Here is a 1,089,100-nt window from a genome sequence, read left to right on the forward strand (position 1 = left end):
ATTGAATTTCAATAAATGTCCCGATATAAAGAAAAAAAAGATTACTAAAGTAAGTACAATATGCTATTAATTTTATAAAATCTATTAATAATTAAAGCAATTATCATAAAGTATATAATACGTATAATAATTATATAAAAAAAATACATATATATATATTTAAATTCTATTTTATAATTTATTACAAAAGAAATTTTTGAGTGAATTTAAGTGATCAAGAATTAAAAAAGTTTTGCGATTATTAAAAGAAAGAAAATATATTAATGTAATTTTATAATTTTAAAATTATTAATTAATTTTTAACATAATTTTTTTTAGATAAAATAATTTGCATCTTTATAAAAATATATATATGTGATTTTAATTTTTATTTTTTAATTATTTTATAATCAAAATATATTTTTTAAATAGGCTAGATTTAAATTTTTATACGTATATTATATATTATATTGTAGAATTTATTATCATTTTTTTATTTTTCATCATATTTTTAAAATGTTTTTTAATATAAAATTTAAATATTAATTTATCTAATATAATTCTAATATAATTCTTTACTTACTTTTTTTAATTCATAATAATTAAATATAAATATTTGAAAATTGATTATTAAAATTAATGCAAATAATATATTCCATAAATATATTTTTTATTTTTAATCTTAATAACTTAATAATTGTAAGAGTAATTTTCTATAACTTTTTATATTTGATATGTATTGAAATTAATTTTGATAAAATTCTGTCGTATATAATTGATATATATATATATATATATATATATATATATATTATATTGTCGCATTATTTTAGCTTTAATAATGATCTATGATTATTGATAATTTTGAATTAATAATAATGAATTATTTATTAATTAAAAATGATAAAAAAATGTGATTAATATTAGCATCATGTTTATCTTATTAAAAGATTTCTTTAAAAGTAGCGTAAATTATAAAAATAGTTAAGAGATGGCGTTATTGCCCAATTCTTATTCTACTTTATTGTACTTTTGAAAAAACATCTTTAATATTTAAAAAGTGATGCTAATGATCAATTCTTATTTTATTTATATTTTTCTCGTATTATTTTTTGTCATTTTTATATATATTTTATTTTAGAAATGATACTGTTTCTATAATTTTTTATATATTTTTATTCTTTTTATATTTGTTTGGCAATATCATATCATTATATATAATGAAATGTATATCAAGTATATTATCAGTAACGTATGTTTGAACGTATTTAGTACGTATGTTTGAAACGATCTCTAATTATTAGATCAATATATTATGCTGAATCGATAACATTGGAAATAATACTAAAATGAAATTTATCCTTATTTCAGCTTGTATAAACTTATATGAGATTTAATTTAAAATATTTATTTTTAAAAATCTATTAAACTTGTAATATAATACTCAATTTTTAATAATGCAGTCATATATAAAAAATAAAAATATAATATAAGAATAATAATAATACTAAATAAATATATATATGCATATATTCATACGTATATAAAAAAGATATTATTTATATCTAATATATTATTTATTTAAAATGATATTTGTTTTTAAATAGAAAATTTAAAAAAAATTAAAGTTTAACATAAAACATTTTGTGATTTTACAAAATCTGTTATTTATCGTGATAAATAAAATTAATTTTATATTTCTAACCTTAAAATTGAAATATAAATATAAGTTTTTAATAAAAAAAACAATACAATATTATTTATTTTCTATAAATAATAAAAAGTTAATTAAATAACTCATGCAAAATAATAATTATTGTGTTTATTAATACTTTTTTATAAAAACATGAATAATTTAACAGATGCACATTGGTTTCCTTTAACATCACAAGGAAATATTTATTCAATGACAAAATTGTGTTCTGCCAATGGTTCTAATAAAGTTCTAGTAGCTTCTCTAAAAAGAAAAATATATTCCTGTGAATATCATTTAATGCCAAATTTACATTTAAGACCATTGGTTAAAGAATTACTTTTTACATATATTCCTAGTTTGTAATCTTAAGTATTAATACATTATCTGAAAGTTGGTCTTTTTTATATTTAATTAAATGCAATATTTATATATTAGGTGGTGCAGAAATTATATCTATTGATGCTTATAATAAGATTGATAGTGGTGATGGATTTGTAATAGGAATAACTATTTTAAAGGCAAGTACAGATACGTCTGTAGAAAGATATTTAAATATATATACAGAAGGTGCTATAGATGGAGAAGGAGATGAAGGAAATTCAATTGAAGCTATAGCACAAAATTGCCTTATGGTTGAATTACCATATACACCATATCACTTATATCATACAATATTACCACAACAAAATGCTCCTAATGAGGTAAGTTTTTTATAATAAAAATATTTTTTTTAACTAGAAAATAAGACATAATATTTATGAGATATATTTAAACAAAAATGATATTATTTATTATTTTATAAATTTATAACAACATTTTAACTATTTCTAAGATTTTAGGTTGTTTGGTTACTCTCTGGTAGTGATTATAAAATACATATGATCAGAGAAGATAAATTAAATCACAGTTACAGTGAATCATCTATTGAAAAATATTTTCCTGAATTGTATGATATTCAAGGAATTGCAATATGGATTAATATTTATTATTATGATAGTTATAATTGGTATGATTATAATATATTTTTATATATTATTATAATAACTTATATTTATCTTTAATTTTTTTAGGAGATTGACAGTAATTGGTTGTGAATGTGGTTTAGTCAATGTAGCTATAATTAATATTCCGGAATTAAAAATTTGCCAAAGTTGGAAATTAAGATATGATAAACCTATCTGTAGTGTATCTATTTTTCCACTACAAAATAATATTGGAAAACCTTCTTTTATTAATTCTAAAAGTAAATTTTATTATATATTAAATATATATATATATATATATATATATATATATATAATTAATAATCTAATTATAATTTTATTATAATTAAATTTTATTATAATTTATAATAATCTAATTATAATTTTATTATAATTTAAAATTAATGATAAATACTTTTATTTATTATAGATTCCAAAATGTTTTTAAATGGTCAAGAAAACAAATTAAATGTTCTTATTGTAAATACAAATAATGCAATTGTTTTTATGTAAGTATAATTATTTTGTAATATATAATAACAAACATATATTATTATATTTTCCATAACTAGGGATATTCTAAATAATGGAATGAATGAAGATATAATATTAAATGGTAGTGAAACAATTGATTGCATTTTATGTTCTTGTGTTGCCGATATAAATATGGATGGTCAGAATGAAATACTACTGGGAACTTATGGTCAAGAAGTTCTTATTTTTTATTTCATAAATAATACATGGGAATTGATAATTAGAAAATTATTTGATGCTCCAGTACATTCTATATGTTATATGGATATTACTAATGATGGAATGAAAGAACTTATTGTTCTTACACAACGTGGAGTGCATATATTGCAGGTTGTAATTTTTATTTAATTAATCATTACTTAATTATATTAATTTATTTTAATAAATATATATATCACATAAAATGTATATAAAAAAATTTCAAATTTAAAGTAGAAATATAAATTGCAGCATAATATTATAGATGTCAAAGATAAATGGAAAAAACGATATAAAAAATTTCTTGAAAAAGAATGAGGTACAATTCATTTTTTTAATCATTATTAAAAATATTATTTAATATTAAATCTTTATTTATCTAAGGATTTGTGAAAATACAATATTATAAAATATAAAAATACACATTTAATATTATATAAGTATATATATATATATATAGTATATGTATATATTAATAATACTAATAAAAAAAAATAACAGAAAATTTATTTTTATTGTTATTATAATTATAAACTTGAATGATATTAATAAATAAAATTAAAGAATACTTATCTATGTTGTTTATTTTTGATTAAAATAATTAATTTAGAATATAGTAAATTTATATAAATAAATCTTATATAAATAATACATCGTAAGGTTTTATTTAAAAAACAAAATGATATTTTTGTATAAATTAATAAATTTGTATATAATATTTCTGTATAATATTCAAACGGATTTCCATATTATAAGTAATTTCACGAAGTATCGTATCTATATTTCGTAGAATCAGTGACATGACAGACAGTTCAAAATAGCACGTGCTTAAGAAGGAGATTGTCATACGTGTTCTTTTACGTTGTATTCACGCTTGTAACACTGATGATCGATATATTACTTTATGTTTTTCTAAATATTATAAAAGAATTTAATATCTTATCTCATTCTTTTTCCTACATGAATTAGAATGACAAGTAAGAAAGGACACACCCTTCGAATTGAATCGGAGATCGATAAAAACCGTGAAGAAGGAAATTGGAAAAAGGTTATAGAATTGGCGGAACACCTAAAAGTACAGTATCCCAGTAATGGTAAATATTTTTTTTTTCTTTAATGTTTATAAATATTTTGATATTTTTATTTTTCAGTAAAATATTTAATAAGATTTTATAAAAATTAATTATCAAGAATTTCGTAAACTATTCGTGAAAAAAAATCGTTAAGTCATGTCTCGAATTACATGAGTAAAGGTCAAATATAACTGTAGTAAAATATGTCATTTGATATGAAATTTTTTTAATATTTCTATATTTTTTTAATATTTTAATTTAAATTTTAAAAATAACAAAATTATTAGATATTTTTAATTTTAAAAAATAAAAAATGAATAATTAATATTAATTATTAGATTATTAAATATTTCTATTAGTATTTATATTAATTTAATTATTATATATTATTATATATTATATATAATATTAATTAATTTTTATTAACATATTTTATTAATAAAAATTCATATTTGTAAATATTTTAATATATAAAAATTTTTAAAAATTGTATAAAAATTTAATAAATACATAATATAAAAATGCATATTTTAAATATATAATTTTAATTTTAGAATGTCTAGCAAATTTTTTATGTGGAGAAGGAAGATTAGAAAGTTTTTTAGAACAAACTCCACCTATAGATGCTAACATTGGAAAAGCTAGAAATGGTCTACAAGAAACTAGAAGATATTTAATTCTTGCAGCAAATGAAAAAGATAAACAAGTAATTATAATCTTTATAATTTTTTTAAATTGTATATTATTAAAAATTTATAAATTTAAATATTTTAATATTAGATTAATTAAAAAATTTTTAAAATTATCTAGGCTTTAGTTGTATTAGATGCACATTTATTACTTGGTAAATTGCATTATGCAATGGGAATGTATGAAGAAGCTCTCAAGCATTATCAACAAGCTGAATTACATACACTTACAGAAAAACCATTACCTTGTAGAAGTCTACGTATTATTGCAGAATCATATGCAATTAAAGGTTTGCATCAGATTTAAATCATTTAATATGTTAATATGTTAGTGTGCTAGTGCATTATTATTTTTAATATCACATATAATAGCTTGCTATTTAAATAAAGGAATGATATATATATCTATCATAGTTTGATGTTTTATATTCACTTAACAAGTTTTTTTTTAATTTCTATGCTTTAAAACATTAAATTTTATGCCATTGCACTTAACATAAATATTCTAACAAAGATGAAGAACTACATATCTTTTTTTTTATTTTCTGTAAAAGTATAAATCTTTTTCAATCTAAGATAACACCATATCAAAATCATTTATTTTTGAGGATATTTATGCTATTTGTTCAGTATTATAATTAATGTATAACTTAGAGAAAGAAAGATTATTTACTTTAGACACAGGAAAACATTTATCCCGTCGAAGACTGCGCATTATTGCTGAATCACATGCAATTCAAGGTTTGTACTTTGCTTCATTTTTATTTCTTTTATTTGCCATGTGTAAGTTTATCCTATATCTTTATTTTTCTTTCTTTTAGCTATTAAATTATTATATAAATTATTAGCTATTAAATTACAATATGTATTATAATATATATTGTATATGTTTTATTATTATAGAAAACTATTATTAATGCAATAATATAAATCAAATTTTCTTTCATTAGCTTTGAAAATATTTAAAATATATATTATTTTGTTAATATCATTTTCATTATTTAATTGCTAATAAGAATTTTCCAGAATTTAAAATATTAAAGCAATATATTTTTATTAAATTATTGTATTATATAATATAATAATATATAGATTTTAGCATTTAAAATCTAAAATCTAAATTTATATATAAATTTATATAATTATATTTTTATATTAAAATATAGAGAAATCTTGTTTATCTCAAAATTTCTAAAAAAGATTTTTAAAAATATTCTATTAATGATAATATATTTTCTTATCTGAATTATTTATTTATTTGTACTTTTACTTTTTTTGATATTTGTTTGATTCTTAAATTCAATTCTTATTATTATCTCATTATATCGTTTTCAATTAATAATTTTTAATCATTTTAATTATTCAAAATCAATTTAATTATATTATTTTATATTTTTTAAAAAATTGAAAAAATTATTGTATTATATTTTAATTAATTTGTTTATGTGTCAAAAATAATTAATATATAATTAAATAAGTTTAAAAAAAAGTGTTTATTTTTCCTATTGTATAATAATATAACATAGATAATTTATTTTGTCATGATTTTATTAATATAATTTATTAATAAAAAATATATTTACATTTATTGGTACATTTTTTGATACATATAAATAAGTACATATTTATTGTATAAAATAAATTAATTTAAAACTGCTTGTATTTTTTATGAATATAATTTTTCAATATTTAAAATATATATCTTAATATAAAGAATAAATTATTCTTGTTTTCTATTAATTATATTTTTTGTTAATGATAAGTTTTTCTACCTTTTTTTTTTGTTTATAACAGGTCTTTGTCTAGAAAAATTACCACCAAATTCTAAATCAAAATATAAAATAGCAGAATGGCAAGAACAAATCATCAAATGCTATGAAATAGCTGGGGATCTAACATTGGTATATTTACAAGAACAAGATAAACTTGCAATGCAACATCAAAATGGAACGTCTACCGTAAATAGTAACAATGCAGGTGATCCTTTATAAGATATTTTTTTGCATTAACTAATGTTAATTGATGCTTAGTGTTCCATAATTTATAAATGTATAAATAATATCCTAATTGATAGTAGGAATATTCAGTGAATAAAGAACAGTAATAACAAACATTAAAATAAATTTATTTTAGAAATATTGCATTAATTATATTTGTTTACATTTTTTCAGGTGATATTATAGGGTTGTTGGTGGAATGTGACAAAACTTGAAATTTGAGTTTTGTAGTTAATACCTTAATATCATTTGATCAACAGGTACATATTCTTCTCAATCTTCGTTTTGTTCTACAAAACATATTGGACCAATATTGGAAACTGCACTACAAAGGGCACCCATATTGTACATTCAAATTGGTAATATTCAAGGTGCAATAAATCGTTATAGGTAATTATTTGTTTCTATTAATAAAACTATAAACAAAGAATGTAATAATAATGTAGAGAAATATTTAAAATGTTAAATAAACAATTTTTATTCATGAAATTTATAAGGGAAATTTTATCTGCTGTGGAGTCTACAACAACTCAAAGTCTTAGGGTTACCTTAACGAGACAATTGGCAGAAGTATTAATTCGAGGCATTAGCGGTGCTGAATATAAACCTCCAGAAGTACTAAGTGATTCAACAGGTAATATTATTAATAAAACCACGTTTATTGTGATAAAATTTAAAACGAGATTAAAATTAGAAATAAAATCATTATTATAATTTATTTTTTAGATTCACCTTGGAAACCAAAGAAATATTTAGGTCTTAATAAGTTTGTGCCAAGAAATGAATATGAAGAAACAATTTTATTATTATTAATAAGTGAAGCTATGGCAGTTAGAGATGCTGTGCTTAGTCAATCTCCAGAATTTAAAGATGCAAGAATTCATGCTTTTGAAAATGCTGCTGCAGTGTATGATCTTCTCACAGTAGTTGTTGTGAGGTGGAGTCAAGTGGATTTATTGTATGAAGTAATTGCAATGAATTTTTCAATATATATTCATTTCTCAAATATACATGTATATAATATATCATATATACAAATATACATATATACATATATAAAATATATATCATAATTTAATTTTATATTTTTAGTCATTTGAAAGAGCAATGAAATTTTCTCACGAAGAAGCGCATGTATGGACTCAATGTGCATTATGTTTAATTAGTATGGGAAAATATATGCATGCTTACAGAGTTTTAAAAGTGGTAACAAGATTGTCATCGCAAAAAGTAATGCCGTGCCTTTTAGCCGCCAGATTATGCTATGAACAGTTAAATATGGTAAGAATTTTGTTTCATTATTTATGTATTCTGTAAAAATTTTAACATATAAAAACATATTAAAAATAATATATAGATAAAAGAAGGTATCGAATGGAGTCAAAAAGCACTTCAAAGAGAAACTTCAAATTCTCAAGGGATGCAATCAAGATGTCATCTTTATATTGGTATTGGTCATAGTATTCTTGCAGTAAATACTATAGTAAAAATGGATAAAACTTACCATACGAAAACAGCTCTAGAATATTTTCAAAAGTATGTACAGTTAAAAATTAAAAAAAGAAATAAATTAAATATATTATAATATTATATATTTATTTAATAGAGCGCAGCAATGTGATCCAAATGATCATTTAGCAGAATATTATTTAGCTCACGAATATGCAATTAACAGACAAATTAATGACGCAATGATTCATGTAAAAATTGCATTAAATTTACGAGCAGAACACATTCCGTCATTGCATTTACTGATATTGCTATTGTCGGCTCACAAGCAATATTCAGAAGCATTGCATTTAATAAATAGTGTATTAGAAGAATATCCAGATAATTTAAATTTTCTTTATATAAAAGCGCATCTTGAATTACGAAGTATTGGTGGTGAACAAGCATTATTTACCATAAGACATATGCTTTTATTATGGAAGAATCTATATGAAGATCAAACTAATGCTAATTGTAATGAACAGCATAGTGAAAAACGCAGTGAAACTAGAAGTGTTTTTCAACTTTATGCTTCTGAATTGTCTGATAAAGACTCCAGTATGTCTTTATATATTTTTTTAATTTATAGTTTTTAAAATTAAATTATTTTGTATAAAAATTTCAAATAGCTAAAATTTTTAATAGGTTCTCTTCATGCACAATCATTAGCTGCTTCAAGAGTAGAGCAAGCTTTATCAGAAGTTGCATCTTCGCTCAGTTCTTTTACTCCAAAGCCTGGACCACAAAGAGCATGGTTGTTACAATTACAAGTTTGGCTGTTGCTTACTGAAGTGTATCTAGTTTTAGATCAACCAAATGGTGCTGTTCTTTCTTTACAAGAAGCTACAAATATTTTTCCACTAAGTCACCATATTATGTATACAGTAAGTAATATTATCTAAGAAGAATAAAGAAAAAATTTGTTTCTTCTTATTTCATATAATTTCATTATTAAAAGTATTGAAATTCTAGCGGGGTCTTCTTCATGAATATAAATTGGAATATATGGAAGCAAAACAATGTTATCAGAATGCAGTTTCAATTAATCCATCACATATTAAAAGTTTACAACATTTGGTAATGATTTTAGTTTTTTAAACAATTTTTAATGAATCAAGTAATATACATTTATTTATATATTTTATATATTTTTTAATATATTTTTTATATATTATTTTTATTATTAGGGATTAATTTATCACTATTTGGGTAGTCAAAGATTAGCTGAAAAAACTTTACGGGATGCTGCAAAAATTGATCCAAATTCTCATCAAACATGGTAGTATAAAAAATTATTACATATTATAAAAATTATATTTGTATTTTATTTTTATATATCATTTATATTTGAAAATATAATATGATATTTAATGATAATATGATAATGTAATATTTAAATAATTTATATATTATAAAATTTTTATCAAATAAATTTCTTTTTATAGGTACAATTTAGGAAAAGTGTTGGAATCTTTAGGTGAAGTAGAAGCAGCAAGTGATTGTATGGCTACGGCCTTGGAAGTAGAAATTACGAATCCAATATTGCCAATTCTTTCAATACCAGTAACATTTGAATGATTCAAAATTTTAATTTTTTAAAAAAGATTATAATTTATCATGCAATATTGGCATTTGTTTGTTCTTGTGGCAATCGTACCTGCTTATCTTTAAAATTAATATTGCATTATTGTACAAATATATAAATTCTTTAAAAAGTATTATACAAATAATTTATCAATAAAAACTTATTGTAAAAAAGACTCAAATAAAGAAATATAAAAAAGAAAATTATTTCTTAATAATTATATTAAATATTTAACAAATTTTTTTATTAAAAAAATATTCTGTTTTTAATATTTTATATTTTAATATTATTATAAAATGTGATAAAATTTATAAATAAGATTAATATTCACTTTTAATTTTTACAATTTTAAATAATATTCTATGATTTTTTATTCATATTATTATAAACATATATATATAACTTCATATAACATTAAATAAATTTATTGAATATATTTTAATACTATTGAATATTATTATAAATTGCATGTAATTGTATGTGTACTTTTATAATTTGTAATAGAAATATTTTTAGTAGATTTTCTGTGTATGATATGCGCGTATATATATGATTAAAATAAATTCTAAAATTTTCTTTTAATATATTAAATATTATAAAATTAATAATATAAAATATTTTAATATATTAAATATTAAATATAATTAATATAATAAATAATTATATCAACATAATGTAAAATAACAATAATATTTATATATAAATATTTATAAATATTTTTATTATATTTTTTAATTAATTTTGTAATCTTTTTTTTAATTATTTTATTATAATTCAATACTTTTTAAAATTTATGAAAAAAATTTTTAAAAATATAAAAATAAAGAAATAGGAATTATTAAAATCATAATAACAATAAGATTCATATTATGATGCAATATTAAATATAAACTTCTTGATAAAATATAATTTAAGCATATAATTTCTCAATAAAATCATATTTTTTCAAAAAATTTAATATCTATATTCTATTAAAATAAAAAATAATGATATTTTTAAAATATTACAAATTTTTATAAAAAAATATTGTAAATATATAATATTTTTATATATTTTATATAAATATATAAAGTATATAATATTTTTATATTTAAATTAAATTTAAATTTATTTCACTTAATATTAATTAATATAAATTTTTTTTTAATTTTCAATATTTAATTTTCAATATTTTTAAAAATATAATAATCTTTTGATGATCTTTTAATAATTACATAATATTTTATATTTCTTTAAATATATAATAAAAAATTAATATTTGTTTATATGTTAAACATATATTGAAACAAATTTATTAAAATTATTATATATTTACAAATAGTAGATAAACTACAAAATAGGCTCCAATATCGCATTTCTTATTAAATTAATATCAATTAGATTCTACATCGATGAATATATAAAATTAACATTCATGGGTGCTATGACACCCATTAAATTCTCTTTCTTACTGTTAATTGTGAACGCATTGTGCGCTTTTCCATCCCCTGTTCCGTCTCTTTTTAACGAGATTATAAGTCTTTCTATCCTATTCTATCGCGTGTCGCATTGCGCGTTTATTGGTGCGCAGGCTCATTGCAACTTAGCCACAAAACTTTTTCGAAGACCTCATTTAACAACAAACCGGTCTTTTGAGGAATTGCGTCATGAATCCATATTTTCTATGACCTATCAGATTCAGCATCGATTTTTTTTGATAACGATATCTAAAACAGTATTGTATAGATAGTTAGTCCATAGAACATTGTACCGCGTCACGTTTAGCGCATCACGCATCTGCAGAGCTTACGGCTATGCGTAATACAATCGACCAACTATTATCTTACTCTTTTTTTTGTGTTCGTCGAACGATGCCTATAGAAGATTACAAACTTGTTGTAATTGTATTGTATTAGAATCAAAAAATTTAGTAATATAATAAAATATATATGAAGTATACATAATTATAGGTTAGAAAGTTTGACATTTTTTAAAGTTTGACACATTAAATGTAATAAAAAAAAAATAAAAATACTTTAAATAATAGTAATGAATGGTATAACTCGAATAAATCTTTTTTATAATATAACATTTTATATTAAATATATAAATTATAGCATATAAATTTATTATTTTATTAAATTCATTTCAAATTTAAATTACTTTTGTTACAAAATATTATTTCCTAAAGAAAATATTACAAACTTATATCATATTATTAATTTGCTTAAATTATAATATTTATTTCAAATTATAAAATTTCAAATTATATTTAAAATTATATATTTATTTGTTACAAATTTTTTTAAAATTTATTTAGATTTTAACTAAAAAATAAAACTATAAAAACCATTTTTATTACATGAATTATCATAATTTTAATAAGAGAATTTTAATAAATAAAAATTTTTATTCCATTAAATAATTTTTTTATTCCAGATAGGAAAAATTTGTAGTTATATATATTATACATATTTGTATTTTGTACATATTTTTGTACAGTAATTTCCAAATCCAAGATGACCTTGATATACTTTCAAAAAATTGGCGTGAAGGAACCGTCATTTCCGTTAGGTAGCTAAGTACATACGTGAACATTCTTTTTTGCCGCACGCATGCTCATCGCTTATTATTGATATCGCGAACATCGTGCGACGGCGTACCGCATATCGGTCACGGCCACCGATGAAACTGTTAATTATCTATTAGATATGAACGAGGTTTACGAATATCGATATTAAAGTAATATCATAATTTTAAATGAATTAAGAATTCTAATATGCAAAAAAATATGCAAACAAATGATTTACAAATCAATAAGAAAAATTAATTTATTATATGATATCATGAATATTAGAATTTGATAGAAAACTAATTATAATTATATTAAAATTTATATTAAAAATATATTTATATTTGCAATTAATTTAATATTATATTATAATTAAAAGAATATTATATGGATTAATATTATATTACTTTTGTCAATAGACAAAAGAAATACTAAAGCATAAAAATTCATAAAAATTATATATAAATTTTAATTAATTTAATGTATGAGTTACATAAAAATATGTATGAATTACATATATTTTGCAATAAATTATATGTCAATATGTTGCATGCCACAATATTTAAAGAATTAATTCTTGTATGCAATGTATTTGTTTGTATTATTATAAAATATATAATTACAAAATTTTATTTTATCTATATTTAATTTATATTTATATTATTATATTATGTTATAAAAGAGTTTAATATTATATTTTTAATTATAAACTATATTTTTTTTCTTAATTACTCTTAAATACAAAAAGTAGGCGATGAAAGAGATAATAAAAAAAATTAACATAATAATAATACAATATATAATATATAATATATAATGTAATATTTAATAAAAATTCTAGCAAATTATATATTATATATTATTATATTAAAAGTATATATCCACATAAAATTATTTTCGAATTATTTTAAAAATTATAAGTAAAAATTACAATTGATATTTTATTTTTCTTAATTAAAAGAATAATTTAAAAAATTTTTTAAAATATAAATATAAAAATGTAACTAATTTCTTTAAATTTTAAACAAAAATTATTTTTTTATCGTATTTGGAAACATCGAAAAATATATTTAAGAATAACATAATCACAGAACATAATCATATAGTACCTACTAATGCAATAATGAATTTGAAAATGTTCAATAGTAATCGATAATACAAATATACAAATTTATCAATTTACATAACAAATATTTTTTAAATAGAAAGTTTATAAAAGTTTTATAATTTCCCGAGTATTATTCCCGAAAATTATATTTTCAATGATAAAATTAATTTACATATAATATGAATATACAAGATATTCTAATTAATCATGCAATAAATTTAAATTGATTTTGCTAGTATAATAAAAAAATATTTAAAAAAATATTGATATGAAATAAAGAATTTTTTGACACAAAAAAATTTGAAAGCATTATTAGAATTTTTTAAATAACATCATTAATATATTTTTTATTTATATTTTTATAATATATAAAAAAATAAAATTAAACATGCAATAAAATACATTAGATATTTTAATCATGATAAAAATTTAATTTTTATTCGAAATATAAACTTAGAAAAATAAAAAAACGAAATAATTTTAATTAACAATTATTTAGAATCTTTTAATTGCAACAGTAACAATTAGTTTATTGAATATTTTCTTTTTTTCTTATATATAGAATCATGAACTCGTCATTCACATTTTTTTCTCGCACGTCATACGATGATCATGCATTCAATATAATCAACTAATACCATCCCACAAATCAAAATTTTATCCTAAATGAAATAATCAATCTATATTTTTTATCATTATTTTTCTAAGATTCATAATTTTTAAAAATAATATTAAAAGAAAATTTAATTACATTAAATAACTTACAATAAATTTAAATTATGTTCTATTATTAGAATTAAATGTCGAACTTTAAATTAATTTTCTATATCAAATTATTTTCTATATTAAATTAAATCTTATATCAAAGAATTTTAAATTTACATTAAATTTATTTTATACTTATTCAAAATCAAAATCATTATATATTATATATTACTATGAATTTATTGATAAATAATCCTAATGAAAAACGCAAATAAATAAACTAACATGTTGCAAATCAATTTCATCTATGATGTTATATTATATGATTCAATTTATGTCTTTATATGAAATTAGATACTAATCTTTTATCAATCATATCATTTATTCCTCATTGTTAGTTTTACATTCTTTTTTTTACCCATTTTAACTTTTGTAACAATTTTACGAATCTAAATAAAATTTCTATGTATTTCAATTACGAAACATATAATTTTTATATTTCATATATTTCATATAATTCAATAATAAAAATAGAGTATATATAAATAGAGTATATGTTTTTCATGTTTTGATTTTCAATTTTTTAATTCTTTAATTCCAATATTATAAATGAAAACAAATTTTTAAATAGTTATAGAATAAATGTTGAATATTAAATCTATATCATTAATATGATGCTTAAATAATTATAATATTTTTTTATTCAAAGTTGCGCATTATTTTTATTTGAGAAAATATGAGAAAATATCGACCGACTCTATGAAAGAACATTGCAATATTAAAGCTGAAGTTAATGCAAGGGATGGTCCATGTAAAATAAACTATTTAAATATTTTCTTTTTCTTTCTCTTGGAAATAGAATCGAAAATTTTCATTGTAATATAAAATTATAATTAAAAATTTTGTATCAAAAATATAATATAGAAACTTTTTACAAATAAAAAAAATTAAAGATTTATATAATTGAAAGATTGTTATAATTTTCTTTATTTAATAACTTAGAATATAGAAATATTAATTAATATTATTATTAAATGTATTATAAACAAGTATATAACAAAATATTTGAACAATAAAAAGTAACAATTTCACTTTTCTATACAGTGAATATGATGATCTTAGTATTCATTAACTAAAATCGTTTCGTGAATGCAATTTTAAAATATTTTATATAGACTGTAAGCATTAATCCATCATAACTTATTATTTACAAGACAAAATAGAAAACGAAATCAAAAAGAGTTGTACTATTTCTCCTAAATCTTTTTTATCCAATAAACTATCATTTAAGTCCAGATTTTTTATCATTCTAGAAATAGTTTAAATTAAAACCAGATAAAAATTATGAAAAATTATTAAGATTACAATTTATAAAAATTAATTGTAAATGAATAATATCGTTCCAATAGTTATCGTTAATACTTACTGACATTATTTACAACTAGGAAATTAACAAAAAATCTTAAAGAAGCAAAAAGAGAAAAGAAAAAGCAAAAGAGAAGATTAAAATGGAAGAAAAAAATTAGGATAAAGTAAAAATAAAGATAGATAAAGAGTGTGGAGAATAAAAAAGAGAAACAAGAAAGAAGAGAAAAAAGACAAAGAGGGAGATGTAGGGCTAAACGCACCCGAAAAACGCGCTCATTGCATTCGAGCCATCTCTCGCAGGGAAGCCCGGCTTTGACCCGGTAGCCGGCGGCGGCACAGTCCGCGCGGCTGCCTGACGCATTGCAGGTGCGCGTCGGCCAATCACAAGCCTGGTTAGTTCGCCCGGACTTGTCCTGTAAACACGACCGCACCCACCCCGCATGTAAAGCGGATTTGCACGATTGTCTATGACGACTATTCTGTACGTTGGACGTTGTGTCGTTCCTACTTCTTCCCATTTGTCCAATTAAAAACTAGTCGTTTTTTCAGGGTTTTCGCAGAGGAGAAGCCGCACGGAACTATCTGTCGATCGCGTAGGAAACGGCGCAGCGCATCACCGCGTGAACTCCCCTTAACCCCCGTCTAGATTGCCGACCAATCGGGAGATACCGTCATGTAGCCGTTAGGGGCGGCGTAGTGATACTTGACTGAGACAAGCGGCAGAGAGGCTCGTACACCGAGAGAGAACGGTGGACTCCATTGCTGTCCTGAGTGCGTTTCTCATCGGCCGTGTCGTATTGCGTGTCTGTCCGTGCTTTCGTGCACATAAGTTTTCTTTCCACATTGGAGATATTGTGAATAGTATCCTTTGTGTTTAGTGCCTGAACAATATTTGAAATCGTCGAACGTATCAAGATATAAAAACGAGCCAAAATGGTAAGTCCAATATTTTCTTTTCTGGTGCGTGTGCTTATGCGGACGTCGTTTAGCAGCCCCTCGCCCTCACCCTCGCCTTGGCTTTCGTTTGCCGCATTGACGCGTCGAGTGCACGTGCAACCCAACCGATACGCATTTATTATGAAACTTCTTTTTGTAATATTTTTTCGATTAAAAAGTTTCGATTTCCATTTCTATATCATTTTATATCTTGTCCTATGTATCAATTTACTGACGCACTATTATAATATTACATTCATAATGGCCGGTATGCGGCGATGGACCGACTATCGATCCATTTCTCCTCCGGTGACTACGTATGTGTATGTTTTTCTCAATCTTTCTGAGCATGTCATAAATTGCAAAAGTTACAAAAATATTCATGAAAACATTAAGGAAATATTAATGTAAAAAAGAAACAAATTTTTTAAATTTTCTGCTTTAAACATAGCGTTATTATAAACAGTACAGTAAAAACTTTTGAAAGTCAATATTATCCATAATATATTTTTTTAAATATCAATGCAACGACCAATTAAATATTGTTAAAAACTTTAAAATTATAAATTTATAAATTATCAAAATATATTAAAATATCTTATCTTTAGATTATCAATCTCTCGTGAGATAATGTCATATTTCTTTGGATATTTCACTAATTCCAATATAATGTTAAATTATTAATAAAGTAAATTCAAATAAAGAACTATTATCATTTGTATAATTAAAAATTGAAAAATTGATATTAAAAAAATTTAATTTAATCATATTTAATGAAATAATTATATATAAAGCCATATATATATAACATTATTATTATTATATATGTATTTGTAGATATATTTCAATTATGATTTATTATGATTTCAAAAGGAATCTTAAAGTACAAATTTGTATTATCTTCTTTCTTAAAGTACAAACTTTAAAATGTATCCATTTTTATCTTATTTTATATCACATTATTTTTTTTAACAAAATTTTGTTTGGACAAATTTATGTAATAAAAGAGAAAAATTTTTTTTCGTATAATTATTATTTTTTTATGGATGATCATTGTTTTCTTTATATAGTATATAGTATTCGACAATCAACCATTACACAGTAATACTTCACTATTGATTTTCGCGGTCTCTTGCCGTTGCGCTAATTTCCTCTATTCCTTATACATCATACTACAATTAGTTTTATATGTTAAATTCTTTTAAATTTGTTCTTCAAAATTGAAATTTAAGAATTCTAATATTACTGTATGTATATTTAACTATAAAAATGTTGAAAATTATTATATATGTATAAATATATTTATTTATATTTTATAATTATATAATTTCATTTTCTAAATTTTTAATCAAATCACAAAAAGTAAGAATACATAATATGTAGTACTCAGAATTTTAAATAAAATTTTCATTTTTATTATAATTTTATAATTATAGTTTTATGTTTAAAGCATTCAACGATTCTCGCATAACCTAAAATATATATTATTTTGATCATCTAAATTATTTATGCATATAGATATTAAAATTTCATAAACAAACTTTTTATAAATCGACTAAAAATAATTTTTTAATAAAACTTTTTTACTTTTATCTTAATATGGTTATAATATTTAATCTGTAATATATTATATATTTTCTTTTCAACAAACAGTTAAATATTATATTCCTATTATTTTATTTATAATATTATTTTTAATGTAGATTATAATGTTCATTGGATATTTTTACATAAAATATTATATGCATGAAATCGATTTATATTCAAGATATAAAAAGAATATTTTATTCTAAAAGTTATGAATTAATTTAAACTTTATAATATTCATTACTTTTATTTATAATAAAATAATTTATTAAAATCATAAATATATAAATAATAGGAATTTTATATTTGTATCTAAGATTTTTTATTCAAAAATACAATATAAATGAATATAACATTTTATAAAAGAAAAATATAATCATATTATATTAAAATAAATTATATATTGATATTTTAAATATTAATCAAATAGATTATTAAAATTATTAGAAAATTATTTTATAATACAAAACATTTTCATGATGTTCAATAAAATAGAATTTTTATATGCAAAAAAAAACTTAATTAGATCTTAATAATATTATATTAATGATTTATATATTTAATTAAAAATTTAATTTTTTAATTTAAAGGCTGATCAACTTACGGAAGAACAAATTGCAGAATTTAAGGAAGCATTTTCGCTATTTGATAAAGATGGAGATGGTACCATCACAACTAAAGAATTGGGTACAGTTATGCGATCACTAGGTCAAAATCCCACAGAAGCTGAGCTTCAGGATATGATTAATGAAGTTGATGCAGATGGTATTTTATATTAATTTTATTTTATATTTAATATTTAACATTTATATTTTGATATAATTCATTATCAATTTTTATATTCATTATATTCAGATGGCATATAATTTTAACATTATTTTTAAATTTATTTTGTTCAAAATACTTGCATAATAAAAAAATAATTCTTATATAATATATCTCTTTCTTTATATAATTATCTCTTTCTTAAGAATATTGGGAAAAAATCTGATTTCAGAAAAAATCAAAACTAAAAATATTTGGAATTGTAGGTAATGGCACAATCGATTTTCCGGAATTTTTAACTATGATGGCTCGTAAAATGAAAGATACTGATAGTGAGGAAGAAATTAGGGAGGCCTTCAGAGTATTTGATAAAGATGGAAATGGTTTCATATCTGCAGCAGAACTCAGACATGTTATGACAAATCTTGGCGAGAAACTCACTGATGAAGAAGTTGATGAAATGATTCGGGAGGCTGACATTGATGGTGATGGCCAAGTTAATTATGAAGGTTGTATAATTAAATATAATAATTTTAATTTAAATAGTAATATATATTATGTAATTTCAGAATTAAAATATTGTTATCAATATTTTAAAAATTCAAATTAAAACTTTTTCAGTTAAAATTTTAAATATTTGCATAATTTTTAAATTTAAAAAATATATTTATAAAATTAAAATTCTAAGAATCATTTTATTTGTCTAGAATTCGTCACAATGATGACATCAAAGTGAATGCAACCTGTGTAATGGAAAAACTTGCAACTTGGAGTGGTGTTGACGTATTAAGATAAATCAAGAAACAAAGAAAAATATAATGTTAACAAAAAACGAATCGACCAGAAAGTGAAAAAAATCTTGTATCTGGACGCAAAGATGTCTATAAAACGCGAAAAATTAACGTCCAACACGCGTTAATCATCATTAACGATAAGTAATACAGGGCAATTGTTTAATTAAAAGAGTTATACCACTGAAAATCATTATCTCTAAATACACAAAACTTAATTACACAACATAAACATAAAAATACATATTACTCGCACACATACATGAATACAAAAAATATACAGCACACAGAAATACCATCTACATAAAAGATAATTTATTTCCGTATTAAAAAGTATATAATTAAAAAATGTTAGAGATATATATATATAATATATATTATATATATATAATGTGTAAAAATGCGTTTGTTGATGATAAAAGTTTCCCTATTTTCCTCTCTTTTTGATATTTTCCTTTTCTTCTCTGCATACTTTCGAAGATTTTCAAAATGCAAATTTTTCTAAATTCTACTTTTTAAAGTATTGAGAAAAATTATTAATCAGTGAATGGAGGAGGGGAAAAGTATTAAAAGAAAGGAAAAATTAACAAATTATTATGACATATTGTGTAGGTTTGAATATTAATCAAGATAAATTAAAAATTTAGTCTGATTGTTCCTCAATCAAAAAAAAAATGTGTTTATAACGTTAACAATATAATATTTGCTCTAGTGAGAAATTTTATCAGTAATGTATATGTTAAATATGTTTGTTTTGCCAAAAAAATTCGGTTTGAATATTTTTTTTTATAATACTTTTTTTTATATATTTTTTTCAAAAATAATAACTTTTGCTGATAATTCCGTGCATATTAAATTTTTTATTGTATCATCATGAATAATAATTCTATTTCTTCAATATCTGGAAAATATAAGGATTAAAGAAAAATCCTCAAGGAATTCAAAGATGCATAGTATTATCTTAGAACACATATTTGTGTAAAGACAGAATATGAAATTAATTTATATCAGAAATTTTAATTTTGATGAAACATTATGCTTTTTTAATTTTGTTATACCTTTAAAAATCCTATGTAATATACAACATTATACACGTACATAAACACACATACGCAAGTACACAACAGTAACATATAAAACATTTCACCAAGTGCGTTCTGTATTCAATTTCATTATAATCCCGTTTGTATCTTATCTCCACTGAAAAAGCCTTAAAACGCGTGCGCGTTATACAACGTCGACACCACTTTTGTTGAAATATAAATGAAATCACAGGGAAATAGGGATGAGGGATTAAAAAAGGAATCAAGTCACAACAGTGATCGGTGCATTATATTTTCCTTCACCCAAGGATGCGTGCCAGTCTCGCAAGATGAGCAACTAAACCGGAAAAACTGGTGTGATTGTGCGATTCGTACGATAATGTTACTTAAATATTAAGAACAGACACCGAAGAGTGGAAACACATGCGTGTCGGTGATTCAGTCATAATATATATGTAATATATATTATATATACATATATATAAATATATATGCGTGTGTGTATATATATATATATATATACATACGTATATGTATGTATATATATATAGTTATATATAATTAATTTACGAAAAAAAGGAAGAAAAGAAGAAAGAATTCCTCCACAGTCCTTTATTATTTAATATTGAAGTGAACAAAATGAGAAGTACTTGTATTTCTGGTGACCTAGATCGCATTGATCATAAAAAGACAAAATAAATGTATCCTCATTTTTAGGTCACAACTACTCAATTCGTTTCCTTCATTAACCAATGGACCTCTCGTTTCAGCCATTTTTATCTTCATCGTCATTTTCAATGGCATCTAGGAATAGTTTGCCGACAAAATGTATGTGTATAATTCACTATCAAGATTCGCGTTAACATATCTACGAAGTTTCATCGGTTCGAAAGCCTTTTATAGAAATATTAAGGCATACGAATCGCAACAAAGAGCTCTTACAACTATTTTACTTCACTTGCGATCGTTCTGATAGCTGTTATCGTTATTGTGAACATAAAATTAAAATTTAGATTTACGGCGAAAATGTTCTCACTTTGTAAAGATGCAAAAAAGAGAGAAAGAGGAATCACGACAAAAGTCCTTTTGTAAATGGTGATATAGAACTTATTCAAATAACATCCCTATTTAAATGCTTAAACAAAGTTATTGCTCGTTTCATCGATCATTGACAATTAGTGTTTAAGTCTAAGTTAAAAAAATATATTCCAATATTTAATATTAATTTTATATTCGTGTCGCAAGTTATACATAGTCTAAACTATAATTTTATTGTTCAAAGTTCTTTACAGCAAGCGTCAGGAGCCGACATTGAGTTAAAAAAAATAAAAAAGTTAGTATTGTATTTAAAAAATAACTAAAAGCTGAACTGAAATTTATCAACAAAATGCATTCTAATTTCTTTAAGAGTTGTTTCTTGAGATATTTGTTCCTCGTAAATAAAATAGTAGAAATTCTACATCATTCTTGTTCTCAATCTTTTCTTCGATACTATATAAAAAATACTAAAATGCGATATTTATAAAACTCCGTCGTGACGTGGATAAGACATTATTTATTTTTGATGTTTATCTTTAAAAAATAATTCCAATAAATGTATTTATTCATTCGGCTAACAAAGAAATTTTTGCTATGTTTCTTTATCCTATATTTGAGATTGTATGATTATTATTTCTATTTTATGTGAGATATTTTCCGCCATATTTCGAAGGCATATTTCATTTATCGTGCATGACGAAGCGATACAGTTTGTATAAAGTGTTATTAAGTTAATAAATTGTTCCCATACATTAAAAAGTCGAATTATTACTTATTTTACAAGAATAATAATTTTTTGATTTCTCAAAAAAGTGTTTTTAAATATCATATAACTTTTAATTTAAATGATTTAGTGTTGCTACTATTTTGTATAATGATAAGATTTTAAATTAAAATATTACATTTTGTACAAATTTTAAATATATTCATGTATATCATTAATATAAATAATATAAAAATAATAAATTTACTATTAGTAGAAATTAATGATTTAAATTTTCTATTTTTCTATTAAAATTTTTAAATATATTACGTATAATATTATAAAAATTTTAATTGCATAAAATAAAAGTTAAAGTTTTTAAATAATAACATTTCTATTAAATTTTATAATTTCTATTAATTATATTAATATAAATATGTATGTTTATTCTTCAATTTCATTAAATTATATAAAATATTTCTTATTTCATTTTAATAATAAAAACTTCTTTTTTAATAAAAGGTAAGAGTCATTTTTTTAAAATCTTTACATTCATTAAATACATAAAAATTTATGTAAAAAATATTGTATTTCATGCAATTTTGTCAAGAAAATTTAATGTTTTATAAATTTTTTGCATATTTTTATAATATACAACCTTCTGGAATAATCTTAAAATGTAAACATACTTCTTGTAATAAATTTTTTAATATCCTTGCCTGGTTCTCTGAACTCTGTAAATCCATATTTATTACAGTGTGTATGTGTGTGTGTGTGTGTGTGTGTATATATGTGTATGTGTGTATATATATATTAAAATTTCTTTTTAATAGTTGCAATACTAAATAAATGCATTTAGAAATTGATTTAAAGAAACTTACCCCATTTATTATAACAGTTGGTATAAAAGAAATTCTTGGTATTAAAACATTTGTTAATTTTCCATATTCAGCCAAAAGTTCTTTACCTTTTTCTTCATTATAACATTTAAATATAGGGTTATAATCTATATTCATTTTTTTTGCACAGATTTCCATGATCTTTTTTGGTATCATGTTATTTTTAATCATACAAGATAGATATTCTAATTTAATGGAAGAATTTTTTAAAATGTCTATAGAACATGCATGAATAATATTTGCTGCACATTCAATAGGTCCATGTTGACATTTAAATTCATATCCATCTTCTGTTTTCAATGTCTATAAAAAATTTGGTTAATTTAGATGAATAATTCTAAATATATATTTATTTTCATCTTAAAATTAAAAATAATTTTTTAATTTAATTTAATTTAAAAATATTTGAATATGAAAATATTTAAATAAATAAGATAGATTAATCTATCTAATTGATCTATTATTGAAATGAAAAGTATGATAATAATGACATATTATGATGAAAATTATTTTATTACTATATATATTATTATTATATTATATACTTATATTATACTAATGTATAATAATAAATGTATATAATTTTTAAGAAATATATTGTTTAAAATTTTCTTTTTTTTTTTTATATAAAATGTCTTACCATAGCTTTTCCATATGGTATAAATTCTATTCGTACATTATCTGGAATTCTGTGATATGTTGGTAATAACTGTTTTATGAAAAAACTGCGTGAATCTGGACATAGTGCTTCATAATAAATAGCTATGTGTACCTTTTGTGCATTCTTTTCTTCTTTTTGGCTTAATGTTACTGGTTGATTATCCTGAAGCTGTGCTATATAAAACTTAGCAGATATCCAAGAAAATCGAGAAAGTTACATAATTATTTTTATTTTTATTTTTAAGCCATTGACATGAAAATTAAATATTTATATATATAATAATAATACTTTATTTTTATAAAATTTATTTCATTATTTTTAATATATAATTTATTAATTATGAAAGTTATTTATACCAACATAAATATTTTTTTACATATTGATTAATTGCTTATTTAATATAATTTATAGTTACATAATGATAATAATTTATATGGCATTTAGAATTGAAAATTATAATAAATTTTTAAATTAAAATGAATATTCTAATAAAACAATGGTTTTTATTAATTATATATTATTTAAAACTAAAAATATCTTAAAAAATCATATTTTATATTTTATAACATTTGTAAACATATGGATTTTTACCTTTTATGTCTGATTTTCCTTGTGTAAAATTCAACCATATTTTTGAGGATTGCCAAAAAAGTAAAACTGACAGAATAATCAATAATATCTTCCATCGAAAAATTCCTAATCCCATTATCCGTAATTATAAAAACAAAACTTAAAATGATATAAAAATACAAAATTTTACTTGTGATAAAAGTTTAGTGCAAGAAGTCTATGATATCGCATCACAATAAACATGGAAGTAAATTATTATTTTGTACTATCTATTCTTCAACTTGAGTTGTTATATATTTTATTATAGAAATAAACAATATAATTGATACATGTAAAATAAAATTTACTTATATATATTATTAATTAAATATTACTAATATATTTTTAAAAATATATAAAAATATTTTTTAATTTAATTTAAAAATGATAATATATATTAACAATTTGATAAAGAATCAAATTTTAATTATTTTTATATAATGTTTAAAATAATATAATTTGTAAATTATATATATTAAGTTTATAATAATCATACAATTTTAAATTATGTATAAAGTATAAAATAACAAATTAAATAATTGATAACCTCAAATATATCGATGATTGATTAAAATGTTTATCTAAACAAATGATTAAAAAATTATATCTAAATATTATAGAATACAAAACAAAAAAATATATAATTCGATAATTATACATTTAAATAATATTATATGTGAAAAAAATAATATTTAAAATTTAAATTTTTTACAATGTTAAGATTTTTATAAATTTTATATATATATTTACATTTATTTTTTATTAAATATATATTATGAATCTATATATATGTAAATATTATAAATATTTATATCTGGTACAATAATAAAATTTGTAATTAACTAAAATTAATTAAAAATTTATTTATTACATATTATATATAATTATTTATTTATTATTATAATTATAAATAATATTAATTCTAATTATTTTCCAATATGTTCAAGTTCTTCTAAAAATGTTTTACACTTTCCTTTAAGTATCTTAATTGCTTCTACAAATAATACAGATGGTAATAATGTTCCCACTGATTCAATAGTAACTATAAAAGAAAAAAAAGACAATATTAATATACATATAATATTTAAATAAATAATATTTTTATACACAATATTTCAATTTACAGATAATATGATTTCTTATTCTACTTAATCGTATACATCCTTTGAGATCCTCATGCTGAAACACATTTCTAGAACAACTATCATAACGAGGATTTTTTACTCTTGCTTCACGAGAATCTGGATCACCAGGTTTATTTTCAATTACTTCTATAACACCTATGCTAAAGCAATTTTTTAAACGATCTGCCATTTCTCCTTTTACTGGTTTTATTATTTGTATATCTGGTAATAATCTGTATGATGCTGTAGCTAAAGAAAAAATATACACAATATTAAATCCAAAAACATCAATTATAAAATAATTTATATTATAAAATTTGATAATGTATACTTTAATAAATATTTAATATTTAACATACCTACAGGAGAAAATTTAGCATGATCTTTCCCAATTCCTTTAACTGCATGCATAAAAGCATGAATTTCTTGTCCTGGACGCATTTTACATATTAAAATATCATTTTCTAAAACACCTAATTGTTCTGTTCCTCGAGGATAGAGTTCTGCTTGATGTCCAATAGGAACCCATTTAATATCTCTACTATATACTATATAAATAAAATTATTTTTCTTTTTAAATTTTTATCATTTTTTTTAACTATTTACCATTTACCATTATTAAATATTTACCATTGCTATTTCTATACATATCATTTGTTCTTCGAGAATCTTTAGGTGCTTGAGAATTCCAAGTACATGATATTTTAAGTTCATATCTTAATGTATCTTGATCACTAACTTCATCTTGATCTTTAGCAGTAGAGGAAGGATATTCAAATAATCTCGGATCAGCTCGAAGTGGTATTAAACCTAATCTTTAATAATAATATATGTTATTTTCAAACCATTATTTTCAACCAAAGAAATAATTTTAAATATAAAAAATTACCTATGAGCTAAAACTTCATCTTGAATCAAACTTGTATTATTCACAATATAAACTTTTTCTATAGCCATGGTTGGTACTTCACTTAAAAGAACTCTACGAAATGCATTAGCAAACCCAACAGGATAACCTATTAAATCAAATTCTAGCTCTCTAGTATCTTCAGATTCTCTCATAACTTGTATTCTGAATTCCTAAAAGTAAAACTATATTATGCAATAATTACATAATTTAATTTAATTAATTACATAAATAATGAGAAATTAAATGAAGTAAAAAATTATAATATTTTCTATTTAAATTAAAAAGTGTACTTTTTTAAAATTATGTAAATTCCAATCCTGTTGAGGTTGATAATGTGTATATTCAGAAGCCTAAAAATAAAATTATCATTAATAATTATTTATATTATAATGTTATTTATCATTAATAATTTATGATTAATATATATATTACATATTATTTAAAATGCTTACATTTGGTATACCATATTCTTCAAGAATAACACGAGATTTTCGAATTTCTTCCATTATTCACTATTTATTATAATTTGGGATTACATTTGAACATAACCATATATTTCAAAATTTGTGTTCCTCAATGTATCAAATATTGCTCAAACATATATTATTATTATATTATTATTATATTTAGTATTTATTTATAGACATTATTTAATATTATTCAATAAATATTTAATATATTCATTTTAATTATGACTAAGAAAAGATTATTCTTTATAAAATATTAATACGAATATTTAATTTAGTTTTGAATACATAAATTTGTAAAATAAGACTATAATATTTTACATTTAGATTAAAAATTCACTTATAAGTATACTTTTTTTTTTTAGTTTGTAATTTACAAAAAGATTTTATGAAATTTAATATTAAAGTAAATTTATAATATTAAAGTAAAAATTTGTATAAGTACATATATATAGGAAAGAAAGAAAAGGATAAAAGAAAGGATCCTATAAATGTCTTAATAGTAATTAATTTATTTATTTATTGTTTCTGAATAAGATATAATTTGATAATTTTTTTTCATTAAAAAAATATTTATTATGTTCGATAGATTTTCTTCGATATATGTTGTTTAAACTTGTTCGTTGATCGAACAATGCAACTAATTTATGTGCTTCATGATCGGCTAGTGTTTTTTATTAACTCTGAAATTTGTTAACAAAGCCGTAACGAAAGATTTTGAAAAGAAAAACATTATTTGAAATTATTTTAAGAATTTTTAATTAATTAATGTTCTCACATTTAATTTTATATTATAATTTTATTAATATGATATTTATAAATATGATAATATATGTAATAATACAAAGTTAATAGAATTATCTATTTTATTTGGCAGTTTTAATATAATATAAAGTATATTATAAATTATAATATTATAAATATTCCAATGAACAATTTGATTGGATTTCATTCAAATTAATTTCGAAATTGAATTTTTTTCCTTTTAATAATGGTATAATCATCAATGATCAATAATTATGTTCTACTTCACAACACTATAATGTATAAATTTTTTCATAAATATTTTTTTTTTAATCCAAAGCAGCAGCACCAGAAATGATTTCAATTAATTCTCTAGTAATTACAGCTTGTCGAGTACGATTGAACGTCAGAGTTAATTTATCTATCATTTCTCCTGCATTCTTGCTAGCATTATCCATAGCAGTCATTCGACTTGATTGTTCACTACAAGCACCTTCTTTCATTGAATAAAATAATAAAGAGGCTAGAGAAAACTCTAAATAGCTTTGAATTACATTTTCATCCAAAGAATCATATAAAGATAATTTTGGTGCACTGACTACTGCATTTTTATCAAAAAGAGGTAATTGATCAACACTATATGATACTACAGATTTGAATCTATTATAAACAATACGACCAGAACCAAAACTATATCTGTAAATATTAATTTATTAAATATTATATATATTATAAATATACAATTTACTAATATACTAATTTACTAATAATATGTAAAATATATTAATTTGAAAGTTAATTTAATATTTTAAAATAATATTATTTAGAATAATATTTTATTAATTAATATATTAAATTAATAAGAGTACATACCCACTGTTCATGATTTCAATTGCTACTTTGGCAGCATCATTAAATGTAGGTGGTTTACGACCAACTTCAGATGCAACAAATAATATATTATTAGCAAACAATCGTGACAAAATTGCTCGTGATTTTTCACCAACACATATAATTTTTGTATTTTCACGTTCTTTGGGATCTGCTAAAAGAGAATCTCTAATATTACGAGAAACTCCAGTATGTACAGCACCACACAATCCACGATCACTTGTTATTGCTACTACAAGTTTTTTTTCATCTTCTGGCGGAGCTTGAATTTCAGCTTGTTCATAAAAGATTTTTGTACCAACACCAAGAGGTCTTGCTTGTTTTAAATCTCTTTCTGCTCTATTATATTTAGCAGCAGATACCATTTTCATTGATTGAGTAATTTTCTGAATATTTTTTACAGATTTTAATCTTATAGAAATGGCTTTAAGAGTTGCCATACCACGTTGATGTTGCTGTTGTTGTACAACAAGTTGCACAAGTGTTTTCATATGATTAGAAAACATTTTGGAATTGAATATTCCTGTAAGTTTGTATTAAAAATATGTTTATCTTATATATAGTATATATAGTAAAATTCTTATTAAATTATTCTATATTCAATATTTATAAAAAACAACTTTAATAATGTAAAAATCAAAACTAAATAATTAAAATAATTAAATATATGATATTTATTCAATATATGATATAACTTATTTATTAAAACTACAAAAATTATTTTCTTAATTATTATAAATTTTCTTATTATTCTTAAAAAATATTTAAAAATAAAATATATAAAAAAGTAATTTTTTTATACCTCAAAATTACTTTACTAATAAAACTAAGAAACTAAAACTAAAACTTAATAAAAATTATGAAAAAAATTATTATTGTAAAAAACCATTATATATTCTTTTACGATATATAAATTATTATTTTTAACATAGTCTATCTATAATATAAATAACTTAATTTTTCAATTTAAATAAGTTAAAAATAATAAAAAAAATAAAAATATAAAATAATAACACAATATAAAATAATAATAAATAATAACAAAATATTTAAAAATATCTAAAAGATCTACTGAAAAATTTAAAGAAAATTTAACTTACCAAAGTTTTAAAGTTTTAAAGTTTGAAAAATAAAACAATAAATTACATAAGACAAATAGATATCTTAATAAGATTATAATTAAGAAATAAAATAATAAAATATATTAAATAATATATATTTTTACCTTATTATTACTATATTATATAATTTTTTAATTATATTTATTATAGCATTATAATATAAATATGTTAGTATTATAATATTAATATTACATCAATTACTAATATTAATTTATTTAATATAATTTATTATATTATAAAGTAATAATTGTTATTTTTAACAGTTATTTGTCTTACTAAGTTTTTGAGAATAACTGTAGAATAAAAATTGAATTTAAAACTAATAAAAATTAAAAAAAGATAAAAACAGATACTAATATTATATAATAATATTAGTAATAACAATATTTTTGATTATTTTTTAATAAGAATCATCTTTTAGTAGGAAATATTATCTGATTTATATAATCATAATGGATATTATTTATTATATTTAATTATATTTGAAATTAATTTTCTTTATTGAATATTTACTTTTTATTATTCATTTTTTTATCTAGTAATTTATTAAAATAACTACTTTACATTTTATTTATTATAATGAATTAAACTCACCGCACGATTTATTACAATATGATAAAAAATGAAAAAAATTGTGTCAAATAAGATAGAAATGATCATAGGATATGAAGTCGCAGAAAATGATATAGATAGCTATGCATATATGCGTATAAGTTCTACTAAAAACGATCGATAGATTTCAAGCGCAAAAATATCTTTTAAGATCTAGGGAATTTATTATATATTACTAGTTTATTATAAATTATGAAGTTTTTTTTTGACATTTTTGTATTTGTGTATGATCTCAAATAAAATTTTGTTTCTAACTTATTTTAATATTGCTAAACACAAAAATCAAACTTGCATGATAGCATTTTATTTTTTATATTCATTTAAATTTTGTAATTAAACAAAGAAGTAAATTAATAATTTTTTAAAAACATTGCTATTATAAATTAATGGAATAACGATAAATATTATATTTGGATGATTTAGGTAATTATTATAAGCAGTAAAAAAAAAGTTAATTTATTTGAAATTTTATTTCATTTTTGTTATATAATTTGTTTTACTTAATATAGAAATTTATCATTTTTATTTTCTTTAACATTAATTATTAAAATTATTTATAAAACCACAAAATGAATTATTTTAAAATATATCCATTCATTTTGCATATGTTTATATATACATATTGTTAACAATATTTTCACAATTTTAATTTTTTTAAAGAGTAATTATATTATTAATGATATTTACAGATATGCTCAAAATTCAAATAAATTTTATAATTATATTAATCTGCTTTTTTACTTCCTCGTGTTTTCCAGGCTATTAAAAGATTCCAAGAAAAAAACAAAGAAAAAGAATGAACTTGTGATGCTAAGAGAATAAATGCATACCACAACAATCCATATGGTAGATCCTAAAAATAAATTTTTATAATTTTGAATATTTTATATTAAAAAACTTAATATTTTAATAATATAGAACAATTTATTTGTTTCCAATTATTTTATTTAAATTCATACCTGCCAGAAATGAATTTCATCTGTTTTACCAATAGTTAAATATTTCCAAACATCCTTAAAATAATAAATAAGTGCATAAAGTAATGGACCATATCCTAATAGAATGATACCTATCATATATTGTTTTAATGTTTTAATATTATTTTTTTTAATAGCAGATAATGCAAGAAAATTTAAAATTAAACTTGTACACCAGATATATTCCCACCATAGAGGCTATAATAAAGAAAAATATTAATTCAATATTTTATATTAAAAATCATATTATAAAAATTATATACCTGTGGTACTTGCAATTCCTCAATTTCCAAAATGAATATATCCAAATGATCTAAAATATCAGCTTGCAATTTAGCAAGCATAACAAAGAAAAGAAGATAATGAAAAAATATACAATATTTCAGTCTTGATTTATTTGTTGCGCTAAAAAAAATATATATTTTACTTCGAGTAAAAATATTTATTTTTGTTATTCTTTCACTTTATTAATATTAATTTTTAAAATATTAATATCAAATGATTTTTAAAATGAAAAAAAATATATATATTATTTTTATTACGTCTTAATTACCTGATTTGATAATGACTAGCAATTTTTTGTCTATGATTAAAATCACTTCCATCTGTACCCAAAGCTTGGGACAGTGTAACTTTTGAAGCCATATTTTGAAATTATTATGACTAAGATATGAGAATCACGTATTAATTTTAATAATAAATGTTTATATATAAACAATTTTCAAGTTGCAATTCACGATAAATTATTCGGTATTTCATTACCAAATATTTAACTATTTTTAAACTTTTAGAAGCTCTGTTAGTAGTCCCATGGGTCACGGATCTGTGCAAATGTGTCACTTTTGTTAAGTCACGTTTTCATTTCATAAAAATTGAATATCGTTTCTGTTGATTTTCTTTTTATATTATTTTTATAAATAACTATTTTTAATTATTATAATATATTATTTTTTATTTTTTAAAAATATATAAATCAATGATTTAAAAAATTGTATATAATTATTTAATATATGGATAAATAAAACAAAGTAAAGATTATTATTATAAATATTATTTTCATATTTATTTAATTATATAATTTATTACATTTTTAAAAAATTTGCAAAACAAATAATACAATTTGGTTTCTGCAAAATTATATATTATATACATTAATTGTACATTTTATTATACATTAATAATTTATGTATGTATATTTATATATTATATAATTTATTTTTATGATATTAAATTTTTAATTTTGTTTACGTATTTATATTGTACATTAATTTTTTATTATGATAAAAGAGAAAAATGACAACTATACATAATAAATGTATATATTTTATACATATATATTCTATATCTATATAGTTTCTATTTTGATAAATTTATATGTGAGTTTGAACATGTGTATAATAAAATAATATAATTTTAAATTTGAAACAATAATTGAAATTTATTTAAAATGTTGCAGAATATTAAAACAATATAACATTGTAAAATATACTAAAAAACATATTAAAAAAATTTAAACTTATATAAAATTTTATACATAAAAATGTATAAAACAATGTGTACAAAATGTAAATGTATAAAACAATAATTTTTATTAATTATTATATTAATAGCAAATGAAATTATTTTTATATAATTGTGAAAATATTAAATTGATATAATTTAAAAACAATTATCTAAAAATACATATTATTTTAAAAATTAATATATATAATATAATAATATTTATGTATTATATAATATATTAAATAAATAAATTAATAACATCATATAATATAAAGTGAAACATAAATTATATTATTAAATAAAAATAAATTTTTTTTATTTTTATCAAAATGAGTTTTAATAAAGCAAAAGAATTCATAGAAGAAGGAGATGTGGTAATTTTATATTTAGGACCTAATAATATGCATTCTTTAGAAATCAAACCAAAAATATTCAATAAAAAAGGTAAAATGGTTGATAATATTTTTCAAACAATTTATGGAGCACTCAAAGTATTTTCTCTTGTGGGACAAAAATATGGAACTAAGATACAACTTTCTCGAGGATGGGTATATGTGTTACAACCAACACCAGAACTTTGGACATTAACAGTTCCACATAGAACACAAATTATTTATAGTCCTGATATAAGTCTAATTATGTATTTAATGGATTTAGCACCAGGAAGTATAATTATTGAAACAGGTTGAAACAAATATTATTGTCATTTATTTATCAAATATTTTCTTGCTTTAATTCTAAAAATATTAAATTATATAATAAAATTTTGTTAATATTATCTGCAACATTAAATTATATTAAAGTTTTTATTATTGCCTTATTTATTATTAATTTTTTTTTTTATATTTCATTATTTCATTAGGTACTGGAAGTGGATCTCTTTCTCATGCTCTTATTCGTACAATTCGTCCCCATGGCCATCTTTATACATTTGATTTTCATGAAGAACGTGTAAATGTTGCTCAAGCAGAGTTTAAAAGACATGGACTTGATAAATTTGTAACTTCAAATTATAAAGATGTTTGTATGGAAGGATTTGGAAAACAATTAGAAAACAAAGTGGATGCAATTTTTTTAGATCTTCCACGTCCATGGTTAGCAATAGATCATGCAGTATGTACTTTAAAAAAATCAGGTATAAATTAATATTATTTTAATATTTATTTTTTATATTTATTTTAATTTATTAATATATTATTAATATAATATAATTGTAAATAAATGATATTTTTAATTTTATTTTATTTTTAGGTGGAAAATTATGTTCTTTTTCTCCTTGTATTGAGCAAGTTCAACGTACTTGTGCAAAATTGGTATCAAAAGGATTTATTGAATTCAATACATATGAATGTTTACAAAGAGAAGTAAATGTACAATATAGAAATCTTTCTATATTGGAATTGGAATGTTTAAAATATGAGGTATATATAATAAATACATGAAATTAATATATATATATGATAGAATATAAATGAAATCTTCATTTATTAAATTATTTTTCATTTAATTTTCATAAAAAAGAATTATAGTATAAATAACATTTTTTATTTATATTTTATATTTTCAATAATATCAAACTTTAAAAATACTAATGTGATGTTTTTAAATTATTTAGCATAAAGAAGATGAAGATATAGAACAAAATAAAAATGAAAAACAAGAACAAACAAAATTGCTAACAGTAACGCATGCTCGTTCTTTACCTGGTCATACAGGATTTATTACAATTGCTACATTACCTCCATTATATGCACGAAAGTTAGAATTGAATTTAGAATCCAAAAATTAAAAAAATTTTAATTGTTACAGAATATAAAAAAATTATTTTACTATATAATATTAAAACTTATTTTTTTCCATTTAATTTCAATTCTAAACACAATAATTTTTAGATAGAAAATAATTTAGATTTTACGAATGATATATAATGAATTGAAGTACAAAACAAATAAATATTTATCAAATTAACTTTTTACTTGTATCAATGATCTTATTAAAAATATTAAATATTTTATGTTTCTGTCTTGCTAGGATTCCAAGATAAATAATCAACTCGTGTAGCTGCTTGATATTCTTTTACCAAATATTCAACAACTTCTCTAGAGTTATCCAATTCATTTAAATTATCTTCAAACATTTTTTCTTTGCGAAATTGTTCTAAAAATGCTTCTCGTTTTCGTAATTTATCATATTGTTGTAAGGCACGATCAAATAACTGAAATTTGTATACATATAATATTATAACTATAATATTTAATATTTAACAATTATCTTATACATAAATATAATTATTAAACAATTTTAAAAATTTATAATAATTAAAATAATTCAATGTTTTTGATATAAAAATATTTTTATATCTTACCGATGATATATTAGTATGATTAGCTAACATTAAACCAGATACTCTGTGTGCTGTTTGGATATATGGCGATTTTCTTGAAAGAGCTACTTGTATACTAGCAGGACCCCAAGGTATAAATTGTGCAAGTTTCCTTTCTCTGATTCTTTGCAAAGATTTATGAACTTGAGTTGGATCAACTTCACCCTAAAATTGTATTTAAATTATTATTTTATATATTTATAATAATTTAAATTAATTATAAATTTTTTTTATTAATTTAATATTAACTTTTATTCTTGATTTTAATATTTATAATAAATGAAACTCACTTGAATGATATTTAAAATGGATATATAACAATGAGATGCATTTCTATCTAATGCTGTAGAAACCATCATATTTTTTGGTTGTAATAAACGTCTCATTACATCTAATACAGAAGTTTTTCTTACGGAAGCTCCCTATTAATCATTAATTAATTATGCATTAGAAATTAACTTATTTAATTAAGAAAATTTTTCAAAATGTTTTTTCAATTATATCTTTTTCTAATTTTTAATTTTATTAAAAATAATTTTATATAAAATATTTATTTTAAAATAAAAAATTATGTTATGTATTTATGAAATATTTACTTCTTGATCTGTAGTAAGAGGAGTATAACCAGTCATAAGAAAATGTAATCTTGGTGTTGGTATTAATGGTGCAATTAAACCAACTAAATCATTGTTCATATAAGAAGGATACCTAATATTATATATGAATTAATTAAAAATCAAATAACTTTTAAAACTCAATGTAACTTTTCAAATAAAATAAATGATACACTACCGAAGTGTGGTGGTACTAACAGACATTATTGTAGAAACAAGTTTATTAATTTGTGTAAAGCTAGGATTTTGAATATGAAGTCGATCTGATGCTATTCTATTAAGTGCTGTATTATCTAAAACAACAACACAATCAGCACATTGTGTCAGCCTTTTTAAAGTCAATAAAGAATTATATGGCTGTACTACTACATCACTGAAAAGAATTTTTTCATTATATTTGTTATTATTAATATTAAATGTATATTAAATTTATTATTTTAATTATATAATATAATTTCACTATATAATACCTTATTTCATCTTGATTTGGAAAAACACTATATGTTTCAATTAATTTTTTTGGAAATCTATCTGCAAGAGATTCTAGCATAAATGAACCCATACCTGAACCTGTTCCACCTGCAATAGAATGACATAAAACAAATCCCTGTAAATAAAAATAATATTATAAATTAAGTTAATCAATTTAAATAAAATAATTGTGCATACCTCTAAACTATCACTTCCATCTGCTTCTCTATCTAAAATATCAAAAATTTCTTCCTGTAATTTCTCTCCTTGATGATAACCAGATGCCCAATTATTTCCAGCACCACCTCCATGTTTTGATAAATAAATATTCTCTGGATTATATAACTTATAAAAAATAATGTTTATAGTAAATATATTTTAATAAAAACATGAAATTAAATAATATTAAATAAATTTATAGAAATATAATAATAAATACTTTTGAATATGGAGAATTCATAATTGTATGAATTACTCTAGGTTCTAAATCTAATAATACTGCTCTTGGTATATAATGTTCATCATCTGATTGATAAAAAAATACATCTTTTCTATCAGTTCCTTCTGTTGCATAATCTTCTAAAATACCTTCTGGACTAATACCATGTTCTGCGCATAATTTTTTCCAGAACTCAAATCCAACTAAAAATAAAAATTATTTCATTTTTTTTGTTTTTCTAAAATAATAATAAAATATTATAATATATTTTATAAATATATTCTTAGAATTTTAGTTTCCTATTTTTATAATGAATATTATAATTCTAAATACTTTTTAAATAATTTTTAAGAACTTTAATAAAAAAGATTAAAGATTATTTACATCAGATTATTTTATTAAAATAGAATTTTAGATTATTTATTTTATTAAAATAGAAAAAGATTATTTTATTAAAATAAATTAGTGAAATAATAAATATTAGAAAAAATATTTTATTTGATAATAATATATTGATAAAAAAAAACAAAATATTTTAATAAACTAAAATAAACTATTAATACAATTACTTACTTTGATTGCCACATTGACCAAGTTGTAAAGTTATCATTTCACAAGGCATTTTAAGTTTGTTATTTTATTCTTATCTTGAACAAATTATATTTATTTAACTTTAATTTTAGCGCGATGAACTTTCAATTTGATTAATATTTCACATATTATAATAAATATATTTTTTACAAATATTTTATTAATATATAATATATAATTATTTAAGTTATATAAATCAAAATATATGTAAATATAAATAATAGAATTATATGCATATAAAGAATAATAATATTCGAGTTATTGCAATTATATTATGTTATAGATGGTGCTATGTTAAGCGATGTAATGTCTGCTGTTTAAAATTTCAATCAATTTAAAATTATAAGCAAAATTTTTATAAGTAATAAATTTATAATTAAGTAATATAGAAAAGAAGATTTTTAAATTATTTTAAATAATTAATATTAAAGAGAAAGAAAGAAAAAGTAATTATTTTGTAAATATATTTAAAATAAATAATAATTTTTATATTTAAAATAGTATAAAAATAAATTATATATTAAATTATTTTTATATATAAATTAAAATTATTTTTTTATTTTTATTCAATCATTAAAATTATTTTAAATTCTAATATATTGTAATTGCAAATGATTACATGAAAATCAATGTTATTTCAAAAGCTACATTTGCATGATATATAATAGAAAGCGTTGCAAATCATTTAAGCTAGTATATGCACTTATTTTTTTCTATCCAACCTTTATGTCATGTTATGACAATGTATGCTTTCAATTTAACCTATTAAGATAAAAATTAAATTTATTCTAAATCTTCGTATTCTTATATAAATTAAAATGTAAGTACTACTTTATTATATTATTTAATATGACATTAATTAACATGGTTATTTAATTTATAATTTTAATATACTATTTAATAATCTATAATTAATATAAAGAATAAGAGAAAATTAATATAGAGAATAATTTAAAAATATGATACAAAATTATTTTTTTTAAATTATTTCTCAGTATAATGAAAATAATTTTTCTATTTATTTTTATAAATATCTTGATTTTTTAAAGATTTAAAACATTTAAAATTATTAAAAAATTAGTTATTTACTTTACTAATATTTTAATTAATATTAATTGATACATATATATTTTAAATTAAATTATTTTTACCATAAATATGATTCTATGTTTTTAATAATAAAAATCTTTCTATAAATAATGATATTAACTTTTAACTAGATGTCTGGAAGCAAGTGTCGAAATTGTGGATCTACAGATATTGAGACAGATCCAGCTCGAGGAGATGCAGTCTGTACAGAATGTGGATTTGTATTAGAAGATCAACTTATTGTTAGTGAAACAGCTTTTAAAGAGACACCATCTGGTAATATGATGGTATTGGGTCAATTTGTTGCTAATGACAGTACTGGAGGAGCGACAGGATTTGGAGCAAGTATGTTATTATAAAAAATATAAAATTAAATATTATTTGTTTTATATATATTATTTTTCTCTATATATATTTATTTATTTTTTATAAAAATAATTCTAAAAAATTAAATTTAGTAATTTTTATATTTATAGCATATCATGTCAATGGAAAAGAATCAAGAAAAATAACATTGCAAAATGCAAAAAAAGGAATAACTCATTTATGTATGCAATTACAGTATGTAAATTTTTTCTATTTTTTAAAAGAATATTTAATATTATTATATTAAATTATTTATTATTCTTTTTATATAATTCATAAAATATTGTATATCCTGTATATTTTATTTTTTTAATAGATTAAACCAACATTGTATTGATACATCTATGAATTTTTATAAAATGGCATTGAATCGACAGTTAACTCGTGGAAGAAAACAAGCACATAATCATGCAGCTTGTGTTTATATTACTTGTCGTACAGAAGGCACTGCACGTATCCTTTAAATTTTAAAAAGAAAAATAAGATTTTATAATTATATTTTTAAAATTTATTTTTGCTAATCCATTTATATTCATTTTTAAATATAAAATATTTAATTTAATATGAAATCTTTTTAATATATAATTTAATATATAATTTCTATTTTTTTTTAAATATGATAATTTCTAAAATTAGATTTATACTTAACTAAATAATTAGATATGCTTATTGACATCAGTGATGTTCTTCAAATTTGTGTTCATGAATTGGGACGCACATATCTGAAGTTTACACAAGCTCTTTGCATCAATATACCTTCAGTAGGTGAGCATTTTATAAATTTGCATGATACAAACTTTATTTTATTTTACTTTTTGCTGTGACTCAAAAATAGAATATTATTTTATAAAAATAAAAATCTTTCAATATTATTTTATTTCTTACATTAAATGCATTAAATACATTTTGTAATGATGAGATATTTCATATTTAGTGCAATAAAATAGTGATAAATAATTTAGAAAAGTCGAAAAAATATAAAGAGATTTAAATTTTTATAATGGCTATTTTTATTTTTTAATAATCTTAGATAGATTATTGTATAATTATTTTTCATGAAATTTTACTACTTAAAATTATAATTTTTTTGTAAAAATTTTGTAATATTTTAATTTTATTATTGAACTTAAATTTATATGTTATATTATAAATACATAATAATTAAAACTAAATAATTTAAAATTCTTAAAGTTACATATAAATTTTTATATTTTTTTTTATAAAATAAAAAAATTTTATTTAGGATAATTAAATTAATTTGCTTTACTTATATATAAATATTATATATAAATTTTTATAAATTATTTTTAACAAATATTAATTAATATTACATTTATTAGTTTTTAAAATAATAAAATTAAACAAATAATTTCTTATGCATATTATCATTTTATATTAAATTTAAAAAAATTTTTAAATTTGATTAGTAATATTAAAATTATTTTCAATATTTGTTTTATTTTCAGTTTATTTAGAAATAATGTAATATATCAGTTAATTCTATTATAATAATAGTTCAAAAGTATTTACGATATAAGTATAATATAAGATCACTATTTCTATATAAGATTCTGATATTTATTTAGATTTATTGCTTATATAAAAATTTTCAACTACATTTTTCATACTTTAATATATGTTATATATAATATTAAATAATTTTAAATAGAAAATTTAGAATAAAAAAATGAAACTAAATATCTTACTTTATTAATAATAAATTAGCATAATTTAAATTCAAATTAATTTTTTATTTGAACATTTTAGTATTATTTTAAAACATATAATTGATATTCACTTTTTTCTTAAATGCCAATCTTAATTTATACTCAAAATTTATTTATTATTATTATTTTTTTTTTTGGCACTTGCCAATCATGCTAACAATAGGAAGGCATTATTTTGTACATTTTATTATTATTGAAATATTGCAATTCATTGTACTTTTTTGAATAGTAGTTACTATTCTATATTTGATGCCAGATTCTATGGCATTATTGAATATAACATAATGTTTATTATAAAAAATGATAATTATAGTTATAATATAATTACTTATATATTTGTATATATTTTATCTTGAAATTATAGTAGAATTTTTTTTCTATTTTTTACTTAGATTAGGGTAAATTATAAAATTATATAAATATGTTTGAAATATCTTAAAATATTTATATGAAATATTGTGATTTTTATATTGTATATAAAAATGCTATTTTATTTTAAGGATCTATACTTAAATATTTCTTTCAATAATTTAGTAGTTATCTTTTGCATTATATTAATACTTAAAAAGTTAAAAAGAAAAATAAAATATATATTGACATAATATAAAAAATAAAATAATGATTAAATAGAAAACAAATATTGTTATTCATAGGCAGTTTCAATCATAATATTATATTATACATAGATTAAAATTATTTTTCATTAATTGTGGCATGTTCTAAAATACGCGAATACATTGAATAAAAGTAAAAACAATATAATCTTTTTTCATAAAATGACACTATACATTGTTCATTTTAAATTATTTTAAATTATTTCATATTATATTTTTTTCAATTGAAAATTAATTAATTGTGATAACAATATAGATTCAAAAATTAATTGATCCTTGTATATTTTTTTATATCATTATTAACAATAATTTTAAAGATAGCAAATCCTTTTAAATAGCACTTATTAACTTTCTCAATTATTTTCTATTAATTTAAAGATCATCTTTACATTTTTTTTTCTATATGTTATCTAACAAATATTTTATATTCTTCACTTGTATATTTACAAATAATGCATCAAATATTTATTATGCGAAAAATAATTTTTCAAAAAAAAAAAAAAAAATAAACTAAAAACACGTGAATATGTAAAAATAGTAATAGACACACTCTCTTCTATAAAAAATATTATTTTAAAAAAACTAATTTAAATTTAAATACATTTATTTTATTAATTACCAAACAATATCTTTTATAATTTTTAGTTTTATTATTAGTTTTGATATATAAATAAATATTATTTTATGTATTATATTTTATTTTTGACATTTTTGTTTTATAAAAATAAATTTTTAAGAAATAATTTATATTTTGCATTTAATGTATTATAAAACAAAAAATTTAATATAAGTAAAGAAACTATTATTTTTTAAATATTAGATTAACAATAACAAAAGATATAAAATTATAATAAAAAAAATTAACTTTTTTTATGAAATATTCACATATTACGATTCTATATTAAATTTAAAATATAAATATTTGATATTTAAGAGTGTCTCTATTATACAAAATTCGTCATTGATTTAAAAATTATACGTAAATTAACAATTATATAAAATATTGAACAATGTTAAGGTACATATTTTTAGAGACCATCAGTTAAACCATTATTTCTGTAATAAATTTCCATCAGTCATCTACTGGTGGTCCATAAAAAATTAATTCGGGTATTTGTCCGCCCTGTACACCAGTACCATTCGTACTTTCCGAACTACATTGAAATTGAAAGTTTACATTTCCAACTGTTATTTCTGACATGCCTTCTTGACCAAAATAACTCAATTCTCCTCCATCTAATATTACACTAGCTGTATAAAAGCATTCTGGTTCGATTTGAATTGGATTCTCAAAATATACATGAAAAGTACTACTCGAACCATCAGAAAAAAATTTCGTACTATTTTCAGACAAAACACATCCCAATCTTTTAAGTTCAATGCGAACATTATAATCTGCAGCACCAGACGAGCTTCCATATAATCCAAAACCAACAACAAATATTCTTTTGTCAACGCTAAATTGAATTGAATCACATCTGCCTCTATAACGCCATTGATTTGATCTATATGCACATGACTGAAACCTATGACATACCTGCAAATAGAATAATAAAACAAATATATGATAGAATGAATACTTCATTTTAAATTTAAGTAAATGATTTTATTTTATGATATTTACTTGAGTTTTTAAACCTTGTCGAGGTTTAATAGGAAAACAAAGTTGAGGTTTATTACTAGCAGTAAAATGTAAGAAGACATCAATTGTTTCTTGTTGTGTTAAAATTCCAGTTTGAGCAGCACTATTAGCAAATTCTTCTAAATTCATAGCAGGAAGTCTAATTAAATACAAAGCAGATCCTAGAATAAAAAAGAAAGCATTATAATATAATAATATTTTTTGGTTTAAAATTTTAAATTAAATATTTACCCAATAGACGTCTTTGATTTGCTGATGAAGGTTCAAGTTCTTGTCGTATACATTCTGCAGTAGCCCATCTTAATGCAGCATCCCAAACATGTATTTCCTTACAGTTTAGTGTTTCTCGAGAAAGCACTGATTCAAGAGTATGAATATCAATATCCACAAAGCCATCTGATCTTAGTGCCATTTCTGCCTAAATTATATTAAATTTTATATTTACTATCTTTATACAAATATTTTAACAAAAATATAATTTCTTAATAAATAATAAATTTATTACTTTAGATTTATTTTTATTAATTTTACATTTATTATATTGATTTTATATCAAATAAAATTAAAAAGTTCTTTTTTTTAAATTAAAAAATATAAAAAAATTAAAATCTATTAAAATTAGAAATAAATTTCAAATTGATTAAAATATAATCTTATTAATATTATTTAAATAAATATTATTTTCTAAATAAATATTTTTATTATATGATATAAGATAGAGTTTAAAAATAAGAACAAATTTTTAAAAATAATTTAAGTATTTTAAATATTTATTTTAAAAATACTATTTTTATTGTAAGAAACTAATTTTATAATTTCTTTAGGAAATTTTTAATTTGATTGAACAGTTTAATTTAATTTTATAATAATTTATTACAATTAAATGTTTTATGAATGCTAATAGTGTAATATGTATATAAAAAATGAATTAAACAAATATGTATATGGTAATATATGATATATATACATTACAAGAAAATTCATGTTAAATTATTTTATTTTCATATTTTGTGAAAATGTATATTGTAAAATTGCATATTGATCTTTCTTAATTTTAATAATTAATGAATTATATTTTTACTAAGTTATATATAAATGAATTGTGAGTAAAATTATATTTTAAAAATTAAAAAATATATTTTGTTTTTTTTTCAATCAGTCTTTTCAATTATATTTAATTAATTTTATTAAAAAAGAAATAAGCAATTTTATCTTAAGCAATTCTTAAATACTTAAATTAAATTTTTTAATGTATAAAATAAATATTATAAATTATTTAAGTAATTATTGGATTAATATTACATGTTATTTTAGAAAAGTTATAACCATTTTTTCTATGTTCATATTCTTCTATAAAATTATCTTCATAAGTTACATTTTGTGTTACTTCAATTTCTAATTTATTATCTGCAAAATAAGGTTCACTTCGAGTTCGAAATAGGGAAAATGATAATCTTTTATTATTAAATTTACAACAATTATTCTCAGATAAACTGAAACAATGAGATACTACCGATAACCTATTCTTCATATTTCCATAATTATTACTTTTTGTTCTGTGAATAAATTGATATTCAGAATCTTTTAATTTGTTATTCAAACAATTTGAGGAATTTGATTTACTTTTTAATGTTACATTTAAATTATCATTAAAAGTAAAAGATTTCAATATTCCTTTATTTAAACTTACTTGAGCATCTATAACTTCCCAGCAACGTTGCATAAGATCTGGTTCTTCAAACAAACGAGATTGACTTAAAAGTAAACATGCATTTTTTGCTGTTAAACTTGTTTCTAAATAATTAACACATGCTCTTGCTAAATGAGGGACTATATACTTTTTAGCAACATAAAGTGTTGCTAATACTGTATCAGCTTCTAATTGTACTTCATCACAATACATATACCTGAGAAAAAAATTATGAAATAAGTAGTAAATAATTTAATTGTCATAAAAATTAAAATATTCACCTTAATAGAGCAAGAAAAGCAGCAGGTTCAACATCTGGTACTTCTATATCTCTTTTGTTCTCTGCTAATCCACCATAAAACATAGCATAAAATACAGAACTACCAGTAGCTAAAACATACTTATGTGCTGGTATAGTTTGTGTATGACCTATAATGAAAAATCATATTTAATGTTATTTAATATAATATTATTTTATTTTTTATTACTTCTCATATTAATATACATTCGATGATTTTATAAATTACCTGGACTACCAACAATAAATATAATATCAGCCATCAAATGATTGTTAAACATGGCAGCATTTCGTTCACGAACTGTAGGTTTTGTTGCTTGCCAATTAGGATCTTGTGTACAGTCTTCAGGTGATGATAAATTTAATTGTGCTAATGGAGATGATAAGGAAGACAATGGTGATGCAGGTGCACTTAGTGGTTGGTTTATTGTCCCTTCACGTTGTAATACAATGGAAGAAGATAATGGGCTTACAGTAGGTGGTGAATCTGATACAGGAATCAGCGATTCCGCTGAAACATATGTAACATCAAAATTTTAGATTTAAAAAATTTTTTTTTATTCTTCATTATTTTAACATTGACATTGATTGACATGATCATAGTTAAATTAATTAAAATAAATTAGTTTTGTAAAATTGTTATTTTATTATATTAAAATAATTTAATATATGCATAATTTTATATATTACACAAAAACTTAATAAAAACGTGATATTCTTAAATATTTTTTTATTTATAATATTCATTATAAAAATTAAAGTTAAAAGTATATTATAAAATTTTATTAATTATAAATAAATATTTAAAATATAAATAATATAATTATAAAAATTGTATTATAATATATTGATACATTTGAAACACAATTTTTTATAAAATTAATTAAATATATTTTTATTATTGTATTAAATATATTAAAAACTGAAGAGGTTATACAAGATAATATTTAATAATTAAATTTAAGATCCTTAAATAAGATTATTTATTTTATAATTAATTAAAATTCTTTTCATACATCTATATTTTTATGTATTGCTTTTAAGGTGTTGTATAATTTATCACCTTTTTGCGACGCTTTAATTAAAATAAACACAAAACAAAATCATGAAAATTTTACCCTTAGTATACATTATTCCACACGTTTAAAAATAATTTTGAATAGAATATTTTACTTTTTACAACATGGTAAATATTTATCATTTAGCATAGCTTCAAAACTTCTCATATTCAAATATTATCATCACAAATATACACTTAACTATATATAAATACGTATCTATACATATATGCGTAGCTATATATTCTTAGCAAATTTCATCTATGAAAACTTCGAGTAATACTACATTAAGCTCGGTTTGTTCCGTTTTTATTCGTATAATTTCGTAGAAGATTTGTATGCACGTGATACGTATGTCAAATAAATGCGTATACGAGTATATATATTATTATTATTACATATTTTAAATTATTTGCAGAATAAATATATTTTTTATCTATAATAATTACATATAGTTTTTCTAAATAATTTTTTCTAAATAATTATTAATTATTTCAGAATAATATTGCATATAGAATAATATAGAATAATATAGAAAATTATTAATATAGAATAATATAGAAAATGTTTTATATTAATATAATAAAAAAAATTATTTAAAATATATAAAATCTAATTAAATTTAATTAAAAATTGTAAAAATATATACAATTATATATATAATTTTAATAAAATATAAATTATGTTATATAATTATATAATGTTATTATTTATTTTTATTAATTTATAAATTTTTTTATAATTTTTAATATTATGTAAATATAATTAAAAAATTAAATATTTAAAATATTTTTTTTATATTTTTTGATTTGATATATTATTTTAAAAATATATTATTTTGTAAAAAAAAATTAAATAAAAAATCATAAAAAATAATTTAAAATTTATGTTATGAAAAATATTATAAAATTTATATATATTTAATATTATAAAATTTATATATATATTTATATATATATATTTCAAAATTTCATGTATATTAATTTATAAAATATATTTATGTATATTTTATATAATATTTACAATAGTTAATTACATTATCAAAATTATTTTTAATGAAATTATTTTCAAATCAAGTATACTTATTTCAAGTTAAATACATTGTTAAAATGTTATTAAATATTATTATATTATATATTATTATATATACTGAAGTATAAACATTACGCAAAATAATAATGTTCTCTAAAATAATTAAAATAAAGTAATTTTAAATGATTTTTCATTTATTTATATTTATATCATTTAATCTAATAAATGTATAGATAGTATTTAAAATTCATATTATGTTTATTTATATCTATAATTATCTCTTACCATTTAACCATGGATTAGTCTGTTTAACTGTGACGTTGTCTTGGAAGCGTTTCATCGGCTTCGTTGATATTTTCGAATAAAGATTTGACATGGCCATTGTCACTTTTTAAACTTGATGCCCGTTTTTTCTTAAATTATAACACAGAACGATTTTGGATTTCAGTTATATGGACACCATGTCAGACGGGCGCTGGTTAGATAGTTCTGTACTTCGGTCGATAGGCAACTTAGGGCACGCGCGTCCATATATCGGGTGTTTCTCAAAAACGCAAATTTCGATCTGCGCAGTTATATATGTATATACATTTGACAGACAGTGTTCATTTATAATTTAATATACGAATATGTAATATACATCTTACTATAATAAATTTTAAATCATATATTTAAATCAAATATGTTATCTTATATTATATATTTTTTATCATCTTACTCTTTTCATTTGGATAAGAATAAAACATAACAATATTGTATCAATTATGTTAAAATTTGAATGAAATTATTATGATATATAACATAATATATTATATATATTGTATTTTAATAAAAGTAAAAAATTTATATTTTTTTTACAATTTTATATGTTTTTTAAATTGTTAAATTTTTAAATTTTTTATATTTTTAATATTTTTTTCCTTTATAGATCCATGTTTATATATTATGAGATTTGCAAACAAGTTGGAGTTTGGTGAAAAAACTCATGAAGTATCGATGACAGCTCTACGAATAGTTCAAAGAATGAAAAGAGATAGTATTCATAGTGGACGAAGACCATCAGGATTATGTGGCGCTGGTATTAAAAAATTTAATTTTTTTATAATTAAAATTTTTTTAATTTTGATATAAATATTTATATTTTAATTTAATTCATTTTTTAAATTACATATAATTTTTACATAAACATTAATGTTGTAAAATACTAAAAATAATATCAAATCATTAAATTAATTAAAAAAAAAAAGATCAAATAAATTACGAAATTAAATTAAATTTTATAATAAATTAAATAAATTAATCTTTCATTAGCTTTACTAATGGCTGCTCGATTACATGAGTTTAATAGATCACCTACGGATATTATAAAAATTGTAAAAGTCCATGAATCAACATTACGTAAGAGGTAAAAGATATTCAAATAAATTTATTTTTAAATAAATTTAAAATTAATAACTTTTTTTTTATATGTTAAAATTTATAGACTTATAGAATTTGGTGATACACCTTCGAGCGCATTGACTCTTGAAGAATTCATGACGGTTGATTTGGAAGAAGAACAAGATCCTCCAGCTTTTAAAATAGCACGAAAAAAAGATAGAGAACGATTACAAAGAGTATAAATATTTTTATGTTATAGTACAGTATAAATATATATATATATATAATATTAATATAATTCTTTTTAATTTTATTTTTATTTTTTAGTTAGAAAATATAGATACGGAGATAAATGAATTGCAAGCTGAAATTGATAAACAGTTGGAAGATCATAGATTAGGAAAAGCAAGAAAACGAAAAGATGGTAATTGTAATAATAATTTAAAAATCAACTATAATTTGTTAAATATTTTTTTAGAAGAATAAAAATTTTTTGTTTATAAATTATTTTTTAATTATAAATAAATAGCGTAATAAAATATTAATTTTCAGCTGCTGTTATAGAAAAAGAAGATACTGATAGATTTATAAGAGAAAGTAATTTAGATGTAATTAAAAATTACGTTGAGAACGATATAGATGACCCTGATGATGAAATTCAAAATTCTGAATCAAATAATGCAAATAATCGATTAATTATTGGTCTCGGTAAGAATTCAAATAATTTTAAAAGAAATAGAAAAATAAAACAGAAAAATAAAAATATTTAATAAATTTTAATTATATTAAATATATAATAAAATTTACAATATTAAAGGTCCAAACATTGCTTCAATGGGATTAATATCAACAAATAATCGAGAAAATGAAACAAAAGAATTAGTAAACATAAATTTTGAAAATGTAAATAAATTTAATTCTATTAAAATAATTATCATTTATTAATATTTATTTTTATAATATTACTTTCTATTTTAGAATTCTGGAGAAATTGACGTCGCTGATTTAGATGATGAAGAATTAGATAGTTATATTATGTCGGAAAAAGAAGCACAATTTAAACATAACTTATGGAATAAAGTTAATGCTGAATATTTAATTCAGCAAAAAGAAAGAGAAGAAAAACGCCAAAAAGAAAAAGAAGAAGGTAAACCTGAAAAGAAACGACGGCGAACTACTAAACGTAATAAAAGTCAAGCTCCTGCAAATACTGCAGGTATAATATTATTAATAAATTTTATTACATTAATAAATTAATATAAATTTAATTATATTAATAGTTTAATTTTTTGTTAATTATTAAATTTTTTTAAATATTTTTAGGAGAAGCAATTGAAAAAATGTTACAAGAAAAAAAAATATCATCAAAAATTAATTATGAAGTATTAAAAAGTTTAAATGTGAGTTTAAATACTTCAACTAAAGAACAACAAAAAATTGAAGAATCAATTCAATCATCAAAAATAGAAATAAATAATATAGCAAGTTCTAGTAAAATGTTAGTATAATATTTTTAATGTTAATTTTTTTTTTTAGAAAAAATATTAATTAATGTTATATTTATGCTTGTCTATTTTTTATTTTTATATAGATCTAATGTTTCTATTTCAATGAAAATTCAAGATAAGCCAATTACACCAATAACAAAAAAATCCCGTTTAATTAAACCACAGATTCAACAAACAAAAAAAGAAGAAATACAAACATCTGATGACATAGAAATTAGTGACATAACAGAATCTACCCTTTCAAGAATGAATTCTTGTGATATAGGTAAATTATTAATTTTGATTTATTAAAATTTTTTAAAAATTTAAATTTTATTTTGTTTAATTAATTATTATTCTATTTTATATTTATAAAATATATAGATGAAACAGATGATTATGTTGATGAAGATATTGAAGCTGATCCTACAGAAATGACTGTTGGAGAAATGCTTGGACATCATGGATCAGAAAATGAGAATGATTTTGGATATGGCTATGATGAAGAAGATTATTAATTATTTATAATATTGTACTTATTTATTTAATTAATACAATTAAAACTCAGTAAAAAGACTGCTGTAAAATTATGTACAAATAAAGCATTTATTATTGTTTTTTCTTTTTTTTCTTTAAATATATACTTTAAATATATAATTAATTTATAATTTAATTTTATTTAGTTTTTCAATTTTAAATTTGATTTTACGATATTATAATGTTGTAAAATTGTTATAATTTAATTTATTTCGCCTCAAATCTTTTCACTTTGAAAATCATTTTGAATAAAATTTATATAAAAAAATATATATAGAAATATAAAAATATAAAAATATAAAATATAATCATTAACATTTATTATATTTTTTATCTCATGAAAATTATTTTTTGTTAATTAAAATTTATTGATGTATTCAATTTATATCTCTCATCTTGATTAAATTATATATAATCAAGATTTAACAATTATAGACAAAGAGAGCAAATAGTAAAAGAAACAGAGATAGTATAAAAATATTTAAATCAATGTTATTTTCAGAGTGTCGCAAATAAAACATAAAGGAAATGAGACTAGATAGAAATAATGAAGATAGAAATAAAATAAGAATTGATCGTTAGCACCATCTTAAATTCTAAAAACATTTTTTTCAAAAACAGGATAAAACTTTCTGGAATAAAAGAAAAAGAAAACACATTCTATTTCTGAAAATATATTTTTGGTATTTAAAAAATGGAGCTAATAATTAATTCTTATACTTATGTTTTTTCTTCTATTAATTTTTGTTCTTTTTTTATATGTTTCATTTGCAATATGAAGATGGCGCTGATTTCAATTTTATGCTATCTCTATTCTTTTTTATTATTTATTACTCGTTATCCTTTTTGCTCTTCTTGTCTACTCTGCAAAATTGAAAGTTAAAATTATTTTTAAAATTTACTTATCAAATGTTATCAAAAGCAAGTAAAAAATTAAATTAAGCAAGTAAAATATACAAAAATAAGTAAAAAATTGTGTGTCCTCTAAAATAAAACTTAAATTATTATAAGAATAAATCACGATATATTTAAAGTAGGTTGTAAATAAATACAATATATATTTTTTACAAATCGAAATTATACTTGTTTCTACAAATCGAAATTATACTTGATATACTAATTAGTCTATACTATTTCATTTAAATTAGTATTTCTATTTATAACATTTCATATATATGATTCTACAAATTCATGTTATTATATTATTTATGCTTTATATTAATTATTACCTATTATTTGTTATTTATTATTACCTATTGTATCAATTTAAAAGTTTTAATTAGTATAAAACATCTAATTTGTTTTGAAGAAATAATAAATAATCAAAATTGTATTGATAGATGGCGTTAATAATGCAATGCATTAAAGATCAAAGTCTATCATTATATTATAAATGTTGTTCAATTGGAAACAATCATAAGAAATAATAATTCAAAGTGTTGAATAAAAGTATGATTTTAGATCTTATTTTTTATATATATATATATTTTATGTCAAACGATTTGATAAAAGTTTATAAATACAATTCAAATAATATATATGTATATACATATATGATATATGTTTACAAAATAAGTTCTTAAATATTAAATTATGTGATATCAGTTTATATCAGTTTTATTTACTAATATGACAGTTAATTATTTTTCAAATTTTTATTTATAAAATATTGAACATTTAATGTAATTAGTACAATAAATTTATTTATTTTTTATAATTAACAATTCACGTTATTAATTGTTATCAATTATAATATTGATCTTATTTAAATATTCTTTATCTAAGCTACAAAGATCATTATATGATGATATTAAATTACAATAAAATTAAATAATCAATATATATAATAAATTAAATTATAATATTTTTATCTATTTTAAAATTTTTAAAACTTTGAATATAGATTGAATATGGCAAGCACTTCTTCTGATCAAAGCACTATTGCTAAAAAGACATGGGAAATATCAAATAATATTGAAACAATCAGCACGGTTGATGAAATTTATAGATATGATCGAAAAGAACAGCAGGATATATTAGCAGCAAAACCATGGGAAAAAGAGTATGTTGTTTTTTGTGTAATTATAAATTTTTAAATTAAGATATTTTATTTTAGATATTCTATATTATTAAAACATATTTTCTTTGTTCTTTCTTTTAAATATATATTTCATTATGTTTCAGTCCTCATTTTTTTAAAGATATAAAAATCTCTGCATTAGCATTATTAAAGATGGTTATGCATGCTCGTTCTGGAGGAACATTAGAAGTAATGGGTCTTTTACTTGGAAAAGTTGCAGCAAATACAATGATTGTTATGGATTCTTTTGCATTACCTGTAGAAGGCACGGAAACAAGAGTTAATGCACAAGCACAGGCATATGAATATATGACAGCATATATAGAAGCAGCTAAACAAGTATTTTTTTATCATTACAAATATAATTATTAAAAAAAAACTTTTATTTATAATAAAATACTTTTAATAAATAAGGTTGGAAGACAAGAAAATGCTATTGGATGGTATCATAGCCATCCTGGTTATGGATGCTGGTTATCAGGTATTGATGTATCTACACAAATGCTTAATCAAAATTTTCAAGAACCATTTGTTGCTATTGTAATTGATCCTGTAAGAACAATATCTGCTGGTAAAGTTTGTTTGGGTGCATTTAGAACTTATCCAAAGGTAAATATATATTTGTTAGAATATAGAATATATAAGAAATAATAACAATATTTATGCACTATAAAAAGGGATATAAACCAGCAAATGAAGAACCATCTGAGTATCAAACAATTCCTTTAAATAAAATTGAAGATTTTGGTGTTCACTGTAAACAATACTATTCTTTAGAAGTTTCTTATTTCAAATCATCATTAGATAGAAGATTACTAGATTCTTTGTGGAATAAATATTGGGTGAATACATTAAGTTCTTCTAGTCTTTTAACAAATGCTGATTATACTACTGGACAAATATTTGATTTATCAGATAAACTTGAACAATCAGAAGTTGCACTTGGAAGAGGATTTATTTTAGGTGGAACAGATCCCCATGATCGCAGCACTGTAGAAAAATTAATGAAAGCAACAAGAGATAGTTGTAAAACTACTATTGAAATTATTCACGGATTAATGGCACAAATAATCAAAGATAGATTATTCAATCAAGTTGGGTGTAATCCTATTGAATCTCAACAACAATAAATTATAAATGAAGCATAATAATTAAGATTAATTATAATAATAAGATTGATCATAATAATTTAAAATTAATATGTAAAATGTATTTATAATATAAGGAATACTTTTAATTAAATTATAATAAAAAAAAAATTAAATCTGTCTTTTTACTATAATATATGTATATATTTTTATAATATAATATTTTTCCTTAATATCTATATTGAAATAATTATTGCATAAAATGATTATTAAAAAACTATAAAATTTTAAGATTTAAAATCTAAAAATAAATAAGAGAAATGCATAAGCATTAATACAATATTTTCAAAGAATAATGGAATAAAAATACATTTTATTTTCACACCTTGAATCTCTAGAAAGTATATATACAGAATCTTTATCATTATTCAATATCCTCACAATTGATTTATATATATTTATATTTATAAAACTAATATAATATTGAGAACAAGTAGGCAGAGTACATCCCACTGAAGGGCTGACACTGTGTCATAGACTTTAAGACAAGGCCACTCAGAAACACACCCACCTGTTCTAGAATTATACATCGCATTCATAGCGCACAACATATAAGGGACGGAGCTAAAATGCATACAGTTATATTGATAATATATTTACTAATATGTTCTGATAATTATGCTTTAAAAAAAATTTAGAAAGAAAAATAGTAAAAGAATTTATCAACTTAATCATTCAAAATATTAGATTATTTATAATACTAGAATTAATCGCACTTAAAATCTATATATTCATATAATTCTATTACAATAAGATAAATTAAATACAATTAAGTACAACTGTCTTATAATTTCATTTACATAAAATCTTGAAAAAGATAAATATTTGCAAGTAAAGATGCTATTGCTACTTTTTACACAATTTATTGTGTATCGTTTCGCACAATTTAAACGCACATTCATTGTTAAATGATATTTGCTTATAATATTTGCTTCATATAGGAAGAAATAACATATATAAAAAGATATGAATTTTAATTTCAAAAATTAGTTCAAAATTTAGTTCAATTCATTCATACAATTTTCAAATTCATTAAATTAATAAAAATTTAAACTTTTAATTTTTTAAAAAATTAAAATATTTTTTTTACATTTTTTAATATATTTAAATAAATTCTATAATAAAAAGGAATGTAAAAATATTTCTTTACATTATAATTTTTCCTAAACTTTTTGTTAGAAATATTCAAATTTACATATTCTTAAAATAATATGTTACGAAACAAAACATAGCATATAAGTCATAATTTTGTTTTAGATTTTTTATGCATAATGTTTAATAAATATTTTTAATATAAATAAATATTTTTTAATGAAAAATATTTTTTCACAGTACAAAGATTGTTATATATATTACATTATAAAATTTTTGTAATAATTTTCGGATAATATAATTTTTAATATTCGATTTTCAAATAAATTGTGATTTGAAGTCATATTTAGAGAAAATTGTTTTTTAAACTTTCATACGAATTTAATTTTTTATATGAAAAAAAAAATTGTTAATAATTTTAAATAATTTCGTAAATGAATATATATATATATATATATATATATATATATATATATAAAATAAATTGACAACGAGAATTCAGCCCTCCAATGATGTCATATACTCCAAATACATTCAAAACAGTATAAACACCACCCATAACATTGTAAATATGGGATATAGCAAACGTACCCGCTACATGTATATGTATTTATGTGTAATTCCTTTCTTATCTAAAAATTTTTCGTGAAAGAAGCAATGCTTCTCTATTAATTATTGACGTGACAATCGTATGTAATAAAGAATCTCATTTTACATTCCTCATAATAAGAATTTAATTATTTCTATTCTATTCTCACTGCAATTATTTAATTATTTACAAGGCAATTGCATCCATTTATTATTTATAAATATAGTAGAAAAGATCAATTATTATAACGAGATTTGTGTGCTTGTCGTTGATAATTGGGCAGCAGTATTTTTAATGACAAACACTTTTTATCTGCATTGTCAATTGATTTTAATAATTTTTAATAATTTTTTTATTATTGTATGTTTTTTGTTTGAATTGTCCTATATGAAAAATTATACATTAAATCAAAAGCTATACGATCATAAATTCAACAAATCAAATAACAATGTTGCATGTAATATTGTTTTATCTAATATTTAATTAGAAAAAATATTTACACATTTCACAATACATGCAGCTTAGTACAAGAGAAATTTTACATTCCTTTCTTTCCCTGTTGAAATTTAATTATTTCAATATAATGATAAATTTTACTATTTTTTAAAGATTTCAAAATGAATATACCATCTGCTCACTAAGCATCATTTTTAATCAATTACAATTATTTTATATATTTATTTATAATATAAATAACTATTTATTTTATTAACAATATTTATTTAGATAATATAAAGAGTACTAAAAAATGTTATTTATTATATAAATTTTCAATTATTTAAAAGAAATTTTATTTACCATTATACCCAATATGACATTAAATTAAAACAATTTTTACAAAACTTATTTACAAAAATTATACGTACAAAAAGCTACATATATATTTAAATTTTCTACAAACATAAAATATAGCTTGTGAGCAGATGAAAAACTTACAGATTCATATTAAAGAAAAAAATTAAATTCATAATAATTTGATTTTTATCAAATCCATGTCCAATAAATGTTCATTAAATTAGATTAATTAATCAGTTTTTGTCAAACATATCCTTTTACCAATATATTTTTGTTTTATCCAATGAAGAGATGAAATTCAGTCCATTTAAGATTCAATTACTTATTTAGACAGGTATATGTACAATTGTCTTCTTTAATATATCTTGTCACTGTGATATTAATGAAGGAAAATTATTCACTTCTGTTTGTTCCAAAACTGGTCCTGTTGGTCCAGTATATGATATACGTAATCTCATTCTTAAAGGTACCTATATTAGAAAAACACAAAAATAATTAAAAAGAAAGGAAAAAACATTTTAAAATCATCTTTTATGTAATATTGTTACAAAAACATACTTTGTTGATATTCGTAACTTTTAATACTTGAGTAACTTGTCCAGAGGGAGGAATGACTGTGCTTGATGGTGATAACATTTGTAGTTGGAATGTCTAAATAATAAAATATAAAAAGTGATTTAACATTTTTTTAGATAGAAATAATACAAATAGTGATTGTTACCTTAGGAACTGCTGCTTGAAATAAAAAATCAGTTAATATTGCATTTCCAGAATTTTGAGCTGACATATTAATAATTAATAAATCAGCAATATCTGGAGATCTTTCTAATCTAAAGATTATTTTAAGTCCTGCTTTATCCAATACAATCATAGTAAGAGTATCTAAGTTTCAAAATAAAATAAAATGTTTGCATTATAATAGAAATAATATGAAATAAATAATTTATTATATTGAACAAACCATTTTGAACTGATGATGAATTAAGCAAACCATCTACTAAAAAATTGGTTGTATTAGTAGAATTAAATATTTGCGATGTTTGTGTCTGTGGCAGTGTAGATGTAGATGTGGGTACATTTAAATCCAAACTACCAAGAAGGTCCAAGAGATCATTATTGTTTACTATAGTTGTTGAATTAGCAGATGTATTTTTATTCGATACTGAAGGTGTCATTCCTAAGTCAGTAGTTCCAAGCAAATCTAGAAGGGCACTCTAAAATATAAAAAAATATTAAACTTTATTATAAAATATGATATTGACTATTATTAATAAAAAATTTTAATAACTTCTTATCAATTATATTAAAAAATTGATAATAATAAATTATATTCTATTATAAAAGTTATTTAATTTAAATTCAATTAAAGTATTATTATAATTATAAAGTATTATTATTATTATTATAATTCAATTAAAGTATATTATTATAAAATGTTTAATATAAACTTACTGAATCAGATGATGGACTACTTGCTTCTAAGACTGAAGATTTTTCTTCCTCTGGTTCTGGTTCACCATTTACCATACCAATAATTCCATTAGCTTGTGGTCTTGCAGTTTCCATAGGAGGCATTCTTTCAAGTAATGCAGGTCGTAAATGATCATATTTTCTGAATAATTGTGAAAATTCAATACCTCGTTGTTGTAATTCTATATGTAAATTACTTCCAAATGTATCAATTATTTGACGAATTTTTCTGAAATATAAACAAAAAAATACAAGCAACTACACGAGAAAAAAAATCTAAATATAAAAATAATATTATAAATAATCCTAATTAATTATTTTAATAATACTTACTCATTGCCTTTCTGGAATCTTGTGCTAAGTTTTGTGAGAGACAATAAAGTATATTGTTTTGTAACAACTGTGTTTTGTGGATTCCATAATAACCTTTGATAGACATCAATAACTTCATCTTCTGTTAACTAAAAAATAATAATAAAAAAAAGAAATTATATATTATATAATATTGTAAAGTCAGAATAAATGAACACATAATGTTTAATAAATGAACATACATTAATAGGAGTATCTATATCTTCTAATGGTGGCCCATATAATAATAAATCACCATATTCACCAATACACCATGTTGCTACTTGAGCCAAAGGTTGTTTATCAGATGTATCTTTTTCTAATGCTCTCCATAATGCACTGACAGCATAACTTTGTTGTGATTGTGTTTCTGAAATTAATTGAATAGTGCATGCTACCACATCGTCTCTAACATAATTACCAGCCTAAAAAAACAAGAAAATTATAATATCAAAGATTAAAAATATAATTAAATATAATTATGAAATAAATTTCTTACAGCAACAAGAACTTTGAATAGTGTTTCAAGATGCCAACGTTTATTTGGAGCAAATCTTTCTGCAGACATTACTATATTACTACTACATTGAGCTTTAAATTCTGGATCAGCACGTTCCAAGAAAAGCAATAATTCCTTCATCATATTTCTAATATTGTTTGAATTTACAAGTGCAAAACTAAGCTCCATTGCTCGTTTTCTAATTGATACATCAGGATCTTTTAGACATTCCTAAAAAATAAAAAATGATTTTAAATAAATTTAATATTAAAATAAATTTAATTATTAATATGATAAAAATGTAAAATTATAAAATAATATAACATTACCAAAATTGTTGAGCGATGTCTTTGTACTGCACTTGTATCTACATAAACTGTTTTTAATAATGTATTCAAAGCAACATATCGGATGTTTTTATCATTATTTAATAAAAATCGACCTAATATATTCACTGCTAATACTCTGAGTCCACTTTCAGATTTTATATCCATAATAGATAATACAGTTTCATATAGAATTGTATTTCCAACATTTTTACTAGTTTCTGTATTGGTTGCAACTTGTGCAAGTATATCATTCATTGCTTCAGATGCATCAATATCGTTACGTCCTAAGATTCGAAGTAGACGTAATATCTTTACTTGAAGAAAAGGATCAGATACTCCAGATACATCATGTTCTGGAGAATATCCTGCTAGTATTAAATTTTTTAAAATCCGCACAAGATTTGGTACAATCTGAAATAATAATTTTATTTTTATTAAATAATATATTAATATAATTTTAGATAAAGAAAGTTTAACATAACAATTTGTAAACATATAATAATAAATAATCGATATTTATTTTCATTAAAATTTTTCAAATAAAATACAACTTGTTAAATGCAATATTTAATAAAATATAAAAATAAAGATATATTGATATTTAAAAAACAAATAAATGCTACTATATATATGAGCTACTATAAATATGAAGTATATTATCGAAATAATATATATTATATTATTTATATACAAATATATTTTGATGTTTATATAATTAAAAAAATATTTAATAAAATTATGTTCTATATAAAAATATATTTTATTTGTTCACAATATAATATAATAATATAATAATAAATAATATAAGAAAGAAGTTAAGCATCAAAAAATATAAAACATATTATTTATAATATATTTTTTTAACAGCTAAATCATTGTGATTATTCAATATTAATTTTAAAAAAATGATATTTAAATTTTATTTTTAGAAACTTAATTGATATTAGATTTATTTATTATATTAAAATAATAATGAGAAATATATAAAAATAAGAAAATATTATAATAATATTATAATCTCAAATACATGCATATTTTTATATTTCATATATATTAAAGAAATAGTTAATATGAATAATGAAATATTTGTAATAAAATGATAAGCTAAAATATAAGAATGGAATTCACAATAAGCATAAAAAATATAGAATAGCATGCAAAAAATATGGAAAATGTTCTCGTATGCTTTTTACCTCTCGATGGCCGCATTCCTAAGAAAGATAAAACCATACTTATATTATGAATATAATTATAACCAAACAATATATTAAAAAATTACACTTTAAAATTAATTATTTAAATATATTTATTAATCATATATTTAATATATATAAAACATTTGAATTTTATTAATATTAAATATATAATATTTTATTTTGTATTCATTTTATTGATTTTATATTATTATTAATTAATTTTCCATAATTTTTTTTTAATCATTTTTTTAATTTACCTACATTGAAAAAATTTGATTAATGTTACAAATTCAACTTTTATTAACTATTAATACTATCACAATCTAATTTGCAGTTGTTAGATATATGTGTCTATATACATATGTGTAAATATATATATATATATATAAAGATATTATATTATATACAATTAAAAAAATTTAAATTAAATTAAAAAATAAATATTATTATTTTCTATTATTACTATTTAATTTTCTTTGATGCAATGACAAAATGTTTGTAATATTAGTTAAAACTAGTTATCTAAATAATTTACTACCTTTTATATCTTTATTCTTATTAAAACATGTAACTTACCTTTTTAAAGTGATTTAAGGTATCAACACTGTTTTCACACATTTCTGTAATAAGTGTAACACCTGTAATTAATACACCATGATTTTTTTCTGTAATTAAACTACGAGTAGCAGGTAGAAACATTTCCATCAATTCGGGTACACGTCTAATAATTCTAAATGCACAAAGTGCTGCTTTCTTCCGAATATATGCATTTGCTGATTTCATTAGCCTCTCGACTTCAGATGCTAAATCTCTTGCCATTTCTGGTGATGCAATTGCACCCAAAGTACATAATGCCAAACCAATAACAAATTGTGTAGAACTATTTAAATCACTATAAAAAAAATTATATTTTAAGTAAGTTTCAAAGTAATTATATATACTTTAAAGAAATTTAAAAATAATTTTATATTACTTTTTTAAACAATTTGTAATTAAAAGATGAACATCCTGTCGTTCATCTAATAGTAACATTGCACCTAAGTAACCAATTCTTTTATCTGTGAACCTTGGAGATGCAATAAGTTTTAGACATTCCAATTGGCCAAAATGAGCAGGATATCTATAAAATTATTTAAAATTATACTTCTAATAAAAAAACATTTTTTTAAAATATATATTCTTAAATATATTATTAAATGTAAAAATAAAATTTAATACAAACCCAAGCATATGTATATATAAAAGTTTTGCAATATTTCGACATCTCCATACACTATCCTCTTCTCTAAACGTAGAACGAATATAAGCACATTCTTTATTAACAACTGTCCTTTCTTCTGCTGCAGTTCTAGCAGCTCTTATTTGTCTGATAAGATCTCTCAATCTTGTTGGCGCAGGCATTCTAACTGTTGAGACTTTTAAATTATGCATATGTTATCAAGTTTAATGTTAGTAGAATTTAATGAGATAAATTTTCAAACTACGAAAAAAATGATCATAATAATTATATTATAATATAATATAATAATATAATAATGATCATATGATCATAATATTAATTATTAATATGATCATATTAATTATTTTTTATAAAAAATATAAAGAATGATATATAGAATTCAAGTTTCATATTCTTTTGATTATATGCACTTTATTTTTATATTATGTTTATATTTTTTTTTTCGAAATGGATGAACAAATACTTAAGTATTATTTAAGTATTATTTATAGTTCATTGATATATTTATTGTTAAAAATAATAAATTGAAAATAGATGAATTGATTAATTAATTATTATATCTAATTATTATTTTAAGCATATACATATACATAATAATATGAGATTTTATAAATATTTTTTTTAAATTTCTTTTATATATTAAAATTCTATATTATTATATATATTTTACATTATATATATATATATATACAAATTTTAAAATATTATATGTATTTCTCCACAATATTTTTTTTAAATGAATGTTTAATGATAAATAAATAAATATTACATTTACCTCTTTCTACTGCTTCATTAAATGCTTGTTTTATAGAGGCCATGTTAAAGGCTGGGTTAAACCTGCAATGTACACACCCATGCTATTTACACACACAAACCATTTACATACCATTTTTTTGTTGTGCAATGACACCCATAATATGATTTCAATTGTTCGTTATTTCAAAAAAACAATGTTTTTACAAGCAATAATAAAAATCATTATTGAAATAATACAATTGTTATCATTGCAATAACAAATTGTTTCTTATAAAATAACTTTACTAAAATTAATGACAATTAATATAATAGATTAGATAGGATATAAAAAAAATTAACAATAATTAATTTCTTGATACTTTTTCATTACAGAAAAATTATCTATATTATTATCTATATTAATTAATTATTAATTAAATATTTACTAAAGATATTTATTAGATATGTTAAAAAATATATTACCCGTGTTCTGAAGCATTCATGGTTCTCAATGATGTTTTCAAATATATATGATGAGCTTCAGTAATACAAATGAACACACACAGTTTTCTTCCTATTAGGAAAAGGTCATATAAATGTAGAATATTATGTATTGCAAAAACTTGAAACAGCTATAAATATTATATTATAATATAAATAAAAATAAGTTCATGTTCTTTATTACTTTTCTTAAAAAATATTTAATTATTTGAATCAAACAAAATAAAAAATAACTAAAAAATAATTAAAAAGTTACAAAGTTATAAAATAATTGAAGTTACAATGAAATAAAACATATTTAATATTATCTTTATATATTGCATATTATATGAAGAGAAAACATATGTGATATTATGTCTATATGAATTATAATCCATTAAATATCTATCTAAATTTATAAATAAAAATAATTATGATAAATTATGAATAATAAAAAATAAATTTCAAAATTATATTTATAAACAGATAGTAAATATATATATGTTATAAGCTTAATATAAAAATTCTATAGAAATAACAAGTAAATATTTTGTATAAAAAATACAAATATAATTATAGTTTATTTATTGAATAGAGAACATAAACTTAATATCTTATTTTTAATGCGTTGTAAGATATACAATAAATACAAAATAACCGGTTTCGCTGACGAAATCTAAGTAGTCGATCAGAAGAGTGCAATGCATGCAATGGATATTACCTAGTTTTTGAATGTCATTCGACCACAAATTCACGTGCTATAAAAACGCGTCGCGGTCGCACGCTCGTACAAGTCGGCAGCATATTGTAAAATGTGTAAACCGGTTATATAAAAGATCGTTCGCACTGAAGGGCATCGAACCAAGGGTTAGTTTTCTAGCTGTCAAACAGTACCAGTCAAGGACGTCGTTTTCAGGAAACTCGAATCCAGAAATCTAACGTTTACAACACACGTATGAAACGGCACAAAGCCGCGTCAAATGTATTGTCGTCGTATCGCCCACCTTTTACACAAGTCGTATGACAAATACGGCGAAAAATGCCTCGCCTCTTAGGGCGCGAATTGTGCGCCCTCACTCACTTTTGCATAGTCTATTCTGCACCTGGTATATTGGCCTGTATCGGTTTATATATATATTGCATTCCGAATATTTTCTTCCAACTTGACTTTTTACCGTTTACAATACGTACCGTACGAGACTTTGATTCACTGTAAGGGGTTAATCAATTGCGAAAAAAACTATGGACATAGTTAAACGTCCACAGTCGTTTAGCCTATCATACGACAAACACTTTTCACGATGGTCCACGATATTCGCGCACCAAAAATCAAAATGGCTACCCATTTTCATTGACGTTGTTCCTGATAATATTGGGACTTTTCGTTTAATGTTATCGTAACCATTTTCTATGTTACACATGTTTCACAATTGAAACATCAGTGAACAGATATATTGGTCATTCTTTCTCGAAATTCAAATTATTTCATTTGTTTGTAACTTTAAATGCATGCCTCATATTTATATTTTTGCTCAACGTAGTAAATTAAAATGATGTTCATTTTTAAAGCGCGAAATTTGTATTCCATCTTAAATTGAAATTTTATGATCCATTTTTTTCTTTATTCTGATAAGATAATCGTTATTGAAATTTTAGTGATGTAAATTTTCATGTCAAAAATAGAATATAATAGAATATAATATAACAATTTAAGAACTTATTATGAAACATTAATATATAATCTGAGCATCATTGCACAATTTATATTAAAAATAAATAAGTCGTAATATACATTTATAATATATTAGCATATTTAGTATATAAAAATACATTTGTAATCTATTCATTCATTAAAAAAATTAAATGATATAATAAAAAAAAATAAATATTTATACTTAATTATTGTAAGAAAAAATATATATATATAAATATAATTTTTGAATATTTCTCACAAAATCATTTTTAATCTAATAATTTAAACTATATATTTATTATTGTTTAATGTTATTAATATATTGTTATTAATAATTAAAATATTTATTAAAAATATAAAATTAATAAATATAAATTAAACAATATAATTAAACAAAATTACATACATATATATATATATATATATATATATATATATATATATGAAAATATGTATCTAACCAAAATTTTATATACATAAATATATATAAAAATAATTTTTATTAAAAATAAAAATAATGCAATTAATACCGTCTATTTAATTCTGGTGGTAAAACACTCCAATCTTCAGATTCATAATATGGCCACATGATGCATTAAAAATTTAACAGAAAAATTATAATATAATTATTTTATAATATATAACTAAACTACCAGTTTTGTAGACTTTTTATCATCAGCATAACAGAAGAGGAGGTAAGTTGCTAGCATTATCTCTTATCTTAGCTACTTTGATATCAGTAATACAAATCACTTACAATAACAAAATAATTGGAAAAATCATTATAATATATAAAATCATTATAAAATCATTATAATTATATTAAGTTTAAGAATAAGATATTTAATATTGTTTAATTATAATTAAATGTAAAAACTAATATTAATTATTAATATTACCAAATATATAATAAATAATAAATGTATAATAAATATATAATAAATAAGATAAAAATAAATGAGAAATAAGAAAAATTAATGTTTAAAAAGCAAACAAAAATATTAATATTTTATTATTATAATAAATAAGATAAATAAGTAATTCAATTAATATAGAAAACAAAGTTTATTGGTAAAAATGTACTTTTTAATGTAAGTGTATACAATTTTTACATTAAAATACTGTTCATTGATTAATCTATATTATAAAACAAAATAGGAATGTATTATTAAGATAGACAACTGTCATTCTGATTACGAGGGGGACGAACATCGTTGTTTCTCTTCACACAATCCACAAGCCAGTGAATTCCTTCATCTATGCCATCCCTTTGATATTATATTTATATAATATAATTGTCTTATATAATTTATAAACTTCACAACATGTTTATTTTACCAATATAATAATTATTTAGTAATAAAAAATTATTAATAAAAATATAATTTATTATTAAATAAAAAATTGGTATAATATTATGTTATGAAGTATTATTTTATTTATTTTAAATAAAATTTGTTAAATTTAATTTAAAATAATTATTCTTCTTTAATATTTATATTAAAATCATAAACAATTTCATATAAAATCTTTGTAATTTATATTTTATTTATTTATTAATTTATGTTTTTTTACACTAAATATTTAAGATAATTATATATAACTTAAAAAATTATATAAATATGAATGTTTATAATATAATTTATTTAAGTTTAAAATAAAATAAAATTTAAAACTGACATACCCATTCAAAGCAGAAACAGGCATTACCATGCAATCTCTTCGTCCTATTAAGTGTGCATTTTGATTAAAAATTGGTTTTACTTCTCTAACACCCATACAATCAGGCACATCCTGTTTATTTGCTAGGACTAAAAGTGGCACACCTATTAAATGTTCTGATGATATAACTCTATCTATAATTGAATATAAATATTTGTTTAATAAAAAATAAAAATAATATATATAATTTATAATACATATATTTCTTTCCTACTTTACCAAAAGTTTCTTTAGATTCAGGTATTTTTTCACGATCTGATGAATCAACTATATAAATCACAGCATGTGATTCTGCGTAGTACTATAAATATAAAATAATTATTTAATAAAAAAAAATTTAATAATATATTAAATATTTATTACTTACTTTATCCCAGAGTGATCTTAGTTCTTCTTGTCCACCAAGATCCCAAAAATTGAAACGAACACCAGCTATGTCAATTTTTCCAATATTTAAACCAACAGTTGTTGTAATTTTGCTGGGATTCATTCCTTTATAATTTTTTGTAAATTTCGTTTTTGCTGCTTCTAAATAAGTCTATGTCATAAAAACCATTTAGAGTACATGATATATTTACTATATAACCACAATTCATTTAATAGCTTTTTTAATATCTTACTGTTTTTCCTGCATTATCAAGTCCTAATATTAATATAAAATATTCATCTTTTTGTACAAGATATTTGTATAGTCCATGTAAAAGTGTGTACATTTCAACGTATTTAATTCAAAATTGTTTATATATAAATCTATCATATTCGAAAAAATATATTCATTGATGACATATCATTTATTCTATCTTTATATTTATTATGTAGTATCTATAAGAAGTCATAAGAATATATGAAAAAAAAATAAATAAAATATTAACTGAAATAATATGTATATATACACATATCATATATATGTATACATAGAGAGAGAGAATGTCGTAAAAGTATAGGACATTGATTAACTGGAAATTCTTGAAGTAATTTCAAATAATATTTTCTTTTACAAAAACTTTCATTATGACTTCTTTAATGAGTAATTAACAGAAAATACTAGCCAATCACAGAGCACGTAGACCAGTCAAGTTACGACAAGCATTGGGTATATGCTGCTGATTGAATATGAACAAATTCAAGCAATATGTGTTGCAGAGAATCTGTTAAATATTTTTTTATAGAAAAAATTCAGAAACAATAAATAAATTATTTATTCTAATTAATTGTTATTTCCATCAAATTTTTTTTAATTTATGTTGCTTGAATTTGTTCGTGCTTAGCCAAAGACATATACCCAATGCTATGTCGAAAGTTAAGTAATTTATATGCTTCGTGATTGGTATTATAATATTTTTTTTAAATAACTTATTAATGAAAATTTAAAAAAAAAAATGTTGCTTGAAATTATTTCAAGAAATTTTAGTAATCAATGTTTCCATATTTTTAGGATATTTGCGCGCGCGCGCACGCAAGCACGCACACACACATTTATTGATACATTATGTATATATATATATATATATGCATTTATATACAAATTTTGTAAAATGAATACTTATAATTCTTATTCGTTAACATAAATTGAAAAAAATAATTATTTTATCCTGCTTTTTCCTGCTTCCATTTAATATAAACTAATAAAAAAAATTAAACAATTTCATAAATTTTTTGTGTTTATTTTATATTTTATTTTTAATTAAAAATTAATATCTTAAATTATAATTAAAAATTAAATATATATATATATATTTTGTATTGTAACTAATATTAATTCGTTTAAGATTGAATATATTGGATAAATATTGGATTTCTGCTTCGTTATCAAGGTTTCTTAAGATCATAAATTACACTAAAAATAGTGGCGATAAACGTAGAACATGTTGAAATTAAATTGGCTTTTAGTTTTAGCATTTCAAATGCTTATAATAACAAATATAGAAGGTTCCATAGGTGATAAATCTCAATTTTATAATTTATGTTTTGAAAAATGTCTTGATAGTAATTGTGATAGAGGTATGTATATAATATATCTAGATTATAATAAATTAAAAAATATTTGTAACAAAATTATTATATAAACTTATATTTTTTTAATTCTATAATTAAAATAACAAAAAAAACTTTTAACAAGTATATAGTTTATTATATATAATTATATAATGTTTATTAATTATTATTAATTTATTATTTTGCAGATAAAAAATTTAAAGAATTACCTTCTTTATCATTAAGATTACTATTTTGGTCTTGTACAGAAGATTGTAGTTATAGATGCACTTGGAAGACAGTTGATTATTTTATATCTCATGGTTTAAAAGTTCCTCAATTTCATGGAAAGGTATATTGAATTTCTATTGCTATTAATTTGCTAAGAGGTAATAAAAAAAAAAATAAAAAAATAAAAAAAATAAAAAAAATAGATATTTCTTTTTTTAATTTTTCATATAGAATATAATAGTATAAAACAAAAATTTTTCTTTAAAATTTTTCAGAATTTCTTAAAGATTATTTTTATTATTATTATTTTTAATAAAAAATTATATTTTTATTTTAATACAATAAAAAAATTTTAATATAATGAAAAATAATTCAAAATAAATATTTGCAAATAATTTTAACATAATGTGATGATATAGTTGAAAGATTAATAAAGTTTTTTATTTTATTACTCTGTTTATGTTTAAATGATCATTTTAACTTTTATATACTATTGTATTTTGTTTGAAAAATATTTTTTTTTAATGCAAGAAAAAACATTTATTTCAATGAAAGAAATTATTTATTTTGAATTAATAAACAATATTCAAATTAATTTATTGATGATTATTTTTATTAATGCAAGACTTTTGTTAATTAATTAGAATAAATTAGAATAATTAGAATTATTATATGATATTATGTTGTAATTATATTCTAATTTCTGAAAAAATTGTTAATTTGTTTGATTAAAATGTTTTGAAAAAAAAGACAATAATAATTATTTATGATTGTTAATTATTATTAATTATTATAAATAATGATTCAAATTTTCTATTTTAGTGGCCATTTATTCGTCTTTTTGGTTGTCAAGAACCTGCTTCTGTTATATTTTCTATATTAAATTTTTATGCTCATATTACTATGTATTGGAAATTTAAAAAAAAATATGGATCAACTTATCCTATGTTTTATATATGGACTTATTTCAGTCTGGTAAATATATAATTATTATATATAAAAATATAATTTTATTAAATAAATTTCTATTTTATAAATATTATCTTTTATAAATATAAAATAAAATATAAAATATAAATATAAAAAATTTAATTATAGGTATGCATGCATGGTTGGTTTTGGTCATTTATTTTTCATGCAAGAGATATTCCATTTACTGAAGTAATGGATTATTCCTCTGCTTTTATTATGGTTCTTACATTACTATATTGTATGTTATTAAGGTATGTTAATTAGAATATAATATTAATAAAACAATTTATTATTGTGAGAAATAGAAATATTTATTATTGTAAACATTTTAGGATAACTTATAAAAATAATAAGTTTTTTGCTGTGATTACATGTGGATATCTTAGCACTTTATATTCACATTTATCTCATTTATGGTCTGGTTATATTAATTATGACTATAATATGAAATTTAATATAGTTATAGGTAATTAATAAAATATTTATTTTTTATTTTATTAATAAACTTTTGAAATTAAATTATTAAATATATTACAGGTTTTTTAACATTTGTTATAACAATGACATGGTGGCATCGTAATAAAAAAAAATTATCTTATGTATACTTGATTGGTTGGTTCAATATATTAACAGTTTTTGTTACTATATTAGAAATAGCAGATTTTGCACCTATTTTTTGGATTTTTGATGCTCACTCTTTATGGCATGCAAGTACAGTTCCACTTACAATATTATTGTATAAGTAAGTATAATTTAATAAATATAAAAATTTAATTAATGTCATTTATATGTATTATTCTTAGAAAATTAATTTTGTATAAAATTTATAGGTTCATGATGGCAGATTGTTCTTATTTGAGTACATATTATAATAAATTGACATTAAATATTGATTATCATATACATTAATATTTAATAATATATTTTTAATGATGAAATAATGAAATATAATGTGAAATATAATTAAAAATAATAATTATTATTATTTTACAAAATATTAAATATTATTTTAAAAATATTTTTTATTGATTTGTAATGTAAATATTTAATTTATATATCTTTAGAACCATATTCCTTGTTGTAAAAAATTTTGTTTATAAAGTTGATAGTAAATATTTTATATTAAATAATATTTATAAAACAAAAATATTTTTTTTTATATATTAATTAAATTTGCGAATTATATCTAATTATTTTATTGCAAAAATTATTGTAAAAAATTTAATATAAAGATATAAATAATAAATCATTATTATAATTATTACTTTATTATAACGATATAAAAATCATAATAAAGTCTGAAATTATATTAAATATCTATTGTATTAAATATTTTATTAATTAAATATTAAATATAATAAATTTCTAATAGTATTTTTTGGATTAGTAATTAAATTTAAGTATATTTCTTAATTTTATTTCATAATCATTTTAATATTATATAATATAACTCATTGCATTTATTAATGCATAAAAAATATATAAATATTTTAAGGAATGTGCTATAACATAAAAATGTGCAATGCACTTAATTAATAATTTTTAAATATTTCTAACATGTATTAGAATTAATAATATATATTTTAATATGTTGTATGTTATATGTAACAAGGTAATAATATTTTTATAATAACATATAACATTTAATATACATATTATGTAAATTATATGCACAAATAATATAATATAATATAAATATATGTATAATGATAAAAAAAGAAAAATTTAATGATTAAATATTTATAATATTATAAAAAAAATTTTCATTATATAAGAGAAAAATATATAAAAATTTGTTTATTAAAAAAAGATAATAAGCATTTTATTTCTAATTTTAATAGAATATAAATATCAATTTAATTCATATCAATTTAAAATGAAATATAAAATAATAAAAATAAGTAACTAAAAAAACTATAATACTTATATATATTTAAATTTTAAATCATAGTGAAAAAACAATTTAAGATTATATTTTTTATTTGCTTTAAATTTTATAATTAAATAAATTTATATTTTACGACTTATATTTGTTAAAAAATTGATGGCAAGTTTGCCATCAAAATTCAAATTAATTATGAAATCTTTAGCCTATGATTTCCAACTTTTTAATAAAAAAGGAACTGTATAACTTTTTTTTAATGAAATACATTTTAAATTACAAGTCTTAATTTAAAATACATAAAAAAACTTATATATAAGTTTTTATATAAGATATATAAAAACTTATATATCTTACAGAAATATTTAATATTAAATAAATACATTTTTTTATAAAATATGAATTTGAACTTTTATAAAATATTATTTTATAATAAATATTGTCCATTATATGGATTCAAAAATTATATGAAATTAAAAATTCAGTTGTACAATATTAAATATTTCATATAATTAAATATTAAATTTTCCATATTTTTATATGATTCAAATTGTGTGCTTCTATGAATGTACAAATTCAATAATATTATTGTCATAAAAAGTAATTTATCTTTTAATTTTTTAAAGTAATATATCTTTTAATTTTTTAAAGATTTTAATATTTTGAATAATTTTTGTGAAGTTTTTATAAGAATATATAGATGATATATAGATAAATAGAATTTATAAAGATATATAAGAATGTAGAGTTTATAATTCAAAATTATTATATAATAAAAAAATCAATAGCTCATTATTATATATATTTATAGTAGTTATATTGGGAACTATAATTAATATACTAATGTAATTATTAAATACATAAGTATATATAAAATCGATAAAAATTTGTAAAAGAAATGCAAATATAAATAAGTCAATATATCACATTACATGTCATCAAATATTCAAACTTTATTCTATCGTATTTTCTTCGTTTTTGAAGAATAAATCTTTTATAGATTTTCGTTGTTATAAGTACTTTAAGTGTAAGTAAATAATAATTCGTAAAAAAATTAATATTTTTGTTATAATATCTGGCGTTTAAATAATGCTTCACTTTCTGGATTATCATCTCTATGTTTTTCGAGATTTCCTGATAAAGTCGGATCTGGTCGTCGTCTTTTAAAGAATCCAAGTTTTCGAAGAACTAAAGTAAGTAAAATAAATAATAATAAACCTGCTACAACAGCTACTATGATTATCCATATTGGTACTGGTTCGACATCTTGGTGATCAAGAATATCTGGATATACAATTGTTTCAGCCTATGTATTAAAATATAAATTAAAATAAAAAGCATACATATATATATACATATAATTAATATATCATAAGTTATATCATAGTTAAAAATAATGAATATAATAAAAATAAAATAATATAGTATACAATATAAACAATATATTAAAATAATATATTAAAATAATACTTACAATTGCATAATCATCTTTTAAATTTTCTTGTTGTATTATGACATTTGGAGGAATAATTATTCTTGCATTAGAACTAATTTTTACTTTATCTACTTTTGGATAATCTTCTACAAGAGTAGAATTCCACAGTCTATTGTAAATAAAAATATTAATAAAATTAACAAAATAATATAATAATAAAATATAATATTTCTATCAAATGTTACCTTGCTTTAACAGTTATAATTGCTTCTTGTTTTCTTTGCAAATTATATATAAAGCATGTAATATCAAAACATTTTGCAGTTCCTGCTTTACAATTCTATATTTATAAAAAATTATTAATTTTAATTTTAATGTATATTCGTAATTTATTTTAAATTTTAAAAAACATAAAATAATTACCATGGAAACTACTTGATGTCTATGACCATCTTTATCAATAATAGTTCGTGTATTAACAACTTTTTCCGTATCTCGCCTATTTCTCATACGAATTGTATGATTATGTGGTAATGTAAGTGAAGTAGATATTGCAGATTGAAATATATCTATATCATCATAACTAATACTGTCTTGTAATTTTAAAGGATTAACTATCTGTCCTGGTGGTAATATACATTCACCATCACCTGAAGCTACAAAGTAAATATAATATATACCCATAATAAACTAAAATAAAAATGTTATATAAATAATATTGATATAAATAAGGTTTTACCTTGAACAATTGGTATTTCTTCTAAATATAAAAGCCATTTACCATGGGCTTTATCATTTGCAACTTCATAAGGCCATGAAATGCGAACTTCTAAACTACTTACTCTCCATGGACCTTCATTAAATACTTCATACACATGTGATACTTTAGGTCCTACTTCATTTAAATGTTTAATAGCAGATTCACCTATAATTGGTCCACCATATACAGCCCACTGAATTTTTGCGCTTCTATAATTTTAATAATTTGTTTATAGTTAATAAATTATTAAATTATTAATTTTATATTTTGTTTTATAGAATTTTTTTATTTATTTATTTTATGAATTTAAAACAAATATTTATATATACCCTTTAATTGATAATTCTGCTTGTTTTAATATTGTTGCTTGTAATTTTATAGGTTCTTTTTCTTTTATTTCTTTTGAAGTGGAATTCGCAAATATTACAAATTCTAATTGTGATTTATTATCTTCTAATTCTTTGGGATCAAATCTCACTTGTATATTTACTAGTTTGTCTTTTTTAAAAGGATTTCCGATGGAGCAACTTACTGTACTTGTATTATATAAATTACAAATTACAGAATCATTACTTTTGCTAGCAATATAATTTAAACTTTGTGAATGAAGAATATATAATTGAGCTTCATATGCAGATTCTCCAATGTTGGATACGTTTACATCCACTACAACTTCTTCTTTTTCTCCCAAAAGAAGTTCATAGAAATTTGGTTTTACAGAAGAAGCTAAAATATATTTAAAAATAAATTTAAAAATATATTTAAATTTAAAATAAAAATAATAAAAATAAATTTAAAAATATATTTAATATTCAATAATTTTTTTAATTTAATATTTTAATAAATTTAATATTCGTAACTTTATTTTCTTTTTATTTATTTAAAATCATACCTGATAAATTTAATCGAGCTTTTACTTGTAAATCACTTTCGCAAATATCATTATTACCACAATCTTTTTGAAAGGTTGCTTCAAATACACGAGCAGCTTCCTGTTGATTTAATATAGGATAATTTTTTATATCAGGTAAAGGTTCTCCTTCAGATGGCATAACTGGTTCTTCTTGAATTAATGAATAATTTAAACGAAATTTAATAGGTGATTGAATATCACGTGTATTTTCCTTAAAAAAAAATAAAACAATTTTTTAATTTAATTATTATTATTATTTGATTTATTGTTTAATTATTTATAAAATATTTGTTATATAAAATATTACCTTTAAATAAATAATTTCTTTTTGACAATGTTCAAATTTTCTATCTAAATTGACAGTACGATTTACATAATGTAGACGAGAATATCCGGCTCCAAACCAAACTCTAGAAAATTTTTTAATTCCAGTATAAGTTTCTGCTTCAATATAATAATTTAATTTTAAATTTTGCATATCTTCTTCTTTTACTAAAGATTCTGTTTTGCAACAAGCTTCAAATGAAAAACTACAAAAATATAATTAGAATTTTATAAGTATAATATTGATGAAAATTTCATTTATATTAAAAATTTATTAAATTATATATATTTACCATGTATGGTTTGAATGAGGATCTGCCGAACATCCAAATTTATTAGGATCTATGGGTTCTATTTTTTCTTGAAATGTACCATCTTTTTTTAAATAACGGATATAAGTAGTAATATCAATTATTTTTTTCGAACGAAGAAGTGCTACAGCATCATTTTCATAGGCTCCTACTAATAAATCAGAATATCCATTTTGATCCATATCAATCCCACCACTTAATGAATAACCAAATGTTTGTAGTGGTTCTGGCATATCTTCTGCATGAATAACCTAAATTTAAATTTTAAAAATTGTTAAATTATAATAACATAAAAAAATAAAAAATATTAAATAAACGTAATAAATTTATTTTTTTATTTTATATCATATATCATATTTTTTATATTATATATATTTTATACAATTTTATATAACATAACAATACTTGTGATGGTATTGTGATTATTCCATTTTTTGAACCAAGATATATATAAACTGTTCCTTTTTTTTCATATGGTGCTCCAATAGCAATATCATCATATCCATCCTTATTTAAATCCCCCAAATTTGTTAAAGCAAATCCAAATCTATAATTTATTGTATATTTACAAATTTTAATTTATAAATAGAAAATAATTATAATTTATTTATAAAATTTTAAAAATAATTTTAAAAATTTAAATTTAAAAAAAGACAACCTTGATTCTTCACGTCCAACAAGTTTAATGGGTTTACTTTTTTCATATTCTTTATAAACTTTTTGTAATGTAGTATACACATATACTGCACCTCCTTCTGCTTTATTAAAATAAAATGGGGCAGCTATAATAAGATCGCTAATTCTAAATGTAAAGAAATGAAAAGATAATTAATAATTTAAAATAAATATGTTTATTATATTTTTTAAAATTATAAAATTATTATACTTGTCTCCATTAATATCTGCAGAAGTAATTTCGTATCCAAAACTTGAAGCAAATTGTTCACCATCTAATATAAAAGCAACATCCATATCTGGTTTATTATCGCGTCGTGTAAGTAAAATAACTTGACCTGTACCGTTTGAACGTGGGGCTCCAGCAGCATAAGCTAATCCAGTACCAAAGAAATTACCCACAGTAACAGACATTCCTGTGAATTAATTAATGTATTCCTTTATATATTTTAACGAAATTATTAAATATCTAATTATAAAATTATCATTATTATAATTTTATATTTACATTTATATGTATATTTTCATATAAAAAATATTTACCTAAATAACTATATTTACTAACGGGGGAAGAATCTTGCATTGGAGCATTATAAACTGTATTATCTCTATTTAAAAAATCATCTGAAATTGTAAAAAGATATAAAGTTCCTCTCCAAGTGTGTGGACCAGGAGTGCCAATAACAACACGATCCTCTGAAGTAAGTACACCACTAGTTCCTGCTTGACAATATCCAAACTGTTCATGTGCTCTATAATATCAAAATAAATTTTTATTAATTTTACTATATATAGTAACAATAAAAATATTTATATTAAATGAATTACTTGTTTGTAGGTTTTCCAGAACAAGGTTTTTTTAAATCTTGATATTTTAGATCTTGTGTCAATATATAACATTGTCCTTGACCCCATTGAGAATCTGCTGTTCTTACAATATGTCTATGAGCACAAACCTAGAAATTTATTATATTGAATAAAATTTTATATAATATAATATTATTAGATAAAATATGATAAAATTCATACCATTACTTTGCCACCAATGCCTTGACTGCGTACTGTTACTCCTAACCACTGGTTATTTTTAATTTCGTCATTACCTGGTGGTATTAAGTCATCAGATTCAACATCTAAAATTTAGAAAATATTTTATTAAACAATTTATAATAATAATGGTAAAAGATTACATATTATTTAATCAAATGTATTCATCATGTAACAAATATTTTTTGATTAAAAATGTTAAATATTAATTTATTATATTTATGTCTTTAAATTAACTAATAATTTTTTAACTATTTATTATATTTTTAATTATTTAAAATATAATAAAAAATATATAAAATAATATAAAATATAAAAAAATATAATTATATGATAATTTTAAGAATGAAAAAAATATTCCAAGTAAATATTTACATGTATTTATTATAAAATTAATATATTTTAATTTTTTGAAAAAATAAAAAAATAAAAATAAAAGTTAAATAATATAAAACATTATTTATAAAATTTCATGCTACAGTAAATGAAGGATAGATCAGAAAGATTATTAAAAAGCAAGAGCAAATATATCCATATATTTTTTTGTTATACATAAATTATGTATAATGTTTATGTTTTAATATGCAAATGTATAAAAATATTCTACAGTTAGTGAGAATATGATTACAAATTTAAAAAAATGATTGTTAATAATGCATTATATAAAAAATATTTTTTTATAATATGTAATATATATAGATATTAAGATCTATATATACATATATAGATTCTTTTAATATATACATGTACAAAAATGCAAGAAAATAATTTTTATATTATAATTCAAAATGCCATGCTAATATAAAAATGAGCATATCATTATAAATATACACAAAATCACATAATTAAATAATTCATAAAAAAAATTAAAAGATTGCTCATTCAAATAAGACCATTCAATGACTTACTTGTGTCATACAGATTCCCTTCTGCTGCTCGTTAACCAACACATAATTTAACAAAAAAATAATCTTATTATACATATAACATAAAATAAAGCAGAATAACATAATATAATAACATCAAAGATAACATGCACAATTACTACATTAAAATCACATGTAAACATAATATGACACAAATTATAACATAAAAATTGAATATATGTATATATACATATATATTTAATTAATAGTAATTCTTTAAAATAAATTCCTTTTATTAATTGTATGCTAATCAATTATATATTAAATATATTATTATATATATTAAATTTTGATTTATTAAGAAAAACATTAATATACATTTATTATTAATATAAAGTTAGTAAATGTAATATAAAAAATAATATAAATATTTTAATATAACATAGAATTATATTTATAATTAATAAAATTATAATTATAATTAAAAATATTTATATCAAAATTTTTGTTAAAAATAAAAAATTTTTGTTACAACATACTTAATCGTCCATCTGTAATCACTTGAATGCAATCTGTTTTATATGTTGTCATAGGACATTGCCATAATGCACCAGATTTATTAGTTTTTGGTTGTTTATTTTCATCTAAAGGAGCTCCAATTAACATCCTGTAACATATAATTTTTTAGATTTTTAATATAATTTTTTAATAATATAATAAAATATAAAATATATCAAAATAATCCTGACATAAGATATATATATATATCTAATAAAATATAATAATATATATTATATGATATGTCTTTTAAAATATATTTTTGTATTTATATAGCTTATTATATTATTATACCTGACAATAAATAAATTAAAATAAGTAAATTGTATAAATATATTATAAATAAAATATTAATATTATAATACTATTCATATATAATATAAATATGTATTGTTATTATATTTTTTAATTGTTAGTTTTAATTATAATAAAAAGAAATTATAAATTTTAATATATACCAGCTTTTCGGTTTTTCTATACCATCATGGGAAATTTCTTGATGTTCGGCTACGGAATAACCGAAATAAGAACCATTTAATCCTTTTTTAATAACAGGTATTCTTGGTTCTAAATTAAAGCTATATATTAAGCATACGTCTAAAATGATTAAGATCAGTTGATAATATCTCATGTTTAATTAATTTTAAGTGCTTTTGTATATATAATTTGATAAATATAAAAAGTTACAAATGATTTTTTAAAATTCATATAAATTCTTATTGTTAAAAGTTATTTTTATATACTTTTCCTGATTTTACTACTAGAATAATAATCTACACTTTATAAACACACATGGAATCCACCCACATAATCTATATACTTTATGTTTTTCTATGGCGACTAAAATATATTGTATTTTTATAAAGATAGTATGAATTTTTTAATGAGTTATATAGTATATATGTTCATGATAAAAGTCATTACGAAACAAGAATAACAGGTATATTCATAATATAAAAATTTTTATATATCTAAATATAAAATCAAAATAATATAATAGTATAAAATATAGTATATATAGGATATATATATATATATATAATATAGTATATATAGGATATATAAAGTATAGTTTACTATAGTTAATACATAATATACAACATATTATATATTATATACATATATACAATATAATGTATATTAATATATATTATAATTATAATATATATTATGTGCAAATAAAATGTTATCTATAGTTGAAAATTCGTTCTTTTGTGAAATATATTATCATTTGTATAAATATCTTATTTAAGTCTTTTTAAATTTTGAAATATCTTTTATTTTCTTTTTTATATATTATTCAAAAAATAAGATTTAATTATACTTCAGTATATATATTATTAATTTATTATAATAATTAATAATTTGTATTAATTTGAATGAATTTTTAAAAATGCATATATATTTTTATATAATTTAATTTTATTTTATATTATTATATTTTATAATATTAATATAAATGTATAATTAAAATTAGATAGTATATGTAAAATAAAATATTTCTCTAAATAATTTTATTTTTATAATTTATTTTAAATTTCAAAAAAATTGAAAAAAATTAAAACTTTTTTCAATTAATATAATTTATAAAATTATTAATAAAATTAATGAGAAAAGTATATTTATATATTTTATATATCAAATATATTTGATATATATATTTGATATATAAAATATCTGTAACTAACTGATGCCGAATATTATAATTATATTATAAATCGATTGTTAAATGTATGAAAGCAAATAATATTTATCAAATAATATTTATGAATAGCATTTTATATATAATAGCATTTAATATATAATAAAAATGCATTATTTTAAATACAAGAAATTTGTAATAACTTTTAATATTGTGAGAAATATGGGTAAAATATGAAATTTTTATTTTTTTATAATTTTTAACCTATAATTTTATATTTCAGCATTAAAAAATAACATATATTTTTAAAATAAAATTAATTTTTATAGAATACATTATTTTTTAGCTACTCTTAAAAGATTTTATCGAAAAACAAATATATTATCAAGCAGTGGAAAGTATGAAATTACACTTGATCAAAGAAAACTCAAAACGCCACAAGGAAAAATATTTCAAGTGGATAGTAAACCTTTAGCTTTAGCTATAGCAACTGAATGGGATATGCAAAAACAAATTATTGATAAAAGCAATATGCATTTGGTAAACTTATCTTTTTAAATTAAATATAAATAAAATGTAATTTAATAAACTTGATTTAACATATTTCTACATTCAATTTGAAAGACAGCACTTTGTAATACTGTGATAGATAATCCTCACAACTATACAAAAGAAGATATGGTAAATTATATTGTAAGTTCTTTAGAAATGGATACATTATTATTTCATTCAAATGTAAGTATTATGTATTTTATTTATATATATAACCTAAGACATTTATTAAATAAATAATAAATATATTGTTAGGAAAATGATGAATTACATAAATTACAAACTGAAAATTGGGATCCACTAGTACAATGGTTTTGTGATAATTATAGAGTAAATATGATAAAAACTCAAAGTATAGTAGCTCCTACTATATCTTCAAAAACTAAATTAATATTGACAAGACATTTAATGTCTTATAATTATAGTGCAGTTTATGGTAAATAATTTAATTATATATATTAATTTAATAATATACAGAAATATATTATGAATATTGTTATATTGTTTTATTCATAGGTTTTATGTATGGAGTAGATGCAATTAAATCTGTAATTCTTACACTAGCTGCAGCAGAAAGAGTTATTAGTATAAAAGAAGCTGTAAAACAATCACGTTTAGAGGAAAATTATCAAGTATGTATATTAATTTTTATGTTCAAAGATTTATAATATAATACAATATAATATAATATAATTTGTTTTTTTATTATATATATTTTTTTAATATAATATAATTTTTTTTTTATTATTTTACTTTTTAATTGTAGATTTCTCATTGGGGATCTGTAGAATGGTTTCATGATCATAATAAGTATGATTTACAAGCTCGTTTAGCTGCTGCTATTTTATTTGTGCATTTGAATTCTTATTCTGTATCGTATCAACCAAAAGAAAATAATAAAAATTAATTGAATGAATTCTATATAAAATTTAATTTCATATAATGTATTAAAATAAAATTAAACAATAACATATTTTTATTATTTTGAACTATGGCAAGAAAATGGATTAATAGAAGATAATGTTTCTATTGGTATGGAACAGTCAGATCCCATCCAGTCTTTCGTACAAATACAACTGAAATAATTAATTAATATTTTATGTAATTATTAAAAATTGTATAAATTTTTAAAATTACTAAAATTATATAAATAAGTCACCTATATGTTGCTCCATGATTTAAACATACTGCACCATTTTTACATAAATGATGAATGCATTCATTTCTGTGGCATTCACCAACACCACGACCTGTTGCAGGGCTTGAATTGGTTATTGAATAAATAGTATTTTTTGTACGTAATTCAATATCAAATATACAGCCAGAAAATCCAGTATGAAGTGGCAAATCATGAGGTAAAGATTCAAAGTTTTTTGATTTGTGTCCACCTAATTTAATAAAAAATTTAAATTCTATTTCAGTATATTAGAACTATAAATTATTTATATAATAATGATTTGATAAGTATTATAAATAATATTTATAATATTTTAAATTATTCTTCAAATATAAATTTTTTTAAATAACATTAAATTATAAAAAAACAAACCAATATAAAGTATTGGTGATACATCGAGTCGAGTCATAGATCCAACCACTCGCCCAGTTACATTGCCTATGCCATCTACTGCAAGCCATGCATCTCGACCTCTTCTTCCAATTCGAATTGTATATGCTATATTTTTATTCATTGTTGCCGTTGTTGTAGTAATCAAAGGAACATTTGTAAATATTCTTCGTACACCTAATATTTTTAGAAAATATTTTCACAATATTTCATTTTAAAATATTTAAAATATTAAATTACTACCTGCTCCTAGATCCCATGTTAACATAATATAACCACGAACGTATGTTATGGAAAGATGATCTGATAAATCTTGATGAGATCCACTTTGTCCTAAATAAGCTATTAAAGATATTTGTTCATAAGTGCGCGGTATAAGTTTTAGTTTCAATTCCATTGTATCTTTTATAGAATTTGAAATCCCATAAGCAACATATGATGAGAATCCAGGTACAAGTACCGAAAATGATGGTCGCATTATAACTGTATCTAAAAGTTTAAGATAAAAAATAATTATTTTCTTTGTGAAATAAAATATATAATGTATATTTAATATATATTACCTTTTTCACATAAAAGCCCATGAGTTCCAAGTGGACAAACGCAAACAAAACCTGTACCTGGTGAATTGATACAAGTTGCACCCAAAGCGCAAGGATTTTCATCACATGTTGAACGTTCACAAAAAGGACCGATATATCTATTTAATTAAATAATATTTTATTTTATTGTTTTGATGTGATTTTATTAATGTCGAATTTTTGAAGACGAAAAATTGAATTATAAAAATTTTACCCGGCTATGCATTTACAATGCACAGTATTATTTATTTCTTCACATGCACCAAAATTTTGACATGGATTTGACAAGCATAAAAATGATATGCAATCTTCAATTTGAAATGTTTCAATTGAATCATGAATAAAATGACGTGATATATCATTCACCTATATTAATAAAATAAAATATAACTTTAAATTTTGTGGATGTTTCCTAAATATATATTGTTACACACATATATAATATAATGTTAAAAAAAACAACCTTTAGTGAATTCATGCAACCTGTAAATCCCATAGAGACATGAGCAAAATAATGGGAAAATACCAATGGTATACCACCTAAATGTAAATTAGCATGTCGTGGAAGATTTCCACGTAATGGTAAAATTTGTTCTCCACTAACTGCTGTTGTTCCATTTACTAATAAACGAGCTGAACATTTATTGGTTTCATTTTTCATGAAATATTGAAATCTAAATATATATATATAGAAAATAAGAAAATATAATGAACAAATAAAATAAATAATATATTATCATATTATTTTACCTTGTATCTATATCTGCTTCGTATCCATTATTAATAGGTGAGTCTATTTCACCAAGTAACATAGTTTCAACTCCACAGGAGAATTGAAACTTTAAAGAACCATATTCTAAATATACCAAAGCATATTTTTCATCATCGAAATAAATATGTAATATAATACCATCTTTAAAATGCGTTCTAAGTTTTACAAAAATTTTTAATGTTGCGTTATTGTCGCTTGAAATTTCTACATCTACATATTGTCTTGCGTAAGATTTTCCATTAAATGCCGCGCGCATTATATTTGGATCAGTTTTACAATTTTTATGATACGAACAATTACACTAAAGATTATTTGAAAAACATTAATATTTTTTATTATCATATTAATAAAAAAATTTATAATACTTGCATTATTATCGTTGCGTATAGGCGATACTGTGGAATTTGGACACAATATTCCATAACATTTAGGAATGATAGAATTTTCTGAAATTGTTACTGATTCATCTTTTGTTAAAAACTGTTCACCTTCTTTGTTAGTAGTATTCATTTGATAGATTTCAAATGTTGGTTTTATAGAGCTATTAATTGTTGCAAGTGAAGAAATATTATTAGTAAAAGTAGAACTACTAAATGTAGAACTTTCTGTAGAAGATTTTGATAGTTCTGTAGACGACCATTTATCTATTAATGAATAAGATGTAGTTTTTGGCACTTCTATTATTGACATATTTGAATCTGAGCTTTTATTTTTCCAAAATTCCGTAAAATTTAAAAAAGATGTACTAGTGGAAAATGAAGTATTATTAGTTTTAGTTTCTACCATTACAGGTTCTTCTGTCGTTTTTTTAGCAGCTTTAGTTACAACTGTATAATATCTAATTGATAATAAAATATAATGGAATTTTTATTTTTCTTCATTATATTTAAATAATATTTATATTTTAATTATATTTAAATAATTATTAATAAAATATATATCACTGTTACCTTGTACTTAAAATATATCCCATCGTACTTCCTTCTTCAGAAGATGATGTATCACTGATAGAGCGATTAGGCGTTCTACTATCATTCTCTTGATAAGTAATTTCAGTTGTATTTGTTTCATTATAAATTAATTTGTGTGTCGAATATTCAGTCTCAATTTTTAATGTTGAACTCATCGAATGAATTTCATTTGAAACATTAGGAAATGTTCGAGGTTCTAACGAGACCGTTTCAGTTTGAGATATCTCTTTACTTGTAACAGGATACATAGTCGAAATATCGGTAATAAATGGAGTACTTTCTACACTGCTTTTACTAATATTACTACTAGTATCGGTACTACTACTACTACTACTACTACTACTACTACTACTACTACTACTACTACTACTACTACTACTAAAAAAATTAACACCGTTTTTATAACTTGAGGTGGTTGTTTCTATAGAAGGGTACCATATTGTATAGAAATGATTGATGTTTTTAAAGGAAGTTGAAGGTTGCGTTGTTATGGAAGTACTCATTGACGATGATGTATCAATTTCTGGCAGTGCTGATGATTTTGCAAATAAAGTAAAGGCAGTACTTCTTTCTTCATTATCAGTCTCAAATGTTTCTTCGAAAAACGAAGTAGTCGATAAAAAATCATAGACATTGCAAAATGGTCCACTATAAAATGTTGGACAAACGCAAGTAAAACTGTTGATACCATCGATACAAGTACCTCCGTTCTCACAGTTTGCAAATTTAGATTCACAATCATCATATTTTAATTCACATAATGCACCATGATAATCTGGTACACAATAACAAACTTGACGTTCGTCCTCGAATAAGCATATTGCATTATTTTTGCAAGGATTTTCTTCGCAGGGTACAATCATTTTATCGCAATCTTTACCTGTATATCCTTATGAAGAATTTTTATGATATAATTGAAATCGTAATAACACAAATACATTTTAAAATAAATCATTTTCTAAATTATTAATAAGAATAAATAATTATAACTTACCAAATAAACAAGCACAAGTATATGACGCAGGAATATTAATGCAAAGACCACCATTTTTACATGGTGATGTAATACATTCATTGATATCTTCATCACATAATCGACCTGTCCAACCTTTGAAATTTAATTTATCTAAATACTTAAACTGAAATATAAATTATTTAAATTATTTAAAAAAAAAGTCATACCTTCAGAACAATGACAAAAAAAAGAAAATCCAGGTCCTTCCATACATTCACCTCCATTTTTACATATTGTATTATTACAAACCGAAGCATCAATTTCGCAATAATCTCCTAAAAAAGAAATAATATTAGATGAAATAGATAAAAAAAATTTAATTTTTACACATCAATTTTACCTGAGTACCCATCAGGACATTGACAAGTAATACCATCGTAATCGAGACAAGTTCCATTATTTAGACAGGGTTGATTCGAACATTCGCTATATTTTTGCTCGCAGTTTATACCTAAAAATATGTGTAATACAATGTGAAATAATATTTTATAGTACTGTAATCATGTAAAAATATAATTTTTAATCTTTTTCCCACTTACTTAAATAAGTAGAAGAACAAATATGCTATTTAATAATTCTCTCTGCTAACACGTCAAGAGATCGTTTTCGCATATGCTATGAAAAGTAAAGAAAGTAAAGAATCATAAATTACCTACAAACCCTTCGGTACAAGTGCAGTTATAAGCAGCAACAGCATCGTTGCATGTTCCTCCGTTTAGGCAAGGATTAGACCAACAATCATTCCAATTGATTTCGCAATTGATTCCAGTGTAACCATCGATACAGTAGCAAGAATAAGTGCTGTATTATATGTATGGAACGAATAACTAATATATTAATTTTAAATACTTATATAAAATCATGTTTTTTATTCAATTTTTTTTTCTTCTTTTAAACAATAATATAAAAATATAAAAAATAAAATAAAGAATGAAAATTTATTTATTTTGCGTGATAATAATTGATTTATATACCTGTTTATATCTTCTAAACATATTCCGTACATACAAGGATCTCCACTACAATTTAGACCTCGTGAAAAACTGATCGTTAAGAAGAAAAATATTGCCAGAATGAAAGATTTTTCATTTAGAAATTTTTCAATGTTCATCTTTTTATAATGCATTCTGAATAAAAATAATATAACTCTTATATACATGTACGTTTGTTATAGATTATTACAAATTTTTATATGAAAAATATACTTATTGACTATAGAATAAATTTCATAAAAAGAAAATTTGATTTATGTGTGAGGAACAATATATTTACATATTATTATTTTGATAATTTCGAATTAATTAAAATTTTATCTATTTCTATTTAAAAAATTAAAGTAACGTGAACCGCAAATAATATGCCACTCATCGATTTATATGTACTTTTTTTTTCAATAATATAACTATTCGAATATGATGCATGTAGATATACTTTAACTGCTATTTGTTATAGGTAATTGACCACTTGGTAGTCCTAGCAACGCTAGTACTATACAACAAACAGTGATACTTGTCGGTTACGCTTGCGTGAAATTTGCTTCATCAATAATAAATTTTATTTGATTTTAAAAATATTAATGTTTCGAATCGTAACATTTAATTCTTTTAATAATACAATTGAAATAGAATCAGTTTATTAACGAAAAATTAATTCCATTTCTATTTTTATGACATATATAAAATATTTTATAAATACGAATTTTATTTCATATTCTAATTTTTATATTTTTTTTTAATTGACAATTAAATACAACAACAATGAAGTAACAAATACTAAAATGCAAATATCAGATACAAGTTTCCAATTCCATTTCTGTCTAAAACTAAGCATACAGACAAATATATAAATTATTTTTTTCATATAATAATATCATTATGAATAAAAATATTTTATGTGAATTTTAATAATCTAATTGATCCTTTTATATTTTGATTAATTGCCTTTATACAAAAATTAATGCAATATATAGATACATAGTATATAAATATAATTGCATTATATAATCTGACGATTTTCTTAAACATATATATACTCTGACAAAATTCTCTAAGATTAGTTATTAGAATCTTATAAACGATTCTCTTCAAAGTTATCATTATTGTTTAATATGAATATTCAGGATATAACGGAACCAAAAGAAGTGGAAGAAGTGTTCGTATCTCATTTGAAGGAGAATAAAATTTTCCAGAAACAACAACTATGGACTGTTGGTTATTCATCGCTGAGCGGTCGTGGTATGTTCGCCACTCGAGACATCAAACAAAACGAATTGATCTTCATCGATGCACCTTTGATAGTCGGACCAAAGTGCTTAAATAAACAAACAAAAATGTGCATATGTTGTTACAAGAATGAATGCCCGCTTTTTCCATGCGATAAAGGTTGCGGTTTGCCAGTTTGTTCCACTCAATGTGAGAATTCGCCGAACCATGTGAACGAATGTGAATATCTAAGGTCACTGATACCGATTTGTGGTACCGATTGGTGCTTGAATTTACTGTTAGCTATGATACCGATTCGTGGTCTTTTTATGACGAAAATGCAGCGTAAATGTTTGGCCACTCTTCAATACAATAAAAATCTATTTTCAAAGTATGAGGTACAATTTATGTTAATAATTTATTTTAATTAATATTATATTAATAATCATTTAAAAATGAAATTTTTAATAAAAAGAAATTTTTTTAAAGAAAATTAACTTATATAAGCGTGATATATATATATATATATATATATTTGTTTTAATATTTAAAGAATAAAAGTTTAAATATCTTCATCTAATCTAGATTTAAAATTATTAAATTTGTTTCGTTATTAATATATTCGTAATAATAAATATTAAAATTTATTTGAAGATTGATAAAAAAAAAAAATTATGAAATATTACTTATGCAAATAATTTTTAAATTCTTCTAATACGATACTAATAATTTGATAATCATTATTGACATTAACATTTTAATAAATAAAATTAATATTTAATAATAAAATTATAAAATAATTATATTATAAAATATTTTTTTTACATAATTTAACATTTTTATCTTTTATGAAAAGATACTATTATTATGAAATATATTTCTATGTGAAAAGATTGAATTGCTCAAGAAAAATGTGGTAAATTCTCCAAGCGACGAAGAAATAGAGATAATGGAACGCGTATGCAGAGCTTTTAACACAAATTCGTTTGAAACGATTCGTGTTCATGACAAAGACCATTTTACAAATTTACGAGGACTTTATCCCCTGGGTTCATTGCAAAACCATTGTTGTATACCGAATACAAGACATTATTTCGATGAAGAATTTCGATTATATGTTAGAGCTGCTCTTCCAATTTCTGCTGGAGAGGAAATCACTATGTCCTACACAAGTTTATTTTGGGATACAACATTGCGGCGGCAATTTCTGAATGTGACTAAAAATTTTTCTTGCATGTGTAAAAGATGTAGTGATCCTACGGTAATTATATAAATATAATAATTACTTTTAATTTTATAAACATATTAATAATTGAAATATGAGAATGTCTTTTAATTATATTAGGAATTTAATTCCAAATTAGGTGCACTTTTGTGTGCATCTGATAAATGTTCTGGAGAATTATTACCAAAAAATCCTCTTAATATGAGAACATCTTGGATTTGCAATAAATGTAGCATAATGATAAATCATAGACAGGTATTTAAATATTTATTCAAATCATATTACAAATACATTTTATACATATATATTTTATTTGCTTTATAATTAATAATTTATTTCATACATCATATATAATTTATACTATAATTAAATTTTTATTAATTTTATTGCTTTCTGTTTTAAAACTGATGCTAATTTAATAAATTTTTACAAATTTTAATTTTAATTCCATTATTTATAAAATTTAGATTTTATAAATATTTTGTTTTTTTACTTTTTATTATTAGATATGTTCGATTCGATCAGGTCTAGCTGCTATCATAGAGGAAGTTATAGATAAAACACCACGCGAGATCTTTAAGTTTTTACAAAAAGATCTTTCAATTATAGTTCCTCAGAGTAATTATCTTATCATGGATGTGAAATTTCGAATCATTTCATATTATGGCAGAAGTAACGATCTTCAATGGAAAGGTACGAATAATATACAAATATATTTTATTCAAAATTTATTAATTTATACACTATTATATTTTTTTAAACATTAGATTTAAGTGATACTGAGTTGGATATCAAGGCAAATTACTGCAATGATTTACTTTCTGTATTAGATATTTTAAACAGTGGTGATTCTACAAAAAAGGGTGAATATATTTAAAATAAAAATTATAATTATATATTATATTATCTCACTTATTTTTATATATAGAATATTAAAAATTTTAATTTTTAATATTTTAGGTCTTATTTTATATGAATTATATTGCACAAATCTTGAAAAAATGAAACGATTCGAACAATCAGATATTCAGAAGGTAGATAAAAATTTTATTGCATATTTTTATTATTTATTTATTGGTAGTTTGATATATTTTATTTTTATATTGAATATTTTCAGATTGATGAAAATCAACGTTTATTAAAAGAAGTAATTAATATATTGCAAAATGATGCTATTTCAGCTGTTACATTCGAATACGATCAAAAATATTTTAAAAAATAAATTATCGTGTGCAAAAAATATTGTCGATAATATAAAATTTATTTATATTATATATATATATAATTTATTAAAAGAAGTAATTAATATATTGCAAAATGATGCTATTTCAGCTGTTAGATTCAAAAATATTTTAAAAAATAAATTATTGTGTACAAAAAATATTATCGATAATATAAAATTTAGTTATATTATATATAATTGTGTAATTGAAAAATTTAAAAGAATAAAAATAATGTATAATCTTTAAAATCAAAAAATTGTATAATATAATATTTAGAAAAATATTATATTTTTCAAATATCTCATTATTTGTAATATTCAATTGGAGTTGTTATAATTTTGATAGGAAGAATATAAAAATTGAATAATAAGACATTTAATTATGGAAAATTAAAGAACTAGATATTAAGAAAAAGGTATCAATTTAATCTCTTTTTACATTGCACCATAGATGGTTAAGTTTGCAGCAGAAAATATCTAAATAGCTGTACTAGACTAGCAAGTAACAAATGATGCACTTGTTGCTCTATATTGTTTTATAATGTAATATAGTACCAAAGTGCAATTCTGAAAATCACGTCCTATAAATAAAAAAAATGTTTCATACTGCTTGTTCTAATAAACATTTTGCTTCTTCATATAAAGCTGTACAAGGTCTTAAAACTTCTAAATCGTAATCTACGTCTTCATCAATATTTACATTATTATTCCTGTAACATACATACATATATATATATATATATATGTTATTTATAATGATATTATTTATTATTATTTTTCTTTATTAAAAAATGATTTAATAATGTTTACCTATACAGAAAATCATCTACCATAGATAGCGTATCATTGTTTAAATCACGCAACAAATGATTTCGTGTAAGTGCTGTGTGCATAAATGCAACATTGTGAAGGAAAAATTCCGAATGATCTAAAAATAAATATAATTTATTTAATATGCCATTAAACAAACATGATTAAGATAATTTATGCTAAATAAAAATGTATTAAACAACTAACCATCCTTTCCATATTTTTTTGTCAGTTTTTTCATTACATCTTCACCTGCATATTTCGCAGAAACACCAATTCTATGCAGAATTGCCTTGCATTGCCAACGATTTTCTGAATTTTGATTACATGATGTAGATTTACGGGATTGCGTTTCTTTAACAAGACTTTCCCAATCAACTCCTAAAGCATCTCCCAAACCTTTACCACTCGTTTTAATGTCCTCTTCTAATTCACCATCAGAAATTTCTTCAAAGTCCATAGTTTCCATATTTTCATCTTCCATGTTTCTATTTATATTTTAATCATTTATTAATATAATCTATATAAAATAAATAACAAACTTTAAAAATTTTAAAAGTTAAAAACTACCTAAATGATATTGTGTCAGTATTATCTTTTCCTTTAGTATTAAAAACTGTTTCTTCTATAGTTTCTTTTGGAGATGAAAGATCTGCCTCTTGAGTTGTTGGTTGACCATCTCGTTGTATAATATCGGGATTTCTTTTTGTTACTCTCGTTTTATTTATATCTATATCCTATAAATGTTAGTTTTAAAAATTTTAATATAGATTTTTAAAATCATAAAATGAATTCAATTAAATATTCAATCAAATAAATAGAACATACTGTGATATCTTCCATGTTTAATATATCATCTGGATCATCACTAATATCACTGAGATCACTCTCAGTATGAAGTGTTTGTAAAGATTCATCAATGCAAGTACGTTTTGAATCAGATGTAACAGTTTCTTTTGTTTCAGATTTTTCTTTTAAGACAGTCTTTTTTTGAAAAGTATCTATAGATTTTTCTCGAGTTATAGATAATTTACCTTCTGCTAATTCCATTAACTTTTTATTAATAGGTTCTTCTTTCATACTACCATATAAAGATGCTTGTTTAGAATTATGAACTGTACATTCATCTCTAGTTTCAGAACTATTATAAGTTCTTCTTTTACTAAAAAGAAATAAAAAATAATTTATATTCATAAAAATCATTGATTAAATAAATAATAAATAAAATTAAATTAATAAAATTAATTATTAATTAATAAAATTAATATACTTATGTGATGTGGATTCTGCTATTTCTAATTCCTTGGATCGATCATTTCTATAGTGATTTCGAATATGCATTGATTGATTATCCCATTTTCGAGAATCGCTTGATTTCCAATCTGATACAGAATTATCATATCGAGAATTCCAGTCATCATCATGTACTTCTGATCGAGGAAGACTATCTCTATTATCCCATAATGCTCTCACTCGCCATTCTCTTTCTTCCCAATCAACGGGACCATAAGCTCGCTCTCGGCTATGTTCTACATCACGATGATGATTATCCCAATCATCATTAGGAACATTTTCATCTCTATATAATAAAAAATAAAAAATATATAATAAAAAGCAAATAAAGAATAAAAAATCTGCATTATTAATATTCTAAATAATAATCTGCAGATTAATAGTAATGCAGATTATTATATATCTAGAATTAATTATTAATATACCTAATAGATGTGTTACTTCTTAATTTTTCTCCAGAATAAAGTGGATGTCTATGATGATGATGATGATGCCGATGATCATCAAAGGAACTTCTATCAGTCGTTTGAACAACATATCTAGATTCTCGAGATCTTTCTTCACGAATTCCACGTCTTTCATCAAATGGACTATCATATCTTCTTCCATCAACAGTTTTTCTTCTATCATCTTCATGAACATGGTGATCACGATAATCTAAATGTGAAGATGCTTCCTCCTGTTCATCCCAATGTTCTGATAAACGTCCGTAATTTCTATTATAATTTCTGTCGATTTCAATTGTTCGTCGTGGACTGCTTTCTCGTCTTTCGATTAACCGATCAACTTTGGTTGGCGTAATACGTGATTGATCATGCTCAGATGTATGATTTCGATCATATCTTGTGCTGAATCGTCTGTGTCTTTCACGATCATAATGTGTAACATCTATTCTATCAATTAAATTATCTCGCGAATTTGATAATGTAGGTGGAGCGGATGAAGATGATGAAGATGCTATAGAAGATTGAACGACTGGTAAAGAAGATGCTTGTGATAATGGGGGTACATTGTGCGTACCTTTATCAAGCAACGATGTTCTATCTAACGATCTTTCTCGCGGAAAACGATCAACGCGATCTCTAGGTGAATTTACACCAGCTTTACGAACTGACGTATCCTTATCTACAGTATTTCGATCATATCTATTATCAATACGCTGCGACGTTCTGTCTCTATCAGAAAGAGTTTTTGTTTCAGATCGTTCTCTTTCTCTATCACTTCTACGTTCTCGAGTTCCATTTTTTTCAAAAATATTATCTTTCATTATTAATCGTTCTTTATCCCGACTATAACGTGTATTTTTATCCGCTGTTAAATTTATTGACGTTGAAACTAAAGATGGTACATCTCTATCTCTTGATTTAATTGATTCTTTTTCTCTATCACGGTCACGATCTCGATCACGATCTCGATCTCGATCACGATCTCGGTCTCTATCACGATCACGATCCCGATCTCGATCTCTGTCTCGTTCGCGATCACGTTCTCGATCTCTATCTCGATCACGATCTCTTTCCCGTGGTCGTTCACGACAACGTTCTTGTAAATCTTCTTTATCTTTATCACGTCCATCACGTTGATCTCGAGCAAGCCTTGAATGCCCACGCTCATCTCTCGTATGTTCTTTATCACGACGTTCCCTGCTCTTTTGTCGAGTTTTATCGCCTAAATAAGTTTTATCATCAAATTCTTTACCGATTCTTCTATGGCTTTCTTCTTGATTCGATATCTGTCTAGTTTTGCTATTTTGTTCATTTTTTCGTATATCTTCTCTGTCTTTACTTTTATCACTTTTATGTGATTCACGATCTTTCTTTTCTGTATCTCGAGATCTGTTTGTAGAAAGTTGTCTATCTTGAGTTTTTGATGGTGTAAACTCTCGTTTAGATCTTGATGACTTTTCGGGTGTACGACTACGACGAGTTTTAGTTGAAATCGTTTCTTTTGAATGCTGATGTTTTGATCTTTCAGATGTTGGAGATGTTCTAGATCGTATATCTTTATCTTTACATTTTGCTTTTAATCTTTCGTTTGTTTTAATTTTTTCATCTATTGCACGACTTTTTTCTTTATCCTGTTCTTTAATTTTATCAAAAGGTTTATTTTTAACATTATCTTTAGATAATTCATCTATATCACGTATTTTTTTATAATGTTTATCTTCTTTCTCCATATCTCTGCCTTTTACAATTTTTGGAGATTCACTTCTGTTTCTTTCTCTAATTTTATTGGATGTTCCATGATGAGGCACAGATATTGAAGAGCCTAATACTGAAGTTGTTGTTGATGTTACTGTTGTGGATACTTGTATTGCTGGAGATCTTGTACGAGGTGTAGAAGAATGTTTTTTTGATGCTGAAGATGAACTATATTTTTTTGCTGTTCTAACACTAATTTCCTTTTTTGTGGAATTACTTTCAAATTTACGTTTCTTCTTGACTGAAGGTTTTTCATTTTTTGTTCCAAGTCTTTTTAATTTTAATCTGTAAAAATTTTTAAATAATAAAAATTCTATATAATTTTTTTATATAGATTTATATATTTAAATTTTAATAAAAATATTAAAATATAAATTATTGATTTGTAATTTTATATTAATATTTGTTATATACATAAAATTACATAAAAATTACATTACATAAAAATATATAATAATATATACATAATATAACATAATAATCTCAAAAATTTTAAATATTTTTATATGTTAAATAAAATAAAATAATACTTAATAATATATATAACTTAAAATAAAATAATACTTAATATATAACTTACTTTCGTCTTCTTTCTTTATCTTCATCATAATCAGTAGATCCACTATGATGTCGCTTAGATTTAATTTTTTTTATTTTTTTACGTGAATCAGATGTTGAACTAGAAGATGAATCTTCACTACTAGAACTACTACTACTGCTAGATGTACTTGAAGTACGTGAACTAGAAGAAGAAGTCATAGCTTTTTTCTTTTGTCTTATTTTATCTTTTCCATGAACTTCTTTATCTTTCTTCATTTGTAATTCTAATTCACGCTGCAATAACTGTCTACGTCTCTCTAATACTTTTTCGTCTTCGTATTCCAAATCTGTTTGATTCCACTCTTCTAAATTTAAATCAGGACTATGTGATGCCTTTTTTACGATCTTAGAAGTAAGCCTTTTAAATGGATCTTCAATAAGCTATATATTAATAAATAGATATAAATATAAATAGCTATTTAAATGAAATAATACAAATGAACAATATTTTTGATTTTTTTTTAATTAAATTTTTTACATAGAATTTGATGATATAAATTATATACTTACTCCAGTTGTACTTGCAATAGCATTATCCTTTTTGGCACGCTTGGACGGACTTATTAATGTGTGAGTATTTGCATATCTAATTGCAATATCAAGAAAAGAAAATGATGATCATCTTAAATAAAATCAATGATAATTCTTACTCTATGATTTGAATAATAAATTTGATAATTGTATTGTCATTACTATAAAAAATATAGAACAAATACATATTTAATTTTTTATGCAAAATAAATTGATTTCAAATTATACTTGCTTGCAATTCTTTCCATATGAACAGCTGCCGTTTAGTGCCCAGTTTCTACAATAATCCGATGAATTTTGGCCGGCAGTAACTGCTGGTTTAGTCCCCAACCTCTCAAATACACTTGGTCGACGAGAGTCTGTATTACATTTCGTAGGGTCAACCGTTATCTTCCTTATGTTTGATTTTGACATATTATCACCATAAAACAATTATGTTTTCACAATGGAAGCACATAACTGCAGCATGCAAATATTCATTTGCTATGGAATCACCATTAATCAATTAAATATTCACAAATATAATTACGATTCTCAAAAGATTGGTTTCTTTTGCATTTAAAAATTAAAAGCATTTGAAAAATAAAAAATATAAATTTATTATATTCTATATAATTATTCTTTTTATAAATGACAATATTATAATATTTTCACTTAATTCGTATTACATATTTTTAAAAGCTAATTCCAGATATTTTTTACTGCTACTTATGATTGAAGTATTAAACTGTACAGAAAACAATAGTGCTAACTGAATGAAGTTATAAGTAATATATAATTCAATGTTACCAACTAACAATGATAAATATTGAAACTAATTTAATTATTCAAATATTATTAATATTTCGTTAAATATACAAAAAAAATATTATAAGGATAAATAAATAAATATATAAATAATTAAAATAAAGAAATAATTCATATATGTTATAAATTTTTATATATTATATGAAAAATGTAAAATATTATATATATATATAATTTTCGAACCAATGAATTATAACATTTTAGATTTTATTTTAATTATTAAAAAAAAATTATTAAAAACAAATTTAAAAAAGATTTAAAATTTATCATATCGAAATAAAATTTAATTAAAATATATTATTAACTAGAAATAAATTTATATAGTGTTTTTAATTAATGGAAACAAGATCTTTTTTCAATCTTAAACAAATATTTACAAAAGTTTGATTATATTAAATATAAAATAAATATTAATAAATAAAGAATATAATCTTTTACATTTAAAATTTTTATGGTAATATTTATCTTAAATTAATACAAAACTATAATAATTTTCTTATTTATATTATAATATAAATTGAAATTAAAATGAAAAAAATTTTTAACAAATTATTAATAATTTTAATATCGTAATTATTTATATTATCTATATATAATAAATTAATATTTCTATATTTTTAATAATATTAATATGTGCATATATATTTAATTATTAAATTTAATTATTAAAATATGTACATAATTCCGACTATCGTTTTTAGTACCTTAAACGTTTCGTCACGTTGAACATCGAAACAATTAATTCATTCATATATATCTTTCTTCTATCTATTTAAAATTAAAATAGTAATAATTTTAATTTATATATTTTTAACATTTTGTTCATTTTAATTATAATTTTAATTGAATATTAATTAGATAAAATAATATTAATGTATAATTTATTTATACTTTTATATATTACTTTTATATATTAGTAATATATAAATGTATTTATACATTATTATTTTTAGTATAAAGAAAACATTTTAAAATAATAAATCTACAATTATTATTATATATCATTACTGTAATTATTACTGCAATATTAATGTAAATTTATTATCTATGTATTGATTTATTATCTAAATTTTTATTCAGGTTTTTTAAAAATGGCTCATCAATGTAGTTGTGGAGGTATACATAATGATGGAGAATTGGGTGTACAATATAATTTGTATCAGAAAATTGATATAGAAAACATAGAATGTTTAAATGAATGTGAGGAAGGTAGTGGGGCTACTGTATTTAAATCATGGGAAAATAGATTAGATAGAAATAAAGTAATTATCATAAAAAGATTTTTAATATAAAAATTTTGTAAATTATATTATTATATTTCATTTATTTATATTATTTTTCATTATATTATAATTATATTTATATAATACATATATAATACATATATATTATTTCTATAATCTTTTTCAGTATGTCGAAAGTGATATGGATAATGAACTTCTGTTTAATATTCCGTATGTTTTTTATTTTGACATATTTTTTAATAGAAGTACATTAGTAGAAATATTATTATTTCTTTTTCAGTTTTACTGGAAATATAAAATTAAAAGGCCTTATTATTATAGGAGGAGAAGATGATTTTCATCCAAATAAAGTAAAACTGTAAGTGTTCTTAAGTTTTTATGTATAAAAATAGAATTTAATCTATAAAAATATAAAATATCTATGTTCTATAAATATTAAAAAAAAATTTTATTGATATAGGTATAAAAATAGACCACATATGACATTTGATGATATCAGCACAGAACCAGAACAAGAGTTTGAATTATGTGTAGATACAAATGGGATACATGAATATTCTCTTAAGTATATTTGATTATGTTTAAATATTATATAAAATGTAAAGTGTAATTATATAAATATAATATAATTTTTAATTTAGGATAGTTAAATTTTCATCAGTATATCATTTAAGTTTATACTTTATTGGTACTGAAAGAACAGATAAAATAAAAATTTATTATATTGGATTAAAAGGAGAATGGTCACCTGCACATCAACATGGTGTTACTATTTGTACTTATGAATTACGTCCACAAATGAATGATCATTCAAGAGGAGATCTTGAAAATATTGATAGAACAATTAGTTGATTTTATATTAATAAAAAGTTAATAGAAAACTTCACTTTATATAAAAAAAGTAAAAAAAAGTAAAAATAATTTTGAAAATTAATATTTATAAAATAAATATTTATATTCAAATAAATGTTTATTTACTTATTTAATTTTAATTCAATCAATTTTATATGTTAATATTATTACTATATTCTTATTATATTAATAATTGCTTAGTTATGAATAGATATTAAAAAATTAATAATATTAATAAATCGAAAAATACCATGTAAAGCTATATTTTTTTAAAAATTATACCGACAAATGTATCCGAATATAAATAAATTAATATTATAATTAATATTAAAATTTTGTGAACTTTGATTAATATCTTATTCATCATTATAATGAAAGAAAATTCTTGAAATTTGTAACAAAGAAAAAAACGTGCTTATTTTAAAAAATATAATTATTTGTTAAAAATTTATTATATTTAATATTATCTTTATATAACATAACAATAATTTTTGTATTGTTAAAAATAATTTCTCAAGATCTGTCTCAATATCTTTTTTTTTTTCATTTTTTTCTACTATATTGATATTAATTTAAAACTTTGATACTCGATATCGTAAGAAGTAACATTCAATTGTAGCTCATGGCATATGCGATTGTTAACTTCTCAATTGAGGCAAATAGACAGAATAAGAAAAATATCAATATATCAAAATATCAATAATAAAGAAAATATTGCTTGTTTAGACTCGGATAACGTGAATATTGTTTTCATTGATTCATATCTTTTTATCAATATATATTTAATATTTTTCAAATTATTAAACAAAACTGCTATAAAATAATAAATTCATAATTTCAATGTTAGATTATATGCGATTTTCAATTTTAATTATAATGGATTCGCGCTATAATTTGTAAATTTTTACAATACAGAACGTATCGACGAAAATCCACTCTATATATTCCAAATATATTTTAATAAAATATGATATATATGTTCTTTGTTATATAAATCTAAAAACAATATTAATATTACAATTAATATTACAAGTTTAGGTTTTGATTGCATTTATTTACCTACTATTGTTAGTGTAACATGTTTGAAAAACATGTTGAAAAACATTTTGAAAAATATCGATCTCTTGCAACAGAAATTACTGTATGCAATTTTAGTTTAGATATATATTAATTCTCGCTTTCTTGTTTCAATATATGGATGGCGAGGAACATTTTTGATTTGTGCTAAAATTATTTTAAATCGTATTGTTCTTTGAGCACTCTTTAGACTTCTTAAAATAAATAAACAAAAAAAGAAAAATTCTTCAAAGATATAAAATTCTTATATGTATTATTATAAAAAATTTAATAATAATATAAATTTTTGTTATATTGTAATATTTTATTATAATATTTAATTATTATGTATCATTATTATTATTCTATAATGAATTGTGTAAAATCGAACTATATACAGAAATAAATACAAGTATTTTTTATTGAACATATTATATTGAAATTGACTGTATTTGAAAATTATATATTAGCTATTATTTTTTTAATATATTTAAATTAACGATATAATATTATCTAAAATCTAGTATTTAATTTTAATTTTTAGGAATTTTCACAGAATTTGAAAAAAAATTCTCAAAAATATTCAAGTAATTTACATAATGAGAAAGGAAATAAGTTATACAGTGTAAGTTTTCGAAAAGAAAATAAAACGATATATATATAAAATCTTTGAGTCAATTTGTTTTGGTTTTGAATAATATATAATATAAAATAATTCAGAGAACATCTATAAAGAATAGTAAGTAATTTTTTTATATTTATGTATTTGATATTAATAAAAAATATTAATTAAATTTCTTTTTATTCAAAAAAAATAAATATAAAATTCTTTTAATACAATAACAATTATTTATATTATATTATATTATCTAAATTAACACAATTATCTAATTTAACAAAAGCATAATGAAAAAGTGAAATTCATATTCATAAATTTTTTAAAAGTTTATCTAATAAAATAGAACTTATAAAATTCAGTACATTTTGTGCTTTTTTCACATTATTCACACTACATTCTTTTACATTTGGATTTACATCTGAAGTTTATGTTAGTTTTATGTCAGTGATTTTAGTAGATTTATTAGTGATTTAAATCAACCCACTAATACATTTGGTCAGCTTTTGTTATTTCAAAGTTTTGCTTCACTTTTAGGACCATTCATTGCAGGAGTGTATACAATAATTATAGTTTTTAATATCATATAATTTTTTATAATTAATTTTTTTTATTTTTTAGGATGGTTATATGATGGACTTCAATCTTATGATCCTGAATTTTATATTATAGATGGTATGATTATTATTAGTGGATTGATATTATTTTTTATACCTTTATTTAACAAGAAATTCAAAAAAAATAAATATTTAAAAAAATAAAAATGTAATAAACAATTAATTTAATAAAATATTTCTTTCATTTAGTTATTACTTAATTGATTTTTTACTACCATATATATATACACAGGTTGTCTCAAATATAAAAATATCGGTTTTATTTGTCAACAATTTATTAACAAAAAACACTGATCAATCTTGAAATCAATATCTCAAAAATCTTCATCTTAATTGTTCCCATAACACATCCTATGTGTATATATATTTTTTATTTATATATACTTTTTTAATTATAAAAATTAGATTATTTTGATTATTATTTTGATTAATCTAAACTTTTTATTATTTATTAAATACAAATATTGTAAAATATTTGACACTTTATTTTATTAAATTTTGAAGTATAGATATTATATCATTTCTTGCATACTCACCCAAATATTCACATATTGTATTCACTGTTTCAAGTTTTAAATTAATATCATAATTTATTAAATGCTTTATTATCTGAAAGAATAATAAAATTTTAATTATTTATTTTTAAAATTATTTAAATTATTATTTAAAATAATTGATATTAATTATTTCTGTAATTATATATTCTAATATTTTAAAATTTTCATCTTTCTCTATCATACTCATAACAATATATACAAATACATATTACTTTAATTTAATTTATTACAAATAACTTAAAAAAAAAAAATTATTATATATATATATATATACAAAAATTCTATATTGAATTTTAATTTCATACCTTCATCATCCATAATTTTTGAGATGGAAAATCAATCATAAATTCATGTAATTGTTTGTCCATAGATACAAATATTGTGTAAGATGATTTGTTGCTTAATATAAGTGTTGAATTTGGATTTATATTTTCCATTACATTACAACTAATATATAAAAAATTTAATACATCATTTTTAAAAATTGCAGAAAATCTAAGATCAGGAGCAATTATTTTATAAAAATATTCACCTTTAAAATATTGCACTATAATAAAAAGTGATATATATCGTTAAATATATATATTGTTGAGTTATACATATTTATTAAATTTTTCACTCACTATATCTAGCAGCTTCTGCTATTTTTCTCTTTTTCAATAAAAATAATACATAAGAATTATTAATTATAGTTTCATTTATTTTATATTTCATTAATAGTTTTCTTATATCAATCACTTTTCCATATGTAAATGGTAAAACATAATCAGTAATTGTATCAATACAAGGCAATATATTAAAATCATTAATCATTATCTCAAGAAGATTTAAAATACCTAAAACATATTTTAAAACATATTAAAGAAAAAATATATTTTTATTCATATTATATAAATGTATAATATATAATAATAAAATATTTCATATATTTAAATATAAAATGCATACCTTGTACATTATATTTATTTGCTTGCCTAACTAAAAGTGGCCAAAAGTAATGTGGGCGTAATAAATAATATTTTTTACATATTTTGAGCAAAAGAATAGACAAATTGTCATCTTTCTTTAATGAATAATATAATGATATTAAAAAATATTTTTTGAATATCTCTTTATTTCCCGTAAAATTACAAAACAAAATAATATCTTCAATTACCTATAATAATAAATATATTTAATTAAAAATAAAATATAAAAAATATATATATGTGCATATTCTTTTTACCATTTTAGTATTAATTATATGTTTTAAAATTAATCTCAGAATACTTTCAAATTGAGGATGTTCATTATTTAAACCTATGTTTGAAAGTGCCTTTATAGCTATATTTATATAATTAATATTTATTATTTTTAATATGATTTCTATTTCATTATTTGAAATGATCTTTTTTTTTTTTAGATATTTATAGATCTAATAAAAATGATTAAATTATTAAATCTTTGTGATATAACATTAATAACAATTTACTATATAATTCATCAAATTCTTACAACATTAATATCTTCAATGTAATTATTTTCTGCTAATATATAAATTATTTTCAAAATATTTATATTATTAAAATATATGTTATTTAAATTACAATCTTTAATTATTTCTTTGATTTTAACAATATTATTTAATTTAGCATAAGTATACATAATAATAGCATATGTTTCATTAGTTGCATTTAATTTATATTGTTTCATTATATTTAGAATATTATTTACATTTTTTATATCTCTGAAAAATATTAATATTAATATTAATTATAATTATAATAAATATGTAAATTTAAATGTTTATTTAAAAGATAAATATTATATTAATATATATAAAAATAATATTTACTTAATTAATTAGATGTATATATTTACCCAGATTGAGAATATCCTAACATTAATAAATCAAAAATAGATTTTGATATAGAAAACTTTAATTTTCTCATATCATGTAGAAGCATTAATGCTTTATTAATATTTCCTTTCATACAGTAATATTTAATATATATTTCATATGTATTTTCATTTGGATAAATTTTTTTATGTGTCATGTCCTTTAATAAGTTTATAATTGAGAAATTATGTTCATTTTCTATATATAATTTTAAAAGTATATTATAATGGAGTACTGATATCTTGAAATCTTTGAATCCAAAATAAATATAAAAAATATATTAAATTTTGTTTTTATCTTATATTACATATTTCTTATATATTTCATATAATAATATTACATATTTTATAAAATTATAAATAATATATTAAAAACATACTGCATACAGTTAAAATTATCCATAAAGATTCTGCAAGTTTTATTCTATCTACTGGTAAACAAGTTACATTATTACACCAGTAAAGTAATAAAAGTAATTTATCTGTATCTATGACATCTATAATAAACAATAAAAATATTCTTTTATATATCAATTATAATATTGTTTATTTAATATATATCATATTATAATATTATATAATGACTTACTCGATGAATCTATAAGATCTATAATACTTATCATTTCTTTTTTTGGTATACAATTGTTTACTTCCACTTGTTTATATATACTTTTAAATTTTTGACTTATCAAATTTTTTTTATCATTTTCTTCAATTTGTGACATAAATACCATATTCCTATTAATATAACTATTCATAAATTACATTAATAAAAATATAATAAATTTGAAAAACTAACCTTATTATTATGTTAAATGTTTTGTTACATTGTTGAATAAAAAAGTTTGTCATTTTTTGGTTTTCAATGAATATTTTAAATTTTAAATGATTTTTAAAATGATTTATACATTGTAATAAAATACCTGACATGATAATTTAAAATTATTTAATAAAAATAATGTAGCGTTTCTCGCAGTATATTTTGTATTATCTAACCTTATAATCATGATCATCCCAATCAAACATATATACATATTTTTAAAAATATAAATATTTATTAATTTGTCATTATAGAACCAATAATAATTTAACATTAATCATTTATTAGCAGCATATAAAAATTACAAAACATTACAAAAAATACAATAAACATTTACTTTCAATTAAGATACAATAATAGATTCATCTTATTAGATGTAACATATTATTAAATTTAATATTTAATATATTATATATTTGTGATATATTAAAATAGAGATTAAATGTTATAGATATTAGATATACATCCAAAAATATATTTTAAAATTAAATTCCTTATTTACTTCTTATAATTTTATACAAGATTATAAAAATTTCATTAGTATTATAAATAAAAAATTCAGAATTTGACATTTAGTTTTATACATAAAAATATAGAAAGTAATTTCAGAAAATATATGAATATTAGAAAATAAATATAATATAATGAAAAATTATTATTAATGCAAGACTGATGCATGAAATAAAATATAGCCAGTTAATATAACCTAATGTTAAATAAAATTATAAACTGATATATCATGTTATATTTTTTTTATATTGAACTTTTTTTAAAATACCTTTTAAGATATTTGCTTTCATTATATTAGAAATTATCTAAAATATTATCTTAAATTCACAAAAGTGAAATAGTTTTCACATTTTATATTAAAATATTACAGTAGATTCTTTACTATATTAAAAGTTTCATTTTTGTATAATATTAACATTAAATTTTAATTATTTTACAAAAATTCTTCACACCAATCAGAGAGGCACTGATAACAATCACTAGATTGTTTTGCATTGGCAGAACATGCATCCTTCATCCATTCTTGAAATAATTCTCTATTCTTTTTTAAAACCAAGTATTGTCCAAGAACAACATATGCCTATAAATAATAAATATTAATATATTAATTTCTATGTTTAGATATAAATATGAATGCATTTTATAATTTATTACTTTATTTATATAAAAAATATTAGTTGTTCAATATTGATTAAAATAAATAATATTAAGTTTTATTATCTTTATATATTTTCAATAATTTATTTTCAAAAATTTTTATAAATTTTACATTTATTTCACAATAAATAATGAATGGCAATAATAAATAAAAAAAAATATTAGCAAAGTATAAATTATATTAAATTATATTATATAATTAGATAAAAATGTATTATACTTTATCAAAACCAGCTGCTTCTAATCTACGTCCTAAAACTTCTCCAACTCCAGCAAGATCTGTAACAGGTTTATCACCCATTGGTTCAGCCACAAAGTTTTTATGTTTTTGTGATGTGCTGGACATGTTTCTAAAAATAAAAATAAATTTTTTCTTTAATAAATAAAATAATATTGTATAATACATATTTATTTCTATATTAAAAAAAAATATGAAGACTGAACAAAATATAAAATAGAAATAATTTTTTATTATTTAAAACTAACATTAAAACTTTATATACTTATTTATACACTTTTATTTATTATTTATTTAAAAGTATTTATACACTTTTAAATATAATATAAATAATTACGTATATAAATTATATACGTAATATAAATTTCTGTAAAATACGTACATATCAAAATTCGTTTTTCATAAAATAAATTTAAGTTATTTGTAACACAATCACTGTATAAAACTATTTTTTTTTATATATTGCAAATTTATAATAATTTAAACATAAAAATTTCAGTTTATTAATTGTTCACTTTAAGATTATAATGAACTTTCTCGTTGAAAAATACACCTTTAAAAATTACTTAAACATAACACTATCAAAGTTACATATATAACATAAATTTATATAAAGTTATAGATTGGAAACTCATATATAATTTTATACACATAAAATCTAATTTCTATGTCTGACAATTTTATTTTTCTAATATATTTTACGCTATTAAAAATAATTAAAATTATTAGAAAATATAAGAAAAATATAAGAAGTTAAAATGTTATTCAAATTTAAATATGAAAACATGTATTTATAAAACATTAAAAACATTAAAAACATATATATTCTAAATTTATTACAAAAAGTTAATTCTTAATATAAAAAAAACAAAATTATTACATATTATATTATATAATATATATATCATATGTATCCTATATTATAATTGAAAATCATATTATTACATTATAATGGAGAAGTTTGATGAGAAATAGAAATATTATAAATAAATTTTAGATATATTTTAATAAAAATTTAAAATGTGTTTTAAAAAATAATATAATTTTTTTATTATAAAATTATATTATAATTTTGAAAAATGAATCAAATTTATCAAATTATAGCTTCATACAATTTATAAATTTGATATATTTCAGAATAAAGTGTCGACACCATCGGTGTGTTTATAAGCAGAAAGCGTTTCGTTTCTTGTCTATTCATTTACGAAATTGGGTTATCGTTGAAAAGATGGAGCGGTCAATATGTGAAATATTACAAATAGAAATATATATTAGTATTAAAACGATTTAAATTTTATTTTAATTTATCATAGTGATGCTGTAAAATTTAAATTTATGTGATTATTTGTAAAACTATCTAAAAAAATTGCAATTTTTAACATATACTGTGCTCCAATCACGGAAGAACCATTATGTTGTGTCAACGTAATCGACGGCAGCACTGACGCCTCTTCAGTAATTAACCAAACAAAATGGACACCAAGATAACGATTAAGCGAACATTCGTGCAGTAGATTTACATGGAATGTCCAGAAGAATGGGATTAACGTGTATGCTACAGTGAGTTTTATTTAATTATTGTTAAAAGTTGATCTTTTATAGTTGGTCTTCTACTAAGTTTATACAAATTGCATATACGTTTCATTAATTTAACAATATTGAAACTTAATTTTGACACTTCAATCTAGGATAAAATTTTGCGATATTATATTATTTTCATAGATGTTCAGTATACGAAATAAAAATATAATATTTTTTTAATATTTAAATACTTTTCATTGATCTCTTTGAACTTTCATATTATAGTTGTTTATAAGTGCTATTTTTATTTTTACTGTAAAAAAAATAATATTATTTCCAAATATTTCATTTCGTATTTTATATTTTATAATAAATTATATTTCAATTATACATTGACAAATGTTTAAATCATAATTAATTTGATTATATTTTACATAATATTTACTTATAATATATATTTTTTTATATTAGTCTTTTTTTGCAAGTAAAAATAGGAAATAATAAAATGCTCAATTATTATGTAGTATATAACACAATATAATTATATATATAATTATTAAATATTATTAATATTACACATGAAATCTTTCTTTTTAATACACTTATATTAGTTTTTTGAATTATAGTTTAAATAATTAATAATTTAATCACATAATTAAAACTTTTTTGAAATTGAAAATGAAACAATTTTTTTTTTAAATAATAATCTTGAAATTAAAAAATTAATTTTCTATCTATGCATTATAAGGTAAGCATAAGATTATCTTTTATATATTTTCAATAATAATATTTTATCAATATAAGTAATTTATATATACATATCATGGTCAAAATATTAAAAAAATTTTTTATATTTTTTTTATTAAATTTTTCAGTTTTTAATTTTTATAAATGGCATAAATCAATAACTATAATATTTATTATGATTTGTTAAAAGTAAAAAATATATATATATATATTACTAATATTAAAAAACAAAAATAAAAAATTAAAAATTTCATTAAATTTGTTTTTCTAGTATTCATTATTAAATTCTATAATAAAATTCATTATTATTTATCAATTATGTAATTTCATTTTTTTTATTACAATTTGAATTTTTTTATGGTATATATATTTATATTAAATTGATAAAAAATTAAATTAATATGATATTACATAAAATTGTAATTTATTAAAAATATATATACTTATGCATTCAAGTTAATATCTAAAAGACAGGATTGGTTAATCAAATATCCTGCCCTGGTATCCTACTTTATAAGGTAAAATCTGATTGGTTCTCTTTGTGGTATAATTCGGACTCCGCCTTACTACCGCCAATTGCGTTGTGTGTTTTTACCATGATATCAAATACTTACTTTATGTGCTAGGAGTGTAATTCTTGGAAGGTTGCAGCGTTCAATCTCTTTTCTTCTTCATTGTTTTCCGTTTCATTCAATGAATATATATTCGCACAATATTATACTTATACGTATTCATATGCACACATATTCATAACTCTATAGGCATATATAGAATGTTATGTATATATTCATGTATACAATGCGTAAATTTTATTGTACTTAATATTTAAAGGTAAAAATGCAACAATAGATGTTTTTCTTTTTTTGTAAAAACTTAGAATACAATTATTTTTTAAATGTAAATAAAAAAATACATTTTATTATTATATTTTTTATTTATTTATATTTTATTCTGCATATAATTTATAAATTTTATTTATATTAATTCAAATATAATTATAAATATAATTTTGAAAATATTTATAATTTTCATTGAATTTTTTAAAATTTATTTTTGTGTATTTTGTAATTATAAATTAATTTATAATATCAAAATATTTCTGAATCTTTAGAATTTTATTTATAATAAAGGAAAAAATATTTATATTCATATAACAATTTTATTAAGATTTCTTTAATAAAAAATTAAAAAGATTACCAATAATAATTTACAATAAGAATCATATAAAAGTATATATATATATATAATTAATATTAGATTTTTTAAATTAATTCAAATTTTATTAGATTTAATATATAAAATTAGTTAAATAAAATTATTATATACTTTGAATTTAATTTAATTTTTCATTTGTTTTATGAATTGTTCATATTTCGCTTATTATATAAACATAATTAAAGTAAAATCACGATTACTTTTTTTAGTTGACAGATTGAATTCTAGTATTTCCTTTTAAAGTCCATTATATAATATATATTAATTTAATTTTAATCTGTATTAATTTCTGATAATTTTGTTATTTATCATATATAAATATTTTAATTTAAAATATTGGAAAAATAATAAATATTTTGAAATTATTAAAAATTATTTTATTTATAAAAATAAAAAAAGTTATTTAAAACATAATAATTATTAATTGTTTAACATTACAAGAATATTATAACATAAAAAAGATGTTATTTAATTTTTTTTATATTTATGTATGTTTATGTATGTTTTTGTCATATATGTTTTATTTTTTTCATTTATTTCATTACTTCATTAATATTTTCTTTTATTAATAATAAATTGAGAAGATATAAAAGAAGATATAAGATATGTAAAAAGATATAAAATATAAATATAATAAATGTTAGATATTGTACACGTTTATATATTTTTTAATATATTATCAATTTTATTATTTCTATAGTGTAATTTTTTTTTAAAATGATAAATTAAAAATTTATCTAATGTAATATATTTCTTTTTTTCATATATATCACATACGCGTGTACATGCACAGAGGTTTTTAAGTGGCAAAGAGAGATGCGCGCGCCACCAGGTGGTGCAGTGAGTGAGTGTGCGCGCATGACGTGAAAGGTAGCTGTATAAGTTTCTACAGATGTTACGATTTCTAACTAGTGTGTGTAATGGTCTCCATCGTACAGGACAGGACAGGATAGGATAGGGTAGGGTAGGATAAGAGAGAAGAGTAGTCCTTCGTTGTGAACTGTACTGAAGGAAAAAAGAGGGGAGGGGGCAGAGATATGTAGAATGATTCGGACCTATAGACACGCTTGCACCTCGACGGTTCGCGCCGCAGCCGCAGCCGCAGCCACCGTCGGTGAAATTCTTATATACGCGCGCGCAAACAAGGGTGGTTTTTCGATAAAACATGAACATATAACTACATCTATTGAATAATATAAATTTTGGGTCACGTTTATACAAAATATACAAAGGAAAAGTGAATTATGTGAAGTGAAGTGACGCTTTGGTGCTTGAATATCGAGCGTCGCGGTGGCCGCTACGAGTTCTCTTGGAAGTCCAAACGGAAATCTCTCACGATAATGGCGTACTTTCCGACGATCCGTGCTTTTTTTTTCACAAAGTTGCTTCGATTGCTTTTAAGATTATAGTATACTCGTATTTTATTCTCCGTGTGCTTATTCTGGATTTAGAGAGAAATTTTCGAGAATAAAAGACGCCTATAATAAAGTGTGAGAACTTTCTATACCTATTTTACGGTTTCTTCTGTTCACCCTTGTAATAATACTTAATGTGAGCATTTTAGTTCATATTTTAATAATAGTAAGAACTTTTTTTTATATATTTTAGTACTTCTGTCAGTACTTCAGGTTTGTAAAGTGTTTTTTAATTTGTTTTTTATTTTATGTTTATATGTATTCATCAACATTTAAAAATATTATATTTTATAATTTGACTAATAACGTGCAACAATACCATATTGTTGCTTTTAAAAAAAATGTTTATTTTAATGTTTATAATGATTAAAAGTAAGCTTAAATTTTTATCTTTTTCAAGTAATTTTAAAATTTTTTAATAAAGAATTAAATAAATTTTTTCTTATAAATTATATTAATTTTTTAAATTATTTTTTTTTTAATTATTTCATTTTATTTTTTTATTTTAATTTTAATTTTAAAACTTATACAATATAATGATAAATAGCAGTTATTTTATTTTCATTTTTATATAATATAATTATGTTCCATCATTTTTATTAAATTTTAAATTATCTTAAAATTATTTTTAATTTTTTTGTGCATTTTATTTTTATATATTTTATAATATTTTATACATTTTAAATTATAATTATTTTATTTTCCTTTAATGTTAGGTTATGTTAATTTGATCATATTTGATCAAACTTATACAATATAAATACATATAATATATAAAATATATATTAAAAATTATATAAATGAAATTATATGTAATTTAATGATTTATATATTTAGAAAATTGATATAACAAGTTGAATTGCAATGATTATGAATTTGTTAATTATTATAAATAAAGATTTTAGTTAATTATTATAAATAATGATTTTATTTTAAATATAAGTCAACAAGATATTAAAAATTTCATAAAATCATATATGGCAAATATTAATTAAAATGTATTGATTGTATAATTTATGTAAATAAAAAGTTAGTTAAAATTATTGAATTTAATTTATATTATAAGATATAAATATGAATATTTGATATAATTTAACATTATATTTTTTTATAAAAAAGATAATTACAAATATTTATAAATATGATTTGATTGAATATATATAATATATAAGATATAAGTTATATTAATATTTTAATATTATATATTTTAATTTGAATTATTCTAGAATTTTTTTAGAATTTAAATTATTCTAGAATTTTTTTTTTATATTTGAAAATATAATTCATATATATGTATTATATATTAATATATTTTGTTTAAGTTTAATTTTTCTCTTTGTGGAAATTATATTTGGACATATTCCAAGGGGGAAAGGTTATAGCGATTATGAGAAATTAAGCCATAAGCGTATAGCTTTTTCCCTTTGGCATTTGTTATTATCATCATTAATATTTGAAATTAAAATTGTATAATTATCATATTAATAAATTACTTATACATTAAAGTTTTTATGGAATTAAGATAAATATTCAATGTAATTCTGATGAACATTGTTTCAGGCATAAAAGACGTGGATTAACAATGGGCACGTTAATGTCTAAAAGAGAGACTATAAGATATTCTCTTAAGCCTAAGATAGAGGCGAAGAGTCCTGCAGCATAGACATGGACTCGTACGATTTGTTTGGTGAAGATGTTAGTGGCTCGATGCTTGATGCTCTTCCTGACCTCGGGGGGAACGATCATTTTGACCCTGCAGGCACAAGTAATTCTGTGGTAGTATCTAGAGATGGTCCAAACCCTGGTGTTAATGGAGGAGGGAGTTATATTAGTCAATCTTATATATCTCAAGAATCTCCACTTCAAAAATTAACTTCGTTTGGTGGATCCGATTTTGGAAGTTCTAATCAATTACAAAATCCATCACAACGCAACATGTTTAATCAAAATCTTGGTACATTTGATAATGGTGCACCACAGCGTGCTATGGTGCCAGGAGCATTTCAAAATCAAGCTCGAAATATGGCACCACAACATAGAGGGCCTCATCCTGGTAGTGGAGGACAATATCCTAACTATAATGATAATATGTATTCAATGGAACAACAGCATTCAATGACTAGAGCAAACATGTCTATAGATCCAAGTATGCAAGGTTGGCCAGGTAGTGGAGGTGCTTATCCACAAATGCAGAGACATTATAATCAAATGGCACAACCTGGCACTTATCGACAACATATACCTCCACAGTATTCTCATCAACAAGATCAAAGTGGAGTGATGAATCAAAAATTACAACAACAACAACATTTCACTAATCAGCAAAGTATGATAGGAAATATAGGTGTACCACATCAAGCAATGCAACCTGGTGGAACAGGTAGTGTTTATCAACATATGGTTGGACAACAGCAACATTATCAACAAGGAAATTCAGTTACAATGTATCAAACATCTCCTGGATATCCAGGTTTTGCCTCAACTATTCATCAACAACAGCAACAACAGCAGCAACAACCTCAACAACAACCACAGAGAATGCCACATCATCATCCATCTCATCAAACACATCCTTCTCATCCTCAACAATATCCTCAACATTCACAACATCCAAATACACAACAGCAACAACAAATAGATTCTCAATATTCTCATCATACAACTTCAATGTTTAATCAACCTCAACATTCTGGACCAACAACACAATTTGGTACAGCTAAACATGCTACAAGTCCACAATATCGTGCAACTTTTCCACAATTATCACCTCAAATGTCACCTAGACCTCAGATGTCACCACGACCACCAGCAGTACAGCAACAAATGTCTCCTAGACCTATTATGTCACCAGCTAAACCTAATACATTATCTCCACATCCACATGTTCAACTGCCACATCAACAATCAAATCAAACTGGTACAATGTCTGTATCACCTTGTCCTCCAACTTCAATGCAAATGAATCCAACATCACAACAAACTACTCTTCAAGCACTGGAACAAATGGTGATTCCAGGTGTTACTGTATCAAATTCAAATGTTTCAAATCAAGATTATAATCAATTTCAGACACGTCCATCAATTTCACAAGCACCAAATGTTTTATCTCAATCTACCGCACAAAATTCTATGTCACCAATAACAGGTCCTAGAATGCCAATGCCAACCCAGTGGTCACATCAACAACAACAACAACAACAACAACAACAGCAGCAGCAGCAGCAACAACAACAACAACAAATAAGGCCAAATGTGAATGAAGATAGAAATGTAGTAGAATCTCAACCTCCAGTATCTGAACAAAACTCATCAATCTTTCCAGTAACTGGAACTGAAACTATTCATAGTGTTGCAGAAACTACAGTTAGAGATTCTACAGATTCTGTTCGTAATACAATTGAATCTTCAAAATCAGAAAATGAAACATTACATCAAAATGTTCAAGAACAACAAGATGTGCTTAATCAACAAACTGATACTTTGATGCAAAATAATTCACAAAATAATTCACCTTTGGAACATTCATCTGGAAAAATGTCTCAAGAAACTGTACAATCTTTACCAGCTTCTAGTACAAATGGAAATGCTGATTGTTCAAATATTTCAACATTATCTCAACAACAATTAACACAAAATCAAATTCAGATTTCTGTTTCTACTATTGAGAATCAGAATACATGTGATAAGAAACCAAATGATCAACATTTAGAAATGACTTCAATAAATTGTCAAACTAATAGTAGTGCAACTTTACAGACTCAACCAGCAATTAATAATCAGACGCAACAACAGCAGCAGCATAATCAACAACAATCTATTAGTTGTCCACAACAATCAGTACAACAAATTCACATAAATCAATCTCAAGTAGTATCAACACAACAATCTCCAATACCATCTCAACACACATTGCAATCTTCACAATCACAAATGAATCAAGTACAACCTCAAACAAATCAACAATCACCTTCTCAATCACAATTACAACAAATAAATACTCCTCAACAACAAGTATCAGTTACTCAATCTCAACAATCTTCAATATCACAGCCACAAATTTCACAATCTCAATTGCAATCCCCATCATCTCAACAAGCTCCAAATTGTATAAATCAAGTTCAATCAACACAACAATCTCAATCACATATAAATTCACAAGTTAGTGTAATTCCGCAAAATACTCCATTAGTTTCATCTCAAATGTCACAGATACAAGCTCCTTTACAAAATTCAGGCTCTCAATTGCAAAATCAAACTAATCAAGTTCCATCTACACATCAACAACAGATACCTACAGTTAATCAAAGCAATAATATAGTATTGCCATCTCATCAAACTGCAGTATCAGTGCCAAATTCACAAACTTCTCATCAAGTGCAACAAAATTTTACGGACTATACAAATATCCAAAAAAATAACATTTATTCAAACGAAATATTAGTGGGTTCTGCTCAACAATATCCCTCTAGTGGTGATATCATTAGTGGTAGTACTATGCCAAATATGTATAATATACCACCAAATCCAACATCAACAGCAGTTACATCTGGTAACTTTGGTACTTCATGTACTCCAGTTACACATCATCAAGAAAGAGCTGCATTACAACAGCAATTGCAAGAATTATATTGTATGCCTCCAGCATCTGAAAATCAAGAAAAAATTGTTTCTATCCAAGAAAAATTACAAGCTTTGCAACAACATGAAACTAATGATCAATGCAATGGTGGTCCACAATGCATATTGCAAAGTCCAATGTTTACAACAACTGTTGTTGATAGTCCACAGGTAAATTATTTTAATACATGTAACTTTTATTACATATCTTATATTTTTGTTATATTTTTATTATCATATAAAATACATTAATTTATTTAGCAAATCTGAATAAAATTTGTTTAATGAACTTATTTTTTTAATTTTTATTATAAATAGGTTTCTAGTACTACTGGTCGTGGTCGTAGTAAAGGTACACCTAGAGCTAAAAAAAGTAGAAAAAAGGCTGATAAAGAGGCTGTTACACCTGTAACAATTACTCAGCAGCAGCCAGAACAACCATTATCAGACAATCAAGTAACTCCTGGAGATAGTAGTAATGTTGTTGATAGTGCTGCAGATTCTGAGGATATTAAACCATCTTCTGGTGATATAGAGGAAGAATGGAATAAAAGCAGGAAATCGCGACCTCCTCCTAGAAAACCACGTAAACCGAAAGAACCAAAAGAACCAAAAGAGCCAAAAGAACCAAAAGTTAAAAAAGAACCAAAACCACCAAAGGAAACAAAATCTCCAAAAGCGCCAAGAAAAAGAAATAAAGACAAAGATTCAACGAAACGTAATAGAAAGTGTGTTATTTTATAAATATTGTTTCTTAATTTATATATATATATATATATATATATATATATATATATATATTTTGATAGAGTAATAATTATTTCATTGAACATTTTTATTTTTATAGAAAAACTAATCATTCTGAATCAGCTGATGATGAAATTGCACAAGAAACTGAAGAAACTGCTGTCTCTGATTCAAGTGCAGTTAAAGAATCAGATACAAAATCATCTGAACCGTCCATTCAAAGTGATCAAGAACAAGTACATTCTTCAACTACTGAATTATTAGTAGCAGAAACAAAAGATCAAAATAAACAGAAAGGAGATTCGGAAGATAGTCCAACAGATGAAAAAAAAGAAGAAAATTCAGATGCTGGTACAATTACAGAAACTGCTACACCTAATAAGAAAAAAGCTGCTGCTCGTAAGAGATCAGTTGGAAAAGTTTCATTAGGAAAATCTCCTAGAAGTTCAAAGTACGTTATTTTAAAATATTATTATTGAAAAATAATACAATTTTTTATTTGTTTGTTTTTTTAATGTTTTTATTTATTTTCATTATTTTACAAAATCTTATTAGAAAGCGAAAAAGTCGAATTGCACCTGATTCTGATGGCGAAGAATTAGCTGCAACGCCTCCACCATCACCAGAAGCTGGAGATGATAATAAAAGACGTTCTGCAAGAAATACGCATCGTAAAAAATATGTGGATGATGTAATGCTTAGATTTTCAGATGATGATGTACCTCTTCAGGATTCTCAACTTTCCAAAAAAGTAGAGGGTACAAATACTGCAAAACCTGTTTCCGTTAAAAAGGATAATGAAGGTGGTGAAGTTGGACCTAATAAACCTAACTTTGTATATATAGTATGTATCATGAAATATTATCTTTATTATTTATATTATTTATATTTTCATTTATATTTATATTATATATTATATTATATTTATTTTTATAAAAAATTGTAAAAATTACTAATTTTTGGGTATTATAGAATACAACGGATGAAGATTCTATGGTTGTGCAACATATATTATGTTCTCGTATGGGAAAAAGAGAAATTAAACCTACAATTCCAGAAATGAAAAGTGAAACATCTGATGAAAAAAATGAGACTTCATCTGAAATAAAAAATAAAGAAGAAGAAAATGAATCAAAAGAAGAAAATTCTAGAAAAGAATCTGAAACAAATAAGGATGAAAGTGATATTAAGAATTCTGACGATAAAAGTATTAATGATAATGTTACAAAAGATAAAAGTAAAAATGAAGTTATAGAATCGAAACAAGAAAACACTATAGATGTTAAACCACAAATAATAGAAGTTGAGGAATATTTTGTTAAATATAGAAATTTTTCATATTTGCACTGTGAATGGAGAACTGAAGAAGAGTTATATAAGGGTGATAAACGAATTCAAGCTAAATTAAAGAGATTCAAACAAAGACAACAACAAAATACTAACATATTTGAAAATGTAATTATTAATTCATAATTAAATAATTCACTTACTTTTAATATTTTTATCATTTTATTAACTAATTTATTTGAAATAAATTATTTAAAATATTTTGATAATAATTATTAATAATTATTGATAATAATTAATAATTGATAAAAAATAATTACATATAATTGTTATTAAGTACAAATTGTGTATAATTATATATATTTATTATTAACTATATTAATAATTATATTAATAATAATAATTATATATATTTTTTATTTTTTTAGACTGAAGATGATCCCTTTAATCCAGATTTTGTAGAAGTGGATAGAGTACTTGATGAGGCAACGCATACCGATCCAACAACTGGAGAAACTTTAAAACATTATTTAGTTAAATGGCGATCTCTTCAATATGAAGATTCTACTTGGGAATTGGAAGAAGATGTTGATCCAGAAAAGATAGCTCAATTTATAAAATTCAATAAAGTACCTCCTAAAGATCAATGGAAGGTAATATTATAAGTACAATATGTTAGTATACTTATATTTAAAAATAATTATTATATAATAATTAATTTTTTATTTAGCCAAAAAAGAAACCAAATGCATCATCATGGGTAAAATTAGAAGAATCACCAATTTATAAAAATAATAATAGTTTGCGACCATATCAATTAGAAGGTCTTAATTGGTTGCTTTTTTCTTGGTATAATGGACATAATTGCATTCTTGCGGATGAAATGGGTTTAGGAAAAACAATTCAATCCTTAACATTTGTGGATGCAGTATACAAGTATGGAATTCGTGGACCATTTTTAATAATAGCACCGCTTTCAACCATTCCAAATTGGCAACGTGAATTCGAAAGTTGGACGGATATGAATGTTGTAGTATATCATGGATCGTAAGTTCAATTATAGTTTCACATTTGAAAATAAATAATAAATACTTTTTGCTATATAATTTTTTGCTTACAGTGCAGCAAGTCGAACTATGCTTCAAGAATATGAAGTTTACTATAAGAATGAAAAAGGACAACAAATTAAAGATTTAATCAAATTCAATGTATTGATAACTACATTTGAAATAATTATAACAGATTTTAATGAATTACGAGGATATAATTGGAGATTATGTGTTATAGACGAAGCTCATAGATTAAAGAATAGAAATTGTAAATTACTTGAAGGTCTCCGTCAATTAAATTTAGAACATAGAGTTCTTTTATCTGGTACACCTTTACAAAATAATGTCAATGAACTTTTTTCATTATTGAACTTTTTGGAACCAGTACAGTTTTCTAGTAGTGAAGCATTCCTTAAAGAATTTGGTAATTTGAGTAGTGAAAGTGAAGTCCATAAATTACAACTTCTTTTGAAACCAATGATGTTACGCCGACTTAAAGAAGATGTAGAGAAATCGTTAGCTCCAAAAGAAGAAACAGTAGTTGAGGTAATTAGTTTGTTTTTTTATTTGAAAATTAATAAATATATTGTAATAAATTGTTTTATTTTTTATTTTTTAGGTGGAATTAACAAATATACAAAAAAAATATTATCGCGGTATCCTTGAAAGAAACTTTTCTTTTCTTGCAAAGGGAACTACTTCAGCTAACATTCCGAATCTCATGAATACAATGATGGAATTAAGAAAATGCTGTATTCATCCATTCCTACTTAATGGCGCAGAAGATCAAATACAATTGGATTATAAAACTGGTGAAAAAGAAGATTCAGAAGCTTATTATCATGCATTAGTAAATAGTTCTGGAAAAATGGTTCTAATTGATAAATTATTACCGAAACTTAAAGCCAGTGGTCATAGAGTGTTAATATTCAGTCAGATGGTGAAATGTTTAGATCTTTTGGAAGATTATTTATTGTATAAAAAGTAAGCTATTAATTTTTAATATTTTATTATAAATATCTTTCTTTTTTTATTTATTTCTTTTTCTTATTTATTTTGAAAAATATTAATTTCAAATTTTTTTCTATTAAAACTACATTGTTCTAGATAAGTAAATTTGCATGTATTATTATTAAAATTATTTTTTATATCCAGATATCCATATGAAAGAATTGATGGTCGAATTCGAGGAAATTTAAGACAAGCTGCAATTGATCGTTATAGTAAACCTGATTCTGATAGATTTGTATTTCTTCTTTGTACCAAAGCAGGGGGTCTTGGAATTAATCTTACAGCAGCAGATACCGTTATTATATATGACAGCGATTGGAATCCACAAAATGATTTACAGGTTTTGAATTTAATAATATTTAGAGAATATTTTAATTTAATAAAATTATTTAATTTTTATTTTAGTGAATTTTTGAATATAATTTTAATATTAAAATTATTTAATATATTTAATAATATTTTATCTATTATTAAATTGCAAATATGTAAATTTATAATTAAAATTATAATTAAACATTTTTTTATTAAAATAAACATTAATATACAGGCTCAAGCTCGATGTCATAGAATTGGCCAACAGAAAATGGTGAAAGTATATCGATTACTTTGCCGAAATACTTATGAAAGGGAAATGTTTGATAAAGCTTCTTTGAAACTTGGATTAGATAAAGCAATTCTACAATCTATGAATACAAGCCAAGGAGGTAAAGATCCAAATAATAAGCAATTAACCAAAAAGGAGATAGAAGATTTACTAAAAAAGGGTGCTTATGGTGCTATTATGGATGATGATAATGCCGGAGATAAATTTTGTGAAGAAGATATAGAACAGATACTTGAACGAAGAACACAAGTAAATTACATTTGTTTCATTAATTAAAAATATTTTAATTTTATTTATTGATGTTATATTTATATTATATTTCAATTTTATAGATTATTACAATAGAAGCAGAAAAAGGATCGACATTTTCAAAAGCTAGCTTTGCATGTTCATCTAATAGATCAGATATAAATATCGACGATCCAGATTTTTGGAAGAAATGGGCAAAGAAAGCTGAGATTGATACAACAGAGAAAAAAGAAGAGGATGAATTAGTAATATCAGAACCAAGACGAAGGACGCAAATTAAACGATATGGCCATGATGAATCTGTTGTTATGTCAGATCTTGATAGTTCTGATGATAATAGCGACGATGAAACAAGTAGTGGGTTAACAGGTAGAGGTATGTTCATTCTTAATGCATGTTAAAACACAATATCATTTTTAGCTTCATCAAATTACATGGAATGGATTAATATCCTGCTATAATTACAAAGGTATTGAATCATATTTAAATATCTTGTTTTAAATATTTAAAGAGAGAAATTTTACTGAACTAGTAAAATAGTTTAATATGCTCTTATTTTCATATTTGTAAAGATTTTTTAATTTTTTTAGAAATAGTAGAACATTGTAATAATATTAAAATATACATACACATACAAATATGAATGTTTAAATTATTAAACATTTATAAACATTACAGATACTAAAAATGTTTTGTGTATATCATTATAAATGTGTGATTTATTTTCAATAATTATATAAAAATATTTTTTATATAATTTAAATAATTTATTAAAATTATTTTTTAACAAATTAAAGTAAAAACATAACACAATTTTTATTACATACATTAAACTAATTTTTTATAGTTTTCGTTTTTATAAAAAATTTCATTTTAATTTTTTTTTTTATTATTTTTAATTACTATACATAATTACATGCATGTGCATCTAAAATATTAATAAATGTTAAATAATGTTATTAGTATTATTATAATAATGCTCACAATATCAATGTTTATAGCATTTTTCTGTTCTATTATTATTTTATTCTATTGATATTAAAAATTAAATTAAAATTATACAGGATGTAGCAAAATTTGTAATAAAAGAGATAGACTTTATATAAGAACAAGTTAAAATTTTATTAAAAAATTAAGAATTTATTATTAACTTATTTTATTTATTTAAAAAAAAAGAAACATATTCAAAGAATAATAATCTTTCATTTAGTGTTTTTCTAAAATATGAAACTCATTTATTTTAATAGATATTTTTATTATCGATAAAATTATATTATATTTTATCGATAATAATAATATTTTATCGATAATATTTTATATAATTATATTTTAATTTATCGATAAAATTTTTTTTAATTATATATTTATTTTAATTATTGGATTTTTTTTAATATTCAATTTAAAAAATTGATGAAGATCTTAAAATTTTGAAAAATATAAGTGAATAATAGAAATATTTTAATAGTAAAATATAATTCTAATTGAATTATATATTCAAAAATCAAAAATTAAATTATTATTTATTGAATTAGTGAATTTGTAGTTTTATATATATATCATCCTGTATATATTATTTTATATTTATGCATAATATATATTTTAGTTTTACAGAACTTTTTATTGTAATATAAATTTTATAATGCATGCTAAATATTTCTATATTTCATAATTTATAGATTCATAAATTAAAATCATTCATAAAATATAAGTAATATAAATTATTACAATGATAATTTAATAGTTATGTTTATTTAATAGTTATATTATTTAAAGTTTCATTGATTAAATAATATAATTTTATTATTTAATGTTTGCTTATAATTTGTTTTATTGTATTAATTGAATAAAAAATTTTTTAATATTTATGAATAAATTTGATTCTTAATTTATTATTATAATTTATTTTTTCTGCGTTTTATTTTATGATTTTATTTGCTTCTTTATTATATTTTTTATTTATATTATTTATATATTGTGAAAAATCAAATTTATATTTTATGTCAACATCATAAGATTATAATATGAAATATAATAATATTTTCTTTATCATTAAGGTAAAAAACGAAGAGATAAATTTGGTAAGAAGACACGGAAATTCTGTGACGAATATGTTCCACGGGAAGGTGAAGTAGTATATGGAAGTTGGGCACGAAGCGAATGCTTTAAGGTAGAACGAGGCTTACTTACATTTGGATGGGGTCGATGGGAAGAAATTCTTCAACATAGCCAATTTCGTCGAGGATGGCGTGAAGTTGATGTAGAAGATTGTGCACGAGTCATTTTACTCTATTGTCTTCGTTACTATCGTGGCGATGAAAAAATTCGTAACTTTATTTGTGATCTTATTACACCTGTAGAAAATGGAGAAAAGATCAAAACTGTATGTGTTAACACTAGTGGACGAAATAATAGACAAAAGAAAAAAGGACGAGTTAGAGAAGGTAGAGAAACTCGTGGATCAATGATCAATGGAGGTCCAAATGATCCTAATCATTGGAGTAATGCTGAAAAATATGATGGAGATATATTTCTTGAAAGTAATTATAGAAAACATTTGAGTCGTCATGCAAATAAGTACGTATTTGAACAATTTTTTAAATTATAAAGTCTTTTTTAAAAATATTTGTATTCAAATATATTATTTAGTTTTATTAAAATATAGTAAATAATTTTTGTATTATGTACAGAGTACTGTTACGTGTCCGAATGCTTTATTATATCAAACACGAGATTATTGGAGATTTAGTTCAGCATATATCTGATGGAGTTCATGTCAGGTTAGTGATTTTATATATGTGTGTGTATATATACATTATATTTTATATATATATATATATATATATATATATATATATATATATATATATAATATATATGCACACACACGTATATATACACCTGCGCATATGCGCATGTATATATAAATATTTATATATATGTATGTATATATGTATACATATACTCATATACATGTGTGTGTGTGTATATATATATATATATGTGTGTGTGTATATATATATATATATGTATGTACATATATATATATTTATTTTTAAACCTTCATTATTTTTTACTTTCTATTACTCATAGAATATTATGCACTTACTTACACGCTTATACGGTGCTTTATAGTTGCATGTGCAATGTATTTGTTTATTCTGGGAGCTGTAATTGTATGAGGAATGCTCATAGAGCTAAACCATGTTTACTTTATAAATAGCTATTAATCGCTGATCCTATATTACTAATATAAAATTTTCCCGTCCTATTTTATAAACATGTATATGAATATATACACGATTTTTAAATTACTGTGAACACTTTGTACGGCTTACTATGGTCAAAGATGGTCAACTCAACAATTTCATGGTAAGAAACAGCTATAAAGCAGTGCACTGTATTAAAGGGGCAAATAGTACAGGAAGTTTAAAGTTTATTTATGTCTATACTTAAATAAAAACAAAAGGGATAAGAAAAATATATGAATAATAATTAAATATTATTTAATATTATATGCCTCTTTTCTTTAATTTTATTTAATAATATAAATATTGCAATTTGTTATTTTTTAAAATTTATTAAAAAACTTTTAATATCTAAACAATTGGCACACATAAATTGGCAAATTGTAAATGAAACCGCCCTACAGTGCGTTGCGGATAAACCCTCCACAGTTGACGGAACGACCAGCGAAATGGTGGGACTCTCAAGCAGACAAATCCTTAATAGTTGGCTGCTACAAACATGGCTACGAGAATTACGACCAGATGAGGATTGATCCCGCGCTTTCTTTCATTACAAGCTGTCCTCCCCCTTCCCAGACTCAGACCACACAAAATAAGTAAGTAATTACTCTTTTTACATTGTTTTTTTTTATATCTATGTGCTACTGCTGTTTTATTCTAACATATATGGCTTGCATGTTGTTAAAATTTGCTTAAGATAATGCCTCTGCTAGAATTAGTATAAATTTTCCTTTTCATTTTATTCATAATTTTATTCATATCTTAACAATGAAGAAATTTTGTATTTTTACTGTTTTAAAATATTACTTTCTACTAGCTTTTATTTACAGTGGAGAAGGATGATGCATATAATATACCAATATGCAATGATCTGTTTCTTATAAGCAATTAAATATATATTATATATTTAATAATTTTTATTTATAACGTAATTTTTTAGTGCAACATTTTAAAATGGTAAACATGGAAATTTTTTTTTTTTGATATTGTACAATTTTAAATTATAGCTTCAAAATAATTATTATATTTATGGTTGGTTAAGTATATGTATGTTTATACAATTAAATACATATTAGAAATATTGTTTAGTTAATATTAAAAATATACTATACAAAATATATGAAATAAAATTAAGTTTAATTTAAAATATTTAAAAATTTCAGCAGTAGCAGCAGAGATGATACTAGTTTAGAAAATGATATCGAAGATGCTGAATCTCTTGGAATGATAAAAGATTCAAAAGATTCTGATAAATTTAATCGAGAAACACCTAGTGATTCACCTGCTTTACCTAATAAGGCAGATACACCTGGACCTGAACCTAGTAGTAGTCATGAAGGAAATGATGGCTTATTAGATGATGAAAAGACTTGGCCTTCTGTGGTTGATCTTAATACTCGTTTACGTCGAGTAATTTCTTCTTATCAGCGTAGTGTAAAAAAAGAGGATGTAAAAATATTACAAAAATCAAAATCAGGAATAGAAAGTGATACAACTGTAAATCATGCAACTTCAATAAATGAACCACCTTTAAATATGCAAGGATGGGATTTACAACAACTTGCTATGTATCTTTTGGTAAACTATCATATTTAAAAAATAATAATTATCTAATAAAGAATATAATAATAATGAAATAATGAATAATATTATATTATTCTTTTTTATTTTATTTTATGTAGAAGATGGAAAGAAGAGAAAAAATGGAAGCAATGATAAAAGAAAGAGAACGAACTCGTATTGAAGAACAAAAGACTAAATGGTCACGTCGTGAGGAAAGTGAATTTTTACGAGTTGTATCAACATATGGTGTTAATTATGATAGAAAGAAAGCTCAATACGATTGGACTAAATTTAAAAGTATAGCCAGATTTGATAAGAAAACTGATAATGATCTTACAGATTATTATATGTCTTTTAGAGCAATGTGTAAAAAAGTATGTAATGCAAAATTGAATGACGAAGATGGTATGTTTAATTATATTGTTTTAATTATATTTATATATAATTAAAAATTCATTATAATTATAATTATATATAATTATATATAATTAAAATTTCAATTTCATATCATATATATTTATATAATAAACATAATTTTAAAATATATCTTGTTTGAGAATATAGTTGTTTGATATTTAATATACATATAAAAATACTAAATATGATATATATATCTCAGATTTTTCAGACGTTCCTGTTGATCATCTTAGTCCTGCAAAAGCACGACAAATACTAGATCGAGTAGATCTTCTAAGCAAAATTCGCGAAGAAATTTTATCTCATCCACATTTAGAAGAAAGACTTTCATTGTGTCAACCATCAGGTGATACACCTGATTGGTGGCAACCTGGAAAACACGATAAAGAATTATTACTTGGAGCAGCAAAACATGGTTTAGGAAGAACTGATATAACTATCTTAAATGATCCTGATTTCTCATTTCATAAACTCTTAAATAAAAATATATACAGTAATATTCAAACATCTAAAGTTGCAGATAAATCTGAAAAAGCAATTAAAATTGAAAATAGAGAAGATATATTAAAATTTGATAAAGATGAAATACTTGTAAAATTGGAAAAAGGTGAAGGTACTTTGAAAATTGAAAAAGTAGGTGCAAAGAAAGATAAAGATATAAGTACTATAGATAAACGATCAGAACATATGGATTTAGAAAAAAGTCAAGTAGAATTAACTATTATAAAAGCTGAAAATAAAAATGAAGAAAAACCTATTAGTAATGCACTAACTATTACAACTATTGCAAAAAATGTATCATCAGATAAAGAATATATTACTAAAATAAAAAGTGAAGAAAAAAATGAAGTAGTGATAGAATCAATAAAAGGTGAAATTTTTAAAACTGATCAAGTAATAGGAATTAATAAAACAGATGAGGGAAAAATAAGTAATGTAACAACGAATATTGAGGAAACGACATCTGTAAAAATAGAAAAAGAGAATCAAAATAAAGAAAAAGAAGTTTCAACAGAAACTGATAAAGATATTCAAGAAGAAAAACCAAAAGAATCTCAAATACAAGAAATAAATGAAAAAAATTTAGAACAAAAAGATTCTATAGAAATAGTAGAAAAATCGATTGAAAATAATGAAAATATCACATCTGAAAATGATAAGGCTAACGTAAAAATAGATATTCCAATTATTAAGGAAGAAATAGAAATACAAGAAAATAAATTAATAGATACATGCAAAGATAAGACAAAAGTATGCAAACTTGAAGATAAATGTAATGTTCAAGCAGCAGAACTTAAAGCAATGTTTCCCGATTTGGAAGTTATTCAACCATTGTCACGATTAACTCAAATTGATACGTTTGTTCTCCGTGACAAAGCAGTAGATTATAATGAACCGACGGTTGTGCAACTGTTATCACATAATAGTAATAATGCTATTAAATGGCCAAAGGTAAATTGAATCTCGTAATATTTTCATGTATATTGTTCATAATGACTTTCTGAATTATGAAACATACATTATATCAAAATTATTAAAAATGTATTCTAAATATATTAATATTTTATAAATGTATAAATATATTAAAACTAAAAAAATTGAAAAATGTAGATTTATCTGAATTTAATTCATCTTCAGTAGTTACATATATATGTTATATATATTAAAATCCATTTAAAAACAAAAAATTATATAATATATATGATAATTTAAAATATTCAAAAAAAATTCATTCACAATGTAGCTTGTGAATGTAAACAAGTTTACATTATAAACAATATACACTATATAAACTCTATATAAACAAGTTTACACTATTTTACATAAAATACATTTATTTATAACATTTTATCATATTGCTATTATGTAATATTTTTTTCCTTTATTAAAATTTTTTAGGAGCATGCAATTGAAGCTCGTTTGATGCATATTGTACATGCAATTGAACATAAAGAATGGCCTGTATCTATAAATTTTAGCGCTGGTGATGAATCAGATGTAACTTCAAGTGAAAAAGAATGTTCAGAAGTGATAACTATTACTACAGATCATGGAATATCACGTAATACAACAAGTGGAAATAATATTTCACAATCTAAAAAACGTAAAAGACATATTGCAATTGATGTAGAAACTGAAAGAGGTAAAATTATATTAATTTAGTTTATAAATATAATTTTACTATTCTATTCTATTATAATTTATTTTGATTATATTAAATTCTTAAAAAAAAAGTTTATTAATATTATTTTTTTATTTTAGCTAAACTTCATGCATTATTGAACAGTAGTAATCATACAGTTACGCAATCACCTGCAACTTTAAGTAAACCTGCTGTATTATCTGGATCTAATACATGGGAAATAAATGATGAATCACAGTCAGAAGAATCGAGACGTTCAACGCCGGTTCAACCACCTCCAGCGCATCAACAAACACGAACACCAAATATACCTTTTGATTTAAAATATACAGTTCCTGGAAAACCTACTGTAATTCCTGGAACTTCTAGTACTTTAACTCCTATAGATTTATCTGCTGGGTGACTTAATTTTTCATTTAATTAGTATTAACTAATATATTATATTAGTATATATTTAATTGTTTATTTAAATAATATTTAAATTTTAGATATCCAAAAACAAACACGGATAATAATAAAGATATTATGAATGAGGTTCAAGACTTTTCAATGCCAAATAAAAATAAACAAATTAGTAGTAATAAAGGGAAGTTGGATAGTATGTTAGACAAATTAATGAAAAGAAAGAATTGTGTACGTATAAGTAGAAATTATTTATTTATTTATTTATATAAACAATATATTATATATATATATTTATGAATAACAAGTAAAAATTTATTTTATTATTAGCCTACAGATGAACCAATAATTGGAAAAGAGAAAAAACGGAGAAAACTTGATGAAATTGTACTAGGATTAAGTGCAGCAAAAGAACAACAAAGTAGTCACTATCCTGAACATAATAAAAAAAGTACAATTACACCAAATGTAACTGTTACTCCAACTTCAGCGCCAATAGGGCTTCCAAATCCTCCAACAAGTACTCAAAAACCATTTTCCATTACTGTGACTTCAATTCCTTCTTCACGAGCACCTTCTTCAAATTCTACTTCTGGATTACCACCTCCATCTTTACATTCACATAAAGATAGCTTTTCTGCTTTACTTGTTCAAGCAGATCAAAATCGAGAATTTAAAAAACAACAACAACATCAACAACAATCTCAACAGCAGCAACAACAACAACAACAGCAACAACCAAATTTTAATTCAACCCATTCATCTTCAACAAATACTCATAAGAAAAGTTATGAAGCAATGATTGCGGATATTAATAAAGTTGCTGAATATTCTTCTAAAATTGGATCATATTCTCATGAAGCTAAAGTAAATAAATGGTTAGCTGAACAAACTGCTATGTCTGAACAGTTAGGTGCAGAATATTTAAATGCACCTAGACGACGACGTCCACGTGTTGATCCATCTTTATTAGATTGGAAAAAATTGACTGGTGAAGAAAATGTTGCTGTGATTAATAGATTAACAGGCAAAAAGGTTTAAATATAAAACTTTATAAAAATTATAAAACTTTTTTTTATTTATATATTATTATTATTTTATTTTACTATTATTTATTATTATTTTATTATTATTATTTTATATAATATTTTATGTACTGTATATTATAATATGAATGTATCTATATATGTATTTTTATATTTATATCTATTTTAGGTTACAGGTAGTAAAGCACCGCAATTAAAACGATTAGGACAATGGTTGATTGAAAATCCAATGTTTGATGTTGATCCAAAATGGGCTGAACTGGTAAAAGAACGTGGAAATCTCCCACACGATTTACAAAAAAGATTATCCGGAAATGATAGAAGTTATGTTAATAAGGGCAAGAGCCCAGGAAGACCACCTATGATGCCAAGTCCTACTAGTCAACAATCTGCAAATCAAGCTAATTTAGCAGCTACATCAATGGCTTCAGGTTTAAATTTTCCTTCGCTCGGTAATTTAAATAATTCTCTTCTGTCTGGTCTTTCTCTTGGCAATTTTGATCCGAAGAATAATCCTCTTTTAATGCCATTTGGTGGTTTACCTAATCTGGGCGCATTAAGTGGACTGGGCAATCTCAGTAACTTAAGTAATATGAGTTTAACAAATTCTTTATTTGCAAATCTTGCTGGTCTTGGTTTACCATCTTTAGCAGGTATGGAAGCTGCATTGGGTGCAACAGCAACTAGCACAACAGCTGAGACCAATCCTGTTGTTAGTTCTGTCAGCAGTAAGAACACAGGTTCAACTAATATTACTAGTGCTAGTAAATCATCTCGTAGTAAATTGGACCCTCCTACAAGTAAATCTTCGGTGCCTTCAACTTCATCAGCATCGTCTACAATATCAACAACGACACCATTTCCCTTCTTTTTCCCAAACCCTAGTCTTTTATATACACCATTGGGTTTGGGTGGTTTAAATCCATTTTCAATGCAACCGGGTGGAGTATCATCGGCCTATGAAAGTCTTGCTCAATGTGGGCTATTAAATCCATCCACTTCGAGTGCTTCAACAATTCGTAAATCTGCATCTTCTACGAATAATTCGAGGCAACGTGATACAATTACCGAATCAACGACTAAACGAAAAGATACAGAAAAGAAATCTAGGTATACTATCGATCCTACAATAACATTACAGCAGTATACAGATATGACTTTACATAATGAAGAAAGACGTAGACTAGAACCAGAAAAACGGGAAACCGTGGAACAGAATGATGTGGCAGATCTTTCTGAAAGACGTACTGAAAGGAAAAACAAAGAACAAGAAATGAAAGAAGCTCTAGAACATTTAAGTAGAACTAGTGCAGAACTTTTAACAAGAAATCTAGAAGATCAACGATTGAATGATAAAAGAAGTCGTAATGATCATAATCAAAGTTCAGAACAACAAACATCAAATATGCTTGAGGTAACTCTTGAACCTGTTAATAAAAAGCCAAGAATTGAAATTGAAGTTAATACACGACCTGTAACAACTGCCGTAACAACCACTGTAACTTCAGATATAACAACAATTGAAGAACAAGGAATGCGTTCATCAAATACAACAATTAAACAAAGTTCTCTAGAAGAAATTAATGCATATAATGAAACATCTTTGAACACTAATAAAAAAGAAATAGATGAAATAACTGCTGCAATAACAAGTATTTCAACTACAGTTACAATTGCAGTTGCACCTACTGCCACACCCACATCTACATCTACACCTACACGTACACCAACGCCTGTATGTACGCCTACATCTACGCCTACATCTACACCTATATCTACACCTACACCACTGTCCATAACTACACCTACATCTACAACATCGATGACAACGGTTTTAGAAGATGCAATTGCATCACAACAAAGTACTACTAATATTAAAAGTGACTCATCAAAGCTTTCATCAGAAATGGAAGAAGATAATAAAGGTACTAAAGGGAAAAAAGCGCGAAGTGGAAAACGATTAAGTGTAGAACCTCCTCCAGAACGAAAAAATCTTCGTTCTAGTGCTGGAAGACAAGCGAGAGCAGCGGCAGAACGACAAGCAAGAATGGAAGGTGAACTGCAATCAGATCAACAAGAAACTCATACAAACGAGTGAAGTGAATTTTTTAAGTGAGTTCTAAATAATACTAGTGTTAATGATTCCGTTGTTGCGATTACTTTTATGCAAATTTCTGCAGTATTCGCATAACAATTTACAAAAAGTTATTGATTCATAAACATTTATACATATATGAATGAATCAATAAAACAATTCTTAATTAAATAGAGCACAAGTGCATTCAAAGAACTTGAAAAAAAAAAAAAGAAAAACATTTGTAGAATTTGATTTTTCCAGTTTATATGGAAATAATGGGACAAATACAAGTAAACCATGTACACATTACCATTGCTATCATTGTGAATGTATAACATTGAAGCTGTTAAGTATGAAGGCTGGCAATAGTATTTTATCATTCGATATATTGTGTGGTAATTAACTTTTAATTATATAACATTACGATAACAAAGTATAATTTTGTTAAATTTATTATTCTTTATGATCTTTATTGGTTTTGACGAGGGACTGTTTTATATAACTGCTATCTCACTATTGCGTAGATGCGCAACAGTTTGCGGATCATTCAAACATAAGATATAATCATAATGTAGTAAAGTAAATCTAGTAATAACTTAATAAAAAACAGTGTAAATATTATATACATTATGCCTAGAAATTATAAGTGATTGTGTACTTGGAGAAATGTATATAACACAGTGTACTTTTAATTACATTAGGTGATACAATAAACAGCTTTTTTTGTTGTTTGCAAATGCCAATATTAGAATCTTTGTTTTGATAATTACGTATACCTCTAACAATGAACAATCTTATAAAAAATAAATTATGAATTGTATTAATAGAATCAGTGAAGAATGTGCATGGATAATAATATGACCAATGAAAACTTAAAAGTATACAAAACTTCTTAAATATATTTTAGCGAATTGTTTTTAATTATTTTTACCGTGAATTATTGATAAGAAATTTTAAATAAAAATTGTTCAGTTTTATATTTTTTTTGGAGTTATATGCTGCCATATACCAATGTTAAGGCACTAAAAGGGATACGCTTATTTATAATTGTATTTCATGGAATAATAGTAGTATAATATTGAGAAGAATTTAATATATTATTAAATATGTACTTTTTCCTTTTTTTTTTTACAAATATCGATTTTAATAATTTAAGAAAATATATTGTACATTGTATAATGGTTTTTCTTGCAAAGTATTATTTTTACAGCGGTTGCGATACAATGCGCACGTAAGATTTACCTGATGGTAATGATACAAATTTAATATTGTTATACAACTTTTTTGCTTCTTCATCGGAAACAATAGGTTGAATCATTACTTCTTCACCTATCTAAAATCATGAAATAAAATTAATTTTTTTTTTTTACAGATGTAGTAATGTTTTAATTAGTAAAATAAAATAAATGCAAACCTTCCAATCAACTGGAGTTGCTACTTTATGCTTCTCAGTTAATTGTAGTGATTCAATGACTCGCAAAATTTCACTGTGTTCAAAAATTATGTCAAAAAATATATATAATTAAAAATAAAAATTTTAAACATTTGTGAAATGTAAAAATAAAATTACTCAAAATTTCTTCCAGTAGTAGCAGGATATAAGATCGATAATCGCATTTTTTTAGCAGGATCAATAATAAATACTGCTCTGGCAGTCATAGGTATACCATTATTATCAACTTCTAAAGGATCTAACATTCCCAACAATGTTGCAAGTTTTCGTGTTTCATCTTCTATTATTGGATAAGGAAATTCTTTATCAGTCATTCCGGCATAAGCTTTTATATCCTAAAAAATAATTTAAAAAATTTATAACAATTATAATAATATATAATTAGTATATATTAATGAATAAACAAGATAATTGTAATGGAAAGTATACTTCAATCCATTTACGATGAGAATCGACTGAATTACACGATAGTGCAATAACTTTCACTCCTAATTTTTCAAATTCAGGCATTAATTTTAATACTCGAGCTAACTCAGTTGTACAAACTGGTGTAAAATCATTTGGATGCGAAAATAGAATACCCCATCTGTAAAATTAATTAAGAATAACTTAAAAAAAATCATCTAATATCAAAATAATATTTTTATTATTGAATGATTTGAAATAAAAATATCAAGTAATTTGAAATTATATAAAGAATAACAAATGTATTTAAAAATTATGAATGAAAATTAATATAAAAATTTTACAAATTACAATTATGAAGCATACATATTATGTATTTATTGAGAAATTATCGATAATAATACTAAAGGTTATGTTTACGAAGAAAAATTGTCTTACGAATTATCTAGCCAATCATGAAAGTTAATTGGACCCATTTGACTATTTGCTACAAAATTTGGAAATGTTTCACCTAATAAAACCATAGTAGCGTTTAAAAGATACTTTCAAATTTTATTGTTATTATATTTTCGATATAAAAGATAAAATCACGTTATCACGCTACATATGTATAAAAAATTTGAATATCACTAATGATTAAACTGTTGTTAAGGTGATATAACCATGATTTAAATAATTATATGATTAAAAATACATATATGTAAAGATTTTTTTTAATTTGATATTTTTAAAATTATATTAAATAAAATTAATTACATAAAAAAATTAAAAATATTTAAAAAAATACTAAAAAAATATTTGTAAAAATTGCAAAATAATAAAAAATTATATCTTTCATTTAAAAAAAAATTTCTGAATATTTTTATTTTTTGTAATAGATTTTAATAATTAAAATTTAAAAATAGTTTTAAAATTAATATAAATTATATATACAAAATGCAAAAATTATATATGCATGTAAAATTTCGCAATTTAACATAAATAATATTTTATATTGATATCATCAGTTTTTTTGAATAATAGAAATATTAAAACAAAATTCAAATTATTTTTTGATTATAAAATTCAAATTGTACTATAATTTAGATCAAACTCAAATGAGATCAAATTCAAATTTAACATGAATTTAGATCTATCTATCTTGTATTTTGTCTATGACATTATATCTGTTGCAATAGTAGCAATCTTAAGATATATAAAGCAAATATTTTATTTGTTAAATTCCATATATAATTAAAAATGTATAATCGATTTTATTTAAATTTTGTTACTTTTATAACTAAATTTTATTCTAATGTTTCTATTCAACATATACATAAAGTTAAAATTTCACAATTTAAAATTCCTATGCAAGTACATGTACGAAATTATTGTAAAGAAAATCCAAGTAAAGTGATATGTGAACATTATAACAAATTAAATGAAGAAGAATTAAAAACACTTCTAGAAGATCCAAAATATAAAGCTATTTACGATAGATATAATTTAGAATTGGAATACATAAAGTATAATACAGGAAAAGTACCTAAAACATTAACATCAACTAATTGGTTACATTTACTAAAATCATCAACAAAAGGACAAAGAAGGTTGGATTTCATATTAATTTAAAAATAAAAATTATTTAAAAATTTATTTTTATTTTAATTCTAATTTACATAAATATTTAGATCTTATATAGAATTTCTTTGGAAAATAGAAATGAAACAAAAAAATCGACTAGAAAAAAAGTTATTACAAAATGAAAAAGAAAAAGAAGTTAAAACGGATGATCGATATGGAATAGGCAATTCATTATTTTTTCGCATACGTGACAAAACAATGAATGAGTTTTATAATAGCAAGTTGATAAGTGCTATGTTACATGAACCAATAATAGTATATGATCTTGGATATGATGAATATATGGAACCATTTGAACGAGAAAATTGTGCAAAACAATTATTATTATCTTTCTCAACAAATCGAATACATGAGGAACCTTTTAATCTTTATTTTTGTAATGTGAACAATAATAGTTCTATTATGCAAAAATTGCATAAATTAATACCACAGATATATGAACCACATTTTCCATTAAATATTACTTCAAAATCTTATTTAGAAATATTTGATAAAAAGCAATTGGTATATCTTACTCCTAATGCTAAAACAGTTTTAAAAAAATTTGATCCAAATCTAATATATATAATTGGTGGAATAGTAGATAAGGTAACTAATGCTATATTTCTATACATATTTTAATTTATGCTATAAATTAAAAATTTATATTATAAATAAAAATTTATCATAAAAATAGCATATTTTAACTTATATAAATAATTTATAACTAATAATTTAAATTTAATATAAATAAAGTATATAAAAAAGTATAAAAAATATATATAAAGAAAATTTTATGAATTATTATAATATAATAATGACATTAAAAGACAAATTTTTTATTGTTATATATTTAAGAATTAATATATAGATATATGAATATTTTCAGAAAAATAGTAAACCATATTCATTTCAAAAAGCTAATAAAGAAGGTATTAAAATGATGAAGTTACCCTTAAGTGAGACGTTAGAATGGGGAACAGGATCTTCAAAAAATCTTCCTATCAATCAAGTTCTTTCTGTCATGTTAGAATTAAAACGGACTAAGGATTGGAACACAGCATTAAATGTTATACCTAAACGGAAATTAAAGCAAAACAGAGATGAGGAACAAAGAAAAAGAGAAACAATGTTATTAAATTATACATAGAAATTCTAGAATTTAGCATAAATATGTAAATTAAAATTAATAATATGTATTAAATATATTATTATATATTTTAATTTTAATATAATTTTAAGTTAATTTCTAAATTAATTATAATTATGATACAAGAAATAATATTTTAGAATTTAAAATTAAAATTTTGATTTATTGTTTTAAAAAAATTTTTTTTATTAATAAAACTTCAAAAAGATAAATAAAAAAAAAGATTATAATTATTAATTATTACCAATATCATATTTAAAATGTGAATATCAAAATAATATAAGTAAAAAAATGTAGCATTATTTATAATATTTTATAAACTTTATATTAAAAATAATATAAAAAATATATCACATCTATTATACATTGATTAATATGTTTTTTTGTTTTTAATATTTTCAATCTTTTAATTGAGTATACTAATTACATAAATATAGTATATTAAGTATAGTTATTCTATTGTGTATAATAATAATATAACGAAATATAAAAAAAATATAAGTATCCTTTTATATAAATATATGACGCAAAATAAATTGATAATTAATATTTATTTTAATTTTTTATTTACAAAAAATTTAATACTAAAATAACAATTTATAAAACATATCTGTATGCAATAATTATTGTTTCTAGTATTTTTTAAATACGAAAAATATTAATGCATGAATATATGCATAGTTAGTGTGTTCAAAAAAGTATATGTATTATACATTTTTTGTACTAAAACAAGAGTAAAAGATAATAAAATTTTCTTTTCTTGTATTATTAAATCTTATTTATAATTTTTAAATGTTCATAAAACTTGTTATGTAGATCATATGTGTAATTATAAAAATAGTAAATCTTAGATTGATTAACCTATATTAATTGAACTTTAAAGTTAAAACTTTTTGATTAATTGTGAATGACATGATATCTCATGACGAGATAAATATTGAAGTAGTACCGATAAATGGAGAAAGAATTGAAGGAAAAGAAGAAACTGTTATTTTTGTTGAACAATTTGTTAAAGATGTGTGTGATTTTAGTTCGCAATATGGAAGTAACATTAGTATTTCATATACAGCCTATAATATTGCTGGAAATCCAAGTAAATTTCCTGATTATGGTGATTTTCCACAAGCTTTTGTTATGGTATGTTAATTTTTTAAAAGTCAAAATTACTAGATTATAATTAGATTATAATTATTATAAGTAATTACAAATAAATATAAAAAAAAACAATTAAGGATATTAAACTATTTTTCATAAAATAAAATAATTTTGTAAGTTAAAATTAGTCAAAATTATAATATTTTAGTAATTTTAGAATAATAATTTGTTTAGGAATATAATTAAAATTACTGGAAGTTGAGAAAAGCATGAAATAATATTAAATTTAATAATAATTTATTTTAAATTTTAAAATTTTTGGTATTATCATATTAAATATTTTTTGAATCTTTAAAATAACTTTCATAAAAAAATATTATAATTAATAAAATAATTTGTAATATTTAATAATGATTGTAATAATATATATATATATATATATATATATATATATATAAAATATGATATTCATTATAAAGTTGATAATAAATGAAATTAATATATTTATAGTATATTAATATATAGTATATTAATATATAGTATATTAATGTTTATATTATATTTAATAAATTATAATTTTAGAGAACATATGGACAATGGTGGGATAAAGCACCTTCAAGATTAATAGATTATATGCCACAGAACAATATAAATATTACTAGCCAGGATTATATAGGTATATAATATTCAAATTAAAAATTAAATATCTTTTAGCATTTAATGTTCATATTATAATATCTAAATCATTTTTCATAATATTTTATATTTTTATTCTTAAAGATATTTTTAACTTATTGGAATATTATACTGATACCATTAATACTTATGATATATGAAAAATGGAAATAAATTAGAATATTTTTTATATTATCAAGATCTAGAATATTATCAAGAGGTATATCCAATTAGAATATCAATATATGAAACTTACAATCCTGGAAGTGTAATTGGGATTTGGGCACAAAATTCCGAAGGCAAGTGGTATCAATTATGGAATGGATTTCCTCAAGTTGTGCCACACAAGCCACGAATATTTTCTCCATATTTGCAGCTATGTAATTTTAAGACAAAAGTAATAAGATTAGAATTTAATCATACTTTATTAGACTATTATACAGAATTAGATGCTGTATTACTTATTGGTACATCAGAATTAATTGTACCTAATAATTTGCACAATCAAAATTTAAATGATCTTTCACAAGAATTGGGATATCTTAAACAAAGTGATGATGACATTTATAATTTAACACCTGATTATTTAAAAGCAAATCAAGATTTAATAATTCTTAAAAAAACACTTTCTAAACACTGTAAACTTTTTAAAAGGTATTTTGATATTAATTATTGGTATTTTAATATTTTAATAAATTAATGAATGTGATATATATTTATCAATTATTACAGTAAAGTAATAGATAATGTATCCAAGGGTAAATTAATATCTAAAATAGGTCAACATTATCAATCTGTTCCTCCTATAGAAGAAGCATTCAACAGTTTACAACAATTTTTACAAGAAGATTTTCCAAAACTTATTAGAGATATTCATCATTCAATACCAAATACTACTGAACAAAATAATTCTGTCCAGAAAAAATTTTTAGTATCTTCAACTGATTTTGAAAATCAATCATATTGCAATTTTTCAATACTTCCGGTAAAATAATTTAATTTATTACATTATATAAATTCTAGAAATTAATAGAATGATTCTTATTATTAATATACTTATATATTTTATATTTTTATTATATTTTAATATAATTTTATTTATTTTAGGATGAAACTGTATTAAAAATTTTAAAAAATTTAGATTTAAGATCATTATGTTGTTTATGCAGAGTAAATAAACATTTTAATAACATTGCAAGAGATGCTTTGTTGTATACAAGTCTTAATTTAAAACCTTACTGGTATTGTTTAGATACAGCTGCATTAAATAGTTTAGCACCTAGGTGTCATTATTTGCAACAATTAGATCTTTCATGGTGTGGAAATTATAATATGATTAAATATCAAGATTTTATATATTTTCTTCGTATATCTGGAACTGTTTTGACACATTTAAGACTAAATTGCTGTCAATTTGTAAATGATTCTATTATTCTTGAAATTTCGAAAGTATGTAAGAATTTAAAAGGTAAATAAAACTTTATTATTATTATATATATTAGTATTATTTCAATGATTTTAATTAAAAATATATAAATTGTTTATTTCAAGCATAATATATTATTTTTAGAATTATGTTTGTGTAATTGTATGGGCATAACGAATGAAGGATTTTCAAAGCTCGAAAATTTAAAATATCTAGAACGTTTAGATCTTTACAGAACAAGCATAGAAACTTCTACATTATGTTCTATTTTAAAAAGAAATACTCAAATGCGTCACTTAAATTTAGCAGGAATGCATGACCGTTTAAATATAGATGAAGTTGCTGTTGAGTTAGGAAATTCTTGTCCATATTTAGAAAGTGTAGATTTTTGGAAAGCACAAACTTTAACTCCACAGGGAGTTAGAGCTTTAGCTCACTGTACTAAACTTCGAGAAGTGGATTTTGGATGGTGGTATGTTTCAGAAAAAAATATTGTTTATATAATTTTTAATATTCAATTTTATCTATTTTAATAATTATTTTTATAGTGGTGGTATGGGTGCTCCTGGTGATTCCTTACGAGCATTATTATTTTCATGTCGCTATCTGGAAAAAGTATTTTTAGCAGCACTTAGAGGATTAACAGATCGTGATTTAGAACCACTTTTATTATGTCAACGATTACAACAATTGGATTTATTAGGAGCTCGTTCTCTTACTCCTGATATATGTTATGGAATTTTATTATTTTGCCCTAAATTAGAAATGATTGATCTTAGTTTTTGTGAAGGTATTAATGATTTTATTGTACAAGAATGGCGTCAACAATATCCACATGTTTCTATTAAAAGAAGTTTTCAAGTAATTAGCTCAAATATAATATAATAAATATTTTGTGTATTTATAATAGTGGCCATAATTTAAAATAAAAATAGATATTTGTTTAATTTTAATGAAATTTAATATAATATAAAATTAATGCCATAAGACTGTAATGTTATTGTATATATATATTATATACAAAATATTATTATTAAAATATATGTATATTTATATTCGTCTTTTTTATAAAAATATATATATATTTTTATTTAATATTGCAATTTAATATTTGTACAGTATAAAACAATTATACGTGTAAAAGCAATATTATTATTAAAAATATTCAAATTGCATAAAATGTATTATATTTAATATGATATAAATACTTTGATATAATAAATTGAATTTTTATAAAAATATAAACATATATATGTAAACTTTATAAATAATTTTTATATTTTATTTTTATATATAAACTTTCAATAATAAAAAATTGTTTTGCATGAAATAAAAATTGAAAATTAATATTAATTTAAAATTTAAATAACAAATGGCATGCGTAAAAAATTGTTTTCTGTTGTTGTCTGTTTATGTTAATTGGATTGTATGAAACATTAGAATTGAAGTTGATCATAGAATATTTTAAACGACATTTATCATTTAATTATGTGACTATGAATATTAATTTTGGCAATTATATTTAATCGAAAATAATCGGTGATAATTGGTAACTAATGCAATGGTTAATGATTATTACTTAATATATACAAGTGAAAAGTGCACGTGCTTGTTCTCTTGTTTGGTATAGGTTATAAATTCATATTGTATATAATTTTGTATTATTACACAATGAAAAGTATAAAAAATATAATATGAAATATAAATAATATAATATCGAAATTAATATTAAGGAAAAAAAGTATAATTTTATTTTGTAATATTTCGTATCGTGAAATAATATTTTTTATGTTATAATTATGTTATATTTACTTTAAATTACGTATTATATTATATTAAATTAAAAATTAGAATTAGAAAGAAGAATTTTATATTATTATAAGTTTTTTAATTATGAATTTTATATTATTATATAATTTTTAGAACAATTTTTGAAATAGATTTAATTACTTTTATTTTCAAATAAACTTCTTAAAATATTTAATAAATTTTATTTAAGATTTCTAATTTCAGAAATAAGTTTTGAATATAATTAATATTAAAATATAAATATAAATAAAATATAAATATAAATTGATAAGTATAATAATAAAAATATGCTTAAAAGAAAATTATCTTGTGAAACTAACGTAAATATAAAACGAAAGAAAAGAAATATTACAAATTCAATATTAGATCATGAGAAATGTTATAATAAAATGTTAGATAATATATCTCATTGTACAAAAGAATTTGATAATGAATTACTAGAAGAATTTCAAGGTAATACACAAAATGAATATTTTAAATTTGTTAGATATATTTTTATTTGTTGCATATATTTTTTTATATATTTTTCTTTATAGACGTGAAAACTAGTAAAAAAGATGAAAAAAATAAAAAATGTAAAATGGATACAAATAAAATAATAAAATATTTGGATGGAAAATTTTTCAAAGAAAGTTTCAATTCTAATAATTCAAATAACTTGGATAGATTAAGAGAATTTATAAAAATTTGCAATGAAAACAAAGAAAAAGATTTGGCTGCAGAATATTTAAATGCAGGTGGCAATATTTTTGATATATTAAAATTATTAAATACAGCAGATAAAAAAGAAATGAATACTGCTATAATTGTATTTTCTGCAGTAAGGATATTAATAATAAAGTAAATGTTATATAATTATAACTTAAAGTTTATACTTATTAAAATATTGCATAATTATATATTTAATATTATGTTAATTTTTGTTTAGAATATTAGGACAATATCCACAATATCAATCTAGTGCAAAAGAGGCATGTCGTCATTTGATTAATTCAAATTTATCAATAATTCATTCAATATTATCCATACAAAATAATGCAAAGCAACAAAAAATAATTTTACAATTACTTGCTGCAATAGTTTCATTAGATTTAAATCTATCACGTGAATTACTTATTCATTTATCTTTACCACTAGAAGTTATTAAGTCTCTTGTACAACATAGAAAACCTACAGATAATCATAATATAAGAAATTGTTTTATTCATTTTATTATGGCTTTTTTAATAGAAGGAAATGTATCAATTATTAGACTTCTTTTGGATAAACGTGATTTGTTTTCTAATATATTTTTTGATTTAATATATGATTCCAAAGATATTGTTATTTTAATTTTAACTACTCTTAAAACTTATATTCTTCAAAATCCAAATGTTAGCAAAACTATGAAGTTACAGTTATTTTCAATATCAATTATTCAAAATCTTATATGTCTTTATAATTGGAAAGGTCCAAATAATCACCCAAAATTTAAAACTCAAAGTTTTATGCTAGAAACACAATATCTTGAAGAAAAAGAGGTATTTATTATTAAAACTTTTTAATTAAAAATATTGATAATTAATTATATACTAATAATTAATATATCAATATAAGATATATTTATATTTATTAATTTATTAATATTAATTAATAAAATATGTTTTAATTTAGATAGTTATTGAAATTGTGCATGATTTTTTAATTATATTGCTAACATCACATCGATATGGCATTATTTTTCATGATTATATGCTTGGTACTTCACATATTAAACATAATAATATAGTGAATATAGTACTTCAAAGTTTAGATCGACCTTGGGAATATGAAAAACCATCAAATTTAGTTATTAAAATAATGGCAGCATGTCCAGATTTAATTAAATCTCAATTTGTTCTTTTGGAACCATATATTGAACCCAGAGTATCATTGAAATGGATTGCAACAATAAAATTCATAAGAGAGGTAATAATTTAAATTTTTATTCTTTATTATTTTATATATTATATTTTATATAGTATTCTTCTTTATATATTATATAATATTCTTTTAATATTATTTTCTAAATTTTAATATAAATAAATGTTATTACAGATGATACAGTCAATGGATATAAATATTTGTAAAAAGATATGTTCATTAGAATTAAATATATTGCAATTAGCTAATGCAATAATATCTTTAACCATACCAGTAGTAATTTTGAAACAAGCAATTGTACCAGCTTTGTCTCATTCTAATATAATAATACGACATGAGGCAATACTTACACTTACTACTATATTTAATCAGATACAAAAATATTTATCAATTTTAAAAACAGTTTACAAAAACAATGATGATTTTTGTACGTTTAAAAATTTTTTAACAGAGTTCATAATGAAGGTATATGTAATTCTAAAAAACATAAATTAAATGTTCATACTTTTTTTCTGAATAAATTTTAAAATATAAAAATATACAATTATACATAACAATTATACAATATTAAATAATATATATTCTTTTTCAGAATATACCAAATTTAAATATGATATTTGATGTATGGAATTCTACTTTCATATCAAATTTAATTGAAAATAATGATAAAGAAAACATTATAGAACCAAATAGATATGAACATTTGACAGCTATTTTAAATTTATTACATATGTATAATGAAATATGTCCAAAATTATTAGATGTAATATCTGATATGCAATGTGATACATTTTTAAATATATTGAATAAATTGGAAGATATAAATGTCATTGAACTTAATATTATAAAAGTAAAAGCTATTCACTTTTTAGTCATATTATATCCTTATGAATTTTTTCCGCATAAAGTATGTAAAATAATTTATAAATCATTGATTATAAGTTTTTTTATATTTATAAATAAAATATTTATTCTTTCCAGAAATTATTTAATGATGTATTATCATTCTTAATATCTATTTTAAATGAAGAAGTATCTTCAACTGCATTGAGTATAAAAGCAACAATCCGAACTTTATTAAACAATACAGGAATGTTTGAAGAATGTAATGATCATTTAAATATTTGGATTAATGGTTTTATAAATTTAGATGATAAAAAGAAAGTAATAAAATGGTTTATTCATATTATAAAAGAAGCAGTTACCGATATTGAAAAATATGTAAATGAAATAATTAAAACTGAAGAAATTTTTGATCAAGGAGCAATTCATATTGATAGATTTCAAAATATATTTGATGGTAAAATTTGATTTATTATAGTTCAATATATTAATATATTAAATGCAATCATATCATTTTTTCTTTATTTTTTGCAGAACTAATGAATAAATCTATTTTTTACGAAAATTTTGAAAATAATATTTTACGTATGCAACGTTTTACATCAATATCACCTCTTTTATGTTGCATGTTACATAAGACTAAAGAAGAATCACATCCTTCAATTTTATCTTATTTGTCTTATATTTTAGTACATACGTTGCATTATCAAGTAATACCTCAATGTTTAATACATTTAGCTAAAGATGTTAAAAAATTACCAGTAAAAGAATATTTATTAAGTTGGTTAGAAAACAATGAACCTGTTTATCTTGAACATATTCCCTCTATGACTTTAATATATAAACTAAATTCAGTATTTTTAAATGATACTGAATTACAAATAAATAAAATATTTAACGGCAACAATGTGATTACTTTTCAATATAATGAGGAGAATATAATAATTCATCATTCTTTATCAACATATGAAATTATATATTCGTTTAAAATGACTATATTTTATTTAATTCAACTTAGTAAAAAAGATGTTTTAACGAAAGTGCAATGTAATAATTATAAGATATTTTTAATATCACTATTACATATTGCAAAGAATAGTTCAAATAGTAATATTATTTTAGATGAATGTGGAAAATCAATTTTTACTCATCCTATTATTTTATATTATTTTTCTCCATTTTATCAAAAAAACGTTTTAAAAACTATGATGACTTTTATGCTTATTGATATTTGTAATGTAATAATTGCTTTGTTTAAAGAATATAATATAAAAAATTTATTTTTTCATTTCAAAAATAAATTACTTATACAACTATATAAAATGATAGACAAAAAAGAAAAAAATGATAAAATAAATAATATTGATATGATCATTACTTTGTTAGAGATATTACAACTGACATCAAAAGAAATTGTCTGTTTATTGAAGAAATTAATAAAATTAGAGAATATTATGTTTATTTCAAATGATAAAAATTTATCAATATATGGATATGTAGTTCCAAAACTCTTACAAATAATTAATAGCAACGAAATGAAATCCGAACGAAATGTATTTTTTGAGTTGAATGCAGAATTCGTTAAAGATCTATGTTTGCACTTATTATTTTTAAAATCAAATTTAATTATAAATTATGAAATATGGGAAATAGCATTATATGGATATTTTTTAAATTTTTCGTTTAATATTGGTGGCATTGATATTAGTAAGTTATTTTCATAAATTATGTATTTTATATATTATATAATATTTTATAATATTATATTATTTTATTGTAATAATTAATTCTCGTTTAACACAGTTTTATTTAATATTTCGAGTTTATAAATTGCAAATTTTTTTATTTAATATAATTCAATTAATGTTAGGCAATATTTTTATAATAAATTGTTATATGAAGAAATAATTTTTTAATTACTTTTTATTACTTAAAGAATTACAACTTAAATTTAAATTTTAGAATTTTAAATCACATTAATTTTATTTATACAATGAAAACATTTATAATTTTTTATGTTTTATTTGTTTTCTTTCAATTTTATATGAATAATTAAGTAGAAATATATATTTTTAATAAATATATATAATAAATTTTGAAAAATAAATGATGTAATATGATTGATATATATTTTATATATATTTATATTTTTATATTCAAATAACATTTTTATTTAATATTTTATAGAGATTCATTAACTGTATTAAACGAGATATCATTATATTAAGTTTTTTATTATTATTATATTATATTTTATTACATTCATGTGAATTATATTATTGCAGATATTTTTACATCATTATTATCAACAAAAATCACAAATACAACTGTAAATTTAATTTCACTTCTTATTAAAAAAAATATAAAGTTTATACCCATTTTTGTGGAATATATAACAAAATCTAAAAATATAGAAAGAGGTAATATTGTATTACCTATAGTTGCAAGTAATTTAAATTTTAAATGGGATCTAGATTTTTTACAAAATTTGAGAAAACATTATGAAATTGAAATAATATCTTATTTGTCTAATCCAAAAGATACAAAATCTTGGATAGAAGAAAGTGTTATTGCAATTTGTTATTTAATTAAAACTACATTTTCTTTTAAAACATGTCATGATATATGTAATATTATTTTACAAATTGGTGATAAATTAGATATGATATCTGTACAATATATACAAATTCTCCAAAGTATATATAATAAATTTGCTGTCTCAGAACTGGAAAATGAAAAATTGATCATGAATTTGATACAAATTTTTCTTCATATAATTACTGTAACTTTAAAAAAGGAATCTAAAAATATTCAAAAACTTCAAATTCTTTGTGAAATATTAAATGATGCTGTTAAACATTTAAAAAATAAAAAAAAAGATTTTAGATTTGAAGCATTAAATAATAATCATTCATGGTCACAATTTATACGATTTTCTTTAAAATTTGGTCTAAAAGAAATAAAAAATAATAAAGAACCGGTGAAAATATTAAAAACATTAAGTACTTTATGTAATATTGCATATAAAAATAACAGTGATGATGAACATGTCAAAATTTTATTTGAAATGGCAACTTCTCATTCAGAATTTATTAATATTATGTTGGATTCATCAGATACTAAAAGTAAGATATTAATAATTAGATTATAATTAGTTTAAGATATTAATTATTGTATATAATAATGATAATATAATTGTTGCATATAATTATTTATTTCATTTTTAGGAGATTTAGTAGAGTTGTTATGGATTCTTATGCAAAAAAATAAAATAGTTATGGTATCGACCCATGTACCTGTTTATTTAGCAGCATATAATGCTACTTTAAGTGAAGCTGATCAATTTATTTTACTTGTAAGAATTATAAACAGAAAATTTATATTAATTCTTAAAAAAAATATTAATGTATAAATTTATTTCATACAGATTTTGCAATATTATGAAAGTAATAATATTAATATTTGTGAATATCGGCCATATGTATGGGGAAATACGGCTGCAACATATTACAGTGTGAAAAATGACATACATACTTCTTTATGGAGGGAACCATCTATTATTCAAGTTTTAAGTTTATTTGAGGAGGATATAGTAAACAATACCATAAAGAAATATCCTGTAGATAGAGCTTTGAAGGTAACTTTATTTAAATAAAATATTTTATATCCTAAAAATATTTAAAAATTTATAATGTAATTAATATAAATTAATATAATTAAATACCCTAACATAATTAAATGTGAGTATTTTTGAGTATATGATTTAATATTTTCATTAAATATAATTATTTTTTATGATATATCAATATAATATTGATTTATTTATTTTTTATAGAATAATGAATTATACAAAAAAGATGATGTATATGATCCAGCATTTTATTTACCATTATTATATTTTTTATTATCAGAAAATAATATTGTATCATGTCATAAAGTTGCTCAAAGTGGAGCACTAGCATTGATATTTGCTGCATGTAGTAGTAAACATTCTGATGTTCGAATGATAGCTTATACTATTATTTCTAGATATTATACCCATTTGGAAACTTCTAGGTATTATATTAATTAATAATAATTTAATATATATTATAATACATATGATATAATTTTTATATTTTTTTTCATTTTTAGTTCAAAAACCAAGTTATTATGGATGCGATTAATAGATGCTTTGCGTTATGGTATTATATCATTGCAATCGGAACTTAATACCATACGTTTAAATTGTTTAATTTCTACATTTTTAGCAAGAACATCTTTGATAATTACAAAACCATTACATCCACTTTATTCAACTTTACAAATATTTTTGGTAGCTAAACCAGCATTAGATATAAATACAATACCTGAATTATTACAACTTTTTCACAGTTCCGATGTGCAATATAAAATACACAGATGTTGGATTTTGGAAAATATTCGCGATAGTATGAAAACAGAAAATGAACTGGAGATAGCTTTTAAATGTGTTTTGTTTAAGATACTTTTAAATTTTTATACTTCTAGTCTTTCAGATTCAGATACAAAGGTAAGATTTAAAAATTAAAAAAAATTTTTTTCATTAAAATTGATTTAACTTATTTTTTATTTTAGAAACTTATTTTGGAAATTATTAACGTTACATTAAAAATTGCAAAAGCTTCAATACTTTTTATAGAATGTTATGGATTACTTCCTTGGTTATTAGAAGTTGTTAAAAATTTACATAAATATGAAGTGCAACACATCGAACTTATAGTGAAAATAATGAACAAACTTCTTAATACTATATTGAATATAAAAGGAGATGTTATCCATTACAAATTAATGCTTTTAGATATTGCATTATGTTTAAAGTCACATTTAGTTAAAGATATTAAAATTAAGACCTTTATACTATATATTAATATTTTACAAAAATTAATTCTCTTAAAGCATATAAAAATAATTGTTACTAAAGAATATATATTAGAAATTCTTGAATTCTCTAAAAAATTATTGGATAATGTAGAGGAATGTGACGATATGTTACGTTTCGGTTGTGAATATGTAACTAAAGTAGATTTTTTAAAAAATGATGATGAAATTGAGATAGCAAAAAATAGTTTAAGAACATTAATATGGACTTGGTGTATTCATGAAGTTGATTAACTTATTATTTTTGTATTTTTCTAAAAATTATTTTAATTAAATTTTATTTTTTTTGTAAAATAGCGTTCGTTAAACGTTAGCATAATTAATAAATATTACTAAATAAGAAATTTTTCAAAATTTTGTATTTTTTTATTTAATATTACTTCCGAATTTCGCTCCACTATATCATAGGAATAATTTGTGATGGCAATAAGAAATTAAGAACTTCTTGGAAAACATGTATGTACAAAAACATCTGCATTTGGATCATTATATTTATCTTGATGATGTCGCAATACTAACGTAACTTGGATAATATCTAATTCTTCGGAATATGGTTCACCGTTATAATATTCCCTCATTTTTGGTAATGCACGATGATTTTTCTGCAGATCTCGTCGTGAAAGTGTTACTGTCATGGATGTTGCTCCATTATTCAATTCTCGCATCGCTTGTTGCGTCACTTCGTGACTTAAAGCGAGATGGGCAACATTATTTTGATCAGATTTGCTTAAAAAACCAGATTTCATTGAATTTGTTGTTCGCGAATAATTTTCTACGCTATCGCACGGTCCCGTAACAGCTGTATTGGATGCATGACCTCTGGGATGTCCATAAGCCTTGCATGTATGACTAAATACATTTTGCGATTTATCAAGTATGATACCTGCTGCTTTAGGTGATGTGCCAATATACCGAGCACCACCAATCATTAATAATTTTTCGTCGTTATTATTTAAGGATATAAATTCATCGATTTGATCGATCAACTGTCTGATATTATTCGTTAAAAAATCAATTACGTTATTTCTTAGATCATTAGTGCTTTTTCCAATTTGAGCTGCGATCACTGCGAATAGACACGCGTTTAGATCAAGTTCGACATTAATAGGATCTTTATTGTTTAATAACGTCCAATGTCCTATAGAATTTAACGATTGTTCATGGTATTCGATATCGATAAAATTCTCATTTGAACTTTTATTCGTTTGATCATTTACTATTCGATACAAATTATTCATTGATTTCCATATTCGGATGGGTCTCTTTGTAAGAGAACTTAATGCGTTTACATGAATTAAATTAGCCGGTCCGTAATTTTTCAAATCATTAATTATATGTTTTGCTAATCTCATTTTCCATAATTGCTTATATTTCATATTTTCATACTTATCTCTCGATTTTTTATGACGCTCACGTAATTCTCTGTCGCGTTGTTTTTGCTCTTGTGAATCATCGTTACGAAAAAAATTTATGATCTCGTTAATATCGGGCATTATTTTTTTTCATATTTTTATAAGGATTTTATTTTTAATTTTTAATGCATTTTAATTTAATTTTATTCAAATAATTTTTTTCTCCTTTTATTTTATTATCTTTTTTTTTTTTAGGAATTAGAAGTGTTTATATTTTCTAATAACGATTAATAATATTAATTTTATGAAATTATTTAAAAAGGAAGAAAAGAATAATACAAATTAAATAAATGATAAAACAAAAAATTAATTATTAAAAAAAATTAAATCAATGAATAATTACTTAATAAAAGTTACGAAAAATGTGAGTATGTAAGAAAATTTGTTATTCAAAATAAAAAATGAGAAACTGTATATGCAAAAATACCTTAAAGCAAAAAGAATACATCTTTGGTTTGTATTTCTTATAATTTTGATAATTGAATACTAGAATTTCGAAATTTTTACCAAATATCTGAATAGACGTAAATTATATTTTATATTTTTCGTTTAACCTTCATCCTAAACATTTCTTATAGATATTTCTGCTATGCTCATTTTTTTCAAATATATATTTTTTATATATTTCATTCGATATTCATTTTTTAAAAATATGTTTAAAAAACGGAGCAGATAAAAAATAATCAGGACATTGGCAAATTTAAAAAAAAAAAAAAAAGAAAACTATCTCGAGGAAAAACGAGACGAATAAGAATCATCGATTAAACGATCCTCAATTTTTCAATTTGGAAACTTTGAAAAATATTTGTATAATAAAACGCGTTAAGAATGAAGAAAGTCGGCAATAAATCCACTATATATTATACGCTGCTCTTTGAATTAAGGATATTAATAATTGAAGGATTATAATAATTGAAGGATATTAAAATCACATTACTCGGAATCATTATATCTCTGTTGATAAAATTTAAAAAAATATGCATATTCGACAAATACATAGAGAATGGTGAAAAATTTCGTGCTCATATATATATTTTTTTCTCTCAAAAAATAGGGGAAAACGATACGGATGGAAATCTTACATCCAACGTTTATCCTCATTTAAGCTCAAGGATAGAAAAGTTGGTCCCGAAAGTGTGAAAATCTCGCGATGAAGTAAGCAACGACTCAAAATCACGATGGCAGGAGCGGGAAGTACGAGCGGATCGGTTTGCATTTATTGCGGGTATCGTAGCGTCTCGAAGGCGTCTCTCTCGAGAGAAATCGTTGTACGAAGAGAAAAAGAGGGTTTAAGGGCCAAGAGAAAAAGGAAAGCGTTCCTGGCGGTTGGAAATGAGCGGGGAATCGAAAGGCGGGGAAGGGGGTGAGTCACCGGGCGGTGGTGGGGGATCCTCTGGATCCTCGATCCTGCTCCGTTCCTCGATCCATGGATCAGTCTCGGTGCAACCGTTTATTCGAATAGGTTGCTGTCGCTTTCACGCTCGTTCTCTCATCTCGATCGATTTAAATGTTTCGTGCGGGTATCGGATTCGAATCATCGTCGAACGAAACGGTATGAGCTGGTTTTTGCGCGACTCGTCTTGTTTACCCGTGATTCTGCCACAGATCTCGAGCAGAAACGGCTTGATAACGGTTGTCGTTGTAAATACTGTAACGCACGGGGAGAGTGTAATTGCGTGGTGGAACAACGACGAAATATAATGGTTGATCGAGAGCGATGCGTGTTATTCGAATGTTCGATTGATTTGAATGTTGGGGCAAGCGGCTTTCTCTGCCCTCTCCTTTGGTGTCCGCAATAAGAATTTTGAAGAATGGTGGAAACTTTTGTTTAAAAAAAAAGAAAAACGCTGATTTCGCATAAATTTTCTTCCATTCGAAGATTTAAATAGTGCGACGAAGAAATATAAAAATATATGCTCGTATACTCATATATTTATAATTATTTGTTGGAAATAGTTTTTAATCGTGTAACTGTTCGTAATATTTTGTCGCGAAATTCGAAAATGAAAATTTAATCAATATATATATATATAATTTTTAATTTTTCGAAACTTTTATTTATATTCTTTATCATTGTTAAATTTAATTCAAATAGATTTTTATTCGATAGGTTCGAAATGTTACGTTAGTTTTAAATTTATTTGGAATTTCGATGTTGACTTATCTCCAAATTTTGGCCGTAAAATATAAATGATTTTAATATTCAATTATTATCGTAAAAAAAAAATTACGTATTCATAGCGTTTCATTTGTCGTTTGGCGGAATATACGGTGACGTTGATGCCGCGACGAACATGTTCGATAGTGATATCAATGCCCGCATGAGAAAGTTACAACAACTCGTTCGATTCGCGATAACTTTATTTAAAATACGGATCTCTGGGATCCTTCATTCTCGTATCATCAACGTTTTCGTATCAAATGTAGCAAAATCGTTTGAACAATCGATCCGAAAATAAATAACTTAAAAAAATATAATAACTTGAATATATAGTTTGAAAATTAATTCTTTTTTTTTAATCCTCGAACATTCTTGTGTTAATAAAGCAGTAATAAAATTGTATGCAATATTTATCAATTTTTTTTATCGCCGCACGAATTTGTATATCGAAAGCACTCGAAAATAGTGAAAAAGAATTATTTGTCTCGTTCGTGTGAAATTTTTTTACTTAAAAAACAGTGTCTTGTTTTTAAAAAAAAAGTGAGAAGAAGAAGAAGAAAAAGAGGAGGAAGAGAGATAAAAATTAATATATTACAAGCAAATATAATTATTTTATTTATATGTGATCAAAGTGTTTTCATTGACGAGTGTTAAACATGTGACGTACGTGATCGCGTTTGGATTACGAGTATCTGGAAATTCAGTTTCGACGAATCATGTATGGCTGGTAAGTGGATACATTATTTAAAAACACTTTCAATTACACGAAACAAAAATATATTTCCATTATTAAATTTCGATCTGCCCACATCGATATATCTTTCAATCCTCCTACGCTTATTTTAACAAAATAAATTTCAAGGATTTGTTTCGCGGAATCATCAACGAAACTCAGGACATTGTTTCTGTACGAAAGGCGGTGGTCGTTTCGTGGAACCGACGAGTTTAACGTTCGCGTACCTATATGCTGAAAGAGAATGACGATACGCGAAACGTGCACGCACCGCCTAACGAATGTATACCTCGAATACGCATAAAGCCGGCACGTGTATATATTTATTGTGTTCTTTATTCAGTATGCATCCGGTGGGCTGCGTGGCACAGGTAATAATGCGTTTGCCGTTGGCCACGCAACAATGACGGCCTGTTAAACTTTTCCGCCGACGATCCGCAAGTTCGACGTGTGCGTCACACCACGCACGTTTTCGTGACACGTCTTATGTTTTACGCGAACACCGAGGAAACAATATTATTTCGCGCCTTTCCACCGTGTTCATCGATTTCCAGCTGAGTCGAATGACGATCGGTGCTGACAAACATTTATTTTAAATATAATATGGAAACTTTGGAATATCTAGAAATATTGGATTTCTTTATATCCTTGTAATTTAGAGATATAAATATATTTTGAAGAAATATTATTGTAAAGTTTCCGAAGTGTTCTTTCTCTGATGGAATAGAATCATAAATTCGAAGTCTTTATCCGTTTCTTTTTTCGAATAAGTAAATAGTAGTAGATTTCGTTTCATAAAGTTTCTCGAAATCTCTTGGGTTAAGTTTCCTCTTTCTTTTCCCCCCGTTTCTCGCAAATCTTGCAATTCTGGCTGAGGATGTTTTGAGAGGAAAAAGAGAGGAGACGACATCCTGCACGAGGCAACTCGTTACCACGTGAGAAAGGTAAACTATACGTATGTAAGTATGTATAATACAGGAAATGCGAAAGGAAAGATAGTGAGCACCTGCTACGGCTAAACTCGCCGATGCATAATAAGCGCAATAATTCCGTATAGGATAGTAACGAGTTTCGTGATTTTTAAAAAAAATTATCCAAGTGAGACATTTTTACATGCGCGATGTTAACTCATAGGGAACGATGGTTGCATAAATAATCGATAGTAAAATTAATTGAGTTCTGTTAGCCAAGATGATATCGTATACCGGTTTTCCAGGAATGTAACGCAGTTCATTCATGTTTTACATCGAACGTGAATACATTACGATGTTCTTTATACGTTATTCGCGCCGATTCAAAGGCGGACAGATATCTCGGATAGAGGCGATTCGTATTTTTTGATTAACACAAAGGATCTTATTATTCTACGAAACAAAATTTTTTTTCTCATTTTTCTCCCGAGTTTGAGTTTGATTAAGAATGAATAGATAGATTATAAAAAGCGAAGAATTTATTTAAGAAAGAAAAGAATGGAAACGAATAAATCACGGTATCACGGGATTAAATTTATTTTCGATGTTTTGGAATCATGATCTAGGAGAATAAATAAATTCTAGCGAATTCCATGTGGTTACCGTGAGCAGCAATAGACCGTAACATTTATGTTTCCTAGCGTGCGAGGATGTATTAACACGATTGTATCGGTGAATGTAACGCAGAGATCTTGCAAATTTCATTGCACTTCATATATTATTCATGATTTGAAAATAACCATTTTCGATTTTTATTAATGTTTTATTCAATCAACGATTCATTTCATTAATTTCTAGAAAATTCTTTAAAAAATTTGAAATATTTCCATTTTTAAATATTCATTAATGTAAAAAAAGGAATATAAGAAAAAAATATTGTGAGAAAAATACTGTGAATTTTTAATTCCAATTAATAATTTTATCTTTACTTCACTTCAAAAAAATAAGAAATTATTATTAAATTTAATGCATAAATGTTTACGAAAGATATTGTGTTTCAAATAGCCCGCGCCCTATTATTAGTGACTTTTACCTAACCTTCTTACAGATTTTGAAAAATGAACATGGCGTCAGTGACTAGACAAGTGTATGAAGATTCTCGCGATTAAATTTAATTTTTATAATAATTACAAAGTGTTTATGTATAAATAAAACTAAATTATATGGAAGTGATATCGTGTGTTATTAATACACACAATTATATCTCCTACACAACAGGTATCATTAATTCGAACTATTATTTCTTAACCTTCGAGTATTGTTAACTCGAAGATGAACTACGTAATATTTTCTCCGATCGAAACTAAACAAAATTTTAACGTGCCAAGTGTAACAGGGTTAATTAAGCGTTGCTGATGACTCAATTTCCAACTTGATCGGTCACGTCGATTCGAACAGCCTGTGGGACAGATCGTAAAAGATTCCAGCGAAATGTGATTCACCGAACGAAAACCTGTCATTAACGGCACTCTTTTTATACACGCGAGTAGAAGATGCTCCATCGAAATTCTGATCAGTTGAATAACGAATCTACAAATACGGTCTGTAGAAACAATTTCTGACACTTTGAATATAAATATATTATTTTCGTTTTTATTTAATTAGTATATGAGAATTATAAGTGCGATATTTCATATATTAATATATATTACGTAGGTTATGTCGATCTACTTTCTTTTATAAAAGATAAGATATTCTTTCTAATTAATAATTCTAATAGTTACCTAGTTAAGATATTCTTTCTAATTTTTATCAGTTCATTCTACATCATTTTCTTCATTATCTTCCAATGTCATTCTAGCTACATATGAACTATACATGTGAACGTAGAACGGATATTACTATCTTTCTGTGTAGAGACAGCCAGTAATTAGACTTTATTCTTTTATTATCCGCTTGCTTCGGGGTTGGATGCGATGAAGGCCTGTGGTATCTTTGAATTATTGCCATCATAACGATAATTCAGTATTTTAAAACATCAAGAAGGACACGCAAAGTTTGTACGTGCAGATTGATAACCGAATTAATATAGAGCTTTTTCGTCGTATTTTATGCATCGAACTATATGTTTAACGTTATCGACAGTTTGTATATTGTATGTAATGTAGTATTTAGTATGTCACTTTGAATCTTCTCTGCAAATTATATAGTTGATAGTTTCTATACATAATTTTTCTCTTCTCAGCAGTATGATTTAGGAATTAATAAATCTAGAATAAATAGTTATTAAAATAAATATTTATTTAAACAGTGACATGATAAACGTTTCACATTAATATCATGGTTCATATCAACGTTACTAAAATCTAATCATAATATTTAATAATTATGTTACATATTATTTCACTAAATAGTATGAATCTCGCAATACAAATAAATTTATAAAATTGTCGATCAACACTTCTATAATTAGCTACTATAAAACTTGTATAAATTATTCCTCAATCCGTATCGATAAATAACTTACAAGCGATAATAAGTGTTCGTTTTAACGCTATTCAATTTAGATTGAAATAACTTGTTTTCGCGAATATTATATATAGATTGTCCTGGAATAAATATGGAAACTACGATTAATTGGAAATTCCTCGGATAATTTCAAGTAACATTTTTCTTTACAAAAACTTTCATTACAGCTTTGTTAACGAATTACAAAAAAATATTAGTCAATCATGAAGTGCATAGACTCGCATTCAAGACGATGATAAAGAACGGGGGGAGAAAGAGGAGAATGATAAACGAAGAGAAGAGAAGAAGAGAATGATGAAGAGAGAGAAAAAGGAAAGCATGAGAAAGAAGAGAAGAAAAATGAAAATGAAGAAGGTGAGAAAGAGGAGGATAATAGAAAGAAAGAGAGAAAGAAGCGATGAAAAGAAAGATGAGCATGATAAAAGAATGGAAAGAAGAGAACGTATAAAGATGGGAAAAAATCCTATAGTAACGAATTTGCATATGTTGTTTAGATTTTTTCATACTCGATATATACCAACCACTACTGTCGCGTTTTGACTACTCTATGCGCTCTGTAATTGGCCAATATTTTTTTATTAATAATTCATCAACAAAGCCTCATTAACAAAGGGAAAATGTGGCTGAAATTATCTCAGAAATCTCCAGTTAATCGTTTAATCGTTTTTATATTTTTTGGACGCTTTATACAGAGCCTCATTCGTCGATGTTTCGAGATCGATATTTTTCTCACGTTGAATCGCGTTGTTAGCTGGATCTTGATTCCTTTCGATCTTTCTTCGCGCGGCCATAGAAAATGGCGCAGATATATTTCGAACGCCTGGAAAGGTACTCGAGCGGAAAATTTGCTGGCAGCGGAATAAAACCCGATCCATTTATCTAATATCTCGTCACGCGTGTATACATTCTTGTCCTATGCATTAATTAGCCTAATCGCGACGGTACAATCGGTCGAGCAAAACGCGCGCTCTTCTCGCAGAATCCCGGAATAGATGGTAAACGATGAGATGCCGCATAATTAGACAGAATACATTGGCGGAGATGTAATCGTCGTACAGTGGATCAAATGTGAGATATAACGTTTCGCTACTGTATCTGGTCGAATACTAGGATACGTTTCTTCGAGCGAGCACTATTATCGATTGCACTTTAAAAAATATCTTTATCTTTTAAAAGTATATTTGTCGGTGAAGCGAAACATTTCGTGCGATTAATCGAAATTTAACATCGATTGTGGTAAAGTATAGCGGAATATTCTCCATTCATTTTCATAAACGAATTGAATCGTATTTCTTTCGAGTAATACGATTCTATTCAACGAAACACGCGTGATATACTTGAACTTGTTTCTATAAGGAAAATTTTGAAAGAGATAAAATTACTGGAATCATTGGATGAACAAAATTTCAAATATAAAACGCATGAAACAAGACGATAAAATGTTCGTTTTCGAGAGCAATGGATGTTGAGTGGACCGGTCCTGCCCACTGTTCAATCGCAAGAGGATCAACAAATAAAGAAATGAAATAAAAAGGTAGATATGGAGGAGAAAGAGGAAAAGAAATTGGAGAGGAGAAGAAAAAGGAATAATCCTACCGTAAGAAACGGCGCATTACACGTCTTGGTGAACACCGTGGTCTTCCGAGCTGATAGCAGGACCTTAAATCCTTGTTGCGGTTTCTCGTATCTACGATACACGGTGACACGGCACATTTCTTAGGTGTGCTCGGTATCACCGACTTCTTAATCTCGGACGTGACAAATTACTTCTTCGTGTTCGGCTGGAACGCGTATATTTCTTCCCCGCCTCTTCCCCCTTTCTATGCTATTTTATTTGCATCTTTATGCCAACGTTGAACGTGATTTGAAAAGCGTATTCGAAGAGGGAAGTCGAAAAATATATATCTCCGGGATATATCGGGTTACAATAAGAACCTTGTCTCTGTTTTCAAACAGAATGAATTAAATATTCCATTTTTTCCGGGCTGAATTATTTTATTCCGTTGAACGAATCTATCGATATATATAAATAGATTTAATCGACGAGAGAAGAAATTTGGAACGATTATACGATTACATGAAATCTCAAAGTCAATAATTTTATTTTGTGGGAAAATTACAAAATTCGCTACTATTAATTTGATCCACGTATTCCTAAAATTCTAACAATCTTCTTCTACAATATATTCGAATATAATTATTCTATACGTTTTAAACACAAAGCGGTGCAAAGATCGATCGAATCATCGTCAGAAATAAGAAATCTTTTTTTATCTCGCGAAAAATCGAAATTCGACGAGTGGATTGTCCTTGGATTTTACGATTCACCTTTTGGTTGCTCACAGCCAGATTCTACACCAACCAATGTGTGTAAGCGTTACATCTACGCGCATGTAGCACGTTGCATTTTCGAAGGAACGTACGAAACCGACGATAATTTATTCCGTGGCCGTAAACTTGGCGGCGGACAGCCTTCCTACGCTTGTTTCCACTCGAGCCAAAAGTGCTAAGCAAACACGTATCCAGGGGGTCTCTTCTCCCGTTGCTCCTCTCTCCCTCTTTCTCTCTCTCTCCTCAACCCTTTTTCCCATTCCATTTCTCTCTCCTTTCTCCTACGCTCGCCCTATCAAGCCATCTTTCGCGTTTTGCCTTCGCTCGTATACTCTTACCCTTTTTTTTTTCTTCGCTCCGTGAAATCGAAATGAATATTCCTTGCCCGTGTTGATTTTTACGCGTTGCTTTCGTGCTCCTTTGAGAGAAATTCGCCGATGGCCGCTTATACATTCGTGGAATTTAACACGGTTGTATTCTGCTTTGTGGCCGATAGCGGAGAAAAAAATTTCCAAGCCTATTCTTGTTATTTTTAACTCGCGGTAGTTGGTACAAAGTGAATTTTTACGCGTTGCTTTCGTAGGTCCTTTTCTTTTTTCTTTGCACGAAGTTGGCTCCCGCGAATCTTAATTCTTCAAATCAATTATACGATTTTGTCTAATTTAATCCTTAACCTTATTTAATACTCGCTCGTGAGGAGGAAATAAATTTAAAATCTAAAATAATTTATCAGTGAATCCAGCATACGTGTACCTCGATAAAATCTATAAATATAAGATGCAGATTCTTCTCATTTGCAAGAACATCCGACTCCATCCGATACGTTTTAATTTATTACTTTATCACTTTTGAAGGGAATGGCGAAACGTTTGCGATCTCAATTTTGATTAGCGTCTTTTGCGTAATCATCTCGCGTATTCGATACCTGTTTTCGACGTGATTTCAAATGGGATGGGGGGAGAAAGGAAAGCGTGGAGATTCCTTATGATCGCCTCGATCGTTCGACCCCCCAATAAATCAATCGTGGAAAGGAAACACCGCGTTAACAAGCGCGATTAGATAATTCGATAATTCGAAGGAACCGATCTCCTTGGACGAGAGTGAGCACGATAAATGGTCGAGGCCTCGCCGTGTTCTATTAATTACGCGAAACGGGATCGAGGTTTCCCTTCGTAACGTGCGTTCTTTCGAGGCGCACGAAGTACAAGGACTCGAGGGATTCGAGCAATTTGAATTTTCGATCGCTGCCCTCGATTAACTGGAAGAACTGGTGGATAATTGTTGCTCGAGATTGTTCCTTGCAACTCGATCCTTCGGGCTCGAAAGGAGGAAACGTGTGCTTTGAGAAAGACTTCTGGGAAGGGATCTGAAAAGAAAGGGAAAGATGCTTCTCCATGATTGCGAAAATTGTGATGAAATTTTGTTAGAAAAGATGAATTTGCCATTCTTTGGAAACGAGATTTTATCGACTCATTCGAGCTTAACACGATTTGCATAAAATAAATTTTTTCTAAGCGAAAAAATTAATCCAGGAATAGAGAAGGATCTTTGCCAATTTTCAAAGAAAAGTCAAAATACGACCGATACGAATGAATTGAAGAAATCTTAGAAATCTTTTAAGGAACGCCTCGAACGAATCCAAGAATTTTCGTCGGCCAAGCGAGAAAGGATGGGTGTCGTAGGGATGGTTTCGAGCGGGACGAGATAATAACGACGTGCGCGACGTGAAAAATAAACGACAGCGAGGGGAAGAAGAGCGGTAAGGGAAAAAGAAAGAAGAGGATGGCTCGATCCGTTGCACGCATGAATCGTTTCGAAGATCGTATGCATAATTACCACATCCTCGTTCCCTTTCAGCTTATGGCCCCCGAATACGCGAATCTTTCCTTTCTGCTCGGCCGATGTAATTCGTTGGTACAATGGAGAAGCGATTCCTCCTCTCCAACGTCGAATTCAAAAGCTCGAAATATTCGTTCCTGTCAAAATCATTTTTTTTACATTCATATCGAACCACCCAAGCAGCGTAGAAGCAGCATGGAACGATTCAATAAATAACGAGACTCTATTGTTTCTATCATCTATCATGATTTCTTTTGTCTTTCTCGAGAGATTCTTGGCCTCTATGAAAACTTCTTCTTCGTTTCTTCGTCGTTTCTGTTCGAAGAATAAAAATAGAATGATCCAATCGACGAGGATTATTCTTCCCTTTGGAAAGACGAAACGATGGATCATGCCTTGTCTCGTGTTATATGTCGTTATATCGTTTAATTGTCGCGTATTACGTTGATGCGAGGCTACGATTCTTTATTTTTTGAAAACGGATAAACGGTTAGCAACGGTATAAGGAAAATCGGGGATAATGACGGAGTAACTGAGAACTGGTGATCGGTGATTTTTTTAAAATAAGTCGCGTGGTCTGGGAGAAATAGTCGGGGAGAGGGATGATACCGGTGATTTCCGGAGGAGAAGAGAGAAATCGACGATGTTCCTCGATTATTATACACGATCTTTACTTTATGGTGACTTTAAAATTGGAAAAATATAGTATCTGGTATCTACGTGTTGCGGAGAGTCAATTTTCATTTTTCGATTTTGTTAGACAACATCTAAATAGAAATCAGTTTCGAAATCAGTATCGAGTCGAAATTACGAACAAGTTTGCGGCTCATCTTGTCTTTTCAACGCCAAGTTTTAAATGCGTGATTACTGTAATTTAAAATACCTCTTATTAAACGGAATTCGTATTCTTTTTTGCCGATAACCCGAAGGATTAATTACTATGATTAAGCGCTTCGTAAAATCCTTGAAAACTTTTACTCCGTCGGAACTTATAATTTAATAGATGGATTTCCACCGTGAGTTTACAAATTTTGTCACATCTTCTATGAAAAAAGGAGAACGTTATGGAATACATTTTGAGATAAAATTACATTTATTTTATTACATTATATATGTATATATATAGACTTATTGATTCGTGGAAAAATTGATTTATTTTTTTATCGACGATATAACGTTATGCATATCGGTTGATACAGTTGTTTGATACCACATATTCGCGTATGTGTGCCTCGTACATGCTTCCAGCACAATTAAGGGTGTATAAAACAGCGTGAGTTTCCTCGCCGCAGTTCCTGTGCCGTTAATCGTCGCGTATTACGATAATACGAGCTCGACGATCGGCGTGGCATTAAACTTAATAACCGGTGGGTTTGCATAAATAAACATGTACAACCGAGATCAAAACATCGCGGAATCTTGTACGCTCATTTTCTCCACTCCGCGTTCGTTTCAGATTGAACGCATGATTTATCGTTTATAAAAATCGATTGATTTTATATTTAAGGCCTTTGAAGATTTAGTGTTTCGATATTTTAACTTTTTTGTCTGCATTTGATGTTTCGTTATCGTAATAAATTATTTTCGAAGGCTATTCGCAATTTAGTTTCTTGAGGATGATTTTCACTTTGCGATTGGATCTTTTAGAAATATCTTTTTTTTTTTTAAATAAAGATTATCTGTAATCAAAGATTATAAAGCACTCAGAAAACATTCAAAATCTGATGTATATCTCTTGGATCAGGTATTTTCGTGTTTATCCATTAGAAAACATTTAAAGTTTTACTCGAGCTATCTGTTTTCGGTCTTTCTTAAAAAATCCTTGTACAAAGAACATATTTTATACTTCATCAAGGTTAGTCAAACAATTAATGATATCAATTTGAAAAATGAATATTCATAAAACATAAAGAAAAATATACTTGAAATTCCAGTTTCGATCCCTTATCGATCAACAAACATAATCTTAATAATATCAACAATCAATTAGCTCAATTAATCCGATATCATTACTTTATACGTTTAAATATAATACACGGAAAATTAATGTAAATAATATACGCGGGATTAACGTGAAAGATTACTATCTTCAAAAAAAAAAAATGTAAAAAAAGAGAGCTGGAATACCAAGCGCCATCGTAATAAAATTCCAGTTTCGTATCGGGGGAACAGAAGCGCCGCAGCGGCGAGTTAATGAATCCTTTAGTCGACACCGGTGAACCGCCGTGATCGGTTCGTTAAATTACAATTACTCCGCGATATTTCTTCGAAATGAGTAAACAGCGTGAGTCACGACCGTTCGAACGTGGAATAAACATATTCGACGACGTTCTTGTCGAGAGTATCCTGATCGTCCCTACAAACTTGGCGGAAAGCGCGAGAATCCATGATAGAAAGGCAGTATAATTGTTGTGCACGACGTAAAGATACAAGGAGCGGTTCTCGCAAGAGAAGAGAGAAGCCGGTCGATCGAGAATGCGATCGGCGCGAAAGTACTGACAGTTCCTAATGAGCGTCGAGACGAAGAAACACGGGAAGAATGAATATACCGACCTTCGGTAACGCTTTAAAGCCTGGCTTCGTTTTTTCAATCCCCCTTCGTGATCGAGAAGTTACGGTCAATCATGGAGATTGCGTGGCTCAGAGTCTTTCACATGCTGAGATGGGAATTTGAGCATCTTGAATTTGGAATTTTGTTTTTAACGATCCATTGTTTTTGAAAACATACGTGATCGATTATTTCGATATTTCTAGATGAATATTATAGATTAAAATTATTAAAAGTTTAATTGTTTGATTATTTAATCATTTCAAAAGAGATTTTATAATAGTATCTTGAAAGAGAAAAAGTATCTCGCAGAAAACTTAGAGCGTTATAAATCGTAGAGAAAGAGAATATGACGTGATTCGTTTCCCGACAGTTGGTTGATCGTTATATCGAACACGATACTGATTGTTATTGCCAATTAGGGACTCACGGTCACTAATTATGCTCTGACTTTGATTGATTCTTCGCATTATGTAATTTATTACACGATCGAAATGAACGATTCGTTCCGATATTGTTACAATTGCACGTAATCGTCGAGTACGGTGATTTACTAATCGGTAATTAGGATGATGCTGGAAGATTGTGGATGTTAATGGATCCCATAATAGTTTATTCGTCCGACTATGAAGTCAGTGATTTAGACTCGATTAATGGGTAATGTATGAAATATATATTCTTACGCGTAAAAAACACAGAAAATGAATCGCGATACTTGGCAAATTAATTCCATTTTAATTAACGATTGATCGTAAATTCTAACGAATAATCGATCAAAAATCTGTAACCAATTCTTCGTCTGAAAAATATAATTATTTCTAGAATTTATTCGAAAGATAGAAATCGTCTTCGAATCCGCAGAAAATTTTCTTATTGATCAACGAGCCGTAGATTTCCATTAAAACAGGCTGCTTCGGTATCCCAAAAAATAACTCTAGACTCGGAAATATAATTACTCCCCGAGTCCTCTATAAACGACTCGTTCGTTTCCGTTTCGAATCCCATCGCAATACATCTCTCGTCCATTTAAACCGGTGGATCAAAAACGAAACGCCTCGAGGGATGGTAAGAGCGGACGTGATTCCGATCACGCATCGTGTAAACCTCGTTCCCCGGACAACCCCCTACAGTTTTATTAGACTATGGTGTTTCCGTAACGCGTGTCGTGCAACCGCATCCAGAAAACGAAGGATCCGTTTCTCCGTCCAGCGGATGGACGAGATGCACGGTTTTCTTTGAAAATCTTGCAAGACCAGACGTTAGACGAGTTTTTCTTCCATCCGTGAACCGATGTCGTACCAAAGCCAGAACACGGCGAATCGACCATTCGCTCGTAGAAAAGATTCTATCTCGAGGAAAATTATATTGCGACCGGTTATTCGTGAAATAATAAAGCTACGTTTTAAGGAAGATCGTAAGTAGGATGAAGAAAATGATCGCAGTAATTGGAAATAAAGTGCGAAGTAATAATGTCCTTGCTACTCTATGCCATCCTCTGCGACCTTACTTACTCTTCACCTTACCAGTCTAAAAGAATCGTATTGCAATTACAAGTAAGTCTGCAACTGAAACTATTCCTATAAAACATCCTTGTCCTACCATCCTCCATGATTTGATCTCATTAGCGGAGAGAAATTTTATTGCAATTAAGTCTCGTAAAATCCATCGTAGGAATGATCTCTAAGAGCAATTGTTCACCCTCGAAGGAATGGAAATTCACGAGCAGGAGAAAAGTTTTATAAAGTTTCCCTTCGATTTCGATGGAATCGATTCAATTACCATCCTGTCAACGCATAGCAAATTATCGTGGATTTATCGCGGCCGGGTATCCACGTAAAACACGGCGAAATTCCTGAGTGCTTATGAATTCCACGACCGATGCATTAATCGCGCGCTCTTATCCAGTTTGTCTCTCGGACGGGCGCTTCCGCGACGTTGTACGGAGGTGAAGGTGTGGAGGTGCCGACGTCGTGGACGATATTTATTATGCGCGCACGAGCGCAATATGGAAATTTCGCGGAAAGAGGCGGGGATACGTGTGGCGGGAAATTTTAATTGGAAATTGTTTACGAGATGGGGTACGAGATTTGATCGGGCTTTACGAGTAGAGTTGGAGCCGAAGGCAGGGTTTGGAGATGCTTTTGAATTTTGGATGATAATTCTTTCCTTTCAATATCCTTTCGAGTTCGAACTTGTGGAACTTTCGATCAAATGTAAATGTTTTATTCGCCGTGTACATTCCATCCGTGCACGATTATTCGAAGAACGTAATATCAGACTTTCGAAATGCTAATCGAGATGCAACTCGTTATTAATTTTCTTTTTTGAAATGTCAGTCGTTTCGATTTTATTGCCGTAGTTCTTTTGTAATTACAGTTGCGTACTCACGAGTGACACTAGCTAGCAGTTTTTTGCTTCCTTTCTGCAGAAGAGGAAGTGGAGTACTCGCGGATACGAGGTATAGACTATAATTTACCAACGATGCGTAATTACGCCTATTTAGACTTTCGCTGGACTCGCGCGCGATCCTTATTTTCATTCGATTTCAATTTCCGAATTAATAAACTTGTAGTTGTTACTGATATTATTCCCCCGCTTTTACATTCCCATAATTGGTATTTTCGATTTACTCTCTAACAGTTTATCAAATATATTACTCTCCAATTATTATCACCGATGATAGATCGCAATAAAATTTCTACAAGAATACTATCTAATTATTATCTCCCTATGATAGATCACGAAATTATACAAAATTAAAATTCTTTTCTATCTTATTTATAAAAATACTTTCGAATACTTTTTATAACGTAAGTATCCTTTGGTCGAAATGACGATACCATCATTTCTCGAGGGATTCCTTTATTATAAAATAACCTGTTCGCGTACTAAAGACATCGTTCCAAAGAGGTTAAATTCGTTAAACTCTGGGCGATTGCACAACGCGATTTACTCTCGTTATTCGCGTAATTGGTCGCGAGGGAAGGAAGGGGAGGGTTGTTTGCTGGTCACCCATTCGTGGCAGCCATTGTTACAAGGATCTCGTTGCGCGCGGAATAAATAGAAGAGAAGGAAGCGTGGCGTACCGAGGAAGTGGTTATTGTGCTCGGCTACCATGGGCCCTGGATCGTTAGAATTTGAAAAATCTATGGAGCGTTCCATAATGTATCGTACCGTTAGAAAAACTGTTAATGATCGCTCGACTGCAACCAGCTCGCATTAGGATGTTCAATGACTGTTGAGGGATAACGATGATGTAACGTGAGCAACGGTCTGGCTAACGCGGTAATTTTTGCGATTGAAAGTAGTAATACAGGCAAAGCAGAGAGCATTTTGTATTTATCTATCTCCTATCGATCTCGTATTTTTTCTTTTTTACCGCTTATACTCTTTAGAAGAGACAGGAAGTTGAGGTTTCTTGAATAATCTGTTTCGATGGCTTAAGGGAATTGGGTTCTCGAGAATCAAGGAAGTTTTCTTCCAATATAAATGAAACGCAATATCTCACATTCTTTTTTAAATCCTAGCCTCAATCTTAATCCAAAAATTCTGGAGAAAATCGTAATAACAAATAACTCGGGTGATGCAATATTTTCGCCCGATTTTTCTCGATTCCCTTTCTATTTCCACGATTCGAGAAGGAGAGTTTCCAGAGAAATCGCGATAATACGGCTTGTTTTCTAGAAACTGCATCAGCGACGATAAAATATATCTTAATGTTTGGAAGCGGGGAAGAAGAAGGAGATAAACCGGCGTTGCACGCAATATATTATCGCGGAACGAGGCTGTTGGCTAAAGAGCCACTCGTACAATACTCGGGCCGTGTTCCCTTTTAACCAACCGCTTTGTACACCTTGTACACCAAGGGCCTTGCACCTTGTACCTATGATGCCCGCCCCGTTATACCTTCCCCCCGGCTACACCTCCTCATGTAAATTTACGCACTTCTCGCGCGTCCCCGATTGCCCACTCGAGTCCAGCCACGATTTTGCTAATTTTTTTTTAAACACTCGTCGATTCAGGAGAGAATATATTCCTTCTAACGTTCCTCTTACCGTAATGAAATTCACTCGAGAAATTAAATGTCTTAATTTTCAAACGAAGAATTTCTCACGAGAGACACGCACGGCCTACAATTCAACGGAATAACATTAGAATGGTATTCCTCGTATAAGTATTCACGTATATATTTAGTGTATAATGTAATTCTAATATATGTACGGTGGATCTGTTGTGTATAAGAGGATATACGGTTTATAATGGAAGGCGGTGTTTATTGCTGCGGTTTGTCCGATGGTTTATAGTCTGCCAGAGGTTTTTATCGTTGTTAAATTATAAAGATAAAGCGGTAGCTCAAATTATGCATTTTAATATGCTACTTTTGATGACCAATAAAAGAATTGTTAAGAATTGCGTTACGTTGCAACTTTACTCTCTAAATTTATTAAAAACGTTGATATATATATGCACACCTTGCAAAAGTGGTATTTTCGATAAATAATACGTCAGAATTATCGATATTCCAAACCAAATCGAATTGACTTTTTTTCTACAGTTTTTAGAAACAGGGAAACTGTTAAATAAATACATCCATTTTAACTTTTGATTCTAAGAGGAGAACGCATTGAAGAAAACTCGATATTTGCGTGTAATGTATAATAAAAGCTAAGAAATTCGTTACGAAACTAGGGATCGTGATTCTCTTTCCCCTTGTTTCGCTCCTTCTCCCTCGGGAGGCTCGTTTCACTTCGATCAGATATCTCGACGAAATAATCCAGCAAAACGTCCTTGGAAGGTTTTTCTAGCAGCTGGTTTAAGGATGCCCGCTCGGTCGGATCATCGTCTACGATTTCCATTCATCATTTTAAACGAGCACGATTTTAACTGGCCTTCTTCTTGCGTGTAGTTCATCGCGATAAGGTTTGATCGATCGAGAAATAAAAAGGAGAAACTTGTTATTTATTTTTCCTCCTCGTTATTTCGTAATTTCGTCGCGTATATATATTATCTTTAAGAAGCAGACTATTATTCGATTGTGCTCTGTTTAGGCTTAGATTGTTGGACAACGAATCGATTAAGAGAGACGAGTAAACGAAACTTTGGAGCGATACATTATCGATCGATCAAGTCTTCGAATGGAAGGATTCAAAATGGAGAAAAGAAAAATCGAAACGCAAAAATCATCTCGCAATTGGAACCAAATTAAAGTCGCATACATCAGGTTTAATCTTCGATTCTTCGATCGTTTCATCGTCCATATTCCACTCTTCAATAATCGCGAGACGATAACAACTTAATCCTTGGCCGCTGCGTGGAGTGGAAACTTTCAGCCGTTAATATAATCCGCTAATCGTAACGCAGCCCTCCATCCAGGGATAAACGCGTAAAAAGCTGCTCGAAAGCCAGTATTCATCGCGTATTTTCGCTGCTTGCTTTTTCCCCTGCAACCTGGAAACACCGTAAGAACGAGGGCCGAGTGATCGTTAACGGATTCCGTTCCCAGTTGCTTAAACACAGGCATTTGTCTTCGATTAATTGGCGGCGGAGAAACTCTGCTGTTTCGGCTATGCTTAATTCGCGGTCTTGCCTTCGAGTCTTACTTTCTTTGTGCAATATTTGAATAATTTCTCCTTTTGTTTCTCCGACAGGCGTCTGATATGAATTCGGACCAACGATCTCTTCTTCTTGGGATTCGTATGAAACTTTTTCGAAAAAAAAGGGAAATTCGAAGGAACTTGAAACTTCTTGATACTTGAAACTTCTCTATGAGAGGGATTAATTAAAGGAAATTGGAAAAAGAAATCAAGGAGTGTTGGGTTGGGAGATGAGCTCGATGCATGCATTTTTCATCCTGACCTTTGAGAAACCGAGCTGTCCAGCTGTGAAACAGGCGAAAGCTGGCTCGGACAAAATGGCTGGCGAATTAATCTCTGATGGGTTCAACGCGTTGGTAAAATAAGAAAGTATTTTAGAAAGAAAAAGAATCTATCTATATTTATATCTGTCATATTACTGAACCTTATTAATCCGAGTAAGTAACAGTCGTAAAAATTAGGATTAAACGTTTAATTCATCCCAATTTCTGAGGATTTCTATCTCTTTTTTGAAGTCTCCATATTTTCACGTGTTGTTTGCCATTCGTGCCATTCATAATTCCATCTTGCTTGCGAATCGTAATTTAAACGAAGCAGCGGACAAGAAACGAGAATCCGCTAACAAACAGGCGATTAGCAGTTCGCAAACTCCGACTTTCTAATATGTTTCGCTCGTTGCAAGTTTCACCGAAGATAAAAAAGGGGTTCGAGAGATGATTGCACTCGACTGAATCGCAAGAAATGCGAGTAAAAAATAAAAATATACCGGCTCCTTGCTCTTTTATTCCTTCGCAACGTGCACACTGGACTTTGGTTATCGTTTCAGATACGATGGAGATGATTAAGTAAAAAAAAAATATTAAGAATAAATATTTTTATCGATTAAAGATCGATGTGTTTCTCAGAACAATTCGCGTTACGAATCTCGTCTCTGGAAAAATTAACTCTTATTCTTCGAAATTGGAGCATAACATCCTTAACAGTTTCGATTATTATCGATTATTAGAGGATCGATGAAGAAAGAAAAACGATCGATTGTTCTATTCGAAATATTCGATCTTGGAGAAGGCGAATCCGCTAATCGTTTGAGATTCACGATCTCGAAACGAAAAGTAGATCTCGAGAGATCGATCGGGATCTTTCGATCAATCACTTTCCGCAAGGGGGACGTGGGTATACACAGGGGCACTCTCGTTTGCGTGCAAGTAAATTGTGGAGCAAGACTCTTGAAGAATTCTCGGGAGAGTTTTACTTTCAAATCTTACTTTGCACTCTCTCTTCTAGTCCCTTAACCCGCCAGTCCTTTGGATGGTGGCGTACCCACGGACCAAATATCGATTCATCCATATTTTTTCCACTTATGTAATTTCGAACCAACTCTCGAGAGTCCTATTTTCAAATGTATTCACTCGAGTTTTGTTTTCCGGGTGGACTGTTTGCGTAAAAATTGAGAATTATTCCAAAGAGTTTTACTTTCAAATCTTACTTTGCGCTTTCTCTTCTAGTCCCACGAGTCCTTTGAGTAGTGGGTCTGAGCCAAATATCGATTCATCCATCTTCTTTCCACTTATGTAACTCTTCTATTTTCAAATGTATTCACCGATATATCCACTCGAGTTTTGTTTTCTGCTGGAGGAATATTTGCGTAAAAATTGCGTAATTTCGAAAAGTTTGTTCTCAAATGAGAATTTCTTCACTCTCGATCTTACGAACGATTGTCACGTAAAAAGTAAAAATCCGAAATTTCCAACCTGTGCAAGAGTTGACGCGACTTAATCCATTCGTAATTTGAAAATGGAAGAAAAAGGGAGGCGAGGAAACGCGCCTTAAAGCGTTTGTAAAATGATCGAGGTTCTGGTTATCGTTAATCCTGTTGGCGCGAACGGGGGTCGATCGGTTCACGGATAAGGGATCCGATAACAAGGTGTGGTTTAATTGGATTTATTGCAACGTGTAATTAGCCACTGTTCAACGGAACATGATGGATTTGCGCCGTGGACATTCTTCAATTATCGTTTTTATGCCGAGCTTGCGACGTAATTCGTATACTCGGGGGTATAGCTGAATGAGAAGTGGTATAAATCGTTCTTTGCGACTTTCACACGCCTGGTATCGCGTAATTATCCGAAATTTCTCTTCGTACAAATGTCCTTCCGCGAGAAATTATTCTCTGTTGCGAATAATTCAATCGATCGATTCGATCGATGTATATGCATCTCGAGAGAAGCTTTTGCCCTCGATCTCGTGCTCTCGAGAGCAAAGTGGATCCCCGTGTTTCCCGACGATGGTGAAAGGATGCCATTTCTTTCGAGTTCAACGGCGATGCCGCTTTTGTTAGGTTTTATAAGGACTTGGGGTAAAATCGTTTTCCCAATTGACGATGAAAGGAAAAGAATTGTTCGAAGAATGCAACGTTTCTTTATCTTCTTGTAAAATTTTAATCAAATTAGTCCTTTTTTTTTTAATTTTTCGTCAGCGACGATGAAAGTTTGACAGAAGTTTTCACGCACAATTCTAGATCTCGATGCGACTCTCTTTATTTTTTTTAAACCTTTCTCACTTCATTTTTGTTGTTCATGTCGCGTCAATAATATTTCAATCTCACTTTCGATCCCAATTTCGAAGCCTTTATAAATGGCATTCCGCGCATAATATACAGCTTAATCATAACCGATCGCTCAATCTAACCAACGTAATTACCAATTAACCAGGATCACTTTGACTGAACAAACATTTCTCGTTCGTTCGCAATTTAACGTTGCACGTTGATTGAATACGTGTCCCCCCATTTACCTCGCTTATATATGCATACGTCTCATTAACTTAACTCCCGTATACCGTTGATGTACGTCTCACTTATACACGTTTTCACGGCACTTAATTACACCCGACGTCACTAATTCCATAAATCAGCCGTGCGTTTCACGTCCATACCCCGAGCCGCTCAATTTCCATTGTAGATCCTGCATTCCTTCTCGAGCGAGCCAGATTCTCGAAACCTTCCATTCAATTTCACTTATCATCCCTCCTCGAAATTTATTTCGAGGACCGTATCGCTCCTATTAGCGATCCTACTCGACAAACTTACTCAAACCCTTTCGGATACTCTTTCGATCCGGATCTCGATTTAACGTATATCGAGGCCATAACGTTATCTGAACAGTAGTATGGAATCACGGAACCAGTAGCCTTCGAGAGGTCGCTGCGCGCGAAAAGAAAGCAACAACGAAATACGTGGCTGAGAAAGGTGTGCCGGGAATCCAATTAAAATACTTTAATTCACCTCCCCGATATCTTAATCGCCGCTTGTTAAATTTAATCCCATTCCGATAAAACGGCAAACTATCATAACCAACCGGATCTTCTAAACTCTCGGCTGGATCGAATTTAATTGCCGGTGCATCGATCTCGAAGGAGATCCCCTCGTTAGGGATTTTCGTTCGTCCGTTGAACTCGTTCCACAGTGTTGTTATTCCTTCATCGACTCGTTTTACGCGAATATCCGCGTTCGATCGGCCATATTTGAATAAGATTTTAAACGGTATTTGTATATCTCGTTCCGCGCTATACATTGGATACACTCAAACCTATAATCTCCCGACAATATTAATCCCACGTCCGCTTATTTTCCGCTCGACTTCTAAAACCGGACTTTATTAAAAACAGCCCTAAACTTGCGCGTACATGCTCGATACGCGTAAAGGTTTTCCATTAGCGCCAAGCCGTTTAATGTCAGCTGGTTCGTGTCCTGGCTTCTAGGAACCCACCATTCGTGTCCATTCTCTCAACGGCGAGAGAGAAAGAGAGAAAGAGAGAGAGATTCTGCTTGCTTTTGTCCACCGATACGTATGGTACACACGTGATAACGTGGCTATCAATATACTTTACCGGCGCACGTGTGCCGGTCGAGTGTTTGCGACGTGCTCCCATATACGGTCGTTCGGAGGAACCACTCCCATAGGAGGAGCAATTAAACCGTCCATCGATGGATTAAAGGGCGAACTTGCTTATGGTCACGGACAAAGATCAATCCTTTTGTTTTTTTCCTTTATAAGGAGATATCGAGGAGAATAAAATGTGATCAGGTTTGCGAGGATAAGCTATTAGTTATCGTTGTCGACAATTTGGATATAATTTGAATTGCGATTTCGATTCAATAAGCGACGATGAAATGGAAATTATCGTGGCTTGTGTGTACATTCGAAGATTTATCTATCAGATTCATCGAGCTCATCAAGGTTCTAATTAAAAATGAAGTGAAAGATAAATTAAAAAGAAACTCACGTTAATTCCAAAGATATTTCCTTTAAAAAAAAATTTCTCCTTAATTCAACGCCTTAATTCTCTCTTTAGATTCTTTTTGTAAATGAATTAAGGAGTTGTTGCTAAAAAAAAAAATTAAAGTTAAAAACACGCATACACACAATTAAATTCTCGATTTAACCTGAAGACGCGTCTTTCCTTATTTCTTCTAAATAAATACCGCGCGCGTTTATACCGATTTTTCTTTATTCATCGCGCTTTTTCGTTTCGTTTCATGCGGATGACCCGTGCTTGGACATCGATCACCGTCCATTCATCGTCGGCGCACAATTTATCCTCCTCCTGCTAGCCTCCTCCAGCTAGGATAGATTATAAAGATTCTTCGCAACGATCGTCGTCTTTGATCGTACGGTTCGAGTTCTTCCAACTCTACTAGTTTTAACGACACGCGAAGATATGGGTCGGTTGGCCTTGTAAAATTGGCCTCGCCAAAAGAAATCAGTTTTGCACTCGCCCACCTTTCGACTTTCGCACCTTTGCCTCGGAGAATTCAATTATCCGCAACTATTGAAAAGTTTCTATTTTTATTCGCTTCAAAAAGGAAAAAAAAATTAAGCAAATGAAGCGATATGTCTGCGCAGCTTTTTATTTCCATTTTCGTTTGTTGGAAATTGAAAGTTAAATTGATTCATTATAATATTTAAATATTTAAATATACGATAATCGCTTACTTTTTTAAATAGATCGAGATGTTTATGTATTTATAAAATAAACTAGGAGTTGGAAAATCTACAAAACACATAAAAAAGATATATATAATATCTAAAGTAGATATTATATCATTTTAGATTTATTACCTTATATTTTCGCATTCCAGCGTATCCTCTTCATAAATACATAAAAACGTCTACATATAATCTACTTAAATAAAGCAAGATTTTTGCTTACCAATTTTTATGTTCATTTTTACATCTTAACTCGATATCTTTGACCAATGATTTTTGTACGACCGATCTTTACAATTTTATTCATCGTCACGGATGGATTTCATTTATGAGAGGCTCTTTGTAACGGTGGTCACACGACCAACTGTTGCCGTGGCAAAGTGACTCTCTTCCTGCATCGCAGCTATATATGAATAGTTTCGCGCGTGCGCGATTCGAGGTGTGTAGGCTATTTGTTACATTCGCGTTTCCCCCTCTCCTTCCAATATCTGGCCTATTCGAGACGTCGCGTTCGTATGCATGAATCACGCACGGTAAGGGCACGTTCTTGCCGGTTGTGATGACCCGTTTAACAATGCCCTCGCATCGATACTGCCGGCACACGCTCGCTAAGATGACATGAATAAGACGGAGCTTAGAGAGGATTTTAACCCTTTCGTTATTCATTACCTACGTGCGTCGTGATCAGATTTGCTGGTTACGTGTCTCGTTTGGTCACAATTGAAAATACGCGCGCGACGCAACGGGTGGATAATGTCGGAAGTATCGAAGTGACATTTTGATAGCGTAATCGTGAAGAGTCAAATTTTTTTCTCCTTTTCAATCCCTTCCGTGTGATCTGTGTTTCGCGCATATTCGGATAATGCTTTAAATAATTGGGACGAAGAGATGAAATTTGTTGGAATTTTTTCATTTGGAAAATTCGTTTCGAATGTACTTCGAGGAAGAGGAAGTTGTTGCGACTGTTGATGCTGCGCGGGGCATGGAAAAGTTACGATGGCGATCGTTCTGGACAAGGTACATCAATATGGATCTCGTAAGGACTCGTAAGTCGATTCGTAACGAGTACAAAGCGGCATATCCTCGATTCTAATTCCATACGCACTATTGTATGCCAATTGTGCAACGTCGAGAACGATGAGGCTGCAAGAGGTGGACCTATGTACAGGAGATAACAAGTGGCGATACGCGGAAGAAAAAGAAGAGGGTTTGTGTATAGAGAATTCATGTAACGTGGTCGCGGACACGCGAAACCAGTATCGATCTTATTGTTCCAGCCAAGGTATTGTCTTCGTGGTTCGTTAAAATCGTACGATCAACCGCACCCTTCGACGAAAAATGCCGATTCTCCTCCATATAATATTTATCCCCATAGATCGACGCAATTAACGATGAATTTATATTTTGCAATCTGTGAAAAAACTTCGTCTTTAAAATAAACTTAAAGGATGGAAACTTCGATGCTCCTTCGATTTCCTTTTTTTTTTTTTTTAACAAAGTCGAAAAAATGTAAAAAGAAAAGCGGGACGAAATTCAGAAGCGGTGGATTTAAAAATCGATCACAAATTAATATTCTCCACTGATGCTCCGCCGCAGCCTGTTTATATCTATCAACGTGGTCATTAGAAACAACTTTTCCACCGATTACTTACCAAAATACTTACCAAAGGGGATGATTTACCCGCCAATTACCGCGGGAGAATCAACGGCAAACTGATCTCCTCTCCGATACCTCGTGACAGAGTTGTTCGAACCGCGATCAGGCCACGTTATATCTTGGCCACGACCAATAATTAATAAAGACCTTGGTACTTGCTCGTAGGGTGGCATTAAGTCGTTAGAACCGGTGAAATCGATTGGAAAATACTTACAACGGCAATTTTGTTAAGCTGGTGCCGATAACGCTTGATGGCCGAGGCGAAACCTGAACGTGGCCGGTCATATTGCATCGAACCGCTATGATCCTTCACTGTGGTTTAAGATCATCGATATCGCGGTTAAAATAAATAGAGTGGAATCCTGGTGGTGGATCCCTGGATCGATCTTAGACGGATGGACATCCACGACGAAGGAGGACAATTCGTGGTTCAATGATTATCCATTTCTTCTTTCTTTTTTTTTTTACATCCCGTTAAACGTGACGTCGAAGGGATATCGTTTCCTAAAAGTTATTACACGAAGGATCGTTTCAATTATTTTACATCGGAATGGAATTGGACCGTTTTTGATATTTGCGCAAATGAAGGAAGGGTCGCTATTAGAATATCGATTGGAATAATTCACTGGTTGCCAGTAATGATAAGCTAATTAGTATAAGTAATACGTTTTATTAACTTCAACGATGGTCTGCTTTGCTTTTGTAGACGGTGTACGGAGGCCTCGGGTTTAATTAAGAAACCGGTAATGCCGGGTTGCCAAGGCTATTTAATAACTTAATACGTGTAATTATCGATGGGTTATTTAATTTCAGTTGCGATTGCCTGGGTGGTAATAATCTTAATGTAACGCTCTTGCATTGTTCTTCCGATCTATCTGTTCATGCATCGATGCGTTTTTCGCGACGCCACATTTAGGCGTGGCTCGCTATCTGCATTTTTGCACGTATAATTTGACGACGCTTAATAAAACTTCTCGCAACTCGTTTCCAAACAAAATTTGATTTATCGATCGAGTTCTCTCCGCGTAACCTTGCAGCAGCTACGCTAGCGCCACTAAGTGGTCGCGTAACTAAAATTCTAACTAAAATCCTCTTTAGCCGAATTAAATTATTCCTTTGACAACTACTCGAGCTAAATAAGACGCGACGTCCCCATCCAGTTTATATATAATAGAATAAAAAGGAAAACGAATGGGAAAGCAGGGATAATTTCAGAAGAGAGGATCCATTGAAGCGTCTCTCGCTTGTATTCAAATTCGACGTTCACGAGCGTGACCGTGTCACGTAATCGATAGGTGAGCAGCCAAGCACCGGATAGGGTGCGTCGTCCTTTTAAAGCCGGGACGTAATCTCGCCCGGCCACGTCAGTCATTCTCCGCGCTTTATCTCGCCCGCATCTCGTTGACTCTATTTTCCCCTTCGTCGTTTTCGACCGACAGAAGCCGTGTTTCAACCAACCCGTGTGTACAACCGTGCGCACCTGCCTATAGAAATCCGTGAAGCCGTGCTGTGCGCTCGCTACACCGTGTTCCTACCACGATTCACCTGTTGAGTGAGTTTCGCGTACGAGGTCTCACGGGTGTCGTTCCTTTCGACAGTTGTACGTGTTTTCAACCGCGATACGCGGATATTCTTGAAATGTCCAAGACGAGAAGTTTTGTCTATTCGGGACGAAACGAATCGTCGGAGCGCGATTTACAATTGTTATTAATTCCATTTTCTTTACGTGTCTTTAAATGAATTTCAATCGAAAATTTTTGTCGAAACGGAACAACGTTTTTAATTATTATCGATAATAATTCTAAATCAAGCAAACCTCTTCTTTACTTTATCGATTACTACAATTTTTTCCACCGAAACGAAGAGGGAAAAAGCCCCTAAAATCAACAAGCGTCTACAAAACTTCCTTTCTTTCCTCGAAGAAAGAAAAACGAAAGGAAGAAAGAAAGAGAGAAAGAACGAAAATTCTTCCGCCAATTCATTACATGACGAGGCGTTATCACGGATATAATGGTGTATAAGGAAACGAAACCAGCGTGCCTTTTTACCTTTTTATTTTTTTTCTTTTATTACGCGATCGGACAGCCGTGCGTAATTTACTTACCTTAAACGCGTTGGGGGGACGGTAAAAACATCCGTGACGGAATTTGAAGGGTGGGAAGGGAAAGTTGGTCGGTGTTCGCCAACTAAACCGTAGGATACGCCTAACGACGTTTTACCAAGAACCGGTGTCCCGGCTCTAATGAGGTATTCAGTCAAAACCGATCCACGAGCCCAGATACCGGCTGGCATTTCAAATACGCTGTTCCCGGTACTATTTGTAACATATTTGCATAGCGGTCGGCATGCATAGGCGTCTCGTTCTTTCCGCGTATCGACGACGCCCGTCGCCTGTCGCGGATCATGTCGATCGGTTTCGACGCTCGTTGGAACGTGTTCGCAAACCGGGAGTAACCCGCTCCATCACTAGGCAAATCTTGTTCCGTGATTCGAACGATTTGTACGCTGCTTATCTTTCCACGTTTTTCTCTACTTCTTCATAACTGAAATAGTAATGATAGTTTCGCGATCGGAACGATATTCCAAAAATGGTAATTTTCCTTTCTTTTTTAATGATCGTTGGTAGAATAGGATACGGTGCGAATCAAATTGGAAAAAGGATCGATAATATTTATATAAAGAAGGATCGATGGATTTGAATTAACGGGAGATTCGAGTATCGTATGTAAATTTTCTGGGTGTTTATAATCTGTGTTAATTGATAAATTATTCATGAAATTTACAAAAAATTCTTCAATACCTTCCAATTCTCCGTATATAATTTAACAAGATGGCGTATTGAAAATTAATATAGAATAGAGTAATGATAAATTGAAATATCGATGGCTGGAAGAGGTGCTCACCCCTTTTTCAAATTTTTATTTATCCATAACCTCGGAACATCCTGTTGCGCGTGCGTGTGTCCAAAGGTTTTAACAACCGCTAAAAATAATATTTTAACCATAACCAGTTTTCCGTTTCATAAGGAAACGATCGTAAAACTGTCCTGTTTCCCTGGCATTCCTTTATACCTTCATTTTCATTTCGTCCCCATTAAGGATCGAGTTCGCGATTTTAGTCCTATCGAGGGGGTTCTCATGCCGATAGTTGAACGCGGCTAACGATATCGAACATTGTCGTAAATAAATATCGCGATTACATCCGACTCGTCTCGGTGTATTACTCGTTTTGGTTACAATAGCGAACCGATAGCCATTTTCCTTGCCGGTGGTGGGAGAGGAACCGGTTTGCGAACGCATCGACAACAACCTTGGCAGTGGAAACAATCGAAATTACTTCGCCGCTTTCCAACGGATCGATTTATTTTTTCCAACCCAACACTTGCCAAAACTCACCCGTTCCGATTTTTCCCTCCTGATTTATCTTGATTTTTGATCCGCGTAACGGATTGTTCCTTACGCAATTCAGTTGGGAAAATCGATCGAAAAAAATCTTGTTAAATTCCAGGAAAGGATTCGAGGCATTCGGGAAATCGGTGTCGCGACACGCTCGAAACAAGTTGGTTATTTCTTGCGCGGTTGATCGGGTGTCAACTTAATTTCTGAGCTGCATGGATGAGTATTTAATTGGACGCTTTGTTCTCCTGCTTTTTCTCCATCCCATCCCGGGAATCACGGAAGGAATGTTAATCCGGGATAGACCATGGACTCCCAACCTGTGCTATGCACCTCTGCTTCTCACACTTTCGATTAATCATTTTTCGCACCGCGCTTTAACTTTATTTCTACTATTATCCTATTGTTGTATCAACTACTACTATTATTATTACTAAATCCTAATTATTGTCATTTACTGCTCTCTTCCATTAACGATTGTTTAAAATTTATTATTATTACCGGTACACTAGCAATACCTATGGAATGGAGGTGTATATTTACAATCATTATAAAGAGAAATGATGGCGTCTAATCGAAAGTTGGGAAGCACTGGGATAGAAGGAATAACGCGACGGCGGAGGGAGAGGGGGACATTCTTATCTCGCGAGATCTCTAATTAAAAAGATTTCTCATTGCCGCCTTGGCTTGGGTAGACAAGGAGAAAGATCGGCGGCGAGGCTGCTCGATCTTTGGGATGCCGATGCCCGGATCGTTAATCGACGCCGATTCCGGTTAATCGGTAATTAGCGATGCGGATGCGGCATCGAGCCGGCCAAGGAATGATTGAAAGGGAATCGTTGAATTGGAAATAGACGAGGGTCGGCTCCAATCCGCCATTGTTCCTTTTGAAATCATCGATCGATTCGAGATTGATACACTCGATACATTCTTCCGTAATCCCTTTTTCTCGTCCATTCCAACCGTCTTCGCGATTCTGTATTTTCATTCCAGTCGTTGCCCTAACCTTTTTTTTTTTTTTAAATAAATGGGACAGCTGAGTGTTTCGAAGTTGAAATTGAATAATTGTCGATAATTGCGTGTTACCATCTATCGGTAACTCCGTCTCGTATTTCACGAATCGATTATCCCGAGTAAGTTGATAATTTATTGATATGTAGCGTCAAGGTGTAATAATTATTTGAAAGTTTAAGCAACGTTAAAATTCATTTCACGATATAAATAAATTTTGGATCTCTGCAAAGTCACACAAATTTCTTTGGATTTCATCGCGATGTATCTCGAAAAATAAAAAGAAGTCTTACGGAGGGTATTATATACGTAAGCGAAACGCATGGTCCCCTTTTCGTGTACAGGATACGCGAGGTGTGTTTTAATTAGTGCACCGGATGGCCGACCGAATTTCTTCGGATTACGTGGTGTTTTACGGTGGAAAGAGGGTCAGAGATGCCTCGTACGAGGGCCGAGGTCCTGTTGGATATGTACGGACACGCAGAAGGAGGGATTTCTCGTGCGTACGTGATGTAAGTCCACTGTAATTAAGAATTCCACTTTGCCTGGCAAACGAGAAGAGAAATCGGTTAACGGCCTGCCTCAAAATGTTCCTTCATCCGGACATGGACGTAGAAAAATCATGGCGACTCGAATCTATTTGCTTTCGCAATTGCTCGAGTTAACTCGATGATTCTTTCTTTTTTTTTTTACACCAGATTTATGAAAGATATACACGAAAAGATCTCGTCAGAAAGTTTCACGATATTACAATATCCAATGGTGGTAAACAATTCACGATACAAATTTTTCTGATTCAAATCTATCTTCTACACGCGTTCAACGAACTTTTATCAAAATAATCACACGGAATTCTTCTTCACTATAAAGTAACGAGCCACTGTACGAGAACCACGAGAATATCATCTTCGTATATTTCTCTCGATATTCGAAAAAACAAGTGCGCGACACGAACGAAAAGAGAGAAAGGCACGGTAACAAAATTTAATTGCGGCCGAGATGAACGTTGAATCGGGTGGCCGATCGACACCGGGAATAGCGGAAAAGCGACGGTTCGCTAGAAATCGAGGCAAGAAGCCTTGAATCACGGCCGCAAACGATCGGCCGATGTAACCGTAATCAGTGGCAGTTGCTCGAAAGACAGGATCATAAAGCATGCTCTCTTGCCTCGGTTGTCTTTGGATAATAATTACACGGGGGGGAACGGTTGTGGAACGCGCACAGAAAATTATCGTCCCTGTAAGGAATCTCGTATCACCTGTTATATCGACCGAGCTCGCCAAGCATTTATTTTCACTTTGGAATATATATTGTATATATATGTGTGTTACCACTTATTTGCATATCGATCAAATTGATCGATTTTTTTAAGGCTCGATGCCGATCATCGATACATTCGCCTTCATTGTTTTGGGAAAACGAGAAAATATCATGGAAAATCGCTCGTGTGCATCGAAGCTTTAAAGGATTTAGGGTGCAGTGTTCGATTCGAAAAATAATACGTAAAGAAAGTGGAAAGATCGACGCTCGATGAACGTTTTCAATGAACGAAAGTGAAGAATTGATTTTGCTTGTTTTAGAAAGAAGAGATGAAGATTTTTTTTTTTGTAAATGGAGTTAGAAGAAGCGTTGGTGACTCGTTTTATGCGTTTTTGGAGTTCTACTTCGGAAAGAAATTGGTAGGGATAATAGAAAGTGTAACAGCACTGTAATTATAGAGAGTAAACTTTATGCACATTAATGAACGTAATAAGATTCCTTTTAACCTCCATCAAGATTTTTTTAAATTTCAGTTCAAACTCGAGAAGATGAAGATGAATATTAATAATAAGAAAAAAGAGGAAAAGAAGAAAGAAAAATTCAGTAGGTAAAAGAGAGTATAGGCATACTGTAATTAAATTCTTCGAACGTGTAATTAAAAAAAAAAGAAAAAGAAAAGAATGCTTTACGAGCTTCCTTTCGATGAGATGCCTCGCAGATGGCATCCTCGACTGTCTTTTCCGACCTGGAAGGGTAACAAGATCAGATAGAGAAGCAAGTTTGCATGTTCTGTCATCGTTCAATTTCGTTTTTCAGCGTCAAATTGACACTGTAATTTCTATTAACGTAGGATAACGTAAATTTCAACATTTCAAAGAAGGAACGAATCTTCTAAATTTCACGATTAAATCAAAATGATTGCGATCTTTAAAAATTTTTTCTCCCTCCCTATGATTAACGATGATTAACGAAAGGGGAGAAAATTTGTACGAATAATTGTGGTTTGTTGAAAAATTTGACGAATTATCGGTTTTCGATCATATTTTCGGCGAGGCCTGGGACCTCGAAATCTCGTGCCATATATTATACACCGATCCCTCTCCCTCTCGTGTTATTAAAGCTAACGTTGTAAACACGATGATCGGCTCGGCGAAAGACGTTCCACCTTTATTGATCGCGATGATGAAGGATGGACGCGCGATAATTAAATCGCCGCCAGATCGGCGGGATTATATTCCTGTAAACATTCTCTCTTCTTCTCGCTTAATTTATACGCGGTTTGAAAAAAACCAGGGAAAATTTAATCTTCCACTTTGGAATAAATTGCAACTCGAAACTGCTGCTCCTGCTCTCTATTCTTCTGTACACGTTGCGATGATTTCTCATAAATGAAAATTTGAAAATAACGCTTTATTATTTCCACTTTCGCTCTCGAATCATAATCTTTCTTATTATAAATTTGTTCTTAGAGTAACGATATCCCGGATAATTTTACACGGCGATCGCTTCGTTCTTCTTCTTCTTCTTATTCTTCTTCTACTTCTCTTTCTTGTAGATCGAGATAGACATTAATTAAGACCATCTAAACTAGATATCCTTTGAAAGAAAAAAAGAAATTAAAGGAAGAAGAATAAACGAAAAAAAGATAAGGATAATCGTTACACAAGCTATTATGATCAATCAAACTGATACATCTAATTACAAGTTTTTTTCCTCTCCTCCCTCCTCATCTTCGTTTTATAAAACGAGATTACGAATATCATTATCTTATCGGGAAGTGATAAACGGGATATCGACCCGGATTATTTAAGATTCTTGAGAATTATTCGATTATTCTCGAGCCTATAAACCATCTTTAAGAAATTAACTTAGATGGACGAAAATTTAGAAGAAGAAGAAATTTTGAGTATAATCTCAAAAAGACTCGATGCTGATCTACGAATAAATATACAGACTAATAAACGGAGGATCTTCGAAGAAAAATCTTCTCTCCATGCTTCAAATCCCATTGTTTCCCCCATAATATCACGTTGTAGTGCACACACACACAGTCACGTTCGTGTGCACAGAATGCGTTGCAAGCATGGAGCGCAACGATATGGCAAGGTGAAATTTTCATTCAACCTGGACGTTGATTAATGATTTCTCCTCGACCATGGAGTAAATTCGCTTAAGAACCACGAGGAAAAACTTCTTTTTCGAATCTGTGATATTCAACTACGCTCTAAAATCGACTATGTAGTGGATCGATGTTTCGCAAGAATATCCTAGTCACGTGTTTATCACTTAATTAAATTTTCTTGTATTCATCGGTTGACGCAAAAGCGAGGAAAACGCGTCTTGCCACGATATTGGCGATCGATCAATCACACCTCGTTAAAAGATATTGGAGAAGTCGGTAGCTATGCGTATCAGGTGTTATTTAAGAAAGAAGAAAGAAACCACCATTTCCTATATTCCGATTAAAACTAGTTACCCAAGATATATAAAAAAATACGTATATCCCAGACGATGAAAGGAGGATATCATTAGATTAGATTAGACTCCTCGTTAATCGATCAATTATAAAATTGAATAAATCGAAGAACGAGTTAATATTGACGATCTCTTTCTTTGGTGAAAAGAAAAGAGTTTTTAATTTATTTTTAACTTTCAAATTTGGGATAAGCGAGATTCGAGAGTCGATTCATTATAAAATAATGAATAGATCGAAGAACGAGCGAATCAACGTTCCGCCGATTGGATTCGTCTCTTTCTTTGGCGAAAAGAAAAGAGTTAATTTAGGATAAAGAGTTAATTAAGCTCTTTGCTTAGATTTGAGAAAGAAGAGATTAGAAACGGATATTAAAATTATTCAACGTACGATAAGATAAGAGAAACGTATCCTGATCGTTCATATTTTTTCTTTCTACACGACGAGCCCATCCATGTCCATTGTCTCCGAAAACAATGGCAGTGTGTGTCATTGTTCTCTTTAAAAGAAAAAAAGGATACGAATATCCTCTTCTTCATTGTCACGCCCTTCCCACCCTTCTAATGAAGATCTGTGGGTAATATTAATTTGGTCAGAGGCGTGCGTAACGTCGTTGCACCGCGAAGAAGAGAACAAAAAATTTTCACTTGCTTTTTTCTTCTATCCACGAGTCTGCAACAATAAATTGTAAATTAATCGTTGAACGTAACTGCGATTATCTCGTTTGCTCGAAGATGATTTAAATAGACATTTTTCGATTTTTCCTTTTGCTTAATTATCACGATTGTATTTACAAATACGTCGATAAGTTTCGTACTCGAGAATCCGGCGAGTGGGCTTTAAATTCGCAGAATTTCACCCTCTTTTTCTCTCTTTCTCGTCGCGCGGCATAATGCCCTTAACCGGTTGACATCCGGCGGAAACTTGAATTGCCAGCTTTATCTCTTACAAGGTTCGAATCGTGCCCAGTGATAAAACCTTGTCAACGAGGAGAGGGCCATTGAGAATGCATTTCAAGAATTTTACGTGTGTTAACCGGGTGATAATTGTATTTAGATAATCAAGGAAATCGCTTTATCGCGTCAACAAAATATTTACCACTTATTCATTCTTTTTAGCAACGAAAATTTACTCTTTCCCGATAAAATGACAAGAGACGCTTAAGTTTGGAAGATCGGGTAAAATTTAAACTCGAGACTCGTTGAATAAATGATAATAGTAACAAGAGTCATTTTCTACGTTCCGTTACGCGTTTACATGGATAATGGCACGGATCGATTCGATAGGAAATGAGGAAAAACCGAGATCGTCGAAAGAAAGACGGCATATCTGACGTGATCATCTGCACGGGTTGCATGAAAAATAGGATGGAGTTTAAACCGAATACCTCTAATGATCGTCCATTTCCTTTTCTTTTGCAGATGCGTGGCTGGAATGGCAGAAAAGTTACGCGAGGCGGCCGCACGTGGCGACGTAGCGCGGGTTGCGCGACTCCTTGACGAAGATATTAAGCCATTGCCGGACGAAGTGAGTTTCCTTTTTTCTCTATTGTTTAATATTTTCTTTACTTGTCCATAGATATCTCGAACGATATCTTTCTTTTGCTGGAGAATGATTAAAAGACGTAGAAAGGATTCTTTTTACGGAGAGGTTTTTTTTTCTTTTTCTTACAATTCCTGGGGATCGATCACGAATCAACGATTAATAAATTTAACATTCTAAGTGAGAAGTAGGTCGGAATGATTAATTAGATATTGCGAAGAACAACGAGTTTTTTCGCACTGGAAGAAAATTGAAAGTTACGTTTTTGTTTCACGGTTGGAGAATCCGAAAATTTTCTTCTAGATAAGTTTTCTAAGTGGGATGTCTAGGGTTCCCTAGGAATTTTTATAATAAATTCAAGCTACTTCGTTGTTTCGGAGTTAGGCAAAAGAAATCTTGGATTTTTCTTTTTAAAATTTACCATTTCAGCAATGTCCAAAATATTATTAATCGAAATTTGCAGAGAATCCAAGTTACTAGAACTCTTTTAAGTTATTAGGACTACTTTCTACGCTGATATTGTTTATCGCTCGTTAGATATTCTATCTACGAATCCTATCATCAACGAGGTATATCTATATCGTAAAAAGCGTTCGAATTCTTTCAAAAATTGCAGAGACTTCATTTTCAATCGTCGTCGCTACTTTTCTTTATTTTATTCTAAACAAGCTCGATAAAGGAGACTCGTTAAAGCCACGCGTTCCCCGGAATATATTAATTCCCTCACGTATGTAAAATAACATTTGCATCTCGATTGTGACAGTCGTCTTTGGTGGGAATGCAGATAAGCGTGTTGCTCGCGCATTTGTCAAAAGATCGGTGGAGCATGCTGCGGGGCAACTTTTGCCCGATTATTCCATGCATTCGTTACAATTACTTCCTCTCCCTTAATTGCGCCGATGAAATTAATCGCGCAGAATCGTTTTTTTTTCCCAGCCAAAGGCGATAGTCGAAGCTAAAGTGCTTTATTATGCGAACAACCGATCGCAGATGCATCTGATCGCGGAATAATTGAAATTACGTCGATCGATAACCGGGGGATCGAGCCACGGGGGGAGAAATAGTCCTCGTTTTTGAAATTAAACTCGCATTCGTCGAATTCCTCGAGCGTTCTCGCGATGTTCGATTTTATGGTTTATCGTTTTATCTTTCAGGGGAATGGAGGAAATTAAATAAGAAGGAATTATCGGATCGATTATTCTTTTTCTTTTTTTTTCAGATAAACGGAGTAATTTTATGTTTAAATTATACATTTAAATGGTCTTGTATATGAATATTCAATGCTTCCGAGTATATGAATCGATAATTATATGAATCAAGCGTTCTGTTAATCGAATAGTTCTCATTTTAATTCGAATTCTAGAAATTTTATGAAATGGTAAATGTTTAATTAATAAAAATTGAATATACGCGAACAATAATAATTGATAAAGTGTTTAATATTTAATTTTTAGCTTGGAAAAGTAGTTAATATGTAACAAATATATTATATTGATATTTAAAAATAGTTAAAATTACTTGATCAATTAGCGATTAACACGGATTAACGTTGGAAGGTTTTTATATATTTTTTTTAAATACATTTTATTGCATGCATTTTTATGTGTAAATCATTTAATATATAAATTAGCTTTCTATATGTCTTATACATATTTCTTTTATATATTTTCTTTATTTTTTAAAAATATAACCTGTTCAAAGTGCTAATTTTGTAAAAGTTAAATACGAAATAGATAAGCGTATCAAATTCTATAATTAGTTCTAAGTAAAATGATGAAGAAGTGTTTTTTCTGGAAGTGTTGTACTTGAAAAGGTAACTAAAAGGTAAGTAAATTAAATTTCTCTGAAAAATTCTTGGAAATGATGTCAAATTCTTAGAAATTTAAAAATTCTTGGAAATGACGTCAAATTCCTGGAATTTCCCAAATTCTTGGAAATGACGTCAAATTCCTGGAATTTCCCAAATTCTTGAACGAAAAAAATTTTTGGCCGAAATTTCGACTTTGTATCAGGAGAACATAAGTCGATAGGAGGTCGTTCGAGAATTTTTTCCAGAAATTTCGTCAGTTCTTGGAAATGACGTTAAATTTTTGGAATTTTTGTTGATTTTTACATTTTTAGAATCCAATGTCCAAATTTTTATGAAATTTTATATACTTACCTTTTTACTTATCTTTTATAATTGTTACGACTACTATTTTTTCGAGTTTTTTATCTATTTTTTTCAACAGTTCTCTTAATTATAAATATACTTATCTTTTTACTTATCTTTTGCGTACTTATCTGTTATATCAGGTATTTTTTTAAGTTTTTTATCGTTTTTTCCAACACTTCTCTTAGTTCCAAACATACTTATCCCTCATCTTTTTTTACAATATTTTTTAAAAGAATTTTTTTAATTCCAATATTCGGTTCTTAAATTAAATAAATCTATTTCAATCCTAAATAAATTTTTAAACGAAATTACGTATTTCTTTTGTCCACAGAATGGGAGAAGTCCTCTGTTACTGGCTGCAGCAGCTGGCCACGTGGATGTCTGCGAAACTTTGCTTCTTAGAGAAATCGACATCAATGCCGCGGACAATGTGAGTAATCATTAGATTTTATTTCCTATTTTCGATTACGAGTTCCTCAAATATTTGAAAACTGCGATCCTAAAAGAATAATTAAAATAGTTAAGAATAGGATGAAAATATTTATCGAAAGATATTTTATAAAATTTGTTGAAAAAGTAAACGGTTTAAATTCTGAAGATACACGCAATTGGCCAATAATTCTCGAGTTCAGGTAGGCTGTTCCACTTGTCAGCTGCGCAATATATCAATACAGCGGACTAATGAAGGGTGTACAAGATAATTACACCTGTAATTGCCAGTTTACATCGAAGGGAAGATGTCTTTGTGGTTACGGTTTATTGGTCGGTATCGTCGATAATATCGATACCGGATATCTAATTCGGCTCATAAAGAATCATAATTATTATCAATTCTTCTTACGAGCCACGAATAATCATAAAATTTTACTACACTATGAAATATTACAAAATTATACCGTAGACACTCTAACTCTCTTCTCTTAATTCCTCTCCATATCTTTTTTTTTTTTTTTACTTCTATAATATCTTCGATATTACTGTATAATTAAATTTTTCCAAAATTTTTGAAAACATGACAGTGGAGAAAAATTTTACGAGTGGATAAAATTTACCATCGAAGAATATCGAGAAAAAGCTTAACCATTTACGCAAACAAAAAGAAAAGAAAAAGATAATTCTCTTCACTTTTCTTACATTCCCTTCTTACCATTCGTACTATTTCACAAAAAGAAAGAAGAAAGTGGAGAGAAAGTGAAGAGGAGAGTAAGGAATCTAACGAAGCTGAAAAATCTTATCATCTAAATTCTCCTGCTCCTCTCGAAAGAATCGGTTCGAAAAATGCACGGAGTCCTCTTAGTACGCGTTTAGATTCAGCCGACACGGTTATCGAGCCAAGACAATGATTGGTTGGAAAGAAAGCGATCGAAAAGATGGTCTCGGTTATCGCTTAGGAGGGATCCGGCTTCGGCCACTGAACGACTGACGGCCAATCTTCTCTCTCTCCACGGACGCAGAACACGTTTGGCTAGATCCTGCCAGCAAGGGGTAGAGAGGTGGCTGTATTTAGAATCGGTGTACACACTCGGCTGGTGGCCGACTCGATATTCCTACTAAATTCCCGTGAATATCTTCTTGCGCGGCGACACAGGGGCCCTCCTCCATCTCTTTCCACCTCTTTTTTTCTTTTCCTTTTTTTCAACTCCCCCTTTTTAATCGCCGCTTGTTTTACACCGAACCACTGCCCGTCCAGACGATTAATTGATAAGTTGGCGTTGATAAATCGCGACTCGAGATTTAAACGAAAATTTTCTTCTCCTTCTCTCTCTTTTTTTCGATATATATATACATACGTTAACGTTTATACGTTAATCATGGTGTTATTAAAATTAAATAAACTTGCGTTTCAGTTTCTGATAACGTGATTTTCTTTATCCCTTGATTTTAAAAGTGGAATACGTACTTAAGAATCCTTCGAGAGAGCGCTAATGAAAGAGAAAAACGAGTGTCTCTTTTCTGGTTTAAATTTTACGTAGAGATAACGGGTCGAAAAAGAAATAAAGACTAACTAAACCTGCAAGATATCTCGGTATTCCACACACCCCCCGTTCCTTTGTCCCTGGAACAAGGATACGCAAAGCACGGACACGTGGATCCAAAGGTTAATTGGTTTCACGGTTAAAACTGCTCGGTTCAAAGGAGGAAAGGATCTTTCCGGCACATCGAGCCACGAGTTCGCCCCTTTTTCGCCTTTCGCGCGCGTTCCTTTTGTCTGCATAAGGCGATCTCTCGAGGAGGGAAACCTTGTCCCCCTCCTTGCTATCTGCAAATGAAAGATCGATATTTATCGGTAGACCGATCGTAGAAACGTACGTGGCGGCCCCCTGTCTATGCCCTTTTCCACTCCGCTCCGTTCGCGCGCCATTGTGCAACAGCTTATGGAGACCGGTGTGGATCGAAACCAGTTTTTTTCTGTTTTTCCTCTTCTTCTTTCATCGAGTGAAAAATCAACGATCTTTCCTTCGATCCTCCGCGCATCTCGTCTCCACGGAATCGAACGAAACGTGGCGCGTATTCCAAGTTCGTTCCTTTGTTCTAAGTTATTCGTGTCGAAAAGGACTCGTTGCGAAAAGAAAAAGGAAAGGCGAGGTATTTAATTAATATCGCGTAAAGTAAAGTTGAGCGCAGTTGGAAACGACGTTAACATTTCTCTTCCACGGATGGAAATAACGTTTAAACGAATATTCTCTCTCGGAGGAGGAGGAGGGGAGGAAGGGTTTTTCTTTTTTGGCAAGTATTATCGACGCATGCGCGCCGCATGACGAAGGGAGAAGCATAAAGAAGAAGGGGAGATGGTTGAATGGCATTTACAACCATGAAATTTACGACGATTTATACTCGCATTCCCCTCCCTCCGCCGCTCTTTTATTCGTACCGTGGCAGCTCGCGTTCCTATCTCCTAAGCCCGTCGTGATATTCACGTGTACTAAATCGCTCGGCAGATTTACGGCGCGGCAATTTGAAGGATTCCTTCTCAACTCGTCCATCTTCCCTGTGAACAAATAAGAGGAATGAAGAATAAGAAGAAAAAAAAGGAAACGTCGATTCTTTCCCAAACAATTAATAATTTTCGTCCCCAATCGTAGAAACTATCTCTCGTATCCAACGTATCGTATCCAACAATTCACGCATCTTACAGCCCTTTTCTCTTTCGAGAAAGCCTCGCTAAAAAATCACTGGTAATCAATTTTTACAAATATCCAAGATAAATAATGGAAAGTAAATTTCGGTCCAACGTTGTGAGCGAAGGGTCTTGGATTGGACAAAGTTTCTTCGTGATTTCCATCCGAGGTTACACGCCTCCTCTTCGCGCGACCAAGATTTATACGTCCTCGCCGATTCCTCCTCGAGGAATTTGGCACACGTTCGCTCGACACGAGGCGTATAATTACGGTTTAGACCCAGAAAATAGGTTTTTAGAGGGGAGGGTAGGCGTTCCATCGATCGTTCCTTACTTCGAACCGGATTTTTGTCGGCGGATCCCTCTGAAAGACTCTTTTCCTTCTTCTTTTTTAGCCAGGACTCATTATCATACGTCCTTGAAGTCCTTTTTTTTTTTTTATCTATCTTATCCCCGACGAGTCGAGGGGAAATATCGTGGAGCGTTCGCAACTTTCTCAATTTCTCAGGAATCGAGAATTCGATTCGCAAACCGATTCAAATATTCTCCATCGATCTTCGCCTCGTGTCTCAAGAATAATCAATTCGTTTCTCTGGCCATCAAACTATATTTCACTGTGTTACGTAATACGAATCGAGTCTCCTATTTGCACTTGCGTCGTAAAATCGATCGTTACGCGATTCAGAAATATTTTCCACGCGGAAAAATCCAAGGAAAGATCGATCTTCTTACTCTTTGCTTTCACCATCGGACAAATACAGCAGACCGATAGGAAACCGATGTTCCTCCAATCTTTATCTTTATCTAATCTCTAATCACGATATCCGTTATCATTTATAACACCACGTTATTAAGATCGTGTAAAGAGATCTCTTTCGCTTCTTTTCTTCTTCCATTTCGTTTTTTCTCTTTTTCGACAACTTCGCTTTTCTCGAGATCTCCATGTTTCTCGAACTTTCCCTCGGGCTCGAGATTTATTTTTTGGATTCGGAGGACGTGGATTTATGGCGACGAACGTGGTTATTTCGGATAGTTTGGATTATAATTTCCCTCCCGGGCAATTTATGGATAGTGGAACCAGTCCACTGTAGATTATTTCGACGAGGGAGTTCGAGTTGTTCGTATTATATTGGAAATTTTGGAGGCGCGTAATCGAGAATTCGAGTGGAACGAAGTTGCTTAAAGTTACTTTTTTATTATAACCCCTTTTGAAGCGGAATTAATCTCGAAAAAATTCTTTCGCGGCTAAATTTGTCCAGGAAGGAATGTATTGACTAATATTAAGAAGAAGTAAGCGGATCGAGGATATATCTTTTTCCTTTCCTGGAAAGCCTGAAACGAAATAAAGCTCGCGTGACGATATAATTTCGGATGGCAAAAGGGAGAAGGTAAGACACTTACTTAAATCTCAATTTAAGAGCTTCTGTTCTCGTCCGCGAGCGTTCGATCCATTTAAGGTTGTCCCTTGTCTCGATGATCGATTTCGGTCCCCGTTCCGCCGAACGGATCGGCCGCTGGAAAATGGTAAACGACACCTTTCTCGAAGAAAAAGTGGAGGAGAAATTAAAAAGGCTAGAGATAACGAGGCCATAAACCAGTCCAGATAAACCTTTTAAATTCCCCACCTCGAATAAATGGACTCGGGCGAAAATTCATTCAGGTACGCACGCGGGAATAAATCTTTGTAAATAGCCGCCTGTGATGCCGCTTACTCGTTGAAAAGGAAAAAATAAAAATAAAAAACATTCGACCTTGTCTTAAATACTTGAGCTACTTATTAAATCGGCCTCTCGAATATTAAGATATTACCGTAATTATTCAAATTCATTGATCCGAGCCAAGTTCAAATTTGTCAGATCGAATTTTCTTTTTTTTTTCTTTAACAAAATCTTCGACTCGATCTCTTAACTCTCTTCTTCCTAACTCGATCATATACGAATTTCGAACGCGTGGAAATATTTCAACAGAGAGAGAGAAAGAGAGACAGATAATCGAAAATTTTCCAAAGGAAAATTTCTCTACCCGAGAATCTTGTTCCTCTCTCTTGCATCTCCTATGCGTTGCTCGTACGCGAACAATGATACCAGTTTGACTGGTGCGCTTCTCCCACTCCGTAAACACGACCCCCCCTCTCCTCCTCTGCTTTTATGCAACGTCCTCGGAGGATATCGGCGGCCGACCGACGTTACAACCTCCGAGCGAACTGATAAGGGGCCCGGATGACACGCGCCTTCCGAGAATCTTCCAGCTTCCAGTTAAAAAAAAAAGGAGAATGGATAATCCTTTCGATATCGAAGAAGGCTGTATATTCGCCTATAAATTCCTACGTTTGGAATTGATTTGTAAATCTTTTTTACAAAAATTCTTCCTCCCCTTCGAATCGTCCAAGAAACGTTCACGTTAGAGTGATCATTGGGAAACACGTATCTTACTAAGGGATGAGAAACAATTTCTACATCTTACTCTATATTCGTAAAAAATGTTAGAAATCGATTCGTAATCATTGGCCAACGCTCGATAATACGTCCTCCTTTGCATTTCATTCTGGTTTATATTTAGTCTGGCTTATATCTACTCTTAGAGATCGATCGAGTGTTTATGCGGAGCGACCCATTGTGCATCGCGTGGACGAGCAATGGCGGATAAAAGCGCGCGAAAGAAGCGTAGAGTAGTAGAAGTCGTAATCGAAGGTCGAACCGGTGGTATATAGATGGCGTTAATCGCGTTTGACAAGGCAACCGCTCCTCCTTTGTAACGGGAACTTTCTCCTTTTGTAATTATTCCTCGCTTCGAATCCCTTCCAACGAATGAAAGCTTCGCGGCGAGGAGGAGGAATTTTTTGTAAATTGAAATATTTAATTACGAAACGCGCCATATTTCGTATATATTTTTATATATTTGTGTTGAGTCTATTTTTTAAAATTCGATACCTAACTGGTGACTGGCATCAAACGAGAACGATCGAACCAATGAGCTCGATTTTTCCATCTATTACACGAATCGTAATTAATTGAAAAGATAGCTAAAATCAAAAATCTCGAATAAAGTTGCTTTAAGTAGTTACTTATTCATCGAAGCAACTTATCGAATATTAAATATTCCCGTCGTTGTCACGATTGTTAGAAATCGTTCGAAACGAGGCTACTCGCGTTGACGATCCGGTCGAGAGACAGAACAGAGGCAGAGGCCAAAAGTTGTTAATTAAACGTCGTCTTCGCCCGATTGCTTTTCTTCCTTTTTTTCTTCTTCTCGTTTCGTGGCGAGGAGAGGTGTCTACCTTTCTCGACGCACACGAGAATCGATTCTCCTGAGAAGGGTGCTCTCGAGACGAGTAACGAGTTCCAAACTTGAGAGACAAGGGTTTATTATTGCGCTCAGTGAAAGGGGTAAGCTATTCGTCTCGATTTTGATATCCCCGCGCGACAACGGGATTATGCGAAGCGGAAGGAGTTCTCTCGAGCTTTTTCCTTTCTCGTTTTTGGATAATTTTTCTCACGCGGAAAAGTATGCGACGAGAATGGAAAGTAAAAAGTAAAAGTTGGGTAGCAAGGTATTTCGAGGGGAAGATTGCCTGTTTTGATGGCGATAGTTAAATTTGAGAACGGAATAAAATCTTTAAAATCTCTATTTCCGCGGTTAGTGCCAATAAAAATTAGATTTTGCATAAAGCCGCTTATCGCTTATTCGACTTCCTCATATTTTTACGACGTGCAAAGTATTTCCCTCGCGATTCCTCAACATTAACGACATCCTTAAAACAAGCTTCTTTCTTCGAGAAATTAAACACACCGTAAATATAATTGCTATTCATTCTCTTAACGAACTTTAAACTTTCATTAAAATTGAAGAATATTCTAGCTGTAATATTCGAGGAAGGGAAATAAAGAAGCGGTAAAAATCCCCCTTCTTCAACGCATTCGAGACGATGCGTCAAATATCGAAGACAGACGCACACATACAAAAGAAAAAAACGATCGTAAATCGGCGATAAAATAAAAAAATTCCCTTTTCTTTTTCCACGTTCCTTGTAAAAAATTTGCGTCATCCGTTACACGGTGGAAAATCTTTCATAACGTTGCGATACTTAAAAGAACGGCGAAAGTTTCGTTTGATTTTTTCCATGAGTGCATCCATCGTATTCTCGATTTTCGAGATATCGAACGTTGATATCCGTTTATGAAAAAAGTAATGGAGAGCTGCTCGATTGGCTCTGGTGTTGCTTCTTACTTTTTCCAAAGGGTTGTTTCATCGTGCAAATTGTTCTGATAATCGATTTTAAAGATTTCCTTTTAAAACCGCGTAATACGATTGATCAAGCGTAACCGGAAGTTGTCAAACAAGAAAGCGTTGCTTTCAAACTGAAGTGTGCAAGATCCTCCTCTTCTTTTATCCGTCTCTATTTTATCTCTTTCACCCAGGTGAATGGAATTGATTACCAAGTTCCTTTCCAGAAGTTCCAGAGATTCGATGCTAGATCGATGTTGCGGCACAAAAAAGATTTGCGGTTTCTCCGTTTTTGGCCTCGAAGAGAAAGAGAGAGAAAGAGAGAAAAGTAAGAAGTAAAAAATATCGTTGAACGAATTACGTAACTTTGTTTACCTTAACGATAGCATCCTTTCTTCTCTGTATTGTCATATTCGATTCGCCAATCGTCTCGACACATTGTTCCTTCTATCGTACCGCCGTTCGAGTAAAAGTCGAGATGAAGGAAGGTTATTTCAATCGTGCCTTAACGACGTTTTAATAATCCTCGAACGCAGCTTCCCCTAAAGGATTCTTCCCGTTTTGCATCAGCTGCGAGCATAATGCGACCGCTTAACGCGGCCTCGTCGAAAAGGTGGGTCGTTAAAACCGGTAAGAAAATGAGTTTCGAGGGGATAATTACGGTTTTCCTTACGGTTCTCTTCCACGCTTACGAGGAAGCTTAATTACGCGATATAACACGCTTAAAAAAAATCTCGAATCGCGCGATCAGACGATTGTTAATCGAGTAATGCGTAGAAATATGTAAGAACGGAATTTGAATTTCGTTTTTTCTTTTTTTTCTTTTTTCTCCTGGATCGAAGAATGGATAAAACGCAAGAGGGAAATAGGAATCAGCGACTTTTCTCTTTTGGGAGGGGAGGTAATAACGCTTTCGAGAATTAATTGTTGCCGATCGTTCGGCGAAGGATGAAAGAAAGAGGGAGACGATTTGTTTAGCCTCGAATCGCGCCTAGGATGGGACGTGAAATCGCGAATGGCAACAGGAGAACGTCGATGATGACGTTCTTTTGACATTTCAGCTTGTGAAATCGCGCGTTTTATTTGGATAAAAGTAAAGTGCGAGCAAATAACGAAAGGAATGCGATGCAATTCATTGGAAAATAAACACAAATCTTTCCCCGAATGATCGAATATCAAACTTGTCCTAACTACTTACAAACTTTAATCCCAAATTTGTCTACTCCTTCCGATTCATTTGCTCCTTTTTTTTTCACTTAACGAGTAATCAATAAATAAAGAAAGCAAATAACGCGATGCAATTCGTTGAAAAATAAACACAAATCCTGACGCGCATATTCATCGAATACCAAACTTGTAATTACTTACAAACTGTAATCGAACCGTAATCCCAATTTGTCTACCAAATTTGTGCCCACCTCCTTCGATTCATTGACTTCTTTTTTTCTCTTAACGAGCAATAAATAAAGGAAATAAATCTTCCCCTCGACACTTTCCCAAATTTGTCTACCAAACCGTTTATTTCTCCCTAAGTGAGCAACCAATAAAGAAGGAAAGGAAATAACGCGATGCGATTCATTTACTCCTTTTTTTTTCACTTAACGAGCAATCAATAAATAAAGAAATAATGCGATGCAATTCATTGGAAACTAAGCACAAATCTTCCCCTTTAATCCCAAATTTGTCTATCGAAGCACTTCTTCCTAAGCAACCAATAAGTAAAGGAAATAACGCGATGCGATTCATTGAAAAATAATCACAAATGTTTCTCTCGACGCGCATATTCATCGAATACCAAACTTGTAACTACTGTAATCGAGCTGTAATTTGTTTACCAAATTTGTTGACTTCTTTTTTTCCCTTAACGAGCAACAAATAAAGAAAATAAATCTTCCCCTCGACACTTTCCCAAATTTGTCTACCAAACCGTGCACTTCTTCCGATTTACCCTTTTTTTTTCACTTAACGAGCAACCAATAAATAAAGAAATAACGCGATGCAATTCATTGGAAACTAAGCACAAATCTTCCCCTTTAATCCCAAATTTGTCTATCGAAGCGCTTCTTCCTAAGCAACCAATAAATAAAGGAAATAACGCGATGCGATTCATTGAAAGATAATTACAAATTCCCTTTCCGATTCAATTTACTCCATTTTTTTTTTTTTTTTCATTTAACGAGCAGCCATTCTAGTGAAAATTTTTCAACATTCCAGCGGTTCGTACGACAAGCGGGCAGTTTGTCAACCGCGCGCCACGGCCCATTATCATTTTTGTCGCGATAGCATCGCGCGAGTTCCCTTAAACGGGCGGAACCGGCTCGATGGCAATCGGGCTGGCCACCGTTTCGCACGTTTTCCACCAACCGAGCGACACGACGACACCACCGGTTTATTCCTCCTCGTCTCACGCCGCGATCTCATCAACCGCGTAATAGGCGGACGTCTCGTCTCGACGTGCTCGTGTTTCACTTCCGAGCCGCGACATTATGAGACCTCGAAGCGCGGCGGCAAAATCGGCGAGGCAAAGGGGAAACGTAATAATAGCGAGGACGAGTTGTCGTGTTTTGTTTTTGTCTCTCGTTTCGTTCGAACCTTTTATTTGGAATGTAACAATACCTCGTCGATTACAAAGCTCGGTTCGATCACGATCCCGAGTAAAAATTAGAAATTTGTTTAAAAACGTGTGATAGAAAAATCGTTCCTTTATCCTTAATTGAATTGATTATTTAAAAGAATTTTATTAGGTAATTGTTCTGAAGGAATGCTGGTTTTTCTATTTTTTTCTTTTTTAATCTCGCGATTATTTCTCTTAAATTTGTTCACTCGGTTCAATTTCACGAAAAGCGTTTCGAACCGGAACGCTTGACACGTAAACGACATTCCATTTAAGAGTCGTTGTTGAAGTGACAGAAGATTAGCGTGCATAATGCTCGAAGAAACGTATTCAGATTGCGAACCTGTTTAGCACGATACTCGGAGGATCGCTTCTTCCCTTAAAGAATATAAAGAAAATACTTGTTATCGTATATATATATATATATATATATACACGCGTATAATTTTTATTATTTTATTATTCTACTCTGTTGTTAAAACGTTGGAAAAAAAATATTAATATCTTCAATTTATTTATCAAAAACGATCGATGATGGACGGTTGTAATTAATCGTGCATAGATCGTGTAAAAAGATCTAGTAGAAGCAAGAGTAGAAAATCAACTTGTTGGGTTTCCTACTGAGAGACTCTTGCGCGTAACTCACCAAGTTGGATTATTCTTAACCAATATACCATCCACGATTTACGTCTCAATTTCCCTAGATAATTTACAACGGGGAAAAAAATAATATAATTTACGAAAAGATCTTTCGAGACCCCAAGAATTATTAAAATTATTCACTTTTAGAATTTTTCCAACACCTTCTAATATAATCCATTCCAGAAAACTCATATGTTATCTTTTAATATTCTTGTGGCAACCTGTTTTAACACTGTAATGCACGCTCGAGCAACTTTCGAATAATCTGTATGTATGTTGTGACTAAGGTGTCCCAAAAGAAATTTATGTTGTTTCCTTTATGATAAAATTTAAAAAGTTTCGAGTTTCAATGCCCGTCATCTTTTTAAAAATTGTAATAAATCCTTCGATCGAGATCACATTTTTCCCGAATAAAATTCACATTTAAATTTTCTCAACGAAAAACACCTACCAATTTGTCCCATCTACCTTTTCTTCTATCCACTCACTCCACATCCATTTCACGACAAATTAATTAATCCAAATTATTTAATTTCTTCTCGCTAAACTATCAATCCTCCACGATGTCCAAACACGTAATTTCACCACGACTCGATCGATCCCTTGGGACGACGTTGCAATAATGGATGCGTCCATGTCGGATGACTTATCGCGGAAATAAAGAGCGCCTCGATCTTTTATTTATCCCGATTCGAGAGGACAACGTTACGTCGATCGATTTCTTGCCACGTTTCCAACACGTATAACGCGATGTTGTCTCGCGAGAGAAGGAAGCATTGGAAATTTTAATCCGGGAATGCGTCGCGTTTTGCAAACGAATCCCCTGGGTGATACAGAGAAAAATTTGTTTCGTTTCTTTCGGCGTGAAAAAATTCTTGGGAGTGCGAGCAATGCAGTTTCGAGAGATGCGATCGATTTATCTTGTTTTGCTTCGTTCGATGTGGATGAGTATGTGAATAATATTTATTTTTTTACTTATTTGTAACGATCGTTGTTAAACGTATAAAGGATCTTGAAGGGATCGATCTGTAAGATAAGGAAAAAATAATTCGCGTAGAAAAGCATCGAATCACGTTGCTGATCAACGTTGCCTGTGGATAGGCAATTAATCAAGACTGACTAATAGAACGATCGATAATCTATCCATCTGCCTCTTAAAAATCGTGTTCGAAGACTTCTAAGAAAATTTAAAATTATTCTATCATCCATAAGAGTGGGAATTCGAATATTTTTTTCTAAGAAAACTCAAAATTATTCTCATTGTTCCATAAGAATGGAAGTTGGTTTCAACGTCCATCATCTTTTTAAAAATTGTAATAAATCCTTCGATCGAGATCACATTGTTCCCGAATAAAATTCACATTTAAATTTTCTCGACCAAAAACACCTACCAATTTGTCCCATCTACCTTTTCTTCCATCCACTCGCTCCACATCCATCTCACGACAAATTAATTAATCCAAATTATTCAATTTCTCGGTTGGTTTTCTCCTGTTTTCTTTTCTTTGAAATTAGCGCGCGTAAGAAAGTCGGTTTCTCCGTTTCGTATGCGACGAAAGGGTAGAGGGCAGAGCGGGGCGTTGTTGGCGGTTAAAGTGCAACTTTGACAGTTGGGCAATCGGCTCCACGTTCGATTCGCGTCTCGAGCGTGTAACGCTCCGTGGAGAACGTGTTATGGTTAGCGTGTCTAGTATAACGCGTGAGAACGGTTGCAGTAATAGTGGTTCGTGTCGCGTGTCGAATAGATTTACTCGGGATTTATTACGATTCTCGCGCTGTTTTCTTTAAAAGGTCGTCTCACCGAGATGCTCAAGCGTGCACGGCTCGTGTTACAGTAATCACGAGTTTTTAAAAACGCTCTCTCCCTTGCGCGAACTCTATTCTATTCCTCTCTTAAATCGTTCCTAAAAATTGTTACTATCCTCGAATTATCCTCGACAATTTTACTTTCGAATCGTCTACGAACATATTTCTCTGTCCAATTTATCTGGCTTAATTAAAACAAAGAAAAAAGTCCAAGATAATGAAATGTAAATAAAGTGTTCAGGCAACGATTAATCTCCCAGTTCGACGTATTAATAACTTGTTAACATGTTAAGTTAGCCTATTTTTAACGGAGTCGAGCAATCTGTCTACGAACCGGATTATTTACCGCGGTTGGATAGAGAAATTTCCTAGACCGAGGAACCGCCCCTGCTCGACTTTTCCTTACCGCAATATATTACCAACTTCCCGATAAAGACGGCCTGATTTATCGCTTAACCGTCACGCACCGCTTCGAGGATCTCTCGCTTGTTCCAGTTCGACCGATGTAACCCGGATAGGTAGCTCTATCCTGTCCGGTAAATCTTGCATGGACGGCTTCTTCGTCCCTAATGAGGCTGATCCTCATCTTTGACGAGAATTTGACGAAATTTTTTCTTAATTTCATCCAAATTTCTCTCCATCTCTCGTCAAACGTACAGGATCTCGAAATCCTTTTTCTCAAATCCTCGCGAAACGAACGTGTTCGAAGGCGATCGAATGGCAGGAATCGCGATGTCGATAAGGATGGCTGATACACGTGTCAGTATATGTAGATCGAAATTGGAAGAGGGGAAGTAAAAGGCTAGATCAGCGACATTTCTTAATCGAGGCTTTCGTGGACAAGCTTGATCCGATCTTCGTGTTAATCGTTTGATTAATTACTCTCGCGTATATTTTACACGTATGTGATAAGGATCGGTGATGTCGAGATACGACATGGTGTTTCCAACAGTTGTTTGGAAACGGAGTTTGAGTAATGAATATGTTGAGATTGAATTTTCTAATTGACATTTATGATTTTCATGTATATATGAATATACATATGTTTGTATAGCTTCATCATTTTGAAATTTATGTATCTGTATTTACATTGAGATGCTAAAAATCGTCTTGTTGCTCATCTTTTAGCGGCCATTCAAGGAATATGAATTCTTTAAATATCACGGAAGTAAACGAAATTTATCAATCTGTTATTTCTCCATTAAGAGGAAGAGCGGAGGATTTTTATCTCATCGAGAGATCAGATTATCATCGCTCATTCAATCGATTTTAATTCATTCGAAATTTAACGCAATCTTTTATTGTTAAGACGTAGAATTTGTATTTCATAGAAAAGAATAAATATAATTATTTCGCGTTAGGAAAGTGTTTAGAAAGCGTGTATTGATATTTAATCGCGAACCGGTTCCGGTTCCAAAGTTCATTCGACGAGACGCAACCGCTCATCATCCGACCGATTATTATTCAAGAAGCAACGTAACGGCAGAAACACCATCGCGCCTGTAAAATTTAATTTACTAAATACTCACGCGAACATAATTAGATAGATGGTTGCATCATCGTGTTTCTGCACGAATCAGAAGACAGCACAATGAGTTTTTTCGCAAGAGCGAGGAAGGTTTTTTTGTTTCCATCGATCCTCCTCCTCCTCCTCCTCGTTTTCCTCGAGCACGTTCGTTTCGAACACGGAAACGAGTCGTAGGTATACACTTTGCGCGGTGAAACACGGGTATTAGGATAATGAAATTGCATCGTTTTACTCGCTGGATCTCGCCTCTTGCACGTATAGCTTAATTAACGCTCGTTCTCGAACTTCGTTTCTGATAGAGATACGTCGGTTCATTTTTATATCGTTAATTGCATCTAGCGTTGCGTGGACGAATACCGTGAATAATTGATTTTTAACTTAAACAGTATTTTTAACGAGATCAATCTATGATCGATCATGGATCGATTCTATCTTCTTTCCCCTTTCTTTTCTCGTATCTTTCCATAAGTTTTTGTAAAAGTCGTCAAACCTTATTACTCCATAACGGTCTCTTTTTATAATAATTCCGGTGGTAGCCATCATTAAACGAATCTTTTGATACTTGAGGTCAGACAGTAGACGAGGGAGAGAGAAAAATAGAACGCTTGTCACGCGATCCTCTCTTCGACACAGGAATCATAAATTCGGCCGTGAAAAACGCGCGACACGCGCGATAAATCGCCTCCCCCCTCTCTTCTTTCTTCCCTTTCAAATTATTTTTTTCCACGCCGCGTTAATTTGCACGTAAATAAGAAACGTGGACTCGGCTAGATGGGCCGAGCTCGTAAAATTATTCATCTTCGTATCTCGGCAATTTATAAATACCGGCTGACCCCCGCTTGTTACGTTACCTTTAACCGTTGCACAGCTGTTGAGCAAATATCGAGTTTGCGGCAACTGGGCCCGTCCCAACCGGAGCAAAATATGTACAAGCGATAAATTCCGCTTGTAATTCGAGTTTCACGGCCGGCTAAATGTATCGAAAAGCGAATAATCGATAATTTTCAATTTGATCGACGCCTTCTTCTCCTACAGTTTCCTCGATTTATTAACGATCGTCGCGTGTTAATTTCGATCCATCTGTAATAATCGTTTCGATTATCGAAAATATTTAGTTATTTTTTTGTTCATCTTTAGATAGCAGGATGAAATATCGATGACTTTTCCAAGAGTTGGTGGACGGAATTTCTGCACGTTCGGATCTTATTCGGAAGGCAAAGTATATTTCCAGGTATCGACCTCGTTAACCGGACACTGGCTCGTTTTAATAAGCAATTATAAGCGTGACCCGTTGACCCAGGGAAACAAAATCATGAGTTCCGAGAAGAGCTCGTGGCCCGATCCCTTAGGAGGATCTCTCTCGGCCAACATCTCCGTAGTCACGACTTGGTACATTTTGCGCCGGTAATCTTTCCAGGAAGGTATCTCGGCCCGATTGCTTTTTCTTTCGATCAAAGGATCGATTTCCAACAAACGCGAGAGCGAGTAGGATGTAAAAGGAGAGAGAGCCGATTCCAGAGGTTCGGATAAACGTAGGAACACGTACGTATACGTGTGTGAAGATATCGATTGAAATTCATTCGTCGGATCGAAAAGTGAGAAAACGCTCCTCCCATCTCCCTTAAAATTTTAACTTAATAGTTTCTCAATTGCATGCTTATTTTCGCTTTTCGAGATTCACCATTATTATCTTTTACAACGAGCTGACAATGGTATTTATTCATCGATGCACGCACGGATATACAAAGTTGAAAATGTACGGCAGCATAATTGAGAAGCATAATTGATCGACGCGATGGATAATCGCGAATAATGCTATTCCGTTCTGCCATCTAATAGAATAATAATTACAAGGGTGTTAAGAATCTTGGAGATCTCCGCCGTGATAGATCGAAGCTCTGATTAAAAGTATCAAGATGATCGTAATGAAGGCTGGTGAACGTTAATTAACGCGAAACGAGCGTTCCTCTCGAGATCACGTTCGATGCGCAAACGAAGGAAATAAAATTTGAAGAAAAGAAAAAAAAAAAGAGAAGAAGCCGCTCCAAATTCAAAGCTCGTTCGAGATCAGCTCGTTTCTATCTCTCTTTTTCCAGTAATTCTTATCGTTATTTGCACACGCGAACACGCGTGCAAGGCGAGCAGAGAGGTATTAATCGCCAGTGAAGACAGTGATGTATGCTAGCTGCATCAGGAACTCATTAGCGGACGTTGTGGCGCGAAATTTAATTTCAACTTTTCCGAGCTACCGCCATTTTGTCTCTTTTGCGCAGGCCCGATATTAATGGAGAGTTTAGGTCTTGCGTTTTGTATATATACATATATATGGAGCAGTGGTGGCTCTTAATTCCCGTTGTTGTTTAATTTTATCTTATTCCATTTTAAGGGGGGAGAGAGGGGTATTAATGGGATTTTTTAAAAAAGAAAAAGAATTGAAATTCTTCGGTGGAATTACTTTGGAACGATTGGAACGTTGGAAAGACGGTGTTTTCCACCGTCTTTTTAATTGCCAATTTTTATTTTAAAAAGAAATCCTGTTGGCGGAGATATCGATAATTTATTGAAATGCAGATATCGAGGAAATTCCGCAAAATTTCTTCTTACAGAGCGAAACACAGGAAGCAACGGAGTTCAGTATGTGTGCGTTTTATTAGCACCCATTAATCTTGTGCCGGCGGCTCGTATTATTATAGTCGGTATTTAAGACCGCGGGATACGAAAATCATCTATTTTCTCAAACTGGGCCTATCATCTAGTTACCCCTAGATATCGGCAGATGGTTTTGTACTCATTTCGAGCGATTCATTATTTTTATTTTCTCCCTTCGGTTTGTTCGTTATCATGGTCGCTTTCCTCTTGCGAGTTTCAGCTAAGATTTCATTAAATCGAGTTGATTTGCATCGAATCGAATCATTCGTCCATTTAAAACCATTATATTCGAGAATAGAATCGAACGACACTTATTTTCCTTTATAATCGATCTATCCTCGATTTAATTATTAAAAAGAAAATAACAAAAATGTTGATATTTATTTATTATCAATCTTTATTAAGCCTTCAAGACTTTTCGATTCGATTTAAGATAGAAGAATCGTTTATTAATAATCATACGTAGAAATTACTTATCCACATAAATAAAACGCGTATCTCGACTTTATATCTCAAAATTACGTTCACTCGAGGACGTGCAACGTGCGAGAGAAATGCTAAAAATAAAGATTCTCTCGCGTCGAAAGTGTATGATCGCAAGAAAGTGGCAAAAACGAAAGACGAAAATTAGCATACTTTTCCACTTGGTTCACAACCACCGTTATCAAGTATTATCTACCCTAAGGATATTCTTTCCTCGTGATACCATAAAATAATATAAAACCATCGATTTATCCATTCGAACGAAAATCGAATCAACCTCTGTCTATTATATACACACCGACCGATATTACTTCCTCGAAAAAGCAATTAGAAATCCTCTCGAGTCAACAATCGCTCGAGGGCTTCCCGTTTCCTTATCATTCCTTATCGCGTTATTATTCGCCGTCTCCATTAATCCTCGATCAACCCGGCAAAAAGTGAAACCCTAGTTTCCTTCCTCCCGTTCCAACTCGTCCATCGATAAAACAAATATATATTTTTTCCCCCCCTCTACGTGACGCCGAATATCTCACTCGGTAATCGAGATCCACGATGCAAAATAACGTAGAAGAAGAAGAAGAAGAAGAAGGAGAAGGAGAAGCAAGAGTAGGTCCGTAATCCGTCCAGATGATTATAATTTGTGGCAAGGACGAAGAGGTTGCGGATGGGTGTTTCAGCTAAATGTTGCTCGTCCGCATAATGAGAGGAGCTGCTCGTCTCGGGTGCATTAGAGCAAATGATCCGGTAGACGCGCTCCATCACTTCTCCAACGTTGCTTAGGGACGTCCTTGTTCGTTTCTACGTTGGCTGGTTACAGTTAGTCGGATGAGAAACTCGGCCACTGACTCGGTCGTATTGGGATAAAAGCCGAGCGTTGCAGTTGATTATTTCGAATTTGCCACGCGAAAGAAACGCGTTCCGCGAATGCGCGTATGCGCGTGTCACCCATCGTTTACTCGGTCGTTTTTCTATTTCTTCTCCGCGTCGCGGAAATTCGTAGGAGAAACGAAAAATCGTACAATTATGTTTCCTCTTGTTGCAATATCCCGACGTAAAAGTTATACCGTTTATTTTCAAAAAAAGAAAAGAAAAAGCGATCCCGAACGATTATAAAATATTTCCAACGCGGTAGAAAAATAACGAGAGGCGGAGCACGTCCACTTAATTTCACTTGGAAACTAGTTATAAGAAACGAGCTATTCCAATTATATCTGATTATCAAAGAGAATTCATGGAGGGAATCCATCGGTGGAATGTTTCCTGCTTTCTTCGACCACGATATTCTTGTTCACCGGTTAATAAGAAGTTCTGTATGATCCGGCTTTTCGGATTCCCGTCTTGTATCCGTCTTCTTTAGACGAACGCGCGCTATAATGACAATTATAACACGCGGAAACGCGGGGCTGTTATTCATTAACGGGTTGAACGGGATATCGGGGTTATCGAAAACAGGTTTAACGTTCGAGCCGTAAGATTTAATGAATGGATCGTTTCGCGTTTGGCTCGGCGCACGAGTTAAGTGAAAGTGGGATGGAAGAAGCTGGTCACAGCTCCGTTTCGAGACGTTTAAATTGCCAATTTATACGATTTCTTCTGGCCAATTTATACTCTTTGTACGAATAATATTTTATCGAATACATGGCCGGCGTCGAGAGCAACGCCAGAAATTTATTTGATTAAATTCGAACGTTGCGAAGTTATAAATTTCCTCCTTTTCTCCCAAAATCCCAATTTCCAATTATCCTTCCCCCCGTAATAATTTCGATCGTCGCGAGAGACCTTCTGTCCTATTCTCCCGAGAACGATAAAAGTCTTGAATAAAGAATCTAGTAGGAGTGTTTATCGTCCCCTGTCACTTCTTGCTTCGTCCCTGATGAAACGTATTTATTAAGTCCTCCGCGTACGTTTCTTTCTTCGGGCGACGTACGGTCGCGTTACAGTTATCGGAGGACGGCGTAAAAACCGCTAAGAAACCTGGGGAACTTTTCAAGATAGAATCGCACATTCCTCTCGCCGATTAATCCGGATTCCTCGCGATACGAAGATCCGACAAGTTTTGATCCGTTATCACCTTGTACCGTACGTTCGACAGAGATACCATCTTCATTTGTAACATCGCTATTACAAATCTTATTTATGCGCATTTATAATAATGGATCCAGCTTAAAATTAAAATTTCATTCTGGAATTCACTCTGGAACAATTTCAATGGTCCTCTGATTTATTGATTCTTCTTAATTCACGTATCCACCCGTGCTCACGATTCCGCTATCGATCGATAGCCCATCACTATTGAGGAGACAGAATCTCCATCAGACCATTGCGAATCTTATTTATATAGTGATAGACCAAAGTTAAAATTTCTTTTTGGAATACCAAGTTCACTTCAAAACAAACTGGACAAAATTCACAAAACGTGGTATCGTTCCATCCATGCGACTATTACGAGATACGATCTCCATCATCGAAATTAAAATTCCTTCCTATACGAAAACTTATTTTAAAACAGTTTCGATAGAATTCAAATCTTCTCGACTCGCACAATGATCGTAAAGATTCCATTCGAAAAGGGAACAGGAGGGAAGTAAATCGAGCAGGGGGAGGAGAGGAGCTGCTCTCGCAGGGATGAGAAAGTCTCGAGCTCCCGTGACTTTTTCCATTCCCGAGCTATGAGAAGGAGGATCGGCTCACTCTCACTCCCACACGCCATCTCATGTTCGTCTCACGTCCGCGTTTCTTCCAAGCGGGTATGGACTTGCTCGTTCATGGCATCGCTTTCCAGCGATTTTTCGATTTTCCGGAAACCGCCTCTGGCCATGTATCGCGATATACAGCGAATCGAGAACGGCTCGACCGTTCAGAAGATAGAATACTTGCGGTATTCCTCTTTCTTCTCCTCCCTTTTTTCTCCCCGTCTGTTGCAATATTCAGAAATATCCAGGAAACGTGCGTATGGTATTCCGTATGAAGGGTATGCGATCGATGCAGGTCGGTGGGAAAGGATAGGGATGATAGAGAAACCCGATGGAATTGGATATTGGAAGGCTATAAATCTTCGATATCGTGACTGTGATCGTGGATCACAGGGGAGGGGGAATGCGATTTATTTATTTTTCTTATTAATCTTTAATCCGATTTGTACGAAGTTATTTGAGCTTTGTTGTTTTGATCGATAAAGATACGAAGAGGGGGGAAGAAAAGAAGAATTAATCGCAATAACGTTCGAAGTAAGGAAAGAAGCAATCTGGATTCAGGATTCAGGACGTTGATGATTCGAAACGAAACGAGGATATATGCAAAGGAAGAAACGACTCGATGTTTCCAAGGGAAATATAGAAGCGCGAGTACACACGATAATGTTGTTAACCGGTGAGTTATTAATCGTTGGACGGGAGTAATATATCGACTGTCACGGATGGGACAACGTTTTAACAGATCGTTCTAATCCACGATACGAGACAAGCTAGGGAGAGAGAGAGAGAGAAAAAAAGTAAAAAGAAGAAAGAAAAGAAAGTTTTACATAGTAAATCAATCGGTAATCGTGGCCTTTCCGACTACGATCCTTCGAACAAAGTGCACACGAGCCGAGATGAAGCGATCTCTCCGCCGAAGAAGTATTTCTTCGACGCTGAATGATTTAACTCGCAAGTGATCCAACAAATCGAATCACTTAAATATTCTGGAAAATAAGAGAAAAATATAAATCGCCCATTCCAATCGATCATTCCCCTCCGATAAACGAAATCTGATTCGAGAATGGATACGCGAATTTTAAGTTCGTTTCACTGGATTGGAGCGTTTACTTTCTCTTTTTTTTTTTTACATTGATATCGACGATGATAAATAAAAAAAAAGAAAGAAAGAAAAAAATAAGATTCGTAAGAAGCGAGAGACGACGCTTTTATTATTTCGCTCCCGAAGAAACGAAGCAGAGGAAAAGAGGTAGATAGAGGGCAAGGAAAAGGGAATAAGAATGAGACGGGTAGAAGAGGCGAGACGCTAGTTAACCTATGACCGGAAGTCGTACGTGCACGGCGAGAGAAGAGCACACATCCGTTTCGAGGAGATAGATCGAGCAGAGAAATAGAAGGGATTACGTAGTATAAATCAATGCGTGTAGGCGTAACGCGTACTTAAGTTTCGTATCGAAGGTGTTCCCTCCTTGATTATTTACATGCACGGGCATAGTAATTGATTCTCCGTGCATAGTCGAGGAAACGAATTCTCACGAATTGCAAACACGCAACACGGAATCGTGTCCTCGAATCGGTGAAAATTCAAATAAATTGCACCACTCGTTTCGCTCTCCTTATCCTCTTCTTTGTTCCAATCAAACTTTTCCCTTCGTTGCAATTATTCTATCCGATCAATCGATTCCTAAATCGAATCGAATTAATCAAAATAATCAAAATTTAATCCCTTAATTATCGTTTACTTTCTTTTCCCTTTTCTTCCATCGAATATTTTTCCTTTCCCTTTTTTCTTCTTCCTCGTTCGTCGATTCGTTCGTCGTTATTATCCCATTCATTCACCGACATCCGGTCAAGCCATCCCCTTCCACCTTTATTTTCGACTCCAATTCATTCCCATTCCTTCCTTCCCTTTGTCCGTTCCTCCTCTCCTCCCCCCTCTCTCTTTGTCACGCACGTGGATCGAACTGCCTTCCTACTTAACGCGGATAATTTTATTTTCTCGGCGATCGTCGAAAGCAACAAATTAACCGACGACGGTATCGTAGGTCGATGGGGTATGCGCGGTGAATTATAGAGTGTTCCCGCAACCTTTACCAACCGTACACGACCCGCTACCTAAGCGCGAATCCCGTTTCCACGTGTAATGAACGTAATTACGCCTGGTAATTGCCCATTCGCTTTGTCGTCCTCGGCGATCCTCTCCTCCGGGAGGCATAGACGGATAGCATTCGCGCCTCCAATTTGTTGTATCTTCGTTTTTCCATCCTTTCTTCATTTCTCCGATTCTTCTTTTCAAACGATGATTGCTCGACACGATATTGATCGATACAATTGTATTATTATCTGTAACTTTCAATCGTACGTGAATAATATTTTTTGGTAAATTGATAGGTCGATAGTTATTTAGGTGTTTAAGGTGTTTAAGGATAAAATAAATGGGTATAATTGGGATTTTTCTTTTTCCACTAATTTTTTATACTAGATTAGATTTATTTTTTGGTTTTTCTTTTTTGGATTTTACGTTTTAAGCGAGAAGTTTGTTAAGCGATGGATATATTCCTCTTATCGCGATAACTTGATTTCTAATTTCTCGCGAGCTTATTTAATCGGAGTATTCAAACGGAGTACGTGGAAGATAGATAACACAACTATACTCTAATGAAATAAGTACATACACATGTATTCAAAATATTATCACGAGCGACGTTCAAATCACGAAATTCAATATCGATTAAAACGTACGACAAATCAATGACAATAAACGAACGATAATCGATGGAGGATTCGTTGTAAATTTACGATTTGTTTCACGTTTAAATAAATATTCGTAATTATTCGAGAAATGAAAATGCGAGAGGAGATGTATTTTGCATAAATAAAATTCCGTTGATTTCAGTTCGATCCAATGATTTCTACGACGACGGTTGGAAGAAAATTTTCTCGTGGAAAAAAAAAGGAAAAAATAATTTTCGACCGTGACAGGATTCGAACCTGCAATCTTCGGATCCGAAGTCCGACGCCTTATCCGTTAGGCCACACGGTCATCTAGGGGTGGTTACCCCAAAGATGAAAACCCCTCGTACTATTCGACTTTCAAACACGTTTAAAACCTATAAATCTTTTTTAATTTCACATTTTTTGCAACGCATATTCATTTTCCAACACTCCTCTATCCATAGAACTAAAAAAATGTGAAATTTTTATAAAATTTAAAATATCCCCTATGAGCGTTACAATTTATTCAATTTTGCCAATCGAGCGATATATATTCGATAAAACGAGCATGATGCGTTAAATATATTCTATTATATTGATACGAACAATTATTGTCTATAAAAAAAAAATTCACAATTTTATTTCCTATTTTTACGCTTCAAACGTTTCTGAAATTAACTTATCGATAAAACGAACTTATCGATAAGGAAAAAATATGATAGATCTCGCGATATATCTAATGATATATACCCTTCTATAATCGACAAAAAAAAAACTTCGACTTCATCAGAATACCAAAAAAATTACCTCGATTCAAAAAAAAAAAAAACGAAATATCATCGAAACGCATCATCGAAGCTAAACTACACCCCTAAATCTTATTCCATGTTTCAATTATGCGTATGTATCTCTTTTTACATCTCTTTTTCTCTCCCCCTCTCCACACTTTTACGAAACTCAAAAATGAAACACAAGAAGAAAAAAAGAACAAAAACAGAGAGAAAAAGATCTATTTCACCCATTACCATTGTTCCTTTCTCTCTCTCTCTGTCTCTATTAAACCGAAAGGGAACTCGAGCCGTATGAGATACTACGGGTTTCCAAGCTTCGCCATAAATTCTCTGGTCGAACAGCATCACGAGGCTTTAATGAAACCTACGATATGAAGACGGCGGACACGCGGCAATTATCGAGTCCGGCGTGTTCGAGGGTGTTCGACTCCTCGAGGCGGTTTCTTCGCGAGTGCACATCGTGGAAAAAAGAATTTTGCATATGGCGGACACACAACACGCAGCCAGAGTTTTCGATCGACGATAAACACGAAGGTGAGATCCGCGCGAAAACGGAGAATATCCCCCTCCTTTTCTTCTTCTTCCTCCTCCTCCTCTTCTTCTTCTTCTTACTTTTTTCTTCTTTTTCGATTCCTCGCGCGAGATAAATCAAGGGGTTGCAATAAATTCAAAAGAGCCGGACGTTTTATCCTTCGGTAAATACACCGATACACCGAGAGGATGATTTAACAGTTCCCGCCTCGCGGTGTAGCTTGTTAGTTAGACAAATGTTGCGTTGTCGTTCCAACTTTCTCTCCCTATTCCAGCGTTTACGGCGGGTGCTCGTAACGTTGGGTCGAGAGGTTTGGGATTACTCTGGCTTTATTTGGACGATAAAGGCGGGTGGCCGGTTTCGTTCGCGAATGCCAACCGTGTTGTCCTTCGAATTTCGCTCGGTATGGGTCCGTGTTGCAACGTGTTTCGTACACCGTTTCCCGGTGTTTCGTGTACACATGCTGATTAAGGAGAAGTGGAAGCGGAACGGCCAGGCTGGGATGCCTTTCAGGTTTCTGCCTCGTTGCATTGTAGATTTTACAACGCGTGTGGAAGAGGAGTGTGCATAGAGAGGAGTTACTTTATCGTAGCTTTTGGTTTATAGATGTAGTAAAATGGGAAACTCGATAAGGATTGGAGAAATTGAGAAACCGTCCGTATTATTTATAACCGTCGAAATATTTACCTTAAAATCTATCTCAAGAACGTGGTTAAGTATCTTGATAAGAGGGGATTGAAAAGAGTGGGTATTAAAACGAGGAATGAAAGTAAAAGTGTGTGCGTGTGTGTTTCTTCCGTACATTTACTTTCCATTCTGTCTTTAAATATTCGTCTGAATTTTTCTTCCAAGACCTAGTTGCCCATTGTTCCGTACGAAGCTCGAGGTAAATGGTAGCGCTACTTTGCCGCACACGTTTAGATTTCGTGCAACTTATGATGATATTTTGAAACTTTGTTTTGCAAACAGAATTTAATTATCAACTTTTCTTTTTTCCATTTAAACTCGAGGAAAAAGAAATCTATATATCAGGCACGTGAAATAAGCGCTAAATATTGATTTTTATATTTTCATTCAAACTCGAATACGAGATAATAAAATAGAGAGAGGATGGTCGCGATGGCAGCCAGTTGAAATCGAACGAAATTATTCCCTATGTAAGGTAGAACATGGCCAACCGAGAATCGCATGCCAACATGGTATCCCACTATTGTCCAAAAGGCAATTAGCATGCCTCGGCTGACTCTTCTAGAAAAGAGGGGTGAATACATTAAATACTCCTCCGGATACTCGTCGATCGTGCGTGGGAGAACGTATTTCTGTGGTACACGCACTGTACAACATATTCATTTTCATACATAAACCGCTACGTAAAAGTTCGTGCGCATTCAACCACTTTGTCGGTCGGAAGAATTATTTTCACCCTCACTGATTTATCAAATCGCTTAAATTTCTTACTCCTAGATCTCCGATTCTTCTATATCTTAAAAATATTAATACAAATTATAATTATCTTTAGGAGAATCGAACGATTCTTCAACAGTAAGAACAAAAGAAAAAAAGAAAAAAAGAAAGAAAGTATCAATCCGTAAAATTTGGCCATTTTATCGGCCAGAAGAATTATTTTCACTCACTGATTCGTCAAATCGCTTAAATTTCTTATTAGATCTCCGATTCTTCTATATCTTAAAAATATTAATACAAATTATAATTATTTTTACGAGAATCGAACGATTCTTCAACAGCAAGAACAAAAGAAAGAAAAAAAAAATCGCTGAAATTTCTTATTCCTTCATCTCCGATTCTTCGTTAAAAAATTACTACAAATTGTTGTTGTATTTAAAAAAAAAAAATGGCACCTCGAATCTAAGAGCTTCCGAACGATTCTCCGTTCAACCGCAAAAGCAAGAACAAACGAAAAGAAGAAGAAGAAGAAGAAGAAAAGAAAGAAAGAAAGTATCAATCCGAACGTAACTCACAATCACAATGGACGATAGAGAATAAACTATATTAAGCGTGTTGCGTGGGGCGGAGAGGGGCCCTGCGAAGCGGCCTCTGAATGGCCGGGTTAATTTAGATTCCTGGGTGCACCTCTTGCGGCGTAAAAGACGTCGAAACGTCCGGCCGCGTTTCAATGTTACGTGATGGAAGCCCGCGGTGCCCCGTTCTACGTAGCTAAACCGCGTAATTGACGTAACAACGTACATCATGAACTTTCGCATACCCGCTTCCCATTTATGGCGTTAACTAACGACTGCTGCCCATAACGCGGCCACGCTCTCTCTCTCTCTCTCTCTCTCCCCTCCCTTCTCTCTTTTCTCTCCTCGATACTGGATTGCAACGGGTGAAAGCGGGACCCCATTGTCTCTCTTTCAACTCGTTTCCAACGAACAAGTGTTTCCGCGCCGCGCATCCGCTCTCTTTCTGATTTATTCAACCTTTGTACTGGTTGCCTGCCTTGACGTAGAATCTTGGAAACCTGTTCGGTGGTTGTCTATGGCTAAATGTATGGCGAGGAGTTTTAGAGAACGGGAGAGGATGCGACGTTTTGAGGCGGAGACAGGATGCATCTGTCTTTATTTAGGAAAGGGAGGGTTAAGGGTTGAGGTTGCGTTTTTCGAATACGATGTTAGGGGAAGTTTCGAAATGAAAACTTTCGAAGTACTCGAAGATTCGATTCTTCTTTCGATCCCTTCGAATATCAAGATTTTTTCTTGATGCGAATCTAGAAATAAAGAAATATTTGGAATTGAATTTGTTTTTATTTGGAGGAGTTTTGAGATGATGCCAAGATTCGATTCTTCTTTCGGATACGAGAATTTTCTCGAATCTATATAAAACCTTCGAGTTTCGATCGAAATTGAGCGTCGATCAATATTCGATGCTTGAACGAAATTTTAATTATAAACGACGAAAAAGAAGAAAAAGATTATTGGTTAATGTTGATGATTCGTAGCAATTACTCGAGAAGCGAAATGCCCTTCGATTATTTTTATGGATAGATCCGCGATGTTAATCAACAGTCGAAGAAGTTTTCGAAGTTTCGTTCTGCTTGTCAATAGCGATTAAAGTATCATAAACATGGGAGGATGTGGTGGGGGTAATAAACAGGATCGTGGGCCGGTTTCTTCGAGCGAAGGGCGTGTTATACTTCGGCGTGGCTTGCAGGTTTTGCGCAGGGAGTGTGTACAAAATTCGAGGAACGGTCTAAAAAATTCCTCCGTATCTCGCGTATCTTTATCCGCGCCCATATAATCTTCGAAGAAACGCTTCGAGGAGAAAATTTGAGATTAAAAAAAAGGCTTGCTCGTTTTTTTTCTTTTTTTTCCTTCCTCCCCTCTTGTACTCCGTCTCCTGTAATTTTCCTCATTTCGCAGATTCTTAATGTATCTTTAAATCCCGTGGCGAACGTTAAATTTCGTAAATTTCAATAATTTTATATTTATAATCCTCTCTGTATAGGCGCAACTCATCAAGAGATCAACGTATGCGATATCTTTCACTTCGAATCGATAAATTGTCGGAGAAGTTAGCCGTTCAACAATGTTTCCTCCATATTTTCTAAAGAAATTTCTAAGGGAACGCTGAATTTTTTTCTTTTTTTTTCAAAAAAATCTTCCCGTTAGTTCCCGGTCACAGATCATTACTCCGTTCACGAGTCTTGAACTGGCTCGTTGCCGATGATCGCTGGTAATGATCGGTGGTGCAATGTCAAAACGGAGCCTGCGAATAGACGTTGAGGTTGCACATTGTTTTATGAGCTGCTTATCCGTTGTTACCTTGCGGTTCCAAGCATGCAATTGACTAGAAGAAAAGATTTTTTTTTCAACAAACAGTCTTGAATATTTTCCCTTAAAAGTTGAAACACTCGGTATGAAATTATCTCTTCTTTTAGATCGCAAAAAATAATCGATAATTTACTTTTATTATTAAACGTTTCATCCTTCGATCGAGCAACGATTCTCAAAAAACTTTCGACGATTAATTCAGTTCGTTGAACATTAACGTAAACATTGTCAAAATATGCCTCCCATTTGCCTCGTCTCAAAGTAGGTGTATAAAACGCGGCTCGAAACGTGTACACCTTGTTATACGTGTTATGCAATGTTATTCGATCGATGTGGTAGTAGTTGATCCTCGCTACTTAAGTACTTAGCGATTAACAACGACGTTTGACGCCCAACCGGAGTTGGTCTAATCCTTGGATTATACGGGGACGATGTACAGCTGACACGTGGCTACTTCCGGCGAGAGGAAGGGGGCAAGGTGTCGCAGCACCTTGGTTGACCGTGACTTCCTGGCCAGGTGGACGATGAAATCGATGTGCATAGCGATAAATTTTTTTCTATTTTTCTGATCGAGTAAAAAATGTATATAATATATATATAATAATAATCCTTCTGTTTTAGATAAATATAATTCTTCTTCGTTTTTCGTAAAAAGGAAAAGAAAAGGTAATTATTCGCACAACGCTCGTTCAAACGTGGGAATATAATGGAATCGATTTCTCGCTATAATAATTTCCGTTCCCATCGTGAATCCTTCGTAAAGATAACAATTGCGATTCGTAATAATTCCTCTTCAATTAACAATAATGGTCTATGAATGTATGATAAATTCCAGTTTTCCACTCGTCTGCTCGCGTTACGTTTTTTTTCTTTCTTTTTTTTCCAAATTCTCGAAAAGATGAAATTAGAAAATGCGTCTCCAACTTACGAGTCGATTGTAGCGAAAGAAACGAGCTTCTCTCGGCAAGTAAGCAGGGAAAGCACGAGTTTCAACGACGATGTTTGACGTGAAGTGATTTTTACGTTGAAATTACGTAGCCGCGCAATTAAGATAGGGCTGTTAATTCGTACGAGGCGGAAGTTGAAGGTTCGTTTTACAAGTGTTTCAACAGGTGCGTTAACACGGTTTTCACCCCGACAATGGTTCTCCTCCCGCTCCCTCCCCCGTCTTATTAAGTCGTTATTCGCTCTAACGTTGCGTGAAATCGACGTCTTTGTGAAACAATTTTGACTTTTTCCTCCTTGTTAACGAGGATTACGCTCCCTCGCCGCGTAGAAAATTGCCAAGCATCGAATGAGAGAAGATATTTAAGAGATGATGTGTTAAAAATCTTTCTACAATTTTTTTATTATATTCTTCTAAGCGAATTTCCAAGCGACAAATTATAACATTTCGAAAATCGCTTCGTTCGGAACGAGAAAAATTTTCCATTTTCTGTGCCTAAAAAAATCCGATAATTGCGAATCCAAGAAATGACGATATTTTGTCGATCGATGCTAATCAAACCTCAAACCTTAAACGATAACTTTTAATTCTTTTGATCGCACGATTAAAGCAAAATTGTTAAGAATAATCGAGCAAAAAAGAAAATGACGATACTTCAGCTCGGATGGGACAGTCGAAATTAAACGCCTTAAGCCGTGTTTCGAACGCCAGAAGCGAGCCAAAACCTTTCAGTTGCGCAGTTTACCGAGGAGAGGGCCGGAGGAGACCGCAAGACCTTAACCACTGGTTAATTAATACTCATTCGACTTGGACCGTTCATTTCCGTAATCACATCGTGGGACAAAAGCGTTATTCTTTCTTCAAAACGTCCTTCTATTATCCTTTCCAGAAAGAAAAGGACAATGATCAGGCGTGCTCGGTTTCAATGCGAATACGGGCGCGTAAACGTTGATGAACACCGCGTAAAAACGCGTAAATCCCTTCACCCGGAAAATTGGCACGAACGATAATTCCGACACTGTTCCGCGATCTCGGTACAGTTGGCGTGTGCACGCTTGTTTCATCTCTAAATTACGTACGGCGGAGGTTAGATTATAAATCTAATGAGATAGCGTATCTTAATTCGATAGCTGGAAATAGATAGGGAACGGTGGTATTACCAACCATTTCACCGATTATTATCGATTTCAAAACGGGCGATGATGATGCTCTTACGCGTTGAAATTCACGCCGGAATGCCTCTATCTTGACGAGATCTTGATTAGATCGGATTAGATTCGAAAATTTCTCGAATCTTGTTATTATTAATTATTATTGTTATTAAGTTATTAAGTTAGGTTGGACGATGCGAATCAACTTGGAGCGTAATTTTTTTTAACAAAAAGAAAAAGAAGAAAAAGATGTGTGATAATAATATCGTCATTATCCAACGATAAACTCGTTCGATAAACTTACACTTGTATCGCGTGGAAGAAGGAAAGAGGTCTCGGTCGGTAAGTAGGCATAGGTGTTCCGCGGCGGGAGTGTTCCATCACTCGCAGGGAACAGAATTTGAATGATTCATGAGTGCACGCGTCGCGAAAAAGAAATAGGAGAGGAAAAAGAGGAGGAAACACTTTTTCCCAGCGACAGGCAAGCGGATTTTCATGCAGACGAGTTGTCTGGATGATGCAGGTTAGCTCTCGTTCAGGGTCTGGTACAAAGGGATGAAGTTTCGCTCCGAGCGATAGGCTTCTTCATGATTTATGGAAGATGCGTAGAGTCGTACCTACCGCGTCGGAGTTATTGGCGAGATTCTGATGCGTGTCTTCGTTGTCCTTCCGATTGTAACATGGTAATACCTTGCCACGTCAAATCGCCGAGCCTGATCATTTGTCCCAGTTCCGATCTCGTCGTCTTTGCGTCACTTGGCGATTGCCGATCTTGATGGAAATTTTAAAACTTTGACACGTACGATATTTCCTGATTTGGAACGTACGATTTGCCGCTTCCAACAATTTTCTTTTTTTCCAATTTTTGGAATTTTGCAACTTAGGATGATCGAACATTTTTTTCGAATTTTTTCTTGTCGAAACTTGTCAGGATTATTATTCGCGATATTTGTTATCACGCCAATGCAACTCTGAATCGGGATATCATCTCTTCTAATTGACTGGGACTATTACTCTATCGCAATTACGAATTTTTCCGATTTTATAATTGCGTTCTCGAATGATCGTGCATCGCGTGCACGATAAATTGATCGGTGATAAGAGAGTTAACGTGTTTCGAACAACGGATAAGGAACGCATTTTCTTAATCTCTCTATACCCCTGACCCTGTTAATTTCGACTAAAATTTTTCAACTATATATTTCCATTTCCCAATCACCGATCGCTTCTTTTTTTTCCAATAATTCTCTTCGATAAATTTTTCGAATCCACCAAACTATTGGAAACTTGCAATCTCCTTTCGATCCTGGAAAAAAGGATCTAATTTAAGAAAATTAGAAAGGAAATATTCTCGCTCGGTCGAGGCGACAATCGTAACGGTTTAACGTTTCACACCTTTCTAACGCGGTGCACATTAGATTAGATATCGTTTTCGACGCCCACGTCGAAGAACCTTTTCCTCCTCCATTTTCCACTTAAGTTACGTGAAACGCTGCGCGCATACGAGAGACAAGGCTCTGAGAATTTATGCGTGACAGTTCCTCAGACCTCGTCTACAACGAGGATTTCTCTATCTTCGATGGAGACCTTTTTCCACGACGCGCGTAGATCACCATGGGAGAAGAGAGATAAAGCGATCGTCTCTGGAATTTCTTTCTTTCTTTCTTTTTTTTTTTTTCATTCGTGATCGAAACGAAAAGTTTCCGCGTCTCTATTAGCTTTTAATGAGATTGAAACGTCAACAATTTTATCGCTTCTCCACCTTTTTACGATCTCTCCTCACGCAACCTATTTGGTGATGTATCAATCACGAACGGATAAAATTCGTTTCTCGAACGGATGTTGAAATATTTTCGACGCTTTTGTTTCATAACGGAGAGGAAGAGGAAGAAAAGAAGAAAAGAAAAATTGTAGTCGATACTTCGCATTTTATAGATCTTAGGAAGACGGAATGTAAGAGGAAGAATGTTCTGTTGATTTAGAATTTTTAACGCACTTTCTAACTGGCAAAGAACGTGAAATCCCATCCATCATAATTCCAAGTATTAAAAGTATATCAAGGAGCTCGTTCTTGGTGAAAACTGGAATAGATCCCGAGTTTGAGACGAGTTTCGTCGAGAGAATTCGAACGATGAATGTAGTATATTGATTGTTGGTAAGAACATTGTAATAAATATTGTATCGATAAATCTTTCGTGGAATATTCCTTAGGATATCTCGTAACAGGAGAGATCGACGCGTATCGAATCTCGAATATTAAATACACATGTAAATCTCTTTCTCTTAATTTTCTTCTTTCAGACTGGGGTGACGCCATTGCAGAGATCTGCATCGGAGGGCCATTTGGAAGCGGTGGAATTATTGTTGAAACACGGTGCTGACGTCGCTCGCCAAGACACCGTGGTAAGCGAAAATATTTATCTTATCCACCATAGTTCCTCGTTTAAACGTTATTTTTCCAATTGAGTTCCTCCCCTAATTTTTACTTCCGATCAAGAATAAATTTTCTCCATTGATTTTAAGAAATAACACCGTTGAAAAAGAAATCAGAAACGAAGACTCGAGAAATAATTCGTTTCGAATACTCATTTCTCTCCTCGTCTGTTTAAAACAACCTGTTGGAAAGGAGGGAGAGAATACGCGCGTGATTCGAGGACAGAAAAACCCTGGAGGAGGAAAAAAAGGAGGAGAAATCGGTATCCGGAAGAGAGGAGACAGATAATTTCGCCTGTTTTTTTTTCTCTTTTAGAGAAGAAACAATTTACCAGGATTTTTGCTGGATTGGCAGCGGTCTTTTATCACTTTCTCGATCTCCATCTCCCCTCGGGGACCCTATCCGAGTGAATTTTCATCGTTCTTTCGTAACTCCTCGTCCCCTCTCGTCGTCCCCTCGGCCGGTTAACGAAGTGAACGCGACACACGAGTCTCTTGGTTACGAGTCGATGGTTACCAGCAAGGAGAACACGGTAATTCGGTGACAGAAGCTTTCGTGTGTAAATCGTGTGTGAGCGATATTGGGAAATCTCAAGATTTTTCTCCTTTCTTTTAAGCGGAACGAGGCTCCACACTTGTTATTATTAATCGGTGTGCGATAGATGTCGAAATTGGGCGAAAAGGAGGCGAAACGGAGAATATCACGTAATCGACGTTATTCGATTGCTCGCTGAAAACACGCAATTATCGATAATTATAAATAGGCATTGACGGGTAGAATCGATACGCGAATTTTGGATTTCGCGCGGAAAAGTCCGTGCATCGTTCGACGTGGTACTTGGTGCACGATGACACGTGTAATTATCGTGATCGACGAAAGGGAGACAAATACACTCGTATCCAACGCTCTCGAGATCTCGTTAATATCGTATGCAAATCGAATGCAGATTTCCACTTTGCTGCGCGGGCAGGTGTAAAAAGAAATGTGCGCTTAAGTTTGATCGAGCTTGGGATTACGTACGATACGAGGATCCGTGGTCGTCAGGGGTCATGGTGGACGATCGATATATCGTCCACACGTGTCATTAAGTCGTAAACCGTTTAATGGCCGTCATTACCGATATTGTATCGCGTTCGAGCCTCGATCGGGGACACCGATTCCCCCGTTTCTGCAGGGCTGCAATTTCGCGGACGATCCGCGTAATAAACGGCAAGAGGAGCGTAGGTAGGCGTGTATACTTTACGTCTTAATGACCGCCGCTAAGGATTTTCGATCCCTCCGCGATGCGCTTCCTCCATGATTTATCTGTAACGTCAACAAGGAACACGCAAAATGACGCGATTTTAAAAAGTGTAATTAGTCGTAAGTAGTTGGTCGAGTGATGTTCAAGTTTTCTCTTTTTCTCTCCCTCTCTTCGAGTCCCGTGAAATTGTTCACGAATTTACTTAGCAAAGTATCGATGAATTCGAAAGAAAGTATTCCGAGGATAAACTCTCCCTGATCTGGCGAAGAAAAAGCTCGAAAAACTTTTGACTTTTCCTTCTCCTCCGTGAAGCTTTCGTTAAATCTTCCGAGATGAAACGTACTTATTCAGATGATTTCATTGGAGGAAAGATTAGAAATTGCAAGTCGTACTCGATGTGAAACTTAAATAAGAACTTTCGACTTGTTGACTTTCCCCTCCCTCCGCGGCGAAATCATCTCCGATTGATTATTATCGCGGAGATAATCGTGGTTTCATATGGATAAAGTCGGTTTAATGGGGGGAGGGAGGGGTACTTACTCGCCCCGGGTGGATGTCGGGCCGAGTAATGCATGGTATTAAGCGTGCAGAAAATATTTATCATCTGTCCCGTTCGAGCGGTTTCGCGGAATTGCGGTCGCCCTCTACTCCTCGGTTCTTAAAGAAAAGACGCGAATATATTATTCCTATGGGACACCGATCTTGTTGTTGCGGATCGTTCGATGGGATTATGGAAATTTATGTATCAGGAAATTGTAAATTCGCGCTGCTGGCCTCGATTATCGACGATCGTATCTTTTTCTCATATTTTGTGTTTCGGCATGGAAACGTTATTTCTCTTTCTCTCTTTGAAGGAAAGAAGATGTAACTTTTAGTGATTTTTATACGAGATCGTAAATGGATACTTTAATCGAATTCGAATCATTTGGATATTCTTTCTAACTTTTTCGCTCGAGTCGAAACACTTTTTCTTCATTCCTCGGCCGTGGACCCAACTCCACGGAACGAATATAATCTTTCCAAGAATCCTTTCATCCCACAATACACGCCGCAGGGTTTTAACAAGATCCATGGTGGAATTTCTCTCGACGGGGAGTCCCTCGAAATACCCTACACCCTCCTTTTTCCATCGGCGCGAGTCGCGATTCCCGATGTTATCCATGTTCGAGTGACGTCTCGGCGATATCCGCGGCAAACGGAATGCAAATGTCAAAAGAGTCGCGAGCATCCAAAAGGAACGCGACGAACGAGCACCGAAGGCCCTATCGAGGCTCGTGAGTCGATCCGCGATAGGGAAGAGGAAAGAATCGCTGGTAATGCGCCTACGAACGAGAGAGAGAGTATGATAGTCGATGGTTTCATTCGAATAATCTTTGTTCTTCGCTTTTCGAACGAATATATATATATATATATATTTTTTCCAATTTTTGTATTGGAATTTACGTGAATAGTTGGTAAACATTCGATTGATGCAAAGAAGATATATCGTATCGTGTAAAACGTATGTTAAAAATATCCGAAAAGCGCTTCGACTTTTGTCATCAAAACTTATCCAAGATGTAGGGGAAACGATGCCATTGAAGCCAATTTTTTGATTCGTCCAGATATCTCGATCCATTGCCAAGATATAAGGATTCAAAGCGTTCCCTTAACGCTCAATGGAGATTACGAATGGGTTCACGACTTACTTTTTTTTTATTACGTTCTTTCTAGAATCGCGCACTAAGCGTTTTTCCAGGAATCGCGTCTGCGATGTGTCTGGAGTTTGGGATAGGTCGGTCGAGGCGAGCTTCGAACGAGAGATCCGAGTAAGCGACGAGGACGGAGAGAATAAACGATTAAAAATTACTTTCTCTTTACACGACGATATCTCGGCAACTGGAACTCGTATCGAGATAAATCAAAAAATGTTTTAAAGGGGAAGATTCCGCGCCTCCAACGGTCGTTCGTTCGTTGACCGGAAGTTATTATCTTCGGAGTTATAGCGGTTCGAAGTTTTTCCAATTTTAATACGACTTAACCGAGTCTCGAGCTAAATTAAGCGACAGACGTGTTTATTTTTGGAAGAACACCGCTTATTGATGGAGTTTATCGAACAGTTTAAATTAATTTAAACGATGAATCGTTGGAAGAATCGGACGGAGTAGCGTGAAAATCCAAAGTTATTCTCGTGTTTTCCTCCGCGTTTGCCGTACGTACGTACGTACACTCGAGGAGAAGCATCTCCCACACGTCTCGGCCGGTGGAATGCGGTTGCCGGAGCAAATAAAATATCAAGAAGTAGAATTCTATCCTCGATGCGCGATACCCACGGGGGAACGTGACAAAAGGCCGTTGTCAAAGTGGCCGGGTATATCCGTAAATTCTCTTGCTCGAGATCAAAAGAGAATTATCGTTATCCCGTTTTAGTAGCAAATTACCGAATCTTACCAGGAGGCCGCATTAAAGGGAAATTAACGTTGCTCTAACGAGCGCGATACAACGATTAGTGTGAGTACTTTCTCTTGTAGCCTGGAACGCGATTTATCGCTGGAAACTCGATATATATATATATATTTATATATTTAATGCGCGAAGCATTTATGATATCGAGCTATTTGAAAAAATTAATTTATTATTTATTATTAGGGAGGGGTTATTAGGGAGGGAGAAAAGAAGAAAGCAATCAATACACGCGAACGATGATACGATAACGAATAAAACAACAAATTTTGAGATATTCGTTTTAATAAGAAATGATCGTCCCGATCGAAGACGTCGATCAGACCGTATATAATTTTCTTTTCCTTTCTTTATTTACCTTTACGTTGTTCGACCGTTACAAGTGGTTGATCGCGATCCAAAAATGGCTGGTTGATTAACGCTTATGCGAGCCACGATTTCTCGATGGTATGAAACGTTTAGAGGTTATGCTCGCCTCATTTGTCACATTTACAACCCTTTATGGCCGTGAGCACTTGACCGCGAAAGTCGATCGTCGCGGACCACGTCGATGCCGGGTTTCCATGTTCGAGGCAGGGGTTTTCTTTGTATAGGACACGCCGCGTGATCCACTTTGTTTTTTGCCACTCCCCCTCCTCCTCCTCCTCCTCCTCCGTTCTCCCTTCTCCACCTTCTCCCCCTCCCTCGTCCTCGCTTATAACGACACCGGTTCACAGGATTCGCGCGGCGATCTCTAATTAAAAGAATCGTCTCTGTCGCCGTTTTTCCGACCCTGACGGTGGAAACGTGGGGCGAAAAAAGGAAGGGAGGGAGGGGGAGAAGGGTACGTCGACGCTTTTTTTCCCCAGGCGAATCGTTCGCATTCTTCCGCGAAATATAACTTGGAGCTAGGTATCGGAGGTGGTAAAAATAGTCAGAGGGACAGGAATAAATGTATCTCTTGATGACTCGAGGGACATTCCTAAGTGGATAGTTAAGATTTCTCGAGTTTTTTGCGGAGCTAATTAAAATCGAAGGCTCGGATAAAGACATTTTTACAGACGAGAATAATCAAATTTCGAATGCATGCGAAGATCGATATCGAAAAAAATAGGGAAAGAAAAATATTGTTGTAACGACGTAATTGTTGATCAATTCGCCCCTGTTTCGAAAATTCGAACGAGCCACCGTCGACGGACGGGAATTCCGAACGGCAATTGGGATCACAAAAACCGATCGCGAAGACGCGTATTCCCCTCCACGAGGAGGGGAGGGGTTCGACAACGTCTTCTTCTTGCGCGTTTTCACCTTAAACCCGTTCCCTTTGGATCGAATATATATCTCGTGCTCGCAAGCGGACACGCCTCGCGACACGTGAGCACACGCGTGTAAACGCGGCAACACGGAGGAGAGGAGAGAGGGAGCACGCGATCGCTCCTCACGACACGTAGCACGGTAACTGGGGAAATTGCTGGATCCGTGCTCGACCGGGAAAATTACTGGATCGTAAAAGTCACGCTTTCGCAGCGGAAGAAATCGGTCTGAATTCAAAGGTTACGAGAGGTTGACTGTGGAAATCGTCCAATAATCGCGCGTATTTAAACATCGAGTGTCTATTTGACTTGTTGTTGTGTAAACGATACGGTGTACCGTTCGACTCGTGATAAGATATCCGGTATCTCTCGCAGCCACTCGGTTCCTCTTGAAAATTTAGCGCTCCAAAATATTGTTAAATGGCCAACAATTTTTCCATTCGAGATCGAGATCGAGCACATGTTTCAAAAACGAGAATGGATTATTTAGGAGAAAATTTCGAATGGATAGAAAGTTGGATTCGGAATAACAACTTCTCTCTCTCTCTCTCGGTTTCCATACGTACACGCGAGGGCAGGATGGACGCCGATTATGGCAACGAAACGGGCAGGTCGAGCGGATCGTGCCACTTAGACTTGCACTTTCGCTACGCGAAAAACGATCGAGCGCACGCTAGATACAACAATTTCTCCGAACCCCTATTTACAGAGGCGATTTATGGGGGTAAGGCCGCGATCAATAAAGAATTCACGATCGGAGAGCGAGTCGCGTGTTCGCGTATCCGGCCGAGCGATTTATAAGGTATCGGCGTCGTTTCGTTTCGCATTAGTTAACGATTACACATCGTTTAGATCGTGTTTCTTATCGTTCCATGGTTTCGTGCTGCTCCTCCACCCGGCTCCAACGCTGCTGTTATACGCTCCTTCTTATTGCGCTTTTTATCCCGCTCTCTCGTTACGCGAGCAATGGAAGACAGAGGTTGAATTAAGTTTTAATTGTATCCACGATTTCTCCGGTCATCGCCGTTTTTTCGAGCTTTCCAACGAATTTGTGCGAATTTGTGGACAATGTTCCAGTTTTGTAGCAAGTTTGTCGTCGAGCAAAATCATTTCTATCTTCTATCTGTATATAGCATACAATTTAATTTCACTTATAACACCTAACTCTAACATTCAACGTGCTTACGCGTAATTTCATTCCAGTCCCGCAATATTGAATTGTATCGAGTTATTTTTCGTGTAAACGTTAAAGGTCCATTTATCGATAATGGGTCGAATAAGGCGCGAAAATCGAGAACGGAGGATGTAATTAACGCAATTATGAAAAGGTAGCTACACCTATTACGCGGATTATTTCGTTTCTTTATGCGGGGTTTAATTAATTATTCCCTATTCGTTTCGAAAGCTCACCACGATCTGACCCACGATCATCGCGAAACACGATGGAACATTCTCGCCTACACGGTTGAAACGTAACGTGTAATTAAAATAGCATTCCGCGTGGTATGCTTTGAATAAAGAGAGGAAGGAAGAAGACGCGTTCCTCCGTGTAAAATATTTTGATTCGATATCACGAAGTTGGATGATCAACATTTCCCCTCGGAATGCATTAAACGATCTCTGACGTGAAAACGAAGGAATAAAGTTTAACGTTAGAGTTGCGTTCCAAGTTATTTGCAAGCGGAATTTGAAATATCGAAGATGGAGTGAAGATAAAATATCGAATATGCGTGTTTGTAATTATATGCTGTTTTTTTTGTGTGTCGTTGAAAAAGGAATATGAAGAAATGTTTTTTATAAACTTCGTTTTAACGCTTTGTTCGAGGCGAAAGAGTTCCGTGTAATTTTGTTTGCCCGATTTACTTCAATCTTCCTTCTACAGCGATGATTCCAATTGTGGTTTCAGAGGAATTGCTTTCATTTATGATTCGGCAAACAAAGGTACGGCCACGAGATGTATCGAAAAAATAAAAAAATAATGCTCGAAATTGTTTTATTAAAATAAATTTCATACCAGAGGATCGAAGATTCGTACCGTTTCCAAAATTGTGCGTACAAAAATATTTATCAACGTTGTTACAAATCAATCGATATGTTCTCAATTTATTTTGAAAAAAGAAAACCTTTCGACTCTTTTAATTTTCAGACATCCATCTAGCTTCTTAAACGAAACCTCCGCTATCTTTCCCTCGTTCACCAGCCCCAATTAAGCCAGGAGTCTTCAATTTAACCCGAGCGTCGCCATTATCCGTTGCGCCATCCGACCTGCAACAACGACGCCACCGGTATCAATCCAGAGAAACTGGTCTCAACAACGAGGTGTCGGCGTTGAAAAGCAAAAATCACCTCGGTGCACGACTCTCGTAACTCTTCGAATACCCTTAATGACATAGACGTTGTCCGTCTAATTACCCATGGACGAGAAATTAGAAGAGAGGAGATAAAATAGCACCGAGTGATCCCGCTTTCGCTATGCCTCCGACCTGCTCCGTCCGTTCTGCTCTTTTGAGAAACGTCGATCCGGCATCAATCAGGAGCAGCATGGTGCTCGTTAGTCGCGAACGAATGCCAGAACAAAGTCGAGAAAAGTCGAGTCATAAGTCACTGGGGCCGAATGACGTTTCGCTTTTAATCTAGGTCGATAACGCGGCTATAAAATCCATTTCTCTCTTTACGTTCAACCGAGATGTATCGATTAGAGAACTGTCTCCTCTTTTTGCCTCGATAGGATGATGAACGAGCGCGTCTCGATTCTGAATGTGGGAGTGCCACACCGGTCGTTCGTCGGACGATGTACGGTTGATACGGTTTCAGTCGTTTTTCGAGTTGTTGTCGTTAATAAACGGAGGATGGGTTTTCTAAATTAATGATGGGTTAGTGGATGACGTCTGTCGATGATTTCGAGGATGGAAGATTAACGATTCGTAGATCGAGAAACGTAGATTTTAATTTGTTCAGAGTTTGGATAATGGGTATCGCGGTTTCGAGCATTCGAAATGCCATCTGTTGCCGGTTAAGGGCATTATTACAGGGAGCAATGTGTGCCGTTGATTCGAGGCAAACGCTTATTGTGTCACGATGCTCGTAAATATGTGAGAAATCGTGTGGGAAAGAGCGAAAAAAATAGACACGCCTAAAATAGACCAAACGGTAAAACGATACTAGAACTATCCTCGTGACGTTATAATCCGCTTATTATCTTGGAAATGGAAGAGATTTCGTAAGAACGATTGTGAATCGTTTACATAACACGGTAGTTAAAGTTAAAATAGAGATTTATTTTTGATTTGTAGCACATTTTAATTCTTATAATAAAATTAAATAGCTATAAATTTTTTTATTTTTTCTTTTCACCAATATAAGATATAACGATAGATATAACGATATAATAATGGCATATAATAACATATAATGTATAATATGAATATGAATGTATAATAAATACTAATAATTCAAAGAATCTAATTTCAATTTGGAAAATAATTTAATCCGAATAATATTATTTTTTTTTTAAATATAGATTTATATACTTTCCAAATCCTATTTATAATCTAGAAAAATAAATTTAAAATATCCATAAAAGATATATATTTCATTAATTGTTTTAATAAACTTTTATTAATAAAAATTGTTAAATACCGATTAACTTTAAAGATAATAAAAAAAATGGAAAAATATATTATATGAAAGAAAGAAAAAAAATTCACTGCTAGTAAGATTCGAACTCGCGACTGTTCGAAGCGCGTCCATTGCTGCGTTTAGAATAGTTTACTCGAAAAAAATTAATAATTATCGAAATGCAATTGTATTTCAATGTTTATAGTTATATGATCTAAAATTGCAAAAGAATTTGTCAGAAGTGGGATTCGAACCCACGCCCTCAGAGAGGACCAGAACGCTCAGAACTCAGTTTTCGAACTGAGAAGGTTAAGAACCTTGAGTCTGGCGCCTTAGACCGCTCGGCCATCCTGACATGTGGTAGCATACGTTCACTTTACCGATTATAACCTCCTATAATACTATATAGTCGTATAATATAATCACGTAAATACTTATTTTTATTCACTTTTTTTCATACACGATGTTTACGTTGATTCATTAGAAGAAATTATTATGAAGAAATTATTGTAAAAAAAATTTATTATTAATTACTATTTAAATTTAATATCCTACATATTAATTAATTTATTATAAATGAAAAAGTTAATAAACAATTTTATTTAATTAAAATTAATTTATCATGCTCGATTTTATTTTCTTCTTTTCTATTTCGGAGCACAGAATATTATGCAAACGAGATCTAATCGTAAAAATTGATTTAATGTCATGACGTTCGAACGATTACGCGATCAGATTGAAAGTATTCGTGTCGTGTGTTCCCTGGATCAATCTTTTCATTTATAAAGCAAATTAATCAGCGTGTTGATCGTTTCACGGAACCCGATTTCACGGAACTCCAATACCATATCGAGCAAACGATGAGATAGCGATGGGATCGACTCATCGTCAGTCTTGAACAAATCTTCTTCAACCTTCTTCTATGACATCATCAATATTCCAAACGATAAAATATCGGGAATATCGAAATACGATATTCCAAAATCCGATATAATTCAAACCATCGTCCAAGAATCACGACAACAACACTAAAAAATTTCAAACTCTAAACCTTCAGCTCTAACCCATCACTACCGTTACCTCTCGTCCCAATTCATTCTTATCTGCGGACCAAGGACCCAAACTCCTAGTCCCTTCTCCGCCCTAAAAAAGAAAAATTGAGACGAGAGAAACGAAATAGGAAGGAAGGGAAGAGACGTTTACGATTCATCGTACACGTTCCTTTCGATCTTACGAGCCACCCACAAATCCGACAATGGCGTGGGAGCAGAAGAGGTGTCGGTGGCCGTTGTGTATTCCGAGTTTATTATACGAGTAGATCTAACTGGCTAAGTCACACGCACACATATGCATACAATTTCATAACTATCAATAGTGAGACGAAACAATAGCAGATAATCAAATAAATCGCGGTATCAATTTTTAGATAAGATTCACAGGACTAAGAGTTCCATAATAAATGTAAATGTATCTTGGAAGAAAAGTTTTTATATTTCGGCTCAGGTACGTGGGTACGCCACCACCCAAAGGAAAGCGGGGCCGAGACTGAACGAGAGGATACGAATAAATTTGAAAATAAAAAGACTCAGGAGAGCAACTTTTATTCCCAGATCTATTAATATCCAAACAAGAAATTGTCCCGGCACCCGTCGGTCCCCCTTGCGGAGTCTGTCGACAATGTGTATATCCACCGACCTTTGGAATAATCGTCGTAGACAGGCGTGTCATTACGAGTGTGGAGGGAGAGGAGGAGTTTCTCGAATGGAGAAACTATTTTATGAGACGCGAATCGTCGTCGTCTGGAAGAAGTTTGACCGGCATCCCGTCGTATTACTCAACGTCTTATGATCGTGCGAAGGGGGCTCGTAAATCTCGAGGGATGATTGAACGGAGTTCTCGTTGGCGCGAATCGGATACACCTATTCCTATTGTACAGTTGGATACAAGTTGCGAAAATACTTAAGCGATAACTTCCTCCGATCATGCTTTTTTCCATTTTGTTGAAAATTTAGAATTTACAATCAACCGTGGCCAAAGTTTTCATTGCTTTAAGAAACAAAAATTATCATACCAAGTGTGGAAAACGTGTTCCAAGACCGACGCGTTCCCGTATCCCAAAGTTTCTCCATTCAATTTATATCAAAGTAAGTGTAACCTTAGTCTTGCTTATCCACTCGAACATGGAGCGTGGAAACTCGTTGAAAACACCTTTTTCGAATCGAATTCGATTCCGAGACGACTGTAACATTTGTCGCTTCCAATCTAAAGAAAATGAAAGTTGCAACGAGTTTCGAGAGTAAATCCCGAGAATTAATTCACTCGTTTATTTTTCATTGCTCGCATGACAAAAGACTGGTTTCGCGAAACGATCGATTCTATTCCATTAGTCAACAACTTTTCACCAGGTGACGATTCCCCTCGTAAGAAGTGAAAGTTCCACGATCGAAAAGAGAGGGGAGGAGAAAGAACGTGGAATCGTAATAATTATCCGTGAAAGTGTTCTCGATTATAAAAAGCTCGAAAAAAGAAGTGGAAGACAACAAGTGGTGTGGATTTTTCCTCTTCGTTGTTCCTCTTCGTGTTATCAATCTTCGCGAGAGAAATCGTCCAGAGTGTCCAAAGTGGAAAAACTTTTCCTTCTAACCACGCGCGATACTCGATACGTAAACTCGTGCCCGCACTTTTATCCAATTAAGCTTGACGTGTGTTCCACAGAGTCTGTAACCGGTGTTATTTTACACCGGTTGGCCGGTTTTCTCTGCGTCTTAATAAGGGAAAATCGTATTTCAGAAATACGTCATGCGGTAATTGTTAATCTCACTTTGTTGTTAATTTTGAAATTTCGTTTATTCGTTTGTTACGCTCGGAGGAGGAGGAGGACGAATGTTCATTATTGGTTGGAAATTTTTTAGCGAGCGAGTTATATTGGAAAGTTAATTTCGCGTAATAATGATACTTGAGAAATACTTGATATTACTGGTGGATTATGGTTAGTGTATGATTAATGCGAGTTATAGCTACAGGGTGTTAGGTAATAGATGGGGGGGGATTTAAAAGAGTGATTATTCTAACGTAACGAGATAAAGAAGGAGTGAAAGACAAGGTAATTACAGTAGAGGGATCCTGCCTATTACATTTTTGTTATCGAATAATTCCTTTAAGAATTTTACATCGAATAAAATATCTTAATCCCTCGATTATACCCGTGTTAAATTCACGTTAGGAAATAGCACAAACAACCACTAACACACCTAATATTTAAAGTCCACCGTTATCAAAAATAAGAAGCAGTATCTCGAATCAGTAGAAGATCGGATTTCCATCGAAACATTCAACTCGATTACTTTATACCGCGTATCCTGTTCTCTAGTTTCGACTTTTTGCCAAAGCGCGCAAAGAGAAACGATTTTGCACGAATTTATACGGGAAAAGGAGAGATGGAGGAAAAATAAAAGAAAGAAAAAAAGAAAAAATACAGCGTGACCGACGTGGAATGCCGAGATCTCGGTGATTCGCGATCAAACGGACGAGCGAATCTGCAGCCTCGAGCCGCGACTAGACGCAACAACGTATGCAAAGATGTTAGCCGTCCCGGCTACTTGCTCGCGATGGAGGTGAACAAACTCTCGCTACTTTCCTCTTCTCCTGCTCCTCCTCCTCCTCCTCCTCCTTTTCCTCCTTTCACGTACGCCCTTCTCTTTTAATATCGCAATACACGCGTGCAATCCATCTATAAGGAACCGTGTTTATTTTATTGGAAATAAACGAGAAACTAATAAAGCTTCCTTGGAGAACGTGTATTCTCTCGCGATCGGGCTGCAAAAATTGAATAAGGGAATATGGCTAAGAATTGGCGTCGAGGGGAACTGTCTTTTTCGTTTTAAGAAATTAAATTGCGAGTGGGAAGGCTCGCGTGAGTAATTTAAATTTGTATGTTCAGTATCTTGGGTGTTGTGTAATCCTCGCGTGTCAATTTATCGCCTTTTACCGCTTCGAACTTTTTATAACGATTATTTACCGATCCTACGGTTTTGTTTGAGGAAGAGGTGAATAATAAAATGGGCGAGAAATGTAAAGTAAATTTTTAACTTATGATCGAAATATATGATCGCCAACATATATATATATTAAACATCGAAAGAATCGAATTGATGAATTTTTAACTTCTCGAGGAAAATTCTGCTCGCCGTATCGAATTCTAAATAAACGTAAATCTCCTTTTTCTAAAAAGAAGAAGAAGGTAAAATCTAACGCGAAACGAATATCTTGGCACACGGTAGAACCTAACCTAACCTAACACCAAGCCTCTCGCTGTTCGTCGATCCTTAAACCAGAACGTTTATTCAGTACTCTTAAAATATAATGTATATCGGCGATATTCTATATTACGGAAGATACGTATGTACATATGCATATATTCAAAGTAGGATCATTTTCAAACACGATAACCACTTATCAGGCTTGAAATCCCGCGGGGTGAGCGTGGCCATCTTACGGCGTATACGTGAGATAATGGCGGAGCTGCTGGCAACTTTCTGACGTTGATTCTCTTTTTGGCCGTAAATCGGCGGCCTCTTAGAAGCCGCGATAAATTACTTTACGCGTGAATCAGGGCTAACGTCGTGGAATCTTGGATAAATGCTCGCGCTATGTTCGTGTACAGCGTTCGTTCCCTTCCAAATGCCTCAATGACACGAAACTGAAATCACCGATACGGCATTACGTCGGATCAATTCTTGAACGAGAGAAATTTTAAAAATTTTCATCAATTCTCTATTTTTACGAATTCTAAGCATCCTCGAATCCGTCGTTATTTTTCCCTCCCTTCGCGAAATTCGATTTCCGTCCAAGTATATTCGAAGTTTTGAGATTTCTTTCACGCAGAATAGAACAAATTACAAAAGTTTCAAAATTCGAAGATCTTTCTTTTCCAAAGCATCCCTCCTCGCCTATAGAGATACACGAAAATATTCGAAATTCGGACATCGAATATTTTCGAAAATTCTTCGTTTCCATCTTTCACTCTTCACATAGAAATGAAGCACGTAACGAGGCGTAATTGCGCGAACTTAACCGCCTCGTTGTCAATTATCAAAGCCGAGAGAGAGAGAGAGAGAAAGGGATGATACTTTGAATATCCTCCTCGAGATGAATCTGCATTATGGCGTTGGCTAGATCCGTCTAAACGGATACTGGCGGCGTCTGGAACTGGTTTCGACCTCACACAGAACGTTTCGTGTATACCACCAGCCCTTAATCCTTGCATTCAGATGCGTTATCCGTTGAGAATGATCTTTGTAGAGTGGCGAAAGGGGTTCGTCGCATTATGCGTTCGTAACTACGTGGCTACCGTAAATCTGCCAGTGGGACTCGCCGCTTGTCAATTATTCCGTTATCAACGTGATAAATCGACGCTGTACGCTGGGACAATTGTCAATTGGCCTGGTTATCGGCCAACTCGATCTGCCCGCGCCGCTTCGAGCCAGGTGTCTCGCTCGATTCCCTTATCACGATTAACCTACATTGATAAGGAACTAAGAGAAAACGTGTCGACACGTGGTAATGGTAAACACGTCCGATTTTTCGAGCTTACTTTTCGATGAATGGAAAAAGATTGGACAAGTTATATATACTTCGAGTATCCAGTGAATAACGCTTGAAATTCTTACAAAAGAATATCAAGAGTGCACCATGTGCACACACGTTCATCGCGCTTTCAAAAATTATTTTACAAAAGTCATTCTGAAACGATCGTGCCCACACCTCAAAATGCTCAATGCTCAAAAAAAAAAAAGAAAAAGAAAAAAGAATGGATTCAAACCTTCAATATTCATGCTTCCATGTGAAACAAAGTACACAAAGGAAGATCGACTCGCATTACCGCCCTTCTTAGCACCCTTCAATCTATCGACATCGCGGAATAAATGGAAATGATCGAGCGTGAATCGTGCTCGAGGTCTCTCGACGAGGCAGCTTCGTCACGATTCGAGCTTCGATACTTGGTCCGGCCACGAAGGTATTTAGACCCCCTCGTGCACTCGCATAAAAATGCGGGGAGAGAAGAAGGGCTTTCATAGCGGTTGCACCTCGACCGAAACAACGATCCTCCCCTCCTCCTCCTCCTCCTCTCGAAGGTAGATCCCCGGTAGAGGGATAACTTTTATCACCGGGTAGAGAAAACCAGTTCCACCAGCATCCGTTCGAATGCACCATTGCCGCGGTAAACTGATACAGATTTATCTCGACCGATGCTCCTACTATTATTCGTATTACGCGGCTGACACTCGGTCTGATAACGGGGTAATTGGCGACTGCTTGGCGCTCGAGATTAGAATCGACGATCGCCAGCCTGGGATCGTCAGCCTCTTTCAAATTCACGAAATCATTGTTCCACTCGCGGCGAGAAATTCGTTTCGTTTCGATCGCGCACGAATTTCTTTTCGTGTTCTTTTTTATGAAAATTTCTAATTTTTCTTTTCTTTTTTTTTTGGTGAGGATATCTGCAAAGAGAAGAGAAGAGAAGGGAAAAAAGAAGCTGTAGAAAAGGAGGAAATTTAAGTTAAAGAAAATTAAGCACGCGACTCGTTTCCAATCGATTGCGAAACAAATATTTTATCGAAAACAATAAATAAATTAAATTTAAGCGCGAACAATGCGGGAATAAAATAGAGGGAGAGTTAATGCGGGTCGATAATGTCTTCACGGTGAGCCAGGATGGTGGCAGGGATGTTAATGCAAGCACGAAGAGCGGGAACGTCGAGCGGGACGATGGCGACGAACTTGTGATCCCTGATCGGGGGGAGGAGGGGGTCACTCGTGACCCTGGTTGCATTAAACTCCCCAAGTCCTTTTCTCCGTCCCTTCTCTCCTTTTAAACTCGGTTCACACCGCTCTGATAAGATCGACGCGCAAGATGGCGCGCGTCATAAATATTCCAATAAAAGCTCTCGCGCGACCGAGACGAGACAAGAAGTGCAATTTATACGTTCGAGAAAATTAAATTTCGATCCGAGGCAAATGAAAATGCGTAAACGCTCGAGGAATATAATATTAAGAAGGGGGAGAGATATTTCGATTAATTGTAAATCGATCTGAGCGAAGAAAGCGAAAAAATTTAATTTAATTAATTATTTATCAAGATCGAAAAAATAATATATTATCTTTTTACATTTTTCGATTTAGAAATTCGTAGATTAAGAAGAATATTTACCAAGATCGAAACTTTCCAGGCATATTATTCCAGGTCAAGTATTACCAAGAATAATTTTTCCAAAAAAAAAAAATTATGATTTATAAGATATTCTTACCAATCCTTTACTTTAAAGTTCCACTCACACGTGGATAAAATGCAAACATGATTCTTCATCTCGTAGTGGAATTCACTACGTGTTTTACATAAGGAAAAATTCATTTCCACATATGTTGTAAATAACCACGAATATCGTATAATTTTTGTGCAAAATGAGAAATACCAGGGAGAGAGGGAGGTGTTTCTATTCCATCCACGTGTGGTCAAGGCTTTAAAATCTATAAAAGGGTACTGTCGCTCCATGAAACGCACGCATGCATCAACGAGCTCTCGACGCGAGTTCACGTGCGTGTCTGCACTTCCTTGATCTCGACCGAGTCTCGACCAACTCTCCACGCCGTCGACTGACAGTTATTATGCGCTTAATCATTGTTTATCATTCCATAGTGCTTACAGAGCGCGCAATCCTGCTCACTATATGTGCTTCGCGATATGAATCGCGTTAATGGCGTTTCTAACGGAGAAGCCCATCTTTTTTCTCGTCTAAGAATTTTCCCCTCTCTTCTTCTCTTATTTTTATTTACATCTCTCCCATATCACGAGATCATCGCTTCGAACTCGCTTTCCGTTAAACTTTGAAACTCTGAAAGTTTCTTCCAAGAGAAAGAAAAAAGAGAATAGAAAATTACAATATCCCTCTCAAAATTTCAAACTCGTCTCCACTTCTTCTCCTCTTCTTCTCAAGAAAAAAAAATAATAATAATAATTATAATAATTTCGGGGGTATATATTTCCAGATCGCGAGTTAAAATCGTGGAGTACGAGGAACAAGAAATTCCCGTGTCGGGGATCGGGGATAAATTCCTTGGAAGGCACGCGTGAACGCATCGTCTTTAATCTCCCGTGAGATTGAGCCGACGAGACGAGAGAGAAGTGAATCGTTGACATTGACCTCTCGATGATCGAACGGGTGACTATTGTGCGCCATCATCCTTTCCCTGCCTCGCGGTTGTTCCCCCTTTAAAGACACACCGGCTAATCAAGCTAAACTCGAGATCGGCGGGACGAGACGCGCAAAGTCTTCTATTAACTCTTTGCCTGGGTGGAGGCATAAAGTCGTAAATTGATTCCTCGTTTCACGATGAAAAATCCCGCCGAGGGGTAATCGAGGGGTTTCGGATAATTGGATGCAGACTATCTAATTGACCGCTCGTTTTATGCGGAGGAGATGGCCGTGTTCTTTTCCCGCGACTCGAAACACCTTTCTCCTCCCTATTTCTTTTTTTTTCTTGCTGGAATTTAATGATTTCATTTAGACTCGCGTTCGAATTGCAAAAGGAATTACATGTATTCGGTTTGGAATGGATGGATGTTTCTTCCATTTCTTTCTTCTTGTGTTATTTATTTATTTATTTTATAAACGATTCGTTTAGAAGGAACAATTTAATGAAAATGGGGGAAACGATAACGGAGTGACAGGAAGAAGGATAAAGTAATTAAAAGCAAGATTAAAAGTTGTTGATAAATTCCAGAGTAATTACTCTTTTAAATCGTGCTCCTATTCGCGAAGGTAGTCACCTTTTTGTCTCGTCCAGGCTCCATCCCTGTTCCATTGGAATGAATTATTTGTAATTACAAAACAGGCTCGTGCAAAAAGTTTCAATTTCGTTTCCCTCGCGATTCTTTCTTCCTGTTCTCCCTAGATTTCTACATTTTCGTTTCCAAAAATTCGAGTGAAAAGGTGCCTCTACTCCTCTCGTTAACTCTCGATGTAATAATCTTAAGAAGAGAAAGGATTCGCAAGAACGATATAACATCAAATTGAAATTATTTTGATCTCGCGAACGGATGATAGAAATCCTTCTTTAAACCACTTCATAACCACACGTTCCTGTATTCAATTCCTCGCCACGAGGTGAAACGCGATCGGTTCCAACAACTAGCATCTCCTAACGGGAACGACACCCGTTAAGTTGCGGTTACGGTTGACGGTCCCCCAACAGCCAGCATCGAGTTATGGTAATGCGTCATGCTTTCCGCGTAATCAACATGCGAAAAGGCTTAGTGGCCTACGATCTGACGCGCGTAGTCTCTTCTTTTTCTTCTTTTCGCGCTACCGATCCATTCGAAGCAAAAATGAAATTAAAATTTTTTCAAATTTTCACGAGTCCAATTCGATTGGTTTCGAAGATTTTTTTATTTTCTTCGGGGCAATTGTTTCGTCGAAAAGTTTTGTTTTATCAGGTGGATCGATAAGAGGCTTGTGAAGCGCAGAATAGTTCTAGATTTCGTGGATACAGATAACACGTAGTAGGTTTGTTTAAGTAGATACGATAAAGTGATTTATAAGTTAATCTAAAAAAGAATATGTATGTATATATATTTTTTCTTCATGAAAAATGAGATCTTAAAGATTCGTCGTTAAATTATTTTCTTATGAAAATTATTCAAAGTGGCGATCACTATGTAAAGCCATTCTATAAACACAAAGTTATTACGTCAATACTTAAATTATTTTTACACTCGCAGTTGTGCTTGCAGTTATTTTTCCCTTTACATCGTCATGTTTTCCCATTGCGTAGAGATAGAGTGCCACTTCTTCTTAAAGGCGTCGACACCGCGCTATACTAAAGCGAGAATATTTATTCTAGGATACACTTTTGTCAAAAGTGTCATCACATCTTCGCGTATTTATCATTACACCACTCCTCGCGTAATTTTGTTCTAACCCTTTCGATTTATCGCAAAGAAAAGTCACCTTTCTCGAAATTATCGCAGAATTTAGCGATCGTGAAAAGTCGTCCACAGAGAATTCGACTCGAGGAGAGGGCAGCCGTTGCACCTGTTCCAAGAGGGTGCAGGTTTCATTAGCGCGAGATTGATCGAAAGCAAGCATAGGCGTAATCCGTATTTTTTTTCCCTGTATATCGTGTATAATCGTGCAACGTCTGCATTTTCGCGAAAGTGTGTCACTGATGAATTACGAGGACCGGTCCACGCTGAATAAATTAATCCGGCTCGTTTCGATACATAAAACGTCTTTTTTTTCCGTGATATCTGAATTAATTGCATCGGTCGTTCAAGAACACGGATCCTGCTTTTTCTTTCTTTCTTTCTTTCTTGAAACGTCCGTATCAAATCTTGGCTCGATCGAGAGAATATTTTGCAAGATATTCGTCGTAATTACGAATATACGGATGAAAATTTTCGATCATTTACGCGTATATTCGATATATAATCTTCTTCGATCTACTTCCGCGATTATTCAAATAGCCAGCGTTCTTCTCGCACGATGAGGTATGGAAAATTAAAAATAAGAAAACAAAATTACACGTTTCCCATCGTTATTTATCATTATGGAATAATTAACGAACTTCGTCACTTTGCGGATAGCAATTCATCGAAATGTAAAAGATCCATTCCCGTTAACCGCAACAGGTAATCATTATCGTTTAGAAATGGGAAAAATGGGAATGAAAGTTTCCGAAAGGAAAAGAAAAAAAAAAAGAAGAGAAGAGAAAAATACGAGATATCACGAGGACAGATTAATTCGCGGATGATTGAAATCCAAGGACGATAATTAATCATAAAACGAGCGTAAGCGAGTATTACGATGGAAACCAGGATGGAAATCAGGATGTAATCGCGGCGACCGGATTCTTGGTCGAGAATTAAATTTATCGACGACGTACGAAACACGTCCTGATGTGGAATCCAGGAATATGGATCGGAAAATTGAAAAGGACGGAAGTGTTTGCCGAAAGAGATCGTCCGAGCGTGACGAGGACAACTGATCAAACGAAAGTGACACGAGATTCGTTACGCTTCTTGACTAACATTTTGCTTGGAAAAGAAAAATGTTTCGAGAACGTCCTCTCTTTTCCTCTCTCTTCCTCTCTTTCTCTCTGTCTCTGCATCGAGAAAAATCTGTATTGAGAACATCGAGAAGCGTGAAATTGCAATCGAGAGATTTTGCGATGGAATCATTGTGCGATAAATTGAAGTTGAATCGATATATAGATGGGATAACTGTACTTTGAAATTAATTGTTTAATTGTTGGTGAATCGAGGGAGCGAGAGATATCTTATTGTTAGATATAGAAAAATTTTCTTCTATTACAATCTTCCATTATACGTTTTAAACGTAAGAAATAGTGATTTAATTTTTTGTATATAATATATATATATATAATCCTCTAAAAAAAGTAGGATTGTTAATATATCTCATTCTTCTTGAATCTTAGTTTCTCTTTTCTTTGTTTTTTTTTTACATTTCACACTTTCACAATGGATGTATCGAGATAAATTTTCTAAGTCCAGTTGCAACCTGTTTTGCTCCAAGCTAATTGAACATACCTCGAAGAGTGGAAAAAAAAAAAAAGAACGATCTCGTATTTCACAGGTGCTCCGTTTCCTGGAAATTTCGTTGAATTTTAAAGGGACGCCGTATAAAGGAAAAATAACTCGATGCCTAGCGGGGTGATAAAAGCGGGATGGAATAACGAACTGCGTTGTATGACGTCGTCTCGAAGAGGGAACGAAACCGCACGATGTTGCACGGACGGCAAGAACCGATCTGTCTACTCTCTCTTTCGAGACAGAGGCAGAGGATGCGTTCTAAAAATGGCACAAAACAGGCACGCAGCTCGCGCACAACGTACGCGTCGCGATTCCATAATGATGGAAAATAGTTGCATCACGTTCCTCCTTCGTTTCTTGCTCGTTGACGCGTATTCGAGGATGTACACCCGCCCACTTGGCCATCCCTCGTCGCCAAAGGAGTAGACGCAGAAGAAAGTGTAGTCCTAAACCGGCGGAATGAATCATCACGTAGTCGTTGCCAATATCCCCGAAAAAGCATACCTTTTCGCGAATCGACGATTAATTTAGAATAACATAAAATTTTTCGTGATTCAATTGCGAATTTATTCTGAAGGGAATTTTCCAATTACAGTTACTCGTAATTCTCTACTCTCGTGCTATTATAACACTCATTCTCAAAAAGTTATGTTCGCTAACTATTCCTACGTTCGATCGGAAATTTAGATTTAATTTTCCACTACAAAGATCGAAAACCTCTTTCCCTTCAAAAACTTTCATCTCGAAGAGCGTGGAAGGATTAAAACGTCCCGGCTCGCCACTCAATCAACATTTTTCGCGGCCGTATAACATCGTAATACCGAGCGAGGCGATTCCAATTCCTTTTGGTCGAATCGAAGCCCTTGTAAGCGGCTCGTACAAGAAGTGTAGCGAACCGGATGTCGATGGTAAACAGCAGATGGTCAATTCCCGCGCTCGAGCGTAGCATGCAAACGTTTCTTGTACAATTCTCGATAACTCGCGATAATTGCCGCGGTAAATTGTCGCGCCCACGGCAAACGGTCTTTCCCCGTCTTTGGCCGTGTCCACCATCCGAGGGATGGCTCATTCGACAAATTTACGCTTCTTGCGCGAGGCGCGTTAGAGAACGTTCCACCAGACTCTAACCGTTCGAGAAAGGGAGGGGGAACGGTCGCGTGAAAGATCGGCCGCTTTAAATAAAACGAAATGCTTGGGCGTCGGGAGGGGGAAAAGCGTGTGTTGCGCGCAACGTGCGTGCGCACGCACGCCCGGCTCTGTGTCCAGAGGGGAATCGGATCCGGAAAATCCAGCGTGGAATTTATAACTGGCGGACACCTTTTTCTCCCATCGTTGCGCGTGCATTTGGTCCACAGGTGTTCGTTAAGGGAGGAAGCGAGGGGATTGCGTGTAACTGATTCTCGATTTCAGAGCGCGGTCGTTTGTTCCCTGCCTGCGTTTCGAGCGGAGAATTCTTTAGTAGTTCTTCGGCCGGGTTGAAAAAGCGATTTCTTTTACAGAGATTCCGTGATAACTGCACACAGGCGGTGATTAATAAGACGCGCGTACGTACGTCTGTGTAATAATTTAATTTTTTAGATGTAAGGAAGCTGGGAATACAACGCAATGCCTTTTTCGTATTTTAGTTAGAACCAAGCTCTCTCGATTTTTCTTCAATTTTTCGATATAAGAATTTATCGGATTACGAAGTAACAACGTTAATTTTGAAACGATTTTCAACATTTTTGAAAATCTAAGATATATATTGAGAAAAATTCGCCGATGTAATTCTCCGATCGACCAACCGAATAAAATCCTCTCCCATAACTCCCAAACTCTCGAAAAAGCCTGCGAAGCATGGAAAGATCGGTCACGAAATCCCATAAAAAGCGAGGAAAACGGCACTCGATCGCTGACGATCGTTCTGCGATCTGGTTCATGTTTCATAATCAAACCGTAAAACAGAGATCACGGCGCTACGGACGGCAACCTCGGTTTTCTCCTCGGCACAATAACGTACAAGACGGCGAGAGAAGCATCTGGCCGGGCCAGATAACCGGACACAATTGACTCGTAATTCATTTGCGTTGCATCCTGTGTAATCGATGCAGCAGCAGCAGCAACAGCAGCAGCACGTCGTCGTCCCTACTCAACCGACAATGAGTCCGGTGTGCGTTGAACGAGGAAGAAGGGCGAAGGAGGCATTTGCATGTCGGGGCGATTATATCGTTCGTGGTCGTTGAACAGAGGGAGGCAAGAAGAAGAAGAAGAAGAAGCAGAAGAAGAAGAGGAGGAGGATAAAGGAGCGTACGGGGACGCGAAATCGATTAAGATTTCTCTTAATGCTCCCTTCCACTCCATCTCGAGTGGTCATTTTTCATCCTGGCTGCTAAACCCTTCCCTCTCTCGTGGAGGAGTCCTGTTTACCTTGCACTCGGATGGATCGATCTTGGCAACGTTCGACGTGCCGGTGAGATGAGTTGAAAATGACCGAGGGGAGGGAGGACCGTTAGTTTTACTGCACGCTCGGATATGGTGTTTTCAATCGCGGAAGAGGAGGAGCGTGGTCGCTCTATGATCTCGTTGGTTGGCGAGATCGATACGATTTGAAACGTTTTTAAAATTTTTACCATTTTGATTGATTTATCGGGGGAATTGGGGGAAGGTGAGGCCAGGAAGTTCAAGGAGAATCAGTTCTCGATAGCAAACGGTTAGTCTCGCGTTGGTTTTGGTCTTCTTCTCTATTCGGGACAAAGAGAATAGGGGTAAAAAGAGCGGTAAAGTAAGGAATGCGCCTGACCTATGGGTCTTGGGGCGCTAACCGGGTCTCTCGTGTCCTGTTTACACGGTAAAAAATGTTCCTTTCGAGAAGATATCTTCTTTCCCATCTACCATATATCCTGATCTTTCTTTCTTCCTCGATGCCACCAAAATTCACATCGATTCTCCAAAAAAAAAAAAAGGAAGAAAACGAAGCTAATTCATCGATTGTTCGTTGAAAAGAAAAAACGAGAAAACAAAGAAAAAATGGCGCACGAAATAAAAGACCCAGGGATATTTGTTTGTGGAAGAGGCAATGAGGTTGATCTCATCTGTGCAGCCGCGTCGTCGTCGTGGCAGCTGCAAGTGGCCCGCTGCGCGTATATGGAAATATAGCGTGTACCCGCCATACCGAGCAGGTGATCCCAGAGAGAGAGAGAAAGAGAGAGAGAGAGAGCGAGTTTCTTGGCCACGATTAATGCGCGGCATTTTTCCACGAGCTCCTGTGTGAATAATACCGGCGAATTCTCCGCGGTATTTCGCATTCTTTTCGACGGCCAACACCGATTTCCTTGCGCGCCAGGATCTTAGAGGGGGAGGAAACGCGCGAGCGGATGCCTCGCGCGTGTAATGTATCTTCCCGAGAGAAAGGGACATCTACATACCGCGAATTCAACCCGCGCTCGGCCAAGGGAGCGGCGGCTAATGGATCGGCGCTTGTTCCTCCGAGTGATCGTTGGAAATCGAACCATCTTTCTTTTCTTCATTTCCCCCGCTTCTTCTCCCCCGGGGATAATTGGAACCTCTTCATTCGCGAGTGAAAAAGAGAAAATGGGTTTAAAGAGGGAAACTCTCTTCTCCTTCTTTCTAACGATCGAAAACTTCTATTTTGAAAAAGATCAAAGACTCGATTAATCTTCCACGGTTGAACGGAATGTGACAAGTCGGAGAGGAATATTTAGAGCATCGTCTCGTCGTCGATTCTAGGAGGGTAGAGTTTCGGTCGATCGATGGGGTTTAGATCATCCACGGGGACAGGTAGACGTGTGTAAACCAGTGTCGCGACAGGCTTCCGCGAACAGATCTTGGATGCCGATTAAGGCCTCGGTGTTTGATATACGGTGGCGCGTCGCTTCGTCCACCACCTCGCGAGATATCTTGCTTTTCTTTTCACCTCGTTACACAAGGTTTCTCGCGGAATCGTTAGGCGAAACCCGTAGTCGAACACCACCGTTTCCGGATCAGAATTTATAGTTTAATTAGCGTCGCCGTTCCAACACGTATTTCAACCGTTTAACGCCGCGACAGGGGTAAGCCACGGATGGAACGGTACTACAGAAAGAAGCGGCGAAGGAAACCGAGACGGTGAAACTTCCGTCAGAATCTGTTATCAGTGATCGTTTTCAGAGTTACGCGATTTTCTTTCTCTTCGATTTTGAATCCCCAAGAGAATTTTTATCGCATTTCCAAAAAATTTTTGTTCGCGGAAAATTAAATGATAAATTATGCAATGAAAGTCATCGTTAAGAACTTAATGTGATTTAATCGTAGAAATCAACATCGAAAATAAGCAGCATGCAAATTTGATTTCCATTCCAAAATGGAAGGAGGGGAAAGCAGGGGTGAGATATAGATAGATGCGAAGGATATTTGGATGGGCAGAGAGACCTGCAAGATCACGGAATTTATCATCTGGAGGATAATTTATATTTTAGGAAGGTGTGAATTTTTAAAAAAAAATTATCCAAATATTTACGAATCGTCGAATCATCGAAGCGACGGTACCATAATTTAGAATCGTGGATTGAATTCAAAGGCGCGAATTAGTCATGCCTAACCTCATCGCGGCGCAAATCTAATTTGCGTACAATAGCAAGAAAAAAAAAAAAGAAGCGGGACAATGGCTTATCAAGATGTCTATCTATCGACACGCGGAGGGAACCGGTATTTCTGCGATTATTATTGTCCCGACGTGAATGAATGAATCTAATTGCGATGCAGCAGGTTGAAAAAAGGATGTCGCAATTTCTATAGGCGCACGCCGCGTTCGAATAGCAACAATGAATTAGCGGAGATCCCAGATAACGCGTAAATTATTCCCTTTAAACTTCGAAACATGCGCATTTGCATATTACGCATCTGCATTTGCCACTCGAGTTCACAACAATCCGACTTTTCTAGCTGATCCTCAAGTTTGACATTCTCCAAATTTGATCGAAAATTTGATCAACATCGAATTCCAAAGTGTCACAAAAATGCGAGGAATCGGATTCTTTCTCCTCTTTCGAACGAGTTAATAATTAGAAAATTAATCTTTTTATTCAGTTCCTGTGAATCTCGTTAAATCTCTCTCAAACCTTTCATCGAAAAGTTTCTACCAATTTTAACTTTCTTTTTTCTCGAGATTCGACGAACGAGAGAAACAAAATTTACGTGTGAATATGAGCGACTCCTTACAAAAATATTGGTCACCGATGTATCCGCGATTACTTCACGTTGATTCCGGATGAGGGAATCGGATGCCGACCTTGGCGTAATTGCACGATGATTTCGTTTTGTTTGAACAATTTCCTTTGTCGATAGGGGTCTCGAGTTTTCTTTTTTTTCCGTCGTCCATCCCCACAGAGCCTCTTCTGTTCAGCTTATGCAAGAGGAGAAAAGGGAAGGAGGAGGAAGCGAGAACGTAATGATCTTTTGCCAGAGGAGAGGCCATCGTGACTGCCTCGGCTCTTCTAATGACTCGGGACTGATAGATAGCCTCGCGACGATCGACAACTTCGCCCCTATCTATCCCAGACCTTGAATAATAAATTATATAAATTACGTACGTTTATTCCGGCTAGATCCACCTAGATGCACAATGGCGGAGCTTTCCACTAAGAACGAAGAGAATGAGAAATGGTGAAAGAAGAAAATTTTGACGGTGGATTTTACTTCGAAATTTATTTTACTTGGCAACGAAAAAGTTGAATCGAGAGAGAGAGAGAGAGAGAATTTTTTGGAAATTGATATTAACCGTGGAAAAAAGTTTTAATTACAATCGTTTAATCTCGGGGCTTGTAATAATATATCAATTGTAATCGAGAACTCATGAAATATGATACAATGCGTAGAATTTCTATGAAGCGTATTAACAGAAGAAATTCATTTCACTTCCTTTTCTCGCGTGTATCCACCGGTGATGGACGATAGGTGATGATTAATGATCTTGTTACAGAACGGGAGTTTCATTTCAGTGAGCGATGGGTGTTATTCGAAGTGAGCGTTGTTCTAAACGATCTTCTTGTGATTTCATCTTCAAGTCCCCTCACCCAACATTGGCACATTGTCCCGTGTGCAACTATAAAAACTGTCTTGATTTATAAATTGAACCGTTTCATCTGTCCACAACATTTGCAATATTATTTTCTCTTGCATCCGTCGTCATAAATTTCTCTTACAAACTTCCTTTTCAGATCTCTTCCACTAAAAACGTTCCATTAAAAAATTAATCGATTCTTCTAAATTTCCAAGAATTCATTCTTTCCATCTTCGATACCTGTTCAAAAATTTCTACGCCTTCACCGAAATTTCAGCAAACATCCGTCGCGTCTTTCTCTCCACATTCTCTCCACATTTCGTCATTCCTGTCGCGCGAACACCAGAGAAGATGCTTCGAAAACCATGTTCCAAGGCGATGCCTGGCACAATCGCCGTGTTGTTTGAAAGCTACTTTCGTCGCTTCTGGACATTCTCTCGAGAATACCTCGAGATTCGGCCGTACAGCTTCTTTCACTCGGCGAGTTTAAACTCGGCAGAAAATGGGATAGCCGCGTTTCGCGTAAACGGATATCTCGTGTCGGCTGATGCATTGCGACCGGTGGAAAACGTCAGAAGTTAACAATGCCAGCTTTTACCGGTGATTTAGAACCCGGTGGTTGCCGCTTCGTGGGCGTGCGCGCATTTGTCCTTACCCGTGTGCACGTCTCCTCCGAGCTGGCACAAAGCAGCTGGGCGGGCTGCGGATGGGGAACAAGACCGTTGCAGATTTTTCTTTACCCTTCTTTTTTCCCCAACAATTCTCCCCTTCGAAACGCGTGGAATGATAATGCGCGGGCTTCGTTACGCTTCGAGTCGAGCCGAGTCGAGGAAAGTTGCACGCGTGAGTTGAAGAAGAGAGTCGGTGGTTAGAAAAATCTGTTAACCGAGATTCGAAAGTCTCGCAGAAAACGATTTTCACTGTTTACAGGATTTCCAATCTGTGTAAATTTCCACTTTAACTTCGTAACCCTCGTGTTAATTTCACGGTATTTACCGTTTGATCGGTCCATTTACGTGATAAATAACATTACGTCAACCAACGACGTGACTATCAATTCAAGAAGGTAAAAAAAAAAAAAAAAGGAGAGGGAACGGTAAGGGAGGGCTGATAAATCTCTTAGTAATTTTGTACTTAGCGTTTTGCGACCGGTATCCAGTTTTACAAACGGACAAATAAGAAGAAGAAGAAGAAGAAGAAGAAGAAGAAGAAGAAGGAAAAAAAGAACAGGAAGAGAGGAAAGATGGTCGAGGAGCGGAGAGCTACGATCCTGGGAGAACAACGCGTTCGATTTTTCGCGATTTTTGCGCGCTTAGAAACCGGAATCGGTTTCCGTAATTTTCAGCGTGCCAGAACCGACAGCGATGATCAATCTCAGCTGCGACGCGACTGCAGCTGGCTCGGAAAAGAAGCGGACTCGGATGTCCTTCGAAAGCAAATCGAAGTAAAAGGGGAATCGATTTCGTTCGACGAATCACCGGTTCTCGAAACGAAACTCCTTTGTCGGGAAATTCAAGCGATTCTTCTTCTTCTTCTCTCCCTTGAAATATAGATCGTCGCGAGTAGAAACGATGCTGCGTAGAACTTGTAGATTCCAATCGGAATGTTTTATATATGTGCTTCTCTATTTTGGTATTTCGAATCTTAATATTTTTATTATTTATAAATACGCGTGGCGGATTTTCTCTTCGATTTTTTATTATATACCTGCACAATTAGAGCGTGGACATGTTGTGGACGTCCAAATATTTGAAAATACAGAATAATATAATCGTTGTAATTATATTTTGAAAAAAATGTATCGAAATAGTTAAATGCTTACAATATCGCAAAATGATTGTCGGGAAGAAAAGTTGAAAACGATGATAGGAGAATTAAGGGATTTATCGACAGCCATTTAATATAAATTTCAATTTCATACCTCGTCAAAGATCCTTACATCACTCTTATATAAATTCTTAACGCAAATATCGTCGATAAATTCTTCGAGCAAACTGTTACGCCGTGCAGCTATCCATTATTAAAAACTTACAAGCAATAACCGTTGTTACATTCGTCCCTGTGGCGCCGTGGTCACACTATGGACCATTGTCTCAGTTTAACTCGAACAAACAGTGAGCGTACCGTCTTGTAATAAAGCCTGACCAAACGGCGAGGCGTTGTTCTTGAATCATTGAAGGGGAACCAAACGACGAATAAACATCCACGTTGGAAACGATCTGAATTCCTCCTCCTCCCCTCGATGGCTGTAAAACCGCGAACGAGTTGCGGTTGCGAAAACACTGTGTGTATTTTAAATCTTGCCACCGATCAGATATCGCACCTACCGGATTGAGCGACCTCGTGTTCTCCATTTATTCCATCCTTTCGTTCTTCTTTTTCTCTCCCTTTTTCTCTTCCTCGAGAACGATATCAAATTTTCACGTCGTGGTTAACGATGAGAACCTCTGGCTCGCGCCGCGTTAGCGATCTCTCTCTTTTCGAAGATGAAAAGAAATTATTCGAGGGGGTTGAAGTTAAACAAGTTTTCATTTTCGAAAGAGGGGGAGGAATTCTATTTTACTTTTTCCTTCTCTTCTTTTTTTTCTTTTACTTGCAAGACGATACTTTTCAACCTCTCATTAAACGAAGCGTTTCAGGTAGGTTGGGAAAGAATTTTCCACAACTTCACGCAACGCTGCTCAGAATTTTTGCCATCTCTCGCAACTTTGTCCCGCATACTCGAGTTGCAAGTTGACTCGACCGAGCGATCGCGTGATCAGCATTCGCATAACGCCTCCCTCTCGCGCGTAAAATCCAACGTTTCGATATATCGATCTCGACATCTAATATCCTCCTCGCGCTCTTGTCTCTTTTTAGGGAAGGTCGATCAAAAATTCCTCTCCCCGCGAAAAAATTCCAATACTTTACGTCGTAAACGTAATGATGACTTTAATAGCGAACTCGGAATCCATTAGCCTATTAAAAAAAACCGTTATATCCCAAAAAGTATAACTAATACCTCGCACGCATCCAATCTCCCTTAAACTCAAAAATTCCACGCGTAATGTAATGCGTAGCATAAAACGTTCGAGCTTCACGCCATACCGCACCGTCATTATCTTTCGAGTATTAACCATTACATCTTCTTCTTCAACCTCTCTTTCTCTTTCGAATATCATTATTACACGAATGCGAAAATCCAAATGGTAAATGTGATGCACGGAGGAAGGAGTGGAGCGATTCGAATAATCGGAGAAAAATCCGGCGGTACGCGAAGCGAAAAGAAACGAGAGAGAGCCGTGGCGCGAGTCGGTATAATGGCCGACGCATATTATGCACATGCAACAATGCCTCGAGCAAGGATCTTCTTTACAAAGCCACCGATCGGCTTTCCAAGTGGTACGTGTCAGGGACGCATCAAGAAATCTTGCCCTTTGCATTCGTACGGATCCTGTTTCCCGCCGCCCAGAGATTCTGTCACATTTTCGACGGTGATGGGCAAAGTTTATACGAGCTGGATAATTCAATTGTTCAAAATGCAATAATAATGGTAAAACGAGATTGTATGAAAAGGGTACAAAAAGTATTACATCAATTACGAATAAATATTATTCAAGCATTTTTTTGTTTAATTTTATTCCAAATTTTTAATTGATTACTTCTTCTAGGTTAATTGATCAACTCTGATTTAAACTATTTACTGGAAAAGTTTCGAAAGGAATTTTTATTTCTTTTTCTTTTTCTAACATTTTGAGGAATTCTTAAATCTCGATTTTTGAATTGGAAATTTAGGAAGGTTAGGAAAACGTTTTAATGCTTGCTTAATAAATTCGATAGAAAAGTTGGGGAAGAAAATTCGACGATTTTTTTTTTTTGTCTTTTATAAGGAATACAAAACGTAGAACAAGTTCACCTACATCCTCCAATCATTCCCACGAGATACTTTCTCGAAGCGAGAACCAGCCTCTATCACGAAACACGGGCCATAGATCGCAACACCCAGGCATTCAAGTCTCTCTCTCTCTGACTATACTTGAACTTCACCTCGACGCACATTCATTACCGATCCCTTTCCCACCGTTCGGCCTCATCCAGACCAAACCCAAAATTCTTCGCTCCAAACCCGATCCATTCCCGCATATGCGCAGGCCAAACGCTTGAATATCGCGAGAAATCAGACGAGAAACGTACAAATTCAATTCCAAATGACCAAATTTAAAACTGCTCTCAATTGCACGAATGAATCCCTTGAGAGAGACCAAATACACGCGAATCCATCGTATTCGAACTCCACTGGAAAAATTACCTCGACGAATATAATCGAGTTGCAAACTCGAAAAACAAGGAGAACCCGAAACGACAACAACACCGATCGAGAAATCTCAATCCCCTTATCCCTGACAGTTATCCAAAAAAAGACCACATAGAAAGGAAAATACCTGAACCCCTTGAGATTAAAATTAGAGAAAAATTGGAAGGAAGGAAGATCGGGTTCGCCGCTTGTCCGCCCCTGGCCCTCTACATTGTGGTTTATTCCCGAGCGAGGATCGGGCAAACCGCACACGCTCTCGCCTGGGAGAGAATGTATTGGTGTGCGTGTGTGTTCGCGCGACGGACGGGGAAAAAAACGGGCTGGCCACGGTGGAAGGGAGGAAGAAGCCGGCATTCGAGCTTCTCTCGGCAGAAGAGGAGAAGAAGGAACCCGGCCGTAGCCGGCGAACGCCTCGGTGGTCAATGAACCGTGGGCACACGCGACGCTCGCGCGAGCGCAACACGGCCTATGCACCGTGTACACGCGTCCTCCGCCTGTATCTCGTCTCGTTATTACGCACGATACGACCCACTGATGGATCGATCGAATCGATCCGCGGCCGGAATAAAGCCGCGACGCGAGCTGCCCATCTTCTCCTTCTCCTTCTCCTTCTCTTCCTTCTTTTTCTTCTACGTCATTTTCCTTGTCTCGCGGAATAGGACCGCGTGTTTTTTCTCCTCGCGTGGCGGAGGGGATGGACGCGTGAAGGGGACGCGGAGGCAGGAAATGGGAGCGGAGACGTTTATTATCGTCGGTTGCGCCTCGCTGCGATCGTTTGTCTTTCTCCTTCTCGCGGAGATTAGAACGCGCGAATTCTAGATGGCCGTGGAACGATAGCGTAGGTTTGTGAGTAAAAATAGAAAGGGAGGGAAGGGGATAGTAGAATGTGGAGAGATGATAGTGCGAAGGGATAGTTTTAGAAATGTATATAGGGTGTGTAACTATATATATAGGGATATGCAAACGAGGGATAATTTTAAAATCGCGCGAGATATCCGGACGTGAATGAATAATATTAGAGAGAAGAAACCTGTCGCGATTATCGACTATTCTCCCGCTTCGCGTGCTCTTCTTTGTTAGAGAAAAATTCTATCTATTTTCCTCGCAAGAAGGACAAATTGCATCCTAAGATTTTAATTAAGTTTAGTCGTTGTCGTTCCTGTGTCGGATCGATGGTATCGATAAACGCAGAGTCAAACTGGCAATTTATATATCATATTTTTAATAGGATAGATTGCCTCAAGGATCGAAACAGTGATTCGTCTTCTTTGAATAATATTCAAATATGATACGCAATTTTCTCGCGTGAAAAAATTCTATTTATCTTCCCTTAATTTTCCATCATTTGCTAACAAATGATTTTTTTTTAATATTCAATTAACCTCCTTCGCTTTTGAATTCTGAAAAAAGGAAAAAATCTTAATTTCTTAAGTCTTTTTCGTGTAAATTCCGTATCATCTACACCGATTACTCTTCAATGGTAAAATATACGATCTTACGTTTTAACGAGATTCCCTTATCCGTTAAATTGAGCACGATCTTCCGGATCGATGGAATCGATCGTGGATCCATAATGTACCGAGGGAGGGGAGAGGGAGAGAGTCACGAGCTGGAACGAGGAGGAAGGAAATGAGAGGAGGAGGAGGCTTGGAGGAAAGATCTTTACCTAATGGTATTCGAGCCCTCGTGGCGATTGTTAAGGATTTTCCAACTTGGACGCGATCCAATCTTCGGGGACCACACTTCGGCGATTAGTCTTCTTGAAGTTTCTTAATCGTTGGCCGGGGAAGCCTGGAGCGAGTCGATCAGAGATTTTGATGAAGTTCATTGGTTTATTACGCATAACATGTCCTGATAGATGGATGATCTTACCTGGATAAAGGTGTAATGTTCTAAGGAACATAGGAACTGACGAGCGGGTAATAGGATACGGCTCGAGGCTGTTGACGACACGAGACTGGGATAATGGGATATCGCTCGAGCGCATCTTTCTGTAAAAAAAGAGAGGGGAAAATAAACAAGTAAATTTATCTGAATCGTGTGACACGATTAATTTCGTTGATCTTTCTTTCTTTTTTCTTGCGAAAGAAATATTGAATTTTATTATTATTATTATTATACAGTTTGAGAATCTTATCCACATTATTTTATTCGTCGATCGAAAAGATGAAAAAAAAAATGTTCTCGGAAAGAATTTTCTTAAGAGAAATTGATATAAGAGGTGATTCGATAAACGTTGTTATTGAGACGATCGTATGGAGGGATCGAAGTGGAATGGAGAAATTTAAGGAAGATTTATCATTTACGTAGTCCGTTCACGAAATTGTCTTTGCTCGTACCAACGTGAACATGCTTCCCGATAATCATCGCGAACGGGTTACAGGAAATTCTTACTCCTTGCATTCCGACACGATCTCGCTCTCGATGTTCGAGCAGTCACCGTGACAATACGTTATGTACTCGAGCTTGTTCCACTCGGTTGATACGAAAATGACAATAGCGAAATTTGCTTAAATTATCTTCTTCCATAGATCGATCCACGTACGTACATTTTGCAGTTAGAAGGGATTATGATTCGAATAATCGAATATTTCTTTTTTTTTTTTTACTGTAAATTGTTACTTCTTCATAACCTCCTTCGAGCTCCAAGGGGGAAAGTTGGCGACTATTTTTCTTCTCGAACTTTTTACATTGAATCTTCTTACATAAAATCTAGATTTCTAAATCGGTCAACGTTATCATCCAGAGATCAGACGAACGAAGATAGTTATTCTCCCGACGACTTCCGATCGCACTTAAACTTTTTTATTAAATTATTCTTTATAGAGCTCCAAGGGGAAAAGTCGGCGATTATTTTTTCGCATTAAATTTTTCCAGAATCTAGATTTCTAAATCGATCAACATTATCCATCCAAAGATCAGACGAACGAAGATAGTTATTCTCCCGACGACTTCCGATCACACTTAAACATTTTTATTAAATTATTCTTTACAACCCGTAGATCTCCAACCGAGATATTGGCGACTCTTTTTTTTTTTTGCGAATATTTTACATTAAATCTTCCCAGAATCTAGATCTCTAACTCGATCAGATCCAAAGATCAGACGAGATTTCTTATAGATTTCCAAAGATCTTGGAATCCTAAGGAAATAAAGATATTCTTAATCAATCTATCTCTCTCGAGAGAGAGAGAGAGGAGAAAAAAGGAAAAAAGGAACCGAGAAGCCGAGAACCGAGAGAGGACAATGGACGAGGAAGAATCGGCGATAGGAAAAAATGGGATGATGCATGGCCGTTCTCGCGGCGACTTCCGAGTCCTCGGGAGGTCCGAGAGCGTTGCACGTACGTCCACGCGCTTCGACCAACAACGTCCCTTCCTCCTCCGGTTGAGCGATAGCATCGTGATGACCCTTGGAGCGGTCGCCTCCAGAGGCCAGGCTGACCCATCCTGCTCGTCGTCCACGGAGCTATCGACGTCTTCGTGATCGCGGCTTTCAGGGCTGGAACAGTGAAAGCAAGGAGGAAAGCTGAGCGAAGGAGGGGAGAAGAAGGGTTCAACGGCCTTAAACAATAAATACAATATATAAATCATAGTTCACCGGCAAAGCAGCCAGCTGTGTCATTACGGCCGTCGTTGATGTCGTTTGGGGATCTCGACGAAAATATGTCAAAAATTCGCTCGGGATAGATTCGTTCGAGGGATCGCCACTGTTATTCGCAAATTGAATCGAAAACAAGCTTTGAAAGAATACTTGATTTGGATGTTGCTCGCGTATTATATCGGGTGTGTGTGATCCAACACCGAGTGGAGCGGAGTGGCATGAATGAGGAAGATGCAGCGTGTATACCAATGAACGGAACCTGATTCGCTTAACAAACTATTGGCGGTGGTGTAGGAATTGGTAACGGTTGAATTCTATCCGTGTCTTTCCCTTCTTCTGTATACTTATATATATCCTTCCTTTTTTCTTTATTTGGACAAATTCGTTTCTCTATTCTTCGTCTTTTCTATTCAACCAAATTTCTCGAAACTTTCGAAATTTCTCCCGAATCGATTTATTGAATTGGCGGGAGGGAAGCACACGTCGTGGATACCGTAAAGGGTCAAGTTTAAGCGAACAAGGGGACGAGGAAACGCGTGGAAAAACTCGTAAAGGAAAAGTGGTGGCGGTAATACGTCGACCCGGAGATCATCGACGTCGTCACCGTGGTGGAACCGATACGTGGGCTTGGCCTCTCGCCGCGGGATACAAGCGGCAAATTGCCCGTGCAAAGGGAGAAAATCGAGAAATACTGTATTCGTGCCGCGCGAGTAATTTTCCCTCGATTTGATAACGCATAACTTAGGCCGAGAAAAAAGGAAATTTTCTTTAATGGGCTTTCAGCTTGATGGAGCAGATAGGTGGCAACAACGCGGTATTTCGTCTTGCATGCTTATTACTTTTGGAGTTTTTTTTCGTTCTCCTATTCTTTGATTATTCCTTGTTGCTCGATATATCTCAATTCGAACGAGGGAGATTTTTTGCGGATAAAACTGTGATGTTTAATTTTACCGATAACGAAATCAAATCATTTCGATTCAGGTCGTTGAGTGATTTCTCAGAGTTTCGAGTCAGTTCGAAATTACGAAGCGTATTGTATCGTTAGATTTTTTTTTCATATATCCGAAGATGTATGCATCTTCAATCTTTTTGCTCCCCCCAAGGGAGGAAAAAAGATTATGATTGATCGTTGCTTTTTCATTCTGATGGAAGCTAATGATCGCTATAAATTGATTGCTTGATGGGGAAGCAATGATATAATGATAAAACGAGAAAAACGAGACGGGCGTGTAACTTTCAAATCCCACGATGTTATCAAGAATCGAAAGCGAATAAAATATTCCGGTGTATGCGTTATTAACGATTACGTAGAGGCGAGGGTATTTTTAGAATTTGTTGCATATTTTTATTAAGCATAAATCAAATTTCGTGTAAATGTCTTGAAAAATTTTAATTTTACGACCCTCGTATAGCTGCATTTTATTCGATCCTGTTCTATCCTATTGATTTTACGAGCCTTTATCATCAAGTTTCAAGTTAAACACAGGACTAATGTAACCAATATTGTAGATTATAACCACCCTCGAACCGAAAGCGATGACACGTCACGGATAACGGTATTATGTTTATTACCCTTGCCAATAATAGCTAGCCAAAATCAAATTTCAATTCGAACTTTCATCTTTTCCATTCTTCCAAGAAAATTCTTCTTAAAGATTACTAATAATAAATATAATTTACGACTGAATATAACGCATTTCAATATCCAACACGATGGAAATCGAAGGAAAAAAAAAAAAAAAAAGAAAAAAGAAGGTCGTAAACCGAAAGATTAAAATGCCACAAAATATCTCTTCCAAGGAATTCATTGGGAATTTCTTGGTAGAATCTTAGAAAGTATAAAATTTAAAAAAAAATCGCGAGAGCTCTAAATTATAATTAAAAGATTAAAAAAAGAATCCCCTTAAAAATTCAAAAGGGACTCTCAGGTAGAAAAATTGGATGTTTCGAGGAATAAAATCAATCGCGCACTAAGGAGATTAAGCTAAATTCGATTATTCTTGATGCAAAAATCGAGAAAATCGGGATATCGTGGACGTTTATCCGGACGAGTGGCGATCGAAACGACGCACGGCACCGTGCTGATCTAAATTGAATAGGCATTTTGTGATGTAGTGTGCGACATTACCCACCCTGAAGGGAACCGCCCACGATAAGCTTGGCTGAGTTCCCGGAGGTACGTTCCAACGGTTTCACGTCTCCATTTACCTTCCCTTCCCTTCCGGACGTTTACGCGTTCGTGTACGCACTAACTTGTACGATTGGCATGTTTACCAGGCTGCAAATATAATTTTATCGCGAAGGGGAAATGTTGTTTATTACGTTTCATTCCTTCTCGTCCTCGTACGTAAGGAAACTTAACATAATTTACAAATTACATCTTGTTCTTACCTCATTCGTGAACTAATTGCACGGAATTTTATTATATCATCTCGGCCCGCCAATATCGATATATCCCTTTCCACGTAGAAATGTTTTTATCGATAATTTTAATTCGGCCACCACGCGATCCACCACGTGTACTGGGGGGAAAAAAAAGGAAAACGGATATCTGAGCGATCGTAATTAAATTACAGCAGAAATATGCGGAGAAAAAGGAAAGAAACGAGGTAACTTACTTGACCAGCCTCACCCATCCCTCCAAGCGAAATAAATCAATTAATCGTCATTACGAGTCATCCGACAGATAGCCTACGAATCGGTCATGGACGGAGAAACGGTGATTAACGACGATCTGTCGTCGTTTTGCCCGATTTCGTATCCGATTACGGCCAAACAGGCCGCCGCCCGATATCCTCTTCTATATCTTCCGCAAATCCCTTCCCTTCTTTTTTCCCCTCTTTTTCAAACCGACCTCCTCCTTTCTCTCCCTTTCTCTCCCTTTCTCTTTCCATCCGTCGATCGACTCGTGACCGTTGTCGAACGGGGAAAGAGGAGAGGCTTTGATCGATCGATATCATCCTCGAGGCTCTCGTCCGTTCCTTCTAACGTGAATCGAATCGACCCGTGTTCCAGCATGGAAATTCAGCTTTGCACGAGGCGTCGTGGCGAGGATACAGCAGAACCGTGGCAGCCCTGGCCAAGGCTCTGGGGACCCAACGTGCACCCTTGCACGCGAGGAATCTCGCTGGATTCGCGCCGCTCCACCTCGCCTGCCAAAATGGACACAACCAAAGCTGCCGCGAGCTCCTGCTGGCTGGTTGCAATCCCGACCTTCAAAACAACGTGAGTAATAGGCCAACTTTCGTTCCTTCCTCTCTTCCCCTCCCTCTGCCTCTCCCCGCTTCCTTTCCTTTTCTTTTGTTTCTTGCTTTCCTGTTTCGCGCAACTCCCCTTTCAAAGCTTTTATTTTAACCGCTGTTGTAAATACGATCGCCTCGTTTCGCGTTTCTAACGTTGTAACACTTTGAGATGGGTGAAAGATTCCCCAATTTTCAGTACGGGGACACGCCGCTACACACGTCTGCGAGGTACGGCCACGCAGGTGTTACGAGGATCTTGATCTCCGCCCTTTGCCGTGTGTCTGATCAAAACAAGGTGAGATTTAAAAATGCAATAAATTGCATTAATTTAAGACATTCTCGAATATCGCGTAAAAACGATCCACCTAATCTGAGTAAAAAAACCTTTCCTCGATTCCTAATTTAAAACCTCCTCGAATATCGAACCTCTTAAAATTTAAGTAATACCTCTTCTTAAGTAAGTAAAAAAGATTTTCACATCATTCTCGTATCTCCATCGATTTAGAAAAGAATGGATTCCTAATTTAAAACCTCCTCGAATATCATTATCTCCTAATCTTAGTAAAAAAGGTTTCCTCGCATTATTCTCGTATCTCTATTGATTTACAAAAATAATAAAAAAAGTAATAGATTTAAAACCTCCTCGAATATCAATAATCTCCTAATTTAAGTAAGTAAAAAAGATTTCCACACGATGCATCGTTCTCGTATCGATTTAGAAAAGTAATAGAAAATGGATAGATTCCTAATTTAAAACCTCCTCGAATATCAATACCTCCTAAAATTCAAGTAAGTAAAAAAGATGTCCACACGATGCATCGTTCTCGTATCTCCATTGATTTAGAAAAGAATGGATGCCCAATTTAAAACCTCCTCGAATACCTCCTAATCTAACTAAAAAACCTTTCCTCGGGATGCATCGTTCTCGCATATCTCCGTTGTGAAAAAGCGAGAGAAAGAAAAAACGATGAATGGAGTTACACGTTTTCGAGCAACATTTGGTAAACGTTATTCCGAATGTGTGGCAGAACGGCGACACGGCGTTGCACATCGCGGCGGCGATGGGACGTCGAAAGTTGACGAGGATCCTGCTGGAGGCGGGCTGCGACCGTAGCCTGAGGAACAAGCAAGGGGAGACCGCGAAGGACATAGCGAGGCGCAAGAACCTCGCCGAGATATTGGAGATAATCGGTAAAGCGCGAAGCAAGAGCAGAGCCCGGAGCAAGAGTCGCGAGGAGGAGGCGACGCCGGCGACTCCGGCCGACAAGGTCGACGGGAAGAGCGGGAGCAAGAACGAGAAGAAGCGAGAGAAGACCGGTAGTGGGACCAGCGGGAGCAGGGACAGTTGCGGGAAGAAGGAGAAAAAGAAGCACAAATCATCGAGTAAGCAGAACAAGGTCCACTTCGAGAAGGCCGTGATGGGCAGACAGTGGTCCCCCTACGGGTGCCATTACTATCCCGATCCGGAAGCGTTTCCCCAACCGCGTTTGGACTCGTTGCCGCCGGACCCGTTGGGCCGGGGAGAGCAATATTACCTGGACTTGGCGGGAAATATCAGAAAGGGGCCCGTGGGGGTGGGGTACACGTGCTACTGCGCCCCCTTCTTCAGGCACATGGAGGCGAAGCTGGAGAGGGACAAGGCGGAGCTGAAGGCGCACATAGATCAGGCCCACGAAAGGTTGGACTTGAAGGTGGCCAATCTGGAGAGGAGGACGAGGGGGCAGATATCGGAGCTGACGAGATGCGTGGCGGCGGAGAGGTCGAGGTGCGACGAGAGGCACTTGCACCTTCAGCAGCGTCTTTCGAGGGGCGGGAAAGGGAGGCACAGCGAGAGGCCGGCGAAAACATCGTCGGCGTTCGGCAACGACCAACAATTCCCACCTGCTCGGGCGAGGTCGTTGGAGGATCTTCTAGACGACAGGCCTCACGATAGAAGCTTCGAGATCCCGGGAGAGACATCGATTCATCGTGGCAGCTTGGACGATCTTGATATTCCCGCTATACCGAGGCTGAGCAAGTCGATGAGGGATCTTCCCTCCGGTTCTGGCGTCTCGAGGTCAACGCTTAGGGTACTCGACGTGCCTGCCAGATTGAACGAAACGTTCGACGGGGTGATCAAGCAGGATCGAAGCTCGCCGCTAGGCGCCGCCTCCTCGCCCTCCATTGGATCCAGGCAACAGGTCCATCAGCAACGCGTGAGTGTGTAATCGGTCCTCCCTCTCCTCTTCCTCCTCCTTCTTCTTCTTTTTTTCTCTTTCTTAGTTACGCTAAGCGTTCATCAGAGGTGTTGATTAAGCTGCGAGACTCTAATGACACGTTACGAACAACGATGCGGGGAACGGTTAGTCGTGTTTAAAAGCAGTAGATCGGATCGATCCCTCTGGTTACTTACTTACTTGCTACGGGTTTTAATCAAGCGGTATTATAGAGACGAGGATAATTGTTTTATCTCTATTCTTTCTCTTCTTTTTTTTTTATCATCTTGAATTATCGAGTCGGAGTGGATAGAGACGCGAGGATTTATAAACCAGATCGGCGGATAAAATGGTAATGGAAAATTGATCATAGAAGAGTCAACGATGATCTTCTTGTCCAGCAGTTTGAACAACACCGAGAACGTAGTATGAAAATATTCGAAACGTTATATGGGTGACGTATAATTTGATTTGAAAGTGAGAAAAATTGTCGCAGGATCTATCATCTCGAGATCATGGCGTAAATTCGTGCCAGGACGAGAGCAACGCGGCGAGGAAGAACGAGGATACCTCGAACGAGTGGAAATCTTCCGGACGACGAAGCGTTCATGAGATGATTAAGCGATTTCAACAAGTACCTGGCATGCACAACGGTTGGAGGGGGCCGCGTTCTGGAAGTAGCGAACCCACCAGTCCGGAGCACAGTCAGTGTTCTCAAAATCAAAGGGTTCAACCGCAGGGTGGTGTAGGAAATACGTGGCGTGGCGAAGGTGAGAATCTATCTTATAAGCTTATTATTTCTCGAGTCGATAGAAAGAGATCTGAAAAAATTTTTTATATTAGTAAAGTAGAGCAATCTTTTTTGTTTTCATTTTTTTTTTTGTTGAATCGATTGATAAAAATTATATTGAAACGTAGGGAATGACAGCGAAAGCAGCGAAGGAGATGACGAGCAACCAGAAGCATTGAGCGGAGGGATCTCTGGAAAAGGAGTGATATCGGAGCACGTGCATTACGACAGCATCGCCAGAATGCCATATAGGTCCCGTAATGCGGTTTATAGCCCAACGCCGCCTTTGCATGACGCGCACAATGATTCCGGATACAGCACTCGCATGTATGGTTCCAGCAAAGGTGCTTCACCTTCGTTATCAGGTAAGAATAATACCTCTTATCTCGTCTTGCATTTTCCTATCTTATTCTCTCATCATTTCTGTAAAATGGTCGTAAAATAAAAATGCATATATTTTTTTAGGTCAATTAGAGTGCGATGTAATTCTTCCGACTAATCCAAAAGCATTTCCAAGTGGAGAACAATTGGCTGCGCTCTTAGAACAACCGAGAAATCACGATCTTACAGTGTACGAACGCGGTGCCGACAACTGTGTTATCAATATTGGAACCGCGAGTCTCGTTTAACGCGTACGCGTAATACTATAATACGTTATTTGGAAACAAATTCTTACACAATTCTTCCAAAGACATCGATATTTTATATATAAATACTCTACTCAGGTGTTAATGTAATTCTTTTTAAAAATGATATGTATAAAATTTAAGATTCTCTTGTACAAAATGATTCTCGTTTCAAAGAATAGAACGTTGTCGTTTTGTAAATAACTTGTAGGTATATGTATGTTAAATATTTTTAATGTATTCGAATCTCTTTTTTTATACGATCACGATCGTATTTATTGTCACGAGAAATTTCATTGATGAAATTCTAAAAAGATAAAAAGAAAATAAAAGTATTAAAAGAGAAATGGAGTAGATTAAGTATAGATAATTCTTTTTTAATCGGTATGTAACGCTCTGATGAACGATTAATATCATCTTCGTAACAGGAAAAATTACTTACCTATAAATTGCCATGTACTGCCAACGATAGATTGAATTATATCTATTTATTATCTAAATGCTTCGTTTTTTTATTCACAATATTATTATATTATTAGTAAATACGTCGATTTAATTTTGTATCATTGTAATTTAAATTTTACATGTCTCGTTCCAAAACTGAATGTACTATGCAACAATAAGCGTGATTAAATAACAAATGAAATCTTCGAAAATCATATTTTATTTTTATTTACAACGCAGATGAAGATGCATATTCTGTTATCGATGAATGATATAGAGGTTTACCCATTAATGTATAGGAATTAGCGTTTTCAATTTTTACGACAACGTAATCACCAATTTTTATTGGTTTCTCGTCACGCGAATATTTTCCAATAGGTATGGACATGGAAGGAATTATTACTCGCGTATTACCATCATTTCTTGTTTGAAAAGAATCGTGCAATCGTTTACTGAGCTAAAATTAATTATATATTTTACTAATATAATTCTAACGTTAATTAACTAGAAGTAAATTGTTTTACCTTTTCTACAAGCACAAGTTGTAATTGTCCAATTTGTAATTTATTCAATTTTCCCGCCTCGGTTCTATATACTGAAATCATTCTTTCGAGCCGATTTTGTTTCACATTCGGTGGTACGTCATCTTGATAACGACGATGCGCAGTTGTTTTCTAAAATTAATAAAAATACTTTCAATTGTTAAAATATCATATAACATAATTGAATTTTTTAATATAGATATTACCTCTCGCATACTGTAAGAAAACAAAAAAGCTTTGTTATATTTTATTAATTCTATCAACGATAATGTATCTTGAAATTCCTCCTCCGTTTCTCCACAAAATCCAGTAATAAAATCACTAGAAAGATAAATATTTGGAATAATTTGACGTATGTGATGCACCAAATCTATATACGCTTCTCGAGTGTATCCTCTCCTCATTTTTTCCAAAATCCTGGAATTACCGCTTTGCGCGGGTAAATGAATTTCTTTGCAAATATTCGGCCTCTCCGCTATTAATTGTAAAACTTCATCTGGGAAATCTTTAGGATGCGGCGATGTGAATCTAACATAAATTTAAACGAAAGATGTAATAATTATAAATATTTCCAAACATATGAATTCCTACATGTAAGTACCTGATTCTCATCTCCGGATTAATACGAGATACTTCGTCCAGCAAATCGCAAAATCGACGTCCTCCTTTTTTATTTTTATAAACTGTTTTAAAACCTTTTGCTAAATGTGTTTCCATATTATTAGTATAAAATTTTGATTGAGACATATCTCTATAACTATTTACATTTTGTCCGAGAAGTACTATTTCTTTTACACCATCATCTGATAAAGATTGAATTTCTTTCACTATACTTTCAATTGGTCTTGATCTTTCTCTTCCTCTTGTAAATGGTACGATACAGTAAGTACACATATTATCACAACCGCGCATTATTGTGCTGAAAAAATAGAAAAATTTTGAAATAATTATAATTATGAATTACAATAATACAAATAATTACAATTATACAAAAAATAATAAATTACACAAATGCACTGGTAGAATTTGGATTTAATCTGACTGGTGTAATATCTGCATATGTTTCATCAAATGATAAAAGAACATTTATAGCAGTTTCATTGTCTGGTACAGATAATAATCGTGGCAAATCCTTATAACTATCTGGCCCAGCTATTATATCAACAAGTTTTCCTCTTTCTAGTATTTTATCCTTTAATCGTTCTGCCATACATCCTATTGTAATATGATTAACATTATTATAGTAGTTACGTATATTTCAAATTATTTATCCATAAATTTACAATCATACCTAATAAACCAATTTTTATAGGATTTTTTTTCTTTTTTTTCCTTACATGATTTAAGTTGATTAATTTATTCCATATTTTCTGTTCTGCATTATCTCTGATAGAACATGTAATAAATAAAATTATATTAGCTTCATTTATATCTTCCACTTTTTTGTAACCATGAGATTTTAGAATAGACCAAATTACTTCTGTATCATTTACATTCATTTGACAACCATGAACTTCAAAATATACTAAAAAAAATTAAGAATATAAATCAAATTAATAAATATACTTTTTTTTGATGTTATACTCTACTATACTAATTATTTATTCATTATTGTTTTTTTTTATTTACCTTTTTGATCAGAGCCATTAATATTTTGTATATAAGGGATATTTGGTACTCTAATAGGATCAATGGGAATTTCAGTTTTAGATAAAAAATCTTTGAACGATGGGCCAGCTTTTGTTAAATCTTTAAAGCGTTCCAAATCATTAATTTTTTTTTCACCTTCTTTAATAGTTTCCGATCGAATAACAGTTGCATGTAGTGTTTGACATTGTTGAAAATTGTGACATATTATACTATTATATTGAATGATTTTTTCCAAAAACCATTTATTTAATGTTATATTACAAGTTTTGGAAAATCTACTTAATTTTGATGAACATAACATTGCATTGTTCATATTTATAAATAGGTTATATAATATGAAAATCTTACAGAAAATTAATTATAGCATGTTCTATCACAAAGTTCATTTAAACGTTGATTATGAAAACAAAAATAATCAAATTTTATTCATAAAACTTTTATCACATAATCTGAATTAATAAACAAATTTGATTTAAACTAAAAGACATGTTAGAACTTCAGAGATTCTCAATTAAAATTTTTATTTATATCAAAAAAATAAGAAACTGAACGCAGTGACATCTCTTGAGATTTTGAATAACTTTCTATCGCTTGTTACCTTACTAACTGAAATATCTACAGCTAGAAACCTGAATTCCTACAAGAATTCTAAATTAGAGTTAAATCATTCATAAAAACTTAAAAAATCTCTGTTTCTATTTTATAATTTTAGAAATATGGAATTTTTATCACTATCGTAAAAAATTTTTTTAAATACTTGTATTACAAATTATAAATTATAATCATTACAATCGCGCTTGCAGCCAATTAGTTCATATTATTTTTTTATATAACATATAATTGCATCACTGATACAATTATATGTCTATAACTTTACAATGATACACTTATATATTATATATGAAATAATAATGATTGCCCAGGTCTCACCTCGTGGAGGTTGCCGCGTATTGGAGACTCATCCTAACTACGGTCCCATTCATCCTCCTTTATCGCAAAAATTTATTCAAATAAATTATTTCAAATAAAATTTTTCTTTTGATGTATGGTTGCACGACATTTAAATTATTAATCGCTGCAACACAAGCAACAAAAGAAAACTGTACAAAAAAAACCGGCGCGGAAGACTAAATCTGAAAATAGAAATTTTTTTTAATAATTAAAAGCGTACAAAAAAAAAAGAAAAAAATAAGCAAAATAAGTAAAAATAAGCAATCTACGAAGCACTAAATCATTATCTACTTAATTATCACTCGTATTATGCATGCACTTAATTCTAAAATATATTTTATTTAATCAATTTTTTTTATAGTATAATCTTCTGTTTCTGAAACAAAATAATTAAATATTAATACAAATAATATAAATAAATACGAAATATCCTACCTATTCTAAAAGCTAAAAGTATTAACAACATCACAATTTTCATGATACGATATAAACCACATATAATCAGGAAAAATGCAAATGAGGATGTGTAGACAATATCAACGATGGCTAATGAACGAAGTCACATAGATGTCAAGTATTAAGGATGTAGAATGAAAAAGTTTAGGGATGGCAAGCGATCCATGATCGTTGTCTTGAAAGATAGAAAGTTTCCGGAAACTTTGAATCGGAATAGGAAAGGCAAGGATGCCTTTTAGTAAGAGGAAGAACATTAAACACATTATTTATAAATCCTATCTATCAAAAAATAAAAAAAAGAAAAACTAAATGTTTGATCCTAATATAAAAATTGGAAGATGTATCTAATGATAAAGAAAGAATGAAATCTTCTATTTCATTCTATTAAATCCTGAAAAATTCCTGAAACAGATTATAAAATAGAATTAGTAAAACTTAATAATATTAATTTTTTGCACGTGATTAGTCAAAGATACACACGATTAAATTTCTTCTATTTCTTTTTTTCAGTTCATACCTGTAACAAACTTAATTACTGGATTAATAATTAAAGAATAATTTATACTAAAAAAAAAAATGAAAAATTTAATATCAGAAATTAATAAAAATTAATAAAATATTGTTAAGTAATTCATAAATGAAAGACATTTATCAAAAAGAAATATATTTTTTTAATAGCATGTATTTTTAATAACAAACGTTTCTAATAAAGGGATGCTGAAAAGAGAAAGACAAATAGTAAGACCAGAAGGGCTATTTTAAATATCCACTCAATGTAAACCGAACAAACAATGAGTGGAACATTTTTTTCCACTTCGCAAAACTAATCTATTAAATTATCAAAAGAAAACGCGAAGAGTGCTTTGTTGTATTTGCAATGCAATCTCGGCAAAAATAAATAAATAAATAAAAAAAAAAGAATAAAAAAAATAGAAGACTCTCGAAAGTATACATCCTCAATAAAGTGTTTTAATAAGTATTTACGAAACTCTAATAAACTATTTTATGCACTCACATTTTATTATACGCAACACTAATAACGGAATATTGCAGCTATATAAGAAGCTGCCGTTGTATAACCACCCTTGTGCAGCTTTTCTTCTAGCTGCAGTGGGCAATCCAGGAACATGTGTACTTCCACAATATGAGTGGAAGAAATATGGGCAACATTTGTTAAAACGCAACACTACTTTAAGCAACGCGATCATTCGTAACGCAACACTAATTCCTAAAGTAAATTTAACACAAAATTTGCTATTACAAGTGAAAAGCTACTTCAAATATCTCAATAAATTGCAATACTATATAATAAATTCAATTCAAAAAAAAAAAGATAATAAAAAAATAGACTAATTCATAATCAAAATAATTAAAGTAATATATTTTATCGTAACGCAATGGAAAACGCGATCATCATTTTATCGTAACGCTAATTCAACCCGTATTTTATTTAGCGCAACACTAAATCGCGAGTTGCCCACGACGACTGGATCTGATGGGCCGGCATGCAAATCGGCCAGACGACACAACAATTACTACGTATTGCTAAAACGAGCACAGTGACAAAGTAGTAACAATGACTTCCCATTCTTTGGATCCAAGCAAGATCGAAAAAATGAGAAGCCATTCGTTGCAGCCCTCTTCGTGACAGTTTGTCGGGCCTCTTCGGTCTTCCTGCTTCGGGCGCGATGCCCGCTGAAACTTATAACTAGGCTCGAGATTTCCTGCACGCGAATTAAAAAAAAAAAAAAGAAAAAAAAGACTAAATCGCGAAAGCCTGAGTGCACATGCGCGACCAACGATCGCAGCAACCATTGTCCGCGCATGCGCAGAATCTCGAGCTCAACGTTCGTTTCGAAAGCATTCGCGACCGCGACCGCGGAAATTCGAAAAATCGATGAGCAAAGCCATAAAAACGAATAATCGATCTACGATCATTCGTCTCGGCCTCGCTCTCGATTTTTCAAATTTGATTTCCTGAAACAGATTGTCACGCGAAAAACGCGCCTACCCGAGCAAAGAATGTGACAATCTGCCCGGCCCTACCTACTTATAATTAACATTCGTACCAGAAGTACACTACCTATCCTACCTAGCCCTATATTTAAAAATGGCAAAACAGGCATACCAACACATTCATTCCACGATTCTCACGCATAATGCTCGGGCGCAAAAAGCCTATACTAGGGAAAACGTCCCGGGACGCCTCCGACACCCGAGCTTGGCACACTACTCGCACACTCTAACTTTACGTACCATTTTCCTGAAATCGGCTGACGATGGCTAGTAATCATTGCGTGAAAAGTAATAAAATTTTATATATACGTATAATTTTATTCGATTTTATGAATATTCGTATCATTCGTATTATTGGAATAAGATTGAAATAAGATATTATTATTATAATTTTATAATAAAATTAATAGTTATTAATTATGCTATTATTTTTAATCCGCAATATATAGCGGATGTAATATTGCTATCATATATATATGTATTGTAATTGAATTAATAATTATTAAAACGACGCAATCCCACAGTCTAACCACACATACGCACAATGTGGAAAATACGTCGCGCACGATATACTAACGCATCGTCAATCGCTGAGAAATTGTTATAAACTTATGAACTAGGATCATCATGCTCATCGCCTCTCTCTCACCCAAGTAGCACCTGGGCACGTGAGTGAGATTCTGGCAATGAACACGGAAGGGGTTAAACCTGAAAATCCTGAGCTAAAAAGATATATTAATGTAAATATTAACGAGCTAATGAACTTTGATCATTTATATTCTCATTTTATTTAATATTCGAATGACTCTATTTTCTAATTTATTCTTTGTCAATGTAATAAATTGTTTATTATTTATTTTAATATTTTATAAAAAGAATTACTGATTAGAAAGAAATATATATTTATAAGAGATTAAAATTTAATGAATTAATTAATACCCTCAGGCGACTTATTCATCAAAGCATATTTTCAAAAATATGAAAGAAATATTCAAAACTTATAGCTTTGATTTCAAAGTCTACCTGTCGCGAAATGTCTTCTTGCATATAACATTTAATAATTTCAAACGAGAGCAATAAAATTTTATTTTTTTTTATCTCTATTATTACTTGAAAATCGATATTAAACATGATTTTTTTGTTTAGTCGAATATTCGCGTCTAATTCATAAACATATGAATATTCATATGTTTAGATACTTGATGTTTGCAAATATCCATAATGAATATTTTACAGTTATAATATTTTAACTTTAGAGATAATTAATTTGGAAAGTTATTAACAATTATGAAACGCGACATACAAGAAGACCTAGCCTAAACTAATAAATAAAACGAAAAAAAAGAAATGTTACTACTCACGAGTATAATAAATACCCGTGGTCACTGTGCTCGTGCAAAATTCTATACAACCAGTCATCCGTGTCGATTCGGATCTTTCATCCTACGACATGATTGAATGACTGGAGGAATCAAAATGCATGCGACTCACCAAAGATGCGAAAAATCTGCATTGGTGCTGATTCATGGGAAGTCATCATTGAATAATAAGAAATGGAAACTGTAACAAAAAATGGAACATCGTAATTTATGATATTATATATATATAATGATTATTTAAAAAAAGTGAAATTAAAAAAAATAATTACCTCTTCGCGTGATGGATGATCGCCTTATGCTCTTGAATCACTGATTTTAATATATACGCGAGACAAATATAAAAAGAAAAAAAGAAAAAAAATAAAATAAAATATTATTGATGCGATTGCTTAAATTACAATGAGCGAACAAACACTGACTTTATTTTCACGAATAGTTGTTATAATTATATTAGAAATTAGAATTATGCTCTATTATGTTTATATTAGAAATTAGAATTAGAGTTATGCTCTAAAAAATACTATTACGAAATAAACACTGATTCTATAAACTGCATTGCACGCAGTCATAAATGTTTTTTAAAACTGATGAAGTCCAGGAGAAGACAAAACTATCAGCACCTTAAATAAAATATGAAATATCACATGTAATATTTTTTTACAAAACTATAGTATTGATTATAACATTGAAAAATTTCAATAGCAAAAATAAAATTAAAATAAAAATATAAAATTTAAAAATTAGAAATCTAATGAATAAAATAGAATAAGAAATATGTTACCTCTTCACGTGATGGATGATTGCCTTATATTCTTGAGAGAAGCACTGACTCTATATCTCTGTACAGAAAACGAATATTTAAAAAAAAAAAAAAATAAGAAGCTATTAACACGTCCGTTTATATATTATAATCGATGAACAAGCACTGACTCTACTTTCGCGAAACTATTACAATTAAATTAAATTAGAGCAGTTTTGCTCTAAAGAACATTGAAAACACTATTACAAAGCAAACACTGATTCTATTGACCGCATTGCGCGCAGTCACAAAAGTTCACTGACAATAAAAAATGAGATGAAGTAAAAAGAAGTAAAATATTTCAATATTTTTCTTCTTTTTTCTATAAAGCGTTTGTTTAAGAAAATGAAGCTATTTTTTTGAAATGACAAAGTTAAATGACAAAGTCTATAAAGAAATATTATATTAAAAATTAATTTAATCTATTTAAGATAAAAAGAAATTTGAAATAAAAAGTTCTTTTAATCTTTTCTATTTTTATCCTAATAATATATGTTATCCTAATTAATATATTATAAATTACTTAAAAAGCATAAACAATAATCGTATTTGTTTCTAATATAACAAATCAAACATTACCAGTCCGTTATGAAAAGTTATCAAATTGAACATCGTTGAAATGTTCGTTGTGGCGTCCATATTTAATCTCTTTTTCCCGCCTTGAAAGTCACTTCACCAGTTAGATGTTAATCTGCATAAAAGATAATTAGATATTCAATTATAAATAATTAAATATAAAATAAATATATAAAATGTATGAAATTAGAATTTATTGCATTAAAATAAAACAATAACTAAGATTAAATTACCTTAGAAATTTATAATATGAACTATCAGAAATGCTAACGATCAACGAACAGACGAATAAAGAAAAAAAAATAAATTATTCTTCAAAATATCATAAATTATAATAATATTCAATATATTATTAAATTAATTAAAAAATAATATCCGAAAAACAAAAAAATAACTATGGAAATAAATATTATACAAAATAAATTACGCACCTGAAATGAAGCGGCGTCTAAGTGTCACAACTTTCGAGAATAGAATGATATCTCGAACGCGTAGCGATTTCAATATATCGAATTAAATTGAGATAAGAATTTGTTCGACAATTCGATAAATCGAAATCTATGAACGCAAACCATTAACTTCTTGAAAAGACTGTAATATTATAAAAAATTTTTTTAGCCTTAGGTTCTTAAGTGTAAAATCAAAACAAATATAACAATAATACACGAGTTGAACGTACAGTTTGACGTACGCATTTAGGAATGAAATGTGCGATAATATATAAATTAAAATTAATTATAAAACTACGTTGTTTATTATAATAAAGAAAATCTTATCATATTTGTATAAAAATTACCTTTTCATTATTACGGTCACACTTTTAAACTCATCAAACAATAATTTGCACAAATAAGAATTAAATTAATCACTGCCGATGAAATGCAACCTGCTACCACGATTTTCAAGAATAAACTGACGCCATGTCATGGGCATGCGCACCGAATCGCCTATCAGCTTTTTGATTGGTTGAAGCTATATCGTTTCTTATTCGTTTAAATCCGCGCGAAAATTGAAATATTATAATACATTTTAATTATGATTCTTAATTTTCAATATATATATATATATATATATATTATATATATATATATATATATATATATTATATATAATGATAAATTTTATAAATCAAACTTAAAAATGATTAATGATTACCACACTTACATATAACTTCTTTTATTCCAATAGCAGTATTGTTTCATTGCATTTTAATTTTTGATACAAATATTTGATATAACATTTATGCTAGTTTAAAATTGTTTAAAATAGATTTAAAAAAATTTTTTATGTAAAGTAAAAAAAATTTTTGTTTCATGTATAGTTTTTATTATACACTTATTATAAAAATTTAATAATATATTATTTAATGATGTGCAGCAGCTTTTCTCATTTGGACAAGAATATTTCCAAGTTCTTCACGCTTCCTTTTAGCTCTGATATGTGTACCCAACTATAAAATTTAAAAAAATGGAATATGAAATTGTTATTTATTTGAGTAAAGACAGATAGAAAGAAAAAAATTTAAGGTTATATAAAATTTATTAACATTCTTACCCTTCTTTTTAAAAATTTTAATGCACGTTTATCCTTGGAAACTTTTAATAATTCCATAGCACGCTTTTCATATGGTGCATGACCAGTTACTTCACGAATTAAGTCTCTGACAAATTTGCTATGTTTAGTTTGTCTCTATAATTAAAAATTTTATAATTATTATAATTAATTACTTTTTACTATTTTTACATCTTTCAATAAAATTTTCAATCAAAAAAATCTTAATTAATAAAAAAAACGTAAAAAAAAACAACAAACAAGAATATATAGAATGCATACTAACCCCTTTTAATCTTGCTGGTAAAACACATACTGTTTTTTTCTTCTCATTTTTATTTTTTGCCACACGAATTTTAGTTGTTTTATGGCCTCTATTAAGACCAACTGCTAATTCATATCTTGGAGCCATCCTGCAAAATTAAAAATTGTGACTTATACAAATTAGGTTAGCCATCATAATAATATAAAAGTATATACACATTATATGATTTAATATTGAATTAATTAAATTGCAATAACTTAAATATACATTTATTATTACATAAATAATATTTATTTAGCAAGATTATACAGATATTTTGAGATTCAATTTGATACAAACCTTTACAGTTGAAATACACTCATAAGAAGAAACACAATCGTGCTTATACATAGATTTTTATTCGTTCTTTATACGCATGCGTCAAAATTAACTAGTCTGATTTACAAATATGCGACAAGAAACATATTCTGTGTCTTTTAGATTTCAAATATTTGATTAAATTTTTCCGCAATATTAATATTTATGCAATAAAGATAAAAAAAATGTAATAATTATTTTCTTATTATATAATTCTTAACCTTTTATTAAAAATCTTTCATTATAGAATTAATGTAAATTAAAATATTTTATTCTATTTATGAAATAATATTTTTCATAAAATATGATATGAATATTTAAATTCTTCATACTTTATTTTGTACATATGTTTTATATTTTATATACATATGCTTTATTTTATAATATATATTTTTTATACTTTAACATAGATTTTAATATTTCGTAAGGTGGATATTCTGTGTTATATTCACCAAATTTATTTCAACTTCACAATTATGATTCTTAATTGCTACGGTGTCAAATTTTTAAAGAGGATTTTTTAATTTATATTATAAAACGGTATGTACGTGTTGTACACAATTGTGTCATTTTTATTAAAATCATTCATTTCATAACATTAATTATTACTGACAAGAAATCATGTCTAAAATGAAAAACATTCCAAATAACTTAACCAAATGGGATCTGTCAGAAGATTCTCTGGCACCTTTAACTGATCATCAAAAAGAATGTTTATTGAATTTGGAGGAAGAATTATTTCCTGATAATAAAATTAAGACTGAAAAAATAAGTGATACAGTATGCACAAATGAAGAAACTACAAAATCAGTACAAATAGAAAGATATCAAGATTTATTAGAACATTATGCCAGATTAGAAAAAAAATGTGTGGACAGGAAAGATATGAAATACATATTATACCTTAATGAACTTGAGGCTCGACGACAAGAATGTCATGAACTTTGTCTTCAGATAGAAGAAGCATTAGAAGATTTCACTATGTTATATAAACAATATTCAGAAGTATCTGATAAAACAATATCTCTTTATGATGCTAGTGAACAGCTTGATTCTGATCAACGAAAATTAAATTCTATCATAGAAAACATTACAGAATATGTGAAATATTTTAAAGATATTGATATGATGATGGAAAAATTAGAAGCACCTACATTATCGGTGAACAGTGAAATGTTTTTTAATATATTAGATAAAATTGATACTAATATAGATTTTGTTCAAAATAATCTTTCATTTAAAGAAAGCAATACTTACTTAATCAAATATAAGCATTGTCAATCTAAGGCAATATCAATGATGCAAAATTATATTTTTAATCTATTTAGCAAAACAACGGAAAGCATTTTAAATTTAAAAGATAATGATGATTCCCAAGATAATGCAGATGCAGCTTTAGCCCTTTTTTATGGAAGATTTCAAACTATATTGCCAAAAGCTAAGCCAGTTATAGAACAAATTGAAGCAAAATCTTATAAAAGGCAAGAATATGACAGTTTATTATCAGAGTGCCACCAATGTTATTGGAGTCAAAGAGGATTAGTATTAGGTAGTAGTGTTCAAAAATCTTTAATATCTGTAAAGGAGAAATATAATGGTGATCATTGTAGTTTGGTAAGAAATTCATGTGCATTATTATTACATGCATCAATGGATGAATATAAATTATTTTATGAATTTTTTTCTAAAACAAGTAATGGATTAACAGCATATCTTGAAAGCTTATGCACTTCTTTGTATGATACATTGAGACCATTCATAATTCACATTAATCATTTAGAAACATTGGCTGAAATTTGTTGCATTTTAAGAATTGAAATGTTGGATGAACATGTTCAAAATAATTTTGAACCTTTAGAAGGATTTGGAAATATTTGTTTGCAGTTATTACATGATGTACAAGAGAGACTTGTGTTTCGTGCACATCTATACTTGCAATCTGATGTTTTGAATTATAACCCATCACCAGGTGATTTAGCTTATCCAGAAAAGTTAAAGATGATGGAAGATATAGCAGAATCAATAAGAGAAGAATCTAGACAAACAAAGATGAAAAAGATATCTATTTCATCTAATGATGATAATATTTTAGAACCAATATCCAGAAATCATATAGAAATGGATTCTATTTATCAGAAAACACATATAAGTAATTCACCTGCAGATCTTCATGGAATGTGGTATCCTACTGTTCGTAGAACATTAGTATGTTTATCAAGATTATATAGATGTGTGGACAGATCAGTTTTTCAATCCTTGAGTCAGGAAGCAATATCTCTTTGTGTTCAAAGTATAGAAAATGCAAAGCAAGAAATTGAAAAAAGGGCATCATCTTTAGATGCAGAACTTTTTCAAATAAAACATTTGCTCATTTTACGTGAACAAATTGCACCTTTTCAAGTAGACTTTACAATAAAAGAATATAGTTTGGATTTTTCAAAAGTTAAAACAGCAGCATTTGGTTTATTAGAAAAAAGTTCAAGACTTTTTACATTGTCAAATAATGCATTATTAGAATTTTTATTGGAAGGAGCACCTCAAATGAAGGAACAATTAATAGATTCAAGAAAACATGTAGATAATAAATTGAAATATGCTTGCCAACGTCTTATACAACATGCTACATTTTTATTAATACACCCAATTTTAAAACTATTAGACAAGGAAAAGTTACATGCTAATAATCCAGATGCATCTCAAGAACATGCTCTTGGAAATCCTCAAGATGTTGCAGCAGCAATATGTGAAGCATTGAGAATAATTAAGTTTAAATGTCCTGAAATTCAACAATTAATGCAATTATATCTCTCTAATAAGGAGACAGAATTTATTTTATTTAGGCCAGTAAAAAATAATGTTTGTGCTGCATTTACTCAATTATATCAAATATTGAGTAAATATTATAATTCAGAGGAACTTCTTTTAATTGCATGTCCATTACCAGAACAAATTTCTGTTATATTGAGCTCATCCAGTCTTATTCATGGAAAAAGCACACAAAATAATGTAAAAAAAACGTAGCAAAAATAAATTAGTCAGCTTTTGTAATTGCATATTATAAATACATTGCATATTAACATCATTTGCAATCTATAATCGAATTATTATTTTTTCTTTTATGTTTTTCTTTTTAAAAAATTAATATTAATATATAATAAATATTTTATATTTTTAAATAAATTATGTAAAATGTGTATAAATAATTCAATAATTGCATATAAAATAACTTAGATATTCAAATTACGAAAGCTATTGCAATTTATAACGTCCTGTATTAAAGATAATATATTTTAATTCTTTGTAATGTACTTTAAGAACGCGTAATTTTTATATTACGAAAATGTATATATTTAAAATATTAAATTAAGTTAATATCACAAAATTTGTATATCATCCCTTAATAGGGATTTATGGTCTTAAATAAATTTTTATAGACATTGTCATGAGTTTCAAACAAAAAAAAAAAAATTATATATTTTTGTAGTAAACAGTAATATACTATGTCATATTGCGATAATACTAGGAATTTAATTTAACTTCTGCAATTGTACACGTTGAAAACATTAATTGAAAATAATAATTAATTACTAATACATTATTAATTAATGATATGCATTATATATTGTTATTTTGATCTTATAAAAATATACTATTCTTCTATTCTTTTTTTTTTATATAAAATAATAATATAATATAATAATATAATTTATAAATTTTTTTATTATATTTAATTACATTAATTTCCATATTCAAAGAAAATAATTTAATATATAAAATTACTTAATAATTAAATTAATTTTTCTGTTAATTTATACAAGTTTGACTACAGGATTTAAAATATTAGGGGCTGGACTATATTCTTCTTGAGATTTACTCTCATAAGATTCTAAAGGAAAATGTCGATTAAATTCTTCAGTAATATTCGTTATTGGTGGATGCAAATAATCTTCTACAGAAACATATTTCGGTCCGCCAAATGTATCCAATACTACGATTGAAATTATCTTCAATTTTGCGAAATAAAAATGATGATCTGTAATATTGAAGGCAAATATTTAAAATTATATTTTAACCAACATTATTTTTTAAAAAAATTCTTACCTTCAGGCATATTAACCAATCCTGGATGACGTGTAAAAAATACTTTTTTAGCGAAATTTAGTTCCATACTTTCATTCTTCAACTACAAAAAAATATAATAATTATTTGTATTATTATTTTACATTATATTAATTGTATTACTATAAATTGAAAAAATAAAATATACTAACCGATTTGATTTTGCCAGTTAAAAGAATTCTGGCGCAACGAGGATCCATGGGATCCCATTGTTTAGACTTACAATATTCCCCTTGAGCTAATGTCATTAGAAGTGAAGCCCGATTGTCTTTCTGTAATTATAGAAATTAAAATTATTTTTAATTATTGTTTTTTAAGTATAAATTTTTAATTATAATTTAGTGTTGATAAGAATAAAAAAAATAATCAAGATTTTAATCAACAAAAAAAAATCAATATATTGTTTACTATCTTATCAATTGATGATATCGAAAGTCACATTACCACGAAAATACGTAAAAAAAAATAGATTTTGTTATGGTACAATGCTTACTGCAAGATCTTGAGTTGTGAAATCTAAAGGAGTAAGATAAAGATATGGTATTCCTGATCCATTTCCTAAAAGTCCATCAGTATAAGAAACTAAAGTTACGGCTGGAAACGATTTGATATCTTGTCTCGTGCTTATTGTTGCCACGGATACCCAGTCTATATACATAAAAATATTAACAAATTAATAAATCGGTTAATGTTATATGATATATAATAATCAACATATGTAATTTGAAATGAAAATATTCATAAAAAATTCGTACAAAAATTATTTATATATATACATTAGTCTCGGCATTATTTCATTTTTTTACTATTAATTTCATTATTCATTCTTTTTTCTATAATAATAATAAATAATTTTTCTATAAACTATTGAATTTCGAAGAATTATATTTCTGTTATATCATAACATAATAGAAATAATTAATAATAATAATAATAATAATAATAATAAATAATTATATAATTAATTATTTATATTATACGAATCGGTATTTAATATTTGATATAATTAAAAAACAATTTACTAAATTTAGATAAAAATGATATGTATTTATTTAAAACTGTGAAAATTTGATAAGTTGCCAAAATTAATTATATGCGTAATTATAAATTCAATTCTAATATTAACCTCTATGTAATATTAGTATTATAGTATAGATAAGCACATACGTATCATACATGTATATATTTTTTATTCGCTTCGTGATTTCCGCGAATGATTCATATTTTAAATATACATGTATATATACAAATATTAATAATTTCTTTGTGTTTATTATTTAATTATAATAATTTCTTTTGAAAAATAAGATGTTTGTGTTAAGTTTAAAATAAGCAAAAATTATAGTGTCATTTATTACATTATGACATAGTTGATATACATACCCAAACTCATAAATAAATTCTCTTTCAAAATGTATTTTCTTACCAGCTTGATTAACAATGTATCTTGCCATTAAAGCTGCTTGATTAATAGGTGGTGGATTATTAACAGAAAATTGTTGATCTTTTTTTGACGATTTATACATATCATGATTTTCATGATATCGTTTTTCGTATTTAATTTCTCGTTGATCATTTTCACGTATTTCCTTTGCTTTTTTCCATTTCATATACTCTTCAAACTCTTGCCATTGTTCTTCTTCTGAAAATTGCAAATATTTCTTCGCTTCGATCGTCAAAATCAAGAAAGCAAGAAAGATCGTGAATCGCAAAATCATGGTTTGTGTCCACAGTTGCTCACTCCGACGGTAAACGTTTACTAAAACGCGAGAATCTACTCTCGCGTATTTTGCTAAATTATGTTACATTTGCAGTCTTCTTTTGAATTTATCACTTATATAGGCGCGTATCTGCCAAAAGTATGACGACAAATATGAGCTCCAATGACTGTTCACTAGCTCAAGGTCAATATATTGAATATCAAATTTATATATCATGCTACATGAGCAAAATTGCTTTGTGGATAAACCTAACCTAATATTTATAAAACATCAAGCATTTTATTATGCTTTCATTGCGGTTAATCGAAGGTATTGTCCAAAATTATTGATATATATATTGTATTGTGTTAAACAATCATGAAAATTATCTTGAAATTTACATTAAAACGAAATTGTAAATTCAAACAATATTTTTATGTTCAAAATTTTTTATAATTTTGAACATTTTGCAAAAGTTAATCAATTGATTACAATAATAGAAATAGTATCTCATCTTATATTAGATGAGTGCATTTAGAGAATTATTGGTAATAAATAGCAAATAAGAAAAGCAATTTTACAGCAAAGAGGTTATTACTTTATATAGTAATTTTATATAGTAAAATTGAATAATAATGCATAATTTATTCAAATTTATTTCATTTAATATTATTACTTAGTATATTAAATGAATTATAAAATATTTACTTAAACAAAAAAACAGAAATCTTATTAAAATTATTAAAATTTGAATGAAAATTTGTAATTTTTGCAAAAATTTTCACAAATGAAATATATATTTATTTTTAAATTACATTATGAACTTCTAAATAAAAGGAATAATATAAATACCTGTAGATATTTATATTCAGTTTAATTTCAATTTAATATTTGCTTGAACAATAAAATACAACAAGCAAATTTACTATCAGTCTTATAATTGTTATATTTGCTTTTATTTCTTTATATATTTCTAAAGAATAATTTGATAAGGCATATTTTGTATGCACTGCATTTGTATATTTTGAACTTTGTCAATTATCATAAGTACTTTTTTTTTTTTTTTTTTACAGAATATCTTTGCTCACAATCCAATTTTTTGTATTTATATATTGAACATCATTATTTGGCAAAAGCTGATATCTATTTAATTTTAAATATTTCCTATTATTTAAATTTTTTGATATAATTCCAAGCATTAATTCAAATTATTTAAATAAATTTTAATTATATAGGGTGAAATGAAATTTATGAATAGTACAATAATAATAGTAAAATAATATAACTTGTATATATTTAAAACCTAAGTTGTGAACAGAAATATAAACAAAAAATGATTTTAAGAAATATTTTTTGCCTTGAATGTTTACAATATATTGTGTATTGTTAATTTTTAAATTGAATGAAAAATGTAAAATGACAAAATCATTCAAATTTTGTGGAGCATCAAAGCGCAGTACCTTAAATTTATTAATTATAATTGGTCACACTTCCTTTCTTCTTTTTTAGAGAATACTGTTCAGTTATACATAACGAAAAGAAAATTTGATTATTTATAATTTTATTCTATAATTTTAATGAATCCCAAGGGTGAAAACTGCACTAAATCACAAAGTTTTGTTTTTATCAAGATGGAGACGTTATGCATATATTTTAATGCTTAAGTCACTGCCTTACAATATTCCTTCAACGAAAATAAATTCCGTAGAAATATTTCAAAAAATTACGAATAGAAATATTCAACAGGTGGATCTTACAGCACATAAAATTGTATTTACACGTGTACTCGTCAAAAACAATTTATCAATTTACAACAAAACATAATTTCTCTGAAAGAATTCGCTACCTCTAACAACATTTATCCATACTTTATAATTTTTATATAAAAATAAACGTTCGTTGCACACTAATACAATTTTTTTCCTTTCAGAAAAAAATTAAGCGTTTTTTAAATTTATATCATTAGTTTGAATTATTTTTTATATAATTTTTTATATAATTGGTAAGGCAGTGATTTATCGTTATCGGACAAATTGATATGTATTAACACGTTGAGAAGAATGCTAATGCTAAGATTCGAATGATAAAAATTTAATAATCCAATTCTTGGTGGCAACGATAAAAATAACAGATGATAGATAAAAGATAAGCGATCAAATAAATTAACAATGCTAAAATATAATTAACAATGCTTTTGTACATTAATAGAGATAGCGATTTCTTTCATAAGTAATATACACTCTCTCTCTTTCTCTCTCTCTGTTTCTCTTTCACTCTCTTTTTCTTTCATTCTTCCTTTCTCGCTTTCTTTCGTACGCTAAACAACGCCTCTTTCGTTTACATTATAAGCAAAAAGGTAAACATTATTCTTTTCTATCCTTCTTAAATTAACGCTAAAAAACGTGTAACGATTGCACTGTCGACTTCACTAAAGTCATTGTATTTACGCAACAAAATGTTACAAGTATAAAAAATTTACGACAAGTACGGCTTCTCGAGTAAATTTATCGCTAACAATCACGCCGGCGTTCATTTTACAGCAATAATGCTGATAAACCTTCATTTTTTCATATCTTTGTTATTTCTCTTTTCATGCACTGTTCTTACATGGGACAACTAATCGTATAATTTGATTGGTCACCGCGTTTCGAGATTCACCGTTTTGCCCCTTGAGCGTCGCATCGAACATATTCTTATCCTCTATCTCATATTTTCCCTTCCCTTCTTTGTTTCTTTTTTTTTCCCTTTTCATTTTCTTTTAGAAACTACTACCTTCCATTTACCTTACGCGAATACTTCCGAAAAATGTCAACATACATAATAATTTATTTCTGTTATATTACAATAAGTCGTTCTACAATAGTCGAGAATAGAGAGCAGCGATTTTTACAGTTCAATTGGCACATCGGATGCGCGTGCACGATCGACTAGGATCGCGAGAAAAAGATATAGGAGAAAAATGAAGCGAAATAAAAAAAAACCATCTTGGAGGAAGACAGAAACGATGAACTTGTAACAAAAATGAAACGTAAATAAGCGAAACAGGGATAAACGGAAAGGAAGGATAAATGAACGAATATACGTGAAAGGAGAGAGGGGAAACGAGAGGAAAATCGGTGTACAGAGATGCCGAGGTGAATATGATATCACTGATATGCATGTGGGGACTTTGGGCTCAGAATTTTCAGTTACTTAAGTACACGTCTCTCGCGTGCTGGCGCACGCCACTAGGACGTCGAACTATACCAACCGTTTGTCGTCGATTTGTTCGTCGGATGGTAAATGTGGAAACCAGCTCCAGCGGCCGGATGATGGTAAAATTGCGCTTGCTCGCTCAAACCAGCCGAGGCGTACGCCGCGGCAGCGTCCAACGCGCTAGGATGAACGGCAGCCGAATATACTTGAGGCTTCAAAGGCAACGGCTGCGCTGGCTCGTATTGATGGCGTAACACGGGGTCAGTGTAGGCCGATGAACCCTCGTAGCTGCTTATCACGTTCACCGGATGGAGTTGTTGTTGCTGCTGTTGTTGCTGCTTGTCCCTCGGTGAAACGGATGACGGTGGAGTCATCGCCGAATGATAATCAACCGTATAACCGCTGGCCGTAGAATAAGAGGAAACCAAGCTGGTAAACGCGTCGGCACAACTAGTTCCACTTGAACTTTTTTGATTGTGCGTTGCTAACACGAATTGATGTTCACCGTAGGTACTGGATCCTTCGGAGCCAGGTGGAGTAGGCAAAGGACCACTAGGTGTCGTGTCCCCGGCGTAGTAAGTGCCACCGGAAGAAGAGGTTCTTGTAGTACCACTGGACGTGATTCCATGAACATTAGCTCGTATCACGCTCTCCCTGTTGGCATATAATTGTCGTAGAAGAGCGGATGCCGGTAGTGGCGCGGTGCTCGACTGTTGTGGACTTAGATGTCCGAGATGGTGATGCGCTCCGATCCATTGTATCGTACTCCTCTGTTGTTGTTGCTTCAGCAAAGCGTCCGTACTGAAATCGGTAGGTTGATGGAGAGTCGGTGAATGGGACTTATTGAGATTCTGAACCGGCAAATGCTTGGACATCGCCTGTTCTAGATCTTTCACGGAGGTGCCGGTACTGTCGGCGTTGCTCGTTCTATCTTCCACACGTCTTGATTTCGGACTGGCCGAGCACAGTATTTGCTCACCTCCTGAAATGGAATGGTTTGATGGAGCTGGACTTAGAGCGTGGCTTCTCTCGTTATTCGTGACTTTCACCGTTGAGTCGTCCTCCTCGTCCTCTTCCTCGTTCGAGCTGCTATCATCCTCGTGCAACTTCCGCTTGTGTCCGCGCAATTTCACTACTAGCGTGCTAATGTTCCCTACCGCCGTCTGCGGCTCTTGTTGAAGCTGGGCTATGTTGTCGTGATGTCGGCTGCCTCGTTTCTCGCTCTCCGAGCCACGAGTATCTTCGCGATCTTCCGGCGGCGACCTGTGAGGATGTTCCTGATGCTGGTTTGGCGGTCCACCGTGGTTTCTTCCCTCTGCAATATTTTATAATACTATTGTACCTTAGCGATTAGAAAGTTTTCAATTATCGACGAAGATGAAGCGACTAATATATCTAATAATTTTTAGGAAGAATTGGAGCAAAGTAGAATATCTTAAGATGTGTACCTCCTCTATCGGCGTCGGGGGATCCATTTTCTGGATCGTTTCCAGCAGCATCCTCGCGTTTGACACCCATAACGCCTTCCTCCAATTGACAACAGTCCATAATCAAATTTTCGTATTCACGACCACTATAAAAAATGGTAAATCAAATTAATTGTTATTCGTTTAAAATGTAACATGATATTTAATTAATTAGAAATTAGATGCGTGTCGCGACATTTACCTTATAACATAATTGACACAAATGATATTTTGTTCCTCAGCGTTTTTCGAATTACATACTACCGTGGCACACGTTTGTAGCCACGTATATCCCCCACTTTTGTTCATCAACCTATAATAATGCGTCAATACTTGTCCCTTGTGAATCACTGAAACAAAATCATAAAATCAGGATAACGGGAAATATTTTATAATTTAAATGATTCATCGATTTAATTATCGATAAAAATATACTCACGGTCGATGTGAGACTTCCGAAGACGATTTGCATCTTCTCCATGGCACAACGTATACAAATTCTTTCCCGTCAATTCGTCCGCTGTATAATCTAGTAATTCGGATACCCTATAAATTGACACGAAAAAAAAAAAAAAAAAAAAAAGAAAGAAAGAAATACAAAATTACTTATTATAAAAGTATATAAAAAATCTTATGAACAGTTGCGAAATTATTCCGTAGACGTATTAATTGATATTCACGATGCTCACCTTGGTTCACAGTGTGCTATCCGAAAATCGAAGTTGATCCGCGTGACGAACATGTCGGTTTCGAGGCGAATTTCGTGCACACTTGGCGGAGGAAGTGCGATCGCCAGGCCAACCATGCCTATTAACGGTGGCGCGGACTTTCTTGTATGGCTAAACGTATACTGCGGTCTCAAACGGCACAGTAACAACACGACCTGAATTCATAATCGTTTATTAACATCTCTGGTTTCGTTAATTGAACGCGATTGATTTACGAAACGTTAAATCGATTGAACTGAAAATTGATAGGATTCGAATTAAATATAAATTACGATAAACCGATGAAGATTCTAAACTTTATTTTTTTAATTTTCAATGAAAAATTTTTTAAAATATGAGAAGAAAGAATACACACCCTATAACCAGAAGATTTAAAATGACATCCCCTTTTCGTTAGGGTGGATTTCATCCGGACGCAGAACGCTCTGTCGTATCCTTTGTAGAGATTATTCGCTGATAACGACATTACTGAGGATACTATAAATGATAATGCAAATACAAGTTATCTATGAATTGTTAATTTCGACAAAATAAAAAAAAAATTATTTAAACAAGGAACAGGTATTTCTTGTTGCTTCTGTGGGAAACTTCATTCTTCGCGTCGTACTAAGAATTCACAATCTATTCAAGATTCATTAACTTTACTACTCGGAGTTTATCAACGAACGATCATGATGCGAAATGATCTCATCGCGATTCACGGCGAGGCACATCGTTCAAACAAAAGACGTAGAAATTTACCGTCGGGATTCGCTGTGGAGGAAGATCCATGTTCTTCGGATGCCGCGCTACTCGGCGATGCTAGGCCAGAGCTGGATGAATGTGGACCGGAAGAGGTGCTCGATGTCAACCCGAGGCCCAATTGTTCTGCTACTTCCGCGTGGTCTTGCTGATGAACGTAATCGAAAACGCTTGAACCCGTCATCTCTACCTGTAATTCACAAAATTTTCTTCAATTCAAGTGCTTTTTCGAAAATACGTTTTATTTCTTAAAAATATTTTTCGAATATTTTTTTATTATTATTATTTTTAATTATTAATTATAAATTTTCTTACTTTAAGAATTCTACAAATTTTTGCAAGGATTGACGAATTAATTCGATAAGGATTTTTTTTTTAAGAATTTGAAGTATGATAAAAATGTAGTCTCCGAAGAAGCACGTGCGTTTAAATATCGTAATTTACTTGACAAGTTATGGAAAGGTGACTTAATTAGAGAAAAAAACTGCAGTCGAGGACAGCTTTCTCGAGGCGACTTCATTGCAGGGAAACTCTGTGGCTCTTAATATGATAGTTTCTAGGAAAAAGTGCTTCGACGTGACCGAAACGACATTCTTTCGTTCGATGGAAGTAGCATCTTAAAGTTAGTTTCCTTTTTACAAGAATCGAGAATTCTTCTTATCGTTAAATGTTTTACCGATATTATTTTCGAAGATTCGAAATTTGATAATATTGGTAGTAATATCTAAAAGATATATCATTATTTAAAGATTTCTCGATACTATTGAATAGAATGAAATTTTTATCGAATTTTTATTTCTTATCTATTTTTAAACGATTCTCGAATTAATTTAGATATTTTAAAAAGATACTTATGTGTCTTAATACGTCAAAGATATCTATTTTAGGAAACCATTTTTTAAAGAATTTTTCACAAATTTAGGTGATAGGTCTTTTTCTTTTTTTTTTTTAAACGAAAACGGTATTTTTTATACGAATTTACGAAAAATACAAAACACGTTTGAAACCGAAATTCTATTAGTAAAACTTTGCAGAACAGCGAGAACGGAATATTGATAAATGTCGGTAACAAGGAAGATACAAAACAATTTCCCTTTTTCACTGGAATAAACGTGTCTATCATTTAATTACAAGATTTTTACCAACAAAATGACAAATTGTTTAAAATATTCGAGAGAGAAAATTCCTTCGACAACATTTATTCGTAAAATTATTCAAATGTACACACTCGTATAATCCTAACACGTCGATTTACCCTTCGATCCCAAGATTCCAGGAACTCGCTCAAAGACAAAGCACGTAAGAGTATGTAAATCCCGCGAAGTAGATTACTAGCTCAGAGGGGCACGGTTTTCCATCGGGGGAGGCTCTCTCAACCAACGGAGAAAGACAGAAAGAAAGGTAGGAAGAGAGGGAGTCAATTTCATCGGGCACGGAAACTTTAATTTCAATCGAACTTGCCGACAGAATAATAATAATACTAAAGCCAGTAGTAGGTACCCTCGTAACCCAACAAACAGAGAGGAGGAGAAGGAGGGGGAGGAGGAGGAGGAAAAGGAGAAGGAGCAAGAGAAGGAGGAGGAACCTATTAAGAATCAACTTCACCAACGAGACTTAGAAATCGTTAACGCATCGGAATGCCACTAAACTATATCCCATCCCTCGCTAGGGGTTGCGGACTCGAATCGAAGGAAGGAAGGGAGGACTATTTAAAAAACGGACATCATTCCGATTCATTCAAAGATACAGCTTGCAGGTGAACGATGATTTTCACGTTTCTTCGCGTTATAACATTTATTCCGTTGTTCTTCTCTCGCGAGAAGAAATACATACCTCCGGAACACAGAGGGGTTGCCGGCGGCCATGTTTGTGGCAACGTCGGCGCCGGTTTCCCGAATCCCCGAAACACCCTATTGATTGCTCTCCACGAGTCTCGCAGAACCGAGCTGGTACACCGGTCACCTCCCGTACACCTCCTGTTCCTCCCTCCCTCTTTCCCCTCTCTATTCCTCGTTCCAGCTCTCTCTCTCTCTCTCTCTCTCCTTTCGTCCGTCTCTCTGTCCATCTCTGTTTCTCCGTTTCTCCGTTCTACACTCCCTTCCCAGTCTAGCTGTGCTTCTCTCTGTCTCCTCTCTCCCTCTCTCTCTCTTTTCTCCATCTACCTTCACGGGCAGCATTAGGAATGGCGAACACGCCGCCGTGCAGAGGCTACGTGAGCCGCATGCGACCACCCCCGCCCCCAACCACCACCCATCCTTCCCTCGTCTATGTCATGCTTGGTGCCAGCCAGTATGGCCGCCAACTCATACAACCTTCTCCTCTTTTCCTCCCTTGACCTCCCTTCCCTCCCTCCCTCCCTTCCCTCTCTCTCTCTCTTTTTTTTCGTCCTTATCCACCTCCTCTTTTCCCAGCCATGCTACTACCTAGTCGCTTCTTTTCCTCCTCCTCCTCCTCCTCCTCGTCTCTCTTCTCTTCTTTTCACCGTTCGCCACCGTGGCCACCTTGCCTCTTCACCCCCTTCTTTCTTCTTCATCCAGCTTCTCCTTTTTCCACGCTTCCCTCGCGCTCTGCCGTGCTATCTTTGCCCTTCCGGCTCGCGCATATACGTGCCAGCCTCACGTGCATGCCTGTGTCTTATATGTCTTCCGCTTCATTTCACCCACCCCCGCGCACCACCACCACCACCACCACCACCTATCTCTTCCACGCCCTGCCTTCTTCCTTCCTTCGTCCGTCTTGTATTTCTCTCCTCTCCTTCTCCCTTCACCCCCTAGACTTGTACTCTTCTTCTCTAGCTTCACCCCTAACCTCCCCCCTCCGCCTACGACCCAGCTCTGGGTTCCATCAACATCCCGGAGAACGAGTCACGCTTACAACGACGATTCGTAAGGGAACGTATATACAACGTGAGGCTACACACTCACCTGTGAGAGTCCAAGGTAAATTGAGACGGTCTCGGATATGTACAGGAACCGTCCATCAGCGGCGACCGCCATCGCGAACCCGTCCAGCGACTGAAACGGAAAATATGGGAGCAATCGTTCTTCGACCTCTTCCTATCTTTTTCTTTCGTTTCTTTCTACTTTTTTTTCTTTTTAGCTTTTCTTTCGTTTCTTTCTGTTTCTTGTTTCTTTCCCGGGACCGAAAACGTAGCATCCCGGTTACCTCCGTGATCACTTCCAGACCCCTCCCCTCCCGCTCTCAGTTTCCGGAATGCTGCGTTTGAATCTTCGTCGCAATTTTATCTTTTCGCTGCGACGTTTTGCCATTGCGATTTTACACGTTCTTTCTTTCTGTTTTCTTTTTTCGATAGTTTTTATCTAATTTACAAACGATTTCCGATTAATGACGAAATAATACGAATGAAAATATTGAAGAGGTTGGAAAGAATTCCGACTTGAATTTTACGATTGTTTTTACAATCCACTTTTCTAAATCTAAAGATAAATCAGTTAATAACTTTTTTTCTCTATTTTTTTATAGATACGTGATTCGAAAACAAAGAGAAGAAAATGCAAATTGTACGCTTACCTGAAGAATATGGGTACCCTGATGTACATCGAAATGGTCCATAGCAGCGGATGCCGATGACCTAACTCGATTCGCACCTGGAATCAGAAACGTGGCGCGTTATTGAAGGCGATGATATACGTCCATCATCCATTTGAATGGGCTCGGTTCAACATAGCGATATTTAACATTCTGTTTTTTCATCGTAGTTAAGTTTAGACGCTTCCGCAAAGAATATGACAGGTCCATAGTTATCGTGTTAGCTATACGTGTGTTAAAAAGATAGATTTGTATTCGTCGGACGGCGTCAAAGTTGCATATTGCCGTGCATATCGCGAACGATGAATAATAATGAACAAACGGAACTCGATAAATCAACATTCCGTGGTGGTTTCTCTCGATCACCCATTTCTGACACAAATTTCATTAAAAGAAGGAAATCACGTCAATCTAATAAACAATTAGCTCATCGTCAAAAGATTCCTCTACGAGAAATTTTATATTAATCTCAATTTTGCGAGTGAAACGAATACGAAAGCATTTACTTTCTCATAAAGTCTTTATGACGATTTTACAAAATTGCCCGAAACTTCCCGACAGAGTTGCAAACTAATTCTGTCATTTTTTTTTTAAGGTTTCAGGTTTCTAAAAAAATCTTTAGAAATATAGAGAAAAATCTTTCGTGGAATCTTTCCAACACCCTTGGATGAATTTTTAAAAGATTCTGCAATTTGTAAGTGTACAATTTAAAATGCTCAACGCTCGAGCTAAAATTTTATTCGAAACTTTTTTCTCGAGTCTCCGTTAATTACCACTTTGACTAACCGAAATCTGTTCCCATTCCCCTCCTGACAACTCCTACTCGAAGGGTGAGCAAAGAGTTAATAAAGACGTTTGTCCATCCTCCATTGATTGACATTCACCCGATCGTGGCCCACCTCCACTTTATTCTGACCATTGTGACTCATTCCCCGACTCTTCAACCCCTAAAGATAGCCTGCTAACCATGCCACCGGTGTGACCCCTTCGCGTCTTCTTCTTCTCTCCCCCTCGTTTAACAAACAAGACGTTCCCGCTCCTTTCCCGTAATAATAAACCAACCCACACCCTCTCTTCGGGGACGTCGTAATGAAAGACTTAGAAGACTCGATCAAACTCGGCGCGAACCGCTTAATCTGCTAAGCCCTACGGACCAGGAACGAAGTCGAAGTGGCCGGCTAACTGGCCGGATTGATCAGCCTCTGGCTTTCGCCATTCCGTCAACAAGTTCGTCCCGATATCTCGGACCCGGATCCCCGAATAATCCGGCCGGACTTTCGCCTATGTACGACGAAAGCGGTTTCTTTCACGACCGGCACCCAATGTTCGTTTCGCTTTGTGACCACGATCCGTGAATACCGATTGAACTTTTACCGATCGAGTTCGCACGAATATCATGCACGAAAACGTGGAATTGTTGGTTTTCGAGAAAGGAAATTGAGAATTGCTCGACGAGAAGTGGATGGATCGTATTGAGAATTGAGTAAATTTTATCGAGATAAAGAATTTAAGTGTGTCTTTGTAGTTTTGGATTGGATTTTAGATTTTGGAAGTGAATCGAAGAAAGAATCAACCTCAAATTTTTATGATCTTTTTACGAGGATAAGAAGGGAGGAATGGATCGTTTATTGGAATTGGTCGTTTATATCGGGATAAGAAATGTTTTTGGTACAATTTCACACGAGTTTAGATTAATTAGAAGGGAATGAAAGAAGGAAAGAACACCTCTGAAGAATTCTACAATGGTACGAATTTTCCATATTTATTAGTTTTTTTTTTATTTCGCTAGAAGAAGCTACAGTTTTTTTCTTTTTCTTTTTTTCATATGAAATTCGATGGAATAGAATGAAATAGAATCAAATTTCCGAATGGAAGTATCTGGCCATCACAATATTTTGACAAGTATCCAAGGGAAAATTTTCCTCGATTGCCCGGCAGAATGGCTCGCAGATATTTCCTTGGGGATGATGGAAAAATATCCGCGTGCCGGTGCGATCAATTTAGCGAAGATCAACTTTGGTAATGCGTTATTTTTTTGCGACGGCGAGTGTCGAACGAACAACGCGCGGAATTTGTCGAAATTTGTTATCGCACGAGAAAAATAATTCGTCGAAGAGACGAAGAATAAAGGAAAAAAGGAACTCGCAACAAAATGATCGTACCAATCTTCTGAATGGAGATTTTTATTCGGAGAGTGAAAAGAAAGTGAATTGAAATAGTTTTCCATGGGTTGGAATTGCATCTCTGCTATCTAAAACGCACTCTGTTTGGAATGCATTCCGCCAATTTAGATCGCTTTGCCAACTTCGGGCCGCTATTACTGGAAACGATGGACCCGTTTCAAGTTTCTAAGTGAAATTACCATCCACAGGTTTGTTATTGTTTAAAATTGGCGAGACTATGGAATATCATTTTACAAAAGAACATCCCACGAACTACAAATTTACTTACTAACAACTTGATAACAAAAGACGGCGTTGAAAGTCTTAAGAGATAAGAAGAAATAATCAAAATTATTCCACCATCAAAAGGAAAGAAGGAAGAGGAGGAGAAGATGTGGTATGGAAGAAAGGAAATAAACCGAGGTTCGAAATTATACAATTCTCCAAATATAAGAAGAGATAGAAAAAAAAGCCAAACTTACTCAATACCAATACTGAAAAGAAACAGAAGAAGAAGGAGGAGGAAGGGAGGAACGGAAGAAAGAATAGAAGGAAGAAAGAATAGAAGGAAAGAAAATAAATCGATCGACGTGTCTGGAAATCTTTAACGCATTTTACTTCGTTAAGTCGAGAGGTCTCTGGTTCGCAGTTGTGTGCCAGTGACATGCGGGACGAGGGTGAACCGGCCGCGGTGGATTTAGTTTGACGAGGAGCTGCGGCAGCGATGTGCGGACGGTGCCTAACTCAATTTCGTTAGTTTAGTTACATTGGCGGTTGGTAACGCGAGGCCCACGCAGGGGTTGCCGTGATTAGATTTCCATGTAGGTAGTGGTGCACCCACCTAAGCCTTTATGTGTGCCCGCTTTATATGTACAACCAGCCACCTTCTCTCCCTCCCTTTCCCTCTTCTTACGCGCCACGACAAATATTAACTCAACCGAGCCATCTCCCTCGTGCGATTCACCGAAAGTAGCGAGAACGAGTAAGTGAATTTTATCGACCACCTTATTTCCCGTCTTCCGCCTCGTTGCAACGCGGGTTTTCTTTCGAGCAGGAGGAATCTTTGAGAGGATAGAGGGTGGTTGCGCGTAACGAGGAAACGAAGGGTTGATGGCAAGAGGGGATCACCGTGGATTATTATGATTGGCCGTGGGTTTTTTCAGGGGGAGGGGGGAGAATTGTGCCACGAGAAACGATCGTTTATTACGAATCCATCTGCAAATTCGTAAAGTTGACGTTTCGAGATTTGGTTCATCGATGAGGGATGAATCTTGCTCGGATTCGTTTCAATGAATTTCGAAAGGATGGTCCACTTTCATTTCCGTTAAATGAACCACGAAAATGAAGAAAAGCAATGGCGATGCTATCGTTCGATTATAGCCGACAATTCTCTATTACTATGTATCTGGGAATCTCGTGCCGGCTGCGCGGTCACTCTCCAGTTATAAAGAAGGGTATCGCGGCCCCCGATCTATTGCTGGCCCGCTCGCGCCAATTCTTAAGAAGAATTCTTTGTCCGGTTAATTCGATACCGGTGTACCGTGAATTTCCATCCAAATTCAACGCCCACCCCCGCCCTCTCACCCTCTTTATCACGATCACGACCGACGATACGAGCATACGATACCGTTGCAATTAATTTGCGACGATTCTCGGATTCCTCTCCCGTTTCCCCGATTAGATTAATCGCGATCCTCGAGAATGGATATTTTTCTGTCAGATCGCGCGATAATGAAAATCTGTTGGAAAGAGAATCCTTTTCGATTCGATAAGAGTTTCTATTTCTCCGGTTGATTCTAAATTATCAAATATGAAAAAAAGAAAAAAATAGCGAAAGAATATTTTGCAATCGATTTTTCACTCGAAAGAAAGACACACGGTTCGCTCGTTACACGCTCGTCGATCTTCCAACAGCGAATCGACTCCCCCCTACTCCCGGGGTTAAATACTGATCCATCAGCAGATATCACCAGCAGATACATTTTCTAATAAGCGGGGTTGTCCAATCATCTGTGTTTGTTTCCGCAGCTCTTCCAGAAGAGGGTCGGGAAGAATATCTTTTTTTTTCAGGGACAACGATTGCATTTCTTCCTGTTCACCGAGCATAATCGATAATATTTAATTAAAATTTTGCGACACGAATTTAACAAAGAAGAATCGTGTTTCTAAATCTTTTTTTTCTTTTTTTGCCACTGGATTAAATCTATTTTTCTCGAATATATATATATATATTCGTCATAGAAAAATCGTGAGCTTTGAGCAATCGAATATCGGTGGAGAATTAAGGAGAGAGAGAAAATGAAGCGGCGGGTTAATGACGATCTCCTTACCTTTGCCAGATTTATTTGGCGGTGGCCCATCCCGATTCCATGGCGGGTCTCCGTGGCCCGAGAACTCCCGAAGTTTGAGGTACGAGATGGTTAGCCTTATTATAGAGGCTTTGTCCAACTGGGAGGTAATAGCCGCCGGTAATGGCAACATTTTCGCTAACTCGTAGAACTCGAAGTTCTCTTTACCCCTTCGAGACCTGGCAGCGTCTCTGCTCTTCTCCTTGCGCAGCTCGAGGATACTGTAACAGGCAGAGAAGAGGAACGAGAGAAGGTTAGACGAGCAGGAATCTCGTGGCGCGGATAAATCTACATTATTTATTTATTTATTTATTTATTTAATTATTCGTTCGTTCGTTCATCCCCCCTCCCTTTTTATCCAAGCTTTTTTCAATCGTGTCAAAATGTTCCCCCTTTGTACGACGTAGAACGGAAGGGGAGACGGACTTCGATTCGATCGTTCCTTTTTCCCCCTTCTTTTCCGATTAATGTACGTTTTACTTTTATTCTTGACGATTCTTAAAAAATGAAATTTAAAGGGAGTTAAAATAATGCTCGCATCGTTGGAGAGATTTTATAAAATTTGGCAAGCGGTGTAGAGCGTATAAATAAAATGTCTTCTTTTTTATTCAGCTTTCGTTTTCTTTTATAGCCGATCAATGACGCAAAAGGAATACGATAACGCGGTTGTTTTTACAAGTTTTTACGACAAATCGTGTAACCATTCGCGCGCCATCCTCCACTCTTGTCCGAAATTCAATTACATATTTGTTGGTCACCATAAGATATTCGTTTCGCGTAATCCTTCCGCAAGGACTCGCGTGCTTGATATGCCAGTAACGAATTAACCGCTCTGCCGGAATCGCGTTACCAGCTATTGACCCAGAGTCCCTAGCACCCCGTACGATCCTTTTCGACGATTAACCCGATCTAGGTTAATAGATGGCGAGCTCCGCGAACTCGTCGAATCGTTTAATTGCCATTTTCTCTTCGCCTTCGCTCGCAATTTCACTCGAATCGCATCAATATTTTTCAATACCGCTCCCTCAAAAACTACCCCATCCTTTTCCACTTTGAAAAACCACGAAGCGTGCCGATGAACAGCTTCTCACCGCGGGAATAAATTTACCGATATCTCGAATTCGAATGGATAAAAGGAGTAATTAGCGGGCATGGGCGAGGTTGGCCAGGTTGGAGGACAGTTCGGAGTCCATAGGCGTGGCGGCGCTCGGCCACGATCGTAGAGCAAACGCGCGGCAAAAGCGGCCACCCGCTCGGCCGGCATACATTATTCAAACGCTATCATGCCTGTGTTTGCTGACATGCCAGCCGAATGTATCTGGGTGAATGTCGACGTAACATTAACCACGCCCCGTGGACGGCCCCTCGATTCCGGTTTTGCATTTAAACATTAAACGCTGACCAATGGGAACGTAATCCGCATTATTCGAAACCCGTTCGCTCCCTCTACTCCCCCACGGTCGTTAACCTTTTATCAACCGAGGAGGAATTGGTCCTGACCGATCGACCTCGCTCGTCCAAACGTTGATGCCGTATGGACGCGAGCTCGACCCTTTCCTCGAGGAGGAACGCGAAATTGCTTCAGAATTAAAGGAGTTTCTGGATTAAAGGAAGAGAGAAGGAGAACAAGTGTGTCCGATTCGATCGCGCGCACGCAGGTGTGAAAGTGGCCAAAATGCAATTTCATAATTTTACGAGGTGCCGAGGCGGTTAAATGAATTAAACATGGGGCGGTAATCCAATTCGAGCCTTGAATGATCCTTAACAACCACCTTGACACACATACAAATCGAATACATTAACGCGTCTCTCCTTGCCATTAGTTTTTCCATTACGCAAAACCGATCGTGCCAACTAAAATTGGACGGAATAATAGATACGTTTATACGCGATTGCTATACCTGGGCGAAGAAAAAATTTAACTCGCTCTCTTACTTACTTACTCCAACGCTCCTACACCACTCTTTCAAACGAAATCCTCAACCAAACTCCTTTTATCCTTCACATTAAAAATCCCTGCAACATCGATCGAAGCGACGCGCTTCGAAAACGAAAAAAAGAGAAGAGAAGAAAGATCGGGCAATTAAACGCGCCATTTAGCCAGCCGGGAAGGGTTAAGAACAAGATGGGATTTTTATTAGGCCGCTATCGCGCTTAACGGCTGTAAAACGATCCCTACCCCTTTTCTCGTTGATCCATCCGGAACACGACGTTGCCCCCATTGCACCCGTCTCTCCGCTGAAAACTCGTAAAGAGGCGGGGAGGGAAAGAGCCAACGTTCGGTCACCGTCTTGTTTTCGCGTTTTACAACCGCTGCCTTTCCACCGAGACGACGCTCGGAATGGAACAACACGCTCCTTCCTTCCTTCCTTCCTTCCTTTCTTCCTGCTTCGCTGGTCCCGCAGGGACAATCACGGAGACGACACCGACGCGACGGACGACGAGCGCCGCGAGCTCGCGGGGGTGGGAAATTTCATTTGCCATCGATGCGCCACCGATGCTCGTGTTCATTCTCTCGTTAGAGGGGCCACTCTGGTTTGGTAATTTAAAGTTTGGGAACAGGGGGAGGGGACGAGTTTTCTTTTCGCAAGGGAAAGAGGGAAGGGAGGGGTTTGGAATGGAAAAGTATGGCGAGAGTTAAAGAGTGTTAAAGTGGTCCTTTTTAACCGGGGGTCGATCAACAAGGCGGACGTTCGTCGTTGGACGTAATTTTTGAACCGTTTAGAAATCGATACGATGCTGGACTATATAGTTTCAAAGTCTCTCGTCGCCCTAATTTCGTTCCGATTCTTGGATCGAATTCTTGTGAACGCGAATACAACGAAAATAGAGAGTTTTTTATTATTGGACGACAAGCGATAAAGCGAACGAGAGAAATATTTTGTATTTTTTTCCTTTTTCTTCCTTTCTTTTTTTCTCTTTACGGCTCGGTATCGGTTCAAGGGTTCCGTTGGAATTTGGGATAGGTACACCACGGTCGCGCGCTCCGACTTTTTTACGACGGCGAATGCAGAAACGAGCGTGCTACGTGCATCGCATACGGGACCGTATGCAACGATGCTTACTAAAATGCGGGCAGCCCGTCGTGAATTACGTCAAACGGTGGTTCCCCGACGGGTCTGATCCCTCCGCGTTCTGAATTTTCCACAGTCGGGGGAAAATCGTGTCCCCGTTGTGTAAATTTTAACCAATTACCTCGGCCGAATTCGCGAGTTTTCAATTTATTTTTTTAACTCCAACGAATCGACGAAGGAGAAACGAAGTTTCTTTTTTCGAGTTGTATCGATTATCGAAGCAGGGGGCAAGGGAAAACGATGATAAGCGGAACGGAGTAACCTTTTTGATTTCTATCGAAAGATCGCGTGGAAAGTTTGTGGAAAGAGCGGAGATTTGGAAGGAACGATGCCCGATCGATAAAAGTTAGCACGAGATTCGCGGTGATACATCGATCATAAAAATTAAAGAGATTTACGAGGTGGAGTTTTAATAATAACTTATTTCACTTCGAGGAAGATGCTCGAAGGGAATAAGGGGAATAATAAAAAAGAAGTGAACAAAGCCCAGGGTCGGTTTACGATACGTCAAATAAATAAAAATATAGGTTACTTTTTCTTCGTTCCCGGGTGAAACGGGTATAATATATGGTCAGACGTCTGTATCGCAAACGGATGCACGTGTTGCATAGCAATCGCGTGGTAATCGCATAGTAATTGTACGCCTAATTGCGCATAGAAGAGAAATTCTCCACGAGAGAATTTAATAATCAATCGGAAAGTGGAAATGAGAATTGGTCGGAGCAATTTCCTCCCCTTTCCAATCGCTCTTAACTTTCGTCTCGGAAACGTAACGATTAAGCGACAATAAAAGAGCCTGCTAAATACTCCCTGCCGCCGTTTCAGTTTCGAGAATCATGCAAATCATCGCTGTATCGATCGCGATGCGTCGTTCGTCGGAATGCCGCGTCACAGCGAATCGTGAATCATCCTTGAAAACTGCGTACTTATTTTATATTTGAAATTCCTCTTAAACGTAGTTCACTACTTCTAACACCTTGCGAGGCAACTATGTTCGCTGCATTCGAATTGCAAAAAAAAAAATCTACAGCCTTAATCGCTCCTCGTTGTGTGCTAATGCAACGAAATGAACGATACCTTTTGCGAAACAGCCGGCTGTTCGATCGATACGTCGTGGCGAAGCCGGACGAAAAATATTTTTCCAAGAGGATCTTTTATTTACTTATTCTTCCGAAAATTGCTCGTGAACGAAGGAACGCAGCGACGCTACCTCGAGGAGAGATGGACGAGGTCGGTCACGGAACGCGGGCCAAAGTGCGATTAGAGGCGAGTTCCGTTGCTGATTGTGCAAAGATAAAGGGAATAGCAGGAGGGATGAGGATAAGGGTGGCTCGGCCCGTCTCTCCCCAGAGGTATGCCACGTAGAGAGAAGGTGGCAGCGACGTGTCTGCACAAGTGCGAAAATAAAATTACAAGGAACTTTGGGTGAAATTTGTTGAAATTGGGCGGCAGGCAGGCTGGTCGAACGGGGCAAAGGGCTCTCGCGGATCCCACGGGACACGGATGGGGCAACGCGCTCCTCCAACCCTCCCGTACGGAGCCATATCGTCCAAGGGTGGGAAAAACGCGGCTTGGACACATAAGAATCCTCGTGTTCGACCGTGCTAAGTGCCGGCCATCAATAATTCAACAGCGGGCCTTGACGAGGTTATCGTTGCCGAACCTTTCGATCGAGGCGCCGCTCCATTTTTCGTCCGCCGATCATCTCTCGTTGCCGCGGGACTATCCATCCGCTCAAGGTCGATCAATTAGAATTATACCGTGTGTTAATAGAAGAAGGCGCAGCAGAGAATACGGCCGAAAGAGGAGGAAGATGCTCGTACGCGCGTGGCAGCTTCAAGTGGAACGGTTCAGCATTGGTCGGACATCGAATATTGCAAGATCGAACGGCTCCGAGAGGTTATTCGACGTGCTTCAAGTATGCTTCCAGAATATTCGACAATTGTTTCAGATTCACCGTGTTTAATAAACGTCGAGTACGTACGTTCTCGATGATAATAATAATTCTAAATTCGAAAGATTTCCAAATTGTTCGAGAAGTTGGACGATCAAACTACCCGGTGGAATGCGCGATAATCTAGAGACGACGATTAACGAGCATCTACGAAGAAAGGATTTGGAAGAGAAGCTCAAAGAGATCTTCGAGAACACCTCGATAACGAAACCCCGTTCGATACGTAATGACGTTGGAAAAGAGGCGGCAATTAGCAGGCATCGAGGGAATTATGACTCGGCAGGCCGAGTACGTCGGCTAATTCAATTAAACAATTCATTTTGCCGGTCCGAAACACCACCTGAGGGCACGTCCCAATCCCGTCCGCGCTTCTCTCCACCTCGCGTCCGTGTGTCCCGGCCCAAGTGTGCGCCGATATGGAGGAGCGAACGTGAGCTGGAGAAGGACCAAAACTCCCTTACCCTCTCCCGCGGGAGTCGTAGCCTCAACGCTACAATACAATGCTCCTAATGTTACGGCTCCAGTTTCGACATAATTTTCTTTCGCGGCCCTTTCGGCTATCGGATGCCCGCCCTTTCCTACCATTCCGACGAAAGAAAATGTCATTTCCGGTGGCCGCCTCGATAACGAGAGAAAATTCCGCCGATCTGCCGACTCGCGCGTTTCGAGGGTCCCTTTATGGATCCCGACACTTTCGCGCCAGTCGATCGATAGATTCTCTTCTTTCAAAAATCAATTCCTTCCCCTTCTACTTCAAATTCAATTTTATCCCCTTTCGTTATTTATTTATATCGCTCGTACATCTCGTTCCAAATCTTCCGAATTAAAGGGAGGAATCGACTCGAAATCAACGAAACAAACTTCTGCGTGACTCGCTTCCATCGAACCCATCTCCAAAACGAACACCGCCGTTCGAGGATGCAGCATCCAGCTCCAGCCGCCTCTATCTACCCACCGAAATCAGCGACGACGAGCCTCCCCCTCTTCTCCCTTTCCGGCGCAACAAAGGGGGCCCCCGCTTTTTTCGGAAGGAAAATATTTCGTCCTTCCTTCCATCCGTCCGAGATCCACCGCGGATGGACGCCAAAGAGAAAAGCCCAAAGCGAGGCTTTTTGGAAGGAAGAGGAAGGGCGAGTCGAGGGACAAGAGGAGACAATACGATAACCACTAAATTATCCCAGCACATCCGGCGATGTAAATCACGGAGGAGTCGCGCGCATGTGTCGACTCCGTGCACCGACCGCGAGACATCGAAAAAGGAGGAGAGAGAGGAGGTGGGGGAAGGGGAAAAATACGGAAAAAAAGAAGAAACGAAAAGATAAGGAAAGAAATCGGGGAGAGAGGACGGTACGAAAGACAGAAAAAGCGTGCGTGGAGCTCCGAGGTCTACACACGCGCGTGTGGAGATACGCGTAGAGAGAGAAGGAGAGAGCGTGGACGTGCATGTGCGCGTGCACGCGAGGGAGACGGAGAGGCCGGATAGAGAGACAGAGGGAAGTTGGTTCTTGATGACGCGCAGATAAGGGAGGGCTTAAAGTCTACGTGATGTGGTTGCCGATGCGCACGGGCGGAGGTCGAGCCTGAGAACTTTCGGTAAACGTACTCGCAGGACTTTCGGACGGAGCGTAGCTTCCCTCTACTACGCCGGAAGAGACCCTTTTGCATTTTCGATAGTGCCACCACGCTCGATATACTTGATCGCTGCTCCCCGGTACTGACCTCCGAAAACTCCATCCTCGTCCCCTTTCATCCTTGTGCCAGAATGCACAAATGTTTCGGGGCTTGCGTGGGGCGATTTTGGCGAAAATTTCGCCCAACCAAGAGTTCGTTTAATTCTTTTTTTTTTCTTTTCCTTCGCTTTTAAGTTACGAGAAACTCGTCCCTTTTACTCGAGACACTCGTTCGTATCTCGTTTGGGATTTTTCGATGCTCGGTCGTTTATAAAACCAAGGATTGTTATATATATATTTACTCGTGATTCCGTAATTTGAACTTTCAATGGCGGATATCTCGAGAAAAGGGAAGAAAACGCGGTCGACTTCCTGCCTCGAATAATCATCGACGATTTGACGCACGAGGAAAGCTCGTGGAGTCTAGTCTCCTAGGGGTCTCACGTTCGCAACTTGCATCCGGACATTCTCATGTCCCTACTTCCGGGAACGTGAGGCCCGTAACGGCAACACCCTCGCCAAACCCAGACACAACTCCCGGTCACTGATCTCTGTCCTAATAACGCTTTTACTTGATCCCCGATTAACGAAAACCTGGATGTCGAGTAACAAAAATTTCAACTCGAATATTCCCGAACAATTGAGATATTACCGACCAATTACTCGTATACTCTGGAAACTGATCCAACTATCAGGAACAAGTGGAACGGACACGTAGATCGTGCACAATCTGTAATTCTATCTTAATCAAACTACTATTATCCAACGAAAATCCAACGAGTTATATCCATGTACAATTTCAATCTCGCCTAACTAATCAACGGAGCTATCACTCGAACGAAAACCCGAGAACCGTTAGAAACTTTCTCGAGCCAACCGAAGCAAATTCAAATCTCCGAATCTCCAATCGACCCCCTCGCGTTCCGCCGCATTTTCGGCCCAATCGTCTCGACCCCCGATAGTCCACTCCTCTTCCTCTTCTTCTTCTTCTTCGCACACCCTAACCACGATGTAACTGTACTAACGCGCGATGACGACGTTTCCGAGGAAGGAGCAATCGGTTCGAGGGAAACGAAGATCGGAGGAATAATGGAAAGAGGGGCGGGGTTGAAAATAGCGAAAGGTGGAGTGTTGACGGCTCCCCGGGATGCCCCGTCAGCATCACCCTTCCTCTCTCTCTCTCTCTCTAATCGTATCGGGTTTACTGCCTTCGCGTGACGTACTCGTCTGTAGTACCATCGGTTTACCACCACCCTTCGACCCTCTGTACCCGCCACCCATCACAATTCCCATTATCCACTCGGTGTGACAGAGCTCTCCTGGGACTAGGCGACGCTATTTCACCGAGGGATCTCGCCAATTCTTCCTCGAGGAAGAATCTACCTGACCGCGTTTTCTTTCCTTTCGAGAGAGAGGGAGAGAGAGGGAGAGGAATAAAGATTCCTCTTTGACGTTTCGTTTAGCGAAATGATTCGTAGGGACGATTCCGCGAGTTTGAGAAAAATCCTCGGGAGGATGGAGAAGAGTTTGGAATTAAATTTTTCCTTCCGCTTTTCTCGAAGGGAATACGATTCCACGTTTACAAGAAAGCATTCGTCGTATTAAAATTCATAATAACGAATAAATAGCGAGAAACGAACACTTGTTGTCGCGGAATTTATATGTACGATTGAATTATCGAGTCGATAATGGCGGCGCGGAAAGAGAGAGAATAAGGGGAACTGATATTACCCTATAAAATCATATCTCGACCGGCGAAAAGGATGAAAAGAACTCTTTATATTTTCGGCCACTTCACAGCCTCGTAAAGCTTCATTACAATCGTTCGTAAACGCGCGAAACATAATCCGGATCTTCTTTTCGACCGTCGTTCGCGCTAATCGGATCAGGAAAACAAAGAAAAAAAAATATATCCCACCGTTTGATCTTAATTAATCACCCTGGTGTCCCGTTTAAACAACCTGTAAGCGGCCTATAATTTCCCAATTTTTCAGCATCGTGTTCCTTAATACCCGAAATGAACGTGGAGGAATCGGGAGGCAGCAGACCGTTTCCATGCGTGAGAGATATCATTATGCCATTTATACGGAGACGGATGGGGAAGAAGGATGACTTGCTCGTTCCTAATAACCTGCCAATTATGTAACGTGCCTTTATACGAGGTGTACGAGCACAAGGTGTAGTGTATATATCGGAGAAATTATGTTAATACGCGACGCTTTCTTTCCGGAACCTCGTTTAAATTAATTAAAGTCGATTTATTTATTTTTTTCTTTTCTTCTCTTTTTTCCTTCCGAGAGAGAGAGAGAGAGATATTTTGTAATTTTGTAAGTGAACGATGAGAAAAATCTTGAGAGTGTCTTAGAGGAATTTTTCGAGCGCGCGAGGTTTTAAAGAAAACGAAGAATAAATAAAAATTCAACGAACTTTGAAACTTTCGGGTTGGAATATAGGGACGTAACTGCACTGTTTTTCCACGAGATTCGAATAGTAAACGGTCTGCTCGAGACTCGTCGATTTCGATCGAGTCGTAAATTTTCTCCAACCTTGCCCCCAAAATGATTCAGAGAAGAGACGTACGACACCGTTTCGAACTGGCGGAGGGGAGATTTCAAGGAAAATTCAAAGGGCACGATAGAAACGTCGAGGGAAACGAGGATCTCGTCGAAGATCGCACGGCCGTCCGTCAGTCTCTGGCGCAACGAACGAATGGCGGAGAAGCTCGCGTTATGCAATTCCGTTTAATCGAAGTGAAAACTGGATTTACCGGTACCGTATTCCATTGTCTCGTTTATACGTCGCTTTGGCCGGCATCAAGAGATCGTGGATTCACGTACGGCAATAAAAAAAACGAGCAACGTTACGTATGCAAATTCTTGGATGAAGCAATTCCTGGCGGATATTCGATTCTCGTTGCAAAATTTACCTTCGTTACCATTTTGTTTTTTTTTCCTTTTTCTTTCTTTTTTTTTCTTTCCCCCCCCTTTGGTTCTACGTCGTTTCATTATTCAGTCGTTGTTCGACCGATTCTTTTCCTCTTTCGAGAGGAATGAAATATGGTTTGGAACGTTTGCCCGTAAGCGAGAGAAGAAGAAAAAGTAATAATGATGATGATGATGATAATAATAATAATAACAACAACAATAGTAATAATAATAATAATAATAATAATTATTGCACGATGCTCGGTATCGGTATCGATCGAAGAAGGTGATCGATAACCTGATAAAAATTCGACATCCTGCGCGCGAGGAATGATTTACAGTTATAACATCGACTTTACAGCGCACTATTTGCAGCGTCGCCTCGAGTGACGTCATTCCCGATCTAAGTACGAACGTCACATATTAATGCATTGTCTTCTTCTTTGAATCGTAGCATCGAGACGACGAATCGACGACGATACGGAAGATCGATCGCCCGAGGAAGACATTACTCGCGCGCTGGACACGAGTGGAAATTTATTTTTTCTCGGATTTTTTACGACACAGGGTCCTTCTGGCGTTCGACGAATCTTTGAAGGTGCGCAAAGAGACACGGTTAAAATTAAAACGAAGATTAATTTTAATTTTAATCCCGAATATCGAGAGGGAAGAAATTTTAAGTTTTGAAAAGCGAATGATCTTTGTGAGAAGAAGCCGGAAACACCCCGTGTGTGCTTTATTAAAGATTTTTCTACCAAAATTCTTTTACTTTCCACGTATATATTAAAAAAATATCAAGAAATCATCACGTTCCTTCTAAACAGATAAAGTCGTGTTACTTAAAAGTATCTTATGACTTACGGTTAAGTGATCGATTAAGTCGTCGCGAAAGAAACGTTTCACTACGCAACTCTAGCCCTTTCGATGCTGGAACCAAAGTAGTGCTCCAAATATTGCACGATATTATCAACGATAATAAATCGATCGTTAAACGCGTAATTATAAAAAGCTCTAAACTCTTTCTTCGTTTCGTATCGTTTACTATCGTTTATTTACGAAAAAACAACTATCGGGAAATAAATCATGGGAAAATATCGATCGATATCGTTCGCTCAATCGTCTCGAGAAAATCATTCCATTCTTTCCAATTTCCCCGTATCCCGAGAACCCCCAAGAATCCAAATCCACCCGTTGAAAGCGATAAATTACCGGGAACATCCTCATCAACGGTGGAAAAGGGTTGAACCTGTCTGAAAAGGGTCGCGCCTCCTCCACGGATACGGCGTTTCGCCCCTCTCGCGATTAATGCTTTCGTCACTTGCGGGGCGACAAATCGAAAACAACGTTTCCCCTCCTGTTCGCCGAAACTACCAACCCGTGCATCGGCACGATAGATCGTCGTCGTCGCGACCCTTTCGTGCCCGAAAAACAATGGCGATTACCGGTTAAACAACCGCCCTATTTCATCCCGCGTATTTTCAAAAGGATCGTCGATTCGAGGAAGCCGAATCGCAACCGTTTCGACCCGCAACCCTTTCTCAAAGCTCTTTCTCGGCAAGAGAGTCGCGTTCCAAGAGGGTGAAAACAGCACCCTCTCTCCCCTCCCCCCGCCTTTGCGCTCGCTTCGAAAGGGCTAGCAATGGATCGCAACGTTGGAGCGGATTCGTTAAACGTTAATCGCTAAAGGTGTACCATTAAAATAGTAAGAAAAATAAGTATAAGAGAAACAACATGCCCTGGCTCGAGGAGAGGACCCTGACTCTGTTTGTACGGGACACAGAGGTCCGTCGGTACGAACCAGGAGTGCGTGAACGCGGGGTTGATGTTGAGCGCCCCAGCGGCCCCCTGATGGGGTCCGCCGACATCGACGCCGACACCGACACCGACCCCGACCGGACTTTGTCGTTGAAAGCCCCCATAATCCATGGCCATCTGATACGGCAACATCTCTCTTTCTTTCCCTCCTCTCCTTCCTCTTTCTTTCCTTCCTTTCCTCCCTTCCTTCCTTTCCTCTTTCCTTTTTTTCCTTCCTCCTCCCTCCTTCCCTTTTCTCTCTTCTCTCTTCTTATCCTTCCTCGAGCAACCACCCCTGTTTTCTGTTTCGCGTTCACACCGTTTACCGCACTGGCCGCGTGTCTTCTGTCGCGCGACTCACCACTGGCAACGGGCAACGAAGTTCACGAGTTTTCAAAAAACGCACCTCAACAACACAACAAACAACAAGCGGGCAACACGGAACGGGGCCACGTCAGTCATATTCTAACGCACGGTTTCATCGTCCATCGCACGGCTCGTCCTCTTCCCGCGTCATCTTCGTCCAGATATCGCCGAGATATCGCCGGCATCGAGAGATATTCCCGATGTGCGGAGAGAGGGAGAAGAGAGAGAAAGAGAGAGAGAGAGAAAAAAGAAAAGAAAAGAAAAAGGAAAGAAAAGGAAAGGAAAGGAAAGGAAAGGAAAGGAAAGGAAAGGAAAGAAAAGATAACGAAACGAATCGAGCAGCAATCGAGAAGTGTAACAGAATGGAAAAGAAAAAGGAAACGCGACGAGAATCGTGGGTGTGTGTGTGCACGTCGTGGTCGTATATACGCGAAGCGACGTGAGAGCTCACGCGCGCGCACGTGCGTGTCAACAACTCGGAGCTCTCGGACTCTCGCGTCGTGGACCAGCTGTTACGGGTCCTCGTCGACGGGTCGGTCCCTTCGATCGGTCGAATCACGCGCCCGATGTGCGCCGCGGACGTGGGGGTCGCAGACAGCTAAACGGCTGCTTCGTGACCGAACGACAGACTAGACCGGACTGTACCGTCTGTGTAACGTGAGCCGTGCGGTGAGCCCCGTCGGGGGGAGCGAGACAGACGCGGGTGGAGAGAAAAGGAGCGAGAAAGAGGGCGCGAGAGCGTGCGCCGAGTCGTGGGCGGTGGGGGCACGCCCACGACAGGGTCGGTCGGCGAATCGCGTGGCGCGGTTGCCTCGGCGGGGCCACGCCCACAGCCGCCGCCGCGACACGGACACGGCGCGCACTCTCTGTCTCGCCGCTTGCGTCACTGCACCCTTTGTTGACAGACAGAGCGGCCGTGCGGTGAGCGCCGCACACAGCCGCGGTCGCGGTTACCACTATCTCCGCGTAAGGCCCCGCCCACCGCTACTAATGACATTTGCCGGATGGTTAAGAGGTCGGTTCGTACACCTACGAGCCGAGGAGAGAGACTACCTTGTCGCGAGCCAAGGGCGACGTTCCCCGGAAGTGGCCCGTAAGCGAGCCACGTGCGCGCCTGTCGATTCTTAACCCTTGCCGTGCCGCGGGGGTTTTCACTTGATTTCGTCCAAGAGTCGTCCGCGTTCCTGTTCTTGTTTTTCCATTACGTCTCCCTCTCTCTCTCTCTCTCCATTTCTCGTTTCGATTTAGCTGGGAACGAAGTGCTTCGAATTGGCAGCAATAATTGAATTCGCGTTATTCGAAAAGGGTGTACCGTCGGTCCATATCGATCTTCCAAGAAATGAATGGGACGTATTGGGATCGTCGTTTTCGTTCTCCGTTCTCTTTTTCCTATCTAGCCATTGTGTTTGCAATTGCGCTTTTTTTTTCTTTCTTTCTTTCTTTCTTTCTTTTTTTTTTTTTTTACTTTTCAAAGAAATCACGTGTTTTCGAAGCGCGCTAGTTTCTCCTTTTTTTTCCCTCCCCCCCTCCTTTTTCCATCGTAGTCTTTAACCGCCATTACTAAAACGGTCACGTGGGAGTTGTTCGACGTTTAAATTGCATCACGGTCGGGCTTTCTTTTTTTTTTTTTTTGTTTTGAAAGCGTCTGCCGGTATCGATGCGTCCAATTCGTTGTACGTATGCGAATTCGATATAATATGCGCATCGTTTTCGCCAGCAATTCCTCCGTCTTCTCTTCTCTTCCGTCAACATAATTATCTTCGACTTGGAATCGATCAAATTTCACGAAACGTAGCGCAGTTTAAAAACATTTTTTTACCCGTGTCTATAAATAGCGTTTGCAACATTCCGCCTGGCTGCATTAAACTTGAAACACGATGCACGCTTCGTTCCACTGAATAGAAATCGCAAGGTTGTGCGAATAGAAAATAGGAAGCGTGAAGCGTAAGCCAGAAATAAAACGGCGATTGTTATTTCCGTTTACCCGAGAACAAGATATACCCGCGAAACAAACGCGAGACGAGACAACGCGTCCCGTAACCCCCGCCCGCCCCTCCCTCATGGTTATTCATAAACCGCGACTTTTTCTGTTACTCAATCGCCGATCCGATCGACGATTTATCTCACGCAGCGTCTTTATGCAATTACGCCGGGGAATGCACGACACGTAATAAAATAGCCGAGAAATCGATACGAAACGCGACGACACGGACAGCGAGCAAAATCGCCTCGTCAGACACCGGTGAAAATAACCAACGTCGCGTTATTTCGCGTTTCTGCCCGCAAGGTAGAGGGAGGGAGAGACCCACTACACGTGTAATTGACTGCGGCACCCACGCTCTTCGGGGACGCCATCTTTCTTTTTTCCGTTGCCGCGCAGCAAAACTGTTCGATACACCGTCGTACCCTGGCGAGATGCACCTTTCGTGCATTTTGCATCGAGATTTCACCCTCCCCCTTGAATAGCAGAACAACGAAGGAAGGAACGAAATAAGGGGAAATGGGGGAAAGTTCGCGATGGAAGAAGCCTTCCATCACCTCTCGCACGACAGGGAAGAGGGCAGTTCGAAGGAGTTGGTCGGCAACTACGAAGGTGCGCGTCGTTAAGGGGTTCGAATTAATTCATCGAACATCCGATCAGTTCCTTTTCCAGGGAACGGCGTTGTACGGCCGCCGCTCGCACGAGAAAGAAATCGTGTGCTTTGTCGAGAGAGGCCGTGTCTCTGGGTGCAACGAGCGGCCGTTACTTAGCATGCATCCCCCGATACGAAGGATTCCTTATTGTATCGTTGCACGTGAGCGTAATGCACAAATATGAACTTAGCTGCGGGCTCGTTCCTCGCCTCGACCAGGCCTCTCTCTCTCTCTCCCCTTCGGTGATAACTCCCGTCCTCATAATCATACATATGGATGTCGCTTGTATATACGCTGGCTGCTCGTCCGACCAACGCCGCGCGTTGTCTGTTTACGCGGTGGACAATACGAACGAGGCATTGTTCGTGGCGGGCCCGACGCGATCGGTAACGAGGTAAAACGGAACGATTTCTAAGCAGAAGTACGCCGCGCGGTAATCGGTATGCGGGGGCGACGGGCGCGCAGGGGGCTGTTTCGTCGAAGTTCGGGAGGAAACGGGTTCCGGGAAGAACGTTTTCTAAATGGTCGATCGTCGCGCACCGTGGGATCGATCGCGAGCAACACGTCGGCGTTATTTCCGATTCCTCCAAACGATTTCTGCGCCCGGGAAAAAAGGTGCAAAGATCCGGGGATTAGGGGAGCATTTGGCAAGTTTGGGAGGGAGGAGCGATCGATTCTATAGGAAGTAGTCGGAATCCTCGGATAATATCACTTTTATGCGGCGCAACGATCCCTATCTAACCCTTTCGAGGGCCATGCATCAGCGGCGGCGGGCATAAACGTCGGCCCGGGGGTGGGTAAAGAAGGGCGCCCATAAAATCCGCCCTCGCGGACGCGATAAGAGTTATCTCCTCGCTCTAATTGAAAGTTAATTGGTCCGGCGGTTGAGTCGGTCGCTCGAGAAGGCCGACCGTTTACCACCCTCCGAGCCTAGGGCGGCAATTTAGCGAACTGTGGCGCGGCTACAATAATGAGACCCTATCTTATGGTGTTTCCACCGACGCCGTACACCACCGCCAGGGAGGGAGAGCACACCCAAGTCGAACGAAGCCACGTATTACCTACCGTGTTACGTGCCGCGCCGAGAGTCCTCCCACGTGCTCGTAATAAACCGGCCCTCCTCCTCCTCCTCCGCCGCCGCGTAATCGAGAATTTCCGACAAACACGTAGCAAGCCCTCTGCCGCGGTGGCTGCATCGCATCGCGCGGCCCGAGATTGCGATCGGTCCGTCGAAACGAGTGTGCACCGCGGCCTTCTCGATATGAAAATTTGCTCTGGCGAACTTCTGAGAACGTGGTGAAGCCTACTTTTCCGATATCTTTCGACGAAGGGGAAGGTCGAAGGGGAGAAGTAATGAGAATTTTTGAGAGTAACGCGGACGGGCGGAGAAAATAGGGAAGTTGTTTTCGGAGACTGGCTTTGTTTTTCCTTCTTTTGAAAAGAAAAACTCGCTTCCGTATCGGGAAACGGTGGCGTACAAATTTATGGCGTGCTTCCATGAAGTCCAAGTTTCCAAGTGGTGAAGTATGATATAGTTTGTTGTCGCTCGGATCCAAGATGGGACGACGCGATAATAATTGCCACGTCGAGTGTTGTATCAACGAGAATCTTGCTTGTTACCCCAGACGAACAGATAAAGGGATCCTTTCGATGCTCCCGAGGAAAAGTTTCTTTCTCCACCGCCAAGCGTTTTCCCCAGCGGGGAGGGGGGCGGCAAAAGTAAAATTCTAAAATTTATTCCCAATTCTGCGTCCAGATATATATATATACTTTTCTATTATTTTATGTACCTTGTCATTGGAACGAATACGCCACGGATTAGGGAATGTATCCGTGGACATTTTACAAGGGAGTGGATATTCAAACAAAGGTATCGGCGAGAACAAACAAGAATCAAGAGGCAAGCGATCCCAAGTGAAAATAGCCGGGGTCGTTGCGTCTTATTCGACTAACAAATTAATCCGATTAAACGGATTGATTATACGAGGGTTGCGCGGCGTGTTGAGTTGATCGGGGATTCCCCGCAAGATTACAGTTAGGGTTGAACGCGGTTTCGCCGGTGAAGAGTATTCACCTGCGGTGAAACGAGATAAACGCAACGAAAATCGAACCCGGCTTAAAAATTATCGATAAACTCGGTCCAAATTGAATTCACGCGAGACTCTAAAAGTTCTCGATCCAACAACATCTCGAAATTTTAAAGAATCGTACTAGAATTGTTCCTATTCTCTCGCCGCGGACGAATTATATAAAAAAAAAAAGAATCTTTCGAGCCGAAATCCACCCAATCCCGCAAGTTTAAAGGAGGAAAATTCGCATCTCGAGGAGGAAGATGCAAAAGTGGTGGCGGGGACGTATGGGGTAGGTCGGTCGGGCGTAATTTTTCAAATTGCAACGCAGTCGTTCAACCCCCGACCTTCTGCCCTCGTCGACGGAAACGGCGACCCCCCACTTTACCGCCCACACACCGCCCTTCTCCTTCCACGCTTCCATCCCACGTTTTCGCCGGTACAAGGGGTGGCAGCCGGCTACTAACGAGAAACCAAGTTATTTGAGGGTTGCGCTCAGAAAGGAGTCGAACAATCATAATAATCAAGTGCGATTCGCGTTTATTGTCGGTGATTATTGCCCGGCACCCTCTTCGAAATTAAGCGCGTCGCTCTTCTTCGCCTGGGGGAAGGAGAGGGGAGGGGAGTGTCGTGTCGCGCATCTCTGGATAAATAACAATAAGGACGCGAGAGAAAAAGGGAGTTAAAGGGATACGAGGTTACAAGTCGCGAGGGAACCTTCATACTTCTTTCTTTCCCTGCGAAATTCTTCGATTAACATCGAAGTATTTCGGGGACGATCCCAAATTTTCCGTTTCCCAGATTTAATATTACATTTATATTTAACATTTCGCGAATAATATTTAAGAAAATCGTAACGGGGAATAGGAACATCGAAGAAGCAGGAGAACTAGATATCCCTTTACATGGAGGGGGGAGAGAGAGAGGGGGGTAGATTTAATGCTGGACTATCGCGTAGATAGGTCATGTTATTAGCATATTTGTGCCCGTATCCCTTCCGCATTTACATTTTCCAGGCATCGTTTCGTGTAATTGTACAAAGTGAATACGCAAAGGAGAGCCTCCCTTGGTTTTGGCTCTACGTGAAAATGAAACTAAAATGAAACTAAAATCTTTTCCCGTTTGCGTTTGACTAACAACAACAAACTAATTTCCGATAATCGAGACTTAGTTTCGCTCGGTTGGCAAATGAAATTTGCCGCAACGATGTTCGAAAATATTATCGCTCTTTCAAATTTACATTTCCATGCCTTCAATCACTCGTTTGATACTCGTTTGATTCTCTCTTACGAAAAAAGAAAAAAAATACTACAAAATAATTTCGTATCGTTTAAAAGAAATCGATTTCTCTCCTTATAAACATGACAATTCCTTCCTCTTCTCTGCTCACAGAAGCGAAGAAAAAGCATACCGTATACCGTGTACATCGATATTAAATCGCATAACGGTCAGAGGTGACCAAAACTCGAGCAAAAAGATCCATCAGTGCACATGTATCTGACACTTCTTCGATCACGTCCCGTTTCCTGGTTGCAACCGCTCTTTGACCCTCGTCCTCTCTTTCCAATTACGCCTGTCGCCGAAACAGATTAGCAAGATGAATTCTTGCTCCCCTCTCGCCACGATATACATATCGTGTAATTTTTTTCCCGCCGTCGTCGGAGGAAGAGGAAGAGAGAGAGAGAGAGAAGAGAGAAAAGAAAACACAAATGAAAAAGAAAAAAAAAGAAAGAAAGGAAGGAAAGAAAAAGTTTCGAGGAGACAGGGTGTCTCCACGAGAGCTAACCCCCCCAACCAACGCCATCCCTCCACCGTTACTTAATTATCCTTCGCCGGCTCTGTTCACCCCGCCGAGGAGCCGATCGGTCTAACTTCGTTTCTCCACACCGCCCCGAAAGAACCGAAATTATCGTCGGCACCCGGTATTTGTCCAGGATCGAGAATTCGAGTTAAAGCATCTCTCTTCTAGAAAAAGAGTTTACGGGCTAATCATTATTTCAAACGCTCCTTCCTCTCTTCTCTCACGGCAGGAATTTTTATCATCGTCTACAATAAATAAAGAAATCATTAATTTTTTAGCTTTGGAAAAATTCTGGATATCGGATATTTAAATGAATTATATATATATATATATATACATGTTTGGTTAGATTTTCTTTTTTTTTTACTTCGAAAAATTTCGAATAATAATCGCAGGATGTTTAATTATTCCAGGTTGGTTTTCAATGGTTCGCAAATTCCACGAGAAAGAGAAAGTTGCGCAGTGCCGTTATTTAACAAAGAGTAGGCGAAATACCATCGCGTTGAGTGTACGAATGCGGTACAATGGGGCCATTTTAGGTCGAAATCTGGTCGATCGGCTAAGGCCCGCACTTGATTAGACTCTATTTACCGGAGGCGAGTTTAGCGGCTCCAACCCCTCTTTTCCCTTTAGTCTATTTCGTCCCCTTTGCGGCAAATCAACCGGCATACAGAGCCACGGACCTTCCTCGGCCGCGTTTTTCCTACCGCGTATCGCTAATTCCGACCAAAATACACCGTCCGCCCAAATGCCTTTGATGGAACAAAAAAAGAAAAAAAAGGGAGGGAGGGAATGTTAACGAATCCCTAAATAGGACTATTTTTATGCAGATACTTCGCTGTAAAATAAATGGAATTTATTATGGAAGTAAAAAAAAAAAAAAAAAAAAGATTTCTCATTTACGTATTTTTCCACGGATAAAGGAATCGATTTTTTCATTGAATAGAATGAATCGATAGAAAGATAGGTTAGATTAGTACATGGAATAGTATGTAAGTGTGGTATATGGAGGATAAAAATTCTTCTGTGAATTTTTCTGGAGAAAGGAAAGCAGCTTATTAATCAAGCTCGTAACAATTTTTACAACAACAACAAATATTTATTCTTTCGTTGGAAGAGAGAAAGGAGGAGTGGCATTTAATCTCAGCCTCGACTCGACAACTCGAATCGATTTATCCTTCATTCCTTTCGCATTCAAGATCTGTCAGAATTGGAAAGAAAATCGAGGAAGGAAGGAAGGAAAAGTCCCATCGACGTTCCTTGCCGGCGGGATAAAGGAAAAGTAGCCGTTTCAGAATGTGCGAAACGAATGTCCTCCTCATGCGAGGCAGCCAGCCACTGCCACGAAAATAGGGATTGGCGAACGAAAATAATAGGGTTGGACCCTTATCGGCGGAGCAATCAAATCCCCCTTCAGCAACACGCTGGCATTCACTGAACTTTAAAATCAAATAATGCCTATTAAAATAACAATACGCATCCTAGCAGGACTCAGGTTAAACATTCTCTCGCCTACGTTAACCCGGTTTTTCGGCGGAGCCTCGAACGCGGCATTACCATACGGGATCGGGTTACGAAAATCGAGTTACGAATGCCGACGCGACTTTCATGCGTACCGTACTACAACCTCGCCTCGCCTCGAAAACCCTTTAATACACACCGAATCCGAGACCGGTGGATAATAGAATTTCGCCAACGGAGCAGTAATTTCTCGTCGGTTCTCGTTACTCCTCCGCTACATTCCCCCCACATTTCGTCACGAAAATTCGTCTCGCAATTTTATCCACGTTTTTCCCTTCTTCCTTTCCTTTTCCTTCTTTTTTCTTAACCGCGCCGAATTTTAGCTCTTTGTTGTCACGGAACTGAGAAAAAGGTTTTCACACGTTACGGGAACCGCAAATTGGATTCTTCCTCCCGTTTAATTTCTGATTTCCATCGATATTTTATACGACGATAAAACGACGCAGAGGACTTGCTTCGATTAAATATTTGGATACCCTCGAGGGGGCCGAGTTTTACCTTTATCCCACTATGGTCCTTTCGGCCGTAATAAATCCGGCAGAAAGGCGCCGATCGTTGCAAAATTATTCGCCGTGGCGAGCAGCGACGATTCTTGTCGGATACGCGGATTGATGTACGACGGGTTTTCCGCTTTATTCAGGCGTTTGCAATATTTAGAGGAGAAGGAGCACAGCAGAATGTTCCCTCGGGACGGGGGAAGGGCCCGGTTTATCTGTGCCGCCCGCTCGGGGAGGATTCACGACGGCTATTAGGACAACAGCTGATCGTCCCGATCGATGCTTATTACCATAATACGTTCTTCACGGGGGGAGGAGGGCCAATTCCTCCCCACTTCTCCAAATTCCGCTATCCACAATTTTTCTCTTCGCGCGAAAAAGTAATATTTCCTACCGCGGACTTTTAATTCAATTCCAGACCCCGTAAAATCTCGGCCGTTGAAAAAGAAAGCAGAAGGGACAATGATAACAATCCCCGTGTAAAAATCCATCCTCCAAAACTCGAAACCTACTTCGCGCGCGTTTGTGCTCACTTTCTTCCCCGTCTTTCCACGCGCCGTTTCCCACACGTCGAAGGCCAAGACCTCGACGTCCCTCGAAACGCGGCAAATTTTCGAAATCGACACGGTTTCGATCGGAAGTGGGTCGATCGATCGTCCGATTTCCGCCACCTTCCTTCCCTCCTCTGGCCGCCGATCGGCGGGAAGGAGGAAGGCGGCGTGGTGGTGGCGGTGGTGGCGGTGGTGTCGAGGAGTAGTCGAGTGTAAAAACCCGGTAAATCTAAACGGAGGGGGGGAAGGGGAGCGCGGGGTATCGCGTGACGGTGGCGCCGGTGATCTAACGACCGGTGCTGACAACCGGATGCGAGAACAGAGACCGATACGACGGCCGCCCCTCTCCCTCCTCCCTCCTCGCCCCCCCTCCCCCTCCCCCATTAACATGCAACCCGCGAGCGTACATATTTTGGGGAGTCCCCGCGAAGAATACCAATATTCCTGCTTTGACATTCCAATAAAACGCGGCCGTTTTGTTTATGAGCTTGTACGGCCGTGTCGGTGTGCGCGAACGTGCGCTACGCTTTATTTATACGCGCGCGCGCGCAGATGCCACGCAGCAACCCTTTCCTCCCCTCCACCCTCCGCCGTCTCTCCATTTTTTCCCTCCTTTTTCGCGAATCGCTTCGCTAGCTGTTGCTGGCTCCAGTCGATCCGATTAGCTGTGGCCAATTAAATTATTATTTTGCGTCTCGCGAGTAAGTTGGAAATGTTTGTGAATTTCTCCCTTTTTTATACAGAATTTATCAGTTAAGCATTAAGAATTATCTTCGGAATTGGAGAAAGTATACTTTACGTGACTTTATGGAGATTCTTGCTCCTGTTCATTTATATTATCTCGATACCGAAACCCAGATTCTTTTCAACAATCCGCGTGGTGCAAATTTTCCAGGAATTTCAAGTTAAGAAAATTTCCCTCGCTTTGCACCGGGAGGAAATAATTTTGAGAGAAGGAGTAAATTTTTTTGAATAGGAAAAAATGTCCTCTTTTCCTCCTAATCTTCCTTTCTTTCTTCCTTTCGTATTCCCCGATTCGTCGAGCGTGGAAAATTATGTTCGGACACCGGGAGCGAATTCAGTCGTGGCTCGAGCGAGTGACAATCCACGCTTAGCGTCCAAACGAAGACAAACGATCTATGCGTGGTAAAAAGAGAGGAAACTCGTAGGGCCCAGCGGAGGAATGGGAATAAATCGTGAAAAGAATATCCAATTATCAAGGAAGCCGTTCTCAATAAGCCGTCGTATTCTTCGATATAACGTTTATCTCTTTTTTTTCCCCAATTTCTTCGGCAACAAGAAAGAATAACACTTTATTCTCACTTACGAATTATGTAATAATTCTTCCTCCGAAACGAATAACGAGCCAATCTCTATATCGTCTAAATTGATTCTGATTCATTCGCGGTCGAAATAAATAACCATTCTTAACCATAATTACGAAGGAAAATATGGAGGAAATATAGAGAAAGCGTCGGGAGGTAATTAACGTCTAACAGAAAAACGCGTCTTCGAAATTCATTTCGACCCCCTCCTCCCTCGCTAATGGCGCGCCGCGATACTTTCAACGTTCTTAAATTACGATGTTTTATCGCCGTTGTACAGGGAAGTTATCTGAAGAAACTCGGTGCATATTTCTTTCGGTTGAAAATAACGGAATACTCGGGGAGGGAAACTGCGGAGATCGCAGATAATCGTTAAATTATTATTTTCGCGGGCTGGCGGGGGCGGGGGCGGTCGTGACTAATCTTAGGACGGAAGAAACCGCCCTGGAACGTGGCTGGTGGAAAAGGAATGGATTCGTGCCATCTCTTTGTTCAACTTGTTCACTCTCTCGTCGATCGTGCGACGAGGATACGGTTTACCACCGCGGATAACGATCTTTCTAATTTATCCAACCGATCGATATCCATCGGGTGTCCTGCGCGAACTTGTGTTTTCGAACCATCTCCAAGATAATTCGAACCATTTTGTTCGAAAAAGTATAATCGGTTACGATAAATTATATATATATGTCCGGAATAATTACACAAGAAGCACTACTCGTTTTACTTGCTCTCGCTTCGTACCGAACCAAATCACGCGTGCGCCACGTGCTCCCTTTACTCCACGAAACGTATTCTCCAAGAAACATTGGCTCGAAAAGAGAAAAGAAGGAAAAGAGCTACGCTCATCTCACCTACTTTCCAATATATATATACATATAAATCACCACCTTCCACCAATCAATTCGACGAAAACTGCTTTTCGCTTTCCTTGTTCCAAACGGAAGAAGCGAGAGGTGCAGCGGGGACAGAAGAATAGAAAAGGGGAGAAGGAAGAATTCAGGAAGCTGGGTAACGGCGAGGGTAACAGGTTGAGGTGGCACGCGGTACCGTTACGCGAAGACGAGGGTGGAAGGGGGCGAATCTCCGGGAGGAATCTTCGGCCGCGCCTCTAACAGAGACGTTAGGTTGGCCGAGCTGTAATATATTGCCACAGGACACAGGTTACCGTTAACCTCGGCCTGCACCGGCTGCCCGAAAAATCGAGATCGAGCCATAGATTTCGGCTCGGGGCCGTTCATCCATTCCGAACGTACCCTTCATCCCCACCACCATATATATATATATATATATACTCGCAGCGTAGGGGCAGCGCGGTGTCTCGAGCGCGATTGTCGGCCCACGATGAAAGATAGGGGGCGAGAAATGGTGAATTCCACTTTATCGAGAGGATGAGACGCGACGACAACCTTCTTTAACGGGATCGTTCCTTTCGACGTTGCGTTCGGCACTGCTGGACCATTGAAAAGGGGGGTGAGGTTGTAGAGATTGAAAGAGATTCGAAGGTAACGCTTGATCGTGGCATTTAAGATTGAAATTTGACACTTTGATCGTAATCGAGAACGAGGGTAGGGTTAAGTAAGTCGTACCTTTCGTTAAAATCGGACTTTTCTTTGGCGAATCGTACGATTCCAATTGTTCCAAGGATGGATAATAAATCGTGGGGAGGACGCGTACGCGGTAATTGAAGCGCAGAAAAAGTCCATTTGGTCGGTCGCCCACGCGCAGCGTTGGAAAAAAATTAGCAGGCCGAGGGAATTTCAATAAACACGATCAACAGTAAACAGCGAGATAGAGCGGGGGGAAAAAACTTGGGGCGACCGAAGTGACCGAAAGGCTGACCGCGCCATGGTCCGCAAAAACCGAAAGGGGGCTTCGGTTTCTCGGAAGCTGCAATTACACGCGATCGTTCCCTCGACCACCGTTTCAATTAACCAGCACGGTGTCGAGCGTCGCGCGGTGTGAATCGTGCGGGGAAAAAAAGGAAAAGAGACGCAACAGCCTCTCACCGCTCACGTTATTTGCAATACGCGATAGAATCGAGTGCGGAGCAAAGAACGATCGTCGTCCACCACCCACAAGAACATCTTCCGTAGAGACATTTTTCCATCTCGACTACTTTGCATACCGGAAATCCAGGAGAAACGCGAATCCCAACCGAGCGATGGGATCGAGTGTGGCAACGCTCGTTTCGAACGATTCGAGATCGTCTTCTGCACGAAAATTCGAACGAATACCAAATTAATACGAAGGTAACACGAAGTGTTAGTTACATTGGAGGAGCGATAAATAAAATAAATCCTCCGTTTAAGCTCCGTTTCTCCAAACGAGGTTGATCCCATCGCTAACGCAAACAGCTACGCACTTACTTACGCGATTGGAAGGGATCGGTTTATCGACGAGAAGCGTTCGAAAACGGACAAAGAATGAATACGAGTGGTAAATAGAGGCGGTGAGCGGATAATCTTAATATATAGATGCCGAGGCCGTGGCGAGAAGCACCACTGTGCGGTTTGCGGCTGGACGCTCGAATGGCCGTTGTAACGAGGGAGCGGCCGTAATTTGAAGCCACATACCAACGAGAATAACGCGCGTACCCGCGACCGCGGCCGGGCCTGGACACCGATGTATATTCTAGCGCGCTTTGTAATTCGCCATTTCCTGCCGATCGATCCACCCTACCTCTACGAGCTCTATTATCCCTCCGTCTTCTCCTCTCTCAACCCCTTCTTTCCCAACATTTCTCCGCGACATCTCCAACCTAGCTTCGCTTCGAGATCACATTCAACTCTCGAATCTCTGGCCACGCGCAACGAGAGCGACAACGTCCCTTCTCCGCTCGAGAGCGAAAAGAGATCGGTTGAATTTACAAGCGAGTCGGAGAGAAGCAGAGGCGACACACGTATCTCTTGCGAGCAATACGCGGGTATATTTATCATGTAAGCAAGCAATTTAGGGGCGATCATTTTTCACGAGGCGACTTTGGCGAGGCTTGGCGAGGGGGCTAGCGAAGAGAAGAGCGGAGGGAAGCGCCCAAGTTATTGGCCGCCGGCCCAACACCGAACGGACATCACCCTCCCTTCGAGGACCTTCGACCTGACTGATGGTCTTTGCCTCTCTGCTCCGTGTCAACTCTCTCTCCTTCCTTCTTTGTATACCGATGAACCGCCGATACCGATCGCTCCACGTCATCCATCCATTTCGCCTCCATCTTTCCCGGATTTCGAATCTCGATTATGAATTTTCGATTCGTCTTGGAGGGGTCGGATCACGATTTTTACCTCACGATTTTCGAGTCTTGCTTATAATTCTCCCTTTCATGCCCCCTCCTAATCGAACTTTGTTTCTCTCGCTCTCTATCTGTCTCTCTCTCCAGGAGGGAGGGCAATCGTGATAAAACTTTCCAACGAAACATTGTTCCACCCAAGCTGGAGTTCTCTTTATCACGGAAATTCATCATTTTCCGAATTAGTTTTACGTTACATTCCGTTTACGTACCGCGTTCGTCTATTTTTAAAAGGAATAAAAGAAATTCGACGCGCGTTTACAGAATTATAAAAGAAAAATTCCATCGCTCTCCTTCCATTCCAAATTGAAAATCGGGCAGAAATTAGCATTTTCCTTCGTAAATTTATCCAAAGGTTAAAGTATCCAACGGGACTTTGGAAAGAAAGAAAAAAGAAGAAGAAGAAGAAGAGTATCGAGGTAAGCAAGGCACGAAGACGTAACGGCCTGTTAAAGATAAGGAAATGAGGTGTCGCAGGCAGCGACGATCTCCGGGAAGAAGGCGAGAAAGGTCCTTCCGCGTGTTCGTGGAGCACCCCTTGGGGGATTTTTCGTTCACGGAGTGTTCCGCTTGCGTTTCGAATACCTTTACGCTCGGACGCCCTGCTGGCCAGCCCTTTTCAAAAGCCCCCCTTCCTTCTTCCCTCCTTTTCTTCTTCCTTTTTATTTATTTTTTTTTTTTCGAATAGCTAAGGATCAACCGTCCGTCCAAATCGTAATTCACCTCGATCGATCCTTCCCCTTCGATTTCCATTCCGGGATTCATTCGAATTGATGGATCCACGTGGGCTCGAAAATGTGAATCTAGGATTCTCGTTTCTCTTTTCTTTCGATTCAATCGTGTTGCTTGGTTGGTTCCGAGTCGTGGATCTTGGAACGAATGTCGAAACGTTCCGAACTGAATGTCGGAACGAGGAAGAAGCAAGGGTAAGTGGAGAGAAGAAAGTTATTCGGGGGACGATAAATGAGATAAATCTTATGCACAATAATATTCACCCCTCGGATAAAATTCGTCAACTCTCATTTTCGTCCTTTTCGTTTAAAATTCCTTCTACCTTCCACCATGCTCCAATTAAATAATAATACTGTTCTTCGCGAATCTTTTTCAGAGATGTAAACAATCGATTAAAAATATTCCTCGTATATATAATGATTCATCTTCGATCGGGTTTCGTTCAAATTGTCAAAATTTAAGATTGCATACACTCGTAAACGAACATCTCGACGAGTGTCTATTTAGATTTATCGAAAATCTACGCTTATTTATCCGCGATTCCCCCTTTACTCGTGTCTTGGCGTGGTGCACTTTCAGTAAGTCAGTTGCAAATTCGATGTTAGCCAGAGAATTCTTATCTTAATGTAGCAAATAACTGGAGGGACCGACGGAGAGAGCGCGGTAGATAACAGTACCTACCGATCTAATCTCACAGTTGATTTAACTCGCTTCATAACTCTTCAAGCTAATCTCAATCCACGTATAAGCATTACTTCTCCCTTATATGCTCCGGGAACATCTACATACGCATTTAATTAAGTGTAACCATTTCTTTGCCTCGTTGCTTTTTCAATTATCCTTCACATCCATCGATCTCACTAATTTTTTTCCTCGTGTTTATCTTCTTCGAAAATATATTTTCGAAAACACTTTTACGATAATTATTCACGCGGGATTCCTCGATTCGAAACAAAAATATTTCCATTCATCCTCGGAGGAAGCTTTACTCGATATTATTCTTCGCCCAAAGTTTCCAAACTTTTATCGATCATTTTTATTTCTCAGATATAAATATTCATCGATTCCATCTCGAAAAATTTAAACCTCACACACATATATGCCAAGATCATTCTAGAATCAAAGTTCAACAACCACAAACTCACGATCCCACTCCTTTCGTCGAAATCAACTCTCGAGGTATAAATAACTGGAAATTAGTAGTACGTAAATGTACGACACGTACGGTTGGTTTCGATTGACCGGAAAAGGGGGAGCCGATAGCAGACGGACAGCAGGCGAAGAAGAAGGCGAAGAAGAAGGCGAAGAAGAAGGCGAAGAAGAAGGCGAAGAAGAAGAAGAAGAAGAAGGGGTGGGCGCAGGAGGACACGAGAAAGGAGGGGGAGGGGCAGACAAGGAACGGAGACAACGAATGGATCGTAAGAATCGCGCACCAATACCGATCGAACCGGTCGAATCGGTGAATGAGACTTGCCCAATAAAGTGCGCACGGTGTTCGAAGCGTAACGAGGAGGAGAATGCATACCAGGATTGTGCAACGTGTTACGCCAGTCCGTGATTTGTCTTGGTTATTAATGACAGGGGTGGGACAGGGCGTATGCATTATTTAGTATACGATTATCCCTTTATTTGGCAGCCACGATCGATCCACGATTTCCTCGATCGCCGTTCATTTCCGTTCGTCGAATCGCGGACGCCGAGAATTACGATGTTTCGAAGAGGCGCAGAAAATGGGAAAGTTCGAGGGAAAGAAGAAGAAGAAGAAGAAAGAAGGAGATTTCAAATTTTTTTCTCGAGAATGATCTCTTCACTTTTGTAATTGGATAGAACAAAGATACTTTGTGTTCAAAGAATTACATTAATTCGCTTTCACCCTCCCTTCTTCGCTTAATTACCTCATAATGGATAGATGATTCTTACGAGACCCACCACCCCATCTTGGTGGTTTTAAAGCCAGCAATCACGCCGCATAATACTCCCATTAGATGACATAATCGAAAGTGGATTTATGATCGGGAACGGGATGAAGCGGGATAGAAAGTTTGCAAAGAATAGAAAGTGTAACGACCCGATGAATTTTAAGGGAGGCTCGACCAGAAGATCCTTCGACGACGGTTCTCGACTTTGAAAACTTTTCCCCGAACAACTCGAGATTACACGTTTGTTAGCCGTGAAACGATGCTCGACGATCAATTCTCTCATTTCCAAATCTCGTATTCCCGAATCACGAATACGTTAAATTTAAACGCGTGTTTTTTCGTTTCGTTCGTCGAGATCGTTGAAAAGAGGTTAGAGAAAAATATCCCCTCTCATGTTTCTCTATCGTCGACTCGATCGAACGCGCGAGAAATTCCAAACGCATCCTCGATTCGACTCGCAACGCGTGAGCCGTTTCTCACCCCGTCAAAACGATCCCCCTTTCGCTCCCCGACTTCTGCCTCAATTACCCCCGATTCGAGGCTTCGAAACGCGATTCCCGCGCGTGCAACGAGACTTTGTTTCTGGCACTTCGTTTCCCGACACGCGTACATTGCCATCCATAAGTATTTGTAAGTCACTCGGGGAGAAAGATCTACATCGGATCCGAGAATACTCGTTACAATTGAATGCAACAACGATCATTAGTCCTTTATTTTATTTTATTTCATTTCCGATTTCGATTAATTCCCTTCTTGCTTTCGATTTTTATTTTATTCGCGCACAAGCATTGCTAGAATGTGTTACAAAAAAAAGATCTAACAATCTGTGCGAAATATTTATGGACAGTAGTGTACGACTACGTTCTAAAGGCAATGATTTCTAGGGTAAAGTTTGGAGGGGGGGAAGAGGGAGGGGAAGTTGCCCTTAAACGACTGACAAGTCCTCCCTCGGGTCCTGTCCCCGCGTCTCTTTAAAATCGTGAGATTTTCAAAACAGATGCACCCCCGACTACCGTGAAATGGCTTTTTAAACTGCTCGGCCAATGTAACGCGGCTGGGGATATCGCGCCCAACCCCTCTCATCCTGCCAGTAACAATCTTGGAACGACCGTTTCGTATTTTTCAACCGATATCTTCTCCGCGAGGAGAAGATCCTGCTTCTTCTCCTCTCGTACTCTCCAATTGGCGAATATTTATGAACGCATAAATACAACTTCGAAGGGGTAACCGCTCTGCGTGAAACGCGTATCTTCCGTTGGTGTACGAGCAAGTTTTTTTCTTTTTTTTTTTTTTTACGAGGTGCGATAAAAAAGGGAAAGCAAGAATTTTTATTTTATTGGAATTTGTCAATACGCAATTTGTTGGATTTGTTCCGGAAATGTTTTTGCTAATAGTTATATAATCTCTGCAAAATTTATCCACGTAGATGATATTTTTTTGCAAAAAGATGAAATTAATTTTCGTTTTAAAAATTTCTCCAGATTTCCGCGTTCCATTTTTAGGATATACATATATATATATATATTAGCGAGAAATATCGTGGCATCGTGAAGCCGTAATAGAGGGTGTCGGGAAATTATCCACAATCATTTGTTACATTGTTCGGCTAATTCCGGAATCATATGCCGGACTCTGGCGGGCAAATATAGCCGATATTGCGGCTTCTGTCAGCTTCTAACAAGATTTACGAAGATCCTAATGAAGCGTGGGGTGGGTAGGTAAGAAATAATCATAAATACGCCACCCCTGTGTATCGCGCCTGGCACATAATATCAGAAACGTTGTGTCGTCGAATTAATACCTTTGGCACCGTACCAAAAACCTTTATTTTGCAATTAACGGAAAATCGTTCAACGTCCTAAATAATCTAGAAACTAAAAATGAGATGTTTAATTACGAATTTCTTTTTCTGTTTTTCCGTTCTTATGCGGAGACATCGTTGTTTTTTTGCCCCATCGTCGGGAGATTTAATCGAGCGAATCGTCGTCGCAGCCTTGGAAACGAATCACCGAAATATGAATTCGGCTCTAACTCGGTTGTAAACGTAGCACGTCGACACGAGCGCGTTACGAAACGAAGAAGGCGTGGAAGAGAGTACCGTGCCCAGGCAGCGTGACACTTTGATAGCGATTCATCACGGTTTGCTACTTTTTCATGCGCATTCCCCGAGGGTAACTCCGTCACTCGACAACGAGTGAACGTTGGATCATCGATTTATCGCTTCGGTTGCTGGCTTCGCACGCACCACATTTATGGTTTGAGAATCGATCGATTTTTTTCCCCCATTCTTTCCCCCTCCCCCTTCCCTCCTCCAGAAAATTAAACGTTTTAGAACTGCGGCTCGATCGAATTGATTCTTCTTCGTTGAAATATACAACGCGAATATATATGGTTTTCGTATTTGTTACTCTTATTCTTAATGTAATTCGTGTAATTTAATTAGTGATCTCGTTCCAGTATTGATTCACGTTTCGGTTCAGTTCGTAAATTTGTACGTTATTTTTTTTATTTTTAATAATAATAGTTGTTCAAAATATTAAAAACGAACGGCTTTCAATTACGTTTAACGACGAAATATTATATTTATATTTCGATTCGTAAGAAAATTTTATTTCAAATGTTGTCTGAATAGGAGACCGAATCTACTTAGGGACCTGTAATACCGACGAATACCGCGCCATCGAAGTTCTCTAGTATCGATTTCTTCCGTGAGATGGCAGACAATTCTACAGCGCGAATGCATCGCACCGTGTTTAAATGCGCCCGAACGATTTAATCGTTCAAATCGAATAAACGATAAAAATTTTTGACCCTAATTCGCACGAATGATTCCCTATCTAGTAAATTTATAATTTACCTATCAAAAAAAATTTAAATCAGATAAAACTTTCCCATCTAAACATATCTAATAAAATATATCTGTATAAAAATTCATCTTTACACCAATTGTCCGATAATTCTTTCACCTCGAGAAATATTTTACATATTCGCTCATTTACCTTTATATTTATATAAAATTATGATCCAAGGAAAAAAGAGTATTAAAAAAATGGCTCGCAATCACGTTAAGCAATTCAAACGCATTCCCCGTTAAATAGCATGTTTCCACGCGCGTTTATCCCGAGCGAATCGAGCAACAAGAATGATTTCGAGCGGCCAGGGAACTTTTATAAAGGCTCAATCTCGGAAGTGTCGCGCAATTACACCCCTCACCGTGGTGGCTGATGTCGCGATGGGGATATTCCTGACGATGAAAGGAGGGAACATGTAATCACGCTAATTGAGTGCAGATAGGCCTCGTTGACGACTCCTTCATTACGCCGCCAAGAGGGTTCCTAACCGCACAATTACCCGCTAACTTCGCCACTGTCGTTTCTCACCGAGCTCTGAGCCTTTCAATGGCCACGATAACGCGTTCGAATGTCGCGTGACACTTTTTCAACCTCGTTCACCTGTTCGAGGGCCGGTCCCCGATCCCTCTCTTCTCCCACCGATGCTTTTATTACACTCAAGGATCGTATAAACCTTTCGATTCCACGAATCTCGCTTTTCTTCTTTTCATTTTCTTCCATTACTTCTAAACTACGCAATTAATTTTTCCTCTCCTAAGAACCCAAAAGAGGGAATCTCAAAAGGAACCCTCGCGTCGTCATCGATCTTTCTCCGCTCTAAAAAAAAAAAAAAAGAAAAATAGCAACAAATCCCTCGAATCCATGCTCGACACCCTCTGGAAGCGTAAGACAAGATCCTTGCTCGCATCCCTGCGGAGGGTTTGGAAGCGAGAGGCGAAAGCCATCCGGCTTTTCTTATTAACTTGGAATTTTTTCGCAAAGTGCCGCGAGACCACGATCTTTGCGGAATACCAATGAGAAGGTGGCATAATGCTTCGAAAGGTACGAATCGAGTAACTCGAGGGTGACCAGCGGAGGGTGAGCCCGCTTAAGAGTTCGAAAGAGGGAGGGGACAAACCGGTGGCGTTGCTCCGGGTGATCGATCAGAGTGATTCTCGTCGTTTCTGTCAATTAAGCTTTCAGTGGTGTCACGAGCGATGTTCGGGAAACTAACATCTAATTCACCTCCAAGCTCGATGCTTGACGTCATGCGTCCATGGATCGAACATTATATCACATTATTGGAGCCGTTTTTCTTTTCCTTTAATCACAGAGAAGATTCGTAGATAAGAATCGACTTACTTTCTTTCTTTCTTTCTTTTAACGCACGTGCATCGATCATATCCCTTTGGATCCATCTATGCTAACTCGAATTCCAGAATGGTCCTCGCTGATGAGCACGTTGCAAAGTGGACAACCGGTTCTCTAATCGTCTAGATTTCGGCTTCCAATATATCGAAGAGGAGGAGAAGGTCGGAGAACGATAGGAAAGGCGATAGGATAGGCGCAAGAGTCCGAGCCGATAGGGGTGACGTAGCGGATGGGCGGCCTCGCCAATATGCCGTCGTCCATACATCACGCGGGGGCGACCCGACAAACTGGGGAAACCTGACCAGAAATATGATGTCATTTATATGGTAATACATCGGAATCCCGTCATTTAGATACTTCGATGATTAATGTCTCCGACAAGACAGCACCAGCTGCTTCCCGTTCCCGCTCTCCTCCTCCTCCTCCTCCTTTTCTCTTTCGAGAGTTTTTCCAAAAACCAAATCTTCCGCTGATCGGGAAGGAATCATCGCGCGAATAACCTGGAATACCGACCAACCTCTTATATATATAAACTCGAAACACGAGTTCGAGGTAAGGGAAAAAATTTGAAAAAAGTGTCCAAGCTGGTCCGAGGGGAACAGCGGGGAGCGCGAGGCGTGGAAGGGGAGAAGGCCGCTTATCCTCCGCTCTTTTTGCGCGGGGGACGAAATCGAAATTGGTTTTGGAGTTGATAGTGGGCGCAATTATGTATCAAGGCATACGTCGCGTATACACCGCAAACTGGGCCCCGGCCAAGCGGTCTGGCGGGCACATTTCAATTATTAGAGGGAATTACTCGGAGAGAGGAGCGCGTCCATCATCTTCTATACTTATTTTCTCTGCTCGCAAACCACCATCACTACCAGCGCGCGCGCGCACGCACTCACGCACGCACACGTCCATACCGTTGCAGACGCTAAACTCGTCCCATCCAACGTCCCTCCTCCTTCTCTATTCCACGGAGATGATCCTATGAGGTTATACGCGAGAGAGGTAGGCATCATCAGAGTGCATCATCAGAGCGGTGAGAAAATAGCCTTCAATTGTGATTACAGGGGCGGCTCGGGTTCGCCTCGGCATGGCATCGCTCGCTCGCTCACTGAATCCGTCTACTTGTACGTTTCGTCCTGTTCGTTCCTTCGGCCGTGCTGCCGATCTCTCCGTGTGCGCGTCAGCCTGCGTACTTGTGTGGAGGTATCGTGATTTAAGTAATACGGACCAATGTCACCGATCGAGCATCCCCTCTCGGCGCGAGATTTCGTCGCCGCGCGAACGGCTTCTCTTCCAGTTTTCGCGGTTGAAGTTGAAGTGATCGGATTCGAGGAATTAAAATCTTGAGATAAAAGTGGTAATTTACATTGCAAATAAGGTACAATTCAGGTACAAGATTACCCGATTCTTCTCCTGGATCCGATTTTCGTCGAGCGATTAACTCTGGCCACCTTTCTCGGTGCGCTTGAACGTCGTCTTTCAAATTAAAATTCCCAAATTTAAATCTTTGCTACCATTTTTCGCACGTTTCGTAAGATGCACCGTTCTTCCCAGTGGCGCGCAAATTATTTCGCTAGCTTCGACAATCGATTTCCCAAGGAACGCAAAAAGTAGACGCTTCTCGCCGTATCTCTTAAAATTGTTGCACAGGAACCTCTCAGAGCGCTCGTCGCGACTGTTCTTAAAAAACGAAAGATGGCAGGAGCGGGAAGTGATTCGAATTCGATCAGAAGAAAAAAGGGGGAAGGAATTTACTCGCGCACCTGATATTTCTCTCCTTTCCAAGAAATCGTTCCCCGAAAGAAAAGAAAAGAAAAGAAAAGAAAAAGAAACGAAATCTCTCAAAAAATTCTATTATCGAGCGACGAAATCCCGGAAGTGGAAGAACGCGTTCCACCTCCTCCTTTGGGGGACGAAGGTGCAGAACAATAAAGCAAGAAAGTTACAAGTATGACTAAGCAAGAAGGTGGAAAGACGCGACACGATGATTCCCATTGGAGTGATTCGACGATGAAGGGGTCGCCCCCCTTTCCTGGCATGCCTGGACAGACACGGCGTCCCTAGGCGTGTCGCATTACTAGATTAGATGGAGAGAGGGCCCTCGGATAGCGCAACGTTCCCCAATCGTACCTTCGAAATTACGCGACATATCCGGGGAGCCCAGTCCTCTCCACTTTTTCTCCGCATTTTCGAAATCGCACAATGATCCACGACAATTTACATCTTTTCTCCTCTTTTTTCTCTTATTCCAAAGTTCAAGGAGATATAAACAATTCAAGCTCGGTGAATAATCTTAACCCTTCGATTTTCCAGCTTCGCACTGCTATTTTATTATATACTTGCGATTCAAATACTTTTGTAATTTTCTGTTTCTCTTCTTGTAGATAAAAATAATAAACGAAACGAGGATCGTACGTATATATTTCATATTAATCTTCGATCGATAAGTGTCTCAAGATCTGTTTAAACAAGAGGGAGCAGGCGCACGAGAGGGAGAAAGAGGGAGGGAGGAGGCAAGAAACGAAACAGCGCACGAGGGAGGAGGCTAACTCCGTTAAATGCCAAGTTTTCACTAATGTTTCTTGTTCCGGGAACTTTAATACGGTGTTTAAGCCGGCCGAGACTTCCATGCTCGACGCTTGGATTTAGGTAACGAGCTCCTTGGACGCCTCGCCTACAACTTTGTGATATAAGAATAGGTTGTAATGCGGTCATTTAGTTTACAAGCCGGATACTTGGTTAATAGCTCGTGACTAATCGTCGCCTTCTCTTTCGCGTTACGTGCCACCGCTCCTTCTCCGTGAAATCTCTCTCGGAAAATAACCAACAGGCGGAGAAGGGGGAATGGAAAAAGGAAGAGAACTCGAAGAATCGGAAATTGGGACGAGGAAGACGAGTATACGTTAAAAGTACCGGGGAAGAGGAGCGTATTATTAGAATCTCGTACAAAGTTTGAAAGGTTAAAAATTATAAACGAGAAGATAAGAATGGGAGAAGGAAGAAAAGAGAGGAACGAGAAGAATAAGAAGAGGAGGAGGAGGAGGAGGAGAGGATTCTTGCCTAATTGCAGACTTCATCAGCGGGGCACGCACAAGCGGTCGGTGGCCGCTCTTGATTAAGAATTAAATTGCGGCTGATTTACATCCGCCTCCCGAAACGAACGTCTATTTTTCGGGGCGCGAAACTAATTGCGCCTCTCCTCCTCCCCCTTGGATTTTTCCTCGACCCCGGATCGGTTGCGGATCATACCTCACGCCTGTCCAACGCTGATAGTCCACCCGATGGTTAATAGTTTCTTTCTGGCGGGTGGGGAGGGGAGATAAATTCGCGCAAGAGCGCAGTGCATCATCCGCGAGAGGAGGTCGGAGGTGCATCTATCCAAGGGAAGGGAATAGACAGAAATACCCTGGTTAAATTAATTACAGAGGCAGGATCGCGAGCGAGGCACAGGCCATAAACAAAGCGGGACGATCGGCCGATCGTTACCTCGATACAGGCCTCGATAATAACATGCAACGCTACGCGTGCACGCTTACCCACCTTAAATTTCACGCTGAAGAAACGTCCGTTCTATTTCTGGAGTTAATGGTACGCACAATCCGTTCGAATGCGCGCCATCGATCTTCGAAACTTTGTTATTCGATCTTGGAAAGGGTGAAAGATTCGGGGTTGGAAGGGCGCAGACGGGGAACGTCGCGGCTCGCTGTGTCGAGGAGAGGAAAGGAAAAAAGAGGTGGAAACGGGTGGACGGAGAGGGATCTAGGAAGAAAGCGCGGAGGAGACGATATAAGAAGAATCTCGCGATGAGAGACGAGATTGGTGAATGATGATCGGGATAGTTGGAGCGGAGAGAGGCCCTGTTATGGCAACGGGGGCCCTCTTTCTTGCCAACTCGGCGCACAGGTACAAACAACGGGAGAGCAGTGGGACAAGCTTTGTAAAAGGGGCGTCACCGCATCGTCCACCAGTCTACCTACCTTCCTACCTACCTACGTGGCGAAGAATGAACCGGCAGGAACGTGATGCGACTTCCGTCACCGTTTTCACGGCTCCTCTCGTGTCATTCATACGAATCGGACCATCCGTTAATGAGTCTCAACGGATCATCGATCGGAAACCCTCTTTCTCTCGTCCCAACGTCGAGTCGCTTTCACTTTTTTCTCACATCGAGTTTCATTCCCATCCCTCCCTCTATCCCTCTTGGATAAAAGTATCACACTTTTACGAATATTATTATTATTAGGATGATACGGTTAAAATTACGTATTTGTGGGTGAATTAATCGGGGGGGACGAAATCGAAATTGAGGGAAAGGATAAAAGGGAGAAGGATCGAAAGGGAAATTATTTAGGTTACGGTGTAGAAAGATTTTGTTGGTCGTTGTAGAGGGGAGGAAAGTAAAAGTGCAGGGGCCGTGCGTTTCGTGATCACGACGGCCCCAATGACCCGGCGACACGCGGTGCACAGGTAACCCGAGACTTTAACGCACGGCAGATGATATCGTCGCTGACATCTACGTTGCCGAGGCGAAGAAATACCGGTTCGCCTCGAGCTTTCGTCCGAACCGACTCTTATCAACCTCGTCGAGTATTCTTACGAAAGGGACGACACGCATCAGCGTCACTTTTCACGAGGTCGTTTTCCTAATTTTTACTTTCGTCCGTTCCACGAAGTTTGGGGGAAAAAAGAAGAAAAGAAGAAGAAAAAAGAAGCGAGCAGATGCGTAATAATCGACGACGAAATACGATGAAATTTTATTTTTGCTTCAACCGGGCGAAGGATTAGGATTTGAAAAAGGAAAAAAGATCAAAGTATCGAGTTTAAAAACTTAACGAGAAATAGAAGGAAAAGGAAAGAAGAAGAGAATCTGATTAGAAGGGAAAAGGGGGTATTATTTGGGGGTATATGTAGTTGGAGGTATAAAGACGTATGGGGAATTTTCGAGGAAGGTGCAAATCAAAAGAAGACAGGAGCGCGTAATATAACGGTTGATGCATGATCGCGGTGAGACGGAAACACGATGTTCGTAATAAAAGAATAAACTCGTTGGTATATGGGATCGTAAAGTCGGGAGCGCGGTTTACGCGCGTGGGGTTGCGCGGCGAGAGACACGATCGTGGGGAGGTGAAACTGTACAATATGCAATATCGTTCCGCTTTTTTCCCTCGCGCTTATCTTCTCCTTTTCGCGTTTCACTCCAACCACCGTTTCGTTTCGTTTCGTTTCGTTTCGTTTCATCGATGAAACGAAAAGCTGTGGCAAATTAATCATCACTTATCGCGAGTTTCGTAATAATTAATCTTCAACACATTTTCCGGTAAAATCGATGGCTATGATGGAACGTATCGCCAATTCCATTAACTTTGATCAACCTCGGGAAAGTATCGATTAAAAATCGAGAAATTGGATAATCTTGGAAAAAATAATCAAGCACGGGTCCAAACGTTTAATTACCTTTACTCCAGCCTTTTAATTAACGCATCGACGACTCCAATGCTTTTCGCGTATCTTCTTTCTTTTTTTCTTTTCCATTTTCTCTTTCATTCTTCCTGAAATTTCCGTTCCGATTAAAGCGACGGGGTGGGTAAAAAATAGCGAGGCTAGCTCGAGGGATAAGAAGGGCCGATACGAGGCATCACGGTTCGTTAAATTTTCCATTGCACTCGGAGACGAGGCTGCATTTCACTTTACATTGCTGCCGTGTCTCCGGGCAGCAATGTCGCCTGAAGGTAAACATAGGTTGAAATGCTCCCTCGGGGACAAATGAAGTGGGCAAAATATGTGCGTGACAAAGGAAAGAAAGCGAGTAAATAGAATTGAAATTCTTATTGCCGACCAACCTTTCTTCTTCCCACGATATTCTTCCTCGCCGAGTTTAACGCTTACCGATTAATATTCCACTCGATGCGATCCCGAGTAATTAGATTCGCGCGCACCTTCTTTCCACGTACGCTTCCACGTGGATTAACCCAACGTACAGCGTAATCCTTCTCCCCACCTTTCCTTCGTAAGAAACAAGAGCGAAGATCCGTGTTTCGGCCACCGTCGCACGGAGTACAACCGATTCTCGGCTACTCCGACGCCGAAGGGGGCACGTAATACCCTCACCCATTTTCGCGACATGTGTGCGAAGCGCGCGCTTCCAGCATCACAAATATTGAACTTGTCGGCGCGTTGTTCGACGAACGGACTCCTCCTGAGATCGAAAGTTAACCACCTTTTACCACGGCGCGATAAAATATCCTCAGTCAGGATAAATAATAATAAACTTTTTTTCTTTTGTCGTTTCTCAAAAATGAAATTATTCGTCGTTTCATTCGTTTCATTGAAAATGAGAAGACGCGCGAAGAAAACCGCGAGTTTACGGTATAATTAATTGTTATTATTATAAGAGAAAATTGATCGAGTTGAGGTTGAACCGACCAGACGTAGTCATTAACGTCTACCGGCTGCCGGATAATGAACTTGGCCGTTCTCGAGATTTACCCTTTTTCCCTCCGAGTACAACGTCGTCTAAAGTCAGGTATTAAAAGCGAATGAATTAACGCCATCGTAGCGCAAATCTATCCAATTTAGGCTCCAGTCTTTGATTAACTCGCGTGCAAGAGGTTACGTTTACGATATACACAAGTCGTTACGTAAGTAATATACATTAAACCACTTCCTTGGGGCGTGACTCCCTCCCCTCTCGCGATATACGGTTTAAGGATTAATAATTACACGAACCCACGGTCGATTTTAATTACCACTGGCCATTAATTACCCCAAACTTCAAATATCCCTCATGTGATTCGCGAAATTTTACTTAAAACGATACGTAATCCCTCTTTGATCGATACAATACTTTGTCTTCTACTCGTTACTTAATAACCACCGTTTTTCCCCCTTTTTTAATTAACACCGATTTAAATAACGGGTATGCACGGGAATTTAATGGGAAAAAAACGTACGAAATATTCATCGAACTACTCGTAACATTTTACGAAAGGAACTTACCGATAATAAATCCTCGGTAATTATACTTTATCGATCGAACACAAAACTACACGTAACGTTGATTCGAAACTTTATTCCTCGGACGCACACAGTCGAAAATCAAGGAAAATGGAAGAAAATGGTGGCCCGTTTCCGGTTTCACCAACGAGCCTCGCGTCTTCTCTTTTTTCTCTTTTTTGCCGAGAGGGGAGCTCGCTTACCGGGCCGACAACGTTTCCGAGAACGTGGCAGAAGTGTCCATCAGTGGCTCGGAAACTTTGCACGCGGGAAAGAAAGTGGCGAAGGCCCCGTTGTCTTTGCGGCTACCGCTTCTCGGAAACCATCGAGCGAAATTCAGAAATCGTATTTCATAGAAGACGCATACCTCGTCGCTCCGGAACAGCGTTAAATTTTTATCCTCGCCCCTAACCTTTGTCACGCACGAGATGTCGTTCGCTTTTTCCTTTTTCCTTTTTTTCCCACTCCTCTTCCCCGAATTTCTTCTCTCTCGAACACGCTTTCCTCTTCTCCAACATCTTTGTATTTTGTAAGAAAAAAAAAAAAAGAAAAAGTGTAATCCGTACAGTTCTCTGTTATACGTTAATTCGAATTTTCCACAGTCTCTGTTTACCGAGATCGCAATCCGTGAAAACTCAAACAATCGTGCGCGACACTATTCCATCGATCCCACGGATTCGCCTCGCAATTTTACCCGGTAAAAATTGGGCGAGAAAGAGGAGGAGGAGACGAGAGCGGAAGCTTGGAGCAAACACTCTTTCTCTCTCTCTTTCCCTCTCCGAGGAGAGATCGAGCGAAATCATCCCGACGTAGTAATTTGTCACGAGCAATTTGCATATGTACAAACCCGTGCCAACATCCAAAGAAACGATCCGTTCACGGGGGTAAATGCTTGTTCCCCGATCGGGCAAACACATTGGCGTATCGTGGCCGAGAACGCATGACCTCTGAACACCGCTAAATCAACACCACCGATCTGACTCTCGCGGAACCAAGCCAGGCAATTATTTGCACCGAGATTTATGAGTTTGTACGGAACGGACAGCTTCTCTTCTCTTCTCTTCTCTTCCTCTTCTTCCCTCTCCCCCTCCTCCGCCTCCTCCTCGCCATCCTTCGTAAACCGTCTATCCATTCTCCTCTCGATTCTACATATATATATATATATACACCTTTCTCCTTCGCTTCATTTATCTCGAACGCACTTGTTCACCCAGGCCAGGAATCACTTTTCGCATCGTAATTACACGTGGCCGGCCAATCTCTCAATAATTCAATCGCGAGAGGATGATTGCGCGCGCGCACGCTCATGCGAAAGTGCCAGCTCGAATTGCATTTTTTGATTCGACATTTTTCCCTTTTTCTTTTTCTCTTTTTTCCCGCGCGTTAGTCGGTCGGATAAGGTCGAACGGCGGATAATTGGTGGACTTGGATTTCCGCGAAACGCGATAGTTTGATGAATGCTCTCTCGGAAACGGGGATAATTATATTTTCGAAAGAGTTTTTTTCAACCGTTTGGTAGCGCGAAAAAAGGAAAGTTAAGGGAACGATTAATTCTCAACGGTGTGACTCAACAGTCCAAGTTACGAGTAAAGTGACTTCGATAATTCATCGTTTGAATAATAATAATCGGGAATTCAAATTATCAATAGCTACGAATAAATATTATTGAATAAAAATTTTGATAAGTTTAATCGAAATTTTTAACCAGCGAACCAATTTTATCGAAATAATCGAGAGAATTCGGGCGAAAGATATTCGATAAATAATCGGGATTGGAATGATTTGGTCGGAGCCAAAGTTCTCGGGGATGTGTGAGAATCTTGAAAAGAATGGATGGAAAAGAAGGTGGAATGCAAGGTCGAGTTACGAGGAAGGAAAGAAGGCAGAGTTTTTCTTTTTATCGCGCGTTTACGTGGCATATGCCAGGCCCCGGGGTGCCAAACGACGCTTCTAAGGGACCAAGGATCAACCCCTCGCCCATCGACTTACTTGCAGTGTAAACAAATTAAGGAATCGTCCACGGATCCGGTTTACGACCACCTTCCTCTACAATACACGCGGTGAATCTTTTATGACTGTGGATACAAGAAAGGAGAAGGTAAATGTTTTCCGCCATTATGGCTACAGTTGTACTTTTCTTTCTAAAGAAAGAGAGACGAAATTTAGAGGATGTTCTTGTTTAAAATATAAATATAAAAAGTACCAAACTATGGAAATTACTTTCAAAGTTCTCCTCGAAAACGGGATCCGTTCGCGCCAACTTTGCCAATTTTGAGAAAGAGAGAGGCTGAATATCTTTCCATCGAATTTTATTAATTTCCAACCCTTCTTCCCTTTCTTATATTTTATTCCGTTTTGTATTTTTCATACAACTTTTATTCCTTTCCTTCTTTTCCTTCCAGTTTTATTAGAATCCAAGCGTATAGGTTTCAATTTCCACCTCCAGTTCCGTATTTATCAAATTTCGACATACGATTCTTCGATCATTCGTCATTCGCACAGTCCATTTTCCAACGAAACTAAAAACCTTCGATCCTCGATCTTCCTCCTCGACACCAGAACTCCTCGATAGTTGAGGAAAACGACGACATATTAAAACCTCGTGATTAATTTCGATCCAAGTTGGAAAAAAGAGCTCCTCGATGGAGAAACCTCGACCGCAAGCTGCACGGATGGTGGAAATTAGGGCGTTCGTAATTATTAGGCGATCGTTGCGGAGTCGGTTGGGTCGTTTCGCGGTGGGAATGGGATCGAGGGGGAGGCGGAGGGGGTTGATTCGTCGCCGTGGCGGAAGGTACGAGGCCTTGGAGGGCAGAGTTTTAGGAGGGCGAGGGCTCTTATTGCTCCCCGAGTGGCCGCAAAACGAACTTTGATCAAATTCTACTGCGCCCGCATAAAACTGACCGGTTCGCCGCCCGTCCCGGGTTATGGTCCCGATAAATGATTCATCCATTTAGATACCGGTAGAAGTGGCGATCCCATCGTATCCACCTTTGGACGCCTCGATCATCGTTCCAGACCTTTTACGACTCGTCGGCTAAGTCCGCGCTCCCGATAATCCGGTAAATCCATCGATGGCGGCTCGTGCAGCGAGGATCACGGCCACCATGGATGCACGCATTTAACGTCCTTTCGGGGGAGAGCTTGTTTACGATTATTTCCTTTGCGCTGTCTTTTGCGGGGGGTATTTGGGTTATTGTTTTCAAGATCAGAATCGTTTCAGAGATCGATCCGCTGTCATAAACCGTGAATTTGTACGTGTTGATGCAACGCGATCGTGGAATTATTGAAATTTTTTTTAGATATTTAACCCTCTGCTGCATTCCGTTCCCAATTGGGGAACGGATAAATTTCAAAAATATGTTCTCGCGTGGGTAAAAGTAAAATAGAGGGTTAACGTCGTTTGCGATTATTTCTTTACGCTTCTTAATTTTTCGGGGTGTTTGGGCCAGTGGAGATGAGAATCGGAAATTTTCTAAGGAAAATACAATTTCGAATAAATGCGAGAATCTCCATTGACATTCGAATCGTTATCCAAATTACCTTTTGTCTCGGTTCGTAACGATAGGCGACGGAAAACGAGATGGAAATAAGAGATTTACGATCGTTGGAGCGTGTAAAAAAATGCCCACGTGGAAGAAATTTATTTACGTTCCACGAAGAGAATATTCTTCAAATATCGGCGCACAACAGCGGTCACTCGATACTCCTACGTACGAGATCCACGTGTGCAGCACGCGAGCGAACAAGGGGGACGAAGCGACTGGCCGCCATTATATACAGATATTATTGTTATTGCAGCGCGTAAGTGCTCGTGGTGCCTAGGGTGTGCGTCTCTCGAGGGGGTGGACGAGCGTTTTTGGGAGCAAGGTCCAAGTTAGATGGAGGGGAGAGGTCGAGGACACGGCGTCATTATGCAAAGGAGATGGTCAGCTCGGTGATCCTGGGATCCTTGGATGGGCAGAGGTGGTCGCATTCGGGACATGTTGCGGAAGAATTGTTTCTGCGAGATCGTGTCCGCCAAAGTCTGACGGATGTTCCGCTATATCGAAAGAAATATCTCGCTGGCCAACTATCTGTAACGGCCTCCTCTCTCCTCGAGCACGCCTCTTTCCGTTTATCCCGTGAACCGGATTGATACCCGGTTTTTTCCACAGAAAACGTAGCGCGAGCCGGGATTACCAAGATTTTTCAAGACCAAGTTTCGTTATTATTAGAAATCTTTTCTTGGGAGGGTTGGAAACTGAAAATTAGATTGGACAAAGAAGTTTCGGAACAAAATTTTACTTAGATCGATTTCACGGTTAAAATATATACACCTAATCAGATCTTGCTATCCATTTATCCTTGGCTCGATGTTCTTCCTCCGAATTTGGAATCTTTTCATACCTCTTTCACCGACGGAATCGAAATAACTCAGCTCCTTATCCTTCCTATCCATCGTCTCGAATATCCTTCATACCTTAAATGATCGAGATCAAGTATCAATTTTTATTCCCCCCTCCTTGTCACGTTAACGACCGAAGATTATCGAACGGAAAGGAATGAAATGCAAATGAGAAATTACGGTTCGGTTAGTTGACGTGTTCGAAAATTAAAGAGAGGGGCGTTTCGCGTGCGGCCGCTTTTCTTTCGCTAATTTAAATGTCAAAGGCAAATTGTTTGATTATTTGCCATGCAAATGGAATTGTTTAAGACGGAGGAGAGCGCGGGTCGGCGGGAGAAGGCAAGCGGAAGAGAAGCCGGGGATAATTCGGTCGCGTTAATTGGATCAAGGAGCCGGATTGAGGAGCGATCCTCCTTAGGCGCACGCGGGGAGCCTTCTCCCAGACCCTAGTTTAATTATGCTTCTCGAGTTTCGAGCATGTCGCAATAATAGCGATACAATCCGCGGTACCCCGCTCCGATTATTATCCTCGCTTTCGGCCGGCCTCTACCGCCACACCGAAGAAGATCGAATAACGTCGATAAGAAATTGTTGTATTTAACCGATTAACGTATTATTATTATTGATTTAATCGTTGATCGTTTATCCCCTTCCCGATGGAACTAAATAATACACATATATTTATAATATATTTACAATAATAGTTTCAATTTATTTATTACAATTTATCAATTTTCCTCCTCCTTCCGTTTAAAGAATTCTCGGTCTCGTGATCGATACGCATTAAAATTCGTTACTCCACCTGTTCCTCTATGTTTATAATAATGCTGATCATTACCTCGAATAACCGAGCGCGAAGGTTGGACGAGTTTTTCCAAAAAAGGAACGGATCGACACGAACGGGTGGCGTCGTATCAACGAAATTGGAGCGTTGTTCGACATTGTATCGTCTCGTTGCATCCGTTGATTTGCATAATTATCGTGCGCGCTTCGAAACGGCGGAGTTTTTTGAAAAAAAAAATCATCATCCCCGATTTTTTCACCCTTTTTCCCACCCATTTTTATCCCCTTATCATCAAGTTTCTTTCGACTCGATGCTCGTCCTCCTCTTTTTCCCAGGGTGAAAAGAGTGGCGGGAGGAAAAATTGTAAGCGGCGAGTGTTAAACGGGTGTTGCGACGATTTAGGATGAACAAGGAGAAGAATATTAGAACATCGAATAGATCTTTGCGTAATTAATAATCGAAACCGATTTGAAGAGAAGAAAAGACTGGATATCGAAGTTTATTTGCAAAACACGCGAATAATTTTTCAAAGACAATTTTAACGCAGAATTGGAATTGTCGTCCGAGATATCTAAGGAAAAAAAATGATGTCAAGTTTATCGTAATTTATCGAAGAATAATTAATCAGAGTTTTTGTAAAGCAAAGTATCTCTCCTGTATGTATGATTAATTGATTCTCATCTATTCACACTATGCAGATCCAACTGGATGAATACTTATAGATAAGCGACAAATGTAAACTTTGCATTTATTAACAAGATCTCTTTGGCTCGTTCGTTAAAACGAGAGATACGGTGTGAATATCTTAGAAACGGTGTTTGAAATTTACATATCTTTTCGCGGATCATTATTCACCGTCACGCGATATTAATGTTAACGTTACAAACAAGACACCGGGAGAGAGATTCTTCCTCAACGCGAGATTATTATCTTTAAACGACATTTGTCTAAACAACATCGGTTTTTCACGGTTCGGATTAATTTCCAAATTAGTCATCCTCTGTTACATCCGTTCATTTTCAACGCTCGTTACCGAAATACTTTTCTCACACTCGAGACGTCGAGAAAAATTCAATTTTCGAAACATCACGTGCCAAAGACGAGAGGATTTCTTTTCTTTTCCACGAGACTTGGAGGAAAGCGTCCTTCGTCGGAACGGGAAGGAGAGGAATCGCGAAGGAAGGGAGAATGTCACCCTTTCGGCCGCTTTCCACGGCCACTACCACCACCACTACTACTACATCACCTATTTCTCTCGCTCGAGAGAGCACTCCGCGCAATCTGCCGCCCCGCATTTGCATACATAAGCTATTAACCAGCTCTTTTCATTTCCTCCCGTTTATGACAGTTTAGTTAGAATAATGTTTTACACGATTGCCGCGCCCCGCCTAATGACATTTCTCCATCTGATTAATGCCGCTCAACCGTTATCGCTATCCTCCCATCCCACGATTTGGAAAAAAGAGCTTTCGAAATCGATCTGTTACGAAGAAATCGATATTTATTCCATTCGTACAAGTTTAGAATCGTATCTCTTCTAGAGAAAGCGAGCGAGCAAAGTACTTTTTTCCAGGGAGCGGATGAGAAATTTCGTAATGAAAAATTCTTTGCTCTACACCGGCAACAAATAAGTTTTTTTTTTTTTTTTTTACGATCGCGCGTTACGAGACGATTTAGCGAAAGATATTAAATAATTCGTCGAATAATAGGACCGGCAATATGTCGTCGTCCTCTGATGCGCGAGAGACTGACTGCTCGTTTTTATTGTCCTCTTTATGGACACGGGACCGTTTCGAAGGCGCGTGTCATTATTTACGACGTTGCCTCTATTTTAAAATGATACCGCGGCTTAAGACGCGAAATTTATAACCGCGAACGCGCCATATGCGTTCCTTTGTGAGCCGGGGAAGAGAGAAAGAGAGAAAGAGAGAGAGAGAGAGAGAGCAACGTTTCGAGATATCCGTAACGAATACGCGGCACTTGTAATTCATGAGTCCCTGTAACATTATGTGCTAAATATCCCTCGTTACTCTTGGCCGCGGTAACCACGAGAGGTTACACCACTTCCGACAAATGCTATATATATATATATATAGGATTGCGTGAACAAAAATAAAATAAAATCGACAAGGATGAATGAAAATTTAATTTTAACCTTTTGTTATCCCTGCCTTTTGTGTATCCCTAATTTCGAATTATTTCATTTCATTTTTTTTTATCCCCCGTGGAGTTTTTGGGACATGCGATGGAATTTTTGGAAAAATAAAAAAAGTAGAAGGGAGATAACAAGTATGCAGATTTCACCCTTAGAACCGATACAATATTTACAGGACTTTCAATGTTTCAGGAGCGCGCTACTGTATTATTTATGCTCCATTGCTTATGAATAACTGCTTCTATCCGAAACGCATACGTATCTGGACCCAAAGTGGAATTTATATCGCGGCCGTCTCTCCTTTTCCGCCAACGTTCTCGATTATTTGTATTCTTCCCCTGGAATCAGGAAAATATGGGAATTTCTGTCCCCGGGAAAAATATTAAAACATTGTTCGTTCCCAATATTGTTTCCTCGTTATTCACCATTCAAAAAATCGACTGAAACGTAATATGTATACGTACTGAAAGCGTATTAAAATTAAAAAAACTTTGAACCGCTGTAACTCCGATGATAACGATTTCCGAACAACGAACGAACGATGATCGGAAGCGTTGAACCTTCCCCTTTAAAACGCGCTTTCATCTACCTCGATACAACTTCCGGTTTCCGAGATATCGTCGTTTAAAGAAAAGAGTAATTTTCAACCGTATATCCTTAAACCCAATTAAAAATCAGAAAAACTTCGAACCGCTGTAATTCCGAACGTATCAACTTTCGGTGAACGGCCGAGCGATCATTAGAAGCGCGAAACCCTCCCCTTTGAGACGGTTTTCGATTTATCTCGACACGAGTTCCGATTCCCGAGATATCGTCGCGCGAAGAGAAGGGTAATTTTTTTAATCGTTTACACTCTCGTCGCTTGCTCGGACCTCGTCGTCTCACCGACCTATCCCAAACTCGAGATAAAATTCCTGGAAAAACGTAGTACGCGTTTCCAGGAAGAAAATATGTAGGTCGCGCGCCCATTCATAATCCCCGCCACCGTGGAAGCGCTTTCTTGTATCTCGGCGACGAATCGAGATATCGGGACGAGTGAAAAACTGACTTCAACGCTACATGTAGTGTTTCTTCTGCTTTCCGTACGTTTCGCGTGAAAAGTAGATCTGCCGCTCTTGATAAATTCTTTCCACGCAAGTTTCGTTATTTTAATCTCTAAGCAAGGATCAATTTAAACATTTGGCGTGCTCCTATCGATTCGCGGGTTCACGGACGCGCCCCTCGAAGGGAAAAAAGAAGGAAGGGGAAGGGGTGCGAAATGAGATCGTATCTCTAACGCCGCTGTGCGTTCGGCATTTGAAGCGTTTCGTTTAATTAGCGGCCGTGCGGCAGCGTTTTCTCGCAGCTCGTAAACGAGACGAACGGGAATGTATGCCTGCAGGAAGGGGAGGAAGGAGGGGGCGGGTTGGGAAAAAAATTTCAGGCCATTTCACAGTAATTAAAAATGTTGTAATAAAGGCAGGGAGGTTCTTTTAATTCGTAACGGCTTATATTTATAGCGTCTTGCGACTAATAATACGCCCTCCCTCGTCGCGGCGCACAACAGGTTAGCCAGGGGGATGGCCACGCCTCGAGATTCTATAGTTACGCGCTTAATTACCCATCCTGATATACGACGCCGATCGAGAGAGCGTTTATTAATTGCGATCCCCGCAATTATTATTCTTATTCTGCCGCGATATCACGGCCCCCTCTAATGAAATCTCGCCGCGGCCAGATTTCGTGCCCAACTTTCTTCGCGATCTTCTCCTCGCGCGCTGTAAATGAAACGTTGCGGGATTTCCATACGTTAGACGTGACAGAGAAATGTTCTCCCGTTCCCTCAATTTTGATTTTTATCGACGAATGCAAATATTTGAAGAATAAGTGAATAAAAAACGGGCAAAGAGGAAGAAGAAAAGCGTTGCGCGAGGGGAGGAAAATTATAAGGCGAAAAATTTTTCCACGGACAAAGTGCTTTTCAACGACGGAAACGCGGAATTTGTGGTCGAAAGGAAGCAGGCGTTAGCCGTTCGCATCGTTTGCATATCCTTTTGAAGCGGGCCTCCACGGAGGAGGAAGGTGTAATCCGTTTCAGTCGCTCAGTTTATTCTGCATTGTGTTGATACACATACAATGGCCCGGCCGCATAAGATACGGTGTGTGCATGTAGACCAGACGCGCGACCTATTCAAAAGGTGAGTATGCAATTGAAGAAAAATGCATGTCCTCTCCCGGTCGGTTCCCGTTCAAAAGCTCGGGAAAGCATTTCCATACATTTACAATTCTATTATGCATTTCTTTATGACGGCGTCGTTATAATAAGCGCGGCCTGAACCGAGAGGCTTATTAGCAGTTATCGGTCAACGTTCTTCTAACAATGCTTCTTTTTCTTTTTCTTTTTCTTCTTCTTCTTCTTCTTCTTCTTCCTCTTCTTCGTCTTTTTCTTTCTTCTTTCTCTTTTTCTTTTTCTTTGAAAATTTTCACCATTCGTCTGCTTGTTTGTCGAAGATTCTAGATTTTGTAAAATAAAATTTAGGGTTTTTTTTGCTAGATCGTTGTTACGCCCGATAGTTTTTGGCGTTAAAAATACGCGCACGCGCAACCTTCTTCTATTTCTAATTCCTCTTAAACGTAGATTTTGCACAACGAAAAAGAAAAAGAAAACATTATTCCATTACGTCTCTTCGATTGTTTGCTTTCTTTAAATAGAATTCTTTTAAAATATGCCAACGTTCTTGCATTCCTCTTCCGCTTCTTCTTCTTTTCCAATGTTTCCTATTGATGAATGGTATATACAGTTGGTTAAGATACGTAGATTTTGCATGATAAAACTTAAAACCCTATTCAATCATTTTTATCGTTATTCAGTTTGCCTCTTCCACACGTTCTACGTTTTTCAATCGTTCCTTTGAAAATACCATACCAATGCCAGTTTCTCCTTCTTTTTTCTCATCGATAAATTCCACTCAGCCATCGATATATATATTTAAATTTAAACAAGAGAATATAATAATAATAATCCATTTCACGGATAAATCCAAAATCCGTGATATCTTGGAAATTCCACTTGGAAATTCTTCCTTTTGCCTGCTCCCCCCACCCCCATTTAATTTCACGAACAAACTTAACCGCCCGTCCCACGATCGTACGTCAACAATTTCCTTCGAATCACCCTTACCCGACTACTACATTATCATGCAAACTGGTAGCGGACCAATGAACGAAACAAAGGAGGGGAAAAAATAAAAAAAAAAGGAAAAAGAAAAAAAAAAAGAAAAAATATTCGAGGCATCAAAACGTTCAATTTCGAGCGGGTCGATTCGCTCGTTCCCGAGTAGAAGCTCTACAGGTTTTCGATGTTTAATCGTCTGTCAAATTCACGGTACGAATTCCCTTCAGGGGGATGGGAGAACGTAAAAAAAAAAAAAAAGGGAAAAAGAAAAGAGAGAAGGAAACAACTCGTATCGACGTAGTGGTGACGTGGAAAAGTCGAGAATCGCGAAGAAATCCCGTTCTTAATAATCATTCGTTTCGAATCTCTGTTTCTTCCCTTCGTCTTCTCGCTCTCCTCCATTCCTTCCATACTTTTCACTCCTTTCCTATCCTCCATTTCCATCATTCCTCCGTTTCGAGCGATTCGACTCGAGCGGAGGGAGAAGGACGAAGGCGAGGGAGAAAAGGAGGAGAGGAGACACGCGTATCGTTCCACGTATTAATTTGCTCGACACGAATAAAAAAGGGGGAAAAAAAGAAAACTAATCGAGCTCGGTCGAGTCGGCTGGCTAGCTTACCGTTAGATATACGTTAAAGCGTAAATATACGTCTTTCTTCCTTCTCCGTATTATCCTTTTCCCAACGACGAGTGTGCTATCTGTAATTGATATCTGTATAGGGGAAGGATGCGTGATTATACAGTGTTAAGGAAATTGAACATAATGTATCACCGATGAATTCGATTCCGTTGATTTGATCCGCAATTATGCGGATTGGCCCCGAAGAACGAGTCCCGAGGATCATCCGTTTGTTCGATTTGGCGAGGCCGCATTAATCGCTTCTCCTTTCCGTGAACAACTCGCGCTCTTTTTGCTTTCCACGCGCAATTATACCACTGTCACCGCGTGATGTATATAATAACGGTCGAGTCCAGGGTTTATTTCGCTCGGCTCGGCTTCTCTTCCTCCCCGTCCCGAGAAACGTATCCAGGAAAATTTGATATCGATCGGATCGGTGATTAACCACGTTCTAATCTAATATTCCATAATATACATCCGCCACGCGTGAAATGTATAATTCATCGTGCGTATATTCGAATAATTCAACTTTCAAAATTCAATCTCTATCTTCTTCGTTCGATTATCCTTCTCGATTCCACTCGTAAAACTTTCGAAAAAGAAGAAGAAGAAGAAGAGAACATTGGTACATTATTCACACGCGGAAGCATCAATAATAGAGGCAAAATACAAGGCTCTACTCGTTTATTCCATAAATCTGACGATAAATAACGGGCGTGTTCGGGGTGTTGGATAGCTCGTGGCCGCTTATCGTATCCCACAAATGCGGCGGAACGCATTTAAAATGTATTGAACTGTCACGGGGCACCGGTTTCCCGGATTTTAACATTTTTCATCGGCGCGGGTCCGCGCGGATTACTGAGTTATCGTTGTTCTAAGCGTGTCGGTCAACCGAATTGGGTTGGAACCCCCCTCGAAACGCGTCCAACCCCGGCCCTAATCCCGGCCATAACGCTTTTTCGAGCCACTCACCCTTGCTAAGCGCGAGCGAGCCTCGGAGAGGAGAGAAAGCCTTCGACGCAGCCGAATAGCGCGGCTTCCGCCCTTTTCGCTCCGAACCTGTACCGCGATTCGCCACGGATTCGAACGATTCGAACTAAGCCAAGCTCTCTGGAATCGATCCTCGCCAGCTCTCGATGGAATCGAATAGAAGAGAATAATCGCCAATGTTTTTAGTGCTCGAGCTCGAGAGAGTTGAGGAATAATTCGAGGAGAAGAGTTTACTCTCGAATCTAGCCTAATTTTACGACGATCGGAGGGGAAAAAGGGGGAGAGAATGATAAGAATCGCGGTGTTAGAGGATATCGCCAGTTCGATTTCGGAATATGGTTATACGTTGCAGTGAACCCGACAGATATGGAGCTTTGAATTTCTACCTCATTTTCATATATACGCGTTCCCATCGCGGTTATAGCAGATTCTTCGCGTATATACCTGTTACACGCCGATTACACTTGTAAAGTAAAACCGAACGAGGAGAGAAATAACAGAAACCGCGGGAAGTTAGTTTCCACGAAAGTTCATTTTATATTGAAAATTTGCTCATTCGATCGGATTATTTATTAACCCGTTTAACCTGTCCCTGCATCGAATCCAATAACTAAGAGGCGAGAACGTTTCGACAAATCAACTGGGGGAGGTAAACTGATCGAATCATTATTACGATCGATCGAAATCGAGCTGGCGTTAATTCCGAAAGGAGGGCAATTCGATTAATCTGGACACTGGGAGGAGAAGGAGGAGGGCAAAGGGCGAGCGAAAGCACGGTCCATCCTAATCTGCATCGGCAGATTGCTCTGAGAATTGACAGAGAGGAGGCGATTTCGCCTCGCCCGAAGTCGAAGCCACACTCGAGCGTCTCATCTTGAATCAAACCGTCTCCCAATCTTCTTAGACCCGATCTCTCGCGGTCTTTTGCCACAGGACGGAGAACTCGATGCATACATTAAGGCGGCTTTAATTGAGAAGAGTTCCCCCGGACGAGCGGGGAGTAAATTTGCCGTGTTCGTAATAAAGGAGAACGTTGAGTCTCCCAGGGGGGGAAGGAAGGGGATCACACTTAACGTGTCACACTTCTCGCAATTTTAACATCGAGAGCAAACTCTTTGATTAGTTGGACGAATAATTGGAATTTATTTTTTTTTTCTTTCCTCGTGGAATTAGATCGAGTCGAGTTATTTCCAGTTAAATTTCCGAGAAAAATCGATGCATCGAATTATAGATTATAGAGGTTATTAATTTCAATCCAAAAATTTATTCAAATTCCTCTCTTGACTCGGCCACGCGCAATTCCTGGGAAATGTGTGGGAAATATGGTCGTACCTTCTTGAAAAGAGTGGGCTAACAGGGTGCGGAGTTTACGCTGGCGGCGTTGAGTGGATCCTAATAAAAGACCATAGTCGGCTTATCGAATCTCGGGCTTGCGGTGGCGGAGGAGTGTTCATAGCCTGTAGCCATTTTCACCCCTCTGTCAACCTTCAACCTCCGTTCCATTATCCTAGTCTTCCGCCGCGGTATCATTTACCGACACTTCCAACATCTCGAGACGAGACTCCGATCTTGACGGCGCTCCAGGAATCTCCACGATGGAGATTTGAACGAGGCTTTACGTTCGGAACGCTCGAGACAACGATTATGGATCGGATAGATTTTTTTCCGCGTGCAACGACGAATGAAAAATTAAAAAGAAACCATTAAACACCATTATTTTTATCATTATTCGATTTTAAATAATTATAATTCTGACGTTATAATTCGTAACGAATATATAAGAAAGCATTATAAGAAGAAAGATCGAAACGACGAACGGTTAAAAGCTGGAGGAGGGGAAGGGAAGAAAAAGGAAAGAAAAGGAGGAAAAAAAAGAAGAGAAAAAAGAATAGGAGGGATGGTGGAATGCCTTTATACGGCGCATCTCTATGAGATTCTTTCACGACACGCCGATTTAAAATGCCTTTTAAGACGTTAGATAGGGATTGGTGGAATTGTGCCGGTCTGAATCGAACGTTCGACGCCCGTACCCTCTGATGCTCCATAAGTTGCATTCCTACTTTCTACCTTAATAAGAAAGTCGACGCGTCTATACTTATGCAACGAACCGTGCTCCGTTTGACGACAACGTGGAAAGGAGCAATATTCCATTTGCTCCTTTGGATGAAACTTTCGATCCTCTTCGCGCCCGATCCAGCTCGTTATTCGAGAACGGAGACGAGATACGTTCCATTATCGCGATATTAAAATTTTTTTATCTTCACAATTCAGAAAATCCTTTAAATTTCGTTTGGACGAAAGAGAAAGAAAAAGTCGAATCTATCTACGATTCGAAATCGATAATTGCAAAACGCGAAATGCAAAATTATAGAAAAAAAAGAGAAGAGAAGAAAAGAAATGAAAAGTGAATCTGAATTGGCAAAATCAAAGGGGGTCGAAACGGTCCTTGGGGAAACAAAAGCGCTCGTTTGGCCGCATTATAATACAACGACAGCGAGCGTATCCCCGCGACTTAAAATCGCGCTGCTTTGCAATTCCGCTCTCTCTCTCTCCAATCTTCGAATTTTTACATAATCGCGTCTCAAAGCCGGATAATATTTATACGATAATTGAGCCGGCCACGACGGCGCACGATAATGCACGCGCATTATGGAAATGTGCAAAACGCGATGCTCTCAACGCGCTTTTTTCTTAATCCTCCTTTTCTCCGCATTATACGCGACAACACTTCCTTCCTTCACCTCAATCCCATTCGAAACGCAACTCTTCTCTTCTCGCGCAACTCCTCCACCCTCCCCTCGTTCCCAAACGATCGTCCACGAATAAATCCGCAACAATGGCGATGAATCGGTCGCCTTACGAAGATTCGTTTAACAAGTGTTGCGCGTCGTTATATTATGCGTAGGATGGAGAGGGGAACGGAATAGAAACTACGGGGCAAGTTTGGGTAATAATTGGGGATGATTATCGTGGATGGACTCGCGCGCACGCTCGCAGTTTAGTGCCATTTACATTGTTAATAGAATCATTATTAGGTTATCGTGGCGATTTATCCGGCTAATTGGGATGGCCGGAGGGGAGGGGAAGGATAGGGAGCCCTGAGAGGAAAAAATGCCAGGGGCCCGGTCATTCGCAGTTACGCCCGGTGCGCCGGTTAACGCCGAGGCCGTCTCCGGCCACGAATATTCCAACGTTATTATATATACCTGCTGTGATACCACCCCTCGAAATCATAGAGCAGCGAGCGGGCCGCTCTCAGAGAGAGAGAGAGAGAGAGGAGAAGAAAAAAGAAGTTAATCGTCGAGTAGCGCAATAATTACTTTGGCCCGGCTCTTGGCCCCCACCACCCTCTCGTCGATCCGTCCTTTCGATCCGTGTATCCGCTCGATTATTACGTTTTCGAAATGGAAATTCTCCTTCTCTTTTTTCGATTTTTCTTCCTCCTCGGTTTTCCGTTTTCGATTAAGGAGAAATGTGTACCGCTTGATAAATGCGTGACGAGGAATTTTTCGAATTCCACTTTCGAAACGCGTTGGGAGGGAAAGGATTCTATTGTGATTCTTCCCGGTTAAATTCGTGGATTTCATTGAGAGTATCGGGTAATTTGCATACCGGCAAAAAGAAAAAAAGATCCTCTACACCTTCGAGAATTTCCAACGTCGTTTACTCCTCATTCTCCATCTATCCGATTCACGCGGCTGGTAGTAGCTGGAATTTCGAAATTTCGTCTGGGATCATCCCTTTAAATCGCGCCAATTGCACGTTTTTTTAACGAGTCGCTGCTCTCCAAACTGCCGTTAATATGAATCAACGATACTCCGATTATTAAAAATATATTAAGAATTCGACGAATCGTTCGTCGAGGCTTAAAAGCGACGATACGAATAAAATATTGCATCACGTATACGAAAAGCAAAAAAGCGAAAGAAACGAGCCACCACTTCTAATATAAAAAAGGGAAAAAAAGAAGAAAGAAAAGAAGAAGATATCTGATCTCTGAAGAAGAAGCGAAGCGAGATAGGAAACAAAAGAACAAAAGCGAGAATCTCGAAAGAGGAAACAAAAGGAGAAAGAAATAGAAAAGAAAAAGAGAGAGAGAGAGAGAAAAGGAAAGAAATTCGGCATGCATCCTCTATGACTAAATGCTGGGGCATACCTTTCGAAAGCGTAGTGTCTCTCGTCAAATCTGTAACACATAAACAAGCATACGTCACTACATAACAGCATTACGTGTACACGGGATCCAGGTAAGGGGTGATTGGATCGGAATAAAAGCCTGTGCGCGATCCCCGCCGTTTAGCGAAACTAGTTTCGAGGGAGGGGAGGGAGGGGACGAAGAAACGCGCAGAGAAAGGGAGGAAAACGAGAGGGGTGGAGGACGAAAGCGAGGGGTGGCTGTGAACGGAGTGGCTCGGGTGGATAAAGAGGGGGAAGGGAGGGGAAGGGGGAGAACCGCGAATATTATTGGAGAGACGGTAGTTTGGTGCACATAAGTAGTTATACCTATAAGTAGACATAATCATCACCAGGCGTAGGTAGGCAGACGGGTAAGGTTAATTTCCAAACCCCGTATTATGGCCCCCGAATCAAGTTTTCCATAGTATAATAAGCAATTTTATGACGTGCACTCGTAATTATATTGAGATTAGATAAGACGAGGGCCCCGTTTTAGATTTTGCGGCCCCTCCTGTTCACGAGGGGCCATTGTCCAAGTGGAAAAATTTGGACCTCTATGTATATGTGTATACACACACACATATATATATAGGATGTTGCGTGCGCACGATCCGGACGATTCGACGACGATGCGTCGTTGCGGTATGCTCGTCGTGATGATTTTGATGATACCTTTGTGGCTGGGCCAACATCGGCCACGATTAAATCGCGATCACGTTAATTTTCGTAATCTGTGGACTGTGTATACATATCGATGATAGTCCGATCCAACCTTTTGCCTCGTTGCGATTATTAAAAATCGAAAGGGTAACGCGAAAATTTCGAAAAAAAAGAAAATTCACCGTGCGACGCGTCTTCTTCAATTTCGCCAACCACGTGCAACGGTAGTTTGGAAAAATTCAAAGAGATCGAAAGATCGATCCCTTTCCCCGTATCTCCGGAGAAAGGATAGATTTTTCAAAATCCCGTGGCGGGCATCCACTGGATCCCGGATCCTGGACTCGAGAGCTTCGGAAAGAAGCGTATCGCGCGATCCCGTGCTGCTTTTTGCCCGGCGCGAGACTCGAAACCCGGGAACAAACAAGTCCCGCGACACGTTGCATTTACAATGCTATTTTTCTCCTAAATGGAACTTCTTCTGATATCGCGATCGAGAGGGCCGACCCTCGTTTTTCCGATACCTCGAGGATCGGAATGTCGGGCGAACCGATAAAAACCGAATCAAATATCCTACCGTTCGGCCCCCGGCCCCGACTAATGAAAATACCCATTGTTAACCGGGCCGGTTTTGCGCCACAGAAATTTTCGGCCCCAGTATCCCGTCCTCGTGCGGCATTTCACTGCCGGACGTATTAGGCCGAACACGTAATTACTGCGAGTTTCTTTCCGCTCTCCTCCCGTGGTGTACCGCTCTCCTATTTTGGACACGTCCGTCGTTTCCAATTCGCGAGGTGGACGGGGAGGGGGAGAGGAAAAGAAGCGATCGCCAGAAATATAGGCCACGCGATCTTCGTCGATAGCAGCGGGGAAAATTTCGTTTATCGATTTACATCTTCGATCGAGAGCGGGTATACGCGGTGGTTGAAACCTATTTCACGGTCGTTGATCCTGGAGAGATGGAGGAGCAGCGCGAAAAGTGCGAGCGAATGATAAATAGGAGAAATCTTCGAGGCGGAAGAGGAACCGTGGCTTCTTCCGTTGGGAACACGACAATCGCAGTCAATTGTCATTACGGGAAATTAAATCAGTCGTCAGCTTCTATTTACGCGGGCCCTAACGCCGCGTAAATCGACCGAGAGATAAAGCGAGAGGGGCCACGTCTCTCCGCGCGACAAAAGCCGAGATCTGATCGAACGCCGTTATTTAAAAAAAAAAAAAAATCACTCGCAACGAGCACGATGAGGGGGAAAAAAAGATAATAATCCGGAAAGGATGCTTCCGCTCAGGCCTCGACTCGAAAAGGCTGGGTCGAAAACAGAAGCTATCGACCTCCTCCGGGGGAACGGAGGAGGAGAGGCCTCGAATCAAGATCGAACGACGGGTGGAGGGGTGGATACCGCGGAAGAGGACGTGAAAACAATTTGAATCGCGGCCGGTTGCATTCATTTGGGGATCGGTTTTGGAACGGTTTCTCCCCGTGATCCTTATTTAAGTTAGCCTCACGTTCGGCCGCAGCACGTGATCCAGCTGCTCGAGAGGAATCCCACGTATCCGTGACGTCACTCCTATCTCGACTCGGTGAGCGCAAGCTGCACGAGCCGATACCGGGGCTCGAGCGCGAGACTTCTGTCTAGTCGGCTGACTTATTAGGAATTCCGCTCGTCCCACGTGCAGAAATTCGGCTGCGCCACGTGCATTCGCCGGACGCACGTTCTTATAATTTGCGAGACGTCGGTCGACTGCTTAAACCACACACACACACACACTCTTCTCTCTTTCCACACCCCGTATTCTCGATCGAAAGTAGACACGGACGCTCGATTAATCCTCTTCCTCTGCTACGTAGATTGGAGAGGGAAAAGGAGTCGAATCTCTCCAAAAAAATTCTTTTGCGTATTCCTCGAATCGAACTTGCGAGTTATTCGCGCTCGAAAGCGACGAAAAATTTTCTTTTCCATTTCCTTTCCTCGTAAGGCCGATAATTCCTATTAATCGCCGCAATTATCGTTTGATCGATACTCTCGCGGCATATAATGGGAGAAAAATACATGCCTCGTATTCTTTCTTCCTTCTCTAAATCAGGAGTGATAATTCACGATGATAGATATCGAATAATCCTTTCGTCGCTCGACCAAAGGTGTAAGATTTGTGGCGAGGCGTTTAGGCATGCTATGCACTCCCTCCCTCCCTCCCTTCCTTCCCAGTTCCCTAAATCTCGGGCCATTTTCGATCGATTTTTTCTTCCTCTTTTCTAAAAGAAAAAACAAAACTAACTAAATAACTTTCGCTTCGATATCCGTTAAGTAAGTAAGCAACTCTCTCTCCGCCTCCTCTTCATCTCTCGCCAAGAAATCTCTTCCTCTGAGAAGAGCCTCTCGTCTCTCGGAGAAGAGATGAAAAAGAAAAAGAGAAAAAATGGAAAAAAAGGAAAGAAGAGAAAAGAAAAAGGAGAGAGACGACGGTAAGAAAAGAAAACAAAGGTGAAGGAGAGGAAGGGGGGGAAAAAAAAAGGAAAGCGGAGACGAGTCGCGGTACGCTCTTGTAACACGGTGAGGAGAGAAGAATGCTCGGTATAGATCACCGTTCCGGAGCGTAACGCGAGGCCATTGGTTACGGTAGGCGAGAGCGTGTAGAAACGCGCATTGTCGACGTCTCATAAGACCTCTGGGAGGAAATCGCGCGCGACAATAGAGGGAGAGTGAGGGGCCCCGCGTCGCCGATAGAGGGCCAGACGAAGGCCTCTCTCTCTCTCTCGCTCCGTCCGTCGACGAGAGAAGAAGAAAAATCTCGAAGCCTGGCATCCCGACGTTTCAACCTCGGGAAAAATCCTCTCCTCTCGTCATTGTTTCGCCCGTTTCTCTTCCTTTCAGCCCGTTATTTATCGGTTGAATATTTAGTCAACACGGGCGCACAAAACCTTGGAGGACGGACAATCGGGAGAGCGACAACGGGCCTCGTAGACGGTTCGCAGCGCCGTGAAACCGGGCCTCCACCGGCAATGGGCGAGGTTTCTCGCGCACACCGGCAGCGTTTCGCGTGGATATTGTCGGGGAACGAGGTTGGACGTTGGACGAGAGGCGACCGTCAACGCGAGTACACAATGCCGCAAGAACGGCGGAATGCATTAATATTAATAGTGGCACCGCGAACGAGGCCTCCTGTAACGGTGGCCGTGGTGGAGTCAGGTGAGCCGCGCCAGAGACGTCCGATCTCTCGTCCGCTCACGAAATCTCCTCGAATGTTTCGCGAGAACGCCATTTCTTACGTTTTTCTCCTTTCCTTCCTTCCGTTTCGATTCGATCGTTTCGATGTAAATTTATTTCCTCTAATTGGACAGCTCCTTGGATTCCGACTAGTTTAAATTTCAATATTTTCCTAATATCGCGCCCAAGTTTTCGTGGAAAACTTGTATGGATGAAATATATTTTGATTGCGTCACGAGTTTTAAAAAAGTTTCAACGTAACATCGTTTCAATTACATATATAACGAAGTAAGTGCTCGTGAAACTACATTTAGATAGATCTACTTAAAATATATACGTACAAGTGAAATAAGTGGACGTTAAGTGGGTATAAAAATTTCGCGAAACAACGATTATCTCTTGGTCTCCTAGCGCAAAGATTAAAATATCCGGGTGGAATGATTGGGCCGTTCGCACGTACTAATGGCGGAGCAGGTACGGTTTAACAGTTAAATCGCGGAGGCTCGTGTAACGCGGCGGAACGATGAGTAACCGTGAAGGTGCGATGATAAAGAAAAAGTATAGCTACGTGGGCGTAAACGGGTGGCGACCTCGGAGGCGTAACCAATGCTCCAGGCGACAACCTTATCGAATGGCAAGTATGCCTCTGCCAACCTAACAACCGAACCCTTTGGCTAAAAATTGCGTTGCCACGAAAAAAAGAAAAGAAAGAAAAAGAAAAGAAAAAAATCGAAACGTCTAAACGTTGGGCGAACTCGATCGAATCGTTACGGATAAACGAAATTTCAAATTTCGAAATGGAATTTCCAACGTTAATTTTCAAAATTGAACGAGGGAATTCAAGTTTAATGCTACGAGCGTTAAGACAGTGATCTACGAGGGAAGAGCAGAGGTCGGAAATTTTGACGAAATCTCTGCCAAGATAACGCAAAAACCTGCGCGTCCTCGCTGCTGACCGTACAACAATATGGGCTGATGAATTATTGTCAACATCAGAATGGGTTAGGACTTTCCGCAGAAATTTTATATACATATATATATATGTATATATATCTATCTGCAAGGCGGCATCTTCATAACGCGAGCAAAGGATTTTGATAGTCTTGTAGGTTCAGTCCTAAAGAACGCGGGGAGATGGAGAACGAGATAGAGCGTGGCAGACGCTTTGTTACGCACTGTGGCGCATAGGTGTATGAGTCACGGTTGTATTAATTAAACAAACCCCGAGGTCGCATAATTCTTCGTTAAAGATTGTTTCTTTTTTTCTAAGTAAACGCGCGATTTATCCGTCCCTTCAAAAATAAAAATTAAAAGGTAATAAAAACGAAAATGGAATGATAATATTCGAGAAAGGCAAAAGATTCGAAAAATAGAGAAGAGATTGGTTGAAATTATTCGCAATTAAATTTTCGAAGGGCAAAAATTCGCGTCGCTAGCGCTCGAGAGGGTACGTTAACACGAGGGTATGCTAATTTCGCGAGTCGAACGCGCGTGGGGGGGCTAGATTAGGCTTACATAGGGGTTATCGTGTAATTTAAATTAATGATGGAACATCTCTCTCGTTACGTTCGCTCTCGCGCTTAAACGGACGAGCCGTAGAAATTTAATCTTACCACGCCATTACGATTGTATCGACGATCGTAACGAAATCGTAGAATGCAGGGGGTCCACAAGGATCGAACCGCAAAGGAAGGGACGAACAAAGAGCAAGGTGTGTGCGTGGCGGAGCCCTGGGAGAAATAACGCAGCTCGTGGACGGGTTTGGGAGAAGAGCTGATCCGACTTCGGATCGGGCGTTCCGTTTGGTCGCTTGACCTCGTCGGGTAATAAGAATAAATGTGATTCTATTACGGGTTCAATTGTTACTGCGGCAGATAGGCCGCCCCCCTTCTTCGATCGAAGAGGGTAGATGATCGCGGCCGATAACACGGACCGGGATGACTTTACCTGCGCCATCGTCGCTTTTCCACCAGCTCCATGTCGATATCTCGGATATCTAGGCCTGGACCATCTTGTTTGTTCGGGATGGATTTGATCGAATACGCGGATCTGTTATTCCGTACGAATTTCGAATTTTGCGATTTCGTTTGATACGTTTCGTGAAATTTCAACGATCCGACCAATGATCGCTTTCTCGAGATGCGCCTTGAAAAATAACATTAAGGGGATAGTTTTGAAATTTAATGAGATCGTGAACGAAATTGAGACGAGTGGAGGGAAAAAATTAAATTTAAATTATACGGATAGAGATCGCGAAGTTGTGAAATTATTCGAAAAGAAAATAAAAAGAAGACAAGCGTGTGAATTAACTTATTGTTTGATTAATAACTAAACTTATTTATCACCGAATAACAATAATAATAATAATAATAATAATAATAATAATAATAATAATAATATAGCGGAGTATATTTTTAAATCGTTAAAAAAGAATATTAACAACGAAGAAAAAAGAGGAGAATGCTACGATAATATAATATTTTCTTTTCAATAGAATTTCAGTTTCATCCGACACTGTTTCGAACAACAGAATTGTAATTGAAAATAAAAGAAATAAAAAAAAAATACACTAAAAATTACACGTTCGAAGCAACATCGGAAAAAGAAAGATTACTCTACATGGTTAAACGGTACTCACCGTGCGTTGACAGAGGTAGGATTTCCAACGTCGTCCACGGACGGTTTCCTAGAATGAAACCACGAATGAAATTCGTTATTGTTCGCCTGCAGCTGCATTAAAGCGGGGTGTTTATACGTGCTGTACAGATTTGGCGTTTGCCACATTCTGCTGTACATTTGCGCGTCCATCGTTCTTTTTTTTTTTTCTTTTACATATCCCTTCCTTCAGTCCCAACTCTCAAGATCACACCCCATTTCCGTCCATTCGACACAACACCCTCGGACACGAGTCCGATTCACCAAATCCTCGACACGACTCTCTCAAAAATTTATTCGATCTTCGTTCACTAGAGAAAAACAAAGAAAAGAAGAAAAGAAAAAGAAAAATCACCACAATCCGAAGACGATCACGATCACCACCAGCGGAATAAATTTAAAAAATTGTCCTAACCAAACCATCCTAACATCCATTTAACAGGCGCCGAGTGACACGTGGTTGAAGAGTCACTGAGAGCGGAGAATCGTTCAGCCCTGAAGAGGGAGGTGAGAAACAGGACGAGCACGCGAGAGTGCGGCGAGTTAACTTTTGACAGGCGCAACACGCACGCGGTCTGAGGGCGTGTGCATAAGTGTCATCGAGTGGAGGCGCGTGTCGGCCTCGCGCTCGCCCTTGCCACCCCCGTCAAACATCACCCCCACCAGACGCTGCGCGCGACTTTGGCGCGCCACGCGCGCCTACCCCTCGAGCAGAGGGCTGTTTAACCCCCGACGGGGTATCCATGCCTCGACCGTTGTCCCATCGTTAATTGCGTACGACGTAGATTCTCTTTCCAAGATTCGTCTCGATTACGAGAGGAAAGAAGAGAAATACTTACTGGAGCTTACTCCGAGTTCGAGACTCGGATGTTCGGATATTCGGATATTCATCACGAAGTATTTATTCGATCCACGCGCGAATCGAAATTTGTATAAATCGTATAATTTCGGAGACGAAATTTAACTTCCTCGACGATGCGACGCTCTCGCGTGCTGCGCATATACTAAAGTCGACGATCGGTCGTGCGTATTTATTCGGAGGTTGTCGGCTCGTGTTTACGTCGGCCAATGTCGATCGTATATATACGAATCGTGTATATACGAATAGGTTAAATAACTTTTAAATGCGATATAACGCGAAGGTTATTTTGGATATTTAAACTCGTCGTAAATATTTTACGTCGTTCGCAAGTTAATTTGAATTGTTTCAATTCGGAGGAATTGAAAACGTGCGCGTTTTAATGTAAAAAAAAAAGAAAAAAAGTAAAATTAATCAATTAGAAATTTTATTGATCAGAATTCGAATTCGGAATACTTTGTAACGTATACTCGTTAGATTAGATTTTTCTTTGGAAGTAACGTAGTAAGCAAAGAGCTAATCTATGGTTGGAGGGTTAAAACGACCCTTAGTTGGTCACACCCTAACGTGTCTCTAAGGATGCTTTCTCTTTCTCTCTCTCTGCCACTTCTATTCAAGAGTTTTCTACACGAAGAAAAGCGCTATTTCTATTTCCGTTAAAGTATCGTATGATTTATTAAAACTGAAATAAATTTGAAAGATGGAATCATAGATATTTGAAGTGGCGTAGGGGGAAATAAGAGCGAGAACCGCAATTGCCACATGTTCCGGCGCAAAGTTTACGCGATCATGTTTTTTTGATCACGACAGGAGCAAGAAGTCGGTGCTCCATCTTCATTTGCCTGAGATCAGAAGGGCTACGATCCCAATAAAATCGGGCCTATCTCGATGGCGGATTGCGTATCTGCGTCTATGCCGCAACATCGCCCCTCTTCCGAAACCTTCTTCCACCGAAGGGAAGATCGCCTATTAAAACCCAATGGGATTATACTCTCGGAGCGTATCGACGCTGTCGAATTTATTCAAACGCCGATATCAACGCCGATGTGTATTCTTATCCTCGTCCTCGCAATAACAAAAATGATGAACATCTGTAACCAAATCGAGATGAAAATCTGGAATTGCAATAAAATTTGAAGGTATCGCGACGAACGAGTCGGAGAGGAAATTATTCTCCTTTTCGTACGCTGTGTAGTTTCGATGGTTGTCGATTACGTTCGATATGGAAAACTTTCACCGGTTTAATAATGAAGGATGGCGGATCGGGCGTCTCATTAGCAAACCGGCGATACTTTTCCTACGAAAGAAAAAGTGAAGCGTAGCCTGGTTACGCTAGATTTTATAACGCCTTAACCGGTAACTAGTCCGGCTGGTGGACGTCTAGCAGAGAGAGGAGTACTCGAGGCTGGCCGATCGGCGTTCCTTTTACGAAGACGTTTCCTATGCCGTACTGTTACGACACGATGATGCTCATTGCCACCGACGATGTACATGCCGCATAAGTGCTAATGAGCAGCTTCTTCTGCCCGGTTTTGCATCCTTTTCTGGCCCTGATCTGCCCACCGATCCACGGATAGAATTTTAACGAACGGCAATTTTATATTTTATTTATACGGCCGCTAATAATCTTTCCCCGGTCGATCGGCAAGAAGAAAGGGTTGTCGTTGAACGTTCGAGGAAAAATGAAGATTGAATTGGAAGGGACAAATTTAGTAGCAAATTGAATTAATCGATTCATACTTCGGCCTTCCTCGCGTATAAGGAAGGCGAAAATCCAGTTTTACGCTCTCCTTATAAATGTGGATCATCGTCGAATAAACTGTTAGTCTTGTCTCGCCATAAATTTGATAGAGAAATGATTTATGAAATATATATATATATATCGAGCGTGTCGCTATCTCGACAGCTCGACTATCGAATCGTTGAATAAGTGATAATAAGGAGGGACGATTTAAAACGCGATAATAGACGAACCACGGTTGCGCGTGAACTGAACGCGACTTTACTTTTATATCGAATCGAGCGCAAGTAAATACGACAAACACAATTAAAAAACGGTATCAACGATGCTTCTATTGGATCGCGAATAGAAATAGCTGCGAGGAAACTGTTTCGCAGCACAAGCTCGGAGCGGTCTCGAAAAATGAAATCGTCTCGATCGAAATTCTCCTTCTTCGTTGAAAAATCAAAAGTCGTGGGAGGGGGAGAATGGTTCTCTCCGACCGACCCCCGATTTGCCGAGTAAAAATGGAGTTTGGACTCGGTGGTCGGCGTGGCAAAAAGCGCGGAGGGATCGTGCGTGTGGAGCAGAAGGAAAAGAAAAGGCTTAAGGCCGGGGGTTTCAGCCTAAGGGCAGAAGTAAGTATCCGATACCAAATTAAATGATAGGACGGCGCGCGCGCCGCTACCGGGGAGACCTGTCCTCATTCCAGCGCCATTTTCGGAAAACGGCATTTCATTGCCGCTCGGCGCGGCGGGGCGCGGAGTGGGGAGGGGGAAAAGAGGGAAAAAAGGGGGGAAGAAGCGGGGAGGGAGGCGGTAGGAGGCGCGAGAGAGGCGTAAGGGAGAAGGATGGAGAGAAGAAAAGCTCGGACGTACATAATCGCGGACAATGCGGGCCGTATACGTATACCCCCTCCCCCTCCGCGGGCAAAAAGTTATTTGTCAATTAATACACGCGTACCGCGCGTGGTTATTCGCCATGAATACGCATGGTGGAGGGAGAGGCGAGGTGGCCGTTTAATGCTGTCGCATTACGGTGACGAGAGGAAGGCAAAATGACAGGGGGATGTTGGGGGATCGGTGGACGGCGAAAAACAGGACGAATCGGAGCGGATCGGTGGAATCGTTTCTAGAAGAGCACGGCCACTACAATGGAATGCTTTGACCGGATCCGATCCACCGTTTCAACCATCGTACGGGACGGGATGGATCTTGAAGCTGCCCCGTCAGCCTCCTCCGATCCTCGCCTGTCGATTCGCCACGCATTTTTAGCAGCGCGCCGCACAAAGCGCTCTCGAAATTGGCTTCGACCGCGATACGAGTGTCCCTCCCCCCCCACGTGTCCATACCCCCCATACATAGGTAACCCTGTTTCATTCGCGCGTTCCCGATTTCCAGTTTCCGCCAAACATTTTTCTAGAAATTTATCCATCTTTATATCGCGCGTACGCATCGTACATCTCTGCGGATCTCGATTCTCTAGATAGATCCGGTACGAACGAAACGAAAGAGGGGTTTCCAAACGAAATCGTTAACCGATAGATCGGCGGATGAAAACCAAGCCCCCGACCCGCGATCGCCGCGCCACACATTTCCCATTAAAGGCGACGATGGGCAAGAAGAGGAGCACGATTGGCGCGCGATTATATTAATTAGCGAATACCGTGAAAGCCGCGTAGTCCGAAAAGAAAATCGCCACGTAGGAAATATATATCGATGACGGGGCGAAAAAAGGAGGAATGCAAAAGGGTAAGGGAAGCGGGTTTGGCACATTTTTTGAATCGCAGGAATGCCGATACGAGCTATTAGGTGGAAGGGGGGAGGGGGCCTTCTTACGTGGAATCGTTAACCTCGGATAGCCACCCGATAAAAGACGATCGGTGGACGAGGCCTGAATTAATGAATCCCCGCGGATGTAAAACTCTCGCCCCTGTCTCTAACTGTCAGAAGAAACGGAAACGGCGTGTATACAGCGGACGAGGCTTGTTACGTTTCGCCGGCCAATCTGGACACGATTGCTGCTTATATACACGACCGTTAAACATTCTTTTTTTCGAGAACGCGTTAAGCGCGTTTACGTGAATGGACTAGATCGGGATCGGTCGAGGAATCCTCGGGATCGGTTGGATTAGGAAGTAGGTAGGTACACGTGTTTTGCGGGGGTTAGAAGAAACCGAGTTCGTTCTTCGTGCGAATGGAAACGATCGATCGTGCCGCTACTTTGTTCGTCGAAACGACCTCGGTTTAAACGTTTGTGGCGCGGTTCGTTTCGTCGAACAGCAATTTGTCCATTTTTTCGATCGCGTCGTTTGCTCGTAGTAGGAACGTACACGATCAATGGATTAACGAGACGAAAGCCGCCTCGACATCTTTATAACGAAGTCACACGAGTCGATAATCTTCCTTTATCCTTTTATCGTATTATCGATTGAAAGTTGAAGGTAATACGAATGCTAAGAACTATCGTGATTTATTATATTCGTTGCCTCTCTTCGAACCGTTTGCACGCTAATTACCATTCCAATGAAAAGAAAAAAAGAAAAAAGAAAACGTTACGTAGATAGCCCATTTTGCCCCACCACTCCTCTCCCACCACACATTAGATATCGTATAACGTATCATTTATTGGTATCGATTGAAACGGAGAGACAAGAATCGAGGCAGACAACGCGTGAAAGCTTGGAAGGTGGAACGATTTCATCGGTCTCTCGCCGCAAGGGTCAAGTGTACGGAGCGAGGAGCGTGCGTTGGTGGGAGAAGGAGGGCGCGTTGGCGAAACGCGCGGAGCGAGAGAGAGAGAGCGAGGGAGGGCCGCGCAAAAGAACGGGAAGAAAGGAAGAAAGAAAGAAAGAAAGGAAGGAAGAAAGAGAAGTTTGTACGCGCGCGTGTGCCTTGTGGTCACCCGTGGGGCTTCCATTCAACCGGTGGCTCGACTCGCCCACTCATTCCTTCATTCATACACGCTGCACGCGATTTGAATCGATAAGCAAACCACGGAAGCGAATCTTTCCTATTGGCCTGGCCTGGCGTTAACCGACCTCGTACACGGAATCTTCTTACGTTCCTTTCTCGTCGAGACCAGCGCAACGTTCCTCTCGATCGATGTGTACACGTTACGTCGTTTTTTCGAAAACAATTTTAGAAAAGTTTCTCTGCGAAATTTTACTACCAATTTCTTCCCGATTTGTTAAAACGAGTCGCGTCTCCTTTACGAGAAATCTCATCACCAATAAGTATCTAGAAAATGAAATCCTCGGTTCTCGGATATTATCGTGACTGGACGTTCAGGATCATTACCGGAGATCATTACTCAACCCCATATCAATTACAGTACTTTTGAAATTAATCAGTAATTCAATATTATCAACGACTACCACCTTATTACACCGCACGATTGTACTATTAGCCGATCTTTTGCATTTCTATCCTCCGTTAAATTCTACCCTATACTTCGTCTTAATTACACGAATCGTAAACCCACAGCGATCTCTTCCCGCGTATCCTATCTTCTTCTTTCTCCTTCAAAAATCCTCCAAACCAAAAACTTAAATCTAATCGATCTTAAGCGATTCTAAAAGCTCTGGCAAAACCTCGAATACTCAGCTTCTGGAGCTGACCCCCTTGGCGAACGGGAGCAGGCCAACGAACGCGCTTTCCGCAAACCTGCGATCGTCGATCCTCGATGCTCGAGGAGGATTCAGAAGCTACCGGAGTATCGAGCAGCACTCGAGAGAGGAGGAGGAGGAGGAGGAGGAGGAAGGAAAAGAAAAAGAAGAAGAAAAAGAAGAAGTAAAGGAGAAGAGGGAGGAAGATGCAAGTACAGACGGCGGGAGAGCGTTGGACGGAGAAGGGCGAAGAGAGGGCGAGGCGAAGGTGGAGGCGAAAGTGGAGGTGGAGGCGGTGGTAGGGCGAAAGGGTGATCGAAGGGGGGCTACGACCGGTCGGCTGGACAGACGCATGGACGGATGGAAAGACAGACAGGACTGGAGACCGCTCATTACGGGCGGCGCATGCGCGAGGAATGCGGCGGCTCGGCTCTCCCCGATACAATAAATATAGGATCGGATCGGATCGGATCGGCAGGTAAGGCCGGACAAGGATCGAGCCATCTGCGATACCGACCGAGCAACAGAGATCGATGGGGATAGAGAGAAGGAAACGAAGAAGGTGCGGAGAGGACGGACAGACGCGCGTAGGGGCCAACGTTCAGCCGGGAAGTAAGGATGAATCGATGAACGAATCGGGCGGACAACAATGCCGAGAGTAGTAACGACATCCAGTTAAATTGAACGCTTGCGAAAAAAGAGGAGGAAAGAAAAGGAAAAGACAGCGGTTGTTTTAAGAGACTCGAGCCGATCCGATTTGGCTTCCGGCAAACGATAGAATGCACGTTATTACGAGCAATGATCCGAATTCCGACACGATCAATTTCTGCTGAATCGAGTTTTCAATTTCGGATCGAGTTTTAAAGTAGCCGTTAAACAGAATACCTTCGACTAAACGCTCGATCGATTCCGATTTAATTTAATTTAATCATCGTGATCGTACGCAACGAGAAAATCCGTGTTAAAAAAAAAAGAGAAGGAAAAAGAAGAAGAAGAGGAGGGGAAGGAGTTATATCCAGACTCGTTTGACGAAAAATCACGGATCGGAAAGAAGAATCGAGTCGCGGGAGGGAGTAACGTTAATTAAAATGACGAAGAGGGGGGGAAGAGAATAATGGTTGGAAGAGGAAACGGGTAAACAGGCTGTAATCCGGACACGTTTTTCATTCATTACCGATAATTTCTGAGCGGACAACGCCATTAGCCCGAATGGAAAGAGGGGTTTCACAGGTGTAGGCGCGCGAGCGCTCGCGAGCGTTCACGAGTTAGAGGATCGCGATTCACTTGAAAGATGGGCACCCGGTTTAAAATTGTAGGGAGCGGACGTGGCCGATGTATTCGCGATATAAACGCTGATCAATCAGCTGCGCCGGTGCATTTAATCGATAGTTCAATAATTATTAACCTGGGCCCCGAGGAACGGGGGCCGCCGCAGATTGCCCGCTTTACGAATTCCCATCCTGATAGTTTTGTTTCCAGACTTATAAATTGCCTGTCTCTAACCATCTCTTTCAGATGAACAGCTCATTAACGACGCGTATAAATTATTCCAACGATATTTCAACGATATCGAGGCCCGATCGCAGCTCGTATCCTCTTCTATCGATCCTTCTTCCCTCGTGAACCAACCATTTTCGTCGAGATTCGATTTATCGATCTTGGCAACGGTTCGATTCTGCGTCAGTTAGAGCACTGGAAATCGGTGCTCTACCACCCGATCTAACCGCGTATCGATTTCCATCGTTTCTTTTTTCTTCTTTTTTTTTTTTCTTCCATTCATTCGTATCCTATTTTTCGATTCGCATCATCCACGAAAACGCGTGAAAAATTTCGATCGATCGAACGAACGAACGAACGAGTAACGAATCGTTCGTAAAAAGTTATGTGAATAAGGCGTATTCGTCTGGAAGGCAGGGCTCCAGAGTGGACCGATTACGAGATATTCCTTGCACGTGGTCCCCAGGCGTCGCGCAACGAGGCAAAAAGATGAAAAGGTAGAAGGACGGTGGTAGTCCGATAACGTCGCGCCAGAGTTATTAATTACCGCGGTTCGCCTGTTCGCAATTAGCTTTGGATCAGTTTCGGCTAATTACATCGGTGTCGTCATTAATTACTTCCCATCGTCCATCGAATTCATTTACAATGGCTTTCCATGAACGGTTTGTCCGCCGTTGCAAATTACTCGCACTCGACCCTTCTCTCGTTTTCGTTAAAATATCTCCTCTTACTGCTCCATCATACTTTCGTCGATTCTTCTTTTTCTTCGCGGAAATTTTCGAAATTTGAAATCGCCAGACATCCGATCTCTTCGGTCTCAAAAATCCCCTTTCCAGGAGAGAAAGAAACGAAAGAAAAAAAAGAAAAGTCTTTTTTTCCCATCTATCCACTTCCGTCGTTAAGGATTAAACAATCCCATGCAGTCTCTTCTTCGATCGAGATTCGAAATCGCGCCGCCACACGCAAATGAGCAGAACGGCGCACCAACGTGGACCAACGTGGAGGAGAAAAAGAAAGGAGAGAGAGAGAGAGAGAGAGAGAGAAAAAAAGTGGATTCGAAGCGGCGCGCGAATAGTCAGAGCGGAGAGAAAGTATTCCTCGAACGGGCAAAAAGCCGGCATCGACATGTCGATCGAAAGAAGTGTCGCTAATTTGATGTAGCCGGTGTATACGGCGGATCGTATGGCGGAGCGGTTTGGTCACTCGCGAGTTGATTTATACCGGTGGGCAAGAACCTCGTGGCAAACCTCGTTGTCTTGCTCATTGCTTCCACCGCTTGTCTCTCTCTCTCTCTCGCTCCTCTCTTCTCATCTCGTTGACCCTCTCTCTCTATCTCTCTCTGCTCACTTCGAACAATGGAATTGCGTCGCGACGTCAATCTCTCTGTATTATTCACCTCGCCCCTGCTCTCCTTTATATCCCTAGCTGTTCCCCGTTTTCGTTACCTTTTCTGTATTTCTTCTTCTCCTTTTTTTTCTTCGAACCTTGTTTCTTGGTTTTTCTCTTTTCTCTCTCTCTCTCTCTGACATTTTTTATTTTAAGAGTTTCTCTTTCCGTGGAACCGTCTCCTCCTCGCGAGAGAGAATAAATCGAGAGACGAGGGATCGTTTAAAATCGTGTTACCGAAGGCTGACGTCTTGGTAGGGATTCCGCTAATTTCACGGATATCGGTTCAAGGTTTAACGTACGCGCGATGGATCGATAGATATCGCGTTTTTTCACGCTACGATGAAGAGTGGTATTTTTTTAAGTATGATTTGAGTGAATTGTAGAGAGGATTATAAGGGTACTTAGGACGGTTCGTAGATTCGAAGCGAAAGAACGAGTGTGAAGAAACGTGGAGTTTGGTGACCTTTTTAGGAACGCGTTTTTGTTCGATTTAAGAGTATCGAAATTTGTTGGATTAATTGTAAAACATACCTGTCTGTCCAACAGAGAGCGTCATCTCGATACCTGAAACGGAGAAAATTTTAATTAATTTTCGTCTAACGAAATTTCACGAGGAATACAAATATCATATATATATACATATATATCGATTGTATTAATTTATCACGGTACACGATCTTCTCTCTCAAAGTCCCCTATACGTGGCAGCCTCGACACTTGAAAGAACGTATCGCAGCTTACAGGAAAAAGCTTTTATATGAAAGCCTAGCTGTGAATAAGATCGCCGTCGTAAATTGTGCGCGAGGCTAATCTCACGGTTGAACGCGGCCATAGACTTCGCTTCGTTTGACTTGGGCCAGCTCGAGACACTGGAAAAAGTACGAGGTCGCATTGGATTTTCAATTCTTCGGCCCACCCTCGACACCCTCCCGATTTCTTCCTGCCCAATTCAAATATTATCGCGGAAAATTTATCACGCAGCAAGTGATCGTAAAAAATTTTCCATCCACTTTTACTTCAACAATAATAAACTTTCAACGTTTCAAAATTCTCGCATTAATCGAAAAAAAAGCGATTCGAAAATATGCCTTTTTAATTTCCGCCTCCTTCGAAAAGAGAAAAACCTAAAACTCTCGTATCGTCAAACTTCAATAAGAAGGGGCAAACCCTCTCGCAGAAAGACGGGAAGAAAAATAGAGAGAGAGAGAGAGAGAGAGGGGGAAGTTGGAGAAGTTGCGCGTGGTGTCGCGGATGAATCAGAAGGTGCGAAGAAGAAAGTGGGGCCTGTCAACGGGACATGATTTAAAGCCAAATATTACGACAGAGGGCACATTTCTCGAACACGTCCCGTCCCAATGTTCACCCTAGGCTCGTGGCGCGGGGGTGGCGAGGGATGAGCCGTAAGTCGTGCAGATATGTTCGCCACGGTTTATTACCGGGACGCCGGAATGGGCCAGGCCCTAAGGAACATTGATTTAATGCGGGAGTAATTGGGCGACCGGACGTCTCTATGAGCGCGCCACCTTCCGCCGCTAATGCGCTCCCTCACCCCTCTAACCTTTCCGGTTAACCACCGTGCAACACACAGCCACACGCTTCGTCCCATCCCCCGGCCTTCTTTTTCCCTCCTTTCCTCCGCGCTCTTCCCCCCTCCCCCGACAACGAGAGAAGAGAGAGAGAGAAACGCGTTATTGCCGGTTTTATTGCTCGACGAGTTTTAGCCGCAGTTCGGATCGGCTTATGGCGCTTATTAAACTTTGATGTCACCAAATCGCTCGCGCGCGACCGAGCCCGCCCCTCTTCGAGCGTGGCGTGCATGCTTAAACCGTTCGGAATTATGATGCGGGAGGAGGAGCGATTGAGAAAATTAAGTTTCCTTTCTTTTTTTTTGGGGGGGGGAGGACTCGTTCGGATTTGGAAAATAGTTATTATGAGGGGAATAAAAATGTGGTAGGACGTTAGTTTGGCGAATCGAATTGCGAGCTTCTTTTTTATTTATTTGTCGTATCGAAATTTCTTAAGAGGTTTCACTTTTCGATGTCGCAAGAACGAGATCATCCTTAATATCAGGATGTTGACGCTCGGTTAAAAACTTGAACGATACGCGTAACAACTTGTGATTCTCACCTTTCGAGGACGACGTCGTCGTTTATTCGGAGGACACTAACAATGTGTTTTTACGAGAGTCTCTAGACGAGAAAAAATTTCCTACATTCCCGTAAAATTTTGTTGCTCGAGCCCGGAGATTCCCGTTAAACGGTATTACCAGAAATTCACACTGATGATCGGGATCGCGTGCAGGAAATTGAAGGTTACGCTTAGATTTGCGTGCGATATCGATGATGAAGTCTTCGAGCTGCTCAAATTTTATTAGCCACGAACTCCGTAATCGCCGTGAAGTAAATGCAAATGATTTTCGAACCAAATAGCCGGTTGCGCCTTATTTTTCCCGCTTCACGTAACACGAATTAACCAGTTGGGGTAATGCCCGAAAATTACCGAGCATTTAGTCTCGTGAAGAATGCGCGATCCCTCCTCTTGTTCTATCGAAATTGTTTACGCCATGGACAAAAATACCCCATCTTCCCCTCGTTTATAAAAGAAAAAAATCTACTCCATTATTATCGCATTCCAAATTAACGATCCCATCCATCGATTTCTCAATCGAAATATCCAAAATTTTAATATTCCATCGAATTACTACTCGAGAAGAAGACAGAATACGATGATATCGAAACTTGAAACTTTTACCCGAAATTTCAATATCCTGTTAAATTACCAACTCGATTTCCATCCAAAATTCCACTATAGTCGAACGATCACGTAGAGGGGAAACAAAATTCGAGGCAATATCCACCTTCGAACTCGTAGCCAAAATCCCAATATTCCCCTCCCCGCCGAGCATCGGTTAAAAGAAAGGCAGGAGCGAAGTTGGAGTTGGAAAATTACCGAATACGAGTGGGAAAGGATTGGTTCGCGCCACGTGTCGATAAGACGAAACAGATCGGAAGACGGGACGTACCGCAAACGTGGCCTACGAGCACAGTCATAATACGTGGACTAGGGTGGGTAGGTCGTGCATCCACACATGGCGGCGAGCGAACGGTGTAAAGTTTAACTTCGCCTAACACCGGGTGCGCGAAATGTCCGCCCCCCTCGAGAGCCACCTCCCTGCGGGGTGAGAGTTCGCGCGGGGATAAACGCTAAAGCGGAACGCTCGAGGGAAACGCGGCGTGTAATAACTAAGCGATGTGTCGACGTAACAAGCGACGTTTTCGTTCGAGGAGAAAAATCGAAGGGTAGTTTTCCTTTCCTTCCGTTTCCTTCCATCTTCTTCATCTCGTAAAAATTTTATTTGGAATTTTAAATTAAGTATCCAAGCATTACATATACACACACACAGATATATATATATATATATATAGTTCGAGGATCAATCGATTTCGAGTAAATTTCAAGTTATTCCGAGCGAATATCTCATTTTTACGAGAACGCCATTCCTTCGATATCGATATCGATCAACGTAGCCGATCGCAATAACCAATTAATCGCAACTTTTTAACCCCCTTAACGCACACTCGAACCCCCGTAATTACACCCCGAAGATCGAAGGCAGCGCGCTCAACATCGGCCGATTCCTCGAAACCTTTTTTCACCCCGCAATCCGTATGGTATTGTACCGCGTTAATTGTAAGTTCAGTGAGGGGAGAGAGAGAGAGAGAGAGAGAGATACCCCTTGCGGTGGCCGAGTAGCCGGATAAGAAACGCATTCCGGTTTTCGTCCGAAGAGGCATCGGCGGAACTGGGGCCCCCGGGCCCGACCGTGTATTGGAACAGAGAGAGAGTTTTTCGATGTGCCGCCTCGTGTCTCTTCTCCCGACATCCGTGCGAATGTAGGTGCGCAGGGTGTGGTGTTCTAGAGGGAGAGAGAAAGAGAGAGAGAAAGAGAGAGAGGGGCGAGTGGAGCTACTGGTTCTCCGGCCTGTATATGCGGCCGTAAGAATGTTCGCCGTGTTGGTTCGATTAATCAGTCGTTTTTCGTGCCCTCGCTCTGGGCCAATAGAGGTAGAAAAACTTAACGTATGTGATAATGCGCCAGCTATGCTTCTGCCCACCATTCTTCTCTCTCTCTCTCTCTTCCTTTCCCTTCTGTCATTTACCGTTGCTCTCTCTCTCTCTTTCTCTTTGTCTCTCTGTCCACCTGTGCACGTTTCGTAGCAAGCTGGAACGTGGACCGTGCGCGGCAATGCTGAATATATATCTACACCGAAACGGCCACGGTCAGAGCCGACGACGCCAGCAGGATCAGTGACCGACAGTGGATGCTTGCTCTTGCAGCAAAGGGGGCTCAAACTTTTTTCAACAGCCACGAGGACGCGTAATCGTGGCGAAGGAGAGTCGTGGCCTCAAATATAGCCGAACGTAGGGTATCGCGGTGAACGCTGCGATATTTCAGCTGCGATCTTTAACGAGCGCGCCGCGAGCAACCCGAGGACACCGGGAGGACAGCAGCATCACGGAGAGCTTTTGCTCCCGATCTCTGTGTGTGCGCGTGCGTGCGCGTGTGATCATTTTCCGATCGGATAAATTGATATGGATCGCTCTACCCCGTCCACTCCGGCTTTTTGCCATCCTTTGTCGTTATCGTCCTTGTTCCACCGTGATGCCAGTGTCGCTCCGTTTTCTTGCGTCATTTCTTGGCTTGTTTTATAGTAGCTTCTTTGGACCGAGTAATGGATGAGGTATAAAGGGAGTGGTGTATCTTGGAAGAGGTTCGTTTCTACACAAGTACTTTTTAATCTAATCGAATTTCCATTTGTGTATCGAACAATTAAGATTCTTGCGTCGATGGAGAAACGAAGATGTACGTTCAGTCACGAGTTCGATCCTTCCTCAAAAATCAAGAAAAAAAAAAAAAAGAAAAGAAAATGACGACGAGAAGGACTAAATTCGACTACTTTCTCCAAGGGAATTTTAAGTGGAAGCGGCACAATTTCCATTCAATCGTTTTCCTCCAACTTCGATCAACAAGTGCAAGATCGAACCGAACGAGTGGCCAAACAATATACGTTCTTACGACGATGTTTCTTGCCCGCGATACAGTAATTTGACAAAGGAAATAGCACGGTTTCGTATCACACGATTTCCCTGTATATCAACATAGTAATCGATTTCGTCGCTAATTCACCGCGGAAAAAGTAGGCATAGTTGGGCGATTAGCCTTTTTACGTTAACCCGGTTAAGATTACGGTTCGCTGGCCATCGATAAAAAGGCTCGGTCTCGCTCGAACGAGAACGAGAACTTTCGTTACCGTGGAAAACGTCCGATTGACAACACGCGTTATGACATTCTCGGAGCGTGCGCTTGCGAAACGATCGATCGAAATCGAGTCGTACGGAAAAATGGATGGGATCGAGCTGCCTTCGCGCTATAATCGGACACGATCTTTCACTTTGAAACGCCTTTTTGGAAAAAAGTAATGGCTCTTTCTCTTGTTCTCGACTTCTCGCGTGGGACGAGCGTTCGAAAAAATCGTTCGATTCTTTTTAGATTTTCTCGAAAAATCCTAACGTCTTACCACGAATTTACGAGTTTACGCGGCGAGTTTACGCGTAAAAAAGTTGTTGGAATATTCGATCCCATCGTACGAATTCTACCCTCGATAACCGCAGATACATCATCATCATCGATCAATCGTCCGAGGCAACAAATACCCGCACCATTCTCCCCCAAGATTCCCGTTAACAGCAATCGGGAACTCTATCGTACCAACTTCTCCGAATCCTACGCGCAAAACACAAACCATTACCTTACCCAACGACAATTCCTCCGGACGACGCTCCGTCCGGCATCATTCCCACGCCTCGATCGTCATCGATCTACAACGATCCGGAGTCCCCCTTCCTCCCTTGCGTTTCTCTGAAAAACGCGAAGCCGGGACGGCGACGTGACGGAGCGATTAGGGCGAGGCGACGATGAAAACGGATCACGCGGCTCGAAACGAGACGCATAAATCCTCTCCTCCTCGTGGATCTCGCGAGGGGCAACGAGAGAAAGACACGAGAGAAACCGAGAAGGAAGGAACGGTCGGAGAAGATATCGCTCGCCACGAGGTGTCTCTCCTTCGGACTTTCGTAATAAAAATCCCTCGGTTGAAGGGATGGAGAGAGGGGCGGAGAGAGGAAGAAAAAGGCCGAGTGTTCTCGCGGGGATCGGGCAAAAAGGAGTCGCGCGTTTGGAAAAACACGAGATTTCAATTAAAGAGACAAGCTTAGTAATGAGGCAGAGTGGATTTATTGGCTCTCGATTCACGCCGTGGCGCCAAAACGTCTGCGTGTGTTCCTGCTCCCTCCGCGCGCTCCGGCCAGCACGCGCGTGTTAATGTATGCGTGCGTGCACGTGCCCTCCGGGCCCAGCGGGCCCTCGCAACCGGGCCCTTTGCTCGCCAACGCCAACTGCTTCCCCTTCGTTCCCCAACCGCGGTGGACCGTGGTGGAAGGGAGCTGGATTACCTCGATCCACCATATTCTCGTCCAATTGCCTCATTTGCATCCGATCGAGATTCATTACCGTATTGCCCGGTAATAGGACAGTCTCCTTCCACTCCGCTCCTTCCCATTTTCTACCCTAACCTTTCTTTACTCGCCTCCCTTATCTATCCTGGCCCCGATATTTCCAATACCGCCGGCCTTCCACTCTTAATGCGTTTCTCCGGCTCTGCTCCGCCAACGAGGATGGTTATAAATATATCGTGTCGAGGTGGTGTGCGCGTGACGAGATGCGCCAAATTGGAGATTTAGAGGAGAGACGGTGGGGAGGCGTCTCGTGCATGATATTTCGACGACGCGATCGAGGATTTCGAATATCGCGCAAAAAGTGCGAGGTACGAAGCGTTTAATGCGAGCAGTGTGAGGAATCAATCGGATGGGATCGAGAAGCACGAAAAAAGAAGGAGAAAGATTTGGAAGCGACGAAAGAATTAGGGAGACTGACTGTTTAAAAGTATCTTGTAACAGGTACAATCGATGTCGTTAAGTTATCAGAGGTGGACAGTGGTCGCGACACTTTGCATAATTGCCGAAGCCTAATTAACTTCTTTCGGCTCGAAGGTGGAACTTACCAGCCCAGATAACATTATTTTCACAGTAATATACGAGCCACGTCTGTGACTCTTTCCGATAAGAAATTACTTCCTCTTTTTGCTTACGCTCCGCCTTTTTTGAACGTTCTTCCTCTCTTTTTCTTCCTTTCTTTTTTTTCGCGGAACAATCCCTCCTTCGCGAAATTCCAAAGATTTAATTAACACCGATAATCGGACGTGTCGTGAAAATAAACTTTTGCTATTTAAGCTTTCGTTTTTCCGTTTTTAATCTTTTACTTGCTACAAGAAACAAGATTGCACGGATCTTGCTACACCCGGTTTCAAAGAAACTTTGGTTAAGGAGGTAACTGCTTAACGAACATGTGCGCGTAAAATAAAATTGCTTTAAACGTTTTCTGGCATCGGGCAAAAGATATTTCGTTCACTTTAAAAAAGTATCCGGTCTATCCGGCTATTGCCATTAAACACATTTCTCGGGAATAATTTTCAATCAATGGCGTAACTAAACGGAGAAAGAATATTCCTCCTAAAATTATATCATATAAAATCCCTCGAACGATAATCAGTTGTGCTAACAACTTTGTGTACTCTGATGAATGGGCCTTCTATAACTTCGTAAGAAAAACTTACAATATCCTTGATTAAAATTAAAATACACGTAAAACGTAAACTTTTTCCTTGTAAAACATTTAAAAATACGATATAATTCCACGAAGATTGCTGTAATTTGAACAAAGTAGCTAATTTTGAAAACAAATTAATCCCTGCAAACAAGTCCATCTAATCTTTACTTTTATCGCGTATCGTAAACGGGGATAGGCAAAAAAAAAACTTCCTATCATCGTTTCGAAATTTTTCCAAAGTGTATCCACTTCTCCTTTAAAAATCCAATCGCCTTCTTTCTTTTCTACACCACAACAACTCTCCATTTAAAATCCTTATAAAAGTATCGATCTATTACTCTCGACGAATTCAAAAAACTTCCAAATATCGAATCCTTCATCGTCTCGATCCTAATTTGAAACGTAATAGCGCACCAAAAAGAGAGAGAAATGACAAAGCCGCGAAATAATCCATCATCCGACGATCCGATCCGAGTCTCGATCGAAAGTTTTCCATTCGTAGCCGCGGCGTTTCGTTCACGGTGCATCGATTAACAAGCCTCTTATCTCGTTTAAGGATTTTTATGGGGAACGTTACAGGGCTGGGCGTTCTCCGTGTCCACGGGGGAGAAAACATCGTCGGCACCGGGCGCGGCTTTAAAGACATGATCCGCCACCGTAATCGTGTTTCGTATCCCAGGTACCCCGATAAAAAGCGGCCACGATACGAATCGACGCCCGATTGGCCCTGGGCTACGAATCACCCAGCGTCCCACATTATATCATGTAATTTTTATCGGATCTCAAGTACGATCTCTCGGTACTCTCCACGCCGGAAATTATGCATAAGACTGATCATCATTTGCCCGGTTAGTTTATATCGCGGGAGAGAGAGAGAAAGCAGCCCTCTTCAGGCCTGACGAAATTGCTAATTCGTCCGTACTCGTTATTATACACGGTGTTTAACCCATTCCTTCTTTTTCTCCATCGATTATTCATAAATAAATACGATTTAAAATTCTTTTTATCGAAAAGAAATATATCGTTAATCGAAATGTTACAATTGCTGATAATTTCGACTTTAAATCGTTCGCGCACGTGTTTATCCTTCGAAGTGCGGAGCTCGACTGTGCCGGTTCTCCTTGTTATTGCCGGTAATATCCGGCAATATTGGAATAGATGGTTGTATTGTTGATATCGGATACTTTATCTCTCACCGCTCGTAATAATATTTACTATTCGATATTTAATCCAATTTACGCTTCTGACTTGATTGAATCGACAACGCGATATGTTTCTTTATCGAACGATTTTTATAAAAACGTCTTTTTTAGTTAACTCCTTCCTTCACATTACATCCGTACGGAAGAACGAAGGGAAGGCGTTGCACGGTTTTAAGAAGCGGCCATTATCGAGAGGATCGGTTAACGATCGGTGACAAAAGCCTTTAACGTCACGAGGTGCGTAAAGGGCCGTTTCCAAGAGGTTCGACCGGATGCAAAGTGGCGGTAGAGCGTCATTTGTTCCGGCGCGGTGGAATATACTGTGGTGGTGGAGGGCGCAAGCCGCCGCTGGTGGTACGCGAAAAAAGCTTTCAATGTTGCAAACACGGGCCCGTGATACCTTTTTCAGCGCTGTAATCCACCGTTTCGGATGTTAAACCGGTGTGCCGCGTGTGTTATTAAGGGCGATTATCATACCTGTGAGCGATGGCGCGCGCGCGGACCAACCGTATTTCGAAATCGTTATCCACGATATACGAGGCCGCGGTTGTTATTAATAACTATTCCAACGTGGCTTTTCTACAATCTTGTTCGTGAAATTACGCGTTTTTTCTTTTCTTTTCTTTTTTCCTTTTTTTTGATCGTACATAGCTTTCGATATCGAGAGACGAGAATGGACTGGGACCACGAAACGTGTACGCGGCGTAAAGTAGCGTGATCTTGTAAAGAAGGCCGTGAGTTGTTAATAACAGTGATATCGTTGATAATATTGAGAATAATTTTAAAATACTACTTTCAACGCGCTTCCACGTTTTCCAGATTACATATGAATTATGCCATTGTCGTAAGATTGGATTATATATCCCCGAATTATACGTATATTCGTTTTAATTCACCATAATATTCCATACCTTCGATATCCAATTCCGCTAGTTTTTCCACCCGATATACAGCCAATTTTTAACGCAGCAAATCCTTTCGAATCCAATTCCCGTACCAAACCACGAACGGGGATCCCGGCGACGAGTCGTTGACAAACGGGAGCGCAATAACGCGTCTTATCCGCGCCGCTTCTTTGCGCGCGTCTCGCTACCCGCTGGGCCGAAGCTGACGGTCCGCTTCCACGGTGGAAGCCGCGCATAATACCCATACCCAACGGTGGTGGTGCACGTCAGTCCTTTCTTGCCTCGAACCAGTCGCCCGTTCCCCCCGCCCCCCGCCCCCCTCTCCCCCAAGGGTTGATAATTCGCCGATTAAATTGAAAACGGCGAGGCTAATTGTGCCGCGGCTGTATTATTCATTGGATCCGGCGGGGCCCACGGCTTCGGTACACCTTCGGTGCGTGGATCACCCGAGTACCGTACCCGAGTACCGTACCGCGGCTTTTTATCCGAGCCACGGAACAACGGCCGAATACGGCGGTTCGAGCAAGAAAAACCAACCCACCACCACTTTCCTTGTGCTGCCGCGTTCTTTGCGTCGCGAGGCCAGCGTTTTCGGCCCGGCTGTAATTGTTCCTTTTTTCCCGTTTTATCCGTGGGGTTTCCCTTAATGCCGTTGCAAATTTGTTGAATCGATAGATATGGAGGAGGGAGCGGGGGGTGGGGAAGGCGTGAGTTTTTTCTATGGATACGGTATAGTATTATATCGTGCGGTTCTCAATTATGACGATGATAGTTGTGCAGATAGAAAGGGGGATAGAAAGTTGTATAAACACGATTGACGATTTTTGCAACTTTACTTTGCGAAGTATCGCGGGTGATTTATGAAACGCGAGGAAGGAGGTAAATTTCATATTCGATGGATCGAATTAAGCAAGATCCCGGGCAAGAAATCGAATCGAATAAAGATGGAATCGAAGGAGACAAAAAAAAAAAAAGATTGATCGCCGTAGTTCGATTATCGGAATGAAAACAAGTTCTTTCATGTTACGATTCATTGACTTACTACGTCTAGTCCGTAAAAAAACATCGAACTACCGGCAGATAAATCGGATCATCCGAGTTGATTCTCCTCTTTTCTCGATAGTTTTTTTTTTCTCGATAGTTGGATAGTTTTCTTTGAAAACGAGAGATAAGAGAGAGAAAGAGAGAGAGAGAGAGAGAGAGAGAGAGAGAGAGAGAGAGAGAGAGAGAGAGAGAGAGAGAGAGAGAGAAAGAGAGAGAGAGAGAGAGAGAAAGCAGTAACTTGATGGTTTTTGTCACGAATGTCAAATTTTACGATGCACTATACCTCAATGGCTGCACAAACGATTTATAAACGTTTGTACGAACTCTTGAAATGATTAGTATTCATTGAACACGATATTTACTATACCGTTGTCGTTAATCAACATAAGTACAATAGGTATTCCGATTACTTAATGGCTTCATACACGAATAACGCTGACCTACTCGTTGTATTATGTTCGACGTGCAACGAAGCGAGCATTTCCGATTCGCGTGTGTACGATACGAATCGAAACGATTCGTTCGATACCTGACCGAATAAAAATGCGCAATGTTCGTTTAAATAAGGAAATGTCATTTTTGAACTGAGAATTGTCGAGTGGATATGCTGAGAACCCTTGTTCAATTCGGTCATCCTTTCAATTGGAGCTGCTTATTTCAGATTGTTAAGTCGCGTTCACACCAAAAGTTCCAACGCATTCGGAATATACGCGATAAATCATTAGATGTAATATTTTTAAGAAATATTATTTTTATATAAAAATATTTAAGTAATCTCTTTTTAATCAGTTAATGATTCGTTTTTTTAAAAATGAGATCTTTGTTCGAAAAAATACTATATTGCCCAATAATAAGGCAAATTATGCATCGAATGATTATAAACTATTCTTGACCTCTTATTTTATGATATTAACCCTCGTTAATGATATTAAATCTAATATCAAATTATGTTTTTTCCATTTAAATTAGAATATTTGAAAATTATATGCCAATAATAAAATAAATTATAATAATAAAATATTTTATGTATCATTATTCTAATCTGATATATTTTTTCTTGTTATTATAATTAAAATTCCAATTTATTTTAAACTTTAATCTTAATAAATTTTAAATATTTTAATCTAAATTATTTTAAATTATTTCATAATTACTATCTTTTTATTAAAAACATTGTAAATAATATAACCTAACCTAGCATCAGAATAGAAAAAAAAATTATATATTTAAATATCCAAATCCTGTCAAGTTTCACTTCCCAAAATTAACATAGGTGTGATACGGCTCGAAAACAAAGTGTTAAATGCGATCTCGGAATAGTTTAATTAATCAAAAGTTCAGTTAATCAGAGGTTCGCGCTCCCGCCGAAAGGCGAGTTTACATGTATGCACGTATATGGTCGTACACGACGTTAATCGCGCCGGTATGTGGCGACGACGAACAGTGCCGCCTACACAGTCACTTGACCTCCCTACGCCTCCGTATCTCTCAGTTAACCTTATCAACTCGATTCAACTCGACCTAACCGGTGTCAGGCCGATGTAGCTCGAAAGCAGACGCGCCGCTTACCTACATTCACGTTCCTTCGCCATGGGGCACCATAATATCTCGATTCACGCGCACCGAATAAATATCGAATGATTATCGATCCGGTCCAGAAACACTTGCAATCGTAAAAACTTGTATAGAACGCTTAATTGGCAAATGACATTTCGAATGTAGAAAATTATTTTATTAAAAATTATTAATTTTGAATGAATAATTCTTGATACTGAAAGAAAGTTTTATGAAAATTTTGGATACAGAATTACGTCTATAAATTTTGTGATAATTTTGTTGAGAGGTTAAGTTCGAAAAGAAGAATTCAAGAAAGTAGAAAATAAAAATGAACGATTGATAGGAAACGGAAATATTTCAGATTGAAATCGAATTTTAACGAAGAAATTCTCCCTTTTATTTGTTCTCGTGAAATATCGCGACAACTTTTAGGGTGCTGTTCAGATTTGTATGCGTTGTAGATAATGTCGAACGGGGCTTGTCTCATTATTATCTCGTTTCGCGCGAGTAATTCATTTTTATGTATTTTATGTCGAAGTTTTGTTCAATGATTCACGAGTGTCTCACGCGATGCACCCGATCACATTCAAAATTCTCGATTCCTCTAATTGTTCTGATTTTATTTGCATGATTTTTATCTTTTGATCGAATCGAAAAAAAATTTTTTTAAATAAATTTCTAGATTATTCATTTTCGACTTTTTTTCCTTTTCCTGGGAATATTATCACAAAATTTCAATATAATTTTTACTCAATGTAGCATTATACTACATGTCGCTCTGTATATTATTAGCGATTTATCTTAATTAAACGGTCGTAATTGTATAATTATTGATAAATCGTTATAATTTATTTAAATTTATTTATCTTGATTGCATTATTACTAACTAATTCGTTCTAATTCACGCTATTTAAAATTCTTAACCTCTATAAATACGTTATCGATAAATGAATCAATCGATAATTATTATAACAAATAAAGTCGTTTGGATAATTACGTAAGAAAGAAATCATGCATGAATAAAATAATAATTTAAAATTTCTTCATAATTTTTGTCGTATTACGAGTTACAAATAACTTTATATATGATATAAAGAATACGAAAAATCTTACCAAAAAAGATGAACGTAGTTCAATGGTTGCAAACAAGTAGACTACAAATTCGTTGATGTAGAAAAAAACAAGAATTTCAGAACTTATATCGTTCACACAAATTATAACACTCACATAATTAAAAATTTAAGATATATTTAAAGATTAATTGCACTAATTAACAACTAAATATTAATCCACAAAAAGCACGGATTTCTCGATAGGCGTGACTCAGCCATCTTGTTCTACTAACTTCGAAATCAAAATAGTATTAAATTTCCAAATATATATAATTATTAATTGATTTGAATTTTACTTATAAACTATTAAATATTTATAAAATAAAAATAATTATTAACTTTAAACCAATTATTTTAATTTATTAATTGAATATTTTAATATCGTTATGTAATTAAGTATTGAATATGACATACATTTACATGACGTGTACATGGAAATAGAATACGTTCGTCAAAAAATTTCAAGACATATCTATGTTGTATAAAAATAATACGCAATAATATTTACAAAACGAAATAGGTGCATATTTTAATTTTAAAATTCTAATTAAAAATTATAAGGAAAAATTAAAATTAAAAAACGATAAATCTTAACTTTTAAATATATAGTAATTTCATTTAGCATCTGTTTTGACAAACGAATATCAAGAAGCAAACGAAGCATCTGTTCATAACCTGTGTTGTTATTCATAATTATTATTTTTTTTTTATTTAAGCTTATTTAAAATATTATTTATATATATATTATTATATTTATCATTATTTTTCTATAGTTTCGTAATCTTGTTCTATTTTATCCCGGTTTTATTCTACTTGAAAACATGATTGAAATCTCGTCAAATATCAAGGAGAAAAAATTTCATCCATTCTCGAAACAAATACGATCTTTGTCAAATATCATTCCGAAGGATCGCAAACGAAAAAGGAGAAACATAGGATAACCAGAAGCAGGGGTGGTGAGTATCAATCTAATAGTAATGAGCAGTGATGCCGAGCGGAAGACTTTGAAATATACATTATGCGGGGATTATGTTTATGCATGCGGGAAAGGCGGCGAGAGCATTTTTCTTTTGATATGCCTTCCGCGGCTCCCGCGAGGAGCATCTTCGCGCGGTGGCTATGAGATTTGAATAAAAGTATCTGGCCAAGTCACTCTGCCGGGGAGCAATTCGCCAGCTGCTTTTTACAACTGCGTGCTCTCATTAAATATGTATAGATTCGCGCCCCGAGCATGTTCCCCCGGATTCGGCCGCCCCCTTCGATCCTCCATCGCCCCTTATACCCTGGTCCGATAATAGAACCGCGCGAACGATTACGAAAAACATATGTTTTAAAGATTGCACGCCGCGGGACAGATATATCGTAGCCGCTATCATTTTTTTCAAAACGAAATCTGATCCGCGATTCCGCGAGTAGGAGGCATGGTAAATTATTGGAAAATAGAAGGGGAAACGGATGATACGATAGATCGTTCATATATTTGAATAATTTTGAGATTTGTCGAATAAGTGCGCAATAATTTTAATAAGTTATTTACGATAAATTATTTTCGTTATCATCTTTCTTTCTTACGAAATTCAATTTGCAATTATTTTTTATTATTTTATTTTATCCTCAATTTCATGGCGAAAAGTAATAATAAAAGGGTTAACATTAAAAGTATACGTAGCTTGCTACGGCAATTTCACGGGTCCCAGACAATAATGAAAATTACAATAAAGTGCAATATACGAATTGGTACCTTAAAAGAAGAGCTCCCTTTGTCCCAAGAGCGATTTATTCATAAACTGTAACAATCACGATAATGTGTACCTTGTATTCAGAAATGACTTGCCCAATAAAACCAGATGGAAGAAGACAAAAAGGTAACAATGAAACTCGCCGATTCCTCTGTCTACGTATAATTTCCTCGATATTCGGTTGAATTGCAAATAATTACGAAGAATATACCATATGATTTAACTTTTTAACACGGCCCTCAATCTTACATTTCCAGATCGATTAACTTGGGCTCGCTACCAGTTAGTCAGTCAATCATTAGGTAATGAGGCCGTGTTTGGAAGCCAGCGTAACTGGACGTCGATTGTCCGTATTAAACGTATTGCCGTCCGCATAGAATAGGGCTGCCGATCTTATCGTCACGGTTTCATGTAATGCTAATGGACGCGTGGTAGCCCAATATGTACTTTAAACGAAAAGGTTAATATGATAGCGAGATAATGCGCGGACATTAAGGAGCCGGACGAGGAACGGCGGACAAATTATGAAGAGAACCGTCTCGAAGAAACGAGATCTCGTTTGCTGAACCCTTCAAGGTAAGAAAAGAAAATGGATCGCGAAGCAAATTGTCATTCGTTGTACTTTGAACGGAATCGTTTATTTCCTTCTTAAGAGAAACTTGTTCTCGGATATTTAACTTCTTGTTACAATTTTTCATTTTCGTAATTATCGAGGATGAGAATCGATTATGTGGATAATCAATTTATTACGAACTTATGTAGTAATTGTGATAAATACATAGTAAATATAATTCGACATTTTATAAAATTAAAAGTTGAAAAATAATGAAATTAATTGATATATATATAAGTTTTTTTTTCTTTTTTATAAAACTCTTTACTCGTTCCTCGCTTGATTTTCGAATGAAAAATTTCGATCTAAATCTCGCAATTTAGCAAGCAAAATGCCCGTACATTCTTTATTAAGATGCAACGGCGGTTTCATTTCTCCTAGGAACAAATGGGCCGCAAGTTATCACCCCGAGAGAGAGAGAACGCGACCCTTCCATTTAAAAAATGTAAATTTGTTAATGCAACAGTAGTGGGAGAAGCGTGAAAATTTGCCCGACAACCCTGCCATTTCTTCAGCTTGGTTCGTAGCCACCCTATTACCTGGGACTATTATCCAATACAAAAAATCAAATAAAGTATGCTAAGTTACGCTTCGAAGACTTTAGGGAGTCAGCCGAGAACTGTCGAGGGGTTGTAGAAACATTTTTTTCTTACGCCCTTCCCCGACCCTAGAAACGTTCGCCCGGCTACGTTCTGCCAACACCCATCGGCCACTTACACGCTTTCTTCGTCGCTTCCTATTAACTTTCAACAGGGTGTAAGAATTAAACGAGTCTTAAAGCCCGGCTCTCGCGATTTATAGGCAGACGAACGTGAAAATTGCCTCGACAAAAATCTCACGAAATATTCCTTCATATCGTCCGTTCGAGTACAATCACGATAAAATAATCGTAAAATCGATTTTCTACTATCACGCGTCATACTTCGAATATTATTCTATCGATTTTACAAATATTCTTGTTTCTTTTTCAGTGGAATTGGAATTTTTTCTCCCCATTAAAAATATGAAGTTGACAAGTTTTTCAACTTCGCGAGGACGATAGCGAAGCTGCGGAATGAAATATTTATTGAAACGAAATATTGAAGGTAAGACTGATAATTCTATTTCGTTTAATAGGTAAATATAAAAGGGAATGCGATATGCGCACGGAAAAAGCAAACGAGCATCGATTCTATCGCGAAAATCACCGTCATTCTTATGAGTACAAAACGTTCGTATCTCGTGATCCTCATATCACATAAATGGATATAACTTTCTACTAACGACCAGCTACGCAATATCGGGCTACGATTTTCTATCGTTGCATAAGCTGTAATAAGGTTGACGTAATGGGACCAGAAAAAAAGTATCGATCCAAACTCCGCGAAGCACACCGCGAAAGTTTGATAAAAACTCACATTTCACGCTTCGATAGGTTTCATTATAGTCGATACATATTATTCGATGTTCTTCCACGTGATAAAAAGAAGGGAAAAGTAGCAGGAGCTCTACGCTCAGATGACGTTTTCAAATAAACTTGTATCGCGATGTATTTGCTTTTGAAACGCGAGTGATAAAAATCTAACGTGGATGAAAATCGATGTATTAAATAATATATCCGAAACGAAAGCAAACGTACTCTTAACGGAAATCATTGGTGTTTGAATCCCTTCGCAGAGAATTTTTGCGTACAGGATCAAAGGAATCGCTCGATGTAACGACGAAAGTAGGTGAATTTCGAAATAAAGATGCGATCTCGCTCAAGGGACAGCCGAGTGACTTGTGTCAAATGTTCTCGACGACATTTAACACGGATTATAAAAACAAGGACTCGATGAACGAGCAGGGACAGTTGCTTCACCGTGCCATTAAAATACGCACTTGTTTCCTCGAACATGCACACGGCCACTTTTACTGCTTTCCAGCAAATAACGACAAATATGGTACTTTGTGGCTCAAACTTAATATCTGATCGTTTGTGAAATACGCGGCGCATTATTGCATTCCACGTTGTCGGACCTTGACTTCGTCCAAGATATAGTTCTCGATTTATGAGAAATATCTCCACGGCTGCGATCACCACTGAATGCTATTGGAATTCTACCGAGAATTTAGTCGTTTAAAAAAAAAGGGCTATTCAGTTACAGATACGCTTTCTTGTCTGCGTTACATATAAGCGTTACATACAGCCGTGGAATACCGGTAGCCTCGAACAATCCAGTTTCTTGGAAGCTCTTTTCACGAACATTTTAGAAAACAACAGGATTGCCTCGAAATCGAAATGTAAATTCTTGAAATCCAGAAAAAAAAATTTTTAATGGGCGATATTGGATATAACACGTCGTGCAATTGATAAAATTTGTTGTTATTATTTGGATTTTACGTTTCAAAATGTTTTTATTTTTTGATACGATTAACTGAACGATGAACTTTAAACCACGAATAGCCTTGAAACTGCATCGAAATAAAACGTAGGAAAGTAGCGTGTGCAAGTCGTAGACCTCTCTTTTTCTCAATGGGCGTTTTTCAAACTAATTAAAGCGGATATTAAATCACTTCTACGGTGCACACCCTTCGGTTTCACCGACGTACGACCTATTAATTAACGTTACCGATGCTGCAGAATATTACTTGTCTCAAGATTCTACAGATATTCCTCTTCTATTGGATAATCAAAAATTTAGAAAGAAAAAGAGGAAACCTTCTCAAATGAACACAATTCTTTCAAATTTTCACAATTTTCACCTAAAAATCTCCACTTATAAATTTTCTCAAAAAAGTAAAACATTCAAGTCTCACATTTACACATCATTTTTATTTGCAGGTTACCTCACGGCCAAATCCAAATTTCTTCAATTTCCCATTTGTTATTTAAATTGGTCAAGAAACGAGATGGAGTATTTCGAGTAGCGTGGCATCGAAGTTGGGGAAAAAGGAAGCGGACAGGGGCGGTTAGCCGGTCCGACAAAGGACGAGGATCCCTGAGGAGGCACGGCACGAGTGGGTCAGTGACGTCGGGCACGGGACAGCTTGCATATCGAGGGATCAAGGAGGGGAGCAGGGAGACACCGGGCCCTCCTCGAATGATCTTGACTCGAGGGAGAGAGAGCGAGTGGATCGAGGCGTTGGCGCGAGCGAGAGACGCGGCTGGGCCGCGGGCGAGTTGTATAATATGAACGCGGCGGGCCGCGGCGCAGTTTCGGCAGGCTATAATCAATTCTGATTGCAGTCCAGCATCGCAGCGCGATCCACCGGCCCGATAGCTGAGAAAAAAGTTCGCGCTTCCAACTACCGGGCTGCCCAACGTACCAACCACTCCGAGAGGAACGAACCGGCGGGGTGTAACGGCGGTTAGGGTGGAGAGAGTGGAAAAGGGAAATTGGTCGGAGAGATGGAGCGGAGGGTGTGTGAAAGAAAAAGAAGAGAAAGGAGGAAGGATATTGGAGGAGGAGATTGGGAAAGGGTAAAAAGAGATAGGGGATGAGGTGTGAAGAAGTTGGTAAAATGGAAAGAAGTAGTGGATTGAGAGAAGGGTACATAGAATAGAAATGAAATCAAAAATTTGGAGAAAAGAAAGGGTTGGTTTAGCAATTTTTGTATTAATTATTTACTTGAACGAGCATAGATTATTTACCACTGTAATATTATATAAGAAATATATGTCGTGAATTTTAGATGTCCGCCTCTCAAGCTTAAATATCGGTACATATCATTCGACTCCTGGCGAAACGTCGCTTCGGGATATAATTTCTGAACGGACATCTTTCATACTCGGAAGCCTCGCATTAAAACATATCGTAAGTAATTTGCATTTAATAGTTCTCGGCTCGGAGAATTGAAATTAAAATTACACTTGGAACTAAACTGTGAATATCGTAATCGGAAAAGATTAAATTATGCCATTAACTCAATTTAATTCGTAACACATTCGTAACACGCAGAAATTGTCTTACAGCCAAAATGTGCACGCCTGCTCCAAAAGTATAGATTCTCGAAAGAGAGATGGAACAGGAGGAAGATGGCAAGAGAGACGAAGCATCGACTCGATAAAAACGCAACCGAGTTATTTTATTTATCGGTTGGTCGGCAGCCAGCCTGGCTACGCCTTCGAAGTCTCGCGAGCTATCGTTCGACACACGCGGGAAGGAAAGAGGAGGAGGCGAGGAGAAGTCCGAGGTCCAGGCGAGGCCGGGTCCGAGTCTGTTCGGTTCTCCTCCGCCGTGCAATGGTTCGGGGAACGGCGGAAGAATGCATCCATCGGTTGTGCATCGGTGCAACAGCAACAACGGCACAAGAGACGCGCGCTTCTTACGAGACAACCCCTTTTTTCCTCGTCCCTTCTTCCTTTCTCTCGCGCTCCAGACTACGCTCGTTCGTCCGCTCTTTTTCCACGCTACGATTCTTTTTCTCTTTCTCTGGACGGTGTGTCGCGCGAGCGTCCGGCCCCATTAGCAGTTGGACGAGCCATCATTCAATAACGCTCTCAATGCCTGTGCGACCGTGTCTCTCCCGCGCGCACACTGTCCATGTGTGTCATCGTGCGACTGATAATCGTGCACCAGTTTCTTTCAACTGGCTGCGACAGTATGCAGCGACGATTGAAAATTAGAAATCGTTGATGCGTTTGATAGCATACGTGGGACGTGGCAAAATTTTTTAACCGAAAAATGTATTTTTAATCCTTTGCGAGATAATAAGAGATGAGGAATTCGAAACTTAGAAAATAATTATTCTTTCGTTATCTTTCGTTATTCTTATCATATATCATCTTATTATTATATTTTCTATCATATTATTTTTAATTTCGGTTAACTCTGTAACTCTATGTAACTAATATGTTATTTCAAAAATTTTAGGTAATCATAAAAAGGACAATTAAAAAGTAACATAGTACAGACTTTGAGGATCGTAAAACGTATCATCGCTTCGTGAAACGAACATTAATTAGCGGCACCTTACCGTTAAGTTTCTTATACGTATCAAGAAAGAACTTCAAGCTCGATGATGCATCGCAAAGATATTAAACCAAACCATCTCTGGTTTGTCCGTCAATCTCCAGACAAACTGTCAGAAGACCCGTATATACACACTGAAGATCTGCAATTTAAGTCGGCCAGACTCGACTGACAATACTAAGGCGCGATTGACGTTGGAATTATATACGTCGGATTACAATTTACATTTCCTATCTTAATTTGCATTTAATAATTAAACACATAATACGTTCGTGAGATATGTTCTTCGAGTATAATCGATTAGATGATAAAATTAAAATAATTTTAATCACGAGCGATTAATAATTATTTCTATTTGTTATTTTCAGTTTTTCTTTAATAATTCCTACATTTTATATTGAAAAGATATTTATAATTATTATAAAATATATTTATAACTATTTTACCATATAGTACAGGAGTTTTTTTTTTTAAATTGATAACTTTATTAATTTAATAAATATCGTTGTTCATATAAGATGCAAAGGACGAACAGAGCGATTAATTTTCATTCGAACAAAGCGACGATGGTTTTGCGGTCATTCCCTCTTATTGCGGATTCAATATCACGCGTGCACACGCGTGATTTATAATACTGATTAAATCCTTCGTATTTATCATTTTGCCACTGTCGGCACGTGTGTAACCGGTTCTCGCTCGCGTAGCTTTTCGACAAATTTCGTGAAAACAGCTAACGAACGATTTCGCGGAATCACGATATGACAATTAAGCGTTTTATTAAATAAAATTTATATCGGTAATACCGGTAAGAAAATTTTATAATTTTTGTTAAAAATATTTAAAAGATCTTTAAAATTATTTATATAATATATCCATGTTGATATTAAATATTTAACATTTTCCAAGAATGCTTATCTCGAATAATATCTTTTCAATTACTCGTTAAAACAATTACGATAATATAGAACGAGACACGAGTCATGGTTGTTTTTCTCGTTGCTTAATCGAATTTATTTAAAATGTACAGCTTACAGCCGCGGCACATTTCGACATCCGGCCACGCTTCTGAGTAACATCATTATCGATAAGATCAAAGAAACCCGGTCTACTGGAGTTTTCAGTGGAAAGTAACCTGTCAAGTCGGTCAGTAGCGCTACATGTTTCTACGACAATGAAGTGTCGGACGAGTGTAACTTTAGATGTACTCTTAAATCCTCGAGAACGTAGAAAAGAGGCAAGTAAGAGCTTTAATATCGATAATTTTCGATCAAACACGCGTATAAATTTCATTGAATTGTATAATTTTAAAATAAATAGAAGAAGTATTCTACGATAGGCCATTGCGTGTATCCTCTTAAATTTTGTAAAGAAGAATTTTTACATTGTGCTAGATTATTAAAGATTACACCACGGTCTTAAAGGGCTCTACATTAGGATATTACAATTAACTTTAACGAACTTCATCATATCTTGACCTACTTACATCTTACCACCAGCACAACTAGAACGATGATTAACGATCTCGAATGGACTATAATAATACTCCTTCTGATACTTAATCGCGCTATTTCTCACTCGCAACATGTTAAATAACCTGAAGTCTAAACGAGGTGTCTACCTAAAGTACAGTCTGTTAGCGTAGTTACTAATTCTACTGATTGCGTTCACTTTCAATTAACGTGCGTAACTTATATGATAATTCATTTATTCGAACGCTGGAAAGAAAAGGAAAAAATTCAGGTATTTAAGTTTTCAAATATTTAAAACTTAAATATTTAAATGTGGGAATATTCGAAGATTTAAACACGCAAACATTCGAACATTTCAATATTCAAACATTCCAAGTGCTTTCTAAATTTTTAGACATTTTTAAAAAAATTTGAAATACTCCAAGTTCTCAACGATCTCTATCGAAATTTTCCAAATTGCAAAATTTTTCCAAATTCCTCGTCTCGACGATCGAAACGATGAATCAGCGTAACGGGATTTCTATCCAATTCAAATTTTCAGATATACTTCGGATGATTCCAATCATTGGCCAACTGTGCTCCAAACAGTGATACTGTACGCGTGCGTACACGAGACACGATAAATCCAATTAGGACGAGCACGAGCAGCAACGATTATCGGAACTGTTTAATCTAATGCAAATACCGGACGATTGCATCTGTCAATAAAGGTTCGAGGCCGTCTTGAGTAGCGGCAGCTTCGAGTATACTGACAGAAGTACTCGAGCGACGACACGGCAACAAGTGGTGCTCGACGCACCGCTAGGTCAACACATCTCGTCCACCTCTCGTACTCTCGTTCTCGTACGTCTCGTACGAAGCTTCTTTTCACCGAGCAACTTCTGTGACATTATACTTGGAGCACCACTTCAATCTATCCGTCAAATATAGGGCCGAGGAGTACACAACGGAAAAGGCAAATGTTGTCCGAGTTCTCTGAAGACGCTTTACCTCGAATCAGGTGAAATAGACGTGTTTTAGGGATTGTTCCACCGTGGATTCAGCAATCGTCGATTCTCGGCTGTTATATAGGGTTCATTTGTACAATCGTGTTAAATCGTGTCTGAATCTTTTGAAGATGAATTGTTTGGCAAATTTTCAGGGTTTTTTCGATTTGATAAAGTTTTGTTTTTACCATATTTTTGAACGAATTGGTATTTGATAAATATTTTATAATTTTTTCTTTTTTTTTTTAGCGATCCGTATCACGTTTCGAGAGATTAAACAACATGATAGTTGCATCGATGAAAAAAAAAGGAGAAACATGGTGGTCAGCAGAGAACGGAGGAGAAAGGAGCCACGCTCGTTATTTCGAGCGCCTGGGCTGCTGGATAATTGATAGCGGAATGCTAATAACTTGGACGAGCCATGGATTATAATAAGTTTCTTGCGTATATCGCTTCTTGCCTTCGTTCGCTGTTGTTATAAACGTGTCACAGACGATCAGTTTTGTCAGTTTATCACACCGATCTTAATTAATTGGTTCAGGAAATCTAGGTAAATGAAAATAAATAAAAAGACAATTTTTCGTGACATAGTTGATATGCATTAAGATTCTTGACATTGAATTATATGATTTAAAGTTTATTTAATTTAGAAAACAGCTATTGTAATACTTGTCACTGAGTCGTTTCAGAATAAAGCTGTTTTGGAAATTCTGCAGATTAAATTTAGAATTGCAAATTTAGAATTTAGATTTTATTTCGAAATTGTTTGAAAAGGAAGTTTAAAGTTTATGAAACATTTTAAAGATAATCCTGGAGGACGGCTATTTTCAGAGTTATTCAATTTATATTGATAGGTATATAGCGCGTATATAGGTATATATTATACGTTCATATTATAGAGATTCGATGGAGAGATAAGACAAAAGAGAATTAGACACAAATAAATAATTTCTCTATAATTAAACGATGTTGTACATATTTTTTTGTCTGGAACTAAACATTAGGATTAAACATTAAGAATTTTAATTTGTTATTAAAAGATTGAAGATTTTCCTTACTTTATTAATGAATAGAAAACATTGAAATTTAAATTCATAACTTTATAAACAAAAAAAAACAATTATAATCATTTTCTCCACTTATATTTAGTCATTCGCATCATATTATTCAATCGTTTTGATATTCGAAATTATATAAACATTTCCTCCCATTAAATAAAAGAATAAACAGAGAAGAAGAAAAACGATGAGAAAAACGGAAATGAAAACATGAGAAGACAAATGATGTACAGGAACGATTAATCGAGAATTTCTATTGAAAACGAACGAAGTCCATTTACCGTACACGTATCCCATTCTACCGTCGAATAGATTTACGGCGCAACGTGTGAAAATTTGTAAAAAATCTTAATACAATTTGCTAGAAGATTAAGCCACGGCGAGTGTATAATTACACGAACGGTTCGTATACTTCCTTTTCAAGTCCTGTCCGGGATTACGTATCGCCGTATACTGCATTATGGAGTGTGAATAATTATAGTACACGAGTGGAACCGATGAACGAGTGTACGCTCACTGCCACGCCATTGCGACGATTAACAAAGAACAACCGTGGTCGCTTTTCGAAAGGCTTCCTCGAAAAGCGAAGGGGCAGAAACCAGGAGGAGAAGCAGACGAACGAGAAGAAGGACAAAAGAAGAAAAAAGATCGTATGGAGGCGGTTATCTCGATTAGATCTCTGCATCGGATCCATCGATCGTCTTGTCAATTATCGGAATCGTATATCGAACCGCGTAAATTACGGAACACGCGTCCCATGTGAAATAATATTGTAGGTTGCGCGACGCAGAGACGCCGTCGTGTGTGCGCGCGCATGTGCGCAAACGCATCGAAAAATGTAATTGCCGCCACGGAACGAGAATCGGTAAATTTCGATATCATTCGTGTGTTCGTTTCGTTCCAAATTTAGAAAATTGATCAGTTCGATTCTGGCATTCGTATAAGTGTTTATTAAGAATGGGAAAATTGAAACTCGGATTGAATCATAGAATATTTCGCATCGGAGTTCTTTTCTTTGCGATGTGTTGAAATTGTGTTGTGAATAATTGTCGAACTTGTACGAACATTTTGGATATTGATTATAGAATTCGAAGAATTCGAGAAATTTGAGGTAAGATTTTTATTCAGATTTCATGTTCGGATATTTACTTTTCTCTATGATTAAATTTATTAGATTATTTGAATTTAATTATTAGTTAATTATACTTCTTGACGATATGACGTCATTCTAACCTCAAAATGTATTCGTCGAACAATTGATTTACTACGATATAAAGTGATTTCTTCTTTGTTTGAACATCTTTTTTCGTTATATATAAGTATTGTAATTGCAAAAAATAATGATTGTATCAATCATTCTCTTAAAAATGCGAATATTTAGTTGGAAATGACGAAAGAAAATTATGTATTCACAATCATTGATCACAATCTTTTTACTTCTCGTATAATGCTTTTAATCTTTCTTCTAGCTTCTTTTCTTTCTAGCTTATTTTGTTATTAAATTATTAAAATCGCAACTTAAAACATTTTTATACATTACCAAAGACGCTTTTATCCCTCCAGAGTACCATAACCAAAGCGTAGAAAGATTAAACATAGCAAACTACCATCAAAAGACACAATCAGAAAATACACGGAGCAATCTTCCTTCGCTCCATTTCCACTCACGTCCGCGCTTCGAATCCAAAGTTGTCATAACTAATTGAATCCTCACACGTATAGTACGTATACGCGACGCGAGTCACGATAAACATTCGAGTCGATAGAATCGCTTAGCACGAGATAAACTTGTCCGTGGTTGAAGTTTATTAACGCGCGGCACAACCCGGTTATACATACACCATGGAAAGAAATCGTCTTTATAAATATTATACGAGAGAGACACGAATGTATAGCGAACTGGTTTCGCCGCGAGCGTTGTGTTATCAGCGCGAACCAGTTATGACATTTATAGCCGCCGATCCCAAAAATTTCAAAACTTCACGCACGTTTTACGAATGACCATAGACTATTTCTACTTCCTTGAATGATCCACGTGTCGGTACGTTATGCGTAAATTACGAGCTCGAGATTCTTTTTTTTTAAAAAAGAAAGATATCTTTAGTATTTACCATATTTTAATATTTCATACATTGAAATTTATTTAGCGGAACGGTATTCAATTTAAAACGAATTTGAAATTAAACGTTTCTTTAGTTCGAATGATTCTTTCATATTTATTAATAGATTATAAATGGAAATGAAATTGTAATACAATGAAACGAATTCTCTTTTATTTTAGGAGAATTTTAATTCTCTTAAAATAAAATCTCTTGATTTCGTTATCATATCATTTTATCTTAATACTCGAAATATCTACGCGGTATTCCGAATTCAATTTAAAATATCATATTTCTAAAAAAATCTTTGAATAATAAGACAAATTCAGAGACAATTCGAGCTATTTCTGTCACATCTCCAATCACCCCGACAAATTACCCCGTATCAACGAGCGCCAAGTTTCATCTCATGGTAATCGCAAAACCTCGTCCTAGAAGCGTGTTATTAGTTTAATCGTTCCCTAACCGGCGTGAAAACTCGACCCAGGCGAAAACAAATGAGCGAAAAGGAGGAAAGGGACGAAAAAAGAATAAAAAAAAAGGGCCCGATGAAATCTCGGCGTTTCCGTCATTTCTGCCAGCAAGCTCGTTCGTGCAGGCTATATTCGCCCGCCGCGTGCCAAATTACATTAAAACTTCCTACGTGTCGAGCATGCTCGGCCTAGGGTACACCGAGTATGCGTATACAACGAAACCGCGAAATAAAACCCTTAGACAGAGATTGGCTCGCATGTTTCCCGTAATTTCGCACGAACAAGCGACATATTATTTCCCGTAATCACGCTTTAGAGAACCGAACGAGGAGTTACTTCATGCTATGGTCTATGTTTCGTTACACGGGGGTGGGAGGGAGTTGAACAGAGATAAGAGGATGGTTACGCATCGAACTACATAACCAACTATTGGTCATTTAATTATTGTATTCTGCCTCATAAATTATTCAGTTCCATAACGTTTGCCGATCTTCGGGAATTATTTATTGCGCGCACGTGAAGGGGGTAACAAACGCGTCTAATTATTCGCGCCGGGCGACGATATTTTTGCGCGATTATGATCGATAGTTGTGGGTTTTTTGAACGAGTTTCGGAATATGTAACAAGTTTAAATTTTCGATCGTGAAGTATTCGGTGTTGTGTTAAAATTTGGTTAAATGTTCAATTTCGTTTAGGTGTCGAAGATGTATATGAAAGTGGGTATATTTACGGAGAACGAGTTACTTAATCGTAAAACTTTTAAAAACTTTTTTTGGATACGTGTTTAGTAATAAACAAGTAGAATCATCGAACCGTAATCATATACTCCTGATATTTTCCGAATGGCTTAATTACGCGATGAACGATAAGAGGAAATAACATAGCAACGTTCCAAGCGAATGTCTAATAAACTTGCCGGTTTTGAAAAAAGGATCAAGGGAATCGCGAGATAGAACGTAAAAGACATTCGAGGTTCGTAGCTATCAGAGAAACGTCAACGAACTCGATCGTTCGTCTAATAGGAACTAAGGGGACAGTCTCGGGTATTTAAGCAACGTGTTTGCTCGAAATGGGTAAATATGGGAGTATTCGTTTGGCAGAGAAATATTTACAGGGTAAATTTCGAAGGCTGACACTGTCTACCTGTCCACTCTTCCTCGATGCATCGAATATGGAAACAAGGAACTCGATCGTAAAGCATCGACCCTTAAGAAAGAAGAAAAGGAGAAAGGGGAAACGATGGATCGGTAAACGGTGGAAGAATATAATCGGAAACTGGGGAAAAAGGAATGAGAAGAAAGGAGAAAGAGAAATTAGCTAGGACCTTTCCTCCCCTCCCCCTGGAATAAGAAGAGCGTTTATAAAAGAGGAAGGGACGAAGGAAGGAACGAACCTGTAGTAAGGGAATCCCTGATGAACGTGGAGGTCCATGGGCATGGCGGGATGCGTGGGCCCATGGTGTGCCGGCGCGGGGGTGTACTCAGCAGCCGCGGACAGGGGTGGCTGCATCATGCTCGCCGCGGCGGCCGCATGGTGGCCGGCGAGCATAGCCCCCCAATGGAAACCCGGTGCACCGGGCATCGCCGACGGATGTTCCAGTTCGAGGCCGCGGTGACTCGTGGAGGGTAACGCGCCACTTCCGCCCGATCCACCACCGATACCAGCGGCTCCACCAGCACCGCTCCCGGCGACACCGCCGCCGCGGTGCATCAGCCAGCCCTCCACAACGAACGTCGATCTTGTCCCTCCGTTGAAACACCTTTGATCACACCTGATTCTCCGAACCAACAGTGTACAACCAACAACTCACACACAACGATCCAACGATCGACACTTCCGGTCTCTTTCCTTCTTCTCCTCCCAACCTCTCCCCTCACCACCCAACGCCGAACCTTAACAGGTTCCCCTCTCGCCGATGTATCATACACCACCCAATGGCAGCCTCGTGTTCCCCTACGATACCTCCACCAATAAACTCGAAACCGAAAGGTCGATACGGCGAATAACGATCACTTGACACACTGTGGACACATGATTCGGCCCCGTGCACGACGCGAGCCGGCGGCCTCTCCGCGAGCCTGCCACCGGCCCCGGAACACGGCTCACCGGACACTCTCGCGATCCACTAGCGAGGCGGATGCGAACGTTGATTCTCGTATCGCGTTGCGGCGGTCGCGGTGGTAGCGCGGCGCTCTCCCTGGTCACGTTCGGCGTCGTCGTCGTCGGCGGCGCGGTCCTCGCCGGATGTTCACGGTTACGCGGGGGAGACAGGTGTTCCCGTGGCTTCCTCTCGCGAGCCGCTGCAGCTGGACGGACCCGGAGAGTGGCGCAGCCTTTAGCTCGGCCATGAATGACGCGCCGTACCTCGAGCCACTTCGCGGAGGCGGGGCCTGCTCGCGCCCACGTGACACCTACCGCCTCCGTACCTCGCCCCCCGCGCAACCCGCTCTCCGCAACGCTGCCCAGCCCTCTCCTCTCCCTCCTCGCGCTCACCGGCCCCGCTCTCCACGCCAGCTGCCACCTCTACCACCACCACCACCACCACCACCACCACCGAAGTCGATACCGTGTCCTCCGCCGCCGGTTAAGCTTGCACCCGGACACCGTCCTCGATTCCGACTAGATGCTACCACGAACGTGGGATGATCATCCCAATGGCTGGTCGAATAGCTTGGAGAAAAGGGAAGGAGGATCTGTCTTGGGGACTCTCTGTTTGTTGGCACACGATTTTTAGCAGGGGGTAGGCTTGTGAGAGCGATGGAATTTTGGTAGCGAATTCTTTTTCGCCGAATGCGTTGGGGATGTAAAAGATGATTCGATCGAGGTATTTGTTATAAAACGACGAAAGGAAAGGAATGTTATTTAAAGTTTGGATTATAAAATTGCATAATGTTTTATATAAGAAAGGATAAGTATTATATAGGTTGACAAAAAGTTTCTCCGATAAACGAGGTGAAACTTCGCCCTTTCACTCACCGCGTATAGTGTTTTATCGCATTCCAACGGTAATGATCTATCAGTGGATACTATTCCGCGCCATTATTGTATTCATTATCGAATTATCTTCGTCTTATTGTCCGACCGTACGAAGCGCTCGTTCTTCGTCGTTATTACTTTTAGACACCAGTCTTCCTCTTATTTTTTTCTTATTTTCCGCGGCAGAAATGTGATAAAAAGAAATCGTAGATCTGTCGCTTACATTTTCATCGATAAAACATTTCTTCAAAACTCATTATTTTCCTCAACTTATCTTCTATTAAATGTTTTATATATCACGTTCATAATTCATTACTCGAAAAGTAACGTATTAATAATCGACTCGTTTTATTCGTGATGCTACTCGAAATCAGGCGAAAAGATGCATCGCGAGAGGGGGGTGAAGTAAAATCCGCGAGGTACCGCCTCCGATTACGAGGCGCGGAACGAGGAGGCACGTCGACACCCTCGCGAATCGACCGAACCGTAGACGCAAGCCCGTTCTGACGTAACACTTGTTGAGCCGATTCACCCCCGCGGCCATCCCTCGATGGACATTTCGCAAACGACCGGGGGATGTGCCGTGGAATTTCTGTTATCAACTACTCGACTGCCACGGGCGAGCTGGCCTTTATCATCTCGACATTCGTTTCTCGTGTCGAGGATCGAATGTTACGGTTGATCAGAGGGTTGATCAAGAGTCAACCAAGGGTCAACAGAGGATGAAAAATTTCCTACTTTCTTCAAAGGAATTACTCGGCGGTTTAACGCTTCCGTAACACGTGCAATTCACAACAGGGTGAAATAAATATTGTAGCGTTTGGACGCGTAGGGGAATAATGTATAAAATATGTGAGGCAAGGCACGTCCTCATAATTCTATCCCACTACCCCAAAGTGTCAGAAATATATCGTTTCTTCGACAGTCTTGACAATTCGTTTGATCCTTAACAGGATCGTGAGTGGAATCGAGTTATCCTTCGAGAATTATTCAAAGTTATCTACCTGTGCTTTTGTCGTGACTGTATTTCGCTACCGACGAATTTATTTAATCGTAAAATAACGAAATAACGCCCTTTCTACCCGTTTTTCTTTAATTTCTAATTTCACGAAAACGAAAATTTCCATCGTTCTCGAACGTTCTCATCCCCTTTTTCTCAGCCGGCAGCTTTTCATTTTCACGATCCGCGCTCGAATTATTACTTCTAATCAGAGATTCAGGTACGCGAATGGAAAATAAAAGCAGGGGAGGGTCGAATCGGCCGACGGTCCGCATGAGGGGCCCTCGGGTTGTAACCAGACTGCTACAATAAAAAATTTAATCAAAATGCCCTCTTGGTAATTTACAGCTCGGCCAGCCTCTCAACCCTTTTGGGCGGCGAAAGGAGGAAGGAAAGGCGAGAAGGGGACGACGGAGAGAAAAAGAAGCCCGTAGGAGTCATAGAGGAACGCGACACAGCCCATTTCCTCGCTCGAGGGCTCGTCCCCCGTAAAAAATAATACTTCTCGTCTCCGCTCATTTGCCTCCTGTTAAACCCGCGCCACTCTCACCTTGACACCCGCTGCCAACTCGTAGATTACGAATTAGAGACGTCAACTGTAAACTTAGCTGTAAACGCTCCACATCGAGGGGGTAAGTACGTTTTTCAAATACGAACGTTTAACCCTTTCGAGATGGATACCGCTCCCTTTAATTAAAACGTTTTACTTCTAACGATAACTTAAGAAACTCCTGCGTCAACTTTTCAACTTTCCTAAAATCTAATTTTTCTCTCCGATAAGAACGTGCCAAGGGAAAAAGTAAAATAAAATAGAAATATCAGGAGAGCAATATTCTGTTAGATTTTTGCAACAGTGATCACGAGAATTTGAGAGCGCTCGTTATTGTCGGAAATTTTAATCTTTCTTCGATAGAGTTCACGGATTATCGGTTAAAGAATCTATCCAATCGATAATCCGACACGTTCCTCTTCCGACTCGATTCGATATTCCGCGAGGAATGGTACTTGACTCGTAGAAACGGTTTAATGCCGTAATCCCGTTCCGAAATTGCAAACGGCGTTACTCGTCGCCATGATTAAAGGGCATATCTATGCACGTCCGATTAAAGACCGCCGCGGTCGCAGCAATAATTTATTTACAGCTACGACTTACGATATCCTGGAACCATTAAAGGTAGATTCCCGGAGAAAAGTTTGGGCCGTGGTTGCCTACCTGGTGGGTACAGGTGTGAGTCGTAATAACATAGCGGCCGCGCCCTTTAACCTCTAATATCCCTACCTTGGTACCGACTTCACTAACGCCGCCAACAATCGGCCCCGGGTACACCGCAATCATCCTCTACCTCTGTATCAATCGCCAGCGGATCATTATTGCGGATACACTTAGCATTGCGCTTTCTCCACCGTTACTTTTACCACTGCACACGTGCATCGCCCGTTTCGAAATATTCTATCGCGATTCTGCTGATTCTTTTAACGGAAGAGTCTTTTTTCGAATTTTCTCCCCTTCTCTCCTTTTCTTCCCTCTTTTTTTCTTTAAGAAAGATTTGACGGATTTTCTTTCGTTTTTAATGCAATTGAAAAGTTTTGAATTTTGGGGGATTGATGAAATATTATATCGAGCGAGCGAACTCTTTGAATTTTTTATTTCTTCTTACGTATTCAAGAAACTTTGAAATTTTAAAAAAGTTGAAAATATCGTAAGATGTATAAGAAGAATTTTGCGGGAAATATTGGAAATATTATTGAGCGTATGAATCCTTTGAATTTTTGTTGCTTTCACGAATTCGAGAGAGATTGAAAAGTATAGGGCGTTGAAATAGGATTGGAAATATGGTCGAGTGAATATACGATATCGTCCAAAACTGTAATTTATTTCTCCATGGTGCCAAAAAATACACTAGAATACTTCGTAATCGTAGAAAATATTGATATTGTTCGGATATAAGTATATAACATGTTAAACGCAACATGACGTGTGTGAATAATGATATTGAATGACGTGAAATTTTCATATGAATGGGGTGTACATTTGAAATGAGGGGGGTGTGTATGGTGTGAATGGCAAAATCGCACAAATCTGAGCAAATAAAATTAACGATACGTATATCTAGCAAAAAAAAAAAAGAAATAAGAAACAATAACACCATTAAAAAAAACACGTTCGTTCGATAAAATTTCAAAATTGAAATTAAAATTCGATATAGATATTATCGAAATTTATTCGTGTAATTTTAAAAATTAAGAACATATTGTTTCACTGAAATATAAAATAAAAAGAAAAAAAATACTGTTATTTTAACGAACGTGTTTTCTTATGGTTAAATAATAAATCGATTCGGCGCTGTAATCGACAAAATTTAATCGATAGAAATTAATCTTCAAAAAATCGATAATTTTATCTTTTTTTTTTTTCTAAAAAAAAAAGAATATTAAAAAGTGAAATAAAATATTGATCGAATGATCATGGCCATGCAATAACTTTATGCCTAATATTACGGCGCCAAATTTAAATTAATATAAGGAATTACGCGATATTTGAATTACGCGCATTCGAAAAATTCAAAATAAATCTTACAAAATTAATCAATACAAAAGTTCAATCCTCCATGAACTGAATCGTCGTTTGTGACATAATATTGTAAAAGACCGATAAAATATTCATTTTAAAAAGAAATGTAAAAAGAATACTTAATAATGGACAGAAAATAAAAATCATACTGATCATTGTAATACTAATATAAATATATATATATATATATTTATAAAAAAAAATACGGTTCATGGAGGTTTAATGTGTTTGTATTTTTTAAGACGCAATACAAACAGGCATCGTACTCTCGAAAGTATTCGATAACTTTGCCGCAAAATAGTCCGCTGTTTCTCTTTTTTTTCAAATTTTCCGTCATCATGATTAAAATATAATCTAATAAGAAAAAAAATTTTCCTGAAAACAAAATAAAATATATCGTCTACTTCCGAACTAAAAATTTCGAGCACGATAATAATAAGAAACAGAAACTGCGGACCGCTGTAATTATCATAATACAATTTGCAGATGATTCTGCAATTAAATCCTGTAATTAATTTTTTTGTTTTTTTTTTTTAATTTTTATCCCCAATATACAGCAATATTTTCACGTATTGCCCTATATCATAATTTTAAAAGTAAAACCGCATGCAACGTATAATCTAAGTAGCCGCTACAGCAACGCAAAGGTGAATACATTTCGCGACAAATCAAGCTGTACAAAGCACGACACGATCATTTTTGTTCATATTTTTTTTTCTTTTTTTTTTTTTCTCCTTTTTTTCCCTTTTTGTGAATTGGGTGATAATGCGAATGAAATGGAGGAGAAGGAGAATTCTTCTCGTATTACGTATTTATTATATATATAAGTAATATTTTGATTTCTCAGGTACTTTATACACATTATCATAGATAAAATAGGCAGATGTGAGGCAGGCCTCGTGTTCGTCGAGTCCAGTTTTTTTTTTCCATTCAATGTTCATTCGCCGACGAAATAACGTCGACGTTGAATATAAAACGTAAATTCGACGAACAAGGACTTGAAATCGTGGAACGTCTCACGATGTAATATTAAAAAAAAAAAGAGAGATATTCGATTTTTTTTTTAAATAATACAATATGAGACGGATCCTGTAATAAAGTGCGTGATAATGCTCTAGCACTATGATCGCAGAAAGCAGATCGATTTTCATCTTATTTATTGCTAGTTTCTTTTCTTTTTTTTTTTTAATTATTTCTATAAAATTATGTTTTAAATTTCGATTTTAAAAATCCAAAATATATTCCAAAATAATTCTCATTGAAAAGTGTTCTTTAGATCGAAGAATTTAAAATGTGAATTTTCCTACGAATTTAAAATGAACCTTCCAAAGCAATTAATTCTCAAGAATTGTGACGAATTACATTTCTCGACCAACGAAAATTGTTCTGTTGTCGCCTCTTAAACTTTTCTCTTCGACATAAAACTACCCCTCGGGGTGTCGTTATCTCGCAGATCTCAATGAAAAGTTTCACCCGATTCCACGGGGGGGAAATCTGTTTAATAAAAAATCAGGTATGCAAAGAATACAATCTGCTCTTGTTAAACTCTATACTTTCTCTCTGTGTATGTGTGTGTGTGTCTGTGTGTGTATGTATGTGTTTGAATGGATAATTGCCATTGTCTTTGTGTACACGTGCGTCGTCACCATTTGTCATCGCCGTTATGGACACGTAAGTACAGCGTTTCGAATCCCGTGGATCGTATATAGGACTCGGAAGAACTATAACACGATCCACTGCATTTACTGCAACTTCTCTCCTTCCTCTCGTTTTCTTCTTATTAAAATATCTTTTTTTTTATATTTTGGATCCCTTGTGATACATTCCTTCCAATTGGAAAAATTGTACCTTGATCCCCATTCTTTCATCTTTTTCCTTTACTTTTCCACCTTTCCTTCTTACTGATTGTAAGATATCTTTTTGCATCTCGTGGATCTCCTCTTGCGGTACATCCCTTGAAACATTGGAAGAATTATACCTCGATCCACTTCGACTCCATCGTCTTCCTTTTCTCCCTTTTCTCTCTTATTAAAACACACCCCTTTATCTTATAACGTAGCATGCTTATGAATACAATTCTACTTCGAATTCAAGTCGAATTCTAATCCCCACGCTCCTATATCCTCATCACTTCCGCTCAAACTCGAACGCAGAGGACGTTTCAGAACGCCTCACCAGTTCTTGTTAGCCACGTGATGGAAATAGAAAAAAAAAAAATATCTAAATCCGCAAGAGATTTGCAAACTTGTTCCTTTTCGAGGAATCTTCTTTCTATGTATCTTGTATCTTCTCCCTCGCTTCGCTAGATTCTACACGAAAAATCATTTTGACAAAACTGCCACTAACTCGTCAACACACTCGTTTATAAACGCGTGCACGTTTATGTGGTAAGCGTCGACTGCAGAATTTCTCTCAAAATTTACGAATTCTATTCTATTCTGAATCGTTCGTTTCTATCCTCTAATTCATTATGTTTCTTTCTTTTTTTTTTTTTTTTTAAGCGGTCGTTCTGTTTTCCAACCAGCAACACGTTTTTAGTTTTTAAGATTAAAAAATGTATATTGATTATAACTAATTGATTATAATATGTAATATTTGATTTTTTATTGCATCGCTTGTTGAAAAATCGAACGACTGCCACGATCCACATCGAAGCACAAGATTAATTCGTATTTTATATATAATTCTAACCAAGCTGAAATTGAGACTTTCTATAGCCTACGATCCCTTCTCCCTTTACAAAATATCTCACAAAATATAATTTCGTTTTTGTCCATGAAACTCAATAATTATATACATATATATTTTTTTTTCAATTTTATAGAAAAAATTGAAAATTTTATCGCTCGATTTTAAAGTGCTATGCTTTTCATTTTACACACGCGCTATTTACATTAAAAATTGCGTTTTTTTTTTTATTTGATTATAATCTACGAGTTTTAATCATCGAATGAAATATAAAAACTGTGCTTTTGGAAAAAACTGTGTAGAAAAGATAAAATACAGAAAATATTCCCTTTGAACTCGAAAAATGTTCAGTCGGTGAAAAAACGGATCATTGTATTGTAATTGTTCGTAATTGTAAATTGTGTACAATTGTAAAAAATTGCCGTCTAAATTTCTATCGCGTGAAAAATTGTTGTGAAATATTTCTCCCATTATTATATCAAATAATAATTATCTCTACGATGTATAAAAATAAAATTCGAATTTTTTTTCCCTTTTCTCTCTAAAATTATTATTCTTTTCGCTATCTATTACTTCCCGTCACGCACAAGTTTTCGGATCGAAACCGATCGAATTGAAGATTGCGCGACGAAACTGTAATCTTACTACCTCTTATCGAAGATCAATTCGCTTGGAAAACCATCGAGATAATCACAGCGTTTAATATTCTGCAATGTATCAATGATAATAATATAAAAACCTTGGGTACAAATTTTATACAACCCGATGTTTCATTTTCAATCGCACAGAATTGATTGAATGTGGATCGAGCTTTAATCCTACGTTAGACTGTTGAAAATTGAAAAGTGTACATTCTTCGATTATCGTTGTTTTCGCATATATTCGCTTTTATACTATCAACCTACGACTCGATTAAAATGAAACATCGCGTACACGCAAAGAAACGCCACTAAACGTCTTTCTAATTTTAGTACCATTAGTAACGAGACGATTTATTCATCGTACGAATGAAAAAAAAAAAATCCTTTAAGCGACAATTAGAAGCATATATTAATATAAAACCCCACCTATTCCTGTTTCCTTAATCATACTCTGTTATCATTTCGTTAGAATCGAGTAAAATCACCTTCAAATCGTAATTAAATCCAATAAGACAATGCTCTCAATTGAAGAGGCAACATCATTCCTAAAATCCCATTTGCAGTATTTATATTTATCAGTACATTCTTTCTTAAAATTATCCTCCATCTTGAGGATTATTCATCTTCTGTTATGTATCACACGTATATTTTCACACGTTTTCATTTATCATCATTGTCTCTCACAATTCTTCTTTCTATTTATCTGGAGCATGCATCATTTTTGTTCCAGATTCATGTTACTTAAGGGCATGTTTCTATTCTTTTTCAACCCTTTCAACGTATTTTATTTTCCTTCGTCCACGATCAGTGGATAAGGTTTGTTTTTTTTTTTAATCAAACTCATCTGCCATGAGATTGTTATTATTCGATACCCTTATGAATTTTCGTGGGTGTATCGATCGATGATCGATCGATGAAAAATTTCGCATAGAACTGCCAAGTTCTATGGAACTTTGAAGAAAATAATGTATCTTGTTCTTTGATATATATATATGGGATGTTCTTCGAAGAAGCAAGATAATTTCACGTCAGTACCATCTGGTAACTGCTCTGGTATCGCTGAAATTATCACAGGATCTGATTAGTCTCATTAGAATTCCAGAAACCTGTGTTTATAACAGTTCAGATCTCTTTTTGTCGATTCAATTTCTTCGAGTGGAATCGAAGACGATTTAGGTCTTCTATTTCTTTTTTTTTTTTTCTTTTTTATTAGAACGATCAAAAAGAGAATCCGAAGATAATAACGCGGTTAGAAGAAAATTCGTTTGCTATAATTCGGAGTGCCGTGAATTCGAATGTCAACTTATTCTATTATTATTATTATTATTATTATTGATACTCTGTTTCATTGATAAACAGATTTGAAATCTTTAAAGAGAAATTCTCTTTTCTCTTCTTTATCTTCGCTTCTCTATATTATGCAAGTATTAATTGTTAATTAAGTTCGCTTTCGAGAATTTTAGCAAAGGAAGTTTCTCCACGGTAGCACTCGATCGTCGGTCAAATGCTACCTACTGCTCTCTTAAAAACAGTCATCCTCTATATATAAAAACAAACTAAAAAGAAAAAAAAAACAAAAATTGTTGAAAACAATAAAACGATGATATTACTGTCATTTAACATGCATGACAGTCATCCTATGGAAGCGTTCGTACATAGAACGTAGCTTCCTCTTCGTTTTTCAATCCTTCATACAATGCTATAAAATATCTTCTTTCTCGATCGACATTAAATTACAAACAATAATATGTATATGTGTATATATATAATTTGCAACATATATATATAAATAAATATTTATACTATATAACAAAAAGCGCCACCGACTCACTGGTCAGTTTTTAAAAAAACCTCGTACTCGATTATGCGAGTTAAAAATTCATTTCGTTCGTCGTCATCAATAATTGACTTTGTTGCAAATTCTTTGAAAATAGAAGATAAAGTTTTCCCTTTTATAAATATTTGTCAACCTTATCTTTCGTATGAATCGTTCATATGTATATATATCGTTTATTATATTTATCTCGATTTTCTTCGTTCTTCTAGAATTTGCAAATTATGCTAAGAGGTTTCGATTCGTGTTTACATTCGACGGTTCAAAGATTGTCTGCGTGGCTTTTTAATTCTCATTCATTCTCGATTTCGCACTTGGCTAAGAGCAGGTATACGAAACTATACTTACCTCTCGTTCTCATACACGATTCCTACGATTTTTAAATATTTCATCTTGCTAAAAATTCGTATAAAAAAAAATTCTTCCTTATTCATCGTTGTTTTTCTTTTTTTTTTTTTTTTGACCTAACACTCATTGTCTAACGTTACCTCAGTCACTGATTACATACGTTTATTCTACTAATTTTTTCTTTTTTTTTTCAATTTATATCACAATTTAAAACGAGCGCAGATTTTTCCCGCTTGAGCGCAATTCGTTGCATCTCTGAAAGAAACTAGTTTGATATTGTTTTATATACGGACGAAATTATAGTTTCTTAAGTTTGAGCTTCCGTATTATTAATTGACTCGAAAATTGAACACTCGAAACTATTATGGCAGTACAAAAGGATATACAGTATATTAAATTAAGAAAAAGCGCAGTGAGATCGAGAATCGAGTGTGCCAACGATTCTTTTACTGTGAAAAAACAAGTCTATCTAAGTTTCATCTTTAAAAAAAAAAAGAAAAAAAAATAATATGAATACAAATATTAAAAATATATTCGAGATATCTAACAAATAGATCTCGCATCTTCAAACTTATCTGCGTCAAACGTTTAATTGAATAATTGAATCAATCCCCAATAAATTCTCGCGATTCTGGATCAATTCTCCCAAGCTCGTTGACAGAGTATCGATACTCGAATGTACCGCGAATTTTCCAAAAATTATGCGCGCTCTCATATACGACGACACACTCTACAACGACCCACATCAACTCGATTTCACGAAAACGCAATGACCAAAACGTAATTGGGGGAGGGGGAGCTGTGCTCGGTGACTGAGGAGGTTTCTACGATGATTAGAACGATGTATTCCGTGGAGATCCCATGGAGCGCGGACGCCGCGTCAAAAGCTATTCCAACAAACGACCGGACGTCGCGACGTTCAGACAGGTGGTGGCCCCCTTACGTAGCGCAGTTGAGGGGTGAGCGAGAGGTTCAAAGTGTTGGTCGCCTCGCAGCAATGAGGCTCGAGGAGGCTGGCCGCGTAGAAGAGGGCGACCAGGGCCAGTTGGAAGGGCAGCGCAGCTCTCAGAATACGCGAGATCCAACTGTGGGAAAGCCCCGGATCGTGGTCTGGGTCCCCGCCGTCCGTGGCGCCACTTTTCGCCGCGATCGCAGCGACACGCTCCGTACCCTCCTTCGACATCACCGCGATGCTGGCCTTCTTGCGCTTGCTGCACACAAGGAAGATCGAGTTTTTCTTTTTCTTTCTTTTTATACACCTTTGCATCGATGAAAGTTTCGTTCGTATACGTTTTGATTTTCGTTGGGGGAAGGAAAGATGCTTCGAGGCTTCGATTTGATAATAGTGCACAATGGGTTGATCGTTGGATGGATTACAATGATAGGGAATTGGACTTTTGGTTTCGATGAAATTTTTCTGAAATTGTTGGAGGGTAAGAATCGAAAAGTTTGGAGATGAAAGAGATTACACATGTGGGGAACTGAGAGATAGAGATGGTCGGTGGGGTTATACGATAGTCGGATTAGTTTCCGTGTTCCGAGATTAAATTAATTTTAAAGCAGGAGGTAAGGAGGAAGTTCGGATAGCTACGAGACTTCAAGATGTCCCTGTAATCAAGCAAATTAATTTACAGCGTCCCACGAGGGAAAGACAGAACAGGACAGAACAAGTAAAATATAAGTTCTCGGGTAAATCAAATCGGATATACATGTCTGTAAAACTTTTGTCGTTTAGTGACTTTCGATGTAACCGTCACATTTGTAATAACGATACAATTTAATTTTTCACTTTAATAAATCGAAAAATTAGAAGAATCGGAATCTTCTTTTTTTCGCTTGCTTTTCGAAGCAAATAAAACGGTATTAACGTTTAAAGTAAAAGGAATGGAAAATAATGGAAGCAAAGACGTTTCTAGAATCGAAACAGGGGAAAAAAAGGACGGAAAAATACGGGTCGACTGGAGAAAGGGATCTTTTACAACTTTTTTTATGATGCAATATGCCCGACATTCTATGCTCACGAAAACTAAACCTATTACCTTTGCCACTGTGCAGTGATTAAATGCGACTATAAAAAAGCATTCTTCAAACAAAGTTAAATAAGGTGGCTGATGATGGGAATTCGAAGTAATTGCGATTGAAACGGGTCACGAAACGAATCCGTTAGGGGGAGAAAGTAAAAGGAGAAGCTTCGTTTTCAACTTTGCTCTCTCTTTTCGATCTTAATTTTCTCATCTTCATCCCTTACCCACGAAAATCGAATTTGAAAAATTCCAATTATTAAAAAAAATTAGATATTTTATAAATTTGAAAAAAAATTATCGAATCAAATTTAAGTAACATTCGTTCAAATATTTTAGCAAATATTCTTCAACGCGGTTTCGAAAGGGCAGAGAAGAAGCGTTCATTCACATCTAACTTCTTATATTCAAATGAGTGGACGCAGTTATGGGAGTAGAACTATGAACGAGCAAGTTCTTGTCCCCGCGTCTAAATAGACGCCTTCATTCTTTGCCGCTCATTTTGACGTTATGCAAATGAAATGTGCGCCGAGAAAATCGTTCTTTATTCCCTCGAAAGTCTTGAAACGTCTGAATAAATTAAAAAAAAGAAAAGAAAAAGAACACACCTCCGCACGTTTACCCCGCTAAAATACTTTCTCGTTTCGATACATCGAAATTCGTAATTCACACATCATCGTATATAAAAATCTAAATTTATTCAAAAATTCTAACTCTCTCTCTACTGCTACTATATACCAAATACCGATTTATAAATCGATATCATAACCAAGATTACGTCAGATTCGAAACACTATCCACACGAATTGAAATAAAAAAAAAAAAAAAAAGAAAAGAAAAGAAGAAAGAAGGAAAAACGGTACTCACTCGACGAAATGATGAACCTGGTTGCTGCTCGTCCTCTTGGCAGCCCTCGCCTCGACACTGGCGGCTGTGCGTACGATCAATTCTCTGCACTGCTTCTGGAGATCCCTTAGTTCCGTTTCCGCGTCCTCGACACGTTTCAGAAGCTCGACCAGGGCCTCGCTTCCGGGCGCCAACTGGCTCTCCAAGCTGCGCGTCAATCGTCGAAGGGCGGCCAATCTTCTCTCCCGCTCGCTCAACTCTTGCTCGCTTCCGCTGTCGGAGATCCCGCTGTCGGACAGCGAGCCACCTTCAGTCAGACTGATCGGCGACGAGTCGCCGAATTTCCCCGACACACCGCTGCCCACTTCCTCCGTGCTCGAGTCTTTCAACACCACCGTCCCGTTCTGAAACAAGAAGGCGTTCGCCTTTCATTCTCTTCTCCTCTCTACTGCTCTATTTCTCTTTCAGAATGGTGCTTTTGTTGTCAGGATTATGTAATTACGTTATATCACGGGTTACGTTTGCTCAGAAGTAAACGTAGGAATAGGATGAAAATTTTCGATAATTTGTTTTAAGTCAAATGATGATGAAGAGCAATAGTTGATGTAGCTACTAATTTGAAATAAAGTTACAATTTTTTCAGAAATTTTAACTGGTTAATTTTTCAATATATTCATTTATTAATTTAATCGTTTTCGATTAATTTGAATTAAAATTGGATAGAAGGAGTAACACAAATTACCTTTCGTTCCGCGATCGATCGCAGAGAAAATCAGGAAAGGATGTGCTTAAACCGTGCCACTGATTAGATCACGGGACGCTGATAGGTATAAATATACCCTGAGAGAATACGATATCGAATATTGCATAATCCAGTGTTGGTTATTACCAGCGGGTAACCGGAAGGCATATAAGACGATTATATACGAAGGAAGAAGGGGGCGGAGATCGGGTGAGCGAAAGAAAGGAAGCAAACAGAGAGAGACGCATATTGTCACTGTTTCTCTCTGAAATTTTAAGATTTTTCAAGATGAAAATCAATATACGAATGTTCGATAAAAATTTTCGATACTTTCGTCAATGGGAGAGACGTCGAATATATGCGTTTGGGCTGACCTGAACGATTTATTAGGGTTGTTACATATCACGTGTTTTTGACTTGGAATCGATAAATTCTAGAAGAGACGTGGGTTGCTTAAATGTTCTTAACTGTGATTCCTCTTAACTTTGCGACTGACTTTGACGAGGGACTTGTTCGACAGAAGAAAAAATGGGGATAAAAAAAACGATATTTTCTTTTTTTATTGTAAAAAATCTCTTACAAACTCGATATTCTTTGCATTGTGTCGGGAACGTCATTGACAACCCCTATCAATCTCGACACGTATCGTACATAATGTAAACGAAGAAAGAACAGACAACGATAGAAAGAAATAAAGAAAGAAAGAAAAGTATTATTCCCACGACACGAAACATTGATATCGGACGGAGTCAATGGTAATAACATTCAAAAAAAAAAGAAGAAGAAGAAGAAGAAGAAGAAGAAGAAGAGGTAAAAGAAGAAAAGAGAAAAAATAGGGTGCGGAGGATTGCGAAACAAGGATGAGGACACGAGAGCAAGAAGGGGAGAGGAAAGGAAGGGGTGGAAGAGGCGAGGAGCAGAGGGGGTGGGCGAAAGAGAGGGTTGGTTTAGGCTGTTGCAGCGACGAGGGAACGGGGAGGGAGGGAGGGAGGCTCCGGTAATGAAAAGCGCGATCCGCATACCAAGTAGCAACCTTCAACCTAACCTATATATAAGTCGGTATACTCTTGTATAACGGATAGTAGGTACGAAGTGAGTCTCGAAGTCGGAATCCACGTTGCCCGAAGGACCAATCACGTAGAAGAAAACTGCGAGAATTCCTTATTTCCGGTCTAGTAGGGCGGCCCGGTAACAGGGCCATATCACCCTCATCTTCCTCTTTCTCTCTCTTTCTTTCTCTGATTCTGGCACGACTAACCTTGGAATATATCGCGTGTCATCGTGGCGGATGGAGGGTTAGGTCGAACGTTTTTTTTTTTTTTTGGAAGTGGGAGGTATGGATGGAAACGGTTCGATTTCGTTTCCAGCCATCGATGGAGTTTGCTTCGAGTTCGTTTGTAAGTAGGTGACGGCATTCGAGTCCTTCTCGAGGATACTTGATGACCTCTGGCTCTGCTGCAATCTTTTTTCGAATCGTGTTGCGAATCGTGATTGTATGCTTACTTTGTGATCTCTTCGAGCGCATATGATTAGAATTATCGTAAGTAATTAAGATTTGTTGGAGGAGAATATCATATTGGAGAATCTCTTAATAATAAAAAAAAATTGTATAAAAGTGAAAGCAATAATAATTTTGTACGTTACTTCGACGATCAAATTACGATAAGTATCGTAAAACGTTCCATTCGAACGATTAATTATTTTTGTTGAACGAGGTTAGGTTCGATATTTCACTTTGATATATAGCACAGAATGTATAAACTCGCATCACAGCTGTGTATCGAGCTGTCCGTCGAGCTTACGAATTGTTTCTATTCGATCTTATAATTAGACCCATCTAATTCGATCACGGCTTATAATTAGGACTTGGCGACGGGGAATGAAACTAATGTAACGATCTAAAGGGCAAGTGGATCAAGGAGGGAAAGAGAGAGAGACGCGTGATAAAATCGTTCGAACGTAACGTTAGGAGGTGAACCTACGTACGTGGAAGGTTCACGCGGTTAAAAAGCGAGTCTGAGTTATTGCACGTGAAAAGTAAAACTAGGTATTACCGGGATAATTGGGCCGTGTAACGAGCCGGCCAATTTTTCCTGTCTCCTGTTAATTTGAGATATCGCGTTACATAAATTTCCGGTTACCTCTCCTCTACGATCCTCGAGCCTTTAACTTCTCCTCTTTAAACGAACTCCTCTTCTACGTATACAGACGATAGATGGAAATTTTATGATAAACAGCAACTCGATTTTTTCTCTCTCGAACGTATTCGTATATTCGGCTCTTATTAAAAAAAAAAAAAAGGATCGGTAATTTACATGGTTATTTATATACAGAAACTTGCTTGCTCTCCAAATTTAGAATTTTGCAACCGAATTGATTTCGCGTAAGCATCGATAGGACGGTTAAACGCGATAACGATCAATTTCCACAAAGATCACTAGGCAAACAAGCAGTTGAAGCGGTAGCGTTCATCGTGCTCCTTGACCGGAAGTGCTAATCAACCGAGCCGAGCCTCTTAATCTCTTCTAGCCCACGTAGAAAGTGGGTGCTCGTCGACACCGGTATATCCGCCGGCTACAACTGGTCAGTCGACCGTTCACCAGCAGCGATATTAAATTTGTATTTTTACGCTGATTCCACGGCCCATTCCCGTACGTGAGGCGAAAGGGAATCGTTCGGCCGATTAACGATCCGAGCTCCCCAGGGAGCTCCCGAGGTAGCCGAGACACACAGCTTCCCAACTCGCACGCTATCCTAAAACTCGTCTTTCTCCCCTCCTCCTACCCGCCCGTCTCCTATTCGCTAATATTTTATTTAATGCCTATCAAAATTTATGGATTTCTCTCGGTCTCGGCCAACGGGAATTTAATGTTTTTGTCTCGTTCGTGGTTAAAAACAATGCGGGTTCGATTCTGATCGAGGATTAAATAATGTATCGTAAGTGGTGTCTTGGAAAAGGAATTTTCCAAAGGTTTTTCTTTTTTTTTATTCTTATTCGATATCGTTGGTTTAAAATAAATAGCAGAGGAGAGGAGAGAGGGATTGAAATTGAGGGGATGGGATATTTGTACCCTGGAGGAGGAAATCGTTGTGGTCCAAAGATTCAAATTCAAAAATTACGATTCGAAAGGAAAATAATACAGAGATAAAAATTGATTACAAGGATTAATCTTTTCATATAATTCGCGATCGAAATAAACACAAGTAGGACTATTCCATATCTCGAATCATCCCCAATTTGATTTTATCGCTCCAATCGGAATTCCTTCTTCCATTATCCGTTGCTCTCCTCCCCCCAAGAAGCGATCGCTTTCCTCAAAAAGAAAGACGAAGCGAGCACTTTGTAACGCTGTTCCTCGATAAAGGGTCGGAAATAATAGGAGAAAGAAAGACGTAACACGGTGTGCATGAAATTATCCCCACGAGTGTCGTAGATCGGCGAAACCGAGCGGATTATTCCGTCTTGACGGGACTTTGAATACTCGCGGAACGGAAACGGAGATGGCTGGCGGAAGAAACGGTTGCAAGAACGCTGCTAACCTTTCGCGGGGGTTGCTAGGAGCAGCTTGGCTTTGTTAGGGTGAAAATATCGTGTCGCGGCCCATACGTCTTCCCGACAGGCGAAATAAGCGCGGAGACAATTGGAAATTGCCAAGGTTAAAACTCGTGTTACTTTTTCGTTTACTGGATGTTTGCTTCGTCTAATGAAGATTTGATTGAACGAAAAATAGAGAAAAGAAGTGAATTGATAGGGAAACAGTGGAAAAGAAGATAAATACAAATAATTCTAATTATCGGTTATAGGAATCCGTGCTTGTAAACCCCGAATCGGGGTCCCCATATCTCGTGGCAAGGCTTCTCTCGATTCCTCCGTGTCACCCTCTTCTATTTCGTTCTATATGGAGAAACTTAAAAACAACTCGCTTAATAAACGTAAATTTTCGAAGAAGGAGAAGAAGAGGAGGAGGAGGGACTATATAAATAGCGATAGGAAGGAGCCGGGAAGAGGGGCAAGACGGGGTCAGATTAGAGGGTACGTTTGACAGATGACACTTGTCGATATCGTGTTTCGGTTAAACGCCACCGCATCCCCCTATTTCCGCCCATATCCGTCTTGCATTTGCATATAGAGTAAATCTCGGTCTCGCGACTGGCTTCCACGCTTTTATGGACTTAAGGAGAAAAGTAGCTCGAGGTGAAGCAGGTGGCAGGTTTGTTATCACGACTTCCGATTGGCCTGGCCGTGTTCCGCTTGTCAGAGAAACGTGCTACCCGCCCCGCGATATTTCCACGTCTACGTCTCTCATTTTTTTTTCTTCCCTCCTCCCCGTTACGCGATTAGAATAACTGGTTCCGCCTGATTGCTCGCCTTATTACCTCTCAACTTCGATTCTCGTTGTTCGCTTTGCACGCTTAATTGTTTCGCTCAATGCAAATATATATGGATCGAAGCGATAAAATTTTTAATCTCAAAAAACATTCTCTTGAAGAATTGATAGTAATGAAATAATGGATCGAGAAAAATTTTGAAAATTCTGGGATCTGGATAATAAGGAGAAATATATTTTTTTGGATGCACGTAATAATTCGTATCCGAATATAATTTTTCAATCCCTCCGAGAGAAGAGGCTTCATCGTTGGATTTTTACCTCTACAAGGAAAGGTTTGGCGCGAAGCAAAAGACGAGCCAATAAACATGATTCGCCTTATAATCTCGTCTTCCTTAGGAGAGCCATATCCCTAGAGTTCTTCCGCTCTCAGCCAATCTAAGCGGGGAAATGGTTTTATGCACACAAGTGATGCCCACGGGAACCGTTACCCCGTCCAAGGACGTTGAATAATTGCTGCCAGCTATCTAACCGATTGAAAATCAAGGATACCGTGGGAATATCGCCTAAACGATTTCGTTCAACCGTCGATGGATATTAACACTAGATGCGATTCGTCAAAAATTGCAGAAATAATTCTGTATCCCCACCCTTCCTTCCTTCCTTCCTTCCTTTAAGTTTCAAGAAAGAAAGAAAAATGATAAATTTACGACGATTCGCAATCTCAAAATCGAAAAATGAAAACTCATCCGTATGTGAAGCAATTTTCATCCATCACACGGATGGAAGAATAGGATGCTTGTGCATCGTGGAGTTTCGTGGAAACGATAATAGGCATGATAGAATGTAGAAAATGAAGAGGAGGAGGAGGATAGAAAGGACCGAAGGTTGGACCCGAGAATAACCATTATCCAAGCGAAGGACGTGGATCACGATGCAAAACGATCGATCGGCGCGCACTTACCGGCCCTTGTCGGCCCTCACGATTCTTCTCTTTTAGTCTTCTCAACGTCTCCTCTAATCGTCACACGTAACATACGTACACACGTGCATACGGTAATGGAATCGAACAATATTATCCATCGTCGCTCGTAACGGAATGCGATTTTCTAACCGATCCAACGAAATAACTTTGCCCTTTTGTACATGCGTTATGGATGAGATACGTTCATTTAACGTAACGCGAATTTTAACGCCAAGATTATACCTGTCTTATCTTATAAAGGATTGAAGAGAAATAATGTAAAAAATGATAAAGTGAATTTGGTAATGATTCTCAACGAGAATCAAACGAAATAAAAACTTTACGATATATTCCCCGCTTTAGCGAAATTACTCTTCAACGCGGCACTGAAAATTTTTATTGTCCAACCATTTTCCGCGATTATCGGCCTCGACTCGTTTCCTCCACGCTTACAACGCGTTATCGAATGAATAGGACTCTAAAAATGGAAGTTTTCTAAGAACGATTCGTCGTATCCATAAAAGTAAGAAGAAGGTCACTGCGAATGGGAAAAAGACGAGGCGAAGTTAATTTGATTCGATCGAGCAAAAAATATTTTTCAATCGTACGATTTCAAGTTTGGTAGAAAATTTTTTTTAATTCTTCAAAACGAGTAACGTTTCCAACGAAACCTATTCCTCCCGAATGAATAATTTGGATCCGTTTTTCTTAAAATACATGTATTATCTTACCTGACAACTGATGTCTTGTTTCTCGGACAATAACCTTGCGACGTGACGAACTGACGATGCAACCTCCGAAGTGGCTCCTGCCTGTAGGGCCACGTCCAAAACTGCAAGCGTGTCTTTATCCCTCCGTAAAGCGCACTGAAGCTCCGACAAACGTATACTGAACTGTTGGACGGCTTGCAGAGCGCACAATTGTTGATTGCCTCTGCAAAATATAGTTCAGCCAAGGTTATCGTGGGCGGGGATAGATATCGAGGATAGAATTTGCTTAAAGCATACGATACTCGATCAAAAACTCGTGGCCTAGAATATTTTTCGTATACGTTGAGTTAGATAGAATTGTGTAATCGTTCTAATTAACGATCTCTATGACGAATTTCGAAAAGTTTTGGCAGATAAACCGCGTGAATGAGAACGTGGACTGATTCTTGAAGTTAAGTGAATTACTTTCTAGACGATAGAATTGAATCGTTGAAACAGATAAAAGAGGAGGTTCGTAAATATGTGTACGACGAAGAAAATAATTTGTAAATATCGAACAAATGTTGCACTAAAAAGGATGCAATATAAAATAGATCTGAATTTAGTAATTTATCGAAAGAAAACCTACTTTTCTCGATGCAATCGATGCTCCACAAACATGAATTATTTCGAGTTCTCGGAATCGGTGAAAGTGAGCCACGAAATTGAATGGAAAAATCGCGAGACGGGTCAACACAATAAAAAGTGGAACGAGGGCGAAAGCCTCTTGGCAAACAGTAAGACGTCAAATTATTAGCGGATCTCCCCGATGACGGTATCGGCAAATAAGAAACACTTTAGGTCGATCCTCGTGGCCCTAGGCTCGCGCCATCCAATGAAACCAAGAAAAATGGTTTTCCACATCGATGTGCGATCGAAAGAATCTCTCTTCTTTTAACGAGAAAGAAAGAAAGAAAGAAAGAAAGAAAGAAAGAAAAAGGAAGGAATAGTTGGAGTAAAAACGAATAAAAATGAGAAAAAACGTTTAAAATTTTATAAGCGACAAAATGGAGAAGAAAATGGCCATATTGGAAAAATGAAGCGTAACACAGGCCGATTTGTACGTTATAGAGAAGAGTCGCGTGCGCTCGTGCAAAGAATAGAAATTCCTGGGGAGAGCGTCCGAGGGATAGGATTGACCTTTGTAAAAGCCGAGTGGGTCACTGGTAAACCCCTTTGCATGGGTCAGAACCCCTATCAGACGGGGGAATCAAGTGCTCATACGGCAATTAAAACGCGCGTGGTGGCCAACCACCACGTGCCTCTCGCTTCGAACACGTATCAATTTCAAGGTTCGTGATTCGCTTCACTCGCTGTATTTATAATGCCTCTACATGTTTCAAAGTAAATATACATTTCAATTGAAATTTTCGAGACGAATATATGCTTGAGATATTTAATTTTTCGAATTATTGATTACTCGATTTATTCTTTCTTCCGAGAGAATTGATTGAAATTTAGTAAAAATTTTCGCGCGACTATGATCTACGATTTACTTTTTTATATGGTAACAACAGTCGTTTCTTCGTGCGCGCGATTTAGAAACAGTCCAAGATTAAACTGGCGATCCCGGCTAAAACTAGTAATCCCGTGACACGGGTCGAAATCCCAAAGATTCGAGCCCTCGTTGCCTACGGTGTCCATGGTTCCCGCTGTGTTTGCTTTCGAGGCTTCATTGCCTCTCATAATATTTGCCCAACGTCACACGACCGGCCAGCGAACGGTCAGTCAATGATCCTAAACCAGCTATTCCACGCGCTCTACGAAACTCGATAACGTTCGTACTCTTTCTCGAAAAGGAAAGAAACTCTAAGGAACAAGAGGTCCCGAGCGATTGCGTTGTATATTGTCGTTAATTGTCTGATCCTTTTTACGTTCTAATCGTAAGAATCAAGAATTGTTCTCGTTACTCACTTTTGAAAGGTTTCATCCCAGACGCGATACAGATCCGCCACGCCATCCTTGAGCGCCGTGAAGATCAACGAGGCGGAGTTACCCAGATCGGTGATCAGTCTGTGCGTCGAGACGTTCAACGCCAGCATAGCCGCCTTGCGATCCCTCAACGCTGCCAGTTCGGCCTAGAACATCAAATATACATTTTTAGTGGTTACCTTCTTCGGCTAACTCAAACGAATTGCCCCGCTCTTTGCGAGCACGGCGTTGGAGGGGTTCGCTTTGGGGTTGCGGGTGATGTATAAACTTGGCCACAGTAGCAGACCACAACGCACAAGTTGTACAACTGTACAACTTACGATACAAGAAGTTTGTCGTTTTAAAATTTTATTGAACAATAATTGACGAATAATTGAGATTGCGTGCATAGAATTCGAGTAACGTATTTTAGCATTTTTTTTAAAAAGAAAAAAGCGTTAAAATTTGAGAAGAAAAAGTGACCTAGGTCCGGAGGAGGTACATCACGGACTCCATTTTTAGGAATATCGAGAGCAGAGTCAGGCAGAGTCCGGCATCAAGGGCGAAATAAACGTAAGTTTATCAGGAAGAACATAACCGAACTATAAGGGTTGGAAGAGAGCAAGGTAGACGATGGAGTAACCACGTCACGTTGTCACGTCTCTCCTTCGTCCTACTGCAGGAGGCGACCGACGAGGGCCGCATAAATAAACCCAGCTTTACGACGCAGCCCGTAACAGAACGAAAACGAGAGCCCCTCCGCTTCGTCCACACCCTCCCTCTCTCTCTTCCCCTCTATTTCTTCCTCGCCGCTCCACCACCACCCCGCGTCATTTCTCTCGCGTGACGAGCAGCCACGGTTCAGGAGAAGATCGTAAACCTGCTCTCCTTGCGGTCATCGCGCGTCTCGACATCCCTTTCCACCTTACTTTCCACTTTCGTGTACCATCGAGTAATTTCTGTCGTCGTAACGACGGACTTTACTACTGTTTCCTTCTCTTGCGTTTGTGTCCAGCGCTCATCTCCTCCTTTCGAATTCTCGCCAATCGGGTTCTTCAGAATTTTCTACTCTCTTTTTCTATCTTTTTTTTTCTGGATTTTCCATAATTGATTTTGAAAGATATATTTCGTTTCGACGAGAGAAAGGGATAAGGATGTCTGATTCTATTCCATAATTTTAAAATGCAACTTCGTAAAATGGAAATTTAAAAAGAAGTAATTTTAACAGAATGAAAATGTTTTTTACGAAATAAAATATAGTAAAATGTATCACGAGTGACAAAATATAGGGTAACAGATAGGGATAAAAAGGCGCGTTGCTCTCGTTCGAGATTTCCATCGCCCTCCATCAATCAAAGGATCTTCTCGACTGCAACGGGAAATCATAAAGACCGTGATGTCACTGATACGATTTCACGTCGAGATTAGCTTCGTACGTCGCATTTTATATTCCATTTGTTACGGTCAACGTAATTTATCATTACCATTCCCTTTATCTTATCTCCAACATTCTTTAAAGAAAACTTCCCATCTCGTGGATACGAATCGCATCTCTTTCTTTTCTTCCCTCTTTCGAAAAAAGAACGAAATCGTAATCTTTTCCACCATTCCACGCCTCCTTTTCGAGAAAAACTTAGAAATCGAAACTCTCTCCTCTACCCTTTCCTCGATCCCTCCTTCCCGCCGTAAAACTCGCACAGCGGCTTCGAATCGATATTCTTCGCGGCTTCCCCGCTAATCGATGCAAATCCGTGCACGAGCAAACGACGGATACAGCCGCGATTCCGAGCACGCTATCGAGGAGGTCAGACGCGTGAAAAGCGGCGGTTCACGCGCGTGAGGAATCCGCACCGTCTCCGCCTCTGCGAGAAAAGAGAGAGAAGCGTGCGCGACGGAGAAGGGAGAAAGAGAAAGAGAAACGCTTTCGTCCGACGGCGGTCGCGACGAAAAGTGGCTGGCATTGATATTCCGGGCGCATGGCGAACACAGAAGCACCAGATCCGCGGCCGTTCCCCTCTTTTTCAACCACCCACTCGCCCCTCTTCTCCCCCTTTGGCAGCCCTCCGCCCCCTCCCGATCACCCTTGTTACACACCCTTTCCCTCACCCTTTTGCCCTTTCGACGACGCGCCACCGCAACGCAGACACGCACATTCCGATCTAATTCAATTTCCAATCAACAGCCAATCAATTGATTCGAATTCGGTATACAGAGCGGTCGGCTGCCTCCCGATGTACCCTCTGCATGCCTATGAGCCTGCTCTGCCCACACTCTCTCTCCCTCTCCTTTTCCTTCTCCTTCCATTCCGTTCGCCGTTTTCTTTCCCTTTCGCCTTGTTTCTCGCTTTAAGGCCGCTCGTGCTCTCGCCACGATCGAGCAATTGGGTTTTTTTTTTATTTGGAACCGGGGTACGAGTGACCGCGATACGACGAGAGGAGAGGGATTCTATGGTTCTATTGACGTTCGAAGCTTAAATAATCGCGCAAGTTTAAAAACAAAGAATTGTGTTGTATAATTTTCATTGTCTGAGAGAAGAGGAGCGAGTTTCTGATGTAAATAATGTACATACGTTCTTTTTTTTTTCTTGTCGAATATATCGCGCAATTATAATCGTACCCGTCTCGTTTTAATTCGTTTTAAGATACCGGAGAAGTTACTAATGGAAGAAAAAGTGGCGCGCGACGATTGGATGGAATAAAGGTATAAAAACAATTCGAAGTAGCTCGTATCGAATTTGCGATCGGCTAACAAGCGGCGTGAAAGCCTTTCGCGATTAACCTCGTTGTCTTGACGGACGCATTGAATCCGTATACGTCGCTCGTTTACGATCTTAAGCTGCTTGAAAGTTCGTTACCCGAGGACGCGCGCGGAATTCGAATCGAACGATTGCGAACGATCGAACAAAGTCGTTCTCGAGATTTTATCTCCGAGATGCGGGTTTTTATTATCTTAGGTCAAGTTGAACCTTTTTTTCTTTGCTCGATATATTGAAAACGTTTGGTCGAAAAATTAATAGATCGGAGAATAATATTATTTTGCGAAATAATTATTTAATTTCTTTTTTTTGAATATTTCGAAAACAAATAAATAAGCACGTTCGTTGCGTAATAAAGTACAGTAAAGTAAGTTTTTCCCTCAAGTACAAGTTCAAATAATTGATGGTTCGATTAGAGATTAGATATTAAAAGAAAGAAAAGAGAAAATCAGATAAACAGAGTTTCACCGTACGCCAAGGTACCGAGAACTGCGTCTATTCGCGTTAAAAATGCCAGACGAATGTAAGGAGAAGGCTAGCCAGGTCTCAGACCTTTTCTCACGAGGGAGAATAGGAGAATCGTCCAAAGGCGGGTCACGCGTAAGAAAGTGCGAACGATCGCTAATGAGCGGGGATATATCGAGACGCGAGACGCGGTGGAATTACGCAATAACGCAATCACCGGTCCGTGGGTGTCGCGCACACGATCCCCAATACCTCGATCGAGGCCTGTTTACGAATACGTAATACACGCGGAACATTCCATCCGGAATACGCGCGCCACGCCGCTGCACACTCGCTCATTCCGTCGCGCTTTTCACCGTACGTCGTGCATGCGAAATATTCGCACCCGCCGACCAACGCGGCTAATCGATTCCTGGACGGGTTAACGTCGATTCGCTCGACGTTTCACCGAGACCATTCCGCTCGACGTGTGCCTCGAATGTTTCGCCCCCCTCCTCCTCCTTTTATTTTTAACTTGGACTCGCTTCAGCGATGTCTCGTTACGAGAGATCGCGTATCGTTGCGATATTTTTCTATATTTCTTTTTATACTTGCTGTCGTCGTTTTCACTTCTCGTTTTTTTTTTAAATTCACATGATATTCAAAGGATTGATTTTATAAATATCTGAATTGGCATCCATGAAAGAGGTCCAAGTAACCGGGCAAATACAAAAACCTACCAAATCTCCTCGACCGCAATAACTCCGCCAAAAATCCTGCCCGAAAAAAAAAAGATACACAAAACCAATAGCCAACACCGATCCCCCAAATATCGAACACGAAATTAATCCCTGAAACGCGTGCTTCCCCAATCCTTTGTGCACGGCTTACTTGAACGGTAAATCGCGTCCCCAACCCTTTCCCCTTCAAAACCTCGTGCGGTTACGAGATGTGTCCTCATCTCTCCGACGAAGCTGCATTCTGGCACGTGGAAGAAAACAGAGTCGAAAACTACGATCTTCGAAGCGACCCGTCAATCGCGAGGACCAAACACAACGCGCGAAAACATGTAAAACAAGAAGAATCGGCGGTTGGGTGTTGGCGGCTAGACAGCCTGCTGCATAATGCAGCACAGCGACGAGTTCACCCGGCAAATGTTGGACGCTAATACATCTTGATGATAGATAGGGAGCATGTGTTTGGTCTTCGCAATGAGGTTGGTAGGGACGTTAGAGATATTACGAGGAAGAAAGGGATCATAGATGGGTACGTTGGACAAAGAGAAAGCGAATTGTTCCTGGGTAAGAAACCGAGAAGAGCGGAAAGGGTGGAAAGGAAGGGGGGAGGGAGAGAGAGAGAGAGAAATATGGGAAAAGGAACCGTTGGGCCGAAGGAATGGCGAAAGATCGAAGAAAGTTGAGGCGAAAATGAGAAGAATCTGAAAATGTAAGTGAGAATCGTGGAAAATGAGCAGGATGAAGAAAGATAGAACGATAGAGGGGAGGTATGGGAGGAGAAAGACGGAGAGAGAAACAGGAAGGGAGGAGAGAGAGCAGGGTGTTCCAGAGGTTTCCAGAGGGAGGACGGGTTCAGGGAGCGTAGAGGCAGGCTGGGGATGACTCTCAGGGGGTGGAACTCAGAGGGTTGGCCAGGTTCGCCGGCGTTCGCTCTCGCGAGTTGCGATGCCGAGCACGTCGCCGTCAGACGAGCGTACGTGCGACACGACTACGCTTTTACGCCACTCTCTGCCTCTATCCTTGCCTCCTGACTGCTCTCTCCTTCTCTTTATACTCTTCTTCTTCCTCCTGGGCGACCACCATCCCTCCGCGTGTTCCGGGCTACGCCGTGCTCTAACGCCATCCCCCTTTTCCTCTTTTTCTTACTTCTATTTCGCCTACTTTCATCCCAAACCCCCACACCGACACAAAGCTTTCTAACTTCGTTCTCGAGGATGTTTTTAATAATGCCGGAGCTTGTTCCGCTACGACGAACACTCTCAGGGAATCGAATGTCGCGTGCTCGAAATGGGGATGCGATTAGCGATGGGATGCTAACGATAAAAATTTAAGATTTTATAAGAAGAGTAAGATAATTTAGGTGCAAAGAAAAAAGTAGGTATTATTTAGAAGATAATATTTAGTTGGATGATTACGTTATTAATGATAAGTTTAATTACGTTTTTTCGTGTAATTTCTTTGTTGCGTTAAAATTGTTATTGGAAAAATCTATTTTAAGAGTGAATTTTACGCCATCTATAATCGTTATATTTATTGATAGATTACTCGGACGGTATAAAGATTCTTGTCTTTGCTGAACTCTCGGAAATAGTATCGGTAAAGCAAGAGAATGCTTAGTTACCGACGAACGAAATTTTATCGACATTTGTTATATATAATATATAATATTATATATATAAATTTCATAATTAAAATATATATTTCATTTATTCATAAGTATAATAATTTTGCGTATTTTGACGCGTCGATAATATTTCATTATTAACATGGACGGATATTATTCCAATTTATCTATGAATGATAAAAATGGAATACTTTTGACAATGATCCATTTTTTAAATATACGTACAATAAATAAATTAAAATTATAAAACTTAACAAAAACTTAATAAATACATAAAATATAAATTTTAAACAATGTATCGTATAATTATAAATTGACATTTATTATTATAAATATCATTATTAATATTATTATTATAATTATTGATATTATAAATATAAAATTATTAAAATTATTATTAACTTATACTATCATTTATAAAATTTTAATTATAAAAATTCAAAATATAATATAAATTTAATATAAAAATCATTTTTCATGCCATTCGCGAAAATTATATATTTATTTTAAATTTAATCAATTTATATTAAATTTTTATTTTATGCTGTAATGAAAAATTATTAACTGCATAAATTAATAATAAGATAGTTTTACGCAATTATAAGTCGAAAATTAATATCATATAAAAATTAAAATAAAAAAATAATAAATCTAATTTTAATTGATAAAAATATATTTCAATTATTATATTTATTATTGTAATAAATTATTTAATGTATAAATTAACAATAAAAATCTAAAAATTGTTAAATTATTGAATATTATATTCAAAATATCGATTTTAATACGACGTATATGTTCGGTAAACTTCGTGCCGCGAGCGCGTATAAATACGAGGCGAGGGGACAGAGCGATCATTTCGTATCGAACGTTCGTAGCGAACACATCGTTATTAAATTCGTATAACGATAATTTTTAATTATTTATTTTTATAACAAATTTATCCTAAATTAATATTTAATATAATTTTATAATATATTATTTATTGATTTTATTTTTTTAATAATTAATAATTATTCATATATTCATACTTATTTATATAATATATAATTTTATAATAATTATTTATTTATTTATACATTTATTTATCTTTTTATTTCTTAGTATTTATATTATTTTTTTATTATTTCTTTTACTTATATAGATTTATTTATATTACATTTATATTTATATTCATTTATTTTTTAATTTTATAATGTAATATAAATTAATTATAATCATTTATATTTTATCTATATTTTATTTTTTTTATTTATAGATTTATTTGAATATTTATGTATTTAGTCATTTATTTATTTTTTATTTCTTTTCTGATTTTGATTTATTTATTTATTCATTTACTTACTAATGATTTATTTATTCATTTTTTAACACATATTAATTATAATAATTTATTTTCATTATATTTCTTATGTTATAGGTCTCGACGCAATCACCTCCTTGATGAGATCCGGTAATTGGCATCGGTTTTTATATTATTTTTTGATTAAAAAAATTTTATTACAAATGTTTCATTAAAAAAATTGTGAGTAGAATATTATATTAAGAAGATTAGTTTTTAAAAAATTTTTTTTTTCGTGTAGTATGTACAGAATTTTATTTTTTATTTTACAAATTTTTTGATAAAATTTTTATGTTCTATATACTTAGATATAATATACTTTAGTAGCTTTTTTTTTAATGAAACAAATATATTCTTAATGCAAATATTAGTTAATAAATGAATATTAGATTGTGTTTATTATAAGCACATTTCGTATCAAGATATATTCCTTAACTTAACGCCTTTTTGATTTTCCTTCGTTTTCTTCGAATCTTATTCGATTCATTGTCAATCACAATAGTCAAAGTTGTTGGATTCTATTTCCAATGATTAATTAAAGGTTTTTAATCGATTAATACTTTTAAGTATTCGATTAGAATTAGATCTTGTAGATGACGTCGTTTTAGTAATTCGGTCAAAGATTTTTTCTGTATTAATGTCGTTGGAACACGAGGCGTTTTTTGTTAGGTCATTATAATCTAGTGAATTAGTAATTAATCTAATGAATATTAATAGATGTAAGTTAATAGATTTATAGAATATATTAATAGATTAATAGATTAATAGATGATATTTGTAAGTTTACTGATGTAAATTGTAATAGAGGAACGGTAATAATTCAAAGGTTGATCGTTCAGATTTCCTTTTCATTTTTATAAGTTCTTCTTCAACGTTTATTTTTCTCTCTGGCGTTAAGTTTCTTTTTGGACACGTTTTTTGTTCGTGTTTTTTGGACAAGCTCTCTCTTCTTGAGTATCGCAGTTTTTTTTTTAAAATAAATAATCAATATTTAAAATTTTTTCGTTTTAAATTAATTGAAGAATAATTTTGATACGGATGCTGCAAATAAATATTATGTATTATAGATTTTAGATTTAGTATTAAGTTAATAAAATTTCACGACGATGAACAATGTAGGATTTCAATTTTTCGTTATAATTTATTATATGTAATTTATTTGTATTCGATGCGAGTGATTTTTGGATATGATTTGTGTGTGATATGTGAATGATAAATTGCGACTATTGTAAAAAAGAAATCTCATTATAAAGGTACATTATATTGTATCCCATAAATAATATTCATAATAAAAATAATTTTTATATTATTCTTGTTTCTAGTTATTTAAATTTATTTATATTTAAATTTATATTTAAGTTTATTTTATGTTTGCAATATTTTTTTATTTTTTTGTTTTTTTTTTTTAAATAGAAAATATAATTTTTTTTTAATAATCTAAAATGTAAATGAAAATAAAAAAAAGGATTCAAATAAACTTACAAAAAAAAGGAAAAGATGAAAAGAAATTATAAAAAAATTAAAAAAAAATTAAATAATAAAATGAAGAAATAAAAAAAATATCAACATTTACAAAAAAACAAATATATAGATAAAAAAATTTTAAGTGAAATAAATAAATTAAAAAGATACAAAAATTAACAAAAAAAACGAAAAAACTAAAAAAGAAAAAAATGAAGAATTGGAAATTATTTATTTTACATTATATTTAATATTTCTAAAATTTAAAATTTATTTATAAATAGAATAATGTAGAATAAGTACCGAGGCGCCATCTCTTGATTATCAAAGTCATTTCCAGTAAGACTATCGTTCTCAAAACATTCAAAAGATGGCACTAGTTTACAATTCCTATTTCTGCCTTTAAAAAAAATATTTCTGACAAGATTGCATTAGTAGTCAATTGTTACTCTATTTCTATTTATTTTATTTATTCCAATTACTATTTTCTTTATTTCTTACTGTCTTCGTATATATTTGTTCAATATATGTATAACACTAATGCTCAATTAACTTTAAAAATTATCTTATTTATTTATACATTATTTATATATACTTTATACATATATTGAAAAAATATATAAAAATTATATATATATATAATTATCAAATATAATAATTAAATATTCCTCTTTTTCTTTATTACTCATTTCTCTACATTCCTATTTAAATAATTTTTGAATTATAATTAATTTATATATACATTCTTCCTTTCGACATACATTTAATATATATATTTTGTCGATAAGTTAGGTGACGATCGAAAAATTTTGATCAGCGCCATCTCGCGTTTGGATCACCGAAGCTCCGACTTGTTACTAGCATAACATGATACGCAAGGAGGTATGCGAACTCAGAGACAAGGAAAGCAACATTGTGCGAGAAGGATAGAGAGCATCTCTCCACCATTTCGGAAACGCTACATGGAAAATTTATTAATAACTCAATTTTTACGCAAAATTTATGCACTTTTAAGATTGCATCTTGATGCTAGAACTCCAGACAACTTTCTCATATCAATTTTAATATAAAATTCTTTTTCGTTAATTAATTATTAACAATTAATGCGTCATATTTTAAATATATCGATGACGCCATATTGAAAATTTATTAATTATTCGTTTTCTACGCAAAACTTCTATACTTTTAAGGTTGCATCTTGAAGCTAGAACTCCAACTAACTTTCTCATATCAATTTTAATGCAAAATTCTTTCTTGATAATTAATTATTAACGATTGTTGTTGAGAATGTATCAATCGCAATCTCCCGATCCGTAACTGAACAACATTAATCATTAATAATTGGTTAATAGAATAGAATTTCGGATTAAAATCGATATGAGAAAGTTGTTTGGGTTTCTAGCTTTAAGATGTAATCTTAAAAGTGCGAAAATTTTATGTAGAAAACGAGTAATTAATGAATTTCCAATATGGCGTCTCTGATGTATTACAAGTATAACGCGTTAATCATTAATAATTAATTAACGAAAAAGAATTTTGCATTAAAATCGATATGAGAAAGTTAGTTGGAGTTCTAGCTTCAAGATGCAACCTTAAAAGTATAGAAATTTTGCGTAGAAAACGAGTAATTAATAAATTTTCAATATGGCGTCATCGATGTGTTAAAAATTTAATGCGTTAATCGTTAATAATTAATTAATGGGAAAGAATTTTACATTGAAATTGATATGAGAAAGTTGCCCAGAGTTCTAGCTTCAAAATGCAACCTTAAAAGTGCATAAATTTTGCGTAAAAATGGAGTTATTAATAAATTTTCCATGTAGCGTTTCCGAAATGGTGGGGGATGCTCTCTGTCCTTTTCGCACAATGTTGCTTTCCTTGTCTCTGAGTTCGCATACCTCCTTGCGTATCATGTTATGCTAGTAACAAGTCGGAGCTTCGGTGATCCAAACGCGAGATGGCGCTGATCAAAATTTTCCGATCGTCACCTAACTTATCGACAAAATGTACACATTAAATGTATATCGTAAGAAAGAATGCATATATAAATTATTTATAATTTAAAAACTATTCAAACGGAAATGTAAAATATTATAAAGTGAAATATTAAGAAATATGAGAGAAGTATAGACATTTATTTATTGGAATTTTCAAATTTTCAACATTGTATTAGGAAAAATATAATTCGATGGGTAAAATTTTTCTAAAATTTTCAAATTTTCAAAAATACTTGGAAAATTTTCTATATTTACCTATATGTGAATATATTTACTTCTTGCAACTCATTTTTTTACGATATTTTTTACGATCCTTTAATTGAATTCTAAATAAATTTAGGATTAAAAGAAATTGTTTAATTTCATCATAATAGAATGTCTTGTGTGTTTTTGATAATATATATATACATATTTTTATACAATCAATATATGTAAATCCATATATAAACGTGTAAAAATATATATGAAAAATTCACAAGACACGAAAAAATAAGACTCTATATAAAAAAGAAACGTTTAGCTTTTTGGAAAGCCACACTCTTTCTCTTCACCGGTTATCGAGTGAAATTGTTCAAATAAGACGTCGTTTTTCAAACGATTCCATAATGTTTATGAGAAAAGTTGGAAATATAAAAATTCTTACCGTGATTCGATTAATTCTCTCATCGAGGACGTGCGGCTGCTCCAATATAATCTCGTAGGAGAAAAGTCTGTCGTGTGCAGCTTTGAATTCCGTGCGCAGAGTGGTCAACTCCCGGTGAAGCGCAGTGGCCATTTGCGTTTCCTCCACTCTGGTGGTCAAGGATTCCCATTTCTCCAACATGCCTAAAACACGAGATCGTTAAACAACAAACTGTCGCTTGTAAGACGGATTAAATAGAAAAATAGAATATCAGGTAAGTCTACACAACAATTTCCCTAAAAATAGATGGATAACTGGAAACGGGAACGATTAGTAATATTTTAATCGGAAAAAATGATACTGACGATCGTAATATCTGTTCTGTTACAGTTTTCAAACGACAGCTGCCTTACATCAGTGAAAATAAATCGGATAATTTAAGCAGCTTAAACATCGCACGCATGCATACGGCTTCAATGACCCGCTTCTTTCATACTTTCCTCCGATACTTTCTTCCTTGGGATTCGTCCTTAAAAATATATTTATGGACCGATTCGACCAGCTGATATCCTTTTGTATAAACGCGCATCGAATTTAATAACTTTCACTTTCACCAAACCGTCCGTTTCTTTCATCTAAAATTAAATCTAACCCTAAGAAATTGAGGAAAGAAAGAAACGAAAGAAAGTAAGGTAATTTCAACTCATCGTGTATTTTCTCCGGGAAAGACGATCGAAAAATTGATGGAACTATATATATATATATATATGCTTTCCCCGATGTACTCGACGAATATTTTCCACTCTCTACAACATCCGGAATGTTCTCCAATCTATGCACACGACTCGAATTCGTTTCGAACGAAACGAAGCCTTCTGGGATAACTTTTCCTTAGAATCAAATCTAAAAGATGGAGGAAAATTGTCAGATGCATCCTTCTACGTTATATTTATTCCGACTCGATGAATCGATTAAAATAAATGACAAAGAGATGGAGGATCCTTGAAACGATTACAACTCTCATATCTCTTATACACGATCTGTCGATCAATTTTTCGATGTTGCAACACGAGACCTATCGACAACCTCTCGTCCGCTTCGATCACACCCGTGATCAATTAAATACGAGTTAGTTATCCGCCAAGTGTCTTCCACGAGTTCTACAAGGGAGATAAATTATTGGGTGAAAGCCGATCGAATTCCTCCCCTCCCCTTTCTTTCTGCGCAACACGGTACAACCGTGACCGACAAGGTATCCGAGTTAATTATCGTCCCAGGTAAATAGAAGCATAGAATTGGAGGATAGAAAGAGAGAGCGAGAGAGAGATTAGGGGAGAAAGGAGCGCGATATTCGGATAATTTGCGCAACAGGTGCAAATTAAACGATGATCGACGAGTTGATAATAATGTTGATGTTTCCCTGGAAAAAGTGGTACACGCGAACTAATAATTTAGTTTTCTTTCACTGCGATACGCAAAAGTTTGAGTTTGTGCGTAGGTGAATCATGCAACAGTATCGATTTACGTAGGATCATTAACGAGGATGCGATAAAAATAGCGCGAAGGTCTTGTTATCGATCCGCGCCGACATCTTTCCGATCAAAAACTCGCGCGCTCTTTTTCTTTTTAATTTCTAAAATTGCAAAAAGACGCATCTATCCAAAAGTAATGGCACCTTCGTCGTTTTGTTTCGACGAGACAGAGCTCGAAGTCGGGCGAAATAAAAGAGCGTTTTCTAGACTGCGGTGGAAAATCTCGCGCCGAGTTTTTCGCGGAGGAGGTTTTCTCGAAGGAGAGAGAAAAAGAGAGAGAGAGAAAAAACAACTTTCACTCTGTCACGGGTGGTTGACAAAAACAAACGTGCGGCGGAGTTATCAAGTGAAATCTGGAATTCCTCTCCTCCGCGAGAGAAAAACGGGTCCTGAAAGGTGAAAACGAAAGAAAATCTTGCCACCTTTTTTTTCATTCGTTCACGAATATTAATCGTACGTTTAACGTTTCGTTATCTGTATCGCAGGAAAGTTTGCTCTTTCTTTTTTCGTCCCCCTCTCTCAATTATAACTCGTCAATCTTTATCGAGAGGAAAAGAAATGTAACATAACCGGGGAGAAATTGTAATATAACGTTATATATTCTCTCTCTTTCTCCAACACAGAAACGTATCTTTCTTATCGCGATCTTTCGCGAGTATCAATCACGTATTCAACGATTATAACCCGATAAATGATCCACGTTCGAAAAATTTAATCTCCGACAATCTTGTTCTCTGCTGCTAAAAAGAAAAAGAAAGGAAGAGAAAGAAAACGAGGCGAGAAGAAAATATAATTTCACACTCCGTGTTTCCATCCATGTAAAAAAAAAAGAAAAGAGAGAGAAAAATGGAATCTCGATTCGATGAAGCAAGAAGCAACGATAGCCACGATCCGTGTTACGTGTCATCGTCAACGATGAACAGCGCACTGGTTGACAAATACTGGAGAAGATAGGAGGAAGAGCATCGTGTAACGACACGACAGCGTGCGAGCAGAGGTCGAAGCTGGAGAAGACGGTGGTGGATGCAGAGCGTGCGATGAATTTCACACTGACCTACAGGAAACGATGGAATGTGTGGAATAATCGTGGTGTGCGTGTTATCACGCTCGAACGATCGCGCTCAGTAGAGCAGAAATCGGTAGGCGAGTGTGCACAACACCGCGCACACTTCTCTCCGCGACCGTCTTTTTCCTTGCCACGAGGCCTTGCCTCTTTCGAGGACAAAGTGGAACGAAGTCGAAATTCGAATAATCGATAATAATACGCGACGCACACGCACGTACACGCGTAATTTTACGGTTGTTAGAAGAAGGAATTAGCCATAGGGGGGGAAAACGAGGAGGAGAAGTAATTAATCTTGGCGAGGATCTGAAGAATTCGAAAGATCGGCCCGTGCTAGTGTTTATTTTTAATATATTGAACGGAGATTTATTGTGAAATTTCTCCTTATGAAATTTATTTCAATTAACCAAAACTACCGTAAAATTGGAACAATTGGAAATACCGAGAAGAAGTATCGAGCGTGTTAAAATTGAACGAACGAATGAGTTTTTTTTCAAATTCTATTAAAAAATATCAAAAGATGCGTGTATACACTTTCGAAGGATCGAAGAGCGTAATGAAGGTGGTTAAGACATAATAAGCCATTCGGCTCGGACTAAAAACACGTAAATCAATCGCAACGGACGAAGAAAAATGCGTTGTACAACCGTAATTCCCCATTAACAGTATCCACAGTCGATAATCGGCAAAATAAAACGATGAAAAACGACGGAACTGAAAGCATGGTACAACGGATAGATCCTTAACCACCGGCGGCAACAATTTCTCGATCGTCTTAATACCGATTATCGCGCAAACGGATTAACTTGATTTATACAAGACACTTTTCATCGAAACAGAATCGCGAAAGACATTATTATTTACTTTCTCCTCGAATCGCGTGTTCCACGATATACTACCGTTAGGGAAGTGGTCGCGTGTCGCGATGATTAATTAACGCCCTCCGCGGGGACCGATTTCTCAAACACGTCTCAATCCAGGGAAAATAATTTTATTTCCAATTTATTTAGCTTTTAAACGATAAACATATACAATATCGATAAATAATCGCGTGTGTGAGAATGAAACAATATCGAACACTGATCGTTCGCATTTGTTCGTGAACGATGGAAGGTGATAAGTATATCGAACATTTCCATTTCGGATTAAAAAATTTGAGCAGAGAGTGATAAATCGATCGTACTAGTTAAAAAACAACGTAATTAAATGGATGGGAGGGAGAGATCATCCGTGGTACACGCCCACGTGCGTGTTATGAAAGTGGAAGCGGCCACGTCGAAACGGGTCAACGTTAACGCGAGAATGAATGCGAGCTCGTTAATCAACTATCTTCTAAAGTTTCTATCCGATTGGGATCTTGGACAACGGACGATTGTGTGGCCTTTCTACCTTTTCATTCCTTCCCGTTCGCCTTCCTATTTCGCCTTCCAACAAAATGGAACGCCGTTGTGTCCGTTGCCTTTCGTCTTTTTTCTTTTTTTTCTACCTTTTTCGCCGGTCTTCGATTAATAAATTGAAAATAAATGGAAATATATGTAAATACGTGAAATTAAAGGTTGCAGTTTGCGGAATAATAGGAACGAAGAATTTGTTTACTATTCTTTTGTTTCTAATTCTCTAAGTCCGTGAAGCGTGGAAAAATATTTAATTTCCATTTTCTTGCTCCGACACGTTCTCTCGGACGATTCTGCTAGATCCGAAAAGCCGGTTGCAAGAACAAGTTTGTCTTCTTATTTAGTCGATACGATCGACATTCCGCCGTACGACGGAATTTCTTTGAGGCGAAATTATTAGAAGATCGCTCGAGCGTAATACGAATTAAGTTTAGTAATCGAGCAGCTATTAATAAAGCTTGGCATTAGACAATGACTGTGAACTTTACACGTTCCATTGAAGGAGGATTAGTTTGGAGTTTTTATCATTTGTGCGTAGAGAATGGGAGGATTTTTAATTTGGAAGATTGCTCGTTGCCAGCCGACGAAAATTCAAGGCCGAAAACTTGTTCCGTAGAGGTAGAATTATGTCAGAAACACGCCTGCGGTAAAATTAAACGTGAATTCATCCATCCTCTGCCAGGTAGATATTGCGAATTGCGACGTAGTAGTAGAAAATAACGCCTCGTATAGGTATAATTCTGTATTTCTAATTTCCAATTTAATTTCCATCAAATTGTATCAAAATGATTTAAATGTTATGGCTTTCAATTCGATCGAATGATAAATCAAGTTGCCAAATAAATAAAGATCGTAAAAGATATAAATAACAAGGTATATTAATAACAAACTTGTGTACTCTGAACGTAGACACAGATCGATGTATATCTGTAAAACTCGCGATTCGCGTTTCTTTGCGCTTCACTTTACGATTTACATTACGAGAATTGTGCGTATTAACGAAGGTTGTTTCCCGATCTCGAATAAAATCTCATTAAAAGTACACGGCAATTAAGTTAACACGTATATTCGATTTAGTCGGTTTTTCTGTGGCGCCGAAAGAAATACGAGGAATCAAATTGACAGGTAACGGAACGCTGATGAAGAAGAATACCAGGTTATCTTCCGGGATGATGTCAAGAATTCTGATCGAACATTGTGAAGGAGAAGTGGCGTTTAAGTAACGAAACCAAACCAGAACCAATGTGAAACAAGTTGTAAAAATTTTGGGTTAACGGTATTGCTCGATGAACGTTGAAAGGAAAAAGGAAAAGAAAAAAAAAGAAGTCTTTAACTTGAAAACTCAATTATTCGATATTTCCGTATCGTTGGATTAACTATTATTATCGTGCTATTATGTTATTAATTATTCGTTATATCGCAAAGTGATAAAAAAAAAAATTAAAAAGAATTTACGGACGAGAAATATTAGATATTACACGAGAAATATTACGTACAAGTATCATCCGGTTGATCTTTCACGATAACTTGCTGATACGCGTAACAAATATCCGGTGCATCTTTCTTAACACCGTTCCCCTCCTTTTCAAACATTATTAAGAATCAAAATTTATTTATTTATTTATTTTTTTCACGCGAATCGTTTAACCGTTTTCTAGTTTACCGTGCCAATTACACTTTAACTTCTCGAATAATCCACCGTATCCATCCGATTTCACTTAAATCTCCAAGAATTCTCTCTCCATTTTTTTCTGTCTTTTTTGCAAGGAGAACCTATTACTCACTTATTTTATCTTAAATAATATCCGACTTTAAAATTAACTGTTCCAATCTTCGTTAGAAGAAGAAGAAAAAAAAAGAACGATATTTGTTTGAAAAAAGCTCGACAATTTCGATCATGATAAATCGCATTCGATTCTCAAATCGTCGATGAGCACTGTTTCGTGAAACGCGTGAAAGAACGCGTGGCGATCGGATCAGCTGTTCGGATTGGAAAGGCGAGCAAAGCAGGGACGAGGGACGATCGATGAATCGTGCGGAATAACGCGACTCGCGGCATGAGAACCGAGCTACTGATCGAACACGAGCGCGAGTCGCGCCATGGGCGATCCGCGGACACGAGCGCGGCCGAACACCGGTTCGTGCGTTTCCGTCGGGTCCAGTCGTTCTTATAAGGTGAGATCCACCGGTGCATCGATGCACTCGCGATCAGCGCGCACTCCTACGCGAGGACACCTACGCGCAACGTCCAAACAATCGAATCTTTAAATACCTCCCTTTCGAGGTGATTTTGATTCCAAGATAAGGATAATCAGTTTATTGGATTGGAAGGAAGAGCTTGTTTAATGGATGAAACGGTGAATGAAATTGGAACCCGTTTCTGGGTCAATAAAATGGATGCGCTCGAGTTTGAGAAAAATATAATCCTCGTTTAGGGAAGGTAATCACGGGTTAGGATCGTGGTACGCTACTTTTCTACCTGATTCTAACAATTAAGAAAATTGGTTTCGCTGCTACCGCTGTGGGAATATCTTTCTTTAGAGGTTTCATGCTACGAGCGGATAAATGGTGTAAAGAATTTGATACTCGTTCATCGATTTAATAGCATCGTTTGATGATGGAAGATTTATCTCGATTAAAATATTCGAGGCGAATAAATCGAATTCCATAATTCGATTTAAAATTTTTTCTAAATGATTTTATACATGGTTGTATTTCATGTATGGGATCATGTATCTCGATTGATTTATAGATTCAATATTAAAAAGATAACGTGTATACAGAATTCGATAAATTCATCTCACAGATGTTTCTTAATCTATTTATCATAGTGGTAATTTAAAAATCAAGCATCGTGACGAGAGTCGTAATTCTTCGTTTAATTCCACACCATGGGAAAATTTTTAATGAAATGCTATCAAATTAACGATAAGGGCTGGTAATTCAAGCCGTATTCTCCATAGGTGATAAAAGAAACAAAAGAATAATTAGTAAGAAGCCACAACAAAGCAGTGTTTATTATATAATGATTACAATATGAACGGTATACAAAAGTTGTAATCAAAAGGTGAAAATACTCCAATGATTCGTTTACACTCGCAACTGTATTCGTTGCAAAATAAGAAAGGAAAAAATTAATAAGAAAGATAATGTTAATTAAAAATTAAATTATATAAACGACGTTAGAAAAATTATATTCAAAGGAAATTGCGTACAACTTGCGTTTCTTCCGGCAATATTTCCTTTTTTTTTCGAATAAATTACGATTTTTTTCTCTTTTCTTTCGAGCAAGGTAATGATAATAATAGTCATTTTCTTAAAAAAAAAAAAAAAAGAAGAAGAAGAAGAAGAAGAAAGAAAGAAAAAAAAAGAAAAAAATTCATATTATTTAAGCACCTTTAAATTAAATATTTAAATACTGCCTTCCACATGTCTCTGTCACAAAAAAATACGCTTTAAATTACGATATTTAAATTTACGTATAATCATTCATAAAGTTGAATCGAAACAGACATCAAATGTGCAAAAAAAAAATAATTCAGTTATTCAACATGCAAATATGATCATGGCTCATAGTTCAGGCAAATTTACACATGCATTTGTACTTATGTCGAAGTTATAAAAAATATTATTGTAGCATACACATTTCTTTTGTACGCAACTTGAATTGTACTCATTGACTTTTCGAGATCGCGATTGATTTCTTTTTCCGTATATACATTTGAGCAAACGTATCACGATAATTCAAATATATTAGATACATTATGTTACAAATGATTTGATTGTCTTAGTATTTTTTTTTTTTTTTTTTTTTTACAATTTTCATTCAATAATAATTAAATACAAAAATCACAATCGATTACACTTACGATATCATCATTAATTAACATCGTTTCAAATGCATACACTTATCAGGTATGATACATTTTTCGAATATATAAAGTAAAAATGCACATTCGTAAAATACTAATACTCGTATATCAGTCTTTGCGAATGACTTACAAAATTATTTGTACGCGATATTTAATCGAACAATATTATATTAACTGGAGGCAATTTAAAATGTTCAAAGATCAAAATCCACCGGATTTTTCTCTTGGTTAACCACCATTCTTGCAATTATAATAATTTTTCAGATATCTTCCAAATATACTTTCAAGTTTCGTTCATCGTGATTGAATAGTCTGTCTGTTATACGAAGTTTTAAATAATTGCACATTCGATCGTATCTGAATACTGCGAATGCGTCGTTGTAAATTGTATAAATATTTTAAAAAGTTCAATCAACAGAGAAATATTTTCATATGTTGTTCGAACGAAGAACAACTACTCCACTCCTCTCCTTCCATTCCATGGAAATATTAAATTCCAAAAGTGTCGCAGTTGGTATGATAATAAAAAGAGAAAAAAATTAAGAGAGAAGCAAAAACACAAGTCCGCTGAGAGCAGTAACTAATACAGCGGCCATATACGACAGCGAGATAGGAAATGATCGACGGTCAATTTTATTGTTGTTGTACTCACCACGGATTTGCTTGACGTATTTTTCACTTCGGAACGAATTGCTGACAGACTCTAACAACGTGTGCAGACACCGCAGATTTTCTCTACACGTGCACTCGAGTTCCGTCTACAACATAAAAAAAACTTGCTTCAATCCGAAAACAATTCATCTCATGAATCGAACCTTATTTATTGAATTTTCATCACCGTTAAACGATTTAATAAGAATCTTAAAATCTTTGAAAAAGTTAAACAACAATTATCGATCATTCGATTAACGTTTACCGAAGCGTGTGAAAGCAGGAAAGAATGCGAAAGAATATTTATAATAGAATTTGTAATAGAGTTAAATTATAAATAGATTTCAAGAATAGAAAGCCTTAAATACTGCAACTGTACCTTGTAATAAATCTGCATTCAGAAACGGTTCTCACAAAACTCGTATCCTTTTAAGGAGCAACATGGAAGTAGAGGCATAAATATCGGCTTGAATATTTATCATATTTGTACATTGCAAAAGCGACAAGCATAGGATAATAGAACGTGCAAATAAATATTGTTACACAAAAGCTGTTTCGTATCTCGGATCTGTTCGTATCGAAAAATCACCATTATTTGGTACGCGATTCGAACGAACGTATCCCCTTAATGTTTTTATTTCTTTATTCGTAATATTGTTTCTTATATGAATAAATAATAACGATGAAAAATGATGAAAGAATGTATTAAACAAAGAAAAAAAAGGTAAATCAGGTGAACGAACACATAAATAAAACATAAATAGAAAAAGAAAATCTGTTTGTTATTAAAATAATTTCCTTTAATAAAAATAATTTATTTTTACAACATATATATCTATATGTGCGTGTGTATATGTGTGTGTATCATCTATTCACGAATAATAGTTAAAAGGAAAATATATTATTCAATTATCCTATTCTACGTTACTATCACATCAAACGTTTCAAATATAGAAATATAGAAATTACTTATTATACAATATATTAAGCATAGGAACAATAATCTTTAGAAATAAACTGTTAAGTGAAAAATATTTAAAAATCAGCGTTAAAAGAATAAATAAAAAAAAAGAAGAAGAAGAAGAAGAAGAAAAAGAAGAAGAAGAATACAGATAGTTGTTTGGATACATAAGCAATCACAGAAATATTCTTATAATTAATTACGTTTTTAAAAACTTATAATAAACACGAACGACGCATAATCTTACAAATTTAAAATGGAAGCGTAAAAAGCAAAGAGAAGCCCATAAGCAGCAAATATAATCGTATTTTTTGTAGACGCATTACAGAACGCACGCTAAACATATTAGAAAATAGACCATGCAATCGTGTATGCGTACAACAAGAACGCGTACTACAAGAACGCATGCCGTCTATAATCTTATAACAAAAGCGTGAAAGGAACATTTTTATATTTTTTAGTAAATTTTCGCACACTTTGTACAACTTTTGCTTCAAGTACGAAAACAACACCTTTGATAATATACGTACGAAATCTTCTGGCATCGAGCCGTTGTTCGACCTCGAGAACAAATTCTCAGCGAGTGACAATTGACTTTGCGATTTCTCCACTATGTTCCGGATATCATCTACGTCGCTATCGCTATCTTCCGTCGTATCCGTTATTTCCTGTAAACAAATTCCAAATTTTCTTAATCTCTCGTCTTCTCGTTTTTGACTCTTGTAATCGAAACAATCAAATAATTAATTACTTATCTTTGCACAAGTTAATACATTCACGAGGTTAATTTTACTTTGAGATCGTTTCTATGTTCTAATTCTTTCAACGAATGTTAAAAATTCTTTCGAATAGGATAATAATTACGATTGTTGCGGTTTACAAAAGACAGCGCGTAAAAAACATTGAAATCGAGCGAGGAAATTAAATTTTTGTCAGCTCGAAAGGTTAAAATTTCTTTTACGCAGCTATCACGGCTATCTGATTTATTGATCAAGATAAGAATTAATTTCATTGTACATAGAAACGATCCTAATTACGCAATATGTGTATCATACATGAAAATCGATAATTCTAATATATATAAAAAATCTAGTTAAAATAGTTGTATTTTTTTCATCAATAACGTAACAATAATGTTAAATGTTAAATACTTATATTTATTTGATAATAAATATATTGCGAATACATTTTTATACATAGAAAATGTAACTAAAAATTGGACGAAAATAAATGTATAAAATTTTATTGGATACAAGTGTAATTCATCGGAATATCTGTCGTCAAAATCTTGCTCCAAATACCGTCCACGAGACATCTCTGGCAGCGACTGTGTCAGTAATTACTTCGTTTATCCTCGTTAAGAGATCATCATCACAGAGACGCGTTCGTTTCAAAGAAGGCTTGATAAAAGACGAGAGAGAGAAAGAGAAAGAGAGAGAGAGATTCAAACGGAGAAATGCGTTGCGTGAAAGAAAATTTCATTTCAAGATAACATTATGTACGAATGGACTAGAAAGTGCTAACCAATAATCATTACGTTTGAATTATATTCTTGAGATGAAAAGAAAAGAAACTCATGAATAATTCAACTCGTTTCGAATAGCGCGTGCAAAAATGAAAAAAAAAAAAATATATATATATACATAGTTAGAAAATCTAGAGCAAGGTAATAATTCGACTTGAAGTAGCGAGGTAGAAATGAATTTATTGCAAATATCAAAGTGACTTTATCGTTGAACAAATTAAAATTAAAACTTTTATTTACTGCGGTAGAATTACATTCATCCTACAACAATACGAACGACAAAAATCAATTTATTCTTTTTTATAAAACGCCATATGAAATTGTTGTCGAAAAAAATTTGCAAGCATTAATAATTGAAAAATAAAACGATAGATCGCATTAAATTAATCGATCTCACTAATAAAACGAACACTCGGTGTTGTAATAATACAAATTGGCATTCTATTTCTATTTTTGATGCAATATCACCATGATAGATACCCATATCTATTTTGATTGTACAAATATTGATCTATATGCGATTCATATGTCTACAAGATAAGGGAAATCCGTGTGCAAAGATATAGCAGTTGCAATGTCACAGAAAAAATATGGACACTTGATCAAGAAGGAATAATAGAATGGAACGTACATGATGCATACGACTTCTAGGCAGTGGAGAGCTAGCGGCTATTGCGCTCATACTGGAGGCACAATCGGACTGACTATCAAGAAAGTTTCGATAATCGTCCCCAAAGTCCAATAATCTTCGTGCCGTTTCTATATCCGGTGCTTCGCTGTACGGCTCGCTCATATATTTCTCCTGTATCAAAAAGACACATATTTAAGAATAAACGTGCGATCTACGTCGATATTTCGAATCGATCCTCAAAAAATGATTAATTAACAAAAAACAAAAATCTGTTCCACAGAAGGAGAGAGGAGAACAACGTAGCACAACGCACCAACTGCTACTTCGTTAAAAAGAAAATGGAAAAGAATACGAATAATTACCTGATAATTGTCCCAAGCTTGCTCGGAGAACGAGTTGTTGCCAAGACTGTTCATCTCGATATCGCTATCCATGTTGAGCTGCTGATTGCACAGCTCCTTGTTGTTGAGCACGGTGTCGAGCAGATTGTCGTCGAAGGGGAAGCAGCCGCGCGTGCGATTACGTTGCTCCTCGCCCTCTGTCTCGGACGTGGAAGCCACCGAAGTACAGCAGGGTAACCTGAACGGTGGTGTCGGGTCGCTGACGATCGTCCTTTCCGCGGAGAGTTGCTGGTGGGCGGTGCACCCGGAGAACGAGCCGGACTTCACGAGGGTGGTCAAACGGCCGTGACAGTCTCTCGAAATAGTGCGCATCGCGCGGTTCCCGCTCACCTTTCGGGGTGATCGTTGCTGGTTCGACGAGCTCCCGTCGCTTCCCGCGGAATGATTCGCGGCGTTCACACCTTCCAAGCTGGAGTCGCTCTTACGACCCTGAACGAGCAATTTGGAAACTCGTTACAACAGATCGATCCGTTGCGCGATTGCGATTTCGATTCGTGAGAAGAAAACGAAATGGGACGAGACGAGATCTTACCAGATTCTTCTTGCGCAACCTGCTCTTCTTCCTTCGCAACGAGCTGTTTCGAACCATGCGGCCGTCGTGGCAAATGATCGATTCCTCCAGCAACGTGGACGTTGAATTGTTGAACGATTTCCGTGATCCTCTGTAATTTAAACACGGCCGAGTTGAGATGTCCGGGGAGAGAGAGAGAGGAGGCAATCGGAAGCTTGTCGGCACGCGATGGATTTGAATAATGCCGAAACGAAATGATTCTTACATATATATATTTTTCTACAAAAGCTCTTCACCTCTTAGCAAGGATTATCGCGAATATGTCGAAAACGAACGAAATGGAGGAAAGTATTAGATGAAAAGAAAGATATTAAAAAAGATGATTGGACTCACGTCGCATCGAGGGACACGGACTTGGTCGGCGGAGTGGCGATTAGCTGATGCAACGCCGTCTCGCTGATGGAGAACTGGGAGATCGGGTCGTTGGTCTGATTCAAATTGGAGTTGTTGCCGATCTGCGAGATGCAGGAGACGCTCCACGGCCTGGGCCCGTTCGTCTTCTGCTTGGAGCGCATCACTACCTTCGGCGTGGCCGCGTCCACCAGCATCGGATGGCCCTCGTTCACCGGTGTCCTCTCCGGGTCGTCGAATATCTCCTGCGACACGGACGTGCAACCGAGCGCTCCCTCGAATCTTCGATACGTGGCCACGCTGCTCTGCAGATCCTCGGACGAGACCGACTGCCTCTCCACGTCGGAATCTTCCGTCGTGTACTCGCCGCTCGCATCGCAGCTATCCAACGGCTGCAATTCCCGTTCATTGCCATTGTTACGAAACGTTATAATCGCCCCCTCCTCCGGATCTCGTTACACGAATGGCGCGCACGTTGGTCGGAATAATTACGCTTCGTGCGGCTGGCAGAAGCGGAGGAAGGTGCGCCCGATTCGATCGGAGGAGAGACGAAGGTTTTAGAAAAAGGAGGGAAAGAAAATGACGTTACCTGCAACGTGGATCGTCCCTCGTGGCCCCGCACGTTGTTCAATTTCAACCATTCCTTGATCCTCGCGTACTTGGCCCTGTGATTATTCGTGATACTGCTGCCCTTGTCGTCGAGAATGAGCTGAGAGAAGGTCCTCGGGGCGCCGTTTCGCCTCTCCTCCCCGACCAATTTCTCCACCTCCTTGATAAGCCTCTGTATCCTCGTCTTGTCGTTTCTCGTTTCGTCGTCGCTGTCCTTCTCCCGTTGAGAGGACGCGTCGGTTTCGTTTGAAGTCTCGTCGACACCCTCCGAGACGTCTTTGCGCGTCTCTTTGACAGGCTTCATTTCGCTCGTTTTCGCGATATCCACGGTTGGCCGGGGTTCGGGGCTCTCGCCCTCGCCGAAGTCGAGGCGCACCAACACGTTCGTTTTACGTTGCTCGCTCGTCACGTTGTTGTTGCCACGCGACGACGTGTACGTCCACTCCTCCTCGGACGAGTCCTCGACCACGATCCCCGCCTCTTCGTTCTGCTCGGAGTCGGTGTCCAGGTGGCAGAAGTAAAAGGTCGCGTAATTCTTCGATTTTCTGTCCGATCTAATAAACGAAACGGTTCGGTCAAATCGCGGATCGGGGGCTATCTTGCGAACAACGAAAACGAAAGCTGTTTCCTTTGGTGAGATAAAAATTTCACCCTGAAACGGTTTTATACCAATATACGTGAATATTACCGTCTGCAACTTTGGGAAAGTTCACGAGCAGACGATGAAACGATAAGTCGATCGAACGAGATCCGAATACGAATTATAATTCGAACTATCGTCAGGTGGATATATTATCCAAACAAAGCCGGGCGCGTGATAAAATGCCGATAAGGAGAGTCTTACGTGTTAAAAGATGCGACCTCCTCGGTCGTTCTTCGACGTTTAACCGGCTCGTTGGCGGCTAAATTGCCGTTCGGCTGTTCCACGTTCCCGGATTGACCGTCGATCTGATCGCAGCTCTCCACGATGGCCGTCGAATTCGTCAACGGGACGGTGTCCGGTATAGGTGGCATATCGTATTCCTCGTCCTCTGTAACCGCGTCCTCCTCGATGTCACCCTCTTCGGCCTGGTCCACCGACGCGCACGAGATTCGATTAATTTCTTGGGGATTCTCCACTCCCTCTCCGGACTTTATGTCCATCACACACAGCTGGCACAGTTCATCCTGCAATCGTCAACCATTCATTCCCCACCCCCGATCCTTTTCTCGCTCGGAAAACGGACAATAAGTTTCTTTTCCTTTTTTCAAAAAGAGGAAGAGGAAATAGTCGAAATGGAAATAGAAACTCGTTGTTTGCGCAACACGCGACGAGTGCGTGCGTGCGTGCGTCTGTTCGAATGCGGCTATCATCGAGTATCTCGCGCTCGTACCATCACTGTTCCGCGACTGAACGTGCGGTTGGCGCTCATAGATTATCGCGATTATTTTCCACAAGATAAGAAGTTAATTATCGATCAACCCGCTGATTGACTACGATACTGCGCGTAAAATATCGCGTAGCGACGTACGTGCGTTCCTCGCCATCGATCGTCAAATTTTTCTCTGTCGAAATATATATATAATAACAAAAAGAAACGTGTACGATTCGCAAGTTTAAAGGCGTGGCTCGTTCGCCGGATTTCTTTCCACTCCGCTCGAGTATGCGAACGCTATTCCGCTAGTTATTATTTGTTGCTCGACAAAACGGATTCTTTCTCGTGCTGCATAAAATCGGCCGTGATGCAACCGTGAAAATTTCACGCTTCGAGGTGTTTTGCCTCGATCGATTCGTTCGTAACGCGCTTTCGTTCGCTTCGATTTTATTCGTACTCGGCAAAAGGAAGGAAAGGCGGTTTCGATCGATCTGGGTGAACAACATTATCATTCGCTATTGAGCGCATCTTTTCGAGTCCAGTAATCAAGTTATTTTTACGTTTACGATGAATCGAATTCGATTGGATGTATCTTAGTCAAAATCTTATCGCGAGATATTGATAAAAATACGACTTCTTTTTCTTTCAAACGATGTTTAAAAATAGAGATCTAATTGATCGTTCGAGATCGAGTCTCGCTCAGACGATCGAGGAAAATGAAGATAAAATACGTGAGCGGGTTTTGGTATTCACGTACTCGCTTGAGACCAGGCTCAAGAAGGGTCGACACAATGCAAGCACGTTCCTCCGATGTCACGTACGCGTAATTACGCGTCAGTTTCAATTTTTATTTTATTTCGCCTGGTGAATATTTCAAAAGGTAAAAGGCTCCTCGTGCACTTTCTCCCGTTGAGTTCTCATTCCGCTCGAGCAGAGCAACGCGCTTCGAACGAGAAAAATTTTCGAGCTTACTCCAACGAAGAAAAAAAAAAGAAGAAAAAGAAGAAGGAGAAACAGAAACTGGAATAAAAAAAAAAGAAAGATTCTCTCGTGTACTCTACAAAACAAGTCTTCGCGTAAACTTTCATCCGCTCGTTCAAAAAATTTCAATAATAATGGAAGTCAGTTTTCGTGTCAAGATATTCTGTCAACCGAAAGCCTCAGTTAAAAAGAGACGAATACGAAACGATGAATCGTCTCAGATTCGAATCGAAAGTTTAATTGATGTAACTCGAAAACGAAAGAAAAAAAAACTCGTCGTAAATCAATTTCATTCAACAAGTTAACAACAAAGAGATGGTATGAAAGGAAAGATATAGCGTTGTCAATAAATGGATAAAAAAAATATTAATTTCGAGTGGAAAATGATCGATAATAAAAAAAAAAAAGAAGAAAAGGAATATTGAAATTTTTCAATAGATTGTTCGACAGTTAATTCGAAATTGAAAAAAAAAGACAATCGTAGAAGATAATCGCTCCTCCGTCGTAAAAATTTCAATAAATCTAAAAAGGATAAGTTTCGACAAAGGGGAACGATAATTCGAACGTGGATCCACTCTCGAGAGATTAATTCATCGTCTTATAAATCAATTTCACTTACGAACAAAGAGATGAAACGAAATGAACGTCGTGGAACCGCGCGCGTTCCGCGCCACGCACGCATAATAATCACGTTGCGGTTGTTGTTGTTGTTGTTGTTGCTGTTTGCGTCGTTATATATACATCGCGAACGATAGATCATTCACACTGGTAACGCACGTGTACGCTCTTGATGCACACCGTTGATGCTATCGACGACGGCCGAGGGAACAACCTCGTTTTCGTCCAATTCGATTTCACGCTGCAACTTTCCCCTTAACCCTTTCGAGACGAATTTTTTCCTCTTAATTCGATCAAAATTAAATTCGACTCGAGAATTTCACTTGTTCCACAATTATCGAGTAAACGACCACGATATATTTACTCGATGTATAACAATGGCGAATAACAATATCGGAATGAAAATTAAAAAAAAAAAAAAAAAGGAAAGAGTGATTTGAACGGACAAAGACAAAGAGTTTGCGGGAATATTGAAAGGTATCGGAGGATCACTTTTGTTCGCTCTGGAAAGAGACAATGGACGTTAATAACGATCATCTGCACGAGATGATAGGTAGATTGTTTGGGATAGGGATGTTTTGTAGTTTCGATATAAAGAAGGAATTTTCGAGCGTTTAGAAAGTGACTTGGCAAGGGAAAATAACGATTCGTGGAAAACGAAAGTTCGATACTGTTGCATCTTTCCAGCCAATTAGGATTATTATTTAATTTTCTCTCTTGATTTCGATCGTTCGAAATATACTCGAAAGAGAAGAGCATCGAAGAACAAACCGGGGGAAAGTTGCCATTTTCTCTTTTATTTTCGAAACGATGATAAATAATACACGATGATTTTGAAATTATTCACCATATTTGAAAGAGTCAAAGTACACACGGAAGAAGATAGAAATATTTAGCGAGAAAACTCTGAGTCACAGAGTTAATAAAGATCGATGAAACGTGCTCTCGATTTCGTTCGATTCAACGATATAACGCATGCTCGAGGAATGCAAAACGGTGGTCGAAACGAAACAATGGCCGTTAACTAATAAGGATCAAGTTCACTCGCGCTCAAGTCAGGTGTCGTCCATCCTCGAATAACGACAAACAGTCTTCCAAACTGACTCGATATTCTTAGGAAACCACGTCGAAAAAGGAATTCATCCAAGATCGATATTTCAACTTACTCAACGCGTTATCGATTACTCCTTTCGATAAGTAAAATTCGAGAAAGAAAGAAAAAAAAGAATTATTCCCAATGGAATGTAAATTAATCACTGAAGGAGAGTAGCACCATAATTTCAACTACGACTCAAAAATGTTCTCGACGACGAGTCCATCCAACCAATCCACGAATCCATCCTCGTTAACGTTATCCCACAAGTGTGCACGCACAACACACGCGCGCGCGTCAATCGTCAAAGCAGTTGCACGCTAATCAAGCAAACTTCCTCCCAACGACGCGTGCTCCATTGTTCTTTGGAGGAACAGTTTGGGAAACGTTGCCATACCGGTTCCACGACCACTTCGTTACTACCAACGACCCAGGTAAGTAACCCAGCTATAATCCACCGCTGCGAGAAGAAGAAGAAGAAGAAGAAAAGGAAGAGGAGGAGGAGGAGGAGGAGGAGCGGAAAGAAAGGAGAAAGAAAAAGAAAAGAAAAGGCAGTGATAAATGATTTTCGTGCACGAACCTCGAAATAGGATCCATCGCCGATCGATCGATTCTCGGAAAAGGCGTCCGTATCGGAGAGGTCCGCTCTGCTCGCGGCTTGATCCTCGTAGTATCGCGATCTCGTGGCTCTGTGGCGTTTCGAGCGAGTCGAACGGGCCGACTGACCCGGGGATTCCCTTCCAGAACCCCGTGAATGTCTGCGGCTGAGTCGAGGCTGCTTCGTGACTGGCTCCTCGTCGCTGTCGCTACTGCAGCTGTAAGGCACCAAGTTCTGCAACAGAAACGGCCGAATCGTTTCATCTGATTATCTCTCTCTCGGGATCGGCCGCCACCACGCCTCTCCCCCTCCCCCTCCCCCACGCTTCGCCATCGAGACGCGTACGTTTCGAATTGCACGTTTTGTCGCGCCAAGCCTTCCTTTCCTTTCAAATTCGGAATCGAGCGTTTAGAGAGCCGACCACTTTTGACGCCCTTGCTTTTCGATCGCCTAGAATTTATCGTTTTCGCGAAACCAACTTTCGTCGAAATTGGGAACCGTCGAGGATCCGCGAGGAGTGACGTTGAAACGTCTGTCTTTCGAGGGCGAGGAGCAAAAATCGGAGAGTGTTGTGAAGGAGAATGTCCACAAAGCGCAATTTTTCGACTAATTTTACTCTGGCGCCGTTCCAACTACGAGTTTTATGTGAATAAAACGTCGTTTCCTGCTTTTATACTCACTCCCTCGAGAAAATTTAAACAGGCTTCGAATTTTGCTGGAACGAGCAGAAATTTCTGTCGAGGTCGCGCGTTGAATCGGCAAGAAAAGAAGGAAAATTCTCTCCCTCTCTTTCTCTCTCTCTCAAATCACGAATGTTAATCGATACTCGATTTCCATTATCCTCGTTTCAAGAGCACAAGCGCGATCGATCCTTTTCGAATCGTATCGAAATCACGGTTTAAATCGAAGACGAAAAGATGCGCGGCAACGGCATGCATCGCGACACAACGTGACTAACGAAAAGACGTTCGATGGACGCGAGTGATACGATGTATATAAAGAAGAAACGCGTGTGTATCGTACGAATAAATGCAAGATTAATGGCCGATTTCACCGCGGTTCGACTAAATTTAGAAACCTGTGATTTATGGGACTAACCTCCTGGATACACCTCCTTCTACCTTATTGTCGTCGTATCAATTAAACGCATGCGTTAATCGGACGAGGGCATTCCAACTAGATTTCCACGTGCGTCTTTAAAAGAGTTATTTCCCTTTTTCTTTTCCAATCAATTTTGAATATCCTTTGCAATGCGAAGGTTTTGTAATTTGTTTGTTTCTTCATGATAATCTTTTAATGCTCTCTGAACGTTAATTAACAATTTAAGGATACTTAAAGCGTTATTTTTATCACCAGATCTTGTGTAGTAAAGTTATAGGTGGAATAAAATGATAAAAACGATGATAAAGGGTTAATTTAATTGCTGGTCAAAAAGCAGAGTGAAAGGCGTAACAGAGAAATATCTCGATGGTAATCGTTACATCTCGTTTAGATAGCTAAACCTAGCTTACGAAAGACCACACAATTTTCATCGAATTCATCAACTTTCTACGATCTAGATTCGAAAAAAAAAGTAAATAAATAAATAAAAAGAGCACGCCTCCATTGTCTCGAATAGTAAAATATCGAATAAAAGAAAAAGAGGTGCAATTCGAGCGAAATATTATTAGTTATTTAGGAGTGAAATTTGAAATAATTGTTACAAATAATTTTAATTCAATTTTTAATGTATATGTGTATGTATATATTTATTAATTTCAATAATTTTTAATGTTAACAACCTATTGGATTCTATTATTTCTTCTAATAGATAAGTTAAATACAAATTTTTGATAAGAAATGAACGTAATAAAATAATCGGAACTTTTTGTCGATTTTTATTTTATTTTAACGCAGAAGAATTCTGCAAAGTGAACAAAGTACTTTAGAGGACAAATTACTGTACGATAACAACGTGACTACGATACGATAAATTATATTTTTTTTTTTTACCATTTTCAATCGCAGATAAAATAAAACACGGAATGAAACATTAGAAAATGTTGATTCGATAACAACTTCTTTACTCATGATTTATCTTGCTCAGATAAATTTGTGAAAAAGAAAAATAGATAATACGTCATAATTTTTGCTTTAACCTTCTTGTTTTAAAAATAAAATAGAATACTACAAAAGATACTACACTTTCTCGAATCGAAAATTTTTATTAGCCAAATAATTTAAAAAAAAAAATAATAATAATCTGCAAAATTAAACTACGCATCCATCGATGAATAAATATCAAAGGAACTCACCTCTTTGAAAAATTTATCGAATTTTAATTAAAAATTGTCAAAAAAATTCGTTTTCGATTCGTCCAATCGAAAAATAACCTAAGAGGACGAAATATCGATATTGGAAGGAAAACGCGTAACATTTAACAAGAACACTATTCACGATAATAAAAAAAAAATAAAACACGATTGAAAAAGCAAATTCACAATTATCGAGCTTCGTTGGAATTTCGCACGATGTGATGCGATGTGCCTAACTTCACGTTTTATTCAGGATCTATTAGAAACTCCTAAAAAAAAAAAAAAAATAAACGAAAAAGATGGCCTCCGCAAAAGAGAAAGTCAAGAATACACATACGTGGTGCAATTCCGTAACAAAAGGCCGAGAAAAGCCACAACCGTTAATCAACGACCGCTAGAGCTCGTCAAAAGTTTTGGGCAACCGGCAATTCCATCTGAATCGCTCCGTGACCCCTTTCGAGACTTCATATTATCCTTACTTTCTTCGCGAATCTTTTCCCCCCGGCGATAATTTCGAGAAAAACGAAGAGAGATTTGAGAAAAAATTTTCAAACATACGTTCGATACTCAACGTACGGCACGAAAAAAAAAGAAACATATAAAAAATTCATTGTCCAATTCTAACGAATTCAAATTTCGATCGATCAATCAATACACTCCGAAAGAAGTTTTTTACACACCAAATCTTGAAAATTGAATTCCTAATCAATTTTAAAATCCGTTCGAAAATTTCGCACGACACGACTCGAGAAAGCTTGCTATATCTACAAATACGAGTGTCGAAAATCGATTAATAATCCACGCGCTTTTGCGCAATCCTTTTCTCGCCTTCGAGTTTCTAAGAATCTAATCAGACTGTACCCGTGTTGTAAATAAAGTTCAGCGGGATCAGCGGCCCATAACGATATGCTCTCAATATACGTGTATACAAACGCGGAAAAATAAATCACTCACTCTCGTTTCGATCATTTTGATTACTCTTTTTTTCCAAACTGGTCGACATTTACGACCGATTTTTCGAAATTTGTCGTAGGATCGTGAGCTCACCGCTCTGCGTTTCTCGGAAGACTGACGCCGTCGATCGACGACGCTTCCCTTCGACGACACGACTAACTACTACTACTACACCACTACTACCTGAACGCGTTTCGAGGCCGTGCTACCTGACCGTAACTCCAACGTAATTAAAATCCCTCGGTGGACGGGTACCAGGTAAGGGGAGATTAAAAGTTTTCAGAATTTTTCCGTAGGATCGGAGCGATGGTGTTATAGGGAGGCGGGGAGTGGAGAAGGAAGGGAATAAGCATACGACTTGACTAATAATTGAACGACAGTGATGATAATTAAATGGTAATAATAATGTACGAGACTTAGCTAATAAGAATTTTTGAAACGTTAAGAATATTCCAAAGAATATTCTTATCGTATCGTATTTAATTTTTTCCCCCTTACGATCCTTATTTTTTTTAATTTCTGCGGACTTTTAATTTCAATCGTTAAACGAATGTTCTCTAGCGTTTCTACAGTTTTAAAATTGACATTTCGTATGTTTTATCGATATGTTGATCATTTTTAAAAACACCAGCGATTTTCCAAGCGATTTTAAATATTCGAGCTCGCAAATTATAATGAGAATTTTTTGAAACGTAAATAAGCATCTTCTGAGAGAAGGTACAACAACAGTAACAAAAATAAGACGAGATATTATCTGTCTTAGAGACAATTAAAAATAATTTTCGAGACAATTGCGATCCACTAACTCTAAAAATATATTATAGTTATTAAGCGTATTATTTACAGAATCTTTGATTTATTGGCTATTTAAAAACATTTAAAATTATGAAAGAATCATCGAAATAAATTCATAAAACCTTTTTGCTGGAACCGTGCACAATTTTTCGTCAAAATTTTTTCGAAAAAGTTATTCACCGATTTTATAATCGTTAAGGAAACGTAATGAAGATACACAGTGTACAAAAAAAAAGAAACGTATGGACAGAAGAAAAAAAAAAACTTGGTTATTTTTCACGGTGGCGGTTTCACCGTGAAAAAGTAGCCATGCGAGTAACCGTTTATCTCTGTTGGTTAATCTTTTGACACGAACGGTGTTGTCGCTCCCTTTCCCGGTGCCTTCGAAAAGGCGAAAGTGGAAGTTCTAAATAGCGACGAACAAGGTGTAGTTCATGGCCGAACTGGCCATTCGACGGAAATTTATTCGAGTTTATGACGCGTCGTACGTTGCTGGACTTAGAAATATTGCGAGATATTCGTGGCTCGAGTTTTCTCGTACGAACATTCCGTTCAGAAAAATATCATTGCTCTCCTTTCTTTAAAAATATCAAATCAAAAATTTGCTCGCGCACAGAATTTCGTTACGAATTTTGTTACTTTCTTTTTTCGTTCGAAAGTGGAAACAAGAATTACGATGGAATGGAAGGTGCATCGAGCCACCATTGAGAGACGATCGTTCACCCTAGGAACGTCTCACGATGCGAACAGTACGTCCATTATGAAAAGTTTGTTGAACGTTACCTGAACCTGACAGTTATAGAAGATACACCTATTGTAATATAAAACAAGGCTTTCGGTATCTCGACCCATCGAAAATTAACAATGAGAAACTGCTTGAAAACGAAAAGGCTTTTCTTCTTCCTCTCTTCTCTACGGAACTATGGATTTTTCTCTTGATCCTCGACCACCCGAACGAGCTATCCTAGTTGAAATTCGATGATAATAACGTTTTTTAATATTTATTTTTATAGATTATCGCAAATGATCGGAAATAATTTCTCAACTACCGATCTTACCTGGATGGAAGAACAATTTTCAATGGGAACGAAGAGAGACAAGGCGCGGGGAATTGATTCGAGAAATGCAAGAGGGAGAAAAAAGTGGGAGGAACTGTAAACATGGCGTTAAGATAAGCGATACATTTAAGACTATATTCGTGGACAAACATTTATATAATGTAAGAAGAAAGGGGGAGGGAGGGAAAGAAAAAAAAAGACAAACGTCTGTCGAGGATTATAGCGTATAAGCGGTAATACAGAGAGGACTGTAGTGGCGATCGTTAGACTTGCAAATAAGTAACCACGCGATGGTTAAACGCTGCAATTTAATATCCCTGTATTTCCCTTGGAGAGGTTAAATATATGCAGACACACTGGAGTAGATATGCTCCATTATGCGGCTCCCCTGCACGGACTTTCCATTCGATTCGAGAGAAACGAAAAGGAGGGATACAGAAGAAAAAAAAAAAAATTGGAAACGCGGATGAAATTCATTGGGATTTTTTCATTTGGCGCGGGATAATTTTTATCCTCCATTCGAATGAAAAGAGAACATGAACGCACGAGAGACACGCGAATTCGAAATATGGTGATTATGAATTGAATATGTTATTTTATTCGAAGGGGAATAAAGGGATTGGAGACGAGGGACGTGTGAAATTGAAACCATGAATTTCGTTGCGTTTGTTTCAACCTCCAATTTAATTCGAGAGAAGTAAAACGAGAGACGGGAAAGAAAATCCAAAAAGAAAATAGCGATAGAGATACCATAAATTTAGTTGTTTAATTAAAATTGTACGTTATTACGAGTTAAAAACATCTTATTATACTTTAAACGAGTATATTATACAGTTTAAACTAAATCTCGGTAGCGCTGCTGGACTCTTAATGGAAGTACAACAGAGGCTTCATAAAGGCTCAAATAAAATCTCTAATCGCATCCAATTAGGATGTTTTAAGTATTAATAATTCTGATTACTATATTTAGCTCAATTTAGACAAATAACAATTTATGAATTCCATTACACATTAATAAACTCAATTGAAACGCATAATTTTGAATTATTACCTCGAATTTACCGAGAACAAATAACGAGAAAAGAAAGAAAAAAAAAAAAAAGATTCGGATGGGAAACGAGTGAATCGAAAGAAGAAAAAAGGGACGAGAAAGCAAGAATAAACGTAGATAAAAAATTCCGTATATAATCGCGGAACGATAAACGATTTAAGATACGTCACGGTGCAGTTTGTTAATTAATTGGAGCAAGAATCGATGACAATTAAAGAAGGTTGGAACCACTTTCTTCTACGGAGGAGGGCGACGGCTACAGAGGATCCCGAGGCTGTCTCGAATCGAAGAGAAGATCGTCACTCCTACGTTCGCACGCTTTCCTCTTCGGATCGGAACGAGCAACTTATACGGTTGACGTCGTGTTAAATAAGCACGAGCAGGAATTTACGGTCGTTTTGTAAATTACTCGATCAACCGGGCGTGCAAATCATTGGGGAACACGAAAACATGCTGGTTCGAATGGGTTGAGTTATCGTGGACTAGGCTCGAGCTCCTTGGGAATATCGTGAACTGGTCACGCGACCAACGATCAAAAGCGTATGCAAAACGAGAAATTCTGTTCCTGGAGTGTCGCTTGGATAATGCGTGGTGAACACGTGGGGGCCGCCACCGCTTTCACGAAACCGAAGATAAACTTTCGCGAATTATTACCAGAAAAATTGGCGGAAGAAGAAAAAAACGCGAAGATCGTTTTAAGATAAATTCGGAAACGGTTTTAGAGGGGAGGGAAAATACAATAATTTCCTAATTGTATCTTGAGCCTTGTTAACAAGATTTATCAACAATGCATCGACATCGATTTCCACTAGTGAAAATTGTTCCACAGTGAAAACGACGATTTATGATTGGCCTCTGCACCAACGTCGATTAATAACAATATTCTACGCGATTCGTGACACGAATACAAGCTCGATAACGTGATATATTACCCTTTTTCCCCTTTTCGAAAGACGAAACAACTTGAGAAGGAATTTAATACGCAGTTCCAACGAATCGCGTGATGTTGGTCACATTGAGATTTATTCTTTCGTTTCAATTCTATTGTGAATTCGGGATCAATATTTTGAATCGTGACGATTATAAAAGATTCCTACGTATGGCTGAAGATTTATGGCGTTTTTTCCGCAATTCATTTTTTCATCTATCGTCATTACGACTCTCCTCCTTTCCCGATCTTTATCACCCGTTCCTCCTGATGCATTCGTTAATCTTCTTGTCTTTTTTTTTCTATGAGTTTGACAGTTTTTGGAATTTTCTGTTCTTCGTATCGTTGAGAATTTATCCAATCTTCTTTTTTTCTTCCTGTTTCTCTCCACGTTATTATCCTCCTCTTATTTTCATTCTTCGTTGCGATCTATGGAAACACGAATCTGAAGATGAATTTCCTAATCGTGTTCTTTGCATCATATCGAGAATTTCTCTTATCCTTTTCCCCTCCTCCTCCTCATTCCCTTTTCCTCTATTTCTTCTTCTTCTTCTCCCTTTTATTCTTAATCCATTGAATTTTAAAACACACGATGAATTCGTTAATCTGCCGTTTCTTGTATCGTTGAGAATTTGCCTATTTTTATCAACCTCCTTTTCCCCTTCTTTATCTTCATCCTATTTCAGCGTTGCCACATTTTTGGAGCACTGCGTGATACATTTTTATAAATAATCGCGTTGAAAACTCGCGTCACCCGATTTGCCAACAGGCCGAGCGAGTCGAGTTTATCCCCGTTCGCTTTCAAAAAGCGGAGCGGAGATACTTTCGTTGGCCGGAAGCGGCTCGAAAAATGCTTTCCCCCGCGGTATCTCGATGAAAAGCAGCATTGGATCGTGTTGGTTGGAGCCACCTTCCATCAAGAGAGGAGGAAAACACGTTTGTGGAAGACGTCACTCGCGATGAAGATCTGGAGAGAGAAAACGCGTGGCCGCGGGGGAGAGGATCGCGAGGATTTTTCGCGGAGGCAAAAGTTCTCTTCCTAGGCTTGGTAAAAGGAAACTCGGAGGATGATGATTTTTACTTTCGTCTGCCTTCGAGTGAAACGTGACATCGGCCTACCTAGGTTTTCATTGATGGGAAGGCTTGCATCGCGTGTTGATAATACGTTGCGCGGAAGAGAAACGCGATATTTACACGCATCGTCGAGACGTCGATCCGATCCGATCAACTTCCACTTAAATCGGGCGTGTTTAAAAAATTCTTCTCTTCGCATCCTCGTAGAAAGACAGATCTTCTGTCTCGAAGACGATCATCCCTTCGAACATCGTTATCCGTCTGTCTCGACGCTACGAGAGCGAATAATGAGCAGAAACGAAGTTGTGTTGAACGGAAATTCGAAAAATATCCGGAAGGAGGGGTTAAAGGAAGCGTGCAAAGCCGAGATTCAGGACAAGAGCGGAAGAACGCGCGTACGCCTCGCGTGAAAGTTTTAGGCGGGTACCGGTCACGTTGCATCTAGCATCCAGCGTACTCGAGTGAAACCTTTCTTTGTACAATACGGCGGGCTGATTGCTCACGTTAATCGAACTTTATGCGCGGGATCGTTTTACCGTGGAAACATGGCCGATCGATATGGATGGCCGTTGCTCTCTCGCTTCGACACGGGTGGATCGAACCATGAAAAAAGGAGAAGAAGAGGGAAAGAAATTGGAATAGGAGAATTGGATGCAAGAAGCGCGGCACTATTCGTCTTATTCCTCCATTTATCGCGCCCCGGATGCGATTCGTCCCGATAATTAACGATTTCTCCCTCTCCTCGCACTTTTTATTCGATCGTAAATTTGCACGCGACGATGCAGCTTCTCTCGAACGATCCGTAGAAATCGTAGGAACAGGAACCCTACGTTTCTCGCGTGCTTCTAAGAAAGATAGAAAATTTTCAAAATATTATCTATCCATTTACTTTTAACTTCAAAAAAATGTGCGGGAAAATCGGTATATTCTCTCTCTCTCTCCCCCTCTTCTCTATTTTTCCATCTATTGCAACAACTCGAACAGTATTAAAAAGATTTTTTTTTAGGAAATAATAAAGAATATTCGTACGTTTGAGATAGATAATTTGAGAACAATGGTTAAAGGTTATTTTTATTACAAGAAATCTTGAGAAATCCCTACATTTCTGCGCACAATTGATTCCGTGACAAAGAATTCTACCCATCGAATCGTATTTTATGCGAGCAAGCCAATTCAACCTCTCTCGTTTACAGCGGCTATTTTCGCCGCTTTCAAGAGGCTCGCAAAAAAGATATAACGCGGTACTAACTGCACCCCATTAACTCATTTTATTCTCATACACGTACATCCCTTTATCTACGCGCGGATATTTCCATTTAAAAAAAATATCAATCCTTTCGATCAATAAAAGGACAATTTTTACGATACAACAATATCGTTTATATTTATGATTATTTCCACACTCTTAGGATATCGATGATCTCTTCGATATTTAACCAGGAATGATACGAACGGAGAAATCAAGTGAAACGAAGGAAGCAAAAACCGACGAGTAAATAATTTCCCGGTGCCTGTTAATCATGTTGGACAAGACACGTTTCAAGCCTCGCAAATCTCATCTCATTCGCGAACACCCACTACTACTAAAATTGTTGGAGGGAGCACCACCGTGATATTATCATATTCACTCACAAGCCTCCTACGTGGAGGCCGACTTCCTCGTTGCACTCGAAATTACAGAACCGTCATTCGGAGAGTGGCTATCATCTCTCGTTAACATACAAAGCGATCCAAGAAATTGGAAAAAAAAAAAATTTTTTTTCAACCGCACACGCGATAATCGTAAAGGTAAACTCGAAACTTTCCTTGAACAAGATTAGCCTGGAACAAATACAAAATGTCCATCGAGGCGAGATTATCTCGATAAATATTGGGGATCCTTCGAGGTGATGTGTTAAAAGGGAAGAAAAATAAGGAAGATCGTAAAAATAGGATCGTGGAAATTTTGTATTCGTTGTTTGCCAAAAGTTTCGTTCTCGTTCAATAAAAATTAAATTTCTATTCTCGTCTGATTCGATATTCTCGACGAATATAGATGAATATAAATGTAAAGTAAACCTATCGAAACAGAAGATTATTACGATTATAATTGGACGAAAATCAGAGGATTCGTAGACATGGAACGGACATTCGATGGGAATGAAGAGACAGGTTTGATCCCCATCCACCGTGACACGAAATTAATCAATTTTTATGCTCGACGCTGGACAAACTTTCACATAGGCCTCGAGAGGATGAACGAGCGTGAAAAGGAACGCGTTTGCTGCGCGAGTTTTCGAGTTAATGACCGAATCTTAAACAACCGAACGCGTCTCTTGTGAAATCTTTTTTTTTTCCTTTTTTTCCTTTTTTTTTCCAAAGCGTACATTCGTTTGTTCTTTCGCCTGGATGGACCCTTCGCTCCATCGGGTGGCGTTGAATTTTACGACGACGACGACGACGACGACGACGACGATGATGATGCGAGGAAGAACGATGAGAAATAGAGAAATCTCTTGCCGAGACAAAGAAGTCTTTAGATAGAATTTATGAGAGATGCGGTATAGATGGTATTGTTCGATGGTTGGAATTTATGGTCGGTGGAGAAGTGGTTGTAAAATATTGAACCGAGAGTGAATACAGAAATACGTGAAAAATATGAAAAGTTTGTAACTGTTGTCGGTGTATATAAATTATTTGATAATTTATAATTGATAAATTAATTTTGAAGTTATATTCTATAATAAAGTAAATTATTATACTTGAGCTGATACGTCATTAAATTTCTATATTAAAGGAAAGAAGTTAATAGACTCTATACTCTGCAATCACCATCAACACGCGTTCAAATATCTCTCTCTCTCAACCCATAAATCCCTGTCAATGATTAAATTACCGGGAATGCATGTAAACGTGTAACATTCCATTAAGCTGGTAGAAAAGTCGAACAGGACAACGTGTAACTAAAACGATCGCGTGCACGCGGTGAATACGCAAATTCCTTTATATCCGCGGCGGAAAGGCCGAAGATCACAGAGCATAAGGATCTTAGAAAACAGGAGAAACCGTTCTGATATCGCTAATAACCGGTATTGTACCGGTAACGCAGCGTGGATATGAATTTTTCCACATCGAAGAATATCGTACTCTCGAAGAAATTGTTCTTTGAAAACTTGATTTTCGATCCTAGATTTTATAATAACAACAAATTATCGATTATCGATAAATCATCGCAAACAAATGCGCGTTGCGTGAAATTATTATTGCGAATTCATCGAGCCTTAGATCTCTTCCAACGACAGGTGTGAAAAACAAATTACAGACTCTACCCCTTTCGTGTAATTGCTCTACGATTTAAATATATCTCGAGCCTAAACGCTCGAACGAAAGTTGCATGATTAATAATCTCGGGTAATCTCGAATTTAAATTAAACTCGATTTATTTGTTGCTCGCTCCATTTTCATCTTTCGTATTCACGAAAGCATGAAGTGCAAAATAAACGGTACAACAAGAGTAATTTAGGAATAAAAAGAAACTCACCTTGCTGCTCACGCGAGATACAAGAGTTTCGATGTGACACTGCCATTCCAAAGCTCTAAGAAACAGCAAATGCCACCTGCGTTCCAAAGACTTCACAGTCCTCAAAACCTGCGACGGTTCCCGTTGTTCCTGTTGTTCCTGCCTCTCTTCCCCCTTCTGTCCCTGCTCTTGCTGTTCCCCTTGCTGCTGATTGTACACCTTGTCCCCTAATTTCACGACCGAACTCACGATTCGACCGTGCGCCTCTATGTCTCGTTGGAGTACCTGTCGAAAATGTCAAAAATTTACGTCCCGTAACGAAACGCGTTGCAACGCGACATAAAATACGACGTTTTCGACGTTCGTTTAACGTTCATCCGAAGAAAGGTATAGTATAAATATAAATATCATAGTATTTTTGAATAATTACAGCTACCAATAACGGACGAAACGCATAAATCGGACAACGATAAGCATCGAATCGCATTCGAAATTGGAAAGCGGGTTCCAAATATATACACACGCCCATCGGTTATCGAGTGTACGAATAATATTGGAAAGTACCCGGAAGCCCGCTCGAGCATCGATTTATGGGGTTTAAATTGCGTTTCGGCCGGGGATACCGTTATCGAGGATCATCTTCCGAAAGTTTCTTTTTCGCAGATTAAGTCATGCGCACACGCATAATAATAACACAATTAACGACCGCGATTAACTCAGAGCCGTATAAATCACCGATAAAAAGTAGAAAAAAGGAAAAAGCTACGGTCTCGAATTTCTTCGATCATACCTACGACCTACAATCGCGTGAACGCAGTGATATCGTCGGATCGTAGCTTCTGCTCGACGAACCACAACGTGGAAAATCGAGACTTCCCGAGGAATCTTGGAGTCTTCGATCCTTTGGGGATCAGGAAATCCAGCATCGAAATCCATCGAAATTCTCGAGAAGGTTGGAAAAGGCATTCGTGACCTCTCCACGATTGAACAAGACAGGAGCCGAATTTCCAATTAGTCGAAAGTTCCAGTTCTATCGATCATCTCTAGCTCGAGATTTCTTTTTGTTTCGATTCGGATGGGAGAAACGAGAGAAACAAATTGATTTGATACGAGTGACGACGAATATCCCTCCCCGTTACTTTCTCGGCCTTGGGGATTCAAGATTCAACTGGTTATCTCGTCTGTCAATTATCCCGCGTAATAAGTATACAAATATAGCAGTTCCCAACTCGAGCGAGATACCGAGTCTCGGCCCACTGCAGACAGCCACACTTTCTCGCTTTTCAGTCCTGTCTTCGGACGGATTTCCTCCTTTCTAAGAATCAAGCAAGGTGAAATTCATCAATTTCGACGAACGTCGGCGAACCAGTGAAAAACGAAAGAATTCTCTCCCCGCCGAATAAGCGAAGAAGAAAAACGAGACGATGCACGAGACGAGAGGTTTGCACGCGCATCGTAACGCGCGTACGTGGGAACCGGGATCACGATTTTCCTGCCCACGGCTGGATCGAAATCGGCGATAACACACGCTTACTCCACTTTCCTCCACGCCTAATCAACCTTTAGCTTCTTTTTCTTCGAATCGATCGTACACACGCCGTTTGAGTCTAAGGACCAATCGATCGATCGGATGTAAGGTAATTGACTCTTCCCCTCGATTCTCTCTCGAGTTAATCTCGAGAAAAACGGTCTAAACGTATCTAGCTTTTCCAGAACGATTTTTATCTCTTTTTTCTCTCGTTCTTCTTGAGTTAATCTCCCTCTGAACTGTGAAACTGAAACTGTGAAACGGAGTGTCGCGAAGATCGAGCTCTTCCACGATTATTTTCACCCAAATTTTTCCATCGTTCGTGTACACCGATGCGCACCGTTGACCAACAAACGGAGCCTCTCTCTCTCTAGCTGAAACGTAGATGGAGCTTCTCCAAGAAGATTAGGAGGAGGATTAGGATCGTTTTATCCCGTCGGATTTGTCCTTCTTTCTTCTTTCCGTCTTTCCACGGTCGAGGAAATAAATCACGGTTGAGGGCAATACTACGGACACCCTGCACGCTTGGGTGCAAAGGTTAAGCACACGCGTACAAAAGAAACCAGTTAAAAGCCTTTATTGCTTCCGCGAAGCAAGTCAAGCATTTCGACGCCGTGCTCATTACGCCACGACCGGCCGGGAGAGCGTCTCTTCTGAAAATCTCACTCGCCTTCTTCTCTTAACGAGACGCGTTATATATATATATAAGTGTATTCGATTGCAGCGGCTGTAACGAGAAGCTGGATGGAATGACGGGGTAACGTGCAATTTCGTTGCAACGGATTAACGGTGGGAGGGATGGATGAAAGTGGCTTAGACGAAATTGATAAAATGACGAAGATTATATCGACGGTGACGCGAGTGATGATTCGTTATCGATAAGGGAACGATCTTCTGTTTGTTCCAATTGTGGCGACGTCGAAATCTCGCGAAATGGAAAATGGAATGAAAATGATTCGGGCGAAAAGGAAGGGATTATTATTATTGGCGATGAGGGAAGTTTCGATGATAAATTCGGCAATGTGAAAAGAAAGAAAATAAATAAATTGCGAAGAAAGCGGGAATTAATTTTCACGCGCGCCGTTACTTCGGAAACTGCGCGACAAAATTGGTTCAGATGTATTTAAACGAAAACGACGCTTTCACATTCTTCGTTAATCGAGAATGGATTCGCAAAACGCAAAATTGTGCCGCTTGTTTATCGAACAAGTTAATCTCTTTCGATGGAATTATAGGGTTATAAAGTATCGTTATAAAAAAATCTTCTCGGTGCATTAATATTAATAATAATAATAGTAAAGTTACCGCGATAAATCATTGCATTTAACGATTGATCAGAACTTTGGTTCGATTCTCCTCGAGCTATAAAAAAAAGAAAAGAAAAAGGAAAAAAAAGACGAAAGAAAAGGCATTACTTTAACAAAGCTATCCACTTTCCCATCTAACACGAATACTCGTCGAGAGTTTACGCAACATTCTCGCAAGAAACATCCTTCTTCGTTTATCCTGACACTTGACGCATCACGCAACGAGAAAAATATTCTTATCCTCTAAACGTTCCTTCCTTACAAAATTCGTATATTTAATTGACAAAACTTTGGAGATTTACGTTATCGACAAATTGGATTAATTTCTATTATTCCTGGTGTATGAATAAGGATTTACATATATATATATACGGATACAATAGAATCTCAATTATCTTAATCTGTCGAACGAACGGTTCGCATGGATAGGAACTTCCAATTACCTATTCGATTTCCCATTCGAGTTTACATAAGTGGATTGAATCGACGTTAATCAGGTGACTAACTGAAATTTCGTTCCAATGAATGGAGATTTACTCGTATCGAGGCAAAATCGATGAATTCCCCATTATATAAATTTCAATCGAACCCTCCGTGACGGATTCGAATAAATGGAATTATATTCCAGCCTCCTATCTCCATCTAGTTCAAACTCAAATTGCTCGCCAATGCTTTAATCAAGTTTATATACTTCTACTCCTATCTAGAATCGAGCGATCCAAAGATCGTTCACGAACGCGCGAAGATATCTCCAAGATATCTCAACTTCAAATTCTTCCTCCAACTCTATTCCACCCATTTTTTAATCCAATTTTCCCGACCAGTTTACAATTCTTCCTTCCTTCCGTCTCGAGAAAAATTATCTTCCTTCTATAAGAGACTTCTATTAACGCGTACAACGCGTAAACGATACCCATTTCCAAGCCGAGTGGCTCGGAATCGCCACGAAACAAAGACGTCTCTATCCTCATCTCGCATTAGCCCACTTTCTCCCATAGATTGCGTACGATTACGCGCGATTGTTCCACTTTATCCGCTCGCGTCGTCGCCTCGCTTTCGACCGCGTTTGCCAACCCGAGTTTTTCCCGAGAGACTACGGTCCTCCTCGAGAACAATGGCCGGCGGAAGGGGCACGGCCTTATATCCGATATTGAAGATCTACGCCCGGATAAACGGTAATTGCCGTTTCCAGACACCTAGGGAAGGAAACGTCGAGATTCGAGGCGGCGCACACCTGTGCCCGGTCGAACGGCCGTCCTCCCCAAGGAAAATCGCGCGAAAGCTGGAGAAGAAAAATAACAAAGATACCGGCTAACTTGCTTCCTCGATGAGCGGGATCGAAAGATTCGATTTTCTAAATCGATCTCGGTTCGCTTCGATTTCTAACAACGGGAAAGTATGGACTTGGGGGTCATAAACTTGGGGAGGGAGGGGGGAAAAACTTGTTCTCGGCTTTTCGACGGAACTGTGGATGGACTGTTGTTGCCGAGAGGATTTTTCCTGCGATACGTGCGTGTACGATTGTCGAGACGATTGTCGAGACGATTGATAGTTTCGCGTGAAATTCGTGACCTGGATTATTAAGAGAATGTTGGAATTGTCGGAACTACTCTTGTTACATTATTTTTAACTTCCACGATTTTCTAATCGAATAACTCTTCGTATTATTATTACTATAATTATTGTTGTGATATTCTTGCGAGTAAATAATGCTAATATATTTAGATCAATGTTATCGAGATAAGCGATTATCAGCGATAAAAATATCCGATAAATTTCTTCTAGCGATAAGTGTTGAAGAAAGTTTCGTACGTGACCGACTCGAACGATTTTTTTTTTTCTTTCAAGCGTGGAAACTTTGAATCGAAATTTATTTGGCAAGAAAACTAATTATGATATCTCACGGTAAAAGAATGTACAATTTCTCTTAAAGACGCGTGAGTATTTGCAGGAAACGATTCTCGATTCTGCATTTTCATCGCGACACCACGAATTCACTACGAGTTATCCAATAGTTTCGTTCATACCTTGATGATTGAACTGATATAAATATTCAAAAGTATAAATATAAAATACGTTCGAAAAGAATGTAAGGGGTGAAAATGCGTTCAGATCACAGGATCGCGGCACGTTCGAAATTGCATACAGTGTTACAACACGTCACGTTGTACACATTGTGAACAGTTCTCCTCTCTTTACATTCCAACCAAGTTTACTTTTCCCTATACACACAACTCTCTCATAGTATTCACAGACATTCCTCGCTAACCTTCGACTCGACTAATCAAATATTATTCATAAGACATTTTCTTCTTTAAACATTACGTATCGAGAAATATATATCTCTGGCATGTACAAGTTCAAGGCGTATACGTTTCTATATTGCTGTTCGAGCGATATAAAATATTCATATAAAACAATTTACAAAACCGGTAATCTGCGACTATTTTCTTCGACTATTAAAAAAAAGAAGAAGAAACCGAAGCGAAAACGATCCGACAGAAGCTCAATATAATTTTCTACTTTCTTTTGCAAATAGACGTGCCACGTTCGTAAAACAATCTTCATATGCGAGGTGAATACGCACACACGTTCTCGATTTTAAGTAGCGCTTGAAAGAGAGCAAAGCGACAAAATCGAAACGCGAGCACGCACGACGCAAGAAAACGAACGAGGCAAAGTTGAATACATTACGTACGGGGGCGAAAAAAAAATGTATCTAAAATCTCAACGGGCATAAAATCAATAACCCGACTCGATCTATGGAAATCGCGATCGATCTCGGTGAAATCGCAAATATTTAACAAGTCCATTAAAACCGGTCGATAATCTACAATCCATAACATAACCTAAAAACAAAACGGGGGCAAAACGTTCCATCAAGATCTTTGTCGTTATTTGCACGGATATATTCTCCAACAGAGATAGATAGATAGATAGATAGATAGATAGATCTTCGCAAAGCCATTGCAAAATCGAAAGTGTTCGATGTTCGGTTAATATCGATCGAGAAAAGAAGAGGGAAAAAAATCGTCCGGGTGGAAAGTTAAAACACACGTCCGGTTAAAACGATGACGGACGTGTTGGAGTTTCCGACCTGTTGAACTATCGATCCACGGATCGAAAAAATGATTTTCGATCGCCTCCGTCTCTGGGCCCGCGTTACGCTGCTTTTATAGTAGAAAGTTTCAACACGTGCCGATACATCATAGAACAATGCGCCATGACCGCCGCGCCGCGCCGTTCCTCGTTCCGACTTTACATCCAACTTTATTTCCCCTCCCGTTATCGCGATCCGATTTTACGGATGGGTGTAGATTTTTTTTCCTTTGCCGAAGGGGGAAATCTTGCGTCTGGAACCGTTATCAGACCGGTGATTTTGATCAGGGAGGAGGGGAGGGGGGATGCAAATAACGAAACGCAAATAACGAAATTTTCAATCGCGTGCGATAGATAGATTTGAACAGGTTTGGCAATGTGTGGAGAGATAATCGCGTTTTATTAATCCTCGAGAAAGTTCCATCTTCTATCGGTTCGGATTGAATTTTGAATTGGAATCGAAGCCTCGAATATTACAATATAACGTGTAGGATAGTAATAATATCGTCGAATTACGTGTCGTATTCTAAGAGATGGAGCATAATAAGCAAGATAATCATCGTTCGTCGATTTCTGTTACGTGTTAACGTCTCGTGTAATTGTGAAGAATCTTCGCTAAATATTCTAATAGGAAAAACTTATACGCTCGAAGTTTAATACGCATCATGCTCGTTTCGCATTCTTAGGGGGAAACGGCTCCGCTTATTTACTATTCTCTTTGTTTCATCGTTCCACGTATTTTTTATGTCGATCGCATCAAAAGCATCTCTGTTCCTCTTTAAACTCTCCCAAGATTACGGAGAATTCCACGATAATTCGTGATTATTCATAATAATTGAAAAGTTTTTTTAAACGGAAAATTTAATTTTAAACCGCTTAAAAAAAATAAAAATCAATTCCTGGAAGAACACAAGCACGAGAATTGTCGGGATTAAAGATCATCCTCGCTTATTTTTCTTTTTTTTTTTTCCTCGTAATCATTCGACTTACGTAAACGTTTTATACCTCACACGGTCGAAGTACGCGCGGAAGCTTGGTCAGATTCGAGATTAGAATAACATTTTTCACGGAATTCATGGAGTAGCGACTATCTAAAGAGTAAATGAACCTCTGTGCCATGGGGGTAGCGACCGAGTGAACGCGACTCCGACGTTGGAAACGGATATAGCGTGCGAGCAGTACTTTCGTAATGGTGTATTACGATGACGTGTCGAGGATGTTTTGCAATTGTATTGTGCGATCGGTTATAAGGATGCAATCCTGCGATTTTGCTTCGCCGTACCGTGCTCTCGATTAGTTGATTATTGCGTGCGAACGTGTCATCCTTTCTACTGGAACAAGATAGAACGACCGTGTGTCTTCCTAATGGAACTTGCTCCACCGACATTTTTTCTACATTTAAAATTCTTTTTCTATATTTAATACATAGGATAAATTATCTTAATTGATCGATCGATCGATTCGATCTTTTGCCTTTTCTTCCCCCTTTATATTTAACGTAGCTATTCATTTCTATATTTAAATATCAGGATATCGACCTCGGACGAGGTGTATAGAAGAAGGGTACTTGATCGTGCTATCTCAAGAACTTTAACACCTAGTCAGATATCGTCGTGTCGTTATATTTATGAAATATAAAAAGAAATATTCGAATATAATTTTTTCCCAGACGATTCATCAACCTGTGTAAATTTTCTTCTTCGATTTTGCGTGCTCGTTAATTGGAAATTCTTGTATCGCTTCCGAAGGTAAAATAATAATCTTGTTCCCGCGATCCATCCGAAGTAGGCCACAGTGGTAGTAAAACTTGACTCTTGTGCTATCGCTAATCGCGATCATTTATATTCTTCGAGTAAAAGTGATTGATATAGCTGAATCGATGACGAACGGGATTCAAACCGCTTGTTCAATTTACATGACATTTCTCCAGACTCGATTTATGATACGCGACAGTGTATCGTGTGTCGCGTTATGCAAAGCATGCTACTTAGTGTCACATCGTATCCGTGAGACACTCGAACGAAAATCCTTTATTACCGCTTTATCATTTCCATACAGGGAATACCAACCGTTTCCACTTACGTTTCAAATATATATCGTTCAAAATTGTAATGGTATTACAAACAGAAATTAAAAAAAATTAAATTAATGATACGATCAATACTCATTTTTGTTTCGTTTCGTTCTGTATAATTCTCGACAATTGAGAATTTCTAGTAACGTTAATAGGTTAGGATAGAATAACACCTACCGAAGAGAGTTTCGGTTGACAGTTTTGCAATCAACAAATCTCGAGACGACATCGATCGCAATAACGAAATTTCTACGCGAATGATACTTTTCGGAATGATATTAAAAAGAAAATGGTACTACCTACGATAGAATTACGGTTGAGGAAACGATACGATTGCCGCCGTAATTTTCTATGCAAATTCCATTCCAATCTCGAAGGCCGCAATGGCCGCCACAACAATCGTCACAACAAAATTTCCACGCTAATAAAGTCTCCGCGGTTTCTGTTGCGTAATCGCGCAAAAGAAAAAGAAAATCGTGACGGCCGCTTTTGCGACCTGCCTTCCATCACGCACGCTCGTTCGTGGGATTACGAATCGAATTTTTCATCGATCCGCAAGATAAAGCAACCACCTTCACGGGGCAGCGCTTTCGCGACTGCGCACACGCGAGCGCGAAGAAACACGAAAAATAACGAAGATTGACGAACACGGGAGGATAACGCTGTGCCTGCGATAAAGCCGCGTATTCGTCTAAATAGGTCGTGCATAAAAGGCTAAAAACTGCTGACAAGTTGTACCGAATATACAGATATGCTTGTCCACGAGAAAGTTAACGACCGATGCTTTGCTTGTAATATGATTTTTCGAAGCAATGGGAGAATTTACACGCGGATTAAGGTGAATACAGGATTTGACGATAGGATGACAGGAGAGGTTAAGAGGGCAAATTGTCCGATTGGACTCGCAGATTTCGATTCTCCAAGTAATAAAATAAAACCGTGTCTTAAAGAATTTTAATACTCCTCGTTCATTGAGTTTTTATCCCAGGATTGATTGAATTTCTCCACGCGATTAAAAACAACGCAAAACTGGACGCAATAAATCTTAAGAACATCTCAATCTTCGCAAGAAACAAATTCCAAATTCCCTCTCGTTGGACCAATTACCACCTATACCGTACACCATTATCTACTTCTCGCAAAAAAAATCTCTCTACGCGTCTCTCGCAATTTTCCACGATTTAACATCGATGCGATGTCTCCGCTACTTTTATTCCACCGATCTAGGGAGGAGGTGGAAAAACTTTGGAAAAACTGCTGGAACGAGCGACCGTCCAAGTCTCTCTATCCATGGGAAAGTTGGACGATAGGTGTTGTTGGATAGGTGTCGAAGATAGGAGCATGTGCGAGGAAGAGGCGAGGACACGGGCGATTCTTGTTCGTGCAACTGGCATAAAAGTAGTCCATAATTCACGGTTGAATCCACGTCGAGATTACGGTTACGTTGAAACCGGTGGCAGGCTCGCTACTCCGGTAGCCGTTTTGCCAACTATCGACCGACAGTTATTGACTTTCATCCTTCCGTCCCGCGGATTTCTTCGTGTATCCTCCTTCCTGAATGGAAATTCAATGCAAAATGCAATCGTGCGATCGGCACGTGATTCTGATTAGACGGATACGTGGTAGTAGTTAGTGTTCCATTCTTACGAAGACGAGTTGGAAGACGAGGAGGTTGAAAATGGATGGACGTTTAAGAGATATGAAAATACAGAGAAGATTGGAAATTCGTATATGGATTATCCGTGAAGTTGATCGGATGAAAAAGATTTTACTTTTCATTCTAAATTTTAACACTTGAAATTTATCGTTACGGATAATCAGTGAAATATGCGATCGTTTCATATATTTTCTATTTTACTTTCAAGTCATTAAATTATCGAAGTAAGAGAGCAAATGTATTATTCTGTTATTATTATTATTTTTTTCCATCATTTATCACGGGTTTATATATATAAAGATGCACATATTGGAAATGACGAACGATTGTGAACGTTAGCGATAAGATAGTAGTAACGAGAATTGTAATATTGTTCCCTCTGGAGAGAGTTTAAACGGGTGGAGATCGTGATGTTGCGGCAATAAAGTGGTAATGTTACGACGTTATAAAGCGATAGTTAAGTTTATGGTGATTAGTTTAATGATGGAATATTGAGATAAAATAATAGCGATTTATCCGTCTAACACAGTATGCCGGTAATAATGTATCTTGCGAAGCTCGTGTAAGGCATGTCTCGATGAAAATGGAAACGAGGTTACCCCTGATACAGACCACGTTAATATAACTTACGATCCTTCCTTTCTTTTTTTTCTTTTCTTTTTTAATCCCCCCTTATCCTTATCCTTAATTTATCCTACTTTAAATAAGAAAAGAAGCCTAAAAGATTTTAAAACGCGTAATTCATTTTACGCGAGAAATAATTATTATCCTTTAAAAATGTAAATTCACGCGTACAACTCGATAATTATCTTCCAATTACCAAGAACGAATCTTAACACCTCTCTTAAAAGTTAGAAATAAAATTACTTGAAATAAAATATGAAAAATGAAATGCTGTAAGAAGCCTCTTCTACGATTCTCGAAGATTCTATTCGATCGATTTCACCGCGTGCGCGCGCGCGAGAGAGAGAGAGAAAGAAAGAGAGGAAAGAAGAAGAAAGTCTTCTCGCCATCTGTCGAAGTAATAATAATTGAAATTACCTAAAAAGAAAAAAATCAATAAAATCAAATCTCGAATTCTGCTGTTTCTCGAGAAGGCAAGAAAAGAAAGAGGAAAGACGTGGACGATTCTCAAAGATTCTAATTCTCGATCGACGAAAAAGAAGAGAAAAGAAAGAGGCGATCTCTTGGCGAAGATGATTCCTCGTGGGTGTAACGAGTCACCGTCCGCGATTATGAGAGGCGCATAAGACACGTTGATCCTCACCGGCGAGGTTCGAGGTGAATTGAACGGGTTAGAAGCGTGTAGGCGTACAACGCACAACAACACATCCACGCATCCAGCCTTATAATCGTGGCCAAACCGATTTGAATAGATGAATCGAAGAGGAGGAGGAAGAGGAGGAGGAGGAGGAGGAGGAGAGGGTTCGATTGCACGTTGGAAGCATTCCCTTCCAACCGTGAGTTTTATCGAGGAAAGTAGACAGTGTTGCTGAAAATCTAACAACAACGGCGCAAACGCATTAGCGAGGAAGAATTATGGACACGATTACGATTCTACCATTTTGCACCATCGCTCCGAAGCACACGATTCCGAACCATTTACGACCGATACATCCGTGTGATTATTTTCTACGTTTGTACACGTGCGCCAAGCATTATTCTCCAGCTTGAAAGAATATAATGGAGGGAATATAATGGAGCTTGTTTGGCAGTGAAATATTCTTTTAGCGCGCGTGGATAGAAGCGAAGAAAGAAGCGATTGCGGAGAAGCGATTATAGCGATTGGGAAGGAGAAAGGAGATGGCCGGAGTTGGGAAATAAAGTGTTAAAATAGTTATAGGGATTTTTCATTATGTACTAAAATACACTTTTTTTCTTTTCGTTCAAATGAAACTATGTTTACCGGAGAACGGTAAAGAAAATAACGTTTCACGTCGTAGAAAAGGAATTCCCAGAACGGTGTTTGCGTCCTGGACATGGAACAACGTTCACAGGCGATGCTAATGAAGCTAGTAACCCCTGTGCTAATATTAAAGAACCGTTTCCGCCGTTTGAAAACGGTTCTCCGTTAAATGCCCCCGTCAACCGCAATTAAACCGATGCTCGAAATTTCTCGCGGAAAAATTTAAGGCCTTTATACTCGAGATCGTGTACGTGGTTAAATTTAGCCGATTATTGAATAATATCTTTTTCCAGAGGGTATTTTATTTCCTTATTAATAAAATTTAGAAAAAAGATTTGCCAGTAGTATGGAAAAAACGATACAAATATGAATTGTCACGAAACTGAAAGTGGATATTTATGCAATTTTGTAGATTTTCACGTATTTAAATTTCTCACGTACATGCATAAACTTCCGCAGTCCAATTACAATATTAGAAGGTTTAAAATATTAGATAGGATAGTCTACACAACTCGTACAACACATTTCGTAGATTTCCAAACTCGCCCGTTACGCAACTTGTATTGCATTTTACGAGAATTGCGTAATTCGAAATGATGCAAAATCTATAAAATCACGATTACAAAATGGAATATGTAACGTGAAATATCGAGGAATGTTAACGAGCAATGAAGAAACTGAAAATTTTTAATTTTTACTCTTATTAAAAATTTCTTGCGCGTTTCTATATTCTTTATTACATATCAATAAATCGATAAATGTCAATGGTTAAGAGATAGTAAAAGTGATTTGATTGAAATTTTACAATTCGAAATAAATCATCGCTGTTGCAATAATTACCGCTGAATGATATATATCAAACGTTTGAATTATTATACGACGAACGGAATTGAAAAATTCATAAAAATTTTTATATCGAAAAAATGTATCTTTTTATTATTAATCAATTACGCGATAAATAGCAAATTGGAGAACTTCCATATTTTTTATTTTCTTATATAAATTTTTCAAAGATAAACAAACCAATAGTCGAGACATTAATTAACCAGAGTGCACTCAGGTAGCACTTTATTCCAGAACTCGCTATTGTACCCCAACAACATCGATGACATTCGATGTTAATAATGATTTCCACCTTGGGGCATCGACCGGTAGTTGGTAAACCACGTAACATTACCGGTTTCCATTGATTTATCGATCCATTGAAAGGGTGAGACAGACAAGGTTTAGTCGCGTCAATAAAACTTGTGTTGTACTCATCGTCTTAATGGAAAATATCGATGAAAATAGAACACGGTGTGCAAAGGTAAAATTACTACCATTCCTTGCGATTTATTACATTTCTCTCCATTTCTACCATCGACAATTCTTATTCCATCAGGATAAATTGACTTGGATTTCTTTACAATTACCTCGAATTACATCCAAATGTTGTAAAATAACCAATTACATTATATATATACTTGCACATACGCACAGACTGATTCAAAATTCTAATTTCTTAAAAATTAAAAAAAAAGTAAATAACAGAAATGAAACGGAATCGAATCGATTTATCACTTCACATCCACAACGATTTTAACGTCCAACAATTATTCAACATCGTTACACAATCAAGAACCGGATCAGAAACAGTTTATCGATTTCTCATCCTGATTAAGTCGAATCGAAGAACGAGCAGATTAGAACTCCGTCTGACTCTCGATCGCTTTCCATTTCCGCGAAAAACGTGGATCAGTGGAAAGGAGCTGTCGATCCTTCGTCAAAATAGGCCGTGACGATTTTGATTAAATTTCACCTATTCGAGGTATCCCACTCGTTGGACCGTGACGTTTATCGTTCGCTTTCTTAGCAGCTTATCGATACGAGAATCCTCGTTTGGAACGAGCTCCAAGTTGGAGTTGCTCCTGACCAGATCCATAAAAAAAATGGTCAAAGAACCTTTGTATTTTGAATTTTTAAAAGCAATTTTCAAATTTTGACTTTAAAAATTGTAAATTGGGATTCAAATAAAATACAAAATACATAAAACGAATAATTAACGATTCATCTCGTGGCAATGATGATTGGCCATGGTGTTTGTGTTCCACCGCGTGTAATACGTAGGCGTGGCCCTGAGTCGTGGCGGCAAAGTCGAAGCTTCGATTCGGTTTCGAGGAAACCTTTTGCTGGGCTTGGCCAATTTATTCCTGGCTTTCTATTTTGCGAGGATTCGTTCGGAAACGTTTATCGGGGGGAAGAGATCTTTCGCCTTACCGTTTTACGGGTTCCATCGCTTCCGAGATATCAGAAGATCGATTTGTTACGTCCGGATGAGTTATAGAGAGGTGGAGGAGTCGGATGATAAATGACGCTTAAGGCGGATAGTTTGTACGGAATTTGAAGGCGCGTTAAGTGTGCCGGTGTCGTGCGGAGGATACATCGTTTTAATCTTTACGATATTTTTACACTCGTTCGATTTCTTTAATCGAGATCCGACGGATGAAAGTGCATCTTTCCCCGAAATTCGTTTCTCGCCGAAGAAATTATTATCAAATAATTAATTTCTATTCCGCCAAAAATTTCTTGAAACCGTTATAAAACTCGTTAAAAAAATGATTTCTTTTCTATTTTTCTATATTCTATATAAAATTGTCACACGATATTACAAATTAATATCTGAATAAGAAAAAGAGTTGCATATAATTTCAAAACGCTACCTTTCCCCGGCGATCGATTTAATTTCGCGCCAAATTGCAGAACGACCCTCCACACTGATACACGATCGAATTTGCCACGCTGAATGGTTAATTTCCTACTAGAAATTGGTCATCCGCGATTCGCAATAGTATCGATTCCACGATCTCGATGGAACACCGTGTAATTCGAGAATTCACTCACGAATATCTAATCACCAATTTTCCTCGTGCTCGTACTACTCCTTTTTCCTTTCCCTTCGTTCCACGCGAAGAAAATAGATGTTGTTCGAGGATGGATGCATAATTTTCTCCCCGAGTTTCACGACGAATTCGCTATTAAACCGCGATGATTATGCTCGTTGCTCGATCGTAAAGCGTCAGAAGTTAGTCGGGATCGTTTATTGTGAACTGTGCGCCACCGAGAAGATCGACGAGTTTAGCCTCTTTGTTTATCCAACGGATTCCTATGGAGAGCAACATGGTGGAGGGGAAACGTATATTCGAGCGTAGATATCGACCGCGATACGCAACGATTTATGCCTATTAACGGATGGTTAATTTTCCAGGATCGAGAGGATCGAGATACATGTATACTTTCGGTCGAATCTATCTAGATTCTAAATTCGTAATCGAGGAAAGTTATAAGAGAAAAATTACCTTCTTGCTCTCCCTTTGACAAATAATTCAAAATAGAAACGAAAATCGACGATAACTCGCAGCTTACGATTCACCGATAATCATTAGTTGTCGAATTATTCCGCTAGAGGGCACCAGAGAACACTTACTTACAATTCCATCGAATTGTAAATTTTTAAAATTCCAAATAAATATATATATATAATTTTCGTTCCTTTTTCTCCGGTGAAATTGAATACGTACGAACTTTCGATGCGATTTCAACCACTTATCCAATCCATTACTTCCAATAAACGATACAAATCGCCTCCATATACCGGGAGAGGCAAGACACGTACGTTTTGATCCAAGGAGGAAAAATGCTCCGCCCCGTATATCTCGTTCCATCGAAAGTTACACGATCCAACTTCCGATAATTTGCAACGCGCGTGTACCGTGCAAAATTTTTCTTCCGAGAAACATAAGATATTGTTCTCAACTTTTCCCTGTCAACGCGCCCCTTTCATACCGATACTTCCTGCTGGCGATCATATCGGCCAACATTTTACCGTTCCACTTTCGATAAACATCTGAAACACAATACGTTCTAATTCCGGAACCACGAGGTTCGTTTATGGGCTGTAAAACTAGGCACGTTCTTCTACACTAGGCGCACCATTAACGGCACAGTTTTTTTTTTTTGCCACGCCACAGCCGGACAAAGTCACGAAACTCTCGTAGCGGTCTCGTTCCATATTTGGAGGATCGAGGAGGAGAGGGAAAAAAAAACGAAGGATCGACGACGACCGACTCTCTTTCGCGTCGTCGCGTTGATTACCAAGGCTGTAAAAACGCCATTTGCCTTGTTCGCCCGTTCGTCTCGTGCTTTGAGAGGTTAATCGTCTCTCGACTGGAGGAAAGTTGCGGCGGAGAGAGGAAACGCGGAATTTGATTCAGATCGGACTCGCGCGCGATAATATTTTTCACGCGATTTTAATTTTAATCCTCGAATATTTAATCGTCGGCGACGAGCGTTTGGAATAACTGTGCTGCGAGAGTCGTTGACAGGTAAACGACTTGGAATTTATAGCGTGTGGCGATTATTAAATTTACATTTAAACACGCTAGAGAGAAGTTTTTAAGTAGAAAGTAAAAATTATAAACGATTTTTGTTTTGAACGAGCAACTTATCGATGGAAATATATTCTCGTTATTCTCGCGAGATGCGATATATTTTTTGGATAGTGGAAAGGTAAGCAGCAAAAATGATTCTTTCTCCGAGAAATGCGTTTAGAAATGAGAAGCAACGTTCTCCCCCTCTCTGACCGGAAGAGATCATTGGATTTTGACGAATCGATGCCAACTGTTCTCACTTCTAAAATACGAAGCAAGATTTATCTCGGGTAAAAGGTTTTCAAGATAAATGAATTCTGCCCGTTTCAACGCCTATCCGTCGCAACAAGATTGATAACTCTTCTTGTTACGCAACAATTAAATTACACACGGTGAAAGTAAAAACACGTGGTACAATTTTTATATTTATCTTTAGGTTCGCGATAAACACGATGGTGTCGTTCAACGCATAGAAAATACTTCTCTTCTGAGAAGCCATAATTGCATAGGATTTCGAAGGGAAGGGAACGTGTCCCCTAAGGTTTCGACGTTCACGGTTACACATACCTCGTACTCAATGGGCATAAAATCATTTCTTAATGAGCGCTTATAATCCGTAAACGGAATTTCTGCTATGCAAATACGCAAAAGCGCACCTGGCTCCGATTACCTTCTTCGATCATGCCATAAACGAAAAAAAGAGAGAAGAATTTTGGTGAAACTTGATAGATTCGAAAAAAACATTCGACGTGCACAAATTTGTATCCATTTTGAAAAAAACTGAAGCAAGATAAATCGGAAAAATTTTAATTACTCGGAATGGAAATCATTGGGCGAATCATTACACTCTCCGTTCAAGTTGAAGCTAACACGTACGCGAGAGCGTTATTAATGCCCCTATCTTTAAAAACCTGTATATCTGCTCTTTATCCATATCTGATCGTGTAAACTTTTTTTAACCACGGGCTAAAGATTCCATCGACGTAACCAACACTCGAGTATCGCCAACATTATCACCACACGATATAATTATAAATCGCGAAATCTAATTTACAATTTGTTCCGCGTAATAATCGCAAAAAGGAAAAAAACGATCAAAGGAAAACGTAAAAGAGTAAAAATGGAGGAAACGATACAGAAGAAAAAAAAATACAAGAAAAAAAAAACAATTTCTTTTATATTTTATATTATTTATAAAATAAGAGAAAGAAATTAATGGAAACAAGAATAAGAAGATTACCCGCGAATCTGGACGCCTTTTCATCCATTCATCCATTTCCTCGAACGCAAATTTACCGAATTCAGAAAAGAAAATACTTTTTGTTCGAGAAGAAGATTGTCCAACGAACGAACAAATCTCGCGACCCATCATTGCGATTACTGGCGCGTCTTCTTGTAAATGTAAATCTAAAAAGAAGCGGAATAATCGGAGGGAAGCCCTAAAATCGTAAGGAGGGGAGAACTCATGTGCGCGCCGAAGATTTTTTTAAAACTCTGCCTCCTTCGAAGGCTTCCCTTCACTTTAAAAGGATCACCGGCATTCAACGTTATTATTTCGTGTTTCTTTTTATCTCTATCTCAAACACCTAGCCAAGAGAAACACCAAACTGGATTCTATCGACGTGGGAAAACGACCCGTCCCCCTGGATCCCCTGCTTTATCCCCGCGTTGCGTCGAATCTCATCCGAACCATTGAACCACTCCCTTGTACTTGCACAAAAACTGGTAAAACAATCCTCCCCCCTTCCTTCTTCTTCCCTCTTTGCCCCCCATTCAACGTTGTAAATATCGAATCGGTCATTCCCTTCACGAGTTCGAAGAGGCGTTGATGCGATTTCTTTATCGTCCAAGTGTCGTTGGGAATTTCCCTCCTCAGTTCCTCGTCTCCAGATCCAGCGTGACTCGTATCTCCGTCGTCGCTTCGAATCAGTGGGCCGATTAATCATTAATTTCGTCAAAATCGAAGCGTCAAGTATCTAAAATCGATCCACTTATGGGTGGAATTAATGGAGAGAATCGAGGTTCCCCAAGTGGAACTCCGCCGAGGGAATTGATCGCGATTCGCGGTGAATGAGTTTCGATCGAAGACCTTGTACTCGGCGGCATTCGGCTATTCTAAACGTGTTCTGGAGGGGAAAAAAGGAAGAGAGAAAGAAAAGAAAAGAAAAGAAAAACGCTCGACTCCCTTTCACTTGGACGCTGCCGCGCCAATGCAAATTGCGCAACGACGATAAATCGATATGCCGTGGCCCCCGCGCCATTATGCGCGTATCTCCTCGCGAGGTCGCGTGGATCCGCGAGTTTCTGGAAAATACGGGGAAGGAACGGGCCAGCTGGCCAGCCATCCATAAATATCACCCTCGTATTTCGATGTAATCGCGATACCTGCGACTCAATCTTCCTTCTGGTGTTGGAATGGTGGCGCGCTCGTGTCCAACTTGTCTCGTAGCGCAGGATCGTGCGCGATCGGCGAGCGTGCCGTGAATTCGTGATGAGGATTCGTTCGATCGAAGGGGGAAAGAACGAGATTTTTCTTTTTTTTTGGAGGAGGAGGAAATCGGAGGAACGAATTGGAAGAAGGGCGAGTTTCGTCTCGGCGGAAAGAGGATTGAAAATCGTGCATTTGATTTGCACGTCCAACGTGATTATGCATGAGAAGATACGATGAACGAACGCTTTGTCGGATTTATAAGTGTACGCGTAATATTCCATATTTTGCGCGTTGCATTTTGAAAAATTGATATATTAGATGTATATTTTTACGTTTCGTTGAAATATTTAAGATATATTTTCCTTGCGATTTCTTTTTAGAAATTCATTTGGAAGCACTAACCGTAAATTGCCACTAAATTAGCAGCACCTGGTGAAATTTAGAGAAACTTATAACGGGGAAAAATTTATAGATTTATATGTATATATATATATATATATTTCTAGATATATAAAATGGAAGAGAATGATTCAAAAATCTCTTTTCAAAAAAAGCAAAAAAGCCAAGATGTTTGGAAGGAGATACAAAGTTCGCGAGAAGGATCCAAAAAATAGGAAAGTATTGGAGATGGAGAACGAAACGAGATCGAAATGAGGCATTAAACGGAAAAGAAAAGTGAGAAGAGGATAGAGAAGCTATCGGCAGCCCCTTTTCCTCTAATTACCTCAAGGTACATAATGATACGATAAAATAGCCATCTAATAAAACCACCGCTTTTTCCATCTCTCGAGCGAATCGAATCGATCAAAGATCGGCGCGAAGGAAATTACGTCTAAAATAGACGCAGATCCTTTCTGGATAGAATGGAGCGAAGCTTGGAAACGCGTAGCGTGCAAGCGGGGTAGTAAAAAGAAGTGGAAACTTTTATTACGGTGTAATTACAGGCGGCTCGGAAAATTGGCCTGCTTTTACACGATTTCCGTGAACACGGTTGTCCACTATTAACCGTTCTAGTTAGTGGAAACAAAGAGACGCGAAAAGAAGAAAAAGTGAATATAAGTGAAAATTTTCCCGTTTATCCGAGTTTAATAAGATAGAATTAAATTATTGGCCATCGACGAGGAAATGAACGATAATTTTAATTTCCTCTCGAGAGACGCGTTCTCTTCGTCAGAATGGAAGGAAAATTGAACGAAATTAAAACGTAACGGATAGAGGGAAAATCTAATTAAATGGAGGATATTTATTTTAAGATTATCGTCCGTATTGACATATTATCGAAAACGTTAGGTTAAAATGTCCGAATGAAAGAAATCACGCGAGCAGTCCAAGTTTTAAACACAGTAGGCCAAGTTTAATTCGTAACCGTAGGTTTCATCACGGAAGAGAGTAACATTATAGTCGTAAATATACGCAAGCGGTTGAAATTATTGCTTGGAAGCGTGTCCCTGTGTTATTAGAAACTGCATCAAAATGATACACTTGATCGATTTCATCGAGGTCCCGGTTTCGTTCGCACTTTGAACAGTAAATTATCGGTTCCGTTACAAAATTCACCACGGCCATAGGCAACGGTTGTCCAACTGATGGAAACACGAATCAGGAAGAGAGCATCGCGTGAGCGACGAATGAAACGAATTGCGAATTTCTGCGCAAATCTTCCTCTCTCCCCCTTTTCATTTCTTCCTCCCGAAATATCTCCATCTAAATATCTATATACCACGTATCCTGGTCAATAGTCATTCCAACAACGCTCGTTACTCATAACTCGGTCTCGCAATTCCCCTTCGCTCGATCGTATTATCCTTCTCTATCGAGCGATATTTGTGCAACTTTCACTCTATTTAATAATAAACGTTGCCTCGATCGAACCGTTGTTCGACACGAACCGCGCTTCTAACGCGCTCAAAAGGAATTAAGAAAAGTTGAAAGAATTGAAATACGCTTCGAATCAAACTCATCAGTCGCGTGAAATAACGAAGCCGACTAAACACCTTCGATTAAACGCGATTGCGGAAAAGTCGGATAACTCCGATCGCTCTGGAAACAAATCTTCGAAACTCAACATACGTTTAACGAACGTTACGTTATCGTCAGGTGGGACGTCAGAGGGACGAGCACGGATAGTCGTTTCTCCTCAACATCTTGCCAGGCTAGGCGTAGCTCTTGCTTTCCGCGGGCGATCTTAATAACCGATGATTAGTAGCGGGGAGTAGAAGAGTAATATTCACGGTGGATTGGGAATGAAAACTACATTTAATACGTAGATTAACGGTAGTATCCGAGGCGAGGAGGCAGGTGTTCGCAAAGTGTTCCCCTCTCCCCTCGATGGATAAAAAAGGTGTCTTAAGCCGGTAATCGGACACCCATTAAGCACATATCTGTGCTCTACTCGCTCACTTTCTACCTATATTTCTCGCTATATTTCATTATCTCTTATACATTTCTTTGCTCGTAAGCGAGGAAAATCGAAATAATAAGTTTTATAATAATAGAGAAGGTGCGTTTGAGAGGAGAACACGCTCGTGGAGAAAAAAATTTCAAAATTCTTTTACATTCTGATTCGTCGCGTACTACGAGGTGTACTCTTTCGATTTAAAAGGAAGAAGAATCGTGTAAAGAGGGAAAAAGCTTGTTTTCCATTCACTGGAGCAAGGGAGAAACAGGGATGAAAGCAAAGCACACTTTTTCCTTGTACGAAGCTTGAACGGGAGTGAAATTAATTGGATTATTTAGAGTCGATGTCAGGCCGGGCGACGTTCGATCGATCGATCATGGATCGATCCAACGTCGAATTGCAACGTGGCTGGATGCGTAAATAGAAGGAACACGGTGATTTGCAACGAGATCATTCGAGTCTAACGATCGTCTCACTCCAACGATCGTGGTGTGATGTCATTGTGAGAGGCACACATTTCTAATTCGAGAGAGAGAGAGAGACGCACGGTTGTTGGTTAGAGTGCACCGCTTCTACATTCGTTCCCCGGCACGCGTCACTGAATTCTCCGTTTCGTTCGTTGCTGAAAGCAGATGCATCGCTATCGAGAATTAACTTTTACACTGGTGACATTTAAATGAATGTGATCGCTGCTAAACTTATTTATAAGTGTAATCGATTTATTGACCACGCTCTCGTTAAATTTAAACCGCCAAGATTTAACGATAAGTGGATACATTTTAATAATAACGAATAACGTTATTTAAAAAGGAAAAAGATAAATAAAACGGAGCGTCCGATGGAGTTCGCATCGATAATCAAAATATTTTGATCGGTGAAACTGATACGTGGACGCTTTAGAGGAAGATTAATGTTAGATCGTTTCACGGGAATTATTCCATCGCTTCCACGAGCTCCCACGATATCCGTTATGACACGGAGGAATCAATATAGTGAATATTTGATATATTATATACACTCCTCCCTTTCACCCAATGCTGTTAGTTTGTTTAATATCATTTCTGTTATCAGCGTTCCGTGTACACCAACATCGATAATACTTTATCGATTTTACGAAAGAAAAATTTTAATAAACAGTACGTAATCTCTTTTTCATTCCTTCGGTTCCCGGATGACTAACAAGAAAAACACCGATCGCGAAAAAATAAAGTTTTATAATCGAGTTTTTCCTTTCGAGGAAAGGAACGATATCATTTTTTTTTCTTTTTATGTATATATATATTTATATATATATATATAATTTATTATACGAGTTTCTTTCTTTTCCTGAGTTTTATCTATTTTTATTATTTTTTTTTTCCCAATCAGTCGAAAGTGTTCCGGATTGGAAGTTATTAATTACACAGCTTCTTAAAAAAGTGTAAACAAGAGGGAACTTTCTATAAAACAAACTCGTATAACGCAACGCGGCGAAACAGTTTCTTTTTCTAATGTATAATTTGAATACAATCGAGAACGTGTCGTGAAACGCGTCAAGTAAACTGAACGCTTCGTTACCTACGTACTCGTTTATTTATATATAAATATGCGATAATGACAACGAAATTAGATGAAGCGGAAACAGGAAGAAATGTTTGATAAACGTTAGAAACGGAACGAATAGATAAAAAAATTGGAGGAAACGAGAGAAATTGGAATTGTTAAAAACCGACGCTTAAAAACTGTTGGATAACTACGTCCGTCGAGTATATTATCGATAAGCAGGTTTTCCTTTTTTATCGTTCTCGATACTGTTATCTGAAAACACGTAAGAGATCGATCGCACGTTACGCTTCTACCATTTCCTTTTCTTTTCTTGCACGCTTCCAACTGTTAAGTAAGTAAACCGTTGAATCAGAACAACTCCCTTTCTTTTTCTTTTTTTCTTCTTCTTCTTTTTACGCATTATTGTACGCACAGAATTGGAGCAAAAATTTGAATACGATGAAAAGAAGAACACTTACTCGTGATATAAGGATCGGGAAATTCGTGAAACAATTTTTCATGGAAATAGTTGGCCGGGTTTGAAGGCCGTAAGAAATATACCTGTTAACGAGATAATACGTAGCGAACACCTGACAGTGAAATGTCGAGTGAAAATTAACGCAAACGTGACTCATTCGTCGTTCTCGTTATTTTGTTTACCCACTTTCTATATTACCAACATTCGTACATTCGTAACGTTCCTTCGAAACGAATCAGGCTCATCAATTAACGTTTCCCTTCCGAAACGCATTCGAGCTCGAGGACACAAGGATCAATCAAGCGAATTATACAAAGAGAGACTTTCATCGCGACAGGGAACGATGAATCGAAACGATAAGTTCGTCGAACCAGCTTTCAACGCGAAAGACAGCGGGCAAATCGAGGAGCAAAAACGGGAATCGAACAAACTCGCCTAGCCTCGCTTTTATCTCTCATCTACTCTCGGGGACGTTGTATTTTAAGACGATACGACGACTGTATCGAACTTAACGTGTTCTATTCTAATGTAAAAGTTGCGCGTTAATCGCGAAAGAGATCTCTTTCCCGTGGAAAAAAATACAAATTTAATTGGAACGATTCGTGATATCGAAAAGTCTCGGTGTGTGTACCGCATCGAATCTTAATTCGACACTTTCGTCAACTCAAACTTTTCAAATCCGCGCACGATAATTTAATATTCTCCGCTTCGCAGTTTCGCACTAAACTCGAGCCAACGTACATACCAACTGCGTACGTCTTCGGTGATAAAATCCCAAGTTTACACGAGCGCGTACTCGAAGAGTCGAATTTGATGGAGCACGATGAAGGAAAACACGGGTGAACGACAGATTCGCGGCCGTTGTTGCGCGAGAGAGGACGCAAAAAAGCGAGCAGACACCGACGACCAAGGTTTCCCGCCATTTTAACCAACATGTGAAACGCAGCCTTCCGCCACACGGAAGAATGGCTCGACTGAAGCAGAGGGATACACGCGTGGCCGGCCACCAGACGTTCGACTCACCGACCATAGAAAAGTATTTTTGGAATCGCACGGCTGCTCGTCACTCCATTCCCTGCGCGGACGTCAGAATTATTGACCCCTTTCCATCGTAACAAACCGATCCTCCATTAGAAACTTTGTGAAAAATTATGTTTTCGACAAAATTTCTTTTATAGAACGTGGTTGACGGAATAATTTATTTTTGCACAATTCGTTTCCATCGTAACCGTAAACCGATCCTCCACTTCGAGAAACTTTCTCTTTGAAAATTTTATAAAAAATTGTTTGCGCTTTTGAAGTAATTTTTGGACTCGTCGTCATCGCTTTGCGGCAAATTTTATGAAAATTGATTTATCAGTTTGAAGAATGGAATATATATCGTCGAGTACATCGTAATGGTACATCGTAACGCATAAGTTTGTAAATTAAAAATGGATAGAACAATTTATTTTTGTATCAAATGGATATGATCGCTATCGGTATCGTGAAAAATTATTTCTACCGAGCATAATATTTGATTTTCTACCCGATAAGAATTGCATCGTCGCTTATTTTCATCACACTCTGTACACACCGCATACAGAGGACATGAAACATGGTATGTGCGTTCGATGATATTGAAAAAAGAAAAAAAAATTGTTTGATATAGCGCAAGAACGATAAACGAAGCTCAACAAGTAGTCGCCTTTGAAAACTAACTGCGCGGAGGACGGACAAAACCGAGGAGTATAAAAGAAATATTGTCACGGTTGAGGCTTGACATCCATTCGAAAATAGCAGGTGTCGTTAATTCTGGATCGCCGCGCAATATTCGGAGCAGCGAACTGTTAAGTCACGTAACTTAATATGAGTACGTGGCCGAGGAGGCATCGTGGACCACCGTGGATTCCGGAGTTGGCTCCACTTTTTGGCACCTGCCGATTATGCCACCTGGATTCGCCGAAATCCAAATGCAAATTGCGTAATCGGTCGGTAGAAATTTTTTTAAGGTTAATCAACCCTCGTTGGAATCGAAAAATAGAATCGAAGTTACAAGCTAAATTCTTCGATTTCGTATTGTAAAGATATAATTCTGAAATTTTCGAGCGCGAATTTTGGATGAAACGTTGATGACTGCGGCCTAAAGGGTGTTCAATTTCGAACACCTGGAAAGGGAGGGGAAGAAACGAATTCGTTTCGTAGGATAATGAACGGTTGAGAGCAATTTCTAGGAAAATTATTAGCCAGTGCACATCTGTCCCCCCTTTAGAATATCAAAGGCGTCGATTGTACGTTGTAAAAAAAATGTCGAGTCACAGTTATAACTGTATAGCAGATGAATCAAACGACAATTCACAGAGAGGGGGAAGAGTAATTATTCATGCTACGTTGAATTTTAAACGGGAGTATTCACGGGAATCATGGTTAAACAATGGTGTCGGTATTTCTCTGATCTTTCTGTCGCTTTAAAACCAGATGTAAGTATCTCGAAAGAAAATCTAGTTCTTGCCTTACTTTCCCTACCAAATGGCGCTCCGTTAATTTTACGAGGCGCAACTGTATTATTTATTCCACGATATCAAGGCTAAAATTTATCCTAGATTTATCCTAGCCAGAACTAGAAAACAGTACGAAACAACGTGTTATCCGATGAGTCTACTGATTTATTTAAGTCTACCGATCTTTACGATCAACTGGAAAAATCTTTCTCTCGACTCGAGAAAAAAAAAAAGAAGCATCATCTTCTTCTTCGAATAGTTCGTATATTAGATGAAACTCGCGACTCACCATTTAACCATTATTAAAGTCAAGACGAGAAAATAACAAAGCAAGAATTAATATCTCCAAAGACACGCTCTCGTAATTAATTCGTTCAATGCCACGTGATTCAATCACGATTACATCAATTACTGAACGGTGTACTCAAGAAGACAACTTTCTCGTTTCTCAACAGTGGAGGCAAACGAACCAAAAAGGCGGTCGAACACAATCGATCGAATACTATCCTAGATCGCCTCCGGTTAAATAATCCGCTATAACTAACAACGAAACCATCTTCTTCAACCCTCTGCGGGCTTGAAAAATATAACTTGATTCGATATTTCTAATGCTAAATTCTTCGATCGAGCGAAGTCACTTTCTAAAATTCTATCGTCTCGATCAGGATTAACAGATATTTATACACACACGCGCGCGCGCGTGCAACGAATCTAAGATCGATCGAGAAGAATTATATCCGAAGCATGTATCGCTGATAATGAAACAACTCAGGCGTGTGGATACGCCAGCACTGGCGAAAAAAGCAGACGAGGCTGCGTGCAGATCTCGAAACCTGTCGGTCGGCTCCCCCCTGCTGCAAGCCTAGTGACCACAATTTCACGGTCGAAATTTTGAAAGAAGATGGATGGAAAAAATTGGGGAATGTGGGTTAGAACGAAGGAAAGGAACGAAGTCCGGTTGACGATAACGAGTAAGTAAGTAAGCAAAGGTGAAAGATAAAATGGCGGAGGTAACGACATTCTTCCGTAATTGTAAACACGACCGGCTTAATTACACAGATCGACGGGAACGTCGTCTAGTTGCAATTATCGTCTGCCAGCCGCTGGCTATCCCATAAAAATTCGCCAAGATCTACTTTCTCCCTATATGGACAATTCGAGGTGAACTTGCTCGACCTCAAACGACCGACTTCAACGACCGCGAATGTCGTTCATTCGACCGTAGGCCTCCACGTGGTTACACAAGGTGTCGGTCGAACGCACCGAGCGTGCCATGCAGAACCCACGGCCCCTCTTTCTCCTCCTTCGGCCTATCTCTCGGTTACACCTGGTGTCTCGCCCTTCCGTTCCTCGATAAAAAATGCACGGCAAAGTACAGTGGAAAGCGCATTGTTTTTCCTCAAGGAGAAATTTCTCCCCCCTCCCGTGCCTCCTCTCTCTCCCGGCAAATTTGTTTCTGGGAAAAAGGGTGCAAAAAGTCTTTACGCGTGCTCAATTATTCAAACTTTCAACGTGAAATTTCTTCCTAGAAACGAAGGAAAAGTAATAATTTGTTTAGAATAAAAAATCAGAAATTATTAAGATTTTAACGATCTCTTTAAGAATCTCGGATAACTCGACAATTTTAATTTCACCGGGTAATAAAACCGCAATAAAAATAACTTTTACGGCAAATCAAAGTCAAAGGTATATTCCAAGAATATATTTGAAACGTGGAGCAACGTGCCCGTATAATGACTGACATAACTCGATTTCCACGTTGACCCTGAAAATCTTAGCTAAACCTCGCAACCATCCGATCAATCCCGCGTCGCTGCAACTCGACTCAAAACGCTCAGTCATCTTATCGTCGAGACACGCATCGGCGTGTGCACAAACACGACGGCCCCCAGGGCTAGGAGTATCAGCAACGTTTCTATCTCATCCGTTCGTTCTCCGCAACGAAATCGCATCGCCAACCACGCCACCCATCGAATTAAAATCGCGTACAGACACGAACACATCCTACGGCAATCAACGAATCTCTCTCTCTCTCTCTCTCTATCCCCTTTTTTCCCTTCCCTTGTATCCTTGTACACCGTGGCACGGAACGAATAAATCGATCATGGCAGACGAGAGAGAGCAACGTCTGGCTGCATAATCGCGGATTACCTCGACCGGCGCGTCCCTGGCTACGGGGAAACCGGTGCGCCACGATCGGATAGGACTCACGCCATAGAGCCAGGCCCGGAGGAAGTCGGTATTTCCCTGTAGAAATCGATACATCCGCGACGTAACGAGCCGATCCACAACGACGATTGCGCGAAACGCGTCGCATCCTGGATGTCTCGCAAATACCCGCCATCCTTGCATCCTGGATCACGCGAAACGCGATACGGATACGTGTCAGGATATTATGGTATCACGGAATAATCGGTGGAGGGAAATTTATGGAAACGAAATATAAAAGAATTCTTAACGAGATGTATCGTTATTTAAATTAATTCCGTTTGAAATCGTTGGAATACGTTATCGTTTAAAATAACTTATTAGCATGATCGCCTACGTCAAAAATGAATCGAATCGAGGAGGCAATGAAAGCAAATGCGATGCAACGGATAGTACGGATAGGATTCCTGGAAATCGTATTAACCGACGTGGAACGCGCGAGTCTGATAATCGAAACGAAAATCGTGGATCTCCACCGTAGCATGAAGAAAAAGAAGGAAGCGGAATAAGCGAATAATTATTTTTTACCCGAATTTTACCTGAATTTTACGCGAATTTTATCCCCGCGACGCGATTAATTTTTATTTTCGAAACGTGACCAGTGCCACGGACCACCATCTTCGCTCCCCTCTCTCTCTCTCCATCTCACCCGGAATTCTCTCTCTCTTTCTCTCACTCACTCACTCGCTCACTCACTCTCTCTTCGATTCTCTATCTTCCTTCCCGTTCGCTCTTCTCGACGCTTCTCGTTCTTCGTCTCTCTCGGTCTATATTCCGTCCTGCTTCAATCGTCCACCGGTCCGAAGGCACGCGAAAATCGCGGTTTCGTCGCGTACGCAACGTGTCAAGCGTCCCAAACTCTCGATAGCACAGCCCTATCTTGTCTCTTTGTACGCAAATATAACAATGGATACGTAGAACGAGGCTAACGTGGACGAGGCACCGGCAACGCTGCCTCGAGGACGAGAACAATCCGATCCTCTCTCGCTCTCGCCAGGACTACGATCGACTACGTCGCGAGCACGATTATTTGCGAGCCGTTAACCTTCTCAACTCGAGAATGAACGATCAACGAATTCTACGAACGAAGTTCTCTTGTCCGATTTATCCAACGGCACGAACCATTAAATTTAACGATATACGCACACACTTTGCTCGGTTATATCGGTAATAAAAAGAAGAGAAACGTGGGATACGTTACCAAAATGTATATCCACTCCAGGGTCGACGAAAAGGCAAGTAAGAGACGAGGGCACACGCGAGATCGTGGACGATCGATAGATGAACAGGTTCGAAGAACTGGTATACGGGATCGTGGAGCGTAGAGCGAATCGTTTCACGTCTACAGGACGGATGGAGAACCGCGCGAGAAGGAATACACGAGGAAACCACGAGCCGGCATATCGGTGGGCCGCCACTACCAGAGCCCTGCTCGCGAGAACACTAGCGACTGCTTCTTCCTCTCCGCTCCCGGCCACATTTCGCGCGGCCGCCGCGTGCGCTCTCCGCTTACTCGCGTGTCACCACGCACCTCTTCTCCGACCACACGCTCGCGGACGAAAACACGTCGGGCGTTACGCGCGTGCACGATGCGCGATGCACCCATTCAACGCATGCTTCGACCACACGACGCGCCAAGATTTCGTTTCTTTCTCCTCGTTGCTTTCGAGCCGGTCCCTTTTCGCGGCGAGGAGGAGGAGACCGCGTCGTCGAATATCGAAATACAGGGAACTACGATGGAGAAGAAAGACCGAGGAACTCGGGTAGGTAGGTAGATAGGTAGGTAGGTAGGTAGGTAGATAGGTAGATAGGTAGGTAGGTAGGTGGATGGGTAGGATTATAGAGAGAAAGAAGGAAGCTACGAGGTACGAGTGGTAAGACGGACGGAGAGACGAGAGAGGAGGATCGACGAGGCAGGAGATGGAAAAAGAAAGAAGAGAGAGGGGGGGAGAGAGAGAGAGAGAGAGAGAGAGGGAGCGAATAAAGGAACGGTCGGTCGGACCGGAGGAGACGACGGCACGAGCGTGGCAGAAAGAAGGGAAGAAAAGATCGAGAAGAAGTCGCCCGGGTGACCCACAGCTCTACACCCGCAGGTCTATGTATCGTACGTGCGTGTCGAGGACACGAGAGGAACGCGTATAACACGCACGAAGAATTGGAGAAAAAGAGAGGGGAGATAACCTCTCTTCCCCGCGGAGAGAAGAGGAGAGAAGATGGAAGACGGTCGAAAGGAGAGAAGTTAGGGACGAATGGAGACGGAACGGATGTAAAAAAAGGAAAAATCGGTGTAAAAATCGAACGAGAGAAGATGGTTGGAGAGAGAAGAGAGGAGGAATGGGAATCTTGGAAAACAAGGTGCGCGCCACTGCGTCCGTCCACCGACGGCGACCGTGGAACGGCGAACTCTGTCGGTTCGTACAGCCGGCGGCCAGCTGGTGCGCTCCAACACGCTACTTCGGCCTGTCGTTCGCGGCCGAACGTCCGCCTTCGGCTAACATCGGCTCCAAACAAAACTACAAACTTTGCCCGACGCCCCTTGCGCCTCGCACCCTTCCGACATCCACCATACGCCGCTCCTGTTGCCTCGCTTCGTGCTCGGGGCTACGCGTGCGACTCGCTACACCGCTGCCCCCTTCGCGGCGTGACGTTGGCCACCGAGCTCGTTATTCCACAATAACGAGTCGAAAAACTTTAAATTCGCCAGTTTCTTTTTCTCTCGGTGTTATTTTAATCTAAATACGAATCTTTTTTTTTTTTTTTCTAACGAACAATTAGATACAGGATTGAAATTGAATAGAAAAAAGGAATTTAAAGAATAAAAATATATTCGAATGGAGAATTCGTTTGATCGTAGCGAGCAGATGCAACAGAGGACAGGATTCTATAAATTTACCCCTATGAGGCGGACTTCCTGCCTTCTGCAGGATGCTTTTCTTCGGCTCATTGTATTTCTCTGTCACCTTTGTCGCATTGTGTTCTTTGCGACGTTCGTACGTATTTTAAATACGTATATAAGAGAGCAATTTAGAGAGCAAACAAAAGGGCCTAGTAACCCTATTCTTCGACAGATTTAAAATATTTTTATCGGAATCGAAAGTATTTGATTGCGAGCGTTTGAAGAAAGTTACGTAAGCTTTCTTAGAAATGTGAATGTACACATACGATGGATCTAATTACGCCTGATGATTTTTGACAGGATATTTGCAATATGCATATTGCAACACGCGAAAAGAGTAAATTGCCGATGTTGTTGGAAAAGTAAAACCAATTATCATTACGAAGTGAGATGTAAATGGAAGATAAGGAACGAGCTATTAGTTTCTTCTTTTTCCATCGTTTAATGGCGATGATACCGCGGCTGTTACATCATGGACATCTCGCCTTTAATAAAATGTGCACACGTTTCTTTGGACTGCTTGTAATTACTATCCCATTCGCGTTAACTCGTGCACTCGTTGCGGTGAAATTATATTAAAACGTACCCGTTTAATAACAGTTTGCAGCATAATGTTCCCGCAACGTCATCCGTCAACGGTATACGATGTCACGCATTCAACGTGTCTTAATTGTTTAACGCAAATAAATACGTTAGTCAAAGTTGTGAAATCTGCCGTTGAATCGAATCAAAGATGTTCAATAACGGCATTTTCTCCTAGCTTGTCAATCAACAAATCCTAGACCTCCCTCGGCGAAGCAATCCCTAGGTCTCTTTTTATAGATCATTGTGCCCGCGACGAGAGATGGGTGCCGTTCCATTTCTATTCCCACGAATATTAAAAACAACTTTCCAATTAATTCGAAACGTTTGTTGATCCGCGGCAGATGAACCAGAAACGCAGCGTCGCAACGTCGATTAGCAAACAATGCGTTACCATTCTCGTCCATAATGCGGTAAGGCTCCACTTTCAGGGTTAATCAACACCGCCACGATTATCCCCGATTATTCAGCGTTATTCCGATTTCCTTCCGCCTGTATCGCGGGAAAAACGAAACTCGTCTCTCCGTTTCACAATGGCACATCAATCAGCCGCCAATTGTCACGCATTAATCACCTATTTGTCGGGGCGAAGAAACGAACGCGAGAGAAAAGAAAAGCACTGAGAAAAGAAATCTCTCGAAAGGAGAGCATGGTAAAGTCGTAAACTGTCGGATAATATACTTTTGACATTTCACTCGTTAACAAACGAACTACGATCGATCATTCCTCTCGAACGCGAAACTTTTGATATTTGATATTTTGGGGAATCATTGTGATCACGCGTTCACAGTTATATTCGCATTTCCTTATATATCGACGATATTTTTAAACGAAAAAGTTGATTCTTGGACGAAACGGTTAAATTCAGTGAAGGGTAGACACGATGAAAAGATTCGCGGCGGATACTAATTAAGGAAGTAGACACGCTACGTTGAATGCAGCACGTCGCGATGATAAAAAAAGGATAAACGCTTGGGTTAATTAATCTCGAAAAAAGAAAGAAGAAGAAGAAGAAATCTATTGTTACAGATTTGATTATAGCCACGTGTTTCCGTAAAACGGTAATACATACCAGCTCGAGTAATCTAATTATCGTTGCTCACGCGACTCGTGCAACTCCTTCGAGAAATCGTGATTATCCGTATTGACTTGCAATGTACATAATATACGATGTACGAAGGAACGCGCGGTTTCGAATGCTCCAAATTTCCCGTTTGAAATTCAGATTCCTTTCCCTATTTGCATTTTGCCCTCTTGTTTATCGCGACAACGGACTATTATTATTTTCGTGCGGGCCTTTACATCGTCCCTCGAGAAAATTTCGTATGCCGGCCGAAAATGCGTGGAGCAACCCACTTGCATTATGCATGCATCTTTGCCTCGTGTTCTTTCGGGCTGCGAGAGCACAGTTTGATAACAGATATGCCAAATATTTCCAATATACGATTTTTGTTTAATAATTTATTTCCTTTCCTTTCCCATCCAAAACTAATTCTCACTGTTCCACGTGTACAGTTTTTCTTAACGCCTTAACAATCCTTTTCGCGTCTTCCACGAATTTTTTTGTCGCTTTAACCTTCCTCTACGTTTCGTTTCATCTCTAATTAGCACCGATAGTCGAGCGCACGCATCAACCAAGAAGCGATATATTATCGTCATTCTCTACGGTTACGCGATTTACCAAAAAAGTCTCGAGAGAACTTTAAAGAGAGAGAGAGAAAAAGAAGAGGCGAATAAAGGAAGGAGAAAGAGAACAACAGAAGAATCGATATCAAAGTTCGAGCAAGAAAAGAAAGAAAGAAAAAAGAATTCGTCCAGACGGAACGTTGCAATCGAATGTCGCAACGTCGGAAACGAAAATCCCGTAACACGTCGATGATGATGACTCGGCGTAAAAGTTGAACGAACGTGGGAAGTGGCACCCGGAAATGATCGTGGAACACCGATATGACGGTAATTCCGCGATGATAAAACGCGTGGCCAGAGACGTATCGCGTATCTCAACGCATCTCGCGCGACAAAGGTGCGGATAATTGATCCTCGAATCGACTATCCGCGCTAATGAACGTTCCTCAACAACGGAGAACCGAGTTATGACTTTTCATCGCGTTACTCGCAGCAGGAAGCAATATAATACTTGTAAAAGAATTGTAATGTTGTTTATTATTATTCCTGCGTGGAACGGGGACGGAATTATGATCGTTAACCGATGGAGATAATAATACAGGGGGTAGAGATTATCGTAAAGCTACCGGCCAAGGATACCAGATTAATCTAAATTCTATGGAAAAGAATTCTCGAAGGGGGAAAGGAAGGATTTGAGAAATACGCTCGAGCCAACAGCTCCTAATCTCGATCCTATGCACACACACACGTCACATAGTTATTTTCAGAACGAAAGCATTCGCAGAATCAACAATCTTCGGCAACTATGTGATAACGATAAACAAACTTTGCCTAGGTGCTCTGGCTATGTAACGCGAGCTAGGGAACAATAAGCATTGAACGTGTTCCACGCTCGCATCTTTACCAGGAAACATCCAATGAAACGAAATCAATTTCTGTCCACCTGTCGAGTCAGGTGTGAAATTCAGGCGAGCAAAAGTTCATTCTCGGGGAACCGTGGCGTTCAACACATGGTAAAACGAGAATGATACGAAAACGGGTTGTTTTCGTATTCAATAACAGCAAGCTTGTACAATACCGTTCAACCATAGGATCCTTGTGTTGTCGTTAAATTGATCGCGATTATAAATCAACTCGCGATAGAAAACTGGGGATTTCGCAATAGTTGACGCAATGTTAATCTAACGAGTCAAATAATTGGAAAAAATTATCTGACTTCACTTCGTTCGGATTCACGACGATCGGATGATTCTTTTTTTTTTTTCGTTCGAATCTTACATCTTTTTAGCCTCCAAGTTTAATTAATTATGTCGAGCATTGCAATTTGAAAAATAATTATTCGATACCGCTTTTTTTCTTCTTTTGACAGTTGGGAGAGATTGGAAGAAGAAACGGTGCACATGGAAAAAAATCGACGGAAGGATTAATTATCGAAACCTGTTCGATAATCATATCGCTCGAGATTCAAGGATAATTACTCGTAACTCCCTGTCGATGATAATTCGAGTGAGGTAACAGAGAATAATTATTAATGAACAGAGTTGGAAAAGACGACAGAGAGGGGGGAAAAAATCGTCCGATTTTCTTGGTAATCGGTGTGTAATAATCCGCATGTGGTACAATGGTATTACACGATTTACACAGGCGGTTAACTCGCTTTCGAGTGATTCTCAATCTTCTTACCGATCACTCTTCCCCGCTTCTGTCGCAACGGTTCTGAACAACTTGGACCGAATATCGAATGACGCAACGATCAGTTTTCTAACAGTCCATCATAAAATATTAAAATTACCTCTCTATGCGCGTCGTGGAAGACATCGATGTAACTTATTACGTATTACCGGGAACCGATCGAAACTTTCCAGTTACTTTACTGCTCGTAATTATACTTGCGGTTAACTTATGCGTCCAGCTTGGTGTTTTCGACGAGGAAATTTAAAGGTAAATTACAAGCACGCCTATGAGTTTGAAACGTCATCGAATAGGCTGACAAAGTTATTTCCGTTATAGCTAGCCAATGTTCTCCTATGATTTATAACACCGCGTGTCGCACACTGTATAATAGCAGGCCGAGCGTGGAAACGCCCCAACCAAACGTTAATATATTTCCAAGTAGTCGTAATGCATCCGCATTAAGTCGTACCTCGAAATTATTTGACAATTTTGAGTTTTGATCGCTCGAGCAACAGCGATCCTAGACGTACCTGTGCGCGAAAAACGAAAGTTTCGTTTTTCCTTCGAAGTAAATCGAGTTAAGGAGCGAAGCTCGAACGAAATTCGACTTGCGCTACAACCGAGATTCAAGATTTGTGAGCACGCGGCGCTCGAACGGTGGCCGTGCGTCGAGAAATTACCGCAATTACGGAAGAAATTGCGCTATAAACGCCCAACTGCAGCCAGGGAACGAGCGTCCACGCCACTCGTTCGAAAACTCCTCTCCACGCTTTTACGCGGTCGCCTACGACATCCTACGTAAATCAGCAGGCCTCTGGGACCCGAGATTAGATAAACGGTTAATCGAGTATCCTTGAGAAAAGAACGTATCCCCCAGGATACGTGTTCATCCACGTTTCTTTGTTGGCCGCTCGAGTACAGGTTGCAAACGAGAAACGCGTAACACCGGTCGAAAAATTCCCTCTCCGTGTACCTGTTATCTCCGCTCGCGGAACGAACGTGGGAGAGTCGTGTGACGATAACGTGTCCACCGTACTCTACCCTTTTACAGCGCTCTATACCACAATATATAACGGGTCAATGACAACCCGTCCGGCGGCTTATCGACCCGCTCCAACATAGTATGAAATACCGCGAGTAGATCTCGATCCCCATTACCTCGGAGAAACACCAGGGGAATTTCGATCGCGTTTTTGCCCTAAGTTGGACGCCGACCTTTCACAGATCTTTTTTCCAATCTCCTTCCCGTTTATCCTTTAAATATTTCCAACGCAAACATTGCCAGTTGACAATTTGATTCACAAGTGGAACGCGATAATTTGAAATTGATCGAGTCTCGATTATCTGGTGTTCCAGTGGTGTTCTTTCGATCGTGAAAGATGCTCTAATTAAATAAGACGTAAGAGGTGAGAAGCAGGCTCGATATCCAACCTTGAAACGCGTTCGAGAGTTGGTAATTACTGGCATTAAGCGTGTAACCGCCTCCTTCTCCACCTTTTCTTTCCACGTTTCATAGAGAATTTCCATCGGAAAAACAGCGATACCACGGTTCCCCAATTGCTCGAGAAGATTTACGAGAGAAGGGGAAAGAAAAAAAGTGAATCGAAGGAAACGAACTCGATTTTATAGTTTTGAAAAACAGTTATCCATCCACATTCTCGTATCGCGTCACGGAATCAATCGTGGAAACGAGTAAGCGGGCTTTCGAGCCGATTGTTTCCGATCCAATTTGTAACTTCGATGATGTAGCGCGATAAATACGAGGGGGAAGTGGCATAAACAAATAAAAGAGGGAGAATGAAACGGAGAGAAAAAGTTTACGTTTACGTAAGACGATTACTCGGCGTACCGATTATAATAATCTCGCGCTTCCTACCGGAAAATAAACCTTTCTCTTCCGTGTTCCACGAAAAAGTAACGAAACGGGCCAGCATTAGTCACTCGTCGCGTCACCAAAATTCTCCTACATAATTTCCTCCCAATCTCGAGTTCACGTCTCCTCTCCATTCGAACGAGAGGGATCGATCCTCGAAATCTACGTACGCGCACTCGGATACGGAGGAGAGAGGGCGAAAGGTCGAAAAGGGGGAAAAGCTCCAGTTACCTAACGCTTTCTCGTCTAAATCTATCATGCGTGCCCCGACACCGTCGTTCAAACCACGTTCAAGCACGAAACAACTAGGAAACGAGAGAGAGAGACGCGGAAGAGACATTCGAAATGGCCGTTCCAGGAACGAAGGGACACGTTAACCGATCGACAAGCAATTTCGATTCGAAAGAAACGATCTTTATGGTAAATCGGAAATGATCGATCGAACCTGCGCCACGCTTTCGTGTAAACCGTGCATAATAACCGTGGCTAGTCACTTTCACGCTAACCACGGATGCGTTCTGACCGAAGAAAGATGAAGATTCTTCCTCCTTAAAAATTTTCATACGTGCGTATCCGTGTGGTCGTTCGCTTTTTGTTTGTTCAGGGAGAGGAGAACGGGACGATTTTATTTACTGGTTGGAAGGAAGGGGGGAAGAGCATCGAGTTTCCATACAAATAATGGTCGGATTGGACGGAGAAGAGGAGGAGAAATTGGAATTTTATACGAATCGGATTAGACTCGATTGCAACTCGAGGAAGTAAACAATGAGCAAAACGATGCGAATCGCGCGCTTCCTTCCATTCGCGAGAAATTAATTTCTGCCGAATTAATTAACGAACAAATTTCTTTCGTCTAATTAATTTATATCCGAGCACGAGCACGAGCACGTTCTCACGCAACGTGGGCAAGAATCAATTTATCATTCAATTTATTATTCCACGCACGAAATCAAATTCGTTGCGTTTCACGACAACTGGTTCGATAGCGGTAACTGTATTAAAACGATCATGCTTGAAACGCCGCGTCAAGATAGAAAGCGCGTATTCATCCCACATTTCGTTTCATCTTTTTTCTTTTCGTCGAGATCCCTCTATTCTTTCAGGCAACGTAAACTCTCTCTACGACCTACCGTAACGTTCGAATAACGTTTGAGCGGAACGTCGGTCGCCCCGATACGATATCGATTATTTTTCCGCTTCTCTCTCCTTTTTTTTCTCTCGAGGCTGCCTCGTTGCATACAATCGCGGCGAGAAAATTTACGACACCGTGTTCGCAGTCGCCGAAGAAGAAGTCGTTTCGCTCTTTTTCGATCATCCGATCTCTCCTCCCTCCCCCTCCATCCTCGCCCACGTGAAGAAGAAATCATCCCGCGCGGGAGGCACACACAGGCTGCCGGCGTGTTATTCCTCCGCTAGAATTTTCTACTCTACCTCTGGATAGAAGGGGGCGGGGGGGAGCGTGGTTATAACCGCGAGTCGAGTTAACGGTGGCATTATAATAATGTGGCCGGTACAGGAAGCCGTGCACAGTGTCTCTGAGCCAACCAGCCGGTACACTGGTTCGCAGCACGGTTTATTACAGCTTCAAATTGTTTCAATTGGTCTTACATGCGGGACTGGGCTCTTCAACAAATTCCACTCCTCTCGTAACCATTGTTCCCCTCGTGAGTCACGCTTATCTCTCTTTCTCTCCTCTCGACCGACTCTCTTAGATACCGCGACTTTCACTCGATCCTTGGATAATATCTTCGGATACGTGGCGATAACAAAAGTGCTGATAAATCTGAAGGGAAACGCCTTTACCATACATACGTCGTATGTCTCCCTCGAATGCTACAGAGACGCGCTCCAACTCCTCGATGAAACGAAACCCATCATCACGACGGAAGACCCCTTGAACATCGTCGCTCTATTAACCGCCGCCGCCGACCGTGGCTCGAAAATTGAAAGGGATCCCCACCCTTCCATCGTCGCGTTCCACCATCCTCGCCGCCACCTTTCGAAACGTTGAATTCTAATCGCCTCCCACGTACGAAAAATAACAAATTCCATGCTGGAACCGACGACGTTAACCTGCGCAACCCTCCGCGTCGACGATCACTCGTTGGACCAAAACTCGTCCGAACGTTGCGCGTAGGAGGCGCAGGGCAACGAGGAGGGACACTACTTTTACGGAGCGTGTAAACAGCCCGAGCATCGATACCTGATTAGATACCAGTTTCGTCACGCTTTCACTAGAACTTGTCCAACAATGAAACGGTGGATTCAATATGCATTTCGCATGGATGACGACGAGGCGGAGCAACGTGGCAGGGGGAAAGTTGGGAGTCGTGACCGACTCGTTGACTTTCCACGATCTATATTGTCGTTCGTTGTGTCACCGCCGCTGACCTCCTCCCCTCCCTCCATTTTCTATCTATCAGAGACGAAGGATAGTCGTCGGTAGCCGAAACGTTCGAACGCTCACCCCCTCGACGATGAAAGGAGGGAAGGGATGGAGAAAACGCAGAAAGAAAAAACGTGCAAAAGGTCGAACGAAACTTTTCCTCCGCGGATAGGTTGCGACACAATGGGGGTCGGGTCGAAACAATGCAACACGCGACCGTTGTTGCTGCATCGAGACGGATGACAAGAGGATCGGTTGGAAAGGTAGCTAACGACCGCTAACCGTTATTATCGATGATTATTTTAATGCGCGGTGTTACGCAACGCGTCGCACCCTCCCCTCTCTGCCAACAATGAACCACACCGTGACGAATCCAATTAAGCTCTCGCTCCACTCTTTCCGTGGATGACGAATTTCCCCTCGGAAACGACCCGATGGACGATGACACGACGGAGCTCGTTCGATATCGCGTTCTTCGAAATCGATCGATCGAAAGGAAGAAATTTCCAAGATGATTATTAATACGTCGATTATAGCACGCTTTCAGTTTCACCCTCGTTACCGCTCGCTACTGTGAGAAAGTTGTACGCGTCCAAACGGAGACGCGTGGCTCTCGGAGAGGTCAGTCGGTTTTCTGGACACGCGATTCACGCTAACGAGTGGTAATATTAACGACCAGCACAGTTTTCTTTACGAGAGATCCAACTTGCACGATCCGATTGAAGAAACGATTCTCGAGCTTTTCTCACCCATCTTGAGTTCACCGTGTATCGCTCGTAACGATCAAATATATGATGGAGCTCGATGCCTCTTGATCGGTGCGCCGGATGAAAAGGTGGCACAAATTGTTACTCGTTTTCTAAACCGATTCGTTCCTCCCATTGTTATCCGCGAGAAACTTGTCGAAAAAGCGGAGGAAGCTTGGAAAATGTTATTTTGAATTTGTATTTCTTGCTCACCGCGTATGCACGCGGACAAAATTTATGGGGAAAATAAATACGCGAAGAAACGGCGTATTTATTCTCTGCTTTCGTACGAATGGCTAATTACAAGGCGCGAGAAACGTTAGATCCTACAACCGCGAATTTCACTCTGGGATAAGATACGGAGGAATTTGCATAATAACGTTTATGGAAACATCGATTATCGATTAAGTTAGTTTATACGGTCAAGATAAAGCCGCGTGATTTCCCGGTGAAACGAACGAAAATCGTCACAGTTATACTTTTGTAATAAGTAGGGGGCGTTGGAGAAATCGAGGGGACGAAAAAAATGTTAAGAGTTTAAAAGCGCGTTTGTTTTAAATTCAACAATGAAAGCAAACAAATCTTGGAATGAACGGACTACGACATGGTTAACGATACCGCGTCGCAACTTTTTTCGTTCGTAAAATTATTAAATTTCCATGGAATAAAGTAACCTCTCCCTCTGTGGAATAAAAATTACACTCGCACGCGCGTAAAAGCGGTTCACGCACGATGTAATACGTACACCTGTCCGTTCCAACATCCTCGCCCATCGAAATTTTCCCATAAGGGGACAACGACTCGTCTCGATTCCGGCGCATCACCGAAGCCGCTATAAAATTGAAATGGAGGAATTATTCCTGCTCGAAACGTTAAGATTTCGTTTCGAGAGGAAGAGACACGCGTGTTGGAAAGTTGGAAAGGAAATGAGGGAGAAAGAAGGAGAGATCGGAGCGCAAAGGGTTAATTAAACCTCGTGCACGCGAGTCGAAACTGGTTCATATCACGAGCGCGCCACGTTTCGGTGGTAGTGACCCAGTGGCTCGAAGCGACGTAACAATTCTGATCCGAAGATAGCGGTACCCAGCGTGGTCCTCGATGCCTTCCATCCACCCTGAGGACACTTGGCCGCTTCCCGGTAAACAATTAGACGTGACTTGCTCCAGATCTTCGCCAACTACCGTTGCTCGTCTCGATCATCTTTCACGCAGGAACAGAAATTGCCAGTGACTCGCCATCTTCGCCTGCTCCCTTTCGTATCGATCCAGTGGGACGGATCAGGCAGCGACCAATTTTACACACGAATTCATAGGTGAGACGTTAATTATATGAATAGATAGACTCACTATTTGAACTTTGTGGTTGATGAATTTAATTTTGAAGACGAAGCGCGAATTTGTTCAATTTCTGTGCACATATCGTTCGGAAAGGAACAGTTTCGATGTCGCGATTCCTTACTTTTTCCTTTCTCTCCCTCTCTTTCCAATATTTTTTTACTCAAAGTTTCGTATCAATTTCAAGGTATAGGAAATACAAATAACTCGAAGAGTATCGCGCGATAGTATGTCGTGCAACGAGTATCACGGGGAAATTCAATCCTTCGGATTGCAGTGCGAGCCCAGCGAAGCGTCGATGCTGTCTAGGCATTCTAGTTGCATAGCGAAGTAAATAATCCGATCGACTCGTTACGTGGCGATAACTTCACCGCGCCCAATCCTTTTTTCTCTCGAGAATTCTTCCATTATCCGAACAAACCGAAAACGAGCAAAATGATTGGTTAATCAATCGGATCAATTACCATTGATACCATTGATGCCGTTCCTCGACATCGATATACGTTATGAAACATAATTAAGTCATCGTGGCTAGGATCGTGGGAAAACGTGCGCACAGCGAAATCATGTGGCCGCCATCTATGAATATCCGTGATATCTGATTTATGGGATTTTCTAATGGAATTTGTTTCTCTTTTTTCTTTGAAAAAAGAAAAAAAGATTTTTCTTAAAAATCGTAGATATCTAAGAAGAGTGTCGCACGCAGTTATTTTCATCGGTAATTAATTTTCTGATAAATCGAATTGACTACAAAGTTCAAGAAAGATTTCACAAAGTTAATTTCGCGTAAATAATGAAGCATATTTGTTGATTTACCGAATAACGATTTACGATATGCAATTTCAACGACACTTTCACATCGTTTAGGCGTAAATGAACGTATATAATTCCAAGTTAAAATAAAACGAGAATTTCCATCGCGCGTTGCATAAACGACGTGTGTAAATAATAATGTAATATTGGTTCTTCTAACCGATACTGTAATTTATGCCAGGCGCGAAAAGGTTAAAAGATCGCGGCAGATTTCATTTTGTTCGAGGTCAACGATCGATTCTGCGAGCGATCGAAAGAAAGTAAGAGTTTTCCCGTAATATTTAAATAAAATATAAATAAATGATCATTTCGAATCCGGAGATAGAGTCTTTTCTTTTCTTTTCTCTTTTTTTTTTTTAGCAATAAATTGAAATAAATTGAAAAGAAAAAAATTCCGTTGAAAACATACTCGATCGACTGTAAATTAAAGAAACGGAAGTAAAAGGCTTGATTACTGGATTCTAATTACGAAGGAAGTGAAGTGTTAAAACGGTATAATAATTACAATCGAAACAAATTTATGAAAATTTATGCGAATATTATTCAACAATGTGCGTAACGTTAATAATTATACAAACGGATATAAGCAATAAATGAAACCTCGTTAATGCACGAGATTATTCCGATATTATGCCTCGACAACAACAATTATCAAGTGATAATTAACATTTCCAGTAAATCGCACATCTGCAAACTTTCTACGATTAACGATTTGATAATTAAAACAAGGAGATGATTAAGTTTTTATAAATTGAGTTATCGAATCGAATAATTAATAACGAATAAATAATGTCTTTTTTTTTTTTTTTTAAGATCTCTATCTCGACGAAAAGCTAAAATTAAATCCTATCGATTTCCAACGAGTTAAACCGTACGCTTCTTTTATTCAACTTTCGATCGCTAATGTCAATAATAGCATCGATTTTTTTCAACGAAATTTACACGAATTACCAACATCGACGAGCGTTGATAACACATATACCCTTTATTTCCAACGCATGGTACAAATGTCGCCATCAATCTTCATCGATATATTGAAATTCGATCCCATACGTGCGACGATAGTAGACGTCGTAAAATAAATTATGCGTTCCTCGTGTGCATACGCATCGTTATCGTATATCTTTCTCTTTATTTATTTATTTTTTTTTTTATTCCTTGATTTTTTCCTTTTCCTTTTTCTTTTTCCTTCGACAGTACCTATTCGCGGCCTTAATAGCGACTTTCATCTTATTTTCACCGTCGAATTGGAAAACCTCGCGTATGATAGATTAATCACTTCAACCCGACTTCGATTCAACGTAAATGGATACGCGCATTGCATCCATTGGATGTAAAACGATGAATGGCGCGTATGAAGGATTCCGACTTGCGAGATAATGTAAAAGAAAAAAATCGGCCCCTTCACCGTACCTGCTCACCTGAACAATGAGTTTCTCGAAATTAATTAACCGTGAACGTGTAGGATAATGTTCGCGATGATAAATGTTGGAGAGGCTGACCGATATTCGAAGCGAATGTTTCGTTAATTTTTCTTTCTGTTTTTATTATAATTGAATCGGAGTGGTTGAATCCTCGATTTATATCCCTTTGTGGATAGATAAATATTTTTTCAAGATATAAAACCTTTGATACGATTTTTGTTAATATTTAATTCGCAATTTTTAATTTCATTCGAAATTCTTCATCTATCGAGTTAAAATTACGATCTAGATCGCTGGTTTCGCACGCGTTAACAACAGCTTTCACCGTAAACGCAACGAAGGAGTATTGCGTAATCGCCAAGTTGGAGGCACGTTTCAACCTTGACTATTTTTTACACGCGACTCGGGAAGAGTTTATAGAACGGTTGTACTACAGTCACACGATATTGGAAATGACGAATTTCGAGAATTCACGACCAAGCTTCGAGAGATGCCGGAACTTGCTTAAAGACGAACAAGCTTGCCATGTGGCGTTGTCGGAGAGCAACGAACCAGGCCATAAACAAATTTATTCGCGCCAGCTTAAAGAGCTAAATTTAAATTATTCGGCCGATGCTTCCGTTCAATTTTATCGATCGCGACGGCGACGATTAAAATTTCTCGAGTCTGATACGAGTTATATATATATCCACGAAATCGACTTAACAAAATTATTTTGGATAAATATTTTTCCAAGGATATACAGTTACATAGATTAACAAGTAACCTAAAAAATTCAACGAAAAAAGGAAGAACTTTCACTATTTCCCTTATCGAGATTTTCTTAGATCTGTATGAGAACGGGAACGAAAGTTACTTGCAAGTTATATCAACAAAGATCAACAAATAAGGATCTCGATCGATCTTTAATTCGCCATTCATCGTGAGATCCATGAGAAACTATTTACACGTTTCTCTTGAATCAGGAAATGAGATAAATTGCCCTCTTTCACCCTTGTTTAATCTACCGAGCAAACAGGATAAACGTTACGTTCATTAAGTTTTTTTCTTATTCGGTAACATGTCTTTTTCCGGATCTATATAAAGCGACCGAAACCTCTATTGTGTAATATAATTAATTTCTTCTTAATAAATATTTGTGTAAATTCAAATAACATTAGATAAGATCACATAAATATCGGATAATCACCTGATCGAGTCGACTTTATCTATTTCTACAAACAATTGATTTATTGAAAAATATGAACGAAAAATGTAAAAATCAAAGACAACAAAGCACAAGTATTCTTCGAGGCGTTATTACTTTAAAATACAACAAGACAAGAATGAAATAAACCTCTTTCTACACAATATGCAGCGAGTAAAAAATTCGAAAACATATACGCTTACACTATACAATGCTATAGTTATGCACACATTCGCGAGGTCCAGTACATATCGTGTTTTGTGTTGGGATGCAATTAAGGGGGGAGGAAAGGAGCGAAAGAAGAAGATAGAAAACACGGTAGAAAGATACGGAACTAACACGAGTCGGGTTCCTAACGCCCACCTGATCATACAGCACGGAGTCGACAGAGAATCGTGCTGAACGTGCGTCGGCTGTCGTCTCGTCAAGATAAGAGTAAAGCTTGCTCCATTATCCTTGGTTAAGATTACACGATTACTAATAGGAAATCGCAACAAAAATATCAGGTATTAATTATCTATACTATTTTCATTTTCACGATTACCTCAAAAATAGATTTCGATCGCTTTCTTCAATTATTTCTCGCAGATTCACACCCGATGTACTATTACCAACGTTTATCCTGTACGCTTGTTTAAGTGTGCGTCGTCGACCGCTTCCGTTAACAATAAAGACATATATCCGGCTTGTACGCGGAAACGACGTATTTATAATATTGATTTGTCGCATTAATGACTCGCAATGTCTAAACATAGCTCGCTAGCACTATTTGCTCTTGCGTATTATATTTATCAAAAATATATCGCAACAAATTATTTTTATTCACTCACCATATGTTCCACTGCTTTTTCTTCCAATTCTGCTAAAGTCCAATCCACGTGAAAACTCAGAGGCTGTAGGCGTGATTCCATTTCCCGAAGCCATTTCCTCAAACATTTTACCTCGTGTTCAAAATCTGTGTAATAATATCTTCTATTTAAAAATTTTGAATTCATGAAATTATAACTTTAGAATTATTTCTAATTTTTAGTAAAACCGAATTACCTGCCGAAATATCCTGTTGATCGGATATAAGTCGATCAACAGGTGCCATCATCTGTTCAACCAATTCCCATTTTGCATTTAAATGGTCAACACGCCACGCCACTTCATCTTTCAAAGCAGGGGCATGTGACACTAATTTTGCAGCTTGTTCGTTAAATAACTTTCTTCTATACGCCCTACGTCGCAGCTCCTCCATGTGAGCCTTAAATTTTATAAATAATACATATTAATTAAATATATTATTTAATCTTTGACAAGATAAAAGACTCGGATATAATATTATATATTTAAATAATATGTACCGCACGCAGACTTTTATCTAACAAATTTTCTTCTTTGGAATAAACCAATTCTTGAAGAACCCTCAGCCATGAATATAATTCTGAGAATTGACTACTAACTTCTTTTAAACTCCATGATTGTGTAGATACATCAGTCTCATCCCATGTTAATTCACCATTAGCTTCCTATTAACATTGAATTAAATATAAATATAATATATATATACATATTATATATTATCTGATAAGTATTTAAATCAAGTACATACTTTACAACTATCTATCAAATTAGTGTCCATAATATAATCATAATTAGATCGTATTGCAGCCCAAAATTCATCTTTACAATCCTCACGATTTGTCCATAAACGCTGATTATGAAATTGTTTGGGATCTTTTCTGTAATACCAACAAATATAAGCATAATTACAATATAAATAAACAATATAAATAGATATAGTTACTAATAATATAGATGAAACATTTACTGCAAAAAAGATTACACAAACCTTTTTTTTGTGAGACTGTTGTATGGCCTTTCTATTACTACACCCGCTTGACCATGCTTTTCTAAGCCATGGTTCAGCGGCTGAAGTGAAGATAAGGAGAAACTTATCTTCATGGCTTTGCAGTGATCTGTAAAAAAAATATATAAAAATCAGAAAAAGAATCAGAAGATTATTCCATTAATATTTATTGAATAAAATAATATCTATAATATGTATAATATGTATAATATATAATGCAACATTGCTTCATAATAACCTATAAGAATTGATAAATAATTACTATCAAGTATATAATTCTGAAATTATACTTTGATATTTGAAATATTTTATTGTTAAAATCATGCATCTTTAACCTCAAAAAGCAAGAGCAAAGTACACAAAACAAGTGTTAATAGATATAATTACAATATATAGTTTATATATAATATACAGATAAGATATAACAGTAAAAATGCATTAAATATAAGAATATAATTGAACGCTAATAATCAATAATGTGATTATATTATATTTAGTTTATTGAAATATTTATTTGTAAATATGAAAATATCTGTATCGAATTATAACTAAATATAAAAAGAAAAAACAAAAGAATCAAAAATATAACCTCTAGGAAACATTTCATATTTTTATCCATTTTAAAACTGTCAAATGATTTTCATATAATTCATTTGGCACACAAAAAGTACTACATTTCACATACACAAAAACGTTAAAAAATATTTACGAAAGCAAATTTTATATACCATTCTTTAAATTCCTAAGTTACAAAAAAAATAATTGATTTCAGTGCATTAGACGCAACACGACATAAAATTTTTTCATCTGAGTTATCTTGAATACATTAATCAAGTACACGTGTAAATACAATATTTGGAAGTGTTAATGTGAACCTACTGTGTACATATGCAATTCATATAGGTAGAATGTCTAAGTGTGCATATTTTATCAGAAATACAAAAGTCTCATATACGGTCCGGCTTAAGTTACAAGATAAGCACACTAGAAGTCATTCAAACATTCCCATTGGAATACTCACTCATTCTTATCGTAATTAGTCATGAAATAAAGTTAGCATTCTTTGAAATGGTCTCAGTTTATATGTATTATTCAGTACACGAGAAAAAAACGTGATTGAGGAAACCGGAGAACGTTGCAGCGAGAACTCGAGTTGGAGGGGCTGCACTCAACTGCATACATTCAAGGCACAGCTTCTTGCCTTGCAAGTAGGTATGCAAACAATATATCGATGTGCAAAAGACATCAGTACACCTGACTCGGAGCATTGGTACAAATAAATTTTAAATAAATATCATTTAACACTTATTATATTTCGTCGTTTTCGTTTCTACGTGTCGATATAACATCGTATCGATATTCTAGCCTATGGTTTTTGCATTCTTTCCCAAAGGAAATGTTACTGAAAACTTTTAGTAATATTGAATTCACTCACTCATATTATTCGTTGCAATATTGAACAGACAGGCGATCCATTTCAGCGCACTGTTAATTATTTGTAAATAATATTTGCACAATTTTTAATCCAACGAGACCGCCAATTTTTTTTTAACAAAATACCGCCTTACACACCACTGTGCACACCGACATGCACCAACGTGCACTGTCGTACTGCGCATGCGTGTACGCAATAAGTGTTAGAAGCTACGACTCATGGCGGATTCTTAGTAAGATATCTATTCTTGTTATTTGGAATAAAGCGAGATAAACCGATACCTAAGAAACTAAGATGAGATAGAATTAGAAGAGATATTCTTGTATTCGCAATAAAAAATATCAAATAGGTATGATAAATTATTAGACAAAAGTACTATGCGCTACATATATTTGTATGCATATTTCTAATACGTATTTTGTGAGAGTGTTGAACTATTCAAGATGACACATTTAAAATTATTCGAATAATATTTGTAAATAAAAAAGTAAGAATGTAATTAGTTATTAATCTATGTTAGTTAATTATGCAAAACAAAATAAAAGATATTGTAACAATTCATTGCTTTCTTCAAATTTTTTTTTAAATTTTAATATTATTTAATAAAAAGTTTTTTTTCATCATAAATGATTTTATCATTCTCTTATAAATTATGTATAAAATAAATTGTAAACAGAATTATCATCATTTATATCAATGTGTATTGACAATGCTTAGAAACCACAAATTTCCTTGTTCTTATATTTCAATCGTCGTACAATCTCACATAAACATATGAATTCGTATTACACTTTGAACATAAAAAATTGAAACTTTTATAATCCTTTGCTAATTGATTTATACTACTAACATAGAAAAAGCGATAAAGAATCTTATCGAATATTATTTACTACTATACTGTATCAAAGTAGTATTAAGTCTTGAGTACTTTAGTTAAAATCGATTTTTAAATTTTGCTAAAAAATAGAATAGAATCTATCTAATTCTTTTAACTTTCATTTAAATGAATTATTAAATTCTAATTGTTTATAAAAATAATTAAACAATTGAGGAAAATATATAAAGGACAGGTAAGATACATGAAAATAACAATTGCAAATCAATTCGTTTATTTCGAATTGTATGTCATTGAAAAAACTCAATGAGAGACAGTTTAATATTCTTCAGCTCCCTCTCCCTCACCTTCTGCGGAATCCATACCAACCTCTTCATAATCCTTCTCTAAAGCAGCAAGATCTTCACGTGCTTCGGAGAACTCACCTTCCTCCATACCCTCACCGACGTACCAGTGTACAAATGCTCTCTTAGCGTACATTAAATCGAATTTATGGTCAAGTCTGGCCCAAGCTTCTGCGATAGCAGTAGTATTGGATAACATGCAAACAGCTCGTTGTACTTTAGCAAGATCACCACCTGGTACAACAGTAGGTGGTTGATAATTAATGCCAACTTTGAATCCGGTTGGACACCAATCGACAAATTGAATGGTGCGCTTAGTCTTGATAGTTGCAATGGCTGCATTAACATCCTTAGGTACAACATCTCCTCTGTACAGCATACAACACGCCATGTATTTTCCATGACGAGGATCGCATTTTACCATCTGATTAGCCGGTTCGAAGCAAGCATTCGTGATTTCCGCTACAGAAAGTTGTTCGTGATACGCTTTTTCAGCGGAAATGACTGGCGCATAGGTAACCAATGGGAAGTGAATTCTTGGATAAGGTACTAAATTAGTTTGGAATTCCGTCAGATCAACGTTAAGGGCGCCATCGAAACGAAGTGAGGCAGTGATCGAAGAAACAATTTGACCAATCAGTCGGTTCAAGTTTGTATACGTCGGTCTTTCGATGTCCAAGTTACGGCGACAAATATCATAAATAGCCTCATTGTCGACCATAAATGCACAATCGGAATGTTCTAAAGTAGTATGGGTGGTGAGAATTGAGTTATAAGGTTCGACCACAGCAGTGGAAACTTGTGGTGCTGGATAAATTGCAAATTCCAATTTTGACTTCTTTCCATAATCCACAGACAGACGTTCCATCAACAGAGATGTGAAACCAGAGCCAGTGCCACCTCCAAAGGAATGGAAGATGAGGAAACCTTGGAGTCCGGTACATTGATCTGCAAGTTTACGAATACGATCCAAGACAAGATCAACAATTTCCTTGCCAATTGTGTAATGACCACGGGCATAATTGTTTGCTGCATCCTCTTTGCCTGTGATCAGTTGTTCTGGATGGAAGAGTTGACGATAAGTGCCTGTGCGAACCTCGTCTGCAAAACGAAATTAAAAATAAAATAATTATTTATATTATAAATAAAATAATAATTTAATATTTCATTTATTTATAATATGTATAATATATAATATATAAACCATGAATAGAAAATAATTACATACCGACTACTGTAGGCTCTAAGTCGATGAAAACCGCTCTGGGAACGTGTTTTCCGGCACCTGTTTCACTGAAGAAAGTATTGAAACTATCATCTCCTCCTCCAATGGTTTTGTCTGATGGCATCTGACCATCAGGTTGGATGCCATGTTCCAGACAATATAATTCCCAACAGGCATTACCAATTTGGACTCCAGCCTGGCCAACGTGGATTGAGATACATTCACGCTAAAAAATATAAATAAATTATAAACTAACAGTTAATATTTTTTTTGTCAATAGAAAAATTAAAAAAAATTTTTTTAATAAATCTTTTATTAAAAATATTTTATTTTATATCATAAAATACATTGCATTTAACTTCAATAAATGCACATTTAAAATGGTTTTATATAGAAAATATTTGACAGCCATCATTCGCGAAGTATCGATCGCGTAGCCTAAAACGACGCGTATTTTCCCTGCCAATCAATAGACGCAAAACAATGAAATTGCGTTAAAGCGATTCATTTTCTTAAACGAATTTTATAAAACATATTATTTAATCAATTTTATTAAGAATATTACCCAATATAAACGATTTAACCATTTTAATGGTATCTAGTTGCTAAATATGAGTCATAACGGAAAGGGCGGAGCCGGCCGGTGCAATGGTTGCAACCAAAATATCCAGAAATAACACTTCTGATTATATCCTATAAATTTACTTTCTCGATAATATTTACTTACCATTTTGAAGTCTAGGGATGTGGTTTACGTTCTTGTAGAGAGTGAGTAGTCGATAGTTAAAGCAAGTAATGGAACTTCTGCTATCAACCACACACAACGCACAGTCGAACACCAAACGATTAATGCGCGAGAGACGCTTGCAACCGGATCTTATACCCCTGACTATCGACTCTTTTGGCGCACTATCATTGGTTGCTGATGACCTCATCCCGAACTCTGATTGGTCGACAAGAGACCGCAGAACGCCACGGCGTCTTCACGCATGTTTCCTACACACAAGATATAGTATCCTTCTGTCATGCGACATTTATTTTATTGATTTTACGAATTTCGATGGGCGCAGCAAGAAAATTGATATATAATAACTTTTGTTCATTGACTTTATGACAATTGATTCCCAATAAATTATGTGAATTATGACAAGTATGGAAATGTAACTGTTTCTAATTTATTCAAGCGTGAATTGAATTATCGTTCAACGGAATAAAGTTAAAAAGGATTTTATTATTTTTGAATATTTTAAAGAATTGTTTTACGTTAGTGTCTTATGTTAGTAGTTTTATGTTATAATTCGTTTTTAAAAATAATAGGATTTATGAATGAAATTCATTTTTAAAATGATATTTTTAAGAAGATACACGTCTTTTCCATTCATTACACACATGTATGCATGTACGTAAAATGAGAATGTAATTAAAATATTACCGTTAGTTTCGTCTTCATTAAAAATAAATATCAGAATATTTTAGATTAAAATATATTAAATGTTATATTACAATTATAATTATAATTATTATAATCATAGTCATACATATAATTTTTCAGGAATTTATATTCATAAAATTTTTATGAATTCTAACAATGCGTTTTACAAGGATTTTTTTTATGATATTGTTTTTTTCAGAAATAATTGCATTTAAATAATCTCATCAATGTCTATTGTCTGAAAGATTATATTGGAAACATAATTTTTATTACACGTTGCAAACATAACACAGTTACAAATTAAATTTCTTCCATCATAATATTTCACGAAGAGATTGTCATCGAAATTTCACATTGCATATGAGAAGATGTACAAGAGAAAGTTCAGTGTAAGTAGTACTTATTCCACTTTTTTAACACAAAAACTGTAAATTATTTTTCTTTTATATATATATATATATATCATTAAAAAAATTTTGAAGCGTATGAAAAATAAAACGAATATGACATTTATATAAAGTTATAACAGTTAATTTTGCTTTTACTTGCAATGTTTTTAAACATTGCCCGACGGAGAAATGCAAAACAACGGTATATTTATTCTTAGTTGCAAAACTACAACGGGATATGGGCGTTGAACTTGTCCATTGGTTAAGAATAGACATTGCGTCGCAGAATTTCTATTCGGGAGTTACCTGTAAGTCTAGATCTTAGAATTGTGAAATTATAAGCAAACGAGAAGATCTTGTTTCTCGTTGAAAAATATCTATTATCATTCTATGAAAGTCAATCATCAATCATATTTATTTCATAATAAAATTGTTAAAATATCAAAGATAAAAATTATCTTTTTTTAATTATCATCTAACAATATTGATTAAATCTTTAAACATCTAAGATCCAATTTTGTTATCAATTATTTAAAACTTAAATTTCTTTTTTTTTATAGGAAAAGAAAAATATTGATTATCAATATAATTACGTAAATGGCCATTCTCCATTTCTGAGAAGAAATCAATATCTTCATAAGAATCAATGAACATTGCTAAAAATTTTCACAATATGGCAAAAGTTCGTTAATACGATATTATGCATCGATCGTGACTACATAACTGTTTTTTTCATCTTCTGAATTATACGAACACGCTCTGTTGGTTCCTTTATATGCAGAAGCGCTAAGGAAAGATGAGAGGCCTGGTGAGAGAGCGCCTATGCCACTCGACCGTTCACTTTTTCTAAAATTGGTCACAGACAGCCGGATCTTGCCTAAGGAAAACAGTAAATTGCGACGATCCTCTCTTCTGGAAGAGATGTGCAGGGTGGGGCACAGTAAATTGCCAGAGAAAATAAATAACTCATCCATATGATATGCTCGCAAAAACAATTTCGTTGTCCTCGAGAGAATTCAAAAATTATTTGATCATTAATTATTTGGTGTGAAAAAAAATAGTTATTTTCGAATCAGTGTGGTCAGAATAATTTTTTAAATTAATTTTTTTAGGTTATAATACTTGGACAGTCTAAAAACACGTAATAATTATATGTTCAATAAAATGCAAAGTTTATTCGTATTTGTTAGAATAAGTTAGAAAGTTGTTGGACAAGTTTTATTCTCAATAACTTTATACCAGAAAGAATGTTCAAAAGAGAATTTGGAAAGAGTGTTAACTTATTCGATAAATATCGATAAATTATTATTAATTTTTTCTTGATATTATTTTATCATATGATTCAGGGTTTACAGTAACTAAGAATAAATATTATTCTTAGCTGCGATCATGAAAACTGATCTTCAATATTAACATAATCGATATCGGTATTACTGGGTACCGGACGATGATGTAACAGATCGACCACGCGCTTATTGTCCTTGCATTTGTAGTAATCCTGTTCTCCAAATATAGTTAGCCAATGTTCCAACGTTTATTATATTTGTACTTCATATTTATTCACATACATAATTGATTGAATAATAATTGAATAAAATTGAAAAAGGAGATAAAATTTTAATTTCAAGAATATTATTCAATTATCAAAAAACATTGAAATACTTACCTAAGATAATTTACATTCAATATTACATTCGATATTCGGTATTAATAATCAAAGTTATTATATTTACCAATGATTGATTCTCAACTCGTGACATTTAATAACATTTAATAATTTCTTTTTTATTTTCTGCTTCTCATTAGAATATTCCTTCTATAATATGATGATGATACAAATGACGACATCAAGGATGGATATCTACAAGGATATCTAAAAGGAAACTAATTTAGGCTAAGGATTATTTTTTAATAGAATAAACACTTGTATTAGTTGTATATACTTGCTTAGATAATATATAGAGTGCCTATAACGTGTATTTCTGAGAACAAATAAATCACATATAATTTACAAAAAGGAACTTGACGCGGCGCTTAATATTGCTCTTATCGTCGGATAATGACAAGGTATTTATTATCCTATATAGGCATACGAATTTTTCATTCACTTTTTTTCTTTTCAAAGGATCAACATTATGAACGTGTACGTGTACATCTGCAAAAGAAACTTCAAATTCATCGTATTTCTTTTTAATTAATTTCAATTAATATAGGCTCTATTCATTGTTATCGAACAATAGAAAAAGAAGATAAGAATATATCATTATATCATCTTTCTTTTTAATTTTCCGTATACCATCGAGAAAATTATACACCGGGCAGTGAAATACGTAGAAAAATTGGCAAAAATTTTGAAAATTTAATAATAATATCGTTCCTTATTCTTGAACAATATTTTTAGCTATTAAAGATTAATCTTTTACATGTTATTTTTTTCTTAAACAGTGTACAAAGAATAACGTTTCATGCCAGAAACACGAGTATTTCGATAGGATACGTCTTCGATCTTAAATTTAATCTTTCTCATCGTTTATCTGCAAGTTTAATACGAAGTGTCCAAAATATCGCAACTCCAGAGTATTATTATCTACGATAAATTTATTAAAGATTTCTATTTGCTCTAGCTGAACTTTCACGGTGTACCAATAATTTGTATCGAATACTATTGTCTAGTTTATGTCAATTCAACGTATGCCTAACAATACGTCAATTTGGAATTATTTCATTCCTCAACAAATTCATAAACACCTAATTATTCGAAATATTTTTAAATATTTATCGTTCTGAGACGCACAGACGAAAGTACAGAGCCTGAGAACCATCAAAAATCCATGAATTCACACGATAGCGAGACATTTCATTTTTTTTTCTTTTTTTTCGTCGTCGATCCTATGACTACGATATAAAACGGCACGACGTCTACATCTAAAAACTTTTATCTATGTACAATAAACGCTTGGCGAGATCCTCGTGAAAAGGAACGTCGATCGAAATCGGTCGTCGTTCGAGGTTCGCCGTAAGACTTCTATCGCTGATTTTTTTTTCAGGATCGATCAGCGCTATAACTAAAATTTACATCTAGATTATTTCAAGTTGTTTGCACGAGTTGTCGTTTGGAAGGTTTCCATCAAATAGGTTCGAGCGAAATATTTCTCGTCATTTTTTTCCTTTCTCCATTCATCTTTAAAACACGACTCTCGTTTTCGTCTCACATTCCTGTATGGCGACATTAAAACTATTCGTTCACGTATACGGTTTGAAAGAAACGTTTCGAAAAGTATCATAAACGTCCATAAAAGAAAAAGAAAAGAAAAGAAAAAGAAAAGAAAAAGAAGAGAAGAAAAGACAAGATTGGAAAGAATTAGATTATGGAGAAAAAAGTGATCGAATCATTTGTTACAGGGCAGTGTTTGAAAGAATAATGTCGAGTATGGAATTATTTTTATTCCTTTTTTTATTCTTCTTTATGCCTTCTTATCGCATCGATATCGATTACTCGAAATAATTCCGTAACACCGATGAGACGATGTTCGATCAAATATCAGAAAATCACTTTTGTCAACACAAAAGGTGTGTTGATTCGCCATTCCTCTTTAAATCATCGTCGTTTCTCACTGGATTCGAAATTCGAATAATAGTTAACAGTGTAACGCGCTCTCTACCTACAAACGTACAATGGCACGATTGGCCTGAACCTAGGCCGAATTTCAGGATCGTAAATCGCTAATCCAAATGGTTAAGCCGTTATCTAACGTCATCGCTGACGGAATAAATTATCCTTGACACGAGAGAGAGACACTCGGATTAACTCACGAGGGGAAACGCCTTTATTCACCCGTTTTAATCGTTGAATATAAATCTTCCAAGTCCAATGGATCGATATTTTAATCATTCGATTCATTTCACCTTGTTCGAATGCGTAATTCGTGAATGGAACAAGATTCGCGGCCTCGACGATCGAGCAAGATTCACATTTGCCATGGGCTATGTCCTGGATTCCGATTGAAATGTTTTTCTACGAGTAATCCGGAGATTTACTCGTCGCCTTGATCGTTATTCCGCAACAGCGAACCAATGTGGAATCCGTAGCCTACTCGATTGGCGAGGCCTGTCACGGATCAGAGAGTCTCCTCGTCCGCGTCTTCATCCTCCGAACCTCCGTAATTCTCGCCGCTATCCTGACGGTCGACAGCGACGAACAACGCCATGAACCCTTTATTCGATATCGTGTCGTCCGTTCTGAACCTTACTAGCAGCGCCTCGTTTATCGAAATAAAGTCGGTGGTATTCTGGAAAAAGGTAACCTAACGTAAGAACACGAGCACGCTTAATTTCGTACACCTCGTGTCACCAAACTTACGCTATTTCCACAGAATCGTCCATAGAGGAGGCCAGACGTGTCCAGGCCGGAATACACCTCGACGAAATCGTAATTGCAATCGCTCTCCGATTCTAGTTGGAACGTGACGAACGTCAGATGCACGTTTTTACCCGGTGGCGCCTCGATTGCCCAATCGCAATCGGTCCTGTGGTCGTAATTGTGGACACCGTACCTCGCATGGGAGTACAAATGCCTGACTTCGTTCGTTGCCACCAGATGGCCACCGCAAGCTGCGCACGAGAAGATCGAGCTAGTGAAATTGTGCAAAATATCGCAGCGAAAGAAAATATCTCTTCATACATGTATCGATGTAAAATTATTTCCATGTAAATGAAAACAAAATAATCAAATCGTGTAATAATATTTTCTGGAATATTCTCAGGTATAATTCAGCAAGATGGTCGAGAAAAATCGTGAACATAGCACGGAAGAGTTGGTGCTTTAGAAAGAATTATGGCACAAATATCGGAGAATAGCTCCTTCGACGACAAATTTATACATTGGATTACTTCAATTTAAATTGATAGGTGTTTTACCCGTGCTATGAGTTGCAAAGAAACCTTTCCTCTGGACGGAAGCATCGCTCTTAAATACCATGTACATTTGATTCCCAGTTGCCAAGATTGGATGGGGCTCTTTGGTACCGCAGAATTTGCCGAGAACGTGACTATCCGGCGAATCGCCATCGTAAATCGCGATGTGGTCATAATTGCATTCTTGATGGGATTCCATCTCGAAAACTTTGAAAACCTGAGAGAATTTTAAACGCGTTGAATCGTGTTAGATTGAAATAATACAAATATATTTATAAATATCCGTTAAAAAGAAATATAAAGACACTAACTAATTTAATACGATGGCCCGGCTTGGTAACAAAATGCCAGACGCAATCTTTCAGGCCAGGATAATAATCCGGATAGTTTGGCGATGTTATAGTACCCATAGGTGCGGCGATTTCGTACTTGCAACCGCCTTCCTTACAATCGTGTCCATTTTCGTGAAGCGTAAATCCGTTATGACACGAGCATTGATAAGAGCCTATTGTGTTTCTGCACTCGTGTTGACAACCGCCATTGTTTGTCGCACACTCGTCCATGTCGGTGAAGAATACTGCAGCAAAACCAGTTTTCTGGATACTGCAATTACACACGGTATGAAATGTATAGAAGGTCGTCTCGTAAAAAGATATTCTAGAAAAAAGATATTTTAAGAAATTGCTGAAACATTTATTTGTCGCGTTACCTGTTATCAGACGTGAAGGTTACTCTCATGGAGTTGCCCTCCGAGGTAATAAGCGATGGTAACCTCGAGCCGCAGAAAACTCCGTGTTTTCTCAAAATATCGTCTCCAAGTTTGCTGCTCACTTCCACGGAATCGTATTCGCATTCCTGTTGACGAGCATTGGTACCTTCGAGATCGAAATGGGTGAAATTGAGCGTGATACGGTATTGGGGCGGAGCTATGATCTCCCAGACACAATCCTTGTTTCCTGGATAAGTTACCGGAAACGAGGGACTCGTGATAGTTCCGTTGCTGTCCTCGAACACTCCGCCACAGGCGTCTGATAAACGTAACGCGCACCACGTGTTAATCGACAGAGATACATCGAAATCCTAATCTATCGTCAGTGAAATATTTCTAAAGTAAACTGGAACAATTGGAAAGAAGAAATTGTCGTAACGTAAATTACCTTCGCAATGTTTTCCATCGGAATGTAATTCGTAGCCAGGTTTACAGGAACATTCGAATCCGCCCAAAGTGTTGATGCAATTGTGTTCACAACCGTGATCGATCAACACGCACTCGTCGAATTCTAAAAAAAAAAAATACATTGAAACTCCGCTTCCACTTTTGATCAAACTTCGAATCAATCGCTACTCCCATTAAAGAGTAATTAAAATTCTAATTTATATAATTTTTCCAATTTATCTAAAAAAAAAAAAAGAAATCTTCTTTATCTCTTACTTTTTTCAATTCGCATTGCGACGAATCTCTTTCCGTTAAAATTCTACCATCACGGCAAAATTTCAGCAAGAAAGATTATTATACGAGGATAATGCAAAAGGGACGAGGCGAAATCCAATCGAGAGGCATTGAGGCTCGATCGAACGTGAAACTGGATCTTACCTTTCATGAACGTGGCCGAGAATCCAGCCTTTTGCACAGACCCATCGCTAACAAACTTCACCAGAAGTTTGTTGCCCGTGGACTTGATGTCCGGAGGTATCTTGTAACCGCAGTAAACCCCGATCAATGGCGAATCCGCGTTATGACCGTCCCGCACCTCCACGTAGTCGTACACGCAATTGTCGTGATTCTCGATCTCGAACGATTGAAACTTCAACGCCACTTGGAAGTTTTGGGGCACCGACAATTTCCAGACGCACTCCTTGCTCGATTGATAACCGTCCGGGTAGTTGGGCGACTCCAAATGGCCGGTGTCCTCCAGCTCGATTTCACCACCGCAAACAGCCTCGTAGGACGCCGCGAAACCACGATGCCCCGACTGATAGTTGGACGTCACGTATGTGACCAGCATTCGACTTCCGGTCGAGACCACAGGCTCGTGGATTTTACCGCTTCCGCAGTATCGACCTGCGTTTCAAACTTTCGTAAGTTTAAACTGGGACGATTATTCCACACTTTTTCCTTTTCTCCTTTTATTTCTTTACGAGAATAATCGCATAGGATAATTCGAATCCTACGACACGCATCGACAAACTAGACTCTTCTATAAATTTTTGCCTCCAGCGATTATTATTCCTAACGGTTTAAAAAACTCATTCTCCGATCGTTGATTGCCAGAGCGAAAGAGAACAAGTATAGAGGTGAATATATTCGCAAACAGGATTTCGTGTGGAAATAAAGCATTTTCTTCGCCGCGGTGAATGCAATATTCGTGATACATGTATACGACACAGTCAGCCCGGGGATAAGTATAAATTTCTCCCCGTGTTTCTTGTCGCGATTTTTACTTACCCAACACGTTACTTTTGTACCAATATCCGTCTCTAATCTCGAGATAGTCGCTGCGACAAAAATTGCTTTTAAATATATCCAATGACGTAATGTTGAGGACTATTCGTTCGCCATGCGTGGCCGTGATCCTCCATTCGCATCTCTCGCCCTCGGATGGCGGCGAGCTGTTCGGATGAGTCGGAGATCCGAAACTTCCGCTGTTTTCTTGAAACGTTCTGCCACACTCTGTGGAGAAATCGAAAATCTCTGGTATAAAATCAACCAAAAATTTTGTCTGAATAAAACGACGTAAGGGAAAATAAGCGAATTACGTATCGTAACGAAACGAACTTACTGTAACATTTGTAAAGAAGATTCGTCTGAGCGATGTCCCCTTCGCTGAGTCGAAGTCTCTGGCCAATCTCGGGCCGCTTTTTCCCGTGAACTTCCATCGGCAAGATCGTATCTAAATACGTCCCCCTTGAAAACGTGTTTTTCGCGTAGTGCATGATGGAGTCGTAATCGTAGGGCAAACCGAGGGAATTCACCTCGTCCTCGGTCAATTTGTTGAAATTGTACTCCTGGCCTGTGGAATTAAAATTCGATCGAACAATTACGTCCAATTGAAACAGATAATAACGAACCTCGAGCACCTCGATCAATCATTCGCGTATGATCACCACTTCCCAATGCAAACGTTCGACTTTGTCGCGATTCAAATTGACCAGCTCGAGTCGACAAACATTCCACGTTTACGAACATCGAGATCTCGCGTCAGTTAATTCTATATATATATACAGAAACTTGACGTGTCATCGAAGAAACAAAACCGATACTCGATTCCATCCCAGCTGCTGTCTAACCGTTTCTCGACATTGTCAACCATTTCCGCTGCACGGTGTGCCCTACCTCGTCGTCATACGACCGTGTTTATTCGATCGTTCAACGTTCGGTGTTCGATCATCAGTGATGGGATCGAGTGCATCAAGTCGTACGTTCAAAAATCCCTATATTTTAAAGAAACGTTACTTTGAAATTAACCTCTTTCGGAAAGAGAAACGAGTTTGTTAAAAATCAATGAAAACCTTGCGATCGATCGAACTCGATCCCATCGCTGTTCTCGACAAAACGCGGGGAACAAGATCCGTCGAGTGATTTTATCGCGGTGGATAAGCGTGGCTCAAGGTGTAATTTCAACGGGGTAAACAGATGGTGCTCGGTAATTAAACAGCTCGTTACCATTCGCGTTATGAGTATCCATTAATCGGGATGCGATCGGTGTACGCAGCCAGGGGGATTGTCACGCACAGCGTAAATATTAGAATACCGCCGCCCCCTCTCCCCGATTAGTTGTCATCGCTAATGATTGGTGAGATTTGCATGCCATCCAAATTGGCCCATTAATCTGAAACGGATACACCTATTCGCCGCGAAGGCAAACGCTTCCCCGGCATCGAAGGACCATGGTGTTGGGGGTCGTTCTCACGTTCGCCAAACATCCTCGTTCTCGCGAAACGATCCCGTTCTTCGATGTGTCGATCGAATTATTCGCACATATCCCTCGTGATTTGCCGCGTTATTCGTCCAAGATGGGATAACGAAGAGGTGATCGCGAATCGACACCGCTTTTACGCCACGACCCATTGGGAATTAATGCCGTTTAAATTATTTGCGACCGTTGCGGTCTCACCATGGTGAATAAATGAATTAATTTGCACAGCTAATAAATTTGTATCCGTGTATATCGTAAACATCGAAAGGGGCTCGCTAATTGGCACTGCTTTTACGCTGCGATTCCATCTATTAGGTGGCAGGGAATTAATTCGAATTAATATCACTTCATTAAATTATTTATCATTCGATCCTTCGCAATAACGGATTAATCTCGTGACGTAAAATTTACAACCGTTCGTTATCGTTCGCCAAATCGAATCCCGAGGAAAGATACGATAGATAGAATATTTCGTTTTCGTAAATTTATTGCATGGAAGAACGGAGATGGAAAGTTTCGCTTACCGGACATGATATTGTCACGGATAATTTGCACGTGGCGATCGCGATCGGGTCTGGTATGCTCGTGCCAAAAACCAACTACGTGCCCCAACTCGTGGACGACTATTCCAAACTTGTCGCAATTCTTCCCGATACTTATCGCCTGTGGCCCGTTTCCTCTCTTCCCGACGAACGAGCAGCATCTGTGGTTCAAATCGTCAACAAACATTGAAACCAGAAGGGATAAGAAAGAAAATCGTAAGAACTGATACTCTAAATAAAGAAAAAAGAAAAAGTCTATCTGATTAAAATAGGAAGGAAAGGGTTCTGCTAAAACGAAACGTTCTCTACGCGTCCACGCGTTGGCAAACTCACCCACAAGGCCTCTCCGTGAACAGTATATAATTAGGATGCTCCTGGGGGACCCTCTCCACGAATTTAACGCAAGTGAAATTCTCCCAGTGTCTCATCGCCTGTTTGAACAGAGCTTTGTGGGCGCCGGAAAAATTTCCATCGATCTCGTACGGGATCACCCCGTGATCCCATACCCGTTCCTTGCGAGCTGTCGCAGCTCTCCTCGCCCTGCTCGAAAATCTCTCGCGCCTCGTCGATCCGCGTTTCTTCGCCACGTGTTTCCACTTGTGCTCCATGTCGTAGAACTGGATCGAGCGCAATTGTCGATCGTGAAACGACACCACCTCGTCCGAAGAGTCGTCCAAGTCCCGCCTGATTAGAGGAACCTTTCGACGGCGATGCCTCCTCTTCGGCGTTCTGCAAAATTTTACAAAAATTATTATTCGTCGAATTTCTCGTATTTTCTTCGAGATATTTCCGCGTCTCTCATGAAAATTTCCCGTAAAAATCATTCCGTATTTCGGACCTGGAACTCTATTAATTTTTAAAATCGGCCCGAGCATAACTGTTTATTCAGAAAATAAAATAAAGCGCTCAGTTTAATCGGATATAGGCACGATCTTAAGAGGTTTATGTCACTTACTTCCCCTCTCAATCCGCTTAAAGAGAACCATCTAAAACGTGGGTGGCGAAACACCTCGACTAAATTTCCATTCTCCCGCTCAATTTTCCTCGAATCTTTCGGTACTTCCCCTCCCTCTCCCCCCCTTCTTCTATAGTATCCTTCGAAAACATTGCGTCCCCGTCAACGGTAAGGGATCCTGGTAAATCTTCTTCTTCTTCTTTTTTTTTTTCTTTTTTTACGATCTCCTCGAGCATTATTCATACTCGACGCGAATCTCCGCTCGAGCCTGTTGTTCCCCTTTCGCGAAAGGAGGCGGAGTTGAAAAAAAATCGTGGAAAAAAGAAAAGAAGAAGAAAGGAAGAACAAAAAATAAGAAAAAGAGGAAAAAAGAGAGGAGAGGAAAATATGAAACACCGGAAAATTTACTCGCCCAGCGGCATCGAAGCGTTCAACGCGCTTGGGGCTCGTTAAAAAACTGTAAGACCGGAAAATTTACGGGGCAAAGCGGCAACCATCAAATGTTTAATGTTGGTGGAAATACGTTGGCTCGTTAAAAGTGAAAGCTTGTCAAATTATTAACACGGTATCGATATATCGGGTATCACCCGCGACAAAAGCCTGTTATTATCGTTCCTTTGAACGGGTATTTTTCTCTTTTTTTTTTTTTTCACACGGGGCAACGCGTTATTCGCAAAATAGCGAGACGCGTGTAGGCGAAGGATAATCGACATCGGTCGCGGGGGGTGTTGACGAAGTAAATAAAACGAGGCGGATAACCTGGCCAAAGTTGACTCGTAAACGTTCAATATCGTGCAAATAGTTTATGGATGTCACGCGAATTGTTACGGTTGTATCGCGCGCGTTCTGCAAGTTAAACGAACGCGCTTGTCGTTTGTAAAGCGATGGGAACGGAAGTAGCGATGGGTATGAATCGATCGCGATAGGTAGATCGCTCGAGACAGATTGACGAGTCGCATAGGATTCTTTCCGTTTATCTTTAGAAATTCACCAATATCTTTCGAAATTTTATTCGAAACTTCCGAGCGTGCAGCAAACGAACGATTATATTTCGATTCGGATTTAAAATTGTTGCACGCTCGAGTCTGTCACTAGCTAGGAAAACAGGAGACGAAGCAAAGAGATATAGGATACAAAGTTGCCGCAAAAAACAGGTGTTCGCGGTTATAAAAATGGCCGCGAAGCACGGCATTAAAGCGAGCCGTTGCATCGTGAATTGAATGTATCTCTCTCTCTTTCTTTCTCTTTTCTTTTTTTTTTATTTCGCGATATCGAATGAAATTGCCAGTGGGCTGGAACAAACGCGCTTTTTAGAAAACCCCTTCGGTCACGCGGCCTCCGCGAACACCCCTTTATCAGGGGTGAAAAAGCAATCGTGGCTAACGAACTGACCGACCAAGTGTCCAATTTCAACTTTGATGAAACGTGTATTTATGCGTCGCTCGTGCTGTTGCGATCCTCGCTTCGAGTGGAAAGGCTAGGATCGTTTTGCAACCGACAAAACTCGTGGCCGTTTCACTTTTTAAATTCTCCTCCATCGACAATGTAATAATATTAATGATGATGATACGGAGGATGGAGAATATCTTGGAAATTTTTCGCTGTTGTGAAAATTTCGAGAAATTTTAGTTAAAGAGTTTCACGGATGGACAAAGATGCGCGTACGATTCCAGAGATGAACTTGATGTTAAACGAGGCCCGACACTCCAAGGATTCCATCTAGAACGACATCTAGAATCTGGAGACTGTGAGAAAGTCGACCATTATCGATGATCGACGAGAAGTTTCGACGTCGATAACTTTGAAAAGAAAAGAAAAACTCTCGAATCGAGAACGGCGAGATTCGATTCGATTCCGGCATTCATCGAAATCTCCCCGTCTCCTCGAACAAAGCAAATTTTTTTAACCTCTCGTCGTAGTAGAAATTTCGTAGAATTTTAAAGAAAATGTTATGAAAAGTGTGCCACCTTTTTTCGTGAAATTTTAATGAAAAGTTAAGCTTGATATTTCTACGCAGTGTATCTTTTAGATATGAAAAGATACGTTTCAGAGATACGTTTTGTTTTGATTAAAAAAGAACAAAAAAAAAAGGAAAAAAAAAAAGGAAAGAAGAAGAAATACTTTGGTAGATTCCTTTTCATACGCTTGGTTATTACATAACGAAGGTGGAAGTACGTGCACGATGCAAGTACTCGTGCAAAGGTAAAGAAACGCAAGTACCATTTTACAGGTTGTCGTACATATTGGAATAACGCAGCCTCCTCGCGAGGAAAAAAAAAACAAAAAAAATACTTCCCTCTCCCCCCTACACTCCCCTTACGCTCTTCTACGTTGGCATAATACGAGGGAACGCAATAAAATTCTTCGGTAAATATCTCACAACTGCACGGTGGTACACCGCATGCATATTCATATTCGTGGAAACGAGGCGGAGTCGCGAAAAAGCCAAACTGCCCTCGCCGCGTACAGTTTTACGCTCGTGAACGAACGCGGATTACGAAAACTGCTGTTAATCGGGATACTCCTCTTCCTCGATCCTTTAACAATTTCTTTAATCTTCACGGAGAGTGCAAGAAGTACATGGACGAAATCGAGTTGCGCCCAAGATCGAAGCAACAACCACGAAGCGAAAACCGATATCGATCGATCGTTCGAACGATGAATTACGAGCACCTCCGCTCGTCCTCACGTTGCAAAAATTCAATTTTCCTCGGGTAATCCGCGCGCCATAAAGAAAGAGAGATCGAAAAAAAGAAAAAAAGGAGGAGAGAAAAAAAAAAAATAAACCAGCTCCCAAAAACCAGCAACAGCAACGATTCATCCCATTCCCTCCCCTCGCTCTCCACCCTTCGCAGAGCGAACGAACCACGGTATCGAGTCCGCGTGGTTCGGTGGTCGGGGACGGAAAAAGGGACGGGAAGAGGAGAAGAGAAGAAAAAAAAAAAGAAAAAAAAAAGGGAAGGGATGAGGTAGTGGCGAGGAGGGGGAAGGGAATGACACTTTGAAAAATAATTTGCCCCCTCTCGCGTAAACATGGCGAGAGAGGTTGGCGCGCGTGTGCCACGGGTTTCTGCCCCTCGTTTATTAGTACTAATTACCGCGGGGGCGTAATTCTCCCCGGATTCCCTATCTCCCCGCCCGCGAGGGGTGAACCACCCTTGCAGCGGCGACTCTCGACCGGCAGCAGTCAAGCTATGCGCTTCTGAATCGGCGCGGCATTACAATTAATTAACGAGCGAGCGAGCTAGCTAGCTAGCTAGCTGCTTCCATTAAGGGTGCACGAGAGAGAAGGGGGTGGTTCGTGCACGTACGTACAATCGTAGAAATTGACGGGTGCCTGTGGAAAAACCGGCGTTTCTTTAACGTTTCTCTGCGTTTCTTCGACTTTTACGATCGTGTGTGTATATATATATACATATATTTGTTTGCCGTTTATGATTGACACTCTCATGACTCGTCTTATGAAATAAACGTGAGTCAGTCTCCCTGAGAAGAAAGATATATAGTGTACACAGCGAGGAATGGATGCTCGTTATTGCGACTCGTTATATCAAGGATATAAGGATATCAAGGTGGAGATGTAACGTATCTAGGATGCGTTTTGTACTCAACCCTTTTAAGGGGATAAAATATAAATGGATTAACGCGTTGAACCGCGTGGAGGAGAAAGTTTATGCAAAGTCACGATAACGAAAGGTTTTATTGGACTGTGAAGTCGGGCGATATAGAGGAATTGAGAAAAGGGGGTCGGGGAGATTAATGATGAGGTTACTTGGACCGATTCCGGGTTAACTGTTTTAGTCGGTTTCGACTAGCACTGGCGTCGGTTGTAATATTTGTCAGTTTCAACGTCAGTTTCGTTAACGAACGTGAAAAGAAAGATTATTTATGTTAAGGCGATTTGCGCTTGACGCACGTTTCTAACGTGAAAGTGAAAAATGGATGTCTGCCTGTCCGGCGCGAAACAAATTGTCCCGGTGCATCGAACCTTAAAAAAAAAAATAATGCCTCTGGATAATAGAGAGATAATAAAGTTAGTTTAACAAAACTTCGTATTGGTCGATAAAATAATTGCAATTTCTTATCTTGCTCACGTCCGGAATCATCGAATCATCGTCCCTCGGCCCGATTCGGGTTAATCGTTACGGCTTCGTAGATATCTGGAAACTAGAAACAATACGTCTCGCTTAATATCTCGCGTCTAACAATAAGTGCCGGCAACAACGAAACGCCCAACCCCCTTGTTTTCATTGCGGCGATCTTGTCGGGGTTGCCGCAAATGCAGTCCCGGATATAAAACGTAACGATAATCGCGCGATTCTCTCCAATCTCGCCGTTAAATCCCTATGTCGAAACTTGCAAGCCTCGGCGTATTTCAAGGGGTTAAATAGGTTTTAGGTCGGGGAAGTCGTTCGATGCTTGATACTTGGGAGGTTAAAAGGAATAATGTACCATTGAAGAGGAATTGAAGGGATAAAGATATATATGTATATATAAAGGTAGAATAAATCAAAAGGGATAATTGGATCGTTATTTTGACGAGAGAAATTATTATTTTTTTTCCCACCGATTTTTAACGCAACGGAATAATTATTATTGCGGTAATATAGCGTTTTCGAGGGGAGGGGAATGGAACGGAAACGACTGCAATGAATAGATTTTAGGGATAATATTTTCAATGACGACAAATGCGTACTGCGATCTGTATTCGAGGCTATTTCATCGGAAGAGGGAGAGGAGTGGGCGCATACGCGAAACAGGCTTCTCGTCACGAGACGCGATCGCATTTTAAATGAATTTTATATTCGTTCCGCGAATGAAAGCGCAATAGCGCGTTTTGTACATCATATTTTTTTAATCGATCGTACAATCCATTTTTTTTTTTTTAGTTGTTCCATGATACCTCAAGTCCATTTCATTGTTTCTCGCGGTGCCATTATTGCGAAAAAAAAATAGAAAAAGAGAACCAAATTATCGGAACCAATACACTTTTCAAATATACCTATACGTCCAATTTTTGCGCTACGTTTCGTTAACTGATTTTATCCATTCCCTTCCGAGTTCTTTCCTTCCCGAATCTCTCGCGTTATCGATGTACTCTTTGTAACGAAACTTTTTGGCCCGCGGAAGTCTCGGTGGGATCGCGATCGAACAGCCGCGCTAAATTCACGGAAAAGTCTCGCGCGGCTCGGCCGTATGTCATCCTTTTCTCTTTCACGCACGGTTCGGGGAACCGTTCGATTTCCATAAGGGGTAGGGAGCCAGCACCCGATGCGGATTTCAATCAAACGATCGCGAGACGCATAGATCATTCTATTAGCTTTGACGTGCGCTAGTTACCACCCCTTCGAATGTCGATCCATCTCTCGACACACCGAGCCGATCGAAAACCGTCCCTCCCCCTCCCCAACCGCCGAGCAATAAACCACAATATAATATATCAGTGTCCCGTCCATACCGAAATAATCCGCCCGGACCGGTTTCGAATTTAACGAATCACGATTTTTCATCAATCAGCTTGCACGACGATGAAAGCGCGCGAATCTACGCGCCACTTCCCTTCCCCTTCCAAAAAAAATTCGAACGTTTCGTGCACCCCTTCGTCCAATCGTCCGTCATCGTCCGCGATAAAACTTATCATCGGTGGGGTAATTGGCGTGGGACCGATACGGGATGGTGCGTGGTACGATTGAAGTACAAAGCGCGTGCTTTTTAGGGTGAATCTATCGAATTAAACCTGGGATTTAATTAATCGATTGATGAACGAGTGGAGCGACCGGTGGTTTTGAAAAGTTACTCGGCTACTTGGCTACTGATCGAACAACTCGAATTGAATAGAAATGGGCTCCGTTTTGCGCGAAAGCAAACTTTAACAAAGTCACAAATTACCGGCGGATTAAGGAATTAATCGTAATCTCTTTGATACCTCAAACTTATGTACGAACGTAAATTAAATAAAAAGCTGAAAAAATTGCCGTATACAAAAGTAAAAAAGTTGAGAAAGATGCGCGTGAGAGGATTAAAATATTATGGAATAAATTACAATCCCTTTTGATTAGCCTGGGAATATGTTTGTAACAATAGAAAAGAAAGAATACTCGTTACGATTAACTTACTCACTCGTTTTTCAACGATAAATTCATCGACCCCCTTGTATTATTCCGTATTGGAGATCACGGTTTCACCGATTCATCGTCCGACACGTTTACGAGCTCGTTTTTAATTCATCGAATTCATCGAGACGCGCCTTAAAATTCGCACCCTTTTCACCCGTCCATCCGACTGTCCCCGGATTCTGGACAACAAACGCGATAATCTCGGGGCGGTGATAACGCGGAACGAAAAGAGTGGTCCCGCAGGGAGATGTGCCGGAAGTGCAAGGACGGAAGTCACGAAGGAGGACATTGATGAGTTACGGCGACCGACCCACTACAGACGTATTTGCTGAATACGAAATTTTTCTCCAACCGATCTCGATAAATCACTCGGAATCCCATCTTTCTCCTTTCCAACTATTCTCTCTCTCTCTCTCTTTCACATTCGTTTCTCTTTCTCTCTTTCTCCTGTTCTCTCCGTCCCTTTCGCATCCGTCTTCATTTACTCGACCTCATTGAAATTAGAGCAAAAAAAAGAAAAAAGAAGGAAGAAGAAGAAGAAGAAAAGTGGAAGAATGTTCGATAAGAACGAAGTTATATCTCGATCTCCTTCGATGAAAAACCGTTTAAAAAGCCGATCAGATTGAAGCGATGATCGGGTGGAATTAATGCTTCGCTTGTTTTTACCCGATACTAGAAATTTATACGGATCGATGGAAGAAACGGACTTCAGAAACTTCCTTATCTGTAATTAATGCGTTCAACCTCACTTTCTTAATTGGAATTCTTGCGTTCGATTACGTAGCAATTCTACGATCGATTGGACGCAGACTTCTTTGAATAATTGATCGTTCTTTTTTTTCCTTTTTTTTTATGGGGCCACGCGGATTAAACGATTATTTATGGATAACTTATATATCAGTAATTCACATTTACAGTAACGAACAGAGAGAGAGAGAAAGAGAGAGAGATTATTTACGATATAAATAAATATAATTGAGAACGATCGAAAAACGTTGGAGCTTTTCAAGAGGTCGAATAAGGGAAGAAAATTACTATATCAGATTTCGAAAGTGAGGTTTAAGCGCGCTTTGTAATCGCTTTTCGCCTATTCGACAAGAGGGAAGCACGCAGGGAAATGCAGGTAGAAATTTCTGTGGATACAGAGCTTAACCACGTCAAAGGTATCGGATCCTGCTTGATCCTCTCCAGAATTCTCTGAAGCTTCATTGGGGAATCACAATGTGATCGTGTTCCACGGTGTCGGGTCACAGGTCATAAACAAACGCTTTTGTAAGCCGCGTTTCAACGTGGAAAGGAAACGTGGAAAGGATCGCGGATCAGGAAAACTCCGCCAAGTCGCGACGAATAGTGAAGGAAACCGATTTTGTTCGCGATATTGAAAAATACCGATTCGATTTCTTCCTTTTCCTTTTTCTTTCTTCTTTTTTCTTTTCTACGTATTTCCTCTTTAAACGAAACGCAGGACAAAAATATGAATCGAAAATGGACATCGTGTTCGCGTTTGTACATAAAACTAACTCGATTCGAGGAGGAAAAAAAAAAGAAAAGAAATTCCAATGTTAACCAACGTTAACGTGGACGACGCAGTTTCACGCGGAAGCATCGATGGGAGGGGGGAGGAAAGAAGAATAAAAAGGGGAGGGGGAATAAAAAAAGCGGGGATTTTCTCGAGTACATTTTACCGATAACGTCCTTTCCACTACTTTTTCGGTCTTCATCCCTCGAGAAGAGAGGTGTTTTCACAGAGGCGCGCATAATCTATGTACAAACACATCCGCAACCGGTCAGAGACACACTTGTGTGCCGATGTTGACAGGTTATTGGCAGTTCAAGGGCTGAAAATGCCCGGCCTGGCAGTATCGGTCCCCATTTTCCAGTTTTACGATGACGACCATTGTTATTGGCATAGTAGCCCTACCAGCGGAAAATTGTTGGCGATAGGGGGAGGTGTGCGAGTTAAAAAAAGCGAACTCTATCATCGTACACGGCAATACGCTTAATCACTCCTCTATCCGATCGAATATAGTGTATACTTCTTTTTTTTCAACTTGCCAATAGGTACTTCAATTTCCTGCCTTCTTTTGTTAAACTCGCTTTGGCTTTCGTATTATCGCAAACGGTCAAATTCATTATTCCTCGGTGATGATTAATTTAATAGGTCAGTATAAATGGGGACGCGAAAGAACGAAATATCGTATCGTTGAATTTTATGAGATAAAATGCGTCGAACGTTAATGTTTGATTTTAAGGTCGAAGAAGGGTGAAGAATTTTGGGGGAAAATCTTTTTCGTCGTAATTAACCGTTTCGATCGAGAATCGGGTTAATCCCAATCACTTGGAAAAGCGAAATCCATAAATTTTTGATTTCTCTTCCAATCTTTTCTCCTACGTTATTGATCGAATACCAACATCTTGTGGAAAATCTAAACGCTATAAATTTCCACTGGAATCCAAACTGTTCCCGATCGATTTGACGATAACTTGCTCTGACAAATGTGTTTTGCTCCGTAAAATTGTGTCGAGCGAGCTACACGCAACCAAAATGGGATCATCTTGTTTTCTCTATCGAGATTCGTTCGTATAAATTTTTCTTTTTTTCTCTCTCTCTCTCTCTCTCTCTCCTCACCTTCGTATCTGTCCCAAAACTCGAATTTTTATTTATAGCTTTGTGAAAAAAAAAAATTTTTCAAATATCCAAGGCAGCATGGGAATATCTAACGATTCGTTGGAAGAATAAAAAAGAAATTTTATAGCTACCTCCTACGATGATGACGACGATGACGTTGCTTCGACGTGTTCCGCGTGCTGCTTTCCGGTTGGATGGTGAACACTTGCTCGATATTTTCCGCGTTCAAATTTCTCATTTGATTCGTGCCCTCCGTGCTCGTGGGAAACGCGTTCAACTCTTCAGACGTTCTCAAAAATGCTTGCATCGATTTTGTAGCGTTCGACGCCGTTTGCGAGGCTTCACGTCCTTGTTTTCGAGCGGAATGCCTCTTCTTCGTTGGTGGGGTCGTTGACTCTAGCCTAAACATTTCGTATTCCACAAATTTAACGTATAAAATCTTCCCTCCGAATGGGGAAAATCTCTATCCGAATATTTAAATATTTTTTTTTTTTATACAATCTAATAAAAGCTAAAAGAGAAATTCATAAAAATGTATTTGAAAAGTCGAGATTTGTAGCTGTTTTCGGTGAAACAATAAACTAAAACGCACGCGATATATATGTATATATATATATATATATATATATATATTATATCGAAAAGCGTGTGAAGCGAGTACAATACCGTTCTTTATCGCCAGCTTTTAATTAATATCGCAGTTACAAAAGTCACCTTAATATTTTTAATTGGCATCGAACACGCGAAAATATATCGCCTTCGCATTTTTTCAGATAAATTTATTATTATCCGCGCCGCTTATTCCAAAACGTCGAACCGATTTTAAAAACAAAGAGCATTATGGACGCAATATCATCCGTCGAAAAATAATCCATGATTCAACGCTTAGGGCAAATTTAAAGCGCCGTTAAAAAAAAATTGAATTCTCGATCCTACCCAAACTGAAACATACAACAAATTTACGATTTACGAATAATAAGCGACGAATTGATCCATTGAAATATCTCGCTTTTTTCTCTCCGATTAATTCCGATTCATTCCTCTGTCGTTCACCTCGAAGAAGAAAAAAAGAAGGAAAGAAACAATCGAGAAAATTATCAGCGGTGTAGTCACATTGAAAAAGTCGAGTTGAAAAAAAAAAGAAAAACGCTCAAAAGTGTGAAAAAGAAAAAAAAAAAGAAAAGAAAAACGTTGGCGTAAATTTCTCGCGTTGGTGCGACGTACCTGAATTCAACGCCTTCGTCCCTCACCCCAGGCCTGGCATCCTCGTTCCTAGCGTTAAAACTGAATCCACCCTCGAGCTCGCCGTCCATGCTGTATTGATTCCGGTCCACCATAATTGGTTCGGATTTCTCTTGAGAAGCCACCATCTCCTCGTTCTCCTGATGCGGCTCGTTAGCGTCGTGCCCATTTTTGAATTGGAGAATCTCTGAAACGATGTGTATATCCGCAGCTAATACGCCATCTCCAAGGGAGATCGACGGGAATGGAACAGGAATGAAAAAGTTTCGCTCGTTTGGGAAACTTTTTTCTCTTTTTTTTTACCTGTAAGACCCTCCTCCTCGACCTGGAGACCCTCTTTCAGCACCTCGTCCCGATATTTCTCGAGCTCCTCCAAGAAACTCTTGTTGAGCTTTTGCTGCCTCCATTCGGTCTCGTATTTGATGTTGGGCAGAGCGATGTCGCCCAGAAACCCGCCTGAAACGGAAGGAAACGCGCGAATAAGAAAAATAAGGAAAAAGAAGCGAGAAAGTTACATCTGGAAGAAAAATTAAAATCATTAACTCTCTGCGCGTCGAAGCGATAATCTTTATCGTAGCGAGACGAAGATGGATCCGCGAGTTACTCAATCTCGAGACTTCAGAATTCAGAATAGAAGAACCGTCCACGGACAAGGAAATAGAATTTCTCAGATCTGCTGATCGTGGAACTTGTTTTTCTCCAACCCTTGGGGGCGCGTAAAATCGCGGGATTCGCGTAAAATGATCAGGAGCTCGGAGAAACTCTTAACTTTGCCTAACATTTAGGGCAGGGAAGAGGTCATGGTGTGTGGATAACGTCGAGATTCCAGAGATGATGGGAAAAGCTCCAAATACCGGGAGAGTTACGGAGTGTTTAGAGGCACGTGAGCTAGGAGAAGACAACGTTCCACGACCTGATCGTGACCCAATATAGCCGATCCCACGATCTCCTGGCAATTCACGACACGATCACGAATCCTATGATTCCTCCAACGATTTGAAACGTTCGAGATTCTTATTAGAATCGGAAATGTTCGGTCGAGATAAGAAAATCGAGATTCCGCGGATAAAGAATCTCAATCAGAAATGTTGCGATTCTCTCTCTGTGATTAATTGTAGAAAATCTTACGATTTAAATGTACGACTCGTGATAAACTTGTCGGAGAGTAATTTCTAGGAATTCGAGGTCACTCGTCTTCCGATGACCCGAGACGAATCGCATAATCTCGATAACGCCTCGGAAAAAATAACGATTCGATATAGTTATAAGAATTAAAGATCGTAAAACTCGTAATATGCCTTGACAAACGAGAATTCTTCGGATCGCGGTTTTACGACTCTCTCTCATATGATCCGTCGTTTACGTTTTATGTCGTCGAGATGGATCAAGTTCCAAGTGCATGACAAATCCTATAACCTCAAGATCAAGGAACTCGTAATTCAACCAGAACCTCGCTAGTTGCCCGCTTTAGAAAACGTCTCGTTTCCAGTATTTCCATTAAACAGTTAACCCAGTTAACCGAGTTACCGTTTGACAGCAAACTGTTTCAACATCTCCATCTCCTCCTCTTTCCGTGCGATCGTTTAGATCGTTTTCTCCAATTCTCCAATTTTCCCTCATCTCCTTTCCTTTTCATCTCATTTCGACGAAAAAAAAACTACCTTCTAACTTCTCGTCGCTTTTAAAAAATATTACCCCTTGCGTGTATCGACACGCCATCTTCTATTTAATCCCCCTCTCCGACAAGCGCTCCAAAATTCCCTTCTTCTTTTTCCCTTCTCTCCTCCCTTCTGAAATTCAAGAAACTCGCGCCTCGGCTATCCTCTAATCTCTCTCTCTCTCTCTCTCTCTGTGTGCACCCGCTGACAAAGATCGAATTACTCCTCCCAATGGTAATTTCCCAATTTACGTGTTTGCGCGTGATTCGGACTTTCGACGTTCATACGTCTTGTCAGCGATGCCAGCTAGTTATATAGGAGTTATAGAGGAATTTCCAAGACACTGGGCCCGCCACTGTAACGTGCCGCGTTGCACAGCCTTATTATCAACGTCTATAAATCACGAGACTGTGGTTTTATCGGCGAGGAGGAGGGGGAGAGAGAGTTGTTCGGGTGCAGTTGTTACGAGCGATGTAAACAGCTTCGAGCGTGTTATCGGATACGAGGAGCGGGTCGAAGATTCGTGACGAGAAAAAGGGAACGAGAGGGACTGGAAATGGATGGGGAGGAGTGGAAGAAAAGAAAAGTAAGCGGAATATAGTCGCTGAACATTTTGAAAAGTCACCTGATAAGTTCGGTCTAGCCGGATAACTTTTGGATCGAATTCAACGTTCGGAACGGTACGTACATATTGATCCTTTGGTCTTATATAAACTTATGTAAAACAAATTTTAACAGTTAAACTTCCTAAGTCTCCTCTCCGATAACCACGAATTCCGGGTGTTCTCATGTCGAATTGCTAAGAATAAAATTCCTTCCTTTCTTTCTTCCGAGCAATCTTATCGAGATGCTTTCCTCTCTGTTTCGCACGTGAATTTCGTATTTGGAAAATACGCGTGAAACGTGTATTGTTCTTTTTTTTTGTTAATTTTCTTCTCTTTCCACGATCGTGGGAGATTCCAATATCTCGCGCGTTCTTTGATCTGTCAGATCAAAAAGGCCGTTTCGCTCTGCACAGTTGACGAAACATCCTGGCGGCAAGGTGTTATTGGTGTTTTCATAGCGGAAAAAGTATTGTGAAAAATTCAGAATCATTTGACACGCAGCGAGAGCCGAGCTCTTACTCGAGTAAAAGTAATTCTCTTTTTGCGAACGGAAGAGGGACCGAGAAGACCTTTTTCTCGAGTATTTCATTTTCTTGGTGAAAAATCACCACCAAGGATCCCGTTTTTCTTCGCGGTGCACAACAATTCCATCGATTGTAAATTGTAAATCGGTAATTGTGATTTTATTAAATTAGAAATCCAATTCCGCTCTAGTAACGCGACTTTAATAAAAAAGAAAAAAGAAAAAGCTTGTTTGCCAAATTTCGGAAAAACAAAATTTTTTCGCGGTGAAAGTTTGTAGCACTGGTGGAATGATATTTCGCGGAAATTGATCGGCCGGTTTCTTTGCTATGTTTCGAGACGATCTTCCGTTATCGAGGCAAGTTGGCGAGTGTTCGATGACACTCGGCAGGCGATTCGTGTCAACGACGCCGTTCTTACTTCGATTCGAGAGCGTTCGTTCCCATTCAGAAATTCGGTGAGCCGCGGAAGATGAAACTTTTGTTCCACGTCGAAAGCTCTCCTCGAAACGATCCGATGGAAATAATTCTTTTCTTTGAGATTCGAGGAAACGGTTTGATTTCACGATTCGATTCCAGTTTCCTTACAGAAAGATATATATATACATATAGAAAGGTGGTTTTTAGAGAGGGATTGCTGTCCAACGATCGAATTGGAATATCATCGAGTCTGAACGTGTTCCTTCTAACGCTTAATTACCACGTAATTGCTTGGTTTTTTTTTACTTCAAGGGGTTATCTCTCGACTCGAGGAGCTCGGTTCTGAGACGATTGTTGACCTTCCACGATGACGTTGTTACAATAAAAGAATCAATCTATTCCCAACGTTGAATTCCAAAGCGTTCGTTATTGTTACTTTTCTTATTTCTCGCGCTTAAAGTTTAAAGTTGAAAGTACACGTTACAGCGCTATTATCCGTTATCACCGTTTGAGTAACATCTATCAGCGGAGTTAACAAAACACGTGTTATGAATCCATGTCGTAATGTATTCAACGTACACCGCGTTCTCAAACAAGTACATGTTTGATCAGCTGTAGTTCTGTACGACATTAATGTGGCGCGGAATTGCCTACAGCGGGGTAAACAAAATATCGTTTTGAGAATAAAGATCGATCGACGTTAAACCGTAGGATATAATAACAGCGAGAAATTGTTCGATATAGAAAATATGATAATAATAACAACGAGAAGAAGAAGAAGAAGAAGAAGAAGAAGAAGAAAAGAGAAAAATAACAAGAAATTTAATAATTTACACACGGTTATTTTCCACCTCATCTCGCAGAGCATCGAAGCATCGAAAAGTGTCCTTTCGATCGTTGATCAACCGCCACGTAACGTTAATTCACTATCCGCTGCCATATACGCAAATATTAATGTGCAAAGCGAATCGAGTAAATGTTGACCCGAGATCATATAAATATTGGTCGAAACATCGGATGCATCACGTGAGATCAACATTAAACGCGGACGTGTTTGCCATATGCCAATATTAATTCCTCGATAAATGCTTATTCTTCGTTTTTCCCCCATCGACTCGTTCGTCTCTCATTCGTCTTCGTAATTGGGAAAGGAAAATAATCGTTCGCTCGAAAAATACATTGGCTGCGAAGATAGAAATAAATATGGGACAGATTTATCGATGTAATCGTATGCTCGAGTCGAAATTATGACTTAAAAGTTATATAAAAAATCGTACGAAAAGGTTTATTTTCTTTTCTTTTCTTTTCTTTTTTTCAATAAAATCGAAGCTTAGCGAGGCTAGCAGAGCGATGCATATAACGTAAGATTTATGCAGCTCGGTAAAATACATCGATCTCGCGTAATATCTAGGTCAATACGAAATCCTGTACATCGCACAATTGAACGTAAGCCAAGAGGCCGTGCAGGCCGGGCTAAAAAATTATTCCACCGCATAGAAGTGGACCACGATGAATATCAAGCGCATCCGTTGTCCAAATAAAATAATAATATACATATATATATATCTTTTCCCAACAGTTTAATCTCTAGTATCACCTAGGGCATTTATTTATCTATATTTATAGAAGATAATTAATTCGACGGAACTGCTCTCAAAGTTCTGGATCTCGGAAACTTCCTTTCTCAAACATTAATCCCCCTCGGAAAGCCTCTCTTCGTCGATGATAACGAAACAATCAATCGCTCTTTCCAAAAATTCATCCATACATCTCCTCCTCCCTCCTCAAATTCAAACCTAAAATTCGACGACTGTTTTCGTCGAACACCAGTCCATCCCCCATCTCGTACATATAACGATGCGCCATCCCTTGGCGCGAGTTTTGAATGGGAAGAAGAAAAGCTGGCCCCTTCCACCGTGTCTTATCGGATAGGCCCGATCGATTTCCTTTAATTAATCCAGCCGCGCGTACACGCGATCCACCCCCGACGATCGGGCGCGTAATGTTGGCGCGTGTCCCATTAATGGCGGGGAATAATTCGTCGATCTGGAAATTACGATCCTGCCCGGTGGCCAACCTCGATATCTCACCTCGGACCCGTTAACGAGGTCGCGATCGTTGAATTCGCGACGATGAATTCGCCACGACTCGTAAATACGGGCGCGATGTCGGTTGCCGGTGGCGGCGGTAAACGCGAGGAGGGGGGTTGGCTCGATTTATTCGATCCAATTAATTCTTCGACGCGTTACCGCTCCCCCATCCGACTTTTCCGATTATCATGATCGAAAGTGTAATACGTTGGTGTTAATTGGCAATTTTCGTTACCGTAATTCTCGAATCGGTGATGAGAGTCGATCCCCGATTTTTGCATTGTCGGCGAGGTAGGTAGGTAGGTAGGTGTTGCGTTGTCTATTCAATTGGGGTTGGTTTATTAGTTTACGCGAAGGAGCGATTCGCGCGGGGATGTTTCCGTTCAATTTGCAATTTCCAACGATAATTTCTGTTTCCGACGTTTCACTCGGCTTAATTTGGATTTTGTCTCGGGTTCTAGGGCAACGTCTATGCTGGTTTTTTTTCTTACAGTTATTCGATAAGTTTTATTTTTGTATTTCATATTAAATCGGATCCGTTCGATCGTGAATTACACTCTTGGAAATTGTTGGGATTTTAAAAAAATTGGATATCCATGTTTCGACGCTGTCCTTCACGACGGGATCGACTGCAGTGCCGATGAAACGTTGGAAAACCGTTCCAAAAAAGGACACGTTGGAGACTTGACAATGTCAATTATGCGGACAATTACGTACGATATTTGTACGTTTCAAAATTCATTTTCCACGTTTCCATTAATTAACTAGGTATTACACGTTATGAATATTTCCGCATCGAATTGGCGAATATCGATCCTCCCGGGTCAAGATTTATCAAGAGACGATTTGTCAAGATAGATTCGATTTCGAAATTTCGATATATTTTTCAGATTCGATTAATTAATCGGACGAGTCCGCCCTCGAGGGCAAGAGGGGGTGGAAATCGGCGATACAATCGTAAACAATCGTTCCATCCGCGTTTAGGTTAGCGAATTAGCCAACGGCCCGTGTACGCCTTTCCTTCCCTCCCCTGTCCACGGCTCATTAATTTATGGTGTTTCACCATCGTTCACTAAATCTGCAACCGTGACCATCCATTCCACTCGCTCAGCTTCTCACCGAGATATTTTAATTATCGCGCCCATTACGACGTCGCGCAACGTCGTTCCAACGATGTGTATCAAGTGGAGAAAATTCATTTTCAAATTGACAAAAAATAGTTGCTCGATAAAATTTTAAATCCTCTTTTTACAAACGTTTACAAATTAAACGAGGCACACGCCGTATATAGGCAAACAGTTAATCGATAACTGATTCACATTTCAATTGAGAAATATTCCGTAAATTTATCGAGAAGCGTTTAAATTTCAATTTTACAACGGATACGACACATCTATTTTAAATGAAATCGTTATAAATTATCGCCAAGTTTATTTTGTAAATTAAATTTAAAATTAAATTGATCGCTTCGCGTAAGAAATTCACAAATACGAACGATTTGGATATATGAAAATTAGAAACTCTCTACTTTTCATTATCGCGTTTTCTAAAAATTAAATCTCCATATAATCGAAGAAAAAATCGAAAGATCGAACTATCGTTCGAACCGAAGCGCATTATCCTCACACACGAGCTTCGTTTAACATTTAAATCAACCGTTTTTTTTCTTGTTTTTTCTTCCCCATCCATATTTAACGTTAGTTCGAGCATCAAGTTCCATTCCTCTGACGAATCTCACGGTGTGTTTATACTCTCTTGCACCCTACTGCACCCTCTCTCTCTCTCTCTCTTCTTAATTCAGTCCTCTGATATCGCGAAAACTTTCCACGCTTCGAGTTTACGAGAGTTTTCTTCCTTCCTTCCTTCCTTCCTTCCTTCCTTCCTCAGGTTGTCTTAGAGCGTGGCTCTACTGTTTACGCGAATAATTCACTCACCGAGCGGAACTTGAGTTTAGACTGTGTATTATATTTTGAATACGAGCAGTCGTGGAGAGTGATTGGATACGCGGTTTGTGAGAAAAATTTCGAAAGTTGGACGTATCCAAGTTGGGGAATATCTTCGTGTAACCAATTTGCTCGCTCTCCGATTGGAATATCGAGCACTTGGAACAATAGTAGTTCGTAAACATGCTCGAAATACGTGAAAAAGAGACGGAGAGAGAGAGAGGGAAAGAGAGGAAATCTGGAGAACGATCCACTCGATAATAAGTGAACCTACATTGTCGCGCATCTTTTCGATCGATACACGGATCGAGGGAAAAAATACGAGAGAACCGTCCAATTCAATTTAGCATCGCGTCACGTAGAGAGAAAGAGAGTGGCGCCGCATAGGAATTCCTCTATGAATTTTGTCGCGCGTCCGCGACGCGAAATCGGTTACAAACCGCATAATGGCAAACACCTTTGCGTCCATACATATTCCACGGAATATTCGACGAGAGCTCGAAAATCGCGCTCTAGACCTCCCTTTAATGAACCGAAACCGATTAACTCTACACCTTTCCATCGATCACGCTTAATTTTCCAATTCGATCGATCGTTGATAATAATGGATGGGTCGAATTTGGAAAATATCTTTTTGCGACAAGGACTGGACTTTGTCGATATTGTCGAATGAGAGAGATGAAATAATTTATATATATGGAAAGTGGATATTTTACGGATGAAAACAATTTTGTTTGGAAAGAACGTATCTATCGTGTATCCATCGTTATTAGAATAGCGACGAAGCAATTGAAATTACGGATCGGAGAACACCGTGGAAAAATAAAGGAGAAGTATAGTTGATCGTTTAGAAGTTGTCATCACGTTTCAGTTCACGGAGAACAGATTAGAGTTTAGAGATTATCTTCGTTTCCTCGGTGGGAATTCCTCCGACAACAAGATCCTACGCTTTCAGGGATAAAATTTTACGCTATCGTTAACTTTCGACTCCGTACGAAAGTCGGGAAGCATGATTACGTATCAATTTCTTTTATCGAAAGCGTAGAAATGGGGAGAGGGACGGAGAGAAACGTAAATGTAACGAGGAAGATAACAGATTCTTTGTACGCCATCAAAGCGTGCATTTTCTTCTGAAATAATTCTATCGAGGAGAAAATAAATCGAATACGAATCCAATCTCTGTTTCACTGTTCTTTATCTTCCACTTTTTCCTATACGAAATGACGATCGTTAAATCGATCAACGAAACAGAAGAATAGAGAAAGATTTTTCCTTCTCGGAATTCGAAAGCGGATCCGTTATTCCGTCCGTCGATACGACGAGGAAAATTAACTTTCCCAAAGTTTCTTGAGTTTCTCTTTCGGTATGCGCGCGACACGTGGCGATCGAACGCGCGTGCAAACGCGTGAAAAAGGGATTAATAACAACATGGATGATGCTGGGATCGATGGAAAGCAGAGGATCATGGGTGACAGGCAAACGGAAGGGTCGGAAGTGGCCCAATCTCCGAATCGATCTCAGAAGCCTCCTTTTCCATTTCCAGGACATTTGCAAGGGCATCGACGTTGCGAGAAGGAAAGGGAACGCTTTACGGAGCGGGCCAGACAAGAGCTACTTCCGGTTAGCTCCGGATAGAACGTCCGGCCTTTTCCTATTCGAGAGCTTTCGATAGTTTCGATAGTCGGCCAATCGTATCGTCGCCCGTTCAATCTCCGTTAAATTTTAAATTAAAGATCCGCTTGTTGTTTAATTTGTCAATTTCCTTTATTCCCTCACCCTCCCCCTCTCTAACAATTTCTTTCCATTCTTCCCATTTTTTTAACTCGTTGTTCGTTTCCGAAGGGAGGAATTCCAAGTTGTTCGAGCGGAGGAAAGAGGGGTTTAATCGTTGGAAAAATTGTTATTGGTTGGCCACGAAGGAAAGATTACATTTCGAGAGAAGGTTCGGAGCGAAAATCAGGCGGAAAAGAGTTCCGCTCATAAACTATGCCACTTCACGTTGGAACAGTCACTTTTGTCTTCCTAATTCCCTTTGTTCCATCCTCCGCGAGCGTGAAACAACAAGACGAATATACGGTGTATAAATCATGGAACGAGTTACGCTACCGTTCCACGGCAAACTTTCTGGAAAATAAATTTCAAGTTATATTTCAACCCTTGAGCCCAACCCGAGGAAGTAATAACATATAATTAGTATCGCGTTCGCCATTTTTTCAACTTTAGCTTTTCCTCCTTATTTCACGTTTCCTTTTCCTTCTCCCCTCTCTCTCTCTCTCTCTTATAAAACCCACACACTTAAATAATAATCCCAACGGGAGCTAGCTATTCGAGTGGAATTCCAACGCCACGTTTCACCGACAAATCTTCGAAAATAAAAGAGCTCTTTGGAGCAGACCTCTTTCTTCGATCAACCGAGCTGATAGAATCGAATAAACTTTGTCCCGCTATGGTTTCTACAGTTTCCAAGCATAGCCGATCTCCAATTATTCCGCCTCGAGTCGAGCGGTTCTCGAGGAGCCCGGAAGTCGATGTCGAACCGATACCTCCTCGGATTTTCACCGGTTCCGCAACCTCTGCGCGCGAGAATAGCGGGGGAAAAGAGGGGAAAAAAGAGAGGACGGACGAACAAGTAGCCAGGATTCGACGATAATTCTATGCGCCGCGTTTCATACAGATATATAGAAGCCCGGTGTGCGTGTGTCGTATTGATTTGGAATGGAGAAGCCTCTCGCATCGCAGCGAACCTCTATCGCGTCGGATTAAACGCTTGCGTACGCTACTGACGTCAACTTTCCGTCCCTTTTTATTTTTTTTCTTTCTCCTCTCTTCTCGTCCACTTCCACCTCTCCCCCACGATCCAACTCGCGACCATGTACGGGGATCTTTTTCCTATTTGCTTCTTCTTTTCTTTTCTTTTTGTGTCTTTAAACGAGCGTCAGTTTTTCTTCTTCTTCTTCTTCTTCATTTCATACGTTCGTTCGCTACGAAAAGACTCGACGATATGCACGCGCGACAGCTTTCAAAGATGGGGATCGATTGTTTGCGCATAATTTGACTGCTCTTCCAGTTTTCTTTGGGAACTTTGGATTATCGCGAGAGATGTATTCGAATAATAGCTTGTACAAACGGTAATAAAATTTTTCACGTTTTGAATATATAAGTATGTTTTCATATCGCGCAAAGAAACAATATTTCCTATACTGCATGATCGTCATACACTTTAAAAAAACATTTAATTAATCCTAAATCGAGATACGTTAACAAATGGAACCCCTAATCATTTCGAGGCGATCTATCGAACAACGATACGAATATTTTATTTATTAAACTATTTCCCTATATCGACACAGATTCATTAGGACATATTTTAGAAACCCTAAATGGTCGAGATAAAACAAACGGAAGTCTAAGATCGTTGCGAATACGGACGGTTGCGTAACGAAATACAATTAAAGGTCGGTGATTCGATCGCGGGAGAGTAAAACGGAGGATGCTCGTCGCGAGGAGGCGAGGGATGCATTATTCAACGTCAGCCTCATATCGAAGAGGCTCGCGGAACGGAGTGATTGCGGATAGCGAAACTCTCGGCTCGGCCGCTCTCTCGGCCGGAAACTTTGCGTTCCACGGTTTCCGTGGCCGAATAAATAGAGCAGAAGGGAACTGCGTGGCCGTTTCCTCCCCGTCCAGAGGTGAAGAGAGCCCGTACGGGTGGGCTGATAGCCTATCTCTCGGCTCGTTGATCCCGCCACAAGGATAGAGAAAAAGGCGGATGTACCGCCATCCAGGATGCGATCGATTCATCCTTGGACACATGCTGTTCGATGCGCGTATCGTATCCGGGAAAAAAGAAGGAGGGAAAAACGTTTTCGATCGAGTATATCGGGAAGCGAATGAATAAATTTCATTTATTTCATAAATTTCATATCAGCAGGATGAGGAATCTGGCGTGATCGTCTCGTTTATTATCTTTATTAGGGGGGCGAGATCTCCTCGAGATGTCGATCTTGGTGTTTAATAAATTTATTTTATTCCGTTATTTGGTTGGAAAAGTTGGAGGGAGTTGGTCGTTTCGGCCGAACGTGGAAGACGAGCATCGAACAGAATCAAAGTCAGGAAGCGCGTTGCCAGCCGAACGTGATGAAAACTTATCCCTCGGGATTAGGTCGACTTCTTCGAGCCCGGGATGAGAGGCGACCGCGGAAAAGGAAGAGCGAGGTAAAAAGGAACGTCTGATGACCTCCGAACATTCTCTTTTTACGCTTCACCGATGGAAAATCTTTTGTCGCCTTCAATCGATCCGCGTTTAATGAAAAGTAAGTTAAAAAATATCCCGAATCACTTTTTCCGCGAAAAGTGAAATTTCTTCGAATTACGTTTCGACGCGAAAAGAGGGGAAAAAGAAAAGAAAATGGGGGAATATGTCGGGAAGGAATGCAATCGTATAAATTACGATATAATGTAAATACGCGGGCAAGTAGCGGCCATCGCTATTTTTCACCCAAGAAAACGAGCACATTGTAGTAGTTGGGGTAATAGGATAGTGTAGTGGGCCATCAATCTCCACGAGAATTTATTGCCAGAATTTTTCTCCCCGTGTATCGAACACGAGGAATACCGCGAAGGATCCCATCATCGGTTAACGGGCATCAGTTGACGCGAGGTAAAAATGGATCCTCCAACATTCGATCCTTTTACGACTTTGCCACCAACAAATTGCCTCGTACGTCGTGCGAGTTGACAATGGACGCGCGCCGTTTTCTATCTTCGTAAGACAGAACACCCGATCGAAACAATACCTTCCAAACAAATTGTTAATTTTCGTGGAATTTTTAACGTCGGAACGATTTATTATCCAAAAATCGAATATCCAATTATTTTACTAGATCATCCTTTCCATCCTCTGATGCTCGAATTAACGGAAAAAGGTGATACTCTTGTTTCAATGAAAGTAACGGACAACGTATATAATAAATCACTTTTTTAATCACTTATCCTTTAATATGCAAAGTATGGTTGAATTAAATTCGCGTCGTCTGAAATTCATTCTCCTAATGCCTCGTGGCTATATACTAATACCTTCAACGTCGTACATTATCTCTTTGCCCAGACGCCTCTAACGTCCAGAATCCGATCCAATTAACCGAATCGACGGAATCCCTCTTGCGACAAACAGAACGCGTTCAAATAATTTTAAAAATTCTTGCTTCTTCCCAATCTCATCGTATCTCATCATATCCACTACGAAACACGCTTACCAGGGAGGGGGGAGACGTCTTATGACCTTAAAAGCCACTTAAGCGCGTACTTATACATCAAGAAACGCCATAACGCTCCGATTTCCGTTCCGCGGCCCCTAACAAGCGACCGTGTCGTTCGTTCAAATTTCATCGCTGTCCAAATAATTTTCCTCCGCGCATATCGTCTCCTCCTCTCTCAACAATATCCGAAACCCAAGCTTCTCAGCTTTGTTGCTGAGAAAGAGCTGTAGAAGAAGAAGGAGAGGGTGAAGATGGAGGCAGAGATAGACAAGTGGATAGATAGATCTCGTTTCGTTTAGTTCTCCTCGACTTTTCCGCCCTGTCCACGTCCTCCATTCCTCGCCATCCACCACGGCCTGTTTCCGTGGCATAGCTCCGGCTATGTGGGTCACAGGCACACGTGCCGCGTGCACCGGGCTGTTGGTTTCCTAGGCGCGCGAATCCTCGTGCGATCAAGGGGCCAGGTTCAAAATTCGAGTTGGAATGTCGTCCGGGCTGGAATGCCACGGTGAACGCGCGCGCTATGCATCGGTAAGAAGGAGGGAAGGGGAACGTAGGCGAGAAGAAATCCTTCGGGTCGAAAGGCAAAGGGAATATCGTATTTCGATTTCTCACGTTTCGATCTGTCTCCGTTCGGATTATACAGATTATTTTCATCGCAGTTTCTCTTTGGAGTTGTATATTGGTTTCGATGGAATACTTGGGCAAATGTTTTGCGAACAAGGAGGTAGAGCTGGTTTGCTTTGTGTATCCACTTTTACGACTGCACTCGGTATTCCGTAAAAAATATTCAATTAAATTCATTAGTTTTTCTTTCTAATTTATTCAGCGGTGTTTGAGAATATGGAGCCATTGTTGTTTTATCCTCGAAGCGATGGATAATTTTCCTGTCTAAACGGGTGGAAAATTTTTCCTGGATCTTTTTGTTTGGACGGTGACAACGAGAGAACGGTACGATTCGACGGTGGAGGCAGCGATTAACAGCGGTGTTTTTAACAGGATGGTAAAGAAAAAAGAAAAAAAAAAGGAAAGATCGAGGAAAGAGCAGGTGGAAGGGAGAAAAACCTTTTGCTCGTTTCTCGTCGCTCGAGAAAATTATTACTCGTGATAAATTTTTATAAATCTTGACGTTTTAAATGGTTGTTCTTGTAGCAAGAAACTTTATACGTTCAACTTTACTCTATTGAAAAAAATTTGAATATATCGTTGAAACCTTTCGTTGGTTCAACGATAATTTTTAAAGCAATTACTTTTTTTTCGAAAATGTAATATGCAAAAGTACGGTTTCCGGATTATTTTTTGTTATCAATATAAACTTAGTCGAAAAGATCAGATTTCTGCAAAATTTAACTTGCACGATCTCAACAAAAAAAAAAAAAAATACGTATATCGATTTCAACGGTTTTTGCAGCGCGCAATTCTGATTAAAAATTTCAATTTTTTCATCCCCACCTGTATATGGAACCATCGTTTATCTCGAAAATGAGATTTTGTTGTACAGAGATCTAATACAATCGCGTATGAAGTATGGAAATAACGTAATAATTGGGACAAAGAGATCGCGTGCAGCTCAATTAGTATAATTATGCGTTAATCGCGAGCTATTAGGTCGCACAGGAAACGGTGGCACGCGTAGAAAGACCTACCTAATTTCATATATCGAGAACGGGGGAAAGAAAAAAAAAAAAAAATGTAAGCTACACTTTTTCACGGGAAGTGTTAATGAAGCGAGAGTGAATTAAATTTTCTTTGATCTCCCTCGCAAAGTACGTACGTGTCGCGTAAGGGGGATAACTTTCTCGTGATAGAGGAAGCTCGCGAATCGCGAAAAAAAAGAAAGCAAAAATGCGCAAGTCAAAAATTGTATACCGACGTTCAGATCGTCGCCTCCGTCTAAATTTTAAAATCGAAAATTGAAAAAAGAATCGTTTCGAACAAAATCGGCCGGCCATTTTTTGAAAAATGTCGAAAGCTACACGAGAAAGGAACGATCGAAGAGAAGTACGAGTGTGATGACCTTAATTTCCTCGTAATTAAAGCTTGCGGCAATCTATCCCGTGAACTACATACCGGTAAAAACTACTGCTCGAACGAACGAAGATCGGTAGCGTTCGATAGCATTGGAACCTCTTATTAACCCAACAAGAACTCTCTCGAAAGAGTTTAAGCACGGGAAGGCGGGGTGTTTCGTGTCGGGCCGAAAATGACTTTTCTTTGCTCCGTCCAGCTTTTTCCACGACTGCTCGACTCGATTTGAAGAAAGAAAGAAAGAAAGAAGAAAAAGGGAGGGAGAGAAGAAGAAGAAAGGAGAAGGGAAAAATGCGGAAGGAAAGGGGAAGGAATAAAAGAAACAATCGCGACGGAGTCACGTATGCCAGGTTAAACTCGACAGTCTAAGCTGGAGGTGGAATATGTATAAGGACGAGGTATGTTATAAGCTCGAGCGGAAAAGGAGCGAACGCGATCGTTGGAACCTGGTGTTAAGTAGAATGGAATAATTAAAGCGGTATTCGCGGCTGGATTATTTCAACAGCGGCGTAAAAAATGGCGGTGGGGAGGGGAGGTGGAAAAATCGTTGGAAAGTGAAGAAGAGGAGAGGAAGAAAGAGAAATGACTGGACGGCTGCCAAGTGCAGGGCGGGGAGAATGCCATCCGCAGAGATCGGCGATGAGGGGTCGGGACCAACCCTTAATTTCTGTTTACTTCGTATAATACCTTCCAACTGGGACGAGGGATTAGAGGGGAGAGACGCGTTATTGTGGGTTACCGGATTCCCGATTATGCTTCCGTTATTGTTTCTCCGACGATCGATTATTTTCCTGCTGCTCCAATCTTTCCTCTCTTCGGATGTAAGCGGAATATAAGAAATTTTGGAGAATTAAAAATTTCACCAAAAAATTGGCACTATTTATGGGGGAAGAGGGGGAGAATGAAGAGAATAAGGGGACAAGTTTACGCTTTGGAACTTTTGCATTTCGACGCTATCGTCTTTCGTTCGTCCTTCTTCTTCCTTTTTTTTTGCAACCAAATTAGTAGCAGACAAATCGATAGACCCTTCACTTTTCATGTCCCGCACTTTTCGAGCCACTTTAGTCGCTTTGAACTCGGCTCCATTAAATGGCGTGAAATGGATCTAATTTCGATACTTAGCTCGCTCATTCTAAAACCTTTTAAAAAATTATCGATCGATTTTATATAATACGCTAAATGTCATACGTAATTTCATATTTCGAAAAAGAAAGTGAGAAATCGATAACAAGATATATATATTTTTTAAATAAATTACGAATTGTTGAATACACGGATATATACTTGTACAACAAACGTGATTTAATTTTTCACGTTTTTTTCGCTCTCGCGAAATACTTCACGAAATATGCCCCGATAACGTTCCATTCCATAATTTCCAAATTGCATCTCGAATTCTTCGAACAAACGAAATATCGAATTATTTCAGATTGGCGAGCGTTGTAACGGGATCGATAAATCAGGCGAGAAATTTGTCAAAAATAGCAATTGTTCGAGCAAGGGTCTAATTGAGGTTTCGTTAATTTTACTCTGTCGCTTAATTATGTCGTTAAGAACACCTCGAGAATAACTGACCTTACCTTGATGGCAAACTACATACTGCCACTATTGTCAACGAGAACGTAAGTGTATCTCGTTATAACAAGACGAAGAGTGAAGTGTCAAAGGAGAGAAAGAACGGTCGCGAGTGGTGGATGGAAGGAGAAAGAGAGAGAGAGAGAGAGAAAAGAAACGGAAATCGGGGGAATGGATGGATGTGCGTTGCGCCTCCTCGAAATTAAAGCGGCGAAAAGTAATTGGAACTGTCTGAAAATAATCGAGAAAACGCGATATCCGCGAGAGAAGAAAATAATAAACCCGTTTTCAACCCGAAAGTGTATATTAACTTCTTTCGTAATGTAAAAACTCTAATTGCGATTGAAGCAACAACTTAAGATAAAAATAAAAATAAAAATCGAAATGTAACGAGACGTAAAAGTAAATTTTGACAAAGAAGAGAGAGAAAAAAGGACGCAGCAAATCGTGAATCGCAAATGGAGAAAGAGATGGAAAAGAAAAGGTGCGGAGGGTTGATACGGTTGTTGGAAAATCGGCAAGCGAGACGAAAAGGGGAAGAAAAACATCGAGGAACTAGACGACAGCGTTAATCGAATTACTTGATTACACTCCCGCGGGCGCGGCTTCGTTTATGCCAATTAGCGCGCTCGTTAGCGGTAAACGCCACATCGTGTCACGAGAGAATCGTCCTCGTTGTTATTTCCCTCTATATCTCGTTATCCTATGTGTCGTCCGTGTATACGGCCGCGGAAACGTTTGATCTTTTCGATCGATGCGCGCTCGTTACTTGTTTAACTGACTTCATTAAAAAGATACATCGGAAACAAACAGGAAAAGGAGGAAAGAGGAAATACGTTAAATCGTTTCCTTCCGGTGAATTTCAATAAATTACCGGTTTAAACGATGCTCCATCGTATACACGTGCAGTTCTATCTGTCTGACCTGCATGTAGAGAACATTACGTTTATTCCTCTTTCTTCTAATAGAAGTGTTTCGTCGCCGCGATAATTAATCGCGGGAGAAGAAGACTTCGATGATATTACTTATTGATACAAATTACGAAGGAGCGTTCGCGCGGTTAAAGTTTCGTTCGTGCAAACAAATACTTTATCGCGTCGACGATCGAGGAAAATGAAATTCTCTCGATCACGTGATCATCGACGCTATCTCTCTCTTCCATCTATTATATCTCGTCGAGGACGATCGCTCACGTTGCGTTATTCCACCGACTTCGACTTGATCCATAACGTAGAAAACGACCCCTTTGCCGTCAACTGCTAGCAAAAATCGAATCGAACGTCATTCGAAGAGCGCGACGGTATCGTTCGAGACACCTATCCCTATGTAAATCAAGACAAACGGCGACGATTTCGATTTCCAAGAGCGGTCAGGACCCCCTTTTTCCTCCAACGAACGAACGAACGAACGAAAGAGGAGGAGTTCTCACGCGAATTCCTCGCGGGGTTGCGCCCGACGAATATCTATTTCCGGAGAGAAAGGGGGAGCGGGTGTGTTTCCATCGCGTAACCGCGTGATTGCGCCAACGTATCGGAATACGTAGCCGATACGTAACTGCCAGGTGTGATATTACATCTGTATTATATATCGACGCGCACCGTTCAACCCTGGGGGAACTCTCCTTTCCTCCCTCGGGGGATTAAGGTCGCGGAGGGCCACCCGGCAACGTGGCCACCCCTTCCCCGCCCCCCGAATTATCCCCACACTCGATTTCGGTATTTGGAACGTAGAAACGGGACAAAGTCTCCTAATTGCCGAATGCACGATCCTCCGGGATTGCTCCCCGATCAGATTTAACTCGCTTTATAACCGTTTCGATTAAACGAGAAGCTGGATAAATCGCGACAAACGGTGACAAACAATGGGATCTAGATTCGTCGATTCAGTGATACGCAGCTTCTTTTGCCTTGGATGGCTTTCGTCGCGTGGTGGATGATCCCAAGGATGAATTTTTATAAGTAATTCGCACGAGATTTGCACTTTTTTTTTTTATTCATTCCATGTTCTAATTGGAATTCGATTAGCTGCTTTAAATCTGGAATTATCGAATCGAGTCGAATTGATCGGAATTCTGGATACTTGTTAACGTTTAACATCGGAAGAGAATTACCACGGCCGCGTAAAGATTTTTCTCCCTTATTTTAGATTTATCTGTGAATATATAACCGTGGACATATAAATGATGCGAAACGTGTACAATATAACGGATCACCGAAACGTTACACGGTGTTTGGGTGTGCTCGTGGGGGTGGATAGATAAGAGCGAGGAGGAGAGTAATTGAGAAAGTTGGGGGGAGAAACTGGATAAGACGATAAGAATTTAGAGGAATCATATTCTCGGCGAGTGAATGAAAGGAAGAGGGAGGTTCTAATGGTTCCTCTCTTTAACAGACCGAGTGTAACTTTCGGCTCTTTGAAAGTGAAGTTGAATCGGTCTTCATTGATTTCACGGGCAAGTTGCCGATGGGGGAAGTCGAGGCGAAGTCGAGGCGAATTCTCAATTACTCCGTTCCAAGTATCCAAGAGTGGCGAGTTTTGATTTTGCACCGGTTCATTTAACGATTTCTTCGTTTTTTCAGCTAAAGACTTTAGACGAGGATAGCCAAATATCGTGAAGATAGGAATTATTTTTTATCGCGTCTTGTTATTTTTTTTTTTTTACTTTCTTCCTTCGCGTTGAAATTAAAAATTGAGAAATTAATCAAAAATTATTAAGAAGGGAAAAATTGTTGTCGTTAAGGGGCATTTTGAGGTATTATATTTTATGGAAAGTTAAGTTGTAAGTTCGAAAGAAAATAATATTCTCTTCTTTTTTCTTTTTTTGCTCTTATTTCGTGTCCGATTTCGATAAGCTAGCAATGCACGTCGAAACGCAGCCGCATTTCTTTCATTGTTCTGTCGTTCTTTGGATTGACGAAACGAGTTAAAATATGTAGCGACACGGTGGAGAATTATTCAAGATATTCAAGACTGCATAAGAATCGCGCTGCCACTCGAATAATCTTGTACTTCCTACTATTTTAAACATTCCAACATTTTTGAAAAAAATTTGCCATAAATGCATACAATTCTCCTCCATAAGATATATATTTATGAATCGTTTGGTATTTAAATAAATTTCTATACCATAACACGATATATTCATCGTTGTTCTTGCTTCAAAAGCAATTTTCGGAGCACGAAAAAAAAAAAAAGAAAATAAAGTAGATAGATAGAAAAATAAAAATTTAAAAAAATTAAATTTTCCTGTATTACACCTCGAACGAATTACTCGTATTAAAAACTGTTACGCGACAGATTGCGCTAAAAATTACGTTAAAGCGTAAAAAAAAAAAAGAAAATTAAAAGAATCCCTGAAAATTCGTTGCAAAGCGTTGAGTAAAAAATTGGTTCGAAAAAATAATGTCGAAACAAAAATACAACTTTTTACGCGCTGATTTTTCTCACTCGGGAAAGTGCCACGAATTATGCACTAGTCGGTCGATTTACGAGAAAACAATGCAACGGAGTTGCAAGAGCGAAACGTTAGAGATAGAGAGGCGAGTGGGAGAAAACCTGACCGCATGTTTCCCAGAGATAAAAGTTTAACGAAAAACAAAGTGAGACCGTTGAATGGGTCGCGAGAAATGGTGGAGAGTTAGAATGGAAGAGAGGAAAATAAAAAAAAACGAAAAAAAAGAGAGGAGAGGAAAAAAAAAGAAGAAAAAGATTACGTACGTTCCATCCGTCAGGAGTAGTTGGCGGAACTTTCGAGCCGGCATAGGAAATGTCGAGAATGGTAAAATGCATTAAAATTCATCGCTTAATGACCGTCATAACCCGCTCGACTCCTCGAAGGAAGAATTCTTTTCGCCTCGAAGACTCGTGTAAAAATCACTGGGAGAACTTGATGCTTGGACCGTCGTAATAATTACCGAGTTGCGCGTTCTCTTCGAATAGAATAACTTTCGCAATCGCGATTATCTTTCAGAGGAATGAACTATAACAAAGATCGTATCTGATTTTGATCGCGAGCAAAATTGAAACAGATTCTGAAAGCTTTATAAATCGAGTACGACTTTCGATTACAAATAAATTCGAGCGAAGCGACATGGAATTCGATATATTCCGTAAAAATTAATTTCCGCAAAAAGGAACGAATTAAGAAGAGGCGAGTCGCGATAAAACTTTTACTTCTTCTCTGTTCGTAACGCGATCCTTAAGCCGATCCTCGTTCTCTCTTAAAATACCGTGCGCACGTAGCATCCGTAGCAATTCTCGCGACAATAGATCAATTCTCCCGCGGAAGCAAAGCGTCGTTGGCGGCTAAAACGACGTCGCAATCGCGTGTAATCCACGATAAACAGCTGATAGACCGACGTACCGTGAAATCCTCTGAAACACGCGAAACCTTCGAAGTACGGCTCTCGATTCCTACCACCATTTCCTACCACCGAGAAGCCGATCCCTCTCCCCTCCCCCTCGATACCGATACCCACGAATCTATAAAATCGATATTTATACATCTTCTATCCGGCTACGCTCTTTTCCTCCCGACTCCCTCCACTCCCCTCTTTTTCCACTCCGCTCGTTATCCGATCGTACACCGATCGAAGGCAGAGAAACGAAAGGAAGAGGAAGGGGGAGAGAGAGAGAGAGAGAGAGATGGGATTCCAGGATCGATCCTGGAAAAATGCTCGTCCGCGTAAGATGGCGGCGAAGATCGTCCAGAGAGAGAGTTAACGAGCAAAAAAGCACGGACCGAGGTACCGTTCCGCGTGCTTTAGACCCCGGCCCCCATGAAAACACTGACCGGTCCGGGAGCTCGCGTGCGCTATAATGCATCCCGCTGCACGCGACCCGAACCTGCTTTTCATGTCCCAATTGCGGCTAGAAGTTGCCTCGTCAAACTCCACGGAGAACATTTCCAGAGACCTTTCCTCCTTTATCTTTCCGATCTTCCTTCTTATTCATCTTCTCTTTCTTTTTCTTGGTTGATAGTTTTCTTCAAATTCCACAAGGAAAAATGATGATGAGAAAGAACGACGTTAATATGCTTGGTCGATGTTTTTCGTTACGTTCTTTTTTTCTTTCTTTTTTTTGAGGGGAGAGGTAAATATTATCGCGGTTTATCTCTTTCTCCTTTGATACCGTTGTCTCAATTGTCGAGGGAGCAACGAGAAAGAGAGAGAGAGAGTGAAGAATCCTGGAAGAAGAGCGAGAGAAAAAAAGAAAGGAACGTCGAAAATCGATATGGGGAAATAAAATGTTCCATTGCTGGTCGTCGGGCTGGTAATTTCGTGGAAATTCCAACGAGTCGAGATAGGAAAAAGTCGGCCGATAATTGGCCTCATAATGGGCCGTGGTGGACGAGAAGAAAAAATTCGGTGAAAAAGTCATTCGCGTAAACACCCGCGTCAATTTTTACACATTTTCACGCGTGATTTCTCGCCCGCGAGAGAGATAACGGAGAACGATCGAGGCGTGAAAAAAAATTAACTCTACGATACAACTCGTAATGCGTAGTTTCTTCTGCATAGGAAGACAAAGAAAATTCTTTCACTCGTCGCGAATCGATGGATGAACGAAAGATGATGTCGCGAAAAATAAAATGTTTTTCGAAATGCGATGGAAATGTTATTCCGTGCTTAACGAAACGTTTCTTTTTTTTTTTTGGAACGGAAGATTAGTTTCGCGTTGTAAGTAAAGTCACATTCTCTCGGCTATCGTGGTACATTCTCTTATCGCGGCGGAGTATTGTGGTTAAAAAAAGAAAGGAAGGAAGAAAGAAAGAAAGAAAGAAAAAAAAGAATTACTTTTTCAATGTCAGAAAATCAATATTGGAAGTAGATAAAACGTGCCACTGAATGAAAGCTCTATTATGAGAGTCGTTGAGCGGCGAGCGACGTCGTTTTTTATTTAAATCAGACGAGGATAAATTGTTTCACTTACGGAATATTTATTAGCAAGTTCTCGCAGTTGCCGACTTAATAACTTCCCTTCTGTATCTTCTCCGAACCGGCGCTGCTTTCGGCATTATCGTTGTTCTTATTTACATTAAGTGCGTTCAACTTATTATAGCTGATTACACTCATGAAAATCAATGGGCATTATCGTTCTAACGTGAACGCTAGCTTCTTGGCAAACGTTTTCTCGGCCAAGAATGTTTTTTTTTTTAATTAATCGTTCCATCGTATTTATCAAGCGATTCGAGGTATCGGGTGTGAAACCTTGATCCGTATAAAACAACCGGAGAAAAGGTGGAATTATATTTTAACGAGTAATAGGATGTAAGATTCGAGCATTAACGAGAGAAATTTTCTCAGAGAAAGAGAAAACGTGAGCAAAAGAAAAAAAAAAGTCATCGACTCTCTCCTATCTATTCCGTTCGCGTTTGTATAATATCTCTCGATAATATTTCTTGTGTAATATTCTGGATAAAATTTTTCATCAGACGGGCGAAAGAATCGCGAACGATCTCGGAACAAATCCTCCGTGAATCGTCGACGCGTCTCCTCTCTCGTTTCAAGAATCGGATCGAAAGAGCGTTATTTCCCTTAAGAAAGCCGAATGTAAGCTAGATACGATAACAAGTTGTTCCCAACAGAGTCAGGGAGCAGGGTATTCGAGATATCATCCGATTGGCTTTTGATCTTAATCTAAATTGCTGAAACTTCCACTGGAAGAGAATAATTCAAAGCTTCTACCCTCTCTCTCCCCCCCCTTCCCGCTCTTCAACCTCTGTCCACCCCCCATTCTTCCTACGCGGGTTTGCCGAGCAAATTTACAAACGATAAAGCGGATCGTTTGTTCCTCGTTCGTCTCGCAATTATCAATAGCGAGAGATTATAATCGATGCCGATTCGTCTAGCACTTTATATTACCAGCCATTTCTCATCCCCCTTTTCTTCTTAACGTCGGACACCATCGAGAGCTTGATCGATTGGTTCTACACACAGGGTGTACCGAAAAAAAACCGATCAAAATTAATTTATTTTTAATTGAAAGGAACGCACGCTCGATCGATTCGTTCAAAAAGCTGTTTTTTTTTTTTTTTGATAAAACGTGATTTTTTTTTTACATATCCTGAGCGGTATTTGCAATTTCTAAAACTAGGAAAATTAATATTTTTTTTCCGGTAAGATACCGGTGGGAAGAAACTTCGACTCCACTTTGATCCAAGTTTGCGTATTTTTGCGGGGGATTTGGAAAAATCCAAGTTTTCTGCCACGTTTTTCCAAATTTCATGCGACGTTTGTCGATGTTTACCCTTCCTCGATGCGGAACTGATTCGCGTTTTTCGCCAATTTCCCTTGTCTATTTATGGATTAATCGTGAAACGCGTAAACAACGCGGCCCAAGTAAGTCGAACACCCTCGCGTAGAAGGAAAGAAAGGAAAAAAAGGGAAAAAGATAAAAATGGCTTGGAAGAAAGTTGAAAAGTTTCTACCAAGACAAGGGAGCGCTTCTCGCGAGAAAAACTCTTGCCAAGAGGAATTTTCCAAAGTGGACGTAAGGGAAAGAAAATCGAGTTGCTGTCAACGGATATCGATCAAGCTTTCTTGGGAAAGCTTCGACTTCCCCTTTGCATATCGTTTTTACAAACTCGATTAAGAATTACGAAAACTTTCTATTAAATTCAAAAGTATCGGGAGAAGCCGTTTATAATCCGTTTTGTTTCCCAACGAAACCACCACCGCCGCCGCCAACATTTATTTAACAGGAATATTGAAAATCTCGCGCGAAATACGGCGACTCGACAATTTTATCCCGCATTTATCGACCTAATTGCGTGCAGGGGGGTGAGAGGAGGAGGGGGAATATAGCAATATACCGCATACTTCGATTTTGCACAACCGTATGTGCGGAGAGAAACACTCGTAAGCGCAATTATTCATAAACGAATTAACTCGATATCGAGTTATCCTCGCTGTGGCCTCACGAAAATATACGAGCATTGGTCATCGACGTAACGATAATCAACCGTTTCAACAAGCGCAATACGATAATACCAGAATATAGTAGCGCCTTCCTCTCTTTCTTCGCAAACAGAGATTAGATACGAAGCGAAACGGTGGGACTAACATAAGGTCTGTTGTACGCTACCAGAGCCCAGAGTTCCGTCTCTCCTTCTTTTTTCTTTTCGAAACCGACACCAAGGGATCATCGAGTCGTTTTTCATTCTTCTCGTCCACGCCCGTTCCAGTTTCCAACCTCTCTCTCTCTCTCTCTCTCTATCTATCTCTCCTCTCGAGGTAGTGTACGAGGTTCTATCCAAAGGCAGGATATAATCACCGGAGAAGGATAAAAGGTTGGTCGAGGCCAACTGGACCCTTCGAGTGTCGGCTATTACAAGGAGGATCGGCTCGAACGAGGCGAGGCGAAAGATTATCGAACCAAGGTCCTTCAATGACGGTCACTGCCTCTTTCCGCGATACCTTCTCGATCCTCAACCTTGATCGACCTCGATCTTTTTTCTCCCCTCTCCCTCCCTCTCACCAAGTTTCGCCTCGTTAATTCGGCAAGCATAAACCGCCATTTATATCTTCGGATCCGGGAATAACGACGGTCCCTGACTCTGATCCTCGTTCGATTCTCGATCTTGGGAACGGAACGGGAAGGTTTACGACCCACCGGGGAAATGGAATCTATGCGAAACAATATAAACGGGTAGAGGCTCGGTCTTTGATTCGGTTGACCAACTCGATCGAGGCTACGGGAAGGAACAAAGGGAGGCTCTTCTCGTACGAGAAGAGAGGAGATGATCCACTCCTTCCGTTGTTTCAATCCGCTCGCGAAATAATCTCATCCGGACGATTACTTCTATTATTCCTTTTCTGGGTAAAGAACAATTCGTCGAATAAAATTGAACAAATTTTATTCGATTCGGAAGAATTAAGAAGAGTCTTAATTATAATCACAAACGCTGCAACTTCTTTGCGTGCGAAATAAGATATTCGAAGTAACCCGAGGCTCGAAATCCTTCAACGTTTCTACCAGCTTCTCGTTTTTAAGAGGATAATAATAAAACGATTACGATTTCTAAAGTTTTCTCTCGTTCGACAGATAAAGAGGAATGTTCTTCGATAGGGAATTGTGCGTGTGTGTGTATGTGTGTGTGTTTTTCTTCTTTCATTCGTGTCGAAGATAAACGGTAACGTCGATATTATCATTATCGAATAATAAGTAATCGCCAGTTTTAAAAACGAATCGAAATTTCCAAATTTTACATCGGCAATAATATCGATTGGTGTGGAATGGGTGTGGAAACCTTTCTTTCTCTTTTTTTTTTTACTGGTTCGATACTCTGATAAGTTTTTCGCGCGAAGCGAGACAGTTCAAGTGTCCCCGGAGCATCAAAGCATTTTTATCAAGGGGACAATGAAAACACCGTGATCAATTTTAGAGGGAGAGAGGGAGGAAAATATTCGAGCAATGCTTGGTTGGGTCGCGAACAACCCGATATGTTGCAATATCATGCAGATTTTGTATCAAGCGTAACGATGCTTCTTTGTAATTACATATCTCCTATATTAGCTAGCTGTACGTATTTCGTAACACGCGTATTGCGAAACCAACGGGAAAAGAAGAAAATCTCTTTGCTATCTACGCTGCTGCTACCGTACCGATAACGTAAACATTTTTATATTATTATTTTCACACAGCGAAACGCAGACTCGTGTCTCTCTCCCTCTCTCTCTCTCTCTTCCACACAATTGCAGTCACGAATTGCTCTTACCGAAACAATTTACTCGCAACTCTCTCGCAACTATCTCGAAAACTTGCATCTCGTGTTTCGATATTAATCCTAGCGCACACATCGTTATTAAACGGTACAAACTTTCCCTGGCCGGGAGAAGAAAGCGAAGAATCCTCGATGCGGAAAAAAATGAAAAATTAACACGAATACACATCTCGGAGTTTTCCCAATATCGATCTGAATCCCGAAAGGGAGAATTCGTTCGGGGGAGAAGAATTCGAATCGCTTACCCGCCTTACAGACGTCCACGTCCACGTCGTCGCTGATACCGTGGGGGAATCTCGTATTCAACAGCTCGTCCACGCTGAATTTGCGGCCCTGCCTTCCAAACGAGTTCTCAGCGTTGGAATCGACAGCCCGGCAATCGGCGCATCGCCTCGCCAAACACATAATCGAGATCAACGGCAGCAATCTCATCTCGATATCGTCGAGATATCGGTCCCGAACGACGAGTGTGCCTTCCACCCCCCTCCGTGCAACCACCCTAGGCCATAAAAGACCAGCCGCACCACTACCGCCTAAACCAACGCATTTGCCACTGTCCCTCTTTCACCCTCTCCTCCCTCCCAGTCCTTCGTCCGCGATCCTCCTCCTTCCACTCGCCTAAACCGCCGCCACCGCCACCGCCACCACCACCACCACCACCACCACCACCACCACCACCACCACTCTCGAAACGCGGGAAAAAACTTTCTCTCGAGGGGAGGATGGCACCGATCACATGCCTCCCAACTTTCGTCTCCGCGTGTCGCGACGAAAACGGCCTTTTCTTGTCGCCAATCGAATCGATCCAACGAGTTCGTTTCCACGTTCGGCCGCGGGGGATAGAAGAAAAAAAGAAAAAGAATTCGTCCACCCTTTCCCGATCAATTACACAACACACGCGCTCGTATACCGAAGAAACTTGAAGAAAGAACGCGCGAAGAAACGACGAAGAAGATCGATAGAGGATGTGTATTATTCGCGCGGTCACACGACGATGAGTAAGAGGATGATGGAGAGTAGCGAGCGAATAACACGGTTGCCTCGGACGAAAACGTAATCGCTACTGCGCGCGATGTTGGGAGCCGATCTTGGAGGAAGTTGAGGGGCGTACGTCATCGGGGCGAGAGAGAGAGAGAGAGAGAGAGAGAGGGGCGCGATAAGAAAGGCGATCGCGAGGAAGGCAGCGGGAGCGCGGGTCAAAGTTCGTGTCACAGATCAGAGGGACGGATTGCCGGCGGCGATCGTCCTTGCGTGGAGAACGTGGAGAACAGACTGATCGTCCCTCGCGGCCGACACGACGCGTCGTTCGAAAGCGCGCGCTCGTACTGGCATTAAGTCGAGAGAGGGATAGAGGAGGAGGGGGATACGTATGTATATCTAGAGGGGATGCCGGGAACAAGCGGTCTCCTCCCTCGCAAACGTGCACGGCACGAGGGTGGCCGAGACACTGACCGAGCTTCCGTCGTTCGGCCACCACCGAGCCCTGAACAGGCCGACCGAAAACAACGCTTCTCTATCTTTATCACCTCGCTTCCAGTCGCTTTCAGTTTCGTTGTTCTAGTCGCGATGAAAACGCTCTTTTCCTTCCTCCTTTCGTTCGGCAATCAGTCGAAGAGAGAGAAAGAGAGGAAAGAAGAAAAGGGTTCGGATGTATAGATTTTTTCTTTCGCGCTGCGAAATTGGATCGGATTCAGATCGACCGGATGGTGTTGAAAAATTCAAAAGCGAACGCGCGAAAAATCGCAGGGAATTTTTTTCCACCACTTCTCGACAATCGCTGATCCAAACAACAAGTAAAAATCGAATGTACGCTTTGAATATTCGCGGCACATCGAACATTTCCTCCCCCCTCTCTATCTATAATTCATCCAACGTAACATGTGGTAATCCTCGTGTCACGAATTTACATATCCCGTCACCGTGTCCGGGACGATTTTCCGCGAGTTTTCGCCCGAAAGAAAATGAAACGCAATTGTAACATTCGCGCAATTGGATTTAAAAAAATTAACCGGTGTACACGGGAATGGAATACCGTTTCCAGGGATTGTAAATCATCGTTGCAACTTCTATTTGCTGTGTGCGCGCACACTTGTGGAAAGTTTGCCGGTATTGGCCAGCCTCGAAAAGGCGTCGTTTGGCAGAGGAACGGTGACCGGTTGTAGTGGCGTCGGTTTCGGACACATATTGATAAATATTCCAAAAGTGGCGGGGCCCGTCGCCCACGGAAACACGTGTTCCGTATCCCACGCAACGACCTGTATCGGTCAAGTATCGGATTACTGTCATGGGATCACCCTTTAGGAACCCTGCCTGTCTATCCGAGGGTAAGTGCATGTCGACGCTGCACAGAAACCCTCCACGAGAATAATCTCTGAAGGTACGAAGGGAAAAACCGAATTCTCTGTTAACATCACGCACGAACGGACGAAACAGTGCAACGTTTATACAAGGGCGGAACGATGGAAAACGAACGAGCGATCAGCATGTGAAATGAATCAGAGTTTGAACGCGTTACCGATGGTTAAATGGCGAATAGCGAATAGAAGGGACAAACCAGCCTTCCTTTTTTTAAACGTTCGTATATATGTGTACATTTACAGGGGCACAATTGTCACCGTTTCGATCGATACGCGATATTTTTACGCGATATTTTACTCGAATCCGAAAATTCCGAATGATTATTTTTTTTCATTATTCGAAAAATTCGCTCGTTTTTCCAACGAAAGAAATATCGTGGTCGCAATCGTAATGCTGCACGGTTGATCGACGAACTTTTGCGAATGTAATAGATTATTGCATAATTGTATATTTCGAGCGTAATATGGTAATGATGAGTAACAATTCAGGAGGATTAACTGCAAACGACTAAGGCATAGTATTTTAACGAACCGCTAGATTCACGAGTGGCGTTTAATTAAAATCATTAAGGAGGGGAATATTAGGAGCAATAAGTTACGTGTTCGTGGCCACAGCTGCACGTGAAACGTTACGTATAAAGTCAATAACATATCTCGTGCTGCAATAATTGTGATAGCCTCTATCGATATTCGATAAAAAAGAAAAAAAAAGAAAGAAAGAAAGAAGAAGAAGAAAAATAAATTCCGTTCTTGCACACCTGATTCCTCTCCACTATTCCGATGTCTATATCTTCCGAATACATATCCCTATACCAGTGCGAAACTAGCACGATTAACATTAATAAATAACGTTACAAATTTATCGTTTCTTTCGAAATTTTCCAAATTTTCCAAAATCGCCACGCTCGAAACCGATCCTTCGAAACTTTCCCCACTTTTCCCTCGTCCCCCCGTTTTCCTTCTCTAATCTTCCTTCGATCCTCTCCGTCCAACGTGGAAAACGTCCACCCTTCCCCCCTTCCTTCCTTCTCCACCTCCTCTCGTGTCCATGCAATCCGAGTTCGACGGGGAAATAATTAACGTGGAAAGTTTCCACGCGATTGAAAGATCCCGCGGGTTCGATAGAAGGGTGCCCGTGCAAAGTGGATCGAGCGACATTAATTAAAATCGCAGAGTTTAAGCCCATCCCTCCCCTCGTCCCTTCCTAGACCCGCTTTTCCACTCTGCGTGTCTCCCCACTTGCGCGGATCGGTTCGGCTAGCGAGCATCGTTTAAGTATTCTTGGCACGCGGATAGAACGGTGGCGGATAGAATCGATCTCAACGAGCAAGTTTTTTTTCCGCCCCCTTCCGTCTTGGAACAGTGGAGGAGAAAGATTCACGAGAGAGATGCGTTTTCGGTGTAATTCGCGCAGTAAATTAGCCATAAGTGCATCCGGTCGATTGGTTCTTAGGTCGAAGAGTTGGATCGCGTAATGGGTGTTCGGGTGATAGTTTGGTAATTGGATTACGGAGCAAGGTAATTGAATTGTTAATTGCGAAAGATTTCGAAATTGTTCCTGCTCTTTCGATGCCAAAAAACGGTGTCTTTTTTTTTTTTAGGTTATAGAAGTGTAGTTTCGATTAACGATAATCTTCGCATTACGTTAATTGAAAAAACGAAACGCGTACTTCCTATCTAAAAGGAATTAAGTAGTAATTAAACAGGATTGCAATAAATAATCAGAAGATAAAAAAAAGAATGAATATTCTGCTCCTTTTTTCCCCCCTCCCTTTTTATTCGTCCGTGAAATCATTGCGCAAATACTTCGTTTGGAGACTTCGCGGTCGCCGAGCAAATATACCCAGCGAGCCAAGTATTACGGAGGAGTACAAGCTCCATTGTGATTTTAATTCATTCTCAGGTCTAACGACGACGTGTCGTACCGCGGCAAAGTCGGCGGTGTGGCCGAAGAACGGAAGAAAAGGCAGGAATGGCGAAAGAAAAGGGGGCGGAAGCGACGCGGAGGAAGAGAGAAACCTTCTCTCCACGACCGAGAGAACGAAAAAGTACCGCTGTGCTCGTTTAAACAAGCTGCCAACGAGTAATTAATCAGCGTTAACATGCACTCTTTACTGCGCGCATAATGAAGCCGATTAGATGCGCGTCGAAGCTTTCATCTCTCCAGACTGCGTCTCTCGTTAGACAGACTCGTTTCGCCGATACCGCGGAAGATGGAAAAGAAAAAAAAAAGAAAAAGAAAGAAAGAAAGAAAGAAAGGAAAAAAATCAGAACGGCGGAGATCCCGAATGGGGCTAAACATCATTTGCGGGGTCTAACGATATCGTCGTTCGAGATAAGTTTAATATTCGAAACGCGATGTTTGCCGGTCGCGATACGAGGAACTTTCGTACGACACAGTGCTCTTCGATTCTTAATGGGGAGATGTCGACAACTTTGATGAATCATTTCGTGGAAAATTTTTAGTAGACTGGAAGAAGTGGAATACCTTCGTCTTTTTTTTCTTTCTTTTTTGTAGTAATATTCCGTGTAATTTGATAGATTGATTAATTAAAAATTCTCCCTCTCCCTCTCCGAATTTCGTCGTTCCGATCGAGAGAGATCTTCGAGAGATCGTTTTGAATCGGAAACGAGGTTGAAGAACACTGAACGAGAGGGTCAGATTATCTTAATACCACCGAGGCGGAAGTATATCTCCGGTATTATCGGTAGCTTCGCGAACTTACGAGAGGATATTCAAATCGATCATTCCGGTTGAATATTTTCTAGTAATGGAACGTGGAAGCCGCGTAACGATGTGGTTTGATAGAATACCGTGTATGGGAGTCACGAATCACTACTTATTCTATCAATCTTGTTGGAAATAAAAGAAATTGTTTTTTTTCTTATTTTTAACGAGAATTGAATTTTCACGTGAAATGTTTTAGTTTTCAAACACACGCGTGCTCTTCTTTTCGACGAGAAAGAATTTCATTACGAGAAAGATGGAGTTATAGTAAAACTTCATTTTTATGCATGTGGAACATGCAATAACCCACTTTGGTTATTTTATTCTAGGATTGGTCTTGTTCATTCGATTTCGTGCAAATTCGATATGAGAGATCTTTTACAAATGAACCTTTATGTAGCTTAATAAATGGTACTGAAGTCTCAAAAAAGAAAAAAATTAAAGACCAATCTTTTTACGAAGAAATTCCATAGGCGCACCTTGTCTGATTTCGCAGAAGTACTATATTTCTGCGCGCAAAAAGGAAGAGAAATCGAGCACACACGGCTCTATTCATTGGCTAATTTATCGCTCGTGTAACGATAAATACCTTTGTACAACTTCAATCGTTTGTAAATGAGAAATTAAGAGATACAAAGAATACTGTAAGCTCGATTTTACGAATTATATTTGTTTTAAACACAATTATAATAATGTATTGACATTTAAATTATTTTATTTAAATGTCATTATTAATTTTTAATCGTAAAGAATTATTAATTAGAAGGAAAACATTTTCATTAAAACTCTATCAGAGTATGCAAATTTATATGTTCGTTATTTTTAATTATTCAATTATAAATTTTGTTCTTTACTGTAGAGTGCGTTATAATCTAGTTACAATTTTTTACCGATGTCGATAATTCAGTTTTTAATCAAAAAATACATGTAATAATTTAAATGAGATATAAATAAAATAAAAATAAAAAAACGATTGATTGTAATTTCGAAAAATAATTTCGCATTTTTTTTGCGAATATCGATATATTATTATGCACAAAAATAATTGTTATATCAAATATATTATCGACCAAAGATAAGTCGTATGCTTTTGACATTGGTAACTTTTAAATGTATTAAAAGTGAAGAATATAATGTCAAATGATATAAATTTTAATTTTCTTATTAAGAAATTCTGTTTAAGAAATATAACATAACAATATAATATAATAATCTATAATTAAAAAAAAATACTATATTCGAAAACCTACCTTGTTTTACTTATTTATAATTAACAGATACATCTAGCTTTGTATATTATCTACTCTTATATTTAAAAAATAGCAAAAGACATATGATACATGCATTTTACGGTATTCACATATATAAATAGCCTACACATACGTAACGCGTCATAATTTTCAATAATTGAATAATATGTCGTCTAATGATTTCAATGTATCGAATTACAAATTGGGGAGTTTGTTTGGTAATTCGACAAGGAATCTGTCGCAGTACGAACGCGAATTTCGCAGAAAAGTTGTATTATAACAAATCTTTTTATCTCGAGACCTTGAATATAAAATGAAAACAAACAGAAATAATACACGAAACATTGAACATACGGATATATATAGATAAAAAAGAAATGAGAATTTGTAAAAATAAAACTGTAAAACTATGTTTTATATTTAAAAAAATAAATAATTATACCTTTTTGATGCGAAAGTTAGCACGTCGTCTTCTGATCATTGTGACGTATGCATAAACTATCACACTTATAATACGAACTACCAGTAACTTTAACTTTCAAATAGACGAGCGGTATCACATGACGAGAAAAAACGTTATTTAACTTTATTATAATAACGCTTATTAAATGATCATACGAACACTTATCAACGAATTAACGAAATCACGAATATGATACTCGATAAATCGTAATACACTATTCTATCAATAAAAATTCTACACAATTTCGGTGTAATTCGTTCTGTCGTCACGATTTTTAAGAGCAAACTGACGCCATGTCACGGGCATGCGCGCCGATTCTCATAACAATTTTTTGATTGGTTAAAGTTGCATAGTTCATTATTCACTCAAATTGGCGCGAAAAATTGAATTATATATAATTCCATAAAATCACCACGATATTCATTTGATAACTTAATTATATTTTTTAAAAATAATAAAATCTTAATCATGAATATCTCGAATAATATTTAATATCAAATTTCTATAGTGATATATTTTCATAAAGAAAACAAAAATTACTAGCGTATCTATAGTAATTTCAATTAAATTGATAAAATTGATGATTGTTTTATATTTTTCTTAATATTTAATGAACGATTTATTCTTAATATATAAATAGAATGCAATGATATAATTGTTGATTCAATAATAATACTTTCATATTACTATTTAAACAATACAGAAAATTATCGATTATTATTATAATTAAATGAATTTATTTTTATTAAAATTTATATTAATATATATAAATAAGTGTTGATTTGATGTTGTATATATATCGTGCTGCTAAATAAACGATAAATCTTAGATATTTTATCGTTCATGATAGATTAATAGACAAATCTATCGGTAAAGCAGTACAGGATCGTCTCAAATTACTTCTTCTTGTTCGTGCCTCGTTCGTCGAGTCACGTCACGTAAAAATTTCGAAAAAAGATTCAAGAGAAATGGCACTCACTTTTGGTATGTGTGAAACTCCAGGTTGTAAAACTATAGCCAGCCTTCAATGCCCAACTTGTTTGAAAATTGGAATACAAGGTTCATATTTCTGCACTCAAGTTAGTATCATTCTGTATATTTGTAGGTTAAGTTAAAAAATAAATATATTAAATATTTAAATATATATCGTATGCCAATTAATTAATAATAATATAAATTTTATTCTTTGATGCATTTTGATTTATTTTTATAGCGATTACATTACAGCATTGTTAATAATCGATACTACTATTGTTAATAAATATTATATGTACATATAAAAGAATTAGAATAATAATATGATTTTTCGAAAAGTTTTTTTAATCATTTCTTCAATTATATGTTTTTAATATTTTTAAATTTTGTTATTATAGGATTGTTTCAAACGAAGTTGGAAAACGCACAAAGTTATTCATCAATTAGCGAGTGAGTTAATTGTTAATGATTACGTAAAATAAATAATTATAATTATAATTATAAATATAATTTTGATTAAATAAATGTTTAAAAGCACATTTATAAAATAATTTATAAAAATTTTTATCTTATTAGAGGGAACAGGAGGAGACAAATCTTCTGGTGAATATAATCCATGGCCTTTTTATCATTATACTGGTAAATTACGCCCTTTTAAGAGAGAACCACGTCGTGAAGTACCCGAACATATTAAACGTCCGGATTATGCTACGCATCCTACTGGGTTATCTGTGAGCGAACAATCAGTACGAGGTTCTGCCCAAATAAAAATTCTTGATGATGAAGAAATTGAGGGCATGCGGGTAGCTTGTAAGGTAGAAAATTATTAAAGATTTATTATAATTATATATTTTTTAATTTTTTTCAGAATATTTTTGTCTTCTTTTTTAATGATGAAAAAAATTTTATTTTATAATTAAAAAAAATGAAATCAAAATTTTTGTTATAGCTTGGAAGAGAAGTTTTGGATGAAGCTGCACGTACCTGTGATGTAGGTGTTACAACAGCTGAGATAGATAAAGCAGTTCATGAAGCTTGCATTGAAAGAGACTGTTATCCATCTCCATTGAATTATTATCAATTTCCAGCTAGTTGTTGCACTTCTGTTAATGAAGTAATCTGCCATGGTATTCCTGATACTAGGCCACTTCAAGATGGAGATATCTGCAATGGTACTATAATATATCATTTTTTAAAATATAAACTCAATATAAGTACAATAATATGTCACAATTTTTATTTTTTTATAGTTGATGTAACTGTGTATCATAATGGTTTTCACGGTGACTTAAATGAAACGTTTCTAGTCGGTAATGTGAAACCTGAAATAAAAAAATTAGTCGAAGTTACATACGAATGTTTATCAAAAGCTATAGACATTGTACGACCCGGAGAAAAATATAGAGAAATTGGAAATATAATTCAAAAACATGCACAAGCGCATGGATTTAGCGTAGTACGTAGTTATTGCGGTCATGGAATTCATCGTTTATTCCACACTGCGCCAAGTGTACCTCACTATGCCAGTAAATATCGTATTTATAATCGTTATATTAAATCTATACTTTTTAATTTAATTTGATTTCATTATTTTTAGAAAACAAAGCTGTGGGTGTTATGAAACCAGGACACTGTTTCACTATTGAACCAATGATATCTCAAGGCACATGGAGAGACGAAATGTGGCCCGATACTTGGACAGCAGTTACCGCAGATGGTCAATGGTCGGCACAATTTGAGCACACGCTTCTTGTTACCGAAACTGGTTGCGATATTCTTACAAAACGGCTTACAAATAATGGCAAGCCATGGTTCATGGATAGATCATAGTAGTATTCTTTTATAAATTATCGTCAGTTTATGTCATTTCAAATTTTGTGAATACTTAAACATAATAATAATTAAAGTATTTTCGTTTTCGTTCATGCGAGATTTGTTTTTTCAAGATTAATCTCTACTCTTTGGTAAGTGCAATGATAATATTAACTTTGGTCAGATATATTTCTTATAAGGTATTTTTTACTGTATGTACTTATGATGTTTTATTGGCAAATTTTATAAGAAGAAAAGAAACGGAAAAAAAAACGATCCTTGAAAGATAGAATCTCCGTAGATTTTTGTTTATAACCAGAATGACTCCTGTACCATATAAATAGATTACCTCAATGATATATAAATGTACATATATATAAATGTAATTCAGGTTGGTGATGCGCAATGATTGAAATAAAAAATGAGTTCTCTAAATCAATGGCAATATTTTTTATCCATTTTTTCACAATTAAATACAAATAATTTCGTCTAATAATAAATAATATTTAAATAAATTAAAATAATCTTTTGCGTATCTTCAATATATCATCTATGAAAATATAAAAGTAGTAATTTGAAAATATAATTTTAAAATATAATAATCTTAAAAAAGACGTTTCGTCAGTAAAGAACAATGTGAAGTTTTCTATTTTCCATCCAAAAAAAATCTTATTCATTATTCATTCATCTAATTATAAATTAAATCCCCGTAAAAATAAAACTAATTGATAAATAGGATTGTAATAAATATTCACGTACAATAATATATACAATATTTAAAAAAAAAAAACTTATATTCCAGTCTTGGGACTCAAACGTGATCCAAACTCAGGATTTGATTGATCATAAGACGATCTTTCATCGAACGATTGCGAATTTCCAATATCCGCTTCATCATTCTCATACTCGTATTCAATTTCTGTATTTTCTTTTTTTTCATCGTTTTGTGGTTCGGTATTGCTATAATCATTTTCATCTGGCACCATAATTCTCAATGGTCGTTTGTTATTGTAAATATTTTGTTGATGATTCTGTTGCCTATCATATTCTTTCTGACGTTCTTCATATTGTAACTGTTCATGTTTTTGCTGACTGTATTGTTGTTTTTGTCGATTCTGAACATGACCTTGATAATACTTTTGATTATAACGATCATTATTAATTCGCTCATTTGTTTTGTATTCTTCATTTTTGTGATTAGGTGGTATAGTTTCTTCACTTTGTACATTCTCTTGTTGCTGTTGTTGTTTTCGCAATTGTCCAATCAATTGACTGTTAACATTTCCAGCAGCTGCTAGAGCTGCCAATTTTTCTGCAGCTTCACGATTAGGTAGTGTCGTATAAAATTGCGTAGAAATTCCATCATCATTAGCCACTTTATTAAAATATGTCGTTTGATCCTTTTGATCGTTATTTTCCTCGTATTCAATGTTATTTTCTAATTGTTCGTTTCCATCACTAATATAAGTGAGATCTTCGTTTTGTTGCAAACCAGCACTTTCTTCATCATTTATGGAAGTCTCCGGTCCTACATTGTAATTCGTATTGACTCTTCCAGCGATGTAATCTTGATTGAACAAGACCTGCTGCTGTTGCTGCTCCTTATTATCTTGCTCATCGTAATTGAACGATTGCATCTGAGGCTGTGAGAAACCAGTTACACTGGTAGGTTGAAAGAATTGACCAAGTTGTTGCTGAAGAATATGTTGCTGAAGTTGTGGTTGTTGACCTGAAATCAAAATTGTTTCATTCTATCTAATTATTTAAATAGCAATTTGGTCAAGTCGATATTCCATATCGATAAAGTTAACCTTTTCGATGTCAATTTAAATCGATATGATCGATATTATCAAATATAAGTATACATAGCATACGATAGTTATATTAATAATATAATTTTTTATTTTTTTAATTAATCTTTCTAAGTTACTTTTTTTATTTATTAGAAAGAAATTTTATGTTATAATACGTTTATTATAAAAAAATGTTTAATACGAAAGTGTTACACTTGCTCGGTCGTTAAATAATACATACTCTGCAACAAGTGTCATAAAAGAGGTTATTAACACGCATAAAACTTATTAGAAAACGTTTCTATCTCGCATCCTGAAAAACATGGTATATTTTCTCTATATTTTAATTTAGTTTATGACGATACATTTTGAATGACGATACCTGTTTGATATTGTTCTGGCATCTTTTGAGGAAAGCTGTTTAAAAGATCGTAAAGTTGAGTTGCTGAAAGCGGAGGTCCTGCAGGAGCTGGATGACCAACATGTAGATCAGGTATTTGTTGATTTATAATATATGGAGTCTGACCAGCGGTACCAGGGAAACCAACATGCAATGAACTATGAAGATTAGTTTGCATCGGTAGGTTGGGCTGCCCGAGTTGAATATTTGTTCCGATGAGACCTATATTCGACGCTGGATGATTATTTAAATAAACGTCATTTGTTTGTAAATCAGGATTCACTAATGTTGAAAGAGTTGCAAAGTCTGGAGGCAAGAATGTCGGTAAAACGGTTTGATATTCTTTTTGATTGATATCATTGCTTTCAGTTACTTCGTAATTATGTTGAGCTGGAGTGGGACTTGTTACAGTTTTCTGCGATGTTAAACTCGTGCTAATAGTAGCAAGATCAAAATTTGGTAATAAAGAGCCTATAAAACAAATACATATAAAAAAAAATTAGAAAAAAAATATTTTTAATTATTAAAAAATTAAATCTCTAAAAATAATCATTAATTTGTTATTTTAGAATCTAACCATGTGGATTGATTTTATAAGTAGCATCAGTTGTTTGTTGACGTGAATTTTCTTCTATATTCACTTCATTATTGAAAGGCTTATCCATGGGACTCAGATTAGGTGCAGGAATCGTATGAATTGGTCCCTTATCATCATCGACACCGCCTCTATGGGTCGGTGGTAAAACAGCAGCTTCCGGTCTGTATTCAGGACTATATTCCGGCATTTTATTTACGGTATGAAACTCTTTAACTGGTGGACGTTGTGGTAAAACCGCATGATTATTTAAAGAAGTTCTTATTGGAATCTGATTTTTCCAAATGGTAGATGGCACATTGAACATCGGAGGTCGACGAATTCTGGAATAAGGGATAGATCGAGAAAATTTCACGTTCGATGAAAAATGTATTTTTTCTATGTATTCTCAAAGATTCACCTATAATTCGAGGGTTTGTGAGCTATTCGTTTCAATGGGAAATTTCCATTGATATGCATTGTATTTCCCACCGAAATTCGATGAGTAATTGGCCATGATTTTTTGAACATCAATTTAGGAGGCTGTGGGGGAGGCAATGGGGGTCTTCTAATCTTGTATCTAGCTTCGACAAGGCAGATACATGCGATCAATAGCCAACACATCCAATTTGTCGTCTAAAATTAACAGATTGATTTGTCTGTTATGTTTCAAGTGAAGTTTGAAGAAAAATTGATGGATTAATTACTATAATTAAAGGTCTTCTTATCAACGTTTATTATTTTTATTCTATTTTTATTAAATTTTTTTATTAAATTCAGCATTTAACTTAATTTCTATATGTATATAATGCTATTAAATTTGAAAAATTATTTTCCGTAAGTTAGAAATATGTATAAAATAAATAATGTGACATGACAAATTGAAAAATGCAAACTTATCTTACGATATTCGCATATTAACACGTGAACTTAGTTTCATTTTTTGCGATTATAATATAAATATATATATGAGATATATATATAAAAGAAATGCGTGCAATGTAATGTAAATCAATGATCTTTAAATCTTCTTGAATAAAGTTCGATAAAATTTGTTTTTTATTCAGTCACATTATTTTAATATTTGAATAAACTCTATAATAAATTATTGAAATTAATAAGGAAAACAAATAAAAAAACATTTTTAATTGCAGTTTTACGACATAAATTTCATTGTTTACTAAAACATTACAAACGAATTGTTTTTGTATTCAACGCCAATTCGTAATCTGTTATGTTGAACTATCGTAACAATGACCGTGACAATGGATGTTCATTGTGGCATTAAACAATTATAGTTTGAGAAACGCTGGCACTGGCAATGAAACCGAAGAGAGAAGTGCTGTGAGTTGTTAGCGGATAAAGTGGGACGGTGTGCTACATCGATGGTAGGAAAAGCGAGGGTAGTAAGAAGCCAGGTGAGGAGCGAGGTCGAAAAGAAAATAGTCGAACCTGGAAATAATGATCCGGCACCGATGGATTGAGAGATGATGACCGCGGATGCAACAAGTTATATCGTAACGATTATGGTTCGTTTTCGCTCGAATTGCATTTCCGGTGAGTGATTTTCTTTCTCGAGTACACATTAATGGAAGATATATTTAAAAAATTTTTTTTTAATATTTTATTATTTATGATTTATTATAGTTTTATTTATTATAGTGCATGATAAATGAAAACGCATGAAGTAATTTAATATGAGAGAAAATTTAAATGATTGATAAGATAAAAAAGGTAAATTGAGTTTATTATTTACTTATAATATTTTACTTGATTTTTTTTATTTTATTTCATTGAAATTTATATAAAAATTTAAAGTTACTAATTTGGTTCTTACTCATACAGAGTAGCATAATTAATTTATGAATTTAATTTTTATAATATAAAATTATTATTAATGAAAATGTCGGTTCATTTTCTAGTGTGCAAATACGTCTTTCTTTTTTTTTTATATAAAGATGATATTTTCTCAAGAATGAATAGAGAAATATCTAGTTATTTCCCGTTAATGATAATAATCAGACATTGACCGACTATTCTTTTTTTGTATACTATAACGGAACTAGTTTCTATATTGGATAGATGAACATATTAACTTGATTTTTCAATCATACTAACTATATCTTTGTATATTCATTCGTCATGATACAATGTGAAGAATACCGTGACATAACTTATATTCCTAAAATTAGTCAAATTGTATACTAACAATTCTAGCTAATTTAACAATTTTATAAAATGATATTCATAAAGTAAGTTATCTATTCTATAAAAAGAAGTTTCAGAACTTTTCTTGAAAACTTAAATAATAAAGATAATTTAAAGATAATTTAAAAAGATTAAAATGATTTAATGATCATTTAAGATGATTTAATGATTTAATTATCGTGATAGAAAAATATAATGTTTAAAATAATAATAAGATAAATAATATTTTATTTTTAAAGATATCAAACGATAACAATGAAATAAAATACAACAGTATTGCTTTTAATCAAAGAAAATCACATAATTTATTATCAAATATCAAATTCATAAAATTACAATAAATATAAATTAATTTGAATTTTAAATATTATTAATTTGAAAATGAAAGTTTATTAATGAATAATGTACTGTAAATTCTATTTTGTGACCTTAAATGAGCTTACCTTCATCGTTTTGCCTTCCAATAAAGTTCCGTGATGAACAAATTATTATTTTCAGATTTATCCCCTGACTTGTTTGTTTTCACTGAGAGAAAAAAATGGAAAGCGATAAAAAAATAAGAAAAAAAAAGTATATATATACATATATACATATACCGGAAGTTATGATCACAAATATTCGAACATGAATTGACGCGTGCGATGATTGGACGTTGAGGAAGCACTGCGTGTTCTGCACACAATTAGGTCATTGTCCTTCATTTATACTCGCAACCGGCGAACGTATCATCGAAGGCCGAAACGTTGTTCCTCCTACTCTGATGGATAACAGCTGCTTCAAAACGCGGAATGTAACCGGGAAAAGTCATAGATTCCACGAAATTCATAAAAATTTCAAATTCTATGATTCTTCAACGCAAAGTATCAAGCAAACCGTAATAAAATTAATTGTATCACAATTGTATCAAATAGATATCTTTTCATCTTTTATCTTCTCTCTTCGTTTTCTAAATATTTTCCAACAGATAAAGTTGGTAGTAAAGTAGATACAAAAATAAATTAATAGATTATCATTGATGTTAATATTTTGTTAAAAATTCTTTAATTTTTAAAAATTTTTTCAAATTTTTAAATTTTTTATAAAAGTTTTCTTTTAGTTTACTTTCTTTTCCTGTATACATACTTCTTCTTAAAGAAGTAAAGTCATGTATAGTGAACGTCTTCCAGAAACGGTACTTTGACAAAGACGCCTTTAGAGAAAAGAAAAGATAACACGAAGTCTATTTCGATACAATCTTACATCAATTTCAAATCAAAGTCAATGTACGAACAATTAAAATGTTAAATTTAGAATTAATATTCATAAGAACGATGTTAACGATGTTAATTTATCGTTAACAACGTTAAATTGTTTCGATGATGCATGACACTTTTGTAAATCTGTTACAATCAGCCGAAAAGGAATTCGATAATAGGAAAGTCGATTTGCGATTGTATCAAAGGCCCTTTGCGAGCCGACAGATGGACAGAACGATCGAAGACCGGTCAAACGCCGTTTCTCTCCATATCCTGCTACTGGATTCCCTCGTGAGGATATACCTGTGTGCGTGGATACGCACGGACCAACATGTGTGATCCAGTGACCCACTATATTCATCGATGGCTACGTGAGTTTATGACTAAAATTATGCGACCATGATATTCCATCTTTCACAAATGAAAGGAGAACTTTTGCATTTCGGTATTATATTATGTTATATTATATTATATTATATTCTTTCCGTTTACAAAATCTATAGATATATAAAAAGCATAAATTCTTTGATATCCACGAATTTTTTAAGAACTTTTTAATACTTTTATTTTATTTCATTTTTTTCAAAATTCTTAAAATTGATAATACTTGTATAAATAATAATTAGATTTTAAAAAGTATTTTATATAATAATTTCATACGTCTGAATGTTTTATCAAATATAATTAAAGAAATATATATATAAGGAAAGGATATAAAATATAAAGTATAAGATATTTGGGAAGAATCGATGTTACTTAAGATTGAAAGTTCATTGCACTCAATGTGAAGGTTGATAAAAGGAGATCGAGATTGGATGTTGCTTCAGACGCTTTATTTTCGTGAATGTCGTTCATTACTCTTTATATTCGTTTATATTAACTAAGATAGATAACGATAAATTCTTTTCAATTTCTTCTCATTTCTCATTCTTCTTATTTCTTCTGGTATATATCAATTAATTATCTACATATTTTCTTTTTTTATAGAAAATTTCAATCTATGGATAAAATTGAAGATATAAAGAAAGATTAGAATAAAATCAATTTAAAACAAAAAAACAATATCAGATTCATTTATTGGTATTCTATTTATACAAGAGTATATACATTATAACGACTAATTAGAACAATATCGCATTACAAATATTACGATATTTATAATTATAAATTCTGAAGAGCATTAAAAAAAAGGAAGGAAGGTTAAACTAGTTACTCTCATTGTTATGGCCTCCTTCATTGCATAAAAGTTTCTCGAGCTTCATTTGCATTTGTGCGCATAATGAATTTGTTATATACTTTCATACACCACATTCATCTTCTTCTTAAGAATTAATAATCAATAAGTATCATATAAAAAGATTCTAAAAACAAACTAGACACAAAAATTGTACCTGTTGCAATCACACACAAAAAAAAAAGAAAAAGAAAAAATAACTTATTAGCGATTCAACATATATCACAAGATAAAATCAACTACAATGAATATCTTCTATATTGACTCATGCTTGTAAATTAAAATTCAACATTTATCGTTTTCTAATTTACACGTTGGACCGCTTTCTTTTTCCAGAATAATCCCAAAAAGATTCGTCCATGAATGATTTCCGTTGAATCCATCCATGAAATTTCTTAGTCTTTTTTTGTAACAAGGCGAAAGCCGCAACACGGATGAATACACATATACGTAGGTAGATAAATTATGCCTAACTAATTCTCAATTGAGTAATATACATTATAACACACCCGTTTAATTTTTTTTCCACTCACTTTAAGTTTCAAATTTTAAAGTTAATTTTTCCTGTGTTTAGTATAATATCGATGTCTTTTAAATCCATTATGCGGATAATAATGCGCATAGGAGTAGACCACTGAAACATAAAATATTGAATTTAATATATATATAATTTTTGTGAATTATCACAAAGAAAGATACGATGTTCATTTAACTAATAATAAGCAAAGAAAAGCACAACTAAACACATATTGTGGCCAAAGACACACAAGATGCCAAATATCATGCAGATGTTGTAAAACCAAGTGAAACAACTATTGAAAGATAAAGTTAAATATGGGCGATTCAGACATCAAACATGTAAAAATACAGGTTTAAAATTCCATTATCGATCGTAACATAATTCATAATTCATTTCAAACAAAACAAAAAAATTATTTCTTTGGTATTATTTTTCATTTAACACAATTAATCACGTGCAAAATGTTCACGGTAAATAAAATTTCACATCTAACATACATTATTCTAATTACCTGTCTTTCAATTTACCCTCTAGGTAGTCTGATACGGTGAACAAATTCGTTTATGGATCTTCTTCTGTGTCCACTATTTTTTCTCTGATACAATCCATGCATGTTGAAATTAGTGAAAGGTTGAATCAATCCCTGATTTTGCCAATATGGAGTCAGTAGTGGTATCTTTAAAGGTCCCTGTAGCATGGAGTAAGAATATGGAAGCAATGGACTCTTGGAGATGTTTGCAAGAGATTGCAACTTGGGCAATTCCGCGGATATTTTAATCGATTCTATTTTAGGATTCGTATCTATCGATAAGCTCGAGTACACGGACAAATCGTTGCTAGACGTATCACTCTTTGGGAAATGCAAGTTTCCTTCGTCAGGGATAGAGTATTGAATGTGTATAGGTGGATACTCGATGCTCTGTTGAATCGTGAACGGTGAAACATGAAGATTCGATGGAGGACTGGGAGCAAGTGGAGGATAGATTGGATAGTCGTATCCATTTTGATCATTCGACGAATGTTGAATCATAACGTCGTAGCTGGATGGCAATGGAGAATTGGAGTTCACTTTGTGGTCGTCTTGATTAAAATGATAATTCGGTATCACGGTGTTCTCGATATCTTTGTGAGGTAATTCAGGTGGTGGCCCGTAATAATCGTCTTCCGGATGCGTCACAGCAGGTTTTCGAATTTCCAAATTCACAGTGTGGTGATCATGGTTGTCAGGTTTCGTCGGTTTCGCAATAAGTAGGCCCGCCTGGTCTTCGACTGTAAACGTAACGTCTGTCAGTCGAGTCTAAAGTTAATCCTTCGTTCCGTGATATTAAAATGATCTTCGGAAATATTAAATATGTTTAAATATGTTCTGATAAAGATTGTTAAAAAATTGTTAATTTTAATTGTTAATTGTCTTTTTATTAGATTAGAAATATTAAGATAGATAATAGCAGAAGTAATAGTTTGTTTTCTTTTGTTTTCTAAATATCCGTTTCCTGTTTTAATCCATAAGTTTTAGTTCATAAAACGAAAGGTAATTCGTTTAATATTTTATTGCCATGCCGTTTCGTATTTACAATGTACGAGTTAAGTATATTAGTATGAATGTCTTTGTATAAGTTTTCTTATTTATTAACTTTTATTGCTTTTCTTCCTAATAATTATGTACATTTTATTTGATACAAGTATATAAATCTATTTTATAAAAGAATCTTTGAACGGATCATTTTTTTTTCAGATAAAGCGTTATGTAATGACGCATTTGACTTATCAGAAAGACTGAACAAGAGCAAAAGTGGAATCGATATAAGATTTTGAAAATCAGAAGGAGGAAAAAGAAGAAAGAGATGAGATCGTTCTCGCGAAAGAGAATAATTGTAGAAGAAAAAAACTTATCGAATGGAATGTGAAATTTAACAAAGAAGCAATCATGATAAGCAAGGGAAAGTTCACAGAGACGGTACGAAATTCGAAATATATTTATATTATAGCGAATAAATATAACGACCAGATCGATTCAAGGCGCTATTCTTCTGTAGCCTCTTCTCTAGTATACTCGTCTTCATACACGAAGGAAAGTTCCAAAGATTAGAATCTTGTTTGAAAGTGAAGATCACTTTTACTTTATTTTAAAACGTAACGCCTCTTCCGAGATTCTACGCCTCTCACCGAATTTTTTCACACACGAGAGCACATTATATACATACATTCATCGAGCATATCATACATTCGAAGCAGAGATATAAGCGTATTTATTGCACATGCATTTCCCATAAAAATTTAATCATTATTGCGAGATCTCGTTTTGTGAATCGAAAATTAACAAAAGCAAAAGAATATTAGTATTGCTGCACTGATACTAAAAATATGTTTTAGCGATTTTAAATTAAGTCTTACTATCCGAGGATTCATAATTCGCATTTTCATGATATCCGTGGTGCCCGCTATATTCCTCGTGACCGGGTGGAGGAGGTCCTTCGTAAATATCTTCGTGACCTGTTTCATTTCATTAAGATTTTAATTTTTTAAATAATTATGGAACATTATGTTTAATTAACTATATATTTTTTTGTTATAGGTATTATGAAATTATGAAATTAAGTATCTAAGTTAACAAAAAATATATAAACAAAGTTTAAATTAAAAAAGGACTTACTAATTGGTGGGGGAGGATGATCGTACAAATACGTGGGATGGGGTGACTCCGTACGAGGTTGCACGGCACTCTTAGCGATATTTCGACCCAATGTAGTGATCACATCCCCAGTTTTACTAATTATTTTTCCCTTCGAAGAGACAAGATAACCGCTTCCTTTCAATAGCTGACCTTTCAAAGCAATCACACCGCCACTTATAGCTTTTACGGCTTGCATTAATGTGCTAACGATCGCCTTTTTGAAGTCCCAAACGTCGAACACCTTTTCGCCATACTATCATAGAAAAATTTCATTAACGAGATACGTGCGCTCAAATTAATCGAGATGCGATTTATGCTTTACTTTATTGAGTATTATATTGCACGATACAGATTATTATAAGAAAGTCTTTATATATAATATAGTAACTACTTGTACTAACGTACTACTTTTATACTATACAGCAGGCATTAAATTTTTTGATTAATGTTATAGAAACGCTTTTTGAAATTTTTAAGTTACAATTTGATATTTTTTTGATCGTTGCTTTTATGATGCAAATAAGATTCGAATTATTACAGATTAGAACGATCGATGATGACATATCACGGTCGACCTGTTTCCCGATGTCGATTATTCGAACATGATTCATAATTTCACGATGGAAATTATAAATTTCTAGGACTTCGTGGACTGATTAATCGTGAAATTGCTCGTACGAGAAAAATCTGTGTTATTGAGCTATTTTCTAGATCACAAGACAACACAAATTTTTGAAAAATGTGCAATTCTCAGGGAGAAGAAAGATAGAAGAATAATTTAGAAGGATGAGAGTATATCGTTCAATGTTTATTTCCATCGTGAAATTTTTTCCTGAAATTATACGATCAAATAAGAAGCATGCGAAGACGAGAATCAGCTTAGATTTCCCTCCTTAATTGCAATCTAAACGGCCCCCATAAAGATTTTCTTTCGTGCAGCTAATATATCTATATATATATAATTGTTTATACTATTTTTCTACTATCGGTTGTTCTGTCCTTGTTCTTGTCATATTGTAGCGAATAAGTAGAGTTTGATTAGTATAGCTTACGGGTTCGTTAAAAGATTTCGATAAATTTCACGCCTCTTAATCGCGAAGATTTCGATAAATATATGTAAAATATTTCTTATATCTTTGTTTTCCCTTAATATCAAATATAAATAAACTTTCTATGCAGATGAAATCACTTTCACTCGTGGCAGATTACGTAAAATTCATTATAAATAAAGCGATCTTTGATCTTGTTTTAAAATACCAGCATTTATAATATCGATTCTTATCTTTTTATAAATATATGAACTTTCATCTATAATATGAATTTCCGTACATAATTCGTTTTATATTTTTTTACATGGGAACCCAAATTTCTCTTTCGTTTCTCGCCAAAAAAAAAAAAAATACCAAAAGTTCTTCGATATTTTTAAAATATTAAACGATCGTGAACCCTCTGCTGTACGCTGAAATCTCCAATATCCGAATTAAAAAATATAAGTCAAACAAATAAGAGAAATTTTTAATGGAAGAACGCATCTCTTTTTGATAATTATCATTCTAAATTTTTTCTTTGATTGATTTTCTGAAATATCATATATCCATAATCGATATTAATTAAACTAGGAAAATACTATCCTTCTTAGTTTAATTCCTCCAAGTACAATTTCACAAGAAGAATAATCTTTAAAAAACCAAAAAGGACAGTGAAACGTTCAATTAGACCGTTCGAATAATAGAATTGCGGATAATGGAGATTGTAACGCAACTGTAACGACAATCTTGCGAGTGACTACATAGTTACCGAGTAAACTTGTCCATATTCCGGCCTTGGCTTTGGCTTATCACCACTATTCGAGCTTGATTGGACGCTTGACTGAGAACTCGAGGCCGAGACCGAGGATGAACCTTTCGATGCGCTTCCCGATGCACTGACGAGGCCACCGATAATGCCTTTGGCTATGCCACCGATCAAACTCCCAGATCCCTTTAGGATCGATCCAGAATCGGATCCGGACGATTCAGGTTTCCCATATTGATCTCCGTACTCTGGCGCGTACTCTGCATATTCCTGCGGTGGATATCCGCTAGTTGGTGTCTCGTATCCATCGTGACTGTACGTTTCGCGTTTCGATCCTGATCTTTTATTGATATCTTTATCCTCCATCAGCGCCATGTACTTCTTATTTGCCAGCATCTCGATTATCTCTCGACTCCCGCCAACTTTCTCTATGATGTCCTTTTGCACGTTTTCGGGAAGAAGCCAATAGATCTCCAAGATCTTTTCCTCGTTGAACGCCCTGATTTCGGGATCCTTGGCTGCATTCTCGAGCAATTGCCACTGTTCGTCGGATATTGCTTGCTTGTTGTCGTTCAATCTTCGATAGGGAGCTAATCGTTCGAGTTGTTTCGACGCACGTGCCTTTAAATCTTGTTCCTTCGTGCTTTCTGTACTTTCCGATAGTACAACGGTGCTGATCGAGCAGTAGCTGAGTGCAAGCAGTGGCAGTAACTGAAATAAATGTGTAATCGATACATCGTTTCGTTAATATTTGTTAATTTTGTTGTTTAGGTTTTCTTGGGATAAATGGAAGATATCTGTGACGTAGCAAGGAGATAATTTCAACGTTAATTTAAAAGGATATTTTTTTATCAATTCGATAACAAACGCATAATACATTGGCAAGATCTGTAAATCAGTGAAGCGTGCAGTATAGGAACGAATGAATGCAACAAGTGGAGCGGTTCTTGGTGAAAGTCATACGAGGATTCCGTTTTAGATGTCCATGTTTGCGACCATCACGAAGAACGACGATCTTGACAGGATTTTATAAGTTTTATAAGTCGAGAAAAAGAAACGAAGAAATTGACGAGCAAAAAAGTTCGAAAAAATAAAAAATACCATGGCATGAAAATTATATATTCGCAAGTAAAAATTCTAATATATATATATATATATATATACGCTATACGCTTCTCAAATTTTTATTATTTCAAGTTTCACGGTAATTATATTTTTAATATTTTATCATCCGATTATGATTTTTTTATGATAATACATAAATATTTAACAATTTTTATCTTGTATACATTTCTCTTGTACAATTTATATTTTCAGTGGAAATCTTAATCTAAACGCAATAATCTTTAATTGCAATAATTGAAATAAAGAAATGATTAATATAAATTGCAACGTTCATATAAAAATAAAAATCCCAACAATGATTGTTTTAATCTATTATATATTAAAAACAGAACATTTCATTTATAAATTTGCAACGATAAAAAAAATATAACGATATATTTCTGTTTGAATTGATCACTTAAAGGAATTTTCTCAGTCGGATGAAAGTGATCAATGCGTCCTTGCTCTTGAAGCTAATGTCAATGCTCGACCTAGTTATCATACGCTCCTCAGCCGCTGTGCTTGTCATGATTTCTAAAAATCCATTGGCCAGTATATCGTAAAAATATCACTTTATGTCATGGATTTCTCATCTTTTTAAAATTAAACTCTTCGATTAGAAGAGATGGTTGGAATGATTTCCGGTTATACACTGAGAAACACTTCCGACACTGGATCTATCAAAATTAGTATACATCTTTAATCATTCATTTCTATTCAACTTTCTTCTCAATAGACTTTGCACTATACTATTCGATGGACCACTCGACTCGCGTTTCATTTCATCTTATGATCCAAGTCAACTTTCACGACATTTTTGTGATTTTATTTGATCATTTATATATTTGTAAGAAAAATCTTTTTCTACATTTTTTTTTCAAGTGATAGATCTTTTCACTATCGGAGAAAAGCTTATGATCGTAAAAAAGGAGACATGTCTAAAAAGTTATGCTTCAATATGAAAAGAAATATGTGTTTAAAGGAAAGGATAATACGAAAGTTTAAAAGACATTAAGAGCTGAATAAATAGAACAAAGGAATGTAATTTTTTCCGGACAAACAACCGCTCTTTAATGATAATGATCCTTGTGTTTTTTTTACACTTTTACTTTCTATAAACCATGAAGTATAAAGTACGGATAAAGTCTAATTTTCTCCATTGTTATGTATAATAAATCTTAAAAGGAATGTACCCACGAGAATGAAGCAACGTGTTTTACTTTCACACAAATCACGATCTACTCTCGATCTTGGTACAAGAAATGAACCGCAAGAAGATCTTATAGATTTTCTAATAATCATTCAATCAGTGCTATATTGATATTGCACTATTAATTAATGATAATTAAGTAATCTCTCATTTAAGACTTTGTGTATTATAAATCTCGACTTCAACTTTCTCTCTGTTGTTTTGATTTTCAAAGCATAAATTTAAAATAACATTGAATTTAATTAAGAAGAACGATTAATGAATCTATCACAAGTTCAATGATTAAATGTATATTAAAACTGATGATTCAAGTGAATGATAGGATGAGATTTCGATAGGAAAATTGACACTTCACACGTAAAACAAAGGATGCACGATGATCTTGAAACGGGTACCTTCATGGTTGACTTTCACAGTAGATCGGTAAAAGGATCACGGCACTCTCACTGAACTCACTGGCCATCGCCATCGAGTATTTCCTCTCTTTATACCGGCTCCCACCTTTTTAGCTTTACGGGAGAACGTTGCCCATCGTGAATTTTTTTTCTATCAAAATTTTGATTGATATTTTTTGTTTCTTAATTATTATGTATCTTAATTATTTTAAATAAATTTTAAAATTTAAAAATTGAGAGAAATATTTTTATCAGGTACAGATATTTAAAAACTTTAATGAATTTTTAATCTTAATCTTTTCAATAAGAATATTTTTCATTCAATTTAATTTAATCAATCTCTAAAAAATTTGTTTATTATGAAATATATTTCTATTATGAAATGAAAAATTAAGATTTATCTAATAAAGATTATGATGTAAGATTGTAGTTATTAAGTTTTTGCTTTCTAGATTTTGGAATCGATATTAATTGTTTGTTTTAATCGTTGTATTTTTGTTTCTAATTTTTAATTCCATATAATTATATAATATTATATAGTACATAAATTTTCTAATATTGACAATAGAGACAATAAATTAATCGTATAAATTTTTATTATTTCAATTGGATATAAAATCTTAAGCAAAACTTGTACAAAAATTATCATGTTGATAAATACTTTCGTTCAAATTTATTTCTCATTGTCATCTATTTTTATTCTTCCTCAGGTTTAACACGCATATTGGAAAATTGCCAATCATGTCGTTGGCTTACTTTCTTCGATTGCGAACAGTCGATGCGACCAAAATTCATATGCGCGTCATATGCATGCTCTATTATATTAAAATACGCTTCGTCGAGCGCGGCAAATAAACAAGAAAGAAGAGGAAGAGATACATATACTCCAGCCTTTTTTTTTTCTTTATTCAAATTTCTTAGTCAAAGCACGCTAATGAAAGCGATTTCAGTGAAATGCAAGTACATCCCTCCGAATAATGAATAATGAATAGCCAGTTTTACTCGATTTTCATCAAGTGGCTCGATAGTTTTCATATTTTCCCCGGTCTCGCTTCACAGTGCGTGAACAACATAATTGATCACCCGATTAATGACATAACTCGATTCTTGTTAAATTTATATGTATATGTTGACATGTATCTGAATGAAAACTCAACAATGTTGCTTCGCGTTAAAGTGGCAAAATTTAAATCATGAAAGATTTGATCGTAAGTTAAATAGAGTTATATGTATCGAGTTAATGGACAATTTTCTTTATACGTATTTATATTAGTACTTAAATTACTAGTAACAAAAATTTATTTTGTGATATATTTTGCATACTAAAATATTTTTTCTCTAATAAAGTTAAAAAATTTTAGGAAAGGAAAATTCATATTAATATAATAATTAAATTAAAAAAAAATGTAATATTTACATAAAAATATTTTAAATCGAGTATATCGAATTGAACATTTGAAATTGAATATTCTGAATAGAAAGCAAGAAAATTGGCGGAATCCTATCATTATTTGTATCCGGTTATACATATATTCACGATGAATAGACATTCTTACGTACTCAAGGCAGGAAAATCATCTAATTCATGACAGGATAATTATATCGGATGTATTATACGTAATATGTATACATTCTCATGAATTCGATACTGATTTTTTAAGTGTTCTCTCTTTTTTTATTTTTAAATTTCATTGTTGTACAGTATCTTATCACATGATTATTTTCACGATAAATTTAATTTTTATTTTCATATTGCTAGACGTAATAAATAAAGATAAAAATTAAGAGTATCACATGCTACTAAACAATATATATATTTTGAGCTAATGTAACTATTAATAAAATAAACTTAGCACGCATAAAGAAGAAACAAACTGTTTTGAAGTGAGAGAAATCGATAAGATGATATAGCGGTTATAAGTCAGAGAGGAGTCATCGAAGAAAGAAAAAAAAAATACGTACGTGAAAGGCGAAACGTTAAAACGATGTTTAAAGACGATAAAAATAAAGATTTTATTGAAAATTGTAATTATGTGTGCTACATAAATATTTACTAAATGGAAAGTTGAATAAAGTAAATAAAAATAATTACATTTGTCAATATAGAAAGATTGAATAAGAAGTTAAACACTTTTGTTATGATAAATGGTTTCGCATTTCGCGTAATTGACTAATAATAGATTTGAGTATTTAATTATAATATAATAATAGATTTAAGTTTTTATTATATAGATTATACATTTTATTATTTTACAAATTATATAAATAAAAATTGATTCATATAATGTATACCTTTTAATTTTATATCATATTTAATATTACATTGTTTATTCTTATTAATTATTAAATCTTAATGAACGCAAAAATTTTTCAGATTCAAAATCGATGTGACAGTAACAATTTGTTGGAAATCGAAATAATTCGGGTATTATCGAACCATTTGATGCTACTGCCAAAAGTTGATGATATATAAATTTTTGCTTACATTTTGTATAATACCCTTCAGCGAAACCTTCGATTATTCTACATGGTCTGTCTTTTTCCCTATGATATATATATATATATTATCAATTAAATTTTAATTTTATAAACATTATAAAATATTTATTTTCATAATACTACAATTAAATATATAAATTCGTATTTACAGACATATCTCCGTATGGACAGCTTGTGTCAAGTTTATATGATTTACGATATATTTCCATTCCAATTCTTTTGTTAGACCTGATTTGGGGAATATAATTTGTTCCTAAAAAATGGTAAGAAAAGTAATAATTATAAACGATTAAATAAATAAAAAACTATAAAATCAAACGTATTAACCAATTTATTAATCTATTGTTTTTTCTGTTTCGTGACTTACTCTAGAGATACAAAGTGATTCTTCTTCTGATTTATCTTCGAATTCAGGATATATTATCTATTAAAAAAAAAAATAAAATAAAATAGTACATAAGGAAGGATATCATTAATAAATTAACTAATAACTTTTTATTATATCTAGTTAATAAAATATAATGTATTTGAATTTTTAAAATTCACAAACCTCATTTGTACTTGCATAATATCGAAAGTGAGGATTCTTTTCTAGTTCCTGTGATATTATTTTATCTGGATAATACAATGTATTTTCCTCGCAATAATGTTCACGATTACAAATTGGAACTGATTTGAAAAATAGTTTTTGTTATATTTTTTTATATTTATTTTTAATATAAATTTTTATTTAATTCTAATACCTGGCAAAAAATTGGGATTCATCTTATATATGGTAGATATATCAGAGGATTTTAAATGCACTGGAAATATAAGCTAATAAAAATTCTAATTATTGTATGTTATATATACATATATATAAAATATAAAATAAATTATAATTCAATATTTTTGTGAATAATTTTCATGAAAAAAAAGTTGAATATAATAAAAAATGCATTATATCTATTATTCAATGAATTATTACTTATTTGATTAGTTTATGAAAAAAATAATGATACAAATAAATATTCAGAACATACATAATATGATATTATATTTTTAATTTTACACTGATAAAAAAAATCAAAGATAATATGAAGATTCATTGAGAGATTTGGAAATAAATTGAAATGATAAACGTAATTTAATCTTATCTATGAATATAGTAAATACTTATATATTAAATATTTATAATCATTTTATAATTTTAAAATTTAATGTATCATGATAGAAAATCAAATTAATAATATTTGGAGAATATTTTTTTTAGATTAAAAGAATTATAATAATAATCTCACCAGAAAAAATCCAATTTCCTTTATTATCATTTTTAAATAAGAAGTATCAAATTCAAAATCAATAATGTAATATATATAATTTTTATCTATATTTTAATTTTTTAAAATAAATTATTATTTGTTTTATTATTGAACTTTTTTTTTTAATATACTTAATATACTTAATATACTTGCGATTTCATTAACGAACTTATTTAACTATTTTTTAACAATTCACTGTTGATAATTGATTCTTATTTATTAAAGAAATATATTCACATTCGTGGCTTTTCAATAACTGATCTTATGCCTATACTTTTATATCAATAAGAAAAATAAGATTAGGATATATACATATATATATTTATACATATATATATATATATGTATATATATATATTTAGCTATTTCAATATTCATTTTATTACATTAATTTTTATTAGAAAATTTAATAAAGAATAATTTATTTGTTAAAAAATATAAAAAATATTATAAAATATATATAAGATATTTATAATTAAAATTTAAAAAGATTAAAATTTTTTTATATAATATATAATATACAAGTATTTGAGTATATAATATATGAGTATTTGAATCATACAATATGAAGCGCCAACTTAATTAACCAATGAAAGAGAAATTCAAGGAAACTTAAATCAACAAAATTTGTTTACAATAATTTTCATAATAAAAATTATAAATATTATTGATATTGTAATTATTAAGAATATGTTTTAATATTTAATGTTTTATTTATTTTTTTTTTTAAATTCTATCATTATTTTTCTAGTAGGAAAAAAATTACTAGTCGTTTATATATCTTCTTAAATTTCCCTATGATAGGAAATAAGAATACTAGTGTGAAGTAAACCGCAGTTGCTGGATTAAATTGCTTTAGTTTGGTCGATTTCGCATCACGTCCAAAGAAAATCAGAAAAATGTCGAAGAGGAATCCAGGAGACGAATATAGAAAAGGTTTTATTCATTTTATTTATAACCGTATCAATCGCATTTGGTAAAATAACATTTACTTCGTACCTTGCAAAATGTGGACAGTTTATTCTTAATTTGTTTTCGTTATTGATCTCATGTCCATTATTACGAATAATGCAAGTTCTAAATATTTAATTTAGAAAATTAATTATGAAGCAATTTTATGGACAAATAAATATTAAAATCATATTTTATTTTCTAAATCTCGTTTCTTACTTTTCATGTACCATTTTTTGGGTGCACGCATCCTTCAACCATGTGCCAAAGGATGTATAGTAAAAATGGAATGAATGTTAACCTTATGTAATAAAATTATCAAGTAAATATATCGCATTTCGTATTGTTATAAATAACCTCAGGATGTGTATGTTATATGCACACTCGTTTCTTCATCATCATTTATTGACTTCATTTGATTTGAATTTAATCCAGAATTGCAAGAAACTTGTGCTGAGCATGCCGCTTAAATATTTCCGGTTAAAAGATACAATGTTATTTTAACTTGATCTGAACTTTGCCAGTGTTTGACGTTGTCAGGGTCAAGTGTGTACAGAGCAGAGGACTCCAGAGGAGATGACAGGGGAAGGGATCGTTCGCCACTTAGATCAGATGACCGTTGTGAAGAGGCTAATTACAATCAAAGTGATGCAAAGAAACAGAAGCTGGCGTTTGGGTTTGGGAAGAAAAGTGGAACAGAACAAAAAAAGGGTATTCAAATAAAACTAGGTTCAACATCAGTAAGTAATAATACATAAATTTAAATATATATGTCTTTATTATTTTATTTATATTTCATAAAAAATTATATTTCAGAAACCCACGGTTAAAGCAACACCAATTCAAAGGCCAACTGTAGCATCTGTGTTTAATGCAGATGAAGAAGATGAACCTGAGGAAATGCCAGCAGAAGCAAGAATGAGGATGAGAAATATTGGAAGAGAAACACCAACCTCTGCTGGACCAAATTCATTTGGTAAAACCAAGCAAGGGTTTTGTGATTCCAAGAAAATATTTGAAAAAACCCTTAAAAAAGCAATGGAGGAAGCAAATAAATGATTCCTTGACAATTATTGTTAATTGTATATTAATTTTACAAAAAATGCAACAATAGCGAGATTCTTGCTACAGTTATATGCAAACTATTTTTATCAATTTTATGCATTATCGACAAATAATAGATGCAAAGTTCTACTTGGTATTTGACATCACATCTTGAAAACTTTTATTAGTATTAGCTAACATTAAGACTGCACTTGAAGTTTTTTTCTTTGTGTGCATTGTGAGGAAGTATGCATATGTAAGAAATTTAATCTACATAATTTTTACATTGTTCCAGTAACATTGTATTAAATTTTGGATCATGTAATAATAAATATAAAAGATTATCTTGTTTAGAAATTATAGAAAAGTTATAAATATAATTTATCTTATAACTTGTAGAATAAATGATATGAATAAAAAAACAGTTAAGATCGATTTTATTTTTTATTTTATTTAAAATTTACATAGTAAGTTATTTTCTGCTTTGTTGACCTTGACGAAGATCCTGAAAAAGAATGAAATATATTAATAAATTTAATAACTATTGAATAATAAAAATGTATGATAAAATTGAAGTTTTTAACAATAAAATTATATAATTTTGATAATTACCCTAGGGAAATTACGAACTGGAGGTGTTCTAATTCGACGATTTGCTTTAGATCTATTACGGACTACTTTTGAGTGAATAGCACAAGAAACACAATAATGTAACTTAGCATATAACTTTGGAAGTTGATATGCTGAATAAAAGCTTGCTTCTGTAATATCTCTGACAGCTGCAGCTTCTACAATGTTACGAATAACAAATTTTTTAATTGCTTTATCCTTAGGTACACATCGAGCACAATTAGTACAACGGACAGGATTCACATGACCACGACCGTGTTTGGCACGTCCACCGTTTCTACGTTTGCAAGTCTGAAAAAAAAAAAATATAACAATAAACGTATAATATATATTATATTAATTATTATAATATATTAAGTATTCTATATTTCAATTTTAAGTATTTCAGATATTAATAATTAATTTAATGATTATTATAAATAAAATAGATAAAGGTTAAGATAAACATTTTTTAATACATAAAAAACTTAATATTAAAAATTTAAAATTTCAACGAATTTTAATATGCACGAAAGTATTTTTTTCTTTTTTTTTTTATAGTTCCTAGAGTATGTTTTAATAAAAAATATTTTACAAATACATATATACTGTGACAAGCACATGGTTCATGATTACTGAATACAAATACGTTATTATTAATATTAATTATATTATATAAAATTATATTTTACATTATTTTTTTTAATATTGAATTTTAAGAAGATAGAAATACACACAATAAAATACATTAAATATAAACGATAAACAAGAAATAGTTACCATTTTGTTTCGTTAGCTAGAAGAGAAGGATCGGAAATAAGGTGGCATTAAATGAAGTTGGCGAGTCAAATCAGTGTATTTCCGTTTATGTTAAGTTGGCAGTTCAGTTTCAAATTACGTTTGAATTCTCTCGCGCGTTTCAAATATTTATTATTTTAATGTTTTTTATCCATTTTTAATAATTTAAGTGTATGTGATACTTGTGATATTAGCAGTTTTGAAAGGATTCTAAAGAAAAAAATTGCTGTATTAAGGTAATGTAATATTATAATTCAAAAATATAAAATACTTTTTTCCTGTAGAATTTTTTTTCATACAGAATTTTATGTTAAACATTTCATGTAAATATAACTTTATATTTATAAATATAGATAATTCTAATTTTACATAAAATTATATTTGTAAAATTAGAATGATTTATTAAGAAAGTTAAAATATGTTAAAAAAAATTACAAAACATTAATCAAAAAAATTTATTAGACAAAACTTTTACTGTTAAATTTTGAAAAAGCATAATAGATTCTTCATCATTAATATAAATTAAAATTTTATATAAGAACATTCATTTAAAGCAATTAATACATGACGTAATTTTGAATTTTTAGTAACATAATATATATCTATACTTTAAAATTGATATATTATATAGTTACAAAATGGAGAAGTTAAATCCATGAATAGAATACTATGAAAAATGAAAGTAATATAATTTTGCAATAAATTGAAATATTTTTAATTTTCTTTGATTAATTTATATTTATATGTTGTATATTTTAATAATGTCGAGATGTTTAAATAAACAATATTTAAATATACAATTTTTATGATTATATTAAATAAACGTAATATATTACGTATATATATATATATTACTTGTGCTGTTGATAAGTATTATTAGTAATCGATATCAAGTGTTATTTTTATATTTTTGTAATTTGTTATTTTATTCATATTTTTCAAAAATTTATATTTTGAATTTTATACACAATGGTAGAAGAAGTAGTTAATTCTACTAATAAACCAAAGGTATGAGAGGTTAATTTTATTAATAATGATATATTAAAATAATTATAATATCATTGAAATATGAATATTTTTATATTCATCTTATGGATTTAAAAAAAATACAATAATTAAAAGTATAAAAATATTTATATTGATTATAAGTATATTGAAATATTGTAGAACAAAACTGCTAGACCCCGTCCAGTTTATTTATGGAATGTATTAGATGTACAAAAATGGTTGAGAAGGCATTGTAGTGATTACTATCAATTATATCATGAAAAGTTTTTATATGTAAGTAATAAACATGTATAAACAACTCAAGTTCAACTATATTTTTGTACTTCTGATTACATTAAATATATAATCAATGTTATTCATGTGTTTTTAAGCACGATATCACTGGAAGAGTTTTATTAAGGATAAATGAAAATATTTTATTGAGACTTGGAATTGACAATGAGCAACATAGATTGGATATTTGGCGGGAAATAATGAAATTACATCTTAAAACAGACATGTTAGAAATTAAAGATATTGAACGACGTAATAATATGAACTTTGATTAATATTTTACAATTGACTCAAATATAAGCAATGTTTAATAAAATGGAAATTTATTTTTTAAAATGATAAATTTTATATCAAATAATCTTTTGTATTTTTTATTGTTAGTATTTTAATATTTTAATTTTTTAAAATACAAATATAATAATGTAAAATATAATAATGTATCTTTATAAATATTTATAATGAAACATTTATAATAAATATTTATAGCAAATAAAACATTTGATGTTTTAGATATGTATTTGGCTTTTTTAGTGTGAGTCTTAAGAAAACATGAACAATAAATGCAAAAAAGAAATGTAGGAAATAAAAAAAAAATTATTAATGGAAGTTTCTATCATCAAATGATAATATTTATCTATGTAAAATTATATTAAAATTACATATCGATATCTTACGTAGTAGGAAAACAATCTTTGTATTATAAATTTTTTTCATATAATATTTCAACAAAAATTTATTTATTGACTAGAAACATTTTGTTATTTTATTAACATTATAATTACATTGATTTTAACATTTAATTATATTTAAATAATATGCTTCTTTTCATTTAAAATTTTTGTTAAGTTCAAGTTTATTTGAACAAATAAGAATTCAAAAATTAAAATCCTCATTACCCTGTTTGTTGCTTTATATGAGTTATGCATAGAAAAGTTTCAAACTTATAATAATTAAAATTAACAAAAATTATTATTTTAATACATATTTCACAGCCTTACATATTTTATAGAATTTTTTAAAGAAAAATAATAAATAATAACTATGATTCTAAAAAATTTATTATTTAAATGAAAAAAAATTGAATGCATTGTAATGTATAAAATATTTGTACAATAGTCTTAATTATTTTAAAAATATTCTCTATTGCATTTTTTTTACAACTAACTATTTGTATTAAAACATTTTAAAATTTTTTCTATTATACTGTAAGTATTGTAATTTGTTCTGAGAGAGAAATTGTTACTTATTCCATTATTAAATATAATATAATTAAATATTGTGCAAAATTTGTATGTATATATATTTTATATATACATACATATATACATGTTATGCATCTAATTAAAGATACATAATTTTTATCATCATTAAATACATAAACTTTGTAGAAAAGCTTGAGCAATAGTTAGAAGAACTGAAAAGAAAAGAATTAATTAGGTGTTTAAATATCCAAAAGTTGCTGTAAAATTTGTGGAAAAATTATCCCATATCAATTTATAAGAAAATTAGTATCTTATTACTATCCTATTCTTTATCATTTGCATATAATATATGCAAATTATTTGCATATTTTTCACTCTTAACAGAATGATTTTTTATTTCTAATATTATTTATATTAATCAATTATTTAATTAGTTCTATATATTATAGGCATAATTCTTTTGTATTAAGATCTTGAGTGTGTTTATGTCTTCCAGATGAAAAAACATACAATTCTTCGTTTCTTTTTGAATAATGATTACCACGATGAATATAGTAACCAATTCCTTTTCTAATTCGTCCACTTTTCTGGTTATCGATAAATGATTGCGTCGATTCTCTTGATGTACTTTTATGAAAAGACGAAATATTTGGACAAGTACCGGAAATTGTACGTTTCCATTCGTATCTATAAATATTTAGAGAATTTATAAATGAGAAATATTTTATATTTTTATTAGAAATATTTTGAATTTTATAATTATAAATATATCGAAGGAATACCTTATGGAGGTTCGAGTACTTTGTGTTTTTTCCATATCTGTGATATCGATTGGTGGTTTATTTGTCCATCTTCGCAATTTAAAAGGACATCTTTGTTGAAACTCCCTTCTAAATTTTTCCTAAAAGTTTATTTTATGCTTGAGAATATAAATTAATTATTTTAATTTGATAATATTAATAAAATTATCAGATCAATTATCAGATCAATATTTTATAATTTATCAATACTTACGTTATATATTCCGTAAATAAATGGATTGTAACAACTATTTGACATGGCCAACCAGTCGAAAAAAAAGAATATATAATGGATATATTTGTATCTGTAATTATTTTTCTTTGTGATTCGTTTTTAAATTTTATGTATATTTACAAAACAATTTTTTTAAATATTGCGTAAATATGATAATATATACTTACTCGTTAATTTCTGAATAAAAATATTGGAATACGTTATACATTTGAAGCGGTAACCAGCAAATTGCAAAAAGAGTTACGACTATAATTAACATTTTAATTACCTGAAACAATTTAATATTATGTTAAGTAAATATAAATTAAGTAAAAATCAAGTAAATTTACATTATAAATTAATAAATTAATTAATTACACGGGTCATATTGTGTTATACCTTCATTTTATTTCTCATTAAATTCGCATCTCGAGAATCTTCGGCATTTCCGGGGGCTTTGTTTCCCCATAATTTTAATGCCATTCGCGCGTACACACATGAAATAATCGAAAGAGGCGTTAAGTATTGTAGGAACACCAATAATCCCGAATAAATAAGCATGGATTTATCTGACAGATTTACATGTTTGCAAAACGGTTTGTAATTATCAGAACCAGCTGGAAATTGAAGAATAATCTATTGAAAGTTTGAAAAGAAAATTTCAAAAAAATCACAGTTATAAATGTGTAATTTACAAAAAAAAAAAAAAAAAAACTAAAGAAACGTACATATAGAATTTTCTGGTTCCATAATGACTCTACGTGCAATAGCCATTGGTGTGGCCAAACTTCCGGCAAGAAGCCATATTCCAGCAATTATTATTTTGGCGGTCAATTTGCTTGGTCTCGCGCTATTAAGATCAAATAGAATGAATTTCAATTCGATTAAATGACACATACGAATTTGGAATAAATATAAAGATAGATAATTTCTTGTTTGGAAAATTGATAACATACCTGAGAGGTCTTAAAATCGCTCGATGTCGATCGATCGCTATAGCTGTCAATGTGAAAACGGAGACATTGACAGAAAGCACTTGCACAAAGGGACAAAACGCGCACATGAAATGAGGTAGGATCCATTTTTGCAACAGAGCTGCTTGGAACTTGAAAAAAAAAAATTAAATATACGTTATTTTTGATATATAAATTTGTTTCGATTTGAATAATTATAATTAAATTATATAATAATTAAATAATAATTAATTGAATAATTTATATTTTACCTGAAAAGGAATTGCAAATAAACCAATAACGATATCTGCCAACGCTAGATTTGCAATAAAAAAATTAGTTACATTCTGCATGCGTCTGGATGTAGATATTATCCATATAACAAGAGAATTTCCTACTACTGCCAAAAAAGATATGGTTCCGTAAAGTATGCTGAGGAGCACGAGTACAGCTGTCGGAACTTCCCCATCTAAGGACAAATGAAAACATGTATATATTAAAATAAAAGGAAATTGAATATAATACAATATAATACAAAAGTAATATTCTGATATTTTATATTTTGTATAATATATTTTTAAAAGGAACGCATATTGATATTTAAAATTTATTTATACGTGTATGCATTCTTGAAAACAGATGAATATTTTATTTTTCTTTAATCACTTATAGAATTATTTACTATAATCTGATTTTCCTTGATGGATTTTTATTTTATATATATTTGAAGTACAACGTGTATGAAATATTTGAACAATAATTCATTTGGATATTTGGACAAATAATTAATATTGACAGAAATATTTTTTATTTACTATAAAGACAATGAAATTAAGATGTTTGCGGTTTGTTTTCGTATTTTTTCGATTGGAAAAATTATTCATAGATTTATAAATTTATATGTCAGAAATAGATATTTTTATTGTCTTTATGTTATAAGTAAAAAATACTATTTAAATTTGTCATTTTCTCCAATGTTTATTCATAAAGCGATAAATTATTTCTATTATATATATCTATTATATAAATAAAAATCTTAAAATATTTATATTTCTATTTAAATCTAAAGTTTTATTTTCATTGTTTATTCGGATTTGAAATGAAAATATTTTTTCAACGATTTTATCTCATTTTCTTATTTTTCGATAAATATTTGAATCTATGTTTCAATCCAGATAAAAATGTATCTGTATAAGCAACGTTTTTGACACGGATATGAATATTTTTGCGTATAACACTTAAAGGTGAAAAGGCATCATGAATAAAAACATTAAGTTTCGGATCTCGACGTTCTGATCGCGTAAAACTGAAAACGAGGATACGAATAATTTATGGAAAAAAAAAAACTTTAACTTTAAATCTTTTCGAAGGCATAATAGTCTATCCCTATTTGTCATGTTTTATCATTTTTTTCAAATATTAAGAAACAAATTTAAATTTGTTTTCTCCATTATCAAAAAATAGTAAATGAATATTATATAATATAGAAAGTAAAAAAATGAGAAAAACACGAAGCAGTACACGAAAAATAAGTTTTGCATTGAATTTGCAAGGAAAAAGAAAACGATGTTAATGTATAATAAAACGTACCTACGTAATTTAGACATCGCATGAACTTCTGTCACGAAGACAGTGACCGAAAACTTCCTTCCGGTTTTGCAAGGACATTTAATACTGTCAACTAACAAGATCGCAATGTATTTTTAAGAGTTTCCATAGAAACTAAATAATAACAAATTATGATTATTCATAATCGAAACATTTTCAATTACTTTAAATTTTATTTCCGCTTTATATTTTACTCATTGTTCCTCAATGAAAGGATAAAAATGTTCAATAAAGGAAAATATTTCACTTTTTGTAATTTTGTCCTTTTTTAATCTATCATTAGTAAAAATAATCATTATAAAATAAAAAATAATCAGTTCCAGTTTTTTTTATTCTGTTATAAAGATAATTTTAAAAAAAAGAACCTTATTTGCGTATCACTGAAAGTGATTGAAAGTACAAATTTTCGTTAATGAAACGAAATACAAACAATCATGCAATGTAGAATGTATTTTGCTTGAACGCTCTAAATTCTAATGGATTTTTTACATATCGAATCGAGTTATCAAACGAATATATTGTTCAAATCATTTGTCGAAAACTGATTTTTTTTTATCGACGAATTTTCCTTGATCTCCGAGTTATATTACATTCAATTTTCGATCACTTTAATGCGATGCTTGAAAGGAATTATCGTTTGTTTGGAATTGAAAAAGTTTTAATTAAAATTCGCTGATATTTGAATAAATATAAATTTAATTATTTTTAATCGATCATTCTTGCAAATAACGATAATAAACGTTTATAATGGATCATGAATTAAAATATCTGAATGGTTACATTTTTGATGTTGACTCTTGATCTTTCACGATAAAATATATCAATGATACAATTCGTACCAAAAGTATCGTTGGTTGACTCGTTCTCATAGGGCAAGAACGTATTATTGAACGTGGATGGCCAAGTATTTTTAAATTCTTCATTTTCGCCGTACTGTAAGGTATTCATGATGGAGGATTTCATCTGTAACAAAAAATATTTAGATAATTATTATACCGTTATCAATTTTATCATAAATTATATTCGCAAAAATATCCATTTAACGAATAACGATTCCTATAAAATGTCCTATTATTTTATCTTTTCATTCTCCTATATGTTCTATTATTTTATCTTTTCATTGACGTATGCAAATATGCACAAGAATGATACGTAGAGAAAGAGGATAACAGGTTTCATGACAATTCAATAAACTCGATAAATTGTATTCTCAAGTTGAGAAGCAGAAAATCGAGGACATGATTTATTCATTGAAATTTACATTGCTCGTCGCGAAATGAATGTTGTCGACGAAAGTTGTACAATTTATCGATTCACGAGAATGCAGTTTCCTTGTAATAGTTATCAATTCTCTTTTTAATATTGGAAAATTAACTTTACTTACGATACAATGTTTTACAAAGGTGACAAAAAGTTGACTCGAGAAGAAACAATATTATATAGTTTTTTATCGTTTCGGCAAAGGGAAATCATAATTGAATATTTCATTAATTTTTTCCCTGAAAAATTGAAAAATTATTTTGTTATAAAACAATTAAATCTTCTGAATAAAATATTTCTCAGAAACGAACAATTTTCGTTTGATCAAATTTTGATAAATTTTGATTTCGAAAAAATTTTTTTATTGTTGAAATATATTAGACGAATTCATTTCATGCATTTTGTGGATTATTACATTCAAATTCGATATCAATATGAATATAATGATTATTTAAATTTATTATTGACAGTTTGATAATGATATGATTAATGGATTATAATTATAGATGTAATAATTATTAAATTGAATTTCAAAATAAATAATTTAAAATAAAAATATGGAATAATATACATAATATACGCAATATAATGTAATAAAACATTATAAAAAAAAAATTTTAATCGATTCGTTAATAACAATTTTTATAAATTAATTACTTTTTCACATTAATCGATATTAATATTAATATTGATTAATTTTTTAATAAGAATTTTTAAGTAGTTTAAAATGTACAAAAAACATTGAAAATTACTTCTTGATAAAAAGAGAAAAATTTAAATCGTTTTTTCTTGAAATTTTTATCAAATTTTGAAATGAAATTATTCAGAGTTCTCTTTCAAATGTTTTTTTATAGTTATTAGCTGTATTTATAAATTTGTCGGAGATTTCATTCGTTCTTGGAATTCTTGGAATTTGAAACAATGTAGTGGATTCTAAAATTTTATTGCGTTTTCTTTTTGAAAACCATTTGAATTTTAATATCGCGACAATACTACACAAAATTTTTTTCTTGTTGAAAATATTGAAATTTGTAATAATACAATAATAATATTGTAATAAACAATATTATTATGAAACATATTCGACTGATATTCCATGTCCCATAAAATTTTTTTTAAAATAATTTAGCTCATATTATAATAACGATGTGGTTTTTATAGAATTTTAAAATTTATCCTTTGATATTTGATTCGAAAACGAGTTTTAATAAAAAAAATTAAAATAATAATTTGGAATACATATATAAATCTTTTATCTGTTTTTCTACGATTAATTAAATAAACCATATAGTCTAGAGTATTCAATTACTTTTAAAACGAAATCACTGATATTTTAAGACAGAATAATTTCACTCTGTTATTTAATGGAATCGCATAATTGTGTCAGGTTTACTTCACAAAAATAATCACTTTATTAAGTAATATCAATTTAGAAAATTGATTTTATAAAGAATAAGTTTATTAATCTTGAAATAGAATATATTCTTCCAATATGTAGGTATCATACCAGTCTTTAATTATTTGCCGTTGAGATATTCGATAGTGCATTGTCATATGCATGACAAGAGGAAATTGATATTCTATGAATGTAATTCCAGAATGAAATGGATGGTTTTTAATGTTTTTTAAACAAATTTGTTTCATTATTGTCGAATATTTATTTTTTCGAAACCATTGTAAATTTTTAAAGAATAAGAAAATCTTTCTTCATTTTTCAAATGACATATTTATTTAAAAAAAAGAGATTAAAAACATTAAAATCTGCAATGATTTTGAAAAAAATAATTTGTAATACATTAATTCCACTTTGTATTATTATTTCCAAAATATTGAAAACAATAAATTGTTAATTAAATAAAATGTAAATATAGTATGTATTTTGATGAAATTTTGAAGGATCCAAGTTTTAAATTGGTAAATTTGATATCACTAAAAAAGAGAAAACATATTTTACATTTCATTTAATTAATTTTTATCATATTATATTTTATACATTGATCATTAAGTAAAATAAAAATGAATTTAATATAATCCATAATATTACGGTATTGTGTTTTATAATATAAGATGTTAATAAAAACAAATGTGACAATATTCAATATTTGAATCATTTTCATGTTCTATTGAAATTGTCATAATACGTACTTATATCTTTAATATTCTCCTAAATACACAAATATAAATATAAATCAAACATTTCACATTTGACTATTCATATTTTTAAAAAGTGAGTTTTATCGAAAAAGTGGTTATGCATAATTCAACTTGTTCCTTATTTACTTGACATTGTTTTACTTTTATATATTGAAAATGTGTTTTTGAATTGAATTGAATTTTTTAATTCTGCCTAGTATTTTTCAATGAAATTTAAGTGAAGATTTAAAAATATTAAAATTAATGCAATATTATAATTATTAAAGTAAATTATTCCTTAGAAAATAACAATTTTTATTTTATGATGATCTGAAAAATCGAGAGAGGCAATTGAATATCTAAGAACAGAGAAATGATTTTCCTAGGTTTGAAAACTGAAATTCGAACCTGAATCTAGCAAATAATGGATCATTATGTCAGAACCAGTGAGAACCAGTGAACGTTCTCGAATTTAAATCAAATTTTAGAATTTTTCTCAATTTGTAATTTTAAAGAACATGTTTTTTTTATTTTATGATTAAAAATTGTAAAATTAAGTTCAAGATCATTCGATACATAAGATCCATGTTAAGAAAGGTAGCATTACATATGCATTACGTATGCATTATGTATGCATATGCTTGTAAACAAGATGTCTTGATGCGGTAACACATGGAAACACTATATAAACATTTGGCAATTCGTGATTTAGATAGATAAATTCGTTTTTCCTTCATCATTTTTACTTACTGATTTCGTGATTGAAATAATTATACGGCATAAACTCAACTTTTTCACAATATTTGTGAAAATATTCATCGCACATAATTTTCTTCTTTGAAAAATTTGTAAAGCTTGTTTGTAAAAGATATTTTTAATTATGAATTATTTTTAATAATGGAACGACTTTGTAGAAAAATAAAACATCTCGAGAGTAAATATCATTTATAATTCAAAAATGAAACGATAAAAAGAGGAGTGAATAAAAAAAAGGAAAACTTTCAAAAGTAATTACTTCGTCCAACAATAAAGTATTCAATTCTTTAATTTTTCGTTCAATAACTTATGCACAGGAATATAATGCAAAGGAAATGGCATTATATTTTCCAATAAAAGTGTAAAAAGGCTTGTTTTCTGTGTGATCAAAGATGATATTTTTTGCTTTTCTCTAAATTTTTTTAATACAAAAAAAATGTTTGAATATTTGTAAATGCATTAGATTTTTCAATAAAATCTAAAACTTGTTTATTTTCTCTGAGTATTTCGAGGAATATGATTGTTTTTTCATATGCTAAATCTTTTTATTCTTCTTTTTATTTCAATATCATCGCGTCTCATTTTTGAAATTTTTAGAAAATTCCAAAAAAAAAAAATAAATTTTTTCTTTTATCTTTATTCGTTTATTTGTTTTTAAAATTCGATTCAATTTGTTCGATTTCAATCACGAAATATTTCATTTTCTATTTATTGCTCTTCTTTAAAAAATAGCGAAGGAAAAAAAATGTTAAATTTTTTTGAGAATATTAAATTTTTCATCGACACGTGAAAATTTTTAAATATTTAAGATAATTTAAAAGACAGAGAATAACAGTGAACGAAAGCAGCGAACAATGCATTATTGACTAGTATAAGAACTTACCATCCTTTTGGATTTTCTATGTGGTTTCCTTCCTATATACACACATAAAATAAACTCGAATGGTACATGTTGAATCTTTTCTCTTTGCTTGATCAAATATGCAATTCGAACAATTTTTCAAGTTAAAAGGAAAAATAAAAAGAAATAGAATAAATTTGCTAAAATATGATTTCGAAATTTCTTTCTTGTTAATTAATTAACTTTGTTATCTTTAAAATAATTTTTTTTATGCCAAGAGAAATGAATTGGAAGAAAAGAAAAGAAAAAAACACTTAAAGAAAAGAAAAGAGAAAAAATAAAATTGAATGCTAAATATAAATGTCATATAATATAGAACACACATACATATATATAATATATATTATATATATATATATATATATAAAATGATCACATTGGTCTATGGCAAGATGTTGTGCGTTGTATTATCGAGAATTCCGAGACACGTTCTGACAATACCTTGTTACCTTGTCGTGTCTCCTAACTATAATATGCACTTTGTGTTTCATAATGAAATTATGCCATTTAGTCAACGCAATAGAATCTGCAAAGGCCACTTTGATATACAACGTTCTGTTCAAATAAAATGTATACTGTTCTGTAACAATAATTTCTATATGATGGGTAACTCTTTCTATTCAATGGTGTAGTTTGTCACAAAAGAGGTGCATTATTACATTATTATTATTAAAATACAAAGAAATTGAGACTGTACGAGTTGGTTAAATCTCATGAATAAAATTGCATTGTATATCGGTTATTATATTATTCCTGAAATGCTAATCAACTTATTTTATATTAATTTTATTTATTTATTATTTATTTATTATATTAATTTTTCAATTAATAGGAAGATAACTTTAGAATCAATTATTTAATATATTTAATATAATTTCTTCAACGAGAATATGTATTATGATACAAAGAGATATTTGTTTAACAGTATTTTTTTTATCTTAATTATTTATTTTTTATTTAATTTTATCTTAATACTTATGTCAATCATTTTTTCGTAATAAAATTCTTCTTGGAATATAAATCAAATAATAACAATGCAATTGAATTTGAGAATTTTTTTATACGAAAGAAGAAATTTTTAATTTTAATGCTAAGTAAAAAAATTTCCTTCTATTTTAATTATTTTGTTATAATTCATAAATATTTGAAAAAGTTTCATTTTATTCTAAATTAGATAAAATGCAATCATTCCACTGAATTAAAATACACATTCATATTAATAAACAATTCTAACTGAAAATGTTTTTTTGAAATGATAAAATATTGTAATAATCGATTATTTTCATTTCAAAAAAATTTTTATTTGGATTAAGTTTTCAAGCTTTGCTTTGCGATTTTATAATTAGGGAGAAGCGGATCATAAAACTGCTTTTTAGATAAAAGCATATCCTTAGAAAAAAATTTTTATTTTAGTCAAAGTAGATGTATTTATATATAAAATTTTATCTTCTCAAGTTTAATGCAATAATATAATTTAAAATAATCATTATGCAATTAATTTACAATATGTAAAAATTCCTGAAATTTCATCTTTTCCATTTTCTTTGTTATTTATCAAATAATTGATAATTATTTCATGTAAATATTAATAAACAAATAAACTATAATTTATAATTAATTTAATAAGCGAGATATTATTTACAAACTATTATCTGTGAATAAAATTAAATCCAAACTTCGTTGGATTGAAACTTTATACAAAATATTTTGAAGTATGTTTATGTAAATATTATAACATATCAAAATATGATTAAATACTACTGGTTACAGTGTACAATACTGTTTAATTAATATTGAGAGTAACTGTTTATGAGTAAATGTGATATTTCAAATTTCAACGTACATAACTTACATATTATGATATTAATATTGTTCGCGTATTTCAACATTTTCTAATGAACAGGTATTATAAATCATTTTATACATATAACATTTCTTTCAAATCATCTACACATGAAACACATTTTTGTTCAAGTGTTATTTCTTTATCTATTTTTTAATATAAAAGTATGCGCTTACTTAAGCGTTGAAATTTACTTAAAAGTGAAAACGAATAATTTTCATTGTGTAAGCATTATATGTGTTCGAAATTATTTGCATATTATAAAATTGGAATAATATCTATATAAAAATAGAATCATATTAAAATTATTATATAAATATTATTCTTCTATAATATAATTAAAAAAATTTTTTTTTCTTTTTTTTTTTAACTTCGTTTTTTGGTAGAAATTTATATACAAAACAAATGATCTCGTTTATGAATTTTTTATTTCATAATTTATTTTGTTCTATAAAAAGATTTTGATTCTACGTACCTATCTATTACATGTATTATCTATTTATTTATATTTAAATAAAAAAATTAATGATATTGTAGCTGGCATTTCAAATTAATCCAAACATGTTTTCTTAAAATATTTTTGCATTAATCCTATAAATTTTCGAATTTTTCGAAGATAAAAACCTTTTTTCTCTTTATTTTTTATTGCATTATACATATTGTATCGAGTATTCTGATTTTTATTACGAACTTCAAAAATTATTTCAAATAAAATTGATTTATGTTTTATTCTAACTCGAATTAATTTTTTACAGGTACAATGGATTCTGATATTGGAGCGAACGAAGAGAAGATGTTATCAGTTCGAAATCCAGTGATTTGCACATAATGATGTATATTTTTTCACAAAATGTATATTATAATATACTTTCACTGCCTTGGATCGCATTGTGTTCGTGATTTATTATAAACGTTCATTCGGATGGCAACATGTGAAGGTCGTTCGATACGGATAGTTTGACACGAAGCGAGATCGTCCAAATTTTCGGTTTTGCACGTTCTGAGAATGGTTAACATCGGTGGAAGTTTGCGCTCTAATCCAGGTAAGTAAAAATGTATTATCGCACAATTCAATCGCATAAATACTTCTTTACATAATTCTATCGTGCCATCAATGCGAAACAAAATTATTTTATGCGTCTAAGAACTGCTTAAGAAATTTAGTATACGCGAAAGAATTTGTTTTCAAAGTGGGAAGGGAAATTTTATTGGGAAAGAAATTTCGTTGTGATATTTAAATATAGAAAAATTTTATTAAAAGTTAGAAAATAAAATCAGAAATATTTTTTGACAGGAAAAACTTTCCACTTTTTGGAATAAAAGAGTATTTTATTTTTCATTGTATATATTCAATTTATATATATATATATATAAACGCGATGTTAGCATTATTGCTCGCTGATAATGTCAATCTTAACCCGTTCCTTCGGACGATATCTAACCACACTTGCAGTTTTAAAGGCACGTTTTCATTTACCAAGTGCATCGCGTGTGTTCATAATTTGTGTCGAATAATGTACACATAATGAACGAGAAGTAAATCGTACATTCACGTTTTTCACGTACCTGCTTATTTAAAAAGATTTTGAAATTAAAGAGATTCGTACATTGAAGTTTGGAAGTGAAAGAAATATCGTATACAGATGAAACGAAAAAAATTAAAAAATTCAGAGATTAACGATTCGAAAAAAGTAATGAAAATTCAATGGAAATACTTTTTTGAAGTAAGAATAAATTTTCAAGAAAGCTTTTATTGAAATTATTACGCTGCTTTTAGAATCCAAAAAGAGATCTTTATCGAATTCTATTAATGGCAAATACATATAAGTTTTTTAGAACGAAAAATAAAGGAAATGAAATTTTAAAAGATTAGATTATATCGAGTATTCTTTTCTTTTCTCTTTATGCGCAGCAATTCATTTTAAACAATTGTACCAAAAATATACATTATAAATAGACTGTTTTTATTTGACAATTTAAAAAAAAATTATATCAATCAGTTAAACTGAATGCTTTTTCACACACATGCTGTGTAAAATTTAATCCTTTTGATTGAATAAAAAAGTGAAATTCATCTCGATATAAGATTAACAACGCAAGAAAAATTTAATCTCGTTTAAATCGTCTCTGTTTCGCAAAAACAAAATGTGGGAAGCGATGAGTCAACGTAATAGTTGAGATTTGCCATTCTAGTATGTATGATTTATTAATTTCTAAAATATAATAAGGGAATAATTCTCCATTTTTCGCGCATTCTCTGCGATTCTTTCTATAGAAATTTTCGAAAATATTTTCCTTTCTTGACTGTTATCGAACTGTTATTTCTGGGACATCAAAAAATTGTCGTTCCTTCATAAATTAAGTCAGTGTTTCTCCAAATGATAATTCATTCTAAACGATAACACATTTTCATATTTCGCTTATTTCATCACATAACAGCGGTTTAATCTATCGCGAGTCTTGCATTTTTAATATCCGTTTATTATGAATTTTATAAAGAAGAGAGAGAGAGAGAGAGAAACACAGTGGGTTGTTTTTGAAGTTTTTTGTTTTTAAATAAAATTGAGCGCATGGTTTCTTTCTTATTGGTGATTTTAAAAAAAATTTTTCATCAACTAATGTCAAAAATGTGGCATGTCCTGTTCAATATTTGCCAACTACAAAATTCCAATTTTCTACGTGAAATGGATCTCACGTTGCTGAAAAATTCAATACTCTGATGAATTGGACAATTTTGGAGTCGGAGAAAGGAAAAAAGAAGAAAAAAAAAGAAAGAAAGACAAAAAGGAAAAATGGAAACGATGAATTTGTTCGTTAATAATGGAATACCTTCGTTACGAGAAAAATTAAACATCACAAGATATGAAACTATAATTATAGCATAGATCAATTCGAGACTTATAACAAGCACATGAACTTCCGTATATGTAATCTGATGATGCATCCATGTAAACTGGCACCATCTTCAAATATCTTTTATAAATATAGATCTCTATTGTTTTATTTTGTTATCCATCGTTATATCTGTTATCTTGCGTTACAGGATAAAATTATTTAATAAATCGGAAATTGGAAATTGGAAAGTTGAAAATAAAGTTGAAAATGAATACAGCATATCGTTTGAATAATTTGAAATTATTCATATAAAAACATGGCTTTTTGTTAAGTTTCTTTATCTCGAAAAATAACAACAATATTCAGGATGATCAAAATTATTGTCCATATACATATTTTTACCCATTTTAGATTTTATTCGCGTCATCAAAATTTCGTGTAAAAGCATTGCGTTCGAAATTTCGAGCAAATTTCGCAGTGATCGTTTCGTTTGCGGATGTAAATCGGGTACCGTGTTCGAGTTTGTGTATTTCAATTGTGTATTTCGAAATAAAAGCTATGTAAAATCTTTGCTAGGTGATATTTTTTAATCTAAACGCATGATTCTATATAGTAAAATCTTTTTATTTAAATATCATATATTCTTATGATTAAATTCTATTTCTCAACAAAGAGAAGATGACGACACGATTTTAATATCGGTATTAATTGATCGCGTACAAAATATTTCTCGTGCAAAATTTTAATCGTAAATATTTAATTATCGGATAATTTTTTTCGATAATTCGATCAAGTTCCAATTTTCAATTTTTCAATTTTCAAAAAATTTCTAAGAAAATTTGAGAAAATTTCTCAATATTTGAATTAAATTTTTTTTTTCACGCAAAAATTTTAAAGAATTAAATAAGATTCTTCTCTCGTAGTTGTTTGTGTTTTCTTTCACAAACTCAGCAAACGTAACGTGGATACCGTATGATATCGTATTATTACATCCTTGAAACTATTCATTTTCTTTGGATTTGTATTTCCACGTTTAGTAAGCGTCGCATATAACAAGTTTCTTAGAGTACAAAGTTGTTTACGTGTCCAAAAAAAATATGTCTTCGATTGTTAATTAAATTTCAAGCATTAAGTTGTTTAATTAAGATACTCAGCCAAGTTAGATGGCAATGAAGTTTTAAATTACATTCTCGACAAGTTATAAGGATCTTAGAAAATTTCAGTTAACAAGAAATCTCATTCTATTTCGATGAAATATCTTAAAATGAAGAGCTATCGATCTGTTTTCAACTTTTAATTATAGCTATAAATAACTACCGTTCTAAATAATAAAACATTGCAAAATAAGATTTTGAAAAGATCTTTCAGATTAAGAAAATATTATTTAATGAAATAAGATAAAAATAAGATTAATTGATCATAATTTTATAATATTACTTTTTTGTAAATCAAAAATATCTTCTTCTTTATCAAACTTTATCAACTGATAAAAAAATATAACATATACTTTTTTTTTTTTTCGTTTTAAAAATCGCCAAACGTTTTAATTCCGATGCAATGATACAATGAAGAAAATTAATAAAAAAAAATATTTCGCACACGCAATATATCTCGACTACAGTGCACAAAATTCTCTAAAATCCACGGATTATTTCGATTATCTCGAATTACTATGCCATGAAAAATTTCAATTCTCGACCAGATAATAATAACGTGAAATATAAAACTTACCGAACCGTAAAATATCCGTTTAGAGAATCGTCGACTCGAGTATAATATTCTTTCACAAGCCAATATTTCCACGTCGATGATCGCAATCTTCGTATCATTCGAATGATATCAATTCGACATTGTTCCCGCGTATTCTCCGCGAGGATGACTTCGATCCGGTTGAGAACAATTCCTCTTTCACCACTGTGTTCCCATGGGACACACCACTTTCGCAGTTAATCCAGTCGCACCCTTACCGCACAACACCCGGTTGATCGAATCATAATAGCTCGTTTCACGGAAATCCTCGCTCGATGCGAGACTGGATGGCATGGCATTTGCATTCTCGAACTTAATCGAGAAACAAATTGTGCGAAACACGATTTAGCGCGAACGAATAGAAGAGAAGATACACACGCACCCACTCAATCACTCATTCACTCACTCACTCACACACACACACACACATATATGCACAATTATCACTCGAGTCAATCTTGGGAAGGTGGAAACATATCGAGGATTCCTTTGTGGACAATTATTGTGATCGTTTCGAGGCAAAGCTTCAATTGCATCGAGCTCAGCTGTTTCAGCATAGTTCCATCGTGCAACATGATAACAAACGATACAATGTGTCCGAACTGCGCTGCTTCAACTTGTTGGATATTTGCTCGATCGGATCGTTATCACTTGAATCATCGGATAGTTGGCCGCCAACAAGTTGGTGGAGAAGAGCGTGTGCCCGTCATTGGTACGGAAAGCGTACCATAATTTGGGTCCATGGGTGTGCGGATTGGCAATAGGTCGCTTCAAAGATCGTCGACGCGATCGCCTGCGCTCGACGTTTCGACGTTGACAATCGCTGAGACAAAGGCCACCGACGGATTCCTCGATACACCCTTGTGCAAGGGTTAAGCACAGGTATTTTTTTATTTCGATGTTCCTTCTACTCGTGCACGTTTCATCGCCGGATATACGTTCATCAGTTTGAAAAAAACGAAAATTAAAAGGAGCGATCAATTTCCAATTGTCTCGTTAATTTAATCGGATTTTTTTTCTAGCTTGCCAGCTGCTTCTTCCATTCAAATTTTTATTTGTTACTTTTTTAATTTTGCCTTCAAACACAAAAAGTTTACGAAAAGTAATTTAACGATCTCCGTTCAATTCGTTTTTAATCTTTAATTTTATTCCTCCTGTTTGAAAAGGAAAAAAAAAAAGAAAGAAAGAAACGCCGTTAAGTGCAATTCATTAACAGAGATTTGTTCAATTTAACGCGGATTTCGAACTGGAAAAAGAATTTCGACTCTCGTCGGGATCGTTTCGAATCGTGTGCGCGCTTTCCGAGAACTCGCGACGAAGTGCGGCCGGTTTTCACGATGAATATTGTGAACCAGGGGGTGGGAGTGTCTACGGTGGGGCGGCAGACTTTGGCAGGCTTTTCCTCGTGGAAGGAGATCATCGTGGAACCTGCGCCGTTGTTCGTTACCCTTTATATACCTTTTATCTAACGATCGTTTGATCCATCGTATCGGATACAAATTTCTTCTTCCAATATTTGAATGAATTTTCTGATAATAAGTAGAAATCGATCGTCCATACGTTGATAGCGTCAATGTAAACTAAGCCAAGTGAAAACAAAGATTGGATAATGCTCGCGTCGATAAGAATTATATTTTTAGATTTCTTCTCTCTCTCTCTCTCGATTATTTCTCGATTTCATTCCTTTTTTTAACCTAAGAATTTTAACCTTGATTCACGATTCCGATAAATTTTCCGATGACCGAATTCCATTTTTCGTGAAACGAGCGTTGAAATGGTTGTGGTTAGAAGAAGTGAAATATACAGGGGAATGTATTTTCGATTTATCAGACAAAAGGGAAGACAAAAGCGAAGAAGGAAAAATATTTGTTGGATGGTGGGATAAATAAAGAAGGATGTTTTATCGATGAATATCGTATGTTCACGTATAAAATACATTATAAAAATAATTTATTGGATTCGATGTTATGTTCACAAGCATAATATCCAAGCGTAATATACCACAAAATTAAATTATGCAATGAATTTTGATAATGAAATTGTTAACGTAGTTTATAAGTGATTTATGATACGAGAGTGTGAAATAGAATTTCGATATTATTCAAGACACAATCGAATATTTCAATATTAAATCGAAAATTTTTGATATTTTTCAAATTGAAACGTTTTGCAAGCTTCATTAGTTTTATGAATTGGCTCGACAGGTTGTATACTTACTTTCTTCACAATGCCGTCATAACGACTATAACTATAAATTACTCGTATACATCAGACTGTAAAGCCATTTCATTGGATTTGTACATCGTGCAAATTATTTGAATTATACACGATGAATTCGCGCTTTGAGCTATATATACGTGGATAATTTACATTTCTAAAGCAGCTAAGATCGATTTACCGTGTTTAATGTAAATTAGATTGTATAATTAATCATAGTTCGTATTAATGGAACAATTTTCTTTAACTTGTAAATTAAACGAGTTTCATCGCAAATTAATGCATTATGCGTGTATAAAGTAAAATTGAGAGAGACAAAGAGAGAAAAGAAAAGAAAGATGTGAAAAAACTATGAGCAAAATGAATGAAGTCGCATGTTGGGATTTAAATTTTAACGACGCGAATTTTATTTTTCTTTGCTTTTTTGTGTGCTTTAATTAACAAATATCATATGATGAAAACTTTGCGTAGGATATAGAAAAGAAGAGAGGAAAAATTTAAAAATAAAAATCGCTTCAAATACGATGTTATTTCATATGAACGATTACTCATTTTTAATGTTTTTAATCTTTTTTAAGCCAAGATTTATTAATCTGCGAATATTTCTTGTGAAATTAATTATTTCGTCGAAATCGTTCCGAAACCATCATTTATCATTCTGTTGCCCTCGGATATATATAATTAGGCAGATTTAACAGATTTTAAATAATTTTATGACATTTTGGTTGTAAAAATATAAGGGCATTTTTCTTTTTCTCTTACTTATACAACGTGGATGAGTTAAGAGATATATTTTTAAAATTATAACATGGAATAATATTTATAATATTTGTGTATTTAATCAAACTTACAAATTGTAATACAAATTGAATATCATATTTGGATTGAATATCAAATGTACAAATGTCAGATATAATTCAATTCGTTTCCATGTATAGCGATTTAATATGGTTTGTTTTTTTTTGTTCGGTTAAAAATATTTCCATTAATTTCCCATCATGGACGGGCGACGATCAAAGGAGCTTATACATTTTTGAATTTTATTTAGAGTCTATCGTATTATCGATAATATCCATTATTTTATATTGTTATTTTTGAATTTGTTGAAAAAAGAATATTCCAATTGAACTGTAATTAAATTAATTGCGGGATAATTATTATATAATTATTATACGATTATATTTATATATTTATAATTGATACGATTAATTTTATTTATACAAAGATTTTACGTACTCGAAAGATTATTCGATGAATTAGCTTATTAATTGAAAAATAAAAAAATTTTTTCCCATGTAATAAATCATTTTTTGACAAGATAAAAATTCTGTCTGTTTCAATACGGTAGAGAATTAAGTTATCTCAAAGTATCCGTGTCTAATAATAGATTATTTTTCTGTTTTACGATCGCGTGCTGTCCTTCGTTATAAGGCTATTTTATCAAGACATTATCTATGAAATAAAAAGATTATTTCTCGAAATTGCATTGGACTACTTCTAACGATCTATGATTTCATGATATTAAAGTACTCTTTTGATCCTTTATCGTTTTTTTGTTACTACGATATTGTTAGAGAAATTCCTTGTTCTGGAAATTCATATCTTCCATTGTATTTCCTTTTTCCGTTCCACTTTCCGTTCCACGTTCGTTTAAACATCACGTGTCAGAAAAAATATATACACCTTCTCCTTAATGAAAAATTTCTTTCATTTCTACGATTTCATCTCTATCAAACATTAAGAATCTTATTTATATTCGTTCAAAGTGACGGAAATATTTATGACCGTTAGCGATACTAAATATTTCTTTCAAGATGCTTCTTTTGTTACGAAGTTATCATATATATATATACCCAATCTTTTCCAGATTCCGTATTCTTCGCACTTTCTGAAAGTTTTTATTATGCAGTGACCATTCTAAGAAATGTTCATCCTCTTATATTCAGCTCAGGATATTCTTTGAATTCTTCTACAAGATATTTTTACCAACTCTTTATCACTTTGTTCGCTATTATTGTCGATCGTTTCTCGATACTTCACCTCGATATTTCTTTTATTCCCTTTATCCTATATTTCCCGTTTTTACAAGAGTAATTATTTTCGAATTTTTTTTTAGTAAAATTAAATTTCAATTTTTCCAATAATTTTTTTTTTATCAAAATTTTTGCATATAAATGTGTAAATTGCATATAAATTCACTATCGAGAGTAAAAACACGTTAAATCGGATGAAATAAATAGAAAGAAAGGAAAATTCAAATATATTATATCGCGCATTTGCGACGGAAAACCGATAAACGAGAACAGTGCGTTAACTAATATTAAACAACAAGATTAATTTATTTTGAAGGAATTAGATTTTAATTATTCGTATACTGAAAACAGATATATCAATTTACTCGCTTCCTGCTACTCTCTTTTTATATTTTATCCGAACAAATAATATCCCATCATAAAAAAAAAATATTTACTATTAATAATTATGAAAGGATAAACCGAATGTGAAAAATATTTCTTGTGAATATTTGAAAACAATTTTCAACAAGAAACTAAATATTCACGTAAATAAATTAATCCAGTTTCGCGTATATTCAAATGTGTTACATTGTTTGTCTCTCTTGGCACTTTCGTATTACATAACTGAAACAAAAATAACACATTGTGTGAATGATAGTATTGTGACTGTATAATGTATCGCTCAATGAGTTATATATATATAACTCCGCTTTCTTTTGTGGACTCTGTAACAATATACCCTTTGTTTAAAAAACCATTATAGATTCGTTATCGGTATGGATCGAATAAATCTTTTATCATAGAAAATCCAAAAATTTCACTTCATTTCGATCGCTCGGTCACGTTCCGCTTTAGACGGAATTGTAAAAGGAAACATACAAACGATATAAGTGGAAAAAATTATATATATATCTGTCAATGTAGTTTTTTTCATTTTATCAGTCATTCTATAATTTTTTTATTTAAAAAAATGACCGATACAGAAAAATTAAAATATCTTTTTAAATGAAACAGTTTCTCCTTCATCTTTCTAATTAAAAATTATTATTAACCGAGTTTCAAATTATTGTTATAGTTCTACGATCGATTATCAATAATAAAAGAAACAAACCAGTTTTATGCGCGCTACAAATCATGGGAACCGTGCGTGTATATTCCTCTAACTTTTATATAAATGATATTTGTTCAACTCGTAGGGTCATTTTTACTACCCTGCAGCTGTTTCAAATACTAGATTATACGTTCACAATTTACAGGATAGAAATGAACGTAAGTTTATAATTGAATAATTTTTGAGTAGAGAATTTTGAAAAATTTAATTAATGTTTCTAAATATTGCCTTTTTTATTTTCAATTCAATTGATTACTTTATAAACAACGCTTATTTCCAAATTTTATTTTACGGCATAATTGATCATTTTAAAACGTAAAAAAAAGCGCAATCAATCATCTAAGAATGTAAAACTTTGTTCAAGAAAACAAATTTGTTTTCGTAAGAAGAAACCAGTAATTCAATATAATTAATGTGAGTTACTTCTTCATCTGAGATATTTCAAATACAATTGAGATTTTCTTTAAGAAGTTATCAAAATAAAGAATATTTCCACGACAAAAGAATATTTATAAAACGAAATATCCAATAAAACACAAATGGCGTTTTTGTTCTAAATATCATTTAATTGATCCCTTTATTCTGCTATTTGCTTAATCTAGTTTCCTCGTAAAAATATTCTCCATTCTTCCTCATTATAAATACTTTTTTATCGATATTTGTGAAGAGCTTTAAATATTTGTTAACAAGTGTGGCACAATTTGTAATATTTAATATCTTCTCTTACAACTTTTTATTGTAAAATAAACAAAGTATACCGATCTTTCAACGTTCGTTTTCGACCGATTTCGAACAAAATATATATTTTTTTTCCCTCCCCTCCTCCCAGAAAATATATATTCATGATCCTTTTCACGAATCATCCTGTAACATCCACTTACTCAACTCAACTCCACGCCCTCCAACCAACTCCTCCAAAACGATCTTTTCGACATCAATCAGCCTCGACCCGATATTAAGCTCCGAGAGAGGTATCATTAACTAGTCGGCAACCGTTTTGTTTCCTTCCTTCGAAAAACTTCGAGCCAGTTCTATCGATCTTGAACTACTTGTAACCGGAACGTCCTCCTCGAGAGATGACGTAGTCGAAACCGAAGGATTGCACAAGTGGGTTGCATGTGCACACACGTGCCCCGAAAGAATCGGTTTCCCATGGAGTCGAGCTGTTCGAAGGCGTGTCGTGCGGAATATCGTCCATTTCTCTTCAACGACCTTATCAACGTCTTCCTCTAAAGAATCGAGTTTAAATAAACCGAGAGTGGCTCAGCCAGGAAGACGACGACGACGACGACGACGACGACGAGGACGAGGAGGGGCACTCGAAACAGACGTATATAGAGGTTTTCTAGCCGTGTCGCTCAGTCATAACACCTTCAGCCCTCGTCCAACGTGTTTTTCGTATCGATTTGAATTTGATTATCGTTCGATAAGGGCAAGATGGGGATCGTTCCCTCCTTCGTAAGTATTTCGCATCCAACGATTCTTTTCTTTCGTTGATTTGATTTTCTTCTTTTTTCACGAGATGGTGAGATTTTTGGAGAAAAGAGAAATTGCGAATAAAGATATTAAAGATGTTTCAGCTTCTCTTGGAAATTTGATATTTGTTTTGCGGTTTTACGATTTTTATCGGAATATTGTACTATCGAATACTATCGAAAACTGTAAATTCGGGATTTAATTAGAGAGGAATGTGTATATGAAATTATTAAATTAAATGTAATTTCGAGGAAAAGAGGAGAAATATTTACTGGGAAATACTCGATTAATTCTATCAATCTTTATTGTTTGTAAAAATAATTATGCGTAGATAGAAATATATTTTGGATTTGTTTTTGAATATAATAATTTCTAAATTAAGAAATAATTTCTAAATATTTTTATAAAAATCAAATTTTATCAAATCATGCCATAAAATTTTTATGGCAGAAACAAATAAAAAAAAAATATCGTTTAATGTTTTCTTTTTTTATTTATCTTTACTATTGTCAAGTTTGTTTACATAACCTAGAAAAAATTGTCCTTAAATCTTACCATTGTTCTCTGTCAATATTTGCAATTAGAGAGAGGGAAAGTGACAACTACTTCAAACAGTTTCTAGATAAGAGAAAATAAATATCAAATTTTTTTTGAAACATTTTATCGATTTTCTTATTATCTCTATTATATCATAAATATCACATATATAAATTAAGAATATATAAGGAGGAATATAGAAGGAATATATTGGAAGATTAAATAAATATAAATAAATGAATATAAATATTGAATATACAATGATAACAAATTTTATAGAAATTCTGTTAAAATCTTTATGTATCCTATGATTACCTATACATACTTATACATATTATTACCTATACGTAATAAAGATTGACACTAATGACTCATTGTGACAATATAATTTATCTGTCGAGTATGTCGTAGTGTGATCATAATTTCACGAGAATAGTAACAATTCTCTCGTTTATTTCTACAATTAACAACTTTATTTCAACTTTTTAAATATTTGATTCACGTTACGTTACAATTATATTTATTCGTTCGAAATTTTAAAATTACAAAAAATATGATACGAAAGATATTTATTTTTCTAATTTGTAATAACTTATTTTTAATAATTGTACACATCACATATATTTAACATCATCGATATAGAATATTTGCTCATCGTGTTTTGCAGATCATTCTCGTTTGTGTATTCGCATTCGGCAGAAGTGCCATCGAATTCCCGGAATCGAAATCAACTACAAAACTGCCGTTAAACAGCCCCTCGATCGAGGATAATGACAAAGATTTAATCACTTCTGCCAGCGATCGAAGTAAGTATTATTATATATTACTATGCAAAATATTATAATTATTATTCAATAATAATACCATAGCTTGAAATACTTGAATTCGTTGTAAAAAAAAAAAGATCGTTCTTTGCCAATTGATCCATTTCATTTGTCATGATCTAAAATTTATTATATAATGTATTTCAAAGAAATCCAGTCAGATTATGTTAATGATAATCATTCTTCGAATGTTATTTTTATCCATGTATGCACGTAGACGTAATAATTAAGAAAAGAAGAAGAAGAAGAAGAAAAAAAAAGTCTAAAAAAACAGTATCAAAGGATACTTATAACTGCATAATTGCAGCGCAGCTCGTGGTCTCATAGACGGCGAAATTACGGTTATATCTAGGATCGATCGTTATCCAACTTATACACTTTTTCAATGTATTAAATAAGTGTGTCACTACCGTTCCCACGATCGACCATTTCAAATGGATTTCATTGTAAAAAATATGACATTCGATATAATAACATGCTAATGTGACGAACCGAAGGCCGGCATCTTTTCTAATAACGTCTCCGCGGTGTTCCGTGTTAGATCATTGATATAATGACTCAACAACAAAATTTGCATAAATGACGCGTGCCTGTTTTCAATTATTCAAACGCTTCGAACATCTCTCCGTCGATGTTTGATTTAATTTATTAAATCGGCGCACGTGAATTTTAGTCACGCAAATGATACGAGATTCGCACGAGTTAGAGATAGAAAAATTAAAAAGTTTTGTGAGGAATTGAAAAAATATAATTTGATTAAATAACGAAGGTTCGCAACTCCTTTTTATCTAAAATTATTATTGTGAATCGTGTTATTTATTTATATTATTATTACGCTAATTATTTTGAATTTCGATGCAAGATAGAGTTACATAGATATCGTGTTACAATATTAATAAATCACGTAAATTTTACTGATTACAAACATCATGCTTTTCAATTAATCAATTAATTGAATTTAAATTATTGAGTAAATTAATTTGATACGAAAATTTTGTCCCATCGCATGATAAACCGATGATTCATGACAGCGTCATTTCCGCCACCATAGGATGGCAATGCGGATAAAGGACATGCATGTGTGAAAAAGCGTTCCACCGTTCACTAACGCTTTTCAAGGCTCAACTGATTAGCTATTCTTCTGTACACAGTGCGAACCGTAAAGCAATCTTCATATACACGTTTCTTACGTTGCAAAACTTTATTATTTGCTTTAAAGAAGAATTCTGATCTGAAAAAAATTTCTTTTTACATATTTCAAGCAGATACGTTATTCATTCTACGTGGAACAATATATTTTATTTTAATAGTAATAAATTTTAAGTTTGAAAGAATTCTAAATCAAGAAAACTCGTTTCAACAAACGTTCTTCTTAAACTTTATTGATCGGAAGAAACAGCTTAAATTTTCAACGATCCAATTTCTCTACTCGACGATTTTCCATTCTATACAACAACGTAGAAACAAAACATTATCTGTGCGAACCATTCCCATAACTACGAGTAACCACAATTGTCTTGTAAATTGTAATGAGACTATGACTTGACAGAGGCTATTCTTCTTCATAAATAAATATCAATTATTTGCGCGTAAATAATTAAGAACAATCATTGATCATAATTAATAAACGCAAGCTCGAAACGAGCTCGAGCAAAAACTTGAAGAAATTGATCGAGCATCGAGTGGATTGATCGAGAATATTCTTGAGTTTCGTTGATTCCAGCGTTTCACATTAGCAAAGAATATGGGCAACCTGGAGGGTATGGAGGAAATGGCCCATATGGAAGTTACCTTGGTCTTAGCGGTTCGATTTATGGCCCTGGTACTGCGTATCGTGGAACAAGCTGGAGCCCAGGATACCTAAATCCGAGCTATGGAGGTTATTCAGCGGGTGGCTATCCAGGTGGAATTATTGGGGGAGGCCATATAGGGTGAGGCTCGCGCAAATAAACGTGTCACGCGATTGACTTCTAAGAACTGGGTTGTGAAATAAAACTGAAATGATCGATGATTTTGCAATATCGATATATATTGTATTAGAAAAAAAAAAATACGATTCTGCAGAGAATGCTTTGACGAATAAATTCACACAACTTTTGAATCGTATTTTCGATTAAAGAGATTATACTTTTTAATTTTTACGCGAGAAATAATTTTGTTGAAATTTTATTGAGTTAAAAGAATATTTGATCTCAAATATTTGAAAATATATGTATCTCGAGAAAATCCTTAACAGCATATTTTATCCAACGAGAACGGTATTGCGCTTATAAAAGTGTATTATGCCAATCGTGCAGTAACAATAATTGTATATCTTTCTTATAATCCTAGTTTAAAAAGTTTATTCTAGAATATGTTTCAAGATAAATGAGATATCTGGTAAAAGTGAAAGAAAGTTAAATTAATCTAAAAGTAAAATTCGATCGTATGATCAATAATACAAGATTTTTGTACTATAATACAAAAATGTATACATTTGTTTCCATTATATTATCGTTAACATAAGCTTTTTCTCCCTAATATTCGATTCATATTCGGAACGTTCTATGTAATTTTCTTATGAATTATTCGTCAATATAAATCTCCGTAAATTAACTCCGTAAATTGAATTTAAAAAATCATATTTAACCGAATTCTATACGATCAAATGGATTAAATCTTTACGTGTGAAAAAATTATTGAGAAAACTTTATTGTTAATCTCTAATTATCCACCGTATCGAACATTCATCTTCAATATCACCCTTGGTAACTACATTATTGATCCTCGCTTTAAAATTTACAAATATTTTAAAATCTACGTAATTAATGAACTTGTCTATTCGACTATATCAATTCTATACCCTTTCTCGCTTGTTTGATTACTCATTCCTTGAGATAAATATTTCAATCTCGTCAATTTTTTTTTCTACATATCAGATATGGCTATTATGGAAATCCTGGATATAACAGTGGTTATGGTGGTTACGGTGGATACGGTGGATACGGTGGATACAACAGTGGATATGGAAGCACATTAGGCTATGGCGGTTATGGCGGTGGGTATACACCTGGTTACAGTGTCTATGATGGATATCTTGGTTACGGAAGAGGTAACTACGGATACGGAACAGGATATAGCGGATATGGAACAGGATATAACGGAGGATCAAGTTATGGATCATCGTACAATTTGAGAAACGATCCATATGGATATCGTAGCACTAATTATGGAAATTATGCCGGTTATCCATCCGGTTACAGAGGTTATTCTTAAAGTTTATCTTTGAGAATTGAAGAGAAAGTGAATTGTAATATTTTTTTTACAATATTTTTTTCATCGAAGATATTGCAAGAAAACATAACAACAGTATTTACCAATACCAGTTTAACTATGTATATTAGTTTATTAATCTTTTAATTAACTTGATAGATTGTAATTTTGTATTCGTGTCAATAATTTTATGTAATTTATGTATTAATTTATGTATAATAATTAATAATAATGAATAAAATTATGATTCGTTTAGAGTTATGAGAAGTATAGAAGGATTTCTATTTTGGAATTAATTGTGTTTGATTAAATTGTGTGTTGAAAGATTTAAAATGTTTCATGATTAGTTTTATTTCATAAAAAAAAATACATGATTCATGCTTATAAGGAACATTGGATGAACGCAACGTCAATATGTACAATTATATATAATTTATTAAAAATTTCGTCGTTCTTTATGCTACAGAAAAAGATACATATTACGTATCTTATATCCAATGTACAAATATAATTATTTCCTTAAAATATCGAGCATGTACAGTTAAATATTAATTCAAATTTTATAAAGTATTCCTATAATTTGGAAAATGTGTTTGAAATTTCTCCAATTATTATTCTGTACGTGCTCAATAGAACGTATTAGCACTTGTATAATCAATATTTAATCTCAAGCGTACATTAAGCATGAGAGCGCAATGGATGATTTCATTTCTCACGACGTTCGTATAATTTTGAATCTAAAAAAAAATTTTTATAATTATATAATTTATATCAATTTTTACATAATGCTCTCAACATCGAGGGAAACGAAATGGTATTCTTGAAATTAAATACTAAGCAATATAATAATTAAAAAATAAACTAAATATATATATATATATTCTTTTTGCATTATTATAGCTACTAAAAAAAAAAAGATTTACGAAAACATTTAAATTCAACATGATACAAATTTTGTATAAATGTTCCCATGACAAAAAATGTATAAAATGATACTAATACTTTTCCTTGCATTAACTTTAAGATTATTATGATTGTCGTATTCATTTTTGCTAACATGAAACATAAATCTTAATTCAATATAGAATATTATTAATAATTTAGTGCTTACAAAAACCAGAATTATGAAAAACAGAAACGTCCAACATTCAACGTTTTACCAATTACCAAATAAGTTAATATCGAAGTTAAAGCAGAGAAAAGTAAAAAACAGTCACGCTCTAATCGGCACATTATCTTTGGATAATCACAATCGAGCGTTCTGAACTGAGCGTAAAAAAAACTGTTACTATAATAAGTTTCAAATCCCTGAGTTCTAAATCCTAAGAAAATTGCATCCATTATTATTATATATAGATTGTCAAAATTCAATCAATAAGAGAGAATGATATTCGATCAATTTCTTACAATCTAGAACTTAAAACTATCGTTAGAATTCTTTTAAGACTTATCGCAAATCGTTTATAACATTCACAACTTATTATTTTTTACCTGATTTTTTAAGAACGCACAGATCATGATTATCTTCTGCGAGACGATGATCCTTTATTGGCGTTTGTGTCTCCTTTTGGCCATCCGTCAGCTGTCCAGCAGCTAATGGACGGGTACCGTTTGATCGTTTTACGAATCGTTTCTACGCGAACGCGTGGCTCCTTTCGAGTAACGATTTACAATCTGTAGGTTGCAATCGCACTCTTCATTTGACGTTCCGTAACTTTGCTCTTCTCCTTTCGATTTGACCGCGTGCTGAAACATTTAAAAAGCCAAGTTTCGCTTGTCGCAATGCCTCGCGAAGATTCTCTATATTGCCAAGCTGATTTAGGCTGACAAGCTTCGTCTCGACTCTCCTGTTTTGAGAATCGCATGCGTCGCATGCATATGGAACAGGCATTGCGGAGGGGAACATGTCTTTCATGTTTTGGGTGCTGTCCGTCACATCGTCGCCTGGACAGTACGGTACGAACACCACGGGAATGAAGCCAAGCTGGCCAATCAGGGGAATGGATGTCGTGCTCGTGATGGTTGCTGTATTATTGCTCGGCTCGACAAGATAGCAGGGACAGGTTTGCGGATCTGGCCCTATAGATTGCTGGTAGGGCTTGATGTTGATCGTGTTCGGTGGATGAACGCCGATCGCGGCGAGCTCGGGCTTTGATTCGATAGATTGCTCGGACAATTGGTTTACCTGTTTCGCGAACACGATATGATTTCCATTTGGTGGTTGATACTTTACATTGGCCTGTTGTCTGCGGTCTGTCTCTATTTGAATAACCGGTTCACTTATTTTAGTGACTTCTTGGGGATATTTACGATTTTCGCGGGAACCTTGTAATCTTCCTCGACTAGGGTATTTAACGCCAGTAGAGGTCCGAGAAGTTTGCGATATCACTTTCTGAATATCCTCATATTTACTTTGCTCTTCCTCTTCCTTATATTTACGTGATTCTTTTCTTCGCGTGTACATCAAAGAATTAATTTCATCTGCATTTTGATTCACTTGTCCTGACTGATAACCACGCGTCCTTGATTGGTTTTTTCTGAATTGAGCATCCTTTAAACCCAGGGGACTGCTTATTTTTGTTGGATATGCTAATACTGTGGACTCAACACTTTTTTCGTAATTTTCGTCAAGAGTGTGGTTATTAATATATTCTGAATTATACTTAGAGGATAATCGGTCTAGTTGCTTTTGACCAAAAAATGGATGGTTATCGACAGTCGTTGGCGTTGTAGGTTCATAGTATTTAATGGGATATTGAACTTTGATTGGTCCTTCATATCGAGGCCGTGTCGTTGGAGCAACACCAGGAACGTAATCCGGATCACCAGGCCATGGTCCATCCGGACCAGGGGATCCTGTCGGCCATGGACCATCAGGACCAGGGGGACCATCACCACCTATTCCTCCTACTCCTCCAACTGGGCCTCCGGGACCACCTGGACCTTCGGGACCACCTGGACCTTCGGGTCCGCCTGGACCTTGAGGACCGTCTGAACCATTAGGCCATGGACCGTTGGGACCATTAGGACCTATGTCACCAGATGGACCTCCAGGTGCGACAGGATATCCTGGATATGGCGGATATTCGGGCTGACCTAAAATTTAATAGTTATTTCTTTTTTAATTTTGTTCAAACTGCATTAGATAAAAAAATATACAACTAATTATAAATTATACCTGGCTTCGAAGAACCAGGATAACCATGATGACCCGGTTTGCTTGGTTTACCAGGTTTATCAGGTTTACCTGGGGTATCTGGAAAACCGGGAATTCCGGGATATCCAGGAATGTGTGATTGCGTACCAGGTGTCGTCCCAGGAATGCTGGGATGAGATGGCATAGGAAAACCAGGTCTATTAGGTTTACCAGGTTTTCCAGGAATACCAGGTTTTCCAGGAATACCAGGAATTCCTGGTGTACCGGGATATCCGGATGAGCCTGGAATACCAGGCCTGCTTGTTGTACTAGGATATTCAGGATGAGGTGGATAGGGTGGAATTCCTGGCGGTCTAGAAGTTTCCGGTTGTCCTGCTTGTCCGGGTGTTCCAGATTGGCTAGGATATCCAGGTTTTGGTGGAATTTCAGGATATCCTGGTTGTCCCGGTGTTCCTGGATATCCTGGTTGTCCCGATGTTCCCGGATATCCTGATTGTCCTGGTATTCCTGGATATCCAGGTCGATTAGGATACCCAGGTTGTGGTTGAGTTCCAGGTATACCAGGTGTACCTGGGATTCCAGGATATCCAGGTTGTCCTGGTTTTCCTGGTGTTCCAGGTTGGCCAGGATATCCAGGTTGACTAGGATACCCAGATTGTGGTGGAGTTCCAGGTATACCAGGTGTACCTGGGATTCCAGGATATCCAGGTTGTCCTGGTTTTCCTGGTGTTCCAGGTTGGCCAGGATATCCAGGTTGACTAGGATACCCAGGTTGTGGTGGAGTTCCAGGTATACCGGGTGTACCTGGGATTCCAGGATAACCAGGTTGTCCTGGTTTTTCTGGTGTTGCAGGTTGGCCAGGATATCCAGGTTGACTAGGATACCCAGATTGTGGTGGAGTTCCAGGTATACCATGTGTACCTGGGATTCCAGGATAACCAGGTTGTCCTGGTTTTCCTGGTGTTCCAGGTTGGCCAGGATATCCAGGTTGACTAGGATACCCAGATTGTGGTGGAGTTCCAGGTATACCAGGTGTACCTGGGATCCCAGGATATCCAGGTTGTCCTGGTTTTCCTGGTATTCCAGGTTGGCCAGGATATCCAGGTTGACTAGGATACCCAGGTTGTGGTGGAGTTCCAGGTATACCAGGTGTACCTGGGATTCCAGGATATCCAGGTTGTCCTGGTTTTCCTGGTGTTCCAGGTTGGCCAGGATATCCAGGTTGACTAGGATACCCAGGTTGTGGTGGAGTTCCAGGTATACCAGGTGTACCTGGGATTCCAGGATATCCAGGTTGTCCTGGTATTCCTGGTGTTCCAGGTTGGCCAGGATGTTCTGGTTGACTAGGATACCCAGGTTGTGGTGGAGTTTCAGGTATTTCAGGTGTTCCAGGATGCCCTGGTTGTCCTGGTGTTCCGGGAGATGCAGGTTGCCCAGGATATCCAGGTTGTGTCGGAGTTCCAGATATTCCGGGCGTTCCAGATGTTCCAGGATACCCTGGTTGTCCTGGTTTTCCAGGTGATCCAGGTTGCCCAGGATATCCAGGTTGTGGGAGAGTGCCAGGTATTCCAGGTATTCCGGGCGTTCCAGGTGTTCCAGGATGCCCTGGTTGTCCAGGTTGCCCAGGATATCCAGGTTGTGGTGGAATACCAGGTATTCCCGGGGTTCCAGGTGTTCCAGGATGACCTGGTTGTCCTGGTTTTCCAGGTGATCCAGGTTGCCCAGGATATCCAGCTTGCGGCGGAGTGCCAGGTATTTCAGGTATTCCGGGCGTTCCAGGTGTTCCAGGATGCCCTGGTTGTCCAGGTTGCCCAGGATATCCAGGTTCTGGCGGAGTGCCAGGTATTCCAGGTAGTCCGGGCGTTCCAGGTGTTCCAGGATGCCCTGGTTGTCCTGGTTTTCCTGGTTGTCCAGGTTGCCCAGGATATCCAGGTTGTGGCGGAATACCAGGTGATCCTGCGGTTCCAGGTGTTCCAGGATGACCTGGTTGTCCTGGTTTTCCAGGTGATCCAGGTTGCCCAGGATATCCAGGTTGTGGCGGAGTGCCAGGTATTCCAGGTATTCCGGGCGTTCCAGGCGTTCCAGGATGCCCTGGTTGTCCCGGTTTTCCAGGTGATCCAGGTTGCCCAGGATATCCAGGTTGTGGCGGAGTGCCAGGTATTCCAGGTATTCCGGGCGTTCCAGGTGTTCCAGGATGTCCTGGTTGTCCAGGTTGCCCAGGATATGCAGGTTGTGGCGGAATACCTGGTATTCCCGGGGTTCCAGGTGTTCCAGGATGCCCTGGTTGTCCCGGTTTTCCAGGTGATCCATGTTGTCCAGGATATCCAGGTTGTGGCGGAGTGCCAGATATTCCAGGTTTTCCGGGCGTTCCAGGTGTTCCAGGATGACCTGGTTGTCCTGGTTTTCCAGGTGATCCAGGTTGCCCAGGATATCCAGGTTGTGGCGGAGTGCCAGGTATTCCAGGTATTCCGGGCGTTCCAGGCGTTCCAGGATGCCCTGGTTGTCCAGGTTTCCCAGGTGATCCAGGTTGCCCAGGATATCCAGGTTGTGGCGGAGTGCCAGGTATTCCAGGTATTCCGGGCGTTCCAGGTGTTCCAGGATGTCCTGGTTGTCCAGGTTGCCCAGGATATGCAGGTTGTGGCGGAATACCTGGTATTCCCGGGGTTCCAGGTGTTCCAGGATGCCCTGGTTGTCCCGGTTTTCCAGGTGATCCATGTTGTCCAGGATATCCAGGTTGTGGCGGAGTGCCAGATATTCCAGGTTTTCCGGGCGTTCCAGGTGTTCCAGGATGACCTGGTTGTCCTGGTTTTCCAGGTGATCCGGGTTGTCCAGGATATCCAGGTTGTGGCAGAGTGCCAGGTATTCCAGGTGTTCCGGGCGTTCCAGGTGTTCCAGGATGTCCTGGTTGTGGCGGAGTGCCAGGTATTCCAGATATTCCGGGCGTTCCAGGTGTTCCAGGATGCCCTGGTTGTCCAGGTTTTTCAGGATATCCAGGTTGTGACGGAGTGCCAGGTATTCCAGGTATTCCGGGCGTTCCAGGTGTTCCAGGATGCCCTGGTTGTCCAGGTTTTTCAGGATATCCAGGTTGTGGCGGAATTCCAGGTATTCCCGGGGTTCCAGGTGTTCCAGGATGCCCCGGTTGTCCGGGTTTTCCAGGTGATCCAGGTTGCCCAGGATATCCAGGTTGTGGCGGAGTGCCAGGTATTCCAGGTATTCCGGGCGTTCCAGGTGTTCCAGGATGCCCCGGTTGTCCAGGTTGCCCTGGATATCCAGGTTTCCCAGGATAACCAGGTTGTCCAGATTGCCCAGGATATCCAGGTTGTGGCGGAATTCCAGGTATTCCCGGGGTTCCAGGTGTTCCAGGATACCCTGGTTGTCCCGGTTTTCCAGGTGATCCAGGTTGTCCAGGATATCCAGGTTGTGACGGAGTGCCAGGTATTCCAGGTATTCCGGGCGTTCCAGGTGTTCCAGGATGCCCTGGTTGTCCCGGTTTTCCAGGTGATCCAGGTTGTCCAGGATATCCAGGTTGTGGCGGAGTGCCAGGTATTCCAGATATTCCGGGGGATCCCGGTGTGCCAGGATGCCCTGGTCTTCCAGGCGTTCCTGGAGTTCCAGGTTGGCCAGGATATGCAGGTTGTGTTGGAGGTCCAGCTATTCCAGGTATTCCCGGGGTTCCAGGTGTGTCGGGTTGTCCGGGTTTTCCAGGTGATCCAGGTTGCCCAGGATATCCAGGTTGTGGCGGAGTGCCAGGTATTCCAGGTATTCCGGGCGTACCAGGTGTTCCAGGATGTCCTGGTTGTCCAGGTTGCCCAGGATATCCAGGTTGTGGCGGAATACCAGGTATTCCCGGGGTTCCAGGTGTTCCAGGATGTCCTGGTTGTCCTGGTTTTCCAGGTGCTCCAAGTTGTCCAGGATATCCAGGTTGTGGCGCAGTGCCAGGTATTCCAGGTATTCCGGGCGTTCCAGGTGTTCCAGGATGCCCCGGTTGTCCAGGTTGCCCTGGATATCCAGGTTTCCCAGGATGCCCCGGTTGTCCAGGTTGCCCAGGATATCCAGGTTGTGGCGGAATACCAGATATTCCTGGGGTTCCAGGTTTTCCAGGATGACCTGGTTTTCCGGATGCTCCAGATTGGCCAGGATATGCAGGTTGTGTTGGAGGTCCAACTATTCCAGGTATTCCGGGAGTTCCAGGTGTTGCAGGATGCCCTGGTTGTCCTGGTTTTCCGGGATATCCAGGTTGTGACGGAGTGCCTGGTATTCCAGGTATTCCGGGCGTTCCAGGTGTTCCAGGATGCCCCGGTTGTCCAGGTTGCCCTGGATATCCAGGTTGTGGCGGAATACCAGATATTCCTGGCGTTCCAGGTGTTCCAGGATGCCCTGGTTGTCCCGGTTTTCCAGGTGATCCAGGTTGCCCAGGATATCCAGGTTGTGGCGCAGTGCCAGGTATTCCAGGTATTCCGGGCGTTCCAGGTGTTCCAGGATGCCCCGGTTGTCCAGGTTGCCCAGGATATCCAGGTGTTCCAGGATGCCCCGGTTGTCCAGGTTGCCCAGGATATCCAGGTTGTGGCGGAATACCAGATATTCCTGGGGTTCCAGGTGTTCCAGGATGACCTGGTTTTCCAGGTGCTCCAGATTGGCCAGGATATGCAGGTTGTGTTGGAGGTCCAACTATTCCAGGTATTCCTGGGGTTCCAGGTGTATCAGGATGACCGGGGTGTCCTGGTTTTCCAGGATATCCAGGTTGTAACGTAGTGCCAGGTATTCCAGGTATTCCGGGTGTTCCAGGTGTTCCAGGATGTCCTGGTTGTCCAGGTTGTCCAGGATATCCAGGTTGTGGCGGAGTGCCAGGTATTCCAGGTATTCCGGGCGTTCCAGGTGTTCCAGGATGCCCCGGTTGTCCAGGTTGCCCAGGATATCCAGGTTGTGGCGGAATACCAGATATTCCTGGCGTTCCAGGTGTTCCAGGATGCCCTGGTTGTCCCGGTTTCCCAGGTGATCCAGGTTGCCCAGGATATCCAGGTTGTGGCGGAATACCAGATATTCCTGGCGTTCCAGGTGTTCCAGGATGCCCTGGTTGTCCTGGTTTTCCAGGTGATCCAGGTTGCTCAGGATATCCAGGTTGTGGGAGAGTGCCAGGTATTCCAGGTATTCCGGGCGTTCCAGGTATTCCAGGATGCCCTGGTTGTCCAGGTTGCCCAGGATATGCAGGTTGTGGCGGAATACCTGGTATTCCCGGGGTTCCAGGTGTTCCAGGATGCCCTGGTTGTCCCGGTTTTCCAGGTAATCCAGGTTGTCCAGGATATCCAGGTTGTGGCGGAGTGCCAGGTATTCCAGATATTCCGGGCGTTCCAGGTGTTCCAGGATGCCCTGGTTGTCCAGGTTGCCCAGGATATCCAGGTTGTGGCGGAGTGCCAGGTATTCCAGGTATTCCGGGCGTTCCAGGTGTTCCAGGATGCCCCGGTTTTCCAGGTTGCCCAGGATATCCAGGTTGTGGCGGAATACCAGGTATTCCCGGAGTTCCAGGTGTTCCAGGATGCCCTGGTTGTCCCGGTTTTCCAGGTGATCCAGGTTGTCCAGGATATCCAGGTTGTGGCGGAGTGCCAGGTTTTCCAGATATTTCCGGGGTTCCAGGTGTTCCAGATGTGCCAGGTATTCCAGGTATTCCTGGTGTGCCTGGATATCCTTGTCCCGGTGTTCCAGGTTTGCCAGGATATCCAGGTTGTGATCCAGTTATAGTTGGATATCCTGGTTGTCCTGATATTCCAGGTTGGCTAGGGTATCCAGGATGTGCAGGTTGTCCCGGTGTTCCAGGTTTGCCAGGGTATCCAGGTTTTGATGGTGATCCAGGTGTTTCAGGTATTCCTGGATATCCTGGTTTTTCTGGTTGTCCTGGTTTTCCAGGCTTTGGTTTTTGAGATTGTTCAGGTTGTTGGGGATATCCTATAAATAAAATTTTTTTATTCTTTTTTTTCAATTTTTTCAATTTTGTATTTAATGTTGTATTTATATTTCTAAATATTCTTTTATGTTATATTTTATTTAGATATCTCATATAAATCTAAAGATGTAATGTTGTTTGTACCAGGTTTAATAGGATATTCCGGCGTTGGTGTTGGTTGGCTTGGTTGTATAGGTATTCCAGCATTACTTGAATCACTTGTTTCTGATTACGAATTATGTTAATTATATTTTGTATATTATAATATTGTAATAATTATATTTTATTTATGTCATATAAATGTTACCTTCTGGGATTGGTTTAGTGTTTGGTCCAGCATCTGTTCCATCGAATTGTCTGCATATTTCTGGAAAATATAGATCTCTCCATTCAGTAATTACACCTTTATGATCATGGTGATTATCGTTGTGTTCATGTTGTTCTGTATTATCTTCGTGATGATGTTCGTGTTCATGAAGAAACAATTCGACTGAATTTCCTGGTTGAACGACTCTATATCCCCAGCCATCACTAATGTAAAAAGTTGTTTTTAATTTTCCGTATGGATCTATATATCCATAGCATCCATATGTAATGTCATCCGGTCCACGCACTTCATGATGAAATTGTCCATTTGGACTTACTTGATAACCATAATTATATGCATCTAAGAAGAAAATTAATATATTTATATATTGTGAAAAAAATTCCTATTATAATTTTAATAATAAATTATATACTTACTGGAATAGAAATCTTGATTTAAATATTGACTTTTCTGATCATCTTTGATATTGAGTATTACATCTCTACTTTGCCTACTTCCTTCCTGCTGTGTGCATTGCAACAAAGACGTGGCAATTACCTGTTATAAATAAATGTGTAATTAATTTGATACTTTTGCTTTCATATTCATATCCTGTTTTTCAATTTAATTTCGATTTCGTTATAATTTTCATTATAAATATTGAAAAGTTTTTGAACAAAGCATTTCGTTTGATATTTGTATAATTACTTTGTCAACATCAGACATTAGTTAAAAAGAAAATCTGTCAATGCGTATTCTAATTCGTTCTTTGACAACTTGACTTTTGCCAGACTAATCTTGTTCACCTTTTAAAAGCTTAGCAAAAGTTCAGTAAGAACATGGCACGTCATTTTAAATGTCAAGTCAGCCATTTACTTCATAAATAATACATTTGCCGGAATATATTCACGCATCTACAGTCTTTTCTAAAAATTACTGCTCTTATATCTTTCAATTTTTTTATTTTCTTCAACGAATATTAAATTCGAAAATATAAAATCAACATTTCAATTCAATTGTTCTTCGATTTATTCTTATTTTTGAAAAGTTTCAATATATTCATTCTTATATATTTTTCATTAAGTATAGTGATATTTGCTCGAAAAATTCTTTTTAAAAATATTTAAAGTATTCACTGTTATCCTTTAAAACAAGATTATATTGTCATTAATTTTTTTCGTTTTCACTTCTAATCTTATCTTGAGCAAGCATCAAAAACTCGTGCCGTGCCATGATTAGCAACAGATTTTAATTTTCTCATGCTTAAAGTTCAATAAAAATCAACTTCTCGAGTTATTTTTTGCTAATTAGAGAATAAAAGAATAATAAAAAGCCTTTTTCGTTCGCATTGCCGTTTAGAATAATTAAAAGTAAAGGTCGCGCGATCTCTCGTTGGAACATCATCAAGTTTCGTAATCGGTAAACCTCTTAGGAAGATCGATATAATCGTTATTACGATTCAGTTGCTTTTAATTCCTCGAAATTTCACTGAAAATTAATTTCAGTCAATCAAAGCCGTAAAAGATTCACATTTATACGAATGCATCGTCGAGGAATAAAAAAAAAAATCAGTCAGATTTATTGCTTTGACTCCAGACATCCGTAGTGAGTATCATTGGAAGCTATTTTAACCGTGCTTCTTTTTTTATCCCGATTATTTTTACGACGTCTTGGAAATTGGTGTATAACTGCTGCACGATGATATGATAAAAAGAAGAAAAATAATAATATAACGAGATTGCGCAATTTTTATTGCTTCTCGCTCGTCATCGCGTTACATGAACTTTCTTCCACTTTACGATGAGGTCGCTTCCTCGCCAACAAATTGCAATGGCGGTTATCGCGGCGAAGTGAAGTAACAATACGACACAATTAACAATTCAAAATTTTACTCGATGGATCATTCAAATGTTTTTTTCCACGTTTTATTAAATTTTCTCTACGGTTGCGGTTGCAAAAAACATTTATGTTGCATTTGATGAAGATTATGAGGTACTGCAAGATATCTCCAAGAGTATAATAAAAGAGAGCTTCTAAAGCTTAACCGAAAGCGTAATATCAGTTGAACATAGTTTAATGCTGAATGTAGTTGTAATGTACATTCCCTCTTGAAAAATTCATATTAACAGCGAACGCTCTTGCAGCGGTAAACGGTATCGTCCGAGGATTTAAAATTGCGTTAAATGGATTGTTTGAATTATTTTATTCCCAATGTCCACATGTGTAAGCCAAAGTGAAATCTCGACGAAGCATTCGCGTTATATCTCCTCGAATTCGATTGAATAAATTCTAGATTCCTATTTGCTCATGTGTTATTACGAATCGATGATGGATAACAATTGATTAATTATCAATATTGCTTTTATCTTCGATTGTTTGCGTGTTAAGAATTAGAAATAATAAAAATATAGTAATAATTAAATGTAAATAATACGTTAAGAGGATATTTAATTACGTTCGTATACCAAAAAGTGTCTAGTTAATAGAGATATACGATTAATAGAGATATTAACACATCTTCTTTCATTTGTGACATTAAAACACATAAAGATTATCAATTTGTAATCGATGATTGATGATTTGTTCTGTAACCAGGTTCTACCCACTTGAGAAATCCAATTAAAATGCTACTTTACGCTTCACGAACCCTGTTCAGAGCGAATCCTATTCAATCAGATTAATGATACCTCTGTACCGCTTCTGATATGTGATTTCTCTTATTCCAGTTGTAATGTGATGATTTATGCTTGGCAAAATGTATGACAATAAGACCGTTGTGTAACAAAATACAAATTGGCATTGGACTGGTATGAATTATCTGCTTGATAAAAGATTACAAGATCGACGCAAAAAAAAAAAAAAAAAAAAATACTTGCATAAAATATCCATTCACAGACGCTGTGTTACGATGATTTTGGAACGATGTGTTTGGGTCGATCGAATGGAAGATTGATGGTAAGTAAGTTGAATTTTTTGCAATTTATTTTTTCGTAGAAATTCAATCTCATTGATGTGTACATTATGCTTTTTAAAGAGATCCTAACATCATCGATCACGAGAAACGGATAATCGCTTTAAAAATATTTCCGTAGATAGAATAAAAAATTCAACAATTGTGATTCTACGTATAAAAATAAATCGAAAAAAAAAAGAATATTTAAGAATTTATTTTCATTTAAGAATATCGAATTTGGAAATCTGTCTGCATCTAGTTCGAATTTCTAATCTCTGGATACAAGTGCATCGTTAACAGAATATTGTTCGTTCTTAAAATTTCTTAGTTTCCAAGAAAATTAAAAAAATTAAATTTGAAAATTTATCGAATACATACTGACCTGATCATTCAATTTTTATATTATTATATTATATAAAGAGCTCGAACAAAAAAAAATTGTCTAATTCGAAGTACCGTGACACATACCACTTTCTTTCCTCTCGAACCTTTGCTCTGTCATTCGAGTCCCACTTGAAAGTAAATCGTATCTTTTCGCTCGACACGTTCGAGAAATCAATCGTGGAACCAGAACCACGCGTAGTTTCACCCATGAATAATAATCGAACAAAGCCGATGCTTAAAAATCGTGGACGCGCAGTCGTGAACGGGCCGAGGTCGGCCTAAATCATCGTCAAAAGTGGCACGGTATCCTGCTAGGACGTCCTTTCCCGCCTGATCGATGATGTCAGAGCCGAGCTTCGTGGTCGTCGTTCCACCCACGAAAAGGGAAAGTGAGAGATCCCGAGGAGCTCCTCTTCCCAATGACACGGGACGCAGATGGGTCTGCATCGAGGCATCGCCTCTATGCACCGAGAAAGGTTAATATATGCTAACATTCGACCTGCCCCGCGCTTCCAATCAACACTCGCCTCATGGATGGATAATTTCAATGGTATTTCATGCTGGCGTGTTGCGATATTTTTAGGGGACAATGGTAAATCAACGATCGGGACCGAGATGATTCACAAAAGATGATTGGAAGACGGATCCGTCTAAGTGTCAAGTCGTTAACATCTTGACGAGCGAACCTGTATGAAGGATGAGCGAAGATTTCATTGGGTCGAGGATCGAGAAAGAGAGTTCAGGAGCGAAGAAAGTTGATGGATCACCATAAGGTTGATGGAGAGCGGCTGTTGGTCGTTGATTAAATACGATTCTCATTTTTATTACCCGATTTCAATTCGTTTGTCATTTTTCTTTTTCCTTTTTTTTTTCTTTCGTGTATTTCTCGAATTAATGTTAGCTTTTATTAGAAGAGAATTTAATTGATTAAGGAATTAAAAAAGAAATTAATAATGGAGAATATGAGAAATAGATTTTTCTTATTCGTTATTGGAAGTCAATTATCCGGGAAGGTGAATCAAGTTTTGATTTATTACCTATGTTCGAAAGATTCGCATCTCGCAAAAAGATGTTTTCGATTACGTTTTAAAGTAGCCATCACAAAATTAACATTCATTTATCAAATTTTTTTTCTCCATGTAAAGATATTATAAACGTTGCTAAATGTTTTTCATTACCTGTTTAATTAATTTCTATGAAACATTAACGTGCTACTATAATATCTAAATTATTTATAAATTGCTAGAATTGATCTTTTAAAAGGAATTCTTATTAAAATCTAATTACGATTCTCAATATCGTATCACGTATCAGAGATTACATTGTAATCGGAATGGCATGCTTATCGAATACAGATTATCGAATTATGGAAAGATGTTTATCGAATAGAGCATCTGAAATTACAGTGTGCGTTTCGTATATAAGTCTTCGCGAGATTAAGCGTGAAAAAATTCGCGATTGCAAAGCGAAGGAACGTGTATATACACGTGACAAGTATTATCTTAGACGATTGATCTCCGAGAAAAGCATTTTGCATATCGATAGAAGGGAATCTATGATTGATTAAAAATAAAAATCACGTATATTTTGATATTAATATTATAAGAATTTATTAGAACGAGAAAAATATTAGGAATTCATTTTTTTTTTTGCCATGAAAAAAATCATAAAATTGTAAAAATTATATTTCCACACCCATATACGTCTATATAGATAATATAGATAAATATTTTACGATATTGATAATTGGGAATTATTAATATATATGATGATCGATATACTTTTTTTTTCTTGCCTAAAATCTTCATTTTGTAAAATTTGTTTGGATATATTTTGTTCGAGATACACAACTTTGATTTATTTCAATCATACGTTATCAAACGTGCAAGAAAAATTTTACGAACATATTTTACGTTATACAAAAATTTTTTAAAAGTCTAATTAATAAATAGAAATTTGAAAGAAATTCGAAAGAAAAATAGAGATATTTGGAATATTAAATTCTTGAGGGGTTTTTGCAATTTGATTCGAGACGATCGGAATCGAAAACGGAAGAAACGCGATTAGTCGGTAGTTCGTCGGTTGTTCTGATAACACAATCACGTATAAAATCAAACATTCGTTAATAACCAAGGTTTTTTGTGCACAGTATCGCGATTAAAATTGCAGTCCGCTCGGTGGAATATAACACGAAAGCAACATTTGATATCCTCACCTCGCTGTTTCTAGTCGACGACTCGAGCATTGAAAAATTTGAAAATGAAATATGTTAAATAACGAATTTTTGATTGAATTAATTGTGCGTCGCGAATAATTCTTCGAATATTTTAAAACAATTTTTCGGGTTTCGTTTTAAATAAGTGATTCGTTACTTTTTAATAATTCGTCTTTTTAAATCGTGTTTACAAGCCTCCGGCTTCTGATGACTCCTTGAAAATGGGAACGCAGATTCTTGGACCAGAACAGCGATACTAGTGGTTCAAGGTAAGAAATTGTGCCCATTCATTACTTCCATACGCGGTACCTTCTTACTTACGAGCGACACTAATAGTTTTCTTATTTATTTATTATGCATGAATGTTCGAATCGCGTTCCAACTATCGACATTTAAAAAAAAAAAAAAAGGAATAAATAAATATTTTCCAAGTTTGCTCCAATATTGAGAAATCGATCTAAGAAGAAACGCGCGTATATATTTGAAGCCGAAGATAAAATTATAAAATTATAAGAAATAAAATTTTATGTCTCTCACTCGAGAGATATGTCTTAAAAAGAATTTCTTCGAATTAAAAACGAAAAAATAATTCTCGGTTTAATTAACGAGTCGATAACGTCCTCCTCCCGATCGATTGCTACCAATTTTTAAAACTTTCTCCTTCATCGTATATCGCACGATCTCCGGCCCGAATGAAGTAACACAATATATCGAATATTGTCCGCGACTTTTCCCCGGAAAGTGATTCGAAACATTGCAAAACGCGAGGAATCGTGTGTTACACGGTTATGAAAAAAAAAAAAAAAAAAAAAAGATTACAAGCGTGTGCAGGATCTTCGAAATCGTTATTGCCAACAGATATATCGTTAATTAAAGCGTGTGAACGTATAATGGTTACAATTTCTTCTCTCTGAGAAAGAAGAAACGGCCGCCTGTAAAGATTGCGACTGTTTATTGCGCAATCGCTTTGTACCACGAAACGCGCTACTCTATTCATGCTTGTTCCGTTCTCCGTTTTCATTTACTCGGTCATTTGCATACAGATGTTGCGCTTTTACAGGTATAAGATAATTATTACAGAATTAGAAACGTAGAAAGAAATGTGAAAAAAAAAGAAAGAAATTAATAAATAATTTAATAAATAATTATTTATTTATCCAAATAGATTTTTTTAACACGTTGCAAAACCAATCGTGTAATTGAATCTTTTTTAACGAGTTTCATAAATAGTAATTAAATTTCGCTAGTAGGATAATTAAGAGTTACAATAGAACCTGTTTATTTTCTTAATTCGATTCCTAATAAAGAGACTGTAATTCCCGTTCGCACGGGATATAAAGTGGCAAAATAATTAGAAATCTCGCGATCCTGAAACGATTCCAAATTTTCACGCCTTCGAAATTCCAATTCGCGGCACAAATTTTACAAGTTGCAACTGTTCTTTCAAAAATATATTGATCAGGAACCGTGACTTTATTTATACTCAGAACGAAGTTGATCGCAAAGCTATGTCCCTCCAAATCGAAAATTACACACGATCTTCTCAAAAATGGAATCAGCAACGACGCTTGTAGGATTCGTACGAGCGACATGTCCTAGCGCGATTGTGTATAAGCAACCCTTGAATGCCAGAGACGAGAATTGGCCCGAGGCTTGCCCCTGCATCTCGAAACACGAATATATCGGCGCATCATCATCATCCGTATTCCAGTGAAAGTTAGCGACGAGTTGCGTAATGGAACGTCGATATCGCTCGAGGCCAGGCCTGCGGCCCAACGATCGTTTATCTTCAGGTTTGCCCGTGTTTCGATTCGAGGAGATACACAACCGAGTTTAGGATGATTCAGATCGGTTTTCTATTCGGTGAAAGTTCGCGCGAAATTCATGGACGAACGAGCGTTGGACGATTGATTGGAATTGTTCGGGACTAACGGCGGGTTAAATGGGGATAATCGCAATGGGGAGAAGATCTCGCTTGGAAGAGAAATAAATTAACAAGGTAGGTGGTTAACAACGTTGAAAATTTCTCTTAAACTATTTCGACAATTTGCATTCGAATTATTGGCGTATCTGGTGTCCTCGAAAGGACGGTTGTTCCTTCAAAAATATATAGAGATAAGAATCGAGAAAGGGATGATCTCTCGCGACATCTAATCGCTCCTCTTTTTCCCCCTTTCCCCCCTTCGTTCATCAACGTAATCGTACTAATTGTTGGCCGAAACAATGGCCGGTTGCGGGAGAGAAGCAATTTAATATCAGAAGGTCGGCGGGGATATTACCGAAACCAGATGGAGGCGGTTTGCATTATTGGGAGGATTACGAAAAGAAAGTTGGCTCGATAGGATCTACACGGATTCATTGTCAGTTGTGGAGGTCGTGGCGAGATGTGTGCGAGGGTTCAACAACGATGGCCGCTTGTTGCGGCTTTGTGGTTTCCTCTAATCCGAGGGGGGACGAAACGAGAATAAATTAATTTTATTTCGTGCAAACAAGGAAGTTCGAAAAATTAAATTAGATAAACAGATATGACAAGTATCGAATTTTCGAGCGATTAAAAAAATTGTTTGCAATATTTTTTTTATTCTCTTATAAATCTGACTATTCTGTTGTCCATGATATGATATTTCGTATTACGACATTCGAGTGTACAACTCTTTCACTTTCACCGTTTGAATAAAAATAGAATAATTTTAGAGGATTAACATATATTCGTATCATCCTACGAGCAATCTTCGATTGCTGTGTAACACTTTTTCCTTTCACGTTCACAGAGGTTACGAGTTCTCTCCGTAAGTTTTTTTTTTCTCCTTTTCGTAGCTTTATCTCATTCGATATTAAAAAAGACAGATCGACAGATATAATTCTTTAAGAACGCCGCTTATACGTACTTTGAATCCCTTGAAATTGCTTAATGTCTCGCGTTCCAACACAATTACAACGTTATTGATCGCACCGATCCATAAATTCTTGCGGACATTTAGTAGGGTTTCGTATCGGTTTGAAAGGAAATTATTACGATTTCCCGGATATAGTTTATCGCAATTGAGATGTAATCGAACGTGCTGTTAAATCGTTTTATATTCGAAGCTTATATATATATATATATATCGTTCATATCGATCATTTGATACGATCAATTTCATTAAATCCTTAACTCGATCGAACGTTCATCATCTCGCGAGAAAGAAGAAAAGGGGGGGAAAGAAACTCGAAAGCAATCTCTTTATATGGAAGATGTTAGTATTGCATGATATTTTCCACGATGGAGTTAAAAGGGTAATCATAATTGTGAGCGTATCGATCATCGGTCACTCTATAAATCATCGGAGCATAATTACCTCCTCGTGATATTAGCTTGGAGAAAAAAAAAAAAATAAACGTTCCTCCTCCAAGGCGAGAGGGTAGCCTTTTGAAATCCACGTGGTCGGTGCTCGTGACGAGCGTCGTTCCATTAAGGATCTGTCTTTATGACCAAGTTGACTCGTCTGGACAACGAATCAGGTGCGTTTGCAAATTACAAATTAGCTTTTACCAGAGTGTCAGCAATCTCTATTCTATTTATATCGTCTGTGGCAATAATTTCGATAAAAATGTCAATTTTACCTTCACCGGTGTTAAAGAATTGGTGATCAGGTGCGAGAGAAAATTGCGAATTATTTACTTTCTTTGTGCGTTTTTCTTCGTAAGATTTTTTTTTTTTAATGTTCACTTCTAATCCATTCGATTAAATCTTACGACCAATACGATTATTCGCGAATTTTTAAAATTTTACGACGAATTATATTTTCTTGGGATATTTTGATTTTTTTTTTTTTTTGGTGGAAGAGAAGAAAGCAAAGGGTAGTGGGTAGAAGGAAGAGGGAAAAATTCGCAATTGAAATTGGCGGGCCAAGCGAAATTGCAAATTGCCGCACGTACTATCGCAGAAGCGCAGCATACGAGCAGCTGCGGACCGGAACAAATTAGCTGAGCTTTTGTATTTAACTAGCCGTATCAAAGCGTTAAACGCTGTATCTCGCCGGATTTGTAAACAGTACAAACGGATTGCATCTGGAGATAATTTCTGAAGATCGAAGATAGGGATGGAGCGGCCTATAGTTCAACCGGTAGTCGTCAATCATTGCCAGACTTTCGATAGAACGAAATCCTATTCGTGGAATGGAAGTTTTCCCCGACAGATGAGCAAGATCTTCTGTTAACCATTGACCGGCTATTATTTCACAAGCCCTTTCTTTTTTTTTTTCTTTTTTCTTTTTCTTCTCCCCCTTTAACTCCCTCTTACACTCTCGTCGATCATTTATCGCGCATCTTAATATCGATATTAATTATTCTCGATCGATGTCGAACAATCGTTAAGAAGATAGACATTTTCTATTGTTGAATTTCTATTTTTAATCCTTGTAATATTGCAATTTATATTTTAATTCCAGGCGGATGGATGCAGGTTCAGTACGATAACGTGACGAAGAATTTCTTGCGATTATTTTATTCCAGTTTAAAATATTATAAATATATTGGATTAGATTGGATAAAACAGAATTGAAATAAAAAATTCTGTTTCATAGTTGAAATATTGTAACGTGTATTTTATATTCTAGTAGATTTTTGTGTATTTGTGAATTTTTCATATGTGCATAAATTTCCACAATTTAATGATAATTGTTTATATTGTTTATATTGAACAATTCTCCTTTCCAATCAGAATTCGCGGCTTTGCTTCTTAACGTGATTTCAGACAATTCCGATAATTCCGACAATTAATTTAATGTTATTTATCGCAACGATTCGATATTATTTATTAACACATTCAAACAAAAACGAAGAAAACAACGTAACAAATACTTTTGCATCAAAATAACGCTGCATCCATCGAGGATTAATTAATTATCGTTTCCCGCCGATTGTTTTCCCTATTTGCGCACAACTATTCGCGTAAAAAAAAAAAATTCGAGCAAAAATCGAGAATAGATAACGTTAACGTAGCTACGAAGAAGAAGAAAAGAAAAAACCAGTCTAATTTATATGCGAATTTATACGCGAGCAAGCAGATAATGGAGAGACGCCGCGACGACTTGACGTGCAGTCGAATGCATCGAGTCGAACGATGGTCGAACAGCCACTGATCTCGCTACTCGCGAGCACAATAGCGTTGCCGCGTTGTGGCATTGGGAGAGTTATGAATGAAATGTAGTGCAACGACATTGGCGAGCGAGTGGCAAGATCAATGAAACTCGGCGCCACGCATCGATCACAGCCGAGACGCGGCGTTCTATCGCGCTTATTATTACACTCGCTCGTATGTACGATCGTGATTCGTTTGGATTCGCGTATACGTACGGCGCATTCGAAATATAACCGAAAGCAAGGTGTAACGACCCTGAAAGAAGCGCCGTCTCCACTCGACACTCGTGTGGCTGGCATCGGTACGTAGCTGGTTTATAATTTGGGTATTTGCGATTCGAATATCCCTACGAATCGATATCGTGATAAGAATTATAATAGATAGAAATTAAAAGAAATCAAAAAAAAGATAAAAATTTTCTCGGCAGCGAATGAACGAAAGGATTGAATTCTCTTTCTTTTTTGGGGGGATAAAAAATGCGGTAATATCGTTGGTTTTGCGCGATTTTCTATTTGCAGTCGATTCGACGTATTTATTTCGCAATTCGTTGGTAGTTGGTCGCGACGTGGCATGAATCTCGCTTTCATCCAAGACAACTGACGCAGGTGTTAAACGCCTATCATCGCTATATTTACGTGATGGATACTACTAGTGCGGGGGATTATTGAGCTAAAAACGGCTTGCTCAAGACTCGAGATCGATGATCAATTTTTTTTTTAAACGAAAAAAATGTAAAAATTTTTAATTATCGAAATTATTGATCTCGCGATTGATGAAGAGAAAATTGTAAAGCGATTGAAAAGCTTGTTTCTGATATTTCCAAATCATTGTAATTATAATATATGATCATAAATGAAGCAGAATCGAAGATTCGTTCCAAATAAAAGGATATTGACGCACAATTTTCAATTAATACGTAAAGTTTTCGAATTATTCTGTGCACTTTTCACTTAAAAGTGAAAAGACGCGTTTTCCACCGCGAAATATGATCATAGAATCACGTTATAAAAATCATTTCATATGCGGCATACCGGTTGGTCGCGCGAATACAATTGAAACTTTAATTAAAAGTTTATTAATTATTAATTAACGAAATTATATTTTCCGAATATAATTCGCACAAATAATTTGTGGCCACGAAATAATTTTCGACGAACGAAACGGTAACGAAATTCTATTCAATTTTTAATCATGTTTCGCAATTGATCAAAAACTTTACAAAATTAATCAGTTTTATCCGATTCGAAACGGAAACTCAATATATCGCCTATCGATAAAATTAAAATACTTTTACATCTAGTTCACGGTCAACTTCAATCTCTGTTGTCAATTTAAAATTTAGATATACGATATACGATATAATTTATCCGAATAAAACCACTGTCAGATAAAAAAAAAACCCGAGCAATCCACTTTAATTTCTATTTAACCCACACTTGTTCCTCATCCTCATCCTATCACACCGATCCTCTCACCCTCGCGTGATCTAACTCGAAGAAAAGTTCACTGACTCGAAAAATCCAAAATCCGAAAGTTAAAAAGAAAAGAAAAGAAAGGAAAGGAAAAGAAAAAAGGAAGAAAAATGAAGAAACAAAGAAATTTAAAGACCAAAGAAAAAAAGAAAAAAGCAAAATGAAAGAAAGAAAAGATGTCGGTCGCACTCGTGGTCGGTCCTTGGTGGTATATGGGGCACGTACCAGGGTGAAGAAAGCGGCGCGCACACGGCCAAACATCCTGCCACCGTCCGCTTCCGTTCAGCAAGCCATCGTCCCAAAGATCTCGATCCCGTGCAAGATGATGATCTCTTCGGATTCGTACACGCAGTGCGCCGTTCGAACTGAAAGACTGAAGACGTAGCCGGCAGAAGAAGGCTTATATACAGGGTGGGGGTCGGCAAGAGCAACCGACCAACTTGGTGCCCATCCTTCTTGGTGTCTTCTCTTTTCCCCATTCTTCTCCGTTTCGACTCCTTCAGGGATAATTCTTGCGTGCCCCCCACCTCACCGCCCATCCCCATTATCGTACCGTGGTGTCGTGATCCTTGTTCGTCTTGGACCTTCGTCTTGGACCCTTCCGCTCGGCCGGGGAACGAGTCGTGGAACGTGGTACGATCGTTCCACTCTTCGTTATGGTTATGCGGTATGACGATGAGTTTGGTAAAGCTTCTTCTCTCTTTTCTTCTCCTCTTTCCTTTCCTTTCCTTTCCTTCTTTTTTTTCTTCTTCTTCTTCTTCTTCTTCTTCAAGGAAGAGCTCCCTTGTCGGGCTTCTTACTTGGTTACTTGGTGAGTCCAAAAAAAAAAAAAAAAAAGAAAAGAGAGAGCAGACGGGTGGTTGTTAAACGGAACGAGAGGAGGTGTGCTATGGATGAATGATCGATGGGTATCGAGGGAATGTAAATTCATCGATATATTTTATTTTTATTTCGATGGTTTTCATTATTTTTGCTGCGGAGGATGGGACGTGGTGGGTGGGTAACAAGAGGTTTCATTCGCGATTCACCTTGGAAGAAACGGGTTACCCTCTTTTCGAAGAACGATCATCCTCTCGATATTCTTATTTTTTTCTTTATTCTATCGTTTCTTTTTTTTTTCGCTCCTCAAATATAAAATTATACCAATCATCACCAGCTTAAATCGCCGCGAAAGATACAATTTATCGTCGTTATATTTATTATAAATATGTATGGTTGGAATAACGAGACGAAAAAATTGATCGTATCCGGAACGATTCGAAATTCTTTTCGGGATCACCACGTAAGATTCGTGATTCGATCCGTGACGCGTGGCCTTTCCAGCCATTCGCAAGGACTGTGCAGGTATTTCGCAGGTGGGACGAGGCGCGACGATGAATCATCTCGTTAAGGATTCTCGAGAAATTCATTTCTCGTGTCCGATTCATCGTTTCATTTCGTAGGTAAACGCAATTGGGGAAGGCCGCGGAGGATTCACGACCAATGAACAGGGAGCAGGATTCCTTCTCACCGCGATCCACGACTTTATATAGTCGCTTTGCGCGTTTTATTTTCGCGCGCAGCTGCAATTTCTGCATTGCAATCGTCTCGTTACGCTCGAGGTTAATTCGAGGTTAAACGAGACAAAAACTAATCCAAATGCCGTGGACTTATTGTGGACAAACGATCAATTAGATCGATTGAGACGTGGTTATTGAAGTATCTTTTTCCCGAGAGATCCTGTTCAATTTCTATAAAAGGATTCGTGAGTAGCTTTGTAACAATTCAATCGTTTCAACGAGCAGAAATCGTTTCCGTTCCGCGTTCAGATAAAAAAAAATGTGGAGGCAAAAGTGGCGCCAAATGCCATGTTAGGCCTCTTTCGAGGCCTTGAACGAAATTAACGGTGATTCCTTGGAAATCAAGATTAGTCGCCTTTAAACGTTCGGATTGGAAGTGGAAGTAGGAAGTCGTTTAAAGGTCTGTTGATTCTAGATTCAACAATACTCTTTCAACTTCTCTTTTTCAAAATTTTGTTAAATGCGTTGGATATCGTGGAAATATTAACTCGAAGAGAATTATATTTGAAACGTAAATGCATTTGCAAATCTATTGCGGTTCATCAGTGAAAACGCGGTTCTACAGTGAATACGAATTTTCCATCGTTGTTATTATTATGCTATTATATATCATCGTATTCAAGCATAATAAAATAAATCTTCCGCTCTTTCGAACGATACACATTTTAATACAGAAAATATATCCCCGTGAAAATTTTGTTTATTAAATGTTAAACTTCTTAAAATTCTAATACTTTTACTAATATTGTCGTCATATTCGAAATTAACGGGATAAGTCTTTCATTCTTTCGAGCAACGAAATTACTGTTAAAAAAATATCCTAGAAAAGAAAATCTCCATTAAAAATTTTAATCTTGTTAAAATTTTAAAAAAACTTAGCGATTCGTCGCGTTGCATAGGATCCATCGATATATAAACATCAATATTATCCGTGTCGGTGGGGAAAGCTCGACGCTGGTATTTCTTACGTATGAAGTTCAATTAGCGAGTCAAGAGTCGCGAATATTACGCGCCGATTGCAAGTCGGTTTGATGTAACGAACGGAATAACGTTCGGAGGAGAAGAGCGGAGCGGAGTACGCGCCTTGCATAACTCGAATTTCAGGCGTAAACCTTGACTTTAAAACTGGCCGATGCCTGTTGCACTTTCTTCGCGATCGGACACGCTTTCCTCCACGCGTTATCGATTATACGATGTTTCCATTTCGCACGATATTTCGATTTTACGATCCTCGAAGTTACGTACATCGTCGTACGATCTCTTTGTAAAAAAAAAAAAAATTTGATGTTAAACGAGAAAGGAAAAAAAAAAAAGAAAAAATGTGCCTTTTTAAATAAGATTCAAATGTTACATCGATATTTAAACAAAAAGGACGGGGATTTGTTGCTCGAATGTGAGAAGAAACAATATTCATTCATCATAGTTTCATATTGTAAGAAGAGGATATATTGGAAGAAAAAGGCAATAAAGGAGGTTCTAAACAATTTCTTAGGACTTGCAATTTTCTCTGTCTCGAAACGTATCCACCTCCAATTCTTCCTTTCCTTCCATTTGTATTTTCAATTTCAAAAAATTACATTTATCGTCATCGCTTTGCCGTTTCGCAAAATTTATGCCGCAAATTTGCGTTAAAGTTCAATCAAACTTGGAGAAGAAGAGACAAGCGGTATTTTCTAAATTTAGCATTAAAAATTTCCATCATAACAATTTTCAATGTATTTAAAGTACATTTTTTTTTTGCCTCTTCCTTTTTAAACTTTTAAACTTGATCTTTTACCAGTCGTTATTAGAATTCCTCTTCCTCTCCTTTTATTCGACGACCGTGAAATTAGATAATTGGTTATTCCGGACAGAGAATTTCTCCGAGCGTGGCATTTTTTTTTCTTTCTTTCTTTCTTTTTTTTTTTTTTTGAAAGTTTTCGAATAAAATCTACATCGATTCGTGCAACTTTTCGAAACCAAAGGAATTTATGAATATGATTAAAAAGAAGTATCGAATATATCAAAACGTAACATAATTTTCCATAAAAATTTAAAGATGGTGAAAAAATTCACTTATCGATCACGCAAAGACGCTAAATATCTACTTGAAATGCTAATCGCGATGCTAACACCATTACACGGACAGCTTCGCAACAAATTCACCATTAATCCGGCAACACTATATTTTCACTTTCGTACTTTTCCCTCTTCCTATTCCTCGACTTAACTTTCATTTTTCCCCCCTTTTTTTTTTAAATAAAATTAAATTAAGTAAATTTTTGTCTCTTAAAAAAGAAAGAATTTCTGTTGTATCCATATACTATTATATAATTAACTCCTTGCCGATTCACCAATTTATTTTCCTTATCTCACGAAAAATTCTCTTCTCTTCTCTCTCTCTCTCTCTCTCTCTCTCTCTTTCTCTGGTATAAATAATATATGTATATATAGGCACCTTACCACTTACTTTTCTCAGTAGAACTACGAATCTAGAAATCATAAAGGCATAGATACAGAATTTTCCCTATTATCCCATCACACCTACGTCACGCCTTGTATTTGCATCCCCCCATTGTTTATTTTGGAAACGTGCAATCTATACAAATGTACAAACTACGTAGCGACACTTAGCATAATAACGTTACCACGGCACCACGGGTCAGCAAAACCAGGTAGCCAAATTCACATGTTGTCCCACATTTCGATATTCGCATTATCATTCGACCTTACTCGAGCTCGATCATCACGATCCAGACAAAGACAGTTGGATAGCGCGGTTTCGTTTCGAACGAAAAGTTCCCACTACTTTTTTCTCCCTCCCCCTCTTCCCGATTCGATGATCGCCGATTCTTTTCTCTGTGCCGTAAAGCCGACCGGTTTTTCTCTCCCTTTCTTTTCTTTCTTTTTTTAATGTATACAGATTTGTGTTACAGATTTCGTTCCCGGACACGGCGAAAATCCTCCTCCGACCGTTCTAATTTCCCTCTAATGATTTCGACCTGACAAAATTATCGGAAATCCTAGCTCGAATACGATTATCCGTTGGCTTTGCACGCTGCTCCGCACTTGCCAGGTTTGAGTTAAGGGGGGTAATTCAAAGAGGGAGAGGGGGAGTAATAGGAAAATGGAAGGCTCGTGAGAGGGTATTGTATCGTGATCGTACGATTAATATAATTGTTAATTCATTTCTCGAATTTTTCTTTTTTTCCTGTTCCCTAACCGATTAATCGCTTCGTTCGTTATTATTGAATAATAACAATAATTATCGCGAGATTATTGTTACAATAAGGAGATTTATAAAGTATTGCATTTTAATAATCACCTTAATCTCTTTGAAGTTTGAATAATCATTTGTTCAATTTATTCGGATACTGAGTCGGGAAGTAAAGTCGGATAATTAACTCGAAATTTAATTATTCCATAACGTAAACGTAATAACGAACTGACAGTTTCAATTTGCGAGTAATGAGATACGCGATGTTTAAATCTACGACGACAAATCGATATTGCAATCATTGCATATAAATACGGTTTCTATTCTAAATATAACAAATTTTTTCGCACTTTTGCTTACCCATTGAAAAGCTAACGCGTTTTTCATCGCATTTCATCCTAGCAAACCATTTTATCGCCGGTATCTATGTATATTCCTCCATATTTGCATTGTACTTTTTCCTCACAACGTGTGAAATGTTGAAAAAAAAATCGAAATGCTAAAAAATACAAAAGAAAATTATCCATATAATTCGATGCGTTTCTTATTTTATCCATTACAGTTGTTATCCGAGGTATGTGTCTTCTTTGACAAGAATTAATGGACAAAAGTCCGTGGCAAAAATAGGGATATGAAGATGGACGGGGGAGGAATAACGAAGAACAAAACTTGGACGAGGAACGAAGGCCGATAAAACATGAAGAATCGATATTGGTTAAGCAACAAATCATCTTTTTCTTCCTGTTACGTTTAAATTGACATGATAGAATGGGAAAGTTATCTCATGTTATATATAATATACCTCGAAGAAATTAGTTTATCATTTGTTTCGCGTTCCAAATTTGCTCGTCTAATTAATTAGTTTAGAAGTAATAATCTACAAATTAATAAGCAAAAAAAAGAATATGTAAGAAATTTGGAAGTTTCAAAACGCGATAGAAAATTCTTTTATCTCGTATCATTTAATTCGTTATAATAAGACGAAAGTGCATATAATCGGAAGATTATATACGAGAAGTGTTGCTAGTTGAAATTCTTCGATGTAATGCAATTTAAGGTATAGTTTAATAGACAATTCGAATTAAAATTAGATTTTAATGAACGACTTTGTTCGATTAAATTTTAATAAAAATTTGAGACGAAGAATGTTTACCTAAGCCCTAAAGAAATCAATTTCCAAAGATTCCTTGTTCGAAATATCTTAGGAGAAATTAACACGAATGAAAAATAACGACGGGGTTTTTTTATGAGATATTTCGTTTCAAAAATTATAAATAGGAAAAGAGGAATGCGAGAACTTTCGAATTTTGATTCCTTTGAAAACTGTTTCATATTGAGATAACATTCGAAAATACGATTAACTTTTCCACCCCTTTGAAATTATAGATTTAAAGCATTCGAACGAGCATTAAATCTTCATCGAGTTAAATAAACTTTTCTCAAACGAGACGGTTGTTTGATTGAAACTTTCCACGGAGTTGATCAAACTACGTCAAACGTAGGAGGAAAGATTTCTCGATCGCCAGATCATCATCTCCCCGAATTCACCAAACATCGTAAATCAAATAAAAAACATCCACGTGTCTTTAGATAATAGGAAGAAAAAAAAATTTGAAATCCTTCGACTAGATCCATTGTTTCTCCATCAATAATAATAAATCGATTTTAACATCGATTTATAAATTTTTCCAGTTATATTCGTTAAAAAATCCTGATAATGATTCTACTAAAAGCATCCACGTGTTGTTGGATAATTAGGAAAAAAAGAAAAATTTGAAATCCTTTGACAAAGTCCACAGTTTCCTAATCCATCAATAATAATAAATATTTAACACCGATTTATAAATTTTCCCAATCACATTAAAAAATTTTGATAATCGATTCTATTAAAACCATCCACGTGTTGTTGGAAAAAAAAAATTTGAAACCTTTCGACAAAGTCCACCGTTTCTTAATCCATCAATAGTAATAAGCGTTTAACATCGATTTGTAAATTTTCCTCGGTTTTTCCCAATCATATTCGTGTTACGTGTTATATACGACAGCAGAAGAGGAATCTCGGATGTTGGAACGGATAGGCAATACTTAGTTTAACCGTGAACCACGCGCGATCGGTTATCGCGACACAAATCACTTTCTCTGAATGCTTAACGTTGTATGGAACTATGGTACGCGGAATCCTCTCGATAATTTCCAACCGAGCGTAATTTACATGAGGTGTAACTGGTTTGACACGCAGCCGGTTGCCGCGCGTAACTTTCCCGACCGGATTATAAAGAAAGAAAGGAAAGAAGAAAGGAAGAGAGAAAGAAAACCAGTCGTCTGGTCATGACTCGCGTGTTAACATTCTATTTCCTCGATGCTGACACTGTTACCGTTCTGATATAATCATGTCTCGGCCTATTTGAAAAGGGAAATTGAAGAGAGAGGGGAGGAGGGGAGTGTCTCCGGATGTTCGGTTAGATGAGCGAACTTGTTACGTAAACAAGAGAAATATTTGTGTAAAAAAAATTCGTACTCTCGGATATTATAGTTATTTATTTTAACGTGCGATTAATTGGAAAAATTTATCATTTCGTTTCGTTTCAGCTGAAACGGTATCGTTTAAAATAAACGTCCTTCGATACTTTCTGTCCTCTAATATTCACTTTTAATTGGTGGAAAAAAAGAAAATCTTAAACGAGAAGTTTATTTATCGCCAAATAAAATGTAAGAGAGATTTCCTTAAAGAATTCCAAGCGTTATGTCCTTGAGAATTTACTGTAAATTCATAGCGATTAAACGCGACCAAAATGAGAAAATGGCTAGCTTTTTCCAAGAAATTTGTATCAGCTCGAGTTAACTTGCTCGCTTAGTTACTTGTGGAATAGCGTTATAACTTTGAGTTCCAATTATCGTTTCCGCATCCTCTATATGTCCAACGAAGCGAGAAAAATTCACGGATTATTTCGGAGATTACTTCTCGGGAGCACAGATGAACGTTCCGCGGCCAGTTATCATTCTACCAAGATCCGTGACCCGTTTACATCAGTGGCTCTCAACTCGCGATTCAACATCTCCAATTTCTAATTTTTAATTCTTATTTATTGTTTCTATTGTTCATCGTCGTTATATCATCATACGTAATCTCATCGATCAAATTTTTCGAAAATTCAAGCAAATTTTTACGAGGAAAAAATAACTCCGGTTACTCTTCCCACGTACAATAAAATTCATGATAGAACGTCATTGATCTTATTATAGTATTAATCTTTGAAATTTTTCTCGCTCTATACGTATATATAGGATGGGAGAGAAGGATGGGAGAGAAACTATTTGAACTGTTAGAGAAGGGAAGGAGAGAAGCGCGAAAAAAAAGTTGGAAAACACTGGTTTCGCAGGAAGGTTAAGGCCCGGGTGTTCTCGAGTGGGCAAACCGGTTCGGTGAAATCTCGCGATTAAATCGATATGTTCCGCGAAACCTCCTAAATATTTTACGATCGACCTGTATAATTTCATTTCCTGGTCGATATCGGCCATCGAGGATGCTGATCAACTTGTTGCGTAACAATTATTTTTATCAATTCCTCCTCTTCCTTATTTTTATCAATTCCTCCTCCTCTTTATTTTTATCAATTCCTCCTCCTCCTTATTTTTATCAATTCCTCCTCCTCCTTATTTTTATCAATTCCTCCTCTTCCTTATTTTTATCAATTCCTCCTCCTCCTTATTTTTATCAATTCCTCCTCCTCCTTATTTTTATCAATTCCTCCTCCCCCTTATTTTTATCAATTCCTCCTCCTCCTTATTTTTATCAATTCCTCCTCCTCCTTATTTTTATCAATTCCTCCTCCTCCTTATTTTTATCAATTCCTCCTCCTCCTTATTTTTATCAATTCCTCCTCCTCCTTATTTTTATCAATTCCTCCTCCTCCTTATTTTTATCAATTCCTCCTCTTCCTTATTTTTATCAATTCCTCCTCCTCCTTATTTTTATCAATTCCTCCTCCTCCTTATTTTTATCAATTCCTCCTCCCCCTTATTTTTATCAATTCCTCCTCCTCCTTATTTTTATCAATTCCTCCTCATCCTTATTTTTATCAATTCCTCCTCCCCCTTATTTTTATCAATTCCTCCTCCTCCTTATTTTTATCAATTCCTCCTCCTCCTTATTTTTATCAATTCCTCCTCCCCCTTATTTTTATCAATTCCTCCTCCTCCTTATTTTTATCAATTCCTCCTCCTCCTTATTTTTATCAATTCCTCCTCCTCCTTATTTTTATCAATTCCTCCCCCTTATTTTTATCAATTCCTCTTCCTCCTTATTTTTATCAATTCTTTTTTTTGCCTTTTTCCTTCTTAAACTTTTAAACTTGATCTTTTACCAGTCGTTATTAGAATTCCTCTTCCTCTCCTTTTATTTGACGACGTGAAATTAGATAATTGGTTATTCCGAACAGAGAATTTCTCCGAGCGTGGCATTTTTTTTTCTTTCTTTCTTTCTTTTTTTTGAAAGTTTTCGAATAAAATCTACATCGATTCGTGCAACTTTTCGAAACCAAAGGAATTTATGAATATGATTAAAAAGAAGTATCGAATATATCAAAACGTAACATAATAAAAATTTAAAGATGGTGAAAAAATTCACTTATCGATCACGCAAAGACGCTAAATATCTACTTGAAATGCTAATCGCGATGCTAACACCATTACACGGACAGCAACAAATTCACCATTAATCCGGCAACACTATATTTTCACTTTCGTACTTTTCCCTCTTCCTATTCCCCGACTTAACTTTCATTTTTTTCCCCCTTTTTTTTTTAAATAAAATTAAATTAAGTAAATTTTTGTCTCTTAAAAAAGAAAGAACTTCTGTTGTATCGATATACTATTATATAATTAACTCTTCGCCGATTCACTAATTTATTTTCCTTATCTCACGAAAAATTCTCTTCTCTCTCTCTCTCCTCCCTCCCTCTTTCCCTCCCTTCCTCCCTCTTTCCTTACCTGCCCCCTCTTTCCCTCTCTTCTCCCTCCCCCTCCCTCCCTCCCCCCTCTTTCCCTCTCTCTCTCTCTCTTTCTCCCTCTTTCCCTTCCTTCCTTTCTCTCTCTCTTCCGCCTCCCTTTGTACCCTCCCACTTCTCTTCTTTCCCTCCCCCTCTCTCCCTCCCCCTCTTTTCCCTTTCTTCCTCTCTCTGCCTTTCTCTCCCTCTCTCTCTCTTTCCCTCTCTCTCTCTCACTCTTCCTCCCTCTCTATCTCTCCCTTTTTCTCTCTCTCTCTCTCTCTCTCTCTCTCTCTCTCTCTCTCTCTCTCTCTCTATGTCTCTCTCTGTCTCTCTCTGTCTCTCTCTCTCTCTCTCTCTCTCTCTCTCTCTCTCCTCTTCCTCCCTCCCTCCTCCCCCCCCCCCCCCCCCCCCTCTTTCCCTCCCTCCGCAACGATCTCTCTCTCTCTCTCTTTCCCCCTTTCCCTTCCTTCCTTTCTCTCTCTCTTCCGCCTCCCTCCTTTGTAGCCTCCCACTCTTCTTTCCCTCCCCCTCTTTCCCCTTTCTTGCTCTCTCTGCCTTTCTCTCCTTCTCTCTCTCTTTCTTCTTCTTTCCCTTCTCTCCCTTCCTTCCTTTCTCTCTCTCTTTCTTCTTCTTTCCCTTCTCTCCCTTCCTTCCTTTCTCTCTCTCTTCCGTCTCCCTTCTTTATACCCCCCCCACTTTCTCCCCTTCTCTCCCTTCCCCCTTCCCCCTCCCCCTCTCTTCCTTGCTTTCTTTCTCTCTCCCTTCTTTTCTCTTCCTCTCGCGCTCTCTCTCCCTCTCTTCTTCTCTCCCTCCCTCCCTTCCTTTCTCTCTCTCTCTCTCCCTTCAACCCCTCTCTCTTTCCCCCTCCCCCCTTTCTCTTTCTTCTTCTCTCCCTCTCTCCCTTCCTCGCCTCTGTTTCCCTGTTCCTGTCCCTCTCCTTCCCCTCTCTCTCTCTTTTCCTCCCTCTCCCCCGTCTCTCTCTGGTACAAATAGTATATATATATATATATATATATATATATATATATATATGCTACTTACTTTTCTCACTAGAACTACGAATCCTCCTACTCGCCAAATTTATCAATTCCTTCTCCTCCTTATTTTTATCAATTCCTCATCATCCTTATTTTTATGAATTCCTCCTTTTCCTTAGTTTTATTAATTCTTTCTCTTCCTTATTTTTATCAACGCGTTATCGCGATCAATGGGAAAAGATATCAAGCATGACCCATTGATCGATTGATTCGATATGAATCGATACTTTTTTCTTTCTTTCTTTCTTTTTTTAAGTCAGTTTTCCAGCAAAAAACGTTTCCCTTGTTTAAGTGAAAAAAATTCAGAATAACAAAATTGCCTTTCTTATTATCTAATTTAAAAAAAAATCGAGTTGTTAATTCATTTGAAGTCAGAAGAATAATTTTATTTCTCATTCGAAAAGAAGTGCAACGAGGACGCGAATAGCTCGAAATTATCATAAATCGGATCTGTTTAAGGATATATTCTATTTAAGAATAAGATTCTCCTGTGATTCGGATCAGAGAGATGAGAGGACACCGCTTGTAAGGATGTGCGAGCGAAACGATTGATCAATGTATTACATTGATATCGCAATCGCTCCTCTTTCATCGCCTGGAATGGATTCAAATTCCTCGCGATCTCGTCAACGATCAAAGGTCTATCCGTTGCACCGAATGCAAATTATCCAACGCAGCTTGGAACGCGTACACATTGTTGGTAATCGTTGCGTTTCGTGCAATCTTTGCCCTGAAAATTTTTTTTACGCGGGTTTATTTCTAGTAGCCGGCCTTTTTTAGTTGTCTCCAAGATATTTGCTATTCGCATGACAAGTAATGTTTGCTACTAATCCATAGTCTCGTAACACGACCTCGGCGCATCTCGTTGCTAAATGAGAGAACGTAGGAATGAATGAATAATCAGGGAATAATCATCGAATCACGCGATTCGATTCTGCTTAAAATGCTTTCGCCTTTGGGAAGGAAGACTCGTTCATCGTGTTACAAACGACATTCTACGGGAGAGAAAAGGGATTTTCTCGAAGAATCGATTTGTCTATAAATGGTTTTCGTTTGTCATCAACTACGAAGTATTGAAAGTAATCGATGATGAGAGAATTTGACAAATTTGAATTTCCCGAGAAGAGATCGCCAAATAATTTTTAAGACGAGTTGTTCTAATTATTTATACTTTTGTTCGCAATTATTTCTACGGAGAAATTTCGGGTTGCATTACGCACGAGTTAAGTTATAGGTTAACCTGTTGATATATTCTGTAGTGAAGTGGCGAGGGCTATATGTATATATATATATATATATGTATATGTATATACATATAAGACTTTGTAGCTTGCACAAATCGATAATATCCATATTACGGAAGTTATATTATAGACGTTTGACAAGCATGTTATTCCTGTTAACGAATTCTGTGTTATTGCTATTAATAATAATATAATAATCACCACATCTCCAACGATTTATTGAATATATATTGTGAGTTATAGATATCTTTCTTAAATAACGTTTTAATAAAATATTTATTCGAACTTGTATGAAAATTTTGTCCAATGTATCAAAGCATCATATATTTCCAAAATAAATAAATTTTCACGAAAATTCTCTTTTCCACTTTACAATTTTGTATCTTTCAATCGGTATCGATTTTAGTTTGCGAAACTCTATGTCTATATGAAACTCTATATGTCTATATGAAAATTCGTAGAATCTTAAAATCTCAATAAAAAATTCTTAGAATCTTCTGTTCGAATTACATAGCCGAAAATCCTTATGAAATTAGATATAAAATTAGATATCATCTAAAATTTTTTCGTTGAAGGGGATGAAGAGAAATATTAACTCTTTTAGAGAAAACACAAATATAAAGTATACGCTCTTCTCTAGAGAATATTGTCATCGTTAAATTTAATGCTATACATATATTTTCGTGTTAACCGTTAACCAATAAAAAAAAATAAATATTCTAGTTTTTCTACGTCACGGCAAAAAGTGACACGCTTAAATTGGGATTTTGTCACGTAAACAAGTGTTACATCCTTCGAATTTTTATATAAATCAACCGAAAAATAGTAATAAAAATTTTTAAACTTCTTTTCGGGAAAAAATATGTTTATTAGTTATATATTCGCTGATCTAATCCTTGTATCTTCTTATCGAGATAGAAAAAAAAAAAAACAAGAATAGGTGAACGGCCGAAAGACGAGTAATGAGATAATAATAATAATACCGTTATTTCTATATGTTTCGAGATTGTTTTTGAAAAAGGAACGAGTAATATTTAAGCAAATTGTTTTTTTCAGAAATTAAGATGATACGTTGTTTATCATTCCTCTTGTAACGCTTTATCTCCGTGTTTCATCTTGTCAAGACGATGCCGTTACTCCGATCGATCGTAATCAGATATTTTAAATGAACAACGTCTCTGGATGATCTTTGCGAAGGATCATCGGATCGGCAATGAATTTCTTGCACGGTCATTCGATCAATTTAATAAGTCGTTCTTGCGTCGATTTATTTCATTACTGATTGGTTAATATGCGTATATTTACATATTCTTGTTTTATTTCTCCGTATAATTACTATTTTTTAAATTTTATTTTATATATTATTATATTTTTATATGCATTACGTATGTTTTACATATATTATAATTTTATAATAATTTCCTCATAAATTTTTGTACTCGTATATTATCTTAATCAAGTTATTTTTTTTTATATCTTTATATATTACAATAAATATTATATTATATTTTTATATCTTTTTTTTTTCTCCTAGATTTCATAAATTTCAAAATATTTCATATTTTTCCTTCACGAAGTTTTAATATTCAAATAAATTTTTGAATATTAAAACTATATTCGGCTATACTCCTTTCTTTGATCTACATATTATTATTTAAAAAAGTAAATTATGCCGATAAATTAGGTAACTATCGAAAAATTTTGATCAACGCCATCTCGCGTTTGGATCCGCGAAGCTCTGACTCGTTACTAGCATAACAGGATATGCAAGGAGGTATGCGATCTCAAAGACAAAGAAAGCGATATTGTGTGAGAAGGATAGAGAGCACCCCCACCACTTCGGTAAACATTATATTGAAAATTTATTAATAACTCAATTTTTATCCAAAATTTTAAAACTTTTAAGCTTGCATTATGAAGTTAGAGTTTCAGATAAATTTCACGTATCTATTTTAACGTGAAATTCTTTTGCATTAATTATTTATTAATAATTATTGCGTCATACTTTTAATGTATTGATGACGCCATAATGAAAATTCATTAATTACTCGTTTTCTACGCAAAATTTTTACACTTTTAAGATCACATCTTAAAGCTAGAATCTTGAGCAAGTTTCTTATATCAATTTTAATGTAAAATTCTTTTCCGTTTAATTATTTATTAACAATTAATGCGTCACATCGAAGCGATATCATTGGTATGCAATAGATTTTTTATTAATTTTTCATGATGTGGGAATTAATTTATTTATGTAATTATATGTATTGAAACATTGTTTCTTCCCCTATTTTCACATCTAAATTCTATTTAAAATTCAATTGTTATTTAAATAAATAAATTAATTGCTTATTATTCGGTTACAGAAGTGGGAGTATACGATGAACACATTCTTCATAATAATCGTTAATAACTAATTAATGACAATGAATTCCTGTTAAAATTAATAAAAGAAACTTGTCTCAAGTTCTAACTTCAAGATACGATCCTAAAAGTGCAGAAATTTTGCATAGAAAACGAGTAATTAATGAATTTTCAATTTTTAATACAATATTATATTATTGTATTAAATGAATCGTTACGTCGTAATCGTTAATCGTTAATAATTAATTGTTAAAAAAGAATTTTACATTAAAATTGATATGTGAAACTTATTTGAAGTTCTAGCTTTGAAATGAAAGCTTAAAAGTCTCAAACTTTTGCATAAAAATTGAGTTATTAATAAATTTTTCATGTGGCGTTTTCAAAATGGTGGAGATACTGTTTGTCTTTCTCGCACAATATTGCTTTCTTTGTCTTTGAGATCGCATACCTCCTTGCATATCCTGTTATGCTAGTAACAAGTCAGAGCTTCGCGGATCCAAACGCGAGATGGCGTTGATCAAAATTTTTCGATAGTTACCTAAGTTATCGGCATAATGTACTTTAAATATTTATGGAATCAAAGAAACATAACCACAATTATAATATTTAGAAATACTTATTCGAGAAACATTCGAAAAAATCCGAATATTTATAAATATTGCCAAACAAGAAAGTTAGAAAAGTATTGGGAAAAATAGGAAGAGGATATTTTTTAGAAAAAGAAGAAAAAAAGGTAAAAAATATGAAAATATATAAAAATATGTTTAATGATTTTTGTCATAAATTTGAAATTCGAAAAACTAAAAACAAAATATTAAAAAAATTTCGTATGCCACTTCTTTTTCAATTAAATTCTCCTGTTATGAAATCTTAAATTTGAACAAAATTTTATGCAATGAAAAATCTTATATAAGAAAATATTTGAGAAAGAATGTCATACCAATGTTTATTCCTATTTACATAAATTTTGCAATTTTAATGTAAAAGAATATAATTTATAATTTTAAAATAAAAATTTTTGTAGTAATATTTAATAAAAACTAAGGATTAAATTATCACATTGTTCGAACATCGATATGCACGAAATATTTTTATAATAATACGTGACTTATCGTTATGTTACGAAACGAATATCGAAAAATGTCTGAGGAACACGTGCTTTGTGTTCATGTCATCAACTATTGGGATTCTTCTGTTTTTAAAAATTCCATCATAAAGATAGAAAATAATATCGTACACGTAAATATAATATTATGTAGAATAGTGTATTGAAGATTTACATTGAATAAATCATTGAATGTATAAAATATAAGATAAAGAGGCAATATAGTTTCAAACATCATAGATAAATATTTTTAATATTTTTTTTATACTATTTAAGATCATAATGAGAATATTAGATTTATTTTAAAGTTTAAATGCACATTAACGCGGTTTTCTCATTTATTAAATTATTACAAACTGAAATACGTTTATTCAACTTTCTGCATAAACTACATCATTCCGTCGTTCTATGATATTCTCGGTTTCATTTAAGCAAATTTCAAACTACGAATATCATCATGATTTCAGATCTCATGATATATGAAGAAGACAATTCATTTGCGCGTTTTGAGATGGAAATCTGTTAAATCCGGACTTTCGTTCAAATTCCAACTTCCAGAAATATGAACATGATCAATAGATTATCAGATTAAACGAAAATTATTAGTAATTTATGTAAATTCAAATTCAAAAATAAAAAATGAAAGTAAGTCTAAAAATATGGAATTAATATTTGATATATAATTTAAATAATTATAATAATCAAATTAACTTTTATACAATTTTTAGTGAGAAATTTTGAATTGAATTAAAGACAATATAAATATCTACAGATCATATCCTGGATTATATAATCAGTTTATAAAGCCGAAATTAGAGATAGAAGGGTTAAAGATTTAAAATGTAAATGTGATTTCGAATGCGAAGATATAAGTAAGCAAAATGTATAATTCTTATATAATTTATCAAGAGTTTGCAAAGAATGAAATTACAATAAAATTATAACTTCTTATATTGTCTCTTTTTTAAAAAGACAAATTAAAGAAAAGTTAAAAAAATATGTATTTTAAAAAAATCTTATTCTGATTCAACGCCAAAATATGTGATCTCTTGATATTCGCCGCACGTCTTGAGATTCTCTGCGACCCGGATGAGATTTTATTTATGAAGACCGTTTTTCGAGCGTTGGGTGTTGCGGGAATTTTATCGTATTGTCACACATATTCCTCCTTCGTGATCTCGGTCGCTTCGCGGATTGACGAGGACGCGAGAAAGCGGATCTTGCGGGCGTAAAGCCTGAAGAGGAATCTTGGAATGCGTGACTTACAATCGATGAAAGAAATTTTTAATCGTTGATGAATAATATATGAAAAATATTTATAAAACAGGTAATTCTATTACTTTTTAAAATTTATAAAATATAGAAATAAAAAAAATAATTGAATATGTTTTATTCTTGAATATTCAACTTAAAGAGATAAATATAAATATTTAATTTAAAAAATAAGTAAAATGAGTATGAAATAAATAAAAAGTTTTTAATCTTTAAAATTTTAAATCTAGAAAATTGGAGAAAAATTTCATAGAACAAATATCATGGAATGCGTGGCTTGCAATTAGTTTTTGATTGCTGAGGTATGTAGTGGGAATTTTTGATAGTTGCCAACAAATTTTATGAGTCGTTTTTGGACTTGATTTATGCGACATCTCTGACCATTGTATTCTCAAGGAAAAGAGAAGATCCTGTCGTATTCTCAATGACGTAATTTAACGAAGGGCCCTGAGATGGAATTTATGATAGTATCGTCAGTGTAGGAGATTTTCGATTTACGAAATTCTTTTCTTATGAAGAAATCGAGGAAATTAGGAAACTTTTAGTAATTGGGAAGTAACTACGTGAAGTTAATTTACGTAATACGTAATCTTTAATCTAATTACACAGTGATTGGAAGTATGCCTTCTTGAGGCAGTGAGTTCAATTGTTATCTATTAAAGTAAAGGAAATCTAGTGAGATAGATACTGAAAATACTAGAAATATATTGTACATATATATAGATAGTAATACAAATGAACAAAAAATAATTGCTGTCTATTTGAAATTAAAATTTTTAAATAGAAAAATGTTAATGAAGTTTAAAGTTATCAAATGAATAAGAAAAAATTCAATAAAATAGCTTGTAAATTTTCTGAAACTACAAAAACTTCAATAAACTTCGAGAAAGTCGTGGCAAGACATTTTTTAAAACAGAGAAATAAGAAGATTAAGAAAGATTTTATTAAAAAATAGAAAGTCCAACGAATTTTGATATATCTTCAATCTGTTAATGATTTCGTACTTTGAATTTTTAATCAATTATATTATTATTCGTCAAAATATCAAAAAGTGATTGATGAAAAAAGAAATAGACAAAATTTGATTTCTTTATCGTCACGTATAAAATATTCATCATAAAATTCTCACAATGATTTTCCCTCTACTATATTTTATCTTAAAATAATTTTAAAATACGATATCAAATTCATTGATATTATTTATTTTTTTTTTACATATTTTTTCCAGCAAAAATATCCATTCGACGAAAATTCTCATGGATGACACTTGACATGTGATGGAACACGTGCAGTTTGAATAGCTTCGTTGCGGATCGCACAAAATACGGTGGTTGAATATTTCGTACCGGAAAATGTACTCTTACTAGCGATATATGCTGTACACGTTTGACCCCCGTGCGTGAATTTTTAACAAACTTAAGCAGATTCCCCGATCCGCCGCCGCGTGTCCATTCGCAAGAATGCGGTTTATTGACCTCGCGGTTACAGATCGGTGAACCTGATGGCGGGGCTCTTTCGTACGCCGGCCTACACTGCTACGTCCAACCCAAATTCTACGCTCGAAATGTCAATGTCGAGGCAGCTATAGACAACGAGAAATTGGTGGACGTGGGAGGTCGGTGAAATCGATAGAGAGATAGCGCAAAACGTTGTAAATTCGTTATTCTATGCGAGAACATATTTCACGAGTGTATTGAAAGTTTTTAAAAATGACTCTTTTTTTTTATTTTTTTTAAGGTAATTGAGTTTTTTTTAATTCATTTTTTAAATTGTATCGAGATAGCGATATAACGATTATTGTCATTTCAGCATAGGTGAATATTGTTCAATATCACGAAAAACTGGTTAGAAGCATGGAACGACTATTTCGCGACTTGACCCGATTCGAACAAACTAATAGGAGTAAGACTTTCGCTTCCATGACAGACACAATTGCCAAACATCTTCCGGAATTCTTCGCCATGGCTCAGATAATTAACCTTTTCCCCTAGAACCTTTAACGACCTCGATACGAAAGCCCCGTTCGTTCTCTTCGAATCGAGATAAGTATCCCCTATATACTCCAAATCGATTCACAATGGTAACTGTTTTTTTTCTTTCTATTCGTTTTCCACTTTAATTTTGCATTCTATTCTGGTTGAGATTAAAAAAATGCCATATTCGATAATCTTGAAATAAAATAAAAGAAAATTAGTTTTCCCTATTATTGGTTAATACTTTTTTTAATTCTTTTCAGATTTCGTTCAAGATTTCGTTTTTAAAAAAATAAAATGATTCTGAATTCTTGCTTAAAAGCAAGAATCGCAAATGATAAAAAATTGAGGAAACTCCAAATTGCATCGGGCCGTAAAATTTTATTTTCTTCTTCTTTCTTCTTCAATTCGCGAAATATTCGCAAGACCGGTTGTCTCGGAATGATTGGAACTTCAGGAATGCATCGGTATCAGGATGCGAGGCTGGAAGACATAACTCGTTGGACGATTACGAGTACATTAATGAATATAATCAAGTGAAACATTGGAGGGCGTTATAAATGTGTTGAAAGTATAATGAAGTCGAGAACATGGTAGCCGTAAGGGTTTTAGAATTGATCAAAGATTAGCGGCCGATGTGTTTTCGTATCTTCGTGAGATAGCGGAAAGCCTCGAGAGGTGTTGCAAAACGTATAGTTTTCAAGGGAATCGAAGGAAATTAATTCGGGCGCGTGGAATAAATGAAAGATAAGGATGTAAGTGAAACATTAGAAGGATTGCTACAAGAAGAGATAAAGCAAAATATTGATGGTTGCACGTAGGTAGTACTTCGATTGAAATAGTGTATGCGATAACTGGTTGACGTGCATAATTTATATTCTTACGCGTGGGACATGGTTAATTTCATTTGTCTGTTCGAATTTGAATTTTTAAAAAATATGTACAGTCAAGTTATACCTAGTTCAGTGAGGAGACGTGTAATAAAAGATGTAAGAAAAGAAAAATATAAATATATTGACAAAACAAATACATGTTTTGTGAATGTATTTATACTATCAAAATCGTAGGAACTCACGAACTATTGTTGCGGATGTGAAACTATATTGTCGACGGCCTCGAGATTAAGAAATCGGTCACGGGTCAACAAAAATTAAAGCATCTTGAACTCTTGAAGACAAGGTCGTAAAATTCATCAAAGAACAAAGATAAAAAAAAATATACATTTTTATAACTTTGATATCATGAAACTCATCGGAGATCATTAAATACTAGATTTCACTTTCCTTGACTTACGATTAGACTCGTATATTTCAAAGTCTTTTCAAAGATAAGACAATTTAATTTCAATTAGTTTATGGCAATCTTACAATTACAGGATTATGAACATTGATTATTCAATTACTCTAATAATTTCGACAAAACCAAGAAAATTTAAATCTTTAAGTTCTATTTAATTGATAGTATTGAGTTCAAAGTTTAAATTGTTTATAATTAATCTCTTCTTGTAACAAGTATTATTTCTTTTTAGTTTCTCTCGAGCCATTCGTGATAAATTTCACGGATTAAGGATCAAAGAGTCCAAAATTTCGTAATCGATTCTTATTTTAAAACATCCTACAAGTTTTTTATTCGCTAAAAAATGACTGAAATTCCAGACATGTTAAACGACACATGGAAAAACATATTTCACATCAAAAGTTCAACATCAGATTAACGAATTATTTGCTTTTATTCGGATGCTGCAAGTCGGCAACAGTAGTACAAACTCTCTTTCTCTGAACTGCCGCCAGTACAATCCGTGCACGGCATAAAAGGGCAACTCAACACGGAGATCTCTAGTATTCTATTCTAAAATGATAGTTGATTTTTCACTGTGATGACTGTACACTCGGCTGATTATGGTAACGACAAATCACGGTCGTGATGTGCGTTAAACGGTTGCATGTTTTTCTGTAAAATAATCTCCTTGTCCGCATGTCCTTCCTTTCAAGAACGTAACCATATAGGGTGAAAGTCAGTGAACTATTCAGGCTATGATACCGTGAAATTGTTACTTATGACCTCGCTGTCGTTGCGCTTCTGCGAAATCTTAATTAGTTCTAACTTCTTATCTTGATCGAACGTCTCTTGAAGTTCCTAATGAAATGCGAATTAACTACGAAACTGGAAACTTGGACTTGAGTGGCCTTACAATCTTTTTAAGACGAACAACCGACTCATGAATCGTATTATATCTCTGTTATGGAATAAATTGAATAACAAGTACTGATTAACCTGTTGCTGAAGCAAACATTCTCATTAAGCTTGGATATTAATGTTGAACAAAGACATGGAAACGTAAGATGAAGAGCTTATTTCAATTTTGATTTAATTTAATTTCGAAATTGTAAAGATATCGGAATAAAAGTTGAAAGAAATTTAAATTTCTTTTCAAATATTTTATTATTAAATTGTTTTATTTGCAAACTAAAAAAGGACGAGAGAAATACGTGTTAATCAATTTTCCGTGAATAATAAAATTTATTTTTTTCATAAATTTTATCGATTTAAAAATAAACAACAAAATTAAATTTATATAAGAAAATTTACAGTAGTAAAACGACTATTGTCAAACAGTAAAACGACTATGTTGCGAATAAATCAATGAACAACAGCCACTTTCTAATGCTTCCCTCGTTGGCCAGGTACAACTAATAGCACGAGTAACATCGTCGCAAAACACTGAACTTCGTAAATGGCAAATCATTACATGTATCGAGAAGTGGTGTGCAGCATTTTAATTTGTTAGCCTGTCGATGTGTCTTAATTTATATACAACTGTTCTACACCTGTTGCCATTGTTGGCCTCGAGATCGATGAATTATCGATGCCATCGATCCATAAAGATTATGATCACGAGAAAATAACTCTCGTTCTGAAAAGTGACGTGTTTATTGAATAATTGTAAATTGATAATAATCTCTCTGAACGTATTAATTATTCGTTTGAAATAATTTCGCCGATTAATAATCGATCTGGATCGATCGTCGCTGCGAAACCTGAAAATCACAATTATAGTAATGTAATTATAATAATACCAGATATAAAAAACAAAGAAATAACAGTAAAACGTAAATATAACTCCTGGCATGAAGATGGGAACGCACGAACATATCGTAAAACTTGTCATTTTACGCAACCGATCCGTTAGAGAATCCGTGTTATATCAGAAAATCGATCGTAAAAGTCGGCATAGTTTTTATCTAAGAACAAATTGTGCTTTCAAGAACATCTATTAAATATCCGATACGAGTTTAACGATTCTTGGAAAAAAAATTTGCGATATACCGTCGTTCAAAAATTTTCATCAACTCTGAATATCGAAAAATATATATTCACAGTAAACTAACTTTCCTCTCAATCTCACCGTTGACGAAACTCACCTTGACTAACTGTCATTCTCTACACCTACACTCTGCTCCACAAAACCAAGATTTCCAAGTCCAACGGATTTCTAATACACGTCATCTCTTCAACGCTTTCACGCGTATACGATTCTAATTCGAAAAAGGAAAAGAAAAAAAAAAATCTCAAAGGTCGTAAGGTTAATCGAGTCGAGCTTGTTCGATTTCGAAAGAAACGAAAATTGTTTTAACGCTGCGGCGCACCCTATATTACGCCCTCGAATCTGATTATAATTCCAAACATCGCGTACGCACAACACCGCGTGTCATTAAACCGAAGATTTACGGGTAAAGATCATGAAACGCTTCGGGGGAATCGCGATGTCATCAACCTTTCGTAATCGGCCGGGTTTCGCTATCGAAACCGGCCAGCATCGATGATACTCTCGGCCGATCGCTAAACCGAGATAAAACGTATCCTATTCATAATTTTCTTCTTGATTCCATGACATTCTCGCTGGAATAGTTTCGAGAACAAACGCAAAGACACTCGAAGACGCGGGAATAATTGGCTGGAGATCGAAAGAGGTGCAGGTACACTTGGCGCGGGCATCGTGATCTTCCTTTGCAGATATTAATTGTCTATTGTCCAATTGCATGGATGCGCAAAATCCGATCTTTATGGCATCGACAAGCTGTGGTTAAAAAATTCCTCGAGGCTCGAAAGTAAATCGTCAAGTGTCGAAGGAAAATTGATGCCGATTTTTTGTTCAACGTGTGGGATGATGGATCGAGAATGAATCAATGATATATCGTTTGTTGAATACACGTACGCTATACGATCTCTGTCGTTTTGAAATCCGATGACGCGGAAGCGATGTGAAATTTGAGACAGATTTGCATATTGATATCCTTTCGTGGATATACTTGCGTGTATTGTTGTTATTCTGATTTATATATTTAAAGAAATATATTTTGAATCCATCTCTTTTTTCTGAATCTATCAAGAAACAAATATAATTCGTACAATTGAATATTTACATAAATATATGGAATTTATAGATCATAATTTATGGATCATTCGAGAGAAAATATTTCAATGATCTACTTGTTGCTTCGCTATCGGATTATGTTAATTATCATCTTTATTATACATGATATTCGGGGGTAGAAAATTTATGATCCTGTTCCTCTTTGTCTATGGACACGTTACGTCACGTTTTATCCAAAGATCAAGAGCAGAAACCAACCTTGACATTGATGCGCAGAAACCGTTTCCTGACTTGGAGAAAGTTACGTTATTTTTTATTATAAATCTGTCGATTTATTATAGTTATTATAAGTATATTTCTGACATTATAGAAAATAAAATTGTGATTAATGAACCTGGATAGAATACGTAAATTATACATGATTTATCGTTTTAGAATTCGAGAATTTCAAAAAGCTAAATTCTATTCTACATGAAAAATTGGAAATTTGGAATATATTAAATTTTTATCTGATTTTCTATGCTTGATATATGCAGATTTATTTCTAAAATTTAATCATGAATTTATCATAAGAATTTATTTCTCGGACATTTAAGAGATAATATACGAATCTCATTCACAAATCACGTAGTCTTCTAAACTTTCACAATAAGTAATATTACTTGTTACATTGGTAAGTAAATCTCAAAAGTTTCGAGTGTTATCGAAATTTAATTACAGTTTCTACGAACTCGCGTAATTATATTGTCAAAGTAAAGTTTAAGAAATAGAATCTTATTTAATAAATTTTATTTAATAAATTTTATGCAAAAAAAAGTTACTCCAATATTAAAATATTAAAAGTTAAAAATTCAAGGATTCGAAAAATTTCTTCACGCGTATATAAATCTTTATGTAACATCATTTTGTTATCAAATCACTTTACATACCAATATACCAACGCATTAAAAGAAATTTACTTATATCCCATCCGCACATTTAGTAGTATATCTTTGAAGTATATCTTTGAAGAAATTACAAGTATACTTACTCCTTCCAAGTTTTTTATCCTATCGAAAGAATAATTCTTACCTGAAAAAAAGAAGGAAGAGAAAAGAAGAGTATTTTAAAGAAGGTTATTTTCGTTCCGTGTCCTATGATAAGCCTTTGGTACCAGTTTCAAAGAAACGATGTCGAGACAGAGTCGTAAAAAGGATCTTGGCCCCGAAACCAGTTTGGTCCAGGAAAATCCGCAAGCAAATTCTTTTTTGTCGTTTCCAAAGTGTAAAAAATGGAAGCACAAAACAGTACACGGTGTTGGCCATCGACCTGTGACTCGTGAATTCGAACGAAATCTTACGATTACTGCCGCGAAACCGGTTAAAGCTCGCTCTTTGCCTTGCGATCGTTCGAATTTAAAAGAAAAAACGTATAATTTGCGAATATTGAAAATGTTTAAAAGTAGTTTTGCCTTTGAAATTTCTCTTAACTTGCGTAATAAAATATTTTAAATAAAATAAAACTGGAAAAAATAAAAAATAGTCATTATCTTTGGCTTTAATAAATTCATTCTTCTATAGATTAATTATTCGAAATATTGAAATTTTTTTATTGCTTTTTTATCTTTTCTTTTTAACTTCGTCATTATTTCATAATTCAATTTACATGGTGATTCTAAAATTTTAAACGAAAAGCTATAAAATGAATTAATCGGTTCAAGCTTCGTAAATTGGATATTTTTTTCAGAATTAAATTGAAAACTGGCCGATGATTAATCTCGAGTTCCGTGAAATGGCATTAAAGTATTAGAACAAAGAATGGTGTGCATTAATGTCACGAAAGAACGAACCGCCCACCGGCTTCGACACAACGTGAACTATTGCAAAATCGTTAGGGACATAGAGCACCACGTCATCCTTAATATCATCTTCGTGATGAAGATCGTCTGGATCGATGAAGATTCACGATTGTCTGAAATCGAATTAATCATAAGGTTCGTAATCAGGGATATAAATAGTTTAACATCTAGTTATTCACTATATTTAACTTAGTCGTTTCTTCTTGTCGTCTTTGCTATGCAACGTTGACGAGACGAAACTTGGCAAGTATAAGATAGTTCGAGCAATTAATTAAATCATAATCATTTTTTTTTTTAACTCGATTTATCTTCTTCATCATTTTATTGATAATGGAACCTTAAAAGCATCGTAATTTTGGTAAGTGCATATTAAGAACTCGTTATTAAATATCTTGAAAGTGATGCCGAGTTTTACATTGGGCTACATTTAAAATTCTTTTTTTATCGTAATAGGTTGAATTAATTTTTATTCGAAATAAAATAATAAATTTTCTCGAAGATTTTTAAATGATTATAGAGAAATAAATAATTAAAGTACAGTCGAAAATTTCTAAGAAATATTTTTTGATATAAATATTAATTAAAAGATAATTAAAACTTGAATTCTCTACGAATATTTCTTTACTATTTAATCTTGATATAATAATGAAATGATATAATTTCATATTGTGTAATTTATTTATATAACCACATTTATATAACCACTCATAATATAATCTAGTTGATTGATTCGATCTGCCACCTCGAGAATAGAATTAAAGTGGCTATTTAAATATGCGAAACCCAAAACATTTTATTCGCGATTATAATCAAACAGACATTGAAATCATGGTGGAATAAATGAGCTCATTTGTAGAAACTCGAGACAACCTTTTTGTGATCCGTCCATCACGACAAGAGAATGGCGAAGAACGATTATCCATAAGAGTGCGTTCTACTAACTCTGAGACCACCTTGACATGGTTGTTCACATTTCAACCGAATGGTCTTGCTCTTTAACATCGTTATAGAGATAATTATAATCAAAAAATAATATTAATCCTTACCTTTCAAAAACTTTAGCATTTTTGAACATTTAAATTTAACGTCGTATCATAATATATACAGGATAAACTACATATGCACACTTTACTTATACATACTTTCAAGAGATGTACTTATTTTCCTATAAAACGTGCGCTATAATATACGCTCATATACGCAATTGTCATACAAGATTCTCAAAGGGATTGTTGTTCTCTTCCTTCGATGGGATCATTTCCGTCGGTTGAACGAAGGAGGATGTGAAATCGTGAATTTCACAAGTTACGTGTCTCCAGAGGACCAATGAAAAAAAGGAAACGAAGATAAGAGTATCAGAAGGCTCGTAACGTAATCTCGAATTTAAATATTTTACAACATCTAGATACAAGATGAGATGTTCCTTGCAATACGAATTATGAAATTCGAATCCCTTATCCCCGGAAGATCCTTTCAGCAGCTTCTTTCATCAACGAAAGATCTTCTTCATTCGCAGGATAAAGAAATTTTCAACAGCCGTAAATTAAAATGATCCCAAAATGATCTTTTTCGAGGAGAAATGATAAATAATTGGATGTGGTATTAAAATGGCGGTATAAATTTAACATGGCGCGCATCTCAAATCATAATTGGGCCGATTTCGCAATAAGATCCGTTTATTGTTTATTATTTTTTTATTATCCGTTTATTTTTCAAATTTCTCCCAGACGTTACGCGAAATATCCGAAATAGCAGGCTCGCATCTCGATCGATCATTCAAAAGAAACGAGCTAGAAAAGATTCGTAACGCGTATGAATTCCTGGAATTTCGCGAACGTTATTTGGAGGAGAGACGTTTGACCTTAATTTCGTCGAAAAAGAAATTCCCGCGCGCGAGGAACGCGTGAATGAAGCTCTCGTTGCATCACGTACGAGATGATTTACCATGGAAAAAATAAACGACGATACGCAATTACATTTGCGTTGCGTTAAACGCGGGGGAAGTAAAGTATCGTGAGTAGTAAATAAAGTAAAATGGCTGTGATCTGCACAGGAAAACTGATCTTATCGCTGATTAATTGACAAGAACGTGTTACCAGCTGCTTCTCTTATCTGTTTTTTGGATTCTTATTTGCTCGTGATACTTCGTTCCTTCGTCGTGTGTTTTTATTTCTTAATTAAGTCGAGTAGCTTTATCGAAGATCAGTTTTAATGGAAGAGAGAAATTTTAAGTCTGGAAGTAAAGGATGGTATTTACGACAAAAAGTCGTTTTTCTTTCTTTTTTTTTTTTTTTAACTCATCCTTGTCTCAAATGAATATAATCTAATGTCATCGCGAAAAAACTACGCACGATGTCCGTTAAATGTCATCCTTGACATCTTTGGATAAAATAGATAACTTTCAATAGACAGCAGAAAAAATTGCGTGTACTTATATTCCTTGGACGGGAACAATTGCGTAATTTCAAAGTGCATTTATTTCACTTGAACCTTTATCTCGATAATAAGAATTTATAAGATCAAACGATAAATTACGATTAAATGATCTCAGGTGAATTCATTGAAACATATATAGCGTTGTCGTTTATTTTAATTAGATGAATAAGAAAATGAAATGAAATGAATGAAATGAAGAGAAAATAATTGTTAAAAGATTGTTTTGAAATAAAAATTGTGATAATTTCAATTTTATACATAAAAAGTATCACAAATTCTTTTTTTTAAATGTTTTTATTAATTTGTTCAAATATAGATAACAAATGTACAAAGAAAGTAGAACAACAGTTGACAATTCAGTAAAAGTAATTATAAATCGAAATGAAGCGGACCTATACGTATACTATATATGTATATCATAAATGCTGTAAGAAGAGATGTTAAATATGTCGTGTCTCAGGCACAGTACATTTTTTTTTGAACATATATCATTTCACATCTATTAGATACATTATTTTATGAGATGACAAATCTGGCTAATGAATGGAAATGTTCGAAATCCACTGAAAAATTAACTGTTGATTCAATTGCTTTGTAACTTTCTAAATATCGCTTCACTGATTCCTTTACTCGAAGCGAATTTTTATCATTCGAGTATCGAAATAAATAAAAAATATTTATACATCGTTTGTTTTTCGTAAATAATACTACTGTTATAATGTAAAATTCACTATTCTTGTACTGGCTGGATCTAGTCTTTATTAAATATATAATTTTTTTTTTAAATAGAGAACATTAGCGCAGTCATAACGATGAGCAAATATACACATAATATAAATTTCAAAAAAAATTTTGATCTGACATATTAAATAAATTAACATTCAATATTTTAACTAAAAAATATACTAAATTGTCTAAATTCTTTCTATAATTCTTTCTCTACATTTTAGAGGAACATATCATTTTTATTATTCAAATATTTCTTTCAATTAAATTAACCTTAAAAATATAATATTTTAAAAAACAATGTATATGCAATATTATTCAAGAACATTAATTTCATAAAAATTTTCATTTAATTATTAAAGCTGAAAATTCTTTTATCTTATAATATCAATTACTTTAATTCGAATTACGTGATGGAACTTGCATATAATGTTATTACGTATATTACGATATAAATAATATACGTATAAATATGTTATTACAAAATTCAAAATCCATAATTGATCAACTTTCTATCGTAAATATATTTTATTGCGATATTAGCGGTTATGGAATAATGAAAAGCCTAAATTCGTTATTTGCAATCTATGTAAAAATCTGCTTTTGTTATATTATAGAAACATATGCTATATTTTGTTTGCTCTTCATATATAGAAAAATTTCAATAAATTCAATTATATTATTGTAAATGATCAAATTGCACTTAAAATTAGTGCTGCAGGAAGACTAAACCCAAAAAAATTATAATTTTTGCAATGGATACTATAATATATATATGTATATATATATATTACGAATCTCTCGAATGAAAAAAAATGCTTGAATGATACATTAATTGCTTATTTGCTTATATGTTTTCTACGTTAAATTTAATCAATTTTTACATTTTTCATTTAAAATAGTATATATGTATATATACATTGAAACATATTATCCTACAGTAACAACTTAATTCTAATATATACCAGCTCCTTATTTCATTGTTTTGAAAGTGCACATTGCAATTATAACTTGGCATTATATGGTGTATTTATAGATATTTTTACGGAAAAAATCGTGCGATTTATATATATACAAAAATATATTACATTACATTACAGTAATAATTTAATATACACAAAAACGATTCATATTTCATAAAATTAAACAAAGATTATATTATTCTATCATACTAAAAATGTTATGTATACATATAATTCACATATATTATCTTTAAAAATGAGCAAAAATATCATGGCTAATATCGATTAACAATATAATAAAATTTTAAATTCATTTATTAGAAATGACTTAAAAAAACAAAGAAAAAAAATGGAAATAAGAAAAACAGATGATAACTACAAAAATGTAAGCGTAATTAATGAGCAATTAATGGAAAGACAAATATTTTTTTGAAACTAATATGCGCTAAGAAAACTGCTAAGCTCCAAGCTAAAAGAGCATTTTGCTTTCATACATAATTCTCAATATTTCTAACACGTATAACCGTCTCATATTTTATCTAGGCGTATAAGTCTTTTAAAACGCTAATATCTACATAATTTGTACGTAAATATAATTTATAAAATTCTAAAGCTGAAAACTCGTTAAATATTTTAACATACTTAAACATGTATTTATTATAATCGTGAACGATTTTTAAAATGAATTTTTTTTTAAACAAAAATTCTCGATGATACCTTATGAAAATATAATGAGGAAGTGTTATTAAACGCTATTAATGTGTGTGTATGTGTGTGTGTGTGTGTATGTGTGTGTATTACACTCGTTGCTGTGCCATTGGCAATATCTGTGCAATATCTAACACGTTCGAACGAAATATCGGTAACGATAAACCATTATTTATATTTTAATGTACAATTGCTTGATTACATCTTATTAACATACTTCTTACAAATGCTTTTTTAAACATACACATACTCAAAATATCAATTTCGCGAATAAGAGTTCGTCGTTTCCTACACTGAACTGATTGAATTAATCACTATAGTTTATTTCTTTGTTAGGAAATTCATATTATTTAATGTTTAATTTAAATAGTGTAAAGAAACAACGATTTTATTGGTATTCTTAGTAGCTTGCATAAAGAAATTATGGACATTATTATTTTGGACGATTATCTATGTGTATATGATTTCATTTTTCATCTTGTATATTTTCAATCTGAACTTCAAACTTTCAAAATCGTAATAATTATTTTTCTCGTTTATGTTCTTTCTGTTCTTCTGACGATTCTTCGCGAACTGCAGAAACCATTCTTAACATAAGAATAGCTAATAATTTATCTAGAGGATCCATAAAACCTCGTTGAATCCATTTAGGTATCGTTGTACGAGCATGAGCAAATCCTAGCTTTTGCAAAATATAATCTATTCCATAGGGCTCAATGCTTTTACCAGCCCATGAAAGTAACCTTCCGTATAAAGAATAAATATTATAATAAAATAACAACACATAATAATAAAATAATTATAATAAATTTTGTCATTACCTTACAGTTGGTTCTACATGCCATGTTTTACATCTATATGATCGCCAATCTTTTATGAACATTTCTGCTGGATCAAATTGCTTACGTTTCTTCTCATCTTCGGAAATAATCGTTGTTGTAGCGGAAGTATTAGCAGTGCTTCCGCTTTTTTTCTCTTGAGGATCTGGACTATGTGCTCGTGCGCCCATATTCTAAAAATGACAAAAAATTATAAAATGCTTTTTTACATGTGATATTCAATTTAAAAATATATAAAATGTAATTACCACTTTTTCTTTTTCTTTCACATATGAAGTAATCAAATCATGGAGAAAGAAAAAGGCTTCCGCATCTACCGTAACAAAGATATGATCCTCGAATTCTGTGATGAAACTACATTCAACTAGTGGTTTTTCACCTGTTAAGAAAATGATTTTTAAACAATAAATTTTACATAATATAAAATTTGAGCATTGCATTTCAAAATATTTTATGCATTTCAAAATACTTAATGCATTTTTATATATAACTACTATTTTTAGCAATTTTTCAATAATTACTTAACTATTATTATAATAAAAAAGCAATATAATTCCATTTCTAATATTATATGAAAATCAAAAAACTTGTTACTATCAAAGTATTGAAATGATTTTTGCAACGAATTCTATTCTAACTGTATATTTGATTTCTATATTTTTGTAGAATTACACTATGTAAAATAATATAATAATATGCGTGAACAATAATACTTTAAAATTAAAATATTGATATAATTATAATTATTCTGTATTGGGTAATATTATATTTTATTATATTTTATTTATTATACTTATAAAAACTATTATTGTTATTTATTATTGATATATAAATAAATATTCTATTTATGTATTGTATTAATTATTTATGCAAAACATGCATTTTAAATATATAAATTTAATTATGAGTTATGGCAATTTCAAAAACTAAAATCTAATTTTTAGCAATTATTTAGCATTTGTTGATCATTCCATGCAAAATAATTTTTTATATAATTTTTTATATAATATTAAATAATTATAAAGCATTCAGTAATCTGAAATATTCTACAAATCAAATAATTTTATTAATTTCAAATTGAATTTTACCAGATTTTAAATAAATCAATTCTTACATTATACTTACTATATAAAATATGTTTAGGAGCTCCTAAAAATATATAAAGAAAATAATTGCATACATAATTCAAAGAAAAATCATTTTTATTTTAAAAAAAACTATTGCTTTTATATTTATAAATATATATGAAAAATAAGTAAGATAGATAAAATATTTCATCACATATAATTATAATCTAAATATACATTTAAAGACATATATTTTTGTTATAATTTTTTTTTAAATTTTTTAAATATATATGTCTATTTAAATTATGATAATAAAAATTACGTACCGATAACAACTGGAGTTTTAGCAGTTTGAAGATGTTCGGTTTTTAAATGTAATTGTAATGATGGCAGAGCAAATATAACTTCTCTCGCATGAGAATGTTCTTGTAATTTTCCGGAAGTAGTTGATGTGCTTCTTCCACGAGTTACATTACCACTATCAGACGTACTATCTGTTCGTTCTCTTTCAACACACGGAAATCGATCTACGGCTATATATTAACATAATTTATATAATATATAATTAATATAAGAAATTTAACTTTATATTTATTATCATAAATATATATAAAATATATTATGCATACCATCAATTTCACTATTAGCAAATGCATAATGAAACCATTCTTGTAATGATTTAAATTGAGGTGGGAAAAGTACACTACGACTCAATCTACAAACTGTAGCCATGGAATGATGTCTTGCATGTTGCTCTTGTTGTTGACCTAAACTGATGGTTAATGTTTGCACTACGTGAACATCGCGTGTATTTGGAGCTAAAAATATTATCATTAAATAATTTTGAAAAAGATATAGATTTCAATTATTTTTATATTTCTTACATTCAACACTTGGAATTTCTTGAGCTTCAGTAGTAAAACTAATACATGGTTCTTTTAATGAAAATAATGCCCAATTTTTACTTTTGAAATTAATTCCATGGAAACATGCTAAACTTATATTACAACCATGAAGTTCCATTGTTCCTCCAAGTACAGTACCCGTTGATGGTAAAGAAAAACTTAAACTACCTAACTGAAGCCCAGCTACTTGAGCTAATACTCCTTGCCAATGCCTATGATGTCGAGCATCTGACATTGTAGTTTGATTTGTATGCCATGGAGCTGCAAAAATAAATTAAATAATTATTTTTAAAAATATATATACTTCATTATTTATAAATGCATTTATAAATTATTAATATATTTATAAAATTCATAATTTAATTATTTATAATTTTATTATTAAAATATATAATTTACCTTCATTGGTAATTTTCTTTTTTTGCGTTCTTTTTCTGAAGCTACTGTTATTTACTCTTTGATGCTTAGGTTGTAAAGAACTAAATACTCGTTTACTGCTTTTAAATTGTTGACTAAAAAATTCATCTAATTTATAATACATTTTTAATAGATCTGCTGTTGTTGATTTACTAATCATAATCTGCAATTGATCCCATCCTAAGTCTCCATGCATGAAAATTACTGCAGGTCTAAAATATTTATACAAATAATTAAAAATTAGTTATGATCAGTTATGATCTAAAATACCATAATAATAAGCGTAAAACAACCTTCTTGTTGGCATAAAAGCATCTCCACTATTGTTACGATTAATTTTCCATTCATCTCTTAATGTAACATCTAGTGAAGATACTCTAGACATTAATACACTCGTTCCCATATAATCCAATCGTAATTCTAATGCAAATAATTTTAAACCAACAGTATGATCAGGTTCTATACCAGGTTCTTCTCTAATATGTACTATAAAAATATGCACATATGAAAATATTTAATTTATTAATTAAATAAAAATTAATAATAAAAATATTATAAAATAAATAAATAATAAAATTAATAATAATTTAATCACATAAAAATATTTTAAATTAAATATTAATATAAATTTTGATATTACAGAACTTACTATATGTATCAATTTCACTCAATTCAATGACACCACCAACAATGCCACCTTTTGCATCTAAGCTAGAACCTCCTAATCCAATACCTATATATAAATTTTTATGTCCAGTGCTTCCTATGGAAAGTCTTCCATCAGACCTAAAATCCTTTGTCATCCATGTAACATTACCCATTACATTGCCCATGTTCATATGAACATTTAAACGAGTGAAATTTATGGCAAACAATACTAATGTTTCCCATGCAGATTCTCTTAATTTAAGTTCTGAAGATATTTGTTTATCAGAAGTGAAACTCCATCCTCTACCGATATCTGATGTTATATTATTATATTATTAATTATATTATTTATGCTTATAAAATATTAAAAGTCATTTGAAGTCATAATTAAAAAAAAGTAAAAATTTTAATCAATTTAAAATACCTTTCAATCGTGCATGTTTCGGTATGTCACTTTCTAAACTTAATCTTAATTTATCTCTATTCAATGTTGGACTTCGTTCAGGAGCACTTTTAGATAGTCCATCAGCAGCATGCCGATCATAATGTTTTAATAGAGAACTACCCATAACAGCTTCTTCTTGATTCAGAGAAGGACTGCCATCACCTTCAGAATATGCAGTACCTGAACTTAAATCTCCTAAAAATAATCGACGTACTATACTTCGTCTATACCATGCTTTTGGAAAAGCCAAAATTTCACTTAATCTTCGCATATCGTATTTAAACGAAGCCGATCCAATATCAACAATTGCTAAAAATTTGTATAAAAATATTTTATTAATTTTATCAATATATTTATTAATTATTATCTTAGTAATTAAAAAATAGTACATACTAGAAAATCGTATAACTGCACGACTAGTATCTGATATTTTCTTTAACTGCTCACTTTGAAAATTTAATTTACGACTTCTAGACATGTGAAATTTTACAAATGCGACATTAATACTTAAAGAATCTTTTCTTTCACTATCCGATAAAGGTGACCATTGAGCTTCTTTTAAACCAGTTTTTTTTCCACCACCATAAGGATGAAAAATATAAACAGAAAAATCAGCAAGACATCCAGTGACAGATAATCCACCAATCGCTGAACCTGCTTCTTTTCCACTAGATTGTGTACTTGGAGATTTGTACTCTCGAAACTCTATAAGTTCTTCTTCTGCTCGCTTGGACGAAAATATTATATCAAGGGACGGCAATTGCAGAATACATTCCACGCGAGAAACCGGTAAACAAGAAAATCTAAAATAATGAAGAAGTTTAATAATATCTATAAGTTAATAAGATTAGTTATAATGTACCTAAATGTAGAAGGTTGCATATGAAAATATACTATCACATCAACAGGAAAACTCGCATAAACATAATTGCTGCTACTTGCTGCAGTAGCAGCCCAAGATGTACTTTCTGCATTATCCAATGGAAATACTACATTTGTTTGTGTATTACTATGAAAATTGGTTTTACTTGGTATTGGTTCTAATGTTTGTTCCAAAAATTCAAGAATATGTGGACTTATTATTGTTTCTTCTGGTATACTTTGAAGTGTCATCCAAGCAAACAAACTAGCCTTTTTAGTACTAGATTTTTTAAACGCAGTCACTGATGAAGGATTAAGCAAGCTATTATCAGATGATACACGAGGAGAGACAGATTCTTCTGGAAGTGTTTTAGATTCATAATGTACCTATAACAAAACATAATTTAAGATATATATAAATATAATATATATATAATATTAAAATATGTGCTATATCTGTAAAAATTTTTACCTTTACATCTAAACCAGGAATATGAAAAATTGTTAAATCTACTAAAGGAACATTTGTATGTTGTAAATATCGTAGTCGAGATGTACTTGCAGTGGATGATTTTTCTTTACTACTTAAGTGTTTTCTACTACTACTAGGACTGCTTGGTTGAAATTCAAATGTACCTCCTGAACATGATCGTTCTTTCTTCATTCTACTCATACTGTAAATAAGTAATTTTTATATAATGTTATATTATATATATTATATAATATTTATTAATATTTATAATATAATAATATTTATTAATATTATTATATATATTATATAATAATATTTAAAATTAATATACAATTAATTTACATTTTAATTTCATCTTCTTTTCCTGGATCTTTTGTATGGAGTACACATTTACCACTATTAATTAAAACTTTTACATCAAGTTCAAAATCTATATTAGGTTCTTGAGCTTTTTGAGGTGTTATATATGGTGATGAAGTTGATGAAGATTGTTCTTTACCAAATGAATCAAGTAGTGGTGCACTATGAAAATTAAAATTTAGTAAATATAAGTTAATGTATTTATCTTATGTTCATACATTAATGTTTATTATATCTTATGCTATACATACTTTCCTTCCATACTATCATAACTGGAGGTATAACTAATATCTCTGCTTTTTTTTCTTAATTCAACTCGTTCTCCATCTATTTCAATAGCTTCTGGCCATTCTAACTCTCCTTCTGGTAAACTTAACTCAGAACCAGCACTTGGAAGTGATGATTGCCTATAATGTCATTTAAATATGATAAAAAAATATAGAATTATATAATGTAACATACCTGCCCATTGTATGTGTATCGCTAAAAGTAACTCGCGGTCCACTAAGTCCTCTCACGCGAAGAGAAGCAGATCTTTAAAAATTAATACAGATTATTAAATAATGTTTTTTGAAAAAGAAAATTTTGTGAAAATATATAATACCGGCTTGGACCACTTCTAGGACTACTTTCATAACTAGCAGAATTTGCTGAATTGACTTCTATATTCATATCTTCAGGACTTTCTAATTGATTTTCAAGTGTTGGTGATGGTACGATAAATGAACGTGATCGATACGTAGTTGGTTTTCCACCTAGTCCTAATTTTCCTTTTATTCCTGAAGCTTTAACTGACTGTCTTCTTAATTTTTGAATCATATCTCTATAATTCGTATAAAGAAAAATATTTAATAACATTTTTTTCATCATAATAATGTAAAATTTATTTCATAGATTTATACCTTCTAAAATCTTTAAAAACCATAGCTTCCAATTCATGTAAACGTTTCATTTCTTGCTCTATAGTTCCATGAGAAGCACCCAATGATCTTAAATCATTTATAATTTTTGCCTGTTCATTCATTTCTTTTTCAATTAGTTTCGATCTTTTTTTCGCATCGAGTGTAGGATCAAAAACAAACGCTGGTAGACTATCTGTCCAATTCTTAGATTTCTTCATTAATATACTCTCCTACAAACATTTAAAATTCAATTAATGAATAATATACATATTATTAAACAATTTAAGTAAAAAATTTTACGAATGTAAAAAAATAAAAAAGTTTATTTTGTCAAAATATTCTTAATAACTTATATCTAATTTCTAATACATTACCCAAGTAAGGACCAAAAAAAGTACTAGATAAGTACTACATAAAATAAATATAATTAAACCATACTTTTTTCTTAACCTGGCTAGTACTATTATCTGGTTGATCTGCATCATCACTATCATAATCAGCAGGTACATGAATATCATCTTCTTCAGAACCAGTCAGCATTGTTAATGTATGTCCAAGTGCTGATAATTGTTGTCCTACATTAACATCTAAATGAATATCAACACCTTCCATTTGCCATTGTACATTTAAAATCCACTTGGCATTATCTGAAAATAATTGAAAAATAATTATCCATTCATTACAAAAAATTATTAAAGTAAAGTTGAAGAATATTTTTATTACCAGACTTATCCTGTTTTTGTGCAATTGTCCTGCTACATACTTCATAAGTGCCTTCAGAAACCATACATAAATTCATTATACTACTATCAGTTACATCTGGTTTCCAATCATCTAAAGAAGTTTCAAAGTCATCAGCAAATCTTAAGCATAAACCCATAAATCTGTAAAATATTAAAATATTATCAATCAATTTGTAATTCATTAAAAATTGAATAACTAAAAAGATTATACCTTGCTTTACTAACTAAGCTACCACTGCTGCAAGCTGATATGCTTGTATTTTCTAATGTTACTACTACAGCACCTCTTGATTCACCATCATATAATCCTCTATTCATACTCCAAGTAGGTGGCAGAGGATTCAATGGTAAACAAATACCCATATCATCCACAGTCAATTGCAAAAATAATGTTCCCAAATGAGGAGCACTTAATTGACTTGTTATTTGACCAAATGGCACTTTTTCAAATACTTGTTGTGTGGCAGTTAAAACCTCTTTATTTAAATTAGCTCTTTTTTCATTCCAATATTCATATGCGTTTTTATAATTTAACCAAACAAGTATAGCTTTATCAATAGCCATTGGTTGAACATATATTAATGGACGTTTTAATGTAATTAATACTACTTCTTTATCTTCACCTTCTGCCATTTCTTCTTGGAAAGCGTTTCGTAATCCTACTCTAGTATTAAAAAAGGCAAATTGTTGAAATTCTGGTTCTGCTTCTTCAAATAAAAGATTTTTTAATAATTGTCCAAGACTTAAATTAATATCAACTTGTGCTTTTCCAAATAGTTTCATGTATGGATTTGGTTGAGTGGCACCAGAAACATTTTGTACTCTATTAGATAATTGCAGTTCAACTGCTCCAGTTTCTAATCGAACTGCCGAATTTGTCGGAGTTGTTGCTGTCAATTGTATTCTCTATATATATAATATAAAAAATATTATAAAATATTATAAAGTTTGAACTATTGATAATTTAATATAATAATATTAAACATGCCTTAATGCGAATAATCAATGTGAATAATATTCTTTTTACAGTTGTATTATTTGGTTCTTCATCTTCTAACCATAAAGGAACAGGTTTTTCTCCACCATAAACTTTTTGTACAACTTCATTTACTTCTTTCATGAATACTTTTTGTACAAATACCAAATGATTAAGAAGATCTGTAGTCAATGAATGTTCAAAAATACCAATATCCGCCGTTGCACTGAGATAACTACCTTGTCTTAATACAACACCATCTTTAAATTATAAAAAGCTTAATTCAATATATTCATATTATAAAATGTAATAATTTTATAATTAAAGTAATTAAATAATTAATTATATAAAAAGTAATTAAGAAAAGTATAATTCATATAAAAAATCATTTGGTTACTAACCAGCTAATTTACTATCATTTATATTACTGTTACCATCTTGAATATATTCCGCAGATACATGAACTTTAGGCAGTTCAATACTAGCTTCAGATGGTAAATTTGCTTCTGTCACTTGAAGTTTTGTTGTGAAACTCAAAGTATGATGAGGTAAATCTATCGTAAATTTAGCTTTACTACCAGTTATACCAGAACTAGTTACTCGATCCATTTTGTATTGTGCTTGTAAAGATGGTAACAAAGCTGCTGTTATACTTAAACTTTGAAGTATTATATGAAACTGCATTACAATTGGTTCTAATAAACTAGATACTACTTGTGGTTTTTCTAAATCATCTGATGGCGCAGGTGCATAATGATGTGGACTACTAGGTACTCCTGTATCTATTTCATCTTGTTGTTGACCTCTGGACATTCTTGAAGATGTTCTCGTCACCCTAAGTTCCTGAAAAAATATTATTACTTGATATTATAATTTGAATATATTTAACTTAGAAATAATTTAATTAATAATATAACTAAGAAATAATTTAAATATATTTATCATAAATAATTATTAAAGAAAAAAAATTATATATTTACTTGCAAAGTCGATGATAATTGTTTACTACCTCTGGTCATCATACCATGTAAAGCTACTGGATGTTGAGGAATATCTATATTGACAGCACCGACAGTCAATAATCCGCTATTTTTATCTTTTTGTCGTCTGCTAATACTCGAATATAAAGCCTGTGATTTGCCTACAGTTACTTTAACAACTGTTTGTTGATTAGGTGCAACACCTTCTAATAAAACAATCATTGTTCTGCCAATTTGACCAGTTAAACTACATTCTAAACTTGCAGGTCTTGATTTTTTACGACATGTAAAACTTGCATGAAGACTCGTTATTTCTGCTTCAAGCTTCAATCCACTAAGAGTAGCTAACAATCTGGTCCTATGTATTCGAGCAACACCAAAAATAACTAATCTTGTTCTTTCTCCCGTAACAATATCTGCAATGTATTTTTATATATAATGAATTATATAAAATAAATGATAAAATTTAATTTTAAAGAATATAAGCTAAAAAATAAATTAATATTGACTTAGTTCTCGTGGAAGTGGCACAGGTGTTGAACTATTTTCAGCATTCAATCCTTTTTCGATATCTGCATCTTTTGTTTCATTTAATAATTCATACTTTCGACCACTTTTATAATGTTCTGAAGCATCCGCTGGTATCGAAAAACGATGTGTAATTGTTTTAGTTTCTGGTCGAGTAGCATATAAATCTAATAAATAATAAATTGTTTTCCAACATCGTGGCGTTAAATGCGTTGTATCTTTACATTTATCAGGAAGTACACAAAATTTGTCTAAACCAGATCCACTTGGACTTGCTCCAAAATTAGGAGTTATTACACCTTCATTCAAATTAATATATCCTTTTACACTTTTTCCTGTGCTACGTAACTTTTGAGCAAAACTTTGAGGTCGAGATCGAATACTCGCACCAGGTGATATAACTTTTGAAAGATTAGGTTCAAAACTATTACGAAGTAAAGGAACATCTATTTTTTTCCCTTCTAACAAAAGTTGTTCTTGTAAATCAGATGCTATTGAAAAAATAAAAATATATTAAATTCATATTTAAATATTTAAATAATAAAATTAAAAAATAAAATATTTACTTGAAGATGATCCATTTTTTACTACTGTATCATTAACAATTAAAGTATTGTTTCGTTTACATTCTGGTTGTTGTTCTTTTAATTCCATTTGTGTTTCTTTGACATTTTGATACATATTACTAATTTGATGCAATAATCTGAGAAGAGGCATGTTTACTTGTTGACTAATATATCGTATATTTAAACTAAAATTCACAACTGTACTTGTATGTTTCTTCAATTGGCCCCGAGATATGTACAAAACAGTTTGCTTTTGAATCATATCATCTACAGTCATATCAGCCATTTTCTTAACATCAATATCAATACCGATTTTTTCACATAAAAATGCTGGTGTTTCTGGTGGTATATCCAAATAAAATTTTGTATTATTTCCTTTTTTTGTTTGATATTTATTACCTAATATAATAATTTTTAAAATTTTATTATATTCCTATTTCAATAAATTTAAAAAAAAATATATTTTTAATATACCTTTTCTTTTATCAGTTACTTTTCCAAATTCACTAACAACTATATCAATACGCATAGTTTCCATATTCCCTACTAAGGATAAATTTGATCCTAATGAATCTAAAGAGGATACATTATTTACATTTCCTGAACCAATGGCAGATAACATTTGTTGTGGCATAACAGATAAAGAAGATAAAAGTGGTTCAAAAATTAAATGTGCATCTAAAAGTCTGAGTGAATCTTTCATAGGATAAAGAAGAGTACCACTATGAACATCAGAATCCTCTGTATCATCTGTTGTCATTGTATTAATTTTAGAATCCTGAAAATACATATTTATATACATATACATTTTATAGAGTATAAGTATAAATATAAGTATAAGTAATTAAGTATAAGTATATAAGTAATTAACCTAATATAAGTTCATATTCAAATATAATAAAATAGCATCTGTCAAAAGTAACACATTTAATTTTACAAATTTCAAATACCTTTAAAGATTTTTGTTCTGCACGAAAGACCTAAGATAATAGGAATAATAAAAATAGATATTTTATTGCAAATATTTGTTTTTTGAATTTTTATATTTCTAAGAATAAATACTTACCCAATTTCCTTTTAAATTGCCTTTATCATTTTCTTTTATAAATTCTTGTTGTTTAGCCATCCAACTATATAGATCTTCACCAGTATTTAAAGGTTTATTAGAATGATAACTTGTAGGAGATGTGACTTGATCCAAACTTCCAGTACTATGTTGACTACCATGTCCACCTCCAGAATAGATACTTGGATTAGAACCAAGGTGATGAGAATGGGAAATGTGAATTTGCGGTGTCTTTTCTTCTCGTAATGTGCCGTAACCTAATGTAAAATTCTATTTGTATACATATTTTCATTAAAAGATATAACATTGAATTAAAAAATAAAGCTTAAAATAGTGTGTTAAAGGAGTACATGCAAAAATATATTTACAAAATAAACAAAAATAAACATAAAACAGATACCTGATGAAATAAGAAGCAATATGTATGAGAAAAAAAACTAATGCTTGAAGACATATGTAGTGCTAAGATTAAAAAGCAAAGCAATGCAATCTACAAAGAAAATTTATAATATTATGTATTCATTGCAATCAGAACAGTCCATCCACTAAAATTCAATTTTTAATTATTTTAATTTTTTTTTTTTAAATTTTCATCTATTCTTCTTCTTATTATTAAATTTTATAAATGAATTTTAACGTATAGACTGTTAGTATATAGCCTATAGAGAATTCAATTATTTTACACTTACTTATGTTATTTGGTTCCCGAGTTTGATTGAATAACCCACCACTTGCAAGCAATGGAAAAACAATACTTGCTCGTGTACTAGCAGGCATTTGCGTGGGTTGTAATGATTTTCCTTTCTTTACATGAACTACTGGTGGAGAGGGGGAAGTTAATGAATCCGGGCCTGGAACCGGTGTTGCTATAGGGGTTGTGTCTTTTCCCCGAGGAGAACTTACAGGAACCGTCAAACCATCACCACAAATACCTGGTCATTCCATCAAGCCATGATTTTTGTTCAGAAAGATGATATAGATGATTATATATTAATGTATGTTTGTAAAAGCATTTAATTTTAATAATACTACAATATTTATAAAATACACTTGTTAATTTTTATAAATAGTCCTATTTATTAATAGTTTATTTAATATAAAACTATATTCAAAGTACAGAATAAAAAATTTATACACAAAATTAACTTTTAAGAATTTTTGTGATTTTTTATATATTAGATAATATAATATAATATTAAATAAATAATATAATTAAAAAATAAATATGAAACAAAAAATAACATAAAAAAGAAAAATTTTGTATATAATTTGTATGTAAAAAATTTATTTAATGTTAATATGTAAATATTTTATAATTATTAAATTATAGAATATAATTATTAAATTATAGAATATTATTAAATTTACTTATCTTTAATATTATTATTTATTAATATTATTACTTAAAGATATTACTTAGAGACACATAATGTGTCTATATGAAAATGCAAAATGAAATATTAAGCAATTATAAAAATCACAATTTAAAGCAGATGCTAAAAGCTACAGGGATATATTAAATTAAATAAGTTTTAGAAAATATCAAATAATCTAAATAAAGGAAGAAAGAGTTATATCAATATAAAAATATCAGATGTCTTTATAAATTGTGTAATTAGAATTTTAATTTAATCTAATTTATAGTACCTGTACTTTTATCTTGTCCACTCTTGACATGTGTATGTTTGTGCATATGATCTGTGTGAATTAACATAGCACATTCATCTGTGACTTCCTGATCATCAACTTCTCCTGTGCTACCCTCACCATCAGTCAGCAAATTTTCCTGTACATGAATAAGTCAAATCCAAACTATTTATTTAATATCTTTAATAATGAAAGAAAAGTAATAATTTATTTAATGTAACCAATAATCAAGAATTCACAAAATAAATATCAAAAATTTGAATGAAAATTTTTAATTTTTAATAAATCATTATAAAATAGTTAATAATTAAAAAATGTGAGAATAGTTTTCAGAAGACTTTGGTTTCAGAAGTTTTCAATTTCACAGGAAGTCTTCAAGTTTTTAACATTAATTTTATATATTTTTAGTTAAATATTGCAAAAGCCCTGAATAAACCTCCACCACTACAATTTATATACCACATATTACTAATTTTCACAAATAAAATAAGATAAATAATATTTTATTATAAAATATTATTTTATTCAAGCATAATAAATTAATTAAAACAATGCCAATATGTGTAAGTCCTGTTAATGAACACATATATGCAATAGAATACTAGCATATTATATTATATTAAAATAGAGTTAATAATTATTTGACAAAGCTTATTAAGATGAAAATCAATTTTTATATGAAAAAAGTTTGCAAAGATACTGTGTTAGAACTACCTCTGTGAATATATTTTTTAAATTCTTACTGAATTTTACATTGTAACCATCCTCCTGTACATCGTTGCTTATTTGCTGAAAAAAAAATTGTCTACCAAATTACATTCCCCCTAAAATATATTATGATCTTCTGAGTTAAATAATTTTTTTTATGTATAAATGGTGCTATCAATGTATGATATATTGTATTTTTAAATCATTGTACAAAAAAAAAATAAATTTCCAAATGAAAAATATGTTTATTAGAAAAAACAAATATAATGTTAATAAATATTTAGAGAAAAATATTAATAGTAATATATATAAAAAAGTTATATAAAATTCCATTCCCAATATTTTTAATTTAATTTTTAACAAAAAATTTAAATATGCAAAAAAATAAATAATATTCATACCTCATCTGGATCTGAAACTGCAAATGTAACATTTAATGGTTTGACATGTTTGGTCTTATAATTATGTTCTAATAATAGTGGGGTATACAGAACATTCTTCCATTGTCTGCTCAATACAATTACTCCCTAGTAATATAATTATATAAATATATATAAGTAAATGCATTTTTAAATGTATTTTAATTTGAAAAATTAAAATATAATTATAATGTAATTTACTTGTCGAAGTGTTGATAATAAAGGTAAATCTGATTCTTTTAAATTAGCTTCAATGCTTTTTAATTCGTTTAGTAAAACATAATTTTGTAAAATTGTACATAATTGACAAGATGGATCTTCTTGTAATGTTTTTGCTAATGGTGTTAATCTTCCATAACGACTCTATAAAAAAAATTATCTTTTAACAAATTTGATTATAAATATAAATATATATATATATAGATACATTTACCTTAGTAGGCATGTGCGTCGCTTGAACATCTAATGCTTCTGCCATAAGACAAGCAACAATAGCAGTTGATCTTCGATACATAGTTCGAAACATATGTACAATACGAATTGCAAATTTATTGCTAGGATTCATCCAAGCATTTATAGCAGGTGATGCTGTACTTAATAAATTCCAATCTAATCGAGTGTAATCAATTTTTCTTGTTATTGGAGTACGAGGTGGTGCTGCAAAGTTAAACCATACTGTTTTTAATTCTATGATACAAGAAACTGTATTTCCGTTTCCTGCTTTTGAGACAAGACTCGCACACGTCGCACTAGTATTTATTTGCGCTCCATTATGCAAATTTGTTGAAGTTATTTCTGGTTCAACTGTAGCTGTAGTAGAAGCTATAATATGATACATAATACATAAATAAATGGTACATATTAATTATTTAATAAATTATATATATATATATATACCAGCTGCAGTGTCTAGTTCCTCTTGACTTTTTACACTATCAGTATAAAATATTTCGGCATCAACTTTTTTACTATCATTTCCGTTTTCTCCTTTCTCGAATTGAGATCTTTTTACTATTTTTAATTTGATACCTTCTAAACCACATTCAAACATTATGAAACCCAATCTGTCTTCTCCACTACCAAGAGTAAATTCTTCTGTCGCTTGTGGCGACCCAGATTGTTTCTATAATATATATATTTCTAGTAAGCTTCAAATAAAGCATAATATTAGAAATAGCATAAATTAGAAAAGATGAAAACATACATTTTTTTCTTTATCATCCGTAAATTGATGTAAATAATAATCAACACATTTTAGTGGAGAAGTTATTCTAGTACACGTAAATAACACTCTTGAATAGTGAGCAGGAATTGCTGTTATAACAGCATCTTTTAATATTGAAGATTCATTTCTAAGTCTACGTAATTGTGAATGGGCTTTGCCTATTATATAAATTTTATATATATATTATATAAATTATTTTAATTAATTTTATGTAATAATTTATAATTATACTAATATATAAATAATTTACCTATATTTAATGTAACTACAATTTCTTCTTGCTGTTTTTCAGACGTTTCTATATATACTGTTTCTCCACTTCCTATATCTGCAACCACAGCAGCAGTTTGATGCCCAGGTAAAAATGCCTTGCTGATTTTATTAACTTTTTTTTGATTTGGTAATACAGCTGGCTTGTGAAATGTTTGAACTACTTCTCGAGCTTGTTTTCCAACATAAAATCTTCCTGTTACATCATCAAAACAGATAGCAAATAGTGATACACATGTTAAATCACGAATATTTTCAAGAGCAGAAAAGGATATAATTTCTTCAACTACTGAAGCTTGTAACAAAGTTATATTCATCTAAAATTAATATTAATATGTTTATTAATATATTTTTAATTCTTTTATATGAAATTTTAGAAAAGTATATATTGCAACTTATTAACTACATTTTTACCTTTGGTAAAATAATACTACCCTGTATTTGCGTCATAATGCTTTCTTCATACATGTTTGTTTGTAATGCAATTTTACCTATTATTAAAAATAAACATTAACGAATATATATTTATGTGAAAAGAATCGAATATAATAAAACTAACGTTTATCGTCACCTTGCCCATTCTTAATATTTCTTTCAGCAGTGGATCGTTTTGAATTTGTTTGTACTTGACTCCAATAAGATAAACTTTGGTCTTGTTTCAAAATATTAGCATCTTCAACTTTTCCAATACATTCATGATGAAGATGATTTAAAATTGTTAGTGGATGCAAAATAGATAATGTCGGTATGATAGCATCGATGAAACGTTGTAAAGATTCTAATACCATAGGAGTTAACATGATATCTACATCTCCCTTAAACTTTACGATAACTGTTGTACGCGATCCATTTTCATGTTGTGCAGTTAATAGCTCTTCTTTATTATGAGCAGTATGATCTTCTTCTCCTTAACATAAAATATAATCTTTAATCTATGATATAATTTTTTTTACAAATGTACTTGATAAATGATAATTATAAAATATAGTTTATGTATAATAATAATATAAATATTATCAATAATAACAACATAAAAATATTATTTATATATTCTACCTTCCATGTGATTAATAGTTGTACTATCCCAAAGATATGGATGTGTAGGAGTTTTATTAGATGAATTTGCTATAGGTGAACCATCTGATCTTGTAATCATTTTTAATGAAGTAAATCCTTCAGTAACAGTTTCAAATTTCGGTACATATCTTCCACCAACATAAACTAATCTATTATCTTCAGTACGCTGAAAAAGTGATGTAGTAAATGCAGCACTTCCTGCTGGTATTGATGATTGACTCCAATTTGAACAACGAATCTAAAATTAATTATATATACATATTTCATATTTGTTATCTTATAATATTTTAAATTTAAAATTATGTATAAAAAAACTACCTGAGATAAATGGCTAACATAACTTGACATTAGAAGTGGAGAATCAACAATTGGTTTATTTACTTGCATATGCAAATTTACAAGAGTAACATCTTCTTGTGAAGATACAGCAGATATGAAACTGGTAGAAGAAACAGAATGACTATCGGATGAATCACGTAATCCACCATTTCCACCATTTGAATCAGTATCATTTTGAAAACTTGTATTTCGATTTACTCTAGGACTTCGTTTCGTACTCATTGTCTGCGGTTTTGCTCTTTCTAAAGTATGTGCTTTCTCAAATATCGAAATATTTACGTTTGTTGAACTTTCTACAATAGATAAATCTGACGAAAACTTCTTTTTTATACTATCATTACGATTTAATACTGAGCCAGATCCAACAATAGATTGACGTAAACTAGATGTACGACTTCCACTTAATCCATGACTTGTATCTTCATCAGCAGAGTAAAAAGCTTCTGAATGATTTTCTGAAGACATAGATATTGTTCGTTGAACCTGTAAAATGAATTATACATAAAAGAATTATAAATAATTTATTATAAATAAAAAAAAATTTAATTATATTATTTTATTAATCTTACTTCTTGTTTTAATTTTTCTTCAGATTCTGATTTAACATATAATGAATGATGAGAATCAGAAATATTGACACCATCAACATTTTTTATATTTGTTTGCATTGTCTCAGTAAAGTTTATTTCTGTAGATACTACCGGTAATGATTGTGGACTATTTGATTCAAACGGTTCTATATCCGATGCGTTGAAATAATCAACTGCTAATTTAGAATCAGATACACTACTCTTTGGAGCAGTTTCTATTTCAGGAACACTTAAGATCGATTTACTGCGTTCTGTATGTAATTTTGAATCTGAATCTAATTTTTGTGGTAATTGTACAACAGGACTTGCATCAACTAATCGAGAATATGGAACATCTTTTATACTGTTTCCGCTGCAATAAAAAATTAAAAAATATAATTTTCTGATATAGCAAAGTAAAAATTAATATTCTGTGAAATAATGATTTTAGTTACTATTATGTTATTAAACATAATGATATCAAAAATAAATGTTTAAAAATAAGATTATATTTTCTATGTTAAAAAGATAAGCTTAAAAAAACCAGAAAATTTTATGGAGACAGAATCTACTGAAACATAAAATATATTAAAAAATTACATTGACACATATAGCAGCATAAATGATATACAATTTACATTTTTTTTTAGATATGTATAATTTTCATGTAAAAAAAAGAATTTTCATAATTTAATTCTAAATATTAATGATCATATTATAAATTCAAAATTTAGTATAATTATGCAATCATGCAATATTTAAAAAAATTAATCAAATTATTAATAAGCTGCTTTAAAGCTATTCCAAAGATTACCGCATCGATGTATAAGAAAATCTTCTGTCTAGTAGTTTCCGTTCCCCACTGCATGCGAATGGACTTGCTGATGCAGCAATTAATTTTGTACTACTAGTTTCTTCAATACAGGTTTCTTTATTATGATCTGTCACAGACCTTGGTCGTTCAACACCTTTTTTTGAAGTTTGCGATCCATCCTGAGTGGCAGTTATTTTTACTCCAGTAATAGGATAGTCTTGTAAAGATACATCTTGTAAATTATAAGGTGACGTATGAAATACCAATTGACCATTGTGCAATATAGATTGACCAAATCCTTTTTCTTTACCAGATTCATTAATTCTAAAATAATATTTAAAATAATTCATTGATAAATATAATTTATGTATCATTTGTACCTGTATGCAGCAATATTTATGCCATCTTGAAAATCATAATAACTTGGTTTGAAAAATCTTGGTCCATTTCGATTATTTCCAAAAAATGCACAACCACCTATACAACCACATTTTGTTGCTTTTACACCACTTTCTCGAGGCCATAAAAACCATAAACGTTTTGTAGTTTCATCGTGTAATTTTAGATATTTATTTTGTACTAAATGCAAATTATGTTCAGGAGTTGGAAGTGAAATTGCAGCCTCTAAAATTACTGGTCCTAAAGTTATAGATCCCACTTCTAACCAGATATCAGATCCATCACCTAAAAAAAGAATATATATATGTAGAATAAGTTATATTAACTTTATATGAATTAAAATTATATATATATTGTACCTGACATGCGACTGCTTGCATTATTATGTGATCTTCCGCTACCAGCTGTATTAGTATTACTTGTATTTGCAAAATGATCAGCTGCTGATACAAATTGTCTTATTAATATTCTTGGTAATACACCAGTTACTCCAGATTTAACATGTTGACCATGAAGATTACAAGTTGATACGCGAATTGGAGATATCCAAGTATGAATACTAGTTCCTATTTCTTGAAAATATAAATCAATTGCATCTATTGCTATTCTAGTCATCCTATATTTTATATCTTCAGAACTAGGACATCTATAATAATATTATAATATTATTTTTTATATTAAATTTATAAGTGTTTAAAATTATTGTATACCTATAATGTTTGTCAATATCACTATCAGGACATTGTAAAGGTGGAATACCATGATGACAATGATGTGGCAAGTCTGGAGGGCGTAAGCTATTTTCATTATTTTTTACCATCAATAAAAATGTTTCCAAAGATATAATAAGATGATGTAATTGAGGAGAACTTAATTTTCCAATTAATTTTCCTAATTGTACTTCAATTAGCCATGCATATTCCAAAGTTTCTTGATCTAAACTTCTTCCTTCATTACTGAACATTGCATGTCCTCTGACTTGCAATGCACTTAACATTAAATGTCCTTGATTTAAATGACGTTCCTTAGTTGAACGAATAAAATTATCAGTAATTAATGCGATCGCAGGCGATAAGAGAAGTTGAAGTTCTGTTTCTTTATATTTCTTTTTCATTTCAAATCCAAATCGTTCTAAAAGTATAACAGGACAAGGAGGATCATTCTCTCCACAATTTTTTACTAAATGAGCTTGAATATCATGCATTGTAATGCCAACTGTTACTTCTAATGGCCGATAATCTCTTGGATCAAATGGTTTTGATTTGGCATCTTCATCTTCTACAGATTCAACACTACTATTTTGCACATCTCTATCTTTACTTTTTTCAGTATTTATAGATGTAGGATTTGTTCGACTCTGTTGCATATCAGTAAATGTTTGATAATCACCAAATAGATTTTCTTTTAAATGTATAAAATTTTTTAAAAGAGATCCATATAAAATTAATATAGATGGACCTATTTCGAGATCTAAACTAACTTTATCAGGAGCTATAGATTGTGGATCAAATTTCTGACTACCATTTCTAGTCCATTGAAGACCTGGCGATTTTCCGCATCGAGGAATTCTCATTGGGGATAAAAGAATTTCTTCTTTTTCTGGAGTTGTTATATTTGCTTGTGGTGTAGGTCCTAAAGGTGGACATGGATGATATGTATAATTAATACTTAATGCCACAATTGGTACAGACCAACAATCAACCCAGCCTGCTCCTTTCTGACAAACATTTCTCCATTTTTTATTTTTATTTAATTCTGATAAATATACATGTGATCCATCACGTGTCATAATCTTTGCATTTTTATTCAAAGCTAACAAAATTGTACGACTTGTATTGACTTCAGGTAGATAAAATGAAAGATCAACACTTTCACCTTGAATCCAAAAACGCAAAGGAATTGTAATAGGCAAATAATCCACAAATGGAAGATCAAATGATAGCTCGAAAAATTCCCCACAAAAAGCAATGTGCGCATTTTCTTGATTCTGTGATGAACAATCAATCCAATTATATTCATTACATAATGTAATTAATTCAAATTCTTTTAACAATAAATTAAATTTCCACGTATAAGGTACAAAATGTAAAATATCAGGTCTGGCTTTACTCGCCCAATCATTAATCATATCTTGAAAAAATTCTTTGTGCGAATAAACTAAATTAGCTGTAGCTTTACATCCAGTTAAATTTAACATCCATTCTTGATGATCATTCCACTTTATTGGATAATGACATTTAACGCCAAATTCTAATGTTTCACTTTCAACTAAACTTCGATATTGTAAACTTGTAGTTGCTTCTAAATGTAACAATTGTCCTGTTATTTTTGTTGTATATCCATCTTGTAAAACTATCCAAGGCATAGTAATTTCCAGATATGATCCAGGACCTACATTAATATGAACTGCATTTGTTTCCCTATTTTTACTAAAGAGTATATCAATAGTGGCTTCATTCAATGTTGATAATCTAATGTCAAATGATTGAACTTGTCTTTTTTCTCCTGTAACAGGAGTTTTTGTAACTTTTAATGGCTGATAATCATTAGGGAAAAAAAATTTAAATAAATGTTCTCTTTGTCTATCAGCCCAAGGACCATAACTAAAATCAGTTCCTTTTCCACATTTAATATCAATACCCCAAATTGGCGGCATAGCTTCAACCATGTCTCCATTTACTAATTGAATCATTTGTGGATGTTCAGGAACAAATCCAGGTTCATCCATATAGTAATATACTTCTATGTTGTTTGAACTTAATACAACAAATCCTTCTCCCATATATCTAGGTGGATCATCTGACATTCCAGTATATTTTGGACTGGGTGCTAAAATAACTTTGAAATTTTCTGCTTTACACTTTGTAAAATGCATGAAATGATCATATCGAGATGCTGCTGGTTTTGTAGAATATACAAAATGTGCTTCTTCTACAGTTATTGATAAAGTTGTTGGTATTAAGCGATTACCAAATACCAATCTTCCCTAATATAATAAAATATAATAAAATATCTTAAATAACAATAATAGAAAAATATTGAAAAATGAATTATGTACTAACTGTGCAAACATCCAATTTAATAACAGGTATTAAATCTCTCCATGTTCGAGCAATAACATGAGCTTCTTTTTTTCTAATATTATCAACATGACGTGAAACATCCATTGCATTTATTTGTTGACGCGTTTCATGAGTAGTATTACTAAATGATTCTATATCATGATCATCACTATTAATATTATGATTTTCTTCATCAACAAACATTTGTGATGTAAGACCAAATGTTTTTTCTAATTGTGCATATAACTGACAGCGATTATAAACATGTAATTCAAAACCATTTAACATAACTGAAAGCCTTGTATCTGAATGTGAAAGATCTGAAAAAATATTTATTAAGGTTTTAGTTTTAAACATATATTTAAACATCATAAAAAAAAGAATTTTCTGTGTAAAAAATACCTTCAGATACATCTTTGGGAACATAACTTCTCCACCATCTAAATATAAGCCATCCATCCTGCACTCTGATACTATAATCTGTTGTGATATAAACTATATCTCGAAACATTATTTTCCCACTTAGTGCACTTAAAGTAAAAGATCCTAAAAATAAATAATATATAAAACACTTAATTCAAAAATATATGAATATTGATATTACAATAAATATTTATTTTTTCTTAAATTTATTTTTCCTATAAGACTTACCAACTTTAACATATCCATCTCTAATAACAAATCGATTTAATAATTTTGTTAATATGTAACCAATAACTCTGCTATTATAATAAGCTATATAAATAATCCATGAAATAGCAGATACTAATGAGCAAAGTAAATATATAAAACTACTATCCATTTTAAGATCATCAAGGATGACATGATCGGAATAATTCCAAAAAGCTGGTTCAATTCCAGAGAACGATGGAACTGTAACATTATACAGTTCGTTCTCTTCCATGATGATATTGTTTTTTATTGTATAATCAAGAAATATATAACATTTTGTAATTAATCACTAAAATTAAAAAACAAATATTTATACAAGAAATGATAAAAATTTTTTTATATAATATATTCAAATTATTGCTTCTAATTTTAAAAATATAAAAAATTCATAATCTTATAATAATTTACTATTTTTAATTTTAATTTTTTTATTTATAAAATTAATTAATCTTTATTTAAATTTATAAATTAAAAATTTATTGAAATTAATTTTAGAAAGAAATAATTTGTAAACATAACCTAATAACTAATTATAATTAATAAAGTATTTTATAATTCATTCAGCAATCTGTCTAAATATATTAATTTATCATATTTAATAGATTTCCTATTTTTTTATTATAACGTTCATAAGTAATGAAAAGTTATTTATTAATAATAATACGATAATATTTAAAAATTTGTTATCAATATATAATATTTATCGTTAAAAATTAAAAGATGAAATTTGTATTTTTTAATATATTTATTGATATTTAAAATTATTTAAATAATCATTCTTATTAATAAGAGCAAGATATCTATCTATACATACATATATATACATATATATGTTATAATTAACTATATATGTTATAAAATATTTTATGAATAAATACCAGGACAAACTAATTTATTTAACTAATTTACCTTTATTCAATACTTATATAAGAATTACATTCAATTTTTGTTGTGTCACTCATGGTTTTGTTTATCAATACATCAGTCTAATAGATGTCACAGAACTGTCATCACTAGACAGCAATACACATAACCACATCATAGTTGACTACTGACACTTTAGATTTGATAATGATACTCTATGTTCTACTATTTATAAGATTTAACACTTACAATCTACAAAAAATGCCATCTACATTTTTCATTTTATATATTTTAACAATTATTGTAACATTGTAACAAGTCAGTAAAGCAGTTTACAGATCGGCAAGATAGTATTCTGTAATATATTATTATAAATAAAAAAGTATATATTATATTAGAAATATAAAATAAACATTCAGTGTATTTTTGTGTGAAGATTAGAATCTCCTTTCTATTTTAATTCTTAACGATTCAATTTGAATAAGATTACAACGTTAGTAATAATTTCTTATAAATAAGAAATAAAACAAGAAATAAAAAAAAATATTTTACAAAATATCTTATAAACGTGATAAGCAAATATAAAGGAAATTAAATAATGAAAGAATAAAAATAAAATGAAATTTGACCATCAGTGAATATTAAAGAAATATATTTTTCGAATATTAAAAGTTGGATAAGAATTGAGAATTAGCGCCAATATTAAAAAATAGGTTAAGAATTGAAGATTTTTTGAATATTTTTTAATAAATAATGCTGATAGTTAATTCTTATCCTATTTCTAATTTTTTCTCAATATAATATATTTTAATATTTTCTGTTCTTTTTAAACGTATGACGTTGATTTTATTTTTTTCTTTTTTTCACTATTTTCTTTCCTTGTCTATACTTTACAAAATTTATGCGTTTAAGAAATAATTTTCGTATCTGATTGATTATTATCTTCTTTGTTTAATTTATTAATTAAAAATCTTAATAGTTATATATACATTTACATTCTTATATGTAGAAAGTATATATATTTTACATGTATATAAAATTTTCTTTTTATATCAATTAAATGTTTCCAAAAGATTTTATAATTAATTAACCTAAATTTTATTTGTTGTCAACAAAGTTTTTATATTTTACATTACGATGGAAACAATTAAAAATTATTTATTCTGTCAAGGTTTGTATACAGTATACAGAATACAGTTAAATAATATTTTGTTTTTTATTTTTATTGAATTTATTTTAAAAATATTTAATTTAAAATTATCTTTATTTTACATTTTCAGTTTAATGTATAAATGTGTGTATGTAGCTTCAATTAAGTTTCTTTGTTCATGAAATATTTTACTATATCTTGACCTTTTTTAATTATGGAAAAATCTAAAGATACATTTGCATGGATTTATCAATTAGAATGTCCACCAATAATATTCAATACTTCAGTACAAAAAATGTTTGTATAACTTTATGACATATGTATTTTATTTTTTTTTGTAAATATATAATTTGAATATGATATTATATAAAATTATGTTATCTAAATTATGATTATATTTCAAATATAAATTTTATATATTATTTATAGATTAAATTCAAGACTTATAGGACTTATGTGGGATGATTTATCTGATGTTATATTTAATACTAAAGAAGCCAAAATAATACGAAAAAATATTTTATTATATCATTTAAAACAAGGATCATCTAATAATGTTATTGAATGTATGAAAAATGTATTACAACTAAAATTAAATAAAAATGATTTAAAAAATCAAATATCTAAATTAGAAGAAGAATATGAGCAACAAGATTTTATAGTTAGACAAAAAGGTATGTTATTATTATATTATAAAGTATATGTTATAAATATTATAAGGTATATATTTAATAGATATTATTATTATTATTATTATTATTATTATAATATTATTATTTATATTATAGTCCAAAAGTTACAAGACATTTCATCCAAACGTTCTGAGATAAGAGCAAAAAGAGATTTACTTAAGATGAAATATGATCAAACTAAAACACAACTTAGTGATTGTAATGATATGAGAGCAGTTTGTCATTATTTAATGCCAAGTACTTGTAAAGATTTAGATCATAAAATACTAATGGAAATGTCAGATGTGGTAACAAGTCTTTGGACTGGAGCAAATAAAAGACATGTATGTATTTATTATATATTATTTAGAATAATGATAATTAAATAACTATTTTATTTACAATATACTTTTAGGTATGGGACACAATATCAAGTAATCTTAATCATATTGAAGTATCTACATTATGGCATTATTTATATCAGAAATTATCAGAAGATGTGAATATATTAATTAATTCAGAAACAATGAAATCAATGGACACAGATGAAAAAAATATAAATATTGCTATTGTTAAATTATATGGACAACACATTTCTATGGTTTCTAAACGATTATTACATAATACAAGAGCAAATCATCATGAGCAAAATGTTTTGGAATATATTGAAAAAATTGAAGTATAGCATAAATATTAGATAAATATTAAAAATAATTTAAAATATTAAATTTTATTCTGATTTTAGACAGCTTCAAATAATTCTACAGATGTAAGTGATTGGTTAGCATTAACATTAGAAGTTCATAAATTAGAAAATGAACAAAGAAATTTACAAGAAGAAATTGAAAAAATTCAAGATGATATATATGAAAACAACGTGTGTGCATTTGATCTATCACAATTAAGTGTAGAAATTCAAAATGTTGATAGTGAAATTGTATGTTGACAATTCATAATTATTATATTTTAATTATTAATATTAATATTATTCATAATTATTATATTATTAAATTTATATATACATATTTTTATATTAATTTTATATTATTTTTAGGCAGAATATATACAAAATATACGACAATCTTTAATTCTTTTAAAATGTGCACCAAGATTTCTTATGCAATCTAAAGAAAAAATAAATTTAGAGTTACAAAAAATAATAACAATGCGGGCTGATGGATATGATTCTACTATGTTAGAAAATGATTTAACTACTGAATTAGATATATTTTATGATATTTTAGATCTTAATGCTTTAAAGAAAGTTATGTTAAAAGGAGAGATTGGAATTTATAGGTAAAAAGAAATATTATATCTAAAATTATGAATTGTATATTGATTTATACAATTTGATTTATGCAAATATTTTAGGCATATGAAAAGTTGCTTCAATGAAGCCTGTGTTTCAATTACTAATTCTCAGTTTTCAAATATTAAATCATATTTTCCATTGATTCAAATACCAATATATTCTTTAATAGAATGTTACAAGAATTTAATTTCTATATATAAAAAATTCGAAGTTTTAGAAACTGAACAAAATTTAAATTTACCCATGGTAATATATAAAGAAAATAATTATAATACAATTGAACTTTTAAACTTATCAAAGATTATTAATATGAAAACAAGAACAGAAATTGATAAATTTAATGATATTTTAAATGATTGGTATGTATATATAATTTTATTAATTTTATTAATATTAGTATGTATATATATTAATTTTATAACATACAGATATTAATCTTTGTTTTATTATTAACAGGGTAAATCAACCTGTTCAAAAAGTAATGGAAATTATTGATAAAACTGTAGATAATGCTACTCTTTCAGAGTGGATTGAACGTTACGATGTATTATTATATATGTTACAAAATTCTACATAGCGTTATGTGTATATGTATATGTTATGTGTATAAATACATTCCATTTTTTTGTAAAAAATTTGTATTACATAAAACTACAATATATAATAATTTATACACGATATTATGTTTTATTACATAATCATTGTATTATATTGCAACAATAATATTATTTTATTATTAGCTAATATGTAATTATATTTAATTGGTAAATTGAATTTCATTATAAATATATAATATTATATAAATATATATATTATATGATAGATATATTTCTCGCTCTTTGCCACTCTTGAATTTTATATATAATAAATAATATATGATTAAAATTTCATTGTATTGTAAAGAAATAATTATTTATATTAATTCTCTAAATGCACATTTAATATATATAATATATTATAATATATATATATACATTAATCTTAGAATTATATATACTCTTAGAATCTTTGTTTCTTTTAGGAAATTTCGATATGATATTTTGGTAACAGTTAGGTATAAATAGTAATTCTTTATTACCCTAGTATTTGGAAGTTAGGAAATTTTATTATACAATGCCACACAATAATGAAATAAGATTTTATAATTGTATGGTTGCATTAATGAAATGAGATTTTACAATTATATAGTTTGTAGCATCGTATTAAGTAATATTTATAAAATAATTTATAAAAAGTAAAATAAAATCATTTTTTATAATGCAATAATAATAGCATTTTTATGCTGTTAAAGATTAAAGAATCTAATTTATTAAAAGATAAAATGCTATCCACTGTTTTAAAATCTGTATTTGGTTATGATGATTTTAAAAGTGATATTCAAAAGCAGGCAACTTCTGCTATTTATAAAGGTTTAATATTTATTAATATTAATATCATTTAAATATAATAAATATAAAAAATCTATTTAGTCAATTATTTTGAAAATAAATATTATTCGTTTTAAAATAAATTAATAATATATATTTTTAGGTAAACAAGATGTATTTGTATGTATGCCAACTGGATCTGGAAAATCACTTTGTTTTCAATTGCCAGCATTAATGAAAAAAGATAAAATTACAATTGTTTTTTCACCATTATTAGCTTTAATGAAGGTATGTATTTTATTATAACATATTATAACATATATTATAAATATTATAATGTTTAAAAGTAATTTAAACTAATTATAATATTAACTTATATTTTATAAGTTAACATATATTATTGTATATATTATTATTATATTATTATATATTATTATATATTTTATTATAGAATCAAATAGATTTTTTAATTAGCAAAAAAATTAATGCAAGTTCATTGAACTCAAATACATCTTCAAAAGAAAGAAATGCAATACTAAAAGATTTGACATCAAATTCTCCAAAAATCAAATTATTATATGTTACTCCTGAAATGGGAGCACAACAACATTTTCAAGTAAATTATTAATTCATAATTATAATAGAATATTTATTATATTTTTAAATATTTATATTATTTATTTACTTTATATTATTTATTATAGTTTATATATTAAATAATTATTGGAATTATTTTTCTATAGGATATAGTAATAAAATTAAAGAAAACAAAAACACTGTCTTATTTTGTTATTGATGAAGCTCATTGTTTGAGTCAATGGGGTCATGATTTTAGACCTAGTTATAGACAATTAGGGATATTTAAAAAATTATGTCCTAATATTCCAATAATTGCATTAACAGCTACTGCTGCAAAGGAGGTAAATAAATTTAACATTGTGATAAGTACTTAAAATTTAATTATATGAAATATATGTTTATAGGTAAAAGATGATATACTCCAATGTTTAAATATGAAAAATCCTGCAATATTTTCAGTTCCTGTTTTTAGACCTAATCTTTATTATGATGTATGGTTTTTAGAAATATTAGATAAGCCTTTTGAACATTTAAAAAATTTTATTATAGAAAGTCTTGGTTCTCAAGATAAATCCATTCCAAAAGTAAGTCATTACATATAATGCATTTGTTTTTGTATATAACATATATTAAATAAATTATATTAAATTAATTTTAAAAATTAATTTTAGGTTAAAAAAGGTTGTGGTATTATTTATTGTAGAAAGAAAGAAGCAACTGAAATAATTGCACATAAATTGTCTAATTCTGGTATATCTACTCTTGCATATCATGCAGGTATATGTTATTGAAAATGAAACTAATAATAATAGAAAAATGTTAAAAATAATTATTTTTGCAGGTTTGAAAAATCAAGAACGTAATGAAGTTCAAAATAAATGGACATCTGGTGAAGTACCTGTCATTGCAGCAACATGTAGCTTCGGAATGGGTGTAGATAAAGGATCTGTTAGGTAAATTAGAGTATTAAGAAAATAAATTTATAAATATTTTTTTCACTAATATGCGATATAATTTTATATATAGATTTGTAGTACATTGGACAGTTCCTCAAAATATAGCAGCATATTATCAAGAATCTGGTAGAGCTGGCAGAGATGGCAAACCAGCATTTTGTAGAATTTATTTTAGTAATGAAGAATATGCGCCTATTGCATTTCTTATTAAGCAAGAAATTACAGAAAAAAATTCAGAACTTGTAAAATTAAGATGGAAAAATTTTGAAAAAACTGTTTCTTACTGTCTTGAAGCAAAGTAAGAATTATTATATTGTTTATAAATATTTTTTTTCAACATACAAATGTTTAATGCATTCTACAGATGTAGACATGCGGTATTTTCTAAATATTTTGGAGATAGTCCACCACAATGTAAGGATAGGTGTGATGTATGTAAAGATAAAGATATTGTTCAAACAAGAATATCACAATTTGAAATGTCTCAAACTAGATCACGAATATCTAAATCTAATAATAATTTAGATAGCTTTGCTTTACCAAAGTATGATAATGAGTAAGTAATATATTAAAAAAATATTAAGATTTTATATATTTTTTACTACTATTATATTAACCTTAATTTCTTATTTATTTTTAAGATATTGTGAAAATGAATATGATGAGAAAATAATTTCAAGAGAAAAACTTTTATCTGAAAGTAAACGAGAAGCTAAAGAATTAATTGAAAAACAATTTGCTATTCGAAGAAATAATAGTAAAAACAATGAGGTAAAAAAGCTAGATTTATATATATTTTTGTTGCATTTTGTTTCTTTTCTTTTTTGTATTATATTTTTTTTTTTTCAGTTAAAAAAACAAAATCGTAAAGATGCTAAAAAATCTCATGTACGTGCAGCTGATAGTACTGATATAAAAATAAAGGGTTTAGCTGTCCAAATTCGAGAGCACTTTTATATTCAATTAAGATCAGCATTGTTGGATAATTATGAGAAGATATTTCCTGAATCTAAAGGACAGATTCAGGAAAATGATATGCATAATATAGCATATAATCTTGAATATAAAATTTTATGTAATAGTAAAATTGCAAATAAATACAAATTTGATATGTCTAAATTGGTATGTAACATTGTATTTTATATCTAATTATAGTTCAGTTACATATAGTTTGAATTTAATAAATATAGAATATTTTATTGTATAGAATATAGAATATTATATTATAAATTAATATAATTTAGTAAATTTTGATAAATATAGGTTTCTTCTGTACGGAAATGTACCAGTACTAATGAACTTCATGAATATTTACATGATTTTAACATAAACAGCAAACAGAGTATACAATCAGAATATTTTCATGAGTATAATAATAAAGAAGAAAAAAATGAAATTTCTAATTTAGAGCAGAATATAGAAGGTAAAAATATATTAAATCAACAAATAGATACAAATATTTCTTGTCCTACTTTTAAGACTGCTTTAGAACTTAGAAGAAATGAAAATAAAATTGATAATACTAAGAAATATATATTTGAAGCAAATATTTTGCAAGATGATAATAAAGTAAATATAGAAGAATTAAAACAAAATGTTAATAAAAGTCATTTCCTTTTTGATAAAAAAAATAATATTGCAAAAGATAATAATGAACAAACTGTAAAAGAAGATACGACTAATAATTTTGAAATGTTAAATGGTTTTACTTGTGCTCGAAAAATGTATGAAAAAAATGAGATATTAAAAAACCAAAATAAAAAATTACAAAAATCTTCAAAGGAACTTCCGAAAAAAAATATAAAAAATAAAAAACAATCTCCCACAAATAAATCAGTTTATGAACAAATTTTATTACAATCTGCAAAATCAAATTTCGTTACAATAGAAAATAATGAAAGTAACAATAGTATAAATTCCAAAGATCTTCAAAAATATCAAAATAAAAAGCGATTTAGAAATGTAGATTTATTTGAAAGTAATATAGATAAGGAATTAAATAAAAAAATGAAGTTTGATGAAAAAAAATCTTTTGAAATTTTAAGTAATGAGAAACAAGATAATAATACAAATGAAATTGATACAAAGAAAACTGTTCTTGATGAAAATAAAAGTAATAATGAAAAAACTGAAAATTTTAAAAATAAAAAATTATTTACAATAAAAGCTTCAGAAAAAGAAGAAATATCAAAAACGAAGAATATAATAACAGAATCTATAGAAAAAAAAACATGTTTAAATGAAAAACAAAAAAAGAAACATTTAAAACAATATAATAAAAATAAAAAATTACTAGTACCTGCAGATAAAGCTACTCAATTTAAAACTGTAGAAATTTTAAAATCATATTTAATGAAATATTATCGATCTGAACGTATTCCCGATCGAACAACATTTTCAAAAACTTGTAGAAAAATACATCATACTCTTCTTGCTCAAAAAATATTTGGTAAAGTATAATTTAAAGAAATTAAATCTTTTTATCGTTATTTAATTAATTTAAATTAATGATAAATGTTTCAGATGAAGAAGGAATACAACAATTTGTTACAAAATATATGACAAATTAATAATTTTTATTGTAATATCATTTGTATATATATTTATATAAGATTATAAATTAATTTATAAATTTTTATTTGTTATATATATTCTTTAAATACAGTTTTGTATCGTAATATTTTATTATAAATTAAATAAGAATATATAAATTAAAGTTCAAATTTCCTAATTTTAATTATTAATATTTTTTTATTATTACATTTATTCTTAGAATTTTTTATATGTGATAATATATATCATTATACATTATTATTTATATATATTCAAAATTTAACTTGTATAATTATGTTATATATTATATTATGTATATAAAAATTTCATAAAATATAAATTTTACTTTTTTATATTTTGTATATAATTTTAATTTGATTTTTTAATTTATTTATTATAATTTAAATAAAATATAAATCATTAACTATTTTTTAATTTTCAACAGGAATACAATAAATAAATTTTTATTATAAACATTATTTATTGAGCAATTCTTATAAATATAATATCATTAACATTTCATTGGCAAAAATTACAATATTTATGCAAAGAATATATTCATTATTTACATGAAATATATAAAATACGCAACTAAACAAAACAGAATTTATATATATACAACAATTTTAAAATACATTGTTTTTTCTCATTTCAAAATTAAATATAATAATATAGATTACTGTAAATATTATTATTTAAAAATATTGTTTCCTTAGTTGACTACAATTATAATTAAGTCTATAAGGCAAGATTGGAAATTAAAAAAAATATACTTGTTACTTGTTAACAAATTTTTGACACATCATTCTATATTTTTTATGAATTTCATAATTATTTTTTTCTTATTCTAAAATTATATATATTAAGGCTTTTAAATAACATATATATATAAATATATATGTTATTTAAAAGCCTTAAAAATTCATAATAATATAATATGTCATATATGTATATAAGAAAAATTTGTAATTAATATTTTATATATAATAATAATATTTACAGATAGAAAATTAATAAAAATATTCTAATATTAGAAGATAAATAACATTTATATTTTAAAAATAATTTAGTTATAATTTTAAAGTTAAATTTTCAAAATTTCTATAATAAAGTATGTAAAATTATAGTAAAATTATATAATTAAGTATGTAAAATATATAAGCAAAATTTCTATATAAAGTATATAAAAGTATATTATATTATTTATAATTTTAAAATTATAAATAAAATTATAAAATTACTACAATAACATCATAAATATATAATTTAATATATATATGAAATTATGAAATAAATAAAATTTTTAAGAAACTTGCATTATTAAATACAAATATTTAAAAGAAAATTATTTTATAATGAAATTATCTATTCTATTGAAATTCAATGACAAAATTTCATATATTTATTTATATCTATAAATATCTGTAGTAATTATATAAATTACCAGTATTAAAAAAAAAACAAATATGAACTATAATTATATTTTAATATTTTTTTATATATATTTTATATAATACTTTTAATAGTTCTTAATAGTTCTTAAAAAATAGCAACATTTACAATTAATATTTATATATACGTAAAAAAATAATTATTATTAATTAGAACTATATATTGTTATGCTATTAATAGCTATTACTTGTTATGATATTAATAAATATTTTTTAAACGTTTATAAATTAAATAAATTGTGATTTAAATTTTTATCATAAATTATTTCAATTTTAATTACAAACAGTGCAATTCAAAATTAATATTATTTATTATATTACATTTCACTGGTAACATAATTGAATATGTTAATAAAATATGAACTTTTATTTTAATATTTAGATCTATTATAAATCACTTAATTATTATACCAGTCTATAATATCAGTCTTCAATATTTAATTATTTATATAAAATAACAAACTTACATTTACATTTTGTAAATGTGTTTTACTTCCGTTCCCTTTTTTCTATAAGCGTATCGATTTTTTTTATGCATGTAATAAATTTTATACATTGTGAAATACGTTGTCAAAATATTAAAAATAAAAATTTCTATTCTTATTCTTTATAAAAAAAATTATTTATAAAGAAAGTTTTTAAATAAAAAAAATATATATATACTTATATGAAGGTAATTATTTCTGAATTAGCACTGTTTGTATTGTATGTGTATGTTTTTTTAATTAGAAAATTTAGTACAAGATGTCACTACTTACCACATTATGATTATATTTAAACAAAATTATTTCATGATAATTTTTTATGATATGAACTATGTAATTTGTATTTTTATTCTATAATCAATATCAAAATATAGTTCGTAATTTTTCAATTTTTGATTTTTTGAAATTGTATTATTAAGTTTGAAAATGTGAAAATCCTTATTTTTAAAAATAGATATATCAATTTCCTTACTTATCGATGTAGATTTTGTTTGAATCAATTACTGTACTGTTATATTGCCTCGAACCTCAAAGTCTCACAAGTTTTGTTCATTTTATACGTCAACTTTACATGGAGAATATATAGCCTCTTTTATTGTCTTATTCAGGTATTAATGATCACACGATATCTTCTTTTAAAGATAATAATTTTGTTATTCCTTCTGGCATTGTGTTTACATTTTTCGATTCGATTAATGAACTATAAGTATCCATTTCATTAATTTTACATGACATTCGTCTGTTGTTAAAAAATTGCAACTTTTGATTTTTCATTTTAGAATTTAACCATTGTCGAGCTGATGTTGATTTGTTTGGTGAATATACAAAAATTTTGCAAATACCAACACTTATGAGTATAATGCCAATAATCAACGAAGAATACGTTACTATATCTTGAAGAATTGGTAAGAAATTTAAATAAAACCAAAAGCGAATATACATTGATAATGGTAATTCGTTCATTCCCTAGAAAAAATATTTTAAATATTTTATTTAAAAATTAGATATCTTTTTCATAAAATTTATATTATGATTTATTTTATTCATTTTCTAAATCTACATATAAAAATATCTCGATATATCGAAATATTAATACCATTGATATTTTCGATATTCGAGGTGATCAATTTTCTTTGCAATTCGATAGTTTTCGATACTTACGATTTCAAACCACAGTAACGGTAAAACCATGTCTCCGAATTTTTCTACTCTTGCCATGTGTTCGATATTTTGTAAAGCCATATTGATTTGAAAACGGAAAGCAACTTTTAATGGAAGACCTGATTTTGGTTGAATATAGGCATAAGATTCGTGAAGTTCAGGTTTTGGATTTAAGCCTTCGACAGCTTCCAAAATACTTGGATCGGACTTGTAGAAGTGTGGATACGAAAGAGCAATTGGAAATCCTGTATCATAAATGTAAGTAATCGAAATATATAGAATTTTCTTTTTAATAGAATACTACATAAGTATATGTATGTAAAAGTAATAATTGTTTCTGAATTATGTTTAAATTTGCATTGATATATATATATACATATGCAAGTACATGTAATTTAATTAGAAAATTTAATGCAAAATGGCACCTCTTATTCAGGTTGTATAAAATTTTAATAATTATTGCGAATTTGAAACATTATTATGAGCTTTGTTTTGTATCATTTTTTATTATGTGATCAATGATCAATATTAAAATTTTTTTGTCTAAGTTATCTTACCATAATAACAATCGGTGACATCAATTAAACCAGCTTTTAAACAATATCCATGACGACAGAAACATTTGTTCTCCGGATTATAGATGCCATTGTCAAGTATATTTTCAATGAATATATATTTATACGCATGCATCCCTTTTATACTCGTTTCTTCGATTCGAATCTGTAAAATTATATTTTAGTCTTTTTTGTTATATTTTTATCAGTAACAAATATTTTCTAATATTTTCATGTAGTTTGCCATTTCTATATAAATTTTGAATTTGAGAATAAAAGATGATATTAAACGATAATTTATAATAACAAAAAGATTTTTCAAAATATTATCTGAAATCATTTGAATACATGATTTGTTTAATATGTTAATATATATAATATTAAAGTGCAACATACCATAGGGGCAGCGCGACAGAGACTTTTTCTAAAGAATAATATAGTATCATTCGGCTCAATGTAACTAGGATATTTTACTCCATCACTAGCTCCATTCACATTAGCACATTTTCCTGTCCATTGCGGTAGATTTACATTGCCATTATATTTTTCAATTAGGCCTGTTCGACGTACGTCGGTTTCGCCAGTATAAACAGTTACATAATCACCATCAAAATCATACATCTATGAATAAAAATGGGGTATATTAAAAATTCAAGATTCGTGGTCTTAGTAAGGGATAAAATATTTTTTATAATATATATAAAAAAAAGATTGTTTTATATTTTTGATTAGATACAAAAAGCTAAATATACTATGTTGTTATTCAAATCGAATTTAATATTTTTCTTTCGAATTAGGAAAAATTTACCCTATCTATAAGACCCAATTTATCAAATTTGATCCAGAATGGCATCATCTTATTGCCCAAAGTGACCAGAGTAGATTTGTATCCGAACATAAACTCTTTAGCAGTCATTTTGATCAAAGGATGAGAATTTGTATTAAGGATTAATAAGTTTAATCCTAATCTAGATAGATATGCGGCATTCCTCATTACGTTCGTGATACTCTAAAACAGAACAGAAATTTTTAAAATTATACTTTCCCATAAGTTGCATAAGTTTGCATAAGTTTAAAATACTCTTTTATAATTTCTCTTTATATCGGATACGAAAAGTGAAATAAAATAAAATATATTTCTAACACGTTCTTCAAACGATATGTTTGAACTATATAAACATTTCATATTTGCGAAACATATTATATAATTAATCATAATGAACAACTGTATTTAGTGTTGATACTTTGCTACAGAATTGTAAACTGTAAAAAATTAAAAAAAGAACTAAAATAGCTTCTAATAGAGGTATAAAAATAGAGATATATTTTCAATAAATACCGTAATGTTTAATTAACATTGTTTTTCTTTTTTTCAACTTTTTTTCAATTATATCAAAAATATCATTAATATATTTCATCAAAAAAATATTTCATATATATCATTGATAAAAATATTTATAATACATATAATTCTATAAATATACAAATTTATATATACAAAAAAAACTCGAAAAGGAACGGTCTGCGCTCATTATTAATTAATGTCATCTTTTTTTTCATTTGTATGTGGAGTCAGCAATTTTCGCATCGCAAGATAATTAATCTTCTTTGTTATGAAATATGATTTATCTTATTCGCCGCGTAACGTACAATTAATTAACGATGATTTGTTTTCGTAAAACTTGAAAGAGAACATTATTCGTTAAACAACTTCATTATTCATATCGCTTCATTTCCTTCCCCTTTTGAATCTTCTTTATCATTCTCGGATGCGGACAAAAGGAATTGCGGAAATTCCATGATCTTCATTTTATGCCTGAAAGTTCATTGACGCCGCAAGTATGCTATGTACTATGCGTTTACTAACTGATCTATGTACATGATCAAGATGTTCTCGCATGCCTCGAGTTAACTGCATACATATGTATGCATGCGCGTCCATAGTTACACAAGTTACATAAGGATGCTGTTTGACAAATTATTATAATGTGTTATGTTTTGATCACCGTAAATGATTGTTGATATTCTTTGAACGAGACATTGCATTTTTTTTCTTTTCCTTTTTTCATTCTCTGATTTTTTTTTTCTACGATAATATTTTATTATTATTACGATAATATTTTATTATTACGCGTAATACAAATTCGCAAAATATTTCGAGATGTTCGCGTCTTTTAACGAAACTGCACTTTACATGTTTCTTTAAATCGTACAATTTAGAATCCGACATTATATGATACGTTGTTATATTAGTTTACAAATATATGCATATGCGGATAACATGCGATAGAAATCAATAATTAAACGACTATAAAAAGAAAATATATTCCTTTTGAAGATGTATATATATATAGATTTTAATTACGGATGTCTTCTGTTGATTTCCTTCTTTTTATATAATTTTATTTAAAAAAATATAAAAAAAAAGATTATAAATAAACGTACATAGATAAGTTTTTTATTATAGATACGTTTTGTCTCATTTGAATATTCTTTAACGCGAATGACGGCTTTTAAAGGTTAAAGGATCTATCGATAAAAATTATAATTTTGCTAAAAACTTGTTTAATTTGGTTTATCGAAAATAAGATGATTTCAGACATTCCCTCGAGTCGTTACGACTTTGCTCTCGTGCTTTCTCGCCAATAAAATATGATGCACTCGTTAAGAATGTCTTCGTGCATCGAATGGAAATTTATCGTACATGCACGATCATTTTTTTTTTTTCGATTGCAATTCTAAGGAAACACGTTACGTGGAATATTTTGACTAAATCGATATTTTTCTGTATTTTTTAAAGAATTTTTTCCTAAACAAATTATTGCCGATGATGTACATTGATCTTAGCATTTATAGTAATGTAACATGATACCGCTATAAAATTTTATGACGTCATTGAAGCTTGGTATATTTATAGTCAGAGAATAGGTTTCTATTGCAATTGATATGATCTTTTATCATATCTATCATATCATTTATTACGAAATTATTTTTTTCTTCAAAGTTTGATCTCTGAATAATTCTATTCTGTTTTGTTATGTTCTGTTAAAAAAAAGAATCGATTCCTTATAAATTTTTTAAAATTATTTGCAGCATCATTCTAATGTAAAATTTGAAAATTAGATTTTTGATATTATATGTAATAAAATATTATTGCGATAAAAGCAAAGAATCAAAAACGTGAACAAAATTGTATTTTGAACAATAATCATTGCCGATTGCAAAATCAATAATTACCACGTCCGTATCAATCAATTTTTTTTCGTCGCTAAAAATTATCGTCGATAAATTTTCGCTTTTTATTGAAAAAATTGCTTTTTGAATTTCGCGATTTTAATTAATATTTTATCAATTATTGATAAGAATATTTTGAAAGAAAAATAACAGATAAAATATATTAAGAAATCGACATGAATATTAGAAAAAAAAAAAGAAAAATATTGCATTTTGATCGAAATTGTAATTATCATAGTCAATTAATCTTTCAATAAAAACGAGAAATATTATTCTTTATATTATAATTTGTTTCAATCGATAATTTACCATTAAATGATCATCGTTAATCTTTTTGTATGTGGATGTGATATTGAAATGTAAATATTTTACATTTTTTTTTTCAATAATATATTTCATCAATCGTATTTATTTTGATAAGCATAATTTAATATACATATATGAATATTCCATTTAAATAAATTTTATTCTTTGCGTTAAGTATTTAAAATAACTTGTTCCATTTGCTTTTCTTATCTTTGAAAAAAATAATTGGAACCATTATATATTATATCGCACCAATGAAAAATGTAAATAAATATATAATATTTTTATTTTTTACTAGATAATATAACGTTAATGTAAAAGATTATTAATTTTTTTCGCTTAATGTTTGATTTTCTCTAAAAATATTTTTTTTCTGCATTTATACAGAATTTAATTTATCATAAAAGATTTATTTTTAACGAGAAGAAAACGGAAGTTTAATCGTAATGCTCATAAAATAATTGACTTTGATAAATCGCAAATTCCATTGGAAATAGTTAATCAACAGACAGAAAAGAGATATCGATGCATTGTTGATATTTGTTGTCCCAATTACTGTTCGATAATTTCTTTTTTTTTCTTCTTCTTCTTCTTTTTTCGTCAAAAAAAATCAGACATTCTCGTTATTTCAATAATTGCACATTTTTAAACATTATTCATTATGAATCTTAATTTTTATTCTGATTTGCATTTAGTTACTTCATCTTCGCTACATCAATAGCAAAGATTCTTTCTTGTCCAATTTTAAAAATTAACGTTTAAAATCTGAGTGTAGTTAAAGATTAAATGTTCGAAATTAAAAAGATTAAATCTTCTAAAATATTGTGAAATTTTTGAATTAAAAATTAGAAAGATAATGAGGACTTCGGTCACTTTAATGCTACTTTTAAATTCGTGTATATCATTTAATGAAAACATCAAGGTTGTTTATTCATTGTCCTTGCTATGATTTAATGCGCATACATATGCAGTGATCATGTGAAACAAAACCAAGTTTTGCGAATGACTTGCAATACTACGCGAAATACTCGTTAATCTTTCTCTCTCTCTCTTCCCCCCCTCTCTTTACTTTTTATTTATTTTTAACCGAGCAATTTTACTTACGAATAACGCGATGTTTGGTAATATCATTTCGTCCTCCTCCGTGCCGTTGCTCATTTTCGGTACGTATTCCAATGGATGAAGCAACCGCGCCGTCACCGTGCTGTTATCATTGAATAGAACATTTGCATGTTCGAATGATTCTCTGAAAATTTACCAAAACTTATCCTTTTTTTATTCGGTTCTTTTAAAAATTCAATTTTCTTTTCAAGATCAGATTCAGATATGACAACATTATTATATCCTTCGATCTCAATTTTTGTTGGATTTTTAACGAGAAATATCGTGTTCTAGATTCTCATTTTTTGCCCAATTATTTAAATTATAATGCAAGTAAATTCGATAACGCGCTTACCTATAAACGTAGGGACCAACTTCTTGGAACTTTAACTTGCTCTCCTTGCCGGACAAAAACTCTTCGTGATTTGTTACATTGAAAAGGTAGACCTTCAGATAAAGTTCAACATCCGGTTTCTGCCATAACTCGAATATCTCGCTGTTGGGGCTGAAGATTATTTTCAGTTTAAAAAGTAGCTCGTACGGTTGAAACACGAAGAGAATGCAACCGGTTGCAAGACCGAGGCATCCCAAAATCATCAGTATGAAAATACCTGCACAATCGTGAGAGATAAATTAAAGAGTAACAAGAAGGTAACAAGTACAAGAAAACGATAAAGGATTATTAATCTAAGAGATTTTATCTAAAATGGATTCCATCCAAAATCATTAAAAGGTCTGGCATGAAATTACTTGCTTTTTTATGTTTCTGTCCCTGTTATATGGGGGACATGTATTTCAAAAATTACCATATCGTCAATGTTATAAATTTAAAAGTTTCATTAGACGGGTGGTATGCAAAATTTTGTTAAGTCGCTATATTTTCTTTTAAGTTGAATTTTATTACTTGTTACGCATATGAAAAATATTGAAGATAGGTTTGCGAATTTATCGAAACAAAATATAGAAAAATTTTAATTGTTATCTGTAATAAAAAAAATTTTGATCGATTCAAAGTTTCATTATCGAAATGTTTGTATTCATGTTTGCATACGTATAGAATAAAATTATAAAGAGAAATAAAATCAATTTTCTAAGTTATTAACTGCAAACAGGAATTTTTTCGATCGATATAAAAGATATAAGAATGCGATCCTTTTTTTTACCAAATATTATAAATTGCAAAATGCAATCATATTATTAAAACACTCATACATAAATTCGTAAATTCAAAGAAAATGTTTTTTTTTATCCAGGGTGACCTAATAGATTCAATTAGATTTATATATATATATATATTTTATGGTATATAAATCATATAGATAAACATTTATCTCGATTATTTCATTTTTTGTGGCGATTTTCTTTCTTTTTCGAAAAGATATTCGAAAGATATGTGGAGGATATTTCAATTTTCGATTACAAAACGTATTGTACTTTTTTATTTCAAGCATGGCCAGAATTTTCGACTTGTTTCAAAATTATGTACAAATAGGCGCCGAATTTATATATTATAATATATACTGTATAATAATAAATATACGAGAATACAAGAATTCCGACTAACTGAAATTCTTACGAAACTGTTGATGAATTTTAAAAGAGCACGAATCAGATTTCATAGAAATTGTGTCAGGTTTATTCTATATTAAGGATAGCTTATGCACTTCCATCTTCTTTCGAGTAAAAATGAATAAATCGTCGTTTGATCAATGTCGATTCGAAAATACGTCATTCAAACGTTACGAAGTGTCTAAAGTGCATCGTGCTGATGCAGTCTGGCTGCATCTAGATAATAATAACTTGTGCTGATTTTTTTCCCTCGAATATTTCGCGAGTCGAGTACGATACGAATTAATATTATTTGATTTTATCGACATCGCTTTTCGTCATCTCAAAATTCTATGAAATTGGAATAAGAGTTTTATATAATATATATTCGAGCTAATCGATTAATTTACACGAATGCCGGTTCATCGATTAGTAATAATTAACGCACTGTCCATTAAATTTACTCATTCACGAAGTATTTCCGCGATGTTGCTGAAATCCTTGAAGGAATAAATTTATTCAAGCATGATGTTGCGTATCGCAGAGATTCGCGGGCGTGTTATTTATCGTTTCAAAGAAAATATAAATATAACGAAAAACCTTGGATTGTCATTCTAGATAGGGTACGAAGGACTTTTAATAAATCTTTCTTATTTCTAGTTTTCATTTTTTTTCTCTGTAAAAAAAAAAATGTTTATTGCAACCGTATCCGTATGTAAAACGAGACCGAGTAGAAACAGACGAAAACAAAGAAAGAAACATTCAAGTTGCATATGATAATTTAAAACGACCTGTGCAACTAATTTATGTAATATTACGTATGCGTAAAAATTTTATATCGTGTATAGATCTTTGATTCCATAATTTATTCCGGATATATATATTTAATTTGATATTATTAGAAGAGATGAGTTTAATTAAATAGGATTATGTAAATGTTATTCTCTATTATCATTTGCCGGCGATACACATGTATGGCGATATAAATGAACGTGTAACCGATCGCTTTGGTAACCGTTAAGTAATCTTGTTGTAGAGGAATACCAATGTGTCACGGAAATATCGATTGTCATGCGTTCCTATGAAGGACGATCGAATCTCTCGAAAGATTTTACTTTCGATGCAAAATACATTTTATAGTTCGTATAGCTCTTCAATCCTAATCCACTTCGCTCGATACGATCTGTCAAAAGTCTAATTACATATTTTGTAATTAGATAACAATTGAGATAATATTTTAAATTTTTAACCCGGCTCGTGGAAAAACAAATTGAACTTGAAAGTGTAATTGTTCAATTAATCACCCGATCTTGTATTCGGTAATACGCGATGCAATTATCGTGTAATACGTAATGAAAGTATAAAAGTGAAGGTGATGAGATGCGAATTATTAGACGTTTGTATAATTATATAAAAAGAAGAAAGTGAAAATTTAACGAGACATTTTCGATGTATCGATACTTGCAAATTAATGAAAAAAAAAAAAAAAAAGAGAGAGAGAGAAAAAAAAAGATGTTAACGATAATATGCTTTTAAGAACAAATTATCGAATTCATTATGACGAAACGATCGTTATCTGAAATTACGTCTTGTATCGAGGATACGTGTAAAGTGACATAAATTTTTTAAAACGTCGAGGTAAAACAAGATGTTTGATCGATAAAATAAATCTTAAATCATCGAGGAAAGGGGGAGGGGGGAGGGCAATGGAAGATTAGAAGAAATTATAAGCTGGTAGGTTTCGTGGAAAGAGTCGCTTTGCTCTTGACTATTGCAAGATCGTTGGCAGTGCGGCACGATGTGGTAATAATTTTCCGGCTGTAATCGGGACGCAACTGTATACGCGCCATCGCCGCCATCTAATAGAAAGTGCATATTTTCTTCGTGTCGTTATATTTTATATCCACGGAATCGCGACTCTTTTGTGGATGTTCAAACGTTTACGAAACGTCCAATCCCCATACGCGGAAGAGGAAATTACAAAATGCATGCTCGCCGGGTCAACTATTTCTTCGTTTATTGTAATCGTTCGTAAATCTTTAGATGGCTCGACAATTTCGTAACGTACGAGTGCGTAGAATGTAGATTTTTGAATGTAGATTGAATAGATTAATAATATATATTTGTAAAAGTAGAGAGAGAAATAGAATAAGTTAGCCGGTTATCGAAAAAATATATCGTGGTAAGTCAGACGTTTTAAAAACATTTTAAAAGTGCTGTCTCATTGTAAAGAATATTCGCAAAAGTTTCATTTCACGCAGCAATTTTCATTTCGTTTTGCTTCGATCACAAATTTTAAAAATACCGCCAATGTCGGTTTTCGAACGGTAAAGAGTTAATACTTTGGATATGTTCGAACAGTGTAGACGACCAGAATTTCTGGAATAAAAATTTGATATCGCGTTTCTGTATTAATTTCTCATTGTTGCGCTTATTGCGTCAATTATGAAACAAATAAGGTCAGATCTGCGACACGTATATACATATATATATATAATGTATCATAAGTTATCGTATTGTGCACCGATGTATTGTGCAATCGTGTACATCTAATTTATTGTTTGACGATTTTCATGACTTGCTTGCAACGTGCAATGCACCTCGAGATCCGAACGCGTTATTGTGAATCTTTTTATATTGACCGCGACAAGTCAAGTTGCGTAACGTAAATATAAATCGAACGGCACGTGCGTATTTTTTGCATAATCTCGCGCACGATGCTGCCTTTCAACAGGTGGAAGCGTTGAAAGGCGGAATGCCAATTTAATCCCGTCAGCTGTTTACTTACTAATAATGAAAATGTTTTACTCCCGTGCTGACGTTAATCTTATTCGTAAATTCCACCCGCTACTGCAATTATTTTTTACACTCATCGTTCTTCTTTATTTACCTTTCTACGTGAATGGAGGCATTTGCATATCTTTTTTTTTTTTCCTTTCTTTCGAATAATTGTATTTTTTCTTTTTGTAAACTCATTTCATAATTTCCATTTTACTTTAATTGAGATCGAAAATGTGTCAGATACGATTCGGGTATTTTCTCGAATGGAATGCGCTCTGTTGCACAATTTTTCAATGTGTGAAAAATACTCGATCAGTGGCAATCTGGTAAGGTAGATACAAATGCTTGTGAAGAAATGTTCGAGATATTCGGTACGTAGTCGTAAATTTCTAGAAAGCTGTAGTTTATATCTACGCGTAACAATGTTGTTTCGTTGTTTCTTGAAATATCCGCGTAATAAGAAGTTAACAACGATTCATTTACCATGGTCTTTGTATTATTTCGTAAGTCGTGGATCAATTAAAAGTGTGTGGAAACCTTGGTTGGATGTTTTCCACCATTCATCATTCCCCATTTTTACTTTACGTTCGGTTGCATCGGTTGTAACCTGAGGTCGGCGAGATTTAGCAAGACAACTTCGTTTTAAGAGTCACCTTATCCGGTCAAATAAAAGTTGAAGTTTCTTCAGTTGGCATTTCGTTTGGAGCATCATCAAATATGATGAAGAAAACGAAATCCGACTATGTGGCATTTTCGAGTGGATTCATCTTGCACAAGACAATATTTGCATTAGATGAATTTATGAGATAATAGAAAATATACGATCCCTTTAAGAAGGATCGAAAAACTTTGATTTTTCTCTAATTTAATTAGAAATTTCGTCGAAGAGAGAAGGAAAATGATTGTTATCGTGTGATTCGTGAACGTAATCGGAAAATAGTGGATATAGAAAAGCATTTTGATGTTTAACCATTATATTTTACTTACGTCATTGATTTTTAATCGTTCATCTTGCGAATAAACGTGCATGGAAGTTTGACTTTTAAATTTTTAAATATTTTTTGTTATCGTATCTTATGAATTTTAATATCTGATTTCCTTCACTTCAGTAATCCTTCATTTCAGTTTGGATTACTTTTACGTAAGCTATTCGATAGAAATTTGTGGAGTAATTGTTAAGAACATTTACTTAATTAATATTCGAATATGTATTAGATGTGAAAAAAGATTACTTATCAAAGATCGTAAATTAAAATATATATATATATATTTTTTTTTATATCGTTATAATTATTTATCACGTTTATAAGTGACTTTGAACGTGAAATAATGTTAACGCAGGAATAAAGAAAATTAAAAAAAAGTGACATTTATCGGTATACGTAATAATTTTTTCTTTTTTTTTTCATTTCTCTCTGATCTTTCATTTTCGTATTTCAATTTACTCGTATGATTTCTTGAGTGCCAATCAAATTAATCATAGATACTTTTTCCGTTATTTGCATTGCTAAATTGTATCGGGAAAATAATAGATTATAATTTGTTGTGTTACAACAAATTCGTGAATAAACGCGATAAGGTACTTAAAATAATAAATTAAAATACCGTTAAAGATATCTATTTAGATATAATTTGATTTTATAAATAAAAATTAAGATTGTCTCTATAATAAATATAATAATTTTTTTTTATCTGCTTTTATAAATATTTATCTTTTAAAATTTCAAAGCATCGTTAGCAACGACATTAGAATTAAATAAATATTATCTGAAAGTTTTTATCTCACAGTTTTTTTAATCTTGATCAATTGATTTTCGTTTGATGGACGATTGTTTTCTTATGTATATTTCCAATGCCATTGTCAGAATTGAAATATCAAGAGATGAATTTAATCGCATGATCGAATATTATAAATAATTATTTTATCTTATCTAAGATAATTTCTTGATTTAATGTAAATATTTAATCCATGAAAGTTTTCGAAAGAATAGATTGAGATTACGTAAACTCCAAGTTTGTGATTAACATTGTTACTTTTATCTTTTCTTTATCTTTTTATTCTTCTTAAAAGAAAAGAATGTGCCATTTAATTGAATTTCAAATGATTGTTAAATGCCATTTTATGTCATTCGTGTATGCACAAGAAGACATTGTATTGCCTTCACTTTAAAATAAACAAATCAATAAACAAGGAATTGTTTACCAATCAAATCGAAGCAAATTGAAAATGTTTAAATATTTGAATTGTCAAGTTCGAGTAAATATTAAACAACGAATAAATTTATAATAAATTTATTTTATCTTACTAAAAAATATATCGTTAGAGATAACGATAGAGACAACGTTAGGGATAATTTTATCAGAGTTCATCTAAGAGCAAGCTAACGAAAGCTATCTGGGAATAAATTCCAACATTATTAATAGAGCATTAACGGATTGCATTTTTTCAAAATGGCAACGATTTTATTTGAAAGTTTCGAAGTAAACAACTGATATCCCGAATTGTATACTAATTCTCTTTTATTTATTATCGCGAATAAAATGTTAATACGATGTTAATCCGAATGTTTGATAACGATTCGGATTTTTCAAATCGATTGATTGAAATTATTATTTGTACTGTATATTATTAGTATTTGATTTCGAACAAATGAGCCATGTCAAACATTGTGACAAAAAAATATATGTTAATATATTTTTGCGGTCATATATAAGCGGTCATATATCGAGTCATATATCGAATATTTAGCTATTACGAATATCAGATGGATGTTTAGAATTCGAAATGGAGAACCTGTTGTACGTTTCTATTTGTTCCTTTTCTTCTTTTTCTCTCTTTCTCTCTCTTACGAGACACGCATTTTTTCGTCAATCCGAATCTTTTGGTTATTTCCATCGATTTATTACAATTTCGAGTTATTATAAAAAAATTTGTAATCGAAAAATTGATGAGCTATTAATTTCAAGAAAGCCTGTTCGTCGACATTTAGAACGATTAATTCGCCAATTTCTTTTTTTTTCTTTTTTTTTTCCTTTCCTTTTTTATTTTTCTTTCTCTTTTATTCGAATTACATTTACGTCATCGAACTTTTCCATTAACTTTTTACCAATTTAATAATTCTCTTCTGAGTTTGTTCGATCGTGACAGTATTATTATATGCAAAGTGCATCCAATTAAGATTCCTAAACGGAAGATTACTTTAATCGCTATTGTTGTAATACCAGTTTACGGCATTGAACGAAGAAGGAAGCTTTTCATATTCGAGGATTTTATGGCGTTCTTACAATTCTCCGACGCGTGTGTCCAGGAAGGATAATCATTATTAACATAAAGTACGCGTGTCGTTTTTTTATTGCTTCATTGAAATCTTCATATGGAAACGAACACTCTTCTTTCTTTTTCCTTTGTTCTTACTGAAAATGGTATTGCGATTGCTTCTTTACTTTACATGCAACTCTACAACGTACAAACAAATACAAAGTTACGGAATCAGAGCTGTATTACTGTTTAAATTTCAATTAAACATGTAAATACGAAAATTAATATTTTTCTTTTTTTTTTTTTTTTTTAAAGTGTTTTGATAAAATATTAATTTTAGTAATACGATAATGTAATATTGATAAATGGCAGATAAACGATAATTACGCGGCGGAAATGGGCCGTAACTTTTGCGTTCAAACATTTACAGCCTATTTACAAAATTATCGACGATTTATTATCAAGACAGAGAAATTTTTATTGACATTTGACACAAGGAATGCTATGAGATGCGATACCGACGTTAAAAGTTAATTTCTTGATAAAGCGTGTGACAGAAGTGTTTTAAACGAAAAAGAATTTCATGTTTTCTTTTATTATATATGTATATTTCATTGCCTGAATATCATTTAATAAATAAATTATGTGTTAGAAAATGTTGAAACGAAGTCATCGAACTTCAAGTCATTCGTTTCAGCGTGATCAATCACTTGTAGATAAATATAATCTATAAAAAGATCCTCGAAAGAAACGTATAAATCTGAAGTGATGCGAAATATCAAAAATAACTAATTAAAAATAAAATTTATGAGTAGCTATCTGAAATTAAAGAAAAAAAAAAAAAAAGAAAAAACGTTAAAATGATTCATGAAAGTATTAAAGATTAAATTATAATTTAGAAACAGATGAAAACTTGTCGTTTTATAATTAATCATTTTTATTCACGAAAAGATTTGCTCAAAATTATCTTAACAATTCGAAATCGAATGAATTAAATCGTTATAAAAATATATGAATATGCATATACGTATTCATAAGTTGGAACGAATGGATGCAAATTCATTTTATAATTATAAAATCATTTCATGTCAAAAGAATTTCATGCTGTAATAATTTGATAATTTCATTTGGTAATTGGAGCATCGATCTAAAATTATTCTTACTAAGAAATAATTAATGATTATTCGTTGAGATCATTTGAAAAGAATCAGGCCTCGAATTCCATCGATGCAAATTCGTTTCTCTTTATCACATGATGATATATTCTCGTTTGAAATTTTGCATAATCTATCGTAACATGTTATTTTCTTCAAATAAAACTCGTGTTAACATTTTCCATTCCAATTTCCACGCGGCAATCGCACTTTCACGAAATTCCTCAAATTAACTAACATTTCGTGACGAAATTTATACGAAAAAAAAAAAAAAAAACAAATGTTCGAATCGATTACTGAACCAATTATTATATCACAAATTTTTATAAATAATAGCTTTATCTTAATTCGAGTCGATTACGACATGTTACTGGTATCGATATCAATTTAAATTTCCAATTTAATTAGATTAAAACAATTTATCAAATCCGATGGGGCAAAATGAACGAAACTAATAATAAAATAAATCGAAATATTGTCGATATCGTTCGTTCAATCGCAAAATACATTAATTATTCTTGAACGGGGATATTCATCGAGTCACCCGCGCGAAAACATTCAAAGCGTACACGGTAATTAATTTAGAAACAATCCGAGTGTAAGTTTACGGTACGCGAACACCAAACAAACATTCCTCGCATCGAATCGAAAACCTAACAAAGAGATCATTTAACATTCATCGCACGAAATGTGAATTTACAGTTTCCGGATTTAATGGCAATTACTTACTCTTGAACCATTTCGTCCTTCCATTAGTCTGCACAGATAGAGCCGCATTAAATATATTATTGACCACGATCGAAGACTTTCTTCTCAATTCGTTCGCCCTTCTACTTATCGTAGCCTCCTCCGCCTCGTTAATGTCGTTTTGATTCTGGCTCGGGTTGACGTTCGAGTAACGACGACCGGTGAGTCGGTTCCATATCATCATAAAGTCCTTCATAATGTATCGTTTAGTTATCTCTCTCTTTCTCTTTTTTTTCTCTCTCTCTCTCTCTCTCTCTCTTTCTCTCTCGTGGAAGGCAAGGAAAGTCGCAGGTCGATCACGACGATCACGAGAGAGATTTATTGACCCACGGATTAGAAATTCACTCGGCAAACTCGACCCTCCCCACGGGTGAGCGAGAGAGCTCGCGAGGCAACGATCGAAGAAAAAAACTTCCGAAACCGAGCTCTTTCGTTTATTAACTGTATACGATCATTTGATATGCAATATCGATACGATATCAATAGTTTTTTCGATAATACAGAAAGGAATACAGAAAAGTATAAGTAAAGTTTTAAAAGTTTAAACACGAGTGCACTGCGTACAACAGTTTCTTCCGTCACATTACGTGATATAACTTTATTCGAGCGAATCTTCAAGATCTCTCCTCCCGTCACACTACGTGATGTATATGTATATTTACTTAGACAACGATGCCTCGTTGTATCGAATCGACGACGACGAGAGAATTCCGTCAAACCGTTGTTCTGCGAAGCTTTCGAATCGGATTTAAAAATTCCTCATCGACTCATCGAATACCGACCGAGCTAATCAACCGTATTACTCTTGGTCGACTCTCAACATAAACGATGAGAGAGAATCGATCGTCACCGATCCACCGATGCACCGTGTTTATCCGTGTCGCGAACCGCGTGCGCTTCTCTGCAAAAGTGACGAAAGCGTGGAGTATCGGCCGAGTTCAAAAAATATATTAGAGTCGTTGCTCTCCCCCACTCCCACTAGTTTCGTTCCACCGTGATTGCGGCGCGTAGCACGTGGAGCACGAGCCAATCGGAGAGAGGCGAGGCCACCCCACCACGCGTGCAAAAAGATCACGTTGGTTGGATCAGGTGGAGGATAGGTTGCAGCGCGGACGACCAAAGGTCAATGGAATATTATCTCGATCGTTTATGCGAGCCAGGGGGATGCCTTTCGTTCCTTTATCGTTCGCGGGTGATATTCGCGGATAGGGGGACGTGATTCCTGCCGAGAGATTTCTCTGCTCAGGTTGTGCGAAGTAGGCTGTTTGTATGCCACCGTCGTTTTCTAGCTTGTCGCTTCTGGTGAGATTACAAATTACTTCTCTCGGTATATTAGTTGATCCTCGAGATTCTGGATGAATGGCAAACGAACGAAACGATCGTCGAAATTATTGAATAGATTGTTTTTTTTTTTTTTTTTTATTTAGAAGTTTGCGTTTTTCTTTGCGAAGGATTTCGCAAGTCGAACGAAAACAAGAAATCCTTATTAGAGAGAAATAAATCTCTGATGTAAGAAACGATGGAACAGAAGATAATGTGATGAAAATGATTGAAGAAATGATCGGTTGAATGTTGCCAGTCATTTCGAATTTAGTCGGAGTTATGAGTCATCATGGTTGAAATTTAGTAAAAAATGATATTCGAAAAAATTCCATCTGAATAGTAATGACAGCTCCGTATAGGAAAATTTTCTCAATGGATTAATTAATATGTAATATCAAATGGCATAGTTTTTATTGATCTTATTTTTGCACATTCATAGACAAATAAACTTTTATATACGTGTTATATACAATTATATGATGAATATTTTCTATAATTTAATTTCATGTATCATGTAATGAAAATGGTTCATTAAAATGTCAAATAATAATGAACTGTTATTAAATTCATTCAAGTCGTAACACTAGTTTGTGATCTTAATCGATTGGAATTTATAAATAAATAATTTCTTAAAGATTGATCTAATTCGACGATATGAAATGATAAAAAGAAAATTAGATTTGTTTTAAATATTCCATAAAGTCTTATATTTTTATTCTTATTTCAATGAATAATTTGTTGCAAGTCATCTTTATCTTACGATTGGGAATAATTTAATCGCACGCAGAAGACTATGATCTGATCGAATGAATAAATTATTTTATTATACGTGATATTCGTAATTATCGAATTATTCGCTTCTTGATCCAAGTTTCCTTTTCATCATTTTACAAAAGAAATGTAGAAATATCACATAAATTTTGCCATGTAATGTGTATTGGAATTGTTATATTGGAATGAAGTTGTAGTTACTCAAAAATAAAACAAAACCGGTTATTACATTCGTCACTTTACATTCTTATACCTATATGCCTTGCAAAAGTTATGAGTATAATGCATAACCGTCTGATTCTTATACGTATAATATATTTCGTATTATTTGATGTAGGGCGTTAATCAATATGAAATTTGTGATGTATAATTATAAAAAAAAAAGAGATACAAAGTTATTAATTATGAATCGTTAATTTTGCGATAATTATGTACAAATTTGTACGATAAAATTAAAGTTTAGAGAATACGATTGATCGAGCGTCTTTCATTTTTTGTTCGTTCAAAGTACACGCTTAAAACGAAAATTAAAATGTAAAGGGTACGAACGCATGCACAAAGAAAAAATAGATTTTCGAAAAAATTCTTGAACAACTTTGAATTCAAGGATCTCTAGTATATTACAGGTTACAAGGTTGATCATTGGAATGTTCGCGCACCAAGAAAGTTTTCATTTATGCCTTCTGCACGTGATGATACTCTCGTCATGAAATCCATTCCACATGAATAAAAAATTGCTGTAATTTTGTTAAACTCGTTCTAAACTCAATCTCTTTTTTCTCTATATCTAATCGTATTTAATTACGATTCGCTTTAATATTTTTCAAAGGTAATTTGTTCGTATTAATGGATGTATAGATTTACAAACGAGATTTACAAACAAATAACAAGGTGTGAATAATGAAAAATAATTAATAACACGTGTTTATTCTTTGAAAAAAAAAGAAAAAGATTGTCCGATTTATGTAGATCATCAAATTCAGTTTTAGAGAAGAAAAAAAGAAATCATATCATTTCGTAAGATCATACTTCCGTATGTTAAAAAATAGAAATATTGTAATATAACAGGAAAAAAATTTCAAATGTTTTGCTTCATCATCGTTATTTTTTTCCTCCTCTCTCATTTTGATTTATACTCGAAAAATTCTAGAGGTCCTCTTTATTTATTAAACAGTTATAACAAACAGTTATAATAGAAATCAGTATCATTCGATGAATATTTATTCGCATACATGTTGATTCCTTTCTATTTTGACATTTTCTATATAGACACATGATATATATATATATATATATATATATATATATATATATCTATATATATATATATCTATATTCTATTCTATATATCTATATTCTATATATATATATATATATATATATATATATATATATCTATATTTGAATCTAACAATTTATGTTTCCATTTATTGGAAATATTTTGATATTTTAATATCGATATTATTTCAAATATTATTTATTTCGTACGTAATTGAATTTAATTTTAAATATATGATTAACGAACTAATTTTTAAATTATAAAATACAAGATTTATAAAAGGATCATTTATCGAACAATTATTTATCTTTCATTGATTTCATTCTAGATCTCTCTATAATATTAATCTTCTTATATTATCTTTTTTTTTTGCTAAATGAATGAGACCTTCTATTATTATTGCTTCTCTTTAAAATTGTATATACATAACACGATAATACACTCTTGATTATTTTCTTTCGTCTCGAATAATCTTTTTTTAATCAACATTCGATATTTTTTTTTTTTTTTTGCTATTTTATCCTGTAAGCGTACCGGTCTGCTATTTTATTGAAAATACATTATTTATTTTACTATAAAAAAAAAGCATCGATTAAATCAATTCCTAAATAATATTTTTCCCTTAAAATATATATCATGTAATGAATTTATTTGCATCTCTCTTATTTGCATTTAATTTTCCAAAATTGAAAATTTATTTTATTCGTCCTGAATAAACTTTAAACTTTAACATATATGTATGATCAACATTAGAACGATTTATTGGAATATGTTTGATCAATTATTAAACAATTTATAGGAATGATTAAAACTGTTGAATAAGTCATATATCTTATAATTTCAGATATTTATGAAATAATGGAATTCAAATTCAATCCTATAAGTAAGAAAATTAATAAATATAAAATTTCCAATGGATACTTACATCGCACTCTCAGTTTTATTATAACGATTCACCTTTTAAGTATAAGTACATCTACTTATGAATTATTCTGTATAACGATAAAAAATGGAAATGATTTGTTTTGCTATTTTTTAATATATACATATATATATTTCAATGTTAGGTGGAATATTCATTTTATTACTATTCAAATTAATTTTTTATATTTAAATAATTATCAGTCGTTCAATATTTAGCTATTTCTATTAAATTATTGATTCAATGTCAAAATTATTTATTCAATTATTATCATTTATTCAAAAAATCTAGAGAGTTAGTCGGCTATAGCTGATTAAAGATTAACAATGCAAATTATTATTTTTATATTTATTTTCCATTTCTTCAGATAACTCAAAGATGATATATTATCGTAAAATATCGATCTTGATAGAATGCTTGATTTAAAAAATGTTACTAATAATCTTGCTTCGTTAACCTATATAGAATTTATGCATTATTAAAATCCTATTAACATTTCTAGAATAGATAAATAAATAAATAATAAAATATTCTACGTTGTATTTTCATATTGATTCTTTCAAAATTTCAAAATTTTCTTTCTATTCTTTTCAACACAATGATTATCAATTTCTAAATAAAGAATAATTTCTCGCCAACTCTTTCTTACAATTCTCGAGCGAATTTTACGGTGAATTTTTTGCCCGATTTACATAATATCGTTTTATCACCGATAACAGCTTTCTCGAATCTAGGTTATTCTTCTCTAATTTGCAGAATTAGGCCAGGTCTGGGTCAAATCCAGATGGTTCCATCGAATAGTGTTTACATGTGATTTTTTGTTTGTTTGTCGAACGTAATAATTAAAAGAAATTGCTGTTACACACGTGCACTGATATTGTGTAACGAAAGATCACGTAAGACCATATAGGGTTGAACCTAGTAACATTTAATTATCAACTGGTTTTTCAAGTTCTGAATTTCAAGATACCATAATAGCAAAATTAAAGATTTAAAAATTCTTTTCGAAAATCCTGCAATTTTTTTTTATTCCAATTTTATTTTATAGTAATGGAAATTTTTTAAAGAATATTTTCATTTATAAATCGATTGAAAGAACAGAATAAAACACTATGCGAAAAGCTGTGTTCCAAGATGTGTAGAATCATTATTTTTCTCGTTTATTCTTTCTCGTGAAAAAATCGCGTCTTTTACATCCTCACGTCGAGAAATCTCGTTTGACCACTACGTTTGCTTTTATTAAGCAATTCTCCGAAAATACATTCGTGTTAGGCGAAATCCCTTTGGAGAGGTTGAAAAAAAAAGGAATCAATTTGGTGGTGATTTTTTTATGCTCGTTTGTATTTTACTGTGATTTTTTTAACCAGTTTCTCGCCATAAAAATTGGCGAGTTCTAAAAAAAAAAAAAAAAGTTAAATTCTAAAAATAAAATTAATAGATAAAAAAGTTTCTTTATATATAAATAAAAATAATAAAGAGTTTCTTTATATATAAATCTATAAATCTAATCCAATACGAGAATTTCTAATATAGAATCATAATAGAAATCATAATTATTTTTACTTATTTTATAATTAATTCATATAATAGATTATACAATAGGTTTTTTAGAGAACAAAAGGCACAATTATTTGTTGTTAGAATATACATTTATATTTTAAATATTTAACAAACAGTTCTATCAGTACGAATTTCTGAGATTAAGAAAATATATTGAAATAGATAATATTAAATCAATTTAATGGATTTAAAATTTCTATTACTTACTCGTGACTTTGTGAAATTGTGAATCAATTTGTATATATTTTGGAAATTCCGATTAATAAAAAACGATAAATATCAAAAAAAAAAAGAAAAAGAAAATAGATAACGAATAGATGATAAAAATTAAAAGCATGTTTTGCTTTTATGATACTAACCGTCCTTCCTTCTTTCCATAACCATATTCATCAGAGAAATATCTAACGAATCTTCTGATATTAAACACTTTTTAATAAATGTTTCATGATTTTTTGTCAAAGTCACACATACATGTCTTGTAGAACACTCAATGTTCAATTAATATCAAAGACGATATATTTAAGATAAGTAATTATCCTTTCATCAGAAAAAGTTCTCGATACGAAAACATTTAGAATTATTGCACAATTTATCGATATATTGTTGCCATTTCACTCGGTACGATATTTGTCGATCGATGAATAGCAAAGACTAATAAGACTTCTGTCTCTGCGATCACATATAATTACAATAAATATGTTATTACAAGAACTTAAAATTCATATATCATGTATTATTTACATAATATATATATTAATTCTGACATTTCGTGGAAATACTTGTTTTGCTATATATTGCTCGGAGTAAAATCTATTATAAAAATATATATGCAGATTGAAAACGATCCGAAACGATCCGAGCGTAACAATATTTTTATCAATTTTTTCCATTTTATTTTAGAAGGACAGAGAAATGACATAATATCGAATTCTTCAAATTTCAGGTCACGATTTATAGAATATGTTAATCTTAATGGAAACTACATGTTACAATGTTTTAATTAATCGTATCTGGATCTATAAAATCGTTAAATAAAATCGACTGGATCATATAGAACAGGTCTAATAACTCTATTCCAATGTCGTGTATTAATCACGTGCAAACTTGTTTTATGGAAATATCGGAATTAATGAAACGATAAAACTAACGCGATGGATAAAAATGTGCTATATAAAAAGTCAAACGACAAACGGTTGAAAGACACTTAATTGTTCCCAATTCACCGAGAAATCATCGATAAATCGTTTGTTCAGATTTAACGAGAGTTAAAGCCTATATTGTCTTTCCGATAAAAAAAAAAAAAAAAGAGAAAAAAAAGAAGCACATTATCCTATGAATATTATTCTTCTTCTTAAACGAGTGCATTGTTTCATTTATGCGTGTGCTTCATTATTCAACAAATGTCTAGATAATGAGTTTTTAATTCCTTCTTTCTTCGAAAAGAGGAAGTTATCGTATCGTATATTGCAAGTTTATCAATTAACCGACACGTATATACCCGATTTTAAGCGGTTGAGCGAGGCGTTGCATGTACCGCGATTATTTTCGCGAGTTCAGGGTTCAACAATAATTTCAAATGTTTGTTAAATATTTCACATTAAAGCGTGAAATATTTCTGACATTGATTAATTTATTAGAGAATAATGATTTACAAACCTCATTTGCAATAATTTATGACGTGCAAACATTATGCGCTATAAAATATACTATAAATCACAACGATATTATTTATACGGAATACATTTTAACATTATTTATATAATAAGCTTATATGAATTATATGGTTCAGTTTTTTTTTTGTTTGACGTAAACAAGTTCCCTTTTTCAATCGTTCGAAATGATCGGAGATTATCTTGATCAGTCGATTTGTTCATGGATACCAGAAGAAATTAAGCGAGGATGACTTGAATAATCGACTGGTTCGTTATTTCGATATATTCAAAATCTGAACTTTAATTCCGTATTTAAGAATATAGAATATTTGACCAAGTCAAACAATTATATTAATTAATTATAAGTTTCATCACGATTTTTTTGCTTTTCGAATTTTTCCTTCGATAAGAGAAGAACGTTTTCGAAATCATCAAGAGAACTTGGAGATAAGGGTAAGCACTCTGAACAGTGAAAAGGTCGTTAAAAATCGCTTTCACCAAGTAGTTCATTGCCATTGACATTCACAAGGCCGGAAAGCCGTGATTCGAATCGATATAGCAAAGAAAAAACTCCCTCGGAAATCAATTCACCTCGATCGAGTCACAAACCTAAAACACCATTTTTCGAACGCGACGAAAATCGAAGTTTTATTCTTCTCGATATCGACGCGATATCGTTAAAAACGAAATGTGTTTGAATTCGATCGAGAACGTTAGAAAATTACGGTATTTGGCGGGTCAACGTGTTTCAAACACGTGTGAATTCAGGTTGATCCATCGTGGAATTTGACGAGCAAAAACGAAAGTATGTCGGGGCATGATACACGCGGGAAAAAGGTTGGAAACGTTTGTTACGGTGTTACGTTCTTTCAGCACGAGAAAACCGATACTTAAGTGGAAACGTGTAAGGTGGGATGCGTGTTGCGAAAGAAACATTGCGATTGCTTTCAATCGTAATGCAACGTTTGCTTACAAGTGTGTGCATAGAAATTACTTAACAACGCGATTTTAATAAATTGCTACCTGCGAGCATAATAGAAAACGCGGGACGTAAATTTTGTTGATATAATATTAAATTTATTCTCTCCTGTTGGATCGTTTCTCAATCTTTTTCAAATTAACATCGAATTTTCCAACTTCAGAATTAAACGATATCGCCGATATTCTAGGAAAGATTTTTTTTTAAAGATTTTCAAGAGATTTTAAAATAATTTCAACAATAGGAAACGATCGTGCTTCGTTTTTTTTTTTCGTCGTCTGAATTTGAAAGGAACTTATGGTTTATTTACAGGCCAATTAAAGATAATATCGAAACGTTTGAGAAAGGAGAACGGTTCTATTCGTTAAATTTTTATGAAAGTAGGTTAATACTCCAATTTGATGGATTAATCCACTTAGGGATCGATGAAGCATTAACGAGTAATAATTTATCGTTTAGATTAAATATAAGAAAGGAACTTTCGTCGAATTTTTTTATTTTTCTTTTGGATTTTTTTTTTTTTTTTTTATAAAAATAAAGTTCTGCGAATTTTAATTATTCGAACGTTGTATTTTATTGGATTTTCTGTTTGCACAAATTAATGCAATATTAATTAACGTGTATTTTTTTTTCATCGTAATCATGTTGGAATATTATCATAAATAATCGGTATATTGAACGGATAGATAAATAGATTTTTAAATACTCATTTTAGCGTGCAAAATATATTAAGAAAGGAATCTATAATATAATATATAAATAATATAAATAAATATATAAGAATTTAATGTAATTCGAAGTTTGTGAATATTTTGTGTAACACGAACGATCGTTAAACGAATGTAAATCTATAGCTATAATAAATTTCAATGAATTAATATCATCGATTAAAAGAAAAAAAAAATACTATTCGTCGTCATTATTGATTTATTACAATAAACAAAAAGTACTTCTTTATAGATAATCATTTAAATAAACTGACAGTTTAATAATTCTCTATGTTAAAAAATTGACAATTATCGTCAAATTATCCACACTACTCTATAAAAATATACGTTCAACGATATTTAAGAACGTGCGTACGTATAAATTTGCCACTTACGTATTATTTTCGGTATTCCGTAATACATTTTCGAGATTTTTTTTTTATCTTGAATGTAATAGGAATATTAAGCGCAGCTTCGTTCGTTCGAAGTAAACTCTTCTCGAAAACTTACAACTGAACTTGATTAAATAGAAGAAAGATTTAGTTCTGGGCAGTTCTGGGCTTTCTCGTCGATAACCATTCGTATACTGACAATGAGAACAGAAACTTAATTCGTTGAAAACTTTTTTTCTCCGAACTAGAATGATAACCGCCTGTTGCGGTTACAAACAGATAAGATGATTATGCACGCGAAGAAGCCATGTTAACTCGTTCACGACAATTATTCCTTGTTTTTGTCGCGAGAAATTTTATTCTCTTCTGTATATGTAAATTTTTTTTTAATTAAAAAAATTTGCCCCATTTATTCAACGAAGAAGAAATTTTTAAATCACGTTTCAAATCACGTTTAAATTATTTGCATGTTATCCATATCATTAATGTGAAGGTAAATCTGCTAAAGCTGCATCTGATCTATTTTTTTTGTTATTTGTTTTGTTATTTTTTTTGTTTTATGCTATTTTTTTTCTTTATTATGTTAATTAATTTTTTTTCATTTTTTTGTTGAGTAATGTCATGTATTACACAATGAAATTTTTTATCGAAAAATTTCTGTGCAAGAGAACACGCGTATCGTATCTCGAATAAATTTTAATGAAATAATTTATGGTCGATGACTGGATACAAATAAATTATCGATTAATAACAAACGTGCGATTGTTTTCTTTTGTTTATTAAAAACTTTTTCAAAGAGAAAAATTCTGTTTCTTATTAATTTTTTGTTTTAATAAGTCGTCTCTTCCATCTTGCGGCCTTGTTATTAATTAAGCGTAGCAGGATGCAATGAATATCTTCTTAACCTAGAATTATTAACTTATGGATCGAATTTTTTTTAATCATTAATCGCCTAGTAATAACTAATAATTAATTTTTTTTTCTCGAGCAAACAAACGTCTTATTTGCTCGTTCCTTCGTACCTTTCCTCACATAGCAGGATTAAATGATTCGTGGAAGAATCCCGGCAGAAATGAACGAAGATTCCTCGTGCGAATTGCGTTTTTACACTTTCTTTCTACGCGAAACAATTCCGGATGATTGATGATTCTTGTTATAATCAAGAGATAAATAAAGGGAAATTAACGATCGAATTCCATTTATTGTGCATTGTCTTCTCTTCCGATATTCTCCCATTTAATTATTAATTCTCCTATATTAAACATAATAATAAGTTATTATCGTTATTATTATTATTATTATTTCCAAAATTTACTTTATCCCAACGAAGTCAATACTTTATTTCTATTATTCCTACGGATTCCGTTTCTATAATCGGAGTGAGGGAAGGGAAAAAAGAATTATTTTTCTTCTTCATTCGGCATCCTCGTATCGTTTCTCTTGAGATTTCTTGATCTCCTTTTGATCCTTCGCTGTCAGCTTCACGTCTAAAGTCAAGGGACAAGATTTATTTTTCTAACGATTGATCTATTTTACGAAGAAATTTCAGTAGTTGACGATGGGATGGAAACCGATTCGAATTGTCCATTACCTGCAAGGCATATTTCACTGTCGAAGGAACAAATAGATTCGCTTGAACTGTCTAAATCCGATTCTTCCGATTTTTTACAACTCCATTTTTTGAAAGTAGTTATGTACAACGGTTTTTTTCGTCGATCAGCCACGCGAGTTATCGCTGTCGCAAAAAACGGATAACGTATTGAGAGTCAGGGACGTTAAATAATATTGAGTAATTTTATCTTATTAAATTAGAGCAAACTATCGATTGTAGTAAAGCGATAATAATAACGATAGATAAAATCATATTCAAAAATCGATTGCAAAAAAAAAATAGATGAACGAAAAATTTAACAAGTAAATTTAATGAGCATACTTTCCGTTAAAAAATCATTTTAACGGAGATTCGCTAGTCTGAAAGAGAAGAAAAATATTTGTTATTATCTGAATCTTTTTAAGCGTGAAAAATCAAAATCTTACGCGGTGCTTCCGATATGTACATTGGCGGCATCGTAAGACCCATGCATGAAATATGACGTGGATTGAGGAAGTGTTCCCTCACTTCCATGGATGGTTTTATACATCCTAAGATCAATTCTGATTCCGGTATGTGTTTGTAAATTTTCCTAACTTTTTGTCTCGGCTTCCTCTTCTCCTTCTTTATCTCCTTCTTTTTTTTACACTTTCGAATTGTTTTACCAAATTCGTCCACCTCGTCCACCTCTTCCTCTTCGATCTTTTTTAATTTCCTGCGTTTCTTCCTTTCTTTCTTTTTTTCCTGAATTTTCGTCTTTAGCGCTCGTTCCGCTTTCCATTGCTCGTATCTTTCGCAACCTTTACGCATGTTTTATTAGGAAAAAAAGAAAAGAAAAAGAAATTTTCAATATCAAATTATTATTGTTGCTAATGCACAGCGTTAATTCTTTGATTAGATAGCGTTCAATGAATTAAGAGATTATTGGACACGGGGAGAGAGACGTATAATAAGTTGCGTAACTTTTACATTTCTGCGTGTGAACATTTTGATTGATTTTTGGAATTCATGATTGGCCGGTTCGATAACGGGATTCGTGCTTGAATTTTTTGAAAAGTTCAGTTTAGGTGGACATTGTGTTGTGCGGATGTATTTTGTGTGTGAATTTATCAAGGGGATCGGGATCGTTATCGAGATTCGTATCGTTTGTTTCTCGCTCGATGCATCATGATTCAATCTCTATGCGATTAACTTCATATTATATTTAGTATAATTTTTTGACGGACAATTTTATTACAAACATGCCAAAATTCTAAGTAACGTATACAAAAATGAAAACTATCGTTATTCGATATTAGAAAAAATCGTGAAAATATCGCAAAAATTATCAATTGAATCGTATCCTCGGAAGAAGATGTAGGTTATATTAAACCTACACCTAAAATGATGCATTTTAACCATTCTTCGTAATTTCTTTCTTTTTTTTTTTTGGAAACGGTTTAAAAAAAAATTGTTATAAATTAACGGGTAAAAGGAAAAAAAAATTGTTTTACGAACTGCAACTGAAGCAAAATGGAAAAGCCAGAAGTGATACCACTAGAAAAAAAAATATACAGAGAAAAATTGAAACAGCTCGCAACATGCGAGCAAATCGTTTCCGACGAAACTATAAACGCCATCGGCCGGGTGACCGAGATCGTACGGGCCGCGGACGATAACGCCCCCAGCAGCGATGAACTCGACGAGGAACTCGAAGAGCAGTACAAAGACATCAACTTGTATCTCGATTTGCCGAACGACACGTATTCCTTGACCGAAATCAGGCCGGAGCTTCCATCGTGCGTTCGATATGGCGTGCGTGCAGGAATGACCCATATCAACATGCCAAAGTTCTCGCCATTGTCAAGGGGTCATCAGGTAAATCAAATTTTTGGGGACGATCATCAAAGCGGTCTTATTTGGTCTTTTCTCTTTCGAAGATTCAAAATTACGCAGGCGCGCAAAAATTTGGGTCAGGTTTAAAAATTTCTATATTTCTATATTCATAACTCGAATAGCGTTGTAATTTGTAAGCAAGTTACTCGAGTTCCAATGATAAAACACGATAGAGACACGGTGTATTGGAAAGATAGGTACGTTATCTCTGATTGTTTCGACAACAGGGTGGCGCAACAGCGATCGCTGCTTTTGCGACGACCACGGTGTACAAGTCTCGTTGCTGGAACGAGGCGGTGATCGATCAGATCATCGAGGACGGGGACACGTTCTACTGCGATTCCTACAAAGACATAAACACGGACGATCGCCGATTGCTCTCGATTCTCGACTTGAAGAGGACCATGTGCGTGCAGAACAAACTCGTGGTGAACGTGAGCATCGAGGACGCGGTTTACGCCGGTAAATTTCGTTCGACCGAGCCCACGGAATTGCATCTGGTCAAGGCTTTGGATCTGTTCTTCAAACGTTACAACGCCGCCATATTGACGTCGTCGGTGTTGAACATAGCGATTTGGAAGGACGCGAAATATTACAATCTGTTCGACGGCCAAGCGAGAAGGGAGAGCTGCGAACCGGCTCCGGACGGGGTCAGCGGGACGGCTAAATTGTTCCTGGTCAAGGATCTGATTGGGCTTCTCTTCATCATTCTCGAGAAGAGCAACGTGAAGAACGAGCCCTTCGTCCTGTACACGATAGCGATCAGCGGCGTGGAACACCATACCCAGGTAGCGGACCCCGAGAAACTAGAAAGACCCGAGACGAAACCGCAGAGGCGGCCGAGCGGTTACAAGATGCAGGAGAAGTACCGAGCTGTGGTCCAAGGCTCTTATCACGTCAATCATCCCGTCATACCTCCACCGCTTCGAGGCCGCACCTTCTTGATCATAGCTTTGGCCGCCCTCGTCTACTCCCGTTTGGTGAACGCGAACAAATGGACCAGCGCTTTGATCGATCTCATCTTCAACCAATCGAACATATACTTCGTGGATCTGGTCCGCGTGCTCGACAAGGATCTCGGGGACACCGATTTCGAGCTTCGGCTGGACGACATCATGGGAGACATCATTCTGGGCGCGTATTCGGCCAAGGTGAAGATACGTACGAACGTGGTGCCCGGTTACGGGCAGAAGAGGGGCAAGTTGGCGATCGACGACGGCATACGCGAGTTCTTCCAAACGCAATTGACGGGTTTGCTCGAGGTGAAGAATTACTTCTACGCGATATGGAGGCACGACGACACGTACTACTTCATGGATCCGTTCGCCTGCGACGACGAGGGATTCAGAAGCGGCACGGCCGACATCGCGGGCTCGGACAAGCCAGGGGAGGCCGCTTGCGTCACGATGAACAGCTCGATCAACCAGGTGATGGAGACTATTATGGAGAACACGGGTAGCAGGGACAGGGACCCGTTCGTGATCCACGGAGTGAGGGTTTTGTACGTGAAGACAGGCACGACGCCAGGCGGTCCTTTGGAGAAGGTGATCTATCGGGAGAAGGGCACGAACCGAAGGCCTCAACCCCCCCCGTTACCCGTGGCGAGCCCGAGCGTGTTGAGGATCGAGGAGATGAGAAAGGTGGATATGAGCCCGAGGATAAGGCCCGAGCTCGAGAAGTCGAAGGACGTGGACGTCCAGGTGCCCGACCTGATGAAAAACGCGGAGAACTACATGATAAAGGACGACGAGCCGCTCACCTACACGATCGTGACGCCCGAGGAGAAGGTGGCCGAGGCGGAGGTGCCCGGGGAGGAGGAGGAGTTGGAGGAGGAGGAGGAGGAGGAGGCGATAGAGAAGTGGCGGGCGGAGATAGCGGAGGGGGAGGAGGAGGAGGCGAAAGCGGAGAAAGAGGAGCCCGTTGTGAAGACGGTGAAAGGTTACAGGGTCGTGAATCCTCATCGTTTGATCCTCCACGGGTCGAAGAACTGCTTGGACGAGGGTTTCGATATATTGTCAAGAGGGAAGCAGGGATTGATCGCCGCCCTCGCGGCGATAGCCTACAGGAAACTGAAGGATCCGACCAAGTGGCGGAACATGGACGTGGATCAGTTGATCGACGTGAGCAACAAAATATTCGAGGAGGTTGTGGAGTGGATAAGGAAGGGCCGTCCCAAGTTGAAGGAGGACGTGGAAATAGTAGGCGAAGTTGAGGAGGAAGAGGCGGAGGAGGAGGAGGAGCTGGAAGGGGAGGTGGAGGAGAAATTGTTGCCGAGGCCGAGCCACGTGGACATGACGATGCTACCGGTCAGATTGAAGATGGGGGAGAACGACGTGTTCTTCAAGACGAAGATGAAGATCATTCAGGGGGAAGCGTGCCCGTTGGCGAACCTTGGCGAGGCCCTCGAATGTTACTTCAACCGTTACCCGGAGCTGGTGTTGGAGAACAAGAGATTGATGTACGGTATATGGAAGGAGGATTCCCACTTCTTCATGTTCAATCCTTACGGGAGCGACGGCGAAGGTTGGCGCCTTCGCGACTATCCGGCTTCTTTCGCGGTGACCGCCAGTTTGAACGAGTTGGTCGATCTTCTTTACGGCGTGATGGAGTTCAACGATCATTTCTTCACCATTCATTTCGTCGGATTGGACTCGATACAACCCGGCCTCTACGCCACCGAACAAGAGATAATAATCCCGACCGACGCGCCGATCGAGAAATTCAAGACGTCGTTTTTACCGATCACGGACGCCGATTTGAAAAAGTTGGAGGCCGAATTATTGGCGGAACAGGTGGTGGAGAAAGAGCCGGAGGAGTTCATAGTGGACATCGAGGAAGAGGCGGAGGAGGAGGAGGAAGAAGAGGAGGAAGAGGGGAAGAAGGTCGTGAAGAAGGTTCTGAAGGAGGAGGAGAAGCCTATAATCGATCCGTTGCTCGAGGTCAAGGAGCAGGATCAACCCGATCCTCCCTACCGTTTGAATCTCATCCTATTGACGTCCAACATGAAGATCTACGACGAGAACGACGAGACGATCGATCAGGTCCACGAACAATTAGCTTTGGAGAAGCTCAAGTACAATCATCCGCCCCCATACGTTTTGCCATCGAATAAGATCTTGATGAAACTTCTCGAGGCGAAACGAGCCAAACGATCCATCCCATCTTTGGTATCCAGATTCTCCATAGACTCGAGGCTGGACGTGAAAAAGAAGGCGCCTATGTACATATCGAAATCGGCCGTGATCATGCCAGGCGGGCCTGAAGTCTACGAGCCGATACCCTCGAAAATGATCAAGTTGTCCCCCAACAAATACCTCTACTCTAGAATTTTACCGATATGCCTGATGCCTCTCAGAGCTATCGACGATATGTACATCCAGGACGAGAGTATCGCCAAGACTATGAGGGAGAAAGAGATAAAAAGATTGGAGGACGAGAGGAAACGTGCCCAAGAATTCGTTAAACAAGACGTGCCTGAGATACCGGTGGGAATTCGAATACGACCGATCTTGTTGATGCTCGGTCCGATCATCAAAACACCGACCCCTGAGAAACGATTGACCATGACTTGTATCGAGAAGAAGAAACGGAAGTGTCTGTTGCCCAAGACCGACGAGGGTGACGTGCTCATGGAGAAGATTCTCTGCAACACCGAGGATTTGTTGCTAGAATTGTTTTTCCCCGATTTCAAAGCGAAAACTGATCAGGTTCGTCTATATGTATACGTATACGATGGGATATTTAAAAGAGAAATATATATGTTTACTCGCGCGTCGATTATTATTATTATCATCATTTCGTTGCTTATTCCCGCGATACGATGTACAGTTGGAAACGAAAATAGTGGAGACGAGAAGCAAGCAGATGTTGTCCAAACTATTGGAGGGAGAAACGTCGACGATCAGGAAGCCAACCGGTGCCCAACATAAGAAGAAACTGTTGAGGGACATCCCTGGTTTGAAAGTGAGCCTCGATCGAATTCGTTCCATCCAGCGTTATGGATAATAATAAAAATATGAATCCTTTGTTCCTTGTTTCTCTCTCTCTCTTTCTCTCTTTCTCTTTGATCTTAAGCTCACCGAGGATGGGATCCGAATAATATCCGGCAGCATGTGTTACGACAACCGTGCCGTGGTCGAAGCCTGCCACTACAAATCTTGCTTCTTCTCCGCCCTGTTGTGCATCCTGACAAAGATCAAATTGGACCCGGACAACTTCTCAGGCAAGATTCTCGATCAGCTGATATTCCTCGGGGACAAGATCTATCAGAAGACCGGGAAGCTTCGATTCAAGCCGTATCGATGGTTCCATCACATAGAGATCTTGGACACGATTTACAACGTGATCACGAAACAGATCATTTACGCGGATCCCGAGAATTGCGAGGACGACGACCTGGAGTTCGTCACGGACAATTTCTTCGAGAAGAACAAAACGGGGATCATCGTGTTCGCCAATTGCTCGTACGCCGTTTGGACGGCGAACGATCGATACTACTTGTTCGATCCTTATCCATGCGACGACAGGGGGAACGCTTCGGGGGAAGGCTACTCTTGCCTGATGGAATTCTGCGACCTGGCCTCGATGATGGAGAAGATCGAGAGGAACGTAGGCGAGAACACGAAGAAACCGTATCGAGTGTACACGATATGCATAGCCCACATGGAGAACAGGAAACGGAAGAGGAAACGAAAGAAGAAGGCGAACCGCGTGGTGGAGAGAAGCGCGGTGAGGCAGGTGATGGAGGAGACGACGGGGCGAGGCGTGGAGGAGCCCGAGATGGAGACGACCGCTATCTCGACCGCGTCCGAGGTATCGTTGATCGAGCAATCGGATTGGGTGAGGAGCGAGGAGTCGAAAGTGAGCCTCGCGTACGACTTGACGATCCCCGGTTTCGCCCCGATCGAGCATTACAACGCATCGATGCTCGACGTGCTGGTCCTCGAGGACGAGATCACCACCCCCCTGTTGGCGCCCTTCAAGAAATCCTCGTTGAGGAAATCGGCGGCGGCCGACGACGAGTTCGAGGCGATAAAGTTGTTGGTGAGGAAGAAGGTTTTCGAGAAGAAGTTCAAGTGTCACTCGGCGATCTCGACCCCGCTGGATCTTTGCATCATGGCGTGGTCGTTGATCCACGATCCGATAACTTGGTCGGTTAGAACGGTGAAAGGTTTGTACGAGGCGAGCGTCGACTACACTTTCGACAGTTTGTTGGCCACCGAGGATTCGACGGTGAGCGAGATGATAGATGGCCTCCTGCCCGAATTCGAGATAGCCAATTACGTGTTCCGCGTCGTCTCGGTCCCCCTTCACTACGGAACCCTTTACAGCACCGAGGGTTGGAATCTGTCCATGTCGTTGCAGAAGGTGTTCGACACGCCTAGCTACACGGGAGCGATACTCATTTGCGGCGAATCTCACATCGGTATCTTGAAGAAGGACGAAAATCACTTCGCGTGGTGGACGGTGAAGAGGACGAAGAAGTTGAGATTCGTCACATCCTCGGACATGAGAGAATTCTTGAAACTGATCATCCAGGAGATGGATCAACCGAAGGAAACGTTTTTCGTCATAAGAGTGATCACCGTCTCCTATGCTCAGAAGATAGATCCCGATTGCAGCGACACGAAAGGTCTGCACGAGCCGGTCGTGCCTTTGTCCTCCTTGGCCGAGATCCATCGTATGCCGGCCAAGCCTTACGACCTCGAGGCGATCTTCAGGCCGACCATGCCCGAATCCAACAAGCCGATATTCATCCACGGGACGGTCGCTCTAAACAACAGGGACGCGGTGGTCGAGCCCAAGGTGAAGAGGTGTTACTTCGTCGCCGTCTTGGCCGTGATGGTGCAGCGGGACATCATTCAAAGCCCGATGCCAGGCATGATAGACAAAGTGATCGAGGTCGCGGAATCGGTTTACAGGGAATTCGGGGAATTGAAATTTCACACGGAACAGATTCTGCGCAATGTTACCGTGATGAACAGGATCTTCGATTTACGGGACATCGTTTATCCCTTGGTCAGGCTCACGTTCAACCCTCGAACCATGAAAAACGATTTTTACATCCAGGTTAGCTAGGCAGCTTTTATATTCCTTTGCGCGTGAAAAGAAAAAGACTCTTTACTTTTTTTCTCTCCAGGTAAGGAAGCACGTGAGAAAATTCTTTAAAACGAGCTCGAGCGGGATTTTGCACTTTACCAATTGCTGTTACGGTTTCTGGTACTCGAGGGCGACGAACGCCTATTATTATCTAGATCCTTATCAATGCAACGAGAAGGGGAAGAGAGTGGAGCGAGGCGGTAAAGCGTGCCTCTGCATATTTCCCACCATTTGCCAAATGGTGAGGCAGATGACGTTGAATCAATTCGAAGAGACGACGGGCTTCTTTATACACCGCCTTCACGTGGAATCGGTCAACATGCCCCCGTTCAAAACGTTCAAGGAGGACCCCATGTGGTTGTACCTCGACTACCATTGGAACTTCAGACACGCTCCTGACATAGTCAAGTTGGGAAACAAGAAGAAGAAGCAGGAGGAGGAGGCGGAACAGGAAAACGTGAAGCAATTCTGGAACAATTACGCTATCGAGGTGACCAATCTTATTTACTCGGTTTGGGGCACGATCGGTTGCTACGATTCCAGATTCGGGGATCGGGCCGGTAGGAATCAAGCGGCGATCTGCGTCGCCGTCCTTGCCATGCAGTATCTCAGTCATCCGTCGAGATGGGGCCCGGCCATACTGGACTCGGCGGTGATTTGCGGAGACTCGTACTACACGGAGAGTCTGAGAAGCTCGATCATGCGATGCACCAAGCATTTCAACAGGTTCAACCTGCAGACCACGTTTAAGATCTTCCCCCACGTGTGGATCATAGACTTCAGGGACAGCATATGCGGGATTTTGTACGGGGCACGTAACAGGATGACCCTCGCCTGCGCCCTCAAAAAGTCCTTCGAGGAATCTCCCAACGTTCTGATCGAGTGCAACAAGATCACGTTGGCCGCACTGGCCGCAAAAGACGGCTACTACGTAGCCGACCCGTGCTGGGTCGGGCCGCCCCTCTTCACCAAGGACCACGGGGCCATGTACGTTCTGCGTTGCAAAAATATGAACTCGTTGGTGTACGCGGTGATCAAGATGCTCAACACGAATCAGAGGCTCGACTTCCGCATCTCCCCCGTCCTCTTCACGTTCCAACAGGAGGACTTCAACTTCGCCGATGTGGTGAAACGGGAGCCGAAGAGGAAGGTGTTGATGGAGCCTCTGAGGACCACGCCGGGCAAGGCGAGCGATCCTATCGGACCTATACCGGGCGCCCACACCACTCCCGACGAAGACTCTTTCCTCGCGTATCACAAGAATGTGAGCGAGGGTTACAGGAAGAGCTACGAGCTCGAGAATCCCGAGCTGCCGTCCGTCGAGCCCGTGCTGGAGAAGGACAACATGACGAGCGCGCTGATCAGCACCACTTGGCACTTGAATCTGGGCCAAGCCGCCCCTCTCGAGAAAGTCACCCCCGTGTTCGATCCACGCTTGATCGAGCACGTGCCGGAACAATGCGAGGACCGGGTCGTGGACTCGTTCAAACCCATGTTCCCCGCCCAGATGTCCATCACCGACTTCTTGGAGGTTTGCGGTGGTTATCCGACGGTGATGGATTTCACGAGCGAGCAACCGCCCCCGAAGAGGCCGCTCGAGTGCGCAGCCGCGACCAGCTTCCTCACGGAAACGGCGCGCCAACAGTTCCGAATCCACACCACCGACATGGCCAACGAGGTGTACAAGACTTACAAGCATCGGCTGCCCACGTTGGCCAGGCAGAGGATGATGCGGGACGAGATTGGCGAGGATATTCAGCCTACCGAGGAAGAGGCGAAACAGAACTCGCCCGATACGGAGGCGGAGACGGAGGATGAAACGTTCACAGAGACGGAAGCCACCGAGGCCACCGATGAAACTGGATATTAAACGAAATTTTCCTTTTCTTTTCCTTTTTTTTCTTCTTCTTCAATTTTCTCCATTTTTATCGCTATTAATTTATTTTGTTCGATGTATATCGAACTCGAATTTTTTCGAAAGTTTTGGTGAAAGTCCCTCGTGTCGTGTCTTGGCGAAACTTTTATTTAATATATTTTCTATATCGCAATTTTGAATATAATCCGTGAATAAATGATTCCGCGGGATCGTTGTTGTGGTCGATCGATTTTGTGGCCAATTGATTTCCTAGAAATCCTAGAGTATTTACGCTGTTTTATATATGATGTAATATTTTATTATTACGTGTGAGTTTTGGGATTTATTGAGCTAAAAGGATCACGGAACGCAAGTTTCGTTTTGTGTTTCATTGGATGTGCGTCAGTATTTATATAGACGTATATTATTTTATATTTTATAATCTTTCGATGAATGCTTTCATGAACTATAAATAAATAAAAGTGACTATAAATAAAAAGATAACGTAAAAAAAAAAAAAAAAAAATAAAATAACCGATATGTTTTTGTAATTTATATGGACGTGCAATAATGCGCGTTTGTCCCGAGAGATTGTTGCACAATATTTATTAAGCAACAAATACGGAATGATAATTACGTGGAAAATTTTAAAACTGATAATAATCGAAACGTTTGTTCGCACGTAGATGTATGAAGTATCGTTCGATATTTCTCTAACGTTTCGCTCGAAGGTAAACCACTCCAGAGTTCCGACTTCGGTGTAGAAATCGAATTGTCCTTTATTATTTTGAAATCATTCGAAGATGTGGTCGTTAAGATGAAGCGGTCCACCTTGGATCCTACGATCATCGAACTCTTTTTACTTGCCTCGAGAACTTACTTATGACTTTTTCTGAAAGTCAGGGTTACGAGACTAACATTAATCACGACAATCCCCTCCTTCTCTCTCAAAAAACGAGTGAAAAATAAAAATTTGATTTTCCATTAATTATTTTCCAATAAAGTAGACAAATTAATCTCGAATTGTAATTTATTTGACAAAAACGTACAAATTAGTAAGTTTAATGGTGGACGGCAATTAACATTAAAATAAAAACTTTACAATACGTACAATGATACATAAGAGATAAAAAAAAGGATTTATTCTACTTACGATGATAATGACACAAATTTAATCGAAAAAAAAGAGATTTAGATTTTAGCCTTAATGGAATACGATATAAAATACGATTGATTTTTATAAAAAAAAATCATACAAATATTCGATATATTCGATAAATATTAATCGATATTAAAATAGGCGACGCATCTCGTATAATTTTTCTTTTTGCGTCTAATTATCATTAATACGCAATAATAATTGTTAGCGATACAAAGTGAAATTAGTACAATTTATTATATATAATATATATATATAAATATATACTATATATCATTTAGGCATAAGAAAATTCACAATATACGAAAAGCAGCTTGGTTCGTTCTGTTTGATATGATTCGAAAATTACACCGACGCATCGTATTTTTATTATCTGCAATTATATCGCATAGTATAAAATGTAAAATATTGTGCATTCTAAATCAATGAAAAAATGTATATATGTATATATATATATATATTTATATATATATATTTATATATATATATATATAGAGTCAAAAAATTCTTTGTTTATATATCAGTTATCAACATTTACATTTCTTTATATCTTTCATTCTTTCTCAACTTTCGTAAAATTCGTTAGATTCGTTACATAAGATATTCGTTAGGATTTTGTATGCGATTCGTAACAGTTTGCAGGAAGCGAACTTTTCAAGCGACTTTCAAACGAACAGCACGCACGATACAGATATTACATATTTATTACGCTCTAAATGCACGCGGTAACAATAGTAACAAGAGAATTTAAGTACGTGGAATCTGATCTTTCTTCTTTCGCGCGGGAATAATTTATAAGGCTTGTGCAAGAAAATCCACAGAGAATGGAACTAAATTTTAATCAAAATGTATATCTTTCACGAGAGATACATTCGATGGAAATTTAATGTATAAGCAGAAATCATTGCTTATACCGTTTCTAAAATGTGTAAATTCACGAGTAAATTTATCGCGTTCCAAATGAAAAAATTTCTACTATTCCCTATATTTCTATTCATAGTAATTTATTCAAGTGATTAATTTCTAAAGTTCCTCGATTGTTCGATCGATTGTTCAGCTTCGTTTATTACGCGAAATTCTATGGAATTCTTGACCTTTTCCCCAAGTACCCCAACGACGCGAAAGAAATAAATCAGGTTTTAATCGTTGCATTGAAAATGCACTTTTTACGATGCCGCGTCAACCATTTGATTTTTTTCGTACGAGGTACTATATATTTTATTTTTGCTTGCTCAACTTTTAACATTAGATCTTTCTCAATCTTGCAATGGACGAGTATCAGAAGGCAAAAACGGCTTAATAATGTGCTGTGGTAACGAGTATACTTATACGTTACCGGATTAAACACCAGGTAGGCTCGTTCTTTTTTTCACCTTAAAATTTAAGCTCGCGGTGAACTCGTGGCTTCCTACGAATTTAAAACGATTCTTATGCGAGTATAAAAGGATTAGAAGTAAGGAGAAGTGTTCCGATTTTGACTGTACCAAACCGTGTAATAGAGTTAAAATTTTCTTTTTTTTTTTTGATTCTTAAAATTTTTGGAAATATTTTCGAAGTTTTCGTAATTTTACATCTCGATTTTATTTTCGCGTGATTTATGAAAAATGGAATTCCTCTTTAATCGTCGACGTTTCGATGTCCTTGTGTACGTTTAGTATATTATAAAATTATTTAAAATAACTTAAAAGTAATTTGTAAAAATAATAATAAAAAAAAAAGAAACGTTAAGTAGATCGTTTAGATCCTTTTCAGTCAGATGTAACCATACGGTGTTTAATATTTTTTAAGTACTACAATCATTTTTACCGCTATCTTTCTTATCAAACGCACCGTACACTCACATTTCGTATTAAGAATAAGTTAAAAAACATAGAAAATCTAAATATACGATAAAGGACGATTATCGTACACTGAAAAGGATCGAAATAACGTAACAAATGTGTGTTAATCACGAAAAAGAAGAAGAAGAAGAAGAAGAAGAAAAAAAAGATAAAAATTTGTGATTGTTTCGCAAAATTTTTTTTCTCTCGTGCGAACCAATTTTACTCCTTGGGTGTCTGTTGTTCCTCCGTCGATGGTTTCGTGTACAAGATCTCGGCGTATTCCGTTTTATCCTCGTTCAGATGCCGAATTGGAACATTCTGTTGCTGTTGCGTCAAGTCCAATTCGGCATAAACTATTCCTCCTTCGTCCGTGGTTGGTTTAGCAGCATCTTGGGCAATTGGTGCTGTTTGATGCTGTGGAATTCATAATCCTGTTAATTGCCATTATAATTCCATTGCTTTACGATCGGTTAAAAGGTTTCCTATAATTTATATCATTTCAAGTGGAATATAATTTTTACAACAGAGTGAATTTAAAGTAGAATTTATCGTGTTATTTTTTAATCCTATATTAAAATATTCCTGGCTATCGCGAAATCTTTTTAAGTTTTTCCGTCACTTCACTCATTGAATATTTAATATTTTTTTTGGTAATCGATATAAAAATGTAATAAGTAACTTAAAAAGCATAATTAATGTTATGTACTTATGTATCTATAAGAGCTATTAAAATATAATGTCGCTTGATTCGTAGAAACGATTAAATTTGAATGCGCAACGATCAAAAGAAACGTGTAATTTTTTTTTACAATATATCGAAACGCATTCCTTATCCAAAGGATAAAGGAAATTTTCAACAATTAACGCAATAGTTAATGATTGGATATATGATATTTGATTGAAACGAATGTAATTGTTCCGCGACAAGAAGATTAATCGAGAATAATTTGTTTACCTTCTCATCATCAACTGTAACGACAGTTCTCATGGTATCGGTGTCAGCGCCAGACACTTTATCCTTGTTGCGTTTAAATAGGCTAGACAGGCTAATTCTCGATTTCCGTTGTTCCCGAGATCCATCCACTTCCGTTCTGGAATAGCGGCCGGCACTTTCCGTATCACTTCTAATCAATACAGTTTATTCTTTTTAAAGTTTGTTTTGTTATTTAATTTTTATTTCATTTCTTTCTTTCTTTTTTTCTTTCTTTCTTTCTTTCTTTTTTTTTTTGAAACGATTATTCCAATATAAATACGGGAATAAATTCGAAGTGATTGTTCTATAATTGAATAAAATGTTCGATTTTTATTTCGAATAAAAGATAGAAAAATAAAACAACAGAAATAAAATAGTTCTAGCGAGGAGTAAAATAGTATTATTGATTATTGCGAAATAAATCGATAAATGCGAAATAAAGAATTTGCATATTGAAATAATCAAGATAAAATCTAATAGAAAAAAAAAGTTTTATGTCTTTAACAACATATACGTGCAATATACACACATCTTTTTTTCTTTCGTCTGATTTTTATAAAGTTTGAATTATAAAATACTTTTGACGTCAATTTTAAAGAATCGTTTCGAAAAAAATGGGCAAAATATTATAAATTTACTTGTTATTGTATTTATACAAAATAATGTTATTTTAATAATATAAAATTATCAAAATATGTTATAAAATATGGTTAATCAAAATTATAATTTTTAGAACGTTCATATTTTAATATGAAGGCATAAATGAATGAATTGTATATTTTTTTTCAAAATTATTAAATTAAAAATTTGTCTACTGCGAATTACAATATTTGTCATAAAAAAGAAACGATTATGTAATTTTTTGCAAAAAGAAAAAAAAATTAAATTGTTTTGATTGTTACAGTGACTAAACAGTATATATAAATACTTATCAAGAAGCATGGAAAAATTGGATGTAGGTAAGGAGAGCGAAGTTAAAGCTGATTAATAAGCAGACGTATACAGAAAACAGTGAGTAAACAGGGAATGTAAAAATTACAAGATAACAAGCGACGATTATTATTATATAATTATTATAATTATCTCGGTATTTTCCATAAAAATTATGACGTTAACATTGAGTACAAGCTTGATGTTTCTTTCTTTGGAGGAAATAGAAAATAAAACTCTTGCCTTTGCGTTTCATCTTGGCTTATCGATTTCTCAAAACGAAGTAGATTAACGCTCGCTGCCGGATCCGTAAAGTCTTTGATTCTGCGCGATTTCCTGGTAATATGGTAAATACCGATAGATGTAATTCAACTGATATTCGATTGCGTTTGTCTTTCATTCTTTTCTTCATCATTTTCATTTATATATATATAATATATATAAAAAGAAAAGAAAGTAACATAAATTTAATTGTGTTTGTCTCTTCTACGAAGCAGGGAAAAAGAAAAATATTAGTTACGAAATTTGGTGCAGAATATTTAAAGTGAGTTGTGCTACTAAAAGATTATACGTAAAAGGAAATTTGTTTAGGAAAAAGTAAATACTCACGACTCGCCAAGATTCCTAGACGTCGTGTTACCTGTAAATAATCGAAAAAAAAACAGATTTTCGTTTAATCAGATTGAATCATTCTCTTGTCGATAAAACAGCGTTGATAAAATTTTCAATTCCCGATTGTATCTATTTATGATTATCGATCGAGGGGCAATTATTCGAAGTTACATCATCGAACGATAGACCGATAGATGAAAGAATTGAAAATTAAATTTTTGAGTCGCAGTTGAGTCGCAGTTGCTGTGACGGGATGGCATATTCTCGTGTACGTTCTATATATGTATTTAAAACAAATGTTTTATTTCAAAAATCATATAATACCTAAGTTATAATATCATAGCGATGAATGAACTTACAATTAATTACATACAGCTCTTCTATATATTAATTTCATTTGAATTCTTAATTAAATTTACTCTTGCCTATTGCGTTGTATCTACAATTACAGATACAAAATGTTCATGTTCATTTTCTTTTCGTGTTCGTTCCTTACGTGGTCGTAGTGTGTACGTGTATACATGCTGTGTGGGTGTATATGTGTGTAGATGCCGCGTGCACGAACACGCGTTATTCGTTATTTCACTTATCGACCGTATATAATAACATTCAAAACTTCATTCATTTTTTTTTCTCCGTTTCTTCTTCCTTTTCGTAGTTTTTCTTCTTCGTTTTGTCAAACAGTGATTTGATCCATCTTTTTTCTTTTTTTTTCTTTTTTTTCTCCCCTATTCAATTTTTTTTCCCCCTTTTAAGTTTAACGTTTAAAGTTAAGCGATCTCTGAAGTATTCTTAAAGTGTTTTCCTTCTCGGTGACTCGCATATACATATATTGGGCCCTCGTTACGAAAAATGAATTTTAAAATAGAAGAAACAACGACAACCGAAATATGAAAAACGTTCCCAAAAAATTATAATCATATCCTTTCAACAACGGTATGTAGTATGCTTGTGCTCATCCGATCGATGATCAACATTCTAAAAATGTTTCAGAGAACACCGTCATCAGGTATTCGCGATCGTCAATATCCCTCGTGATCTTTATAATCGTATTTAATATCTAGACTTAACATAAATATATATATATATATATATACTCCATTGTATGGCCAACGATCATGCTTTCTCATAATATTACACTAAAAATCTTCTCGTTAATTTTTATTAGAAGTTTTACAAATTTTCAACCTCTCTCGTCCTCTTTTTTTTTCGCGACGAAAACGTTTCTTTTTTTTTTTTTTTTTTTTTAATATTCGATCTCTTTGTTTAAATTCTAAGATCTAAAAAAAAAAAAAGAAAAAAGAAAAGAAAAAAAATCCGATATTTCCATATATCGTATGAGCATAGATCGTAACGAGAACATATTTATGTATGTATCTTTGATACAAATAGATATAATATACATATACGAGTGTAATCGCAGCATGATCATCGTATCGTTTTTAAATAATAATAATTAACCATTAAGAATAATGAACCATTAGAAATGAATTACGAAATAAGCGGCTTAATATCGTTTAAAATGTACCGCAAGGAATTTTTGTACATCAACGTATATCCGCGCTTAATATTCCTTACAAAAGGACGTTCCACCTCCTCTCTATATTTCTCCCTTTTTCCGATCGTTTCGCGTTTAATCGATTATTTCGACGTGCTTTCATTGTCGTAAGCGCGTTGCACGAACAGGTCGTCGAACACAAATCGTATATGTATACCACAGACGGCAACGAGTGCTCGTCTTTTTTTCTTTTTTTCTTACTTTTTCTTCCTCTCTTTCTCTCCATCCCTTATTCTTTTTCTTTCTTTCTCCTCCCTTGTACACGAGTTCCTCGACAAATTCGTTTCTAGATTGCAGGGGATAGGATTCGATAGAGGATTCGAGCGAAACGATGAAATCCTCCGCATCCTTCGATTTATCGTGAAGGATTTTCGGAGTGTATACATTGGCAGTGAGATTTCCTTTAGACACGGCTCTTCGTCGTTTGCAATCGCGTTTCATCCGTTTTGTGCTGATTTTTCTTCGCTCTTGATATTCCGGTTCGATGCATTTTTCGTCGCTGATCGATCGAAGTCGATCATCTTGGATCGAACGAGGTATTTTTCATTTTCGACGATTAAAAGTTGAAAGTTGCTCGATTCTCGAGAAATAATTTCGAGAGATAGAGAAAGACTGTCAAGCGTCACATAGTTAACTATATCTTAACTTCTCGAAGTTGTTTCCATTGAAAAATTTCATTTCGTTCCAAGGGATGATCGTCTTCGTCGCGACGATTAAGTAAAAGAAAAATCCGATTCATTAGACACGTGAATATTGTAAAATATCTCGAAACGGTGTACGGTTATATAGCGGTATGCGTGTATAAAAAAATTCGGGCGGCCCTGGACTCGTTAGTCCTTTCATCATCCTATTATCGTGTTAAGTATGACGGTGTGTTTCTTCCCTCCTCTTTAGGCTCTGTTTTAAAATTACATTAATTTAATACGTTTAGTCGCTCGTCACGCAATAATACATACCACAACAAAACGTTACGCGTGATTCGTTGAGAAATGCACGAATCTTGCACATTTGCTTCGCTAAATCGGACATTTGTAAATTGGCAGTATGAAGAATATTATTTCTTTGTACAGTGATTTAATCTAATAGATAATTGACGAAAATTTGATTTGTGAAACTCCATTTTTTTTTTTTAATATTACTATAAAACAAGAGGGCCCTGATCATACATCTTCATCTATCATTTCTTTTTTTTTTTTTTTTTTTATCCTTTAAATCTGTATTATAATATATTTAGGCAGTTCTAGTGTTGAACAAGTGTTGAAATTTAGCAGAGCAATAGGTAGAGAAACGTGCGTTGCTCACATTGACATACGGCTCAGCCTCTTTAACGGCACAAACGACGCTTCGACACTGCAAACACGATACAAATTATAGTATTTAATTGGCAACGTACAATCCAACGTGTAATCGATTTACTTTCTAAATAATTTCCAACTCTCTAGTTTCTTTTTCCCCCGCACTGTTCTCTTCTTTTTTTCTCACCCGGATAAGATAATATTTACGACCGAGACGATCGTATTTCTCTCCTCTCATTCGTCCATCGCGAAATTCATTTTTTAAAACTCACGCTTAAGTTATATTAATAATAACCTTATTACTCTCTCTCTCTTTCTCTTTCTCTCTCTCTTTTTCTCTCATTCATTCTCGCTCTCATCCTCACTCTCATTCTCACTCTCACTCTCACTCTCACTCTCACTCTCTCTGCCCAATAATAGTCTTTTTCTCAAAAAATTCACGGATAACGACAGGTCGCTCGGCAATTGGAGTGCAAGTGGATAAATAAGTTTATTCAGTTTAATATTTACGAATTGCAAGCCAAGTGCCCTCGACACAGAATATATATAATATATATATTCATTACTATTATATTCAATCTCGTACCATAATATTTATAATATATTTATATATATATATTTATTTATTTTATATATATATATATATTTAATATATACAACACGTAATTTTTCTCGATCGATCGTCTTCGTCCGACCAGTTTCTCCGGAATCTTTCCTCTCTCTTTAATTTCCTTTCCCCCCCTCTCCCCCATTTTCGTTACTTCCCGTCAATTTAGTGTTAATCGACGTTTGTTTCTTGTCATATCTTCGTAAATTGAATGGGCGAGAACTCGTTGGACGAGACGATCCCTCTTTGTAAGTGAAAACACGATCGCATATGGAAAAAGTGAAGGAGTGTATGTGCAGAATTCGGAAATGTTTCGTCAACGAGTGACAGATACAGGGTACTCTCGTCTTCTTCTCACCCTCCCTCCCTCCCTCTTCTTTCTTTTCTTCTTTCCTTTCTTTTTTTCTTTCTTTTTCTTTTTTTTTTTTTTTTTTTTCTTTTTTTTTACTTTTTATATTTTTGCCCCATTACTCTTTTAATAATTCATCTTTACGACGCCGTGGACACCTACGTTCGTGAACTTTTTTCTTCTTTCTGTAGAGTGCATGTGTGTGTGTGTGTGTGTATGTGTGTGTGTATGCACGTGTACACGTAAAATCGTTAGTTCCTTTTCATCTTTTTTTTTTTTTTACTTTTTTCATATATTTTTTTCTCTCTCTCTCTTTCTTTCTCTCTCTCTCTCTCCCCTTTTTTCTTATCGACTGAGCTAAGTAAGAATTATTCCGTAGAAAAGTACAAAGAACACTTATTGTCGAATGGGAATGATAATGAAAAATCGAAGTTAAGTTCGCGATCGAGAAAGGAAAAACACTTGCGGGCGTTTTTTTTTTCTTTCGCGAACGAAAGGGGAAACAACGAGGCAACGCATCGTTTTCGGAGAACATCGCGACTGTGAACGAATCTAATTGTGAATGTCGATTATCGAACATCTTTCGTACGAGTGTCGTCTAATCAATCGTTATGAATGATTCGTGCGTAAAATTCGTTATCAAAAGTTATCCATTTAAAAATTTTTAGGCGTATCGTTTGAGAATTTTGATGTTTTCTTCGATGAAACTGACTGCACGGTATATAAAATTTTGGTTAAAAAAAAAAAAAATTGTTCATAGAAAAATTCGTCGAGAGGAATGTGTTTTCAGTCTTTGCCGCGGTCTCGAAACATGATGATACGTATAATGATGGCTAAAGTGCTGCTAACGTGCCAACGAATTTTTTTTAACTTTTATCCGCCTATATATTTTTTTAACGATATTTTTATACAAATTTTTATATCCATTTTTTCTCTTTCTTTTTTTTCTTTACAAAACACATCTTAAACATATATTTGTGCTATTCGTGGAAATTCTTTTTCGAAAAAACGGAATCGTTTGGTAAAAAGCTTCAGGAGAAACGGATTAAAACCATTTAGCGAGAGTTTAAACGATTGTCAAAATCAATTTTCCCTTAAAAATATGAATAATCCGATCGTCGAGTTATCGAGTCGCGACACATCCGAATATTAAAAGGAGTATTATAAATATCATACAATTCTGAACAATCATTGGATCGATTGAACGTGTAAAAGAGATTGATACGTAGAAAAGATAGGGCGTGTATATATATATATCTATCTTTAAAAAAGAAAAAGAAAAGAAAAAAAAATCGAATTAGAACACGCCCCCATTTCCGTGTCATTGAATTATTCGTTTCGAATACGTATACACGCGTAAATAATACTGTTCTGCTAAAAGAAGAAAAAAAAAAGTCACATTTAAAAATTATAAAACGCGAGATACATGATCACGTGTCAGTCAGCACGCGTTGACTATACATATATCCTGAATAAAAAAAAAAAAAAAACAAAAAGACTCGTCTAAGAACATCGTGGAATGTGTTCGTTTCTGTTTCTCTCCCCCCCTTTTTTTTCGAACGTGGTTACGGCGTTATTTTTTTAATAGATCTCTTTGCACGTGCACGTAAAGCGTTTTCTTCTCACGGTTGATAATTCCTTCTATCGTCGTTGAAAGGGACACGTTGAAAAAAAAAAGAAGAGCTTTGGAAAAATTCAGCCGAACGTTAAGCGTGTTGGAAGCTTTCATCCTCTGCGTTTAATTCATTAAAAAACATCCGTTCGACTTTGTACGTATACTCGTGCAATTGGTCACAAAATTTATTTGACCGTTTAAATATATATATATATATATTTTTTTTTCGTTGTAAATTGTGTTTTACATTGAAACCGTTTCGAATCGTATCACCGTAAAATAAAACAGTAAATATTTAAATTGAAAAATAAACTTCGACTCGCACTTTTTTTTTATCGAATACGTAATTTTACTCGATCCAACACCTTTGCTGCTAATTAATCGCGTTATATATCTATATTTAAAACAAACTCGCAGAGACGATTCTTCGAGAAAAGGGAATATCGAACCGTGGAAATTTTTCTTTTTTTTTTTTTTGTTCGTCGTGCACGCGTAATTCATCCTACTCTCCTATTTTTATTTTTTACTCTTTTGCTCTAGATTTTCCCCATCCCCCACCCCCAACCTATTTATTCTTCAACGTTGATGCGTCCTTTTTTTTTTCTTTTCTTTTTTTAGAAAAAACTCGTCTACAAAAATGTTTGATTTGTTCGCGCCAAGCTTGTGAAACTTTTCCAATATCCGAGAAATTTCCCGCTCGTCCCCACTGTTTCGCATTGTAATCATTTTGTTTTATAATAATTATTTAGACGTCGCGTTACGTTACGTCGTGTATCGTGCACGACGCGTTCCCTACGACAATCTATCTCTTTCCCGAGCGTGAATCTCCAAAGGCGATTCTTTCTCTTTCCATTGGAAACTCGATTTCGTTTAGAATAGAATAGAATTATTCGAGGACAGCTCGCAAACGCGTGTTATCTAACAACGATATTTCTTAGCGATATTCCGATTCCAATCAACTTCTCGAGGATGAATATATAGAATCTCTTTGATCTTTTTTTAAATTCTTTAGATAAATTTTAAGGTTTCTTTTTTTTTTCTTTTTTTTAATTTTACAAATTTTTTGGGGGTAAAACAACGATCGACAAGGTACAAGTTATAGGTTACAGACTGTCTCTCTTTTAACTACTATTTAGTTCAGTCTGTAATAAATTTAATTCTCGAAATTTTATTTTATTGCCGCTACCGTGAATATTTCATAACCTATAACGTGTAACTCGAAAAGGTACATCCTCGTTGGGAAAACTCTCCTCGAAAAGTTAACAGATCGATACAACGACGCGTGATTGCGTACAATTATTTAATAAAGTGTGAAACGACTCGATCGAAGCGAATTTATCCTCCCCTCCCTCCCATTCGTGTGATGCGTGTGTATATGTATGTGTACCTGTGTGTATGTACGTCTGTTTCGTCGAGAAGAAAGGAAAAGGCGGTGAGCAATGCACCGCCGATTGGACGATGGTGGGTCGCGTCGCGAAAAAGTCCTATTTACAAAAGTTATACACGGCGATCAGGGAGGCCGAAAAACGTTTCGCTTGTCGCGAATTATATCATTTATTATTATTTTTTTCTTTTTTTTTTTCTTTTTTTTTTTTAAATCGAGGCATCGAGGGATCGTTTCCCGATCGTTGACGAGCGGAGAATCGTGTTTTCGCGGTACGAACGCAGCTGCCATCGAAGAGACGGAAAAATCGTACAAGGAAACGAGGAAATGCAAGTACAGAGATAAAGGATATCGGATTTGACGATACGCGGGTTTCATACTTTATGCTTTGTGTCACGGCGAATAAAAGTAATAATTAATACTCGTGCGTCGCGTGGAAAATAAATACGCGATATTATTGTATAGAAAGAGGAAATAATAATAATAATAATAATAATAATAATAATAATAATAATAATAATAATAATAATAATAATAAAAAATAGAAAGAGATTCGTTCTTAACAAACTAAACGCGAGATTCGTGCGACGAGATATAGAAAGGAGCGCGTGTTGACCTTGCTCTTGAGAATTACCTTGAAACACCCTTTCGCGTCAATGGAATATACGAATTTTTAGTCATTTACCTCGGATGTTAACGGCGTCGTTCAATGAGCGAGCGTTTTGAAAATAATCAGTGAGCGAAGAAAGTCGAGTTCGTTTCGCAAGGCAAGTTGGATCGAATCGGCGTCAGAAAAAAAAAAAACTCGTGATCTCGTAACGCTGTTACGCGTATCTAAGTAAAATATTATATCAGTCTATAATACTAAAAACCAATCATTTCCTGGAATATTTCGAATCCCGCCCCGTTCCCTCGAATCCATTTCGTTTCACGATTTCGATCCAAATCACACCTCGATCCACGAAATACGAATAACGAGATATTATTTTTCGCGGGATGAAAGATCGGTCTGCAAAAGTTTGATCGTCGAACCGAGGTGACAGCTTATTTCCGCGTGAGAAGAAGGAACGACCGTCGAAAAACGACGACGACGACGACGACGACGACGACGATGATCGGTCGATTCTTTTTTTTCTCTCTTTTTTTCTTAAACAGGCGTGTCCGTCTTCTCGTCCTTCTTCGCCTCCTTGACGTCGGTGCGCCCGTTCACGTATTCCGTGCTCGCGTGTATCGGGTTCTCCTGGCCACCCTGCGGTATTTTCTCATCGATGATACGCGGATCCTCGTCGTGATCCTCTTCGTCCTCGTCCCCAGGGGTGATGTGCGCCTCGCTTCCGGCGCCGACACCGCTCGCAGCTTCCTCGTCGCCCCGACGCCTCGCTGCAACAAGCAACGCCACGATCGGTCAAGGCAAAAGTGCGTGTGTGGATCTCTCTCTCCGCCTCTATCTTATTTTATTTTATTTTAGTTTTTTCAAGTTTTTTTATCGTTTACCCTCGAGGACGAGGTTATTTTTTTGTTTCGTTTCGTTTTATTTAATATTTTCTCTGTCGCGTTAGTGTTTTCGTGTTGTTAATGTGTTTTCTTTTTTTTGGTTTCGATCGATTTTCATCAAAGGGATTTGCAAACGCGCGAGATACGGAGATGGACTTTTCTTTATGCGGGATGACGTTAGACAGAATTAAAATTTTCTTCGTGTTAAATAAGAAGGATTAGAATTTTGGAGTACGCGATACGTTCCCTCATCGGGACGCGTATTGCTCAGGCGTTTGCAAACGAAATCGATCTGATCGATTGTTAGAGAACTGTGTTAATAATCATAAACATTCAAACAGGCAAGTCATCGCACTAATAATAAATATATATTTCAAGCAAGTGAATAAACGTGAGTGAGTAAACGTGATAAACTTTGAACACGTAATCATCTAATTGTCATCTAGGGGTAACATCGAGAATCGTGATGGGAAAATCCAGAGGGAATTGAATTCAAAGAATAAAAAAAAGGGAATCGACACGAGCATGCTTGTACGATCATCACTTAATAATCGTGAGAAATAATAACATCGTGATGTACAATTAATCGTATTATTTTCGGGAAGAAAGAGAAGATGTAATCCACATTTTGGTGGGAAGCAAAATTGAAAGAAAGATAATTGAACGGATCGATAAAAGGGATCTGGTCTGGTTTCGATTCGAACAAATGTCACCACACTTGCCTTCGCCGATTGTCGTTGCTTGTCGCAAAGGAAATTCGCTCTTTTTTTTTTCTTTTTCTTTTTTCGTTCGACCCCGATAGTCTTGAAATTTAGAGAAATCCCGCGGGGGATTTCTTGAACAACGTGTCGCTACAATCGTGCCCTGAGTCAGTGTTTTTCAAACAGCTTCGATTCTCTATTTAATCGCGAATGAACGATCTCTTTGCATTCGCGAATTGAGTATATAATTGAAGTATATAATTCTGGTCGAAGAGTTGGATAATCGAAAATTTTCATTCTCTAATTCGTCGTAATTCTTTCCCTTTTTTTCTTCCCTAAATTGTATTTCTCTCTCTCTTTTTTTTTTTTTGGATGGAAAGAATTTGAAAAACACTGGGCGAATAATAATAGAGCATAAATTAGGCATCGTATTAGTACATGCTGTGAGACTAAGCACAATGTGCATGCACGAATGATATGTATGCGCGTGATTGAATGAAACCAAATCTCGTAATATTTATAATATTTAATATTTCACAATTGTTCTTATTCATTCTCTCAATAATATTCGTCGAATTAAAATAATGGAGATATCCTTCTCTAACTAGTTTTATATAAAATGATAAAAAATGAAAAAAAATAAACTTAGGATCAAAAACGATTATTGGAGAAAGAAATTATCGTATTCTGGATTTATTTAAACGTTCCATTATTTGTATTATTATTAGGATTATTTTAAACGTAATCTTGCCATTAGATGATCGATCGGTTGAATACAACGATTAAAAAAGAAAAAAAATAAAGAAAAAAGAAATATGAATATTCATCGTCAAAAATAAATGTGTTTGCCAATCATAGGCCGATAAACGAATCGTTCCGAACAATGAAATTCCGATTTGTTCATTCGTCACGCGGTTATCGATTACACGCCAGATTTTTGATACGAATAATCGAACTTTCTCCGCTAAATGTTATCCAGGAGTTTTTCTTTTCTTTTTTTTTTTTTATTTATTCATCGCGCGCAGACGAATGGGAAAAAAATAGAATCGATCGAGATCAATCGATAGAGCTCTCACTCGTTCTCGAACGAACTTTGAAACAATTTCTATTTTTATAGAATTTACCATGACGATAGTACATATATATATATATATAGAACATTTCAGATTATATCGTAAATTTTAATATCACCAAATTCTTAAACTCCTCTCCACGGTCGTTTTACTCGATATTAAAATGTTCGTTTCACATTTCGGGCAAATATCATTTCGCAACGCTCGAAATCATTCCTCCGACGTCGAGATATTTTCGCATTCAAGAGATAAACCGTTATAACCGTTTTCTCACCGATTAGCCAAGACCAGGTGCACGATCGTAATATAAGAGTGATTTTAAATTGAAAAAAAAAAAAAAGAAAAAAGAATGATCAGACATCACGGATATGAGAGAAATGGCGAGCTGTTTGATGAGACGAGGATAAACGAGCAATACACTTTGTTGAAAAAAATGGGGATTGCTTTTTGTTTTTTTTTGTTTTTTTTTTTTTTTTTGCTGCCTGAGGTGACTTACCCCTGGACAGTGTCATGCCTAGAGTACGGAATCGCAAGGTAATTGTTGCTGTTTCTCCTTATTCTTTACTTGGCCCGACTTGCATGCTGTCCTATCGGTAGCGGCACAACACACAAGACATTTGTATACATACAAATATATAGATATGTAAAAAAAATATGAGACATTTAAAATTTTACGATTTTAAGAGTACAGCTAGGAAATATCGTTCGCCATCTACGTACACGCACGACCACATCATTTTGTCCGATTAAAAATCATCGTTATACGACGTTATATAAGTTTCTTATTATGGATATCTTTTTTTTTTAACGACAAAAGTATCTGTAGTAAATATCCTATTCATCGATATAAAAATAAATATCTTATGGCGTTATCTATAATTAATAATTAACGGTAAACGAACGATTGATTCTAATTATAATTAATTTTCGTTTCTTTTTTTTTTTATTAATTCGTCTATTTCACTTATTTTCTCGTTTAATTTAATCGTGTCAATTAATCAAAGTGTAATAAAGTACACGAAAAATCGCCAAAAAAAGGATGGGGGATACCGCGTGGCACGTGTTCCAATTACTTTTAGTGCGAATTAATTGGAAAAATGTGACACTCACCTGCGAAGCACCAACGTCCGGTCGCACGGGCAAAAATTAGTATGAAAACGATGAGAAGTAGCACCAGGGCACCGACCACGATTCCGATGATAGAACCAGCATCTAAATCGACGCCTGAAATTTCGTAGAAAGCCACATTGACGTTTTTTCTTTTCCTTTTTTTCTTTCTTTTTTTTTTTGCAATTCATCCACATCGAATAAATATTGAATAAATGTAATAAATACTCGATTATACGCTCGATTATCAATTAAATAATTCTTCCCCGTGATTTTGTCTGTCTTCAAATATCACGAAGAAGATACGTACATTTATATGAAAATATTGGAGGAAAAATCGAATCGAAAAGATATTGAATTAGAAATCATGCGCCAGTTATATATTTATTTAACACGAATGTATAACGAATCTATCGTTCAAGAAATGAAGGTAAGCTTTAGCGTTTTCAAGACACGATTTCAATTAATCTTGAATACATGTACGATGGAAATCATAGTGTCGCGGTGTCTTGTATCGATCTATGTTGAAAAAAATGTTGAATCGGTAATTAATATACGAAGCAGAGCCATGAATGCAGAGCATATTTTTAAAAAAATATACATGTATACATGTATATGTAATATGTATACATTATACATAGTAACAATGATCAACAAGCGATCGAAGCTTTTCATTTCAAACATTTAACAAGTTGACATTAAAAATTTTGGATTATTCTTTATGCAGATACGCGTGCAAAGAAATCGGTGGCGCGAAATCTGTGTTCAATATCGAAAAAAGCGTTGATTCACGTAGAGGCGATCGAGCAGAAATTTAGTCATGTTTATTCGAAAAATACAGATCTGCCATTCATGTTTGCAGTTAGTATCAATAACAAACGTCATACATACTCACACACACACACACACATATGTATACATATAACCGTGTCTCGTAGCGCGGAGTTCCATTTTGATTCTTTCGTGAATCTATCATTCGACTTTCGCGCGAATTCATGACACCGGTTTAAAAAATCTGGAAAAAACGTGTCCGGGATACGGTTTACGCGTACTTTTTGTACGATCTTTGAACAAACAACGAGATAATTTGCTTTGAGACAGTTTAAACATTTGACGAAATATATAGCATACACGTATAAAATCGTCTCGATTTTTCAAACCGGTCGAAAAGTATCGATATTTATTTAATTTCTTTCTTTTTTTTTTTTTCTTCCATTATTTAATAAATAAATTTGAGAAAACATCGAGAAGGAAACGGATACAGGGATGAAAAATTGTTTACCCGCGTGGCAATTTTTCGATTCGAAGATTTATTTACTCATTTGTTTATTTTTACGGAACTCGACGCGCGGAGAACTACATCGAACTACTTACGTATAATAATTTGAAAGAATGACATTACCTAGTGCGTGCATGTGTTCGGAGAGCTTACCATAGAAGTGACCGAACGGCCCTGCGTGAGAGCATGCGGTGAAGGTAATCGATATGATTAGAAATACGTAGCGGATATGAGATAGATGGAGATAAAACGATAAAAGAGAAAAAGGGGGGGGGAAGGGAAGTAATAATAATAATAATAATTCTAATTCGTATATTCGGTGTAATCGGCAATGACGGCCATCGCGCGATGGTACAATACGTGAAAGTGACAACGAGTATGACGTGAACCGATAGACAGGTGGTGAGTATGCTCGATCGGATGAAATGCTGGTGACGAACGCGCCAAGTGCGAAAACTAACAGAATGATCGACAGCTACCAATGAATTTCAAATCGGTCTTTATTCGTTCTCGTTAATACGACGATATTCGATCATCGTTAATATCCACGTTATACGCGAGTGTAAAAAATTAATTCTTAACGTTTGTAACGTTATATTTTTATCTCTCTCTCTTTTCTTTGAGATAAATTCCATAAGGCTGCTTTTTCGAAATTATCGTATCGCGAGTGAAATTCTATTTCTATCTTTTCCTTTTTTTCTTTTCTATGTCACGATGTTTTAACGCAAATAAAGTTGCTACTCTTGTGCACAGTGAGATCAAGCGAATTTTACGATTATATCGAATCGTAACCCGTAGGAGATGGGTCTCGATGGCTTTACCTGCAGGTTCTGTGGCTGTCGACAAAATGATACGATATTCGTAAGCTCCTTCGCCGTTGCGGGCTTCCAGGATATATTCCTTCTCCGTGTCGGATTTTTGCACACTGTCGATCGTCAGGATTACGCTCCACGCTCCTCTTCCCTACAAGATTACGAATTCCTTTATATCGTTTAAAATTCCTTATCAAAGAAACCGCACGTCCTCAACCTTAAAACCGATTATTATTCACCGTGTATAAAAATTCTCGTGCAACGCGTTTCTGGATCAATGTGTTGTTTAAACAGTAAAAAAAGAAGAAAATAAATAAATAAATAAATAAAAATAAAAAAGAAGAAAGAAAGAAAGAACAAGGGAAAAAGAGTGCAAGTTTCGCCGATATCAATTGCCTTTCCAATTGAAAATTGATTCGCATTCATCGATACCAGTTCGATTGCCAGTTCCCAGATGGCCTTTTGAGGGCTGTTCATGCTATGCTGTTCGCCAAGCGGTTTCGATCAGGTCGTTTCGTCCTTTTATTGGTTTCTTCCGCAACGATGCTCATTTAGAGCCTTTCGCGGTATCGAACTTGTCGAGCATTGTTTCGAAATGTTTTCTACTTCGTTTTTCCAATGACCGGAGGTCAAGTGCTGTTCACGTTTAAGTGACACTTTGATTTCAATCTCTCGATATTTTATATATATATACACACATTCAATTTGAACGAATTTCGCGAGCCGATATTTCCACGAATTTTAATTTAATCGTGATATTTCGTTTCGCTTCGCAACGTTATTCTTCGATCCCATTATTATTGTAATTCTTTCCCCCTGGATCAAGAGGTTCGAGGTATCTCGAACTCTTTTATAAGAGAATTGTATTATCGATATTTTACGAAACTTCCTTTTTTTAAATAAAATTTAGATAGATATCTTATATCAAGTCAAATCAACAAGAATAATTTTATTGTTCGAAGGAGAGAGGAGGAGATTTCTAATTCTTCCGGAACATTTCTTCCCCCACTGTTGTGCGCAAAATAAGTTTCGACACCGATAGCCGATGTATTATCTCGGATGATTTCACCGAACGAATTGTAGCATCTGAATCGAGTGGAATTTCATTAAAGCTGTTTGATTAGAGAGAGGAACTTTGCGAGTCACGCGAATGTATAAAAACCGCCTAAGTGCACAAGGCGAAAATCGATGCTCTGGAATGTAGAATCTTTGTTCCATTACCTTCGCTCTTTATTCTCCTTCATTTCGACCCTTCATCGTCGATCGTTCCGTTCTCCAATTTACTCTTTCCTTGTTTTTTCTTTTTTCTTTTTTTTTTTTACGAGAAAACTCTCTCTCTCTCTCTCTCTTTATCAAATTATACGTTTCAATATTTATTCCATCGTACTTTCTATCGATAATTCAACCTCTGCCTTTTCAACGAATTAATTTTTCGCGTTGTTTCCTTATTTTCGTTGGAAGTTTTTAATCACCGTCGATGAAATTCAATATCAATTTATCATTCGAGCAGTTCGAGCACCGTTCGAATCAGCTCAGAATTTTCATAGTCCGACGATCGATCTTTCTTAAGTAGAGGAATATTTTATTCATAATATGAATTGAACGAGAAATTTTTAAGATAAGATACATAAGGTACACAATTTCTCGATTTATTTAACTGAACACTAATTGAATTTGATCAATCATACGCGAGGTATATAAATACCTAATGTTTCTGAAAAGGCAATCGATTGTTAATAATAATACTTTAAATATAAAATTTAAATCGTAAGAATTAATCGAACAATTTACCAGATCCACAGCGGTCGAAGTTTCGAGTCGATTGCTTTCATCCGGACGTCCCTCGTTGATTATCTCATTGTTCACACGCCATAAAAAACGCGGCCTAGGATTCGCGTAAACGGTCACGTTCACGATTCCCTGCCGTCCAATTACGTATCCAAATCGTTCAATCGTTGGCTGAGGTTGAGGAGGATCTAATAAAAACAATTTTCCCCTTTTCATCTTTTTTTTCAAAAGTTCATAGGTGCGCGTAAAAAAAAAAAAAAAAGAAAACCACCTTCGAAAGTTAAAAACTCATTCGTCGCCTCTGCTCCGTCTCGAGAATTAAGAAAAAAAGCGAAAAAGAAAAGAAAAAAACAACGAAACGATCAGAGAACGAACGAAGAAGTTATTTGCAGAAAAGTCCATCGAAATTATTTCGAGCCATATATCACTTACAGTAGACCTGCAGTTGCATGGTGGTTTCTTTAGGCCGGTCGAGGGCGATGTGACCGGCGACGCATCGAAGAACTTTCCCGTTGTCGGTCCAGTCCAAGGCGCGCGATGCATTTTGCACGGCCAGTGAATTATCGTCCACGTTCGAGTCGTAAATCGTTGGCCTTTCCTCGTTGCCGATTGGTTCGTCGTCTAACGTTTCGAAACGAGGGAACGCGTTATAAGTTTATATTTGGAAAGAAAAAGAAGGGAAAGAATTAAAGTTGATCAAAAATTTCCCCCATCCTCCCCCGCACGACTAATTACCGAGGAACAAAGAAACGTTGGCCGCTGGACGTCCGCCTGGCGCGCTGCAACTCACTTCCAATTTTTCTCCCTTCCTATATATATTTCTTCCATCCGATCCTTGACTAGTGTGAAGCTCTGGATTATTCGGCGGTTCTGTAAATCGAGTTCCAAGCATTAATTATTCGCTTCGGTTCCGCAACAACGGAACGTTGAATTTTCGCATCTAGAGTCGAGCTTTAAAAACGCGCGTCGAATCTCGTTAATCCTCTCGCCATCGAGGAGGAAAAAACTTGCAGATCTTTATTTAAATTCGTTTCGAAACATCTCTCTCTCTCTCTCTCTCTCTCTCGGTCATAGCCCGTTTTCATCATTTATCTCTATCGACTTTATCTGAAAACAGTAATTTCCTTTCGCGTACCTCCCCCTCCACCCACCCACCTCTCTCGCGTAAGCAATTCTCTTAACGAAGATTAATTAGTTCTCGAATTCTCCCACACACGTAGACAACGACGACGGTTATATTTTTCACATTCACGGGGGGATATACTTTCCTCGGGCAAGTAACGTCACGAAGTTTCACACCGATTTTCTCATTAATTTCTCGAAAAGGGAAACCTCGACGTAAAAACGGCGACGATTAATTACGAGCGGGTTAACGACGGGTTAACGTCTTTTAATTATTAGCTCGACTCGTTTCAACTCGACTCGAATCAAATTAAAAATCGACGTATGTCGTTCTATTATCGGTGATTACGAGGATAGATAATATTATCTATATTGGATACGCACTGGCAACGATGATCCTCATGGATGCCTGCTCCTCCGATCGGCTGTCGGTCGTGGTCAGGGTGCATTTGAATATTCCATCGTGGCTTTCCTTGATCTTGGCTATGCGAACACCGCATTGGCCCGCCTCCGTTCCCTCGCCGTAATACTCGATGCCGTCTTCGGGCGGCTGTCCCTTCGACAGCACTATTCCACCTTCCTCCCCAGGTATCTCGACGCGGCACACCCGAAGCGGTCTACCCACTCTGCACAAAATTTGCAGGCTCTCGCCCAATCGGACGGCCGTCGGTCGTTTTGGCTCGATGTCCACGACTAGGTTCGATTTCGATGCTGAAAATGATTAAGAGAAAGGATTATCTTAAAATGCTGTTCCATTATCTATTTTTTAAATTATTTTACGTGCAAATATTCGGGAGTGGTTTTATCGAGGTTTAATTAAGTAGAAAACAAGGAAGGTATACGAAGGGGAAAGGTGTTTAATTTATGGAACGCGTGTCTCGTTTCAACGGGCTCGTAAGTTGTAATATGATCGAGAAGACGCGTAAAAGCGCGCCTTCATCGACTTTATCGTGAAGATTTAATGCCTCGAAATTTCCACCTCGTCCCAGAAAACGATTTTAATTTTAATTCTTCGAATTCGTCTGGTATAGCAAGATGATACGAATCGTATCGAGACAACATTTTTCAACACTTTGAAATATTCGCGTCGAGTCGTAAAAACTCGCGTAAGAATAAAAAGCACGAAAATATTTCGTACTTTTTACGCTCTTTCTTTACGATTTCTTCCTTTATCCCTCAACTCCATGGAATTGATTCCCTTTGTAGAATCTTTCTATCCTATTTCTTTACACCGTTAATTTCCCCCTTCTCGAATTTTTCAACTTTACCGCGTAATCGTTAAATTCAAAACGTTCGTCTCTCTCTCTTTCTCTCCTTCGTGATTCATATTCCTCGAATACATTGCGAAAATTCTTCACTGTCTTTAGTTTTAATCCCCGCTCGATTTCATACGGATCGTAAATTTCCGCGGTATCGAAACAGCAGCTAATCTCGAACGCATTGCCGGTGAATTTTAATCTGCATTCCTGCCAGGATACGTGTGGCGACACGAAGCGACAGGGAGACAATTATAGCGCTGGATTGAACGGTGCTTTAAGATTTATGAGACAAACACGAAAGTTGATTAAATTCTGCCCTCGAAAGAAATTTTCAAACGCCGAAAGAAAAGAAAGGAAGAAAGGAAGAAAAATATACAAGGAAAAAAATTTCATTAGAAATTTATAAAAATTCACATTAAACGATAATGAAAAATTTTTTTGCAAAAACCATTTTAATAATCCGCATTGGATGCTCCACGATAATAATTTCCAAGCGAAAACAATCCCGAAATTAAATAAAAGCTTACGCGCACACCACACGAAATTGCAGCATATTCAAATTAATCGCTTCCACCCTTGTTTTACCGTTTTATCGATTTATCGACTAATCAAACAACGCAAGATTACCTTTCCTCTCTCCTTCCAATCAAATTTCCCTATATTTAGCCCACGATTCCAAATAGATCGTTCGTCTACAACAACAACGAAAAAAAAAAAGGAGAAAGTCGAGAAATTTTCTTTCGAACCTATCCCTATCGCTTTTTACCAAACTTTTCCTGGTAATTGTGCCGGGTATGTAACGGATAACGAGAAGTAGCCGACAGTCTGGTTGTATCGTAAATGAACAAAAGTTTCCGCGCAAAAAGCTTGGAAAGTATCGAGCTGTACCTGCAACCAGTTCCAGAAGAGGAACGAAGAGAGTTAAGGGGAGGGGGTGAAATGGATTCCTGGTCGAAAAGTGAGAACGTGTACCACAATATTCCATTAGTAACCGTATTGTCAAATCCGACGTTCGATATTTTCCTATTACAAAAGTGAGTCACGTTCGTGAAATCATTCGAATAAAAATTCTTCCATTCTTCGTCGCAATCTAATTTTTTTCTCTTTTCCCTTTTTTTACTTTTAAAATTCAATTTTTATTTTTATCGTCGAATCAATCTCGATGGATTTTAGAGACGAATATCCCTATGGGATTCGTCCAAAAAATAATTAAAATCTTTTCGATAAAATGATCCGATTCTTCTCGATTTTTATCGTTTTTTCCCCATTCCTTTTCGTTCTTTCGCTATTCGTATACGAGTAAATATAATATATATGTATATATTTTTGACCGGAGCGTAAAAGGGGTTGAACATTATACGCGGAAACCGAATTTCAGGTTAGTTCGTTACAGGCGTCCGCGATTACTTCGCGAGCAACGGCACGCGAAAAACGAGAAACAGGCTTACGAGCGACTGTTCTGCAACAAATTAAATTCTAGAGAAAATTGGTTCATTATCCGCGCGAACGTTGCGGGGTGTAATGCAGTTTGTTGGTAGAATCGAATGAGGAACCGCGTGTGGTAGGTACTCGCGGTCTCTCGCGAATTTATTATATCGTCCCATCGAGCTCTGAATTTCGCTCCTCCTCCTTTGTAACTCGATAAACCGTGACTCGATTCTTGTGAAATTACATCTCGACAATTAGGGAATTGCATCCTTTCCCCCGGTTTACGTAATCATTTCTTTTGTTCCAACAGCAAATCCTCGCGTATCTCGTGTTCACTCCCGTCGAAACAGAATTCCATTTTTTCCTCCCCCTCCTCCCCCGTTTCTTTTTACACCCCGCTTACGGAAAGGATCTTTGTCACAATATTTGATCAAAACTCTTTTTTTTTATTCACTCTTGAAGAAACTAATTTCATTCGTTTCGAGGTATAATATATACACAGAACGAAGAGAAGAGAGGAGAAGATGGAAGGGAGAATTCTCATCTTCCACTTTTCATCTTTGTATACAGTTGCAACAGTGGTACATACGATTATTTAAATCCGAATTTTTACATTCGCGATAAAAATCGACAAATCGTTCCGTTCCTCTTCCCCTCGTTAATTCCATCGAGAGTCAACCACGGAATCATCCATCCACGCGTAACGCAGCCATAAATCATCAAGATCATATGTATCGTCCCGATCGTAAAGTCTAATTTATATAATTGACGTATGGATCGCGAGACGAGCAACGTACAATGCAATACGCTTGGATGAACGAGGTCGAATTTCGTTGGAGGGCTCATAAGCCGCATCAATCTCGCGGGTTGGGAACAAGCGGGCCCCTCTCGGCCGGGTCGAACGTGGCCCGATCTCGTGCACGCTACGACGCCATTATGATAATGGCGACCGAGGAAATATGATAAACCGGGCGTGGCGCGAATAACGATTATCATATTTCATCTCTGCTTGACGGATCGAATAATAACTAGCCACGAATTGTATCGGCCTCTTCTTCCTCTTCCTCTTCCCCTTCTTCTTAAAGGGGTGTTGTTCGTCATCCACGTGTCGCGGGCCAGACTTTGTTTTGCCCGCGAGTCAGAATGCTCGTTGCTTTTTCTTCGCCGTTTCGTGTATATGGATGGAATACGGGAAGGGGGAAGGGATGGTAGATAGATAAGCAAGCGAGTGGTTTATAAATTTATGCGCCATAATTTTTTTCTGAGTTTATATACACAACGATGAAGTTTCCCGATAAATTTGTAACAGGGAGGAAGAATTTTTTTTAATTTTTTTAAGTAATTCTCCTTTCCATTCCTCCGTTTCGTTGGAATTACATTAATACACATTGGGACGTCTCTTTGATTTTTGAAAGTATTCGACAAATAATACGCGAAGGAAAAGAATTGTACGCGGTACAGTAGTTGAAACGAAGATATTCTTTTCATCGATGAAAGGACATCGTGGTTCTTTTTCTTTCCTCTTCTTTTTTACAAAGTTAAAAGAAGTGGACGAAAAGCCACTTTTGTTTCCTTAGATTGATTTATTTAAAATGCTTGATTAAATCCTGTCCTCTGTATTCGTTCGCGATTGTAATCTTTTTCTCTCTTTTTTTTTGCGACGAGGCGCAAAAAAGGCGCTTTCATTTCGTCCAACGAAGGAATTCGCTAAGCGATTTTCTTAAGAACAAACCCTTCTCAAACTTGTCCATTGTTCTATCCTATTATAGGGCTCGATACTACGAATGCTTGAAAACATTTTTTTTTTTTAATCTCATTCGTGCATCGATGTCTCGCGCTTCCTTGTTTTTACTTTACCATCGCGGTATCTACTTCTCGCGCGATATTCATTCTTATTATCTCCTCGAGGTAATCTCCCTTACTCTTTCCTCCCAATCTCTTCCCTCGTTTGAAGCTGGGGGGAAAATAGTGGTGCGATTTCAAAAGAAATCGTCGAGCCACTCGAGACTCTTTCAGCCTTGTCCTTAGAAGAGTCTTGTTATATCTTCTTTTCTTGAGAATCTCTCTTAAAACAGAGAAAGTGGCTCTTTCAATCGTGTCACGTGAAATCATCAATTAGAAAAAAAGAAGAAAAGAAGACAATCTCCTTGCTATCTATATTAAAACAAAAATCACCTCTAATTGTAATTAATTTAATCTCCTCTCGTCTCTTACGATTCACGCAAAGCAATTCAATGACAAGTATCATTTTATATTCGATACGATTAAAATTCAAGAGTTTGTTTGACGAATACACGCGGTTGTAAACGCGGATAGGTCTGGTTAGTTTTCGACCCATCCCATGTAATGAACGTGAGCCCATAAATTCTATTTGATTTTCGTGGCCATCAATTTGTTATGGGTGACGTCGTGATCTAATTTGAAACGCCTCCGCCCACCTCCATTTACCAGGAGGAGGAGGAGGAGGAGCAGGAGGAGGGCCGCGTATTTCGAAAACCGCAGCAACAGATGCGATGATTTGTGGACAGTTGCGCGCATCGGCGCCCCTCTCAGATTGATGCGATCCTCCCCAACCGATCTATGAATCGAATTCAAATTTCGAGTATACAGAGAAAACCTTGCCTAAATTCTTTGCTAAATTTTGCTAAATTCTTGCCTAAATTTTTTGGGAAGGAGGAGGGAATGTTAAATGCATTCAAAGGTGCGTGTTTTTTCCTCGAATCTTGCAAAGAGAAATGTGTATCGTAAAAAAAAAAAAGAAAAAAGGATAAGAGAAATAGAGACGGTTGAGTGGAGAATCACGAGGGAGTTTCATTGTCGAAGAGGAGCATGCCCCGAAGGTTAAGTCGCGTTTCCGTTCAAAGCGGGAGCGATCCGTTCCACGTTGCATCGCGAAGGAAGAACACAAAGCGATACACCAATAATCATACTCGTTCCCACGAGTATACCACTTTCTTTCAAAGTTTTCGTCGTCGTCGGAACCGCGTCCATGGCGGACAAAGGCGGTAGAGGGAACGAATGGACATTGGATGGATCGTTGCCAGGTTCAATTTGCGTGTCGATGACGAGTTTCCTCCTCTTTGCGAGAATTTCTAAAAAAAGAAGAGAAAAGAAAAGAAAAAAGGACCTGCTTTCTTTAACTTTGAATTTTTTCATTTATTCTTCTTCTCATACCGAACGAAAGAATCGCGATTCTTCTTTTCTGTTTTTTTTTCTTCTTTTTTCTTCTTTGGAGCACGCGTGTAATCGCGAATGGGATGAAAACGGGACGCAAAGAGGAATAAAATTAGTGTGCACGGGGGTGTAAAATTGCAAGAGGAATCAAGAGAGTCGAAAATATATACGTCGTAAAAAAAAAATATATATAATAATTCTCGTGGTTACAATTAAAACCAGAGGATTGACAGAATTTCTCTTTCTCGAGAGTTTAAGCAACGACTTTTTTCCTACGAATTAATTTTTTTTTCACTCGAATTAGTCGAGCTGTTATTCGACGAGAAATAAGAAATCGATGGAAAGTATTCAAAGTGATATTTTTACGAGGATCACGATCAGGATTCCGATGGAATAATTTACAACCACGTCCCATCCAAAACTCGTAAATATTATTTAACCGAGAAATGTTTTAACATCCCTTCTTCCCCTCCCAGCTTCTTCTAGATCCGCCACAAGATTTATACATCCCGTGTAAAAAAATTCATTTTCATATACCCCATATACCCCATATACATATTTCCGGGGAGAGGGTGAGGGTATAACGCGAAAGAAACGGTGGTACGCGATTCACGTCGGTCGGTGATCCGGCCGCGACGCGAACGACGACTCTTAAATCCTACTTTCCCGGATGACATAATAACACCACGAGATAATCTCGGTTATATGAACGCGCGATGTATATACGCTTGTATACGCAATTTCCCACTGATTTCCAATTTTCTCCACCGTCTATTTTCGCCTCGTGTTTTCGCACACACGTAGTAGCATGTAATGTAATATTACAAGATACAGTGAAAAGAAAAAAAGAAAAAAAGGAAGAAAAATCAGGGAAAAAGATAATATGTAAATTTCTCTCGCCGAATTAATATTCCATCTTTTGTCGGGAAATTTCGTATATAATAAAGTTGATTCATAGCCTTGCGATCGTATACGATCGAGTTTTCTAATTTAGAAATTATGTTTATGCCGATGAGCAAATTTTCTTTCAAATAATTGAAAAACTTAACGAAACGAGATAGCTCGAAAAATATCAACGTTTGAAAAAAATTTCTCTGAAAGATATTCTCTTAATTATTATGTTGTTCTCTTAATTATTATCCGGGACAAAAAAGTTAATCAAAGAAAGACGAACGCAAGTTGGAGGAACGCAAGAGTAATAAAAGGAAGAGAGGGAAAGAACAAAGTGCGGAGGGTGTCAGAAAGGATGGTACAGCTACAGTCAGCTAATGTGTGCAAGTTGGGGTGGAATTAATCCTGGCACTTCTCCGGTATTAGATGATATTCCCTAACATCGCTAATTTCTCTCAGTGTACGAATATATTTACGCGAGAGAGGCCTCGTATACCATAGTCGTGACGCAGACGAGAGTGGACGAAACTCGATTTTCGTCGTAATCAGAGCGAAGTGCGGAGCCGTTGCACGCGGCTCTCCACGTTAAAATTCAAGGCAAGGATGTGTTTAAGGGAGGGAAGTGTGGTCGGTGGATATTAACTGGCAGTGGCGATTCGTTAGCCCGTGTTCCTCGAGGAGGAGGAGAAGGGGAGGTAGATGTAGTTTTCGAACTGCAGCTATGCGTCCTTAATTTTTATACCGGTTTAATTTATCCTACCGCTTCTTGTTTCCCTGCCAGTTTGTTTTCTTTTTTCCTCTCCGCTCTCTTCTTTTTTTTCTTTCCATTTCAACTTTTCGCGCGTAACTTTGAAGCTAACGTTACACGAAGCTTTCCAGAATTATAGATATTTTTACCCTTTCGATCGAAGGGAAAAATCTTTCTATATTTTAATTTTTCACGTAAAAATAAATTGTAAATTTGTTCGTTCTCCCTCCTCCGTATACCTTTCTCCATATATCTTTTCGTTTCTTCATTCTCGAACGACGAGTCCGCATCAAAGATCGATTCGAATCGTTGGTGAAATGAAAATTTCCCTCAAGATCGTTTCGTCTCGATTCCTCCTCCTTCCCTTCGATAAAACGATCCTAATTCCAGGAGAAAGGTCGGCGGTCTCGTTCGGTTTCCGGTAAGCTGCGTGGAAAAGTATTACGAGCGAAACAAGAGCGCGCATGCGAAAAAAGGGAGCTCGACGGAAAAAGTTTGCGCTTTATAAGAGGGAAAACACGACTATCGAGTAGGAGGAGAGCAGAGAAAAGGGGAGGGGAAAGAAGAGAAAGAGAGAGAGAGAGAGAGAGAGTAACTCTCTACGTTTCCAATCCCCAGAGCTTTTTTCCAGACCAACCGAGCAAGGAAAAGAGTACATCATTCAAGCCCAGGGAAAATAGAGCAATCTTGTGACACATGGGAAATCCATGCATTACCTGTACCATATTCGTGTGTGCAACTTACTCACGAATGCATTGCATTTTTCCACGGCGAATCGACTCGCGCGACTTTTCTGGCCCGCCATATCCCCCTTTTGCGATCAGAAAATGGATTCATTCGGCCATTTGTCCCGTATTTGATGGCTTAATGACGGAGTGTCAGCCAAGTTAAAAGGTCGTTTCCACTATTTTTAACAATTAGCCATCCTGTGAAATATTGGTGAAAAGTGGCGAGGAAAAGTGGTTATTTTCGTCGATGGATGTTAAAAAGGAAGAATGGGGGAGCGAGGGAGGGGGTGTAGTTTGATCGGATTTTTATTCACGGATCGTTTAGCGGGAAAAATATTTTGAACGATCATTTAATAATTATCGAAGAATAAATATAGAAAGGATGTTTCACGGAACGTCGTTTATTATATTTTACAAAAATAAATAAACAGATATATTTGATATAATCCAATGGATAATTTCATATTAATCGCTCTCCATAAATCAAATAATACCCTCCCTTTTTATACCCATTCACTCGATAAATAAATACATTCCCACGTATAAAATAAATCGTTATTTTACCAATTATTTTAGAATCAATTCTCCAATATCCATAAAAATGAAAAGTGTAACACGATCGAGGGTATCTGAGAATATTTAATCGCTCGTTCGAAAGTTAATCACGCGTATCCTATATATATATATATATTTATATAAAATAAACGGATCGAGTATTAAAGCAAAAGGGAGGCGCATAAATTTTTCGCGGCCCGCTCACGCGTATATCCGACCATAATTATCATCGCGTTGTAAATCGTGGCTCATGCATTAACCGCATAAATTATGTGGAGTCGGAGGTGTAGAGAAACTGCATTACATCACCGCGTGTATTCGACTAATTAGTCATTATCGAATGGCGGTGGAGGGGTGTCATGCATAATCGGACGAATTAATGCGACCGTGAAAGGGTGGCGATTAATGGTGGCGTTTCCTTTCGAAAAAGCGATAAATATTTTTCACGATTTCGAACGCGCAAGCAACAGAATAACGGAAGTGCAGATCGATCGCGGTTCCATTGATTTTTAATTTTAATTGCCCATAATCCTGGTCGGTAACGAAACTGCGATATACTCGAAATCCGATGTATATACATCGCGATATCGCGTACATAGAGAGATCGCGCCATTTCCTCCCCCATTCTTTCCTTTTTATCTCTCTTCGTTTTATTAATCGAGGCGAAACACCTCGATTTTTCGTCTCCATGAATAATAAAAAATTGAAATTCGAGCGCGACTCGAATGGAAGTGATTTTAATAAATTTTTGCAACTCGAGGGAGACACCTATCGTTCATTTTTGTTATTCTTTAATCGTTTTACAGGACGACACGTTTTAACGCGCGAAATGTATCACGCGGATAGAGTCGTGAATGCAATGATACAAATAAAATAATTAATTTCCCCGTCTCGTTTCGAAGGATGGATTTAAATGGTACTGTGTCTACTCTCCTCCCCTCTCTCTCTCTCTCTTTTTTTACAATCGGTGATTACACGTTTGCCCAAAGATCGGGGAGGGGGTGGCGAGCGTCAGTTTGAAAAACGATTTTTAATTGAGGAAATTTCAACGATTTTTCGTTACGTTGAAAAATGGAAAACACGATACGATAATTAAATAAATTAATCTTCACTTCGGTATTATTCGATTCGTGTCCGTGTTAATCGGATTTAAAAAAAAAAAAAAGAAGAAAAAAGATAAAAAAGCGGAAAGACAAATTTCCAGCTTTATTAAAAATCGATCCAACGCGATTTTTTCATAATCATTCTCCAACTTTGAACAGCGAATTCTTTTAAAATGATAAAAACAAGCATCTCGTCGAAGCTTTAAATCGCTCGAATCGAACCTCAACCCACCATCCCGAACGAGATTTTACGAGACATTCGAGAAGGGATACGAGGGGAACCGTGGGGAAAAAACTTGGATCTCTCGAAGATTTCTCGAAGAGACGATCGCTGAGATCTACTTGGAGGAGCAATTTCGGGGCCACAAATCTCGGAGATTAAGGTCGGTTTACGCGACGGTAAATCAACTCATCATCGCTCGTCCGGTCGTCCTCCTCCTCCTCATCGTCAGCCCTCGATTCACCCCTTTTTCCAGTGGTGGTTCGCGAACCAAGGTGGCCGACCTCGAACACGACACGATACCTCCATCGCTTCGTCTCCTCGTCTCTCCACTGAAACTTGGCAAATCGGTTTTGCCCGGCCGATGATGGCGTTGGAATCGAGTTATGCAAAATAGATTTCGCGTTAAATAACCGTCGCGCTACTTCGCGTCGGACATCACGTCGATTCGCTCCCGTCGATACTTTGATATTTTCTCCTCGATTATTGTCGACAAATATCTCTCTCTCTCTCTCTCTCTCGGACAACATCTTTCATCCACCGATCATTTAACCATTAGAGCGTGTAAATAAGATTAAAAAAAAACTCCATATTTTAAAAGTCTCCTCGTAAAAGGATCGATTTGGCATCATTGCGCGAAACGGAGCAATTTCACAGAGGATCTCTGTGAAATTTGACGAATCGAGAGCGAAAGAGGAAGGGGAAAATAGGAGGGAGGGAAGGAGGGAGGCGTTCCGAATTCGTTTGGCGACAGGCGGCAGTAGTTTGTTTAATTAGATTTACGCCCGTGTTCGAGTAAGATGCAAAATGAAAATTTAGTTTCGACCAATGCGGTCCATCCTTGGAACTTTCGCTTTGATCGTGAAGTATCTTTCTTTTCTTTTTTTTTTTTTTTTGTAAGGAAAACTTTAATCCTCGAATTAAAGTTGTGGAAAAGACATATTTTGTAAATTAGTGGAATCTACTTATAGTTTTTTATTCGACACAAATAAAATACTGGTAATCGAGTCGAGTTGAAAAATGCGCAATGAAAGTATATTCGAAATTATATTCGAATATTTATTTTCGATATCGTTCGTGTACGAGTATTCTCGGCGCGACCTTTTGCGGAGTTTATTTCCAAACCGATCGTCGAGGCGTGCGGATCGAAATTCTACGCGTTCTAATAACGTGGTAATAATTTTCATTTTTATCCTTTTATATGTATTCAATAACAATATCAATTAATTATTCATTATTTTTTACAATTATTTGTCGTTATAGATGTTTGTTATTTCGTAATTTAAGGAGTAATTTAAGAATTTCTCGTTCTGTATCTCATCTATATTATCACGCACCTGTTATTTGATGATATTTCGAGACATTTACTATAAAAAGTGTATCGAACGATCGATAAAAATAAGTTAGAACACGTTTCGATGTTCGAAAGTTGGCCGGTTAAACTGTTATTACTTCTGAAAAGATGATGTCGATCCAGTTATCGCGAATCTGTTATCCCCTTTACAATGGCAATCCCCTCTACCCACTGTCTCTCCTCCTCCTCCCCTGTTCCCAACAGTTTCCTTCCACTTATTCGCCAAGTTCGTCGACTTCTACGTAGTCGTTGGCAGCCGACATGGCGTATTTCTGTTGCAAAAGCAACGGCGGTGCACGGTTCGTTAAACCGTAACAATTAAACGGGGGGAGGGAACGGGATCTTCGGGGCTTTCTGTTCCTGATTATTAACGATCCCGCGCGAAAAGGCCTCCTCTCCCCTCTCCCCTGGACGACAACAGAATTTTCAATTTACTCTAATATTTGCTCCCCTTATTTCCTGTAAATGGAACGCTTTTGGGTCGAGCGGAAAGGCGTGTTTCGCGCAATGAAATTCGATCGAAGGAAAACTTGTCAGATGTTTCCCTTCACCTGATCGGTGAGAGGAAGATTTTGTTAAAAGTCGAGTCGGTCGAAATGTCGGTGAATCATTTCGATCGTTGATCAAAGACAGAGTTTTGAATCGAGATGTTGCAATAAAGGGTGGTCGAATCAAATCAGAAGGGAACAAAAGGAGGGGAATAGAAATTTTATTTATTTCCTTTTTAATTCAAAATAAACTTTTTACTACTGTTTACGAAGATTATTTTTAATTGGACTAAAGCAGGAGGATAAATTTCATACCACGATTTCGCAATTAATAGATAGCGATTTCGAGTTAAAGGCGGATTTAACTAGAATCCGCTTCACCGCTAAATCAATAAACTCGATTGGACATTAATCGGAGCGACGTTTAGAGCACTGAGGTAATCTCTGTTTAACCAAACGAAAATCAGATTGATCCGAGAGGAATAATAACGGGATTCATAAATTTCATTTCGTTCGCATTTCTATCTTTTTTTCTTTTTCTATTTTAAATTCTCTTCCTAATCTCTTTTAGGGATGTTAAAAATTTCGTAAATTAAAGCCGAAAGGCAATTATTTCGTTGAAACACGCTTTTCTACATTTTTATTTTTTACGACAAAAAATGATTAACGATATGTTATCGATATCATCTTTGTCAATATCGCAAATACAAACCTAATTGACGTAGGATCTTGTTTATATATTTTTGTTTTCGAACAAAACGAATCGCGAACGAACATTGGCTATAAATTAAATTTTCCCGGACGGAAGAATAACATTTGTCGGAGCAGACGTACGTATGCGCGTGTAATTATCTGTTACACGTTGAACGTATTTTGTATACTTGCACGATTTATCAACGCGATGAGATTTCGGAAAATTTTCGACGAAAATCTGAATTAATACCGTGTAATTATTATTATTACGCGTCAGGGATATTTTATTTTATATATAACTAGACGTTTCCCCAATTAATTGTTTCAAAGCTTGTTTGTATCATTGACAGGTAACACGTCAAAAAACACGTTGTTAAAGCGAGGTAAATTCGAAAATTTTTTTCCATTCATGTGTATATATATATATATATTTTTTTTAACTCGCGAAATAGACCGGTTTTATTGGCGCGTGTGTTTCGTTAAAAATAATTTATAACGATGAAGTTTAAAATATTCAACGCGAAATCAATCAAATGAAAAGTCCCTTTAGAAAAATGAAATAAAAGAGAGAGAGAGAAAGAGAAAAATACACGAATACAGAGCGTAAAAAAAAGAAAAATATATATATATAATCTGACAAAAATGAAATTTTACAAGAGGACAAGAAAATTGAATTTCATTAATGTCGATTTATCTCGATACACGCGATATCGAGATAATGGTGAGACAAAAAGAATTTGTGTATACCGCGTGAATTTAACGTTTCAATTGTCGATTGTTGGTATTTCGAAACGACAGAAGCGATTTCATTTTCGCGAGGCAACGTCGTTAACACGAAGAAAATTGGACAGAGTGGAATTAGCGGATCGTAGAATTAGCGCATGAACATTAAACCACGCACAAAAGGCGGGTATAATCAAGAGTTGCAAACGACGAGGCACAACCCGTGGTGGATCCATGGTGTATTACCATTCTGACGAGGGAAATTGGCCGGCCTCGTACGTTTGTTCCAAAACTTTTTTAATAAAGAATTTGTTGCGGGAAATGAGGCTTCCCTTTCACCATGGAATAACAAAAGCTCCGCAGGTTATATTACGCCGGTGATAAATTGCCACGGGGTGCCCTAATACAAAGACAGTGAATGGATTCTAGAAAAACAATGGCCTATCCCCGTATTTGCATCGGATATTGGGCGGTGTTCGCTGATTGAAGCCCAAGATAAACACGGGGCTGATCTTTACACCCTTGTTTCCGGTGGGGAACAAGGTGAAACTAATCGAGAAACAAAGTGCGCAACGCTAGCTGAACAAAAACGTCTCTTTCCAATTTATACAATTTTTATAAAATAGTTACAGTTACAAAGTTTGGAGAAGAATGAACGATATCGATTCAACTTCTTGCTCGCGTGATCAGAGCGTATAGATCGTGGTTACGCTCGATTTCGAGCGCTCTCCAATCTTTCCAATGCCGAGTTTTCCCTCACAGAGTATCGAATACCCTCCCTTCGCAATAACCCAAGCGTCTTGCATAAGAACGATTGCGACCATTAAGAGGCATTAATTTCCAGCGTGGCTAACAATTCTTCGATATTTCCCTCGATTGACAGAGAAATGTATCGGTGTAAAATACAAGGCACGTAACCTGAGGTGACCCGCGATACTTCGATTTCCGAAGAGAACCACTCGAGGCGGAAGTCGATGAAGAGGAGAAAAAAGAAAAGGAAAAGGAAAGAAAGGAAAGGAGAGGGTAATAATCTGACTGCGATTTTTTTCTCTCCCTCCGATATTCTTTCGTTTTAATGGATGGCCCTTACACCAGGGGAAGGGGTTCACGAGTGTACTTGCCTCGAGTATCTCGGTGGCCAGGGGATGAAAAAAATCATTGAAGGACGGAGGAGGAGGAGGACGAAGAAGAAGAGGCGAGAAGAGTGCTGTGTCGAACGAAAAACGAAGGTAGGTTAACGAATAAGACGGAAGTAACCCTCTTTCTCCTTCTTCTTCTTCCTCTTCTTCCTCCTTTTGACGATGAATTACACGTCGACAATCCCTTCTCCCCTCAAGTGCGAACACTTTAGGCTTTTCGAAATTTCGCAACCCCTCGTCGACGATGTTCGATTCAATTTAAAGAAGTCGAAGTTGAAGCAAAATGTATATCATTTCTCGTCTCCGTTTCGTAGAATGGAATTGGAGCATTCGAATGGTTCAGAAGAATATTATTTTCATCGGTTAATCAAGACCATCCACGCGCCCCGATACGACTTGGAAATGACTCGAGCTTGCCAACTTACCCTCCATAAACCTTCCCAAGAGGGTTGGGCAAGTGCTAGAGCTTCAATCCCCCTCTCCCCTAGCTTCGAATACTCGTAAAACAAGACACAAAGCGTAACTTTGAAATCCAAATCCTGTCTCGATACCCTTTCCTATCTCCTCCATTTTTCCACCCCCAATTTTGAAATTCACGGCGTTCGAGCGATGACCAACCGCTCGTTGAACGAAAACAAAAGTTTGGCTCGCGATATCGAGAAGAGCAGAAGATTTCCAAGGTAGAATATTAGGACAATGAATTCGAAACTCGTGGAGAGACGCGCGAGCTCGAAGGAGAATAGTTGGAAACTGTGGCAGAGAATCATCGAGGAACGAGAGAACACGCTTCCTTCGGGTTAAAAGGAGGGGGAGGGGATGTGCATAGCGGAGGGCCTGTGCAAGACATTCGTAATCCGCGGAAACGGTGCGGATTACGAAGGAGGATTTTCCGAAAACGCGGTTCTGCCTCGGTTGTTGATAATCAGATATAGTGCCAACTGCCTTGCTTGAAACGGCGTCGAATTTCATCCTGGTGGCTGCCTTCTCGGTGACTACAATCCCCGAAAGCGTTTTAATAAACGAACATAAACTCGTAATTCGAATAGATTTGTCCTCCTCCTGTCGCGAAAATCTTTTCTTTCGATAAAGAAGAATAACTGTTTGTTCATTCTCTTGGGAGAATGGATCACCGTAGTTGATCAACCATTGTAGAAAAATCGAATGAATTTCGACGTAATTTTCAACGAAATTTCGTGAAATTTCATTCTTGGAAAGGTAGAGCCGAGGGCATCGCATTCGATTGCGGATCAATCGAAAGATGATGATTCGTTCAAAACCACAAATGAGTAAAAACGGTGACAAACAACGGTGATGATTTAAGGGTGATGGAATATTGGGGAATATAGGGAATATTGGATCCCTATGAGGATGTCAGCGGAGATGGTTAAAACCGCACGAAGCCGTGTTCTCACAGGAGGTGCCGCATCCTTTGGTTCGCCAGAAAGCCGAGCCACGCCTTCCTGATGCCGCTGCCAACGTCAAAGCCCTAAAGATCTGTATAGAAAAAAACATCGATCGAAATCGATTCATCGGTTCTCGAGAGAAACTGGCCACAATTTTTCGAATGGACTCTCTTTTAATTACAAAGAAACATCCGTCATCGTTTCGTTAAAATTAAAACTTACTACTAAAAAGTGCTACGTTCTCTCTGAAAAGATTTTTTTCGAATTTCGGATTTCGAATTTCATGATTTATCGTACGATTCCGTGCTTAATTCTTCCGCGATGACATCGCATCGCGTCGTTGCAACTCTGACTATGCACGAGCGCGACGCAAACGAACGAATATTTATACGTTTGCAACCGCGACGCGGAAAACTGTCACAAATTACCACGCTCGATGGCCGCGCGACTAACAACTAGCCGCGAGGAAAACGTTATATTAATTAATAGATACGAGGCGGACACGTAAAATGAATCGTTCTCGAAAATATCCTTGAAAATCCAGCTCTTCCCAGAGAGCTGAACATCGCCGAAACACGTGTGCCAACGATGTTAATTAAATCACCGCCAGAAGCGAACGATCCGTCTATATATTCTTGTCCCTCTCTCCACGTTCCTCGCAATTCCTCGTTTTTTCCTCCAACTATCAGCTAGTTCGAATCTGCGATTTTCGTAAATTCTCTCTGTGAAAGAGAGAGAGAGAGAGAAACTGAATTAAATTAGAAACTGTTTCGCGATTAACTGTTTTAGATGCAGAAGTGGAGGCAGGGTCTCCTTTTATCGTCGTCCACTTTTTTTTCTTTCTTTCTTTGTTCCCATCCGTTTTGTTCAAAGTCTATCCGTTTTGGTATTCCGTTTGTAACGCGTTAAGATGGAGGATCGGGCGAAATCAAGCCGTCAAATCGATCTCGCCTGCTCGCGTGAGTTGTCAAAGAATTATAATTGGTACCTCGAGCGAGGATGAACGAACGATTGTTCGAATTGGACGTATATATATATATATATGTACAATAAAGGTTGGATGAACGATGAGAACGTTTAAGATTCGAGAAATAAGAAATCTCATTCCCTTTTTCTTCTGCTTGCCTGGACAGCAACGCTGATATAAATGAAATATCGGTATTTCAGAAATAATCCCCGAGCTTACGATAAACTTTCTCCCCGAGCGAAAGAGAAAAGGATCCGTCCTCTTTCTTTCTCTCTCTCTTTCTTCCTCCCTAGCTCTCGCTCTCTCTCTCTGTTCAACAATTCGATAAAGCGACATCAGTCTCGGCGTCAAAAGGGATCAAAAGGGATTACTGGACGGTTGATTGGATCACGGCCTTCTCTCGCGGATTTCCTTCCTTCGAGTGCAAGGCCCGCCGCATAAATTTCCGCGTTGGTCGTCGATTTTACGGCGGAACTCGTACGAGAAATTACCGGAAAGAGGAAAACTCGAGAGGGAAGAGAGAAAGAAGAGGAAAAACTTGTGCCGTTGTCGAGCATCGCGCCTCCTTCGTCCATCCCTTTCTTTCCCACGGAATTTCCACGTAGGGGGGAGAGGGAAAATTCATCCCCCGTTAAAAAGACTATATACCCACCTACTCGCCTCTATTTGCAAATCGAATCTACTTTCATTCAATCATCGCCTCCTGGATGGAAGCGGAAGCGTCAAAGGGTGGGCAAGCGCCTCCGTTCTTACGATCGATCGGATTAAATCTCTTTCTTCTCGCCGCACCCCGCTAAATTTACATGAACCATCGACCAACGAGAAGCCGTGGTCGAACGAGAGGAAGAAGAAGAAGAAGAAGAAGAAAAAGAGGAAGAAGAAGATCGGGCATAACCGTGGACGATGGAGAAGAAGTGGTGAGGATCGGGAAGATGAATCGGAGGGATATGAATCGAGAGGTCAGAAGAGGGGTGGTGGAAAGCATCCCCGGAGAAAGGACGAGAGAGACCTCAAAAATCTCGACGTACGCCATTACCGGTGTTGGATCCCATTTGAACGCACCACCTCTTCCAGTCTGCTCTCTCTCCTAATGAGGCCGGCTTTTTCTTTTCCCCTCGCTCCAACCCTCCTGGCCCTGGCACTCGTTTCTTTTTTTTGATCATTTCCCCCCTCCCTCCCTCTCTTTTTCTTCTTTTTTCTTCTTCTTTCTTTTTTTAAATTCCCCTCGCGCATCGTTTGAATGAGGAGAGAAGGTGGCACGAGTAGAGGAATCCGGAGTGAATGTTATCATCGCACCGCCAGATGCAGTTTGAAATGGCAACGAGGAGAGGATACGCCGTCCCCGGCATAATTAAAACTTGTACCAGTCTCGACGAGCGTCTCGAAGGTTAGAAAATACGCATCCTTTGTCACCGCGTGTGTATTATGTACACGGGATACACGGTTACTATAATTATTTCTGTGTTTTGCGTCGGGTATTATCGCCCGTGTATTCGCAGAGTTTAAAGCTTGATTTAAAGCGGCGCTTCTCACCGTTCACTCGCCCTCTGACCCCGATATGCAAAGTATCTAATCTAATAACACCGACAAGTGCTCGTAATATGTAAAATTTTGATTAAACTCGAGATTGGATGAATTGATATCTATTGAAAATTTGATAATCTGAAGTAAAAATTTTAATTCGTCGTACGGATCGAATAAATTAACTTCTCTCTCTCTCTCTCTCTCTTTCTTCATTGCGTGTAATAATAATCGACGCGTGATCGTTGTAATCGTAATATTATAGATCGTTTTTTTGATCCGTTTGTCGTTTTCCGCGAAGCTGGAAATCAAACTTCTCTGTATCGCGACGTTCCGGAGAAAAATTTGAAAAATTGACTGATTTCTATCGATACGCATTGGAATTTATCGCATGATTTTGCGTGTTAAAAATCGTTTCTCGTTATCTCTCGATATCGCGTCAGGTATTTTTCTCTTTTTTCCCCCCTCCCCTTCCTTTTTTCGTTTCAATATCGAGCCTCGGATTCATAATCGTAACGTTTTTCCAACGAGGGGGGGAAAAGCTTTGGACAGAAGCTTGACGCCGCGTGATTGACGTGCACGCCATCGATGGATCGCTAAATTATAGATGAAAATAATATGCTCGAAGCAGCGTGAAAATATTCAAAGGTAGCGCGGTGTGTGTCATTGTAGCGCGATTTCAACGAATCGACACATCCGTCTGAAAAAAAAAAAAAAAAAAGAAAGAACATCAAACCGTGAAATATTCATTTAAAAGCGAAGCATTCTATTCATTTTCGGGACACAATTTTCGATTCACAAGGCTCGATTTTGTCCAACCTTTTGTTCATTTTCGCGATGACAATTTATTAATCAGCGAGCCGAGCGATTCTTAAATTGGATCGATGCGCCGAAATCGTACGCGAACCTTTTAATTCATTCCTCTCACGATTTGGATAAATATTTTTTTTCGATTAAATTGCGCTAATTCGATTTAATCCCAATGAATCGATGTTAATTTCCATGTTGCTCGCTGCTTTATTTATCGATTCGAATTGATTCTCGGCGATGATCGAATTAATCGAGGTGGTCCATGAAATCGTCATACGTTTTATTCATCGTTGTTTAATCTAATTTGCATCTTTCATTCAATATCTTTCTTGAAACCAAAAAGAGGTTTCGAGATACTTCCTACAAACCAATTTGCAATGATAATTTGGAAAATGGAATACTAATTCGGAAACACGACGTTCCAGTTGAAACGTAAATTCGAATGCGTACTTACGCATAATTGCCATCCAATTAAGGCTGTTTCCATGTTTGTTTTCGCGGAAACGCAGGATGTTAGAACAATAAACTATCGACCGACTTTCACCGCCATTCGATGCCACAGAAGTAAGCTGTTTCCCTAATCTTAATAAAGTTTATATGAACCCTGAGCGGAGTGCTTTCACGTTTGTGTTACCAGGCAGCTACTTAAGCAAGACAAGTGCCGTGTAAACAGAAACGTTCCCCCATGGAGCAAGTTTCGAGCGAAGGGAAGAGAAATTGTCCTTTCGCTTTTGAAAAAGTTTAAAAAATTCTGATTTGAAACCATGAATGGATCGTTTTTTTTCGTCTCTCCACGTACGAACCAATCAATCACTCTATCGAACAATATTTATTCATCCATGTTACAAAACTAACATGTTTGAACGAGAAAACTATATGCTTTATTATCGATAGATCTCGCGGTAAACTTTCCTAAACTTTATCGTCAAAATGCAAAATTTAGATCAAAGAAGTTGCAACACTTCAAACATTCATTAGGTTCGTTATATCTCGATTAAAAAGTTAAATCATCGATCAAAAAAGAAATTTTTTTGTTGCACCAATCTGGACAATGGTTCCTTTTTTTTTTTTTTTTTTTAATTGATATCCACTTGCTCATCGCTACGTTTTCTGGGTCATCGACGAGCAAACACATTTATCAACGGCACGTCGTATCGCGCGTTCACCCTGTTTTTAGCATGGAAAATTAGCACGTACGGTCATCTGGACTTTTCGAGTCCAAAATGCAATTAACTTTCTTCTCTCCCATATTCTCTTTATACAACGTATCTCCTTGCTTAAGCGACACGCTAACGACGCGTCAGTTTTACCATAAAGCTCTTTAAAGCTGTAGTAAATAAAGGCACTTAACGTAATGCATCTCCTCTTAAATTTCACGCACGAAAAGAAATTTCTCCCCCTATTCAAATTTCGAATTCCCGTATCTAGATGATGGCTCCATTGTGGTATGAATGGCCACGACAGCAGGAAAATCGATTCTCCATTCGTTCCCCGTAGTACTTTCTTCGCGCTTTCGATCGTAGAGAACTCGATCGAATCTCCGAGCTCGTTCCGCGACAATCGCGTTTCCACGATTGCGTCGAACGCCGTGGTGGGCGCAAAAGTCTGTAATGTCGACGGATGTCATTGCACCTTCGCCTTCTCTTTTTTCCACTCGCAAAACAGATCGGAGCTTATTTCAATACGAATCGAAAACGGATTGCGGATATCAACGTCAGGAGCCTGAATGAAATTACCATAATAAAGGTCTGCGACCGGGTAGAGACGATGGTATCTGGACGACAGCCTCCGCCAGGATTCGGAAGGTAAATGAATTATCGTATCAAACGCAGAAAATCGCTTATCGATCCCTTGTACCTCGAGTTCCCTTCGATTTTCCGACCGATAATGTCGGACCGAGATAAAACGATCCAATTACTTGTTCCTCTTACGTTTATTTTATGCGGGAGAAATAAGAGAATCGTACAGAAAATATTTTATCCATCGTTGGACTCAGCTCGTTTTCTCCGTCTGTATTTATCGCCTGTATCTTTACCTCAAAACTCGATCGAACTTTATTAAAATTAGAAGAAATTTAAACCGCTGTAAATAATGATTTTCGATTAACGAATGAGCCAGCATTATAAACGTTGAACTTTCCGCATTAGAACGCTCTTCGATTTATCTCGATACGACCTTCGGTTCCCGAAATATCATTGTGCAAAGGAAAGGACGATTTTTGTAATCGTTTAAATCTGTTAAAATTATGAAAAATTTAAACCGCTATAATTCCGAACATAGTGATTTCCGGTTAACGAGTAAACGATCTTTAGAAGCATCGAACTTTCCTCTTTGAAACGCACTTTGATTTACCTCGGGACGAGTTCCGATTTTCGAGATATCGTCGTGTAAAGAGAAAGGTGATTTTAACTTTGTCTCACCGACCTATCTCAAGGTTCAAACATATCGCAGACACGGATTCCTGGAAAAACGTAGTACGCATAAAGAGAAAAAGATCCAGAAAAAAACAAGTCCCGCGCTCATTTATAAACTCCACGCTATCTTAAGCGCTATGCTCACTTTAAATCCCTGTATCTCGGTAACGAGTTGAGATATCGGGATGAGGCAAAAAATGACTTCGGTGGTTTCCTCTATTTTCTGCGTGAATTTCGGTGAAAAAAAAAATAGATAATTCATTCAAACTGCAAGTTTCGTTTGTGATTCAAGAAAAGTGATTAAGAAGCTGCGTCGCAAGTTATTACGTTAAATTCTCGAAACATTTGTATACATTCACTGAACTGTAACGATGAAATACTATCACCAGCATTTTGCGTGTACTCTAAATTTATACCGTTAATTCGAGTACAAAGATAGTAGACGAATGTAATGAAAATCCCGATGAAATATCGTGTACAAAATACAGAGATAAACGGAGGTACCGTGGTTTCTTGCCTGTTCGATTTACCTTCGTCAAAGTAATCTGCTTATACCTACTTCAAACGGATTCCACTTGTAGAATATCTTATTATGTCATTTTATATCGAAATTCATATATCTTTGCTCCAAGTAAGACCTATACAAATATACGTACACATATATATATATATATATATTATTTCGCGAAACGAATAAACGCTGCTCGAAATTAATTTTCTGAATTCTGAATATGGGGAAATACGAGATAGCGTCGAAAAAGACGCTGCCATAAATATCTAAAAAGATACTGTACATCGTTTAATTAAATACCTTTCTCATTTCTACGAGACTTTAAATTATCGGATAGAATTAAACATTCCATTAAACATTTATGAATATATAAATCATATTAAAAATAATAGTTATACAGGATATTAAGAGATGATAAAATTGAAATTTAATATCCGATATCATAAATTATTATTCCTGTATATCTTTTTACAGAGTTCAAATCTGATAAATGTATCGGGCGAACGCTGTTCGAAGTATAATATTAACGTCCGAATAACATCATGGAAATTTTAGGATGGATAAAGACCTTTTTAATATGATTTAAGACAGGTGATCTATCACAGAAGGGAATAATCTCCAGAGGGGAGATCGAAGAAAAATGTTATCGATTAGTTTCAAATGAAATTAAACTCGGAGAAAAGAGAAGCGTTCGATCCACAATACCTCGTTCAATTCTTCCATCAGTTCCCAAATATCGTTCCTAAATATCGCCTGTCGAACGCTTCCAAACTGTCGCGCCAAACGTGTCACAAAAAAAAACGCCAGTCAATGATCCCGCCACAAAGAAACTCTAACCGCTCTAGCGCGAGATACGTCGATTATCGGGAAAATTTGATATTTTTTCTCTCTCTCTCTCTTGCAACGATACCCTTCTCGACCAGAATTAATCCCTCTTTTTTTGGAGGGGGGAACGGTCGAAGCGAAAGCATCCGGCCGTGAAGAGTAACAGGAAGTGGAGGGCGGCGTGTGACAAGGTTGGTGATGCCGGCGGGAAAAGGGGCGCTTTCTGCTTCTCTCAAAGCGATCCCCCGTGTTGTACGAAACAATACCGCCTGTGAGCTCGTTCGAGCATGGAGACGGAATGGAACGGAACCTGTTGCAGCCTCCACGTCCACGACGCCACGGGAAATTGGATTTTTTTTTAGAGTGGTCCGGCTCCCCGAGCCGGCAGCTACGCTCGATGCGTTTCTCGTGTTTGTCTCCAATCTGGATACTTCACCCTCACGATACGCAAACGAGATACGCGACCGGTCAACCTTGTCCATCATCTCGCGTCCATCCTCGAGGGACGAGGAGGACAATAGACGAGTTATGGGATGGTGTCCATGCTCGTGGATACGTGTCTGGGTTACGTTTTAATGAGCTTTAAACTCGTTTTTTCGACGGACAATGCTACTTCGCTGGGGGCTGCTTTTCGCATACGATGAGGAGGGTGTTGCGGAGGGTGCGGGAATTGCGTAGATCGTCGAGGGAGTAGTTTTGAACTTTGGAAATCGGGATGCTTGGGATTATTGGGAGTTCGTTTCGAGAATTAATTTCATTTCTTGAGACAATATTTCGTGTCGTTGATATGTAGAGAGTAATTGCAATTCCATTACAATTCGTAATTTTACGAATTACGGCGGCGTAACGATAAACAAAGGTTCGAACACCTTTGAGCGGTGTACTCGTGCATTCGATTAAAATTTCCGATCCTCGTGCATCGGAAATTAATTAAGCAGAGTGCGTACGCTGCAGACACGCGATGTAAAATACCTATTTTCGTTCCCTTAATAATAAAACATCGCCTCCAAAATTTTCCCAATTAAATTTTCCCAATCGACAACATTGGTTCCTGATCCCCAAAATAATCCTTCCAAAATACATATTCTTTTTTCTCCACAATTACTATTCCAATCTATCCTCAATCTCACTCTTCGTCATTTCCAGAAAAACTGACCGCGAACGATATATCGCGAATCCTGCAACAGTTGCAAATCCTCGCGACGATATTTAATAGGAGGAGGTAAGGGAAACAAGGCGTAGGGTGTTGCGATACGCGAGAGATAATTAATGCCCCGTCGAAATGATTAATATCCGCGAAACAGACGGAGAAGCGAACCGACACAATCATTTCGGTAATGTATAATTCCAGCTACGTAACTGCAATTATAGTTCGCGGCGTAATCTTCCTGTCTACGTTCTGTCCCCCTCCCCTTCCTCCTCCTCCTCCTCCTGTGCCAACGATCGGCGTCACCCACGCTACGCCGCATATCTGCGTCCCAGAACCGACCTAATCTCACCGACACGGCTAATAACACCGACCCCCAGAGATACCGTGACGCGTGCACATCAACAGATATTAGAGCGGGCGTAACGTAACTCGGTCGCAACCCCTTATCGGTCGGGTTTCCGTCTTGACGACCGTTCTCTCGCGACAGAAACGGAACAGGAGAACGAGAACCGCGTGTGTACACCTGTTTCCATCGAGGGAGACTTTCAACTCTCCAACTCTCTGAAAAAGTTGCAAACAAGGAATGGAACTTGGCTATCCGTTGGGTGATGCATCGCGATACCGCGATTTTACGTAAAAAAAGGCTGATGGAAAAAACTTTCGAAACCTTCTTCTTCTTCTTCTTCTTCTTCTTCTTCTTCTTCTTCTTCTCGGAAGAAGAAGGTCCGCTTTTCCGTCTCCATAAGTGAGTATGTAACTTCGTTGAGTATCGAACGAGGGGAAGTTTTGAAAGTCGCGGTGTATCTGGATGGGTCGAGTAGATAAGGAAAAACGCGTGTTTTGGTCAACCCCTTTACGGGAATGAGTTTTAGTCATTTTTCGATATCGGTCGAGTTTTATTTCCTGTTTTTTTTGTTTTTTTTAGATAAGCTCTTCGAAATTGTTATGCGCTTACGAATAAAAATAAAAATATTCGAACGAATATTTTGAAAAAAATATTAAATATCGTCGGATAAGAAGAGGATTTTCCTAAACGACGTGCATCGCTCTAAGTAATAAACGCGGCTTCTCGATGCGTGCACGTCGACTGAAAAAGCGATTCGAGATATACACGAGCAGACAATTTCGGATCCGTGACGTGCCTTGGTGTCAAGATGCAAACCAGGCGGATGTACGCGAGGGTTGGGAACGAAAATGCAATTGAAGTCGCGGAACTTGTTGGAACAGGCGTGAGAGAGAGAGAGAGAAAGAGAAGTACGCTCGTAACTCGTCGACCTAATATAAGTAATACAGTAGTAGCGAGCAACATCGTTATTGCGGTTGGTGCACGTAATTCTATCACGTGGGCGGGAAGGGAAGGGTCGGTCGCGTTGCGAGTGGAATGTGCACACGATGTGGAATAATACGAGAGGGAAACCTTTTATATGCGCGACGACGCTTTGTGGATGCTATCGGGTATACCGATCGCATCGTCCACGTTTCTCGAAACGTGTGAACGATGAGCTTTTTCATCATCAACTTTCGATCCTTTCGATCCTCGATCCTCGAGTTTCACATAAATAACATCTCGAAGCTTTTGAAAATTTTTTTTTACACACCTTTTCGTAATTATTGGTATTATTATTGTATTTGAAATTAGTTTTTGAGAGGGGAAGAAAGAAAGGAAAAGATCATAGGAAAGATATCCGATTTATCAACGAAACACGCGATGAATTCAGAGATTTTATTCGAGCAGATTCGTGTCAAAACTCTTCTCTTTGTTTATTAGGTATCGGTTTTTACGTTATTCGCGTGGAAACGAGATGCATTCATCTAGCGCGGCGCGCACCACGACGAAATGATCGGCTTTGACGCGGACATTGTTGTTTGCTTTCCGACGAATGTTTGGATATTTTGCCCAAGGTATATAACGTGTATTGTTGGACGCCGTGATTCAACGGGACTGTCCCGTCACGCGTTGTGAAAATAGGGAAAATAGCGTGAAATTATTTCACGAAATATAAAGCTTACTTATTTTACATACACGGATCTTTAAATTATAATTGACTGATTTCTCGGATAATTCAATTTTGCGATTTTTATTTATTGTTTTATTATATATATATATAATTATTCGACATCAATTAATTCGATAGGTCTACACATGTTTACATTTAATCAAGTTTCATATTTCCAAACGTTGCGATAATATTGTAATTTGTCCATAGATTTTATTATTATTCGATGCGCCAATAAATTCCGATTTCTTATATAACCGAGTGGTAAACAAGAGTATACAGTGAATGTATATAGTGAAAAGAGTATGTGTATGAAATTTCGTAAATACAATCGTTAATTAATGAGGAGGAAATGTCAGACAGTTTGCCGTTCGTAATCGGATCGAATGAATGCCCAAAGCAAATTCCACTAGCTCTGTTAATTGCCGTGCTGATATCACGGCAAATTTGGAATTCGGTTTGACGAAAAGCCGAGTAATTAGCCGTTGAATGTCGCGAGGCGGTTCCGCGGGATGCGAGATGCACCTTGTTTGCTCGCACGGGCTGAGTATTGCACTTTGACAACCCGCTGCTCTCTGCCGCCCGAAACGTGCCGTGTTTTACCCCTCGTTCCTCCCCGGAGGAACTTCTTGCCGTTGCGTTTCGCTTCAAGAGCGTTCTCACTCGCAAAAAAAAAAAAAAAGAAAAAAGAGACAGAGGCAGAGAGAAAGAGAGATCGTTTGAAATTAATTTGACTAAATTTTTCGACGAAAAACGTGGACTCCGGGGAATTAGCTGGAAATTAATTTGTAAAAATTCGTAAGAAAATTCGATCGTAAAGTTGTAATTGAAATGGAATCGAATTAGATTGTTCGAGCCGAGAAAATGGATACAAAAAAATAAATATCGTGATTAAAACTCGTTTTTTTTTTGAACGAGAGTTAGCGGGAATGTAGGAAACGGGAGGGAAGAATGGACAAAAAGCTCGATGCGAGAAAATTCAACGACGATATAACGAGGATTCCCAGTGAATTAAACCGAGTGGCAAGCAGGGGCGAGGTTTTATTCCGACGAAGACGATCGTAGGAAATTAAACATCGATCGGGTTTCATACAGGGAATGGCCTGGTCGGGCCTCGTCGCTTCTGCATTAAATTCGAAGACGTTACGGTCTCAAGTCGTATAATTCTCCACCGTATAATCCATATATCCACTGCCTATCTATTCTCGGATTGTTATTCCCCGACTCAGCCACCCCAGACTTCCCAACCTCTAGTAACAGTACTAAAATCGAGATATTGCGCCTTGTAAACCGGCTATATCCACCGGACGGATTATGTGCTAACTCAAGAAGCTTACGTGCTGACTTAATAATCCTTCTTGTAAATCAACTGAGACTCTCTCTCTCTCTCTCTCTCTCTTTCTCTCCCTTTTTCTCTCTCTCTGTTTCCCAACGATTCGTCGATATCATTTCGTATTTTATCGCCCACTTTCGTTATTATACGCCTTCGTCTGTGGAACATTCGTTTGTACAACTTGAGCTGTCGTGGAACTACGTGAATTTTATTCAAAACGAGTCGTGTGTCTGATCCATCCAGGATATTACCACCGTCCCTCTTGTTGCGTTGAAATATTTGTTACAATTTATGCTAACTTTTTGAGTTTTTGAGTTCATTATTGTTGAATTTTTTTCGGATAGGTATACGATTTTTATATCGAAAAATTTCTCTTTATTAATCAAATAACGTTAGTGGAAAAGCCGTGTTTTCTTTTTTTTTTTATTGAAAATTTAAACACCGTATTTATCAAACAGTAAAATCATTATTATTGATTATATTATACTCTTTCTATCCCAGTTTGATCGCGTTGTTTACGGCTAGATTTTTTATTTAAATGCAAAAATAATAAAATATTTTGAAATTGTCAATTCGTGTACCGTGCGAAAATATAAAAGAACATTTTTATAAATTCACTTCAATATTTTACATTTATTTATTTATTTATTTATTTATCGAACTCGGAATAAAAGTACGCGTAAAATATAGAAATAAATCTTCAATTAACTACTGCAAAAAATACGGTACAAAATTCACGTTTACAATTATACCAATTATAAATTCATTATATATATTTATCCGTTCCAAAAGTGATACGGCGCAACAGTGGGAACAGCGTTCAAACGATAAAATCCGATTAAAGATAAAAAGTTGATTAAAAGAATTGAAGAAAAACAAGAATTTTAATCAAACAGCTAACAGGATTTAAAAACTTTCATCTTTTTTTTTTCTTTCCTTTCCTTTTCTTTTTTATGGAAACGATCTAATAAAAATCCGACATTTGTGTTCCAAGTAACGCAAAGAAAACACGTCCCTCCCCACCCCTCCCTGATAAAGGCCAAGATTACAGCGCGTCTTGAAATTACACGTCACTCCCGTCTGTTTTTAAAGGGAGGGGGAAAGAGAGGAGGCCGGAAAAATTAAATATGGAGAACGGTGCATCAAACGCGACTACGGAATATTTCACAACATCCGAGGACGACGACGACGACGACATTTCTTGCGGTAAAATATTTACACGCGCGTGTAACCGGTACCATCGACTCGAAATTATCATGCAACCGCGTGTCGTTCGTCTTTCCATCTTTTCTCGTTCCACTTCCTCTCCCCGTCCTTCCTCTTTTTTTCTCTTCCTCCCTCCCCTTCCCTTTTATTCCTCTTCCATTCCTCTTTCTCCTCCTCTGCCGTCCCGGTTTTCCATGGATTTGCATAAGTCCACGAAAGCGTCAAATACCTTATACCGACAGGAATATCTTATCAGGCCGAGAGAACCTTCCCCCTCGTCACTGATACAAAACACGCTGATGCTTTCTCTCTCTCTCTCTCTCTTTCGTTTCTCGAGAATCCAACGATCCCCGAGTGAAATTTTAATCGTAAATTTTAATCGTAAATTATCGCCGAAGTTGTTCCACGCATAATTGAATCAAAAAAACGCAACAAGATTAAAAATATCGCTCTCTTTCTTTTTGAAGTTTCTCCTCTCCCCCTTCTTTATTCTTGCGCTATTATCGTGCGCATATGATTAGTCATGATCAAAGGGAGGGGGATAGAAAGCGATCCAAGAGCGATAAATGGGCTAGCGTGCCCGCGATGCTAATAATGATTTCACGTCGCATTAAAGTTTAATTTCTTATCTTGTCGGTTCAGTTGGTAAATGTCGGTTTGCTATTCTTCCGCTAGGTTAGATTATACGAGGCATTCTAGCTGTTCCTTTAAATTATTTTCTAATCTATTAAAAAAATAATGCTTAATCGGATGAAAATGTGAAAGGGAGCACTAACAGGATTACGAGAATGGAATTGCAACAACGATCTGATATTTGTTTATCGAAACGACACGAACGCATTTATTTTACATAATATAGTATATTTTATATAGTTATCCCCATTGTTCCTACTTAGCATTGCAAACACGTGTTAGGGTTCAAAATGAAACGCGAATGCCGTGCTAATTCCCCGTTTCTTTTGTCGATCCATTCCACCCAATCTCGTTAATTCGAACAATTTATTTTTCAGATCGTATAATAGTTGCCGCCTCTATTAATCACGAAATGTAATAATTACGCGGAAATTAAATACGAGGGATTAACGCTAGAACGAAACAGAATTTCTGCCATTGTTTCCATTTAGTTATTCAATAACTTAAATTTATGCATTTAATAAATAATTTCAATACGTTTCAATTCACGATTTCGATCGAATCGTGAGATTTGTTATTTTCGATTAATTTTTTCTTCTTTTTTTAATCTCAAAATCAAAATCGCGATCGTATACGCGAACAAAATGTAACTTCAGAAAAGTGAAACAGATATATATCATTGGGTCAGAGAGAACTTGGTGCGCTCTTATCGTAGTTACGATCATAACGTGGATGTCACGTGAGCGTAATGAGCACGAGTTGTTTTCCTATCTTTCTGTGACATAACACTCTCTAACACGCTTTCGTTTCCTAACCCCTTCCAGAAAATTAGATAGAAGAATAAACACATGCTTCTGCGCTGTGACAAAGTTTATCTTTCACAGGGGAAATTTGAGGATCAAACAAACGTTTCACGTAGAGCAGGATAAGGAGGATAAAATAATAGGGAAAAATTAATGCGAAACAAAAAATTTTAAATTTAAAATTTCCCTCTGCTCGATTAATTTCTTTATTATGTATGATCGTTGTAAAATTTCCAGGAAATTCCTCTGTTATTTACATCTGTAAATAAAATAATATTTCACGAACGCTCTGGTCGATTCGATCAACACGATCATCACGAAGGAATTAATGCGAGGAATCTTTCGTTCCCGCAAGATCAGCTAACATCTATCCGTTCTTCGTTTCCTTTTGCTTCTCTTTCGAGATCTCTGCCCTCTTCCATTCTGGATTTGCATAATCCATCCGGCGAGAAACTCGAAGAACAAATATCCGTGCCGCGTCACGAATATCTTATTAGGTCAGAAAGTTTTGATTTCGCGGATCTTTGGCGCGATAGCGGCGAAAGAGAGGGGGAAAAAGGGGCACGCGCCTCTTAAAACCGATCCTTGCTGAATATAATTATTCGCCGGCCAGAGAAGCCGGGGCGAAAGATAAATGGATTCCGGCGGCATCGAGCCGGTGGGGCGACAGATGTTTGATCTGTTGGAAAGTTCAAGTTGGTACGGTGTTCCTTACTCACGGCCGCGTTGTTCGACCTGGAACGTGGAACGCCTCGCCAATACTTTCAACCGTCTCTCCCGCGCGCCACCTGCGTTTCACGCCTTTCTTCTCGAACTCGTTCCTGTAGAGTAGACTAAGATTTCACGAGTATATGAAAACTTTTCGAATAAAAGTTCTCGAAGATGTTGGAATGCGCGTGCGGAGGAGAAGCTCGAGGAGATTATTTTTAAAACAATTTTCCCTTTTTTTTTTCACGAATGATAACCGATTGAAAAGGGATTCGGGATCGAGTAAATTTTAACAAAAGGGGATGATGGAAGCTTCGATAAGTTATAGAATCCTGTTTAATAATTTGATTACGTTTTATTAATGTCCCCTCGATTCGACGAATAATTAGCAAATGCTACATTGACGTTTGGTTAAACACAGCTTATAATATAACAGATCTTCAAATTTGGAGCATTAAGTGCTTTTAATCGATCCTAGATATGTTTGTAGATCGGTTTGTTAAGCACACGCTATGGGATATATTGGATCGGTTCTATTTACCTTCGAAGCTATCTAATATTGAACGCTGGTAATGGCCAGCATTTCTATTCGCGCTACTTTGATCCTACGTACGATTCGCGTAAATTCTCCGCGTTTAATCGTACCTCTTAAACCCGTATCGTGACCTACAAAAAAATTATTACGAAATAAAAAAACGATTCAAAAAAAAAAAAAAATCTTCGACATTCCTCCGCAATTTCAATTATCAATTCTCCTGGAGGACGAGAAATTAAATCGAAATCCCCGATCGGAAAGTTTGAAGAAGAGCCGTCGCAAAATCCAGCTCGCGAAGTCGAGGCAAACAGTGATGAAGTTCGGTCGTCCTCGATAAGTTTCGTTTTCAATAAAGCCAGAGGGTCGGATTTACCTTCCATGGGAGCCGGCTCGCATTATTAATACGCAGGTAAAACAGGTAAAACGATCCTTTCCTTTCGATCTTTTCCCTCGTACGAAACGAAACTTTTTCGATCAAGAGATTCCTAATGTCCTGATTAATTCAGATCCGTGATGTTCGAACGTTAACGCCGTTAGCGTTCACCATTGTAAATTTTCGCGGTAGACGCGAATTGGGAATTCTGAAAATTTTATCGTAGAATAGAATTGATGGGGGGTTAGGAACTCGAAAATGTTAGAGACGGTAGGAATTGAAAATTTTGCGATAGAAGATGACCGATATTGGAAATGCAGAGCGTTAGAGAAATTTTACGATCCAATTGGATGGAAATTGGAAATTTTATGATAGAAATTCTGTGGAATTGAAAGTTGGAGACGTTGGAATTTTTATGGTAGAATTTGTGATTGCGCAAAGGAAGAATGATGAAAAAAAAATATCGGATTCCGCGATACACTTTAAAATTTCAAATATTTTCACGATAATTGAATAACGGGAATACCGGAGGAATTGGAAGATTCCATATTATCTCCATATTATTAAATTTTTCACAATGTATAATTTCTGTTGATTGTAAAAGCAATCTAATTACGTTGCAAAAAAAAAGATTTTCTCTGCCGTAATGCGTGTAAGATAGGATAAAGCTCGCGTGTACGATTTTCCAGCTTTATCATAAACCTGGAACACGATGGAGTTACGAGTACTTGAAAATATAGTTGAGTGATCCACTTTATGCCGCGTGTCACGTAAACGAAATATATACGACTCTTTCAACGGTTATACTATACATCATCACCGTTACAGTAAACCCCACGAATTCACGACAGGTGTTCTTGTTTTAAATTCACTTACGTCATTCGTGCGCACCCTGTCCCTCGATACGCCTAACTCCTCGTTTCATGTTTAGGCAAACAAACTCAATTACCTGAAACAACAGGAATAACAATTATTAATTAGTAAAGTAAACAATTCAACCGTTCCACTCTCTATCCCGATTAATATTAGAACACGCGTAATATCGCGATGCTAAAATATTTGCTACATCTCTCGTTACGAAAAAAAGAAAGAAAAAAAAAACGACAAGAGAGAGAAATATTTTTTGAAATTATAAAATTTTTCTCGGGGACGGGGTGGTGGGAAGATCGACGGGGGAACGACAGAAATTTCCAGATTAAGGGCCACGTTGCAAGGCCACCTAACGAGTGGTTTCATTCCCTCCCTCTGCTTGGCAAAAAGTTTCGAGGCGGTCAATCGTTCGTAGAAGTTAGGCGAGAATAATTAAAAGATTCAACAGGGCGCGGGGACGTGGAAAAGTACGGTACGGAGCAACTTCGGGATGTTTGTTAAATATTCATAAGCTTTTTTCTCCGGTTGACGTTTCAACATCGCCAACGACTTGCCGCTTTTTGCAATTGAAACTTTATCACCCTTGCGAGCCACCCTCCCGAGATCCTCGTAAAAATATCGCGAACCGCAATAATTCTCTTTCGCGAATTTACAAGCTACCATCTATCGCGTGAGATCTCTCTCTTTTTCCCCCCCACCATTCCGCGGTAACTTTCCTATTGTTCTTTCCGTTCCGATACCATCTTTCATTTCCCCCTCCCCCGTTTCTTCTCCATTCCTCGCCGTTCGTTCCATCGATTATTCGTTAAATTTTAATTTTCAGATCCGTTCCAAAGAATTATTTCGCACTTTATTGTTATTACCATCTTTATTATTATCAGTTAAAACTTTATCAACTCAAACCGTTTCATTCACGAACATTTATTTATAATTTCGAAATATCACCGTTCCTAAAGCGGACGCTTCATAATCGACCCGTAATCTCTCACACGAGGGAGAAGCAAGCGCTCGAAATCGAAATAATGCTCCGTAATACTCGAAACCATATATCGGGACTAGGTTATATTTCAGGGGATCGTGTTCGATTCAACCCTCGCATCGATCGATATCGAGTTATCGTGATTCACGATAACGATTTCCACCGTGTCGCTCCGTTTGCGCGTAGAAAATACGAGACACGAGGAGGCTAAAGCCTCCTTTGCCGGCTGTGAAAATTGACGTCAACCCAGTTATCAACCGTGTTAAACTACGTAAATTCCACATAAACTTAATGCCGTATACCCCAGACACCGTTCTCTCTCTCTCTCTCTCTCTCCTCTCTCTTTCGGTGGACTGTAAGCTAGGAAAGGGTATGTAGAAGCACGCGTGTATCCCCATACGGCACAATCGGAGCGAACAGGGCGGATAATCGGTTAACTTCTCGTGGGAAATTGTGGAGAGGCGAGGCGCATCGCGCGGGAATGGCAGAAAACCTCGTTTGTAAACGTTGTAGACGTTGGTCTCGAGTATTTGGGGAGTAAATAATGGAGCGGGAGGGGAAGTTTTTGGTTATATTCGAGGGATATGAATTTTAATCTGTCGCTCTCTCGCGCTTTCCCTCGTTCAATCGTGACAATTATATAGGCGATCATTGATCCAGTAACGCGTTAATGGATCGCATTATCGCCGCTGAGATTATATTGTCTTTCCCCGGGTAAATTGGTCGGATTTTCACGTGGCCAACATATGGAAATATATATACAGATATGCACACTCGCCTCCCGGGGGAAATTTTCACCGCTGTCGTTGTAAACTCTAACGTAACGTCCCTTTCGGTCAAAGTTCGGTCAAAAATTAACATTCTCCGGCTGGAATCAAGCGGAGGGAGAGAACGAACTTTCGAAGGAAGAGAACGAGAGAAAATAGTAGCGCGGGCGAACGAATTAACGATCGAACTGATGGTGCGCCGATACGCCGGGAAGCACGAAACCGACCCACGTTTAACGACCCACGATCTCGACGTTTACTACGGCTTAATTAACGTCACCTCGGTGCTTGCAATTGGAATGGAAGCGAATGGCAAGGGTGGGCGAAAATGGCGAAAACGGCAGCGTGTAAGTTTTCACCCCGAGTCCCCGAGGACCGATGCCTCTCCTTCCGAAACGTGACGACGATTCAGGGATCCGGTAGCCGACCATGCGTAAGCTGCACGGCCGGGTAATCCAATAAAGCAACGCTTCCGCTCCATTATTCTCCGTGTTCCACCTTGCACCTCGCCGAGGAAATCGTTCACCTATCTATCCAATCGTTGTAAATCGGACCTGCGCCAGTCCCTCGACGGGCCTCGCACCTTATCGTCCACCAACGATCATTCCGTGCAACACGAGCGCGTGATTAATTCATGGATGAACGAGAGAGATCTTACGCGGGATTAAAAAATATCGTTTTGGCCAAATTACGCCTGTTAAATTGAATTTTAACAGTATAACGGCAGGGAAATTTCCGAGTTTTTATTCGAATCGTGTTCATCTTACGGGAAGAGGGGGGTTACGAAAATTCTGTAAGATCGTCGATATCAGGCGGACAGTAGCTTCTTTAAGCATCGTTAACAGGGTACGCAAGGACCCAAGATTCAAGTTATAACTTCGCCATTATCCGACTTGCCAACTTTCAGCCGTTCCTCTCCTCTTTGTCTCCTTTCCCCTCTTCTTTTATTTTCCAAGTATCTGTATTCCGACAGTTTTTCATATTTCTCTACCTCTTTTCTTACCCTCTCTCTTTCTCTCTCTCTCTCTCCATTCGAGACTACGCGTACTCGTTCATTGAAATATTTTCTTCTTCTTCTTTTTAGCGTTTTTTTTTTTCATTTTCTTAGGTTGTCCGATCTATTCATTCCTTCGCCTACCAAGAAGTCCGTCGGTTGGACTTCTTGGTCCTCGTGCACTTCACTTTGTCTGTTCTAACTTTTCGTTTGCTTTCGTCGGTGTTTCCAGCAACCGCGAACACAGGGATGTAACAATGCGGGGGTGGGCTGGGGGATAAATATTGGTTGAAAGAGGGAGAGGCAGGAAACGAGGGTGAACCTGCTTCGGGGCTTGTTTGGACTGTGCGTGAGAGAAGAACGATATGACAGATTGCTTTCGATGGGCGCGCGATGTTTAACCAGGATTCCAACAGCCAGGAAAGCTCCGAGTAGAAGATAAACGTTGAAAGCAACGGGGAATCGATCAATTTTCTACGTGTAATAATATTGTGCTTTAACTTGATACGCCTCGAACTTGTTATTCTAATCCTTGTTGATCTATTATTATCGGTGAAAATGCGCGAAAAGTGATCGCGTTGTCTAAACGTCTAATTCCGTCGTTTAATCGACCGTGTTACCAATTATTCAAAATGTATTTTAAATGAATTTTTGTTTCTCAAATGCGAAGAATAGGATTAAAAAAAAAAACCAAGAAATTCAAAACGGCTGTGCCAAAAATTCTAATTCCACTTATTTACATTTTTTTCGGAATAAAATTTCGCATTGTTCGCAAACTTTCGTTTCCATTTCCGAATCCACGTACGACTCGAGGCCACGTGCATTCCCAATAAGAATCTTCACAAACTTTGGGGAAGGATTGAAGAAGGCGGGATTCTTGGAAAGTTCCGCGAGGAGGAAGAAATTCGCGCGACAGGCCGTATAACATCGCGGTTAATTGAACCGAAGAGGCGAGAGCGAGAGAGAGAGAGAGAGAGATCTCGATAAGGATGAAGTCGCAAAACAGTGGCGCGAAGTGGTGGGAAATGGGCGATAAGCGGGACGTTCCTCGTGGCTTCGTTATCGGCCGAGACGTCAACGAAACTTGGCCTTATCGCGAGAGATTCGCGGACCCCTTTTTCGTGGGAGGGGAAGGGAACTCGTTACCAGCGAGGCCTGGGGGGTGATCTCCACTCGGGAGCGACTCTTCGAGAAGAAGTGGAAAACGTTGGACGCTCGTTTGAGAAAGATGAGATCTCGTAGAAATAGTGGGGAAGAATTAAGTGGATTTGAAACGAGGCCGAATGGTGGCCGGATGTGGTGGACCGAGAAAGTTTTGCGGGCTGCTATCCTGAAAACTGCAGATCCTCACTTATCCCTAATGAATTAGTACGAAGTGCCTTCGATATTGACGATAATTCAATCGACGTCGATATTCGATATTCGAATATGTCGGAGGAACGATTGAAATTTTCCTTTTTTTACAATTTAAATTATAATACGAATAAGCGTATACACGTTCGAACTGTATAATAATTGGTCAACCTTTCGCGAGAACTCGATAAATTTCGAATATCCCGATACACAATTTCAATTCCTACGGAATTAAATTAAACGGTAGTAGGGAGACAATAACGGGAGAGGCGTGGAACGAGAACAACTTATTCATTAACGGCCCCCTTTTTCTTGCAATTACAATCAACGCGAGGAAACTCGGCCGGGACAATTATCGTTTTATCGCCGAATTAATTCCTTCGCTTCGAATTAACCCTCCCCCTCCTGGCTACCAATTTCGACCCGTGCAAAATGCAGGGAGTAAGAACGAATTTTCGTTCGAAATCCCTGTCGAAAATGGATTTACAATTTTTATTTCTATTCTTCCTTCTCTTCCTTCCCTCTCTTCCGTTTCAAAAAAATAAAAAAATCGATCGCAAAACGACGAAACTTTCTCTCGCGAACGATTCAAAAATTAAATAATACCCTTTCGAGCGGACTGAAGCGGGAATTAAAAAGAATTCCTACGAGGCTCTCAATTTGTCGTGGAAATGGTGGAAACGGTTTGGGGGGAGAGGCGAGGTGAGACGAGGCGAGGGAGAGGAAAAGCTTCTTCTCGGGGGAACGCAGCTCCGTTTTATTATTAATTTCCACCAGGCAACAGATCTCACGGGAACGCGGTTAAGGCAGGAAAGGTGATCATCGAATTAAACCGGATTTTATCGCGCACGCGAAATTCCTTTGAATTCCCCGCAATCCTGAACATCCCCCGTTCAGGAGTTGCCACGGCGAACGAAAATTTGCACGGGGAGTAAAAACTAATTAACAATTTGATTCAATGTAAACGAATTCTTGTCGGAAAGAGAAGATCCGACCCTCTTCTCAAAGAGGATTTCTTTTTTTTCTTTTTTTTATCCCTCAACGTTACGCATTACGCGAGATAGCGCGTGTTTGATTGCACGAAATAAAGGCGGAATTTTTGCGAGGCAATCGAAATAATCGAAGGGGAATCTCGTCGGGGAATTAATTAGCTCCAGGAAATCTTCCTCCAGATTTTTTTTTTCACGCAACTTTTGTAAATCTTTTCTCGTGATGAAGAGAAAAAGAGGAGGTGAATGGTAAAAATATGAATGTTGAAGCTTATTCACGGAGCAGCAAGAGGAAACATGGAAGGTGTGCGAATAATTTGTTTGAAAGGGATCTGTGAATATACGTTTTTATTCGAGGGGCCGATTACAATCGAAATTATTCCTTTTTCCCTCTTTTTTCTTTTTCAGAATAGACGAACTACGCGTTTCATCCTAAAAATTCATCGGCGAGAAAAGGTGAAAACCGGCGAGAAGAAAAGAGGAGGGAAGGGACACGAAGGGAGACGGAGAGAAGAGGAAGCAAAATCCGTCAAAGGACGAAGCGTTATTATCCCTTTAAATCGTGATCGCATACGCGTTCACTCGGCGTGTTATTATGCACCGGGCCGATGTTTAGGAGACGTGGAATGGAAACACGCAGGGCGACAACTACCCCCTCGACTACTACCCCTTTTCTCTCCCTGTTCTTGGACCGTGGATAACGAGTCGGATGTCGCGGAAACGAACGCCACGAATAAAATTTCACACTGACATAGTTGCAAGCGCGAGCAGACGAATAAAGTCCCTCCCTCCTCCCCCTGCGACGATCGCATTAATCTCGCGATTCGCGCCGCGTGTGACGCGCGTGGCCACGCACGGGGCGAGGTATCGATGAAAGCAAAAGGGCCCGAGTGAATGAAATTCGCTTCTTTTCATCGGTTAAAAAAAGATACCGATAGAGAACCGCGCGGAAATACCTCGATGAATGCCATCCTCCCCCTCTCTCCACGCGTTTTCGTCGGGCTCGCGAAAGCGACATCCCACCATCCACGTTTCCTTGATTATACTTTGCCCCGTCATTAGTACGAAAATAATTTTTTTTTCCTCTCTTTCTTTCTCCCTTTCCTTTCTCCCCTCCTTTCATTCTTTCCTCTTCTCTTTTCCTTTTAATTACATTATGCGCGTAAAGTGGATGGGGCGGAGTGTTTCCTGCGAGCTACGGGGAATGGGATAGAAGAGCGGTGAGAGATTTTTGAGATTTGAAGTGAGTCATTTCGCGTTTTATCCTTTTTCGAGTGGTCACTTTTCTCTCTCTCTCTCTCTTTTCTAGGGGGAAAGAGAAAACATTGACGGAGAGGTTTCAAGTAAAAATTTTGTGTGTAATTTGCGCGAGCGTTATATCGCTAAGCGTAGATTTTACTTCAGAATTTTTTAGCGATAACGATTTTTAAAAATATTCCCTCCGCTTTTTCCTTTTTTTCTTTTTGTTTTTTTCAAAGGGCGTTTGATCAATTTTCGGGGGAAAAAATGAATTGGTATTGAAATTGAAGCAACACTTCAATAATTCGTATATTTCATCCTCTAGATATCTTTTTTTTTTTTTAAACACGAATGTTTTCGAAAATATTCCTTTTAATGTATACACCTATAAAAATTTTTATCCGATTCTACGTTTTGTGCAATCCTTGTGCGGTCACAAGTGAAAAATCAATATCGAAATTGAAAGCAATCATTTTATATATATATATTTCGTAACCTAGAATTTATCTTTGATTTGTTTTTTTTTAATCCTACATTTTTTTAAAAATATCTTTTCTCTATATTTATAAAAATCTACTTTTTTTTAAATATTTTTCAATAAAATCTATATACGATTAAATATCACACGATCATTTTTTTTAGAAATAATAAAAAGAAGAAATTGACATCGTAATTGAAATCAGAGGAGCGCAAATTGTAGATTTGATTACTTTCCTTTTAATAAATATTTAATAAATATATTTCAAAAAAAAAAAGTTCCTTTTTCGTATCAATAAAATCTATGTATATGACTTTATTATTATTTTTTTTTTTTTTGTAAATAGTTACTTTTCGAAAAAAACAAATAACGAAGTAGAGGGCAATAACGACGCAACAATTCATTTTATCCTGAAAAGCGTAAACTTTTTACGTTTCGTTTTTCGTCTTTTTCAATTGTACGAAATATTTCAAAAAAAGCGAATGAAAAAAGAAAAAAAAAAAACAGACTTCGTTTTCGAGAAAAATTAAAAATAATTACTGGACGATCCAACGGATTTTCCCGCGTCACGCGTTAAACTGGCGGCCGGTTCATCGACTATGACTCACCGTGGACGTGGATTCGTGCAGCAAAAACGATGCGTACGGTATCGTGAAACGAGATAACGTACGACGAAATACGGATTGGCGGATGCAACGATGCCGTCGGTCCACATAATTTATTAATTACGTTGAAACCCGGGACAAATTTGCCCGGGCGAAATTAGCGCTAGTCAAATTCGAGATACGGACAAACGTACGTAGGAGAGAATGAGGACGCAGCTAGGTCAAACAACGTTGAGTATGATTGAACGCATGACTCGAATGTTAACTGAAATTTAGCAGGTGGGGAGACGGCGATGAAACGAAATCGTCATTCTAATGCAAAACCATTGCCATTTATTTTTTTAAATCTGCCCGCCAAACGGTTACCATTTATATGTACCGTTTCTCTTCGGCAACCATTTGATCGGCGTTTTGTCCAATTGAAATTTATGCGTACACGTAAAGCGAAAGGTGAAAATTCTGTGGTAACCAGATTGTACGATGTTAAATGTAATTATTAACTTTGAATAAATTTGAATTACTTCGATATGTAGGTAATAGATTTCGTCGATTTTCGGGATTGGAAATTTATCGAGTCCTGTTTCAACGGGGTGTAAATTTTGATTTAAGTATAAAATTACGAGTTTTAGTATTGAATTCTGTGACGAGAGAATATTTATATTAATCACTTCGGTCCGCTTCTACGGTAAAATTCGATTAAAATTCGTATGAATAATAATTTGAAAAATAAACTTTTGACAAATACACGTATTATGAAATATAATGTACTATATTAGGAATATGTTATATATATATATTCATGTAAAGAGATTCATGGACGAGAATAAATAAATATATATTTGAAAATAAATTTTATAACATTAATATACCAATGAAATAAGAGAGGAAATATTGATAATATTTAATATTTACGTTCAGTGATATTAGTTTTAATTTCATCATCCCCTTTTCGGTCAAGTCGTTTGCTTTGCCGTTTCATTTAAACGAAATCGAAGCTTGCTTTCAAACGCTTGGGTCATCTTAAAAATTTCCTCCGATTATTTCAGAATCATTTGCTTTCAAACAGCATAACTCCCCTCTGCTCTCTCTCTCACGATGCGAAATTATTAATTAGCAGGAAACAGATACGAAATTATTAATTGACATTTTAACAGGTTTCTCAAAATTATGAAATAAAACCTCACAAATTGATCAATTGACGAAGCAAATGAATTAAAAACTGATGCTACGGTTCCATCGTGAAACCATCGATATGATAATTATCAGAAATACCAAAATGATTGATACGAATCAGGGTATCAAATTGGAACCAACGAGGAATGGATAAAATCGAATCAATTCAAAAAAAAAAATTGCAATAACAACGATAACAACCCGTATCTTCTTCCATGATGATTCGATTCGTCGTATCTACGATCAGTAAACAATAAAGAAAAAAAAAACGATCGACCAGATTGATTTCATTTAATATTTTTAACTCATCCCTTATCAAATCTCTGCATATGATCCCCGCAATTAAATTACGGAAAGAGGGAAACGAAACGAGACGACGAACGAGAAGAAAAATACCGTATAGGAAAAAAAGAAAAAAGAAAAAAGAAGAAAGAAAGAGAAGAAGGGAGGAGGAGGAGGGGATGGGATCGTGATTTGTTTACGGGTGAAAAAACCGCGACGCGGCGACGACGAGAAGGAGAAGAATAAAAGCACGGTCGAAAACACACGGGGTGAGGGGGAGGAGGAACACCGAATTTTTCCCGCGGAAAGTGCAGATTTCAAGGCTGGCCTGGAATGAATCCCGACAATGGCGTTCGAACGAATCGTTGGTGCGCGCCTCCTCCCTGGAATTTTTCAAAACTCCCGATGAATACCGAGCCAGAATCGCGTAAAAACAGTTGGTTTCCCCGTGAAAGAACCGTTGCCAGGGCGGACCATCGATCGATCCTTCGCAAATTTTCTCGCGTGCCTCGATCGCGGCCTCGAAGCTACGACAAAAAAAGAAAAGAAAAGAAAAGGAAAGAGATCACAACGAATAATTATAATCGCGTTATTTTTACCACTACGATCTTTTGACATTTTCAGAGTTTCGGCAAGATGTGGTTTACTACTAAAAATTGCATGCTTTGGAACGTACGGAAAGAAAATTCTATATATATATATCGTAAGAACTCTGGAGACTCTCTATTTTCGCCATTGTGTCCAAGGGATGTCCAAGTTTGTACGATTTCTTCCGTGGGATGGCGCATAACTGTATTTTTACGTGAATCAAGGCTCGTAATGCGATGGAATCGTGAAGGAATCCATCCGATTTGGTCCGAGAGTGGAAAATGGAAATTGGATTCGAAGGTGCGTTTGATTATTGGAAATCCTGTTTAAGGGATTGCGTCGGTCGAAAAATAGGGGCGATGTGTGGAGAGAGAGAGAGAGAGAGAAAGATTTTAAATAAAATTATATAAACGAAGAATTAAAACGGTAAAATGGTAAATGAGTCAGAAAATTTGAGAACCACCGGCTGGTTACAAGTTCGATTAAATCGTATCTGGAATAATTTATTATTGAACGCGGCAATACGATTGAAATATCCGCGACAATAGAGGGCGATCGATTGCGCCCACTTGCACAAAAGACAGTTAATTTAACAAAACGATAGGAGGATGCCAAATTTCAAATTTTCGACACAGGGGATCCCAACTCTGTTTTGCGCTCCTATTCTCTTTAAATTTTAACAAACTTCCGTGGAATAAGTTGGATTGTTAATAAAGAATGATCGAGGTATGTAATTACAGTATAAATGGAGTTTACAAAAATAATTAATGTCGGTGACCACGGTATACCACGGTTATAAAATACGGTAAACAGAATTGATTCTATAGTGAGAAATGTTTTTGAGTGAATTATTTGCTCAATGATAAAGTGTTTTTTCTTATTAAACTTATCAAATTTTTGTTATTTCGAGATACGATCAAGAATTCTGTCTCTTAATATTTATGTATTTTTTCTATCTATTTGTTCGACTCATGAAAAATTCAATGTTAATTTTATAAATTTTTCAAAACTATTTTTATCGGATAATTATTATGTATCTAATGATTCATGATTCAATTATGTGATGGAATATATTACAGATTTAATGACAATAGACGCGACAAGAAAATGATTATTTGATGGCGGAAAATATTTTAATCTTTTAATGTACTTAGTTATCAAGGGATTGTATCGTGTAAAATTCATCTATCAAGTGAATAAATTAAATTCAAAAATTTAATTTATCTCTACGAAAATTGCAGAAATCTATAACTCATGTGAAATGTATAAGTTTAATATAACTGATCAAGGATAATCCATGTTTCATTGGATTACCTTATCCCTTACTTTATCCTTCTCAATATTAATTAATACGTTATAAAGCCTCGACACGCTTCACTCACTGTTCACCATGGAATTACAACTGTTGGGCCAAGTTCCTTCGAAACTTCCTCGATTCGATACATCTTCTCTGCATTTACATGCTATATGTGAATACAAAGTACACTATATAAAGATACCAATTGTTCCTTTTATCGATGAAAATTACGTAAATCGATAAATATAATTTATATATTCAAAACTGTTACCTTTAAAACCGCAAATTAAAAAAAAAAAAGAAAAAAATATATATCGACATTACACATTTCATCCTGGTACACGTAAAAAAATCGTTGATTCACTTGATGCACCTTCTTCGACACCAATCGCAGAGATTTATTCGCAGAAGGGACCACCATAACCATAAAGTTTTAGCTTTTCCACGCGTGGTACCCCAATCTGCTTTTTTTATATTTCTTCTTTTTTTTTTTTTTTTTTTTATTTTACAGTTGTATACGCGCCTTTGCATAGCCGGGATCGTTATGTACGGTGCGCGTTAACGCCAGCCGACCTCTCTTGAAAAACGATGGAGGTTTATTGCGGGGTGGCGCGGATTGAAATTGGGGAAACTGCGGGTCGTAGAGCGGCTGGCCGTCTACCGATACAGATTCATCAGCTGTCGTCGCGTAAATAGCAGGAAAACCACCGATACCGATATAGGCGTCCGTATTCAGAGATGAGGGCGTTGATCGCGAGAAAATTGTGAAACGTATGAAGGAATTGATTTTTGGATGATGGATAACATGAAATGAATTGTATTAAACAGAATAAATGCTATGCGAGCATCATATTCGGAAGAAAAAAAAAGCGTTGACTTGCACTACTTGGAAAGATACGAAATAAATAATTTTTATTATCGCCCATGTCGTGACGACATTAGTTTTTAATATTTCAATAAACGCGTAATCCGCAACTATTCGTCGCTTTACACTTTTGATCCAATATTCTTCCATTCAACGCTAACAAATTTCCACGTGTAACGAAGAGTCGAGGTTCGATAGTTTAGAACTGCGAATTTGCTTCAAAATGTCTCGTTTCGACGTAGAATCTTTTGTAGGAACGATCGTTTGTTTAGCTGCGTTAGATTGTGAGGATTGAGTTGAATGACTTTTGTGTTAGGAGGAAGTTTGTAAGCTACAATGGATTAACACCGTAGGTTTTTTCGTAAGTGATATTTTAGCGTGAAAATAAAATAAAAAAATAACTGCCGAGTGAGATAAAATTTAGAAATTTTTATTTTCATATTTAAACGTGCAAAAAGTATACAGAAAATAAAATTGAACATTAATCCGTAATTTTTAACATAGGATCATTCGTGTATTTTTAATTATATTTATATTTCTATTATAAAATACATTTAGCCGATAAGTTAGGTCACGATTAAAAAATTTTGATCAACGCCATCTCGCGTTTGGATCACCGAAGCTCCGACTTGTTAATAGCATAACATAATATGCAAGGAGGTATGCGAACTCAAAGACAAGGAAAGCAATATTGTGCGAGAAGGATAGAAAACATTTTCCAATACATTGAAGATACCATATAGAAATTTCGTTAATTATTTTTACATTTAATCGTTTTTACACAATTTTTTTTGGCACTTTCAGGATCATATGTTAAAATTGGAACTTCAGACAAGCTTCTTGTATAAATTTTAATGTTATATTTCTTTTCATTAATGATTTATTAACGATTGTGATATATATTATCATGATATTAGAATTAGACAAGTTTCACTTTTATATTATAGTCAATTATAACTTGAAATCTATACCTGTTCACTAATTGTGATAAATTAAATACATCATATTAAAAATTAATTAATTATTCATTTTCTAGTTGAAATTTTGGAATTTCTTCACATCTTGAAACTACAACTTCAAGCAATTTTCATATCAATTTAAACCTGAAATTTATTTCCATTAATTATTTATTAACAATTAAAGTAGTTCATAAAAATTATTATATTTGCAATACAAGATATGCAATTGAAGATATCATATTGAAATTTTAATTACCAATTTTTTAGATTTTTACATTTTCTTGCATATATATCTTGAAATTAGAGTATCAGGTAAGTTTTTTTTATACCAGTTTTACTTAATTTTATTACAAATTCATTTCAATCATTTATTTATTAACAATTAAATTATTATATATCATTGATATCCACTATTCAGATCATAAAGTGATTCATTTTATATTTTATATTTGAATCCTTTAGAATTAAGAAAATTATTGAAAAAAACATTTAATATCATAAAGAAATGACCTATAAAAAAAGTAAAAAAAAGATAAATATATAAAAATTTTTTTTCTTTTAATATTAGAAAAATTTTGCATGCCATTTGTACTTGTATTATATTCACTTGATACAAATCAATAAGATTTAATCAGAATTCATAAATTTTACTCAAAATTTCAAGAAAATTTTGTGTACAATCTACCTCTTTTAAGATTATGTTCTTCTATAATCCACAAGAATATAAAATCCAAAAGTTAAAAACAAAGATAGATATAAATAAATCTTCTTTTATTCATCTTTTATTCTTCTTGTTTTATTCATGAAACCAAATTGATATCTGCAAAAATTTATTATTAAAATAATACTTTCACATATTAAAATAAAATTTTTTTGTCTTATGTTTTCTATATAATAATAAAATAATGAAAGTTATATTATAACAGCATTATAAAAATACAAAATATATGAATAATCGTTGCAATTTTTACTTACATGTATTCAATTAAAAGCTTTGATGATATACATAAGTTACTTCATACTACTATTATTCTTTTTAATTCTTATATATCAATATTCTTTCTTCACTTATTTCTTATATTTTCACAGCAAAGCGTAAATTCAAATGAAAAAAACTTAACAATAAATAAATAATTATTATAAAAATATATATCATTTACTTATAATAAATTATATTATAACAAATTGTATATTATATTATATTATATTAATATTATATTCTTAACCTAAATTAACAAAATTTTATATAATTATAATATATTTACTTACATATGTAATATATTTCTTCAATATATCTATTTCTCACAAAATATTTTCTCTTTTTTATTTTTTTTCTACGTCATACAATATTCTTTAAATATTATTAATTTTTTAATTATAATTTATTTTTACGTACTACATCTTTTCTTTTCAAACCTCTAAATATGTAAATTTTATCGATAAGTTAGATAATGATAAAAAAATTTTAATCAACGCCATCTCGCGTTTGGATCACCGAAGCTCCGACTTGTTAATAGCATAACATAATATGCAAGGAGGTATGCGAACTCAAAGACAAGGAAAGCAATATTGTGTGAGAAGGATAGAAAACATCTCCCACCATTTTGTGCAAAATTCGTTAATTATTCATATTTTACATATTTTTTCTTGACTTTTAAGATCGCATTTTAAAATTAAAACTTTAGACAAGTTTCTCGTATCAATTTTAATATAAATTTCTTTTTAGTTAATTAATTATTAACAATTAATATATTACGCGTTCGATATATTAATGACGCCATATTCAAAATTCATTAATTATTCTTTTTCTACGCAAAATTTTCACACTTTTAAGATCACATCTTAAAGCTAGAATTTCAGACAAATTTCTTGTATCAATTTTAACATAAATTTATTCTTAGTTAATTAATTATTATTAATTATTGCGTCATGCGTTCGATATAACAATGTCAATATCTGATACTTATACATATATATATATCAATTGTTAATAATTTATTAACTAAGAATAAATTTATGTTAAAATTGATACGAGAAAGTTGTCTGAAGTTCTAGCTTTAAGATGTGATCTTGAAAGTGTGAAAATTTTGCGTAGAAAAAGAATAATTAATAAATTTTTAATATGGCGTCGTTAATGTATCGAACGCACGATATATTAATCATTAATAATTAATTAACTAAAACGAAATTCATATTAAAATTGATAGGAGAAATTTACCTAAGGTTCTAATTTTAAGATACAATCTTAAAAGTCAGGAAAAAGTATGTAGAAAATGAATAATTAGCGAATTTTGCATTTACAAAATGGTGGGAGATGCTTTCTGTCCTTCTCGCAGAATATTGCTTTCTTTGTCTTTGAGTTCGCATACCTCCTTGCATATTATGTTATACTATTAACAAGTCGGAGCTTCGGTGATCCAAACGCGAGATGGCGTTGATTAAAATTTTTCGATCGTCATCTAACTTATCGATAAAATTTATATATTTAGAGGTTTGTCGAATTAATATAAGAAGAATAATACGTTATAATACGTAATAATACGTTATAATAAATTATAATTAAAAAATTAATAATATTTGAGGGAGATTATATGACGTAGAAAAAGAATAAGAAGGAGAAAATATTCTGTGAGAAATAGATATATTTGAGAAATATATTACATATGTAAGTAAATATATCATAATCATAAAATTTTGTTAGTTTAGGTTATGAATGTAATATTACAATTTTTAACTATATACAAATCATATACAATTTTTTAATGTTTATTTATTTATTGTTATTTTAAAATTATGGTTTCTGTTGTGAAATGAGATATTATAGGAACTAAAAATAGTGGAATGAAATAATTTATTCTTTAGAGTACCATCAATAATTGAAATAGAATACGTGTAAATAAAAATTGAAGAAGTTGTTTTATATTTTGAATATAATGCAAATTGTAAAGGTATGTACTTTAAATGTAATTTAATTGTAATTTAATTGTTTCAATATTATGTAAAAATAAAAATTAGAAGAAAAATGATATTTGAAAACATGAAAACATTATTTTAATATTTAATATTTACAGGTATCATTTATAGTGCGTGATACATGGATAGAATTAAAACAGGAAGAATATAATGACTTTTTTTTATATTTATCATGTTTTATATTTAATTTCTGGGTTTTATATATATATACAAAATTATAAGAAAATATAATTTTAAAAGAAATAAAATTTTTTTAAAATTTTGGATAAAATTTATGGATATGAATAAAAAATTCGATCAAATCTTACAGATGCATATCAAGAGAATATTATTCATAAAAAGATGGTAAAATTTTTCTCATAATAGAAAAGTTTTTTTTATCAATTTTTATATGATTACTTAATAGTTATTTTTTTCTTATTTATGTTATATAGAACTGTTATTTTTTGTGGTATTGAATGTTTTTAACGATTAATAATTTCTTAATTCTTCTAAAAAATTTTAAAATATTTAGGATAAAACAAATAATTTTATAAAATATATAATTTGAGTCTGATGAATGAACTTTATCAAATATGTTAATTATTATTATTATCATGAAATTAATCAGATAAATAAAAAATGTAAATACAATATCTCAAGTGAAAATGTCTCATATTGCAAATACATTAGATATAACAAATGCATTAAACACATTATGGCAAGTAAGTTGATGTATCTCTATTATAATTACAGCAGATAAATTAAAAATTTATTAAATATGTTAAATGAATTGATTACTATAACTAAAAACAATTATTAAATATATTAGTCATAGGAGATACATTCTGATATACATAATTATATTTAATACATCATCATAAATTTAATATATCAAATATAATTTAAAATTCATGAAATGTATTAAATGTATTAGAATATATTATAATATAATGATATAAATAATATATATGCATTATAATTTGTAATTTCTTTTTCAGAAATAAAGGAGATATTGAAATAAAGATATTTTGATGGCATTAATGACATCAAAAGCAATAACACGACAGCAATTCTATTTTATAAAAATATTTTTAAAATAGAAGAGTGGAAAATATATTTGCACATATTTGCAGTGCATAACTTTTCAAGAAGATTATTTCATGTTATAATTTTGCCACAAATTCACCAACTTTATTGTCAAACCTCGTAGTACATATTGTCGCTCACATCACCGATACGGATTCATCAAGCACCGTCGCGCAAATGATCCGAAAACCGCGGATACCTCGGTGTATCGTGTATCCGAGCACTCGCCATCGAGTTTTCCGCTTCATCCGATTCAGCACGCGATAGGTAGCGGTTGGCGTGTAGACTGCATCGTGCTGCGCCACTGATATTCCCATGAGTGTGTACATGCACCCTTTCAGTCTTTGCTTGTCCCTTTCTCTCTACTAGCTATATATCGCTTTTTCGCAACTTCGTGTATCTCTGTAGAAGCTAAATCAAATCGTTTGAAACGTTTGACTGGAATTAGTCGCTTCTAAATTTAAAATTTAGGTGAATTTCCAGCTTCTGTCACAGGACGCTTTGAAACTCGATATTGTATCAAACGATTATTTTAGTCTTGCCTCTTTTAAAAAAGTTTAGAATACAGAAATCTTTTTATCAATTAAAAGATTTTATTCTTAAATATCTTTAGTGATATCCTATAACATCAATTTTGTTCACTTTTATTTAATTTTGATACAATTTTTTAAATCAATCAAAATTTTTAAATCATATAATAGAATAATATGAAAAAATACATTGTTAGAATATTTAAGCTGCATCATGGACGAACGATTTTTACAAGCGTTTCAATCAATTTGACCAACAGACCATCACGAGATTTTGTTTAATCTATCCTTTGTTTCCTATTTACTCTTTCATCGATAAATTTACGTTTTTTCTTTTATTTTTATTTTTTTTTTTATCCGGTCAAGCAATAACGAATAGCGCGTATAACGTTTTTCCTCGTTCAACGTATCGGTTAAATTTGACAAGAATGAAATTTCGAAGAGTGTGTTGGAGAAATATACGGATTTGGTTTGAAACTTGTTGGAATAATGGAGTTTCCGTTACATAGGAATAACGCGGATAGGAAGGCGAATCCTCTGGGTGAAATAAAACATTTTTTCCCCCTCTGCTATTCTCCATTCTCCATCGAACGTTTTTAGTCATTAAACGTACACGCGCTCTCCGCAAACTCTAATTTCTCAGTGACGAAATCGAATTAATCCTCGCGGAACGGTGGTGAATTAAAAATTGATCGTATCCGCTTCTACTTCGCTCCATCGAATCAAAATGAATAGCGGATGTATCGCGTCAAAACGAGAAAAATTGTTTCATGGTAATCATTAATATTGGAATAATCGATTCGCGTCTTTTATGGAATATAATTTTTCAAATATTTGAAAATATATATAAACGTCAATATTTATTCAATATCGTTACACGAGACAAAAATTAAATGATTTTAATTAGTTTCGTTCAGTTCGTGTGCTGTATAATTTTTACAGATGATATTTTTTCATGCGAAATAATATTTTTCACAGGTATGCAAAAAAAAAAAAATTGTTTTTGATATTTCAATTAAAAAAATAAATGGTAAAATAAACTTTTAATCATTATGTCAATAATTTTACGTTTATTTTAATCAAAAAGAACGAACGTTTCATTCGCGTTTTATAATCAAATTTTTAAATATTTTCAGAGAACATGTTTACCCACGTATCAGCCATCCTCTGACGAGAACTTCGACAAACCACGAATCGAGATTTATGGCGAAGCCGAGGATAGAAATAATTTTGGAGGAAGAGCGAGAATTGCGTGGGAGTAGGAGGTAGTTTCGTTCGAGTATTTCGCGGCGAATTCGAGGCGTTCGGGTTCTTTCTTGCCGGGTTGGCAGTCAGTCCAGGGAAACGATGAATGTATTCCTTTCCCTCCCTTCTTTTTTTTTTATTTTTTCGCGAGCTCGAAGGAGAAAGAGAAAGAGCGAGAGGGAAATAGGTCTGAAAACGACGACCCTGCCGGCCCATAGAACGTTTTCATGCGAGCCTCGTTGCAGCCAAGATGAGCCAGGGTGCGCTCAGCTATAGTTTGTTACGCGCGTATTGTGGATTTCCTTTTTTCCTCGTTTTATTCCCCTGCCCTCTAACGTTCCTTCACCGACCTCTCCTCCTTCCAAACCCCTCGTCACCTCTTCTTTTCGGTCGAGGGAACGGGGACGACGGCGCCGTCGCTCCGAGCGTTCATTTCCTTCCCATAAATCTAGCAGCGCGGCTCGGTAATGGTCGACACGCAGACGATCGCGATTCTTCGCAATAATTTGTCGCCACGCCACCCCCTCCGGTATCGAGTGTCGTAACAGGCAATTGAACTTCCGCCGACTACGTTTTCTCGTGGTGATCACGTTAACGGGATGAGGTTACGATGCTCCAGGTGAATTAATTCATTGGGTTCTATAAAGGAAATTTTTCATTCCGTTGGAAACGTGGAAATGACGATACAAATATTGTAATTTTTCGAATCCGCAATCTCGATTAATTATCGAGATAAGTAAAGAATTAAGTTGCGGGTTTGGATCGAAAAAAAGGAAAGATTTCAATTTTTCGGGAGGATTTGTTCATAAAGGGATCAAGAATTATCTTTACTCTGTGCATTTGGTGGAATTTTTTGCGCGAAAGTGCAATCCTTCTCTCTCGTAAAAAGAGAGCTAACGTTTTCATGAAACTATTCTTCTCCCTCCCCTCCCCCCTTTTTTGCCCGCAACAGAAGCAGAGAAAAAAACTTCTCAAACTCCTACTACAAAAACGAAAGAATATTACGGTCTACTGTGCGCGAGCGTTACTCGTTCTTTTGCACAACGGTGCAACTATTATACGGGTTATAATTCAAAATTAACATCATTCCTTTCTATCCTCGTGCTAAACGAAAAATAAATAATTCAACATCAAGCTCGGATAATTACTTCTTTTCTCAGCGTGAATATCGTCAAAAACCTCTTAAAACCACCAAAGTGAAGCAATTCATCAAAGCAACACGATACGAAACGTAAAAAAAAAAGGATGGGAGAACGAAATAAAAACGACGGATCGAGTCTGACTTAAACAAGAGCCTCCTCTCCCTCCTCCTCGTATCTTCTTTTAATTAATCGCTTAAAGAATAAACAATCTTTTCTTAATCTTTTCTTAAGGGATGAACAACACACGTACCGATTACTTCCGACTAATTCATAATTTATTTTTCTACCTTCCGACAATTTTCAATCGATCACCGAATAAATAAGTCGGGGAAAAAAAAAAAAAAAAAGAAAAGAAATGGGGAAGAAAAATGTTGAAAGGGAAAAAACGAAGCGAGAGAAGGTAGAGAAGGAAGGTGGTTGGGGGTTTACCGCAATGCATATGCGGTAAATCAGCGCAGATGAGCAGATATACGCGCGCACGGACGTCCAGTGGCCATCGGGCATCGTTGGGGTGGAAAAGGACGGGAGGGGGCGAGGAGGGCAGGTTGACCGATAGTAGGATGGAAGAGGGTAGACGGATGCAACAACGTAGCGTACACAGATTATATACGCGTTTGCATACATGAAACCCATGTACAAGGGTCCCGATGGTCCGGCCGGCCTGCGCCCGGCTTATATCACTGTTACCGTTCGATGCGCCGGACCTAGCGCCGGCCTACACTACTGCCGCTCGACAGGCCGAAACGTTTCCACGAGCTTTGAATATGTACGAGCGGCCCATCACTGCCCCACATTGAAAATCTATCGAATAATTTGCTCCCTTCGTTAATGCACCACTCATTCTACTTATCTCTCTCTCTCTTTCTCTCTTCTAGAAGACACGTTTAGACGAGCAAAATTTTAACGATCGAAATTGAGAATGAAATTAAAGTTGTTTCGATAAGTCAGTTACATTTAAATGTTACATGATTATCGAATATGACAGATACGAATAAATATTATTTTAGCATTTTAAATAAAGTTATTACTTGAAGTAAAGTTTGTTCGTAAGAATTAATGATCAACTGTTGTAGAGGCTCTATCTAAAGGATACGTATCCTCGTGGCATAGGTGATTTTGATTAATCGCATATGGAGATACCTCTCGGGTAAATTTTTGTTAAATTTCTTCCCAATCGTTTTAATCTTTGTCATTAATCGAACTAATCAACACTGTCAAAGTTCATAAAGTTTTCCCATTCGAACTCTCTCTTCCGCAGGGCGGAATAATCATTGTCCTTTCTCCCCGTTCTTCGCGTAATCTCTCCCCCTACCCCCCTCGACCGCTCTCGTCCTCGTTTCATCGTCGACAACACGTTGGTTGGACCCGTGAGAGGGCATAAAATTAATACGGTAGAAGTCGGTAATTCGACGAATTACAGCGATAACAAGGGCTCGGCCGTGGTATTTATGTCAGAACGCACGCAGACGTCGTGGGCGTAGAATTAATAGTGCGTGTACACACCGAGACATGCGCACAAGGGCGCGGGCCAAGCGGCTATAAACTAAGTTGCTCCATAAACCGGGCCGCGAATATGCATGAGGAAGGTGTGGCTCACGTTGTTGTTGCACCCGGCAGGGTTGATTTCGGAAACGTTATAAGTCGGCCGTGAGTGCATCATGCACGTTGCATCGCATTTGCAAAGCAAAGCACACACAGACGCGTTTCCACCTGCCCCGGCTAGATTAGCCGCTACTTTGTTATCCGTTTTAAGGAATGCTTGTGTTCCCAGGAGGAGTTGGAGGAATTGGATATAATGATTCTTGAGAAGTTTCACGAGGGCTTTTCATCGGGGATTGAAAAATGAATATTTTTTTTATAGATGTTTTTTTATAGACCAACGAAGGTGAGAATAATTTAACAACGTATGAAAATTACCAATATGATTCTCGTGAATTTGATAAGACAAATTTTGTAGAATCTGAAAATATTGTACGCATCGAGTGAGGATAGTTTAATAACGAACGAATAGTTGCCGATCTCTTTTTTCTCCGAATTCGATAAAGGGAGAAATAGACGAATACAAAAGTTTAGAATATATTTCATGGGAATTGGTATTGAAAATGGAATATGAAATAAGAAAATATAATTTTGGGAATATTAACTGTTGAACAGTGGAGCGAATAATTGCTTTTATACGAGACACAATGACGATCCTTGAATGTTTCAGCATTAATTCTTCGAAGAAACTTTTGCAGGAACGGAACAGCAGCTTTGCGAATGCGATATCCAATGGTACTTGAATACAACTGAAATGTAAATTTTAAATCGGTCCCAGGGAGGAGAGCGAAGGTTATTTAGGTGGAAACGCGGAAGCATCGGGAAACAGAATGGTAAACTATGTGGAAAGATAACGATTGTTCTGGATACACTTCTGCGTTTTCTTGAGTGCTTAAAGAAATTCGCTTGGAACGATCCTCAAGTGTCCGTTATTAAAATTGTCCCGGCTCTCATAATTTATCTCTCGCCATTCGATGCCGACAAATTCATCGCTTGCATCACGTTTACAATCAAGTTCTCAAACTCCAAATACCAATTTAAAACAAAAATTTCAAAAATAAAAGAGAATCATATTTATCTTTTTTCCTTAAATATATACAGGAAGAAAAAATAAAAAAGGCAAGTCGACGAATCGACGTCGCTCGGTCGAAAACGTGGCGCAATTTGTTTAGGTTAAGAGTTGACGAGATTCCTTAATGAATATAAAGTTGGGAAGGGAGCGTGGCTGGATTCGAGAAGCCTGGGAAATTGGAAGAAAGAAATATTTACCCCGAAATTGGTACATCAGCCGGCTAGTTTCCAGACCGTTCGCCCAAAGCCAGCTAGCGCCCTCCCTCCCCTGTTTCAGCCGGGATAATATCTCAAAGACACTTTAACCAGGATTTGGCTGGGTTCCTCCCGCTCGAATTAGCCGAGGAAGCTCGCACGATCCTCCTAAGGGAAAAAGACACCGCGTCTTCCGCCGTGGCAGATGCAACCGGTTAATATGGAAAGGAAAAAGAAGGGTGACCTCGTTATCGCTTCCCAATCTTCTCCCCCGAATTTATTTATTCCTTAACCCGTTCTATTGTTTCGTCTTGTTTGCTTTTCTACAGCCCCTACGCTGTTTCGACCATTTTATACGAGATTTTTAGAGTTTCAAACGAATCTTCGAGTTTTTTCCTTTTCCTTCCTTCCTCTTCTTAAGTTAGGTTTCCTAGATTGCAAAATTTTTTTCCTCCGATTCGATATTCTTTATAATAAGAAGCGTTTTTCGATCGATATACCTTGTTTTCCGTGATCGAAGAAAAATGTTAGAAACCATGCAAACATTTTCAAATTCAATTTTTCTCGAGTGGAAAATTTAAAATTCTCGGCAATTACATCCTATTGGCGGATGTCGTTCGACATAATAAATCCGAGGCTGCAAGAACAACAGTAAGAGTAAACAGAGTATAATGGATAGAGAAGGTTCGGAAAACGAGGACTCGGGGAGGCTTTATTCGCCGAATTACTCACAGTCTCTTGCATCGGTATCGGTGAAACTAACAGAATGCTCGATCGATAAGAAAGGATGAGGAGAGGGTCTTTCCTCGCAAGAAACCCGGAAACATCTTCTTCGACAACTTTGTGCCATCGCGGATGGCGGAGATGATGGAACGTCAATGTCGCGTGGCCGTTTCGCTCGTTCGAGGGAAAATTCGAGGCAGAAAAAGAAAGAGATAGAAAAAAAGAAGAAGGGGAAAAAGAGGGAAGGAACCCATCGTACACGCGCCAGAGCTTCTGAATAAGCAATACCATTCGGAACGAGAGACGTCTTCTCTTCGTTAAATGCATTATTGTTCCCTTCCCTTCTTTCTCCTTCAATCCTCGATTTTCTATCCGGTTTCCGGGATTCAAAGATCAAGGTTTTCCAGATTATATGTTCCAAATGATTTTGCCGTTCATCATTCTGGAATATTAACGCTTTCATTTAGGGATTGACTTATAATTTATGACACGGGTGGGGGAAAAGTCAGGTATATTCATGGAATATTCATGAAATAAAATATTCGAAAATTAGAAGAGAAGTGGGTTAATCAAAGGGTTAATGGAAACACTGCTAACCCGTGAAATAGCGAAGATCAACGAGCAATTATTATATACGAATCGAAATTTATAGAGAAATGGAATATTCGTTCCGACCCCTGGGAATATAATACAAATCGGAGAATGGGAAGCAGGAGGGGACAGGATTTGTATAATTCATTCATATTGTGCGCCGAATTTCTACATAATTCGCGACAATAATAGTCGTAATAATGCGTGAAAATAATTATTCGATCGGTAATCGTGTAATCTGGACCTGTTCTCGTTACGAGAAATTACGGGAGACGTTTTAAAAATCGACACACGGTTATCCGATATCCCTTCGTTGTTCTCTTTGCCGGCGAATTCATCGACCAAATATAATTTGCGGTTTCATCCAGAATAAATAATCCGTACAATTTTATTAAAAGCAATCCGTTAATTTCGTCACAAATTGAAACGAAATTGAAACGACGATATCACACATTTAACAATAATCGCGGGAAATAAAGGAGAATTTGGAATCGGTTTGTTCTCTTAAATTCCGTTAAAAAAAAAAAAAGAAAAAAGAAAAAAAATTAAATTCTATCGGAATAACGAGAGCGAAATAACGGTATCAAAGATTCACTCTTGATCTACGAGCAATCCTGTTAAAAGTTGGCCAAGAGGATCGATCTACCGATCCGTGAATATTCCGACTGCAGAAAAATTCAGTTTAAGACATAGGAAACGAAACAGTTCGATTAATTACTCGTTTCTCGGTAATATCGGTTAATTTATTTATCGAAGCCTGGAAAACGATTGGAAACTTTTCATCGATCTTTTTCGATGAACATTTCATGTTCACCGATCGAAAGAGTAATTAGCGAAAGACAAACAGGACGAGAAAGGGAATTGGAATATTTTATAGTTTCTTCTTCTTTCCCCTTTCCCTTTTTCCGGTGAACAAGAAGGTGAAGAAAGAAACGGAGGGGTGGGAGAGAAAAAGGACTTTTAAACGGCGCAAAGGAGCGCCTTAAGTGCGATGCAATCGCGGGTGCAATTCGTTTTCCGTTGAGAACGGACGATGTTTCAGGTGGCCAGATCAAAGTCGTTCGTGCGGAAAGATGAAGGATACTCGAAAACGGCCACGCCTACCCTAATTCCGTTCCACCACTATCGACGATTCCCTTTGAGACGATTTTCATCGACTGACACCCACCTTTTCCGCTCACGACTCCCTCTCAGACAGGTTTTTGTCCCTCCTTTTCCTTCCATCGTCCTCGTCTAATTTCATTCGGTCCACTTTCGCGGCTGCCGCTGAACGAGCAGACAATTTTCCATCAAGGAGTTTTCCTACACCCTGTTTCTTCCTCTTCTTCTTTTTTTTTTTTTTTTTTGGATCGTCCATATTGGAAATATTCTTGAAATATCGTTATTCAGGAATTTTCAAATATTTATTTCTCGTATCCGTGGCAATTTGGAGGAACAACGTTTCCAATACAGTTTTGATTAATATAAACGCGTTGTTTATATAATAATTGCTAAAATTATGTAACAATTGTATTATTACGTCAAATTCAATCGCTGATAATAATTTCAACGATAGCGTGCGAATATTATTAATTGTTCATGCAGCGCAACAAGCATATATAATAAATCACGTTATTAATTCAAGTTAATTTAAACATTCTCATTATTCATACAATATACACGTATATAGCAAATATGATTTAAAATCACACGACCTTTCCAATTGATCCGATTGAACAACCCCGAAGGAATCTTCGAATCGATCAAAATCTTACGTCCTTTTAGAATAAAAATATCGAATAAGAAGCAACGCTGAATTGGATTATCAAGAAGAAGAAGAAGAAATTGAATCGAAGTGAATTATCGGTTGAATATATTTTTTTTATCGAAGGGAGGGAGAAAAAAGCACGAATGAAATTAAAATATACGGACCTGGATCTTTTATCGGATATATCGAAACGCGACGATGGCTCGTCCCCTTTAAATTTCGCTTTCCCATGGGTCACCTACCGACCACGCTTCAATTGACTTTGGAAATTGATCGGAACGAGGTAATGCTGTAACGAACCACCCCCTTTTTTCCGGTACACCGTCGCGAGCAGTCGCATGAATATAAATATCGTCGATCGAATCCCTCTCCCCTTCTTTTTTCCTTCTTTCTTCTCACCCTCTCTCGTTTTCGTCTCGTTTCCCTTTTTTTTTCTTTTTTTTTTTTTTGCCCCCCTTCCCAATTTGCATACGCGCGACCCGATCGCGGTCCTGATATCGTCGGCTCCCTTCCGACCTTGGGAAGAAATGGGGGAGGGAAAAAAAAGATCCCATCTTTTAGGTGATAATACTCGCTAGGCTGGAAATTCGAGCGATCGAGTAAATTTTCTTTCGAGGATTCCTACAGTGAGAGAAAATAGAATTTTAAAATGAGAATAAAATATTTTGTAAAATATTTTTCCTCTTTCTTCTCATTGGAGCATTAATTTTTTTTAGATGATTTTAAAAATTTTCTTTTCCTTTTCCTCCTAGTACGATTTTTATTCGAAGTTAAAATTGTGTGAATATTTTAACGCGAACGATCGAAAGGAGTTTAGGCTCTTGGCTCGAAGAATTCTTAATGGATAAAGTTTGCGTTACATAGGGAAATAATATTATGCAAATTGTTGAAAACGATTTATAATCGTGCTTGTCCCCTTTTCCTTTAATCGTTACGACTGAATTAATTTAACAGTTCAATTTATTACTCGTTAAACACTACCGCGCAATAACGAATTAAAATTTATCACTTGTCAAATAATAACGATAGTAAACGATAATAATTACGATAGAATCAGAAATTTCCACAAGTTTTTTAATTCTCCAATTTCCCCGTTGAAACGAATTTTTATTCGTTCCTCAAAGGGAGGTTGATTTCTTAAAAAAATAAATTGGCCAGAAACTTTAATAAAAATCCTTAAAATATTAAACCATCCGCTTAACCATCCATAAAGAAAGAGAGCGGAGTACAAGGCAAATATAAATTATCAACTAAAATTAAAAACTCCGCTTGGCCAAGTTCATCGTCCAACTTTACAAACTCGAAACAAAGGCGATGGATTAAAAAGGTAAACTAAAAAAATAAAAAACGCTCCTCGAGAAACGTGGCCACAAGCCACGTTATCCAGGATGCAGAAGAAAGTGTTATCTCTATTACACGTTCCCTCCATCTCTCCCCGGGGATAATCAAACAGTTGGCGCGAGAGAGAAATTCCTCCCTCCTACTCCCCGCGGAGGACGCGTGCTGGAACGTGCAAGGATAATAACGGTGGCGGATCCATCGCGTGGGGAGGGGGAGGAAGCGAGAGGAGGAAATCCCTGAGGAACTCGCGTGGACCGGCAAGTTCTCTGTCATGGCTCGGATAGCTCGAAGCTGTCACTCCTTGACCGCACGGTCGTTTGTCTGGATCACTCCCGTTTTGCGGCCCCCGAGATCCTCGTTACGACCGGTCCGCTTCGATTTTATCCCCCGTAGGGTTGAATCGTGTAGTCACCAAGTCGAGTCTGGAATTCCTGATAAGACGTGACTCGACGAATTTTTGGAACTTGGCCCTTTCGAGAATGGATCGGATATCCACGTTCCCCAATTTCTTTCGGAATTTCCAATCTTTTCATTTTTTCTCGAAACTTGATTGATTCCTCGAAAGATGGTAGGAAGTAAAGAATAATCGATGTATAATTTGATTCGATCCGTTAGAAGAGAATTTTCGAATCGGATCGATTCGAGTGTCCGGGGAAAGGAAGCACAAAATTGAAGGAACTCGGTAACTCAAGACGACTTTTTCGCGGGGAAATTTTCAATGAAATCTTCCAATCGGGTGGAACAACTGTGACAGGAATCGTTCGTGTTCGTGTTTCGATATTCGGCCACGGGGGAAGGTGTGTGAAGGGAGGAGGGGGGAGGACCGAATTCAAGCGCAATACGTATGCACAGGCGACGCGAGACGATTTCCAGAACACACGGAGAGAGTCGCGGCGTAAAAAGTCGGTGGTGGCATACCAGCCTCCTGAAGTAGGCATTCAAATAAACCACCTAGGCGCTGCCTTCCACTTTCTGTTATCCACCGGCGTGGAAGCAACCCTCTTAGAATACTTCCGACGCGAGCAGTAAATTCCATCGAGGCACCGACGTTTCCACTCATCCCGTTTCTTCCTTATTTCTCCGCCGCGCTACCACCTTCTGCCACCACCTGCAACCACCCCTACAGCGTATAGACTGCCTCTTTTTCTTCGAATCTTTATCCCCACCAACCACCATTTATTTTCCTCTACCCTTCTTCGTATTTTCGTATTTTTGTTTTCAACCGACAGAAACATGTCCCCCCTTCCTGTCGCCTCGTCACTAAAATTCCAACGATCGAATCGTTATCCGACGATTTCCTCTCCCGTGTTCCTCCTCCTTTATTTTTTTGTGTTCCTTCTCTCTCCTTCGCCACAATTTCCTTCTCCTCTTCCCCCTTTGTTACCTTTGTTCCCTTTGGTTGATTCGAGCGAGCGTCGTCGCCATAGTAACTTTCAGTTTGACTTCGTTTTATTCGGTGAATTAAACCGTTCCTACTGCGATTCCCTCGTCGTTTTATTTTGCTAAATTAAGTCGGCTCGCTCTAAGAGCACAGCTGCTACGCGATCCACTTGCATCGGTACGTGAGCTACGTCAGGGTGCTATCTATTCCGTATCTCTTTCCTCCATTCCTTTCGCCTTCCTCTTCATCTGTTTCTTTTTCATCGTGCCGTGGAATGAGATTTCTCTCGCGGTAAAATTAAAACACTATGCTTTAATATCGTTAACTTTAAAATTTTTATCGCGTCGTATCATAGATTAGAGATATTCTCATGTGCAAATGTTTCTACGCGTAATTCAATCAGGGGTAGGAATTATTAATTTCGAATTTAATTTACATTTTGTATTTCTGAACACGAAGAGGTCGCGTAAGATAGTTGGAAAAAAAGTTTTGAGGTTTCTTGGGGAACCCGCGTCTCTCTTTACATTATTCGATGTTTTTGCAACTGAATTTTACTACGAATTCGTTCCTTAAGTAAATTCATTGCAGTTTCTTGTTACGTGAAGACAAATAATTTACCCGAGAATTTAATTCAATTTTCCACAGCTCGAAATAGAGATGCTCGAGTACAAGTTTCATGTTACACGAGTACGTACGTGTTAACTTTGGAAGGGAAGAATTTCTTGGGAAAAATCGCTTCTCTTTCCGATAAAATACACTTTGAAGTAACGAAGATCTAGGAATATTGTTTGAAAGTCAATTCTTATTGAATTAAAATTCTTTAAAACTCGAAAAGTAAATGAATATCGCGCATAATATGAAAATTAAAAATTGAGAGAAGAGAAATATTAGGGCGGAAAGCCAATTGCCTTCATCCTTGTCAATTAAGATTTTGAAATTTTTTAAAAATTTCCTTTCCCTTTACTTTGATATAAATATAAAATTCCATCGTTCTAGGAATCAATATCGCACTCAACATTTCAATAAAAACTTCATAGGGAAAAGGAATATTAATTAAAAAGTCAATCACATTTTGGCCTTTATTGGTTAAAGTTTTGAAAAATCAAGTAATTTCGATTTTATAAAATGAATAAAAATAAAAGTCTTAAAATTGTACGATTCCAAAAATCAATTTGATATTTTGGTTAGAAAAAAAAAATATAGTAAAAAGAAATGTCAATTGAAATTTTAAATTTTAAAATAATTCTATCTTTAAAAAATTGTAAATTATAGATGGAAATAAAATAAATACAATAAGAATTAAATATTTTTGCGTATTATCGCAACGAAAAAATTAATGATTTTAATATGGAGTATCTTGGTAATTTTTATACCACAAAATTGAACATCGACTTGTCAGCCGACGCCTTTTCTACGTCTTTCGATAGAATTCAATAATGACCTAATACCACGGTGTCGTAAATTAATGGCGAACGTGCGAGCTGGCAATACCCATTGGATTTATTGTTGGCGATCGATAAAAACCTTCCACCTACGATATTGCCGATTTGTTTTGGCCGACTATCGAGAAAAAAAATTACATTACTCGACTTTAACTTTCGAAATTTCATTTACGCATATATTAAATTATTGCATTAATACACAAGTATCGAAATATTGATTTTTTTGATAAATTCATTTTTCTGGAAAATCCTTTAAAATTTATAAATTTTTTTCAATTCAATTTGTTGCCAAAAGATAAATTCAGAATTTTTAATCAATCGTATCGATAAAACGAATTATACTGAATATATATATATTAATATTTACATGAAAGAAAATAGAAAAAAAAGATACCAAAAGTAATTTTTAATTTTAAAATTTTAGTAAAATTCAATTGCACAATGGATACATAAATTTTAATGTCGTCATAAAATATATTTTCGCGATGTATGTAAATGTAAAATGTAAAATGCGATCGTGAAAAAATATTATAAACAGTTATATATTAAAAGTTAATAAATGTCAATTATTTACAATGCTCGTTCGAATATTATCTTTTTATCGGTTAGAGATACTGTCGGAAATAATATATTTCGTTTAAAAGTCTGATTTGCCCGATTACATCCAAAACCGTTTATCTACACGATCGTGTACTAACGCAATATTGCATTGCGCGTATCGATGCAACAATTATTAATAGTAGCTTAACGTTTACTATGCAGTGGTCACGAAGCCAGTTCGATTAAATTGAGCTCCCTATCGATACAATATTGACGGCTGGTATTTGTGCCATGATGTTAAATTGCTCACGTTATAACGTTATCTTAACAACATTGAAATGCCTGTGATTAGAAATCTGTCAATATTTTAATATACGTTCCATAATTAATCTCGAAGAATTTTTAAATTTAAAATATAAAAACGAACATGAGATATTCTCTATCATTAAAATGTTGCAGAGTACTTACTTTAGGCACATGCATTTGTAGATACGTTTATTGGTTTTTGCAGGATATTGCAGGGCAAAACAATGGATACATACCTGAAATCAAAAAGTTTATATCATTAATTGAAATGTAATTTAAATGATATTACGGGATTATTATCAATTGATTTGGTCATTATGGGAAAATACAATTTTCCATAACACTATATTTCCGATAATTGTTACGATTATTATTATCTGAAAATTTGAAACAGTATAACTAATAGTATAACCATTAATTGATGAAATAATTTTCTTCGAAATGATATTCAAACGAAACAAAATAGATGAAATTATCTAAATTATCAGAAGAAGAAATACAATAGAAGAACTTTTATTTTTAAATCGGTTATCAAGCCAGTTTGTCATCTTCGAAATTTTTCGCCGGTTCGCGACAAAAGTTTCCCGTCGACGTGTGCAAAAAGATGATCAGGCCTGGCTCAGGAACACAGCGTCCCATATGAGAACCGTATCTTATCCGAATGCGGACGGTGCAAGTGTGACAAAGTGCCGTCCGGCTTCAGGAACCTGCCCGCTTCCACTTGACGTACGAGGACGCGTACATGCACGCTCACCTAGGTGATTCTCGATGCTGGACGACAGGAGTTATGACCACGGGGACGAAATTACTTTGGATACGAGCTAGCGCTTGCCTGATAAAGTCGCTCCGGACGAATGTTATTTCCATCGTATATTTTCCTTGTTCACCGGGACGATCAACGTCTCTTATTTGCGCGGAGCATTTCGCACGATAACGTATGCGATAATAGTATACCCTTGAAATGCGTCTGTGACATGGATTGGGTGAGAAAAAAAAAATTATTTTCATGGAAAAACTTCGCTTAAAAAAAGTAGTGGAAACTATTCAAGTCACTTTTTGTTTTATCCCAATATCTTGACCGGTTGCTGAGATACAAGGGTTTGAAGTTTTTATAAACGCATGAGACAGTTTATGAAAGGGTCCTACTGACCCATATTTTTTTTCAGGAATCGCGTCAGTACATTGTCTGGGCCTTGAGATTGATTGGTGCGAGCGAGAGATCCGAGTAAACGAGAAAGATGGAGATATTGAACGATTAAAAATTATCCTTCTCTTTACATTACGATATCTCCGGAACTAAAAGTGATATCGATATAAATAAAAATGCGTTTCAAAGGAGAAGATTCGATCTTTTTAATGATCGTTCACTCGTTGTCCGAAAGTAATTATCTTCGAAGTTATGGCGATTGAAAGTTTTCCTAATTTTAATGGGATTTTCTTTTCTTTTCTTTACACAACGAGACTTTAAAGAAAAAGATTCAATGCTTCTAATGATCATTAATTCATTAACTGGAAATTACTAGTTTCAGAGTTAATGGTTTAAAGTTTTTCTAATTTTAATAAGATTTAATCGAATTTTAAAGTAAGAAACGTTAAAAAGAGATAAAAGATAGAAGATTCAGAGATAAAATCGAGAGATAAAAGAAAATGCATTAAGCTACTGAAAAAGGGATTCTAGAAACAAAAAGCAATACAAAGATAGAAGAAAAGGGATTTTAGTAACTAAGAGAAAGCAATTTAAGGACAAAAGGGAGAAAGTTCAGAAATAAAAAGAAACGTAAAAATAAAAAAAAACAGTGAAAGTATATCAACGAGGAATAATAAAAAAAAGAAAGAGAACGGAAACAAGTAATAAAAGAAGGAAAACGAGATTCTCGTTTATAAAGAAAAAGATTTCAAGATATTCACGATATATCGATGTAATCGTCTATGGAAATATCATCTTTTATGACTCGATATTGTAAACTATATTATATCTTACAATTTTTTACAAAACTTTCAAAAACTTACAAAACGATTGACTCTTTTTTAAAAACTTCCATCCAAAAAGAAACTTACAATCTCGTGCAACTGTGTTGTGAATTTTGCATGAAGTTTTCGTGTAGCCGACTGGTAAATAAAACATAAAGGAATCTCGAATAACTTCGACAGAAGTTTCATCTTTTTTTTATAGCCAATCCTTTATAACGTTTCACAGCGTTACGTTCAAGAGAGTGCACAACATTTTATAAAACGGGTCAGGTGTCACATCGGGTCCGATTAAGTTTCATAGCGGACTGGACAGCGGCATAAATATTGCACGGTTAACTCCATAAGTATTATGTTATATGTAAAACATACCGCTATAAATATCGCTGACATATCTCTGATTATATGAAATATGCAACGATATTTCCTCTCGTATCATCTGTGCGTCGGATACAAATATTATTACTCGAAATCCTATTAGTTAATGTGCGATAATAGACGATCGCGTTTCAATTTTCCGATGAACTCGTTGAAAATTTAAGCTTTCTTTCGTAATTAAATTTATCAATCATACTTTCAACGATTTTTACCAATCCATCAACAACGATCAAATAATCATCAGACATAGATAGAATTTTTCAATAAAATTGAAATTATACTTAAAGACAGATAACAAAATTAATAGAGAATCGTCTTAAAACTCTATTGTATTGAGCGAAGAAAATTGAAAATTTTCAAAATTTGTTCAGCTTTATATACGCATCATCACCCACGAGTTTGAGTCATCGTGGAGGATTCTTTCTTCGCTTCGCGCGTTCTCCAACATCCAAAACTCATCCACTCGGTATAAACGTTCACACCGAATTCCCATTTACACAAATATGGTACAAGGGAGCGTGTTCGGTGCATTGGTGCACAAGTTCTCGCGGGACCGTGTCTGCACGTCTTTGCACGCACACGTTCGCGTCTCCAGCTGGGTACACAGACTGTAATTAATCCAAGGTGTTAAATCAAGACCCGTGAATGCCTCTCCCTCGTCTGCAGCCGTGACGCCTTCTCTAGCCGAGTGGCTCGCCCCTCGAGACCACCTGCCACGTCTTACAAGCTCGAGTGGACGCCCGAATTCCTCTTCTACGTCAAGAATTCGCAGATCGATCCACTGTGAAATTTAAATCTCGATCGTTTTACACTCGAAAAAAGTGGTGTAAATTTTTTTCATCCAAGGATATATATATATATATATAAATAAATTACATTGAACGAGGTATACATATGGTATTGGAATAAGTTAGTGGTTGCGATTTTATTTTCTCGTCGTCGATATTTTGCACTCGAATTTGACTTGACCGTTTTAACTCTTGGCTTTTGTTCCTTAGCCGCCATTCTTGGAGTTGGCCGCGTGATTCTGAACTTGGAACGTAGAACGATTCAAGAGTAGTTGCGGCTGGATGAGCTGGTTTTAGCGACGAGTGGTTGGCTACGTTCAAAGTTTGAATTTATGTTCTGTGGTCGGTATTTGAGGAGTTACCAAAAGATGAAGTTGCGTCACATCAAATGTTCCGAGCACCATTTGGAGGAATATCCAATTCTTCCCTCGCGGATTAATACGTGATATTAAAATAATTTGAAAATAAATCTGACGGAAAGAGAGAGAGAAAGAGAGAGAGTAAAAACGAAGAGCCGAGATAAAGAATAAAGAGAAAGGATAAATCAGAGAAAGTGGAAATAACGAGTCGAATTTGTTACAGAGATAACTGGACAAAGAGGAGTCGCCAAAAAAAAGAAGAAGAAAAAAAAAAAGAAAGAAAGGAAATCTTTCACCCGCGAAACACTTAATTCAGGAAAACCGCGTGGGCGGTCTGTAAAAACACGTGCTTAAGTTGAGTATTTAATGGAGGTTCGTGACTGGAGGCGTTCCATAAAGCCGGCCGTCACGTTCAAATTAGTTTCGAAGGGATCATAATCGGGAGGACTACAAAATCCACGTATTAAGTCGGCCATAAAAATGCTAATGCGGGAACGATCGAGCGGTTTTATACGCCGCGACCGTATTACCCATTTTCTGGAATTATATACGCCGTAAGGTTAGCGTAAATGAGTTTTTAATTTATGAAAATCTTCTTTTCCCGCCGCCACGTCGTTAAAACCGATTCGTTCATTGGTAGAGGAACCGTATTAACTAAGAAATTTCTTCCCGTGAAGAAGATCAAGACATAAGGAAATAGAGACAAAGAAGATACGGAGGAAGATTACCGTATAATTAATTCATCGAGTTCCGTTCAACGAAGAAAAAAAAAAATAAAATTCCGCTACGAAATTTATCTTCTTCTGAAAAAAATACAAATTCATTCGCGGCTTTCCCCTTTGATTGCTTCGATAGATTCTTCTTTCTTCGAGTTTCATATCACGTTCTTTGATAAATCTAAAGAGGCAAATATCAGTAATTTTTTTTTTTTTAACTAGCTTATCGAAACACCGATCCACCGTGATCTTCTGAATAATAGTTTCTATATTATCGAAGCGAGAAGCGGAGAGACGGGAAACACGTTGAATCGACTAAAATGATAGGCAGGAACCTAAACATTTTCCCACCGGCCCTGTTACTCGACATCGCACTTAGCTTCATTTTTCACGTTAGAAAGGATCCCCCGGTAAGCTCGGGGATGGTGGAAAAAAGCGCGATGGCCGGCCGGTGGCCAGTACGTTCGACGTCGAGAGAGACGAGACGAAAAAGGAAACCGACTTTCATTCTTGTGTTTACTGCTCCGTAACACGTTCCGTCCATTTTTCAATTCCGTCACGACGACGATTCCCTTCCAACCACGCGACTTTTTGTATTCTCTCATGCACGGATAAATGACAATATTTACATTTTACTGCCGTATCGCGATAATTTTACGTCCATTTCATCTTAAAATTAATAAAACGAAGATGGAATTTTTTTGACAATTTTTTTCAATATCCCAATTAAAGAGATCTATTTCTCATGGCGGATCGAATTCAACTCGTAACGTGTTTTTAATTGGGAAAACAATTGGCAAAATATTCCACGAGTAAATACAATTTTGTTGAAACTAAATCGTGGATCGATCGAACGCGATCGTGTAAGATAATCAAGGGAAGCAAATCGTCCCACATCGTCGTCCCACCTTCCATAAAGTGAGATAATGGCGCTAATGACGCTTAACGCTTAAGTCAAGTGCATCCACGCCGCAGTTTATGGAGAACCCTATAATGGGTTGTCGATACGACGGGCCTTTACCAAAGCTCATCTTCGCGGGTTTTTGATACGAGACAGAGGCGGACGATTTATCACGATACCTTTATCCCATGAGCAAAGAACAACGTTTCCTTGATGAACAAAGATATGCTTGGGATACTTAGCGGAGATAGAATATAAAGGCATTATTCAAACACTGTCGAATGATTCAAAAGGTGTTCGATATATTGGTGTCAATCGTACGTACACACCGTTCTATTATATTTATTTTATCCATGATCTCATTACGAATCATTTGTATCATTGCTTAGGATATATTCGCTGTAATATTATTCAAAATCAATTAATTCTACACGGGTTCCACCATTTCGAGGATTGCTATTAATCAATTTCATTATTTATCTAATTTGGTAACTGGATATTTAACTAATTATAATGCTTCATCGAAACAAATAATATATATTATTGTTATTAATAATTATTATTGTTACAAGTAATAACACGATTTCAGGAATTATCATCGTCTATTATGTTATAATATAATCTACATATCGAATATCTGACGTAATTTATTTATAAATTCATAAATTCGGAAAGGAACTTATAAAATTTCGATACAACGCGTAAAAAAATTATTTCCACTCTCCATCTCTCTTTTGTCTTTCAACTGAAAATTCGTTCGCCAACTATCATACACCATCCCCTCAGAATCCACAATGACGCAGCAGAGCAAACATCCGGCGTATTATGCACATTTCGCCAGTTCATCGCGCCACGCATTTCGATATCCTCAAACAGCCGGCGTCCCATTGTCAATTAAATCCCGTGCAAACGTTTGTCCGCCATTCTCGCCGAATTAAACCGAATGTTTGCCCGCAACAAAGGCGTTGCTCTCGATTGCAGATCGAATCACGCGAATTTTGCTGTTCGAGTTTGCCCTCTCAAGGAATTGCTCATCGATCGTTCAAGATCGAATCAATCGAAACGAAAGATCGAGGATAATTTTAAACGATCCTCGTAACCCCTCTCCCCCTTTTTTTTCTTCGTTCGATCTTCGAGTTTTCTTATTCACGAATAATGCGCGATGTTGGCGGCTCGTGACACGAATATTTTTCAACAGTCATCTTTATGGATTCGTGAACTCTGCCTTCGAGAAAATAGCGTGCTCGTACTTGTTAATACAGTTTCACGAGGAAAAAAACGAGTGGACTTTGCTCGTTTTTTTTTTTTTTGCTACTAGTGCAAAGATTGATTGAGCAGAGTATGATAGAAGAGCAATCGATTGACAAGTTTATTGCGAAAGATTATTTTTTTTCTCTCTCTCGAGTTGAACAATTTTGCATCCTATGATTCGAGTTCGACTTTGATATTACAATGGAACATTAGACAATTTGGAGAACATTTTCAACCCGAAAATGAAATAAGATAATCACGAGGGACTAATGAGGGAGGGTGCTTTTGGAATTTTCATATAGAATATAACGCATAATTAAAATTTCTTGTTAATGCATCATAACGTAGAAATTTATCCAATTAAAGCTCGTTTCATCGAGTTTATGATACGTTATTAGGAGATGAATAGGCAGAAGTAATTAATTAAACCTCTACGTTAAATATAATTCAATTATTGTTAACGATGAGAAACGATAGTTATAGAGAACTTTATTTTCGAGTTAGTTGTTGGATATTTTAAAAATATATACACAAGTCAAAAATATCATCCTTGGAGACGAGAATTCTCGTTTCATTTTCCCGAAAAAGGAAAAAAAAAGGAAAAAGAAAAAAAAAAGGCAAATCCATCCGCCACGAGTGTAAACGCCATTTCTATCTTTCTGCAGTATTCATTTTGTATCCGCGGTGCTCACTTTTACTCGTCGGATTACATCAATATTTCAATCGAATAATGAATACAGGGAACGTACGCGCGTTGTGCGTTGCATAGACGAAACCACCATCAAGACCGCTGCAACGCTATCCCCGCTATTAAATATAAATTTTCGCCGGAACTGTTTTTAAGCGTCAAATTCAATATTTAACGAAATGTCGCCCCCTCCCTCGTTGTTGCCCTAACCGTGCCCTGTATAAATAATTGACAAACCCGCACGGGGTTTCATTGATATTTAATTGAAACACGGTACAATTAATACGAATCCCTCGTTTATCCTGTTTCCTGTATCACGAAAAGGATTCATCGTTTTACAACCAGCCAACGGGTTGAAAACAATTTATTTCGAACTGCACGCTCGCCGATAAGCCATAATATATTCCTATGTAAATTCCTATGTAAAATGTAAAATTAATATTCGTAACGACGGATTCGTTCGAACGGTTACGAAGAATCGAGAATCCAGTGGTAGAGGCGGTGGTTTGGTCGCTCGAAAAATAAAAACAAAAAAAAAAATTAAGTTATCATCGTAGAAAATCATCAGTCATCGAGAAGATCACGGTGTATCGCGAAGAAATGAAAGAGAAATTAAGATTAAGAAATAAAATTAGCCATTCAAAACGATTCGGTTTCGATTAAAAATTCATAATAGCGCTCTTCCACGGATGCTTCCCATTCAAAAAAGGGAAAAACGAAACCATCTTCATTCAAAAATAAAAATTTATATAGAAATTAACTTTATATCTCGGTATATCTCGTAAAGATGAAATAAAGTTGGATAATCAACGATCAACGAAAAAGAAGATAAAGATCGTGAAGTAGGTATTCGAAGAAAGGCATCTCCTCGAGTAGTTCAGTGGCGAGGCCGCTCTTTGATCAGACGTCGTTCATTCAGAAGTCGTATTATAAAGGGGTCCCTTAGAAAACTGAGAACTCTTGGGGAGCGTGGGACGGCGTGTAAAGATATGAAACATTGGATAATTAGGCGAATCGCGTGGCGGCAGACGTGTTACATTTTCCGCGTTGAAACTGGTGAAACTCGTAGCAATGGGGGACAGCCGTCGGAGGCTTAATACACGTTTCGCAACATGCAAAAGATAGGGCTGCTAATGGACGACGAGACTCGACTTTAAACTGGCTGCCGTCTAATGTCCTCGTAAGTGCTAATGAACGCCGCTTGTATCCGGCCGACATTTATCCTTTGAGTCGAGAGTCGCGGTTACGTGAAAGGCGGTCTGATACATGGGGGGTCTCGCGTGTGCTGCTCGCGTTGCTTTGAAAAACCAAGGACTAGGAAACCGTGCGCCCGCCCGCCCGCCATAGTTTAAGTGGTGAAATTAGATTTCGCGTCAACGTGGAAATGGCGCAAAGGTTGAGCTGGAAATCCTGTTGGAAGCGTTATAGTACTCAAAAGAATATCAGGAAATCGTGATAATTTTTTTCGAGGAAAAATCGATCGATGGAACGAGTGTTATTGCGTTTAATTTTTACGATTATCGTAATAGTGATAATTTTATTTTCGACATTGAAAATAATTTGAAAGTTAATTAAACGAGAGACGAAAAGAAAACGACGAAAGAATTTCCGTTCAATAAACGGCACGTTCAATCTCGCTTTATATTTTATTAAAATATAAGGTTTCGGAAACCTGTCAAGAAGCAATTCCCTACACATCGATCGCTATCGTCGAGGTTTCAGAAAAGTTCTATCCCCCCGTACGAAACTGTTTGAATTTAAATATGAAAAACGAAATTGCATCGTGTAACAAAGATATACAACTACAATTTTTCGCTAAAGAAATTTCCTTTCCTATTTTGATTTTACAAAATCATTTCAAATTTTCGACGCGAACAAATGTCGCGATTTAATTCGTTCACGTATTTAAACTCTTCGACAAATGTCAAAAATCGATTCTTAACTCGATATCCGTAACATTCGATTGAAAATTGTATGATCGATGAGATCCAAGCATCATAAGCACCTCGTCGACTCCGAGATACGAGGTTATAAATGTAATCGGTTGGCCACGTTGCCAAGTCGAGAATTATCGACGAGTCCCGTCCAAGCATTCGAACAACGATCACGCACTCAGACTGATCGCGCTAATTAAAACCGGTTGAGCCCTCATCCCCTCCTACTCCCCACACACCGTGGAATTTATCACTGAAACACACCGGCCACCCTCATGCTCAACTTCGCGCAGGTAAGTAGCTACTCGACTGAAATTACCGAAACAACCTGGAAATAGTAATGGCTCTCGACCCGTGTAACGCGCGAATTAGTTTCGAAACTACGCAGGAACACGGCACACGGTTACGAATTGAATTTTAACGAAAAAAAAGAAAACGCATTTCTTTCACGTTTTGGAGTCTTTCGCGACGATTGCGTTGTTTTCGTTCCTCGAAACGAAACTTTTGCATCTTTCATCTCTTGTATAGAAGAAACGTAATTTTTTTTGATTTCAAGAAGATTTTAAATTTGGAGATTGTTTTATTATTATTATTATTATTGTTTTTTGATGAAAATAAAAAGTAAAGGTGTTTAATATTTAAAAAAAAAATAACAAGCATAAAGGAATATTTTATTTATATATATAATATTTTATTTACAATTAAAATTCATTCATTCAGATTCTGTGGAAATGATAATTCGTCGAATTGATTCAAAATTCGATCGTAAAAAGGAATTAGATATAAACCGATTTATAGAAACGATTCGGAAAAAAAACGCGAGTATTGTAAAAATGTTCATAAAAAAAAATATGCTGACGGTGGAACAATAAAATGAATTTTTATTTTACGTCTTTGTGAAAAATCAAATCTATGCGTATCATCCTATCTTTATCATATTCAATTAATTATTAAAAATCATAATCTCCTCGATGGAATAATCAAACGAAATAATAAAACCGATATTCGTCCGTTATATTATCCCTAATTATTCTTGTTTTAAATTTTTACACCAATTTTTAAAAATTAATCCCTTTCCCCCAACATTATGGAAGTGAAAAATCGATCTACAATTCTCCCGATGTTTTACGATTTTCCGGGGTATATTAATCGGGGGAGGAAAAAATGGAGGAGTGGACAAAGTGAGAATAGTAAAAGAGTTGAAGAAAAAAAGAAAAAGATACGAGGGGAGGAGGAATATCCCGATGGACCATTAGAATTCGCATGATGTAAGCGGAAATACGAAGGCAGAATGGAGGTGGTAGCGGGCCACGGCATAAAACTCGACCGCAGCGGGGCGTAGAACAGGAACAAATCGCTTTAAAATTTTATGAGCGGTAACGTTTCTGCCTCTCCTTTAAAAGCTTTTTCTTAAACTGGCCATTAAGCTTCCTGCAGATCTAGCCTGGATGTTACGCTAATGTTCTTATCCACTTATTTCGCCATCACTAAGGATACGAACACCGGAGTCCGACAGACTCCGAGGCAACAACGCGGACTCTTGGCGTTTTAACGTACCAATCCTTTCATTTTCTCGAGTTTCATACGATCGAGATGGGAAATTTTCATTCCACGGTTTTTGTTTTTATACAACGAGCGAGAAGAGAGAGAGAGAGAGAGAGAGAGAGAGAGAGAGAGAGAGAGAGAGAGAGAGAGAGATAAGATGAATAAATGTATTCAATAAATTTAAATCTTGATACATTATATTCGGATTATCAATATTTATTGCGAACAGAGGGATTTTATTTTGATCGCTGCGAAGAATTAAAAGTTAAACGAAGTAAATATTAACGACGGAACAAAGTCAAACGCGCAAATTTACGACGCCGGCTGTTAATAAACATAAGAGGACGAATTACGCAGTCGGTCTCGAACGCTCGAAGCGGATTGTCGCGTTTTCCGTCTACGTTCCGTTAATAATTAATATCGTCGTTTCTTAGTGAATTTTCAATTACCAGACAAATTCTCTTACTTTCCTCGTACGCAAAATAATTCATACGTCGCACTTTTCGACTTCTTCCTTCGAAATTCACGAATCAAACGTATCATCGTTTCTCTACGAACAACTATAACCAAAAGGAAACGTCCACAAGATCGTAAAAGGAAACGCGCGTTCATTCGCACGCATCTCCCCCGCATGGCCACGGGGAAACGACAACAATTCTCTTGGAATCGTCGAAGTGGTCGCTCGTGGAGGAAGAGGGAGAGAGAAGGAAATGTGGAAACGAAAAGAAAGGTGGAGGAGAGGGAGCATTTCCTTTATGAGGAAGCACGGCTCTTTACCGGTGCGGGCACAAAGTGGAAGATGCTAGATAGTACTCGCAGCAGTACTAACAGCCCGCGTCTAGTTGGGAAACGTTCTTTGCGTTGGAGCCGGAAGTCGTTGCTCTGTCTTCGTCAAGTCAACCAGCCGCGAGTCGGAGTACTCCGTGTTTTCTTGGCATCGAGCGTTTCCACGAGGGGGAATGAAAGAATTCCTTCGCTCCTCGGGGCTCTTAGTTTTATCTTTGACAGTTTCGTCTCATTTGCGTCGTTGCACCACGATAAGGCGGATAAGGGAAATCTGTTTCGCGAGGGCGGGGGAAACGGAGTTATTGCTGCTCGATGTTCTTTTCTTCTTCTTCTTCTTCTTTTCTCGTTTCGTTTAAGAAACTGCTGAGCTTCCTTCTTTTTTTTTTATTTTTATTATTGAGAGTAGTGGCAAGATATCGTCCAAACGGAGAATACACACGAACTTTGTGCCAATATTCTCAAATGCTAAAAGAAATCGATCTCTCGAATGCTTCCCACTAATTGCTATACCTTCTCAACCCTTTCTTTTCAATGATCCGAGTTAAGAGAATCGAGAGGAAGAAAGGTAAAGGCTAAAAGGAACACGGGCAAACGGAAAATATAGAATCGATAGAAGTAAGTCGATTTATCCTCTCTCCATTTTCCTTTATTACTGTTTCAAAGCGATCTTGTCGCGGACGCAGGACAGGGAACACTGTTCTCCTTCGTTTCTCTCCTTTTTTCTTTCTTTTCCTTTTTTTACACGGTGAAACAAGTGGCGCGAGAAGGGATGAAACGGGAATTAAAAGTCGTAAGACCGTCCACGTTACGATCGAACTTTGGATTATACGAGATACTTGTAGTCGTTAAATCAGCACACATGGCGAAAGTTGGTGCGTTGCGGCGGGCCACACGCCCGTTACACAGCCACTTAAATTCTGAACCACTCCATAGAGGAGAAGTGGATGGAGGGATGGAAGAAGCTTGACTACCCGCTGCGAACGGCTGCACCACCGCCCGCGAATAATTACATCGTTCAACGAGCTTTTTGTTGGCCGTCTCCTCTCCCTTCCAGCTGGTAACAGATTGTACTCGTTGAATATTTTAAGAACCAATTTGCTGGACGAACGTGAACGGAACGTGTATAAAATTGACCACTTGACCGAGGAATCTCGGTCGTTGTTTAATGCCTGACGCGACGTTCCATTCACTTGCGACGAAATTCGCGAAATTCGCCACAATTTATTCCCTCAATTTCTTTCGCAAATATCAAATCGAAATATCGTTACGATTTAATTTTTCTATACATATAAAAATATCGAAATTTCTTTTTTCTTTTATCCGATTACATCACGATATAATGTTCGCATAATATTTATTCGAAAATACATCTCTTGGCCATCATGGTTTTCGATACGTCACGCTCGATGGTCGTCCAAGTTGCAAAATTTTCCCGGGCGGCGTCCATTATTCCGTGTAACGGTCCCGTGATTCAATAGTGGCGCCTCCTTCTCTCCCTCCTTTTCACCCCCCTCCCTCCTCTCGTGCACGCTATAACTCGATTATCAACCATTATCGCGAACGATATTATTCCGCGTAATTTACGGCGGAAAGCTTAGAATCGGATATCGCGTAATTGGACAATCGACTTCCATGGAGACGTCGCCGACTTCCGCGATGATAGCCACCTATTACCACAATTCCGTATTTAGAACTCTGAGAGACAGCTGCTTACGCGGATTCAATAGTTTCGCGGTCGATTTTCTGTTTTCGGGATAAGAGGAAAGGGTACTAATTTATGGATTTTCGATTATTTAAATATCTTTTTGTGTATGATTTTTATGTACGATTTTGGTTGAAAATAGAACTTCGTTCGATGGAAGGAAAATTTAATAGAATTTGATGGAACGAATTCGCGGTGATTAGAGGCTATTGTTTTGAACGATATCGATATTTCTCTCGTTTGAAAAATTCTATGTTGTAAATAGCGGTGAGAATGGAATTTCTATCGTGTTTTTTAGAAATGGAAAAGTTGGTGGAAAACTAAATGGAAAACTTTAGCTTAGAAAGTTGTTAAATATATTTTTTTTCAATTTTTAACGATTTCAGTAACAGTAACAGTTGTTACAGGTATTATTTGAGGTGCTTTGAAGTTTTCGACTTTGGCTGAATTACAATCGACTTGGAACGATAAATATTTTTTCTCTTCATTTTTTTTTAATGTTTCGATACAGTAGTAACAATTGGCATACACAAACTCTAAATTTCTCCCTTCGGTTGAAACACGATCGATTTAAAACGATAAGTTTTCTCCTCGCTTTTACATTTTTCCGATATTATACAACATAAATTGTAATATTTCTATAAAGCAGATTTTTTTTAACTCCCTTGTTACGATTCGCTTTCCATCCTTTGATTCTTCTCTTTTCAGAATAGAGATATAATACGATAAATTTTCCAACTTTTCGTATCTTGCTCAGGTTTTATTATTTATATAAAAGTAGCAGAAGGAATACGTAAATAGAATTTAAGCATTATTCGATGAGTCGTTTTCACGGTTTTCAGAAACTGCATCTCGAATTTCCTCCGGTTTCCCATTCACGGTGCTCTTTCGACCGTTCCTTTGTGCAAATGCATACTCTTGTATACCCCAAGCATATATACATTTTCACGTATAAAGGATCCTTTAATGTAACATAAAATTAAACTTACTTATATTTTAGTGAAATATTTTACTCTAAATTAAAACTAAGGTTTAACGCTAACGTTTCCGTACGAAATATATACTCTTCTTTATACTCTTTATAGAAGTTGGTTTCTTTGCCATTCAAGATGGATATTGTTCGTACGTCAATTCGTTTAATATTATCTATCGATATCTTTCGTTCAGAAAAAAAGGAGGGGAAAAAAGAATGAAAATTATAACGCACAAAATCAGAGATTATTTTGTCCTAACTACAAGTGAAAATTATTAGAATGAATTTCATTTTACCAACTGTATTTTAGAGAGATACTACAGATTGCGTAAAAGTGATATATGAAAACAAGAATGGATAGAATTAATGTGAAGGCCGAATTTACAAAGGATAATGAATTTCCACCGAAAATTCGTATTTTGCATTAAAAATTGTGCGCGCTTTCTAAAAAAAAGAAAAAAGAAAAAAAAATGTCGTTCCGCTGAATTTCAGTCACTAACCGGATATAGGCACGAATTGAATGAGAATGCAAAGTGAGATGATTTTACGTGAAATTGTAAAAAAATCTACCGCGATTTTGCGTTCCACTGTTTCGCTGGAAATTTCTATATTAAAATAGTTACTAATTTTTCCATCGATGGAAAAAAATAAATAAACAAATACGCGAAATAACGACAAAAATAAAGTAGAATCAACAATCAACTCGAAATCGATAGGGTTACAAAGGGAATCGAACTACAAGCCATCGACGAGCCATCGACTTCTCGTCAAACAATTAAAATTTTAAATACCACCCGTTTAAAAACCAATTTCTCTCCGATACTTCGTTTCAACTTCGTCGGGGAGAAAAAGTTTTCCAAGCCACTCGACGTCGACTCTGTTTCCACATCGTTTCACTAGCTTTATAAATCTATTTCACTTCGACTAGAGAGAGAGAGAGAGAGGGGGAAAAAGAAGAAAAACAAAAAAAAGCAGGAAACCGAAGACACGGCAATTAATAACTTCCCTTTGCAAGAAAAAGGGAAATCGATTGCCCCGAGTAACACATCCGAGATACGCAAACACGTAGACGGAAACAAGCACGTCCGGACGGAAGTTGAAGCTCGATGGACCGTCAATTTTAAACCTATGATTTCTTTTCACAGTGTACACTGTCGATCGAACGTGTGTCCTCGAGAAGAGAGTGCAAAACGTGGGTGCAAAAAGCGAACAACGTTGAATAAAGAAAAAAGAAAAAAAAAGGGAAAAAGGGAAGAAGATGCAACGATATGTGGGCAGGACGGGAAAAAGGGAAAAAAGAAGAGAAGGGAGGGGGATGGGAAAAAAGGAGGAAAATCAATAATTGCAAACCTTTCTAATTTCCCAAGTGTACGAGAAAGCGAGGCAATCTCGCGTCAGCCATTCGTATCGGCGCAAAATAAAAATATCGGTTGATCCGAAACGACGTGCAAACCGATGGAGAGTAACGATCAGAAAGAAAGATCAAGAGGAACGAAAGAGTAATTTTGCATGGAAAAAAAAAAAAGAAAAAGAAAAAGAAAAGAGGGGGAAAAAAAAGGAGCGAGAGATCGAGAATCCTTCCTTCGACTTCCAATGACGGAAGTTAGATTTAACGTTGGTCGAGCCTGGGGCGGAAATAGAAATTTCTTCGTCTTTTATTCCTTTTTTCACGGTTGACGATCCTTGTCGTGCAGTCGGGATAAACGCGAAACTTTCCTCGAGATAAATAAATATTTTTTTTTTTTCTTCTCCTTTCGTGCACTCCACCTTTCTGTTAAATACAAGAGACAGATGAGCGGAGGAGGATGGGCGGGGGAAGACGACGAGGAAGATGAAATTGAATATAAAGACGGGGGAGAGAGAGAAGTTTCGAGGCCAGAATAGCGACAATGGATCCTTTCGCCTGTCCCCTCGAGCTACTTTGATTTTTATGCTCCCTCTTTGAGCGTTGCTCCGCATAAAATGCATCTTCTATTGGCTTCTTCTTGAGCCTGGTTCGCCGGGTACGTAAGTAACATCGTTTAAAAAGTTTAATTTCGAAAGAAAGAAAGAAAAAGAAATAGTAATAATAAATACTCGTGGATATTTTTCTCGGCAAGTTTTTCAGTTTTTCATCAAGTTGAATCATCGCAAATGGGCAATGGTATAGAACATTGTTAATCCAGTGGAATTATCTTTGAACGATTCGACGATTTTCCTTTTAGGGATTTCGAAAGATTCTTTCAGAATCTTCTTTCCGGGAAAGGATTCAAAGAATATCGTACGAATTTTTCGAAAGGTTTGATATTCAATGTGTTTAAATCCTTTTTTTATGGATCAGGGAGTCAAAGTCAAATTTCAGATCGAAGGATTCCCTTTCACGGATATTTATTTTTTTTTTTAACGGTAATTGCTCCCTGTGTCACGATCAATCACGATGCAAAAGAGACGATCCGGGATTAAAATTTCTTTAATACGGACTCGATCAAAAAATCGGATTTTTAGATCGCATTATGCGAAAAATTTGTATTAGTTTGGATTTCAGATCGGAGAGACCGGGACGATAGCGCGGTTGTGGAAAGAAAAAAGGGCCGTTAAGTGGAAAGTTGGGAGAAAAATTATTGATTAAACATTCTTTTTACGAGCGTTTACAACGACGATTGAACCGAGGTTTTCGAGATACACACATGAATTCGTACGTATGCACATCTATAATAGAGAATAATAGAGAAAATAGTGGAAAGAAATGGAGAGAAAGAGAGAGAAAGAGAAAGAAAGAGAGATAGAGAGAGAAAGTTTGAAGGGGAGAGATTATAGACGACAGGAACGAGGGAAAACCCAATTTGAAGGGGTAGTTTTGCGATCCAATCTGGCAATTGGCCAATCTAAAATGAAAACTTGCTGGACCCGATTCTATGCTCGTTCTACGGCGTGAAAGGACTCAGAATTGCTTCCAAATAGAACGTTAATTTCCCAAATGGCCTCAAAGCGAGGTGTACGCGTATGAGCGGTGGCGGAGGAACGCAAAGGTTGGTACGGCTTTTGGCGGAAAATGGGACGGCCGTGTCGAAATTGATCTATACAGGATTGGAAACAAATTCTCGAAACTTGAAAGAACGAAAGCTGTTCGAAGAGACGATGCGAGATGTCCGATCCTCTCGATACGGCCAGGTTTTTCGAAAACCTCCCTCGCCCCTCCGTTTAACGAAGTACAAACAAGCCCGCAACCATATTCTCCCGATATGTATTCAGCTCGAGTCCGCCGAGTAACGAGAGAAGCAGCCTGGCTATGCCCGGTTGAATGCAATCAAAATTCACACGTAAGAATTTCCAATTTAGCGGCGAGCACACCAACCGTCGAACCAACGACGCGAGGAATTCTCATCCCTTCCCCCCTCTCTTGATTGGCAAAAACCAAACCGAGAATCAAGATACTAAGAACGTAAAACGGAAATCTCCCTCCCTTCTCTTCCGAATCGCTCTCCATCCCCTTTGTCGCGGGTATTCCACTCGATGGAACCGTGAAACTCGCAAGTTGCGGACATTGGAGAAGACTCTCTGTCGAATTGCGCCCTGTCTCCAAATTCTCTCTCTCTCTCTCTTTCTCAATTTCTGTCTTCGTCCAGAGCCAGGTTCGAAACGCGCTCGAACGAAGTCGCAGACGGTGTTCTTGTCCACGAGGGAACACCTGCACCGACACGACCGAGGATAGCACGCGCGGCACCGTGTTCTCATCTCGTCTAATTTGCGCTTAGGTGGGGACACTTTAATTTGGTCAGGTAGAGCCGCCGCTACCCCAAACGGCAACTTCGCCTCTAATTTACCTTCCCCGGCCGGAAGTGCCGTTCCAACTAGCAGCCTAATACGTCCCCGTCCCGTCCTTGCCTTCTACACGGGGACCTGTGCGCTCGGTGCATGGTTATCATGGCGAGAGGGATGAGTTTCGAGGAGGGGAAGGGGAAGGAAGGAGGGGGAGAGTCAAGAAACGGGGATCAAGACGATGGGCGCGCACGATTTGGAATTGAAATTGCACGGAGTGCAAACATTTGTCGGGGAATTGTTCAGGAAAGAATATGTAATAGTTGAAGAACGGAGATGGAGGGGATTGGGAAATTAAATTTTTAAATTGGGTATCGTGATTTCACGCGCAATTTATCGGTGAAAGATACAGCGGTAATATTATGCAGGAGATATGCTTGTAGCGATTTCGAGTATATGGGATAATATAAATGTAGCGTATAATTCGCGAGGATCTCGATAACGATCAATAGCTTCGGGGATTAATTAATTTTATTTTACGCCAAGTTCACAGAGTTAATTAATGCGCGATTCGGGCGAAGGATATATCAGCTATTCCAACAAATGGATAATTAATAACATCAATAGCTCGCAATCTATTGATACAATCGTTAACAAGGAAGCTTTGACCGAGTAAATGAAAAAAAAGGATTGTTGCCAATTTAATAACAAATAACGACACTGATTATACAGTGATTATATGTTATACATTAAATTATACGTGTAATAACGTTGCTCGAATTAAAGTACGATTAAAGAAGAAAAAGCACGAATTAAAAGATTCGTTTTTTAATTTTCTTTGAAAGGTGACACGTGTCATTGATTAATTACGCGAATGAAAACAAATATTCGCGCGATTTGCACTACGAAACTTGATTTTTCGATCGAATTTATCCCCATTTTTCGTCCACCACCAACTGGTTTCATCTCCAGATTTTCCGTAATTCAAGCGACCTCGTGTACAACAATATCCACGAATGGGTGCGCCGGAGAATCGTGAATTACGAGCGTGACTTAATTGTGACCGCAGGCTTTGAATATAATGGAATCTGCTCTGCCATTGTAACGAACGTCGGAATTTTGCAATTTTTTGATCTCATTAGGTGAACGATAATTAATAATTTTCAACGAAGACGCGCGAAATCTGGGATTTTTTTTCACGAATAAGAAAATTAAAAATCTTACAGCTAAGTTAATTAGCTATTCCTTTTTTTTTTAAATATTGCCAAGAAAATGTAACAAATGTAGATGGTTGAAGATTTCTCATCGCGTCGAAGATATTTCGCCTACTGCACAGCGTGTGCCTCTTATTGCAGGCTGCTGCAATCTGTCCTGAAATGGCTTATAAAACTTGCCTTGACAGCGGGGGCATACGATATTAGGTTGCCCGGCGAGTTTACTGGATTTTTTTTTACTTTATACAAAGTAAGGATCTTATTGCATTCTTGAGCAACTTGAACGCAAATGTTTCCAACTGGATAAAAACGTAATAGCTCATTTAAATAAAAGATATATAATTTTCAAAAGATTACAATTGTTTAAAAATTATTATAAAAGCGAATATTAAAAATTACAGAGAACAGAGAAGAAAGAAAAGTGAATTTTTACTTCTCCACAGAATAATCCTTCAAAAAAAAAAAAAAAGAAACAAATAAAAACGTATCTCTCCAAACGTATCGTTCCACCGATCCCGAACAATTCGATCCACATCAGTGGAGAAACTTTCTTCGAAAAACACTCGTCAGCTCGTCGCTCTTCGTCTGGCCAGAAACACCTTGAGAGAACGACGTATGTACGAGTAGAAGCGGGCTCGACGTCGAGGCTAACAGGGAACTCGCATTAGGGATAACATATTTGTATTTTCCCTTTAATTACGCGATCCTCGATCATCGTTTCACACGAGGGTAAACGGAGGATTTCATTTTCATTCGTGGTTACGTGTCGCGCTCAGACGGCCGAGTCTCCACCGAGATCGATAATTTAATTGGACTTTTTTATTTGTTTGATCGGGGCGCGGAATCGACGACGAGCAGACGAGAAAAGATGGAAGAGACGAGGAGGGTGCGAAACGTTTGGATAACGAGGAGGACGAATGTGACGAGGATTCGTCAAAGACACACCGACACTGACAGCCGACCTACTCGCTGGATGCCTCGTGAACTTTCGATTGTTTTTCGTTAATTGGACTTTCCTCCCCCGACCTCCTCCTATCCGCTTCGATGGATCCCCGCTCTTCTCTCCACGCGAGATTCGTTCGTGGCCGTTCGTTCGTCGCGTGGCTGGTAATTTAAAGCGATTTCACTCGACACCTCTGGCTTTCGCCAGAGGATCGTTTATCGAATCTTCATCGATGGCGGGAGGAAATAAAACTCGATGACGAAGGAACGAATATTTCCGCGTTTCAAAGTCGCAGGAAACGTGGTATTTACGAGAAATGATTTATTATTATCGTATCGAGAAAATTTTTTACCAGGGTAAATTTGCCACCCGGATTTTGATTGAAATAAATTTATTCGAATCGTATAATATCGCTCGTGCAGTAATTCCATTTCGCGTGATTTCAGTGAAAAATGCGCTTCCACATCATGCTCGAAAAGAAAAAACGATAAAAGGGAGATTAAAAAAAGAAGAAGAAGAAGAAGCAAAAAGAAAGAAAGGGAAAAAACGAGGAGGAAAACGTTCGTCGAAAGTTGAAACGCCCTAAATCAACCAGTCGCGTTTCAACCGATAACAGGGACAGGGGAAGAGGAAAAAAGAAGAGGATTTATAATCGATGTAGCGTGGACAGGAGGAATGATAACGCGGGTGTGCCTCCGCAATTAAAAGCTCGCCTCGCGTCGTGGATAGAAGCCCAGTTCCAGCTTTTAAAATGCAAATAGAGATATAAATATTTTATCGCGATCCTCTACCCTCCCCCCTCTCTCTCTCTTTCTCTCTATTCTCGTTTTTTACCAGGTCCCGTTCGTGGTCCCGATGCTGCTCCTGTCGAAACGGCCAATCGAATTTTCTTCGTGTTCGATTGACGAGTGGCGAGAAAGGGACAGAGTGACGAACGGAAAGAAGAAGAGGAAGAGGGGGAAGGGAAGGGGAAGTATTTTCCACGCGGTCTTCTCCAATTGTTCACCTCGGGTCGAGAGAAGGTTGTTAAACCGATTGTTACGCGTTTTCGTTGGACCGGTTGATATAATAATCGAGAGAATCGGGTGCAGCGGTGACGAAATTGAATGAAATTAGTCGAATCGAGGAGGCCGGGTTCGCTTTGATCTCGACCGTGGCTCGTTTATAAGGTTTAACTTAAGCGACGAAAGTTCGAATCCGATAATTTAATCCGAAAATTATGTTTGATCCGTATTTATGGATGAAATCCATCGGATGGATTAGTCGGTGTTCACTGCGAGCTCTTTTTTTCTTGCTTTTTTCGTTCTCGAAATTTTTGAAAATTTATCGTTGGACGGATTAATGATTAATTAATCCGTAACAGGTTACGCAGTATCGTAATTAGGAATACGAATATAATATATCGCGTGTGAAACCAATTCGAATGGAAACAGAATGAAAATGGAACCTTTAGAAAATATGGTATTAACCGATGTGCGCGTGTATGTGTGTGTATACGATCACGGTTCGTGGATTCGATTCTTTCGTTTGGCATTGTTTATTTAAAAGCTAAAATGGAACCTCCATGTATGCCCACTTATGCATCGGTAAATATTTGCCGAGAAATTAATGAGACATATAGTACAATCTCTTTCCACAAACACGCAAACGTACCGCAAATATTTGCGGGACGATACGAGATTTGCATGAATCTCGTTTTTCCAGTTCAATGTCATCCGATAAAAAAAGAAAGAAAGAAGGAAAAAAAATATCTTCGTTCACGATATTATTTCAAGACAAATAATTGTTACGAGTATCGGAACAATTTTTCAATAAAAAAAAGACAGGAATGAAAATTGTTAAAGATAAATACAACGAAGTGATATTCACGAATATTTGCACGTATCTATAACACGCGTAATTGTAGATTTTTTTTTATTTTATTTTCAATTCGAGTTTTTTTTTTTTTAGTTTAAAAATATGCTAGCTGTTTTACATAATAGTAATTTAGAATCTCGAGATGATAATGGTTAATTGATCGCATCCAACAAAAAATCGATTGGGCGAGATTCGGGCATAATGTCGAGTTTGCCAATCAAAAGCCGCTTCGTGGGGAAAATCGATGTAGAACGAGCAAATTTTCTTGGAAGAATTTTCCTCGAATATGTGAGAATGATGGAACGTGTTCGATATAAAAATATCTGATCGATTGAATTAAAGAGGAAGAAAAAAAAAATATTCGCCGCTAATGGTACAGAAAAACTAGTTTCAATTCCACCGTGTGAAAAATAAGCGAAAAATGTACGGATAAAATTATTTTCACTCGAAATCTCGTGTCCCGGAAAATCGAATTTAAAAAATTCGTCGGGATGCGTATTCTGCATCCCTAATTTTTGACTGAACACGTTCAAACTTAATTTTCTCGAAAACAAGATTTCAAATGAAAAAAATTGCATTCTCGACTTACACCTTTGTATACGTGATAATCCATTCTTTCTTTCGTTACAAAATACATATATACACACAATATATACACACACACGCGCACGATCTTTTTTTACTTGTTCCTCTATTTACGTTACTTTTATTCTTCACAAACTTGATTATTTTATAATTACAATGGATATACATACGTATATTCATAGATATTAAATTTTTCAAACGGAGTAAAATAACCAAGTCCGGAGAATAAAAGTAACGCAAGTATTTTTACGGGAGCGGCGAATATAAAAAAGCTTGTGTCGTCGAGAAATAGAAGATTATCGATGGTGGAGGGGAGGGGGGGAAAATTGAAGCGTCCAGTTTCATCTTGAAAAAAAAAACGATGCTCACCTCTTTCTCCGTGGTTCACTGAAATAAAATAACCAAGCAAGACGCGCGTTTCACCGGCGGCCAACTTTTAATTAAAAGTAACGCGAAACACCGTTACCGAAACTTCTACTTTTCTCTCCCCTCTTTCTCCCTCCCCTCTTCCTTCCGAAGAAATTGTTGCCGCGCCGCCGATTTTTCACCGAGTTGATCCCGGCTTGAAAATCAAGAAGAATCCTCCAAGATTCTTTCGCCATCCTTTCGAATCTTTTCGATCTGTTCGTCTTAAATCCGTCTGGAACTTTCTCTCTTCGCGCTTGAAAACGGGGAAGAATTTCAGGGAAGAAAAAGTACGGGGTTGCATTGCTATTATCGGGAAGGACGAGCGCGTTTAGGTGCATTTTTCCGTGGTTTTCGTCCAATTCTCGAATTATAAATTCTTCCTTCGGCCCGAACGAATCATAATCACGCGAGAGTCGTGAGTGAGCGCATTCGTTTCACTTCTTCCAAATCAAATCATTGTGATTGTTCGAAGGCTTTGCAATAATTTTTTTTTTTTTGTAAATGACAGGGAGGCGAGAAAAATTCGGAAGGATTTTTATTCGTCTGCAGAGATATCGAATGCGTGGCGCAAATGGACAGAGGAAAGAAGGGGTTGAGTACACGCGAACAGTGGTGTGGGAAACAGTGGTGTGTCTTTAGTATTCCGAGCGTAATCCGAAACTTCGACAGACGACCAAGTTCCGTGCAACTTTTGATTGCTTTCGCAATGAGCTTTGTTAAATGTTAAACAGGATGACGCGTCATTGGCCAACCTGTTCAACTCTGGATTCCATCCTATATTCGCGGACGTCCGCTCGATTTTGCCGAGACGATGCTCGAAAATGCGAGAGAGATGTTGCAAAATTCAACAGAGCGGGGAGTGACGTGAAAGCGAAACGAAAGGGATGAATAAATTTAAATCGAGAAAAATTGATTTTCATCGTTGTTTATATCGATTTATACTCTTTGAAAAAAAAAAAAAAGAAGAAGGAAATCGTTATTTTCGTTTAATTTTCGTCGAAAAGAAGAAAAAAATTCCATATCGGTTAAAATTTCCACCAATATTTAGATACTCGATCATCGAGGTGATTAATTTGTTGCCGTCTGAAAAGTCAGTTTCGATTTCGAGATGGAATATATCGAGATGCGGAAGAGTGTTTCACAAAGGATAGATCGGTTTGAAAGCGTGTACTTTGCGAAACCACTGGATTCAATCAATTTAACCGAACAAACGAGGCTACTCGTATTCGTGAAAACGTCAAATTACCGGATTATAATCCGGCATGGTGCTCGCGTGCCGCGAAACTTTTAATACTCGTGCCAAAAGCGTTAACCTCGGAAGCAAAGCAAACTTGGCCCACCGAGCGTAATTGTAGCGCTCATCGATCTCTCAGCGAGGAGAAATCGTTAATACTCCCGACCCCGAGTACTATCGAAACTTGGTGAAAATATTTTCCCTCCCTTTCGTTTTCACTTATTTCACCGTCTATCCGAGGTAAAATTAAAACCGAGTTATGCGAATTGAAAAAAAAATCTCAATTTCTCTTTATGTCGTAATACAAAATATTGTTACTATATAAATTTTTCTTGAAAAAAATTGGAACAAATGGATAGGAAAAGTGTAAAGTAAACGATACGGAAATATCGTATTGAAAAAGTACGAAACGCGTCAATGGTTGAAATGTTTCTGTGTTCTGTAATCGCGATACAGAATCTTTTCCTATCGAGCGCTTCAACTTTTCTAACTTTTTATCCCAGCAAATTCTCAAATCTTTTTTACACACGCGCTTCACGATTTCACTTGGTGAAATGAAATCAACGAAGTACATTTCAGAATAATAGTATATTTCGAATATACGAATATACTAATATTTTTAATCAGCACCTCTCCAACGAATATATATATATATATGTAAATCGAATAAAACGGGTCGATGACCCGAGGACCAATGCGACGACGACACGACTCGATGGCACGGGCCACTAGCTACTCTGGATCCCGAGGATATTGCTTTAATATGCAAAAGCGAACGTTATGGATTTTGTATAGAGTCAAGTGATCGTATCCCAAATGGATACGATGCCTCCTTTCGATACGACGCCATTCTATTTGTCTCTCTCTCTCTCTCTCTCTGTGTCTGGCTGGCAAGATTTCGCGCGAGATGGAATCTCGAATGGCGGCACGCTACATTTAACCCGTAGCCCGCGGAAAAAGTGCTGGAAATTTGGTATAAGCGAAGGTCATAAGCGACACTGTGTAACGGCCGCTCGAAAATATTATCGAGCGAATCGATTTCAAATGGCGATCGGATGGAGTGCGGCAAAGGAGGAGTGCGCCAAGTTTCGAAGTAAGGACATGGAGAATTATTGGAAGTAACGGTTTATTCAAATCAAGCTTATTTTATTCCATAACGATATTCGATACGGCCAATAATTTACATAAATTAGGGATTTTATATACACTAGTCGGAAATAAAGTTTAATCCGTTTATTATAGATCCCATCCAACGAATAAAATTCTTGGATAATTTCGTGTAATAATACCGTGTATCTATAACCGTGTATTTACCGACGTGGAATCACCATAAACAACGTCTGCCGCCAATTTTTGCCTCCCATCACACGCGATCACCGATCGCCTTCCATCACGGAAGGAAACAGAAACTGAAACGTCGAAAAATATACATTTATACCGGTGGAACGCCGCTACAAAATCACAATTTGCTGTCTATTCAACACACGTTTATCTTTCAAAACCGAGAACTGGTTGAATAGGGAAAATATTATTCGACGATATTCAGGTACACTCTGAAAGACATATTCGCGTATATATATATATATTCCTGTTGCATTACACTCGCACGCACGACTGTTCTTTCCTGTATTCTTTTTCCCTCCCTCCTCCTTTTTTTCCTCCCTAACCCTTTACCGCATGTATGCTACGCGAGCAGCCAACGTATAATCTCGTCACGATTCCGTGGGACGCGACGTTATAAAATCGTAGGCACCGCTAACTGTCCGCCATTTAAACACAACGTGAATAATTAATAGCAGCCCGTTGGCCTGGTTTCACCCGGTGTACACGAGTCGTGGCTTTTACCGTGGCGACGACACGTGAGCGAACTGGCAATTTATTCGCCCTTTACCGCCGCGCAAAAAAGAGGGAAAGGTGGAAAAAAAACAAGTGGAAAAACACAACCGTGGAACCACAACGAGGCATATAAGCGCGACAGTGATCAAAAATTTCGAATCGATCTTTTACTTCTCTAATTTTCCTTAATTTTAAATCGACGTATGTCGAAATCGGTAATTTCACTCGACACGATAAAAATTTTTTTCAACTACAGGTTGGTAGTATTTATTAAAGTGTATATGTATGTAGGCACAAGGTAATTTCCATAAAATTTCGATCAACGTTCTGATCAACAACGCGTAAATTCCTCGACTCGACTGAAAGCGAATCTGAAAATTCATGGGATTAACGGGGTAGTAGAGAAAAGAAAAAAAGGAAAAGGAAGGAAGAGGGAAAAGAGAAGGAAGAAACGAAGGGAGGAAAAAGGGAAAGAGGAATAAAAGTGAAGAGATATATATATATATACCGTAAGAAGCCCTTTTAAAGATTCATCAACCGTGGTTGTAAATAGCAAAGTAAAAGAACCGACGTTTTATCGCGAATCTCGTTTCTACTTCGAGAGGAGAGCAGGCCGCCGAGGGAAATTGTTCAGAGGCCACTATGTGATTCTAAGTTTGATCATACCGGTGGAATATTCCTCTTCCCCCGCTCGCTTCAATTTTTTGCGAAGGATCGGTCTTGGAAAACTTGGAAAACGATTTTTTTCTCATTTACTCGGCAACTCGCAGCAAGAGATTTTAAAGAGTAACATCTGCTTGCAGTCATAACTACCGTTCCGCTACTGTGTCGCCATTTTATTTATTTATTTTTATTTTTACAAAAGCTTTGCCTCGTCTCTCGCTCGCCCTATTTCTCACATTTTACACGCTCTTTTAATAAATTAACGAAATTTCATACTCTCGTACGAAAAAGATAGAGAATAATAACACGGTCAATCTACCCTCGTCTGACCATAAACATTGTTGTACCACTCGAGCGTTTATTTCAGAATTTTCATTTCTCTTGCATTTTCTTTTGCATTTTTCACATTTCAAACTTCATTCTTATAATAATATAAGAAGGAACGAAACAAAAAAGTCTAGAAAAATCGAATCGAATTATCGGATTAATCGGAGCGAGCTTCAAAGCAGGATCGAATAATTTGGTTTCGAATTACGCAAGGAGGCCGCTGATCTTTTGAGGATCGATTGGAAGTGACATTCAAACTTGGCAAAAGGCGATTTCCATCGACGATCACGATTTTCGCCGATCCGAAAATACGAAATACGGTTCATGCGCGTGACACGTATAACAAACAACGTTTCTCGATACGGTACGAGCATTTACGGGACGAGAAACTTTTTCCCTTCGATATCCACCGTTCCTTCTTCTCTCCTTTTCCTCGAATATTTGTGGTGTTTAGTCCGTGTGCAATCATTTGTGCTCCGCTAAAGCTTCCGTCACATCGACTCCATGTCCCGCTCCATTCCTAACGGTAAAAGCACGGGTAAAATGCAGTCAACGTTGCTTTCCTTGCAGCTTTTAAACTTAAAGCGATTTATACGCGGGAAATATACAGTTGATGCGCTTCCATCGAGACTTGTAAATACACGTACGCGACAAACTATTGGACTCGCTTATATTTCATCACTCCATCTTTTCTCTTCGCTCGTTCGTTACTGCGATTTTACTGCGGTTAAGATTGATCGCAAATTTCCCGCGAATTCTCTTCTCCGACTTTATTCTTTATTTCGAGAGAAATAATATTATTACTGATCTTCTCCTCCCAGGCTTGTTACTTAAACGAAAATTTCGGATGATCACGTGAAAATCACGTGTATATTTGATATTTCATCAAAGAAATTCATAAAGGATCTTTCATCAAAGAATTCTTGATCAGTGAAGCTCTTGGAATGAAATTAGAATATCGAGAAAAAACGTGCGATCATCACGATTTCACGAGTCTATCATAACGTTAAGTCGACGTCTCGGATTCAATATACCGCATTGAAAAACAATTACACGTTGCTCCTTCTTTAATTCGGCTCGAGCCGGTAGAATATGCGAGGCCTCACCGCATAAAACAGCAATAAGGAATATTAATGAGCGGCATAATGTCCCACGGTCGAAACGTTATTTAAAAATTGGCCGGCTGACTCAAAATCAACCACGGCGAAATCGTGTCCGATACGAAGCATTAAATTTTCATGAGACTTAATAACGTTTAATAACGGGAAACAGTGGATACTTTCTATATTTCTATATTCTATAAATAGAAGGTATTTTTTCAAGAAAGTGCCTGTTTCTTTGCTGCATTCGAACAATTGTTTTCTTTTTGTTCCAATTTTAAATGTGACGATTTTAAATGTTCGTTTATAAGTCGATAGAAGATAGAGAAGGAAGATGGATACATCATTAAATATATCATTAAATGGAATGAATTTTTCGAAACGAGATCCTTTAAAAAGTATCTCTTCGTTTCCCCTTGTACGAGCAATTGTTTTTGTCCGAATTTTAAATGTGACGACGTTCGTTCGTAGATCGAAAGAAGATAAGAATCGGCGGGAAATCGATACACGTTACATTTCGTTACGAATAATAAATAATTTCTCGGTGAGAAAATGTGATTTGACACGAACGAATTGACGAATAAATAGATTAAAAAAAAAACAAAAAGAAAAAAAAAGAAAGGTGCGAAAACGCATTAAAAATCGGATACTATTTTTCCAATTAAACGAAATGATATTGTTATCGAGGATGAAGGGGCAATTTGACAAAAACATTTTTATTCCCAGAAAGGCCCTTGATTCACGAGGTGTCCGATCGCGCCTAAAACGTACGCGGCTCCAATGAATCCGATTATATTCGAAAAACAAATGGAGGCCAGAGGCTGTGAGATAGGGGAAAACGTATTAAAAGCATCGATCACCTATTTTACACCCGTTGTTTGCGCCCGTACCCCGATACGATACCCCAATGTCTCGCAAGCTGGCAACGATTTAAAGCGAAAATACGCCAACATCTCATCGATAAAGCCTCGATTACTATCCCGCTACGTTTTAATTCCCGGATCTAGAGATAAAAAAAAAATAGAAAGAGAGAGAAAGAGAGAAAAGGAAAAAAGAAAGAGAGAGTTAATTTTTCACCGATAGAACAAAATAAACAACATAGATGCGATTTTAAACGCGCGAAAGTAATTTGTCACGCGCTCGTTCAAGAGGATTATTTATTTTACAAAGGGTCGAATATCGCGGGGATATATATATATATATAAAAAAAAAAAAAAAAAAACAACAACAGAATCTGTCGAGTGGAAGGGAGAGAGGAGGGGGAGGGATCGAGACGAAACGCATCGAGAACTTTTATAACGCGCGTAATGCCGTAATAACCGGCTACAACCATCCGCGTTCGATGTAGTTTTCCGTTTTCCATCGATAAACTCGCTCTATCCGTTGTTTTTATTTTACCCTTCTCCGCCAGTTTTTTCCCTACTTTTTTTATTTTATTTTTTTTTTTTTTATTTTTTATTTCATTTCGTCGCACACAGTTGTTTTCTTCCTGTCCTGTTCGAGTAGCGTATTCCACGTTTCATCCAGCGCATCCAGCGATCGTCGAACACCCGACCAGCCGAGGATAATATTATTTCAACGAGGAGGGAAGGAGGGGGAAAAACGATTTGGGCGTCAATGACGAATCGATTGTTGACTGAAAACAAACGAGGGGCGGGGGAGGGGGAATGGGTGACGTGTTTCAGCTGAATGGACAAAATGGGGGGAGGAGAAGAGCCGGTGGGTGAATGCCGATTTCGTGCGCCACCGGTGTCCTGTGAAAAGCGCAACGCGCGCTCAATTAGTTTATAATTTCGCGGGTAAACCAGCCGCGTTTGACTTTAAAAGCAAAAGCTCGGCGAGCGAATCGTTAAATGGATGGGAAGTAGGTGAACAGATAGGTCCGCCATATTAGATACTCGTGTAATTCGATATGGAATTTTTAGATTTTAAAATAAAAATAGCGGATCGATCTCCAATAATCTCGATGGAGTTTGAAAATGTGTAAATATGGAAAAATGACAACGAATCGTATTTTCGTCGTTAACTACATAAATATAAAACTTATCGTTAAAATTTAACGAAAGGTGAAGCAGGATAATTCTCTAAATGATGAAATGTTCTCCAATTTACATATATATAAAACGATCTTTGGTTGGTGAAACACGAGATACTACGGGTGGTAACTTTTCGTGTTCTCTTTTTTCTCCCCTTCTGGGAGAGAAAGAAAGAAAGAGAAAAAAAGAAAACATCGGCGCAGAGAAAAAGCTGAGAGGAACGAGTGGCTAGAGGCGAACGGTACCCTTGATCTGCGGCTTTTAACTTTCCGGAAATCACTTTCCTCCATTATTTCCTAACGCTCTCTCCTCCCAGACGCTTCCGTTGAATCCTCCGCCGGGCGTTATTTACGTTTCTCAGGCTGATGCTTATAAAAAAACATTTATTTGCTACGTCGCCTTTTCGCAAACTTATCCTTTCTCTTTTCGTATTATTATTATTATTATTATTATTCCAATTGGGAAACTTAATCATCTTGAATAAAAAAGAAGAAAGAAATAATACCAATTATATATCCTTTCTATCCGGAAGGAAGATCGAGCAAATAAAACAACTGCTCTCAGAATAGATCCGCGTAAGTAATAAAAAGTTTCTGTTGGACAAGAAGAGGCGATAACCGCAAAACGAATCGGATAACGTAGCAATCACGTAAGGAGGCAGTGGCGATCTTAACCAGGTCGTCCAAAATGAATTTGGCGCGAGGCCATCGCGAGGATTTCAACGAGGACTCGGAACGAAGAATCGAACGATGGGCGAGGACGCCAATTTCTTTGGTAGCGGAAGTTTTCCTCGAGGATCGTATCGTTGACCTCTCGCCACGATGTACAATCGGATCCAGGAACAAGTTTCCACCATAGTTACCCTCGTAGTTCCCGCGAAACTTTAAATAATCCAATTTCCAGCCCCCTCCCCCTGTTTTTCCCCCACGTTGGACGTCGAATGCATTTCCACGGAAGGAATCTTCTTCCCGCCCGAGTTTCAATTTCATTATTGGAGGCGGAAACGAAAAGGATTGGTCCTCCTACGGTTGGAAAACAGGAAGAGAATAGACGCGTAAGGGAATCTGTTGTGCATAGAAGCAACCTCGTTACTCGTTGCCACGCTCCCTCGTGAAAGGTGGTAAAAAAAAAGCTTTCAGAGAAAGCTTTCTCCGCCAGAAAATTTCGTTCTCTCTCGCATTTTAACCGGTGACGCGACACCATGGCTGGCTTAAAGGTGTTTCGCCCGAAAATTATACGGGAGGAGCTTCGATCGCGCTCCGAGTCCAGCCGGGAAAAGTGACTTCTTTGTTGTGTTAAGAAGATTTATCGTGAGGTGTGCGTTTACCTGTTGTTCTTGCAAGGAAAAGTATTGAAAATTGCGAAATCGTTGATAGTTTGATGATTTATTGTGAAATATTTTCCATAATTATTCAGAATCGATCTTAATCGATCGAAACGAATTATACAACGAAAATAATATATAATTTGATGTATTTCTCTCGTAGATTGGAGATCGAAAGAACGAAATCAATTTGAAATTCATTCCAATACCTGTCCCTTTCATTCTAGTTTCATCAATATTGGACGAACGAAACGGGAACATTCGCCATTAAGAAGATTTCCACTTTGAAATTTGCAACTGGAGACCTGTTTGACCTTAAAGCCTCCGAGAATCGATATTGAACATGCAATAGACCGCTTTGAGACCTTTGTCTTTCAAATCCCTTTTTAGGAGTAGAAATCGGGCTTCGGAGAGAGAGAGAGAGAGAGAGAGAGAGATATTCAACTTCGAATATCCTTCGAAATTTCACCAACTGTTCGCAATATTATCGTCGGGTCCAACTACTTTTCAGATATTTCTAAAGCTTTCTTGATATTTGACGTCATATCTCTTCCCGAATCATTATTTCGATATTAAAAAAAATATATTCAACCGAATATTTTCAAAGAATAGCTATCGTTTATTCAGTTGATTTCTCACAAAGGGAGAGTTTGAGTCGGTGTATAAAGTGTTGCGGATTATTCTACTGGTTCCCTCAAATATGTACATAACCGGATGAAAAATATATACGCGTGTACGCAATACGAACGGCCGATAAATTTTTCCTCTCGCCAATAACCGCGAAACGGAAACACGCATGATAGACCATTTTATTAAAATACAATATCGTGTTTTCACCGCATACGAGAATACGAGAGATATATCGATTAACGACACGTGTATTAGCCTTCCGAACTGCGTTACACTACATCGTCAACTTCAGCCTGGGATCGTCAGCAAAAAAAATTTTCAGCAAAATGTTCCCGTCTGTTTTATCTATCAGACGTTAACAAAATATGTTTTTTCCGCGAAATATCTCTCCGTTGAAAATATTTCAAAAATACCTCCATTCTACGTAACTATTAGAAAGAAAAAAAAAAAAAGAAAAGAAAAGAAAAGGAAAGAAAAAGTTATCTAGATATAGATAAAAAGTATAATCAAACACGAGATATAGCAATATTTTAAAGTGAATGATAAACGGATAAACGTGATTCGTTTTCTCTTAGCTTTTAATGAACAACATTTAAGAAACATCTAACAAAAATTATCCAATATCTAAAGAATATTTGTAGATGAAAAAGAAAACATGTATAATCAATATTCTCTTTATTTCACGTTTTGAGTTAAAACCACATTTCCTGCTTCTTTTCAATCTTCTCGTGTATAGACAGATCCTTTCAGCTTATTGTGATAATCCTATATATTTTATGAACACGTTCAAGGCGAGGGTTGCATAAACGAGGGGACGAGGGCGCAGGTGGACTTTTGTAAAAACGACCAATGAATTTTTTTTCCTCGAGGAGAGAAACTGCTCCTCGTCCACGAAATTGTTTCACTTTCTTCATCGTGTTGGCGTAAAATTCGGCCGCAAAATTCCTGAGCTTCGAATCGTAAAAAATGTAATTGGTGGTAAAAATTTTCTGGATGAAAAAATTCTGACCCGTTCACCGCTTCGTGAGACGAATTCGTTTCACGAGATTCGCCAAATTCGAAGGGAATAAATTTATTTATTTCTGAATTGCGTCGAAGAAGGAAGAAGGATACGAAAAAGGGACGAACAATTTCTCTTCCTTCGCGTGTTTTCACACTTTTCTTTATTCTCAATCTCTTCGGTCTCTCTACGTATATTCCATCCTTTTACTGTTCTTCACCCCTTTTATCCGACAGTCGATCGTCGACGACGACGGCAACGACGACGTCGCGACGCTTCCAAGTCTCTTCCGCAACTCGTGGACGTCGACTTTCATCCGATGATCAAAGTTTCCCGCTTGTATATTGTTATGATTAAAGTTCGCGGATTTTTACGCGGTTCTTAAGTGCATTCTTATGTTACACGTCGGCAGAATGGCGAGGAGTACGAAGACGAGCTCGAGAAAGACTTCGAAGAAAGTCTCTCTCCCTCTCTCTCTTCGAAACAATATATTTTAGAAATTTTTATTCTTATTTCGTTTCGTCGAACTTATCGTATATTAACGATTCGAGGATTAATTTTAAGGATTTGGAGAGAGAAATGTGAATACAATGCGAGAAATTTTTACAAAAATTGAGCAGAATTGTAGACTGTTTGTTATGTTTTTATTAATAATGTAGAATATCTGTCTATTTATTGTTCGTAACAGGAATTCGAATTTCGTAGGTGGATACGTTGGTTAATTGAAACTCTCGGATAATTTATCAAAATTGTATTCATTTGCGAAATTATTACGTCGCGTCTCCTCGAAAATATGTCCGTAACCGTGTTTGTTGCATTAACTTTTGGAAACTTTTCCTTTTGATGTTCCAATGTTATAATTAACGTTCATTTCGAATGTGTAATGCGCGTTTCCAATTACAGATAATACGAACGGATAAAAGGCGGAACCGTGTAAACGCATACAGGTTAGCTATTTATATATATAACCTCTCCTCGTATAATTTGATCACGGGGACGAAGAGAGTAAATTAATATCGTCCTTCGCATCGGCGATTCAACCGATGAAAAATCCAGCATCAAATTAAATTTCTCTTTTCGTTCTTAATGGATTATCGTCTCCAATATTCCTCTTCGTAATTGTTAACAAATTTATCTCCATTGTTTTTCATTGTATTTTTATCGAAACAAACGAACAAAACTCATTTACATTTCAATCGAAAAAAAAAGAAAAAGAAAAAAGAAAAGAAAAACATTGTTTTATTCTTGTTTATTTCGTCTCGCACACTCGAATCTTTCACTCGTATCATCGACCTATCCCAAACTACGCTTTGTCTACACCAGACGCTGACTCGACATCTACTCTACTACCGTCCACGCATTCTCGAGGAGAAAACTGAATGGGCCAATTTTCCATGCACCCCTGTTCATATTCTCCTAAATAACTCGATACCTTAACAAACGGGGGCCGGTACGAATATTTTTCTCGTCTTATCCACGATCGATACTCAAACGAGATCACGGCCTCGTTTTACTTTTCGATCCAGACGTCCAGGCAAAATATAGGCGGCTCGTTTTGGGGAGAGACCGTTTCGAGATATCGAGCGTCAAATATTCCAGTACGCGATAAACCGTCCAACATCTTGGTTGCGAGTTTACTTCGGAGGCGGATGAGGTTCAGCGACAGCGACATCCGATCCGATCCACCGGATAATCCCTTGCAAGACACTCTCCTCTGGCAACACGACCGCCCCACCGATTCCACTCCGTTATGACTTTAGTTCCAAACTGACCACACGATTCTCTCCATTTACTCTAATCGCGTGTAATAATCGCGCGGGATAGATAAAAATTATTATATGGATCATAGCAGTCCGTCTATTTTGTTCTTCGTGATAAATTACTTTTATAAGGAAAAAAAAAAAAAACGAACAATATTTCTCTACCGTTTGACGTGTAAAAGTATAACGAGGAAATAAAGCGTAGCTTTCGAAGAACATCGAATGGGAACACGAATGTACATAACTCCTAATTGGAGTTAAGTCTTGGGGGATTGGGAAGGATTAAAGGGCGAGGATTTAAGGGCGGAGGAAACGTCAAGGATTAAAAAGTCACGAGATAGAGATAATACCGACGTGGAATTTTTACAATTTTTAAGAAGCAAGAGATGTCGCTCCATTCCCAAATCCGCAAATTGACCCTCGCTGTGTATCACGTGTAAACATATCGAGTCGGACGATATCCGCCATCTCTCCGTTAATAACTGTGAAAATGTGAGGAGAAGGAGAGAGAGGAGAAAGAGGAGGAGGAGGAGAGCAGCAGAAGTGGAGGAAGCGGTATGTGTATATATATATATATCTTCGAGCTGGATGATTAATTTCGTTGACTTTAAGGATCGATAATGGAACGCCAATCTTTGACGGAGGAACTTGCCGGGGTTCTAATGGAGCCGGATGATAGAGAGAACGAATAACGGCGAGCGATGGGATGACGCTCTCTCGTTCCATGGAGTGAGAGAAAAAAAAAAGGTAATTCTTGGGTGGAATGGATCCGACGCGAAATAGAATTAAACGGCGCTGGTGGTGGCCGCGAGCGATGAGCCGTGACTGGGTTATTGAAACAGAAACGCAACGATCTCGGGCGAAGAAGTTTCAGAATATTCCCTGGAGATTTAACGAATTCATCCCGTCCCCCTTCCTCTGGATGTACCGGAATGGTTTTCGATTTCCTGATGCGATGAATAAGGGAACGCTGCTTCGGATCGAGAGATCAAGTTTTCGTAAACTTGGGGAGGAAGAGGGGAGAAAGAAGAGGATCGAGAGTTTGTTACATGGATCGCATCCATTAGAACTTGAGCGAAATTAATTTGAAAGGATCTGTAAGGATCTGTAAGGAAACGCACAAATGCATGTTCGGTTAGGAGTTAATTTTATTTTCGAGCTATATCATCGGGATGGGTAAGTTTTAACGATATGTCTTTGTCTCGAATCGAGAAACGTGTATTTGAAATCAGGAATGGCTGTCGATCGCATTTTGGATAAGAATTAATTCAATGTACAGATTGATTTGAACGATCTTTTCGCTCATCGATATTCGATGTTTTCGAATTGTATCATATACAGTTTGAGTCTTTTTGCTCTTTGAATCGCTTAAAAAAATCTGCACTCTATTATAGCTCCAAGCAATTAATTATCGAATTATCGAAAAAACTCTTGAAAAATAAATTGTAAATCGTGTTAATAAATTTGCACGATCGATTTGTATTTTATTATGCGATTAAACTGGCCAATAACGGTTGATCGAATTATTTGCGTACAAATTTTATTTTCAAACGCTCGAGGAATCCCGGATTTTAATTTCCGCAAAGTAGTCTATGCTAATTGTCACGTCCATCGGGCCAAGCCCGTTTCTAAATTGATTCATTACTGTATTCCACGAGGATTTAAAACACGTCGCGATAAAGAGCAACGCGAGCAACACGAGCTAGGCGTGCTGATATGATTGATGACGGATTTCGTCCGGGAATCAGCAGGTGCTCCAGCTTGCTGAGTAATTCATCGCGTGTACTTTTACCCCATGTAGAGGACGAGGATGGTCTCGAGAGAAGGACAAAGAGGGTAATAATTAATTGCCCCGACAATCAACCCCTCCATTCTTCATCCTTTTCTCCTCTCTCCTTCTTTTTCTTCTTTTTTTCCCTCCCTCGTCTCTCTCTCTTTCTCTCCAAAACAACTTTCATACCAGCGATGTCTAAACATCGTTCACGTTTCGTATAAAATATTACTTCTTCTTTTCGCTCTTTTCTTTTTTTCTTTTTTTTTCGTTGTATCGTTTTATATATTTTTATTCTGGATGAGCACATCACGAGTATTATTCTAATGAGTGACGTCAAAAAAAAAAAGAGAAAGAGATCTCAAATAATTTGATCTTTTGCTCTTTCAACGGAATGAGTTTTAAAATTCTTTAAAGACCCTCTGTTGTTCCCTCTGTTTACCGTGCTTTGTGATTAATTGTACGTTTCAACTGGCCGAGTTGCAGTTAATTAAACCGGGGAAGTCTGATCGTGGAAGAAAAAAAAAAGAAAAAAAAAAAACAAAAAAGGCATTCCTTTGACTTTTTAGAAAACGTGATTAATTCGAATAAACAGGAAAAACTCGTGTCTCTGATTCAATCGTAAATTTAAGAATACATATATTATCAAAATGAACGTTAAAAAATAATCTGGCAGATATTATCTACTCGATAAATACCCGAATAAACGATCGGTCAATTGCGATTCATCAAGCTCCGCTTGAAGAAGGTTAATATTCCTTCCTCCAACTCTGCCAAGATAAGAAATAACTTGGCAAATAACCTATACATTGGAGTCAGTTTAAATTCAAAGGAAAGAAGTTAATAATCCGTACACTTTATTCAACGATAAGTTATATCCAGGAGATCATAAAATAAAGAGACAAAAGAGAGAGAAAGAAAAGAATTCGACTCGCAATTCGCTTCGATATTAATCTCCTAACGTATACAAATTCAAAATTATCATTGTGCGACGAACCAGCCCAATATCGATCGATTTTTCGACTTTAATCTTCCTCCCCATCCTCTGAATAATAGAAAAAAAAATATTAATTGCGAAGAGGGAACCAGTGAGGGGGAAAAATTTATCTCCTTTCGATTCCATAAAAATTAATCTGACCGATTTTCCAATAGCAGAACGAAGATCCCAAAATATACAGTCGATCCCATTAACTGAAAAGTACACTCGTGCACTCGGTTCGAGCCGAAGAGAAAGAGAGAGAGAGGGGAAAGAGAGAGGGATAAATCTAACGACCCGCATAATCAAGTTATCGGTCGAGACATTAATCACAACTATCAATGACAACCGCACACACCGGCCATTCCTTTAATCCCTCGCAGTGGCGCGTGTCTCGCCACCTACTACCTCGCCGACTACCACCCTCGAATCCGTTATCTCCGCGATTAATGACTAGCCATGCTAACTTCCGCCTTGCTCCTCCTTCATGCTCGCTCCAAGAAGAAATCGCTTCGATCTGCCTCGTTTTCGAACAGCCATTGTCTCCAACGGAGGGAGGAGGGTGGAGTAGGCAAGGATAGAGATAACGTGAATAAGCGATAATCGGCGAAAATCGCATTTGTTACGATTGAATCTTACTCCCTCCTACCTCTTCGCCCCGTGGAAAAGTTAAGAAGAGTTTTCGAAGATGAATTATCAGCCTCGGGACGATTTCGTGGATATCGCTTCGATAACTGGGATCGTGATTTAGCGGAGGGCAAACTTATATAGGATAGATTTATTCTTATATTCGTGTAATTCAACTTTCGTTGGAGTCAATACTTGGGTGTTGATGTTTCGAGGGAGTTGAAAAAAAATGGAGGTGTTGTTAAACGAGACTGGCTTGTTAGTAAGCGAGACAGTCTCCCCTCTCGCTAATTGGTATCGTTTTTCGTGAATATATCTTTGGAAAGAGGTAAGGAGCATATTATATGGCTCGCGATAAACTTCGAGTTGAAAAATTTCGTTTTACCAAGATTTTCTTTTTCGTTCGATCGCGCGATTTCGTTTGGTGAAAATAAGGATGGGCGATCGAAAGAGATAAGTCGATAACGAGAGGAATCATCGGGGAGACGAAAAAAACTCGCTACGTTTCCCAATCCTTTTTTTTTTTTTATTTTCTCTTCTCTCGAGAAGAGAAAATTCCTTTTCAGGGAGTGGCTAGTCTTGGGAACCTCGATGCACGCCAATTTCGTGTATCGTTCACGGTCAATTAGAGCGGAATAAGGGACTGGACCGTATGTCTTGATCGAAGAAATAGAAAGAGAGAGGGAGGGAGAGGGACACGGGTGTTCGACGGTGTGGAAATCATTGGCCGTGGTGTAGGAATCAACAGGAGAACGTTTCCACTCCTCTCTCCTGACCGAAAGCACAACAATAGAGTTTCTAATGGCCAATAGAAACTTGTCGATTCACTAACGAGATCGTCGGAATTCCTGCTGACTTCCCGAACCTTCGCCTCTGCCGATTTCCTGCTACGGAATACCCATTCCGTAAAATACAATTTCCGTCGATGTCGTGGATTAATGGTGACCGTTTTAACGAGATTTTATCATCGAGTTTTCGATCGAATATTTGAGCCCGTAAAATGCGAAATGCGATCGATCGAAGGATCTGCGTCTCTCTGATCCTCGCAGAGGTTCGAACCAGCAGCGGACGGTAAGATATTAAATCTGCGTTTATGTGTGCGTGTGTCGACGTCCTCGAATTCCGTCGAACGCCAATATTAATTACATGTACGATCGTGCCAGGATCGTTAAATGACCCTTAAACAAGCCACAGATTGTTTAGAATAGCCAGAGTCTATTATTATCCGGCCGTCTCCCGAAGTTCACGTTTCATTACGAGGTCCGTTCTCGATCTCGACGTACGTTGACGCGCGTTAATTCAATGCATATCGATCTATTAGAGTTATTGTGTGGATTCCAAGATAACAAACTTTTAACGAACTTTAAAAATAGTTTAAAAACCGACTTATTCGTCGATTAAAATACGTCAATTATACATTCTTGCACATCTTACGTGTGATGTGATGCAATTAACGCGAATAGGATTGAGATGAAAATATTATTGTCAGTTTGAAAAGTTGACGGATGGATAAATAAAAAAAAAAGGAGCAAAAAAAAGCCGGTCAGTGACCAGAATCTTTCTTAATCCGGATCGTGAAATCAGATACCGATCAAAAGTTGGAGCGCGACAAACTATCCTCCACGGAGCAAAAGTTTTCCGAGTCTGAGACTTCGCTGGTTCCAACACTGTCGTCCAAAACTTTCGTCCAAAAGTCGGGATTCGTCGAAAAGGGGGACACGAATCCACGGTAGTTTTTCTTTCTTGGAAATGGAATCGCTTTTAATTTCATAAGAATCGAAAGATAACTAAAAAAAAAAAAAAAAAAAAGAAAAAGACTAATTCATTATATGCATAAAGTTTACCCAATTCGCGATTAGCGAAGCTCTCTTTAACCGTAATTAATCAATTAAAAATGATTATAAATTCGAATTTAAACGATGATATGTCCGAGAAAAGGCTTAATAAGAAAAGCAAACAGACACGGGATTGAGAAGAGAATTCCGCTTATCGATACTTTATATTGAACTGGCTTAAAGCTTGGCCGAGAATTTCACCCCGAAAAAAAACTTATACCGCTTATACCGAGATTTATCGTATATATCGGCCATAATTATCCGTATCGTTGAACAACCAGGTGTCGATGATTCACACGAGATCGGCAACTATTTTAAAATAATCGAGAATAACCTCCCGTAACCGCGAATAAAACATCGTAATGGGCCCGCGAGTAGCTGATCGCCAATTTATCCCCCTTGTGTTTCCACGGTAATTAATTAATTAATTAAATAAAACGTTCGTGAATCACGAGGAGAAATATCACTTAACGAAATACCGCTGCAGCATTTGCAAAAAAAAAAAAAAGATCGATGCGTATAATATAATTTTAACCGTCTTCGATTCGCTCTTTGTTCCTCGCCAGTTTTTTTATTAGGTTTTCAAAGGTGAGGCGTGATGAATCAAAAAGAAATTTGAAAAATTGTGAAATTTTTTAACGCGGCAAATATTTAAGCATCATCGTAAAAATAGAGATTGTAATCTCCAATTGACTCGATATTTATTTTCGTGTAACGAGCCGTATTCGACGTTGACAGACTCGTCGAAACGAATCGATGAGTAACATTTTATTAAACGTTTAACTATATCCACATACGTAACTTTATCCACAATATAACTTTCCATTAACGAGAATATATAGAATTTCACTGGTCGATTCATATATAAGAGGATTTTCGAATCGATCTTCCAGAGATTTATACATATATTCTGGCCGATAGGATAATTGAAGAACTATTCGACGAGGAGTTAATTGGAAGCTCGATCGTATCGCGGAAATTGGATATTTGGCCGTGTTTTAAGAACAGAAAAAAAAAAAATGAAAAATTTTTTTCTTTCCTCTAATTAATAGCTGTTCACGATCGATGGCTCGAATTTTACTCGATAAATTCGATCAACTTTATAAAAGTTTGGATTGAAAAGAAGGATATTGTCGAGAATTTTTTCGAGCAAAGTTATAAATAAATAATAATAAGAAGTGGTCAATTAACGTACTACGAATTTAATGTCATGCGATTTTCAATTCGTATCCAATTTTATAAAAAAAAATAGATATTTTTTGAAAATTACGCGAGAACGAAAAATTCCATCAAGTAGAATCAACACGAGATGAAATTCGAAATGTGAATCCAATTGAAAAGAATAATTTTATGTAGTGAATGGATCCGTTTTATCCACCGTTTAATCGTCTCGTTATAATTTCCAACATCACGGAATCGCTAAGATTAAAAAAAAAAAATTACTGGTACGATCAATTTTGTGCAATTATTTTTCAAGAAATTTTTTGAAAAAAGTCAACCGAGGAAAGAAAAACTATAATAGGTCTCTCTGAAATAATAACTCCCCTTATTCCAGATATAGTTATTAATGAACGTTGAAAGTGATATTCTACGAGTAAAATCGCAAGAATATTCACTCAAACTCTAATGAGATGTTTTAAAACAATTTCATTTAATATTTGTCCGGTAATATTTAATGGATTCGGTTTTCGCAGTAATTCCACAGTCTCCGAGTAATATAAAAATAATTACGTTCCCTGGAACTTATTTAATCGGATCACTGTAATCAAAATATATAAAAGCATATTAAAAAGAAGAAGAGGGATAGAACGAGAGAGGGTAATAGGATACGAAATATTCGGAATATTTAACAACGTGATTAACTTCATTCTCGACAGTTGATTTCATAGTTGATGGTAATTTCGATGTAAGAATTTCAGGAATTTTTTTTAAATCGCCAATGAAACGAAACACTGATATTAATAATTTTATAATCTTACATATAAAAAAAAACAAAAAGAAAAATATCAACGTCGATCTTAATAATCTACTCGAAAAACGTGTATCCAGAGTAATTAACATCTTACTATGAAGCAATTTGGGTAAATAGGTAGCTCGTCATGGTCCATCAGAGAAATTGATAGCAAACTTGCGATCGTCTAATTTGCCTGAAACCCACCGTCTGCTTAGTATCCTAATCATGTTCGACCTCCTGGGAGTCTGTCAAGTAATTAAATGTGGAGTAACTGGAGTAAGATCGGATAAGCGAAACTCCATCTTGAATGCGGTGATGTCGAAGTAAATGTTGCCCCGTTGCAAGATTTCCGCGAAAGGAAAACGTAAGGAATATGCGAACAGGTTAATGTAATTAGTAAATTTTATCGCTTCTTGTCTCGCGTTGAAATCGATTGGAAAAATCGTATTCCGATTTTTCGATATTTCGGCAAAAATATGAATTGCCGAATCGGAGAAAAATGTTTCTCGAGTAAAAAGAAACGCCGTTTTCGATTCCGCCGTTCCGATCCGAGTGGTGGAAAATCTGTCAGCCACGAATAAACTTGTCACGAGTGGTAGAAAAATCCTCGGCAGCTTTTGACGGGAGAGCAACTCTGAAGAATATTGTTGACTCGTTGAAGAATCCGGAGAAACACTCGCGGAACGCTTGCAGAACACTTGTGCAGGATTTGCAGAACACTCGACTTGTTTGGAAGAGAACACTCGCAGAAAACTGGTGGAATGTTGGCAGAAACGTCGAAATTGTTTCGAATCGTAATATCGAAAATCAGAAAATCCTCCGAAAAAAGGTAAATTCGATTCGCGTTTCGATGGAGTTTAAACGTATCATCGCGACACGATGTTCAAGGAACCGTCTATGCGAGTCTTTTTAATCTATGCGTCCAGCAATCTCGAGAATAATCGTTTAAGGATCAGAAAATTACAAGAGACTAGAGTAATAAGACTAGAACGAAAAATCTACCATTTCCACGGGACGTTATGGAGAAAAATTGGAGAAAAATAAAGAAGCTTTTCACTGTAGAAAACCTCAGTGACCACAACATCTTCGTAACAATCTCGGTTACAACAGTTTTGAAAACGACCCATATTAACCGCACCTACTAAACACTCGACTCAAAAAGAAAAGAAAAGAATAGCAAATGAAGCGCGAAAAATGGAGAGGGAGACAGAGAGGGAAAAGGAAAATAGCGGAAAAACAAAAGGTATCGGAACGAAAGGTAAGAGGCTGATCGGTAGACGAGGATAATTAGAGTGGCCTCGATATGGACGAACCGGAAGCCTTATATTCCAAGCAATGCTCGTTAAAACAACCGTTACGTACTGATAGTGGCTCATTAACGGAAGTTTCGGTTCTACGATTCAATTACCGGACCAGTTCTAATTGCGTCTGTCTATCCGCTCGGTTCCGGGATGATTCTCGGAATTTCAAAGTGGGGTCGACAGATCGACTTTATAATTATTCCGGCCAAAAATCTTGCTATTTCAGGCGAGTGAACATCACATTTCCGATGGAAATAATTAGAAAAATAGAAGCTCTGTGCGTTACTTCTTCCCTCGCTCTTCCTACGATTTGTCTCGTCTTTCTTAAATCTAATTTGTTGATGCAAGAACGAATCACGATGATTTTCGTTATTCTCGATAAATTTCTTCAAACGAGTCGAATTTCGTCGAATTTGCGATCTCTTTTTTATTTCTTTGCGTTATTTCTTTATCCTTTTAAAAATACAAGGGGGCAAGGAGAATTTCGATAATTATCCCCACGGTTGAGCACACAAGTTTCTAATCAATTCTAATCAAATATCGCTCATTAAACAGCTCTTCGTTAGAACGGAGCTTACAATCAATCGCGCCATACCCTATGACGACATTATCGACACGAAGACAGCAGGGAGAAAAGGGCGAGAGGGGAGGAGGGGGGTCGAAAGGTCGAACGAGCGACGACTTATCACAGAGGTAAATTAGAATCAACGAGTCTCTGCTCCTCCTCTCGTCCCTTGGAAAACGATTTGGGACTTAAGGGTGGAGCTCCCGTATAATTAAATGAGTTAATTAAGCAATTTCCCTAAGTGGAGGAGCCAGCTTAACGAGGAAAAACATGTGACGCTTCAACCCTTTGTTTCGTAAGCCTCGCTTTTCCCCTCCTATATTCCAAGCAACAAAATGACCTGTGTTTCTGCTGACTCGTGTCTTGCTCCCGATTTTCCTTTTTCCACCTCTCCCTTTGTCTTCTTCCCTCCACCCAACCGCTTTTCCACTCGGTTCTTCCTACCTACCGGTCGAACCCTCCTTTGAACGATAGCCTCAATAACGAGGGCAATTTACTGCACCAAAAATCAACGGGACAAGAACCTGAGGCGCTTTTTTTCACTCCCTTCTCGGAAAGAGCCTCGTTCTTCCGCCCCGACGAGCGTACACGAGAATCGTTTTTTTCCGAAAATTAATTGGTTTTTTTTTTTGCCTCGTTCGTTTCCAATAAACATTTCCCAATAAAGAAATAAATAAATATGTAGCGAACCAATCGAAGCGAAAGCAAAGAAAGAAACAACTTAATATCTTCCATAACTTAATCTTTCCAAATAACCCATTCAGCCTTATCTCATTCGATCCTTTTATCCACGAATCTCTCTTTCGAATCGAATTAAATTGGGCGCGAGATTTTTATTCTCTCGCGCATCTTATCCCGTTTAGAAAAATTTACGAAAATTATATTATACCCAAATTCAACTTGGCTCGATTTGATCGTTGGGGAGAGAAAAAAAAGATCAATTCGAAGCGTTGTTGTTTCGGCATTCCATCGAAATTGCGCGGAGGGCGTTGCACACGCGGTTAAATCCGGCCGGATTCGGTTTAACGAGGAATCGCGCGTGCAGATGGCGCGTAAACAGAAAAACGAGCGTCTCTTGCGGAGGCTCGCGCGGTTCCGCGCGTTGCCTCGCAAACAGGGCGTGGGATTCGACGCCGCTTTTGCAGGTAAACTAATGAAAACGTAATTAATGGGACGAGAGTTGGCCGCCGCTCGCCCGCCCGTCCGTTTCGACCCGCTCATTTGCATGGATATCATTCTTTTAAACGAACGGGCCTGTGAAATTATCGCTAAACAATGGCTAGTCGCGCGAGATGCTCCCGTTTCCGGAGCGTCGAATAATTGATGTCCTGTAAAACAGAGCGGCTCATTGTTCAGCGTGCTCTTTCACGAGCTCGAATCCGTCATTTAACCCATGATTATGCGATTTTTTTGGAGGGAGGTAATTCGAAAATTCGAAGTTTCATTAAAAGCTTCCCTCGAGAGAGGGTAGATTTTTCTTTGAAATATTTATCCGTTATCGTTGCAATATTGTCTAAAAGTTTCCTCTCTAGGACAACTTTATCTTAGGAATATTTAAGCGAGTTCGTGAGTTTTCTGAAACAATAATCGATATTTATACGGACAATTAAGTCGCTTCCTCGAACCGTGTCTCCACCGGCGTTCGAGCGTTGACACAAGCCGCCTCCGTGTTTGCAGTCAAACTACTCTCTGCCAGACCATTTCTCTCGAACCAAGGAGAGAGGAGCGCCTCGTGTGTTGCACGGTTCCTTTGAACGCGAGACTCGAAGCCGGAACAGGAACCGGAGATTATATAAGTTTTGTCGCGTGTTGTCACCGCTTCGAGAGGAACGAAGACGATAATGAAGACCGAGCAAAGTTGCCGCGTCGATTGAGAAACGAAATCCTCTCTCTCTCTTCTTTTTTTAATCCGATTCAACTGTGTGAAAGAAATAAAACGAAAGATCCGAACTGCGAGAGAAGGGTGAAAGAGAGAAGTGGCCATCTCCCCTCGAAAAATATTCCCACGAGGAGACGAGGGGTTGCAGTGTCAACTCAAGGTTGGGGCTGGATTCTTACGCAAGCACAGCCGCGTGCATATGCACAGACGACTAATTAGTAAAATCAATACGTGGAAATCCTGTGTATAAACGGGGGTGGACCCGTGTGCGACAACGGGTGCCGTTCAACCGGTGTTAAATCTAATAAAATCGTCTTCGAATTTGCGAGAGGAGAAACTTCGACGTTGAATATCCTCGTGTCTCTCCCTCTCTCTGGAATATCGTAATTTCTGACAACTGTAACTGTCGAAATATATAGGTGTACAGTGCTAAAAAAAAAAAAAAGAAAAAAAGAAAGAAGAAAAGATTCGAAAATCCTCGAAACAGGATTTTTGGCTAGCTACTTGGTTAAAGAGAGAAGGAAAAAAAAAGAGAGAATCGTTAACGCTACCTACCAGCTAGCTGTTAACTCGTTAAAACAGGTGCAACGATCGTTGCGTTTGATTTTTGCAACCGAAAGGGGTGAAATATCAATCGGGAAACGAGTTCCGCTCGAATAGGGGTGAGAGAGAAAAACCTCTGTTCGATTGTTTTATTTAACAAGAGCTGTCGATGGTCATTATTTTATCGGAATTACGGTGGATATCTCGAGCCAGTTCCGCGAGGCGGAAGCGGGGTGGAAGAGGGATGGAAGCGGGGTGGAAGAGGGGTGGTTGCAGGTGTACGCTGCGGTGTGCGGTCAGCATTACCCACCCAAGCGCTGTCAGCACCTCCCCTAATCGCCGTTTTTGTCGCCGCACAGCCCATTTCTCTTACTCCAACCTCTTTCGATCCCTTTCACCCCTCTCCATTCGCTTCTCCCCGTATTCCTATGTTTATGCGGCCCGGTCACCAGCAAATTTTCCTTCGTTTCCTCGACCACTGTTTTCCCTACGCGCCTCTTCTCGCACCCTCTTTTAATCACGCTCTTTTTCCGCTCGCGAGGATGCCAACGATTGCGGCCAACAACCTGTTTAAAGCTCCCGAATGGAATCGTTAATTGCTTTTATTTCCATCGACCCGGCTATTTTCAACATTATTTTTCCTTCGCCTCTCTATTAATTTTTATTAGATCGTCGATAAATTTTTTCCCACCCACCACGAGATAAATACATAAAACACACGCGACGAAATCGTAAAATATCCCCTCTACTTCGAAATTATAACAAATCAACGAGCGAGCAATCCTATCCCCAGAGCAGTTCCATCGAATGCGACAAACGATCTTATCGAATGTTTCGAATCCGTGGATCGAGGACATGAAAGAGAAAACTCACGAGAGAACTCGCGAGAGGGAGAAAGAAGTTGAACGCCTACGGTCGCGTTCCTTCGTTCGTGGATAGCTTCTTCTTCTTCCTTCCTTTCCACTTTTCCACTATTCGTGCCGGAAGCTTACCTGGAACATAAAGGAAAAGCGAAATATTAACGAACCTCGTAAAGATTAACGACAACGTTCTCATCGCTGCCTTACGAATCTCTCTTTGCATCCGGCCGAGTGGACACGTCGACGTCGACGATCCTCGCCGACGATGGCGGACGAAACGGGTTAAAACGTTGCGCGTGCATCGCGTCGGCGAATAACGAATGCATTGTTCCTAATTGCTCGGCGTGGAGCTTTACGGGGCGCCCCATTCATTCCCGGCGTCGCTTAACTGCGAATTTGTTTCAGTCGAATGCTAATAGTGGCTCGTTTCGTGTTTTATGACTCGTCGTATAAAGTGCGAACGACTTCGAGATTCGCTTCGAGGGAATATTATATATATATATATATGGAGAGAGAAAAGATGTTTCGTATAATAGGAGTTAAAGATTATTATTCCGCTCTCCATTATTCCGCCCCGTGATTTATTTATTCTTAAAACTCGATTGAAACTCTGTTAAAATTTAGGAAAACTTTGAACGATGCAACTTAAGAAGATAGTAAATTCAGGGCAACGAGTGAACGATCGATTAGAAGCGTTGAACCTTCTTCTTTAAATTTGCACCCTTTTCGTTTATCTCTATACGAAGAGAATTAATTTTTAATCGTTTATTATTTCTCAAACTCCTTGTTTCGTTGACGTAACGTTCAATGTCCATTCTTGGAAAAAAAAGTAATATGTGTTTCTTAGAAAAATATCTTATTATAAGCGTGAATATTGAATCTCTTCTCGGATATCAAACATTGCGAATATCAAAAAGGTTTTCCATCCTTGGAAATTTTTTTCAGTTTCTTGTCACGCTTTTTACATTAAAAATTCAAAAATTCCAATTGGTGATTTTACGCTTGGAATCATCGAAAAGTAGATGATTATCTAAAAAGCATCGAATCAGCAAACGCATGGAATCGGAGGATGAGAATGGAGGGAAATGGAATGGGAAGCGAGACGAAATGGGGAATGGACCACTTGACGCCCAACTTCCGGCCAGCCAAGCAAAGGGCTGGAAAATCGGAAATCGGATGTCCGGTTAGTCCTCGAGAATTAGAACTCGTCGAAGGAAGGAAGTCTCGGCGAGGACGTGGCCTTGCAATGCAAATTGTCAGGCGGAGGGTTTGCGAAATTACGGACATCCTTGGCCAATACCTTCCTCCGTCCAGGAATTGCAAGTTCGTTCACGAACCAATCGAATATGAACCCCTGAATTTGAATGTTTTCACACGCAATTATCGATTCCTTCGATCGAAGTCAATTTACTTAACGATCGATATTATCCCAGTTGGATATGTTCTTTAATAGACAACCATGAAAATTCTCTGTATCGATATCGATCTTCGAGATTACAAGTTGAAATATTCGTTATCAAATAGGCAGATACTTCTGTTCGTTCGAAAAAATTTCTCAAATTTCTTCAAAAACACTTTCCTGTTCCTTCGAATAGCACTAGAACCTAATTGAAACGAGCACGATGGATACCCGATATTCCAATATTCCTCACGAATATCTTAAAACAACATTTTCTACGAAACTAACTTCTCAAGAATTATCATTCTGAACAAGTCTCGGGGGAAATTGCCTCAAATATTGAAGAAGATGGAACGAAGCGTGGAACGCGAATAAAAATCATAGAGGGGGGGAAAAAAAAGGAAAAAAGGATCGTTCTAGCGAGAGTGGTATCATCTTCCAATTTGACCAGAAAAACATAGAAGCGGGGAGCCGGTGTTCGGCTGGGCCGTTGCTTCTATCCCGGCTCGTTATTAACGCGGCGCACCTTCGTTTTTTCACAGCGTCGAAAGCACTTCAACCCCCGTTCTTCCACCCTTTCCACCCTTTCGAGAACCGAGAGTGGCGAACATTTGCAACCCTCGAAAAGAGAGAGAGGGAGGGAGGACTGGTTGGAGTATTAGCGTGCGTACCACTTTGTGTCTGTTGCCGTTTCCGACCAACCGCGATGAGAAAAGCTTCGAACGAGTTTCGAGATTTCCCACTATTTCTCTCTCCCCCTCTCTCTCTCCGTCTTCTGTTTTGATTGCACCCCTGGGCGGTCGCAAATGAAGACGATTTCGAGCGATCCATGATTCCCAAGAGGAAGTAAGGAAGTACGACGACTAAGACGCGGTCGATACGAGGTCGGTTTTAATTGCTCGCACCAGCTGCTCTTCTTTTCCTTATTCGAAAGTTAATCTTTGGCCCTCGATGCTCCCTTCCACGATATTTCTCTCAAGAAATATATTCTCGATCAAAATGACTGAGTCGCCCGTTTCAATAATCGAACTTGAGTGCTTTGCCTCCTCCATGTTTCCAAGATTCGTTGTTCGTTTTAACACTGCTCGTGAGAAAGAGAGAGAGAGAGAGAGAGAAATAAAGAAATAAAGATCAAAGAATATATCGGAAGAAGTTTGCGGATAGCGCAGGGACGGAGAGGGCGATCAAGGCCGAACGAAATTACACGAGGCCATAAATCTCGGGACATAATGCGGCGAAATAATAATGACAATGGAAACTTTCGACAATAAGCGGCGCGAGGGACAATCGTATTGAAAGCGGCGAGGGCGGGCCCGCACAATGGCGGACCCGTCGCCGTCTTACGTGGAACTCGGTGAATAATTATTGGCCCGGGACTTAACGGCCTATGAATTTCCCTCGTCCACCTAAGCGGGGGCAAAAGTTTCTCAGCCGCGTTGTTTAGCGTCTTATTTCGTGGTTGAACGCGTTCCCTCTGTTCAAGGGATCGCCATTCACATCCTCAAACTTTCCCGCGTTTCCTCGTAACGAATTACCATTCGGGGGACGACACCTGGTGACGTTATTAACGCTGATAATGAGGCCACTCTTCTCCTCGTCTCAGAGGACGCCCACCGTCCCGAGCGTAGTTTCCAAATTCTTTCAATCTCCCATTCCTTCACTTTCCCCTTCACCTCGAAACTCGCATATATCGCGACTATGAACAAGCCCTCTGAAGTGCATTCGGAGATGTATTCTCTTGCAAGAAAACGTGCCTCGAGTTTCGTTGATTAATTTAGATGAATTCCAAGATGTTGTCTCTGACCGGGGCATTTGTTCAGAGCCATATTTTGGAACGTTCGCGAACAATAACGCGACTGATAGTCGTGGGAAAAATCGAGGATACAAGAGGAGGAGAAAATCTTATCCCGAAGGATTGAAGAGGCTTATGCATTCTTCCGTCCATGTTGTTCTAAGATCGTTAATTCGCGTAGCCTTCGTTTACTTTTAATTACAATTAAATCGAAACCAGCCACCCCGCCTAATCTTTTCCCGTGCGAGCAACGTGCCGCCAGACACATTTAATGATACCCTTTTGTTGCACCTCGGGCACAATGAAAATTGTTCGAAGCACCCGCCCTCTACTTCGTTAGAGATTGAAAGTAATATTTCGTGAAATAATGGCCGGCCTGTTAGAGGCCGTCGACTCCTTCTAGGATCCAATTATTATTATCTTTCTCCGCTTTCCCTTCTCTCTCTCTCTCTCTCTCTCTCTTTCACTCTATCTCTTCCTCTTTATCCTTCACTTCCTCGTTCGATCTCTCCCTCGCTCCAACTTATTTTTTTTTATCTCTCTATCCTCGTCCCATCGTTCGTTGAGCCGTCGGTCACGACGACTGCAATTCAATGGAGGTATTATCTATGCGGGACGGCGGAAAAATATCAATTCTCTTGTTTGTCCGTAACACCGGGTCCAGAGTCGAACAATGCGGGCCGAAGACCGATTCAATGCAGATTCGCAGACGAATTGCATCCGGCCGAGGGAGGCAGCGATCGAAAGGGCTGCTGGATAACTTCCATCCGCGAGGAACCGAGGAATATTTCCTTCGACAGCTTTATTGGCGCCCAAACAGCTTCCATGGAAATGCCGACTTATTCGGCATCGCGTCAGGTTACTTCCAAGAATCCGCTTTTTCTTTTTTTTCTTATTTTCCCCCTTCGAACGAAAGAATCGATCGAACGAGCGTGTCTCCCGCTGAATTATCATCTTGGCGTCCGACGGATCGTGCGATTGGATTCTTTCGAGTCGAAGTAACACGAGGAGACGTGGAAGGCGAGAATAAACGTGGAATATTTGTTAGATAGACTTCTTCGATTAATTACGTTCTCGCGTCTTTCAAAGTTTCCATTTGAAAAGAGAGAAGGAGATAGAGAGAGAGATAGAAAAATATCACTGGTAGCGATGAAATCCCGTGATATCTAAGAATAAAAAGAGAGAGGAAATAGTGAATTTCGAGTAATCCTCGATCGGGAAATTTGTATCCGCGAATCGGTGTAAAAGCGGGAGCGGAGACAATGTTACCAACCTTGTTTCCAGCCAGACGTTAGACCGCGGACAGCACTTAGCGGTTATTATTCCTAGTAATCTCGGCGATTAAAATAAATTTAGTGGCGGGCATTAATTACGTGGCGTATGGGCGCCGCGTATTATTCCCATTGAAGGACGGTCTACTACGAGCGTACCGTGTTGTAGTAGGCGCAGCTCGTGTGCACAAATTCGCCTATAAATTTTGCAAGAAGCGGGCTCTATGTTATCGTGCAACTACGTTAAGCCGTGACCCGACATCCCTCCCTTTCGCTTGACGAATCGTACCGAATCCAATATTATTTCTCTTAATTGAACGGATAAAACGGAGGATCGAGGGCGAAAGGTGAAAAACTGGAAATTAGACAATAACGCGATAAAAGCTTGAAACAAACGGCGCCTCGACGCGTTTGTTCGTTGCAACGTGGACTTGAAATGTCACTAATGTTGGAAATGCTTCAAAGCGGTGAACACGAGAGGCGAGCTCAGATTCACAGGGAACTTCAAACGGGTGGGTGGGCCCCTTCCCAAAGCGAAATGCGCGATTGTATTTTCAAAATTCATTCCACCGGAAGAAATATAAAAACGGGGAGAGGCAAACTTGCATGGACACGACATCCTTATATTAAATTGCAAATTAAATACGCGCATCCTCGTTTCAAAGGCATCCATATTTTTATATATTTTTGTATACTTTTCTTTTTTCAATGAAAAAATGGAACGATTCTTAAAAATGTTGAAAAATGTTGTATCGTAAAATAGAGAATTGGAAGGGTTCGAAATCTTCGTGAATATGTATTGTACGCATTGTTTGTTCGATCATATATCGCAAACTTTGTCTCTTGGAAACACTCGATGTGTTACTTCGCACAGTTTAACGAGTGACCCCAAATTGGTGGCGCAACTAGCTTCTTGTGTTTGCATTTGATTTTCATTCAACAGCTGTTGCAATTCAATGTCTCCAAACTTCCCCGGTTGACCGGAACTGGAGTCCCTTGCTCGAGTCAAAGTTTCCTTCGACTCTAAATCGTCGATATTATTCTTTATGTGGCTTGTGAATTACCAACGTTTCCTTCCAACAGATTAACATATTCTAACGATTTCTAGAAAAAATCTAAAAAAAACCTCTTCGTCAAAATCAAAATATCTTGTTAAATACGTTATTTAAGTTATTCGGAAAAACTTTCGCGAATAAAGGTACATCACAAAATTTATTTATTTATCAGCAGGAAGCAAGGCTGAGAAAAACGTCGCTCGAGAATTCATTTCGAGTTCACTTTCCCCCTACGAATCAACAAATGAATCAATCCAAATCGCCTTAATCGCGAGATCCTCGGCTAATTTTCTTCTTCTCTTATCGCGCCACGACAACGCAACTTGCTCCAACGACACGCGATCGTAAAATTTAAAATTCGTTTCGAAATTATTTTTTCCCCCCTCTCCGTTCCTCGCCTTTTTTTGGTTCCACGTCGAGCAGAGGTTGTCGACGACGCGAAACTTTTCCCCTCGGATATGAATTCGGAGAGGAATCGAGCGATGTCGAGCCTGTCGCGTATCGCTCCGACTACGCTTTCCAACTTCACGCCAATATGGCCAGCTGCCGACACTCATTTTGCGCTTATTTGCACACTCCACTGCGATGTTACCCCTCCCCTCCCCTCCTCTCCAAATCGCATGCCTTATACGCGTTTAGGAAAACCGCGCGAACGTGCCTCGAGGAATACGCGGTTTCCGGGATTTCATTTGATTTTCACTCGTGGCATCTTAAGTACCCGTGGAAAATTCTCGAAATCGTTTGTGAATTAGGGAAGAAGAAGCGAAATTTAATTCTATTTATAGATGCTGCTAAATTCGATGGTAAAATCTTCCCTGAATTTTTTCTATGTACAAATATTTTAATCTCCTCCCCCTTAAATAATTATTTTCACGTGTACAATGTTATTTCAAGCAAGCATATTTAAAATTCATTTTCCATCAAACTTGATATCCTTTCGTTGCCTGTTTTTCTTTCTTTCTTTCTTTCTTTTTTTTTTTTAGTACGATCAAATATTAAACGCGACATTTTATTCCTTAAAAAACGAAATTGAGCTTGCGACGAGACTTCCAACGAGCTCGACTAGAAGGACTTTGAAGGACCACGTTCTCGAAGGACGTGGGATAAACGAGGTTCAAAGGGAGTTTTCAATATTTCCGTGGAAAGAACGTGGCGTGGTATACGACGACGCGTGGAGGGAGAAGGTTCGTCGAAAGATAAGCAGCGGGCGGCCATAAGGGAATAAACGATAACAACACACAACGGATCGAGTACTAAAAGAATATGAACTCAGTTGTAAGACGGTGAACTTGCGATACAGGGTGAACACTCGTTAAGAAGGTTAAGGAAAAGAAGAGGAAAGGGGAGGAGGAGGAGGAGGAAAAAAAGAGAAAGGACTTGTGCTGCTCCCCGCGAGAAACGAAGGAGCCGCGCAAAGAGGAACAGGAAGAGAGAAGATGGTGTAAAATTGAAAGTACAAGTCGGTAGGAGTTTCATTAACAGCGAAGGATGTCGGCCGTACGTTGCTGGAACTTGCCAACTTTAAAATTACGTTTCGGCGGAAAAGTATCGTTAAAATTAAAGGACGATCATCTTTCACGTATACATATATTTTCTCGCTTCGTTTTTCTCTCCTCGATGTCCTCGTTTGCTCGGTTTCTTCGCGATTTCTGCTTTTCTTCGAAAACCTTTTTCAAGTGAGAGCACTTTATTAACGGTGTAATAATATTTCTTCTTGAATCATTATTCCTTTTGGATTGTCGTAACTTTTTCTTCGGTTAAGAATTATTCTTCAAAGTCAAGTTTCATCTTTCTATTCGATCTTCTTTTCTTCCTCCCTCTAAGAATCTTTCTCTCTCTAAGAATGTTTTTTTTCCTCTCTCGGTTTTCTTCAATGTTTTAACGTTTCGCTTCGTAAATTTCGAGCGATATTCGTTAATAGTGGAACGAAAGTTGAAGCGAGTTGATGGTTAAATCGCGGGTACTCAAGTTTTAAAAGGATAATTAACGACTTGTTGACCAAAGGACCTAAGTTCCGCTCGCGTAGTAGTTGTTTGCGTTGTATTTTGGATGGATTAATTTATTTACAAGATCATCGGATCGTCAGAGGAAGAAGCTCACCGACATGGCATCTTTAATATCTCAATTTTAAAGAGGGAAATTTCGACGAGATTAATGCAAATTAAAATTGCACTTATATAACCACTAATATATATATCGATATCAAATCTGTATTTCAAACTTGATCTCGATACTGATTTCAATCGATTCTACAAAACACCATAAAATTCCATAGACTTCCTCAAGATTGCTGGCAAAATTCAAGAAACGGAACAAATTATGAAATAATATACGTTCATCAATAACATTCATCGTCCAACAAAGATATTAATAATCCCCCAATTGTTCCACGTAATTCCTCCAACCCTATCAAGATTCAAGGCATAAAAACACCTCCGATATTTCACAAATTATTTATCACACCAACGAGCATGTTATTTATTACATTTCTCCTTAGCTGGTGAAAGAGGTGAAACTGTTCTCGAGAAAAGCGACCCCCTTTTTTTTCCTCGCCGTTTCTTCTTCCACGAAAGTCTCACACCTTCCTCGCAATCGGGATAATCCAATTTCCCGCGCGATATTGCGTAACCGCGCGACAAAGTGGGTTAATATTCTCTCTCTCTCTCTCTATTTTTTTTCTCGACTGGCAACCGACGTTCCCTTCCCTCGAGGGACGCATTCTCGTTAAGTAATTAGTTTATCGACGCCCCACTCGACCCGGAAGAAAGTTTACACGATTCCCATTAAGTGCGTGTATCGATAATGAAATTTTCTTTTTGCCAGAAACCGTGTTTTTTTTTCTCGCCACAGTTTCTTCGATAAAAGAGTTTATATCTTGGTGCACGAGGGTATAAAGTGACCGGTTGTTCGACGAAACGCTTTCGCGTTACGAAGTTTTATAGGTGAACGAGATGGTCGCGTGACCCGTTTATGAACCCTTATGAATGTAATGGAACGTTGAATGGGGATGGAGGGTAATGGTGGAAAATTTGTGGGTGGAAAAGTTTTCGAAATTAAACGCTTGACGTGTTTGGTTATTGGATGGATTTATTTTATCGAAATAGAAAATGAACATTTGAATCTAGATATATAATTAATCGAAGAGAAAAATGATATTAGTGTACATTATACGAGTATATTAAATAAACAAGTATGAAGAAATAGAATAGAAAGATAGATTCGAATCAGAAATGAAAAATTGAATAAAAGATTTGATATATTCAAAATCTGATCTCCGTTCGAGGATCGTGTTTCATTCAGAATCGTATCTTATTCGATAAAAAGAAACAAGCAGATTAAACGAACTCTGGAGAAAGTCAGATTTTAATCGAAACCGTACCTCGTTTATTATATCCATTCGAAAACTCGAATTTGAAGTCGAACGATAAATTGATATTGGTATCGATCGAGTACAAGCTTGTCGTTGGTAATCGACGATCCGATGTGATGTGGCAGGTGGAGAAAGTTCGAAAAGATGGTTGGAGAGACAATTCGTGGCAATTCGTCACGCACGATGTGATGAGAAAACGTAGGACACGCCTTCGAAACAAGGATCAGGGAGTTCAAGTACACGTTTCCTTGTTAATCGTTTCACGGTCGAGTTGTTCGATCATCGATTCGAGACGAAGCGTGGACAGCTTTGTCTGTGGCTGTTACGTCGTGCAGTGGAATACAAGCGATTAAACGTTATCATAGAGATATTAAATATAGGAATCTGAACAGGTGATCGGCCTATTCTTCGAACGAAAGATGTTTTTGAAGGAAGAACAAAACGAACGAAAGTCGAATACGATCATTTTATTTTCCAGAATGTTGTTACAATTTTACCATCTATCCATATTTATGTAATATTGTACATTTGTGTGTCTTTTATCAAGAAGAATTTCCTTTCTAGATAAAACGTTCTCGATAATTTTTTAACTTCGAGTTATATTACAGGATATTTGTCACACACACATACGTGTACAAATGTAATGACTAAAATTGAATTTTAAATTTTGTAAGGATATAAATAGTGAGAAGCGTGCAAAGTGAAAAACAACTTGCAATTCGATACGAAGAACGACGTTACACAAATTTATCATTATATACGTATATAAATAATTTATGTTTTTCGACAGTATCTCATAGTATGCAAATAAATATACACAACATCGTTCCGTCCGTTTAGAGAAATGAATTTTGAAATTTTCCGTGAAATGAAACTTTCTCTCTCTCTCTCTCTCTCTCTTTTTATCTCTTTATTTTATCCTCCACACTGCGCGCGTATTTTGCTTTCTCTCTTTCTCTCTCTCTCTCTCATCGAGCACAACTTTCCTCTCGAATAAGCCGGAAAGTTATCCCGTGGGACAAAATGCATAACTCGCTTATGTTGGTAGGCGAATTTTCTCTGAGTGGTCGTAAAACTGCATATTCATATTACACGAATGCCGCTTTTAACGCGTAATAAAATGGCGCGAATAAGACATTCCGTCATTAAGGCGTTTCATCGTCGAAATATCATGGACGTTGTGCGCAATTAAACGAATAACAGGCTGACACGTGTCGTATTATTGATAAGCCTGACGTGAAATACCGTTTTCTCGAGGAGAAATTGTAAACATGCATAGTTTTTCTTTTCTTTTTCTTTTTCGAAATATCGTACGTTTAATCAATCGAAATAATTTTCCTTAATTTCCGTATAACTAATTTCTTCTTTCTAATTTAAAAATTGCGCACAAAAAAATTCCAAATGTGATGGAACATTTTGCTCAATTTTTAATCCGTAGTATAAAAAAGTACATATATACTTTATTACAAGTCGAATAATCATTTGTGATTTGTAATCACAGTTAAAGAACACCGAAATCATTTATATTTCATCGGAAGGCTTTTCGATTTGCTGCTTGTTCTTGCACCATTTACAAATTCTTCGTAATCGATACATTATAAAGATCAATTTTATAATTCCAACGATGATAAAAGCGTATTTATGATTCTTATTATTCTCATTAGTCTTATGTTTCAAAATGTTAGTCATATTATTATTAATGATCACTTGTGTTTTTAAATCTTCAAATCTTTCCCTTTCCTCTGAAGACTCTTCCATAAATCTTTCTCGAACGACACTCATTTCGCGATTCTCGTCGGACCATGTTAACGCGTTGGACACAAAAATGACGAAAATAAAAACGGCACTGATCAAACGTGAGTGATGCATGGTCCTGTGTCTGAATACTGACTACGAACAAAATAGATTATTTTGTGAGTGAATACCATACGATGTGATAAAAACGGAAGAAAAATATCAGTGATGCATAATTATGTGGCACAAGATAAAATATAAAGGGAAATAAGCAAGTTTTTGCAAACTTTCGTGTGATCGTATTATATCGTTTAAAAATTTATTTTCACATCTTTTCCACATTTCTTTTTATCTCTTATAAAGAAAAGAGAGAGAAAAAGGAGAGAAAGATAGAGAGAGAGAAGAGGAAAAAATTCCAAATAATCCTTAATAATTTTCACATCATAAAAGAAGGGGGGAAAAATAGCATTGAATCAATGGTGTGTTTATTAATCGTCATTTTCGATCACATTCTCCAAGATATTATATTCCTTTGATTCGAATATTACAATGGCGCAATTAGGCGTATTGTCCTTCAGAGATATTCAATGATCGTTAAAACGCAACAATGGTTGATTGAAACGGCATAATTAGTAGCCGGTACTACGTCAGTTCCACTTGCGTGTCGATACCGATTACGAGAGACGTCCACTATGGAACTGGTCATCCACGAATTAATATTTTGTAAATTAATACGTTCGAACGTAACGGTATTTGACGCGGTATCCATACCGCGATACAATGTCAACGCGAACCGATTAATTCGTCCACCGTTTAATGGCTCTTTTAATGGCCGTTGCAAACATAATACAGCATTTCGCGATTCGCGAGTGATTTCACAGATTGGTTGTTACACACGGCAATTGTTAACGTCGCCCCCTCTCCTCTTCCCCGTTTATCACCGTTTTCCATTCACATTTATATTTTTTCATCAAATATTTCATTCAATTGTGTAGAAAGAAATAAAAAGAAAGAAAGAACGATCCCTGTATATACAGCAATCGCATCACACGTTACGAAGGCGAAGAAAGGAAGCGAACGAGGCAGAGAAACTCTCTCGGCGCGATTCGTCGAGAGAGGAGTGTCTAATTATTCAATGTCAATAGCAACTACCATTCAGCCGGTGGTTGAAAGGGCGAAAATCCACCGCGAATTTTCCATCGTGATGAGACGTGGCATCCATCGAGACGTATCCAGGAGGCCTGATTTGTCTGCGATTGCTTATCGAGACGTGACAATGCTCATTGAGACACGGCGTAATTACACAGAGCCGACCCAGAGGCCAACCTCCCTCCCTCCCCTCCCCTCCCCTCCTCTGTTTACGCGACGTGCTTGGTTACCACGATTTGTGTGTAACGCAACTCCTCTTGTTCCGCGAACAATCGGCGGGGATAAGGGCGCAAGGATCACGCCGCTTCGCGTGAATATATCCATTACACTGTCCTTTCATGCTGCGCGTTTCATCATGAAAAAAAAAAAGAAAAAAAGAAGCCAGTCGGTTATTTTCTGGTTGAGCTTGGCTCTTCGTCGTTAGGGTGAAGAATTGGGGGATTGGAGTAACGATCGGAAAATTAGGGGAAAAAGGATGATCGGAATAAACAAATAGGGAGGGAGTTTGACGACTCGTTGATCGATTCGATTCATTCCCGTATTATTCGTTGTTGGAGATTCGTTTTTATATCGGCGGCGATGAAAGGATTCTCTTTATACAAGGGGATTTTCACTTTGAGGTAGATTTGGAGGTTTAATTGAATGAGCGGGATCAAAGTTCTTAATATTCGATATTATTTGATGGTTTTTTTTTGTTTCGAGCAGGTAGGATAGGTGGATTTTTTGTTCAAATTTGATATTTATTGAACGTTTATTTATACGTGGAAATGAATTGGTGGTATGAGTTGAAACTGACACGTAAAATAGTATCAGGTAGAAATTTGTTTCTATTGAGAAGCGGGGATTAAACGGAATTAAGCTTCGATTTGGTGTAAAAGAGGAATAAAAAATTGCGTGCAAAAGAAATATTTCCCATAGACGGGTCGCATCGTATCGAAAATTGAAAAAATTCAAAAATTTTAACGAGCGTTTCATTGATCGATCGCTCATGTTAATGATTCTCGATGGGAAATTATAATCCTTTCGCGATGTTCAACCTTATTGAACAAGAAGAGGAAGAAAAAAAAAGGAATCATAAAAGAATCATAATTTCATTTGAGATACTTAAAAGCCTAATAAAATTTGCAAGATTCCTAGGAGGAGGAAGGACTTTGACTAAAAATCCCAAAGAGGTAAAGAATTCATGAAAAATGATCGAGAGTACCAAGTTGGTCGAAAGGAAACTTTAACTTTAATCTTGACGTTCGCCAAGTTTCGCCTCGTTCCTGCCGCAACCTGATTGATTTCACCACTTTAATTACACGGATCGAATGGAAGAATTCATTTCAAGCGTATTCAAAGTCCACGCTCCCCTTTCAAAATGCGAACAAAGCGATTACGGTTTCTTAATTAATCGTACCTCGTAAATTTTCTTTGTATCTCGATTCTTGTCTCCATTTGCACGGAGAATGTCTCTTCGAAAAACGGATAGCTAAACGTCGATCAAAAAGGTAAATAGGATCGTTGCCGCCATCGTCCGAGCAAAGCCGTCAACTCTCCGAAGTTTCCACGGTTCAACGGAGGCGAAGAAACTTTCCTTTCCTGTCGATGAAGTGAATAAGCAACGCGGGAGAACTCGAAGAGTATCGTCGAGATTTGACGCAGCAAACACTCGCACACAAGCTTTTCACCTAGCCAAACAGGTAGGAATAAACAGGTCGGCGGAAGTAAGCTATTCATGCAAATTTATCGCGATGCCTTCGCGTTTCCACTTCAAAGAGGATGATTCGAGGGTTGTTCTTGATCGTACAAACGACGAGTTTCGATGAGTTATAGAGATAAGCCTCGACACGTATTTCATTCCTATCCATTTTCTTCACTCTCAAATTGCAATTGTCACGTACGGATATCTATCATGAGATTTGATCACGAATGAGTAAAAAGGGTAATATAGAAAATACACGGGATAGAGAGTCTAATAAAATTTAGTGAATCGTGGTTTTGGTGGAACGAACGAGTTGAAAAGAGTAACTCGTTGGCGAGTTGGCGAGGTTTAAACGTGGCTGGGAAACCGTGGAAACTTTTCGTCCCTTTGACGGGCGCGCGGATTGATCGACACGGCCAATTTAAAGCGGGCACGCACGCGTCTGATAAAACAACAGATTTACCAGCGTGGAACCGAGCCGCGAACAATTTGGTTTGCGTATGCACGTACAGTCGGCTGACGACAAAGGGGTGCCGAAACTCCGCCTTTGGGCCCAGCTTTTAATACTAATGGCCAACTATGTGCCAACTTGGCCCTCGAATGGCAAAGCCTGTTCCTCAACCCCTCTCACAGGCCACGCATAGCGTTCCAGTCTCTGACCTACTTGATCGTCGAACCATCCTGCAGATTCAATTTAATCTTATGACCGGATTAAGCCGCGAGCTTAGATTATCCTCTCTCTCTCATTCCCGCCAACCCTCGAACCGCAGAAACCTCCACCGAATTTCTACCATCCGCGTAAGGAATCTAATAACATCAGATTGTTGTTACGAGTTGAAACGAAATACGATTGCCCCATTATTATCGCGTGTACGATTATAGCATAAGGGAATTGTAGCGTTTCGAGCGAATTTTTTTTTTTTTTTTTAGAAAAGTTAAAAGTTACACACAAAGAAGAAAAATGGCGTGCGATAGATGGAAAAAGTTTGAATAGCTATGGGATATGAAAAATTGTTCGCGTACGATCGATGGGGAAGAATTAAGGATGATGTTGAAACAATATTCGGTTTTTGAATATAAAAAAAGAAGTGGAAAAGGATTTTTATGATTTAATTCGGATTCGAGTATATTTAAGAATAAATAATGAGATTCTCCGCTTTTCGACTTTTCGTGTCGGTATGAAAATCGTGAAACGACGACAAATTTTTCGCCGAGCTTTTCGAAGCGGAAGATGAACGTTGAAATTTTGTTTGCGCGAGAATATTTTTTTTTTCTTTCTCCTTTTTCTCCGCCCTTATCTCTTATTTTCTGGTCGACACGGCACCGTTACCATCCCTTCGCCAAAGGTTTCAGCATGAAAGAGTATCAACACTATCACGGTGACACGTTAATCTCCGAAGTGCCACACTCTTGAAGGAATACCTCGATTAAAGTTTCCGAACCCCGCCTTTGAAACCTTCTTGTCTATTACAAAATGCTTTGAGCCCTCGCGCATCAGCCCTCCTTTCAACGATGCAACCAGCTTGATTCTGTTTTTGACCCAGAAAAATATTTTCACCGGATGATACACATCCTTCGCGCTCATTGGCTTTGCCAAATCTTCTTTCGTATATTCTACCCTGGCGTATATTCTTGGCGAAAAAAAAAAAGAAAAAAGAAGGGGAGGATTTCGAAATGCAACATTAAACAGTTTCCGTTGAATTTTCGGTGAGATCTCGTTTGGAAGAAATATTCCATTTGGAAACGAGGTCGACGAACTTGAGGTCTGATTAAGGATTATCAAACATATTTTTTGAAAAGAGAAGAAAACTCGGGGAGAAAATTTTACAAATGGTAGAGTTTATTTTACCAAGCGCATCAATCAAATTTATATTTCGCATATTTTATAATAATTGCTCTTTTGTATAATTTAATATCGTATACTTTTTTTTAATTAATTCTTTTAAACAATCCTTTGCTCGAGAACAATAGAATTTATATTGTAATATATCACGATAGAATTTACGTGGATAAGATTAACTTCTTCTAAATCGAAGACACTGAGAAATCCATTTCATTCAACCAACTCCATTCATAATCTCGAAATAAAAAATCCTTTTTTAAAGTCTCGTTTCATCCAGCTGATCCCATGTATTTTCCACGGCGTAAAACAAAGAATCGAGAGATAGCAAAAAGTTGTCAGAGGTTTTAAATCTTTCTCTCTCTCTCTCTCTCTCTTACAATCAAGTTTACGATCTTGCGGAGAGGAGAACCGTGTTAGGCGTCGATATCTTTAAATAGTCATAAAAAAACGTTAAATAGGTATCAAGTGGCCGGCGAAGCAGATGAAACGATTGCAGATTAACGACCTCATTAAGCTCTTCAAACAGGTACGGTTACAAGCAATTACGCCCCTCTGTAAAATCCACACCTTGGCCGAACGACTTTTATATTGACGCGTAGAACGCGCTCGCCTTTGACTTCCGGCTGTGGTTCAATCGACCGATCCTCGCAGTTTTACGATCCATTGACCGATCGTGGAGAAAATGCAAGATCCATCCTCTTAAACGCGTTGTGGGTCGAGATAATGATTATGCAAATATTCCTCACGAATCGTTATGAAAATTTATTCCTACGAGGTTGTAACGATTTAATTATTCCACGGAGATCATATCGTTTCGTGAAAATTATAGTCTTTTGAAGACAAGAATCCTCAAATTTTCACGATCAGAGAAAACGACATTAACAATTCCAAATAATTAAGAGGGACGTGTATTTCAAAATATTCAATGTTTTCCTTTTTACACCCCTAAAAGTTCCTCTTACATCTCACAAAGATAGATTTTTAAGACCGAGCTGGGTAACCAGTTTCCGTTCCAACATTTTTCCATTTGTCATTGGACAGAAGGTTGGCAAAGCGGGCATGAAACGAAATTAACTCGGGGCTCTGTATTTTCGACGGGAGGCCTTTCATCAATCGTCTTCCTCCATTTCTCGTCATCCATTCCAACGCTCCTCGATTCAGACCACTCTTCCTTTCTATCGTTTCCTCCGACCTCGTTTCCCTCGTCCTCATCCTCTCCCAGTTTCTCCACTGTTTCCCGCTTTTTTTTCATCTCCACGGCTCATTTGTTATTCTGCCAGCCCGTGTTGCCTGCCTCCTTTCACTCGACTCATCTACTCTCCCCTCCTGTCTCTCTCTCTCTTCGTCTAGGAAGCCTTGACTCGCCTTCTCGGCTCCGTCTTTCCTCCGTTACCTTTTACCCCTTTTCCAGAAGCCCTTTCTTCTTTCTCCGCAGGCAGGCGGCTTATCCGTAGACACCTTGTACGGTGATCGATATTGCGAGCGGTCGCTCGAGGCGAGGCTTGTGTCAGCACGCGGAGCGCGAGTTTCTTGTCGTCTTGTACGAGATCGACGACACGTGAACCTGCTCGAGGATTTGTTCGAGGAAAAGATGCCTCGCATGCGCCGAATCGTTTCGACACGGGGATGAGATAATTATGATAATCAAAATTATAGTAATTTGTTCTCGGATAGAATTAAAACTTTCGAAGAGAGTTTTTAGAGATCGTCGTAAAGGAGATGATTCCTGGAAGAAATGTCGTCTCAAAATTTCTCGAAAAGAAATTCTATCTCGAATTTATGCGAAATCGTATCGAAAATACGAGTCGTAACTGTAAATGAAACGTTGTCCTTGATAAAATTAAAAAGAGAAAGAGAAAGTTACAACTTTCGAAGAGAATTTTTAGATCGTCGTGTTAAAATGCCTAGGAAGAAAAGAAAAAAAGAAAAAAGAAAATCAATCTCCAAAATTTCCAGTGAAATAGAATCTTTCGAGAGGCAAAGATAACATTATTAGCGAGAAATTCTATCCACATCTTGAATCTATGAGAAAAATTGTTGGAAAGGGTAGTTCATTCTCGAGCGATGTCGTTACAAGGTATCGCGTGGAAACGAAATCCTCGCCTCCACGCCATAATTCCACGGGAAACAGATATTTCAGTCTCCCCCATAGCTCGCATTAACGTCGTTGTTGCCTAATAAATTTCATCCACCTTTTCCTCCACCGTGCGAACAAATCGTCCCGTCCCCTTAACTTCCATGGGTACCTGTAGCGTCCATTTTACATCGCGAGAACGCGATTACGTTTCAATATTTAAACGAGCGGAGGGAGGAGGGGAGGAGCGGAAATTCGTTGGGAAACAGCCGCGATTACATCTCGGTTCCATTCTCGGTAAAGGGCGGAAACGGGCCGATCGTAACGAATTATTTCGCAGTTCGTAAATATTCTTTTCTTGGCAACCAGGAGGAGGAGGTTACACGCGAGGCAAACGTGGAAAGAAAGTTCCCAGTCTAGGGAAGTTCTCTCTCAAGGCTTCCTTAGGTAGGTTAGCTAGGATTAAGTAATAAAAATCTGTCGCGCTATTTCACGAGGAGGCTTGCGCGCGCGGCAGAGCGGCGTTTACAAGCGGAGCTCGATAATGCGCGGCCAGACGGCCGCGATAAAATAATCCCATAAATTCACATTAGCCCCGTGTGCGGCGTGGCAAGTTGAAAAATCACGGTGTATCCCTTGAAACGTTTTTCATCTTCCATCTCCCGCAACAGAGCAGAGGGTTCATATATATATATATATATAGATAGGATCTTTTTGCCACGTGTTATTACACGCGAGCTCTCGTGATCTTTTAATCTTCCGACGTCAAACGTTGATATTCCACTCTGTAATATTCACAAGTTCACAGAGAAGTTGAAAAAACACGCGAAGAAATTTCTGTAGTAGATTTTTTCGGGCTCGGGTGGAAGTTTTAAATTTTCGACTTCGTTTAAACCTTTGACAAGAGACCGATCAGGGTAAATGAGCGTTCCAAGAGTGAAGAGTGAAGGAAAAAATTAGAGACGATCGTGTGTGGAATTAAAGCATAAATCGATGTTCAACAATTGGATTAACGTTCCAACGATCTATTTCTTTTTTTTAATTTTACACCGAGACACTTGTCCGCCTGTAATACTCTTTTGGAACATTCACAGGAACTGCGAGCGTTCTCTGTTTCAGCTGAATCTGTTTCATTTCCTATCTAATTTCCACCTCTTACTTATTAGATCTTTGAAGTATAGAGAATGCTTTTGCTTTATATATATATATACATCCAGTGTGTCGAGATATTAAGTAAAATTACTCTTTGAAGATCCAATAAACGGGCATCGCGTGAAAGAGGCAAGATTAATTGCATTCGGAGTGATTCTCGTTTAAAAATTAGACAACCGTGCTATCGTGATAAGAGCAGTTGAATCTTCTCGAATAGAATTTGCCCTCTTAACGCGTGATTCGATTAACGCTTAATTCGGTTGGAGTTAAATCTTTTTGGAAGAAGATTTCCGAGTTATTGCGAAACGTTCAATTTTTTTTTTGAGAATTATTAGATGTCTCTGCTCGATTCCTTGATGAGAATTACGAGAAATTTTATTAAATTTCCTGAAATATTTTTTCTAATTTTTTTTTTTTTTTTTTCGTTTGAAATTCAACGAGGATCTCGATTTCCAGGCCGCATTCTCCGCAATGGTTGCCGCAAGATTCAGTGTCCTTGGAAATTCGTCAAGTCGATTTAGTCTCGACTACACTTTGCCCTACTTCGCCCGGTGGTAAGAAATCGTCAGCTGAAAAGAAACCGTGAAAAACGATTCCGAGATGTGGAAAAAAACTTTCGTCCCGTGAGCAAACCTTAATCGCGTCCTCTCTTCTTTCTCACGTTTTCACGAGAGACAAGAAAATCGTTTAACGCATTTGTTTTAATAAATTCAAAAATTTAAAAGAAAGTGATAAATATCAACTATTTTCCTGAATGCACGAGAAAAATGCACACGCAACACGCTCTCACCTTCCTCTGCGATCTTTCTCCAAGGACACAGGGGGACAGTCCCCGGGAACAATGTTTTCCGTAAATCAAAAGGAAGTTGGAAGAGGTTCTCCCCGCAAAAGAACGCTGGTTAATGGCGTCGGGAAAGTTCCATTCGTGGAATATCGAGTTTCACCCGCGAATCAATCGACTTTGTTCGACTTGGCCGCCACCAGACGAATCCGTCTCGAGGAATAAACCGACTCCCCGTGAAAGTTAACGACTTTCTTCAACACCGAATTTCCCGATAACGAAGTTTCTTCACCCTTCCCTCCTCGCTGCGCGTGCCCGTCACAAACCTCACCGGAAGCGACTTCTTCTTCTTCTTCTTCTTCTTCTTCTACCCGTTCTCGTCTTCCTCCTCGTCGTTGGACCTCTCTCCCCTCCCCGATTTTCACTCGCAATCATATTTGCTTCGATAAATCGAGAAGAATTAAATCGGCCGACTTTGGACGGACGAACGAAGTGGGTGAGAATTATTTATAAATGGAATTGGCCGATTATTTCGAATAGAGGGATAAATAGAATCGTGAAAGAGGGATGATTATTTGAAATATCGTCCTATTTGCGAGAGCATAGAGTTTTCCACGCGAGTAGAAGATTGGCCATCGGCCAAAAGACAGTTTACCGATCAATTTTGGAAAATGTCATGGCCACCTCGAGCTTTTTCTCGAAAAGGAACGAAACAATACCAACGCGGAATCTTTTGGAATATTTCCTCCGGATTTTGGAGGCTCGGCATTATTAAGTTAAATAGTTAGTTATTTCAAGAGTTCTATTCTATCTAAAAATAAACAATCATGTTATAAATCTGATCAAATGAAGATGAATCGCTCGTTAACGATTCGGGAATAGAGGCGTTGTAAGACGAAGATACACGGATAGGATCGATTTTACGAAATTGTTGGACCGATGTAATCCAACGTTATCGTAAATTGAAGTCTCGTGTCGTGCGAATTACGATGTAATCCGAGGGATCTTGATAATCGAATTTGTTCTTTAAGAGTCGACACGTTCACGCGATTAATAATATCGGGTGGTGTTGAGAATACGGGTGTTGTTGTACATTGCGAAAAGCGTAGGATGATATTTACTGGTCGTTGTTCATTCGGATCTTAATAAAGCCGGCCGGTGTGTGCAGCATCAATCATGATCACTTTCGCGCCGACACTCCATTAAGTTTCATTTCTTTCTTCTTCGTAAGGGTTTATTATCAGCCGCGACGAAAATTACAAACACCCGTTATATAAAAGCGAGGCCGTTCCCCCCCCTCTCCCTTCTGAAAATCATTCTCATGAATATAAATTGTTGAATAGCGGGGATGAGCGATAGCGGCTCAACAAAAACACGATACTCTGTCTTCCCTTTCTCTTTCTCCATTCCCTTCTGCGCAACACGTTGTTCGCAAATACGGGAAGAAGATTTACAACTCGAACTCGGTGTGAATCGAATGGTGTTAAATGGCGTTACATGATTTATTTGAAAACATTTCCTATCGAGAGCGGCGGCGCAACGGAAGAGACTTTGAGATCGCAATTATTTAAATAAATACTTCATATAATCCTTGGCGCTAATAAAGTCAGCATTGTCGTTGAAAAAGAAACACGATGGATGTCTATTATTAATTTATAGAGTATTATTAACGTACGGACAAATTGTTTGGAGGGCGAATTTTAAAATATAGTGATTCAAAGTATGTTGACAATTATTCCGCCCACCCCGTAATCGCGAAACGCGATCATCCTCTTAAAATAAATCCTATTCCCCGTTTTATCTCCGACTCAAAGACTTCGTTAGTCCTCGAATTGACAACGGGAGGGTCGTCTTTAAAAACACGCATAACGAAACCTACAATCGAGATCTCGCGAGGATTATAGATTACGCCCTCGGTTCGGAAAGGGTTTTCTCTTTGATGTGACATTAAGCTGTCGTCAGTGGTACATGTTTACGTGCTGATTAACATTCACGGTACACGTGCGAGAAGGGGTCTCTGGAGGCAATAAAGAAGACACAAGGACCGAAAATGGAACGAGACTGATCCTCGCATATGAAATTCTCCGGATTGTATCCTCCGCGAGGAATCCCATCTGTGGGTATCGAATTTTAGAAAATACGAGCATTGTTGACTTTAATAAAAGGATCTTCTTGATATTCTTGAAATTTTTCTAAAGAAGAATGGTATGTATTTATTCCGTATTGATGCCAGCCTTTATATTTTAGGCTACATTTAAATGCATAAAATGGCGGTGAAGATTGGCCAAGGAGATTTCATGGTATAGGATCGTAGAGCAAGAAAACCTGAAATAGTATCAAATATTTTGAATTTTCTCTTCGTTTTTAATAACTTTATTTTTTCGAATTCGTGTAAAAATAATTCTCGTTAGTAGGTAAGATTGAAAGGTTCGTCCATTTTATTTTTCTTCGTGACACGAAGACATGAAAAAATTTTTTCAACGCATATCATAAACATACGAAAAATCCCTTCGAGGTTCCGCAAGAGCTTACGTGCCATAAAGTTTTGAACCCGAAGTGTAGCTCTCTCGTCAAATTCAAGAATTCTCGAAAGAAAACTCGTGCCAATATTCCAAGATTATTCCGTTTAAAAATGGTCGTAGATTTTACGACCAATCCTTCGCAAACTCGGCAAAGGATCGTAAGTAAAAATTTAAGTCCTCGATATTATTAATAAAAATGGATCTTTTTTACGTTTCAATAAATCCCGTTTATTTGAGTAACATTCTAAAAATTTTAATACAATTTTTCAACCGTTACACTCACCATCTTACTGCTAATGAATCCCAGGGGGAAAAAATTCTTATCATCTTACCACGTCAGACGAACGTGCGTCGCATAACAGTTTAATTTAATCCGCCCACCCAACACACACACGCACGCACGAAAGAAATACGAAGACATCACGTATTTTCCAACCATTAATTTCACCCTCCCCGGAATTCAGTAGCATCGTAACGTTTTATGAATAGAAAACATCATCCGTGATCTTGTTACATCGTTCGTTCCATCACGACAGGTAGCCACTTTTCATCCCCTCGAGGTCTCGTTCGGTTGGTTCCCTTATCGGTGAAGCTAAATCAGGCAAGCAACTACGGGCTCTCGATGACGTCGGCCAGAAGGAAAAGTTCGTGGAATCGATACCACGAAACGGCGACGATGACGATTGGAATGGGTTGGCGTATGTAAATAGGAAGGTCTCGGGGTATCGAATGAGGTAACAACGGTCCCTCTCGTGGGAGCTGTTCGAGTGACAGCCAACTCGAGAAAGGAGAAAAATCTGGAACGGTCGGAAAGGGGCCGAGAATTGGAAGATGTTTTTCCTTCTCCTTATATATCGTTATTGTTCTCTTCGTAATATATATATACAGGTATATAAGAAAAGCAGGGATGGCGCGTCTTAACGATGTACGAAACGTGAAAAGTTTGAAATTTTATTGAATGGTTCGAAAGCATGAAAAATGCTGGTGTTTGTTGAAATTCTCCGGCAAAGGGTTAATTTAACTTAACTTCACAAACAGTTGGAACAGTAATATTCCACGTTAGCGAAGCGATGAATGCCTTTTCGTTTTAATATTCACCCGGTAACCCGGTAACACGCGGCACGCAACCGGGGAGAAAGTAATAATCCCCGGAATTAATTCGCCGGGAATTAATAAAAATTAATTCATCGCGGAGGAGGAGAAACGCGTGGAGAGTTGGAAGCTGGCCTCCGTTGAAAACAGGCCGGAAGCAAAGGAACAATCGGTGGGGAAACGAAAATGCGTAAAACAGGAAGAAGGATCCATTTATAATTTTCCCCCAGGGCCTCCTCATTCCCTCTCCCTACGTAACATTCCATTCCAGAATTAGTGTTCCATTTTGAAATTACATTCTACTCTCGCATGCCGCCAGAAACGACCATCTGTCCGTCTTGTTCCGTGATAAATTAACGGAGTTGTATAATTACAACTTTAATCCAGTACCAATTAATAATATTAATAAAATCGTCGTGCATCGCAAATCGATTTTTCGAGTCTCGAAGAGCGTGGAATAGAATGGAATAAGGTGAATTTGCGAAATTCTCAATTTTTAATTTTAATTTTGTTTCGAAACGGGAGGAATAAACGATTTTCGCGCAACGTACCGTTTTCGGCGGATTAGAGGCGAGGCGGTAAAGCTAATCAAACGTTGGAATATCGCACGCCACGGTTAGATGACAGCTGAATAGGTGACTTGCCAACTGTTCGACTTAACCGTGTTACCGGCATTAATGCGCCGGGCAACGGCCAGCCTCTGAGGGTCGGAACTGGGTTAATTCAAAGTATTACACACACCGGAAGCGAGAAGAAGAGAGAACGATTGCGAGGAGGAGGATGCTCGATTGGAGCGTTGGTCGCGTGAATGCAACGCGGTTTGCGTTGTATAGCAAGCTTTCCAATCTGACTTCAAAAGAGAAAGAGAGAGAGAGAGAGAGAGGCGAGTCTCTCGTTTATTAGTTTCGCGCAAATATTTGCCGCGCGAGCGACTGATTTTATTAGCGGGAGGAATGTCTGGTATACCGCTGGGTATCTACCTAGAAATCGTTAATTAGAATGGTTATCGATAATGTAAATAATTCGAATAATAACGTGGAATGTCGGTTGGTTTATTAATTTTTATTCTTATTAAGCGTTATTGTCACGTGACGAACGACGGAAAGGAGGGAGGATGAGATTTTTATCACTTAAAAGCTTGCGAGCAATTTTATTCCAATACGTGTTTATCAAATTATATCGTGTATATTTGCCGTTAAACTTCAAGCAAAGTTGTCGCACGCGCGCATTTTAATAATAATTAATAAGATTCAAGATTTAAATCGGCTACCGATCATCATTTCCCCAGTTTCCAATCCGACCAGCTTCGTTTCTAAATCGTCTACACCTAGGTAAAATTAGTTTCGAGAGTATCCGAGATGGCCGACCCGAATCGTTAATTACGCCAATTTCATTCGTGATCTCTTCATCCGTGGCAAAACATATTTCCAGGCGAGGGGATGCCGCGGCGCTGTACTAATTGGAACGGCGATAAGTCTTCAAAGTAAGTATTTGTAGAGCAACGGATGGGAAAACGATGCAGTTGCTGTTGAAATTTCTCCGAGGCAGGCGTGTCAACATCCGACTTCCTTCCTATCCCCGATTTTCCTTTCCTGCGGGAATGTTTTGCCCGTCGGCCCTCCGTATCGACGTTTCTCACAGTGTCAATAATAGTTAAGAGGATGGTCGAGCTTTGGCGCTTCCACCAACCCGCCATTGTTCGCGATTCCACCGTCAGCGAAAATATTTGCCATCACCGCGAAACCAATCGACGAAGCTTCCCTCTTTTTTTTCTTTTCCTCTCCCCTCCATCCCCTCCCAATCCATTTTTCTCCCCCATTCTTTATTCTTTATTAAGATCATCCACCTCGCAGGCATTCGTATTACTCTGAATCCGATTCGATCTACGTACTCGAAGCAATTGGAAGCTTCGATGAAATTATCCCCGCTTCGTAATTTTAGATTTTATCGGGGATCCGTACTTCTCCATTTACTCGCCTCTCCGAGTTGCTTGCTTGCTTCCTTGCTGCGCCTCGGATGATGAAAGAATTCGTTTCGTTCGTCGAATTTAGAATTCTTTAATTCCGCCTGTTGTAAAGGCAGAAAAAGATTTCGTGAGATGAATTTTCGTGAGAAAGAGAAAAGATTTTACAAATTTACGGATATCATATTTGAGTTAATTAAAATCATCCATTTAATATCCCATTAAATGAAACGGAATCGAATCGAGGCGTACGAATTGCCGCTCTCTGATTCGCCTAATCGGTGAACGAATCGGGGAGGGGAAACGCTTCTGCGCTCGATTTTCTAATGAATCGGTACGCGCGGAGAATAAAATGGGAAAATCGACAGCGCCGTTCTAGAAAAGGGAGAACTTCCGTCATTGCACGCGTCATTAGGCCCGTTTTTCCAAATCGAGTCTCCATTTGTTCCGCTATCGCGCGCTCTGAGACGAGGCCTGTCCACGAAAATAAATATCTCCCGTGTGTCCACAGAAGAGAAAGATGGCTACTAAAAAAGAAAGAGAAAAGATTAGAGAAATTTGAAGTCATTGATTTGCAAAACTCGTCGCCAACGGGAAAATTCTAATAATAAAAAATAAAGGAAAGGCCCGACTCGACTTTCTTGAAACGCAAATACATCTCTCGTCTCGATCTAATTATCCTGACTGTTCGATCACCTCGTTCGACCGAGGTAAGCGCGCCATTCGATCGGGCTCGAGATTTATTATTAAACGATATTAACCATGGTCGGCGAGATGGCACGGTTTCAATTAACTCCCCTAATTTCTATCCGCGCGGGCGGTAAACTCGAAAATGCACCGCGAGCAAATACGAGCCGGGGGCACGTTTCACTCGTTGATCTGATAAACTTTGGGCAAAGAGGTTGCGCCGCGTTAACGAGAAACAGGCATCTCCTGGCTGAATACATGTATACACGTACGCGATGTGCACCAACCTCCCAAATTTCTTCACCGAATTTTGACACGTACTTTCGCCGCTACGTATTTTCTCCGTTAATACGGGATGCACTTTCTTTGTTATTATATTAAAATGGATACTCGGGGATACTCGTGCGCCTGTTACTTAACACAGGGCGTCATCGTCGAGTGAAATTAAACTCGAAACCGCGACTCGGGCGAATGAGCTCTTTTTTTGGGTCGAAGAAAGAAACGCTAATATCAGTGGTCGAAATTTTAGAGATTGAAATTTTATCAGTGAAATCGCCGCATTTCACACTTTCGCGGAAGAAACGGATTTGTGACCCGTATAATGCGTAACGGTACAAAATTTATTAACCGTGACGAGAGCCGTCACAGACTCTTGAGAGGTATCTTGATAGAAACTTTCATTGTCCCGTAATTTCTCGTTCTGACATCATTCACCACCATGACCCGGTAAATTGAACGCGTTAAACTGGCTAGATCGCGACACTGATTTCCCTTAATTAACCAGATTACATCGCAGTTTCCACGAATTTAACAAATTAAATTTCAAAGGACCCCTCTCCAACTTTATTATTACGACTGAAATAATTTTTCGAACGGTTAAACGGATACAAAACGGAATTTCCTTCCGTTTCCTCCGTTTGATTAATTACGCTAGACAGACACGGCTCGAAACGCGAATAGCGGAATTTTCGCATCACATCGCTGAAAGCGTGACACGTTTTCGTATGATTTCCAATAGCCGATAGCCGAGCGTGTTTCGATTAGGTTTCCAATCGCAAACTCGAACCGGTTTAACCGGTCATTCGATCGTTGGATCCATTTTTTAAGATGATGGGAATGCGGCCATCGCGTTAACGACGCGCAATTCCGATTAACTCGTGTGCACACGTCGTGCGATTTGCGCGCAACGTGTATCCTTTCCGATATCGAAAAATTGGAGTAACGCGCTCCTCGTGTTCCCCGCGCCCCGACAAATATTAATCATCCGCCTGTTTTCCGCCTCTGTCTTCCAACTTGACCATAATACCGATGCACGATCGATGAAACAAATATAATCCTCTCCAACGTCCCTTGGAACGTAAAGAATCCTTTAGAATTCTTACTTTCACGGAAGGAAGATGAACTAAACGATGACAAGTTTATAAGGTTTAATCTCGTAAGAGGTTTTATTTTACGCGCTTTAGAAGCTCTACCGTTGCCGGCTAAACAACCGGCTCTCACAAAATCGATTCCTTAAGGTGCTTTATTTCTAATTTTAATTTTAGACCAAGCGTCTCCCCTAGGTGGCATAACGATCTTAAGGATTACCACTCCACAAGGAATATTTACAATTCCACGTACTATGAATAATTCAATAAATTGCCAAGTCCCTTTTATACGCTGTTTGTAGTCAGTTGAAAATTTCCTTTCTCAACCGCGATCGAGTATGCAAAGTAGACGAATCTCGTTACTCTCTCGATTTTCGCATAGAAAACAAATTAATCAAAGAAGGCCTCGTCGACCTTGACCTTAGACTAATCTTACGCGTGGAACGCGACAATTACGTATCCATCTTCGAAGAGGAGAGTTTTCTCACGTTTCATTTCTCCCCTTTCGTCGAACGAAGGCACGTCCGGTCACGTGACTTTCCACGCCGTTCAGAATTTCCTCGTTCCACGGTGTGAACACCCTCAATTCCCGTTTGCGTTCATCAAGCCACATGCGCATCATGCCACACCTTTATCTCAAACCATGAGGATTAAACAGGTAAACAGGGAACGTTTCTAATTTATCGCCCCTCCTTCCCTTTCTCTCCCTTCCCTCCCCGGCGAACGGTGACGCAGAGGGTAAATAGAATTATTTGTCACAGAGGCGAAATTGTGTCGATTTGGATGAAAGGATTGCTGATGAAGCAACACGCATGATGTTCGAGATTGGTTCACGGTGCGCTGCCTGATCATTAACGAATTATTTGCACGATTCGAAGAAGAATAGGCGAGCGCGTACACGTGTAAAAAGAAAAAAGAAACGTCTGCTTCGCAAGAAGACGAGGAGAAAAGGATTAAATTCTGATATCGATAATGGATAACAAAATTCCTTCTTACGAGACCTTACCAGGTTATATCGAGAGGAATTTTTCCGGTTTTGAAAGGGATAGAAATTCAATTCGATCCTAATTTCATCAAATAACGTGGAAAATCGGAGGTAAATGCTCCGTCAAAGAAACGATATTCGACGAACAATTAATCAAAGAACGTCTAATCGATAGGAATGGGTGGGGGAGGGGGGAGAGAGAGGGCGTAAAAGGTGAACGGGCAAAATTGAATGGGTTCTGTAAAACGATTTGCAGAGATGCGGGCCGTGGAAGGTCTTCCGTGTTCCGGCAAATCGTATTATCCCTGATAATAAAGCAAACCCACCCTACCGTGGATGAGGTTACGTTCCTCGGTATCGGTCCGGTCTGGCCTTCGTTCTCTTTTTCTTCCCCAGTGTCCGCGGTTTCTCGGCGCCCTTAAAGGGAAACTCTTTCTTTTCTTCCCCGAAAAAGGTCGATACAGATGCTTGATTCTCCGCCTCGAAGAATTATAGGCGATTTAACCGTCCCCCGTTGTAGAAAGAGAGAAAGAGAATCGAGGAGAAATAAATCGGTGGAGTTTTGCGAAATTAAACTCCGACCGATTCATCTTTATTCGATACCGATAAAGTTGTACCTCGTTGCTCTTTCTCCTCCTTGCTTTGCGATCAAAAATCCGATCTATCGCGAAATTTAAAATATTCCTCTTAACTTAAATAATTTTTAGATCCTAGAAACTAAACTGATAAATTGACTTAACCATTCCTTTTTCAGAGCGGTATCAAAATTACGATGAAACTCTTAATATCTATCATACTCGGAATACATCAGATTCGAGAGTATGACGCAAATGAAATCCACGATAAAAAAGAAGAAAAGATCGAACCTGCGTAATTCATGGTACAATTTAAAACAATCGAAGGGTGTAATTTGTCGTAAATATCGCAGTAGCAATTATATCAGGACAAATTGGAAGTGAACTTAATTCGTCGTTTCGTTTCCGACAGGCTTGTTCTTCCACTGTAAATATACGGATTTCTAATTCTCTCCCTCTCTTACGCTCTCTCTCTTTCACTCTCCGCGAAGACACGCGCAACCGTCAGTACCCCGGCAATTTCCGGCCCGTATACACCGGCCAGGATTTACTCTGACACGTCGCAATGTTTGCCGATAGACAGCGTCGGATATACACCAGCCTCTCTTCTATACGCGAGTGCTCGGCTATGCTAGAGGGAAACGTCGATACGACGCCGGCGACGACGACGAACGGAGAAACGCGAGTCCACGATTAAATCACTTCTCGTTTCTCGTTTCGATTTCCCTCTTATTCCGATCGATTTGTAACTCTTTCATTACTTTCTTATCGACTCGAGACGCTTCTAATCGTATCGCTGACTTCTGGTATTCGTAGGAAAATAAGAATTCGAACGTGTTGACCCCTTCGAAGCAATCCTTTTCCCAATCAACGGTACGATGATTGATCTTTTTATCTTGAATTGAAAAGGAAGTTTGTCAAAAAGAAAGAAAAAATTGTTGGATTATTATTATCTAATGAGAATAAAATTTATTATTGAGAAACATCGATCAAAGTGAAAAAGAACTGAAAAGGGGGGAAAAGGAAGAAGCAATTCGTTTGGAAGGAGGACGCCTATATATACCATGGGATCTCTCTAGTTGGATAATACCCAAGAGAATAAAGAGGAGAGACAAGAAAAAACCGTTCTCATTTGTTTTCACTACCATGGTCAGACAGACGTCCTCGGGGAAGGCGATACGAGTATTTCAATGTTGAACAATTTCTCTTTCTCCGATCTTCCTTCCCTATGAAACTTTTTCTCCACGCGCGCGCGCGCGAACATACAAGAAAACTTTTATTTTATACGAAACTACGCGACAATGAGGTCAAGATCACCGATATCGAAATATATATATATATATATTTCCCCATTTAATAAAATCCCTATCTACTATTATTATCTGAACAGAAATTATCCTCGAATACAGCTTATTATCCATTTTTATCCTCGAGAGAGATAACCTTTCGTCGATATTCCTCGGCTCAGATTGGATCTGGACCAAGAAGAGTTTTCTGGATGAGTGGACAAGAGAGAAATAAACAAAATAGTCACGCGAACCTCGTAAACCACGCGGATAGTTCACGATCTAATTTCTTCTCGTTTCCAGACTTGGAATTCTCTCCGATCCAACGGTCACGTTCCCCCATCGAAGAAACAAGCTGACCCCGTTTCCGTAGCGATAATATAGCCCGTCGACGTTAACCCTTTGTCTCGATTGAATGGCTGGAACCTCTTCGAAGAGAGAGCCTCGAGAACGCTCGCGAGTGCAATCGTTGTTCCAAGCGTCTGACGAGTTTCCGGCCGAGGGTTGCCTAAAATATCGCGATGCCACTTGTTTATGCGAAGTGGCTCCATATTTTTTCGATGCAAATTCTTTCCTTAATTTTTTCTTTCTTCTCCTTCTCTTCGAAAGATGGTGACAATTGGCCAAACGAGGCAAGGTGGAGAGATGTTTGTTAATATTGGTTGAATAATTCGGTTGATTTTCGGTGTGATGCAACATTTATGAGGGTTGATAATTGGAAATGTTGCGGGATAGGGAGGGGGAAGGAAAGAAAGTGGTCGCCAAGTTTTCCTCGTCTGTTCTTCTTCTTTCTTCTTTCTTCTGGCTCGTAGTAATTTTTTTCTGTAAATTCTGCCTTTCATAAATTCCGTAATCACTTCTCTTTGTAAAAGCGGTGGACGTGCGCGAAAAGGCGACGCAATACGACATTCTTTTTCTATCCGTTTCACCCCGAGCGTTTTTTTTCCCCCTTTTCTTAACCTCTCCCCTTCTCTCTCTCTCTCTCTTTCTCCTTTTCTCCTTCTCCTTTTCCTCGAAAGTCGAAAGTCTCAACAAGGTGATTAAAAGCTTCTTAGGCGAAAAACTTTTTTAAAAAGTTCATTTATTCTTTTCTTTTCTTTTTTTTTTTTTTTCTTTTGCGAAGAATGCCTTTCCCTTCCCTCGGTGATATCGGCGGCAATAAATTTACGTCGAGGGTGGCCGACAATCGAGCTTTTGAATGTTTCACGTAACAGAATGGCGAAACGCGTGCAAACGATCTTACGTTACTCTTACAGCTCGTTGTATTACCTTTGATCAAAGTCAAAGTCGAAAAGTTGGTCTTGGCTTTTCCCCGACGAGATGACAAGTTTTAGTTGCGGCGTTACGACAAAGATTTAAAAGTTGGTTATACGCAGAAGAATAGATACTTTGGAGGGAGCGTGATAATTAAAAATTAAAGAAAAGGAAAAAATACGAAAAGATTATTCTCTTTGCGCAAAAGTAGCGTGACCTACGTTGATCTTAATTTCCGCCTGGATGATTTGATTAAAGAGAAACTTATTTATAAGGGAAAGTATATAATTCATAACGTAATTCAGAAAAGAATTGCCAAGCATAAGATTTAAATTTTGAAAATAATTATAAGTAGGATATAATACGAGATTCACTGGATGAAAGTATAAAATATAAAATAGTATTCATGTAGAAAAACCAGAAAGAGGTTTAAACGAGAGAATAAGTTTTATTGAGTTGAGTATCGCGAAATGATGCAAATTAACCTGTAACACGAACGAATGAAAAGTTTTCAATATCACGAGCCCACTTCTTGGTCTTCGAGGCAATTTAATTCAGAAGCATCGAGAAAAGGAGCGTACACCACTAGTTGGATGAGACTCGGTTTCAAAAGTCGCGAGAATATGGTCTCAAAATGACTTGGTAAACGAGCTGTGATTGTAGCGATAAAAATATATAAAAAAGATCAACTATCATATATATATACATATATTTCTTAATTCATAAAAGAAAAGAAAAATAATATAACAAAATAAAAAATTCCCTTATCCTAAAACCTTCTCGATTTAACCCTTTTTAAATTTTCTCGCGCGAGTTCCCCAATTAAATTTCACTCGGTTGCAATTAAAAGCGTCGTTGTGCCAGCATCAGTGCACACTGGTGAACAATAAATATCCCCGCGACGACGACTGGCCCTCTGGAAAAAAAAAAAATAAATAAAAGAAAAAAAAGGAAGAAAAATCCTCGAAACGATCGACCCCCGTGTGTAACGTTCCCTCCGTTTATTCGCGAACATTTCGCTTGTCCGGCCAACGGCAAAAGTGAATGGGAGGCGAATGTGTCAAAATGGAAAATAAAAGATATTTACTGGGTGGAAGGGTGGCGGTGGGTGCCACGGCTTGATAAAGTGGAAAAATGCAGCCGGATGGAGGTTCGAAAGGGGGGATGGGGAGGGGAAGGGATGGTTTCGGCGAAACAACGGGACAGTCATCCCTCAAGCCAGCGAAACCCATCAGCTTCGTGCTTGGCCGGTTTTATCACGGCGCCGTTTATCACCGCTTGCCTAAACAATGCCGTTGTTGTTCCCATTGTGAACCACGTCCTGACCTACATCCCCTCCGCTCATCGAACACTCCCCCGCGATGGGGGTGAATCGATCGACATTTTCGATATCTTGACATCGCGATTACGATCGAATCGAAGGTCAATATTCCTCCATTCCTTATCCTCCGATTTCTCTGATGATCTGTGACGAACGCTCTCGATCGAATTTCGTATCAAGGGAATTGTACTCGAAGGCTAATTTGTGTCGTGGAGTTATTAATAATTGTGAGGCATTAAAATCTTGAAAATTTTTAATCACAATATATAATTATATATATAATTCCGAAGATAATGAAGACTTTCGATGGGCGAGTGAACGATCTTCCCCTTTAAAATGCATTTTGATTTATCTCGGATCTATTCTCGTCTCTGACCTCTTAACTCAAACTCTTTTTGTACGCGTTTCTAAGGAAAAATATAAGTCCGTTCACAATTTTTGTTATGTCCTTGCAACGAGATATTGAGATGAACCAAAAAATGATTTCAATTGCATGATTTTCTGAGTGTGTCTCGATGATATGTACATATGTGTGAAGCATAAAAACTCGCAATTAACGCTACAGATATAACGAATGCGAAGACGTGGATTACGCAACACGATACAATGGAATGACGTCCCCGAATAAATCGCGATAAATCGATCGTTTTTTCGATTCGTCGCACGATCCGGGGATGCAGGAAATACTATTGAGGAAATAGTGCGCGCTATTGGTTGTAAGATTGCGGTTGGAGGAATTTGCATCGAATCGCAATACAATCAGCACAACTGACGTCTCGAAGATCTTACGCGCGGCCATTTTGGTAGTTGAACGGCGACGCGCGTGCAATATTCATAGCGATCGAATTTGGTAATGCGATGAACGTTCCCTGATAGCGGAGCTGGTTGTTTCGGCTAACCTTTATTCTCGTCGCATCTTCCCTTACTTATTAAACGAGCAAACGTAAACCGCTGTTGTTGTAATTCGAAAGCAAGAGGGAGAAAGAATTTGTCCGGAAACGGAATTGCTTAATCAGAGATCGAACGAGATACGTCTCTTTTGTCTACCATTGGTTGTTGGTTGACGCGCTATTGGTCAGAAGCTTTACGACACATTGCAAAGAATTTCTTATGGGGGGTGTCTCGATAAGAATGGTACGAGATCGAAAAAGAGATTAAAAGAGAATTATGGATCATCGGTTTATCGGTATATCGTTCATCTGAAGATTAATAGGAGAGGATATATTATAATTATAATTTATATAAAAAGTTTAAATGTATTCTATTTTTTCTTTTTTTCTTTTTTTTTTTTTTTTTTTGAATCTACCAGACCGCAATATCTATTTATTGTCAGGGGAATGATACCGAATAAAATTCAAATAAACGTAATGAAATGAAATATCGAAAAACAGGAATGGAAGTCATGGATTTTTCACGCTATTTGTCAGAACGAGGAACAAAGGGTAAAGTTATCGGTACATCGTACAAATGTTTGCAATAATTCTTGCTCGATTAAAAAAAAAAAAAGGAATAAAAAAAAAGGAACAAAAAACATTTTAACGGGCGGCAAACTTTTATATTTCGATAAATTTTAAAAACTCGGACTCTCGCCGATCAAATGGTAGTGTAAACGATGAAATGAACGGGAAGAATGGGGGCATTTTTCCGTGTAATTTTTGAACGACGATCGTTATCGAAAAATTGTTTGACAACACGGACGAAGAAAAACGAGGAAGAAAAAAGGATACGAGATTAATAAAACAGGGAGAGAGAGAGAGAGAGAGAGAGAGGACGAAATAAAGAAAACTGTCTCTCCATTGGATTTATTAACGATGCCATTTACCCCTTTCGTAACAACGGAGGATTATTAATTTGTTGGTAAGGAGATTCTCCCTGAGTGATGACAAAAAAGAGTAGCTCGGGTGAATTCTTTTCACCCGCGATTTCACTCCGCACCAGGAGAGCTAAGAACTTCATTAAAGTGGAGATTCATTAAAGATTTGATAATTACACCAAGACCGGCCATTTCGTCGACTTTCGTTGAATCGACAAGGGCGACATCGACTTCGTTAAAGACGAACGAGGCGGAAGTCGCTCGGATATTGCAGTCGACCGAAACTGAAAATTCATCCTTCCAAAAACGCGAAAGAAAATATAGAGAAAGAGGGAGAGAAAAATCGGATGGACAAACCATTCATCCCTCTAATTCACACGTTCACAAGTTTTCCTATATTTCAAAATATTTTCGCAAAAAAACTCATTCCCACAAAACACTCGATATAACGAGATTACGCGGATATCAACCCGGATTCCATTATAACCATCCACCGTGCACCACATCTCGAAATACCATTTCCGATTCCAGGGAGCCATATCCATACCCCTCCCGATTTTTCTATTCTCATCCTCCCCCCATTCGTTCTCCCTTCTCTCTCGTCTTTTTCCTTCTCCGATTCTACTCGAATTAACGATCGACTTGGCCGACTCGAAAAAGGGTAGTGGAGCCAAATCGAGGGAGGAAAAAAGAAACGTGAAGAAGGAAGGAGATGCGCGGCGAAACGTGTGCCACGATCGCTTAATTGCCACCTCGAGAAACTAATAAAAAGTATCCTCCACCCCAAGGATGGAATACGATGGGAAGGCGGATCGGTGTGGTCGAAAGCAAACCCTCCTCGAAAACGCGCGCCCTCCCAAAACCAGCGATGCGAACAATGCGATGCTTTGGGTATCCGGCGCTGGAAATATCGGGAAACATTGGAGCAACAGGAATGGAATGGAAGTTGCTAACGCCGGATTTTCGATATCGCCACCCCTTTATTACCCACTCGCGCGATCTTGAGAGGGGAGGGCCCGTTTGTACTACACCCCATTGTCGATTAACGCGCGACTTTCCGCCAATTTCTCCTGACTGTCGTATTTCGACTGCCTTTGTGCGACGCGCGCGGTTTCGTAGCCGGTGTTAACTCGTGGACCCGATTTTTCTCTTCCTTTTTTTTTCTTTCTGCTTTTGTGGACGAGAATGTGCTCTCGTGATACGGATGATATCACGAAGTTGGCGCGCGAAAGTTGTATCAGATCGCAAACGGGTGAAGTATCGATCGTTTTCTTTGAATGGTAATAGTGGTCGATGAATGAGATTGAAACGAGAGAGTAACGGATCAGATCAGAAGCAAAAATCCTTACGATTGTTCAAAAATTAAATTAATACGAGATCGACAAAGTTGTCGTCATTTTATCGATGGAAAATGATGGATAATATCGCTGTCGAACGATTAGACGGATTAATTCGTGCAGATCGAGATAAGACAGATACGAATGGAAGGAGGGTTATACGCTCCTGTGTATCTAACTAACGGCACGAGAGATTTCATATTGTGTTGTGGAACGATAAATTTCGGCCCCAAATATAGTTGAATTTCTCGCATTGCTCGCGAAATCCTCTTAACGTCTTCCCTCTGCAACCATTCCCTCCCCCTCCCCCACTTCCCTTTACAAAATTGTAAGCACCTTATGCCTTCTGATTATACATTCGATCGGCAAATATATGGAACCCGTGCGTGTCCCACCGTCGCGGGTGTTCCTTTGATTTCCAACTTAAATGCGCCCCATTCAACCGCTCCCTAAACCATTTCGAGAGGGTTATACGTACTGCCTTTCGTTAATCGCTTTCCAGCGCTGTAATAATGATAATTCCATGGTGCTCGCCACCATCAATGTTCAACGATTTACACGACGAACTGCAACGATCACGATTATAAATAATCCTGATTGATATCGACGCGATTCACAATTAAAGGACCGTTTAACCAACTCGAAGATAAAAATATGTACATTTTCGAAAAGAATCAAGTTTCTCGGGAATTCGATTAATTTCGAACGGAATTTCGAAACAAAATTCGTTGAAAACGTTTTCTTTTTTGGAGAGGATTGAGAGGGGGGGAGGGGGTGAATAATATCGAGGAATTCATACGCGATGCGGCACAATCCGTCCCGCAGCGCGGGAACGAGTCCTTATTCTTCGAAAATGGGGAAGCCGGCGTAGCACGAAATTAAACCAATTTGTCGTGTTGTCGCGAGACGTCTGTGGGGGGAAGGGGAAGGAGAGGAAACCGGCTTCCATTTATAGGTTTCTAATTACATTTAAGTCTTACGATCTCTCCCCAGGATTAACGGAGTAAATGCGGTTAAATGAGGTTACTCGATCGCACGTTCGCGGACAATCTTCACCTAATTTGAATTTATACTCTCGGCCATCCTCTTTCCCCCTCCTCCTCCCTCCTCCTCTCGCTCGTTCCACGCTCGTGACTCGCATGCATGGTGGATTGGGAGTGAGGGGGAATGCAAACCTCTCCTCGAAATTCGAGGAAAACCATCGCGAAAACCATCGAATTAGATTTCATTCCGGGCGATTAAAAATTCGTACGCGAGCAATTCGAGGAGATCGAGGTGAATCGCATGCAGGCTTTTATTTTTATTTCTTTTCCTTTCTAGTCAAAAACGACTAGGATTCGCGGATTTTTTAAAACTTTTCTCGAAGAAGAATTTCGACGAATTCGAAACGTCGTTATTATTTGGAAGAGAAAATTGTTTCGAATTCGTTGGTTTTATTATTTTCGAGATATTCCTCGAGAAGGAATTTTTTTTTCTTATGCAAAATACGAGAAACGGGACGAGAAGATGGAGAAACAGGATGATGGAATCTCATCGTTGAAACTCATAGAGAAATATTTCCGTGTCACTGCGGATCGGGGATTAACTGCAAAGATTGGATTACGCGATCTATCTGTTTCCGCGGTGTTTCCTTGAATAACCGATTTCACACCGGTTGGACAAGAATAAGTTTAATGAAGGAAGTGCATATTCCGCTTGCGGAATAATTAACAGCGGCCAAGTAACAGTGACTCTCGTTTCAAAATTGTCCTCGCTGGTATTTCTCCTCGAGAGATAAAGATAAGATTTCTTCGTCAGAGAAAAACTATACTTCCACGAAATAATTAATAATCCAATTTTACTTCGAATTTTAAGTGAAGTAATCAATTCCGCGTTCCGGAGATGAGAAGAAGGGACTTGTATGACGTTCAGGATTCTCTTCGAATTTGGATCGCACGATAATCCTTAAATTCGTCTTATCGGATTGTTCAACGCGGGATCTAAAATTATGGTTTCATGGTGAGAAATCAGGTTGGGATCGAAGCGTTTGACCCTATCGCAACAGAGTCGGATCTAAAATTGAACACCTTTCAATGTTACACCCTACCACAGGCTAATGGTGAGTTGAGGTTAATAAACTGGCTGGCAAACGCGATTATCCAACTACATCGAATAATCGATTATCGTATCAGCCTCGAACCATTACCTATCATCGTTTTGTCTAATAATTATCAGAGCTTGATATCTGCCGGTAGAAATTAACCGATCTGTACAGTAATTAGCAACTAACGTCCGCTTTATTCCGCGCGTTAACAAGGTCTCACAGGTGGTACATCCAATTTACAAACGATACAATTAAATTGCAACCTATCATCTCATTTGTCAATTCACCCGTGGATAAATTACATTTGATATGGAAATGCGACTTCTCAATAATTATTTTCGGTATAACCCCATTTTGGATATAAGGAACGTTCATTTAATCGAAATAAAATAATTTAAAATTCCACGAGAGGAAATTAATATATATAAATATTGTTAAAATTTTTACCATTATTTTGTCGATATGAAATTATTCTGATTTTGTTCCGACACATTTTTTCTTTTCCTTTTTTTTTTTTTTTTTAGGGCAAACTTAAGAATTATAAATTAAATAGAAGCAAAGATTACAGCTTGCGCAACGTTTATAGGAAAAATTTAAACGGTCGAACTTTTGGAAATTTCATTTGGAAACTTTAAGAACATTGTCGTTTCAATAATATTGAATTCTGCTCTATTTTTCAGAGAATTGCTTCTCCAATCGTCGACACGAATCACTAGCAGCGCGCTCAACCAATCTGTAACAACAACAATTTTACGATACTCTGGCATACAGGCGTATATATGTACGGTATATATAACGGGATGAACGATTTTAACACAGCCAGGCAAGTGTTCCGCAATCTATCGATCGTCTAGTGATTCGGTCAATATTAGGCTTACAAAGAGCGAACGGAACTTCACCGCAAAGGCTTAACTTCGCGTTGACGCTTTCACTACCACGAGAAAGACGAGTTTCCATTTTGAAGATAAGTTCGTGGTGAAGGGAATTATTAGGACGCAAGTTCGGTAGAGAAATGTTATTTTTACGAGTTAGTTAAAATAAAAGTTGCGCTTGTCATTTTTTGCTCGCAGAAAATAGAATTACAATGTAAAGAAGTGGGTAAATAATTAAATATCCAGCGATGTTATAGATCGTGCGAAACGCGTCTTAATTTAAAGAAATCGATGGTTGGTAAATAGAAAAGTAGATGGCAAATAGAATGAGAATATTTTAAAACAAAAGGCATCATTCTAAAAAAGTTATTGCTTTAATTTTATTACAGATAGAATATATAATTTATGTCCTCGTATCTTGTAAAATATTTTATACTTTTATACGCGAGGATATATTCAATTTTTATTTTTATGACTTTTCTTCCAATAAATTTCGTTTCTATAATTTTCTCATAACGTTCGTGAGATCAGGTTTTAATATATTTGCGTAAAGATTTCTTTACGATACTTCTTAAACAAATATTTGCCATTATGAAATTTTCACTGTCTTTCTTTCTTTTGTTTCATAAATATTTAAATGCGTACATTTTGCCGATAAGTTAGATAACTACCAAAAAGTTTCGGTGATCAGCGCCATCTCGCGTTTGGATCACCGAAGCTCCGACTTGTTACTAGTATAACATGATATGCAAGGAGGTATGCGAATTCAGAGACAAAGAAAGCAACATTGTACGAGAAAGACAGAGAGCATCCCCCACCACTTCGGAAATGCTACATGGAAAATTTATTAATAATTCAATTTTTACGCAAAATTTATACACTTTTAAGATTGCATCTTGAAGATAGAACCTCCAGGCACTTTCTCATATCAATTTTAATGCAAAATTCTTTTTTGTTAATTAATTATTATCGATTAATGCATCGTGAGTTCGATATATTAACGACGCCATATTCAAAATTCATTAATTATTCGTTTTTTAGGCAAAATTTCTACACTTTTAAGATCACATCATAAAATCAGAACTTTAGACAAATTTCTCGTATCAATTTTAACGTAAAATTCTTCTTAATTAATTAATTATTATCGATTAATGCGTCGTTCGTTCGATATATTGACGACATCATATTTAAAATTCGTTAATTACTGTTTTCCTGTGCAAAATTTCCACATTTTCAAGATCATCTCTTTAAGTTAAAACATCAAATAAGGTTCTTGTATTAATTTTAATATTAAATTCTTATTAATTATTTATTTATTAACGATTAAAATGTCATACCGTATTCATATCATTCTCGCGTAAGAGATTATTTATTAATTTTCTGTTAATATAAAATGTATTTATAAATATGGTTATATATATTTGAAATGTTATTATCTCTCCTACTTTCAGACATAAATTTTATTTACAATTCTGCTGTTGTTCAAATGAATAAATTAATTGTTTATAACTCGGTTATGAAATGAGTTGGCAACTGAGAAATTCTCCATTATAATTGTTAATAATTAATCAGTTAAAAATAAGTTTACATTAAAATTGATACTTGAGAAACTTGGCTAAGGTTCTAACTTTAAGATGTGATCTTAAAAGTTCGAAACTTTTATGTAGAAAAAGAATAATTAACGAATTTTCTCTGTAGTGTTCCTGAAATGGTGGAAGATGCTTTCTGTCCTTTTCGCACAATGTTGCTTTCCTTGTCTTTCAGTTCGCATACCTCCTTGCCTATCATGTTATTCTATTAACAAGTCGAAGCTTCGGTGATTCAAACGCGAGATGGCACTGATGAAAAATTTTCGATAGTTATCTAATTTATCGATAAAACTTGTGTTTGAAATTTGTAAGATTAAGGGAAAAGAACGTGATGTGTAAATTATAATTTAAAAATTATTTAAAGAAATTTATGTAATAATATAAAAAGGAATAATAAGAAAAAATATTTTCTAAAAATAGATTTGACAATTATATTAGAGAAATATACATGTAAGTAAATATATCATAATATTCATAATATTTTGTTAGGTTAGATTATAAACATATTATTAATTATTTTTAATTAGAAGTAAATGATATGTATTTTTATAATAGTTATTTATTTATTGTTAAATTTTTTTAACGTTTAAACGTTTTATGTTATAAAAATAAAATGCATGATGTATAAAAAATGAAAAAAACAATAATGGAATAAAGTAACATCTATATCATCATTGAAGATACTAAGTGAATACATGTAAGTAAGAATTCAGAAAAAGTCATTCTTGCTTTTTGAATTTTTATAATTCTGTTATATAGGTATGTATAATGTAATTTTAATTATTTTATATTATTCATTATAATATATAAAAATATACGAAGAAAAATTTTATTTATTTAACGTGAAAATATTATTTTAATAATAAATATTTGCAGGTACCAATAATAATTTGATACATAGATAGAACTAAAACAGGAAGAATATATTGGTCTCTTATATATGTTTTTAATTTATATTTTATATTAGAAGAATATGAAATACAAAAGAAGCAGTGTATGAAAATTTTTAAAAATGTTGAGTATAATTTATGGATCCTGGCCAGATTTTGTGGATTTATATTAAAAAAATATAATAGAAGAAGAAGGAGTATCCAAAATTTTTCTAATATTTCAAAGAAAAACAATTTTTATATATTTATGTTTTCTTTTTGCTTATTTTACAGGATCATTTTTTGTAATTGACTGAGTTTTTTTTAAATTTTCTTAAATCTGAATATCTAAAATGAATCATTCAACTTTAACATTTGAGAATAAATGAAATTGATATAAAAAACTTATTTGAAACTCTGATCTCAAGATATATGATGGAAAATGTAACAATTTTTGAAAAATTTGTAATTGATGAATTTTTAATATATCATCTTCAATGTATTAGAAGTACAATGCCTTAATCATTAATAATTAATTAATTAAGAAGAATTTTTCATTAAAATTGATATGAGGAACTCTAACTTTAATATATAAGCTTGAAAATGCAAAAATCATTAGAAAACTAGTAATTATTAAATTTTCAATATAGTATCTTTGACATATTGCAAATATAATACTTTAATTGTTAATAAATAATTGATGGAAATAAAATTTAGGTTTAAATTGAGAAAAATTAGGTTAAATTAGGTTTATAAGACACTTTTCTGAAATTCTAGTTTCAAGATATGAGCTCATAAACAATGTAGAAATATTAATAGAATGTAAAATGATAAAAATTATAATTTTCAATATGTCTTCATATTTAATCATCAATATATAATAATTGAAAAAGAATATCACATTAAAATTGATAAGAGAAACTTGTTTAAAGTTTTGAATTTAACATGTGATCTTGGAAATATCGAAATTTTGTGTAAAAAAAGTAAAATTAGAATTTTTCATGCGAAACGATGAAAAATGCTCTCTATCTTTATCGCTCAATATTGCTTTCCTTGTCTTTGAGTTCGTATACCTCCTTGCCTATCATGTTATGCTAGTAACAAATGAGAGCTTCGGTGATCCAAACGCGAGATGGCGCTGATCAAAATTTTTCAATAGGCATCTAATTTATCGGCAAAATTTATTCAATTGAAAGTTTGTAACAGCAAAAGAAAAAGTATACATAGATTAAATTATAGTTTAAGAATTATTTAAAGGGAAATATATAACAATATAAAGAGAAATAATAGAGATAAGTATGAACATTAATATATGTGTCTTGTATTTATCTTTATACAATAAATTAGTTTTGTTATATATACTATATTTTTATATATTTTTGTATTTTTGTCAGTATTCTGTAAACATATAGCTTAAAGGATTAAGTTTTTAAAAAGTAAGTATAGATACGTATATCAAATTTTATAATTAATATTAAGTAAAATGTTTAAAAAATATTATTATGAACGTGAAATGTCTAGAAAGGTAAATATTAAAAAGGTAAGTATAAAAGATAAGCATATTAAGTATCAAAAAAATTTTGTATAGAATTTTTCGACTTTGTATTAGGAGAACATGAGTTGATAGGAGGTCGCTCGAGAAATTTTTCCAGGAATTTCGCCAATTCTTGGAAATGACGTCAAATTCCAGGAATTTTTTGGAAAACTTTTATATAAAACACTTTTCAATATCACGAAAAACAAACGAGATATTTCGTATATAATAATATAATATGAGAAACAGACAATTGTTACATGAAATAGACGTACGATGTATCAAACTGCGTAACAACTCGCATAAAGGATTAAAAATACACATATTTTTTCTTCGAGGTCGGTAATTCACGACATAAAACGCGAAGTCTAATAAAACGTCGTTTCTAACCTACACTTTATCTATACTTTAATCGATAGAAAGTTTCTAATGAAAAAGAAAAAAAGTTTCCCCTATAACTGGAACGTTTTTGAATAAATGAAACGCTCGAACTTAGACGTTTCGCATACAACTCGTAGCGAAACTAACTCCATTCTTTTCCAAGCCTAGTTTCCATGAAGCAACGTTTAATCAACCGAACGTGAGCGAGCGAGCGAAAACGTGTACGTAAAAATTTCAATCGAGAAGGGATGAAAGATTTCGACGTGGATTCGTCCAATTGATCGGAAATCGCTTAATGCAAACGGATTTAGAGATTCCTCCTTTTGTCTTTGACAAAAGGAATCGGATAACGCGCGTGCATTTCTAATAAAACGCGACCAAAGGGTAACGTGTGTAACGTAAACAAAGCAACGAGAAGCATCGAAATCGGGAAAAAAAAGGAAAAAGGAAATATTTCCAAAACCTCTCGAGGGAGAAAAGAGGGAAGATAAAAAAGGGAAGAAGGAAGACGCAAAAGAAATACTTTATTGTTGGAAACTGGTCGTAAACCGTAAGGGGATGTACGAGGGCGAAACGTTGGATCGATTTATCGGCGTCGGTTTACATAAGAAAAGTGTTTTATGCGCTGTTTAACAAAGTCGGTGAAGCTCGTCATGAAAGGATGGACCGTGCGTGGAGGAGAGAGCGAGAGAGAGAGGGGGGGGAGCGGGATATATCCATCCATCTATCCTCTTTTGAAACGCGGTCTACGTCACCCGAGGGATGCAGGCGACGGTTCTTGCACGTGCGGATTCATAAAACATTCATTCGGGTCGTTTCGCGCGGCGTAACGGCCTCGGAGACAACTTTCATCCCCTGTACTCTCGGATGACAATACGAAGAAATTGAATGTACAACGTAGAAAAACTGGTTTTTTCCCCCGCTCCCCTCCCGCTAGCCCGCGACCGCGTGCCGGATCCGGTGACACCACCGAGGGTGGGGAAAAACGAAGTTGTTTGTCGAAGCAAGCAAGCAAGTTGAATCGAGAGAATTTCGAGTATTACGACGAGGCTATATTGCGAGCCTGTTTTTTTCATCGCGATTCCATAGTTCGGTTCGCATAGTCTACCGCGCAATGTTTATTGAGAATCGAGAATCCTTTTCAGGCTATTGATATATTCATTCTCGATATTCTTTGCGATCCTTTCCACTGTCGATGAAAAAAAAAAAATAATAATAATTAATCCTCCCTTTAAACGAACTTCAAAGACGAAGATATTTAGAAAAATATAACGTATCTGAATCTCACGCTACGAGTCAACATCCCTCGCCATCGAGAACTTGTGGCGTGGAAATTGTTCGGACGTCCCCGAGCAGGGTGGCTTCTATATTTTTCTTTTTTTCTTTTTCCCTTCGACGGCCTCCCTGTTTTTTCAAGCCGCGTTGGAACATGGGTCCGCGTAATCCCTGTCTCGTCGCGTCAATAATGTATCCCCACAAGGACAAGAATCAATGACTGATCGTTCCTGTGATCGAGTGACCGGGACTCGTCCCGATCGGGAAACGATGAAGATTGATCGCGGCTCGCTCGCATGGGGCGATACATGTCCTCCATGATTATCGTTTTCCAACAATAATTCTTACCGATAATCCGCACTCTCCGTAATCCTCTTATCTCCGCGTAACGCGATACGCAATTAAGCTCGGCTTCACAGGAAAATTTCGTTCGAACGAAAGGAATGTTCGCGGATCGTCTTGCAATTAGAAATTAAATTACGTTCTCGGGAAAAGAAAAGTAATTTCGATCCATTTGTTCCGTTGACAGCGGATCGTTGTTGATGCAAATCTGGGAATATAACGGTATCGATGCAGTATATCGATACATTTTTTTTTTTTTTTTAATCCCGTAACCGGGTTTGATTCGAGGCCAACGAACCGATGAACGAAGCCACGAAGGGACGAATCAACCGAATCGCAATTACCAATGCTCTCTATTATCGCGACTGTGCGTTACAATGCATCGACTCCAGGCCAATCAGGCCAGAGAGAAAGAGAGAGAATTCATTATCGTCGTTGCGATAATGTCTGTTAATTTAACCTCGGTGGTTTCCGTCGTTTCGAAAAGGGATTAAGATTTTTATTAAAAAAAAAAAATCTTACGCAAAGTTAAAAATTATTTTGGAAGTGGGGTAAAATCGAACGATGTTACAATTTTTGGAACGTTTCGTTGATATCGAAGGCGGTTCGAATTCGTTTCGCAAGTTTTTCATTAAATTGGGAAGAAAGGAGGGGAGACACGAACTGAAAATTCAAACGAATAAGTTTCATTCGTGAGTCACAAGCGAAAGTAGCTCGTATCCCGATAGCGAGGCTAATTTCGTAAGAAGTTCGATGCGAGTAACACGATCGACCTTGCAGCTTGGGAAACTTCGTCAATTGGATCCACGATTTCGCGTACGAGGATAGAAATAGAGGGGGGAAAAGAAAAGAAGACGAAGAAGAAGAGAAGAACAAACAAATAAAATGGAAAGAAAACTTGGAAGCACGAAGTTCATCAAGTTACTCACCCAAGAATTGGCGCCCAACAATTGATATCGATTTCACGAGAAAGGAGATATTGAGATATGGACATTTACCTGGAATAAAAAAAAACGAATATATTCGTTAAATACAATTCATATTAATAAAATGCAAAAGAAAAAAAAAATTGAATTTCGATCGAAATTAAAATATATTTTTTTTTGTCGCAAAGTTTACCCGGCTCGAACAATAAATTTAGATACCTTGTTAACAAACCTTTATTAATTTTCTATCTACCGTTCTATCCTCTTCGTTATAAAATTAACGATCGCGTTGCCGAAAGTTCGGCCAACTAATTTTCCCGGCCGTTTGAATAGGAAAAGTTGCATCTGACGTTGCAAAAAAAAAAAAAAAAAAGAAAAAGAAAAAATGGAATTAAAAATTAAACTATCTCAATTTTTCCAACTAACAACCCCCTTTTTTTGCGATACTCGAAGAGAATAAATTTTCTAAATTTTTAATATATCAACGATATTAATCTTAACTTTCATCATCAACAACAATAATAATCGTCGCATCGTTTGATACGAAGATAAGCGACGCCCGAATTTATATCGAATATAAATATCGTGGATGGAAAACGATTGAAATCGGGTGGTTGGCAAGGGATGAAAAGCTCGACGACGCGGCAAGAAGTCATTGAACCGCAAGGAACCGTTCGAACCGCGCCGATGAGAGGAGATAATTTGTTGGTTCAGCGACTTCTTTCCCCGGGAGTGAAGCTGTCGCGATTTCAACTACGTGGCTTTTTCTCTTTGCCGTCGCGGCCTCCTCGGAGGAACAACCACCGATAATATCCGTGCCGTGAGGGAATCTTTCGACCTTACCACTTATCTCTGCCAATTATTTGTCTCCGATGAACCGAGACACCATGTTTTACGTGAGAATCGACGCCTCTCTAAATTTTCGTCTCACCCGTCTCACCTTCTGCCAACCTATTATTACGCTTTATAGAAATTCTACGGTAGTGTACATTTAATCGATATAATTAAATCAGAATTATTGTACTTCGAAGAAATTGTCGAACGATTAATTGTTTTACGTTCTTTATTATTTATTCCCCGAATTAATCGCTCTTCGAGAAGCGATTACAGCATACGCGGTCTTGGCTGCGACCAAGATTCGACTTTAAAATTAAATTCACGCTCACGAAACGAACGGTTAATAACCTATTATCTCGCAGCCAATCCCTGCCAGGAGGAGCAAGGTAACTCCCCTCTGGTAAGTCTCACCTCGACGTATCGTTGCTACGTTGTAAAAGATGTTGGAAAGACGGAGGGGTAACGAGAGGGGAGGATGAAATAGAAGGTACTTTGCGGTGAGGGCGGGTAAGTGCGATGGTCAACCACCGTCTAACCGGCCAACTCTCCGAGATACGTGTCCGTAGGTGAAAGCAACTTCTCCGAGAACTTCTCTAATTAAACGGCCCCCTTCTTCCTTTCGTGATTAGTAATGCCGCGCTAATGAACTTCCACAGGTTACTTTCGGCTTTGTTCCTCTGCCTTCCGATTGTCTCGCCTTCCAATCTGCTTTGATTTTCGCTTCTCGTCGAGGTCAGACGTCAAGGCAGGGATCGAGATCGGGAATTTATTACATAGTTGGATAGTTAAATAATAAAAACGTAACACTTTTACACAGCTCCAAGAAACCTACGTTCTACGTTTTTCACTCTTATCCATCTCATTTTGAAAAGAATTCGCGCGATTCTTTTCATACTCGATTCTCGAGAAGCCGGAAAAGAAGATCGCTCGACGAGTATTTCTCTTTATTTTCGAAATATCCGCGAATCAGATCCGAACAAATTTCTCAATCGCTCCCCACGGAACCCAGTGGGCAAGCATTCCACGCGAGCTCGTTTATAAAAAAAATGAGGGAGGGGAAGAAAGGGAAAAAATGGGAGAACGAGAGGATCTCGAGATATGCAGATATCGGTGGAATTTTCATTGTTTCCCTATTTCAGGCGGACGCGGCGAGCGCATGCGCCCGCGCTTGCACGTCTGTTCCGGCGACACGCCCTTTCCGGCTGAGGTATTTCTCTCTGGGAAAGGTGAGATAACGGAAGTACGTAAGGAATGCAGAGCCCGAAAGGAGAACGCTTAACGGGATTAGAATCGGTCGCGTGCCGAGCATATCTTCCCGGTATTACGTAATTGCGCCGTTTTCCGCTTGCGCGACTCTCTCGCGTGAGACGTGCATCCTCCGCGCGCGAGCATTCGCACATACGCATTCGTATTCCATTTTCCCTCGACGAATTTCTTTTTCCTCGCCGTTTGAAATAAAAAGCGAGGGCGTAGGGAAGAGGGGATCACGGTGGAGAAGAAGAGAAAGTGGATCAAGATGAAATCGAACATGGATGGAACAAGGGATTTTTATCGAATTCCTCTCTTTCGAAAGGTTTGGAATGGTTGGATCTGATGGTTTTGATGGATTCGTGACAATGATTCAGCGGCACGTGAGATTTGGCAGCAACGGGGTATTATGGAAACGAAGGGTGAATGAATGGAATTCGATTGATTGGCAGATATATATATATACGATTGTTGTGGTGTTGGTTGATCGGGGAAGATGGATAATGTTTAAAAGTTTATTAACTTGAAGATACTTGGGTATTATTTGCGATAAGCGGATTGATCGAAATGACGATAACGAAATATTTGATATATTTCAATGTTTTGATTGGAGAATTATGGATTTTTGAATCGAGTATCAAATATTCATTTCAAAAGGATAAAGTTTCCAATTTAATTTCGTTTTTATATTTGGAAATGTACGAAAGATAACGAGAGAATCAAAGTTGGATCTTTTTCTTAAAATTTTATAAATCTTTTTAAATTTTCTATACGACTTTCAGTTTCAACACTCGTTGAATTTTCAGAACGAAGTCATCACTTTGAAGAAACGACACTTGAAAAATTTACGTGCTGTCATCATTTGAAAATTGTCGATTCAAATGCTATTTCAATTAAAAATCGAACCGTAGATCGTTTGATGCTAAAATTTCGACAATAACGAAAGATTGTTCACTGCTATAAAATGCATCCATAACCATTAAGTGATCTAAATGTATCACCGATAAGTCCCACCAAAAATCTCGATGATTCTCCAACAACGAAAGAAAGTTACGATCCGCACCTTTCCTAGCCTAGAGTTTCGGGCCGTGAAGAGGTCGAACACAAATCACCCCCTTCTTAGTAATTCGGCTGAGATTGCGAATCGAACTGACTACGTGACAACGAGAATTTCGCAGAATCGTTGCCAAAGGGGATGTATTTTATTCCATTGGAATTTGAAGCGAGAAGAGCTTGGCCCTGATACAACGTGAAATATGACTCGCGGGGAGCGGAAGGAGCGCCACGAAGGAGCAATAAAATCTGTCCCGAGCGTAACCGAACGCCTCCTGCACCCTGGGAACAAGCTTCCGTCTTCTACGTCTTCTAGTCGCGATGGGTGGAGGAGGAGGGAAGGGTAGGGTGATACGCGTTGACGAGACAGTATGAAATTGGCCGTGGAGGCGCGTCATGTAAATTTTCCGCCACTACGTCGTCGTGGCTTCGACGCCACGATGTAACCCGCCACCAGAAGTGGGTGAAGCGGTGTCTACCTCTTTGCGCGCCACCGTAGTCTTGTTGCGGATGAAGGGCGGTGTGCTCGAGGTGAGGAGTTTCTGATGGAGATATTTAATGCGCGGAATATTGCAAAGGTTCCGTTTCGAGTGAACGGGTCGAGTGAACGGGTTGGTCGAGATAATGGAGTTTGCGAGAGGGAATAATTTTGGCGAGCATGGTTCTAATATTTCTGATGCGCGCAATGTTTCGAAGCAGCTCGGGGAGAGAAAGAAAAAGAGCGAGAGTAAAATTTTTGTTTTTAAGGTCTTTAAGCGTGGAACTCGATACCTAAGAGGAGCTCGTGCACGGACCTATGTGTGTGTGTATATATATACACATATATAAGCCAGTAGCACGATGTCAAACGCTCGAGGAACAATGGCAGCGCGCTGTAATGCGAAGGAGGTCATCAGCGACACGTAATAAAGAGGTCGTCGACGTGGCAGATGCAACCCTCTCTGCAACAACCCTCTTGTTCGGTATTCCTCTGTTTTACGAAACTCCGTGCATCCGTGTTATTGTTACGCAGGTAAGGTTAACGACCTTGCCGAAGAAACGTGGCAAAATTTCGTCGATCGGGATCACCATTGATAAATCCAGCCTTCCCCCCTCTTTTACAACGCGTAGACTCGTTCCAGATGCGGATCATGTCTCCCGTCATGCAACATTTACGACTCGCGTTGCCTCTTGCCTCGTTTTTACGACGAAAGAGCGGAAAAAGAGAGAGAGAAAGATCTTCCATCATACTGTCGACTAAACACGTGACACGCTGTAAATTTTCCAAACTTCACGAGGAGGGCGCGATAAAAAACTAAACTCCATTTTCGCCGATCGAGCTCGTATAACTTGCGGAAAGTTATCTAAGTCGTATAAATTTCAATGCGGATTAGGATGGAAAGAATAATTTTCTTCCCTTTCGCGATTCTCATCTCTCATATCTCTCATATATCGAATATGAACAGATACGAAATGAAGAAGGGAGGTTGGCGATGGCCGATCCTTAAAGTTGTTCCTAGAAGCCGGAAGCGACGTTGAAACCGAGCAGCACACACGACGCTCATGGTCTTTAAACCGCATTTTGCACGGCGCCCTGAGGTGCTTTTGTCATATGACATGCCGGTGAATAATTCACCTGGCGTGCATACAGGGCGATGACGTCGTGGAAATCGCGATACCACCCATAAAACCGACCGACCTTCCTCACCCAACGCTCTTTTCCCCATCCCGTCAAAATATATCTCTGCTTATTGTGCCCCCCGTAAACCCGAATTAATTCAACGTCGCCCAGATTTTTGCCCCTCCTGAAAGGATGCCAAGATCGTCGTAATCTCGATTCGCATCGCGGAATGTAATTAAGAATAGATCAAATAAATAGTATCTCGAAGATAGAAACATTATAAGCGTCTCTTATTCGCTTTTGCAACGATGGTGGACGTAAGAAACGTATTTGAGAGTTAATATCCCTTTTCCACGCGGAAAAGAGAGGAGCCGTAAACGAAGAGGAGTTGTTCTTTTTGAACGAGTGTCACGCCGTGTTTCCGGATTTACCAAGGAATAACAGCGTCGGGACTGGTGAAATTCAGTGGAAAGAATGGAAAACGCGCCGCGGCTCGATGTGCATTTTTGATGAGCGTGGATAAGGGGGAGTCGGGAAAGATGTTGAAGCAGGATGAATCCGCTGGTTGGAATGCGAGCGAGAGGATGGTTACAGGGATCTCGATGCGCTCAAGTTAATGCACGTTCTTCACGGAGGATATTTTGCAGGGACACTTCTCTTCAATTCGAAGGAATTCAATTTTCGTGTTTCTACATGGTTGGGAATTCGCCTGAAGAATTCTGCGTACAATTTAAGGTAAATTACATCTTATCGCGACCCTGATGTTTCCCCTAAACCTATTTTAAACGAATTACAATTCGAATACAATACGAATAAAATTTAGAAGCTCGTCACGGGGCAGGATCAACTCGTACGAAATAATGGAATATCTTCTCTGTCTCAAATTTACCCAAAAAAGAAAAAACGATGATTTATGCAAACTTACGAAGAAGAAGAAGAAGAAAAAGAAGAAGAAGTGAAGAAAACAAAGAGAGAGAGAGAGAGGTAGAGAAAGATTGAAATTCGATATCGAAAGTTGAAGAAGTTGGATATTCTTTCTGTTTGAAGTATCGACAAGCGAAAATCTTGAAAATTTGAATAATCGAGAGGAGCCTGTCTTTCCTCGTTGAAAAAGAGAAACTTTCGATAAAATGTTGCTTAATATTCTCTTGCGGTGGAGCAACTTGAGTATTTAAAGCATTATTTCGAGAAAGGAAACAGGAGGCAAGAATAGCAACGAGTTTCACCAAGAGTTATCCATCTTGAGCAACTGGTTCAACGGGACGCGTAGGATTAAAAGCGGAAATTCCTCGGGGAATATTTCCTTAACGCCGCCATTTAATCTTCTTAATTAACCAACTTTTCGTTTCCATGCGCCACGGATTTCGTTTCGTTTCGTTTCGGAGGCGAGATTGACAGGCTGCCAGAGAATGCTTTATTCACAGACATGTCGCAACATGCCTCTTTGAACCGATTATAATTGGTTATTAGATGCCGATCAAGGATATCGATCAAAGGAGCGTCGTGGCCGCACAGAGGAGAGAGCAATTATCTAAGTGGTAGTCCGCTTTAAAGATCAACGTATTCGTATCCGTCAATGATCGATCAGAAAGTCCATTCAACCATCGTCAAAAGGAATTAATTCCACGTTGAATTATCCGTTAGATTGACAGATATTATTCACAGATATTAATCTGTGGTCTCGAGCAACAGCCTTATCATTTTCCCTCATAATTCGTGCCAATGTTTGAACAAATTACCTTAATTTATCCAATCTTGACAATAATTCTTTTTGATTTCGAATTTGAAATCAAATACGAGAAGGCAATTTTCGTTTCACCGTTTACACCGTAACATTAATGTCGTAATAAACTCTATCCATATTCATGCTGTAACCCTTTTAAATCATCCGGCTATTACTAATTACACGTAATCCAATTACGTATATGAAATTGGGGCGAATTCATTGATCACTCGTCATCGTTAGCCATGATAAAATCGAATTACAGGGGGTGGCGCGAATTAAACATCAACATTGTTCGGAGACAATTCGAAAGACGGCGATACGCCCGAGTTTGCTCGCGAGAAATTTCGCGCGAGAGCGCTACATCCGCGTCAACATCCGCCGTTGCGTGTTGTTTCCCAGAAAAAAAAATGAATTTATATTCAAGCGCCAATCCCGACGCTCGGAACCGTCCTCCTCTTCACCTATCCTCGTCCCCTTTCATTTGTCTTCACCCACCGGAAGTGGGTGGAGCGGCTTCAAGAGTTGATAAATGCGAACCCCAAAACTCATCCTACCGATTGCGTCTCGCGTGCGACGAAACAACAGTTGGATCGCTTTGTTTCCGTCCGTGCGCGTTTCGAGAACTTGATGGACGGACAAAAGGAGAGAGAGGGAAAGAGAGAAAAAAAGAAGATACGAGAGACAAACGGACGGAAATTCTGGGACTCGGAACGCTTCGCGATAAACAATATTCCAAAGGAGAAACGCAGAGAGAGAAAGAGAGAGAGAGAGAAAGAAAGAAAAATTGCAGTTCGAGCGAATTTTGTTCGTATTATAACCGTGCTCGAAGTGAAATTGTTTGAGTGAAATAGGATGTGGATCGGAGAATTGTGAGAACGAGATCACTCGTGTGGAATCTTAAATCGTCGTATTATTATTATTATTATTATTATTATTATTATTATTATTATTATTATTCTGGTGTAGCCAGAAATCGTAGAATTTTGATCTGATTTTGATCTGATATTCCAGAGTCGGGAAACCTTGCCAGGATCATGAAATAAAAGAATCGTTAAATATCTATTGAATTTGGCAGAACTTATAATCGTAACGTATATGATTCTAATTTACTTGGAACCAGAAAGATTACAGAGAGATTAGTAGGATCTCGCAATTTTCAAATCAAGCGCAATACTCTTACAAAAATATACGAAAAAGAATATTTAATCATCTTTGATTCCGGTATATTTCCAGTTAAATTTCATCACGATTGGATGAATCGTGGTTTCTTCGTCAACCTTGTCCATATTCGTGACTCAGTTTGAATAGATTAACGATGAGCCAGTCTATGATTGTTCAACGGATGACACCATGCCAGTATTGCGACTGTAACCTCGCCTGTACGTGCGTTTCGATTAAGCCTTCTGGGTGTGTATCCAGAATGCATTTTCTCGACGCCAAAATGGATTTCTATCGATCATAACGAATCCCATCGTTCCATTAGATTGACTTGTATCGCTCTTAGATAGTTCAATCAGAGAACACGTAGAGCTCACGGTGCATGCTTGTATCACGAATCCATTGTGAATGGCTCGCATGTGAGCCATTCGTTTCCATGTCGCTTCGAAATTTTATAGTCATCTATACAGTATCGAATCTTCCATCTTGTAATCCATATGATCCAATCTCGTAATATTTAAACGCACCAACGTTCTATCGTAATTTGAAAAGAAAAATCAATTTCTTTAAACGTTGAACGAATACTTATCCGTAATATATTATATCGATACACATTTTCCATCGTTGTCAAACCATCATTGAGAAATAATCAGAAGATTAATCATTATGCGTGTTATTCTCGCGAGTCGATCATCCGACTTCCCCATAGGATCCCCCGAAAATGATCGGACCAACGGCGGAACGAGACACGCTTCAACTTCAATTTCTGCGACGTTCTGAAACTCGGCCGGAAGTTTGAAGGGGAGCTTTCCCCAGGCCGAGAGCTTACGCGGAGCCTTCACGCGAGCTTTCAACTCGTTCCAGCGAAATTGCCGTTCCATTGCTGTTCCATTCGGCCTGTTGGAAAACTGACGTCTTACTCCGTGGAAAAGTTTAGCGAGTCATTGAAAAACACTTCTGGCCCTTCGATAAAATTCCGCTCCGCTTGCTTCCGGTGTGTTTTTCCGTTATTAAGAAACAGAGGCGAGGAAACGCAAGAAGAGAAAAGGAGGAATAAAAGGATAGGAAAGGGAGAAAAAGAGTAAAAAGAAGAAGAAGGCGAGAGGGAAGAAATACGAAAATTCAAACAACTTGCGCAAGTATCGATTCCGAAAAATAGAAATAAAAAGAAAGAGAAGCGATACTTGGAGAAATTTTGATACTCCTTTGATACCGTTTTGTACCGTTGATCTCTTTTTGATCGTTGTTTCACAGAATCGCGGCAATATAAATCTTATCTTAAAATGAGAAGATACTCGTGGATCGGCTCGAGGATTTAAAAGTCGTTACGAATAAATATGAAAGGAGGCAACGTGAAACGAGCAATAAATTTCCAATAAAACAGTGGATAATTGGAGGCGAAGTGGGCAGAAAGTCCCAAGATATCTCTGCATTGCAGAGAACAATTCCCCGTTGCCCGTGTCGGCCCTTTATGTGGTCGAGGCTGCGTCTCTCTGCTTTTGCTCGCTAAATCGTGATATACATGCAAATTTCCACGAAACGGAACTTTGACCGCCATTACGGTCGTCGGATATTGAATATCGTAATGCACCACGCTCGTATATATACCAAGCGTTGGATCGGTTACGCCCACGAAGAAATTCTGGCGAACTTTATAGAACCGACCCGAGGCATCCGTGCCACGAGTCGGTCTATGATTCACGGGACACCACCAACTATATAGTTTAGAAGACACGCAACATCGAGATTCTTTCAAACTTCTTGGAATGGAAATTTGCAAATTTACCATCTCTTTCGGAACGTCGGCAACATCGTATAAAAATTAATTTTTTGGATCGACCTATCGCGCGCGTTCATATATAATTTAGAATCTTTTTTTTTTTCTCGATTGGGAAATCTCGATGGAATCGAGTTCGTGGAATTGTTTCGTTAGTCTTGGGGATGTGGAAGTGGATCCCTCTCTGTGGAAGGGAAACTTGGCTCACGTTTTAAAACCAATTAATTTTTTCCTCGAAACCAATTTAAAAGTAAGTTGGTAAGTTCGGTGATCCGGTGGTCTTTTGAGCTTTATCGGCGGACCATATATGTGAAAATGATCGAAATTGTCTTGCCAGGGTTGGCCGATTATCTATATCGCGATTTTTCCAACGCAGTCCATTTCGTTGCGTTGACATTCTTGAACTTTTTAACGCGAGAACCGACGACCGGAGACGCGTTTCAACTTTGAGATTCTCTCCGGAAAGAAGGATCTCTTATTTCTCCGTCGGATCTTTCTCGAGGGGGAAGTATCGCTCCGCAAAGTTGTCCGAGCGTATCGATATCGTTCCAAGCCGGCACTACGATTCGTTGCCATGGTGGCAGTTTCACGATACTACGTAGATTCCTCATTCTTTGGATGTCATTCAAACACGAAACGAAGGATCAACCAGCCGGAAATGAGACGACCAAACAAAAAAATATCTTTCTGCGGGAACGGCTATCCCCCCGACATCGTTTTCTCGAACACTCTTCTCTAGAAAGTATCATTTTATTTCCTTTTCACCCTATCTTTCGAAACGAAATTAATCTGCAAATTTGTAAATCGTATCCCCTCCCCCTACATTATGCGGATCGGATATTTTCAAATCGTGAAATATTTAACCACGAATGATTAATTAAAATCGCGATACATTAAAATCGTTGTGAACCGCGTTGTAAAAATTGCAACATTGTTATTCCGCATTTTAATACAACTCGTGAATATACATATATTTGATACGAACTCTTACTACGGTAATCAATCGTTGTTAAACGATATAACAGCGCAACGATACGTTGCATTATAATAGGATGCTATAATATCGCGTTTCGAATATTGAATATCGATTATTTCCCGTGTAATTATGCCCCTTCGTTGCCCTCGTGATTTCGATATAAAAATTTTCACAGAGGCGGTCACGACACGTTCAACACGTGAATCATTAAGACTAATTGAGGTTGGTAAAGGGGAGCGGAGAAAGGTTCCCACTCGTATTCGTAGGCATTCTTAGATGCGACAAATTAATCCGTATTAAGTAATAAGCCTGCTCCTGAACCTTGGCCCCGCTACCATTACGTATTTAACCGGCATGCCACGGCATGACGTTTGTCGCAATAATTGTCATGTTCCCCGTCGCTTGCGTAACCGACATAAGTACATTCGTACGTACTACTTTGTATCGTCCACGTGATGTATATATGTATATGTAATACGCCCTCGTCCATTTCGTCGTTCGATCGATTCGAAGGCAATTGTTTCATAATTTAACCCATTTTTCGCTCCCGTTTCATTTTCTCGACGAGAAATTATTAAAGCGATTTTTACCAATTCGGGAGACATTCCGAAATAATTTATCACGCTTAATCGAATAAAAGACATTCTGTGTGACGCAAGTGGAGCATCAATAATCAGATAGAAAAATAGATATTATTCATTGGTTAGATCGTTCTTTATCGAATAAGTTTCTAATTCCCTTCCTTTTTTCGAGTCTCTAGTCGCTAAAATTCTGTTATTCTACAATTAAAATATCAAAAAATTTTCAATTTTCAATTCTTGTATCATGGTATTTGTGCTTCCCTGTTTCGAGACAGAGGGAAAAATTTTTGCGAGCTTTATGGAGGGAGGAAGGGGAGAGGGGAAGAAAGAAAAATTACACGTGCGATGTATTCCATTTCAGCCACGTTCTAGTCCCGGCCGACGTGGTCGTTTACGTTCATTGAACACGGCCCTATTGTCGCTGTTCACCCGGCCTCGAATTCACCGTCGATCGGCTACATTCGCGAAACGTTTTGCCAAATTGGATCGGGAAGAAATCGTGGAGGATATCGAAATTATGTATCCGATAGACGAACTTTCCTCGCGATGCCTGTGAAAGCTTACACTGGAACTCGCCCGAGTGGAAGGAAATTCTCCGTGCTCAGTGGGAACGACAAATTCTTCCAATGGACCCCGTGAAAGATACTCTTTTGCCAGATCAAACCCAAATTGTGCGTAATAATACAATTCCCCCCCTTGTCTATTTTACTAACAGCCATTTCCTTTATCTCGAATATTCTTTTCCGCAACTTGGCCCCCTTAAATTTATGATTCCCCGCGAACTTTTCAAATTAATGCCACTGCTAATAACGAAATTTCCAAAATTTCTTTCGTCCAATTGCACTTCGTTCGATGCGCTGAAAAATCGGCAATAATACAAAGAAATCGAAAGTAACTATCGAAACGCGTAGGAAAAAAAAATTCGACGAGTTGATGAATGGAAAATCTTTCCTCGCATTTGCAAAAATTTCCCATCGTCGAACGCGTTAATAAAGAATTACGATTCGCAAGGACAAGGATTTCCAACAAGAAATTTGAAGAACGCGGGCAGGTGCAGAGAGATCTTAGTGGCTCGGTTGGAGAGAGGAGACTGCGTGAGGCGGTCGGTCACGTAGCCGGGTGAAACGGGTTCGTGGGACAAGGGATGGTAGTCCTGCAGTTAGGTGGTTTCTCCCTGTCGATGGGTATTGTGGGTGCATTGACTTATCGACCAGGGCTAGGTAGCACGGCTCTGTCCTACGATGGATTGCGGTTACGTCTGTTGTTCCGGTAACGAGGCACTCCCCTCTTCGCAGCCGACCCCCTCCCCCTCCAGCCGCCTCCTCGCCTGTCCGTCTTTGTCGTCTGAACGCGTCTACCAGAGGTTCGAATGCACGTCATTACCTGTCAACACCGGGATCCCCGTCGATGTCTCTGATAAGGAGCAAGCAGAGGGTGGAGAAAACTTGAGAGAACCTCCTCGAGACACGTCGATCCTGTATGATCCCACCGACCGAGGGACGACGTTCTCCAATTTACGACGTGCTCGCCACGACGACATGATCTTTCTCGAGTTTGTCGTCGCTGGCTTTTTTTGTCAGGGTTCGTGATGGTTTTTCTTTTTTCTTTTTTTTTTTCGCGTCGAGCGTTCTTTAAACGAGGCCGCTTTCACGCCAAACGCTTCCCCCCTTACCTCATCCGTGGTGGATGATGGAAACATTGTTGTTTTCAACGGGCAGGTTCGTTGACTGGCACAGTTGGAAGATATCGATCTATTAAACTATTTGATTATGCTGTTACCGTGTCGATACAAGCAACTGTTTGGTAACGTGACTTGCGTATTTCATCGGTTGATGGATACGTTTATGCATAGTTTGGATATCGGGTACGATCTCGATTATGGAATTAAAATCGAATCGATCGAATATATTCTTCCGTGCATTCTTCCGCGAGGAGATCTTGTACAAATTTCGAAAAATAATTCGCGCGAATTTTGTAAAAAAATATAGAAAGAAAAATATAGAATTACATGAATAATTAATATGGCCCGCCATTGATATGACGTGAAATAGGAAATATTGGCGACGCACGTTTTCAACGATTGGACGCCGTTTCCATTATTTCCATCTCGTTGCTTCTTTTATCTAAGGGAGCGCAAACGTTATCGCGACACCATCTAATTATTACGCCGCTATTCGTCTCTGTCATCCGATTCTCCTTGCCAGCGGTTTCAATGCACGTCATTACCTGCCGTCAACTATGGAACACGTTGGACGTATCTAAGAGGGTTGATGACGTATGCGAGAAGGAGATCTCTAGAAGAGCCTCTCTGACAGAATTCTGTAAATAAGACACTGCGAGGAGAGATAATGGGAGATGCATAATATCGGACCATGATGGATGCACAACTCCACGGAACGAAGGTATCGCTATTCGATATCGTAACATACAGACCGTGATAATTCCTTCGTTGATCTTATCGCTGAAATAAACTTCCCATTTCGTTACAAATCATCGTTACAATTCGTTACGAATATTTCTATTCTGTAGCAAAGATACAAATTTCGACAATGTTTCACGAAATATCGAATATAAAATTTTATGACGAAAAATAATCGATTCTTTTTATTCCAAATAACAAACATTTCTCGCCCCAAGTTTTTTATTTTCCGTTCCTGTAATCCTTCTCAATAGCTGGCTCGACCGCCGGCAAATCCTCACGAATATCATCGAGGTAATGGAGGAGAAACCACGAAAGGAACGAAGCACCAATCGAGGAATATTTCTTGTGCGTAACAGCTAATTAGGAAATCGAAAAGTCGCGTCGAACACGATCGAACTCGACTTATTCTCCACGTGAATCGAGGGGCAAAGGGAAAAAAATTAAATCGATATCGTATTGAAATTCCAGAGGATAACGAAGAAGCCAGTTGGCCAACGATAGAACCGTTTTTGGATTGATGGATATCGTTGGCAATGGTAATGGAAGTCGGGCGTAGCCAGACTGTGTAAATTCGTTGGATTATGCTCGCCTTTGAGGACGTTTCTCGGCTCGACGATGACTCGAGCGACTTTTAAGAGACGTTTTATTGGTATCCGTTTGACGATCCTTGGTATTCTTCGCGGCTGAATATATTGAATTTCGCCCGAGTGAAATTTTCGAGATGGGATTCCGTGAGAATAGAGATGGCTGAGTTTCGTGGAATCTCGAGTATGAGAATGTTTGAACGTGGAAAAAAATTGGGGAGCGAGGATTTTTATTAAGGATTTAATGATCTCTGTGAAATTTTCCAAAAGAAAATTCTTTCTCCATTTTTCTTGGAAATCTTGATAGAATTTCTTAATCGATCTATTAATCGAATCGTAGAATTCCTCTATTGAGAAGAAAATAAAATCTTCTTGAAATTGGTGTAGAAGAAATCCGTATAACGAGATTGTTTTTAAACAAGGAAGAGAAGGCGGGCGAGGAAAGGGAAAATTCCAAGGGAAAGCAAAGTAATTGTAATAGAATTTAACTTCTGTTGAGGAGGTTTCTGAGATACAAGAAAGTCTCACCTTTCTTTCCTCGGAGATTTATCGTATAACTGTAAACTGTCGCTCGTTCGATTTTTCTCCCACCCAGAATTATTTCCTCCAACGACGCTTTTGTTTCACTTATTTACCATCTCTTCTTCTTCCGTTTAAAAGTTTATCCGTCATTCAATCCTGAACAACGCGTAAAAAAGTCAACGTCCAATCTCCAGACGAATCCATTCAAAAAATCAGATGACTCACGCAACGGAATATCTCGTAACGTGACTCGCGTGATGCCTGACCTACATTGCATTAGACACACCGAACGACACGTAATCAATCACGGTTCGATAGAAAAGAATCTCTTATTCAAAAAAACGCGCAACTCTCCTCCCGCGACATCGTTCTACTCTTCGCTTTCGCTTCTTCTTCCACGTAACCGAGAAAAGAAAGAAAAAAAAGAAAAGAAAAGTCGAGGAAAGAGATTTCGTGACGTTTTATTAATATCTTTCTTATTATCCAAAATCGACGCGGATATTTTTACAAGCACACGATACTTCCCCTCCTTCTTCGTCTCCTCTGAAATATCACGACGAGGGAGGAGTCCTTGGAGCGTAGGGAAAGAAATTGGCGCCCGCCATTTTCTACTCGAGCCACGTGCGCGTATACGGTCTGTGTATCGAATGCAAATCGATAGGGAGCGGAGAGAAAGCGGATCGGGACGGACAACGGAGCGGAGATCGTAATGGCGAAGGGAAATGGGCCAAGCAGATACGATGTTTGCCCGCCGCCCTTTACGCTCCATCCACGCCGCTCCCCTTCCACGCGTTTTGGATCGCGCTGGATCGCCGGCAGCGAGCAAAGCGCTCGGAAAATCTGTCGTTGATCGTTTTTCGGACCCGGCCACCGCTCGATTTCACACCGAGGAAACGAGCTTTCTCGCGGCCGATCCGTGACCCGCAACCATTTTCCTCTCGGCGAGCCGAGAAAATGGCGCGGAACACGCTCTCGATCCTTCCTCGAATGTGCCTCTTAAAATGAATTTTTATTTGTTCATTTATTTTTTTTTTTTAATTCGAGCCTCCGATATTCTTTGAATATCCTCGAATATCCTGTATTATTTTCGGCATTGTTTTAAAGAGAGGAACGATGGAAAACATATGATTTCGATTAATCGACAATATTTTTATCTCCTGCCGTATATTTTCTTATCGCGAAAATTCACAAAGTTTCGTCAGTCCGTTATTATATAAATAGAATCCGTTGAATCGATCGGTTTTTGGAGGTTTAGCAATCTGATCGGTTAATTATCGGTAAACATCTACAAGTAATTCGCGATAATCCACCGAGCGCAGATTTTAATCGATTATTATTCTCGCGTTACTTTTATACGGACAACGTTATTATAATCGTGAAAGCGGTATTAAAAGGTTTTGCAACGCGAGACGTGGAAACAGTGGAAGGGAAGCAGAAGGAGAAAGGATCGAATCGAATTGTGGCAATGTGCCAATACATCGATATTTCGATTACGGACGTTGATTGAACCCGAAGAGGACGTTATCGTACATTATGCGCGATTTCTGATTAATGTGCCGTTATTGTGCTCGCCGTTCAATCTATCCGTTACACTGTGTACAATTTTTTATTCGTCACGTTGTTTACAAACGTCTCGATGAATTGGAAAGAAAAAATCAAAATCGTGTTACTCGACTGTTTCGAACAAACATATGGATAATGTTTTTCTAAATGAGAAGAAATAAAGTGGGAAAATAGAGACGAGAATGAAAAATACGGAGAAGGAGGAACGAGGTTTCAGGATCGAAAAAGGGAAATATGTATTTTCAGGCGCAAAACAGGCGAAGGCTGGTTAAACAAATACGGACGAAAATAACGGGTTGAAATTTATGCTTGGAATAACCCACCCTTTACGATTTATTTGACGGCGAATTACAAATTTGTAATCAAAGATCGAGTGTATTTTCAAGCGCCAAAAATTCGGATCGAAATGTTCCTACTTTACAAACATTTGCATCGCACTCTTATCGATTATACAGGATCTCGTAATTCAATAAATTCGAGATCGTTTTTTTTTAGAAATATGTTGCTACTCTTTAAACCATCGCTAAAACCGTGTTGTTGTGTATCGATATTCTTTAATTTCATTTTTCATCGATTTCATTTCATCGGGTTAGCAACGATTTTTCAATTTACATTTCTTCTTTCAAATAATATGTATGGACTAATTAAAAAAAAATTTTTACTTTTGTAATCGAAACTTTAATTTTTGAATTTAATTTCTAAAATTATTATTCCGATAAAAAAAAAATAATAATCAAAAATTCTCTCGCCCTTTGTTTGTTTTTTCTTTGCCAATTTCAAATCCCATTTAAATACATATATATTCTACATACCAGGAATAATAAAAAATCCTTTCACCTTTGATCTCCTATTCCTTTGTCAATTAATTTCTACGTATCAAAAAATATTTAGAACTAAAAATTCTCTCTTATACTCGATTCCCTTTTTCTACGTTCTATTTATTTCATTTATCGGGAATAGATTAAACTAAATTCCTTTGCTCTCAATTTTCTTTCATCCTCGATACCTCGATCCCGAAACAAAATTATTCCAATTATTCCAGACGAACATTGAAAATAACAAAAAGTAATTTTCCCTTATCCTAATCTAAATCTAATTACTACGAAAAATGGACGGCAAGTGGTCGAAAATCCGATCGAAGCGAGCGAAAATCCACATAGTTTTTACTACGGATAACATTTAAAATCCACGCGTCTACGTACGTATGCGCAAAGCCCGCTCGAGGATGGCGTCATGAATTTAAATTTCCGCTAATTGGGGCCGCGGTTAAGGCAAATCGACTAATTGCCGCTCGATTCCCGGCGAGATCTCCGCGCGGTAGTATGTTTCCTCGAATAATCCGACAATTATTCTTCGATCGACCGCTTCGACGGGATTCGACGATATCGGGGCAGATATTAATTCACGTGCTACGATTCACCGGAGGATTGAGAGCGGTGTGTATAGAAATATCAAGTTACACCGAGGAGAAAGAGAGTGAGAGAGAGAGAGAGAGATTAACGAGCATCGTGCGTGCTCAGACGATCTCGTACTTCGTTCTTCAAATCGGTCGAAATAACACTTCGTTGCAAATATCCACGATTATTTTTCTCATTAAGGGGAAACGAGCCTCGCAAATTTTATACGTTATCAAAAAAAGTGACGAATGGAAATAATCATCTCCCTTTCGATTGATGAGAAATATTGATTATTTTGATATTAAAAAAAAAAAAGAAAGCGCTCCATTTTCATGCCCGTCGAATTCAATGAATTTTCTTCAATGATTTCGAACGCTATTCAAATTCCTCGTTGGAAGCATCTCGCGGAATATTCGTTAGATTGATCACAGGGTAGCATCAAAGCGTGTAATAAACGTTCAAATGAATCAGATGAGTTGGTGAGTCAAGCGTAAATCAGATGGGGAAATTAAAACGACGGTGGATCGAATTGAAAATAGGCCAGGCTCGCGTCAGCGGCGTCGGCGGCCGATATCCAGAAAGGGAATCCACCGAGAGAATTTCTTTCCACGTGTCATTTTCAGTTTTCGGTTCGCCGATTAACTACAGCTCGGCTAACTAGAATTCCCGCTCAAGTGGATCTAAATTGTTCGCCTCTCCCCCCCTCCTCTGCCCTCCCCTCGTTTTTTCTTCTTCTCTTAGCTTGGCTCCGGATTATCCGTCTAAAAAAGAGCTCCACCGTCGGATCGTTTTTTAAGAGCAATTATATCCTAGAAAATGGATCTCGCCGCGTCTAATTTAACCAATCAAAAGGGATTTCCACGATTTCTATATAATATTTCTTATATTCATAGATCGTTCGACTATATTATATCTTTCCTCTTCGTGATGATATTTTCAATAGAAATCTCGGCGCCAAGGTAATGATAAATATCTGTCGATGGATAAAATCGAGAAGGATTTTCTTTTTTTTTAAGGCTTACAAAAGATCGTGGCCGTCTTATGGCGGTCATTAGCTCGGTTTTTCCGCGACATCGTCGATATACAACAGCATCGGCCCTTACGGCCGTTGTTGTAAAATTATATAGCGGTCGTTCGCCGTACACGCGGCGCGTGTGCACGCATTATCGAAGAAGCATTATGCAAACTTTCTTCGAAAACAATTACCAATCGTATCGAGCCACGATATCACTCCCAGGGCGGGAAATTTTCCACCATCTACATCTACATATAAACGCGACATCTACGTGACCGTGTTTAATTTTATCCGTTCCATCGATCGATCTCGTTCCATATATCCGAGCTTCGATGATTCCTTCTCTTTACGTTACGAACGTGTTTATTGCTTGTTAAAGTTCATGATTTACGTTTTTATTATAAAATTGCAAATAGGAAAGTAGTAATTGCCATTTTTACGATTCACTTGCAAATCTTCTTGTAATCTTCGAGCTATTGCGAAAGTAACGATACACGTGACAATAGGGTACGATCGAAATATCAGTCGAGCATCGGCCGAGGAACGGATCGTGTCCTGGAAAATTCGTGACTCATGACGGGGCCGTACAAAAGGTGTCGTTCTTCCATTGAATAATCGCGCGTTCGATTTTACAACGTCGATGCCGTCCACCCAATTTCGATGGTAATAAAACGTGTCATAAATATTGATTCTCGTCGAGAGGCTCTGAACCAGCGATTCTTCCAAAAACGGCTATCCCGCAAGAATCGATACGAGGTAATCCGTTGCAAACTTTTATTTCCCTATTATTGAGTTGGCTCATCTCTGCCGGCCACGTCCAGAGATTTTTATTCCTCCCTTTTCTAACTTTAAAAAAAAAAAACGTTCGCAGCCTCTTTTTTCTTTTTTCCTCTTTTTTTTTCTTTGTCCCCTCCTGCCAACGTAGATTTACTGCCGGCCACCGGTGTCACGATCGATAAATCCTTCGAAACGATTCTGAACGACGCCGAAGGTTAATAACTGGCGGATTTTGATCGATACCCTCGAAAGGTGGCGCGAGTCCTTCCGCTCGGAACCCCGAGCGGATGACAATTGGTTCAATTAACGATCATGGCTTCGTTCGAGCGTGAAAACTCGCGACGAAGTAAATTCTTTTTAACCTTTTAGAAGAAACGAGATCTGTCCGCGGGAGGAGAAAACCGTCATCCCGTATGATTCCATTTCGTCCATCGAACATCTTACGACTGAAGTTTGAGAACGTAATCACGCGTGAGTCATTGACGAATCATCGTTAACGGAAAAACGAATAACTCGTGTATCGTCTGAAACGACGAAACCGCTAAAAGAATAAGAAGAAGAAGTGTACGAGGAAAGCACGTATCGAATTAGCGATAAAATAGTGATTCGTAACGCCAATGCTCGTTACAATTGGAATGGCTGGTGACATCGCTCGGCAGCGATCCAATATAATGACGCGCTTTCCTCCTTTTACGATTAGGGCCGATTTCACGCTTCCCGTGTTCCTCAAGTTTTAATCGTAAACCAAACACCGTTTAGACGTTTTGCTGCTTGAATTACACGATGGATACGGCTGCTAAACAACCGGCGTATCATTCGGATTCCTGGGATTACGATTGCATAATGCATCTCGCCGCGGAGTGTCGATCATCCGGCACCGGTTGAACGGGTTTAGATCGATCGTCCATCTGCCTCGTCCAAACCATCATCTCGTCGCTATATATTTAGAAGAAAAGAGATACGTGACATTTTCACCTTTAACTTTATCGTCGTCAAAGATGAAAATTTCCTTTCCATTGTACGAAAAAGAAAAAAAAAATGAAAGAGGAGAATAAAATTTCTATTCAAAGAGTATTCTCGAGCGAGAAACTCTCGAACAGTTCTCCGCGAATTAGAGAAACCCGTTTTACACCGCAAGACCAGGTAGTTTCTGGCTGCTGTAACGACCTGTGCGCTCCTCTCCTCCATCTGTATTTGTATGCGTCCGTACATGCAATCCGGACAGGGAAGGGGAGGGTGGCAAGAGCGGTAGCGGGCCAAAGAGCAGTTTCTGACGCCAGCTGAGAGGCTGTATCGTTAACGAGACGCGTTTCTGACCGCCGCGGAAATATACTATATGAAGATATATCTATAGGCACGACGACTCTTCCTTTCGACTCACGCCCTCGCGCCGCCTTGGCGAAACTGCGGACGTATGCATCGGGCGGACGACACGACTCCCGAGCGTGGAGCAACGCGAAGGATAAATGCAGTTTCGTGGAACGAGACTCGGATACCGGGGGAATCGTGGAGATTTATTATCCAATTTATGTCGCGATCGGGGCCGATGTCGCTTGGAAATAGAACGATCCGGTCGAAATTAACGCTCGGTTGTAAGGGAAGACGAACGGCCTTGAATATATCTGTACGCGATTTAAGGGATCGTTAAAAAGGCGGGGATCGTCGGTTTTTCGATCCATTTTGAAAAAGGCCTCGATATCGAGAAGGATGAATTTCGAACGAACGTGTGTTTGCAAATTTTTACCCTCGAAAATCAGCTTCTTCGGCACGCGAATAATCGGTGGAAAGAGTTCTTTTGCGTGGATCGAGGGGAAGCTATGCTAGGAAATAATTGATCCCAATCCATGGCGATTGGGGAAGGTCCGTAAGACGACTCGAAGACGCGCACACAGACACGGTCGACGAGTCTGTCTGCCGGCTAACTGGAACAGATATTCTATTACCACCGATTCCAGGGCTTCCCTCGACGCATTTGAAACCCAATCCAATTTCATATCCACTATATCCATCTGCGTTCCGCTCGTACCTCGAGTTCACCGAACTCTTTTACCCTCCGTGATCGCTTTATTCATTAACGATTTGCTATTGCTAATTTATTCGTAAACTGCTCTTTATTTTCTATTTTCTTCTTCTCTCTCCTTGATTGTACACGTTATAATCCAATGATAAAGACGAACGATGTAAAAATCAACGAGGAAAAACATTAGTTACTCGAATAAACAGTTTCACTGCGTATATTCGAAAGAATTCTCTCTCGGGGCGTTTAATTTTTGGAATTTCCTTTCTTTCCCTCCCTTCCAAGAATTGTCACGTGCCAAGATCATCTCTTCGATCCATCTCTTCTGATCCATCTCTTCTGACCCGATCGAGACGAAAAAAAAAATAAAGAAAAGAAAAAACAATCTGCCGAGTTTCCTCTCGTCGTTAACCCGACCGAGCGAAACAGGGCCTCGAATACCTTTATCGGGCAATTCATTCGATTGTCAAGAAAGTTTAAAACGACTTGTCACCGGGCCCTTGTTCGTCTTAACTGTTTCCCTGTTTCCCAGAACTTGGAAGTCCTTAGAGACAGTCCTCGACGACATAATAACGACAATTATCGTTATATAAGTTGGAGCTCCCTTCCAACCAACTCCTCTCGTTTAATCCGCCGGCGAGATTCTGGAAACGAATTTTATACGCGAGATGGTTACGCAAAAATTTTCCGCAGGAACTTTCCCGTCTCTCGGTCGGCGACCATATTTCTCTCTCTCTCTCCATCTTTTCCTCTCCTCCTTTTTGCACACCGCGCGAAATTCGTGTACAAATATCCTGGCGGAGGAAAGGAGAAAGGCGGGGTTCGGTCCGGGCAGCCGCGAGGGACGCAATTTTCACGTTGGAAAGTTTTTTCCGGAATCGACGCAATTAACGAAACTCGTTGGAGAGTCGCGGGAAAAGCGCGGCTGGCCGCCGAATTAAAATTAAAGTTTCCGGCTATTTCCCGGGATTTTCTTCTCGTTTCGTCATCGACGTCCTCCCCTTAATCTTTCCTTAAGAGAGACGCGATTACGATCCAGCACTGGACAGAGGACGATACCAAAGTTTCATTATTACCTTCTTCCTTACTTTTCGAATTTTTCCATCACCAGAAATTTTCACTCCCCCTCTCGATCGTTAAAATTTTAATCGTCCTTACCGATAACCAAGCTCTCTCTCGTCTCGCCGTATATTTGTGTATATAGAGAGTATCTATATACCTGTATCATTAACGAGCAAAAGTCTGCTCTTTTTCCGTTTCCTCTTGCTTTTCTCTTTTTCTTTTTCACTAGATTCCTAGACTGGAACTGGTCGCACAAATTTCTATTAAATTTCTACCATTAAGGGATTAGCTCCACCGCGCGGTCGTGCATGATAATTTCACATTAGCCGTTTATACGGCACACCAGGCTCTGTTTAAATAATTATATCGTCTCGCTCGATAATTAAGATCGCGTAAAAATGAAACAAGCAGAAGGAATGGATATTTTTTTCCTCTCCTCGAGAGAGAAAAAAAGAGAGAGAGAGAGAAGTTCACGGATTTTTCTTTAATCTTTCGAGTGTTTGTGCTCGACGACCGCTTTCACGGAATCTGATCCTCTTATGCGGGGAAAGCTTTCTTTCCCCCCTCCTCCCCTACCGTAATTAATAATTCAATTTCATTATCCGGCTCGTAGCAAAGAAAATCTCGCGGCGCGCTCGATAAATAAATCGTTTCGATAAATCGTTCAAGAATTGATGGCGTTGCTAGGACGTAATACGCTTTATAATATGTTAATACGTTCGATCATAACAGTTCGGATTATCTGAAAAAAAGAAGGATATCGAGTTTCTCTTTCGTGTGAAACTGAAGATCGAATAAGAAACGTATCTTTTCCTTCCTTTCTCCCTTCCTTTGTTTTCTTCCATCCGGGTAGAAGAGAAATTATTAAAATCGTTAATTAAGAATCCAAGAAGAAGCAGAGGGAAACGCGCGTAAAAGGAAGAATTAATTGCGGCGCGTTGTACACACATCGAAATACACACGTCGGATGGAAATACACGTCTACGGTTCTATCAATATTATACACGCGCGAATTCGCTTTATCGTCGTAAATCGCGAGGATTATTCACGAGGTATGCGTTCAAACGTTCAAAACAACCGCAATTACACGCCCTGAATCATCCATGATCAATGTCGTTCCCCGCGATTTAATCGAGATCCGATCAAGGAACACATCCGTCTAATCGTTCCTCTCCTCGCGATATCCTCGTAATTATTTTTACATTTTCGTGGATATTATGTGATAAATATCAGAAGAAAGAAAAAAATTGTAAATCGAACAAGAAGCACGTTCGCTTGGCGTAGAACGATTCTATCTTTTGCCGAATTTACGACGACGATGCACGCTGACAGGAGCAGATTGCCGAGGGGATAATCGAAATCCCGAAATCGGCATTGGCAGAGCATGAATTCTTGGTATAGGTCAGCCTGACATTATCCACGGCAATCAGTGGAACTGTGCGGGCATCACAATTTCGCAAGCGTTTACGAGCGGCACGAGCCACTGTAAAATTGATTTCGCAAATGGTCGCGTCTCTCCACGTACGATAATGCAGCTGTTAAAGGTCAGAGAGCTAGAATTTCAACGGCGCATCGTTTAACTCGGGGAAGAAAGAGACGAAGAAGTTGCCTGTCTGTTTAATTGCGCTAATGGCGCTGGGAAAAGGGGAGGGTGTGTAATTGTCAGGAATTAGTGGAAATAAATAGATTGTTCCAGAGTAATGGAATTCTCTCGCGGATTTAATCGCGAGCGTTGTTTTCTTTCGATCCATTACTTCAACTCCGCCACTTGGGGAAATTTCATAATTCCCTTTTGTTGCTTCTCGTGTCTGGCTGGCTCGAATTATTCCCGCTCGTCGTTATCGTATCTCCCCGAAACTAGATCCGGAAAGGAATCCGTGGCCCAATTAAACGCGTGGCCGCTATTAACTATCGGCCGTTTATTCGTTATTCGCGTTGGCCCTCTCCTTGATCGAGCGCAAACCCCGACCGCGTTAATAATTGGCCGCGTTGGTACGAACAAAACAATTACAGGACTCGAGCCACTCGATTTCCAAGCCGACCAACGTGAATCGTCGCTCGAGTATCATCGATGATTGGCTTCGAATCGAAAGCGAAATTGAATCGCGACGCGAAAGAAAAGAAAAGAAATTTCGACGAATTTGAAAATGGAAACGATCGGGAAAAGCTTGGTCTCGAAATTACGAGGCTGGCCCGCGGATAGATATCGATCGACGAAACAGGTCGGACAGTGATTTTCCAAACGTCGAACGAGGATCCCTCCTCGTTAATGGACGCTTTCAATGTACGCGTAAACATTTACAGGAAATGCATCCTGATTCCCTGGCCGTCGTTAAACACAGCGGTCATAAATCATAACGTGCTCTGTATTTACACTCACGGCACTGATGCACGAGGACCGATGCGCCCTGCTTTTCGTTAAATAATTGGCCGCGTGGAAAACCAAGAGGGTTGGCGACCGCGTTTTCACTGCGTGGAAATCGACGCCCCGCCTCGTTGTTAATGGATTCGTTTGCCTCGTTTCGTTCGTTCGTCTTGTCTTACCTGCTGCAAAACAAAAAGGAATAAAAATAAAAATTAAACGTAAATTAAACGTGACGTAAAATTTGGAAACGACTTTATTCTTCTCGCTCTGATCGATCACGAATTTTCGCACGAGTGAAGAGGCAACGATTCGGGTGAAAGTGTTTCCACGCGTCTCCAGCTGCGTTGGAAAACCGATCCAGCGTGTCAGCGTAAACGAGTTTGTGATGTTAGATCGTGTCCGGATGGGTACACGATCGCGAACTTGCACAGCCACGGATAAGACCTGGCAGGTGGCCAGCCTTCGAGGAGATATTGCACATGTTTCTTCGCCCGCATTTGCATACCAAAGCCCCGTAAAGTGTGAAACTATTGCCGGGCGAAGCCGATCCGTAGATCGCAGATTAAACGGCTGTTCGCGGCCCGCAAACCCCTTTCGCGCCCTATTCCACCACCTTCCTTGCCAATCTCGATCTTCCCTCCCTATTCGCTCCGGATAAGAGAAAACGTTGTTAGAATTACGGTACCCATCCAACGTGTTTTTCCTCTAGAAATACTTCCACCCGTAAATATTTATGCGATTCCCCGTAGGCCACCACCAGAAATCATAAATATTTTCCCGCTGGTTTATTGTATTGTCCGCTTCCGCGTCGGCAGAGCCTAGTACAACGGGATAAAGGGTAAAGAAGGGAAGACAAATGAATAAATTTTTACCCTATTCGCTATTTCTTTTTCGTATTCGTCGTATTATCCATTAAAGAGATTAAAAGGATTAATAACCGATAATAAAGATGGTAATTAAGTCATACCCAATATTCAAATAATCGTTTGAAACCTCGATTCTTTTCTCACGGATATCGAGATATTGGATGAATATCGTAATATTGCCAACAAGAATCGATGGAATTTATCGAACCCCGTCTAAATTCGCCATTGAGCGGCACGTTTCACGATCCATTTCGTCGGATTAATCCGTCACGGTGGCCACGGATCGCGATTAACCGCAATTAACCCTTACCTTATGCGAAAATCGCCTTAAAGGTGGGGCTCACGCGCCACACACCGTGGAAAACGCCGTGCCAGTTTCGAGGGGAAATTTCGTTGCCTCGCGTGGAAATAACACGCGTGGACAGGTTTCGTTCTCCGAGTTCTGTACGGTGTCTCGACGGGTATGATCGCAACGATAACGCGCGTTAACACGTATACGCATCCGAGGTCGATGCCTGGAGGTGGTGGAGGAATTATATCGAGCCACCGCTGCGGGACTCGAGGATCTTCGCGGTCGGGCACCGTTGCTGAGTTATTAGCCGTTTCCCTTCAGAATTACCAGTAAATTAGCATACCATTAACGCTGGCTGCACGCACTTGGGATACTCGATAATCCTCTAATCCCCCGAGTTTATCTTCGCGTGATCCTATTATCGTCGAGTGAAACGAGGCCTATATACGCGCGTATATACGTGTTGCTTCCTCCTCGAGAAGAAGGTCGAGCCGTTCGTTGCGAAATTGGAAGAAGCTTTGTAAGTAGTAGTTAATCGTTCGCCACGATTTATCACTCGTATAAATATTAATATAAATAAATACAAGATTGTTGCGTAAACTCGATCTTATATTATGGTTTGTCGTGCAAAGCGGACGCGTTTGTACGAAGGGCAGAGCAGCGAGCGAGTTAGCGGCCTTTTGTGGAGGTCGAGGAACGAGGGTGGGGGTTGCTATTTGACGACCTTATTGACTCGCGTAACCTGGCTTGGAATGCGCCCTTCGGCCTCGAGAACCGCAGAATGGGGGGTTTCCCAATTTGACGTCCCAAGTGATCGAGGGATCATGAAGTTTAACCGAGAGCGTAATCGCAATCGGATAAAATAGAAATATGATTCAAATTTGATTGAGGGCGAGAATCGTGTGAAATTTTGTCGTTGAAATATCGACATTTTTTAATATCGAGCGGAATAATATCGTAGAATGTAGATTTTTGAGGCGCACGAATGCGGAGAATATAGATGGGTTGGAAAGATACGCATATGCCGCGGACATAATCTTCTCCCCTCATCTATTCCAAGATTACGAGGGTTTTAATGTTCCTTTTTAATGGAAGTGAGTTTTTTTCCCCCCCTCTTTTCTTTTTTTAATACATCCTTTTCGCGACACAGATAACATCGAGATAAACGAGCGTGTCGTGCGGGAATCATCTTCGCGTAATTATAATTAAAAGAAGTTTTGAAATGTTACAAGAATTCGTTAAGATGCATCCATTTTCCGTACAATTAATTTCACATTGCGATAATCGAAAATAAAAAAAAAAAAAGGGAGAGAGAGAAAAGAAAAATAGGCAATTTCATTTTATTTAAAATGGCCAGCAACTATTTGCGCGAAATAGCCGCATTTCGACGAGTTTACGATTATTGTTTCGGCTCGATGACGCTCCACGAGGCACGTAAAGACTATCACAGTGGCGAGGAACACAGACAAGGTTTCCTGATTCTCTTCGAGAAAACCTATTAACGCGTTCCACTTTACACCGATGCTATTATCGATTCCCCACGACGGATATGGGAAAAAGAGAAACGACAGCGAAACATCACACGTGACAATCAATTTCCATAAAATATTATTCAAATGTCAATGCCCTTAAACGCCTTCTCCGATCAACGTCCACCAATCCGTCACAAACACACAATTTCTCCCCCTTGCAATTTTTCTCCCGTGCAAACTTTCCCTTAACTTCAAAAAAATTCAATCAGATTGACCAGAAATTCGAAAATATCTCCACTTCATGAAGCCGCTCTATTAATTCCGCGCGTAATAATTCCTCGTCGTCGAGAAACGCGGTTGATTCGTCGACATGTTTCGAAGGGAGGGAAGAAGATGAACGTTCACTTTCGTTTACCTCGCGAGCCTAGCATCGCGAGAACGACGCTCAAGATGCACGCTGGTTGCGTAACTCGCGACGAAATAAGGGGAAGCGCTAATTTCGGCAACGAGTCGAAGAGAGCCTCGTCCCAGCCGCGGGTGTGCTCAAAGTTTCAAAGTCTCCGCGGGGAGATGTTAAGTGATGTAAACGTTTGGCGCGTGCGACGAGAACGAGAACAACGATCTGTCCTCTCCTTCGATCGATTCTCGAAACGATCGATCGATGACATCGCACGTGCCTCTTAATCTTCTTCCTTATTAGACTCATATTCCATAAATGCAATAATACTACTCGATGAAAATCCTAATATCCCTCGAACGAAAAATTTCCACGCCCGGAACGGCGTTAATTTTATCTGGAGAGGAAGAATAGCTCTCTTTTCTCCCTGTACACCTCTCTTAGCTCTCGAGAGATAGAGCTCGATGATGATCATCGGAGATCACGTTCGCCGCTATTTCTCTGGGTCGTCGTTAATTAGGATTCAGCCCCCAGCATTCGACAGGCTTCGACGAATTTATCCCACTTGCACTATTCCAGCTTTCGACCGGAGGAAAGTTGTCTCCACTCCTGGTTCTTCGAATCTCAGCCCCCGAGTCTCGCCCTTCGTCTTCTACCTCGAGATTCGCTCTTTCTCTCGAGGGGGGAGGAGAGGAATACTTCTTCCCTGAGAACGGATCTGTGGGTACCATCTGGTAGGCGGAGGAGTGTCGGGACGTGTCTATTCGAGACGCACGTACCGGAAGGATTCACCGCATCTGGCTCCTTATCTCGCGAATAATCCTCGTGATTTAAGATCCTCCACTTAACGATAACGATTAACTCGCGACGATAGTATGTACATACCCGTACCGAATTAGCGAACTTTCCGCTTTTATGAACTATCTAAGGGAATTCTCCCTTCCTGGCAAACTTCCCTCCCTTTGATTGACGCGATAAAAGAACGAAGAGAGGGATGTAAGTAGTTGGTTGATGGAACGGGATGGAAAAGTTTTGAACAAGTTTCGAGTCGATTCGCTTGCCCGGATGGAATCGTTACAATCGTTTATAATACTTATTAATCATTTTCAGTTATAGTTTTCTTCCAGTCTCTGCTATCGAGAGAGAATGGAGAAAATTGTCTCTGTCTATTTTAAGCCGCGATTCTTGCCACGGGATTGAAAGAAAATTCGAAATGGTGTTATCGGGAAGAAGAAAAAGAAAGAAGAAAAAGTTAAAGAAGAAAAGGAAGAAGAAGCAGGCGCGTGGAGAAGGAGAAGAGACGGGCAAGAAATCAGCGTAATGCCGGCGAGGTTGGAATCCGGTTTATTTGGCGGGTGATTCGGTCCGTTTTGTTATTTCGAGGAAAACGCAGGGGGATTGCCGAGTGTGCACGGCACACAGATTCCACGGTATGCAAATCGGAAAAACACCGAGAGCAGAAAATAAACTTTCCTGCTTTGAGACCAAACAAACATGGACGTAGTTCTACGGATCCATTCTGGGAAATTTCCGTATTCCTGGATTCAATATCTGGCATCTAGATAACAAACGTTCCATCGAACGGATTTAACATCGGCGGAATAATCTTACTTAGTCGACGATTATAGAATATAATTCTTCCACGAATTACATGTCTATCTCTGTCCATTCGCGATAGGAATATCTCCATATTCAAGATGTATCTCTTTTAATAATTCTCCTTGTTGGAACGGAACTAGCTAAAATGGCAATTTATTTCCAAAAATTCGTTCGATAAATGCCATTAGCATTATCCAAGAAACCGACACTTAACTTTTCCAATTTAAACAGTCGGGCACGACTTGGAAATCAAACTCGTTATTTCTCTGATCGCGCTCTAAATAATAATCATCGAATTAAAACGCGCGATTCCAACCTCTAATAAATTCCATTAAATCCTCCATTAAGATCCCGTCACTCAGATATCCATGGAACAACACGCGACCTTTCTTCCAGGCTGAAACTAACCAACCAACTTTCGTTAGATACGATATTCAACTCTAAGTATGCATTAGAAACGAGCCAGATACACCTCTTTGTTTCCTCTTTGCGTCCCGTGGCAACAGTTTTAAACCGACTCCAACTTCCGGTTGGGTTCGGTTCGGAACGATCTTATCATCCTCCTGATAACACCATCGCCGACTCGCAAATCTCAGTCAACGTTTAACGCTTTTTCATTGTCGTCGGAACCAGCCAACCTGGAAATTCAAGTGGACGATTGCGTTTACGACGATTTACGACGGTTCGCGGACCTTCTCTCTGTCCCTCTCTCTCTCTCTCTCTCTCTGTTCTTCTCGAATCTGGTTCCTCGTTCTTTATAAAAGGCATTAGGGCGCCGCTTAGGCGCAACCCATAAAAGATAATATATATTCCCCGTGAAACAGAGAATTCTCCCGGGCCACTTCTCTATGCGTTATCATATTACGTACGTTTCCGGAGAAATGCCGTCGGAAGAATGCCGATGAGGATGATCGCCGGGAGAAAGTTTGAATTGTATCAGGAAATTTGTGTTATATAATATTTTGGAATATTTGCAATATTTATTAATATACGTATCACGTGAGTATTTTCGAGTGAAAGTATTATAAATAAATTTCGTATTGATTACAAGTAAACTTTCACCGGCTAAAAATTTATTCACGCGAAACAAACTTCCAAATATTCTCGCGTGCGCGTTAACAAAGTGATATCGAGTTGGGAATTACATCAACAGGTTTCGTAAACGATAACTGTTGCGATTTTTCGTATTTAAAAATTACGGTCCTTTCATTTGGAAGATTAAATTTTTCGTCTCGCTTGGTGTACAATTGTTCAAACAATCGTGGAAGGATAAAATTCAAATCATCCACGAACATCAGAAAATGTACACGAGTGCACGTATTATCGCATTGACTTTAATCACAATTAATATTTCCTGTATGTATATTAAAAATTGTTTCTTGCCGGTTATCACGATTATCCCCTTTAAAAACGCGTTATAATATTTAACGAAATTTCGTTTTCTCTCTTCGCTCTTTTTATTCAATCGTTTATATATCCTGCACGAGATTTACTTTGATTTAAAAACAATTTAAAAGTTTCATCGTTCCTCGTATATCTCTCAGACAACAAAATTCTCTCCATCAAGAGTCCCGAAATAGCAATTCTTGTCAAATATATCTTCCACTTTCAATATTTGATTACAATATTGTAATTTCCAGCCAATCAAAAGAAACTACCATCGCTTAACGTTCCTTTTAATCCGCTTCAACGGTCATCACATTTCCTGTGAATACCGCCACCAACAACAATATCAACTTCATCGCAAGCACGCAATCAACGCGACTAATTACTCAAGCAGAATATCGGGCGCAACATTTTATTAAACGATCGTTTCTTCCGAACGATCGCGCCGCCACTTATGGCTTCGATCGCAATTATAATCCGCGAGAATTACAATTCCCCTCGATTATCGTCGAGTATAACGCCGCGGAGAATTTCCCCTAGCATTATCCACCCTCCTAGTTGCTAGCAATTAAACCGCGATAGTATGGAAAACGCTGCGTTAAACAGAAATTACGTCGATTAATTTAATAGCGAACCTGCATCGTTCCGGCGAGTCTGTCTGCGCGCTGTCGGTATTGTCAACCTCGCTAATTATCCAGATTCCGAAACTGTGGTGTCACGTGCTCGCAGGCGCTCGAGGACGACAGTCCAAGTCGGTATTATGGCACACGTTACATTTCTAATACCGCGTACCGTGAAAGCATGTCGTGGAATTTAGTGTTTCAGAGTTATTTGAACAATTTTTTTAGAAAACTTTTGTAATATTTCTTTGAATTCGAACGTATACCTTTGAATTAATTCTCGTAATTTTGTACGTAATAACGTATATTCGAGCAGATGGCAACGATATCGTTAAGGGAGTTGAGAGTATTTTAGCAGTAGCAACATCATGAAGCATGTTTAAAGTCATCATTGCTGATAATGCTCAAGCACGCGTCAGCTTGGCTGTAGGATTACGCAAGTTGGATCGTCTACGCAGGCTATCGTTGCGTAACACGCGTTCCGCGTTAACGCAATGTGACAGTTCACTCGGACGGGCGTCCTTTTAACCTTCGGTTCCATGCAGCATTTCGAGGGAGAGAGCGAGGAGCGTACGCGCGATAACTCGGTTCCAGAGGGACGAGAGAAAACCCGACCTTTCATCGCTCCTCCCTTTTTACCTTCTTTTATCTTTTTCTTTCGCGGTCTGCGAATATACACGTGGTGATATCGGTGTATCGATGAATCGGGAGGAGGAGGAGGGTAAGATCATGCAGCTTTTTCACCGGGGATTTTCCAAGAGGCTTCATTTCGTTCGAGCGAGATGCAGCTTCTATTGACTTTAATTAATACACGTATCCGTGCACGCCATCTCGTACAGCGCCTCGTTACATTCAGTTGTTCGTGAAAAAGAGGTACTCGGCCATCGTTTTTTTCTTTCTTTCTTTCTTTTTTCCGATGATGAATTATAAATTTCAAGGTTTAATTAAAAATACGCTCGAGTTCCGTTTTTATTATTAATTTTCGAGATCGATCCTTGGAGCGCAAGAATCGTGCTCGTCGAATTACGAAACAGACCAACTATTAATTCCATTAGTAGTGGACGACAATCGTTATTCAGTTGATTGGCTCGGTTAGCAATTAATCGTTGGTCAGGTTGACGCCGAAGACGAATTGACCGTCTCTCGTTGCGAACGATCGGTGGATGAGATTAATCAACGATTTACGTGCATGCAAATACAATGGAGAAAGAGTTAGTTATTTTTAAAATATCGACGGGTTTCTCCCACTACAACTGTCGCCCCTTTCAATTAATCCCACAATCTGTACAACTCGGATCGAACGAAAGTGAAAATTCTCAAGTCGAGAAGAGACGAGTTTTTGCTCGTCGAAAAGCAAGAGTTCCACGGAGATTCTCTCTAATATATCTCTTCCCACCTCTTAATTAATAATTTCAAAGGAACTCGCGAGATGAAACGAAGAGAAAGCGCCCTATTGTTCGTTAAAAAGTAATAACACCTGTACGAGAGTGTGGAACAATGAGAACCAATTAGGTTAGGTCAAGTTTGAAACGAGTAATTTCCATCGATATCCTGTTACGAGCTACAAGAATAATTATATTCTTCTTAGAGAAAAATGGTGGAAACAACAGTTGGGACGATCTTTTGTTTCCACGCTCGAGTCGTTTTAAGACGGCAAGGGTGCAAAGATATCGAATTCAGATTAGGAAGAGTCAGTGGGTGTAAGTAACTCTTGGAATAGACAATGAACGATATTCACCGCGGTTACGCCCCACATAAAATCTGTTTACACAGCTGGAAAACACACCCCCGTGGTCGACAGAGGTGGCTTGAGCAGCCAAGCCACCCGTTGGCTGCGGGAGCCATCACCTCTGGAATTTTATTAGTCGGAAGAGGGCGTGGAATTTGCATCGGATCCTCTTCCCCTTTCTGTTGTTCCAGATACATTCAACCTCGTCTCGCGCCCCGTCTTCCCTACCGATAAATTCGAGCCAATTTATCAAGTGCGCGAGTACCACGACCTCCGCCAAAATTTCCCGATTTATGGCTAATTGTTGGCGCTTTTATTTATTGGGCCATTCGCGAAGGAAATTACCAGCTGAATATCAAATCCTCGTCGTTGATTAACTTTCACGACAAGGACAATCCTTAAAGAAAAAATTGATCGCGCGCCTCGCTAATTCCTCGTGTGTGTCGTCGACAGCGTGAAATTGATTTGGAAAGGAATCGAGGAATACCACTGCCTCTATACCATCCTCGTGATCCACCAATTTCGATACCACCACTACTACTACTACTATTACTACTAAAAAAATGGAAAAATATAAGGGAGGACGAAAGATTATATTCCTCAAAATTTCGTCTCGAAATTAAATCCTAGTCCACGAGAGGAGGAGAAGAAGAGGAAGAAGAGGAAGAGGAAAAAGAATCTCCGAATACCACGCGAATCGTAACTCTTTCCCTCTCTCTCTCTCTCTCTCCCTGTGCAAGATTTAACTTACCGGCCTGACTTATATATCTCGAGGCGTGAGAAAGAAGAGAGGAGCAATAAGAGGAATATTCGGTTTGAATTAACAGCACGATGGCGCGTAAGAAAAGAAACGATGAAAAAAAAAGACGTACACCGTAGGTTGAGAGTGAAAGAGTTGGACGAGGAACAGCCAACCGCAGATTCTGAGAAGCTTTACACCGACGGCGGTGTATTTTATTAGCCGAAGAAGATGAAATTTGCATGAGATCCCTGAACTTTTGCTCAACTCTCCCTTCCCCTCCCTCGCATGATTCCATCTTTGTGGACTCGCCATAACACCGCCAACTTACTTACGGCTAACTTACGGGCCGAACTTTCGGCCAGCTTTACAGATTTATCGCGCACGCACGTGTAATAAGTGTCGGATAAAGGGAGAGGCACGAGCTGGATTTAACGGATACAGGGTCGATATATTACAATCCGGATACAAGTCGAGTCGAACAGTGGATGGTGTACGCATCATGGTATAATTGAATCGTGAAAATAACGATTATAATTCGATATCGATATCGAGGATACGACGTGGAAAGAAAAAAAAAATTTCTCTTCCATTCCGATGGGAAAGATGAATCGTCTTGTTTTAATGTCCGTCACTTCTATCATTTAATCGATAAATTAATACAATAATGGAACGTAATTAAAGCGTATAAGGAATGATAAAGTTTGGTTATAATAATTGGTACAGTTTGCACGGTAAATATTAGATGGGGCAATTTCCTTAATTAAATGGAAATAGATGTATCGTTACATTATAGAGGTAAAGATTGATAAGAGTTTATTAACTGCCTCTTTCTTATTCGATGTGATCCGTATTATTACGTGTAATAACACGCACTGTTGATATAGTTTAGCTATAAAAATTCATTCAACGAGTTTTTAAAAGACGAGATAAACGTTGAATAAAAGTAACGGTAATTTATCGGGTAGGAGAACCAATTATGCTAATATAGTAGTAAAATTAATCTGAATGGATTAAAGTAAAAGTGATTGCATCTTGATAATTTATCATTCACCAATGCCTCTGTACTCTGGATATGGTTTATCCATTGGCGTTTGGATAACAATTTTATCCTCTTCCTTCTCTATTTCTTCTGACAAAAAAAGTCTCTATTTATTCGGTGATAAAACGTCGCATCATATTTCAAAATATTAAAAGACTTTCGATACTTCGTATCGAATTCGTAGGAATTCAAAGATGGATGATAAAAAGAATCGTGTATCGTATATTTCGAAAGTTATTTCCGTTCAGAAAACTGGAACGACGACAAAATAAAAGATCCATTCAGTACTTATGCAACGAAAGAACGTTTCAATAGTTTTTGGACTGGCTCGTAAATTTTTCCATACTGTTAAAAGAAAAAGGAAAAAAAAAAGTGAATAGAACGCATAAGAAAACAGCGATTTCGAAATGAAAAATCTGTTTTATTATCCGAGAGAACGCAAAGTTTTTTGCGAAATTCTCTTCGTATTAGTAGACGATTGTCCCGTCATAATTTCGTATCCTCATTGTACGTATTCACAGAATTTCTTGCCTGGCACGATGGAACTCGTGGCTCGTGCACAATTTATACGCGAATCACGAAATAAATTACGCTATCGCCCACTCGCCCATTTAAAATATGAATTTAAAATATGAATTCCGTTTAAAGAATGAATTAATTTATCTTATAACCGACCAAATATCAATTACCAATGAATCCTCCATGTTGTCCACGTTGTACATATTAATCTCTTCTTCTTTTTTTCTCTCTCTCTCTCTCTTTCTCTCTCTCTCTCTCTCTCTCTTTCTCTTCCTCTCTTCGAATAATCTCATCTTATTTAAAAGAATATGGGGCGAATTATTTGAGTTGGAAAATACGAAGAATACGAAAGTGATTAAACATCCTTCTACATAATTTACATAACACATTTTTTTTTCAAAAAAAAATTCGAAGCAAAGGAACGAAATAAAATTGAATTGCAGGCTAAGACTATCGGATTCGATCTCCTCCCCTCCTCCTTTTTCGCATTTCGAATGATGATTGGGGCAGCGTGGACGTTCGACGAGGCAATATCTAACCCCCGAAATTTCATTGAGGCCCGATAAATTTATCGCGTACGTACACACGCGGCCGGATAATTCGGGATGCATGGCCGGGCAGATTAACGAAATCCTGTTCGAAGGGGTGAGCGTTGGCGCGTGATTCTTTTGCATTTTCCGTCGAGTGGTTTAAGTGCCTCCAAGGGCTGCTTCAATCCGAATGGCTGTGTGTACGGAACAACACTCGACGAAACCACGGGGGATTTCCGCTCTAGGACTCTGTTTAAACTTTCACCCCACGTCAACACTCGATTTCGAGCCAAAAACCTCGCCTTCCCGATTCAAATTCCCCCGAAGAAAGACGGTGGAAAGCTATCGGGTTGACGGATAGTTAATAGGAAAAGTATAAAATGCATAAGGGATGAGATACATTTAAAAATCTCACGCGAAAGGAAAAAATCAAAGCGTAAAAAATGAATCGAAGTCGTTTTCCTTCGATTAAAGCTCGAACTCGAACATATCTTTTGAAATTAATAATAACCGTTGAAAAATGAACTAATTAATTAAATCTCTTTCAAACCTTATCCACCGTTTATCTAGACGGAGAAGAGAATATTCCTCTCAATGATACTTCCAATGAATGGGGGGAGGAAAAATATTCACGAAGAGAAAACGCTTTTTACACAGCTCCCTCCTGTCACGGAAAGAAGATGTTTTCGGCGGGGACAGTTCCTTCCAGGGAAGGAAGACGTGGAAAAAATTTTTCAGACCGACCTCCTGGCTTCATTTTTTAAGAAACGAGGGTGACCCCGAAACACCACCGTTTTTCCATCGAGGAAGGGTGAAAAAAAAAAGGAAAGGAAAGAAGAAGAAGAAGAAAAAAGATACATCCGCAACGTGAAAAGTTTTTTTTATACATTTTCCCTTGTCATTTGTCCGCATTGTTCGAAAAAGCAAAAGGGAGAGAAACGTCTCAAGGAGGAACGTCTCCGATCCATCTCGAGTTTCCATTATACACCGTCGGATCGAATTCTTAAAGAGACATATCCGATCGTTTACAGCCTCTTGTCTCGGGCATAAACGTCGGGGGAAGGCGGTAAAACACTTCGTAACTTTCCACCACCTTCAAAGTATCCCCTCGATTTTACGAACAACGTCGATTGACCCTCGATCGCCGATGAATCGTCGAGATAGATCCTAGGCCCCCGTTCCACGACTTTGGCACACATAATCGCGTATCTAAAGTAATTCCGTCCTTTTTTTTACGAGGCGAGACGGACGAGATTCGACTGCTTAAAATCGAGCCTCCACGATCGATTTTAGTCACCTCGTAAAAAAAGAAAAAAGGAAGGTAATTTTCGCGTTGGCAGTAATAATAAAAACTTGGAAACCATCTACTTAAGCCTTACTCGAACCGACGAAAACATGAGCTGTAAAAAAAAATACGAGGAAAAGGAAGGAGAACCTACGTTGACTGATCTTCTGACCGTAATTCTCACAAGAAATTCGAAGAAACTGTCTATTCCCGCTTCAGGGTACCCGACATCGAACTGCGGAACGATGATGCAACGACAACTGTGGACGAATACAACGGAAGAAGTCGGAGGTGAAACAAACTGAAGGGAAGAAAGGGAAGAGAGCGACAAACGATATAGATAATTCCGTTCGAAATTCCCTTGTGCCCCCGCGGGATTTCGAAGCGGGCCTCCTCTATTTACCGTGGCGACGTATCCGTCAATATTTTAGGACAAGCTACGTGATCCGAAACTAGTTACCTGCTAGTTGTGTTAGAGTGCAGGCGAGATGATGCTCGGCGAAGAGAAGAGGGGCGAAGAGAATGTGAGAATTTGTTGAGCGGATGACGAACGCGACGGGGTCAGTTTCGCCCTTGGCGCGTCATATAAATAAAGTCGTTTTACATTTTTATGGCGGCGAGGATATATTATATCGCGTTTATTCAAGAGCGGTCACCGACTTCTGACGGAGAGAGAGAGGGATAAATATTTGAGAGGACCACTCCGCCGATTCGTTTCCAAGGGGATGAAATATGGGAAGAGGAATGTGATCGTCGGTAACGATGATGGCCGAGCAATTTGGAAATGTGATTTCTTTTCTCTTGGCTTGTCGAGGAGCGCACTCGAGATTTTTCTGTGGATTGGGAATTATAGAATAATTCTCAGGAATAAAGTATCGAACGTCACGTTTTCGTATTACGTCTCAATAGAGAGCGCCGCTTTGATTGGTCGAGCAACGTCGGTGTCACGAGCCGGTGCGTGACACGTCGCCATTATAAATAACGTCGTTCGAAGTTGACAATCTCGTTTAATGGAGGGCCGTTTTCCACGGAATCGCAAGTTTCGCGATGATGGTGTGGAAAAGAGAGAGAGAGAGAGAGGGGAGAAAAAAAGGAATGTAATACTTTCGAGAGAAGGAAGGTTCATTCGTGTTTCATACGGCCGTGATAGGAAGGTATCAGTGGCGACAGCTGTTTCAGCCACGGGGCTCGTTCCTATGTAAATCGGGTTCGTTCGCGTTTTACGCCGTCTCCCGTTGCGAACCGGCTGATAAGAAAGCCGGGTAAATCCGTATCTGCCGTTACTTCGTTTTAATTAGATTCATGACTTGTCTTCACGGCGGGACGCGTTAACGTTAAAACCTTGCTAATTGACGGGCGCGTGGTTATCTCCGATTAATCCGAGACGCGAACTTTGAAATTTGAATTATTCGCAAAGATTATCATTGCCCTAATATTAATATTTGCGTTCAAATTTCCATTAATTCCATTGGTTCCCATTGTCACATCTTCGATCGATTATTCGCGAGCGAAACTAGAATAAAAATAATTCTCCTTGTCCGCCCATAAATATTTCTAATTATCCTCGGTACATTGAACGAAGCGATTCCTCCATAATTCTTCGCGACCCTCGAAAACGGAACGACGTTAATAAATAACTTCGGTTTACATAAAATCAGTGATCCAGAGGATCGAGAGGAGTTTGGAAAAGATCGATATAGCGTTGTTTGCGAAACAAAGGGTCGTCGAAATGGAAGGAAGGAAGGAAGGAAGGAAGAAAGGAAGAAAGAAAGGAAGGAAGGAAGGAAGGAGGTACACGCGTGCACGCGTGCGTTCTACATCAATGAAATAACGTGGATAAACTCCGTGGAAAGCGCGGAAGTATTATTTACAGATAAAACCCGGGCGCAGAAATGGGGCGCTGGGCGCGCATCCACGGTTTCTTTATGCCAACACAATGACTCCGGCGTCCTTTTCATGGGGGAGCCATTACTATCGTCGACGGCGAACCAACCTCTCACGACTTCCCCGGAAGAATCTTGTAAACGATCCGGAACGGATCCATGCTTTTCTATATATATAAGGGGGAAAATAGAATGAACGGGATAATCTCGTCATCTGGAATATATTCGTGTAATGTATGATAATTATTAATAAATATCTGGAGCGGCGCACTCGATGGTTTATACCTTGACTTTCGCGTCGAATATGAACTCGCGAGAGAGATAAATACGGGAAAGGAACATCTGATAAGTGAATTTTACTTAATTAATCGATTTTCTCCGAGGACGATTAAAAGGACGCCGGGAAACGATGCAATCTCGCGAAACTGGGAATTCAAAATTTGGCCTCGAGTAATCGAGAGAATGGAAGAAGGAGAAGAAGGAACGGAGGCAAAATGGTGAAATTGGCGAATACGCTTTCCAACATTTTGAATGCTCGAATGTAATTCTGACGCGCGGAGAATGGAGAAAATTTGAAACGTGCAAATTTCTTCTCTTTGTTGTAAATTTTACTTTCGGGTCGCCGATTTCGATCATCCTTTAATGGATCGTGCGGGAATTTTATAAGATGGTTATTTGGTGAAATATCGAAGTCGATATTTTTATAAAAAAAGAAACGATTGTCTCGGACGCGACATCAAACGTATCAGACGATGCAGACTGGTCGATGGATCGTAAAGATAGAATTTTATACTTGGTAAATCTGGGCAGGGGGTGGTTGCCTCGAAATAACCATTCGAGCGAAATAGACTTACGGCCCATGAAAATTACATACAGCGGGCGAGGATCGATTTCGATCTTTTCTTTGTCGTTTCATAAAACTCTTATCCCGCGAATCAAAATCTCATTATTTCCTAATATCCCAGACATTCGATATTCCAACATCGCTCTTCTTATTCAACGATCAAATAAAATCATATTTTCCAATCCACGCTTAAACTCGACCCGTTATTACTTAAAGACGCGCGCGGGGGAGAAAAAAAGAAGAAATAAAATGATTCGATGAAAACGTATTGCACGAAATTTTCTCAGTTATAAGAAAGAAAACAAGAAGAAAAAGAAAGAAAGAGAGATAGAGAAAAAAATCACGAGAATATATCAAAGGTGGTCACATTATGTGGTCCACCCTCTGTACATCGCTATACTTCCGACTGCTTTGCATAATCTATTCAATTTCCGGCTGCCACTGCTGTTAAATTGACTCGGTCCACTCGATCCCGCCAACGGTACTTCGTTAAAATACTAATTTTTTTTGCACTCCTGTATTCCCTCTTTTCATCGAGCGGCCGGGGAAATTCTTGAATTATTGATTCCCCGCTACTAAGTGAGGGGATGCTTCAAAGAGCTGCAACCAGCCAGTGTAACCACTACGCCGCTACCTTCACTTCCGGCAAAGATAAAAATTCTCAGAACTCCAGCTCCGTGTAAGCAATCCCGGATTACGCGAGCTTCGAGCCGCAATTCCAGCTATCCTGTAATCTCGTTATATATCCCCACCTGCATACAGAACCGAAGTCTTGTCTTTCCAAAAAAAAAAAAAAAAAAACAATTTACTTTCTTCGTAATCCCCTACGAATTCGAGTATATAGAAAATATAGAAAATATAGAAAATACTTCATCGTGACAAACTCTCTCTCTCTCTGGAAAAAAATTTCGAAGAACGAGGTCGGATACTTTCGTCTTCCCCACAGGGTGAGCAAGTTGCTCGAATTTTCCACACCTGTAAAAACATGGCCGACACGGTAAATGGAAATCTTGGCTCGTAATCGGCTCGTGCCGCGTGCCGTGACATTTGCATCGCGCGAGTTAACGCCGGAAGAAGCAGATTCTCACGCGTTAACACGGCTTAAATCCGTTGAATCGTGCGTGGTAAAGCGGACACTTGTCAAAGTGGGGAGAGAGAGAGAGAGAGAGAGAGAGAGATTTGGCGCGTACGAGCCGAGCTAAATTAATTTTCTCTCTCTCTCGTCCCGACTCATTTCACATTCAAACGGAGAGAAGAGGCCTGCCCTGGCCAAAGCTGCCAGCACCGCGCGACGCGTCGTCCTGTTCGCGCCGTTTAAAGTGAATTCCACCTCCCCTCCCCCACGACAAATTGCCTCGGATTTGACAAAACAAAGCTTTTCAAGTACTCGCGAAGTACTCGTTTCGTTCTCGAGTTTCTCTTTTTTTTTTTTCCCCTCCCCATTTCGAGTGATGGATGATCGAAAAAAAAAAGAGATTTAATTCACGAGTATTTAAATTTTCCTGGCTGATTGAAATAATTGCTGGCGAATGAATATTATATAAAGCTCGAACTCTGGGAAAAAATTAATAAAGTTTCGTATCTCGTATCGATCGATTCGATCTTTCGATCTTCTCTGCCTGCTGCAAGAGAGGAATTTATTCGAGAGATTCGTTTGGATATATATATATTTTTTTTTTAAACGGTGACTTTAAAAGAAGGAAAAAAAAAAGTTGTTAAGTTAAGAACGACGTATCTCGCAGTGCAGTGACCGCGTTCAAGACCGCGTTCGCGTTACGTATGTACGTATGCATGTGTACGTGCGCACTTATCGCCGCTCTTAACCATTGCGAAACGTGTACACGGTTTAAAATCCCTGTTTTCTAAACATGTTAGCCACACTTGACACTTCTCGGTTCGTTGACTTCTTGAAACGACTTTGTTCGCGTTCCCCTGCTCTTTTACAATACGCCATTTATCACCAGATGTATCTTTCGAGCCGAAACTTAACGAGAGAGAGGGGGGCAGATATTGCGAAATATATATTCAAACGTGTTAATTTGAATAATAATAATAAGAAGAAATAATAAACAAACGAATTGGAAAGAATTTGTGAAAATTGTCTGTTGGAAATTATATCTCGCACACCAGATTTAATTTCGAGACTGGTCGCGATCCCACAGGGATTTGCGAAGAAGCGATTCGCGGCGAGTGACGCGAGTAATCCAGTTCCATTAATTCGCTCATTAAAAATGAATATAACCTCGAAACGCGAGGTCGGTCGGGCACACGCGGATCGCTCTAATCTCGGCATTATGCGTGGAAAGGTTCCGACCCGCCACCACGGTTATATCGACCGTACCCTCGCGCGCCCTTTCTCCCCTCCTTCAGCGAAAATTATACGAGCCGGCCAGGTCGGGAACCAGATAAGATTTCTTCCTCGTCCCTCGTCAAGGGAAGAAGAAACGAAAGGTCGGTACCGCGAGAGTGGTAAGGTGACGAGCGGACAAAGGCTCGTGAAAGGGATGAAAAAGGGGGCGTGATAACGGCGGCGATTGCACAAAGGAATCGCGATGTAATCCTGTGGCAAGAGTGGCGCGGCGGCGGGAGGAAGGAGAGCGTGGAAACCGGATTCCACTCCGCGGGATGGAATGAACGACATCTCGACGTTTCTTCTTCGAACGAAGGGCGAGTCGAGAATAATTGTCCGCGACGTATTTGGGAAATTCATCGAGAGATGAACAATGGAACAAAGTACGCGTACTTTGATTCTTTTTCTTCTTTTTTTTTTCCTTCTTTTCAAAAAAAGAAAGAAAAAGGAAAACAAAAAAGGTCGAAGGAAAGATTTCAGAAGGGAGATTATTGTAACCAACAGACGTTTATAGCATTCCACGGAAAGTTAGAGATCTCTGACGAATGGAACTAATCTCGTTATATAAAGGGGAATCCTTGACTCTTCCCTATCTTCGAGTTTAAAGTATCCCAAAGGAGATATCTCGGGGAGACGAAGAGGCGATAAGTTGGAGATTCACGAGATTTTACGAGATTTTGAGTGCTCCCTATTAAAGGACGTTCCCGAACGACCTCGTCAACTCTTTATCTTTCGATGATTCAAACAAATATCACGCGAGTTTTCTCGAACGTATTCGGTCCGGTTATATATACAGTTTATTCCACGCAAGTTTAATTGTGAAACGCGAGCGGAACGTGGATCTATGATATTTTCCAATCTCTTCTTGCAACATCTTTGGAAAAACGTTCGAGAACGTTTCTTCAACTTCCTAAGTGGATATGATATTCGAAAATTATCGTCGAAGGTAAATTTTCGTGTAGAGTGAAAATCGATAGTTTTTTTCCCCTCTCTCGCGCCTCCGTTTATTTAAAATTCGGTAAAGCAATGCTCGTTCGAAAACTGTTGGAAACACTTTGCACTGGATCGTGATCGATTCTCATCGTGCGAAGAATCCGCGCTGTGAACCGGAAGCAAGGCAACGCGTGGCACGACCGTGTGATTGTGGATGAGAGAAGACCGAGGCCGATGAATTTCCCCCGACGAAAACGAGGCGCAATGCGAATCAATGGAATTAATAAAGCGTAAAAATGGGAGAGATTCTCGAGAGCCAGATTCTCGATTCGGTTAACGGCAATCCACGCCGTGTCAATTATCGACAGCCGCGATTATAAATTGCAACCATCGAGTTCCTGTGAAACGACAGACTGTAATTCGCCACGCGTAAAACACGCTTCCCTCCCCCTCGAATCATTAATTCAATCCTTTCTGACGTGGTCGAGAGACAAAAAAAAAAAAAGAGAGAGAAAAGGGGGAAAAAATTGGCGAGAATTCGTGATTTATCGATTCATAGTAAAAAGAAAAAAAAGAAAAAAAATTGAAATTCCAATTTATAATGCAAAATTCTTCCATCTTTCAACTTTATCTATCCTACTACTATTTTATCGATCCCTCGATTTCGACATCGTTCTCGATTCTTAAAGTTAAGAAAATAAATCAAAATTACCTGCTAAAAAAAGAGAGAAATTATCGTTACGCGAAGCGTTGTATCGAGAATAATCCGCTAATGATCGTTCGAGGAAAAAAAAAACGAAAGAAAAGAAAAGAGGGAAAGAGCGGTTCCATCGGATCGTGTCGATCGTGAGAATCGCAATAAATTAGAGAGGACCGGATGGTGGTAAGAAATTAGCTCGGATCGTTTCTCTCGTATCTTCGTTGACCCATCATTCGAGTCACTCGATTCACTCGAATGATCGTTTCGTCGTGGACAAAAAGAAAGAGAAAAAAGAGGAGAGAGAGAGAAAAGGAAGAAAAGAAACGGAACGAACCGCTAACGAGGATATCGAGGACCGATCGAGCAGCTCTATTAGCCAATCGGACCATCGAACCTTCTCTTAGAACTTGTTCCAGCTTTTTATCGTTTCGCAAAATTTCTGTCCAATACGGTTTGCCCGCCTCGTTCTCGGCTCTCCTCGATCGATCTTCTTCACTAATTCGTGGTTAATACGTTTTCCATGTCCGCGATTAAAACCATTTCGATTTTTATTCCAACGTAACGGGAATTAATCGAGACTTCATCCGGCGGAGATTTGATTTCCGTGGATCGAATCGGAAAAGGAGGAAGAAGAATTAATCGAGTTCCTTTGTGGATAAAAGATTGGCAAAATAAGAACGAGATCAACGAGCTCGTGTAACGTTAAATCTAAACTTCCCTCTGGTGTAATTAGAACGAAAACAATTGTTCAATTGCGCCCTCGATCGGCGTTGTGACATGACGAATCGTACATGGCGATAAACGAGGCACGAAGAGATTAGAAACGAGGCGAGCCTGCGCGAGAAATCCACGGATCGAAGAAACAAAATCCATTGAATCCGTCGTGGACGGTGATAGGCGTGAAAGGAAATAACCAGGGTTGTTCAATTTGATTCGATTTCTTTCCCGTTATTTGCAACGACCACTTAATCATCATCACGCCACGATCGCCTGTTTCTTCGTCTTCGATTCTTCGTCTACCGTCACGATATCCTTCGATGATGGATATGATAATTCGTTCGACATCCCTGGACTAGAATTTCAATCATCGAATTATAGATATTTCGAAAGGAAAAGATTATAAGATGAAAAAAATTAATCGTAAACCGTATCGAAACACCATATAAAACGTTCTTCGATCGAGAAGAAGGAGAAGGAAAGGCGAGTACGAGTGCTCGGCTCACGAGCAATTAAGTCGATGCTGGTAGAGATGCACACGCGTCGATCGTACGTAGGAGCAGGTAGCTCTTGCCACGTGATTACGTTTAATAAAATCCTTGGCGGAGCGGAGGATCGTGGTTGTGCATCATTCCGGCCAGTATGCGTTATCGAGGTTCACGAACGAATCGTTATTCCGCTCTTGCAACCTGTAATCCGAAGCGGATATCCACGCTCGTTTCTCTCGATCGAAGATTGGCGAGGATGGGGAATCGAAAGGTTTCGAGATCGTTGGTAATCGACGGTCGTGGTTGCATGCACGCGTCCACGGATCGATGTATGCAAAAGTTCGTCTTAAAATATCCGAAAGATCGGAAAATTGAAAATTCCGTGTAACCGTGAATACTACGACGGAAAATGTGCTTTCCTCAAGCTGTATATAGAAAATTTCATTCCCATTTATAATTCGAATTTTCTCGTTTCAACAACGTTTCCCATATTATTATTACGATTTAAAAAATTTACTTTGGCCGGGCTCTGCACAAAATTAAATATCGTACTCTCTGTCCCGTGAAATCTCTCTACGGATACGGCTTACAACGAAACGAAAATTTCATTTGTATAATTGCCGAATCTCGCTTTACGCAATTTTCTATATTATCGTCTATATTTCGAAAATTTCGCGAAGTCGCCGACATACGAAAAATATCATTTCCAATTTAATAAATTTTCCGTATTAAGCGTAACACGTTTTCAAGATTGCGTTTTCCGTCGTAAATCCGGGAATAATTTTGCCGGATGAAAAATCAAACGGGAGGGAAAAAAGATGAACGGTGTGGAAATAAACTGTCCGAGATGCGAGGGGACTACCATCTTGACTTTTCTCCAACAAATTAAACAACTTTCTCGTCTTTGGCGCAACCTTTTGGCTCGTCCCTTTGGAAAGATTCGCTCGATCGAATCGAACTCCGTCCCGCCGCGCAAACTTTAATCACGGAATCGGACGCAGGATTCGAACCGCGGATTCCCACTCGTCACGCGGACGAAGAGAAGAGAGCACCGTTCGTGAACGTTACGTCACCACCATCTCAGCTTGCTTGCAATTTCGCCAAGCGTAGAGGATACCGTAAATCTTCCTCCGAATCTCATTTCGCCGCGTGGCAACGCAATCGGCCGCTACGAGGGCTGTCTGTTGTTGAAGAAAGAGCGGCCTCGGTCATTTAATTGTAATAATACGATTTAGAGCTTTCTCCACGGATTTACTTACGCACTTACGAGCCTCGAGCCGATTTCACCTTTCCAACGTGAGTGATAGTCTCGTCGCCCAGCTTACCTGAAAACGTGAAGAAATTAGAAACGAAATGGAGGAGGTGCGAGAAATAATTTTAAAGGCATCGTTTCGTTTCGAGCGGAATTTTTATTAAGGTTTAGAAAATTCATTTTCGAGATTAATGGAACGGGTGTTCGAAACGCAACGAGGGATCAGCTTACGGTCTTAATTACACCCCGACACTTGGTGTAATTTTCGATCCGCCAGGACTCCCCCTTGAGACCTAGGTTTTTCCCACCTCGATCACACGAAACACGTAATTATACACGCGCCGAGTCTCCGCGGGGGTTGCAATTAACCGGAAACCTTGCGTTCCTACCGATTCAACGGTTAATCACTCAGGAAGTCGTGCTCGGGCGTTTGTGTATCGCTACTCCCTCCCCTTTCACACCGGTTCATTAGATTCGGAATTCACAAACAATCCCGTTTCGTCGCCTCGATCATCGATGATTATGGAATGCAAGGTAAAGAGACTGATTGAGCCCACTCGTTCGTTCGTTACATCTACCCAATATATCCCAAACTCTGTTTTCGGGGTAGAGATTGCACAGAGGGTGGAATCTAATTTTCCAATTTGCCACGAGTTGATTGCCCTCTTTCGCGAAAATTAACAAATATGAATCTCTCTCTTTCTCTTGATTAAATTATCATTGCGATATATTTTTGCGATATTACGAGAAAGGAAAATTATTAATTGAAAATCGTAGAAACTGTGCTGAATTTGAATCCTTGCGTGCTTTTAAACATCTCGATGAAATTTCAGGAGAAATTGTGAGAAATTTTTCTGACATTTCGAAAGACGAGAAAATTGGAAAGAGAGAGAGAGAAAGTAAAATTGATGATATGAAACGGGGGACGTTTTCGAAATATTTATTGGCGCGATAAACGTTAATAATGGAAGAGGGACGAATTTTAATAGAAACGTGGAAACGATGGGAACGGGGAAAGGCCAACTAATCGGCCAACTTGTCGATTTTCGGTACGTAGGTTACAAAATGCGGTTTCAATGCGGTTTCATACATTTCCATCCTCGGACAGGAATTCACGGTGTAATGAACATCGTTATAACGAAGGTTAACATTTTCCCCTCTGTGAAATGTGTGCATAAATTACTTCTACCGGCAAGCTAAAATTAATTGGAGAATCTGCGTTTAAACGAGATTAAACACTAGATACTACCTATCCTAGTAAATTCCTCTTCGAAAATGTGAATTAACTCGCAACCTGTTCGTTTCAATTTCCAAAATGACCAACAATTATTTATCGTTGAAATAAACGCGCCACTTTTTTCCTTCTTCCCTTCTCTCCATCCTCCACATATTTATATATATATATATAGTTCATATAACAATCGATATGGACGGGAAAAAATTTTTTTTTAAAATCTCGCCGAAAAACTTTGCATATTCGTTTCGCGGGGGAAAAGAGCATAAGTCTCGACCCGTTCGAGACGCATTCGAAGCGTGCATGCGCCGGTGCATAATGTTTTTATCCGCGGTGGGCAAAAGCAGTGTACGCGCCGCCACTGTAAAAATTTTACGGTAGCTAATTGTAAGCGATAACGTCCGGCCTGTAGCGTACGAGCTACACGAGATTTATTCCGGCGATTTGCCGCGAGTTATCGTCCCGTAACACGAAAGTAGATCACGCGGGGGAGGAGGGGGAAGATTCGAAAGAGAGAGAGAGAGACCCATTTGCACCGTTTAACCGTTTGATGATTCTTTCGATACGATTGGTTTCGAGAGAGAGAGAGAGAGACTCGCGATTGCTTTTCGTCGTAGCATCGTTTTTGCGGGGGTATAAAAAGCTTTTCTTAGGGGAGGGATGGTCGCAACGTGATCCGTACGAAATCAACCGGCGATAAAAACTCCGCACACAGGCAAAGTGTGCGCCTTTTTCATGCAAATGTATCGAACTCGCGCAGAAAAGGGATTTGGGCAAGAGGGGAGATCCGTTTACGCGGATAAGCCACCTGTAAATTACGGCCTTCTGTCGTCTTCTTGAAATTCTCGTTTCTCTATTTTTCTCTCCTATCTTTTTCTCTTTTTTTTTTTTTTCCTTTCAGAACTTTGAATTTGAAATCGTCACGTTCGACCGTGTGTCAACTTTCCATCCAATTGTTAATTTCGTAAATCAGGAGGAAGGGAAGAGACGAGAAGAGAGCGGTTTGAAATCGCGGTTGACGAAGATCGGGCGTGGACAATTGCTGTGAAGCGAGTGGCATCGTCGGCTCGCCCTCCCCTCCCAGGTATCGATGGGTTCGCGTGATCGAGCCTCGAAGCGGAGAAAACCGTTCCGTGAGCGCTAATGGATTAAGGCGGAAAACGCAGTTAAGCCGAAACCAATCCCTTATCTCTCATCTGGTAAGTGTATTGCGGCCTCCTTTGTGAAATATCTCCTTTTATTTTTTTATCCGCCCCTCCTCCCTTCCGGAACACGTATATTCGCTCACGAAAGAGAGAGAGAGAGAGAAAGGGTTCGATCGCGCCCTCGAAATTTCCTCGTATCGTCCGTCTCACCATTCCTTTGCTGCTCCTCGATATTGCATTAAGACACGTTGATACCAACCGTCGGGACGTCCATTCAATGGATGTTCCAATTTCCCGTTTCACTCGGCGATTACGAATTCGTTTCATATCAATTCGCTTTTCCATTTTATCGCCTATCTGGAACTGGTATTTTACGCTCTCGAGATGCGCGAATAAATTAGAGATGGTATTCCAATTATTGGGCAAAATTTAAGAGTTTATTTATATTTCCTTGAAATCAATGCAACGACGATTCTATTTAAAATTTTATTTAAAATAAGATATATATATTTCAAAAAGTTAAATTAAATTTTTATCGATTTTCGAACACGTTTCTTTCTCCGATCATTCCGTACCTGAAATTGAACTATTTGCGTGAAATCAGAAATGCGGTGAACCGAGTTTTACGAGGGACAAAATTGGCTTGAAACGAAGATTGGACGAGAAAATAACGCACGCGTTGACCTTAACTACCCGTTCGCGTCGAACGGGTCGGGATTTCTAATTTTTCCGCAAAAATCAAGGGAGGAGGGTTGGGGGAAGAAAGAAAGAAAATTGGACTCGAAAGAGTTTCAAACAAGACCGTGCCGTTTATGCTATTCTTTATTTCCCGAGAAATGGCGTGCGAGGAAACGAACGGGCTTATCGTTGTGACGCGGAAAAATATTGTTTCTGAACACACGCCGCGTTTCAACGCGGGAAAATACCATTTCTTCCATTTCTCAACAAGTGGTGATTAGCGGAGGGGGAGGGTTGAAAAAGGCGAGAACGTATCAGATGGTTAAACGACGAGGAAAGAAAAATTAGAGACAGATTCTCCCCTATTTCGTTCTCTCTCGATCGAAACTCGTTCAACTCGGTTTTCATTTCGCCGACGACAATATCGATCGATCGATGATATATCTTAATGATTCTCCGAGATAGAAGCAATTGTTTTTCTTTCCGGTTGATCTTCGAAACAAACATTATTTCCGTATATATCTATTTTGTCATTGATTATATCGTCAGAACGATAATCGAAGAACGGTTTTTCTATAAAAATTTCTCAAAGATGCAACAATGCGAACCTCTTCGATCTTTCTCTCTCGATATTGAATAAAGTTGGCAAACCAATCTGTTAAATAATCGATGCTCTCGCGATGGAATCTCTCTCTCTCTCAAATCGAGGTAAAAAGATAATCGTCCCTGGAACAAGATTGGAAACAAGTATCGAATTTCCATGGCCTCGCGTCGTATTAACATAAACCATCGATCACCGGGCATTTAGGTAGGAAAAACGAGACGATACGTAGGCGCACGTGCATCACAAGTTGGATCAACGGCGACAGCGCCGTGAGGGGTTAAATCGTCCGGTTTACAACAGGGTATCCAGGTGTCCAGATTCAACGTTTCCCTTCTGCGAGCAACGATCCATTCTCGTCGAGTCGTCCTCTCGCAACTCCGCCCAACTTCCAACGCAGATGGGGCAAGAAGGAATAAAGAGAGGAGAAGGAATTAATAAATTCCCGGTACGACGACGATGCGCAACCACCCGTGAACCCTCGTAACGGGTAATTTTTTCACCTTAACGTATCGTGTCCTCGACGCTGCGAGTAGTTCGTCGAGGGGAATACGTAAATCGAAACGGTGAAAGAATTCATTAAGAATTGATCGTTTTGTCGTTACTCGTTCGTGTTAGACGCTGGAAAAAAATTATCCCCAAAATTATCTATACTCTCCGTTTCAGCTTCAAAAATCCGCATTAAGAAACCGCGTTGACCGCGTCCCGAGAAAAAGGGTCGATCCGAAAGCGACATCAAAGAAAGAAAGAAAGAGAGAAGGGTAGCACATATTCATCAACACCGGACGATTCCTTGGAATCCTCGGCCATCTCTCCCCGAGGAAAATGAGTACACAGCCGTTGATACCGAGCCGTGGTATCCGTAACCGGGATTGAGTCACTTGGGTGGCGAATATATATGTATATACGTCATGAAAATTCAATAGACAACGTCCCCTTGCATATGTCCATATCCAGAGCGAGAAGGGAGGAGAAAGGAAAGGGAGAGAAGGGTGAGAAGGAAGGAGGGAAAAATCCGTGGGAGATGCAATAACGGCGCTATGGGGCGCTTATCCCGGGGATCTTTGTAGCTCGTGCGAGGCTTGCCCTTTGTGAGCCGGTGTGCCCCTTATCGTGATCGACGACCTCTTGGCCGCCGCGTCCGCTCCAAACCGACCCACTCCCCCTCCCCTCCGAAACCCATTTCTTCTCCTCGCCCTGTGGGACCTTCCGGAAAGGCGCGGCCGACCCAACGGTCATGCGTAATAGCCCTCGCCCCCGTCTTTGAAACCGGCCCGAGGGACTCGTCTTTCTTTCGTCCTCCTCTGTCGTACAAAATAGAATTCCGCAACGTATTCCGCCCCCGTTATTATTAATTAATAATCTTAAGGCTCGTATAGCTCGTATCATCGAACCGCTATTTTCCACGATAAAGTGGATAAAGCGCGCGTCCCTTTTGGGATTTATAGCAGATGGAGGAAGACAGGATTTGTATCCACGTTTCTATCCTCTCGGCAGTTTATCTTACGCGCGTAGGACGATACAGGTTTTTAATTCGGGGAGAGGAGTTTAAAGATAGAAAGTGAGGCGATTACAGTCGAGTCGTGATGATGAAAAGCGTGGAGCGACTTCTGCCTGCCCCGCTCCCGATCGACTTTGATTAAAATCCGAATACTCGGAAATGCCGTCTGTTTTCCACTCCCGTCCAGCCTCGAATCGCGTGCATCGCGCGAATACTTTGCGCGCGCCACGGTGCGCTTATCGTTACGCGAAATTACGCTGCATTTAAAGTCCCGCATTCAACGACGACGAATGTGAATATGGCCTCTCGTGACAGGGTTGCTCCGCGATATTTCCGCATTAACGTTATACATCCGCTTTTCGTTCAACGTTCTCCTCTCTCTTCTCTTCCCATCCCTTTCTCCGTCCGGTTAAATCGCGATCCTCTCCTCCCTTCCCTTTTTTTCCCCTTTTCTGCCTTTTTTCCTTTTTTTTTTTTTCACTGACCGTGTCACACACGGAACTTGTAAAAAAGGGGAGACAGGGGAGGAGAGAGGAGGGGAAGAGGGGAAAAAAAAATGCTTTTTCAATCAGAGAAATGCGCCGCCCGGCTGGTTGACGCGAGCGGCAAATTGACGTTTGGATAAACACTAACTGCAATTAGGGATTATTTCATTATCGTGCTCGCGATTCGAAAGCGTCGCCGGGCGGGATTTTTTTTCTTTTCTCTTTTTTTTTTTCTCTCTTTATTTCTTTCCAAAAACTGGGCGAGAAAACGGGAACAAAGATGAAAGAGGAACGCGCGTCCGGCCGGATCATTAAGATTATTACCACGCGGGGATATAACGGATGGACATTGGACGCGCCTCGTGTCCCCCTCCCTCTCCCTCGCTCATGTTCGAGGAACGTTTCATAAAATATTCAAGAGTGCGACTGGCCGCGGTTCTCTCTCGCTCGACGATGTGCAAATACCGAGGGTTCGTTGCCGCGGCTCGTCCCAGCCGAAAGAATGAAATTCTACGTTAGAATTTATACTTTCCTTTTTTTTCTAACGCATCTACTTGTTTATTTAAAAAAATAAGACGTACATCGTCCATGAGTAAACTCGGACGAATTAGAATAATTTGAAAATAATCTCGAGTGATAAAGCGATTGATTCGTGTCGAATGTCGAACGATCGACGGGAAACGCGAAAGGGAAGGAGATTTTATTCGAGAGGCGAGATGTACTCGTTCCGATTAAGCCGCGACGACGACAACAACGAACCCCTAGGTAAAGCCCGCGCGACGGTAAATCAAACTAATTGAAACAAATTCGGTACGAGGGTAGCGGCGCGACCTAACCAAGCAGAGAAAGCGCGATTAATACTCTTTGTATCGGGCCCTGATACGATACGCGCGCGGCTGCTTTCGCAGAAAAGACAAATAACCAGCTGTCCGTGGATCCGTACATATGGCGGATCCTAAATCAGCGCACAATATGCGTTACGCGTATCCGATGGATCGTCCAATGAGATATATACGTTACACGCACACAGACTGGCACCATCCACCGAGGGAATCCGGTTATCCGCCCGTGTCCTGATTGGGGCCTATCAGCCCTGTGCAGCGCCATCATTCGCCATTTCGTATGCGAGCCACCGAGTTCTTTGATCTTTCGCGATTGCAATCCTGTTACGTACAACGCTCGTGGTGCCTTCATCCGATCGCGTCCTTCGCCCCTCCTTTTTCGTTTCCCTTCGTTTCTCTAGTTTTCCTTTTCCTTTCTTTTTTATTTCAACGGAACGGCGTGAAAGAGAACTGAGAATTATTCTTTTCCTTCTTCTTTTTTCGTCTCTTTATTCGTCATCGTTCCTATTTATACATTCGATGTAACGGGGACAACTTTATTCGTTGGACGGATCGGACACGGATCGCGGATGGCTGAAGATCGGACGCAACCGATTCGCCACGCTGCTCGAACGAACACGACACGCGTGCGTGCATTCGTTTGTAGCGTGGCGAGGTTCTGAGGTGAGGGGAGGGGGAGAGGAGGGAGGAGTAGGTAGCGAGTGGGGATCGAGGATCTGTTGAAAACGGCCGTGACCGATACTTTGAATGCGGGATTGTTCGCGAGGCGAATGCAAAATGAAACGGCGCGCGCGGTGTGCGTGAAAAAAGAAAAAACAAAAGGGGAAAGGAAAGAGAAGAGAAGAAGGAAAGGAAACGACGATCGAAACTTGTTATTATTCGAAAAATTGTAGAAAATTCCACGCGATATGTTTGAAAGGAAGGACGAAAGCGTTGTTCCGATCCCCGGGGACTTAACAAGCGTGAAAGGGATACGACGATTAAATTCATCCCCGCGCAACAATGGCCGATGTCGATCTGGAATATAAATCGAAACGCAGATTCTCTTTCGCGGATTCTTCACGAGCGGCCATTCTCGCGCTCGAAAATTAAAAAGCGGAGAACCGTATCAATTCATCTTCGTTCGAATCTTCAACGAAAGACATGGACGACATGGAGAGCGGGACGCGCGACGAATGAACAAAAAAAAAAAAAAATAGGGGAACTTTCCAATAAATCCTCGCAACAATAGTCGCGAAGAAGACGAACAATCGGCAACAACATAAATCCTCGGAGGGATCGGAGGGAGCCGAAGCCCCGGTTCGAGAGCGATAAGATTCGAAGCGCGACGCGTCGAGCAGATTTGCCGATTCGCCCTCGTCGGATAATTGGCGTGACGACGCGTGCGTGTGCTTCGTCAGTTTTGGTACACAAGATCATGAGAGGGGAGGAAGGGGCAGGCAGACGGATTCGACACGACGTCGAGTTTTTTCGTCGAGTCCCTCTCTGTTTCATCCGGTTAAAAGGTTCGATATTTGGTTACTCGACGCGTTTCGACAACGGTTGCGCGCTTCGAAATTAGTTCGCTCCCCCGACGAGTTTTTCATTCATCCTCTCTTCTTCTTTCTCTCAGACGATCAATCGTTATCCCTTCTTTCTTTTTCAGGGAAACGCGCAACGTAGCGATGCATAATTTCTCGCGACACTCTTCTTCTTTCTCTCAGACGATCAATCGTTATCCCTTCTTTCTTTTTCAGGGAAACGCGCAACGTAGCGATGCATAATTTCTCGCGACACGAATATTCGAATGGAGAAAGACATCGTTCGAGAGAGAATTTCGTTTGGAACATGTTGGCCAGAACCGAGAGGAAAATCGGTGTTTCGGGGGGAGGGATATAATTTAAATTGTAAGCGACGAATCTGCGAGTTCAGCTGTACCAGGTTGGGAACACGAAATTGCCGGGATAAATTGAGACGGGCCACGCTCTTCCGCGGGGATAAACACGCTTGGAACTCGAGACATTCCCTCGGCAGTTTAATAAACTGTGCAACGATCCGTCGATGAATGCAGTTTCTTATATCTAGAAATTTAGGATATGCGAATTTATCTGCAGAGTATTCGCCAATTTTTCTTCAACTGTACCGAATTACTTCGGGAGGGGGAAGGATAAAAAAGGGGGAAAAAAGCAACGACAACAATGAAAGCAAAGAATCGAGTTGTCTCGTTTCCCATTCGAATCGTACGCCGCATCCAATCCTGGGAGCGCACAATAAAGCGAACGTAATTGAATTTCGCGGCGACGATCGACACACGTTACCGTTCAACCGATCCGTTTCGATTTATGAGCAGAGCCCTGCCAAAAAAAAATAATATTCGCGGGAGGGACACTCGTGTGCGCGCAACGTATGCGCGAAACGTGAAAATTCGAGCGGGGTATACCCTCGACTCTCGAGATTCTCGAGGGCCGGGAGGACTCGAGCCGCGGCGAATTTGGCAACGTTCCATAACCGATATGAGAGCGTGCAGATCGTTATCCGATCCCGTGGATGCGTGGCCCATCCCCGTGGGTAATAAAACACTCGTGTATTCGGGCCGGGACATTTCCCCGCGAAACGCGCCTTTTCATTTTTCCACCCCTCGAGATCCTACTTATCGAGGATCTACGATTCGAAACAGTCTATTTACGGTGAAAAGGGTGGCCAGATTTTCGCTCCCTTCCTACAGGATGATCGTCCTTAGGTGCGATAAATCATCACCCGCTTCCGTGAGAAGGTCCACGCGAGGAAGGAGTCTAACGCCGATTTTTTCCCTCTCGCGCAAATTCTTCTGATTAATAAAAATCAACTGTAGTACCCCTCTTAGTTACTTAGAAGGTAATCAGGTAAGGAAAGTCAGAGAAGCGCGCATCTGTCGGGATACAGGAAGTAGAAAGGGAAATAGGAAGGTATTTTCACGGCCGACTACCATCGAACAGCCTAATCCGTCCGAGGAAAGGGTGGAGGGAAATATACGGAATCCCTGGGCTCGACTCGGCGGATCGAGGGCCACTCGAACGTCGGAACCCGGGTCTTATTTGCCTTATTCTTTCGAGGGGCGAGAGAGCCGACACCCCTTGCAGCCGTCCCCCCCTTTCCGATTCATCCCCTAACCGAGCTAATAAGCAACCCTAAAGAGACGCGGACCGGCAACTGCGACACGTATAGACGGGAAGCGGGGAGGGGGGACGCCGGGGGCCAATTTGCATTCATATTCGGGATGGTAATTAGACCGAGGGCATAATAATCCCGATACTCGGACGGTGGTGCACGCGGCGGCACAGCCCCACCGAATGGATCCCGGAATAATCGGCCCCTGACTTTAATAATAACGCTGTGGCCCAACAGGGGCGAAATCCCTCACCCCTCGACCCCTTCCAGCGATTTATTATTTCCAACTTACGAAACCGCATCTCGAAACTCGTACAGTATCGACTTCGTTTCCCATTGTGCGCGACATCCAATTTGCATCGGGAATGTATAAGCGCGGATTCGCGGGGAAAGGAAGGGTTCGAGCGTCGTGGAGCGTGGTCGGGCGGAAGAGGAGCGAAGAAAGACGGCGAGATATGCAGGGGATATAGGCGATTATGGTTCGATCAGGTACGAGTATTCGCCCTCGATCACCACCCTTGCATTAACCTTTTCGTTCCAAAGTGGATGGAAGGGATTTTAAAACGGGGGAACGGATTTTTTTGAAGATAAATCGGTAAATCGGTGCGTGTATCGTGAAATATTTCACAAAGCTGTAGTTGGGCAGAAACGAAGCCTGAAAAATCGTGCGAGCGAAAAAAAGTGCGAATCGGAAAAACCGTTTGTATCTTTCGGTTCGCGAGGCGTGCCATCGAGGTGCGGAAACTGAATATTGTCCCGACTCGTTTGCGTCTAAATCGTGAATTCTCGCGAAAAAAAGAGGAAAAGAGAGAGAAAGAGAGATAGACTATACGAAAAATTCAAAAGAACGAACGTAGAGCACGATGTAGCGAGTGGTTCGCGACTGAATGTCATCGAAGCTTCGCCGAAAGGTATATACGTGCGTATTTATATATATATACGCGCGTCGTTTTGTAAACAGAGGAGTTTGGAAGAAAAACATGGATAAACCTCCGCTTTCTGCGCACTTATTTTCCGGAAGAATGCCCGATCTCGCTTACTCGTCCTTAATGGATTCATCGAACCATATTATTATACGTATTATATCTTCTCGAATTTAACCAAGCGTGAACGAAGATCTCGCTTCGTTTCTTCCACCCCCTCTTTCACTCCTCCTACCATGCACGTAGAAAAAGTTTTCGGAGATCCGTGTTTCCGTGAACGAGAGAGAGAATTTCAAAATATCCCCCGAAAAAAATCTGTCAACGCGAAAAAATACATATATATATATATATTCCCCGGTGGTGTATTTCTGATAAATTCGCGGCTGACCCGCGATTTTGACCGCGCGAAAAAGAAAAAAAGGATATTTTTTCCGGGACGAGGATAACCTCGAACGTCGAAACGCATCGAGGCCGCTAAAACGTAATCACGTCCAGTTTTCAAGAAAAATCGCACGATCCTTTTTTCATTTTTTTTTCTTTTCTACTCGTGGAAATGGAATTCGTGGTCCCGCGAAGCGACGCGTGATTACTTACACGGGGTTAATAACGAAAGGGGTGCGGATCGATGCACCGCGGGAGAAGAGGCGCAGGGGAGACGAGAAATGTCGTGGCGAGGACGGACAGGTCCACGCCCCGCGGCATACGGACGTCAGGAGCGATTTAGGGTGAAGCGAGTCGGGGTGAGAGTCAAATAGAGACCCCCGTCGCGTTGAAATACGACATTAGGACATCCCATGGTACGTTTAGGGTAGGAGGACGGGTCTCCGATGTGTATAGGGTGAGCTGGAACAATTTGGCATGTGTGTACCGAGAGGAAGCAAATATCTCATAAATTACGGTTACAAGTGTTCTTTATTCCGTTTGGGGGGATTCGCGTAGCGTCTCAATTTCGAATTGGGGGCAGGAGAGAGAGAGAGAAAACTTTTCGTGCAAAACTCGAGGATGGAAAACCTTCACCGACTCGATAGACGAAGATACGCCACGTATAATAATTCGCATCGATCTGCGAACGAGCGAACCATTCATATCCGGCAATCGAAAAGTCACCCGTGGTACACGTCCGTAAATTCCCCGAGTTCTATCACCCTCCCCCTCCCTCGTGCATGACAATGACGGGAGAAGGTTGGGTCGCGTCTTTGGGGGAAGCTTATGCATCGGACCCGACAAATAGCCTGACTCATGGGATTTTATTAGGCCACCGTGGGCACGTTCTATCGCGAAATAATAGCGTCTACGTCGAGCGTTGACGCTCGACCGTACAGGATATCGTGGTGCAATAAGTACCAACGCACGTACACACAGACACACCACGTGCATACATAATGCATACGTACACTCGTACGTTCCGGTCGGTGCATACGTACACCCGTATTTGCCCTGGCACTCGAGATCAGAAACGAGAGGCGAGATACTTCCTCGGGGATACGGCGAAGAACGGCCATTAAAAGAGAAGTTAAGAGGCAAATGAATTAGTTAAGACGTTCCTTCTTCTTCTTCTTCTTCTTCTTTTACTCTACTTTTTCCTTCTTCTTTTTCTTCTTCTTCTTCCGTCTTTCTTTTTTTTTTCATTTCTTTTTTTCTTTCTCTCGAGGACCGACCAACGAGTCGAATCGCGGCGCTGATTTACCGAGAACGAGCCAACTAACTCGAGCCAGCAATCGGACGGCTGAGAAAGAACAGCGGAAATGGCTGCTTTCGTACGCCACTAGCGGATACGAATTATGGGTCGCCCGGCAGAAATTGGAGAACGTTTGTCGTTTCCGTGCTTCATGTAAAGCTTCCCCTTGTTACGCTAACGGCAGTTAACATGCCCGGTTCAGCGCGCGTTATTCTCGTTGCCGGGAACCTATTTTTGGCTCGGGAAAGCGACGAAATTACTCGCTCGGGTAATTGAAAATAACGGGCCCGCGAATAATAAGGATTAGACGAGAACTCGCGAGAACGATTCGAAAGGTAGCGTTCGAACAGGCACGATGGACGCGATCCATTCGATCGACAATTTGGAAAAATGTTCCATGTAAAATTTTCCACGAGAATTCGCTCGGAATCTCTTCTAGATTCTGAATGAGAACAACGAACATATAAACATTCGAAAGGGGACAATTTCGTTGCTAACACGATTAGACACGTAAAAACGTTATCTAAACGTTGCACGGTATTGGAAGATCGCGTATGAATTAAAGATGATCCCACAAGGCATATACGGCGAATAATAAATAAAACTCGGCGCGAATTTAACCTTGTGGAATGAGAACGTGGGGGTATAACGGTTGAGCGGAGTTGCATTGACCTAGAACTAGACCGTTCAATCCGTTCCCTCTACTCTGTAAATAAATAAGTATCCATTCCAGATCGATCCGCGGAAATTGGATCTCTTCAAAGGCTGCGTAGCAACGGATACTTTGTGTCTCGCGAATATTCAGTTACGCAAATATAAAAGGCGGCCTCTCTCTCTCCCGCTCTCTCTCTCTTTCCTTCGATGCGTTTCGAATCCGAAAAAGAGGAATCGGCGGATAACCTGATGTCGTCGACGACAGCCACCACGTTTAAATCCCCTTTCGTTCGATTTCACGATTCCTATCTTCCTACGTGAGTGGCGAACCTCACAAAGGGTGGAGGGAGGACGTCGTTCCAAGATTTTTCCTTTCCACCGACCGTCAACGTGGAACAAGATCGTACGAGGTGCCCGTTACGGGCAACCAACAACCCCCCAACAACCCCCTTAACGTTTTCTACGATGACCATAAATTCCTATTAACGAGTTTCCACCCTTTCGCGGAGACAACAGCCTTCTGCCCGTTCAACTCTCCAAAGTTTACGCTCGTCGACAAAAAGTTTCTCGACCGTCATAAATATTACGAAGTAAAAAAAAAAAGAAGAAGAAGAAGAAGAAGATTAATAAGAATGAATGGCCGAATGACGAGGATCGCCATCTCTTTCGGGATAAAAGTCGGGGTGAAATTAAGAGAAATTTTATACATTTTCAATGCTCTTCCTTCCCCGTTTCAATATTCATAATGATCTTCTCCATAAACCGGAACGGATGCGTTCGTGAACCACACTACGCTAACCAAAAACAGGGTAACCAACAATAGACGAGCAACGGTATCGTCGAGTACAAAAGAGTCCAGTGAGAAACGGCAACGTACGATTTCCACGTAATAATTCAACAACCTTGATAGAGAGAGAGGTTTCCACGAGCGGAATGGGAACGTGGTTGAAATCCAAACACGAAAGTGTCCCCGTGTCTCGCGGTGTCGCAGGTGGTCGATCCGTCCCGGCGAAAGCGCAGGATTATTCAAAACTTCCGGCCAATTTTTTCCCTTCGCCCTCCAACCGAACCCTTTTTAAAACAACCTTGGCCCTTGATTAACCCGCGGTTCCTCGCTTTATGAATATTTATGGAAACTCGCCGCCGCTGTGTGAGTGGCGCAACGGCCATATTTTTTAGGGCGACCGACACGAGGTGGTACATACGATAGTATATATATATATATATATATATATATGAGAGCCTCAATTTCCGGGACGAGTTTGCAAAAACATCGGCCTTATCTTGGCTCGCGTCCACCGAACAAGCGAGTGGAACAAGGAGTCACTGGATCGGTCGAGATTGGGCTGGCTTGTGTTCTTTACCCCCACGTGGCGAGGGTGGCGCGGGTAACGAGGGTTGACCGAGATGGAAAAGAAATCGGGAGACGTGCGCAAACGCCTTTCAAAATATACCCGATTTTCCACCGACCGGTCGAATCTTGGAAATCTCGCGCCCAACCCCTCCCCCTCTTCTATTTTCCCAATTTTCGCGGAGAAAGAGTTGGGGCGTTTGAGCTTGCGCGCGGGCCAGTCCCGAGAGCGAAAATTCTTTCGCTCCTCTGTTCTCTCCGGATAACGCGGAGGGCAAATATTTTTCGAATAAAGTTCACGGTCGAAAAATAAACGTATAGAGGAACGTTCCATCTCGAGCAAGGTCCTTCGATAATATTTTTTCCCTCCCTACGAAAATTGTTTTTTCTTTTTATATCAGATCCTATATCTAACCCCTTTCTCTCAGTTTCGAGTCAGTCGATTATATTCGAAAACGTCGGTATATTTGAAAAACGGACGGGTCGAGGTATCCTTTCCTCGATATATCGATCGAGGAGCGCGCGAATGGCACAATGGCAGGGGGGCAGGAGGGAACACTTTCGCGGCGAAATTTCGCTCCCTGCGAAATTTCTTATCCGTGTTTGCCAGCCGCAAACCATCAGGCAAATTACACTGTCCCGGTGAATTAAGCTACTCCAAAAAGCACACATATTACAAAATGTCTCGATTAAATATTTACCTTGAAACGGACGGGTCCGGCTGGGTCCCCGAGGTACCCGGCACGAAGTTAGTAGTATTCACCTTGCGCTGAGAAATAACGAGAGACCCACCCTCCATCCTTTAATGAAAATTCGCGCGCATTTGCGTCGCCCCTTGAAACGCCAATTAACAGTTTTTTAATCATTCGTTCATTTCGACGCTGCTCGAATTTCTTCTTCCAAGGAGCAGTCTTACATATCCCTCCCTGTATATATGCGTTTTTTAAAAATCGTTTGCCAATTCGCTGCAAGTGACGCTCGATTCGATTCGATTCGATTTGTCCGACTTTCGGGATCATCTTTCTCCACGGGATGATTCCAACGCCTATATATTTGTACACAACGTTTCTTTTCCGTCGCGTGACACGCGCGGTAAAATGGCGGGTCGAGGGGGAGGATAGACACGAGGTGAAGAGATAGATAGTGGAGAGACGATGTGGAAGGGAGAAAGGGAGAGAGAGAGTGGGATTACATTTTCCATTAGCGGTCGAGCCGAGCTTTCTTCGGACTTGTCGCGTTGCCACTCGTGCTGATTATCAAACCTGTTCGGGACAGAAGCTTTTTCCCCGCGTTTTACCTCATTTCCCATTCCTTTATACGGTGAATCACGTGAGCGTAATAATAAAGCAGCGAGCCTGAGCGACATCGCGCTAATGCACGCTCTACCTGCTCTCTCTATCTTTCTCTCTCTATATATATACGTATATACTTTCTTCTTTTTTTAAATTTACCGGTTGAATCGTCGAAGATTACCTTTTCGAATACGTCCACCCACGGCTCGGGTATTATTTTTTGCTAATATCTCTGTTGGAATGTAAAGGGAGCGCAGTTTGTTTGCAATTGGAATATTTAAAGAGAGAGAGAAAAAAAATCTCTGTTTCTGAATAACGCGGAATTTTAGATCTTACCTTCGCTTCGCTCGGCCGTCTTGCGATAATTAGTCGGGAATTTTCCCTCTAAACTCCACTCGACTCGATCTCACCAACTAATTGCGAGAATCAAAGAACGTATCCGCGCTATCGCAACGATACCTCGAATGGACGGTTGTTCCATAAACGATTCGCATCCGTTGCTACTAATTTAATAAAGAGAAGGACGATGCACGCTGGCAAATTCATTTTCTCGCGTGATAGGGCCGTGTTTGCTTCCAGTCTCATCTCGCTTCCAATCTTTCACGGAATTCTCGGCTCGTCTCGCGCCAGGATGGGCGGAAATCGTTAACGAAATACCGAATGTTTATGAACGAATAAATTGAATTTTCTTGGTGATTCGCGCTCGAGCCAGACAATTAGAGATAGAGCCAAGTCGCGAGGGAAAGAGGGCGTTGATTTTAATCGGTAAAGTGCGCTCGTAGAAACATTTTCTTTTTTCTACTTGAGATAAAAACGCTAAATATTATCTTTACGAATAATAAAATTGTGGAAATTATTCCTGGAACGATATTAACGACAGAAATTAATGGCGAGACTAACTCGACGTCGCTATTTTTATTAGCGGAAAGTTATTTTACGACGATGCAAATCTTACCTCCGTACATCGCCAGTTAATGACCACTTAATAAATTAATCATGGAGAGATACCATCTCTTACGACAACGATGTCATCGAATCTACGTGAAAAATATCTCCAAGAAATCCGTACATCCTTGGCGATATAATATTCAACATCGAGAGAGAATCGAAAAAAATTTCAATAACAACTGCTTGAGAAAACTGCTTGCAAACTCCTCTTCAGGCCAATGATTAATTACGGACATGTTCGATTCCTCTTTTCGAAACTGTTCATTCCGGTTACCGGCCGTTTTCTGAAACGCTCTCCAATCCGGACAGCGGATTGTTCCTCCTGTCAAGTGCGTGCTCTCGCCGAGGCAATCGCGCGGGATTCCCCGGCCTCGAAATTCGCCAGCCTCGTGCACACCCTCCCCCGCGACGCTTCTCCGGCAACATCCACCCTCGGAACTTTGGTAATATTCGTTAAGGAGGCACCGAGCGCATCCCTTCGTCCGGAGAGAGAGAGAGAGAGAGCAGCAGAACACACATGTATTTACATAACACGGCGGAACCGGACGAGTGGCGAGAGAGAGAGAGAGAGAGACTCGTTTTCACTTGGCCCTCGGGGCTTTCAACCCCCTCTTCTATTCGGATCCTCGTCTGGCGGGAGTTTGCAGACGGAACCCCCGCGGCCACTCGCTGCATCCTTCAAGCTGCTTTCCGTATTAGAAGTTCCAGAAAGATTCCACGGTTCCGCGACGATCAAACGAGGCTAATTTCATTTCTCGCTGATCGCTCGACCGTGCGCAATAAAACCTTCGCTTCGCTTCTTCGACAGGGGAAGGGTGTATACACGGGATAAACAACTCGGTTCAGAGAGAAGGACGAATAAGAGCGATTCTACCAACCGTGTCTTTTCTCGCGATTCATATATCCGTGGTGAGTCATCGTCTTTCGTCTCTTCCAACGTTCGATTCGATTAAATTTTTCTATCTCGATAAAAGTATATATATATGAAATGATTTCGAAACGAATCCTTTCCTTATTGGAATTCCGAGTCTCAAAGTTTCGTTCTTTCTCTCTTTCCAAACGGTCAATCGCTTCTTTCACGCGCATCGTATATACGGAAACGCGGTAATGATGGAGGCAAACGAAGCGTTAAAACGATCACGCCTATTTACATCAAAGAGTCAATTATCAACAAGGTGCGAGTTATGCACGATACGTTAACTAACAAACCGGAATCGATAGTAACTTCTTATTATTAAATTAATCGATACGTACGGAAAAACGTAACGAGCGATCCGCTCGTATTCGTTCCCTAAAGATTCCCTCATAATACACTTGGACGGTGGACGTAATTGAAAATTAATCGTCGCTCTGGTCCAAAAACAGAGGGAGAAATACGAAATAAGCGCGCTTCGAGGGCGTATTATAAATAACTCTCTAAGCGCGGGCGTTTAAGCACGTAGAGGCACGAGGATATACGTCCAAGAGAATTGCTCGATTGATCGATCAACCGTGCTCGATAAAAGAACATTGGCGGCGTCTGCGGATAAAACTTTCATTACGGATCGTAATAGATAAAGCGAGCAGGGAGAAGTGGCAACTTAGCAACCCCCGTTTCCTCCGTTACGACCCTCGAAACGTTAGAAGGCATCGAATTCCTTCTCTCCTACCCGCCCGTGTCGCGAATACGAACACGCGAAACGAATCGAACTGCGGGATGCGGGACACGTGACGCATTTTCGATTGTCGATTCCTACATACTCCTATATACCTATCCCTTCCACGAAATTTCAACCATCTCGATCGCGCGTGTGTGTATATATGTGTATACATAGAGTTGGCTGTCGTTTCTATCCGGGAAAAAGGAAAGCGACGGCCCCCCTCCCTGTATTTTGAATTTTTGACGAGAGGGAACACGACGTCCCGCCGGAATTCCATTCCGGGCCGAGTCGTAACGCCTGTCGCTGATATTTTTCCGCGCGACAGATTCGCGTGTATATGGTTAAGTGCTCGATTCTGTCGGGAGAATCGAGCTACAAACGAGAATTCCTGCCTTTTAATGCTCGTCCATCGGCCCCCTCCTCGATTCAAGCGAAAACGCCAAATTCGTTCGAGCAACATTCGCGCGGATTTTTCCGCCAATTCCTATCCGGGATATCTTTGAGATGGTCGTGAGGTGAGAATTTTCTTTTTTTTCTTCTTCTTCTTCTTGGAGAATATCCTTCCTTTACGATTATATCTCCTGGTCGTTTACAGTTTTTAAAACGAGGGAGGCACGTCTCGAGAGACTGGAACAACGAGATGGTTAAAATTATAAAGAACCGACCGACGTTCTTTCGCGAATTTCATTAAAATTATCTTACAGCGGAGTAAATATAGTCTTAGTAACTGTATATGTATATATGTATATATATATAAATACCGTGAGGAATTGCAATTAGGATGCGACGGGAGAATCCCACCGCTTCTCTTCCCGACGTTTAATAACGCGAGAATTTTTCGAAACGATACCCACTCGTGACACGAATGCAAAGGAACGTCGATGAAATTCCCAGACAATATAAACAAGCGGAAAATAATAATTTCCCCGAAGTGCCATTAAAAGGAGGGAACTCAAATAACGGCTTAAGAACCGGCTCGCGTTTTCCTCCCGGTTTATTCACCATCCGTCCTAATAGGGAACTCCGTTACCTACCGAGCGTGCCGGCGATAACATCGGCCAGATCAGACTTCGAAACGCACGCAAATATTCCAACGCCAACCCCTTTTCTTCTCCCCGAGAACCGAGAGGAGACGTAAATAGGCAAATTAGTTTCTCGTACGCGCATTCCTGTTCCTCGAACGGGAGGGGAAAAATTCGCGATACGGAAATGCATAACGGGAACGAAGATGGAAAGAAGGTGGGAAAATATTCGAGTCGTTTCGAGGAAAAAAACTGAGGAAGAAAAATCGAGTTGATCGAAAAATATGATACGCTGAGCAAGGATGACGGAATAGAAAATTATACAGTGGATACGATTTTCCACGATGTGATCATCTCTGTCTTTGCAAGAAAAATATTATCCTGGGAAAAAATATCGCGGATAACGAATATCCGAAAAACGTCACCCAAAAACCTATCAAGGGTGCAACGAGCAATTAGCTTTTCGGAAGCTTTCCGTATCGAGCAGGCGCGCTATTTCGTCCCCCTTTTTTTTTTTTTAATCCTCAGTTTTTTAATCACGAAAACAGAAATTCCCCCAACGTGAAAATATATTCCACGTAGAGGGAAACGTTGATTCCATATTGTTACACGTAACGCGAGATGCCTCGTGAATAGTAGCCGAATCGGTGTATAGTCGGTGACAGAATAAAACGACAAGATATATATATATATATATATACACACGCCGATGCGAAAGTGCGCATTGTACACAATGCGCCACTTGAATCTTTGAGTGCGTTCGCGCACAACCGTGTGCCGTCCCCGATGCCGTCAAAGCGATGCTTGATCTTTTGATTTTTGCCTACCATCACCAAGTGGATGCTGCTGATTATATTGTCGAATAAAACGCGCCGCCACGTAAACAGAAATAGAACCTTTTGTTTCGTTTCATTCTCGTTTCGATCGAGATCGGATTAATTTAGATTTCTATTTCGTTTTTTCCGACCTAATTCCACTACTGACTTATCTCAATTTTTTTGTAATACAAATTCCATCTTTAACGATTTCTCCAACGGTTGCGTTAATCGACTCGATGGTCGACCAAGCGTTTCTCGAAAAAAAAAAAGTGAAAATGTTGGTTCAGCGAAGATCGTATTCCGCGCACTTTAGATAATTAAAGAAAAGAAGGGGGGAAGGAAATTTTGGAGGAAATTTCAACGTCGGTCGTATTTTTAAACCTACCCCTGCGTACGCTTCATCCCCTGAGATCTCCAACTTCGTCATAACCTAGCTCCCGAGGAAAAAAAAACCTGATTTACGAGGGACCAACACGCACGTTTCTCCCTTATCTCGCGTACGCACAAACCCCAGTCACGCGCCTTACGTTAGCCGTGCGTTATCAGCGCTATCGTGCCGGTCACGTGGCGGTCCGCCGCCATTGTCACCGTTTACGTGCCTCGAGACGATTGCCACCAGCTCCGATCCTCAATCAAAATTCCTTACAGTTTTTACTCTCGGCTCTTTCGCACTTTTCTGCGCATTCAACAAATTTTCGAGCAATAATCTTTTCGTTAAACTTTACTCTTAATCTTGATGCTTTCAACTTCACCCTTCATTTCAGCTAATTGTAATAGTACAATAAAATTAATAATAAATCTGGAAGAGCTGTGTAATTTTAGGTTTTCGTAAAGAGCGAGTTTCACGAGCTTGCTACATATATTTGGATGGTCTATACGTGACTTTGGATCGCTGGCCATTGTCGGGTATCGGTAAATCCTCGCTCGCTCTTTCGTAGGCCACACGTAGTTCAAGTGTCTGCTATAAATTGTTCTTAAGCTGAATAACGTCGGGCTATCTACCCCTACGACCCTTAAAAAATAGATATGGTTCGGAACGGCTGACCACAATGGTGAGAAGGAAGGGGCGGGAATGTTATCAACTTTCAAATACGCACGAAAGAAATTTTAAAATTATCCCATTAGAAATCTCGATTACTTTTCTCGCTCGAGATGAGAGTAATACAAATATTACTCCGATTTATCGCAGAAATGCACGAAAGCGAGAAATTCGACATTGGAATTGCTATTTTTGAAATATATAACATTCAATCGATACGATTTTCACTTTCACCCGCCAATTATCTTGATCGATCATTAACTTCTAGTCGACACAGATCGGATCAAACGAAATCCATAACGATCCGTTCGAGGCTAAAATATAAATCCGCTTTGATAAAAACTTACGGAGCAAACAGAGAGATAGAGATAAAGATGGAGAAAGCGACTTTCGATGATTCCATCTTTTCTTGTTTCTTTCCCAATCGTGTTTTAAAAGTTAAAACTCTTACCACTCAATTTCCATTCAGTGGATAATGCGCCAAGAAAGGATGTGCTTATATAAACATTAATTCAGAGCAACTGGAAGATGAGCTATCCTATTGGGAAAATTCAGAGCCATGTCTACGAAAATTCGATTTCTCTTTCTCTCTCTCTCGTTCTTTCCATATTTTTACGATTTTGCGATACAAGAGAAAACGTGGAAACGTTCGAATAAGACGAAAAGAAATCTTTTGAACGATAACACCGATCCTTCTTCTTCTTTTTGAACGACACCATTTTTAAAATGAAACATCGATTACCCAATTAGAAGAGGCGCCACCCCAATTCCTTCCAATTCCAGCCCTCGCGCGTTGTTCGCCTCGAGTGTTAGCGCGAAGAAAACGGTGTGCATTAAAGGGAGGAGGACGAAAAGTACGAAAGAGGGGAAAGGGAGACAAACGGCCCCCTTCGAAAACACCCTTCGATAAAAATAATCTCCACGGAGAGCGGTTACCAAATAAGAGTGTCATTTTTCCTAATCGCCCCTAAGGACGAAACCTCCGCATCAAACAAAAAGAGGCCTTGTTGCGAGAGCAGAGGACGAGAAATGCATCATCGCGAACAACCGTTTCGACGGAACGGAAAGAGATCAAAGAGCCGCCAGAAACAGTTCCTTAATCAAACGCTGGACGATGTATAGACGATCTGAAATGAAACGTCGTCGTGAGCCTTTACGAAAGAATACGCCGAGAACAATCTCGATCGCTCTACTCACCCTCTACTCGATTAACCAGTCTCAAGAGATAGCTCATCGGATGCAAACTCTGGATAAACCCTCCTTTTCTCCTCTCCTGTTCCAAACTAGCCTTTACGCGAGAATCAATCGGATCGAGAGAAATACCGATTCCCCGCTCGTAGAATCAACTTAGCGAAATATGGAAATAAATTCACGCGCAGCGACGAATGCATGGCTGAACAAGTTCTACGCAAATCTAATACAAAGCCGAGATTAAGCCGAGCTGAAGCGGTATCGGTGTCGAAATACTCGATTTCGACCTCTCGTTTCGTGTTTCCGCAAACAGGAGGAGGAGCAGGGACCCTTACGCGAGGGAAGCGTGTACGGCCGAGCACAAGCACGGGCGAGCATAAACGTTCTCGGTGTCGGTCGCGTGTGTACAGTGGCGAGCCTATACGAGGAACAATGGGGAGGCAAGTTTGTCCGGTTACAACGCAAGGAAGGCTTCGCACGGCGCTGCGATACAGCTCGCCGGCGTTAATTCATGCAAACACATCACGGACAGAGAGAGCCGTGTTTGTGTTTGTTTCGTGGCTATGACGTTTGCGCGACCCTAAACTATTCGAGACACGAGAAATTTCCTAGATCCCGACTAACGTTACCACCGCCTCGTGTCGATACCGAGAGGGAGGGAAAAATTTACACTCCCTCTCAAGTATATTTTACAGCAAGAGCTCCTTCGATTCGGCTTTTTCCATTCTCTTTTCTTTTTTTTCGCTTTTGTATCGCGATGTCGAGTGCGAAACTTCAATATTAACCCTTGCCTGTCAAAGGTCAGCTACCCCCTCGTTTATTATTTTGCCGACACGTAAAAGCGCGATAGCCTTTCACTGTTGTCGAGAAAAATATCGGTCACGTACATATATATATATATATTGGACGAGCATTAATCCCTGGCTCCTTTTATTTTCACTTCGGTTGTCACGCGAAAGCATAAGTTCGTAGCTATCACCGAGACGAGGCGGCCGTATTTGTTCTCGTACGATAGAAATTGAATATCGATCAACATCGGGGTGTACGCGAGCCAATACGTTGAACGTACACGCACGGTCGAGGAGGGGCAACGATAAATCGTTGCAATTTCACGGTAAATCGATGCGGCCCGTACTTTTATTAAAGTCGGACTCGCGACGCCGCGTCCACGGCGTTTCCTCGCGCGGATTCGATCCGGCCGGTTGTGATTAAACCGATGCCGCGCACAACCCGATGTGTCCGCTAATTAAATAACTCTGCCCCATATAATTAACTGGATATACCAACAACGGAGGTAGCATCGTGTCAATAACCCGCTTTGCACAATGCCGAATTCCGTTTTCATTGTTCGCGTCGGCCTAATTGCGGCCAAACTCCGCCACGCCAATTCTGAGTTACCGCCGATCATTCGAAATTCCCCGTTTCCGCCTCGTCAAACGGTGGCCGGCAAACACCCCTCCCCGTTTTCGATACTTTAAAATCGAGGGCGAGCAATCGATAATCGCGTAACAACGTTTCAATTTCCCTCCCAATTTTCCATTTTCGTTTTATCGTTTCCCTCCTCGCGCGATTCTACTTCCCCCTCGACTTTTATTTCTCTCTCGTCAATTATTCGGATCGACGCGTAATACCACGCTTGCGCCTCCTTCCTTTCGTGTACGATTTAAAAAACACGATATTGGCTCAAATTCGCCACTCGAGACTTCGTTAAAAATGAAACGAATCGTTTCCATCGTGTCGATCACGCGGCGAGTTTCCCAAGGCCGGATACGGCGCGCTCGAGTATCTCGTCACGAAGCACCTTCGAGACAAGGAGAGAGACAGAAAGAAGAGGGAAATAAGGGCTTTTCCGCGCTCGTTACCCGGCCAATTCCCGGAAATACTTGCGCGTAAAAATCAGCGAATTCCACGGCGCGGTATTTTCCGATAACGTAAGCAGCTCGCACGAGTTCTCGGTCGTACGTCGTCCCTCCCGATCCGATCCGATCCACGCACACACGCCGCATTCTTTCGCTTTGGAATTCTGCCGCTTTGTCCCGCTTTAGCACTTTAGCCGCATCGCTGGTGGATGGGCTGACATTCGACTCCGTCGCACGTCCCCGAGAATCCCCCGAGATATTCGTGGAAAGGGGTGGAAAATATTAGACAGGCTATATCGGGATTCCGCTCCGTGTTTTTCTTCCCTTATTCCCGATAACGTACTCGCAGTAGAGTTTCGTAATGCCGAATATAAACCGGAAAATGTACGTGTGTGAGATACGTGTGTATATCGGCTAACTTCGACGTTGCGCGACCGTCTTCCCGTTCGTTCGAAGGGAAAGGGTGGCAAGGATCGAATCAGGACGAAACAAGGGAAGGAGGAACGAAGGGATTATGGGAAATACTTCGACGAGAAATTGATCGAGAGAAAAATCTTCCTCGTTCGAACCGGTAGATTTAAATGGGGGAGGAGGAAAGGGAAGGAAAAAGCCGGGGGAGAAGGAAATTTGGCCGTAGATGCGGCGAGAGATCCTTTGGTAACGGTATTACAGCAATTTCACCGGTGGCCGAACCTTTTCTTCTCTACCCTCTCGATATTATTTCCCCGCCCCGAGGCAAGAAGTCAGATTGCCCTTCCCCTTTCCCCCGCGAGGGTATAAAGATGTTCGACGGTGGCCGGCCAATTGTATCCTCGAGGACGGTGGTAGATATTTCGTCCGGCCTCCAAGAATTTCGAAACGCTCTGGAGTGGCGTTTAACCGGATGGAAATTACGAAAAAGGGAAGAAGCAGAGAGCCATCCGGATGACGGTGGAGGAGAGGGGTTCTCGTTTCACCGCGTCGACGACAACGACGACGATGCTTGGGTCGAAATTTCGGCAAAGTTGAAATTCGAGTAAGATGGAGCTCGGCCACTTGTTTCGTCAAAACTTCATTCTCGTCCCGCTCTCTGCAAGCGAAGATTGTCATTGCACCCATGCTCGTTTGCTCGGTTATATGCAAATAGAAAATATCGTGAATGGAAGCTGGTAGCTGGGCTTCGTCAACTAGAAAACTCTCCGAGCAAAATTCTCCTACCGGGTTGTTCGTTTTACATACCACGTCTGTGGTATATATAATTGTCGTCGAATTTCCCAACGGTCAGGGGAATATTTGGGAAATTTCACCGTCCCCCAAGATCCCGTTCGTTCGTTGTTTCCGTAGAGAGAGAGAGAAGGAGAGAGGAAAAGGTTAAGTTTGAGCTGAAGCTGAACAGACAGACGACAAGGGATCTTGTCCGTTTGGCAGACACGCGTTGTTTTCGCACGTTTCTCGCGCGAAACATTCGAGATAGTAACGTATAAACGAATGCATTAGCAGAAACGTCGATATCGTAGATTCGAAGAGGGTCGGACAAATTTCACGTTACCGGTTATATCATAGCTTCTATCTCCATGAAGATTGCACGTCCGCCCACCCGCGTGCACAGAGTTTTCAATTTTCGATAGAGATCAAATTTCTGCGCGGGCCGATCCGTAGAAACATACGGGGGGGAGGAGAGAGAGAAGGGACGAGTGTCAAAAATGGACAAGAAATCATTCGACGTCGATTCGTTGACAACGATATTTCATGGATCGTGTTTTCCCGATGTTTCGCGAGATACGAAGATGGATAAAACGTTGAAAAATACGCGGAATAGAAATTTTGCGTCCAAAATTTCCGCCCGTCGTTCCTCGTCCAAAGTTTTATCCAGTTTTATCACACGTCCCCGGGCGACCAAGTATATATTCTTAAATGTAAATACGAATTTTTCTCTTCCTTAGATACGATAGATATTCCTTTAACACAGATGTATCTTCTATAACTAAATTCCTCAATTCCTCTTCGAAAATAAGATAGAATGTTAGGAGGGGGGCGGATAAAACGAAGCGATGAATCGTTTATTTTCCCTTGCCGCGTAAAATCGCCCCGTATTTACGAGCCTCCGATCGGTACGCACAGATTGTTATCGTCAGACTAGTCATAGATATCGAGGCCGCAACGAAGGGGCGATTTCGAATCCGTTCTCAAACGCTGCCATCGACCAAGAACGGAATTGCGATCCTTATCGACTGCTTCTCCAGATTGAAAAACCCTCGTCTCCGTTCGTTCCCCATCGCGTCGATACGCACGCACGGCTCGTAGTACAGCGATCGACCGACTGGTCGGGACGTAAATATCGCCGTTCGAAACATCGGCCGCCACGCGGCGGAGAAACAAATACCGACTTTGCCTCGACCTCGTTTCGCACGAATCGCGAATTTCTATCGGTGAACGGATTATTTTTCCTTCCTTTGTCCATCCGAGAAAAGAAAAACGTATTTCACATCGTTCTTCGCGACCCATTTTTTCCTCGCGACGACCATGGAGAACGAACGAAATAAAGTCGTCTATTCTATCCTCTCATCTCGTGGACTCAGCGGTAAAGTATCATTATATCGCAGATCCATCGGAAAGCTTCCAAGGTTTCTTCTTCTCCGGTCCGTTCGAATGAAATGGACTTCGCCAAGTCGAATTCGGTTTCTTTCTGCTCGCATTTCGCCATTCCACGAGTTCAAGAACCGTTCCATCCACGAATCATCGCTCCCTTTCGAACGTCGCTCGTCAATGACTCGATCGAAACGAAGATATTGAACGAGAAGCTGGAAAAGATCCGCGAATCAACGATTACGTTTAATCGTAACACGGGGTTGAAATTTACACATCGTATGCCCCGTGGGCGAGGCGATTCTCGTAATTTTCGTCCGGAAACGGACACGTGCGCCGAACGAAAGCTCGAGCAACTCGCAGGGGCGGGCGGGTCACGTGCCGTCCGGAGCGCAACCGTCCTTAATGAAAAATGTGGGATGGTTGCCGCGGCGTTCCTTAAACGGCGCGGTCGTAACGGAAATATGCAAACATCGAACGGCGTTGCGGTGGTTCGAGATGGATATTGGACCAGGGCTCCTGATTCCACGCTCCGGGCTGAATTTTGAAACGATGTTGAATTTTTGGTTCGATTAATACGGGAGAATCTATACGCGAGCGGAGAGGCGAGAGAGAGTATTTTAGAGTGTGTTTAGTCTGCGGCTCGGGATAGCTCGAAAGGGATGGATATTCGTGTAATTTCATCCTATCCTTTTCTTCGTTCCCCTTTTTCGCGTCGATCCCTATACCACGTACCACCGCGATGATATCATCACGAGGAATCGCTTTAATTTATTATAATATCGGCGAATTTTTCAGTTTTTAAATATAAGTTCGACAGAGCAACGAATCGTCTCGAAGGAAGGGACAGCGAACGGAATAATGGACGAGGATTATAATAAGTGGATTATAATATTTATCCGAGATTCGGGGGTTGATTCGGGGAGCTGCAATATCGAAATTTTCCCGTACACGGGGTTACGTCCAACTAAATATCCAACGTTAATTTGCATCAAGGGATTACCCGTTACGTAAAGGCACGCCTACCGATAATTTGCGATGAAAAATTACGATAAGTGCACGGCCGTATACGCGGTGCGCTTCCAGACCAGTTTTTGGATTTAACGGGCTCCGCCAACCGTAAAATTGTTTCGAGCGGGGCGATTAAAGTTGCTACCGGTTACCTTCCAAGGGCTAAATGTTAATTTAGACCACGGATTTCTCCATTACACCAAGGATAATTAACTTTTACACAGGTCGATCGTCGCCCCTTACACTCGCGCGCGGCCGCCAACTTTTACGATTATACGCCGCGAGCTGGGTATTTTCACCTTTCGAAAATTTCTCTGATACGAGGCAAAAGAAAAATGTTTCGAGGGAGGAGAAGCGAGCGAAGAAAATATAATTTAACAGTAACTCGATTTGAACGGTGAGATATACATCGGGGAGGGGAGGTCGATATTACGATCACAACAAAATTGAAGAAGAAACAACATCGAACAAGAAATATCGATCCCGGATAATCCCGGATAAACCGCGTTTAGATTTAAGTCAGGCTTGCAAATTCACTTCACGTTAGAATTTACCTCGTGGTACGGAAAAATCGAGGCGACCGGTTCTCTCTCCTCTCTCGATAAGATCGAATAATATTCGAGTCGGTCATAAATTCCTCGAGTAATTTGCTCGTGAAAAATTTAAAGCGAGATAAACTACTATTTATAATTACCATTATACCGACGTACTAATTGCCACGTCGAGCAGTTTGCAGACGCGACCGAATACGTGTACAAAGTTTCGTTACCACGTCAGAGGCAAAATGTTCGAGACAAGGCAAGAGCTCGAGACGCAAATTCCAAAATTTCCCGACAACCGGTTCCCAGCAACGTCTTGCAACCACCTCCGAGAGACAGAGAGAGATCCGCGCTTCGACCTTGCTATACTCTCGACACGAGAAAGAATAGCAATTTACGAAGCAACGTTAAGCAGCTTTAAGCTCGATACGGATGGCAAGGGTTAAAGAGGGTCGTTCCCGGAATCGTACGAGATGCTGCGAGCAAAAAGGCGTGCCAGCAGTTGCCTCCTCTGTGATTTACCAGCCAACCCCCTGCCATCGCCCCCGGAGTTGTCCAACTGTTGTTCAAACTGTTGCGAGCACGGGTTACGCGATATCTGAGCCTGAGAATTATGACTCCTCGTGACGAATAGCTGTTTTTTCGAGAGAGAGAGAGCGAGAAAAAAAAACAATATCGATAGAATTCGTGCTCTTTTTTCGAAACACGTATCGTTTTTCGAGTCATTAAATAATTGCCTTAATTGTTAATCGAGAAACAAAAAGATCGAGCAAGGGATTTATCATTCTTAAACGCGCTTCCCCCTCGAAACGTACGAGAGAGGGGGAAAAAAAAAGAAATAAAAGAGACATCGTCGAACATCGATCGAGCGTAAAGCCAAATTTGACACGGGGTACGTGAACAGAGGGGAGGGGTGACCTCCCTTCCTCCACTTGTCTCGTTCGAAACAAACTAGGAAACAACTATTTAATGCGGATAACAACGTGTAGTGTTCCCATTGTCGAGAGGGGAGAAAGAAAAAAAGAAAGAAGGGGGAGAGAGAAGAGGAAAAAAGAAGAGGAAGGAGAATATTCACCCCCGAGGAATATCGAGGAGGGAGGGGAGAATAGTCGAACAATTTCCGTTCGATTTCACGCCTCCTCTGTCAACATTAGCGAAAATATCGTTGCGGCAGATGCGAGAGAGGAGGATCTCGCAATGTGTACTTACACAAATTGAAGGAGGGGGGAGGGTCGCGGCGACATATGTCGCCGATGCATCTCGCGCGCCTCGACAAAAGGAGGAAAATATCGGCGGCGTGAAATTAGGGCGGCGTGAATCGGGAGTGCGAGATCGAGCGTGAAACGACGTAATATAAGGGGAGCGACACGCCGATAGAGATGGGGAGAAGATATGGACAACGCGTGCCCACCGCGGCCCCGTGGGACGAGCTCGCCTCATTTCCGCACCCGCTATATTAACCGATTAATTAGAAATCGTTGGCTCGTTGACGCCATCTTAATCTAAGGGGAGCCCCTCGAGCGGGGGATGCTCGTCAGTCTGGAAATTACGCCCGTGGAGAATACGGAGAAATTGCGCCATCGCTCACCGCTCCAACTTCCTAATTTCCTACTTTTTCGAAACAAATTTCCGAGACTCGATTGGAATCGATTAATCCTGCCGCTCGAAAATATATATATATATATCTTTTCCAATTTACAAGAAACGCGTTGTAGACAGATGTATATGTTGCACTTTCACCGAGTACGCTTTTAAATTCTGCAAATTGGCACGAATAATCGCCGCCGTTGCGGTAAAAGAAAACGCCGTGTTTCCCCGTCGAGCCGAGGAAAGTAAAAAAAGCGTTCGTTCACGCTCGATCGATCGTTGGAGAGGAAAGACGGCGGATGGTTCTTTCGTTGGCCGATAATGCGGCCTAAAGGGGGCGGAGGGGCGGAGATATTGCGCCGGTGAAAAAAAACGTGATAATTGGATCTCCGCACGGAACAGGTGGTCGGCGACGATTTTTCTCTCTATTTGCGCCAGGTCGTAGATTTTTAATGAGATTAATAAAAAAGAAGGTCGACGAGCGTGTTCTCCGCGTCTAATTCTATAAGTTATTTAATAAATTTGTTCAAGATCAACAGGTATTCCATCGTTCGAATAATCGATTTGCTCGTTGTGAAACGATTGAACGTCAAAGTTGACACGGTTGTTTCGATCGTCGTATAATTCGTTGATCGTTAATATTTATCTCTTCGATATTCGCGATAATCGTACACTTTAATCCGAGAACTTCTCTTCGAATCGTTTCCAAATACATTCCTTCTCTTCGGTCGAAACACGAAACAAGAGAATCAACGAGACGGAGATTTGGCGATCGCGATGACGAGGGCTCGATAAGATAAGGAAAATTCGTCGGGACGCCGCGTCGATTGAACCGCTAAATACCCGCATCTTCGCTTCTAGAGCCGCGCCATTGCACAGCATTCGTCGATGGCCGATGCAGCACGCCGCTCCATTGCACCCACGCAACCGAAGGAGTGGAAAAGAGGTTGTAAATGTGGACCAAGGCTACGGATCGCGCGTGTAATGCGATACCCGACTGCTTTTGCGCGTACGTTGCAAATCCTTGGTTCACGCCCCGTTTTTCTTACGTTAACTTATTCCACCGCGGCTATCAATTGGCCCCATTTCACGAATGCCGCATCGCCGCGCGCATTTCTCCGCGAATTCGAGTGAAAATAAATCCCCCTCCCCCTTTGTCTTCTCTCCCTCTTTCATCGGGATAGAAGGGACGAGCGATGAACGCGCATCTGCTCGAAACTTTTCCAATTTTATCCGGCAACGCGTTACCTTTTGTTTCGCATCTCCAGAGAAATGGATTTTCTTGCGGATATACGTACACGTTAAACATTTTACGCGGCGTACTTCGAATACGATGGGAGAATATCTCGGCTTTGCCAACTTTGCAAACGAACGATCTCGCGCGTATTCTTCCTTTCCTCGAGCTTCCGTTTTCTGCTTCACGCCGCACCAGCGTGAATCGACTTAGACGATCGATTTCTCCATTTCTTTTTTTTTTCTTAACGTTTAATCGTAGGATTCGATTAACAGCAGGATCGAAGAATGGACCGTGGCGAAACTAGGCAGGAAGAGAGGGAGGGAGGGAGAGAGGTAAAGGTTTGTCGATAGGAATGCTCCTTTCAGGGGCTCGATTTCACAGGTAACCGGGCGGGCAAAGAAACGACAAAAGGATACTGACAGAAGGAATTCGGTGAATATCAGGCACGGCACGCCACCTATCAAAGCGTACAATAAAAGCCAAACGAACCGTGAATTTTCCGCCGTCACGCGTCCAATACTTTTCCCCTCCCTCCCCAATGGCGAAAAATATCCATAGACGAGGGAAAAGTATCTGGCAGCAGAGCGTATGCGACGCGGATCGGTGTGTGCATAAACCCCTCCATCGAATCGTCCTCCTCCTCCTCCTCCTGCTCGCGCTCAGACATGCAAATAACTCGTCGGCTTACGACGAGCTCCCCCGCTCGATTTGCGAGCCAATCCATGCCCAATAACGCTAATTCGATCGATTACGAGGGACCGTTCATTAGTTCCCTCTCGATGCGAGAACGTACCACATTTTTCGTTATCTACCAATTTCGATTCCGAATCGAGACCGTCTCGCGCCGATCGTCCCTTTCTCCGCTACTTTATTATGGCGTGAGGTTATTCCGGAAGCCTCGTCAAACCCCTGCGTATATCCAGACGGCGCTAAATAATCACAGAGAGAGAGAGAGAGAGATCGAAGGGAGAGAAGGTTGGCCGAGACGACGTATATCGGAATCGATATAACGGATCGTGGCAAGTCAAAGCCTCTCCCTCTCTCTCTCTCTCTCTGGACAAGGAACCACTTCGGACGGATTTCGCTTCATATTGCCGCTGCAGGGGCTTCGAACCGGTTAAAGGCGGTTGCGTACGTGGCGTTACCGTTTCAACACGACCGTTTTACGAACCGTGTTCTCGTGTAAAAGTGGCGAACACACACAGTGTGCTCCATATACGTACCTACGAAGGAGTATCCGGAAGGAAGGAAGACGGGGGAGGAGCGGGGAAAGGCCTTTGAACGGCGTTACCCCGAGACAAAGCCATCATCTCAGCATTGTCTGGGCCAAACCAAGCAAATCAACCGCCAACCGCTTCTGCCTCCCCTCCCTCCTCCGTCACCCACCTCCTCGCGCTCTCCTGCTCTCTCGAGTCCAAGCTCATCCTTTGCCCCTTGTGCTCTCGCGCCAACACCGTGCATGCAGGCCAACCCCCTCCCCTTCGGCTACCAAAGGAGGAGCACTGCCTCCGTTCATCTCCAACTTCCAACTCTCTATCTTTGCCCCGCATCTTTCGGCAAGGAACCGAAATCGAAACTTTCCTCTCCCTCGAATACCTCGTTACAGGTTCGCCACACAGGTTGCTCGAAACCTGGACGAGCGGGACGGTTGCTTCGTAGAAGTTTGGCAAACGTCGGATCGAGAAGTATAATTGTCGTGTTTTATCGATGGAACGTTGGAGAAGATGGAGTTTTAGGGAAGAAGTTCGTCGAAACTGTATCGTACGAAAGTATATACGTGTGTATTTTTCGGCACGAGTGGCGAATCGATAACGTGGGAGTGTGAGTCACGCCGCTCACGTAGGAGGAAGAAAAAAAATCGAATGGATGTAATTTCATCGCGAGGCATCGGGTTCTTCGAGACATATATATATATATAATATTATTCGCCGCCAACTCTTGGGAATCGCAACGAGCGAATGGAAACACGTTAGAGGACACGTTGGCTCGTTCTACGATTATTAACAAGCCTTTCGAGTCTCTTTCGAGTGGAAAATGAACATTCGAGCGAATGTTTGTTAATTCCGGAATATCAATCGACGATAAGAGATTAAACGTCGTTTCATTTTGATTCTATTTCGAAAAACGATACAACGTACCGTCGTGTCGCTTGTTTTCCAACGTTCCCGGTTTTCTCACAAGAATTATCGCACGGTGGAAGAGCGGTTGAATTATTTTCACAAAGATTTCGAATCTCCGTACGAAAACGGTTTCAGACCTTTCGTCGAAGCGGGAGTACAGTTTTCGGTATCGGGATCACGTTTGGAACAGTTGCCGTCGAGTCATCGTGGCACACGGTTGTAAAACTTTGTTTCTTACTTTTTCCTGACATTCCCCCGCGGAGAAACCTCCCTCCTGGAAATACTCTCCGAGAATATATTCTCTCAGATTTCTACGTGAAATGGAAAAATATGAATATTTAACTGCGCTAGTTTTTCAACGTAAAAAGAAAAGGAAAAAAAAAAGGAACAGTGGATCGAGCGCAGTGTTCATGACGTGTTGGTGGCCGGTAAAACGGTAAAAGCGTGAGTAAAACGACGAGCGGCATATTAACCGGAAACGCCGGCCTCCAAGCACAGGTGGTTGCGTGAAACCCGTCTCCACCCAAGCCGCCATTGGGTTCACGCTACGTTACGCACATTCCACCTTGCTGCTCGAATAGCGTACATTCTTCGCGTACACGCAACCTGCACGTGTTTCAATCCCCCATAAAACGATAGCTTATCGATGAATTTTTATCCTCAACTTCTCCATTATTATTATTGTTATTATTATTATTACCAATATCGCAAATTATATATAAAGGATACATACAAAATATGCTTTGAAATTGACCGAAACCGGTAAAACAAATGGACACATCGATGATATAAATGAAAAGAAAAGAAAGATATATCTTCGATTTTTTTCATCGTTACGCAGTTTCTTACGCTTCATCAAAGTTTACGAAACATCGTATCTATCTTTATCCACTGTTCCGGAAGGATTAAGATAATAATCCGAGACCTTGTAACGCGGCACACGAGGCGTGTAATTAATTCAGTAACGATCATTCGAAGGGACGAGTTTAAGAATCGACGACTTCCGAAACAAACATCTAGGAAAGAAAGATGGTAAGAAAAATTATCGAGCGAATCGTGAAAGAAGAAGAAGAAGAAGACGTTAGTTCAATATCCGAGAGCGTAATTCACGCTGGCAATATCCGTGCACCTGTGCGCGCTTATGGATCAGGATGGATCCGGGTATGGAAGCGAGCGAGGAGGGCGAAGACAAGCTCTGGTCGTCGACAGTTACGACGATGACTATGACGAGGTCTGCGGGTTTGCGGTTAACCCTATGCACCAGCCGGAGAGAGAGAAATAGGGTCAGTGCGTTGCATGCGAATAACAGCTAATCGCTGTCTAATAAGTTTGCCCGCATAATCGATAACAGACGTCGCCTCGAGCGCCGCTTTAACACAGCAGCAGCACGAGAAGGAGGAGGAAACCGCGGAGGATTTCACGATAACGTTCGATAAATGACATTCGATCGATTGCCTCGTTGATGGCACGCGGCGACAATCGATTTCCAAGAGTCGACAGATCGCTCGCCATCGTTTCCCTATTACCGATTTACGGCCGAGGCCAAATTTCTCAACACGCCGTCCTACATTTCGTCGAAAGGAAAGGTTTCGGGCAGGAAAAGGAAAGCTCTCCTACGCGCGCCAATATTTCGAGAGAGAAAGAGAGAGTGCCTCGAGAACAAAAATGGTACGATACGAATCTACTGTTATGCGGGACGGTTAATAACGGAGGCAGATACAACAGCGATCGACAGCAATATCGACGGGGTATTATACGCGTGCCATCCATCGATGCCATTTGCAATCGTGCCGTTCGTAGCTGACGGCCAGATCTCGTTTCAGTTTCGACGATTATACGAGGTGAGTCTGCAATAACGCCGCGCCGACTGCTTTCTCCGACTGTTTCCCCATCCTCCCCAATAATCGACAACCTGTTACGGGGTTTCCATTTAAATAAAGCTCGCTTCGATCCCGCCCGATTCCGATTTTATCCCCCAGTTTAAACCTAACCTCGCTCGCTTCGATAACGAGGGACCGCGATTCGCGATCGTCTTGAGATCGGCTAATGAATCGTTTTTGATCGAAGGAAAGCGTGGAAATTAACGAATACGTCTCTATATCGGGCGGATAATCCGATTAACGGCATCAAAGGGAGGGAAAAGGGAAAGCTACGAAATTACTTGGGCTCGGATTGGCGGTTTAACGAAGGGAAGGGGAGGGGATGGGTTTTTCCTTTCTATATAAATTCAACGAGAATTATGATTTCATTAAGGAACGGAAAATCGTTCCGATAGCGCGGAATCGTTTCCTTATAAAGAAAATTGCGGTATATTTATAAAAGTACGGGCAGACAGCGGAGGAAAAATTGAACGAAGTTAATTATCCGAGGAACGTTTATTTCCAGTTACGGGGAAATTAAAAGAACGAAGGGGAAAGGGTAGAGGGGGAAGGGATAAAGTAGGATAGAGTTGGAAAGACAACGGATATCTGAAGAATTTCACCCGTCCTCGATAAGTTTCAACCACTTTCCCTTGCTATTTTTTTTTTTTCATTCATATTCACCAAGCTTTGGATTATTCTTTATCTTTTGTTCCATCGAAAAACTTTGGTCGCCACGTTTTTAAATTCCGATTTTCCAATTATTCCCAGTTTTCTTTTTTTCTATCTTTCTTTCTTTTCCATCCGAAAAATCACAAAATTATTCGCCTTCCCGGAATATCTCTTTCCTCGGCCATCGCCGAGATCCCTGAAGGGAACCAGGCTCTCTCGCGATTCTGTGGGCTCGTCGTGTGGGCGTCGAACGGTTAGATGCGCGGCCCCTCGCTTCCCTCCGTCTCCCTCCCTGTCCCCAGCTGCAGGGCAATCCCCCTGCAACTCCTGTGCATTACGGTGTCGGTTGGGTATCGTAGACAGACCGCGTCCGCCGTTCATCATGTCGTTAATGTACGTCGTTTTCTCTCCTATCTCTCCTCTCTGTCCCTTCCTTTTCTCTCTTCTCTCTATTTCCTCTCTCTTTCCTCTATCCTCTCTCGTAAACGCGCCTATTCGTCTCGCGTGCATCTCTTCCATTCCAGTTTCTTCTCCGGTCATCTCCACTCTCTTGTTCTCTCCTCGTCGTCGTTGTTTTACGATTTTCCGCGTTTTTCCCCCTCCTACGAATGACGTCATCGAATAAAATTAAACTTAAAATTTAAACTTTTGCTTTCCCGCCGTAACGTTGCGCTTGCGAGCAACTGCGTATCGACGAGGAATGATTTTAATCAATTTTAATTAATCGTAGTTCATCGAATATTCGAATTTTAAAAGTTTCGATTTCTTTTCCGTGCAATTTCTGTTCTCTCTCTCTCTCTCTCTTTCTCTCTCTTGAAAGAAAAATGAATAGGCCTATCTCGCGAAGTTTCACGGAGGAATTGCGAATTCCACGGCCGAAAGTGGAATATATCTTCCTTCTTGCAACCGGTATGGAAATGTCTTAATTAACTGCAACTCGTAACTAACTCTGCCCACCTGCTTTTTTTTCCCTGGGACGCCGAGTCGCTGCCTCGTCTACCAATTTATTATTTCAACGTGCCACTTCATAAATTATTCATATATATATAAAATATATAAAATATATACTATATAGCAGAACGTACTCCTTCACTTATTCTCACTCATTTCCCCATCCCTCAATTTTCTCGATATATCATATAATATTCCGCGACTGGAAACCATTATCCCGACAAGCCAGAGGCTATTTTCTCCAATTTTCCCTCTTTTATTCCACGCTTCCATTCCTTATTTTCCTAACCCTTCTCCCTCGCCCCCGATCGATTTACGATGTTCGATACACTCGTTACATCGATCGATCGAGCAATTTTCTCGCCAAGAGAACGACACCGAATCAAGAACGAACAAAGTATTGAAGTCGAGAAACTTCTCGCTTTATCCAAAGATGCGATCAAACATTCGATCTTTCTCCTTCCTTTTTCCTTTTTCTTCTTTCCCCTTTTTGACGAAATCGGGATCGAAACGGGTCGTGCGTGGTTCGAGGAAGCTTATCAACGTTCCACGATGACGGCGATCAAGGAAGAGAGCTCGAATCACGTCGATTGTTAAGGTCATTACGCGCCCCTCCCGCGCCCCTTCTTCCGGGACTTGGCTCACAACCGACCTCACAGCGCTTTCGCCGCTCTGCCTCATATTAATTCCGGAGTTTACGATCGCAAACCCTCCGCTTTACAATCGCGATGTTGAAACCAACACCGTCGCGCCAATTGTACTCTTACTTTTTTGTAAAGAAACGGAATCCTCTTGCAAAGGAGGGAAACGATTTAACGAATCCAAATGTAAAATGTACGAGGCGACGATAAATTACTGTCCAAAGTTTCGAGGCATTTTCGAATCATCCACTTTCCGCGTCATCCACTTTCACGTTTCGCGAATGGAAACTCCAACTTAATCCGCGCCACTTTTGTCGAGCAGAATGCAATTCTACGCGTGTTGCTTTCAATTAAAACTTTCACGCGGCTTTCCAAGTGTCACGCCGCTCGTGTCAACTCTTAATTCCCAAACTCGCGGACGGGACTTTTAACCGGCTCGGGATCAGCGTCGACGTTGTCGTCGTCGTCTTTGTGGCGCGGAAAGGATTCGCGTGTCCTCCTTCACGTTTTCAACCAGATATTATAACCGCGTGTTTAGACACGCTCCTGATTATTACACACACAAAAAAAAAGGAAAAAGATGAAAATGGTGGTGATTTTCGACGCGAAGCATAATAAAATTCGTAATAGCCACGACGACGTATCGAAGTCGTAAATTAAGGCAAGTGTTGCGAAATCACTCTGTGCATTCCGCGCAAATTGAAACCCTTCCCCTCGGTATTTACGACTGTAGCGGTATTATATTTTAAAGTAATATATCGGTTTAATGATCCAATAATTATGTACGATTCCGTTATTGTGCCGTGAAAAAAAGATGTTTTAAAAGCGGCAATAAGATTGGAGGAGAGATGACAGGATCCGAGGTCATAGACCTTTTGTGCCACGGAAGAATTGTCGGACAATTGTCGCGGGCTATTTACTCCTTTGTCGAGCACACTTTTTTCCCTTCTCTCCCCCTCTTTTTTCGAGAAACCCCGACTACAAACGCGGCCCCTGCTCCAGGTAATCCACAGAAATCCGCTATGCAATCAACGACTAATTCCTTCCCCTCTGTCCACCCTTCCGTTTACGAATACACAGGCGTCGTACTTAGCGATTTCACGATCGTTTAATTTCTCTCCAGTCCCTTTGTTGCCTGTATTCAACGATTTTTCGGTTTATAAGTTCTAATCTCGCGGCACTTTATGCTTTATTTCATTTTAGACGTACGAAGTGAACGGTTACGGTTTAAATTCCGATAAAAAAGAAAAGAAAGGAAGAAAATTTGCATTCACAACGGATGGGAGTCGCGTTTCGCGAATTAAAAATTGTGTATACTCGATGTTTGCGTGATCAAAGAAACTGTTGTTTACAACTGGATAAAAAAAAGTTTTGTTTCGTTAATTAAAGTTTCTACGACTCGTGGAATCCGACAAAGGATTAATTGGTTTTCATTATGATGTTTTATGAATATATATATATATATTATTTATCAGCGCGCCATTTCCAACGAATGAACTCGACAATCTCCCTCTCTTCGAAATATTCCCATCCGCAGAAACGGAAATTCATCGATATCACGACAATGAGCTAAGTGAAACTCGCGAGTGAACATTCGCAGTTGTCCACTTTCGAAGCGGTGTTATAAACTCGATTTATGAAATGTTTTGCTCGTGATGCGAGGCAAAAACACGTCATAATCGCTCAACTATTCTCGACGTGGCTGCCTTTTCCCACTCTCCTTCGTCCTCGTATTTCTCATATTTTGTTACTTCTTTTCTCGAGAAGAAATAAAAAATTCGCGGAATTAATTAAAAAAGAGCGCCATTTCGAAACAGAGAGATAAAACTCGTAGAAATTACAAGAACCGCTTCTTCGATTTTCGCGTATTTTTCCATCACGTGGCACGCCGGTGATACGCCATTTTTTTTCCTTTTTCACGTCTCACAGCATTTACCTTGATTAAACCGCATCGACATTTTTCCTGCTCCTGAACGAGTGCATCTCGAGCTCTCCTAACCTACTTCGTCTTACTTCCTTGCTTAAAATTTTCCATCTACAGTTCTTTGTTTCTCAATATATGTATATATAGAGGAATTTTTCAAATTCCTCAACGTTTAATTAAAATTCCATTCGTACGTTCTACTTCCAATTGTGATTATACACGGCGTTATACAACGCGTTGCGTGAAAATGTTTGATAAAGGAAACCTGTCGCGTCACGATTTACATGCACCGTTTCAACGAAATCATGCGTTGAATCGCATGGAAGAAAGCACGCGGCGATCTCGCGATAAATAAAAAAAAAAAAAGAAATATCCACGAATCCGCGTTGCGTCGCGTGCGTTTCCCTCAACTTGACTGATCGTTAGAAAGGCAAGAGACTTCGCGCGTCCCACAATTTCACTCCTCGGACAACGAGGACTGAGACTCGAACGAGAGATCTTCGAACGAACGCGATTACGAGCACGCACCGTCTACGATCAAATAGTGGCACGCCGTGGCATAGATCTCCGTGACGCGAAGGAAGAAAGGAAGGAAGGGAGAGGAGGAGAGGCGACGATTGGACACGTTTTTCCCCGGAATTTCCCTCTCCAGCCCGGGAATCAATTTCATAGAACGCCTCGTTATCGTTCTGTTTCGCGCGGCGGTAAAATCAAGCGTGGCCAGTATTGGGCAACGCGTCTCTTTACGAATCTCTACGAATCTCTGCGCCCGTTTCCAATACCGTTACACGGCCGACGCGCTGCCTTTTTCAGCCCCCTCCGGCCCGGCGAGAACGTTGACATCTCTCGTCGAGTTAATTAGCAACTCGAGGCTTAGGGAACCTCCTTAATGAACCGTTAATCATAGTCGTTGCGCTCGAGACGGGCTGCGTCGCGTGGAATCGCGCGAGTTTGGGTGAGGCACGTCTGGTGAAAAGGCCGTTCCATCCGTCCATGTTGAACGTGTTGTCGGACTCGTGGCAAGACCGATTTAATTAACGAGAGTCGTGCAGGGGCAAATTGTCGGCAGTGTTTGATAAACGATTCTTTTTCTTTTTTTTCTTTTTTTAACGATACGCGTATCGTTTCGCGCTATATATATACGAGAGGATGCATATGTAGTCCATTTCGTATTATATTAATTTCTCTCTTGGAATCGATCATACAACTTCGCGTAATAATTAACTCGATTTATCCTGCATTCCATCGTCGTGTAACCCTTTCGCGCAAACTCCATTACAGTTATTTACGAACAAAAGTGTACCACCGACGCGTGACCATTGTACCTGGTCTCTGGAACTCGAAAAAGTAAGAGAGAGAAAGAGAGAGAGAAGAGGAAAGGGGGAAAAAAGAAGAAATAATAATAATCCTACATCGCGTCACTTCCATTGTGCGATCCACCGTTCCCGAAGGCCGAGATAATGGAGGGGCCCGGGCACAAAAGAAACGTACACCGCATTGTTTAAAATTATGAAATCTACAAAATTCGCCCCCCTTCCCCTCCTTTTAGCGGAAAGTCACGCGGTAAATGGGGAGCGGACGGGAGGCCGCGGCCGCGGAATCCTTGCTTGCGCGGCAGATGATTAATTTAACCTGGCCTCTTCCTTCTCGACGTACGACGAGAGGGGAAAAAGAGAGAGAAAAAGAGAGAGAGAGAGAGGGAAGCTCTGCCGCGCAATTATCTCTTCTTGCGTGGACTATTGTCTGGCCGGAGACGAAGTTGAAAAATGCACCGTTTGCACCGCGACAGCCACATCGCAGCTCGTGCTCGGTTTCGTCCACTGAATGAAACTCATTACCAACTAAGGAAGACAAATCCTATTTTTTTCATTCGTTCATCGAGCCTTCGAAAAGCGCGAACGAGAGCCGACGAAATTCGCTCGCCCTTCCCCCTCCTCCTTTTCCTCTTTCTCTTTCCCTTTTCTTTCCTTTTTTTTTCTTTCACCCCTCGCGTGTCCTTCGGCAAGGATGTCGAAGCCGCGAACAATACACGTCTCAAGCACCTTCTGTCGCCGGGTTCGGCTGCATTCTTCCTCGAGTGCGCCCCTCTCCCTTCTCGATACGTTTCTCGCGATCCACAAAAGACAAGCACCCCACGCACCCACAATCTTATCTCGTTTTCGCGACTCGTAACGGCGACAACGCCTCGGGCCGGAATACTTAGACGCCTAGCCTGCCAACCTTTTGTTCCTCTCGAGAAAGAAGGAGGAAAGGAAGCGTTCAACGCGAGTTACTTTCCCAGAAACCACCCTCCCCCGGGCGATAACATGTTACCCGATCATTCTTCCCTTTCGCTCCCGAATTTCCCCTTATTTTCGCCCCTCTATTTCTCGAAACGAGCGCAAACGAATTTATATATCCCTTGCAGAAACTGACAGAAAGAGAAAAGAGAAAAGGCATTGTGGAAACCGAGTTTCGCCGCCATTTCCATTCCAACGATTAAAAATATCGCAAAGTTTCGTTCGTGTATAATTGAGCGCTGGTAACTGAATGATTTGATGCAACAACCGATATCGAACAAACTTGACCCGATCGCGTATTTTCGAGGAGGAAACGTTGACGCGTGGCTAACTCGACTAGAGGGGAGGGGGGAGTTAACTTGGTGGGCGAAACTGTGACGGGGCATGCACGGGACCCGGCATGGCCGCGGCATGTTTGCCAATCGCAAACGACTTTAAAAGTTAAATATTGCGCGCGTGGTGGCCGCGCCAGGATTTCGCTACCCCGGATTCATCCCCGCTAACTCGGCGTAATCTCGTTTCGGTTCGAGTTTCCCTTCCAAATGTGGAATTCCAAGCGCTCGTGAAACGCGTTTATCGCGTTTCGAGGGCCAACTTGGGGACCGCAAGTCGAGTTGCCGAGCTTCATCGATGCGTTTCGTCGAGTTAGAACTGTCGAGGAGAACGGGGGAGGATGAATTTTAACGACTTTTTTCTTTTCTCTCTCCCCCTTTCCTTGTTTCGAGGATGTCGAATCGAGGAGGAATGCGTTCACGAGACCGTGAACCTTTCTTTTTCTTTTCCTGAAATAGGAACGAATTCGGGGTGAACTAGGTGGAAAATAAACAGAGCTGCTTCTCTCTCTCTCCTCGAAATTTGGAAAAGTGACGTTCGAGGATTGTGAATTAACTTCGATATGGAAAATTGAACTATACTCGGTAGAATTAGGAGATACGAGAGATGAACTAGATGGAAAATAAATCTCTTTCTCTCCTTGAAATTTGTAAAAATAATATTCAAAGGTTTTGAATTAACTTCGATATGGAAAATTGAACTATACTCGGTAGAATTACGAGATACGAGATAAGTAGAGGAAATCTCGTACGCGGAGAGATGAACTAAGTGGAAAATAAACAGAGCTCCTTCTCTCTCTCTTCTCGAAATTTATAAAAATGATGTTCAAGGATTGTGAATTAACTTCGATATGGAAAATTAAAGTATATTCGGTAGAATTACGAGATACGAGATGAGTGGAGGAAGTCTCGTACGCGAAGAGATGAGCTAGGTGGAAAATAAATCGAGCTTTAGTTCTTCCATCTCCTCGAAATTTGTAAAAATTTGATATTCAAGGATTGTGAATTAACTTCGATATAGAAAATTGAACTATACTCGATAGAATTAGGAGATACGAAAGATGAACTAGATGGAAAATAAACAGAGTTCCTTCTCTCTTTCTCCTCGAAATTTTGATGTTCAAAGGTTTTGAATTAATTTCCATATGGAAAATTGAACAATAGAATTACGAGATACGAGGTGAAGGAAATCCAGTACGCGGGAAGATTGGGGAAACGGTGTAAGTGTAACGGAGAGACGTGGGCCTCCTCGAAGAGGACAAAGTCGGACAAAGTTCAAGCAAGTTCGTCCACCTTAGCCTGGGTGTTGCCAGCAAAGAAACGTCTCCTCCGGCCTGCGGCTCGCAGCCATTCCGGATGAAATATTCACGTACAAGGTTAGGCGGGACAATTTTCGCGGAAAATAGCCGTGCGCTATCCTTATTTTCCCAGGTAGGAAGGTTTACCTGTCGGGGATATGAAAGAAGATGCGCCACGACTTCCGATCCTCGGTTTTCGCGCGCTAACTAGAAAAATCTTTTCACTCCCTTTTTTGACTCCATCCGAGCGATCGGAACGAAAACAATCTTTTCTTCCTGCGCAATTGTTCTTTTTTCCATTCCATTCGAATGATACAGAAGCTAATTTCGAATGTATGTACGCATACATTTTACCCGAGATGAATAAATTGAATCGATGGTGCACAATCGTAAAACAAAACGATACGAAATTTTATATTTTCAATGGGCCGCGTAACTTTCAAATCGCAGTACGGCATTACGGAAGTTTTCATTATTTTGTAAGCTTATCGCGTTGAATTCAACATTGTTTCATCGGCGGAATATCGGGATGAAAATTTGATTATTATTACATATCGTAAAAAAAAAAAACACGGTCGGTTTGGATTCTGAGTGAACGTACGTATTCGATGTGTTTGGTTAAATAGGAAATGGTTGGGTATTCCGTGCAGAGGAGATTCCATTGAATTATTACTCGGATGCGGCGAGTAAGAGTAACATTTTGAACGGAACGATTCGGACTCGCGCGTCGGCCGAGTTATTTCTTGCCAATCAAACGTAGTACCCAGGTGGCCCCCGCGTATGTAAATAACCTTGGCGGCATACAAAATTCAAGCAAGAGGGAGGGGAGGTGTAGAGGTCGTAAAGAAAACCGGGCGCGGGCACAGGTAAATATAAAGTGCGGCGTGTGCCGGATGTGTCGATATTTCACCCATTTCCACATCTCTCCGAGCTTTCCCTCGGAGCGTGGCTGTCAAGTCGTCGTCGTCTCTCTTCCTCCTCGCCCGCATTTCAATTTCGTTCATCCGGTTGTTGCCGAAAAGGAACATTCTTATTCCTTTCGACGCCAGCCAACCCTAGCTTCGAGGACCCCGGATTCTCCATGACAATTTCTGATGGTGGAAACACGGCTAAACGCCCGCCAACCCAATTCGACTTCCAGTCAAATGGATCGGCTCGAATATCCTTTCCGAATTCTCTCTCTCTCTCTCTCTCTCTCTTCGTTGAGCAACGTGGAGAGCGTCGAAAGGAACTTTTCCCTGCGAAAAATTGCGATAAGGAAAATATCGTTTCGTATTATCTCCACTATTTCCCTCGGTAAGTCGATTTCGAGTTTTCGTCTACTCGCCGTTTTCGAGAAGGGGTCCGTTAACGACGTTGTCGAACGACTTTCTACAATTAAAAACTTGGCGGGATTGAGCGGCGATTGCCGGGTAAGAACGCCGTTAATGAACGAGGATCCGATTAATTCCGTCATTGCGTCGTAGCCAAGTTTTAAAACGAAAGTTTCTAAATTGTCCCGGCGTGCGCCGCTCAAGTCTTTCTTCTTTTCTTCTTTTTTTTTTTTTCGCAACCCGTCCCTCCATCGTCTATCCCATCCCTTTAATTAATCGCGCGAATTAATAAACGGATCGGGAATAAATTTTGGGAATAGCGCGCATCATCGTCAACAATGTCGGCGTGGAAAAAGGAAGGAAGGTTGGCTGAGTCGGGCGCGCGAAATTATGCGAGGGTACGCGATTTTCCAGAGGGAGAATTCACGAGGTAATCGAGACGTAATGGAGAAATGGATACGAGCCGAGTGAAAATGAAGGCTCGATAAAAATTATTCGCTCCGGGCGTTAATAAATAAAATGCCCTCTTTCCTTCTTCTTTTTTCTTTTTTATTCTGTTTTTAACAGTGAGCGACGCGTGCGAGGAGTCATAATGAATCTCATTTGTCCAGAGAATAAAGAACGGACGGGTTGGACGTTCTGATCGATAGTACCTAGCGCTTCAAGCAGCCGCAGTTTCCCATAATTTAAATACGCTATTTATGTTTCTTCTTTTTTTCCCCCCCGCTGAAGATGGCGACCAGAAAAATGTGTAAACCGCGAGTTATTCTCGCAACGACGATACTTAAATATGGTCGATCGAGCGTCGATCGTTCCATTCGTTCGGCCGACCGAAGGAAATTTGTTACGTCACGAAACAGACGATGACTTTTGCCAGATACGGTTGACTTGAATTCGGTTCCTTTTCGGGTTGAAGCGCATTGTGCCGGGTTCGGTTCGGTATTCGGCAGGGATGAAAAACTTTCGCGTCATTTCGTCGCTCAGTCGGGCGAAAAATGAGATCGGGCTCGTTTCTGTGGGGTCGCGATTTATACCTGATTAATCCTTCCTTGTTTACCGATCGTTCGCCCGATAATTTTTTCCTTTTTCTCTTTTCCCCTAAATTTTACGACGCGATCGAGTAGCGCCGATATTTTTTTCCTTTTTCGAGCTCGTCGTCTCGAGCGCAAAAGGAAATCGTCTCGGCGCGCGGCGAAGGCGATCCGTTATGCCGTTTACGTGACCGAAATACAAAAATGGTCGGGCGAAAGAAAGGCAGCGACGTTTCGCAGGATTCTCCCCTCCGGATTCCCCTCCGGATGAGGAGACAGATTAGGCGAAGATAGGGTGGGGCCGAGGTTCGGGGGAATGGAAGCGAACGGGGCATACGTAACGGAGCGCGATTCATCGAGGTTGCGTCAGACTGATCCTCGCCGACCTTAGCCACGTGAATGCGCTTCTAATCAGTTAAAGGGTCCGTGTGTCCCTCCAGTCATCCGAGAGTACTTGGCACAAATCGTCGTTAGCCTTATTGACAAAGTACAAGTTTCGAAATTTTGCCCAACTTCCCCACGCGCGTCCCAACTAATCCTAAACTCCGATAACTACGCTAATACCCGTCATACTCGTTCGTGCTACTGGACACTGGTTATTAAACGCGTTATCGCGTCTCGAATTTCCGCGCTCCGCAGGAACAACGGTAACGAGGGACACCGTCCCAAATTCGCCGTCCAATTCTCGCCAAAATTTAAATAAGAGTTGGACGAGAAGAAAATTAAAATTTCGTAAAAATAACTCTGATAACTTTCCATTGATCGATTGCAAGGAAGAGAAAAGAAAGAAAGATCTGGAACGATTGAAAAAAGAATTCTCTCGCGAAAGAATTGGGGAATCGGCGAGCGTTTCGAGTCCAAGGTGGATCGCCTCGCACGAGCCTCGCATTCGTATGCAACTGGTTTGTCGCGTGTGCGCGCGGGAAAGGTAGGAGGAAGGGCAAACTCGAATTGGCCGAATCGAGCATGCGGCACGAGTGTGGCTGCCTTAACGACGGTTGAATGCATTTTCGGGGAATGCATGGGTGCATCGAGCGCGGTGGAACACAACGCGGCTGGCCAACTCCAATCTAATCGACTACTCGTCAAACAATCTCCGTGCGTTGTCAATCTGCTCCGTTTCACTCTGACCACGATACGGTGTGAACCGACCGATTTAACGATTCCACGCTTCATCCACTTCTCCCCCTTCCTCCATCCTTCCACGCCCACCACCATTTCGACGCTAACGTGTTTTCCCTGAAAAGACAATGCCAGCGCTAACGAACATCGCGTTTCCTCCACCATAGATTCGCCGCGACGACAAATCGCGCTTCAACTTTTAGTAATTGTACGCGTGTGTCTCTGTGTGTGTGTTGCGACTTAATTGTTTGCTTGGGGAGGGGAAACAATGAGTCCCCTGATGGCTCGAGGAATAGTTCGATTTTCACTTGCCTGTTTCAGCTGGCAGGATACCGAAGGAATGAAGTTTCGTTTCGCGAAATATTCTTCAAATCATGGATTGCTATTGTTCGATCGTGGAATCCTTGCATCGATCGTCGACTCCGAATCTCGTCTAGCAGAGCGTACTCGAAAATGATCTTATTCCCAACAATCTCGTTGGAGTTAAATCGAACTTTATCGATTTAACCAATCCCGTCCACGCTATCTTGTAAATTAGCCCCAGGTCCAACCATTGATCGACCGACGAACGACACTTGACGCGACCCACGCGCAAATATACAAATATACACTCGCTCGTCGCGCGTTACGCTCGGTTAATTAATGGGTGTTTCGTAACCTAGAGAGCGTAGATTCGAACATCGGTTAATAATACGTATCAATCCACGGAAAACGAACGAAAGGAGCGAAACGGGGGAAGAGGGGATCCCTAATTGAATCGGTGTTTAAGACTCGCCCTATCGATACGGGTTTTCGTTAATATTCGTGCCATGGCTCAAAGTTTTCGGAAACGACACCGCTCCAACGGAAATTGAGTACCCGCCCCGTAATCCCCTATTAATATCGAGCTTTAAAGTTGTCCCCTCGTCGGTGGAAAGACGGCGGGCTTCCCTTCCCTTCTCCTAGATTATACAGACTCGACGTAGCCACGATTAATGTACGTTAATGTCGCGTCCGGAGAAGAAATTTCGTGTGTACGCACCTGCCAGTCCACGTTGGAAATTCACGTACAACCGCGTTCTATCTAACTCATCTTTCCTCGGCGGGATGTTGCCCGATCTCTCCTCTACTCGCTCGAAACGAACGATTGTTTGGATGCGTTATTCGCGGATTTCGAGGGGAATATACAGAGCAGAATTGCGAACGAAAGTTTCAAGGCGTGATAAATATTTTTACTTTCTCTCTTCCTCTCTCTCTCTCTCTTTGTAAGTCTCTGAGAGGGATTAATCGAGCGTTGTCGTAATTGAAGTGGAATATCGTTCGAAAGGGAAGATGGATTTAGATATCGTTTAATTGAGACAATTCTTTTTTTGTTGCATTTCCTGGTGGGTTCGAATTGGCGAGGAATGCACTCGATGGGACAAAGAGATCCACTGTCCCGAAAGTGGGCGTTGGAGAATGCAAAAAGGGAAAATGATTTATGACGATCGAATCGGTGGCGGTGCTCCGCTCCAGACGCAAAAAAGAATCGGTAATTTATCGTAATCCGGCCCGATGGCTTGAAATATCCCAGAGCATTTGGCCGCAACGTGCGCGATCCCTTGCGCGACGTAAGAAAAGTCAAACCAGTCGAAATCAAGTTATGAGAAGACTTACCCCACGCTTCGATTCCCACCAACAGCGGGTCTAATTCGTTAATAAAATTCTCCAGGATCAATTTACGAATGCTTCTTCGTGAGCAACAGGGATAATTATCGAAAATGAAATCGAGGCTTGTCGGAGAAAACGAAATGGAAGAGAGGAAGGGGAGAAGATGATAAGAAAAAGTGGAGCGAATGGACGTACCGTTCGAGTTTTCAAGCGTCGTCGTATGAATTATGAAGAGAAGACAGAGAAGGGAAGAAAGAACTTACGAAGTGTTTAAACTTTAAACGGCCGGAAAACCGTTTTAAGAGTTGAAGCTGCACGACATGCCTCCTTCCGTAAATGTATATAGACTTTTCGCATATATCACGAGGAGATTGCGCTCTTCGACGTCTTACGAGAGGAAACGCACTTTCCTCTCCGTGTCGCTCGATGCGCCGTTTCTTCGTTTCGGATCTTCCAACGTTTAAACGTACCTGGAACGAAGTGAAAAAGAGATCGTCAGCTTGTTTTTCGTGTTCACTTATTAAGGAAAAAAAAAAAATAAGGAGAAGGGGAAACGTTCGACGAAATGAGATTTCGAAAAAAGAGAGGATCGTTTCGCGTTCGTTTAACGTGCGTTTTCGTTGGTGCGATTTACTATGCGGATCGATACGATTCTTTGGGGGGGAAAAAAATAGAAAAAAAGAACGAGAGAACGGGAAATGCGAAAATAAATTTGTTTGTTCAAGACAGTGTTATTGTAGAGAAAATTATTCCGATAAAGCTATATGGTTTGTTTGATTTAAAATCCGTTCTGTATTCGTAACAGAAATTAAAAATAAAACGTGAAACAATTCATTCATTCGTTCAAGAGAAGAATTTCTGCCTCGATTTTAATTTAATTTCAGTTACATCTCAATACTCGCTTCGACGTTTCATAAATCTTGAATTATTATTATTATTATTATTTTTCGAAGAGATTTGATTCTAATAGTCTCGAATTCTAATAGTATTCTAATACGACATTCGATGAAACGGAATGTAATGATCTTGAATTTGTTTTGAAAAAGAATTGATACTTTAAATTCCCCATTTATTTCGCGCGACGAATCTTTCAATATCAATATTTATCAAACGAGTGATATCGCGCGGGTATCTTCGATGAACCGAATTATAAAAATTGCATGATCGAATGGAGGCTAATAATGACGTTTTTTTTTTCCAAACCAAGAACGAAGAGATCGAAAAGCCTTATGTATCGAATAGATGGAGGAGGGCGGGAAATAGATTGGAAAAATTTTTGCACGATTCCGTTCAATTGTTCGGGTTTTTATCATTGTTTCTACCGATACACAAATATACGATCGGTCGAGATTCGAACGAGATAGAGAAACGAATTAACGCGAACTCTCCGATAATCTCGACAAGCGTATAGATTAGGGTTCTAGCTCGGCAGGTATAAAAGGGGAAAGTAAGAAGGTGGGACGAACGCAAAAACTTTTCCCTCGAAAGTCGAAGTCGGGAAGAAGCTTTCAGGATATCGAGAAACTTGGGTTACTGGTTGGAGGGGGGAGGAGGGGTCTGCGTTTCCGCGGAAAATGATTAATTGCACTCCAAATCGAGGCGAGAATGCCTTCATTCTCTCCAAAAAGATATCCCCCTCTCTCTTCGACTTTCAGCCTCTTTCGCCATTTTCTTTTCCCTTCCATTTTTTCCTCTCTTTCTTTCCTCTCTTCCGTCTTCTTCTTTTCGCTATCCCGTTTTCCTTTTCAACCGGCATCTTCTTCGAGACCAGTCTCTTTAAAAACTGGCCGGCAATTATCCATTCACCATTTTCCGTCTATCAAAGACGATCATCTTTCATGATAATCCCGGCGGATAATCGAGTATAAATAGATTTAGATCCACGGCTAACGGTTGGCGCATAATTTATCAATCGAATGAATCGTGTGCGTTGGATAGAAGGGGAAAGAAAAAATTTCTTTCCACCGATCTCCAATTAAATCGAATAATCCGCGGAGGAACCTGTCCGCGAACGAGCAACGGTTTTGGAGCGCGGTCAAGGCTCGAAATTAGAGCGATGAAGAAAGAAAGAGGTGGTCCGAGACGAAGGAAGAAAGGTGCGTACTTCCCTCGACTTTCGTCCGAGCGGTTACGCGAAACGGAACACCGCGCGAGTGGAGGACGTGTAAACGAGCAACCGGGCGTAATAGCCGGCTGCTGGAAGAAGAAACGGAAGCTGGAAAGCCGAGACGAGCCGATAAAATCTACCGACCGGGACACGGCCTCTTGTGAGCGCTTATTAATATTCACCGTGTCTCTCGGTCTTCCAGGTACCACGAACGACCTCCCTCCTCTTCCCTTCGCTGGCCGAAGGTAGGGTAAGTATGCATACGCGAGCTGCACCGTTGCTCTCTTCGTACCCGCTCGGGATAAGATCGGTAAACGAACGGTTGACCGAGGAAGCGGGCATTCAGGTTCCAAGTTGCGAGAGAGCCATTTCTCGGCCAAGCGGAGAGGGGGAAGAAGAGAGGGGGGAGAGGGAGGGAGAAAGGGAGGCAGGGAACGATCCCTTTTCTCCGTCGAAGGCTCATTGGATTGCGTCGACTAATTAAAGACGCGATTCCATCTAGATGTTAATGGCGCCGCAGGGGATTCGTTTCTTTCTCGCAATCGAATCCCGGTAAACTGAATCATCGTTTGACGCCGCGCTGGTCAAATAGCAGCAAAGAAATTGCGGATATCGCGAATAAATTGGCCGTGCTTTCGTAATACGCTTCGTTTTTCGTTCCCTCCCTCGGGATCCTCGGTTAATTGGTTCCACGTTACTCGAAACCTTGTTACTCGAGATTTCCTACATTCAGAATTCGAACAAACGATTGTAGGTATGTACATCCGCTTTATTGAAATTCGGCCTATTACGAATCTATTTTAATTCGAACGAAGTTATTTGGAGAAAAGTTCGATCGCAAGTTCGATGAAAATAAATGATTTCGAACGAAAGAAGATTTCTAAAAAAAAAGTCGCGCGATCGAAACACTCTATTATAGGAGAATCATTGCAATTAAGTTAAACGAGAGAGAGAGAGAGTCTTCGAAGGTTTACCTTCATCGATGATCGCGATGATCAAACTTTGTGACTATTGGCGACGTCACGATGAAGAACGAACGCTCAAAGAATGAACACTGCGTCTCGAAACGAGGATTGCGATAATTGTTTCGCAAAAGTCGCAGTTTTCTTTCTATCTTTCTTCCTTTCTTTTTTAAACAAGTTTCGCTCGTTAACAAGTTTCAGGGAAACGAGAGGCGGAGAGAGAGCGCGGAGAAAATGGAGAGCCCGGGGATCCTCGATAATAAATAAAGAAAATTAATCGTAGGGAAGTTCCGCCATCTCGCGGCAAGACCATCCTATAGAAATACGTCTGAATAACAGGTGGCGCACCTGCCAGGTGCATGGATGTTATCAGCTGGCAACGCGTGCCACGGCGACATTCGCTAGCAACCACGCTGACCCGGTTACAAATGCACTTTGCGACCTAATTCCCGCCAATGAATCATATTACACCGCCTGCCCGTTGAATAAAATCATGCACATTGTGTGCATTGCGAAATAGAACGATTTGCATTCCACGACACGTTCCACATTCCTTCCAAGAATTGTTATTTTTCTCTACGATGGATACACTCCACCGACGCGCAACCTTCCGATAAAACAAATTTATCCCAAGTTTTTTGAAAAAACTATCGCGACAAATATAACCCGATCCAAATTTTTTTAACTCGATAATCCACAATAACGAACCGTTTCTTCCACGGTTTCACCGCGAATGAAACCGCGGATAGCCACGCGCGTTCTCCCCCATTCGTATTTGTCCGGCGTGCGAAATCGCGTTATCTCGCTTTCCATTTCAACAAACCACTTCTCAGAGAACAATTCCTATTCCTAACGCACGTCGAGCCTTTGTGCCTAATCTGGTCTCTGCCGTGAAATATGGCGCGGCTTGCTCACGAATGGATCTTTACTGCATTCTCGCTCGAACGCTTCGGAGTGAATCATCGCGCTTCCGCTCCCGGTTATCGATAACATTATTTTTCTTAACGAGTGCTTCCATTATAAATCCAATCTTCTTCCATTTCCCCCTCCTCCCTTTTTCCATTCGATCCATATAAAATCATAAATTTTCGCATTTTTTCTTTCTTCTTCTTTTTTTAAACTGACTCGTTTACCCTCCGTTTAATTATGCCGCGCAAAGAGATCTCTTCTCCGCTTGATTTCAGAAGCTTTTTGAAAAAAAAAAAAAAAAGAGAAAAGAAACCTTTCTCCTCTGTACTTTAACTCGCCATGTTACGCAACCAACCCGGAGGGAAGATGCACTCTTTCGTGCGTATAAACGGTATCTGTGTTGGCGTGGCGCGGACGGTGTTGATGTACAGTTGCTTTAATTATACATACACGGGCGCGGAACAACTTTCCTCTAACGAATCGTAATTTAGCCGGAACGCTTGCTTCCAGTGAAAACAGTTAGCTAGCCGGCGAGAAACGTTCGAAATATATAGCGCATGGTCGAGAAGGACGCCAATGCCGATACGTGAAAATGGAATACTTTCGTTGTCTTCGATCGACGTCGCTAACGATATACCCGCGATGTATAGGAGGGCAGAAGCAGGGGATAAAAACGGGAAATTCCAGGGCCGAGCAACGATGTTTGCACGATGTCTCATCGAAAATGCAAAAGGTTTGCCATACGCAGGAATGAAACGTGGTTTCGGGCCGGCAAAGTCACGCACGCCACTGCTCATCCGCGGAATGCGAAAGAGTCGCACGCGTCGTTATAAATATTAATGCCCGACGTGTGCACGCGTGTGTATATACGGACCAGCGTGTTTGACGCGACCACTGAACCGTCATTATTGAACCGTCTAGTGGACCACCGCCGAATGGAACCTAAAATTCCCTACCCTCCTCGTCGACAGCCCGCTTGTTACGCGATAAAACGATAACATCGTAACTCGCGTGCAACGGTAAAAAAAAAAAAAGGAAAAGAGAAAAAAATTCTACGACCACGGAATTTTTATTTTCACGTGTAACGAGCGAATGACTCGTCTCAACGTTCGAATTAGAGAGACGTAAAAAGCCACACTGACACGATTTTACGCCGTCTCGATTGCGCCGATTGTTGCCGCGCGTTGCACGCCATCCTTCTTTTCGAAGAAAGAGAGCAAGGGGGAGAAAAAAAGAGAGAGAAAGCGAATCGATTTTACGCGAATTTTACGAAATACGACCGGTATTCGACCACTGAAACAAGCTCTCGTAACGCAAGAACGAGCAAATCGATGGCGAACGAGCGATCCGTTATCACCGCGATACCCTCGAAGATTCTTCTTCTTTCGTGGGCGAAACTCTAACGGCTTCTGTCTTACGATACACCGTTACACGTCGAGCGGAGCTCGAAAAACAGTCGGATATGCACGATGACTGTAAATCTCGGAGATTGATGGCCGTGTAAATGCATTTCGTAATTTGATGAAATGCAATTCCTGGTAACTAATGGGGAAACAGCTTTCTCCCTCTCTCTCTCCTCCCATTTACGCGTTCCTTTCAAACTTTACTTTGAAACGATTGTAAGAGTAATGGAACCATCTGGTGGTTATAATTAATTCAAATAGTCGAAGAAAGTATCAGTCGGGGATTTTATTTCCCCGATAATAGATGGCATGATTATTTAACGAGTATCCGTGGAAAATTTGCGAGAATAATATCCTCCTCCTCCATTTTAAAGTTAGAGTTCTTTGGCTGTTCGATACGAATTGGAAATAATTCGATCGTCTTTTTTTTTTTTTTCGTCAAATTAAACGTTTTAATACGTTTACGTTGCAAGTTCCGGGAAGTGGACGTGAGTAGACGCGCTTTTCGAAAGGGCTACGCGTTTATCCCATGGTGGAGAAAGATCTGTCGACAGGAAGTGCGTTGAACCGCAGTGTAACCTTGATGCCGTCACGGTTGTTGCATCCCCGTTGTCAGGTGTAACGACTGAACAAAGAAGGGCCCTGCACCAACGTTCCACCTCTACCTTCCACTCTCGCTCGTCCTCGTCGAATCGAATCCAATATCCCTTTCGTGTTCAACACCTTTCTTTCTCGTTCCCCGTTATAATTAAAAATCCTCGTTTATAAAAAAGAATATAGATACATATACATATATATATATATCAAACTCGCGTTTGAAACGACGATTGATTTCGCCTCTTCGAAATTCCGCCAATTACGAACGAACGGAGTACGGGTTCCGCATTTTCGTTTTCTGTTTCGAAATTCATCGAATTCCATCCACGAAAACACGAGATGAAAGTTTTATGAAACAACGAGAAGGAAGGAAAGAGGCGCGAAGTGAATAGCATCGCGCGTTAACAAAACGGTGAAACGAATGGAAGCGATAAAAACGATAGAGAGAGAAAAAAGGGAGAGGAGGGGGAAAGTTGGAAACAAGGAGCGATTCGTGTCGGTAAACGCGTGGAGAAATTACAATTAAGATTGCGGGGATCGGCGAAAGGCTGTTTGCGGAGAAAAAGCGGGGAAATCGGAGGAAATCGATCGCGGATGGTCGGGCAGAAAGAGCGATACAAAGAGCGAAATATTCCATCGAACGATTCCTCTCAATTTTCATCGGATTCGAGCGATCGGCGGGATTCCTTTTTATCCGTGAAAAGAAGGAACGTATATCGGTCCGTGTCGTATCAATCCACGACCCGGGGCTTCGCCGATACGCGATAAAAACAAAACCAACGACGCAGGAAGAAAGCAATACACGCTCCTTTCTTACATCAACGTCGGATCTCTCCCTCTCTCTCCCTCTCTCTCTCTCTCTCCTGTGTAGGCGCACCCTCCGTTTGCCACTCGTTCCCTCTCACTCACCCCTGCGCAACCGCTAGTCTGCAGAGAGGTGTCTGCAGCGGCTCGCTGACCTGTTGCATGCTCTTTTGTCCGGGACCTAGCGCGATTCTGGTTTTCTGAACCGCTCTATACCGGCCGCTTATTCTTTCTGCCACTCCTGAGCGACACCCGCGAAACAAGAAACCGTATTGTTCCACGCTGCGAAATACTGTAATTTCAGTAGATCGGCAGTCGAGCAAGCCTCTCCTTCTCGGTACGCCCGGTTTCTCCGCACGTACATACATACATACATGTATACGTACGTACAATTCGTCGTTGAATTAAATTGTACCACGTCCAGAGAAGGAGGAGGAAGAGGAGGAAGAAGAAGAGGAGGAGGAGGAGAGGAGAGAGAGAGAAAGAGGGAGATAGAGGTAGAGGAGGAGACGAATGATGGTTGGGATGGAGGACGACGGCTCCTCCTCGAGAGAGATAGCTCGAGGAGGAACGAACAAAGGTTAAACGACGGACTCGAGTGATTTGCTGGGAATTAAAACGATCGCGAAACGAATCTCGTTAGGAGAGGAGAGGGGAGGGGGCGAGAGCTAGGTGGCTAGGTGCCTCGAATTACGCGCACTTGACGTAGGGATATAAGTACGCGAGTGAAATGTTATCCGTTCCGGGTCTCTAATTACGATCCGCGAGCTGCACGAGCATTAGGCTTCTTTCCTCCTCCTCTTCCTCCTCCTCTTCCGCTCTCCTTTAGGAAAGGAAGGGGCGGGGGAAGGAACGAGGCGATAGGTGTAAGAATTAGAAAGTAGATTAAAGAGCCGCGTTCGAAGCTGCGAGTATTCATCATCGATGAAAGTAGAGAAAGAGACGACGAAATCGTGCAGTTCCACGGCTACATTTCGTTCCACGCGTAATCCACTTTCATGCTCCACATCTACACACGAAGAATCGCTATGGTTTATCGCGAAAAAAAGTTGGCAGCCGCGATTGCCGCGAGTTTTAAATTGCGAAAGAAAGAAAGAAAGAAAGAAAGGAAGAAAGAAATAATAATAATCGGCGAACAATGGTAACGGAAATACGGATGATGATGTGCCGCGTCTGCGCTAGGAACGTGACTAATTTTCAGATAAACAGATTTACTTGCGAGGAGCCAACTCTGTCAATCGATCGATCGATCGCGCGAGACGACTCGTAACTCGAACTCGGTCCGCGAATATAACGAATAATTGTCACGTAGATGGAACGTACAAGATTAAAAGGTTAACGTTTATTATTCGCTTAAGTAGCCGATGAGTCATCCGGTATCGGAAAGGGGACACGAAAGGATTCTAGCTTCGAAGAAGCGGTGACTCAATGAGATCTTGTACGAATGGTAAATGCGTAAAACCATACGTTTCGAGGCGAGAAGATTCGATTTCAAAATTCTCTCTCTCTCTCTCTCTCTCTCCCTATATTCGCAAAACGGTGAAATGAGCGCAACGGAGCAGAAACATCGGCTCCGTTAATCGAACAGGTTGGACGAACCGGTTGATTTCAATTTCGAAACACCTTATCGTGTCTAACTTCCGTGGCGGACGTGCTGGCACGAAAAGCATTCTTGCACGATATTCCTCCTCCACCACAACTGTATATCGTTGTTTATAACGAGACCTAATTTAAATTCGATCAAATTTCCGCGTACGTTGGCAAGTTTTACGAGTGCGGCGGCTGGCTCGTCGGCTTCGCCAACAAGACGCGTGCAACGATCCCGAAACCCTCTTTGCCGAGGAAAAATATCCGAGAGAGAACGGATAAACGTGCGCGGAGCCGATCCCGTTTCCGCGCGAAGCGTTTCCTCAGAAAATGGGCACGCGAGCGAGGGATGGTGGATGTGTGCAACGTCACTCGTTCGAGGCGAAGCGATATTTTCTCGTCACGTCCAGAAGAACGCCGTTTGCCGCGCCGCCAGTCAAGAATTATTCGGGCAGGAAAATACGCTCGGTGTTCATCGACACGCGGTTACGATTCGAGTTTCCTTCTCCGTTTCGGAAATACGTTCCCCGACTCTAACGACCGTTGGCTTCGGAAAACGTAATCCACTTGGCGTTGCGTTCGCGCATTCCGCGCTCCTGGAATTCGAGAACCCATTAAACCGCCGCCTTTGCCCGATGTTTTCTCCATTTACGAGTTTCCACGAATTAACACGGCTCGAGGGAACCGATAAACGATAATCGTTTCGCCGCTAATAATCCGTACGAATTATCGAACCGCTCTACGTTTATTATTAGGACGGTATATTAATTTCGGATTTTTCTTTTCCACGAATCTGTCCTTTTCCTCGTCCCACCCGTTATATTCGAGTTTCGTATATATAGACGCGGCACCACGGCGGATTATCCTCGAAGCGTGGAAAACAACTTAACGAAAGGAAACACTTTCTCGCAGTTCCCGCTACAACGATCGCGGACGCGTCGAAACGCGAGGAAGGAAACGGTACAATGGCACACATGTACGTACGTAATATGCACGTAGCCAGCCAAGAAACCCGGCTACATTAGATTCGAGGAAACGCGGCTCTCTTGGCAGACGTACGCGGCGCGAGTTCGTCGTTTCGGAGTCGTCTCTCCGCCCGATCGTCAGAGTTTGTCGCGTTTATAAATGGTGCCGAGTCTACACCATTGAAACGTGACGCTCGTTTATTCTTTCGAACCTAGTTGGCACGTAGCGGAAAACGTTCCTTAACAGGAATAACAGTTCCTCCTCCTACTGCGAGCCGGCTTTTTACATCGACCAAGGAGAAAATTGTCTCGCTGAAAATCGATTCTTTCGTGCGCGATCAAACGTTTGAAATAATAACCGTGAATGAATCATTCCTTTGACCGTTAACCGGCTATTCGATTCCACCTCTTCCTCGAATTCTTCCAAGGTTAACAGTGATTTCCATGCCGGCCAAATTTCCAGGACGTTCCCTCGATCGTCGGATGGGTATTAATACGATATTCGCGTTGAATCGTGACAGCACGTATTTGGAAACCGATATTTCGTTACGGCCAATTTCATTAGGATCAGGACTGACGTTGACAACGATCCATTCAAACTATAAGAGAGCAAATTATCTTATCGATATTTTCCGATCTACTATTCCGTCACGACTCCAATTCTTAATAATTCAAACGAAATTTCGAAATAACTGTGTTACAATTCGGATAAAAATAGCCCAATAGTACGTGTTTTATCGTTCGAGGCGGCACAGAGTGGAGGGGAAGGGGAGTTGAAAAAGGTGATTCAACCGTTGCTCTATTCTTTCGAGCACACGTTCGACAGGTGTGGAAACACTCTCCGCAGGTGTCTGTTGCCTAAGTCATCGTTAGCCAATCGTCAACGACACGGGTGATCGAAACGATCGAGCGAGCAGCCGTCCAATCGTCCGTGCGGCGTCGAGATCCACGCGCTATCCCCGTGATTCATTTGCATGCGGACCAACTCGTCCCAAGGAGCGACGCCATCGCGACGACTCGTATCCCCCTAACGACCCTTCCACCCCGCTTGGCGTCTTCGGCTTCCGAGCCGACTCGGAAACGGGCGATCCCGGCCGAAACTGGAAAATTTGTCAGGTAGAAATTGGTGGAAATCGGGCGGGGGGAATACAAATGCTGACGACACGGGGGCAAGGCACAGGCTATCGATAATCTTCTGGCTAAGCGTCAGCGTAACCGTGACTCACGTTTAGAGACGACCGAAATCTGCGGAGCAAGCCACGCTCCTGTCCAACGGGAAATGCATTTCCCCGAAGATACAGGGGGATAATTTATAGCCGAGCGATATTTCACAACCAGGAAATATGATATGAGATACGAAAAATGGTAAATTTGGGGTGGAGGGGGAAGTTGGAATGAGCGAAACCTTTCTTCCTTCCTGTTTTTTCATTTTTTTTTAGAAACTGCTAAAGTCGCGTCGCTTTGATCCTTCTCTTTTTTTTTGGAATCGTTTTCGAGCCGGTGAATAAGAGAAGAGATGGGACGAGACGAGGAAACGCCGGAAATCGGCTCGTCGTGGCAGATTTCCCGTTTACTTTTGCGCGTGTACGCGTGCGTTGGATGAAATTTCAGTTTGGCACGGTCGCTATCGCCCACGATTCCGCGAATTCCGTTATAATATTTCTCGACTATCAGCCCGTTCGTCCTCGTCACAAAGTTAGCGGAACTCGTTGCTCAACCGGAGAAACTACGTACGTCCGATACGGGTTAATCGGGAGAGCTCGTGAATTTTCCGTAACCTCGTGACGTTTTTTCACCTCCTGCCTTTTTACCCTTCCATCCAGATATTTCACTTTTCGCGCGTAATACGCGTTATATGTGTATACAGTCGGGCGAGTGGATATTTTTTTAAAATATCTCTCTTCTTTTGTGGTATTCGACGATACTATTTACATATTTAACGTTATACCATCACGAATTAAATATTCATCGATCTTCTGTTTTTCCGCGCTTAAACGTTTCTTTCACTCTCTCTCGACAAAATTTCCATTAAATTCCCGGCAACTACTTGGAAATTTAAATCGTTCTTCCACGCGTATTTTGTTTACGCCGGTATCGTGTATCGACAAGAAGGCAAAACTCGAAAATATATATATATATATATATATATATATGAACGGGTGAAGGAACGATTATGGAGGCAATTATATCTATTAAGAAGTAATCAAGGTTGAAACTTTCTCAAGTTTCATATCAGAATTGAACGAATTCGCGTTGGAATCAACAGTCGCCGCGTGTACCGCTCTAAATACGTCAAATTAAAGGCTCCGGTGGACTGGTTGCACCGCGTGCAACCGTAAAAGTCTTCGCGTGTGAATTCATAGGGAGCGTACAACAATGAGCAGTCCCATGAGAACGATCGTCATAACTCGATTAGAAAGTTCGGAAAAAAACGTTGCCGATTAATTCCAGAGGAACGGTTCTCTTCGCTTCGTTTCGAATTCCATTCAACGCTAAGAGACACGCAGAGAAAATTTACAAAAAGGTTTCTTTAAACCTTGCGTCATCCAATTCATCGTTACCTTGATTCGAGTTTGTTCGAGGAAGGGCTCCTTTAACGTGTATAAACGTACGAAAACTTTAATAACCGGTTTAGATCAATTTGATTGAAATTAGTATAAGTATCGTTCACGCGACCGGATACCGGAGTCGTCGTCTCGAAGGAAAAAGTTTTCTTCCGGAATTCTGACCAGACGAGTTTCCAAACGAGAGAAATCGACGATTAGATGGAAAGGAAGGAGTGAAAAAAAAAATAACGGAGAATGACAATAAAAAGGAAAGGTCCCTTTTCCAAAGGGACGACTCCTTTCTGTCATTTTTCGCTCTTGTAAACAGAAATCCTGGCAACCGTCCCAAAACTAAGAATCCCCGAGTTTCCTAGTCTCTCTCTCTCTCTCTCTCTCCAAAACTTCGTCCAAGGATGTTTTTTGCACGAAACGTGCCACGTCCACGAGAAATCCACGGCCACAAGTATACGCGTCTCTTTCCAAGATATCTAGACGAGAGAACACGTAACTTCTTATCTTATTCGTAAACTACATCCACACAACGCGTTGAAAAGTTTCAACTACCGTCCAAGAGTTAAACGTGTCGCTATTATCGGTTTTAAACTAACCAGCAGCGAGAAAAATTGATAATCCTCCACAATCAGTGACAAAAGTAAATTGTGTCGTCGAAAATTTTATTTTTAACGGGGAAACTTTGTAAATACCGATAAAACATCGACGTTTCTTTTTTCTCTCTTCCTCTCTCTCTTTCTCTCGATAACGAAGAACTTTAAATACGTAGATAAAAAATACGTTCAGATTTTATTGCCTTATTATCGCGTTGTAAAAGAATTACTTATTTATCTAAATAATGGCTCATTGAAAAATTGCCGATTTCGCGTGACATTATCGATCATTGTTTTCACGCCGGATATACGCTTCGCAAAAATAGGGGAGAGAGAGAGAGAGAGAAGGACGAGCAGACAACAAAAGCAGGCGAGCCGAGAGAGAGAGAAAGAGAAAGAGAAATCGGACCACCGTGGTTCAAGTGGTTCGAAATCGGGGCTAAGCTGAAAGCTCAGGTTTGGGACGAGTTTGCGCATACCGGTAAATTCAACGTTTCTCGATACCGGCAGCCATTCTCGATCGGATATCGTATCGTTCCACGATATTCTTCGTTCCTGATCAATGGTGCAGAACAGGAAAGAGAGGAGAGAGAGAGAGAGAGAGGCGGGGGTCTTTATAGAAACACCGACCAACATCCGGATCCTCCCCTTTTATTCTCCACTTTTTCTTTTCTTTTTTTTTTTTTTTTTTACCGTTCCGTAAACGAAATCCCAGTCGGTACCCGATAAAACACGGGTTATCGTTCGTCGTCGTCGAGATAAGTAAAATCACGGTTGGCGACCAGCTTTCATTCGACTCAAGATCTATGTTAAACAGACCTCTTTCCTCCTCTAATCTTTTCTCTTCTCAAACTACTTGTTCCAGCCAACTCCAATTTGGATGGAGAGAAGGAAAGGAAAAGAAACCGGTATCTTTACTTTCTCGATATAAGTCTCGAAATTTCGCGCGATCGATCGATCAGATTGCTCGAGGAACGATCAAGAGGAACGTGGAGAAGTGTCATAAGTTAAGTCGCGAAAGGGACGAAAGAAGCGAAAAAAGAAAAATAGGAGAAAGATATCGTCTAACCTTCGCGATATACACCGACAGAGGAACACGACACGACCAGTCCGATATACCGTTCACGTTCCCTGTGAATCGGCCACGGAGAAAAATGTAAGCGCGTTGGCCGACATAGCGTCTCAAACGACTCGCCAACGTCCGTCAAAAAAGGAAGATATCCCTCCCTTCCTTCCTTCCTTCCTGCCTCCCTCCCCGACTCCATTGTTCCGAACACGTTTATAAACAGTGATCTTGGCAGGTCTCCCGAAAAAGATGGGGCCACCACAAGCCCGAGGAGGAAAAGTTGGAGTAAGGTATAGAGATATTATATCGAGGATACTGCGGTAAACGTCGTACGTACAAACGTCTTCGGTCGCGAAAAAACAGGGACAAGAGAAGGAGGAGGAGGAGAAGAAGAGACAAGGAGTTCGTAAAAACGGAGAAAAAAAAAAAGAGACTCTGGACGAGACGTGGAAACGTTACCACGTTCGCGTCGAACGAACAATAAAATTGCTATGCGCGTTACAGCCATGATTGCGTTATTATTTTCACGATCGATATTTCGACTCGTATCTCTGGAGGAAAAATACTCCTCCTTCGTTTATGTGTTTTATTTTATTTTAGGGCTAGGACTCGTTAACGTCCCGTTGTAAACATCGCGGTCACGTTGGTATATTTTCAAAGATTGGCAACCGGGGTATTCGTGGATACAGAGAGCGGAGGTGTTCGCTCGAAAGTCCAGCCAACTCCGAGCGAAGAAAGAGGCTAACGGAGTAGAGGCTTTCGCCTACTCGACCCAAGAAACCTGTTCGACCGGTCTTACCTGGCCAACCGCTTCTCCCTTCCTCTCTCTCTCTTTCTCTCCTCGCCCCTCTCTTTCCCCCTTTACGCTCGATTCACGTAAACCCACACGGGCCTGCGAGACACGGCTGCAAGAACACAATGTTACGCTCGATGCTGCTACATCGCTTCGAATCCTTTCGTATCTCTAGAGAATCTCCCTCTCTCTCGATCATTTTCCTCGCAGTGTCCAACCAATTATATTACGTACCATCGAAACGACCGCCATGGTAAAAACCACGCTTTACACGATTCCTCTATATATTCCCCCCTGCTCCGACGATTAAATTCCAATTTGAAAATTTAATTTTGCGACATCGACCGTTCAAAGCTATCCGGCATTGTATATATATAAATAAATAAACATAGAATATAAATCGAAGACTCGATTCAAGAATCGAGGTACGCGATTAACAATTCTGCGAAAAACTTTCCGCACAAGCGTCATTAAGAGACTTATGAAAGAATAATGGCGAACGATCGGTAGGTAATTCTGAAAGGTAGGGCGGACGTAGGATTCGTGGTGAGGAACGAAAGAAAGCGTTCAACTTAATAACCCCTGCACGCATCGCGATATTTCCCCAGACAGCTAGCCAGCTCTCTCGTAAATAGTTAATGCTTCTCAAAGTGTCCGATTCCTCGCAAACGGTGGAGGATCATTCGCTTCGAGGATCATTGAACTCTATGGGCAGCCTTGAACTCGTCGACCGGCTTTCCTTGCTTCGTACCTTCGCGAAGGTTCCAGGAAGTATAACGATCACTGGTAAAAGTTCGCCTCTTCCCCTCCCCACCACCTACTCCTTCCTCCTTTCTTTCCTTCTTTTCCCCGAGGTTGAAGCCTCCGTTTCTCGTTAGGGTCAAGTTGGGGCAAATATGATCGGTCGGGTGGGGCCGATAAAAGGAAAAATGGTGGCCGTGCAAAGATTCTTTTCGTGGAAAGATCGAGGACAAGGTTTAAAATCTCTCTCTCTCTCGGTGCAAGCACCGATGAAACGCGAGCCAAGGACGGAATCGACTCGACGTACGCGATAATTTAACGTGGTGATACCTCGATCTCGCGACAATCGCTGTCTCGCATATATCAGAGAAATTTCACGGATTGGATGGACTCTCAGGATCAGCGTCGAACCTCGAGGCGCTTAAACTTCATCCTTCGTCTTATATACACGCATCGACATCGATCCACCACTCCAATCCGCTCGTCGGATCGGACGGTTCGGAATAGGGCAGGTAATTGACCGGGATTCTCTCGTGGATCACCGTTAGGAGATGGCCCGCATTATACGTGTAACAGAGACGTCGGCTTTGCCCCGTTTCTCTGTGTGAAAGTGTCGTGGTGCGGTAGACTGCAGTTGCCTCTCGAGTGCGCTCGCGATGGGGTAATTACGAGCGGCGCATCGTCTCCGCGATGCAGATCTATGGATCGCGATGGGGCGAAAAAGGAGGGAGGGAAAGAAAGGAAGTGGAAGGAGAGGAAGGAAGGGGTGGAAAGGGAAGATCGTTGGAGGAAGAATGGAAATTCAGCGGCTTTAGGGGTAAAGGCGGAGGACTTTATTAACGTCCGTGGGGCGATTCGTCAACCGAATCTCGGCGTATAAAGCGCGCACTTTTACACTTCGGCATCCTCGGCCAACCCTTTCGATTCGTTTCCACGAGAATCCCTTCTCGAGAGGTTCGAGAGATTAAATAAGGAGACGAGAGAAGGGGACGCGCCTTTTTATTATCCGACGATGGCAATTTTCGAAAAGTTGCGCGCATCGACGATTCGACGAACCTTGAGAGAACGAGTGACGGAACTCGTGATGGAACGCGCGAGCCGTCGGTAATTTTGCTCACGGAACGCACATCCGGTTAGATAGCTCCGCGCTGTTCGTGCGCCAACCGAACGACACGGAAATTTATCCGTGCATCGAGAAAACGATTTTTATTCCTTCAGGAGGAGCCGTTGAAATTGTGAAATTCGCTCCAAAGTGCGAAGAGGGATCGTACGAGAGGGTAGCGGCACGTAATTCTGGCCACGCGAAGCGTAGATTAACGGAGAATAATGCGATCCGTTGGTATCGAACGAGAGATTGTAAAACGACGACGAATCGAGAGAGAGAGAGAGAGAGGAAGAAACCTCGCGAAGAAATTCATCGATCCGCTGCGCTTCGCACGAAGCGGAGAAGGAGTAAGAAGCATCATCGAGAATAATGGAACTGGGCGATCAATTTTCGTTTCAATTTTCCCGCCGTCTCTCTCTCTCTTCCCCCGTATAGAAAAGTGTACAAAGATGTTGCTTAGACGCGCTTATCTTCCGCAACGACACGAAATCAACGGCGCGGAAAATTCTAGCTGGGAATTACGCAATCGATACGATACTCGCAGAGTATTCGCATTCGTCGATTCATCGCTTTGTTGTTCCCCGCTTCTAATTGCATAATAAAGCGGTCGGATAATTATAAAATTTAATATTCATGGAGATTGATTCGAGGTTGCCGCGCACGATTTTTCCTAATTACCGCTACGTGTCTTTTCGGTGTTATGGAGAGCATATTACAACGCAATCGTACGTTGCACATACACGCCATGATTCGTTCGCCGATAATTAACATAATTGCGATTTATAAACGGCTCGAAACGCGATCCACGGGTAATTGTCGAAAATAGGAATTCTCAAGTGCAAAATACAGCTCGGGCCACGAACAGTCCGCTGTTTTAACAGCGTTCGAATCGATTGCACAAATGTTTTATCAGCTCCTTTCGCGCAGATATACATTATCGTTAAAAAATATATCCTATACTCGTTGGATAAACGAGAGATAATAATGAGACGCGAATAAAAATTCATTGGGAATGCGTTTTTTTTTTCCTGTCTCGAAGTAAGTATAAAAGTAAAAATAGTAGGCTCGGGAAAAGGAGAGGGAAAAAAAGACGAAACGAGAAAAGGCAATTATCGTCCGTTCGAAAAGAAAGGAAAGCAAGTTGTAAAACCTGGAGACCTATCGAGCAGCTCTGTCGCAGCGCCAAACGAGGAAGTATCAGAGTGGAAGAAAGAGTCGAGTCACGACTTTCATCGTGGCGTGGCACAGAGAGATCCACCTTGCTCGGTCTCGACAGACTCGACAACAAGTTCGTTGTTCTTTCCAACTTGTCTCTTTCCTTTCGGCCCTCTCTTCGCCCCTCCCATCGTCAGCTACTTTCTTTCGTCCCCGAGTTAACGACATAACGGTGCTAATTTATCAGATGCAACTAGGGTGTATGACTCATCCTCCACGATCGTCCAAAGCGGCGATCGGTGAACCTGAACGTCGGCCCTGATCTTCTCGCGACGACGAAACTTCTCGTTGACCGAGGAGGAAGGAAAAGCTTCGGCTCGACTTTCGACCGGGGTCAATTTCCGTTAAATTTCTAATTCGAAAGGAGTTACGGATGTGACAACTATACTTCGTTAAAATTTAAACAACTTCCCCGTATCTTAATCTTAACTTGGACAGTTTCTTAATTAATCTTGCGTCGTCGAAGACAATGACGAAATTCCAATTTTCTCGAATCTCTCTCTGGATGGAACTTTTCTTTTTCTTTTTTTACCGCAGAGGAGCGGATTACTCGAATAAAGCTGCTACGTGTTCCCATACGTCCCCATCGATCCATTATTATTAAGAAATAATATGCAAAGCGCGTGAATTCATAAACTTCCGCGTACACAATCCCTCCGATCAAAATAAATAGTAGGGGTTTGGTATCGGAGGAACATCAGTATCAGGCCACGAAGGCAATCCTTCCCCCTGTACGTTTGCTTTTAAATTATGCCAGGCATATTTTGCCATTTCCCGTGGAACACGGCAACCATCTGATCGATTTTCTGTCGGAAAAATGATACTGATATACGAGGCACAGCCGATTCCAATTCCCGTCAAGTCTGGTCGCGAAGAATATAACAGTGCACTGATCTGTAAGTTTTGCAGCCACGCTGTGTCGGTGTATTTATATGTATATATATATATATACATATCGTCCACGTATCGGGTACGTAGTTAAAAAAATACGGTTGTCTTGGAGAAGTGAGCGCAGATCGTCTCGAGACGACTTCTTATACAACGTCGAAACACGAGAGCGAATTGTTCACGCAAACTCTCCGGCCATTCTACGTCGAATTAAACGCGATTAACGACCATTTTGCTCGGTCTTACTAATTAACAGTCAGTGGCTCTCCTCCACGAGTGCTCTCGCGTAATTGTTTCTTCCTCTCCGCTTCTTCTTTTCTTTTCTTTTCTCCTCTTTCTTCTTCCTCCTTTCTCCCTCTCCACCACTTTCCTTTACCGGTCCACTCTCTTTGATGAACGACAATTGGCCACACGAGAGGCGTTCAACGATGCCTCTCGTTTCGCCGGTTGATAAAATGGAAATTGGGCCCGATCTTGCTTGCTCGTCGTTACACAGATTTCATACGGAAATACGGATACGTATCGGTGAATAGATTCGATCGAAAAAACTATGGGCAGAAACTATATGGGGCTGGATTCATCAAGAGATGGCAAGTTTTTCCAGGGAACAATGGGTCCCGACCTCGTTCCGAAGAAAAATAAATTCCACGGTGATAAACCACCGCGGAAGGCACAGATTCCCCATACAGATTTACAATTACAACGTCCCTAGGAAATCGTATTTTCCAACATTATCCAGGCGCGCAACATCTTGCTCGTTTCTCTCTCCAGGCTTACACGAGATCTCGTGGCCGGGTACTACGTACGCGGGTTTAAATCCATCGCCACCCATAACAGTTACACGGCTCGCGCCGACACGCAACACGCGCGCACTTTCACGTTGCACGTTTCGTTCTAGAAGTGAGGCGTGCAGAAGGGCCCGTGTGCAAAACGTGTCAGATAATAATTACACGCACGAGCAAGTTGATTCCAAAAGTTGATTTTTCGAAACGCCACGCTAATTCTCCTACGTATCTACACGTGTAAATCATTTTCGCTTTTCCTCGAAAAACGATGGCGTTCCTTCGTTTCTCTCTCCTTCGTGCCGATATGCCCGAGGATTACGTCCATTTAATTGCGCATCGAACACGCGATGTTATCGTGGAAAATGCGAAGTCGAATACGAATCTGACCTCTCTCTCTCTTCGATTCGATGGAAAAAACAAACGCGATTTTTGCTGCGCGTGCAGCACATGTAAAAAGAAAGAGTCGAAATTCGAATTGCATTTGCAATTCGGATAGCATGAGCGATATTTATCTGGTTAGATAAATATATGTATATATTTTCGACACGGATACAAAACGAATACCGTTAAATCCAAGCCAACATCTGCTATCGCGTCTCGAATACGTTATTACTTATGTAATTTATCTTTTACTCATAATTTCGAGCATTGCGATTTATACGCGGCGTATCGTTTCACATGTTAAAGTCCGCGTCTCGTCTTGGCGCGTGAAAATTCGAGGAAATATCGATAAAAATGAATGGAAGGCTCGAAATCCGTTGCTACTGTTATCGGGATGGCGATAATAATTGGGAGGATTTCCGGCGTGGCAATCGAGAACGAGTATGCGGCAAAGTGAAAAGATTTGCGAGGCGTCCATAAAATCAAGACGGTATATCGCGCGGATCCCTGATCAAAGGGAAACTTGGCAAGCTGCCTGTGTACGTGTACGCCAGGTTCAACGATTGCATTCGCTGCAAAAGAAAACTGGCTAGGGAACGCTTGCGAAAACCCGTGGTGCGGTTATAATCGACTCGGAATTTCTTTCTTGGAATTTGTAATGGACACGGTAATTGGATCGTTCAACGAAAAGTTAATAAATGTTGCGTTAATTTCACGAAAAGCGGACGCTCGTCGAGAAATTACGCATTGTCGCACATTGTGCACACACGTGACATAAGATAGAAAAGAAGGAAAGAAAAAGATCACCACATCTGATGACTCATATCTCGCGTTTTTTTTTTGCATTGAAATTCTGTTTCGTAACTACGATAGTAAACGTAAGGCTGAATAAATCGACGCCTCACGATCTCTCGTTGGAAACTTATAAAAGTTGGAAAGGTTTCTTTGCTCCAGCAACAACGGACGGTTCGACCATGCCGCGTACAATGAATTCTGTTGCGTAACTACGATAGGAGGGAAAGTTGCGAGAGACTGCGAGCGCGTACGGTTCGCGTGCACTCTACGAGGTCCCTTTCCGTGACCATGTGCTCTTTAGGGATCCACGGGTCAATATCCTCCTTTCATCTGTTTAGCCACGTACAATTAAGCCCAGCGCGAATGTCCATCGATCGACCGATATCCCGCGTAACGTTTGACGCTGTTGAGTCCACTGTTCTTTGATTCACCTCCATCGCTACAAACTTGGATAGATCGAGCAGCCAATTTGCTTCCGTTAGTTGGAATCATTTGCGAGCGATGTGTATCACGATCGGAGGATCACAACCTGTATCATCAGCGTCAATTTGAAAATTTAATTCTCGAAAATTAGCTCGATACTCGTTGTCTGTTTCAATACGCTTTAAAACCGAATGAACGCGCTAGAGTAATTTGTTGATCGTGTGTTAAAACGGCCTTCAAAAATTACATTTATGATAATTATAACTCTCGCTTTTTTTCGACATTCTCCTCTCTCGAGACGTAGCAACGCGTCGCTGAACATGTCTCCAACAGTGAACAGCACTTTTCCTTCTTTTTTTTTTTCATTTGTTTTCTCTTGTCACCGTGTGACAATCTCTCTCTTCCTTTCGAATCGAAAGGGATATCAAGGGATAAAATCGTCAACCGCGAACGTTGACCCAACAACAACACAGTAGAGAAGTAACGCGTAATCACGAATCTCGATTTTCATTAATTATGCGTGGCTGCACACCGCCCGACACGGTGCTACGTATTTTCGTGGCAGCTTAACGGTCTGCCCGCTTTAGAAAACGCTCAACCATGGATCTCACCGTATGAAATACGCGGTATAAGGCTCGCACACGAGCACGGCTCCTGTGCATATGCGTGCATAGGCGTACGTATAGACGAGTGGGATCGCGCATATGCGATCGAGTACACGCCGTTTAAACAATACACTCGTACAAACTATAAATACCTTTATTATTATGATGCTATCGCGGCCGACCATCGTTCGGATAATGTATTTTAATACAAACCGTATTCAGAGACGCGAGCGCAGTTGTACGGTATCGAGCCATTTCAATTGATGACGAAATTATCGCGTCAAAATATCGCGGAAACTTAATTAATTCGATTGCTGATCGAAACGAATTAGAGGGATTGGAACAGCCGACGATATTTAGCGACGATCCTGTTGCGATTAAATTTCTGTCCCAACTTTGACACGGATATACTTCGAAATCTATACACGTATCCATTCGTTATGAATAATCCGAGAGGAAAAATTCTAAATATTGCGCGAGGAGCTCGAAAGCGAAAAGAAAAAAAAGAAAAGAAAGAACAAAGAGGAACCACCATAAGAAAAACCATAATCCCCGCGTTTTAATTACCCACGTCCAATATGACCTGCGCTCCCTGTCGAGGTGGGGGTTAAGGGAAAGCAAGAGCGATCGGAAGGTAAGAGACTGGCTTGGTCGTAATTTGAGGACTTTAGACAGCGAAGGAGGGCCGAAAATAGGCACCGAAACCTGTTCCGGAGAGAACCTGTTGGTCGTCATAGGCGTGTACACACACACACACACACACAGTTGTACTCGCAGCCACGTCGCTCGTGCGTGTGTTGGATCGCACGGACGTGTGTGCGTGCGAATGGGGAACGCACCTGCCACGTAACTTTTCTTCACGGGACGTTTCACCTTCTTTCCACTCCGCATCCAAATGACTCTCGGCTCTCCGTACAATTTTGACCGTTGGCCTTTACGACCGCTTTGACCCTTCGACGTTGGATCCCCTCCAACACCGCTGCCTTTGGCCCACGAGTCCTTTGTTTAATTCGGCCGAGGGAGAGAGGAGATCTCCGTCCAAGGAGAGAGTCAACCGTGTCAACGACCGTAGGTAGTTAGAGTAGGTCGTATTTGCGTGACGAAAACGTTACGCGCTTTTACGCAAGCATCGCGATTGATTCGCGATACTCTCGATACTCGAGTAGCGCCGATGCTTGATTGTGCAAAATCAATCTATATACGCGCAACGTGATCGTGAAACGATCTGTGATCCATTATTATTACGCGTACTCGAAACGAGTTATATAACTCCAGTAGTGTATTCAAATATCGGTAAATAGGGATAATTAAGCGTTCAAGAAACGAGGATTTTCGGTTAAGCCGTGGAAATAACTAACTCGTGATTGTAATAACGCGTGATAATTAAGCGAGGTGAGTGTTTAATGACTTGCTCTTACGACGAATGCAATACGTAATACGCCCGGATTCCGAGAGATGAATCATTTTATCCCGAAGCATGGAAAACTCGCCAGCCAGATCTTTCTTTATTTGCTATTCTTTATTGATACGAATTACGAAAATTCTACAAGTGTCTGCTGCTTATCGCTCCATCTTATAGATTTGTTCATTCAAATTTTCTTGTAGATACGTGTGTGTGTATGTATGTGTGTGTGTGAGAGAGAGAGAGAGTGTGTCGTTTCGAGATAAAGAATTATACCTTCAGAGATAAAAATATTCGTAGAAATCTACTACGAGAATCAAAGAATAAACGAATATCTCTCGTAAAGATAGTTTATCGCTTCCCGTTTAGAATTCCATTTGAAAATAAAGGAGAGGAAGACGGCGTGAAGGGAATGAAATATCTGTGGAAAATAAAAAATCAAATAACACGAGGATCTGTCTATATGTCAGAAATTGTATACGTCATAAGCGTAAAAGAATGTACGGTACGTGGAGTCTCTCTAGTTTCATCAGGAGCGTAGCAATTAGGTCGACATTTATTCTACTACGAACGCGACATACCCTACGTTCTTCTGCAATAAATTTTGCCACGTAATAACATACCACATCGTTATACACGTATAATATTAAATTAAACCGGCAAATTCTCCGTTATCGTGAAATAGATTAGAACACTTTGATCTCAAATTTTTCTGTCACCGTGTACCGAAATTATCAATTATCGATGCATTGATAAATAATCGTATTTTCCGCGAGATAAAATTTTTTTAAAATTTATCAGTATAATCATTTTTACGATCTATCCATTATCTTATAACTACGAATCTTTATACCCATAATTATTATTATTATTATAACGTATACGAATTAAATTTTAACGAATAACAATCTGCATTTTCCGTTCAAGTTTGAAGATCGATTGCCTGGATAAAATCTTCTTCCCTGCACTCGTAGTAATTTCATCCGAATTGTCCGGAGGATTGATAGGGGTCTTTGACCGTAGGCTGTAACATTAACTATTTCCACTATTGGTATGCGTGGGCTACGAAACTGGATTATCTAAACCCTCTTCTGCACAGAGTATAGTCCGAGTATTCCGTGCGAACGTGTCTCAGTGCCGTATTTAAAAGACAAATGCTGAAGACCTTATCCTTGGACCGATGACTCGCCGTCCATCGATCAACGTTGACTCACCGAATCAGGATTCATTTTTCTCGCGAGATATGATCGTTAAACAATCGCGATATATCAATGGATGAAACAATTTGCAATGTATTATTACGTATTATTAACGCGATTAAGTATTATTAACGCGGAATCAATACGGGATACGAGGAACACAAAGAATTTAATTTTCGAATAATAAAAGAAACTATATTCTATAAAAAGATTTCAATCCTAATAAAATTAGTAGGCATGCTTGTGCAGGATTGTATTTACGAACACCACCGTTAGAGCGAGGAAACTATCTTTAGCATTTTCAATTACGTCATTTGCATCGACCTTTCTTTACAGCTCAAGGTAAGCACGAGTTAAGTTCGAGAGTCGTACAGAGGGAAAGGTATTTCGTGTAAATGTGACCTTAAACTTTCCATGTATACGAGGCGTATCCCTCGACGTGTACCACGATACCATGCACGTGGCCAAGATTGTAATTCAACGATCATAATTTCCATCCTGACTTATCACGCAACAGGCATGGTTAATTTTCCATCATTTTCGTTCTACGAGAGTGTGATAAGTTAGAACACCTTTTCCCCTGGTGAAGACACGTCCCCGTCATCGTCGCGATGACCGGGATTTATTAAACAAAATAGTTTGCCACGCGAAACTTTCATACCATGTTTCCTCGTCTTGCCGGTAATAAACTTTATAGAGAGTAATTATGATATAACAGTGCATTAATTAGTATAAGAGTTTCACTACGCTCCGCCCCTTTCTTCCCGGTTTTATTACCTTTATTGACTAACTGATTTAATTTCAAGCTTCAAATCTATACAAAAGTTCGTAACAAAGAAAAAAAAATAGAAAAGAAAGGAAAGTAACGCGGAGATAATAATAAATGTTATTCAATGAAATTATTCATGAGCGTTAAGTGCATTGCAAGTAATCACAACGATATCCTTGAATTATATAAGCAAGAACTATTGAGAGAACTCGAGCAATAAGCAGCCACTCTACTCTCTATTCGAGTCGTTCTGTTACGATGAACAACAAAAGCTGGTGTTGCTTGATACCGAGCGTTATTCATAACCCTAGATCGATAAATACCAAACGCTAGGTCGCGTTTTATATCCACTTCGATGGAAAGTATCCGTTTCGTTTTACTTTATATCGACATCGAGAAAAATAATATAGGTAACCGCGGAAAAAAATAGGCGGGGACAGTCTGCTTTGCATGGTAATCGAATTCAAACAAGATACCATCCGACCATTATAAAATTTATAAACCATCGAGGGAAAATATCCTGATCCTGGAATGTCTAACTGGGGTAACGAACTTCTTTGTTGCAACAAAAATTTCGATTGAAAAACTTATCTAAATCCCTTTTATTAATAATATCTCGCGATAAATGTCTCGAAATCAATTTCCGTAGTTTCGACGATATTTCATGTTACAATGTTCCAGAAGTATATTAAAAAAAATATGTATATCTTTGATGAAAACGCTAAAAAAAAAATATCGACGATATTTGCAATACGAATATTTTATTTCTAGTAATTGTCCATCGATCGGAGTTGAGTAACGAACGAATGTGTAAAGTAAATAGCAACGAACGTCAAGGTTACGAAATTGAGAAAAAGCATCGAAGCGATTCGCGAATCACAATGGAGAAAAATACAAAAACGCAAAAAAAAAAGAATATCTATTATGTAAAACACCGTACCATTGTTCCTGATTATACGGATAAAAATAATGCAAAATGTATTTTACAATTAATAATAGAAATATTGAAATAGATTAGGAAGTCGATATATTATTATTATAAAGATGACGAATGTGTAAAGTAGAACATTATCGATGATAAACATATCATTATCGCGATATAATAATTCACACGTTACTTCGTTAGATATGTATACAATAATTTCTTGGAATCTTCTGTTTCCTAATCTTTCTCCTTTATTCCTAAATAAAGCATTTACGTCGTATCTATTTTAGAAAATAATTTGAAGATATGTTATCAGTTATAAATGCCGAAATTACGACAGCGTTGTTTCTTTTTAATCCTTTTAGAAAGAAATCACGATAATTTTCGACCTTCCAAACTATATATCTCGATAGTCAATAATTCGATAATGTTTTCATTCACATTTACTTTAGTATTAATACGACTGTGATCCCGGTGACCATCGTTTAACCTTAACAATGATTGTACGAATTACCATGCCGGTCAACTAGATCGACCGAAGCTAACGAGTACGCTTAGAGGTTGCTTTTGCAATTTTCTCAGTAATAATTCACCAGTAGGGATCGTTTATAATTTGTTTAATCACATTTGCACTGCATCGCGACGAAACCAAATCATCTACCTTGGTAACTGAATCAAATATGATTTCAACAAGGATCGATTACGCTGATCAATAGAAGCTTCGTGAACAATATCGAACTATATTGATTCGTCGTAATATTTAACCATCAATTATAGCCGTTTTCCTTACGTTAAATTTCGAAAATCGAATAGATTTCTTACGTTTTACCGTGGCATCGACGTAGAAATTACTCCGTTTCATCGTATTTTCCGGTACTTTTCACGTAAACACGATAATTTTTACGAGAATTATTTCCATCTTTTGCACGCCATTTTAATAACGCGAGAATTCGAACCGTTCGATAGATCGATTATTGTAAAGTATGGTCGCAAGAATCGCGCGATGTTGCCACGAAAAAAAAAACCGTTACACGTACGTCACTGATTTCGTTACGATAGCCGAGAGACGATAATTACGATCAAATTACGCCGAACGATAATAATATAAAAATAAAGTACATATTTATTGTTCTGTCGCACCTTTAACTGCCGTCGAACACAACAGGCCGATGAGGCAGACCCAGGCAAGCGTCATCTTGAAGTTGCTCGTTGATTCCATGCACATCACAAAAAAAAGCACTGTCTAACTTCCTTATTGAAAAACGAACTGCCCGATAATTCAAACAGCGCGTTCTAACCGGACGGAGCACAAAACTTAGCAACGAAACTGATGCAAGCGTGATTAATATGAACCACGAGGATAAAATGAGGTAAGAACGAGAGACGTGCGACGTCAATTCGAATATAAGTGCCCGACTCGACGTGAGTGCCAACCAGATAGCTCGACGCGCGAAGACCGTCTGCCGCGCGCTTTGCTTTCGGCCCACTTCGTGAGACATCGGCAGAAGCCGAGATCGCCCGAACGCCCCGATCCCCCGATAGCGCCGTTTGATATCGTCCACCGTTGTACCTACTTTCGTACTTTCGTGCCTAACCTACGTATACACGCACTTTACCGTATGTCTGTTATTATGTGTTTATTTTGTATACACGTTCGCATCGACGATTCTCTATCTGGAGAATGGATTTACAGCAACGTACGTCATCCTCTTTTTTCTTTTATTTCAATTTTTTCAACGATTTCGATCTTGACGTTGATTCATGTAGTTCAAGAATGAGATCTGTCATTTTATTGCAATTAGTGAATATTAATGTACATTTATACTTTTTTCGACAACAGTTTTTTGTTGGTGAGACAATTTTATTGCTGAGTGTAAAAATCGTTTTTAGATGAAAAAATTAGAAATTATTTTTCAATTATATAAATACAGGTTATGTGTTTCTGTATCTTCCAATTAAATATTTCTTTGAATTGAAAATTGAATGAATTAATATAACGAAACATTCTATCGAATGTAAAAGTATAACCTAAAAGTGATTGTTTAAATGATTCGTGGAAAGTGAAGTGTCTTAAAATTTCTTATCTCCAAGAAGATTCTTTCAAAATTAATTTTTGTGAATCTCTTGCCTAATTTTCGTTTTATTTTTATCTTATTATATTATATATTTAATATAATGAAACATGCTGAATTTATCGCCATATTAATGTCTATCTTCGAGATGACAAGTATATAGCGATATGACCGATATATCGAAAGTTGATTTTTGACAAGAGAGAGAGAGAGTAAATATTTGAATATTCGAATAGCAAGTAGAAATAAGTCTTTCGTAGATGTATATCTACTATGGCACGCTTATAGTTGTATCTCGATACATCATGTCACACTTTCATTGACCTTTTCTATGCATTGTGTATTTGGTATTAAAGCTGCAAGGAAAAAATTGAACACATGTTTTTACGATACTGTAAGAAATATAGACGTGAGTATATTAATTCGATCTTAACCTCATTCGGTTTGATTGCATGATAGGTTACTATGAAAGTTTTATTAATAAACTAGATAACCATAATATTATATCGTAAAACATGATCCGTAGATCCGATAAAAAATCGCAAAAAGAAATTTGAAATATTTATTTCAACTTATAAACAGGTTTCTGTTTCAGTAAAAATTTTATGTTCAAGAATTATTAACCCTGATTAAAACAAAAACCTAAGAAATCGTTTCACGGTCTAGAGGTTACACGTCGAGGAAGGAATTACCAGTAAAGACCCGAAGGAAAGGAGTGAAAGATATATCAGAATAGGTGCGGCCATGTACACACTATACGTATATTACAATATCGATTTAAGGAATATTCTAATTATTAACATTTTCTATTCGAATATAAATTATATGTTTGAAAAAACATGAATCTATAAAGTATGTTAAAAAAATCAACTATAGAAACTGGTTTATGGTTTACAGGATTCACGTTTACAAAAAAATTATCACTAAATGAAAGTAAAGAAAAGAAACTAAGCCTATGTCAAGATAGGAAGAATCATTCACAGGTATAATGATATTGTGAAACAACCGACATAGTTAGACCAGATGCAACTACAAATGTATCACCATGTGCATTATGACAATGCTTTCCTATCGATGTTTACTCGACGATAACGTTGCTGGGTCTTACAAATGCGATTCTACACCATGGCGTACGTGACCGATATGTCGAAGGCGTGCCGTCTGGGACCACAGAAGCTGCAACGGCATATACTAAGAAGACGTACACTGAGAACCACAGTTCCGGAATTTATCAGGTAAGATAGTACCCACTTCCAGAAGACTCGATGCATGTTATGTGGATGAGAATACAAACTCTAGGGAGTATACGCGTATGCTCCTAACTGGTGCGCTTAAAAGTTTTACGTTCTTTTTACAATGAGTTTTAGCACGAAATGTAAATTCATTTACTTTTTTCTTAAAGTTCCACTCGAGATAGATAGCAATTTTAAAGTTTCGTAGTATGTACATCGAGAAATTTTCGGTCGAGATCTTATTTCGAATTCCATTAATTTTTTTTTTTTTTTTCCATCTTGAAATCTAATTCTTGTCTCGAGAAATCGTTCGATGTTCAACTATTAAACGATCAATAGAAATTATCGAACATAATTCGGTCAGACAAACCGGTAAACCGTTACAAACCGTTATGTACAAACTTTTTATGTTTTTGTTTCTTTGTCGGGACAGAAAATTAGGTTTATCGTACAGATGAATTATAACAAACGGTGATCATGCTAACGTTAACATTATCGTTAAAGTAGTTATGGATAGTAAGATCTTTAAAGCGAAGTTCTAGTTTGCGGTCAAGCAATCGCCATACCAGACCACCGTTTCTGTATCACGATAGAGGAACACTTCTATGGATTCAGCTAATCGAGTTGGCAACTATTGTGTAAGCACACACGTACACATAATCATGTTACCGGCAGGCAGTCGAACCCGTTGTCGTTGTCCAAAACGACTATATGACTAGTAAAATGCTATAGCACTTTTATTACACGTACATGCTATGACGTAAGTATGATGTATACGAGATTCGTGTAAGTATAATATGATAAACACTCTGCAACAAATATTTGCCTCGAGCCTATAATTTTAAAACAATATACGATACAAAAATTTTTTTTATCGTTACATTATTTTTAGGTTAAAATTGAATCATGCAGTGAAAATGCTAATGGGAAAAACGCTTGATTAGAGACCTAAATTACATCACTATAATAATCACTATACCGATATTCATTCGTCATGATGAATACGATGAATCAAGATTTGGACTCACTAATTTTCTCTTTGATTAATCACCGCTAGCTACCGGTCGCAAAAATATGGACTAAGAAACGAGCATGGAATATCTCGGTATAAATACTTTATCATAAATATTGACTAATGAAATATGTATCAAAAAATTCTAGATTATTACTTGCGAATATATATCTAACGTCTTAAATTTACGTATACGTTTTGTAAAATATTTTTTTCTTTTAGCATCGAACTCGTTATTACGGTAATAACTCTTTCACGTACAATCAATAGAGATTCACGTCATACAAATGCTTAGCCATTGCTTTGATTGGTAACGGAATCCTTTCAATTTAACCAAACGTGTAGATCGACATATATTTGATAGGAAAGCTGCTTTTGATGTAAATACATTTGATGTACGTTTACAGGAATCTGATGGGCTTATTATATTCGTGTGTATGTGGAATAATTTTCACTTAATTGCATAGTTAGTTGGCAGTTTGATTAGAATTAGTTACGATCTTAATGGCCAACGTTATAAAATGTACGACTTAGAAAATGAATCAACACTGGTTATTATTGTATTATTGATCGATCAAATTTAGTTATTGGCCCATAACTTTTTTAATCGTAAATATTTTTCGGTATATCGACTTTTGGTAGATTATCGTGAAGTTTTCGCGATGGGAAGCGTAAAAGCTTAAAAATTATGTGTTTCGGGGCGCTGACAATTTTACTGGCGCGTTTTAAAAGTTGCGTGCACACATAAATACCTGTATATACCTGTATATACCTGTATATCGGTCTTAAAAAGTTATTGGGGCGAGGATTACGGGTGTAAAAAAGTTGAGGGCAAATACTTTACTCTTCGATATAGGCATTCTCTCATACAGGCGTACGTAACTTGCAAAATACTCGGTCTTTCAGCAACGAAGTTATTTTTTTTTTCTTTCTTTTACTGTATCTTCTTCATGAAAAACGTCTTACGCCTCTTAAGTTAGTTCAATGAACATTGAAGAGCATAAAGCCAGACTCTTACCATCTAATAGGTATATTACCCGAGAACTTAGTTCTAATGAGAATATGTATGGGATGCTATTAAGAATATTAGCATTTATCACCGCGCTACAAGCGGGAGCAAAAATAGGTTAACTGTTTCCAGGTTGTTTTGTTAACTGGATTATTATTATGCTCTTTATGCGGCAAGGAATTTCGAAATCGTGGTTAATATTGTTTCTGCGACTTCAGTTCTTATTTGCAAATGAGAGAAATTTACAAGCAGAATTAAAATTTTGTTGAAATAGATCGTACTTGTAGATCGAGAAGTTAAAGCTGAACATTTTTTTTCTATTCTTTTCTTTTTTTTTTAATCCTTTATAGAGAAAAGGATTGGTAAAAAAATTTGGTAAAAATTCACGTTTCAAAAAACTCTTCTAACCATAAAGTTTAACGCGTATCAGCTACATCAGTAACGACCAAATAATGGTGAAACGTGGATCGATAAAAATCGGGCTATTCCGCTGTTAAATGCACAGGTATCACTGGCTTAAATTCGTATTACAACACTTCTATCACGATTTAATTTAAACCAAATTAAATATCGGATACACATGAATTACAAACGTACATTAATGCGTATTCGCTTTAAATATTCGTTTGGACATTTTAATCTCCCTTTCACGTTCTTAATTTAATTTTCTGTTCGTTGAATTGATATCTTGGTAATGACAATGTTTTTCGAGTTAGTCCACCAGAATATTTATCGGTTGACGCGCGTGTCAATGCATCATTGATCACCGATTATTGAAACGATTCTTATTGAAACATTAGTTATTCAGATCATTCCTTTGTGCTTGAGCGGCGCTAAATTAACCAGGGACTAATAAGTTCCGTTTTTTCAATCATATTTCAGATATATATACATGAAAAAGCGTTTAATATCGTAACAGATATTTCCTTGGCGTATATATAAATCGTGGATTGTTACTCTCTGAGTCAGTGCCGTCGGATATAGATATTAAAATATCCTGCATACCTATCGTACAGATATATATATATGCACGTATTCCTTCGAACTCGGAGCCTCAGTTTTCTACAGATTGAACGTTCCGATATTCGTCAAAAATTGGATACATAGAGGGAAAATAAGCAATATAATTCAAGAACTTCGTAACTAACATCTTACAATAACATCCTTTTTTTTTTTTTTAATCATTCTACCTTATTGAACCTTTAATTTTCCTCTCTGTTTTTTTTCCATTCATCGAATATTTAAATTTTAATAGATTTTACACGAAATCGGCCGTTCTCGTCCATCGAAATTGGAAAACCTAATTAGATTACACGTCGGTATTAAATTAAACCTATAAATCATGGAAGAATCGATCCAATCATTCGTGTATAATCTCCAATGATTAAGAACCGGCTGTATACAGCTATTATTAGGGGATTTCCGCGTTCGCTGTGCATAATGTTGACCCGTTTATTGTCTTTAAACCAACGATCAAATAAACCATAACAAATCTTTCGATATTACGGCTCGTCGATGTTTCTGACCTCGCGATACCTGTTATACGGAGAATTTCACCGGGAATCTGTTTAATATAATAAATAACGATTCTCGATAAATCAGAATTTAACCGAGGGGATAAGTTAAGAAAATAACCGGGCCATGGAAATTGGGTCGATCGAGTGACGATGTTTCATCGGATGAATACGATTTATGCGTATATATATATATATATACGGTAGCTCGCAAAACCGTTAATTATTTCTAACTAGTTAGCCCGGGGGATGGCATGGTTGATTGACGCGACCACAGACACTGAATTAGAGTTCTCGGTGAACGTCGACCACTGGGCGGAAATTGAATTTCGATGACAAGCGCAAAATATTAATAGGCAACACGCCGATGTGTCGTTACGTAATATCCGAGTACTTGGACGTGGTCGCCTGTAGTGATAGAAATTGGGCGCAATTGTGGAATAATTGTGCATAATGGCGTCGCGAAAATATTAACGATTCAGTGAATACGGCCGCGCGTTTGCACGTTGTCCTCGCGAAACTGGCCCGAAAATCATGAATGCCAGCAACAGGGTACGCGTTTTGCAATTCATAATCGAATACTTATAGGGGAAATTGCGCCTGTATCCGATCGACCATCTCTAAACGTTAATTTTAAACAACCGATCTCAATTTTACTCATTATTCACTCGTTATTGATATTTCAGATTCATCTGGTAGGTAGTCGCTGATTCTCGATATTCGAGCACTGTTCCTTTCATCGAGTATATCAATTCTTGGTCTTGGCTAGTTCGATTCGACGAACGACCAACGAGCTCACGCGTGAAAAATTGTGGCATTAGTCGTGGAAACGTTAACTGTTGCGCTCATTTCGAAAGTGATACCGGTCGAACGATCGATCCATTTCTGTATCGCACGGGGCGATAATCAGATTTCCACCCTTTGATACACCACGCCCCGTAAAATCCTCTTCTGCATGTTCAATCAATGATCGCGTTCCACGAGAGCCCCGTTCTCGTTATTCCTCGTCAGTTTTCGAATCCGCGCGGGTTAATTTTAAGGACGACCGAGGATCGAGATATCAAATTTCAATTTTCGTTCGAAATTCGTTGAAACATATAAAATTTAAGCGATCGATGAATATATATATATATATATATATATATATGCAAATCTAAATTAGATAAAATAGAACGAATCTCGTCAAATGTCTTATATTCGATTCACTCGATACAATTTTCGAAATATGTAGTTTCGATTCCATGACAAATCGAAAGTCTTGGAAGGTCAATCAAGGAAAAGGAACGAAGGAGTCGAAGAGGTCGTATCGAGGATAAGTTCGTAACAAGTTTTGGATCGGGCTCGTGTCGGATAATATGACGAATGTTGCTCCAACTCGAGATCTTGCATCAAGGGGATTACGCGTCGAAGAATGTCAGAAGGTTATACACCGGCTATTTCGTTGCGAATCGAACATCCATCGAGGGTGGGGATTCAATTTCAGACAGTGGAGGCGAATTTTGGTTCAACAGTCGCGCGAATCGTTAGCAGCTTCGAGGAGTTTCGATCCTAAAAAGAAAGACTCGTTCTGATTTCGAGGAGAAGATTGGCGAGCAGCGGATAATCAGATTAGTTTTAAAACCGTGCTTACCCCCTTTGTTTCCTCTCTTCTTATCTTTGCTAGGATGGACCAATTGCCGGCCGACAGCCGTCGAATAGCAGTCGTTCTTCTTAGAGTTATAACACGATGGAAATTCATCTGTATCGGATATTTTAAATAGAAACGCTTTCGAAATTTTCGACACGAAATGAACTTGGAAATATTAGCCAATTCAACATTTCGCGATTCGCGTACGCAAATAGGTGCGGTCGAGGGAATTCGAAATTTGGAATTTCGTTGAAAATCGGGTATAAAATCGATTGATTTTGCATTAATGTGGCGCGAATAATAAGTTTAAATCTATTTGGTCGATTTCAAATTATTTTAAAAGGATCGAGGCGCGTTAAATATTTGCCTTTTTTTTCAATTTAAATTTACTCGGTTGATTTCAAATTATCTTTAAAAGGTATCGAACAGATGGATTAAATTTTTTTATGGAAAAAGCTGATGATCTGTGAACCGTGCAAGTGTCAACAACAAGGTTATATATTTTGATCGATTACACCGACCGAGTAGATACGTAAATCGATAGATTAACGTAACGAATAAAAACCTTAACGATTCTTAAGCGACTTCTTAAGTGATAGAGAAAAAAAAAAAAAAGGAAGAAGAAATTAAATTATCGTAAGCGACGTATTATATTTTTCGATGGCCCATTGTTAAACGAAGCGTGAGCTTTCTAGCCACTCGTCGATACAATGTATAATTCATAGAATGTGATCTTATAAGGAAGCCGATAATTGGATGTACGAAGGCCCCTATTGAATCCACCCCATGCGCGGTGCGTCTGGCTTCGATTTTCAGTGTTTGGTTTTGACAGGAACTTGCCTCTCGCTACATGATACTTTTCATACATGTGCGCGCATAATACGGGATCGAACGGGATTAAATCGAATTGTTTCGCGTACACGCGTTATTTTCTCTCGACAATTTCAACCCTTTCGCTTTCACGAGTATTTTATTAATGATTTCCTCTTTGTTTTTCAACGATTCGTAGTTATCGGTGCTTTTTCTTTTGTCTTCTTTTTTTTTTATTTCGATTTATTCGAAACCGTAAATCGAGCAGATACGATCCGAATCAGAAATCGGATTAATTCGGAACAAGAGGAAAATATTGATCGTATAATTGAATATTTCATTGTTCCTATCTATTTTTTTTTCTTTTCTTCTTTTTCTTTTTATGTCTTTGTATGTGCATATGGAAAAGCACGAAACGCAAAAGCATAGTTTCGTAAAATCGGCATTCGAGATAACGTAATAGTGGAACGATGAAATTATAACCGACTGTTGCGGTTTCTTTCGGGCGATAAGAATAAGGAGCTAATATACGAAAAAATTCAGCGGAAATGGTGGTGATGTTGAAAGGGAGGAGTCGAGACGGAGAAAGAACAGCCCAGAAAGCACGGCAGCTTTTCCTTATGGCCTAATTATACGACGTGGTAACTACGGAAAGAACCGAGGTTCAACGTAAATTACGGTGCCGCGGTCAAATTATTAAAAACTCTTCCTTTAATTCCGCGCTAAGAAAATTATATCGTTAGAATTTTCGGTTAAAATCGAGTTTAACCGAAATCGGATTCGTTTGTATTTTATCTTATTTTATTTATTTATTTTCTATTCGAATTATCTTTATTCTTTATTCTTTGGCAACGTTTGTTAAAATCGACGAACACGGGCCGATAGGTTAATTTAAAAATGAATAGACGTACGAGATGCACGTCAAAGCGAAGACATCGGTGATCATTAGTCGTGACGTTTCCTTCTTTCTCATCGGTCTGTGAACAACTAATAAACGGTTCCGGAGGCGAATCCATCCCGATTTCTATCAATATAGCAGAAACTCAGGTGCATTATTACTTTTCGGAGCGCCATTGAATAAATCCGTGGCCTACTTTTATTGTCCGCGTTCTACTTGGATGAATTCCACGAATCGAAGGGTGGATAACGATTGTAAAAATTGATCGATTGGTTCGAATGTTGATTGGAAATTATTTATGCGGCTCTAGCTTTGATTCGTGCGCTCGGTACGTGTAACCGGTAAATTTATTGAAATCCTGGATATTGATCGCGCTCGTACGATAATTCGATCCCGGTATAATAGAGATATTGCCGGGATGTTTTCAATTTACGATGAATAAACGAAATAGAGCGAAACGAAATCGGTCGTAGAACGAACTTTTATACGACAAAATTTAAAAAAAAAAAGAGGGAAAAAAAAGAAACTGAAAATCTTTGAGCGTCAAACAGAATTGAGATATTGATTACGAAATTCAATAATGTCGAAATCATAATTAGCGAATGAATAAAAATTGAACGTTTCGTGACACGAGTTATACCGAATAAAAATAAACGAATCTGAAAGAAATACGCAAAGTAAATTTCTGCAGTGGGTGCAACAACACTGTGGTGGGTGGTTATACGACACCAAAAATACGACCAACAGACGGTACCTCTAAAATTTAATATTATTTTCATTTCGCGAAATGAAACTTTTGGCTTCCTAGCTAATTTTTTTTTTTTCCCCTCCCCCGTCTTTTCTTTTCGTTGCGAATACTGTCGTGCTATTGTTGTACAATTCACGTTTCGATAGGACTGCGTTCGCAACGAAAACCTTTTTTCGTATTTAAAACCGGGAAACGTTTTTCTGTGCTTTCGTTTACTATCCAACGTTTCGTTTACGTCGTTATTATATTTAAGTAGAACTCTAGAGAAAGCGATCCGTGATATTTTACCACCGATATCTCTCTTCCATGTCAAATACGCCTTAATATGTTATAAAAAAACAAAAGAAATTAAAAAATTTAATTGAGATCTATAAATCTTGCTCTCCGATCTAACCTCTTTTAAATGATTTCAATGGCACGAGCTCGATTCATCATTTTCGCAAAGGATAATACCTTAATAGCAACGCATGTAATTTTATTGTACGTGTAAAAAAAGATGGGGCAGACCAGAAAGAAGGAATTTAAAACGAAAGACGGAACGTTGAAAAGGAAAAAACGCACAAGTTGGGTAAACTAAAGGGCAGCGGAAAGGAGGTGGCAAGAAGTATCATCGATTCCCTGCCAGTACATCCGTGTAATCCGAGCTATCCGCGAGTCGACTTTTTATTGCCAACTCGACTAATTTATCTCCCTAAGCCCTGGTGGCGTCTCATACATAAATCCTACTGACCGTCTCTGTACCTATTCCTACCCTGGTCATCGCCAACTGAATCGCGCCGGCATTCACTTGCCCCCATCTCCCTCTCCCCTTCCTTTTCATCCTCCTGCAAATTAGAGCAACTCTTCCAAGTGAACTCGGGGACGGTGGCAAAAAAAAAAAAAAAAGACAGGATGATCCGCCATCCATACTGTCCAACGTTACGCCCCATCGGGGGACGCTTAATTTTCTTGCGACGTTCCTTAGGGATATTCGTGAGATCGAGTTGAAAAATCGCGATTAGAACCTGCACGGTCTAATTTTTTTCGCGTTTCGAATGTTGGAAGAATATTTTAAATTTATGAGAAGGTAACAGGTAACGTTCTGCTCCCTTATGCGATGCGTTAAAATATTCGTATCATCGAAACGAAAAAGTAATTGTAATTTTTTAAACCTCTTCGAACGAGGTTTCTCTTCTTTCATATCCTTCGATATCCTCGAACAACGTGTAACTTTTTTTAAGATCGCTTGAGTTTGTTTTAAGGGGTAATTTTGAAAGAGTATCCTATCAAGTTCGAGTATTACGTTCGTTTCAGCAGTGGTTGAAAGTGAATCGAAAATCGAAACGGAGATGGGCGACGTGTAATGAGAAGATTATAGCGCGCTTGATAGGCTTTTAAATACCACCATCCCCTCAATATCCCCAGCGATGCTTAACTTTACCTACAAGCCCTCTTTACGTCGAGGAGCGATGTCCTCTCTACACGGGTGTCCCGGATTCTGTCAGTTAGGAGCAACTATAATTCTGTTATACGATGTAATCGACCATGTGTAACAACAGTGGGCTACATGCAGAATTTTGTTCCAACGACTCGTAAGTTTCCCCCGGTTATTATGGATAGATTCAGCCTTATCTCACATACGAAAATTCGAAATTTCGAAGTTGAATTTTCTTCGATTAAAACAAATTGAATTTTAAAATTATAGAATTACCAAGGCGAAGATGACGAATAGTAAATTCCACTCGTAATTTGTAATTTTTATCGAGGCGGCGGATTCTCATCGTCGTTTTATTTTTAGAACTTAAATGATAAATACAGTTCAGATCGGTGATATAATTTAAGGATGAATTCCGTGTTCTACTACGTTTCACAATATATCGCCATAACTTGTTATTTTAACAACCAAATGTTTTAATTGGTTCATCGTTAAATAAATATTTTTCCGTGTATAAAATTTTACGCATATTTTGTTCTTTTGCGAATGATATTATTTTTCATATTAAATAAACTTTCAAAATGATATTTAGCATTAAATAAACCGGGGAAAATTGTTATTAAAACAGAGTGAAAATTTAATAGGCTTCTCGAGTTAATTTATATTATATCCGATCTAAATGTCTTTTCGATGTCATTTATAGATGGTGTTCCTTTTTTTTTTTTTTTTTTATGTACATAGAATGTCGTTAGATAATCGGTGTCCCTGCCAGACCCTCATCAATCATCAATATCAGCTGCCCAAAACTAATACTATACAGAGTTGTGCGGGAAAACATATTGCAAAAGCGTTCTGGTTCTTTTACAACCATTTTTCTATTACTACTATTTTTACAATTATCGATGGAAAATTTTCAGAGACAATGGCAGTATTTCATTAAATTATATATATATATAAAACGTTTAATAAGCGATCAACCGTTTTCTTCCAAGCAATTTTTCAGAGGAAGCAGGATACGTTATAAACATAAGCGCTGATAACCCACCTTATTGGTGCTTGAAGAGAATGGAACGACTATCTCGCTTAGATACCTCTACTGGCTGGCCTTCTGTCTTAATTCCGTATAAGAGCTTATCATAGTCCACCTTTTACTCTCTTCCCTCCTACTCCCATTTTTTTTCTCGAATTATATAAAATGTAAGAGTCGCCATGGCGGCGTTCGAGACCCCCTCTTTTAAGTGACTCTCGCCACTTATCTCGAGCGAGGTACACCTTTGCATAATGATTATTACTTTCTTCCGAACGAGACTTTGGCCGGGTGCATAGAGTTCGTATCTCCTCCCCTCTCTCTCTGTGTCTCTCTTTCTGTACTCGTTACTCCAGTCAATTTTCAATTTCGAGAAAATTAATCGACAATTATACAGTTTCGAATGACTATCGAGTTATTAGATCCACGGAAGAAGCACGAAGTAGACGGGAGTCTGGTTTCACCTCTATTACTTATACCTCCCCTGATTAATATTTCTACATTCTTTGATTATTAATGCTCACGTATGAGCGCGGAACGGGATAATAATCCCCTTCGCTGGGGATGAAGAGAGGGTATCATTCCGAATCTCCGGGAATATACACGGGTAAATGTGTTAACAACCGACCGACCGTTGTTTTGCGCCCTATTACCGCGTATCTAACCGTTTCCACCTAACAAAAACGTTGAACCATCGGTTCAACGCTATATTTCTCTCGTGTGTTTTTCTCGGAGGGGTGGGGGAAGGTAACGGTACCACCAAGGCCCCTGCCACGTTCGCAAACATCAAGCCGAAACACACACCGCGGTGTGCACACCGCGCAAACTGCGAACTAGTCAAGTATATCGGATAGGTGGTAGTTAAATATCGCGATTTGGGGTAAAGCGCGTTCACGCGATCGTTTCCCCACGGCTCGAGTTTTCGAATAGAAACTTTACGGCGAAATTGCAAATTGAAATCCTTGCCGACCGTACGATTCTCTAATTTCACGCTTACGTTTCCACGCTTTACACGTTTCGCTCTCGTATTATATTCGTATCGATATCGCGAGCAACGTTAATTTCAAGATTTCGAGATTAATAATATCGGTTACGAGGGGACGATCTTATTTCTAGAAAAGAAAAAAAAAACAAAACATTCGTGCAAAACGATCATCCAACGAAAATTGGAAATCCAAACTTGGCCGCTAGATGTACGGGGGGAGGGGGGCAGGTATTTATTTGCCGATTTATCAGCTCTTTTCCTGATCGTTTTATAAACATTTGTCACGAGCAATCCACCCGTATCCAACCGACGATCGATCAACGTTTCAGACTCACCAATTTTCCCTGCCTCTTGAATCATTTCGATGCAAAACAGCGAGGTTCCGATTTAAAATTAAAATTCAACATTCCGAAACCGGATAATATTGTTTTTTAATGATTCCACATCGCGCGACGAATTACCGATCTTTCGCTCGCTTCCAGGTGTCCACTAATAAATATAACATTTCTTTTCCCATTTCCCCCTCTCCTCCAATTACTCGAGATCACTTAACGTGTTTAGAAACCGTGAAAATCGCGCCGTCGAAAATAACAGGCTATGTGCCTCTTTCGGGCTTGTACCTTTTAAAACAATTCGCGGAGCAGCTCCGGTTCGGCGAGCACCAAACCCTGCCGCTGCCTCGGAATCGATAGTCAATTCTGCGATGGGCCACAAAGTCGAACACCACCCGCTAAAACAGATCTCCAAACTTTCCATTAGCCTTGTCGTTTCGAATTACTCGTCCCCCAATTCGGATAATAAAAATTTCCTCCCTGCCTCTTTCCCCGCTAATTGGCCTACCTCTCTATCCTCAAAATTTCGAAGAGAGATAAGAATTCGCGATCGATTTCGATGATTATTCTTCGGATAAAATGCGAGAGGGTGGCTATCTCCGTCAGGTTCGAGGTATCGATTCGAGTAACCTCCATTGCTTACCGTTATTTATTTTCCGTTCGTGTTCTCTCCTTGGACATTCGTCAACCCTTTTTCGCCATTTATATATATATATGTGTGTGTTTCTCGTTTTTCCCCTCTTTTTCAACATTTATTTATTCAACGCTAATGAACGGAACCGGGGGTTAAAAGCGATAAAAGCGACACGTACTTCGATTTCGCGCACGACTGCTGCCGCCTATAAATCAAACGCTTGACGCCCTTTCGTTCGGTAGGAGAGGCGGGGGAGGGACTTTTTCTCGATCTCCTTTTCCCGTTGCGCTCGCCAACTTTCATTCACTTTCACGGTATACATGAACCGGGACGCGCATGTGAGCGTTTATCAAGAAAGACTTATCCCCTTCCTCCTCCCTTTTCACTTTGCCTCCGCAAAAGCGGGCAAAACTTGGTGCCAGAAAAACATTGACTCCCGTTCAAAGTAACGCGACGACCTGTAAGATACCAGGAATCGTCGGAATTTAAGTATAGGAAGTGGACGCTTTCGATGAAACATTTTGCGTCAACCTATAATTTCTCTGTCCCTCCGACTTTAATTTCCTCGATTCGTTTCTTCTTCCTCTTCTTTTTTTTCAAGAAAATATTCTTTTGTCTTGCACGGACTTTTTCGTCTTAATTCTTCGTTTCTTAATTCGAACGCGATGTTGAAAATCACGACGTTGGGGAAAAAAGTAGAAGATCGGGATTGAAAGGAAAGGAAAGGAGAGGCACTCCGGTGTCCTGGTTTTTCGGCTTGAGGTACACCTCGCGTTGAGATTAAACTTTAAAGTATCACGTGAAACCATACCTTCCCCGCGAGAGTCGGGTCGTAACTCTCCCGTATCGGATCGGTGTCTCCGCAGGGGCCGTGAAACCAGGGTAATATCCATTTCGAGGTGCGGCACGTCGAAGATTGATCTCTTTCTCTCTCACCCGGTTGCCCACTGATCCGGAAGAGACTAAGGGATCTTGAGCAGTAACAGGGATTGACTTTTACAATTGTACATTTCACCAAATCACGTTTACCTTCTAAAACTCTATCAGCCGTCCAATTAGAAACGCGTCCTCCTCTCGCGAGGATTTCTCTCTCGAACATTTTGTATCGAAACTTTTTTTTTTTTTCAAATTGCCAAAGAATACAGTTCATGTTAATTATCCCGTTCGTTGAAATTCACTTTTTCTTTTGTTTCCTTGCTTTCTTTTTTTTTTTTTTTTTCTCCCTAAAGATCGAGCACGATACTTCGTGCGTAGTTTCACACGCGACGAAGTCATGGCAATTTGCGAAAATAATGCGGCGATGTAAGTGAATACGGTAAATAGGATGGGGGTAATAATTTATTGAAGCTTAAGTGCAGGAGAGAAGAGCGACAGAAACGAAGGATTTCTGGCGGATCAAGATTGCGGTTTCTCCCTTCGTCTCGCTGCGATCTGCATCGCTTAACCGTAGTGGCGCGGCTACGATGCCATTCCCACCAGGCGTGAAATTTTAAAAAGGGTAGGAGAACGTAGAATATACAGGGAATGTAGAATACCGTGGTAAAAAAGACCCGTCACTGGCTGAAATCCCATTTAAAGACATATTTTTAATGTTTAAGGAAGTATATATATATATATGTTCGATCTCATTCGAGTCATGCGTTAGATGCAGCTCGGCCAGATCTATTTTTCATGAATCGTGAATCGGTACTTTTAATTGGTAATACGTGAAACGTTCTCGAATCGAAATTGCGAAATTGCAAATATTCTGAATAATTTTTAATTTTTCTCATTTTTAGATTGACACGGGAGTAGTATAAGTCGCGCATTGGTCGGGCAGCAAAGATCGGATCGCAAAGGAAAATCAACTAAGTTCATTTGCAATGTTCCGCTAATTTCTCTTTTTTCTTTTTCCATGTAACAGTTTTAACAATTTACTAAATTTACTTTTTACTCGCTCCCTTTTTACCAAGTTTTTCCAGAATTTTTTAAAATATTTTCCTTTCAATTTTGTTCATTAGCGTAATTAGAAAAAGAGAGCAATTTCTTATTAAAAAAAAAAAAAAAAAAGGAAACGTTAAAGTTGGGGCAATAATTTCAATCGCGTCCCTTTACAAAGAACTTCGAATCGGATTTTGTGCAATTAACAATTGTTTTCGTTTCATTGGTATCGATAATTTCGATACAAATCAATACAAGTTTCGTAAGTCAACGGATAATTCTCATCTTGCTCGATCCTCCCTTTTAATTTATTCGAATTACCTCGTTGCTTCGTTCGTTGTATTATCCCACACGAGACGAGTCGAACAATTCGAATCTTCATAAAGTTATTTTCCAATCGTTCCTTATCCCTTATCCCCGCGTAATTAAAATTTCCCCGAATCCCGTTAACTACGCATACTTTATCCTCGAAAGTTATAATGATATATCGGCGGATGTGTGCGTTCGTCCGTGTGCGAATTTTAATCGATGAACGAAAACTGTGGGCCGCGTATCCGAAATAACGCGATAACTATCAGGAGGAGGGCGCATTACTCGGCCGGTTAATGAAATTTTTCCTCGGAACGTTGACACTGTTTCGCTTTGAGACAAATCTAAATTAAAACGTTGTTTCGCATTATGGGGAATGGCCAGCAATTATGACAATAACGCGGCCGATAACGATGCGATCTCGACCCTATTTATTCGATATCTTCTTGTTAAACATTCTCTGATACGTATTTATTCCAATATCGCGTCTCCACGTTACACGCTCTTCGTTATTCCGCTTCGTGCGCCCTTAAATTAATTTAATTTTCCCTCCAAATTGATGCAATTTTCTTTCAACGACAAAAAATTCCAAACTATCCACTTACTTCACGTTTGTTCGTGAAACACTATGACCGATCCGTTTATCGTTGATAAACAACAGAGTGGATCGATCGGCGATGGCCGACGCTGCGAGATACACATTTCGACGAGAAGACGAATATTCGTGGACGTTATTCCCATAGGCGAACGCTCGATCTCCACGTCGAAGAGGAAAGCGCTGATAATACGGAAACGGATGACATATTTTGCATTTTATGTGGGCGCCGTAGTACCATGACGCACTTACCTTAGCCATCCCCGTCATTGCAGACGTTCGTACACGCCACCACCCATTTCCTTCGCAATATTTCTGAAAGCGTACTCCGATGGATTGCGGCTAACGCATTTACATTTCCATAAACCGGTTTTGTTTTACGCATCGTTCATTCGCGTCGTAAATAATTCTTCCAACGTTTAATCGTTGCGCTGCGAATCGCTCGTCGAACTAGAATTGAAAATTTATTTGTTATTTTCAAATTTCTTATCTCCAGCGAATCGATATCGATCTCTCTCCATTCGAACGAATTACGATTATTCCACTCAAGATTCTCTATGAAAACGTACGAGCCCCAGATTCGAATTAGAAGTAACTGCTTTTCTTCCACCATGTATCGCGTTATCCTCGAAAATTTAGCGACTCCCTGCTCGGATAGATGGCTGTTCGTTTCATTCATCCTTCGAAACAGCGAGCGAGAAAGATGGGCGTCGAATAACGCGTCTCTTATCGTTTCGATAGCGATCGCTCGAATCTTCTCCATGATTTTTTATTCTTTTTTTTTTCAACGCGAAGCGTTGATACCATCTTTATACGATATATATATAATATATCTCGCGAATTTGCGGACGCTTAAGACCATAGAACGAAGTTACTTCGGGGGATGTTTTGGCTTAACGTTCACGTGGAAAAACCTCGAGAACAATAAACTCCCGTGCTTCCCTCGAAAGCTTACGGTTTGACTTTCGCGCCACGGAGTGTATAAAGCTCCGCGGCGGACTAAGTGTTTTACTCTGTTATCCTCTTACTTCTCGCGCCATCCCACCATTTCCACCCCGCTGCCCGTCACGAGAACGTCATCGTTCCATCCCCGACATTTTCCACCCGCTATATTTATATCCACGTGCTCGCGTTATTCGGGCCAAATTACCGACGTTGACCGGAATCCCCGTTTCGATATAACGAGTTTTCAACCCCGGGAACAGTTCCGTTTCGGGGTGAAAATCTTGGGTATAATTCCTTGGAGAAACTTAGCCGAAGTTTACGAATATATTCTTCTTTCTTTCGATCGCTCCTTTCCTTCGTTTCCAAACGGACCTACTTTTCGTCCTTCGCTTTCTTCGAAGGGGAAGATGGGGAATCGGGACAGTTGGCCGCCGAAGCTTTCGCCGTTTTGCTCGGCCGGGGAGGAGAGACACGCGTGGGTCGGAGGGGACGCATTTGCATCTTGAAATCCCGTTGTGATCCCGGGATGGCGAGGACGCGCGTTGACACGATGTAGACTGAATTTACTCGAGATAAGTAGACAAATACCGGGGCTGTATCCCGGCTTCCGTGCAGACTACGTGCGTCACTGCGGAAGATCGGGACTACGTCCGTATCGATTGCCGTGTTTCAGAACCCCGGTAATGCTGTTCCCACGAATTAGTACGCTGACGCTTGCCTGCCTTCGCAAATACCTTAGACACTGATTACAGAAACGCAGCTGCGCACGGTTAAATATACGCGCGGCCGTTTCATCCTAATTATATCTCGCTCCCAAAATTCAATTCCCTTTTGTCTTCGTACTTTTCCCCCTTTCTTTCGCGTTTTTTCTTTTTCTTTCCTTCAGATGTTCTTCCTCGGTTAATTCAACACAATTCTTCCAGGCCAGTATTTTTAATATCTCTCTCGAACGCGCGAACGAACCAAGTGTCACAAGCGTCGACCGATCGATACGATTTAAGTTGTAAGGTTAGGGAAAACGGAGCAAAGTCCCCCCGTATTTAGAGAGCGCAACAGAGAACTCGTTTCGATCGATTCGAATAATATTATCGGGCGAGGCAAAGCGGAAGATAATATTGCGAGGTGTTGCGTCACGCTACATTTAACGATTACACCGTTGATTCGCGAGTAACCGGAAACGAGAACAAACCTTCTTCCCCGACTCGCCTGTTGTTCTCGAATATTATCTATCGAAAAAAAAAAAGGGAAGAGAAAAATAACAATTTCGCCAAACGCAACTTCTTGATACATCGAAACGCGCTCATCATCGTCCGCGCGCCCCAAATTGCCCCGTCGATCGATCAACGTGGGGGAAGAGGGCGCGAATTATTTCACGATCCATCACTGACCCGAGGGGAAATCACGCGTAGAATTCTATCGTTGTAAATTTTAAATGCAATTTATCCGCGTTTACTTTGATCGCTCCAGTTTATTCACCGTTTTCCAATTACCATTCACCAACGCGCGATGCGCCGCCCCTCTTTCAAATCGCGATCGTAATCACGATCATTTAGCCGTACAACAGATTGTCCGTTTCCGTTACCAGCCAGTTTAGAACATCTAGTTTCGCCTCGCTTTCGAGGAAAATCGATTTCTTTTTTCTCCGCTCTGACCAAACAGTCGAAGAACCCCAATTCGGATATATATTCGTATGTGTGTGTGTATATATATCGGTATACGGTATTATCGACACAAGTGCACGCGCGAGGACTTGACGAAATTTCGGTGTTCCACGATACCGGAGTTTTAAGGGAATTTAAAATTCCGCTGACGACGCTACCCTATTCACGTGCGCGCGTTATATGTAGGTACACGTGCAGACGGCAGAAAGGGAGGAGGAGGAGGAGAAGACGATACACGGAGGGGGGATATACGGTCAGGTTTCCGTGTATTTGAACACAGGGGAGGGGGAGTTGTTCGATGCCGGCCACCGTGAAGGTTATTCCTTCGTCGCCGCCAGCTCTCGCTCGTATCTGGTCAATCAACGAGGGTTGGCAGACTGTTACGGGGTTATGAAATACCGGCCGTGGGACGTGGCAGTTTTCCTAGAACTGGAAGAAAAGCACGAGAGAGAGGGAGAAGGGACCCCGGGAGAAAATCTTAACCGGGGGATATCGTGATTCGAAACGTACCGATTCCTCGAAACGCGCCGTTGGCTATCCATCTCGACGATTCGACTCTTTTTTCCATCCCCGATATCGTCCATGAATCGCCGGTAAAGCGATCAACCCTACGAGACCACCCCTCCATCGTTCGCTTTCCCTTTGCTTTACGAATGCAAATGAATTCTCGAAAATTTCATTGTCCTTTTCTTTTTTTTATTTTTGAGTCTCGAATCCATCATCCCGTCGAGTTGGAAATTTACCAACCCGTGATGCATAGGGACGAGCTCGGCGTCTCGAATATCCGGTCGAGCGTTCTCGAGTACGCGATTGCTTGCGTTCTAACCGTGAGCGTAAACGAGAGAGCATCTTGCAAGAGGATTCTTTGTAATATCACCGAATTACATCGTCCCGGCTGAGTGAAAAGAAGAAACGGGGAGGGGAGGCTGGAGCTACGGTCGGTATAAGTCGACCGGATTACGTTTTCCTCGCGTTCCGCTTTCAAATTATTCGAATCGGCCTTGCACCTTTCTCAAACTTTCTTACCGCATCCTCTTACCATCCGCCCACTGTAAATTCAAGCATTTTATTCTCGAGTGCGCGACCCTCGGAAACTTGGCCGAGCAAAGGGGATCGATCGTGGCTTCTTCCGGAATGCTCGTTAGTAAAACGAAACGTTGCCGCTGCGAGGGAGGAAAAGGAGAGGAGGATCGTGCGTACGCGAACGTGTCCTCGTTTCTGTATCGACGCGAAGGGACAGTTAATTTATGAAACCTGTATCGATTGTCACGCTCGTATTCAACGAGAGTATAGAAGGAATTGAAAGAGAGCTTCGTGAAAAAAGGAGGGGAAAAAAAAAAGAAAGAAACGAAAAAATTGGAAACGAAAAATTGATCTTGCTTCGGTTCGAAAGAATTCGAAAAATCAACGATAATACGATCGAACGCCGTCTGGATCGTTACTTTTTCCGTAATCTGTCGAAAAATTCGATTTACCTCGTAATTTCATCGGGTTGACAGCGTTTTAGCACGGTGACAGGACGGTGTTTAAACAGGGAGGGGGGAGTGGGCGTCAAAATAGTCCAGGGCTGACATTAAACCGGGCTCGCGCGGCCGACTCGCGAGCTGAAAATCAAGCAAACGTGCCTCTGACAGTCATTTAACATCGGGTTCGAATAAACGCGACGTACGACGCGCGCTAGGTGAAATAATTAAAAGGCCGATAAAGTAAATGGATCGCGCTACTTTTTCAACGGTAACCTCTTCTCCCCCAAAAATACCGATATACGGGACCCAACCGACGAGTCTCCACATTCGAATCGTGCAGATTCGTGTAAGCGGAAACTTGGCCCACTCGCAATAATATTCCGAGTTTTCAACTCGATAAGCGCTTGATTAAAATGTGCTCTTATTCCTCCCCCTCCCCCATTTCCTTTCCTCTCCACAGATCTCGGCGCCCAGTAATTTGAAAATGAGACGCGCCCCCGCGAAACTTTTCAATACGATCCTCGTGTTCCTCACCACGTTGTTCTTCTTTTTCTTCTTCTTGTTCTTCTTCTTCTTCTCCTTTCGGGCTGATACCGCTCCCGGCTAGTCGCTGCTTCTGCCGCTGTTTGTTGTTGCCGCTGTTCTACGTTTTCCACCCACTTCCCTCCGCCCACTTCTCGTTTCTTCTTCCGCTTCCCCTTGTTTTCGTCCGTTCCGCCACGGATGAAAAGTGGAAAGGTAACCCGTCCACCAACCTTCTCCCCCACCCCCAGTTTCTCCGCGCACGAATCGTGTACCGGTTATATACCATTTCACGCGGTCAGACCCTTTTAATGAATATTTTCCAGGCTTTGTAATCTTGGCGGTAGAGAGATTGCGCGCTCATTGTTTCCCGCTTCTGTCCGTTCTATCGCGAAATTTCTTTTTTTTTAATACCTTTGCTTTCCCCCTGCTTCGAATCGGATACTTTTCCCTCCAAGAAGTGTCGCGAGAAAAGTCAAAGGATCGATCGAGGGACGATCTTTATTTTTCGTACAAGAAGTTTTCCGTACAATTATTCCGGCAAGTATATTATTATCGGTGTAATCACTGTATGACACTGTTTCAATGTCGCTCGATAACCGACAATATCAATTAACAACGCCACATCCCTGCCAAATCCGTATCTCCCGTTTAAAACATCATTATCGGACGGTGTGCGATTGCTTAATGGACTGTTGTCGAACTGTTGGTAATTACGATTAGCTGTCAAAATCAGATGGAAAATATCGGCTCGGCCGCTTTCTACACCACACTTTTTGCCCGATAAAATTTCACGCTCCTCCTCCCCTTGGAGGGGGAGGGTTAAATCGACTTTTTCTCCCCTCCCCGGATGCAATTTACAAAATTCTCCCGTTTAATTTCACGACTTGACGCGGGGCAAATCGGCAAAAAATTTTCACACTTTTCACGACTCGCTCGCCAACATCCAGGATCATGAACGCAACATTCGCCACGTAATCGACGCATCGCGTAAACATTTCGCTCCCCGTGTGCGAATCGTAACGATGCAATTGTCCTGTAACGAACCCCTCCATTGACGAAACAATTTTTACAATTTTTCTGTATGATGATTCGTCACAGGTATCCCTTATCGTCCCGTGACAGGGGAAAAAAATGTGCGCGTCATTTCATTTTACTGACACTGCCAAGTTGAAAATACGACGGGAGGAAAATTCAAGTAACGCGAGTTATTAGAAGAGTACGAGAGAGAAAGGGGAGAGGAGGGAGAGGGAAAAAGAGGCGCGAAATTAAAATAACGCATTACCTATTGTCGTGGTATATTCTTTTTCCAGTCGCTTCTTCCTCCCGGCCGCATACCTTGCATTTATTACGCGCATTGTTGCGTGGCCTCCGTGCACCGTGCCGAGGTTGCCGCGCGTGCAGGGGCGGACCTTTCCGCGGTAAATAAAATTCCTCTTCACGGGGAATTATTATGCAAATTTTCTTCAAGGTATACTTGCCCGCCACTCGTCCGTGCTACTCGAAGGGAGTCGAAAAGTTGTTGTCTCGAAGAGGACCAAGATTCTCCACTTCGCGCGGGATCGAAATCGTCGTCGAAGCACGAGATTCTTTCTTTCTCTGTAAGAGGAGTTGTCTCTCAGCTTCGGAAAGAGTCGGAGAGTTGTTCGAGCATCTCCGAGCGATCACCGGCGAGAAAGGCAGAAAGGTGGGATTAGATCGGCACGTAATGGAGTAGTCGCGGTTTAACAGCGGGATCCTGACAGGATTCGGTATGCAACAGGTATGCATTTGACAGATTCCGCCAATTAATCGTGTTTAATGCCCGTCTAGCGTGATCCATTCGGATAAAAAGCGAAAACGATTGACGGGGCGATTGAATAATTTCGAAGACGATGGGGACGATCGTTCGAAAAAAAAAAAAAAAGAGAAATAATAGCGCGATCGACCGAGTATCGTAGCTAATTATACATCGTACGCCAGAAAAAAACGATTAATCACTGGACGACGAAGCGAGGTATCGCGTGCAACCCTCCTCCAGACACGATGGGCCCTGTGTTTTTATTTGTCCCGCTCCCTCTGAACCCCCTCCCCCAGTTTGAATGGCGGCCGATACGGATGACTGACTTTCAAAAATGTTCATCATGGACTTAACTTAACAACCCGTGGATAGCTCATCGTGCCCAAAAACGATCCATCATGCAGCTCTCTCTCTCTCTCTCTTTCTCTCTCCTTCTTTCTCCTCCAGACCGACTCGAGTAGTTCGCGAATGTAATAAAATTCGAGTCAATTAACGATGCCATTAATAATTCCCCGAGCTATGCCGTGCTTCTTGGAATCCAGTTGGGAAGAGGTGGTAATCTGAGGAAGAGCGAGAGAGAGGAAAAGAAGGGTTGAAGCGAGAAAATTGTTCCTTCGCGTTGATAGAGATCGAAATTTCCACGATAGACGATTCGACCCTTCTTTCTTTTTTCAATCAAAGTTGAATGCGTGTTTCCTCGTGCAACGGGGAGGGGAGGAGGGAGGAAGAAAAAAGGAAACGGGAAGAAAGAATGCGAGCGAACGTATTAAAACTCGCGGACGGTTGAAAGAGCTGGTTGGCTCGCCAGTGGAACATGACCATCATCGATCCGACAGCGTCGGGGCAGACGATGGAAAGAAGGGGTTAGAAATGTAAGCAAATACGACGTACGTCTTTCGAAAGGATAGCTGTATAAAGCTCTTCTCGTGGGCCCTGCAGCTTTTGCTTCGTCCCCAGCTACTCTCCCCACCTTCGCCTTCGCCCATTCCCTATGCAAAAAGTAGTCACGAGTCGTTACTCTCCGCGGACTTGCCCGAACTTTTCTTATGCCGATACGTATGGCTGGATCCGCCCCGTTCGTTTCTCGTCGCAGAAAGATCCGGTTTAACGGAGAACATCCAGGGAATTCTCCTTTACTGAATACTTACTCCTCGACGAGAGGGATTTCGAAATTAGATTTCGAGTCGATCCAAAATTACCGTTATTTATATTTTGAGAATAGAGAATCGTGCTTTTCATTTTTCTTTCTTTCCTTTTTAAAAACAGTCTTGGCAGGACGAGCGTCGTTTACGAGGAACATCGAAATTTTATTCTCGACTGTGTAGGGAAAATTTCCACCTTTTATATCGCGTCTCGAGGCATCGGAGGACTCGTTCGGTTTCACGACGGCGGTTTAATCGCGTGCTCCGCTATCCAACAACGCCATCGCGCGAAGAGTCCATCACCGTGGAAGAAACGGCCATTGGGACATCGGTGAATTATCGAGAATACAGTTCGCTCGAATTCCGTTTTACACTCGGCCACGTTCTTCGCCTCGACACGTTTTCCACGGTGTGGTCGGCACGAATCTAGAAGCATCCAGATAGCTGCCATCGGCACCGCAGCCACCACGACATCCCGTACACCGATTAAACTACAAAACCGAGCCATTCTCCCCGATGAGTGTGCTTTTTATCTCTCGGTTAAACGGTTCTCCTCTCGTTCGAAAGAAATCTCAATCCCCCTCGTGTCTTTTCCGATTACCGATTCTTCGAGAAAAATCCAGATTTAAAGATCCAAATTTTCCTCCTTTTGGATCGATCATATAAATATGTTCGCGATCTCGTGATTTTGATTCAGAGACGATAAAAAGAGGAATCGAAGGCAAGCGTTTATCGGCGTTTATCTATCGGCGGAACGTCTTCGAAATAGGGCGAGGGCGGCGCAAAACAACGTCAATTAGAGCAGCGGCGCGATGTTGATTGCTCTGACTCGGCGAGGCCGCCTAGGCGCAAAAACCCTTTAATTAATTCCGCTCACGGCACGCAAGAAATAACGCCGCCGGGTTACACCGATATTACTAACTTTACGCTTTACGTAGCAGCCGGGTCCGTTTCGTTTTATATAGCGCGCCATAAAGAGCGGTCGCAACGAAGCATCACCTCATCCAACATTCGGACACCGAATGTTATTAGGCTTGCGAAATTCTCGAACTTTACGATCGTGTCCAGCCAGAGAGAGAAATTTTTCATCGGATCGTGTCCAATGGAATATTCAAGTTTGATAGCTTTCGAGCGAGATGTTCAAGTTTCGTTCAGGATTCCACCCACGAATTAGCGGCGTAAAACTTGATAAATCAGTTTCGTTAAATGCACCCCTTTACTCGACCAATTGGATCTCGAGATCGCACGAAAAAATTTCCCTTTGCGTTTCTCTCTTTAGCTGCAAAGAAACCTCCTGACGCCGAGAATCGCTTTTCTCCAACAAAAGGACTTGCGATTTCTTACTAAACGGAAATGTTTTCGAAAAATGTTCTTTATAAAGCCACCCATTGTTAATAAGCTTAACGATCTTATTGCCGATAATTAAACGTTTCCGACGAGGAGAAAGCAGGAATCGGTTTCGCGAGGAGATCGCGAAGAAAGAGATTTTCTATTCGTGTTTCGCCTTTCCTATGATAACGTGGACGCTTTTTTAAGGGGAATCTGAAAGGGCAGCGTGGCGGGCGATGCTTATGCCTCGATTCCCAGCGAGCTTTTATGGAAAAATCCGTGCGATCGTTCTTTAGGAAGAATTTCCATCGTGAATTTCCATCGTGAAATTTCGGAATATCGTTCCTCCACGCCGATTCGATGGATATTTTTCGAAAATATAATGAATTTTTATTCGGCCGATAATTTGGGAGGACATTGAATCTCTTTACGAATTATCTCATTAGGTGGTGGATTCATAGGATCGAACCTTCCCGGAAAATTTTTGCCATTCTCTTTCGTAATATCTCTTCTATCTGCGATCGAGAAGTGGAGTATCGATCTTTCTGCATTTAATACATGGATTAGACTCGATACGAAATTACGGTGAATTGGACGCGGGAAATCCTGAAATTCACGGTTAATAAAATCGTTTCGAGCACGAGGGAAAATCGGGAGAGAAAATGGACGGGCGAGAGGACTCTTCGAAGCGTATCGCGGGTGTGTTGAAGCCGAGGTAACACCGAAAGCCGGCAAGCACATAATGACCTCGATTGCCGGATGACGTTACATTTTACGCCGGTTACAGGCTGCCCCTGAAAGCTCTGTCCGTCCTGTGATCGCCGTTTCTCAAAAGGTTCACGGTAAAAGACTCCTTTTACGTCACGCTTCGTTGCCACGTGTCGAGACACTTAATTAAAAAAAAAAAAAAGAAAAAAAGAAAAAAAAAGGAAAAAATGAAAAAAAAAGAAAAAAGAGGGGGGGAGAAAAAGTGCCTTTCACTACGGGACCAGGTATCGCTACACGCTAAATTGGACACAGTACCCTCGTTACTTATCATCCCTTTTAATCCACGAAATTACTCGTCAATTTCGAACGAGTCTTTGTTTCATTATCCCCGGTGATAACGATAACGCGATATTTCTTTCGCGACACGCACGACGCGTAAAATTAAACATTCGTTCGAACGATCGGCGAAATTACGGTGGATTACCTTTTTTTTTTTTTTCTTTAACGACTTTGCCGTTTTTATCCATGGATACAGGAATCGAGGAAACGGCCACTTAAACTTCATTGCGAGCCACCCTCAGGATCGAAACGATATCGTTGAACGCCCACCATTACCACGATACACACGCGGAATAGTCTTGACAACGCTCGTCGAATCGTGTTTCGATCGTGTTCCAAATCCTCGAAATTCCTCGACGAAGATTTCTCTTCTTGACGAACAGCGACGCTCCAACGTACGTTTTCGTATTTAATCGCGTCGATTTTATATCCGTAGAAGGATAGGCAGACGTTCCAAGAAGAAAAAAAAATCGATCGATTTTCCGCCTCTTACGAAGAAAACTAATTGGACAGTTTGATCACGATGAAGTCACGTTACACATCCACGTGTCTTCGCTACGATATGATAATTCCGATTTTTTCCAACGACATTAAATTCTGACCACGATATCGTATTCCATTCCACGCGCATTTAACCAATTCAAATTCAATGAGTTATATTTAAAACGACACGGAAACTCTCTTGAAAACTTTTAGACGATTGGCAAGATGTAAATTCAGAGAATCCAATATTCGTCTCCCATGACCGTCACGCCGGTTAAACGCGTTAAATTCATCAAGTTTAGTTTCGAATAGAAAAGTTTAGTTTCGAGGCCATCCAGTCGAGCGGGACGTCGCGATATTTTTCAGCCGTTAAATTATTCAGCCGTCGAACGCGATTAAACAACGACGCAACGATTACGAATAACAAATGGCCGAGAATAAAACGTAGAAAAAGAAAAAGAGAACACGTTTCTTCTTGCTCTCTAAATTTGCGATTTCGCATATTATCTTTAATAATTCATAAACGATTCGTTCGTTAAATTCGGTGAAAAGAAAACGCCTCGACGTAAATCCCCTCCGCTCGATCTGCGGATTCGAGAGTGGCCCGTATTATTCGCGCGTATATACGGATGATCGAGACGAGAAGAAGAAACCGACCTGGATTTCGAGACATTTTTTTTCTTTTTCTTATCTTGAAAACCGTCTGAAACAGTCGGCCACCGTGCGAATGCCAACTTCCGCGTTGGTGGAAAGCGGGGACAGAGGCAGACCGAGGAGAGAGAAAGAGAGAGAGGGTCAGCGTGACCGCGCGACGACATAAATCCTCGGCTTTTAAACGGATTTATGAGCCAGAAAAGGGGAATGGAGGCGGGAGAAAAAGAAAATAAAGAAGAAAGGAGAGTAAAGGAAAAAGAGAAGGAAAAGTCGAAGAAGCGTGAATTCTTGCTCGTTGTCTTCCTCCGACAGACTCTGGTCGAGCGTGACGACGCCACCGTCGCGAATCGTATTAAACCTTTGGAGATGTTTCGTTTCCTCGTAAATTCCCAGCCAACTCGAACCGTCGATATTAGATAGCAGATCGATAAACAGGTGCACGCACGCACGCACGAAGGATGCGCGGATGTACGAGGCACGGCTGGAGGCTCGGAGGCGCAGCTTCCAACAGCTGGATTACACTGGGCTGAGCCAATGATTAATCAAACACTCCACGATGTGCAACGTGGAGTAGTAACGATGCACGGCTCGCCGGCCAGGTGCCATTAGACGTGGGGGGTTGCGGCCTCACGGGTTAACCTATGATTAACCATGTATCCGTATAAACAGGGATCCTCCGCTGGCCGTCGACCAAGTTCAAGACGATTCTCCGCTCCAATCTTCCCCTTAAAGGGGACCGTTCTTTCCGATTTAACTCTCGCGGTATCCCAGAGCAGGAAAACTATTTTCGAATCGGGGAGAAAGATGTTGATTCGATTTACGCGATAGATTCGCCATAGATAGTTATTCGGTATTCCCTCGAGGGTGGATGGGAATCGGGTTGGTGGAAGCGCGAATGGAAGGGCGGAGATCGAAGTTTGAGCAAACTTTCTGTGCGTTTAAGAGATTCACGGATGAAGGATGCGCGTCGAGTTCGGCCGCGAACTGTGACTGCGCGATGAATCGTGGACGCGTATGAAAGCGTTATAAAGCATCTGGAGGAATGCTTTCTCAAGTTTCCAGCAGAGTATAAAGTTGGGGGGTGGTTAGTTACTCCGTTTAATTTTATGGGTATGGATATAAAGGAGCAGATGCGTCTCGAGCGAGGCATCGATTGTGTTCGCGATATCGAATTTATCGGTAGGAAAAAAAAAAAGAAAGAAATGTTAACTGGAGAATAATGATAATAATATTAATTCGAAATAGCGGGTAATTTGTAGCCGAATTAAACGATAATTGTCGCGAAAAGAAACTGGTAATTTGAATTATTCGCGCGAAGCTTCTTGTATTTCGTTCTTGCGATATCAGAATTCAGGATCGGTTGAATTGACGGGGAAGATCGCCGTTAATAACGTTATAATATAATATCGTTACCGCTTGTTATTCACTCGTTCATTGTCTTTTGTCCGTGCTTTGTAAGCGAAAAGCTTCGATTCCATTATAATATTATAACAACGCTTTAATTATTCACGTGATTCATTAACAGTGTACCCGTTAATGATCATTATGGAATAATGCATTAATCTATGAAACCTGCATTTTATTAAGAACGGAAAATTACACTCTTAAATTAATAAAATATAAATTCATTTGCCGCTCAGTATCCGTGAATTAATATTCGTTATTATAATATTTTTCATTGAACTTTTAAATTTCGCTTCTCTTCCTTTCCCTCTTTTTAAAATGTATTACGAAATACATATTTCGTGATACACGTTCCTTTGATTTTTGTTTCTCTTCTCGCTCGAAAGATCGTCCCTTAAATTTCCTCGACAATCGTATTTACGAATTAAGAGTAGTTTGATTGTTTTAGCTTCGAAGATGCTTAAAAAAAAAAATCTTCAGTCGAGTCAGCCCGGAAAATCGCTAACGCAATATAATCTAATAAGAGAATTTGTTCCCTCGCGAAGGATAATTTATTAATCGTTGAAAAAAAGCTAGGATCGATCAGAATTTCATAAAATCTCGTTAAAGAGATTCGAGGATGGACGGAGAAGAAGGTGGCATTAACTCGCCATGGCAAACAAGTTGTTATCGCCAAGGGAATATTTACCGAGATACGCCAGTGGAGCGTTTTTCGGGGAAAAGAGGGGGCAGTTCGGTCGGAAGTAATTCATTCAGGCTTTATGAATTCCGTGAAAAATTGAACGAGAAGACGGCCTAAGAAGTCGAAGAGCAACGAGGACGTCCCAATTTCCCATGCGTTAATCTCGATTCCCATTCTTTCTTCCTCTAAACGTCGATCCATTATGAAACTTTGTATCGTAAGAACACGTAAGAATGATTTCACCTAATTTTCTTTTTTTTTTTTTCTTACGATCGTCACGAATCGAACGAAATTACACCGGTGAATCTAGAACGCGGCGTTTCGTTTTCGAATCAGTTGACCGAATTTGCGAGTCAGTGAAGATTGTTTGTGGGAAAGTCGTAAAGACAAAGGGACAGACCGATCCTTCTCATCGAGGCGGGAGGAAAGGACCGCCGTAAATGTTCCCACCAACGAACTTTTCCAGCCCGGCGAACGAAAGCGAAAGTCGAGGAGACGTGACGCTCGCCTCTATATTCTTCACCACGGCGATTTGTCTTCGGCTTCTTATCCCGCGAGACCGGGAGAAAAATCTATGTAAATACGTCGCGAAACGTACGAAGTGGTTCTTCGACCATGTTAAAGTAATTTTTCGCGTGATTTACGCCGATGGTAATACCTTAAACATGTACCAGTGATAATCTCGCGACCGTGGCAATATTCCTATCCCTCGTTACCTCGAAAACGAGGATTCGAAAGTTTCTCAGAAAGCTGGGAAGATTATTTCACCGAAGCAATCAAGGTTTTTCCACGGAACAACTTCGATCGATTGGAATTTAAAAATTGTCATCGAACGTCAGCTCTATTTTCTTATTTCCCTTACTATCTTTAAATCGAGGATTCGTCTATCGAAAATTTCTCGCATAGCTAGAAAGATTATTTCATCGAAGGAATCGAGGTTTTTCGATTTTTCAGAGGCTGCGAACAACATCGATACATTATTCTCGAACTTTCGATGGCGATTTTTAAATTCCAATCGATCGAGTTATCGTAAAATCGGTCGGCTCTACTTTCCTATTCCTTACTATCTCGAAAACGAGGATTCCGTCGAAAATTTCTCGCAACTAAGAGGATTATATTATATCAAGGGATATCAGATTTTTCGATGATAGGATGTAGCGGATGGTGCGTAGAATTCGATCGATGCGAATTTAAAAATCATCAGCTACGTTCGAGGGTATCGCGCTTTATGGCCCGATTAATCCCGACAATCTGCAAGTGACTCGCGGCCAGCGCGGTAACAATGGTCTCGTGTTCCATTCACGATTGTAACATCGGCTCTATTTTCAGGACAAAAACAAGACGAATAGGCCAACTATCTAGAGCAGATAGAAACTGAACCGCTTTCTCGAATCCTCGGGCACGAGTGGTTTCACCGTAAAAAGTATCCGCCTACTGGATGAACGCGGCCTGATTTTTCGTCCCTTTTGAATTTTATCCGATTGATCGAGAGGGCCGATCGATCGAACCAATCTCTCCTCCCAACTTTTTCCCCCCTCCAACAGCGTAGAACGATCTCTTTTTCGAAACTTTTTACGCGCCCGCCATTCGTCTTTCCTCCAACGCCTCGATTGGAAAAAAATTTCAAATCGATGATATTCTCTTGTCTCGAATTATTCGAATTATCGTTTCGCTCGAATGTTCGACATCGTTTCATCGAATCTAAACGGCCCGTATAAAAAGAATTCCCGCAATTCCAAAGCTTGATGAAACGAGTTTCGCGTATCGCGCGAATTAACTCTTGAAAACAACATATCAGATTGATTTATTTCGTCGGTTGCAAATTTCCAACGCCTAATTAATTACGCAACTTTGGAGCAAAACTCTCGGAGAGTTTAACTCGTTGTTTCACTCGAATGACCGAACTGCGATCCAATGGATCTTCCTGCCCTTTTCTTTAACGTTTCGCTTGCTTTGATACTTTGATTTTCAAGGGGATAAGGCTCGAACGAACAACAACGGTGGTAAAGTTTGGGAGAGGCGGCGGTGCGTTCGTTGGCAGGGTAAGTTGGTTTGATGGTCAAAGCTTGTATTAATTACAACTGTCAAGATTTTGTGTGTACCGACTGGGATGGAAGCTTGTACCGACACTGTTCCTTCCGTGTTTCGTTATGCCCGGTGATCCTCTTTGCTTCCAGTTTCGAACAATAAACATCGTATTCCGGATTGTTCGTAATTTTCGATGGATAATCTCCAGTGAACAAATCTCCTCGTTTAACTGGATTCTCTTTTCGAATTTTGATTATGAGAAATTAATTTTCGATATTAAACGTCGCGTTGAGGGTAAAAGTTATCGTCGATCAATTACGCTCGCGAAAAATAACGTGTTAGATCAATCTTATTCTTTGAAATATATTCAGCGAAGCGGAAGATAATTATTCGAATTAATTAGTATTTTAAATAGATAGATAATAAACGAGATGATAAATTTTTGATCGGTTTCTGTTAAGTAGCCGGGATTCTCAATTGTATCGAAAACTGGATATCTCCCGTGTAATTAAAGTTTTAGTTTATCGTTCTAGTTATCCGTCGATTTTTCCCGCAAACTTTCCCAGTTCCTCGATCCAACCGACGGGATATTCGAATGAAAGTTCAAATAAAGGAGAACAACCTCGGAACCGGATCGTGATTTTAAATTTTGCCAGCGTAAAAAAAAAAAAAAGAAAAGAAAAAGACTCTAATTACAACGTTATTGATCGTGGAACGAAAGATATAAATAACGTTAATTCGAATATTTTTACTTGACAATACCCAATTTTTAACAACGAAATCTTTATACGAAGCAATTATTTTTCTGCACAATTTAATTCTTAATTATTATAATAAATCTCGTGACTATTTATGAAATCATAATTAATATTTCTTCCCACTTAAACTCGTTTCAATACCACGTATTTCCCATTAATGTATTATCTTATAATTTAAAATATATAATATATAATACAACGTATATATATATATAAACGTACCGATTATTAATGATTAACCGATTAAAATGATTATGCGATAAAAAATATTAACAGACATAATTACGCCGTAATTATGGATTAAAGCCTGGATATATACATAGGTCGTATCCCATACTTTGTCGTCGATGCACGTCGCGCAACGAGACTAATGACTCGTTGGGGACTTTGAACATAATCAGAAACAGCCATTATTCGACGTCAGGCATCCATAATTTTATCGCGTTAATCGTCTCATCTTAATGAGAAATCGGGTGGAAAAGTAGGGAAACTTGGCTGCGAATTATCTCCCGAACGTGTCGGCGATAAAAATATATTTTATTATTAGAAGAAAAAAAGAGGAGACGCAAGGTTGAACATGGCGCGTGTACAGCCACTCCTCGGCGTAATCTGGAATGGTTCACGCAACGGTTAACCCCCGAGAACAATAAATATTTTCTTATACAAGGTTGCGCTGCTGTACCACCCCCGCAGCAGCACGAGGCGCATCAATCACGGAAAGCTCTCCAATATTAAGCAACCCGGGATAATCCATTACCCCGTCTGTCCCACACAATAAAGACTTCATCGCGCCAACTTCTCCAAAACTACCATCCTTCTCCGTCCCGATCAAACGATACCCAATCCCGTTCTCCTCGCGAGGACAATTATATCGAATCTGTTATCTCTTATTTTCGAATCGCCGCAAGATCAAATCACCGACCCTCGATAATCCTCTCGTTCGAACTCGAGAAAAGGGTCGAGAGATTATTCCATCGCTCTTCCTTCGTCCCATCCTTCCGCGTAATACACCCCGAGCGGTTGTGCGTGTCAGCCACCCTCGGCGCATAAACGCCGCTTATCAACCACCTCGATAAGAAAGCGTCGCGTCTCGCGATTTAATATGACGTCGCGTTATATGACCCTGTTATTGCTATCGTCTCGCCTCCCTTTTCTTCCTTCGCCCGTACACATCTCCTCACGCGTACACGCGTGTGCTACGCTCCAATTTCATGCCCCGCGTCCTTCGCGCCTTTCTTCGCCCCTTGCAGGGGAGAGGGAGGGAGGGGAAGCGGAATCCCTCGCTGGGGATTCCAATATCCCCTCCCCTCCTGAGCACGCTTCGAGACATTTTAATAACACCGTGTTTCCGCCCATTTTTGCATCTCTCGCGAGGATTCGCCGCGAGAGGGCAATTTGTAAAAATCTCTCGAGCGTCGACGAACGGGGATAATCTTGGCGCGCGAGAGAAAGTTTTATTTATCGACGTGGGAACGAACAAGTATAAGCGATAGAATTTTGTTGGACGCGGTGTATTTCGCGATCGTTTCTTTTCTCCTTTCCCCTTTGTTTCTCGAGTTATCGTATATCGCAGGATAATAGGAAGAACAAAAGGCAGGAGCGCAGGGGAGGGGGGAAAAAGCATCGGACCAAAGGTTTAATATCGGCATAACGCCACGAGTAATTTACGTAGTATGCGGTAGATCAGTTCGTCAAAGTCATCATAAATTATGAGACCGAATTCATGAGCGCGCGTCGGGGTGGAGAGCGACGTTATTAAACCCGACGAGCACGATTCGGCAAAAAGAGCAACGCGAATTCCATATAATTTCACGGTATGCCGGGTTAGGCTGGCTCGCATTGTTGTTCGCCGTTCGACCGTTTTACACATTTTGATTACGGCTGTAGACGGTTAAAGGGTGGAATAGTGGCCCATAGAACACCGCGCCAAATATGCATTATCATCGTCCATCCTGCATTCGCATCGGTCGACCGCGCGAGCTCGTATCTCCACGATGATCGCGTTTCGTTCGTCCTCCGTTCCTTCTTCTTTTTCTTTTCAAATTTAAGACAATCTTCTCTTTCGACGAGACGCGAGCGAATTAAATTAGCAATTAGCGAATAATAATAATAATAATAAGGGTCGGAAGGTGGCGTGATTGGATATTTCGTTGCTACGATACCCCGAATTTGTGATTCGCGCGAATTAGTATCCAATTAATGCGACCGTTAATAGAGATATACGTTTCGCTCTAATTACTCACAGTGATCTATACTTCGATTGCCTAATTGACCGAGACATGACTGATTATAATTGGCTGTCTGGCGCAGCATTCCAGATTCCATTGCTGACACGCTTCCGATTATTAACGATTCAACGTTCGGTTCGCCGATATTTTATTCGCCATTCCTTCACGCGAATTATGCGAATACCGTAAGATATTCGAGGTCTAATCTCGAGGTGGAATTAATAGAAGCGGAACGGAACGGCGATTTTTTTCTTAATCTAATATAAATTTCCCAATTTACGTTTCTCCCTCGATCCTTTAAAGCGGTTGAAATTCGATGGCAATTTGTCCCCCATTGTTAACCCCCGCGACTTCACTCGCGATTTTACTTCACTCTCGTAAAAATAAGGCGCGAAAGTAAGTTGTCGCTCGAAAATAAGATTTCGAGAGAAAACTTGGCGAAGCGATCCAAGTTGGGGGGAAATACAAGAGGCGCGAGATGAGGGTCGCGCGTGGATTCCGTGGTGTAACCGCGCTACCTTTCCACGGCTTTTCTCTCGTTCGGCTCACTCCACGATTTATGTGTCGCGCATAAACCATTTACAATGTCGTATCTTACAAATAAATCAGTGCCAGCTGTTGCGGACCGGGTTAAACGAGAAGCGATAAATATGAGATTTAACGCGCTATCGTTCGTGGGACAAAACGCTTCCACGCGCGTTCATTCTACCTTCGTTTCTTCGCACCTTTCTCCCCTCTTTCTAATTCTTCCCCCCCCCCCAAATTGTTTCGTCCATTCGTTCGATCGATTTTCTTCCACCAATTATTTGCTCGACGCCGCATATTTCAAATCGCGCCGAATTCCGAATCACGGATACAGAGACGCGCGCGATACGAGAGAATGGATAATAATAGGGAATCTGACGAGTACAGATTTCGTGGAATATCGTTTTGTTCCAGATTTTAGAATCGTAAATTCCACGAGCCGCGTTAAACGTGTAACGGAATTCGGCGCGAGATTCAATACGATTAAGTCAGTTACGACTCGCGCAATTTGCTGGAATATCCTCCAATTCGCGAAATTTCAAGGAAATTAAGTGGAATTCGTTCGATCATCTCGATTCCGTCTAAAATTTCCATTTGTTGGAGCAGGTTCGTTAAAAATTCTCTTTATTTATACGCATAAGTAATCGATAAGCAATTCCAGTATATCCATCGCGTGACAAATTACACGTATATATAAATCAGATAATAGAACAGAAAGGGAACGGAACGATGACAAATTGAACCAGAGTCGGCCTCGTGTTTTCTTTCTTTTTTTTTTCTTTTTTACTTTATCGCCGTTGTACAACATGCAACTTGTGCGTGCTATTCGCTGATCCGATAGACGGATCGTAAGTAGAGGTTTTAGAGAGTTTAATTGAGTAATAAAAATACACGTATTAATCGGAATATTGCAATTAGTGGAACGTTTAACGAATTTTGCGCAACCGTGGCGAATTAGAATCGGAATTCGCGATATATCTCGATTTTGATTCGTAATAAAATTTCGAAAATAAATGCGAATCGTAAAAGCTCGATCCATCGAATTTTCCAACTTCTTAATTAAATAACGATAAAATCGAAAAGAGAAAATTTATTTTCTTCTTATTATATCTATTTCCCAATCGCGTCCAATAATGAGACGAACAGATATGATAATACAAAATCGTCGTCTCAAGGCCGTGTAAATTCGTCCACCCGCGCGTGCAATTCGGCGAGGGGGATTTATCCAAATTAAAATAGCTAGATATCGAGTTATTTAAAGTAATCCACCGATGAGAAGATCCCGCTTTGGGAGGACGAAGCCACTATTTTTCCCTGGAAACGAGCGGATCTCAGTTTCGGGATGCCCCCGAAGGGGCTAATTTCGTATTAGACTAAGCGCGAGGATAATATGGATAGCGAGATAAGAGGGGGAGGGGGCAACGCTTTCTTCTACCGGTTGAATTCAATTATTCTTTTATACTTTGCCCGAGAGCGTGTGTAAAAGGCTGGTCGAGGAACCGCAGTAAAATGAAAACGTTCCCTCGGCTAATTTTCCCGCGATCGTTCCTCGAATTTAAATTATCGTTCTTCCACCCCCGAAGGAGGTGAACGTTTTACTCGAAACGCGTAAGTAAACCCGTGACCCGCCTTGGAATATCATCGCCGGGAAAAAAAGGTGGAAATTTTACCTCGAAGGGAGACTACTACTACTACCACTACTACTATTACTGCAACTACTACCACCTACTACTAGCCAGAGTAGAATTACCGATAACGCCCGTAAATTCATGGCGATGCAAATCGTCAGATGGCCGTGACGTCCGGCTTTAAAATATGTTTCCCGATCTCGAACCCGAAAAGGATGTGCTAAATCATCGGAGGGGAAAAATGTCCGATTTTTTCCCACCTGGCCGATATCCCTCCTCCATCTGTACAAACAGACGTGGTCAACGCTCCCATTTTTCACGCGTCAAATTAAAGTGAAATAGTTTCTACTTCCCTCTCTTCGTCACGCGATCATCTCTTTAATTATAATCCGAGAGATCTTAAAGACGACGAGGGGGTAGAGGGTCTCTCATCGATTTTTAAAGTTTTTTAAAGCGCTCATCCGCAAAATTGAAAACTGGACTCAAAATCAATATCGAACAATTTACAAGGGAGAAGTTAGGTACTGCGAAATATTCAATTAGAGGGGGATTCCTAAGTGACCCTGTTTAGAACTTCTTTTAAGAGGAGAAAATTTCTTTTTTCTTCTTCTTCTTCTTCTTCTTTTCTTCGTTTCTTTGCTATTCTTCATTGGCAAAGTTTCGAGGGATGATAAGAACGACAGCGACAGCGGAACGGAACGTCGTATCTCTCTCCGTGGCCGACGTAGAAATGCATCTTACTTTCCAAGACGCCAAAACGTGGGCGCGCTTAAATCAAAGGAACGATTGGAAGCAGCTTGGCTCAGGTGGGAGTCGATGAAATATACCGGCAAATGGAAACAAAAGGAGAAGGCGTTCGACGCTCCTCGGCCCTCGATGCATCGCCGGGAAACGCACGATCCCTCCACTATATTTTCACCACCGGTTGCACCCGCGTTGCATCACTGCCCCGCGATATATACACGCCTATATATATACAGCATAGAGGACGTTTCAGCAACGGGGCCAACCATCGCCTCGGAATTAAACGACTCGCGCAAAAATAACAACTCGATACGGATCGAATTTATATTCCCTAAGTGTGTCAAGAAAATGATTCTTTTTCTCGATCGGTTGATAAATATTCCTGAATTTTATAATTTGATTGACAAGAAAAATTCTATTTTGCACGAGACAGAACGAATGTTTATTCGTAACTCGTCTTTTATATCAAATTCTGAAAATAAGTTTCGTCATTTTAAGCAAATTCTCGTTCGTGGTTTATCTAAATCTTATAATACCTGTATATTATTTATATATATATGTAATAAAAAATTCAAATGTAGGTGAATACAAATCTTTCTTACGAATTAAAAAGCATCTGTAAAAATTCGACTACCTTTCACCATTATTCTTTTAAAAGCTGTCTAATTTTAGAAATTACTCAATTATCCAAGAACTCGTTATTACTAGGATGGACTCCCTCCTCCTCGCATGTCCTCAAAACGCCATAAATCCAAAGCCTCCCCCTCCCCCTACCCCGAGCAAACACGAAATACGTTTAGCACGCGACGAGACCGTTCGATTATTTTTCACGCGAGCCTCCTCCACTCGTTCCGTCCGACGGAAACGGGTAGCGCGAACTTTTGAATCGATCTGTATCGCGTTTAGGCCCGCGTTTCGTGCCGATGCGCCAACAGACGCGATAATTTAAAGCGGGCAGGCGAAGGTGTCTGGATAGATGCGCCGTGGAAATCGACAGGTATGATGAATGCTCAACAGGCGCCACCGTACACCGTTCCGGCAGAGATTATTGCGTATTCCTGTCAAACGCGGCGGCACGACGACGAGAAGGCGAACATCTGCATTTTCAAGGGCCACCCGAGAGAGGCCGTTGCGTTCTTTCTCCCCCCTTCTCTTTCTCCATTTCTTTTTCGTCATCATCCAACCCTCTTCTCCATTCTTCCATCCCCCTCCCCTTTCTTTTGCATTTTCCACGACGCTCGACGACGCCTCTATCGAAATCCTTTTACCTCCTCCCCCTCCGTTCGAGTGATTCCAGGTTTTAAGCTCGCCGTTCAATCATCCGACACTTCACGATGGCGCGCAAGGAGGCGACGACAACCACCCACGAATATCCCCCGCCTTGAATGACTCTTCCGCGGAGTTACGAGGAGGCAGCAACGAGGTTGGATAGTCGCTAAGGCTCCGGCGAATTGTCGGTTTTCGGACGAGTTTTGATGGATTATCCGAGCCTGATACGAATTTATCGCAGCGGCTTCGCTCTACTACCAGTCGTCGCCAAGTTGGACCGTTACGGCGATCTCGGCCGAGATAAAAGTTTTCCATTTACGCCCAATATCGATCACGTTACGCGGAATTCCAATTCGAGAGCCTCGCTCTCTTCGTCAACTTTCCTAAGTTTCTTAATCGGTCTTTTATTTTTTCTTTTAGAGGCGGGATACGTTGTTGAATCCTTGGATGACGGACTCGATTCATAATAATCGAAGGATAACGCGCGGTCTCGATGAATCATTGGGAGCGGCGCATCAGCCAAGATGGCCGGCTCCGTGCGGATAATATATCCGTCAGGGTTAGGATAGTTGCTCGCGCGAGGATAGGCCTAGCTGCGCCGGAAGGAAATCATCAGTACCTGACTCGCAGACTCGCGGAGCAATGGACAATGAGTTATTACCTGGTGGCCTTGCGATAGTAGCACACGCTAGGCGACCCATTATGTCGGCCGCATTGAAACATTTCCACGAGGGCCGCGTTTACCCACGAAATAACCAACATCGTCGCGCTTTGTTTCCGCGGCGTTGCGTGTCGCGCCCCGTCCAACCGCTTCCGCCACCCTCTTGGGATCTCATTGTCAACGGTAATGCCCGACTTCGTATCGAGCTTCAACCTCCCCTATATTTCCTACGGATCGCTTCAATTCGAAACGTTCGATTTCTCGCGTTAAGTGGTCTGAGTTGTCCCAGATTCGACGTGAATTCGTCTAAAAAGGAAAAAGGAAAAATCGAATTCGAATTAAATTGGATCGACTCGAGTTCTCGATCGAGTTCCGCGGCAGCGAATCTATTCTCGTTGTATCGCGCGTCGTCCATCTTTGAGAAACGATCGTCGGCCGGTGCAGTGTGCGGTCACCTCCTCGCCCACCCTCGTATTATTCACTGCCTGCGACACCTGTTTTCCATAAACACGTTTCAATTCCGCATAATAGAAGGAAAAGATTTCGTAAACCGCGATACGTTACTGTCGTGGAAGGCGGCGGATTCGATGAAATCGATGCGCGACACGGAATATATATATGAAACGGGTTATATGATACATACATTTACGAGCTTGGATATCTTTATTGCTAAAAGATTCACTGCCTATTTTCTAGATACGTCTTCTGATAACGCGTTCTAAATATTTCACGGAGGGGAGAGGGGGTTTAAATCTTTACGATTCAAAGCCGATCCGTCGATTCTAGCCGTCGAGTTTGCGCAAACTCGCGTAAATAATAGAGGGAACAGACAGGTACTCCCGTACCTGGGAAGCTTATATTTTATATATGGGATCGGTTTATCTGCCGATATACCTTCTCTAAAACTACGATGTTGTACTTTTTTTTATTTTCCAACACCGATAAAGACACGGACAAATAAGATATAGATTCGATTCGCAATGACAAGCTCGTGATTACTCAGCGCGACTGATGATAAAAATCGAGGATCGTTCGTTCGTCTGTTCGTTCGTCCGTTCGTTATACGAGGCAAACATTAACAAGGATCTGTATCTGAAAAATCCTCTCCTCTGTTTGTATTGCGCTTAGCGCGGACGAAAACTGGGTAACAGAAAAGAAAAATTCGCTCGCGTGTTTCGAATAGCGCATCTCTTTTTTTTTCTTTCCATTATATCTCGACAAACGAATATTCTTAAATTCTATCGATGAGCGCGAGTTACGAGAACGGGACTATATAAATTATATATGTTGATGAATTTTTTTGCCCCCCCCCCTGTCTCCTTGGTTTGGTTGATAAACGTTTATTCGATACGGTGTGTCGAGCGAAATAGCGGAGAACGCATTTTATTTCGTTTGTTCGCGATTTTTTACGACTCGAAACGGCCGGAGAGCATTTATTTTTCGACGAGCGGGGGCCAGCCACGTTAGACCTAACGCGAACTGGCAACGGGCGAAGGTAATTTCCGGCAGCCGAATGGAGTAGATTGGTTTCCTGTTACTGATATTTAAATGGACCGGGTTGCGCCGGAACGATCTGAAAAATTTATGGTTCCTCCCAGATTGGAATACTGGATGGTAATATTGAATCTTAAATCCGTGGCTAGCGTTAAACGGACGCGTCTAGCGCCCAACCTTTTCGTCGATGTAATCACTGACAGAGTTTTACAGTGATATCGAAATATCTTCCTCGAATTTCATTCGAACTTGGAACTCGATTATTATTATTTTTTTTTTACGAAATACCTCGCGAAATTTCGAAACGATTTTTCTATTTTCGAGGAGAAACGCTAAATTTCGAAAAAATTTGCCCGAAGGTAAATGGCAAGTCTTCTTTGCCCACGCACCGTTTCGAATTCCTGCATTTTAGCGACGCAACAAGCTACGTTTCCACGCTCGCTCATTCGCCGTCCATGCGTTAATTGTCGGCGAAGCATCAACACCGAAACGTTAATCGAATCCTGGCTTCCGCTCCGCTGCTTCATAACGCGTTAATGAATTTAACCATGCCATTTCGCGCCCCGTTTCTGCGATTCTCTTCCGTTCTCTTCGACTCCCCGATCGGACGCCCCGCTGGAATATAAATCAGCTACGCGCAATAAGATCTCGCGATAAGAAAGTTCGCTAAATTAGAACGACCGAGAAAGGGAGAGGAAAAGAAGAAAGGAAGAGGAAAGAATTTATCGAATTTATTTTAAAAGACGGATCACGCGCATACATACATACGTACGTGCATACGTGCACGCACACTCCACCTCGTCTGTTTTTTCCACCTCGTTTCCCGCCGCGGCCACCGTTGCCACACTTGGAACCGACACACTCGCCCCATTAATAGACGTTCCAGCCTACATTTTCGTGAGGGGGTGGGGGTTGTTGGCCAGCAACCGGTGTGAATTCGCGTAAATTTGTTAGGGGGGCGGGAAAAATGGTGGCCGGCACGGAACCGTTGGCGAAGGGGAGAGACGGTGAATCGTGAATAATCGCCGCCGGTTTAAACGGCGATCGGTGGAGGAGGGAATCCCTCCCCTCCGTCCCTTTATGCCGCATCAGAGTTCGCCAAATTTATTCCATTGCTCGGTAGTTCACGTGACTTGCACGATGCCCTGCGAATACCGTGCCCTCCCTCGTGATGAATACGCGCGTTAAAATTGTCATTGGCGCGCGAGCGAAACTGCACGCCTCGCTGTCCAACCCTCTCCCTCTTTCTCCCTCTTGCGCAATGGATAATGCGCTCGCCGCTAAATCGTCCGCCGGCCGTTAAATAGATAATAACGGTTACTGTTATTTCGCGGACGGGACGAGACCTGACACTTTCGCCTCTCGATCCATACATCTCGTCCACGGGATGTTTCTGCTCTAGGGGGCAGGGAAAAGGATTGCCTTTTTCGATTCTGTATGTATTTAACGTAGCGTCAGTGGACAGGGTTACATACTTATTGGAGAATATTTGAAGTTTAAGGATTTGTCGTAAGAAAAGTTAACGGAGAAATTATAGGAGGGGTCGAGTTGATGCTACCCCGATGTTACCTTCTCTCTGTCTCTCTCTCTCTCTCTTTATCGGCTATTATTTCCCCACGTCGGCAATCAACCACTCGAAACTGTAAACTAGTCTCGAGTTGAGTTACGGGCGGTGATTCAATTTCAGGATGTTCAGGAGTAAGGTTTTTAAAAATGTTAGATAAAAATATGTATATCTCTTGTTTGCAAAGTTTAAAGAGGGAATCCTCGGGGAATGGAATCGGTTTTGATTAACGCGAGAAAAAATCTCGTTCATTCGTTTAATTAACTTTTCTTCCCCACCTGATATAAATGTGGGATGTGCTAATGCAAGTGTTTTATTCTCAAATTATACCCACGCATCAAATCGAGTATGAGAGCAATTACAACTTGGATAAGCCTCGGTTTTAACTTTCCGCGATTAAAATTACACGATTAATCGATCACCTGCTTCGTCGCGTCTCGAATAAATCTCACCGATCAAATCTACGAATGCGACGAGGGGAAAAAAAAAAAAAAGAAAGAAAAAGAGAGTTTCGATCCACGTCGAATTATCCACCGATGTTCCCGATGTCGGATAAAATAGCCGTCGAATATCTCGATCTTTCCGTCGGAAAATACAGGGACGATGAACACGATTCCGCCATTCTCTCGTCGGATAACAAAGTTCCTCCGTGCTCCTCCGAAACGCGAGCAGCGCATTGTCCTCGAGCAACCGCGATCAATTTCCATTGGGCCGCGACTGCATCCGTCCAATATATATATATATATATATACTCCAAACGTCCAAGATTCAATCCGGTAACCAAGGAAATATCGTTCCAAGGTAGGAAGAAATCGCGGTGTAAATCATGATCGGTGTGACGACGTGCCGCCATCCTCGCCTAAAATCAAATCGGGAATAAGAAATGGACTCGCCAACTTTTCGCGGCATGCAGATTATCGCTGGAGTGTATTCGAGTAATAATTCAACAGCGGTCGAGAGAGAGAGAGAGAGAGAGGAGGGGGTGAAAGTTATTGGGCCACGATCGGTTAGAAAATCAGATATAGCGGCGAGGAGAGTTTCGCTCGTGGGAGGAAGTGGCCCGGCCGGATGTTTACTTGAAACTCCAACCGCATCCACGGCGGGGCTAAGTGAAGTGAAGGTGTGCCCCCTCCCCCGGAAGCTTCTTAAGTAAAACCATCCCCTATCGTTCCACTCCTCCCCTCCCCTCCCTCGTTTCTTCCCTCGAATCAAACCGGCCCAACTCCGACGGCGCATAAATCCCACGGATGGCGTCCCGGAGATTTGTTTTCTCGTCGCCGCTTCACGCCCGGACGAGAATAACGAGGATTAATCCCGATATTCCCCTCGTGGGCGGACTACGTGAAAGTGTAGTCCGTTATCCGTTCCGTCGAATACTCTCCCTGCGTATATAGATTTTCTAATTTCATCAGCCGCGAAACGATAGAGATTCTCCCCCTCTTCTTCATCTCCTTCTTCACCTCCTTCTTCTTTATCTTCTTCCTCGAATCTCGAGCGAGATTCGTCGTGTCCTGCGCCGTGGAAACGGTGGATATTAAATTCAAACGAGGAGGAGGAACTATTTAGAGAAAGATTATTGATCGATCTTGCTGGGAAGGATTAATCGAAGGATCGTAAGATTAATATTCGTATCAAATTTCTCGATCGTTTTTCATTGTTTTACGTAATCGTCCCATGGCTACAGACGACGAACATTCAACACGATGACGCGCGTCTTACAACCTCTCCGGTATTCAATTTTACAAGCTACTTGTTATCGTGCGGTCGGGGGGGCAGGAGGGGAAAAAAGGTAAGGCTAGGGGATCCATTGGTCGGGTTCCAACTCGACGGTTTTTGCTGTTTGCACGAAATCCGAGACTGCCGATTACCTTCGCATTGGACCACATCCAACTCCCCATTTTCGCCAGTTTAAGGTCCCTCCGCGTTCATCTGCCCTCTGTTTTTCTCCCCGCCTCATGAACCCACCGAGTATCGCGGCCGAGTTTCGTAACCGCATTTGCATCCATCGCGATCAACCAACCCCCGCGTCTTAACCATCGATCCTCCCCCGATTCTCAGTGCTCGCTGTAATTAACGATAGCTCCAAGGATATCGAATCGCCGATATCGAGTGAATTTTAGTAGAATTTTATCACTTCTCCCAACGAGATAAGATAAGAAAAAAGATCGAAGCAAGGAGAAGAGAAGGGGGTTGAATTTATATTTTTACCGCTCGAGCTTCGAAACTTGCGTCGAAATTCCGTTAATTATCTCGAAACGTTAATTACTTCCCCTTGTTGGGTGGAAAAACTCCGATGAATCTGTGACAACGCGGTTTCCGCCTCCTCCCTTCTTAACCAACGCACACAATCGTTCGCCGCGTAATTATCGCGCCATTGCAACCCGTTCGCGATACACGCCTAGGCAGATAGGTATCTTCTTCGCGGTGATTTAACCCCATTTCAACCCGCGAGACATCATTTCCCGCGGAAAACGAGTCACGACGTATCGCTGGTTGATGTGGCGCTCGCGTAACACGCGACGTCCTTATTAATTTCCCTTTGAACCCGTGGTCGTTTATCCGGGTCGCCGTGCCTTTCGTTCCTCCTCGCCGTGAGTAATAACGTGACGAGGCGTGACTGGAATTTCGTGGCTGTACACGAAAGCGAACGAATTGTGCGAACACGTGAAAGATAGGAAAAATGGTTAAAACGTTATTTTACATATATATATATATTTATATAGGTTGCGACCATAAGCACGGCTGTCGATATATCCGGAGCTGTATGACTCCGAGCACGAACGGGAACGATGAGAAAAAAAAAAGAACGAGAAGGAGGATGGTGGTCAGTCCTCGTATGGTAAATTTTTCATTACTCGCTTTCTCTACGTGGGAGAAAATGACGGGGGCGCTGGGGTATGAAATTGAAATACGTCTGCCGATCGAAAATCGACCGATCCATTTTCTCCGAGTAGGGTAGGGAGTCGTTTTCGATCGGAAATGTTTTTCGAAACTTTTGAAAATATTGAAAAATTGACTCGCGTCGTTGTTATTATTTAATCGCGTTGAAGTTGCAAAATGTTTCTCTTTCCTTCTCTTATCCTGTTGCGCGGTCATTTCGAGAGCGAACGGACCGAGATATCTCTCATAGATTGCGTAATGCCGCCGATATTTTTCCAAGGATCGACCCGATCCCGCAACCTCGATCCCTCTCTGGAGTTTATCGGAAACGAATTTATCGGGAGGGGGATGCAAGAGAGAGGTTGGCTACTCTGACGGTCCGCTGGAATACGGTTTACGGACCGCGCGCGAGATTAACTTCGAAGGGGGAATAGGGTTCTTTCGTGGGAAGGATTTCTCATTAAAGATCGATATTGCGGTTGGAAACTTGTTTCGAGGTTAAACATATTTCATAGTTTTATCCTCCATACAGATTTTTTACGATAGAAACGTCATTTGAATAATAAAACGTATATACTCGAGAGAATTACGATCGATTTTCGAATCGATAAGCATCTTAAACGAAGAACGAGTAGTAGTTGATTCCTCGCGTTCGAAATCCTTCCCTTTCATTTTTCGGTTTAAAAAGCCTCCACGCGAGAAAACCAACAAATTCTTCGCGAGGCCGTTTCCTCGTTTATTTTTTTCTCTCTTCTTTACTCCTTCTCGTTCCCCTTTATTTGCTTTCTTGAAAACGTTCTCGAGGAAAAGTCGGGTGTCCGCTTACGAGAAGATTTCCACGGAGGTAGTTGTCGTCCTCCTCCTCCTCTTTCCCCCCTTTTTTTCTTTCGCTCAATTTCTTCTTCTCCGACCACGAGCCACCGTATTCCTCGAAATCTTGGAAAACGATGATCCCCTTGGAATGATATCCCTGTCCGGAAGTCTCGCCTCGATGGAAGAAAAAACAGGTAAGGACTTGCGTTCTTACGTTCGTGTCAGAGAATTTCGAGAAAGTTGGTTGACCGTGAGATATCTCCTTCGTTGCGAAATCACGGGCAAAACGAACGAGCGTAAACGTACGAGAGAGGGAGCGAACAATTGACAGCCTCGTCGTTGCTCTTCCGTTTTGCCCTGTTTCGCATCGGACGGAAACTCGCGGGCCCTTTTCCCTCGGCCTCTCGTGTTCCTCGTTAATTATTCATATTCAATTAAAACTTTTTGCCCGGTTTCGAGGGCGGCCGCGGTAAACGTTTCGATTAGCTCGGCTACCGACTAAATAAAACTCCCTCCCCCTCCCTTCTTCTATAGCTGGAGCGTATTAAGGCTATTGTGCCGGTGCTTCGAGCGAATTGAACGAGAGAGAAGGGAGGGAAGAGAAGAAGGAGAAGGGAAAAATATGATTATTGCGTAAATACGGATGGGGGAGCTTCGATCGGTTCAAACCCCATTGTTAATGTCGGGGAAAGGAAATGCCCGGTTTGTTTGAACGTTCAATCTTATTTGTGCGTCGGAAACAACCCGCCCTCCCCGCGTTTATTGATGTTTCTTGGTCAACTTGGAGGTGTTTACTCGATTCGGTTAATTATTCGAATGAAGCAATTTCTCCTTCAAATCGCGTTTCAACCCCGTGTAATTGTGCATCGAGTTTTTCTTTCTCTTTTTTAATCCAATTTAAAAAATTCACCGTTCGTCGTCGATTGTAATTACTTGTAATTCGATGAAAGGGGAACGAGAGATAAACGCGAGTACCGAAAAGGACGAATCGTCGGGATCGCTTTGTCGGTGTCGATCAAAAAAAAAAAAAAATCGAATATCCCTGCGAATCGAGGCACGAATCGGAGCCGAGTCGGATTTCTTCGTATCGTTCGATCATCAGAAATTTCCGATCCTCCTCATCCCCTTTCCTTCGTCCTTTGCTTTAGCCCGTGATATGGCGTGTATATGAACGAACGCTGTTTGAGAAAACGACGATTGGGAAAGGGAAGAAGGGGGGGGGACACGTTTCCATTTTATCTTCTGCCATATCGTTCCAAGTCTCGACTGGAAAAGAAGAACGATGGCGACGAGGCAAGAGGGAGCGAGGAGGGGTTGGGCGAAACGAAGGGGTTAACTCGATGCTTCGAAACTTAATTGAATACTGGATAAACAAGGCTAACAGTGACGTCGGCAATTCGTTAAACGCATCCGATCCTTTAATTAAAATGTCGCTTCGAAACGCTTGCTTTGTTCTTCGAATTCGAATCGACTCGTTTGCTCTTTTTCTTTTTTTTTTTTTTTATGAAGAGACGTACGATAGCAATAAATCGAAATAATTTCTCTTTGTAGAATATCAAGACGTTTGAATTAAAGTTCTAGAATTTGTTTCTTTTTTTTTTTTTTAATAAATAGCGAACGAAATTATCGTCAAGTTGGAGAACATAGAACAATTGACGTCTCTCAGTTGGTATCTTTGTAACAATCGAAGGGTTAACTGTCCGTGAAACTACCAAAGTTGTCGATAGTGGATAGCGCATAAACTGTGCGTCCAAGTTGAACGTAGTTACACCCGAATAAAATGTTTACGCGGCTAACCGTTGAAGAGGGGCTCAAGAAAACATTACCCGGAACCCGTCCAAGATTCCTCGACCCGACGACGACGATTAACTGGACGATTCCAAGCCACAAGGGGATCGTCCACAGCCAAAACGGAAGGAAAATTTGACGTTATCACGAACGATTCGTATCGATCAGGGGGTTGGTTCAAATTGGTCGGAACCAACTCGTATTTCTCCGAACTTCTTGGCTCGTTTCGAACGCGGCTCTCTTTCAAATTAGAAAGTTTCGACCGTCGGATCGAAAGAAACGCTCGATTCGTCTCCTCTCGTCGTGGAAATAAACCGAAGATAATAATTCGATCCTTGGACGCGACGATCGTCGTTAATCTTAATCGATCGAGCAAACGATTTCTTCAAGGTTTCTCCACAGCGATTATTCGTTTATTGGAAATACCGGTGGTTTTGTTGCACCTTTTCCCCGTCTCGAAATTTCCAAGTTTTCCTTTGAGGGAAACGCTCGTTGGTGTATTGATACGCGAGCGTATAAAGCGTATCGAGAATATATTCCGAGCAAACTCTTTTCGTCACGTTTCCCCGACGTCATGTTCCTTTAAATTCACGTGACGCGATGCATCAGCCATTCGGCGAGTCTTTATTTCGTTGAGCTTTCGATTTACGAGCGGGGAGGGCGTGTTTGCTACCCAAGAAACAAGGAACGAAATTAGAGCCCTCGAGGTAGGAAGCTCGCGTGATGGCGAGAGACACGGAAATGGAGTCGCGGTGTCGAGCAGAAAGCGCGAAAGAAAGGATTCTCGGTTACGCGAGCACGTTGCTCTTTATGCCGAAAGCAGGCGCGTGATGCCTGGTTCAAAGAAGATTAGCCGTTTCACAACATTCCCCTCGTTTCTTCCACCGTTTCGCGCCGCTGTTTTCGCTGTTTACCGCTCGCTTTAAAACTCCCCCTCCCCTCTCACTCCGCTCCCTATCGCGTTAAAGAGATAAAAAGATATCCGAGAAAAGAATCGTAATGAAATTCGATCTCGCCACCATCTCGTTTCTCCTCCGCGCGACATTTATTTATTTTTTTCTTTCTCCTCTTGTAACTGTAAGATAAATAAAATAGAAACGCAGAAAAAAAAGAACCGCGAATACGCCGGTTAACACCGCAAGCTTTCTTATTACATATTCTGATACAAATCCGTATACCGCGAGACTCGCAACTTTAACGAAAGCCTTTTTGTTCGTACGAGGGAGACTTGCATTAGCATTCACCCTGATAATGACCACGAGCTCGCGCAATTATATCCTTGTATCTGTCTCTCTCTCTCTCTCTCTTCTTTGTTCCCCCTCGAAGAATCGAAGAATCCGTGCTCACCGGAAAGCGAAAGCTGTTTTTTTTCATCAAAGAAGGATCTAGAAACGGAGAAACGGGAGGAACTTCTCCCCATATTCGCGGGTACCGAGCGAAGGGAAGGTAGAATCGGTAGAAATCGGTAGCGAATCGTTTTTCCTCCGCCGAAGAATTCCTCCCCCAGGAAATTTCCATAATACACGGAGGGGGGAGGATCCGCGTTACGGCGTGGGAGAGCCCCCGTGGTTTCCGTACGGGAAATGGGAGGCCTCGTGTGCGTCATTGTCTTGTAACGTTTCTCCTTCGCGTTTCCAGCCACCCTCCCCTCCCCTTTTATTCCTTTTCCCAATTTAATTCTTTATTCTTTCTCGCGGCAAACCCGGCTCTTTGTCGCTTTTCACCTTTCTCCCGCGCGCCCACACTCTCTCCGCGCCCTCCTCTCCGCCCACTCCATCCTCCATCCTCGCGCTTTTGTGCTATGAGTAATTAAAACATTTTGGCCAGACTATGAGGGCGAGAGTTCTTCTTTGAGCTTTAAACGCGCCAGAAAATTCATCCTTCGCTCCACTCTCGCTCCTTTCCTCCAACTACCATCCCCTGCGTGTGTCGCGCAGGAGCGACGGGGCGGGGAGTGGATAACTACTCCCTTTCCACTTTATATACGGGGCAGAAGGGGGGAGGGTTCGTGAAAGGAAGCACGCACGGTTATGCGGAAACAAAACCCCCGTTGAAAATGATAAAGGCAAAGAGTGTCCGGCAGAGTGGCGCGTTTTTTTCTTTTCCTTCCACCACCGAGTCGCGTGTTTAAATGTCGCTGTTCTCGTTCCGTGCAAATGCATGCATGCATGCATGCATTCATGCATGCATGCCCGGCTACGCCTTTCCCGCAATTGTCCCGAGTGTTGTTTTCGTACGTACGTGTACACCCTTTCCCGTGCCAATTCCCTATTTATCGTTCCATTCTCGTCACTGGAAAATTCCTCCACGAGTTAATTCTCGCCAATCCTTTATTTTCTAATTGATTTTTTTATGAGAATATATGCGCAATAGTTCTCCGTCGAATTTTACTACTTACTCTCTCGTTCTCTTTCTCTCTGTCGAAAAGTATATAATTGGCGAAACGATGAAAGATGAAAGTCAAACGTTGTACAGAGATATATTAATCGAATTCCTGAACGCATAAAAGGGACGTTATATCCCCGAAACTGCATTATTCTCCCGGATAACAATAATAAATTCGTCGATCCACAAGTTCGATTCGCAATAAAATTAGAGCCGTTTCGTCCACGTGGGTGGGACGAGCCTTTTTTCCCTCCTCCCCCTCCCTCTCGTTTTGAAACCTTTTGTTTCGCGATGACGAAACAACGGGGGCAATCGTTGCACTGGTACGTTGCGAACAACCAACCTGCGGGCGTAATTTTTCCCCGCAGGCTGGCAAACAAAAAAAGAAGATTACTCGCATAATCAACGAGAACGATCTTTTCGAGGATAAAAGAAAGAAAAAAGTAGAAAACGTATAATAAATAACGCGCAATAACTATGAGAGAGCCGACTCCACTCATCACTCGTAAACGCGACGAAATACACGCCGGAAACGGGTAATTTTCGCGCGGATAAAAACGTTCTATTGGAGAACAGGTCGTGAAGTGACCCGATCGAAAGTAACAGCAAGAAAGAATATATTCAAAGGATAAAATAGGAATAAACTATTGCGTATGGATAGGTGTGCCAATATCTTTTGCTGCGTGTTCAATTCGGTTCGAAAACGGGCGAATTTGGCCGAGATTAAATATTCTCCCCGATAATTGTTTCCTTTGTTCTTGATCATTTCTTCGAATCGAGGGATGGTCAACGCGACGGTTGCATCTTCTTGCTCGCGAGGAAGAAGGGAGGAACGAAACACCCTGTTTGATTAATAGCGGCATCCTGTAAACCCAGCCACCGTGTCTCTTCCCCCCTCGTCGATTTCCTGTTTTCGTTCCACGCTCTATCCCTTTCTGCTACTTCTTCACCTTTACTCCACCACCTCGCTGGGAGAAACTATTTATCATTCGCTGCTTTCCGTGCGTTATCAATTTCGCCGACTCCAAGACATCTCCTCCTCCTCCTCCTCCTCCTCCTTCTTCTTCTTAATTTTTTAACCGCCTACCATACGCGAGCAACAAATGGCCCGTGTCCGACGAGGGTGGAATACGCTAGTTCTTCCTCTCCTCGCCAGCCGGAAATCTCACGTGCCGGAAATCTACGAGCGCCGTTAAAGATCCGTTCAAGCGGAGGAAGAGGAGTTTCGAGTCTGACGAAGTAATTAGGAAACTCGGCGGTTCGCTAAGGTAAAGTGGAGGGCGTGGAGTGAAAGATTAATATGCGTAAAGAAGTCGGTGTTGGTAAATCGCTCGTTAAAGTGTATTTTTCATTTCTAGAACAAATATCCGCGCGTAGGTGGTAACGAAAAAAAAGTTCGTGCCTGACTCGTTTGTTACTACTACACTGAGCACACCGCTTGCTGCTATCTCCTAATCCGTGTTTTTTCCCCCGTATGTATGTTACATGTAAATTCGAGCAAGATTTTACACAGGAAATAACATTTTTACACAGGATTTTACACGCGAAATAACTGATTAACTGTAAGTATATATACAACGTAAAACACTTTTATAATTCTTCACGATATTTGTATTTTTAGGAGATCTACTCTCGGCCCGATTAAAGTACTATCGTGATTTTCTTGATTCTCTTGATTTAAACTAAACTCAAGAATAGATTTACAGAGGCGAAGCGTCACGTTGTATAAAATTAGAATAAAGAGAAACAACGGGGGTGTCCCAGTTTCGAGAGAATTTTATTTTTTTTATTTTTTTCTTTCAAGATTCGTATTCTCTCGAACTTCCATAAATAACGCGGGATAAAGAAAGTTGGTTGAACGCGAAGGTATAAATAAAATTATCGCACCTGAGGGGCGACGATCCAACTTTTAAATTCTCCCTGCCTCTTCACGCAACAACTTTACCCGCGAAACTCAAACTCAACGGAAACTTCAACGTTCAACGTATGATGTAATCTCTAATAATTCAACCACGCGTTTTCTTAACTTACACGCGCGAAATTCAATTCAAAGTTTTGGCTAAATGTCCGATTTTTGGTCTTACTTACCAGTTTCAGGTACGGCGGATGGAGGGAAAACGAGGAAAAAAGGATCGGCCGTCGAATCATCTTCTCCAGGAGGAATGACGCGCTCCTATCGCGAAGATTACATCTCTGTCGGTGCATCTGTCACGTGCACGTTGCTCGCATTTGTTCGATCGAGGAAGGCCGTTCAATCGAACAGCGTGTCGAAGGAATCGACAAATCCGTCTTCGAGGCTCTTGGAGGATAATCGTAAAGTAAACGAAATACATGGTTATTCGACGAACGTTTCTTCGACGGTGAGTGGAAAGAGGACGGGATACGCAGTTTTTCACCGCGAGAGATTAATACGTATTCTTCGATTTTTCCTTCTCTTTTCGAAAAGATAAATTTCCCAGAAAATTGCACCGCTTCCATCGGTCGAGAATTAGAGAAGAAATGGCGCGACGCTTTCAGAAATTGAGTTTTCTCCCGCCGAAAAAAATCGGAACTAATGAAACGCGGTGGGATCGATGCGTCTTGGGTGGAAACTGGAATCGAACAGGGGCGTTGCTTGAGCTGGAAGAGGTCGGATATGCTTGCAAACACGCGCAACCCTGTGTACAGGGTAGGTGCATGTGCATTAGGGTGATCGATGATACTCGACGTCGAGCGACTGGCCCGTTGGTCAAGTAGATGCATCAGCTGCAATTGCGCCCGCGATTTCAATGAACGTTCGACTCGAAAATCGCGTATATACATATACATATATATATATAGATATAGATATGAAACTAGATCGGCGGATGGTCAGAGCGTCGCTCGTTTGCGTTTTATTTCTATTTTCTATACTCTCCCTCTTTTTTCCACCGTCATTGTTCACGAGTCGCTCGCTATGACGGATTAAACGGCACGAAATGCCCCCGGCATTTTCGCGAATAGGAATTTGCCAAATCCTTTCGTCAGAGGCGCGCGTTGAAATTTATAACTCTCGTAACGCTATCCCTATAGAACTTGGAACGTCGTAATGGGGGATACGTCTGGTTTCATTCCCGCATTCATCCCGAGTTCCTCTGGCCTCTCTGCGAATTTGCAATGGCCGGCGAAAAATATATATTTGAACGTGGCAAACGTTACGTGACGAAACTTACTTGCCACGTTTCTACGTGGCCGACGCGTGCAAATAGGAGGTTCGGCCCACGATGCCTCTCGTTGAATTACGTTTATCGTTTAATTGTCGCGCGGAACGACGATTCGCCACGCGGTTTATCGCGCGCGTGATAACATTTGCTTTTGTGCCGTGTTAAGTAATTTAATCGGTACTGGCGAGGACAGTCGTTCCATTTCGGGAACGATAATGCCTCGTTATTAACGAGACGCGTTACGCGCGAGGATTGTCGAAAGAAATTCGCCGACATTTGTCCGATCGTTGAGATTTGTCACGAGATAAACGTCATTTCTTCTCAACCAACCGCTTCCTCCAAGATCGTCGAGTATTGGAGTATCATTTTTTGTGAAAACTTTCACGATCTTGCAGCGATTTCTTCTTGGACAAACGTGATGGATGCACGGATCGACACGTTCTGTCCGTCGGGATAAGCTCTATGGCGAGTACTATCGCGTAAATATTGCCAGGACAAATGGATATGTAGGTCACGAGCCCGTCATCAGTCAGGGGTTGGGCCGCGTCATTAATACAACGGAATGCGCAAACTGGACAAACCGGGTAATTAATATTAACGGGACGAGTGTAATTACTATTAAATAACGTATAATTGACATGGTATTGTAACGTATCCCCTGTTGGCTCCTTGCGAAAATGTTTCTTTAGTTCGTCAAAGTACCGTTCAATTTTTTCGAAATTCTTGAATAGCGAAATAAAAAGAAAAATTATTTCCTTCTCTGGTTTAATATATTACATATTTATACACATTTTGCGGAGGATAATAATAACAACCGTTAGAATTATTAACGGGTAAAATTAGGATGGATCGAGAAATGTATGAATTTTAATTTTATCTGGTCGTATTCGAAATTTCCGCTTAGAATCGTTTATGCGTGCCGTAAGGTGAAACGATAAAAGTTCGAAATGGCGCGACAGGAGGATGAAATCGTGTGAAAAAATTGTATCCAAGTTTTTACGAGACTCGAATTCCTCGACTACATTAAGAACGCTCGTTGCAATTTGGAAAAATGCAAAAGTTCGTGGTAATGGGCTATTCGAAATATCTGTAAAACAGTTGTACGAGTGTGTAAAAACGCTTGATTCGCTTTATTCGATTCATCAGTGTCAAATTCTTGTCAACGGTTTCTTTTTCTTTTTTTTTTTTTTTTGCAATTAAAACAAGTTGTCCTTGCGTTTCACGTTTAATGTTCGAGTTTAACGGAGGGGAAGTGAGATCTGTCAACATTGTCCGGAGAATAGATCCTGAGAATAAATCGTGGAAAAGAATAATTCGTGGCACGATCATTTTTTTAGAAGTAAGTTTCTTTCGAAATCTTTCCGTTCAATTTTAGTCGACATATTTTCGCGATGGAGACTTGTGAAGGCCAACGCAAATCTATTTATCGCGTTACGAACGAGGAGGATAAACTTGAAAACGAAAAGAAAGAACCGTGAAAACTGGTATACGGATGATTAAATCCGTACTTAAATTACCTTTTCAAAACGATCGTTAATTCAGGCGTTAATTTATCTTTCCCGCTCTTGTCCTTCTCTTCCACCAAAGAGTCCCAAAAGTCTCGACCCATATTCGCTCGCGCACCGTTTCAAAGAAGATGTGAAAGATGTGGTAAAGATTCCGTGTGACGTGAGAAGAAAAAAAAAAAGAAAGAAGAAATGTCGCGCATTGTGCAACAAAGATAAAAACAGATATGGAAACGTTTCATTAGCGCGTGCCTCGAGTAGAAAGTAGAAATTTCAGCGTACTTTTAAATTGAATCGAAAGTTCTGTAAAAAAGAATTAAATTTTTTCAACGCGACACGACACGCTCTCAAAAACGAAACATTTTTAAACATTGAATTTCTTTAAAAATAAAGAAGTTTTATCATCGATACACGAATATATCACGGTTACAAACCACCATTATTATGTAATCAGATCTACACGTTGTATTCCGAAAATTTCACCAATATTTCAACGGCGGTTCATTCAAACTTGAGAGAATTAGCGGTGAAATTCGCGGGCTATTCTCATCGGTAATACGATGAAACGGAAAATAATTCGTACTTCCATTTTAATCCTCCAACGCTCCGGCTAATTAACGATTAATCCGTAAGATAAAGTCCCGATAAAATCAAAATTATCCTCCTGTATTACAACGCGATACAAACGCGGAAAATCTGCTCGAATTCGAAACAATGTTATCTAGTCAGGCCGATAAGCCGAATCCGATTGCTCGAATTAACTTTGCTCGTGATCTACCCTTATTACTCGTCATCGTGATAAATCACACGATCATATCACCGTTCACCATTTCCTTCCTCTCGCTTATCCATACATCCCATCATCGTCATACATCGTCTCTTCTCCTCGATCTCCGTTTCGTCAAACTAGCGCGTCCTTCGCCAAGGATAACGCGCGAATAATAATATGATGAATGAATGGATGGAATGGTTTCATCGCGTCGATAATGCATATCAAAGCGGGTTGGAGTAGCGCATCGATAACGAGATTGGAAAGAAGAAAAGGGAAAGGCGAATATCGTGGTTGAAAAATATACACGCCCCCCAATCGTATTCTTGTTTAAAGCATCTTTTCCTGGCTTGCGGAGGGTAAACGGAGACGCATCGTTAGAAGGGTTGTTGGCTCGAGGAGGAGGAGGAGGAGGATCGAATCCGCAATCGTCTTAGAAAACACCATTATCACCGGGAGACGGGTATAGCGAAGATAGCTATTGTGAGGATAACGATGTCGGTCCCGGATGACGAGTGCTATTGAATCGGATCTCTCGATAAACCTTCT

The 1,089,100-nt window shown here is 36.4% G+C and overlaps 53 protein-coding genes, 13 long non-coding RNA genes, 2 other non-coding genes and 1 pseudogene across 202 annotated transcripts; 33 read left to right on the top strand and 36 right to left on the bottom strand.

Annotated features, from left to right (window-relative positions):
- The first annotated feature begins 1,487 nt into the window (after window positions 1–1,487).
- On the top strand, window positions 1,488–3,958 carry LOC107998973 (KICSTOR complex protein kaptin). Its single transcript, XM_062082979.1, has 7 exons — window positions 1,488–2,030; window positions 2,111–2,376; window positions 2,515–2,681; window positions 2,746–2,918; window positions 3,089–3,167; window positions 3,231–3,522; window positions 3,643–3,958. The coding sequence occupies exons 1-7, from the start codon at window positions 1,826–1,828 to the stop codon at window positions 3,706–3,708; spliced, it is 1,248 nt and encodes a 415-aa protein (XP_061938963.1). The 5' UTR covers window positions 1,488–1,825; the 3' UTR covers window positions 3,709–3,958.
- Window positions 3,690–10,425, top strand: LOC107998971 (tetratricopeptide repeat protein 7B). Of its 5 annotated transcripts, none has more exons than XM_017058565.3 (15): window positions 3,690–3,709; window positions 4,360–4,484; window positions 5,018–5,169; window positions 5,274–5,442; window positions 6,947–7,129; window positions 7,410–7,539; window positions 7,647–7,783; window positions 7,876–8,114; window positions 8,242–8,430; window positions 8,507–8,685; window positions 8,756–9,195; window positions 9,283–9,521; window positions 9,610–9,714; window positions 9,825–9,916; window positions 10,083–10,425. In XM_017058565.3, exons 1-15 carry the CDS (start codon window positions 3,705–3,707, stop codon window positions 10,213–10,215), a joined length of 2,517 nt encoding a protein of 838 aa, XP_016914054.1. In that variant the 5' UTR covers window positions 3,690–3,704; the 3' UTR covers window positions 10,216–10,425. The 5 variants fall into 5 exon arrangements, with proteins under 5 accessions (XP_016914054.1, XP_016914050.1, XP_061938962.1 ...); XM_017058561.3 differs by lacking the exon at window positions 3,690–3,709 and adding an exon at window positions 5,831–5,893 and having other exon boundaries at window positions 4,107–4,484; window positions 7,876–8,162; XM_062082978.1 differs by lacking the exon at window positions 3,690–3,709 and adding an exon at window positions 5,831–5,893 and having other exon boundaries at window positions 4,107–4,484.
- Window positions 10,426–11,422: 997 nt separating this feature from the next.
- Window positions 11,423–22,873, top strand: LOC107998974 (calmodulin). Of its 3 annotated transcripts, XM_062083032.1 has the most exons (5): window positions 11,423–16,435; window positions 16,504–16,890; window positions 19,068–19,242; window positions 19,509–19,751; window positions 19,950–22,873. In XM_062083032.1, exons 2-5 carry the CDS (start codon window positions 16,888–16,890, stop codon window positions 19,976–19,978), a joined length of 450 nt encoding a protein of 149 aa, XP_061939016.1. In that variant the 5' UTR covers window positions 11,423–16,435; window positions 16,504–16,887; the 3' UTR covers window positions 19,979–22,873. The 3 variants fall into 3 exon arrangements, with proteins under 3 accessions (XP_061939016.1, XP_061939014.1, XP_061939015.1); XM_062083030.1 differs by having other exon boundaries at window positions 19,509–22,873; XM_062083031.1 differs by lacking the exon at window positions 11,423–16,435 and having other exon boundaries at window positions 16,502–16,890; window positions 19,509–22,873.
- A 514-nt stretch (window positions 22,874–23,387) lies between these two features.
- On the bottom strand, window positions 23,388–25,111 carry LOC107998899 (gamma-interferon-inducible lysosomal thiol reductase). 2 transcript variants are annotated; one of them, XM_017058427.3, is made up of 4 exons: window positions 24,969–25,111; window positions 24,357–24,550; window positions 23,699–24,019; window positions 23,388–23,551 (listed from the first exon to the last, which is right to left on the bottom strand). In XM_017058427.3, the coding sequence occupies exons 1-4, from the start codon at window positions 25,081–25,083 to the stop codon at window positions 23,462–23,464; spliced, it is 720 nt and encodes a 239-aa protein (XP_016913916.1). In that variant the 5' UTR covers window positions 25,084–25,111; the 3' UTR covers window positions 23,388–23,461. The 2 variants fall into 2 exon arrangements, with proteins under 2 accessions (XP_016913916.1, XP_061939010.1); XM_062083026.1 differs by having other exon boundaries at window positions 23,388–24,019.
- Window positions 25,112–25,824: 713 nt separating this feature from the next.
- Window positions 25,825–27,954, bottom strand: LOC107998904 (DNA-directed RNA polymerases I and III subunit RPAC1). Of its 2 annotated transcripts, none has more exons than XM_017058433.3 (7): window positions 27,473–27,954; window positions 27,311–27,370; window positions 27,000–27,190; window positions 26,741–26,925; window positions 26,470–26,658; window positions 26,111–26,359; window positions 25,825–26,028 (listed from the first exon to the last, which is right to left on the bottom strand). In XM_017058433.3, exons 1-7 carry the CDS (start codon window positions 27,524–27,526, stop codon window positions 25,913–25,915), a joined length of 1,044 nt encoding a protein of 347 aa, XP_016913922.1. In that variant the 5' UTR covers window positions 27,527–27,954; the 3' UTR covers window positions 25,825–25,912. The 2 variants fall into 2 exon arrangements, with proteins under 2 accessions (XP_016913922.1, XP_028523074.1); XM_028667273.2 differs by having other exon boundaries at window positions 27,000–27,202; window positions 27,473–27,549.
- A 25-nt stretch (window positions 27,955–27,979) lies between these two features.
- LOC107999003 (ATP synthase subunit gamma, mitochondrial) lies at window positions 27,980–30,995 on the bottom strand. Of its 2 annotated transcripts, none has more exons than XM_017058626.3 (3): window positions 30,838–30,995; window positions 29,105–29,645; window positions 27,980–28,927 (listed from the first exon to the last, which is right to left on the bottom strand). In XM_017058626.3, exons 2-3 carry the CDS (start codon window positions 29,626–29,628, stop codon window positions 28,561–28,563), a joined length of 891 nt encoding a protein of 296 aa, XP_016914115.1. In that variant the 5' UTR covers window positions 29,629–29,645; window positions 30,838–30,995; the 3' UTR covers window positions 27,980–28,560. The 2 variants fall into 2 exon arrangements, with proteins under 2 accessions (XP_016914115.1, XP_061939009.1); XM_062083025.1 differs by having other exon boundaries at window positions 30,348–30,877.
- A 311-nt stretch (window positions 30,996–31,306) lies between these two features.
- LOC107998908 (protein jagunal) lies at window positions 31,307–32,528 on the bottom strand. The gene is made up of 4 exons (XM_017058437.3): window positions 32,386–32,528; window positions 32,096–32,237; window positions 31,815–32,030; window positions 31,307–31,708 (listed from the first exon to the last, which is right to left on the bottom strand). The coding sequence occupies exons 1-4, from the start codon at window positions 32,475–32,477 to the stop codon at window positions 31,580–31,582; spliced, it is 579 nt and encodes a 192-aa protein (XP_016913926.1). The 5' UTR covers window positions 32,478–32,528; the 3' UTR covers window positions 31,307–31,579.
- Window positions 32,529–33,664: 1,136 nt separating this feature from the next.
- LOC107999000 (tRNA (adenine(58)-N(1))-methyltransferase catalytic subunit TRMT61A) lies at window positions 33,665–35,303 on the top strand. The gene is made up of 4 exons (XM_017058616.3): window positions 33,665–34,019; window positions 34,198–34,470; window positions 34,587–34,756; window positions 34,951–35,303. Exons 1-4 carry the CDS (start codon window positions 33,665–33,667, stop codon window positions 35,122–35,124), a joined length of 972 nt encoding a protein of 323 aa, XP_016914105.1. The 3' UTR covers window positions 35,125–35,303.
- Window positions 35,034–38,039, bottom strand: LOC107998999 (tubulin gamma-2 chain). Its single transcript, XM_017058615.2, has 9 exons — window positions 37,816–38,039; window positions 37,243–37,445; window positions 37,002–37,148; window positions 36,803–36,939; window positions 36,511–36,705; window positions 36,315–36,426; window positions 36,009–36,140; window positions 35,701–35,883; window positions 35,034–35,550 (listed from the first exon to the last, which is right to left on the bottom strand). The coding sequence occupies exons 1-9, from the start codon at window positions 37,862–37,864 to the stop codon at window positions 35,347–35,349; spliced, it is 1,362 nt and encodes a 453-aa protein (XP_016914104.1). The 5' UTR covers window positions 37,865–38,039; the 3' UTR covers window positions 35,034–35,346.
- Window positions 38,040–38,272: 233 nt separating this feature from the next.
- On the top strand, window positions 38,273–50,833 carry LOC107998882 (transcription factor IIIB 90 kDa subunit). Its single transcript, XM_062083011.1, has 15 exons — window positions 38,273–38,653; window positions 39,054–39,267; window positions 39,399–39,483; window positions 39,605–39,741; window positions 39,949–40,053; window positions 48,278–48,427; window positions 48,661–48,754; window positions 48,833–48,965; window positions 49,057–49,153; window positions 49,282–49,437; window positions 49,547–49,632; window positions 49,708–49,945; window positions 50,053–50,227; window positions 50,321–50,502; window positions 50,601–50,833. Exons 2-15 carry the CDS (start codon window positions 39,054–39,056, stop codon window positions 50,732–50,734), a joined length of 1,986 nt encoding a protein of 661 aa, XP_061938995.1. The 5' UTR covers window positions 38,273–38,653; the 3' UTR covers window positions 50,735–50,833.
- Window positions 40,739–47,917, bottom strand: LOC107998957 (BTB/POZ domain-containing protein 6-B). 2 transcript variants are annotated; one of them, XM_062083012.1, is made up of 7 exons: window positions 47,635–47,917; window positions 45,489–45,770; window positions 45,243–45,390; window positions 44,962–45,178; window positions 43,503–43,689; window positions 43,254–43,432; window positions 40,739–43,166 (listed from the first exon to the last, which is right to left on the bottom strand). In XM_062083012.1, exons 1-7 carry the CDS (start codon window positions 47,729–47,731, stop codon window positions 42,702–42,704), a joined length of 1,575 nt encoding a protein of 524 aa, XP_061938996.1. In that variant the 5' UTR covers window positions 47,732–47,917; the 3' UTR covers window positions 40,739–42,701. The 2 variants fall into 2 exon arrangements, with proteins under 2 accessions (XP_061938996.1, XP_016914019.1); XM_017058530.3 differs by lacking the exon at window positions 47,635–47,917 and adding an exon at window positions 46,378–46,632.
- Window positions 50,834–51,559: 726 nt separating the features above from the next.
- Window positions 51,560–55,526, top strand: LOC107998958 (COP9 signalosome complex subunit 5). 3 transcript variants are annotated; one of them, XM_017058533.3, is made up of 5 exons: window positions 51,560–51,786; window positions 52,657–52,815; window positions 52,938–53,172; window positions 53,248–53,442; window positions 53,511–55,526. In XM_017058533.3, the coding sequence occupies exons 2-5, from the start codon at window positions 52,664–52,666 to the stop codon at window positions 53,961–53,963; spliced, it is 1,035 nt and encodes a 344-aa protein (XP_016914022.1). In that variant the 5' UTR covers window positions 51,560–51,786; window positions 52,657–52,663; the 3' UTR covers window positions 53,964–55,526. The 3 variants fall into 3 exon arrangements, with proteins under 3 accessions (XP_016914022.1, XP_016914021.1, XP_016914023.1); XM_017058532.3 differs by lacking the exon at window positions 51,560–51,786 and adding an exon at window positions 51,905–52,202; XM_017058534.3 differs by lacking the exon at window positions 51,560–51,786 and adding an exon at window positions 52,157–52,435.
- On the bottom strand, window positions 54,275–65,121 carry LOC107998881 (AP-1 complex subunit gamma-1). 28 transcript variants are annotated; one of them, XM_062082992.1, is made up of 17 exons: window positions 63,949–64,707; window positions 63,762–63,873; window positions 62,761–62,851; window positions 62,318–62,379; window positions 61,525–61,717; window positions 61,276–61,422; window positions 60,879–61,194; window positions 60,300–60,317; window positions 59,107–59,517; window positions 58,778–59,008; window positions 58,482–58,703; window positions 58,261–58,388; window positions 57,910–58,156; window positions 57,419–57,671; window positions 57,179–57,339; window positions 57,016–57,108; window positions 54,275–56,927 (listed from the first exon to the last, which is right to left on the bottom strand). In XM_062082992.1, exons 3-17 carry the CDS (start codon window positions 62,778–62,780, stop codon window positions 56,826–56,828), a joined length of 2,604 nt encoding a protein of 867 aa, XP_061938976.1. In that variant the 5' UTR covers window positions 62,781–62,851; window positions 63,762–63,873; window positions 63,949–64,707; the 3' UTR covers window positions 54,275–56,825. The 28 variants fall into 28 exon arrangements, with proteins under 28 accessions (XP_061938976.1, XP_061938972.1, XP_061938978.1 ...); XM_062082988.1 differs by having other exon boundaries at window positions 63,479–63,873; XM_062082994.1 differs by lacking the exons at window positions 63,762–63,873; window positions 63,949–64,707 and adding an exon at window positions 64,981–65,112.
- LOC107998896 (post-GPI attachment to proteins factor 3) lies at window positions 65,009–70,663 on the top strand. Of its 9 annotated transcripts, none has more exons than XM_062083024.1 (9): window positions 67,360–67,499; window positions 67,608–67,986; window positions 68,063–68,173; window positions 68,356–68,498; window positions 69,200–69,352; window positions 69,476–69,600; window positions 69,682–69,815; window positions 69,887–70,091; window positions 70,180–70,663. In XM_062083024.1, the coding sequence occupies exons 3-9, from the start codon at window positions 68,077–68,079 to the stop codon at window positions 70,256–70,258; spliced, it is 936 nt and encodes a 311-aa protein (XP_061939008.1). In that variant the 5' UTR covers window positions 67,360–67,499; window positions 67,608–67,986; window positions 68,063–68,076; the 3' UTR covers window positions 70,259–70,663. The 9 variants fall into 9 exon arrangements, with proteins under 9 accessions (XP_061939002.1, XP_061939008.1, XP_061939001.1 ...); XM_062083017.1 differs by having other exon boundaries at window positions 67,608–67,663; window positions 67,942–68,173; XM_062083021.1 differs by having other exon boundaries at window positions 67,608–67,663; window positions 67,987–68,173.
- On the bottom strand, window positions 65,497–67,359 carry LOC107998897 (ADP-ribosylation factor-related protein 1). Of its 2 annotated transcripts, none has more exons than XM_062083028.1 (6): window positions 67,222–67,359; window positions 66,793–66,922; window positions 66,540–66,710; window positions 66,392–66,473; window positions 66,135–66,306; window positions 65,497–65,718 (listed from the first exon to the last, which is right to left on the bottom strand). In XM_062083028.1, the coding sequence occupies exons 2-6, from the start codon at window positions 66,883–66,885 to the stop codon at window positions 65,619–65,621; spliced, it is 618 nt and encodes a 205-aa protein (XP_061939012.1). In that variant the 5' UTR covers window positions 66,886–66,922; window positions 67,222–67,359; the 3' UTR covers window positions 65,497–65,618. The 2 variants fall into 2 exon arrangements, with proteins under 2 accessions (XP_061939012.1, XP_061939013.1); XM_062083029.1 differs by having other exon boundaries at window positions 66,793–66,994; window positions 67,087–67,257.
- Window positions 70,664–72,162: 1,499 nt separating the features above from the next.
- Window positions 72,163–79,116, bottom strand: LOC107998880 (integrin alpha-PS1). Of its 2 annotated transcripts, XM_062082981.1 has the most exons (18): window positions 78,579–79,083; window positions 78,102–78,229; window positions 77,605–77,628; window positions 76,679–76,782; window positions 76,478–76,605; window positions 76,193–76,401; window positions 75,861–76,065; window positions 75,633–75,776; window positions 75,380–75,521; window positions 74,957–75,225; window positions 74,647–74,869; window positions 74,319–74,550; window positions 73,756–74,152; window positions 73,406–73,635; window positions 73,090–73,322; window positions 72,912–73,006; window positions 72,706–72,835; window positions 72,163–72,537 (listed from the first exon to the last, which is right to left on the bottom strand). In XM_062082981.1, the coding sequence occupies exons 1-18, from the start codon at window positions 78,749–78,751 to the stop codon at window positions 72,298–72,300; spliced, it is 3,306 nt and encodes a 1,101-aa protein (XP_061938965.1). In that variant the 5' UTR covers window positions 78,752–79,083; the 3' UTR covers window positions 72,163–72,297. The 2 variants fall into 2 exon arrangements, with proteins under 2 accessions (XP_061938965.1, XP_061938966.1); XM_062082982.1 differs by lacking the exon at window positions 77,605–77,628 and having other exon boundaries at window positions 78,579–79,116.
- A 145-nt stretch (window positions 79,117–79,261) lies between these two features.
- On the top strand, window positions 79,262–81,230 carry LOC107998952 (ATP synthase mitochondrial F1 complex assembly factor 2). Its single transcript, XM_017058522.3, has 6 exons — window positions 79,262–79,988; window positions 80,109–80,302; window positions 80,387–80,497; window positions 80,570–80,750; window positions 80,831–80,946; window positions 81,081–81,230. The coding sequence occupies exons 1-6, from the start codon at window positions 79,931–79,933 to the stop codon at window positions 81,219–81,221; spliced, it is 801 nt and encodes a 266-aa protein (XP_016914011.1). The 5' UTR covers window positions 79,262–79,930; the 3' UTR covers window positions 81,222–81,230.
- Window positions 80,827–96,060, bottom strand: LOC107998951 (uncharacterized). Its single transcript, XM_017058520.3, has 25 exons — window positions 95,536–96,060; window positions 95,283–95,358; window positions 94,753–95,153; window positions 92,397–94,457; window positions 91,949–92,257; window positions 91,507–91,840; window positions 91,249–91,415; window positions 90,886–91,166; window positions 90,679–90,796; window positions 90,476–90,578; window positions 86,195–86,388; window positions 85,873–86,021; window positions 85,561–85,671; window positions 85,388–85,495; window positions 85,200–85,313; window positions 84,185–85,094; window positions 83,604–84,072; window positions 83,213–83,535; window positions 82,926–83,136; window positions 82,677–82,828; window positions 82,445–82,581; window positions 82,125–82,370; window positions 81,864–82,058; window positions 81,474–81,702; window positions 80,827–81,390 (listed from the first exon to the last, which is right to left on the bottom strand). Exons 1-25 carry the CDS (start codon window positions 95,715–95,717, stop codon window positions 81,294–81,296), a joined length of 7,677 nt encoding a protein of 2,558 aa, XP_016914009.2. The 5' UTR covers window positions 95,718–96,060; the 3' UTR covers window positions 80,827–81,293.
- LOC107998879 (SET domain-containing protein SmydA-8-like) lies at window positions 86,308–90,125 on the top strand. The gene is made up of 7 exons (XM_062083013.1): window positions 86,308–87,819; window positions 88,314–88,682; window positions 88,767–88,901; window positions 89,153–89,339; window positions 89,414–89,509; window positions 89,607–89,680; window positions 89,764–90,125. Exons 1-7 carry the CDS (start codon window positions 87,328–87,330, stop codon window positions 89,866–89,868), a joined length of 1,458 nt encoding a protein of 485 aa, XP_061938997.1. The 5' UTR covers window positions 86,308–87,327; the 3' UTR covers window positions 89,869–90,125.
- A 255-nt stretch (window positions 96,061–96,315) lies between the features above and the next one.
- LOC107998909 (PITH domain-containing protein GA19395) lies at window positions 96,316–98,539 on the top strand. Of its 3 annotated transcripts, none has more exons than XM_062083037.1 (6): window positions 96,316–96,564; window positions 97,191–97,372; window positions 97,521–97,564; window positions 97,635–97,712; window positions 97,815–97,919; window positions 97,996–98,539. In XM_062083037.1, exons 2-6 carry the CDS (start codon window positions 97,202–97,204, stop codon window positions 98,204–98,206), a joined length of 609 nt encoding a protein of 202 aa, XP_061939021.1. In that variant the 5' UTR covers window positions 96,316–96,564; window positions 97,191–97,201; the 3' UTR covers window positions 98,207–98,539. The 3 variants fall into 3 exon arrangements, with proteins under 3 accessions (XP_061939021.1, XP_016913928.1, XP_016913929.1); XM_017058439.3 differs by lacking the exon at window positions 96,316–96,564 and adding an exon at window positions 96,760–96,896; XM_017058440.3 differs by lacking the exon at window positions 96,316–96,564 and adding an exon at window positions 97,058–97,119.
- A 543-nt stretch (window positions 98,540–99,082) lies between these two features.
- On the top strand, window positions 99,083–100,658 carry LOC133667053 (uncharacterized; annotated as a pseudogene).
- Window positions 100,048–103,552, bottom strand: LOC107998907 (leucine-rich PPR motif-containing protein, mitochondrial-like). Of its 3 annotated transcripts, XM_062083034.1 has the most exons (10): window positions 103,520–103,549; window positions 103,318–103,427; window positions 102,913–103,180; window positions 102,547–102,778; window positions 102,278–102,466; window positions 102,001–102,208; window positions 101,676–101,888; window positions 101,358–101,599; window positions 101,032–101,104; window positions 100,048–100,846 (listed from the first exon to the last, which is right to left on the bottom strand). In XM_062083034.1, the coding sequence occupies exons 2-10, from the start codon at window positions 103,331–103,333 to the stop codon at window positions 100,773–100,775; spliced, it is 1,515 nt and encodes a 504-aa protein (XP_061939018.1). In that variant the 5' UTR covers window positions 103,334–103,427; window positions 103,520–103,549; the 3' UTR covers window positions 100,048–100,772. The 3 variants fall into 3 exon arrangements, with proteins under 3 accessions (XP_061939018.1, XP_061939019.1, XP_061939020.1); XM_062083035.1 differs by having other exon boundaries at window positions 102,913–103,427; window positions 103,520–103,552; XM_062083036.1 differs by lacking the exons at window positions 103,318–103,427; window positions 103,520–103,549 and having other exon boundaries at window positions 102,887–102,999.
- A 461-nt stretch (window positions 103,553–104,013) lies between these two features.
- On the bottom strand, window positions 104,014–105,773 carry LOC107998929 (barrier-to-autointegration factor B). The gene is made up of 3 exons (XM_017058484.3): window positions 105,538–105,773; window positions 105,138–105,267; window positions 104,014–104,840 (listed from the first exon to the last, which is right to left on the bottom strand). Exons 2-3 carry the CDS (start codon window positions 105,261–105,263, stop codon window positions 104,694–104,696), a joined length of 273 nt encoding a protein of 90 aa, XP_016913973.1. The 5' UTR covers window positions 105,264–105,267; window positions 105,538–105,773; the 3' UTR covers window positions 104,014–104,693.
- Window positions 105,774–106,182: 409 nt separating this feature from the next.
- On the top strand, window positions 106,183–131,253 carry LOC107998877 (chromodomain-helicase-DNA-binding protein 7). 10 transcript variants are annotated; one of them, XM_062083038.1, is made up of 24 exons: window positions 106,183–106,715; window positions 111,614–114,841; window positions 114,989–115,398; window positions 115,518–115,868; window positions 115,973–116,261; window positions 116,390–116,872; window positions 117,133–117,357; window positions 117,435–117,751; window positions 117,825–118,299; window positions 118,373–118,737; window positions 118,909–119,104; window positions 119,312–119,617; window positions 119,701–119,992; window positions 121,672–122,191; window positions 122,305–122,394; window positions 123,267–123,458; window positions 124,026–124,440; window positions 124,545–124,830; window positions 125,045–126,294; window positions 126,742–126,985; window positions 127,105–127,384; window positions 127,474–127,618; window positions 127,718–128,422; window positions 128,603–131,253. In XM_062083038.1, exons 2-24 carry the CDS (start codon window positions 111,719–111,721, stop codon window positions 130,529–130,531), a joined length of 12,888 nt encoding a protein of 4,295 aa, XP_061939022.1. In that variant the 5' UTR covers window positions 106,183–106,715; window positions 111,614–111,718; the 3' UTR covers window positions 130,532–131,253. The 10 variants fall into 10 exon arrangements, with proteins under 10 accessions (XP_061939022.1, XP_061939027.1, XP_061939025.1 ...); XM_062083043.1 differs by having other exon boundaries at window positions 125,054–126,294; XM_062083041.1 differs by having other exon boundaries at window positions 124,029–124,440.
- Window positions 131,254–131,588: 335 nt separating this feature from the next.
- On the bottom strand, window positions 131,589–132,949 carry LOC107998928 (peroxiredoxin-6). The gene is made up of 5 exons (XM_017058483.3): window positions 132,807–132,949; window positions 132,393–132,549; window positions 132,081–132,298; window positions 131,925–131,997; window positions 131,589–131,843 (listed from the first exon to the last, which is right to left on the bottom strand). The coding sequence occupies exons 1-5, from the start codon at window positions 132,890–132,892 to the stop codon at window positions 131,715–131,717; spliced, it is 663 nt and encodes a 220-aa protein (XP_016913972.1). The 5' UTR covers window positions 132,893–132,949; the 3' UTR covers window positions 131,589–131,714.
- A 220-nt stretch (window positions 132,950–133,169) lies between these two features.
- Window positions 133,170–135,342, top strand: LOC107998927 (mitochondrial ribonuclease P protein 1 homolog). Its single transcript, XM_017058482.3, has 3 exons — window positions 133,170–133,957; window positions 134,039–134,579; window positions 134,860–135,342. The coding sequence occupies exons 1-3, from the start codon at window positions 133,608–133,610 to the stop codon at window positions 135,118–135,120; spliced, it is 1,152 nt and encodes a 383-aa protein (XP_016913971.1). The 5' UTR covers window positions 133,170–133,607; the 3' UTR covers window positions 135,121–135,342.
- Window positions 135,343–135,474: 132 nt separating this feature from the next.
- LOC107998926 (F-box/LRR-repeat protein 4) lies at window positions 135,475–139,369 on the top strand. Of its 4 annotated transcripts, none has more exons than XM_017058480.3 (7): window positions 135,475–136,257; window positions 136,798–136,891; window positions 137,091–137,544; window positions 137,623–137,875; window positions 137,998–138,358; window positions 138,461–138,788; window positions 138,865–139,369. In XM_017058480.3, the coding sequence occupies exons 1-7, from the start codon at window positions 136,033–136,035 to the stop codon at window positions 139,199–139,201; spliced, it is 2,052 nt and encodes a 683-aa protein (XP_016913969.1). In that variant the 5' UTR covers window positions 135,475–136,032; the 3' UTR covers window positions 139,202–139,369. The 4 variants fall into 4 exon arrangements, with proteins under 4 accessions (XP_016913969.1, XP_028523083.1, XP_061939042.1 ...); XM_028667282.2 differs by lacking the exon at window positions 135,475–136,257 and adding an exon at window positions 136,281–136,388; XM_062083058.1 differs by lacking the exon at window positions 135,475–136,257 and adding an exon at window positions 136,511–136,536.
- Window positions 139,370–139,495: 126 nt separating this feature from the next.
- LOC107998898 (nucleolar pre-ribosomal-associated protein 1) lies at window positions 139,496–148,123 on the top strand. Of its 4 annotated transcripts, none has more exons than XM_062083051.1 (15): window positions 139,496–140,057; window positions 140,330–140,578; window positions 140,662–140,965; window positions 141,054–141,645; window positions 141,779–142,072; window positions 142,202–142,492; window positions 142,620–142,934; window positions 143,009–143,327; window positions 143,405–144,577; window positions 145,156–145,995; window positions 146,098–146,225; window positions 146,298–146,507; window positions 146,706–146,926; window positions 147,005–147,401; window positions 147,467–148,123. In XM_062083051.1, exons 2-15 carry the CDS (start codon window positions 140,413–140,415, stop codon window positions 148,001–148,003), a joined length of 5,787 nt encoding a protein of 1,928 aa, XP_061939035.1. In that variant the 5' UTR covers window positions 139,496–140,057; window positions 140,330–140,412; the 3' UTR covers window positions 148,004–148,123. The 4 variants fall into 4 exon arrangements, with proteins under 4 accessions (XP_061939035.1, XP_061939034.1, XP_061939033.1 ...); XM_062083050.1 differs by having other exon boundaries at window positions 139,674–139,940; XM_062083049.1 differs by having other exon boundaries at window positions 139,674–139,880.
- Window positions 148,124–148,203: 80 nt separating this feature from the next.
- On the bottom strand, window positions 148,204–149,789 carry LOC107998915 (uncharacterized). Its single transcript, XM_017058450.3, has one exon. It carries the CDS (start codon window positions 149,260–149,262, stop codon window positions 148,204–148,206), a length of 1,059 nt encoding a protein of 352 aa, XP_016913939.1. The 5' UTR covers window positions 149,263–149,789.
- Window positions 149,790–150,247: 458 nt separating this feature from the next.
- Window positions 150,248–259,912, top strand: LOC107998986 (ankyrin repeat domain-containing protein 6). Of its 8 annotated transcripts, none has more exons than XM_062083054.1 (11): window positions 150,248–151,100; window positions 151,732–152,069; window positions 184,033–184,138; window positions 186,640–186,738; window positions 218,290–218,391; window positions 255,575–255,784; window positions 255,998–256,096; window positions 256,830–257,996; window positions 258,493–258,766; window positions 258,915–259,151; window positions 259,252–259,912. In XM_062083054.1, the coding sequence occupies exons 3-11, from the start codon at window positions 184,046–184,048 to the stop codon at window positions 259,413–259,415; spliced, it is 2,445 nt and encodes an 814-aa protein (XP_061939038.1). In that variant the 5' UTR covers window positions 150,248–151,100; window positions 151,732–152,069; window positions 184,033–184,045; the 3' UTR covers window positions 259,416–259,912. The 8 variants fall into 8 exon arrangements, with proteins under 8 accessions (XP_061939038.1, XP_016914085.1, XP_028523103.1 ...); XM_028667302.2 differs by lacking the exons at window positions 150,248–151,100; window positions 151,732–152,069 and adding exons at window positions 154,109–154,264; window positions 154,375–154,587; XM_062083055.1 differs by lacking the exons at window positions 150,248–151,100; window positions 151,732–152,069 and adding exons at window positions 154,112–154,264; window positions 154,383–154,587.
- LOC114577691 (uncharacterized) lies at window positions 185,355–223,639 on the bottom strand. Its single transcript, XR_009832192.1, has 2 exons — window positions 222,466–223,639; window positions 185,355–190,940 (listed from the first exon to the last, which is right to left on the bottom strand). It is a non-coding gene; the product is annotated as an uncharacterized LOC114577691 (long non-coding RNA).
- Window positions 209,036–209,108, bottom strand: Trnar-ucg (transfer RNA arginine (anticodon UCG)). The gene has a single exon. It is a non-coding gene; the product is annotated as a tRNA-Arg (tRNA).
- On the bottom strand, window positions 225,376–226,775 carry LOC133667069 (uncharacterized). Its single transcript, XR_009832193.1, has 2 exons — window positions 225,746–226,775; window positions 225,376–225,664 (listed from the first exon to the last, which is right to left on the bottom strand). It is a non-coding gene; the product is annotated as an uncharacterized LOC133667069 (long non-coding RNA).
- Trnal-caa (transfer RNA leucine (anticodon CAA)) lies at window positions 227,251–227,372 on the bottom strand. The gene is made up of 2 exons: window positions 227,335–227,372; window positions 227,251–227,295 (listed from the first exon to the last, which is right to left on the bottom strand). It is a non-coding gene; the product is annotated as a tRNA-Leu (tRNA).
- Window positions 259,913–260,058: 146 nt separating the features above from the next.
- Window positions 260,059–262,649, bottom strand: LOC107998987 (CDK5RAP1-like protein). The gene is made up of 7 exons (XM_017058598.2): window positions 262,028–262,649; window positions 261,690–261,923; window positions 261,406–261,613; window positions 261,000–261,317; window positions 260,605–260,926; window positions 260,381–260,530; window positions 260,059–260,313 (listed from the first exon to the last, which is right to left on the bottom strand). Exons 1-7 carry the CDS (start codon window positions 262,359–262,361, stop codon window positions 260,086–260,088), a joined length of 1,794 nt encoding a protein of 597 aa, XP_016914087.1. The 5' UTR covers window positions 262,362–262,649; the 3' UTR covers window positions 260,059–260,085.
- A 5,488-nt stretch (window positions 262,650–268,137) lies between these two features.
- LOC133667070 (uncharacterized) lies at window positions 268,138–269,205 on the bottom strand. The gene is made up of 3 exons (XR_009832194.1): window positions 269,022–269,205; window positions 268,657–268,816; window positions 268,138–268,340 (listed from the first exon to the last, which is right to left on the bottom strand). It is a non-coding gene; the product is annotated as an uncharacterized LOC133667070 (long non-coding RNA).
- Window positions 269,206–269,528: 323 nt separating this feature from the next.
- Window positions 269,529–270,533, bottom strand: LOC107998994 (large ribosomal subunit protein eL36). The gene is made up of 4 exons (XM_017058609.3): window positions 270,381–270,533; window positions 270,063–270,189; window positions 269,780–269,914; window positions 269,529–269,675 (listed from the first exon to the last, which is right to left on the bottom strand). Exons 2-4 carry the CDS (start codon window positions 270,186–270,188, stop codon window positions 269,589–269,591), a joined length of 348 nt encoding a protein of 115 aa, XP_016914098.1. The 5' UTR covers window position 270,189; window positions 270,381–270,533; the 3' UTR covers window positions 269,529–269,588.
- A 298-nt stretch (window positions 270,534–270,831) lies between these two features.
- LOC107998993 (conserved oligomeric Golgi complex subunit 3) lies at window positions 270,832–273,494 on the top strand. Its single transcript, XM_017058608.3, has one exon. The coding sequence runs from the start codon at window positions 271,020–271,022 to the stop codon at window positions 273,417–273,419; it is 2,400 nt and encodes a 799-aa protein (XP_016914097.1). The 5' UTR covers window positions 270,832–271,019; the 3' UTR covers window positions 273,420–273,494.
- A 606-nt stretch (window positions 273,495–274,100) lies between these two features.
- Window positions 274,101–276,472, bottom strand: LOC107998933 (protein CREG1). Its single transcript, XM_017058494.3, has 5 exons — window positions 275,944–276,472; window positions 275,011–275,165; window positions 274,670–274,789; window positions 274,500–274,581; window positions 274,101–274,431 (listed from the first exon to the last, which is right to left on the bottom strand). The coding sequence occupies exons 1-5, from the start codon at window positions 276,233–276,235 to the stop codon at window positions 274,208–274,210; spliced, it is 873 nt and encodes a 290-aa protein (XP_016913983.1). The 5' UTR covers window positions 276,236–276,472; the 3' UTR covers window positions 274,101–274,207.
- An 806-nt stretch (window positions 276,473–277,278) lies between these two features.
- On the top strand, window positions 277,279–287,397 carry LOC133667071 (uncharacterized). Of its 2 annotated transcripts, XR_009832197.1 has the most exons (4): window positions 277,279–279,844; window positions 279,923–280,997; window positions 281,580–284,103; window positions 285,831–287,397. It is a non-coding gene; the product is annotated as an uncharacterized LOC133667071 (long non-coding RNA). The 2 variants fall into 2 exon arrangements; XR_009832196.1 differs by having other exon boundaries at window positions 279,923–284,103.
- On the bottom strand, window positions 277,492–500,951 carry LOC107998930 (klarsicht protein). 14 transcript variants are annotated; one of them, XM_062083070.1, is made up of 34 exons: window positions 499,420–500,951; window positions 498,813–498,939; window positions 498,573–498,702; window positions 498,325–498,489; window positions 498,023–498,224; window positions 497,809–497,933; window positions 452,964–453,227; window positions 441,272–441,523; window positions 437,489–437,811; window positions 436,625–437,198; window positions 436,018–436,427; window positions 435,646–435,775; window positions 435,075–435,542; window positions 434,713–434,883; window positions 433,087–433,224; window positions 431,597–431,702; window positions 423,105–423,286; window positions 412,105–412,268; window positions 410,173–410,374; window positions 403,429–403,811; window positions 362,096–362,128; window positions 352,476–352,523; window positions 345,955–345,984; window positions 290,389–290,627; window positions 285,879–285,955; window positions 285,272–285,361; window positions 282,348–282,537; window positions 281,962–282,083; window positions 281,568–281,761; window positions 281,318–281,424; window positions 281,081–281,228; window positions 280,861–280,985; window positions 280,462–280,727; window positions 277,492–280,394 (listed from the first exon to the last, which is right to left on the bottom strand). In XM_062083070.1, the coding sequence occupies exons 1-34, from the start codon at window positions 499,430–499,432 to the stop codon at window positions 280,305–280,307; spliced, it is 6,288 nt and encodes a 2,095-aa protein (XP_061939054.1). In that variant the 5' UTR covers window positions 499,433–500,951; the 3' UTR covers window positions 277,492–280,304. The 14 variants fall into 14 exon arrangements, with proteins under 14 accessions (XP_061939054.1, XP_061939044.1, XP_061939045.1 ...); XM_062083060.1 differs by having other exon boundaries at window positions 277,492–280,727; window positions 500,266–500,951; XM_062083061.1 differs by having other exon boundaries at window positions 277,492–280,727; window positions 499,852–500,951.
- On the top strand, window positions 375,131–385,815 carry LOC107998936 (uncharacterized). The gene is made up of 7 exons (XR_001766271.3): window positions 375,131–376,066; window positions 377,107–377,425; window positions 378,434–378,547; window positions 380,266–381,019; window positions 381,117–381,238; window positions 381,397–384,865; window positions 385,101–385,815. It is a non-coding gene; the product is annotated as an uncharacterized LOC107998936 (long non-coding RNA).
- Window positions 386,746–419,717, top strand: LOC107998937 (uncharacterized). Its single transcript, XR_001766272.3, has 3 exons — window positions 386,746–387,020; window positions 392,806–393,089; window positions 419,082–419,717. It is a non-coding gene; the product is annotated as an uncharacterized LOC107998937 (long non-coding RNA).
- On the top strand, window positions 437,807–447,427 carry LOC133667073 (uncharacterized). Its single transcript, XR_009832200.1, has 2 exons — window positions 437,807–441,125; window positions 446,346–447,427. It is a non-coding gene; the product is annotated as an uncharacterized LOC133667073 (long non-coding RNA).
- Window positions 494,312–499,413, top strand: LOC133667072 (uncharacterized). The gene is made up of 2 exons (XR_009832199.1): window positions 494,312–497,484; window positions 497,567–499,413. It is a non-coding gene; the product is annotated as an uncharacterized LOC133667072 (long non-coding RNA).
- Window positions 500,952–501,357: 406 nt separating the features above from the next.
- On the bottom strand, window positions 501,358–505,391 carry LOC107998372 (tubulin alpha-1 chain). The gene is made up of 4 exons (XM_017057619.3): window positions 505,215–505,391; window positions 503,397–503,665; window positions 502,673–502,895; window positions 501,358–502,545 (listed from the first exon to the last, which is right to left on the bottom strand). Exons 2-4 carry the CDS (start codon window positions 503,397–503,399, stop codon window positions 501,419–501,421), a joined length of 1,353 nt encoding a protein of 450 aa, XP_016913108.1. The 5' UTR covers window positions 503,400–503,665; window positions 505,215–505,391; the 3' UTR covers window positions 501,358–501,418.
- LOC107998373 (uncharacterized) lies at window positions 503,661–506,507 on the top strand. Of its 2 annotated transcripts, XR_001766173.3 has the most exons (4): window positions 503,661–504,068; window positions 504,301–504,490; window positions 504,709–504,798; window positions 505,051–506,507. It is a non-coding gene; the product is annotated as an uncharacterized LOC107998373 (long non-coding RNA). The 2 variants fall into 2 exon arrangements; XR_009832198.1 differs by having other exon boundaries at window positions 504,301–504,798.
- On the bottom strand, window positions 506,423–557,719 carry LOC107998371 (protein tolkin). 3 transcript variants are annotated; one of them, XM_017057617.3, is made up of 15 exons: window positions 557,405–557,719; window positions 525,109–525,261; window positions 524,788–524,992; window positions 523,695–523,964; window positions 514,197–514,592; window positions 513,846–514,024; window positions 512,185–512,415; window positions 511,851–512,075; window positions 510,999–511,466; window positions 510,562–510,684; window positions 510,114–510,432; window positions 509,716–510,007; window positions 509,408–509,621; window positions 508,851–509,101; window positions 506,423–508,779 (listed from the first exon to the last, which is right to left on the bottom strand). In XM_017057617.3, exons 3-15 carry the CDS (start codon window positions 524,931–524,933, stop codon window positions 508,609–508,611), a joined length of 3,285 nt encoding a protein of 1,094 aa, XP_016913106.1. In that variant the 5' UTR covers window positions 524,934–524,992; window positions 525,109–525,261; window positions 557,405–557,719; the 3' UTR covers window positions 506,423–508,608. The 3 variants fall into 3 exon arrangements, with proteins under 3 accessions (XP_016913106.1, XP_016913105.1, XP_061939058.1); XM_017057616.3 differs by lacking the exon at window positions 557,405–557,719 and adding an exon at window positions 550,873–552,981; XM_062083074.1 differs by lacking the exons at window positions 523,695–523,964; window positions 524,788–524,992; window positions 525,109–525,261; window positions 557,405–557,719 and adding an exon at window positions 514,819–519,189.
- A 554-nt stretch (window positions 557,720–558,273) lies between these two features.
- Window positions 558,274–560,647, top strand: LOC107998390 (methionine aminopeptidase 1). The gene is made up of 6 exons (XM_017057642.3): window positions 558,274–558,504; window positions 558,799–558,850; window positions 558,977–559,215; window positions 559,350–559,572; window positions 559,651–559,926; window positions 559,998–560,647. The coding sequence occupies exons 1-6, from the start codon at window positions 558,394–558,396 to the stop codon at window positions 560,228–560,230; spliced, it is 1,134 nt and encodes a 377-aa protein (XP_016913131.1). The 5' UTR covers window positions 558,274–558,393; the 3' UTR covers window positions 560,231–560,647.
- On the bottom strand, window positions 560,648–565,927 carry LOC107998385 (uncharacterized). Its single transcript, XM_017057636.3, has 6 exons — window positions 565,784–565,927; window positions 565,631–565,712; window positions 563,401–563,615; window positions 562,983–563,323; window positions 562,388–562,876; window positions 560,648–561,941 (listed from the first exon to the last, which is right to left on the bottom strand). Exons 2-6 carry the CDS (start codon window positions 565,634–565,636, stop codon window positions 561,004–561,006), a joined length of 1,989 nt encoding a protein of 662 aa, XP_016913125.1. The 5' UTR covers window positions 565,637–565,712; window positions 565,784–565,927; the 3' UTR covers window positions 560,648–561,003.
- A 2,764-nt stretch (window positions 565,928–568,691) lies between these two features.
- LOC107998386 (uncharacterized) lies at window positions 568,692–576,028 on the bottom strand. The gene is made up of 5 exons (XM_017057637.3): window positions 575,354–576,028; window positions 572,648–573,355; window positions 570,830–571,103; window positions 570,571–570,669; window positions 568,692–569,445 (listed from the first exon to the last, which is right to left on the bottom strand). The coding sequence occupies exons 1-5, from the start codon at window positions 575,357–575,359 to the stop codon at window positions 568,700–568,702; spliced, it is 1,833 nt and encodes a 610-aa protein (XP_016913126.1). The 5' UTR covers window positions 575,360–576,028; the 3' UTR covers window positions 568,692–568,699.
- A 1,506-nt stretch (window positions 576,029–577,534) lies between these two features.
- LOC107998387 (protein spaetzle) lies at window positions 577,535–579,414 on the bottom strand. Of its 2 annotated transcripts, none has more exons than XM_017057640.3 (6): window positions 579,133–579,414; window positions 578,596–578,668; window positions 578,403–578,521; window positions 578,220–578,276; window positions 578,002–578,105; window positions 577,535–577,897 (listed from the first exon to the last, which is right to left on the bottom strand). In XM_017057640.3, exons 1-6 carry the CDS (start codon window positions 579,160–579,162, stop codon window positions 577,690–577,692), a joined length of 591 nt encoding a protein of 196 aa, XP_016913129.1. In that variant the 5' UTR covers window positions 579,163–579,414; the 3' UTR covers window positions 577,535–577,689. The 2 variants fall into 2 exon arrangements, with proteins under 2 accessions (XP_016913129.1, XP_061939094.1); XM_062083110.1 differs by having other exon boundaries at window positions 578,596–578,655; window positions 579,133–579,407.
- A 543-nt stretch (window positions 579,415–579,957) lies between these two features.
- Window positions 579,958–581,583, top strand: LOC107998396 (PEST proteolytic signal-containing nuclear protein). The gene is made up of 3 exons (XM_017057650.3): window positions 579,958–580,089; window positions 580,645–580,844; window positions 580,921–581,583. The coding sequence occupies exons 1-3, from the start codon at window positions 580,053–580,055 to the stop codon at window positions 581,161–581,163; spliced, it is 480 nt and encodes a 159-aa protein (XP_016913139.1). The 5' UTR covers window positions 579,958–580,052; the 3' UTR covers window positions 581,164–581,583.
- On the bottom strand, window positions 581,580–582,639 carry LOC107998397 (small ribosomal subunit protein eS26). Of its 2 annotated transcripts, none has more exons than XM_017057651.3 (3): window positions 582,538–582,639; window positions 581,761–582,069; window positions 581,580–581,653 (listed from the first exon to the last, which is right to left on the bottom strand). In XM_017057651.3, exons 1-3 carry the CDS (start codon window positions 582,538–582,540, stop codon window positions 581,621–581,623), a joined length of 345 nt encoding a protein of 114 aa, XP_016913140.1. In that variant the 5' UTR covers window positions 582,541–582,639; the 3' UTR covers window positions 581,580–581,620. The 2 variants fall into 2 exon arrangements, with proteins under 2 accessions (XP_016913140.1, XP_061939096.1); XM_062083112.1 differs by lacking the exon at window positions 582,538–582,639 and adding an exon at window positions 582,450–582,532.
- Window positions 582,290–596,389, top strand: LOC133667074 (uncharacterized). Its single transcript, XR_009832208.1, has 2 exons — window positions 582,290–582,791; window positions 596,262–596,389. It is a non-coding gene; the product is annotated as an uncharacterized LOC133667074 (long non-coding RNA).
- On the bottom strand, window positions 582,790–601,479 carry LOC107998395 (RYamide receptor-like). Its single transcript, XM_017057649.3, is given in 11 exon segments — window positions 582,790–585,725; window positions 585,821–585,939; window positions 586,053–586,143; window positions 586,241–586,341; window positions 586,452–586,669; window positions 586,781–586,902; window positions 587,009–587,157; window positions 587,278–587,474; window positions 589,453–589,576; window positions 600,073–600,095; window positions 600,098–601,479. Coding segments are annotated over 11 exon segments (1,461 nt in total). The 5' UTR covers window positions 600,171–601,479; the 3' UTR covers window positions 582,790–585,481.
- Window positions 583,422–584,349, top strand: LOC107998398 (protein aveugle). The gene is made up of 3 exons (XM_017057652.2): window positions 583,422–583,563; window positions 583,723–583,836; window positions 583,935–584,349. The coding sequence occupies exons 1-3, from the start codon at window positions 583,525–583,527 to the stop codon at window positions 584,109–584,111; spliced, it is 330 nt and encodes a 109-aa protein (XP_016913141.1). The 5' UTR covers window positions 583,422–583,524; the 3' UTR covers window positions 584,112–584,349.
- A 4,254-nt stretch (window positions 601,480–605,733) lies between the features above and the next one.
- LOC107998402 (prisilkin-39-like) lies at window positions 605,734–611,789 on the top strand. The gene is made up of 4 exons (XM_017057659.3): window positions 605,734–606,891; window positions 608,114–608,252; window positions 609,994–610,201; window positions 611,189–611,789. The coding sequence occupies exons 1-4, from the start codon at window positions 606,871–606,873 to the stop codon at window positions 611,523–611,525; spliced, it is 705 nt and encodes a 234-aa protein (XP_016913148.2). The 5' UTR covers window positions 605,734–606,870; the 3' UTR covers window positions 611,526–611,789.
- A 150-nt stretch (window positions 611,790–611,939) lies between these two features.
- LOC107998347 (collagen alpha-5(IV) chain-like) lies at window positions 611,940–633,753 on the bottom strand. 6 transcript variants are annotated; one of them, XM_062083093.1, is made up of 9 exons: window positions 633,296–633,753; window positions 621,362–621,482; window positions 620,925–621,284; window positions 620,762–620,842; window positions 619,195–620,619; window positions 616,366–619,149; window positions 614,701–616,284; window positions 613,708–614,618; window positions 611,940–613,268 (listed from the first exon to the last, which is right to left on the bottom strand). In XM_062083093.1, the coding sequence occupies exons 1-9, from the start codon at window positions 633,329–633,331 to the stop codon at window positions 613,143–613,145; spliced, it is 7,428 nt and encodes a 2,475-aa protein (XP_061939077.1). In that variant the 5' UTR covers window positions 633,332–633,753; the 3' UTR covers window positions 611,940–613,142. The 6 variants fall into 6 exon arrangements, with proteins under 6 accessions (XP_061939077.1, XP_061939075.1, XP_061939074.1 ...); XM_062083091.1 differs by having other exon boundaries at window positions 611,940–614,618; window positions 614,701–615,801; window positions 615,901–616,284; window positions 633,296–633,750; XM_062083090.1 differs by having other exon boundaries at window positions 611,940–614,618; window positions 614,701–615,450; window positions 615,550–616,284; window positions 633,296–633,750.
- Window positions 623,656–690,500, top strand: LOC107998365 (uncharacterized). 7 transcript variants are annotated; one of them, XM_062083103.1, is made up of 12 exons: window positions 623,656–623,879; window positions 623,959–624,737; window positions 624,845–626,745; window positions 678,916–678,981; window positions 687,970–688,136; window positions 688,269–688,513; window positions 688,628–688,854; window positions 688,926–689,189; window positions 689,256–689,447; window positions 689,565–689,806; window positions 689,882–690,181; window positions 690,279–690,500. In XM_062083103.1, the coding sequence occupies exons 5-12, from the start codon at window positions 688,054–688,056 to the stop codon at window positions 690,397–690,399; spliced, it is 1,674 nt and encodes a 557-aa protein (XP_061939087.1). In that variant the 5' UTR covers window positions 623,656–623,879; window positions 623,959–624,737; window positions 624,845–626,745; window positions 678,916–678,981; window positions 687,970–688,053; the 3' UTR covers window positions 690,400–690,500. The 7 variants fall into 7 exon arrangements, with proteins under 7 accessions (XP_061939087.1, XP_061939090.1, XP_061939088.1 ...); XM_062083106.1 differs by lacking the exon at window positions 687,970–688,136; XM_062083104.1 differs by lacking the exon at window positions 678,916–678,981.
- LOC107998364 (bridge-like lipid transfer protein family member 1) lies at window positions 660,729–686,908 on the bottom strand. 15 transcript variants are annotated; one of them, XM_062083084.1, is made up of 52 exons: window positions 686,735–686,908; window positions 685,805–686,114; window positions 685,556–685,699; window positions 685,154–685,473; window positions 682,802–685,077; window positions 682,451–682,737; window positions 682,073–682,376; window positions 681,831–682,016; window positions 680,879–681,251; window positions 680,289–680,792; window positions 679,950–680,208; window positions 679,465–679,800; window positions 679,308–679,384; window positions 678,874–679,210; window positions 678,603–678,781; window positions 678,296–678,521; window positions 677,832–678,220; window positions 677,600–677,761; window positions 677,381–677,506; window positions 676,986–677,060; window positions 676,272–676,410; window positions 675,314–675,556; window positions 674,625–674,881; window positions 674,509–674,538; window positions 674,033–674,336; window positions 673,559–673,957; window positions 672,974–673,483; window positions 672,465–672,880; window positions 671,886–672,327; window positions 671,497–671,744; window positions 670,720–671,414; window positions 670,489–670,649; window positions 670,204–670,412; window positions 669,766–669,995; window positions 669,468–669,686; window positions 669,326–669,397; window positions 669,115–669,270; window positions 668,846–669,025; window positions 668,504–668,705; window positions 668,033–668,418; window positions 667,564–667,973; window positions 667,150–667,479; window positions 666,727–667,038; window positions 666,371–666,563; window positions 666,060–666,289; window positions 665,640–665,921; window positions 665,385–665,573; window positions 665,082–665,288; window positions 664,814–664,837; window positions 663,937–664,067; window positions 663,671–663,861; window positions 660,729–663,592 (listed from the first exon to the last, which is right to left on the bottom strand). In XM_062083084.1, exons 2-52 carry the CDS (start codon window positions 686,055–686,057, stop codon window positions 663,373–663,375), a joined length of 15,030 nt encoding a protein of 5,009 aa, XP_061939068.1. In that variant the 5' UTR covers window positions 686,058–686,114; window positions 686,735–686,908; the 3' UTR covers window positions 660,729–663,372. The 15 variants fall into 15 exon arrangements, with proteins under 15 accessions (XP_061939068.1, XP_061939067.1, XP_061939062.1 ...); XM_062083083.1 differs by having other exon boundaries at window positions 679,453–679,800; XM_062083078.1 differs by having other exon boundaries at window positions 681,693–682,016.
- A 361-nt stretch (window positions 690,501–690,861) lies between the features above and the next one.
- On the top strand, window positions 690,862–695,632 carry LOC107998346 (ATP-dependent DNA helicase Q5). Of its 2 annotated transcripts, XM_028666997.2 has the most exons (13): window positions 690,865–691,231; window positions 691,353–691,477; window positions 691,641–691,805; window positions 691,933–692,109; window positions 692,173–692,352; window positions 692,440–692,545; window positions 692,610–692,721; window positions 692,795–693,022; window positions 693,089–693,280; window positions 693,366–693,495; window positions 693,574–693,846; window positions 693,988–695,173; window positions 695,248–695,632. In XM_028666997.2, the coding sequence occupies exons 1-13, from the start codon at window positions 691,102–691,104 to the stop codon at window positions 695,292–695,294; spliced, it is 3,051 nt and encodes a 1,016-aa protein (XP_028522798.1). In that variant the 5' UTR covers window positions 690,865–691,101; the 3' UTR covers window positions 695,295–695,632. The 2 variants fall into 2 exon arrangements, with proteins under 2 accessions (XP_061939078.1, XP_028522798.1); XM_062083094.1 differs by lacking the exon at window positions 691,641–691,805 and having other exon boundaries at window positions 690,862–691,231.
- Window positions 695,633–697,602: 1,970 nt separating this feature from the next.
- Window positions 697,603–722,834, bottom strand: LOC107998401 (scavenger receptor class B member 1-like). 3 transcript variants are annotated; one of them, XM_028666991.2, is made up of 8 exons: window positions 722,647–722,834; window positions 703,925–704,180; window positions 703,573–703,714; window positions 699,737–699,937; window positions 699,325–699,549; window positions 698,932–699,094; window positions 698,375–698,619; window positions 697,603–698,179 (listed from the first exon to the last, which is right to left on the bottom strand). In XM_028666991.2, exons 1-8 carry the CDS (start codon window positions 722,672–722,674, stop codon window positions 697,832–697,834), a joined length of 1,608 nt encoding a protein of 535 aa, XP_028522792.1. In that variant the 5' UTR covers window positions 722,675–722,834; the 3' UTR covers window positions 697,603–697,831. The 3 variants fall into 3 exon arrangements, with proteins under 3 accessions (XP_028522792.1, XP_061939080.1, XP_016913147.1); XM_062083096.1 differs by lacking the exon at window positions 722,647–722,834 and adding an exon at window positions 719,273–719,573; XM_017057658.3 differs by lacking the exon at window positions 722,647–722,834 and adding an exon at window positions 713,041–713,989.
- Window positions 722,835–724,056: 1,222 nt separating this feature from the next.
- On the bottom strand, window positions 724,057–725,104 carry LOC107998359 (uncharacterized). The gene is made up of 4 exons (XM_062082748.1): window positions 724,661–725,104; window positions 724,611–724,614; window positions 724,235–724,378; window positions 724,057–724,130 (listed from the first exon to the last, which is right to left on the bottom strand). The coding sequence occupies exons 1-4, from the start codon at window positions 725,042–725,044 to the stop codon at window positions 724,057–724,059; spliced, it is 606 nt and encodes a 201-aa protein (XP_061938732.1). The 5' UTR covers window positions 725,045–725,104.
- LOC107998374 (uncharacterized) lies at window positions 724,851–735,717 on the top strand. The gene is made up of 4 exons (XM_062082749.1): window positions 724,851–726,091; window positions 726,337–730,026; window positions 730,124–732,178; window positions 732,249–735,717. The coding sequence occupies exons 1-4, from the start codon at window positions 725,747–725,749 to the stop codon at window positions 734,076–734,078; spliced, it is 7,920 nt and encodes a 2,639-aa protein (XP_061938733.1). The 5' UTR covers window positions 724,851–725,746; the 3' UTR covers window positions 734,079–735,717.
- Window positions 735,718–736,729: 1,012 nt separating this feature from the next.
- Window positions 736,730–1,032,537, bottom strand: LOC107998375 (fasciclin-3). 6 transcript variants are annotated; one of them, XM_062083097.1, is made up of 12 exons: window positions 1,032,218–1,032,537; window positions 756,129–756,455; window positions 755,358–755,492; window positions 755,055–755,243; window positions 754,626–754,810; window positions 752,844–752,985; window positions 752,146–752,196; window positions 750,747–750,860; window positions 739,558–739,588; window positions 739,192–739,284; window positions 738,001–738,169; window positions 736,730–737,459 (listed from the first exon to the last, which is right to left on the bottom strand). In XM_062083097.1, exons 1-12 carry the CDS (start codon window positions 1,032,300–1,032,302, stop codon window positions 737,265–737,267), a joined length of 1,716 nt encoding a protein of 571 aa, XP_061939081.1. In that variant the 5' UTR covers window positions 1,032,303–1,032,537; the 3' UTR covers window positions 736,730–737,264. The 6 variants fall into 6 exon arrangements, with proteins under 6 accessions (XP_061939081.1, XP_016913111.1, XP_061939083.1 ...); XM_017057622.3 differs by lacking the exon at window positions 752,146–752,196; XM_062083099.1 differs by lacking the exon at window positions 739,192–739,284.
- On the bottom strand, window positions 800,325–801,983 carry LOC114577623 (uncharacterized). Its single transcript, XR_003697831.2, has 4 exons — window positions 801,850–801,983; window positions 801,560–801,694; window positions 801,131–801,384; window positions 800,325–801,018 (listed from the first exon to the last, which is right to left on the bottom strand). It is a non-coding gene; the product is annotated as an uncharacterized LOC114577623 (long non-coding RNA).
- On the top strand, window positions 803,326–808,201 carry LOC107998377 (uncharacterized). The gene is made up of 5 exons (XR_001766174.3): window positions 803,326–803,539; window positions 803,737–803,822; window positions 803,946–804,192; window positions 804,362–804,551; window positions 804,828–808,201. It is a non-coding gene; the product is annotated as an uncharacterized LOC107998377 (long non-coding RNA).
- An 86-nt stretch (window positions 1,032,538–1,032,623) lies between the features above and the next one.
- On the top strand, window positions 1,032,624–1,087,590 carry LOC114577622 (uncharacterized). Of its 8 annotated transcripts, none has more exons than XR_003697830.2 (4): window positions 1,032,624–1,032,774; window positions 1,033,732–1,033,885; window positions 1,034,047–1,035,486; window positions 1,035,616–1,035,931. It is a non-coding gene; the product is annotated as an uncharacterized LOC114577622 (long non-coding RNA). The 8 variants fall into 8 exon arrangements; XR_009832205.1 differs by having other exon boundaries at window positions 1,033,745–1,033,885; XR_009832206.1 differs by lacking the exon at window positions 1,035,616–1,035,931 and adding an exon at window positions 1,033,009–1,033,558 and having other exon boundaries at window positions 1,032,624–1,032,927; window positions 1,033,745–1,033,885; window positions 1,034,047–1,035,581.
- The last annotated feature ends 1,510 nt before the right edge of the window (window positions 1,087,591–1,089,100 follow it).

The sequence above is a fragment of the Apis cerana genome, linkage group LG12 (genome assembly GCF_029169275.1).
Source record: "Apis cerana isolate GH-2021 linkage group LG12, AcerK_1.0, whole genome shotgun sequence".
Lineage (NCBI taxonomy): Eukaryota > Metazoa > Arthropoda > Insecta > Hymenoptera > Apidae > Apis > Apis cerana.

Excerpts from the sequence above, each read along its gene's own strand:
- LOC107998386 (XM_017057637.3), bottom strand. Across the intron at positions 571,104-572,647 it reads AATATGGACAAGTTTACTCG|TATGGCGAAAAGGTGTTCGA; the intron begins GTAACTATGTAG and ends TTTCTATGATAG. Across the intron at positions 570,670-570,829 it reads TCATCCTCCCCCACCAATTA|GTCACGAAGATATTTACGAA; the intron begins GTAAGTCCTTTT and ends GAAATGAAACAG.
- LOC107998958 (XM_017058533.3), top strand. The coding sequence starts at position 52,664 with ATGGCAAGCACTTCTTCTGATCAAAGCACTATTGCTAAAAAGACATGG. Across the intron at positions 52,816-52,937 it reads GCAAAACCATGGGAAAAAGA|TCCTCATTTTTTTAAAGATA; the intron begins GTATGTTGTTTT and ends ATTATGTTTCAG. Across the intron at positions 53,443-53,510 it reads CATTTAGAACTTATCCAAAG|GGATATAAACCAGCAAATGA; the intron begins GTAAATATATAT and ends CACTATAAAAAG.
- LOC107998397 (XM_062083112.1), bottom strand. The coding sequence starts at position 582,506 with ATGTATTTTATTGTGTGTATTTCTATCTTCTTAAAATTCAATATTAAA. Across the intron at positions 582,070-582,449 it reads TCAATATTAAAAAAAATAAT|ACTTGCAAACGTAGAAACGG; the intron begins GTAAAATATAAT and ends TTTTTTTTTCAG. Across the intron at positions 581,654-581,760 it reads CAGTTCGTAATTTCCCTAGG|GATCTTCGTCAAGGTCAACA; the intron begins GTAATTATCAAA and ends ATTCTTTTTCAG.
- LOC107998974 (XM_062083030.1), top strand. Across the intron at positions 19,243-19,508 it reads TAATGAAGTTGATGCAGATG|GTAATGGCACAATCGATTTT; the intron begins GTATTTTATATT and ends TTGGAATTGTAG.
- LOC107998346 (XM_028666997.2), top strand. The coding sequence starts at position 691,102 with ATGCTGTTAAAGATTAAAGAATCTAATTTATTAAAAGATAAAATGCTA. Across the intron at positions 692,546-692,609 it reads TACTCTTGCATATCATGCAG|GTTTGAAAAATCAAGAACGT; the intron begins GTATATGTTATT and ends TTATTTTTGCAG. Across the intron at positions 692,722-692,794 it reads GTAGATAAAGGATCTGTTAG|ATTTGTAGTACATTGGACAG; the intron begins GTAAATTAGAGT and ends TTTTATATATAG.
- LOC107998347 (XM_062083088.1), bottom strand. The coding sequence starts at position 633,331 with ATGTTTGGCCGTGTGCGCGCCGCTTTCTTCACCCTG. Across the intron at positions 620,620-620,761 it reads GGAATATCCTATTAAACCTG|GATATCCCCAACAACCTGAA; the intron begins GTACAAACAACA and ends TTTTATTTATAG. Across the intron at positions 616,285-616,365 it reads TGGAAAACCAGGACAACCAG|GGCATCCTGGAACACCTGGA; the intron begins GTCATCCTGGAA and ends CTGGACAACCAG.
- LOC107998994 (XM_017058609.3), bottom strand. The coding sequence starts at position 270,188 with ATGGCTCCAAGATATGAATTAGCAGTTGGTCTTAATAGAGGCCATAAA. Across the intron at positions 269,915-270,062 it reads TACCAGCAAGATTAAAAGGG|AGACAAACTAAACATAGCAA; the intron begins GTTAGTATGCAT and ends TTTTAATTATAG. Across the intron at positions 269,676-269,779 it reads TAAAATTTTTAAAAAGAAGG|TTGGGTACACATATCAGAGC; the intron begins GTAAGAATGTTA and ends TAAATTTTATAG.
- LOC107998930 (XM_062083059.1), bottom strand. Across the intron at positions 423,287-431,596 it reads ATACGTCAAGCAAATCCGTG|GCATGTTGGAGAAATGGGAA; the intron begins GTGAGTACAACA and ends CTCGTGTTTTAG. Across the intron at positions 282,538-285,271 it reads TTTACCTTGGACTCTCACAG|GTAGAGATGACGGGTTCAAG; the intron begins GTGAGTGTGTAG and ends TGTGAATTACAG.
- LOC107998928 (XM_017058483.3), bottom strand. The coding sequence starts at position 132,892 with ATGGTTTTATTAGGTGAAACATTTCCAAATTTTGTAGCAAATAGTCAA. Across the intron at positions 132,550-132,806 it reads CATGATTGGCTAGATAATTC|ATGGGGTATTCTATTTTCGC; the intron begins GTAAGACAATTT and ends TTAATTTTACAG. Across the intron at positions 132,299-132,392 it reads CTCATCGTAAATGGATTGAA|GATATAAAAGCTTATGCCGG; the intron begins GTATACTTTCCA and ends ATTATTTTTTAG.
- LOC107998387 (XM_017057640.3), bottom strand. The coding sequence starts at position 579,162 with ATGATAATAAAGGAAATTGGATTTTTTCTG. Across the intron at positions 578,522-578,595 it reads GAATCCCAATTTTTTGCCAG|TTCCAATTTGTAATCGTGAA; the intron begins GTATTAGAATTA and ends TTTTCAAATCAG. Across the intron at positions 578,106-578,219 it reads AATCACTTTGTATCTCTAGA|GAACAAATTATATTCCCCAA; the intron begins GTAAGTCACGAA and ends ACCATTTTTTAG.
- LOC107998987 (XM_017058598.2), bottom strand. The coding sequence starts at position 262,361 with ATGAACAATGCAATGTTATGTTCATCAAAATTAAGTAGATTTTCCAAA. Across the intron at positions 261,614-261,689 it reads TATAAAAATTGGTTTATTAG|GATGTATGGCAGAACGATTA; the intron begins GTATGATTGTAA and ends ATATTACAATAG. Across the intron at positions 260,314-260,380 it reads AACTTGTGCTTGTAGAAAAG|CTCAGTAAACGATTGCACGA; the intron begins GTAAAACAATTT and ends AATTAATTTTAG.
- LOC107998971 (XM_017058561.3), top strand. The coding sequence starts at position 4,361 with ATGACAAGTAAGAAAGGACACACCCTTCGAATTGAATCGGAGATCGAT. Across the intron at positions 4,485-5,017 it reads AGTACAGTATCCCAGTAATG|AATGTCTAGCAAATTTTTTA; the intron begins GTAAATATTTTT and ends TTTTAATTTTAG. Across the intron at positions 7,130-7,409 it reads CGTAAATAGTAACAATGCAG|GTACATATTCTTCTCAATCT; the intron begins GTGATCCTTTAT and ends TTTGATCAACAG.
- LOC107998926 (XM_017058480.3), top strand. The coding sequence starts at position 136,033 with ATGATATCTCATGACGAGATAAATATTGAAGTAGTACCGATAAATGGA. Across the intron at positions 138,359-138,460 it reads AGTATGTAAGAATTTAAAAG|AATTATGTTTGTGTAATTGT; the intron begins GTAAATAAAACT and ends TATTATTTTTAG. Across the intron at positions 138,789-138,864 it reads GAAGTGGATTTTGGATGGTG|TGGTGGTATGGGTGCTCCTG; the intron begins GTATGTTTCAGA and ends TTATTTTTATAG.
- LOC107998909 (XM_062083037.1), top strand. The coding sequence starts at position 97,202 with ATGGCTCATCAATGTAGTTGTGGAGGTATACATAATGATGGAGAATTG. Across the intron at positions 97,713-97,814 it reads CATCCAAATAAAGTAAAACT|GTATAAAAATAGACCACATA; the intron begins GTAAGTGTTCTT and ends TTATTGATATAG. Across the intron at positions 97,920-97,995 it reads ATACATGAATATTCTCTTAA|GATAGTTAAATTTTCATCAG; the intron begins GTATATTTGATT and ends TTTTTAATTTAG.
- LOC107998396 (XM_017057650.3), top strand. The coding sequence starts at position 580,053 with ATGTCGAAGAGGAATCCAGGAGACGAATATAGAAAAG. Across the intron at positions 580,090-580,644 it reads AGGAGACGAATATAGAAAAG|GGTCAAGTGTGTACAGAGCA; the intron begins GTTTTATTCATT and ends TGACGTTGTCAG. Across the intron at positions 580,845-580,920 it reads TAAAACTAGGTTCAACATCA|AAACCCACGGTTAAAGCAAC; the intron begins GTAAGTAATAAT and ends ATTATATTTCAG.
- LOC107998390 (XM_017057642.3), top strand. The coding sequence starts at position 558,394 with ATGGCACTCACTTTTGGTATGTGTGAAACTCCAGGTTGTAAAACTATA. Across the intron at positions 558,851-558,976 it reads AGTTATTCATCAATTAGCGA|AGGGAACAGGAGGAGACAAA; the intron begins GTGAGTTAATTG and ends TTATCTTATTAG. Across the intron at positions 559,927-559,997 it reads AAGTGTACCTCACTATGCCA|AAAACAAAGCTGTGGGTGTT; the intron begins GTAAATATCGTA and ends CATTATTTTTAG.
- LOC107998385 (XM_017057636.3), bottom strand. Across the intron at positions 562,877-562,982 it reads TTATAAAATCAATCCACATG|GCTCTTTATTACCAAATTTT; the intron begins GTTAGATTCTAA and ends TTTGTTTTATAG. Across the intron at positions 561,942-562,387 it reads GCCAGAACAATATCAAACAG|GTCAACAACCACAACTTCAG; the intron begins GTATCGTCATTC and ends TTTTGATTTCAG.
- LOC107998374 (XM_062082749.1), top strand. The coding sequence starts at position 725,747 with ATGGAAAAGCCAGAAGTGATACCACTAGAAAAAAAAATATACAGAGAA. Across the intron at positions 730,027-730,123 it reads ACGATCAGGAAGCCAACCGG|TATGAATCCTTTGTTCCTTG; the intron begins TGCCCAACATAA and ends TAATAATAAAAA. Across the intron at positions 732,179-732,248 it reads AAAACGATTTTTACATCCAG|GTAAGGAAGCACGTGAGAAA; the intron begins GTTAGCTAGGCA and ends TTTTCTCTCCAG.
- LOC107998879 (XM_062083013.1), top strand. The coding sequence starts at position 87,328 with ATGAATATTCAGGATATAACGGAACCAAAAGAAGTGGAAGAAGTGTTC. Across the intron at positions 88,683-88,766 it reads AAAGATGTAGTGATCCTACG|GAATTTAATTCCAAATTAGG; the intron begins GTAATTATATAA and ends TAATTATATTAG. Across the intron at positions 89,340-89,413 it reads TAACGATCTTCAATGGAAAG|ATTTAAGTGATACTGAGTTG; the intron begins GTACGAATAATA and ends TTTAAACATTAG.
- LOC107998933 (XM_017058494.3), bottom strand. The coding sequence starts at position 276,235 with ATGATTTTGCGATTCACGATCTTTCTTGCTTTCTTGATTTTGACGATC. Across the intron at positions 275,166-275,943 it reads ATACATTGTTAATCAAGCTG|ACTGGGTATCCGTGGCAACA; the intron begins GTAAGAAAATAC and ends TTATGTATATAG. Across the intron at positions 274,790-275,010 it reads TCACAACTCAAGATCTTGCA|AAAGACAATCGGGCTTCACT; the intron begins GTAAGCATTGTA and ends CTATAATTACAG.
- LOC107998952 (XM_017058522.3), top strand. The coding sequence starts at position 79,931 with ATGCATTATTTTAAATACAAGAAATTTGTAATAACTTTTAATATTGTG. Across the intron at positions 79,989-80,108 it reads TAATATTGTGAGAAATATGG|CTACTCTTAAAAGATTTTAT; the intron begins GTAAAATATGAA and ends ATTATTTTTTAG. Across the intron at positions 80,751-80,830 it reads TAATTATAGTGCAGTTTATG|GTTTTATGTATGGAGTAGAT; the intron begins GTAAATAATTTA and ends TTTTATTCATAG.
- LOC107998882 (XM_062083011.1), top strand. The coding sequence starts at position 39,054 with ATGTCTGGAAGCAAGTGTCGAAATTGTGGATCTACAGATATTGAGACA. Across the intron at positions 39,742-39,948 it reads TCGTACAGAAGGCACTGCAC|ATATGCTTATTGACATCAGT; the intron begins GTATCCTTTAAA and ends CTAAATAATTAG. Across the intron at positions 50,503-50,600 it reads AATGAATTCTTGTGATATAG|ATGAAACAGATGATTATGTT; the intron begins GTAAATTATTAA and ends TAAAATATATAG.
- LOC107998898 (XM_062083051.1), top strand. The coding sequence starts at position 140,413 with ATGCTTAAAAGAAAATTATCTTGTGAAACTAACGTAAATATAAAACGA. Across the intron at positions 146,226-146,297 it reads CTGATCAATTTATTTTACTT|ATTTTGCAATATTATGAAAG; the intron begins GTAAGAATTATA and ends TATTTCATACAG. Across the intron at positions 146,927-147,004 it reads ACCCATTTGGAAACTTCTAG|TTCAAAAACCAAGTTATTAT; the intron begins GTATTATATTAA and ends TTTCATTTTTAG.
- LOC107998951 (XM_017058520.3), bottom strand. The coding sequence starts at position 95,717 with ATGTCAAAATCAAACATAAGGAAGATAACGGTTGACCCTACGAAATGT. Across the intron at positions 85,314-85,387 it reads TTTTTGTCATTGTTCTGAAG|GTTGGACAGGTCGATTATGT; the intron begins GTATGACTTTTT and ends TAAATTTCAAAG. Across the intron at positions 81,391-81,473 it reads AATCATGGAGCAACATATAG|TTGTATTTGTACGAAAGACT; the intron begins GTGACTTATTTA and ends TAATTATTTCAG.
- LOC107998927 (XM_017058482.3), top strand. The coding sequence starts at position 133,608 with ATGTATAATCGATTTTATTTAAATTTTGTTACTTTTATAACTAAATTT. Across the intron at positions 133,958-134,038 it reads TCAACAAAAGGACAAAGAAG|ATCTTATATAGAATTTCTTT; the intron begins GTTGGATTTCAT and ends ATAAATATTTAG. Across the intron at positions 134,580-134,859 it reads TTGGTGGAATAGTAGATAAG|AAAAATAGTAAACCATATTC; the intron begins GTAACTAATGCT and ends GAATATTTTCAG.
- LOC107998877 (XM_062083038.1), top strand. The coding sequence starts at position 111,719 with ATGGACTCGTACGATTTGTTTGGTGAAGATGTTAGTGGCTCGATGCTT. Across the intron at positions 119,618-119,700 it reads TACTTGAACGAAGAACACAA|ATTATTACAATAGAAGCAGA; the intron begins GTAAATTACATT and ends TCAATTTTATAG. Across the intron at positions 123,459-124,025 it reads ACTCAGACCACACAAAATAA|CAGTAGCAGCAGAGATGATA; the intron begins GTAAGTAATTAC and ends TAAAAATTTCAG.
- LOC107998897 (XM_062083028.1), bottom strand. The coding sequence starts at position 66,885 with ATGTACACACTTTTACATGGACTATACAAATATCTTGTACAAAAAGAT. Across the intron at positions 66,711-66,792 it reads TTGATAATGCAGGAAAAACA|ACTTATTTAGAAGCAGCAAA; the intron begins GTAAGATATTAA and ends TTTATGACATAG. Across the intron at positions 65,719-66,134 it reads CCTGTTTCTGCTTTGAATGG|GGATGGCATAGATGAAGGAA; the intron begins GTATGTCAGTTT and ends ATAATATCAAAG.
- LOC107998371 (XM_017057616.3), bottom strand. The coding sequence starts at position 551,059 with ATGAGATTGCTGCCGTTGATCTCGATTATGTGTTTGGCGAGGCGATGC. Across the intron at positions 514,593-523,694 it reads CGTCGTCATCATCGTAGGAG|AACGCCGAAGAGGAGGCATC; the intron begins GTAGCTATAAAA and ends AAAATTTTGCAG. Across the intron at positions 509,102-509,407 it reads CTTTGCAACTCATAGCACGG|CTTGCGGTGGCCATCTGGTG; the intron begins GTAAAACACCTA and ends TCTCGTGCGCAG.
- LOC107998375 (XM_062083097.1), bottom strand. The coding sequence starts at position 1,032,302 with ATGTGCATGGAATCAACGAGCAACTTCAAGATGACGCTTGCCTGGGTC. Across the intron at positions 756,456-1,032,217 it reads GTGTTCGACGGCAGTTAAAG|CATCGAAATCGAACCTAGTC; the intron begins GTGCGACAGAAC and ends AATCATTTTCAG. Across the intron at positions 752,197-752,843 it reads GACAGCCACAGAACCTGCAG|GGCCGTTCGGTCACTTCTAT; the intron begins GTAAAGCCATCG and ends GCTCTCACGCAG.
- LOC107998899 (XM_062083026.1), bottom strand. The coding sequence starts at position 25,083 with ATGGGATTAGGAATTTTTCGATGGAAGATATTATTGATTATTCTGTCA. Across the intron at positions 24,551-24,968 it reads AGGAAAATCAGACATAAAAG|CACAGCTTCAGGATAATCAA; the intron begins GTAAAAATCCAT and ends AGTTTTATATAG. Across the intron at positions 24,020-24,356 it reads TACCATATGGAAAAGCTATG|ACATTGAAAACAGAAGATGG; the intron begins GTAAGACATTTT and ends AATTTTTTATAG.
- LOC107998957 (XM_062083012.1), bottom strand. The coding sequence starts at position 47,731 with ATGGCCATGTCAAATCTTTATTCGAAAATATCAACGAAGCCGATGAAA. Across the intron at positions 45,179-45,242 it reads GCTTTTCTTGCTCTATTAAG|GTATATGTATTGTGATGAAG; the intron begins GTGAATATTTTA and ends TTTTTTTCTCAG. Across the intron at positions 43,433-43,502 it reads AAATCAAAGACGTCTATTGG|GATCTGCTTTGTATTTAATT; the intron begins GTAAATATTTAA and ends TTTTTATTCTAG.
- LOC107998365 (XM_062083103.1), top strand. The coding sequence starts at position 688,054 with ATGGAAAAATCTAAAGATACATTTGCATGGATTTATCAATTAGAATGT. Across the intron at positions 688,855-688,925 it reads CTGGAGCAAATAAAAGACAT|GTATGGGACACAATATCAAG; the intron begins GTATGTATTTAT and ends ATATACTTTTAG. Across the intron at positions 689,190-689,255 it reads AATATATTGAAAAAATTGAA|ACAGCTTCAAATAATTCTAC; the intron begins GTATAGCATAAA and ends TTCTGATTTTAG.
- LOC107998398 (XM_017057652.2), top strand. The coding sequence starts at position 583,525 with ATGGTAGAAGAAGTAGTTAATTCTACTAATAAACCAAAG. Across the intron at positions 583,564-583,722 it reads ATTCTACTAATAAACCAAAG|AACAAAACTGCTAGACCCCG; the intron begins GTATGAGAGGTT and ends GAAATATTGTAG. Across the intron at positions 583,837-583,934 it reads ATCATGAAAAGTTTTTATAT|CACGATATCACTGGAAGAGT; the intron begins GTAAGTAATAAA and ends TGTGTTTTTAAG.
- LOC107998973 (XM_062082979.1), top strand. The coding sequence starts at position 1,826 with ATGAATAATTTAACAGATGCACATTGGTTTCCTTTAACATCACAAGGA. Across the intron at positions 2,377-2,514 it reads AACAAAATGCTCCTAATGAG|GTTGTTTGGTTACTCTCTGG; the intron begins GTAAGTTTTTTA and ends CTAAGATTTTAG. Across the intron at positions 2,682-2,745 it reads TATTATGATAGTTATAATTG|GAGATTGACAGTAATTGGTT; the intron begins GTATGATTATAA and ends TAATTTTTTTAG.
- LOC107998986 (XM_017058594.3), top strand. The coding sequence starts at position 179,314 with ATGCCTCGTACGAGGGCCGAGGTCCTGTTGGATATGTACGGACACGCA. Across the intron at positions 218,392-255,574 it reads TCGCTCGCCAAGACACCGTG|CATGGAAATTCAGCTTTGCA; the intron begins GTAAGCGAAAAT and ends CCCGTGTTCCAG. Across the intron at positions 256,097-256,829 it reads GTGTGTCTGATCAAAACAAG|AACGGCGACACGGCGTTGCA; the intron begins GTGAGATTTAAA and ends AATGTGTGGCAG.
- LOC107998896 (XM_062083018.1), top strand. The coding sequence starts at position 68,038 with ATGTTGAAATTAAATTGGCTTTTAGTTTTAGCATTTCAAATGCTTATA. Across the intron at positions 69,353-69,475 it reads TATGGACTTATTTCAGTCTG|GTATGCATGCATGGTTGGTT; the intron begins GTAAATATATAA and ends ATTTAATTATAG. Across the intron at positions 69,816-69,886 it reads GAAATTTAATATAGTTATAG|GTTTTTTAACATTTGTTATA; the intron begins GTAATTAATAAA and ends AATATATTACAG.
- LOC107998402 (XM_017057659.3), top strand. The coding sequence starts at position 606,871 with ATGGGGATCGTTCCCTCCTTC. Across the intron at positions 606,892-608,113 it reads TGGGGATCGTTCCCTCCTTC|ATCATTCTCGTTTGTGTATT; the intron begins GTAAGTATTTCG and ends CGTGTTTTGCAG. Across the intron at positions 608,253-609,993 it reads CACTTCTGCCAGCGATCGAA|CGTTTCACATTAGCAAAGAA; the intron begins GTAAGTATTATT and ends CGTTGATTCCAG.
- LOC107998999 (XM_017058615.2), bottom strand. The coding sequence starts at position 37,864 with ATGCCTTGTGAAATGATAACTTTACAACTTGGTCAATGTGGCAATCAA. Across the intron at positions 36,940-37,001 it reads ATGGAAGTGATAGTTTAGAG|GGATTTGTTTTATGTCATTC; the intron begins GTATGCACAATT and ends TTTTATTTACAG. Across the intron at positions 36,427-36,510 it reads GTTAGTACCACCACACTTCG|GTATCCTTCTTATATGAACA; the intron begins GTAGTGTATCAT and ends ATATAATATTAG.
- LOC107999003 (XM_017058626.3), bottom strand. The coding sequence starts at position 29,628 with ATGTTTTCTAATCATATGAAAACACTTGTGCAACTTGTTGTACAACAA. Across the intron at positions 28,928-29,104 it reads ATTGAAATCATGAACAGTGG|ATATAGTTTTGGTTCTGGTC; the intron begins GTATGTACTCTT and ends TAATATTTACAG.
- LOC107999000 (XM_017058616.3), top strand. The coding sequence starts at position 33,665 with ATGAGTTTTAATAAAGCAAAAGAATTCATAGAAGAAGGAGATGTGGTA. Across the intron at positions 34,471-34,586 it reads ATGTACTTTAAAAAAATCAG|GTGGAAAATTATGTTCTTTT; the intron begins GTATAAATTAAT and ends TTTTATTTTTAG. Across the intron at positions 34,757-34,950 it reads TGGAATGTTTAAAATATGAG|CATAAAGAAGATGAAGATAT; the intron begins GTATATATAATA and ends TAAATTATTTAG.
- LOC107998915 (XM_017058450.3), bottom strand. The coding sequence starts at position 149,262 with ATGCCCGATATTAACGAGATCATAAATTTTTTTCGTAACGATGATTCA.
- LOC107998929 (XM_017058484.3), bottom strand. The coding sequence starts at position 105,263 with ATGTCCAGCACATCACAAAAACATAAAAACTTTGTGGCTGAACCAATG. Across the intron at positions 104,841-105,137 it reads AAGCAGCTGGTTTTGATAAA|GCATATGTTGTTCTTGGACA; the intron begins GTATAATACATT and ends TATTATTTATAG.
- LOC107998993 (XM_017058608.3), top strand. The coding sequence starts at position 271,020 with ATGTCTAAAATGAAAAACATTCCAAATAACTTAACCAAATGGGATCTG.
- LOC107998881 (XM_062082983.1), bottom strand. The coding sequence starts at position 65,039 with ATGTGGCCATATTATGAATCTGAAGATTGGAGTGTTTTACCACCAGAA. Across the intron at positions 58,704-58,777 it reads TATTCAAAGTTCTTGTTGCT|GCTGGTAATTATGTTAGAGA; the intron begins GTAAGAAATTTA and ends TTGTTTTTTTAG. Across the intron at positions 57,672-57,909 it reads GTAGTCCATCATCTGATTCA|AGTGCCCTTCTAGATTTGCT; the intron begins GTAAGTTTATAT and ends TTTATATTTTAG.
- LOC107998907 (XM_062083034.1), bottom strand. Across the intron at positions 102,467-102,546 it reads ACATTGAAGATATTAATGTT|ATCTATAAATATCTAAAAAA; the intron begins GTAAGAATTTGA and ends CATTTTTATTAG. Across the intron at positions 100,847-101,031 it reads TACAATATGTGAATATTTGG|GATGTGTTATGGGAACAATT; the intron begins GTGAGTATGCAA and ends ATATACACATAG.
- LOC107998401 (XM_017057658.3), bottom strand. The coding sequence starts at position 713,254 with ATGAAGGACTTTATGATGATATGGAACCGACTCACCGGTCGTCGTTAC. Across the intron at positions 699,938-703,572 it reads TACCAAACATCGCGTTATTC|AGTATCACGAACGTAATGAG; the intron begins GTAAGTAAAATT and ends GTTCTGTTTTAG. Across the intron at positions 699,095-699,324 it reads TCTGTCGCGCTGCCCCTATG|ATTCGAATCGAAGAAACGAG; the intron begins GTATGTTGCACT and ends ATAATTTTACAG.
- LOC107998880 (XM_062082981.1), bottom strand. The coding sequence starts at position 78,751 with ATGAGATATTATCAACTGATCTTAATCATTTTAGACGTATGCTTAATA. Across the intron at positions 75,226-75,379 it reads TAATCACAATACCATCACAA|GTTATTCATGCAGAAGATAT; the intron begins GTATTGTTATGT and ends ATTTAAATTTAG. Across the intron at positions 73,007-73,089 it reads GACATCAAGTAGTTTCCATG|AATTGTAAAGCAGGAACTGC; the intron begins GTAATTATTTTA and ends TTATAAATATAG.
- LOC107998908 (XM_017058437.3), bottom strand. The coding sequence starts at position 32,477 with ATGGCTTCAAAAGTTACACTGTCCCAAGCTTTGGGTACAGATGGAAGT. Across the intron at positions 32,031-32,095 it reads AGGAATTGCAAGTACCACAG|CCTCTATGGTGGGAATATAT; the intron begins GTATATAATTTT and ends TCTTTATTATAG. Across the intron at positions 31,709-31,814 it reads ATGAAATTCATTTCTGGCAG|GATCTACCATATGGATTGTT; the intron begins GTATGAATTTAA and ends ATTTATTTTTAG.
- LOC107998359 (XM_062082748.1), bottom strand. The coding sequence starts at position 725,044 with ATGCGTAAAGGTTGCGAAAGATACGAGCAATGGAAAGCGGAACGAGCG. Across the intron at positions 724,131-724,234 it reads CAGTGAAATATGCCTTGCAG|ACGTGAAGCTGACAGCGAAG; the intron begins GTAATGGACAAT and ends CCTTGACTTTAG.
- LOC107998372 (XM_017057619.3), bottom strand. Across the intron at positions 502,546-502,672 it reads CTTAGAGCCTACAGTAGTCG|ACGAGGTTCGCACAGGCACT; the intron begins GTATGTAATTAT and ends TTCGTTTTGCAG.
- LOC107998904 (XM_017058433.3), bottom strand. The coding sequence starts at position 27,526 with ATGGAAGAAATTCGAAAATCTCGTGTTATTCTTGAAGAATATGGTATA. Across the intron at positions 26,926-26,999 it reads GATGAAGTTTTAGCTCATAG|ATTAGGTTTAATACCACTTC; the intron begins GTAATTTTTTAT and ends TTATTATTAAAG. Across the intron at positions 26,360-26,469 it reads TGCTAAATTTTCTCCTGTAG|CTACAGCATCATACAGATTA; the intron begins GTATGTTAAATA and ends TTTTTTCTTTAG.
- LOC107998364 (XM_062083076.1), bottom strand. The coding sequence starts at position 686,057 with ATGGAAGAGAACGAACTGTATAATGTTACAGTTCCATCGTTCTCTGGA. Across the intron at positions 669,996-670,203 it reads CTAGCCAGGTTAAGAAAAAA|GAGAGTATATTAATGAAGAA; the intron begins GTATGGTTTAAT and ends AAATGTTTGTAG. Across the intron at positions 669,026-669,114 it reads TATGATAGTATGGAAGGAAA|TGCACCACTACTTGATTCAT; the intron begins GTATGTATAGCA and ends TAATTTTCATAG.